The sequence below is a fragment of the Chelonia mydas genome, chromosome 4 (genome assembly GCF_015237465.2).
Source record: "Chelonia mydas isolate rCheMyd1 chromosome 4, rCheMyd1.pri.v2, whole genome shotgun sequence".
Classification (NCBI taxonomy): domain Eukaryota; kingdom Metazoa; phylum Chordata; order Testudines; family Cheloniidae; genus Chelonia; species Chelonia mydas.
The window spans coordinates 57,946,263-58,905,760 of NC_057852.1; the positions used below are offsets into that span (position 1 = coordinate 57,946,263).

Below are 959,498 nucleotides of genomic sequence, written 5' to 3' on the forward strand. Positions count from 1 at the left end.
AGTTGATCCTTTGACACAGCTGTAAATGATGAATATGTAAACAGAGCAGGAGCAAACTGTATTTACATAAACACACCCATAGTCTCTTCCCCTCCCAACTAGCTGTCAGGGAAGCATTCATTCAGACCCTGCCTACAGATATTTGGGATTTGAAGTGACTAATCCAGTGCCCCATGCTCTGCAGCAACAATAATGTTTAGGTTGTTCTAGGAGTCCTCTTAGAGCGTGACAGATATCAGGTTTAAACATGAAGCTGTACCTTGAAATGCAGATTTATTCTGATCCTCCTGAACTTTGGCACTTACCTGGTGGAAATAACAGAGGATTTTGTTTTCACTCGGTCTAAAGTACATGTAACTTAGAACTCTTCTTGTTAGATACACTATACAGATTATCACCTCATGAAAGGACATTGAAAACTGGGCTGCAATCTGACCCTTGACATCAAGTCTTGTGCAGATATGAAGGAGGGCCAGCTACAATGTAAAAGTGATCCCGGCCTTCTATCTACAAACACTGGCCAAAAGCAACACCATATTTTCCCCTTCGTATTCTGTCCCTACCTCTCCACCCACCACATACTGAAGGAAGGAAGGGCACTGCAAGTCCTTCAAATTATTCCATGGGGTAGAATTTGGCCCCCTTCCCCCATGTAACTGGAAGGATGATCAGTCCCCCAAACCACCAAGTCCCCTAAATTAGAATTTTAAGGGGAATCCGATTAAAATCCTCTTGCTAGAAGGGCTAAAGTGAGCTCTTTCATAGCTAGTCAAGAAGAACTAGCCATTCACTGCTGAGCTCACCTTCCTCCTAGATGCATATCCTTGCCAGCTCTTGGGGTATGAACCCCATTCGAGGTGCAGACACTCAGTTGGCTCTTTTACTTAGTTATTTTAAAATAAAGCATATTTAGCAGGTGTATGCTGGTGGCAGGGTGGGGGTTACCTACTGAAGAGAAAGAACTCTTATCAGAAAAATGTAGGTGTCAGTATTGCCCTTTTTGTTGTGTATATATAAAATGTCAGTGATTTAATGTACACCAGACAGACAAACTCAATTACAGATTATAGCCAAGGATAGCCCTTCTTGCTGGAGCTAAAGCTCTGGCAGGAATGAAGAGATTTTTTCCCTTATTTGGAGTGTGCAGGGTTCAGACTCCGGCCACAGTGAAAAACACAAAAGTAATCCTCTTTATTTCACAACAGATGACTAGCTATTTGCATGACTAAAAATACCAGAGTTTTCCCTGGGTAATCCACTAGCCAGTCTGGTCTACTTGTTTCCCCACAACTCTAGGTCACTTGGATTAAAGACAGAAACTGGACCCTGACTGGAATTCTGTGCTCTAAGATCACACTTTAAATAAAAGGGGGGGGGCCTAGATTATTCCAATTCATTTATTGTGTTTATCTTTCATTTGTTAGCATATTTAAAGTTATGCTTTTATAGCCCATACAGTAAACTTGCTTCAGCTGGTATTTTTACTCTCACTTTCCTCACTTCTGAGCAAGTGTTGACATATTTCAGTGCTCTCTTCCAGAATAATTAGGCTTGCTGCTGGCACAAACCTGGGGGACACCATGATGGTAGAATATGCACTGTGGGGATTATGAGAAACTGGCTACAGCCTCCAAACATTGAATGAACTGTAAGGAACCAGTACCGCCCACAGAGTAGGAAGTCCTTGTTGCCAAGGAGACATGGCAAGGGCAACCAGGTAGGTGCACTTATTCAGCACATCACCTTAGCAACTTCTCTCAGCAGGGCTCCTTTGGATCCCCAACTGTAGTTAAAACTGCCACCCCCTAGCATCTGGTAGTACCACCAGCAGCCTTCCTTTGTGGTTCACCTGGCCAAGTGATTTTAGGGAAGTATAATTTACATTGTTATGTGAGACCTTATCCAAGGTATGGCAAGAGATATTTTAGGAGGGACAGTTGGATCAGATCAAACAACTTTCCCTTCCCTCAGAATTCACTAAAGCTCACACTGAATTCATTTTGAGGCTTAATAAAAGAGGGAGGATTTTTGGTTTTGGTTTTTTAACTTTCACTTTTGGCAAGCTGCCACAGGAACTCCTGCTCATGATAGATCCAGCTGTACTAGAAGCAGGAAGTCTCATCAGAAGTCCTAGTTTCATATGATGTTCAGCACAGTTTTGCAGATTGAAGTTGTTCAGAAGGTGCCCATCCACATCCGAAAAACTGTTGTAATAATCCAGATTCAAAAATTACTCAACTTCGAGGTTTTCACATCACTAGAATCAACCCCTCCCCCTTCCTTTGGATGTCTCATAACTATAGCAAAGTGACTGTGTCAAAACAACACATTTAAATTTAATAGTTGGGGGGAAGGGAGGGAGTTAAGATTTCTGCCCTCTAACTCCGCAATTTACGCACAACACAACGTAATGGAGTTACACAGGGATGAAATTATCTTTATAGACGATCACATCAGGAATTAATTTAATCTACAAGGTTTACAATTTTTGTTATCTCAGGAGTCTTTCTGGTGTGGGTTAATGGGGATAGTAAATATCCAGAATCTGTTCATTTTAAAAATACTTCCTTCTACATTGTTGTGACATTATCTAATTAAACTATGACCATTTACAACTTATTTGTTGCAATTATACAACAGTCTTTTACAAAGTGTAATGTATGGCCAGAAAGGGTTAAGCATCCTGCAGGATAATTGACCCAGTGTCAACCACTAGAGAAATGTTAGAACAGTATGTAAATGGTAATTAAGGCCATTCCATAGTAGATAGGCTAGAACTTTGAAGTGCAAACCTGTATGGTTAGAGAATTAGAGGTGATACTAATTGTATGTGTTTACTTATATCTTGTCGGTGTTAGCCATGTAAACAGACAGTTCCTGTCTCACTATAGTTATTGAATCAGTGATCAAAAGGACTTAACATTTAGACGAACTGTAAACATAGTAACATCACTGTGTTAGTCTCTTTGAAATTTACAGTAAATCAGCTGAGAATGATGGAAAAGGGCCAACTGCCTTATGTTAATCTGTGTGAATAATTACCAGCGATGCTTAGGAAATGGATCTACTTCAAAAGTCCCAATACTTGCCTATTGTTCACTGAAGGACTCTGAGCTGTCACAAGAAGGCCTGAAACTATATAAAGATGCCTTGGGTCCCAATCCTTTTTATCTCAGATCTGCTTAATGCTTCATGCAGGGGAAGCTCAAGCCCAAGGCTGAGATCTCCAGCCTTAATCTGGAATCACTAACCTATGGACTATTTCTGAAAGAACTCTTTGCAACTACAAAGAGCACCATCTCTACTATGAATCTAATCTCAAGAACTGTACTCATGTCTGTATTTTTAATAAATTTTACTTTAGTTAATAAGAATTGGCTGGAAGTGTGTATTTGGGTAAGATCTGAAATATTCATTAACCTGGGAGGTAATGTGTCTGATCTTTCGGGATTTGTAGAACTTTTTTACATGACAAATAAGGTTTTCAGTAATCCTCATCGTATTTGACTCGGTGTCTGGGTGGAGGCCTAAGACTGGGTTACTCTAAGGGGGACTGTATTGTTGGCTTCTAGGTAACCAGTGAGCTATTATAGAAGCTGTTTTGTGCTGGTTTGGTAAATCTAAGTATTAGAATATCCACCAGTTTTGGCGATTGTCTGCCCCATTCTTTGCAGTTCACCCTAATTGAGTGCCCGCAGTTGGCGCCCCGGGACTCCCATCACAATTGTGTGTAATTTATACTGACTTTTTATAGATCATCATTTATACCTATACATTGAGGCCAACTGTAAAAAACTAAGTAGTTTGAATACCACACCACAGAGATACAGTTTCAGAAATGAGATGAGAAGTCTCATACAGGCTCAGGGAAAAGAAGAAAAACAGACACTAGTACTGTTTATCTCATGGTAAATAGCAGATGTTCAGACGGTCATCCAGCAAAATGCCTTGCCTGTGTGTTAGGAGATGTTGCCCCTTTTCCTTCACTCATATCTGATTAAAGGTGATACTCATGGAGTAGTCAGTCTGATTTCACATGAGCATGGCAAGCAGAATGTGGCCTAATATTTGGAAGGGGGAAGGAAAAGAAAGAAAGAAAGAAAGAAAGAAAGAAAGAAAGAAAGAAAGAAAGAAAGAAAGAAAGAAAGAAAGAAAGAAAGAAAGAAAGAAAGAAAGAAAGAAAGAAAGAAAGAAAGAAAGAAAGAAAGAAAGAAAGAAAGAAAGAAAGAAAAACACACACACACACACACACAGGTTTAGTATCATCATGGCCTAAATTGCCAATGAGCAAATAGAATCTTACTTTTATTCACACCCCTTTAAACTGCCATGTGCCATTTGCAATGCGGCTTATTTTTCCCAAAATGTATGGGATAAACATTGATAGACCATAATAAAACTACTGAATATACAATATGTTTGGGGAAAATGTTGTGTTTCTTAAATGTAGACAATATTAAACTTAAAATATCAAAATTCTGCTTCTCTTATGCAGCTTCAGAAATCGTACCATGGTGTCTAACTCTAGACTTTCTCAGTCACCAAACAGCATCATTTTTAAACCCCAGAATCAAGTTTAATTTGTGGCAAAAGCTCCTCTCTAATAAAGTAGTTTAGATGAAATATTTTCTGCCCTCAAACATTTTAATTTGTTGCACCTAGCACATTAGGGCTGCTTCTTTTTGCACAACAACATCTCCAATACCCAACCTTTCCTCTCTGCCTCCACTGACTAAACTCTTCTCAAAGCCCTGATCTCTTCTCTGCCCTCAGGGCCTTGCCCCTCTTAAATTTGTGCAGTAGTAATCCAGCGTGTAAGGTAATTGTGGTAAATGACAGAATGTGCACTTGTGGTTGAAGGAGTAGAGGGTTTATATTGGTAGATGACTTAGGAATTCATTTCAGGGATAATGGGGGGAGGAGAGAATGAATGTGTCAGACATGCTGTGTATTGTTGCAAGCCTAAGTACATGACAAAGATCTTTTATGTATTAATTGTCTGGGGGCGGGGTTCAAAGATTTGGATGAGGTGTATGCATACTTGTGGGAGGTATAAATGTAGGTGCTGACCAAGAATATTTTATCCTTTCCAGCTGGGCACTAACCTTTTTCTGCTGTAGGATAAAGTCTGACAGAGAAGCAAAGCTCTTGACAGGAAAGGTTTTACATGCTTATAGGCTTCTATCAAATCAACCTTGCATGCACCTAGCCCCAAGCAACCAGTCAGGCTAATGTGCTATACACAAAAACTCTGTTATAACAAACAGCTAAAAATAGAACCTAAATCCAACTTTAAAAAAAAATTAGTGCACCAGATGCACCTCTCTATCACCAAGGTGTGTAGACAGACTAGATTTGTTTTTTTAAAATGATTCAGTCATTGAATGATAGCTTGCCAAGGAAAAGCTTCAGCCAGAGCTTAAACATTTATGAAAAGAAACCAAAATTATACTGAAAATTCAAAACTAGATCAGAAAAATAGCACAGCCTGAAAACTAATCCTCCATGAAATTTCACAGTGATCAGCCACTGATTCTGTAGAGGAAAAAAAACAAAAATAAAACAAAAACAAAAAAAACCCACAGGAATTTAAGCCACAACCCTGTCAAAAGCAGGCCCCTCTAACTCTGTTCTTATACAGAACTCTAGTAACAACAACAGCGATAGTCTACTGTAAGGAGGGAGCAAGAGGGAGACCATGAGCGGCAGCACAGGAAGGCTGAGCAGGCTACAAAATGCTCTTACCAAGCTTTGGTCTACACTAGGAGTTGAGGTTGAATTTAGCAGCGGTAAATCGATTTAACCCTGCACCCGTCCACACGGTGAAGCCCTTTTTTTCGACTTAAAGGGCCCTTAAAATCTATTTCCTTACTCCACCCCTGACAAGGGGATTAGCGCTGAAATCGGCCTTGCCGGGTCGAATTTGTGGTACTGTGGACACAATTAGACAGTATTGGCCTCCAAAGCTATCCCAGAGTGCTCCATTGTGACCGCTCTGGACAGCACTCTCAACTCAGATGCACTGGCCAGGTAGACAGGAAAAGGCCCGCGAACTTTTGAATTTCAATTTCCTGTTTAGCCACCGTGGCAAGCTGCAGGTGACCATGCAGAGCTCATCAGCAGAGGTGACCATGATGGAGTCCCAGAATCGCAAAAGAGCTTCAGCATGGACCGAACGGGAGGTACGGGATCTGATCGCTGTATGGGGAGAGGAATCCGTGCTATCAGAACTACGTTCCAGTTTTTGAAATGCCGAAACTTTTGTCAAAATCTCCCAGGGCAAGGACAGAGGCAAGAACAGGGACCCGAAGCAGTGCCGCGTGAAACTTAAGGAGCTGAGGCAAGCCTACCAAAACCAGAGAGGCGAACGGCCGCTCCAGGTCAGAGCCCAAAACATGCCGCTTCTATGATGAGCTGCATGCCATTTTAGGGGGTTCAGCCACCACTACCCCAGCCGTGTTGTTTGACTCCTTCAATGGAGATGGAGGCAACACGGAAGCAGGTTTTGGGGACGAGGAAGATGATGATGATGAGGTTGTAGATAGCTCACAGCAAGCAAGCGGAGAAACCGGTTTTCCCAACAGCCAGGAACTGTTTCTCACCCTGGACCTTGAGGCAGTCCCCCCCAAACCCACCCAAGGCTGCCTCCCGGACCCGCCAGGTGGAGAAGGGACCTCTGGTGAGTGTACCTTTTAAAATACTATACATGGTTTAAAAGCAAGCATGTTTAGTGATTAATTTGCCCTGGCATTCGCAGCTCTCCTGGATGTACTCCCAAAGCCTTTGCAAAAAGTTTCTGGGGAGGGCAGCCTTATTCCATCCACCATGGTAGGACACTTTACCACTCCAGGCCAGTAGCACGTACTCGGGAATCATTGTAGAACAAAGCATTGCAGTGTATGTTTGCTGGCGTTCAAACAACATCCATTCTTTATCTCTCTGTGTTATCCTCAGGAGAGTGATATCGTTCATGGTCAGCTGGTTGAAATAGGGTGCTCTTCTTAAGGGGACATTCAGAGGTGCCCCTTCCTGCTGGGCTGTTTGCCTGTGGCTGAACAGAAATGTTCCCCGCTGTTAGCCATGGGGAGGGGGGAGGGGCTAGCCACGCGCTGGGGGGAGGCAAAATGCAACCTTGGAATGAAAGCACATGTGCTATGTATGTAATGTTAACAGAAAGGTTTACCGTGAAAGAGTATACCCATTGTTCTATAAAATGTGTCTTTTTAAATACCACTGTCCCTTTTTTTTCTCCACCAGCTGCATGTGTTTCTAGGATCACAGGATCTTCTCCTTCCCAGAGGTTAGCGAAGATTAGAAGGTGAAAAAAACGCACTCGCGATTAAATGTTCTCTGAGCTCATGCTGTCCTCCCACACTGACAGAGCACAGATGAATGCGTGGAGGCAGACAATGTCAGAGTGCAGGAAAGCATAAAATGACCAGGAGGAGAGGTGGCGGGATGAAGAGAGTAAGTGGCGGGCTGAAGAGAGGGCTGAAGCTGAAAGGTGGCAGCAGCGTGATGAGAGGACGCAGGATTCAATGCTGAGGCTGCTGGAGGATCAAACTAATATGCTCCAGCGTATGATTGAGCTGCAGGAAAGGCAGCAGGAGCACAGGCCACCACTACAGCTCCTGTGTAACCAACCACCCTCCTCCCCAAGTTCCATAGCCTCCTCACCCAGACACCCAAGAACACGGTGGTGGGGCCTCCGGCCACCCAGCCACTGCACCCCAGAGGATTGCCCAAGCAACAGAAGGCTGGCATTCAATAAGTTTTAAAGTTTAAACTTTTCAAGTGCTGTGTGGCCTTGTCCTTCCCTCCTCCACCACCTCTCCTGGTGCTTCTCTCCTCCACCACCCCTCCTGGGCTACCTTGGTAGTTATCCCCCTATTTGTGTGATGAATTAATAAAGAATGCATAAATGTGAAGCAACAATGACTTTATTGCCTCTACAAGCAATGATCGAAGGGAGGAGGGGAGGGTGGTTAGCTTACAGGGAAGTAGAGTGAACCAAGGGGCGGTGGGTTTCATTAAGGAGAAACCAACAGAACTTTCACACCGTAGCCTGGCCAGTCATGAAACTGGTTTTCAAAGCTTCTCTGATGCACACCACACCCTCCTGTGCTCTTCTAGCCGCCCTGGTGTCTGGCTGTGTGTAACCAGCAGCCAGACGATTTGCCTCAACCTCCCACCCCGCCATAAACGTCTCCCCCTTACTCTCACAGATATTGTGGAGCACACAGCAAGCAGTAATAACAGTGGGAATATTGGTTTCGCTGAGGTCTAACCGAGTCAGTAAACTGCGCCAGCGCGCCTTTAAACGTCCAAATGCACATTCTATCACCATTCTGCACTTGCTCAGCCTGTAGTTGGACAGCTCTTGGCTACTGCCCAGGCTGCCTGTGTATGGCTTCATGAGCCATTGCATTAAGGGGTAGGCTGGGTCCCCAAGGATACATATAGGCATTTCAACATCCCCAACGGTTATTTTCTGGTCTGGGAATAAAGTCCCTTCCTGCAGCTTTTGAAACAGACCAGAGTTCCTGAAGATGCAAGCGTCATGTACCTTTCCCAGCCATCCCACACTGATGTTGTTGAAACATCCCTTGTGATCCACCAGTGCTTGCAGCACTATTGAAAAGTACCCCTTTCAGTTTATTTACTCATCAGCTTGGTGTTCCGGTGCCAAGATAGGGATATGGGTTCCGTCTATGGCCCCACCACAGTTAGGGAACCCCATTGCAGCAAAGCCATCCACTATGACCTGCACATTTCCCAGGGTCACTACCCTTGATATCAGCAGATCTTTGATTGCGTTGGCTACTTGCATCACAGCAGCCCCCACAGTAGATTTACCCACTCCAAACTGATTCCCAACTGACCGGTAGCTGTCTGGCGTTGCAAGCTTCCAGAGGGCTAGTGCCACTCGCTACTCAACTGTGAGGGCTGCTCTCATCTTGGTATTATTGTGCCTCAGGGCAGGGGAAAGCAAGTCACAAAGTTCCATGAAAGTGCCCTCACGGATGCAAAAGTTTCGCAGCCACTGGGAATCGTCCCAGACCTGCAACACTATGCAGTCCCACCACTCTGTGCTTGTTTCCCGGGCCCAGAATCGGCATTCCACCGCATGAACCTGCACCATTAGCACCATGATGCCCGCACTGCCAGGGCCCGTGCTTTGAGAGAAGTCTGTGTCCATGTCCTCATCACTCTTGTCACCGCGCTGACGTTGCCTACTCGCCCGGTTTCGCTTTGCCAGGTTCCGGTGCTGCATATACTGCTGGATAATGTGCGTAGTGTTTAATGTGCTCCTAATTGCCAAAGTGATCTGAGCGGGCTCCATGCTTGCCGTGGTATGGCATCTGCACAGAAAAAAGGCGCGGACCAATTGTCTGCCATTGCCCTGACGGAGGGAGGGGCGACTGACGACATGGCTTACAGGGTTGGCTTACAGGGAATTAAAATCAACAAAGGGAGTGGCTTTGCGAGAAACAGAATGGCCCCCTCAAGGGTAGAACTCAAAACCTCAAGGATAGAACTCAAAACTGGGTTTAACAGGCCATTGATTTCATGGAGGGAGGTAGGAGAAAATGAATACAAAACAAATCTGGTCTATTTCTTGTTTTGATCCACTTGATCTATCTTTATACATCTTGCTGGCAGCAGACTGTGCAATACGACTGCTAGCCATCGAAATCTCCTGGGTGCGCGGCAGAAAACGGTGCAGTATGACTGCTGGCCATCATCTTCTGCTGGCTGCTGATTAAAAGACAGTGCACTGCCAGTAGGACTGAATCGTCATGAGACAAAACTTAAAAGGGAAATGACCTGGCTGAGTCACTCCCATGTTTGCCCAGGTGCCCCTGACCTCATCGAGGTCGGTTAAAAGAGTACTTAGGACTACGTCGACGACGGCTACCAGTCATACTGCACTGTCTGCTGCCAAACGGCAATAAACTGCTGCTGTGTAGCAATGCAGTACCGCATCTGCCAGCACCCAGGAGACATACGGTGATGGTTAGCTGAGCGGGCTCCATGCTTGCCGTGGTATGGCGTCTGCACAGGTAACTCAAGAAAAAAGGTGCAAAACGATTGTCTGCCCTTGCTTTCACGGAGGGAGGGAGGGAGGGAACGGGGTCCTGACGATATGTACCCAGAACCACCCGCGACAATGTTTTAGCCCCATCAGGCACTGAGATTTCTACCCAGAATTCAAATGGGCGCTGGAGACTGCGGGAACTGTGGGATAGCTACCCACAGTGCAATGCTCCAGACGTCAACGGTTGCCTCAGTACTGTGGACACACTCTGCCGACTACATGCACTTAGAGCATTTGTGTGGGGGGACACACAATCGACTGTATAAAAATGCTTTCTACAAAACCAACTTCTATAAATTTGACCTAATTTCATAGTGTAGACATACCCCAAGAGTCCTGAGGCAGCAATAGCATGTCACAGGGAACGGAGCCACCACAGAACACACAGGGAGCCAAAAATGAACTTGTCACTATTTACCACTGTCAGGGTTCACTTCACATCTAAGGGAGAGTGGAGGAAGAAACATTCCCCATAGGGAATAAACAGAAGTGCTAACTATAGGGTTCTCTGTTTCTCCCATTCTGCTCAAGATTAAAGATTCCCTACAGAAAAAGACTGAAGGCAGAGAGGTTGCTTGAGTGGTTCACCATGCAACAGAGAAATTTGGCTGAGAAAATGTAGTTTCTGCTAATCATTAACTGAGGCTTCAAGTGCCAAAAAATATCAGCACAGCTGCTTCCATTACCACCTGATGGGGAAATCATCCACCTTTGTCCTCCAGTTGGTCAACAGCCTGGTTCTGTAAAAACCACCAACAACTGAACAGCTCAGGTGCTGCTCTTTCCGGCAATACAGCTTTTCCTTTAAAAATGTAATAGAATTTTAAAAACTGTAAGACTTTAAGACCTCGCCCAGTGGTGCTGTATTTGACCCCACACGACCTCCCCTGGAAAAGGAATTCCTCCAACAGCTCCATGAGATTCACCTTCCAAGCTGGAGCCATTCTTTTTCCTCAGAGAGAAGTTGATTGCAACTTCCATGAGTCTTAAAGAGACCACAGCCTGCAAACCCTGCAGATCCTAGGCTCTCCCTAGGGATGGCTTTGCCACACATTGTGCTCTCTTATGGCCTCCACTCCATTAAGCAGCATGGTTCTGGTAACCATTAGCTGCTTCCCTGGTTAGCTTGCCTGTGAGTCTCTGTGTATACACTCAGCGGCATCACCTCTTGACACACGTTGCATACAGAGACCCTTGCAAAGGAGTTCCACTGGTTCACAGTAGAGCCTGAAAGAGAGAACCACAGAGCCACTGTTCTTTCAGGCTCTCTTATCCAGTTCTGCCCCTCCTTTCTATACTCAGACAACCCCTGTTGATCTCAGCAAAGGGTTTTACCTGAATGAGACCTAAGCAAGGATTAGTAGGATTTGACCTCCAGTCACAGCCTTTGCCAATCTTGCAAGTCTTCCTTACCTTATCATATGGGGAAGTGAGGGTGGGGGAAGGGAAGAGGAGAGGCGTGCACGTGCATGTCCATCCATGTCCCAGAATATAACATCCTCCTGTTTCAGTCTCTTAATCTTACTAACTGCTAATTTACCAAAGGGGTCATTAAGCTTTCTTCTAGGTCACCAATTACACAAGCTAGAGTTAACAGCTTGCAAAAATAGCCATGCAATCTTGCAATAGTTATTTACATTGCTTATTTCTCCCTGTTACAAAATATCACAGCTCTGAATCTATCCTTGCAGTCCACCGTCTAGGGAACCTATCCGTCATATTATTTGGATTACACATTCTGTACCACTGGGGAACACACAGCACCCCCATATTCATCCTTATAATAGGATTGTGTGGTATCTAATGCAAAGTTTTTCATGTTGGGTGTCTTCGGAAGGCTCATGATTCACTAAGCATTGTTGTTATAACATAACTATATACATGAAATTACAACCTATAGTAATCATTGTTATAGTAAGGAGGCTGAAAATGTGTCCTCATGGCTTAAAGCAAACCCAGGCAAAAACTCTCCAGAAGCAGAGGGGCAGTTCATACCTCATCAGGGCATGTATGGGACAAATCTAGCCCAGCCTCACGTGAACAAAGGACACTGGCCTAGGCAACAACAAAGGATCTGTTGGACTCTCCAGTGAGTCACCCCACCCACACACACTTCCTTTGGTCAGTTTGGGACTGCGATGAGGTAATGCTCACCTGACTCTGAAGGGGATGCAAAGCCAAGAGGGAAGAAAGGATATGATAAAAGGGAGATATGTTTGCCATGCTCTCTCGCTCTTCCACCTACATCTACAGACACCACACCAAGCGACTGAAGCACTGATCAAAGGAGAGAACCTGGCTGAAGAGCAACCAGCCAGCCTGTGATGAGACGCATCTAAATTTGTAAGGGCATTGAAAGTGTTAAGACCAGCTTAGAGTGTGTTTTGTTTTTATTTCATTTGACCAAATCTGATTTATAATCACTTAAAATCTATCTTTGTAGTTAATAAATCTGTTTATTCCATTTGAAGCATTGTGTTTGGTTTAAAGCGTGTCAGAGACTCCAGAGGATAACAAGCCTGGTGCATATCAATTTATTTGTAAAACTGATGAACTCATATAAGCTTGCAGCATCCAGCAGGCATAACTGGACACTGCAAGATGGAGGTTCGTAGGGTTGTGCCTCATACCGGAGATATTGGCTAGCGTCGTTCGGTTGCACAATCCAAGGAGCAGCTTACATGCCAGAGGCTGTGTATGAACAGCCCAGGAGTGGGGTTTCTCACAGCAGAGCAGGGTAAGGCTGGCTCCCAGAGTCAAGGATTAGAGTGACCTAGCAGATCACCAGTCCAGATAACACCAGAGGGGAACATCACAAATAGCACTTGGAGTACCATTCATGTACTAAGCCCCCTCCCCCCATGCTGGGTGCTTAAAAACAGAACAAAAAGACAGTCCCTGTCCCAAAGAGCCTACAGTCTAAGTATAAGACAAGAGACAAATGGATACAGATACAGGGGAGTAACAAGGAAACAATGAGACAACATTGGGTAATAGACATGACAGACACAGGATAGGGGAAGGGACAGGACAAAAGCAGAGTTAACAATGTGATAGCAGCAAACATATTAGATCCACCTTTTTTCATGATGGATTTATTTTACCCCCTTCTCCCTAGTGCAGCATTCCCTGCTTTGACTGCTGCTGTTCCCAGTCCTGGCTGAAGTTCTCCCCTGAGGCTACCTGGTGGAGAGGCCACTGCTTGTGAATAAGACTGATTGACATCACTGAAGTCCCTCTCATCTTGCACAGAACAGGTTCGGGGAATGAAATTGCAAAGGATCAGAGTTAACTGCAACAGTAAGAGGTGCCCAGTGACCAAAAGTACTATCTGCTGTGAAGTGGACAAAGGCAAACCCATCTCACACAATTAGCTGAAGAGCCATAATACATTAGTGACTTTTCATGTCTGGCCAGGTTCGGTAGTTATATAGTGTGTGATCTAATTTTTAACTATTTATAATGCAGATTTCTTTTTTAAAAAATAGAGTAAATTTTCAAAGCCATTGACTTTCAATGGGAATTGGGTACCTACCTCCCCTCTGAGCCTTTGAAAAGCTCCCCTGTAACGTTTATAGTTTTAAGAGGCAAGAAAATAAAAAAAGTGCATCTTTATAACTGTACAATGAACATAAGCAAGATAGTATTTACAATCTCATAACAATGACAGTCTCATAACAGTAACACTGAATACCACCATCTCAGGTTGATTGCTAGATTTGGCTCTTTAATGCCATCAAGTAACTGCTAAGACAACATTTCTGAATGTAGTATTTATTATATTATACAGAAACCTACAAAGTGCCAGAATTTTATCAATGCCAGCAAAAATATTAAGCCAGTTATACCTATATTTTAGATTACATAATAGCAATTTGGGATTTGAGCTGCTCAGATCTCATAAGGTAAACAGAGTTGGGCCTGTACCGTATTTTACAAATCTCCAAGTAAACCTGCTGGAAACAACAGGAAGCAGTTGTTAATGACATTCTTCTCCAGAGTCAAGGGGGCACTGTTATGTTAGAGATGTAATGTTTTAGATTACCACTTGTGGTTGTGCAAACCAATGGTATTATAAAGTTATTACCAGAGTACAAGTCAATTTTGGAAACTCTAGAAGTATAAGCTGCTGCATCCTTGCCAAATTACAAGATGGATAATTATTTTCTGCTAAAATGCCCCATATAGTTTCAATGAGTTAACTTGTTTTTCTCTAGACAGTGCGTATTGCTACAGGAGGACATAACCCCTGCACAAATGGCTGTGTGATCCACATTTTATGTTACACACACACATCAGTGATATCCACGTAGTCAATTGCATATGTCACCACCTCATCTACACCCTGCCTACTAACCCATCTCTATCATCAGTATTTGACATTCCAAACCTGAGAGATTAAAACAGCCACTTAAAATCTTTACACTATTTTTGAAAACAGGGATTTCATAGCTTTCTAACAGCTTAAACCTCTCATTTCTGTCCTGCAGGATCATAAAATCTTGGACTTCAAACCTGTTACTGATCTAGGACTGCATATTGCCAGTCCTGCACCTCAAACAAGAATGAAGGACACCTGCCATCCACGTGTTCGCATATGTGGTCGTGGGTTTTCTGTTCGTTTTGTTTCCAGCCCTATTAGATTACAAGATATTGATATTTAAAACTGATTGGTGTGTGGGTGTGTGTACAAGAGCTATATTAGAGGGTTTGTAGATTTGTTAAAAATTGTGGTACTAAAATAGGCTAGCTTTCTATGCGGAGGGGTATGATAGAGCCCATGCAAGTTTTAGAAACTCAAAAACATTACTAAAATGGCTACCCTTCAATAAATAGAGCAAGGATACACAAAAACAGAAATGGAACAGTGAAATATACTTTTGCTATAGAGCTCTATAGCATGGTTAAAAAAAACCTACAGAAAGAATCTTTTTTAATAAACTGTAAATTCTTAAATTGTAATATACATGTTAGGATTCTATAGAATAAATTCTATAGGCTTCCTGCCTAGTAAATACTAAAAGCAAACAGTGTATGCAGTTAATTTAGTCTTGTGTTTGATGGAGGAGTGAGAGAGATGGTTATAAAAGAATAGGTTATATAGAAGTATGTGTCTGCTCCCTGTCACCCAAAGCATCCATTCATAAATTTGCTGGTACTTCTGAGTGGAAAAGGCCTATTCATAATTCTGTAGTAGAGGGGACAATGTTATCTAATCTGTAAACAAGCAGGTGAATAATTGAACATGTAAAAGGAAAAATCCCTGGTGTAAAACTTTAAGTTCCATCCCATGAAGTGTGGAACACTAAACAGCAAGGATGGCATGCTCCCTTATCTTCTAGCTTCAGGTTGCCCTAATAGCAGCTGACTGCAGCACAGAGACTACAGGGCCTCCAGCAACTGCTTGGGGTGCACTCACTAACTCCAGCCTGGGAAATTTACATAACTGTTAACTGCCTCCTCCAGCCCCCAGACTGCCAAACCAAAAGAGAGAGCAGAAAAACTTTATGGAGCAGCAATGTTTTTAAAATAGTAAATCTGTGTTGACAGTCTCCCTTTTAATCAGAGGTTTTGTGCAACAAAAAGAAATTTTAAACCTGGTTATTCAGCTGGAATCTGAAGTCCATTTTGCTGATTTATTTCAGTGTTTTTGATGTCCCTCTCACTGGACGCTAGTTACAGGAATAATTTACTCTTAAAAACGTATGGAAATGTATCCAGTGTCTTCAATGAATTCCCTAAACCCCAAAATCCAACCCCTTTCCCCACTGAGCCTGACCGCTCAGACCCAGATGCTTATCCAATTCCAGCAAAACAGCTCCCAATAAACTATAAATGCCTTTCCAGAGCCACCCTCAATAGAAATCAAAAGATCTTCTCAGAGATGCTTAGGGTCTTGCTTCCATCCTACTCTCCACATCTCAGTGAGGCACTCCAGGTGTGGCACCCATTCCCGCATCTTCACCTCCGGCATAAATGCCCCAGCCACCATCAGGCCTTCCTGAGCTGTTTTTGAAGCACCTTGTATGACTGGGGGCAGGCCTTCACCCCTCCACCAGCCTTACAGTGCTTTTCCTAAAGCAAAATGCACTATGTCCATGTACTCTGCTCTAGGGATAAGTGCTACATATTTTAAATTGTAATCATGTTTAATAATTCTTGGCCTACCACCATACACAAGTGTTCTCCCCTAACTTGCCTTCAGTAATATGTCACCTCGTGGTAGATTTAGCAGTTGTGACAACCAGCGACACCCATAGATTGTAGTGCCATGCTCAGTTTGAAAACTGGAGCTAGTGACACAAAGAAATTGACGTAAATCCTCCAGTCACTCCTCTGGTTGTGGGTTTATGCAGCTGCAGAGTGAGCCTCTCTTTACCTGAGCATGCTACTACCATCTGCAGCTGCCAGAAGAGAGAGATGAGGGAAGGAGATGGAGACGGAAGGAAGGAAGCCAGGAAAAGGTGGAGATGGAAAGAGAAATATTATGGGCCAGATTTACTTGAGTTCAACTGGTAGCAGCTGGACCCTGGGAATCTGACTAGGGTTGCCAGGTGTCTGATTTTCAAATTGGAAAGTCTGGTATAAAAAATTTAAAAAAAAAAAAGGGGGGGGGGGGAGAGACCTGGCAGTTTCCAGTCAGTACAGAAGTCTGGTTACCTCAGGGCAGAGGGAAGCACCAGGTCATTAATCCACACCAGCCCCTACTCAGCCAGCACTGCCTCCTACCTGCAGGCAGGCTCCTTGTCAGGCTGCAATAGCTCCCATCCCAGCCCTGGAACAGAAGGAGCCTGGCCGGGGGTGGGGTGGGGGTGGGAGGGGAGACGAGTTGGAGATAATCCAGCAGGACAGGGAGGGAGACAATTGAGCAACATGGGCAGGGCCTTGTGGCAGGGAAGAGGTGGAGAAGGGCAGGTCCTCAGGGGTCCAATTACCAATCATTAGAAAGGTGACAACCCTCACTCTGTCTGAATGTTTGCTTTTCTTGCACATTAAATGGAAGCCTCCCAGCATCCCCTTTCTGCTTGGGACCTGAAGCCTGCAGGTTCCATTTCCAAAAGTGAGTATGGCAGACCCATGCTGGCCAGAGGATACAATGGTTCAGTGCATCTCTCAGAAAGTCGCTGAGAGCAAAGCACCAAATGGAATTTAAAGTTAAAACTGCTTTCATAAGGTAGAAAATCTGTGGGAGGAAGATGGCAGTACCAGGCCCTTGACCTCCCCTCCAGTGCAGCTGCCCATCTACATCCACAGGAGTGAATCTGGCACAATAATTGTTTGTATTACCATAGCATCCAGAGGTACCAATCAGGATCAGAAACCCAGTGTGCCAGACACTCTAGATACAGATAGTAAGAAACAATCCCCACCCCACCTTGAAGAGCTTACAACCCAATTTAATTTAAACATGAGATGCAACAAGTAGATTTAAACAGATAGTGTTAGTAGAGGGAGGACAGAAAAAAAAGCGCACATGGTTACATAGACTAGTGATGGAACTATTAACTGGTTTCAAACCATTTAAAGTCTTGTTAGTTTAGACCCAAAAACTGAAAAACAAGAAATATGAATAATCCCTACTGGCCACCTGCCTAGCCATTAGGATTTACTGATTCATAGGGCTCAAAATTTGAAGTCTCCACAATTTTTCATTGAAGTTTTGACAAAATTTTATCCTGCTTTTCAACCAGCTCTACCTTATTAGTATTGCAGATCATACTTCTGAAAAAGGAGTGCCAGTAACAAGCAGCAACAAGGGACTGCTCAGGGACTTGAGGGTAAGAGAAAAAATGGAGAAAGAAAGGCAACTAAATAAGACTATACAGTCTCAGTTAATACTGCAGGGGAAAGAGAAGGGCAGACAAAAATGCAGAATGAATGAATGCAGCCAAAGCCGTGAGAGAATGAGTTGGGCCTCAACAAATGTATCAGGGGAAAAGTAGTACTGGAGACAGAACATCTTTTTAGTTTAAAAAAAAAGGGGGGGGGTGCTGAAGTCAATGAGGCACATCAAATGCGTGATGTAAAAAGAATCTGAGTTCAGCAAGGAAAGTAAAAGAACTGGCAAATTAAGAAGTTGTGAAGACATTGTAAGGAGTTGTATTGACTGCATGCAAGGAAAGCCCTGAAAAATGTGAATATAAATACCTAAGCATGACAGACAGGTTGAGTTTTTTTAAAGAAAATAGTTATGGGTAACTAGGGAGGTATCAAATACAGAAAAAGGAGCAAATGTGATACCATTTTCCAAAAAGAGAGACAGGTAAGAAATCCTGGCATTTATTGCCCAGTAAATTTAACTTTGATCCCTAGTAAAATAGTGGTGAAGAACTTCATATATAAATAAGAGAGAGAGAAAGAGAGAGAGAAGTGAAGCATGAGCAACAAACAGCACAGTTTATAACTATCTTAATTGTCTTTTTTAAAGGGATGATTACAGGTTTGATGGAGAAATAGGTGGTAGATATATTTGGATTTTAATAAGGCACTTGATAGTGCCTCCTGACACCTTGCAAAATTAAATCAAGTTGGCTTGGATATGCACACTGCCTTGTGGATTGAAAGCCAGTGATGGAAAGCAAACAGAAAGCGTAATCATAAATTAAGCTGCAATGTATTGAGCTGGGAATGTGTCTCAGAAGATATCATGGAGTTAGAGCCAAGCTTTAACATCTGATTGATCATCGGAGTTAGAAATGGAAGAGACCCATTGTATCCATCTTCATTAATGAGCCAGAAAAGAAGTAAAATAGCATGATAATTGAGTTAGCAGATGAAAGTAAGTTAGATGTTACAAAGGACAAAAGACAAGCAGGAAATAAAATGAGATTCAGTGTCACACAGAGCCATAGGTTGTCAGGGGAAAGTCATGGAGTCACCGGTTTCAACTCAACATACATGTACCAGTTATAGGTGTTCCCAATCTAAACCTTCTTGTGCAGTCTTGCCCTGACACCACTCCTCCCAATTCCTCCCAGCTGTCACAATGAATGCCCGGCCCTCAGTCCTACCCTGCAACTTCCCCTGTTAGTCCAAGTGCCTACCCAAGCCCAGCTCTGCCAATGCATTTTGGGAAAGTGATCTACAGGTTAGTAGAGCTACTGGGAGTGAGAGGATCAGGGTTCTATTCTGGACAGTCACTGATTCACCTTATGACCCTTAGACAAGTTACTTACCCTCTTTTCCACAGGAAAGCAATACTGTATACAGTTTACAGTAGTGTAGGAATTAATGTAATGATTGCATTTCTATAGCACTCACTGCAAAGCTGAGTATTCATATAGCTCAATTCATACAGTAATCATATAGCTAGTCCAAATGTCAATTTGGAGTGACTTCAGTTGGCCCTATTTAACTAAGGCTGGATATTGCTTTTGCTTTATTATTATTATGCCATGTTCACTCATGTGCACCATCCATGTCTCCTTATTTGGCCATAAGTTTCCAGGGAAGAGAAAGCTGAAGTCAACATGACCAGAATATGACTGTTTTAGTTTATGTAAATAAAATAATGACATCATATTGTTGCTTCCCCGATGTGATTTAATTGCATAGTTTCAAGAAAGCAAATTGAAACAGAAGCTTTCAAAACCTCCGAGTCAGTCTCGTCTACTGTAAGTGGCAAAACAAGAAAATGAAGAGGGCAATACAACAGCCAAAGAACAAAAATCCTAGAAAGGTGAATCCAGCCATTTCACACCCTGAAAGGAACATCAGGATCAATTATCCCAGAGATACAATTCCATCATTAGTATTGAATGGAAATTTAAACATTTCTCCTTTACCTTCTTCCTCATCTTTAAAACAGCGTGAGAGAAGAGCTCACTTTATCCTAGTACTGAAGTGGACCAGTAAGAATCCTGTTCTTTTAGACAGTACTTTACTAAGGTACATATGAGCCATATTTTATTTATGGAGAATGAGGCACAGACAGGTTTGAATGATTTGCTCAGTACCACAATATCAGACAAGCGACAGAATTCTCATCCTTACTATACTCCTGACTCTGTGTGGCCTGGGCCAAGACCACTTAATCTTCCTACCTCAGCTTCACAACCTGTACAAAATGGGAACTCTTAACCACTTATTTCACAGGTGTTGTTAGGGTTAATTAATGTCTGTATAAGGCTTTGAATACAAAGTGCTATACAAATGATAAGCATGAGTGTCCTCAATAGCAGCCATTCTGAGGGGAGTAGCCACCAGCGTTCCTCAAATGGGAGAAGACTGACTCATTTCAATGGGACCAGGATTTCCCCCTTGATGAACATGGTAATCTTTTTGTACAGGTCCAGATTTGTGAGAAGTTAAAGATCACAAACCTAAATTTTGAAACAATTTTCATATTAAAAATCTAGGCTTCTGCAGTAGAATCAGAATTCCAAAACATCTTTGCAAATTTTGTTTTGCTTTCTGACTGTTTCACCATTAAGTGTTTATAGTCTTTCCTCAGAGAAAAAACAAAAGTGTAGAAACAAACCCTTAGATAAAAATAGAGTGGATATGACAGATACTTTAAGCCGAAGAGAAAGATGACCTTGTGTTAGGCAGACACCTAAGACAGCTGAGCACCTTATTAGACATTTGGTCTTGCTATGAGACATTCTTTAACAGTGCTTTTAATTCATATGCAATATGATTTTAAAAAGTTGACATTGAAGAGCAGCACACAGGATGACCAACACTAGCATCCTTATCATGTTACACAACATTGCTGCAATTAAGTGGCTTCCACTCCAGTTCTTTAACTGGATGTGTTTGCACTAATTCTGCACAGCTGCTTTCCAAGTGTTCTGACACTAGTAGATGTGGCTCTATTTTCATAATTCTCTTTGTCTTTTAGCAAGGACACATCTTTGTGACAATATTTCACCTCAGGGTATTTGCTGACAGTCCTCTAGTATCAACATTATTGCTTCAGCAGGAGTTGCTTTCTTTATAATATTTGCTACCAAATCTTAAATCCTTGAAGATATTTGCAACTACAGCAATTCTTCATTTGCTTCAGTTGTCCCCACCTTTCCCCAAAGTCATTTTTTTTTAAAAAAGTTCCATCCAAAGTTCATCTAGGAGCTTCTAAGGTTCCAATGGTCTCTAAGATTCTTTGGATCTATAGTCTGACCTGCTACCTCAGAAGTGTTGGGTTCCCCCCCCCCCCCCCCGCCACTTCCAGTCATGTTTTCTATTAGATGTTGAACAAAGGGTCAAAAATAAAAATCTTACTTCACTGAAACCTAACATTGCCTCTGTGCTGAGAAAGAGCAGACCTTGGGGATCTTGCAGGTGAATTCCCCATTTGAATCTAAAAATCAATGCCAGGTTTTTTTTATATAATTTGTTTATAGACAAAACGTACACCAAAACATATGTTTTCTTGAAAAAAGGTGGTAACAAAAGGCACACAGACAGACAACTCCCTTCTCAGGTAAGGAACCTCTGGCCTGTCCCCAGAAGCAGCTGCCTTGTACCTCCGTCTCTCTCCAGGGCCCTACTCAGGTCTAATTACTTTACATACTCTGACAGGTTTCAGAATGGTAGCTACGTTAGTCTGAATCAGCAAAAACAAAAACAACAAGGCGTACTAGTGGCACCTTAGAGACTAACAAATTTATTTGGGCATAAGCTTTTATGGGCTAAAACCCACTTCATCAGGTGCATGGAGTGGAAAATACAGTAGGAAGGTATATAAAACAGTCCATGAAAAGATGAATGTTTTGAATGTCAAGAATTATAACATTCAAAAACCAGTTGGAGAACACTTCAACCTCCCTGGACACTCAACAACAGACCTAAAAGTGGCAATTCTTCAACAAAAAGACTTCAAAAACAGACTCCAACAAGAAATTGCAGAACTGGAATTAATTTGCAAACTGCAGACCATCAAATTAGGCTTGAATAAGGACTGGGAGTGGAGGAGTCACTATAAGGACTAAAAACTAATTTTCTCCTACTGTTACTCACACCTTCTTGTCAACTGTTTGAAATGAGCCACGCTGATTACCACTACAAAAGTGATTTTTTGTCCTGTTGATAATAGCCCACTTTAATTGAATTGTCTTGACCCCCCAACTTGGTAAGGCAACTCCCATCTTCTCATGTACTGTCAGATAGAGATTATATATCTATATCTTCCTCCTGTATTTTCCACTCTATGCATCTGATGAAGTGGGTTTTAGCCCACAAAAGCTTATGCTCAAATAAATTTGTTAGTCTCTAAGGTGCCTCTAGTATTCCTTGTTGTTTTTGGTTTTACATACTCTGGCCCCCTTTTTCTCCCTCAGACCCCATACTTTTCATTTGAGAAACTCCTAGTCAAGGTTGCTTACAGAGACCCACTGTAGAGACTTGTCTACAGGGGACAGTTATTTCTGATGAAAACCATGTGCGCTTATTCCAGAAAAATCCATTAGTAGATCAAACTAATTCAGAAAAAAGGCACTCTTATTCCAGAAGAAGAGCATCCACACAGAGTTAATCAGGAATAGCTAGTCCACTTTAAATTCACACCCCACCTTAATCTCAATTAAATTCCCAGTTTATATAAACCATTCCTTTTGTACTAGTTGCTGTTCAAAACACATAACGATCTTAGCTGGGGCCTCTAGGGGTTTGTCTACACTGCAAAAATAACCCACTGCAATGAGTTTCAGAGCCTGGGTCAACTAAGTTAGGTTTGTGTTATGGGGCTAAAAATAGCTGTGTTGACATTCCCTCTTGGGCTGGAGGTCCAGCTCTGAAACCCAGCAAGAGGAATGGGTCTCAGAGCCTTAGCAGGGAACATCTTCATTGCTATTTTTAGCACAAGTTGAAGTCAGCTGAGCTCTGAGACTTGCTGCCATGGTGTATTTTTTATTTTATTTATTTTGGGGCGGGGGGGGGGCAGAGTAAACATACCGTAAGTGTTACTGTAATACAAATAGTAACACCACAAGATGCAAAGCTATTGTAGATAATTAAAGACATCTTCTGAGTAAAAATAAGCCACTCATATCTTCAGAGTGCTATTATCCTGAATTGTGCACAACACAAGCCTAATCAATCAGGAATCAGCATTAGCAAGTAGAAAACGAGTACTTGTGGCACCTTAGAGACTAACAAATTTATCTGACAGGTTTCAGAGTAGCAGCTGTGTTAGTCTTTATTCGCAAAAATTTATCTGAGCATTTTAGCAGTGCACTCAGCGAGTACCTTCAAGGCATCCTTTTGTTTGACCAGCACGGCAGGCAGGGCCAGTGCCCCTGAGAATGAAAAAGACAAAGGTATGTTTCTGTTGGTACAGGTTGGCACATAGCCCAGGCTGGATGCTAGAACACGTTGGCCAGATCTTGCCCTTTGTTCCAGCTGCTTTGAACAACTCTGGTCATGGTGCAAGGATGGAGCCGAACTGCTGCACTGGCTCCTGTGCCACCCCCTACCTAGTCCCCGGTACAGGGGATGTTCCCGGGAAGTGGGAGTGGACAGGGCATCACTATGCTGCAGTAACTTATGTTGGGGACTGGCCCAGTCTCAAGGTAGCCCCAGAACTGGGGAAAGCATAAAGGTCACCCAACTCAGTGAAGGAGGAATAATGCACCATGCAGCCACTCTACTCTAGAAGGAAGTAATATTTTATAGTTTATATCCCTATAGCAGTGTTGACAAAACCCATGAAGTTAGTGTAATGGCAAGCCAAGGTGCAACTCTACAGCATACTAGCTTGCCACACAAACTCTCCTTGTAGATGAGCCATAAATGTTACAGGCTTTAGGAGTCCTAGAACCACCTTTTTTTTTGGTGGATGGCCAGACAAATAATTGCACTCCCATCCTGTGAATGAGAGGGGAAAAAAAAAAAGCACCAGGAACACTGCAAGTTAAAGCCATAGTTCCATAATGAAGGAAATAGCAAATATGGAGAAAATGTAGAAGCTATATGTGGAAGACAGACGTATGAACGTGGTATAGATCAGTGGTTTCCAAACTGTGGTTCGTGAACCCTTGGGAATTTGCAAAATGTTACAGGGGGGTCTTGGAAAAAATTTTGTAATGGCAGACAGAGCTGTCCCTAGCGACCGCAGGCTTGGGGGGCAGCAGCTGGGACACCGGTAGGGCCGGTGGCAGCCCGGGACCCTGCCCATGGTGGGTGGAGGAAATTGGGCAGCATGAGGGGCAGCCACACTGTACCTGAGGGGCTAACTTTTCCCTGGCCCTGCACCCCCCTAGGGACAACCCTGATGGCAGAAGAAAAAAAAAGTCTTTGCACACCAAACCAGCTAGAACCAAGGTCATTATCGACTAACGGAGGGTTGTTACTGCTGCTATATTGGCTACACTCAGTCATTCTCTGTGGAGTGCTGTTTTGCTCCAGTGAGACGTTGTGAATCTTCTCATTTACTAGTTTGTTCGTTTGTTAGTGTTCTCAGTGTGTTTTTATTTGAACTGTTGTACACCCAATAATGGACAATGGCTAAAAACGCAAAGTGTAAAGACACAAGAAAACAAACGTTCGACTTTAGCTAGTGTTTTGTCAAGTCTAAAGTGTGGAAAATCTAAGTCAAATTATCATGATGGTCCTGGAAAGTCACTTATGAAGAAAAGAAAATATGACGATTATATAAAATACGGCTTTACATGCATTGGTGATCAAGAGAGTGTCCAAAAATCACAACGTGTAATTTGTGGTGATATTCTAGCAAACAGCAGCCTCAAACCTTCTCTGCTTCTGCACCACTTAGAAACTAGGCACCCCACACAACTCGACAAGCCTGTTGATTTTTTTCAAGTGAAAATTAGCTGAGTGGAAAAGCAACATTACCAGTTTTGTATCCACAGCAAGTATTGATAACAAAAATGCACTTGAAGCGTCGTACCAAGGAGCAAAAGCATCAGAAGCCCATACCGTAGTGGAAAGCTTGATTGGAACATGTATAAAAGACACAGTTCATTGCACGTTTGGAGAAAAGGCTCCAAAAAGGATTGACATAGTACCTTTGTCCAATAATACGTTGTCACGAAGAATTAATGACATGTCAAGTAACGTAGAGACCACAATTGTACACAGTGAAAAATAGTCCATATTATGCTCAACTGATGTTGCTACCGTTTGTACATTATGTGAATGAAGGTATGGTTGAAGAAGACTTGTTGTTTTGCCGACCACTGAAAGAATGTACAACTGGAGAAGATATCTTCAGTCTGACTAATGCATATTTTCAAGAAAAGGAAATAGATTGGTCTCATTGCCTAGGCATTTGCATTGATGGGGCCACATCAATGATGGGGAAATATACTGGATTTGTAGCTCAAAGAAAAAAGGTTGCATCAAATGTCTCATTGACTCATTGCACTATCCATAGACAAGCCCTCACAGCAAAATGCATGCCTGACGGACTGAAGGAAGTGCTGGACAATGCAGTGAAAATGGTGAATTTCATAAAGTCAAGGCCAACAAATTCCAGAATATTTCACGTACTTTGTGAAGAAATGGATTGCGTACACAACTGTCTGTTGACCCATACCGAAGTTAGATAGCTCTCACTGGGCAAAAATCCTTGTGCGCTTGTTTGAGCGTATAATGGAAATCCTAGTTGTTGTTGTTTTCCAACAGCCACCCTTTCCACCTCAGCAGCTGTAGGGAAAATCATGTCTGGCTCCAGAGCCTAGCTTATTTAGCAGACATTTTCTTGAGGATTAATTACCTAAATTTCTCTCTTCAAGGCCTCAATATAACAGTTTTCAGTGTGCAAGACCGAGTTGAATCCATGATAAAGAAGTTGCAGTTCTGGGAAAGGTGTTTGGAAAACAAGCAAACTGAGTGTTTCAGTACTCTTCATGACTTCCTGGCAAAACATAAACTTCAGTTGGATCAGTGCACTAAAACCAATATAACTGCACACCTAAAAGAACTTTGTACAATGTTCAGGGAATACTTTCCAACTACATCAGGCGATAAATGACTGGATTCGCAACTAGGGTGACCAGATGACAAGAACAAAATATCGGGACACATGGGGGGGGAACAGCCACAGGCTCTTCCCCCCCCCTCCGCCCCCAGGGCTGGCTCTAGATTTTTTGCCTCCTCAATCAAAAAAAAAAAAAAAAAAGCACGAGAGTGCTGCCGAAGCAAAATATTGGGACAAATGGCGTCCTGACCATACATCAGTTGGGACGCGGGACAAACTACTAAATATCGGGACAGTCCCGATTTTATCAGGATGTCTGGTCACCCTATTCGCAACCCCTTTGATGATACCACTTTCTCAATGCAGATACTGAGCACTGAGGAAAAAGAGAAATTAATTGAGATCTCCTGTGATTACGAACTGAAAAGGAGTTTCAGAAATCAGTCATTGATCAACTTTTGGATGAGTTTAAGAAACGAGTACCCCCTTCTGCCAGAGGGAAAAAACCAAACAAAACAAAAACCACACACTACTACAGTTTTGTTACCGTTTTCAACAACATACTTATGCAAGAAACCATTTTCGTCATATACACATCTGAAAACCAAATACAGAAGCAGACTCAATGCCAGACCAGACCTGAGACTTTATCTTTCTCCAGTGGTTCCAGACTTCCAAGAGCTATGCAGATCGAAACAAGCATATCTGTCACACTGAGGCAATTTAAATTTCAAGACTCCTTATGAGAAATGGAAAGGGAGGTAGATTTTGTTGCTGTTTTAAAAATTATTCTGAAGAACAAGTTTAAGCTTTGGTGTAGTCACGCATTGTTTGCCTGGACTGCCCAAGACCTGAATGCTTGTGTAGGAGGAACTCTATTTGAGTTGGCTTTTTATATACCCTCATGCTGTTTCACGTCTGATACTCCTTGGTGAAACATAGGAACCTTGTCCTATAACAGGCTTAATCAAAGTGATACAAGCTATGAAAGTGAAATCTTGGAAAAGCATTACTGTTTTCATAATGTAATAAAATGAATACTGTAATGATAAAATAATAAAGTGTGTAATAAGCGTGTCATAAAACATTTTTTATTTCCAAGATCACTGCTTTTATAGTTTATACTCAGGTAAGAGAGAAAATCCTTGGAAATATTCATTTTTAGGAGGGGGTTCACAAGATTTGACATTTTTGTGAAAGGAGTTCGTGGGGTTGTTAAAGTTTGGGAACCCCTGGTATAGATATACATCATGTGATTTGATGTTGTTATGTTGTTCTGCACTGCTGTAAGCTATTTTCTCTTTTTTACTTTTTAATACTCCATGTTTACAACAGTACTGAAACCCTCTACTGTATAATCACATCTTAATTTGTCCCCTTTTGAGTTATAGATACAACCAGGGTTTAAAATAAATTCTCAAAACTCTATAACCATCCACCAGGTGGCAGTGCTTGTATCATATAATACTCAATAGAAATTGCTACAATTACTTTCCCTGAACAATAGGGATGACTGTTGGAAGATGGTATTTTATTCAGTATGCAAACTCCTACCATTCAGCAACTGGCTGGTTAAAATTTTGCATGCTGTGCTGTAAACCAGTCATTAGTTTTGCAGCACAGTGACTCCAAGCTGATGAGCTTGGTGAGGCCGATTCTAGTTTGAGTGTATTGTGAACGTACTGGGAAAGAGAATTAAAATTTTTATATATTATATATAATCCTAGTTTCCTGCGCACTGAATCTTCTCCCCAGTACAAAAAGCAATCTAGAGGACTGGTAAAATGATCAGTTCAGCTCCACCAACCAGCTGGCTAGCTACCTGAGCCAACCTCAGCAACTTAATCCAGAATGGGGATGAATACTAATACTCAGCACTCAGTGTTTTTAAACCATCCAGATTTACCCACATTTGATCCCAAAAAAGTGAATAAATGTTCTGCAGACAGGGAAATCAAAGCACAGAAGAGACTCCTGAGCCTATTGTCAAACTGGCACTGCTCTGCTGCTGCTCCCTATTCCTCCAGCCCTGATCTCTTCTACCTAATTTAAAGCTGGCACCACTCTGCTCTTCACCTATCCCCTCATGGCTCAGATAAGTCAGAGCAAGATTGTTTCTTAAACTGTATAGTAGGTTGAGGCCCCAAAACTGGCTTCTCCCAGCTGGCCCCTTTAAATTACCTTCACCTAGTTCCTCTCAGGTTAGCAGCAAAATCTTTCAAATAAATAGAAACAGAACTCAAAACGCCTTCATCACCAAGTCCTTTCCTCTCAGGCATCTCTGCTGGAGTGCAGCCTTCTAATTTTCCTCCACCACCTGGAGATCAGGTCAGTCCATCTCAATACCTTCTGTCATAAATATAAAGGGAAGAGTAAACACCTTTAAAATCCCTCCTGGCCAGAGGAAAAACCCTTTCACCTGTAAAGGGTTAAGAAGCTAGGATAACGTTGCTGGCACCTGACCAAAATGACCAATGAGGAGACAAGATACTTTCAAATCTGGAGGGGGGAGAAACAAAGGCTCTCTCTGTCTGTGTGATGCTTTTGCCGGGAACAGAAAAGGAATGGAGTCTTAGAACTTAGTAAGTAATCTAGTTAGATATGCGTTAAATTCTGTTTTGTTTAAATGGCTGATAAAATAAGTTGTGCTGGATGGAATGTATATTCCTGTTTTTTGTCTTTTTGTAACTTAAGGTTTTGCCTAGAGGGATTCTCTATGTTTTGAATCTGATTACCCTGTAAGGTATTTACCATCCTGATTTTACAGAGGTGATTCTTTTACTTTTTTCTTCTATTAAAATTCTTCTTTTAAGAACCTGATTGCTTTTTCATTGTTCTTAAGATCCAAGGGTTTGGGTCTGTGTTCACCTATGCAAATTGGTGAGGATTTCTATCAAGCCTTCCCCAGGAAAGGGGGTGTAGGGCTTGGGAGGCTTTTGGGGGGAAAGAAGTTTCCAAACAGGCTCTTTCCCTGTTATATATTTGTTAGACCCTTGGTGGTGGCAGCAATAAAGTCCAAGGGCAAAAGGTAAAATAGTTTGTACCTTGGGGAAGTTTTAACCTAAGCTGGTAAAAATAAGCTTAGGGTTTTTTTCATGCAGGTCCCCACATCTAGAGTTCAGAGTGGGGAAGGAACCTTGACACTTCTGACCTCTCCTGAGCCAGGAGAGAAAGTAAGTAGTCCTTCTTCTATATCTTCTCACTCAGATGGAATCTCCTGACCTCCCAGTCTGCTTGGTTTCTGCAGTGACTTAACCCTCTGGCTAAATAGTTACACAAAAAGTTCACCCCTCCCATGCTTGGTAACTCCAAAACCACACATCCATTCTCTTCTACCTCAGTCTCAAGCTGAATCCAACCCCACCTTTCTGCAGATCTAGCTTCTCTTCTTAGCCCTGGTCTACACTATGAGTTTAGGTCGAATTTAGCAGCGTTAGATTGCTTTGACCCTGCACCCGTCCACACCACGAAGCTATTTCTGTCGACTTAAATGGCTCTTAAAATCAATTTCTGTACTCCTCCCCGACGAGGGGATTAGTGCTAAAATCAAGATTGGTGGGTCGAATTTGGGGGTAGCGTGGACGCAATTCGACGGTATTGGCCTCCGGAAGCTATCCCAGAGTGCTCCATTGTGACCACTCTGGACAGCACTCTCAACTCAGATGCACTGGCCAGGTAGACAGGAAAAGCCCTGCGAACTTTTAAATTTCATTTCCTGTTTGGCCAGAGTGGCAAGCTGATCAGCACAGGTGACCATGCACTGGTGACCATGGAGTCCCAGAATCGCAAAAGAGCTCCAGCATGGACCGAACGGGAGGTACTGGATCTGACTGTTGTATGGGGAGATGAATCTGTGCTATCAGAACTCCATTCCAAAAGACAAAATGCCAAAATATTTGAAAAAATCTCCAAGGGCACGAAGGAAAAAGGTTATAACAGGGACCCGCAGCAGTGCCACGTGAAACTTAAGGAGCTCAGAGAAGCCTACCAAAAAACCAGAGGCAAACGGCCGCTCTGGGTCAGACCCCCCAGACATGCCACTTCTATGATGAGCTGCATGCCATTCTAGGGGGTGCCCCTACAACTATCCCACCCCTGTACGTGGACTCCTGCAAGGGAGTCTCACACAACAGGGATGAGGATTTTGGGGACAAGGAAGATAGCGCACAGCAGGCAAGTGGAGAAACCTGACAGCCAGGAACTGTTTATCACCCTGGAGACAATACCCTCCTGGACCTTGAAGGCGGAGAAGGCATTTCTGGTGAGTGTACCTTTGTAAATATAATACATGGTTTAAAAGCAAGCGTGTTTAATGATTAATTTGCCCTGAAGACTTGGGATGTATTCGCGGCCAGTACAGCTACTGGAAAAGTCTGTTAATGTGTCTGGGGATGGAACGGAAATCCTCCAGGGACATCTCCATGAAGCTCTCCTGGAAGTATTTCCCAAAGCCTTTGCAAAAGGTTTCTGGGGAGGGCAGCCTTATTGCCGCCTTCATGGTAGGACACTTTACCACGCCAGGCCAGTAGCACGTAGTCTGGAATCATTGCATAAGCATGGCAGCGTATGGTCCTGGTGTTTGCTGGCATTCAAGCAACATCTGTTCTTTATCTCTCTGTGTTATCCTCAGGAGAGTGATATCATTCATGGTCACCTGGTTGAAATAGGGGAATTTTATTAAGGGGACATTCAGAGGTGGCCGTTCCTGCTGGGCTGTGTGCCTGTGGCTAAAATCATCCATGCTGTTAGCCATGTGGTAGGGGGAGGGGTGAAGCACTCATCTCAGAGAATTGGGTGTGAGGGGGGTTTAGTTGGGTTTGTGCTGCATGTTAACCCAAAAACCGCAGCCCCTCCTTTTAAATGGCCAACCCAATGGGTGCTTGGTATGGGAAATGAGGGTGCTGCTGTTTGAAACCATTCCCACATGTTATGAAGGTTAAAGAAGCCAAAAGACTGTGGCTTACCATGGCTGCCTGAAAGCCGAATTCTGTTGCCCGGCCCTGCATGTATGATCTCTCACACCAAACTGGCAGGCCTTCAATATAAGAGGCAAAATCCGACCTTGTAAAGAAAGCACATGTGCTATGTAATGTTAACAGCTTGGTTCACCATAAAAGGGTCTACCCATTGTTCTCTAAAATGTGTCTTTTTAAATACTACTCCCCGTTTTTTTCCTTCCGCAGCTGCAAATGTTTCAGCACTCCCCCTATCCTCTCCGTCCCAGAGGCTAGCGCAGACAAGAAGACGAGAAAAAAATGCACTTGTGATGAAATATTCTCTGAACTCATGCAGTCCTCCCACACTGAAAGAGCCCAGCAGAATGCGTGGAGGCAGACAATGTCAGAGTCCAGGAAAGCACAAAATGAACACGAGGACAGGAGGGACGCGCAAGAGGATAGATGGCTGGAGTAAGAGAAGTGGTGGCAGCAGGGTAATGAGAGGAGGCAGGAAGCAATGCTGAGGCTACTGGAGGATCAAACTGATATGCTCCAGTGTATGGTTGAGGTGCAGAAAAGGCAGCAGGAGCACAAACTGCCACTGCAGCTCCTGTGTAACCAACCACCCTCCTCCCCAAGTTCCATAGCCTCCTCACCCGGACACCCAAGAATGCGGGGGGGGGGGGGGGGGGGGGAGAGTGCCTCCGGGCACCCAACCACTCCACCCCAGAGGACTGCCCAAGCAACAGAAGGCTGGTATTCAATAAGTTTTGAAGTGCAGTGTGGCCTGGTCCTTCCCTCCTCCCCCACGCCTCCTGGGCTACCTTGGCAGTTATCCCCCTATTTGTGTGATGAATTAATACAGAATGCATGAATTTGAAACAATGACTTTATTGCCTCCGCAAGCGGTGATCGAAGCAGGGAGCATGGTTGGCTTACAGGGAAGTAGAGTGAACCAAGGGGGCAGGTTTTCATCAAGGAGAAACAAACAGAACTGTCACACCATAGCCTGGCCAGTCATGAAACTGGTTTTCAAAGCTTCTCTGATGCGCAGTGCATCCTGCTGTACTCTAACCACCCTGGTGTCTGGCTGTGTGTAATCAGTGGCCAGGATTTGTCTCAACCTCCCACCCCACCATAAATGTCTCCCCCTTACTCTCACAGATATTGTGGAGCACACAGCAAGCAGTAACAACAATGGGAATATTGGTTTCGCTGAGGTCTAACCGAGTCAGTAAACCGTGCCAGCGCGCTTTTAAACGTCCAAATGCACATTCTACCACCATTCTGCACTTGCTTGGCCTACAGCTGAACTGCTCCTTACTACTGTCCAGGGTGCCTGTGTATGGCTTCATGAGCCATGGCATTAAGGGGTAGTCTGGGTCCCCAAGGATAACTATAGGCATTTCAACATCCTCAACAGTTATTTTCTGGTCTGGAAAGTAAACCCCTTGCTGCAGCCATTCAGACAGACCAGAGTTCCTGAAGATGCGAGCGTCATGTACCCTTCCCGGCCATCCCACGTTGATGTTGGTGAAACGTCCCTTGTGATCCATCAGTGTTTGCAGCACCATTGAAAAGTACCTCTTTCGGTTTATGTACTGGCTGCCTTGGTGCTCCGGTCCCAAGATAGAGGAACACATATCCCTATCGCCCCACCACAGTTAGTGAATCCCATTGCAGCAAAGCCATCCACTATAACCTGCACTTTTCCCAGAGTCACTACCCTTGATAGCAGCAGGTCAGTGATTGCGTTGGTTACTTGGATCACAGCAGCCCCCACAGTAGATTTGCCCACTGCAAATTGATTCCCAACTGACCAGTAGCTGTCTGGCATTGCAAGCTTCCACAGGGCTATCGCCACTCGTTTCTGAACTCTGAAGGCTGCTCTCATCTTGGTATTCTTTGCTTCAGGACAGGGGAAAGCAAGTCACAAAGTTCTATGAAAGTGCCCTTACGCATGTGAAAGTTTCAGAGCCACTGGGAATCATCCGAGACCTGCAACACTATGTGATCTCACCAGTCTGTGCTTGTTTCCCGGGCTCAGAATTGGTGTTCCACAGCATGAGCCTGCCCCATTACCACCATGATGTCCAAATTGCCAGGGCCCATGCTTTGAGAGAAGTCTGCGTCCATGTCCTCATCATTCTCGTCTCTGCACTGCCGTCGCTTCCTTGCCTGCTATTGCAGGTTCTGGTGCTGCATACACTGCAGGATAATGCGCGAGGTGTTTACAGTGCTCATAACTGCTGCGGTGATCTGAGCAGGCTCCATGCCGTGGTATGGTGTCTGCGCGAAAAAAAGGCGCGAAACGATTGTCTGCCGTTGCTCTCACGGAGGGAGGGGCAACTGACGACATGTACCCTAAACCACCCGCGACAATGTTTTTGCCCCATCAGGCATTGGGAACTCAACCCAGAATTCCAATGGGTGGCAGAGACTGCGGGAACTGTGGGATAGCTACCCACAGTGCAATGATCTAAAAGTCGACGCTAGCCTCGGTACTGCGGACGCACTCCACTGACTTAATGCACTTAGTGGGGACACACGCAATCGACTGTATAAAATCACTTCCTAAAAAAATCGACTTCTATAAATTCGACCTAATTTTGTAGTATAGACTTATCCTCAGTGATCATTACATTCCCTTGATTCTCTTCATACTTTCTATTTACAGCAATTCCCAAGGCGTTTCCCAATTCTCCTCATGCTTGTCTTCTGTCTAAACCCAGATGGTCTGATTTAGTGACATAGGTTGCCTGTCATGTGACCTTGCTTACTTTCTCACCTGAGGAGGCCTGCTAAGTGTGTCACCGGTGGGATTAGACCCATCTCCCCTTCAAGGGCCAGTCACCATGTCACTGGGAAAAGTTCACACATAAGGTGTATTTTTCTTTCCCATTCCCTTTAGCCCAGGGGTGGGCAAACGTTTTGGTCCGAGGGCCACATCGGGGTTGCAAAACTATATGGAGGGCTGGGTAGGGAAGGCTGTGCCTCCCCAAATAGCCTGCCCCCTGCCTGCCCCCTCCCACCTCCTGTCCCCTGACTGCCCCCCTCAGAATCCTGACCCATCCAACCCTCCCTGCTCCTTGTCCCCTGACTACCTCTTCCTGGGACCCCCACCCCTAACTGCCCCCCCAGGACCCCACCCCTTATCCAACCCCCCCTTCTCCCTGTCCCCTGACTTCCCCAACCCCTATCCACACCCCCAACCCCTGACAGGTCCCCAGGGACTCCTACATCTATCCAACCCCCCCTGTTCCGCATCCCCTGACCACTGCCCCCCCAAAACCACCATACCATCCAGTTGTCCCCTGCTCCCTGTCCCCTGACTGCCCCCCACAGAAAACCCAACCCATTCAACCCCCCTGCTCCCTGTCCCCGACTACCCCCCTGAACCCCCAACTGCCCCCCCCAGAACCCCCGATCCATTCAACTACCTTCTGTCAGATTTTGAATGGGCTCCAATCCAGTAGGCAGCCACTGAACACACCTACTGGGTCAGGCCCAACATGCAAATTAGGTGGGCAAATGCCTCTCTTCTCCCACTTCATGGATCATTCTGGGACTTAGACAGGATATTGGACATGGGGACTGATGCCTGAGGCAGAAACATAGGAGCAGTGGGAACTTGTAGACACCAAGTGAGTTTAGGGACCCACAGGATTTCTCAGGAGTTTTGTAGCTCAGAGTGGAGCTTAAAACTGGAACTTTGGCACCCTAAGTCTGGGATTTAGGCCTCTAAATACATTTGTGGATCTGGGCTTCACTGTCTACTAACCTGCATGCAGGGTCAAGATTGGGGCCTTCACCTATAAACTCTTTAGAGCAGGGACCATGGCCAGATCCCCAAAGCATCGGTCAGTAACATGTAGACCACCACAGAATTTAGACTATGGTCTTTAAGACTTGTGTGTCAAACTAAGCATGCATTTATTTGTTCACAGGATCAAGGTTTAAACTGGTCACTATTTCAACTTTGAAAAAACAAATGCAAGAGTCCTGTGCTGCTGCACATTGGTGCAAAGAGGTTTTCTTAACATTTGGCTAAAGTAGGGTGTGTTTATATTAGGTTTTTACCAAGAATGCAAGTGGCCATGTGATTTTGCTGACTGAGGGGCCTGTATGCTGACCCACAACTAAGGTAGCTACAGGTCATCAGTGAAAAGCAGAGGGGACTGAAAATTATTTCATAGTGAAAGATTTGCAATCTCAAAGCCCCTTGTGTTCAAAAAATTGTTCTTGGAAGTGGTCAGTAAGGACATTTGGACAAAAGTGGTATTAGGCAGAGAAATGGGCACAGGATTGGAGCCAGGAAAATATGATAACCTCTTACTTGCACAAGTTTCACACCAGTGAAAGGCTGTTGACTTTAGTTTCCTCTAATTTCTCAAATAAATAAGGAATGAAAAAAGCTTCAATGAATTTGCCAACAAATCTTGTCTTTCTGATGTATGGAATTTATATATTATGACTTGTTTTTGATACCCTGTGCCCTTTAATAGAAAGAAGTCCTCCTGTGCTTGTAAAACAATTACCAAAGTCCGTATGAAAGTATTTTCACTCAGAAAGGAAGAGTAATGGAAATTCTGAAGAAATCAACCAATAACTAAGTTAAACTAAGTGTTCAAATAACAGTACACATTGAATGTAGACAATAACACCTAATATGTATGACATGTGATTTAATACAGCAGTTATAACAACTACAGACTTTACTGCATTTTCTCGAGCAGGTAAGATTGAAAATTTACCTATACTTAACTAAAACTTTGCAAAACTTTACCTGACAGAGTGAGTAATGTTCTGTGTCTAGACTATTAAATTTTCAAAACAATTTCCCAACACTGTTTAATGAGAGTTTTGTGAACACCAACTCTGTGGTGGTTGTATAGAAATTAAGGACAGAAGGATCCTGCAGACAGTGTAAAGAAAGCCCTTTAAGAGTTCAAGGACAGCTGTGCCTCTGTGCTTTATAGATATACCCAAGTTGCAGAAATTAATAATTCTGAGGTCTTTTGAATGCTGTGAATTTTTATAGTGGTTCAGTAGAGATATTTAATACAGATGATTCTCTAATTGTGATACACTGAGGTAATTCCATGTTCAGTGAGCACAAACCTCATATTTCCAGCTATGCAACAAGTGTTAACATAACTAACATCCAACATATATAAAATAATGCTGGCTATCTAAAGACTAATGCATTTTTCTTATGCTTATTTATTTACTGGCATTTTTCTGCATATCTGTCTATATGCACATATGCTTTTTAAATAGAGGGGAATATATTATATACATGAATTACAGAGAAAGTGATTTTAATGGTTAGAATAAGGGGCTTGGAGTCAGGGCTCTGAATTCTATTCTCAAGACAACTGACTTTCTGTGTCACTTGGCCAAGACACTTTACCACTCTGTGTCTCCTTTTACACATTTGTAAAATGAGGATAAGAATATCTTTGCATAGCACCTCACGGGGATATTGTGAAGCTTTAATGTATTCACATTTAAAAGCATGAGAGATGAAAGTAAATCATTACAAGTAACCATTCAAATTTAGGGCATTTAGGGCATCCCAGGGGCTCTCCTGGGAACCGCAGCAGGGAAAGGAGCTGAACATGGGGCCACCGTGCAGCCTCATGCCTGCAGCTCCTCCAGCATGGCTGTACCGCCCCCAGCCCTGTCCTCCAGCGGGGCTGCTGTACAGACAGAGGAGACCCTGTGTGGAAGGGCTGGGGGCAGTACAGCTGTGCTGAAGGAGCTGCTGGCGTGGAGCATATTTCTGTGTAAATATTCCCAGCCACCTTCTGACCATGTAAGATTCAGAGGTTTAGAGCAGGTCCTGCATGAAAGCCAATCCCATTGCCCAGGAAAACTTGGGATCAACTGTGCAAGGACCTCACCAAGTTGCCCACATCCTCCACTCCTTCTAAAGATTTTAACCACCGGAGAGGGCAAACCAGCTCCACATGTTTATCAGTTCCCTCTGCTTGTGGAGCTTTCCTTTTACCAGACATCCCTGGATTTTCTCTCTTCAGGACAGAGTGGAGTTCCCCTATATATTCTTATGTCTTTCTTTGATATACAGTACATCAAAGGTGGACCAAATCAAACTTGACAGTACATCCTCTTTTACACATTTACTTACCAGCAACAGTCTCTCTTGGGAACAAATCACTGACAGTTTTATCGCTATTTCAAAATATTAGTAAAGGAACATACACATGAAAACAGTATTTTTTTAAAAAAACTGTTGAAACATGAAGATATAGGCACATTCTTGACCCTTACCAAAATCCCTTCAACTTCCTGATATGTCAGAATACATGGTTGGGTCCTCAGCATCTAGACATTTCAGGATTTGTCTCTGCTGCAGTGTGGATCACTGGGCAGAGAAGGGAGTCTCCCAAAGAAGAGCATTGGAAGTACTTCTACACTCCTTTGGGCATCTCTGCCAGTCAGCAGTTTAATTTCCATTTGCAGAAGCTGCATCAGGGTTGTGCTTAATCAGACTGAATGTCCTAATCACACCCCGTCTCCAACCACCATTGATGAGCATCTGTTTTATTTCCTCTTTTAATTTCATCTAGAGTTGGTGCAAATGGCTTACAGGCATGCCTTTTGGCTTGGATATAACAATGTCACAACAATTTCCAATGGGCCACACTGTAGAAAACATTGTACCTAAAGAATCAGTGCACCATTTATTTCTACATGTAAATATTTATTAACAGTGTAAGAAATTAGTAATTTTAGTGTATCTAGCTGTAAATGCCTTTTAAAATACTAACAGTTATATTTTATATTTATAAAGTGGAAAAAGGACAAATTCTCTGCTGGTGTAAAAGGGTGAATCTGCATTGAAGGCAATGCAACAGCGTTCATTACAAGAGCAGAGAATTTAAGCCACGGTGTGTGAAATATACAAGGCAAAGTCGAGAGAGTATTTAAAACACACACACACACACAGTTAGGGCAATTTTGAACTGGGTCCTAAAGTGCATGGGGACTAGAGTAAGCAGAATTTTAAAGAATGAGAGTAATGTGGGTGTGCTTCTTTGTACATGTGAGAAGGTGGGTAACATGGTACCTAGATACTACTGATGACCATATTTAAAAATGCAACAGATAAATTAGAAAAATCTTGCATATTCTGCAATCTGGACATCTTGGATTTGGGGAGGTCAGAGATATGTAATTGTCAAAGCTAGAGGAGAGGATTTCAGCCTAGGAAGAATCAAGGCAATGACATCAGAATTTGCCTCTTCTGCAGAGTGGACCACTGGACAAATGCGCCACAGAATCAAGGATACACCTGAGATACGCTGATGATATTTTCATCCTTTGGACAGATGACTTAAACTCCCTCATAGGTTTCCACCACAACTTCAACAAGCACCACCCATCCATTAAACTTCACCTGGACACCATGATCAGCCTCATCAATGGAACCTATCAGACAACTATATACCAGAAACCCATGGATCACCAGACTACCTTCATAGATCCATTAACCACCCCCCACACACTAAGAAATCTGTTATCTACCGCCGGACACTCAGATACCACAGAATATGCTCTGAGGAGAAAGTCCAGGATATACACCTGAACACACTCAAAACCACCTTCACCAAACAAGACTCCACCAGAGAAGTAGATCAGATCATGGAATGGGCCACCCAAATACCCTGAGAGAACCCGCCTCAATACAGAAATAAAACCACCCTCCGACCGCATGCCCCTAGTTGTCACTTATCACTCCACACTGCAACCCATACAGGGAAAATCATCAAACAACTATAACCCATGTTAATGGGGACCCCATCCTTAAAGAAGTCTTTCCTGTATCCCCTATTCCAGCTTTCAAACAACCCCCCAAGCTCTCCAAGCTCAATAACAGAAACAAGCTCCCCACAGATCAGTACACACCAACTCAAAGCAACACCAGACCTGCCAGAACAACAGACGCAAAACTTGAAGACATATCTCCACTGCTACAATGATCATTCCTTTCAAGGTCCATGGGTCCTACACATGCTAACACAACATGTGATGTACCTCATCCAGTGCCCTAATTGCCCCAGTAACTATGTGGATGAAACCAGACACTCTTGAATGAACTCACACAGGAAAATGAAAAAAGACAAAAACACCATATCAGCTGGGGATGAATAATTTTCACAAAGCGATCACTCTATTTCTGACCTATCAGTCCACATCCTCAAAGGAAACCTGCACAACACTTTCAAAAGATGTGCCTGAGAGCTTAAATTCATAACTTTGTTATACACTAAAAATCATGGTTTGAACAGAGCCACTGGATTTATGGCTTATTACAACAATCTATAACTCACTAACAACCCCCACCCCCAGCTGCCTTCCTCCCTCTCACCCTCCCCCCACACTTCCTTTTCCTCCTGTGACTGGAGGGGTGTTAACAGGCCACTGCACCTTGAATGGTCCCTTGAAATGTGTGTTAACTACTTATGCTAAACAATGGGTTTCAGAGTAGCAGCCGTGTTAGTCTGTATTTGCAAAAAGAAAAGGAGTACTAGTGGCACCTTAGAGACTAACCAATTTATTTGAGCATAAGCTTTCGTGAGCTACAGCTCACTTCATTGGATGCCACTAGTACTCCTTTTCTTTATGCTAAACGTGTTCCACCTTGTATTTAACTGTGACATTCTGCATACGTTTCTCAGACCTGAAGAAAAGCTCTGTGTAAGTTTAAAAGCTTGTCTCTCTCACCAACAGAAATGGGTCCAATAAAAGATATTACCTCACCCATCTTGTCTCTCTAATATTCTGGGACCAACACAGCTACAACAACACTGCATATATAGAAACCTTAGGTGAGTCATACAGAAGTATCAAGTTAAAAAGAAACAATATGTTGCAGAGAAATAGAATTCATGGCATATTTCTTAAGGGAATAACAGCAGAAAAGAATATGTATTTCTCTAAGATATTAACCTAGCTATCAATTTAGACTTTATTACACATGATAATGGAAGAGTGAAGTCATTAAGAAATAAGCATTTGTGGATCTGCTTGAAAAATGAAAGGACTGAAAGAAATTCCCTTGAATATTTTATCCTCTCTAAATTTTATTTAAACTGGACCATAATACTTATTTAGCATATGTAGTATGTAAGTTAAATATAGATAAAAGCATCCCCATCATATCTCTAATGCCACAGAGTTCAGTCACACACAGCAGCATGAACAATGACCAAAATGATAAAAGATACAGAAACTGAAGGCTTGATCTCAACAGGGGCATAAGAAAGATTTTCATAATATACTTAAATATTTTATTTATAATTGCATTAGAATGTTCTTGTATTCTTTAAGAGACTTTCTTGTATTGTTTAAATGCAAGCATTCAATAACAGAGAACACCTAATTTTTGAAAGATTAAAGTGAATGTTTCAGTTGTGAGCCTTACCGAAAAAGTAATATTAATGGAATAGTTTTGAGTATACTGCTGTACGTACATGAAAATGCTACTTTAACACAGAATGCAAAGAGGTGCAATGCAAGAGAATACAGAAATGAAAGAAACAGATTAACTGGTCTTGGATGACCTTCTAACAACTTTTTAAAAGTAACAATTAGATAAATGTAACACCTTGGGCATGATTTACTAAGTGCCAAGCAACATTAAAAACACCTGCTTCTGTTCGAAATGTCTGATGTAAACAACAAGAAATGTTTTTATTCATTTGACTGTCTCAGTATACACAGCAATAGGCTGCTCTCATTTGTTTCATATCCTTCTCATCCATAAAAATAGGCAATGAATTCAACACTCAACTTAAGTTAGAAAATACTACTTACTGATTTGTAATTAATAAGCACAGCAGAGCCCCATACATACATGGAGATCAGGGCAGGACTGGGCTGGATTGAGGCAATCTGCAGCCCTAAAGACAAGTCCTATCATGACTATACTCCTGTAACTCCCCACCACATGTGGAATAGTGGCAGTGGGGGAGACCCTCAGCTCCTAGAGCCAGGAGCAGCAGTGGGGGGGGGGGCACTTTTTTCTCTCCAGGAGTGGCACAGGGATCCCCTCTCCCTCCCAACAGGCAGCATCAGGGCTCCCTAGTATTTGTCTCAGAAGTTGGGACATATCTATTAGGGTGGGGATGGGTTGAGCCCTCTGCACTGTTCCCCTCTATCACAGGAAATCTCTGGTGGAGCTTTCCTGAGAGGTGGGATTTGGGGTTCTAATACCCCATTGAGATATCTGGAGGAACTCACAAATCTTAAAGCTACTATTTCAGACTGACTTCACACTTTTAAGGAATATATTACTTTTTCAAGGTTGTTTTTTGACAACTGTAAGGATTAGAAACTCTTTTTAAAATGAAATCTTAGCTTATCTAGTCACATGATTCCAGGGACTGGGGCTCTAGGTACTGGTTTATAACAAAAATCCAGATCTGGGACTAAAATTAGTAACCTAGGTAAGGAAACATTTTAAAAATATTAATATTTTATCCTGTCCTCAATGACAATATTTATTTCAAAACGATAAAGAAACCAAGCAACCTGAAGCTAACTGGGCTTGTGACCTAAAACACAAAGCCCAAATTCTAGGATCAATTACACAAGTAAAAAAAAACCCAGAATAATTCCGTGGAGGTCATTGTTGTTACAATGTAACTAAAAGGAGAACTCAGACATAAATACTTAAGACAAATACGTTCTGAGCAATAATATACTTTTTATCGAGATAGTGAACTGGATTCTGATTTCACTTACACCACTGAAATACCATTAACTTACATAGATCTGGCCTGGTGTCCTTGTGACTTGAGAGGATGTTTTACCACAAGAAGGTAATGTATTTTCCAACTATGCAATTTAATTTTCCTCCAGGACATACAGTAGGTGCCTGCATCAGCAATACGAAGGCACAAAACAAGTGGGAGAATGAAGAGATCCTTAGTTCTTCTCTTGATTTTCCCTGCTTTTGCCAGGTTTGAGTGACAGGGCTTGTCTTCACTGAAGTTAACTGGCTTTGACCAGGGAGCTGCTTCAACCTCCCTCCCATCCACACACACAACTTTCCTTCCTCTGTGATGGTGCTTTACACACTAGCTGGCTGACCCTTACCAAATTCACAGTCCATTTTGGTCAATTTCATGGTCATAGGATTTTAAAAATTGTAAATTTCATGATTTCAGCTATTTAAATCTGAAATTTCAAGGTATTGTAATTGTAGGTGCTCTGACCCCAAAAGGAGTTGTAGGGCGGGTTGCAACACTGCTACCCTTACTTCTGTGCTGCTGCTGGCAGTGATGCTGTCTTCAGAACTGGGCAGCTGGAAAGCAGCAGCTGCTGGCCACCCCGCTGCTGCCAGCGGCAGTGCAGAAATAAAGATAGCATGGTATGGTATTGCCACCCTTACTTCTGCACTCCTGTTGGCAGGGTGCTGCCTTCAGAGCTGGGCATCTGGCCATCAGCCGCAGCTCTCCAGCCACGCAGTACGGAAGTAAGGGTGGCAATACCATGACCTCTCATAAAATAATCTTGCATCCCACCTGCAACTGCCGTTTGGGTCAGGCCCCCCCAGTTGAAGAAACACCGTGAAACCCCTATAGTGTAAAGTAAAAACACACAAAAAATCAGAATTCACTGAGGTCCCTGAGGTGTTGTCCACCGCGATGAATTTGGTAGGGCCCTAGGTATAAGCTACAGCCTAAGTGCTGCTTACAATGGGGCTGATAACAGGCAGCTCTTGCTCAAACCCAGCTGGGCTCATTAGGGCAGGAGATAGCGTCTGTCTAGGACCCGGGAGAAGCCCTCGCCTGCCTCACACGCTGCATTGCCATTAGTGCGGACTGGCCGGGTTGCCGCTGCAGCTCGCTCCTCCTGTTGGATCCTGGGCGCCGGGCTATAGAAGTGGCCGGTATAGAAAGGCGTAGGGGGGAGGGAAGCTAGGGGGCCGGGCGTTTGCTTTTTCACAGGGTAGTTCCACTAACAGCCTTCCCCAGCTGCTGCTCCTACCCGCTGGAGCTGTGCAGGGCGGGGCCGCTGACTCGGGGGCTGATTGTTGCAGGGCTGGGGAGGGGGCTGTCCGCTCCCGGAGGAGCCTGGATTTGTGCCTCTCCCCTGCGCCTTGTGGGCGAGCGGCGAATGCGCGGTAACCGCGCGAGGCATCCCCCTGCCTGCAATCCGCCCATGTGATCCGAGCCCCGCGGGCTCCCGGCGCGCTGTGGTGGGCGATTGGAGCTGAGCATTCCGGATTGGGAGACGCTGGGAGCGGGCGGGAGAGACATGCCTTCCCCACCCCCACCTCCTCCGCAGAGAATGGCCTGATTGGGGACATCATGGCTAGCAGCATCCTCCTTATTGTGTGAGGCGGCGTGGCCACAGCTGGGAGTCAGCTGCCCCCGCCAGCAACTCCTCAGCCTCCCGAAGTTTGTGCCCTGTGTCCTAGCTGCTGCTGCTGCGTGTGGCCGCGAGATGCTGAGTTAGGCTTTCCTTGGGCAGCCAGCAGGGATGCGTCTGTGAGAGGGTGCATGTGTGCCGTAAGAGGGGGCAAAGATCAGCACACCGCAGGACAGTTAGTCCCAAGGGCAGCGCTGGCGCTCAGGGGTGTAAATATTGAACAGGGTCGGCGCCGCTCTCTCGCCAGCTCCTTCCAGGCGGGGTGGCTCGGAGTGATGCGAAATTAGGTGTGCGCTGTATTTGCGTGCCCGGAGCCCGGCTTAGCGGCAGGTTTCTGGGGACTCGGCCCAGTGGAGTCGAGGGGGGGGAAAGCAGGGGGATTAGCTGTTGGAAGGTGGGAGGGTGCAATAAATAAAGCAATAAATGGCCAGCAACAGGAGCATTGAGCTGGAGCACTTTGAGGAGCGGGACAAAAGGCAGCAGCGCTCGGGGGCCCGCAGAGCGGGGACCGGCTCGAGTTGCAGCAGCAGCTCCGGGCCTAAGGGGAACGGGCTCATCCCAAGCCCCGCGCACAGCGCCCACTGCAGCTTCTACCGCACGCGGACGCTGCAGGCCCTCAGCTCGGAGAAGAAAGCAAAGAAAGCCCGGTTCTACCGCAATGGGGACAGGTACTTCAAGGGCTTGGTGTTTGCCATTTCCAGCGACCGCTTTCGCTCCTTCGATGCTCTCCTGATCGAACTCACCAGGTCGCTGTCGGACAATGTGAACCTGCCCCAGGGGGTCCGCACCATCTATACCATTGATGGCAGCAGGAAACTCACCAGCCTGGAGGAGCTAGTGGAAGGTAAGAGAGACACCTGCAGGAGCTGAGGAGTAAAGTCCAGGCTGCACAGGATGGCTGGCTCCTAAGAGGGGCATTGCTGAGGCTGGTATGACCTCTTACCTTGTATTCCTGTAAGGTACCTTCTCTTATTATTCCCCCACCATGTTGTGCCTTCCCAGTCCCACTCCATCTCCACAAGGCACTTGCATTCTCCCATTGCGTTTTCTTCTGTCTAAACCCACAAGGCACCTTAACAAGAGTAGTTACTTAGGGTTGAATTCTAACGCCATTGGCTTCAATCCAGCATTAGTCTGGATTTACACTGGTGTAACTGGGTGGAATTAGGCTCCTTTGCATCTGCAGAGGGCAGTTTAAAAAACAAAACAAAAACTAATGCATCTTCCAGGTAGGGAAGTATTAACCTTGTTTTAGAGGCACAAAGAGGACACAGGCACAGAAAAGCTGAGTGGTTTGCCCAAAACCACAGGCCTAGTCAGTGGAAGAGCTAGGTTTATAACTCCATTTTTTATTCCCCTACTTACACCATTCTCCTTCCTTCCTATCCCCAGTCTTTTCTCACTGGTGTTTCCCTGAGGCTTACCCAGAGGCACCCCGTGGTGGTGGTTTATTTGATCAGATGTGACTAGCTAATTGGCTGATAGTTTGTTTCAGCAGTAGGATTAGTAATAAATTTTCTGGATGTATTCCAGATATCTTTGTATTTGTTTGGGAAGGGAAATGTTTTAATTTAACTCCCATAACACTGTTATGTTAATATTGCTCTTTCACCTATGGTGATGCAGGCTTGTTCAGAACAAGAGAAAGCTCTTGCATTGTAAAATACTCTGAAAAGAGTCATCCTGTAGGAGACTTGATATTTATATTTTGGCATTTAATGGACCAAACTGGAGGTGTAAATCCCTTTTTCAGAAGTGATTTAGGGCTAAGGCCCTAATGACTTTCAGTGGCACTTATGATGAGCCAAACTTTTAAAGGTGTGTTAAAGATTGGCATCCAGTGGAATATTGAAAGTGCCTAATTCCCATTAAAATTTATGGGAGCCAGGAGCTGAGGCACTTTTGAAAATCTCATTGGGCAGCCATCTGCATTCTAAGTGCCTAAATACATTTTAAAAATATGGGCCATTGCTCTTATTGAAGAAGACTCCTTCTCTGATTTGTAAGGCAATGGCTCTTGCCTTAAGCAGGGATAGGAGAATCTTGTGGAGTTCTTGCAGGCCAGTCCTTGTTTTTGCAAGCCTTCTCTATAACTTAACACCCATAATCATCCTCCAATCTCCTTTTTAAACAAAAGGGACTATTCAGTTAAAAAAAATTCTACTGAAAAGGTGCCTATGCTGCATATTTGGGTGTGCAGTAGCCAGACTGGTACAAGTGAGTGCTCTGCGTATGATACATAAATATACTGAAACTATGTTTTCATTAGTTGCTTGCTCTCTACTCATTTTTTCCATTTTTTAAAGAATTGGACTTTATTCTCCATGTAGTCTCTCTTTCATGGTCTTGTCTAAGCAGAATTTTCAGTATCATTTGAGTCACTCTTTTTCAAATGCCAGGAGCGAAATCCCGGCCCTGTTGAAGTCAATGTGACCCGAATGTCACCTCAGATGTTTAAGTCAATATGAAATTTTAGACAAAAGAAGTTTTCCCATCCCTAGTCTAGGTCACCTTGGAGACCATCAAAATGGGGACCTAGTAAAAGTAATCTTTTAAATAATTAATGCCAAAAACTTTGGGTGCTTATTAAAGTGGTTTCATGAAGGAGGTATTGCCTGTTGTAGGTGGCTTTTAGTACGGTTATTATTAAAACTGATTGATTCCTATCAAGATCATTATAAACTTTCATCCATAGTATCTTTTTTTTTCATGTACTGGTTAGACTCATCAGGACAAATTCTGTTTCTATACCTCTGCAGTCTTATAAACTTAAGTGGGGTTTTAAGGGTGCAAATGATGCCAGCATTTGGCTCACTGTGTCTCTCTTGTTATATGCTCATTGAGTGTGCCCTTTTGCTTTATTCATCAGACACACAGCAACAACAATAATACCGCTATTGAAACATCACTTTCATGGTTCTCTCGGTAGAATAAAAGGAAAAAAGATTCCCAATAATTTGCTCATTTATCCATGATCAACACAGTTTACAGGAATATTCAAAAAGTCCTTCAGCATCATGATTGGATTAACATATGCTCCTATTAGCATATGCACCAAATTTCACCATTAGCTTCTGTTATAGATCTGTTTACCATGCATATAGAGGAGAGCAAACCCTGGGGCAGGAAGCATGCAGGGGCAGGGAAGAGTACAAAAAATGACTCTACCATCCATAAGAGCCCATAGAAACCCTCCTTTGCGGTCAGGACTCCATCAGTTTGTGGAGAAACACTTGCTCTTCCCTTCTGACCAAGCAGACTCGAATGGAAATCCACAGAGGACATTGGCAGTAGGCTTGAATTGTCTCTACACCATTAGTAGAGGTGCATATGTTGTAAATACAGTGGAAGGCTCTTGTGTATGGTGCCTGACCATCAGGTACCATACCACAGCCAGCGTAGCCACCTACCTCAGTCCTTCATGTCTCTGTTGGCAGGACAAGCTGTTTGTACATCCTGCCCGTTACTTCAGCTGATACTTGGAACCACAAGAGTTCTGATTTGTTGGCTGCAGCAGCCACTGTATCAGGTGAGCTGAAAGAGAGCCCCCAGCTTCTGTGACCAAGCCAGTAGGTGCTGTGTTAAGCTTGTCTCAGCTCGGAGTCACTCTTTACAGGTCTTGGAAATAGACCGATCCAGTGCAGATGAGCACTTTAAGGCAAATTTGCTATTTGTCAGTTAAATGTCTGTTTGGCATATAAGAACTGGCTGATCAAACCCTGTGTCATGATATTCTGAATCAGCTAAATTCAGACACTACATGCTTTGTTATGGGTTTGGGCACATACATTAAGAAATTCTATTGACATTTTAAAAAATATCCATCAATCTGTTGTTGTTTTTTAATGTATATAGAGTGCCTATAACTTATCTATAGCCACAAACAAATTCAACAGCACACATCACAGCAATAAATATTACCTAACAACTGCCACTTAAAAATTTCACATCCTTCAACAAGTCTGGTTAAACATGCTTTGCATCATGTCCTGAAGGGCATGCAAACTCATGCTCTGCTGGATCAGAGATGCTGAGGACATTCCACAGAGAGTGGTCTGTCCCCAGCTCCAATAGATGTAACTACCTCTGGATTGTCAATTTGACAACTCAGCTACCTGCAAAGAACGTGAAGAGAGAGAGGAATCTCTTCTGCTTCTTGGAGTTAATGGAAGCAGGACTGTGTCCTTTAATATATAGGACCCAAATGTGCGTGGCAAATTCATCCATAGTGTGATGAGCTGTTGGGAATAGGGAGAATAAGATTTTATTTGGGATACACCCTCTTGCTAAACCCATGTTTCTAACCTCTGTAGTATTTATCCTTGTTTAAGCACAGCAGGATATTGTGTGTATGTGTAAATTTCCCCCCTCCTTCTGCTGTAAATGTGATGCACGTATTTACTATGTGTTACGCCAACAAAATATTCTTGGGTTGGGATAACAGGATTCCCATGTGCATTTTTATATTTCACCTTTATATAGCCATAGTGAAGCAACTTTTTTTTTTTTTTTTTAAACTTTCTCTCCCTTCCCACTCCCAATGCTTAATTGTTTGAGTGCGGGACATAAGATTCATTTGCAGAAACTGAGGTATATCTGAGACGTCTAGATAAGTATCTAGTTTTTTAATTCTTGAAATGACTTTGTATTACCACTGTTGTCTAGGCACTAGGAATGGGGTGGAAACACATGATAATTCTTCACAATGGCAGAAACTGGTGCTCATGACTCTGTTTCTTTTTATTTTTTATTAGTCATGCAGCCTCTCATGATCTCATACTTAGATTTTTCTGGAACTAGGAAAATATTGAGGCTCCTTGGCCTTAACCAGGAGATTATTTTGGACTTCTGGAAGAACCAGGAAAAAAGTGGTCTTCATTACTGACGAAACAGGAATTCTGATGTGGCAAGTGATAGGGCATCTTTAGCACTCTGCATAGAACAAATACTCTTAGTAGTGTTTTCTTTCAACAACTATAGTTAAACCTCTTGTGATATGTCAGCACTATTGGCAACACACTCTAAGTTGTCAAGGATGCTAGGAACATGTACAGAAGCCCTTTGGAAGGATGTAGAAAGATTCTCAGTAGGGCTGTCTTTCTCCATGGCAGGGAGCAATGTCCCAGGACATTGTTTTATCTGTCCTGAGGAGATAGCAGTTTCATGTTAGCAGGGTGAAAAAGAAAGCGTTGGTGGGAACCAATTAGTGTGTGATCCAATTACTTACTGCTTTTGAATATTATTACTGCAATATCAGGTTAATCCTATTAAAGTACTCAAGATTATAACTGATGTATGCTTTTACCAAGTAGGTCAAGAACATCTTTCCTTGTGCCAGAACAACCAGATGCTAGCACCAGCTGGCAATTTGTATCTTCGCTGCTTGCCAAAGGCACAATTACCTTCTTGCATTGAAGCCAAAAGCCAGGGCACCTCAGAAATCATAAAGAACGTGAAGGGCAGGGATGATCTCACTGGTATAACACAGGAAGGCAGGATTTTTTGGTTTTTGTTTGTTTTTTAAACAATGCTTCTAAAATATTTGCATCTCAAATATATGTTAACAGTCTTAGAGAGATGCAGTGTTTTCAGTTTACATAGGAAATGTTAGGTTTCAGAGTGGCAGCCGTGTAAGTCTGTATTTGCAAGATCACCTTAGTAGGAAAAAATTGTAGTTTATGGGAGTGTTTCTCAAATTTGATAACCTGTGGCCTTAATCCTGCCTTTCAGAAAACTCTCATCTGTACCCCCTTACAAAATGAAAGGTGAGAGCAGGGGCAAGCAGAGAAAGGAGTAGGTGACAATGAGTAAGCGTGGCATCCTAGCTTCTCGAAGGGTATGTATCTGAGGAGTTTAAATAGCTTGAGGACAAGAGCATGATCATTTGTAGGTTGTCCAAGGACCTAAGAAATCAGGAAGGAAGGAAAATGAAGTTTACCAGTGCTCTGGAAATCTCTTCCCCTTGTGGTATGAAGCACAGAAAGGATACTCTCTAATGATTCTTTAAATTGAAAGGTCAGAGGGAATAGTCATCAGTAGTATCTCGCACTACGAAAGAGTCAGGCAGAAAGAGTTTGAACAGGGAACTGTCTGCATGCTTATAAGAAGTAATGGATGCTGTGAGAATGAGCTGAAGCTTATGAGACTGAAACATGAAGGGCAACCAGATGCCTGCTTTGACCTATGTGCCTCGAAGTGGCACACTTGTAAAAAATGGGGACTGATGGTCTAGTGGCTCTTTGTCTAGGGACACTCATAACTGTGTCAGCTATTCTACTCTGTTGTGTAGTTTCTCACTGAGAAGCAGGACACTTTATCTCAGCCTCAGGAGATAAAAGAAGCCCATTAACACCTCACAAAGGAAGACCAAGGGTCATGTCTCGCCCCAAGACTCTTGTTCCGAATCTACTGTTCAGAGATTGAGTAGAATACACTTCTCTCATACACCTCTCATATTGTCATCTCCCAGGACTGCACGTAGGTTTTTTTAACCTAATGCTATCGTTAGACTGAAAATGCTGTTTATCTATAAGCTAACATCTCAGGAGTCTGTACGTTTGCAGAAAAAATAGCCTTTTGGGCTGCTTTTTCATATTGTACTCTGCTCAAAGGCAGATTATTTGAAAATTTCAGTAACTTTAGTTTAGCCACTTTTGTTGCCTGAACTTAGGCCTGAATCCACAAAGGGACTTGGCACTGCATTACCTAACTTCTAGGTGCTAGGAAAATCACTGAATCAACAACTGGGATCCACAAAGCTTGTGTTAGAAACCTAGACTCCCTGGCCTATATACAATGCAGAGCGAGAGAGATGTTTAAGTGCTTGTCTGTCCACTGGATCAGTGGGCAGTGATCAATCCAGCGGGGTCAATTTATCACATCTATAGACGCGATAAATCAACCGCTGAGCGCTCTCCCTTCTACTCTGGTACTCCACCAGAACGAGAAGTGCAAGCAGAGTTGACGGGAGAGCGTCAGCTATCGACTTACCGCAGTGAAGACACCACGTTAAGAAGACCTAAGTACCTCGACTTCAGCTACTCTATTCATGTAGACAAAGGATTTGCACAGGGGGTCTCCAACACTTTGCAAAAGAGTGCTCTGACTACCGACCTGTGTAACATCCTGACTCTCCCTCAGTTTCTCCTGTTGAAGCTATTTCACTTTGTAACAATAAAGAGTGATTGAAGTAAGGGGAGTGGGCTCTGGGTCTTGGACTGCTGAAGTGGATGCCCTAACCACTGAACTCTACAGTCATTCACTCTCTGGCCCAATGACTTTTGAAGCTATTCCACTGTGTATAAATACTTAAATAAGAGAGATTGAGATGTTCTCCCACCAACATAGCTGCCACCGCTTGTGGGGGTTGGTTTAATTATGCCAATGGGAGAGCTCTCTCCTGTCAGCATAGAGCGGCAACATGGGAGAATTTATGGTGGTGCAGCTGCAGCGGTACAGTTGTGCCGCTGTAAGGTCTCTAGTGTAGACATAGCCTTAGGTGTCCAGGGAACTTTTTACCCTGAAAATTTAGGCACTGAGTCAGTTTAGGTGCCTGCAGAGTTAAGCGGCAGCTGAGCAGGAGTTTTGTGAATCACAGTGAAGTGTAATACTGGAACTGAAGTGCTTAAATCAGAGGTTTAAACACCTAAGGTCCTTGGTGAATCTGGGCCTCCATATTCTCTCCATGTGTTGGCATTCTGAGAACTCAAGCTTTTTTGTTTTAAAAATTTAGCATGTACTTAATCCTCAGTCAGGAATGTAAACTTTATGGACTTTGAGAGAAAAAAGAATACTTACTGAGAAATGTTGTAAGCATTTGAAAATAGTAGACTGCACATACACAATGTAGCTTATCAATTTAAGTATGGGTATTCACATATTCATATCTAATTTTTTTCATATATAGACACACGCATTCAAATAAACACAGATAACTTTTGTTTGTCTAATATTTGAGTAAATGGACTAGCCTTTGCTCTATTTCTGGAGCAGTTCAGTCTTGAATCTCATGTGATGATTTAAAATAAGGGATATTTATAACCAAGGAAGAGAAGCATGAAAAGCTCCATTATTGCAATATTATGGTTGAAGTTTTAACTGCATTTAAAAAGGAAACTGAACTATGAGGTTCTGGAAATTATGAAAAAAGATTCTGATCTCAGTTACCTTAATGTAAATCTGGTGTAAATGAGTGTAAATCTGGTGTAAACTGAATCTGGCCCATGCATTTCTTGAATTCCCTGAACTTTGTGTAGTTAAAATTTCCATCATAACTTTATTTATTACTTGATCATTGTTGTTTTTACTGTAATTCGGGGGCAGGAAAGAGGAATGCTATTAAATATTAGTGTGTGTAAAATTGGAGACAACTTATGGTGTCTAGGAGAACTAGATGGAAGCATCTTGTGATAGTGGATGCTGGTTCATACTTCATTTCCCACTAGATCGTTATGCAGCTTCCAACATATAGGAAGTATGGCAAAGCACTTACTGTAAGCATTTTATCCTGAGGCCTCTAAGACACTTCAACAATCCCAAGATAAACTCATTGACACTCCAGGAAGTACAGTGAACTGCATTACATCTATTCTGAACTGAGATAGCTGAATGGGATCATCATATCTTGCGAATACAGAGGGTCAGATTTTGCTGTTATTACTAGAGTAAAACTTGTATTGAAGTCTGGGGGAATCTAGAACTGTAAGGCTGTGTTCAGAATGGCAAGGTTTAAATGGAATATCTGTAACTCTTCCTTTGGCAACCTGTGTTTTTGATCATGAGACATCAGAACACTTTTGGCTTGCTTCTTAAATGTGTAGCCAGTTGGCTGTGATGTATAATGTTCACGCCATGAAAGGCACTGAGATATTTGGCAACTACTTTCCTCATGAACATGTATAATCATAAGTCACATACATTTTTATTTTGTGGTGCTGTTCAAGATTGTTTTTTTTCTCAATTTCATGAAGTCAGAATATTTACATAGCCAGATATAAATATATTATAGAGTCCTTATTAATTATAAGGATATATTTAATAAGTATATCTGCTTAAAATCAAAGAAAATAGTATATCCCAATTTTACATGAATCCAGAAAATAGTTGGTCTCAAGAACTCTCTTGATAATCATAAGGACAGGACCCATCTCTCTCATTTTTTCCCTCTAATCTGTGCAGTATCAGTTTTTACAGCTGCACAGCCAAATGCCCTGAGATTTTGTAGGTTGCTCTGAAAACTATTCCTCAAAAGTTTGAGTCTTGATCCCAAAGCCTTGGGTTAGGTTGTGACCGGTTTTTCTGTGAAGAATACAATGTTGGGAAAATTTTTAGTTTCCCAACCCAAGGGTAAACTACTTAGGAATTTGGGTTTTACAGGCAGGTAACATTTCTTCTTCATGTGTAACACTCCAAACTCTGAGGCAGAGAGTAAGAAACCAGTTAAATTATTTGTTGATTGTATAATGATCCAAAATGTCAACAGATGTTCTATCTTTTTTTTACAAGCATAGGCTCTTATTTGGGAATTTCTTTTCACCAGGAGGATTTCTGCACAGAAAAGATGTCACTTCTTGATTGCTGTAAACACTATTCTAAATCTCTGTATTTTACATATGCCCCATTGATATTAGAATGCCAACTTGTGAGGCGCTTTCATACTTCTGACAAAATAGTTCTGCAGCCTGGCTGAGCTTCCTGCAGAATAGTTTGGCTGGTTACAGAAGCCAGACCGTAACCTACTTCAGTAGCGCTCATATTATTTCTGCCTAATACGCCTCTTACTGCTTAATGAAATTTCCTTTTCATCAGAGTATAGTTCACTTTTATATTTGTAAACAACCATGTAATATCTACATAACCAATTTCATATTACAATCTAATATCTGGAGAGTTGATGGATTTATGCTGAATACCAATGTTGTACATCAGAGGTTCCCAATTTTTGTTTGTTTCGCTGTGCCCCCCCTTTGGAGAGTGATGTGCCATACACACCACATTTTTCTAAGAAAGAGTATTTCCGTGGTTGCCTAGGGTCAGGGAGTCCATCCTGGCTAGGTGCCCAACTGCTCCCTGGCCTGTGAGCATCCCCTGCTTGGGACATGCTCCAGGAAGGTGGCCCCAACTGGATGCAGACATCCATGCTGTGCACCTCTCCTCATGCTCCTGTCCCTGGGATCCCCAGAATCATTCACAGGCCACAGGTTCCTCTCGTCCTGGCACAATCACCAGCACGCAGGCGCAAGAGCCTGTGTGGGTAGGCAGGAACTACCTCCCAAGGGGTTGCATGTGTATTTGCCCCTGAAGAGTGAGTGACCTGGTGTGGCACCCTTCCCCTCCACCTCCGGCACTGGGAGAGGCCACCAGGTTCCCTTGTTCCTTATCCCTTCCCCATTCGTCCAGCCTGACAGCAGCAGGAGCTGGAGCAGGACACTCAGCTAGTGAGAGAAATTGTTATGTTATCAACAATATTTTGAAGAAACAAGAAAAATTCTTAACCAGTCTCCTGTCCCACAGCTTGAAAAGACTCCTGCTTTGTATTTTTAGCAAGGCAATTGCTGTATGTATATGCCATTTGAGGTTGTTATGCATTAGCTTAAAAGTATTTCAAAATGTAGAGCAGTGTAAAGTTCATTGCTTATTAAAGTCAACAGCATGTTTACGTACTTGGAAATACAGCTACTGTATGTATGTGGAATCACGCTAATCCTCTAGGGATGATACGTTTATGAGTGACTTTGAAACTTAGGGTCTGATCCAAAGGATTCCCATGATTTCTGTGGGCTTCATATCTGGCCCTTAGTCTCCAGTTTAGATGATATGTATACACAGCTGAAATGGGAAAACCTTCTGTAGGAAGGTTGAAAAAGCAGCTAAACTTATGTTCTATCAGGCTGGCATTGCACTTTTATGCATTTGTTACATTGTGTTCAATGATATATAGAAACTATTTCATTAATATGGGTTTAAATATAGAATGTAACCCTGGAGGGAAATATTTCTAAACATCAATGTTTGTATTTGGTGGGAGCTAATCAGAGGATTTTTTGTTGTTCAGGAAATCAAAACTCTTTTGAGTTCAAATGGATTTAAAATCAGTTGGTGTAATGGTAAATATAGCAATATATCAAATTCACTGGTTTTATACATACAGAGTAATCAGTGATCACATAATGTAAAATGCTTTCAGGCAAGTCCTACTCTTTCCGCAAAAGAAAGCTACAGAGACAAAAAGGTTCTTAACACAGGAGAGTGACCTTGCTAGAATACATGGTGTTCGTAGAATGTTGCTCAAACATTAATGCTTCCCTATCTGGATGGTAGTGTTCTTTCTTATTTTACAGATGTGGGAAATGGGTGAAGAGTACTAGAGTTTGTGCTGTCTTTTAGAAACTACACCTGTCCTCCCGCTGAAGTGAATCCTATTTGCAGGGCAGTGCTCATTACTGGAGTGAGGGGTTGCAGTTTGCACTTAAACTAACTTCTGCTAGCACACGTAACCTGCCAGTTTGTCCAAGCAAATCAGTGGCAGGTCCAAGATTATTGTTTGAGAGTTCCTGGCTCCCAGTTCCATGCATAACCCATCAGAACATGCAAAATGGTGTCTTAATGATCTTTAATTATGCTAACTATCAGAACATTTAGCAAGGCCTCTGATGGTATTTAGGAACCTTGGATGAAATCCTGGCCCCATGGAAGTCAATGGGAGTTTTGTCATTGAACTCTCAATGGAGCCAAGATTTCATCCCTTATCTCTTAAATTACTTAACCAAGCACACACACTCTCATTTATTTTTAAAGAGAGAATAGGAGGGTTTTTTTCCATTTTTAAATAGTCATTTCTCTCTTCTGCTCTTATCTTTGATTTTGCCAGATGTGCAGGCATGCAAGTGTTGTAGCCCAATCTGTACCCACGTGAAGAGACGCTACCATAAATAGTATAAGAAAGCAGGCATAGAACTGAAACAACTGACAAATATCTGTAATACACTAAGGTGACCAAATAATAAGTCTGTCGTTTATCAAACTGCTTGTTAGATCAGTGTTTGATTGTCAAGTTTCCTTCCCCACTTTGAACTCTAGGATACAGATGTGGGGACCTGCATGAAATCACCCTAAGCTTATTTTTACCAGCTTAGGTTAAAACTTCCCCAAGGTACAAACTATTTTACCTTTTGCCCTTGGACTTTATTGCTGCCGCCACCAAGCGTCTAACAGATATATAACAGGGAAAGAGCCCACTTGGAAACGTCTTTCCCCCCAAAATCCTCCCCAAACCCTACACCCCTTTTCCTGGGGAAGGCTTGATAAAAATCCTCACTAATTTGCATAGGTGAACACAGACCCAAACCCTTGGATCTTAAGAACAATGAAAAAGCAATCAGGTTCTTAAAAGAAGAATTTTAATTGAAGAAAAAAGTAAAAGAATCACCTCTGTAAAATCAGGATGGTAAGTACCTTACAGGGTAATCAGATTCAAAACATAGAGAATCCCTATAGGCAAAACCTTAAGTTACAAAAAGACACAAAACCAGGAATATACATTCCATTCAGCACAGCTTATTTTATCAGCCATTTAAACAAAATAGAATCTAACGCATATCTAACTAGATTACTTACTAAGTAATCCATTCCTGTTCTGTTCCTGTCAAAAGCATCACACAGACAGAGAGGGCCTTTGTTTCTTCCCCCCTCCAGCTTTGAAAGTATCTTGTCTCCTCATTGGTCATTTTTGCCAGCGAGGTTATCCTAGCTTCTTAACCCTTTACAGGTGAAAGCATTTTTTCCTCTGGCCAGGAGGGATTTTAAAGGTGTTTATCCTTCCCTTTATATTTATGACAGTGATCTATGCCAGTTTTTGCCTGTGTATGTTGGCTATTCTTTCAAATTCATGAACCTGTATGCAGCCTGTGTTTTGAAATGGAGTAGAGTTAAAATATTGAATTTTACACAATCTGAAATGGATTCTGTAACTCTTTACAATTTTCATTAAAAATACCTCCTTGCCCCTTCCTATCAAAGGAAGAAAATCATAACACCCCAACTTGACCCACCTTCTCAGAAAAAATCCTAGTAAATAGACCCCATGACTTTCCCAGATTTTCGAGAGACTTGGCCTTATTCAGACCTTGGAAAAAGGATCTGATTACAAAAAAAAAAAAATTTCACTGTTCTGGTAGATTAATATATATTTAAAATATTATAGGAGGACTCTCACTGTTGTGGCTGGTGTTCCATTATAAATCTGATAAACTGTGTGTCACATTAACTAGCCTATCCTGTAAATAAAATATCCTGTAATGATGAGCATCTGTAATGGCAATGTTGAGGTAGCACTGGGAAGATCTATAATGGTAAACATTCTAAGAACAGGAAGTCCCTTTCTGTTCTGTTGTCCTTTAATTTCATTATAAAAATTAATACATGGATTTCACCCAGGGAACCTGTTTCTGTCCCATTTTCTTTCCTCCAGCCTCTTTAATTTAAGCCTTGGCCATCAGGCTTAACTCTGACTTTTGTTTATTTTTTAGCATTGGATACATGAATGTTATTGAAAGGAAGCAAACATGCAGCGAATGTCACGTGAATTAGCATTTTGTAGCCAAAGGTCCTTCCTCCTTTTCTATTGGATTAACCCACATTAATATCGAAACCTCTATCTTTCTTCAAAGCATCTGTCACTCAAATTCCAAGTGATTTAGAAAATAAAAGCTTTTTGGGTGAAACTGTAATCACTAAAGTTCTATCTGCTTTTGGTACATTTGTGAAGATCTCGTGGCACTACTTCTAAGAATTTTCCCTTCTTGTGGCACTGTAGTGCAAGAGTTATATAGCTGCTTGATGTACTTTACCCCAGAGGTTGCTGATTTCAATGGTTTGATGTAATATCACTTTTGGGATATTGGAAATATTTAGTATTTCTGTAATGGTTACAAGATATCCTTAACTGAATAACATCATAGAGTAGATAAGTTCCTTCATATAAAAAGTTGGTAGAAAATTAAAAAATGATAGGTGAACTGAACCCAAATGTGGCTAATAAAATATTTTCCAACTTGGGTGCCTAAAGTTAGGCACTTAAATGAATGGCAGATTATTTTTCCTTCTTCCACAGAAGCTGAACGGGGGACAGTTCACTTCTGAAAAACAAGCCACAGATTAAGTGCCTAAATATTGATTTTAAGTTACTAAAATTTGAAAATGCTGCCCCAAGTTACTTACCCAAGATCACATAGTAAACAGTTTGCTGAACTGAGAGTAGAAAACTGGTAATTGGGATTCCTGGGTCCTGCTTTAATCATTCAAAACATTCCCTTTCATGCAAAATATTAATATTTCCTTTTGTCCCACTATACTCTGCCCCTTCCTCAGCAATTTCACAAAGAAATCTGCTCCTTTTAAAACAGCTTCAAGAAAAAAAAATGGGTCTGTAAAAAATGTAGTTCTGTAACTTAACTATGGGAGAGAGTGTTTTTTATCTGCTAACATCTGTTTTTACAGCTCATTTAGAAGTGTGTTTTCCTTTAGCTGCTTGGCATCTATAATTTTAATAAGCTTATTGGCAAGGGTTAAGATAGATCTCCCAAATCGCTGGGTGTTTCTATTTGGCAATCCAATATTTAGAGACAGAGTAGCCTTATAGCACAATAGGAGTCTAGCAGAAAATAATCATGTACCCCTGAATCTAGTAGAATAAAGACTTAGTAGTTTTTGCAAACTTAACGTGAAAATATTGCTGGAAGAGAATGATAATTCTTAAACGAGTTCACAAATTTCTTTATGATGGGTAAAACAGTGATGTGATCTTGCCAGAAAATTGATATGACCACTTAGTTTAAAACTCTTGTTATATCAGAGTCCAGATCTGCCCTCTGATATGCACACATTGTTCTCATTAAAATCAGTGGAAGCTGCATGCAGGTATTCAGATGATGAACTGATCACACAGAAAAATGAAGAGAATGGGCCAGATTCTTTCCTGCAACCAAGCTGTGCTTGTTGGACGTAGAGGCATGGGGTTTCAGGGAGCTGGTTTCAGCTCCCTGATTCTTATAGACTCATAGGCTTTAAGTCCAGACGGGACCATTGTGATCATCTAGCCTGATCTCCTGCACATTGCAGGCCACAGAACCACACTCCAATGGTAGATCTATAACCTCTGGCTGAGTTACTGAAACCTTCAAATCATGATTTAAAGACTTCAAGTTACAGAGAATCCATCTTTTACTCTAATTCAAACCAGCAAGTGACCTGTGTCCCATGCTGCAGAAAAAAATGAAGAACCCCCATGGTCTCTGTCAATCTGACCTGGGGGAAAATTCCTGACCCCCAAATATGGTGATCAGTTAGGGCCTGAGCATGTCTGCAGGACCCACCAGGCTGACACTGGGGAAAGAATTCACTGTAGTAACTCAGAGCCCTCCCCATCTATGGCCACTGGAGATGTTTGCAAGATATTCTGATAATTGATGTGCATAAGCCCTAGTAGCAATGGCGAGGGCCCTATCAAATTCATGGTCCATTTTGATCAATTCCATGGCCAGAGGGCTTTAAAATTGGTCAATTTCACGTGTTCAGACTTTTACATCTGAAATTTGAGTGTTGTGACCGTGGGGCTCCCTTTTCTGGCAGTGGGGACTCACAGCTAGGAGCCCCCCGGCTGGGGCACTCCCAGCAGCAGGGGGAGATTGGACCCACGTCCAAAACCTCCTCTAGCTGCAGGAACCTTTGAGGCCCATCACTGGAGCTTCCTGCAGCAGGGGGATGCACTCAGATGTGGGTCTGATCTACCCCTGAGAGTCGCCATGTAGGAGAAGGACAAGTCCTGTCCCTCCCAAGCCTGGCAGGGACTTGCAGCTAGGAGTCCCCTATCTGGGGTGCTCCCCACAGCAAAGGGAAGATCAGATTTCATGGAGAAGGGCTTATTTCACAGTCCGTGACGTGTGTGTGTGTGGGATATTGGGGCTCCTATGAATGATACGGCAAGGAACCCACCCCCCCTTTCTTATAGCCTACTGTAACCCTCCTAGGGGGTAGGGACGGGGAGTGGATGGTAAGGTCCCAGCAATGGGTTGGCTGGAGGACCTGGATGGAAAATGAAGTGGGGCTGGTGGAAGCCCCGGGTAGTTATTTGGATGATCATGGAGTTGCCTGCACTGTAGACTTTTATCTGCCGAGTAGTCCCAGACATCTAATAATAAAGTTGTGGCCTGATTAAATCCATATCAAGAGTCTTCTATCCTTCTTTCGGTATAGCCAGTTAATGGGGCTGGGTTAGATAATTATTTAATGGTAATAGATGTTGAGATTCAAAAAGTTAAAGCTTTATAACCCTTAAAGCACAAATTGTCAACATCATATATCAAAATATACAAAGTAAATATTTTTTAAACTCTACGTTCTGAAGAAACAATTTTCCTTGACTATCTGTAAATTTTGATGATTATCAATGAAAATATTTTTTTTTGTGTGTGTGTGTGCAGTGAAATCCAAGCCTATGTATTAAATATCTCCAACTGATACATTTCATAGACACACTGCAGACTCTGTCTTATCCTTTTAGTATGAAATATCGTATATAACACCTTTTGGTATTAACAGAGATCTTCAAACTGTCAGCTATAAAAGGACTGTAAACTGCAATCTGCCAGTGCATAGTGTCTGATATGTTCCTGTTGACCTCAATGGGATCAATTCCCAATGACATCACTAAGCAGAACTGGGTTCCAAATTATCCAGAACAAAAATAACTAATAATTTATTTTCTTCAAATATAGCAAGTTAAATAAGCTTCCTGGGAGATTTAGATATATAGTAAACTAGAAAGGGAAAAGTCACTTTGACTAGATTAAGAAAACAAATAAATTTCATATCATAGTAACTCAAAGGCAACCTGCAGGTTTCTGCAACCTGTGAAGGAAATTTACAGTTTCTTTTGCTATTAGGGTAAACAATGCAACTTTCAGGCCAGGTCAGGTTTTTTTGTTTTTGTTTGTTTTTGTTTTTTGAGTCAAAGTTATAGGGGAGCAAAGAAGAGGGTTTTGTAATGGAAATTAGTTAACTATGGATATGCTAACACACTTATGTAAAGTGTAACATCATGTATCTAATTTTCTTCACTTTTGAATTCTCTACATGTATCATGATTATCAGTCATCATTTATTAATAAAACTAGATTAAGTGTTTACAAACGTTTTATTATAGGTTGCATGTTCATTTCAAATTAGAAAAAGGCCCATTGGGAGCAAATTTAAAACCTAGGTTTTAGCACAGAATATTCTGAAACCTTTTGAATAGATCTACTGAAAACTGGCTGTTCTGTATCCAGTGTTAATTTAGCATACTAATACAACCCCAGAGAATTATCATTATTCAATCTAGAGTTCTGTTGCTGTTACTTTATAACTCCCTCCAGCAGTTTTTCCATTTCTCTGGTGTGTGAAATGATCCAACAGAATTCTGTCAACCATGTGACGCTGCTTTTTTGTTAGTTTGCATAAGAGTCGTATATACAGCATATACTGGGTTTTTTTTCCCCATGAATGATTAAAGATGATTGAAATTCTGGAAACTGCTGAGCTTTCCTTGCATTTATTGTCTTAAAGAGTAGGGTATACATATTTTACAGGCCATATGCTGTCAATGTTTTAACTAGAGGCTTTTATAAAATTCCCCCCTAACCACAAAGCCTAGAGTGTTTGGGCTTCGAGAGGGAGGAAGGACTAGATAATCTATTAATTTGTTTTCCTATTTAAACATTTAAAATGTTTCCAATAACCTGAGGTGGTAAGGAGGCAACATCACAAAGCAAGGTAACTAATATTGACGTACACTTTTTCTGCAAATTCTTAAACGTTTTTTCTCCTGAAAATTATCTAGTATATTACTAAAATATCACAGTGTACAACTTGTGTCTGTAGGAAAGCCCAGTTCATCCTATTGGGTATATTCTACAGGGTGGGATGAGGGGAGGGTGGTGTTTTTTGTGAGCCCCACAAATGTAATATTTTGCAGAGATAATATAGAAAGGGAGCTCTGAGAGAATGAGAAACCTCTCCAACTCTCCCTTCAGTTTGGGTTAGCAGACTTCTTAACAAGGGGCTCTTGAGGCCCTCTACTCTAGCATATCACTGTGGTTTACATTGGAGTCAATTGGACAGGTGGATTGTATTGGAAACCAAACACATAGCGCTGCTTCAGACAAGAAATTGTCAGTTTGGAGAATATATGGAATAGTTGAACAATCTGCTTAACATAAAACCCTTAATCACAATGTCTCTTTCTTATTTTTTTTTTCTTCAGGTGAAAGTTATGTATGCGCATCCAATGAACCATATCGCAAAGTTGATTATACCAAGAATGTCAATCCAAACTGGTCTGTGAATATTAAGACTGGGTCTGCTCGATCCTTGACATCTCTGACATCTATGAAAAGCGAAGTGAAGGAGAGTAAAGATTTCATTAAACCCAAACTGGTGACTGTTATTCGGAGTGGAGTGAAGCCACGGAAAGCTGTGAGAATTCTGCTGAATAAAAAGACTGCTCATTCCTTTGAACAGGTTTTGACTGACATCACAGAAGCCATTAAGTTAGATTCAGGCATTGTCAAGAGACTTGTAACACTAGATGGGAAGCAGGTAAGAGAACAAACCAACTTGGATATTGAATATTGGGTACAAATTAAGCTGCCTCTACTTTCCTATTCTGTCATCATTTTCAGTTTTTCTTAACATCTAAGTTCTACCCTGCTTATGAATATTTAGTGTATTTTAACAGTCATTAATTTTTCCAAAGTCCTCCTTTATCATCCTAGAAAAGTAGGTTTGATATTCCTCAACCAGCAGATGTAATCACAATTTGAGAGGCTGGAATGGGGAAAAGTTAAAAATTGTGGTAAGTATACCCTCCCTCTCCCTTCCCAATCCAGGTTTCCTGTCTCCAGTAGATGACTGCTTCCACCTACAGGATATTATAGTACAAATTCACTAGTTGATACCAGCTTGTGCATGTGGGAGGGGGGGCCTCAGGGAAAATGAAAATATCATCTTGTAGTCTTGCTACCTCCTCCCCCTGCTTATTTATTTCACCCACCTGTTACCTCTTGTCTTTGACTTTTTCAGGGTCTTTGGGATGGACTAGTTTGTGTAGTGTCTAGCACAACAGGACTTCAATCTATTTCAGGCTGTTAGCCATTTCTATAATATAGATTATTAAAACTCCAGGGTACATTTATGACCTCAGCACATTAGTGATAGGGATGGGGACATTTTGGGTGATGTTATGCTGTGGACTGAGGAGAGTCTTCAGTTCTTGGCCCTCTGTGGCACTTGGGAATGCTCTGAAACAGGGCAAAACACATTTGGCTGCTGCACTGACTTTTCCTCATGGTCTTGGGAAGTGGGTATAGCCAGGCTATGATTGGAGTGGTAGTGAGGAGGAAGCAGTAAGTGTTCTCAGGCAGGGTAGGCAAACTTCTAGAAAAGCTTTCACTTCTCAGGTCTACAGCTGAGGAACAAAGCAGCAGATTAGGAGAGCTGTCACTGTTACCTCTCCATTACTGTGCAGTTTGTTTCAACTGTGGAGCAGAGTAAAGATGGCAACAGCTCTCTTAAGGGAGGGAGATTCAGAATGTTACCCCAGCACAGTCTGAGAATTGCCCTACAGGACAGTAATGTACCCAGATGGCTGGGGACAGTAATATCAGTCATTTCATGCTGAAATTCTGTTTCTGTATATGCATTTCCCTTTTCAAAATGAAGCTGTGGAAGCAGATATTTCCAGCACAACCTGCTCGTAAAAGCTGTCTCTTCTCCTTCCCTGTTCTCTACCCTCAATAAACATAAAGCATGGAGCTAACTAAGATCCTTAGCTGATACAACTGAATCTGTGTAGGCTTTGCTCTATTGACAGAACTATCCTTCACAGTTCAGCGTTTGTCCATACATACAAGTGGAAAAAACAAAACAAAGGTAACACTGAGCCCAAATGCCACTTAACCAATTCCTGACTTCTTTGCAGATGCAGCATTAGATTGGCCCATCATGCATTTGAGGAAGAAGTGGGGGCTGGGAAGCAGTAAGCTTAGAGTAACTAGCTGTTTCCCAACAGATAATGGTTCCTTCATCTCATGCTGTAGCAGTGTTTCTACAAGCCTCAATTATTTCTAGTGACGGAAATAGCCTGTTGCCCAGCTCTGCTTCCACCCGAGTCATATTCTTGGTGATTAGCTAATAATGTGGATGGTTGCACAGGTAACCCTACGGGGGCGCTGTCTTCACACACACTGATTAGCAGAAAGGCTCCTTTGCTTTGGCAGGTAACTGCTCTACCTTCTTAGAGGGGGAGAGATGCTTCTGCCTTTCCTGCAGTAATGGCCTGACTCTCACTCATATAACTCTCTGTGTGCATACGGGTTTTTGTCTGTCCTTTGTTGGTATACATAGAGGTTGGCACCAAGGACATTTGTATGGTTCGGCGGATGGAGAGGCACTTTGGTTCCAATTAGCAGTTGATGGAGATTTCTGAGCCCATTTTCCCTAATGTGGTAATTACTTATTCTTCCAAATTTGCTAGGAAGGCAATTCTTTTGTGTTGATGTCATATTGCTGGCAAAACTTGAAAGGCAACTTTAAAAAAAAAAAAAAAAAGCATTTTGTAATTGTAAAATGCAACTGCTGTTGTGTTTTTTATCTTACTTATCGTCTAGAAAATACTCTACTAACCCTTCTGGCTTCTCAAAAATTAAGAAAAGTATAAATTGTGCTCTGCTAATTTGGAATTGATATAGGATGTTTGTTTTAAGTTAAGACATTCAGCTATTAGTGGCAAAATAATAGTTTTCATCACAACATTCCTCTTCATTTCAAAGGGAATTCTTAGTTTACTTGTTAATTTATTTAATTGTTTTATTTTCAGTTGAGAGATTTACACTCTGAGGGGGAGATGATCATTAAATTAATGATCTTTTGAATAAACCTTACTTTTAATTTTAAGCAGTACATTGGAAACAAAAGTCTCAAAATAATTTTGTCTAATATTTTTCATCTACACATCAGACTATTATTCTTTTACTATAGCAACAACATGACTGTAGTTATGCATACAGAGAAGCATTTCTTGAGCTTTGTGTATTATGAGACAGTTGTGTATTTTAAGCCATAATTTATGACATCCAATTAAACGTTCTTCATTCCTTTAAACACCAATGACCTGTAGTTACAACAATAAGATCTGGTCTTTAGATTGTTAGATTCTGTTGAGAGTTGAACAAGTAGTTCCTGTTTCCCAGATTCTGACAGGGCAACCGAGCAAGACAAAAAGCTCTGGTAAAAGTACCATGGCCTAGACTGACTTTTCCTCTATTCTGAGGGATTTGCCGGATGTCTTCCTACAACCAGAGTGAGAGCTGTGTCTTTCCTCTTCATTCTTTGCCGGAATCCCTCATTCCTACTCTGAAGTGAGGCTAGACAGACTAAACTTTGTTTAGAAAGTTAATCCTCTGTGCCCCAAATAAAGGATTGAGTGTTTAGATCTTGTTAAAGGAGCTCAAAGTCGTTGCCAGCACAGACTGGATATTGCCCTACAGGTCAGTAATGTATTCAGATGACTGGGGACAGTAACCTCATGCTGAAATTCTGTTTCCTTATATGTTCAAGAAAGCTCATTCTCTTGTCAGCTGCATGGTATAGAAATAGAAAACACATATTGTTCACACAATGGACATAAAATATTGTTTGTCCATCCTCATCTTGACTCACCTCTCTTTCTCCTTCATACCAACTGCTTGGTGGTTTTTATTAACAGTATTATTGGGAATTTCCGTAACAATTCAACAAGACTAAAAAGTTGGGATCCTCCCCCAAAAGTACAGGATAACAAATTATACTGACTGAAAGAACATGCCTCAAACAATAGTTAATGCTTTTAGCTTACCTTTGGTCCCTGAAAACCAATGTTATCAAGGTAGCTATCTCCATACTGCTGAGTTGAAACAAATTCTCTACAATGTTCTTTTAGAACAGCTCCACATAAGGGTCCCATAACTTTATCTGGTGTTAAGTGACCTTCTATGTATAAATAAATGTTTCTAGTAGGAGGCTTGTCTTGGGGAATTTATGAAGAAGGCCAAATATACCTGTTAAAACAGCCTTATTGATGTGAGATTAGGCAGCATTTCTTGATGGCAGAAGAAATGGATGGGCAAGAGCAAGAGGAGTAGGATTAGCAGTACAGCTGGTATCCAAGATTTGTTCCTTCATTTCTCATCATCTGGTTTCCCCAGGGAATCTGAGAACCCCGGTATAATTCCCATCTGATTTGGGATTGATGCTTTGGCACAAAGCCTAATAAATAACCTTTCAATTTACAGAACATAGTGTAAAATTATTTTCTAGCTTTATTAAAATAATGGTGCTTGATGAGAGGAAAAAATGAGAATTTTATAACTTTGAGAATGTAATTTCAACAAATACTGGTTACCTATGGGTGGGGAAGGAACTGAACCAATGATAGTGCAGGGCTGTTTCTTTAAGACTACATTAATTTTTCAGTTTAAAAATAAACATTTTTAATCCATCAGTAACACTTTACAATGAAGAAACTAGGCATAAGTTAATGTGTAGTGCTGTAGTGACTCTCACCCCTTCTGTATTTTAAGCATATTTTAATTGCACTGTTACATTGCTGTCAGACATCTTACTGCAGGTGTTAGAAATGACTATAATAGAGATTTGCCTCCACATTAGCTGGCATTGTAAGTACTCAAAAGCTATTGAAATTTGGAACATCCCCCATAAAAAGAGTGCTTTATCTTTCCTTTTACGTTTCAGGCTCTAAGCCAGTGTTGCCGACACTCACAGATTTATTGTGAATAGTACAATTTTGGCCCCCTGCTGCAGGCGGTCGCATGAAGATGCAATTTTGGATGAACTGAGAAAGAGAGATGGAGAAACTCCCCATCACATTGCCCTGTAAGCTGGGCAAGTTTCAGTAAACTGGAAGCCCAAAGACAAGTTTTAGTCCCAGCTCTTCCACTGATTGCTAAGAGTTGTGAAGGGCACAGAAATAGTGTAGTGATGATGGACCCTCATGTGGCTACTGTGGTGGGGTTAACTCTCACTCATCCATTTTGCGGATAGATGATTGCAAACTTCGCTTTCATGTAAGAGGTGCTGCTGCTTGCCTGAGTGGCAAGGGAGACTCCCAGTCTGAATATGATCCAAGCAATCTCAATGCAGTTTCATCACCATGAACCTGCCACAAGGGAAGTCACACAGTCACACTTGTGGTTTCTCTGGCTGGTTGGTTGCTCCATGAGGAGACTAAGGTGTCTGCCTGAAGACAAGGCAATAGTAGATGTATGTAAAGTAGTGTGGGAGTCAGCCTGCAGAAGAAACGCTGTTGGGGCTAGGAGAAGAATCTTGGGAGCTAGTGATGGTCACTCTGCCTGATTGGATCGAAGAGCAGAAAACATGGAGAGAGAGTGTTTTCCATTTTAAAAAGTTAATCATTTTTGTCAGTGTTTTATTAATAATAAAACATTTAAAAATCTAAGGATAATGGGCCAAAGTTTGCCCCAAAGTTTGCTATTGAAATTGTGCTGCAGTAACTTGTGACAGTGTCTGCTATATTGCATTTTTTTCTTTTTTTGTTGTTCACATTTGATAAAATAATCCATCCTTTCACAGAAACTGACCAAAGCACCACCACATATATAGCATAGAGTTGCTATTTAAACAGTTCAGTTTGCTTGCTCTTCAAACAGTGATATTTTATGGCTAATTTTTTGATGAGAGATGTTTAGTTTAGTTTTATTAATATTCCAGAGCCTATCTTAATGACAATTGCTTTAATGACAGCAATTTAAGTAGTGCTTTGCAGAAATGGACTTAGTAGCTAGCATGATAAATGAAAGGCATGCGATTATGGTCTGCCACCTGCCATTCTGAGATGAAATCACAGAGCTGAGAATCTAAACCTTGGGAATTTGTTGTGTCCCACTGACTCTGACCATTAACAGATAATTAGTCTGGTAAAAGCTTTAGAATTTATCCTGCAGCTGTCCTATATCAGATTAGGATTGGTGTCAACTGCTGACTGTCAGATTCTTAAAGGGCCATAATTAGAACCTTTCCACCAGTAGGGAAGCCTGTCCCTGATTGCGATTTGAACCTTGTGCTGTCAGCTCTTACTAGGCCTCCCTTTGAGCCAGTAGCTACCTTGAACACGTATCACTTGTCCATGAAAGTTGCATTCTTTGTGGCCATTACCTCAGTCAGGACAGTAGATGAATTGGGAACCCTAATGGTGGATCCCCCATGCACTATATTCCAGAAGGACACAGTCTCATTACAGCTACATCCCCAAGGTGGCTTCAGAGTTCTGCATAAATCAACCTATGCACTTACCTGTTCTTCACCCCTTCCTTCCCAAACCGCATGAGTCAGAGAGGTGAGAAGGCTTCATTCCCTTGACGTACAACATGTTCTCACCTTCTATCTGCAAAGGACAAGATTGATCTGAAAATTTCCCAGACTTTGCCATAGCTGGACCTCAGACTCTTTCTGCTGTCTCCTCTGAGAGGATCTCAAAGTGGATCATGGGTGTATCTTACTCTATCGATTGTCTCACATTTCTCCCCAACAAGGAGCAAGTACTCACGCTACAGGAGCACAAGCAACATTGATAGCATTGCTTCAGGAAATACCTTTGCTTGACATTTCTAAGGCAGCTATGTAGACTTCCATCCATATGTTCATGAGACATTATACTCTAGGACTGGACTCCACTGCTGATACATCCTTTGGGACAGCGGTCCTTTATATGGCTCTGCAAACTGCATCCTTGTACCCTCTGCCTGCTTGAATACTGCTTATCAGTCACCCACAGTGCAATACACCTAGGGACCAACGCTCAAAGAAGAAGAGGAAGTTACTTACCCTGTAGTAAGTGGAGGCTCTTTGAGAAGTGTGGTCCCTCTCTGTATTCCGCTACCCACCCTCCTTCCCTTCTGCTTCGGACTTTGCTTGGATTCGCAGTAAAGAAGGAACTGGAGAGGCGGTCAGCCCACGCTGCCCTTTATTGTCTTGTTTGGAGGCACAAGGAGAGCCAGGGCACACTCAGGCAAACAGATACTGCTTTCAAAATTCTTTGATTCTGGGCACATGAAGCATATCATAGAATATCAGGGTTGGAAGGGACCTCAGGAGGTCATCTAGTCCAACCCCCTGCTCAAAGCAGGACCAATCCCCAATTTTTGCCTTGATCCCTAAATGGCCCCCTCAAGGATTGAACTCACAACCCTGGGTATAGCAGGCCAATGCTCAAACCACTGAGCTATCCCTCCCCCCCACAGAGGCATTCAGATAGGGACCACACATCTCAAAAAGCTCCAGTTACTACAAGGTAAATAACTTTTTTCCTCCCCATCCCCCCCTTTCTGTCACCACTGCTACACACACAAAAGAAGCTAGTGAGATATGGTGAGTGGGTGGTTGTGAGATTTTTGTTTGTGATTGGTTTTTAAGTTATAAGTGTTCAAAATTCAGTTAGGATTCCCAAAGTAACTGTAATGTAGCCTGTTGGAGTTTTACAGTATCTGTGTTTGGTAACTTTATGAATTAATATTATTTATAATATGAGAAGTGAGGTTGTGTAATGGTTGCTTTGGAAACCGTATCTTTGAATAGCCTGACTTTTGTGTGTGTGATCTTCTGGGAGAGAAGGGGGGAACAAATCTGCAAGATTAATTTATTTGAATTTGCAATTACTGTACTATACATTGAAAGAAACACATGTTGAGACTCAGAATCAGATGCATTGAGGTTTTTTGCATTGATGCAGTGGATTTTTTGTTTTTTTGTTTTTTAAATCTTGAATCATCCATCAGTCTTACAATTTATAACAGAACATCAGCAGTCTACACTGGATTCTGCACAGAGGGTACAAGGTGTATAGATTATGCCAATCAGTGTGTTTTAAATTGCTAGAAAGCTTGTCACCCTGTTTTAATGCATATATAAGAGAATACATAATTTGTACAGTCAACCATTCTATTTATGTTCAATAAAAATAAGTAATGAAAATTAGTTGGAAAATGATTTTCTAACTCCTAACTATTCTTTATCTTGGTGTATATCCAAAGCATGAGGTGGAGATTTTCCAAGGCAAAATTGAGAGTTTGGCACCAAACTCCTACTAAAGGCAATGGGAGTTCAGTGAACAACTCTTATGTGTGCCTTTGAAAATGTTCTCCTACCTTGTGCTCATAAGGAGTAAGCCCAGGGCAAGTTTCTGAAGTTTGAGAATCAATTTCTGTCATATTACGTACATTTTTTTTTTTAAAAAGTGTCTGAAAATCTTTCTAACTGGTGTTTTTTAAAAAACAAAACAAAAAAAATGCACCAGCTTATGCTTGAGTAGCTAAAAATATTAGTTGCTGCCAGTGCTGCAACATCCATGCGGATATTTCTAGCAAGCAAGCTTCAGCTGAGCTAATGTGAGTGTGTCTACCCACAATGGGAATCACATCTCCCACCTGCAATGTAGGCCTACCCACAGGCTAAAACTGGAGATAGCCAGGCAAGGAAAGGATTTTTCTTAAGGTGCCTCTCACAACTTTAAAAACACACTTGTGCAAGGAAGGAACAGATTAGAAGAACGACTCTTAGACCTACAATGACAACATAAGAATGGCCAAACTCGGTCAGACCAATGGTTTAGGTAGCCCAGTATCTTGTCTTCCAACAGTGAGTGATGCCAGATGCTTCAGAGGGAGTGAACAGAACAGGGCAATTTATCAAGTGATCATCCCTTGTCATTCAGTCAGACGTTTAGGGATACCCAGAACATGGGGTTGTGTCCCTGACCATGTTGGCTAACAGCCATTGATGGGCCTATTCTCCATGAATTTATTTAAATTTTTTTAAACCCGTTTATACTTTTGATCCTCACAGCATCCCTGACCATGAGTGACTGGTGATGAACATTGAGCCATGATGACTCCAGAATCTTTGTTCAATGGTATATTTCCTGTCTTATCTATCAACTATGAAAGGAGAAATGTTCAGAGATCTTAGGGTGCCCTTAAAATATTTTAAGGGTACTCTGTTTCTCTAAAGGGAAGAATTGGGCTTCTGAAAACTAAGAATTAAAAAAAAAAAAATTGCAGGGGGTGACCCCAAACACCTAAAAGTGAAGAATCCGTTCAATGAGGAAAGGACCCAAAAGAATAGGGAAAATACATTGGGTGCAAACTAGATTGTAAGTTCTTAAGAGCAGGGACTGCAGCTTTCAGTCTTTTTGTTCATCACTTTTTACAAGGATGCCCTGTTTCTGATTGGGACCTGTGTGTTACTACAAACAGTAAATGCGAAGAATAATCTTTTTTCCTTCTACTCACTTATTCCCCGCCTGTAAGCATCAGCATTTATTAATCTGGTTAGATTTAACAGAAATGAGCTCTAAGCGGGGCTGTATTTTTGTCATGGTATGTTTAGGGAAAGGTCAGCATAACAATGTCAAGTCATACAAACCATGGTAAAAATTAAACGTAGTTGCTATAAAATAATGGACTTACGCAGAATTTACTTGTATCCTGGAAGGTGAGGCATAGCAATTTTGTATACCTCTTACATGCTGAAACCTCCTGTTTGATTTATTCTCAATGCATCCATGTTGCTCAGCTGTTGCTCTTGGTGGCTTTATCATGCATCAGTAAAAGCGTATGATGTCAGAGCCTATTTCTGTTACTGGCAACAGCGAACAATACTTTTCAAAATACTCTGTGCTTTTGTTTGGATGTAATGTGGAAGAAAATTAAACTGGGCTGTTTGTACAGTGTGTATTACACAGTATTCATAAATTAATGTGCACGTACTTCAATATTTGTTTTTGGGGTGGTTTATTATGAGAATATTGCAGTTGTGATTTTAATGTGGAAAGATTTCTTGTTTTTAAATTGTAATAGATTATGAAACTGTTGTATTCCAATTAGCGCAAATACACACAATTCCATTGTACTACATGGGAAAACTTCTTTTAAGCTTATTTCCCACTGGAGTCAATGAGAGTTGTACTTCTCTGCTCCAGGGCTGAATTTGGCACATCATGTTTAATGTTAGTAAAGCATGAAGTAATTGCATTTCCAGTAATTGCAAACTGTATTTTCTTGATATAATGGAGACACGAGAAGGGCAACATGAAATAGACTAAATGCACTGTCGGGATGTTTCTTTTATAGGACATCTGTTGAACAGTTTTATCCAAAGCTGAAACAGTTTCACCAAGTACAGCATACTCTACTTCACCTCCAAATATTGGGAAACAAATCTGAAAAATCACTTTTGGCAGCATGTAGATAGGATGATTGTACTGTAAAAATCAATCCCCCTATCTTCCTGTGTAAGGACTGTAAGGTGGCAAATGCTACTGACAAAGGGAACAAGGATTTTTTTCCTTTCTACAGTGATTCTACTTGAATGTGTCTTCTGGGGGCTCTCTCCTATTTCGATTTTTCACCTAGTTGCTCTGTTGTTATGATCGCCAAATAATCTCATTTTAATCACACACCATGTTTTCATAGATATTTAGGTCAGAAGGGACCATTATGATCATCTAGTCTGACCTCCAGCACAATATTTCATACAGACACTCTTATATTTCAAGTGCTAAAAATCATCCAATATTTAAAAACAGAATTGTGTTGAATACTTGGTCATGCAGTATGTCTATTCGTGTATGGATTACGGCAAAGACTGTGCGAGTAATCACAGGGTCTTGTTTTGCACTAATTGTTTGGGTAAAAGTGTTTTTACTGTGTTTATACCATGTTTCCAAACGCCACACAAAATGAATCTGTTTCTGTAAATCATTGGCCTCTGCCCAAGGGTTCCACAAGATTTATAAGGTACTTAGGTGACATTTGGTGACGTTATTTGCATTCTCCATTATGCGAGTAATGGTGAGCAAAGCCCTGAATGAATTAACTTCATGTCCTACTTTCTAGTTTCTTTGAATTCAGTGCAGTTTCCTGTGCCACTTCTGAAACCACTTTCCCCCTTCCCCCTCCAGCTCTTGACCCTTCATTAGTAAGCTTTTGCAGTGTTCTGTGATGCGTAGCGTGGTGCTTGGCTTCCCAGTGAATCCCGCCTTTGTAATGTGTTTCAGCTCTGCAAGACCCTTGGTCGGTCTTCTTGGTACAGGCACATTTGCCTTCCAAAAGACGTGATCTTCCTGTCTAGCTGAGGTTGCCAACTTTGTGGTGTTCAGGTCATTGTAGAATTTGTACAGCAGTCCCTATTACCTGAAGCAACAATTTCAGTAGCCCCAGTTTCCCTCTTTTTGATATTGTTTTTGTGATAATAAAGGACAAAAAGAGTCCTGAAAAAAGAATCATCTCATGGAAAGTTAACACCATTTTATTCATTAGCTACCAACAGTGATATTGGAAGGGAAAAATTCATGTTCTCATACAGAAGCTGTTAGTGTGTGTGCATATGGTTGGAACTGGTATGTTCATTTGGATGACTAGATGCTAGAATTGGCTGGGCACAAAATGGTGGGTGTCTTTCTCCCCCCTTTTCCCCCTTTCAGAACATAAGAATGGCTATACTGGTTCAGACCAATGGTCCACCTAGCGCAGGATCTTGTTTTCTGACAGTGTCCAGTGTCAGATGCCTCAGAGGGAATGAACAGAACAGGGCAACCATCAAGTGATCCATCCTCTGTCGTCCAGTCCTAGCGTCTGGTAGTCAGAGGCTTAGGGACACCCAGAGCATGGGGTTGCATCCATGACCATCTTGGCTAATAGCCATTGATGGACCTATCGTTCATGAATTTATCTAATTCTTTTTATGAACCCTATTATAGTTTTGATCTTTACAATATCCCCTGGGAACGAATTTCACAGGTTGATTGTGCATTGTGTGAAGTACTTCCTTTTGTTTGTTTTAAACCTGCTGTCTATTAATGTCAATGGATGACCCCTGGTTCTTGTGTTATGTGAAGGGGGAATAACATTTCCTCACTCACTCTTTCCACACTTGCCATGATTTTATAGACCTCTATCATAACCCCCCTTAGTCATCTCTTTTCTAGGCTGACTAGTTGCAGTCTCTTTAATCTCTCCTTATATGGAAGCTGTTCCAGACCCTTAATCATTTTGTTGCCCTTCTCTGTATCTTTTCCATTTCTCACATATCGTTTTCAAGATGGGGTGACCAGAACTGCATGCTGGATTCAAGGTGTGGGCGTATCATAGATTTATATAGTGTCATTAAGATATTTACTGTCTTATCGATCCCTTTCCTAATGGATCCTACTGTTCCGTTAGCTTATTTGACTGCTGCTGCACATTGAGCAGATGTTTGCAGAGAACTATACACAATGACTCCAAGATCTTTCTTGAGTGGTAGTAGCCAATTTAGACCCCATCATTTTATAAATATAGTTGGAATTATATTTTTCCAATAAGTATTAATTCACATTTATCAACATTGAATTTTATCTGCCATTTTGTTGTCTAGTAACTCAGTTTTTTGAGATCCCTTTTTAACTCTTTGCAGTCTTCTTCAGATTTAACTATCTTGAGTAATTTTGTATCATTTGCAAACTTTGCCACCTCACTGTTTATTCCTTTTTCCTTTCTTCTTTCTGTTGCAATTCATAAACAGATTTTTTTTTGTGTGTGGTCAAGATCAAGAACAGCAACAGATCAGTTCGCAAGTTGGGGTGCCCAACTTATGGCCTGCAGGCTGTACACAGCCCACAGATCATAAGGCCTGTCACCTGCTTCAACACACAATACTAATGACCGATTCATTAGCATTTTGTCATCATGTTTACATCATTTTAGTTTAGTTATGTGTTCTTTACTGTTTCTTCCTGTTTGTTGTTGTTGTTGTTGTTTATAATTCTGATACATGTTTTAAGCAATGATTTCTTTGTTTCTTTTTAAATAGAAAAAACCTATGTACAGTTTTGTCTATCTAAATACATATGACACAGAATCTGTTTGGCCCACGCAAGGTTGTGCTTAGGTTTATGTGGCCTTCCTGTGTAATAAGGTTGAGCACCTGTGCAAAAATGTTTTTTTTCCCATGAACAGTGAAACCAAAATATGCTCTTCTCTTTGGCTCTGCATAACTTCCTTTTAAGGATTTGTAAAATAAAATGTGCAAACTGATACTTTGTGCAGTGTAGTTGTAACTGTGTTGGTTCTAAACAGCATGGTTTACCTTGCATTTTGCTGTGGTGCTGAGTACCTTTCCCAGACCTGCCAACCAGCTGTGTGTGGCTTGAAAGTTTCTCTCTCCCTCTCTTCCCCCTCCCCCGCTCCCCCCAACAGAAGTTGGTCCAATAAAAGATATTACTTCATGCAAACTGATACTGGATTTTCAGGAAATCAGTGTCTTTTGGGGAAACATTTACCATAGTTGTTTTATGTGTTTCATATAAAACAATGTATACAAATCTATATTACAAGAAAGTTAAGGTTGCAAAAACTAGGAAATGCCAGGATTAAGGTTGCCCATGCAATCTTAATTTGGCCTTCTGCGTTGAATAGATGCATAGTAAGTGAGCACTATCCATCCTGTATTGAACTGAATGAGTGTGTGTTCTGCAAAAAGTAGTATGTGATTATGTAATTAAAAACTCTCATAATGCGTACACGCAAGGGGGCCAACTTAAGGTTGCAACTGAGCTGAGAGAGGCTTGAGGATGTTCAGTGAAGACAGAATCTTTAGAGAGTTTGATACAACTATAGCAACTGTGCTGAGCATGTGCAAACTGTGATTTTCCCCCCCCCCCCCCTTCCTCCCCTCACTAGTTTATAACTTGGCCAAATTTTGGGCAGATTTTCACAAGGATGATAAAAGGCACATCCCTGACAACAAGGTCACCCCTCTGCCAGATTTTAAGTCTCTGCTACAAAGCATGAGCACACTGGAGCTCTTCAAATAATAGGTCTCAATTTTTTTTAACATTGGAAAAATAATGTTTTTCATTCTTGTTCTCTGAAGCAAATGAAGTCTTTTGGCTGGACATTAAATTAAATTAAAAAAAAATCAGCTGGAGGCAAACATCCAGCATGGAAAATCTCAGACCAAATGGTTGAAGTTTGGCAAACTTATTGGAAACTGAAAATAGGATTTTGTAAAGGGAAGTGGCAGCCAACCTTAATTATAGGTGGTGCTGTCAACCCAGCCTGTGTGTAGTATGATGGATGTTGCTGGATAATAACTGCCTCTTTTCTTGCTCCATTCAAGATGTGTCATAAATTCTTGCCATGTCCGTTATGTCCAGCTATTAACCAGGCAGCATCAGTTTCTCACAGCATAAACTTTTCTTGTTTTCCTCTATAATCTAGTTTTGAAACATGCTCTTTAACGTAAAGCACATTCACGCCACAGGCAGCACTTTGGGTTCCTGGAAGTTGTAATTAAGCGCATGACAATTCCATAGTGGGCAGACAACCATCTGCAAAGCTCTTGGGGGACACCTCACCAACCCATCCACCAGAGGATTCTGATGGAGCTTTTAAGAGGCCTGATCCAAAGCCCACTGAAACCAATATGAGTTTGGCCAGTGACCTCAGTGGAATTTGGATCAGACCCATGAAGACTCTGGGGTTATAAGGTCCCACAGAAATCACTGTTTTGTTTTGGGGGTGGGTTGCACTTCTGTGCTCAGTTAGGTTGGGCAAAGGGAGGATGCACTAATAAACTTTATGAAACAACATATTAGTATAGCTTTTACTTTAACAGAAGTATTTTCACTTTTGCTTTTAAAGCAAACAGTCTGAAACTTCCAAAACTTAATGCTGGATACAAGTCAGGATTCATGGTAAAATCTCTGACTTGGGCAAATGATTGTGAGAACTCTTTTGTGAAGAGCTGAATGACAAAATATATTGATAAGGGGACTGTGTGGTACATGGCTGAGGATAGATGCATTTGAATTGAGCACTGTAATGGTATGCTAAAATTAGTCCGATTTGCATTTATAATGTTGATGTTTGCTAACAGAAATTACTAACAGTCATGGATAGTGTTTTTTTTTTTAAGAGAAGAGGAAAACAATTGAATAAAACAAGTTGGAGATCACGTAGAGAGAAGATGAAATTGTGTGATTTTTAAAAAATAAATCTATTTGATAGCAGCACGGGACTCCAAAATTTGTTACACTCCTGCACCCACTGCATCTGTAAGTAGGTTAGAAATCTGGGTATATAATATACAATAATTGTTAATCTTACTCCCCTTTAACCTGACTCTTTGCTGATGCACAAGCCAAGACTTTGATTTTTCAGAAGGCAATGTGAAAAGTCAAACTCAGGGCTGCTGTATTTATTTAAATCCTGAACTTTAAGGCACACAACCAATTTAAAAAATGCACCTACTGTTGTTACAGTAATCTGAGGTGTTACTAGTAAATGAAATAGATCAGGGGAAACACGAACTTTCCTTCTGTTTTCAGTGTGTTTACTTTCTGTATTTGCCAGCATTTTGTGTGATCATTTTCACCATTTCTCTTTTAATGTCAGTTGGACTCTGATCCTGCAAGGAGAACCTATATAGGTCAGCCCTATTGAATTCATTGTGGCTCAGCACTGGCATAGGGATTTGCCCATGAGTGTTAACTTGCAGGAGCTAGACCTTGGTTTTTGTTTTGTTTGGGCCTTTCACACAGCAACAGGATTAACATAAAATTACAAAAATTGCTACGTGGACTTCATGTATGTACATAAAGCTCCTTTTAACTGACTTGGTATAACTCATAACCAGATTTCAAGGTGACAATGGTCCCTTTAAGTTTTATTAATAGCTCCCAGTCACCTTGAGAAAGAGATTACTACAGAACTGCTTGTTGTTATACAAATATTTGCATTTAATACATACAAACTAGCAAGAATTTTCAACACTGCTGAAAATACTTAATTTTAGAACAAAAACTATTACAGTGGTCACCCATAAGCAATTTCAGATATTGCCTTTGATAAAATTAATATGGTATTCCCTACAGTTTAGTGTAGAGAACATCTAGGAAATACTGAGTAAGTGCGGAAGGGAGCATGGGGGCCCTAAACAGCCACACTTAACTTCTACTTTAATACCATATAGCGTACAAATATTTTTCTAATACAATACATTTTTATAAAAACATGCTAATATCATTCCCTTAGTTGGGAATAAACAGGCCATCAAATGGCAGTGCCTCTGGGGTTTTCCAGATATAACTGCATTCAGAAAGACTATTATTATTTGCTTTATAAAATGGAAATCAGTATCAATGTGGATCCATATCTTTCTACTTTGTTGCTCATGGGATAGCCTCTTTTGGGGGTAAGGGGCCCTCAGGACTCATACAATTGTGTTCTTAACCATGTTAATACACTGCAGACAGTAAGTGCAGGGTACTCCAAAAGAACAACTAGCAGATAATTACTCTTCTGTACTCTGGATCTGGATAAGACCTAAGACTCTTGCAGTGAATCAGCTAAAAGAGTTAGGCTGGGGATTCTAAATGTGGGAAAAATAAATACTCAATCAGTGGGTCGCTGATGGGGCCCCAAGGAGATCCACTTCATTCAGAGTGAAACTGTACCTAGAGCTAGTAAAAACAACATATGTTCTCAAAAGCTGCTTAGAAAGCTTCTTTTAAGAGCTGGGGCATATATAAAGAATAGTTTTAGACTTTGAGAGTAAAAGTAAGTACAGTAGTAACCTCCTAAGGTGCCACAAGTACTCCTTTTCTTTTTTCTCCTAAGGAAGGAATGGTTGTTGGAACTACACCCTCAATTAGGATAGCTACCAAATAGATTCAAGTTAATACGGTATTAAACAAATACAAAACTTGCTGGAACTTAAAGAAATGGCAAGGGCTTTCTCTGTGGGAAGAATCTGAGAAGAGGGGAGAGTATAAAAAGAATCTGTAGGTATAGTTGGCGCTTAGATTTTGAGACAATTTGCTGACACTTTTCCATATATACTATTTATTTTGTTACCCATCTGACCCTTTTTACTGTAACATAACTTGAGCAGTATTCCTGTGTCTGTGAAGAAAACAGTAAGTTGTTCAAAGGCACTTTTTTTTCCTGCTATCAGAAAACACTGCATACTTGTAGCGAGGAGGATGAAGAGGACAACAGTCCTGGGATTTCTATGTCTGATCCAAAGTCACTGCCAAATGTCATGTTTATGAATAATCAAAGTGCAAATGAATTAATTTCACCATGTACAGTATTTATTTACACTCTGTAGTGGAGGGCTAAGTGTGTGTTTGCCCAACTTTCTGCAACATCATCTAGAGTTTGGACTTAGTTGTGGAAGACTGACTCTCTGCTGCATGCACGCACCCTTGTGGGCATGCTAGGCTAACAGTTTAGAAACTTCAAAATGTTGTCTAGCAGCCCTTTCTAGTTGAAGCAAAGTGGCATTAACAAGCTCCGAGGAACCTTATTTAGCCTTGTGCTGGAGTGGGTGTGCTGCAGCATAGTGCATGGAGAGGGGTGTAGAGCCTGATTTTAGCATCCATGGAAGTCATTAGAAAGACATCCACTGACTGCCTTGGTAATTGGATGGGGGCTTAAATATGAAGGCACTTTAAGATTCATTTGGGGAAGGAGAAGTTATCAACTATAATGTGTTGGTTTTGTTTTTTAACTTTATTTTGGATTCCTTATGTTATGTTTCTATAGATTTTCATTTGGGGTGTGTGGGTGTGTATGTGTTGGTCTAACTGTACTCCCATTGTAATATCTTAAAGAAATGATACAGATCATAAATATTTAGACAATAAATATTTTTATTTGTTTAAATAGCTTGCATGCTTCAAAATAGTTGGCTGGTTTATTTTTTATTTTCCCCAAAATACAAAAACCCTAGCTTACCTTTGTAGATTACATTTTTTAAAAAAGGAAAAAAAACTAAAATTGACAAACTCTTAAGGGAAGCTGCCTACAATATTTTATTTCTCTAAAGCATTTGAAAACTACATCCACATATTTTTCTTTAGGTTTCAAAGTAGTGTTAGTCTGTATTCGCAAAAAGAAAAGGAGTACTTGTGGCACCTTAGAGACTAACCAATTTATTTGAGCGTAAGCTTTCGTGAGCTACAGCTCACTTCATCAGATGCATATTTTTTATTTGCCACTCTAATTGGAAAAAAACCCTTAAAACTCTTTTCTAAAGAGAATAAAATATTTAGGTAGACAATTTTATTTATCAAAATGCATCAATTTGGAACAGTCAAGCTATGAAACCTTGAAAAAACAGTGTTTATTCTGGCTGCTCAGATTTAAACTACACTAGCACTATAGTTGCCCAAATCTTGGGTTTCTGAAAAAAGCAAACTTAAGCCCAGTGTTCTAAAAGGACCCAAAAACTTTCTGTGGGCATGTTGTAGTGGAAAGCAGCATGTAGGGAAATGACACAAAAATCAAGCACTTTAAAAAGCTATAGCATGGTTTTCAGATTGATATTCTAGTATGATCTCTTTTGGTTCACAAATATTATATATGAAGTCAGTGTTCTGAAACTGAATTATTGGAAGTGTCCAAAATAAACCCCAAACAAAGCAAGAAAAATGACAAGTCGGTTGGCTCTCAGTTCAGAAATATGGCTTTGATTGGTTGTCAAGGCCATTGATATATTTGGTTGGTTTGGGCCCTGAATTTGGAATAGGTTTTTTTTAAACTTCTACAAATGTGTTCTACTATTTATACTTTGTTTTTCTTTTATCATGTCTCTCCCGTTCAGGTGGATAATGAAGATAAACTGTCCGGTCCCAGTTTTGTTGCTATTCAGTTTCCTTTTGTGCTGCTTCTTCACTAGCACAATAGCATCGTTGATTGTATTTATAATTCTACAGATGAAAGCTGACTTTAATAATAATAATAAAAAAAACAACTTTTCATTCAAATCAACAATTTGCTATTCCATTCATATTTTAATATCCAGATATAGGGCCAAACCCACACTCGAGTGCTACTGTTCAGATGTGAACAGTGACAAAAATGATGACTTTACCAGCATTTTTATGTATTCCAGTGCCATGTTCTGTTCTTTATTTTACCCTTTGGTAGCAAATGTTCATGTCTCCAATTCTTGCCAGAGATGAGAATTCTCTAATTTCTATCTGTAAGGTTTTTGCTCATTGTGTATTGAATACAGAAGGTTTTTTTTTTTTCTTATTTCCGGATTTACTGATTCTCAGTCTGTAAATGTTTTATCAGTGCACTGAAGATGGTGTAGATGTCTGATAAGATCTGTCATATATAGTTCAGGCATGGTAGAGATTAAGCATGATGAAGTGCCTGGTGAACTGGTGAATTTTAACTTAAAAATTAACTGGTGTGCAAAAAGTGGTCGTTCCCCTTTTTTCCCCCACTCATAAATTTTTTTTGTTTTGTTTTCAGTAATATTTTGAGACTTCTAAACAATGTTAGGTGTAGAAAAATGTGTATCTGAAACAATTGCCATTGGGTGAAAAATATGCTTAGTGAACTGTGACTTCACTGCAGCATACACACAAACTCAGGAGATTGTCAGTAACAGTTATTGCCTCAAGTAGAATTTGGGGAAAGTAGAATAAATACAATCATTGAGAAGACCGGATCAGCCAAAGAATGGCTAAATGTAGGTGTCACATTGTTTCTCATGAAATGTAAATTGTTTTAAAATTACATAGAATTTGAATGTTTTTAAGTCTGAAGGGCCTTGTATGACAGGAGTAACTCTGTTTTCCATTTGCCCTTCAGTGGGTGTGTAATTTTAAAACAAACCACAATATTGCTGAATAGAAGATAGTGAAAGAAAGTAAAAAACCTTACTGATATCACTATCCGAGCGTGTGCTGTTTTTGTGTGTTCAAAGTATAGAACAATAAATAAACTACTTATTTTCTAGCATTTTTTTTCACTTCAGTTCATGTAATGATGTGAAACTGAGCAAACCCAGCATGACACATCCTGATTCACTGCCTCACAGAAACAGATCTGAAAAGAACTTTCTTTTCATATTGGGGTGGAGAGAACTTGTTTCTAAAATTGTTTCTCTTTGTATACATCAACTGTTACCTAGCTTTCTAGGTTCATGAATTCTCGAGAGCAGGGATCATCATTCTTAAGTGTATGGAAAGCATCTAGTACATAGTAGGCACTAGTGCTTTTTTTAAAAAAAAAACATAATTGGAGCCTGGTACCAGATCTAAACACCTCTGAACTTCAGACCAATGTTTAGATCCAGATATTTAATGTGCTCACAGCAGCTGTATGTGGTGGGTTCTTTATCCAGCTAGCTGTAAGGAGGCATTGTGGCTCTATAGGGGGCTTCCTCTGCAATTGGTGGCAGAGAGGGAGGACAGAGAAAATTTACTTGGACAGAGCAGGAAGTAGCTCAACCAGGTGTGAGTGGATGGAGTGGAGGGCACTGCCCTTCTAGGTGGCTGAAGATGAGGGGGGACATACTGCGGACAGTTATGAAGAAGCCCTCTCTTGCTGCAGTCGGGCGAGCAATTCCCACCCTTGGAATCAGAGTAGGGCTGGTTTTCTTCATGACGTGCTTTGGGCATCACACTAGTTGCCTTTATACTTGGGGGCTGGGAAGGAATTTTTCCCTTGGTGCCAGACTGGCTGAGGCAGGATGGGGATTTTTGCCTTTCCACAGCACATCAAGGAGCCTTGGGGGAGTCAGGGAGGTTAGGTTAAAACATTGTAACTTAATAATTTAAAAAATAGTGCAGATTTTCAGTGCAGGCACTTGTTACAGATAGGATACAGTTATCAGATATCATGGATTGGAGGGAGATTTAGAGGAAACCATCCTGAAGGAACCTGGGGAAGGGGGGTTCTGGGCTCCTAACATCTAGTATAGCAGGAAGGCAACCCCTTTCCTTTTATAGCCCTCTTAACCCACTAGCTGTGACCAGCTTGGGAAGGGGATGATCTGATGGCATCCCTCCCAGATAGGTGAAAAGGATTTAGGAAAGAGTGATGACAGGTGCTGTATGATTTATTGCAGGGTATTCCCAGATGTTTTAAGTGAATAAACTTGTGGCCTAATTAAACTCCACTCATTGTCTCCTGTCTGTCTTCTGGTGTAGCTGGACAATGACTCTTGCCCTTTAGGCTGACCAGCAGCCATGGTCCAAACAATCCTGAACTTTGGGTTGAGTGAGTTTTGCCTCTGGTTCCAGACTTTGACCTTTGAGCTCATTTCTAATTCACTACGCTTTCTGTAAGTAATAAGCAGGTAGTCAGTTGTGTTTTCCTACTATGTGTATATAGAAGGAGATGGCAAGCATTTGTGATGATCATATCTTAAGATTGTGTTTTATTTCCACTAAGCTTTTTTTCTTCTCTATATAACATGCATTCATACATTTTTGTTAAAATACTTTTTTTTTTAACCATGTATCAAGAGCGAATGTGTTGGTGTCTACTATGCTGGTTAATGAAAGCTATCTTTTTAATCTTGTTCAAAAAGACCATTTACATTTTTTGCAATAAACAGATCAGAAGAACTTTTTTTGTTACGCTGTAGTCAAGGAAGTGTGTTTTACGAGAAAAGTTATAACTCCAAGCTGCACTGAACTAATATTCTGTACAAATTAAACTGATTGCATTACAGTGCCCTGGAAACAGTAATGTTTGAATCAATACTTTATATCAATTTATTGGAACAGTCATCTTTTTGTGCTTATCCTTGCTTCCCTCTGTGTTTTTTGTATTAACAGTTACATGGAGTAACTACTAACTCTGGGCTGTTAGCATCTAAAACTTGTTGTTTTTTCCCCCATAGTTAACTTTTTAATTTGAGAGGGCCAGAATCCCAAAGCATATTTTGCAGTATGCATTGAACAGTTTAAGAATACTTCTTTGGATTGGAAGTTAGAATTCGAGCTGCTTGCATTGTTGTCATTTCCACGCAGGGACTAAATCTGTAAGGGAAGACTACCCACAGGAAGAGGAGGAGGAGGATCAGTTGGATGGGCCCTAAAATTGACATTTTATAAATGTTATGTCATCTTTAAAATGAGTTATTTTAAAGACCATATTTGATCATCTACTCATGTCTAGCCCTCACTTTGTGAAAGACAAAAATCAGTGGATCCACATCTCCAGAAGAATTCATTACTGGGACACTAATTTCTTTGTAAGGCTATGAAGGAAAGAAAACTTTTCTATAATTGAAAATATGACTGGATATCCGGCTATGACATGGTCGTACATAACAGCATACCGCATACTTGTATTAGGCATACCACGAATACTTAGGTTATATTATTGAGTTACCTAAGTCAGAAGCACAAACACTATATTTGTGTTTGAGCAAATTGAGGTGAAAGCATCATGATGAGCAAAACAAGGAAGGTGATAGAAAACACCTGCTGAATACTCTTAGATTAGCCACCCATGATTGATCAGGACATGCAGAAGAATGAAATGCATGGATGGATTTTTAGAGCAGAAAGCTGCAACTTTATCATCTTTAATGAGGGGGACTAACTCTGATCCCCAAAATATCAGGTATGTACTTGGTCTGATGCTATATTATTTGGCTTCCATGCCAAATAATTAATATTCAGGGTTGGTCCCTTTCAGCCTAAGCCCTAGGATTCAACCCACATCTGAATCCTTTTGCCCTCCTTCTGAAAGGGGAAAGGAGGATACATGTGATGGGTACTTCAGTCTGCAAAGATGTAAGGTCTCCACTTTTCCCTGTGGCCTAATAGATCAACTAGCCATTTCCTTGGTTTCTTACTCTGGCAGCTGGTCCCTTTGAACATCTCCCCTGCATTAGCTGCAAGTTGTGACAAAATTGTATTTACATGTTTAAAAAAAAAACAACCCTGAATTTTGTTCCAGGTGCACAGCAAGCAAATGCAAGTCCCTGGCAGCGAATACCCAAACTACTATTAATATTATGGTAATAAAAATGTAATGCACAGTGTAATTTAAAAATGACATTTGAAAAACCCAATCCAATTTTTAAAACAGAGAGATTGTTTGAGCAATGAGGTTTAGTGTGCTCCTTTTTCCTAACTTGGCTCTTTTTCTGTAATTTGTAATACTTTGTTCGAAAGGAGGACTAGGGTTTCTAGGCATCATGGAAGAAGTGTATTTTAAAGAGCGGCTGGTGGAAGCATAGCAAACAAGTTCCAGGCATAGATCTGACACTTTTGTTCCTGTATTGGCTTATGAAAAGATGTTACTTCTCCCCACCTCTGTAAGTACATGCTGATTCATTTGTCTGCATGTGCAATCTGAAACATTCCTGAATCTTAAAATGATTTTATATGGGTTTTCTGCCTTCTCAGTAAAGCAGTTCAGAGAGCCCTAAGAGGCAGTAATTAGGATTGCTTATTAGTTCTGTTGCATGTCAAGGTGACAGAATGAGAAACTAATCCAAACTGAATTGCAGAAATCCTGTTATCAGGTACAATGTTTGTTTTCTGTATTCCCAATTTAAGTCTTTCCTGTTTTTAAAATGTGTTAATCTAATGAGCTGTCTGCAGTATCCCCATTCATTACACTATATACAAATAGTCCAGTTTCAGTTAGCTGGCTGCCATAGCACATGTGACTGGCAGACCTGTATGGGAATATGGTGCGCAAATATACCTTGGGTATGTTAATGAGTATGGATGTTTACTCTTTGAGTAGTACAGCATTCATAATGCATGACAGTATTCCAGTGCTGATTTTCTTTTATGTTTATCACACTGCCATTAGGTAAGAAGGTGAAGAGAGCATCCCCAGGCTCCATTTCCCTCTTTGCATTCTTTACAATTCACAATTAAGAGAGCATCTTTAAATTTTTAAGTACTTTGGAGGGGAGTGCATACCACTTAAAGGATGTTTGGTAATTTCCATTTATTTGCATTGCAAAACCTTTAAGTGAATGTTATAAAAATAGAACACCTTTGTGGGTTAAAAATGTAGCCATTGTGGTGATAGCATTTAGAGACAAAATACTGATAAAAGTAAATGTTAGGATATTTCCATCAGAAAATATTAAAACACTGAGATCCATAAAGGGCCCAGTTCTGCCACACTTACTCACATAGAGTAATATTACTCCATAGATAGTTCCATTGATTATTCCACAATAAATCTCAGTGAAAAGTACTACTCCCCATGGTTAAAGATGGCAGAATCAATTACATGTAGGGTTGCCATTTTGGTTGGACGTATTCCTGGAGGTTTCATCACATGACATCTTTAATTAAAGATAAATCTTTAATTCCTGGAGACTTCAGGACAATCCTGGAGGGTTGGCAACTCTAAGGGACAACATGGAGGAAAAAAATACATCCTGCATCCTTTGCACACCCAGCTCTCCCAATCAAGGGGAATATGAGGGGCAGTCTTGGGTGCACAAGGACAACAGCTGTGACGTGTCATTCCATATTCTTTATGAAAATTATGATATGAATGACATAACTGCAATACTTTATGCAAGATGGCTAATGTGAGATATCATTGGAAAGGTTATGATTTACTGAATGTGATTATACAATGTGTATGCCTGTATAATTTCTAAAAAAAAAACGAGGAGTCCTTGTGGCACCTTAGAGACTAACAAATTTATTTGGGCATAAGCTTTCGTGGGCTAGAACCCACTTCATCAGATGTATGAAGTAAAAGGTACAGGAGCAGGTATAAATACATGAAAGGATATGTATGGTTGCTTTACCAAGTATTAGGTCAGTCTAATGAGATAAATCAATTAACAGCAGGATACCAAGGGAGGAGAAATAACTTTTGAAGTGGTAAGAGAGTGGCCCATTACAGACCGTTGACAAGAAGGTGTGAGTAACAGTAGGGAGAAATTAGTATTGGGGAAATTTAAGTTTAGGTTTTCTAATGACCCAACCATGCCCAGTCTTTATTCAGGCCTAATCTGACAGTATCTAGTTTGCAAATTAATTCCAGTTCTGCAGCTTCACATTGGAGTCTGTTTTTGAAGTTTTTTTTGTTGAAGAATTGCCACTTTCAGGTCTGTTATTGAGTGACCAGAGAGATTGAAGTGTGCTCCTACTTGTTTTTGAATGTTATGATTCCTGATGTCAGATTAGTGTCCATTTATTCTTTTGCATAGAAACTGTCCGGTTTGGCCAATGTACATGGCAGAGGGCATTGCTGGTACATGATGGCATATATCACATTGGTAGATATGCAGGTGAATGAGCCCTGGATGGTGTGGCTGATGTGGTTAGGTCCTATGATGGAGTCCTTTGAATAGATATGTGGACAGAGTTGGCACTAGGATTTGTAGCAGGGTTTGATCCCTGGGTTGGTGTTTTTGTTGTGTGGTGTTTAGTTGCTGGTGAGTATTTGCTTCAGGTTGGGGGGCTGTCTGTAAGCAAGCCCTGGCCTGTCTTACTGGTGGGAGTGAGGGGTTGTCCTTCAGGATAGGTTGTAGATCCTTGATGATGCACTGGAGAGGTTTTAGTTGGGGGCTGTAGGTGACGGCTAGTGGCGTTCTGTTACTTTCTTTGTTGGGCCTGTCTTGTAGTAGGTGACTTCTCAGTACCCTTCTGGCACTGTCAGTCTGTTTCTTCACTTCAACAGGTGGGTATTGCAGTTTTAAGAATGCTTGATAGAGATTCTGTAGGTGTTAGTCTCTGTCTGAGGGATCGGAGCAAATGCGGTTGTATCTTAGAGCTTGGCTGTAGACAATGGATTGTGTGCTGTGGTCTGAATGAAAGCTGGAGGCATGTAGGTAAGTATAGTGGTCAGTAGGTTTCCGGTATAGGGTGGTGTTTATGTGACCATTGCTTATTAGCACTTATTAGCTTATTAGCACTGCCTATTAGTGTCTAGGAAGTGGACCTCTTGTGTAGACTGGTCCAGGCTGAGGTTGATGGTAGGGTGGAAATCGTTGAAATCTTGGTGGAATTCCTCAAGGGCCTCCTTCCCATGGATCTAGATGATGAAGATGTCATCAATGTAGTGTAAGTAGAGTAGGGGCGTAAGGGATGAGAGTTGAGGAAGTGTTGATCTAAGTCAGCCATAAACATGTTGGCATATTAAGGGGCCATGCGGGTACCCATAGCAGTCCCACTGACTTGAAGGTATAAATTGTACCCAATATGAAATAGTTGTGGGTGAGGACAAAGTTCAGCCATCAGGTTTGTCGTGATGGTATCGGGGATGCTATTCCTGATGGCTTGTAGTCCATCTTTGTGTGGAATGTTGGTGTAGAGGGCTTCTACATCCAGAGTGGCCAGGATGGTGTTTTCTGTATCTGAAGTTAGGAATGTTGACTATGTATCTGTATTTCAACTATGCTACTTGGCCTTCCTGTGGACCCTCCATACTGCTACTGACTCATGGACGCTGTGATCTTACAGGGTCAGGTGGTCTTGTCACCTGATACTAAACACATTACTTAGGACTTCTTATAACTTTCCACTGTAAGGGAAGGGGAGTCAAACTAGGAAACAAAGGACTCCTGCCTTATGCAACTCCTATTTAAGGGTGGGGAGTGAGGTAATCCAGGTAGTCAGTTCTCCCCTGCTACCCCACCCAAGGTGACTGCTGGCAACAACTAAGACTGAACAGGGGGAAATGACTGAACTCAGGCTGGAAGGGCATCTGGCCTGTGAAGAAGATTATTAAAACCACATTTAGGGTGAGAACTTGCATGTAACCGGTTTCTTTAGTGCATTAAGCTTAGTTTGCATGCTCTGTTTTATTTTCTTAGTAATCTGCCTTGTTCTGTCTGCTACCTCCTTAACTACTTAAAATACACCTGTTTATAGTTAATAAATGTGTTTCTGGTTTACAATATAACCTAGTTTATGTGGTTTCTAACTGGAGGAGGAGGGGCAAGAAGTTGCGTACACCCTCCTCCACATTGACGGAAGAGGTGAATTTCATAATATATCTTTGGGTCTGTACTGCAAGGGAGGTGGACATCTGACTGCTGGAGCAAGTCCCTTAAACCGAGTCTTCCCAGAGCTGATCTGCAGCTGGATTTGGCCCTGCCTGTGTATGTGTGTTAGAGGAGGTTTTAAGAGCTTGGTTCAGCAAGACAGGCTAAAGGGGGCCCATGCTGGCAGAATAGGTAGACTCAGTGGTATCTCAAACATCAGGTGGCTTCCCAGAGCTTTGGCACAGCAACACAGATATCCGTATTTAAAGTATTACTTAACACCACAAAATCACCTTGGCTTCTGAACCTCCTGATAGATTTTAAAAAAATTAATTATAACTTAATTTTTATTTCTTTATAGGAATCTGAATATACATTTTCTTGTACTCATTTGAATTTAGCAGATCAAATAGAAAGCCATAAAAATTAAACTTCAAAAAACCTCCCAATTAATTGTAAAAATGTTACATTAACTACCTTTAAATGACAAAGGGTCTCCCTGGGTTTCCACCTCTTTTTTTCTTTTGTTGTTGGTCTCAGTTTATTCTCGTTTCTGTGCTGACCTGAACCAACCATTCCAAAGTTTGTATAACTGTGTGGAAGCGCAGCCTTTGCCTGGAAAACCACTGTTTGTGTAATGTCTCCAGGGAGCAGTGTACATTTGCAAGCTCCAGGTACTTAGTATGGCAGCAGATTGTAGTGATGTTACATGTGCCACCTAAAGGAACTTGAAAGGAAATCAAGTCAGCCAAGTTCATGCTCACGTGCTTTCATTCTTTAGAACACGGGGTGAAAGCTTCCGGTGTTTTAAAAGTACCTTGTTCTTGCTAAAGGCAAAGGGACGATTGTATGCCTTCCCTCCCCTCCCCCATCCTACTGTGTATTCTTATGTCACAATGGTGTAGTTTAAGTTTTCCTTTTAGAGGAGGGAGATCTTAAACTTATGACTCCACTGAACTGTATGATTCATCTTTCTGTATTTACACGTTTTATCTTTTAATTTTCTTTCTTAGTGTAAATAACTCTTATTTTTAGACTAGCCACTCCTGTAGTAAGATGAAATGTTGTTGTGCAAAGTCCAACACTATTTCTTGATCTGCATTGGGCTCTGCGTTTAAAACACTTTTGGAAAGAATCTGCTATGCTGTGAATTTTTTCCCCCATGTGCTGCTGTGACTAAAAGTACCTACAGGGAAGGACAAAACACAATGTCTTGGGAACATAAAGTTTTCAGGAACTTTTTTTATGGCCCATGAGCTACATTTTGTTTAATTCTCCACATTTTCTAGTCTGCACTTGTTTCTAGGTTTTGGGGTAATTGTCTGTTTCCTTTGTGTAACACAAGCTACTGGAAAACATGGTGTTAACTTTTATTGGAGCTTTTAAAACTAATGACTAAAGAGAGGTGATTAATATTACCCACTACTCAAAAATAACAGGAGTTTAATTCTTTCCAGAGTATGATGATAAATTAGAGGGTTTATCCCAGATGATCAAAATTGCTTTAAAATGTGAAAAATTTCAGTCTTTCCTCATAGAGCTCCCGTTGGTGCAATTTCTAAACAGCTGCACATGTTAATATATAATAAGCATTGTATTGCTTGGCATATGCAGACAGATCAGGATTGCTCACAGGAGGATTCGTGGATTGACCTGTCCAGAGCTTCCTATAATGTTTGGAGAGTTTGAGAGCTAGATATGCATAGGGTCACACTTAGAAATCTGTGTATTTTATTAGAGTTTGTTTTCTTAATGCTACTCACAGCTATAGTGAGAAATAGTGTGTCTGGTATACATCCTCCCATTTCCACACATAAGTGTTTGTGGTCTGGAGCAAGCTCAAAGATGCTTGCAAAATATATGTATAAAATCATGTGTTTTAAATTTGAAAGAAATACTACAATGTGAAATGCACTGTGTTTTGGCATGTATTCCTAATTACAGTGTATCTCTCTGAGCAATGATGACCAACCATTCTGCTCATGAAATCCTTCTGCATTGTCATAATGCATTAGGAACTTCCTGGGCTCATTGCCAGGCTTTTCCTGATGATCAGACAGCAGGCAACAAAGATTCAGCATTTGTTTAATTTCTTACTCATTTTAGATTCCCTGCAGAATAGCAGGAGTTGTCTCCTCCCTTCCCCTGCTGTTCCTCATCATGGGTATTAATGGAGGGAGATTCATTTTCTAATGATGACTGTAATAATGTGACACAACCATTGATTAAATAGTCACTCTGGAGGCTTGCTTGGGTGTATTATTTTCAATATACTCTTTGTTCCAGTATTCGTCTTTTCTTTGCTTTTTTAAATTTTTTTACTTGAGAATGAGACAATGGGCTGAATTCATCCAGAGAAGTCAGTGATTACTGATTTACTTTTAAAACATCTATTTAAGAAATATTTTTTTTCAAAATTAAATAACTGCTGAAAATTCTATAGCAATAAGTCCATGGAAGTCTATTTTGACTGTGAAATTTACAAGACTCCTTAAGACCGTTCCCTCATTAAGTCTCACTTACCTCTACCATGATGATTATAAGATGTAAGTCAGTTATGTATTTTGTGTGTGCACGATGTGACGAAGTGGGACTGTTCTTAATGTTTCCTCTGAATACTGTAGGGGTGCCTCAGTTTCCCCTATGCATTTCTTAAGTCTCTAGGTGGTGGGATAAGGGTGTAATTGTTGCAGAGCAAAGGGCCAGTGTACGTAAATGGCCGACACTCTGTCTCCTGGCAACTGATGGTCTGGGCCCTTCTTCCCTGCAAGGTATTCTCTGAATATTGTGGGGGTGCCTCAGTTTCCCCTATGCAGTTCTTAAGTATCTAGGTGGTGGAATAAGGGTATATGATCGTTGCAGAGCCCTAGAGGGCAGGTATGTGCAGGGGTCTGGACACAGAGAATGGCCAACACCCTGTTTCCTGGCAACTGATGGCCTGGCCCTTCCCCCCCCTACAAGGTGATAACTAAAGGGTTGGAGAACAAAGGAATCAGGTGACCTCCTGGCCTGGGAAAGGGACAAAGCCCAGAGGAGGAAGGGCTGGCGAGTGAGTCAGTTGGGGCTGGCTGGGGATGTGGAGTGAAGTGCAGACGTGGTTGTCTGGCTCACTACCCCCCAAAATGGACCCGGCTGAGGGGTCCTGTTCTCTGTACCTACAAGCTGTGTTTTAGACAGTGTTCCTGTCATCTAATAAACCTCTGTTTTACTGGCTGGCTAAGAGTCACATCTGGCTGCAAAGTTGGGGTGCAGGACCCTCTGGCTTCCCCAGGACCCCGCCTGGGTGGACTCCCTGTGGGAAGCACACGGAGGGGCAGAGGATACTGAATGCTGCAAGGTCAGACCCAGGAAGGTGGAAGCTGTGTGAGCTTTTTGCCCTGAAGATAGTCTGCTCACAGAGAGGAGACTTCACCAGAGTCCTGACTGGTTTCATAGGGAGCAGTTCCAGAGCATTACCCGGGGACTCTGACACATGCATGCGCGTTTTCATTTAAAAAACACAAACACTTGTTCTATCAAGAAGATCATGGGGTTTAACTGAGTAACTGTGGTGTTGCTGAACCTCCTGTCACTTTCCACTTCAGACCACTGGCCTGATCCGGTAGGTTGATTTTTTTTTTTATAGATTTTTGAGGAGTTTTTTGCATTGTGCAGATAGATTTTTGTACTATAATGTTGTCATGACCAAATTAGTTACATAGAATATAAAAATCTTCACTTCTGTGCTCCACCCTTTCCTTGCCAGTGAGACAGGAAGAGGCATGTTCTTAAAGTTAGGTTTTTTAACATAGTGTGAAATATTAAGCTAAGATGACTTATCAAAATTGCAGCGGTGGTGCACGTTTATCCAACATCTTCCTGAGTCAGCTTTGAGAGAAGACTATCATTTTTTAGGACAGTATCCTGATTTGATATTACGTAACTATAACAGGATGCTCCATGGAAAAGCATCCTCATGTCCACAATGTGATAGGAGACCGCTTTAGTCTAGGCCAGGAGGTTTCTCTTCCTGTTGAGTGACTTTCTCCAAAACTTGAGAGGAGACACAAAGGAAATCTTCGATGTTAAGGGGGCAGTTAGGAATGACCTTAATGAGAACTTGGCCAGATCAGATATTTGATCATCATTAGTTTACCCCTTTAAGGGCCCACAAGAAAGAATAAACAATCTTTGCATAATAAGTTAAAATTATATACATCTCTGAAGTTTTGGCAGCTGTAGCTGAGTCAGAAAGGTACCCCTGAGATTATCAAAGCCTATCTCATATGGGCCTGACCAATTAAATTGCCAGAAAGAGAATATAATAATTTTTCTGGAAACATGTACAGCCACCAGTTATTGTATCCTTTTGCTCATCATCGTCAGGATGTGGTTACCCATTTTTGAAGGAAATTCTTTGTGACAGTTTCTTATTAGCAGTTTGATATTATGATTAATCTGGACCAGTGGAGAAGGATGTTGGGGGAAGAGACTATTATTGGTTAATTTGATTTCCCCATGTCCTGAAATACCAACCTCGACAATATCCCCTCTCTCTCTGAGGTGGAAATTCTAACCTAATTGTGAGAGCTAGTCCGTTAATTCTGTTGCTTGAGAAGTATCCAGAGGAGCTGAAAGAAGCTAGCAAGTCCTTCCTATTGTCCTTGAGTGTTCTTTACGTAATGTGCATGTGTTTCTACTGACTTCACTGGAACTACTCACATACTTAAAGTTTACATGCTTAAATGCTTTGCTGGATTGGGACCATAAAACAGTGATGTTGCAAAATCTTTTTGATTGTTCCTTTCTCCTACTGCTGCTGGATGAAATAACCCCATTAATCCTAGGCTGTTATGAAGGATTTTGAAAACGAAGCAAATTGATACAATATTGCCTTTTTTTAACACTGTGTGTCCAAAAATCTAAGTGTTCGAAGAAACAGACATAAAGGACACTTGGGGTCAAATTCTTCTCTCAGGCTAGGGTAACTCCACAGATTTTAGTGGAGTTACTCTGGATTTACAAAGGTGAGCACAGAATTTGGCCCCTGACCTCTATAGATCGGGCTACAGATTTTGTCCACCCCTGGAACAGAACATTGGTACTTTCATGTGTTCTTCCCATTTTCTTCCTGAAAACTGATCTCGTTTCTGTGACTACAGTCTATCACCATATTATACATATATATGCAAAATTTGTAATCTGTACTCCAACATCACTGATTGAAAGGACATCGAACCTAATTTTAACATTAAAAAAAAAAAAAGAGAAAAATGAAGTATTTTTGCTTAATAACCTTAAAAAGATGACCCTGACTGCAAGGGCAGAAAGTTCATCACTGATGTTCCCAGATAGCATGTATTATTTATTTCATCCATCTACAATCAACAGGGATGGCCTTTAATGCAGGGGTGGGCAAACTAAGGCCTGGGTGCCGCATCTGGCCCTTCAGACCTTTTAATCTGGCCCTTGAGCTCCCGCTAGGGAGCAGGGTCAGGGGCTTCCTCTGCTCCTTGTGTACCATGGCTCTACGCAGCTCCCGGAAGCGGTGGCATGATCCCCTATGGCTCCTACACGTAGGGGCAGCCAAGGGGCTCAGCATGCTGCCCCTGCTCCAAGTGCTGCCCCCACAGCTCCCATTGGCTGAGAACCACGGCCGATGGGAGCTGCAGGGGTGGCATCTGCGGATGGGGCAGCATGCAGAGCTGCCTGGCTGCGCCTCCGCGTAGGAGCCGGAGGGGGGACATGCCGCTGCTTCTAGGAGCTTCTTGAGGTAAGCGCTGCCTGGAGCCTGCACCCATGACCCCCTCCCACGCCCCAACCCCCTGCCCACATCCCCCCCACCCTACAAAGTCCTTAATCCCAGCCTGGAGCACCCTCCTGCACCTCCAACCCCTCATCCCCAGCCCCACTCCAGAGCCCGCACCCCCAGCCAGAGCCCTTACCCCCCTCACGCACCCAACTGCCTGCCCCAGCCTGGAGCCCCCGCCCGCACACTAAACTCCTCATTTCTGGACCCACCACAGAGCCCACACCCCCCAGCTGGAGCCCTTGCCCCTCCTGCACCCCAATTTCGTGAGCATTCATGGCCCGCCATACAATTTCCATACCCAGATGTGGCCCTCAGACTAAAAAGTTTGCACACCCCTGCTTTAATGCCAGTGATATACTTAGCTACAGGTTCCCCAGTTTTTAGGGGGCCCCAAACTAGATGGTGGCAATTGTGGGCATTGCTTCCACCAGTGTCTTTTTTTTTTTTTTTTTTTCGGGGTGGGGGGTGGGGGGGCTTTTACAGGCTCCCTCCCTCCCTGCCAACCAGCCACTTGAAGCTGGTGACCAGAAAATCTCACTCTGGTTTTCGTACTGCATAAGTCTGTTTTGCTCACATTTCCCCAAATCCTCAGTCTGACCCTCTTTAATGTAGTGATCATGGTAGTTGAAGTTGGTTACTTTTGGGAGAGGCAGAGTGTTGCAGTCCTACCCAAAAATTCTATGGCTGATTGTGTCTGTAGTCAAATGTCTGTTCTCTGTAGCATCAAAAAACTAGTTACTCAAGATGAGTTTGCAGGTAACTGCATAGATATTCCTCCTCTTTCCCTTTTTTGCAGGCTTCCAGACTTGTCTGCCTGTTACACACTTTCTTTTTTACCTTCTAGTAAATCTTGGTGCAGTGGTTTTATTTAAACATTATGGAACACTTTAACCCTGTATGGTCTACAGAATCTACTAAATGAATGAATTGTTAATGAAAAAGAAATGTTAGGAACTTCACAGCAGTCTTCAGATAGGGATAGGGCAAATGTTCAGCCAATTCCTGGTATACCCTGGCTATCAATTTGGCTGGTCTCTCATTACTTACTGAATCAAATTTCTGGATAATATTTATTTAGTAAAAAGAAAAGGAGTACTTGTGGCACCTTCGAGACTAACCAATTTATTTGAGCATAAGCTTTCGTTTGCATTGCATTTCGTTTTTGGATGCATTGCATCCGATGAAGTGAGCTGTAGCTCACGAAAGCTTATGCTCAAATAAATTGGTTAGTTTCTAAGGTGCCACAAGTACTCCTTTTCTTTTTGCGAATACAGACTAACACGGCTGCTACTCTGAAACCATTTATTTAGTAATTGTAGACCTGTTGGTTGCTTTTAAGCTGATATTGAATCTCCTTTGGTCTCAGTTTCAGCTGTTAGTCTGGTGGCTTAGTGTTTAAGAACAATAATTAAACACACAAACATCCCCTTTTCTAGGTCAGGTCGATTTATGAAAGTAGAGGCAACTAAATAAAGCTTTGAGGTGAGCGAAGCTGTTGTGTGTGAGGGAGTCCATTGCTTAGCAGGAAACGGTTGAAATCTTCTTTTCACCTCCTTTTTAATGCTAGAGGCTGCTCAGAGGAAATTTTCCTTTTTGAAGGACAGGTCTGTCCCATTGGTGGTAGTTCTGTAATAGAAAACAGGAGGCTGACCTATTTCTGTAGGAGTGCTTATCTTGCATTTTGCTTTTTGAGGCATCAGGAAAACCCTTGAACTGTAAACCTGACAGCTACAGTCATGAATTTTAATGTGACTGTCGGCATTGTGGTGGGCAGGAGATGGCAATCGATAGTTTAAATGAAGAAAAAAAACCCCAAAAAACTAAGGAGGATGATTACAGAGATAACGTATTCAGATAAATAGACAAAGAATTATTGTTTCCCTTACATTGCCCTTCATTTTTGAGAGAAAGGGTAATAAACAATGCAGTGATGTAACTGCAATGCATCTTGTTCAGAATGGAGTGGAATTGCCCAGCAGGATTGTAGACACCCATCATATTGGTGGGAGGGGGAGGATGATCTAAATCAACACGCTGACCCCAACAGGTTATTGACATTTCTTTGCAGCAGTGCACGGAGAACGAACACTGCTTCTCTGTGAGTGTTTCTGCTTCAACTGGTTGTCATTACTAGTCAGTTTAAAAGACACACACAATTCCAGTTATTACTGGGTGTGCTATATACCCAAGCTTCCTTTCTTTTGTCCCCTATGTCATATGCTTCCTCTTTCGAATATTTATACCATATCCTGTTTTTTTTGAAGCTGGCAGTGTTGAAACTTGTTAGTATTGTTAAAACCTGTGCAAACAGAATTTTGCTATATCCTTTCTAGCTTTGATGTTTCAATTCAATTTGCAACTGTAGTAGAGGTTTTGTTTTCTTTTCCATAGAAGCTTTCTTCACAGTGAAGAGGAACTGCTATCCAGTGCTTGTCTCTAAACAGTGCAGTCCTATTGCCCTTTATTTGAAGTGGGCCAGCCATGCTAAATTGAACCAAACTGTGTTTACAGATCTGCGAGACTGCACTTTGGAAGAAGTGTGGCTCCAGAGCTGAAACAGACATAGTTTATCCGCTGAGTCCCCAGCTGCAGGATGTTTATATGGTCCTTCAAGTTGCTTTAGAATGCATTCACTGGACTAAAACAATTGATCTGGGTCAATTGTTTTTTTAAGTTTGAGTCATAAATGAGATCAACTGTGGTGTCTTGTCCAAATATAACATAGATGTATTTGAAAATTGAATTCTAAATCTTTAGTGTAGTTTAAAACCACTAAATAAAACCTTTCAAGTTGTCACAATTTCCAAGATTTACTTTTGCATGCTGCACTTTAGTGTACCGTACAGCCACTTCTGGGGTTAATTCACTATTCCAGTGCTTCACATGCTATTTTCTCTTGTTTGAGCTGTTTGGGAAAAAATAAATAAGACTAAGATAAAAATTACCTTGACATTTACAATGCTGTGGAGTGGGAGATAAAATAGTGTTACAGATTTAGATGTACAGATTTGCCAAAGGGAGGGGGGAGTGCTCGTTTGGCTTCCCGCTTTGTTTGTTCAGTCATCACTTTCTGCCTGTGATTTTTCCTTTCTTAAATCACTGAGTGTCACATGCAGAGCTACACTGGATATATAAGTATGAGTCCATTGACAGATTCTGGTAAAAACATAAGAGCAGCCATACTGGGTCAGACTAAAGGTCCATCTAGCTGAGTATCCTGTCTTCCAACAGTGGCCAATGCCAGGTGCCCCAGAGGGAATGAACAGAACAGGTAATCAAGTGATCCATCCCCTGTCGCCCATTCCCAGCTTCTGGCAAACAGAGGCTTCAGAGCATGGTTTTGCATCGCTGCCCATCCTGGCTAATAGCTATTGATGGACTTATGCTCCAGGAACTTATCTGGTTCTTTTTTGAACCCTGTTATAGTCTTCACATACAGTGTGTGTCATAAGTGGGTATAGATGCGTTCCCTAATGAAAAAAATCCTATAGAAATTTTTTGAAGCATTCTACAGAATAATAGAAAACTAAACCATGCTATAGAATTCTAATAGCATGCTTTAAAAAAATGTAGAGAGAGGTTAAATTCTTTAGAAATTTCTAAAGAGATTTCTACAAAACTTCATTACATTTCTATAGAACCTTACTGGTCTAATTCCTATTAAATGCTATAGGATTTTCCCAGAAGAGAGAGAGAGAGAAGGACACTGAAGTAATATCCTGTGAGTAATGATGTCACTGGATGTTTCTCTGCAGCTCTAAGTTAATCACAAAGGATAGTTATTCAGCCCCTATTTTACAGACTAAACATCATTTTCTTGATCTTCTGGAAGAAAAGGCCAATTCCTTTTTGTGTCTCAGGTTCAGCTCTAATACTGTGATGTAGTTACAAGTTATATTTTCCCCTTCCTGATGACTGGGGGAAGCAATGTACTTAAAAGCAGCAGGTTATATGTGCTGGCACTGTAGCTTGATGGTTGTCATACTGACTGAAGAAGCTTCCCTGTGGGAGGAGCAAACTTCCCTAGTTTGAATGTAAACACTTCTCAGAAATATATTTCTTATGGTTAAATATTTAGGCAAATCCATTATGTTTGCTTTCCTTTTTAAAAGCTACACACTGCAGCATGTGTTACGTATATGTATTAAATGATTTGAGAGGCAGTAGGGTCAGCCTGAGAGCTAGAGCAGGCAGCGGATATGCAGGAGACCTGCGTTCTTTTTCTGACTCTGCCACTGCCTAACTGACGTTTTTGGCCCAGTTCCTTGACTTTGTGCTTTTGTTTCTCCATCTCTAAAATGATTAGAAGAACTTTAGAATGGTAGATAAGTTACATAAGTTATGAGAATGCAAATTATTACTACCATTAATAGTGTTTCCAATTTCTATTTATCCTGCATAGCATATATTACTGGTGCTAAAAGGGAGTTTTCTGTATAGTGTTATTTATTTCATGTCCTGAGAATTTTCAGAATTTCTAGCTCATACTGTAATTAGTTCTCTCAGGGATCTGTTCAGCAAACAAGTCAGTTTTTGGTTAGTTGGCTTATGGAGCCTCTTGCAGGCTTGTTTGGTTTAGCTGTAGTTGAAGCCAGTTATATTTTAAGAAAGTCAAGTCTCTGGGTGCTGCTATTGGATCATGCTTTCCTCTAGACTGAAGATGACCATAGTCATACCTTTCTTGTGGTCATCTGAAAGGTGTCCCCCACTTTGAAGTGATGAAATACTGATTTATTTTGAGCCTGCTCAGGGTAGGGATGTAAATCTTGGTTTAAAAAGTTAACCAGTTAAACAATTAAAATTATATTGCTTAACTGTTTAACCGCTAACCAAGGTAGTTCCAGCAGGGGCGGAAATTGCTCCAGCTGGCCGCTGGGGTCTGCTCCAGGCTGCCAGCCTGCCTGATGCGGCCGAGGTTGGGGTCCCTCCGGCCCTCACGGGGCTGCTGGGTTAATAATTAAGGTTAACCAGTTACATCCCTAGCTCAGGGACACCTGTGATAACACAAGTGAAAAGGCTCTCTGAAAGAAATGATAGTCTGCATTTTTTTTATTTAAAAAAAAAAAAAGTGTTGACTTTTACTCTAACAGGATTTCCAGCACTGGATATTTTTGCTTCTTCACACCACCGTATTGACCTATTATGAGCCACAGGCTGAAAAGTCCAGTCTATAGCACACAGCCTCTAATCCACTCTGCTTTGTGGGAATGCACATTTTGAATAGAGGCAGTACAGCAGCACAGGTCTGGTGCCATTGTCAGAGAGGCACCACTAGACAGTTGTTTCCTCCTGGCATATTCTCCTCAGGGAAGATGGCAGACATGCACGGGCAGTGTCTAGGCTAGGCAAATTGATTATATTTAAGCACGTAGACAGGGTTTTAAAATGTACTAATTAAAATGTGACCATGACCCAACCAGCTAACATTTTAAAAGAAGTTAAATGCTGTCTAAACTAGCATTTAAAACATGTTATCTTACACATTTTAAACATTTATTTTCCTAAGCCTAAGCACGACCTGTGAGGTAGACCATCCTTGAAACCTTTAAAGTGTATTTTTAAGTCCTTGTGGTGCACACCTCAATATTATTGGTTATTATAATTAGCTCCTGTGCAGTTTTATGCATGACAGAGAAAATACTTTATAAAAACTTGCTTCTGTAGACACAAAAAGAGAGCCATCTGCTATTGTCACAACCATGCAGCAGCTGGAGAAACTTTCTAAGAAGACTTTCTACAAGGTTTTTATACAAGACTTTATATAATGGAAATGTATATTCGGAATACTCATATAGAGCCCTGGCGTGTTGAACTAGAAAACAGCCAGCCAAGACTTTCAAAAGTAACTAGTGATTTGAAAACTCCAATTTTTGGCTGCCAATCTGAGACATCTTAAAAGGGGGCCTGATTTTCAGACAGTGTTGATTATTCTTTTAGGTGTCTCAAGTTAGGCACCCAAAATGACTAATTACTTTTGAAAGAGCTATTCCTTGGACAATGTAACAGGATTAATGAAAGAATTATTACTTAACCCATGGGAGTTTTCACAGTTTGCCAGCACATCATGCATTGCTACGAGTTGCTTATGTGCAGCTCTGTTGATGCCATCTTCATTGCATTGAATGACTGCACACTGTCTGACCTTCTGTTGTTAATAAATTTTTTTTAATTGAACACTTGTTTTCATTGACACCCAGGTTTGCATAACAGGCATTTGCTCCCACAGCCAGACTGTTATCCAAGTAACAGGTGTGCATTTAACAAATGAAATGAGCTAATCTAATCATAGTATTTTTCCAGAGCCAAAACCACTTTCACAGACCACATTTTGATGCTTAAATAATGTGAATAGCTGACATGCTTTTCATATTGGACTACCCACCAACACATTTCATTCAAAGGATTTTCTGCATAGTAAATGCATGAGTTTTACATGCTGAGGAAACTGGGGAAAGTAACTTTTAAGAAAAGCTCTAGGTTGATGAATCTCTTTCAAAACTGCAAATGGTTGAGATATAATTTAAAAAATTAAATCGTATATTTGACTTTTGGACCTTGCAGCATTCAAACTAAACACAAACCATTTATTTGACTTACCTTTCCCTCAATAGCTCTTCTTAGTCAAGATCACCTACTTAAACTCCTTTGTATTAGAAAAGTCAAAAATTTCTTCTACAGATCATGGGTTTATTTTAGTATTGTTTTTTGGGAGCAGTTTGGATATTATGGTGACAAGGGCCATAAAAATAACTAGGTAGACAGAAAAGAAATTAACTCAACTTTCCAGTCATTGTGATTCCAGGTGTCATTGCCTTTTTATTTAAACTAAAAGCATCAGTATTAAGTACTGGTCAAATAGTCTCCAGTCAATGACACTAGACTAGATTATCATGGTGATAAAGTAAAGATAAATAGGTTGTGTCATTTGGTGGAGGGAGTGTTGTACAGCTGAGCTTTGTAATAGAATCTAACAAATGTTCTAGACAACATGTTTTAGTGTACTGAGAATCTCTTACTGTAAGAGCAACATGCTGTTATCACTGTTTTAGCTGCCATGACAACTGCACAGTTTGTGAATGCCTTGTTTGAATGATCTTGCAGGCAGCTGACTCATTGATATTCTGAGTGTCTTTCTACTGCAGGCACTAGAAACCCTCCCTGTACATCAGCCAATATTTACTATTATCACAGTGGCCAATATATGCAAACTTTATTGTTGGGCAGCTGGACCAGAAGGAAAAAATCCATTCCTTAGTAACAGTAGTTTTTGAGTTCTTTATTACCAGTACAAAATTATTTTGGTCTTGCTAAATGGTTACAGCTTTCCTACCTGATGCAGGGTTTGTAATGTTAAAGAGAGACTTATTCTTCAGAGCTCTTCCCACTTTTCCTTTCTATGTTTGCAAATGAACATTGCTTGGAATTTCCTTCTGTGTTGTTTGCTTTTTAAAAGAGAGCTTGTTTTTTGTCAAGCCATCCTCTCCTGATCTTTGATTGTCTAATGAAGTCCTAATATTTGTATTCATAATACCATAGCCCTTTCCCTGCTAATAGATTGTGTTGCAATTAATGCAAGGACTTTGTCTTGACTTTGGGATCAGGGTGAAGCAAAGCTGTGAGGGGCATGGGGAGAAACTTCTTAAACAGTGTTGCTTTAATAACAGCATAAGGAATACAGAAAAATACTAGCCATGTAAACTTCATTTCGTATGAATGTTTGTTCTTAAATATGTTTCAAAGGCTTTCTTCCCTGCCTCCCCACTGTAATACTTAAGGTTGCTCAGGATAGGCCTAACTCAACTCCCATTTAAGTCAGTGATTCCATTGATTTCAGTGGGAGCAAAGACAGACCAATGCTGAACACATCTGAAAATCTCTCCCTATATTTTTACTTGGTTATTAGATCTGATTATTTGCCTCTGACATTAGGATTCAGGACGTGAGTGAAAGGACAGGATTTAAAATGCACCGTAGCAATTTCTAAAGTCTCAGTGACACACATCTATATAATGATGTGTGAATGGGGAAAGTCCCGGATGACTGGAAAAAGGCTAATGTAGTGCCAATCTTTAAAAAAGGGAAGAAGGAGGATCCTGGGAACTACAGGCCAGTCAGCCTCACCTCAGTCCCTGGAAAAATCATGGAGCAGGTCCTCGAGGAATCTATCCTGAAGCACTTACACGAGAGGAAAGTGATCAGGAACAGTCAGCATGGATTCACCAAGGGAAGGTCATGCCTGACTAATCTAATCGCCTTCTATGATGAGATTACTGGTTCTGTGGATGGAGGGAAAGCAGTGGATGTATTGTTTCTTGACTTTAGCAAAACTTTTGACACGGTCTCCCACAGTATTCTTGTCAGCAAGTTAAAGAAGTATGGGCTGGATGAATGCACTATAAGGTGGATAGAAAGTTGGCTAGATTGTCGGGCTCAACGGGTAGTGATCAATGGCTCCATGTCTAGTTGGCAGCCAGTATCAAGTGGAGTGCCCCAAGGGTCGGTCCTGAGGCCGGTTTTGTTCAATATCTTCATAAATGATCTGGAGGATGGGGTGGATTGCACTCTCAGCAAATTTGCGGATGATACTAAACTAGGAGGAGTGGTAGATACGGTGGCAGGTAGGGATAGGATACAGAGGGACCTAGACAAATTGGAGGATTGGGCCAAAAGAAATCTGATGAGGTTCAACAAGGATAAGTGCAGGGTCCTGCACTTAAGACGGAACAATCCAATGCACCGCTACAGACTAGAGACCGAATGGCTAGGCAGCAGTTCTGCGGAAAAGGACCTAGGGGTGACAGTGGACGAGAAGCTGGATATGAGTCAACAGTGTGCCCTTGTTGCCAAGAAGGCCAATGGCATTTTGGGATGTATAAGTAGGGGCATAGCCAGCAGATCGAGGGACGTGATCGTTCCCCTCTATTCGACATTGGTGAGGCCTCATCTGGAGTACTGTGTCCAGTTTTGGGCCCCACACTACAAGAAGGATGTGGATAAATTGGAGAGAGTCCAGCGAAGGGCAACAAAAATGGTTAGGGGTCTGGAACACATGACTTATGAGGAGAGGCTGAGGGAACTGGGATTGTTTAGTCTGCAGGAGAGAAGAATGAGGGGGTATTTGATAGCTGCTTTCAGCTACCTGAGAGGTGGTTCCAAAGAGGATGGTTCTAGACTATTCTTAGTGGTAGAAGATGACAGGACAAGGAGTAATGGTCTCAAGTTGCAGTGGGGGAGGTTTAGGTTGGATATTAGGAAAAACTTTTTCACTAGGAGGGTGGTGAAACACTGGAATGCGTTACCTAGGGAGGTGGTAGAATCTCCTTCCTTAGAAGTTTTTAAGATCAGGCTTGACAAAGCTCTGGCTGGGATGATTTAATTGGGGATTGGTCCTGCTTTGAGCAGTGGGTTGGACTAGATGACCTCCTGAGGTCCCTTCCAACCCTGATATTCTATGATTCTATGATTATCTAAGGAGAATACTCTCACATGAAGTTGCTCCCCACTACAGATAATAGTTTAGATCCTTCCCCCGTTGAAATCAACAGGAACTTTACTTCGATTCTGATAGAAACAGAATTAGACCTAAGGCACCTGAATCTGCAGAAGAGCCTGTTGTCCTGTACCTACTTTGTCCACGTGTATTTCTTGCACTCAGAGTCCTTTTTCTTTCCCTCTGCTTCTCAGGATCTGAAAGGAGCACTGCCTGGATACATATTGCCATTTTCAATGCAATGGGCCATAGCTGAAGCTTTGGCAATATTTACTTTACAGGCACACATACTATTAGTTTTTATTTGTACGCTGTGCCTCTATTATTGTACTCTACCGAATGTTTTGGAGTACGGTTTATTTCATACAACACCTTCCACACAAAGAACGGTTTTTGTTTTTGTATGGTATTTTTCATACTAAATTGCATTGTTTAACAAATAGCTATTTATCTGAAATCTGAACAAGGAATAAAGTGTTTAGTATGAATACTGCTGAGAAATGTTAACTCCCTCAATATCTGTCTATAACACTTAGTTCTTCTAGTGCTTTTCATCCATAGAGATCACACTGCTGATACTGAATTTTTTTAAAGTTTTTTTTTTAGTACAAAGCATCACTCAGTCTAACATGTATTTATGATTTGCATATTATTGTACTATTGAATAGATTTTAGTAAAAAGGAAACAATTTTTAATTTGTTATAACTGTTTGGTAAAAACATACTTTAATAATCTTTTATATTATTAAAATGCTGCTTTGAAAACAAGCAGAAATGTAGGGGTACTTTGCTTATAATGGGAGTAATATGAGTAATTTCGGAAGAAGGATTTTCCCCTAAAGAATTAATTTGGAAATTTTAATATAAATGTCAACTTTGACACTTCAGTAATGTCTTAGAGTCATTTCTGTCAAAGCCATAAATATTTACACCCAATTATAAATGATGATATGTATGCTAGTGTCAGTGAAGACTACTTATTTAAAAATTGTATAGTATTTTACATTTTTGACATTGAAGTTTTATGGCTTGTTTACTTTAAGGATGACTTTACAGCAGCAGTTCTCAACCTTTCCAGACTACTGAACCCCTTTCAGGGGTTGGGTTTGTCTTGTGTACACCCAAATTTCAACTCACTTAAAAACTACTTGCTTACAAAATCAGACATAAAAATACAAAAGTGTCAAAGCACACTATTACTGAAAAATTGCTTACTTTCTCATTTTGTCTGTATGAAATTTTAGTTTGTACTGACTTTTTATGTAGCCTATTGTAAAACTAGGCAAATATCTGGATGAGTTGATGTGCCTCCTGAAAGACCCCTGTGTACCCCCAAGGGGACACGTACGCCTGGTTGAAAACCATTGCTCTAGAGTACTTGAAAACTGGTAAGCGTCTGTCATTGTGAAAAAAAATATGATACCCAGTATTGTAGGGAGTCACAGAACTGTGAAAAGAAAGCACAAATCTGTTGGGTTTTGTTGGCTGTCTAGCTATTGATTTCATCTTGGAAATATTTTGCACACATTCTTACTTATTTTGGCTTTTAGGTTACCTGCTTGCAGGACTTTTTTGAAGATGATGATGTTTTCATTGCATGCGGACCTGAGAAATATCGTTATGCTCAAGATGACTTTGTACTGGATCATAGTGGTAAGACACTAATTTAAACTATTGAAATGTTCAATTCTCCCTGAACTCCCCCCTTTTTTCCCCTTCCTGATTCAAAAGTGTGTCTTTTGGAGAAACTTATTGAAATAATTTTTCCAACCAAACATGTTTCTTTAATAAAATAATTTTCCAAACAATAGTTTAGCTCCAGTCCATTTCTCAGTGTGTGTTTTGTAAATCTGGTTTATTTTTCATGGGCAATGGACCTTGTACTTAAAAGAATATGGTGAACGGCAGTGAACTTTGAAAAGGGTGCTTTTAATCTGCTCCAAGGGCCTGATCACTGAAGTCCATAAGAATATTTCCACTGACTTTGATGGGTTCTAACTTGGTCCCCATTATCTTGTTTTGAGTTTTTTCAAAAATCACATATGTAGCTGCTGTTTGCAGATCTACAAGAATCATTCCATTCATTCCAAATGTCTATTAAAGACATGCTGCTTAGCCAGTTTATATGAACAGAACTGATTTTTTATTTTGTTGTAAACTCATAAAGAAGAATGAGCTTGTGCATGCATGCTTTCTTTACCTCAGTAGATATTTATACCATGGCTCTGTATTAGCTGCTAAAAGTTGTTTTCCAATAAAGAGAGAAACTCTATAATGTAAATTCAAAGGGAGTTTTAGAATTTCTGTAAAGATTATTCAGTTTGGAATCTCAAGTAATGTGAAATTATTTATGATGAAATTTGAGACAGATTTACAATATTTATTGCACAGTTTCTCTCACCAGCACATCTCATTATGCATCTTTAATATTAGAAATATTCCAAGGCACTGCGGTGATCAGAATCTAGGATAGTACTGTAGCCAGATCCAGTGTTAGGTTGACAAAGTTTAGTTTCTAATTATTTATTCTCCTTATTGTGAGTGATCTGCCTCCTTGGTTCTTCCAGTGTATTGACACTGGTTCAGCTACTGAACCAAATTATCCTCCCTTGAATGAAAATACTTGTGAAGAGAGGATGCTTGGCATTGGTCTCCTTATGAAATGCCCACAGATCATTCAGGCTGTGGAGGTGTGGGGGGGGGGACGGGACTTTTTTCCTCTCTCTCAATTTTTTTTTCTATAAACACCTGAATTATTTTGACAAAAATGAAAATTTTATTGTTGCAAGGAAAAATTGCAACCAACTCTAGTCCTGGTGGCCTTTCCCATCAGGTTTGCTCCCAGGCCTATGTGAGACTGACAGGCCTGCACTGGTAATGCAAAAAGCCTGAATACAATGTTAAGATCTAAAAGTGGTTTCCTCACCCCCAACCCCCAACTATTAGTCTTACTTTAGTTATCTCATTTTCATTGAACGTATTAATTCTCTTTCTCCTTGATTTCCGTTGGTCCCTTTCCCCTGAATCCATTAGGACTTGTCTGGGCTTGGATTTGGAAAGTATTAGCCTAGGGTAGACAAGGCAGCATGCCTTTAATGTGGATTGAACAGGTTGAGCTTGAAGCTTTAACCTCACACAGGCCTGAGAGGAGAGCTGACGTGTTAGCTAATATCTTCCAAATCATAGTCTAGACAAGGCCATAGTTTACCTTCCAGCCCCAGTCCATCAGTTCTCCGTCTCCCCAGTACCTCACACCCAGACTATCTGGGTTGGGCTCTTCGCTTAGAAGCTGCAGTAGCTCTGGGGATTTCAATGGAAGAGAAGGGTAGCTCAAGGTCAGCAATAGAACTTAATTGTCTGGCTGGAGGGAGGGGCAGTCACTAATCCTATCCACCCTTGGTAGCTGGTCAAATGCTGAAGACTCAGCAGGGGAGGCAGGAGTCTGAGAATAGACCCAAAAGCTGGACGTTAGGTGGTCTGGTGTGAGAACTAAATGGCTGTGTCTCCCTCGAAGCAAGTGGTGGAAAGAGTATAGGGATCCTAGTCTAAGCCCTGCCACCCTTGCCTGGAGCATGTAAAGGGAAGCAGATGAAGCCATGGAGAGCCCATGTGAATTAGGTGGGAGGGGACAATCTTAATTGGTTTGGAGAGAAGTAGTAATGTATCAGGGGACAGAATAGCCTGAGGATGGTAAAATGGGGGCACAGAGAAATGAAGAGAGAAGGAAGGTTTGAATTGATTTGGTAATATGGGAGGAGGGTTGTTTGGCATAAGTAGGGTTGAATTTGTTTCGTGGGGATTTGAATCGTTTTGTATTTGATTTTTATAAATTGATCCAGTAGCATGTGTGAATTCATTTGTTGGTGGGTTGGATTGAATTGATGGCATTGGTGGGAAATGGGGAGGAAAACTGGTCTAATTGGGAGAGATGATGAAAGTTTAGTAATGGGTGTAAACTGCAAGAATGAAAAACTTCCCAAGATGGCAATGTGTGTGAATATTGGTTGCTTTCGTCTTTGGCTTCCCTTTTATTAATAGGTGTATGTGAGGTGGGTGGGAGAAGATAACTTTATTGGCTCTGCCCTTTGGTGCCCGCAGGCATTTCTCACTTCCTCTGAAAATTGGTAGGAATGGCACTGCACTTCTGGCAAAAATAACCCAACTGCCTTAGAGTTAGGCTAAAATGAAATTGGCTTGAAGAGGCAGAAGGTGCAGGTTTACATCTAGTTAACAAGATTTCCAGTGTGTCAACATGTGCTCCAGCATGTGTGATGCTGCATTATATATAACTGTCATTACGAACTACAGAGGTTGGTGAGGTATCAGAAGAACCCCCGTACCACTTCATCCATTTCACTGTCTCATATATGTCTAGATACAAATTTGAACTGTACTATGAATCCAACTTCAAGGCACGGAGAAGTACTGCATTCAGAATATTTCGGTATTTGGCCAGCTCAAAACAGAATTTATATAGTATGTGGGTTAAAGTTTTTTGGATTCTTCTATAAATTAGTTTTATTTAATTTGGCAGAAATGTTGGAAAATGTCAGAGTTTGTTTCCTGAGCAATAAACAGCTGCCGTAGGTGGTCTAATTTAGAATTGAATCTGTACACTTAAATATTTTCCAAACTCAATCTGTTTCCTTCCAGAATGTCGTGTTATGAAGTCATCTTATTCCCGTTCACCTGGTACACCAAGGCAATCTGGATCCAAAAGCCCAGGACCCTCACGTCGAAGCAAGTCACCTGCTTCAGGTACAATTATAAGGAAATAGCTGAATAGTCAGAGCATATGAAACTTGTAATTTGTTGAATGGACTGAAAAGATTGCCATCTTTTTATGAAGTGCAAATGTCATGTATTTCATGAATTAGAACCTAAAATGCCAAGTTATGCCACACAGATTTTATACGCCAATTGATGGCATGAAATGCATTTATTCTGAACCCTGCAAAGAAAAGAGATTCTTTTTCATTACAAGCCAAAAAGGTTTGAATTTGTGAATGTTTACAGTGGTTTGTGCTAATTGTACATTTTAAGGATAAACTTCAGCATGGGGTTGGATTTGCTGAAGACCCCTATTTACTTGAATGGGATCATCTGATTAAATCCTCATTCATTACACTAAAAATAAACCCTTCTGTGGTTCGAATTTAGGGTTTTTCCCCTTTCATATGTTGAACACTGTCAAAATATAGCAGTTTGCTTCTTTTGAGCTGTTGTATATTGCCCTGTGAAATTACATAAACATGTTTTCTTCTCATACTTCCTGTCATTCTATAGTAATGTCCAAATTGTCTCTTCACCTGCTGCTAGTCTGACTGAATAGCACATTTCCAAGCATTGGGTCATTTTACTTGAAAATGAGAAAAATGGGAAAATTTTTGCTTTCGCTTTTTACCTCACAAGTTATTGTGGTTTTCCCTCACCTCCACCCCAAAATACAGCAAAACTCAAATGGTTTTTCTCTCCACTGCGGAAAAGTGACACTGACATTGAGCCATTGAATATAAAAATATATGATGCCATGTTCTGATTGTGGCTATATGTGCAGCTCCTGTATGCGTACCAAAACCAGAATATAATCCTGTTTTATTATTTTCAAATCAATTTTTACTGCCTTGCTAGAGTGATTTTCATTGTCATTTTGTGTCTTTTGTGTCACAAGTAAAAGTAGGATATTTTTCAGTTTCAGAGAACAACTGTAATCATAAGAAAGGGCAGTACATAAAAGGCTGATTTCATAACTGATATACACATAGGTCATGTAAGCCTGTTAACTTCATTGAAATTGTATGGGGTGTAACTCTTCAATTAATTTAGTTCAAAATGTAGTGATTAGTACTAATATTTTCATTTTATGATTTATTTATATTCTAGTAAAGCTCAGAATGTGCTAAGCAATGTCCACACACCCAAGAAGACAGGCCTTGCACCAAAGTTTTCAGTCTAAAACTTTATTCTGCTCAAACCTTTACATGAAAACAAAGGGTATAAATTTCAAAAGCGCTTAAGTGATTGAGGTGCCAAATGTCTCATTTTCCAAAGTGACATAGGAGCCTCAGTCCTACTGAATGTCTTTTCATGGGACTCTAGGCTCTGAAATCATGACTGGGACTTGGGCACTTCGATCGCTTAGGTAATTTGAGGATTTTACGCCAAATTGTCTGGTATTTATGCTTATACTTATCATATTTTCCCTTTCAGTTTTTGATGGTGATTGTTGCTTGTGCATTTACCCTTCTTCCTTTGTGTGTATGCTGAATAACTTCTCTCCTTAATGTCTTTCTCCTTTGTGTCAAATGAATGAGTGCAGTAAAGAGGGGTGGCCACTACTTCAGTGCTTATTCTACAGCAAAATCCCCAGGTGAGCCATTATTATTATGGCTTTATCTCACCATTGTGCCTCTTACCTTTCCATTTACCCTTCTCTCCATATCCATGAATGTATTACAGTTTGCCACACACATTTTATGCTCTGGAAAACAAAAGCATGTTGGATCTATCCTACTTGTTACTGTAGGTCTTTGAGTGGGCGAGAGAGCGAGTGTGAGTGATGTTTGTAACTGCCAGACATCTGCAGACAGTGCAGTAAAATTAGATTTATTAAGGTATAATTTAACTACATATAGAGAAGCATCTTTATAAGCTATGAATGTATATAGGCATTCTAGAGAGTGTGATAATGAGAAATTTTAACCAACACCACCAGAAAAGATTAGCTGGAGCTGAGTCACTGAGAATTACTGAAAATGTAGTTAAATTCAGAATAATGTGGGACTGATTTGCTTCTAACTTACACGAGAACAAGTCAGGCCCTATATGTTTTCCAACTTTTTGTGAAGCAAATGAAATAAATGTAGTTTTTTCTTGGATCTCTGCTATTTAAGGCTAAGTCCTAGATCTACAGTCTGGCAATGTATTTATGTGGAAAAATGGGTCAGCCATGTCCTTAAAAAAAACAAAAAAACCCAAAACCCCAACCACCTCCATTTCCCACGTAAATATATGTATTCTTAATTGGCAAATGGCTTACAATATTGGACCACGCTGAAAATACAAATTTTAAAAATGTTTTAGTGTTGTTTAACAACCTCATATGCTAGTGAATTGTGGCATTGTATATTCCATTTAAGGAACTGGGGAAAAGGAAATATATTTATTTGTATTATAACTCATACTCAAAGTGTGCTTGCTGCTGCCCCATATATATAGAAAGACACCAAACCCTTCTCCTAAAGTGCCTACAACTGGAGAACTGATTTAGAAAGGAAAAGCTTTGTGTGTATGTGCAACAATCAGCGGCAAGTTACAAATACATCGAAGTATGACTGAGTCTTTTTATTGAGAATGTCAAAGGAAGGTATTGCAGTTTTAACTGGCAGCTGCTTTCCTCCTTTTCCTTAAAGTCTGTCCGTGTGAGATCTCTACTTCTTGGGAGCTGAGGGGGCTCAGCCCCTCCCAGGATTGGGTCCTACGGGTCTGTCCTCACTACAGTTACAGCTATGTTCTAGCACTCATCCAGACTGGTTGCAGAAAACATGGTTGAGATCTATCCTCAGATCAGTCTCTTCTTGTGTTGTCTCCAGCACAATACCATGTAGCTACAAAACATCTCTGGGCAGCTGTCCTATACTGCCTCCGCAAGGGATTAGAGTCAGGGGAGGGCAGCATGCAGAGCAACACCAGCAGCCCAGGGGGCAAGGTACTCTGGGATGTCTTACTTCACAGATTGCTGGGAGGAAGGAAAACCAGTTGGCCAAACCGTTGCACAGACCTGGTTAGGGGTCCTTTCCACACCTGAGTTTTATGAACGAGTTAGAGGGAGACAACCATGTCCAGGCCTAGGCCTCTGACAATGGCAAAATATGGCCAGCTGTCACAGTGACTAACAGTGTTTACCATGTTGTACATGGAGTGGTTTAGAAACAAATATGGTACTAACTGGTTACAAACCTATGTAAAAGTTATCACATAGGCAGGGCCTACCCAAACATACCATGGCAGGCACAAGATAGGGAGCTGCCGATGAACTATGTAAAATGAGTTTATGAATAAAAGTGACAATTTATGCTCCGATAGCACTACTTAGCTGATTTCAGGCAGAATTCTCTAGACAACCTTCTTTTATGTTCTCAAGCTGTTTTTTGTTTTTGTTTTTTGTTTTACCAATAGAATTTTAAAATCGAAGTTCATATATGGCTTTCCAGGAAGTACAATATAAAATAATAACTAACACTTAAGCCTTTTCGTACAGTTTACAAAGTTAACGAAGCATTATTCTCCCCATTTTACGGAAGGGATGTCTGAGACACACAGAGAGAGGAGATCTTCCAGAGAGCCTAAGGGACATTCAGTGGGACTTGTGTTCCATTTAGATGCTTTTGAAATCTCCCTCAGAGTGGCTTGTCCTTTGTCATAAGGTGCTCAGTCCTGCTCTCATTAAAGCCAATTGTAAAACTTTCATTGATGTTAGCAGTGCAGGATCAACCCCTTAGTGAATCAATAGCAGAGCCAGGAATAGAACTGGGATGGTCATCAGATTCCAAGAAGACTGATTCCCTAGATAAATGGTGCTTAATTTTTAACCTAGCATCATGCACATTCAGGAGGATCATTTGTTAAGGCTGTGGAGCTGCTGTGTAATCACAGTAACCACTGAGATCACAACTATTCAAGCATTACAAAATAAAATAGAGCCTGTGTTGGAAGACTCCTCAATTCCCAGAAAAGTTCAGTATTGTATGTTGGCTGGCATTTGCACAGCAAAAAACAATGGTGGTGCTTAAAAGAGTAGTGCATAGCGAGATTAGAGAGATTCTTCACACATCTGAAAAAGTGTAGGTGGTTACTTGTGTTTCCATGGAAACAAAATGTCTTGTTGGCAGGTTTTTGTTTTTCTTAAAGGAGAAACTTCCTCCCACTGTGAAGCTTTCTTTCTTTCTTTCTTTTTTTTTTTTTTGCTGTTTAGTTTCCTGATCAGTTTTTCCTCTCCTCAGGCAAACAAAGATTGGATGCAGAAGCAATACATTGCATCATTTAATAGAGACTCCCTTGGTCAATCTTATGAATGACACCGATTTAGCCCTTTTTTTGGAAGAATGTAGGACCTGATCTAGATGCCCCTCAAGCCAATAGGAGTACAGTGGAGATTTTATTAGGCCCTGAATAATTAGAGGGGTTAAAATGGGTAGATTCTTGACATCAGGGGTTGGGGGAGGGAGAATTTTTCTGTCCTCTGAGAATTTTCTCATTGATACTTATAGTAACTCCTTGAAAGTTCAAAAATGAAATGTTAACTTTTTTGAAAATATTTTTCCGACACACAATACTCTATTATTAAGGGTTCAATTGAGAACCTGTAGTCTAGTACTGTTTAGTCTCCAAAACACACACATTTTAATTTAAATGAAAACACAAATCATCTATAAAGTATTAAGTTGACTTTGTAAATGGGAAAGAGGGAAAGGGAGGTCAAATTTTGGCAACCTGAATTGTATCTCTCTAAGATTTTGTTATGATATCACAATAAATTATGCAACTTAAAGATCCAATCCTGCAATCTTTGTGTACCCAAACCTCCCACTGGCAACAGGCAGACTGGCTCTCATGAAACTGGAATAGAAATGCAGTGTTTTGAATGTGCAAAGGATGCAGCGAATTGCCAGCCAATGGGAGTTTGAGTGAGCAAAGGATACAGTACTGGACGTTATGATTCTTTCTGAGATTCTGGTGTTGGGCCTGTTTGGTCTTTATGTGAGTAAACTCAGATAATACCTCAGAGAGGCACGTTATATTGCAACAGGCATTTGTGTTTTTATCTTTTAATAATTTTTTCTTCCTCTTGGTTGCCTTTGTTGCTCTGGACAGTCAATGGAACACCCAGCAGCCAGATATCCACTCCAAAATCTACCAAGTCCTCCAGCTCTTCACCAACCAGTCCGGGGAGCTTTCGTGGACTCAAGGTAGGTGTGCACACCTGGATCTTTTGCAGCAGAAACTGAAACTTTCATGCTTACAACCAACCCCTTACTAATTGGACAAAGTTCTAGGTGGTGCTCAAGAATAAAAATCAAAAATATGTACATACCCACAAGAAATCAAAAACCATTTCTAGTCCATAAGCCATTTTTGCTGGTTTAATTATTGAATTAAGTTAGGTGGGAGATTTGAGGTGAGATTCTGTGATGTCTGTTTCAGAGGTGCTGCATAGAACTCTGAGTCTATGGGAAGGGGGGCGCTGGTGGCTTTGAGCCATCTTTGTGCCTACTTGATCCCTCCCTTCCCATGCAACTTAGAAAGCCTAAAGCTACAGTAACCTCCCAGGGCTGCTCTATGGGCTGCAACACGGCATGCTGCTGCCCCACCCCTGACATGCCCCTCTCGCTCCCGGCATATTCTTCCTGCCCCTTATATTAGGGCTTTCTCTGAGGGCAGCTGGCGGGCTTCTGCAGTGCTTGCACCAAGAGAATCATCCCCCAGTGAAACCATGGCTTTCCCTTTACCAGGGCTCTGGCCCTGTTATCTTCTGTGTGGGGCTAGAATGGTGGTGAGACTTTTTTGCTGCTTTTGTAGGAGAATTTTCTAGTGAATACATAAATTACAGCATTTCTTCAAGTTCACTAGAGGATTCACTCCCTGATCATTTCAAGTTGCAGCTCCTATTGTTGAAAATAATGGTTGTAAACAGGATGCATAATTTCATCAAAAATTGTCTCAATTTAGAGAGCATAGAAAGGACAGACCACAATTAGAGTGGTACTCAGGTTTGGGTTTTTTGACATACTAATTATTATTGAATCTTTGTATATTTCAACTGCATATTGCACTGCTTTCTGGCAGGCTTCCCTGGTAAGCCTGCTAGAAAGGAATTTTGATTGACATGATAAGTTCCAGTATATTCTTAAACAGGGTGGATTTGATTTAAATCAAATTGATTTAAATCACTAGTCAGAAGACTTGCTTTAATCATGGTTTTCTACATAAAAGTGCATTCTTGTTGGTTGTTATAACCTTAATACACATTCTTCAAAACTCAAAGATAGATGTAGGTTTCATTTTTAGAAGGTACACACTATACATTTTTAAACAGTGATTTATTTTGAAAACTTTTCAGATGAGTTTTACAGCTATATCAGAAAATGAATGACTGTTTGGTTATTTCATTTACCAAAGGTAATTGAAGCAGATATTTATGAAGTCATTGGGAGGTGAACTATCTCCAATTCAACAGGTTAATCATTATTCTTTTTTCAAGGATTTTCTTGCCATGCTGTATTAGGATGTGAATATCACCAGACAGACATTTAAATTGTTTTATTTAACTAAAACAACAACCTTAAGTATTCTGGATTTTTTTCTTCAACAGCAAGCATATAATATTTTAACAAAACAAGCATATGTCCCTCGCTTCTTACATTTATCTCCAGACTTCTTCTCCTTGTCCAGATCTATTCCGCCCCCAACAATCTTCTATCCATTGAACTTTTTGAAACTTTGCACTTTAGAGAGAGGTAAGGGATTGACTCTGTGTACACAAATTTTCAGAGGGACAATAGAGTTGAGGTCTGTTATTTCTCACCTCTATATATTATTATGTAAAAACATTTTTGCTGTTAACAAGCATGTTACCTTTGGAAACAGAAATCCACAGTTTGAGAACTGCAAAACTAAGCATCTCTGATGGTATCTTCTAGACTGAGCACTGAGTCCCATTGGGTAGATAGAAAGATTAACCTAAATAATCTATACAAAAGCCTGTGGAACCCCATAAAATTGGGTCCCTAATCCACGAACTATTGGAACTCCATTTACAAAACTTTTCTTAAACATTACATGAATATATTATCTCATACTATAGAATTAGAATTTATAATGGTGAGATTATAAATGGTGAGATATCTCTGAGCTGTAACGTATCTTAATTAAAACTATCTTTAGATAAGCTTTTTGAGGGGGGGAAAAAAACTTTTTATCCACCCTGGTCTTAAATTACTTGGTTCTTGGTAGTAATTTTGATGTGCTTCTCTTGCACTGAGGCCACAGTGCTGAGCTATAATAGTTCCTCTTCACACACAGGCTTAGATTGATCTCTTGCTATGCAGTCTGTCTTGAAAAAATGGGGTGTGTGTATGTGGGTGTATGTGTGTAGGAGCAATAGCAGTTTCTACTTGTGAAAACGTGAACTGTGTATCTTAAATCAGAATTTGGCTCAAAAAATCTCCAGTATTGTATACCGAAGTTGCTTATGGTATAAAACACCAATATTGGTGGAATTGAGGGTATCTTATTTATAAGATTTTTCGTCTCCTACATTTTAACAATTTCTTCTGCTTTATCTCATTTACCTCAACAAAATTACTAATGCAGAATTATAAATAATGACTATCCTGATTGCTTTTAAGAGAGACAATTTCTGATAGTAGCAAGCTATTTTTAATCAAGTGGAAAGTCCTTTCTCCCTTTCACTGTTAGTTTCACTCAAGTAGCTTCTGCAGTAATTTTCTATTTTTGACTTCAATTGATACTTGGTACTAATGGATTTTTCATGTCAAATAAGCCATGCATGCTCCATCAGAGAGTTGGAAAATGGCAAAAACAAACTAATCATCCAAAAAAGCATAAAATACCTACCAAAGTAGTAGCTACCTCTCATTTTTCCCACTGGTATGCAGCTATTCAGAAGTAGACTCCAGCTGTGTTTTGGTCACTAGAGAGATCGGTATGGTTAGCTGGTTCATCTTGAGGTCAATGCCAAAAGGAGTTAATGCATTCTGTCACAACACTTGTTTCTGTTTCTGGGATGCATTCCCAACACTCATCTGTTTCTGGGAAGTACTCCAACAAGCATGCATGAGGGTCAAAGAATTGACATAAAAATAGGAAGAGGAATATTCGCAAAAAGAAAAGGAGTACTTGTAGCACCTTAGAGACTAACAAATTTATTTGAGCATAAGCCTTCATGAGCTACAGCTCACTTCATCGGACGCAGTTATACCTGTGCTTTTTAGGAAGCCATTATATTTGTGGTGTTTGGTTTGACCTGTCCATCTATGAAAAAGAAAAATTCAATTTTATTATTTTGTAGGGCCTTTGTAGTCCTTACCTTATCCCACTGGTGATGTCCCCTTTTGCATACTGTGGTCTTACATGCACAGGCTGGCTTCCTGCACTTGTATAAAGCTGCAAGGAATCGCTGTCCAGGAAGTGACGGTAATTGCAGCTGAGAGAAAATGCAAATGTTGAAACCATGGAAGAACACTTATCACATTGAAGGCACAAGACGATATGCTGAGGGTTGGTTTGTTTGAAAAGTTAATGTTTTGGCTGCAGATTTAATTGTAGGCATGTGTATGATTATGTAGAATATTAACAGACAGAACTAAGAAGGTATTAAAAAAAATTGCTGGTGGTTTTGTGTGTGTGCACGTGCAACAATTCATGCAATAGCTCTCATGAAATTCAAAGGGCAGTGTTCTCCTATTACGCTTTCCTTTTTGTTTGTTTTTTTAAGGTTTTTAAAAACCAGACCCAAATGCTTATTCTAATCCACAGTTTTGAAAAAAAAAGAGAAGTTACGGTTACATATGAATGCTGTACTGCTGATTGAGCTCCCCTTTTCAATGGCAATTGATATTCTGTATAGCAAATAAACTGTCATTTCTTTGATTAAAGTGGATAACAATTCTGGTAACCGTGTCTAGTGTTGCATAATCATTGGAGACAATTATGACGAGGTCGTTTTGTCTGGAAGAAGAGAACAAATCAGTGTTGATTTTCAACTTATTGAAATGATCATGCAGGAACAGCAGCTGCAAACACATTACCCTTGCAACACCAATATCTTCTCAACCTCCAGAGCAAAGTATATGGCAAATTAAGTACATGGCATATTTCAGCGCAGGATTGAAGCTGGATAATAAATGCTAAAGACCAGGGCAGCGCTTGAGTGATAATTCCAGACATCAGGGCAGAAAAATAGCAAATCATAGTGACTTTAGTGGCAATTTTTCTTTCTTGATCACAGACCTTGACCCTTACATCATATTCTCTTCATGCCACTTTTCCTTCAAAGCAAAATGAAGAGTTGTTTCACTCCCCAAGGATTTCCCTCTCCTTCTCAGTGTACTGGATCTATGGAAATGGTACTCTCAGGGACAGAAAACCAATCACAGGAAACAAACTCTTGAAGGAAGAACAGCTTATCTTTTATAGAGGGGCTTTTTTCTGCCCTGATAAACTTTCATCCAGAATGTCATTGTGCTACTAATTCAGTGAGCTAACCGACTAAATCAGGATGCTGTTGTAAGTCCCCATCCTGCAGTATTTGTTCAGGCAAAACTTACACTGGAATCTGTGGGATGATATTGCAGTCAATAGGAATTGAACCTAAGTAAAGATTGCAGAATCGGGCCCTTTCACAAATAGGTGAATTTGTTCCTTGGTTGAAGGAAGGTTACTGTGACGCGGTGGTTTTGTGAGGATGGGTTAGTGAATGACTGGGGTACCCATGAAAACAACACATGCTATCACACACTACTGGATATTAATATGAGTTTTAACTAGGGCTGTCAAGCGATTAAAAAATAATAGAATACCATTTATTTAAATATTTTTGGATGTCATTTTCAAGTATATTGGTTTCAATTACAGTAGAGTGCTCACTTTATTTTTGATTACAAATATTTTCTGTAAAAAACAAAAATACTATTTTTCAATTCACCTCATAGAAGTACTGTAATGCAGTCTGTTTATCATGAAAGTTGAACTTACAAATGTAGAATTCTGTACAAAAACCCGCCAGCATTCAAAAACAAAACAATGTAAAACTTTAGCGCCTACATGTCCATTCAGTCCTACTTCTTGTTCAGCCAGTCACTCAGACAAACAAGTTTGTTTACATTTTCAGGAGATAATGCTGCCAGCTTCTTGTTTACAATATCACCTGAAAGTGAGAACAGGCGTTCATGTAGCACTGTTGTAGCTGGTGTTGCAAGATATTTACGTTCCAGATGCGCTAAAGATTTATATGTCCCTTCATGCTTCAACCACCTTACCAGGGGACATGAGTCCACGCTGATGACAGGGTCTGTTTGATAACTATCCAAAGCTGAGCAGACTGATGCATGTTCACTTTCATCATCCGAGTCAGATGCCACCAGGAGAAGGTTGATTTTCTTTTTTGGTGGTTTGGGTTCTGTAGTTTTCACATTGGAGTGTTGCTCTTCTAAGACTTCTGAAAGCATGCTCCACACCTCATCCCTCTCAGATTTTGGAAGGCACTTCAGATTCTTAAATCTTGGGTCGAGTGCTGTAGCTATCTTTAGAAATCTCACATTGGTACCTTGTTTGCGTTTTGTCAATTAAAGTGTTCTTAAAACAAACAAACATGTGCTGGGTCATTATCTGAGACTGCCATAACATTAAATATATGGCAGAATGTGGGTAAAACAGAGCAGGAGACCTACTATTCTCCCCCAAGGAGCTCAGTCAAAATTTAATTAACGCATATTTTTATGAAACGTCATCAGCATGGAAGCATGTCCTCTCAAATGGTGGCCGAAGCATGAAGGGGCATATGAATGTTTAGCATATCTGGCACGTAAATTCTGGCTAGAAAAGTGCCATGTGAACGCCTCTTCTCACTTTCAGATGACGTAAATAAGACGAGGGCAGCATTATCTCCCGTAAATGTAAACAAACTTGTTTGTCTTAGCGACTGGCTGAATAAGAAGTAGAACTGAGTGGACTTATAGGCTCTAAAGTTTTACATTGTTTTGTTTTTGAGTGTATTATGTAACTATCTACATTTGTAAGTTGCACTTTCACAATAAAGAGATTGCACTACAGTATTTGTATGATGTGAATTGAAAAATATTTCTTCATATTATTTTTATTACAAATATTTGCATTGTAAAAATGATAAAAGTGAGCATTGTACACTTTGTATTCTGTGTTGTAATTTAAATCAATATATTTGAAAATGTAGAAACATCCGAAAATATTTAATAAATTTCAATTGGTATTCTATTGTTTATCAGTGTGATTAAAACAGCAATTAATAGTGATTAATTTTTAAAAGCATGATTACTTTTTTTGTTAGTTGTGTGAGTTAACTGTGATTAATCGACAGCCCTAGTTTTAATCAAACCTCTGAACTTTTTGCACATCACTAGAAGTTCAGTTTACCAGGGACGGGAAGAGTGTTGTTGCAGGCCCTGCATTTTGAAATGAAAGGTAGTAATTGTGGGCACCAAATGGAAGATCATTGTGCATAATGTGAGAGTTGGGGAGAGGCTTACTTTCACTTTTCAGCATAGATGCTGATTTGCTGAGTCATTCAGAAATTTGACAGTCAAACAAACCATGATAGTGTCTTCGATAATGCAGGATGACTTAACAAGGAGGACAGTGTTCTTTTTTAGTCTTCTGTAAGTTGATGACTGACAGTTGAAAAGTGCAACTCTTCTGGTTGGCATCTCCAGTGACCCAGATCTATAACGCTCTTAAAATACATGTTTTCTCCTTGGCTCCAGCAGATCCACTATATCTGCTGCTACTAGAGAGCACTGCACCATTTAAAAAAAAAAAAAGCAAACTCCCAATTTGAAAGGGTTAATCAAATCTGTCAGAAACATTCATTTAGGGAAAAAGTGGAATAAAGTACTTAACATTATGAGATTTTTAAGCATGGTCTCAGACTTCCCAATGTGTGTGTTGTTCCTTGTGTGTGTTTAGTTATTAATAGACATCAGGATTTGTGAAGTGTTTTTGAAACTCATCTCAGACTGGTTAATTCAGCTAAAATGTTTAATTTTCTGTCTGACACTTAAAACTGTTCTTACAATCCATTTGGTGAAAACCATGGTAGCAAACTGGTTTAGGTGATTGGTGTGTCCAGCAGATGTTTTGTGTGTCTCTTCTGAAATTAAGGTCCGTAAAACCCAGCCTTGCTTTGTAAATTTCTGTAAATAAACAGGCTTTAACTTTGAGGGATAGTTTTGGAAACCTGATTAAGCAACTAAATAGCACTGTGCTCTAGTGTGTGTGTACGTTTTCAATGTGTTGAGACCAAATGACTACGGTCAAAGGGCATTATGGCCCTCATTCAGCAAATCACTTATGTGCATGCTTAACTCATTGACACCAGCGGGACTAGTCTCATGCTTAAAGTTAAGAATGCACTTACGTGATTTGCTGGATCAGAGCCTATATTCTTGTGGGGTTAATTTTTTTTAAATTTCCCTTTGAACATGCTAGCATGATTAATTTTAAAAATATATACTTCCACAAAGTTTATCATTTTATCCTAGTGAAATAAAAATAATAGAGCTTGTAAGAAGAATCCTTAGACACTGCCTTCAGATATTTACATTTAGATAGAAAGATTTAGGCTGTCTGTGCTAGAAAGGGAAACATGAGCTTGATACTAAGTGTAAAGCCCATTTACAGCTATCATAGATGGGATCGGAATGCTGAACACTCTTGCTGAAGAGATTTTTGAGCTGCATGACAGTAATGTCAGTAAAAAGAAAAGGAGGACTTGTGGCACCTTAAAGACTAACATTTATTTGAGCATAAGCTTTCGTGAGCTACAGCTCACTTCATCAGATGCATTCAGTGGAAAATACAGTGGGGAGATTTATATACACAGAGAACATGAAACAATGGGTGTTACCAATGCTGGAAATGGCCCACCTTGATTATCACTACAAAAGGTCCCCCCCCACGCTGGTAATAGCTCACCTTACCTGATAACTCTCGTTACAGTGTGTATGGTAACACCCATTGTTTCATGTTCTCTGTGTATATAAATCTCCCCACTGTATTTTCCACTGGATGCATCCTTTGAAGTGAGCTGTAGTTCATAAAAGCTTATGCTCAAATTTGTTCGTCTCTAAGATGCCAAAAGTACTCCTTTTCTTTTGGCGGATACAGACTAACACGGCTGCTACTCTGAAACCTGAGTAATGTCAGTGTAGTTCTTCAGCATTTCTAATGCAGCCCAGCCAAGTACTCGACATTACAGTAGAAAGTGAAGAACTTAATATTTAGTGCACCAGCCAAATGTGGGACTGCTGGGTCCCATTTATATCAGGCTATCTCCCATTGAGTTAATGATGAGAACCTGAAACAAGCAGAAGACCAAACAAAAATAATGGAGTCTTTCACTGCAGCATGGGCTTCTGGGACAAGAACTGCAATGAGTGAGCAAATATAAAGCAATATGTCAGTGACAGTGAGGATTTTGTCCTGGGACTGTCCTGGTTCAGAGCCTCAGGTTTTTTTTGTCAGTCTTGTCCCATGAATCAAAATGGATTAGAGCTTAAGTGTGCAATAGGCTTTATTTTATTTTATTTTTTTAAAGTGGGAAAACCTAAAATAACACTATGGTGGCTATTTCACTGCCCCTTTTTAGCATCACGCTTCCATATGCATATGTTCACTCATGGTTATCTTGTCACCTTCTGCAATGATGAAGACGTTCTTGTAATCCTCAGGCACTCCCTCATAGGCTTTAACAAATGAGCCTCCTAAAGCGCCATACTACATATTATCTATTTCAATATTCTATTTCATATTTATCACACTATATATGCCAAAAGTTAAAATAGTCAAATTCAAATAGTTGGCCACCAACTAGACCATGCTTTCCGCTGACTGTTAGGTGGATAACCCTCACAGACATTAAACATCTAGTTGGAACAGATACATCTTCGCCTAAAAGCTGCTGAATTAAGGCTGACTCATCCCTGGAGGGAACAAATTCTAGAGATGAGGACTCTTCATAGAGAATGCTTTGTTGACCAACCTGTAGGTGCATTCCAGCCATTTTCTAGTCACTTCATGTAGCCATGTAGGGGAATTAAATATAGGAATAATATTCCAGATCCTCAGCTGCATAGTGAAGACCTTATCACTCATTTCTATTCAAGACAGCATCCGATTTACATGTCGTGTTCAAGTTTAAAGTAAACACCTTCTTTTCTAACACCTTAAAGAAAAGTTGTTGCATCAGTGAGACGTATATAAAATTGCAGTACTTTTCTCATAGCCTCTTTCGAGAAAATCTAAACTTGGTTTTATGTTTTTTGGGTGAGGGCGGGGGGAGAGAAAAGAAGGGTTTGGGGGTTTTTTTCATCTCATCAGCAGGTATCTGCTCATCTTATCCCACATATTCTCTTGTTGGAGTGACTGACTGCATAAGAGACCTATATCCAGAATTAGATATTTAGCCATAACTGGGTATGGAAAAAGTTGTGGGGGAGGGGCTATGGGAGCAGTGATAGGTAATTTCATTGCAGCTGTCTGGCCCTCTTGTAATTCTGTAAGTCTTATTTTGGGTTATCTCAATGGTACCTGGCCAGATTTAAAACAGCTTTATGAAGTACCACTGACTTTTTTGTCACTCCCATCGTATTCTGTCCTTGTATTGCTGTGGTAGTCATGCAATTGACTGTTTGAAAGAGTGTGGGGAACACTTATGTCTTTGGAAAAGCCCAGCGCTTGTCTTCACAAAGATGCTTCCTTTCCTTTATAGAAATAATATATTTAAACTCATTAAGAAGCAGATTGAAGAATATCAAGAACTGTGTAGTCTTACAGACAACCTCAAAACAATATCAGCTTGTGGGAATCAGAGGGTTCCTCTTAGGTCTTTTGGAAACATTCACCATTTCACCACAATAATTTTTATGGCATGGCTGCTTCCAGGAAAGGGAAAAGGATTTCTTACAATGTAAATTAAATGTTGTTCTTTGTACAGTATTTCTTATGAAATACTGTTAGCAGATTTATGATGACATTGTAATACAAATTATAAACTATAAAGATGCAAACCACATCCAATTTCACGTGACTCACTTGTCTCCTGGCTACTGCAAATGATTATTTTAAATTCCTAGAGCCACTTCTTATGGACTTACACAGTGGAACTATTCACTGTAATATAATACATAGAATGTAATCAAGTGATTTCACTAGCATTAATTTGCCACAGACTATAACTGTCAGTATTATTAACTCAGTTGCAAATGTAGTCATAATGCAATTGTATAGTGTAGTGGCTTACTAAACACTTTCTGTACAAGAAGATTTCCTTAGGGATGAACTTAAAGAAACCTTAGTGGTGCAGAAATAATACTGTATGCTGTGGGTCCTATCTCTCTCTAATAAATATTTTACTGTTACAAGCTTAATTTTTCTGAGTCTTCAGTTAATTTAAAATTTCAGGTGATAAGCTACAAGATGTGACCAAAAGTGACAGGTTTTTGGGAAGCTGCTGTATTAGAAAAGAAATTAGTTCCTTTAAGTTAGTTTTAAAATGAGGTTTCCCATGCTTTGTACACAGTACTGGTTTCTATAGGATGGAGGTCTCTCTCTTGACATTAATGAATGACTGGGAATTTGATTGATGGCGAGAATGGTTAGTCATGCCATACCCTTTAGGCTAAATTAATGTGTGCATTGCATCTTGTCACACTGAGCACCAAAATACATGCTTTAAATTCACAGGCAGATCTACCGTGAGTGTCCTTGTTGCAAAGCCATATATCAGAATGTCACCCAACTTCTCCAGCTTTGTCAAACAGCCACTATAAAATAATTCCATATACAGAACAGCATGTTGGATGTTTGTGAAGCTGTGGAAAATTAATACTCTTCCACAGAGGTTTTGGTTTTGCACATTTTTGCCTGAGGAACCTAAAATGTTAGTTGGACAGGGTTATGATTTTTAGAACGGATTTTGTGGTGTGGTTTGTTTTTTGACAGTATAAGTAACACTGTATTTGACTAGTTTTGTAAATTGTATATTTGTTGTAAAGTGTCTTCTGTGTGTCACTGAATGCTGTGTTGCTTTGGTTTAGAGTTAATTTTGCTCTGGATGTTATGTGAAAACATGAATTGAGGATGCGACTTAAGGAAGGCAGAGGTGAAGATTGCTAAACTGCACAAAAAAAGAAAAGTGCTAACTGTCACTGTGCCTCAGTGGGTCACAGCTGAGAATACCAGACTCGGGACAAACTGCTGAGAAATAGGGCAGACTCACCCCTCATCTGGTGGTTATTCTAAACCTCTGTCTTGCTACACTAGCTAACAGCAAGTCATAAATGCAGTCTCCTTAGGCATTCCAGCCCTTGCGTCACCACCCAGCCACTGAACTTTATGATGAGTAGTTATTGAAAACTAATTTCATCAAACAAAGGGTTCTTCTGGTCTCAAAAGATCAGCTACATACCCCCAGCACTAGGGTAGCCATGTGTCTGGTTTTTGACCAGAACACCCGGTCGAAAAGGGACCCTGGCAGCTCTGGTAAGCACTGCTGGCTGGGCCGTTGACTGTCCTGTTGATGGCACGGCGCAGCAGGGCAGGCAGGCTCCCGGGAAGCAGCCAGCATGTTCCCCCCTCCGGCTCTTATGTGTAGGGGCAGCAAGAGGGCTCTGCATGCTGCTCCCATCCCAAGCACCATCCCCGCAGCTCCCATTGGCCAGGAGCTGCGAGGGTGGCACCTGCTGACAGGGCAGCGCACACAGCCACCTGGCAACGAGAGCTGCTTGAGCTAAGTGCCACCCGGAGCCTGCACTCCTGACCCCCTCCCCAGCCCTGAACCCCCTCCTACCTTCCAAACCCCTGCCCCAGCCCTGAACCCCCTCCTACCTTCCAAACCCCTCAGTCCCAGCCTAGAGCACCCTCCTGCACCTCAAACCCCTCATCTCTAGCCCCACCCCAGAACCTGAACCTCCAGCCAGAGCCCTCACAACCCCCCGAACCCCTAGCCTGGAGCCCCCTCCTGCACTCTGAACTCCTCAGCCCGGAGCCCCCTTCTACACTCCAAATCCCTCATCCCCAGCCCCACATCAGAGCCTGCACCCCCATCTGCAGCCCTCACCTCCCCACACAACTCCTTGACCCAGCTTGGAGCCCAGCTTGGAACTCCTCACCCTGAACCCGTTATTTCTGGCCCCACACCGGAACTCACACACCCAGCCCAGAGCCCCCTTCCATAGTCCTAACCCTCGGCTCCATCCCAACCTGGAGCCCCTCCTGCACCCCAACCCCTTCATCCCTGGCCCTACCCCAGAGCCCTCACCCCCTCTCGCACCCCAACCCACTGCCTCACCCTGGAGCCCCCTCCCGCACTCTGAACTCCTCATTTCTGGCCCCACCCTGGAGCCCGCACCCCTAACCAGAGCCCTCACCCCCTCCCACACCTCAGTCCTCTGAGCCAGCCTGCTGAAAATGAGTGAGTGAAGGAGGGGACAGTGAGCGACAGAGAGGGGAATGGAGTGAGCAGGGGCAGGGCCTTGGAGAAGGGGCAGGACATGGGCTGGGCCTCGGAGGAGAGGTGAGGCAAGGGTGTTCGGTTTTGTGCGAGTAGAAAGTTGGCAACCCTAGCCAGTGCATAGCCAATATTTATAACTTCAGATACAAAAATGAGCCATGCATATCAACAGGATAATTATATTTAGTATATCATAACTTTGCCATTGACACCTTACAGGATATACTTTGTACAAGATGCGTTGCAATTGTTTAAATGGCAATATTAATGGCCATATCTCAATCATACAGCATCACACTAACGTACGGTACTTTTAACTAAAAGCAGAAGTCATCACTAGATACAGGAATGGAGCCTAGAGTCTAAAGTGTTGGATGTATTCACAATTTTTAAGAGAGCCAAGATATTTCTACTCTTTTAGTTAGCAGCATAAGATTAAACTACTGCATTGTCACCCTAGAAACTAGAGCCAAATTCTGCCTTTCAGTATGAATTCTTTGACAGTTGTTACAGAAACTGGAGATCAGAATAGAGTCCTCTGGGCCAAATCCTTCTCCTCAGAGCATGGTCCATGTGATTGCACTGTGTAAGGGGAACAAGAAGTGGGGAGTTTGTGTGGGCTGGGTGTAGATGAGGATTTCTTCCCATTTCCAGGCTGCAAAACGATAATATATCCACTATATTAACTAATATAGTCTCAGAGTTACAGGACCCTGCAGTAGTTTCTGTGCCTGTTTTTTCCCTTATTACATAGGGAATGGCTGGTAGACTGGTGAGTCGTCTTGCAAGTCCAGTGTCCTGACTCTTCCCCCATTTCACCTCCAAAATCTCCATGTGCATTGTGGTGCAGGGAGTGCTTATGGATAACTTAAATAACTTTCTAATCTGTGACAGTTTTAAAAAAATAATCTCTTTAACAAGACTACCCGCAGTATTGCTATTCTATCATTTTGTTGGATAAAAAGAAATTCAAGGGATATTGCAAATGCTGGTCGTCCTAAAACATAAATGTAGTTGCTCTGCTTTGTAAGTATATGCACATAGACTGTCTGCTTATGTCCCTTCTCTTCCTCATCAACTTAGTGTCTGGGAAGCATTGAGGAATTGTTTCCCTACCTCACCAGAACGCTGCAAGGATTATTACCCCAATTTTACTGCTGAGGAATTGAGGCACAGAGGATCTGATCCACAACACACAAACTCCCATTGATTTCAGTGGGTATTGGATTAGGCCCAAAGTCATGCAGTAAGTGTGGCAGAGCTGGAGCTAAAACCCTGAGTCCTAGTCTAGTGCCTTAATCACACACACCACCATCCTTCCTCTTGCCTTTCCACTATTCTTGCCTGCATCTTTCTAGCCCAGCTCACTAGAGAGTAAGATTCTAGTACACTTCACTATCCTGCCTCTCACAAGGATGAAGCAGTCTAGAAATGTGGATTGGAGGATGTGCTATCTTCACCTATTATCACTTATTCAATGACATCTTTGAATCATAACCAAAAGAGAGATTAGATATTTTTGCTGATGACTCACTTCGCAGTTGTACAAAGGTGGGTCAACGTTATTATCCCCATTTTACGTTTGGAGAAGCTGTGGTTAAGTGACCGACTGAACTACAATCTTCTGTCAATGCCATAAACAGGACACCTGGATTCAGTTCCTATCTCCTTTATAGCAATTCGATAATGCTGCTTTCGTTATGAATTAACGTATGCTGTTTAAAAGTTGTTAATAGGAAGTGGTAACTATCCAGTTGCTGCTGACACTATCTGACAAGCAGCATTGTTTCTGCGGCTTCATAAAATTAAGTTGCACCGTATCTAGTTACGTTAGCTGTTTTGTACCTTTAGCACTTTAGCACTTTTTTGGCACTTTTAGATGCCACTGGAAACTTAAGCACTTATTAGCATTATGTGAGACTTTAACAAAATCTTTCTGACAGTAGTGTTAATGACTTAAAATATTCAGTAATGTAACAAGATAATATTAGCTGAACTTGAAAATGCTGCACTTGCATTCCTGGGTGTTGTGCAAAGCCTTGTTTCAGCAGATACTGAGCTTCAGCTAGAGAAGCATTTTAATCCTTTGTGGTGAATGGTGGGAACTGTATTAACTCATGAAATAAGCAAGGAAAAGAGCCCCAGGGAACAGGTAGAAGTGTCTTGTAAAGAAGGAAGGAAGGTGCTTTTAAATACCTATTAATTTAATAGAGCACCATATGTTTTGAACTGAAATGGGAAGAGGTACATAAAACATTTTCACTGTTCGATTGCTTTCAATTTATTCATTGCACAAGTCCCTGACCCCTTTTACAATAACACTGCACTGCTTTATATATCACTGTGTGATGTGAGGAAAGAACTTTTCTTAATTAGTTGTGAAGATCCTATTAACATATAGTACCTGTAAAAGGGAGTTACTTTGGGAAATGTCATCTTGTCTGAATTTCTCCTTAAAAATTTGTTTTTATATATAATAAAATATATACTCTTTATTTTTATATATAATAGTTATTAAAATCTGCATTGCACAGCTGGGATGCAGAACAGTTATCTGACTTCAGTTTCTCTGAATTCTAAGCATTCACTTCAGTGACAGTATAAAAAAACCACCACTAAATTTAAAGCTAATTTTAGTGTTCGTAGAGGTGCCAGACTGCCAGCCCTAGATATCGAAGTTCTCCTTTTAGACATAGAAATTTAGTGGTGGCAATGGAAGCCTCCATACACCACCCTCCCAGCATGCCTCAGTGCTAATCTAAAGAGACTATGCATCAGGGTGAGAGGGAAATTCTATTAATGAAACTACAAACAGTACCAGTTGTGATGGTGGATTTTAGGTTATGGCCTGAGACCACCAATTTGTTGTGTATTGGCCTCTGAACTATGTGTAGTAATGACTCTTGGCTACTATTGGTTTTGAATCTGGCTTAGATGTGAAAATTTTTGTAGTCCTTACTAGTCCCTTGGTTTGCGGAAGGATGGAATTTCCCTTCCCACACTAACTCCATAAAGCCAAGTATCACTTCACAAAAGTAGAGAGAATGTCCCTCACAGTGATTATTCCCAGTGAAATAAGTGGTGCGACTCCTCGCACAAACAGGGCCTCAGGACTGGGATCCCAGTTGTTATGGGCAGCCCTAGTGCAAGGTAACAATGTTGAATAAGTATAAAAAATTAATATGTATTAATTAATGTATATGTTATGTATGTATATGTAATGTATATGTAAAAATTAATAAGTATAAAAAATTAAATTGAGGGAAGATAAGACTCATTTTCTTATTATTCATTTTAGTAACTTTAGTAACTTTCGTAACTCAGAAATAATGGACTTATGCATATTTCCATAGATTCCTCCACACTGTGGCTCTTCTTCCAATGTCAATGGTGTGCCTGAACTATTCCATTGCATAAGTCCTGAAGGTAAGCACTAAACTGCTGTTTGTTTGCTACTAACCTTCACAAACTTTGTTCACATTTAAGTGACTTGTTAGCTCGGTGATACTAGACAACTGCTAGCACTCTGTCAGATTTTAATCTTAGATCAGGGGTGGGCAAACTTTTTGGCCTGAGGGCCACATCAGGGTGCGAAACTGTATGGAGGGCCGGGTAGGGAAGGCTGTGCCTCCCCAAACAGCCTGCCCCCTCCCACTCCTCACCCCCTTACCATGCAGCTCAGAGCAGCAGGAGCTCACAGCCCCACTGCCCGGCCAGAGCCAGCCACGCTGCCCGCGTGGCTGCAGAGGAGGGGGGACAGCAGGGGAGGGGCTGGGGGCTAGCCTCCCCGTCCAGGAGCTCAAGGGCCGGGCAGGATTGTCCCGCAGGCTGGATGTGGCCTGTGGGACGTAGTTTGCCCACCTCTGTCTTAAATCCTTGACATTCCTTACTTGGTACTGAATGTTGGATTCAGTACTAGGTACTGAATGTTCGTTACTGAACTTGCTATATCAAGTCTGTACAGTGAGAGAGATGAATTTGATTTTCAATTTTATTGACGCTTTACCAAATGGTAGCAGATTTTTAGACCTTATAGGTCAGTTTCCCATTGGAAGACAAATCAATGTCCGGCTATTATCACAGTGTTTATTTACAAAATGTACCTACACTCTGTTTCCTTTAACAAAATGTACGTAGGCAAATCCCTCTTTCAGAACTGTGAGCTGAAGCACCACTGTCCTCTTACAAAGAGGCAGCTGTCTTGAGCCTCTTTCTCTTCTGAGTTCCCCTGGAATCTCACTGCCCAAAACATTATTGGCTCAGCTCCCTGGAATTTATACCTGGGAAACCCTCTAATCCAAAGCTAGGTCACAACCCCAAAGCTACGTCTTGCAATATGGCCTGGCCATTTATCCTTCTTTTATGCTGTTATGCAACCAACACACAGGAATTTCGGAAAAGGTTTCACTGTCCAGAACATGCTTTAATCCACACAGTCCCATTAACGACTGCCTGGATGCAGAGAGAGTTTCATCCTGAGTTTAACCTCAGCAACTCATAACATGCATGCCATAGCAATATCTTCATTAATACACTCCTCTCATAACTTGATTTAATATGTTACAAGCGGCAGCTCTGGTCTAAAATTTTTTTTTATATATTGACTTCAGGATTGAGGCCCCCTTTACAAGAAGATTTCTTTGTTTCTAAAGATCTGACCTTCGGTATTCAACCTGCCAGCATTCAAGGTTTTTCACCCAGTCCATCTTTATAGCATTATACTAGTCCATATTTATAATCATCTCCTTGCTCCCAAGCAGCATTATCCCCAGCAGCAGCTTCACCAGTCATTCTGGAGAAAGCTGTAGGATGCAAAACAAATATAAAACCCTGCTCTTCAGTCAAATCCCAGTGGGCACCTTAGAGTGATACAGTCAGCCCATTAATGGAAATTATGAACATTGTGTCTGTGGTGACCCCTCCAAAGTAAGGTGTTTGCAGTTGAACTGGAACTGTAGGCTTCCTCATGATAGCCCATTTTGCTGCAAGTGGAGCCTATCAGACCAGCCAGCCCACCTATTCTAAACTTACCTTTTCAGTTCCGTAGGAGATCATCTTATGGATAAATCTCTGTGACCATTGTGGGGACTTTGTTAATCTTTTTGTTTTTTATTACAAAATAAATAATCTGTTGAGAATAGGGAGGCTAGTAAAGCATTGATGATCTTGTTCCTACAAAAATACTTGCAAATTGATGTCTCTTTATGTGTGTGAAAGAGTGGCTGTAGTCAGGGTGGGAGAGCAAGGTAAGAAACTTAATAAAGAACAGTGTTTTAAGGCCATGATCTTGTTTGTTCCTACTTTACTTGACGTCTGTTTCCAATGTAGATAGAAGTGTTGGCTATGATCTAAAACTAGTTCTTGTCTCCCTTTTAATAAAGCGATTAAGTCTTTAAAATGGGATGACACTATTATACTGTAGAATTAACTGGTTTTAAGGAAAGATACAATGTTATTAAAAAAACCCTAACATTAGCAGTTATAAAACTTATCTGAAGTTTGGCACTATGACAAGAAATTTCGTACATAGAATTTCAGTGCCAAATTTTCTAGACGACTGGGACCTGAATAGCTCTTTAATGAAACAAATCAAAGACGATGAGATCCATAGGCAATATTGTCAGTAAAATGTAATGTCTCTTGAATGTTTTTGGTTTAATTGTAATACACAAGAAAAGTGTAATTGCAGTCTTCAATATTTGGTTGGATATGTTGTTGCACCTTAGAAAAAGTCTTGCATAGGTGGTTTAGCCAAGAGACTTGTATGGTAGCTGCTGTCTGTGCTAAGCAAGAAGGAGTCAAGAGTTCAATTTTTTTATGGTATAAGAAGGGCCTCAAACAACATAAAATATGTTTCATAAGTCATCTGAAATTTTCCTCATTAGTTAAATGCATAAATAGCTGTCTTTTTTCATTACCAAATTTCTACTGTTTTACATGAATTATAATTTCGTTCCTTTTGAGCACGAAAAAAGGAAAACGCCAATGAAAAATAAGATATTTTAAAACGAAAGCCCTCTTAATAAAAAGCTAAATGTGTCAGGACATAGCTGGAGTTAAACATTTAACTAGAATTTCTGTCACCTTTGGGATTTGTCAACATAGAAATGATAATATAGTAATGTTTTTCCTATATGTTAACGAGGACAAGAAGGTCACACAGCTCTGATTAAGCTTTACCAGTTCTTTTTGCTGTTTTGAAATAAAAACAAAGGGACAAACTGTACTGAACACAGTTTATTTTTACATTCCTATTTTGTATCCAGGAATATATACACTGTACTCTTGAAGTCTGTGGGGATATGCCACATTGCTGATGTCTCTCTCCACCTTACATTATTGTCCTTGCTGTTTGTGCAGGTGTGAATGGAAACAAGTGCTCAGGGTCATCCACTATTCTTGAGAAATACAGAGTGGGAAAGGTGATTGGTGATGGCAATTTTGCTGTAGTAAAGGAGTGCGTAGAACGGTAAGCAAGGAAGTTTTTTAGCTATTTTTCAGTTCTATTTTTTGTAAGCTGTTGATTTAATTAAACAAAATCCAGTGTGTACGTCTGAGACAGAGTGTGTGTATATGTAGAAAATGTACACAGGTGTACATAGTATAAATATATGTCTATAGATAGTATGTATGGCTATGGATAGTATGTATGTATAACAAAAAAAATTCACAAAAAGTCATGACAGTGCAAAAATGAGAAATAAATATGTCTTATTCTTCTTCGAGTGATTGCTCATATCCATTCAACTTAGGTGTGTGTGCTCGCCACATGCACTGGTGCTGGAAGTTTTTCTCTCAGCAATATCTGTAGGGGACCGGCTCTGGCACCCCCTGGAGTGGTGCGCATATGCCGCGGCATATAGGGCACTGCCGACCCCCTTCACCCTTAGTTTCCTCTTGCTGCCAGTGATGGTGCATGGAACTGGTGCTGCTTCAGCTAGAGCTGTTGCTTTTTGTTTGTTTGAATGCATTTGCCTCTTGCAAATATTACTGTATTTGGTTTCCCTCTAGTTTAGTTCAACCTATTTGTTAAGTTAGAGACTTAGTAGGTCCCTAAAGGGACTTCACCTCGGGATGGGGCATGCCCTGGTCCCCAGGCTTTAAATCCTGCGATTGCTATAAAAGGCCCATGCCCATTAGCGATCCACATAATAGTTGTTTACGGTGCTTGAGCGAAGGTAACATTAGTGATAAGTGCAAAATCTGCACTTGGATAGCTTCAAGCCCAGGATGAAGAAAGAGCATGCCATTCATTTGAAGGTGCTCCTGATGCAGTCTGCCCTTACCCTGATGCTGGAGCAGTGCTCCGATTCGGCACTGAGCACTGTGACCTCAGTGCGCAGTGCCCCGCTGGTATTGTCTACGAGCTGGCTCCAGTCTCCTTCCTTGGCCCCAGCCAATAAGCCCAGGAAGATGGGGAAAAGAAGGTCTCCAGCTTCCTGCGAGGGAAAGGACAAGTCTGGGGTGGACCAAGGCCCTGTCTCTGGTCCCTCTTCACCCCCTTGGGGATCCCGGGCTTCCGCTCAGGTTGAGCGGTGTAGCCCAGCCCGCTCCCCGCCAGCTATCCCAGATAGCGGCAGAGGTCCTCGTTATCTCTGAGTGCCCTCCAAAGCGAAAGCCCACAAAGCGGCACAAGACATTATGTCCCTCCCAGTGCTGCCCACTCCAGCCTCTGTGGGATCCTGGCTCCAAGGTAAACTGGCGTTGGGACCACCACAGTCTCCACCTTTCTGGCGGCATTCCCTGTCGCAGGGGACATCCCACCAACAGTCGCCCTCTCGCAGCTGACACGCTTCTGACCATGATAGGCAGAAGCTTCATAGCTCCATCCAGTCTCCGGACCTAGGACAAAGGCAGAGAGGCTCGAGGCGTGGCTTGCTGGTAACCGGGCACAGACTCTGGAGGCATGTGCCCCCCGGTGCCTGGAATCTCCGCGGCACCAGTACTGCTCCAGGGACAGGTCGAGGGACTGATGATGCCAATCCCCCAGGGTGGTGTCACTGCATGCGGCTACATTTTAATGACGCCTAGCTCACTCTAGTTCCCAATCCTGCTCCACATCCCGGTACCATTCATTAAGCATGAGGCATAGATCGCTGGCCCGGGGCCATCATGGCTCCACCGAGCGCCACTGGTCACTGAGGCCCCGATTCAGATGCTTGTCAAGGTCAGCCAGATCCACCTCTGGGAGGGGCAACTGGTACCGATCGGGACAGAGTCTCCAATCAGCCCTGTCTTGGTCACAGGGAAGCGACCGCTCGGGCTCAAGCCCAGGTTCGAAGCAAGTTCCCTAGCAGCGGGGCAGACTCCAGCACCTACGGTACAGACTACATTGGCTGCACTGCAGCAGGGCTCGTGGCCTCAGACTCTGTGGACAGCACAGTGGTTCCATAGAACCCATGGGGGGTTCATTCAGCCCCCTCAGCCCACCTGCTTGGTATCCAGAGCTTTGGAGAGACCAGCTACCACCCCCCTCCAGCCCAAGAGGCCTCAGCTGCAGGCATCCCGCAGGCACAGGAGGAAGTGGGCGAGCAAGCCGCCGGGCCACCTATGGTTGCAGAGGACCCCATGGTACTGGCTTCCTCCTCCTCGTCTCCAGACGAGGCCATGGTGGGGCTCCCTCCACCAGTGCCTCAGGATGATGCTAAGGTGCATCAGGAGCTGTTAAAGAGGATTGCTACCAACTTGGGCCTACAGGCAGAGGAGTTAGAGGAACCGGCAGATTCCCTCTTTAATGTTCTCTGCCCCGTGGCCCCAGCTAGGGTAGCTTTGCCCCTACATGAGGTGGTCACTAAAATTACAAATGCCCTCTGGCAAAACCCCTCCTTCTTGCCTCTGATCTCCAAGAAGGCAGAGTGCAAGTACTTTGTGCCATCTAAGGGCCCCAAGTACCTTTATACCCACCCTGCTCCCTAGTGGTAGAGGTGGTCAACCAGAGGGAGAGACTGGGTCAACCAGGGATCCACCCCTAAGAATAAAGTCTAAAGGAGACTGGACTTGTTTGGATGTAAAGTTTATTCATCCTCCAGTCTACAGTTGCGGGTGGCCAACCGTCAGGCCTTACTAGGCTGCTATGATTTTAATATGTGGTAGGCCATGACCAAGTTCAAGAGCGCCCTTCCTGAGGTTTCTAGGAAGGTGTTCCGGGCAATCCTGGATGAGGGCTTGACTGCAGCCAGAGCAGCTCTCCAGGTGGCATCAGATGCTGCGGACACCGCCGCCCATACAGTGGCATCGGCTGTCTGATTGCACAGGGGTTCGTGTCTGCTCCTCGGAGGCTCAGCAGTCAATGCAAGATCTCCCTTTTGACTGGCACGCCCTGTTCGCAGAACAGAGGGACATTAAGCTCCATGGTCTGAAAGATTCCCGTACAACCCTAAAAACACTGGGCCTGTATGTCCTTGGACCTGCCTGCAAACGGTTAAGCCACAGCAGCCTCAGAGCTAGGGGAACCACCCTCTCCAGGAGTCTCCCCACAAAAGATCCAGGTGCTACAAGAAGCACCCTGGTGACCAACCCCTGTCCCAGGTGGGCTTGACCCACAGTAAGCAGACTGGCAAGCACCCGTTTTGAGGGTATGCCTGTGGGCAACCTACCAGACTGACCCCAGATCCTTCCTCCCCTTTGTTTGCCAACTGCCTTTCTTCCTTCCTCCCTGTGTGGGCATCTATGACCTCAGACCGGTGGGTCCTCAATATGGTGGCACAGGGTTACGGTCTTCAGTTACTTTCTGAGTGCCGTCCAAAGCGGAAGCCCTCAAAGCGACGCAGGTTTTGCTCCAGATGGGGTCTGTGCAAGGGCTCTCTTATGATGCCTTCCTCCTGCCATGGGCAGGAAGCCTGATGTATTTCGTGTTCCCTCCAATTCCGCTCATCAGCAAAGTCCTAGCGAAAATCAAGAGAGACAAGGCTCAGGTTCTCATGCTTGCCCCAGCGTGGCCTCGCCAGCACTGGTTTGGGATGCTATCAAGCTTGTCTGCGATCCCTCCCTGGCCCCTGCCGAACCGACCAGACCTGCTGTCACAGGATCATGGCCAACTCTTGCACCCCAACCTCGCCCCCCTCCACCTCACAGCGTGGATGTTGTGTGGTTGAACCTGGATGAACGGGCCTATTTGGGAGGTGTGCAGAAGGTCTTCCTCGAAAGTAGAAAGCCCTCAACTAGGCAGATCTACCTGGAAAAGTGGATGAGGTACTCCTGCTGGGTGGAATGGGGCATCTCCCCTTCGTATTCTTTAGTGCAGTCGATCTTAGACTACCTGCTTCATTTAAGGAACCAGGGCCTAATGCACTACTCTATTGGGGTGCACCTGGCAGCCATTTCGGCCCTTAATCCACCAATCCAGGGGCAGACAGTGTTCTCCCATGATATGACGGTCAGGTTCCTTAGAGGCTTCGAGAGGCTCTTTCCTCAAGTTGGTTCCTGGCCCCTCAGTGGGATCTCAGTTTGGTTCTGCCCAGGCTCACGGGCCCGCCCTTTGAGCCTTTGGCCTCGTGCTCCCTGTCTCACCTATCATGGAAGGTAGTTTTCCTGGTGGCAGTGACGTTGGTGAGGCGAGTCTCCGAGCTGCAAGCCCTGACCTGAGAACTGCTGTAAATGGCCTTCTATAAGGACAAGGTCCAGCTCCAGCCCCACCCGGCTTTCCTTCCCAAGGTTGTGTCCACTTTCCACGTGAGCCAGGACATCTTCCTTCTGGTCTTCTGCCCTAAGCCCCATGAGACTAGTGAAGAGAGGCATCTTTACACTTTGGACGTAAGAAGGGCCCTGGCTTTCTACCTAGATTGGACAAAACCTTTCTGTAGGTTGACTCAGCTTTTCATCTCTACAGCTGATAGGATGAAGGGCCTCCCAGTGTCCATGAAAAGGATTTCTAACTGGATCACATCTTGCATTCGGATCTGCTAGGAGTTAACAGGAGTCCCTCCGCCGCCAATCATCAGAGCCCACTCAACTAGAGTGTAGGCATCCTCAGCGGCCTTCCTGGCACAAGTTCTGATCCAGGATATCTGTAAAGCCATGATGTGGTCCTCGGTATACATGTTCATGGCCCTCTATGCCTTCACACAACAGGCCAGGGAAGATGCTGTGTTTGGCAGAGCTGTATTGCAATCTACATGTCCGTGAACTCCTTATCCACCTCCAGGGGTACATCTGGGGGTCACCTAAGTTGAATGACATGAGCAATCACTTGAAGAAGAAAAGGCCGTTACCTTTTTCTGTAACTGGTCTTCTTCAAGATGTGTTGCTCATGTCCATTCCACAATCCACCCTCTTTTCCTACTGTCAGAGTTTCCAGCAAGAAGGAACTGAGGGTGGAGGGGGCTGGTGGTGCCCTATATGCCGGGGCATACACGTGCCACTCCAGGGGGTGCCAGAGCTGGTCCCCTACAGATACTGTTGAGGGAAAAACTTCTGGCACCAGTGCATGTGGTGAGCACACACACCTAAGATGAATGGACATGAGCAACACATCTCAAAAAACACAGTTATGGAAAAAGGTAACTGTCTTTTATAATGTCTATAGCAAAGAGAGTTTGTGGAGAGAGAAAATGGAGAGTGAAAACAATTAAAAAAAAATTAACTGTTACAGTCCTGAGATTTAGTTATCCATATACTGTAATAGTCCATGTCTACTACCCACATAGATATGTTTATGCTGTCTATAATGTATAGAAGAAAATTTTTAAGCTTTACTTTATGAATATGAGACAGCGAGAGAGGGGGAAAATATCATCCAAAACATTAGAAGAAATTAGGTAAGCAAGAACTATTTAGTAAGTTTGTCACATGTAAAAAGTGTGTGTGTGTGTGTGTGTGTATGTGTGTGTGTATATTTGGCCACGATTGCTAGTGGTGGGGGGACTCTCTCAACTGCTAACAATATTTCTTAGAATCATCTGACACTGGCCACTGCTACAACAATTACATGGGTTTCTTTGATTAGTATTATTTTGAAGAGTCTCCAACTTTGCACATAGCAATATTTTCTGTTCCAACAAATGCCTGTGAGACCCTTGGGGCTCACAGAAACAATTTTCAGTGTTTAATCACTATTTGCAGGTTTCTTTTTAAGAATTCATGGGAGGCTTTATATTCAGAAGCTCCTGGAGCAAAGGAGTCTTAATTATGAAGTGAAATGTGTCTTCATAGTCTTAGCCAGCAGAAGTATCTTCAAAAACTCTCTCTTTAGCAGTTATGTCTGAGTCTGACTCATCTAAGGAAATGTCAGAACATGCTGGCGACCACTGCTGAACTAGTACCTGCATTCTCCTCCTCTCGGGTTCAAGTGTGTTGATCTTAAAAAATGACCCATAACTCTGCTGCCACTATTACGGTTTCCCAGGAGTTTTGTTTCTTGTTGCTATATCCAGTTAATTCCTCTCCATTAACCAAACAAGTACTGGCAGCCAGTACACCAAAATCCTTAAGACCTTTTCAACCTGATCTAGCCCCCAAAATAGGCATTGACTACTTGCAAATCCTCCACACTCTTCCCAGTTAGCTTTCTCTGCTTTTCAAAAAAGCTTTTAAATGTAAATGCATTTGGAGTCTCGGGGCTTTTCTCTGCTCAAAACTTTCTCTACGAATGCAAACACCCCTCAGGCAATGAAAATAAGACAAAAAACTGGCAGAGACTAATAACAAATGAAGCAAAAAAGCAGAGCAAAAGCACACTCTTGCCATTGTGCCTTTCTTATCTGTCACGTGATGGGTGATTCCCCTTAATGACAATTTCATGCTTAGTTTTAATGCTTAGTATTAAGTAACTTTTTGTTGTCTTCTTTTTACTCATCAGGGAAATCTGTCGTTCAAGTATCCAGGCTTATGCATTAAAGAATAAGAGTTAGAGGACTTCTGATGGAATTACTTCCTAAACCAAGCCAGATAGCTAAATTTGACCCCAGTGTGTATAGTTACTACTTTAAAGGAGCTTTTTGTCACTCATTGAAGTACATTAGGGTTTAGGCTTAATGCTATCTCTGAACATTAACATCACAATTCTTGAACACTCGAATAACAATTCTTCCAAAATCCTAGGTTTTTAATAAGCTTCACCAGCTCAATGGGGAAATCAGTGTGGTGCTGCTTAGAAAGCTTGAGGCAAATATACAATCCAAAGAACTTTTAAAATTTATAAAATGAGATAGCCAGTCTTCTAATGATTAGATTTCCATCCAGCTCACTTGGCAGGAAACTAACCGTGAAAGACTTGGGTCATAATAACTGGACAGTGTTTTATGGTGTGAAGGCACAAAATTGCTGTACTGGATGTACCCTGAATTGGAAAGCATTTCAGTGGCTGCACATAGATTCAACAGTACTTGAAAAATGTTTTGAGATCTCAGGATAAAGATGCCTGATAATATTTTTGCAACTTTCTAGACTTCATTTTCAGAATCACCTACATCCTGGTGAAAGTCACTTAGACTTGGGCTCCTAAGTGACTTAGTGCTTTTGAAAATGGGACATAGGCTCCTAAGCGACTTAGACACTTCGATAGTTTTACCTGAATGCTTTAGAAAGCAAGGCTCAGATAAAAAAAAAAAAGAGCCCTCTAGTTATAAAGGAAATAGTAGCTAGAAATAAACTGTAAATAAATAAATAAATAAAAAATCCCACTTTTTCTGTATAAAACTTCATCTTCACATCTAATGATCAGAAATATTATTCAAATCATCTGCTGATCAAAAATATCCAATCTATAATACTATTGGGAAAGGAAATGCTAATTATAAACACTCCTCGGTTTGCTCTTTTCTTATTTTGTATGACATAGCACCTAGGAGCATTAGTCATGGACCAGGACCCCACTGTACTAGGTGCTGTACAGACAAAACAAAACAGTCCTTGCCCCCCAAAGAGCTTACAATCTAAGACAACAGATGGATACAGAGATGCAAGGAAACAATGAAACAGTGTGGTCAGCATGATAAGCAGTGGTAGGAGCACACCAGTGGGCTAGCCATTGTCAAGGTTTTTACAGGGATCATGACAGAGGAGAATTTTAAGGAGGGATTTGAAGAAGGATAATGAGCTAGCTTTGTGGATGTTTACAAGGATCTGCTCCCTGTTATGTGACAAGCTCTGAAAATATTGCACATATCTTAACTGGATTTTGCAGTGTGTTTATCATCAGGCTTTTGGATAATTTACTTAATGTATCATCATACATAGATTGCAATTCTGAATTACATGCAGTGCCCATAATACAGTTTTACATGGCTCTGTATAAGAAGATAGTATTTAAATCTCAAATGCTGTTTAGATGGAATTTCTTATGTGCTACACTGAATCAGGTTGTAACTATGACAACCTAGCAGACACAGCTGTACTTTTAGAGCAGAGGTGCTCTTAATATACTGCTATGTTTAGTCGGGAACAAGTTTAATGTATGAAATTTAATTCCTTTTGTGACACATTAGTCTTTATTAGCTGTATCTGAAACAAAAAATGTTTGTTGGCTATAATTAGCTATGAACTTAATAAAATATACCTGATATTTCTTATTGAGATACAGAAGCTTGTTACAAGGCAGAATTTGTATAGCACCCCTTACATTAGGTCTGATCTTGCCTGGGGCTTCCAGGTGCAATTGCAATACAAATAATAAATAGTAATAGGAATGGGCTTATTGCATTTCCCTTGCTATTTGTAACATGTTAACTGAAAGTCATTCACAACAATGAGCGGCAGTGTTTTCTTTATAGACACCAAACCAGCTTGTTCTTGTTGCTTTTCTCCATTTCATGTGGAGAACATGTTTAGATCTGGATGTGGGTGACCAAGTATAAAAGCTTGAGTAAGCTCCTACCGTACGGGAGGAAAAGTCCTCTCGCATATACCAGAAAATGATCATCTCAGTCACTCTAGGTTTTGCGGAACCATCCTGTAAAATTCTGTCAGATAGTTCTAAAATCCTATAGAATTTAATAGCCACTGATGTCTCTTGTATAGTAATTGCTATAGAACCCTATAGTTTTCTTCCCTACTAACTTCTATGGGACTTTTTCCATAAAGGCCATCGATATTCATGGCGGCCTTCTTGCTGCTCATCCTATACATGAGCTGACAAGCAAACCTGCAGTCTGATCTGTCTTCAAAGTGTGGTTACAGGCTGCCAGTTGAACAGAGCTACATGAAGGATTTGGGGGCAAATTTTGTATATGGAATTAGAGTAGTGGCAGAGTGTATATTAGGTCATATTAGAGTCACTGCCATGGTCCTAGGATTAATGCACACAATAAGCTAGGTAGTGTAATGGTAGTCAGGGAAACAGCAGTCAGGACTGTTACTTGGAGAGAGGAGAAACAAAATGAAATAATTTCTGCCATCTTTCTGTCAGATGTTCCCCTGGGTGAAAAGATTATATTACGATTACATGTATTCTCACAGATAACCAGAAAATGGGCTGGAATTTCTGGCATTAATGAATGTTTCTCCAATTTTTCTTCTTAGATACACTGGAAAGGAGTTTGCACTGAAGATTATAGACAAGGCAAAATGCTGTGGAAAGGTAGTGTACACCCATTTACATGTGAAAAGAATAAAAATAACATTCACAGCTGCTCATTAGTCAAAGTGGTGTGTGTGTGTGGGGGTGGTGTTTGGGATTGATAGAACTGTGACTGCTTTCAGAATTATCTGTTTAGCATTAGCAGGATTATTTTCCATCCAAAATGCAAACAATAGAAGTAGTAACTGTGTTAATCTAGTAGATAATGGAACAAAAACAAAGATTGTAATTTATTCTATTGGACTAACAAAGAAAATGTGCAGTATTTCCACAATTGTCCTCCCTTCATTGGGCCAAAATAGAATAAAAAGAGAAATGTGAAAGTACAGCACAGTGACTTTGATTGTAAAGTCTTTGAAGGATGAAACGTGTGGGTGGGTGGGTGTGCAGCACCTAGCATAATGGGACCCAATACTGATTATGAAGGGAATTAAAATTATAAAGGCCCCAAAGTATGTCATGACCCATATCAACATTAGTAACCATTGTAAGCAAAGTTAATATGGGATAAATTCCTGCAGTCCTTATTCAGTCAAAATACCCTATTCTTTTTTGAGTGCTTGCTCATGTCGATTCTATTTTAGGTGTACGTGCGTCCACATGCACAGTCGTCTAAGATTTTTGCCTTTGCGGTATCTGTAGGGTTGGCTGTGGCACCCCCTTGAGTGACGCTTCCTTGTGCTGGTATATAGGTACCACCAACCCTACGCCCTCTCAGTTCCTTCTCACTGCCCGTGATGGTTGGTCGGTGTGCCTTCTCTTGCAATCGCAAGAGCGATAGTGGTTCTTCAACGCCCGTTGTCTGTCAACTTTATATATAGTTTAGGTATTTAGCTAGCTTTTAAGTTAAGAGTTAGGTTAGTCTGGTCGTTAGAGTCCAGGCTGGGACTTCGCCACAGAGTGGGGCACGCCCCATTCTCCCAGCTTCAAACCATGCTTGTCATACAACAGGCCGATGCCTATTAGTGACCCCCATGATAGTTGTCTGAAGCACTAAAGAACAAGCAGGCCCACTGGCACCGCAGACACTGCGTAAGGCACCGGACCTGGTGACTGCCCCAATGCCTAAGGGTAAGCTGGTCATGGGACGGCCCCATAGGGCAGTGGAGCACTCTTGGTCCCTGGACTGCAGGTGTAGATCCCCATCTCTACGGCCTAGGACCCTGGCACCACATTCCTGGTCTCCGGTCAAAAGGCCAGGGCCCCGACACCATGTTCTCTCGCTACGAGACATGGGACGCTGGAGTTGAGGCACTGGTCCCTGTACCACCGGTACCAGCAAGCTTCTCATCAAAGATCACCACGGTGCAAATCACCCTTGCCCAGACGGTCTTCCAGACATCCATTCCCACTGGGGCGGGATTGCTCCCGGTCGTGGCACCGGTCTCCATTCCCCCAGTTCTGCTCGTTGGGCAGGCACCGATCCTCGCCTCGCTGGTCGCCAACCAGGGTGAGTCGGCATACCTCGATGGCTCCGCACTGGTCACTGGAAGGGCAATGGTCAGACTCGGACTGGAAGTTCAGCCCCTGGCCAAGGAGGGGTGATTCGCCACTGACCCAGGAAGCTGGTGTAGCACCTGTGGCAGCAGGGACAGTGGCCTGCTCAGTGGCCGTACTGGAACCCATGGGGTGTGCCCGTAATGTCAGTCCCATATTCCCACCAGGAATTGAGCCCAGGAGTTTGCTGCTTTGGTGGATGAAGGCACAGCAGTGGCAAGGGGTCCTTCAGATGGCCTGGGACGCTACTGACTCAGCGGCCAGGGTGGTCACCTCCTCAGTAGCCAGGAGGCGCAGCTCCTGCTTGCAGTCCTCCAGGTTATCCCAGGAGATACAGGCCATTCTACAGGACCTCCCTTTTGAGGGGATGGGCCTCATCTCCAAGCTCATGGACTTGAGACTCCATGGCCTTAAAGACAGATTTCAGAGTAGCAGCCGTGTTAGTCTGGATCCACAAAAAGAAAAGGAGAACTTGTGGCACCTTAGAGACTAACAAATTTATTTGAGTATAAGCTTTTGTGAGCTACAGCTCACTTCATCGTATGCATTCAGTGGGAAATACATGGCTTTAAAGACTCCCTTGCCACCCTCTGCTACTTTGGCAACCATACTCCTCAGCAGGCCAGGAAGCTGTTACACCCTCACCTCCAAGACCAGGTCTTGGGGGGCTCCCCAGGTGGGCACCTACAGGAGAAAGGATAGAGGCAAGGGGTTTAAGTGGCGACACCCATCGTCTTCCCATTCATCTGCTCATCCTGGGCCTTCCACATTTTGAGAGTGTGCTCAAGGGTGACACCCTAGTCGCTTCCCAGGATCCACCCTCCCACTCTTTCCTCGACCACCTCCACCCCTTCCAGTCAGTCTGGTCTCAGCTGACCTCGGACCGTTTGGTTTTCAAAGTAAAATCATCATGTTACACCCTGCAGTTCATTGCCGACCCTTCCTCCCACCCCTTTCCCCTCCTCCTTCAGGGACTCTTCTCAAGAGCAGCTAGTGGAGGAGGAGGTTCCTTGAGAAAGGGTTCTACTCCCGTTACTTCTTGATCCTGAAAGCAAAAGGGGGCCTTAGACCTATCTTGGACCTGCGTCGCCTCAACAAGTCTCTCAAAAGGTTGAAGTTTCGCATGGTCTCCCTCACCTCCATCATCCTCTCCATGGACTGGGAAGACTGGTACGCTGCCCTCGACTTGTGCGTATTTCCACATTTCCATTTTCCCTGCATTTTACTCTGGGCCAGCGCCATTTCCAGTTCATGGCATTGCCATTCAGTCTCTGGTGAGCCCTGAGAGTGTTCACAAAGTGCATAGCGCCAGTGGCCGCTTACCTGAGGCCCCGGGGTGTTCAAATTTACTCGTACCTCAATGACTGGCTAATAAAGGGTCAGTCCTGGAATCAGGTGCGGCAGCATCTTGATCTGGTTTGTTAATAAACAAGAAAAAGTTGACCTTAAGTCAAGTGTAACGCATAGAGTTTATTGGAGCGGCCCTCTACTCCACTCAGGCCAAAGCCTTCCTCCCCGAGGCACAGTTCCAAGCCATGGCGGACCTGATCTCATGCATTCAAGCCCACCTGCTCACCACCGCTCACACTTGCCTACGATTGTTGGGCCACATGGCTGTCTGCATTTATGTGGTCTGACACGCACGGCTCCATCTGAGGCCCCTGCTTGTGTCAGTCTACATCCCCAACAGACACAGCATGGACCGAGTGGTCAGGGTCCCAGACCATGTACTGTCATCACTCACTGTGTGGCAGAATCAAACATTGATGTTGGAGGGGGTTCCCTTTGCGGCTTCATCACCATCTGTGACCCTCATCTCGTAGCCACACATCTCCCCGGAGCCAGGGACACTTTGGCAGATCGCCTCAGCAGGGCCTTCTTGTCTCGCCACGAGTGGTCCTGCCATCCAGAAGTGATCAGCATCATCTTCCAGAAGTGGAGCGCTCCCCAGGTGGACCTGTTCATGTCCAGGCAGAACAAGAAATGCCCTGTTTTCTGCACAATTTGGGGGATTGACAGAGGCTCCCTGTCAGATGCTTTTCTACTTCCATGGTTGGGAGCTCTGTTGTACACCTTCCCCCTCAGTGTCGTTAATTCACAAGGTCCTAATGAAGATCAAGCAGGACAAGGCAAAGGTGATTCTCATAGCACTGGCCTGGCCGCACCAGCCCTGGTTTGGCACACTTCTGGACCTCTTGTTGGCTGCTCCATTACAGTTACCACTCAGGCTGGACCTGCTGTCCCAAAACCACAGCAGTCTTCTGCATCTGAACCTGGTGGCACTGCACTTGATGACTTGGCTGCTGCATGGTTAAATGCAGAGGAGCAGGAGTGCTCAGCCGGTGTCCAACTGTTCCTGTTGGGCAGCAGAAAACGGTCTACCAGAGCGACCTACCTGGCCAAATGGAAGTGATTCGCTTGTTAGACCTCAAATAAAGGCATTTGGCCTTGCCGCAGTTAATCCTGGGCTACTTTCTGCATCTCAAGCTCCAAGACCCGTCCCTTTCGTCTATCAAGGTCCACTTGGCTGCTATCTCGGCCTTCCATCTGTCGCTCGAGGGTAGGTTGGTTTTTGCCCGGGACATGACTGCCAGGTTCCTCATGGGCCCCGAGCGCCTCTACCCCACATCAGGAGACCTGTACCTCCGTGGGACCTGAACTTTGTGCTGTCATGGCTCATGAGGCCCGCTTCGAGCCTCTGGCTTCCTGTTCTCTTCTCCTCCTTTCCTGGAAGGTCATGTTCTTGGTTGCATTAACATCTGCCCACCAGATCTCTGAGATTAGGGCACTTACCTCGGAGCTGCCCTATACAGTCTTTTACAAAGACAAGATCCAGCTTCGGCCTCACCCAGCTTTCCTGCCCAAGGTGGTCTCAGTTTCATATGGGCCAGGACATTTACTTACCTGCCTTTTTTCTAAAGCCACATAAGTTGGAGGAGGAGCATAGAGTGCATTCCCTAGATGTCAGGAGGGTGCTAGCTTTCTACATTGAAAGGATCAAGCCATTCCACAAGTCATCGCAATTGTTCATCGCAGTGTCTGACAGGATGAAAGATCATCCAGTGTCCACTCAAAGAATTTCTTCTTGGATTACTGCCTGCGTTCGCTGCTGCTACGATTGGACACAGGTGTCCCCTCCAGCAATTGTTACCAGCCACTCAACCAGGGCCCAAGCCTCTTCGGCAGCTTTCCTAGTCAAGTGCCTAACCAGGACATCTGTAGGGCGGCCACCTGGTTGTCCATCCACATGTTCACTTCTCATTACGCACTTACCCAGCAGGCCCGGGACTATGCAGGCTTTGGTAGAGCCATACTGCCAGCCGCTAGAGCTAGACTGTGAAATCTGAGCCCACCTCCATTGATACTGCTTGTGAATCAACTAGAATGGAATCAACATGAGCAAGCACTCGAAGAAAAAATGGTTACCTACCTTTTCATAACTGTTCTTCAAGATGTGTTGCTCATATCCATTGCATTCCCCACCCTCCTATCCCTCCGTCGGAATTGCCGGCAAGAAGGAGCTGAGAGGGCATAGAATCGGCGGCACCTGATATACCGCCATATGGGCACAGCACCCAAAGGGACGCTAGGGCCAACCCTACGGATACCGCTAAGGCAAAAATCTCTGACTCTGCACGTGGTTGCGCACACACGTAGAATGGAATGAACATGAGCATCCCATCTCGAAGAACAACAGCTACGAAGGCAGGTAACTGGGTTTTTTTTCTTCTTTGGGGCTAAAGACTGTTGGAGTGGGCCCCCAGTGATTTGGCAAGCATGGAAGTTTTAAAATAAATAAGACATCTTACTTATATTTCCTGTTTTACCTAAAACTTCTGCCTTGTCCCTTATTTTTCCCTCTTGGTTGGAGCACCCCCTTCCTTGACCTGTTTACAGCTGGACTTTCAAAAACAGCATTTTATTGACTAGTGACAACATCCCTATCCCTTACAAATAACATTTATTACAAAATTGTTGTTTAAGCTTTAAGTGCTGAATTTAAAAAGTTCAGATTCAGTCAGCTGGAAAACGCATCAAACCCCTTTCCTGTCTTATTCCCACGTGTCACAAGCAAATGTTACAGAATTGAGGCCAGTGTCTTTATGAGCATTGCAGGCACAAATAGGGAGGATTCTCTTGGTTGTTTTCTCTTTCCCACTAGGGTGGGAGACTTTCCTGGGAGTTTCTACTGCTATACTGATCCTACCCAAGATTTGTTGATCTTGCCGTGTCTGGTTGTCTAGTGGGTGAAAAAGAATAGTATACAGGTGTTTCAGACTAAAGCATTATAAACACCAGCCTATTGGACTGATTGTGGGACAATTCCTAAGCAGAGAGCCTGAAAGAAACAGAATCTGGATCTACAAAAAGTTATTGGACTAAATTTTTGAAAGTATAGATAATAAATAACTATAAATAAAACATTTCTGGGGGAGCAAGCCTGGTCCAGTGGTTGGGGCACTGGCCTGGGATATGGGAGATACAGATTCAATTCTCTGTTCTACCACAGACTTCCTGTGTGACTCTGGGCAAGTCACTTAGAAAAGTAAGAAGCAACAGATATAAAACAGTAGAAGTTCTTTTTCTAATGCAATTTAATTAACCCCTGGAACTCGCTGTTGCAATCTATCAAGTTTCAAGAAAGGTTTAGACACTTTTGTCGTAACTATGTACTTGTAGATGCTATTCTTATCCACATAAAGATGTCAGCCCTTATGCTACAGGCACTTGGGGTCAGGCAGGAATTTACTCAAGACATAGTATTTTGGATAAATGACCAGATGCGTGATGGAAGCCACTTATCTTACTCTGAAGGTAAGAAGTATAGGACACTCTCACAGGCAGGATCTGGGGCAGATAAAATGGTCTGGTCTGGTACGGCAGTGTTTGTGTAGGTAGCCCAGTTTTTATGGGATGTTGCACAAAACTCTTTTTTGATGCAACCCTGCCTGAGACTACAATATCCAGGGATATTTGAATGGATAAGCTATAGTACAATAAAATTATAAATTGCAAATGCTGCATACCATATTACAGTGTTCTGCGAGAGATTTAGATAACACTCCTTCTGTTAAGCAGGAAGGTAGCAGCTGTAACAGTGTACATGTCAATGTGCATTACCTGCTAAATGCATTAATCCTAAACTGTCTATCAGGAACTAGGAATTTAATCTTGCCCCTATCCCATTAAATAGACACAGAATATGAGATAAGTTAGGATCTAGTAAGGAGACTTAATAATGAATGACCATGGGGAAAACAGTGCTCAAATTGCTTCTGTGAGCTGAATGTATCTGCACCCATTCCCACATGGCACAAGCCTTAAAACAACCATCTGGTCCAAATATGCACAACTTCTGCATTGAGGATGGTCAGTCTTGTCCAACACAAGTTTACTGTCCATCAATTTGTATCTTGGGTGTCCTACAAATTTTTAATTAAACTAGCTGATCTGTTCTCATCCATCAGTATACATGTTAATAGTACAATCATTTTTACATAAATAAATCCATTTAAACTTAGACTAAAATCTATTACAGCAATCTCCCTGAGGAAGAGGTTGAGGTAGTTGTGGAAACTGATATATATAAAAAGTTTAATGGAATACAGCAAGGACAAGATGATTACAAATGAATAACCATAAATAGGTCAGCATTTCACAGGACATGTATCAGGACAGTGATGCAAGAGCATTTTGTAATCTTTTATAGAAAGGTTAATTACAGTAGATTGGTACCTAAACCTGTCTAAAGAGAACAATTTAACGGCTCAGATGAGGCCAAGATAACAAAGACGGTTCTGTGCTGCAGAGATCAGAATTAAATTGTATAATTAATTGATTATGTTAGCTATTTGCTCCTAAAGCTGAGATCTTGTTTATCGTAGGATTCCAGATTTCACTTGGTTCCTTGGCCCTGCTTTAAATAGGTTTTTTCATGAATCCCAATAACCAGCATCTTACAATGGCTCCTTTCTGTGGGTAAAGGTCAACCTTTTTAAACAAAATTGGTTCGTTTGTTTTTCTTTTCTCCAGAGCAGGTTTGCTTGGAGCAGACTTAAGTTAGGTTTCAGAGTAGCAGCCGTGTTAGTCTGTATCCACAAAAAGAAAAGGAGTACTTGTGGCACCTTAGAGACTAAGAAATTTATTTGAGCATAAGCTTTCGTGAGCTACAGCTCACTTCATCAGACTTAAGTTAGCTGCTGAATGACAATTGATGTTCTTGCAAATTGCGTTTCAAAGGTGCGACCCGTTTAACCAATATATGCTGCACCACTCTCACAGGATGAGATGCATGCCTTGTATGTGGGTTCTGGGAAATAGACCCATTAATTAAAATTAACGAATTACACAGCCATGTATCTGAGCTTTGACCAGAAAACAGGACATCTTTATATAGCCCTGGCCGACAAATGGTGAAATAGTGTGAGGTTTTCAGTCATTGTTCACGTACAGTCTGTCATAATATGTACACATCTACTTCCAGTAATTCTGTTCACAAATACATGAGGTGCTTGTTACTAGTTAGTGTTTTTAATGTGAGTAAGTTCAGACTCCCAGTGAGGTGATCTATCTCCCAAAGTACAAATAACCTCTTGTTTTACACCGGGATGATTATTAGATTTACAATGAACCGAAAGGTCCCTGTGGAATGTTTTCAGATATTTTAAAAAGGAAAAAACATTCATGAATGAAAGGGCATGTGTGACTTTCTTTAATCTCCAGCATGCATTTTAGTGGATGGGTGTCTTGAATTTAAAACAAAAAGGAAAAAAAAAACCCTAGAATGAACTTATTTTAAAGCCTTTGTACCTTCATAGAAGGGGGGGAGGGGCAGGAGAAGGGTAAATAAAACCTAACTCTAGCACAATATCAAGTTGTTGGAGCCAAACAATTTTTGTACTTAAATGGGTAAGTTAAGTAGTTTTCAGGTTCTAAATATAAATATTAAACCAAACAAAAATAAAACCCATGAAGTTGGCAGCTATTTTGTAAGAGATCAGGTCTGGAAGGAAATAGTGGTATTAAGTGAAGGTTCAAATGTGTCATTTCACCATAGCTCTGCAATATAAATAATATAGTGAAAGACGTGTGTGTGTGTGTGTGTGTGTAGATAGATAAGATAGTTTTCTTGTTTATTTATCTATCACCTGGAAGCTTTACTGGGAGTTCATTGTCATTTAAAATAAACTTTCTTTCCTCCTTTTCCTGACTAAACAGGAGCACCTGATAGAGAATGAGGTATCCATACTGCGCCAAGTGAAACACCCCAATATTATCATGCTGATAGAGGAGATGGACACTCCAACAGAACTCTATCTGGTGATGGAGTTAGTCAAGGTAAGACTCTTTCAAGGAATTTTCTTTTTCATTTATCTACACATAATGTGGAGTCTAGGGAGATTCCAATACCACATGTCTCTCCGGAGACATAATCAGATAAGCATTTTGATGAGAACTTCCAATTAATCATGCAAATACTGTTGTTAAATTCCATTAAAATGAAAAATTGTTACCATGTTTCACCTGGTATTATACTATTCACATAGCAGGGATTTAAGGTGCTTTTTGTAAGGTAAGTGCCCAGTCTAAAGGGAAATACAGATAACTTCTTTTTCCATATTTGGAACTTTTAAAATTACATTGTTATATCATCACAACACACACAGTAAACATGTCACCAGCTTGCAACATTTTTCTCCATCAGCTTTTCTTATTTAATCATTCACATACAGCTATGTGATTACTCGGTTTGCAATTAATCTATATCCTGTAGACAACAGACACAATTACTAAATAAGTTACACTCCTCTTCACATACACAGTCCTGTTTCTTCAGTCCAGAAGCACAAATCTCTACACTTCAGCTAGAGGAGATATCCAACTGCTGGCAGATCTACAGCTGGTGGTAGTAATGTTGCTTATCTTCTGTGGACTGAATGCTAGATGTGCTGTCACAGAGAGAAAAATCTTGTGAGCTCCACTTTGCTGGCATTGGAGAGTGATACTGCACTCTTGTCAGTTACCAAGCCAAAGGCATTATGAAGCACCTCTGTAGAAACATTTTAATGCATAGCATGGACATGTTACACAAACCACGGGTTTTTGGCATATTACTCAGGCAATTCTGCGCCACTGTGCAAGCGCAGAATTAATGTCCCTGCAGATTTTACTCTTTCCCCCACAGAAAAATTGATTCATGCGTCCCTCCTGGGTAGTGGTCAGGGGGCAGGAGGGAGTCTGGTTTGGCCGTCGGCAGTAGCAGGGGGAGATGCAAGTCACCGCCTTGGGGTCTGGGGCTGGGCTCTCTCTGTCCCTCTCGCTCGCTATCATGGTGCACCCAGAGCTGGGAGGGGCAGGGCTAGGGGAGCCTGGGCAAGTGGCACCTACCCTGCTCTGGACTCCAGCTGCTAATCCCAGCTGGGCTGAGGGAATGGGACTTCCTCTGACCCTGCATAGGCCAGGGCCAGGTCAGACCCATCCCCAGGAACTTTCCTGGGCTGCTGGAAGCTCCGCCCCTACTTCCTGCCATCATTGCACTCCAGCTGTGGGGGAGGGGGTCATTGTACAGAGAGCTGCACCTCCCAGTGCCCAACCACCAGGCATCTGAACTCCCCCTCAACCCCTGTACCCAGACCACCCCCTGGTGAGTCACCTGCACTTCAAATCCCCACCATGCCGAGACCCACCCACCCTGCACCAAAATAATTGAAAACGGTGTGATTATATTGTTGTTTTGACAAAATGTGCACAATTTTGCAGGAATTTTATTTTTTGGGTGCAGAACTCCCTCAGGAATAGCATATGGAGCAGCAAAGGAGGCAGAATGACATGCACAATTATTGTTTAAAAGGAAACACCTGAAAAATATTATATAGAAGAAAAATAGATTCCCTGTTACAATACTTAGCATATTTTCCCCATCATAAATAAGAAAATATACAAATATACTGAAACAATCGAGAAATTTCTATGTGGCATAGGTCTGATATTTCTTAGTCGTTTGTTTTGTGACAAGATAACTAATAATTTGAGTGTCTATGCCATGTGAGTTAGATTTATAAACCCATATCAAATATGAGACTTCTCACACGTGTTTGCACATGAATGTACATTCTTATCTCCCGTACAGGAACAATAGCAAACATGCAAACTAGTCTATATGTTAAAACAACAGCAGTATACCAGACTTTATCAGCATATTGGAGAAAAGTATAAATCAACATTTCAGATTGTATTGCTGTCTACAAATTTCACTGTACTCAAGAACCTTTTCCGCAACATCTGTTTGCTTGAAACCCCCTGGTGAGGGTCTGTAGCTGCTGGTTCAGTACCACTACTTCATTTCTGGCTATCTCTAGAAACAGTTTTTATGTGGCAGATGGCTTTTTTGTTTTTAAGATGCAACTTTTCCTCTTTTTATAAGTGTTTTTAAAAAAGGGGGGGGAAAGGGGGGGAATAATCTTTGCATATATATCCTGAATTGCTGCTGCTTTCACATGTGGCGCAATGCTTGGAATTTTACCCCCAGCCCAGCCAAGTCACTCCCCCACTTGTATCCAAGGTAACCATCATAGTGGCACACAACTTAAATTAACTGCGGCACGTGGAAATGCCATATAAATAAAAATATTTCTTTACTATTGTTTTTAAAAATGCTGTTACATACCCCTGAGCTATAATGGATGCTGGTAGGATATTGCACAACAGGTATGCTCAAAAAACACCAGGCAGACTGTATGCCATATATTATATGAGGCAAATATGCTGTAGAATGCAGCACTGTTGTCCTGCCTCATCCTTATTTATTTTTACTTTTCATAATGTTTGCACTAAGTATTTCTAACATGTAATTTATTATGTAATTATTATTGAGTATTTGCATTACAGCATCACCTAGAGGCTCCAGCTGCTAGGCACTGTACGAACAAATAGGTCTGTAGTACTCTGACGAGTTTATAATGTAAATAGACACGATAGTAAAAAGCAGGGAGAAAGGAAGTGGTGGTATCCTCCTCTTACTGCTGGGGAACTGAAGTGCAGAGTGGTGAAGTGACTTGCCTAACGACACACACAAGCCTGTCGAGAATAGAACGCATTTACCCTGAGTCCCAGTGCCTAAGCCTACAAGTTCATCCTTCCCTACCATGATAGCTGTTTCCAAGGGCTTGTCTACATGAGGAAAAAGCCTGTAATAGCTGGTGCACTTTGGAAATGTACAAAGCTAAACCATGTGAGGTCACTCTCAGTAAGTGGGTCCACACAGGGAGTTAGTGAGGAGTTGCTAGTGTGCTTTAAACTTACACCGTAGCTTACTGTGCATCAACTTCTCCATGTAGACAAGCCTCAAGTTGTGCAGCCTATCTTTCCCGTATAATACATGACATAGGTTTTTGAGCATGCCTCTAGTGGAAGGATGTTGAAGTATGGCTTTGTCTGACATCTTTTCAGCAGTCTGACTAGGGTACTGACACCTGATGATTTTTCTTGTCATTGCCTTTGATGTTTTCCCTTACTTTAGGGAGGCGACCTATTTGATGCTATCACTTCTTCAACAAAGTATACGGAGAGAGATGGTAGCGCAATGGTCTACAATCTAGCCAGTGCACTGAAATACCTCCATGGTCTCAACATTGTGCACAGAGACATTAAGCCAGAGAATCTCCTGGTACGTCACTTGTTTTGTCATGCTTTCCATTGCCTCATCCCCCACCAAATGTAAATGTTTGTATGTAAATGTTAAGAATCCAAGGAGCTGAACAATTAGACATAGAACATGAATTTAGAATGACTGCATGCTTAAAATAAATCTCTTTCCATTAAATATTAATAGACATAGGGACAGTGATCTGAGCTTAATGTGCACTAGACTCTAGACCTATCGTTTACATTTTGATTGCTGGCTCTGACTTGGATAAGCACAAAAGAGGGTTTAAAATGTGTTAATGGATTGTTTACAATCCTAGTTTCAATTCAAAACAACGGTTTTAATCCCTTTCTGAAGATCCCAGGGTTATTTCAAGTAAGATATTTCCCCTCCCATTGCCACATCAGGTAAAGTCTTTTTGATGACTTCTCAGTATCCTAGCTATAAACTCTGAGAGTATGTTTATTTCCTCAGAAGGAACTGTATTTCATTTCCATTAGTTCCCATCAGGGACATAAATATCTACTACCTGGTAGCAACAAATATTGTGGATTCTGTTTTACAAACTCCAAGTGGAAATTGGCAGTGGAGTGAATGCGTTATTCTCTGCTGCTTTGTACCTTACATAGGCAGAGTATGCAAAAGGTTACTAAGTCACTGACAGCAGAGCTAGTGTTTAACAACCACATTGCACAGGTGTAAATAACTACCTACAATGCAAGGCATTGGACAACCAAGTCCAGAATCCACATCACAGGCACAGTGTCATCAGTAACTGGAAGCCTCACGTGATGGGTTATTTAAGCTCTGTTTGTTTGTCAGTCCTGTTAATGGTTTAATGAGATTGCACCACAGGGGAAGCTGATAGAAGGGATTTATGTCTCTTACTCCAGCAGCGCATTTGAACAAACACAGACAACAGGGCTGGAATTTGCAAACTCTTAGGCTATGGCTACACTACGCAGCTTTTAGTAACGTGGCTTTGCTGCTACAACCCTGCCACTAAAAGCCACACATTGTAGCTGCTGTTTGTTGGCAGGAGAGAACTCTCCTGTGGACAAAAAACTTCCACCCGCCCCACAAGCGGCTGTGGCTTTGTCAGCAGGAGAGAGCTCCTGCCAACAAAGCGCTGTTCACACTGGTGCTTTTTGTCAGTAAAACTTTTGTCGTTCAGGGGGTGTATTTTTTTTTTAACACCCCTGAATGACAAAACTTTTGCCGACGAAGTTCCAGTGTGGACAAACCCATACTAAATTAAAGAGTCCTTTCTTACCCCAGCAGTCCCATTGACGACAGCGAGTAAGGATTTCCAGGACTGGGTTCTTCCTTTAGCAGTGAAATTTGAGGGGGAAAAATGTATTCAGACCTTAGTTGATACATTTTTAGTTGCAAGGTATGTGGATGCTGGGTTGTTGAGCTGTGGATACAGGGATTCTAACATGGGTTTTTTATTATTATTACTATTATTATTGATCATTTATTTGGTACCCTTTATTTTGTGCAAGTATTGCTATTCTTCATGGATGATACTGATTTAAAATTTTATACTAAATATGTTACTTTATGTGAAGTGGCTAGAATGTTGTATAGACACTGCAATCTAAATGAATAGTGACCCTTTAACAATAGGACCTGAATGTTTTCTGGCAAAAAAGTACTCTTGGCAGCTATGAGGTAAGGGAGAGAAAAATAGAGACAACCATGGTCTTATCTTCAAGTGTATCTCAAAGCTTAGCCACTCTGAAGATTGCATGTTCATGCTGAATTAATTTCAATATAGTGTGCTGGTCCAGAAGCAAACAAGAGTGTGTACAGTTTTAGTGGCAGCCCCTGGCATGCCATAGTTGATCTTGTTCATTTTAAAATAATAATGTGGTGACATCAGGATCTTGGGTGGATTGGAGTTCTGAGGCTAATCTGACATTTTAAGCCTCCATTAGTAATCGAATCAGGTATAAATAGGCACAAACACCCTTTTTGCCTAGAAAGCTTAACGAAATTACTCAACAGTTGCAAGTCTTATTCATTGTGATTGACATTGGCATGCATGTTAAAATAACATAATAGAAGTGCATGTAAATGTAAATGTGTCAATTGCTTCTTATACTAACCAGCAATTCAGTTCTTTAACCTGAGATCATCCAGATGTTTGATTTTCATTCTTTTTACCAGTCATACACTAATAAATACAAACTGTGTCGTCATTGACATGTGAAATTATATCAGGGAGCACAAAGGTTTCCATTAGAGCTGTGAATTATAATAGGGCGATGACTAAGGCTATGTTTTAGTAAAAGTCATGGACAGGTCATGGGCAGTAAACAAAAAGTCATGGACCGTGACCTAAATTCCCTGTGAGCTGCATGGCCATGCAGCAGCCTGTTTAGCACCATGCAGACGCTCAGGGAACCAGCCCAGCCGGGACCTGCTGGGGCACACCTCCCCCAGCCCCAACCCAGCCCCAGACCTGCCATGGCCAGGGGAGGGGCAGCCTGAACGCAGCCTGGACCAGCCAGGGCAGGCGCTAATTGATCCAAATCCTTGCACCAACTTGGGCGCTGTTTGGTTCATAGTCTCGCGCCTCGTGGTGGAGAGGGCTCTGGTTGGTTTAGAGCCGTGAAGGAGCACGGACTGTCAGGCATCAGTGGGCGGGCTGGCCTCCCCTCCCCCAGCCGGGACCTGTTGTGGCTGGGGGAGGGGCGCCTATCCTGCTGTCCCAGCCCAGAGCTGCTGTGGCAGGGAGGGACAACTCTGCCTCCCAGGTGCTGCTGCGGGGAGAGAGAGCTGGGGGGAGTCCGCTGTAGCCCCGGGGCACCCTCCTGCACCCAAAACCCCTCATCCCCGGCCCCACTCCAGAGTCCTCCCCCAGCCGGAGCCCTCACCCCCTGCACCCTAGCCCTGAGCCCCTCATCCCCGAGCCCACCCCAGAGCCTGCATCCCCAGCTGGAGCTCCTAACCCTCTGCCCCAGCCCTGAGCCCATCATCCCTGACCCCACCCCAGAGCCCGCACCCCCAGCCGCAGCCCTCACACCCCTGCACCAGCCCTGAGCCCCTTCCCACACTCCAAACCCCTCAGCCCCACCCCCACCACATGAATTTTGTTATGTGCACGAGTATGAAGGTGATGTGTGACACATCACCTCCATATTGGTGCACATAACAAAATTCATTACACACATGTGTGGAAAAAATTAGAGGAAACACTACCTGTGACCTGTCCATGGCTTGTACTGTATACCCCTGACTAAATATTGGGGATGGGGGTGGCCCAGAGGGGCGCCAGGGGTAGTGGGGGAAGGGTGGGACGGGGGGACACCGTGGGTGCTGGGGTGGGGGGCGGGCGTTGGCTCGCAGCTTGGGACCTGCACTGTGCTGAGGGAGGGTGGTGGGGGGGTGCTGTTGGCAGGGCTGGTAGCCTCCCTATCCAGCTCTGCACCTCCCCGGAAGTGGCGACATCCCTCATCTCCTAGACGGAGGTGCAGCCACACAGCTCTGTGCGTTGCCTCCTCCCCGAGCGCTGGCTCTGCAGCTCCCATTATCTGGGAACTGGTGCCCCTGGCCACGTCTCCCCCGAGGAGCCAAGGGATGTTGCTGCTTCTGAGGAGCCCCTCCCCCCCCGCCCCAAGGTAAGTGCTGCCCTGAGCCCACCACCCAAACTCCTGCTGCTACTGGGAGGAAGGACGGTGACCCAAGACTGTCCTAACAGTGGCCCGTGTGGCTGGCACGCCCCGGCCGCTGCAGAAGTCATGGAGGTCACAAACAGTCACAGAATCCGTGACCTCCATGACAAACTCACAGCCTTAACGATGACTTATCTGTATTGTTCAATTGTTTGAAGAAGCCCAATGATAAACTGAATGTTTGCTGGAGAAGCTGGTGTCAAATACTCTAGCAATTTCTGTCTAAATCAAAACGTGGACATTTTACTTGGAGAACAAAACCAAGATTTACTTGCTTTGCATATAATATCTTGATTGTCTCTTTGGTTGTGTTTCATATTTACACAATATGTTTGATTTATCTAAACAATTTGCAATCAAAAGCAGCTCATAATACACCTAGAAATGAAAACACAATTTTCAGGATGCCTAAATCCTAGGGCCAAAATTTAGGGGAAGAGGAATAATCTGACCATGTGGTATCTTTGCGTGCATGTAAACTGTGACTAGACATCTGCTGAGTTAGTCAAGAGTTTCATGCAGGTTACAATAGTAACTGAAACAATCCCATTTGAACGCTGGGCTTCACCAGTTGCAAGCAGATTGCAGTTTCCTCATGTTTATTCAAAATTGCTGAATATTTATAAACTATATATATTTTTTTCTCTGTGATAATTAAGGGCCAAATCATGACTAGACCAACAAAGGACATGAGTGGTAGTAAGACAGCCTCCCTGGACTTTAGCTCCAGGTACATTAGGATAAGCAGGTGCCATGCTCTCTCCTTGTCCTCCCTGGAGCAAGCAGTCCTGTAGTGGGCAATCCCAAATGCACCAGCCAGCACCGTTGATCTGTTGTGCAGATAGTAATCTGCTACTGATAAGGGCCAGAGGAATATGGGGGAGCTGGGAAGAAATATCTGGCCTTTTGTGCTGCTGATGCAGTGGTGCAGCTATGCACTTTTACACAGGGCAGATTGTTCACACATGTTCTAGCCATGAGTTCAAGAACATTTAGAATATTATGAAAAGGCCCAGAGCCACTTTCAGTTCCTTCCTTACTACAATCAGCTCCCAGTGTTAGAACAAACTGCAGGTGCCCTCACATTTTTCTCTTGTAATCTTTGGTAAATTGAGGTTTATTGGTTTTGTAGGTTATATCTAAAAATAAAATTAGTTTAGTGTAGTTAAATGAGTTGGCCAAATATTAACAATTTTTTTCCGAGAGCATTTACTCCAATTTTAAAATCTAGCTGTGCTCATGTCTCTTGTATTCGTTTTGCTGTGGACATTCAGGTTTTACTTGCAGAAAGCAAATCTGAAGCTAACACTGAGTTGTTATAAGAGAGACACCTACAATCACAACAAGTAACACCATGTGACTTGTGACCGATAACAATTCAGATATAGAATACTTTTAGCAAGCTGTTCACAGGCATAGAAGATGAAAAAATCACACTAGAAATCAGACAGTATACAATTGAGGAAATGCCAGCTGCGTGTGAACATTCCACAGGCCAAAAAAAGCTGTATTTGCCATGAATTAGTCACTCTGCTCTAGTAGTTAATTGGGGTTGAGTAGATTAGCTGTGCGTCATTGTGTTTCTTGGTAGGTTGGAGTAGTTGTCCATTCCAATTTTGGTATTCCTGTTGTTTCCTTTCTAATTCCGTTGGTTTGACCCCGCAGACTTCAGTACAGGTAGCCTGGTGTGGTATAGTTGGAGTTAGTTGAGGACAGTCGTCTTTGTTGCTATGTACCGTGGGATAGAATGACTACAGATCACAGATTTTTAGAAGTAATCTAGAAGAGCTCCCGTTTCCCAGATTGGGAATCTGAGTTTCCGAAAGATTGTGACTTTCCACTTGATTCTAAATAGATTTAAAACAAACAAACAAACAAAAACCCATGTATCACCATGAGAATTTTGTTTTTCAAACTACCACTTTTGTGAGAATTCTATAACTCATGTTTCTGGGCCTTTTGCTGGCTCTGCAAAAACAATTAACTAATGAATATTACTTGTGCTGACAATCGGCAATCCAGCTGTACAAAACTGGAAAGAAGCAAAACTTCTTTGTTTGGTTCTGAACACGGGTGGGAAAAAAACCTCCTCCATGCTTGTTAAATTGAAAAGGACAAATTGGAAAATAAAGATTTATCTTCAAACCTATAACCAGTAATTCCAAATCATGGGTAGTTATTTTTTTTTAGAAAAATCACTTGACAATATACTTTAAATAGGATCCTACTGATCTGCTTGTAACACTTCACTGAAAATTTGAAAATAAAATGTTCTCCCCACTGAATGTCTCTCTCTATTTTGCAGAATTGTCCTCTTGCTACTTTTTTCCTTTTTTTTTTTTTTTTTTATTGTCACAAATTGACTTCATTTTGTTTGATTCCTTCCTGCATGCACCAGTATAACATATATCATAGGCGATGCTCGCAGGAATAGGTACCAGTTAGTTGCCATTATTGGAATCCTGAGATGATTATTTAGTCAACACTAGTTTATTTAAGAAATTTAATAATCTGTAATATATGTTAGTAGGTAGAAAAATGAGTGGGTTTTAAGACACACTGACTTGGCAAATAAAAACATGTAGTGTTATAAGTAAAGGTTGACTATGGCATACTAATTTGTTTAACTTGCTCTCTTCCTCAATTGATAGTTTTTTTTGTTTTGTTTTTTACTGTAATCTTATTCACTAGTGTAAGCAAACAGGAAGGAGTAGAGCGGGCATAGTTATCACTTACAACAATGGGCCCAATTCTGGCCACTCTTGCATAGGTGTGATTTCTCTCTGAAGCTCCAAGCTGCTAACACTCTCATGTAACTCCACCCACTTGAGTTGTTCCATTGGCTTCAGTAGGACTAGCTGCAGGAGTAAAGATATGCACATATATAAGAATTTGCAAGATTGGTCAGTTCTTACTCATTTTAGTCATTATTACTGCTTACATCAGTGAAGAGAGGGAAAAATTAGGCCCAGTTTTTAGGAAAAACCAATAGACATTTTGTTAAACTACGTAAAGCAATAGTTCACCCTTCAGCTACATAAGTATGGGCAGGGATGGTGTCCCTAGCCTCTGTTTGCCAGAAGCTGGGAATGGGCAACATCATCAATCACTTGATGATTACCTGTTCTGTTCATTCCCTCTGGGGCGCCTGGTATTGGCCACCATCGGAATACAGGATACTGGTAGTGTGACCAGATAGCAACTGTGAAAAAACGGGACGGGGTGGGGGGTAATAGGCGCCTATATAAGAAAAAGTCCCCTAAAACTGGACTGTCCCTTTAAAAATGGGACATCTGGTCACCCTAGATACTGGGCTAGATGGACCTTTGGTCTGACACAGTATGGCCATTCTTATGTTCTTAACATCCTGTCATCTGTAACAATATTATTTGTGTTATACATGGCAGCACAAGTAACTAGGTAGAGACTTTTATGTCCAATCCGGATCAAGAATAGGGCTAAATTCTTTAACCTTTAGAAGATTTTCATGACTTTTGATAACTCAGGGGTAAAGAAATGAGAGTTCAGCTCTTGTTGTAGGGGCCATAGAAGCCGGTAGTGTGTTTCATTAGTCCCAACTAGAGTAGCTTTTATATATACGATGAACATTAATAGTTAGAAATGTTTTATTATTGCTATAATTTTAGCCAGATTCCAAAAAGAACCCTCACAGCATTGTAAGGCTTATTATACATTTCAGAAATCTCTGTGTACAGAAATGATTAGTGGAACGACATGCAGGAATTTGCTCAGAGGCTGAATGTAATGAGTGAGCTGTAGCTCATGAAAGCTTATGCTCAAATAAATTGGTTAGTCTCTAAGGTGCCACTAGTACTCCTTTTCTTTTTGCGAATACAGACTACAGAATACGGCTGCTACTCTGAAACCTGAGTAATTTTAAACACCAATACTTCTAAATCAGATTTAAGGGCAATTTGTAAACACAATGGGCCAATCTCTGTTTCAGTTTACTCTGGTAAATTTGGTATTTACAGTAACTGAAGACTAACTCCATTTAAGTTAAAGTAGTTACTCGAGGTTTACACTGCTGTAAGTGAAAACAGAGTCTGGCCCAGATTATTCTCATCTGCAAGAATAATAAAGTGTTACTGTTGTGCCTGTATATTTATTCCAGTCACTTTGAGAAGTTATTGTGTATTACTGCCTCGGTGACTTGGAAGATTTACAACAAGTGTAGCAATTCCTGTTTTATAAATCAACTGTCAGCAATCCAGGGAGCAGTTCTAATAATGCTCCAGAGTGTCTGTATACAGTGTAATGTGTTAGGGGCTCCTCTTTTCAAGTAGTCTGGTAATAGGCTTTTATTGCAATTTTGAATGGTGATTTGAATGTGGTGGATTACAGGAAACAGTTGCTAAATGATGACTTTGATACTATCTTTAGGTGACCCGTTGGGATTGAATGCATATTAAGCATGCAAAAACTTTGCTATATTTTTAGAACTGTCCCTGAAGCACCTAGTGCAAATGAAAACTATTGTGTGTACACATTTCCACATAACATACATTTCTTGATAATCTATCCAATAATTCCATAAACATGGAAGTTTAGACATGCATTTTCCACCTAAACTATGGATATAATGCATTGCATGCTTAAGTAGTCAGCAAAAAATACGTGGGCAAACCTGTGGACATCCTCTTTATGTCCTCCGTAGGGCCTGCATTCCTAAGTGCCACCTTTAGAAAATGCAATTAAATCGCTTTTGTAATTACCTTTGGCGTCCTTTGAGCAAGAGAGAGTGGGGAGAGTCCAATGTACTGTTCTCTAAATCAGAGGTTCTCAAAGTGGGGGATGGGCCCCGCTGGAGGGCACAGAATGTATTCTAGCGGGGTGTGAGAAGCTTTAGGGAAAAGAAACTTACTGCACACATTTTACCCACAGCAATCACACCATTTTTGTGGGTTTGGCATGGCATAAATAGCAAATTTCACAAATGTGTTACACATCTGTGAAATTTGCTGTTTATGCCATGACAAACCCATGAATAATGTGTGATATCGCACAGAGTTGCTCAAACTAGGGGCCTGGACTTGAAAGGGGGTCAAAAGCCTGTTGGGGGATTGCGATATTGCTACCCTTCCTTTTGTGTTGCTGCTGGCAGGCAGTGCTGCCTTCAGAGCTGGGTGCCCAGCCAGCAGCCATGGCTTTCTGGCTGCCCAGCTGTGAAGGCAGAGCAGCAATATCATGCCACCCTTACTTCTGTGTTGCTGTTGGTGGGAGGCTGTGTCTTCAGAGCTGGGCATCCGGGTAGCTGGGCACTGCTCTCCGCTCTGCCTTCAGAGATGGGCCAGAGAGACCAGAATTCACAGGGGAGACCATATTTCACAGTCTGATGTAATTTTTCGTGGCCACAAATTTGGTACATATAGAGTCTTCAGCTGGCACTTTGCATTTGACTCGAGATGGTGCTGTGCATTTTGACAGATTTCTGTTAAGCGTGCATAGCGTTATACAAAGTTGTTGCCATCTGTACGTTAATCCACTTGCTACGACATGGTGTGCACACTTAACTGAAGGTAGAAAGGGATCTCTGGATAGCTGTCTCAAGCATCCAACCCAGGATGGAATTGCTCTGCTCCAAAAAACAGGCACACCCATCACATTAGTAACAACAGTTTGATGCAAGTAAGCAATATCTCACTTAAAATTTACAGTACTATATATTTAAATGGCTCTGTTTGAATCTGTGCATTACTGTTTTTAATGTTTAGTGAGAGTTGTATCTTGGTTTTTTTTATTGGTATAGGTACTTGTGTGGTGGGGGAAGGGCATAAACTACTACAGACACAAAGAAGGGGGTGTGATCAAATAAGTTTCAGAACCACTGCTCTTAAATGTATCTGTGTTTATGGCTGCTTTTTGGGTAGGTTTCTTTTAGGGAGAGGTTCAATACTTTGGCAAATATGTGGAGTTGTGTTGCTTGACATAGGGAATACAGACTTCTGAGAAAAATAAGCACAGAGTTTCCATATTGGATATGGACTCTTTGAAGAAAAAGTACAGTTCAAATACCTAAATTTAAATATATTATACACAGAAGGCAAACTCAGAGGCCCAATTCAGGATTGGGAGTTCCATTGTGGTAGGCACTGTACGTACACATAATAAGAGAGAGTACTTGCTCAGAGTTTACAATCTAAAGACAACAGAGATGGCATACGAGTAAAGCGATCAGGTTGGTGATAGGTCTTGAGCGGTTTGAAGGCAAGGGAGGCAGTCTTACAGGTCAGACTGGTGGGGGGAGGCTCTGTGTGTAAGTGCAGCATGGAAGAAAGCACAGACACATTTGTGGGACAAGTGGACATTTAAAGCTGGCCGTGTTGGCTGAGTGAGGGCAGGGGTGGCTGATGTGTTAAGATACTAGATCAGTTGAGTAGCCAGGAAGGAGCAGAGATGTCAAGAGTCTTGAACGTGAAGACAAGAAGCTTGAACTTGGTGTGTTGGGGGGCGGAGGGGGCAGTGTGTGTTGGGGGGGAGGGGAGATTGAGTAATGTGATCAGAACAGCAGGAAAAGATTTTAGCAGCTGCATTTTGAATGCAGTGGGTGATGTGGATGGCAGGGAGGCCACAGAGAAGATATTAGAAAGGCATTTTATAAAATGCAGAGCATAGTGGTTTAGTATTCTGAGGAAGAATTCCAGAACTCTAGTCCTGTCCATTACACTAACCGTTGCTCTGGCCTTGGGCAATAAACACCTTGTAAGGGTGTTATGAAAATTTAATATTTAAACCTTAATTTAGAGTGTAATCTTCTCCAGGCAGGAACTTATCACCTACATCTGTCCTTCAGCATGAGTAATACATCATTCTAAAGCATGCTCAGGATGGAAAGCACTATGTAAGTGAATAGTATTACTAAAAGCAATAGGAAATTGGTTCTAGATTTTTTAGGAGAAGGTGGGGACTAGATCTATCAAAAACAGAGCAAAATCTATTTTAAACATCATTTAGATTTATTTCCTTTCTCAAATTGAATCTCATCCCATCAGAACTTTCCAAGAGAGAATTAAAGCTCCTTAAGCACAAAGATGAATCACTGGAAGTCAAAGCCTTCAAGAATCATGGAACAAAACCAATGAAGTGGATCGCTTAAGAATCTCTCTTCTCATCACATTATATCAAGTTCAGCCTTTGCTGTTTTACTCCCTCATGTATTGGAAAATATCCTTCAATCCCTGTTGTGTTTTTGCTAACCCCAGGTATGCGAGTATTCAGATGGAACAAAGTCCTTGAAGCTAGGGGACTTTGGACTGGCCACAGTGGTTGAAGGACCCTTATTTACAGTTTGTGGCACCCCTACATACGTGGCTCCAGAAATCATTGCAGAGACAGGGTGAGGATACAGCAGTTTTGTCTCCTATGTTGGCCTGTGAAAGACTGTTTATTACTGTGTGTGTGTGTGTGTGTGTGTTTAAGGGTCAAAGTTTGACCCCTAGTAAATATTTGATTTCACTGTGTGTGGGTATGAGTCATTTAAACTGGTCTTCAGCTGCTGGTCTGATGAGTGCAATATATCAGCCTCTTCCGTATATATTTCCTCTGATACCACTCTGCAAAATATTTGTGTGCGCACATGTAACTTAGATAAGAGATGCTGCTGCAGCTAACTGCTTCATTGGGAAGGTGGCTCTGACTCTGTCACAAAGATCCTGGAAGTAAATCACAGACCTCTTGAGTGGGGAGGAGGTGATAGATGGCATGAATAATTTGGATTTTCTAATATCAGATTGTTTGATGCACTGCTGCTCTTGCATATCACAATTGTTGAAAAGTATTTTTGAGAGCTGTGAGAGACCATAATGTGAAAGGGTATTTGATCCACCTGCAGATCTAGAAAAATCAGACCAAATGTGACATGTTTTGACCTACAATATTTTTATTCATATGTTTAAAAAGAAAAGTCCTGGTTCTTCTTCCTAGTGTTACTCATTCATACAGGAGACTCAAGACCTGGAAGCTTGCTCCCCAGTTTGGCAGTGTCTGGGAATGATGCAGAGGCAGTTTGTCCACTGTGGCAGGAGAGGGAAAGGATTTCCCCTTCCCTCTCAACAATATCCTCCTTTGATTATTATGGGCTGGTGCTGAAAAGAATCTGAATCAGACTAGAAAGCTATTGACTGTTCCATGGAGACTGGAGCATTGAGAACTAAAAACAAAAGAAAATGTGGGATCCTCAGGGCTCTCAGTACTCTGGAGGACACCAAGAAAAATATTGACTAGATGCCCCTCTTGTTATATTCCATGGTATTAATTGAAGGACAAACTCCACTCCTATGAAATGCCAATACATCTGCCTTTGGCAGACTCTCAGTATGTATTAATTTAAAAAACAGCTAACTAGAAGTGACACGTTTTGGAAGCTTGCACAAGTAACACGTTCTCTTATTTTACAGATATGGCTTAAAGGTGGATATTTGGGCTGCAGGTGTGATCACATACATACTGCTTTGTGGATTCCCACCTTTTCGCAGGTGAGTTTAGTTCCAGGTCAAAGGGAAGATAGTAAAGAATTAATTACCGGAAGAATTGTTCAAATAAGGGGCGGGGGGAATCTGATTTTCTCCCCACAGCCCCATCTAGCAATAGTTGGCTCCAGCTGTTTCCAAACTATTATTTCCCCCAAGATTTTTTCTCCTTTTCTAACTGGCTTAAGCTTCCCCTAGTTTAGCTATCACCCTGCCCTTTTGATAGCTGTCATTTTTTCAATATTTTTCTGTGCACGAGAGAGAGAAGTGCAGTCCTGCCTATTTAAAAAAACAAAACCAAAAACCAGGTGCGGGTGACCAGCTGTCAGGTGTTTAGGGGGGGGTCTTCCTGTGAGAAGCCAGCTTTCTCGGTCCCTTTGTCCTCCAATCCCATATGCCACAGCAAGAACTCAGTGCAGTGAGCATGTATTGTACACCCTCTAGTGTTTGCAGCTGGCAAGTTCAACTTACTGTTTTTATCTTGGAGAAATGGTCACAGGTAAGTGATTCCAGTTACAGAGTAGCAGCTGTGTTAGTCTGTATCCGTAAAAAGAAAAGGAGGACTTGTGGCACCTGAGAGACTAACAAATTTATTAGAGCATAAGCTTTCGTGAGCTACAGCTCACTTCATCGGATGCCAGTCCTTGCTTACAGACAGCCCCCCAACCTGAAGCAAATACTCACCAGCAACCACACAACAAAAACACTAACCCAGCAACCTATCCTTGCAACAAAGCCCGTTGCCAACTGTGTCCACATATCTATTCAGGGGACAGCATCATAGGGCCTAATCACATCAGCCACACTATCAGAGCTCGTTCACCTGTGCATCTACCAATGTGATATATGCCATCATGTGCCAGCAGTGCCCCTCTGCCATGTACATTGGCCAAACTGGACAGTCTCTACGTAAAAGAATAAATGGACACAAATCAGACATCAAGAATTATAACATTCAAAAACCAGTCGGAGAACACTTCAGTCTCTCTGGTCACTCGATTACAGACCTAAAAGTGGCAATTCTTCAACAAAAAAACTTCAAAAACAGACTCCAACGAGAGACTGCTGAATTGGAATTAATTTGCAAACTGGATACAATTAACTTAGGCTTGAATAAAGACTGGGAGTGGATGTGTCATTACACAAAGTAAAACTATTTCCCCTTGTTTATTTCCCCTCCTACTGTTCTTGTAAAGTGCTGGAAATAGCCCACCTTGATTATCGCTACAAAAGGTCCCCACCCCACCCCACCCTGCTCTTCTGCTGGTAATAGCTCACCTTTCTTGATCACTCTCTTGTTACAGTGTGTATGGTAACGCCCATTGTTTCATGTTCTCTATGTATATTAAATCTCCCCACTATATTTTCCACTGTATGCATCCGATGAAGTGAGCTGTAGCTCACGAAAGCTTATGCTCTAATAAATGTGTTAGTCTCTAAGGTGCCACAAGTACTCCTTTTCTGATTCCAGTTAGCAATGTTCATTTAAATACCTTATTTCTGATACTTGAGCTCTGTAGATATCAACTGTTTTCAGTCTCATTACAAACTCAGTGCCCATCATATGACAGGGTTTGTAATCAGTGAATCAAAAATTTATGGTTACTCTGCATGTCCCGCATGTAATATCCATACTTAGATTTAATATCAAATCACTTTTCTTTTCTGAGATTGTTTGGGATGGGAGTAAAATAAAGTAACTGGAACTTTGGGAGGGAAGGAATCAGAAACCACATTTTAATCAGGAAGTATCTAATTTTTATGATCAGGTGACCAGAGTTATCCATTATGTATCATTGCCTGTGTTTTTTCAGGGGCATGGGATACAATTACACAACAAAGGGCACATTTAGATTAGCTTCACTAAAAGTTAAAATTCGCCACTCTCTGTGGCTAAGTTGTTCCTCCCGGGTTGTTTTTAAATAATTGTGGAAAGGCAGAGAAGTTGCCATATAGTGCTACAATTTGTTTTTCAGACACAATTGACTGGCTAGCAATGTTTAGCTCACCCTTCAAAGATGTACCATATCAATTATAATTTTTCTGCCATGCTTCTGACTGCAACAATCAGGCATGAACAAATGTAAGAGAATCTGAGCAGTATTGTTAGAGATTTAAACCACTAATCAGAAGTGAGTACAATTTGTAAAATTGGTCCCATCTTGTTCAACAGATCTGCTCTGTTTGTATATTCTGTCCCTGCCCACCCCCCCCACCTCTTTTTTTTGGCACTATAGGAGCTATCTGTTCCTTTCACTGTTATGGATTATGCCAGTGGCACAGGTTGTTAAATTCAGCATGTGAGTGAATGTATCCCAGGTTTTCCTAATCCTCTCTGTGTACTTAAAAAAAATGTGTCAGATTGGCTCACAGGAGAGGATCACATCACTGCTGCTAGTGTGCCCACACACATCACTTGCCTATTGTGGCTGGTCCTCTGGAGCCATGGGGATGCTCAGACAAAAGAAAAGACTAACTTGATTTACTTTTCCTCCCCAGCGCCAGGAGCAGATTGTGCCTTGTCTGTTACTGCACAGATTATTGTCCTCATGTTACCAATGCAATCCCTACTTGAATGGAAGACAGGTTGAGGCCTTTCTCCTGTGTATTGTCTCCCCATCCTCACCACTACTGCCACCATAACTATGGTGTAATACTGCAAACTTAAACTCCTAGAGTACAGGGTGGCAAACTGCGGCAAACTTCTGTAATAGTTGATGTGAATTTTGCTTCTCCACCACCTCAAAAATGTAACTTTAATGCCCGTGACAAAAATTACACCTTTCTCTTGTTCTCTTCCATTGTTACTCATCCACAGCGAGAACAATCTTCAGGAAGATCTCTTTGATCAGATCCTCATTGGAAAGCTAGAGTTTCCCTCTCCATACTGGGATAACATCACTGACTCAGCTAAGGTACTGAAATAAGTTAGGAGCCCAGGGCTTCAAGATGTGAAATTGTTTGACAAGCCAGTGGGAGTATTTTGCCCTCCTGACTCCACAGAATCTATGCTATCGTACTATTGCTGACTATATTCCAAACCATAATACTCTTCAGAGCATGGCAGTGATGAAAATGCAGGTCTCTCAACCCTACTTTCATGTTATTTTCTGGGTGAATGATTATAACAGAATGTTGATTACATGCAGTGAGCATTGCATGTAGATTGGCTTATTTAATGATGACTGTTATACTAGGTTCAGTGCTTCAGCTGCAGTGTAAGTAAGTATCTCTCTCTCCAAATTTTCCCCCTCATCACCCTTTTGAGAGAGGGTGCCTTGCTACGTGGACTGGACACTGTTCATTTCACCTGTTCCTGTTTCACCTTTGGACCAGAGGCATTAAGCTGGCATTCAGATGCAAATAGCTGATTTGCCAGTTAAGTAAAAAAGTATTAGTAAGATACCACTTCCTTTTGATTTCATAGATTCAATTATTTAAAGGCAATGTTTGAAATTCTAACCCTAACTCCAGCAGAGGCCCAAATGCTATAGTTAGGGCTCTACCAAATTCATGGTCATGGGATTTTAAAAATCATAAATTTCATGATTTCAGCTATTTAAATCTGAAATGTCAAAGTGTTGTAATTGTAGGGGTCCTGACCCAAAAAGGAGTTATGGGGGGGTCGCCAGGTTATTGTAGGAGGGGTTGCGGTACTGCTACCCTTGCCTTCTGCGCAGCTGCTGCTGATGCTGCTGCCTTCAGAGCTGGGCAGCTGGGGAGCGAGCCTCTGAAGGCAGAGCCATTGCCTGCAGAAGTAAGGATGGCATGGTATTGCCACCCTTACTTCTGCGCTGCTGCTGGTGAGGTGCTTCCTTCAGAGCTGGGCATCTGGCCACCAGCCCCACTCTCTGGCTGCCCAGCTCTGAAGGCAGTGCAGAAGTAAGGGTGGCAAAACCGTGACTCCCCTAAAATAACCTTCTGACCCTCCTGCAACTCCCTTTTGGGTCAGGACCCCCAATTTGAGAACTGCTGGTCTGGCCCCAGGAAATCTGTATAGCATAGGGTAAAAACACACAAAAGACCAGATTTCATGGTCCATGATGCATTTGTTATTCGTGGCCATGAATTTGGTAGGGCCCTAGCTATAGTAGTGTGCCCGAGAGTGATATGTGAATGATTGTTCACAGGATTCATTCCAGAGTCCAGGGGCACATAGGTGCATTGTAGATGAAAATCACAGTTATCGAAGAAAGAAATTTGCTCCATTTCTCTGAATCTCCTAATGGCCCTTTGCTAGAGTGGCATTGGTAGTAGCCTCATAAAAGACCACAGTCCCAATTCTTCCTTAAGGTAAAGTTGTCTTGCACTGCTCTGAGAGCCAAAGCAACCCTAAAGCCAGCAAGTCTAGTTCCAGCCTAGGAGCACATTCACACAGCTTACAGTTTTCATAGCAGTGCCTTCCCCTTTTCTGGATGTTAGTATAGAAGTGTGGCCAGGGGTGCCCAGTTTTCAGCTACGAAAATGGTTCCTTCCTCAGGTCAATTGGCAATTTGCATAAAAGAGAGCAGCTGTCAAATCAGCACCAAGCAGCCTTAGAGGTGGCCCTCCTGCTCCAAACTTGCACTGAGTACAGTGTGACTAGCATGAAGCATCTAACCCCCTATCCCTGGCTCATATTCTTGCTGGGTAATTTGCTGAGAGAGTCATTTTCCAGAACTGGAGGATGAACAAAAGCCTCCTAATTGCACATGTATTGCTTCTCCAGAGAAGTTGCTGTCTACTAGAATAAGTTTCATTGGCATGTTCTTCATTCAGACATAAAGCAAGAGACATCCCTGAGGCGACAGAAACTTTCCCCCCCAAAAATGGGGCAGTTGGGTTTCAATTATGGGAATTATTTGACATTAATTAGTTTCTTCATGAGTGTTATTTTGTGTCTGGAACTGCATCTGCACCAGCCAGTTGCAAAGGAGGAACTTGAATTAATAAATTCAATAAAAGTTTGAGATGAAAAATTACACCTAGTGTTCATAACTTCACTGGCTGCCTTTTGTGTGACTAACCTCTTAAGATTTACTATGGCTACAGACCCACTTGTGATAGTACTAAACAGAAGTGTCATAGAAATATGCAGTGAACCTAAGGCCATCTATTGTATAGCCTCTGAACATTTGAAAGGCCTCCATTCAACGAAGCAGTTAAGCATATACTTACAGTTAAACGTATGGTGAAATCCCAGTGACTTCCATGAAACATCAGTAAGCACATCAGCCATCTAGACAATGCCCCCAGACAGAGCTAGGCCAGGAAAAAAGGGGATTCCCCTTTCATGGCAGGAGTGGGAGGGAGGGAGGGATCTGTAGAAGATTGGTCAGGCTGGCTAAAGACCCCTTTGTGCTTCTGGAGCAACACAAAGTAGCCATACCAAGGCAAATAATCTAGCCATAGTACAGATGATTAAAACAAACTAACAATGGGTGCTGTCAGTCGTTCCTTTTGAATAGAATTCTTAAGTGCTCTGTGCTGATGGGTAGCTTTCATTTTCTAGCTGTAACGGAATGATATCATCATAAATTTTTACAGATAGTTCTAGTGATAGCACTTAACATAAAAAAAATCTTTATGAATTAGTTTACTCTATACAGTTAAAACATCACTGCTAGTAATAGCTTTAAAATTCCAGGCTCATAAATGCCCTTGGCTTTTGGTACAAGCTGGTACTCTTGGCAGGTCCTTTCTGCTCTGCCATCGTCCTCATCCCCACTGAGCCCCTTCAGCAGCTTTATCCTCTGTAAATTACTCAAACACTATGTGCCCTGTCACTTGATGGTTATAAAACATTATGGGACTTTCTTTTTGCATGAGAGTATCTGCACATGTGCTGTACTCAGAGGATTTAGCAAGGATGCAATTCCATTCTGACTGTTCTGTCCATGCTGCCTGCACATCTGTACAGAAGAATAAACGTTTTATATTACAGCTGCAATTTAGAGTGTGCGGGTGAAATCCTGTACCTGTGGGAGTCAAATAGGAGTTTTGCCATTGACTTCAGCAGGGCCAGAATTTCACCCAGGTTGTGGAGAAACACCACTTTGAATGCTGGGAAGAATTCAATGCAAAAGCTGCTTCACATTTGAATATTAATGTTCCCTCTCTTCTCACTCTTTTATTTTTTAGGAGTTAATTAGTCTGATGCTACAGGTAAACGTAGAAGCTCGATATACAGCAGCACAGATCCTAGGCCATCCCTGGGTGTCCGTGAGTAAACTCTGCATTGTACCTGTCCCTAATTAGATATTTAATATTAAGATCTAACTTTAATAGTGCTGTCAGAAGTAGTGACAGAACTCCGCTTGCCCAATTCTGTTTATCAAGCAACTTCTGAGTCTCCTCATCAACATAGAATGAATTTCCTATAAATGACACAGCAGAGGGCAGCTACACTCTGAAGTCTACCTTTCTGCTGCACAGAGGTTATTGTGGGCTGTCTTTGAAGCAAATGAAACTCTATTTCCAAAAAAGCTCACAAGAATAAGGGATGGAGAGGATTCAACTGGGCAAGTTCATTTGCTAACATGATTTTTCAGTGAACATGAGGATGCTTTAGAGACACAGCTAGTGTAGGTAGCCAATATGTTGGCTGTTTACCCATAGCATAGGATTTTATCATTCTGTACCGCGACACAAGGAGGTGGGCCGCAACTTTATATTCCAGTGGAGCAAGGTGAGGGTTTTTTTTTTCCCCCCAGCAGAAAATAGGTTGAAAGGCATTGATTGGGTAGCTGCTCTGACCCCCTCTGTAGCACCAAAAAGGCCCTCCATCCCAGACAGGCTTGCTTGTGGCAGAGGGGCCTTATGGATAACTCAAGTGCCTGTTTTTGAAATTTGGCCCATAACCTGGTGCTCACAAAATACGTACATGGCAGCACCAGCACCTGCTTTGGTGTATAATATGTAGTCAGTGACATACTTTACATGCACAGTTAACCTGTGTGTAAAATGGAGAGGCACAATGTAGGGTCCCATTTTCAAAAATGTAACTTAACACGGCTTTTGTGTCTATAGGGAGAGACTCCCCTGAGGTCCATCTTTTGTGATACTAAACTGATCTCACCTACCAACAGTAATAATCAAACATTTATTTTCAAATTAATTTCACAGTGTGTCATTCTGTGAACTTTCAGGCTGGAGCACTAAGCAAAATTGGTGCAATTTACCTTGAAAGAGAAGAACTCAAATTAAAAATCCTGGTTTTCTGAGAATATAAAAAGTGTGTTGCTGGTGAATAACTACCCCCATTTGTTTACCCACTTGACTATTTATGTCCATACAATATTCGTTAATGATATGATGCACAATGAATGGAAATAAAGATCATCATTAGGCTTTATTTAAATACTCTTAGGTCATCAGCATTTTAATGGCTATTACTTTTCCTTTGCAATGTTGCTGTTTGTGTAAAATCATACATGTTACATTTAATGCCAGGAGTTGTTAGCAGGTGTCTTGTCATGGCACACTCCTAATATAGTGTCCTGAAAAACAAAATGCCACATTTTAAGCCAAAGTTTCTCCTTCCATATGCAGCTCACTTGTTTCTCAGCAACAGAGGACTTTAAAAAGAAAAAACAAGGTTGATTCTTTCTCTATGCAGCCCAACAGTTAAATTCTATATCCTCCTTAGCATGAGCAGGGATCCAGGATGAAGGAAAATCCCTTCTGTGGATTTATTTGTAATTTTTCCATTTCCAAACACTTTTTTTTTTTAACCCCAAACCTGAGGAGTAGCAGGTGTGTGTCTTGTTTACACAGGATGATGCCTCGCAGGAGACTAATATGCAAGTTGAAGTAACAGGTAAACTGAAGCAGCACTTTAACAACATGCTACCCAAGCAGAACAGTACGACCGCTGGGGTCTCTGTCATCATGGTAAGCAGATGTAGCACTTTTATATGTCGATATGACTTTGTGTCTGTTTGTCTAACATGTTTTAACCCAGGAGTGATTATTTAAAGAACAGAGTGGTACAAATGCACTAGCAAAAACAAACATGCTATTGTGTGTGTGCAATTCTAGTCTATACATTATGTACTATGTCCCCCAGGTCAAACTGAGTTGGTCACTGCTCAGGAGCAGCCAGATCTGTATTGAGGTGCATTAACTGAGCTGTAGATATTTCTTTTAAACACACACACTCTCTCAATGCAAAAATAATTCATAAAGCTCACCTGCTAGTTTGAAAATCACTGAAATCCTTTCCATTATCATTTTAATGGTGGTTTTCTTGTAGCACCTTTTGTTCCCAGGACTAAATTTGCTGGAGCAAATAGTCTATCTAAAACCCACTTCCTCATCACAAACTGGGTTAACTCTGGGAAACATCCAAAAAAATTAATGATTGGCCCTATTTAATCTCTGCTAATGAACGTGATCAGAAGCCAGACTTGATGGGAAACATGGGTGCATTAAGATTCTTCTATATAAATTTCATCTAAGTTGAATTTACAAAAGTTGTGCAAAAAAATACTATACAACAACAGTGAGCTGCGTTGGTGGGCTCAGCCCAGCTCCATTTCCTAGCAAATACAAGCACACACCACAATTCACCAGTAAACTTGTTACTGACTAGTCATCACTGCAGTGCTCCAACAGCTATACAGACTGTTCTCACCCCTGCAAGTGGTTGTCTTTTTTCCATCCCAGGGATGGATACTATGCACAAAATGTGTCTTCAGATACCTTAAAGAAGTTATATTGTACAGCTATATATTTGCTATACTGAATATACCACTCTGGCAACTTAAAGTTGACTCAGTTAGTAGCCAGAGGTTTTTCCCCCACTGTATCAATTATATATGATGGCCTAGTAAGTGTAGTGTCACTGTCCCACTTTTAAATAAATTTTCCACATGTAGACAACTACAAATATTTATTAATCTGCCCACTTACATTGTTCATGTACATATATATGAATTGAATAGGTGACAAGTTCAAAAGTAGGGATTGTAGTAACATCAGAATACTCAGAAGAGTGAAGACAATATTGATTTCAGGTTGATGCTGTTATCTACATTTCATTTGACAGTTTGACTGGACAGTTTGAGAGGGACTTCAGAGCTTCATTCTTATAGAGTTGAGACTGGATAAGCCTGAAGCTGAAAGCTGGTACAAAATTTAATAAGAGCAATTTTAATTCTAACTCTCAGCCCCTCTCCAATTTGCATGCCACTTAAGCTTGTCTCAGATCTCTGAAACACTACAGCATCTGGCTGCTTCTTGGTGTGGGTTTTTTCTGTTACCTATGTAGCCAATGAAAACTTATTTTTGTTTATCTCCCTTTAACAAGTAGTAAGGAAAATTCATATCTGCCTAGTTCTGTAACTGAATATGCAGAGAAGACTAGGGATAATGTCTGAGTCTTCTATTAAGATACTTAGTGGAAAAAGGAACCTTATAAGAATTTAGTCCCAAACCTTTTTTCTTCCTCATCTTTGCGCTGGTTTCTTTTATCAAGTCCCTTAAATGAAATGTAGCATCACAAAGCCACATCACTTTCTCTTTCACATGTGAGGAAACTGTTCAGTGAAAACCCTCTCTAGCATGATGTAGCCCATGGGTCGGCAACCTGCGGCACGTGAGCCGATTTTTACTGTCACGCTGCTGCCGGCCTGGGTGAACGGACTGAGTGAGGCCAGCGGCCGGGACCCCAGACTGGCGGTGGGCTGAGTCGTTCAGCCCACCGCTGGTCTGGGGTTCTGTCCTCCAGTGTAGTGTATTAAATTTCTCCCTGTAGGAATGTGCTACTTGCGGAGCACTAGGACTGGCCGCAGTAAGTCGTACTTTCCTACAGGGAGAAGTTTAATACACTACACTGGCGTAGGGAAGGTTGTGCCTCCCCAAACAGCTGGCCCACTTCCCACCCCCTGACCGCCCCGCTCAGAACCCTCCACCCATCCAACCCCCCCTGCTCCTTGTCTCCTGACTGCCCCCTTCTGGGACCCCCCACCCCACCATCCAAGCTCCCCCTCACCTGACTGCCCTGACCCCTATCCAACCACCCCTGTTCCCTGTCCCTTTACCATGCTGCTCACAGCATCAGGACTGGCAGCCGTAAGTAGCACGTTCATATGGGGAGCAATTTAATACACTACACCTGTCCCTGCTCAGCCTGCTGCTGGTCTGGAGTTCTCAAAATATGTTCTCTCACCCCTTATCAAAAATTACACTACAATTAGCTTAAAAACTTTATTTGTATATTACAGTAATCATTAAAAAAATGTTAATAAATACATAGGTTTGATGAAACAAAGTAGTTGTACTTATGTGCCTGTGCTTAGTGTGTTTTCCATGATTTACCTTCTAAAAAAATCTCGCACCCCAGGTTAAGAACTACTGCACTAAACTGATAAGATCTGCATTTTAATTTAATTTTAAATGAAGCTTCTTAAACATTTTAAAAACCTTGTTTACTTTAAATACAACAATAGTTTAGTTAGAGAGAGACCTTCTAAAAATGTTAAAATGTATTACTGGCATGTGAAACCTTAAATTAGAGTGAATAAATGAAGACTCGGCACACCACTTCTGAAAGGTTGCTGACCCCTGATGTAGCCACTTAGTTCTAATACAGGTTCTTTGAAAACCTTAGAGAAGAATTTGTCACAGTTAATGCAGATGGCACCATCATGTGGTAGATAAGTGGAACTGCACAAGAAATCTGGTTCCTGCTGCCTTCTACAGGGAGAGCACGATTTCTGCTGCTAAGAATGTCTTGCTGTACAATCCTTTTATTTATAGACTTTTTTTTTTAAGAATTTCAGTATGATTTTTAAATCTAAATTTGTTTCAATGATGATAGTTCTGCTTAAAAGTAAGTGTAGTTTCTATCCCTTGCTTCCTTCCTTTCCCCATGCCTGCATTGCTTTCCTCTGAGTAGGTCCAAGGAAATGGTATGTACTAACTGCAATGTTTTTTTCTGCTGCACAAAATACATGTTCTGAGTTTGACAAAAAGAGAAAAGGAGAAATTACAGCTATCCTGAAATAGGCAGAGTTTTAGAACTGCATAAAAGTGAAAGAACATCTTTCAGTGATTGATGTTCCAGATAAACATTTATGCCATTTTACTTAGTGACTTTTGTATCTCTGAAAATTTTCTGCAAATCTAGGCAGAGTGGTTATTTTTCACCTTACAAAACATCAGATTTTGTGAAAGGGAAGGTTGGAGGCAAGATGGCCCATACTGCTTCCAAGTAAATGGCTATCTTTGTGCCTTCGAGCTTGTCTACACATTAAAGCTAGTCCAGAGTGACTAACTATTCCTGATTTATTCTGGACTAACTTTCACATGTTCACAAGAGGGCTTGTGAAATGAGCAGTGTTACCCAAACAACTCCCCAAGCCACCCAGTTATAGCTTTGGGACTATAAAGCAGAATGTAGGGCAGGAAAGAAAAAGATCAGCAGCACTGAAGTGGGCAAGCCTGCGAGTCATCTCATGAGAGTCAGCACCCAGTAAGCTGGATCCTGTCATGCACCATTGATGCTTATGGCCTCTCTGCTGCTCAGAACCAGTCACTGGAGTGATCAGCAGTATAGAATGATCTCCCTCAGGAAAAACAGCATTAAACCTCCTGAGCTGGGCCCCAGCCAGTTGCAAATAGGTAACTGAATACTAAGTCAGCCCTGTTCACACAGTATTGAAGCCTAACTGAAGATGTTCCCTTCTCCAAGGACCTGCTTAGGGACAGGTACTTCTGTAAATTAAACATTTAGTTACAGTTTGATTTATCTTGCAGAGGCTTTTAGCAGAAGCGTCAGGTACTTCAAAAAAAAAAATCTCAGGGCAGATACTCCACAATTCCCCTAGTACATCTTAATCCCCCATGCTTCTGCTGCTACATTGTTAATTATCCAACAACTATTTCCAGTAAAATGCAGATTCATGCAAATTTAACACCCATAACAAAGTATGAGAGGAAAAGTGTTCTAGTTTAAATGAGGAAACAGATTCCCGAGACCTCAATTGCAGCTACCTGGGATTTGTCACAGGCTAGAAATGGTTGTGCTCCTTGTTAAAATATTGGTAGCACAGTCACGCTAGGAATTTTGGTGAAAATGAATCCTTAGAAATTCCTCCCCAGATGGTGGTATAACACAAAGTTTTAACTTTTTTTTTTTAAAAAGTACTTCATCAAACTTGGTTCTATTAATGACCTGCTGGATGCTGTGGCATGCATAGGAGATAAGTTATCCCTCTGATCACCAAAACACCCTACAATTCATTAAGATTTCTGATGTTATTTCTCCTTTTTCTGAGTCTAATGCATGCCCCAAAGGTGTGTGTTGTGCAATGGTTTAAGGGGGCAGGTAATATGTGTCATTTGATGTAACTGTTTTTGTCTTTTACCTTCCTTTTTAGAACACAGCTCTAGATAAGGAAAGTCAGATTTTCTGCAACAAGCGCTCTCAGGACTCTAGTAGAGCTGGTATGCAGAAAACTTCTGTGATTATTGCTGCAGCTGAAGAGCCTCATGTGGCTGGGTCCAAGAACCTCTCCCCTGCTTCTTCTGAGCCAATCAGATCCCCCACACAGCCTGTCCCGGCATGTCATGACAATGCTGGGGAACCAGCTCGCTCTATAGAAGTGATTTAAACCAAAGCCCACTTCTAGGCCAGTAGACCCCTTCAACTTAATGAACATCCATCACAGCTGTAGTTTTTCAGTTTGCTTCCACTCTCTTGTGGCAAGCCCCAGGCAGACTGTCAATAGGTGGATGGGTGAAGTGTGTGCTGTAGCATTGAGTGCTCTTCCAGCCTTTGCCTTCTGAATCTTTAGATTTGTTTTTATCATTGGAGTTGGTTTAATGAAATGCATTTCTCACACCCTAGGAATCTGAATAGCTTAAACTAACACATAGATGAACAGTTATGAGGCCTCACTTGTGCGCAAACAGACTCTCCAAGTCAACAGAACTTGTTCCCAGAAAAGGGGTATGCCCCCCACAAAAAGCTGTATTTGTCTCCTGTCCCAGTGAGTTGAGTTTAGCTGAGCTGAAGAGGCAAGTTTCCATGAAAAACTGCAGTGGATTAACTGTACAATATTGAAAGACAAGCTTCTCAAAGAAAAAGGACCCCTTCTCTAATTCCAGACTTCAAGATAGTGTTTAGATAATACGAACTTCAAGTGACTTTGGATGTAATAACAGGAACTCTGGGCATTTATTGGTCTGAAGACTGCAGTCAAGGAAGCCTTTTCATTCTAGCTATTGTGTATCCTCCCCCCACAACTACAGTATGTATTAGAAACAATAAAACTTCTTTGAATGGAAAGCTTGCTGCATGTTACATAAGCTAGGATGGAGCAGTTCTAGGGCAAGCTGACTAATAGAAGAACTACCACTAGCCACCAATATTTTATTACCATCCCCCTCTTCATCTAGTGTAGGAACTGGAAACCATAATGGGGGAGGCACGGATCTGTAATCAAGGATGGAAGGTGTTTTATCTTTATCATACTGCTGCGTTCAATAGTGTATTTCCTCTGCTTGGTCCTAGTTCATTTTCTTTGTTAGCTTTTACTTTCTACTAGAATTGTAACAGACCTGCAATAATAAACTTTCTTCATGAAAAGACTATAGAGTCATTATTCCTGTGAGAACTCAATTTCCGGACAAGGCTGAGCGGATCAGTGACGAACAACTGTCCCTCTTGAGACACTTATTCTGAGCTAAGGAGAGAACAACTCAAACCATTCACAAAAGAACAATTGGCACTAGGACTGATTGACTCAAGCTGTGCTGGTTTCCTTTGGAGCCCATTACCTATCCAGCCCTCCATTTTCAAAGGTAACTTGAGTTTAGGACACAGCCTATTGCTGGAAAGGACTAGTGTAATTTGGTCTAAGAAAAAGTGTTGGCTGGTTAAGATGTAGAGCAAACGCTAAGATCGTGTCTATAGTTCATTAAAACGTAGTTCTGTTAAACTTGGTTTTGGAGTCAGTTTTGTTACTGGGATAAGGTGGCTTGGCCTGGCCTCTGTGTTATACCCTCATTTTAAAAAAAGACCTAGATTAAAGCACTGCTACTAACACAGTTTGACCCTGTCCAAACGATTGTAGTATACAAAGATAACATCTCAGCCTCAGAAACTAGTCAAACACCATGAAGACAGTGATGTTTAGTATACATCTTGTAAATTTTACATTTAACATGTCTTGGGCAAGGCCTACAGGAAGAAGTGTGATTTTAGATGAGCTGGCTATAATGCAATGTAGGGTGTCTCTAGCATAGGGGGCAGTATGCTGAAAGTGACGGATGAGTAGGACACAGTGAATGAATTGGGTGATTGTGCAGAGTGAAGGAGGGAAAGAAGAAGAACCAATAAAGGGCTAGACAGTTGGAGTAGCAATCAAGGAGGGCAGGGAGACCCAAAGAAGTTGAAAAGTGGTAAGGACCTAGCTGATTATTTTAGGTCACAGGTGGGTTCTGAAGATAGCAAGAATTAGCAACAGTATTGAAGTAGCAGAAGTTGTCTTCATAAAAAATGACATTATGGTTTTTACCCCTCATCAGCAGTAGTGATGGTTGAGCTTGAGAGGTTAGTGAAACATCCAGAAACCAATGTCAGGGAGGCATATGGAAAAGTAAATTGGTCTGTCATCATTGTAGTGGGAGCCATGCAACTAAATGGTATTGCCAAGGATAGAGTCCTGAGAGAGACTGATGGAAAGCAGAAGCATGAAAGTAGTTGGAAAGAGAGACAACGACAACAGAAGATCTGTTTTGAAGATGGTGGTTGTAGTGAGGATTGAGACTAACAGCTGGTGCCAGGTTAAAATTGGTAGGTTTTGAAGTGTTGGCAAGGGCAATAAAGAGATGATGTTCCTAAAGGGTGCAAATGGAAATACCAAAAATCAGAAGGGAATGAGGAAAATTGAAAGACAAACATACCATGAGAGAGAATATCTCTGAGGTGAACTCTCCCCCCTAAACACTTATTTCTACAAAGAAATCATAGAGGAAAACAATATCAGTGGCAGGAAAAAGTATAAAATTTCATAGAACAAACTTGCATGCAGTATTGTAGATGTATCGGTCGCAGGATATGAGAGAGACAAGGTGGCTGAGGTAATATCTTTTTTGGACCAACTGCTGTTGGTGAGAGAGAGAGAAGTTTTCAAGCTTACACAGAATTATTCTTCAGGCCTGTACCATCTCTCTCCTATAGAACAAACCTGGCCTACATACTGATTTGTCCTCTAAAAAGGTATTGCATTTATCAACAGATGTCTGTTGATAAATTAGGAATTACATTTCCTAATTTATCAACTGTGGGGTGGTTGTTAGAACGGATAGTTATTTGCCTGCTTTTAAATGTACTTGAATAGGAATGCTAATTCTTCTGTAGCCTGATCTATAGATTAGAGTACTTAAGAATTCCCAGTTGTCACTCAGGTGTAACAGGTTCTTGTCCCAAGATCAGGCCCAATATTTTAAAATTATTGTGGAGTTGGGAACCCTGATGTGCACAGTTGCAACGCTCACACTACAGGAACTGTATTTACAATAGTTTACCTTACTGGGCTAGAGTGACTGATAGACAGAAATAATACAAAATGTACATTTGAAAATCGATATACTCATCATCACTTGCAGAACAACCTGAAATATTAGCCATTAGCTTCCTCCTGACCAGCATTCTGGCACCGCCCAAGGACTACCTCCCTCTCTCCTCCTTCACACAGGCTGGGATACAACTTTTATATTTTGCTTATATATATATATATATATATATATGTCTAGTGCATATTCAGTAGGGGTTTCTTATTTGAATTTCCTCCCCCTACTAAGATGGGGGTGTCCTCCTTCTATAGGTTAGTATATTAATGATCTCAACCTATTATCATATAGATCAACTAGTTGCTATGGTACTCTTGTGCTTAGACATCTGAGAGTGTTCTAACCAAAAGCTGGTGTTAGCTCGTGTTCCTGCAGTTGGCTGGTGTCATTATGCACAGAAATCTCCCTTATACACACTGTTTTCAGTTCTCCAAAACTTAGGGCTGACAGTTGGCCATTTATCTGTGCCAAAGTTGATAGGCCTCAAGCCTTATGCTAACTGCTGAAGTGAATACCTCACAGGATACAGGTCTGTAGGTTACTTACATTATTGCTGAATAAAATAAATGCTAAAACTAGCTAGCTCTATGGACTACAACGCTTCATCCTTCGAACTTGAACAGGTGCACATACATCCTATAAGTACCTATATGGGGCCCAAAGCACTCATTTCTAGATGTAATATCTCTCCCCCTCCAAAGCTAAACAGTCATGGCCAAATTCTCAGCTGGTGTAAGTCATCATTACTCTGCCTCCAGTTGAAACCACAATGATTTACACTTGCTGAGGATCTGGCTCCCATTCTTTAATATGAATTAAATTAGTTACTGTTAATATAGCATTAAGATACAAGATGATTTATCTAACCAGTCACCATTGACTCATGCCTATCAGATCTAGTAAGTATTTCAATAGCCTAGTAAACACACTTCTGACTATCTTAAATGTAGATATACACTTTTCCATTTCACTGAACCACTGATGAACAGAAAATGGGAAAGAGCAATTGCTGAAGTTAGGTATTCAAAATTAACAGATGTTTAGAACAGCTTATCCCTTTGCACCTTCCCTAGTGTTATAAATTATGCATTAGAAAATTAACTTACCAATTTTTTTATTCCTGTTCCTCATTTAGATTCAGATGATACAAGGCAGCGAATGCTGACAGCCCCTGTTGGTTTCATGCTATTCACTGGATGTACACTTGAGTTTGGAGGAAACTCAGCAGCTAGCATGATTATGCTGTTTCTAGTGATAAAAGCCAAGCTGACATATTGCAGAACATTCTACAGCAAGTGTTCTAGATTGTTTGGTGACTAAAGTGTATCCTCATGGTGAGGCCATTTTGAAGCTCCCAGACATTTCTGAATTAATTATAAAATAATACATTCATTAAAATCATTGGAGAGGTAGCACTGGGGGAAACTTCTTCTCTGTACTAAGTTGCTATCAAAGACTAATTGTGATTTTACTGTGGTGCTTTGCAGAATAAACTGAGCTTACATATAGCCTTGGAATTTACTTCTCTTGACCTCTGGGAACTCAAAACAGTTGCAGAGTTCTGAAGTTAATACAAACTCATTGTAGAAGAAGTGAGATGAGCAAATTGTATCAGACATTTTTTTCTACTTGTGCTCCTTTCAATGTGAATACAGGTCATGTTTGGGGCCTGACTGAGTGCTGTCCACAGTGCAAATACTTAAAGGGGGGAGAAAAAAAAAACTGTCTCAGAATTTAGACAAACCATCCACTTATTTATATCAGAGTGAGCAAACTCTGTTCCCTTCTGTTAATCAGCAGACATTAGCTACTCCTATGCGCTGACATAAAACAAATAGGAAAGCCAATAGAACAAGAGCCTTGCTGGCTTGTGTTACATAAGAATGATGGAGGAAGTCATTGTTTGTGACATGGAGAAGTTGGAAGAGGAGGACCTCTCTCCAAAGGTCCCAGCTGCACAGGGTCTGTGCTCTTGACTATAAGATGGGGGGAGGAGGGGTTCTGCCTGCCTAACTCTAAAGGAGTTTGGAGTATTAAGGGCAGCAGTAGGCCCCCTGCTTTGTGGTCACATGCTGCACCAGAGCTTAATCACCACCCTTGAAACCTTCCCATCAGGTCCTTCTTGGCTATTGTGAGTGAAAACCTTCTCTACAGAATCTGTGCTCTATCATCTGGTTCCACTTTGCATCTTTTTTGCTGGCCCCTGCCTGTTAGAGCCAGTCTTTTATTATTTTGGTAACCATGTGGCTCTTTGGCACATGACTGCTGAGGAGCACCAAAGGGGCATCACTGTCCAGGCTTTGGTTACCTTGGACTCTGCGCCCCAGACCTTCTGTTTAGCACCTCTTGGTGCTTTGGTGCCCTGAGCGGTTCATAAGATGCATGTCTCAGGGATGCTTCCATTATAGACATAAGGAAGGCAGCCACACAGTTCTTGCTCCATGCATTTACAAAGCACTGTGGCTTTGATTTTGCCTCTAGAAAGGAATCTTACTTCCAGTTCTGCAGAAGTGGTTTTCAACAGGGATGCACAAGCTTCTTCAACCACCTGGCAATTTTTTTTTACATGTCCGGAAATGTGGAAATTTTAGGTGCTACTCACCTGTTCATACCTGGGAGGTTTTACCACACACTTAAAACCACACAAAAAACATTTTTGTTGGCTTTGCTCTGAGGCAGTTTCAGTTAGTTGCTCATTTTATTTTGCAACATCCTTCAAGCAGGGTACTCTTCAGAAGTAAGATTCCTGCACAGATTGTACCTTCAGAGAAGAGGAGTTGCTTTCCTGAAATTCTCTGTCTCTGAGCTCTTCTAGGATTCTCACTCTTTCACACACACACACCCTCCTTCTTTCAGAGTTCAGAGAAAACCTCTTGTGATTGTGGTTATATTTACATGTTCATTGCTCTACCTATTGAGGTACTAATGAGAGGTGACTTACCAGTAACTGTTGGGTACTCACAATTGTGGAATATGGCGCCCTGGCATCAAGCTGTGGATCTGCCTTGAAAAGTTGTGTCCGAGGGAAAGAGCAGGAGCAGTCCATCTCTGCAGCTGCAGAGCTTGATATATGGAAGAGGGAAAGGTGGGCAGCAGTGTAAATGCATAGAGGCAACTCTCAAAGAACAACGGTTGCTAGTAAGTAACCTCTCTTCTTCGAGGACCTCTGTGCATCATACTTGTGGGAGATTAGCAAGCAGTGCCCCACTAGGAGGATGGTGGATGAGGCATTCTCAGCCAAATATGAATAGCAGCACCACTCTCCCAAACTAGGCTAAATGGAGCACAATAATAAATTTAATGAGTAATGTTTGGTGAAAGCATGCACCAAACCTCAAGATGCTACTTTGCATATCTCCACCAGGGGAACCTGCCTTATGGTATGTCTACACTACGGAATTAGGTCGAATTTATAGAAGTCGGTTTTTTAGAAATCGGTTTTATATATTTGAGTTTGTGTGTCCCCACAGAAAATGCTCTAAGTGCATTAACTCGGCGGAGTGCTTCCACAGTACCGAGGCTAGAGTCGACTTCCGGAGCGTTGCACTGTGGGTGGCTATCCCACAGTTCCCGCAGTCTCCGCTGCCCATTGGAATTCTGGGTTGAGTTCCCAATGCCTGATGGGGCTAAAACATTGTCGCGGGTGGTTCTGGGTACATATCGTCAGGCCCCCGTTCCCTCCCTCTCTCAGTGAAAGCAAGGGCAGACAATCGTTTCGCGCCTTTTTTCCTGAGTTTCCTATTCAGACGCCATACCACGGCAAGCATGGAGCCCGCTCAGGTAACCGTCATCCTATGTCTCCTGGGTGCTGGCAGACGTGGTACTGCATTGCTACACAGTAGCAGCAACCCATTGCCTTGTGGCAGCAGACGGTGCAATACGACTGGTAGCTGTCATCGTCATGTCCGAGGTGTTCCTGGCCATGTCGGCCAGGAGCGCCTGGGCGGACATGGGCGCAGGGACTAAATTTGGAGTGACCTGACCAGGTCATTCTCTTTAGACCTGCAGTCAGTCCTATTGAACCGTCTTATGGTGAGCAGGCAGGCGATATGGATTGCTAGCAGTCGTACTGTACCATCTTCTGCTGGGCAGGCAAGAGAGGAGGATGGCTAGCAGTCATATTGTACCATCTTCTGCTGAGCAGCCATGAGATGTGGATGGCATGCAGTCCTTCTGCACCGTCTGCTGCCAGCCAAAGATGTAAAAGATAGATGGAGTGGATCAAAATAAGAAATAGACCAGATTTGTTTTGTACTCATTTGCTTCCCGCCCCCCACCCCCGTCTAGGGGACTCATTCCTCTAGGTCACACTGCAGTCACTCACAGAGAAGGTGCAGCGAGGTAAATCTAGCCATATATCAATCAGAGGCCAGACTAACCTCCTTGTTCCAATAAGAACAATAACTTAGGTGCACCATTTCTTATTGGAACCCTCCGTGAAGTCCTGCCTGAAATACTCCTTGATGTAAAGCCACCCCCTTTGTTGATTTTAGCTCCCTGAAGCCAACCCTGTAAACCGTGTCGTCAGTCGCCCCTCCCTCCGTCAGAGCAACGGCAGACAATCGTTCCGCGCCTTTTTTCTGTGCGGACGCCATACCAAGGCAAGCATGGAGGCCGCTCAGCTCACTTTGGCAATTAGGAGCACATGAAACACCACACGCATTATCCAACAGTATATGCAGTGCCAGAACCTGGCAGAGTGATACCGGGCGAGGAGGCGACGTCAGCGCGGTCACGTGAGTGATCAGGACATGGACACAGAGTTCTCTGAAAGCATGGGCCCTGCCAATGCATGCATCATGGTGCTAATGGGGCAGGTTCATGCTGTGGAACGCCGATTCTGGGCTCGGGAAACAAGCACAGACTGGTGGGACCGCATAGTGTTGCAGGTCCGGGACGATTCCCAGTGGCTGCGAAACTTTTGCATGCGTAAGGGCACTTTCATGGAACTTTGTGACTTGCTTTCCCCTGCCCTGAAGCGCATGAATACCAAGATGAGAGCAGCCCTCACAGTTGAGAAGCGAGTGGCGATAGCCCTGTGGAAGCTTGCAATGCCAGACAGCTACCGGTCAGTTGGGAATCAATTTGGAGTGGGCAAATCTACTGTGGGGGCTGCTGTGATGCAAGTAGCCCACACAATCAAAGATCTGCCGATATCAAGGGTAGTGACCCTGGGAAATGTGCAGGTCATAGTGGATGGGCTTTGCTGCAATGGGATTCCCTAACTGTGGTGGGGCCACAGACGGAACCCATACCCTATCTTGGCACTGGAGCACCAAGCCGGCGAGTACATAAACCGCAAGGGGTACTTTTCAATAGTGCTGCAAGCTCTGGTGGATCACAAGGGACGTTTCACCAACATCAATGTGGGATGGCCGGGAAAGGTACATGACGCTCGCATCTTCAGGAACTCTGGTCTGTTTCAAAAGCTGCAGGAAGGGACTTTATTCCAAGACCAGAAAATAACTGTTAGGGACGTTGAAATGCCTATATGTATCCTTGGGGACCCAGCCTACCCCTTAATGCCATGGCTCATGAAGCCATACACAGGCAGCCTGGACAGTAGTCAGGAGCTGTTCAACTACAGGCTGAGCAAGTGCAGAATGGTGGTAGAATGTGCATTTGGACGTTTAAAGGCGCGCTGGCGCAGTTTACTGACTCGCTTAGACCTCAGCGAAACCAATATTCCCACTGTTATTACTGCTTGCTGTGTGCTCCACAATATCTGTGAGATTAAGGGGGAGATGTTTATGGCGGGGTGGGAGGTTGAGGCAAATCGCCTGGGTGCTGGTTACATGCAGCCAGACACCAGGGCGGTTAGAAGAGCACAGGAGGGCGCGGTACGCATCAGAGAAGCTTTGAAAACCAGTTTCATGACTGGCCAGGCTACGGTGTGAAAGTTCTCTTTGTTTCTCTTTGATGAAACCCCCCGCCCCTTGGTTCACTCTACTTCCCTGTAAGCTAACCACCCTCCCCTCCTCCCTTCGATCATTGCTTGCAGAGGCAATAAAGTCATTGTTGCTTCACATTCATGCATTCTTTATTCATTCATCACACAAATAGGGGGATGACTACCAAGGTAGCCCAGGAGCGGTGGTGGAGGAGGGAAGGAAAATGCCACACAGCACTTTAAAAGTTTACAACTTTAAAATTTACTGAATGCCAACCTTCTTTTTTTGGGGCAATCCTCTGTGGCGGAGTGGCTGGTTGGCCGGTGGCCCTCCCACCGCGTTCTTGGGCGTCTGGATGTGGAGGCTATGGAACTTGGGGAGGAGAGCGGTTGGTTACACAGGGGCTGTAGTGGCAGTCTGTGCTCCAGCTGCCTTTGCTGCAGCTCAACCATACACTGGAGCATACTGGTTTGGTCCTCCAGCAGCCTCAGCATTGAATCCTACCTCCTCTCATCACGCTGCCGCCACATTTGAGCTTCAGCCCGCCACTTACTCTCTTCAGCCCGCCACCTCTCCTCCCGGTCATTTTTTGCTTTCCTGCACTCTGACATTATTTGCCTCCACGCATTCGTCTGTGCTCTGTCAGTGTGGGAGGACAGCATGAGCTCAGAGAACATTTCATCACGAGTGCGTTTTTTTTTCTTTCTAATCTTCACTAGCCTCTGGGAAGGAGAAGATCCTGTGATCACTGAAACACATGCAGCTGGTGGAGAAAAAAAAGGGACAGCGATATTTAAAAAGACACATTTTATAAAACAGTGGCTACACTCTTTCAGGGTAAACCTTGCTGTTAACATTACATACATAGCACATGTGCTTTCGTTACAAGGTCGCATTTTGCCTCCCCCCACCGCGTGGCTACCTCCTCAACCCTCCCTCCTCCCCGTGGCTAACAGCAGGGAACATTTCTGTTCAGCCACAGGCAAACAGCCCAGCAGGAACGGGTTCCTCTGAGTGTCCCCTGAAGAAAAGCACCCTGTTTCAACCAGGTGACCATGAATGATATCTCACTCTCCTGAGGATAACACAGAGAGATAAAGAACGGATGTTGTTTGAACGCCAGCAAACATACACTGCAATGCTTTGTTGTACAATGATTCCTGAGTACGTGTTACTGGCCTGGAGTGGTAAAGTGTCCTACCATGAAGGACGCAATAAGGCTGCCCTCCCCAGAAACCTTTTGCAAAGGCTTTGGGAGTAATCCAGGAGAGCCGCGAATGCCAGGGCAAAGTAATCCTTTCACATGATTGCTTTTAAACCATGTATAGTATTTTAAAAGGTACACTCACCGGAGGTCCCTTCTCCGCCTGCCGGGTCCAGGAGGCAGCCTTGGGTGGGTTCGGGGGGTACTGGCTCCAGGTCCAGGGTGAGAAACAGTTCCTGGCTGTCAGGAAAAGCGGTTTCTCCGCTTGCTTGCTGTGAGCTATCTACAACCTCCTCCTCATCATCATCTTCTTCGTCCCCAAAACCTGCTTCCGTGTTGCCTCCATCTCCATTGAAGGAGTCAAACAACACGGCTGGGGTAGTGGTGGCTGACCCCCCTAAAATGGCATGCAGCTCATCATAGAAGCGGCATGTTTGGGTCTCTGACCCGGAGCAGCCATTCGCCTCTCTGGTTTTCTGGTACGCTTGCCTCAGCTCCTTAAGTTTCACACGGCACTGCTTCGGGTCCCTGTTATGGCCTCTGTCCTTCATGCCCTGGGAGATTTTGACAAAGGTTTTGGCATTTCGAAAACTGGAATGGAGTTCTGATAGCACGGATTCCTCTCCCCATACAGCGATCAGATCCCGTACCTCCCGTTCAGTCCATGCTGGAGCTCTTTTGCAATTCTGGGACTCCATCATGGCCACCTCTGCTGATGAGCTCTGCATGGTCACCTGCACCTTGCCACGCTGGCCAAACAGGAAATGAGATTCAAAAGTTCGCAGTTCTTTTCCTGTCTACCTGGCCAGTGCATCTGAGTTGAGAGTACTGTCCAGAGCGGTCACAATGGAGCACTCTGGGATAGCTCCCAGAGGCCAATACCGTCGAATTGTGTCCACAGTACCCCAAATTCGACCCGGCAAGGCCGATTTAAGCGCTAATCCACTTGTCGGGGTGGAGTAAGGAAATCGATTTTAAGAGCCCTTTAAGTCGAAATAAAGGGTTTCATCGTGTGGACGGGTGCAGGTTTACATCGATTTAACGCTGCTAAATTCGACCTAAAGTCCTAGTGTAGACCAGAGCTTAGGCATACTGCTGAAACTTCAGAGGTTCTCATGGGATGAGTCTTTAAACTAGGAGGTAGTGATTTCCTAGCTAAAATGTAACATTGTTCTATGCATTTCCTAATCCTGTAAGAAAGTTTGCTTTGTAGTAGGTTCTTCCTGGCATATCTCCCCATCTGCTACAAACAACATACTGGATTTTCTAAAGGGCTTGTTTTCATGCAGGTAAAAAACAGAGCACCTTCTTTACCTCTAAGGTACAGAGATGAGTTTCCCTAGGCATGAATGCAGTTAAGGGAAGATCAGAGAGGGAAATACAGGTGGGTCCTAGTGCCAGTCGTGCTCCCCTTCTGTGTGCTGGGAGCCTTCCTGTTTTCTGTGCCACAGTGAGTGCCACCAGTGGGACTGGGTAAGGGGGGGGGGGGGTGAGGGAGTGGGGGAAGAGGCAGTGGGGAAGGAAGGGGGTGGAATAGGGCAGGGGGGAATGCGGGAGTGAGGGGAGGGGGATGGAAAAGAAAAGGGGATGGGGAATTGCAGGTGGAAGGAGGGAGAGCGGGAGCCGAGCAGGTGGCATCACCTTGGCAGCAGCTGGGGCTCCCACATTAAACAGGCCCATCAAACCCCCACACCCAGAGCCCACTTATCCCCAAGCAGCTGCACCCAGACCCCCCACCAAGCCCCACCTCCCCAAACCCAACCCCCCCAGCCACCTTCACCTGGATCCCCTGCAAAGTCTCATTGCCCCTGCACCGGGAACCTCCCAGTGAGTCCCTGTGCATCCAGATCTTCCCACTGAGCCACCCACACCCAGACTGCCCCACTCAGAAACCTCTGGATCCCCCCACTCTAAACCCCTCTACACTTGGATCCTGCTGGGCTGAGCCTGCCTGCCTGCCCACCCACCCCTGGTGCACCTGGCACAGAGGGGCAGGGCCCCGAGGTATTTCTGGGGCAGGCCCGGCCCAGCCCTTGCACTGTGTCAGGGTCAGGTGCAGCCTCACTGCGAACATCCTGTTCTGGGGGAGGTGGGGGTTTCAGGATGATCTTCCACCTCATTGCAGCCAGTGGCCTGTGCTCCCCACTGCCATTCTGGAGCCACATTTATTTATTGACAAATACAATTTGCACAATTTAAAAATATTGTGCACATAATTTCAAAATTTTTGGTGTGGAATTCCTTCAGGAGCAACACAGGCTCACAGCATGGGTCTTGCCCAGAAACAGAAGGCTTTGACAGGGGCATCTATCTTTGATATGATTGACAGGCAGGAGGTGCATCACTTACAAGGTTTGGGCCCTAATATGGTCCAAATGAGGGTTCAAAGGCCTTTGGGACACGGCCAGGTTATGTATGCTAAGATCTCTTCTAACTCTCTACACTATTTACAAGAAAATAATAAGCTAAACTATGGAAGGTGTAGCCTGAAGACATGAAAGTGAGTTCCATTTGCTCTCTGTGGTGGTACAGAAGGAATGGAGGCAATTGTGGGGATGCAGTCCTTTATACAGAGTAGGGTGATAATGTCACTCTCATTCACCCCCCAAAGATATAGCTTTTAAAGACATTTACGCAGCCCAATGCCAAGGGGGCTTTAAGAACCAAGGTGGAATGCAATGACCAGTGGGGTAGGGTGGTGCTTCTACCCACAATTGTTTCTATTCTTAATTAAAAAATCTGTTGGAACATTGGGAGTTTTACTTGAGACAAAGGAGTGAGAATCCTGTAAGATATTATCTTCAGAAAAAGCAGACCAATGCAAATAATTCCCCCTTTCTTTTCAAGACTCTTAGTTGGCATTATGAACGAGAAAAGAGTAAGCACACTGGTTTACACACCATTTAGAAAGGTCACAGACTGTTTTTCACATAGCCCTATCCCTTGAGCTATCAGAACTACTACTTCACCTTCAGACTTCTGCTCTCATAGGCTGCATGTGATCCGGCAGGATGTGATCAGAACTTTGCTGAATAAAGCCTTAATTTTCTTCCTCTCACACCTTTTGCATAACAACCCCAGAAGGTATGTTTCACAATAGGTGGGGTGTGCAAGTCAAATTCAACTTGGAAAAGCTGGTCTTGAAGTTAACAATGCCCTCACAGCACTCAACCCTGCAAGGCACTGAGCCTACTGCCCTGACCCAGCCAAGCACTTAAGCACATGCTCAACTTTAAACATTTGAGTAGTCTGTTAACTGTTTTGCTGGATGAGACCAGGGAGCTCAGCACCTTGCAGAACTGTGCCCAGGATAAACAGCACACACATTCCCAAGGGCGAGGAGAGAGAAAACAGAAAATCCACAAGAAAATGGTAAATAACCTAACCTAAAACTTGTTCCCTTAGGCAGACAGAAAATAACAGAAAACAACCAGATCCCAAAAGCGCATCTGTTCTTTTTATATTCCTGTGCATGCTGTATTACTGCCAGAGAAAACCATGTTGGAAAGTTTTTAATCTGCTGTGCTACCTGGGATGCTATCATCAATTAAACCTGTATTTTCATATGCTGCACATTTTATAAGATGTAAAAACTTATTTGTATTCCATGGGCATCAATTCTTGTGGAGAACGCTAAATACATGCTGGTATCTGGATAAACTCCTTTTACAAAAAAATTTTATTACTAAATTTTCCCCACAAATTTATATTTATTTATAAGGCTTATTAGTGTCATTAAAATCTCTCTCTAAAATTTACACACATTTATACTAATAAGTCTCATCTAAAAATAAACTGCTTACAAGAGAGCATTTGTTCTTTTTGGACCAGCTTTTCAATTTCATATATTCTACCCCTTGCTTTTCCCACAAGACTAGCTGTACTTCTTAAATTACAGAGCCTTAGGCCACGTGCAGTTAAATTTCAATCAACATAAACAAAAATCAAGAACAATCTCCTATAGTTTTTGATCCAGGGCTTTTACAGATCAGTCGTAGATTTTGACATATAAACAAACAATGATTTGGACCTTCAACTGTATCAGTTTCCCAAGTACATACTAAATTAGGTCCACCCAAAAATAAACTATTTGGCATTCCATACTAACACCATTACTACACAGGAAGTGATGAGGGTATTCAGTTCAGGACTTACAAGATTTCCAACATGCCAAACCTGTGGAAAAAAAAGCAGAAATTGGGCTTGTTTTTTGGCTTAATTGGCTTGTGAGTTGCTTATTTGCTCCATCTGGATATTCACCATTTCTATCTCATTCTAAAACAATATGTCTAAATACAGAAATTAATAGGAGGTATGTCCCAGCCAAAATCACAATGAACTACATTCCTTTCTGTACACCTGGTTTTGGAATAATTCAATTTACTTTTTCTGCTAAAAGAAAGAAAAACTGATTACCAGTCTGCTGACACGAGCTGGTTCTTGGAAAAATAGCTTGCTTTGTGCACGGATGTAGAAGAAATGGAGCAGCCTCTCTTTTTGTTTGTTTGTTTGCTGGAAACCCTCAGCTTGAGCTGTGCTGAGAACACTACACCACACAGCAGGAAGGAATCTCTAGAATGTTTCCAAATAAAATACCAACCTGAACACTTTTAGAATTAGAATGTGGAACTCAACAATCATACTAATTTCCTATTGAGAAAAGCTCTAAGGATTTTCATGCTACTAAGACAACTTCAAGTTCCCTTTTCAAAGTAAGCCATAGCTGCTTTTAGTGGAACATAAAAATCACTGGTTCTTAACATTTTTATTTATTTATTTATTTTTTACAATAGCATTGATGGGCCCCAAGCAGGTTAGGGATCTATTGTGCTGGGTGCTATGCAGACTTAATAAAAGTCCCTTCCCCAAAGAGACTGCAATCTTAGGTTAAGACAGAGCACTATAGGTTGGTGAGGCAGACAAACTGGAGGAATGCCAGGGATGCAGGACAGGATAACTGTAATACAAGCATATTTTCCATAGACTAGCTGAATGCACAATTTGTAGACAGAGGGGTTCTTTTAATTATATAATGTAATAGTTGCTGACTGCTCAGGAAAGGCTCTCAGATTGACATTACGTTCATTTACCTTTGAATAGAGTACACTTCTGCAGTTCTCAGACTTCAGCATTCCATATAAAAACATAATGGCTACTCACATACTCTAACATTCAGGCCATGGGCTTATAAGAAACATAACTGATATGAAGCCGCTGAAGATGAGTAATCTACAATAAACTGAAATCTCTAACTTATTTCTAATCATTCTCAGTGTTACTGGCCTTACTTTCATCAAAAGTTCATATAAGATATTGGCTGGAGTAAGTCAGAGATCACATCCATTTCTATGAGAAAATATGTTAATATGAACTTACCAGAGTTTGAGAGAGTCTGTGAACCATGCTTGACCTTTCTGAATTTAAAAGTTGACCTCTTGGCAAAAATGGAAACTCACTTTCCACCTTGTAGCAGCTCCCTTCTCCCTCAGCAGTGTTCTGGAAAAAAAATAATACAGCTCAAAATTGTTTAATTGTAATTTAATCTCTGGCACCAGTTTACTAAATTGTGTCTAATCAAGAGGGCTAGCACAGGCTTTGCATTGGTTACACTAATGGATAAATAGTATTTGGGAATTTAAAACTCTGTGTGCACACATCATCATACTGGAGGTTAAAGAAGTGTGTGTTAACAAGAACCTGTGTTAAGCAGGATTAATTCAACCAACCATAAAACTTTCTCCCCTAGCCCCCACCCCCGAGTGAAAGCATTTGGTTTCGCCACACAGTACAGTGCCTGAGAATTAAATATGTAGTCTGGTACCCCCACAACTTTGACACAGCCTCCTCTGCCAGCTGGCAGAAAGGATGTTCAAGCCCACCAGAGGCAACAGGGAATGTGTCTAGAACTGATGTAACACAGCTACAACACTGCAGATCTAGAATTAAAGTGTGTCTGTGGAAGCAGTTAGGAGAACAGTGGGTGGAGATTTCTTCTTACATAGGTGGGGTGTGACAAACCTCAAAGCTTGTGCTTGTGCTCAAAGCAGGGCTGTAATAAAGGGAGACATCTTGATTCCCCAGGAGGCTCCATGTTACCACCACAGACCACCCAGTGTACATGCAGCAGCTTGGACTCAACCCCAAAGAGCACTGGAACATGAGCAATAAATATCATATGAATGTTCCAGTTGGGGAAGGACTCTCCTGACCAACAAGGCCCCAGCAGCTACAAGTCTGACAGTGTTGTCTGAGATGGCTTAGGTGTTGGGACAGAATCCCAGCATGGTATCCCAATGTAAGGGCTCCTACTGCACCAATGCCTATTGCCTATGCTGAAACCCACCAACCATTTTAAAATAAAGGCTGAAATCTCTACCATTTCAAGTGCCCATGAAATAGTTTAAGAGCCACACCTTCTTGTCAACTGTTGGAAATGGGCCATTCTGATCATCACTACAAAAGGTTTTTTTCTCCTGCTGATAATAGCTCACCTTAATTGATCACTCTTGTTAGAGTGTGTACGGCAACACCCATTTTTTCATGTTCTCTGTGTATATCTATATCTTCCTACTGTATTTTCCACTGTATGCATCCGATGAAGTGGGTTTTTGCCCATGAAAGCTTATGCTCAAATAAATTTGTTAGTCTCTAAGGTGCCACAAGTACTCCTTGTTCTTTTTATTATTTCAGTGAGTAATTTTTAGTGTTACTGAATTCAGTTCTAAATTAACAAAGAAAACTAAAGTAGAAAGTTTTAAATTCTGTATTTTGCACCTGGATAATATGATAGATGATGGAGATTCATCTGACCCTCACTGCGGACATTAGTAACGAACTCATTACACAGCACTTATATATTCATTACGAACATATGCAGAGAGTATTCCTCCTTAGAAAAACTTCAAGTTCATATCTATGTCTGCTTAAAATCTATTTATAAAGAGATATGAATTTTGCAAATAGCAAAAGTTTGTAAAGTACATTATTTTTATACAACCCCATTCTCAATTCAAGGCATTTTATTAGTGGGTGACTGTTCCGCACTTCATCAGGTGGAGATAATGACTACCGCATTTCATTAACCAGATTTTCCATTCTGTTACACCTTAGTGTGTAACTCCACTGACATCAATATAGATATACTGTATCAGCATAAAAATGGTATAACACAATGGAAAATCAGGCCATTATTGTCTCAAAACCCTGTGTTTGCTTTGTATTTGCAAATGCATTGGGTGATGGTGGCTGTTTTCTCTTTTGTATGTACATATGGAAAACACAGCAGCCCAATGCACTGCATTGAAGGTCTCAATTACAAATGCCATTTTATTTAATTTCTTCACTCAAACTGAGTTTTCTCATTCCAAATCTTTGCTTAAAGAGAAAAATGGGAACTGCTCCAGTAGGCAGCTAGATAAATTGATACAGATATGGAATGTAAGTTTTAACTCATGTAGATTACAACATACAAACAATTATTTATGCAATACAGACTTACAAAACAATACAGTTCTTTTCACAAATATTTTCACAGAATTCTGCACAGCAATTTTGTAGAAAAGTAGAATTATGCAACACCAAAATAACTTATTGTTCCTTAGTATAAATTATTTTTCATTTCCTAAGGGAGGAGATAATTTATTAACATGATTGGACAAGATTGGATTGGATTTGATGATAGCAGAAACTGAACGGTTTTGTTGCCATACACAGCACAAGATATGGAATCTGCTATATAACTATGGTGGTTAGTCCTCTGAAGAAAAAAACTAAAAAATGGGAAAGAAGTTTGCAAGTCTAGAGCTTCTGCAAAGATGTAGAGGCTGTGAACATTTGAATGCCTGCCTCTTAGTGCTTTCATAATCAAGCAGCAGAAGTGTGCTTCGGTTAAAAATTAAAAAGAAATATTGTGTAGGTTGCTAGTTTGAGGACGTGTCCAAACTCCCCAAGTTGAAGTTTTGATTTTGAGGAACAATGCACATTTTGGTGTGCTCTGAAGAAGATATCAGGTAAAAACTAGTAGGATTCACATTTGATGTAACACAGACTCTGTTGATGATTTCTCCCTCTTAACTGCACAACAAAAACATATAACTAAAAAAAGAACTAATTGTCTAGGTCTAGAAACATGCTTGAATAGTAATATTGATGGAAACAATTCCTTGTCATGTTTAAAATTACATTTATCATAATTTAAATATTATTATTGATTCCCAGAAACTTCAGTGCTGAAGAAGTACAATCATTTGGAAAAGTACATCAAGACAAAGTGTAGCACAAATTAAAATCCCCAGTATTATAACCCACTTTCAATTTGTTAAAATCATATATTCCTCAAGGTTATAGATAAAGCTTTAGATGGGAAATGTATTTCTTCATAATATAGCTAGAATAAGAGATTTAACCATCTTTATCTTAAGTTTCTTTCCATACATGAATCAAAATAGACTTCTCAAAATGACTAAAAATATAGATTTTTAACTACAGAACGCAGCAGCCATTTTTCTGCTTCTTTGCCCTTTGCCCCCAAAAAATCATGCAAGGTCTACAAAAATAGCAATTAACTTTAAAAAATAGTTTGCTTCTTCGAGCAAATTTAAGTTACATTCAGATGTAATATAGCTATTTATACAGAACAATGCTGCGGCATGATACTGAATAGAGGCTTGCTATGTTCAGTTTCATTCTGACAGCAGCTGCCCATGTCAGTGCTAGTTCTCGTCTGCTGCAACATCAGTATCTGGTTTGATATTCATGATGCCATCGGTTGAAATCATTGTAGAAAAGCACTATGCTCCCAGAAGCCATGCCAGTCATTATACACCTATGAAAAGCACAAAATTCAGTTAAAGGGTTAGCCACTTTACATTCAAACACAGCTGACTTACCTTTCTTGGACAGACTTCTTCCACCATATCTAGCACCACCTTTGTAAATCAAATGTCTAAGGATATGTCTACATTTGTGCTTCCCAGCTCACGTGGACATACTCGCACTAGCTCTCATCAAATTAGCATGTGACATAGCTGTGCTAGCATGGGCAGCAGAGAACAGTGACATGGGTTAGCTGCCCTGAGCATCAGTCCATGGGTTTGTACTTGGGGTGGCTACCCCCTGCCACCAGTGGCTGATTAATGATTTTGCCGCCCCTAGGCCCTGAAATAATTGCTGCCCCCATATGAACTTGTTTTTAGTTATTTTACAAATTCCTGCCATCATTGGTGGTTTCAATACACACTATGATTGGTAGAATCGCGGCATCCATAGATGCTGACTCCGTGGGTGCTCTGGGGCTGGAGCACCCATGGAGAAAAATTGGTGGGTACAGAGCACCCACTGGCAGCTCCCCGCCCCGCCCCAGCTCACCTCTGCTCTGACTCCGCCTCCTCCCCTGAGCGTGCCGCCGGGTCCTGCTTCTCCCCGCTCCCTGCCAGCGCTTGTGTGCAAAACAGCTTCGCACGGCTGGGAGGGAGGGGGGAATGCCGCATGCTCAGGGGAGGAGGCAGGGATTTGGGGAAGGGGACCAATAGGGGCAGGGAGGGGGTGAGTTGGGGTGGGGACTTTAGGGAAGGGGTGGGAATGGGGGTGGGGAAGGGGTGGAGTTGGGGTCGGGCTGGGGGCCCACAAGCACTCCCCAGCGCTGGGGGAAGTTGGCACCTCTGGCTGCTATTATAAATTTGCTGCCCCTGCAAATTTGCCATCCTAGGCCTAGGCCTTGTCGCCCTAGGTGATAATACGCCGCTGCCTGCCACCACTCCCCACTGCTACTACTGCTACTCTACTGTTTTTAGTGCAGCAGCTCCATGAGAGTTAGCGTACGTCTGCACGAGCTAGAGCTCATACCCCTAGCTCGTAGCATAGATATTGCCTAAGAATGCCACCCACTCAAACATTAAGAACCTGATGCAATTCCTATTGCAGTTAATGGAAAGACTCCCATTGACTTCAACGGGCTTTGGATTAGGTCTTAAAACTTCCACAGCAATCATGCAGTGTATTTAAAGCATTTTATTTCCTATATGATTTTCCTCTACTGTATCTGATCTGAGCTGAATCAGACTTCAGGGAAAGAGTGACTAATACCATTTTGAAGAATGTATTACTTACCTTCCTTTCCAGATTGAAGTAATATGGGGGAAAAGAATAATTAAGGTCTAAATTTTTAATTTAGGGGTGTACGATTCTAACACTTATGGTCTCATTTCCAGAGATGCTTAACACTCAACTCCAGCAGGAGACAACTGGAGCTGCAGGTGCTTAGCACCAGTGAAAATCAAGTCCCAGAGGCTCTAATTTTGGGACCCTAATTGAGGGACTCAGATTAGTGGGCACATTTGAAATTGTAGGGCAAGTTGTTTTGCTACTGGTCTAATACATGGAATTATGGATCAGAGAGGATCAAGCTCAAAGAAATTGTCCTGGCACATCTGGGCACCAAAAGGGGCTCAAGACTTGGATGACAAGAACAATTAACCTTGTATAAAACCAGGGTCACCACACACAGACCACTTCTGATTTTGTTTTCATAATGGCTTTAACTCTGCTGGTGAGAGTGCTAATGAAATAGCAAAATGGAGGGGATCCCGGATGTGCAGATTTCAATTCTTTCTTCTCGAGTTCAAGAGGGATTTAGCACAGGATCTTCATCAAAGAACCAGATGTGCATACAGAATTGCAACATCTCTATTGTTTATACATATGTGCAGCTTCATTTCATGGGCATGTAAACAACCAGAGTGCTGGTATTTGGTATTTAGCACTAAGTAGGAGTATTATTCATGCCACCCACCACAGAGATATTCTGTATTTCCACATCTTTACTATGAGGGAGCTGACTGTTGGAGACATTTTAGCTCTATTTGAACAGCTATGATCCCACTTGGGGCCATTTGAGAGCAATCATGGCTGCTGAAGTGACATCTTGGCTTGTAATGTATCAGGAGTTGTTATGACAGTCATGTTTATTGTCTCATCTTGTGACATTACTGTTAGAGCTGGTTGGAAACCAGACTCTCTGTTCAGTGAGAAATTCTTACATTTTGTAGGAAAAAAATTGTTCTGATTTGTTATGAAAAGCCAAAATTTCTAATTTGAGACAGTCAAAACATTTTGTGTCAAAACATTTTGATAGTGGTGTTTCAATTAATTTCATTTAGATGTTTACATTATATTAAATATACTATAAATGTATACATAATATTAAATCAACTATATAAATACTAAAACTAAATTTGATTACAATATAAAAGTCAAAACAAAATGAATCACAATGACACTAAAGAAATGACATATTTCAACCTTTTCCTGTCTAAAATCTTCATCAAAATCAACACGTCCACCCTACGTTTCGATTGTGATTAAACTGCGTTTTTGATGAAAAACTGTTGTTAAAAATTGTGATCAGCTCTAATTATAGTTATTAACACACTATTTCATCATATACCGAAGTGATCCAACAGGTACATCAGAAAGCCATGCGAGTAGGGCCTCAAAGGTAGAATTTGGCTCCAGCCAAAAATGACGGTCCCAGTCATTTTAATATCTAGAAAGCTGCCATTTTCCAAGTGATTGCTTATGAGAACATGTACAAGGATGAAGAGGACATGATTCAAGGAGATTGAAGGTTTGCAGAAGTTGAGATGGGCAGGGTTTCAAATTGGTAAGAAGTAGTGGGTTAAAATCTTGATTAAAATCCATAGTCGTCACTGTTTTTGTTTTAAAGAGTATTTGATGTAACATTTTGAAATGTGGATTGTGTTAAGATCGACATAATGAACATATGACAGGAATCTATCTATCTATCTAAAAACACAAAGAGGATGCCTAAATTTTGGCTCTTGCATCCATATTTAGGCAATTCTATAAGCTGTCTGATTCTTAAAGGCATTGAAGGATTCATATTCCATTTTTAATGATTACCATTAGTATAAAAAACTCTACTTCCTGTTTAATCAAGATTTAAAATTGAGCTTTACCTTTGGTTTGTGAGGTTCCTAGTGAATGGTTGACTAGCCACAGGATATGGCCGGCCTCTGCCTGTCTTTGGCACGCTTGAGATTTCAGTCCAATTTTGTGTAACAGCTAAAAACACTTAGTCTAATTTCTTTATTCCCCACTTGGATGCTCATTTGTTTAGAAAAATTTTGTTTGTCCCAGTGGGAGACTAAGAGGACTTGCCTCATTTCATGAACGCTCAGTTTAACAGTCGTCTCTTTCTTTAATCTCCAACATCCCAAACAAGCCGAAGATATTTTGCCCTAATTTGGCTGAGTGTTGGATGAGCAAAAATTTTCAAATTCTCTGCTGGTGAAAATGTGTAAAACTCTATTGACAATAATGGAGTAGAGGCATTTACATCAGCAGAGAATTTGGCCCCTTATTGTTAATAATTTATTTATTATTATTATTAGGGTAGCACCTAGAGGGCTGAGCCAGGATCTGCCCTACTGTGCTAGGCACATAGTAGGAGAGAGTTCCTGCTCCAAAGATTATTAATGACAAATACAATTATATATAGGAGTCAAAATAGTCAAAGGTGACCAAGTGACTTAGGAGCCTGAGGGTATGTCTACACTACACGTGTTATAGCTACGCTGCTGTACTATTGACACAGAGACAGAAGGGGTTTTTCCTGTTACTGTAGTAAATCCAGCCCCTTGAGAAATGGTAGCTAGATCAATGAAAGAATGCTTCCATCAACCTACCTTCATCTACAGTGGAGGTTGGGTCAACCTAACTATGTTACACAGGGTGTGAAATTTTTCATAGCCTGTCGCAATGTACCTAGGTCAACCTGTGTTTTAGGTGTAGTCAGGGCAGAGTCCCATTTTAAAAGTGCCTAGGATCCTAAATGACTTTTTATAAGATTTAGTGACTTAGATGCGTTTGTAATTTTATCAGGGATAAACAAAAGTCTAGATAGTAGTCTGTGAGCTAAAGACAAGCTGGATACAACTATAAACACCCAAGTTATAAACCGGAGAGAGCTATGTGCCAAAAATGAATAAAGACCTTTAACCATAGTGGAATTGGTAGGTGTAATATAGGCAGTAGTAAATATGTTTACTGTTTTATCCTTTGTAAGAGAAAACAAAATGTAAAAGATTGATGGGAATCTGAGTGAGTATCTACTTTCTTTTTGTTAATGGCTTTGAAGACCTATAGTTAGGAATATTTTTTTCCTCTGAGGAAAGAAAAAACAGTACATATTAAAAGTTCGTCAGAGTCAGACTTCCAGGAATGAGTGTTAATTTACCCACCAAGAGCTGCAACTCTGAAAAAGATTATCAGACCTAAACCATAACCTTTCAATACTAAAACAGTGCACAGAATTCTCCATATTATCACTGGCACCTGTGATCAAAGTAAATACAATATTGAAAGGAAAAAAATTGTTTTCACCATAATGACGTTCCTTTTGTAGTTTCTTTATAATAGTACATTCTATGAAATACTTCTGACCCCCAACTGTAATCTCACCTTTGGTCATATGACAGGGCCATGGAACGGATTCCAGCATCACAGCCGGGGTAAGCAAATAGTTGCTTGAGGTCACACACTTGCCAAACTATGATGACCCCATTGTCTCCGCCTGTAAGGAGATACTGTCCATCACGGCTCAGCTGGATTGCCTAAAGGGATATTACATTAATATTTCTGTTAAAACAACCTGCATTGCTTTTATTCCCCCTCTCACCTCCAGAACACCCCATCTGCACCATTGCAGCTTTATCTCTGAAGACACTTCGTATCAGTAGATATAGCTTTTGAGAAGCAAAGAAGTCAATTACAACTTAAATGTAGGGTAAACATTGAAATCTACAGAATATACTGGTTTCTTTACAAGAAGTACCATAGAAAGGATGGTCAAGTGGCTTAAGTTTATTTCACCTATCAACTATTCCACACACCACAAATCAAGTATGAGGGCAACTCAGGAGATTTGATTTTCTAATCAGGTGCATTCACAGGAGGCTGCAGTACTTGCACCTCATATTCACCCAAAGAGCTTTAACCTCAGATAGTTGCCCTCATTTTTTTTATATAGGCCATATTTGGAGGTCTGTTTATCGGCTTTTGTTTTTCTTTGCCCCTGAGCCCTGCGCAGTTGGACACACAGAACTAAGTTGCCTGGCCTTATAGCTGGAGGGATACAAAAAACAGTCTGAATGAAAAGAAATGAAAAGAAAAGAAACTCTTTTAATACTTCTAAAAAGGTATGTTTAGCTAATGTGTCAGACACAGAATAAATGATAGTGTGCTCTAAAGGTTGACCCCCATTTGGGATGAACTGGGGAATTTACTCATACTTTCACTACTTGTGAGAAATAGGCCATCCCAAACTCATATTTACATAACAGAGTATTGATATTACATATAAAAACTACATTAAAAGAACATTTAGGTTGCAAAATGAAGCATTCAAACATTAGGAATTTACAGAATGAAGGCTGTTTGTGCACGGGCAACTTTAATTGTGGCATTTCCTAAACTTGAGTGTTGACTTGGCAGCCTTAATATTCTTTAATATAGGGGGAAAGATGGGTTATTATAATTTCCTACCTTTTTTAAGAAGCAAAATGAAAAAAACAGTAATTGTATCAAGTGGCTCCATAGTGACCCCCACACTGGTAAACCATCAGCAAGTTTGGGACCTTTGGACCTAAAGCACAGATCTTTACCACTAACTGCTGCACCTTCCCCTCTGATTTCCCCCGGCTCGTGTAATCCCCTCCCTGCTCTCACCCCTCTGCATTCTAGTTAAGCTGCTGCTTCTCCTCCTCCTCCAATAGCAGGCTGTTATCTTCTGTTGGGCCCAGCCAGAAGGATATGAGAAACACTTTTCTAATGAGTTCCACAGTTATTTTCCTCACAGCTTCCTGGCTGAAACCCTGGCTTCTATTCCAGTTTCTGAAAGGTAGTATATTCCAGTACTTATAAACCCTTCTGTCCAATTCTCCATTGGGGCTCCCATCCCCGTCTGCTCCTATTCACTCCTCCCCAGCACTCTGACTCATGCCTCAACCTTCACCCCCATCTACTATCCATCCCCCCCATCCTGGCTCCTACTTCCCTCCCTTCACCTATCTCCTCCCTTCATCCCCACACCTCCTGGCTTCTTCCCCTCTTCCTCTCTGTTTCCTGTTCTCCCACAAGCTCCTGCAAAATTTAGCTGCCAAGCTCTGACAAGCCTAAGAAGTCTCCATCATACATGTATGACCTGAGATTTTTCAGAGGCTTCCAAAATTCACCAAATTTGGGGAGATTTTCACAAAGACAACAAAAAGCACATCCCTGATACTAGAACGACACCTTTGCCAAATTTAGAGTTTCTGATCCAAAGCATAGAGATACTAAAGTTTTTCAACAAAACAGCTGTAAGAATTTAACGTTGTCAAAACAATACATTTCCCCCAAAACCTGTTTTTTGAGACAGCTGAATCATTTTAAATGCAACTTTAAAAAAAAAAAATCAGCCTGAAGCTGACACCCAGCATTGGAAATGCCAGCCAAAGGGTTAAAGTGAGGCAAAGTTATACGTAAATGAAAACACAGTCTTATAATGAAAAATATTAGGCAACCTTTCTTACAGGGAAGCTCTGCTTATAATAATGAAGTCCTAACTATTTTAAAATGTGTATGCATAATATTAGAAACTCAAGGTGGGTGAGGCAATATCTTTTATTTGAAAAACTTCTGTTGGTGAAAGAGACAAGCTTTCCAGCTTACACAGAGCTCTCCTTCAAGTCTGTGTAATCTCAAGAGCTTGTCTCTTTCACCAACAGAAGTTGGTCCAATAAAAGATATTACCTCACCCATCTTGTGTCTCTAATATCCTGGGACCAATATAGCTACAACAACCATCCATAATACAACTTTATTGTTTAGTTCTACAATTCCATCACAATATCTTAGAACATTTTCTTCATAAACAGTTTTGAAAGCCAAAATTAAGTTTCTTTTGCACTTAAAGATTTCATCCACAGTTTTCAACACAGAAAACTATGGGTGAGGTCTTCACACACATGAGAGTTTTCAAAAACTATTACACAGAAAGCTTTATGCTATGGTGCCTTTAAGATCTTGTAGCAATCACAAGTATTGTGCACTATAATCTATGTTTCTGAGGTGCTCATAATTTGCAGAATTTTTAACATATGCAGCACCTGCTCACAAAAACAGGGGGAATTAAAATTAAAATACTAAATACACCATTAATGCAATATTAAAGCGGTTATGTTGAACACTGACAAGTGTAGAAACTAAAATATTATGGTCTTCATAGTAATAATTAGTTAACCATATATTTTCCATTTTTGTGCCTTATTACTGTTATGATGATGCTAAAAATACTCTCTACAAATTACAGGAAGTGCAGCAGCACTGAGTTAGGGTTCTTATCAAATAACTAACTTTTCATAACCTTAGTTTTGAGTGTTTATTATGATGACATCTTGCTGTTATGGGAACAAACCCTTTTGTTTAACATTTTATTTAACAAAATAGTTTCAGGACTAATGCTTTTTTTTTTTTTAATTAAAGATGATCAATAACATTTTGTATTTACAAGCTATGAAGGAAATGGTGATCAACCCATTCCAGGCAACTGTATTTTGAACTAGGATTGTGACAAATGTACCCAATGCTTAAAAAAGGTAGTGGGCACAGTAAATCATTTCCAAGCCATATATAAATATGGCATAATTAAATGCTCAAATGTTCTGAACTGAAACTTGTTCTGAATGGTATAAATGTTCCAACTATCAATTATTATTTTTGTCATTTCTTATTTCCCTCTGAACATAAAGATGTCTGACGCACCTCCCAAACCAGGAAGAAGGCATGTTTGCTGCCCCAAGGAGCTTAGAATCTAAATTACACACAATATAACCAGGGTGCAACAAGGCAATAAGCTAGGGACAGAGAGAAGAATGAGGTAAGATAATAAAATCTGTAGAAGAGAAAATTGCATATACCAAGATAGCTCATCATGAGCTCTAGCAAACCAAATAAAATTATTAAAAAGATTATTCATTAGAAGTAAAATCAATATCCATTTTTTTCATTCCACAAATGGCAATCTCCTGAGGGTATTCTGAAATTGCAATGAAGGCATGACAAATAATTATTTGCTACACTTATAAAATTCAGCTGATGAAAATCCATTAACCTTATGGTCATGGTTCACTTGTGTTTTATACTTGAGGCTTTTTACTGGAGAAATGCTATATTACAAGGCAAATTAAAGCCATTAATCTTTAACTCTTCCACTACCTGCAAATTTCAATGATTTCTGTGATCTCTTGATTAAATAAAGAACAGTCTTTGAGGTTTTGCCAATATCTATGCCATTTTCCTAAGTCACCTGCTTTTCAAGAAGACAAATAGTTGATATATATATGACAAAGGTCACCCTGTCAAAATTTCAGTTTAATGACATGGCCCATAGGAGTTAACAAACTAAAGGATGCATTTACTCTCAAGTACTCCAACTATTATGAGGAAGGCACGAATCAATTTTACTGTTCAGTTTTTCTCCCAGTGAAAGTTATCCAGGATTCTAATAAGTATAAGCTCAAACAGTTCTGCCATCTAATCTTTCCCACAACATAAGATTCAGACATGCAAACGAATCCCCATAGCACTCAATTCAAGCAATGTTCTAAAAGCTTCATTTCTGACGTGTATTTCCTTGAAAAGTCTCAGAAGTTTGTCCAAACCCTTTAACCTCTCAGATTCTTGAGAGGTAGTGCTTCTTAAAAAGTAGAGCTGTCACCATGACAGCACTGGCTTACGGCCGCAAGAGGCTGTTGGGCACTTCCCCATCTCAGGACTCAGGAAAGGAAAATAAATTGGTTCCTTTGGGTGAATTAGTGCACTGTCTTTGTTTAGGATAAAATAACTTTACTTCTATGAACTGGCTGCCCACTTAGATTTAAATTATTCATTAAGACAACTAAACATTACATGGTAGATGTGCTGGGATATGCTGTTAGCCTAAGCTGCATGAAGCAGTATTTAAAACAAACACAGGTGGAAAGTGTTGATTATACCCTGAGTTTCCCCAGACAGTCAAATTTTTCTGGTAGTTGTAGAACGTTGTTCTGAATGTAACTGTAAACTGTTATTTTCGTCAACCATATCTTGCAGTCTAAGCCCAAAATGACACGTGAAAACACATCAGAATTTTACTTTACATAAGCAACCGCATTTCTGACCCACTATTCCTCCATCTTCTCCCGGCAAGAAATAGTGATATCGTCAGTCTGCACAGCCTGTAGGCAGGTCCTACTCATTTTAAATGCCCCTACTTTAATCACACAGTTGCCACTTGCCTTCTTGTATGATAAAGTGCAGAAGCCCTGGGAAGAAGGTTGTGGATTATTTAAACCTAAAATCCTCGTGGGACTTCTGGGGGAAAAAAACAGTGTGTACTACTGGCCTACAGAGAGCGGAACATTCGCTGCCTCAAGCAATATTCTCCAAGCCGTGGGTACTGACTGAAACACCACAGAAATTGTTTTACCCAGCAAGGGATTTCTAGATATTTTACAGATTTACTAGCATAGTTGACAATATAATCACAACTGAAAGTGACATATTATCAACTTTATTATTGTAAAAAGAAAAGCAAAAGAAAACACTCTGATGTGTATTTGCTTTAAATGAAGTATTGGGGCAGAGGCTAGGGTGGGAAACTCACGAGCATGCATGCAAGGATAGCAAAAGGTGAAACTTGAGCTAATTGAAGAACGACTAAAAATGAAGCAAGAATCTATATCAATTTAGAAAAAAGGCCAAAGGGACAGGGCCATGCCAATTCTCATGACATATCTCCTACCTCAAACAAATCTGCATTTACAGCATATTAAGGAATAAATGTGCGTAATTCAGCATTTTGTGACTACTAATCCACTGCAGAACTGGCTATGGAAAACACACCAAATAATACAGCTATTTTAAATTGCATACTCAATAACCTATATATCCAACATTTCAAGAAAATTAGGATAGTGGATTAACAGAATTTAATTTACACAAGAGTTTGATGTCAACTTCTAAAAGAAGGAGAAAGGCATAACTGAAGCTCCAGTGTTAACATTAAAACATTTTGTCCCAGCTGCATATGAAATCATAAAATGCTAGTTCCTGTCATGGAAAGAGTTAAGGCTAGTAACATTCTTTTAAAATATATTTCAATATTTTCTACCTGTTTGGAAGCTAGTTTCCTTCATTTTGCTCTCTTTTGCAACACAAGTTTTAACAAAATTATGTATCTGTGGGAGTCAGGTGAGGACAAAGGGTGCAAATTTAACACTGCTCACAGTTGGATGAAAAACACAGGTAAAGAATTCTTGAAAGACTGTAGGACAGGTGTGTGAGGGTAAGAAGAACTCAGGAAGGATATCTTAAATATTGCACAAGAAGGAAAAGAGACAGTGCCAAAATATCCTTGCCTGCATTAACAACACTTCAGAATTGTTATTATTTTATTATGTACAGATTGTGGTAATCACCTCTTCACCATTTAGGTTGTTACTTTTTTCCATTGCATTCAGTTTGGAAAATGAAACTACAATGGTCAGTTATATTGTGGTCAATTTCACTTCTTATCGTGCTGCCAACTGCTCTACAAACAAGAAAGAAGACAGGGCTCTTCCTTCTTTAACGAGTTTGTAATCTAATTAGACAACAGAGTAGGATGGGTTGCGTGACTGAGCAGTGCAAATTAACACCTGTATTGTTAGCTCTTCAAGTTTTGTTCAGTAGTAGGGTTATCTTTCATTTTTATTTTATTTCAGCTCTTTTGTTTACAGTTCTTCGGTGGCTGTTGCAAGGTTTTAGGCTTTTTGGAAGAAGAGTATTTTAGGGAGGGAGATGAGAACCACTTTCTGGTTCTCATGTATTAGCATAATGCTGTTGTGCTGGGATTTTAGAATGGCAGGAGAATATTTATATTGACATTAAAATAAGTCCATGCAGTTATTTTATTAAGCATTGCCTCCACTCCCATTTTTCTTTTAAATACAAAAAACCCACTCTATTTTGGATTTAACTAAAGCAGCAGTGTTCTTCTGCTTCATCTTTTAAATTTCTACTTAATTTATTCTCTCTTTTTAAGTAGTTAAATTAAAAATATTCTCCCCTTTTCTTGTTTCGGCTTAGTTCTACCACAACTGCCAAGTTTTGTTCTGTTCCATATCACATTTTATGAAAATTTTTGAATGTGTGATTTTGCATATTAGCAAAAAGCCTTCCTGAAACTCAGCCTTTGCATAATATCTCAAATGAGATGCAGGAATATGGACAGGGCTAATGACACACCGTAGTCCTCCCACTGCTGGAGTGACGGGTCATCTTGACTCTTTAGAGGCTGACAAAAATGTAACATCCTGAATTCTCCTGTGTGTGCACACCAGGTATTATTTGTATGTCCTTTTATTCAGGGGGAAAAAAGCCCACAATATATTGCTGGCTACCTAAGCAGCGCCACTGTAAAGTTAAACATGATTCCATGCGCAATGTCTGATCCCTCAACTACATATTTCTTGGAGCTCTTCTAAATGTAGCAGTCATTAGTGAAATTGCACAGATTTCATTCACCGTTTGCATGGAAAGAAACCCTGAGCAATTCCAAAATCTCAGAATTCTCCTAAGTTTATTTTAAATATTGACATACACAACCCTTAGAATATATTTCTGCACACTCACCCTTATTTTGTCATCTGTTTCCATAGTGGCTTGAAGTTTCCCATTCACACTGAATACACAGAAAAGGCCATTTTCATAGTATATGATACAGTGGCCCTCTCTTGAAGCCTGGATAAGTTTTGGTCTCAAGCAGTTTTCAGGACCTTCTAAAGTCCTCAATAGGTCTCCATTCATAGAATGTATGAGACATGGTCCTTCTGATGAAACAGAATTAAAAGCACTGGTTATTTTCATATCAAATCCATCCAAAGACATTAAAGGACAATGAGGAATGAAAATTTAAGGTACATTCTTGTAATACTAAAGTTCTTCACATTGGTAGTCTCATCTCCTAAAAGTCTAGAGTTGCACTAGGGTAACTAAAGCAATCACCTACTTTAAGGCAATGTCCACACTACCACTTATGTCATTATAACCTAAGCGCTGGACAGTGTTATGTCGGTTGGAGAGCTTCTCCCACTGACATTGGGGCTGGATTCATTAAGTAAATGGGAGAACTCTCTCCTGTCATCTTAGAGCAGCTCCACTAGAGAATTTACAGGGGCGCGGCTGCACCAATGCAGCTGCGCCCCTGTAAGCTCTCTAGTGTAGCCATAACCTTAGTCTCTTTAGGAGCTTCCCTGAAAACTTGATAGTTACCAAATTTTTCTGCTGAGTGCAACAAAATAAGTCTGTACTGAACCTGAAGGCTAGATTTTCACGGTAAGATGCACTTATTTGCATCCTCACAATTGCAGCACCTAACTTAGGTGTACAAATTCCTGGGGAATATGCATTCACAAATCAGATGTGTACCCATATATGACTAGCTACATTCTTCATTGGTAATGAACATGGACAAAAACTTAATTAGTATGCACACATCAGGTATTCCCTTGTGTAAGTTACGAGCATACAAAGTGTGTGCAGTTTTGAGTGCCAAACTTTGAAAATGCAGCCTATAATAGCAACTTCTGAAACACTGAAGAAGGAAGGTCTCTGTTCCAAGGAGGACAGATCAATAGACAAAGGTAGGGAAGGGGGACAACTACAGGCAATTTATGTACAAGTGAACACAATTCACTGTAAGCAGCCCAGCAGAAATGGGTCTTTAAGAAAGATTTAAAGTAGGGACCTTGTAGATGAGCTCAGAGAAGCTGAACCTAACCGCTGCAAATTTTAGTTGGGAATGCAAATATATCTTTAAATAACTACAACAAAAATCACTGCTTTTCCCCCTGAGGAGTTATCCATAACAAAAACAAAGCACATAATTACATTACATTCTTGATAGTCCCAGCAGAGAGCCAGGAACACATAGAGGATAGTTCGCTCTGCATTGTCTAATAACTTCTGAATAAACAAAAACAAGGTAACTGGAAGACCAGCATGGGGATGATGTCTGTGCTGTACTTCTATAGATACACGTGAATCAGCTTCAATTTTAATGTGTTATGGTCAAAAGATGTTTTTAAAATTGCCTTAAAAGGAAAACCTGTGCCAATTAAAACAAGGTTTTTTTTATATGAATCATACATAATTAATATGATCTCCATCATCGTAGACTGTATTCACCTTTAAACTAGGACAATAACTTTATGACCAAAATACAGTTTTAAAAAGATAACAGAAAACCTTCTACCTTTAGCACCACTTATTACCAGACCAAGTTCAGCACAAACTGTAGCACAAACGATCTCATAGTCATGTCCTGTCAAGATGGCTCGGGGAGTGGCAAAATCACCTTCAAGGAAACAAGAAAAAAGGAATCTTCAGTTACAATTAATCTCTAAAAGCAGTGTTTACAGTAATTCACATATTTATTTTCTTTGCCCTTGGAGTTTACACTTTCGAAAACAGATACTTGTGATATGGACTATACTTTTTGTGTTACACTAGAGATTGACTTCTTCCATACTGCTGAGCAACAGTACACTAGTAGCACTGCCTTTCAGAAATTCAGCCTGGCCATTTACTAATGAAGAGACACATAACTCAACTGTATATAGACAACAGCTAGTTTGAACATAAAGGATTCTACTCCCTCTCAGTGGACAAAGTTCATGCCAATAAATATTCTGTAAATAAGTGTAGATGTCACTATGATAAGTAACAAGGGAAAACATTTATGATGTCCAGGTTGAAGGAAGGAGTCCACCTACTGATTTCACTGTAATCTGTTTCCAGTATTGAAACCATAACTATGAGGCTTAACTGAGTTCCTCATAGCCAGTTGGTGCTTTGTCCAAAGCAATTATTTTTTCCAGAATCTGTCTTTAGAGACCAAATCAAACACTTAGGGATATTGTCAATAGAGGAAAATTGTAAGCAGACATATTGTTATGAACTGTTGAACTGGTCAGACTTAAACCTTTTGTCACGACAAATATGGGTAACTAACTTTATTCTCAAAGATCAGACATAGAAAGTGTATGCATGTGTGTTATCACAAACTTCTTTAAAAATACTTCAGACCTCATCTCATGGATTGTCACTAGCTCACTTTCCCAGAATGCTAGTAGTCCATGGAAAGCACAATGTTATTTTTGCAATTACTGTCTAATTATTTCAATTGGAAGCCTTTTATAAAGAGTTAAAATCATTAAAGTTTTAAGTAATATGTTTTTGATGAGGTTATCACACTTAGCTTAATAAAAGAGAACGACAAATAAGCTTTTTGTAGCAGGAAATATTTTTAATTTAAATTAAATGATGACTTTTTTTTCTCCTGTGGAATGCCAGGGCTATAGAGAAAGATGGTGGTGAAAATCAAATGTTATTTTAATTTTAAAAAATAGTACATGGATTTGCAAAGACACAGAAAGAAGTAATAATGTCAAGTGATTCCAGCAAAGATAAAGCAGCACGTTTAGATAGCATGATTCAAAAAGTTTTGAAGTCGAAATTTTTTAAAAACCAAATTTTAATAAGCACAATCTAATTAACGTGTCTATTCATTTATACTGCACTCTCCAAAGTAGCGTCTGCATAATTTCTAATAAAACACTCAGATTGTTAGAACAGACCCTGCAAACAGAGAATGTTTTCACAGGCACAATGAGTTTTCTCTGTGCAGGACTGGACATGTGAAAGTAAAGTTAAAAAGACTTTTCCTACTCTTACCAGTGTGTGCTTTAACTCTGATCATTTGCAACAATTCTGAGAATGTCCACGTAGCTGTCATGTTCAAATGGTCTTTTTAAAAAGGTCATAATCTATGATCCCGTATCAAACCAGGGATTATGACCTTTCAAAATATGATTTATTCTGCAATTACTGCTACAATACATAATTTATATTATTGTAACATACACATTTTGCGAAGTAAACAGTATTTTTTCTTAATAAATCAGGAAAATATCATTCATATATATAAACACTTTGGAGCAGCTCAGTAAGTGATCCCTAATCCCCAAATATATAACCATGAAATGCTACAGCTTTTGTTTCATATGGAGTTTGGCAAAACACATTCAAAATCAGGAAGCATGGCAGACAGTTCAGAAAAAAAAAAATTAAAAGCATAAGGAATAGACTTATGATCAGTAGGTACTTCTCAGCTGACTGATTTTACAGAAATATGGCTATATTGAACTTTCCTCACCTAAACACGGAACAAGCACTTTTAAAAGTGAACGAAACCATGAAGACAATCCATGACTTTGCACAAACGGATAGAAAAAAGTTCTATAAACTTTAATGGTAACACTGGAATCTACTGTAACAGCCTCATTACCCAGTATCAAATTCTACTTTTTAGATCCCATGCTCTGTCCTATTGTCCCCAAATGAAATGTAAGGCAGTTTCGCACAGTTTCTCGTTTGGAGTATTTTTTAATTGAGATGCACACATTAGCAACATTAAATAGTCAGTAATAGTTATTATTTAACACTGTCTTCGGAACTTGCATTTAACACAAAACTCCACAGATCATCAAAAAATTAAACTAATTAATGTATTAAATATTTTCATAAAACACTAGTTTTAAAATTGAAATCATGAGAGTTTGAAATGAGCAGCACTGACTCGGGGTTAATGGGTTTATGCTGTTTGAGTTTAAAAGGACATTTAAGGAACTGTTTTAAATGCAGTTATTAGAGGATAGAAGCAAAAACCCAAGTGGCACAAGATGTTTACTTTAAATGCTTGTGGTAGTAGTGTTATTGTTATCTCTGTGGATTAAATGTTATGCATTTCCACAATACCTACCCCAATAGTATCTAGGAGTTAGGCTTCTCCTACAACACAACATAGACTGATGATACAGGTTTATCATAATACATAGTAAAAATTCTATCTATCTATAATACTTATGTTGTTTTTCATTTAGTAATATTATATTAATATATTATATAAATTAGAATATAAACCTGTGTTACCTAGATTATAAGCAGTGTCTCACAAATCCATTCATCCAACTGTTTACCAAATAGCTTTAGCATTAAATAATTTCGCATCAATAAAAAAAAGAGAACAACAATCAGAAAAGTAAATTTACAAAGAAACCTCCAGTTAGGCTATTTCTCTCACTACTGAAAAACAAGAATCCTGTGAAAAGTCAGGCTGGCTCTTTTGATAAAAATGTTAAATATTTAGAGGTTTTTAAGACACTGGTTTACCAAATAATGGGGTCACTTAAAAGCTGATTGTAGAGCAGAACAGATTTCTTTAAAAGCTTTTAAACTGTTACTGCTTCAGAAAATTGTCATGGTTTTCAATAATGCAGAGAAAATTTTATTTTGTCACTGGTTTAAGGGGCACCTCTTCAAACTTTTCTAAATTGTTTTAGGGGAACCAGCTTCTAGACCCCTTTGAAAAGCTGTGGAAATGACTTCAAAGGAAAAAAGAGTCTTTGTCCTTTAAGCAGGTTTACGACCACTGAGGCAAACCCTAACTAACGGGTGAAAAGAATACTCAGGCATCTTTATGGAGATCCTTAAGGAAGATGAACAAGTCAAATGAGATTAAAGATAGCCCAAATCCTGGCACTAATAACCAAGACACAGCAGTCTTACAGATGTGCTTTTCTCAGCACAGTATATAATAATATCCTTAACCAATACCACTGTTGGAGTACTACTTAAATTTGAATGATGTAGAAATATTAGTGGCACATTCACATTGTAATAAATGTAGCCACAACTTATTAAAATCATAATATATATAAAACTCTTTTTCCAGAAATAGGCAGGATATTTTACCTTTACAGTAACTATTCAAATTATGTCAGAGAACTCTCTTGCGTTACAATAAATAATTGCTGCAAAGTTGTTTTCCCATAGAAAATATCACTCTTGCTTAAGTGACCAAAGTACACTTTAAATCATAAAACTCAAACTTCAGAAGATAAAATAACACCACATGATATCACGTGTGCAATATTTTACTGAAAAAGTGCTGGATGCTTGGAAACTACATTTTAAAAGGAATAGTGGAATTATAACAAAGTCAAAACTTTCTTCCAGTTTTACAACATCCAGAAGAAGTCACTCCTTACAGCTAACGAATAACTGTTTAGTGTTTCTGGGATTTCCTCCTCCTAGTTTTCCAGCCTTGGTGTTGTTAAACAAAACAGAATCATGACATCTTAAATCCAGAAGCGAATTCCTTGTTTAATTGCTTGCTATGTTACAACGACTGACTGAAAGAACTGACAAATACAGCAAACTCTGAACATTTCCATCTAACCTGTTCTCAACCTAGAAACAAAAACATATCCCACATTAAAATGTGACATGCCCTTTCCTAAAACTAGCACTTGATGAGATAACATTATGCAACATATTAAAATGTAAATATTTTGACTATGGCTCCTTTCATACTTCTATGCTGAGAAGGCAGTTAATTATGATAAGTCACTGACATATGAACAGTAATTCTCAAGTTATGATTCCATGATTATAAAGGCTGTAGGGCACCTTTTTAAGTGCAAATTAATTATGCAATTTTATGTCTTAATATAAAATTATAATTAAATAAAACATCAATTAACCGAACTATCTTTTTACTTACTGCTTGCTAAAATAACTGAGTGCTTTCCCACAAGGATAGCCAAAACTAAACATTTTCCACAAATTTCACAATTTTTAAAATTACTGTTTCTAATAAAAACTGACAAAATAATAAAATCTTTAAAATAAGGTTACATAAATGTAAAACCCTAATTATGAAATCTGGGAACTATGAGCACAAGCCATATTCCATCCAAACGTAAATAAGCAAAACAACAAAACAATCTCAAGGGCTCCGCTATGCCATTAGACTTCCACGTTAGTTTTACAATGCATTTCAGAATTTATTTGCCTCAAACTGATTCCTGTTAAATATCTCTATAAATACTACATTTATGGAATTCTGCAGAGTGGCTGCCAATAACAAAATTTCGCTGCTACACAAATGAGACTAGCTCTTTCATGTACAACAAATCTTACTGAATGATGAGATATACATATGTTATGAAAGTATCACTGCAATTTTAGTCTGAAGGCTGATTTCTTTTTAAACACACAATTTTTATACTATATTTTAGTTACAAGGTACATAAGAACTCTGCCTTTATGTTATTCTCCACTTTAGAGAGACAGGAGTTTTTCCTCCCAACTCCAATCTTTTTTCCTTCTACTGTTGCATGTCATTTGTTCAAACTTTTTATAATCTCACAAAATGCACAACCTTAAATCTGGAAGCTAGTTTTGTCTTTGCACATGTTACTTAAAGACTATAGTTTGCCCAAAGGAAACAATTTATTTGAGTAAACTTACATTCGAAACCTGAAACAAAATCCAGAAATTGAAATGCAACTGATGCGAGTAACATTTCCAACCCTGGCTAGTAAAGCGCTAAACGTATATTTACTTTATCATGTGGCTCAAGATTACTAATAAGCTTATTACCGCTGAGGAGACCAAGAGGCTTATTTCAATCCATCCCTTAGTTACCCCGTGCAAACATTTGACTGACACGGAGTACTGAGTAAGCAGATGCTATTAGAATGTAACATTTTTTTGTTCATCTCCCTTCAGAGTAGTTAATTAGAAACATGAATTTGAATGCTTTTCTTGTGTTTATAGACACACTCTCGCTTCAGGATATGGTTCCTTGTATCTCTAAAATGGGACAATATAAAGAGCAAAACAAATATTACAACCTGTATTAATGGAATATTACAATACAGACTTTACATGCACAAAGTCTGGACTCCCATGCCTCACAATTCCCATCCTATATGCAATGTGAACTCTTCTGGAACCTCTTCCCCCTCATTCATAGTTTGTCAGTTGAAAGTCCTGGGAAGTCTCTTACTCCTCCCACTGAATATGAACTCCTCTCAAGTCCCTCGCAGACATCAATGGTATAACTATCCAGTGTCTCCACTGTACATAACATTTTAACATATGCTGTGTACCCAGTTAATTAAAGTATCCATCCAAAAAGGAAAATTATTAAGAACATTATAAAGCAACTATTTCAATAAAAATTATAGCAATTGTAAGACAAGGTGCTAACATATGTCTATTTTTAGCAGTATTCTTTGTGTTATATCTAAAGATCAATTCCATCACAAAACAAATATGTTTGAGTTTCTCTCTTAATCAAAAAAAAATCTCAGATGAACGATTTCATACAATTGGTTTAGCTCACTTTAAATCTATCAGTTTCTGCTGTTTTTACTATTTTCTGCTTATTAGAATATATTCTACAAAAAAATCTTGTAAAATTTTGTTCCAATTAAGAAAACTTTTTAATCATTTAAAACCTTTTAAAATATACTGCCCAACAACAGTATTAAATAATTAGAGCATATACTGTAGCAATATGATCTTATTTTTAAATAGGTAATTAATTTTAAAACAGCTTGTTTTAAATATAGTATTAGATACACGTTTTGAGACCTTTCATATTGCAATGACTAGGAACGCTGTAGCATTTTTTAAAAAAACAACCAGCCAATGAATGATCAGCCTTAAAAAGAAAGAGTTTTGTTTCTTCTTTTAAAAAGCAAACAGTATTTTTCAACAAATTTAGTCTTCCAGCTAAGTGGGGCTCTTAATGTATATAATTCCGACTATACAAAGTGTTCTAGTGTGTACCATAATGAATTTACATCCTGCAATTCCTATGTTACGGAAATTAATTCCAGAAACTCTTTGAAATGTTTCCTAGCTGAGCCTAAAGTATGGTACTTACCAAACATTTTTTTTACAGCAGTAAAGTCTGGTTTTGAAGATACTCAAAGTATCAATTCTAGACCATAAATCATTACTTTTTCTGTTTTACTCTATCTATGTGGTACAGTCTTAGAATTGAATAGTATAGTCATTTTTCTCAGTAATCAAACAATTTAAATAAATGTGATATATTAGTACATCATCCCAACACCATGCATATGGTGCACATTAAGGTTATATTCATTTACCATATGAATACAATTCCTTTTACCACCATCTATTATTAGTTACAAGTTGTAAATATAGCATTGTTTTGCCTGGAACCTGAAGGCCTGCATTACATCATGGAGCACTAAACATCCTGATCCTTCTGGAGAATTTCATGTATATAGTTTATTGATGCCTGAAGCTGGATGCTGCCAACATAGCAGCATCAAAAACCTTTTCTCTAAATTTTTCCATTCAAGAAAAAGATAATGCCTTTGTTTGTGTTTGTATAGTGTCTAGAACATTGTAGGTACCAAAATATACCACCACCAATTTGATTCAAGAAGAAAACATGAAATTCCTTCTCTACTAGCCAGTTGGAAATAATTACATTACAAATGCAGTACTTAATACTGGAGGACATATTTTTAGTTTAAACTAAAATATTTTTAGTCTGCACAATTAAAAAAGAACCTGCTGCATTTGAGAATGATTTCTGAAGCAGCTACTATTAGGATTGCAAGTTCTGTAGAGACGCTGTAGAGACACTAATGCTTTATTGGCATTATATAAACACAAAATTATAATATTTATTCTTTATACAATATTATAGGTTTGAATGGAGTTACTAGACATACAACATCGCAAGGTTCATCCATCTATTATGTCTTGTCTTTATGACTTAAAGTTATTTGGGGCAGAGGCTGTCATTTACTGTGTGTTTACACAGTGCCTAGAACAACAGGGCCCCAACGGAAGTAAGGCCTCCATGCACGACATTTTAAAACCACCACCAATACCCCTGTGCCCTTACAGCAGTATAATCTAGGGTCTCATTCTGGAGGTCAGATACATGCAGGCTGTGCCTCTGCAAAACTCCACTGACTTCAATGGTGCTTTGGAGACGTCTGTGTGTGTGCTGGGGGGGGGGTGGGGGGGGGGGGTGTCTACCCCTGCATCTCCAATAGGCCTATGATCAAAGCCTACGTTTCTTAAACTTCCATGGGAGTTTGGGGTGACCTAGGAATGCAGGAACAGACTCTAAATGTCAGACAGAAATTTAAGTGGTTACTGTAGCTTAAATATATTATTTTGTAGTTACTTTTATGTACCTGTTGCTCTTTCTTTTCTGAGAAACATACATTCCTGAGCTTAAATTCCAAGTACAGAACATTTTATTATTGAACTTGCTAACATTCTAGTAAAAAAGAAGAAAATATTCCATTTTTCTTACCATTACACTTAAAACACTACTGACATACTCCAGTTTCAGGTTGCAGAACAACATTACATTCAGTTTGTGCCTTCTTATTAGAAGGAGACAAATTATAGTACAAATAAAATCCACATGAGTTTCACACCAAATTTGTCGAAGAGTGTGTGTGTATATTTAATATTTTAAGCAGTAGTATTTTATGGAGGATCAGTCCCCACATCATTTTCACATCATTGCCAGCAGATGGCAGTGTAGAATGCTTGGTTATATACAGTAAAACGCTACTCTGCCCAGCCATTTTTGAGAAACAAAGAGTATTTATTAATGGCTGCAGTGAAACAGCACTCAAATAAAACCGGGTTTTTTTTGTTTTTTTTTAAAGAAATAATACATATCATTCAGTGTGTGTGTGTCAAAGTAAATTTATGTATAATATACATGGGATCGCATATAACAAATATATAAAGATACTCAGATACAGTCACTGCTTTTAATTCTCAACATGATACTCTACCTATCTCACAGCAGCACTAGGTTTTCTTAACAGAAGGAATACAGCATAAGTCCTCCTCGGAGAGATCAACTACAATCGTTCTAAACTCATTTCAAATATTTGGAGATATTATAATTTTCTACATGGGTACATATTAACAAAATCAATAGCAGGTTTTGCATTACTGACATGATTGATGATTTATGAGTGCCTAGATACCATGGTGACTGACACTATACAAAAATCATAGTACACAATGACGTTTTTAGTAAAGAAAAACAATGTAGCTACATTATATACTACTTTTTAAAAAGCCCTGTTCTTACAATTATAGCTACAATTCCTAAATAAACATTTATGTTACAAACAGTTTTTAAAAATCTGAAATAGTTTTTATAATGGCCATAGTGCTCAAAACTGCAGAGACTTAGGTGCATGCTTAATTTTATACACAATGAGTAGTCCCACTGACTTCAAATTATAGAAATATGATTTGCCTTAAATCAAGAAGACTGCTCACAGGGTATAAAATTATGCATGAGTGTCAGCTTTTGCAGGATTTTTGCAGGATTGGGGCCTATGAGATTAGGGTGTCTGACTGCAAAGAAATGATCTACAATGCTATATTTTAATCAGTCAAAAGCAGGGTATTAATGTGGTGATATTTCTGGATTTTAATCATCAACAAAAACAGCAATACCTAAATTTTTAAAAATATTTGAATGAAACATTTACAAAATTTTAATTTTCACACTGAAGAGTATTTATAATAGTAGTGGCAGAAAAAATTTGTATCTTGCTAAACACAGTAATTAATATAATAAAAAGTACATAGCAAGCTACAAAACTTTAGACATGATGGCTTTTGTGAGTTTAAAATAATTTAAAAATGTAAATCTGAATAGACTATATGATGCTTGTACATGTTAACTACAGTTGTACTGTTCACATAAACTCTTGGTTAAATCCATTTGTCTGGTTTAAATATTAAACATCCAATGTTATATCCTGCAATATAGCTACAACAACCAGTCACAATAAAAAGAGCTGCAGTTTGTTTCTCTAATATGCCTCAGAAAACTATAGTTTTAGAAGGGCACTACATTACGATACAACACTATTCACTGAATGCACTGCTGTGTATTGATGATCTTCACAATATATTTGTGATACATACAGAGTAACTTTTTCAAACTTTAGGTTATAACATTAAAAGAGGTAACATAATTCGCTTTATTCACATACGTGTAGACGACTGATGCAATAATTCATAGGATACAAAATGTTAGTTTAGTGGCAGCAATATAATAACCAACTTTATATATTTCATTACTATTGGATGTTCCTGTGAGTTAACCTTTAATTTTATTAAAGCAAATCAAATTTCCAAAGTAGACATGCTTTCTTGTCTTTTACAATAGGAAAGTGTCAAAATAATTGTAAATATATCCACAGGAAATTTGAAAGCAACAGTAGAAGGTTCTCTCCATCTACTAGAGCACTGCACTGGATGACAGAAAAGCCCTCTGTTGAGAGCTCAACAATACAAACATTATTTTTTTTATAAGTATGTTAAATACATAAGGCAATAAAATTCACACTCTATACCTAACTGAAACATATGGAACCTCAGACAGAATAATTATAATGCAGAAATTACAACTGTTCAAGGCACAGAGCATACAATTCAATTCACTAACTTAATTGGCCTCTGCATGAGTGAAGAATGTGGGGTGGGGGTGGGGTGGATGGAAGAATTGTAAAGGTAATCCTCCCATCTAAGAATTGGTGTGGACTGTAACCAACCTCTCCCAACACCATGGCTGCCACTCCAGTTTACAAGTTGGACCAGAATTTGGTGTAACCTTTGCACACCATTTGTACCTGAATCCTGTCATCCCTTCTTTTGATGCACCTCAGCTGTCACCCACTGTACTAACAGGCACAGAAAGCCCACTCCCATCTTCCCCTTTCTGCAGGACACAGTGAGTTCACTGGCATCTTTGCAACATCACTACATCCAGTGCCCTCCACACAGCCCCAAGACTAGGCGTAAGTGGTGTAGAAGGCCTTCGGCTGGCCCTGTATATGTCAGAGTGAATTTCACCCATATGAGGTGTAACTTTCAAAAGCACCTGCATGGCTATCTACTATTAGCAGCTTGTGTAAAAAATAAATAAATAAAATGGGAGCCCTGACTGCAATGGCTATATGGTATCAACATCGTCCATGACATTTTTCAAGCTTTAAACGACGTTCACAAATATTTTCTTGTTTTTAGATAAACATCTCTAAATACATTGAAAGCTAACCTCACATAAGTAAATAACTTGTCTTTTCCTCCCCTTAACTTTGCCGTAAGTGGCGGTTGTTTCTGTCACACATCTACTAGTTACTCAAGAGACTGTGATAAGTCTCAGGACTTTCCTAAAAGATGCAATAGTTACTTCAGATCTGTTGTTCCACTCTTAGTCATTTTTAGAGCTGGCTGGAAATTTTTCCATTAGAAGATGCCAATTCATCAAAAGCAAGACAGCTAGTAGAAACATGTCAATCTTGACAAAATTTCATTTAAAAAATAGCCTGACACAAAGCACTTGTACAGGTGACTTAATTTTCAAATGTCTTTTATTTTAGATTATAAAAATATTTCTATTTAAAAAATGTCAAAATCAGAATGAAACATTTTTTATTTTATTGTAATGTTCTGATTGACTTGGAAATTTTTAAATTTCTTTAAATTTGCCAGACTAGCCAGAAATATTTTAAAAATGTTTTCATTCCATTTAGAGCAGAGAAAAAAAGTGAACTTGCAGAATTTCCCACGAAACAGAAAATTCGGTTCCCATCCAGATCATTTTTATTTTTTTCTTGCTGTTTATTAACTAGTCAGCAAGAAAGGCTAATTTATTAAATTGTATTGATCTATCTACAAACAAAGAGCCTGAATGAACTGCAGGGCTCTGTATATTGTTACTGTAGTCTTTTCCTAACTACTTAAGTTGTTGACAATTGTCTATGCTCTTTTCCTATATTACTGCATTCATAATGTAGGAGTATAATACACTTCGTCAGTGATTAGTTCAAGTTAAGTTTTAAAAAGTAACCTTTTTCAGCACTAACGTAGGGAATATGACAGCTAGGCAGCATTTTGTATTAAAAAAACAAAGTAAATACAGTTTCAGACTAACATCCATCCATCTTCACCTATGTGTTTCAAATTGCTGAATATCCCCACATATAACAACTTTAGTACATGTCCATGATAGATAGACAGATAGAAAGACCTGTTGTTGATGATTCAGCCAAAATAAGCAGTCACATCCCCCAGGAAGAGGACTTAACATAAAATTTAAAAAAAGAAACTATATAAATGTAAGTTTAAATAATATTTATTTTGCTAACACATTTTTTCTGTAAAACAAAAAGATGAAGAATTTTCCCATACAGTAGATTTATGGCAGAGCAGTTACTGATGGAAAATTATTCTTTATAAATATTTTGATATAAATAATCAAATGGAACATTTATTTATTAACTATGCCACAACCATAATTGCTTGTCAGCTTGGGTTAAATATTATTTTAAAACATTTACAAAGGCAGCCAGAGCTCAATGCTTCCTGAAGTAATGAAACAAAATCAAGCAACTTAGGTGAAATGTAGTTGCTATCTGGTGGGAATATGTGAAGGGGGAGTTAAGTCATATTGGTCCACTGAGAGGCGGTTAGAGGAGGAGTAGCGTAGTGGGGAGGAAGGGAAGCAGTGCTGCTGTTTTAGATGATTGCTGTTGCAACTCTTAATACTATGGTGTATAAAGGGGGCCCCTTGAGTGCCCTTTGGCGTGTAGCTGTTATTAAGATTGAATTCACAATAAACAAACCTATTTACATTTTAAAAACTAGAAAAATGCCAACAATAAAAAATGTAAAATTAAATGATGGATGTAATGTCAAAATCATAAATCAATTTATATTATTAAAAACTACTTCGTGGTAACAGATCAGAAGCTTTAAATACAAAAGACCAAGGAATAACGGAGGAAACGATTAAATATCTATAGCGCCAATCCTGCACGTGGTTATGTGGGTGGAACCCCCCAACTTCAGTGGTGCTCCACACCCATGCAGGCGTCTGCCTGTGCGGAGTCACTTACAGGATCAGTGTCTATAAATCTCTGACACAAAAAAAATAGACAATCATACACTTGTTGCTCTTTTCTTTCAGTGGCCGGGCTGGAATTCTCACATTTCTGACAGAATCAGAACTGGGCAGAAACATGTCTTTTGGGTTTCCCTTATTGACTGTTTTAACTAAACACAGAAGTAAATAAAGTTACACCTACAATTAATTTAGACCACTATATTGTAAGCTTGTTGGGGCATGAACTGTCTTTTCATTGTATACGTGTATAGGCCTAGCAACAAGGGTCTCCAATTGCTGATAGGGTTTCCAGGCACAACTACAATATAAATATTAAAAAATAACAATTAACAAGTCTAAATAGAAATTGTTGTTGTTGGAAACCACCACTTGGCTAACCTCCAAAGAGGTTATTGTGATTTTATTGTGAAAAGACATGGCCACACATGGAAAAGGAAGGCCAGGATACGAGAAGAATGGAAGACGTGTTGTGATTAGTGCAATCTATACGAGGGCTGAAGGACCAATGGATCGAGGTGTCAAATAGAAATATCTAGCAGCTATTATGCCCACCCATCAGGTGAAGCTTTGACAGGATTGGCAGGGGCAGAAAGAGACACCATCAGGTGGTCCTTGACAAAGTTCATAGCAATGTGGGGGGAACCTCCTCTTCCTTACGCAGCTGGTTGGGAGAGGTAAAATTGAGGAAACCTTCCCCACCACCAGAATTAACTCAGGCTGATCCTCTGACTTTCCAGTTGGTCCACACTCATTTGGTTGCAAAAGGGTGATTTTTAGATATGCACTAGGGCCGAATGCTCTGGTCACCCACCGAATGGGCATGTGAGCCACAAGGTCCTGTACAGAACGAAGCACCTTTCATCTATATCCATCTCACTGGAAGCAAGGATGGATTGGAATTTCTGATAATCGCTTCTTTTTTTGCCTTCAAGCAATTAAAATTTGAAATGGATACACTTTTTGTTGTTTTCATGTCTCGGTATACATCCGTAATTACATCTTTAAGAGATATTTAGTCTTAATTCTGTCTTAACAGATGTGGAGAGTGTTGTTTCAACTGCACAAATCTTTTTTCCTGGAATTTGATTTAGGTTTTTTTATCTTTAAGAGGCCACATGAAAGTTTAAATCAATTCTGGCTACGTCAATGGAAGAGATACCACAATGATGAGCACAGTATAATGCCTATATACACAGCTTTTAACTTCACTCTTTGCAACATTTGATAGCACTATAGTTGATATATTTTTCAAATGTTACATGCATAGGATCAAATTCTGCTCTCAGTTACATCCGAGTAACCCCTATTGAATAAAACAGGTGAGTCTCAGGTGTAACACTGGGTAGAACCGTAGCAAGTTATAGATGAGTTTTATTCCATACCTATCTGCCATGTAGTACATTTTATATTTAATTTGATCTAGAGGGGGGTGCCAAGTGTCTCCCTATTCCCCCACCCATCTGGCTCTTTTGGACATAGCTGGGATGGAGGAGAGACCAGCACTAATCTCACAGAGCAATTTGGGAGTGTCCCAGAATTTTGGGGAACAGTGGAGTCCTGCTCAGAGAATCATTTTTATCCCCTTACTGGAAATCGGCTCTGAGAATTGATTTGTGACTAAGGTCAATGGTGAGCAGAGGCCTATGCCCTAAATAGGAGTTGAATCCTCAGGAGCTTATTGTAATTTACAAGAAATACCTCAGGTGAGTAAAAACACTTCCAGTTTACCTGCAGACTTTGTAAATGCTCAGTCCTAAAATGATCTATTTTCAGAGATTATGAGGTTTGTGAACGCTAAAAGGAATAGCTCATGAAGGTTGCCATCTACATCAGCTTCCCTTCTGAGTTTCTAAATGCTGAGCATTTAAATGTATGTAGTCTATCAGTTTATTGGAGTAGCATGTAAACTTTATAAATCCTGGAATAAGGAACTCTAAGAAGGTACTTTACATTAAAAGAGATATCTAATGGGTTTACAAAATCCATGGACATAATTGGTTGTTAGAGGTGCTAAATCCCACTGTAGTAACTGGTTTGTAATTATCTGAATGGAGCCTACAGCCTGAAGGTCTTGAAAACACTATACACAAGACCTGCAAGGATGGAAGCGGAGTAATTAGCATAGAGTTCATAAATTCCACAGGATGGGGTTGCAGATCAGTAAAAAATGGGCTTCACTTGTGGACCCTGTAAATATAGTAGGCAACACCCACAAATCTTGAATGCCTCATAGCAGTAAACTACTAAAGTGTTTTCTGAAGAGTACTGTTTTGCTTCCTAGAATGTAAAGCTCTACCTGATGGGCCTGTCAAACTTTTAAGTTCCTTGAACAAGACTACTTGGGGCTTCCTAAATTTATAAGCGCTGCAAGAATAGTGCAGTGTTTGCCATTTCCCTGACCATCAGATTGCAACCTATGCATATTGTGCCCACAAAGATTCTGTTCTCCTTCAACCAAAGCTATTTATTTTAAGGAGCTTATAAAACTATGCTGGGTGCATCCATGAAGCTCTTCTGTTCCTTGAATCGACTATTTAAAATACCTTGGTAACCTATTCATGCTATGCCTGATGATTTTGTAATCTACTTGGGCCACAACCTAAGCAGTTTGTGGACTTCATGAATTTATTTCACAAACATTCAGATACAGCATTGAGCTCCCGAAGTCAAATACTGAAAGTAATTCCAAAACCAACCAGTCTTTTTTTTTCCCCGAGAGTTATAGATTTGAACCACAAATCTTCCAAATAACCGAAAAAAGACATGTGATTCTTATTTAATTATATTTTAGACTGATGGTTTAGAATCAATTCTGTATTGTTTCTATGTGAACAAGTATAAATTATACTAGATAGAAAGAAGTCTTTTTTGGCGCTTAATACTTTAAAAAAACAAAACAAAACAAAACACCTGTGTGTCTTATGCCTATTATCTTTTGAGGACGCCAAGTAATTATCATTATTATTATTTCGCCCAAGTCATTGTGTGTCAGATTCTGACACCCTTACTCTCACTGAGTAGTCGCTAACTCCATGAGTATTTTGACTGGGTGGTAAGATACTACTCAATGGGAGTAAGGGTGTCTGAATCTACACATGAATGCATATTTTTTAATATATTATACAAGAACTTATAAAAAACAATCTTCACTGAATGGGTAATGTTAAAGTGTTTATTTAAGAAAACCGACACCTTCCAAAACTGCATGTCCAGTTGATCTGTTTAAAAAAAAAAAAAAATTTCTCCACAGACCTAACAGTAAAGCCAACAAAATATCAAGTCAAAAGGGTGAGAGGCAAAATTGTACTTGCAATGTTAAGCATCTCACAAGCTTATTGTAAGGAGTCAGTACTGTGGTTCTATAATATATTTATGTGGTCAAAGCAAGCACTGTTTAAACTTCAACATAAATACTAAAAACCTTATACTTTGATTTTAGTTTTACGTAAAAGTACTGAGTACTTCTGTAATGACTTATCTCATGTCACATGCAGTTTACTCATAATATAGGTTTTACTTACCACTTGAGTTATCACCAATGCTATTGGTTTTGCCATTCCAGTACCAGAGCAGCAGTGTTGCATCACGTGATCCTGAGAGAACGTAACAATTTCCTCCAATGTAGGATTCGGAGCGGGCAAGACAGGTGACAACATCCCAGTGCCCAAACACTACTTGTATTAGTTTACCTGAAACATATAAAATCTAAGTTTAAAACATACTGTTAATGATTTTTTTGTAGACTTTACTAAACACATTACAAAATGTTTTAGTTGTACTTTCACGAGCAATGTTTATAAAAGAAAGTCTAGATAAAACCTTCAGTTGCTGCTGGTTGTGAAAGCCAAATTCAGTGTCGATTTTTTATATCCTAATGGGATGAAAACTATTTAAGAACACAGCAGTCTATATAGGGGCATAGAGTGAATAAGAATCGATTACAGAATTGTATCTTACACTGGCTTGGCAGGATTTAGTGTGTTTCATTATTCTATATATTTAAACTCACGTTGCAATCATGAGTTTAAATATATAGAATAAAGAAACAATGACACAAATTCGCAGCGACGGAATTTATTTTAATGCAGTTTACTGGTGAAAATAGCAGGAAAAATGTAAATCTGATGACAGTGCATAGAGGCTCCTGAACAGTTAGGACATAGGGAATTGTGAATGTGACATGGAAAATGAAACAACCAGCTCTTTGAGCATTTATTTAATTACAAAAAATGCATACAATTCAGAAAGTCTGTATAAAATTAAACTTCCCCTTTGGTTCCTCCATCACATTTAATATAATAGCCAACCATTTCTACCAGCTTTCTTCCCGTTGAGAACACTTGCAATGCCCATAAAAGCTCAAAATACATAGCTGACAAGCAAAGTTTCTGTTTGTTGTATAAGTATTCAAGCCATCAATAGATACATAGAAATGAATTTGAAAGGAAAACCTAGATAAACTCAGCTTTACTCAGTGAAAAATGTGCAATTCATGGATCTTTAAAAATATGAATATGCTTATTACTTTTTAACCTTAACTCAACAGGGTCACGTTTTCATAAGTGTGTGTATGTGTATGTTCATGCGGGTTGGGTTTGCATGTGTGAGCAAACACATATAAGGCCAACTACAACTGCCCTCTGAAGACCCCCACACAGAGGGAGGGACATTGGGTGAGAGAAAAAGCTCCTTAAAGTGAGGGCATAAGCACCAGCATTCATCTTGCTGGGGCTATTGGAACCTGTTAATAGCAGACCATATAGAGATGGGATATATTTAACAACCTCATCAATGATAAAGTAGAAAGATTAATGATCAAGCAGAAACTGGATATTAATGAAACTTACAAATGATGATAAATTGGGAGGAGTTAAAAAACAAAATGATCCTGAAACATATTATATCAATATAAGGAGAAATGTGGGAAGCTGTAACACTGAATTGACCTAGGGATGACAGTGGGGGGAGACGTGACTTTGTACTATGATGAAGTGTGGGGGAAGAGGGAGAGGAGAAGAAAGAGAGAGACAGTACAGGTTTGGGCTGCATAAATAAAAGATTAAGTCATGCAGCTGAAAGATAACAGTTCATAGTTCTTACCTATACTGTTTCTGCTGTGACTGCCCCTGGATTATTGCATTCAGTTTTGCACAAAAAAATTAAAACAAAAATAATGACACACTAGAGAGAGAGTTTAGATAAAGGGCTGGAAGGACAGATTTATAATAAAAGATTAAAGGTATTAAGCAATAACTACGGTGGAGAAAACCTAACAAAAAAACCAGAAGGGTGCAAACACCTGGGAGAGAGGGATATATATAAACACCTGGGGATATATATAGTGTGATATATAGGGGTGGGGGTGAGGTAATGGGATGAAATTAAGAAAAGGAAAATGTAATCTATCAAAAAATTGCCAGCAAGATGCATTTGGCTGGAAAATCCTCCCATGGACTGTGGTGGGAGGAAGCCCTGTCAAGTTGAGACTTTTAAAATTACTGTAGAATGGACAAAGCACTAGAAAGTGTACTTGCTATAGGAAACAATCTTTTTTAAGAGGGAAAATCTCTGTGATCTAATAAATCTTTCTATCTCTAACCTGTATGATTCCATCAAGGAGGAAATGTTATACAATGGATATATGAATGGGGAATTGATGTTTATAATGAAAAATTATTTCTTCATGAGGTTGAAAAGTGACTGAACGTGATAACGGGACATAATACTCTTGGAGGCTCACTCACAGGAGGTTATACTTTTTAACCCAGGAGCAAAAATTTTCCTATAACTTGGTGACTCCAGTCCATATTATGTTTTATTATGCCATTTAAAACTGTCTTTTGGTTCAAAATGTGCTGCGACATCAGAAGTTACCCTGTGCTGAGGGTTCTTCACTTAGGTTCCCAGGTCATGTAATTGTCTCAGCCAAATTGCTGGATGGTCAACCATTTTAGTCAGCAAAAGCTATTGATCTGCAGAGTTTGGAAGGCAGCAGTGAAAAACTTTCAGCACATATAACTTTATCTCAGGCAATATATTTAACCTCATAGAATAGACAGTTTTTCCTGAACCTTCTGTTGATTTACCAATTATTTGTTTTAAATTTTGTTGTGACTAAATTATACCATCTATTTTCCAGTTGTATCCCCTTAGTTATTCAACTACTTGGGGTGATTTATATTTTTCAAACAGTAAGTTTATTCTTAAAGAGCTATGAGTTTAAGAGATTTTCCCCCCCAGATATTCTCTGTTTTTAGTTTCTGTTCTAGAAAACAAACATTCTTCAAGACTTATTTGTTTGACAGCTGCTCATACGTTTGCGCTGCCCTGCTGGTTTTACTTTGTTATTGTCACGGGGTTAAGCTTCACTCAATACAACCCAACCATCAAAACAGAAATTCGCTACTTCTCTTTATCTTTGTTAAATTACTTACTGAATCTCATAAGAGTTCTTCAACTTTTTTTTTTATTTCCTTTAATACCAATCCTCCTCTCTACACAGCAATATCAAATATTACCATATGTACTAGGATATCCCTTTTTTGACAGCACAAATTTTCTAGTTAATGTTTTATTTGACAGCTGTGCTACAAATAAAGAAAATTCAGACTCAAGCCTCTGCACTACTGCATATAAAAGGCTGTCTGAAAATAATTCCCACCACTGGAGGAAGGTTTTATTGTGCCTCCGCTGTACTAGCTGTAACCAGAAAGCATGATTTACGTTAAAAGTATTTCCTGTTACAACCCCCCCCTGAAATCTAATAAGAAAAAGATTCTTTTTTTGTTTAAGTGCTAAAATATAATTGAATTCAACACTTGTGATAGCTTGCCATTATACATTACTGATCACATCTTTTTCCCTTGCTGCTCCGCCAAGCTCAGAAAAGGTATTTGACTGCTATACTTTTGTTTTAATATTAAAAAAAACTTTTAACTGAATTTATTTAAATGAAACTACAACCAGATTTTGTTTGTGTGCTGGATATTAACAAATTGAAGAAATTTAGATAAAACTTTCTGGTAATTTGCTTTTAATCATATCAGAATCAGTTATGTCAGAATTAAGTTAACTAGTAATCTCTGATTATGATTTAAATACAGTTGCAATGACTTAATTAACAAGCCATTTGCAGATGAGTTACCAAAATATTATTAGTTTCTCATCATGACACTGAAGTCAGTTAGCCTTAAAAATAAACACGTGCTCACTTTTCAACAATGAAAAAATTAAGAACACATTAGTCAATATATTTTTAATGTAAGGCAAGAAATTGTGTGGAATATTTACCATACCTGGTTATTTTCTCTAAAGATCTCTTTAAAACCACGTTTCTGACTTTCACAAAAGAGAAGGTTAACAAAGTAGGACTGAACTGTTAAACTGAAGGTTCTGTGTAAAGGATTGCAGTCAGCCAACATACAGTAAACTTCTCATTTACAGTAGTAGTGTATTAAATTGCACAAATGACAAATGCCCCACCTCCAAAGTACGTCAGGGGTCCAGTCCAACTGTTCTGTTGTTTTATAAAATATTTTGGTTTGGTAAGTGTGAAACACTTTATTAACAAATCCATTTAAGTAATGATGAAGAACATATAGGATAATAACCCTGCTGGAAGGGTTGATGTCCCAGACACATTAACCCCAACTGGTCATTAATCCAAAGGAAGTGCCCTTCAATGAGATTGCTATTCCTATTATAAGGCAATGAATGGGAAGAAAAACATACATATTCCTTCTGTACCTCCATGATTCTTACCCTCCATGATTGTCTTCAGCATAACATGATATGGATGTAACTTTGTCAGTCTGCAGGGATCACACCCTTAGACAGAACTAAGGTCCTGCATATTGGCCAATTTACACTGTGTGAAAGGATTCATTCTTTTTAATGGCTCCATTTCTATCCTTGGGACCTTTTGGGACCCTCAGAATTTCAGAGGTTTTCTTTTCTCAAACACCTTCACTATGTTACTGGACTTATACACTTTGGTATTATTTCAGATGGGTTATGCTGTGTTTCTTAAAATATTTTTCTCAATTATATATAAAGCAGAACAGAATTTAATTCAGGTAAGCACTCAAGAAACAATTAATTCCCCTAGTATGCAAAGCTTTAAACAAACTCAGTAGATTGGTTTTCTTGTGAACCTGAAGAATTAAGCTCAGTGTGTCCCTTAAGTTTCAGAGACAAATGAATATGCACAAAGCAATAGTCAATGACTTCCGCTCCTGATAGCATTCTATGCAGAGTGGAGTGGGAAGAATTTAAAAATAATTCCTGCCATTCTTTGAAGAAGAAATATATTCTCATCCGCCCAAAAATGTTTCAGGGTAGTAGTGAACGGAAAATAGTACCATGCTCCCCACCTCAAACACATGCGTACTTTCTAGGTTTTTCTATTGGTTAATATTCCACTAACCTGTATCAGTAGAATAGACCCGGAAACTCTTGTCCCAAAAGCCACATACCAGGATATAACGATTGTCAGAGGTGATGACAAAACACTGGGAATGGACCTGAATGCTTTGGTCTAACAGGTCAGTGATTTGTCTCCTGTGCATACTTGTATTGCTGGCTAAAGAGAAGAATGTGAAAGAAGAAACATGGAGCATCAAAGTTAGCATCTATGTTCATTGAATTCTAACACCTTTGCAAATTGATATGCATGTAACTAAACTAATTTTATTGCTGCCCCTCCCCGTCCTCACTCCACACTCTTTGCATCTTGTTTGATATCTAATTGTACAAGGTCAGAAGGCACCAAGGTAATCATCTAGTCCAACCTCCTGTATAACACTGGCCACAGAACTGCCCCCAAAATAATTCCTAGAGCACCTCTTTAGAAAAACCACCCAATCTTGATTTAAAAATTGTCAGTGATGGAGAATCCACCATGACCTCTGACAAATTGTTCCAATGGTTAATTATTCTCACTATTACAAATGCATGCCTTATTTCCAGTCTGCATTTGTTTAGCTTCAGCTTACAGACATTGGATCAAACTTTTCTTTGCTAGATTGACAAGCCCATTATAAAATACTTGTTGCCTACGTAGATACTTATAGACTGTAATTAAGTCACCCCATAACATTCTCCTTGTTAGGCTAAACAGACTGAGCTCTAGACTATCACAACAAGGCAGGTTTTCTAATTCTTTAATTACTCTTGTAGCTCTTTTCTGAACCCTCTCCAATTTATCAACATCCTTCTTGAATTGTGGGCACCAGAACTGGACACAGCATTCCAGTAGCAGTCTCACCACTGCCAAATATAGAAGTAAAATAGCCTCTCTTTTCCTACTCAAGATTCCCAAATTTATGCACCCCAGGATCACATTAGCTCTTTTGACCACTGTGTCACATTGGGAGCTCATGCCTCACTGATTATCCACCATGACATTTGTGGCAGGAAACATGTCTTTCTAGATGTACTGTACAATGCCCAATATACTTTGAGGTATTATAATAATAGCAATTTCTTGTAGTATGTATCAAAGATGCAAGTAAACCCCTCTTTAAGTAAAATGCAACTGGAAAATATAAAAGCGAATAGTTGCAGGAGTACGAAGGATACACAAAAATATAATGGCTAATCAAAAATGTCTGCTTAACAGAGAAGAAAAAGTAGTGCCATTGTAATATAGTACATGTGGCACAACGTTAAGCAGTGGCTCCATGTAGTAGCCAACACTACAATTTCAAAATCTTACAATAGATGGAGTATATCTACCCAAGCACCAGTTGCACAACCATTAAAATAAAAATAAATAAATACATAAATAAATAATGGTGGTAATCACAAGCATTTGCAGTAGCATTTATACAGAACTTTAGATTTTGAGCACTATACAAATACTAACTAATTATTCCATCTTGTGGCATCATATTGACACTCACATGGGTCATCCGCAGGATTAGAACCTTTAGATCCACCACACAGATTTCTGCCACTTGAGCTACCTGAGTAACTGAAAGCAGCTATAGGTTGTCATCCTTTATGTGGACCAGCACTAGATGGGGAGGAGACACATTTTGCCAGTGGGTTTCATAGATATCTGCTGACAGCAGAGGAATGGTGAGACTCAGGAACCTTGAGTTCCATTCCAGGCTGTGGAGGGCAGTGCTCTCCAGCAGGCAGACTGTTCTTTCTTCCCATTCCCACCAAATGTGTCCACGTTACATGCCATCCCTTCCAACTTGTCCCTGTATCAGTCCTGTCTCTTCCCAACCCCAGCTCCTTATTCCCATTCGCCTCACCTACTAGTCCCAGTCTCCACTCCCCAGGCTCTCATCCCAATTCCAGTCTCCTTGCCCAGCAAGTCCGAATCTCACTTCTCTGGAGTCTCTGTCCCAATCTCCCCTAAACCCACGCTCCTTAACCCCAGTCATCTTGCCCATGCTGTCCCAGTTCTCCCTGTCCCAGCTCCTCATCCTACCTGTGTCTCTTTCCCACCCTGATCTCTAACTGCCCTTTCCCTTACCTATGTTCCCAACCACCCAGGACCCCAGTCCCAGTTTCTCTCCCTGGGCTCTTTGTCCAAACTCAGTGCTCCCCCCTGATACCACATCCCAATCTACTCCCTCTCCTGCTCCCGCCTGCAAGTCTGACTCTTGCTCCCTCTGCATTTGAATTGGCAGCTTCCTCCTTCATGTTGACTGGTCCCAGCAAGCTACTGAAAGCACAGGAAAAACAGGCTCCCTGCTCTCAGTTCAGGTGCCCGGACCTAGCTTCGACTTGGCCTGCAGCAGCCCTAAACTGTGAATCCAGGGAAAATCCTGTGTACTATGTCTAGGGCTGGATCATGCTCACTGCAGACAGATTTTGAGGCAGGGGGATTTAGCTCCTAAAATCTAAGAAGTCTCTACTGAGCATGTACAATCTGTGATTTTTTCAAAGGCTTATAACTTGGCCAAATTTGGGCAGATATTCATGTGGATAGCGAACGGCACATTGATGGCAAAAAGGCCACACCCCTGCCAAATTTCAAGCTCCTGCTCCAAAACATTGGGGTAATAGAGCTTTTCAAAGAACAGGTCATCAGAATTTTTTAATGTGGACAAAACAAAGTATTTTTCACTAGCCTCCTCATTGGAAACTGCTGAACTGTTTTGGCTGAAGTCATCTAAAATAATTCAACCTTAGACAGACACCTGGGATGGAAAATTTCAGCCCAAGTGATTAAAGTTATAAATTATAAGCCACTACTGCAAAACCTTCCAAAGTGAGGTACAAGAGATTATACATTTGAGTATAGGACACTGCGGGTATTATAAATTCACACATCTGAGGAGTTGTAGAAGATCCGTTTGAGAAGAGATAAAGCATGGTCTTGTAGTTTAGGCACTAAACAGACTTCTTCCGCAGACTAAAGCAAGTCATTTAAAGGCTCCCATTGCCTTTACAAGGATTTGGATCAGGCCTTTAATCTGTTTGTGCCTTGGCTCCCCATCTGTAAAATAATGATAACACTTCCTACCCTTTGAGGGCTTGTATGCTCTTATTGTTAAGCAATTCAGAGCAAGGACTGTTGCTTATTGTTTGTTTGTACAGTACCTAACACAATGGAGCCTTGATCTCCTCTGGGTTCACTGAGTAACAACAACAAACCTCTAGAAATGCTCTATGGAGAGCACTATGTTACTTTGATAAACAATGGCATAAATAAATAAATAAATAAATAAATAAGAAAAAACGTATACATTTATAAATAAAAACTAGGGAATGGTCAACGTGCACTTCCTGTGAACCATTTACTGTGCATATTAATTTTTAAAAGTAGTTAACTATTTGATAGACAAATCATATCACTCTACCATGCACATGATAGTGGAGAGTCAGGCAAAAAATTAATTTAAAAATAAGTAAACAGTCTTGGTTTTTAAATGCAATTATAATTGGTCAGTTCATGTTTTCATTCAATAAACTATCAGCCTGAAATTGTCAGTTTAAAAAAAACAGAGAAATTATGAGGCTTAAAAATAATAATAATATTTATTTATTGGCCTCTCAAATTAAAAATGAAGGAATATTTCTTTTCAAATTTGTTTTGTTTTTAAGGAGCCTCCAAGGCAGAATCATGTGCCAAGTTACAAACCGTGCTGAATTAGAGCCAAATTGCAATCCCCCCACCCAAAAATAAGGGTTTATACTATAAACGACTAAACCAACTATGCTAATATGAAAAGCACCACTATAATAAACCACTCATTTATTATAAAGATTCATTTAAATGAAAGTGAGACTCTTTTCTCCCCCCTTAACAACACAGACACACACACTTAACCACTGATGGTGATCCAAAAGACTGCAGTGCCCTAGAAAGATGAATACTAATATCTTAACACTAGAATTGCCCGGGCAATAGATTTCAACTTTGGAACTGCTTTGCAATTACGCATTAATCCCCTCAGCGTGAGCAGCAGGTCTAAGAAGAAAGGATTGATCTCCTTTAATGATGAAACCCTGGCGCCACAGTTTTATTTTTCACAACACAGTGCTGTTAAGAACCCCACTGGTATTATGAAAATTTCCTCGGCAAAGGAGCTCCATCACATTACCAGTGCACCAATTCATCATAACGTGCCTCGCTCCTGCTCATCAACAAGTCTGAGTGATGAAAAGATCCAATATTATCCTGACAGTACTTCATGCACATTCTCAATCACACATTATTACAGCATCCATATTAATTTTCACTGACACGCGTCCTAGGCCTGTTCAAATTAGGCAAACCAACGAGGGGGAGTTGATGAAATACCAGCATAGCCACAGCTCATTGCATTCCAATTTGCATGCAAATGGTTTATCAGGAAAATTCCATTCCCAGCAACCAGCAAGTGAAAAACAACCGTAATCTACACTTCAGGGCCACCATACAGAGCTTAATGAATCGCAAAGAGAGAGGAAAGTGACAGACCTATGAGAGGATCGATTTCCACAGGCAGCTGGTATGGCTGGTCCTGTACAGCACCTTGATGAGCTGAAATTCAGGAAAGAAGATTTTAAAAGTCAGCATTATTTTCATATGTTGGGCACATAAAAATGATAAATCAAACCCTATATGCAACTGTTTAACCATTCAAGTTTCTTTCTTGATTAAATAAAAAAATTTCCAGGCGCTTTCACGGGCTGCTTATTAAACATTTATTTTAGATGAGTGCTATTCTGAATGTGCGCCTTCATCAACGTCTCAGGTCCTGAGCCATAAGCGATAGCAGATGCTTTACTGGCAACCTCTCATGTCGCAACAAAACAAAATTAAATGGTAAAGAGCACTGAAAACAAAATGTGACAACCATCTGCTGACTGTAGCAAATACTATTTTCCTCCCTTTTCAAAGGGCTGCTTTGAACAGCAAAGCACAACGGACCTTTCAAAAAATTTCAGTTTGTGATGGAGACAGAAATCTCCAAGTGATATAATATTTAATGCTTCATCTATCATTGAAAAATACTTATTTGCAAGTTTTAATAAAACTAAATAAATAATTCTGCAGGCCAACATTTTGAATAAATGTCCAAGCACCTGGCATGTTTCTGGAATATTTACCTACTGGATTTTACTTCAACATTAGTTTTCCACAGCTTCAGTCAAAAACCCCCAAACCCTCTTGGAATTGGAAGCTACTATAATAGATAAATCATAGGTGTAACATCTCTCATTTCTCCAATTACCTCATAAAGCATAAGCTTTATAAAACTTAATATCATCAGACTGATTTCATAGTTCAAATGCAACTCAACAGCAGTGCTGCAATGAAACATTAATATTTTATGAAACAGTACCAGTTCTAGCCCTGTATAGATGTGCTTTGTTGGACACTGATGTCATAAACTGGTTGATAAAGCCACCAGACTGGTTGAGTGAGGCAGGTGTGGGATTTTAAATAGTAGTCAGTGACAAGCGATTACTTGTCAGCTAAACATGCTTTGTCATGATGACTCATAGTGCAAGTATTCCCTGTGGACGGTGCTATGATCACAGTAGGAGATATGGAATAGCTATAGTACTGGCCTCCTACACCTACGCAAAGCCCAATTTTACTACTGGATTTAAGGGTTACTACATCTAAGGCTAACTTCAGGTCCTTCCCATTCCAGGAAGCCATATCCAGCTCCCTCAAAAGTGGCACTCCACAATAGACCACAATAGTAGTGGTCAGTGTACTAGCTCTCACAGGATTTTTTGAAGTGTAGATTTTTCTCCGGCTCCCTACACAGAAAGAACACTTCTGAAGTGCCTGACGGTGTATACAATGACAGTGGCTCAGAAACCTGTCTTACTGTGCTGCTGTTTCTGGAGAACAGAATATGGAGGTAGCTGTCTGCAGGCATTTGTTGCTGGCAAATAGATCACCAACTAGCACACGTATGGAGAAGCCAAAGCAACTCCTATAATTTTAGAACATCCACCAGATATTTTTTCCTGAATATTACTGTTGAATTTTATGCATTCTTGTAGAGATTTTTAATCCATTGACTATTGAAAGTATGTTTAAGGTCATATAGTAGCATGGGAGGCTGTTGTCATATTCTTTCCATCCAAATGCGGAGAGTATTATCCACAGTTTTTAGTCATGTCTTTGTCAGCTATTTAGACAACATATTTTGTTTTTGGTTTCTTTAGAGCTTTTTAGGTGGGTGAAATGGTGCTGGAATAAAGCCAAGAGTTTTCCAATTGGACATTGTTGATCAGTGATTTACAACAGCTGGAAAAGAGCATTGGGGTCATCTGGCTTTTTTCAAAATGTAATCAGAGGGATGTGGGTCCAAATTTCTTTACAGGAAACCAGTGATGTAGACATTAGCCTGGTCCAAACATTAAAAGATTGTCCTCTATTTAAACTATTTGGGAAGAAGCTATATTTTTCTTCATAGAAATCCTCTGACCAGCTAATAGTTTACTGCAGTGCCATCAGAAATGAATTGCCTTTTGTGGGTCTGGCTTGAGGCTGCTGTAATTATGGAATGAGGATGAGTCCCCTCAAGGATTAGAAAATACAGGAATTCAAAACAGAACTGTCTATATGTTAATGTCCAACAAACTACAAAAAGGATCATTAAGATAAGTGGTCTTGTTTACGGATATGTTGTTTCTTTTTTTATTGGCAAAGACTTTCAAGTGTCTTGTGTTTTGGATTTTTTGGGTGTCCATGTTGCAGGGGATGTGGGCATTCTATATATTTTCAGTTTTGATTTCTGGTTGTGGTTTTCATAACCAACAAGTAGGAGCTAGCAGAGACCAACTCAGGAAAGTTGTGAATTCTTCTGTGGCAGCAGTACCTCCCAGACATTAGAGAGGTTCCCTCTTCCATAATCCGGGCACAGGGCTGAAAAGGAGGTCCAAGATGGACAAAAATCTCATCAGGAACAAATGAGGGCTGGCCCAGAGCCATGTTCCTCAGGTACTGGACAGCACTGCCTTGTGCTTTACAAGTCCTTTGTGCTGAGTAACTGTTGGGAATATATTTAGCCTATTGGATGCTTGCAAATATTTATGATGATAATAAAATGGTGACCTGTTGCTTATGTTTTCTTGGATATTGCCTGTTAGAATTAGCTTTCTCCTGAATAACTTGTGGCTTAGCAGAACTTGAATTGAGCTGTAGCTCACGAAAGCTTATGCTCAAATAAATTGGTTAGTCTCTAAGGTGCCACAAGTACTCCTTTTCTTTTTTTGAATTGTAGTGTTCAGTTGCACTTTAGAAAGGTCATCTTTGTCTAACTGCAATGAATACAATGTACCAATGAACTGGATTAGCATTTGCAAACAGAAATTTACAATATTTCTACTGCCAATTTTGAAACAAAGCCAACTGAAAAATACCACTTGGTGGTGGTGGCAGTTTCTAATGCTAAAATTTCTTTACTTACCAGGAAGGTTATGCCACTTGTTCACAGCAAATAGCCTGTTGGCAGTGACTGTGATCACAGCAGGAGTTGCCAGACCAGACTGGGTGTTGGCTGCTACATGAGTGACAGGGGAGTTGGATGGGAACTTTAGGACCATGATAACATCCTGTTGAGCTTGGTCTGTGAACATCAATGGACTCTGCAGGAGGAGATACTGTTGAGTGGGCAAACAAGAACCCAAACACATGGGAAAAGAAAAGATAGGGAGGGGGAAAGAAAGACAGGACAGAACAAGAGAAGTAAGACTGAATTAAAATAAGCAAGAACCAATAGCAGCTGCAAGTAAAAGTAAATGAAGTAGCAGTAAACAGGCTAGTGTAAACAGCTATTTTGCGTGGACATCCTTCATGTATGCCATTAAGGTAGCAGCACTGCAGAAAAGGAAATGATCTAAAGTCAATGTTTGCTGCAGGTTCCATTAAAAAGTTTCCAGTTGCCTGTCTCTGGCAAATGCATTATCTTCCATATCTACAGAGGTAGCACATCAAGGAAAGTAATTTCAGAGAAGGCCGTAACCAAGAAAGTGAGAAATTCCTGCTCCCAGAGACCATCCCAGGCTCCATTTAGTTGGCAGACTAAGATTTTGACAAGCCAAATGAAAAAAAAAAGCAAATAAATAAAATATATGTGCATACAGTAAATGCACGCACTGTGTATATTTATGTTGTATAGAAATAAGATTTAAGCAATACACAGACAATTATAACTCTCTTTTTAAGCAAAACATAATTAAATGTAATTATAAAGGAAACATTTATAAAGTGGACAGAATCACGCAGACATCACCCTATTCTGTTGCAAATACCTTTGCTTCCTACAAAAGCCAAAGAGAGGAAATAAATCTAGATTCTCCCTAGTCCAATCAATATAATAGTTTTGTTTTCAATTTAATTAATTAGAAAGTTTATAACTAAGACCCCCAAGATCACTGCGAATGTTAAAATCAAATATTGATTTTCACAGATTTGGTAAATCCGTGTAATTTGAATGTTAAACAGTTACAGAGTTGAGAAAGTAACTGAACTTAACAAGTTTGTTTTCACTAATATATGGTGCACCAAAAAAAGTAAAAGCTATGATGACAGAGTTATTACTGTACTGTCCACTGTCATCCATATTCCTTTAGTATTTCTTCTTCCCAATAACTAAATTAATATCTTTATAAAAATATACTGGTCAGTACATTTGGCTGTTTTCTACCTGCAATGTTCCAGTACATATATGCATATATATATGTGTATGTAAGTGCATACATTTAATATATATTTATACAGAACTAATAAAAGAAATTAAATACATTTGCATTTTTATTATCACGCCTTTTAAAAAAGTTATTAAGAGTACTTAGAAAAACATATTACACTCTGAATTCCTATTTAGTCTTTGCATAAAGGTGTAAATAAAAGCAACTAATAAGCTACCCAGACACCCTTCTGAACAAGTGGCTAAAAGCCAATCAATATTATGAGTTAATCCTCCCTGGATGCTCATTCAATTAAAGGTGTCAGTAATGCCTCATCTGATGTGGCCTCAATTAAATCCAGCTATCTGATGGTGTGAAAACACAGGGGGATACAGCAACAGCAGCAAAACCAGACATATAGGCAGCCTTCGTGTGACTGCTAATTACTACACCTGGTGTATATTATGGCTTGTGCACTTAACTGCACATGGTGGCTTTAATTTCTGCTGTATTCACACACAGAGAAAAAACCATTGAAACTTCAGTGAATAGTACAATGATTACGATGATAAAGCATTTTTATGCGTCATGGAAAAAAGGCCCTCCTCCCTATATACTACACTGTAATCCCAATTTTTCCCCTCATGGAAGCCTTACACTATTTTTTAAATTATTAGAATAACAGTTTGTAAAATTATATGTTAATAACCAAAGGAGATGGTACAGTAAAAATGTGAACCACAACTTAGTTTCTGTATGTACAGCTAGAGAAGTTAGATATAATTAAATTCATGAAATGTAACTCCTTTCATTAGTTGCCCAATATTTACTAGGGTCATCATCATGTACTATACTCTGATGAAATTGTACAGTCCTTATTACACAAACTGCCTGGTACCACACCAAATTTATTCAGCTAAACCTGTGAGTCAGTGACAAGGAAGTCAATAGACACAGGCTGGTAGTTCATGAATAAGAAGTTGTAGGTCTATTAGGCTCCTATTGCACATGGTGTGTAAGTCATGATATATAAATTTTAGGGTTTTGTGTGTATTTTATCTAAAGGCTCTTCCCGTTCAGGGACTTTTTTAACCCTAACAACATAAGTTTCACAGACCCTAAAAGATAGAATTCCCTTGTTTATACTTATTTTTAAAAACCACAGACCATCTTTGACCATTAAGGGAATGTAACATATAGAGACTCATGAATTAATAGAATGTTTGGTCCATTCTGTCACAATATAATTTAACACACTTAGGTTCTGAGTTCTATGATGACAATACGAAGTTATTTTAGACCCTGGGGCTGCATATGGCATAAAATTTAATTGTGTTAATAAAATTATATTTACAAACAAGTAGAGGTAAAATAGAAGGCATGTTAATACTCAGTGCCTGGACGTTATCATTCTAGTGTTATTGCAAAACACATTAAAACAAATTCTTCACTATGCAAGTTTCAGCTCAAGAATTCCTAGTTTTTAGGGGAAAGGTTATGGCTGGGAGAAAAGAGTAGGGGCTCCACCTCCTAAATCCAGAGCTCTTGGGGGATCTTCCAAAGGCTGGGATAGTCCCTTGTTTCCAGCTTAGCTGGCTCCCACCAGCACAGATACGCATGGAGATGTATATTTTCAGGTACTCCCTTCCCCAGGTACCAGCTCCTGGCATCCACCTCAGGAGTTGGTCTACATGACAGAGCATAGTGGTTCCCAGTCCTTCCCGCTCCCCACCCATAAATCTTCTACACAGGGTTCAACTTCTGGGGGCTCTTGTCTTCCCCATAACATTTAGCCTGACTCCACTAGTTCAAGCTCCCTTCCATTCAGAGAAAACAAGAGAAGCATATGGGCCATAGATACTAAAAGCCAGATCCTATAAGGTGCTGAATGCAATTTGAGAGGTTCTGAGATCCGTCATCTCCATTAATATTCAAAGTGAATTGCGGATGCTTGCACCTCAATATAATCTCACAGGATTGGGCTTGAAATGCCGAAACATTTGGATCCACTAGTTCTAACACATTAGCAAATTACACTGACGAAGTGTTTTTAGGTAACACTGATAAGTTTCTGTACTGTGAATTGGCACAACCTTTTTAGCAGTCAGTGAATTAATAATATTCAAGCATTGCATACACTAGCAATGACTGATAACTCAGAAAGTTGTGTTTATAATTCAATGCACAGAATCTTAAATCCCCCCCACCGCCCACACACCCCCCAAAAAGAAAAAAAATCTGAACATTTAAAGCAACAGTGCAGAAATAAACAAAAGTGAATGGCTCACAAAGAGTTAATATGATACATACCACCTGCATGGCAGAACTTCTTGGAGGATGTGGCTCTATGAGTAGTTGGGTAGGGGTCTGTCCAAAACTTCGTATTTGAGCTTCAACAGCCTGGAAAAGGCACAGGCAGGTTTGCATGTTAAGAGGTGCTAATTACAGGCAATAGAACCATAACTGTCACCTGAAAATGTCATTCCACACTTCTGGCTTGTTTCATGTTGAAAATCAACCCCGTGTGTTCACTGTGGGGCTAAGTGCTTGGCACTGGTACTGAGAATGAGGTAATCATTTTAGAACTGTGGATGCTATTTCCATGAGAAACTCTGCAAAACCTCATCCTGCTCAGTGATATTAAACAGAAACTGGCTATTATAATCAGTAACCCTCCTTATTGGCTCCATTTCTCCTTTCTAACACTGGCTTATCCTTCTTACGTCATACTTCAGGAACAAAAGCTAATCTTTTACAGGTACTAAGAAAGGCTCCAACTTTTTGTTTAACTTCAAGCGTCCAGTTTCATGTCAATAATTAAGACAACAAAAAAGGGTAACAGCACGTATTTTTTCAATATATTTTTATAAAAAAGGAAGACAAATTAATTGCAGGGTGCATTATACTACTAACAACCAATAAGAATGTAGAGGAGATAGAACTGGAAGACAAAAAACAGCACAAACTTTAAATAAGTTCTACCATATACATTCATCAAGAAATATTTTATTTAAATTGCCAGAATCTTTTTCTCTAGACACCTAATCACTTTAAACAATCAAAGCAAATGCAACCTCATACTTTGCTATTCTTTTAAGTAAACATTTTGAGATGTAAGAACCCTGCCTGCCTACGTTGTTGATCTAGATTTTCTGTGTTTACACTATTGGTCTAAAAGAGACTATGGATTTTGAAAAACCTTAAAGTCTGATTTTCAGAAGCACCCATTCTCTGAAACATCAGCCCCTTAAAGTGATCCAAACAGAGTGCCCAAAAATCAAGCACCCAAAAACAGTAGTCACCTTTGAATGTTTAGGCCGTTATGTTTATCCTCTTCAAGGTCTCTATTTTCTAGTTGCTTCACACAAAGACCCCCCACTGACTTCCACAGAAAAGGCTCTTAATGCTTCTACTGCTTACCTGGCACTTTGTATTTTTTAACCACTGGTTAATATTTCTGTGATGGCTGAACAACACCTACAGTGAATTTTCTCTAGTTCATTCATTTCAGATAAGGATAAATTACTACTCTGAGAGATGACATAGCTCAATGTAGAAGCAACAAAAGCAAAAAAATAAACGCTACCTGAAGCTCTTTCTGAAGATTTGAGGTTTAATTAGACAGACAGCCTTATAGAACAGAAATGTGCCATTCCAAAAGTATTTGACCTTACTGCTAAGATAAATTTTTTTGATATATTTCAATAAGCTAAAACAAATGTTGCAAATATTCTGGGGACAGATTCTGATACTCTTACTCATTGAACGCTCCCAGTGCAATGATTTCATTGGGATTGCCCAAGGAGTAAGTGTCTCAGAATCTGATCCTAACCATATTAAAGCTCAATATCTTAAAAACCTGACTTTTAAAAATACACACACACACTTGTGCTGAGACCCAATGGGCACTTTCAAGCCAAAACACAATCACAGTCCAAAGCCAAATTGACATATCTGCCAACTGGTGACCAAACACTGCAACATGCTAAGCCAGTTAGAGTCCCTACTCTCTAGTGGTTGGACTTGCTACGTTTGAATGTACTCACAACTGAAATGAAAAGTTGGACCTTTATGGATAGCAGCTCTCTTAGGTGAACCAGAAAGGAAGTGGTAGGAGCAGTGCTAAGCAATCCTTGGCTGCAGTTTATTATTTGCATATGAAACTATTTAGGACAAAGCTGTAGATCCTGTATGAATAATGAACTCCTTATAAAAGATAAGGGTCTCAGATATAATGCAAAACAAGTAATTTGTTCTTCAACCAAAACGTTGTACTCTGACTTTTAGCCGGAAGCGAGCACTAGTTACAGTACAAGCCCACAAAAATGGGCTTCATAATGGATAAAATGATAGAAAAATGCTTCTGGCCTGTCACTTTCCTGTTACATTGTTCCACAACAGACCTACACAAGTTCCGCCCTTTCCCACATCACAATCCTCATGCAATGCCCAGAGGAAGGATGAAAGAGTTTTGTCACGCCCAACGTTCTTGGTGCATCCTTTAACGGCTATCCCCATAATAGGATGGCGCCACTACATACCACCGTCCCTGCACAGCATCAGGACTCACAACCCCCTCTCCCCTCACAAAGTACTGGAAACAGAAACCAAGAAAGAAAGAAAAGAAAATATCTACTGCTAATGTAGCACACTGCACCTACAGCCACCACACTGAACAAAACTGCACTAATTCACACCTTTAAAATATGTTGATCAATGAAAGATCAGTGGTCAAGAGCTATTCTCCAGTCAAGACCTCATAGCAGTTAAGACTCCCACCTTCACTCAGCAACACAGAAATTCTGTTCGACAAGACTATACATCTACTGTTGACCCACACAATCCTCTCAGGATACTTAAGATATCACACTCCCATAATACAGGCAGGGCAGCCGTCTTCTTCCCATCCAGCCTTAAAATGCAGAAGAGGATCTCCAGGGGTTGCAAACATTATTTGAATATATCCACTTAATCTGCATGTCAACAAAAAAAAAGTCAGACTTACATCCCTCTAATCTACAGAGCTCCAAACAAAAGGTTTCCTGTTGGAATGGACAGAGATGCTGATCATTATGATGGTGACTTTGCCAAGGATCATTGCCCTGGAAGACCTCAAACTGCATGCGGCCACACACACACACACACACACACACACACTTCCCTGAGGCTATGGCCCAAAATCTTCTATCAAACTCCAGGCAATATCTGGACCGTGCATATAACATGGCACACACTAGACTTGATCTATGGATTACGAGTTCACAAAGAGAGAGCTTCCCTATCCTGAACCAGGCACATTTCCTCCTCCAACCAGAGACAAAATTCCAAATAACCAAAAAGTGCAACATCCCTGGGCCTATGTCTGTTAGATTATGGAGTCACCTAAATTAATATTAAAGTCATGCCCTACCAAATAGCCAAGGAGAAAAAGATCTGTTGAAACACTATAACCATACGCATAGTACAACCGCCATAGACACAATGACACCACAAATACCCTCTTTTCTCCAATTTCTATGTTCTCTGAAGATCTGTGACAAGTGAAAAAGGAGGAAAGAAAATTTGGGTACTGATGTGTAAATTGAAGACAGTAGCAGACAGACTTCAGCACAAGAAATGCTTGCACACCTTCTCCACAACTGTGAGGGAAGGCAAAGAATTTTTTTCTTTTCAAACAACTGCAGCCTTTTAACTACAACTAGGAGAGCTCTTCAGCACAGTGAGCCACTTAGTAATCACTGTTTGCCTCCAAAAATCATTCCAGAAGCCAGCATCACATGGTCTGAAGAACTGCAAGCTATTGCATAGCATAGATCAACTGAATCCAGGATGACCTGCCCAAACAACAGAAAGTGTACGATGTCAGGACTGGAATCAGTCTTTACTTTTCCCATTCACATACCAAAAGAGACACTTGAAGTAGGACAGGGCATTTTAGCCATCAGTTGCAAGTCAGACTTCTGCTCCTCCTGGTAAGGGAAGATCAGCTAGAATCACATGTAGCCTCTACTGAGAGATAATTAATGCCTCTTTTGAAATGGAAAACTTACTACTCATCTTAGAGCATGCAACAGTTTGATCAGTAGTCAAGAAATCATCACCTGACCTTCTGGATCTAGCAAATTACAGCTCAGCATCTAACCTCACTTTCCCGGGCAATTTTGATAATGACTTTAGTCATGCTGATCGATGACTTCCTCTTCTCTGTTGACAGCAGGAGGATATGTGTTCTTGCTAAATCTCTCCATGGCATACAGTAATGTGGATAATTATGGATATTAACTATTGTAAATAGAATTTAAGGAAATGATGATAGATAATTTAAAATATCTTCACAGTTATAATTTTAGGATGCTTTAGAGTGTTATTAAGTGATAAAGCTTTCGTTATGAGATATTAGTATCAAGCTCCCATCATTTATTCATTAAGTAAGATGAAATTTGTGTAGCTAGCATGGTGAAACTTTCTCCAAGGCGTCATGTAACTGGAAAGAAACAATCTTTGTTTGAAAAATTCTGTTAGTACTACATATTTTTATCTCTGAAGACATGTTGCATACAACAAAGTAAAAGATTGCATTGTCCAATATTCTGTTCCACTGCTTCTCAAATATCTTAGCAAAATAGCCTTCTTCCTGTTAATCTTCTATAACAAATAACTTAGGTATGGTCATAATTGTTCCAGATGCTGTAACGTGTAGTAATAAAGTGAAACAAGTTATACAAATCCTTTACAACAATCCACATGATACGTCTCTCAACCCACTTTGACTTTATATCACAAAGGATTTTTCACATTAATTAGAGAACCTATAAATTAATTTATAAACACAAGTATTATGAGCAAAATTTCATCAGTCAACGGATTCCATTTGTTTATAATGATAACCATTTGCTATATATTCACAATCTTTTCTTTTCTCCCCCACCTCTTTCTTTGGCAAAATTAAGAGAGAGGAAGAGAGAAGAGAAAAACAAATGATGACTTAGCTTGGTTAAAATGTAGTTTTTGGCTACTGTTTAACACTGATATTTCCAGTCTTTGGACACATTTCCTGATCTAACTGGGAAAAAAGTTAATTTAATAGTATGCAGTACCAACCAAGTAGGGCTGTAAATTATTTTGGGAAGTGGGTGGGGGTTGAACACATGGATATAGTTAAGGTAAAAACAGATGTTTGTTACTTTTCTTTGCAGAAACACTCAGAAACTAAGTCAAAATTGCTTTTTTCATGTTTATGTCTGAAAACTATAAAACCGAATATGAGAGAAGGAGGGTGGAGGGGGAAATGGAGGGATACAGAGAAAGAGAGGAAGAATGCAAGCAGCTCTAAAGTTTTAAACTCAAATCATGAAAATGATGAAGGCCCTTCAAATGAAAAGGCAAGTTATAACATTAGATTATCTTCAAATTTAAAGTCCCTTACGGAATCAAGTTAAGAGTTGGGTTTTATCAGTCATAGAGTGCACACTCAGACACATAGCAACAAATTGTCTATGAGTCGAACAGCACAGCATGTCCTTGTGAAAATGTGCACCGAATTTTGCATGCACAATTACAATAATTATACTCCTATTAGTCTTATTATATGATAATGCACTGACAGGCAGAATTGGAGACCACTTTCTGAAAGTGTGCTTTTATATATCTAACTGCAAGCACTTTTAGTTACTACTATGCCAGTAGGATTTAAATGCCGAACATTTGAAAAACTAGGTGAAATAACATCAAGCATGTGTTAAGTCCAGAAAAGGCTTTGGGTTCATCCTTCCTCTTTCCACCCAGCAATTATGCCCAGGATATAACGGTGCTTGCAAAAGTAATTACTTTGGCTTTTTGCCTCCCTTACCTCGTCATTGAATATTCAAAAAGGTTTATGTGCATGTTCCTCAGTGATTTCTGTTGGCTTGTGCAATATGCAACTATGATTGCTTGCTTTTCCTTTCCTTCCACCCAGATATTGCTTAACAGCACTAGAGAACACTGAATATTGGAGAGGTTTCCATTCAGACAGTGAAACTATGTGGCCTAATGACTGGCTGACTAGCTTTGCTCCCCTTTGGGACCATGATTAAAATCAAGCTTTGATAATAGTGATTGAAAAACCATTCTGATCAGATAGTTACTTAAAGTTACTTCTAAGTTAAGGGTCTTAGTTAAATTCCTCATGAACTACAATCTAGATAACATTAACCATGGAGAACAAGCATGGTTCACAACAATTTGATAAATGTGCTGGAAACAGGCTGAAGATTAAAGAAGAGAATGTCCTCTCCCTTATTAGATCTCAAATCTACCAGATCACAATTGTCAATAATTGGCAGAAATAAGCCGTATATTTGCTGTGTACTGGCCCTGGTGATACACTATACTTGGTCTTTAGTAACTTTAGTAGCTCAGTCCTTTTATTTTAATAATCACAATTCCTTTACCTGGAACAGCTTAATTATTCATCCAATTTTGTTGTTTTAAAAAGAATGCAGAATTTACATATTTTGGCGTAGAACTCTAACAAGCAGAAAAAAAGGAAGGGGTGGGGAAGGAAATGATGACAGATCAAGAGTTACACTGTATTCTCCATAGCTTTGTGACATTCTTATAAAGCCTGTGTTATGTCCTCCCTCCAGTATCTAGTCAACACAGAAGATAACAGCCTGCTACTGATGCCAGGTAACCGAGTTACCATTTTAGTTCAAATAATAGAGGTCTGTACTTGGATGTGGAAACCATGTTCAAACCCTCCTGATAACCTCTAAGAGTTCATTGGTAACAACACTCTCATAAAACAACTATACATTTATTTAAAATATTACAAATGCCCAAAGTCTATGGCTGAAATTCTGCATTGGGGACAAAATGCTTTTAAAAAACTGTGCAAGCCACATTACATATGAAACCACTGTCAAAAGGCAGAAATGAGAACTAATGTCAAATGGACCACAATGATTATAGCATAAATTCCTTACATTCTAAAAACAAAAACTAAAGTAAACTAAATCCCAACCAAATCACACCACATACTTGGTGTTGCCTTAGATAAAGCTTTTATAGAAACTCCAATTATTTCTCTTAGCTCGGAAAAGTTTCTATACTTGCCTCTTGGGAAACTACTAACTTTACTGATTGTGTATTATTTTTCAACCCTTAAATATTAAGGCCTAAATTTTTTTCAAAACAGTTTTGCATTGTTGGGTGCTTTTTCTAATACCTGGTATTGTTAGTATCAAAGAGCTGTACATAAGTATATATGTTGTAACTGAAGGGGAAAGAAAAGTATTATGATGTACTTAGCAGCTTGTAAAAAACACTCTAAGCATACTTTAGAATACTTTAAAAAGTCTGCTGTGACAAAGCAACCATATATGAGAAAGTTATATATTTTTAGCTAGACAAATTATTAGTAGACTATTGTATGTAATTACATGGCAGTCATTGAGGTAAAACAGGAAATAATCACAGTTTATGAAAATATGAATAGATTTCCCCATCAGGGTCATGTAAATTGCTCCAAGCTGAGCTTATACATTCCAGGCATATTAAACTGAGGCCTAGCACAGCCTCACTGCAATCTCCAGTTCATGCAGCTGTCCATCTACTACAGTGTAATCCCAGCTGCCAATCTGAAAGAAACCAGTTAGTCAGAGCAGACACAACCAAGAGAAACAAATGTCACTCAATAATGTTCAGAGGCACTGGGTTCATGGATAATTTCAAACAGTATCTCTGTCTGGAACACTGATGTGCTCATTCAAAACACCTAAATCTCTGGCTACTGGAAATAAGCAGATAAAAAAGTAGAACTAGAAAAATGAGTCTGGTAGTACTTCAAAGAGACTGACAAAAAATGGCACAAGAAACCAAAAGAAACTAAGTAAAAAACCAGTAGCTGGGGCAAGAGTGACTAGATTTAGTGCACACAAAAATGTAAATATTTGTGGGAATGGGGCAGACTACATCAGGAGATTAGTGATCACCATATCTCTCTATATAAAACAGTCACACCTTTTGCTCTTCTTAAAAAATGGACACCACCATCCATAACATAGTTGGTGCAGGTAAGAAACCCCAAGACCATACTAATTTCTAGTATTAATCACTCAGTTTAACGAAAACCACTCTTTTAAATGGTTCAATAAAATAAAATAAAAAATGCTTCTTAAATACGATACATCTGTGTGACCCTAAGAATCTCACAATGCCAACAGGCAATGGGATCACAAGAATATCCTGATATGTAAATTCTGGGTCACAAAAGAATATTATGTGAGGTCTTAAATAAAAGCCAGGATCTCACTGGTTCAATAATATTGTCGTGAAATGCATGTACAAACACTATATAAGGAGTTATGCATGTATACTAAAAATATGTTCCTAAAGCTCATATCATTGCAGCGTTGACCAACAGGTTTCTGCCATACAAAAGATGTTTATCATCTGTCTGCATTGATCCACATGTAAATTAAGCTTTGTAAATTAACGCAAAGGGGAATCATTTACATACAAAATCAGTGGGGGGATGTGAAGTCACTAGGAAGGCAGCACAACAGAGAATAATGTGAGAGAGGGGTTGGGGGGGAAGAGGGGAGTGTGCCATCCTGACTCTTAGGAACAATGAACTTTGGAGAACATAAGGTGAAGGCAAAGAAGACACCCTTTTATCCTACACCTAAGTAGTAAATGGACAGCACATTTCCATTCATGAAAACAGAATCTCAACAAGGCTTGTTTGAAATGCTGCAAAGGATATTTGGGTTGTGATAAAGTTCTTCAGACAGATTAGCCTCTCTGTTTAGTCTCTAGTTTTCTTATCATGATTTTGTTTTATAGGTAACCCTGTTGTTCCTTTATCTTTTTTCACTATTTCTTGAATCTTGAACCTTTGACAATAAACTTATTGTTGTTTCCACTCTAAATATAACTCAGTGCTGTGGTATTGTACACGGAGATGATCCTGAGTTGAATCATTAAAGCTGGTGTATGCACTGTTCCCTTGAAGCCAGCAAACCTAGTATTACTGTGAGTGTTCAGTGGATAAAGGCCTGGATACTACAGCGGAACGTTTCAAAGGGGTTTAGGAACTCCAATACACCTAATGTTAACTTGCAATGGCAATATAAGGGCTGGCATAGCCCAGAGAAGGTTATTTGGGTGGCTAACAGGCTGGTGGTATCAGGGAGCTGACACCCACTTAACCACCAGCAAGTCTCCCTATGGCTGGGGGCAGAAGGGGAGGGAGAGAGTGATGGGGCTGGGGGGGGTGACTCTCAGTCCCGGGTATCCCAAGAACTGTCAGAGTCTAATTACAACTAGAGTTGGCTGAAACTTTTCCAAGAGAAAATGTTTTCATCAGAAGATGCTGATTTGTTAAAATTTAAACATTCTGTTTTTCTTTCGAAAAAACTGAAATGAAGCATTTCAATAAGGTCAAAACAGAAGGTCAAAAACATTTGACCATATCAGAATGGAACATTTTGATTTTTTGTTCTGAAATTTTATTTTATAAAGTATAAAATAAAAAGTCAAAATGCAATCATTAATCTCACAATATAGTTTGCACTATTCCCACAAATATTTACATATTCTGTGCACTAAATCTCGTTGCCATTGCCCCGTCTATGGATTATTTTACTTTATTTTTGAGCTTCTTTTGGTTTCTTGTTCCATTTTTTATTCTGATTTGGACAAAAAAAATGTTGCAATAGCAGAATTTTCTACAAACTGGAAATTCCACTTCCTACACAGCTGTAGGTACAAATACTAGCCATTAGCTTGCAGTTTCAGAATTTTCAGAATCTGTGAAAGCTAAAGACAACAAACTATGAAAAGTCAAACATTTTGGTAAATAGAGAAATACAGTTATTTAATCTCACATCTACATTACTTGATAGTTTAACATCTTGATTGCAAACATTTGGATAGCTGTCATTTTTTTTTTATAATGTTGGACAGAGTTTTCCACTGCCCTGAATTAACTGTTTTTATCATCTGATAAAATACATCTAAACTGTGATTCCACCCCGTATGATTTCCAGTATGGAAAATGCATGGGGATAAACATCTTCAGTGTGAGTGACCTCCTCACTCAAGAAACAGGTTCTTCCCTGACGCACTAAAACAGGGGACGGCAACCTTTCAGAAGTGGTGTGCCAAGTCTTCATTTATTCACTTTAAGGTTTCGCATACCAGTAATACATTTTAACGTTTTTTAGAAGGTCTCTCTCTATAAGTCTATATATTATATAACTAAACTATTTTTGTATGTAAAGTAAACAAGGTTTTCAAAACGTTTAAGAAGCTTCATTTAAAATTAAATTAAAATGCTGATCTTATGCCACCGGCCCGCTCAGCCCGCTGCCAGCCTGGGGTTCCATTCACCTAGGCCAGCAGCAGGCTGAGCGGGGCCTGTGGCCGGGACCCTGGCTGGCAAGCTCAGACCACTGCTGGTCTGGGGTTCCGTCCACTGGCTCCTGCCAGCCAGGGTCCCGGCTGCCGGCCCCATTCACCCTGCTGCAGGTCTGGGATCCCAGCCCTGCCCACATAGAGTGGGTACCTACCTTCTCCCTGGTTCTAACCCATTCTCTTCCTCTCTCTCTGCACTGAGCTGAGGGTGGGAGTGCACTGAGCACAGGGCTGGGGGGTAAAGGAGCAGGCTGGAGGTTGGGGTGTAGGGTCTGGCCAGGAGCTAGAATGAGGGAAGGGGCTCAGGGTTGGGGCAGGAGGTTTGGGTGTGGAGTACTTACCAGGGCAGCTCCTATTTGGTGTGAATGGTGCAGGTGGGAATGTGTGTGGGGGGATGTGCAAGCGCTCCTGTTTGGTGCTCAGGGTGGGGGTGGGAATGTGGGGGGTGCAAGAGTCAGGGCATGGGGTGTGGGGGGCTGGGTATGTGTGGGGGGTGCAGGAGTCAGGGCAGGGGGCTGCGGGTGTGTGAGGAGGGTGCAGGAATCAAGGCAGAGGGCTGGGGGCATGTGAAGGGGGTGCAGGAGTCAGGGCATGGGGTGTGGGGGTGCTGGAGTCGGGGGGGTGCAGGGGTCAGGGCAGGAGGCTTGGGTGTGTGAGGGGGTGCAGGAGTCAGGGCATGGGGGGACTGGGTATGTGTGGGGGGTGCTGGAGTCCGGCCTGGGGTCATGGGGGGGTGCAGGGGTCAGGGCAGGAGACTGGAGTGTGTGGGAGGTGCAGGGGTCAAGCCAGAGCGGCTCATGGCAGGGGGCTGGAGGGGATATGCCCTGATTCCACCCCCCTTCCCCAAGGTCCCGTCCCCACCTCTTCTCCGCCTCCTCCCAGGAGCAGAGAGCACACTGCGGCTCCACTTCTCCCCCTCCCTTGCAAGGGCCATCAGCTGATCGGTGGCAGGGAGGGAGAGGAGGAGGGGCAGGAACGCAGCATGCTTGGGGAAGAAGCTGGGGAGGGGAAAGCTTGCCTGCCCGGCAGCAGCAGCCAGCAGGACCAAGCTTCTTCACCCTGCCCCCGTGGGGGGGGGGGGGGGAGAGAAGAGCGGGCTGGGGCGGGCAGGATTTTGAATGGCACGCTGCTGCCTGCTGGGGTCCCAGCCTGGGCTCGGCAGTGGGCTGAGTGGGGCCGGCGGCTGGGACCCGGCAGGCAGCAGCATGCCATTAAAAATTGGCTCGCGTGCCATAGGTTGCCGCACTAAAATATTATTGCTTTTGTAAACAAAATAATGAATACTGGGTATGCACATACAACCAGAGTCTTCGTAAGTTAGGTTTTTTCATTCATAATGAACAATTTAAAAGGAAAATATACAAAACAAAGGTAATGTAATGTCATGACTATTTCTTAAAGTTTTATTATTTGTATTATTTTAATATTATTTTATTGTTTATATTATTTATTATTTTTAAAGTTTACACTAATTTTGATTAGGTCACATTTTAAACTAAGTGAAAATAACCCCAGAATGCTGACATAACAAGAAGTCAGTCTAATGTTACATAGAACTCTCCCAGAGTGTTTGATTTTAGGGATACAGGCAGTATGTGGCTAAGATATCCCATATTCATCACTCCTGCCAGTTGAAAAATGTGGGGGAAATTAGAATATATTCATAGTTTTTGGACAGGTGGGCAACATTCTGGGTTATTGCCTTATTTAAAACTGGCAAAAAATATATTGTGAATATCTAAAACTCACCAGCCAGACAGGAATGAAAATATGAAGAGCCTATGGGATCTGAAGCCCTCTCCTGTACTGATAGTTCCACAAAACAGATCAAACAGGAAGAGGTGAGAGAATTGGTTGGGCTGAAGATTTCTACCCCCATTGAATTTTACAATGAGAAAATAAGCACTCAGAGTTGAAGAGCTAATTTACATGAGCTCCATACTTTCCAAAAGCTGTGCTAATCCCAAGTGTAGAGCAGTAGTGTTGGGATATTATTTTAAATCCTTGTACACCAGACCTCCTAGGCTGGCTCTACAAGGACACCATTCTTTTCTGCTGGATGGTGACAATAACAGAAAAATAGAACCAAGGTAAATGCACTACAGAATGAAGTACAAAGCAAATACTCAGAGTCCAAAGGGTTGTTTTTATTACTGATGTTAAGTCAAAGGCAACTACAACTCATTCTTTATGATATAACAATTTGCCTGCAGAAAGCAAGTCAATGTTAAGGACCAATGTTGGTACAAGAAAAAAAAAAGAAAATGTTGGTACATTTATATATAAATGGATATAAACTGCCCATCAAAAAGTTTAGGCTTGAAATTAGATGGCGGTTCTAACCATCGGAGGAATGAAGTTCTGGAACAGGCTTCCAAGGGGAGCAGCGGGGGCAAAAAACCTAACTGGCTTCAAGACTGAGCTTGATAAGTTTATGGAGGGCGTGGTATGATGATGTTGTTTCCAGTGGTGTACGGCCCATCTGCAACTACTGTTAGCAAACATCTCCAATGGCCAGAGATGAGACACTAGATGGGGAAGGCTCTGGGTTACTACAGTGAATTCTTTCCCAGGTGTCTGGCTGGCAGGTCTTGCCAACATGTTCAGGGCCAGAAAGGAATTTTCCCCCAGGTCAGATGGCAGAGACCCTGGAAGTTTTTCGCCTTCCTCTGCAGCATGGGGTACAGGCCACTTGCTGGTTTGAATTACAGTACATGGTGAATTCTCTGTAACTTGAAATTTTTAAATCAACATTTGTGGACTTCAGTAACTCAGCCAGAGGTTATGGGTCTACTGCAGGATTGGGTGTGTGAGGTTCTGTGGCCTGTGACGTGCAGGAGGTCAGACGATGATCATGATGGTCCCTGCTGGCCTTAAAGTCTATGAACTCCCAGGCACAAGTGTACACTCTTGCCTAAGTTCATTAGGTCTGTTTACTCAGAAGCACCACATATTGGCCACAGACTGAGCCAGGATACTAGAGCTGATGGAAAAGTGTCCAAATCATGGGGCATATCTTATGTTCTTACATAAGTAATGCTCCCATTACCAGAATAAAAATATTTATCTTTCAATTAAATATAAGAGTTTTACATTTAAAACTAAATTTCACAAGCTCTAAAGAAAATGTTTTTCAATTGCCACAACTGAAAGTTGACCTGGAAGATTCCCCACCCCTAGTACTTCTCAGTCCTGACTTGATATCACAATAGCATTTACCCACCAACCATGACTAATAATCTTTTCCTTTGTGGCCTGGCCAGCAAGAGGGACTTGTACAGCAAATCATTCATCTCCATCCTACACATGAAATCATTACCTCTGCAACAGGACTGCTCTCCACAAGGCTTCAGAGGAAGAGATCAGAATCCGGCACACAGCACTGTTGACAAGTCAGTCTCTGGCTGGTCATGAAAACAATGTGTTTGGTTTTGATTATATTCTTTTTAAATCTGGCACCATTTTATGGAATTTTTTTAATGCTGGTTTTCAATTAAAACTAGACTAATCCTTAACATTTATTTGGCTTTTCACACACAGTTCCTGTGCTGCACTATGTCAAATATACCATCTGTGCAGCACACTTCTGGCCAGTGATGCTTCAAAGATTGTTTCTATAATACTTTGAACTGTGTCTGCATGAATTCTTCACTTACTGTATTCACCACTTCTAAATTTACTATTCCATGACAATGTTGTGTAATGACTTTATTCCATTTTTTAAAACCCACTGCAGCCACAACAAAGATTGTGCCCCACCTGCTGAAAAGAGACATGCAGATCATTTTCCCAACTATTTAGCTAACATTAACTATGCTATAAATACAAATTGTGTTTATACTTTGTGAAAGATTCACTGCTGTGTTCTCCAGCTGAGTTAAAGCTGAAATATGCTATTAACTCCCACCATGAATGTAACCGAAAGGGAGGCCAAAAATGCTTTTCCTGGGATAAGATATCAAGATCTGCTACTGCTGTCATGAAACTGGGGTCATGTAAACTAAACACTGCTGCTGCTCCTTTTGGAAAGCACAGAAGGCTCTCAAACTGCAAATATTTAAAAATAAAAATTACACTTATAAGGGGAAGATCTAAGATGCATAAAATTTACCCACAGAGGATACTGAACCCTAAGCTAGGACTAAATTTCAATGCCACCACTCATCATGGATGCGGCACAAGTTTCTTCCTTTTTAAGATGTAAAAAACCCAGAATTATTTTCTCTATACGTACAATTACAATAGGCACATTCAAAAAACATGTCAAATACTCTGTCCACATTGATTCCCTCTGATGATTATAATTCATGATTTTTGAAACTTCTGAGTCTGTAAGAAAATCAATACCAATAGTCAATGGAATGTAGAAAGTTGGACCTCTTATTATTATCCATTACCTTTCATGTATAAAATATTGTCGTCTCATTCAAGGGAGGAAAAACAATCAATAGAACCACCTTAGTCTAAAGAGGAAAACTTTTTTTACTGAAAAGAATTTGAGTTATTGATTTTATGTTTTTACTCATTTAGATTCAGTTTTTCAGTCCACTTTGCTTGTGTTTACTATGATTTACATGACATTTTGATAAGTATAAAGATTTATATAGTCTTAGGGTATGTCTACACTATGAAATTAGGTCGATATTATAGAAGTAAATTTTTAGAAATCAATTTTATACCGTCGATTGCGTATGTCCACCCTAAGCGCATTAAGTCGGCGGAGTGCGTCATCACTACCGTGGCTAGCACTGACTTACGGAGCGGTGCACTGTGGGTAGCTATCCCACAGTTCCCGCAGTCTCCACCGCCCATTGGAATTCTGGGTTAAGCTCCCAATCCCTGATGGGGCAAAAACATTGTTGTGGGTGGTTTTGGGTACATGTCGTCAGTCGCCCCTCCCTCCGTGAAAGCAACGGCAGACAATCATTTTGCGTCTTTTTTCCGTGCAGACGCCATACCACGGCAAGCATGCAGCCCGCTCAGCTCAGCGACACCGCCGCTATTGTGTCCTGGGTGCTGCTAGCAGCAGACGGTGCAGTACGACTGCTAACTGTCATCATACACCGATTCCACTGCAACTCTGCTCTGATGCTATTGTCTCAATAGTGAATTTCTCCATGTTGTCTGTCATGGGCTCCCAGGTACATGTGCTCTTCCTCGGGAAATGCACGCGGTGCTAACCGTCGTCCTCCACCGCTTCTGCTGCAACTCTGCTCTCCTGAATCCACCTCGCAGGTCCTCTTGTCGTTCTCTATAAATATGTAGTCTAGTGGCATCGGTCTTCAGCCACTGCTTCCGCTGCAACTCTGCTCTTCTGCTCTTCTGCAGATGCCGCACCATGGCAAGCATGGAGCCCGCTCAGATCACCGCAGCAGTTATGAGCATTGTAAACATCTCGCGCGTTATCCTGCAGTATGTGCAGAACCAGAACCTGCAAAAGCAGGCGAGGAGGCGACAGCAGCGCGGTGACGAGAGTGATGAGGACATGGACACAGACTTCGCTCAAAGCACGGGCCCTGGCAATTTGGACATCCTGGTGGCAATGGGGGAGGCTCATGCCGTGGAATGCCATTTCTGGGCCCGGGAAACAAGCACAGACTGGTGGGACCGCATAGTGTTGCAGGTCTGGGATGATTCCCAGTGGCTGCTAAACTTTCGCATGCGTAAGGGCACTTTCATAGAACTTTGTGACTTGCTTTCCCCTGCCCTGAAGAGCAAGAATACCAAGATGAGAGCAGCCCTCACAGTTCAGAAGTGAGTGGCGATAGCCCTGTGGAAGCTTGCAATGCCAGACAGCTACCGGTCAGTTGGGAATCAATTTGGAGTGGACAGATCTACTGTGGGGGCTGCTGTGATCCAAGTAGCCAATGCGATCACTGAGCTGCTGTTATCGAGGGTAGTGACTCTGGGAAATGTGCAGGTTATAGTGGATGGCTTTGCTGCAATGGGATTCCCTAACTGTGGTGGGGCGACAGGGATATGCGTTCCTCTATCTTGGGACCGGAGCACCAAGGCAGCCAGTACATAAACCACAAGGGGTAGGTACTTTTCAATAGTGCTGCAAGCACTGGTGGATCACAAGGGACCTTTCACCGACATCAATGTGAGATGGCCGGGAAAGGTACATGACGTTCGCATCTTCAGGAACTCTGGTCTGTCTGAATGGCTGCAGCAAGGGGTTTACTTTCCAGACCAGAAAATAACTGTTGAGGATGTTGAAATGCCTACAGTTATCCTTGGGGACCCAGACTACCCCTTAATGCCATGGGTCATGAAGCCACACACAGGCACCCTGGACAGTAGTAAGGAGCAGTTCAACTGTAGGCCAAGCAAGTGCAGAATGGTGGTAGAATCTGCCTTTGGACGTTTAAAAGTGCACTGGTGCAGTTTACTGACTCGGTTAGACCTCAGCGAAACCAATATTCCCATTGTTATTGCTGCTTGCTGTGTGCTCCACAATATCTGTGAGAATAAGGGGGAGATGTTTATGGTGGGGTGGGAGGTTGACACAAATCTCCTGGCCACTGATTACATGCAGCCAGACACCAGGGCAATCAGAAGAGCACAGCAGGGTGTTCTGCACATCAGAGAAGTTTTGAAAACCAGTTTCATGACTAGCCAGGCTACGATGTGACAGTTCTGTTTGTTTCTCCTTGATGAAAACCCGCCCCCTTAGTTCACTCTACTTCCTGGTAAGCCAACCACCCTCCCGCCTTTGATCACTGCTTGCAGAGGCAATAAAGTCATTGTTGTTTCAAAATTATGCATTCTTTATTAATTCAAACACACAAATAGGGGGATAACTGCCAAGGTAGCCCGGGAGCGGGAGGAGGGAAGCATGGGTGGGGTGGTGAATGAGGGGAGGAGGGAAGGACAAGGCCACACTGCACTTCAAAACGTATTGAATACCAGCCTTCTGTTGCTTGGGTAGCCCTCTGGGGTGGAATGGTTGAGTGCCCAGAGCCCCCCACCCCCATGTTCTTGGGCATCTGGGTGAAGAGGCTATGGAACTTGGGGAGGAGGGCAGGCGGTTACACAGGAGCTGCAGCGGCAGTCTGTGCTCCTGCTGCCTTTCCTGCACCTCAATCATACGCCAGAGCATATCAGTTTGATCCCCCAGTAGCCTCAGCATTGCATCCTGTCTCCTCTCATCACGCTGCCACCACCTCTCCTCTTGCTCCCGCCACCTCTCCTCTTGTTCATCCCTCCTGTCCTCACGCTCATTTTCTGCTTTCCTGGACTCTGACATTATTTGCCTCCATGCATTCTGCTGAGCTCTTTCAGTGTGGGAGGACTGCATGAACTCAGAGAACATTTAATAGCGAGTGAATTTTTTTCGCCTTATCATCTGCGCTAGCCTCTGGGATGGAGATGATAGGGGGAGTGTTGAAACATTTGCAGCTGCAGGAGGAAAAAAAGGGAGAGTAGTATTTAAAAAGAGACATTTTAGAGAACAATGGGTAGATTCTTTCACGGTGAACCAAGTTGTTATTACATTGCACATGTGCTTTCGGTACAAGGTCACATTCTGCCTCTTATATTGAGGGCCTGCCGGTTTGGTGTGCGAGATCACACATGCAGGGCCGAGCAACAGAATTTGGCTTGCAGGTAGCCATGGTAAGCCACAGTCTTTCGGCTTCTTTAACCTTCATAACATGTGGGAATGGTTTCAAACAGCAGTGCCCTCCTTTCCCATACCAAGCACCCATTGGGTTGGCCATTTAAAAGGAGGGGTTGTTCTGGCTGCGAATGCATCCCAAGTCTTCAGGGCAAATTAATCATTAAACAAGATTGCTTTTAAAGCATGTATTATATTTACAAAGGTACACTCACCAGAGGTGCCTTCTCCGGCTTCATGGTCCAGGAGCCCGCCTTGGGAGGGTTGGGTGGGTACTGGCTCCAGGATGATAAACAGTTCTTCACTGTCGGGGAGAATGGTTTCTCTGCTTGCCCGCTGTGCGCTATGCTCCTCCTCCTCATCTTCCTTGTCCCCAAAATCCTCATGCCTATTGCATGAGACTCCCCCCTTGCATGTGTCCATGGACGGTGTGGGGGAGTAGGAGGGACCCCCCCTAGAATTGCATTCAGCTCATCATAGAAGCGGCATGTCTGGGGCTCTGACCCAGAGTGGCCATTTGCCTCCTTGGTTTTTTGGTAGGCTTGCCTGAGCTCCTTAATTTTCATGCAGTACTGCTGCGGGTCCCTGTTGTAGCCTCTATCCATGATGCCCTTGGAGATTTTTGCAAATATTTTGGCATTTCGCCTTTTGGAATGGAGTTCTGATAGCACGGATTCGTCTCCCGATACAGCTATCAGATCCAATACCTCCCATTCGGTCCATGCTGGAGCTCTTTTGAGATTCTGGGACTGCATGGTCACCTGTGCTGATGAGCTCACCACGCTGGCCAAATAGGAAATGAAATTCAAAAGTTCTTGGGGCTTTTCCTGTGTACCTGGCTAGTGCATCTGAGTTGAAAGTGCTGCCCAGAGTGGTCACAATGGAGCACGCTGGGATAGCTCCCGGAGGCCAATACCATCGAATTGCGTCCACACTACCCCAAATTCGACCCAGCTATGTCGATTTCAGAGTTAATCCCCTGGTCGGGGAGGTGCATAGAAATCGATTTTATTAGCCCTTTAAGTCGACAAAAATGGCTTTGTCGTGTGGATGGGCACAGGGTTAAATTGATCTAACACTGCTAATTTCAACCTAAACTTGTAGTGTAGACCCGGGCTTAGTTATGCATAGAATAGGACTTTTAACCAAAAACCCTGAGTGTGGCTTATATGTAGATTCACCCTCTGATAGATCTCCTCAGAGATGAAGGATAATTTTACTTCTCTCCCTGGGATGAACTGTAGTGGAATATCCCTGATACAGTCTAAGATCCAAAATAGCTTAAATAAAACAATGTGTATTTGAAAACCAAGAGGAGATGAAATTAAATCAAAAAGAAACAGTATCAATACACAAGAACTAAAACTCCCTAGCCCATACGTGCAGGAACTAGGGGTGCAAGGGTGTTGCAGCACCACCTGTTGCCCAGCTGCTAGCCCTGCACCCGGGACTTTGCTCCTGACCTCAGCTCAGGAGGGGGCGGAGTGGATAGGGTAAGGAGGCTGGCTTTCAGCACCCCCACTATTAAAAATGTTCCAACTCTGCTGCCTAGCCTTGTCCAAATGGGCCCAAACCCCTGAAGCTTCAGAAGAGGCATCAAAAACAATTATGCCCATATTTCTCTAGTTCAGTGTCTGCAAGCTGCTAGCTCTCTCATCCTTCTCTCCATAATACACTATCACATCATTATCCTTTCTTGTTAAGCCCTTGGGGGTTTTGAAGTAAAAGTGTGACCTAGCATTATCATATTAGTCAGAGTCCTACATTGTATTTGTACAGTTATTATTAATGTTTATATTAGTGCTCTAACTTGAGAAGGGAAAGAAAGCAATCTTTGTTATTTCCCCTCTCTAATAACTGCTGTATCATATTTAATAAAAGCACCTTTGATCTTGCATCATTCTCAAATAACATATTACCTATGTTGGACAGATGGGGTTTGTTTGAATGTTAATAGTCCAACTCCACAACTTTTGGGGTGTTTTTAGCTGATTCTCCCCCCTCCCCCCCAGAAATATCAGATGTAATAACACTATTTCAGCCACACTCTTAAAGGTGACTTAGGGTATGTCGACACTGCAATTAGATACCTGTGACTAGCCCATGCCACCTATCCTGGGGTTAGGGGAAGGGACTGTTTAACTGCCATGTAGACATTTGGACTCAGGCCACAGCCTCAGCTCTGGAACCATCCCATCTTGCAGAGTCCTAGAGCCCAAGTCTGAATGCCTACACTGCAATTAAACAGATTCTTAGCCTGGGTCAGCTGGCACAGGCCAACCGCAGGTTTTTAAGTGCAGTGTAAACATACCCTCTGAGGTAATATTTCATGATCATCTCATACTCCTTGGTACAAATCAGCAAATATCGAAACTCCACTGATCAGTTGCCTGCTTGCAAGGACTCAATCACTTATAATTTTTCATTCTTGTACAAACATTATGGGCACAGAATAGCACTTGTGACAAGAAGCAAGGAAACAGTGCAGAAAACTCACCAAATCGGTGGAAGGAGGCTAGCTGCACCACTGCAGCAAACTGCTTCTTGCATCCAGTGACTAAGGAAGCCCTTTCTCAACAAATATACGGATCTGGGGCTCCACAGATCTACACGAGGTTCCCAAGACAGGGCCAACAACAGGCATTAAATGCAACATAACCCCACTAGCAGATTATAGATTTCCCAATGCAGATCTATCTGCTAGTTGGTGGTTACTGCTAGTTGACTCAGCAGTAATTTCCCTGTGCACCTGTGTCCTCTCTGAGAGAGATGTGCAAACACAAGGCTTAGTCAATGGCACTGTTGGTACAAAGAGTTAGGTGGTGGAGCACTGTCCCTTAGGAGGACAGGGTAAGGTGTGCAATGATATGCCAGTAGATTCATTTGGTTTTCCTGGCTGTGGCCCCTTTTCCCCCTGCACTGGATCAAATTCTCCCTCTTGTCCAACCCCGACCAGAGATTTGCCTTGAAATTATGCATGTTTTTCATTCCCTTGGATTTATCTGCCAGAAGGTAACATGTGGCCCATGGTTTGCATTTTAGTTTAAGAATTTCTATTACAGCAGTCAGAGCCTTTCAAAATACTTCGTTTCCCTTATTCCCATAGGAAGAAAGAATGGCAGGAAAAATTGTTCACAGCAGTATGAAGAGATGTAAAAGTTCTACATTTTTAATTGTAAACAAGAATGTTAAAATATGGTTTTAATCAGGTAGGTTTTCCTCCTAGACCAATGCTTCCTTCTCGTAATATATGTAACCTGACTGGCTGTTAAAATAATGGTGTCAGTTGGAGCAGCTTAGGAGTTCTAAGGAAATTTTGTATTAACCTAAACTCCTCTCCTCCTCAGTTCCTCCCACTATTATCGTGTGTGTGGCCTCCTGATGAGCCAGGTCACCAATACACAGACTGCATACAAGTGAGGATAGACCATAAGGCTTACATTTTAGTTACTGATGAGGCATAGATGTTGGTATGTATATTCTGACACACAATATATCTAGAGATATTTCCATGGTTTAAATAAACATCTACTATTTCCATGAGATCATTAACTCTTAGTAAGTTGTACGTTTCTGAGTACGCATAAGCTTCTAGTTCTTTTAAGTCTGTAACCTAAAATACCTTTCCTACCTACATTTGTCATGATTTAAAGTTCAATATCTTGAACCCCTTCAAAACTACAAGGGAGCACTATGCCCACCAGGAAGCTGGGAATCTCCCTGCTGTAATGGTTTCAAACTCTTGATTCTAGATCTGTAATGAAAAATTGGATTACATTTATGGCATTTTTTATATTTACAAAATCCACTAATGGTCCAGATTGGATATCTGTCCATCTTGGTCATCTGGCTGTGGCAACTTTGGGGAAAAAAGAAAAAAAAAGTTTCTTAGGCAAGATGATTAAAGGGAAAAAAAACAACAGCTGACTGAAGAAGCTCAGAGGTTGGGCATGTTATGTAAGTCCTCGGGGAGATATATTACTTGGCAGGCAGAAGGTGTGGTTGTCAAAGGTACATGATAAATTCATTTAACACATGATATAGAATGATTATGCACATAGATACACACACTATCTGATTTCTCATTACTTTAATATTCATTCATGAGTAGACAGAATAACTTACCATCGGCAATGACACTAGACTTCACTTTGCACGTCTACTGATAACGCATACCACAAACGATCAACCTTGACCTATTTTTTATTATAAAATACACACCTATATATAATATAGTGTAATACAGAGATTATATATTACACTAAATAAATATATATCAGAAGGAATATCTTGTCCTTAGCTGAAAAATATGAAAGGAAAATGCTGCAGTGGAGGAAACCTCAAATAGCAATGAAGCTTGGAACAAATACTGCTAGATAATACTTGCTTTGCACTGTCCCCTAGATAAAAAGTCTCAGAAGTCTCTTCATCAATGTGGTTCTGATCAAATTCCTCTTTTCCTCCCTTTTGTTTTTTTACCACTCAGTTCTATACTGCAGATAGTATGGAGTAACTCAAAAACAAGAGGGGCGGGCTCAGGAGAATGAGAACAGATAAGAATAGTACAAATTCAACAGAGTTAATCAAAGAGCAAAATCTTTAGAAAGGTATTAAGTAAAGTGGATGTCACTGTTTAAACTGAGATACGGCCACATTTTTCACTTCTTTACTCCTAAATGATTTTTCCAGGCCACAACGTAAGTGAACATAGATCATGGTTATATTGATAATGCAGCTGTTCTTGAAAAATTAAAAACTCCATAAAAGTTTAATGTGCTGTAGGCTCTTATGCGGATTACTCCTACTTTGGTTATTATTTCCATAATTTAATGTCCTTTTACAGAGAGATTATTTTTATGCTTTCTCTGCCACATGTATTAACCATTCAGGATGTTACCTTTGTGGGGGGGAAATATCTTGGTAGACAAAAAAACATGGTAAAAAGTTAGATTTATAGCATGTTACATGTACCAAAAATACAAAAACAATCTGTATTTTCTTTTTTAATTAAAAAAAAATCCAAAGACCCATTTATACTGAAAGCTATATTGCACAGATTCAGTATAACACAAAACTAGCCACAATAAACACTCAGTAAAAATTCAATACAAATAGTTCCAAGCATTTGTGGTTGTTTTCCACCTCACATTTTAATCTTTCTAGTACTTCAGGTATGATAAACAGTCTTCCCAGGGGGTGTTTCCTAGACAATGTACAGTGAAGATAATACTGTCCATTACCTCACCTAAAAAAATGGTTACTTACCTGAAACTGTTGTTCTTTGAGATGTGATGCAGACATATATTCCATATAGGTGGGTGCATGCTCAGCTCACCCGAGCCAGAGAACTTTGCTTAGCGGTACCCATAGGTGTGGCACTCATGCCCTGGAGCCACAGCTCCTCCCCTGGCCATATAAATTCAGCACTGCCCTGACCTCCTCAGTTCCTTCACGCAGAACGTCACAAGTACAGACTCTGATGCAGATGAGATGGAGGGAGGATCGTGGAATACACGTCTGCATGCCATCTGGAAGAACAAATGCCTTACCAGAGTTTGCATCTGAACTGGACACAGCCGTAATGGCATAGTGGTTTGTAAAAGTATGCACAGAAGAACAAGTGGCATCCCTGCAAATGTCCAATACAGGCATGTCACTTAAAAATGCCATTGATGTGGCATAAGCTCTTGTGGAATGAGCTCATACCCATTGTGGAGGCATAGCCCGGACCACTTTGTATGCTGTCATGATACAGGAAGTTGCTCACCTGGAGACTGTCTGTGAAAAGACTGCTTGACCCTTCATTTGGTTTTCATATGAAAGAAACAGACAAGGTGAGGAACGGAAAAGTTTACTTCTATCCAGACAAAAAGCCAATCATTGCCTGACATCAAATGTGTGAAGATGCTGCTTCTCTGGGTTCTCTGAATGCAGCTTAGGGAAGAACACTGGTAGACCTATAACTGTGAAATCACTTCAGACAAGCAGTTAGGGTGCGGCTGCAGGGTTACGTTGTCTTTGGAAAATTGTGCTCTACCGTCCAAGTCTGTGACTCACACATTCTCCTCACAGACATGTTCGCCACAACGAAGGCAGTTTTCTAACACAGAAGGGAGAAAGAAGAAGTTGCCAGAGGCTCGAATGGAGGTCCCATAATAGTGGCTAATACACTATTAAAGCCCCTTAAAGGAAACAACTCTTTTACCGGTGGGTGCAGATGAGTGACTCCTTTCAAGAAGCTCACTGCCATGGAGTTTGAAAACACTGATTTCCTTTGGATGGGTCAATGAAATGCCAAAATCACCAGCAGGTGGACTCTTACTGAACTAAGTGCAAGATCAGCAGACTGAAGGTGTAACACGTACTCCAAGATGTCCTGGATACAAGCCAGACTCGGCTGAACTCATCATGCTAATAACCATACCAAGAACCGCTTTCATTTGGGTGAACAGACTGCCCTGGTGGAGGACTTCCTACTATTAAGCAAGACCTGCTGGACCACTGCCAAACATTGTTCCTCCTCCTCATCTATCCATGCAGCATCCAGGCTGTGAGATGCAGGCAGCTGAGTGCAAAAACCTGATTGTGATGCTGAGTCAGGAGTTTGGGCTGAAGGAAGGGATATGGGAGACTGAACTGATAACACAAAAAGGTTGGAAAACCAGCATTGTCTTGACCACATTGGAGCAATGAGAATGAGGTTGGCATAGTCCAATTTCAGTTTGAGAACGACCTACAGGATGATTGGAATTGGAGAAAAAGCATACAGGAATGCCAACTCCCACCTCAGGTGGAAAGCATCGGTCAAGGAATGTGCACACTCCAAAGTCAGGATCTGATCAGGCTCTGGCAGTTTTGCATCAGGGAAAACGTTACCCCTATGGCTGTTCCCTTACTTGGGATCCAGAATCACCTGGCAGATCACTTCAGCAGAAATTTCTCTGTGAATCATGAGTGGTCTCTGAAGTGCAGAGTCTTGTGGTCCATTTTTGGAGTTTGGGCCATTCCAACAATCAACCTGTCCGCCGTGAGAGGGAACAAGAAATGGTGGTTGTTTTGCTCCCAGTGGGGTCTCAGTCCAGACTCAAAGGTGCAGCCTGGCATTTTGGAATACCTGTGTCCATGCAGCCATATGGCCTAGCAACCTCAGTCATACTTGGGCTGTGGCTGAGGGTTCAGACTGTCGCTCCAGACATAAGTGATTAATCACCTGGAATCGCTTGGTCAACAGAAACACTCTCTAACTCACAGAATCTATCTGGGCCCCAATTAACTTGCTTCTTTGAGTTGGAACCAATGTTAATTTTGTGCTATTTTTGATGAGACCTAGATGATCAAGTAGGCATAGTGTGAAGTGAACATGAGGTAGGACTTTCCCTCTGGACTTGCCCCTCAGTAACCCAGAGTCCAGATATGGAAAGATATGAATTTCCTTCTTTCTGAGGTACGCTGTTATTGAAGAGCAGAAGCTGAGAAGGAGAAGACATGCTGAAAGGCAGTACAACATACTGGTAGTGCTGGCCAGCTATGACAAATGTGAGGAACCTCCTGTGGCTTGGGAGGATTGCTATATGGAAATAAGCATCCTGCAGGTCCAGGGCAGTAAACCAGTCATTGTGATTCAAGGTAGGGAGTTGGCAGGGTAACCTTATGGAATTTCACATAACTGATGTATTTGTTGAAATTGCAGAAGTGGAGGACAGGTCATATAACTCGGGCTTGGGGACCAGGAAATACTGATGCTGCAGAGGAACCTCCTCTTTGGCCTCCAAGCCAGTAGAGACTGAACCTGCTCAAGGAGCAGTGTCTTCTGAGAGAAGTCCCTGAAAAGGGACGTGTTGTGGTGGTGTTGGGGGGTGGGGTGGGTTTGGGAGGAGAAATGCAGAGGAACTGTATGGCAAGACCTGACCATCAAACAGTAAGTCCTCAGTGATCTGCTGCACATGGGACACAATGCCTGAGTCCTGAAGCCGTAAGGCCTTTCTCATGGTCACAGCCTATGCCATAAATCTGGCTGAGGCATCCACCTCATCCAGAGCTGCCTGCAAGGAAGTCTTGGCCATCACACAGACTTCTCCAACGAATGCCATAAACTCTTAACGCGAGGGTTTTGGCAACTTCTCTGTGAACTTAGACAAGACTGTCCAATTGACGAAGTCATACTTGTAGAGCAACACCTGCTGGTTCATGATGTGAATTTGCAGGGAAGAGGAGGTATAAATCTTTCTCCCCACCAAGTCCATCCTCTTGGACTCTTTGTTCTTGGGTGTGAATTTACACCTGCCCTGCCCAGCCCTGTCATTTGCTGCAGTTACCACCAGCAAGTTGGGGGCCAGGTAGGAGCTGAAACCCTCATACCCTTGCATGGGAATGAAGTACCATTTCTCTGAACACTTCACCATAGGGTACAATGAAGCTGAGGTGTTCCAGACGGCCTTTGCAGGCTCCAACAGAGCTTCATTTATCGGCAGGGCTATTCTTCCTAGAGCTGATGATTGGAGAATATCCAGCAGCTATGTGTATTTTCCTGCAGGAGTTATGCTTGCATACCTAAGGAAGCAGCCATATGCCTCAGAAGGTCCTAATATGCCTTAAAAGGGGGAAAAAAGGATTCCCACATGGTAGAGTTGTCTGAAGAGTATGAGGAGGTGGTTTGCTGTGCTAATGATTGGTCCTGGTCTTGCATCACAGGATCCAGTTGGAATAACCCTCGAGGTCCAGAGGGAATGGGCTCAGTGGTCGCATGCGGCAAAGATGGTTTGCGAACGGGGGGCCCCAACAGGACTGGTGATCTCGTTCTAGAGCAGGTCGAGAAGCATCCCAAAGAGGCCACCGGGCATACAGATAAGGCTTTGGTGGCCAAAAGGTACTAGGCCCAGAGCCCTTATCCTGACTGCAGGACAGATGCCATTCTCGGTACTGATGGTGATCCGAGGGCACTCTCTAGTGTCTATCTAACAAGAAGGGAAAGGACAATCCTGACCTGGATCTTGAGAAGTCCAGGAGGTCCTTTGGTGACAATGGGGGAACCAGCCCCGATGAGGCAAACAACCTGTGGCCTCGATGCTGAAGAGAAATGGGAATCAGCACAAGTGGTACCAAATGAGACCTACTTCCACCTGGCACTAGAAGAGGCATTGGCTTGGAGACCGTCAATGCCAGTGCCAACATCATTAGTACCAGACTCAACACATGCATTGTGGTCGGAATCAGAATTGATGGTACGGGCTGTCACTGTATTTGGTGTGGTACAGGGAGTGGGTGGACAGACATGCTCCATCGTGGGTGCCGCAGGGAGTACTATGCCGGTCAACACTCCTCTTAAAAGATGAGGAAGAGTTTCTCCAAGCCCTGGAATGGTCCCAACTCGTTTTATGGGTCCTTTTCCTCACTGCACCGGAAGATGATGAATAACCAGTCTTCCTCTTAGGGGAAACACCAGAACGCAAGCATAAAACAGCATCACTTGCTGGATCTGAAGGCGACCACCGATCAGACAAGGGCCTCAATGCCGAAGCAGGCCTCACAGCCTGCTCCAGAAGGTGCTGCTTCAACCACAAGTTTCTTGCCATCTGAGTCCTCTTTGTGGATGACTTGCAGGTGGAGTACCACTCTTTAAGGTGTCCCTCGCTGAGGCACAACAAGAACCTTTATATGGCGGTCACTGTGGAGAATGCCCCTCCACAACATACAGTGCTTGAACCCAGGTGAGGGCACCACACAGGGCAGCCAACTACTCTAACACTAAAATTAAACCTAAAATACTACTACTACCATATACAGGATAAGTTCTCAGAAAACTGAGACCGAAAGCGTGAGGTGAAGGCACCACACAGAGCTCCGACTCTAGCCACCGACAATGAGAAGAAACTGAGGTGGTCAGGGAGATAATGCTCTTATATGGCTCGGGGAGGGGGACTAAGGCCACAGGGCATGAGTGCCACCCCTATAGGTACTAGGGAAAGTTCCCTGGCTCTGGTGCGCTGGACGCACACACATCTACATGAAATATATGGCTGTATCTACTCAGAGAATAGGTGTTTCAAATGCAGGTGCTAATAAATTTTTCCCACAGGCCAAATGCTCCAGTCTCTACTTTACTAGACCCTAATTTTATACTATATCTTTCCCTAAGATGTCTGGATTTTAGCTCAAAGACACAGCACAGAAAAATCTTTTTATGTTTCCATCAGCTTTCAGACCCATATAAGTCAGCTTCATGATCATCTTAGACAAATTCATGCCGGAGCTCAGACTGTCTGTATGTGCAGCTTGAGGGGCAACAGGGCTACATGGAAGAATATTTACTGATTGAAATGACTACCAGTCTCCACCCTAGTATCTTTTTCAACAAATAGAAAGCAACAAAATAAGTCTACAATTATACAATGAACATCAAACCTCACATTTGTGAAGTGAAAATTTCACAGTTTAAATGTTTCTTCATTTGCTTCTTTGTGGCATATATCGAGCCATGCTTTTAAATAAAACTATGTTAACTGAATATTGGTAATAATCTGTTCTCAGTGATAAATATTTTATTTTAAAACATATGATAAACTGTCACATTTATTCTATAATTACAATAATTATAACTATATTTGGTTCTAGTTTACAGCTCTGAATAGAGGAAGCAAAACCTATCATGAACCACTTTTTAACAAAAGCCATACTCTTTGTTTCCTGAGAGCCCACAAAGTAATATTTGGCAGGAGTTCTAAGGAATATTTTAGAAAATAGCTTTTTCCTAATGGAGCTGTTGCCCCTGGATACAAGACTTCTACTACACTGATATATGACAGTATCACCAACGATTTTAAGGATTTAGTATTTTGTCTTTTTCTATCAACAAATGCACTACACTTTAATTTTAATTTGACATCCTGGCAAGGCAAATAAAAATAATGGTGAATATAACTGTACAGTATTCTGTATATATGCAATAGTACATTAAAATATGATAAAAGAAAGTTTTTAAAGTTGCAAAGTTGAGCACTCAAAAATTAGGAACAGACAGAATTAAGATTATTCATATTACTTTTTTTTTTTTTTACAAGTCTCTTGCCTCATTCAGTACCCAGCCAATGAATGGACAGTAGGATGGAAAGTACCCGGCAAATTAAACAGTTGTTCAACATTTATTTTTACCTCATCATTCAATGTGTGTGAAACTTGGACAGAGAGAGATTAAGGCCAACATTTGCAGAAATGTCCACTAATTTTGTATGCCTCAGTGACAGAGTCATCAGACTGGGTTCCCTACTGGCCTGTGCCAACCAAAGTCACAAAGCTAGAACGATGAAGATTTATTGCTGCACTTAGGCAGAACAGAATCCATTACATTCTGAGTATGACAGTGTTTAACAAAGGTTTTCCCTTTCCATATTTGAAAGCAAGCTTACCTCTCTCAATACAGGATCAGTTATTGAACTCAGATTGACTGCTCCTTCATAGGTTAAGTAGTAGAATACATTCAGGGATCGGACAGCCTCTGGCCCTTGCTGTTTGTAGCCAAAAATTAGATCGATCCATTGGTGAAGCTGGCATGAAACAAACTCACTCTCCAAGGCCTGCAGCAAAATGCAAAATATGTTATCCTGACTTCTGCTATTATTCTTTCTTAAGAAACTTGAATATTCATAAATAGGACATGAAATTATCTTTAGTAATTCCCCTGCACCAATGCTACTAATATTTTAGAAAGTGTACAAAAATTTCTAACACTTACAAAAGCATACTAAGGTGGAAAGGACCAGCCATGTGGACCACCTGCCCCACCCCTCAAAGTCCAGATGGGAGAATTGCTCCTCATCCTGTCAATGAGGAGGGAGGGATAAGACAAACAGCCAGAATGCTCCTGCCCCTCTTTCTGTGGGATGGGGAGGGCGAAAGGATGGTATCTTAGACCAGTTATGACATGTGGTCAGAGGGCTGAAAGATTTGGGGAAATTAAAGTAACTGGGGGTGATCAGGTGAAATGCAACTAAGAAGTTCTGTATACCATACATGTTGCATATATGTTAGTTAGCTATTACTTTTGTCTATATATTTATGCTTGTCCAATTTCTGATTGTAATTTTAGGGTATGTTTATGCTGCAATTAAACCTGTGGTTGGCTTGTGTCAGCTGGCTTGGGCTGGGGGGCTATAAAATTGCACTGTAGACATTTGGGATTGGGGTGGAGCTCAAGCTCTGAGAATATCACATCTTGCAGGGTTGCAGAGCCTGGAGCTTCAGCCCAAGCGCAAACGTCTCCACCACAGTTTTACAGCCCTGTCCAGAGCCTTGTGAGCTCAAGTCAGCTGGCACAAGCCAGCCAGAGGTGTTTAACTGCAGTGTAGCAATACCCTTACTGAACCAGGGGCTGTCTTTTACTATGTGTTTGTATGGTATCAGGTACAACAGGTACCAAATTTTGACTGGGGCCTCCAGGAGCTACAGTAAGACAAATAATAAACAAATTAATAACAACATATTCTTCCATATAACCCAGTTCATATTTAACATACTACTCTAGAACCATATGTTCCCTAAGGCATCAGTTATCAAGTTAAGTTAGAAAACCAAGGACAGCAATTCAGATAACTCTACAAACTAGAAATTAAAAAAAATGTTCAAATGAATTTCCTCTTCTCAAGTTGTTACATGCAGAAGATACTTTGCCAAAATAGTAAGAAAAATGTTAAAAGATTAAGAAAAAATGCATATTACCTATTACATACACAAATGAAATAAACATATCTGATTAAAATACAGCTTAAAGAAACTTGCCATTGGGACAGCATCTAGACACTTGATTGCCTGTGATTGTTCAGATACGCAGGTAACTGCATGTGATTGGCTTGCAGGTCCCAGTTTTGAAGTAAGGGGAGGTAAATCTGCTGGTGATTTCACCTCAGGACATGTGCCAAGAGATTTTCCCATGAGTGCAAGGAGAGTAGGTAAGCAGCAACTTCTAAGAAGCTAAGGAAGGTCCATTCACATAGTGGTACTAGCAGAATATCATCAGACTTCTTTGTTTACTGAATGGATTTTGGGACCATTTCACAATTTCTTATGCTGATCAGAAGATTCATTTGTAACAGACTTAACCAGTCTGTTGCATATTTATGGCTGGGAACCTGTACTCCATGGTCTCCATGCCTCAAGTTTATCACAAAAAGCTCCAACAGAAGTGCAAGACTGGTCATATTAGCATCTCCTTCCCATTTCTGCCTCTGGGTAATCTCCACCTGTTCTCCCTTAGTCTCATACCCAATAAATTCCCTGGTGAATATATAATTATTCACCCCACCACTAGCATTTCTCAGTTAGAAGTCAATTAATTTGTAAGATTTCTTCATGCACTACTCATCTTTCAAACACACAGGCAAGCCAGATCTCCTTAACATGGAGGCAGGACAAAAGTGGAAAAACCTACTGCAGTTGCTGCCAGTGTACCAACATGCCTTCAAGATATTTGGCTTCTCATTCAAAGGCCAATATTACTCAAAGTAATATCAAAATATTACTTTTTGTCATGTGGAATCTTTGGAGCATTCAGTTTTTTCCTCAAATGGGCAAAGGGCTCACAACAATTCTCTCTCTGTTTCAGATGGAGTGGTTTCAGAAGCTAGCCAGTGGCTGAGAGAGAGAGGCAATCTGATGCCAGAATATTCCCACGGCAATTTGGCAAGAAAGATTTGGTGACTAAGCTGGTTTGTTGCGCCAAGTATGCTGCATAGTTATAGGGAAAGTTTCAATACATTTCTGCATTTCACTTAGACAGAGAGAGAGTTTACCATTGCCTGTCCCATACCACTGGTATACATTGAGCTGTTCATTTTGGTCTCTAGGTCAGTGCTATTCAAAGTGGTGGTCCGCGGACCGGTGCCGGTCTGCGCGCACATTGGAAAAAAAAACTTGCTGGTCCCCCACATCAGACAGCTTGAGAAGCACTGCTCTAGGTGACAAAATTTGTTCACGCCATCACTGACTTTCAGTTGGTGGACACATAATTCTGTGCCCAAAGGACTCCACCATCCAGACCATCTCATGGTTATCTGGTGCAGGCCACACAAAGGCCCTAAATATGTTCAAAAGAGCAAGCTGCTTAATTATCACTGTAGCATCATGTGGATACAAAGGGATATGTAGCAGCTCTCAACTCGCAGCAAGTGGGATGTAGGCAGATAGATCTGTGTCTCCTGCAGAGAGAAACTTTCTTTTGAGGGATGGAGGCTAGCCTATAAGGGTTGGGTGCAGGCATTTCTCTAAGGGAGATCAAATATGGTACCAATAGCAAGCACCAGCTAGATGGCTGCTGTTTCTGCTCTAGGACTATATGAGATCATAAACTGGGTGGGTGGGTCTCCCTGGAAGGTTTAGCAGATTTGGGTATAAGAAAACTATGAACCCCACCCTCCACCCTCTCTTCTCAGTTACGAGGACTTCCAGCTTCTAATCCAGTTAAGTTTAGTAGTAGTACACTTCAATACTTAAAAATAATGAATTTTTTTGGTTTCTATAAAAAGACAGTGTGCCATTAAAATGTGGACCTTTACTGCTCCTAGTAGTTAAGTTTATCATCATATTCCCTATTCTAAATTTAGGGAATACTGAAATATCATGATACAGGAAAACATTGCAGTGCAGCAAACATCAAGATTTTATCATTGCCCACTGAACACATTCACTTTGGATATACACATACAGAACCATTTTCTGCAGTACGCTGGAAGATTAAAACACTGTTCAGAAAATACTTGGCTAATTCACAAGCCAATATATAGAAAGTACACAATTAAATTAACAAAAATGAATCCCTGACCAAGCGAATTAGGTTCAATACATATTCAAAGGTATTACCTAGCATGAATCTACTGTATTTCTAAATATTTAATACAACTACTTTAAATTACTGGCAGGATTTGCTTTATCAATCTCGTGTAGAATTCAATTCAGTTTTATTTTTAATAAGTACAGATAAAACAATACAGAAAAGTACAATATTATTCTATGTGACCTACAGAAACTAAGAGCATTTTTCTTTTAAAGGAAATTCCTAATTTTGAACAGCAGAAGTTAAAATTAATCTGAAAACCTACGAAACTGCTCTGGCATTTGTACACAAAATGATGGGTTTGTTTCATTAACCGATGTCTGAAAACAACATTTAAATTGACACATAAAAACAGCCATTGTCTTAATTTGTGTGGTGTACTCCACACAAAAGCCCTAAATATGTTCAAATTAGAGCAAGCTGCTTGATTGTCACTGCAGTCTCATGTCACATTAATGCATGACAAACATTAAACCATACACTTAAATGGCAATTTATATCATTTAAATGTTTACTGCCAGACCAGCTCATCACTCATTTAAATGCGACTTTCTGGCAGCTAATTTCAGTTAATTTTCCTCGATTCACTTAATTAGAACTTTCAATCAAGAAAAGACTGTACATATCTTCCAGCTCTCTTTTTTCTAATTTGAATTCTCAGCTATTGATGTGCTGAAAATATCCTCTAAAATGGAGAATCAGATAGTATGTCATGTCCTACCCCCCTCGCCCCCCAAAATGACCACATGGAAAAAACCTTACAATATATATGCTTTGACAAGACTTATTTATGTAAAAGTAGTTTTAGTTCTCACACACACTCTCCACAATTAAAACTATAAAAAACAGCAACCAAGCAAATTAAAAATTAATGACTTCAAAATTGTTTAATAAGATAAAAATAGTCAGGAGTCTCATGAGTGACCATAGAGCTACAACATGAGGCTATAAAATTCTACAAGGCTCAGCAAATGACAATGATGTGAATTAATTTTCTTGCTATCTTGCCAAAATCTTTTAACATTAGAACATATTTAATTTCTCTTTTTATCTATTTCATCTTACATAATTTTTGTTTTAAGGGCATATGATTTTATACGTTCACTATGCAAACTGTGTTTCACTATTTCTGATGAGCAAAAATTCCTAACAGGAATGCAAAGTGAGACATACTATAATGGCCATATTACACCCATAAAACACATGGGCATGGATAACTACTGTAATATTGTTCTGCAATCTCTTCAAGTAACCAAACATATAAATCTAAAAAGAAAAGGAGTACTTGTGGCACCTTAGAGACTAACCAATTTATTTGAGTATAAGCTCACTTCATCCGATGAAGTGAGCTGTAGCTCACGAAAGCTTATGCTCAAATAAATTGGTTAGTCTCTAAGGTGCCACAAGTACTCCTTTTCTTTTTGCGAATACAGACTAACACGGCTGTTACTCTGAAACCTGTCATATAAATCTAACAATCTCTTAAAAATTACAGTCTCACCACTTATTCATGGAACTGCTGGTGGACATCCTGAATTTGCTCCCCTTTTGTAATGTTAAGATAAAAATGTTCTTTTAAGTTACATAGATTTAGAATGATAAGAACAGGAAATTAACAATGGAAAGACGATGGAGATTATTTCTTGTATCGTTTACACTACATTAGGGCATTTTTAGCATCTTTGTCCACTTGTCAGGACACAAATATGAGAGCCAAAAGAAAAGAGAGTAAGATGAACGTCAGTACTCAGGACACTGCAGGAAAGGCCAAATGTAACATACAATTTCAAAAAGATAAATAAGGTTTTCTGTCATTCTAGGTTACAAGTTATGGTCTTTGGGTGGTTATGAATTAAATTTAGAAGAGTAGGATATGATTGAGTTTCAAAATGATTAAAAACAAAATAAATTTTCAAGGAAGACAGCACAGTATAATACTAAAAATCCAATTTGACTATAACTAAAATTGAAACCACTTAAAAAAAACTGAAAAATGTAAAGTACAACATTCATAATGCTAAAATAAATCTACTATATTCATAACAAATTCTCTCCTTTTAAAAGGTGTGGGTGTGTGTTTATTAAATTATTCTCTCAATATTTACCTATTCAAAAAATAAAATTGAGGCCATGGAATGCTAAACATTTAGGATTATTCAGACCACTAGGACAGACAGTCCTCATTAAGGCCAGAGTTAAATACGGTATGCCGCTATGGGATACTAACATTCTTCCCATGCTGCTCTTAAAACTAGCCAATCAATTGTTAGTACTCCCATAACAGTATGGATACATCATTTACACCCAATGCATGCGCTGAGTAAAATTTGTACAAAAGAAAAGAAAAGAAAAGCCGCTACAATGTCCAACACAATACAGTAATGTTCAACAGTATTGAGTTATTATAAAATAAATCAGTGATTAATGTCTAATTGTTAAGGATCAAATAAGACCATGAAAAGACTGTCATGTGAGACTACACACAAATTGTCAGTTCAGTCCAGTGGGACTCATATTAGCTTTGACAAACTGTCTTGGGGCTGATAGCTGTTTTTTTAATGAGATCTATTAGGCAGAGACTAAAACACTTGAGATATGATAAAAAGTACAGTATACAGATGTCAAACACAAACACCTATTAGTAACTTTCATTTGTCCATTCCCAAGGCAGAAATGCATCAGAAACATTAACCAAGTGAAGCTTTGATATTACAAGGCAAATTTCAAATTCAAAAATATATTTCAAATGCAAAATGCAATGTTATTAAATAAAATGCAATTTAACCTATCTCTTCAAATATAATTCTGAAATTTGTGATTTACTATGTGGCTTTTTATTGCCTATTTAATAAAAGGAATTAACAGAAAAAGGTATTGAGGACTGTATTTTATATATATTAAAGGTGCTATATAAAAAGCATAAGGCAAAATGTGGTCAAAACACAACAAAAATGCTAAATTAACGTGGTTAGAAACAATTTTCTTTATATAGTTAAGTTACTCACTATACCACATTTACTAAATACCATTATATTTTAAGACTCTGAAGTAACTTTTAAGTCTTTTAAGACTTTTGAAGTAACCGCCTCAAGGGTTTTTCCCCTATAAAATATATTTTTTTCTATTTTAGACTAGGTAACAGTGTGAAATAGTATATGTTTTAAAAACAAATATTGGCGATTAGGATTATTCTGATTTTTCATTTAGACAAATACATTAAGTACATGTCATTTCACCAGTATATGCACTGTTTAGACAAACTTACTTACAGTGAAACTATTCAGAAATATAAGGCCACATTCCTGCTCACCTTACTCTCCCAATGAGTATTAAATAGCTTTTAATATAACCAAAATAAAAGATGACATCTGATGGACAGTAAAACTATTTTTTGAACATGCACTTGAACTTGGGTGTATATGTTTTAGTTCTGTACATTTTTCTAGGAATATATTAATTTGGCATGTAAAAAAATTAAACCATTTCAAACCTCTTAGAACATTGGTGTTTTCCAGATGTACAAAAGCAAATAAATGTCCATAGTCTCCAAAGGGTTAATGTATTTTGCTACCACTTTGAAACAAGGGATGCCATTACAATGAGTCAAAATAAAACTGAGTCATTATGAAATTCATTATAAATCTCCAACTCCCAATCAAAGAAAAAGTCTACATATGAATAGGAAAGCTCTAATTAGGTGTTCTAGAGACTGGAAACACAAATAAGAAGATATTTTGATTTATAATTTATAAAAATGTACCCATACAGAGTATTGCAAAGGTAACAGCCACACTACTCAAGTGCCAGACAACTAATTTAAATATGTTAAGCATATTTTAGATTACACACACACACACACACACACACAAATAACAAACCAACTGGTTTGTTATGTTTGCATTTGCTGGATTTCAAACGCTAGTGGTAATGTTTCCTTAACATTGATATATGACCTTTGTAATTTACAACGAAGAAGGCTGGTTTTTTCAGCCTAATTAGAACTGTTTCAAATTTTCCTGCTAAATATATGATAGAAAATGCTTTCAACTTTTTCTTTTTATTATTCTAGAATTTCTTTCCATGTCAACTTTGTTCCAATCAAAATATGCTTTGAATTAAATGATTTTGATTGAATATGTGGATCACATTTCACTTCTAAGATTTAAAGTCCAAAAAGGAAAAGTTTAGCCTGGTCAAACAAAGTGAGAGCAGCCACTTTGCGGAAAGCTACTCACATTTACGAAGACTGACAAATTGTTTGTGTGCACCATTAGGTCTAGTTTTTGCAATAGTTGCCAGATTTCCTGTCCTCCTAATAAGATATTAACTCTTTAAATGCTGACCTATAAGTAAGCAACTGTATTTCAATTTTAAATGTAACTTTTCCCATATATACTCTTCTGAGCACAAGAGAAAATAGAAATCTAAAAAAATCTAATCTGTTATTAGGCATGTATCAAACTAAAGCTTGCCCTGCAGGTACTGCAGGAAGGAAGAAGACAGCAGACCTGCTATTAATGACAAAACTCCACATTCTGTAAGGAGTGATACAAATTTCACAAATATTAAACTGACATTAAAATTTTGCATACAATCGGTGGTCTCTAACTTGCTCTTAAGTAATTTAATTTCCATACCAGTAAATTCTTGGACTTTTATTAATTTATTGTACTTTGTAATTTATTATAGACATGAAACACTGCAGGAACGATGAGTGATTATTGTACTTTTCAGACTACACAGATTAGATCACTTAGTTTTCATTCTCGTTTTTTATAATCATGTTTAGAAATGCATTGACAATTTATTCATATTTCTGTCTATCTAGCTAAAGTTTGTATTTTACTTCACATCTCTAAACACTACCAATTTGCCTCTCTCTGTCTCATTTTCCCCCGTGCGAAAAAGAGATACAGATACAAACCTCTTTTGTAAAGCACTTGGAAATCTGTTGATGAAAAGCACTGTAAAAGAGGTAGTTATTACCAAAAGACAAGGAAACAAGACAAAGAACTATATAAGAAATGGGCAGCTGAGGGAATACATACATGGGTATGTATGGCTTTCTAAAAAAATGCAAGTCTTAACTCAGGAGATAAACAGAAAGGTAGCTTTTCTAGAAAGAATAATATAATGCTGTGGACTGTGGAACATAATCACACTAAAAGATCTTTATAACAGAATTTTTTTTTAATCACCCATAAAGCATTAAGCTAGGTTCACAGAGTTCTTTGGAATAGCATAACGTAATAAAATGTGATTTCACGGCAAAGAGAATTTGGTGCAAACAACATTGCAATTGAAAAGACACTTTGGAATTTAGTACCTCAAAGATCCTTTCTAAATTTATATAATCTATTACCCAAATGTTAATTAGTACCACGTTTTGATAAAATTCTCAAGCACTTGTGCATTTTTTGGCAAGGCAAGCACTCTCTCTGCAATTGTTATTTTATAGTTTTAAATGGACTAGTCAACCAGCTGTCACATATTTTATACATTTAAGGCTGCATTTCCTTTGAAATTCATAGTTTTAATATTAACTGAAGCTTGTATCGTTACATGCCAAGATCAAAAGAATTAAGCAAACTTGCAAAACTGTCTTCAATCTGTATTCATAGTGACTGCACTACTAAGTACAGTGGTCACCTTCAAAAATTTGCCAATTGCCTTATTTAATTATTTCCTACTATACTAGCTTCTATTTTGGCAGCACACTAAGTAATATAGGGAGGAGTAGGTAATCCTGAAAATATTGAAGTAATTTTCTAAGGCACAAGTAGCATGTTTTTAAGCATCAGCACTGTACACAATCATATATGCACCCATATGTTACAATTTTACACGGAAAATGATCAAACTTACACACTGATCCTGCAAACATTTACACATATACTTAACTTTACTCATGTGGACAGTTTCATTGGCTTCAATGGGACTTCTCACATGAGTGAAGTAAAACATCTGTATGTTTCCAGGATCAAGGCCATACACTTAAGATAGCTGCTGTAAGAAAACATACATACAAGGATATTCAAATTCTTTTTGGTTTAGTTGGAGACAGGTAGTTGGACTCATAGGGTATGTCTACACTGCAATAAAAGACCTGCAGCACCAAGTCCCTATTCTAAAGGAGCGGAAATAACTGGGATGTTTCTTACTAACTATTTCTATGTCTTTGTACTTATTTCCTTCAGTGACCAGGGAAGAGGTTCAGCACTGCCCCGAGTCCCGTCTTCAGCTGAGGACAGTTGAGAGAAACTGAGGGGGTGCGGGACATGCGCACTCAGGCAGATGCTAACGAGGCCGCGAGACAGCAGATGAGCGCATGCATCCCAACCAGGCACTGCTACAGAAGTTCTCCGATCAACAGCGCCGGGACACACCGTCACCTGGATTGGAGCACCCACAGAGACAGCACTCGAAGAAGAATCTGAACTTGACTGCCCCTAGAAACTGAGAACGTAGCTGTGGAAGCTGAAGCTGGAAGAGTTGTGACAGTAATGAATTCCTCACTGGAACAGAATAATGGGGTGTCCAGGTGTCCGTTTTTCGACCGGATCGCCTGGTCAAAAAGGGATTCTGCCGTTAAAAGTCTGGCCGGCAGTACTGCGATGCTAAGGCAGACTAGTCCCTACCTATCCTGGCTCCGCACTGTGCCCTGGAAGCGGCCAGCATGTACTGCAGGCAGCCGGGGGGGGGGGGGGGGGGGGGGGGGGGGGGGGGAGAGGAAGGGCCACACACAGGGCTCTGCGCGATGCCCCCACCCCGAGCACCGGCTCTGCACTCCCATTGGCCGGTTCCTGGCCAATGGAAGGTGGGGTGGGAGGCGATGCCTGTGGGCAAGAGCAGCATGGGGAGCCTCCTGGCCCCCACACCTAGGACCCGGACCTGCTAGCTGTTTCCAGGGCACACACAGCATGGTGCCAGGACAGGCAGGCAGCCTGCCTTAGGTGGGCTTGTACTCAGGCTGCCATCTAATGCCACCATCTGTGCTGTCACGTCCATGCTGCTATTTTTTGTACATTAGCTCGAGCAGTGCTAGTAGACGTCTGGCTAGCTGGGCTAGGAGGCACGTTGCCAGCTGCAGCATAGACATACCCACAAAGAAATGTCATTGAGCACAGGACCTTGCTTGGCTTGACTAAAACTAAAACTGGTTTAAAATATGGAACAAAAAATTGAAGGGTTTCTGTGCAACACTTGGATATCTCTGATTTAAAACAGTTTCCATTTTGTTGTCAGAGGACTTCTGTTCTGACCTCAAGAGGAAGTGACTACATGCCATCCCTGGCCAATGAAGGCTGGATGGAAATCCCTTTAAGCATATCATTTGCTATTTCTATTTCTGATGCATGAAGTATTGGAGAAAGGCAAGGAGCTCCCTCCCCTCTGAGATTCAGCAGACTGTTTTCTCAGTGCACTTGGTACAGGCTTGCTTGAAGAGCGCCAGAATTAGAGCATGTCTACACTTAACCACGGCTGTATTGCTTCAGTGTAGACCTACCTACGCTGATGGGAGTGGTTCTCCTCTTAGATCTGGTCTACACTGAGGGAGGGGGGAAAAATCAATCTAAGTTACTCAACTTTGGCTACGTCAACGTACTTAGAGCTATTTACCGTGGTGTCTTCATTGTGATAGGTCGACTGCTGACACTCCCCCGTTGACTCCGCCTGTGCCTCTCGCTCCGGTGGAGTACCGGAGTCGACGGAAGAGTGCTCGGTGGTCGATTTATTGCGTCTTCACGAGACACGATAAATTGACCCCCGCTGGATCAATCACTCCAGAGGTAAGTATAGACATGCCCTCAGTGTAGGTAACCCACCTCCCTGAGAGGCAGTAGCTAACATCGGGGCTGGAGCACCCATGGGGAAAAATTTGCGGGTGCTCTGCACCCACCGGCAGCTCCTCTCCCCGCTCACCTCCGATTCCACCTCCTCCCTCCTGCATCTCCCACTGGCTGGCTCCCAGCACAGCTATTTCGCGGTGGCAAGTGCTGGAGGGAGGGGGAGCAGGGGGAATGCGGCATGCTCAGGGGAGGAGGCAGGGCTGGGGCGGGGATTTGGGGAGGGATCCAATAGGGGCATGGAGGGAGCAGAGTTGGGGGAAGAGGTTGGAATGGGAGCAGGGCAGAGGTGGAGTCGGAGGGGGAGGCGCGAGTTCAAATGTAATTATTTAACTAGAATCCTCAAATGAGTAGGGAAATTAAGACAATTTTTTTTTCAAAATGAAAAACTACTTATTCTAACCTGGTATAAATTGATACATTAATATGGTTAGCCACCCTTCATCTTGGAGCAGGGCTGCATTGTTAAACCAGGTTTAAAAGCTGAATTAAATCTTTTTGCATATTTGAGTAAAAGAGCCTCTTCAAATATGGAAAGTGAACGACTGTGTGGGTGTATACAAATATTATATTGACCTTTAGATTCAAAATTTAAGCTATACAGGTTTAAGTAAGGGCAGGACCTGCCAGCCCCAGGAGACTAAATCACAACTCCCCTGTCATGTTTTGGAGGAACAGTCTGACTTGGTACTGAGGCCTAGCCATGTATGCTTCTCAGTAGCTTAGCTGAACAAGGAAAACTGTTACACTACCCACAACAGCCTGATGTTATGAAGAAGACTGCAGACAATTTCTGCTCTAATCACTGACTCTCTCCTGTACAGACTATAACATTAACTTTTCACATGTAGGAACCAGTTTGTAAAACATAAAAACAACAATGTAGATAACTGGCACAAAAATACAAGGTTACCATTTCTTTGTAATTAAAAGTAGACTCCTAAAGGCATATCTTCATGCCTTTTTTCCTATGTGAGTAAAAGGCAAGCGGGGCAGCAAGGCAAGAGTTAATTAAAACTAAAGTGTGTGTTGGGGGAGGAGGGAGAACTCAGAGTTAATCAGGGACCATATCCAGAGCCAGGCATGGATAGGCCTCACTAATGAGCCTCAAGTACCCTGCAGTGGCTTTCAAACCTAACTGGCTTCAAACGATGCCACCCCATGACAGAATGCGGCTAGCCATAAGAGGAAGGTGATTAGAATAAATGACTGGAGTAATTAACTCTGATTTGAAACCACCTGACTGGAAAGAGACGCTAGGAGCTGTTTAGCTGATGGTCTTCTGGTTAAAAAAGGAAGCTTTCCTTTGCTCTTGTGTTTGTGTGTGTTAGAAGAGCTCTTCCTTTCAAATAGGTATTTGGTGGCACTAATGAAAAGCAGCTTTCATTCAAGGGCCTCCCCATTCATTTAGAAAGGAGAAGAAAATAAAAGCTTCAAAGTAGAACTAATTTACTTCACCCTAAAACCCCTTTGGTGAGTTTGCAGTTTGTATTATCAACCAGAAAAATATAATATTATCCTCTTTTAAGAAAACAGCAATTTAAAATTATTTAATTAAAGTATCTATCATTCTCTTTACATAAAAATATTAAGGCTTTAAAGAAATTCAGCCCTCTTGTTTTCTTGGACTATTTTCAGGGCAGTCCTGCCAATATTTCTCCCCTGTTTCCCCCCACCCCAGCATGTGAATAAGGTTTATTCCCTCTAGTGGTAGAAACTTTTTTTTTTTTGGCACGGTGAAAAAAAAAAGCAAAAATTCTACATATTTCTGAAATGGGATAAGCAATCTTCAACAGCTCTTAGGCAGCATACACAGTTACTTAATCTACCACAGTATCTTGCCACTTTATTTTACAAAGAAGAATTACAAAGAGTAGGGGCATTACTACCTGCTGTTTTACAAGCAATCAGCAATTCATTGTACCAGTGTTGTCCTGTACCTGCTGAGTAAATGCTTTAAAAAAAAAAGTTTCACTAACTGCCCAGAAACAACTACAGTATGGTAGCAAAAGCAATTCACCAAATGTTTATGCTGAGATTCTGATTTATTTGACAGCTTTAAGCCTTCAAGCCATGATATAATTAAATGTTTTGACAACTAAACAAAAACTGTATAAATTTGAAAGCTGTTAAAAAAGCTACAGTATCAAATATGAAAATGCAATATAATGTCTAAACCACTTTTTAAAAATACCCCTATAAAAATCGATAAAAATTTGATGCAATTTTTACATCTCAAATATTTTTCCTCTCACCTTTTCTAGTACAGTATTTAAAATAGTCCATATAAATAATTGTCTTTTAATCATGGTATACATCTTCAAAGATCATTTTAGATAAGACGTTAAAACAAAAGTGATCAGAACACTCCTATTACTTAAATAGAAATGAAACATAAAATAGTAATAGAACATTTTCAAAGTAAAACCCGAACAGTACTAAGCAATATTTAATTAGTTAATTTTTGATACTTTAGTTGTTTAAAAATACAGATCTACAGCTATCAGGACGGCTTAGCGGACCAATAATGCACTATGATGTTAATCCTGTTTCTCCAAAGGACCCTGGTTCAAGACTCAGACAACCCTTTGTGCTGATGTGGACCAGAGAGATTCAAACTGGCATTTCTTATGGATGAGAAGGGGGCATACAATGCACAAAGAATGTTGAAGACTGAGTTTGGAATCAGAAAAACTTGAAGTTGATCATTTATATCCTCACAGATCATCTACGTGGGATTCACCACACATAATTAAAATTAAAATGAGAATAGTTCATAAAAAGAAAAACAAAAGGTCCTTAAACTATGATTTTTCACTGTGAGGTCAGTTTACATCTTCAAAATGCAGTTTCGTTATCATTTTTGGTAGTATGTGTATAACATGTGGGCTTATTGCTGAACTGAAAAGCTAATTGTTTAAACAATGTATAATTATATAACCATTATTTAAACATTAAAGCCTTTAAGCAAATATGTTAAAACATTTAGAATCAACTTTGTAAAGCAGCTGAAGAGCACTGTTGCTCTGAAGGAAACTGTAATCCAGCTAAAGGTAACAATGACCAGTTGTTTATAAAACTACTGAAATGTTTGGGAACCAGTTCACATTCTCATGCTATGTTTATGTTTCCATTTATCATCCTTCTCCTTGAGAAGATAGCTCAAAAGAAAGAAAGACTAGAGAACAAAATCTTGTTTAAATTACACATGGAGACATCAGGTAATTTAACAAATTGAGACAAAAACGGGATGCCTGTATACATCTAAAAACATTATTGCATTAAATCATTCCCCCCAACACACACACTGTCTCTGAGGAACTCATACTTGCAGTGTAGTTTATATTTATTTTGTATATTTGTCCTTGCCAAGGACTTCTAGCTTATAAGATAGAGAGGAGGACCCAAAAACCAAATCAAAATGCTAAAATATACAGTAAGTGCAATTTTGATGCAATTGTTATTAATCAAAGATCAGAACTGACCTGCGCTTATAACAGGCTGTTAATTAAATGCATTTCTTAAGTACGACATATGGAGAGCTTTTTCAGTGTACTAATTTCTGTTAGAAATGTATGAGTGTATGGGACAAATTCAGGCTGGGTACAGGCAGGCAGAACTCCACTGAAGTAAATGGAAAAACAGCTACACATCGAATTGCAGATGTCATCCTGATTTCCGCGATGATACATGTGACCACGGATTTCAGTGGAATAGCTTTTGCTTGTACCCAGGCTGAATATGGTTCTATAAATTAACGTTTTGTTTAATCAAAGGATTTGGTTGTACATTCTGGATACAGTTAGGTACCTCTTTTCCACTCTTTGCCCCCAGTGTTTTAAGAAGGAAATGAATAGGGAAGCTTTAAAGATCGAAGTTAAAGGAGCACTTACAATTCAGAAGTCACTCTTGTTTAAATTTTTTTTAAACTTAATTTTTGTTACAATTTAAGATTATTAGAACAGAGACTAGATAAAAAAAATTATATTTTTTCAGTATATTCACTATACGTGGGCACAACATCATTCTGCATATAGTCAGTTTATTTTTCTGTTTGTGTAGATCTCACACAGACAATGGGCAGAGTAAATATTTTCAAAAATTAGGAGAATATAATTGTAAAACTACAGATTTTTCCAGGAGGCATGAAGCAGTTTTAAGTACCTAAAGCAACTTTCAGCGCATTTGCTGAAACTGACTGGATTTTAACTTGACAGTTTCCCTTTAATATTGTGATAAACTGACAAGAGAACCCTTATCAGGCAAATATGGGATATGGGTGTTTGTGAATTAGAAAATGATGTAGTAAAAAATCAATTACATTATTTATTTTGACCTAAAGGAAACCAAAGTTGATGTTAAGACTATACTTCACTCATGAGGTTGTGAAAAAGAAATGGTGTTAGTATGTCAACCTTAATTTTGAATACCCTTACTTGTTACTTTATGTCACAACCTTTCAATACTAAAGATCTCTTTTTTTACCTACTCAGTTATAAAAGACGTATTTTCATTAGGGTTTTCTCTAGTAAGAATATTAAGTCCATGTAAATACATAGAAACTTGTAATTTTTTAAAATTAATCAACAGACAACAGATTAAAGGAAATATGTATTTAGTCACTTTTGTACAAGTGGATTTTTGATAAAATAGATTAATTGATCCTTGAGAAGCGGTATGATTTATTATGTTAATTCTCATAGCATGCAAGTCTACAAGATAAAGATTCTTTTAATATTTGGCATGGAGATTAAGTAAAATCATTCTGGAATTTTGCCTCTAGAATCTATCAAGGTTCTGTAAATCACACTTAGGAGTTACGATTTGCAGATTTTTAGCCAAAAGAAAATTTATCTGTGGTCTAAAAGAAGAAGAAAAAAGTGTCTAAAATCACTTTTTTTTTTTTTTTACACTCCCTACCTAAGGATTAACCCAGCAAATTTTAATCAAAGTAAAAGGAGAAAAAAAAAAAAGATTTACAAGTCAATTGCTTACAGACAGCCCCCGAACCTGAAGCAAATACTCACCAGCAACCATACACCACACAACAAAACCACTAACCCAGGAACCTATCCTTGCAACAAAGCCCATTGCCAACTGTGTCCACATATCTGTTCGGGGGACACCACCATAGGGCCTAATCACATCAGCCACACTATCAGAGGCTCGTTCACCTGCACATCTACCAATATGATATATGCCATCATGTGCCAGCAATGCCCCTCTGCCATGTACATTGGCCAAATCGGACAGTCTCTACGTAAAAGAATAAATGGACACAAATCAGACGTCAAGAATTATAACATTCAAAAAACAGTTGCAGAACACTTCAATCTCTTTGGTCACTCGATTTCTGACCTAAAAATGGCAATTCTTCAACAAAAAAAACTTCAAAAACAGACTCCAGCGAGAGACTCCTGAATTGGAATTAATTTGAAAACTGGACACAATTAACTTAGGCTTGAATAAAGACTGGGAGTGGATGTGTCATTACACAAAGTAAAACTATTTCCCCATGTTTATCTCCGCCCCCTCCCCCGCTGTTCCTCAGACATTCTTACTGCTGGAAATGGCCCATCTTGATTATCACTACAAAAGGTTCCCCCCCCCGCCCCTCGGCTCTCCTGCTGGTAATAGCCGACCTTACCTGATCACTCTCCTTACAGTGTGTCTGGTAACACCCATTGTTTCATGTTCTCTGTGTATATAAATCTCCCCACTGTATTTTTCACTGAATGTATCCGATGAATTGAGCTGTAGCTCACGAAAGCTTATGCTCAAATAACTTTGTTAGTCTCTAAAGTGCCTCAAGTCCTCCTTTTCTTTTTGCGGATACAGACTAACACGGCTGCTACTCTGAAAGCTAGATTACTGTTTAGCAGTTAGGAACCATTTAAGAACATTGAAGCTTGCTAGAGAAATCTTGTCACCTTATGAGATACAAGTAGCACCTTACAATGAAATCATTGAATATTTATAAATATTGTAGCTTCTCCAATTATCCTATAGACACAGAGAGAATCTCAGAGGGATAAGATACTTGGTAGAACCATTTTCAATTTCAGTGAATGACATTTAAAATTTACCACTATCTGTCCCAATACACACAGCCTAAGTATTCTAGGATCACCAAGAGACTATCTGGAAAATATGCTGGATTCCCAGATCCATCTGTACATGCAACTACTGTGTTTATGTGTATATATATATATACACACACATACATATATATATATATACACACACACACACACTAATATATACCTGTTTTAAATTCTATTATGGACTGCTCCAAACAAAACACACACACAGTTAATGTCTATTACAACAGTACTCAGAGGTCCTATTCAGGACAGGGACCCCAATCTGCTAAGCCATAAACAGACATACATAGAGAAATTACAGCACATTCAGCTATTTACTAGACAAAAGCAGAATGCTCTGCATGACTTAATATGTGCACTCAGTGAGAAATGAACCCATAATTCATTCCATATACAGTCTTCTTTAAATATATAAATGGAAGGAGACAAGACCAGATTCACAGACTATTTTCCAGAATCGCTTTCCTAACATACAAAACCTGAAAATCTGCTCTATTTTGTTATGCATATCCCATGAAGTCTTGAAACACTGTATAGTCAATGGAAGCTTCCACTGAGTTTATGTACTTGCAGTGCCATTGAGATACTGGAAGTTTGCTAGTCCTACTATGAAACATAGGCCAGTGCATATACTTAAAGTACATTTTTTATATTCTAGTCACTTCGTCAAATCAAACTTGATTTCCACTGGACCAACAAAAGGCACATCTGCAAGACAGGCCAATTTTCAAGTTTCCATTGCCTTTCCATAAGGTGCTAGCATTGTTCACAAAAGAGATTGAAAAATGTTTTTCCTTTTGTAGAGGAAGTTTTCTCTGTTACTCCTTCCATGGTTGAAAATGGCTTAACTATTTTTGATTAAATGTTCAGAAAATAATTGTTCCCCTACTGAGAGCAGGCATACCACATTTCAGCCAAATAGAGAACCTGAGAAACAACTATGGAAGTGAAAACAGTGTTATAATACAAGAACTAGGTATCCTTAAATAAGATTGTTATAGGTGACACATGTAGTGATTTCTCTACAGATCCACTATTCTTGAATATGAAGAATAGGAAAAATGCACTTTTTCCTTATTTAAAAAAGGGGGGGACAGGGGGAATACAGAATTAGCACTAAAATGATAGAGTCCACAATGTTTAAATTTGGCAAGGAAACAGTCCTCATTGCAGAGGGCTTGAGTGCTCTGATGAAAACCGATGTAAATTTGACCAGTTATAATGGTTTAAAATAGGCACATTTTATATACACAGTACTTTGTCCATAAGTTTTTAGCACTTTTAACAAAAAACTTTTAACTCTAAAGTGGCATGAAATAACCTTAACTCTGCCCTTTGTGTGCATAAGCATTACACAACAGTCCTTAATTACATCATCAAAAATATTTCTTTTAAAAAATGTAATTCAATATCACACAATGTTTTTTATACTTTTGGATACACGTGTGGCCTCCGTGCTATTCTCTACTTGCTAAACAGAGTCAATTTCATATTCAACTACACAAAGAACAATTCTTGCACAACATAATAAAGATTAAGTATAACTACACAGAAAATTCGAAAAGTTTGCTTGCATTAATTAGCTTCAAATTTATTTGGCCAATTGACTTATCTCTCAAATTGTACATAAGGAAGTTGTGTTGGTGGTTGAAATAGTATTTTTTTTTGGTAGTACATGGTATTAAAATACATATCTTAGAGAGAAGATGACTTATCAAAATAAAATGTCCAAAACACTACAGATACGCTGGCAGACAATGAAAATGGTGTAAGTATACAAGAATAAAAGTAAATTACAAGATGCTACAAACTGCAGCTAAGGTTATGAAAACGTGTATTTTTGGAGACATGACACTAACTCCATATTTAAAACTGCACATTGTCATGTTTTCTACACCCCTCTAAAGTCTGCTTTTTGCCAGAAAATTGGTGTGGTTAAAGTTGGTTAGTAAAATAATTTTCCTGATAATTTGGTAACCAAAAAATACAAAAATCAAATAGTTCTTAGTCACAACTTAGTTATGTCTTAAATTTTACAAGTGTCATGATTGTCTGGCCACCTTTTCTTCAGAGCAGAGGAAATATTTAACCACGACAAATTTCACATTGTATAGATCTCTATGCAGAGAAGCATAGAGTAATTTTGTGCAAAAAGGCCAATGTAAAAAAGTTTTTAACGAAGCTTACTTATGAACTGGGGCTTCACCAGGTTCTTAGCGTATCAGTGTTTAATTTATAAAGAATCAATTTTTAAATTACTAACCAGTCAGCATTTAACAATTTTACTCCTAAGCACTTAACCCTGTTCCACAATGGAGCTGATCATGAATAAGCACAGAGGAGGGTATGGTGGGATCTGGAGAGGGACTTGGAGTGGGTAGGCTCTGAATTCTGATAGGCAGGAATCAGTGGCAGCTAGTAGACATGCTAGGGTCCAACAGAACAGGGTATCAGATTCCGGATATAGGCAAAGAAGGAAAGAGGACTGTGCTCCCATACTGCCAACCTCAACAGTAAAAAAAAAAAAAAAAAAAAAAAAAATCATGAGTCAGGTCCAAAAATATTAGATAGCTTTAAAAGCATCATATTTTTAAAAGCACATTGGGTTTTTTTTATTGGACTTTTGAATTTTGAGCCTCTAGGGGAGGATTAACATTGTCATGCTTTTATCTGCAATCATGAGGATTAGTAACTATTTTTTGTAAAAGGAGTCTCTTCCAGAATCACATGACTCCAGAAGCTGGGGCTTTAAGAAAAACAGTAAAATACTGCAAGATTGCAGTAAAATGGCAAGGTAGGCAACACTGATTTTAGAATGTGGAAAAAGCCAATGAGATAGTCTGTTGGAAGCTGGAATCACAAAGCAGCTGTGGACTCAAACTTTCACTAACCAACATGAAGAGCTTTTCACAGAAAGCTGCAGGAGTTTGGCATCACATTAAATCAGAGATTTACTAAAAACAAAAGAAATTTACAATTGTTACATGCTATGCAAGGGAAGATGAGTCATTAAGCATCTCTATTAATAGTATGGAAACAGTCTCTAAGGTTACATAAACAAGTCTAAAAGCCATTTTAGCATCCGTTTCACACACAGAGACACTAAATAATATTCTTAATCATCGGCTTCAGAGTAGCAGCCGTGTTAGTCTGTATCCGCAAAAAGAAAAGGAGTACTTGTGGCACCTCAGAGACTAACAAATTTATTTGAGCAAAAGCTTTCAAGAGCTACAGCTCACTTCATCGGCACTGAAAGAACCTTAACTCTGCCTAGGTAGCAAAAGCGCTAACCACAAAACATAAATTAATCATATCCATTTGTTATATAGGATAGCTTCCTGTCAGTGCTGTACCTAAATCTTCAATATCTTCCTCTTAGTCAAACATAGCTTGTAACATTTTGTAAAATTTAATAAAACCAATAAAAAAATTTCAGACAGCAATTTATTCCAACTGAGCAAAATAATCCCATGTACCCCCTAATCAGATGAGTAATAGTGGCACAGCTATTATAAGAATATGGGCTAAGTATAATGTATGCCAGATCATAAAAATACATGTATTGGATGAAACTAGGAGCTAATCACGTTGTAACAAATCTCAAACTTGAAACTACACAGCAAATGAAACAAACACATACTCAAACATCCAAATGTATAATAATAAGAAAACATATGAGTTGAAGGTCTACCTCCTATTAAGTAAAAAAAAAATAAAAAAGACTGCCACTGAACAATGGAACTTTGGATCAAGCTTTAAATAATAACATAAACCCAAGGTTAAAGTTAAAGATGATTGTTGTGTTAGTAATCTAGAATATTTTTGTTTCATGGTCTGTGAGAGAGATTTACTAGTTTAAACATTAATGCTACAGGCCTATCAATTTAGGCAGGGATTACCACGGTTTTAAATAAATGTCCACATTTGTTTGATTTTTTTTCCCAGACATGTTTAAAGATATACCTTCTATATATGGAGTAACACACAGAATTTCTTAAGTTACAGTTAAGACAAGAAGGTTTTATTTAATTATAGTTTTTGAGAAACCATATGAGAAAAAAATTGTTGCATCATAATGCATACAAAAAAGGGGCAGAGTTAAGGTTGCATGTGAAACCTTAACTTTATTATTTCCTTACTTTTGAGTGCTTAATCTTGTAAAAACAATGTCTTTATTGTCATTTTTGATCCAACATATACACAGGCTCATTATATTTATTATATATGGAAAACAATATAAATGTAGCTCAACACCAGGTATATGTAAATAGCAGTACTAGAGTTAATAAAAATATACTGATATTCTATGCTATTTACCATTTATCATATTTTAAGTGCTTGTGAAAAAATGAGTGAACTCTAAGTTACAGAAAAAACTGCAAATAGAAATCAGTGAATAAATAGAGATACAATGCTTTGAGTGTTTTTGCTCAGCAGTAACTAGACTGTGGGGGAAAAAAATTACAAGGTTGTTTTAAATATGCAGAAAAAATAACCAAAATGCTTTAGCTGCCCCTTCTCCCCAAACTCCCATGTGTCACTTCAAATTCTAAATTCAGTTTTTGTATAAAACATGAATGAGAGGCAGCTACAGTATGCTATGCTTGCTACTGTTCAGACATACTTAATATGAGCCATTCCATGAAACACTAACTTAACATAAATTAGCACTTTTGTCATGATTTTTATATCATTCTTGAACCACCACTATTGAGAACACTGGTGGTGCAAAGTAGAAATTTACTATATTTTCTGTAACTTTTTATATTAATTTATGAAATTTGGTGTTTAGTGTCATATAAAACACTTTTAAAAGCAGCATTTCCAATTTTAGTACAAATATTTAAAACAGTTCAGCATAAAGTTTATGTCCAAATACAATCTACTAACATCCAGCAAGCAGTGGTGCAGCTGCATTAGCTCATGTAATGTTTCACACATGGAAAACAAGATGCAAGATTACCTCATTTATGGTAACACTCATAAACTACACAATACACAGTAAACATGTCTACCCAACAAATTAAAATATCACTGCACTATGGAGCAGCTGAAACTATCCAGAACCTATTTATAATCCAATAGAAACAGAGATTTGTCTTCAGTTCTAGAAGGGGGAAAACAAAAAATTAAATTCCTCAAGTAAAATAAACTGCGCTGCAAGTGTCACTTGCCCCAAGACTTCCTGCTTCCCACAAAAGACATGCAACCCATTTTGGAGATCAAAGGTCATAGCTTTACAATAGAATACGTTGTAACTAGCTTTAAAATAATTGAATACAACTGCAAACCAAATGACCCGTTTATATTGGCTAGAAAAAAGTTGTAACTGTTTTAAGTCATTCCACTATTCCAATTTAAACCTGCATTATAAAACTTTATCTGCCCCAAAACAACCAGATTCCCACACGTGGATTTGTTTGTACCAGGTGGATTTGTTTACTCCCCAGCCATCTAAGTAACGAAATACCTCCAAATAAATTACATACCCTCCACAAGGTCGCCACTGTTTTGACTATCTTCCTTATCCCCTCCATAAAGGGGAAAGGAGTTGTTCCAGAAGCATTAAAAATGGCAGTACTTTTCACTATCAGACTGATCAACAGTTTGCTGACTCTCAGAAACTAATTCCTGGGTCACCAATAAACATTCCAATCTTTCTATACCAACAAACATTGACATGATCACTGTGTATAATCAGCCATGTGGCAGATTCCCTTTCTTTTGCCGTACCATGCAAGATCTATTGACGGCATACCCAAATGCTTAGTGTGTCAGTGCCTTTTAGGGTGACAATCTGACTGTGCATGAAGATACGATAGTATAAGGTTTCTTTCAGCTCAAGTACTCTTTCCATTCCATAATTCTGTAATATATCCATCTAAATGTCTGTCTTTGTTTTTGAGCTTGCCATAATATATTCACTTAATTGATATCCACTCAATTTTTTTGCCCCCAATGTGATCAAAGAAACAGTTGCTCTAAACATTTGTCTTGTCAGGAGCTGTGCAAATGTGCCACAAGCCCAACAGGAGATTCCATAATAAGGATGTAGTTATTAATTTACATGAATCTGCTCTTCTGCTTCCTTTCCTTGTTCCCCCTTTTTTTTATGGCAACCTGACAACTTGCTAAAGAAGGGAAAGGACAGCAAAACAGATTCCAATCATATATTGCACAAACTTTTCTCTGTTTGATTAATGATAAACTAATTTTTTTAGTCCTAAAGAACAGAAAAACCTATCTATACATACAAAACTCTTACAATTGTCTGCAAGATGCATATTTTTGTAATATTTTCACACACAGTATATTCTTACTGTCCTGTGGTCAACAGATTTATCCATAGTTTACACCTTGCAGTACTCTGCAATGAAATGGGAGTGGGTATGTAATCCAAGTCTAATTTCAGCGTCAACAAGTAAATCCTATAGAATTACTACGGCAAATACTTAGTGCTTTACATGTTCCAAACGCTGTACGAACTTTAATGGCATAATCTTCTGACAAATTCTCACCCACAAGATAGGGTTCATTTTACCTGGGGAATATCTGGCATGGAATTGGTCCCATATTAATTAACAAAGCTCAAATATCTTCCTTAAGGACATAATTGATTTTGAGCTTTGTTGGGTTTTCTTAATATATCAATTCTGTCATCAGGATAAAAAAATTAACTGACTCTAAAGTAATGGCAACACAGTGAAGATTGAAAATAATTCCAGAAAATTTACTTATATTGTTAACCTCAGTAAGCCTCCACTAGCCTGGCAATTAATGCCCTAATCCAGATCCCGAAAACAACACATCACCAGGCCCATCAGAAAACAGTTATTCTAAGGACTGAAGTGATACTGATTTTTACAATGACACGTATCCATTCAATGAACAACTAACGTGCCATTTCCCTAGATAATTTTTATGTCTTCTCCCAACAAAACCATAGCTCAGAATTCTACATAATTTTTCAACTCACAGCTGCTCAAACTCTTGGTGATATACAATTCCCACAATTCAGCTAAATACAAGTTTGAAAACTTCATGCAACCATATACTGAAGATATTTCAATACAGGTTGCTTTCTGATGGAACCCTCTGTAGAGAAGGTCTGACATACTCATTATCTTCTTTTAATTCATTTGTTCTGACAAGTGTTTGTGGCTGCTAAAACAGGTCTACATAATTATCATCTAGTAAGACAGATAAGTTGACAGCATAAGCCTCAAAGTAACCTCCATAGCACACTTCCTACTCTGGCTGACAGATTTTCCAGTTTTTTCTTGGACTGACAAAATTCCTTTACACAAAGAATTTAGAGATGTAGGAAGATATGCTAAAAGATATGCTGCCATTCTCAGCTGAAAGGAATCCTAGCTCCCTGTTCAACCTTCTGAAAATGTACAACTTCCTCCCCAAAACTCTTCAACCAAGACATACAAAGAAGAATTCATCTAAATAATAAGTCTATAAACGTTTTACAACTGGTACCACCTATTGTAGAAAAATCCTGTGGTATAAACTGTATGTAAGTTCTATACAAGGCAAAACCTGATGTTCACATTTAAACCCTCCCCCCACCAAAAAAAAAAAAAAAAAAAAAGAATAGGTTATGAATAGCTCACAGGATGCTAAATAGTAATAGCAAGCATAGGGTATATATATTTACATACCATCTACATTAGCAATAAAGTAGTTGTTTTACAGTGTGTAACCCACTTGCAATATGGCAAGATTATTCAAAATGCTGTAGTGAAAACTCATGTGTCACAATTTTCAAAAATGTCTAGTGACTTTAGGTGCTGGGTTGCAGGGCTAACAATAGCAGTGTAGACGTTTGGACTCGGGCTGGAACCAGGTTCTGAGACCTATGTTTCAGAGCCCGGGCTCCAGCCTCAGCCCGAACATCGACACTGTTATTTTTAGCCCTGGAGCCTGAGTCCCACAAGTCCAAGTCAACTGACCTGGGCACTGAGACTCTGCACCAGAGGTCTTTCTTTGCGGTATAGACATAGCCTCAATCTATGGGTGCCCATCTTGAAGAAGCCTAGTTTTGGAAGCACCCAAATCACAAGCCACTTTTGAAAATCTTAGTCGCTATATCAGGACATCATCTAGTTTACTGTGAATGTGAATAGAGTCCAAATTATTCTTCCCGGGACACACGTGATGGTCCTCACCAATGTTCAAGGGCCTCCTGAACTTGTCCAGTTAAGTACAGCAATATATTTCTTTTTGGAAGCATTCACAGAAAACGCTTGCATAAATGGAAATTGCAAGCATCCAGTTAGTTATCTTTACTCAAACCATACTTCTGTTTTTTTCTTCATATTCTCTTTTTTGATTCTCCTGTGTTATAAAGCAAATAGATGACTTAATTACTCTTACACACACGCTACAGCGAAATAACATTATTATGGTTGCAAATTAAAGCACTCTAGAATTAAGAAATGCCAGAATTAAGGACGCCTGTGCAACCATCATTTGGTCCCTTTGTGCTTATTCACTCGGATACAGTTTTCAATGATCACATACTAATTTTTTCCACAGGGCCCTACCTCTAGCAGTGGTGCTCACTTAATGAGCAGCTATTCCGTATTTTTTCTCCCTATTGGTCAATGTGTGGCTTACACCATATTTATTGCACATTATTCAAACCCAGCTCAGAAGACAGAATTAATAGTTTCCTCATGTCTTTTTCTGTGAATGACTGTTAATTGCCCCTGTGAATGGAAATGAAAAGCCAGTAAGTGAGAATGACTCTACTGCCTGGTAGGTCCTGCTCCAATGGCTATTTATTTATAGTGGTTTAGTCCTGTTGGTCCTAGGATATTAGAGAGACAAAGTGGGTGAGGTAGTATCTTTTACAAGACCAACTTCTGTTGGTGAAAGAGACAAGCTTTTGATTTTACACTGAGCTGTTCTTCAGGTCTGGGAAAGATGCTCAGTGTCACAGCTAAATACAAGGTGGAACAGATTACTGGTCCAATAAAAGATATTACCTCACTCACCTTGCCTCTCTATTTAATTATACACAGTGGAACAGTTTCAACAGGAGAGATCATCCCATAGCCCAGTGACTAGAACACTCTCCTACAAAGTGGAAGGTTGAAGTTCAAATTCCTTCTCCACATCAGGCAGAGGGGGGAATTGAACAGAGGTCTCCCACATCCTGAGTGAGTGTTCTAATGACTGGGCTAAAGGCTATATGGGAGTTGGCTGCCTCCTCAATATTTTGTTTTGGATGAAACAATTTCACAAATTTGTAAATAGTTTTGGAGTGACTGAAACTCCATTTTTCAACGAATGAACAGTTTGATAAAAATATTTTTCCCAGGTGTAGCCACCACACACCTTCCAACTTCTGCAACAAATGAAGCAAGGGTTCTAAAGACAACTATGTTCTTCACTACACAACCCTGGTTCATCCTGTGCACTCAGTGAGAAAAACTTGTACGTGATCATGTAATTAAAGACTGTCAATGAATACACACAAGGGTCCGAATTAAGGTTGCACATACAACCTTAAGTCTTGCATTTCCTAACTTCTGAATGCTTCACTTTGCAACCTTAATCATGCTCTTCTAATGTTATTTTTGTACGTAATTTCCTAGGTTTTTCAAAAAGCACACTGAAAAAACAAATTCCATCATGTGGCATCATATTGACACACCTGGGCCATCAGCAACTGTCCACCACACAGACCTCTGACTCTTGAGTAACTGATAACATATGTGCACCAGTTTTGGAGAGGGAGGAGACACTCACTTTGCCACTGTTTTTTGCCAGATATTTGCTGACAGCAGGGGAATGGAGAGACTCAAGTATCTTGGGTTCCATTCCAGGCTCTTGAGGGGAGTGGTACATGCACAGTCCAGTCACATGTCAGAACTGTGAGAGGCTGGTGCACACAGAGTCTGGTCAGAACTAACCTGTGAGAGGTTCGATCGTGCTCTAGTGGGCACAGACTCTTCTGTCCATTCCCCCCCAAGCTTGATCCCCTTTTATCCCATCTTCCTTAACCTGTCTCTGTCCCACCCTGTCTCCTACCCACTCCTTGCTCCTTATTTTACAAAGTTTGGGGATGTATTTTTCTTTTTTAATTAGACTGTGGATAGACCAACTGTCCGCTCTTTGGCAATACTGTGTATGTTATTGACATGACTTTTAAATTATTTATTTAATTTTAAAAATTTTAAAACAATCCAGTGCTTTGGAAAAGCATTGTGATACGTTACCTTGCAACCTACCACTTATTGAGTGAGGCTACAGTACACAAATACATTCATACACAGGTATACATGCATATGTATTTTATGGACACATACTCTACAACAGAGACTGCAGGAGAGTCAGCAGTTGTGGAAGCAATAGTTTTTGTTCTTTAGTGAATTTCAAATATTCAGATTTCTATTATGTATGCACCTTTCTCATTACCTTCTAAACAAAATGTTGAAGAAATGAGGCCAGTTTTCCCAAATCAATGAATTGTTTTAAAGGGTTTTTTTTTAAATTAAATGAATAATTTAAAAGTCACATAATTAAAATACACAATATTGCCAAAGAGCAGAACAATTGGTCTATCCATAGTCTAATTAAAAAAAGATAAATACATCCCAAAACTTTGTAATACAAGGAACAAAAAAAAAAGACTACAAGCACAGCACACCAACAAAGTTGGGTGTGTCCCTACTCAGTCCATAACCAGAAGAGTAAATAGGAAACGTAACTGATTTCTAAACTCAATCAAGAAGAATATAAAGCAGAAAATGAACTATAATTATGGTTTTAAAATGACTTATAGCTGCTACAACCAGGACTCCTCCTCCTCAGAACAGTATTCCATGTTAGAGAAGTGTTTCATGTTTTTCTATTGCAGACTTTTAGAATGGTCTTTCAAGACACCAAGGCAAGCAACTGAATGTCATGAATTAGAGATTTAATGACTGTAAGGTCAGCACATGACTGTTAAGCATTCATGACCCCAAATTAAGAGGTATTACCCTTTATCTACTAATCCTTGGGTCACAAATGTGCAGCCCACTCCAAAAACATTCAGAATTCCTGAAATCTGTTTACACATCACTGCTTCAAAAATAGAAAGCTAACATGCATGAAATGATCAGATAAGTGAAAAAGCAGTTATCAGTTCTCAAACTGCTTATTGAAAATGTCTCCTCTTTCAGAACACCTTTTCATTTAATAACATTTCATTTTATAAACAGTTGAATATAATTTTTTTTTACATCTCAGAGCAAATATTAAAGGTAATCTAAAATCACTTATAACTCTAAATACACATTTGCATATCAAAGATCCTAACATTTCAAATCTGAAACAGAATTCTGAAGGACAGTGAAATTAAAGGTTTACATACAATCCTCTTGCTAATAAATGTGACATGATTGCATTATTAGTACAAATTACTCAAGAACTACCCGTACTAACTTACAACATTTTTGGGCAGTCGCTCTAGCTTTTAGCCACATAATAATATTTTTTAAAACTACTTTTAATACCTATATGTCATATTAAGTAGCTGCTCACAGTAACTCCATTGTGAAGACTACACTTAGAGTAGTAAAATCTCTTTATTTTACACTTTAATGACTAGATTCAGTTAACAAATGTAATAAAATAATTCTTCAAAGGACAAATACATTTTCCATAATATTTTTTTGTTACAATATTTACTATTTTAAAAAGGAAACTTCTAAAAATTAGCCCTTTTTGAAAAGTTTTCTAGGGTGTGTGCATGCAGGGGTTGGGATGGGGGGAGGCTTGTCCTCCGGCAATTAAGAACAACTGTCACCACAAACTCCCACTTATCACATATATACAGATCCTCAAAAAAATTCAGATACAGGCCACTTCTCAATTTTTGCACTTAAACATAAAAATAAATTATTTTCCTTATTTACTGTATTTAGTGACACAAAAAGCATCAATAGAACTGCCCAGACCCTGCAGCTATTTATATTCTTCTGTGTGCTTCTCTGCCTTATTAGCCACTATCTCCCTCTTTTGATCATGCCTGCAATTTATACCAGTCCTTTATCCTACCTACCACTATATCTTCCACCACCAGCATTCATGTACCACCCTCCCAAAGCTCCCTTCAACAAAATGGTCTTTGACAGTAGGAGTCCCAGTATGAAAGACCTGCAAAGCTTCAGTACAGCACTGTGCTCTGCCTAACTGGCTTTAGAAGCTGGTTTTATAGCACAGCTGTAAGCTCAGTTTTTCAATATACTTTGTCTGCAGTTCTCCCCCTCGCTCTGTCTCCCCATGCCCCCTCACATCACCATGTCCAAGACATACACTATTGGGGCAGGAGAATGAGGGGACTTTCAGCCAAAATTGCCTAAGGGGCAAAGTTGTCCTCTGGCAAACCCTTCTTGTTCACCTTAGGGAATCTTAACCAGACAGTCTCTATGCAAAAGAATAAATGGACACAAATCTGATATGAGGAATCATAACATTCAAAAACCGGTAGGAGAACACTTCAACCTCTCTGGCCACTCAGCAAAAGACTTAAGGGTGGCAATTTTGCAACAGAAAAGCTTTAAAAACTGCTGAGCTTGAATTAATATGTAAACTAGATACCATTAACTTGGGTTTGAATAGAGACTGGGAGTGGCTTGGTCATTACACATATTGAATCTATTTCCTTAAGTTAAGTATCCTCACACCTTCTTGTCAACTGTCTAAATGGGCCATCTTGATTATCACTACAAAAGTTTTTTTTCTCCTGCTGATAATAGCTCATCTTAATTAATTAGCCTCTTACTCCACTTTTTCATGTTCTCTGTATATAAATATCTTCTTACTATATGTTCCATTCTGTGCATCCGATGAAGTGGGCTGTAACCCACGAAAGCTTATGCTCAAATAAATTTGTTAGTCTCTAAGGTGCCACAAGTACTCCTGTTCTTTTTGAGGATACAGACTAACACAGCTGCTACTCTGAAATCTGTTTAGAAGGACTCTAGCAGGTATGTTGTACTGGGACTACTGCTGTTAAAGAAAATGGAGGGCATAGATGGAAAGAAACAGAGGTTGCTCTTTGGACTGATGACCGTGGCAGGTCAGCGGAGCTCCCTACTGAACCACTTGCCCTCTCTGCATATTTGTCTTCAGCCCTCCTACCTAGACCAAATCTTGTCACAAGGCCAGCCAGCTACCTAGCTTCATATCCCTAACCCGTTCTTCCTCTTTCCAATCCTCTCCAATTCCCCTAGCCACATTCTAGCAAAAATAAAAAATAAATTAACATTTTACAATTTTTCTTGTTTATTATTAACACAGAAGTTTACAAGATGAAAGTATCTCTGAAAAAGTAAGCAAAACATTTGGTGTAGAATGAGGTGACAAACCTGGTGAGTCTCCTCTTCTGGCCATGAGACTCTTGGTTTTAGCTACTTTCAGCAACAATCTTCTGATTGGAGGAGATGAGGAAACTTTTAGGCCACCTCTTTATGGTGTGGCCACTCTATATGGGATTTCTATTGTCCCACAGACACAGAATAGAGCATAGTCCCCATACTCATGTATGATCATAGACTCAGAGGTATGAGGCACCAGGGAGTGCTGTACCCATCTCTCCTGGACACGGGAGAGCAGTATTCAGGGAGTAATAGAGAGAGAGAGAGAGAGAGACAAAAACAAGAAGGAGCCAGAGCCAGTAGCACAACCACAACAGCGTACCCCAGCCAATCTCCTTCAAACTTGTTTCATTCACAAAGAGAGATGCTGAATGCAAGTTAAGTTGAATAAGTAGAACTTTATTAAACCCTGTGCACTGCTGTGTCCATGTGGCTGAATTTTTTCCAGCCCAACTCTCCATGTTCCCTGGTGTCACATCCATAAAAGTCTCTCCAGGGAACATGGACCCTCTGATTCCAGTTCCACCGATCATGATACAAGTTCTCTATTTTACAAATATTGGAAAACAAACATTAAAAACAAATAATTGACACCCAATCCCCCACTCCTTATCCTGTCAGTCAGAGGTTGCTAGCACAAAGCCAAGCTGCAATCTTATCCTTACAACAGACTCAGCAAGCTACGTAGTTCTTGAGATAGTTTGTTCTCCTCAACAGATGAGCACACCAGAAAAGATCTCTGTCTTCAAAATGAGTAACCAAACACGTCTTACAGAATATTTTTCCATAGAGAATGACATGGAAGGTATCTACAGAAAGCTCACAACTTGTCAAGTTTCATAATCATTATGTACAGATAATATTTAAGGAACAACGTATTTATATTAAAAGTATGCTTTATGGACCTGGAGTAGAAAATAGTCACCAGGGAATAAAGTGTCTTGGTGATGGCTCACTTTGGCAGGGAGGCGGGGAGTTGCCATACCAACATCTTCAATCGGTGATGCAATGCAAGGCTCAATTGTTTAGCTTTGTACAATACTAAGACTTTCAACTGCAAATAACTGAAACCACTTGAATGTAAAAAAGGAATTTTACAACAAGACAGACATTCACCCTATTTGCGAATAGAGACAAATGGCTGTTTTCAGTATAACAGAGGGTGGAGAAGCACTTTTTAACCATTGACCAAGGAAAACCCCTGTGGAATGGTGGCATTTTCAAGAATGTTTGCATCCTGGTTCTGGAGAAACCAGCCAGCTCTGCAACAGACCAAACTTTGGGGGGAAAACCTACTTTATTAGATAAGAAAGGTAACTATTGATAAGTTTAGACCCAAGTTTGTGTTTTGTGATTTTGTTTTGTATTGTAACCATTTATTTCCATCATTTTCTCTCATTTTATATCATTACCTTTTTAAAATAAACCTCCATTTGTTTTATTGTAAGTGCTCACAAGTGCTGTGTGATTTACAGGAGTGGTGGTTTAAGGTAAAACTGGTAAACTGGGGTACACAGCAGTTTTGGGGGCAGAGGATCTGGGATTTCTGTGAATAGCCAGTGTCAGGGGCTGGATATCACAGGGGAACAATTCAAAGAGACTGGGGCATGTCTATTGCTAACCTGCAAGGTGAAGACAGGGTGGGCATAGCCCACAGGAGAGTGCTTGAGTGGCTGAAAGACTGGTGGTGTTAGGGAGCTGACACCCTGTTACCGTAAGAAAGACTGCCTCTCACTGGGGGGTAACAAGGTGACTCTCAGTCCTGGATGCTCTGAGAACCATCACAGTAGATCCTTGGCTGGTCTGTCAGACTCTAGTGCCTGCTTTCTCTGCTTCTTGGACATCTCCTCTTGATAGTGTACCCATCCTTAGGGCTGCAACAGGTCTCCCCTAATTGTTAGTGGCGTTTTGGTCCTTTGTCCCATCAGTGCCTACGCTGGACTATTTTGGCGCCCCTGTGATGGGGTATTCCTGTGTGCAAAAAATGCTAACAAGGTCCCTGAACAAAAGAAACAGCCTTGTGTAACAGTCTCTCAGCTACTTTCACAGCTGATTCCACTTCCCGAATACTCTGTGGGTATGCTGAGGCAGAGCTGTTGTGGTCAAACACCAATTTGTGTGCAAATTTCTTGAATTCTTTCTAGACAAACTGTGGTCCATTGTCAGCGAATACAATGTCCAGAATGCCATATCTCACAAAGTGGGCCTTCTGTTTGCTAGTCACTGATTTGCTTCTTCTATCAGGCAGGGTATCAACCTCCCGTAAATTTGAATAATAGTCCACTGTAATCAAGTACTGCTTGTTCCTTAAGGCAAATAAGTCCACTCCCACCTTTTCCCAGCGTTGGGTGAGCAGCTCGTGTGGTAGCAGTCTCTTTCTGCTGATGGTTATCACATGACCAGCAGGCATCACACACTTCTACTAAGGAATGCCCAGGTGCGAGGCATGTATTTTTTGAATGATATCCTTACATAATGAGATGGTGACAACAGCTCTCTGTCCTTGAAATATGATTCCATCGTGGACACTCAGCTAAGTTTTGCTCCTAGCAGTATTTGTTTTTTGTCTTCTGGCCATCCTGCTAATATCGTTCTCTTGACTGCCTGTAGTTGGATGTCCTTTACCATAGCCTCTGATTTCCATTAGCTTTGCAGTTGAAACTGGGAGACCACACAGCATGTTTATGTCCTGATCCCCTTCCTCCAACTAGCTGATTCTGGGTACATATATCCTGCTCAGGGTGCCAGTTAACACAGGTAATTGTCCTGGACAACCCCTGGTAGTATGAAGGTGTATCAATGTGCACTGCAATCTCCTTGAAGCACTAGGAAGGAGCTTTTCCATGACTGTCTCTCAACCTTTCCAGACTACTGTACCCCTTTCAGGAGTCTGATTTGTCTTTCGTACCCCCAAGTTTCACTTCACTTAAAAACTACTTGCTTACAAAATCAGACCTAAAAATACAAAAGTGTCACAGCACACTATTACTGAAAAATTGTTTACTTTCTCATTTTTACCATATAATTATAAAATAAATCAATTGGGATATAAATATTGTACTTAAATTTTGGTGTATAATATATAGAGCAGTATAAACCAATCATTGTCTGTATGAAAGTTTAATTTGTACTGACTTTACTAGGGTTTTTTATGTAGCCTGTTGTAAAATGAGGCAAATATCTAGATGAGTTGATGCATCCCCTGGAAGACCTCTGCCTATCCCCAGGGGTACACATCTCCCTGGTTGAGAAACACTGCTCTATGGGTTTGTGGTCTCATTGCACTATTACTGGGTGGCAACCACTACATTCCAAATACCACCGTCAGAAGCACTTGATCTGTTTGGGCATACCCCTGTTCGGTCTCTGACATTGTGTGGAATAAGCAGCCAACTGTCCTCCAAAAGACCTATATCCAGTCCTTTCTCCCGAGGCTTCTGCTGCACACCCCATGTCTAAGTTGCTGTCTAATGTGAGCTTGCCTTCCCAGATCAGCCTCTCCCGTAAGTGGTGATCCCAAGCGCCACACTATCCTGTCCCAAATTAGGGAGTCTGTCAAGTCCCCAGAATTGCATACAGAAGTCAGTATGTAAGACAGCAACACAGAGGTCTATGATCTCCAGTGACAAACCTGTGTTGCTCCAGTTTCATTCTGCTTTGGGGAGCAAAAAGTCGCTAAGACTACTGTGATGCAGGTCTCTCTGGCTTGTTCCCCAATAATGTAAAACAGTTTTATTTTCCTGCTGTTATCATCCTCCTGCATGGCCAGGTCTGTGTAGAGCTAGAACCTCCACTGGTTCCATCACTGGGCTAGGTTGGTGCCTGCAAAATCCAGGGCTCCCAGGAGACCAATTGCCATGGCTCACATTGCCAGCTGCTGCACTTCAGAGAACTCACAGCTGAGATGCTGCCATCATGTTTCATTCACAAAGACTGAAGCTGAATACAGGTTAAGCTGGACAAGTGGAACATTACTAAACCCTGTGGGAACTGAGTTATTCCCAGCCTAACTCCCCATGTATCCTGTTCCCTGGGTGTCCTCTAGAGTACATGGTCCCCCCTGACTCCAGTTCCACTGATCATGATACAAACCCCAGGGCAAATAACAGTCAGCAAACATTTTATTGGCTAAACTATGTAGTTCCCATGATGCCAAGTCCCATGCTAGCAACCTGAGTTCAAAAATAAACTACAGACTACTGGTCCTGAAGGATTTCTGTCTGTAGAGCTGGGCTCCATAAGAACTAGAAGCAGAAAGAAGAATCTCACCTTTCTTTTTTAAAAAAAGTTTCTAAATCTTTTCCTTGTGAAGATTGTCTTGGAAACATAAACCTTTCACTCGGGCTGAAAGAATAAAGCAGCTGGGAGAAAAAAACTAAAAATGTTCCCTACCCCCACACTACACCAGACACACTTGTTGGATAAAATGAGTCAGTGAGATGTAATCTGTGATCCTGGTAGACAGGAATTGGTTATATTTTGGTGGCAAAAATTTTGTTTCGTAGGCCTGTCCAAAAAACTGCTGTCTCAACTGTATGTGGATTTCTAATGTGCCCAACACCATAGTGCTTAGGCACAAATGGGGGCCAGAGACCTATCTACACTTGTCAGAGATTAATTTTAAAACATTTTTTAACAAATACATTCAAACCCAACTGTCCTCTAAGATGACTCCATGTATAGTTTAGCTGCCAGTCTACACAGGCCAAACTCCACTCAGAAAAGATTTCAGAAAACATGGTCAAAGCCAGGTCTGAACACAATTTGTGCTAAGGCTTGAGCCTGGCCACACTAGCAGCCAAAGCATGCTGAAAAATATTTAAATAGGAGGTCTGTTTTAACATGGTTTTGGAATGGATTTTAAACACAGTTCTCTCCTTTCTTGTATAGACAGGGCCTCAGGATGTTCCTCAAGTGATGTGATTGGCATCTGTCTGGAAAGAGGACTTAGAGAGTGCAGACATCAGGTCCATTGTTGTATGATTAATCCAAGCAGCCAAGTACTTTTAAAAGTCATTAAAACATGGGTTAATAAAACAACTAATTATTTTCCATATCAGTATATCAGAGAGTTAATCAACTCCTAGTCTTTTTATTTTAACACTTTCAGTACCATATATTTACATCCTATTATTTTAAAGTTTTGCTTGTTCCTACAAAGTATAATGAAAACAGAACACTCCAGGAACTCTTGGAGCATCATTATACTCCATCTTCCATTCCCAATCCTCATTACAAAATGTTTAGTCTCCTCAGAAAGCAGATGGTAAGAGATAATGTCAGTTGTGATTAGAAGGATGCACTGCCTGCTGCCTTAACGACTCTTCTAATTTATACCTCAAATATTTTCTATGAAGAATTAGAAGCAGAATGGTTTGCCCAGTTTTGTAAGATATATAGATACACACTTATATATTATTGCACATAACATACTGAACATTTTAAAAAGTGTTCTAAAAATGTTTATTAAAATAAGAATGTTGTTTAATTGCACAGAACATTGTTTCTAAAATCACACAGAAAAATACTAAAAGCATAAATTTCAACATTGAAAATAACATACAATTTGTCATTATCTTTGAGTTGGGACTGCCTAATATTTTGAATGACTTACTTCCTCTTAAATTACCTTCATATACAATGACTTGCAAGCTACCGAACCCTTTAAGTTTTTACCAGCCTAATCAAATTCCTATCAAAGACAATAGCAGTTGGATTGCACTATATATTCTTCTGAAACACTGGTTCAGACAAACAGAACACATCATATCCATGGGACCTGAAGTATCTCACAAGTATACATTTTATGTCTGCTTATCTACAGAACACAAATTCTGCTCAGCCTGTCATCTGTTAATGACCAATTTAGATACGGGTTACACTGCCTCCATTGTTCATATCTCTAGCCATGCCTTAAATTTTTTTTTAAAGCAACAAGAGTACTCCAGCCAAGAAAGACCCAAATGTGGGACCAAGATTTGAAGACAAGAAAAATGCAGAAGGATTAACATATTTAATATAATTAATATTAATGTAGCCCCAATTTCAAGAGTCAGTATATCTGAAGTAAACAGTTTCCCAAAAAACAAACAAAACAAAAACAAAAAAAGCCTCCTCTAACTTCTCCCTTCTAGATGGGAGAAAGGAAAATTTGAGTCCAAAATAAAATAAGGAACTGTTCTGTGAATACACCTGGGAGTTGACCTTGATGCTAAATTTCTTAGATTTGGTCTTTTATAAGAACACAATAATAATTGTTGTACTGGATTAGACCCATGGTCTGTCTAGTTAAGAATCCTGCCTCTCACAAGGGTGAGCACAATATATTTCAGTGGAAGGTGCAAGAAACCTTGCACTAAGGAAATGTGAAATAGTCTGTCATTTATAAAAGTCTCATCCTAGTCAATAATAGTTAGAACTTGTCTTAAATCCGGAACATGAAAGTTTTATATCCCTGTTAAAACTTTTGTTAGCATTGGCTATAACAACCCTGGATAGTCTTGAAATTCATATAAATGTCCAATCTGTTTTTGAATGACATTCTGTGGCAATGTGTTCTAATTATACATTGTGTGAAACTTATTTTTTTTTTAATCCATTCCCTTGTTCTTATGAGAAAAGGAGAACAGAAGTTCCTGATCTACCTTTTCTACCATTCATTACTGTACATGCTTTTATTACATCCCCTCTTCTTCTTTCTAGAATAAACAATCCAAATCTCTCTTCAGATGAAAGTTATCCCAAGCCCTTAGTCATTCTCATCATTCTTCTCTGAACCTCAAATGGTTTTAGCAACACTGCTGTTTTTCATCTTGGATTTTCACAAAGCAGAAAGTTGCCAGGGAAAAGCACTCAAAAGCAAAGTCTCAGCTGACTTTTTTTTCTGTCTTTCCATATAGGGCACCGATGGCCATGTTTTTGCTTCCCCTCCCCTAGTTCAGTTGAAGGCCACAAATTCTCAGTTTATTTCTCCATAGCTCCATATATATAAACCCTACAAAAAGGTTTCATTTTCTTAACCAATAGTTAGGATACAGACTTATTTATGCAATTATTAGATTATGAACATAACATCTCTTAAATACAAAATTGGCAGAGTACTTTCCCATGTGACCAATAAATAACTTCAGATGACCTTGCAAGAAATACAACAGTAAACTTACCTAATTAAGTCTTTCTCACTAATATATTTCTACTACTTGGAAGTGCTTCCACATCACTTCATACTATGGGATAAACCAAGTTTCAGTATTCTTTCTGCAAAGCAACTTTTTCTTCACAGTTCTCACCTTTCACTAAAATGAAGTAAGAAGCTGCGACAGCATTTTCAAATGGTCTCCTCCATCACCTGAACCCAGTTCTTACTGCAATTTTTCATATATTTTCAATCTCACTCAGCACAGTTTAACAGGAAGTGTCCAGTCACAGACATTAGGGGATCAGGCAAATGTGAGACAGGCAGATTTAGTGAACACCTATTCAATGTGGTAATAGCTCAAATAACATTGTTTCCCATTTCATTTCACACAGCAATATTTTTTGTCCTCCCTGTTTTTGCTCTCAGACACCAATTTTAAAACATCTAATAACATAATAGCTGAAACCAAATTTAGTTGTCTAGATTGGTCCTAATCAACCATGTGGATTAAAGGACATTTATCTGCCTTTTATTTTCCTTTCAACATTCATCCTTTAAAAAAAATTAATATGCTCACACTTTGTTGTCATTCAGCTTTTTACATTCTTTCCCAACGGCATATCATCATTCTCCGTGTTCTAATATTCTTCTTGGCTGCATTAAATAATCACCCTTCATTTCAGAATCTGGCTCTCTCCCCCATCCCTTTGAACCACTAGCAGATTTTCTTCTCCTTTTTTAAAACTCCTCTATTCGCAACCTGGTTCTTTTCACCATTTAAACAGACTCTGGCCTTTTGTTTTTTTTTGTTGTTGTTTCATCTTCCCCACACTTCCACATCTGGAGTTCTACTCTTTCCTTTTTCCTCCAGTTCACCTTGTTTTGTATTAGCTAAAGGCAGGCTAATTTTATAACACTGACCTTCTATTTTCTATTTTAACTGTGTATTTTGATTGTAAAATACATGTATTTTTCAGTAAAGTTGCTTATCCGCAAGCGTACCAGGAATTTTCCAAACCAGGGGCCAGATTCATCATCATTCTGCAACCTCCTTACAGCAGTTAGGCTGATGCAAAAGGGCCACAGTGGAAAATACCTTGCACATAACTTCTATGCCCTGGTGCAGAGACAATTCCAATAGCTTCATGCTGCCTTCATAGCAGCCCCAGGCGCAGGGGATGTTCTGGGGAGAAGCAGAAGAAGTAGGCCAAGCTTTCTTACCTCCCAGTAGTTCTGTGTCCCCACAAAGCTCCATAGTAGCCAGCGCAACAGTGGCACTACTTTAGCAGGGCTGCCCTGGTCTATGTTGCAGGCACAATGACTAAAGAGGGCACATATTGCCTATCCTCTGTACTTGGGCTGGCGCATGTGCCAGGATGAATCAGCCTCCAGTTAATCATAACATATGTGAGTAGTCAACTGACATCAATAGGACTTTCATGAGTGCAGGATCAAGACCTAGGCTTGAGTGTTTTTAAGTTTTCCAATAAAAAATATTAAATAAGTTAAAATACTTCAGATCAGACGTAATCAATTTAGTGTGGCACATACTATTTTGGGCAAGAACATAAGCAATTTTACACAATGTAATTTTTAATTTGTACTTGCTTTTACTCCTACATTTTAAAATGCATTCTAAACTATTGCTACCAAGTTTTATACTTACAGGTAAAGTGATTTTAATTTCAAAACACCAATTAATCCTCACAACAATATTTTTGGGTAAGTATTTTCTTTTTACAGGAGGAAACTGAAGCAGAGGGGTTAAATGATTTACCCATGCTCACAAAGGCATCTGTTTCAGAAGTGTCATAGTTAGAATTCTGTAGTTCCTGACTCACGGTCGTGGGATCACGCCAATGGACTATGCTTTCCGCAAGTGAAAGTTACACAACATTCTATATTCTTGTAACCTTTTCTAATATTTTATGGTTAAAAGAAAAAGTATAATTCTATAATATATGGTTAAGGATATAGCACTGATGCACTAGATTTGGGGAGGGAGGCACTAATGAAACAGAAGGTGTAAGAAACAATGCAACACAGGGAAAAAAATTCTCCATTTCTCCTTCTCATCTAATGGATTTTAAATAAGTGGCAACAAACAAAATGAAGTATTAGAGTATTTCCTGGAGACGCTGTCCTCCAGGAAATTAAGCTCCTGCAGCATCCCCTTGCTTGAGTAGGAAGGTATAAGAAAATGAAAAGAACAGCTGCAAGTAAACTTAAGAACAACAAGTATATTGAATGAAAGGTTTTGTTTAAAAGGAAAGAAAAGCACAAATATTTTATATAGAAAATAGTCCTGGACTAAGGGAAATGCATTAGAATACTCTCATGGAAAATGCTATTAAACTTGGAACAAAATAAGCCAATCACAGAGATACATTTGATGAGTCCATAAAAGAGAAAAAATTGACTGATCCAGCAGAAACAGCAGCCTTCGCAGTGACTATTGATCGATATAGTAAATCACCAGGCAGCACTGGTTTATTTAATTTACATTAGCATTATTTTTACTGAAGGCATTACTGGTTTGTTTTTAAAAATTTCCTGAGACTTACTTAATTTTGTTGTATCATGTTCATAGTATTTTGTTTCTGAGAATGATTATTACGATTTCACATTTTGAGGCAGACTACTTTGACTTTAACTTCTTCTACCAAGAGAAGAAACACAGAGATACTTCCCAAGAAATCACTTTCCAAAATTGCATTAATCTTACATAACACAGGCAGTTTTGTGACTTAGCATAGCTTCATAACCGTATTAATCTAAACTCATTCATATTTTTTGTTGTATTTTGCTTAAAACACTTACATTCCTAGTTTTGCTGAACACTTTTCAGAGGGTAATCCTTTCACTTGGGTTTAAGAAGAAGGTAATATTTGGGAGTAAGATATAATAGAGAGATATCAAGAGAGTACCTTTAAAAATCCCTTAAAAAAATCTTATTGCTTTTACACTTAGAATTTCAATAAAAAGATTGAGAGCACTATCATCCTCCCTAGTTAATGATCTAACCTGTACAGTGACCCCTTAACTCATCATGCTCTTTAAAAGGGAAAAAAGATTCAGAGAAATTTACTTACCTTATATGGTAACCAGAGTTCTTTGACATGTGTGGTCCCTACCTATATTCCACTGTAGATGTGCATGTATGCCATGCATGTAAAACTAGAAGATTTTTGGTAGCAGTGTCCATTGATCCACATCTTTCTCCTCCTCATGCTCAGAGCTGAATGTATAAGAGGTGGCACAGACCAATCAGTTCTTTCGATGGATATGTCTACACTGCAATTAAACACTCATGTCTGGCCCATGTCAGCTGACTCGGGCTCATGGAGCTTGGGCTGTGGGCTACAAAAACTGCAGTGTAGACATCTGGGGTTAGGCTTAAATAAAACCCTTTCTCCCCACCCAATCTTGAGGGAGTTACCAGCTCTATGGCTCCTGTTAATGGAGGGAGTTTACCTTGAATGAGTATCTTCTCATGAAAGCAGTCCCTGAAGAGGGAAAGGAAAGAGGTTTTGGAGGGGTAGGGGAGAGGAATTCTATTACAAAGCCAGAATTGATGATGTCGAGAGCCCATTTGTCTGCTGTCATCTGAAAAGTATTGGGGAAACAGGTTAGGTGGCCACCAATTTTTTTTTAATCAATTTTTTTCTTGGTTGAAGGACATTGCATCTGGGTTGATTTACAGCTCTCAGAGTTCTTACTGGGAGGCTGTGGTTGGAAGGAGAGCATTATATTTGCCCTGCTGCATCATTTGTTTTTGTGGTGGTTAATATTCCCTCTGATGGTAAACAGGTTGTGGTGCTGGTCTGGGTTTGTAGTCTATCCCTAGGGACCAGAGAGTTTTCCTTGAGTCTTTCAAAGAGTGCAATGACTCATCCATTTTTTTCACTAAATAGGTTGTTCCTGTCAAAGGGCAAATTGTCTACTGCAGACTGCACTTCCCTAGGCAATCTGGAAGAATGAGGCCAAGACTCTGAACACATAACAGCCGTCACCATCAACTGCGAGGCCGTCAGCTGCATCCACTGCAACTTAGAAAGAGGATATGACAACCACCTACACTGCTTAATAAGAGCTTGAAACTGTGCTCTATTCTCCTGTGGGGGACCGTCTGTAAATTCAGCAAATTTTGAGTAACTGACAAAATTAACACCTGGTAATCAGCTGCGTGGAATTGCAGGCTGGTTGAGGTAAAGAATGGACTTCTACATGTCAGGCCAGTTTATACACCACTATGGCTACATCGTAGCCACATAAATATGCTGCTACTCATGCTGAAGTAAAGGCCTTCCTCCTGAGAATGTTCAAATGTTTAGTCTCTTTACTGGAGGGCCCATGACTGATGTTGCCTTATCCTTTCAATGGCAGCTTGTAAAACTAAACAGTTTGGGGCAGGATGTGAAAACAAAATTTCTTCTTCCTTAGCTGGTATGAAGTATTTGTTTTCTGTCCTCTTAGGAATGGGGACACATGTTGCTGGCATGTGCCAGATGGTTTTTGGGGTTCCAAAATAGCTTCATTAATAGGAAGTGCTACCTTATTAGGCCCAGCGCTCTGTAAGGTGTCAAGGAGCTTGTGACATGTCTCTTGGACTTCCTCCAGGGGGATCTGGAGTATCCTGTAGTTGTCAAGCAGAAAAAGTGACATTGGAGCACTGCCTCACCAGGATATGAAAATATTTCTATTGGGACTGCTGGTTCTGGTTCTTCCTCCTCCTCTTCCATGGTCTCCTGAGGAGTTCAGTTTCCTCTCTGGGAGGGGAGGGCTGTTGTGACTTTTGATGGGAATGTATGGATTTGATGTAGCATCTGTATGGATCTCACTGCCCACAATAAAACCTGTGAGAGGGCTCAAACATTGTTTGAGGCAGTTCCCATGGCATAGGGTACTATTGGTCCTGAGGGTACCCTGCCTGGTAAGATCACCAGGGGGCCCAGGAGATTCTGGAATCTCAGTCTGGACTAACGTCCTGTCTCTGTGATGAGGTTCCTCACCAACGTCCGACTCCCCTCAGGAGTAAAACATAGGCTCTAATTCTTCAAGGAGTCCCACTGGTATTGTGGATGTTGATGTATCACAGATGGTGGTAGGGATAGGAGAATGGCTTCTTCTGCTGTACCAATCCTGTACGGATGGTGTTGGATCTCCTAGTAAGGCCAGGGTCCTATAAAATGAGGCACTCTGGATCCAGAGGGATGATAAGGTCCTCTGGAGTCATATATCTGTCTCCACTCATGCAGAGAAGAAGAGAGATACGTTGTTAGGATGGGGGAAGCCCGAATTGTAAATAACTAATGAGATACTGAAACTTTAAGAACTAACACTATAAAACTATCTAATAATAACTATATTTACAGAAAACACTGAAGAGCAACTCCGTGGACCTGAGAGGTTCCATTTCAGACTCTGCAGCAGTAGAAAGGAACTAGAGAAGCTGTCTGTCCACACCACCCCTTATACCCTGAGTTTGGAGCACAAGGAGAAAGGCTCATGTGCAGACAAACAGACATTGCTAGTAAAAATCTTCCAGTCTTTGGCACATGGAGCACATGCATATCCACAGTAGAATACACAAAGAAACCAGCACTCAAAGAAGAATAACTTTTTCCTTTTATGTTGTGATTAATTTTGCCCCATTAAAAGAATATCTGCAGTGTTTTTCATTTTAAAATTTCATTTTAAAATACCAAAAGAACACTGCTTCTTGCTGTGTTTGCAAATGAAAACCAAAGGGGAGTGGGGGGTTTGAACACACTATTTTTTTTAAAAGTTATATTCTTATGGGACTTTGTTTAAAACAGTAAAATGAAACAGTAAATTTTATCCAGATTTCTGACTGGAATCAACACAGTATTACTATCCTCATTAATCTGATGGGAGAGGATAGAAACAATTAAATTTAGTCAATAATAATAATATTAAAAAAAAAATAATTTCATCTGAAAATTTAAAAAGGAATATTTAACTGGATGAGATCTGAACAGAGGTAAACTTCTGGCCTGATAGCTATGGTGCAAAGAGAAAAATCAGAAAAATAAAAGTAAGCAATTCATATGCACACAGAATATAATATAAAAATACAAACATTAAATAGACAGAGAAATTAAACTACTTTTATTTATTCCAATACTTCCAAAAGATCTTCTCGCTAATGGGTTTCATATCAAATTACTCAGGGAAACATTTCTACTTTGCTTTTCTTTTGCTTATGTTGATGCACTGTCCTACTTCAATGCCTAATACATTAAAAATACATTTAAAAAATAAATAAATAATAAATTTAAAATACATACAAACTATACAACAGGATTCTACTCTCACTTGCAAAAGTTTCACACAAGTGTAATTCTACTGTTTCAATAACATTACTCTACATTTATATCCGATATGAAACACGTGCTCAAGGTATTTAAATGAGGCTACATTTTCCTTCCTTTTTTCAGGCTAATGGCCAAATCTGTTATTTCATACTAACTTCTCCATGAATTCCTTGTATAGACAAGCCTATTGGCGAAGATTTAAGGATGGGACTGGTCTATACTGAAAACACAAACCAGCATGAAAAATCCACACCGCTGAGAGATGTAGCTCTGCTGACCTCGCTGGGTGTAGACAGCGCTAGGTCAATGGAAGAATTCTTCTGTCAACCTAGCTACTTCCTCTTGGGGAGGTGGATTAACTACAGCAACAGGAGAACCCTTCCGAGACGGGGTCTACACTGAAGTGCTATAATGAGGTAGCTGCAGCGCTGCAGCTGTGCCACTGTATCATTTTAAGTGTAGACATAGCCTCAGGGTTTCCTGTAACTGGTCATCAGACTTGGACTAAAGAGCAGTTTAAAGCTTTAACTGCTGGGAAGGAGAAAGAAAACACAGTTCTGTGAAGTTTAAAATGTTTTATACGTTCTCTAAATCTCCCTTTCAGAATGTACAATCTCTTCACAATACTGCCAAGATTTCCCAGGTGTACACAATATTGTATGAGGAAGATTATGGAATGTACTCAAAATTTGAATGTGACCTTTTTATTGATACATTTAAAAACATGCAAAAACACAAGATTCATGGAGATTAGGGGCTCAATACTGAAAGATGTGCAGACCTTCTACTCCTATTGATTTCCATAGAGCACAAGATGCTCAGCATCTTGCATGTTTGGGCTGTACAACTTTCCTTCAGCTGCAATGAGCACAGAAGACCTTTTTTCCCTTGGATTAACGAACACAGCTCTTGTATAACTTATTTTTTATTAAAATTACAGCCTCACTGCAAAGTCAAATAAATGTAGTTTACTATTTTAAGATACCTCATCAATCAGTGTGCTAAAACTTTAAATACGTGTTTTGTGACAGTGTACACTATATATGTAAACAGACTCTTTTGTTTACAGACTCTCTATATGTTGTCTAGAAACACAAAGTGATTTTTGATACCATTAAAACACTTATGGAGTTTACAGATATTGTCCCCCTCAGCCCTCATGTTGCATGTAAATGACAGCTTCAAAACAAAAAAGCCATATGGAATCACCTATCTGCAGAAATACAAATGGACGTAACACCTAAACAATGCATCCCTACTTTCCATTTCATCAAATTTAAGAACTGGTAATGAAACTCCTCCCCATTTTCACCATGGTCTGTCTTGAATTGGCTTTTGCTATGTCCCTCATAATCTGTATCCAAAGGAATCACCATGTCCCCCTTTGTTGTGTTTCCTCCTGCGGGCTGCAAAGACTGGAAAATCTTGCATCCTGTATTTGCAGCCTTCATGTGTCTAGTGCAGAGCTCTGCAGGCTCCACGCTTCTGTCCGAGATGGAGGACAGCAAAAAGTGCTGCGTGGGTTTGTGGATTTTTTTTTTAAAAAGGCTTGAAAATAGTGGGATAGTGATGTCATTAAAAGTGATGGAGAAAGTTGCATGCTGGGAACTTGACATCTAGCTCCAGGAGATCACTGAGAAACTCATTTCTACCCCATAACTCATTGTGAGCATTTCCCAAAAGGCACTGCACTGGACAGCAGTGCAGACTACACTGGGATACCTACCTGTGGATGCACTGCACTTTGCATTGACGTAACCACTCCAAGGAATATGTTCAGCACTGATGCAAGTAGCTGAGCAATATACTAACTTCGGCAGATGTGCGGCGATGTAATTTGTATCAACCAAAGTTGTAGTGTAGTCCTGGTCTAAGTCAGGAATAGAATACAGTGATTGAGTCAGTAACAGAACCCAGACCTCCAGAGTTCCAGTCTAGTGCCTTAACCTTAAGATTATCCTGTATCTCTGTTCTCTAACTCAACAAGTACCAAGAATTTTTATAGGCTGCAAGTAGCATAATGGCCTCGAAAATGTCTGTCAGTTCTCTAACAAATTGACTGCCTGTGGATAGGGAGAGTGAAGACACAAAAAACCAAACAGGTTTTGTAGTTGGCAGCACTGAGTATTGTTGCCATGGCAGTTGGCAAGGACTGTTGCCTGTTTAATGTTTTCTGGAATGAAGCACAGTAACCTGCACTGAGGAACAATGCACCACATTGACCAATAATTATTCTCTAATTTTTGATGTGGACTTCTTTTTACCAAACAGTGCTTTATAATACCAATTTTTCCCCCCCCATTAGGATGTGTGTTTGGGCAAGTCAAACGTCTATTTTGTTCTTCTCACCAGCTTTCTAACTCCAAATGATTGTAGAACTGCACCAGCATTTTTATAATTTGCTTGACATTTTAACAAAATTGAACAAGATGGTTAAACTACTAATTTACAAAAGGAATAATTCTGTAATAAACTAAAAATACTTAAATTGAGACATATTATGGAAAGCTGTCACAATTGACACAAAGAAGCTACTAGATCGCATGCCCTGGTTCTCATGGGTGACTTTAATTTTCCTGATATCTGCTGGGAGAGCAATACAGCGGTGCATAGACAATCCAGGAAGTTTTTGGAAAGCGTAGGGGACAATTTCCTGGTGCAAGTGCTAGAGGAGCCAACTGGGGGGGAGCTTTTCTTGACCTGCTGCTCACAAACCGGGAAGAATTAGTGGGGGAAGCAAAAGTGGATGGGAATCTGGGGGGCAGTGACCATGAGTTGGTTGAGTTCAGGATCCTGATGCAGGGAAGAAAGGTAAGCAGCAGGATACGGACCCTGGACTTCAGGAAAGCAGACTTCGACTCCCTCAGGGAACGGATGGGTAGGATCCCCTGGGGGACTAACATGAAGGGGAAAGGAGTCCAGGAGAGCTGGCTGTATTTCAAGGAATCCCTGTTGAGGTTACAGGGACAAACCATCCCGATGAGTCGAAAGAATAGTAAATATGGCAGGCGACCAGCTTGGCTTAATGGTGAAATCCTAGCGGATCTTAAACATAAAAAAGAAGCTTACAAGTGGAAGGTTGGACATATGACCAGGGATGAGTATAAAAATATTGCTCGGGCATGTAGGAATGAAATCAGGAGGGCCAAATCGCACCTGGAGCTGCAGCTAGCAAGAGATGTCAAGAGTAACAAGAAGGGTTTCTTCAGGTATGTTGGCAACAAGAAGAAAGCCAAGGAAAGTGTGGGCCCCTTACTGAATGAGGGAGGCAACCTAGTGACAGAGGATGTGGAAAAAGCTAATGTACTCAATGCTTTTTTTGCCTCTGTCTTCACGAACAAGGTCAGCTCCCAGACTGCTGCGCTGGGCGTCACAGCATGGGGAGTAGATGGCCAGCCCTCAGTGGAGAAAGAGGTGGTTAGGGACTATTTAGAAAAGCTGGACGTGCACAAGTCCATGGGGCCGGACGAGTTGCATCCGAGAGTGCTAAAGGAATTGGCGGCTGTGATTGCAGAGCCATTGGCCATTATCTTTGAAAACTCGTGGCGAATGGGGGAAGTCCCGGATGACTGGAAAAAGGCTAATGTAGTGCCAATCTTTAAAAAAGGGAAGAAGGAGGATCCTGGGAACTACAGGCCAGTCAGCCTCACCTCAGTCCCCGGGAAAAATCATGGAGCAGGTCCTCAAAGAATCAATCCTGAAGCACTTACATGAGAGGAAAGTGATCAGGAACAGTCAGCATGGATTCACCAAGGGAAGGTCATGCCTGACTAATCTAATCACCTTCTATGATGAGATTACTGGTTCTGTGGATGAAGGGAAAGCAGTGGATGTATTGTTTCTTGACTTTAGCAAAGCTTTTGACACGGTCTCCCACAGTATTCTTGTCAGCAAGTTAAAGAAGTATGGGCTGGATGAAAGCACTATAAGGTGGGTAGAAAGTTGGCTAGATTGTCGGGCTCAACAGGTAGTGATCAATGGCTCCATGTCTAGTTGGCAGCCCGTGTCAAGTGGAGTGCCCCAGGGGTCGGTCCTGGGGCCGGTTTTATTCAATATCTTCATAAATGATCTGGAGGATGGGGTGGATTGCACCCTCAGCAAATTTGCGGATGATACTAAACTAGGAGGAGTGGTAGATACGCTGGAGGGCAGGGATAGGATACAGAGGGACCTAGACAAATTGGAGGATTGGGCCAAAAGAAATCTGATGAGGTTCAATAAGGATAAGTGCAGGGTCCTGCACTTAGGACGGAAGAACCCAATGCACCGCTACAGACTAGGGACCGAATGGCTAGGCAGCAGTTCTGCGGAAAAGGACCTAGGGGTGACAGTGGACGAGAAGCTGGATATGACTCAGCAGTGTGCCCTTGTTGCCAAGAAGACCAATGGCATTTTGGGATGTATAAGTAGGGGCATAGCGAGCAGATCAAGGGACGTGATCGTTCCCCTCTATTCGACATTGGTGAGGCCTCATCTGGAGTACTGTGTCCAGTTTTGGGCCCCACGCTACAAGAAGGATGTGGATAAACTGGAGAGAGTCCAGCGAAGGGCAACAAAAATGATTAGGGGTCTGGAACACATGACTTATGAGGAGAGGCTGAGGGAACTGGGATTGTTTAGTCTGCAGAAGAGAAGAATGAGGGGGGATTTGATAGCTACTTTCAACTACCTCAGAGGTGGTTCCAGAGAGGATGGTTCTAGACTATTCTCAGTGGTAGAAGAGGACAGGACAAGAAGTAATGGTCTCAAGTTGCAGTGGGGGAGGTTTAGGTTGGATATTAGGAAAAACTTTTTCACCAAGAGGGTGGTGAAACACTGGAATGTGTTACCTAGGGAGGTGGTAGAATCTCCTTCCTTAGAAGTTTTTAAGGTCAGGCTTGACAAAGCCCTGGCTGGGATGATTTAATTGGGCATTGGTCCTGCTTTGAGCAGGGGGTTGGACTAGATGACCTCCTGAGCTCCCTTCCAACCCTGATATTCTATGATTCTATGATTGATTCTGACAATAGTTTTATTTCTAAAATATTCTAATTATCAAAAAGCTGAGGGTACTATAGAAATTTTTGGATTTATGGATATTACCAGTTGATCAACAGTTTTATTTATCAGCAAGATCTAAAATTCAGCTAACGCACAAAGGTGTACAAGTCAAACCTGGACTTAACAGGGCCAGCCAGTTTAAAAAAAACCAAACTCCTCAGAAGTTATAAAATACACCAAAATTAAATCTTGCCTTTTTGGACATCAGTTCCTAGTTGAAAGATTATATACATCCTCTCCATTTTGGAGCAAGGTGATCTACCTTTATAATAATGGTAGTTATAACTGCTCCCAAAGTACCACTGGGAAGTACGTTATTTTAATGAAGAAGGCATTTGCAAAGCATTACTCTTAATGTACAATAATAATAAAATCACTGATTCCCTGCTACTGTGGTTTCTGGTTTCCTTATGAAAATCATGACCAGTCAAGTATGGTTTCAGAGTAGCAGCCGTGTTAGTCTGTATTCGCAAAAAGAAAAGGAGTACTTGTGGCACCTTAGAGACTAACAAATTTATTTCAGCATAAGCTTTCGTGAGCTACAGCTCAAGTATGGTATCTGATCAGTAGGCAGGGCCTTGAAAATTTCTACCAAAGTTAACATTAGTAGGGTAGTGTAATCAGTTATTTTAACAAGAGAAAAACTGTGAATTTAAAGGTAAAATAACAATTGTAAAACAATTATAACACATGACTGTTTACATATTTATAAGACACTGATACAAACAAACAACAGGAAATCGGTAGTTAAAAGGATACGTTCAATTTAAATATCTCAGTTTTGTCTGAGAATATTTACACACTATCATTACTAAGAGATTACTATAACTGAAAGATATTAAAAGATTTGTCTCTTTTTTCCTGATTATTTTGTATTTCCCTTGTTTGCAAAAGTCTTTCACTCAACAAGAGGAGTAGGAAAAATAGAAGACCTAAAAAAAACCGTAGGGGGATTCAGGAGTATGTTTAATACATGAAAATACCCTTAAATTATTTTTTTGACATTCATTAGATTTTAAATTGATGCCTATTTAAAGGCAACATTCTTTCCTTTCCTTGCATGGTTGTGCCCACATAGTTCAATGTTGTGAAGGAGGTAAGTTAGTGATGAAATGACAGCCTTCATTTTGTATTTCTTGGCTTTCGTTGATTTGAATGATAACCCTGAGTATTGTTTAAAACTCTGTTGGTATTTTTATTACTGATGCACTGTTTGCAGCTGGCAATTACATGTGTGTATCTTGAAGAAATTAATTTTCTTCCATTGCTGGTTGGAGTGTTGTTGTAACTTTGTTAGTCCCAGGATAGGAGAAAGACAAGGGTGGGTGAAGTAATATCTTTTATTGGACCAACTTCTGTTGTTGAATGAGACAAGCTTTTAAACCTCACAGGGCTCTTCTTCAGGCCTAAAAGAGGTAACCAGAATATCAGCTAAATACAAGGTGAGACAGATTGTTAAGCATAAGGGGTTAACACATGTTGCAAGGAACCAATTAAAATGAAGTGGGCAATTCACAGCTCTGCAGTCATAGGACAAAAGAGGTTATAAATGGTTATAATGAGCTATAAAACCAGTGTCTCGGTTGAGATCATGATTTTTAGGACAGGTCTACAATAAAAGTTAGGTCGACCCAGCTATGCTGCTCAGGGATGTGGAAAAAAACCATACCCTTGAGTGGCATAGTTAAGCTGACCTAACCTCCAGCGTAGACAGTGTTCGGTCAACAGAAAAATTCTTCCATCAACTTAGCTACTTTCTCTTGAGGAGATGGAATACCTATGCTGACGAGAGAATCCCTCTTTGCCACAAGTGACAGGGTATTTTTGTCTTTTATCATTTTTCTGTGTGAGTTCATTCTACAGCATAGTGATTATCTGGTTTCACCCACATAGTTGTTCTTGGGACATTAATGCACTGGCTGATTTACACCATGTATTTTGATAGGAATGTGTAGAACCCATAGATTTTGAAAGTGTGTTGTGGGGAGTGTTGATCATTGTAGCAGTAAAAATATGTCTGCAGGTTTTGCCAGGACAACAAATGTAAAACCTGTGGTACGACATGTGTTAACCCCTTATGCTTAATAATCTGTCCCATCTTGTATTTAGCTGTGACACTGGTTACCTTTGTTAGATCTGAAGAAGAGCTGTGTGAAGCTTGAACGCTTCTCTCTCTCTCACCAACAGAAGTTGGTTTAATAAAAGATATTACCTCACTCACCTTGAAGAAAACATTTTCAAATATTTTAGGTGCTAATATATGGCTTTAAGTACTGCTAAAGTTTAATTAACTATAAGTATTTTATTCCTAAGGATATGCAACAAGCTTTAAATCAGTTTGAATATTTAAATAATATTTTGCACAGTACACATTAGGTTCATAACTTTACTAGTGATTACTCTTTTAGCTTTACAGAGAGACTTAAATACTGGGGACAACTTTGAATGATACCTGATTAAAACTGAAGTCCATTTAACTTTCAGATGTGTCTCCTAATTTTTTTGGTCCTGATCCTTCACAGGTCATCTATCACATCTATGGTGCATCAGTGAAGTCATAATTCTGAATTTCTGATGTGATATAATATTACAATAGCAGTCTACTGTTAGACACAAAATTGTGACTACTCCACAGGATCAAGGAAAACTAGACCACATTTTAAACAATGTTAAATTAAATAAATGATCTAAAACCCCTGAAAAATACTAGCCAAATACATTTGTATTCCCTCTATGGGGGGAGAAGACTGAACAAAAACAATTTATTTTTCAGCTTGATGAAAGACTATTACACTTTGATCAAATAAAGTCTTCTTTACCAAAAAATATTGATTCATGCTTTCTGTTGTCAAACTACACAAGATATGAAGAGGAAATAAATTTACAAGTAAAAACTGTATTTTACAATTCTAAAATGTAGTTTATACTACATTATTAGACTCATTTAGCTGACTGTATGACACTGCATCAATCAAAATGTAGTATTATCCATCCACCATACTCCTCTTTCTCCCAATACCACACACAAAAGACAGCCACATATGCAATCTATTCTATTTAAAATACATCGTATATACAGTTTTAAAAGAGGTTGGGAATCAGTTTTAAATAAGTTTGTCAGTCAATTAATGTTCTGAACCCCTGCTATTGACCCAGTAGTGTACAATCTGTTATTATGCACTGACCTACATATCATCTGTTCCTCGTACTGGTCTGTTCCAGGAAGACAGACAGCTGCAACACTATATCCCTGTTCAACCTGAGGACCATCTGACTTTAATTGTAGCACACAGCTTGATGTGGGTCTGCTTATGAGAAGCCAAAGTATCACACTGTAATAATCTGGAAAAGCAGAAACCTGCCAACACAGGGCTGAAAACAGGGGCCTGGGCTGTCTGGCTGGCTGACGGGCTGCAGGAAATATGATTAATGAGCAAGGTATAATGATATCAGAAACCTGATTAGCACCACAAAAAGGTCACAGATCAAAGCAGTATGCATTTCATGAGCTCCAATCATTGCATAAAATCTGTGGTCTTGAAAAGGTAAACTGAAATGCAAGAGGAAAAAATCTGTGTGTGATAGCTTACAAAAAAGAGCACTTACAATACTATAATCATAATTTAGTCTGAAACAGGAAGTTGTAAGGAAATAGTAAATGAATCAGTGTTGTATTGTAACAACCATTTTTAATAATATTTCTGAGGCACTGAGTTTCAGGTGACTGCTAGTAAATATACTTATTCTAATTAAAAATAGCCATTTTGTTCATCATGCTAAACCCACAAATATTAAAAAGAAAATTAATCTTAGTATTTTTGCACACAAATTGATGGTTTTTATTCAATTGTAAAACAGAAGATCACTAATGGCACTGCCCATAAAAATATCCACGATGGAACCAAGCCTTACTGGCAGAATAAATTTACTTGTTGTACACACCCAGCTTAAACTAGTTTGTTGACTAGTTAGTAAAGGGCTTTAATTTAACACTGAAGGGCTGTTCAAAACTTTGTTTGTTTATGAATTACACTAATATTAGCAGGGATTTGTGGTATGGCCAGAAGGGCTATTATCAGAAGCAAAGCTCTGAACAAAGAAATGTATATGGTGCTGCTTTTCAAGTCCCTATTTTCTCCCTCCCCAAAATGAGATTATGCCACCAAAAATACTCTACTGCATCAAATTACAAAATACTTTCAAAATTATACCTTGAGGTAAAAAAAGTTTTATTGAGGAAAACATTCTTATTTTTAATAATTAGTTTGCTTTTTCTCTCTTAATGAAAGAACTAGTTTAGGACAAAAACGTGGAATGAAAATCTTCATTTTTAACAAATGCATTATTAATACTGCAACTTTTACCTACATGCCAGATATTAAGATGGACGGCATAATAACTAACATAAAACCTTTCTAAACTAAATAACTTTAATAAGTCACTTTCATTAATGAACATTTACTTGAAAACTAAACCAAGTGAAAAACAAAAATTAGATATTTACATCTGAACAATAATCTAGAGTTATAAGAACATAGTTAAGTAATTTTTAAGATCTGAAAAATATTTAAACTATGAGTTAAAGTAATTTAAAATTTGAAAGTGCAAATGATCCAAGGCTAGGAAAGTACTGCCCCTTTCAAACCTGAAATAATGTTACTGCTTAGTAGACAGTTCGTTATATAATAAGAAACATGGTTTTCACTCTAGTTCTTTTTTTCTGAAATGATCTTTCAAGGAGTACCAAAATAAAGCAGCACTTACTGTATAGATCCTAAGCAGATAAAGAAAAATACTACTACTTAGAATACAGACTGAGTGTATTACTATATAAGATATAGCTCTAAGGGGATACTACTTTAGTGCCCAAGAGTTTAACACTAATAATTAAAAAGCATCTTCCTCCTACTGATCAGGCACTTCCTCTGAGAATATAGCACAAGTGAGAGATATCAAGTAGAACTGCAAAAAGGCAGAGGTTATTAGCAACAGCCTTGGGAAATGAAAGAGCGGGGGAAAGGGCAGTCCTGAAGGCAGAGAGAAAAAATGGATGCTGGGGTCAGAAAGGAAGAGAAAAAAGAAGGAGTGGGTATGGGAATATAGGAAAAGAGAAAGGAGTACTGTTGGGGAGTACTGTTTATGTCCCCAGCAGGAAAATTAGGATCTATAATGATCACTGGTGCAACCCTATTAGCAGTGGACAAGGCAGAACTGTTGCCACAAGTGGAGCTAGAGTGTTGGATTGTGGTTCTTAATTTTGCCATTGGACAGACAGCTTCTATTGTGCAAGATTAGATTATGGGGTGGTAAAAACGCCTGTCTGTACTACAGCCTCCACTGATGTCCTTAACTTTCTTAGTGTGGACAATGACAGAAAGATGGACATAGTATATGCAAGGATTAAAAATACTGCTGTGAGCAAATCAAGATGCTAAATTACATTGAACAAGTCTGCAGTGGTGTTTTCTGTTCTTAGAATGGTGTTGAATCATCAATGCATGCTGAACTAAAAGAGTCTGAATATCATATTCATAATTCACCAGACTTCATCAAGCTCTCTAATACCCAAAGTTGCACTTGAACCTGCATTGTTTAAGAGGTAGTAGCCTTACTATCTGAAGTCTGTGCATGTTTTAATCTTAATTTGGATCAATTTCACATGTACTTTCCCTTAAAAGAATACACCTGAATTGTTCTAGAATACTTTAAAATTCAAAATCTTTATAACTTGTCCTATAAATATTGCAAGCATTAATATTCTTGATTTCCATTACCCCAACCATACACAGAGCCAAGCCTACACCCAATAGTATTTCCAAAGGCGATGATAGCATTACCTCACAAATAAAATGACAGTTAATGACCAATTGCTAAAGAGAGGAACCTCTGTTGAATAAATTCTTTTGCAACAGAGTAAAAAGCTTTAAGACAACCTGTAAAAAAGGTTTTTAATTATGTATATGCCTTTTTAGCTTCGTCATGAAGAAAAGGTTTTAAGTTTATCCTTCAACAACAGAATAAATGTATTCTTTCTGGTTTGTTTGTTTTTTAAACCTAAGAAATATTAGGAAGGTCAAGTCTGGTGTTTCCTGATCTTCTTCGAAGACATTTTAGCATCTCTGAAGTGTACAGTGGGATTTCATCTCTTAATTAAATATTTTCTATGAGGGTTGCAAAGGAGTAGCTGAGTGGGCCACGGACAGACTATCAATTGTTACCTCAATGCTTTATTTATTTTTTTAAAGTTTCTATATGTTATGGTTGGCAAAAAAAAGTATGTCGCTGATGGAGAGACCTTTGAGTCTGCAGAGAGCCTGAAACAATAGCTCTGAGGTGTGAACTGCTCCGTTCATTTCAGTGGGTGCTAAACTCAGAAAACAATGATATTACTTTCAAAATAGCTCTGTTCAATTATTTCACTGTTCCAAGCATATAAGAAAGAGAGAAAATACTATATTATGAAGACCAACACACCAGGGCTTCCCAACATTTAGGAGGGAAGGACTCCCTGGGAGGGACTAGGGGGAAGAGGTGGGACATAGACAATGTATAAATTAAGATGTGTAGGCCTTTAAAACCACATGTCACAATTACAAGAGGGTGAGGGGGGTGATTGGTGTTATTTTCCTGAAGGGCAGCTCAGCTTTCAAATGTCTGAAAAACACTCCCTTAATGGAAGGGGTGGGGGCACTGACTCTTTAAGAAAGACACCACTTCTCCCAAAGGTTCATTAGACTCTGGAGTTAAATAAGTGTTAAAAAAAATCCAATAAAAATATACATTTTAAACAGCCTCCTTGAATGAAAATCAATCAATTTTCAGTCTCTTGTGATAGGACAATTTCATTAGTCCTTCAATCATCGAGTCTTTTGAAGGTATGCAAGACCTGAATGTAAAAAAGAATTATGTAGCCACCCCCTACTCTACTTTTTCTTTACAATATCCCCCCCACGCAAATATTTATCTTCACAATGTACAAAAAGTTTAAAGCGAAGAGTGAGAGAACAAGCCTTCCCCCTCACCCCTTTGTAAGAAACCATTACTCCCTTATATTACATCAGATTATCATTTTCAATAATAGTTTAATGCAAATTCTATCTATACACAGAGGACAAGGACAAATGGTCATAAGGTATTTTAGTAGAGAAGTTGCGAGACCTGGCCCTCAACTGACAACAGATGATAGCCATCTTACCAGCCTGTTTATGCGAACAAATTCTTCTGGGGTTTTGGCCCATGGTGGAAGTTCAACATCAGATACCACCGTTCCATCATCCATCACACCTAGATTGTAATTGTTGAGGTTGACAAACATCTCTGGGAGATAATAAAATTCAGGAATCAGCTCCTGTATACAAAGGAAAAACAACATCATGATATAAAGTCTAACATACAACACAGTTACATAAAGAATTAATGATGGGGGGCAGAGTGCAATACGGAGAACATTAAACACTCACAGGTAGAAATCCTCTCTCATTACTTTCCAAATCTGAAGAGGCTTTAAATGTTTGTGAAGCCCTGATCATGCTCTTAACACAATGGAAGGAGCATTTTTCAGGAAATATTTCACAATATATTTTGTTGACTAAAAAAACATATGTAAAATGTTTTTGGTTACAGGTTTATCTGACAAATATTCATAGACAATCTTTTAAAACCATTTAGGTGAGGAATAAATTAAGACCTCATGGTGCAAACAAATTTTGGCTGAAACCTGAGACAAAACAGCTCCTTTCAAGTTGCATACCAATCCCCATGTTTAAAAGAATAACTACTAAGTGTACAAAGGGTAATCATAACACTGCAGGCAAGCAGTGCCTGCTATAATTGTTATAATGTTGCAAAACAGTAATAATTAAGGCTACGATTCTGTCATGGATATTTTTTAGTAAAAGTCACGACGGATCACGGGCAATAAACAAAAATTAATGGAAGCCTGAGACCTGTACCTGATTTTTACTAAAAAATTCCCTGGAGAGGAGGCAGACGGGGGACAAAGAGTACTGCTGGGGCTTGCAGCTGCTCCAGCCCCACCAGCTGCTCCTGCAACAGGGACTGACTACTACTACTACAGCCCCAGAGCGGCTGAACCAACCCTGGCTGCTGCTCCTGTGGCAGCCCCGGGGCTGGCCGCTGGCCAGCTGTTCTGGCAGCCGCTGCTCCGAGGATGACAGCTGCTCCAGCCCTGCCCCAGAAGAAGTCCCAGAAAGTCATGGAATCTGTGACCTCTGTGACAGAATCATAGCCTTGGTAATAATCCCATTCACTCACACATACTGTCTGAAGCATTCACCATTTGGGCTGAAATTATCCATGTTTGGTCCCTGCTCAAAAGTAAATTTTCTGTAAAGTTTGAAATCTATGGAGTTATACCAGATTAAAACTAGAGTAATGCAGTAGTGGATCAGGCCCTCTATTTCTTTTTCCATTTCAAAATCCTGCTAACTCCAACCAAACAAAGGTGACAAGTCAAAAAGTCTGTTGTTGTTGTTGTTGTTGTTGTTAAGTATTCGACACTCCAGTACAACTCAGCTGGTGGTGGCAACATCTGCACCATTCAAGACAGATCCTGCAACGAACTCCATGCAGGCAGACCACTACACCCAGGGGGAGCACCTCTAAAGTCAAAGGTGCTCCCGTGGGAGTGAAGGGGTCTACCTGCATGGAGCTTGTTATAAGACTGAAACTAGAAGTTTTATCATTGTCTATATCTGCTCTGAGTGAGATTAGGACACAGTGATTAACACAGCAGTGGCCTGTCTACACTAGTGCTCTCACTAACAGAGCTGCAACAGTGGTTACAATAGCAGGAATTTTTCAGAAAAACAATCATGCACACACAGCTAATGAAGTTTGAATTTCTAAGCTTAATTGGAACAATTTTAGTATTAAGAGGCACTTTTTTTTTTTAAAAGGAAATTTAAAGCAGACAATAGAACATTAAGGGCCCAGTTAAACACATAATGTCAGGAAAAGTCAAATTTCAATAGTACGGTTACCTTATTGCAAATGCTAGAGTTTACTCCAGTAAAAAAAATTACCTCACCCACTTTGTCTCTCCAATATCCTGGGAGTAACATGGCTACAACAACACTGCAAACCTACTGCATATATGTAATATATATTTTTCCTTTTTAATTAAATGTGTAACTTAATATATTGTGGTCTATTCTATAATATATATTTACCGCATAATATGCAGGATGTATACAATGTGGTCTAGTTAATGTTGCTATTAGAACCATAACTAATTTTTTTATTTCCAGATTTTTGTAATTTGAACTGGGTGATGCAAACATTACATTTATTCAGAAAATGCCTATGTAGAAATTATGGGGTTTTTTTTGCCTTTGATGTATTTTAAAGCATTTTTTAAAAGGGGACATTAACATTCAGTCTTAGGAAACACAGCAAGTAAAGGTGATAATTGGATAGATTTAGAAAAAATTATGCTGCTAAATTGGAGAATTCCCTCCTCTGAATGGAACAGATCAATATTAGTAATTGCTTCAGGAAATTAATTTCACAGCAAGTGACTAGTGTAAAACTGGTATTCCGTGTAACAAGTGGAAACTGCATGCCACTTAACCAGCAGAAAAATAAAGGCTGTTCTGTTGGCTTTTATGTGCAGTGGACCCCTGTGTGTAGCTATGTCAGAGGCCCAAGTAGATCAGATTTGAAATCCAGTCTTGACATGGGTCAATGGATCAGTGGTCTCCCAGATACCCCCTCAGGGCTAGCTATGGCAGAGCAGCTTTCCAAACAGCTGAGTGAAATAGGGAGGTCATCAGATTGTGGACAAGGTCAGTCTGAAGTAGCAGAGCAAAGACAGGAAAGATCTAGCAGGAATTGAGCTATTATCACCTCCATCCTTGTGTGAAACACTGCATGACTTTGAATTGTACATATTTTTGTTTACAGTCACCTTAATTAACTAAGCAGGGTAAAAATGAGCTTGTATACCAAATGCCTGACAAGTACCTGATAAGAAGAAGTTTGAAACCAGTTAATTGGACAAATAAGGAAGGGAGTTGTAGCAAAGTTAAATGAAAGAGGTCTAATACCAAAGTTTCATCAAGTTCATCATTTTACATCTCACATAAAGAAAGAAAGGCTACTATTAATTCAATAGCAGAGAAATACATCAACTTACACCGCAAATATTAGCACATAGTATGATGCTAAATATTTTAAACATAAGCTCATCACATATGTGACTGATGACTTTTTAAATATATAAAAACACAACTACTCATTTGGTTCTGCAAGATCAGAAAACATTTGGCTTTGTAGAATACACATGGCTTTCATTAAATTATGCAGAAATATGCTATGCTGAAAGGTAGCAACTTAAAAACAATCAGTTACTTCTGTTAATTTCCCCCAATTAAAAAACCTTTTATATAAATGATTTCATAACTTCAATTACTAGTTTTCAGGAAGATCTCTACAGTACCAAAGTAAAGCTGTTTTTCTTTATAACAAGCAAAGGCCTCTCTTAAATATCAGGGGCCTGATTTTGTTGCCCTAACCAACTGGTGTCATTTACACAAAGGCAAAGTGAGTGCAAAGTAGCTGTAAACTACCATTCTGATTTGGTAGTACTTTATACCCGCTTCACTGTCACTTTGCACTGGTGTAAAGGAGTACACACAATGCAGGGCAACAGAGAATCTGGCATCTTTGCACCTAAAGATAATTTCAACTGAGGCATGTTAACGGACAATACTCAAAGATTACATCCTTATCACGCTTACAAATTTTTACACTTCTGATGATGGCCTCTTTAGCAAGGTCAGTACTTTAAAATAGGTTTCAGAGTAGCAGCCCTGTTAGTCTGTATTCACAAAAAGAAAAGGAGTACTTGTGGCACATTAGAGACTAACCAATTTATTTGAGCATGAGCTTTTGTGAGCTACAGCTCACTTCATCAGATGCATTCAGTGGAAAATACAGTGAGGAGATTTATATACACACAGAACATGAAAAAATGGGTGTTTATCATGCACACTGTAAGGAGAGTGATCACTTAAGATGAGCTATTACCTGACGGACGACCCATCGCTCTCACAAATCTTGGGAGACATGCCAGTCCTTGCCTACAGACAGTCCCCCAACCTGAAGCAAATACTCACCAGCAACCACCCACCACACAACAGAACCACTAATCCAGGAACCTATCCTTGCAACAAAGCCCGTTGCCAACTGTGTCCACATATCTATTCAGGGGACACCATCACAGGGCCTAATAACATCAGCCACACTATCAGAGGCTCGTTCACCTGCGCATCTACCAAGGAGATATATGCCATCATGTGCCAGCAATGCCCCTCTGCCATGTACATTGGACAGTCTCTACGTAAAAGAATAAATGGACACTAATCAGATGTCAAGAATTATAACATTCATAAACCAGTTGGAGAACACTTCAATCTCTCTGGTCACTCGATTTCTGACCTAAAAGTGGCAATTCTTCAACAAAAAGACTTCAAAAACAGAATCCAATGAGACACTGCTGAATTGGAATTAATTTGCAAATTGGATACAATTAACTTAGGCTTGAATAGAGACTGGGAGTGGATGTGTCATTACACAAAGTAAAACTATTTCCCCACGTTTATCTCCCCCGCCCCCGCTGTTCCTCAGACATTCTTACTGCTGGAAATGGCCCATCTTGATTATCACTACACAGGGTTTTCTCCCCCCCGCCCCACTCTCCTGCTGGTAATAGCTCATCTTAAGTGATCACTCTCCTTACAGTGTGCATGATAAACACCCATTTTTTCATGTTCTGCGTGTATATAAATCTCCTCACTGTATTTTCCACTGAATGCATTCGATGAAGTGAGCTGTAGCTCACAAAAGCTTATGCTCAAATAAATTGGTTAGTCTCTAAGGTGCCACAAGTCCTCCTTTTCTTTTTACTTTAAAATAATGGCATTGTTTGTGCTGCTACTAGAAGCCTATTCTGGAGGACTTCTTACTTGGCCATAAATGCTTACTTCTGACTGAAAATAAGTTCAAAAACATTGTTTATGCTACATTTATTTTTTCTTAAAAGGATCATAGCATGTGCACAGTATTGCCCGATCCTGCAATCACTTACTCATGTGAGTAGTTCTACTGACAACAATGGGACCACTCATGGGATCGAAGTTAGCATACACCTACGTGTGATAGAGACCTAAATTTGGTTCACCTCCCCACCCAGAGTTTCACACCAAATGGGCAACTTCCACACTAAACTGTAACAGCATTTTATTTATCTATTGAATGAAAATTACTATAGAGTTGTTTGATGCTTCTTTTGTTTGTAAGATTTCACAGGAGACTGCAAAATTGTCTGATTATTTTCATGTGGTAGTCCTAAATATTCATCTTGAAAATCACTTCAAGCATTTTCTTTATTAAAATACTTTCAGGGATTAGAAACAGGAATAAAACAGTGAAATCATTTTTAATGAAAATCAATTCTACAGGGTAAATTTTGTTATTCTTACATTCAGTCTCTACGTAAAAGAATAAATGGACACAAATCAGATGTCAAGAATTATAACATTCAAAAACCAGTTGGAGAACACTTCAGTCTCTTTGGTCACTTGATTACAGACCCAAAAGTTGCATTTCTTCAACAAAAAAACTTCAAAAACAGACTCCAAGGAGAGACTGCTGAATTGAAATTAATTTGCAAACTGGATACAATTAACTTAGGCTTGAATAGAGACTGGGAGTGGATGGGTCATTACACAAAGTAAAACTATTTCCCCATGTTTATTCCTCCACACCCCCCGCACTGTTCCGCAGATGTTCTTGTCAACTGCTGGAAATGGCCCACCTTGATTATCACTACAAAAGGTTTTTTCCCCTGGCTCTCCTGCTGGTAATAGCTCACCTTAAGTGATCACTCTCCTTACAGTGTGTATGGTAACACCCATTGTTTCATGTTCTCTATGTATATAAATCTCCCCACTGTATTTTCCACTGAACGCATCCGATGAAGTGAGCTGTAGCTCACGAAAGCTTATGCTCAAATAAATTGGTTAGTCTCTAAGGTGCCACAAATACTACTTTTATTTTTACATTCAGTAGTGTCTCATTCCTTTTTTACTGCTTTTGACATCAATGAACTACTGAGAGAGTCAGGTGTTACTCAATATGAGTAAGGTGATAGAATCTAGCACATAGTATTTAAATAGGCCTTTCCATGATAGACTTCAGATGTTAGGGCTTACTGTGTCAGGAATTTCAATTTCAATGATTTCCTAATTCCATATATGTTGGAATGCAACCTATTTTAACAACTGTCTTTTCCCAAATGGACAACACTGATTTCTAAGGAAACTTGCTTTTTTAATTTTGTTATTATGAAGCAGCATCGATGAGGATTATTAGCTGAGCACTGGGAATTGTTTTTAACATATGCTACAGAGCACAGAAAGACACACAGAATGCAATCTGTTACATCTTATAGAAGCCCTGTTTTATTTTGTCCTTGATTTCTAGATGATAAGAGTAGTGTATTTTGAAAGAGAAACAGATGAACTGTAGAGGTATTTAGAATCAGTGAGTCAAATCCCCAGCCAAAAAACATTTTAGAAGAGATCAAATTTGTGACCTAAACTATTTCACAGTCCCTTTAAGCAATATTAAAGGTCTTACTATCGCCAGCCAAAAATGCACTAATAAAAGCTACAAAATGCACACTAGAAGTCCAGTCCAGCACTCTCATTGCCATGATTTGTTTCCTTTGCTACAGGACCTAAATGGTGCAGTTGGTACAATTGGTTAAAATACCACTTTAGAAGCTTTACATATAATGTCTGTTTCTTCTATATCAATTGGCCATATCAATTAGTCTCTAAGTACCCACAGTATCATATCTTTTCTGTTACATATCTACAGAAATGTAGAGCTGGAAGGGATCTCAAGAGGTCATCTAGTCCATCCCTTCACACAGAAGCAGGAACAAGTAGGCCTAAACGAATGGTTCTCAGCCTTTCCAGGCTGAATTGTCTGATTTCTCAGGCTGATTTGTCCACAAGTTTCACCTCACTTAAAAACTACTTGCTTACAAAATCAGACCCAAAAATACAAAAGTGTCGCAGCACACTATTACTGAAAATTGCTTACTTTCTCATTTTTACCATATAATTGCCAAATAAATCAACTGGAATAGAAATACTGTACTTACATTTTAGTGTGATACTTGAGCCTATTTTTCACTTGTGAGCTTTGTCTGAAGCCTGAGCCCCAAGTGGCAGGATTGAAGCATGTAGCTTAGCTTTGTGGGGCCCCCTCTGGCATGGGGCCCCAGGCAATTGCCTTGCTTGCCACCCCTTAATGCCAGCCTGCACTTGTGATCCCCCTAAACGCATCCCGTGACCCCCATGAGGGCTGCAACCCCCTGGTTGAGAAACACTGATCTAGATGAGTTGAGTACTCCCTGGAGACCTTTGCGTACCCCCAGGAGTATGTGTACCCATGGCTGAGAACCACTGACCTAGACCATCCCTGACAGGTGTTTGTCTAACCTGTTCTTAAAATCCTCAGTGATGTGGACTCCACAGCCTCCCTTGGAAGCCTATTCCAGAGCTTAACAACCCTTATAGTTAGAAAGTTTTTTGTAGTATCTAACCTGCAGATTAAGGCCATTACTTTTTGTCCTACCTTCAATGGACATGGAGAACAATTATTGATCACTGTTTTCTTTATAGCAGCTCTTAAAATACTTGAACACTGTTATCAGGTCACCCCTTAGTCTTCTTTTCTCAGGACTACCAGGTTTTTTTTTAAACCTTTTCTTCATAGCTGAGGTGTTCTAAACTTTTTTCATTATTGTGACTCTCCTCTATACTCTCTCCAATTTCTTAATGTGTGGCACACAGAGCTGGACACAGCACTCCAGGAGAGGCCTCACCAGTGCTGAGTGCAGAGGAACAATTACCTCCTGTTTTTTACATATGACACTTCTGTTAATATACCCCAGAATGATATAAGCCTTTTTCATAACTGCGTCACGCTGCTGACTCATATTCAGTTTGTGATCCAGTATAACCCCCAGATCCTTTTCAGCAGTACTACTGCCTAGCCAGTTATTCCCCATTTTATGTTTTTCTTCCAAAGCGTAATACTTTGCACTTGTCTTTATTGAATTTCATTTTGTTGATTTCAGACCAATTCTCTCCAATTTGCCAAAGTTGTTTTGAATTCTAATCCTTTCCTTCAAAATGTTTGGGACTCCTCCCAAGTTTGGCATCATTTTCAAATTTTATAAAGACATTCTCCAGTCCATTATCCAAGTCATTAATGAAAATATTGATTAGTACAAGACCCAGAACAGACCCCTGCAGAATCCAACTAAGTATGTCCTCCCAGTTGGACAGAAAACCATTAACTACTACTTTTTGAGTATGGTTTTCCAACCAGTTGTGCTTCGAAGTTATGGTAATTTAATCTAAACCATATTTCCCTAGTTTGCTTATAAGAATGTCATGTTTCACTGTGTCAAAAGTTTTACTAAAATCAAGATATATTGTATCTTGCCCCATCTCCTAGGTAGTAAACCAGTCCATAAAGGAAATTAGGTTGGTCTGGCATGATTTGTTCTTGTCAAATCCATGTTGGCTGTTACTTATTATCCTATTATCTCTTAGGTGCTTATAAACTTATTAAATAATTTGTTCTTGTACCTTTCCAGGTATCAAAGTTAGGCTGATTGTTCTATAATTCTCCTTGTTTCCCTTTTTAAAAACAAGTATTATGTTTTCCCTTCTTCAGTACTCTGGAACCTTACCCATCCTCCATGATTTCTCAAAGATAATCACTAATGGTTTTGAGATTGCTTCAGCTAGTTCCTTAAGCATCCTATCGTGCACTTCATCAGGTCCTGCTGACCTGAATATATCTAACTTACATAAATATTATTTAACCTCTTCTTTCCCTGTTCTGGCTTGTGTTCCTTCCCCCTTTTCATTAATATTGTGTTAAATATCTGGTCATAATTTATCTTTTTAGAGAAGACTGGAGCAAAATAGGCATAAAATAACTCAGCCTTCTTGATGCTATCTGTTATTAATTCTCCTCCCCTGCTAAGTAGTGGACCTACACTTTCATTCATCTTTCTCTTACTCCTAATATATTTATAGAACCTCTTTGTATTGCCTTTTATTTCCCTTGCTAGGTGTAACTCATTTTGTGTCTTAGCCTTTTTCGTTTTGTACACATATGCTTGTGCTATTCTTTTGTCTTCAGCTATTTGCCCATGTTTCCACTTTCTATAGGATTCTTTTTTGATTTTCAGACTATTAAAGAGCTCCTGAAGGAGCCATATTGGCCTCTCACTATTCTTCCTATATTTCCTTTGCATTGGGATAGTTTGCTGTTGTGCCCTTAACATATGTTATTTCTCTCAACAAATTGCACTAAATTCTCTCCCTCCCCGCCCCCCCACCCAAAATTCTCATCAGGTTTCCATTCAAGGTCTTAATTTAATTAACAAAGTAATTAGCTTTATCACCGGATTGTCATCCTGTTGAAATTCTCTTTTATGTAGTGGGATTCTTTTTCTGGATATTTGTTAGTTTAAACAAATTATATATTAACATATTAATTATGTTAATGAAAATTATACAAAACCAAAATGTATACAAAGGTACTATATGTATTTTGATAAATGGTTTGCTATGCTTTTAATAAGAACTGGATGAAAATTTCCATTCAACACTGATGTACTTAAGAGGTGATTACTTAGCAGTTAAACACTGCTAGCCAACACCAGTTATATGAGTATGCAAATATTTTACTCTATTCTGTAGGATTTACTGAGGATGCATGAGAAAATTATGCAGTGCTAATCCCTTACTAGGCAAAAATACAAAAACAGGTTGAATATATAATTTCAGCCCTTTTCCCCATGTCATTTTAAAAGTGGACTAAATTAGATTTTGAAAATAATTAGTGATGAGAAAATAAATTTGGTAGCCTTGTCACTTCTAGACTACGAAGCTTCTTATTCGCAGAGAGTCCAAAGAATACCAGAAGGGCAATGTACATGAACATGAAAATTTTAGGGATTAAAATCCATGGACAAACTGCAGATAAAATGATTAAACTACAAGTGAAATCAGATATTTATGTGCTTAATAGGGGAGAGGGAAGATTAAATGGTGAATCTTGCTAAAGGAGTTGCCTCTCCCAGTGGCTTGAAGTGCGGCCTACATCACAGATGAGTGTGTAACTAGCAGTCAGTTGTACCCTAACAGCTTTATCTGACCCAAATAAAAAAATGAAAGAACTGTTACAAATAATATGTGAGTAACAAGATCTCTTTTGGAAAGTATCATTTAGCAACAATTATTCATATAGAAGTGACTTAAAAGCAACATTTCCTGGTACTCCCATCTCCTCATACATCCTCTAAGATCTCAACAACCATCTGAGGTCTCAGCAATCAGACCATCCTCGGAACAGTTGAAAGGACTTGGAACTTGCATGAGGAAATCCAGATGAACATAGGCTATCATATCCAGAAATCTAGGATAAGGGCAATGAGGCATTATAAGGATGTCTTAAGTTCTGAATAGCTTAATTTTTCATGCATATATGGGATCAAGCAAAAGGATGCAGCAGGTCTCGGAGCACCATCCAGTCCCAACACAACACATTAATGTAGAAATCAAAGGCCCAAATGCAAAACCAAGGACACTTCTCTGATAGTGTCTGTGTGCATTCAGTATAAACTAATTAATTTACTGTTCATGTCTAACACCTCCTGACTGAAATGCCAGAAAACGCTAATTTTTAGGGAGTGACTGAGACTGTAGGTTGTTTTTACCTCTGAGGCATATCACCAACGGCACTACCAAGACCTTGGCAGAGCTTCTTGGGGCTGAGCAAAAGCCAAGATGAAACAATGGAAGAACTTAAAGAACTTAACTTTTGACCCAGACAAAAGTTCAGAATGCATAGTATGCTACCTCAGTAATTTTAATACAGTGGGCTAGACAGGTTTCTTCAAGTTTTCAGAGCAAGTGATCTCCTTCCAAGCTACAAAATGAACTCCAAGATTAACCTTAACCATGAATGAGAAAAAATTTGTAATCATAATCATAACAGAATAGCATCTAATTATGAAGTTTTGAAAAGTAAATTTTGATGAGAAAGGAAGCCCCAAATCATTAAAATACGAACAATTCATTGTAATGGATAAGGTTGTTTTGCTACTGGAAGATGTTCCCCATGATTCTGAAAGCAAAAAATACACAACCTACAATTATTTTAAAATCAGCAGCAGCTTGTGATACAAAGATATGATGACAAAAGCAGAATAAGAACTTTAAAGACTTCTGCAACTAAAGATGAGTGGCACTCCTTTAGAGACAGAAACTAAGCGGACATTGGCTATCTAGAGAAATTAAGTTGCAGGATCTTGTTCCAGGACAGGTTGTCTTGCAGTAGCCCAGGCAGTGTTGCCAAGTGAACAGCATGTTGGATGAAGGGGTTATTAATCCATCTCTTTCCCCTTTGTGGATTATCTAAAGATCATCCCACACCAGATAAATTCTAATGGTTCCCAAATGGTTCTTCAGCTCCCTCATAGCACAAAACAAGAACAAACAAAGCCGAGTTTCCTTCCTGCACGTGGAAAGACCAACTTCTACATTTTCTTATAGATGTGTCTCCCTGTTGTGCATAAACAGAATATATTTTATTCTGCCTCTAGAGAAGAGTTCAGCTCATTTAGGTGCCCAAGGATGTCAGTAAATTAGATTAAGCCTGCCACCCAAGATGAATTATTAAAGGTCTCAGCAAGTAGATATTGGATTGTGATGTGGAAGGCTTCATATTTTCAGCAGAGAGCATTTCAGACACTCTAGATAATATGGTTTTGAATCTGTGTAAAACCATTTTTTTTTTTTTCTGAGCCACCACTGGAGCAATGTTCCATTGTCCTTTTCATGAAAAAAAAAAAATACAGTCATTTTATATAGAACTTTTCACCCCTAGATCGCTAAGCACTCTAAAGGAAGTATCACTATCCTCTTTGTACAATTGGGGAAACTGAGGCACTGTGCGGTTAAAAGCAGTTTGCTCAATGGTAACACAGATGTCAATAGTAATAGCAGAGCTGTGAATAATAAACCTTGGTCTTCTGGCTTCCGGTATAGCGCCCAGCAGAACCAAACATAGCGGCTATTATCTTGGTCATTATCAGGGAATTAACTCATTACCTCCAAAGCTAAGCCATGAGCTTCTATAGCTTAAGATAAAGGGTTATGCCCCCTAGTTGGCAGCTGTAACGGACTGAGGGTTTGCCTACCCTTACAGTGCTGCAGTGGCCCAGCTGCACGGCTGTAGCGCTTAGTGAAGACGCTAACTACGCCGATGGGAGAGCTTCTCCCATTGACATAGTGATGTCTACACTGGGGGTTAGGTGGATATAACTATTGTCACTCAGGATTTTCTAACCCCTGAGCGACATAGTTATACTGGCATAAATTGGTACTGTAAACCAAGCCTTATTCTCTGCAGAACAAGCACAGAGAGAGAGAGACATAACACACACTGAACATAGGGTTATACAAATTCTAGCAATTACTGACTACCATCATGGAAGTCTCGGTAGTGTCCATGGAGCTTCGTTATTATAACCAACACATCCAGTGTTTTAGTTTGGTGACATATTTTCTATGTGTTTGGCTACTTGCACTTTGTCTACCACAATAATGATTTTTGACCTATACTGTTTTGCATACATGTAGGCACATATACAGGTGCCAATTTCATACTATTATTTGCAGAGGCTCTAGCAGCTTGCTGAGCATGCACACATCTTCTACCAGCTGTGGTCCTCAAGTTACAGCAACATGGTTGTCTTAAATGGGTGTGCCATTCCAGGACTACTGTACAGACTTTTTCTTTCAAAATGTACATTTTTTCACAGTCTCCAAAGACCTATAGTTTGAGAAACCCTACCCCGGAGGTTCTTAATTGCAGGATCCTTGAAAGTTCTCACTCCATTATTTCAAGTATGACTATAGTTATAAAACTTCACCTGCTCATGGTCAGAGTTAGAAGTTTTGAGAGAAAGAGTCACAACGTATTTTTTTGGTCTGGACAGGGGTCCCTAACTTTGAAAATTTGACAAACTCTGCCATAAGGTACCACAACAGACTCAGTGTGACAATGAACTGCAGATTTGCTGATGTCATTTGAACAGACATGACACTTTCACTTGCGGAGAGGCTGATGAACTGGAGGTCAGAAGCAAGAAGATGTCTTTGCAAACTAGGCACTTTTTCTATTTGGCTAATAAAACTTGCAGGATCTTAGGATTCTTCAGCAACTTAGCGGAGGTTCAAGTTTCTTTACTATTCTGAAAACTCACATCAAAGTTGGGGATTCAAGTATGCACTCTTTCTCACCCTCCCTCCCCAAATCTTGTATTAGAAAGAAATTTTAACAGATAAAAACTAAGTGGAGGGCTAAGGCCTGGGGCCATACTGTAAATTTCCAATGGTTATACATTAAATAATTTTATTTTTAACTCCAAAATCTTATTTATAGTAAAATCATATTAATTTTCAGCCTCCTCCTATGCTTCCTGATCTATTGAAATAGTCTGTTGCCCACCAGGGACACTCCTGACTGGCTGAAAAATCGTAAGTTTTAAATGTCAGTTAGGCCTTGTGCCCCCTCCAAAAGTGTATCCATTTTCCAGTAGCAATTTATCTTGTGTAGCTCATCCTTAAGAGCCTGAGGCAGTCCACACCAGTTACAGCAGACAATGAGTAGTATTTTGCTAAAGCACAGAGGCACTTTACCCATGAACGCCAGGTTCAGAGTAACAGTGACTCAAACTATGCAATGCTCATGAGTTTAGCCTTGCAGCTAGCTCACCAAGAAAGCATTTCCGTTCATGAGCATTAAGCTACTAAATGTTTGCTGCCACCAGCCTGATTCAGGATAATGATGAAGGATGAGTGAATCTCCTTCATATGATTCACAAAATACTCCAACACCAGTTATGAATTCAGACACCCATTGCCAGCATAATCTTGCTTTCCCTTACAATGCTAATATGATAGGACACAAAAGATACAAGACTGGCTTCCATTTCAAACAACACCCCCCTACCAGGGACATTGGAGTAGGAGAGGCAGTTCAATCTGCCCACAAAGACGTTGGATTTCCCAAATTTTATACATGAATATAAAATACATGGTGTTTTTATATATTTTCCCTGTAGTACTCCACAACATGCATGCTGGTCACCAAAGCTTAGGGGTCAGCTAACAGAATGTCTCATAACTCCATGATTCCATGCAATAAATCAAATGCTCATCCAGAAAACCAATTTAAAGAAAGTGCATTGGGGATGTAGCTGTTAGAGCTATATATTTTTAAATACATTTCTTCTGATTTATCAGGGAGGTAGCGGGAGAGAGGTATAAAGGGAAAAAAGATGGAAGCTTCCTGATGCTAGCTATTTCCAAGTGGCACTGGAGTTGGATTATCTTATTCCAGCTTGCTCACTTGTGTGTTCTCTCTCTCTCTCTCTCTCTCTCTCTCTCACACACACACACACACACACACACACACACACACACACAGAGAGTCTTAAAATTCAGGAGAAATATTCTTTTTAAAATATCAGGAAAATCAAAGGAGAATGTATCTTTCAAAATACCACAAAGCACTATGCAGTATTTATGGTGCATAATAATTAATGATGATTATTATTTGTATTGTGGTGGCTCTAGGAGCCCCAGTCATGGATCAGGATTCCATTTTGCCAGGTGCTGTACAAAAACAGAACAAAAAGAGTGCCCCTGCTTCAAAGAGCTTGCAGTCTAATCCTATTGTGGAGTACCAGTAAAACCAAATTCGTGAGTGTTTTATAAATACGTATAAAGCAATGTGGTTTAAAAAGTAATTAATAAAGATTCATATTATCTTTCAGTCTTCAACTATTAGAATTCAGTGTTGTACAATGTATAAAACTGAGGATGATTGGTCAGTCTAATTATCCCTTTCACTCTTCAGAGGTAATTGCAGACCAACCACTGATTATCAAACAGACTGAAGTCATGATATATTATGAATTTTCAAGATATATCGATTTATAGCTATAGTGTAGTTACAGAAACAAAAGATGACAAATCTTTTCATACACATAGGTGTGTATTCATTCATTTGTAGAAGAAACACAGTTACAGGCATGCCTCAGAAAAGGTAACCTGAACATTCACAAACCTACTGTATTTGACATTGCATTGTGCAACTTAATGCAATCTCAGATCAAGAACATTTTCCATCTTAAAGATTGCAGAACTATCCTTATTTGCTATTTTATACAGCAGCTCAAAATTATCTGCACTGACAGTCTAAGTGTAGTTAACAGAGTCAAAGTTCATGTCTGTCCAATACTTTAAATGTAGTTTTACAAAATTAAGTATGCTTTTTATTCATCAGAACAGAATACTAGGCTCTGGATAAAAAACATACGTTTCTCATTTTTAGAAGCATCAGTGCTGAACTGATAAGTAAATAACGACAGAGCAGCTTGGCATTTGCAATTTGCACTTTCTTCCAATTTACCAACTAAGTATGAATTTGCATTGCTTAAAGCTATAGGTAGGAAAGAGCTAGGTAACAAGGTTTAATGCAATGCATCACCTCTTGAAATCAAAATTTGAAAGGTTCAGCCAAAGGTTATACTGCAATTCACGATTAGTCTGATGCTTTGATCACAAATCCCAAGGCTTTCATGGCACAATGACAAGGATTGGTTGTGACCACACATATGCTTTAGCTTTCTTTATTGAAGTGTGATACCAACTGACACAAATTGCACCAAAGCTAGCCCATATGATTCTTTTGGGTAACTTCCAATGCCTCCAAACAAGATACTCTGCCTACCAAATTACATAAGGGCAACAGATAAAAATAGTTCAATGCCAATGAATTATTTGTATTTATTTTCATAAGGAAGCCAACATAATTCCCTCTCTCAACTTTCTACTCAAAGGCTCTAAATGTTCAGTAACTTCTCAACCAGGAAGAAGAGTAAACCCCTTTTACTTTTTTGTTCTCTGTTTCAATATCTCCTGTTGAAGCTGTTCCACTTTGTATAAATGCTCACATATTCAATGGAACAAGGTCTTGCAGTTGGGGGGTCTCACATCCCAGGTGAGAGTCCCAACCAGAGGGCTATAGAATCAGTCAGTCAGTCACTCACTCTCTCTTTCTCAATGAGTGATTATTCATTCAAAGTGGAACAGCTTCAACACCAAAGACGGAGACACTCTACCTTCCTGCCTGAGGATACCTCATAGCCCAATGGTTAAGGCACTGTCCTGGAAGGCAGAAGAACTGTGTTTGAGTCCATGCTCTATATCAGGCAGAGTGGGGACTTGAACCTGTCTCCCCCACATCCTGGGTGAGTGCTCAGACCACTGGGCTATTGTGTAAAAGACCTCCTCCTCCTCCTCCACAGTTTTTTGTGAGAAATGACTGACCTGGTTAAGATGCCTATCTTCAGGAGAGGAGTCCCCAGGGGAGAGAAGTGCCTCTGCAACTAACTTCCTCCCATTAGGCCCCACCCATACCTATTGGCTGGGATAGGTGTCAGGTTCCTTCCCCACTCTGAACTCTAGGATACAGATGTGGGAACCTGCATGAAAGACCCCCTAAGCTTATTCTTACCAGCTTAGGTTAAAAACTTCCTCAAGGTACAAACTTTGCCTTGTCCTTGAACCGTATGCTGCCACCACAAAGCGTTTTAAACAAAGAACAGGGAAAGAGCCCATTTGGAGAAGTCTTCCCCCAAAATATCCCCCCCCAAGCCCTAAACCCCCTTTCCTGGGGAAGGCTTGATAAGAATCCTCACCAATTTGTACAGGTAAACACAGACCCAAACCCTTGGATCTTAAGAACAATGAAAAAAGCAATCAGGTTCTTAAATGAAGAATTTTAATTAAAGAAAAGGTAAAAGAATCACCTCTGTAAAATCAGGATGATAAATACCTTACAGGGTAATCAGATTCAAAACACAGAGAATCCCTCTAGGCAAAATCTTAAGTTACAAAAAGACACAAAAACAGGAATATACATTCCATCCAGCACCGCTTATTTTACCAGCCATTAAACAACAGGAAATCTAACGCATTTCTAACTAGATCACTTACTACCTTATCATGTTGGCTTTTGTGAATCCTATTCCCATGCATTGTATAAGGAGCTTGGGTGCCTACCTCCAGATTGCGGATTCCACTAGGCAGCAGGTCACCTAAAAGTTTAGCATGGCAATGCTGACTCTAGGTCTCTTTTATGGATCCAGTCTTTAGCAGCTGTTCCCACACCAGGGCCTACTACCGAGACTACCGCTTTTCTGAAATTCACCTGTTCAAATGAGCTCTAGCTGGCCTTTAGAAGGACTTTTCAGGTTAGGACTCTTGCCCCACAGCCTCAGAAGAAAGGCAATTTACCCATCACAGGTGGGGCTGTGCCCATCTCACAATAAAGGGGCCAGATACCCTGTGACAAGTGCACAAGAAACTTTTAAATCTAAAGGGGAAATATGATGAATATTCCAGATGAAGTCTGGGCTTAGTCTTTGACTTTGGTTAGAATCTCACACACAAAATAGTGAAAGTAATGACTGCCTGAAAAAAAAGTTATATATTTTTAATAATGAAGTGATATAAGATATTCCCCTTAATTGCAGAGATTTTTTGCTCCACCCCAATCCTATATCTTTTTCTGTGATCACAGTCACAGTAATAATACTTAATACACATATACAAATATTTCCATTTCAATGTGTTTCAGATAATTTAATCAGCCTTGTGAAAAAGATATCATTCCCATTTTATATATGTAGAAGCTGAGGCAGAAAGGGTGAAGAATTTGTTCGTTAGACTGAATACAGTAAAAAACAAGCTTCACAAAACAATCTTACCCACAGTGAAACGTAGCCTACATAAAGGAAGAGCACTTAAATTACTGTAATATATTTAAATGTGCACAAGCCAGTCATATTAAGTGCCCTGGGGCATCATTTATAATTTGGGAAAAAGTTTTTTGTATGCGCTCTTCAGAAAGCATACAGCACACTGGAGAAATAAACATTTTGGAGCTATTCAGAAGTTTATTAAACATTGCAAAACATTTTCCAGAGGAACTGAGGCTAGAACACAATGTAGGCTGTTATATGAAGAAATATGGGGAAATTCTGCAAGGGCAATAACACCATTTACTTTGTTGCTCTCGGTTTAAATTATTTAAATTTAAATTATTCATCACTTCAGTTTTGTATAATTTGCACACACAGGTACAATAATGGAAATAGTTCCTAAGAGAATATGGCATTTTCAATATGCCATTTGCACTCAGATATGATGTTACCATGGGATTGTTATAAGAACATAGATGTAAAATTAGTTGGAGCCTACATTATAGCACATGACAATGTCTCCTTACTAAGAACACTTTAGTTTTAGATTCTTTTCAAAAATACTGAAAAAGGGTGGAACCGCTCCTTCAAGTAAATTGTTTTGTTAACCATACCAGCTTAAGAAAAAAAAAAAATCTCAACACTTCCAGCAGCTAAGCATGTCACAGGGGGTTCAGAGAACAATAACTAATCGGACTCACTTACGAGGAAAAATTAAGAAAGCTAAAAATGCATAGCTTGGCTAAAAGACAACAAAGGAGGAACCTGATCACCTATAAACATATGAAAATTATTATTATTTGAATTACATTAGCACCCCGGGCCCCAACCACAATCAGATCCCCACTGTGCTGGGCACTGTAGTCTGTAAGTATACAGAGTTGCTTCCTTCAAGTATAAAGATAAGCTATAGGTAGAAGGCAGTAATGCAAGGGACCTACAGGCATTTAGCATAAGAATATGAGGCCTATAAGCCTTAGCATAAGATAGTTAACCAGAAGCTGCCAACCCTCCAGGATTGGCCTTGAGTCTCCCAGAATCGGCATTCATCTCCCGGTGACTACTGAAAGCAATTCAGGAGATTTTAAGAAAATGACATTACATCATGTTGGGAGAAAAAAATCTCCTTGAATAGCTTCAGTCAGAGTTAGCAACCTTAACAAGAAGTGAGATTAGGTCAAAAGCTATAAAATATAATGCTGTGATAAACAATTATGCTTAAAATGTTGACAGATAGCTGCAAGAAATTAGTTGGATTACATTTTGTGTATTTTACATTAGGAACATCAGCAGACGTTCAACCGCAGGATTGCTAAAGTAACCAACTGACTTATATACTAATAAATCTGAGGTCTTTAATATACTAACCTATAGGATAAGGATGCCCCAACATTATCAAAGTGACAAAGTTTAGATATGGACAGATGAGGCCAGACATCCTTAAGAATATTCGTGGTGGCCAGCAAACCGTAGAAGAGGATTAAGCACGGCCTAGGCTGTAGAGATCTTTTGGAATGCCAGAGATAGGACAGAATCTTCATGGACCACCACTTGTCTCACCATCTCTGGCTCTCCACAAGGATTGTGTGCATATACTCTTGTTATGACGCTGGATGTTAAAACCGTATTATATTATTGCTGCCAACTTGTTTGAGTTGGAGCGTTTGGGTGTTTAATAATTGCGTTAACAGAACTATTGCAAAGTCCGAAGCTTTTTCCTAAGTGTGAGTGTTGCCACTGTGCATACTGGGGTTCCCAACTTAATAGTAATTCTACTAACACTGGGGCTGATTTTAGGACTAGACCCTACCAAATCTCAGAGTGTTAATTGGGAATTTTTAAGTAATCAAGTTAACTAAACATAATCAATAAAGAAGACTACAAGAGACAGTCCTTGCCTCAAAGAGTTTACAATCCGAACAGATAAGACAAAGAGTAGATGGGGAAGCAGAGAAGCCAAGTGACTTGCTCAAGGTCATGCAGTAGGTCAGTGACAGAGCATGGGGAGAGAACTCAGGTTTTCTGAATTCCACTTCAGTGCTCTGTCCACTGGACCACACTGCATCAAATATAGATAAGATATATTTACTGTGGTACAAAGAGATATAAATAGGCAATATTAAAAATGGAACACGCAGCCTACAAGAAAAAGCTTCCAGACTCAGCTACAGAAGACTTGAAATAGTGTCCCATAGAATGTGGTGAAAGACCACCACTTGAGACATTGAAATTAAACTGGACACTATACCACAACATGTACTTCAGGAAATTTGCCTGCATTGGTAACCAAATTGCCTGGATAAATATGGATATATCTTGAGCACCATCACACTGAATGCTGAATACAGGATTTAAGAGACTCAGAGAGGCAGTCACAGTATGGAACATCTTCACTGTTCCTCCTTGGATAGAACGGTCAAGTTTTTAAGGGTCATTCTAGGTGTGTTTATGTGTTGGGGAAGTCTAGGGAGAGATTAAGGAAGAAACAGACACACTTTACATTCTTCCCTATTAAAAATACATCTCTTTGTAAAGGATTTCCATCGCTGGAACTTAAATCCTCATCTTCAGCTGAGAAAATGTCCTGTCCTGACAAATGAAAGCTTATCCCTGGGCTCTGTCAGATAGAATGTCCGCAAATGACTTAAGCATTCTCAGTGGATTGCGAAAGGAAAGATAGTGTCTAATGGGAGGAAGTCAGAGGTTACTGAAAGCAAGGCCCAGGACCCTGATGTGCATTTGATGTTGGTTGGGAAGCACATATAGAGTCCAGTGTACCAATGTAACGAGCTCTTCTTGACTTGTCCAACTCAGGAAGGAGCTACAGCAAGCTGGACTAGTCTGAGCTTTTGTGTGGCCTCTTCATTCAGCATCATGTACAAAGAATTGAAGTAGTCCAGTACAGAGATGACAAAGACTAGGAAAACTGGCCATGTCTTCATCCAAGAGGAAGAACAGCAGTCTCCTAGCTAATGAAAGATGTAAAAAAAGCATTTCTCATCACTGGTATGAGCACACCAGTGAGTTTAGCAGAATTCAGACTGCACAAACATCTTGAAAATGAGAAGCCAGATACCCTTGCTAGAGAAGCCATCATTGTTTCTGCCACTTCTTCAAAGTACTTCCCTCTTGCTATCAGCATAATCTCTGCCTTTCTTGGATAAAAGATTGGGTCAGCTACTTTTCATACACAGATTCATTGAGTGTTGTGGTGAAAGTGTTATCTGCTTCAGAGAATAAAATAAGAACTGGGTCTCATGACGTATGGATGGTATTTAAATTCATGATTTCCCCAAGAGGTCTAATACAGATGCTAAAAACTAGAGGAATAAGCTCTGCTCTCATGGGACTGCAAGTGTGAACATTTCTGTGGACGAATAGATGCCATCACAACTCTATGGAAATCTAGCCAAAAACGAAACAGAGCAAGCTCAATCCCACACACCAATGGGCCAGTAGTAATACTGTGACATATATCTAAGGCTTTTTATAGATTTAACAGTATTAGAATGGATATTTGTCCATTGTCTGGATGAGACAGTTTACTTTAATGAGCAGCATGATTTCCACATCATATGAAGCCTGATTTGGGTAGGCCAAGAATACTGGTGGTGTTCAGCTGCTAAAACTGGCTTGCCACGACTTTCTCAATAACTGGACCTGGGACAGATCGTGTAGGAGTCTTTTTCTTTAATAACTTCTGCATTTCTATGAACTGTAAAGCCAAGGGCTGAATATACACCTTTAGGTACTTTATCCTTTGACACTGCAAGGGCTGATCCCTCCAAAAAAAGGTGGGGATGGAACTTGATTGGACAATGTGAGGAAATCCCTACCGTTTCTGGGGAGAGATAACTTCAGTTCCCTTTGTTCTTAAATCAGATACCTCTCAACCTTTTTTCTACACAAAGTTAATGATAATAAACACATTTTCAGAGATAGTCAAAGCTGATGAATAGGGCCCTACCAAATTCATGGCCACGAAAAACACCTCATGGACTATGAAACCTGGTCTCCCACTGTGAAAACTGGTCTTTTCTGTGTTTTTACCCTAAACTATACAGATTTCATGGGGGAGACCAGCGTTTCTCAAATTGGGGGTTCTGACCCAAAAGGGAGTTGCAGGGCGGTTGCAAGGTTATTTTAGGGGGATCACAGTATTGCCACCCTTACTTCTGCACTACATTCAAGCTGGGTGGCCAGAGAGTGGCGACTGTTGGCCAAGCGCACAGCTCTGAAGTCAGTGCCCTGCCAGAAGTAGTGCAGAAGTAAGAGTGGCAATACCATACAATGCCATCCTTACCTCTGCACTGCTGCTTTCAGAACTGGCGACTGGAGAGTGGCAGTTGCTGACAGAGGGCCCAGCTCTGCAGGCAGCAGCGCAGAAGTAAGGGTGACAATACCATACCATGATATCCTTACTTCTGTGCTGCTGCTGGTGGCAGTTCTGCCTTCAGAGCTGGGGTCCTGGCCAGCAGCTGCCGCTCTCCAGTTGACCAGCTCTGGAGGCAGAGCCGCCACTGCCAGGAGCAGCACATAAGTAACTGTAGCAGTACCGCAAACCCCCTACAATAACCTTGTGCCCACCCCCCCCACATACGCACACACACACACAACTCCTTTTGGGTCAAGACCCCTACAATTACAACACATTGAAATTTCAGATTTAAATAGCTGAGATCATGAAATTTATTATTTTTAAAATCCTGGGACCGTGAAATTGACCAAAATGGGCCATGAATTTGGTAGGGCCCCACTGATGAGGTATATCAAATTCAAAATATCCTACTTCTCATTAGTTGGACACCCTCCTCTCAGAAAACTTTGAGAATTATGGAAGTGCCTGGGAACAACTTAATAGTAAGAATTGTATCCTAAACTCAGCTTAAAACTGGACATGAATTCCTGCTTTTCTCTAAAAGCAGATGGCCAAGTGATGTGAAATTTCACATGTGATAGTTTTATGCCCTTTGAATTTTCTGTGTAGTTTTTGTTTGCTTTCTCTTCATACATTTTTAATAGGAAGTCTTTGAATTTGGGATCTGGCTGAAATATTTCCATGTCGGTCCTACTTTTCAATGTTGAAAGATTTATTTTAAAAACATTATCTACACAAAAATTAGTAGAGGTGTGAATCAGGAGTAGTACTGGTGTAGCGGGTAGTTTAAAAAATTGGATGTGGGATCAGTTCTAACTGTTATTCATATTATTATTGAAAACATATGGATTGTGCACCTAAGCCTGAATGACTGGGCAAAAAAACTTTTCCACAACACCAAGTGTCAGCAGCTACACTTTTCTGACAGATTGTATCTTACAATGGCAACGGATTCATACACAGCAGCTCACACAAAATCTCCAACTGGTTGGATTTCTAATCCCACACAGATCCACGATCAGTCACCCTGCCCCATCTCCACTTAACTATTTAGTAAAACAAACCAAGAAATTAATACATAAAAAGAGTTTCACCGTGAATCAGTTAGGTTTGTTACATATATAAACATATCTCGCACAAAGTTACCTATGCAAGAAAGTGAACAGTGAAACCACCTAACAGTACACTCTACTCCTCCACCCAGAAAGTAGAGACTTCACTATTACTACAACTAATACCACCAGGCACCGTGTCCCAATCTGTGCCCCTACCCCATCTCACCCCTGCCCTTCCCCTCCGCCCCCCCGGTCCAGATCTTGTATCCTCTGCATTTGAATCAGGCAGCACTCTCCTCCATGTTGTCCGGTCCGAGGGAGGGTGGAAAGTGTGTCACTGACCGCAAAAGGGAGAGTCATTCCACTCTCAGTTCAGACATCCGGACCTAACTGAGCCCACAGAAGCCCAGAGCTGCAGTTACAGGGAATGTGGTTCTGAGCCCCAGGCTGGAGCATGCTCAGTGCAGACACAATCTTTGGGGAATTTAAATGATAAAATCTAAGATGTGAAAGGTGATTTTTCAGAGGCTTATAATTAGGCCAAATTTGGTGGATTTTCCTGGGGATGGCAAAAGGTCCCTGTTCCAAAGGAAAGGGGCATTAAAACATTTCAAAGAAAAGGTCACCAACTTTTTTTTTAACATGGGCAAAACAACATTTTTTTCCTTGCCCTGTTCTTTGAAATGGCTCAATTATTTTGACCGCAATTTTTCAAAAAAATTCAACCATAGAGACACACCCAGCATGGAAAATTTGAGCCCAAAGGATTAAAGTTTGGCAAAGTTATAAGGAACAGAAAACAAAGACTAATAATGGGAAGCGTCAGGCAACTTTAGTAAGCGGTACTACCAGCCTTGCCTATAAAAAAAAAAAAAAAAAAAAAAAAAAAACTTTGCAGGGTTGTAGCTGTGGTGGTCCCAGGAGATCAGAAAGACAAGGTGGGTGAGGTAATTTAGGCTAAACAGAGCTCTTCATCAAGTCAGCACTTATAATATATAATACAGTGCAATATGTGTTAACAACTTTCACAAAAGCCAAAAACAGTATTTTACCTTGATATCAGAAGTGTCACGCTGGCTGTTGCGCCATGCTCTTGAAATTGATGAAAAAGTTCTATCTGCATGGTCAAACTTCCCGCCTTGTACATGTAGGAAAAATGTCGTAAAGGGCTCCTATGAAAGAAAAAAAATGAAGTGATACTTTTTGAAAGAAATGTGATAAAAATGGCAATTGCAATGTCTGAAGTTTACAGTTACTCTTACTTCATTTCCTGGTGCATAAGTGGTTAATTGGGACAGGTTATTTCTGCTACCCACCTGATGAATAATTCAGACATGGCTGTTTTTGTGTGTGAGTAACCCTTATTTCTACTCTGCTGTGCTCAATGTAAATTAAGACAAATAAAAGCTTGTAAAAAATGGAAGGGAAATATTTATAGATCAGTCGTGACATGAATTGCTTTTAAACACATTAAGAAGAAAAAGCTGAATATTTTTATTATCCAAGGATTTGTGTGGGTTTGTTTATTTATTTTTAAATAAAGTGTTTCCAAAAATAATTGCATGGCTTAATCAGCTAAGATTTTCTTCTTTTGTTCAAGTTTATCTATTAATGCAAACAAATATTTAATACTTAATGTAACTTTACCATTGTTATTGCTAAATCTGTAATTTATGATTTAGAAAAGAAAAATGTTTGAAAGATTTAAAAGCCTCCTCTTAGTTAAAGAACACTTAAGCACATATTAGTGGGTAATTGCTTGAAATTAGCTAAGCACTATAAATTACTTCAAGGATTTATGTATGCTTGTACCATTCTAACAAGCTTTAATTAATGATGTGCTGCTAATGCTTTCCCAAAGAAATTACTTTCTAGAAGATAAATCACCTTTCAATTTTACAGAAACATGCACTGTTTAAGCAATATATTGTCAATACGTTGCATCCACAATGTTACCTGCATATATACTGCAGCATCATTTAAAACAAATATGACAATGTGAAATCTTATGAGCATCTTAAGATATCTGATTTTAACTTTTAGGGATGAAAATTAAATACGTTCGTAAGAATTTTAAATTTTTCAGAGTACGCCCCAATGAAAAAAATCATGTGAGGAAGAGAAGTTCAACCTATTTAATGTAATACAATGAGGTCTACTTGAAAAGCATATTTTAAAGGAAAAAGAGCTTTTATACTGGTTTGAGAAGGCTACCCCATAAAAATTAAAACATGATGTTCAGAGTTTGCAACAGATTTTATCCTTGGAAATTGAAACAAGTTGCTGACAATCAATTACTTCAAAATCTCAATTGCCTTATATTCTGTTGGGTTTTAATTTACTCATGGTTTCTGATTATTTGTTGCTTTCATTATTATTTAAAAGAAAAAATATTTTTAAGGACTGTACTTACAATTCTCAACAACCAAGTGAGCGCAAAACTTGCAGTTGAGTAATGAGTGCCATAGTGAAACTTTGGAACCTGATCATCTTCCCATGATTCATATCGCTCTGCGAAGAATGCTGCTCTCTTTGGGTTTAGAGCACCAATTGGCTAAAACAAAGGAGACAATCACCACATCATAATCATAACCAGTTTTCAGTGTCTTTCCAAACAGAATTATTAGCATGCATGCAAATATGTTGTCTAGGATTTTTTTTTCTTGTTTGTTTTTTGCAAAAGCAGACAGAGTTGGTATGTGAGTGAAGAGAAATGTGGATCTCAAACTTGGATAACATACACACAGGTGATGGAAGAAGCTGTTACGTTCCATCAGTATAGTCTAATTTCGGTTGAACACTGATCATCACTAACAAGCATTTCACAGCAGACAGTATTACACAAAGTGGATCCTAGGTGTGTGATGTTTTGTAGACTATTGAATGAGTTGTGAGCAACAGTTACAAACATGGCTTTGGACCTTGATGTTTTAGGAAAGGTGTCAGGCTGACCAAGAGTGAGAGGGAATGTCAAGTGTAGCTGGAATGTTGATATTAGAACTAGTGTTTGATTTTTTGTTTGGTTTCTTGTTGTTGGTCCTGTTTGTTTTGTTTTTTTAAATGGTAACTCATCCCATGAGAAATTATACCTAAAGAATAAGATTTGTCTGCACATAATGCAGGAAAATGAGAAAGACAAATTATATCAGAAAGTATTGATATCAAAAATCAAACTAAGTTAATTAAATATGCAAAATTACCAAAAAGACTTACCACATTTTTATAAACATTGCTAAAATGGGATTTAATTAATGCAAAATACAAAGTTTTGGTATACATGCCATGTGTTTCTTCAATGGGATTATTCCTATATCAGGATTCGGTGGTCTTTTAATTGTTTCATATGTATAATACTTTAAGAGATCTGAAATATTTTGGTACATATGGGCAATATTTGATACATTTCTACTATATGTACAGAGATTGATATAGAATAGTGTTTTCTTATACCATTAAATTAAATGATGCACATGTAAACAGATTATGGAAGTGCCTGGTTATAACTGAAGAATACCCTTGCAGAAAAGATATTTTCACATTTATCATCTTACTAAAATAAAATTAACAGATATACTTAACAATACATACAAGATGAGACAAACATTCAAGGTAAAACTTCTAAGCAAAAGTAACAATCAATAATACAGCTCTGAGTCAGTGAAAACAGAGGTTTCCTTTGGTTAGATGTAAAAAATAATTTAGAATCTAAGTAAAAAAATAATCTCCATTGCCATATTTATAATTTTGGAACTATTTGGATTATCTGATTACTACTATAAAAGTATATGTTTACTTGCAGATGGCATCTGATGTACTATATCAACTGCAAGTAGTTTTTCTTTTAGATAACAGATCAAACAAGGATTTAAGATCTAATCTTACTTAAAGCAGTTTTCACTTTGCAATTGGATAAAGAAAACATCTTAGGTTGATTACTATTTTTGCAGTTCACTAATTTGAAATGTAACCCTTTTAAAGGAGTGATTGCTTGTAGAAAAGGATGTTATCTGATTTAGTATTCCAGGGAAGAATGCAACTGACTCCAAGAACTATCTTTTTTGTTACAGAACCATTTTGGAATCTCCATCTGCACAGATTTTCCCTAAAGACTCAGCTATGCTGGAGGGGAAAAAAGGAGAAATAAGATCATTCGTAAAAAAACTGTATGAATGAAAAATAGAATCAGTGCTGTATCTATATAGTACTGTAGCATTTTAAGTATTCACTTAATTTGCTCCTATTTTTATTACCCTGCAAATGAGTATACCCCAAATCAATAGTTATAGAATTACATTCCTTGAATATAAAGCTAAAACCAATTAGGATTGATTTCATTCTCTTTTGAAAAAATGGTATCATGCAGAGATCCATACAGCTAAAATCCACGGTATTGATTCTCACTATTATTGTTACAGTTGGTTTCTTAAGCCTGCAACAGGACAACCATCAAGACATGCCACATTTATTTTCAAGCAAATAAAAAAAAAAGTCCCCAAATGACAGAAAGCTTAGGGAGGGGAAAAAAAAACAAAAACAAAAACAACGAACCACAGAGCTGTGCACTGACAATGATACACTATCAGCTTACTCAGAGAAGTTACAGTGGGAATACACACATTGAATTATACATTACACGAATGCACTGATTTATTGTGGTAATAACATCCACCTCATTAAAAGATTCTGCTTTGCTGCAGTCGGAGAGCTACATATTGTTTACTGCTATAAATTAATGGCAGTGCACAAAACACTGTGGAACCCCTCTAACAATAGATCTGTAATGACAGTGCTGTATATCACAGCTTCCTCAGCAGCTTCATAATAAAATGGAGACAATGTATTGGTCTAATACATTCTACCATGCTGGCCCATATTTTTCTGACAACTGCTTTAGCAGACAAGGTGATTCAACAATGCTATAAAGTGCTGTAAACCGTTAACTAAGCTTGAGCCATAGAGGAAATCATTGTATAGTGGCTATTCAAAAATCCTCCCAAGGCTGAACTTAATTAAAAATGTTAATCCAAATTTCTCAGTAACGCATATATTTGGAAACAAATAGGTAACCGTTGTTAACTACTGAGGTTGGGGATGATGGCTGATTCTTCTTCCTATGGCAAAAAGAGGAAATTCACACGAAGCTATGTAAATGTACTAACAGAAATGATGGGAGCAGAGTTGCTCACTAGCCAACATGGTTTCCCTCCAGCTACAAATCAGAGAAAAATGACAAACTGAAAGCTATAGCCTTCATCCTCAGTAATTCCATTCTTTGTTGCTGCAATGGATGGAATAGAAGAAGTAGATCTTAGTCTGTAGATTAAATGATCAGATACTCCTAGTAGTGTATGAGGAGAGGCAAAAATATGGTAAGTAAGTTTTTGTTTTGCTTATTTTAAAAGAGTTAATGATCTTGTGCTCAACCAGAGGTACGTACAAAAGCTACATATGATGGGAACATGGAGACTCCAGTCTTCCCAGGAATATTAAACTTTTAAAGTGTTCTTGGTGTAGCAGTATTTTTTAAACATAATTTTTGGTCTAGAATTGAATATAGCAAATCCCAGTCTTTGGATCACTTTAAATTTCCTTCCTTTAAAATAGACTAAAGCAGATTTGGACTGTTGAAAAACAATCAATTACAATGTGCTGATATTTGGTGGTTTTGCTAATTTAAAATATGCCTTGGCACTATGGTGTGTTGCTGTATTCATTAGTTATGAATCTTCTGTTGATTTTACTGCTTTACATGCTGTACTTATTAGAGCAGTTGCACATCTTGCCTGCATTTTCAGGTACAGAAGCCTTGTCTCAAAGACCATTATCAGAATGCTATTTGTACACTTCTCTCATCTAGACAAATATAAGAATTTTCACGGTGTCTATCACATAAGCACACATTCTAGAGTATAACAAAGAAAAATAATGGAAGACATTCACTTTGGAGAATGAACCGTTGAAGTCCTATTTAAACAGATTTAAGGTTTACAAGGTAGTATGCCTAGTTAAGGTATGTAGTGGCTTTCTTCCCTATATACTTTGTTTTGATTTTTAGCTAGCCTTATTTTAAGGATGTCATCTTTTGATGTCATCTGTGTCATCTTTACATTACTTTTATAACTGGATTCCTTTTCATACTGAAATGTAAGGTTTTTCCTTATTAAAGAAATTACACACTTTTTGTTTCACTGACTGTACACTTTTTACAGAGGCAAAATTTGGAGGATTTGTGATCATGAAATCTGGTCATTTGTCTTGGTTACTTAAAATCCACAAAGGATTTGAAAGGACAATGAGATGACATTTAGAGGCCAGAGTATTAATTGTTGTAGACAATAGGTGATTATAGTGTTTTAACAGTCTCTTCGCCTCTCTGGTTCTTGGAGAAATATTCCCAGAAACTGATTTTTGGAAACCAATGGGGTCCATGAATTCCCAGGAAGGGGGGGGGGGGGGGGGGGGGGGGACAACAGTAATTAGCTAAATGAAGATTTTTGGCCAGCAATAACACTAATTGAAGATTTTTGGCCAGCAATTCAATGGTCCGTAATGTAGTACAGGATTTTTAGACCAGTGAAAAGGTGTTCTTATTCATAGGACTACGTATTTCTGCTTTCCTTCATCATGAACAAGAATCATATTAGGTGATATCATCATTAATCATATTAGGACCCCCCCTACGGGCCATCTGAACTGGAGCTTTTTTCTGATCTATTCCATTAATAGTTTCTCTAGTTCTTCTTTCAGAGTGGTAGCCGTGTTAGTCTGTATTAGAAAAAAAAAAAAAAAAAAGAGGAGTACTTGCGGCACCTTAGAGACTAACAAATTTATCTGTAGTGTTAACCAGGATGGCCCATTTCAAGCAGTTGACAAGAAGGTGTGAATAACAGTAGGGGAAAAATTTGCATGGGGAAATAGTTTTTACTTTGTGTAATGACCCATCCACTCCAGGTCTTTATTCAAGCCTAATTTAATGGTGTCCAGTTTGCAACTGTTGCAAATGGTGTCAACTGTTTGAAATGGGCCATCCTGATTATCACTACAAAAGTTTTTTTTCCTCCTGCTAATAATAGCCCACCTTAATTGATTAGTCTTGTTACAGCTGGTATGGCAATACCCATTTTTTCTTGTTTTCCTTGTATGTGTATATATATATATATATATATATATATATATATATATCTTCCTACTGTATTTTCCACTGCATGCATCCGATGAAGTGGGTTTTAGCCCACTTTAAGTTTTTGCCCAAATAAAATTTGTTAGTCTCTAAGGTGCCAAAAGTACTCCTCGGGTTTTTTTTTTTTTCTAGTTCTTCTGTTATTTGGTTGACTACCTGTTATTCATGTTGAAACTATCTTTTTCACTTATTTCTACTCTTGATGACTCCATCTGTTATGTCAGAATCCTCTAACAAGAACTGTCTCCCTCATTTTATATATTTTGGATGGTTGTGAAGATTTTATTTCTTGTAATATATTTCTGTAGTACCAGATGGAAAACTCTTTGGTCTCCTCATAATGCTTTCTCTGTTTGTAAGTACTATCACTGTCCTTGAAGCAAAACATTTGTCACCCCATTATAACTGTGTCCTCTGAGTCTTGGAACTCCTGTTTTCCTTAAGAGTATTCTGAAGTATGCTGACATTATCTGATTTCTTCCAGGTGTTTTTTCCAAGGTCTTTTATTGTATTCACAACATTTTCTTGTCTTCCTGTTTTTCTTAATCTCAGTTTCTGATTTTCATTAATAATTTTCAGTCACTGCTTACTTGTTTGTTACTTCCTACATTGGTTTCATGGGCGTACTCGATGTCACAACCTATTAGGTTTTCGTTTTCTTTATTGAAGATTTTAGAATCACCCCTACAGATTAGACAACTTCTAATCAATAGGCTTTTTCTAAGAATATTTGGGCTATATTCTTACTGGTTAGTTTGAGTCTCTCCAATTTCACACTTATTCTGAGTTTGCAAAATGGCATGAGACATCATGAATGGCAGGGGGGCAAGGACAACGGAGACAGAAAGGGCCAGAACTTTATCAACATACTCAAAAATGTAACTGAAAGGATAACTCTTGAAAGGAAAAGATTCATTTCTGCTTTGCAGACCTCTTTGGCCCCAGGGAGACCCGCCACAGAACCTGTCATAGGTGATGGGCATTAAATAATGATGGTCCTCCCTTATGGGGGCATCAGACGCTACTAAAGGATCATTGTCTCCACCCATTCAAACCCTTGACCCACAATGTGCTCCAGCTATAATGGCTAGGATGTTTTAGTCTCTAAGTGTAGTGATTCTCAGGATATAAGCTGCCAAAGTTGCATCTGAATTAAAATGGCAGGAAAAAATATATGAAGACAGTAAGCACAACAACATACACTTCTTTTCAAGATCTGATATCTTATTACATACTTAGGCTAGAAATACTTTGGCAGACCAGAAAGCCTCTAAGCACTGGTCCAAGGACCAGTGATCATAAATTTAAAAAAATAAAATCTGATCCTGAACTTGCTTCTCCTCTTGATTTTTTCATCTATTTCTGCCTGATCTTACCCACTATCTGAAGTTTTGTAAATCTACTTCTTTGCACTGTTGAGTTATGCTTCTCAGCATATTTGCCAAGTATGATCTTTGTTCTTCCTAGGATTTATTTTCAAGACCACTTATCTGGTTTTCATTATTGAGATTTTTCAATAACTTGTGTTTGGTCAAACACATCTTCAGAAAAAGTATACAGTCTTGATTTGAAGACAACATAGAATCATAGAAGATTAGGATTGGAAGAGACCTCAGGAGGTCATCTAGTCCAATCCCCTGCTCAAAGCAGGACCAATCCTCAACTAAATCATCCCTGCCAGGGCTTTGCCAAGCCGGGCCTCAAAAACCTCTAAGGATGGAGATTCCACCACCTCCCTAGGTAACCTATTCCAGTGCTTTACCACCCTCCTAGTAAAATATTGTTTCCTAATATCCAGCCTAGACCTCCCCCACTGTAACTTGAGACCATTGCTCCTGGTTCTGTCATCTGCCACTGCTGAGAACAGCCGAGCTCCAACCTCTTTGGAACCCCCCTTCAAGTAGTTGAAGGCTGCTATCAAATCCCCCCTCGCTCTTCTCTTCTGCAGACTAAACAAGCCCAGTTCCCTCCGCCTCTCCTCATAAGTCATGTGCCCCAGCACCCTGATCATTTTCGTTGCCCTCCACTGGACCCTCTCGACATCCACATCCTTTCTGTAGTGGGGGGGCCCAAAACTGGACGCAATATTGCAGATGTGGCCTCACCAGTGCCAAATAGAGGAGAACAATCACTTCCTTTGATCTGCATCAAGAGATGGAGAATTCACACTTCCCTTGGTAGTTTGTTCCGGTGGTTAATCATTCTCCCTGTTAAAAACGTGTGCCTCATTTCCCATTTGAACTTGAGAGGCTTCAGCTTCCAGCCATTGGTTCTTGTTATGCCTTTCTCTGTTAAATTAAAGAGCCCTTTAGTACCCAGTATTTTCTCCAATTACAGTATTTATTCACTGTGATCAAGTCACCTCTCAATCTTCTTTTTCATAAACTAAACAGATTGAGATCTCTAAGTCTCTCACTGTAAGGCAAGTTCTCTAGCCCTTAAGTCACTTTTGTGGCTCTTTTCTGCAACCATCCTAATTTTTCAACACCTTTTTTAAAATGTAGATGCCAGAACTGTGCACAGTATTCTAGTATCTGCCTCACCAATGTGGTATACACCTCTATTCCTATTCACTACTCCCCTATTTACACACTGAAGCATTGCATTAGCCCTTTTTGTCACAGCATCACACTGGAAGCTCATCTTGAGATGCTTGTACCCTATAACTCCTAAATCCTTTTCAGAGTCACTGCATTCCAAGACACAGTCCCCCCCATTCTGTAGGATGGCCTACATTCCTTACCCCTCCTTGTAAAAATCTGTGTTTTAATACAGCCAAATGCATTTTGCTTTAATGGGCCCAGCTTACCAATCATACCAGACTACTCTCTGACTGCCCTGTTTTCATCCCTATTTACCATTCTGCCAATCTTTGTCATCCACACATTTTATCAGCAGTGATTTCATATTTAGTTCTTGTCGTTATTCTATACTGTCTGATTCACAGTGGCTGTGAATACTCCTAATTTATATTAAGCTCTGGAGCAGGCTGGTAGTGCTTAATCGCAGTGTCTTCTAATGCACTGACTTTATTTTGGGTGCATTGAAATGTCCGGCATAAGTACAGAGCAAATCCTTAAAGTATAATAACTCCGCAGTTAAAACACAGTCTATACTAAGATCCTGTATAGACATTCAGAGCTTTATTTGTTAAGTCACCTTTGGATCAGGTGCAAAAACCTAACATTTAGTTCCCAGATATTAAGTGTTGAAGTCATGCTGATAAGGCAAACAGAGAGGGAACACTTCTTGGGATCGAAGGAAATTAGGGAGCTATTACACAGGAGTTCATACCTTTGGAACATTCAAGCTCAGGGGAAGCTTTGGCTGAGGTTTATGTTGCAGTATCGGAGGACATTTTGGTTTTTTTTTCCTGTTACTAATATAAGCTAAGCACCAAAAAAGGGTTTGGACATTTAAAATGTTGTCAATAGGACTATAACTGGAATGAAAAACTCATTGTCCTGGACCTGCAGGAAGAAAGACAAGATGGGTGTGGTTTTATTAGGCCACAACATTATGAATGTCCAATTCCTGTTTGCCACGGAACTGCCCCCCCCAGTACCTGCCCTGGACATCAGCAACTTACTATATTGTGACAACTTGAAACTTACCTGATGACCACTGGGTAGGTCAAAAACTAATCAAAAACTTGATTAGCACAATGCCCACAGCAAAATAAAAAAACCCAGTCCAATGTAATCCTAGGGATGGCAGCTGCTAATCCAGGCATGAGAGCGGGTTCAGGCCAGAGGGATATAGGATATACACCTTTCCTAGAATGTTCAGAAGCCAATGGCACACCTGAGTCTCACCAGCTCGCCCATCAGTTCAGGTAATGTTTCTCCCTTCCCTGACCACTTCTTCCCCCAAACCCGAGGGTGGAGGGACCCTTAAAGGAGCCATAACCCCTTTTTCCTGTCAGGCCAGACAAAGACCCCATGTCCTGAGGCAGCGGGAGGTGTGTGGGACAATTTGCATTTCAAAGTAACAGCAAGTTTGCTATAGACAACTGCACGTGGTTGGCTTTTGTGTCTGAGTGTAACCACATTTGCTTACATAGAAAGAAGAGAGGTTATTTCAGTGACCATGTATGTGACATAGTACCTTTTCTTCCCCTCACCTCTTTACCTGAATAGCATTATTATGGCGTGTTTTGTTAAAGATCATACTCAGATAATAATTTAGTTACATAGTACTACTGTCAGTTTAGAGGACTCCAATCTTAGGACATTAGTTCCACCATCTGTTAGAGAGCTAGCAGGGTTGTTGGGTTTGAATAACTCTAGGATTCTCTATTGGAATTGTCCCATGATTAGCATAACAAGTGAGTGTACTCAAATTATTTTACCTCAGAGTATGGCTCTTTTGCAATTGTGCTGCCTCCTTTGCCAATCACTGGAGATATGTACCTTTAACATCTGACACCAATCAAGTGAGTATCCATTTGTTCACATTCCACCTACTTAAACTTCTTCCCTTAAGACACAGGCATATCATTATGCACATGATTACAGGTATAACATATGGTTTTGAATAAAGGTATCTCAAAGAATTATTTGGTATCTAGCATTGCAGTCCAACAAACAGGGTGTGAGAGTGTGTGTGTGTGTGACATAAACAGACAATAGTGAAAGTAATTCTTGAAGGTAACAGTTAAACATTAAGTACAGCTGATATTACAATCATTTCCAAAATATAAACAGGTTTCACATGCAAGTGAGAATAATTAAGTATCATCTACAAAATATATATACCAAAGCTCACCACACTAAAACAATTCACAAAGAGAATGGAGAAAAAAAATACCATATTACATAAATGGTCACTGAAACCACACAGGATCTTCCTGTGTATGCAAGTATGTGTGTAGGCCCAGACATAAAAGCCAGTCAAGGGTATTCCTCTACATCAAACTTGCTGTTACTTTGAGATGCAAATGAATTTTTCACTCAGACATTTATTTTATTTTATCCTGGTAAAGAGAGACACAGATAAATGGCCTCCAGTGGGCTCATTTAAGACTCGTATGCACTGTTTAGGGTGCAGACAACTATTTCTCATCAGCTCCTTTATCTAACTGACAAGAATAACCAACAGACCGTGATCAGCATTTTTATCAAATCCAGGCTCTTTGGATATTTTTTCATGTACTGCATATGGATAAAATGGCATAGCACTATCTCAACGTACTCTAAAATTAAATGTAATATAATCTAAACAGTACCAAAGCCACTGAGTTTTAGATCTATCAATATGATTTTTTCAGTGAGCTTTGTATCTCTCACAGATACATGTTTGAAGTGACACTAAATCAGGAGTGGGCAAACTTTGTGGCCCTAGGGCCACATCGGGTACAGAAATTGTATGGAGGACCGGGTAGGGAAGGCTGGGCGAGGCTGTGCCTGGCCCCCGCCCCCATTCCAGCCCCCTGGAACTCCCACCCCCATCCAACACCCCTACTCCCCACCCCTGACTGCCCCCTAGGACTCCTGCATCCTATCCAAAACACCCCTGGCTCTCTGCCCCCGACCATCCCCCCGGGATGCCCATCCCTATCCAATCCCCCCTGCTCCCCACCCCCTGACTGCCCCCCTGGAGCCCTCCTACCCCCTATCCAACTCTCCCTGCTCTCCCTGCCCCACATTACCTGTGGGATGGGGGAAAGGGGAGCTCAGTCCTTTCCCTGTGCGTTTCCCCTGCTCATTTGGCTGCTCTCCCTGGCAGTCGGGCAGGGCTCACTCCTTGTCTGGGCTTGGCTGCTGGGGACAGGGGCCAAGCATGCTGGAGGTGGAGGGGGGCCCTGGGTTGCTCTGCCCCTGTTCCTGGCAGCAGGGCCCAGGCCCCTTGACCACCCCCCTGCATCCCCCTCTGGAACTTCCCCGGACTGCGCCGCCCTGGAGCACCAGGTCTGGCCGTGCTATAGCCGTGCCGCCCAGCTGAAGCTGCAGCCACACTGTCCAGGTGCTGGGGGAACTGTGACTACAAGGGAGGCAGGGAGGGGAGCAGAAGAGGGGAGGCCAGGGGCTAGTCTCCGCCCCGCTCACCACGCTGCGGGGGAGTTGGGCTGGCTCCTCTGCAAGCCTGTCCGGACCCTGCTCCCTGGCAGGAGCTCGGGGGCCAGAGGGAAAGGTCCTGCGAAGGAGATGTGGCCCACAGGCCGTAGTTTGCCCCCCTCTGCACTAGATAGTCCTGAAAATGCGTTGGACCATATTATGCCATCAATATTTAAGCAAAACTTGCTTTTCAAATCAATGGGAAATTTTGTTTCACCTATTATGGCACAATGTGGCCCACTGACAGGGTGACCAAATGTCCCAATTTTATAGAGACAGTCCCAATTTTTGGGTCTTTTTCTTATGTAGGCTCCCTTGCTAGCTGCAACTCCCTTGCTAGGACTTTGAGAGGCTCATGGCAGGACTAAGTGTTATCTAGACCATCCCTGACAGCTGTGTTCTCTTCCTCTTCTCTCAGCTGGGCCTTTTAGTGAACTACAAAAAATCATTCCTTTTCCCATCATGGACAATAGAGTTCACTGACACCATCATCTCAAAGAAACACAGTTACTAGAGTTATTACTACAAAATTGTTTTTGCTCTTGTTCGTGGATGTTGCTGCTTTTAAAGATGAACATGTAAATAGATAATTTATACTTGGGATATGGACTGGTTTGTGCAAATCATTTAATTTTGTAGATAGCACATCTCTGGTGAACTGGTCACATGCTTTGCTGTTAAGATAATAATTCCATTATCATGTAAGGTGATTGGGGTGGAATATTCTTTTTTGTGTTTCCTAAACTACTTAGCATGAAGCGTATGTAAATCTTTTGCTTTGCTTATTTACCACATGATGTATAGTTGGGCTCCACCAGATTATCTGAGTCTGGATGGGCATAAGAGTGTTCAAAGCCCTTTGGGGGCACCTGATATCTCTTCTCCACTCTTTTCACAGTGGGAGGAAGAGTGGCCAGTGTTTGCCACAATCCTTTGGCCAGTTCCAGGATCCCCTCTCTAATAGGGAAGTCAATATTAGCCAGCATTGTGGTGCTCAAGATAACAAAGAGTTGGTGGAATTTCTCTTTCCGATGTCTCCACAATGTGTGACGGGAAATCCCGAAATGCTTTAAAGCTATTTATCACCAGTGCCGGGACTGGTGTCATTGTGTCATCTGGCAATGAGGACAATTTTTTGAGTGAAGACAGACAGATCTCTCTTTCTCCTGGAGGGCCTCTTTGGTTAAACTGTGGGTGGTTTGGTTAACGATGCCACTGTGGAATCGGATCGCCTCCTCTTTATAGAAATGTGGGAGGGGGATCTGCTCCTGGATGTGCCTGATGATGGTCCCCAGTAAGGCCCTTATGTCCAAGGTGGCATGACGTATGGGGGTTGGCCTGGTTGAGACTAGTGGCACTCATGCCCCATCTGGGACAGAGTTCTGAATGACAGCTACCTGGTGCCCTCCGTGGTGTAACTCTCTGAAGGGATCTCTCCTCAACGCTGGCAACTAAGCCTACTTTTCCTCTTTGAATGGTGGTGCTGTCAGATGGTATGACACTGGGGCCGGTTCCAGTGCTGGCCATCTCTTCAGCACAGGAAACAACTCTGGAGGTCCCTGGTATCTTTTCTTCTAGATTCCTCTAGCATGTATCTTGGGACCTTGGTAGGGTCCATCATGTTCAGCACCAGGTCAGCACCAAGTCTTTCATTCACTGTGCCATTCCCAGGCTGGGCGAGGACTCAGATGATCTGTCCTTTGAGGAGTGATGTTGTGTCTCCTCCTTCTGGGATTCCCTTCACATCTGAGCTGTATTTGGGCTCCATCTGTCTCCATGAGTGAGCATCATCTTTATTTATAGGGATAGGTATTGATTTTACTGCCTGGGGTGCTAGCACAACAGCAGTCAGTGCAGGTTCCAGAGCTGAAGCTGTCATTACTAAGGTTTCTGATGCTGCAGATTTCGCAGATGTTGAAGTGGTCAGTGTTGAAGTCTCTGGCTCTGAGGGTGAGCTCTCCATATTCTTTTCACTGCCCAATCCCGGGGTGTGATGTATGTGCAAAGGAGCACTGGCTGAAGTTGGTTTATTAGGCTTGCCTGAATAGCAACAGTCACCTCTGGGTCTGAAATGACCTGTATGGAATGTTCTGGCAAATGTTGCTTGAGCCAAGCATCCCTGAATTTGCAGAACCTGACAGAGAAGGACTTGCGCACTGAGCACCTTCTGGGATATAGCTCTCCCCTAGGCAGAAGAGAACTTTAAGGGTTTGGCATTTGCCATTAGATGTGGCAGTTGTCACGAGCCCCTTGCTCTGCTGTACACAGAAGTGTTCAGTGGAGTAGGAGTCTCTGGTAACTTTTCTTCCCTTTTTCGGGAATGGGGGTGAGGAGATGGGAATTGTCCAAATAAATGGAGTGTGAAGATGAAGATTTCTTCACAAGTCTCCAAGAAAAGAAGTGGGTTAGGCATTTGCTAGATGTCATATTTCACAGCCACGAGTGGTAAGAGGGAATGAAGGGAGGGTCACAGCTGCTCCAACCCTTATGCCCTCACACAGGAACATGAGGAAGCACAGGGCACATGTGCAGCCCTGACTGATACTGGTGTTCAGAAGAATTCGACCTCATGCACTTGAGACACACTACACCTATAGTGGGATTGACATTGACATAGCATCAAAGAGAAATGTCCATTATTGAATTTTATGCTAGGACAATGGGACAGGTACAACCTGTCACCAAAAAATCTATTACTTCTCGTCCAAGTATACTTTTCTATCCGCGGCTCCCACATACCAATTAAACACCTCAGTTCACTGAATGTGAAAGCTATTTGTTGCTTTGGTACACTTGGATGGAACAGAAGTTATTGCACCCACTATAAAATACAAAAATTGCAGATATCTAAATAAGATGATTTATCCCATACTGCATGAAAATGATTAAAAAAAGAGTAAAACATTATGATGTACACATGCACCTGAAGTGAAGACATATGAGGATTTAAGAGAGCTTTAATAATCCTCCTCTAATGAGGTAAATTTATAGTCTTACAAAAGCACTGTGTACTACATAAAGAAGTTATCAACAGCACAGCTTACTTGTGCATTAAGGATCTTAAAAACACTTAGGGTGGATTTTCATCCATAAAGAGTCCTCCTTTGGTATCTTAGAATTTTCCAAGTAGCAGTTATTTCTATATTCTCTCTCTATCCCAAGCCCAGGGGCACATCACAATTTATAGCCTGAACTAAAGGAGGAAAAGGAAAAAATGTACTTTGGGATGATGGAAGTAATATAGAAGATGGGAATCATTCTGCTGTAAAACACTATATGCTACATAAATAAAATAAGTTCTGCTTATAAATAAAATATGTAATGTCCATTCCTAACCATAATCGCCTCTTAAGAAATAAACACTCAAGTTGGAGCGGAATAATTGAAGGGTGGTATGTTGCTGGTATTTGTCAGGAGTATTCGCAACACTGACAGTAATATTAACCACAATCCATTTCAGTTGCTTTGGTTTATCATTGTGCGACTGATGTTCAAAACAATGTCATCAGAAGCTGCTTATATAAAGTGTGGGTTTAACCTATACATTGCAGTTATTTAAATCTGTACTAACTGTGCAGAACTAGTTAATATATAAACAAGGCCATCACCTTAGGTTTGTCAATTAAAGTGACAAACATTTAAAGTTATAATATTTAGGCATGGATACAATAGGTAATAAATATAAACAGTGTACTATACATACTTTACTGCCAAAAAATAGAAGTGTTTTGAACATAAATCCACTGACTGATATATTATTTCGCATTTTAAACTACAATTATTTCAGTGCATTACTCAAACTAACACTATAAATTCAATAGTGTAGATGTACAAAACAAAACAAAAAAGGTAACTAATAACTTCTTATGGACCAATAAATCTTTTACAATATAGAAGAGGTCAAAAATATCCCTTCTTCAGGTAATCTTTGCCCAAAGCTTGCATTTTTATTTGTTCTGCTGTTTTAACAAAAATTTACCTTGTTTATTCTTTTATTTTTTGGTATCAAAATACAACTTCAGAATGTTTGTAGTTATTTGTTAAAACCATGTGAATGTTAAATGAAAAGTGTTACTAGAACCCCATAACTTGAAATATTTTCAAAAGTCTTTAACAGTTTAAAAGTTCTTAATAGTAAAAAATAATTTATGCTTTGATTTTTAATCTTCCTTCCCAAAATTAAAAGAATGACATGTCGTGTAAGATCCATAATGTACTGTCTTCCCACATTATCTTCCAGTAAAATAGTGGTTGTTAACAATATGCTGCTGGTTAATGTTGTTTGATCAATTACTGTGAACCTACCACCAGAGAGAAAGAAAAGGTTCAAAATATAACCTATATGTGGGCCATGCAGCTAGAAACATCTATACAGCAACCAAAATCTGAATTACTGTATCTGTGACATATAGATGGCATATTCATTCTTGCTGTATCTCTTGCAGAGCACACCAAAAGCACTGGCATTCATCAGAAACAGCACTTAAAATTTAACAGATAAAGAAGTGTTGTCTGATCAACAGCAGTTAAGGTAAAGGAAGATGCATGTTAGGTATATACATACACATGCTATCCAAATAGTGAATGGGAGACAATGGCAATAAATCACCACTCAAGGGTAAAATGTTACTAAGAATTTAATATGTTGCCTGAAAGTGGGCTTACAACATGAACAAGACTACTTTTACTTTTTCTGTTTTAATTAACACATTACTATCTTCCTAGATAGCATGTCTATCTGTTTTATTATCCTTTGGGATTATTTCTTAAAATATTCTCAAATGCTTATACCCAGGACAGTTAAGAGGTATGCCTAGTACTCAAGACATCCATTCCTTTTGGACTTGTATCATTTGGCCATCCAACCAGGGAGAGAATTCTTTGGTTTACCCATGGCTAAAAAAATATTTAACAATCTTCATCATCACTTTCACCAAAAGTAAACAGACCATACCATCACTCAATGCATAATCAAGCGTGATCCCTAAGAGCAGTGTTTCCCAAACTTGGGACGCCGCTTGTGCAGGGAAAGCCCCTGGCGGCCAAGCCAGTTTGTTTACCTGACGCGTCCGCAGGTTTGGCCGATCGCGGCTCCCACTGGCCGCGGTTCGCCACTCCAGGCCAATGGGGGCTGCGGGAAGCGGTGGCCGGTACGTCCCTTGGCCTGCGCCGCATCCCACAGCCCCCATTGGCTGGGCATAGTGAACCGTGGCCAGTGAGAGCTGTGATCAGCCAAACCTGAGGACGCGGCAGGTAAACAAACTGGCTTGGCCCGCCAGGGGCTTTCCCTGAACAAGTGGCATCCCAAGTTTGGGAAACACTGCCTAAGAGTGATGGGGGCTAGTATAGTGCCCAGCATAAGTTAGAGTAGCTTTAGGGTTGCTTTAAGCTGCAATGGCAGGTAATAGCCTCCAAAGGGACACTAGCTGCCTATTCTCAGAATACACTTCCTTCGGATACAACCCCTCTATACTGGAGGAATAGTGACTGACTGTGCTGACTTTATGCTCCTTAGGGATTTTTCCATACTTGAGAAGTCCTCAGCTACCCAGTTTGGGGAGTTTTACAATACTTTTATGCTGGAAAAGTAAAAAAAAGTCCCTCAGGAGGCACAACCTTACTCATTAGGTCAACGCTGAAATGGAAAACAAGTAAGCATGATGGACACATGACAATAAAATGAGATCTTTCAGTTCTCTGACCACGGTTATAGAAGCACTGGCCATGATGCCATTGTTAAGAATAAGTTCCATTTTGCACTTAAATGCAGGGATTCAACTTATATTTTATTAAGAAAAATACACTCTATCCTTCCCAAACTTACAGTACTTTAAGTACAAAATGAATTTTCTGAGAATGTACAAGTAAATCTGTCAGTTTATGAATTAAAGACTAATTAAAAACCTGGCCCTTTAAAAAATTTAGTATTTTTGCCAGTTTTTTCTTTGTGCCAAATTATCTTAATGGAAAAACAGACATTTTCCATATAGTTAAAATTAATTGAAATATTGAGCATATGGTATAGTTGAAGAAATTAGGTTATAATTAAGAAGTTAATAATGACTGGTATCAATTTCTATGATTATATAGGCTACAGAGAGGTTCATGTAATTCTTGCATTTGCCTTTCTAGCATCAGAGGTAACTCAACCAATCACCACCCTTTCCTCTGTAATTAATTTGCATGAGAATAATCTATTGGTTGTAACAACTCAGTGGTATGAGAGAGACTGATCATGTGCTCCGAGGAAATGAGCTGTAGCTCACGAAAGCTTATGCTCAAATAAATTTGTTAGGTGCCACAAGTACTCCTTTTCTTTTTGCAGATACAGACTAACACAGCTGCTACTCTGAAACCAGAGTTCTGAGTGTCAGAGTAGTGTCCAACTGTCACTTCTCAGCACTTGAAAAGTTTCTCATGGCACTTCTACCTTGGCTTCACCGCAGACTGAGGTGACACTTGTAACACTTGCCACAGGGAACCCAGAACAATAAGCCACTGTGTCACTGCTCCACCTTAGCAAGAGAAGGCATTGCTGGAGCTTAAACTATATGACAGCTCTTTACTATACTCTGTCAACCTTACCAGCAAACTCCCCAAGACTCTGCCTATCTAAACTTCACCTTGTATGTAACATTCAGTGAACTCTAGTTCTCAAGTTCCCCTAGACATCATTCTGTAATATCCAGTCCCTCCCACTGGACACTCATGGAAATTAAGTCCATTGCATCCAAAAATACAGTATATACAGACACACACACAGGCCTGTTAGCCCAGCTAAGGACACGCACTTTGCCTTATTACACAGTACTGAGATGCTTTATAGTAAAACTAAGAATAAGTATATTAATAAAGAACATATATTTAAGTGATCCTAAGCAAGAGAAAAATAGGGACAGGTATAGTTAACAAAACAACAACAACAAAAAAAACCCCCACACTTTCTAGTGTCTAACTTTAGCAAGTTACAATCTTTCCCTAAGCATCTTTCTCACTTACATCAAGCTACAAGCATGTCCAGCCCTTCAGGCAGTAGGATCCACCATTCACAGAATCAGAAGGTGCTGATTTCTTTGTCCTTTGTGATGGATAATAGGAGAGTCCCTTTTCTTCAAAGTCTAGAAACCCTTTGAAATGTATTCTTTGAAAAGTAACTCTAGAAAAAAATCCACTCCCCTGCTGCTTGTTCAGGCACCAAGTCCCTTTCTCATCCTCAGGTCAGTTTGGTTTTTCAATTGGCTTAACCACTTTGTTTACTCTAGATATAAATGTTTTTTCATTGTCCTTCACTTGTAAACAAGCCAGGCAGACAGAAATCTACATTCCTTTGTCAAGGGCAGGCTTGTTTATCAACTGCTTCCAAAACAGATCTCCAGAAAATATACATAACTTTATTCACAACATGTACATACAGCACACAATAGGGTGACCAGATGTAAGGGACAAAATATTGGGACACATGGGTGAAGCAAAAAAAAAAGCAGCCGGAGTTACCGAAGCAAAAAAAACCAAACAAACAAAACACCGTCAGAGCGGACAAAGCCTCAATATCGGGACAAATGGCATCCCGACTGTGCATCGGTCGGGACGTGGGACAAAGAACTAAAAATTGGGACAGTCCCGATTTTATCGGGACATCTGGTCACCCTATCACACAATGATATTTCTTTCAGAGTAGCAGCTGTGTTAGTCTGTATTCGCAAAAAGAAAAGGAGTACTTGTGGCACCTTAGGGACTAACAAATTTATTTGAGCATAAGCTTTCGTGAGCTATAGCTCACTTCATCGGATGCATTCAGTGGAAAATACAGTGGGGGGATTTATATACACAGAGAACATGAAACAATGGGTGTTACCAGACACACTGTAAGGAGAGTGATCACTTAAGGTGAGCTATTACCAGCAGGAGAGTGCGGGGGGGGGGTGGGGGGGTAGGGGGGGGGGAGGAGAGAACCTTTTGTAGCGATAATCAAGGTGGGACATTTCCAGCAGTTGACGAGAATGTCTGAGAAACAGTGGGGGGTGGAGGGGGGAAATAAACATGGGGAAATAGTTTACTTTGTGTAATGACACATCCACTCCCAATCTCTATTCAAGCCTAAATTAATTGTATCCCGTTTGCAAATTAATTCCTATTCAGCAGTCTCTCGTTGGAGTCTGTTTTTGAAGTTTTTTTTGTTGAAGAATTGCACCTTTTAGGTCTGTAATCGAGTGACCAAAGAGATTGAAGTGTTCTCCAACTGGTTTTTGAATGTTATAATTCTTGATATTTCTGATGCCACCGGTTTTTACATGACACCTTACAAGTCACTGTTTGGCTGAATATTTTGACAACAGTGTGTGGAGTATGCCCTTTGCCAGTTGACATAAGTGGCTCTTAGGTTCACAACACTGGCAGGGAAAACTGGGACAGGAGCACTACAGTGACATAATTAAGGGAAAATATGATAAAAATCAAATGCATCTTTAAAAGTCAATTCAATTTAATCAGGAATCTAAAATATTTAAAATGGCTTAATCATAATCACATGATTATTGCATGGCATCACTACAGTGCAGAATTAAGCTTGTTTCAGTGCTTTAACTATGCGTTTCTTACCTCAATACGTTTGGATTTCTTTTAACTGTACCCTTAAATCACAATTTTTGGGGTTTATGCAGGTTGGTTTTGAAATAATTTCAACATCCCTCTACATTGAAAATGGTTTAGTTTTGCACTTGAAAGATTCCTCCCTATTTGTTTTGTACAAAGAACAGAGTGCATCTTCCCTAAATTTACAGCACATAATCTGTAGTCAAAGACTGACTTTTCTTGAGATTTTCAAGCAGATCGGTACTCAGTTAATTAATTAAACAACTTAAAACAGGACAACATAGGATAAAAGGAAAAATAAGATGTTTAAAAATATTTTCTCCTGTGCCTCTCACCTTTTTTAGATTCTTTTTGCTATAAACTGACTGGTTCCTTTTCCTGTACACTTACCATATAATTAAAACTCATCATAATGAATATACATTTGAAGAAATCAGGTTGCAATTAACTCTCATTTTTTCTTCCAACTTTCCCACTAAGTTAACCAGTTTCCACTACCCAAAATGGCTGCCTTTTACTCCATATCACCAGTTTTGGGTATCAGGAAGCAATTTTTCCCTCCCAGAAAGATTGGCAAGATGGCTGGTGGGTTGCTTTCCCTTCATTGCAGTTCCCTGATGGCCCAGTTTTAGAGTAATAAGGAATAAAAAAGATAGCAATTTTAAAGTATTAAGTTCAATAAATTGAGTTCATAAGAGGAAGTTACTCACCTTGTGCAGTAACGATGGTTCTTCAAGATGTGCGTCCCTATGGATGCTCCGCTGTAGGCGTCTGTGTGCCCTGCGCCTCTAATCGGAGATTTTTGGTAGCAGTGTCCCATTGAGCCCGCGCATGTGCCCTCCCTCCCTCGTGGTCTGCCTCGAGGTTATTTAGCACTGCACGGGCGAACCCCACTCACTTCATAGAATCATAGAATCATAGAATATCAGGGTTGGAAGGGACCCCAGAAGGTCATCTAGTCCAACCCCCTGCTCAAAGCAGGACCAAGTCCCAGTTAAATCATCCCAGCCAGGGCTTTGTCAAGCCTGACCTTAAAAACCTGTAAGGAAGGAGATTCTACCACCTCCCTAGGTAACGCATTCCAGTGTTTCACCACCCTCTTAGTGAAAAAGTTTTTCCTAATATCCAATCTAAACCTCCCCCATTGCAACTTGAGACCATTACTCCTCGTTCTGTCATCTGCTACCATTGAGAACAGTCTAGAGCCATCCTCTTTGGAACCCCCTTTCAGGTAGTTGAAAGCAGCTATCAAATCCCCCCTCATTCTTCTCTTCTGCAGACTAAACAATCCCAGCTCCCTCAGCCTCTCCTCATAAGTTCCTTCCTTCTCTACCACAGAGCCCTGTAGAGCAGTGGTTCTCAAAGCCGGTCCGCCGCTTGCTCAGGGAAAGTCCCTGGCGGGCCAGACCAGTTTGTTTACCTGCCACATCCACAGGTTCGACCGATCGCGGCTCCCACTGGCCGTGGTTCGCCACTCCAGGCCAATGGGGGCTGTAAGAAGGGGGGCTAGAAATGTAGGTTCAGGGCTAGAAATCAATCAATCTCCTTGCTTTAGAGGTGGTCCTAACTGCTGTGAAGTAGGGCAAGGTGACTTCTGAGAGGCGTGACAGGTGTATAGATGGCAGCTGATGCTGTAAGGTATCATTATTCAGGCCTCGACCAGCTCATCAAAGTGTTTATAAGAGGCAGTTTGAGAGGTCACAGACTGGAGTGCAGACTGTTCCTATTTTTGAGCCCTGGTCCTCTTACACTGTGGCTCATAACAGCACTGAGATGGTGGGTATTGAGAAGATTGTGACCTGTGGTGCAGTTGAGAGGTATATCTTCTCTTCTGTCCCACCATGTAGATTCCTAAGGAGTGTAACATGGTCTGAGAATCCTTCAGGATGTGGAAAGAAAATCTGTCTTCTCTGCAGAGAGTTTGGCCCTTCAAACTGGAATTCTGTAGCTCTTTGGTCAATATAGAGAGGAGTAGCCAACAAAAAAAAAAAACACCACAACCTGCCTCAGTACCACTGTCATGGAGACTGGGTGGGCAGCTGTAACAGCTACATCCAGTGCTGTCTCTAAGACCAGTCGAACTACTAACTGACCATCTCTAAGAATAGCCTGAATCTGTTCTTTTTGTGTTTCCAGTAATGTTCTAGAAACACACTAGGTTTCCCATAATTAATAAAATTTCATTTGGCCATGTCAGTTTGGTAATTTATGACTCTAAACTGTAATCTTGTCGACGAATATGCCATCTTGCCAACCCTGATCGTATGGAGTTGACTTGGCATTATGTTGCTTGCTTCATGCATTAACCACATCCACTATGATGGAGTTGGGTTGCAGATGTTGAAAACAAAGTCTGCCTCTTTGGGTAGAGATGTAGGGTTTTGGTTGTTGGGTTTTTTTTGTTTGTTTTTTTGTTGTTGTTGTTGTTTTTTGTTTGGTTGTTTTTTTTACACTCTGTTGCTGGTTGGTGCGATGGAGGCTGGTGTCTGCCAGATGAGTATGGTAGGATCTAGAATCACTTCATTAATTGAGAGGACAATTCTAGATGAGAAAGTGCTGTGAAGAATTTCCACCAACTTGTGATGTGTATCTGCCACCTTCTGTAGGGGAATCTGCAGCTCGTCTGCCACCCTCTTGGTAAGATCCAGAAAGTTCTTAAAATGTTCACCTAGTGATGAGGGGTGGGCAGCACAGCCTCATCTGGGAGAGATGAGGAGAAGTGTGCTGAAGGGGAAGAGCCCTCTTCGGGTTCTTTTTTCCTGTTCCGAAAAAGCTCTCTCCTGCGCTGACTCAGGTGCTCTGGACAGCCAGGCTGTAGCAAACCATCTGGTGGACTCTCCCCGAGAGATACCATGGATGATTGTGACGTGTGTGTATGTCGCCCAAGAATTACAATATGGTCTTGGGGCGGGAGAGGGAGGGAGGAAGGCAGGCATGGGCGGTGGCCTTACCTCAGGGGGCCCGTAGCATGATTGTAGGTTTGTTGATGGAATTGGGGAGGACCCTTGTAGTGGACCATGATGAGGGGCCAGAGAAATGATTTCCTCCTGGCCGGTGTCAGATTCGTCAGGGTAAAGGTGGCACTGACTGGGGTATTGGAAGCATACAGCCCGGTGTCAAGAGCGATTCTGGGTGCTGGGATGCGCTTGATACCGGGGTTCTGGTACCAAGTAATGGGGATTGTGGTTCTTCCCTAATCATCATGTCTCCAGGGTACCAGAGCTCATGCAGTACCATGGGTTCATTTGGTACCACAGAGTGTCCGTGTTATGTTATCAGTACCGATAGTCGGACAGAGCACTCCCTAAATGAAAGTTTTGCTGTGCCCAGTACAGAAAGTTTGTTGGTACCACTATTTTAGAGATGGTACGGTAATTGTCCCTCCCTGGGTACTGAGGCCACAGGTCTCCAGAGAACCAGAGCATGTGTGTTACCATGGGCTCATGTGGTACCACAGAGGAGTGTCTGTAGCATGTTGTCAGTATCAAAGGTTGGGACGGTGCAGAACACTTCCTAGATGGGAATTCTGTTTCACCTGGTACCAAAAGGTTTCTCTGTGTCGCTCTTTTAGAGATGGTATGGTAATTGTCCCCTCTCCTTAAGGGGCAGTAGGGTTGCCAGCCTCAGAGCATGACTGCGGAAGCCCTCTCCAGGGACCAGAACGGTGCCACAAAGCAGAGCTCACAGCAAGAGGTCCATTTTTGGGTGCCTGCTTCAGAGCTGCTGGTATCTACCAAGGTGGCCGCTTTTACTCGGAACCATGTGTTTGGATCGGTGCTGAGATGGCCACACTGGCAAACGCCTCTGGCTGGCCAGTTGCTCAGAGGAGCTCTTTTTACAAGCTTTTCCGGGGGGAGTCTGCTGGTGGCTTCTTTTTTTTTTTTTTTAATTATAATATCCCAAAGGAATAAAATAAAATAATCACTAGCCTAACTACTTTTAAGGAGAACAAAGGTAACAAAACAAACACTACTTATGCTAATGACACAGATAAGGAAGGGAGGACTTCTCATTCTATCTGAGGCCAAAAGCGTAGAGAAGGAAGTGAGTGGGGTTCCCCCATGCAGTACTAAGAGGCAGACCAGAGGGAGGGAGGGCACATGTGGGCACATGAGGGCAATGGGACACTGTTACCAAAAATCTCTGATTACAGGCGCAGAGGTACACAGACACCTACAGTGGAGCACCCATAGGGATACTACTCAAAGAAGAATAGTAACTTCTGACTACTATCCAGTACAGGTCAGAGGCTCAAAGGCACCAGATCCCAGGGTAAACATGAGTAAGAACCTATGTAGTAACTCCTGGACCCTATTAGCTTCCAGGAACAAAAAGGTGACCTTAATTCATAGCAGTACACCTCTTATGTGTACTGTCATTCCTTGTACGAAGGACAGAGGATTAGGAGGTAGTCAAATCCTAGCAGTTAGAGGCCTACTCTGAATGCTGCTAATATGGCATTGTTATTATTAATAATAATTTGTATTACATAAAGGCTTTTAATAGCACACTGAACCCAAGTAAATATCTGAAATTTAGGATCATGAAAAGGTGGGGAAGGAGCTGGCTTAAAGTTAAAATGTTAATAAAGTTGTGGAATGCCATTTTAAATCCATCCCTGAGTTTGCATTTCATTCTCCTGAGTGTCATAACTGAACATCATTTTTTCCCACTAGTATTTTTCCAAATTGGCAGTAGTGTATAATTTTGGCATTGTAGGTAGGAGTAATATAAGAAATATTTCCCAAGAAGTTTTACTGAAAAATATCTATAAACTTTCACATTTAGAAAAATGTTATGGAATATAAACATCAGCAAGCTAAAATTAGAATTTAAACACACACACACACACACACACACCCCTCACCAGCTAAAACTCCAGCAATGCTCATATGTGCACACGAAATCACAAGGTAAGGCCCCACAGAATCCCTCAATACTTACTTCTTAGTGTAAATTTCTAAATATAATAATGGTAGCAAACCATACTAACTGTTCTACAAGTAAATTAAGTGATATCCAGCAGTGGCTATGATCAGAATCATCTGACAGAATTCTTTTGAAGACATGACAAAACTTTGTTGAATGAAGGGCAGTGGATAATGGGATGGTTTTTACCTAGCTCTCACCAAGACATTCAATAAACTAATGCACTAGCAATTTAAATAAAATTAGAATTTTTTGAGTCAGTCCTATGAAACCATGACACACAGAAAACCAGCTTAGGATACTATACTACCATATGGAAGTTATGGTCTAGTGTATGGAAGTTGCAAATAAATCATATCGTCCATGAGGCTGAAATAAATGGAGAGAGCAAGTATAAAACAAGAGAGATAATGACTCCACTGAATAAAGCTTAATGAGACCACATTTGTAAAATGCAATATTGTACCCACATCGTTCACTTAAGAAAGAATACCTTAACAGTTTGAATCAAGTACAAAAAAACCAGCAAGACTAATTTATGGGTATGGAGGAAGAGTTGTATGAAGAAAGGCATATCGAATTGACAAAGTTGTCTCCGGAGAGAAAAAAAGTTAGCTTCATTATAGTAGGTACTTATGGTACCTAAAGGGACAGAGAAAATAGTTTATTTACACACTGGGAATAAGGATGTGACCCAGGAAATACTTAAGGCATAACACCATCACAGGATCTACCAACTAAGAAGAAGGGATTTTCATCAAAAACACAATGAATGGACTTGGCTGATCTTTAGTCCTTACAATCCATGCTTTTCTCTGTTTGTGTTTCTAAGTTAAAAAAAAAATGTTCAAACTAATTGCATGTATGTTCTATAACTGAAGGCATCTTCTATTAAAAATAGTCTTAAAATGGTATCAGTGGAAACTATGCATATCAATAACTCATTTTCCCATAAAACACAGTTGGTCCTCTACCTATTAGCAGTACCTGTGTGTAAATATGATATTCTGCTAATGGTTGTGCATTTAACAGTATTAATATATCTCACAAACATGGAAAAAGATATGTACAAAAAATGTAAGCTAGTGTGACAGTTACTGAAAACTTATCATCTCTGATGACAAATACCTTTGACAAATCCCTGAAGTTGCTAGGAAGCGTAAGATCCAACTCTTCTGATTCATAGTTAGTGATAACCCAGGGGAATACGGGATACTGATTTAAGTCATTGTAAGTACGTCCTGGTGAAAACAGAAACACCACTTTATTTAAAGGCAATAGAGTTAAACAAAATACTGACCCTGGAGATATGATTTATTATATAATTTGATAACCACCACAAGAAATGCTTTTTTATTATAAATCTTTTACAATTGCAATGTCTGAATTTTCTTTGTTGAAAAGGATATGAAAAAGTTTTATTGGATTGCCAGTATTCCATTTTAAATATTGCAGTTCATTCAATTTTAATTGTCAACTCTCTTGCACGCTATAAAAAGTGACAGTTAAATGCATTCGGTTTTATATGTATCTTTTTATTTTTTGGTTTTTGTACAGATCTATAATCTAATCTCCTAGGCTACTCTAAACTGAACTGACTATAGGAATAGAAAAGGCCAATGACCTTTATGCATAGAAATAAAGTGGCAGATTCTCCATTCCAGTTGTGCAACACTTGGGTGCACTGGAGAAGGAAGAGGTGCAGATCTTAGATTTTGAGCTGCATGACACTGGCACAAGATAAAGTCACATCCACCAACTTTCCATCATCAGAAAGTTCACATGAATAAAGGGAATTCTCCACTGACCATATGAACACTTAAAAACAGACTGGAAAATGTGGCCTGAAGTATTTAAGTTTCATTTCTATATTTGTGCTTAATTTAATCTATCAGTTGAACTAAACTGGTGAAAACAAAATATGCTACCAAAATTGTTTCTAGTTCTTTTTTTGATGGATACATTGCAAAGTTTTAGATATGATATTATGTTTATATATCATGAAAGTATAGTCTTTGCTTTTCATTGAATCATAAAAGTTAGATAATTCAAACCATCTTCCTGCCAATGTAAGATTCCTTCCAACAATACATTTTTTAGTGTTTTGTCCAGTCTTCTTTCAAAAGTCTCAAGTGACAGGTTTCTACCACTTTCCCAGGGTGAGTATTTCACAGCCTAATCTATCTCATTGTCAGGAAATGGTTCCTAATACTCAGCCTAAATTTTCTTTTCTTGGTTTTATCCCATTACCCCAACAATAACACAAATACACCACATTACATATTCTTCCCAACGATATTTACACATTTAAATATGTATATAGCTCTTACTATTTCCTTATTAATCATTCCCTTCAAAGTCCATAGAAAATTATTTTTGTTCTTCTATGAACTCTCTCAACTTTGTTAATCTCTTTCTTGCAGAATGGGATGCTTCACACAATACCACCTCCAGGTTGCCTCGGGAAGGAGTAGGTGTACATTGGTCAGGATATTGGAGCTTCCAGAGCCCACTCTTATAGACAGGCACAGCCCGGTCCATAGCCAAGCTCCAGATTCAGGCCTTTTGAAATGCCACCTTGCCTGATGGGTGTAGGTGTGTGTTTAATACAGGTAAAGAGAGCCTTGCTACCCCAAACATGAATAGTTTAGCCTTCCCTTTGTTCCACAACATTATCTTTTTTACTCCTTCTAGGTTAAACAACAGGTATCACTACCTCACTTTGCTCTCTCGATATTTCATTACAACCCCTTTCCTCAGCAGTAAGGATTCTGGTGCATGGAATCATTCACTGGATGCGAAAAATTTGTGTCATGGATCCCAAGCTAGTTTGCCTTAGGAAAGGGTTCAACTCATCTCATTTGGATGGGAAGCTTGCAATGAAATCAACTCAATCCTCTTATTTATAAAAGCTGCCAGCATCTTGGCATCTGTGAGGCAACGATTAATTAAGGACAGACTGATTTATGAAATGTGCTTTGTAGGAGTTGAGGTGTTTATTCCTAGCCATTATTTCCATACTATCTAGGTCTGGGGCTATGCTAGCAGGTTTTTCAGTGTAGTCTAAGCCACAAATAATGGCGACTGAGAATTGAGCGGTTTCATAATACTTTGAGAGCAACATATTTGAGAAAATAATATTCCACATAGTTGTCCCAGCCTGTGTTCTTCTAATGATGTACTATTCTTTTATCCCTGACAACTTACTTCAGCATAGTGTCTTGCATTAAGTCCTGGCTGGAATCTACTGGAATGAGATATACTAAATGAAGCATATACTAAGCATAGGTAAGCAGTATTTCAGACACTAGAGCAGGGGTTAGATCAGCTCCCTGATTGAGGAATAAATCAACTGTGGGAGGAGATGATTGGCCTCCCAGGACTGCAGTGGTTGTGAACTTGGCAAACCCTTTCCAAATAACAATGACATTTATTGCCCATGGGAGCATTCAGTCTCTCCAACTGAGTGTTCATGATTCATCAACAAACAGGAGATTGCAGTCATGTGTAGACCTTCGGATTAGGTGAGCCTGTTTTGTCATAGGTAGAACTAGATAGTTTTGAGAGTATTGAAAAAAGAATGGTAATAGTAAAGAGGCCACTATCTCCTCTCTGCCTTTCCACTGCTGCCAGGACCTTCTGCACTTTCGGCTACCCTGTTCAAGTTGAGTTCAATGTAAACTTTTCTTCCTCTGATTATAAAGAAAATGCATTTTAGGGGAACTTGGATCATCACTGAAATGTTTTAATTTGAAAAAAATATGATCTATAAAGCTGCATGGGAAAAGGTCTATTTTTAGAAAGTTTACACATAGGAGTGAATCTAACACTGAGTCATTATCCTCATGTCCTGAAGAGACTGTGCTACCAGTAACTGATCCACTAATATTTTCCTTTCTGAAGTAGATAATTGAAGGAGTACATTACCAGCTATGGTGTTTAGAAACATCAGATATTCAAAGTTTGAAATTTCTCTGTGCTGCCACCGCTGGGTCATATTGGAAGCTTTGAAAATCTGGCGTGGACTAGCCAAAGAGATGCGTCTGGAAAACAAAATCTTTACAGTGAGAAAATAATATGAAACCTTTTAAGAAGGCTGGAATCCTTTCTTTTGTACCTATCTACTTTTATTGCAAAACAGAGGAACACTCTTTTTACTTCTGGATTTCATAGCTGTGAAACTTTGGAGAGGGATCATATAGAAATATGAATATTTGAGTGCCTAAATTCTTCTTATGGGAAGAATAAGTACACCTAAATTGTTATATCATATATAGCATATAGACTATTGTTCATATTTTAGTTTATGATTACTAGATGAGAACAGGCTTGGGGCTTGTCTACACGGCATGTTAAAGAGCGCCAGAAGAGTATGATTTGTAAAGCCTTCTGATGTTAACGTGAACTAGTTACCTTTTAGAGTACACCAGCAGGTTCTACACTGGGCAATTATAGCACAACACGTTAGAGAGCTTCACAAATCAGACCCCTCTAATACACTTTGCGTAAGTGGACTGTTGTCCCCTTACTGACATTAGTGGGGATGTTTTGGTTAGCTAGCTCCCAGTACTAAAAGGGGAAGGGTCGATGGGAAATCAGGACCCTGAGACTGACAGTCCCCAGGTATAATGGGGAGAGGCCAATGCTCCAGGTCAGCCTGAATGACAGGCCGGGCAGGCTAATCAGGGAGTCAGGAGGCCGGGGGGGGGGGGGGGGGGGGGGGGGGTCCGTCTTCCATGTAAGCTGAAATTGCTTGAGTCAGACAGAGTGGGGCCAAACTAAGGACAAAGCAGGGGCCCAAGCTGAACTGGGGAGCAGAGCTGTGCCAGATCCAGAGGGACCAGAAAAGCAGCCCAGAGAGAGTAGACTTGCCCTGGGAGGAGAGCTGCAGCAACCAGAGCCAGAGGGGCCAGAAAAGCAGCCCACGAAGCAGGTCAGTGCTGGGAGCAGAGTCACAGAAGCAGCCTGCAGAGCAGACTTGTCCTGAGAGGAGAGCTGTGGCAACCAGAGCCAGAGAAGCAGCACAGGGAGCTGGAGGCAGAGCAGCAGCAGTGCTGAGACAGAGTAGTGGAGCTGGGGCTGGAGCAGTCCGGAGCCGGGTGCGGTGAGCAGCTGGAGAGAGTGAGGGGGGACCCTGGGCAGTGGGCCCAGCCCAGGGAGACGCCTCAGCCAAGAGGCTGTGCAGGCCAGGCTTGGAGGGTGATCGTAACCCCAACAGGGTGGGGGTGACATTGGGAAGAAGGGTCCTGCCACTTAGAGACTGAGAGCATGTGGCCACCATCGGAGCAAGTGTCCAACCCGCAGCACCCCTGCAGTATAGCCAGGGCCTGAGGAGGAGGCCTGGGACCTAGAAGGAACAGACTGTGAACTGCCCTGACATTTCAGAGACACTGTTTGTAATGTTCCCTGCCACAGAGCGGGGTGATGTGTTTTCCTTTAACCTTTCACATTTTTCCTTATTCCTTTTTAAACTAATTGTTGATTAAATAAATTGTATTTGATTTAAATCATATGTAATGATCAGTGGGTCAGGGAAGTGTCCAGTGCAGAGAGAGTATCCTGGAGTGGGGACACCCTAGCCCCTGTCTTAGGTGACCACAGCAAGGTTGGGGGTCAAGCCCCCCCAGGAATCCTGGGCCCAGCCTTGTTGGGTTACAAGGACTCTGCCAGACAGGAGAGTGGAAGGGGAGTCCTCGAGGGCAGGGAAGCCTCTTGGTAAAGGAAGTGGGAGCGAGGACTCTCATCCTTTCGCTAGCCCACCTCACCGGGGTAGTGCAGACCATAGTGGGACCATAGTGGGACCATTCCCCTGCTTACATTTGCAAGGCAATTCTCCCTATAATGAAAACAGACTTAAATCAGATGTAATTTACATCGAAAAATGCAACAACATGTAACTGTAGGCATGTTTTATCTTAATGGTTAAAGTGCTATGTTAGATTTGTCTGGTGAAGGTCCAGTTGCTATTTTGGAGATTTCTAAAGTTTATTTTCATGGTTTTATAACCTAATGAGAACAAAGGACTAAAAATCATTTGACAGCTGGATATTTTCATGTGCCATGATCTGAATTCTTGTGAACGTTAAACACAAACCTCTATAGTTGTGCAAGCTCAACCAATCCAAGAGGTTGAAATGTGTTACATCTACATGATTTATAGAGGTGGTAGATTATTAAATAAGAAAATTATTATATGGCATTTTAAAAATTCACCTTAGAATAAAGCCATCTTTTGGTGTCTGTTTCTAAGTCCCTTGAGAACAAAAGACAACAATCAGATGAAGAAAGGACTTTTATTATAAAATCCACTGTCTTGAGATTTAAATGCTGAGCAACTTTGGGGATTTAGCCATAAATAACTCAAGCAATTAAACTATTGGAGTTTGATGCCAGATTTCTTGAAGTTTGAGAAAGAATAGAAAACTATTCCCTGGAAATTATAAATCAAGCAGAGAAGGGTTGATCCCGAAATTCCATAAGACTATTCTATTCATAATAAAAACATCTGCGAACTCCAGCAGTACATTATTTAAGAAGAATCTAGAATTAGCCTTTTCCAGTACCCGTTAAACAGAATAACTGTGACTCACGTATTTATTTGTGCTACTGATAAACTATTAACAATTTATATTTTATCAATATTGTTATAGTAAAAGTATTATATTAAATTACAACTGCATATGCACTAATTGTACCTTTAAAGTGGACACATTACATTCAATTTTTCAAGCAGTAAAAACCAAATTCTTAATGAAATATCACAATTTAATTCCTAATTTCCCTTAAAGCATGATTGTATTACAGTTGTTACTCTTACAGATCAGATTTAAGAGACTGGAGGACCTTTTCTGATCACTGTGAAAACCATGTCCAAAATATTTATCACCACTTCATTTCTTCCCATTCATACATGAAACAAAACAAAACTACAGCATTCCTAAATTTGGAGAAAGAACAGTGATACAATAAATTCAATATTGCCATTTCTTAAGAAAATTCTTAGAAATTCTTTTTTTTTTTTAAGTTTACTCATTGAAAGTGATGGAGTAAAATAACTGATTATGACTAAATACACCTGTAAACAGATGATGGAACCACTTACTTGGGACCTAATCCAATTCCCATTTAATTGAATGGACAAGGGATCGCGCCCCTTTGTTTCATTCAGAACATTCTTGATAACCCAGGCCTAGCCCCTTCTAAAAGGTCAATTGGGCAGATTCTGGAGCAGTTTTAGGATGCAGACAAATAGCCTGAGATCACCAAATTCACTTCACCTGTACCTAAGGTAAAGTTTGAACTTTGGCCTCCAGAGTTGAAAGGCAAGTGCACCAAATGACTACCTCAGTCTTTCTTCAACTCATCCACTTGTATACAGTTGTACAGTTTCCTACTGATGAGAAACTACCATTTTCAGCTAGGCTGAGGTGTTGTGGAGAGCTGAAGGATGTCTCAGTCAACCTAACATAATTGAAAACTGCCACAAAAGCTAATCAATCCTCCAAGCAGACTCCTACATTTCACAGAGCTGACAAGTATAAAGGGAAAGTGACTGTGTCTTAGCCAGTGAGAGGGCAACTTTCTCCATAATGTGACAGAAATCCAAAGCCCTCAAAACTCATTCTCTCTGGTCATATGATTATATAATAAAGATGAGCTCCGCTCTGCCTTTGAAATTCTGCAGTACAACTAAACTGAAAGAACTGTGTACAGCAGGTGGGTTGTTTTGTGTTTTTAAACCATTTAGTTAAAAAAAGGAAGATAATTAAGAAAAATCATACTGTAGCTTATATCTTTCATAGTAAAATACCTGGTCTGTGGTAGCCCAAAGCTAGTGCCAATGCCAACACGTGGTAGACAATTAACCACTTTTTTTACTGTTGCTGGGTCTGGGAAGTTGAACATGACAGCAACTGCGAACAAACAGAACAGTTAGAACATGACACTGTTTTCTGTCATTTACAGTAGGCTTCCTGGCCCAATAAAACAATGTTGAATTCATGAGTATAAGATACAGCATTAAATATCTTTTCCCATAATATACTGTAAGTCAAATTTTTTATACATCATGAGTTATTTCTTTTTAACTTTTAAAACTGCATTTTTAGAGCTACTTCTAGTTGTAAACACTAGCAGAAGTTTCAGCAAATGCTGTCTTATTAGCATTAATATGCTAATAAGAGCATACATTACCTACAGCACTTTTTTATTTGAATATAATTGAAGTTATGTTTATTCATCTCTATTTCCAGATTCAGCTTGGAAAAAGAAAAAGCATACACAGTTTGTATAGTAAGTGCATCATACACAACTGTGACTTTTGCTGGGAATTTTTATTTTTTTAAGCTAATTTTCTACTTAAGTGGAATTAGCAAAGAAATATTTAAAGATTTTCAACAGACATTCATTCCTTTTTTTTTTTTTTTAAACCTCCTCAGGAAAACCTTCCTCAGGAAATTGAATTCTTCTTTTCTGAGATATCACATGGAAATAAAAATTAAAAACTATGTGATCCTGTAATGAGATCATCAGAGGTTGACATTTATGCCCACATGGAGTCCCATTTATAGCCCCAATCCAGCAAAGCATTTTGCATATGCTCAATTTAGATCCAAAAAGGACTTGGAGGAAAAAAGCAGCTCTGTCCCAAACCAACTACATGAACAAGGCAGCAATCCATACTAATGTATTATTATATCTTAAGGTAGCACCAAGAGGCCAACTGAAAGCAGGTTCCATTGTGCTAGGCACCTTTTACACACTGAATCAGACAGAGTCCCTGTTTCAAAGAACTTAATCAAATCTTAATCTAAATTTAAAAAAATCAGATAGAGGGTAGGGGGAAATGATATAGCATCATATAACATCATGTTAGTGCACAAATATTTTTTGTTATTTAAATAATTTAGGTGGGTTTCTGTTAGAATGGGACTAGCCAAACAGAAAGACAAAAGAAGGGAGAGAGGACATGAGGAGTAAGTGAATGGGAGGAGTTGGAGTAAACAGCCAAACAGCATAGGGGAGAGAATGTCGAGAGTGAAACCTACAGAAAGCCGTCTGTTGACATCATCATGGTCCCTGCTTAAAATGTCCCATGGTCCCTGCTTAGAACAACTACAGAAACATTTTATCAGTTTCAGTTTCTGGCAGACTACTCCCTGCAGTTTCTTTCTAAGGCCACATGGCTAGGGGCTAGGAAGGTGCCTCATAGGTCCTAGATCCTCATTAGCTGACCTTAAGGAACTACACCTCTAGGTGTCAGACAGTACAGATCAGTCTCCAAAATTTATTTCTTTACCTGTCTGCTTAGAATACCAAAAATGTTTCCACCTGTGTGATGGTGATTTTTGTGAGGTGAATGCAAGGTTGCCAGGAATTGGACAGAACAACTTATTTCACATAGATCAAATCGCCATCATATGGTGTGGCACATGGATGGATTCATACTGCTGACTTTGAGATGTAAAGCTCCATATTCTAGTACTAAATCCTTGAACTATGCAGGACCCACAAAGTGTTAAGATTTCTGAAAGTCAGCTGCACAATTTATAGCTGATACTACAGATACTGTAAAAATGATTGTGAAACAGCTTTAAGTATGGGATTCTCAGCCTGGAGGTTGTGACTCCTCATTAGGTGTTGGGGTGGTGACTGACTACCTATCTTACCCTTCCCATATTGCTAAACAGGATCAGGATCATGGCTGTGTGAATAATCAAATTTTTGGTTTGGTGGCCAAAATAAACAAACAGAAGTTTGCTTTGGGTTGACCCAAAATGGGGAAAAAAAATCCCTTTTTCCAGAAAAACGTCAAAGCTAAAAATAATTTTGCTTTGGGATAAACAAAACCTTTAGTCTGACTAAATGTTTTCTTTTGTTTTTGAGGGTTTCTAAACTTTTTTTTTATGTTTATGAAAAATACAGAATTAATCACAAACAAAAATAGGGCTTTCATATAAAACAATGAAATTCTAAAACAGAAAGGTCAAACCATTTTCATGTCAGAAAGACAAAATGAACCATTCTGACATTTCCAATTTCTTTTTTTAATTCGACCTAAACAACTCATTGAAATACATCAAGATTAGCAAATTGTTTTGGTTGAACTCCATCTGCATTTTTTGGCCAGAAAAATAGATTTGCAAAAAAAATTTCACCCAACTCTAGTAATGGCTAGATTGGTGGAGAGGAGCACAGAGGAATAAGGGAGAATGGAAAGGTGGAGTATTTCGTTTGGAAAAAGTTGAGTACTTCTGGTATAAGGCATCAGAAATGGTAGTCTAACTGGCAGAAGTCTTGAGGAAATCTTACTTGTCTACTAAACTACTGTTTCAATGCACTTTGCACAGGTAGGTATGACTGTCCCTTTATAAGAGCAAAACCAGATTTGAAATCAGCATTCAAATGCAGTATATGAAAACCAAATGTGTCACCCACGTGACTAGGTTTGGTCACACACTAAGAAGTGATTTTTCTTTGGTTGAATATTGCTGGATTCAAAATTACTCAGGATAAAAATCAGGATATCACTGTGGACAATTCAGTCAAACCCTGTGCTCAATGCATAGTGACAGTTTCAAGAGAAAAAAATGTTAAGACGTGAAGAATCAATTACACCGGACCCTCACTAGAACGCATGTCTATATAGCACGAATTTGCATATAACACGGTTGCAGCCACGGATCCCAAATTTAATTACTTTAATTGCGATTCATTTTAACACAGTCCCTGCTATAACACAGTCCCCGCGTTAACGCAGTACCGCACCTGGATCCCAAATCCCGTGTTCTAGCGAGGGTCCGGTGTATATATTTAATCTGTATTCAGTTCTAGTCACCCCATCTCAAAAAAGGGAGCTGAAAATGGGGAGAGGGTGTCAGAGACTGGTGATGAAAATGATGAGAGGAATCAAGAGTTCTCTTTATGAAAAGAGGCTGAAAAGCTAGAACTATTGACTTCACAGAGGGGATGAATTAAACGGACATAAAAGAGGCATACAAAATAATGACTAGCTTAGAAAAATTCAATCACGTACTCCTGTTTACCCTCCCTCATAACAGAAGAATAACGAAACATGCAAAAAAAAATTTAAAACTGATAAAAGGATTTGGGTTTTTACACAATGAATAATTAACCTGTGAATCGGATTGCCACAACTGTCATTGAGGCCGTGAGCTTGGTAGGATTTAGCAAAGGATTAGATATTTTTATATACATGAGAAGAATATCCAGAGTTTCACTGAACATATTATTTGTTTTTATTTAAGACATTTAAATCTGGCAGATTATTCCATAATTGTCTATTCTGGGATTTCTTTGAAAACACCTGGAATTGACCACTGACAAAGACAGGATGTCAGACAATATTGGCCACTGGTCTCATTTAGTACTGCAGTTCTTATATTCCCTTGTCCTTAATACTGCATAACCAGCAACTGTTTTCCTACCACAGGAAAATAATACTCTGTTTTAGTACAACAGATGAGAACACAGACATGCTTTAAGCAAAGTAAGTGTACAGAAAGTGCCAACTCAGCATTTGGACTGTAAATAGAAGCAAAAAACTTAATTGAAAATAAAGTGAGTTATGATGTTTTACCCACAAGACTTCTCTCTGGAAAACTTTATATAGGAAAAAGTTATCCTTGAAATCTGAAGTATTTTTGTACATATAATTTCATTTTTTTAAATCAAAGACACAGCCTATATCCATTAAACAAAAACAGCAGCAAATTCTAGGCAACAAAAAGTGAAATAGAAACACATATTGTCAAACCAAAATTCTTCATCCCTCCATTCCAATCCCTTGCTACCTCTGTTTGCCATGAAGATCTCCAATGCTGTATTTTGCAGGAGATAGCGTCGGGAAAAAATTGACCGAACCTCTGTGAACAGCCATTTTCCATGGAGTCCCTCTGTATAAGCCAGAATCTAATAAAATAAAAAGGGCCAATAAGTATTCAGAAGCAGACAGGACATTACATTATAAACAGACTATCAATGTAGACACCATCACATTTTTTCCAAAAGTACATTTGATCCAGGAAATGTGGAGATTCTAAAAATAGTTAAATCTGCAACTCCAGTAATATTTAAGAGTAAACTAAAACAAAACCTTAATTCAATCACTACATCAATAATGCACTTTCAAATCTGGAAAATATGAGAACTATATTTATGCAACTGATTTAAAAGATGAGTTATGCAACGATCAGACTTTTTGTAATTAGTATGTTAGAGGCCAGCCTTTCAAAAGTGCTCAGTAACCAACAGCTCCCAATGAAAAACTGGCCACTTCATTTAGGTGCCTAAATGGGAGCCACGCTCTTTGAAATGTCTGGCATCAATTGCTGGTGCCGAGCACTTCTGAAAATCTGCCCTTATTGTTTTTCAAGATCAAATTTTTGATGTGTTTTTTCCTAGCCAAGCAATTGTTAGAAATTGTATGAAATATGTTACATTTCAGGATTAAATGACAAAAATAGTAATTTTTATGGAGGGCATTCACTTTTGACATTGGATTGAACTACATTTTATTTTAGTGTTGTAACATATAAACAAGAAAAAATACCTTTTTTAAAAAAAATGACCTTAAAAATTGTTCCTTATGTTTATCGTTAAGGTAATATTCATTCATTCTGGAAGTATAACGGTTCACTGTATAAGAGGTTAAGTATCATTTTGTCAGCTAAGGTTAAACACAAACCTGCAAATGAACTCGGCATAATCTCTCTATGGAGTAAGCGGTTGTCAAAGTAACTTGTTACAATTCCTGTCATCCCAGCTGACAGACACAGATGCTTAGTCAGCCTTCACAATTCAAACTAATCCTATCTTTAGTCTTCAACCACTTTGTTTCTTTGCTGCACCAGTTTTGCCTTTTCATTTCAAAGCTTAATTATGAAGGTGTTAAGGGACAACAAGACTGGCACTTCTCTGACCCAGTTTAACAAAGCATAAGCAACAAGAAAAACTGAATTTAGATTTGTCAGAATAATTTCAATTAATACAATTATGTCGGACTTAAATCCACTAAAGCAAGGAAGGTAAATTTAAGGCTGGTAGTTGGTGCCACCACAACTCTGCTTACGCAATATATTATGCTAAAATCACTTTTTAAGACCCTCTGCAAATATTTAAAAGTGTTAAGCCAAATTCAATGCAGAAATATAAGCAAAACTTCTAATGAAATTAGCGGTCTTCAGTGAGCACGTAAGGACAGAATTTGGCCACCTACCTGGATACATATGTATGTGTGCAAGTGTTATTATTATTATTTATATTCCAGCAGTGTCTAGAGACCCCAACCATTGTATACAAACATAGCATATAACACAGTATCTGCCCTGAAGAGTTTACAACCTAACAAAATACAAGACAGGCAAACAAAAAACAAACAAACAAATAAGCAACAGCTCAGAAGCACAGAACTTGCAAGGTACAATGTCTCCTTATGTTTCCTCTTCAACCAGCCTCCCCTCAGCTCACAATGAAAAAATCCCCCAAAATTGTTATTTTTAAATCAAATTCTTGAGAGGCACATGAAAGGTAACGGTGATCGGTAATGGTTCCTAACCATTTCTGAAATTGGAGATATAGCAGACTTGGGACCATGTTAACCCTTTTCTTCACCTCTCCCAGCTAACTGACAATGCTGTGTATCCAGGAAACACCATGTAAGGCTTTGTTCCATTACATGTATAACAAGTACCAATGAGAAAGTATGACAAAAAAGTAGCATTGGTTGAGGAGGCAAAGCAGTCAATCCTGAAAACCTTGTGAAGGCAAAGATCTCTTTTACTTTACTCAGATGAAACTTCCAATAATATTTTCAAATCGAGACCTATGTCTTCAGAGATCATATTTAGGAGGGGCCACTAGAGGTAGCAATTCACAAAATTACTTAAGCAAGAAAAGTAAAAATAATTATGACAAGCAGCATTGCTGTATGCACACACATTTTAGAGTCAAACATCAATTACTCAGATATTATGAGTTAAAACAGAAATCTAAACAATTCAATCACATTAAAAGGCTAAATACTCTTTTTTCCACCAACTGGAGTCACTTATGACAACATGTGTACAATTAAACCATCAAATGGGAAAGTTTCCAATACACCTAACGATGAAAAAAAATGGATTTAAAAAGCTAACTTACAAGCGTCAGAGATACTTTATATTAATGTCTTTCACAGTCATGACAAAGCTATTGAATCCTATGCCAGAAAGTTTATAATAAAAACTCAGACTCAACTACAGATACATTACGAGGCACCTCTGTAACAATTCTTTATTCATTACAAATAGTTATCAGGAGCGAGAAGCAGCTGAGGCCTAGCTGAGCAAGACCTTCATTTCTTGTTGGAATACTATCTGCCTGGTCTGTAGCTTCACTTCAAAGTCTCTGGAGTTCAATTAAAACTGGATTAGGTGGAAGCAGACCTTCTTTGGGACTTTCTGTTCTCTGAAACTCCACACATACTGACAGCACCCTAGACAAAGGTCTAGCCCTCCAATGAACCAGTTGCTATGGAAACTGCATCATTACCATTGCTCTGCAGTCATCACACCAACTCTAGTAGTTTGAAAGATACAGAGAACACACTCTTCTTCAATGTTTGTTACTACATATGTCTTATGAAAACCTGGACCCTTCCTTTGTTCAATCATTTCCAGCCTCAGAACATTTGATTTTACCAATAACTCACATTTCAGAAATATGAAGTATTGACAGAAATCAGTAAAGCAAATATAAAAAAATAAAAAGTCAGAATTTGTATTCTATTAAAAAGGGAGCAAAAATGTTTCATCTGTCTTACTTTCTTTGAAATTTTTAATTTTATAATTATAACTTTTGAAAATTAAAGACCGTTTCCCTTAAAAAAAACAACATATCTCTTTCATTCATATGCCAGATAATATAGCATTTTGTTAATGTAAAGAAAGTTTCTTTAATGTTGCACAATAACCTAAGTTTAAAAGATGACTATTATTGGTTCTAAGGTTTTTCATTCATTGCCAATAATTTTGGAGTAACTACTTCTAAAACAAAGAGAGGCTAACATGACTGTGTATTCTAATTTAATCTTCACAGATGATATAATCTCCCATCTCAAGAAAAGAAATGGAGAACTATTTCTAGGATTTTACCCTTTAATGTCTTTAACACATTAGAGTTTCAAAACAGACTGAATAGGCAATAAATATATTTTTATCAGACATTAAAGAAAGAGTACACAACTTAAATGAAAAGTTAAAAACGCTTATGCTAAATGATGGATTACTCTAAAATTCCATGGTTACAAAAACATCCTGTGCAAGCTGATACATATATAGGCTTTAGTGATACAATGTAAACAAATAGCATGACTATGATAAACACCACCAGTTTATGTTCACCTCAGTACAATACCCTCAAGTCATCTCAAACAATATAGACTAAGGCCCTGATCCTGAAATCATATCAATTTGGGTGGACCTTTGCACAGCCCTACTGAAGTCAATGATATTCTGCATGGGTGCAGGACACTACCAGAGAAACCGAAGACAGAAGAATAAAGGGCAATTAGCCCCTGACTTGAATTTACATTTTAGGCTCTGATTTTGTAATTACAATTGAATCTATATGTGCTAGTTTCACAGCAGTAAAGTGGCTACCCCTACATTGTTCTGTCATCTTGCAACGTGAACACAAAAAGCCCTAAAACTAGCTTCCACCCCTCCCCGCCCCCAATAACTGCTTAAAAGATTAAGAACATAAGAATGGCCATACTAGGTCAGACCATCTAGCCCAGTATCCTGTCTTCCAACAGTGGCCAATGCCAGGTGCCCCAGAGGGAATGAACAGAACAGGTAATCATCAAGTGATCCACTCCCTGTCGCCCATTTCCACTTCTGGCAAACAGAGGCTAGGGACACCATCCCTGCCCATCCTGGCTAATAGCCATTGATAGACCTATCCTCCATGAATTTATCTATTTCTTTTTTTGAACGCTGTTATAATCTTGGCCTTCACAACATCCTCTGGCAAGGAGTTCCACAGGCTGACTGTGTGTTGTGTGAAGAAATACTTCCTTTTGTTTTAAACCTGCTGCCTATTAATTTCATTTGGTGACCCCTAGTTCTTATGTTATGAGAAGGAGTAAATAACACTTCCTTATTTACTTTCTCCATACCACTCATTATAGTATAGATGATCATCATCATAGCAATCCAACAACAGTATCTATCCATGTTATATTAAAACAAGGGGTCATACTAAATGGTTACAATTTTAAAGATTACTATTATACTCCATAATAAAAAAATCTTCTATTAAAGGTTAGAAGAACAACATTTTATTTTAAATTTTAAGCAAATCAATCAACTATTGTATACTCAGTTTTAGAATAAAGTATTATTGATCTTGAAAATGTGAATACTCTAGAGGTAATTAAGTCTGCAAATGGGTTATAGAACTGAAACAGTAATTGAATAATTACATCATTTTTATGTGCAAGGCAGCTTAAGTACCACAAGTAAAATAAAAACCAAATAACTGATTTCAACAGCTGCCTCATATTTTTATATTTTGTACTCCAAAATGAAATGTCTATTTGAAACCCATTCCTAAAATAGCCATATATTGTGTGCATTCAGAATAAAGACATATGTTTGCATTTCTGTTTGTTCGTTTTCAATCAAAAGACAACCTATAGTAAATTATTGCTCTGACAAACCAAAGTATGATGGTTATAGTTAACCTTAATCTTTTTATGTCAAGTTTGTATAGAAAGTCATGAGCTTACAAGCAGCTAGATTTTTACAAAAACTGATGTACGATTTTCTGTGTAACTGGCTCTCGATCACAGTATTTAAGCTGTGTTAACAATATTAAATTCTGCATTTTCACATATACTCTATTTACACTACTTGTACACCTGTAAGCCATATAATTGTAGCTTATCGTTATATAGGATTTGTTACTAAAACAAAGTCTTACTGTGCTTCTTGCTTAATAAAGTCCAAACACAGCTGACCTAATACAAAAAAAAATATGTTAATGATAATTTAAGAATGCATAACTGTTATTAAACATCACAGGGCTTATTGGCATCATTTTAGATGTTTCATTCAACACACTGCCAGAATAAAACAGAAAACAAATCATATGGGGGGTAAGTAGTAAGAAAATGGTTTATTTTAATCAATTGTTAAATATTTACTCAAGCAGTTGCTGAATTCTTCATTCTAGCAGTCTCCCCTCCATCCCCACTACAGTCTGAAATACCATTCTATTCCAAATTTTCATGGGTGACAAATTCAATTAAACATATTCATTACTTTAATGTTCCACTTGGCAGTTTTAGCCAGTATAAAGAATTAAAAATAAATAAATAAATGCTATGTGACCTTTGTATCGATCAGACTAAAATGGTTTAAGCCTGGCTGTGGGTGGTGGAGGGTTTGGGGAAAAAAACCTCTCATGTTTTCTCTTCCAATTACTGGAGGAGATGATAAAACCACAGCAAATGATGTATCAGCTCATTTTATCTTATCGCTTTGGGGCTAGGTGACAATGAAGTTCATATTTCACTGGTTCCCATTGAAGATTGTGAAAATTACTTGCCCTTATGACCTGAAATTTTACTAGAAGACAGAAATTTCTCTTCTGCAAAGTAATGCAATTTTTCAGATGTCAACCTTTAGCCGAGCTTTAAAAATTAATTTCATTTATATTAACCAATGATATTGATATTTTCACAGAACACTCTTTGATACATGAAGTACGGACTGGCAAATTGATGTTGTTTTAGATGTGTAAAACTATTTGATTTTAAGCTGCTAGTACAGATTTACAGCAAACTGAAATTCCTATATAATAGATAATATTTGTTCTGGCCTGATGCACCTCAAAGCCCCTGGCTTGTAACTAATTCAGAGTGCTTAGTTAGGACTTTATTCCTAATCCTGCTCATATTTAGAAGAATTTGCATAGTAAAGGATATACAAATAAAAACCCTTTCTTTAAAAATAAATAAGTCATATGCTGCCAAAGGCTGACGTGTGCTTGATGTGGTGGAAAACACCTTTAAGCCTTTAAAAATGGTAGCGAAATACTCAGCTGTATTTACTGAGATTGAATCCCTCTCAAAAAGAAAAATTAATGCAGGTCCGAGTGTCTAAAGAGGTTCCTTCATTAAGAGCAGAAAGGAACCCAATGAACAGGACCTACCCATAGGTTTGATTGTTTGTTTTTAAAATTAGAACAGGAAAATTTTATTCATAACCTTTTCTTAAGGTCAGTGGGGTGCTCCTGGCCTGAAGCACCTCACAATGGCTCCTCAGTGGGCCTGCAAATTTAGTACAGATGTCAGCACCCAATATCCTATCTCCTCCTCTGCACCCAGTAGCTGGTGTAAAGAATTATTCCTTTAGGCTATAAGTGACCCATAACCTAGCTGGTCTGTAGCGAGCAGGACCAGTGGCTAAAACTCCTTGCCATTGGTAGAAGAGGTTGATATGAAAAAACAAAACAGGGATTGGCTGCTTCATGTGACTGTTAATGGGACACAGAGCCTTCAGTTACTACATCACCAGTTCAAACTTTTCTCAGCAGAGCAGTGGCGGTTACTAAGACAAAGGATACAGACTGGTAAATGAAGACTTTACTTTTCAGCTGGGGCAAGAGAATGAAGAACGAGGTAATTATCTATGAGTGCCATGGTCTCTTCATCTTAATCGAGATGGTGTACACCTTTTGGATATGGGGAGACAATATGCTCAACATATATATCTTAATATAGGATGAGGTCTGGTTGCTAGCAGGGTATAACAGTTAAGACAATTTGTCCTAGGAAAAAGATGTTTGATTTCTCTCAGCAACAACAGAATTAATCAAAGTTTTGGTTGGTTCTCCCAACCGTGCTGGGTCAGGACTTGGAGTAACACCTCTTTGTTGCAGATTAGACACCCGGGTCCTTCAAGAAGAAAGGGAGTTTGATTTTCAGGGAGCCCTAAATTCTTATTAGACCAGCCTGAGGCCTTGGTTTAAAAAGCCCCAGTGGATGTGCCAGAGTGCCACTTGAGCATTAGTAGGGTTTGCACATCGAAGGGTGGAGAAGGTCAATAACTACTTGGCATGGCTACAGCCTTCCACCTTTTACTGCTGCCAGACCAAGTTGCCTTTAGGAATTAACAGTACCAAATTTTAAATAAAAGGCTAAATACAGTTACAGCTACTTAGCCAAAAGATACTAATTTCTGTCTCCATTTTCACTGGCTTCCTGTCACTCAGTTTCTACATCACCAATTTAAAGACAGCCCAGATTGGTAGTGACCAAACTTGTGGCTGTCCAACAGCTGTTCGGTGGCATATGTGAAACAAATTGTGGTCTCAATCTGCTTCCGGTGAACATGTGTGAAAGTTACAACAACCACTTGGCTCAGACTCAGAGGTCAAAAACTTTGAAGCTGCAAAGTACTAATTAACAATTTACTACTACTGAGACAACTAAGTGCAACCCTTAAAAGGTGGTCTCTCTTCAACATTAGTAGGAGGTGTGGAAAAATAGGTGCTGCTTCTACCCCCATGGATAGAAGGCTTCAGTCTCTAGAGCTGTCAATGCAGCACTTACCACAAGCACTAAATTAATTTTTTATTAAAAAAAAAATCAGAAATTCTTGCCTGCTCTCTAGGATGTTATGTTGGACAAATAGTTCTCTAGGCAATCTCCGTCTTTGCCTCAGACACAATGATATTTGTCTTATCTACAACACATTTCTGTATGTCACCAGCAAAAAAATTGCAGCAATGCTTTCGGGTCATCAGGAAAAAAAAAAAACACACACACACTACACCAACTATGATATTCCCAACCGGACCTTCTGTCTGTCCACTCAGACTATATCTCTAGCCTACATACACAGGGAAGAAGAATGGTGACTATATGTAGCTTTAACAAAGTTTCCCTTCAGTTCTTGTCACAGCTTTCACAATATTAGTTACACCACCTTCACATATGCAATAAACTAAAACACATCTCTTAATACACAATCAATAGTTAATGGGAATAAACTGTATTTAAATGAATGTATTGGGTGATCTCAGTTGAGACTGCCACATTAAAATAGGAACCATTGTTTCTTTAAAAACATGTTTAAAACCAAAGCTGAACAAATGTATGATCATGTATGGATTCAGATACACAGAAAAATGTTTGTTTATAGATCTACATACTCATGAGATGGAGGCCTACGCTGTCGTACCGGTGTAATTCGTAAAATATAAAAAAGTCAAAAATGGCTGAGAACTTAAAAATCTGCCAGTAACAGACTAAATCCCAGTGATGACTGAACCTGGTGATATGCTGAAACAAGAGCTCTCAACCCTGCTTGTAGCTGTCTCCATGCTTCACGCTGACTCAACTAATATTCTAGGCTTCCAAGTGAGGCATAGAGAGTGACAATCCTGTAATCTTATTGTATAGACATAAGAGAGGGGAAAGGGAGGAGAGAGAGAGCGTGCTCATGCACATGAACAAGCAAGATTATGTTAATGTAGGAGGAACATAGGAATTCCCTTACTGGCCCAGATCCAAGATACATCCAGTCCAGTATCCTTGTCTCCAACAGTGGCTAGTACCAGTTGCTTCAGAGGAAGGTGTAAGATCCCTGTAGTAGCAAATGTGGGATAATCTGCCCCTCACACTAAATCTCAACTTGGTTTCTCTAATAGTAACAGTTAGAGACTCGCTTAAGCTCTGAAGTATTATAGCACTTCCAAAATCATTACATTTAATTATAACAACTCTGGATATTCTTGCAATACATATAAATGTCCAATTCTTTTTTGAATCTTACTAAGTTCTTGGCCTCAGTGATTTCACATGATAATTAGTTCCAGGCTAAATACACTTTGTGTGGGAAAAGTATTTCCTTTTATCAGTTCTGAAAACGCCAAATTTCATTTCCACCAAATGTCCCGTTTTCTTGGGTTATGAGACAGGATGCATCTGTTAAGGCTCTTCAGGTACACTTTATCCCTAGGTAGTAGTAATTTCTTAAGTTCTTTGCATCAAATGCTTGAAGCAGAGAAGTTAGACAATGCAGGCGGTACAGGTGATGTCTCACCATATATGATTCATCACTCATCATGTGGATGGGGTTGGTGGGGCGGGGTGGGCAGGAGAAAAAGAATCCTTATGCCATGATTACTCTGCTTGGATTCTGTGCCTTATCTTGTCTGGGTTGGCTGTGAGCTGCTCTGTAGCCCAGAATCTCTGTAACATCAAGAACTACAACTAATTCCACAGCTCCTAACTCTTTTCCTGTCCCCAGGGCTTGTAGAGAGTGGGAGAGAACACAGTGCTATCTATGTTGCCTTACATTGCTCAGGCATTTGAAGTTCTCCTCCCCAAACCCTGGTGGCTCATTTACAGCTCCACCAAAGCAGCATATAGAGACCAGACCAGGGGCCAGATACAGTGCCTACAGTCACTAAAGAAACACAGACACCAAATATACATGAACTGAGTAAGAATCACACGTCCTGCAAGAGTAGATATATTTCTGGAGCAAGAGAACTGACCACATCTATCAAACTTAAGGTTTTTTACTATGGCCCATCATTATAGGAGCTCAGCAGCTGTCCTTTTAGGATCATTCATTTAAATAATTTGATATATTAAATATAAATAAAAATAAACATCTCACAGAATCATAGAGAATTAAGGGCAATATGGAGCAGTGGGTTAATATAACAGCTGCTGGCTTTCACCTTTGTAGGATGTAAAATAAATGTAATAGGCCTTGATTCTTCAAGCAGATGTCCTAATGCAGACCCTTGCTCCCAGGGCTGTTTAATGCCCAGACACTATAGGCTTGTGCCTAGAGCTTCTGGAGTTACATGATGAGGGGATAATCACATCTTTCAGTCTTCCAAAGCGATTGGAAAAAAAGAGAGTCTGAAAATGTGACTCAAGCGTAACAATGTCTGCCTTGGACTGCAGACAGCCTTAAAAAACAATTCTGAAGTTATGAACTGCCCTATGAATCTCAATGGGAGGTTAAGTCAGAGACTGACTGCTTGAAATCAGGGGGAGGGCAATAGAAGCCACCTACATGGCCCCAACAAAGGATTCTGTATACACAAAGAGAGTGGGTAGAAGGATCAGCCCACCAACCCAAGAAGATACAGCCTGGCTGCCAGAGAAAGTACTGAGGTGCCTCTTTGTTACCACTCCTGTCTCTTGGAGGGTAAGAAGGGTCTGCTACCACTGTAACCCCAAAAACAAAGGGGGGCCAGCTGCAACTCTTGAGAGAGACAAGGAGACCTCATGTTGCCCCTGCACCTCTGAGAAAGGAGAAACCTTTCTGTCACTGCCATTCTAGGTAAGGGACAGGGCATCAGGATTGGGGCTATCAGCTATAGACAATCTCATGGTGTATCAAAGGGCTCAGATTGCTTTAATTTGGCTTTGCCTGCAACAACACAGAATACCATGCAAATCATTTCAATTCTGCACAAGGAGTGCTTTTGCATCTACCAGTATGGCAGAATTGGGACCTTGGTTCCTTGTGTATATTTCTCCACATCACAAAACTGCTGTACAATTTTGCACAATTGGCACTGGGGTCCAATGGCAGATTGGGAAGATATAGGGTGTACATGAGAGAGTGAATCACACTTCAGACTGGAGACCCAAATATGCAGGGGTAGGCTGGGACTGAAGTATGGGTGAAGTTCCACAAGGTGCCTAAGTACCTGTGATCTCTTGTCATTTCAAATAATAAGGATATTTCCTTCCATGACAAGTTGACTGGGCAACAAAATGTCAGATGAAATTCAGAGTTGATAAATGCAAAGTAATGCACACTGGAAAACATAATCCCAACTATATATACAAAATGATGGGGTCTAAATCAGCTGTTACTGCTCAAAAGAGAGATCTTGGAGCCATCATGGAGACTTCTCTGAACAGATCTGTACACTAAGTGTCAGGAACCATTAGGAAAGTGATAGATAATACGACAAAAAATATCATAATGCCACTTGCTAAATCCACAACTTGAATCCTGAGTGCAGTTCTGGTCACCCTATCTCAAAAACTATATATTAGAATCGGAAAATGCACAGAGAAGGGTAACAAAAATGATTAGGTGTACCGGAAAACTTTCATATAAGGAGAGATTAAAAAGACCGGGACTGTTCAGCTTAGGAAAACAGACAACTAAGGGGAGATATGATAGAGGTCTATAAAATTGTGACTGGTGTGGAAGAAGTGAATAGGGAAGTGTTTCACATAATACAGGAACCAAGGGTCACCCAATGAAATTAATAGGCAGCAGATTTTAAAACAAACAAGGAAGTATATCTTCACACAACACACAGTCAACCTGTGGAACTTGTTGCCAGGGGGTGTAATAAAGGCCAAAAGTATAACTGGGATCAAAAAAGAATAAGAGAAGTTCATAAAGGATAGCCAACATGGTCAGGGATGCAACCCCATGCTCTGGGTATCCCTAAGCCTCTAACTGCCAGAAGCTGGGACTGGAGGACAGGGGATGGATCATTTGATAATTGCTCTATTCTGTTCATTCCCTCTGAAGCATCTGGTACCAGCAACTGCAGAAGACAGGATACTGGGCTAGATGATCTGTCCCAGAATGGGAGTACTTGTGGCACTTAGAAACTAACAAATTTTTTAGAGCATAAGTTTTCGTGGGCTACAGCCCACTTCATCGGATGCATAGAATGGAACATATAGTAAGAAGATATATATATACGTACAGGGAAGGTAGAAGTTGCCATACAAACTGTAAGAGGCTAATTAAGATGAGCTATTATCAGCAGGAGAAAAAAACTTTTGTAGTGATAATCAAGATGGCCCATTTAGACAGTTGACAAGAAGGTGTGAGGATACTTAACTTAAGGAAATAGATTCAATATGTGTAATGACCCAGCCACTCCCAGTCTCTATTCAAACCCAAGTTAATGGTATCTAGTTTGCGTATTAATTCAAGCTCAGCAGTTTCTCGTTGGAGTCTGTTCTTGAAGCTTTTCTGTTGCAAAATTGCCACCCTTAAGTCTTTTACTGAGTGGCCAGAGAGACTGAAGTGTTCTCCTACCGGTTTTTGAATGTTATGATTCCTGATGTCAGATTTGTGTCCATTTATTCTTTTGCGTAGAGACTGTCCCGTTTGGCCAATGTACATGGCAGTCGGGCACTGCTGGCACATGACGGCATATATCACATTGGTAGATGTGCAGGTGAACGAGTCCCTGATGGCGTGGCTAATGTGATTAGGTCCTATGATGGTGTCACTTGAATAAATATGTGGACAGAGTTGGCATCAGGCTTTGTTGCAAGGATAGGTTCCTGGGTTAGTGTTTTTGTTGTGTGGTGTGTGGTTGCTAGAGAGTATTTGCTTCAGGTTGGGAGGCTGTCTGTAAGCGAGGACTGGTCTGTCTCTCAAGATCTGTGAGAGTGAGGGATCATTTTTCAAGATAGGTTGTAGATGTTTGATGATGCGCTGGAGAGGTTTTAGTTGGGGGCTGAAGGTGACAGCTAGTGGCATTCTGTTATTTTCTTTGTTGAGCCTGTCCTGTAGTAGGTGACTTCTGGATACTCTTCTGACTCGGTCAAGCTGTTTTTTCAGCTTCAGCAGGTGGGTATTGTAGTTTTATGAATGCTTGATAGAGATCTTGTAGATGTTAGTCTCTGTCTGAGGGATTGGAGCAAAGGTGATTGTATCTTAGAGCTTGGCTGTAGACAATGGATCGTGTGGTGTGTCCTGGATGGAAGCTGAAGGCATGTAGGTTAGTATAGCAGTCAGTAGGAAATGGACCACTTGTGTAGATTGGTCTAGGGTGAGGGTGATGGTGGGATGGAAATTGTTGAAATCATGGTGGAATTCCTCAAGAGCTTAAGGTGCCACAAGTACTCCTGTTCTTTTTGTGGATACAGACTAACACGGCTGCTACTCGGAAACCTGTCCCAGAATGACAGGTTTCAGAGTAGCAGCTGTGTTAGTCTGTATCCGCAAAAAGAAAAGGAGTACTTGTGGCACCTTAGAGACTAACAAATTTATTTGAGCATAAGCTTTCGTGAGCTACAGCTCACTTCATCAGATGCATTCAGTCCCAGAATGGCCATTCTTCTGTTCTTAAGTTTGAAGTACAGGATATACAGGTAGTTTATGTATTTATGGCACCTGGAAGAGGAGTGAAACACTACCTCATTTCTGGGAGAGGAGCATATCATTCCCCGCACGGGTTAGGAACAAGTTCACAACTATAAACTTTTCAGACTTTACTCATGAAGATATCAGTATCTCCGGCACAAGATGTTGTGCAGTGGAAATGAGGCTGCAGGGGATAGTGAGGGCAGTCAGTTTGGTGGCTGTCACAGAAGCCCTCATTGTTGATGACTCGATGAAGATTAAGGGACAAAGAGATTAGTCCCTTCTTCCAGCAGTATTCAAGGACTACCTGTTTTGATTGGTTGGGATTTTTCAGTGTGGTAAAGTAATACAACTTCAGTATCTAGCACAAATTGTATCATTAACATGTGTTCAGACACTCCTTTCTAAGTTCTTCAGCCACTGATTGATATAACATTATCTCTGGCTGGCAAATTTTGCATTTCTGATTGATTTAATGATATATATGGATTTTAAAATACAATATAATTAAATGGTGAAAAAGCAATTAATTTCAGCAAGTATGAATGTTAGCTTTTAGAACTCTCAAATACTGACGTAGACTGTTGTAGCTAAGGAACCCACTGACAGCAGTAAAACATCTAAAGATGGCAACTATCTGCTTTTCAGTGTTCCACCCAAACAGAATGCCCATGTTGATAGAGTCCACTTTGTTTTAAACATGTGTTTGCAAGTCTTAAGTACTGTCATCTCATCTCCCTGTTGGAGTTTGATTGATTACTCCTTTTCCTTATGTTCATTAATCTCATCACCTTATCTTTTATACCACTTCATTTTAGCAGAAAGGCAATAATAAAACCCTCATCCATTATCCTTTTACTCATCTAGTCATGCAGAAATGGTTAATAACATTCTACAAATTGAACTTCAATCACCTCATTTTCTCCTTTGTCGAATGCACATTAAAGTATATTCCAAAAGTGCAATTTGTTTTACCACGGAATTTGTGTTATATTGCTACAGACAACTAAAATTAAGTGTTTCTCAGTTTGGTTATTAAACATATCCAACTGTCCTTTTATCTCTGATACTAAAACATTAAACTCATTTTATTAGGGTATAATAATACTAGAGCCTTATCTCCCAGAACACGGAGACATCTAGTCTGCCTAATAGTAAGTGTTATACAATGGGTCATTATCTTATTTTTTTTTTAAATTATGCTTGTGGTAGTTTATGAATTGGTACATTATTGCAGATGAAATTGCTCTCCATTTAAGAAAAGTTAATTTGTTTACATGCAGGCTTATCTTCAAATGCAAGCCCCATTAGAGAAGCGGTCCATAACTGTCAGACCAACTGAAAAGGGGGAATAGGTGGATATTGGAAAATTCAGCAGCGCAATATATTAATACTTCAATCACTAATTTGTAGTTTGAAGTAATTAACATTGCGCTAGTTCCACTTTGCAAAAAACCTGTGATCCTAAAAAGGGTCTGGCAATTATGTAATTTCCAGCAACAGTCTGGAAACTTTCTTCATAAACTTTTTTCTCATCTTTATTTACAATGATTCATCTTTATCCAACTAAACTGGACTATGGATCCTCAAAAATAACCACATTCTAAGGATGCATGCTGGAAAGACATTGTTAATTACTGATTGTTTCTTACAGTAAAAAAATGACAGTCCAATCCCGGCACTATTTAAGTCAGTGGCAAAACTCCGATGGACTTCGGTGGGGCAGGATTTCACCCTGTGTTTACTCATGCTTTGGCCATTAACTCAATGAACGGTGAAAAGCATAGGACTTCAGGTAAGGCCATGAAAACTTGTGTACTTTTAAACAAATATAGCCACAATCATTTAAGAAGGCTATTACTGCTACTGTTCTATAAAGATATGTTCCCCAGTATTATTTTCCTTTCTCAATAATCTTAAGGGTTCTAACTACACATCTTCTGTGTGGCTTGGGGTGATCAAATTCTGACCATAATTCTCCCTTCAATGAAGGAGGGAGTTAGGTATAGTTTACTACCATAATAAATGCTTGTAATACTGATGATTATTATAGATTTTATAAATGGACATAGAATACCACCTAATTTTCATGTTGAACACAGGTATGTATGCAATTTAAGTAAATCTTCCTTATAAAAATGTACCTGCCCCATAAATGTTGTGTTTCTTAGAATATAGAGCATCTTGACACTGCTCTGTATGTACCACGCAACCACATTCAGCCCTGGCATAAGCAAGTGCTACTCCCTTTGAAGTCAATAATTCTGCCACTCAAGAGTTATGGGACAACATCTTGATGAACATACCTGAAAGCGTCAACAGCTACATTTTCACTTTCTTGGTTCGCCCTGTGTAATATGGGATCCTGATTTAAAAACAAACCAACCTGTTCCAAACCCAGTACATGCAATTGCCATATATTCATTGCAAAGCTACTGAATTTAACAGAACATTAATAGCTATCAAAGCCAAAATTTTCAAATATAGGTGCTTAAGGTTAGGTTTCTAAATCCATATTAAGGCACTTAAGTGAAAGTGGCCCAATTATCACAGGATGTGATCTGAGGATTATGGTAACTAAAACAGATCCTAAACATCACCTGAAATGATGTAATTTTTTCAGTCTGCTCACTTTCTAGAATGGTATAAGTAAAGTCGCTCTGTTTAGGCATCTTCTGTTTTGAAAGGTTTCACACCTATTTTTAAATGAGTCTCATAACTGAGAGATCTTCAAGATGCTTTCTATTTCTTGAACATCTGCCTTAATAAGATGTAAATAAAAGAGCCATTTACATACCCTATGACAGAGTCTGGTTTTGTGAAAATTGTACAAAGCTGATATAAATTGGGAATAAGAGAAAGCAGGATAAAATCCTAAAAATCCTTTAAACTGCTGGCTAAAGTTTCCTAGTAAAAATTTAAGTTTATACTGTACAAATTTAACTCATTTGGCTCATTTTATGCTTTTTTGAAGTAAACTAGTGATGCTACAGAACTCTGATGTGACAATATATTGCAGGAAAATATGAACAAGAGAATAGTAAGCACTTCAGTCTTGATTCTAATCTCTAACCACATCCCTGTATAATATAACATGTCATCACCCATAAGTAAATGAGTTCATCAATTTAATGAGGGTTCAGACAAATCGGCCGCCTAATGAGCACTCAAACTGATGTGGCAAGGGTTCTGCTCCAGTGCTGACAAAATCACTTTGATGAAACTGACAAAAGCACCAAAGCACTGTTCCTTCTGCACATTTACCTGCAACTAATCAACATGAAATGATAATCAGTATTTGCAAACTATGTAGTGAAACCCTTTTTGCGTCAGCCATTTTTGGCATTTCGGTGCTTCTGCTTGCAGCAATCACTGCTTTATTCCCCTCCCTTCAGGAAACTCTGTGTATATTACTGGAATTCATTTTGTTAGAACTTTAAACAATTTTCTTGGATTCTTTTAGAAGGCTGTATTTTGGGGGTGGAGGGGAGAGTGGGGAATGGTCTTAAACTCATTTACTTTGAGTATGTGAAGAGAATTTCCAAAAGCAGATAGCCACGCTTCCCAATTTTACAAACATGCCATGTTTTAATGTAAATACAAAGTAAATTAAAATATTTTCCAGCCTTGGGAGTGAGTCAGGAAAGTAACACTGGTCTCTTGTTAAAAACAAATAGTAAAGATTTAACTTTAATTTTCAAATGAACAGTAATGGCCCCACACTTGTTTCCCAACTCTGTGTTCCAAAGCAGCAAAACCACAGGGGGCAGGAAAGGGGCAATGGACCTAACAAGAATGTTACCAATCATTGCTTTATGCATAAATCCTTAAATCTTTGCCCATGACCACTCAGAGGAATTTCTGATGGCCAAGACTAGCCAACTATTGTGCAGTCTAGTTTCAAAGGGCAGGGGCCATGATTGGCTAGACAAGTGTAGTGAAGGGTTAAAAAAACTGGTGGGTTAAAAATGCTAAATCATACGGGTAAAAAAATGCTAATCAGCTTGCCATTATTTATTTTTAAAAATAGGGCTAAAACATAGCTTGTCTCCAAGACTCCCAGTGTGGTTTGTGTCAGACTTACATCATCTGTTTAGACTAAATTCCATAGGGCGACAAGACCATCTTGTACAGTGCTAAGCACAGAGGTGTTATTTAAATAATAAGTGACACAGAGGTAGCACAGCAATGTCTTTTACCTGCCAGACCCCGAATTACACAATTACCCCAAAATGGCATTGACAGAGTCATGGTCATATACATCATACAGCCAAGCACTAACTCATTTACCAGAATGCATATCTGAATCTTCTTTTCTTGTATTCTACAGGGGTTTTGTGCTTTAAATGATAATGATATTTCTTTTTCATATAAAAAAGTTCTATCTTTTAATAGCTGGTTGCTATTGTACAGGTATTACTGCACAGATGGCTAGGAAATTTATCAGCAGTGTCCATCTGGGTACTTGGGAAGAAGCAGTTCTTAGGTCTTCAAGGTCTAGACACAGACTTAGGAAGCAGTAGAAAATACTGACTTCTGCTGAAGGGCAGACAACACTGAGAGCTCATCCTAGTTCTTGTGCAGGGGATTAATGGAACTGCTGGGCACAGGGTGTGAATCAAAGCACAGGAACTTGAGGCTTAGGTCCTTAAAATGGTAATCCTAAAAAAACATCCAGAGACCATGTAAAGGGATCATTCTAGGGTAAGACTAGAGAGCATTCAGAAGGCAAATAACTCACTACATGTTTAGTTATAATGGACAATATTTTCCAAGTTACAAAGAAGAATTAAGTGCCCAACTCACACTGAAACTGAATGGAAGCTGGGTACCTAACTCATATGTCCCCAGTTGTGATTCTTAATAAAGTTGTGGCATGCTTGCCTTCATCTTAAAACCATATCTTATTATTCAAAGGGAGACTGCAAGTTAAAGTTAGAAGTATTTTAATACTTCGGCTACTTTTTTTCATATATATAGTTAACACATTCAGGGTTCTTTCTGCCAAACATTTTATATACCATCACAGCCAAATTGTAATGGTGGAATATAAGTGCTATTTTACGTATATTTTTTCAATACAGAACCCAAAATAGCATAATTTCAATGTCCCTTGCTGAACCATAGTATCGTATAGCCGCAGTACATAGTGTTTTTGATAATGCAGTGACTCAAGCTTGAAAGAGCAAAACTTGTACTTCTTTTCATTCACGTGATTCTTATTCATTTCAATACACTGCACGTATTTTGAGGACTGATTTAAAGATTTATATTAACAACCATATTTCACAGACCTGTACATACTTCAAAACACTATGATTGTTTATACAGGTGTACAGTAGATCTATGTGCTGCAGTGATTTTGAACATGTTCCTTCATAATTAGGTACCAATGTGTTCTGTACATGTTTTTATTGATTACGTAAAAGTTAATCTATCTGTAATGAATACCATATACAAACACGGATCACTCTGCAGAAAATTTAAAAAAGGTAACAGTAGAGAACCAAAAAAGAAAAGTGGTGCGTCTGTGTGCACTGCAGACTGAAGAAAAGTATGATTAGCTTTAAAGTGGGACGCTCTCGTTAAGGAAGACTAACATACAATTTAATCTTAAATCCATTTACACATTTCCCCTAACATGATTTCCCAGTTTAGAGGATATCAAATATACGTGTTATACAGCTCTTTGTAATGGGGATATTCAAGTCCAAAACACTGCAGGAGTCCCCACTGTCTAGCTGAAATTGCACTGGGTGTTTCCCTATTAACACTGCTGCATTCATGGAGTTTAATATTGTCCCTTGTTGCTTTCCTGTTCCAACAGCCTGAACCTGATACACTCTGGGACTCAAGAAGACAGTCATGATATCATCATGGCTGTCTGATGTGTCCTCCCACTCTTGTACAATGCTGACTGAATCTTTCTGGGACCTTTCCCATCTCTTTCACACCCTGCTAAAATGGTTCAACTTGCCACATTTTTTGCAATGCTGTCCTAGTGCAGGCCACTTCTCTTTTACCCACTCATGTTGTCTCCCATATTAAATGTGTTTGTCTCAGAGTCTGGAACCCTGGCTACTGCTCTCCTTTGTTATTGTCTCACTGCATGTAGTTCTGGGGGCTAGGGTCCCTTCTGCATCCTAGGGCTTTCATCATTTCTCTTGAGCCTTTTACTGCACACCGCATGTCTACGCATCTGTCTAATGAGAGATTGCCTTCCTGGGGTAGCCGTTCCCACAGGAGGTGATCTCAAGTCCCACAGACTATCCTGTCCTGAATCAGGGAGTCTGCAAAGTCCTCAAAATGCCTTATACATACCAGCATGTAGCAGCCAGTATGTATAAGGCGGTAACACAGAGGTCTATTCCCTCCCCTTCAGAATGGTCTCTAGTAAAAAACCTGTGTCATGCCACAATTTCGTTCTGCTTTGGGGTGTAATACATCCCCAGATCTAGGGCTTGAGGCACTGATGAGCTTCAGAGTGCTACAGATCTTTCTGCCATGCTCTCCAATAAGGTAAAATACTAGTTACACTTTCTGGTTATTGTCATGCCCCTATACCGATCAGGTCTGTGTACACTTGAACTCCTCCCTAGGTCAATCACTGGGCTAGGTTTGTATCTTCAAAATCCAGAGTTCCGAGGGGCTTCAGACTGAGTTCCATGGGTCACACGGCCAGTTTCTGCACTGCAGAAAGCTTACAGCTCAGATGCTGCCACCAAGTTTCATCAGTAAAGAGTGAAGCTGAATGCAAATGAAATTGAACAAGTGTAATTTTGTCCACTGTCCACTGCTCTGTCCATGTGCCTGAGTTGCTTCCAGCCATTTCCTGTTCACCCTGGTGTCTAGTTCATAACAGCCCATCCAAGGGAAATGGGCTCTCAGACTCCAGTTCCATTGATCGTGATACAGCTACTAATATCCCACACTATAGTTACAGACTTGGTAATGAAAGCTAAATTTAATTACAGTTTATCTGAAATAATATAAGATTATGTATAAGCTAGATGATATTACAGATATTTTTATGTCCGATCTTGGGGGGAGGGAATTATTTTATTACTAAACAAATGAGACTACTGGTCTACTTCCATGAGGATTTAGGCAAATATTTAAATTAAAAAAATCTTGCATTCTCAGCTCAGATAAAAGTGTTACCCCATCCCCTAACAGAATGCGTTCTTAATGACATGCATTCACTCCTTTTCCCAATTAACTACTCTCAGCCAAAGATTTGTAAAGGCTGAAGCTTTATGTACAATTAACAGTCAAACTGTAACAACACAAATTACATGTCATCCTTATCACAGTTTACACATTGAACTCCTGTATCTTGTTGCCAGCAGACAGCCCTTTCTATCAGGGGAATATTGTCATGAATTTGTTCAGTGTCTGAGTACAACATCTCGCACCACAAGAGGGTTTACTACACACTCCATGCCATGCGTGCAGAGAGCCCTATCACCCCATTTTTTCATTCTGTTAATAAGTAGGTTGTATGCCTATTGCACAGCACAAGGCCAGTTCAGTATTTCTACAGGCCTATCTTAATACAGATTTCCATATAGTACACAAAATGGGATAATATCACAAGCATAAATACTCCTAATCAGTTAAGAGAGATCTCCTTCTCTTGTCTGAACATACTTCCAAGGAGTCTAAGGATACCAATATGCTATTCCTGGCAAAATTATCCAACTCTAATTGAAGTTCAATGATCTGCATTCCATATTCAAGCATATATTTACGTCTAAGTATATTTGGCTTTTTGCTTGCACTACTATCCCAAACATTTCCTTTCCTATCTGTGACTGAGCAGTAATCATTAAAAAAAGCCAAACAAACACCTAGCTGCTATTTAGGTACGAATAACCACACTCAAGAGAAATACTTCAATGTTATAATAACTGAAGCACATTAAAAAGTTAACTGAAATGTTTTTCCTAAAAAAAATGCAAAAATGTTTTTCTTAAAAAAATGTATTCTCTTACTAGCATTAAGAGAATGCATGGCTATAATTAAAATAACTAAGTACATCTTGAAGAAAAGTAGCTGAAAAAAACATTCCTTTTCTTCTTACTTGCCATAATTAGAGGTCAGGATTCTGTATTTTACCTGCTATAGTTGAAGACTTCAGCACCTAAAGCAGTGTCAAGAATGTAGCTCTCTATTATTCTTTAGGTGTTTGGGGTGTCATCCACTTTGTTTGGGAACTCTAGTTTTGGCAGTTAAAATCCTTTCAGTTTATCTTTGCATTTAAATATGTATTTATCATTTTTATTGATATAATTATGGAACTGAAATCTCAGTTAGTGTTGAGGCTTTTAAAATTTTATTTTCTTTCTACAAACATATTTTATAATTTGCCATAACCTAATGTATGCTTTACAAAGTTTTAAAAATATTATTTGGGATTTGTAACCCATTCCAGTATTTTATATTTGGATATTAAATAATATATTCCATAAATATCCCTTTCCTGAGTAAGATTTCTGCAACAGAGATTGCCTGTTGTTGCTCATTTTTCTTAGGTAAGAAGCAGCTAAATGTAATCCCTTAGCATTTCATTATGTTTTTTCTAAATTCCTCTCTACAAGCTATTCTCTCAAATATATAAATATCTGTCTAGGTTTATCGGTGTAGAGACAAGCACTAATGAACTAACACTAATGTTATACGTCATTTTTTCTTCTGAATTATTTACCAATTGGCAAATATTTCAGATTTAAATTCTGGTACTCATCTGACCGATTTCCATGAATATTCAAGCCAATCCAAGCTTCTGTGCTGCTTTTAGCTTCTTTATGTACAACAAACAGTATTCAATTCGTGAACAATTACAATGTTTAGTATCATATTTAAAACTACCATTCAAACCTTTTCTTAATGCTATTATCAGTTTTTCTTCTGAAACAATTTTGTGTATAAATATAAAAGCACTGGATTTTTATTGATGCTGCCCTCTTTGTTTTCTCCCACTCTGCAAAGCCCTTTTGGGACACTAAGCCTGCATTAACCATAATACGGATTAAACTCTTTGTCCTATTGCACAGAGTTTGTTAGCAGGTTAGTCTTTTTACATTCTTCACAGCCTGCCTGCAGCTTACCCTTTAGGCCTCACAAAATACTTCTGTGGATTTACAAAAATGCCAGAGTGGTCTCAGGGTTAATTGGAAGAAAAGTGAAGCCTTTAACGCATTGACTCATTAAACATTTAGCCCACTACAATCCACTATCCTAGGCAAAGAAAAAGGCTCTGTAGAGACCTTGGCAATAATAAGGTAGCAAAGTAGCTGAAAATAATGACTACTGGTTGTTCTACAAAATGGAGAAGGCTTAATTTATCTGGAAAAAAAAAAAAAAAGGTTTGATGGCACACAAAGAAACATTCCCTGTTCAACTACCTAGCTCAGTACACTGAAAAAGGAGGATAGCTTTAACACTTTGTTAACCGGAGTCACTGATCAAAATGGCCAAAGGGTCCTCCTAAAGTCAGTGAAAAGACAGACTTCAAGTTTAATTTTGAGGTATTCGCATCTTTTGAGTTATACCATACTACTGTTGCTCTACAGTCAACCTGTAGAGGAGGGTGAGAGATGAAGTGTGGTAATGAGGCAAACAAAACAAAAGGTATGCTAATACTGTTTTGATTTTAGCCAAGTTAATTCATTTATTACCCAGCAAACTAGTTTTTATGGGTTTTCTATTCAGTAATCTCTGTAGAAGAAACATTCTAATTCTTGTTTTCAAAGTCTGTTCACTTCATTCATACCTATGATTGCAAAGTCATGCTTATTATTGGCTACGCTCAGAGTTTTAAATGACATTTCTTTTCTGACAAAAAAGAGAATTGAAATATATTTAGCAAACTTTTATATTTATCTGCTTTTATAACATAGTATGAGTTGATTGTTCTCCAGATTAACTTTTCCACCACCTCACCCCTTTCCCTCATTCCCCTCTTCAGAAAAAGAAAATGTCACAAAAATCAAACCAGCCTGGGACTTGAAGTAAAGGATTAGGTGGCATTTGTGCAAAATGCAGATAACAAAAGCAAGAGTGAAGAAAATTGAAGAGACAGCCGAACTCCAGCAACAAAATGGTTAAAGAATCTGAATCATTGTTCTCCTTATTCTGAGTTTGCTATATTGTGAACAGCGCAAACATCAGACAAGTTAAGATTACTGACTATTATCTCTTTAATTTTCTCCGCTTTCCCTCACATTCCCTCTTGCTATCAACACACTATTTTTCCAAAGCTTCTCTTCTGCTAAGTAGTAAACTTTCCCTAATCCATCTATTATTGAGCCTTTAATTGGATTGGGAGCAGGGTGGTATATAAAATAGCCCCTATTCAGTCAGAAAGACTGTAGTTTTAGAGACTTAAAGGAGAAAGGTATTGTGAAAGAAAACCCACAGGGAATCAAGGATTAAGAGGTGGCTCTACTGAACTCATCAGCTCCACAACACATAATGAATTGTTTCCTTAAACAGGTAGCTTTCTAAATAAATAGACTGACTTGCAGTGTAACTGGTCTTTCAAAATACAAGGTAAATTGAAAATAAAAATGGTCTTAGCAGAGAATAAAGAAGCACATGATGTTGCTGCTTCTATTTAGCACCTTTACATTAATAACCATTTACATTCTCTCACCTTCAGGTAAATAGCTGCACAACAATTACAAGAACATAGAAACATAATGCAAAGTGATAAAATACACATTATGCTCAACTAAGACACTAAATTTATACATCTACATTTCTTTGGAGTAAGTTATAATTTCCAAATCCAGTGGAACCTTCATCTAAAACCCTTCGCTCTCCCCACCTTCCAAAAAGTAACAAAGTACTTCAAAGTGAAGTTTTGCTCTGCAGTAGGACTGCCATTGAAGTTAGCACTACCTGACAGTTGCCACCCACTTACATCTGAAATTATCATTTCCCCCTATACTTAGAACAGAAAATGTCTGTGTTCCTTTTGTGACAATGGTTGGCAAATGCTGACTTTTAAATGCATTCTGCCATAAGAGAAGATGACATAGCTGGCCAAAAAGATCTCCCTTTACTTTAGAGAGTGGTGACAGGGCCTTGTTACCTCCTACAGTTGCTGTGGACACACAAAACATATATTCATTCCCAACAGGGAATAACTGTAGCAAACACATCCTACTCCACCTTACTCCATGCTGGAAACAACTACGAAAAGTTCAGAAGCCAAGTATTTCTCCTTATCATTCCCCGCAAGGGCAGTGACAACTTCTTCTTTGTTCCTCTTTCACTGGGCATTTAGAGCAGAGGAGGAGGAGGAACAGGTGATAATCCTTTTCAGAACAGAGCAATTAATATCTTGATGAAACCGCCATGAAGCAAAACCATGGTGGTTTCACCAAGGGTGTGCATGGGTGCACACAGAGTGTGTGTGGAGAAGGGTGCCAAAGAGAGGCCATGCAAACAGACTCCACACACCCCTGTATACCATTTTGCAATGCCTCACCATAGCTCATGCAATGTGCATGGGGATTTGCGAAGATGACAAGTGTGGTTTAGGAAAGTGCAGAGGGCTCTTGATTATGTGAATATACCAGCCAACACCTCCCAGGAATGGCAAAGTACAGAGCAGGAGTCAATATTAAATATTACAGCCTATAGGTTTAAGTAGGTATGGGACTGCTGCACTACTGCTCTGTGGCCTAGCAAGGAGATGGAGAATATTCTTGACTCTGAAATGAGAGTGATTCCTATACACAACCAGTTTACTCAGGCATTGTGCAAGGGACCTACCAAACAGAACACAAGATTATATTAGTGATCAGGCAATAATATATTAACCTCTTATCTGATACAAACAAGATTATTACACAGTACACAACTTTGCTTTCAACATGTATATTCATACACTTGATTCCCAAGAATATTAGCACACGAATTATGTTAGTAGATCACATTATCATTCTTTAACATAACGTTTGTCAGAGATTTCGATATACAGGAAATGTGAGCTCTAACTGATGTTATACTAACACATATTGTATTAGAGCTCCAAATGGACAGAAATACCACAGGTGCCTATAGAAACCAGGCCAACTAGTTCACAAAATACATTAATTGATGTTTGATATCTGAACTTTGCTACCTGTAAAAATATCTAAAAACAGTGGCCTGATTTTTCAGAAATGCTGAGCACCTACACCTCCCTTTTCAGCCAATGGGAGCTGAGAGTGATCAGCACTTCTGAAAACCAGGTTGTTTAAGGCACCGAAGTTTGAAAATGCTTGTCTATGTACATACAGCACTTCACAACCAAAACAGAACCTCTTTCAAGGTGCTGGGTAGACACTAGTGCACTGGGAAAGGGGAAATGTTATCTAAGGGCTCCAGGGAAAACCATTACTTTTATGAAAGGTGCTACAGGATCTCTACTAAATATACAGAGAAGATAGGATCCCTGTTTAAAATTTCTCTTTTGGAAGACACTCATAGTAAAACGCATGGAATTCAAGTTATGTACCATAGAAAAACAAAGGACTGTATTAATACTACCAAGATTCAACTCTGTGTTTCTCGGGAGTCTAGGTATTAATAATCTGATGTTAAATTACCTTCTGGCTTACTTCCCTCTCTAGCTTGCTAATATAAAGTGATACTTCCCCTATAACAGGTTTTTGAGGGTGAACAGAATGGAAGAAGGAACATGCTACAGCTCACCTGCCCAAAAAAAAAGAAAAAAAAAATCTTATTCTACTGCAAAGGTCACTTATCTATTTTAGATAAACACAAGGCATTGCACAGGACAAAAATCTCTCAGACTACAGATTAAGAAAGCACTAACTATGTAAAAGTGCATCTAATGATGGATATTTTATGTATGTAGATCTTTCACACCTTTCACAATTACATCTTAAATTGCTTTCATCATGTGCTTCTGAAGTTATGCTTTTGTTTCTACAGATGGAACTTAATGTTGCCTGGTAAAATGGACACAGACTCTCTTTAACATGGGATTATATAAACACAAATTAACAACTAGATGAAGCACAAACAGTGTACGGAAAACCGTCAGTAGGTCTTGAATCATCCATAATTCCTCTATGTTTTATATTGATGCCTAATATTTTGACCATAGAGTGGAAGAGCAAGTTTGAGGGTCACTGAATACTGTCTAAGAGTGGTACATTAACTATGTATTTTTCCCTGAGGTGCCTACAATGCTCCTGTAAAGAGAGACTATATAAATAAAAAAAAATTATATTTTTTCAAAGAAACACCTGCCACCTTAACAACATTATACGGAATGTGCAGGTGTTTAAATTTAAATGGGCAGCCCCACTACTGAAGTGAATCACATAAATGCAATACTGTCCAAGCATTCTGTAGGAACACTGTAAAGCCTTTTCCTAGAAAGTATAAAAAGGGAAAATATGAGAGGTTTTCCCAGTGAAGGGGAAAACCATCCCTGTAAGCAGGTGATGACTTGTCTTCAATTTCCTTGACCCATCCCCGTTCACACCGTGCCAATGATTATTGTCCATTATTTGTTCTTGGTGAATGCTAGCACTGTCACGTTTAGAAGAAAGTGGAAACCACTGCACTGGAAGGGAATTCATCTGGAGTTAGGCCAAACGCTGACAGAAAAGACGAGATGGGCCTGATTTCAAGAAAAACTCTCCCCTCCGTGCATGAAGCAAGAATTGCCCAGGTTCAGGGGTGCTGGAACAATGTTTACAGTGAGGGTGCTGAAAGCCATTGAATCAAACTGTAAACCCGGTATGTAAAGGAAATCACTTCAAGCCAGGGGATGCTGCCACACCCCCATCATCCTTAGTTCCAACACCTATGCACAGAGTTGGAGAAGGCCAGAGTCTTCAATGAAGCTCTGACCCTACACTGGGGAAGGTACCATTTTAAAATGGGTGTAAAAACCCATCTCAGAGATGTATATGTATTATATATAAGAGCAAGCACAATACTATAACATTCATGGTAATAAAAAACAGTTATTTTATATACATATAAATAAAAGTGAAAGAAAATTGTTGGAATCGGTCTGAGAACACATCTCATTTAGTCTCAACAGCAATTTACACTTTGAGGTTGTTTTTTTTAAACAAACAATTGTCAGATTAGAATAAATGTTCAAGATCCACCCTTGTATTTTTTACTCAGCCTACTTCCTTCAGCATTGGGGTGTAAATTTTCTTTTAAATATACTGCCCTGTAGTAAACACTGCTTGTGAATATAAGATTTACAGCACATTAATAAAACCATATAGGCTTACTGACCTTAAAAACATGAGGCACAGTTTAAAGTTTTCATGCCTATCTAGAAAAAGATCTACAAATAGCAATGTTTCAAGTTTAAATCTATAGAATGTTTATCCTCACACATCAATTCACCCCTCATCAACCTTTAATTATTTATTTTCATGAATGTAGCATAAAATCCTGAAAAGGTGAAAATTATTTACTGGGAAATCTAGTTGTTATATTCTTCCTCTTCTCATCCAAAAACAATTCATTACAGTAATGTTTATTTTCAAGTAATAAAGAACTGTCAGTAACCTGTTCTTTGAGATGTGTTGCTCATGTTCACTCCATGCTAGGTGTGTGCGCTCCACATGTGCACAGTTGTTGGAGATTTTCCTGTCAGTGGTAACCGTAGGATTGGCTCTAGCAGCCCTGGGAGCCGTGCGCCATATGTGCTGGTATAAGGGGCACACCACCGGCTCTGCACCCTCTCAGTTCCTTCTTGCCGGTAACTCCGACAGAGGGCTAAGGAGGGTGGGTCATGGAATGGACATGAGCAACACATCTCGAAGAACAACAGTTATGAAAGGTTAGTAATTGTTTTTTCTTCTTCAAGTGGTTGCTCATATCCATTCCAAGCTAGATGACTCATAAGTAGTACCGTCAGAGGTGGGCTCAGAGTTTATGGACATGCTGACTGCAACTCCACGCTTCCTAAACTGGCATCGTCACAGGCCTGCTGGTTGATGGCATAGTAGAATGCGAAGGTATGAACCGACAACCATGTTGTGGCCTTGCAGAGGTCCTGGCTTGGTACTCGTGCGAGAAACGCTGATGATGAGGCTCTCGTGGAATGAGCAGTCACGATGGCTGCAGGCGGAACATTCACCTGTTCATAGCAAGCGTGGATACAGGCGGTTATCCAGGAGGAGATTCTTTGGGATGACACCGGCAGCCCTCTCATCCTTTCCACTACTGCTACAAAGAGTTATGTAGATTTGCGGAAGGGTTTAGTCCTCTCAATATAGAAGGCAAGGGCCCACCTAACATCTAATGTATGGAGCCAGTGCTCCTCAGCAGTCTGGTGAGGTTTCAGAAAGAAAACTGGAGGGTGTAAACAACTGTTATAGTGCTGAGCACTGACGTGTCCAATGTTATATATGACCATGCTCGTCTGAAGGGCGACGGCAGTCCAAAAACAAAAGGGGGGATGGATCCAGAGTCGAGACTGGTATGCCATCCTCAGGCGTACCTTAGAAAGTCCTGCCTGGCCCCACTGGGGTATCTATATGAGCCCACGGAGTGAAGTGTGGTCTTGAGTCTTTGAGGCTGTGAAGCCTGGAGTCAGTCTGTTCAGAGAACAGGTAGGTACTCTTGAAGGGGAGGTCCTGGGTGGACTGCTGCACTTCGTGAGAGAGGCCCAATGACTGGAGCCACGAACAGCACCTCATGGTGACCGCTGACACCATGGTACTGGCTGCTGAGTCCACCACATCCAGACCTAGCCACCCTCTTGCCCTCCTCCAGGAGAGTGAGAACTCCTGCCTTGACTCCTGTGGCAGGGAATCCTTCAATTTGGCCATTGAGTCCCACAAGTTAAAACTGTACCTCCCCCCAGCAGAGCCTGCTGGTTAGAAATATGTAACTGGAGACTGCCTGTCAAATAAACCTTGCATCCGAATAGATCCAATCTCTTAGCCTCTCTATTTTTGGAGGTAGCACTTGAGTGCCCCGTCTGTCCCGCTCGTTTGTGGCAGACACTACCAGGGACCCGGGAGGGAAGAGAGGGAGAGAAATGTGAGTACAGGTACTCAAACCACCAAAGCTCTGCAAAGGGATGTTTACATGCCCTAACTGGGCAACTGAGGACTCCTTGTGCATGGGGAAATCCTCAGCTAACATAAAGCTACTGTTACCACTTCTAGCCAACTCATCTTGCCTACCCACAGCAAAGGTGATCATAAGGGGGCATACTGGGGCAGGGGGGACAGGGACAGAACACACGGTACTGATGATAGTTGCTGGTGTAATGCCAGAGCACGTTAGAGCAGTCCTGAAGCTTCCACAGATTGTGCAGGAAACTAACTTAGCCCCCCAGGCACCTTTCTAACTCACCCCTCAGCTATATGGAGAAGGAGCCTTTAAAAAAGCACTCCTCACCTAATGGAGGGAAGAAGATAGAACCATTCATCATTGTACAAACACTGGTGCTCTTTACTGACTTCAGTTCCTTATTTCATATGAAAATATGGGCAAAATCTCCAATTTAACACACAGGACAAAGTTTAAAAAATTCTACTGTACCCCTAATATGCACAAGGCAAAAAAACTAAGTTATCTGATATCGTAAACTGGGAGCAATCCTAACCAAAGACTGACATACTTTCTTTAGCCCACAAGTGATAGAGAGAGAGCAGCTCAAAGAGAAATCATGATTCAAGGCTGAGTCCCAATGAGGGAACACCAAATCAGACTAAAACAGAACAAAGACCGATCCTAGCACAGGATGGGGAAGCCAAGAAATTCCATATTACTTACTTTATAATAAATCTCAGTGAAAGAGGCCTCCAGCCAGATAACTAATCTTTTGTCATGAATGAGCTAGATAAGAGAAAGGAAATTGTCACTGAGAAAGCAGTACTCTGATCAATGAGAAAACTCTTAAGCTGATGCACTGCTAGAAAGTGGAGGCCTGGCAACTGGGTTCGTCTTTAGAAAAGTGCTCCTTTAAACCAGTTCCCAAGGCAGTATCTCCTCTCAGTTCTGGGATTATTATACATTTGGATAAAAAAAAAAGTCTAGGAATTTGTCTTTCATTAGGAGAGAAGCAAACAAGTAGCAAAGGAATAGCAAACAGTGAAATATATTCAACTCAGTTTAAAATCTCATAACAGCATAATATCAAAGGCCACACTGGGGATGTAATCCAAAGTAACTGAACAGACCCCAGTAAGCCTGTCAGTCAGCAAATGGTCTATTTATGTAAAGAATTAGAGCACCAGGCCAGTCTCTGGGGTTTGCTGCCATGTGATATTATTTTTCCTCATTTCCAAATTCCACAAATTAAAAGTCAACTGACAATCCTCTGGTACTAAATACTAAATATATCGTTTGGCCCACTCTAAGAACTTCCTTCTATTTCAAAGAATTGTATAGTTGTAAACATGCATAAAGGAGGTGTAAGCCGCCTTCACATAGAGAAAGGTAAATAGAAGTCTCCCACTCAGAAGTGCAAAAAGTTTATATATATATAACAATATGTACAAATTGCTTAATTTTCAACATTATGACATAAAAAGTTAAACTCCTGTTCTTTGGCACTACCTGCTTTTGTTTTATTTATTAAATAAAATGTACACACCTACTGAATAGCTGTTAGTCCCTGTGGTATTTTACTTTTTATGTACCAACACGGGGTTCAGGTCGGTACAAGGAATAAAATGAAGACAATCTGGGTCCCTATGAATTTACAATCTAAAAGTCAAAAGAAAGATGAGGAGACACTCACACTAGGACAACCAGAGAAAGGATTATTACAGAAAATCCAGCTCCACTCTGAAAAGTGACTATAAAATGTAAAAAGTTATTTCTTCCTGGGTGTATTCAGTGTCTGATCTGCTCACCATAGTAACGGGAGTAAGAATTTGCTACTTTTTACTACTGCAAAGACAATACAGATAAAAGATATACATCCTTGTGAATCAACAGGTAAGGAGCGCCTTCAGCTGTCCTTCTCCCCCGTCCATTTGTTAAACTTTTTAACACCTTGTTTTTTTTTATTTGTAGCCCATTTTATGACTTGGATGTATGGTTTGCATGCATGATTTATCCCTGTGATTTAAATTTGCATGCTAGGATCTGTAAATCTGCAAGCCTAGCACCCCCCAAGCCCAGCACCACAGGCAGTCGCCTGCCCCTAAATCCAGCCTTGTGTACTAACCACTAAAGGGATAAGGGTATTACAGGTGTAATTGATGGCATAATCTGAAGACAATGTGACTGTCCAGGTTTAACCTAGGGCACAAATGGGCCTGCAAAGTCTTTGTTAGTGGTGTTGAGATGTAAGGGGGAAAAAAAAACAGATTGACTTCCAGATACCAAGTGAAACTTCCATGTCAGGCAATTCGGGAAAAAAAAATGTTTGCCTTGCAAAACTGAACATATTTGATCTGGAAGAAATGAAAGCTCAACATGGAACTCCACAATGACATTTTTACAAAATCACCTTCGAGAGTAGAACTGTACTTTAAGGGGAGGGATTTTAAAAAAGTGATCTATACTGGCCTGGAATTAATGGGAGTTACACTATTGACTTCACTAGGAACAGAATTAGGCCAATGCTGAGTGCTTCGAAAAACAACCTAAAAGTTATCATTTTTATCTTGATGTACGTAATAAGCACAGAATCAGGCAGATGCAAAATTCTTAAAAATATTTGCCAAATACAATACTTTTAGATGATAAACTCTTTGGAGGAAGGACTCATTTTCTGTATATTTATATAGCACCTATCATAAATGGGGCCCTGTCCTAGTTGACCACTAGAGACTACCCAAATAAAAAGCTAAAATAATTTTATTATTACTATTAATACAGCCTCCTATGTTGGTAGAGTAATATAATATACATTACACATTCCAGTCTATTAATTCTTAATTGAGTGCTATTGAAATAATTCATTATGGGTGAAATCATAGAATCATAGGACTGGAAGGGACCTTGAGAGGTCATCTAGTCCAGTCCCCTGCACTCATGGCAAGACTTGGTATTATTTAGATCATCCCTGACAGGTGTTGGTCTAAGCTGCCCTTAAAAATCTCCAATGATGGCGATTCCACAACCTCCCTAGGCAATTTATTCCAGTGCATAACCACCCTAACAGTTAGGCAGTTTTTCCTAATCTCCAACCTAAACCTCCCTTGTTGCAATTTTTTGTTGCACTGCTTTTTGTCCTATCCTCAGAGGTTAAGAACAATATTTTTTCTCCCTCTGCCTTGTAACAACCTTTTATGTACTTGAAAACTTATGTTCCCTCTCAGTCTTCTCTTTTCCAGACTAAACAAACCCAATTTTTTTCAATCTTCCTTAACAGGTCATGTTTTCTAGACCTTTAATCAGTTTTGTTGCTCTTCTCTGGACTTTCTCCAATTTGTCCACATCTTTCCTGAAATGTGGCGCCCAGAATGGATAAAATACTCCAGTTGAGCCTAATCAGCGAGGAGTAGAGAAGAAGAATACTTTTTGTGTCTTGCTTACAACTCTCCTGCTAATACATCCCAGAATGATGTGTGCTTTTTTGGCAACAGTGTTACACTGTTGACTCATATTTAGCTTGTGGTCCACTATGACCCCCAGATCCCTTTCCGCAGTACTCCTTCCTAGGCAGTCATTTCCGATTTTGTATGTGTGCAGCTGATATTTCCTTCCTTAGTGGAGTACTGTGCATTTGTCCTTATTGAATTTCATCCTAACTCCTATACAAACATGGTCTTATTGAAGTCAATGGCAAAAGTCCCATTGATTTCAAGGGGCCAAGATTTCACCCTATGTTAGTGTAAGACAGGAAGGAAAAGGAAAAAGAAAAGAAACAGACTGAAGCCATAATCTCTAATAGGTCTGAAACACTGACTATGAAATTATTAAAATAAATTACTATTCATCTTATTCTTTCTAGAGGATATCATTAAATGGTTATTAATGTATCTGGAGTCAAGGTACTGCAGTCTATCAAGGGAAGCAGTCTACAATGAATTTTAACAGTGAAATCTCTCATACTAGAGTCTCATATTCCAAGCCGCAAACCAAAAATGGAATATTTTAAGATCTTAGACAGAAATCACGTCTTATATGTTTGCAGAGGAGCCTTAATCCTGAATGGGACTTCTGTATACAAACAATAGAAATAATTTAAACTAATAATTGTGCAGTTTTGAGGATTTCTATACTAAGCTTTCCAAAATGACAGTTTATTGATGAATCAAGATGTCCTAAAGAGGTTGGATTAACTAAAGAGAAATTCTTGATGTAAGAGCTATTTGACACCAATCTTGTATCCAACAGCACTTGAAGGCCTGTTTAGAACCAATGTGATGTGCAAAAAATGGAGGAGTTAGTCTGTGATTTGCTCACTTTCATAAAAAAACTTAAATACACAGGAAAAAAAGGGGGTAGCTTTTACATTCTTACTATGAAACATTACTCAAAATAGCATTGCTTTTGAAAAAGTGTATGTAATATTAATTTTGGGAAAGGCACAGGTTGACACATCAAAGGCAGTACACAACTTTCAATTAGGTATATAATCGAAGAAAAACAAATACGTAGCTAGTTCAGTTTTGAAGCCTATACACTTGGCTTCTTCTAGAGCACTGTAATGATTGCAGCTTTGTTTGAAAGATCACAATATGCTAAGGAGCCACAACATTTCCTCAATACAAAAAATGCTTGCTCTAAATTTAAACAGCATTTCAGTGCAAAAATTCTATCAAATTGTTACATTTAACTTTGTTCAATTTCTAGCAAATACTTTAAACTGTTGTTTTAATTTTAATGCACTAAGATTCAAAGTTTCTTGGTTTTTTAAAAAAAACTTTTACTCATTCAATTATTTAAGGGTGCATAAGAGATATTAAATTAGTGTAGCTAACTTATTGCAAACTTTGGTCCCAATCCTGCAAACATTTGCACATGTAACTTCATTTACATGAGCAAAGTTACAAATGCACAAGAGTTTATACCATCTGGGCCTAAATGACTTATTACAAGCTTATTTTTAGGGTGGCATTTCTTGTACTGTTTCATTTCTCCATAACCGATTCAAGGAAGTTTCAACACAATCTGTATTTCATCTTCAGTTTTTAATATTTACCAACAGAATGAATCTCCGTGTCTAGATATTGATTTCTCAGAAAGGTAAAAACTATGCCGGTTGTCTCTTTTATAAAAATGTGCAGTTTTTAAATATATTAAAAGTTTAAATATTGCTATGCTAAGCCTATCAATTATCAAATACCTTTTCATTCCCACTTTACTCAGCACCACACTCAGACATCTAAATTACCTAACAATCCTTTTGCTGTAAGAAATTGCTCTTCGTGTGCTAATGCTATAAAGTACCTGTCTTCTTACATGTGCAAAATGTCAGGTTGTTTCAAAATGCAGCCAAGAGGTGGCATAAGTGCCAAGTTTCATGGAAATGTGTTAAAATATAAATTGTTGCAGCGTGTTTAACTGGATATTTGATATGATTGATAAGGTTTATTTATTTATTTATATGTTTGGTTTTGGCTTTCACTATATTAAAGGTTTTATAAGACAATGTGTATTTTTATCACAGATGAGCGAGCTTATGTGATAGACCCCTAGAAGCATTTGCCAATAATACATTTTACACAGATTGCATATACTTGAATAAGAAATGCAAGTCCATATGTACATTTTTAAAAATCCTAATTCTCTACACTATTATTTACTAACACTGGTTATTCCTGACTGGTTATTGCATGAAAATAACCTGACAAATCTGATGTTACAAACAAAGAGTACACTTCCTGTTATAATATTCAATCTGGAACACCATCAATGTTTTGTTCAGCTTGCATAAGTCACAACTGATTGGACACAGTCCCTGTGGGCATGCCATTTCATCCAGACTGGACGGTTCATTAGTCATAATTACTATAACTGTACAGCGGAGACTGCAGTTTTATCTCATCATACATCTTTGATAAAGCTGCTTCTATTTCTGCTTCATCAGCATGTGAAGTTACATTAACAGAGCTTTTATTTTCCAATCTGTGATTAACATAGATTGTGTTTCTTACAAAATGTATACATAAACTCACACAAAACTAAGGCCTTGGCGTAATCATCATTTGAACTTTGTGTTAGAATCATGCACCATTAATTGTAACTGAACAAGAAGTTTTGAAAAGATTGCATTGCTAAGGAAAATTTAACAAAGTATTAACAGTAAGTTTCATAAAGCAATCGTAAGATTGTTGTTTTTTAATCTGAACTGTGACACTAGTTCACAAAAATCTATCAGTTCCATTTGAAGTTTAGACATAAGTAATTTTTCAAGGTAACTAGGGCAATTAGTGATCCTAAGAGTTTCAAATTTCAAACAAAAGACTACTACAAAATGTAAAGTGTACTATATAAAAGAACCTTGTGAAAAGTGGAAGCCTAAGTGTTATAAGAAGGTTGAAAACATATACCAATAGATTTTATCAAACAAAAGAGCAGAATGTATTGAAATACAAAGGATATTTTGCCAAAACATACATTAATTGTGTAACGCTGAAGAGAAAATGACACACCCAGGAATTTTTTGTTGCTGTTTTTCATAGCCTATTGTGTGACAATAGGAAACAAAAAGGCCAGTGGCACCATTTGAGTGTGCAATGTGTACCCATGATAGACCACATAAACAGTCATAATCAACGGTTACATGCAGGCACTGAGGCTGCAAAAATCCCAGAGTAATTAGTGTTGTCTGAATGCAATGACATCTGTGTTCTCATGGTCCTCTAGATGTGTCAGGCCAATAAGATGTATATGAAAAAATATGACAAGCATTGCAAATGCCCTTCTGAAAGGTCTCACTCTGGGAAAAGCTTTAAAAAAATGACATATGCCACCTCTTTTTTGCCAATATATTTAACAGCCAAAGCCTCAAAATTTGCAAAGGTCTTTTTAGACATTCTGCATTTGATTACAAAGGATTTATTCAGAATATAGCATGATGATTTGAAAAGAAAATTGCTGCAGGTTTACCTCATTTTTATATTTATATTTAGTTTATTAACATGAGAAATAAAACATGACTTTTTACTGCATTTTACTTCAGATTAGTGTACTTATGTATCAGCATTATCCATATATTTTAATTAAAGCAGTTGACTAGAGAGCACTTATGTAAACATACAGTTTTTATTTTTCTTTTCCCAGATCACCTTTTTTCAACAGTGGACAGTTTTAAAAACTGTGGTTATGTGGCATTAGGAAAGCTCTTTCTCTTTTCTACCAGAAGACTTGGGTAATTCAGTTTGACAGCCTTTGTTTTAGGATGCACAACCTTTTTACTTACTAGTACCTATCCCTCAGATCCTTCTCTGGACTGTAGCAGTATGCTTGAGCATGCGTTTGCTCCAAGAAAGACATTAGTCATCATTAACAGGAGCACTGACACCAAATCTAAGTGTCTCTACACAATGACCAAATGGCAATCATCTTTCTCTTACACTGTCACTGCTGATTAGAGTTTTCTTTCATGAAAATTTAATTTGTTGCCTTTCTGCAGCTCTTTTTTACATTTCTGCAATTACATAGCATGCCAGTAAGAAGCTGCAAATGCAGCAAAAGATGCTGTACCTGTTCATAACAAAAGATAAAAAGATTAATATTATTCAGCTGCACTTTTCACCTAGTTTAACAGAAGAAAACTACAAAGATATAGTGTATAACTAGTTGCTGACAAAAGGAAAATTACATATGGAATACCTGAATCCGGCCTCAAACAACAAATGTATCTTCTCATTGAGTAATTCCAACCAACTGAAGAAATTTTCCCCCTTGAAGATGGTGAACATTCTGCATCTTCAAAAGCTTTGTTAGGCAACACTATTAGTCACAAATATGTGTTTACAAAGATTTGCAGCGTCTACTCTTAAAAAAATAATTTCATAACTCTGAAAATTTCTACCTTCATTTCTTCAATCTATGTCAACATTGCTTTTTGTAGTTAAAAGCCAAAGAAAATAATTTTAGCAACTGCAGACAAATGAAAAAGTTTCATATTTGATACTCAGCAGCTATGCAATATACAGAGTCTTAGACTTCTGCTTTGTGTAACATTACAAACATTGTTGAATAAGACACCACAGCAATGAGTTATTTTAAGTAAGATTTTCAAAACATTTACTCTTCTGTTTTATTTCAGTTTGTTTAAAGATTTTTTTAATTATAAGCATATGCTATTTCGTTAACATCTGTGCACAGCATACAACCTGACTGAATTCCAACTTCTGAAAGCAAGCAGGATAATTTACATCCCTCAAGTAAAGCAACAATATTAGAGAATTACATACTAGGTTCAATTTCATCAAAGGGTTATCTGATTTTCCTCTACAAACATTAAAAAATAAACCTTTTATTACAAGTACACAGTTATCCAAATGTCTTTCAGAATACATTTACTCTATCTTAATTAAGTGTAAACCTAAAATTCACTTCCACTTCTAGTAAACTCAGAAACTATAACCATCAAAATTCAAACAGTAAAGCTTCCCTCCACTTGCTTGTGTAGTATACTACAATAATGAACCAGAACAGCAATGCTGCTCAGAACAGAAAATGCTGTTACTGCTAGCAGTTCAGATTTACAAGCAAGTTTAGATCTCTTTAAATAGTCTCCACATATGAAATGTAAGAAAAGGAAAATAGGAATTAAAAGTGGATTATGAATTGCAATCTATGACTGCTGTACTGCTATGGCAGTATACCTTGATTAAATGCAGAGCAAAAACAAAACCATACCATGGTAACCTAACCTAACTGTCTTTGCAGACTGTGTTTATCTAGGCGCTGACCCTTTTAAGCTATTCTCCTTGATTTAAAGAAACACACTGAAATTTTCTAAAACATAAAATAATGCTATATTTGATTCCCCCCACACACACACGTCTATAAATTTGCCAGCAGTTTCGTCCTGCGTGTTCTCCACAGAGCTTAGCTTAACAAGCCATAGGTGCAAATGTTGAGATCTTTTCCCAGCATCCATATCAAGTTCAAGTACAGAACTTTAGCTCTTTGACTCCCACCTCCAAGTCACTTGTCAGTAAAAGGTTGGGCGATTTATTGACCACCTCTGGATGCATACTGTCAGTGCTGAAGGAAATATGAGGGAGGGTTGTCGCTACTGTTCTGGAGCTCATTGATAATGACATACCTGCCTCTGTCACCCATTACCCATACTACAAACTACTTAGACCTAACTGAAAAATCAATAGCCTACTTGCACTGGTTCCTGTGGCTGCCTCCTTTGATTGTCAGCTCCTGTCTAGGGTCAGCACTTACATGAAAGGGGCTGTGACTGCCTGATGCTTTCAGGACAACCTAACGATATGAAACTAGCCAACAGAACAGTAAATTCTGTCTCCCTGCCCTCCTCATCAATTAGGCTTTGACTAGGCTTGCCTGTAGAAACCTGACCTTTTAAGTTTAGGTGAATATGGACTAGCTGAACACACCACTGCCCTCTGCACTGATCCAGGAAATCCACTGACAGGTTAAACAAAACAGAAGGTTGTAACTGTCATAATTTGCATTACACTTTCACGCCAACAAGGGTGTTATCAGTAGGGGCAAGCCCTGGAACACACAACTCAAGCACCCCTAAGTCACCCTCCTCATAAATTTTCAAGTGAAGTGAGATAAAACATAAATTCACAAATGACCATGCAGTTCAAGTCCCACTTTCTTTCAAGTTAGCACTTCGGAAATCCACAAAGTGCATATAAACAATTCCTTGGATAGTCACATTGATACTCAAATGCCACTAATGATGAACTTCCACATAAATGACATATGAGTAAATTATCCAACCACAACAGTTAAAAACTCTAGGTTTTTGTTTTTCTTAATTATATATGTATAGGCACCTATACATTTTACTTACACACGAGTATATATGCATATATAATTTTAAAATCCCCAATGAGCTCTTTTACTGTCATGGTTGAGTAATTTTTACTCATACCAATGTGACTATAACACAGGATAGAGGTTACATTTCAATACATTTTCTTTTCCTTCAAAGAATATTAAATATGAAGCAGAGAAATAAAAATTATGTAATCTTAGATCTGAAATGAAGATCTGAACTATTTCCTATAAAGTTACATTAAGTGCCTTTAATAATTGCTTGTATGTAAATTAGAAAAATGTTAATACCCGAATGCCTGCTAAAACAATTGATTAAAAGCAAATGAGAATATTTGTAAACATTTTCTCTCAGGTATTCCCTGATTACTATCAGTTTTCATGTGGTGGCCAGGGTGTGTTCATTCTCAATTATTCCTTCCACTGATACTACCCATCTTTATATAAACACCAATAGGCCACAGAAAGGCCATATATGTATGTTAGGGTCCATTTATGGAAGTAGAACACTGGAACGTCTTCATACAACAAAAGGATGAGTCAGTTCTGCAAGCTGCTTTTATTTTAACTCCTGTGAATTCTAAAACTTACAGATGCACTCTGCTGAATAGCTATGACTAACACCTTATAGTTTAAAAATGAAACTGAAAATCTCCAAGATCTACACTAAGATTGCAAGAAATAACGTACTTGCTGCTTCTAACCCCTGTAACTTCTGCACCCCCCTTTTCCTCCCCCAATAAAATATTCAACACCACAAGTTGAAACGATTCCTTATTTAAATAAATGTTACTAATCCTGCTGACTGTTTGGCTTTCCAAAGTTAAGATCTAGCTGGTAACAGTCAAATACTTTTGTAAATTTTCTTCTGATCTTAATACAGGTCAGTCACTGGATGTAGGTTAGAGCATATAAGCTTTATTCAGGTTAATTTATAATAAAAAGGAAAGCAGCTGAAGTCCATAACCTCCAAACTACTACATAATTTTAATACATGAATATTTTAAAGCTTAATATCTCTCAATGGTTCTAATACATAACAAAGCAAAGAAAAGCACTGCTCTTTGCAACTATGTACACAGTTCTGTTAAATACAGTTAAATAAGCAGTTACAATTAATACTGCATTCCAAACGAACTACAGAGCAAACACTAGTTAAAAATGGTCGACCTAATTGTGTCTGGATGGATCCCTTTAGAGACTTAATGTGATGATTAACTATGCATCTGGTAGCATGTCAAGTCCTTTTTGTGTGCCTATCTGATAGTGAAGTGAAAGGGCATGGACAGTGTCCAGTCCCAGCAAGCAAATCATTTGAAAGCAGTCGTAGCCATAGATCAAAGATTTTTCACTCTATCCAGAGCCGATTTAAACCCACCAACCCAGCCCTTTGCTGCAGACAAAACCAGTTAGAAAATAAGAAAGGCTCCTTAGGATCCAAAGATAATAAAGGAAGATAGAAGGGAAAAATGCAGAAAAGAAACAGACGGGCAGAACCTTGATATCAATAGGCCAAGACAGCTGTTTTACATCCTAGTTTTACTTCAGATGGTTAAATAAAAGGAAAAGTTTTCATCCTTTAGATCACAAAATATTATTTCAATTAGGCTATGCAGATGGCTTTTATACATTATTTGAGCAAATATAGTTTCCCTTTCCCCCGCTATAAGAAATGGCACATAACACTGCATATCAATTTTATCTCATTCATAAAGTTAAAAAGAGAGCAATCTCTGTATTATCATACTCCAGTTATTTTGAAACAAAATATGTATCTCAACAGGAAGTGCTACAATTTAATGCTCTCATTAGAAGTAGCATGAAACAAAAACAATTTGATGATTTTATAAATAGCAATATTTTATATGAAAATAATTCTTTGGGAGGGCAGGGACGTCAATATTTGGAGGTCAAATAAGCAAAAACTAAAGTAACTTTTCACTGTCTAACATTTAAACTATGTAATATCTGAATAGGGTTGTTTTGTTTTGCTTTTGTAGTATTTTAGTTGTTAGACTGCTCAAGCCAGAAGCTTATAAAGAAATAGAATTTTTAGTCAAAGTTGTATATCTTCTATATTGTATGCTGATTTACGACATCATAAAAAATAGCTTGTTGAATAGTGAAAAACAGTACATTTTAAAGCACACAACACAAATGGGCAATGGTATTACAGGGAAGAATTGGGCCCCCTAAATCTGTCTCATATAAACTACATTATGGAAAATTATTTCATTATTTTAATCACAAGAATAGCTTTAGTCTATGTAGTAGTTTGGGAGGGAAGTACTTCATGCTATCTGTATTAATTGACCCAATATTTTCAAAATGTTCAACATATGTACATAAATTAGAAGCTTTTACTTTAAAAGGATCTGGAAATTGAAGCTGACAAATAGTTAAAGCTTTAGATTCAGAATTCTAAGTTGATTCAGAAGTAAAGAATGCTGCATCTCAGCCAGCTACATGAAGGTTCTGATCTTAGAAATAAATCAATGTCCAACCATAAACCAAGCTGGGCTACTGTCTGTGGGTGTGAGCATCTGCACATACATATGTACATTTCTGTATGCATCGAAGATAATGGATGCAATCACCATCGTACACAAATTGATAATGAGGAAAGCCAAGTCAAAATACACTCTAGTTGAAACAACATTCTGCTTCTGCCATCCCCATTTTACTCAGAAAACCCGTAAGTTACTTCCATATTGAATTATTTTAAAGGATTCGTTTTCATTTAATGGCATTTTAAGAACCGTGACCTAGAATATTTCTATACACCATGTACTTCAGTAATCTTTTCACAACTAATTTTAATTACATACAATTCTAGTTCAAGTTGACAAAATCTTGGCATTATCCATGCTCTCATACTTCTATACATAAATGGACATTATGATTAATCAGTTATTTTAACAAAAAACAGCCAAAACTAAATATGGTTAATCCAATCAGATACGTGTGCGCACACACCCACACATCCAAAAAAAATAAGGCCCACAGGATGTTCTAACAAGAATAAAATGTTATCAAAGTATTAGAAATGTTATTCTATAGTATACTTGTTTGACTTCTGGCAACCAAACTTTTGATTTTACCTGATTGGTTTAAACTTTGGTTTAGGTGACTAAGAAGAACTTAGTAGCTAAAACAATTTTTTAAAGCTAAAAAAAATCACTACTACTACTCATCAGAAATAATAATCTACATTTAACAATAGGTTTAGACATTTAAAGTAGGCAGAAGTTATTGGGAACTATTAGAGGTATAACTCAATGTATGATTATTTGATGAACACTAGATTATATAAAGCATCCTCCTTACATTTTAAGATTTGACAGGTAAGAACATATACTCAAAATTTACTTTAAAAATATTTGGAAGCCACATCATCCACAAGTGTAACCTAATTAAGGTTTTATAGCCATTTATACATTATTTAACTAGCATATCATCCAATCTGTTTACAAAACAAGATTTATGTATGTTCGTTAAAGGTTGATGAGATACATACATGATATCTGCAGTAAACAAACATATTTTGTTCTTCCACATAAAGAGTGCATTATAGTTAACTTAGTAAACACGTCCTTACAAAAGATCAGCAGATAATGAAACCAATCCACAATTTTAAAGGGGAGATGCACACTGTATTCTCTAGAATGTAAACAGGATTATAACTGTCAGACCCACAGAAGTATTTACTATAACCATTAGCTTGGTTTTGCTGTTGAGAAACACAATATGCACTACTGAATCATTTCTTTTTAAATCCATACATTCCCTGCAGCAGTTCAAGCTCCATCAGCAGTGCAGGAATGTATGAAAATGACAGGCAAAGGGCATTAGTTCTTTTCCCATACTGTTCTTCTATAAATGGAAGCACAGAGTTCTTCTGCAAAGCACTTTAAGCGGAGAATGTTTGGAGCCAGATCTTCAGCAAAATATAAAATGATCAGAAAATTAAATTCTGTGAACAAGTCAATTACTGTATTTTTCCCAGAACTGGTTTCTTTAAACCAAAGGATGGACAGGAAATCCAAAGCCATTACTTATTAAAGAACTGGAATATATTCACAAAGCATCATCTAGTGAAATACCAGTTAGTCTAGAATGAGACTTACATGTGTGTATGTGTGTATATATATGTTCACACTCCACACACAAAACACATACTTTTGATCCCTCTTGTGAGCACCTGTTTCTGACTCTTTTTGTTTTTTACATCAGAAACAGTTTCATAGTCCCATGTCAATGTCTTCACTTAAAATTAAATACTCCATTAGTTTTGTATTAAGTAAACTTTTAAATAAATTGTTTAGGAATAGAAAGCCTTTTGAAATATGTAAGCTATGCTATTTTAATAAGTTGACTAGTCAAACAAAAACAAGCACATTAAATTATAATCTAATATAAAGTTGGACAGGTTAACAATTTTGCATTCTAGTTATTTTTCTCTACTGTAAGAATGATTTTCCCCTCATTTTCTTCTGCTCTATAAAAAATAACTTCACATTTGTAAATCATACATATCCTCCCACACAATACTTTTAGACAAATATATTTAAATACACAACAGTTTTGTTTGTTTTTAAATTTAAGCACATTGTAACATTGTCATAGTTATTAAAGATGTTAAAACTGTATATACCATTTACATGTTTACGGGGAGGGAGAGCAAAGAAAAGAGCATGTGTTCCCCAACCAAAGTCCCCTTTCCAATATCCTCCACAGAAGCTCCTGCTAGCCAAACACTATTGCTCCAGGCAGCAGCATGCTGATGTTGGCACTGCCTAAACCAAACAAACACGATGTTTAACAATCAAATAAAATGTCCCGCAGCCTCCCTAATGAATTTGTCAAGGACCATCAGATCACCCTCCTCCCCTGCCTCATTAACTCAAGTATGATGAGACGGATTATAACGAGAGAATACAGATCAATCCGTCTGAAGACTTCAAGTGGCTTTTAGCCTTGAGAGTTTCTCTCTCAGGCACATACTGTATTCTATTAAAAGGACCGAGTGTATCTCCTGCTCTTCAAGGGGCTGCCACTTCGTTTTATACATCATCAAGGAGCTGCTGATGGACTTCTATACTAACATACATAAAAGCAGAGGTGACAAGGGCTCTTCAATTACAGCCTCCTCGGATACTGTTTTCCCCTTCAATTATTCATTCCCGGGAAGAGCAAATTCCGCCACAGATAAAAGAAAAGGAGTACTTGTGGCACCTTAGAGACTAACAAATAAATGCTCAAATAAATTGGTTAGTCTCTAAGGTGCCACAAGTCCTCCTTTTCTTTTTGCGGATACAGACTAACAGGGCTGCTGCTCTGAAACCTGCCACAGATAAAGCTGCTCTTAATGCAATGCGGCCGCAAACGCAAAGACACAGGAGAAAGGGATTTCACATGCATTATTTGCTGGAAGTGTTTAAGTTTATTGCTCAAATGATGTTTCTAATTAGTGCTAGAGCAATAAATTAAAGTCGGCTTTTGTTTAACTGATTTATTATTTACTAGAGCTTCGACCCCAGACAGGGAAATTGGTAATGAATTGTTTTTAAATCAAAACACGAGTAACCTTTTATCATCAGTCACCTTAAAAAGTAAGTGCGGAGACGGAGGGAATCGCTGGCTTCTTTTAACCTTAAAATCTAGGAGTGCTTTTCCCTCCCCCAACCCCGGGGCGCTCTGATCGCATGGTCGCTTCTCCAGCACACTCGACACATGAAACATTAATTTCTGGGCTACACAGTCCCCGCACGAGGTCAGGGCTGGAATTCTGAGGCGCCTACCCAAGCAGCCAAAGCGTATGGAATCGGGATGCAAAACTATGCGACGGAGTGGGGCGGAAAAGGGACACGGGAACCGGCTACTGGAAAACCCGGTGTGATAACTGAGAAATCGACAGACTGCTCAGGAAAGACATTTGTTTGTTAAATGGATTTCTTAACACTCCTTTCATTTATTAGGAATAGGAGCAGAAGCCCACAGGGGTGCGGCCGAACTGTGTGTGTATAGGGTCCTCTAAAATTCACCCCACTACTAAAAAAAACGCTACAGGGTAAACTGAGAAACAAAGCAACATGCTCTTCCCTCTCACCACCCCACTCCCAGCCCCTGCCCAACAATTACTCACTGCTAGGTAATTAACACGATATGCCTTACGTCAGGATGAGGTAAAGAAAAAATGTATTGGTTTGTAAAGTCCTTTATTATTTGTATTAATAAACTACATTTTCCATCAGGACTACGGACTCCAGATCGTGGATTTGGTTCTTTGGTGTCAAATACTCAAGCTTCAGAGTGGAGAATTACTTTCTTATATGTACAACTACTACCGGGAGTCGTTGAAAACGCCAAAGAAATGTCTTCATCCGAGTTCTATGACTTGTTTTCTATAACCCGCCCAACTCTTCCTTCCCCCCCTGCAAGTTACACTGCTAGACGCCTTTATTGGGTTTGTTTCAGCTCCAAAAAAATCTTTAATCCGTGCAAGTGCGAGGAGGATCGGGTGGAGGGGGGTGGGGGGGACGCACATGATTGAAGCACCTGGTAAACTCCCCCGTAGCCAAAAGCATCTCCGTGCCTGAATCTCGTTTATCCAGTCGCCATCATGGAAGAACAGAGATTCCGCACCCAAAAACTTCCTGAAATACGTGGAATTGGTGATGATGGAGAAGGTGCCTACAACTACCACAAGCAGCGTGATCCTGCTGCTTTCGGGCAATAAAAAGAAGATGATTTATCCCGGGAGAAGAGGTTGCAACCAGTACCAGAGCAGGGCACATTTTACATATTTTATACAACAGGTTTGTTACCGCTCACAGCCATGTTCTTAATTTAAATACACGCGAAAAACAGACGGGTGATATTTTATTTTATTAAATCTCAGTCTCTGTATTCTAACAAAGAAACAGATAAACCAAAAGAACCAAAGAAGACAAAATTCCACTTTTAAGAAATTTTAAATTGAGAATCCTAAGTGACCAGGTTCAATATATATAATCTATCTAGGCTTCTAGAAATATAGGAAGAATAAGACAACGAATTTTGACGTAACCTTTACAATATTTGAGAAACGGCTCGAGATAAACAGAATCTACTCTTCTCACATAACAAACGTTCAAGTTCAAGGCAAAGACTCGATTTGCTTGCTGATTATTTATAGGTTCAATGTAAAGTGTTGCCTGCTAAAAATATTATAAGCAGCTCAGTAGTGTAAGAGAACTTGACTTGTACAGGACTAAGTAGGGTGTAGGAGTTCGTTAAGAAAACATACCTAAATATCACCCAAACAACACACAATATTAAACAGAATTATTGTATTTCAAAAATAAGATTAAAGTAATAGAAATATTTTATTTTAGCTACTTCTCCATTGATTAATATTGATATTAGTTGGCGTTGTTTCTGTACTCTAATATACAATAAACTGCATATACATAACTGCGTAACTATAATTTAATGTATATTTGACTTGGACAAAATACAAACTTTCGCAAAAATATAGTTAGCTTCAATTTCAGATAGTTCAATGCTGCTATTTAGAAAGGGGACAGAGCTTTATTGCACAAGATTTATCTAAATTAATCTGACGAAGAGTAGTAAAACAAGGTGTACTATTCTGTTCCAATGACAGTCTCACTTTCACTGCTGCAGACCAGCGTTAGTGGAAGAAGATTTATGTTTGCAGCAAAGTACCACAAGTAGCCCTCGCCCCTTCCACTAGCATTACTGCTACTTCTCCTTACAACAACCGGGTGGAAAAAGCAAAGTTAATTTTCCCCCATCAGGCTTCCAAGTAAAAGTGATTCAGCTCATAGGCAGTTCGTTGCGTCTTTTTCTTGCACGACGGTAGGATGCATACACAGACTGCACACCTTTCTGATTCAATGCCACTCTCCCCCCAGTATTTAATTCCCGCCAACTCCAACACCAAGTAATTCTCATAGACCATACTCTTTTTCCTCTATCCTTCTATTGACGGGGAGGCGGCTGTGTTTGTTTGTGCGCGCGTCTCTCTGCATGTTCCTTAATATCTCTTCTTCCCTCCCACATCCCCATATGCAGTAGCAGCGGCTGCCCGGCATCCAACATGCACATAGCCTGCCTCGGTGATTGGCTGCCCCTCTGACAGCTCAGAAGGCGATTGTAGGATCTGGAACTCCACCCCTTCGGCAGGGCCCTGGGACCATTCATAAACTAAACAACACTCCTGCAAAGCCAGACACACACGCACACACACACATCCCGAGAAGGAGAGGCGCAGAAAGTGAGGGTCTCTGCGTGCAATTTCGAGGGTTGGGGGCTGGGGGAGGAGAAGAAGTCCTGGGCACCCCTCCCTGCTCAGACAGTCTATGCAAAGAAATATATATATATATAAACTAAAGAACAGGAATGAATGATCACAGACCAATGGCAGCAGTCTACGCCTGAAGACAGAGAAAGCCAGAACGGGGTTCAGTCAACGCCTCCAGCAGGAAGAAGGAAATCAACAACATCCCTTGACAGTCGGCGAGAGAAGCAGCCAAACTCATGCACATCTCTGGTGGTGCCATGGTCTGAGAGAGTTTTCCCTCTTCCGCTCTTGGCATTTCTCGCATTCTTCTTTTATTGCGTGCGGTTTTCAACTTCGCCACTGCTCGGCTGTGCTGTGGAGACCCGCTGCGAGTCCCGGAGAGAAGTTTTTAAATGAACTGTTGAACCATTTGCGTGTGGGAGGGTGGGTGGCTGCGCGCAGAGGCTGCAAACAACCTACCGCGCCCCCCCCCCCCCCAGCACACCGAAAAGGCGGCACATCAAACTTTGCACTTCAGAGGTTTTCCCTCCGTCACCTGTATCGCCCCATTCCCATCGGCTGACAGTTGCATGGTTCTTGTTTTTTAAAAATCACCATCATCCGCTGTTTTCTTTCCTTGTGTTTGGGGCGGAGGGGCGGAGTGCGTGCGTGTGGCGGCGGGCTGCAACTTGGCGGGTGCCCTGTGCAAAGCTGCAGTCACCGCTAAAGCATTGGATCCCTCAACGTACTGCGAGAGCCCGGTCTATAGCCCGGACCTGTGCCCCAACATGATCGCTGCCCAGGCCAAGCTGGTGTACCAGCTCAACAAATACTACACGGAGCGCTGCCAGGCCCGCAAGGCGGCCATCGCCAAGACCATCCGGGAGGTATGCAAGGTGGTGTCGGACGTGCTGAAGGAGGTGGAGGTGCAGGAGCCCCGCTTCATCAGCTCTCTGAGCGAGATCGATGCCCGCTACGAGGGGCTGGAGGTGATCTCGCCCACCGAGTTCGAGGTGGTGCTCTACCTCAACCAGATGGGCGTCTTCAACTTCGTGGACGATGGCTCCCTGCCCGGCTGCGCGGTGCTCAAGCTGAGCGACGGCCGCAAGCGCAGCATGTCGCTCTGGGTGGAGTTCATCACCGCCTCGGGCTACCTGTCTGCCCGCAAGATCCGCTCCCGCTTCCAGACCCTGGTGGCCCAAGCCGTGGACAAGTGCAGCTACCGGGACGTGGTGAAGATGATCGCGGACACCAGCGAGGTGAAGCTCCGCATCCGGGAGCGCTACGTGGTGCAAATCACGCCCGCCTTCAAGTGCACTGGGATCTGGCCACGCAGCGCTGCGCAGTGGCCCATGCCCCACATCCCCTGGCCCGGCCCCAACAGGGTGGCCGAGGTGAAGGCGGAAGGCTTCAACCTGCTCTCCAAGGAGTGCTACTCGCTGACCGGCAAGCAGAGCTCCGCCGAGAGCGACGCCTGGGTGCTGCAGTTCGGCGAGGCCGAGAACCGGTTGCTGATGGGCGGCTGCAGAAACAAGTGCCTCTCGGTGCTGAAGACCCTCCGGGACCGGCACCTGGAGCTGCCCGGCCAGCCGCTTAACAACTACCACATGAAGACGCTGCTGCTGTACGAGTGCGAGAAACACCCCCGGGAGACCGACTGGGACGAGGCGTGCCTGGGGGACCGGCTGAATGGGATCCTGCTGCAGCTCATCTCCTGCCTGCAGTGCCGGCGCTGCCCCCACTACTTCCTGCCCAACCTAGACCTCTTTCAGGGCAAACCGCACTCAGCCCTGGAAAGCGCTGCCAAACAGACCTGGAGGCTAGCCAGGGAGATCCTCACTAATCCCAAAAGCCTGGACAAACTATAGGGTTAATAACACAGTGATAAACCCATTTAAAAACTTTTATTTAAACAAAGCAGCTACAGCAAAAGAGGCGGCGACACAAACACCCAAAACCCCACCTGCAGTTAAGCATTTAAAAACTCTCAGACATTTACAAAACCAAAACGATCACCTCGTTGCACGAGAAGAGACTCCCCTTCCCCTTTTTATCTTCCAATGTGAATTTTTAAAAAGTCACACAAAGAAGCGATCGGACTTTCCATCATCCAAACGAAACGCAAGGTACATTTTCAAATAAATGTATAGTAATTCTTTTCTTATTCTTTTTGTTTGCCTGAATGTTGTCACCAAGTGAAAAAAATTATTTAACTATATGTAAAAATTTCTCTTTAAAAAAAGTTTTACTGATGTTAAATGTATTTCAGTGCCAAGGTCAGACTGTGCCCCAAACTTAATTGTTGAAAACAGTAATAAAAATATTACTTTAACTTTACATTGACTTTTTTTGTGAATTGTTCTTAAATTCAGGCAAGTAGAGAGATTTTTCTTGGCTTTCAGAGAAGAAAGAATTAAAACAAAAATAAAAGGCAGATTAATCACAATATTGAACTGGTGCTTTATCTATAAATTCATCAGCATTTTCTAAAGTTTATTCCAATTATTTTCAACTAAAATAGAAACAGACTGTATTAATGAAAAAATAATTCCCATTCATTCTTTGGTTGCTTTTCTTTCTGTCACTTGAATCTTACTCTCCAAAAGTTTTAGGAATACATGCACCATCACATAGCATTTCAGCACAATTTTGACAGAACTAGGGCTGAGTGTTTCTATAATATAATCCTTAAAATATCTTTATTGTTTTTAATTCAGTTGTTGAACTATCACAATTCGTTCCTATTTTGTCCTTTTAAAATAAATAGATATTTGCTTTATTACACAAGGGTTACTCAACTATCAGTTTTACTTTGAAATGAAAAAAGTATAACACTTCTCTGAATAATACACAAGCTTAAATGCAACAATTTTTTTCTAACAAACATTTGTTTTCTCTGGATTTTAAGTATAGCATAGAACTGCAACACAGCAGCACTGCATACGGGGCATACACAGGAAAGGGGGAAATATGCTGTATTAAAAGAAACCAACCAATTTTATGTTCAAACATCTCAACCCTTTATACGTCATGGTTTGTTTGTTTGTTTTTTTCCCCCCCTCAAATGAATACTAGCTGATTTGCCCCTAATTTTCGGCTACAGTGTTTTGCTCCAGGTTTTCTAAGGAAGGTTTACATTTCTTACTGTGAGATTTTTTTATTAATTTTGATTATTTGCTTTAACGTCCCGAAATATTCTGAAACTGGTTTGGAGCATTTCAAATCCCTTTTCATGCCCTTTCAGGCTGATGCAAAATCTTGTTTCAAAGAACTACTTCCGCTCCTCTGTGGACAATCCGGAAAGAAATACCCTTTAAAGTTTGGGTTGGTTTTGTGTTTACATAAGAATTTTAAAACAACTTAAAAAGATAACTATAAAGGAAAACTGAAACCACTTCAAAAACAATTCCATCTAGTTTACGTCGTGATCACAAAGATACACAAAGTGACCCTATAAAATGCTTATGTAAAATCATCTTTAATTTCTACCTGCAAATATACACATGCATACTCTCACCACCTCAAAATTATGGAAAAGAAAACTTCTGGGATTGTAAAGTCTTAAAATGTTGCCTTGGATTTTTTTTGTTTGTTTGTTTTTTTAACCAACAGAAGCAGACAGCTTTTCTGAGCATTGAACCTGGCTCACCTGACAAAATGGGTTTAACTCAGTGCTTGTAGGACTACTGTGTCCTTGTACAAACAATCCTGGAGTAAGAATATAAACTCTGATCTTATCACTACTGATATTATCTCCACTGAAGGTTTTGCTTCAAAAACTTGTCACAATGTTTTCTTTCCCAGTAGTTCAGACAAATATACAGGGAAGTTGAATTTATCAAACAGATGAAGACTCATTAATTAAACAGGCATTCTGAGAAAATGCAGAATTGGGATTTTCAAGGGCATATTCTACAAAACTCTGGCTACAGATATCAACCTATGGTAATATGGGGTGGGGGCAGGGAAAGTGTCAATGATTAATGGAAAGTTAAATTGTATCTGTGTTTGTCTTTAAAACAAAAGCAATATAGGATTAGTCTTTGACCACTATACAATGGAAAATCAAGGAGTGTCTTTAAAAAACAAAACTGAATTCCATCCACCTCCCCCCCCCCCATTTCCCAGTCTCCACCAAACCAGGCTAACTCAAAACACTAACAGACTGACTGCCTTTCTTATAGGAATCCAAGAACAATCTCCCTGCTACAGATTTAGAAGTACAATTGGTCTAGAATGCCCATTTACACTTTGTGAGAACCACCACACATCCAGAGAGAAAGCAGATTAAACTAAGGATAGTCCCTGTAAGTGAAACAGGGTGCAGTGGTGAATGTTCCAAACTGTACTAAATGATCCTATATGCTAAACATGGAACAATGAAACATGCAAAACAGTGGAGACACATTATTTTCCTTTTTCAGATACAAAAACCGAATCAGTACATTTTCTGAGCTAAGACTCTGAAGATGTTAGATTGACATTGCAAGTACACTAACACATTAATGCTATGTGGTTTTCCATTTAATATATACATATATATATATAGCCAAACAAAAGAGTGTGTTTTAAAAGAAAATTACTCACAAAATTGGCAAAGATTTCAAAGGTTTACAAATCTCTTCATAATATTATAAACTGTTTCAAAGATATTTTGGCATAACCAAAGGTCTGAAAAGTTAATTTGCTGTACCCAAATAAATTAATAGTTCCAGTTATCTGCACCCCACCCCACATAAATGTTTTAATACATAGATATGGTAAAATCCATGGACTCTTTCCATGTTTATAATACAATAAGAGCATGTGTGTAGTAAGAAGGCCACACATCTGTTACTATTTTTTAACAATATGGGGATCATTCAAGTGCAATCTTTATAGTGCTAATTTCATACTGCGTGAGAAAGTTAAGCCCTCAAACTGAATTTTACTGCAAAGTGAATCTAATTTTAAACAAAAAATTGTTAATCAGGTAATTAACTCAGGTTACTCAAGTTTACTTATATTAACAAGGCTATTCATAAATACGTTTTAAAGGGGAAATAACATTTTCTGCTTGATTATGATAAATGCAATGCTCTGTAAAATCTGCTATATAATAACGGGAAATAGAAGCACTGCAAAATAATGAGTGCAGTGAGCAGAGTATTATGTTATATTGGCATTACATTAAAAAAACAGGAAAGTAAAACAAAGGATTCAGCTAGCAGTTTTGTTGAACTTTCTAGTGTTCACAAAGGCCTTGTGGTCCAAGATGTCTTTATTTAGGATGCCTCCCTGGAGCTTTATTTCAACAAGCTAATTAACATCTGAGCTGGATTTTTCCCCCTCCACTTAAATGAACTTTGCTAATGCACATAGTCAGTCACAAACTTAGAAAAACACGAACACTTGTGACCTATAGAGGTAATGGAGGTTGGATGGAGAATTAATGGTCATGTAATTTGTCACCAGAGGGTGAAGGTCAACAATCTCTTACCTTGGGGTCGATTTTCTTAAAACTGGGATCTTCTTCATCTACCTCAAAGCAGAGTTCAGAAGAGGTGATGGAAAGAGTGCCCTTCACTACTATAGAGGGAGCCACAAGCTGTGCTGGTGTACACAGGCTAACTGGACCTGCCAAAGGAGCAAAACAGCAATAATCAAAACATCCAAACAGATTACACAACCTTGCACAGAAACAAGCATAGGTTATTTGTTTTCTAACCTCAAAAAACAAGGTAAAAAGTACCAGAGATCTTAGTTTAAAAAAGCAAACTGTTGTTACTCCAATAAGTACATGTCACAGACTTGCAACCTCTCTGCATTGCCAAACACCAAAGCAGCTACAACTGCAACTGATGCATAAGCCAGATACGTGGTTTTATTGTTAGATCATCTAGTTTTATTCTGACACATTTCAGTTTTGAAACACTCATATAGCCATATATCTGCTGTTATAAATAATACAGTAACTGAAGACTTGAAATCTTAATTTCAAATGTGTGCATTAAGAACTTCACGGGTTTCAATAAAATTCTAAAAAGATGAACACAGCAGTCTGGGTTCAAAATTGTCTTAACCTTGTAAATGTGTTCCCTCCCATGAATGCTGGAAATCTATTGTTAAAATTAAACAGTCAATACTAGGGATTGTAAAGTACAATGTTTTTAACATGCTTTCAATTCCATTGTTAAATACTGTTCAAGGATTCCAGATAGTGTTAGTGTAGCTTGGGGACTGTGGGAGTAAACAGCTGGAAGGTTGGTTTCCAACTGAATGAATTTTTACTGGAATAATCACATCTCCACAGGGCTTATCACAGAGACAAATCAGACTACTAGTAAAACAATAGGCTCAGCACAGATCTGACAACACACAACCTATTATGTAAGAGAACACATACAAGGGGAAAACAGGTTAGATTTGTTATCCAATTGATTAAAATTAAGTTACTTTGTGGCAGCTTTGTCGTAAATCTTTGTAAAAAAAATTGAAAATATGAGAAAGTGACACTTACAATTTTGAATTAATAAAGTGTCTATAAATGAGGTACACACGTTCAGGTAATCAATGGGTGAATAACTGCCAAAAAACTCAGATGAATTGTTATTTCCATCGATTGTTAGGAGGATGATGGTCTTTAATCTCACATCAATCTTAATGTGTGCCAGTAGGACAATAGCAGAGATGCTCTGCTGAGATCAGTGCAGCTTTGCCCTCTATTCCCAATGTACAAATACATTGTGTTTGCAGATGGGCATCAGATAGTTGCAGAACTGCCATGATTTCCCAAAGCTCATCCCCACAAATGGTTGAAATAAGCAGCTATGTGTTCTTTTGCTGTCTCCCTTTGCCCTCTGTACATTAGCATGTAATCCAGAGGAGAAATAACATTTTTTCAATCACTCTCAGACATTCAATTACAGGGTGAGCAGACAGCTGCAGAAGCTGGGGCAACCCAGGTCCCGTAGAAGACCCCTGACAATTTCCACTTCATTTCTAACCCACACCACTTTATTAGTGAGGATTACTTCTTAATCCTATTGCCATTGTCAAGATTAAATAATTAAACTCCCCTTTCACCTCTATTACAGTATGAATGTATTCCTAGAAGCAAGCAATGCATAATAAAAGAGAAGGAAATGGGTGGAAGGCTGTTGAGGAGGAGGCCAGCAATAGACAGGAACAGATTTCATTAAAAAAATTGCATTATGCTCCAATTACTTCTATTTTATTTCACTGATTAGTATATGACCTTAACATTAGGCTATATTTTCAATGTTCTAAAAAAGAAAAGTGGCATGTAGTTCAGACAATGGGTAAATGAATTGCCCTGAAATACGATTTCCAATTACTTCACATAGTATCATCTTCCATTTTGATAACTTATTTGCTTCCTAGTAAGTCAGAATTTAACTGGGCGACATTCTTCTGTAAATTTAATGGATGTGGATTATGAGCACACATAGAAATCCACATGTAAAGTGGAATGGTGCAAAGGAGTTCAAGTTTTCATATAAGCCTGTGTTTCTCTTTTAAAAATGGAGCTAAATTGGAAGTTGTAGTCCCTGAATTTGGAGCTATTGTTTAGCATTTAAACATTATAGGTAAAAGAAGCAGGTTTAAGCCATTTTGACTGCAAACTCTAACAAAGAGGCTTGCGTCCACCACAGTAAAAGTAATCAAGTTAATGGAACTGACCATTTTCAGGGTGAAAAAAAACATCAGCTATGAGGATACTTTTGGGGGAAAGGGACTGAGGAGAAGGGTTAGAAGAGTTGAACTCTTAATGCAGTAAACAGACCCTTCAACAAAAGAGAAGTGACTGATGTATTTTTATGACTCAAAAATAAAGCTCTCTAAAGCCTCCAATTATAAATAACAAAATTGCCCACTAGCCCCAGGGTTTTGAGCACTTAGACTAGTCAAAAGTAGAAAAAGGGAGCTCTTGTTAATGAAAAAGGCTACTTTTCTACACATGCTTTCTTAGGAGAATGCAAAAAAAAATTAATTTTTTTTTAAAAAAAATCTCCCCGGGTGAAAACAATAGGGTTATAAAAGCCGCAGAAGGAAAATTCACTAGTGTGCTAAAGCTGAGTCTCAAACCCTGAGGTGCACAGAAAATTATCTTTCATTAACTCAATTATGGGAAAGAACAATCTATCACTGTCTATCCCAAAACAATACTCACTGCAAAAAAGTATGAAAATAGAGCTAAATGGGTAAGGAAACTGAGGGGCTAGGGAGCAAATAGACAGCTGAAGTTACCAATTAAGTTCTCCAAATCTTTCTCCTCAATGGATGACAAGGTATCATCGTCGCCTTCCAAGAGAATCTCACTCTCCGAGTTCTGATTTCCTAAAACCTGACTCTTGATGGACTGCTTTCCTTTAAGAAGCACGTCTTCGTCTGGAGCTGAAATGAAAGAGAGAAACATTGCTGTCTATCAGCTCTCAGAGGCAACGGTGATTGGAAAATAGCCTTTTGCAATGAAGATCAGAGAGGAGAAAACCCTGGCTAAGAGTAAGTATGCCCGGGAAGCTCTCGTTAAACCTCTAACATTAGGGGGACAAGTGGCTAGTTGAGCTAGTTTTAATCCTATTAAACCTGCCTTGAAATACACGGGGCGATCTCTGCAGTATTTAGCGCCATTTCAACCCTTCCAAAATTTGGGATGAGAAAACCAACAGACATTTCTCCAGAAGTTAAGAGGCTCTATCTGCTGGAGATGGTTCTAGACTCTGCAGAGTAACTTGTCTTTAAATGCTACGTTTTAAGCGTCGATTCAGGAACGGCAAACAGGAAAGGGGCACAATTCCTTTGCCAATCACAGGGCCACGTCGAGCCATCAGGTTTTAGAAAAATTCCCCATTGGAACCAATGGAGAGTCCCCATTAAAAGCTCAGGGGCTCGACTTGACCCAGAGAGCCGCGGCGACAACAGCAGCTCTTCGTCGGGCTGCTTCGCGAGCCGCGATCCAGCCTTCTGCGCCCTGCGCGGCTCGGGCAGCTTCTTTAGAATTTACCCAGGCCCCCAGCGCTGCAGGCTGGAAGCGAGAGCAGCAGCTGCAGCCGCCGCCCGACAACTTCTCCGGCCAGTGAACTAGAGCTTTGGATAAACGCAACAGGGAAACTGCTGCGAGCCGACCAGAGTTGGCCTTGCTGTCTCCACGCTGCAAAAAGCAGCAAGTGGAGAAACGAAGCAGAGAGGAGAGGCAGCAGGAGACCTGGAGACAGGCCGGCAGGGGGAAGCTGAACTAGGGACTGGCTTCTATAGGCTCTCAAAGGGTGCGCGCGTGTCTGCTCTCACTACACAACAGCAAATCTTTTGTAGACTGTGACAACAGCAATACACGATTTCATTTTACAGATACAAACTTGCTCAAGAGAAAAGCCAATACACAGTTTACATCGTAGGTTCGCCCTATCTTTCTGTTCAACGTAACCCGATTCAGCGCCTCTTTGATCTTTTATTCTTTACATAGGGGTTATTTATTTATTTGCATTTCTTTACATCTCTCCTTTTCTCTTCCCCCCAAACCAACACACACACACACACACACACACACACTTGCTAGCGCGCCATGCATCTGATCTTCGCGTGTGCACAATGCTGGGGCAGCAAGTCAATAAACTTTAGAAAACTGTCGGTGTTGCCAGAGGCTTTCAATACCCAGTTACATTTGATGGCGTCCCAAGAAAGAATTAATGGAAATAATTTCTCTACACTAGGTATTAGCTTCCAAAACAGCTGCGACTTACTAACGTTTAAAATATTCAAATCCAACCAGTAACAGCAAGAGACACACGGCTATTCCAGAGATTCACTTAGAAGAGGTCACTGAGGTGGGGAGTTTATTTTAGATCTTCTTGCAAACTAATCCTTGTGAATAGTATTCTTATAATTTCATATTTTATTGTGAATAAACTCGAACTTAATATGCTACATTTCAAACCGTTTGCCAGTTCACTGTAGAACTAGACGCCAGATTCCTATATTTCCCATTAGTAATAAGAGGAGTGGAAATAAGGAGTTGAAAAAGTAAGTTATATGCAAATTTTACTAACTAGATACACACATCCAGCCTTACAGACATAGAGATGAGTGAGACGTTAAAAAAAAATCACTTTTAGAATTCTACTGAAGTGTGCACCCACCTGCTTTCAAAAGGGGCTATAAAAATGAGACAAGCAAACTCTGAAAGTCTAGAGGATGTTAATAGGTTCGTGCCTGGATTACTAAATATGCCGAATAAAAAACAAAAATGAAAAATCATCCTAACCTTTAACATCAGCAACAGAAAGCATATTTCATGCTATACCTTCTAATTAAATATTTTATGGTTTAGTTAAACAAACATTACATTAGTGTGACAATACATGTAATTGTAACGTGCCTTAAACAGTTTTCTTCCCGCTCTCTATTTAGAATACACACAAAGGAAATGCCAATTTTATGGGGAAAATATTTGCCCTATTTTTATCTCTACACTCCCATGATTAAATCTATTTATTTACATTTCAAGCTCACAGAGGCAACAGATAGGAGGCAGTGGTTCATTGTACATCAAAGGTATTCTGTGCTGCAGATACAGAGATACTATGGTAGGAAATAGTACTGCAATCATACAATTGTTTTTGACTATCAAAATTCACATAATTGTATATAATCTTAAAAATAAATGATTATATGAGAGAATACCTGGCCACACTTCTTTTAAGAAACATATGTCTAACATCATGATCAACTAACTTCAGCACATTGCTCATTGCGTTCTCTGATTACTGCCAGAGAGATTTGAGGGCCCACTGGCTTATTTTAAAAAAACTTTAATCTGCAAACATTTACAGAAGAACGCAATCCCTAGTGGCAATATACCATGGCTTAAAGTGTTTAAGTAAATATATACACGTACATTGCAAAAAATAAACTATCCAATTAAGTGAAAAGTAAAAACCCCTACTTTATGTTTAGGCCTTCAGTTTAAAAAAATGGAAGTTTAATTTATAAATTAGTTCTCTTTTGTATGACAATTTCTTCCAGACCAAATTGCTTTGCCACATTATGCATAGGATTTCGTTGACTTGGAAAACAGAGTGCATTGCACCCCATGAAACAACATTTTGTATTAAAATATATCAGTTCATATAACTAAAGAAAACTCAGACTCTGGAATTGTTCAACCTGAGTTGAAAACAGTCCTGTCACAGAAAATATGCAGCTGATATTTAGAAAGGTTTTCCTGTAATTAACTCCCCCTGGAGGATTTTAAGTTAGCAGCAGTAAAATTACCAACAGTATTCTAATGCACACCACATGCACTTGCGTTCAATTCTCAATGGCGTAATAGTACTCTGTTGACGATTTTATTTTTTAATTAGAAAAAAATGATCTCAAATACAAAATAAAAGATAAACATTTTTTAAATGCAGCTCAATTTTATCTGTTATTTTATAAACCGTGCCTGGATTGTACTTTTTAAATTGCCGTTCACAAGTAAATGTCAGATATTTTCACTCTCTTTGGCACATTCTGCCTTAATTACACTGAAGGTCTCATTTCAAACTAAAACTGTACCTGTTGTCCCTTTAAGAGTTAATCTGAAATTCAAGATCTGTATGTACAACTTTTAGACACAACTCAGGTAATTTCTGGCCAAAAGTTTACTAAAACTTAAAACTCTCTAAAGTTTTCTTCAGTTTTTTTCTCACTATCATTAGGAAAATGAAAGTAAACAAGGGGCTTTCCATATCAAGGTGACTGGGGAATTATAAATGTAGATTGGATAAATAGAAATTAACTCTTCCTTTCATCATCTCTTTTCCAATCATTGGATTTCATTTTTCCACCTAGGCGAATTGTGTTATAATTATTTAAAATATATCACTATGGATATTCCAAAAGAAAACTATTGAAGCAAATTGCATTAATTGAAGATTTGAGGCTATTGGTTGTTTTATTCCTTGTGGGCATTTTAACTTCTATCACCTCTCCTTACCACTCTCATATATATATATATATATACACACACACACGTATATACTTATATATACGTGAATATATTATATATAAGTTATACATGTGGATCTATATAACTTATATACATGTATATACATGAATCTATATATATATAGATAGATCCAGATGTATATACATATGAATATAAAAAATGCTTGTTGCTGGAAGGCAGAAAATCAGAATATAATAAAGCATCATCTGTTAGCACCCTGCTAACCTGAATACAGGAATATATACACACACATACATACATTCAATGTACACATATGTGTGTGTATTTACATAATTGTGCACAGACAAGATATATTGCATAGATACAATCTATACACACAGCATTCTAGTTCTCTCTCTACAGGTATAAATCTGAGACTTGTGTGTGCAAGACAGAGCACAGTACATATATATCCTGTCTATGCATACATGCACGCATACACGCACATATCCACATGCATATATGTGTATACATGCACATTTGTGTATTCAGTTTAGTCAAATGCTAACAAATGATACTTAAAAGTATTATGATGTTCTACCTTCAGCAGCTAACATTCTCAACTATGCAAAAAAAAAAGTGTATGGGGAGGAAGTGATCTCTTAACAGTAAATCTTTTTAGAAGTATGAATGAAAAGCATTCCCCAAAATAAACATTTAATAATTTCATATTTAGGTCCCAAATCCTGCTTTGGTGTCTGCTAATGCAAATCCCTGTAACCCTCTTGCAGTTCCCTGGCAGAATTTGAGCCTTAGGCCTCAGTCCTGCAGATCTAAACGCATGCTTACATCTTTTCAGAATGAGGCCACCCCTGCAAGGTAGGAGGGTACAGAGGTTGGGCTGCAGCCCCAGCCTGAAAGTCTACACTGCAATGAAACAGACCTGCAACCCAAGTAAGCCGGTGTGGGCCAGCCACAGCTTTTTCTTTGCAGTGTAGACATACCCCAAGAGGCATAGTGTCTATGTCTTATACAGCAAACAAGAGACCACTGGCATCATACTTATATGGCACAGTAATTATTCCATTATTTCAAATCCATATTCTTTCCTTCTCCCTCTCCATACTATGGCCCTGATCCTGCAAGGAGCTCTATGGAGGCAGATTTCTGAAGCAAGTAGGGAGCCTTATTGACTTTAATGAAGCAGAGCTACTTGGAGGATAGGGGTCTAAAATCTTGATTTATCTTGTGTTGCTGGCCAAATTTCAAGTTTTCATAAAACTAGGCTTGGTTTTTTTGGAGGTTGGTGCAACTATTTGTTTATCACTCATTTATATTCATGGTTTAAGGTTAGCAGCTACTTAATTTAAAAATCAGTTTGATAAATCATCAGAAAGCATTATACACCAGATAACTTGATGTCAAGCTGTTGATTTCTGACAAATTGAAAAAAATAAAGAATTTTTAAAAGTTTAGGCAGGTAGTATCAATTTAAAATAATTTAATTTTTAAAAAATAATTTAAAAATTTCCCCCTCTTTCACTACCATCACCACTTAGTTAAAGGGAAATATTGAAAATATAATGCTCTTTTGCACCATTTTATTTTTGTGTGTTTGATTCTTTTTCACTTGAGCTTAGACAATTAAAATTGATTAGTCAGCTTTGTTTCTGTTCATGGTCAGTTTCTAGTCAATTTCACAATTATGGTGTGATACACTAGCACAATCTGCAATGTTTAAGTTGACAGTACTACAGCAGTCTATTTTACTCCAAACAGAAAGTTGTTTTTTTTTAAACTGACACACATGAACACATTTCATAAAAGTATTTTCCATCAATTAGATTTTGTCAGACTTCTTTAACAACAGAGGATTTTTGGCTTAAATTAATTTATTTTAAAGTGTTCATCTTTGCCTGATGCTGCCAATTTCCATAAAGCAAGTTCAGTTTCTATGCCGGTTATTTTATTTTAAAACTTAGGGTTCAATTTCTAGAGAAAGAAAAAATTACATCCCCTCCCCTCCCCCATGTGCGGACACACAGTGCCAGACTGACTTTTATAAATAACCATTTTGGAGGTTCTTCCCCCCCCTCCTCCTTTGAAAAATTACCTGAAGCCCTGTTTCCCAAGCAAGTTAATGTGAACTTGGGAAGGGCAATTAAATTGTCAGAATTAAAAATTTGTTTTTAACTAGAAGGTAGCCAGAAGTATAGTCATGGGGCTGGTATTGATTGCCTGAACAGAGAACATTAGTCTTCAGGTATTTACTCTGCCACCTCTACACCAGAGGCTCTCCTTCAAATCAAATCAATCCATGGAAAAGATGGGGTCTTGCTACGAAAACATAACTAGGCTGCAACAGGGCTGATTTTTGTTGCTGTTGTTTTTTGTATGTTTACTGTATTATGTCTGATTGCTTTTGGATCTTTTTTTGCTATTTCACAGTGTGAGCTTTCTTTGACTGTGAGCTCTCTGGGGCAGGGACTACATCTAGAACTACTGTAATGCAAACAACAGTAGATACAGCCTATCTTAAGAGTGATAAGTTAGCTGAAAAATAAAATGCTTTTAAAAATACGTTCCATTCAACATTTTCTTTTTTCATTATTTATACTTAAACATTTATCTTAACTTTCCTATCCTTTGGCAAAATCCATATATTTGATTTCAGATTAGGGTCATGCTGTTAAAAAAAAAAAAAAAAAAAGGCTAAGGGGGGGGGGGTGCATTCATTATGCCAAAAGTTTATTTGCTTTAGAGAAGTGCATATTTAATTGATATAGAATGATTCATGATACATTATTAATGAGAAACTATAGAACATAAGGACAATTCCACTGAGAATTCTGGCATCATCCTAACTCATGAGAGCATAGCCTGAAAGTCTCATCACCAGAATCTCCACGGGATGGAATTTTCTGCTTTGATATTGTTTATTAATTATTGTTGTTATAATAATGAAAAGGTTTTGATGTCCATATTTATAATGCTGTTTTCTTTCATTACTTCAGAAGTCTGTATTAATACTGATAGATGACTGGTTAGTCTCTTTCTAGCTAAATTATTACTAAGTTGACCCACCTATCTGGCATTTGTGTTTATGTTTAACTATGCAATGAATATTTTAACTTAAGAAACTGAAAAATTAATGTAATAATGAAAACGGCAATTAGTAATTATGGCATTAAATTAAAACTTCAAAATTAAAACACCATCAAAAATTAAACAAAACAGAAGTTTGCCAAAGATTTTTAAAAATGCTGAACAGAAGGAATAGCTGATGGGAAATTTAATCAGCTTTATTTTCATTAGCTAGCAATAATATATTATCAACAAGGGCTACTTGGATTTAGTTTACTTTTGTTTTGAAAAGAGTCTCTCTCCTATGTGAATCAGCTAGTAGAAACAGACAGTAAAAATTGGAGTTTGGTTATTGATAAATGTTACCCATCTCTCCAGTTGGTGGAATTGTATTAATCTGTGTTTAATTACATAGGAAAAACTGTTTGTCTAAATAAAGATATGCTCTAAAGGATTAGCAATTAAAATATAGATGTGTATGTATATGTACTTTTATATATCTGATAAACAGAATATAAAGATTGGAGAAAGAGATATTCATTTTAAACCACAACATTGTAAATATGAACTCAAAACGTGTGAGAAAAATCTATTTTATTGAAGCTAAACATGGTTTTAAAGGAGGCAGTTCTTTCTAACGTAAGGATCATAAGCTAAAAGGCACCTTATGCCCTTGAAACTCATAGTGTAGAAAAAACCCACAAAATTAAAAACAAGCCTCAAAGCAGAAGTGGCCTAATTAAATCTACATCTCGTTTCTCCTTCTCCTATAGACAAAGATGTAGGGGTCTGGGACCATTATTGCTTTTAGATCACTTTATTGACTATTTTCTGTTTGGTCATTTATTTTAAAGGACTGATGTCACATTTGGCATTATATCTGCTGACATATTGTAGGCATTTTCCTCCAGAAATGGCTCTTAAAGGCTGAGTGCAAGAGGTTAAGATGCTAGGCCAAGGCCAACCTTTAAGATGATGATGCTCTTCTGGAGCCATACAATAGTCTTAATGATTTAAAATTGATATTAATTGACAGAGAGAGAGAAACAACATATTCATACATTGGAAAACAAAAAGAACACGGCTGCTAAATATTTAAAAAAAATAATTCTGGTTCATGAAAACATATACTTTTGTGGTTTAGAGTATTCAGCTTTAATCAGAACCAATTAATTTTAAATGTGGGGATGGAATTTTTTTCTACTTAATGTATCTTAATTAGCTCTCAAAGTCATAAAATAATAAATTTAAGTACATCATCAAACTAAATACATTTTTAAACCCAAAGGAACAATCAGTGGCTCTGCTTATTTATTCCCTTTAGTTTATCAGGGCTTTCAAAACAGTTACTAAATTAAAATTTTAGAGATACACACTATAATGGAAATGGAAACATATGTAGAGCTTTCTCCAATAAAAAGATGCAAATATGAACATATGAAAACATTAAAATCCTATCTCCTCTCTCACTCACCAGGTACCTATGTTACCCTCTAGCAATCACTTCTTGGACTCTACCTTGCACTCTGGTATTTGTTAGCATCTCTCTCTGGGTGGATTCTCATGCTAAAATTTAGGAGATAGAAATACACAAGCATCTCTGGAAATCCATATTGCTTTATAACTGCTTTCGTTTTTCCATTACAGCTAACTGAAACAATTGGTTGGGATTTTTCATAGGGAAATATTTACTATTCAACTTGCTAAAATATAAATTGGTAATTTACCACAAATACTATATCCAGGGATTAGTGGAAAAATTGTATCCACATTTGCTTCAAAGTTACACACAAACATTGTGTGTAAAACATTTGCACATGCAGGTTCTCTTAAGATATACTTAAGAGGTATTAACATTGTTTATGATGAATAGTGGTCAATTTTATCTTTTTGTTAAACGTTTGAAATTAAGTGACAAGCCTTCGGAATGTGGAACAATGTCTTGTTGGAATGAAGGTCTAGTCTTCATTGCCATGAACTGTACCTGCTACTACTGGCAAGAAGCAGTTTTTACACTGACCATGTTCTACAGCTGCTTTTAGTGTCGCTTCAGGATGTGTCGATCCAAGGGGGTTACGCACAAATCGTCGCCGGCGCCGCAAGTCATCTTCCCAGTAGTCAAGGCGCCAGAACTCACGAGGACGACTACAATGAAACAGAGGAGTCACATATGTTAGCAATTATCAAACAGCATGGTAGTGCTGAATTTCTGCATAAAGCTCTCCTTGTTTGCTCTGCCTTTTTTTTTTTTTTTTACCTCCCCCCTTTCTGCAATCTTTTACTTAGGTATGTCCTTGAAAATAACAATATCACCTTCCAGTCTAAGGAACTCCTTTCCCTTTTTTCTTGGAAGGTGAAATGAGCACTAAATACATCATTTTGAAATGAATTGCTGACAGTGTGATCAGTTTCCCCACACTCTAGTGGCATGTGCTCCGATTTCAGCCTCATTTCAGCCTCAGCAGGGCACCTTTCTCAGTGACTGCATTTATAAACCAGAATAGGGAAAAGGCTATTATAAATATGGTATAGCATTACCTATATTAATCAAAGTCTGTCCCCCTTCATTTTTCTTCCTAATTTGTGCCTTTTCACACAAGGTCAGTAAATCATACCATGAATTCTTGGTCCAGAAAGTGTTAACTTTAATGAATACCTCAGTTACATGGTTATGTATGTGATAATAAAATATTACTCTGTTTAGATGTGCAGGAATTTAATTAAAATAATCTCTTAAAATATTCATTACATTTAGCCCCTGAGGCTTAGAACAACACAAGAAAATGCATTTCTTTTCCATTTACTGTTTTTAAATAAACCATTCCAGGAGAGTGAAATAGCAATCTATTTTCAAGCAAATCAGATTGGATTTCTGCTTTATGTAGTTGTATTTTTACATTTAATTAAAAACTACATGTTATGATGTGAAATAATTGCTATATTGAAGGCATACTTTTAAAAATTTCCATCTAGAAGAGGTTATATCAAATTCATTATTTTCCATTGTACACTTCAAATATACGTAGATCTTTTTAATATGGTCATATATAAATGCCAGTTACTATCTTGTTAGATGAATGAGAACCATTGTAAAAATATTTTAACCATGAGAATGGGCAAAAGCACCTATTTCAGGTACAGCCAAAAAAAAAAAAAAGGCTACTGCACAGCACAATCATTAAAGGTCTTCACTTAGAAAACCTGTATGCTTCAATTACAGAACACTAATTTTATTTATTAACATAACTTCTGATGGAATGATAAATAGAAAAATACAGAGTAAAGTCCTACTTCTGTTTCATGAGCTAATAAAAAAACTGTGTACCTGTCAAGGTGACAAATGGATAGCCTTGACTAATTTACAGATCAAAATGTTAAAAATACAAGACATCTATATGTCCTTAGTTTTGTAAATTAAATCTGAACAAAGAAACGATTAATACCTAAAGGTAAATCCAGCTTTCCAACAAAAATAATAAGTGCCACAATCCATTGTACAATGATATACTTGTACTTAATTTTTAAAACTCTAGATTTGATGATCAGCTACTAAAGTACATGAAAATGAAGTATATCCCATATTTAATTGCATGGAATTATTATACCTAATTCTATTATTTAAAAAAATAACATTGGTATCTTAGATCTTGCCACTTCTTGAAAAACATACTAATATGTTAGCATTTCTTTTTATTGAAAGTCTTATTTTTGCTATCTATAGCTACATCACAGTACATTTCAATCATGTCAAAACTTGAACTATTTGATTATAAAATCCAATGAGTTTAGAGAAATGAAACAAGAGCCCAAAATTGTTAAAAACATGGGAACAGCTACATTTACTCAAAGCTCGATTAATAACTTAAAATTCTCCATTAGTGATTATAAAAAAAGGCAGAACACAGCTGGCTATGTGCATGCCTTTGATAGTCGTAGAGCATGGATAGGCACTTCATCATTCTGCCTACATTTATCTGTTAAAATTATTATCAAATATCAGCCAGGATGCAGTCGTGAATCACAGACTGCTCCTCGTCTTCAGGGGAATGATACAATGAGGGTCTATTCATCAGTATGGCAATCGGCACAAGTAATTAGTTCCCTAGACTGAGATCTCCTACAAAGCTTATTTCAGTCAGCACCACAAACATATGACAATGAAAAGCTAATGGAAGCTGCTAAAATTTGTTAACCTCTTCTGCCATCAATCCTTCTGATGCTCTGTGCCACCGTATTATGCAAATACGGTAAATTATTAATTTGTCATCCATCTATCTTTCTGTACTTTTGATGGAATTAAGCGATTCTGTTCTTATTGATAACAATTAAAATATGACATGTTAAGCAACTATACTAAAATTATTAGAAAAATTAGATATAACAGGCTTAGGCACAACAGATCATTCTGTAACATAATTCAATATATCTTTAGCATCTAATCTTATTTTTGATTAAGTGTAAGAAATTTGTAAAGGATATCATGCCCCTTACGCATCTGTCAATTATTCACAAACAACAGCAAGTAAACTATTAGGTTTGTTTATTTTGGGACTAATCCTCAAGGCAAGCAAATGGAAAACTTATACCCTTTCACACAGAAACTAACCTACTGAGCAGTTGCATAGCAATAGACCTTCAGGCTCACAATTAAATATTACCTGTTCTAAAAGAGTAGATCCCCTGGTCATTAATACACACTGATATCAATTTAAGCCACATTTAATAGTGTAACAGTTATGGAATTAATCAAATAATTATTGAAATTTATTAAAAATCCAAACCAAAGCAATAATACATCACCTAACCTTCATACCCTTGTGTTAAGTTGAGACTGTAGGCAGGAGGAGACAGACAAAAATATCACTTTGCCAGAATCTGAGTGATAGAATTAGACTGCTAAAGGAGTGTAGCTTTATAGAAGTAAACTGCTAAGATCTTGGATTGCTAGAGAATTGATGACGTCTATAACTGGATGTCTGACTGAAAAACTTTCTGGCCCTGCTGTAGAGGTTGCTACATGGACTGAAGGTGCTGTATGGACTGGAGTAGTCAATTAGCAAAAATACATGTGCATATGCATGACTGTCTATTTCTCACATATCTGAAAGCTTATGAATTGCCAGTTACATGATGTGTATAGGTTGGCTAGGGATCCTACTAACATGGTCCAGAGTAATTAGCAGTTCCTCAGTAACAGTATTGAATGAGCGTAGAAAACTACTTCAAATTAAACATTTCCTTCAAAAAATATTTCATTAATTTTTTTTCAAGAATTACTAAGATTCAAGATGACTGCCTGACTGTCTTCCTCTTCCTTAAGATGTCCTCCCTATTCCTGTGCAACTACTGCTGAATAGAAAATTACCATTATTCATGGATTACATGAAATGTACTACAACTGACATAAAATACAGCACAAGATCATGAACATATTATTACTAGAAAAATTAAAAAGGAGCATTCACTTCACTGTGGTCCACAGGAAATGTTCTTCAAGCTTAGTATACCACAGATGGTCATCTCAAGAACAAGAATATCAAAAAACCTATTTGCTCTCACTAGTTATAAGAAATAACTACAAATAAAACAAGGTATACTAACTAGGCGAATGGTTTTGTTTCAGTGCTGCAAAACTGGAGTCCTAGGTCTGGGAGTTACCTTGAAACTCTCACACCTGAAGTAATTAAACATAATGTAAGCGACACAACTGGATAATGCTATGAATGTGTAATGCTATTGCAGAAAAAACACTTCTTGCTTCATTATCCCTGGTATAGTTGAAGCTGTTCTTGCACCATTACAAACATAGGGAGGGGTTGGTGACTACAGCTGTGGAGATAGAAAAGGGATTCACGGGAGGGGGAGGGGGAAATGTAATTCCCCAAATGAAAGGGTGGAAGAGTCTTAGGACCAAATCTAGGCCAGCATTTATTTCAAGCCAGACGTAGCACAGAAGAGGGGAAGGTTACTCACATTGCAGTAACTGAGGTTCTTTGAGATATGTCCCCTTATGCGTGCTCCACTGTAGGGGCGATAGAGCCCCCTGTGCCTGGGATCAGAGAACTTTGGTAGCAGTGCCTGTTTCCAGTCTCGTGCCATGAGTAGCATCTATAAAGCGCTGTGTGGTCCAACTGGTCTCAGTTTCTTCTCTACCACAGTGTCCACTTTTGAATTCCACAGCAGAGGGAAGGAGGGCAGGTAGCGGAGCACCGATAGGGGGACACATCTCAAAGAACCTCAGTTACTGCACAGGTGAGTAATCTTCTCTTCTTCTTCGAGTAGCATCCCTATGGGTGCTCCACTGTAGGTGACTGTAGAGCAGTGCCCCTAGATGGAAGGCTGGGACTTCAAGTGACATCTACCAAGGATGATAGGACAGTGATTCCTAGTAGGGAATCTTATGCGGATTGGTAATGGCATAGCATTGGCTAAAGGTGTCTATGGAGGCCCTATTGGCCACTTTGCAAAGGTCAGTAATCAGCATGCTGTTTAGAAAGGCAATCGAGGTGGACAGTGAGCAAATGGAATTTGAGTTTGAGTTCCAGGTGGGGGTTGCAATTTGCATCATTGGTAGTAAAGGAGGGTACATGCCAAGATCTATTTGGAAAGACGTTGTTTGGATACAGCTGATCTCTTTGGTCTTTCAGCAATAGAGAGGAATAAGCATGATGAGTGCCTGAAAGATTTAGTTCTGTCAAGATAAAAGGCTAATGTTTGTCTGACATCCAAGGTGTGTAGCGTGGTTTCATGTTGGTTGCCATGTGGCTTTGGGAAGAAGGAGGGAAGGTAGATACGGTTATTTAGATGGAAAGAGGATAGCTGGGCTCAAATCGGGAGCCAGTTAGAAAGCATAAAACTAGGCTGGTATCCCAAGATGGGGTGGAGTTTCATACTTGAGGGTACAGGTTTTGAAGGCCCTGAAGGAATCTTTTTGTTAGCGTGTAGGTAAATATGGAATAACCTTCTATCCTGGGGTGGAATGCAGTGATGGCAGCCAGGGTTACGCAAATGGAGCTCGTGGATAGTCCTGATTTTTAAATTCTAGAATGCAGTCTAGAATGAATGGCAAAAGAGGATTCATTGCAGGGATATGTTTGGTGTCACACCAATTCCGGAATCTTTTTTATTTATAGACATAAATATGGTGAGTTCTATCACATCTGTGATTTAAAAGAATCTCTTTTACCTCTTCTGAACAGGTCATCTCCAAATCCCAGAACCATGAAGGAGCCTTCAGATGGAGGAGTTCTAGACTGGGATGGAGGATTTGGCCTGCATCTTGCGAGAGAAGGTGTGGAGTCAACTGTAGGGTGATTGATGGACAGGCTGTCATATGCATGAGATAAAGATACCAAATCTGTCATGGTCATGTTGGGGCTATGAGAATGACTGTGGCTTATTCCACCTGTATCTTGTGGAGCACTCTGAACAATAGGGGAAAAGGTGGAAAGGTGTAGAGTAGAGGTGCATCCCATGTAACAAGGAAGGTGTCCCCCAGAGACTGGCGACCCAGACCCACTCTTGAGCAGAATTGTGGACATTTGGCATTTTTGGCAAAGAGATATATGCTTAGGAATCCCCCGTGGTTGAATGTGTGCTGCTGGACTTGTGTCTAACTCTCACTTGTGGTCTTCTGAGGATCTCCTGCTCAGTGAGTCTGTGATGGTGTTCTGGCATCCAGATAGGTATGAGGCAGAGATATTAACGTCATGGTGGATCCACCAGTTCCACAATTTTAGCACTTCTGAGCACAGACATTGTGACTTCGCTCCCTCTTATCTGTTGATGTAGAAAATGCAGGTGATGTTGTCTGTCATTACTGTTATGGTCCTTTGTCTTATCAATGGCAGAAAGTGTTGGCATGTATTGCGGACTGCACATAGTTCTAGGAGGTTGATGTGCAATGTGGATTCTAAGGGGAACCACCTGCACTGCACAGTATGGGTCTGTATATGTGCTCCCCAACTGATTAAGGAGGCTTAGTTGTCAGTATCAAGGGTGGTGTGGGTTGGAGAAAGGGAACACCCACATAGACATTTTGAGGTTGTTGCCATCAGTCTAATGAGTCCTTGATCTTGAGTGATATCGATAAGAGTTTGTTTAGGCTATGTCTGTGGGGTATGTACACTATCCGTAGCCATGACTGGAGACAGCACATGTGTAATCAGGCATGTTTTACCACAAACATGGCTGCTGCTAAATGACCAAGTAGCTGTGGGCATGTCCTGGCAGAGATCCGTGGGTTGGTTCTCATGGTGGAGATGAGACTGACTACTGCCAAAAATCTGTGACTTGTGAGGAAGCCTCTGGCTTGTACGGGACACAGATGGGCCCCCAAAAATTCCAGATGCTGTACCAACTTTTGTATGTTTATATGGAGGCCAAAGCTCAAGAAGAGGTCCATCATTTTACTTATGGCTTCGACAGCATCGACTCTGGATTGCATGTTGAGGAGGCAGTCGTCTAGGTATGGAAATATTACAATCCCTTGTTTGCATAGGTGTGCCACCACCACTGTGAGGACTTTGGAAAATACCCTTGGAGCTGCAGAAAGGCCAAAGGGTGATACCGTGCACTAGTAATTGTTGGAACCCAGGACGAATCTGAGGAATCGCCTACAGGAAGAATATATGGTGATATGGAAGTATGCATCTTGGAAGTCAAGGGCAAAGAACCAGTCCCCCTGTTCCTGTGCTGGGATAATTATTGATAGTTTGACCATCTTGAAATGTTGTAGTTTTACAAACTTGTTGAGGTTCCTCAAGTCTTGGATAGGTCTCCACCCACTGGATTTCTTTTGGACCGAAAAATAAAATAAATAAATAATAAATACAGGAATAAAAACCTTTTATTCTGTGTTGGAATGGGAGCAGTTCTATGGCTCCCAGTTGCAGAAAGTGGCTTATTTCTTTTTGTAGAAGGTGTTCATGAAAAGGGTCCCTGAAGAGGGCTGGGAGAGGGAATGAAATGGAGAACCCTTTGTTGATTATTTCCAAGACCCATTTGTCCAAGGTGATTTATCACCATGCTGGGTAGAAGAGAACCAAGCAGTCACCAAACTGAAGTGGAAGTAAAGATGGTTCCAGCAACTGGATCAGAGGAGGCATCTCGGGGCCTCAACCAAAGCTTCAAAATTGCTGTTTCGAGGTGGAAGTGTGAGGTGGAGCCCCTTGTGCTGGTGTCTGCCTGAGCTTTGGAGGAGGTCTCTGTCATCTGGAGGGTGAAATGTGGTGGTCAAGGCTTTGGGGCAGGCTGGTATCTACCCTGTCTTCTCTTCAGCACTGGTGTATAAATGCCAAGTGACTGGAGTGTTGTTCTAGAGTTCCTTAGAAGTATGTGAGGACTCATCCACATGGTCTGCAAAGGATTTAGAACCTTCAGCAGGGATATCTTCAACAGTGCTCTGCACCAGAAGATACCCTTCGAACTCTCAATGTTGTTACGTAACGTAAAAGGTGCTGAAGCTGAGACCTTTGATGTAGCCATCCAACAACAAAGATTTGGAAAGGATTGATTTGTAATTCATATACTGTTCAATTCCTCAGGATCAGAAGAATTTACAAAAACAGTAGTAGACCCTCAAGAGGTGGACCATTGTTTTTGTGGAACATCATCCACAAGTTGATTTGAAGATCCCATCTTTTCAAAGTTCACCTTCTCAAGTTCCAAGCTGTCAGTAGGAATTTAACTGGGTCTTAGCATTTCATTGGACCCTCAATCAGAAGATCTTCCATGAGGTTTAATTTGCAAGGTGGGCTTATAGGCATTTCCCGTAGATGAAAAAGCCAGAGCCTGCAAAGAATTATCAGAATTTCCCTGGCTCTGTCTCACCAGAGCTTCCTTTCCACTCTGGCAAAGCAAGGAAAGCTTAAATCCTGCAGACTAATTTCTATCAGTGCCTGGAGCAGAAGAGGTTCTTTTTTGGCTGGAGACATAAATTGATCTTTGGGGTGGTGCCTCACCAGACCGAAACACCAGGTGAAGAGAATGAAAGCTGATAGGGGTTTGAATATCCTCCCTAAAGCTTCTTCATCTCTAACAATGCATGGGGCAAGAAGGTTCTGGAGATTGTCCCCACCTCCCAGGAATGAAAATCACATACATTGCCTCGCTATAGTCATGCAAAGGAAGGAAGGTAGAAAACAGCTATGTTAAATAATGAACAGCATTGTACACAGAAGGTAACAACTCAGTGAGGGATAGGCTACCTCAGAGCAGTTAACACCACAAAACTACAGGATTAGTTTCAGGGACTTAATCTAAGACAGAAAAGCCTGAGGGATGTGACATAAAATGGCTAGTTGATGAGCAGCAGTGTCTTTTGTGACGATGCACTCTATATGATTTTATGAAAAATGCTAATGAGTGTGAATATAATGTAACTGGAATATGCTTCATGCAAAAGGTCTCTTTGTAAGGTATCATTACAAAGCTTATAATCTACTGAGTGTGGTCATCCTATTTGTATAAATGTATCACTCTTGTATCTGCAACTAGAAATATAATTGAGGTCCTATTGTAGTTATGCAAAGTGTGGGCCATTAATGGTGGTTTGAATCTTGATGGCTCCCATCAACCAGGACAATTGACTATGGATGGCTCTGTTTGCTTGCAGGCCTTCTTGTGAATCAGGTTGGGAGGAATGAGGGCTTGAAGTCTTACAGTGACATGTGATCATGTCACCTGAACTGGAATCCATCTTTAACCTGATGCTTTTCCATTTAGGAGGAGGAGTGGGAACCCAGAGAGGGACAAAGGATTCCTGCCTTGTGCAAAAGATATATAAGGGGGTGGAACAGAACAAAGAGGGTGGCAGTCATAAGAAATCTCCTAGCTACCACCTGAGCCAGAACAAGGGCTGTACCAGGGGAAAGAATTGTGCCCAGACTAGGAAGGCATCCAGTCAGTGATAGAAGCTTATTGAAACCTCTCTGAGGGTGAGATTTTGTCTGTATTCAGTTTTCTTACTGTATTAGGTTTAGACTTGCATGTTTTATTTTATTTTGCTTGGCAATTCACTTTGTTTTGTCTGTTATTACTTGGAACCACTTAAATCCTACTTTTTGTATTTAATAAAATCACTTTTTACTTATTAACCCAGAGTATGTATTAATAGCGGGGGGGGGGGGGAGGGAGAAACAGCTGTGCATATCTCTCTATCAGTGTTATAGAAGGTGAACAATTTCTGAGTTTATCCTGTATAAGCTTTATTCAGGGTAAAATGGATTTATTTGGGGTTTGGACCCCATTGGGAGCTGGGCATCTGAATGTTAGAGACAGGAACACTTCTTAAGCTGTTTTCAGTTAAGCCTGTAGTTTTGGGGGACATTATTCAGACCTGGGCCTGGGTTTGCAGCAGGCTAGCGTGTCTGGCTCAAACCAGGCAAGGCATTGGAGTCCCAAGCTGGCAAGAAAGCAGGGGTAGAAGTAGTCTCAACACATCAGTTGGCAGTTGCCAAGGGGTTTTCTGTGATCCAACCCGTCACATCTTTTTCATAGTTCCCATTAAGGCAGGGCTCTACCAAGAGACAAACTTGTAAGAAATAGTGGGACTGAACAAAGTGGAAACATTGACTGGTCATGTGTTAAGGATAGGATACTTTGTTCAAGTGCTGGCATTGAAACTTATACATTAAATCTAACCTTACAGGATAGGATCAGGAAGAAAAGCCATAACAGGGAAGCATAAATGCAGAACAACAAGAAAGGTTGCCTACTTATATTTAGTGGCTTTATTTAGCACAAGCTCCAGAATTCTCCAAAGAGTTCAGGAGTGAAAAGGCAGTATATTTTTGCTTTGATCCCTAAGGCAAACCTTACCAATGGAATCAAGTAGATGAGCTTTCCTTTCTTGGATGGCCAGCATCTTATTTAATAGAAAGGATACATTTATCAATAACGCCATTCAAAAGTTCTGGATTTTGAGCCTGACTCTCCAAGAGAGAAGTTAGAGAAGGAAAATAATTCACTCTCCACAGAGGCAATAGAGACCTCTTGGGACACTCTCTTAGAAGCTTTCATAGAGAATTTTTGAACAATTATGGAAGCCTTCTTCCCAACAAGGACAGGGAAGAATTGATGGGATTCATTCATATCCGTGCTTGGAGGCTTATCTCCAGGAACCACCAATGTGGCTGGAGAAAGAGGCTGTTGGGTTGGCAGAACCATGGATGTGGGCTCCCTCCAAGCATAATCCCCATAACACTGGTAAGGCATTTTCAGTGGATTGTAATGTGACCCCACAAGGTGCATGTCCTTAAGGTGTAGGAGCATCTTCAGGCATCTTGAATCCACCCTGTGGGCAGAGGGGTTACCCTGCACTGAGTATGGTGTTGCCAGATTCAGGGAGCCAGAGCGGAGGGTAGGGGCAGCGCAAATCCAGGTGGCAGAATGGATTCCCTTCAGAGGCTGGCCATAATCCCTACAAATCCTACTTTTGTCTATGTCTGCACTAGACATCACTTCATTCTCTGAAGATATCCCGTCATTCACCTCTGACAATAAGAGCCACATACAATGAGGAGCAAACTTCAGCCAGTCCACTCAGCACCCCTGACAGACTCTCCCTGGTGAGCAGTGATATCTGAGAGAGAAAGTGAAGAATGGGGGCAGCCATGACCATTTCTGGGTAGCGTACAATGCCTGCACACAGGGTGCAAGGTTGCGGCAGCACCACTAAGCCCCGTAGGCCACAGTCCCAGTACAGATCATCAGGAAGAGTGGAAAGAACAGAGAAGTGAAGATGTTTGACAAAACTCAAAAATCAGTGGCCTAAATCCTCAACTTCAGAGCAGAGCTGCTGAGAAGAGCTGTTTACTGTGGCCAGAAGTAGCAGGCTTAGGTTATGTCTACACTACGGACCTTACAGCAGCACAGCTGTAGTGTAGCCACTCTTTGCCAGCAGGAGAGAGCTCTCCAGCCAGCATAATTAAACCACCCCCATTGAGCAGTGCTAGCTATGTCAGCAGGAGAGCCTCTCCTACAGACATAGTGCTGTCCACACCTGCACTTTTGTCAATGTAACTTATGTTGGTCAGAGGGGTGTTGTTTTTTTAATACCCGACTGACAAAAGTTTTACTGACAAAAGCGGTAATGTAAACAAAGACTTAGACTGTGATGCAATTCCAGTGTTTATAGGAGAGTAGCATTTTAAGTGCCAAAATAAAAAGTTTCAGCAATTTGTTTAGCCTTAGTTTGATCTCCAGAATGGAGGATTCCTTCTATGTGCTCGAGAATCAGATATATGCATATTTATTATGTTGCAGTTAATCATCACAAAACAAAATGATAGGGATACAGAAAAGGAGAAAGGGAAGATATCCTTAGGGATTCACCTAGGAAACGCCTCATATACATGAGTTATCCACTTAACTCCATAAGCATGAATGGGAGAACAAAACATTCTCTCTGTAACAACTATACCATCCCTTATATTTCCCCGTATGCAATATTAGTTCTTTCTGTATGTAATTTCTTGATGCTGTCACTTGTTGAAGACACTGTCACTTGTAATTTATTGGGCTCATCTTTATGTAGTAATTTAGGTATATTGCATCACACCCTATACTGTCATACCCCCAAATGGGTCATTATGGTGACCTGAATATCCGTAAGTTTTTGTTGTTCGGTCATAACATTAAGTACCTGTTTGCCGATTACCACATTCAAATTGAAAAACAGATGAGATTTTAAAATGTGTATTTTCCAATGTAAATGAACAAAATTCCTGTCTTTTGAGACAAACTCAACACTAGTTAATAAGGTACATAAAATGACTTCAAAGCTCTATTAGAACACACTTTATCAGGCTATTATGTCCTCCTAAGCTGAATTAACTTAACTAATATTTACCTTAATTATAGCAGGAAATCAGTTTTAATAATCCAAGTTATTTTATCACAAACATTATTATGTTTGATACCTATGCACACTCACACCTATGAGCAAATGCACAGTATAGGGAGAAAACCTTCAACACTGTACATATACACAGTACAGTGTTATAGCTAATACAAAATTGAACAGACCAGCATAAGTGCAGTCTCTAAGTAAGGGGAAAAAATCTCACAAGCTGAAATTTAAAACACTTAGTATGTAAGGAAAATAGCTATATTTTTAAATGAATGGAATCTTGCCTTCCATAGATTTGGTCAGGAAGTTTTTTGTTCCCATGAAATTTTTTCATGAAAATGAGAACTTTTTTCATTTTTGTCAACATTTTTCTTCAAAAGTTAATGAGTCTGCAACACAAAACTAATTTTTTGCGGGAATGGCATTTCAACAATGGACAATTTTGAGCTCTTTTTTTTTGTGAAAAACCTGATAAATTTGGTGAAAATTGGCTATTTCTCATTCTTTAATCAAAAACACATTTAAAATATAAAACCAGCTCTAGTATGTGTGTGTATAATTATCTATATCTTATGATTATATATAAGGCCCCATATCTTCTGTAACTACTCAGCTGAAGAAACAACCACGAATGTTCTCCCCTGCCCAAGATACTGGAGGCCCTGTGGAACACTTTTTCCTGCTCAGCACCTGAAACATGGGGGATAAAAGAAACTAGATGGAGCAACACAGCAGGGTTGGCACAAGTGTAAGCAAACGGCATGTCAGTAACCCTCCTTCCACTGGAAGAAATAAAAGGTCTAGGAACACTTTTGCAGAAGAACTGAAGTCAATTTTACCATAAAATACTAGCTCTCTATTTAGGCTAGAAATTCAAGACTGTCCAATACTATACAAAAATTACAAACAATATTTTTTCTCATTTCTAAGTTAGTTGCTGAAGCTTTATTAATGCTCCTAACGCTGCTATAAGATCAGACATATTTCATCCTCAATTTAGTTCTTTAAATATAGGAAATATTTTTTTCATGGACACATCTGAAAGTAAGGTAATTCTAGTCAAGCATAAACAAGTATCTTGCATATATGATAGACTTAGAAATAAATCTTAGTTTAGGTGAAGAGAAGACTGAAGTAAAATATGAAAAGAATGGTGCTTCTGGCGTTTATGGCTAGATAAATAGCCATATAAACAGCCAGTTGGGAATCAAAGTGAGAACCTACAAGAGAGGACTGTTACATAGCATTACTGGAGGAGATACCCCAGAAGAAACTGATTTTTTTTTTAAACTAATGAACAATTTTGATTCCCCATCATGCCAAGTAAGGGAGAGCAATTCGTCATCTTCAGACTGAATTAACTCCTAGCAAGCATCTACGTTTATGCAACACAAAGAGAGACCTACTAAACCGTTGGAAAACTGATCAAGACTAGCACAGGCATTATCTTCTTATTCTTGTTTGTGTACATAATGTAGACCTTGTGTCCCTTTGAAAATGAACATATATACAAAGACTACTTCTGACGGCTATGTTTAACTTGTCAACTTCCACCCATCAGCAGACTTGAGCCACAAAAATAATTGAAGAAATATTGCTCTGCTATTTTAAGAAAATTCAAGTTTCAGTTTGTATTTCATATGTTTGTTCAATTCAGCATGACTCCAAAATCCCAGAGATGGAGGACGCTGGAAGCCTTTAGAAAGACAGGGTTCAGTAAGACAGAGGAGTCGCCTATGCATTTTGAAAAGACTACACCGAGGATTTCCCCAAACCTAGGTAACAGTGAAGAGATAATGATTGGTTGGCTGTAGAATAGCCTGTTTTCCAATCAGCATTGACCTTTTAAAGCTAGCTAATCTACAGAACTGGCCAACATCATCTTCAGTATGTAAGGGTGGAAGCACAGACTTTTTGAATACAACTCCTGAGAATTTTGATTAACCAGAGTTTGGTAAATCAGAATTTTAGAGTATATTCTTTTTAAGGTAAATGTTTATATTAAGGGAAGGGAATGATACATGACTTTTAATTCAGTAGTTTATTGGGAATTATCCCAGTGCTTGGGAATTATTTTGCGAAATTTCTATGGCCTGTATATGTAGAAGGTCAGACTAAGATTATCACAATGGTGGTTCCTTGTGGCCCTGGAATGAACGAATCTATGAAATACAGTGTTTTATAGTACACACTCCTGCTAGGGAAATATTTATCTCCCCAGTATGCATCATACATGGAGTGACTACAACATGTACCAGCTATTACAATTAATTCCTAAAGAAGCATCTAAAGTGCTGTGTGGCATACACTGATAGAGAACCTTATAGTGTATGAGTTTGAATGCTTGAGACCTTAAGCAGTAGGATTAAAATCTATGTGAAAATCTTAACCCAAAATGTCCTTGTTTCCTCTGTCTAGGTTTGTGTATCACAGTGGTATCTGGCATTTTTATGTTCTATTCACTTTTTTGGGCTTCATCTGCAGTACATATTGCAATAATCATTTTGCAGTTATTATGTTGTGGCAACATTAGCCTGGAGGAATGAATCAATAACTGGGAATCAGGGAGTTCTGGATTCTAATGCCAGCTAAGTCAGTGACTCATTGCATGTCCTTGGGAAAGTCACTTCACCTCTCTACCTCATTTTCCCCTCTGCAGAACAGGGATAACATTTTCTACCCCAAAGAAGTGCTTTGAGAATTTGTTATGTTTGTACAGCACTTTCAATATGTAAAGAACATTAGAGCATTAAGCAGAATTATGAGAGCTCAGAAACTGCAGTGAAAGGTGCTGTAGAAATGCATACAGAATCAAAATCTATCCATAAACTTCCCTCAATCATCAGAAACCATTTACACAAACCCTTAATAAACTGGAAGACACATTCTCATTGTGTAGACAACTGATACTATGTACAAAGTTATGTTCTATGGGGCATCGACTCTTCCTCTACTTATTTTGCAAGGTGCTTAGTGTATTTTGGGGCACTTGACAAGTAACAGATATTAGTATACAGCACTTACATTTTCAAAGAACTTCCCAAACATGAACTGATCTTGCAGTCAGGTAGATAGGCAGGTATCTCTAATTTTACAGATGGGGTACTGAGGATTAGAGGTTTTATCTACACTAGCATTTACTATTAAATAAAAAAACAACAACCCAGAACTGTACCATCATCTGTGCAGGAGTAGCAACAGTCTGAGTAGTAGCATAGGTAGCCACCAGAAGTTACTGGCATTTTAACAGCCATGTCGCCAAGAGTTTTTCTGAGCAGGAACAGGCAACATGGTGTTAAAACACTGATAAGTGGCATACACTAGCGATCTCAATTACACCACAGGAGGAGCTGCACTGTTGATAGCACAAAGCCAGGACTTTTTTTTTTTTTTTTTTTACAAAGATGTTTGTGTAGAAAGACTTGCTCAAGGGCACAGAGGACATTAGTGTAAGAACTAGTATTAGAACTCTCTAGTTACAGATTCCCAATTTCGTTCTGAAACCACTAGACTCTGCCTCTCTTTCAGCTGTCTTTTACACTAAAATCTCTCAGCCATTTAATTTTAAAAGTTATCAATGGAATAGTAAACACTAAACAATGAATAAACATTTATTTTTCAACTATATGCCTTAAGAATTTAGAAACAACATGGCGGTAATGTTACTAGGCTGAAGTAGCAGTATTTATTGAGCCAAGTGTGCTATGTTAATAATTTTGGAACTTTAGTATTTTAGTAATTAGACCTCTACTCTAATATTTACTTTAAAAGAGCTAGAACTGATAACAACCGTATAATAAAATTCACAGAACATATGTGATATGGCAAACCAAGTAATTACTGGAAGTCTTTCCTTCCTTTATATGTAGGAAAAAATATTCTACTGCTCCCAGCACTGTTTTGTCATATATCACACTTTCTTTAAAAAAAAAACAAAGAACACACAACTACCCACAACCACATGCTTTTTATTTCTAGAAGTTTAAGCTTAATTAATGAGGAAGTTGACTTAAAGTCCCTTTAAAGTAGTAGGTCAGTATTCTTAGGTTTGACATAAAAAAGGATTTCCATGACTAAGTTTTCCAATTTTTGTTTATTTTATATCTTTTTCTTTGGTTCTTGTTCAGCCTTCTTTGAAGTTAGTCTTCAAAGCTCCAGTATCAAATGGAATGCAGCATTAAGGATTTTACGACACTATGCTACTTAAACTTTTATTGTTTTGTGGAGAAATCAAAATCAGAAGGATTAAGCTATCCTATTAGGCTTTTATTTCTCTTTTCTATTTTTTCTAATTTACGTTTTGTTTTGTTTTACTTCCAATTCCAGCATGTTATAAATCTGAAGTATGCCACTTTTAGTCTTACCACGTAGACAAAATAATGCATTTTACACTTAAACATGCTCCAGAAAAAAAATTAACATTCTTTATCATTTCCCAACAGAGACAGTTAATACTCTGAGGCCACATTAATAGAATCTTTCTGCCATTGTAGAAAGTTTGATAGCACTCTTATTTCAATGTCTGAATTTTTCTCCTTTTTTTGACAAGACAAATGATTGCCATCAATCAAGATCCAATCGGGTATACAGAGAGTCAGGCAAATGCATCACTCTTTACTGGTTTCCTGCTATTTGTGCAGGCTTTGCTCCATATTATTTATAGAATGATCAAAAAAGCAGCCATAAGATAGATCATTCACACCCACTGTAAAATTAACTTTCATGAATAATGAGAGTTTTAAACCTCAGATAATGTATATGTTATACAGAAGATATTGCTGGAGTTCATTTCTGGCTGGAGATTATGTAAATGATACTATATGACCTTTATCATTACAAACAGGACATGCAAAACACATATTATTTCATACAATCATTCTAAAGCAAGTCAGTTCCTAAAGGAGAAAGAGTCATTTATAATGTTCATGGTGAAGTGTTAAGGTTGAAAGAAAATGATATGAAGTACTTGTTATATTTTTGACTTCTCCTCCCCTTTAACCTGTTACTTATGCCCTCTAAACATACTAATAGTAACAAATATGATTTTATAAGCTTTCATTTCACCACAAAATAGAATGTTACTGATAGCAAAATTTTCTGTCCCTAGATTTCAGGTTATGCTAACCCTAACCATTTAAAATTGATGGTGATCACAGTATTTTTTTATAAAAATTCATATTAATACATTGAACAGTATTAACCACACAAGCATTGTAGTTCTTTAAGCTTTTTGTTTTAGCTATTAAGTCTAACCTTAAAAAGTTTACCTTCCTTTGTTTATTCCTTATTATTGAACAATAGCTATTCTAAGCAAATTTTAAAAACCGCAAAAAAGATAAAATCTATCAGCAAGTCATTAACTCACTTTTATAGAAAGTAGGTTTATATGGAATTAATGACAAACTGTAGCAAAGACCTCCCCATCCAAGTTCAACTCAACAGCATTGTTGCAGTCTTGTCCTACTTACACCAACAAGGAAACAAAAACATATTAAAGAATCTGATTTAAATCAATTTTGAGAACTACTCAACACTTAAGGATGCAAGGACCCTCATTTAAATGTTTAAAAATAAGATCTTCATAAAAACACTATCCTGTTCCAAAACCGCAAGACTTTATACAAAGTCATGAAAAGTGAGAAATCAAATTAAGACTGATTGTACTTTTCTCTAGTACATGACAAAACCAACACTGGTTGAAAACAACCAGTCCACAATCAACTTACCTTTTCTGAGCAACATACTGGAAAAGTAAATTGCTATCAAAACACCTCACCGAATCCTTTATCCATCCCAGCTGCCATACCATCCAGACCTCCCCACTCGTGGTGACTCAGTAACTTCTGCTATTCTACTGGCCATGGCTTCTCCAAACTACTAATCTTACTTGACCTTGCTGCAACATTTGACACTGACCACGCAATCCTCCAAACGCTACCCCCTCTTTAGCCGCGCTGTGTCTGGTGGTCCAACTGCACTTCAAATACTACATCAGGTTGTAGAGGTTTGTTTTACTTTATTGCCTCTTACCCTATTTACATAGACACCTCCCCGCCTCCCACAGTTCACAATCACACAACCTCTTGTGCAACAATAGCAACTGCTTATGTAGTAAATTAGGAAATTATGTTATGTTTAATTGTTCTTCTACTGGCAGCTCTTATTTCTTCTCATGTAGCAACAGTTCTATCGAACCTCTTAAATTCTGCATAATTGTGCGCGCGTGCACACACATACCCCTGCCTGAAGTATATCAACAGCTGGGTATATTTTAATAGTCTTTAATTGATCAAGAAATATTACTTATTTTGATAGTGAAGTACTCTTTTGTTGTATCTCTAGTTCATCCATTTCCCTTCTGCTTTTCAGATCCAGAATCTTGGACTCTGACTTCTGAACTTTCCTTTTCTCCATGCATTGCTGCAGCCTGAGATCTGCCTACTATCACCTCACTCTGAAAAATCATGTCTGTACTTATTAACTCGTAATTTATTAAATCAGTTCAATACAAAGGTTTTGGGGGGCACTTATATGATTTAAAACACTGCAGAAATCATTGACAAGTGTCAGAGACCACAGTGGAAATCTGAACAAAAAATCCCTGCCCACTTGATAAAACACTGAAATGCTCACTGAATAGTCAGCATCTCAAAATTGTTCTTATACATACAAAGAACTAGCAAAGTTTTGTTGCATAATATATATTTAAAAAGCTTAGTTGTATGCACTATATTATAGGTAGGGTTGGTACACTTTATATTTTTAAGGTTGCCATGACACTTCCCGTTGATAAAACCTGTTTTCAATTGCTTATAACTCTCCCTACTTTAACCGTTTGGGCTGAAATTTCCATGCAGGGTGTCTGCCTCAGGCTGAATTTTCTGGGCTATTTCTGAGAAAAAGGCTAGGGAAAAAGACATGTATGCCCACGTTAAAAAATTCTGGAGACCTTTTATTTGAAAAATTCTAGTGCTTTTATGGACTTGAACTTTGGCAAGCAGTGGCCCGTGTCAGGGATGTGCCTTTACCGTCCCTGTGAAAATCTGCCCCAATATGGCCAAATCATAAGCCTTTGACAAATCTCAGTCCACACATACTCAGTAGGGACTTCTTATATTTTTAGCAGCTGAATTCCTGGAATATTCCATCTTGCTAAGCATGCTCCAACTCAGGACTGAGCAGGACTTTCAGTGCAATTATAACTCTGAGCTGCTCATGGCTTTGCCAGATCTGGACACCTCAACTGAACATAGGGAGCTCATCTCTCCTCTACTTTCCGCTGGGCCAGTCAACAGGGGGCCAGAAGCTGCCCAATTCAAATGAAGAAGGAACAGGAGTCAGACCTGTAGGGTGAATGGGGGGGTAGTAGACTGGAACAAGGAACCTTGTGGGAGGGGAAGAAGCGATTAACACTGGAGATATTAGAGATTGGGGCTGGGAGGGCAAGGAAACTTGAACTGGGAGCCAGAAGGAAAAGTCATAACCTCATGGGCTGAGAAACATTGCTCTAGAGGGACTATCTTACAATATCATCAATACAAGTACACAATCATGAAGTACTTAGTCAAACATTTAAACAACAATTTGCCAAATACTTTAACACAATTAAACAATACTGTGGTCTTCTCTCACCATAGTTAATATTGCTTTTAGGGCTGTTCAACACAAAGAATTTGTACTGGTATAACTATTTTAGTTAGGAGGTAATTTTCTATCAAATAGCATCAACTAGTTGGTTCTTTAATCTAAAAACAATTACAGAAGGAGTTAAACATGTGTGTGACTTTATATGTCCCCCCATTTCCCTCCTTCCGATTTTCCAGTTTTCACCAAAATCAACAGGATTCTGCTCACTGATGTCTACAACGTTCTGTGAAATTTTGGAATCGATCAGATACAACATTCAGAAGTTAGTGTTACAGACAAACAGAGAAATGCCATCAAGTTGAACATAAAGCCTTGCTTTGCTCAGCCAATGAAACAAATGGCCCACTTCATAATCTCCTCCAGCAATTTCACATATGCTGAAACAAAGGTGGATAGTTCAGGCACTGTGGGACACCATAAACGAGATCCCTCATAGCAAGAGCGATTGCCCAACACAAACTTCTGGAATTGCTCCATGAGAAAACAGAAAGCTACCATAAGCAACTCTGGCCCTCCTGCCACATCCACAGTTAAATCAGCAAGTTGTTTCCAACAGTATCAAAGATCCCAAAAGAGGAAGAGCTTTTATCAGTTAGGTAAAACAAAAATCTCTGCGTACTGGAAGACTGCATTATAATCTAGTTACCAGTGTTGAACAAGCAAATCAGAGTATTGAGACTTATAAAATAAGTCACAGATAAGCATTCGATATAACGTAGTACAGTATTCTTCACAGCTTGTGTAGGACAAATTTATTGCACACACCAGGGCTCCATTTCCCCCACCCCCACCGCCCCACACAAGCTCCCTGCCACTCTCCCATCCTCCTCTATTTCAGGGACTCCTTCTAATTCCTCCCAATCTGCCCCCTGCCAGGGGATCTGTTTGCCATCTTCTCCTCCCCATGGCAGGGGCTCTGTGTGCACCCCCTATTTCCCCCAAGCACCTTTCTCTTTTACTGGCTCTCAGAATCTCCCTCCACCAGGGATTCTGTGTGCCCTCCATTCCCCACTTCCTCCATTCTCATCCCTGTGTGAACACTCATTATTCCTTTCTCCCCATTTCTTCCTTCTCCCCATGCAAGGTGCTCTGTCTCCTCTCCATACTCCCATTTTCACTGCCCTCCTATGATAGGGGCTGTGTGCCTCCTCTTTTCCCCCATACGACAGTCCCCCACTCTTCTCCTCCCCAACTAGCAGTTCTGTGTGTCCCATTTCCCCCATGCCAGGGTCTCTGTGCATGCCTTCGTTTCCATCTCCCAGCACCCAATGCTCTCTTCCCTGCAACACCATTATTCTTCTTTCCTTCTGGGTGAGAAGTCATTCAGGGTGTCAACATATTAAACTATTGGAAGGCTGAGCAGAAGTCAGTGGGATATTTTTATGCTAAAAGGCATTAATGGGTGCCATCAACCAGTGGTTTCACAATTGCAGGGGATGCTTGAAGCAGTGGCTAGAATCCTTTTCATGATTCTAAGGAAAAGGAGGAGTGAAAGCTGCAGAATAAGGACAATGGACTTAAACACAGACTGTAACTAACTTAGGGCCTGTACACACACCACTTAAATCAGTATATCTTATGTCGCTCAGGGGGTGAATAAGCCATCCCCCAAGCGACATAAGTTACACTGACCTAAGCACCAGTATGGACAGCACTATGTTTGCAGGAGAGTTTCTTCCACCAACATAGCTACTGCCGCTTGCGGAAGTGGTTTTATTATGCCAATGGGAGAGCTCTCTCCTGTTGGCCTAGAGTGTCTTCACCAGATGCGCTGCAGTGGTACAGCTGCAACAGTACAGCTGTGCTGCTGTAGTACTTCTAATGTAGACTAGCCCTTAGAGAACTAGCAGGTAAGGTCCCATGGGAAGAAAACCTAAAGGGATAAAAGGAGTACAGGACAGCTGGCAACTTCTCAAAGAGACAATATTAAATGCACAACTGCCAATTGATGCAAAGAAAAGATAGGAAGAATAGTAAGAGGCCAAAATGGCTCCATCAGGAGCTCTTTAATTATCTGATTATCAAAAAAGAATCCTATAAAAAATGGAAACACTGATGAATTGCTAAGGAGGAGTACAACAGAGCAGCAGAACCACAGAGACAAAATCAGAAAGTCTAGGGCACAAAATGAGTTACACCTAGCAAGGGACAGAAAAGGCAGTAAGAAGAGATTCTTTAAATATATTAGGACCAAGAGAAAGATGATGGAAAGCATAGGTTCCCTACTTCATGGGAAGGAGAGCTAATAACAGGAGACATAAAGAAAGCAGAAGTGTTTAATGCCTATTTTGCTTCAGTTTTCACTAAAAAGACTTGTGACCAGATACTCAACACAATTAATATTAAGGACAGTCAAAGAGCGAAAGAAACAGATTAAAGAATATTTAGATAAAACAGATGTATTGAAATTGGCAGGACCTGATGAAATGCATCCTAGGGTACTAAAGGAACTGCTAAAGCAATCTTGGAATCTTTAGCAATTATCTTTGAGAACTCATGGAGGACAGGTGAGGTCCCACAGGACAGGAAAAGGGCAAACAATACCTATTTTTAAAAAGGGGAACAAAGAGGACCCAGGAATTATAGACCAGTCAGTGTAACTTCAACAGCAGGCAAGATACAACAAAATTTTTAAACAATCATTTTGTAAGCACCTAGAGGATAATAGGGTTATAAGCAATGGCCTGCATGGATTTGTCCAGAACAAATCATGCCAAACAAACCTAATTTCCTTCTTTGACAGGGCTACTGGTCTAGTTGATGCAGGGAAGCAGTAGTTGTGATATATCTTGATCTGGGTAAGGCTTTTGACACAGTCCCACATGACATTCTCCTAAACAAACAAAGTGGTCTAGCTGAAATTACTATAAGGTGGGTGCATAACTGATTGAAAGATGGTACTCAGACAGCAGTTATCAATGGGTCATTGTCAAAAAGAGGATGTATATAGTGGGTCCCACAGGAGTCAGTCCTGTGACCAGCTCTAGTCAATTAATTACTTGGGAAATGGAGCAGATAGCATGCTTATAAAATTTGCAGATAACATCAAGTTGGTAAGGACTGTAAGCACTTTGGAGGCCAGGCTTAAAATTCAGAATGACCATGACAAATTGGAGAGTTGGTCTGAAATCAACAACATGAAATTCAAGCACAAGTGCAAAGTATTTCATTTAGAAAGGAAAAATCAAATCCACAGCCACAAAATGGGAAATAATTGGCTAGGTGGTAGGCCTGCTAAAAAGGATTTGGGGGATTTATCATCATCATCATGTTCCCATTATGCCTCTGACATTTAGGGGCAGCGACGAAGCTCCTTCACTCATGTCTGTTTCTGGCAAAGTCTTTCAATGTGTCCCCAGCTGTGCCCCAGATTTTTCAGCTCAGCTTCCACAGCTCTTCACCATGTTGTTTTCGGGTGGCCTTGTTTCGCTTGCCTTCCAGTGTCCATCTTCTTACATTCTGATGATGGAATCAGTTTCCATCCGAAGCACATGGCCATTTATACATGGGGGATTTATAATGGATTACAAATTGAATACGTCTCAACCGTGAGATGCAATTGCGAAAAAGACTAGTGTCATTCTGGACTGTATTAACAGGAGTGTCCTATATAAGACATGGGAAGTAATTGTTCCTCTTTACTCAGCACGGGTAAGGCCTCAGCTTGAGTACTCTATCCAATTCTGGGCACCACACTTTAGGAAAGATGCGGGCAAACTGGAAAGAGTACAGAGTAGAGCAGGGGTGTTCAAACTACGGCCCGCAGGCCGGATCCGGCCCCTCAGGGCTTTGGATCCGGCCCGCAGGATTGCCCCCCATGGTGCTGCAAGCCCCGTGCCACTCTCAGAAGCGGCCTGCACCCCTATGCACCCCAACTCCCTGCCCTGAGCCCCCGTCGCACCCTGCACCCCAACTCCCTTTCCTGAGCTCCCTCCTGCAGTCCGTACCCCTCTTGCACCCCAATTCCCTTCCCTGAGCCCCCTCAGACACCTCACACCCCTCCTCTGCCCCAATCCCTTTCCCTGAGCCCATTCCTGCACCCCGCACCACCTCCCGCACCCTGCACTTCCTCCCACACCCCAACCCCATGCCCTGGCCCTGCATACAATTTCCCCACCCAGATGTGGCCCTCGGCCCAAAAAGTTTGCCGACCCCTGGAGTAGAGCAACAAAAATGACAAATGGTTTAGAAAACCGGTCATATCAGGAAAGGTTAAAAACTGGGCATGAAAAAAGATGACCGAGCGGAGATCTGATAATAACCTTCAAATGTGTTAATGGTTGTTATAAAGAGGACTATGATCAATTGTTCTCCATGTCCACTGAAGGTAGGACAAGAAGTAATCGTCTTATTTCTGTAGCAAGGGAGATTTAGGTTAGATATTACAAAAAGCCTTGTAACTATAAGGGTAGTTAAATTCTGAAACAGGCTTCCAAGGGAGGCGGTGGAAACCCCTGAAGTTTTTAAGAATAGGTTGGACTAACACCTATCACGGACGGTCTAGGTTTACTTGGTCCTGCTTCAGTACAGGCACCTGGACCTGATGACCTCTCAAGGTCCATTGAAGCCCTACATTTCTATGATTCTACAAATTCAAAGGCACTAATGACAGCAGATGTCATTTTGACCACTAGCTTACATCACCCCACCCCGCAAATTTAGTTTACAGTTCTATTTCTCTTGACTGTGCAACTGAATACCCACATCCCTTCAAATAGAGACTCTGGAATAGCCCTTCAGACATTCTAATACAACAGCAGTTTTTTTACATTAAAAAAAAGTATCTGAGTTAAAATTGACCAAGTGGCATGAACTGATTAAAAATAAATCACTGATATAATCTAATAATGGTATTTGCATATACTGCAACCAGTAATTTATAGTGGCTCAGTTCTGCTCCATTCCCTTTCCTGGTACTCTCCCTTTTACTGTTTATGCAATAACGCAACTTGTACTATCATCAGTTCTGTTCATCTTTAACAAAAAGTTAGTAATAAACTAAGTCTGCACACTCTTCGATGCACTCTCACAATACAAAAATTATTTTCTTCATAAGTCATAATGTACTTTCAAGATTGCCTTTTAGGGTATAAGTTACTTGGTCTGGGCTCTAGTACAATTGCTGAGCTTTAATGTGTGGTTTTTTTTGTTTTTTGTTTTTTTTACTGAAACAACCCCCTGGCTAATACTTGATGGTATATTTTAGCATACAATAAAAGAGGGATTTTTATTTGCCAGTACTTACTTGCTCCCTTGTTTATAGATTTACATTTTTTCCTTTTTTTGATCAACAGAATAGGAAGTAACAACCTAATCCCTAAAACACTTTTCAAAATGGCACTGTCTTCACATCTCATAATTAAATCAATAAATTTTCACATCCCAGTGTTTACTTTCCCTGTGGAAAGAATTATAGCACAAGAACTGGTTACAGTCATTATACTCCTAATGTGGCAAATACTATGGAGTCAGTTAGAGTAAACTCTACAGGGTTACAAGGTCAAAATGAAAGACTGCATAATTTATCAGATCAGCAAATCATTTTGAAAGTACAGAGTTAAGTGCGGCATTAGCCTGAGATTACTGCCTTTCATGAATAAAGGTTAATATCAGTGTTTATTCACTTATACAGTACATGGCATGTACTATATAAACTTCATTCGTTTAAAGAAATCCTCCTGACGCTGTCACAGTTAAAATACTGAACTAGCTAATGCACAAAGTTGTCTTAGGATAATATCTTAAAGCAATCTAGTATTGTTATTCTAAATATCAAGTCCTACACATTGCCAAAATTGCATCAGATGACACCATCTCAGTCAGTCAGAGAAAAAAAAACAGTTACTAACCTTTTGTAACTGTTGTTCTTTGAGCTGTGTTCCTCACGTCCAGTCCACGCTAGGTATGTGCACACTGTGTGCACTGTTGCCGAGATTTTTCCTTAGTGGTATCCATAGGGCTGGCTCTAGCACCCTCTGGAGTCACGCGCTTATGCACCAGTATAAGGGGTAGCACCAACCCCGCATCCTCTCAGTTCCTTCTTGCTGGTAACTCCAACATAGAGGTAGGAGGGTTGGTCATGGAATGGACATGAGCAACAAATCTCAAAGAACAACAGTTACAAAAGGTTGGTAACCATTTTTTCTTCTTCAAGTGCTTGCTCATGTCCATTTCATGCTAGGTGACTCACAAGCAGTACCCTCAAAGGTGGTGAGACAGGGTGTTGGGCAAAGAACTACTGACTCAGCCCTCTGTCATGCCAGCCCCTATTATGGGAAGCAAATTGGAACTGGATAGAAAATCCTGCACCTAATTGTTGAATGGGAGACACCTGCCTGCCCATTTAGCCTGGGCTATATAAAGGCTGCAGGGAAGGAAACCAGGGGGGAGGGGAGAGGAAGCAGAGTGATAGCCCTTCCCTCTGAGGAGCAGACACTAGAAAACAAGCAGTGTATGGTGAAAAGGTGGTGGGAGCACAACCTGTAAAGAAAAAGCACCAGTGGTTACTGAACCCCAGAGTCCTCAAGTGACTTTATCAGCACAGCAGGGGCAGGAGCCAAGAGGGCCCTGCCGTGAACTGCTACAGGTGGGCTTGGAGTTCATGGATGTGCTACTGCAACACTACTCTTCCAAAACTGGCGTCATCGCAGGTCTGTTGGGTGATGGCGTAGTGGGACATAAAGGCATGCACAGATGCCAGGTTGCAGGCCCTGCAGATGTCCCGGATAAGTACCAGTGCAAGGAATGCTGCTGACGAAGCTTGGACTCTTGTGGAGTGAGCGGTCGCGATGGCTGGAAGCAGAAAATTTGTCTGCTCGTAGCAAGCTCGGATATAGGCAATTATCCAGGACAAGATTCTTTGTGATGACACAGGTAGCCCTTTCATCCTTTCCGCTACTGCTACAAAGAGTTGCATGGACTTGCAGAAGGACCTTAGGTCTTTCAATATAAAAGACAAGGGCCCGCCTATCATCCAACATATGAAGCTGATGTTCCTCAGAGGTCTTTGGGGGTTTTGGGAAGAAGACAGGTAGAAAAATGACCTGGTTGTTGTGAAATTGCAACACTACCTTTTGGCCCAGAATTTCAATTTTTTTGGTGCTGAATGCCCAATTTCTCATTCAAACCCATCTTCACAGTGGGATGTAGCTAGCAAGTAATCATCGTGCATCTCTGAATATTCTTCCTGGAATTATTATGCATCTCTGCATATTCTTCCTAGACACATTCAAGTCTATATCATGATTGACAGTCCACTTGTAAGGATTTCTGGTAAGCTTCTTGCAATTACATTTGAAGTGATAAACCTTGAACAAGCATTGTGGCTGTGCCATTTAGTGCTTTCAATATACTTAATCAAGGCTCCAAGTACATCCAGTATATACCATGTTATCTCCTTTGAATAGACAGGTCTGGCGTCTGGGGCCAAAACACAGCAATGCTATGCATTGCGACCAGGGGAAGGTGGACTGTTGAGTATCATTTTGTCCATGTGGAAAATACGTATTGCTCTTTGATGAGCAGAGCTCAGAGTTTGGACATTCTTCCTGTGGAAATTATGGCAATTAAAAAAAATCAAAGTAACTTTAAATAAGAGAAAATACAACAAAACTGAATTCATTGATTTGAAAGGCCAACCTGTTAGTGCCTTGAGGATGAGATTCTGGGTCCAAGTAGGGTATCTGTGAACTTGAGGAGACTTAGCCTGGGACTGCTATGAAGAACATAATATGTAGGTTGTCCAACATCAAACTGTGTAGGTCACAGTCAGGGCTTACTGCTATGACATGTACTCTCAGCTAGAAGAGGTGTACACACCAGTTTCTAAATTATTCTGCAGAGACTAGAGCAACTGGTGAATTCAGTTTCTAGTGGTTAGTCCCTCTATACTTACAGCAATTACTCTGGATCCATATCTAGCTATTAACTCATCTTTGATTTCTTCCTCAAAGTCGTAAGATCATCATCCTCTCAGGGCATCTTTAGACTGTAGTACTGACCTTCCAGCTGTGGTAACAGAATAGAAGGAAGCACATACAGGAGCAACAGGGCCATTGCTGTGTCTGGGTATCTGTGTCCAGGGTATCTGATGTGTAGGCTCCTAGGAGTAAAATCTCTTTTGCTGCATGTTGCTGAGGTGAACATGTCCAGTAATCAAATGAGCAACTGTCCTGTCACATACCTCCTTGTTAAATCTCCACTCATTTTAAGTCCATTCCTTTTCTCTTGAGTTAGTACACATTAGTTATTAGAACCCTAGTTACATGTAATGCAGTCGCTGAGTTTAGATTTTATTCTGCTTAGTCAAAGGAGAGTTTAGCCTCCCTTAGTTTCCTGCTCTTGTTTTTCCCTTAGTTGTTGATGTGTGCTACTGAGGTGACTTTAGCCAACTGTATCAGCACAAAGCTCCTGCTCAACATAGGCGACATTTCCAAAGTATTATTGTCCGGGGCTTAAGACAGCTGTGACTGTTCCTAGACATCACTTGTGATCAGAGAACTTGGCAGGAGTTGTCCAGCTGTGCACCCTACCCAGTCAGGCTATCCTCTGTAGCAACTGCTGTCCACTGTGGGGCTCGTACTAGTTTCCTTGTCAAGTGTTCTTTGGATTTTCACCAATCCAGGTCACTCCGTTTTCAAAGGAGTGATAATCTCTTGAATGTTAAAGGTCCAATGAGCAACTCCTCTCTGCAAATGCCTACTTAGAATCCGAGAAGGTGAGAATCCTTGATTGTTCTCCTAGAGGGATCATAAAGCATTCCAGTATCTTCTGGAAAATTATGTGGGGACTACCTCAGGAGGACTCAGGGTTGCTTTGACTTCTCTCCTCTCTTCTCCCCCGACCCCCAAGACGGAAGTGAATTCTTGTTTCTCTTATTCTTCTTGGTCAATTCGTTGGCTCTTGTCTTTGCCTGATGTAGGGAGAGGAGAGAATATCCCAGGATGTCTGCCAGAGCTCTGAGAACTGGAGTGGAAGGAACTGGCCCACAATGAGCCTTTCCATTCACCTGATCCTGCCTGTCCTTGACCGAGTAGCAGACGTGTGTTAGATCTGGTTTTTACTCCTCCACATCCTAACTTCCTATACTGCCCGGCTGAAGGGTAAGTGGGGGAAGAGGTGGAGTATCTCCATATAGCTGAGGCACGCATGGCCTTGTTTAGTTTGCTGGTTGGCAGGGGAGGAGGAGGACATGCTAGGGAAGGAAAGAAACAAGAACAGGAAAGAGAAGAAGAATACACTAAGTCCCAGAAGTCTTTTGAGGAAACTCTGAGGAAGAGCTCAGCATTGCTTCCAAAAGGTTGGTCCCTACAAACTGAACCAGAACTTCTCCTAAATTCAGTTCAGAACTGCCTTTGAAGACTGTAGTGGGTAAGATCCACCCACCAAATGATAAAGTTGGACATGCTCTCACATCAGAAGGATACTGTAATTCCACCTAATGATGAACATACCAATATTTTTCAAAGTTCACCTATTCCGTTTGTTTGTTCTAATTATAGCTGCACATTTCTTTTGAACACATTACTTTGTAAGTGAAAGTAAGAACTACTGTCAATGAAAAAATCACTATTTACACATGACAGTTTTACAAGCTGTGATAAGCAACAGTCACTATTAATAGACTTTCTGACAAAGGAAGAAAAAAATGTTGTGTATGTTTCAGATGTGTGGAAATCTAATGTTTTAAACAAGTATACTTTTCAAACTTATTATATGAGCCCATACTGGCTACATTAACACAGATAATCCTATTTTAGTTTTGTTCTTATTGATAGTAATAGTGAATTGGCTTACTACAGAAAAAGATTTGAATATATAAAAAGGAAAAAAATACTCAAAATGAAAACAGGTAGAAACAAATTTAAAAAGGAATGAAGTAAGGGATATAACCAAATATTATAAAGTTGTCCCCAGCTGTTTTTCTGTGCAAATGCAAAAGGCTGGGGAAGACAGGGCACTAGAAACAGCATATCACTTCCCCTCACCATTTTATTCTTATTTCACTCCTCATTTAAGCGATTAATTTCTATGCAATTAATGCCACAGAAGGAAAGAATGACTGCAAAGAGGAGCAGTAGAAATAGTATTTGGGGTGAACATGGTGGTACCACAGTGAAAACAGAAGTGAACTATGACAACGATTTAGACATTGAAAAAAGTGTCAAAAAGAAAAGAGAGTGTCCTGGAGAGAATGGTCAGTCCCAAAAAGCTTTCTTATGCCCTTCAAAGCTAATGAAGGAAGGAAGGGGTGAAAAGGGAATATAATAAAAAAGCAGCATTGACAAAAGTTTCAGAGTTGGAGCAGACAGATGTACCAAAGTCTCAGAAATAACCAAAGTTCAAAAGAAACCCAGTGGGATTAAGGATCCAGGTCAAAAAGGGAAGAAGGGATTAAAGAAGAAACATGCCAGAAAGAAGGCATTTGCAAGGAGCAGCAATAGAATCAAGGAAACAAATACATGCCCCTGAGCATCATTTCTTAGCTGCCTGAAAAGAAAACCAGCCTCATTCATGTGGGATTTCCTCTCATCAGATAAAAGTGACAGTAGCAGCGCAATCTGATTTTTGTATATAAAGGCACTCTATGATAACTATGCAAAAGAGAAACATCTGCTCAGCATGCAGCAGACCACCACTACTGTAGCAGGGAAAAGGCATAGTAAATGGAGAGAGGACACAAGTGTCGGTAACATTGCCACTGAGTGGATAGTCTGAATTTTCCCTTTCCTAATCACTACACCTCACCTGATGCAAGAGGCCTGGTCTGAAAAGCAAGAGGCCTGTAAAGTAAAATGCACATCAAAACTTTTGCAGATATTATTTAATAGGACATCAAACTACAGTAGTAGTAATCCTACAGTCTACATGGTAAATGTAACAGAGATCTTAATATTTGCTCTGGAACATATGCAATGCACAGCTTCAAAGAAGAGGAAATAATTGAAGATCCTGCTTTACCAGCACAGAGGTCCTGGGCAGTGTATAAACAATGCCGGTGTTTGAGTTTCTCAGAGATGAAAGGTTCAAGTTGAAAATCATATTTTTAATAAAATTCTTCACAACAATTACAACATGTACCTTAGGGTATTACTGCAAACCTTAACACATTTTGGAAAGGTAATTTATTTTTCATTATTTACACTGTTTATTTTCTACATTTCTCTCCACTCTAACAACTGGCACTTTTGTAGCTGGTGTTCCAAGGTATTTACGTTCCAAATATGCCAAACATTCGTATGCCACTTCATGCTTCGGCCACCATTCCAGAGGACATGCTTCCATGCTGATGATGCTCATTAAAAAAATAATGCATTGGTTAAATTTGTGACTGAACTCCTTGCGGGAGAATTGTATGTCTCCTGTTCTGTTTTACCTGCATTCTGCCATATACTTCATGTCACAGCAGTCTAGGATGATGATCCAGCACATATTCGTTTTAAGAACACTGTCACTGCCGATTTGACAAAATGCAAAGAAGGTACTAATGTGAGATTTCTAAAACTAGCTACAGCACTCAAACCAAGGTTTAAGAATCTGAAGTGCTGTCCAAAATCTGAGAGGGATGAGGTGTGGAGCATGCTTTCAGATGTCTGAAAAGAACAACACTCAGATGAGGAAACTACAGAACTCGAAACACCAAAAAAGAAAAATCAACCTTCTGATGGTGACATCTGACTCATGATGATGAAAGTGAACATGAGTCGGTCCGCTCTACTTTGGATCGTTATTGAACAGAATTGGTCATCAGCATGGACGCATGTCCTCTGGAATGGTTTTGAAGCATGAAGGGACACTATGAATCTTTAGTGCATCTGGCATGTAAATATCTTGCAACGCTGGCTACAACACTGCCATAACGAACACCTGTTCTCACTTTCTGGTGACATTGTAAACAAGAAGTGGACAGCATTATCTCCTGCAAATGTAATCAAACTTGTTTGTCTGAGTGATTGGCTGAAGTAGGATTGTGTCCACTTGTAGGCTCTAAAGTTTTACATTGTTTTATTTTTGAATGCAGTTATTTTTTATACATAATTCAAATTTGTAAATTCAACTTTCATGATAAAGAGATTGCACGACAGTACTTGTAATGGGCGAATTGAAAAATACTATTTCTTTTGTTTTTTTACAGTATAATAAAAAATAAATATAAAGTGAGCACTGTACACTTTGTATTGTGTTGTAATTGAAATCAATATATTTGAAAATGTAGAAAACATCCAAAATACTTAAATAAGTGGTATTCTATTATTGTTTAATTGTGTAATTAATCGCGATTAATCTTTTTAATTGTGCAATTAATCACAATTAATTTTTTTAATTGCTTGACAGTCCTAATTTATTTATATCCATTTATTGACTACATCTGGGCAGGGGAACTGGATTTTTCCATTTCTTGGGAAATTCCATGAGTTCAAAAAAATTTCCATTCCAGAATGCAACAAACCCAAAATTTCCAAATTTCCAACAAAACAAAATTCTTAAAGTTTGTTTCAGGTTAATCAAAATATTTGGTTCTGATATTTTGATTATATATATAATATATATATAACATGAAATACGTTTTGAAACAAAAAGTTTTGAAATCATCTTCTTCTTTCTATGGCTGATGTAAATGTAGAGCAACAACTATAATTTTACGTTCAGATGGCTAAGCCAGATAATTGCGTCTGGAGTAGCACAGTGTATCGCTGTGATGCCTCTGTTGTATTTTTGAATCAGGCATTGAGTTGTTTTATGTTCTATAGTCTGTTCTGGATGACCAGAGTCACACACTGTGAGTCTTTAATTTTCCATTTGTGCAGCAACTATCTGCATCTGCCATAGTTTGTGAGGATGCGGTTTAGGGTTGCCCAGGAGCTTTGTGGAAGAATGAAGCCAGGGATCTTCTATGTCAGGTCTTTTATAGGGTGTTTATTTGTAAGTTCTTGTAAATTCCATTCGGCTTTCCAAGCTTCATCACGGTTGAAGTTGCATTGTTGAAGATTAAATGTGTGGGTCCAAAAGGGCTTATGCAACTTCAAGCCATGGTGAGGGATGTTGTTAAGGTCCTAGTGAATGGGAAGATGTTCATATTCCACAATCTCTGATATTCACAAATAATTGCATCCTCATGGCAAATGGATGGGGGAGTGATGTGCAACAGCACTGGCGGCCAAGGTGTTGGGGTTGACTTGAGGCGTCCAATGATGCACCACATTGCAGTGTTCAGTTAGACATTAACAAGTCAAGTATGGCTACTTCTGGTCCATACCGGTGCACAGTATTCGGCTATGAAGTACGTTTGAAAATGTAATGAAATGAAAAATCAAAACATTACGTTCCAAAAATGTCACACCAAGATGGTTCATTATTATTGACACACTTTGTGTCTTTTTTTCAAAATGAAAATTTGTCAAAATCACTATGCTTCCACACAACAATTAGCTTTCAACAAATTCAGTTTCCAATGGAAAAATGTTCCAACAGAAAATGCCCGACCAGTTCGGTTATCTAGTGCCATGTTCCTTACAACCCACATTAACTAAACAGAGGCAGCTAGATTTGTCACCTATGGAAGCATGTCCTTTCAGAATTTTATGAATGTGAAAAGCTGTATGACAAAATCATTGCTCAATGAATGGCTTAATCCTTATCTTTCTCCTCCCCACTTTTCCCAGTTTGTCACCCTCAATGCTGAGACAAATGCCATTCCTGGTTTTTACCCATATGCCACGTTTTGCAATGATCTCCATTTCAAAAGTCAATGGTTACCAATAGATATATTCTATGCATAGAGGAATCCCTGGATACCACTCTGTGGTTACTTTTTTTTAGATTTCTTAAAACATGAATTCCAGTTCAATTCAATAACACTTTATTGCCATACCAAGATATAAGAGTGATGCCAAATTGTAAAAAGAAGCAAAACATCTCAGGTATATATGTAATTATATTGCCCCAGAGGAGGCATCATACTTTGGGGGTTTAATCCCCATGTCCAGTGATTCTTTCCAAATCACCATACTTTGCAAAAGCTGCAGATGAAAAATATTCTGAGATTGCAGCCTCTCAAGTAGAGCATAATTGCATGCTCTATATGCTCAAATGACTATGAAATAGAAAGCTATTAATGACTTCCAAGACAAGATGGATGACATATCTTTCCTTGGACTAACTTCTATTGGTGAAAAAGACAAGCTTTCGAGCTAGACAGAGCTCTTCTTCTGGTTGGGAAAGGTACTTAGAGTGTCACACCTAAATACAAGGTGAAATGGATTGTTAAAGAAGCTTGGCAATGTGGGGCAGGGAGGGGGTCACTGGGCAGAGAAGACACATGGGGCGGTCAGGTGTCCTTCCCTTTAGATCGTTCCCTTCCAGTATGGGGAGGCACAGGTCATCTATGTCTGAACCAGACTAGTTAAATTTTGATATTTGAAAAAGCCTTTGCTTCATCCTGAACCCTTTAAATTATCTATTCAAAAGTATAATGATGCTGATCTCCATCAGATAATAATCCTTCTTTTCCTTTTGTAGTAAATTCTGTTGCTAGAAGAGCACTTTGAAGCAAGTTTTAACATTGTTGCAGTACATTTAAGGATCCTTGTGCAACATATTAAGTAACCAGATTAGTGCAATCACCATATATTTTAATTATGAAATCCACTGCTATCCTCTCACAGGGTGAGGACAACATAGACTTCTGCAGACAGATTCTCACAAATAAAATGAACTTAGTGATTACTGAAAAGGAGAAGACCCTCCTCCACTGGCATTAAGTGACAGATGAACAACATAAGAAAACCTGAAAAAGTCTTAATCCAGTCAGGACTAAACTGTTCTCAACAAAATTTTTACAAAATTTCCCCACGTGGCACATTCTTCTTTACCTTCTGTAGAGTTCCTTGAGACTCCCTCTGAATTTGTTTTTATAAATATGAAAAACATGGCATACACATACCAGTTCAAAATAGAATTGTGCTAAGAGCAGGTGTGATATCATCTCATGAAAAAATAACCTGGACTTTTGTTTTCACTGGCAGATAGAGAATGTAGGAAACACTTACCAGATTTGTTGTGTGGGTGCAAAGAGGGCATGTTACATGTCTGACCCACTTGTTTACTCATTGTTTTTAGTGCTGCTGAAGCTACTGTAACTATAGAACTTGTCTATATACCACCACCAACACAAAGTGGTAGACACATTTACGAAAAAGGTACTCAAATTATTTTTCTCAAAGAGATCAAGAGACATAACAGACTAGTGAGAAAGAGATGGAAATCAAATTTGCTTTTTGTAGAAGCCCAAATCTAGCATTTCAGTATATCTAGTGCCATCAGCCATTTATTTTTTTTCCACTTCACTTATGTTACACTTAGAAGGATATGGCCTATTGCCAGGGTGGCCAACCTGTGGGCTCTGGAGCCACATGCGGCTCTTCAGAAGTTAATATGCAGCTCCTTGTATAGGCACCAACTCCAGGGTTGGAGCAACAGATGCCAACTTATCCAACGTGCCAGGGGGTGCTCACTGCTCAACCCTTGGCTCTGCCACAGGCCCTAGCCCCACTCCACCCCTTTCCACCCCCTCCTCTGAGCCTGCAGTGCCCTTGCTCCTCCCTCCTTCCCTCCAGAGTCTCCTGCATGACACGAAACAGCTGACTGGGAAGTGTGGGGAGGGAGCGGGAGGCACTGATCGGTGGGGCTGCTGGTGGGTGGGAGGCGCTGGGAAGGGTGGGGAGCTGATGGGGGGCTGCTGATGTATCACTGTGGCTCTTTGGCAATGTACATTGGTAAATTCTGGCTCCATCTCAGGCTCAGGTTGGCCACCTCTGGCCTATTGCATTAATTGCCATTATATTTAATTACTTTGTTCTTGGTTTCAAGAGCTCTTGGCATCGAGCATCAAGAAGGTTATGAGTTTATGAGTTTTTTAAAATTTTACTTTCACTGTAACAGCTACATTTCTATCAGTTGACCCTTTCATATTGTTTACAGTTCTGTTTGTAGGTGTACTGTCTGGTAAAGAGAACAAAACCAAAAGAGTAGCTACCCACAGTTTGATCTCCCTCTGCCATTGGACTCACCCTCATGCATTTTTCCTGCTTTGAATGCAGCGATTTTCGGAACTAATCAAGCTTCACTTATGCTGTCTGCAAGATCACTTTTCCATAATTTCTTTATACATGTTTAATAAAATAAACAAACACGATGAGGTGGTTTCTGAACTACACAGTGTTATATAGCTTAAGTGCTACCATGGTTGCTACTAGCCTTTACCCTGTTCCATTACATTTCTTTACCCTACTGAAGTGCACAGTAAACTATTACACATACATCCATTTGCATTAACTGTGCCAACTTTGTGTTCTACAATGAATGTAATTTTACAGCCTCGCCTAGCTCCATGAATTTGGACAGATTTTATTAATATGATTTTTACGAGGACCATTTGCATACTGACACCATTAGTGAATCCTTCTGCAATTTAAAATATTTTCAACAATTCTTTATTTCAATCATGCAGAACCAGAGAAGGATTTCCTATGTCTATTTACCACAAACATGACAATGGATGAGGTAGCCTGATGTACTGGGAATGCATAGGAAAGTATACACTGCATTGAGCTTCATGAATATGTTGAAAATAGAATCTTGCTAAATACATTACTAATTGTTACAGTTTTGTCCAAACTCAGACCAAGACCCAACTGAGATAAAAGCAGACCTTCATTACCCCCACAACAACGAAGATTTACACTCAATGCTACTATTGTTGCTTCTAAGGCAGTTTTTTTCAGTTTTATTGGAAGCCAAAAGGAAAATACATCTAACACTAATACAGCTAACTAATCAACGCTATAATCCTTCCAAAAAATCATTAGGACTGAAGGAAAAGCTAAAGGAAAAAATGGCATGTCTGTTATTACTGTGACTAAATAGGATTATCCAATCCTCATGAGAAAAGTTATTAATTAAATGAGGGTCTGAATACTAAGAAAATTCATGGGAAGAGAAATGCAAATGGTTTCCTAATTATCTACAGCCTATTAACATGCAATTCTGATTACTAGCAATTAAAATCCCCTTAAATTTTATGACAAAAGTTCAGTGAAATGTTGAAAATTATATGCTAATTATTGCACTGTAATGCACATGCTTAGTGTGTATTCTGACTACAAACTCAGTAAATAACCAAGTATTACACACACACTAACTTGAAATCCAACTTAAAATGCAACATGCTGATTTCATATTGCAAGACTTCTTATAATGTTCATTACATATTAAATATTTCTATAAGAGGTAGGGGCTGTTAATGTTTGCCTAATACAAGGTTATCAGCACATATTAAAAACAGGCAAAGCAAAGTCTAAATAGTACTAAATGCATCAGTATTTAAATTGTACATATTTTAAAATATTTACTGAACAGCTGAAAACTGTATTTTAAAAGAAACACCTACAAGCTTATAAATGTCCATTCTTGGACAAAATAACCTCTTCTTCTCAAGTAAATATATTTTTGTTTGTCTAAGGGAATCCAAGATGCTTGGAATTTGTGAACCCTTATTTTAAAAGAGACAGTATTAATTTGATCTCTGCCTACACTTTGAGCCAGTCACATAGAAGGAGCATGAGCAGTGGTTTGAGCATAGGATTAGGAATCAGGATTCTATTCTCATCTGTCACTGAATATTGCGAACTTGGACAAGACATTTAAGCATGTTGCCTTGTTTCTCATCTGTAAAACAGGGTTAATGTTTACGTCATGGGGTATTACCAGGATTAAATAATGTTTGTAAAACATTTGTGATCCTCAAGATGAAATATACTAAGTACAAAGTTTCATTATTGTTTCAAATCAATAGTCCACCTATTTACAGGCAGACTGCCCTCAACAAAGGCTGGCTAGTTAACTGAAGAGGAAGTGCCAGTATGGATCACAAGGGGGATAGCTGCGCTGTTTGTTGTCATATCCTTCCTCCACCTGGAGTGCCACACCTGAGCACATAGGGGTAGGGGGGGCGCAAAGGAAGCATCAGGTAGTCACTGCTGACCACTAGCTCCCTCTAATATTGATGTTTTTGTTTTCTTAGTAATGTGATGGCAGCTCTTGAGGGAGCTGCACTCAGCAGCATAGAAGACAGAGAAACCTATGGGTAGAGCAGCGGCTTAATAATTTACAAGGCTGAACCTTTAGGGGAAGAGGCAGGTGCACATACAGAAGATGGGACATGAGACCATGGGAAAGAAAAGAAAAGCACAGAAAGAGTGGGAGAAGGTGTGGGAGGAGAGAAAAATGGGGAAGAACAATGTAGGGAAAAACTGAAAAGTCAAGTAAAGAGGATAGTTTTGAAATAGGGAGAAAAGAAATAGAGGAGGTACACTCAGGACCTGGGAGGGCATATCTGCATGCATTAGGAAACAGAAATGCTTGAGATTTCCATTTTGGCTATTAGTGCCATCCCCTACCTGCTTTGTGGCTCTCTCCCATTTGAAAGAAATGACACCAAATAAATGCTTTTACAAATAAGGAAGATAATATATGCCTTACTTTAGATTAGTTAGGATAACATGAGGTCCAAAAATTGTGTTTTGGAGTTTTCATGGATAGGACTCATCTCTCCATTTCTCCTGCCCTCAGTCTACTATTAGTTTTCATGTTTGCCAGCCGTAACTGGCCAGCCTTTGTTGGGGGCAATTTGCATCTGAATTGATGGACCGCGTTTGCAGTATCACCACCAAAATTACTGAGATATTGGATGCAGTACTGTGGGCCTAAAAACTCAGCTTGTGTCTCAGACCAAAATGCTGAAACAGATATGGGGGCAGCTAGCTAGGTTGAGAACAGGGGAGAAGAGGACTGAGAATAGAAGAAGAGAGGGAATATGTAATAGGACATCACTTGACTAGCAAACCTGGGTTCTTTTATGAAGACCTTGTTTTTGTTTGTTTTTTAATTGAAACCCATGATATTTATGTGCTCTATTGGAGATGCCTTGGGCAGAGGAAGCAGTGGGAAGGAAACAAAGAAACAACTCTTGAGGTTATTAAGTTACACAAACATTTTAAGATTGAAGAGACCCCTGTAACAACTATACTATACAGACCTGTATCAAGTAACCTAATATTTGGGATTTAATATATGTAGCTCTCTCTCAGAATATAGCCTGCAAAATCTTTTCTCCAATTGCATTCTTCTGTGATTAATCAAAAGTGATCCTAAACTAGATCCCAATCTCAGATGCATGGCATGAATTATCATGTACCTTAAAAAATACCAAATATGTTTGATTTTGAGATGTGAGTCATGCATCTGAAATTAGAATCAGGATGTAGGTCACAAAGCTGTCTCAGCCCAAGGATTCAAATATAAACATACATAAACTGACTTATGTGTCAGAGTGAGAAAGATTTAGGACCTTGACACACTGCCACATTCTTAAAAATATGTAGGGATACTGTAAAGTAATAAATATAAACCAAAAAGTAGCAATAATTTAATATTAAAAAGAAATTCAACTCTGTAAATATGTTTGTTGTTCAATACAAAATCTAGATTCCAGTATGTTGAAATACAAGAAGTTTTATAAAAATGAATATACAAAAACAATTTTTTTTTCCTGGCTAGTGGCAATGATTTTTGGTTACATAGTGAAATGTGGTGCTCAAGAAACTGACATTAATTGCACTGGGAAGAGCTGTGCACAGGTATGTTTGAGACTGAAAATGAATAAATGCAGCTCCTTAATCCTGACCAGCAACTTTCCTGTATTCTGAACCTAGGCCTCCAAGCAGAAAACTTCCAAACGATATGATACCTTGCGATATGAGTAAAGTCAGAGGTCCCTCATTTGGGACCTAATCTTAATAGGAATCCATGTCTCAACTATGAGATGACATGAAAAAGTGGTAGTACACTTATCTATTGAGCTTCAGTCTTATTTAACAATATGCATTGGAAATCATGTTAAAAAAGACTTTTTACACAATCAGGAAGATAAACTTACGATTTCAAATAAATTGAAATTATACACTTTTTCCTTTTAAACTCTGAATATTTTCAAGAAGAGATACATTTAAATTGTCAATATTGTGCCTTCAAAGAAAAGTAGCAGCCCTTCTATAGCATTTGCTCTTAAAATATCACAAATGACCAATTTTAGATGCCATTCTTTTAACTATAAAACACTGCTAAACATAACCAATGCCATGGAAGAGAAATTAAGTAAGACAGGGAACTGAAGGGAGAAAAAAAGACATTGTGTAATGAAAGCACCTGCTGTTAACAGACAAAATACAAAACAAAAACATCCAGAAATAAAAATTAGTGTTTATCAGGCACATGAAAAACAGTGGACTGGGTTTATGTGTTTTGTTCTCTAGGACACTGGAAAAATAGATTTAAAACTATATTAGGTGTTCCTAAAAGGTAAAACAGTTTTTTAAAGTTATTCTTTTAGTGATTTTTCAAACCCTTAGTTCTAGACTCTAATGTTTTATGTGCCTTATTTTGCTTTTACTGCAAAAGGAAGAGCTGGCTTCCAAAGATAAAGGAGATTTTTGGTAAATGGTGAAGGTACAAAAATAAATGACCCACTTGGCTAGTGTGTAATTACACTGGCTGAGATTGTAACAATCTATCACATGAAGGAGGATGACACCACGCTAAGGGGTTAGTCAAAGGAGATAGCCTTTGACTAACTACTGGACACAGACGATCGATACTCCACAGATATTGTTCTCTCAAAAGACAATTGAGTTCTAAAAAAGTTTGAAAATAGATTCCCCCACTCCTTCCCAGATACCGATCAGAGACTCATCTTGACCTTATTCAGGAAAAGCAATACTTTCTTTAAAAGGTATATGGAACACATAAATCCTTTGGTATCCTGGAAAGCTCTTTCATACAGTGAAGGAGGAGGAGTAGTTCATGCTCAGGATTTGTTTTGAGGTTTTTGGTTTCATTTGTATTTTCTATGCTATTTCAATCTAGGAAAAACAGCTACTGAAATGTTCACTAAAAATTATCTCCATTACACCTGGCCATTTCATCTCATTAACAGTGATGTAGAAAGTCTATAAAAATATGTTTTTGGGGGACAGAGCCTGAAACTATTTGATCATTTATTGTGCTAAATGTATTGTTTCATGGAAGATTTATGCAGAACACATTTTGCAGCTTTAGTTGTGCATTATTCTGAAATGTCCGTAACTCTGAACAAAATGTTGTGGTTGTTCTTTCAAAAGTTTACAACTGAACATTGTCTTAATACAGCTTTAAAACTTTGCTGTGCAGAAGAAAAATGCTGCTTTTAACCGATCTTAATTTAAATGAAACAAGCACAGAAACAGTTTTCCTTACCTTGTCAAAAAAAAATTAAACTTCCCCCCCCTTTTTTTTTTTAGTAGTTTATGTTCAACACAGTACTGTATTTTCTTTTTTTCTGTCTTTTGTCTCTGCTGCTGCCTGATTGCATAGTGATTTCAAATGAGGTTGTGGTTGACCAGTCAGTTCATAACACTGATGTTCTACTGTATGGTAAATTATCAGAATACTAAGAAACACTATGAAGCATTCATACATCTAAACAGTACTTAGGATTTCAGAATCTGTGTGCGCAGGTGAAGTGTCAGTCAGACACAGTATTTTGTATTATGTCACTATATTATTACTGACTTAAATCATATTGCATATAGGTAAACTCAGAGCAATCATGCACCCAAAAAAATCAATAGGAGCTTCGGCACTGACTTTTCATAGGAACACAGACCTCTCATACAATAATGGAATTGTAAGTGTAGTGGCCTTACCAAGGGTAACGAAAAAATGAGAGAAGCAGACTTTGGAGTGATTTGGTAGAGTTCACCTCATTCCCCCCCCCCCCTTTAAAAATACCTCCAGAGGCAAAGAATACACAGAACAGGGGAAACAGCCCCAGCGTAGTTACAGCTATTCTAATTTCACATGATCCTAAAATGCAGAATAGGAAAGAAAGAATATTAAATTTGCTGGGTATTCCATCTACAAATCCCCTTTCTCTGATGGATGACATGATTATTCTTGACAACATCCAGAACCATCATTAAATTTTTTACACATTTTACTGCTTTCCAGATAAGAATGTATATCCTTAATCTAAAAAAGCAGAGTGGACTAGAGAAAAAATAGCATTCCCTTTGTCTGTTTATAAGAAACCCTTTAAAGAACTTGGTCTCCATAATACCCCAGAAGATGACTTGCCTTATTGGAGGTCACAAAATGAATGACCCATTGCTTAACATGTATATTTATATTATTCCATTTCCAACAATACTAGACTATAAAATAAGGCATCTTAATGTCACATCACAACTGGATAGAGTTTATATAACAGAGTTTAACTACATACACTCCCTATTTTTAGGTGCCTGTAACTAGGCCTACAAAGGAAAAGCACAGGGACTCAACCTGTGGGGAAGCAACATTTGTATCCATCCATTCACACTGAAAGGAAACAAACGAGGGGCGGGGGGAGCAGAAGGGAAGGGAGGACTCAGGAGAGAAGAACTAGTGGACTACATAATTGCAGTCTGCTGGAAGGGGCACACTGCAGGAAGGAGAAAGAATACTGTATCACTGGCACGTAAAAGCAACTGCTGCTGGGGAAAAGCCATTTGCAGGGTTGGAGGCAGTGTCTGTTCACCAGCACCTCTCTTTTCTTGGTGATGGTGGCTGCCCTCAGATCAGACACTGCTTCTACCCCTTGCAGCTGCAGCAGCTGCTAGAAAGTAGCTAGGGAAACTGTATGGCGTTGTACTTGCTGTGAGTGGAATGAACAAACCCAGTAGAGACAAGGCACTAGTTTTACCATGAGGCAAACTAGATGAGGTCAACCATAAGTGTTGGGTATAATGTTGACATCACCTAGAAACCTTGTGGTAAAAGCTACTGGTGCTTTGTCTTCATTTACAGTAAAAAAACAAAATAAAAAACCATTATCTTTATGTGCAGCGAAGACTTGGCCTGAGACACCCCACACCAGATAGGCACTTCCCCCAGCTCAGCTTTTTACTAGCAACTGTTTGTCAGCAGCCCAGGTCCCCTCTCCATGATTCTGCCAAAAGCTACACCTCCTTTCACTTCACACAATGGGATTATGAACTCCAGAATTCTAGTGCCTCCTTTCACTAGAGCTCTGTATCTCTGTCCCACCTTCCCAAAATGACTTCTGAAGATAAGAGTGGTGATATTACTTATGCATAAGCAGATGGAACTCTGCCTTGACTGATTGGTACTTCCAAGGACTTCTGCATGTGATGCCAAAGCAGCCCATTCAGTACCACAGTCCAACCAGCAGTCTGAGGAGGAGTGGAATACAATCTTTACTTTAGCTGGCACTAAAATGTGTGTGTATTTTTAAACTGGTGTTTACTACAGATACATTTAAAATTGTATTGAGTGTAAAAGTGTATTGAAAAGCGAGAATCATACTTTAAGATAAGATTGACTTAGCAAACACAAGAGATGAGAGGCAGCATGAAGTCAAGGTATACTAGCATAAATATCATTCACACCTGTATACTACAGTGAATAAACTGGCAGAAAACAACAGACATGCTGTGTAAAGAGACTCAGTCAGTGTACTACCCAGTCACTGAAAAGCATATATTGAATGTTCCCCATCAGGCATCTCTAATTAACTGGGTAGGTATGTGATTTATCAGAGTGTGGATTAAAGAGAACGTTACTGTATGTTACCTCTGCATACCCAGTTAACAGAGACACTGTTGTATATTTAAAGACATTAAAAGTAACTGAATTACACAGATCAAGTGGTCCTCTATTCTTCTTATGCTGCCTCTACACTCTATTTGGAAGATGTGAGCTAAATTTAATCTAAAGCCATACACAAAGCAAAATGAGTATAGGACTTGTGTGGTCATATTGAAAATCATAGATTTATCAACTGCTCTTTGCAATTTGTACTAGCTGTAAAATTTTAGGTTAGGCAAAGTAGTAAACATGTAGCAGCTCTGGTACAGTATGAAATATAGGGGGCCTGATTCTTCACCGCTTGGCACTCTGCGTAGTTATTTACGCCTGCACAAGGTGAATGTAAAATGCTACCCAATCAGAATTCTCCACTTACACAAATCAGTGTTTTACACTTAGGTCTGGTCTACACTACAGACTTACATCAGTATAACCACATCACTCAGGGGTGTGAAAAATCCACATCCCTGAGCAACCAACCTAACACCTGGTGTAGACAGCGCTATGTCAGCAGGAGAGCTTCTCCCATCGATATAGCTACCGCCTCTTCGGCGGGGGAGGGAGGGGAGGTGGATTAACTACACCAACAAGAGAGCTCTCTCCCGTCAGCTTAAGAGTGTCTTCATTGAAGTGTTACCGTGGCACAGTTGCATCAGTGCAGCTGCACAACATTTTAAGCATAGACCTGCCCTTACTTTGCACCAGTGCAAGATGCAAAGCAGTGGAGCATTAGGCTCATGCACTATAAAAGTGGTCTATTTCTTTGTTTTCAAAGTGATGCACTGATCAAGACACACGATACTCTATAATCTAATTAGAATTCTATGCATTCTTTAATACAAGTATGAGATGGCAAAAGCAAAGCTTGCCTTACCGCTCATACGTAGCATATTATTTTCACATCCCCAGCAATAGCTCTGAATTCAAGTTCTTCAGATAGAGTTCGTCTGCTTTTTCAACTGCTGTGTGACTTCATGTAATTTACCACACCTACAAGCCATTTATTCTTTTGTGCTATCTCTGGGCTGAGGGTTTCAGGCACATAAACCTGGTCATACTATAAATGTGTCAATCAAAATCAAAAACCTCAAAACCCACTGCTAATCCATCTGGTGTCTTACAGCTATCAGGACCTATTTCCAGTTCAAAATAAGAGGTTCCATTTTAATTCATAACATGTCAAAAGCTCCCCTCCCCTTTTGAGTAAATAGGCGCAGGTTAACACCTTGTTAGGAAGTAATGATTGTCTAGATTCAGCATGTATATTAATTAATTTTGAGTGCCCAAAGGTATGCTAAATGTTTCACAAATAAGGAATACTTGTTCCCTGCCATGAAGAGTTTGCATTCCAGTCATAAAGTTTACAAAGACAAGATGAGACACTACAAGTGAAAGAAATATGAGGGGATGGAGGAATTAGAGAGGACAAAGTTATAACAAGGTCAGCTAGTTAATCAGTTTAGTCCTATGCACCGCTTGGCAGAGTAACAGTATATGCATGTGGATTTTTTTCTCTTCCTTTAAAGACATTTTCCTTTCCTATGAGCATTTTTTAAATGTGTATATTATACCAGCTAGAGTTTTTATCAAGGTGCAGCTTCATTCGTAGGAATAATTAACTGCAATCATCAAGCCTAGATGTCACAGATGTGTGGATCATCATGGCTAGGTCTGACATGGAATCTTTTGGCCAGCTGCTGATGGATGTGGGAATTTTTTGCTATTTTATCGATTTAGACATTAATTATTAGAAGCTACTTTGTGAAAAATCATGGGGTTTTTTGTGTTTTTTTTTTAAAAAGTAGCCTCACATTTTTTCCCCCTCTGGAGGCCTGTTTTTCCCCTGCACGCTCTCTCACACCCTCCCAAAAAGTTTGATTTTAAAAAATGCAGATTTCTCAGGCAAATTAGTTCTTAGTATAGTCTGATACCTTTTGATATCTTTAGCAGTATTTTTATGACTGCATAATGCATAAAAGTAGGTAATGTGTATTTCCTTGCTTAAGCCAAAGAAACTGAACAGATTTTTTCGAGTTCCATAAGAAAATTTTCTGGCTTAAGTCCTTTGTATCAAGTTTCAGCCACAAGGGTTTTTCAGTTGGTTATGAAATATCTGAAAATAGGGGTTCTTGCAAAACACTGACAACTTCAACATTAGCAATACTATGAGGGTTTATAGCAAAATAGTAACACACCAGATGGAAAACTTTACAAACTCTGTAGTACATTCAGCTATTCATATGCTTGTCATATTATTGTTATTCTTGGTAATCTCAGCCACAATGTTTATACTTTGAAAGGTAAATGTTATCATAAAATGATTTTCTAACAATTCCTCCCACTCCTGTTTTGTACAACATGTCCATTTTCTTTAGATTCATCAACTCCCAGTCTCTCTGCAGTGTTAATCTTAACCTTTCTACAGCAAGTGATACGCCTGTATGGATACCACTTTTCAGTCAAAGAAAATTTTAGCAATTTTACAGCTTTAAAATGTTGAAAGAGAAAAACTAGATTAGAAAAACCTCTGATATAATCTATCATTTTTCTCAAGGACTAAATATATTTTAAATTAAACAAATAACTGGCTATAAAATTAAGAAAAACATGTGCCAAAAATCCAAGTAAATCACAGAACACCATTTTCTCTATGTTATTCTGGAACATAAAGCAATGCAAAATGAATAAAAAAAAAAAAAGTAAAGTATCTGTCCACTCCGTCTTCCTCCTCTTCTGCTGCTTTTGACCTTATTCATCACTTTCTCCTTGACATCTTATCCTCATTGAGCTTTCAATAGTCCTTCCCTGGTTCTCTCTCCTGCATCTGACCGTTCTTTCAAGTCTGGTCTACACTTGAAACTCACACCAGTATAGCTATATCAGTTATAGGTATGATTATTATTATTATTATTATTACTGATATAGCTATACCAGTATAAATCTTAATATGGATGCAGTTATACTGGTGTAACCATCCATATATCGCTATACCTTATGCCAGTTTCAGGTCTACATTGGAAACTTTTGCCAGAGCAATAATGCCAATTGGAGATGTGATTTATTTTATTTATTTATTCATTTATTTATTTTTTAAACAGCAGATCTATACTGGCAAAAGCCCTAGTGTAGATGTAGTTATACTAGCAAAAAAGTGCATTTGCCAGTACATCTTATTTCATTTGCAGAACCAGTATAGCTAGCGAAGCAAACCTTCTCAAGGCTTCAGTATCTCTTTTGGTGGGTATTCTTCTTCCACTCTCACATTCTTTGTGGTGGCCTCAGACCTCTGTCATTCGTTCTTTGCTCCTCTCACTTCACACTTTGTGTCTGGCAGATCTCACTTGCTCACACAGCTTTAGCTATTGTCTCTATGCTGATGGCTTTCTGATCTCTCCCCCTCTTTCCATTCAATCCCACATCTCGGCCTCCCTCTCTCTCAGATAACTCTTGGAGGTCTTATTAAACTGAACATGGCCAAAACCAAACTACATATCTTCCATTCCAAGTATTAGGATTCAATATCTATCACTGCCTATACCAGCATCCTCCCTAACACTCAGGGTTGCAACTTTGGGGTTAATTTTGATTTCTCTCACATACACCGTTCAGGCAGTATCTAAATCTGGCTCTCAATATCTCCAGGATCCATCCTCTTCCTTCCATTCCAACAGACAAATTTTTCATTCAGGCCTTTGCTGTAACCTATCTTAGGGTATGTCTACACTGCAATTAGATACCTTTGGCAGGCCTGTGCCAGCTGACTCGGGCTTGCAGGCTGGAATCCGGGCTCCAGGACCCTGCGAGGTGGGATGGTCCCAGAGCTTGGGCTGCAGCCTTAGCCTGAAGATCTACATCACAATTAAACAGCCCATGAGCCTGGCAGGGACCAGCTGCAGGTTTTTAATTGCTCTGTAGACATACCCTGAGCATATATCAACTTACTCTCTGGCCTCCCAAAAACACATTGACCCTCTTTAATGGCTACATTTTGTTTAAATTGAAGTAATCTTTCTTCCCCTGACATTTTGTTATTTAATCCATGTCACTCTCCTCTCCAATGGTCTCTAGTCTCTGTCTGCTAACAAATAAACTTTACATTTCTTACCACCACCTTCAAAGATCTATATTAACTCTGCTCCTCCTGATTTAGAATCACAGAATTACAGAAATGTAGGCCCACAAGAGATGCCTAGAGATCATTTAATCCAACCCCTACACTGTGGCAGGACCAAGTATACCAAGACCATCCACAACAGATGGACAGGTGTTTGTCTAACCTGTTCTTAAAAACCACCAATGACAGGGTTCTACAACCTCTCTTGTAAGCCTAGTCTAGTATTTAACTATCCTTATAGTTAGAAAGTTTTTCCTAATATCTAACTTAAATCTCCCTTGCTGAAGATTACTTCTTGCCCTACCTTAGGAGGACATGGAGAATAATTGCCATCTTCTTTAAAACAATCCTTACATATTTGAAGACTATTAGGCTACACCGAAAGAAGGACAAGAGACATGTGACATGGGTTTAAATCAGGCTGCAACTTTATTATTATATGTCTGGGACTACTCAGCAGATAAAAGTCTACAGTGCAGGTAACCCCATGTTTATTCCGTAATTACCTAGGGAGCTTTTACCAGCTCCCCCTCTTTTCCCATCCACGTCCCTCCAGCAAATCCATCGCCAGGATCTTACCATCCACCCCACCCTGTAAGAGCGTTAAGGTGGGCTACAAGAATACAGGGGTTGGATCCAGCATTCCCTCTAATTTTTTACGTCCATGTGAGGAATGAATTTTGTTATGTGCGCCAATAACAAAATTCATGTGGTGGGGTGGGGCCGAGGGGTTCGGAGTGTGGGAGGGGGCTAACGACTGGGGCAGAGGGGAGTGAGGGCTCTGGCTGGGGGTGCAGGCTCTGGGGTGGGGCCGGAGATGAGGGGTTTGGGGTATAGGCTGCCTAGGGGCTGCGGTGGGGAGAGAGGACTCCCCCAAGTCCTCTCTCACTGCAGCATCTTGGGGCCGGTGGAGAGGTGACTCTTCCCGGCTGCGGCAGCTCCGGTGGGGCTGGGCTGGGCCAAGGGAAGGGCTCCTCTCCCCCCGCCATGGCAAGTGCAGGGCAGGTCCACGCTCAGGCCAGCAGGGAGGGGCGCCTCTCCCCCGGCCATGGCAGGTCCACGCTGGGGCCAGTGGGGAGGGGCACCTCTCCCTTGGCCACGGCAAGTTCCCCTGCCCCAGCCATAAAGCACTGTTTCCCTTCATTCAGCCAGCCAGCCGAATACCTGCCGGCTTAAAGATGCAGGGCGTTCACTATCAGGTTCCCTTTCAGTCATCTTTTCTCAAGATTAAACATACACAGATCTTTTTAACTTTTCCTCACAGGTCCAGTTTTCTAAATCTTTTGTCATTTTTGTTGCTTTCCTCTGAACTCTTTCCAGTTTGTTCACATTTTTTCTAAAGTGTGGAACCCAGAATTGGACAGAATACTCCAGCTGAGGCCTCCCCAGTGCTCAGTAGATATGGACAATTAACTCCCATGTCTTATATATACGACATCCCTGTTAATACACTCCAGAATGGTATTAGCCTTTTACACAAGTGCATCTCATTGTTGGCTCATATTCAATTTGTGATCCACTATAAACCCGAGATCATTTTCTGCAATACTACTGTCTAGCCAGTTATTCCACATTTTGTAGTTGTTCATTTGATTTCTTTTTCTTCTTAAGTGTACTACTTTGCATTTGTCTTTATTTGATTCAGGGGTGGGCAAACTTTTTGACCCGAGGGCCACATCTGGGTATGGAAATTATATGGTGGGCCATGAATGCTCACGAAATTGGGGGTTGGGCTGGGGATGAGGGGTTGGGGGTGCAGGGTGCTCCGGGCTGGTAACAAGAGGTTTGGAGGGTGGGAGGGGGATCAGGGCTGGGGTAGGGGGTTGGGGCATGGGAGGGGATCAGGGGTACAGGCTCTTGGTGGCGCTTACCTCAAGCAGCTCCCAGTAGCAGCGACAGCTTGTCCCCCCCCATGGCTCCTACATGAAGGCATGGCCAGGCAGTTCTGCATGCTGCCCCATCCGCAGGCACCGCCCCTGCAGCTCCCATTGGCCACGGTTCCTGGCCAATGGGAGCTGCGAGGGAGGCGCTTGGGGTAGGGGCAGCATGCGGAGCCCCCTGGCTGCCCCTATGCATAGGAGCCAGAGGAGAGGCATGCCGCTGCTTCCAGGAGCCGTGGTGGAGTGAGGCAAGCCCCCGACTCCACTCCCCAGCAGAAGCTCAAGGGCTGGATTAAAATGTCTGGAGGGCCGGATGCAGCCTCTGAGCCATAGTTTGCCCACCCCGATTTAATTCCATCTTGTTGATTTCAGACCAATTCTCCAATTTGTCAAAGTTGTTTTGCATTTTAACCTTGCCCTCCAAACCACTCCACTCCCCCCAGCTTTGGTATCATCCACAAATATTTATAAGCATACTCTCCACTCTATTATCTAAGTCATTACATTATAAACTCTCAGTTTTTCATCCCAGATCATTAAATCAGATAGGCAGATACTTGAAGATCCTAGACCAGTGTCCTAAAAAACATGTTAAGAGTGTGAGTCTCTCTCTCTCTTTCTCTCCTACTTCCCCACTCCCCCAAAACTTTTAAGCAAAGTCTTTGTCAAATCCAAATTGTCTCCACAAAATGTTTTGACTTCGATGCAACAGCATATTTCAATAACCTCTCTTTTAGTCCAAAGTGTTCTAACCAGCTCCAGTTTAAACCCCAAACCTGCAGCACAGACTTCTACCACCTGAGCTACCAGAACTAATTACATTTGCTGGGAGCAGGAAACAGTTGTTATCCTATACAAACTGGCTATCCGAGAAGGATACAATAATACAGAGTGCATGTACCTCATGCACAGCTGACTCACAACTTAGCCTGAGGTCAGACCTCAGCTTCTGTCAGTGCTATGGACCTGTTCAGATTGTCTGCACTCTTGGAAATCAGTGGACTCTCAATGGGACCTAAATGCAACTGAAAAATAATGCTGTCCACCATTAGGCCATTGAACTGATGGCCTAGCTGGATGTCTTGTGACCACATTCATCAATCCATCAGTCCCAGGCACCTCTGTTTAATTGGCTTTGCAAGTCACTACAGTGCACAGTGACTCTGCAACAGATGGAGTAACAGGGAATGACAAACAGTGACAAAAAATAGTCTGAACCAATCATAGATATATAGGGCAGGAAGAGACCTCAAGATATCATCTAGTCAATCCCCTTCCACTGAGGCAGGATTACGTACACCTAGACCATTCCTGAGAGGTGGTTGTTTTACCGGTTTTTAAAAGCTCCAGTGATGGGGATTCCACAACCTCTGTAGGTAACTTGTTCCAGTGCTTAACTATTCTTATAGTTAGAAAATTTTCCTAATATATAAACTAAATCTCCCTTGCTGCAAACTAAGCTGATTACTTCAACTGATCACTGTCCTTGTTATAATAGCCTTTTACATGTTTTATGTCCCACCCTATCATCCTTTTCTTCTCTGCACTAAACATGCCCAGTTGTTTCAGACTTACTCGATAGATTTTAAAACCATGACCTCTTATATTTTTGTCACTTTACTTTGGGCTGTCTCTGATTTGTCCACATCTTTCTTAAAGTGGGTGCCCAAAACTGGACACAAGCACTCCAACTGAGAGCTCATGAGTGCTGAGTGGAAAGATTACCTCCCATCATGTCTTGTGTACGATACCGCTGTTAATACTTCCGAGAAAAATATCTGCCTTTTTTGTAACAGCATCATTCTATTAACTCATATTCAATTGGTGATCCACTGTAATCCCCAGATCCTTTTCAGCAGTACCACTGCCTAGCCAGTTATCCTCCATTCTGTATTTGTGAATTGCAACTGATTTTTTTTTATTTATTTATTTTTTTTACAATATTTTATCCTGAGGTGGAAACTTAGAAGCTAAGAGATTATTCCTTTTCCTCTACTATGAGATTTAGACAAGTAACACTGTTCTGAGTAATGGAATAAAAAAACTCTTATAGTGACTATTCTCTTCCCTGTCTCACCCACATCTACTTTTCAGATAAGATGAATTGGTTCACTGACAGTTTAACTCACTATAGCCAGTTTCAGAGCAGGAAGGGAAAAGAACTCCCCCTCTTCTCCGGTGGTATTTCATTCAGTTTCACCTTTGGTGGCTCTGGATCTGCTAGGTAAGCTATATTCAGCCTCTCAACTACCACTAAGATGACCTCTTCTCAGATGACTAGTGAAAGCTAAGGCAGTGGGACTGGGTCTGTTTTTTATAGAAACAGTCAAAGCCTCCCTTTGTGAAAGCAAATTGCACATAGCCCTAAAGCAAGTTATAATTAGGTCCCTGTTCAAGAAAACTTTTCCTGCACTAAAAAACTCTTGAGATGGGGCTGAAGTTGAATTGTTCCCTTTTTGGGAAAAGTTATTGAGAAGGTGATGATGAAAACTCCAAACCTGAATCCCTTCACAGTCTCAGTAGATCTCAGCATGACATGGAGATTTTACTTACTTCTATGGTTTACACTCTCCTTATGGTGAAAGACAGAGATCAGGTGCCCATTAGATCTTTCAGCAGCCTCTTACACATTTAGTTTATTTATCAAAAAGGTATTGTGTAAGGAGAAATCTGATTAAAAATTTCCATTTTCTTGGTATCCATTGTAACCCAAACATTGTTTGGGACTAATTATTATAAAATTATACAAAAATATTTTATAAAGGCATTTTAACATGATAGAATGTGATTGTACAGGAACTTTCACTTATAATGGCTAAAGGTACTTGGCCTCAGGCCTCTATACAAATATAGAACATTGTACCCACAACTCACTGGGAGTTACCGCATATGTATTGACGTACACATACTAAAATACAACATTTAAACACTAACCTCTATACATCTACTTATTTCATGAAAGTACTTCAAAAAACCTTATTTCTTTAACTGACATTTACATAGTTTCCTCCCACCTGCTTCATTTGCTAATGATTTACATTTTTTGGAGGGGGACACAGGGCGGGAGACAAATAGGAAAAATGCTAGGTTTATTAAGCCATTTCACTATGTTATTGTCATTGTAGGCTATAAAGAATTTCCTAGCATCATCAAAGCTCCAGAGAGAGCAATGAATGTTGCTTTACACTGATGTCAAGTGCAAGATCCTCAGGGTTGGGTAGGAGTCAGAATGAAAAGCATGTGAGCCAGTAAGAAAGGGGGAAAATTATACATCTTCATCACGATGTGTTTTATGGGGACATTTTAAAAATTCTGTGCATTGATGCCTATTTAGGAAGAGTACACTGTATAAATCTATGATGAACATCTGGAAATTTTGAATTTTTATTAATAAACTCAGCCATACAATTTACTACAGATGGGGGAAAAGGCGCATCATATTTTCAATTTTTAGACTAATAAAACTACATTTGCTCTGATAGGCAGAGCTCTTGGCGCTGTTTTGTTTGGAGTTTTTTCTTGTTCTTTTTTTATTTAAAAAACAAATATTTTGAAATGCATTTTATTGCAAATGCCAAAGGGAACAGGTTAAAAAATAATCATTGCTCTTTAAAGTAATACTGTGTTTTAAAACAGAACACATACGTATCTCACTTATCTACAAACAACTATACAGAGAAAGAATGTGGTTACTTCTCACAAGTAACATTAAAAATTCAGTTCAACCCTTCTCTTTCCTTGGACTCTGGATTCTAAAATGACATACTACAAGATAAAATAGTAATGCTAATATTGATAGTTTATCCATTACAGGTCAGCTAACTGTCCACTGGAACAGTTACAAAGCTGTTAGTTTCGATTTCACAAGGCCAATCAATACAGAGGCATACTGTTTCAATTTTGCCTGCATTGATTTTTTTTTATAACACCCCAACCTTACAGCATTCATCTTTTTGAAAGAAGGAAGATTTGATTTACTGAAGAAAAATTGGAGAGAGCATCACAAAGATTTTTACCAGCAAGCCTGTGACACAGAAAAAAGATGAATGTCTCTAAGGCAGAGACGCCTCTTGCTTGAGGGCATCCATTAGAACACATTCAACCAATCTGAAACAGAGTTTCTTAAGCAACCGAAACCTGAGCCTAAACTCAGTCTCCTAAACTAATCAAAAGCATTCAGAGATCTTGATATACAGAGGTTCTCTTAAAAATTCCTAAACCTTATTGCTTCTAAAATAATTTATGTCTGCAGTTCTACCTTTGCATTTTTCTGAGAAGAGTACCACCCTTTTCCCCTCTAATACCAAGAATGAATTTCCATGGTACATTAGTCAGCCTATTAGAATGCAATGAAGGACGATATGAGAAAAGGGTAGTATGTCCTCTGAGACTTTCATCCAGTGTTCTCCATCATCTCTCCTCATCCTTCTTATATTCAGCCACTTTACCAGGTGTCATCTACATGAAAGATGATTTGTCTCCTGACCCAAATAAACACAATGCCTGCTCTATGCACCAGAAAAAAATTACTTCTGCCACTCTGTTCATTTGTGTCCTCTTTCTTGCTTATTCCACCATTCTTATCAGGCTTTCTCAGTTTTCACCTGAGCCTCACTTCAGGTGACAGTAATGTATGGATGAACAGGTACTTGTCTGTCCCATTATTTCCTGAAATCTCTAAGCATTTGAAAAAATGCAATGACAGTAAAGGGCACAGAGATATCAGAGCTCTGTGAAAGGAATACTTTCTTTGCATGCCACGGCAATAGCCAGGACTTCAAATCCAGTGGAGGAAAAAGAGCTTGCTTACTCTCTCTCATGTGGCAAAAGCTGGTACAATCTGGATATTAAGACACAAATTGCATTCAGGCAGGTCACTATGTGTCAAAAGATATTAGATGCCTGCTGTGAGGAAACAACAATTCACATCTGCTTCTGAGAAAATAATATTTTCATTTTCAGTTTTTATTGAATGGAAACTTTAGGGAATATGTCTGTATAAAGGGTATTAAGTCTAGCAAGTATAACATGTTCAAAATGGCTATAATCATCATTGTGTTATCCATAAAGCAGCAGATTTCATTTGGTCTCTTTAGATGGGATAAATTGGATTCTTTTTTCCCCGGCTTGCAGTTTTGTTGCAGTACCAGATGTTTCTCAAATGCCACATGCTGGGGCTCCTATACCAAATGTAGCACCTGACCTTCTCTATAATTGACTAAAAATATTGATGTAATGGCATGAGTCTGATTGTGATTTATTAAAACCACTGCCGATCCCAGGCCAGCTGCCAGCACTGCAGCCCACTGATCGTAGGGCATTAGAAAAGCCATCAATATTGAAACAAAATAAATGACATTAATGGGAAAGTATTAGGCCTTCAGAGCCATGGCTACAAGCAATTATATGGATTCCAAAGGAGGATGAAAAACAAAATACCACAAACCAAATATTAAAAAGTACTACTAAGATTGAATTTACATGACAAAAAACTAGTACAATTCTTTAAGGGAAAGTAAAATATTAATTTAACCCCTTTAATACAGCTTTTGATTAGGATGACAATTGTGTGCTTTTTTTTTTTTTTTTTTTTAAACAGGTTTATGGTGGGTAAATGCATTCTGGCTTCCCGATAAAGATTTTTTTCCCTCTCTAATGCCATTTAAGTTTCCTAGAATTATGTTAAGTGTATTGCAAAGTGCATTATGTGATATTTCCATTTCACTGTAGATCATTATTTATTATAAAATAGAAATAACCATGTCCATATTTTCTACACTACATAATTTACAAGCTGATTAAGCAAACCTCATATGAAGAAAATCAGAGAATAGTTAACCCACTCTCTGTGTGCACTATATTTTATCAATTACAGCTCAACCTATCTCGCTATACCAGTACCATCATGATAAGCAAAACACATCTAAATGGCAAAGAGTTCTTCATACTCCTTATTTAAAAGCCATTAAGGACAGAAACTGTTTTAAGCTAACAAACAACTGAACAAAACACTAATGGCGCACACTCTGAAAATTGAAGAGCCACTGATGTATGAAGTGCTATACAAAGTTGTTTGAAGAGACACTGTTACAATCTTAAAATACTATGTTCATAGAAAGCGACTAACTAACCAACCGTTGTTGGAAATGTTTAAGTGTGTAATTATTTTGTATTTTCTTGCAAAGTATTTTCATAAAGGCTTTCCATATTTAACACAGTTTGAGCACCACATTTTGGGTTTGTGGCTAAACTGTAATTCTAATATGCTATAATAAAAACCTCAATATTAATAGTACTTAATAGCTAATATCCATCAAAACCTATTATGAAATGAGAAATTGTTGAACATGATAAAATTGTTTTTAATACAAAAGAGCTAATTGAGATTATTGGCAAAAATAATATATTAAATTTTTCACTCACATTTCCTACCTCCACCTTTCATTGCATACAAATGACAGCATTTCAAGAAGCAAATGGACTCAGCATCGTATGTTCTAGCCAAGACACATTCAGTTTATTTTTCAAGTCCTAATCAGACACGCAGTTCTAGGATTTGAACTTTCATTTTAAATATTCAGCTGAAACTATCAGGTTGACTTGCGCAGAAACAATTAAACAAGTGTCAATGTAATTACTATTCCATAGAATTTCCCAAATGAAAGCAATGTAATTTTCATTTGGTTGTGTTTTGCTCTAATGTATGAGTAGACAATGCAACATAATAAAAAACCATTTTCCTCTTTCCCGGAGACAAGGGGGTGCAATGTTACCTCTCTTCATAAATTTCCATTGGTCAGGTGTTAAATATTCCATTCCACGCTTCAGTAACAGAAAATATTTTAGGGGATATTTATTCATGTATTTTCTGTTTTTTTAAAATAAATGATGCAGTTATACTGGAATTTGAAAAAAATCTGGAGTTCTACATAGTGATGAGGTTTAAATCCAACTGGGGAAGAATTTTTTTCTGTATTGTTGTTGCTTTCGCATATATGTTGCACTGATTCTCTACATTCAGGAAAGCAAAATGTATTTTTACCATTTCAGATATGCCTCAGTAATGGTATTTAGAACAGTCACTAAACTACAAATATTGCTTTGTGAGTAAACAAGACTGTTGAAAAAAGAAAAATGGATTAAGCCCCAATTGTAGATAACATATTGCTGAAGTAAAGTTCTCTGTGTCTTCCAAAATTTTTCTTTAAATATATATTGTTTTACAATAAACAAAATTGTAATATGACAGTTTTCCATTAGGTTTGACCTCATCTGAAGACATAATCCAAATCATCCCATCATATCTGAACAAAAGCCAAATCTTAAAGATCTATCTTTACCTTGATGCAGAATTTCCCCAGGCTCCATGCTTGTCTGTCAGAATGTTGATAATTTTCTGTATGAGTTGGGATGCAGTCACATGATCTCGGAACTTGGCTGCTCTTATCAAATGATCACACATCTTTTCATCCTCTCGTTTATCTGCAGAATACTGGGCACACAGCGACTAAGAAAAATAAATAAATACTTTAATACTTTGCACTTCAACACCTTCCAACCAAGACTCTTGAAGTACTTTACAAACAACTAATCAGTTTTACTAAGCCTTCAGAAATAAGAATTATCCCCATTTTACAGATGTGCAAACCTGAGGGACAGAGTAGTTATCTATGGTTACAGTACATCTATAGCACAGCTAAATACAGAACTCAGATTAGTTATGTATTTTAGCCACTACACCATGTTCCCTCAAGATTTTTTTAAAACATTACTAACCTGACAAGACAGTAGAACATGTCAGAATAACCGATTCTATCACACTGCAAGAGTGTAGATTTTATAGTTCCAGTCTCAAAGGGGAGATCTTCAAAGACACAGATTGCAGTTAGACATGCAACTTGCATTAAAAGTGAATGGGGGTTGGGCACCTAACTGCTATATGTACCTTTGAAGATCCTTCCCCTAAATAAAATCAAAACCTTATATATGCTATTTGGATAGTACATTACATATAGTTTTCTTGCTGGAAGTTTCAAAGAGGAAAAACACTGAATGGACATGAAGACTGAAGTAGCTTTTCACTAGCCAGAAGGCTGTGATACATTAGCAGTGTGGGAAAGCGAACACTTTAACTTTACATACAATAACTGTTGGTAAAAATATTTCATTTTTCAAGGCTGTCAAAACGTAACACCATTAACAAAGACTAATTACATAAAAACGAAATGGTGAAAAACTAAAAACTAAAAACATAAAAACTAAAAACTCCGCTTTCCTGGGTGGTTATTTTCTTTATTTTCCTGTTAATGTGGTGTCATGAAAGTCCCCCACCCCCAACTTTAAGACTTCCTGTTCCTCAGATTTCAATCTGGCAGTTCTACACATTGCATATGCTAGGTAGACAAAGCACTTCAGCCTCTGTAAATGATTGGATTATTCTATGATCTAGTTAGTAGAAAGGACAAATGTTTATCCAAACAAACAAGAAAAATCCTTTTTTTTCAGGGGGAGAGCAACCAGTGCAGACTTTAGAACAATTCTTCCAAGCATAGGTATCAAGATATTAAAAACAAACAAAACCTATACACGTAAAACATTAAGTAGTTATGCCTTATGACACATATGAAGTAAAGTACTTTTTAATCAGCCACTCTCTTTAATTGCAGCAATTATGCAGAAAATGACTAAAATACATCCAATATGGATTTTCATAGACACTTACATTATATAAACCAGTGGTTAACAAGCATTTAATTTTACAGACACCCTTAAATGGTAAAAAAGTAAGAATAGGCTGATTACAAATTCACTTGTAAATTCTCCATCTAGATTTTGCCTTTCACCTGTTCCCCAACTCTCCTAAGACTGTTACAATGCTCACCTGATGAACAGAAATCCAGAAAGTGTGAACCATAAGCAGTAGAATTTCCAGTTCAATTAAACATCAGGAATAGTCTTTTGTACGCCTAACCCCAGCATCCCGCCATCGCCTCCCCACCAAAAAAAATAAGTTGGCTAAGTTATGACCGCCTCTAAACAAGATTTTTATAGCTCCTTTTAAACACTGCTGTCTTTTCCAGTATATTAACCTATCCTGCACCCATGACAATTTTGAATTCTCTTCACCAGCACTTAGTAAATGTTTGATAAGCTGTTATATATAAGTTGCTTGAAAGGGCAGAATTCTAAGAACAAGTGTCCAAGGTAAGCTAAGTAGTAAAGTGTTTTAAAGTGCTCTTTAATGGATCCTCCTTTACAATTTGAACAGCAACTTTTCATATCTGACATAAAATCCATATATATAAATCACATTAGAGGGTTACTCTTTCCAGATTATCAATCTCTGTCTCTTTATGGAACATTAAAGTCACATTTGACCTTAAAAACATGATAAAATGGAAATCAAACGAGAACGTTTTGTAAAAGATATAATGAACTTGTACCTCTAAAAAAAAAATCTCTTTCTGATGCAATTTTGAACACATTCTTTATTAAATACCAATTATGAATTTCAGTGTGTGGACATGACATTCAAAAGAAGGGCGAGACCAGTGGCATTTCCTCCTCCTAAAACTTGCATGTACATAGGACAAAATAGCATTAGTTTGTCAATAGTTTAAAACTAATAAGATCTCTCTTTCAGCAAACCAACATGATGACTCTTTTAAAATTAATTATTAAAAGTTTACTATTTCCCCCATAACCTGTTTGAAAATTGACAGGCTTTAAAATGCAGAAATATCATAATTACAACATCACACCATGCTGGAATCTTAATTGCAACAAGCTCATTAACATATTACGTTATTACAATAAGACGCAGAAGCTGTTGCAGCTCTCTCAGATGTTTGGCACCTGCTCATGCATAGTTGTTAACATCTGAAAAGTTTTGTCAGGGAAAATTCTCCAAATAAACCAAAGATTAGTGGGGCTGTCAGGTCCTTAGCTGCCAGATTTCTAGTGTTTGTTCGGTAATTTTAGTTTTAGAAATGTCATGGAGAGGAGTGGGAGGAGAGGGAGAACAAAGAAAAACAAAATGTCATCAGAATATACATTAATTCTCCATTGGCCTCTGAAATCTTACACGAAAAATTATCCTTGGGAAAAGCACTGATCCTTCCTACCATGGTTCCTCCTTCTCCTCATGGCTTTCCACACCCTTATTTCCCCAAACTTTCATAGCTACCTTCATCTCCCACAATGGCTTCTCCCTCACTACCTACCACCCTGTAACTGATTTCTCTCTTTGCTCATGTGCAGGTTTACTCTCTCAGCTGTTCAGTGGTCACAGTCCCTCAGTGCCTGCCAAATGCCTCTATCTCTTATTAATCTAAGCAAAGTTCTACAGAAGCAGCTTTAAGACAGTAGAGCAGAGAGCTGACTCCATGCATGAGACACAGGCAGACAGCAGGGCGGGAGGTAGGAGAGATGCTTAGTTTTTAGAAAAAGCCTCTTCCACTACCATGCAGCCCAGGGACAGCAGCCAGGACTACAGTTACAGATATATTTTCACAACCTGGTAGTATGCTGGCTAAAATGACTATTGGCAAGTATCTACACTCAATGTCAGGGTCTGAGTTTGGAACAGCCTGATGTGTTGCACAGTCTGGTAAAAACAGCTCAACAGCTTCAAATCTCAGTCTTGATTTAGGCCACATCCCAATTCCAAGTATCTTTCTCCTGATAGTTATGTGGTATGCCCATTCCTTTCCCCCTACAGCTCTTAGTGGCTCCAACAGTGCTACAAGATTATAAAATCTCCTAAAAGTAATAAGTCTCACATCCCAAGCTTGGCTAGAAGGGGAAAAGAGAAGATGTCAAGAAGGGTAAAATACACATCAAGTATTACTTATCCAATCTTCTCTATGTTCATTTTGATGTTAGCCCTGGTCTTGTATTATTCCTGGATGCTTTCTTCTTTACACTCAATTCTTAGATGACTTGCAGGAAACCGGTGAAATAAAAATATCTGATCCTGAATCTGTTCCTTATTGAATAAATGCATTTAAAAGGTAGAAGATTAATCTCAATACAGTACTAAAACTATGGAGTTTTTCCCCCTAGTTTGGTACTAATTTATATCTTTATTTACTCTCCATTCTTCACTTACAAAGTAACTGCAGAAGTGGCAGTAGCTTTCTTTTTGTTCTAGAGACAAGTCTCTGTTATAGGCCAATTACAATTATCCCCCATAATTAGGCTTCTGACTAGAGTTCTCTCCACCCCAAATTGCCCAAATCGGAGCAAAACTTCCCAACAATTCCACCAGAAGCAGTTTGTCCCACCAAAGTAGTTAAACCTCTACAAGTAAATCAGTTTTAAGTTTTGCTTCTAACCAATTTTCACTGAGGTAGATGCTACATAATTTCTACTCCTATTTATAGAGTTTAAGAATAGGAAGAAGTAGCAAAGAGTATATGACTGACATTTTATGAGGCCAATCTGTGAAGTGTAACAGTTGTGTCATCTGCAATGGTTTAAGACTTAGGAATTGGCTAAGGAAATGATTCACTTGGTGCTGTTTCAAAGTTTGGGTTAGTTTTGAATTTTGAATGAAAGACTGTGCATCTGGAAAATACACTGAAACTGGCAGATGTCAATCTTCAGATTAAATTTCATATTATCCTGCACATTGTACCACAGAAAAAATCTGAACAAGAATCTACATGGTCTATAAGTAAATGACCGTATTTTCATGAGGAACATTAGGATTGGAACTTCACTGGAATCATTTGGATCATGGAAGGTGCATTTTCTAAGGTCTCTAGATGTCAGCATCCAAAGATGAGGGAAACTGATGCTATAGTGAAAATGGTGGAGAGGTCTGACCAAGCTACTTATTGAGACTGTAAATGCAGCAAACAAACTCCTCAATGCAGGCTTGCACCATCAGTTTAACTCAAGGGAGTTTTATTTTTCCAATGCAAATTTCTTTACTTCCATAGAAGAACAAGGAGTCTGGGAGTCAGCTACCAGATTATTAGTGTACACAATAAAATTGAAGGGTTGCAATGCCTGTTAGAAGGAAGACAGTATTAACCTAATTATCTAAAGGACACAAGCTCAAGTATCAGAGTAACAGCCGTGTTAGTCTGTATTCGCAAAAAGAAAAGGAGTACTTGTGGCACCTTAGAGACTAACCAATTTATTTGAGCATAAGCTTTCGTGAGCTACAGCTCACTTCATCGGATGCACACTGTGGAAAAAGTGTAGAAGATCTTTTTATATACACACAAAGCATGAAAAAATACCTCCTCCCACCCCACCCTCCTGCTGGTAATAGCTTATCTAAAGTGATCACTCTCCTTACAATGTGTAGGATAATCAAATTGGGCCATTTCCAGCTCAAATCCAGGTTTTCTCAACTAAAACCCCTCCAACGCATTAAGGATCTACAACCTATCCTGAAGGATGACCCAACACTCTCACAAATCTTGGGAGACAGGCCAGTCCTTGCCTACAGACAGCCCCCCAACCTGAAGCAAATACTTACCAGCAACCACATTCCACACAACAGAACCACTAACCCAGGAACCTATCCTTGCAACAAAGCCCGTTGCCAACTGTGCCCACATATCTATTCAGGGGACACCATCAGAGGGCCTAATAACATCAGCCACACTATCAGAGGCTCGTTCACCTGCACATCCACCAATGTGATATATGCCATCATGTGCCAGCAATGCCCCCCTGCCATGTACATTGGTCAAACTGGACAGTCTCTACGTAAAAGAATAAATGGACACAAATCAGATGTCAAGAATTATAACATTCAGAAACCAGTCGGAGAACACTTCAATCTCTCTGGTCACGCGATTACAGACATGAAAGTTGCTATATTACAACAAAAAAACTTCAAATCCAGACTCCAGCGAGAAACTGTTGAATTGGAATTCATTTGCAAATTGGATACAATTAACTTAGGCTTGAATAGAGACTGGGAATGGCTAAGTCATTATGCAAGGTAACCTATTTCCCCTTGTTTTTTCCTACCCCCCGCCCCCCAGGCGTTCTTATTAAACCCTGGATTTGTGCTGGAAATGGCCCACCTTGATTATCATACACATTGTAAGGAGAGTGGTCACTTTAGATAAGCTATTACCAGCAGGAGAGTGGGGTTTGTGTGTGGGGGGGAGGGGGGGCTTGAGAAAACCTGGATTTGTGCTGGAAATGGCCCAACTTCATTATCATACACATTGTAAGGAGAGTGATCACTTTAGATAAGCTATTACCAGCAGGAGAGTGGGGTGGGAGGGGGTATTTTTTCATGCTTTGTGTGTATATAAAAAGATCTTCTACACTTTCCACAGTATGCATCCGATGAAGCGAGCTGTAGCTCACGAAAGCTTATGCTCAAATAAATTGGTTAGTCTCTAAGGTGCCACAAGTACTCCTTTTCTTTATGCTCAAGTATGTCATGCCTTCTGAGACGCAATGAAACTGCCATTGTGGTGCTAGAGGAATAGTACTAAGTACCTCTCCTCTTATTCCCATTCATTTTGCAACTGGGATATGGAGAATTGATCTATCAGGGATATGAGTGGTTTAGAAGAACTGCCAGGTTACAACATGAACCATGTGTAGATCACACGCCAATATTAATATCTGACAAATTATTTTATGTACATATACCAATACAGTTAAAATTCAATTACCTGAACCCCTCCTAACCAAAACTATAGGTTGCCTGAAGATCAGCTACATCAAAGATTTGAAATCAGAGGTTCATGAACAATGCATATTTTGTTTTTATATTAACCAGCATATTTTGCAAATGTTCATCTTGAGTAAGCTGGTTAAAGATTTTGTTTGCATGTAACCTTTTCTACGGTTCTACAAATTATTACACATTTACTTCCTCTGCTTTCATGATGGATAGCCATCATGGTTGCAAACTATACTATCAACACATGCCCTACGGACTTCTACGTGGTTGTATGTAACTAGACCGTTACATACCTATGAGTAAATTAAACCAAGATTTCCACTTCCGTGAGCACTTTGGTGCTTGAAACCTGTTTTAAATGGTGTTTTGGAAGCAGGTCCAATGTAAAAACACAACAGCAATGGTTAGAGATATTAGGGGAGGATTTCACAGCCATTGGTCCCAGCCATGTTAGAGCAGGAAATATGAAAGGAGAAAACCACCCCATGTACCTAGATGTGGAAAGATAGCATGGAGAGAGGAGCAAACAGTATATTCTGTCATCAGAATGACAGATATGATTCCAGATATGCTGTTAAAAACAAATGGTATGGTGAATTAGTAGATAATCCCCCTAGACTGAACTAGAGACAGGGAGGATCTGGTATTTTAAAGATAATTTTGTTTTTGGTTTATAGAAAAACTTATCAAATAAAGCTGACAGTTAAAGGTTTCCTATGCACGGTAACATTTGCATATGTATCACTACAATTCCTAAATTTACCATGTTATGTTTCACAAAAGCTACATCTAACTAACAGTATTTGATAGCAAAGATTTTTAAAAAGACTACATTATCTTACAGTCCATTTTCTGTACTTCAACTTGCCACAAAGCTTTCACTAACCATTTTGAAGTATGCCAATTCCTTCGCCTAACTTGGCTCAAAATTACTAGCATCATGAACAACTTGTCCTAGAAAACATCAGTTAAGAGAAAAAAATACTCCAGAAGACAAGGGATAGTCCTCCTGCCAATGCAAATTCCCTTTAAATAAGGACATTGTAGTAAATGAAGGCACTCTTCAATCTTCCACTTTCAAAGATCTTTGCACTTGATCCCTGACCTCAGGCTTCAAGTCTGGACTAAAAAAAATGCTACCCAGGGAAATCTTACAAAGACTCCTGAATAAGACTTAGAAAAATGAAAGCTTAAAAACTCAATAGTGAACAAAAGTCAACCAATGACAATGTCTGACAACCACCTTCAATTCTGAAGTGATGCCTCTGTCATCCAGCAACTCAAAGTATTGATTTCTCTCAGCATGAAAAAAAGCCTAAGCCAATGAAATAGATATAGCATCATCCCCCCGATAATAGCCATCAAGGTTAACACAGGCAGAACACTTATCTGTGTCTGTTCTATTTCTTCTTGTTTTAATCGACTGGGTACAATGTGATGGCTTCTCATCTCTGCAACCTACAATTTCCAAACCTCATTTATCGAACCTTTTAATTGATTTGGAGATTAAGAAAAAAATCTGCATCTAACTTAATTATCTATGTCACACAATTTATTACAAAATACATGTTCATATCCAGGCATTTCTAGAAGAAAATAGGCCCAATCTGCTCTGAAAATGACAAATGAATTTTAAGAAGGAAAGATCTGAAGAGGAGCTCCGTGTTGCTTGAAAGCTTGTCTCTTTCATCAACAGAAGTTGGTCCAATAAAAAAAATATTACTTCACCCACCTTCTCTCTCTAAGAAGGAAAAAAAAACAAACAGTCTATTCATGACAAAATTCTAAGAGTCAGAAATACCAAGCCAGATGCATATTAGTAAAATTACGGACAAGACTAAAAAGACACTACCAGAAGTAGTTTATTTGGGTTAGTGGTTAGACTGAATAGTTGTGATCAAGAGATTTCTGATTTTAATCTGGGCTGAGACAATTTCTCTGTGATCTTGGGTACGTCAGCCAATATTCTGCTTTAGTAAACGCAACCAAAATCTGGGCAAAGAGTAAACCCAACCAAAAATTAATGGCTGCAAATGAACAGAATGTTCTAGAATTAATAAATCAGAGTTAAACCAGATACTAAAATATGGCAGACCAACATTGAGTAGGCAAGTAGTGGTGCCCGGGGAAGCTGTGGGGAGTCTCTACCTGTCTGGGAGGTGTGGGGTGAGAACAGCCACCAGCCCTCTGCCCAGGGCAGGTGGAGAGTCCACGGCTCCCCACAGATGCCCAGGTGGCTCTTACTATGGCCTGGCTGCAGCTCCGAGACGCCGCCGCCCTGCCGGAGCTGGTCAGGGTAAGAGCTGCACTGGCAGCTGTGGGGAGTCGCAGACCCTCCACCTGCCCTGGGCGGGGGGCCCTGGACACAGGCCAGGGGTTACTCTCAGGCTCATGGTAGGATCATGCTCAGCCTCACTTCAAGTCCCTTCACTAGCTCCCCGAACACAATTCAATTCCTTGTTCTCACCTTCAAGGTCCTCTACAAGTTAACTCCTATTTACTAGGCCTTTTGTTCCCAGCCCCCAAACCACCTTCCCTCAGCCCAAGTTGTTCCTCTGACTATTCCCTCTGTGTAGTCCCCATCCATGCCCACTTCTGCACTTTCTCTCATGTTGGCCTTTACACATAGAATTTTTAATGAATCTGTAAACGCAGGGGTTGTACCATATGATTGGAGAATTGCTAACATAGTTCCTATTTTTAAGAAAGGGAAAAAACGTGATCCGGGTAATTATAGGCCTGTTAGTTTGACATCTGTAGTATGCAAGGTCTTGGAAAAAATTTTGAAGGAGAAGGTAGTTAAGGACATTGAAGTCAATGGTAAATGAGATAAAATACAACATGGTTTTACAAAAGGTAGATCGTGCCAAACCAACCTGATCTCCTTCTTTGAGAAAGTAACAGATTTTTTAGACAAAGGAAACGCAGTGGATCTAATTTACCTAGATTTCAGTAAGGCATTTGATACCGTGCCACATGGGGAATTATTAGTTAAATTGGATAAGATGGGGATCAATAGGAAAATTGAAAGGTGGATAAGGAATTGGTTAAAGGGGAGACTACAACGAGTCCTACTGAAAGGTGAACTGTCAGGCTGGAGGGAGGTTACCAGTGGAGTTCTCAAGGATCGGTTTTGGGACCAATCTTATTTAATCTTTTTATTACTGACCTCGGCACAAAAAGTGGGAGTGTGCTAATAAAGTTTGCAGATGATACAAAGCTGGGAGGTATTGCCAATTTAGAGAAGGACAGGGATATCCTACAGGAGGATCTGGATGACCTTGTAAACTGGAGTAATAGTAATAGGATGAAATTTAATAGTGAGAAGTGTAAGGTCATGCATTTAGGGATTAATAACAAGAATTTTAGTTACAAGCTAGGGACACATCAATAAGAAGTAACGGAGGAGGAAAAGGACCTTGGAGTATTGGTTGATCATAGGATGACTATGAGCCACCAATGTGATATGGCTGTGAAAAAAGCTAATGCGGTCTTGGGATGCATCAGGAGAGGTATTTCCAGTAGGGATAAAGAGGTTTTAGTACTGTTGTACAAGGCACTGGTGAGACCTCACCTGGAATACTGTGTGCAGTTCTGGTCTCCCATGTTTAAGAAGGATGAATTCAAACTGGAACAGGTACAGAGAAGGGCTACTAGATGATCCGAGGAATGGAAAACTTGTCTTATGAAAGGAGACTCAAGGAGCTTGGCTTGTTTAGCCTAACTAAAAGAAGGTTGAGGGGAGATATAATTGCTCTCTATAAATATATCAGAGGGATAAATACCAGAGAGGGAGAGGAATTATTTAAGCTCAGTACCAATGTGGACACAAGAACAAATGGATATAAACTGGCCACCAGGAAATTTAGACTAGAAATTAGACAAAGGTTTCTAACCATCAGAGGAGTGAAGTTTTGGAATAGCCTTCCAAAGGAAGCAGTGGGGGCAAAAGATCTATCTGGCTTTAAGATTAAACTCGATAAGTTTATGGTATGATGGGATAACATGGTTTTGGTAATTAAATATTCATGATAAATAGGCCCAGTGGCCCGTTATGGGATATCAGATGGGGTGGGATCTGAGTTACCCAGGAAAGAATTTTCTGTAGTATCTGGCTGATGAATCTTGCCCATATGCTCAGGGTTTAGCTGATCACCATATTTGGGGTTGGGAAGGAATTTTCCTCCAGGGCAGATTGGAAGAGGCCCTGGAGGTTTTTCGCCTTCCTCTGTAGCACGAGGCACGGGTCACTTGCTGGAGGATTCTCTGCTCCTTGAAGTCTTTAAACTACGATTTGAGGACTTCAATAGCACAGATATAGGTGTGAGGTTTTTTGCAGGAGTGATGGGTGAAATTCTGTGGCCTGCGTTGTGCAGGAGGTCAGACTAGATGATCATAATGGTCCCTCCTGACCTAAATATCTATGAAATCTATGAATCACCCTCCTGCACCACGCACCATGCCTACACACTAAATCCATTCTCAAAACACTTGCAGGTGGATCATCCTCAATACTTCTCTTTTACAAGACCATGTCTCTTCATGTTGTTCTTGCCTTAAAATAGGCCACCATCCTGACACAACTCAATGGGACTATGGATGCACTCCAGAATATGTTATGGCAGGATCAGGATTATCCCCAGTAATCGTCTAATTTGAGACACTTTGCATCTGAATTTGCAGAGTACTTAGCATTTTTCTAGCATTTTATATATTGAAAGCACAGCACCAATAGATTTTAATTTCAGTAGTGAGCACGCAGCACTTTTATAAATCTCGTGTTGTAGCTTAGGTACTCAGAAAATAAGGAACACACAATTCGTGACCACTAGTCAAAAGTTTGGTTTAAGAGGCTGTGTCAATATCACACAATAACTTTATGATAGAGGCAGGGGTAGAATCCAGTTCACCATGGTGGCATTCAACTACCACAATCACTTTCTCTTCCTTCACTTTCCTGACTCATTCACTAAATCCCGCCAAACTTCTGCAGCAAACAAGGCAGGGGTCATAAAGACAACAGTCTCATTCAATACAGAAACATGATTCATTCTCTGAACACTATCTATCCTGTGCACCAAATGAGGGAGAGGCCTGTGGAAAAAAACGCATGTGATTGTCACAGGTGCGGCCACCCTTTGGTGCCCCTCTGCTGGCTGAAATATGGCACTGCATGTGCTCCCTAGCTTAATTTCCCTTCACCAGGTTTTTTCATCTCTCCTGAGGATTCACATGGCTCAGCCTCTGGCTGGGTACCACAGAGTTCAATCCCCTTCTGTGGTAACTAATGTCAAGACAAATAAAAGTTCTTCTGTTCCACTTTGTTTCCTCTTCAGCTTGCTCTGTGGGCTCAGGTCCCAACCCCTTCTGGACTATCTTTAAGCCTCTCCACTTTGGGACAGAGCATTGTCTCCCAGCTACTTCCCTCCGCTTTTTCCAGACCTACTTCAGCACCCTTCTGTCCATTTGCTCTCTGTGGTTCTCCTCTAATCCCCATTCCTATTCAGGAATATTGGCCCCAGAGCCACCTCCCTGGAGCCTGGCCTTTTTTCCAAGGCTCACCTATGGGAGATGGGACCACTATAGGAGTTAGCTCCACTCCTGTAGCTCTCTTTTCCTCTCCTGGGCTTCCTCCCTTTTGAACTCCTACTCCCAAGATAGGTGAGGCAGGGGATGGATAACTTTTAGGACTGTCTAGCCCCATGCCTCCTGGCACTTATGGTTGTCTATACAGCCTGCAGCAGTGAGCCTCCGATCCCAGGTCAACAGATTCAGGTTCACGGGGCTCATGCTACCTCACAAAAAATAGCTGTGCAGACACTGCAGCTCAGGGTCTGAAGCCTAGAGAATGGGGGTGGGCTTCAGAGCCCGAGCTCCAGCACAAGCTGCAACGTCTACACATCAATTTTTAGCATAGTAGCATGAGCCCTGAGAGCCCAGATCTGTCAACCCAGGCTCAGAGCCTCACTGACACTGGCTGTGTAGTTGTACAACCCTAATGGCCAGGCCACTCTGTTACAGTGATCATGTAATTAAAGACTATATCATAATGCACAAGGGTTGCACAGGTAATCTTGCTTCTTATATATCCTAAATTTTGAGTGTTTGACTTTGCAGCCATAATGATTTTCTTTCAATATAGCCTTTTGTACATTTCTTCTTGAGTTTAGAAATCACAAGTTAAAAAGACCTTCCATTATGTGAAGTCATATTGACCCCATCTTAGTACAGACCTCTATCACACAAGTAGCTACTAGAAAATAACAGACTACTATTGCTATAAGAAAAGGAGTACTTGTGGCACCTTAGAGACTAACAAATTTATTTGAGCATAAGCTTTTGTGAGCTACAGCTCACTTCATCGGATGCTGTAGCTCACGAAAGCTTATGCTCAAATAAATTTGTTAGTCTCTAATGTGCCACAAGTACTCCTTTTCTTTTTGCGGATACAGACTAACACGGCTGCTACTCTGAAACCTACTATTGCTATGTGAACAATGGCGTATGAGACATGCACTTTGCCAGTGGATTTCACTGTTATTTACTGACAGAACAGGAATTTTGTGACTCAGGAATCCTATGTTCAATTCCAGGCTCTGGAGGCGGGGGGGAGAGTGTTCTCTAGTGTTTAGAGACCCTTCTGCTCCTACCTCCCACTATTCTCCAGCCCCTGTCCCTCTCCACTCCATCTATGCCCATCCTCCCACCCACCAGTTCCTTCTTCTGTCCCCTAACCACTCCTGCCCCCTCTGTTCCTGCCTCTATTCTTGCTCCTCAGCATTTGAGTCAGGATGCTTTCTTTTTCTTTTCCATGTTGCCTGGGCACAAGCAGGAGGATCATTATAGGAGGGGCAGTTACCCTGCTCTCAGTACCAGTGTCTGGTGTCACTGTGGCCCCAGCAGCCATGAGGAAGCATTACACGGAAAGTCTTCCTCTGCCCCTGTGGAGCTGTGAAATGGAACATGCTCACTCTATGGGGATGATGCACGTACAGTCTGGTCAGTATATAGAAGCTCCGTGGGGAGGGATCACGCTCAGTGCAGCCAGAATCTTTGGAGAATTCAGCTGTAAATTCTAACAAGCCTTACATGAGCATGCACAGACTATGGTTTTTCCAATGTTCATATTGCTGCCAAATTTTGGGTGGGTTTTTACAGATGGCAGAAACCACAACCCTTGTACCAGGACAACACCCCTACTGCAAAGCATGGAAGACCTAGTGCTTCTCAAGTAACCAGTTATTAGGTTTTTTCCCCTTTAAACGTGGACCAAATTTTCCCCAATCTTGTTCTAGGAAACAGCTGGAGAGTTTTTGCTGAAACTTTCCAAAAAAATATTTAGTCTGAGGCAGACATTTGACATGGAAAGACAAGAGTCTTATAATGGAAAAAGTGTTAGGCAACCTTAACCATAAGTCTCATTACCAGCTCTCCCTATAATTAATTGAAAGGTATTTGCAGGAGAAGTATTTATTTAGCTTCTGTACACATCATAAATATATAGCCACAAATGTACACATCAAATATACAGCCACAAATACTTTACACTCTGCAATAAAATGAAATTATATGAATAATTCAAGTTTTATATTAACCACAGTAAAATGGAAGAAACCAAATATAATATAGCTGTTGTTAACAGTCATCTACATATATGCAGAAATCTGCCTTATTTTATCATATCTATGGAACAATGAAAAAAACAGTGAATATATTTTAATTACGTACCATTTGCTACTGTAGCTGTATCATGCATGTTCAGTAAACATTTACTTAGAAATCTTCAAAACACAGAATTATAGAAATGTAGGGTTGCAAGGGATCTCAAGAAGTCATCTAATGCTTAGGCAGGAACAAGTAAACCTAGACCATCCCCGATGGCTGTTTCTCTAATCTGTTCTTAAAAAGCACCAGTGACAGGGATTCCACAACCTCTCTTGGAAGCCCATTCCAAAGCCTATCATTATAATGAGAAAGCTTTTCCTAAAATCTAACCTAAATATCCCTTGCTGCAGATTTTGCACATTATTTCTTGTCCTACCTTCAGTGGACATGGAGAACAATTGTCCACAGTCCTCTTTGTAACAGCCCTTAATTTATTTGCATACTTATCAGGTCTTATCAGTCTTCTTTTCTCAATACTAAAAATGCCCAGCTTTTTCAACCTTTCCTAAGTCATGTTTTCTAAAACTTTTATCATTTTTGCTGCTCTCCTCTGCACTCTTTCCAATTTGCCCACTTCTTTCTTAAAGCATTGTACCCAAAAGTGGACACAATACTCTAGCTGAGGCCTCACTGAGTAGAGTGGAACAATTACCTCATGTCTGACATACGCCAGGATCACAGAAGCATAGAACCATAGGGTTAGAAGGGTCTGCAGGGTCATCTAGTGTAACCCCCTGCCAAGATGCAGGATTTCTTGTATCTAAGAGAGATGGCTATCCAGCCTCTTTTCGAATGATATTTGCCTATTTTGTAACTCCATGATATTGTTAGTTCATATTCAATTTATGATCCACTATAACCCTCAAATCCTTTTCTGTACTATTACTGCCTAGCCAGTTATTTCCCACATGTGAAAAAGTAATTCACATGTTGCTAAGAGATCTATGCAAATAGTTTCCAAAGGGTAATTTGAAAAATTACTTTCAAAGGTTCTCTAATGCAGCTAACTGTGAATAAAAAACAAGTCAAACATAATACTTACTAACCATTTATCTAATTGAACCACCCCACACAAAAAAACAAAAAAGACATTGCTTTGCAGTTTGTTCTGTGAAACTTAGCCTAGCCAACTGCTAGCATATGTTGGGTGGGATCCTGGAGCTTGCATATCCATCCATTTTAGATAGGTACAGCAACATCTGCTACCTTAATTGTTCTACTGGACCAAGAGGTTCTGGCCTTGAGCGCCTGGTGTTCCATTTTGCTTTCAGGATTACAGTAAATTCAAAGGAATCTTTCTACCCTTTCCCTCCTCACAGATGGGCAGGTTAGCCCTTTCTTCCCTTTTCCGTAACCCATCCTGTTGTTTTTTTTCTTCCCAATATAAGCGAAATGCAAGTCATAAAATGCAAGTATCTACTTCTACCTCTGTTTTCTACACAGTTCCACTCAGAAACCCTAAAGAACCTTCAGGTCTCTCTACACATGGTCTTAATTTTGGACCACAGCGTCAGTCACCAGGTGAACAAATGAGACTCTGGAAGTCTAATTTCCAATAATACTAGCGTCCTCACTCACTTGCTTTTGAAACTGGAGCATAATGGGATGAAATTTATGCTTGTTATTTATCTCCAACACAGTGCCCTCATTTACCTTCGTTGATAAGACCTGATTACTGACAGCCGCACTGATACAACCCTCCTGGTAAAAACACAGTTGAGACATATATACCCAACTGTCAAGTTAATGTGGTCCAACCATTTAGCACAAAGGATTTGGAGGTGAACTAATGTAGTGAACAGATAACCAAGAATGGAGAAGTCACATGTTAATTCAGAGGCAAGACACCTTATGTACAAGGATTTCCTATTATGACCTCTTTTGACCTGAGCAGCCAATCAAAACTCCAGGGTCCTGCAGGTTGTTCCAGTTAAGAGGAGAAATTGGAGTCTGGTACGTTTGATGAAATCTTATTTACAAGGAATGTACAAAGTCCTGCTTCTCTGAATGCAGAAGGGACCAACAACAAAAGGAACAGTTTTTTCGCTTACAGGTTGAAGCTTTGTTCAGCCAACATCCTGACCCTTATGTCTCTCTAGGCTTCTCCACAGTCACACTATGCTTACAGGCCACTGCTTGACTTTCTTGTTCTGGCCCCGAGTCTCTCTCACTCTGTGTGTTCTGCCTTCCCCTCTCTTACCCAACTAACACACAAAGTCCAAAACTCCAGGGCAGGTTCACCATGCCTTTTGTCTTGGGTGGGGATTTGTGATTAACTTATCCTGACAGTTATGTTAACTGAAGGGTGCGTCCACACACCCAATCTCAAAGAGGTTTGTGATCAGTGTAGTCACCAGTACCTCTCAGCATAATATGTTATTCTGGCCTGTTTTATGCCAATGACAGGTACAGCTACAAAACAAGCTTCAGTACACCTTTGATACTGACTTGGCTTGAGGCTTGACTGGGTTGTACCAGAAATGGAGCACCTCAACTAAAATCAAAGTCGATGGTATGTGACAGGGTCAGGCCAGATGGCTACAGGAGAGTAATAGAAGGCAGATATATTAGCCCTAGGTTAAGTAGGTCCCTTTTCCCTGGGTAAAGTAACAGAGAAGGTTCCAGAACAATCAGGAACCTTCTGGAGACAATTAAGATAGACAGGCTGATTGGAACACCTGCAGCCAATCAAGAAGCTGCTAGAATCAATTAAGGCAGGCTAATCAGGGCACCTCAGTTTAAAAAGGAGCTCACTTCAGTTTGTGGTGCACATGTGAGGAGCTGGGAGTAAGAGGCGCGAGGAGCTGAGAGTGAGAATGGATACTGTTGGAGGACTTAGGAGTACAAGCATTTTGAGACACCAGGAGGAAGGTCCTATGGTGAGGATAAAGAAAGTGTTGGGAGGAGGTCATGGGGAAGTAGCCCAGGGAGTTGTAGCTGTCACACAGCTGTTCCAGGAGGAGCTCTAGACATTCCACAGGGCCCTGGGCTGGAACCCCGAGTAGAGGGCAGGCCTGGGTTCCCCTCAAACCTCCCGACTCCTGGTCAGACACAGGAGAAGTTGATCTGGACTGTGGGTTCACGGAAACGGCCAAACTGAGGGCTGTCGTGAATCTCCGAGGCGAGCAAATCTGCCACTAAGCGCAAGACCCACTAACGTAGAGGAGGAACTTTGTCACAGGTATGTGAGAGGTAATCTTTCCATAAATGTCCTTTGTGCTTTGATGGTATAATCAAAGGTAAGTCAGGCCTTTTGTAAGCACTCCTGTTCTGAACAGCCCATTAGACTGTGGGATAAATGAGGAAAGTGGTAAAGCTTTTAAAACACAATGAAGTTTGGGTATACCCAGCAATCAACCCACTATCCTGTACCAATGGAAGATGGAGCCATATCAGTATTCTATTTCTGTGGGATACTTGATAATATCCCTGCATAGTACTTTGCATGGGACTACAATTCTATTTAGGATTGGACACACATTAATAATGGGGAAATCCAGGAAACTGAATGCTATGAATATCAGAATAGTTATAGATGTTACAAGGAATAACTGTCTTCTGCTCTTCACCAGCTGGTTACAGTCAGTAATGTTATATTAAGGGTTTCATTTAGTTGGTTTTACCTTAATTAGTTTGTGGCCTTTTAAGCCCTCTCTAACTTGAAGCTCTGGCTGGCCTCACTAGTACTTGCCCTCCGCAACATTAGTAACTTTGAATTGCTAAACAGGACAAACATTGTATTTGTTGTCATCACTCCATTTAGAAACATTGCTTCACAGTTTCCATTATGATGAGACTGTGTGTCTAGCAGCATCTGGGCAAAGGTTTCAATTAGTTACAACACTTTTATATTTGAAATAGTATTAGGGGCTTTGATTTTCTGTCAGAGGGACTTTCACATGACTGTCAGGAACCTCTGAGGGGAAAGAAGATAAAGGATTATATAGGATTTTATTCAAAGGTCCATCTAAAATTTAAGATTCTCAGCTGTGTTGATTTGTAATTATCTGACTCTCAGTCCTTGCTTGCTTTGAATCTTACGATAAACAGAAGTACTGGGATATTTAGTCTTTGTATGAACAGAGTATTAAAAAAATTAATGGTTTTGATTTAAGAGGAGATAGAAGAAAACATGGCTGAAAAGGGGAAAAACACAAGAAGCAAATGGGGAGGAAGGTGCAGAAGGCCAGAACTGTTAGTTTTCATTAAGAGTTTTCAATGACGTTCCCAGCCATGTATTTTAAAACTTAAACGTCACAATCAAGACAACCTATAACTTAAAAGCCTTCCAGCTAAAGATGCTATCACTTCAAACTGTTAAAAGTTAAATGCTTGAACATTCTAATTGTCTACCTTTTACATTTCATTCTAGCTAGAGAGTGAATCTAAACTATTCAGTTTCCCTTCTGTTTCTGGTTATTTTGTTTATGAGTCTCATATACTTGCACAATACTATTTTTGGTTTTTCAGACTGCAGAGAAATAGTTAAGCAATTTTAAAAAAATTAATACATTTTCATTCATATTAGGTCTTCTAAAATCCTTTAAAAACCTAAGTCTTGACCTAAAGCTTGTTGACAGTTTCTTTTTAATTTAAAATACCAATGTAATAAATATTGCCAATACACACCTTAACACACACATTGCGTGAAACACTTTCATTACTCTAACGGCCAAAAAGCAACAGGCTCTGTACGTTAAGTGAGAATTGTTCAGATTTAAAATACTATTTCAAACCACCATAAATGGATCCTTTATCTGGGAGTGTGGGCAAAAGGGGTCAAACGCTGATGGAATGTGAATGGTCCAAAAGTTTAAGCTTTAAACCACCTGGTTTAGACAATATAACTATGGTTATTGTAATAGTCTCCTACATCAAACTATTTAACTGCCTTAAACGTTCTATTCAGACATAGGTAGCATTATATGTAGCCATAACTATAGCAACCAGAATTGCTTTACAAACCCTATTTTCAAAATCTGTAAACTCTTTTAAAGTGTATTCATTTGCATGAGGATGGGAACAGCCACTTATTAAATATATATTAAATCCACTTCATGGGCTCTTTAAAATGGGAAGTTGCTAATACTGAGTATCAGAACTACTGATAACTGCATTAAAATTAAAGCTCAGATTCTTGTCAGTAGAATGTATTTTGTTTTTAGTGGAAATGTTATTTCACACTTCCACTGGCTAGGATCTTCATTGTGAGCAGGTGTTCAGCTGCACTTATGAATTTCTGCACAAACGTACAGGAAGAAGAATTACCTACATAAAACTGTACAATTCTGTACTATTAGATTTCCGTAATTGTCCCTAAATTTAAAAGAAATGAATTTAAAAAATCATTAAGATCCAGTTTTCAAGTGTTAGAATCAACAGCCAAGCAGGATGGGAACTCTCTGTATATCTCACAAAGAAGCTTAGATTTAATGTGGGCAGATCACGGGCAAAGGTTATTGTTACTAGAAAGTACCGTGAGCAGCCTTGATTACCATCTTCTGGCATGCATGTGGGAAATGGATGTAAAATATTTTGTTTAGAATATGAATACACACACACATGATATATCTGTGGTCTACCACAGTGCTTTACTATAAATGCAATTTATCATGGTACTTTTAACAGTTACATCTGCACGCTGCCCAATAAGCAGCCTCTGGCTACTTCTAGTCTTCCAAACCTTGAGTTGCTCCAAACAGCTATGATTTAAAACCAATCTGCCTGAGAAATGTTCCTCCCTCCATGTCATAAATATAAAGGGAAGGGTAAACACCTTTAAATTCCTCCTGGCCAGAGGAAAAACCCTTTCAACTGTAAAGGGTTAAGAAGCTAAGATAACCTGGCTGGCACCTGACCAAAATGACCAATGAGGAGACAAAATACTTTCAAAGCTGTGGGGGTGGGGGGGAGAGAAACAAAGGTTCTCTCTGTCTGTGTGATGCTTTTGCCGGGACCAAAGCAGGAATGCAGGTCAGAACTCCTGTAAAGAGTTAGTAAGCAATCTAGTTAGATTCTGTTTTGTTTAAATGGCTGATAAAATAAGTTGTGCTGAATGGAATGTATATTCCTGTTTTTGTGTCTTTTTGTAACTTAAGGTTTTGCCTAGAGGGATTCTCTATGTTTTGAATCTGATTACCCTGTAAGGTATTTACCGTCCTGATTTTACAGAGGTGATTCTTTTACTTTTTTCTTTAATTAAAATTCTTCTTTTAAGAACCTGATTGTTTTTAAGATCCAAGGCTTTGGGTCTGTGTTCACTTTATCAAGCCTTCCCCAGGAAAGGGGGTGTAGCCCTTGGGGGGATATTTTGCAGGGGAGACGTTTCCAAGTGGGCACTTCCCCTGTTCTGTGTGTAACACTTTGGTGGTGGCAGCATTTAACCTAAGCTGGTAAGGATAAGCTTAGGGGGTCTTTCATGCCATCTCACTGAAAATACGGAATTTCTCTGAAAAATTAGGTTGGACCAATGCCCAGTAATGTTCAGCCCGCAACTGGTTTAACTCCTGTATCCTGTAACTAAAAGAAAGCCAGGATCTCACTCCCGCTCCTCGCCTCCACCCCACACACAAAGGTTCATTGCTACCCTGACAAATCACAAGATACTGGACTACAGAAGGGATGTAAATGCTATTTTTAGAGGTTTATAAAGTGAATTAAGTTTCCATTTTTCTCTCTTGAATGCCTCTGCAGTTGGACTCAGGTTACTAGGAAACCTGACATCACAGGTATAAAGATATGACAAACAACGACATTTTAGAAACAGTAATTTTGGAAAATTTCTGTAAAGTATGTACCAGGGATAATGGTGTGGTATGAATATTTTAGTGGCACTTATCTGGGATGATTGAGTAACTCTCCAATAGCTTGTCATGCATGATTAATGTGGCCAGCCTAAATTTATGACAATAAAATCTTTATAGCACATTGTCACATATAATCTCTGTTATGTTATATTATAATTATATTATATAACCTCTACAATCTAGCATATTGTTTTCTGTATTATTTTAATTGGTCTCCCTAAAGAAGGGACTCTTAATACTCAATGTCAGAGACAGAATATCTGACCAGATGGACCCTTGGACTGTGGTAGCCAATTTCTATATGGAGTCCACTGACTTTTAGAGTGACAGAGACCATCTTCTGCACTACATTTTTTCACCACCTTGAAAAAATTATTAACAACTCCACTGGAGCCTTTACTGACCCCTGATCACACCCAGTACCACTGCTTGGCCCTCTGAAAGTGCTCACTGTGGCACCCCTATTAATTCCATTCAGGAAATATCCAGTATCATTAGGGTGAAACAGGATCCTCTCGTATATCTGTTTACCTCTACCCCAATACATTAATTCAGATTAAAAGCTTTATTTTCTGGTAGTGATAAGAGGTTTCCACCACTTGACTCTGTCTCTGCATATGTTTGTCTTCCATGAAACAGCCACTGACTGTGCTGGGGATCAAAGAGAAAGAATCTTGGGACAACCTGTCCAAAACAAGGGACAAACAGACCTCTCCTGGATAAAAAGAGCAGCTCTGAACACCTGACCCTGCACAACCAATCTAGGGCTATTAAAACAATCCCCTTGAAATCCCTAATCACTCTTGATGATCTCTTCACATTGCTTTGTATTTTTGGAGGATTATAGACTTTTAAGAGAAGTCCCTAAAACTCTCTCTTGTGTGCTTTTTCTCATGTCATAATCTCTGTGCATGAGACCAAAGAACACAGAAGCTGCCGATAAACAGAGGACATTCTGGTTCTGAAACACTTTGGAAATTAATGCTTGGTTTCACTGCGTCTGTTCTGCATTGACTGGATGCTGGCTTTGTGCCCATCTTGAATCTTAAGAGAATGTCCCTGTGAAAGAAGATTAGGGAACTTTCTTTAGGTATGCCTGAACCATGGAGAGTATGATAAATTAAAAATAGGCATAGAGTTCCTAGACTACTCAGCCTGACTGCCATTGCTTATAGCATTATGAACACACTGGGGAGAAAGGATGGACAACAAGAAGATGGAAGAGAGAACATTTTGTACTGGCACAGGCAATTACCAGGTCCACCAGTCTTAAGTCTCCATGAGAGGTTGAAGCAATAGTGGAAGCTTGAATCTTCATCCTGAATTTCAGTTTGTACCTGTTCAGCCTCATGAGGCCTAAGACCCTCCACAACCCATTATACATATTTCTGATAAGCAAATGAAATAGAGCCCTGAGCAATTTTAGCTTTCAGGGACAGGCTCGATTGCCCCGTCCTTTGCAGATGAAGTTCTGTGATCCTTAATTTTGTATTCATTGCCCAGGTACTGTGTTAAGAGGTTCTAAGATACAGTGTCTTAACATGAACTACGCTTTTCTTACTCTAATTTTTATTTCTGAGTTCTCCCTGCTATGCCGCCATGTAAATTAATTTGATTTTCAAAAACAGCCTCCATAAGCATTGGTAATAGCCTGGATGACTCAAACTTCATTATGCTTAAGTAACGTAACATCTGGAAGAAGACTGCATTTAGTTGTAAGATCAGACTATCTATGCTCATGATAATTTGATTACAATGAAGTTGATAAAAAAAATGCATCTGTTCCTTCACACAGCCAAGTCTCGGTAGAACAAGATAAGATTTCTAAGTGAATAACAGCTTTTTCATACCATATTCCATGTTTTCAATGCAGTCTTTAACAGATCAGGCACTTTAGGGCTACAGGAGCCACATTAGTATAGTTTTGGGGTGGAGTTCAATCTCTAATTCTGAGGGAGTTTACTCCCTCTTCCATCCAGTGAGTCACAGAGAGGGCATGGAATATAAGTGCACAAGTGCGTGTAATGAGGCTGCCAAATAAAGGGTGAACTTTAGAGAGGAAAGTTGGCAAGGCTGAAAGTTTTAAAAATAAAATGCACACATATATTGCTTATATATTTATTTTACATAGTATTTTGTTAGGAGATGGAAAGTATTCAAACAAGATAATCTACTTCATGTGACCAACTGTTAAAACACACACACTGATGTTTATTTAGCAGCGATTTGTACCTCAGAAAGCAGAAGAGCTGAAAAACCCTTAAACTGAATTAAGGAGTTTAAGGATTCTAAAATTCCAGCTAGCAAGTAGCTTAACATTTGGGAGAATGTTCGTACACACCACAGAGCTGCGGAGTGTTATAGGAAATCTAACTACAGCTGAACAGGGTGCCCAGGCCCCAGTAGCATTAAGTCAGCTGACCACACGGTCATAAGCAGCATTTGAAGTTGAAGAGTGTTAATTAGCTAGGAAAATTCAAACAAGATTAAATGCACAGAAGGAAGCAAATAGGAAAAGACAACTACTGGTAGAGAAAATACTTTACAGTTTTGTGACATTTTTATATGAAAGGCTTATTAAAGAAAGTTAACACTTTCAAAAAAAGAAAATTGTATTGCAGTAAATAGATAAAGCTCCTCAATGGTTGCCAAATGCATCTGAACCAGAAGTGACAATATGCTGGATCAAAACCTCTCAATCTAACACCACATTTAACAAACAGCTGCATATTTCATCCCTAATGAAGGCCTGGAAAGGAGAGTTCACTTTATTCTGGATGCAGGTATCATAGCAGATCTCACAAAGCAACAGAGGTGCATCATCTAAGGATCTTTTTCACATTAAGAATCCTATTAGAAGGAAAACACTAAAAGGTAATTGAATTTCCCTCAGTTATCTTCATCTCTGTCAGCTCCTGCTACAATAACTTACTCTCAAGAGCAGAGATAACTCAATTCTGTCCAGCAAGCATATGTTATGAATCTCCAAAGCAAACTTGTCTAAATCATTCTGGTCTTCTATCAAGGTTGGCTGTGGATATGAACTCTGACAGAAAGCAAACAAATTTATTTTTATCTTTTCAATAATTCACTTCCTCATGCTTTGATGGAAGAATCTAAAGACATATATGTTTCCACTAATTCTGGAATTATAAAGACCAGTTGAAAATGTTGCATCTGCAAACTATGCTATTAAAAATTGCTTAATTAACCATATTATTTTTAACAAAATTGATGGCGAAGTCTTGCCATAGCACTGTTTAACGTTTCTACAGATTTGCATGAACTAAACTGTCCTTTCATGTTTTATTTCCACAGTTTGTTTCATAATGGTTTTGATGTTTACACTTTCACATTCAAAGAAAGTAAATCTTATTTATACAGATTAATGTCAACAGAAAAAAATCCTATTCTTGTTTAGCTTTATTCCTTGCTTCAGTTCTCTTTTTATGTCTCAAAGTGATTTTTAAAAGTACAAAATATATTGATCAAGTAAAACAGCAAATGACGTTTATAAAAATATACTTAATCACTTTGGATAGGGATGTCTCGTTTGTATATTTTTTTAAACTTACACATCTGTATTACAAAACTCTACTCTAACATCAAAGATGGAAAGAAGAAAAGCATTCCCAAAAATGTAATGAGAATACAATTGAAAAAAAATGAAATCCTTTAGATCTGATTATTATTTACCGTTAAAATTTAAATGTATTAACAGCAGTTACTGTTAAGACTTTAGTGGATAATAATAGACATCATATTCTTGGGACCTTAAATTCCTATTATAAACAATGAGTGAAGTAAGGGTTATAAACACCTCAGAACTTCTTCAATGCGACAAACAATACCCTCTGCATTTAAAAAAGCCTTGTTCTTAAGATATATTCATTTGCCTTCTCAATCATACTACTGTCATCCTCGCCTTTCCCTTCTCCTGCCCCACTCAGTTTTAATCTCCTCCTGCTCTTCTTGCCTTAATTGTAAGCCTCTTTGGGGCAGGGAATCCATCTTTATCTGCATTATGAAGCACTATGCATGTCTGTGGCCCTATGTATGTACTCATCCCAAGAAGTTCTCAATATAAGTTGACACTTTTTTTTTCTTATTTTACATTGTCATATCCTGTGTCACCCTTGTGGCCTCACGTTGAGAATTGAACATTCCAACAGGGCAAGGGATGAGGTCCCCCCTGGAGCTCATCAATGAACTCGCCTTAACTGATCTCAGAAGTTTGTTGAAAGGCTCTATGGCAATTCCCTTCCCCATGTTCTGAGACCAAATACACTTCACTCTAGCAAGACTCTGCACGTAAAGACCTGTTTATCTAACCTAAATCATTACAATGGCCCAGGGGAGCATTATAAGCTACCAAGAATATAGCATAAAGGAGTCATAGCAGGGGTAAGGACATCTCCCCAGGTCCATATCCCCACTGCACAATGAAGTGTATGATCACTGGCTCTGCGAACTAGGCAGTTTAAGAGAGGCCATGTTAGCTGGCAGTCCTGCAGGTATGTGTTATCTGTACACAGTTGATATATACACTTTGGTTAGCCAGGAGTTTCAGTTAACTGGTGTTAGGCAAACAAGGGATGTACTGTTGATTAGATTGAACTGTATCCCCCCATTTCTTTTCTTTGTTGTCCTTCCACACAATACCATCCCACAAAGTGATCCAGTTCTAGCTGATCCATCCTTATAAGAGCCTGGGCGTGGCTCCCATCACAAATGGGCAATAATGATCACTACCTCAATAGAGAGTTGCTTAAAGAAGATATTAAAACACTTCTTTCCTAGACAAGCGGGACCCAGGGATTCAAATTCAGATCTCTTCTGCTGTCATTAAACTGCCTGGCCAGTACCAGTCATGTTTTTTTATTTATCATTCAAGTAATTTAATGTACCTGCCTTGTTCAGGTCAAAGCAATCTATGCTTAAACTATTTAGCTATCCATGAAGCCTTTCTGCTTTTTACAGTGACTTGTCTTCATGGCTCATGTACCAAAAAAGCCTCATTAAAGAGGGAAATAAGTACTGCCTACAACTGTCCAAATGTTTTTTTAGATTGAAAACACCAAATCAGGTACAGTAAGATATTAAATACAATAACACTATAAATACGCAATATATGTATTAAAGCCAGTTATTTTAGTCAGAACATATGATCCTAAATGACCCTTTCCTGTACAAATTACCACAAACACTCATACACACATTATAAACAAGGTAAATGTTAATTATTTGTTTTGCATAAACAGGTAAGATTACCAAGATTTCTGCTGGGAACATCTATTTTTTAAGCAAGCATTCTTTCGGGACAACTGACAGTTTTCATATTATGAGGTCATTAAATATTTTGGGAAGCTAACAGCAGCCTGTTTCATTGTGAGACGGGGGAAATAATTAACCAACTGAAAAATTAAGAGGCTCCATCATTCCTCTGAGTGGATTTTGTTATCATCAGTACCGAGAGAGTTTCTGTTGCCCTAGGCAAAATGAAGATATACACACCATTGACAGTTCAGTCAAACTTTTCCTATCACCAGCAACCAGACTCTGTCTCAGATACCTCAAGCTAAATGATACACATTTTGGCTATATGAGGGTCTACCTTAGCCCCATCACAAAAGTCAGAGTTCATGAAATAAACTACCCTTGACTTTAGCAAGACCTTAATCCTCCACACATTAATGTAGGAGTAAACTTTCAATTCTTAGATCCTTATACTAGTTATACTCCTAATATTTTCACTCACAAAGATAACTCACATTAACACACGGAAGACGTTGTTCCAAATAAAAGGACTCTGAAAATTGATCGTTTGCCAACACAACCAATACTTATACCAATGGCAAGAGAACTTCAGGATACTCTAAAGGGATGTTAAATAAAATAAATTATCCTTGTGCTGCCGTCTCTTAGCCAGGTTCTGCACATACTGCAGTATAATGCGCGAGATGTTTACATTGCTCGCAACAGCAGCGGTGAGGTGAGCAGGCTCCATGCATGCCATGTTATGGCGTCTGCATGGGTAACCCAGGAAAAAAGGCGCCAAATGATTGTCTGCAGTTGCTTTCATGGAGGGAGGGGCGACTGACGACAGGTACCCAAAACCACCCGTGACAATGTTTTTGCCCCATCAGGCATTGGGAGCTTAAGCCAGAATTCCAATGGGCAGCAGAGATTGCAGGAACTGTGGGATAGCTTCCTACAGTGCACCGCTCTGAGAGTCGATGCTAGCCACAGTAGTGAGGATGCACTCCGCCAACTTAATGCGCTTAGTGGGGACATACACAATCGACTGTATAAAATCGATTTCTAAAAATCAACTTCTATAAAATCGACCTAATTTCGTAGTGTAGACATACCCTTAAAATAAGCCTCTGTCACCTTGAGAAAACAATAAACCCAAATCTTCAATTTGGGGCTCTCCAACATACTGTAGCAGCACAATACTTAGCATGTTGAGTCCCCAGAAGAAAATGCTCCCAAGCTGTGAATGTCACCAGAATGGTTTCTAATTTATTTTAATGTAACATCAAAAGTAAAACATTAAGAATAGGGTCAAAATACTTTTTTCGTCCTTCTTCTGACAGATGGAGCTATAATGCTTAAACTACCCAATGCAAAACATAGCATTTATTTATTTATTTATTTATTTAAAGCTGTACATTTGAGATGGAATTAAGTTGATTCACAGTGAAAGGTGTGATGTCATACTTTTGGGTGTGACAACATGTCCTATTCCCAGGAAACTACATTTGCAATAACACAATGTGGCAACATAAAGGAGTATGACAGTTGGGTGTCAAGTACTACATAGTCTTTATTCAAACTGGACCTGCAAATAGATAAGACCCCACATTACTGTTCAGAATATTTAGTTAGTTAAAAGTATTTCTAAATACTTTATTTCTACAAATCTGGTCACTGTCATTTAGTGCACTGAAGACCCTTGCATGCCAGGATGCTGCAAAGACATGCAATCCTTCATTTCAAAGTGTCAGCTTGATATAAAAATTCTATAATAAAGCAGCTTTAATTTTAAAAATTAACCTTGGAAATTATATGGAGAGTATAGTTATATAATTAGGATAAACTCCCCTTCTCCCAACCCAAAAAAGGTATATGTTGTGTATGTAGATTACCAGTTACCATAAATACCTGCCAGATGTACCAAGACACAAAAAAATGAAATTTGAAACAAGTGAAAAAGATTCACAAATATCCTTCTTGGGCTCCTTGATACTCACTGAATTAAGGCTATTCTGCTTGGCTTCCAACTCCCTTTCGTTATTTCCCTTGTTACAAAAGAACATCCTTTATTACATTTCATGCTTAGCTACATGAATAGAGCAAAGGGTGGTGAATACTTATGATTGTGAATCATCAGAACTACCAAATTTAGTTTTCTGCCAAAAGAAAAACAAAATATCAAAATTACCAGAAGAAAGCCAAACAGGCAAGCCTTGCATATTACTTTAGCCAAGATACTGTTCATATTAACATTAAGGTTGGTATTTCAGCATGACCCATAAAGTAAAACAGTCACAGTTTATTACAGCTAAACTATGTCCTATAAATTGGTACTGAAGAAGAATTCAAACTGTGAGGAAGTCTACGTTTTACGCATGAGAAAACATAACTGAACAGAAAAGAGCAACAAATGTTACAGCAGCTAGAAATACTAGATTTAATTACTGAAGGGAAATCATGCAGAGAAGTTAGCTGCCTAACACGATTCATAAGAAATGCAAAATTTGAATGTGAAATTCTCAGTTAATCAACAGAAACCCAGTAATAATCAGACCACTAGTTTTTGCAGTTCCATCTATGATGCAGACTACCACCAAGTTCATGAGAGCAAAAAACAGAAAAAAGTTACAATGGCACTCAACATTTTTAAAGGACTAAAACAAGTAAAAGCACGGGGCTGGGGGGAGGAGGTGTGGCGCGGGGTGGGGAGAGGTGCAGTATTTTAAAGGGCAGCAGTTTGCATCCCTGATACAATGATTGGCCAGTCAAAGATTGTCACTGTATTGCTCAGACTGACTGAATGAAAAACACCAGAGATTAGTGTTTTAGATATCTGAGGGTTGTATTACACTACTACTCAGACCATGCACACTCTCACAATCTGCAATATTTTGACAAAAATATTATGAATGGTTTTATAAAGTGCCCCGTTCTGATCCCATGGTTCCCCACATAGATATCTTCTAGCCATGAAAGATCTGTTGTTGGAGGAATGAACTAAGATATTTTATGCTGACCATTTGAGTGGAAATGTGGTGGCATGGAATTTTGTCAAAATGTGGTAGTGTCACAAAACTGACCTAAACGAATGCTAAAAACAGAAACCTGTACACCTCTAGGGTTTAATACTGCCTCCCTGCTTACAGCCCTTGGATACATATTTATTTAGATTTATAGAAAAATAAAAAGGGTGCACTAGCTGTGGCAATAAATTATAAAACAAAGCAAAATTAGACAGTGGAATACAAAACTTGCCCAATACCAAATCTGATTACCCTCCAAAGCCCAACCCTGCAACAGCCTGCACAAATAAATGTTCTGAGACAGAACACAAATCACCAGATTTTCAAGGTTACTTACACAAGGAGGACTGGATGGAAGCATGTAACTAACAGTTAAAGCGCAGGAGTGAGAAACAGGAAACCTGGGTAATATTCCCAGCTCTGTCAATTACTCAGTGTGAAATTTTCAAAAAATGCCTACGTGACCTTTGAGCACAGCGCCCATTGCCATTCAGTGGCACTTGTGGTCCTAAGCCACACATGTGATTTTAATATTTCTACTATCACTGTATAAACTGGGCAATCACACCCTCTGTGCTTCAGTTTCCCTATCTGCCCTGGGCACTGGAACAATTTTTATAGCAGGGTTGCTGATGATGGAAATCGTGTTTTATTACTACTTCAAGCCCGAGCACCAGCACCACTTCCATCTGTAAAATGAGGATGATGATAATGATAATATCACCTCACTGGTCATGTCTGAGGCTTAAACAAACTGTAAGATGTGTGTATGTTCCACTCCCTCTGTGCACCCTATGCAGATCTACATAGCCATAGATATATCTTCTCAGAGCACAAAGGAACATTACTGGTGAAGGAGGAGGACCAGAAAGAGCACAGGAAAATGGGCTGGTCTCTGTTGACTTCTTACAGCCAAAGAAAGCCTTATCCCACACACCCATCTCTCATCTCCATTGTCTTCCTTTTCCTTATGTCTCCTTCACAACTCCCATTTGCTTAGGAGCAGACTGAGACCTAGAAGAGGCCAAAGCAGATTCTTATATGGCCAAGAGGAAATGATCCCAGTCACCAAAGAGAGGAATGACTCCTGGATTCTTTAGCTTCTCCTGATCCTGAGGGCAAAATTGTTCACATGCCTCATTCTATAACCTCTGTCACTACTCCTTTCTGCAATGTTCACTTGCTGCTTCATCGGCAAAGAATTTCTTTCTGTATTTGTAATGGAGAAAGGATCACATACTAGGATCCCAATCCCTCTAAACATCTGGAACTTGACATCTACAGAGATGATGCATGCTCCATTACACTCCACCTCTGAGTAATAGAATGGTAGGACTGGAAGGGACCTTCAGAGGTCATCCAGTCCAGTCCCCTGATCAGGACTAAGTATTATCTAGACCATCCCTGACAGGTGTTTGTCTAACCTGCTCTTAAAAATCTCCAATGATGGAGATTTCAAAACCTCCCTAGGCAATTTATTCCACCCTGACAGTTAGAAAAAACTTCCTAAGGTTCAACCTAGACCATCCTTGCTGCAATTTAAGCCTATTGCTTCTTGTCATATCCTCAGAGGCTAAGGAGAAAAAAAATGTCTCCCTCCTCCTTGTAACAACCTTTTATGGACTGGAAAACTTATCATGTCCCATCTCAGACTTCTCTTCTCCAGACTAAACAACCCCAATGTTTTCAATCTTCCCTTAAAGGTCATGTTTTCTAGATCTTTAATCATTTTTGTTGCTCTTCTCTGGACTTTCTCCAGTTTGTCCTCATCTTTCCTGAAATGTGGTGCCCAGAACTGGACACAATACTCTAGCTGAGGCCTAATCAGCATGGAGTAGAGTGGAAGAATGACTTCTGATGTCTAGCTTACAACACTCCTGTTAATACATCCCAGAATGATGTTTGCTTTTTTTGCAACAGTGTTACACATTGACTCATATTTAGCTTGTGATCCACTATGACCCCCAGATCTCTTTCTGCAATACTCCTTCCTAGGCAGTCATTTCCCATTTTGTATGTGTGCAGCTGATTGTTCCTTCCTACGTGGAATTCTTTGCATTTTTCCTCGTTGAATTTCATCCTGTTTACTTCAGACCATTTCTCCAGTTTGTCCAGATCATCTTGAATTTTAATCCTATCCTCCAAAGTACTTGCAACCCCTCCCAGATTGGTATCATCTGCAAACTTTATAAGTGTACTCTCTATGCTATTATCTACATCATTGATGAAGACATTGAACAGAACCGGACCCAGAACTGATCCCTATGGGATCCCACTTGATATGCCCTTGCCGCTTGACTGTGAACCATTGATCACTACTCTCTGGGAACAGTTTTCCAACCAGTTGTGCACCCACCTTAAAGGAGCTCCATTTAGGTTGTATTTCCCTAGTTTGTTTATGAGAAGATCATGCGAGACAGTATCAAAAGCCTTACTAAAGTCAAAATACACCACATCTACCACTTCCCCACATCCACAAGGTTTGTTACCCTGTCAAATAAAGCTATCATGTTGGTTTGACACAGTTTGTTCTTGACAAATCCATGCTGTTACTTATCAACTTATTATCTTCTATGTGTTTTCAAATTGATTGTTTAATTATTTCCGACATTATTGGACTCATGCAGCAGAACAATATCTCCTCTCTTACCCTGGTGTCTGTGCTTTCCCCTCTGCTTCTGCTCCTTGCCTGGCCTCTTCTCGCGGTTGCATCCAGTGACTATCTAATACTATATACTTTACTTAATTATCAATCTCCTTTCACAATCCTTCTCTTTCCTTCCTCAAGACACCAAACCCTCCAGGAATCAGACCACAAAGTTTTAAATGGTGGGAGTGAAATTTTGGCTTCCACTGAAATTGGAAGCCTTCATTTTTTAAAATGAAACCTTCTATTTCTGAAAATAATTCCACAGAAAATTCTGTCTTGGTTCCAGGATAGCCCAAATCTCATGACCTTCAGAGCACATTGCAATGCCCATCTTTTTTTCCTGGCTTTGGGAAGGTAAAGATTTACGAGTGAGTAGTGGTAGGAACACAGCAGAAAGCCTTAAAAGCTGTTTTTGTGGTGGCCTATTGATGACTAAAGGTTATTGTAAGTTGTTTCAGAAGCACTAAGAATAAAAGTAGGAATGTTCCTTCTATTGTTTATCCATCTAAATAAATAAAAAAATGACAGCAAATCCTTTCAAAGTTGTCAACATTTTGTGAATTCCTCTCCCTCATTATGATACATTGGGCATTCTTCCCCATTTAGGTTTGCCGCTATCTCTCAGTCCTGACCAGAAACAGTTGCCCTATTCCAGTGCTAAGCATTTTCTGAACAGACTGCCAATCACACCAAATTCTGTGGCAGTTTTGTGATAAGTGACTACAGTGGAATCTTGCCAAACAATTTCACTTGTGATTAAAACCAGGCTTGAGTCTATCTTTCTTCAAGGGAAATACTGTTGGACTAACCTACTTTGCCACAACATTCCTTAGTCTTTCCATTTCTTGGAGTTTTTATTATACACATCTGCTCATTTTCCTGGTCTGTTAAAGCAGTAGCACAGTGCACTACACACACAAAAAGTCTGAAGATCAATCCATGACACAAACGTGACAAGCCATTCTGGGATTTCTGAACTTTGATGGATGTTCTAAGAGGAGTGCATTTGTGTGTGGCTAGTTATTTCTCCTCCATAGAAAGCTTACAAAGCTGATTGAAGTGTGCCACATAATTCATTTACGTTTGATGTTAAATTTGGCATTTAAGTGTTACGGAATTCCAAAAGTTCTAATAGCTGTATTATTTTTATGCATATACAGAAATGATCCTATAAAGTTAGATTTTTCTAACACATCTTTCAGCAGCAGATGCACAGAAACAAAATTAACCCTGATAAACAAAACAAGACAGCTTTAATGTAATTCCTGGTTAAGTTCAAGATGATATGAGTTAAACCCCTCGAGCCATCATACTGAGATAGCACAGATTCAAAGCAACATCAACAAAGTGTCAGCCAACTGCTGTCCTAGAGAGATCAGGCATAAGCTATACTAAAAATAAAGTTCTTGCTCAGCATACATTCCTGACAGACACCATAAAAAAGGTGTTTTGTGACAGAAATAATGTTAATGGTGATGTTGCCATTGAATCAGTGTATTCATTCATATCCCATATTTGCATGACAAGGCCCAATGCTTTTCACATAGCTTCCCCCACACCCTCACTCTTTTCTTACAGTTTGCAGCTGGAGAAAAAAGGGAGCTGTTCTTCTAATCAATGACACCATGTCATGCATGGAGCTTCTGCATAAATCCAGAGCATAAAATGTCAAGCATGTCCCACTCCAATGATTATCAGGCACTGAACTAAAAAAGATGCAGTTTTCATCTCCACAGGACTGTCGCCAAACCCTGGATTGCCTTGATGTAATAAATGAAACATGCCTACTATTTCACCACCACAGAATGGTCCTATAGATATCTTACATCATCTTTGTTTGCAGGAGGAGGTATCTAGGCCTAGATGAAGTGCAGATATGTTACTAAACAACGCACAGCTTGAATCTTGGGGACAACACAGATGACCTTCAGACATAAGCACAGTCTAAAATAAATATACTTTCATCTTTGGGAGTATTTTGTTTAAATAAAGATTTAAGAGACAAACAGCTTAGAAATACATTAAACACAAGCATGCCTTCATATACTTAATGTTTCACTTTAACAACAAAACCACAAGCAATATGGTATTCCAGAAAAAAGACTAAGTTCCCTTTAAGTAGAACTGAAACTATATATGAGATATCACGAGTTTTGGGTTTGGTTTTTTTGTTTGTTTGTTTTTTTAAACAATGGCATAATTAACAGAGTTCTTTTGTGTGTGGTTTTTTTAAGCAGTGCAGCTCCAAAACTGCAGATTTGGTTAAATAGGAGTTACAAATAAGATTTGCATTTTTTGTTATAGTTCTGTGAATATATATGTTTATATTTCATTTTAAAATTCTCCTGGAGTGACAAAAATAGCAATGCAACAAAACTGTATTGAGCCACATGAAAAAGTAAAATTGTTTAAAAATGATCCCAGATGAGTTAAATAAGCAAACCATATAATTTGCTGATGTAAGTTAACACTGGTAGGGAATTTTTTAATTGTGAATTTTATCTTGATTTATGACCCTTTATTAAAATAGTTTTGATGCTATAAAGCTTCATTAACACAAAACACTACACTATTATTTACTTGATGTAAGTGACTAAAGTATTGGTATGCTAGAGACTCTCTTTTTGCCCACCTTCCTCCTCCCAAAAAACAATATTATTTGTAGATTCTGCAAGATGCTGAGCACTCCTGCAGGTTTCTGAGCATTCTGTACTTCCACTGAAGTCAGTGGGACTTGAGGACACGTAATACCTCCCAAACATCTTGCAGGATTGAACTGCCTTAGCATTTGCTGGCACACAAGGTTTTTTACTTCTTACCTCAAATTCAGCATGTCTGTGAATATCCTCTGCTCTCTGTCTACTCAGGATAAATTCTGCTTCATTTGCCACTCTTACTAAATGATCCTTCATCGTTTGGCTCAGCAATCTGTTGACATAAAATATTTAAAGATTAACCAGTGCTTATGAATTCCAAAAACTAATATCTGAAGAGGCTATTTATATACAAAATGTTTGAGCTTTGTTCCAAAATACCAACCTTATTTTAACAAAAAAATTGAACAAAATTATTTTGTAAACAACTGATCTGCAGTTTTCTGGCAGCCTACTGAAAACATGTTTCAAAAAGTTATCAACATGCAGTACTGGAAAACACTTCAATCACAATACAAGGTGCAAGTTTGTTTGGCTTCAAATAAAAATATGTACAATGTAAGAAAACATCCCCGTATGCATATGCACATACTAAATGACACGGCAAATATTAAGAATGGTAATCAACACTTGACACAAACATTGTCGTAGGATCACACTGGTCCATAAATAAAGAGTAGGATAGTGCACCTGTGACTCACCAGCTGACCCCAACTGGGCTTATGAGAGGGCATCTGCAACATATAAATGGCAGAGCCTGACAACAAACCAAGTCAGGAAAAGAGCTGGTGAGACCTCTCTACATGAGAGATCAGCAGGTCAGAACTGCTGGAGAGCAGGAGATTGTAGCTGGTCCATAAAGGAAGCTATAGGTGGTTGCAGGTACATGTGCTGCTCTGCTACCCTCAGCCTGACCCAAGCCAGAGGAATGAGGGCCAGAAGGCAGTAGAGATAGTTACCTGCTGACTTCTAATCCAGAGGGCTGAAGGCAAGGGAGCAGCAAAGGGTTTACTTGATGACACCTCCACGCTGGAGTAAGAAGGCCAGAGAGGGCTAAGGGACAACTGAAAGAGGGATGCTCTCCTGCTTAGAATGAACTCCCAGCAGAAAGGCTGTGGTTGTTCCTGCTGAAAAGAGCAAGGCTGCACTCCACCTAGAAGGGCTGGGGTGGCTGCCCTTGCAGAAGGACAGGAAAGGACCGGTAAAGAGCCCAGATGTGACAGAAAACACCACAGTGTGATATGCAATTTGCTAATGAAGTAGAGGTCATGGGATTTTAAGAACTACATGTAATGGGGTATGACAAATGGACAGTATTTTTGGGACTCTTGTTACAGACTATTTGCCCTATGTTTTTTGTAACAACCAACCCCAACAAGAGTTATTATTGAGGCAAGAAATCGTGTGTGGAGTTACTGGGCACTATGAAGGAGAGAAACTGAGGCAGGCAAGCCCATTGCAGCCTGCTGCTTGAGGGGGCTGTAACGACAAACATCCAAATACGTCCATTTACCTATACACACCCAACGTAATTAATACATGAAAAGATAAGTAATTATAAAATGCACTGTTCTTCCCTCATCTATAAATAGGGCCCTACCAAATACACAGCCATGAAAAACGCATTATAGAGACATTGAAGGTTATTTGGGGGGCGGGGGGGGAGGTCATGGTATTACCACCCTTACTTCAGCATTGCCTTCAGAGTTGGGCGGCTGGAGAGCAGCAGCTGTTGACCAGGCGCCCAGCTCTGAAGGCAGCTCCCCATCAGCAGCAGAGCAGAAGTAAGGGTGGCAATACCATACCATAGCACCCTTACTTCTGCACTGCTGCCTTGAGAGCTGGGTGACCAGAGAGCGGTGGCTGCTGACCGAGGGTCCAGCTCTGCAGGCAGCAACGCAGAAGTAAGGGTGGCAATACCATACCTTGCCATCCTTACTTCTGCACTGCTGCTGGCAGCGGCTCTGCCTTCAGAGCTGGGATCCGGCCAGCAGCCACCACACTCTGGCCTCCCAGCTCTGAAGATAGCGCCACCACCACCAGCAGCACAGAAGTAAGGGAAGCAGTACTGCAACCCCCTACAGCAACCTTGCGAACCCCCCCCCCCACTCACACACCCCTCCTTTTGGGGTACGACCCATACAATTACAAAACCATGAAAATTCAGATTTAAATAACTGAAATCATAAAATTTATGATTTTAAAAATCCTATGACCGTGAACTTGACCAAAATGGACTGTGAATTTGGTAGTGCTCTATCTATAAAGAATGTCTATAAAATGGAAGCTTTACATTAAATTATAAGTAACATTTTAAGGATTACAAAACATCCTCAGACTCATGAACTAAACGCTAAGACATATAGCTGTTCTAGTTTATACAGCAAATAAAGCTGTAATTCAATCTAGCATTTCTGAGGCCTTCATAAACTTTAAGAGCACTGCTTCAGAGCAGTTTATGAATGGTAGCAAAGCTCATGGTTGAATTACAGCCCAATTATGCAGTGAGTTCATATATTGTTACTAAAAACATTCATACAGATTCTGTTTTTAAATTAGTTAAGAGGAATTTATCAAGTTAAAATTAGCTATACAATGATGTACAATGGGGCAGGAGATATAAATTCTTTCAAGCATGCACCATATGAACCAGCAGAGAATATAGGTGAATTGTGTCAGAAATACAGTACACTATGATAAATATATTTTGTGACATTTTGTGTTTACAATATAGAAAACATCAATGCAATATCACACATGTAAGACAAAAGGGATAAGATAGAGAGATAAAATAACTTATTCAAGTTCATATTGTATCTAAACTCTAACTCACTATCCCCTTCTGAATATTCAAAACTTGCATACGTATTTCTATGCTTGGCTTGCTCACATTCTGTGAGCAAAGCAATGGTCTCAGAAGTGTTCCTCATACTCATCAATACATATAAGGCTATAGGGGTGGGGCACAGATCAAACAGACTGGAGCAACTAAAGATACTTTCCCCAGCCTTAATGCCATCAGAATGAATAGGAGAAGAAAGAAGGAGAAACACCTTGGTGTCTCAACAGCCAAGAAAGAGAAGCTGATATATTCTTAAAAAAAAAAAAGAAAAAAAAAAGTTGATGTATCTGTGCTTATTTGACACTGGCTGCCTCTTCTGTCTCCTCCTAATTGTTCTCCTGTTGTTGAGGATCTCTCTCTGCAACTCCAGAAATTGGGACAGCCTTTCCTCATATCTCTGCTTCTGCCTCATCAGATCTGTATGCTCAGCTGAAAAAAAAATCTTCTTTGCCTATTTTAACACCTCAGTGCATTGGTTAATGCCCTTGGGCCAGGGGAGAAGATGAGAGAAACTTGGAGCAGGCAAAGACCTGGGAAGGGGTTCTCTGCACCCATCATGTGAATGATCTGAGAGAAAGACACCAGGATCCCGCTGGGGCAAACTCTCAGATGAAGAGGGCTGAGAAGCCCTGGAAGAAGAGCTCTAAAGATGGTGAAGTCCCGGAGACAAGACCGTAAGGAGCAATGAGCCTGTCTGGGTTGCTTTGAATTGTTCAAAATCACTGTTGCCATGTTAAATAAAAAAAATCCTGAGGGGAAAAAAATTGAAAATGTGAAGCTGTTTGGAGCATGGGTTCACCTTCCTAGATGGGGTATAGTAAGGATTCCCTACATATATATCCCAGCTGGGAAGGTGAGACCTATATTTCAATTTCTCTTACCTTCTCTTGTTTTTGAATATCAATTTTACTCCAATAAGTGACTATAAAAAGAGCTTTTTATTCAACAGATCTGCCACTGTGTGAATTCTTCTGCTTATATTAATGACAAAAATTAAGTTTTCACTGCTTTTTAATCCCAATAGCATTGTAGAGCCAATACACCCATAGCTATGTAATGCACATTTTATCCCTTTTAATGCTTCAAAAGAATTAACAAAATTCCAATTCCAAGGCAATGAGGTTACAGAGGTGTAAAAGTGAGCACATAATTTTGCCCTGCTATTCAAAATGCACAAACAGTTCTGTTCATGCTTTAGAAGGAATAAACATACACCCTATTTTGACAATGGTGCCACAAAAGTGTAACAACTAACTGGTGACAGAATTTGAGCCCTCTTCCTCCGAATCTTTATTATTCGTTATGCAATAGCCAGAAGTAATTCATCTGGACTTTTAGATCAAAGGTGGAAGTCTGTAGGATTTGCTGTTGGAAAGATATCTGTACATTTATGATCAAGCTGCTGGTCACAGTGGTATCTTTGCAAGTTTGCTCCAGAGGTCACTGCAGCACAAACAGAACACTATGATGCAATTTTTAATTATTTTTCAGAGTAGACTCACACTTTATTTTCAACCAAGAACATTACATTCTGAAGTTACTTGGTATATTGGATTAAGCTGTATAAAGCACAAAAACATTTTCATTGTATATATATTTTTATAATATCCAAAAACAGCTTCAGGTTCTAGTGTTTGTCATATCCAAATCTCCCCATTCCAAGTCAAATACCCTTTGTTACTGTACTGGAGAACACTGGAGAGTTAAAACTGGAATCTCAGGAAAATATGCTGCTTGATCTTAAGAAGTCTGATTATACTGAAATGTTCTGGGCAGGTGAAGCCTAGTTCTTCTGGTGAGAAATGGGGTTGGTAGTAATCCAGAACTACATGGCACTCAAAGCAAAAGGCAACATTATTATAGATTTTCTCAGCCGTTGTATGCTCAACAATATTTTGAGGCTTTTTTGCACTTGCATTACTCAAAAACTTGAGTTGCCCTCTCCTTCCTCCTTTACATGCATGTCTCCCCGCCCCAACCCCACACATACACACAGTCCTTCAGCTTCTACAGGCACTATTCCACAGGGCAAGAAAGTGAGAGGTGGCTGCACTGGTATGGGTGAGAGGAAATGAGTGAATGGTTGTATGCAGTAAAGGATGAGGGCAAGAAGGAGAAAAGGAGGGAGAAAAAGAATGAGGTAAAGAACAAAAAAAATGAGTGAAAGGAAAGCGATAACTGAAATGGGGAGAGATGGGAAAAGAAGTAGAGAAAAAATGAAGAAAATAGAGGCAAAGAGATGAAAAATAATTAAAACAGTAGAAAGAGAAAGAAGAACTGGAAATAAAGGAAGGACTTAAAGAAAATGTTAAATTAAAAACAGGGCAGAAAAAAAAAGAAGTAAAGGAGCTGGGATAGGAAGAAAACAGCAGAGGGAACCTTGATAAGCAAGTATAGTTTTCTACCACTCTTCTGTGTAATGTGTCCTGATTTCCACAGTAGGAGAATGGCAGGAAGGGGGTGGCGAGGAAAAAGAACACACTTTTCTCCTCTTTCCAGTACCTTCTTTCTACTTTCATCCTCCCAACCTTGCCTGGGCACACCCCCATGTTTTTCATTACAGAATCTGGTCATCCAGTTTTCATTAACAGCATGTCAGTGTTTGTCAGACTTAAAGTCTTAACATTAATGGCTTTAAAGCAGTTTCTTATAATAGTGGCTGAAAAGAAGTATTACCAGGCCTCAGGAGTGATACACATTTATTTTCTTCACTGTAACACCTTTTTGGCCTGCATGAGTGGAATATCATTTTCTGAAATCTATTCTCAGCTGGTAGTTCATCCATCTTTTCTCCTCTGCTTCTTCACTTCTCACTAAGTACATTCTTTTCTTTGCTTTGTTAGCAGCTGGTCTTAAGGAATCTCAAGATTGTATAGTGATTTGTGGTTTGGATCTCTCTCTAGTATTACATGCTGAACTAACTGAGGTCAAGCCAGTCTCCACTCTGATGGATGAAGCTGGATGAGAATTACCTCTCCAGTATGCAAGCACTTCTAACAGAAGATTTCTAACAATTGACTTTAAATGTTATTTTTATATTGGCCTTTATAAAAGACAATTTTAGACTCAAAGCAGTCTTACAATTTGGACTGAGATCATAATGAAAACATTTCAACTTAAGTTTTTACTTTTACACAAAAGTAAAAAACCAACAGAAAATCAGAGTTTAGAATAAGTGCTTATCAACATGAACTTTAAGCATATTAAATATTGTCCTAGGGATATGAAAGCAAAGATTTTATAGAATTTTTGTGAGGTGAGAGAAGGGTTAAACACATCGCTAATGTTTTTCAAATATCCATTTTGTGAACTTGAAAATATTTTCTTTGAACTATTCTTCAGTCAGGGAACTAGCCTTATAGGTTTTTAAAACTGACAGCATTGGCATATATGGGACAAATACTTTGCCCTTTCCCATTTCAATAAGTACTGATACTGGTCATGAGTATCACATGGAGATGGAAGTTAAAAATATTTGTTTGAAGGAACATTTTTACACTGCCAGATTCACAGTTGTACCTACTACACCTAAACTATTATCTCCCACCAATACTATGTTCAAAAATATTGCCTCTGCCTATTCCCATTTGCATCTGTCCCAAAAGCCTCGAGAATCTTCTGGTATGCAGTGTCCATTGGGGCCTCTCCCTCCCCGCTCACAGAGTATTCCCAGAGAATATAAAAGAAAGTGCCCCTCAATTCCTTCTTTCAGAGTAACAGCCGTGTTAGTCCGTATTCGCAAAAAGAAAAGGAGTACTTGTGGCACCTTAGAGACTAACCAATTTATTTGAGCATAAGCTTTCGTGAGCTACAGCTCACTTCATCGGATGCATACTGTGGAAAGTGTAGAAGATCTTTTTAAAAGATCTTTCCACAGTATGCATCCGATGAAGTGAGCTGTAGCTCACGAAAGCTTATGCTCAAATAAATTGGTTAGTCTCTAAGGTGCCACAAGTACTCCTTTTCAATTCCTTCTCTATTTCAGGAATTCTTGACCTAAGACTGAATAAATGAAGAAAGTACGTAGGTAATGTGAATATGCAGAGGCAACACTCTCAAAGAACAAGAGTTACTGGTATGCATCTTCTCATATTTGAGTTATTTCTGTATGTTCCCATTACTAGGAGCTCATACAAGCCATACAACTCTCAGAAAGTAGTCTAAGAAGTTCTAGGTGAACACTTAAATGACCAAGTATGTGATTCTGTACTAGAAAGCACTGACCACATTTACAGAGTCAATGGACTTGATCTAAGGAAATGTCAGCCACATACTTTTATACAGAAATGACATCATCAAACAGACGAGAACAAGAAACTACATGTTAAAACAATAAACACGATTTTATAGGTAACATAATATTACATTTATTGAATTGCATTTGTTACGAAATGGTATATTATTAACTAAAAATGTCTAAAGGTAACTTAGGAACAGTCTCAGTTTATCATGACAGTCACCATTGCCATTTTCAGTCTGTTTTAAACTGAGTTTGTCAAGTTAGTCTGATAGAAAGTTTATAAATAAGCTATTCAATCCAATTTCTTAATTTTTTGGTTTTCCTAAATCCAGAGTCTAAAATATGCCCTCAGGAAACTGACTACACAACCGCTCTGTACTTCAGTGAATTGTTTTCCAGTGGGCTGAAAGAACATAGTGGGATGCACCACAATTGCACTTTTTATTTTCTCCAGAGAAAGGACTCTAGGCATCAAGTGTTAAAGTTTTGTTTTAGTTTCAAATAGACTTTTTTTGGCACTGCATATGCTAAGATTTTTTTTTTTAAACTCAAAGCAATGTTCATATTGTTTCTAAAACAAGCACAAAAAACTTTATCATGACCTAGTCTTTTCTGTGGTTATTCTCTGACAGGAAGGTATTCCCAAGCAGCTGTTTGAGTCTTTAAATGGCTAGGCTAAACTTTTAGAAAGTAAGTGTCTCAGCTAAACACCTAAATTGATATTTGTTCATGGAAATAAAAGTAGCATTATTTTCCATAGGTGCTGAGGAGCTACAGCTATCATTAATGTCAAAGGCAGCTGCAAGTCCATAGCATCTCTGCAATTCAAGGAACTTATTTAGGTGCCTAAAATAAGATTTAAGTGTCTACTTTTCAGTACTTAATGTTGAAAATTTTGGCTTTAATTTTTAGTTTCCATTTGATGTAACGGTATTAACATTACTGGAATGCAACATTTAGCTCCAAGAATAGCCTACCACTTTCCAAAAGAAACATCACTGCTTTACCTGTGTCAGCTACATAGACCATTCTTAAAGCACCAACTCTCATTCTTTTAACATTAGTTTAACCCCAAGTAGAATATTTTTCATCTCAGAGTGTGAAAATTTACAAACTAAACCAAGAAACCACACAGCAGAGAGATCGTTCAAGTATTTGCATGAGAGCAAAGGTTTTCTGCTAAGCTAAGTCAACAGTAAATTTATCAATAGGAAAACAGATTTTCTTACTAGACACAGTAAGTATATTTAACAGATTTTAAGACCAGAAGGGACCATTGTGATCATCTAGTCTGACCTTCTGCGTAACACAGGCCAAAGAACCTCAACCAGTAATTTCTGCATCAAGCCCATAACTTCTGTTTGAGCTATAGCATATCATTTAGAAGGATATCTAATCATGTTGAAAGACTTCAGCTGCATCCAGGGGCGTGCACAATGGGGGGAAAGCAGTGGTGGACACAGAATAATCAGTGGGGGACACAGAACTCCTCCTGCTCTGCAGCAGGGAGAGTGAGAATGCTCCTCTCCCCTGGAGCTGCAGCAGGGAGAGTGGAATTCCTTCAGCCCAGGGACTGCGGTGGGGAAAGCACTCTCCCTCCTACAGCACTGGAGCAGGAGTTCTGCAGAGGAGTTTGCTTCTCCTTCCCCCCTGCCAGAGGAGTTCTGCCTTCCGCACTGGTGCCCCCGCCCCAAAGGCAGTAAAATTTAAATTCCTGTGTGTGCCCCGACTGCGCCTCTGTAGCACTTTAGTGAAGACGCTACCATGCCAATGGGCGAGCTTTTCTCCCATCAGCATAGTTAATCCACCTCCCAAGAGGTGGCAGCTATGTCAATGAGAGAAGCTTTCCCATCGACATAGTGCTGTCTATATGGGAGTTAGGTCAGTATAACTAAGTCACTATGGGGTGTTGATTATTCACACCTCTGAGCAACGTAGTTATACTAATAGAGGTCAACAGTATAAAACTGGCCTTCAAGTGATTCAGAATGTACCACACCTCTACTTCTTCTGATAGTTATTTACACTCAGTTTTTAAAAACTCTGCTTTATTTCTAGTCTGGTTTTGTCTAGCTTCAGCATCCACCATTGGATCTCAATGTGCCTTTTTCTCCTAGATTAAGGAGTCATCTACTATCAAATCAATTAATCTCTTGGAGTAACTAACCAGATTGACACTCTCTCACCAGAAGGCAAGCTTTCTAAACCTCAAACCACTCTTATAGGGTTTTTTTTGGTTTTGTTTTGTTTTTTAAATATTTACAATTTGTCAACATCTTTTTTGAAGTGTGGACACCAGAACTGGACACAGTATTCCAGGAAGAAAGCCAAGGAAAGTGTGGGCCCCTTACTGAATGAGGGAGGCAACCTAGTGACAGAGGATGTGGAAAAAGCTAATGTACTCAATGCTTTTTTTGCCTCTGTCTTCACGAACAAGGTCAGCTCCCAGACTGCTGCGCTGGGCGTCACAGCATGGGGAGTAGATGGCCAGCCCTCAGTGGAGAAAGAGGTGGTTAGGGACTATTTAGAAAAGCTGGACGTGCACAAGTCCATGGGGCCGGACGAGTTGCATCCGAGAGTGCTAAAGGAATTGGCGGCTGTGATTGCAGAGCCACTGGCCATTATCTTTGAAAACTCGTGGCGAACGGGGGAAGTCCCGGATGACTGGAAAAAGGCTAATGTAGTGCCAATCTTTAAAAAAAGGGAAGGAGGAGGATCCTGGGAACTACAGGCCAGTCAGCCTCACCTCAGTCCCCGGAAAAATCATGGAGCAGGTCCTCAAAGAATCAATCCTGAAGCACTTACATGAGAGGAAAGTGATCAGGAACAGTCAGCATGGATTCACCAAGGGAAGGTCATGCCTGACTAATCTAATCGCCTTCTATGATGAGATTACTGGTTCTGTGGATGAAGGGAAAGCAGTGGATGTATTGTTTCTTGACTTTAGCAAAGCTTTTGACACGGTCTCCCACAGTATTCTTGTCAGCAAGTTAAAGAAGTATGGGCTGGATGAATGCACTAAAAGGTGGGTAGAAAGTTGGCTAGATTGTCGGGCTCAGCGGGTAGTGATCAATGGCTCCATGTCTAGTTGGCAGCCGGTGTCAAGTGGAGTGCCCCAGGGGTCGGTCCTCGGGCCGGTTTTGTTCAATATCTTCATAAATGATCTGGAGGATGGTGTGGATTGCACCCTCAGCAAATTTGCGGATGATACTAAACTAGGAGGAGTGGTAGATACGCTGGAGGGCAGGGATAGGATTCAGAGGGACCTAGACAAATTGGAGGATTGGGCCAAAAGAAATCTGATGAGGTTCAATAAGGATAAGTGCAGGGTCCTGCACTTAGGACGGAAGAACCCAATGCACTGCTACAGACTAGGGACCGAATGGCTAGGCAGCAGTTCTGCGGAAAAGGACTTAGGGGTGACAGTGGACGAGAAGCTGGATATGACTCAGCAGTGTGCCCTTGTTGCCAAGAAGGCCAATGGCATTTTGGGATGTATAAGTAGGGGCATAGCGAGCAGATCAAGGGACGTGATCGTTCCCCTCTATTCGACATTGGTGAGGCCTCATCTGGAGTACTGTGTCCAGTTTTGGGCCCCACACTACAAGAGGGATGTGGATAAATTGGAGAGAGTCCAGCGAAGGGCAACAAAAATGATTAGGGGTTTGGAACACATGACTTATGAGGAGAGGCTGAGGGAACTGGGATTGTTTAGTCTGCAGAAGAGAAGAATGAGGGGGGATTTGATAGCTGCTTTCAACTACCTGAAAGGGGGTTCCAAAGAGGATGGCTCTAGACTGTTCTCAATGGTAGCAGATGACAGAACGAGGAGTAATGGTCTCAAGTTGCAATGGGGGAGGTTTAGATTGGATATTAGGAAAAACTTTTTCACTAAGAGGGTGGTGAAACACTGGAATGCGTTACCTAGGGAGGTGGTAGAATCTCCTTCCTTAGAGGTTTTTAAGGTCAGGCTTGACAAAGCCCTGGCTGGGATGATTTAATTGGGGATTGGTCCTGCTTTGAGCAGGGGGTTGGACTAGATGACCTCCTGAGGTCCCTTCCAACCCTGATATTCTATGATTCTATGAATGGTCTCACTAATGCCATCCACCGTGGTAATACAACCACCATGTTCCTACTTGATATTCCCTGCATATACACCTACAAATCTTGTTTTCTCTCTTAGCTACAGTATTGCACTGGTAGCTCACGTCCAACTGGTTGTCTACAGTGACCTGTAAATCCTTTTCAGTGTTACTGCATTCCACGATACAGTCACTCATCCTATACGTGTGACCTACAATCTTTGTTCCTTGAAGTATGATCTTGTAATTGGTTGTATTAAGAAGGCATGTTAAATGAGTTCATCTTGCCATTGGAAACAGTTGACTCTCTGTAACTGTTATTTACCACTTCACCAAAATGTCCACCATCTGTAAATTTTACCAGTAATAATTTTATGTTTTCTTCCAGATCATTGATAAAGATATTGAATTGTATTGGGCTGAGAGTAGATCCTTTTGGAAACCCACTAGAAACACTGCCACTGGATGATGTTTCCCCATTTACAATTACTTTTTTGCAATATCCATTAACTAGTTTTTAATTCATTTACTATGAGCTACATTCATTTTACAGAGCTTTTTTTTTTTTAAAAAAAATCAGAATGTAAAGTGGGACTAAGTCAAATGCCTTACAAAAGTCTATTATATGAATAAAACTTGTAACCTCACCAAAAAAGAGAGTTTGACTAGACCTATTTCCCATACAATCTTTTGTGCTTCTCATACTTAAAGTATTCTCAGCTTTTCTTGTCCAAGGAAGTCAGGCCCACTGCTCCTTAGGTTATGGGTCATGGGTCAGGTCCCTTCCTTACAATCGTCATAGGCAGCTACAGCTGTCAGCCAGGAAGCAAGCAGAGTCATAGAACTCTCCCCCTCCAATTCCTGGTCAGAAATAGATCTGTCATAATTACAAAAAATGTGTGTGTAGAACAGTCAACTCACCAGCCAGCATGGCCCTCAGAGCATCTAGCCAACAGCCATTCCAGCTATAGCGGGCTGCTATTTCTCGTGACCCTCCGGCCATGTCACATTTTAATTCCATCCCTTCCTCCTCCTTCGCAACATCTTTGCTTGCTTCAAGAGCAAAGTGAACTACTTAAAAATGCCAAAGGTATTCTCTGTCAGCTCTCCCATTTTTATTTTTCATGTCACTGAGTGTTCTTGATTCCATATAATATACAAAAATAGCATCGCTCATGAAAAGCTTACATAATCTAAGAAGGAGATTTTCAAAAGCAACTAGGGGATTAAGGGACACATGTTCCATTGATTTTTCTGTGTAATATATGCCCAAGAGGTTTAGGAGCATTTCCAAAAGCCTCCCTCTAAGAGACTAATGCCCTGGGAAATATAGATGGAAGTGGTCTAGAGGATCTTTTTCACTACCATAGTTCTAACAAAGGTTTTCAGTATGTACACTGCAAGAGTGGATTTCTAGGAATGATATGCAACAAGAGGTGGTTCCCTTAGTAAACAGATTTTGAGAGATCATTCTAAGCATAAGAAGTAGCATGAAAAAAATGCATTAAGAGAGGCATAGTAAAAGCACGGGCAATTTTTTCCCAGTTGTCACAAACATCCCTCCACCCACCCCAAAAACCAAAAGATTAAAAAAAAGTCTAATGATTTTTAAGCCAAACAACACATTTGAGGTTTTTATTTGCCTTACAGTATTGACCTTCTTTGTAAAGCCCTTTGAGATCTAAAGATGAAAACCACTATATGAGAAATAGGCATTGTTATTTAGGGTTTATATTCTCAAGTTTTTCTCTGAAACAATAAGGTTTAGACTTTTTTTTTTTAAATGAAAACAGATTCTCAGGTAACATATTGATTCCAATAGTTGAGGCTAAAAAAACAATGCAAAAATTGGTAAACAAAATCATGAGAGTTGGTAACACTATTCGTTCAATTACTTCCCTTTCCTAAGGGATTTTTCTTTTTAAGTTTGCTTACCTCCATAGCTGCCACTGTGCTTCTTTTTCTTGGTTCCAAGTTTACTGCTAAATGTATTTCAATGACAGATATTGCACTGACAACCACTGCATGAGATGCTCGGCCAATATGGGAGGGGGACTGAGGCATTATGGACTTCCTACTTTTCTACCATCAGCTGTGCAAAATTCAAGGTCCCAGACAGGCACTTTTCCCTGAAAGGTGCTGGCCACACTATTCAGCAAATCACTTGAGCCTGTGCTTAACTTTGAGCAAATGAGAAGTCCCATTCAAGTCAATAGGACTACTCAGGAACTCAAAATTAAACACATGCGTAAGAGCTCTTCTGGATCAAGGTCAGACTGTTCAGCACAGGATCAAGCTACAAGTGAGGAGATCAAGCCACAAGTGAGCAGGTTAGGCACTTAGATTCTTCTGTGGTCAGGATGAAAGGTGCCCAGCCGTCTGGAGCAGAGCTAGGAATTTCCTTGCTCTGCACATTGCTGCTGACTGCACAGATAATCAGGTACAAGTTCAGGCACTTTCCAAGGTGGGAAAAGCAAAAAAGAGAAACAGCAGAACAACAGAGAGTTAGGCACAAGTAGAAAAGTTAGAGATGGAAAGATTTTAGAAGAATATTGCCAACTTCAGATCAACAAATTATTAACTTTAGTCCAAATTCAATGTAAGATCTAATGATGTGATATGCACAGCAACTGTGTGGACAGGCATTTCTGATGAGGTATTAGAGGGAGAGGTTTGTGAACTCCAGACTATGCCATAGCAGAGAAAGGACCCTAGCCCATGAGAGAGGCTCAGCAAACATGAGGGATCTGAGGCTAATGCAAATATTCCTATAATTATATATATGTGTGTGTGTATATATATACACACACACACACACACCAAGGAGATTCTCTTGTCTTTGAGTAGAGGCATAAGTTGTACACTCAGAAGTATTATTTATGTCTTTAATGAGGTCTGTTTGTATACTGTGATACAAGTTTTAATTACTGCTACAAAAAAGTCTTTAGAACCATTCCAATGGAATAAAGACTTTACAGACACACTGTTCACTCACCAATAAAAGATCTACAAGTTCCTAAATTCCTAAAGGCAGTAGCTTGAACACAATAGAACCTCATTTTTCTCCATTTAACTAAAAGGAAAATAGCTAAAAAATAGATGACTTTCAAACCAAATCTTGTTGTCTGATATATATATATATATATATAAGCTATTATTTAAACTAGATTAAAGCGTAGTTTGTGAAAGCCAAGCTAAGACTTTGCGCAATAGAGAGAAGATGGGAAATCCACATTCCAGTAAGGAAGACCTGATTGTCAGAAGATTTTTAAAAAATTTAAGAACATAAGACATGAGTAGAAGCCTTTACATGTTTATTGTCTGGTGTAAATAGCTTCATGTTGTTCTAGTTTATTTTTAAAAAGCAGCTATTACTAGAACGATCTTACATAAAAACAATTAAGAATTCTCAACTGACATTCAAAAAAGTGTTTTATGACATCACTTTGATGAGGCCAATGAATGAAAAGCATGTCCCTTCCATAGAAGTTCACGCCTCTGACCAATGCACATTTTTTTAAAAGGCTACTGGCATCCCCAAGCCCACTATCAAGAAGGACGATTTTTTAAAAGGGTTATGAAAGCTTCAAACTTTTTGAAATACATATTTTCCATCATGAGCAAAAAGCTTCTGTCTCTTCATTTAGGTGCAGCATACCTCATATGTTTTCAATTTACATAAAGATGATGAAACTTAACTCCATACAGAGACAAACAAAATACAATGAACTCAAAGCCACAGTTTGTAAAATGCTCACTTGCGTTGCACATGATTTTTTGCGAGTGTTAAAATATTCACTATTTGATCTCCAGAGCGCCAAACAAATTCTCTTCTATCCCTCCCTCCAACACACTGTCAAGTTATAATTTTTAAATTTCAACACCTCTCCAGTACTGTTTGGTGTCTATGCTTTGATGATTTATTGTGGTTCTAACTCACACTTTTAACAAAGCAGCCACCACTATGAAAATCTAACTTGTTGACTGTAAAAAAAAAATTGCGTATTACAAACCTACGATTTAAAATGGAAAGATCTAGTAAGTAGAGACATGTTAACATGGTAGTCTTGATTTTAAAAGAGAAAGACTGGGATGAATCAGATGCAGGTCCCATATTATCAGAATTCCCACAGTTTGGGGTTGGAGGCTGAGATAAAAGTTGCAGACTGGATAAACTGTTCTAGTCTGGACTTAGTTCTACTATAGGATGAATGCGTAATTTCTTCTTCCTAAGCCTTTTCTGGTAAAACTGGCATCAGTGTGGCTGTTATTCTCCATTTCTTCATGAACTATCAATATTAACTATATTTTGCTATCTTTTTTTCACCACACCATTTGCATCTATGGCAACAAATTCTCTAATGCCCTTTTTTCCCTTTTGAGCCAACAGACCATTGCAAGTGAAAAGCAATTAAGGAGTTGGACAGTCTACAGCTATACTCTGTTTTCCAATAGATCAGTGTCACGGTAGCTGACTAACCAGTTTCAGGCCCAAGTATTTTAATTTTCACATTAACAAACATGTCTATGAATAGTCCGGGTGTGTGTACATATATCCTTTAGAAGAAGATACAGAGTGTTATACATTGACAATCTGTAAGTACAATGCATCTTGTTGATCTAAGTTAAGATTGTTATGTTAACACATAGGAATAAATACCTTAACAATGTTTGTAAGTTAATATATGGACTGGAAGAGTAAAGCAATTTACCTCAACTAGTTATTTTTATAATTTTTAATCCATAGTATTTTTTTAAAAGGGTTTGATTAATGTAGTTTTAGGTAGAGAAACCTTTTTTTTTTTTTCCAAATTGAAGTTAAACTGTTTCAGGTCAAACAAAGTGTTTCATTTGAGGAGTTTTATTTAATCTATTAATTTTTTTAAATAAAACTGAAGTGAATTTTAAATTGAAAATAAAAACATTTCATTTAGTAAACACTGAAACACTATATTAGAATTTAAAATTTTCTTTTTTCCCTGACAAACAGAGCAAATTTGCCACAAATCACAAAATGTTTCTATCAACCTGAATCTGCATATTTTTCGCAAAAAAAAATAATTCATTTGAAATATTTTGTGCAGCTCTAGTGGTCAGCTGATCTTTATTGGGGATGGGGGAGGAGGATCTTCCTTACAAATTATTTGAGTGATTAACCTTTTTTGTCTAAGATGCACAGCAAATATCTAGTCTAAAACACTATTTGAAATTAGAGAAAGATCAATAAAATCCCCACTGCATCCGATGAAGTGAGCTGTAGCTCACGAAAGCTCATGCTCAAATAAATTGGTTAGTCTCTAAGGTGCCACAAGTACTCCTTTTCTTTTTATTTATTAAGGTACAGCTGTTAGGGTTGCTAAAAATAAGGTTGTTGGAAAAATACATACTCTACTTAGAGATGGGAGATTTAGTCTGTAAATGGTAGTGGGAGGAAAGAGGAGTTATAGAATGCAATCATATGTTCTATAATAGTATCATTTTAATGATCATTTTAAAGCCACAAAGCATTAACAAGGTCAATTCAGCAATAACTTTAAAAGATTCTCTGAGTAGGAATTGAGGGAAGACTCACTTAGAGGAGAATACAGGGGACATTTTTAGGAATTTCTTTCCCTCTCCCATGAAAGTTGCATTTCCAGTTTATAAAACAGCTCAGTCATTTGAATCAGCCACAGAACAAAGTGACAATGAGACATTTTCTGCTAAACAAAAACACACTTACTGGTCTTCAAAGAATCATTTGTCTCTGAATTGGACATGACTGTTTTGCTAAATCTAAGCCATAAATTATTAACAGAATGTATTTGGGAGGGTCCATCTGTTTACAAGATTTTATAGTTTTTAAAAAGAAAATGGTCGAATTAACACCTTTATAGCAAGAATAGCTTCTGAAAACCTGATTTAAATGAGGTGAGTATCTACTAGGTAAATGCTACTTAGAGCACAGCCTTAGAAATTGATTTGTTAATGACACCCATCCTGCCCAGATGAACCTTACATTGTTGCTTACAGGCGTGAAGGATCTAGATGTTATCTATACTAATAAAACATTAATCAAGGGCCATATTTATAGGAGGCACTCTATAAATCAGGTCAAGGCAGGTCAGAGCTGCATAATAAGAAACAACTACAGGCTAGATCTTAGTACTGTAACTGAACACCCTTGTTACTTTTTTTTGGCCCTTGGGATCAAAACTAGTAGAGATCAAAACACCTCCGAATGGTGTTTCTCTTGACATAAACCCAAGTAAACTCATTCATTAGGACAGTCATTACTTTTGCACATCTTGAGAATCTCCATAAATTTTAAAAGAAAAGTCTTAAATAGCCATTTCCCCAATTCCTAAGAAGTTGAAGGGTTACTTTCTATTGTACTAGGTTTGACACATCTGATAAATTTCACATGACATACTAAAAGAAAATTTTTTCAGCTGCTTTTCATTCAGTTTCATCACATCTCAGTATCTGCCCTGCTACTGCAAAGTTCATTTTCTAGTGTGATTGATTCTCATGCTCTTTAGTTACCAAGTAACAGGAATCTTTTTTATTTAAATAAAAAATTGCCTTTGTCACATTGTTCTACAGTTAACTAACTATAAAGCTTTTTAGCGAAAAGTAAATATTGCTCTTGGTCTGCTTTAACAATCAATTCCTAATGAAGGAAATATTGATAATTCCGATGAGTGCCACTGCAAGTCAAAGATCATGCCCCTGTCAACTGCTCTGTCATTTTCCATAAATCTCAGCAATATTATACAGATATTGATTGAGCATTAAACCTCATTGGTAATATTAAAAGGGGTTTTTTACATATATTTAAAGTAATACATTATATTATGCACTTCTGTCCTACTGTATAATGTACTTGGATTATAAAAGGACTAAGCCCTAAATAAATTAAACAAAAGTTAGTGTTACAATTCTTAGTTAGAACTCACTCCCCGTACACAAAAGAGTAGCTAATAAAAATTATAGCATCAGTGATATGAGCCCACAGAGAGAAGAAGAAAGAAAATCCATAAGACACTGATGAGATAGAATGCTTATTAAAAAATTACAGGAAGAAACTTAAGATTCTGTAAGTTGCCATATTTTAATATTACAACTATCAAGAGTATTAAGGAATGCACAATCATGTTTGTAAAACTCAAAATGATTGATTGAAAGGAGAACTGAACTACTGATTTGCATCATAAACCAGGGAAAAATACTAGTATTTGCAGATCAAAAGTCTCAAACCTCACAATGTGCTGAAAGCTACGATCAGGGAGCCATCAAATACTCTGACATAAAACACAAAAGTTACCTTCCTTCGTTGACAAGTTCAATAAATGCTAGGCCTGCATTCTTCTGTATTGAGTTCTGCCACTCCTGTAAAATAAAAGAAAGAAGGGGAAGCACTTAGTTTTATAAAAATAGGTGAAAAAGCAATGTACGTATTCTAAGCAGAATTATCAGACTATAATTATTTGAGGAGAAAGCCATAGCATCAAGTCAAAGTAAGCTAAGAGATCCCTGAAAAAAACATGGACTATTACATATTTCTTTTGACTCCAGTTTATCTGCCTATTTAACATCATGTGATGTCACAATCTAATTTCAAACGGGTCTCCTAATTCCTCTAGTTCACTGATGCACTAGTCTCTGCTTCAACGAATCTTGGTAATGTAGCCTATGCGTTGGTCACACTTCTTTCAGTTTCATTTTTAAGCCCTATCATTTCAAATACACTATGATTTTCCTTATTGTCCAAAGGATGACTGGTTATATACTGGCAACACTGATGCCATCTTCTCGCAAAGGTATAACACCACTCCCCCAAAATCAGTCCTATATTTTCATGTTATCAACTATTAGATCATGGAGACCTGTTATCTTTCCAGATTTTTGTACATATTAACATTTTTCTAAGGGCATGGCTAAACCAGAGAATTTACAGCGGCCCTGTAAACCATCTAATGTAGCCACTTTAAGCTGACTGGAGAGAGCTCTCCCATTGGCTTAGCTACGCCAGCCCCCACGATTGGCAGAAGCTATGTTGGCGGGAGAAGCTCTCCCACCAACATAGCGCAGCGCACATCAGTGCTTATGTCAGCATAACTTATGTCAGAGGGGTGATTTATTCTCTCTCTCTCACACACAGCGACATAAATTATGCCAACATAAGCTGTAGTGTAGACATAGCCTAAGTATGCAGCAGTGGCAGGAATGTTACATATACTATATATTCACATTATGTTTAATGGGGCCCTAATGTGTAATAGCACACCTCCCAATATGCATTGTTTTCCCATGAAAGCGCCACACAGCTCAGTAACTCATTTGCTAATTCATGCTCCTATTCATGGAACTCATAAGAGTTCATCTCCCCTGCAATAACTTAAGCCCCTTTCTTGACAATGCCCTATAAAGGAACCATTCTTCAATGGCAGAGGGATGGCCGGATCTAATGTGTCTTTTCCATATCTAACTTCCATGCTTTTTTGCAGTTTGGTCTGGTTAGAATTTTATGTCCACAATGTTCTTAAAAATCACACTCATCACTCACTTCAGCACTGTCATCATTGTCCTTTTAATCTCATCAGCACACACACGACAGACAGAAAATGTAAAAATGAAAAGGTTTCTTGAAAGCAATGGCATATTTCAAAGCATAGGACTTTTTTTCTGATCTCGAGTCAGCAGGTGAAAAAGTCACATTCCTTCTCAGTTTCATTTATTAAAACAGCATGTATAATTTTAAATTCTCTCTCACAATCATTGTCACAAAGATTAGATCACACAACAAAATCAATAGCACAGTATTGTTTCTTTGTGCCTCCAATCCCAAGCAAGACAAACTTCAAGATTTTTTAAAATTCAAGCTATCAAAGAAAGGGAAGACATGCGAAATCTGAACTCTCATAGTTCTGATTCCTCAAGGTCTTAGGTGCTTTTACATATTGTATTAACATACTATAGTTTTGAAGAGCTCAAGGATAAAGCTATCTCTAGTGAAATGAGTGAGATTGGCATATATTATTTCTCATGAGATGCAATGAATTTTTACGACCATAGCTCAGTACCTTACATCCATTATCAAGCAATTTTAATTATAATCTTACCAATTAAGCCTCTACTTACTCACTGTATTTGAATTTTTTTTTGCTCCACCTTACTATTCACTAGCTTTCATTGTTATCACGTAAATCCTGCTGATGTTGCTCCTGTCCTACTTCCCCTAGCCCTCCCTACTATCTTATTACCCTCCCCACATTGTTTTAAAATACTTTGTAAGCATCTTGCGAAAGCATTACTCCTCTTTATTAGGAAACACCTAGCACACTTTTGGGTGCTGTTAATATTATCAACAAAAACCCCACAATAATGAATAAATACACAAAAGCTTTTTTCATCTTAAATCAAGCTGTAAATATTTAACATTGTATAACAAAGATAATGTAGTATATAGGGTTCTCCACAAACTTTACAGAAGCTCAGGAAAAGTAAATTAAAGAATTATTTTTCTATTTATGACATTGTCCATCTGTTTCTTCATGCTAACAATGGCTTTCTTCTTGAATAGCACTGCAATGCTTTAAAACTTAATTGGCGAAGATGGAAGTTGCCAAAAGTGAAGAGAAAGTGCATTTATCATGATATCTTTCAGCATTTTTCTCCACATCAGAAACAATTATCAAAGGAGGCGTTAGTCTAAACAATTTCATAAACCACAGCTGAACACGCCCTAAAGCGAGCTTTAATAGTTGAAAGAGACGCTTAATGGTCATCGTCTTTCATGATCAATTCAATATTTCACCACAGCATATACACCCTCTACAACAATTATATTCACTATGCATCTTGCATTGTTATCGCAAGATCTTAGTTATTCATTTCCCAAAGGTACTGATGAAAAACATGTTAAAAGGCTCAAACTCAACCACTAATGCAACTAAATAACTACACAACACATTCAAGCACTTTGAAAAGGAAGGACTATAAGAAGAGATCAACAAAGTCAATAATTTCATACTTGTTCTAAGCTCTACTTAATTGACTGTCATTTCCTGTGGCTATAAATGTTTACCGTCTAGCAGACATAAGCTACTTCTAATGCTCTTGGTCAGTGTACAATGTACAGTGAAGCAGAAAAGAACAGAAGCATTAAACACCATCATAAGCATTGGCTCCAATGAAAATATTAATAAGCATTTGCAAGAGCCCATGGGTCTGAAATTATATTTTATTCAAATGCTCTAATGAGAGAATTTCTGACCTTATAATTAATATTTCACCAGCCTTTTAATGGGAGATGTAACCACTTTGAAAAGTATACTAAAAGTGATCTAAATACACTGTAGTTTTTTTTAAATACTATCGCTTTTCTTGAAATGCTGTTTTATGACTTCTTTGAACAATATCAGTTTCATTAACGATATAGATTCTGGTACACCTCCCGCAGCAACATTACAGAAGGGGAACTATTTCTCTCACAATGTGAACAACATCATCAGCTGTTAGATAAAGCAGCAAGTTGTATTTACACTAATAATGTTTTAAAATATATACCTAAAATTAATTCAAAACTAGCAGTGCAGAGTCAAGCAAGCTTGACAGCACAGCAGAAGCATATAAAGGTGTACTGCTCTTTGAATTATTTTGTTCTCACTAAAATACTGTTTAAGGGTCAAGACTGAGTTTATTCTCAGCACATTCTTCTTAGCATTAGTCTTCAAAATGAAGAACAAAGGTATAGGGTGAAATCCTGGTCCTATTTCATCCATAGTGTTTGTGAGGAAACAATGCACAAATTGATGAAAAAGTTCTTGTAACAACTTGATTAAAATAACCCTGGAAAGTGTGGGGGGGCGGGGGGAGGGAATCTTAGAAGCAGAAACAAAGAAAAAAAGAGAAAGAAAGTGGAAAACAGAGTATTTCAGTAACTTTAAAAATAACATTACTACAGGACACTTACACAATTGGAATTTAATTTAATGTCTATGACATTATGAAACTTCCCATTTTAATAAAAAAGGCGAATTCATAAATCAAAATTCAGCGTATTTAATAGCAAGACATACATAAATGAGTAACTCATGCAATATAACAAAAGGGGCTTGCAAATTTAAGAGTACCACTCTATACCTCTCAGTTGACATAAATAAACTTGCTAAATAAGTTCTCATAAAGAACTAAATGGAGTAATGAATTTATAATTTCTTTGCCAATTTACTATTAGTCTCAAATTAAATATATTGCACTAACTAAAAGGTGGCTAACTTCATATTTTCATCTCATGATTTAATCAGATACTTAGAATATGACCAATCTAATAATAAACACATATTGATAGTATCATACACTACACGCAGAAGCAGATTTATTGAAGCCACAAACATGTAACTAAGAATAAGTGATCCAATGACAATCAAAATTTTATATATATCACTGCAATTTTTGGTTCAGCTAATGGGAAGGGCTCCAAAACACTTTGTTTCACACCCTCTTTTCTGGATCTGATTCTAGCCATCATATCATGCTCATGAATCCTATCCAGAGAAGAGCATAAGAAGGAAAATGTTTTGGTGCCCTTCCCACTAGTCATACCAAAAATTGCAGTGATGTTTACGTCAGAAAGCATGCTTGTCCTGAACGCTATCATATAACACAAGAAGCACATATGGGTGGAGCCTAGTGTTAGCCTTGACCAAGTAACGTGTTAAAATACAAGTTGTCCTGCCAACACAAGGGTTTTTAAATATGTTTGCTCATGCTCTCAAAAATTATCCTATTTAGATAAGGCCTATCCTAGCTTCTCTTCCAACCTCACCAATTCAAGTTACTGGTGGAAGTAATTGCCAGAATCCCCGTGTGTCACCATTTCTTTGTTCAAGAGTTCACTGCTTCAAATAAGGGACCTCAATTTGTGTAAGACATTGAAATTAACAACTCCACCCTGCATAGTACATCAGCTCCTGGCCAAAAACTTCCTGACCCTGTGGGTACCATATGCTGGCCTCTAGTCTATGGGTATGTGTATACTGCAATTAGCCACACCTGGCCTGTTCCAGCTGACTCAGGCTTGGGCTACAGGGCTGTCTAACTGAGATGTAAACATTCAGCCTTGGGAGCCTGAGCTCTGAGACCCTCCCCCATCATGGGGTCCATTCCCTTTGCCAATCCCACCAAAGCTCCCATCTGGTGAACAGGAGAGGCCTTTAAACATCTGTACAAACCTTTTCTTTCAAAGGTACACCGGTAGCCATTTGATAGCATCAATACCATTGTAAAGGAAATGAATACTCTTTAACACTTAAATTTCCGTACTTTCAGTAAGCACAGTAAGCACAAGCACAAAGGATGTCTAGGAAAAAGGAGAATTCAGAAAAAGTCTCAGACTAGCAGTATCCAACGTTTTTGGCCTGATGGCTGAAATATTTTTTTAAATGGTCAATACTCAAAAGCAGATTCTCTGCTCCCCTTTGCCACTCAGGCAGTAAAACAATCAGAAGCCACCCATAAGCCCGTGGCATGGGGATACGTGTGGCATGGGGTGCCATGTAGCAGACAGAGTTGGCACTGCTATGTCCTACACTGCCTTCTCTGCAGCTCATGATGTAGCGCACATGCCAAGGGTGAGGTGGAAGTAGCTGCACTGTGGTGCCCTGAGGTTATCCCCAGCTGTTGTGTGGTCCCTAGAGAACCTTTGCTAGCCCTTAGGCTGCTGAAATCTAAACTAGGACTGAGGCAGAGAATCAGGGAAATACAACTAGTTGCTGGTTCTCAACTTCTCTTCTTTCACCTTTCTGAGGCTCCCAAGCAGTTGTGTAGAGAGGGGAGCCATTCTTTGCGAAGTGCTCCCCTAGGCTCAGATACAGTCAGCCACGCTCCATTCTGCTTTCCTTGGGGCTTCAGCAGACTGGCAATAGAGCAAGCACGACTACTCTCCTGCTCCCTCTTCCAAGTGTATTCTTGATATTGACTGAAAAGCAAGGCATGGCAGCAGCTCATCTGTGTAAATTTTCCCATATATAAGTATGAAATTGAACCAAAACTTCATTCACTATACTGGAGAGTCAATAAGAAGTGTGATCATATATTTGTGTGTGTGTGTGTATATACACACACACACATTTATATAAAATATACATATGTATGTATATGTGTGTGTGTATACACATATACACACACACACACTTTTTTTTACTAGACATCTCTCTTTAATCTGGTAACTTCATCACTGACGAAGTCCAAGGAATCTCCTTTATGATAGTGATGAAACAGTTTAAAAATATTAAATATTACTTGAAACAGGGACAAAGAACATGTATACACAGCCACAATTAAAATTAATGCCAAAATTTTTATCTTCACACTTTCAGGAAGCAGTTATTCCAAGTACATTTCAAATAAGAAGCCCAACATATAACAAGCTATAACACATACTATTAATTGTATCAAAATCCTGTATATCTAATTAAACAATTTAATTACTAAGCAAACGTGTATATCTTCAGCCAGATATCCATAGATCGGTAGGTAGGTAGATATAGATAGATACTGATTTATTTTAAATTTGCAAAATGGTCTACCAATAGCTTTTGGATAATTCCTCCCCTCCCCCATCAGTTTTAAGTTATATGAATATCTCCACTGCTCCATATTCGTATTTTTAAAGCATTTTCCAGTGTGTTTGAAATTTAAATCCAGAAATGAGAAAAAAAGGTGGCAAATCAGTAGATACTTCATCCTTTGCTGTATAACTTATGGGAAGTTTTAATCATTTATTTCAATAACGAAAAAAGTGAGAAGGATGACTTCAACCCTGACAAATGTGAATGAACCACCAAGGAACAGGGTGAGAAAATGTGTTAACATATGGCTAAGACACATATTATACACTAGACTAAAGGTCAGATCTGCACAAAAAACTTGCTCATGGAGAGATATAGTAATCTTTAAGTGCCTAAAGTAAACTATCAAGAACTTTTCAACAGTGTTTGCACTTGATGTCAGCACTCTCTCAGCACTACATCGACTATAAGCTTTGGTAAACTTGGCAATAAAGAATATAGAGTGAAAAGTAGCAGACTATCTTAGCTGATTCTTCATAGCGTAGAAGAGAAAACTATACAGTAAACTGAACAATTGTCAACCAACACAAATCTATGTACAGTCCAAGTATAGCAAATTGTTTTGACACATGTAGCTGCAACTCCACCAAGGGTGAAATCCTGGCCTCAATGAAGTCATTGGGATTTGAGACCAGGATTTCATCCTGATTTAAGCCAAATAAAGCTGAAGAGGGAAACCCTATTTAGAATTTCCACACTAAAAGTAAACGTATGTACTGGTGTAAGTAGATGTTAAGCACTATAAAAGAACTGCAAAGCTACAAAAGTATGTGATGTCTTTCAAAACAAAAGTACTGAAGAAATAAATCTTCAGATTCACTGACTGTGTGTAGATCATGCATAGATATATGATAGATATAGATAGATCATAAATATATGATAAGAAAAATGTCTAGTATTGACAAACTATCAAAAAAGGAATTAGACAACATAGAACTAGATCTGAATTTTGACAATTACACAACACAAAGTACCTTGCAAGAAATATTTACTGCTGTTCCGAGCATATAGAAAGTTGATGAATTGTTAAAAGAAATTTGACCAAAAAATTTCAATAGTTTTTTTTTAATTTAAAGATTTACTCATTATGATATTGTTCCATACTAAACAATGGCCCCTTTATGTCAGCCTTAACTTCGCGTCAATCTAGCCAAGTCAAGTTCTCTCACTAATCAGTAAAGAGGATTTGATTTCAACAAGGGTGATAAAAGTTGCTCTAACCCTACCCAGCTACAAGCTCTCAACAGATGATCATCATTAAGCCTCTATCAAGGGTCCACGTACTGAAGCTCTACAAATGTGTCCTATTAGTACATAGTCCGTCTGTTTGGCAACTCCAGTCTTCAAGAGAAATGGCAGCTGTTGCCCTCCAAGGTCTGAAGTCAAGTCTTTAGGGAATCTGAAAGCCCAACTGGAAAAAGCAAGGCCTGTTCATTAGAGACTGCTCCAGGGGAAACTTGCAGGGCTGCCATTAGAACTATATAAAAGAGCTAATTATTTTTATAAAAGACTTTAAAACTATCAAATGCACTCAGATACAATAAAAAGTATTTATTGCTTGCATTCCATTAAAAATACTTTTTTTTTTTTTTTAACAAAAAGCAAAGCAGCTAGTGACAGTGTACAACTAAAGCTTTTGTATTAAGCAATTTTAATAAGGTGGCAGAAAAGTGAATATGTCACTGGGTACAAAATTATGTAAAACATATAGATGAAATCAGAATTCTTAAAATATTTGGATTTGGTATGAAATTCACTTGATTCTATTAAGTACATTTGAAATAATGACATCCAAAGACGGGGGGGGGGGGGGGGGGTGCGTGTGTGCATACTTCCCTGAAAAATGCAAGAACTGGGAAAAAAATTAAGGTACTGAGAACTGACTTGACTAACATTCTTCTCAATTCTGCTGATTTTTTAAACCAATAGCAATATGAGTAGTTGGAAATGTCAAGGATGTGTCCAAAAATATATCAACACATCAGTTTTAAAAACTGTATTTGGCCCAATGAGTATCAAATTAACACTGAGCAAAGGACACAGAAAAGAGGAGGAAAAAAAATGTTAAAACCATAATGAAACACTTGTGGAAGAGTTGGAACACAGTTTATCTTAAGAAAGCAGCTATCCTTGTCCGATCTCATTTTCTGTGCGTTTTTGACAAGTAGATATATTTTATTTACATTAGAAAGGTATTTTTTAACATTTTAAATCATGCTATGGAATCAATGTTTCGTGTACTGAAATATTTTGCCAGCTGTATACCCTGATAACACTGTATGTATTGAATTCTAAAAAGGTAAAAACAGATCACTACTACAGAATATTTATTACATAGTAACAAATCTTTTAAAAGTGTTATATGAAATTCATTAGTGTTCCTTAATCAATTCCTGGATCAACATGCACATTAGCTTCTGACAGCCTAATTCAAAAAAGCAATTACAACCCCAGTCCTTATGTAAAAAGACGACAGAAAGCAACTATGTTAAACCAGTTAAAGAGAATGAAAATGTAAAGAAAACAGATTAAGAATGATTTATATCAATGCCTAGTGCTGAAGTTAATTACAACTAACCCAATAAAATAGTGCCTTTATTATTGTACAGCAAGTAATAGCCTTAGACACAGAAAACAGAACTCTTTCTGCTGACTTTTGCATGCTCAATTCCACAGCACACTACATTAAGAATTAAACAAGTAGTAAATAAGCCATACAGAAACAGCAGTTTTTAACTAAAAGCAGAAGACTCCCCTGCTGTTTAACCATTTGGGGTATTCCATTGTGAACAGTGCTTCCTACAAACTGGCATTATGTTATGTGGTAAATGCCTAAGATTACCTTATAATGAGAATTTAATTTCAACACCTAAAATGAGAGTTCAACTCACAAGCTTTTATAGATTCTGAAAACAAACTTCATGCATTTAAAATTGTGTTAACCTGCTTACTGAAGTACTAGATTATTCAGTGAAATACTAAGTACAATTTCATCCTGCAAAACAATACACATCAGTTACACTATAAGAATTTTAAAGAGTAACAGGTAATTGACTTTTTCCTTGCTCTGCACAAATTTGACCTGACAGACACTTACTACATTAAATATTTACACACACACACAGTGGTGACATTAATTTCATACCTCCACAAGATCTTACAATAGGTTGAGCCAGTGTAATCTGTGGTGGTGCACAATATTTCTAAGAAGAGATCTTGGAATAGGAAATGAATTAACTTTTACCACCAGAATGTTCGTATAAAATTACCAAAAAAGGCAACCATGTAATACAAGGCTACTGCTCATTCAGCAGGGTCTGGTGACAATCACTATAGCTCCACGTCTGTGTCACCAGAACTCTCTGATAAAATCCTCTATATTACAGCAATTTTAAAACCTGATTTTAAAAGTTGAAATATTTATACAAAAGGCGTTTGTAGTTTAACTTATATACATTACTCTAAATCATTACTTGAGAAGTGTCATTACATCCATAAAAATAAGACCACATTGAGAAGCGACAGACTAGTATTTAGCACAGAACAATCCCTCCAGAGCCAGCAACAGACTATAGATTTGAATAAAACTGAATCCATGGATCACTGGTTTTAGATCCATTGCCTGTGAGGGAAGAGGCAGTGGGCAAGCTACCTGGTCTTTCTCCCTTTCTCTCTAGTTAGCTGTTGCCATGACTCCTCAGGCAATGTCATCAGGGGGTCAGGATTGAGTTCAACTAGCAGCAAAGCTTCCCTACTGCAGAGTTTCCTCCCCAGGTTCTTTCTTCACTGGCTATTGTTAATGCTAAGAGAGGAGGCAGGAGCATGAGAAGAAGAATAGCTAGGATATTAGCTAAACCTTGTTGTAATCCTCAATATCAGTGCAGGACTCCAGGTGTCAAACAGTTCTACAGGAGATAAAGATGCAACGTAATTAAAGGAAAAAATTAGGGCAGAAAAAGTAGTTAGGAAAACCAATGAGGAAAAAGGACAGATTGAGTGAACATCCCAGGAAAGAAAAAAGAAAAGGTTCTATATAAAGAAGTTGTGGGTGAAACATAGTAAATGTACAATTTTTAATTTTTTAGAAATGGAAGCAAATCCAGGGCTGGCTAAATTATGTTAAAACAATTTCTGCTTGTTGATCTCAGTGTTCATTTGCTGGGCAGCCAATTTTAATTTTTGAGATTTTGTAACATTAGTCCAGTCTTCCTTGCAAATGGCAGATTATTAATTACAAGGCTTGGCAAACCATAACACACTTATAGCTGTACAGTTGCATTGGTGGTGACAGACTGATATCGCCCAGAACAACTTCCAGAGACAACAGAGCAGCAGCAATTGTCCTGCCCAATGTTAAATAAGGTTTAACTAAGTAAGGCAGCATTCAAGACAGTAACTGGTGAATAGCTTAAAAATCATAAAAGTTCTTCCTTATTACCCCTTCCCTACCCCTCAAATTTTTGTCTTGATAATAAATCCTTATCAACAAATTCATTAAAAAAACATGCACAAGACTGGCTGGAACACATTCATATCTTTCACCAGGTATCAGTACTACCCATATATTTGAATGAATAGCTCTTTAGGACTTACTGGTATGCAACCCTTCCCTGGATCACTACCCTCACTGTCTCCAGCCCTCCCTCTTTCTTTTGTCTTTCAATCTACAGAACTGCAATAAAGGAATTTAAACAACACAACCAAACAAGAAAAAGTTGTACAATTAACATGAGATTTGCCACCATCACACTGTTGATTCTGCCTGTGTGTTCTATTCCTTTCCCCTATCCTTTGTCTGTCTTATCTATTTGTACTAAGCTCTTCCATGCAACAACTGTCTCTTATTTCATGTTTGTATGTTTCCTAGCACAACAGAGCCCCATTCTCGGTTAGCTTCTACACACTGCCACAGTAAACATGATAAATAATCATGCTGGGCTGCACTAGCAAGCAAGTCTCTCCTAGACTTATCTGGTACAGAGTTTAAGAAAACAAAAATGTCCCTTACATACGAGGAGAAAAATATAAGCAATTCCCTACATAAAAACAAAGTGCCCTGGAGGAAGTAAAACTGATTTCCCCCTCCCTAATTTTTTATCATTTTTATGAACAGTGGGGATCTAATATGTGACACAGATGCACCCCAGTTTCCTACTTGTGGCAGCACCATTTGTGAAATATAAGATTATGCTGCTTTCTTGAAGGATCTCAAAGCATTTTATGAAGATTAATTAACCTCACACACATTCCTTGGGTGGGTTAGATGTTATCCCGATTTCACAGATATGAAAACTGAGGCACAGAAGGTTTGAGTGGCATGACCAAGAGTTAAACAGCAAGTCTGGTTTAACCACTAGACCAGTGCTTTTTCTAGCATAACATTCAGGTTGGAGACCATTTTCCATCCAATCTTGAATATTTTTTTTTAACAACTGTATTGAAAACATCAAGAATTAATGTGGTCAGATAACATGCAAGAAAAATTGCTCTTTTAATCAGTGTAAAACCAGAGACAAGTGTTTCCATACTCTGGACTTTTCATAATCTTGGATTTGTCCCTTCACTACCCTCTCTCTCTCTCTCCATAGTCTCAAATTTAACAGACTAGCTGTAAAACAGCAGGGTGTCAAATTAAAGCACACTTTATTTTCAGAGGTCTCCACACTTATAGGCTGACTTCCTCTCAGGAAGAGTTCCATTTCACTGCATAGCCCAATCAGCAGGGAGCTCACGGAATTAAGTGCCAGTTGATATTACTTTGTTTTACATTTACCACCCATGAGAATATTGTTCAAAGTTCTAGTTAGAAAGCCAGCATGATATCATCCTTCTGACTAGACTGCCAAGCCACAGGGTGTGCTCTCACTGCACAAAATTCACCTTAAATGGTGGTGTTTTTTTAAGTCCTAGTGTGCTGGTGAAGCAACGGGATGCCTTTTACTTCAGAGAAGTCTTGCTTCTATAGCTAAATTATGATCCCCTAGTTCTGAACATCTGCAGCAATGTACTTTCATTTCAAATTAAGCTGTTTTTCCCCAAGCTTCTCATTTATATAAGAGTCTACTTTCCTCCTTAAACATATAAAAATATATTGATTCATGAATCATATGTACAGAGCAGCACAATTTTACATTTTATGGGCTATAATTTCAAGTTGAATAGACATTTTAAGGTAAGTCAAAACCTAAACAAGCTTTTGGATTTCTGACTCTATTCATGTGATTTTCAATTAATAATACTTTTCTTCTCTCTTAAATGAGCCTATCATACCTAGAAAGCCTAAAACTGAAATAAGTAAACTGTATTTAATAAGGATCATAACTAAATAAAAACTCAAATCATAGTCACTATGTTCACTCGAAAATGTACTGTAGGGAACAAGCGTGCTTTGGTAAGGTGACCTCATAAAAGTCTCATCCATCTCTAATTTGTATGACAAACTATTTCAAGCAGGGGATTTTTTTTGGTACTGTACTTGAGGTATTCTAGATATATAATTCATATTTCAAAAGCACTATTCAATCCTTAAAGCATACAGTCTCTTTTGCAGTAACAAAGCTTCAAATATAAAAACTCATTCCAAAACAAAAATGGAGCACTGGCATTACTGTGCATGCTGGTTAAAATTGCATTTGCTACAGCTACATGTGTATCTCCATTTTATCTATTTTTGATACAGTTTAACTACATAATCATGTATGACCTGAAAAATAAAATACAATTATATCTAAAAATGTATCTCCTTGTAATAGGGTTGGTTTGTTTTTTTTTTTAATAAAACTGTTCTGTTAATTACTTTTCAGCCAGCAGCAGTTTTCCTAATGTACAATTCATGTAAGCAGACCACATAATTAACTAAAGTGAGCTCTGTGTGCCAGCAAGTTTTCCTCATTACCATCACAGTTATTCTGTCCCACACTGCAAAGAATGGTTTAGTAAATACATTGGATATATACAACACTAATAGATATGTCAAATACATATATATGGCTACAGTTGGAGAAATATGTATGCTAGTATACTGCATTAAAGACTGAATGCTTAAATGTAATTTATGGTAGATTTTTCAGGTATTCTTATTGAATTTTTAAAAGTAGTTTCGTAAGTTACTGAATGATGAAAAAAATTCCATTGTGGAATGATTTGCTTAAAATCTGAAATGCCCTATCCCACTATTCACCTTATCAGAACATCATGACTGAGCCCTCTCCTGCACATTTTAAGGAAGCCCACATGAGAGAGGCTCTTTACTGTTAACATTCGAAGCTGTATGGCTTTTACCTTAAAAAAGATAGAGAGCAAATAAAGCACGGAACTCTGCCTCTTCCACTGCACACCTGCTCTATTTTTTCAGTTTATAACTGTACCCAGAGTGGCCTTCCTTAGCTGAGCACAATCACCCGCCACCACCTCAATGCAAAATGCACAGTGTGATTTTTGGTACATCATAACTAGGTCAAATTTCAAAGAGTTTTCATTAGTAAGCCAGTTCTCTCCTCACTGAGGACTATTTCCTTGTCAAATTTAAACTTTCTACCCCAAAGTCATTTAAGCAACAAAAAGTATGAAAAATATTACAAATATTTTTCCTTCATTTTCATATTCTAACACAGTTTTTGTTCATCTTAAAACTTTAATTTGTATACATTCCCCATTTGGGGAGAGAGTAGGCCTGGAAAATTTCACCCGACAGATAATAGTTATGGAAAGATATAATCAACAACAAACAGAATGGCAGAATGACAACATTCATTCAACTTTCACTGCAGCGGTCACTACCAGGCATTATGTTACTGCCACATAGTCAACGCATCACTAAGTCAAGAACTAGGCAATTATCATTCATGAAGTATTGGCAGATCAACCTCAGCACATTTTAACCTGTTTCCACAGCTTGTGTAATAGCAAGGGTTAAACTATATGCCTTCATTGATTTCTGACCAAAATGCCACAGGCTCTACATAGAAAGTCAAAACTGTGTTTGCTAAACTTCTACTGAAAAGGTGACTGCACATCCAATGCATGAGCTACAAGTTATGTCCATCCATATTAGGTGCCTATATATACCTTTATACACTAAATAGAGTTGAATAATAAGGGAGCTAAAATGTTGAAAAACTATAATGTTTTAAGTGCATTGTTTGATGGCCACACTGATAGTAAACAACTCCATATTTTCCTCAAACCACCCACTCCGCAAGCTCCTGAAAAAAGAGAGTGACTAGAAAGTGAACAGATCCTGGCTCTGGTCAGACCAAAGTGAGAGAGAGCCTAACTGTTCTACAGCTGAGGGCCCTCCATGGAAAATGCCCTGACAGAAACCCCTTCATTTAAACTGGGAAGGGCAACTCTATTTCAAGCATCTCCACTGAGCCCAACTGCAGAAGTATTGCACCACGAGAAAGGTGGTTTTTCAGGTAATTGGGCCAAAAACATTGAGAGAACCAGAACGAAACCAATTCAGAAGTGAAACTCCATCCAAAAAGCAGGCAAAACACATTTTACACTAGCTTTGGTTTCCAAGTGGTCTTCGAATGCATTACAGTAATGTAGTTTTGAGGTGACAGAAATGGGTGAAATTTTTCAAATAGTTTATTCACTGAAAAAGTGCAGTTTTGTTTGACATGAATTTGTTTGTGAATTTGACAAGAATTTGACAAATAATTTCAGCCCCCATAAAATTTTTGGCCTACATTCACAAGCAGATGCTTCACCGAATGGCTGGTGCTGGTAGCATCTTGTCCCCTTTATATTCTTTAGCTCAGTGGTTTGGGCATTCAACTGGGATGTGAGAAACCCAGATTAGACTCCCCCACTGTGGAACAGGAGGATTTGAAGCTAGGTCCCTGGCCAGGTGCTCTAAAGGTTGGGGTGGGGTTGACCAACAATCAACTTTTCTCTACTTTTTTGATTCAGCATTACCAAAAAAGTTTGGATTCAGTCTGATTCAAACCAATTTTCTTTTCTTTTTTCACATTTTAAAGCTGTCAGCAAACAAACCAAAACCCGCAGCAATTCTCCCTGCTCTAGTGACAGATGAATGACTTGCTGTAGCAAGGTCTACATCTCATCTTTGTCACAGACAAGAAAATAAACTCAGGCCTGGTTTACACTTAAAAGCTATATCAACTTAGCAACATCAGTTAGAGATGTGGAAAAAACCACATCATAGACAGATAGCCATGCCAATAAAATTCTGAGTATAGATACAGTATGTCATTCGGGTAGATGCTTTTCCTATATGAACAGAAAATCTCCTTTTGTCAGTGTAGGCTGTGTCTACACTAGGGGGCTATGCAGGCACAGTTATGCCAACACAAAGTCCATAGAGAAGACATAGCCTAAGCCATGGCTAAGGCTAACAGAGCATCTGGTAGAAAACATTACAAATGGAAGCCACAATCCAAGACTGAGGTATGGGAAACAACTCAGAGAGATTCTATTGGTTTTCAAAGAACAGAGCTTCAGACAGCTAACTATTAACCAAGCTCTACTCTCAGACAGACACTGGGTAACTGACATAGTTGAATCAAGTGAGACAGAGAACAGTGTATTGTCAGCGTCCTACAGACTCCACACTCCATGTGTAACTGCCAGCCGTTAAACATATTTGTTGAGTAAGATGGGTGACAATGAAAGAGCCCACAGGATGGAAGAGCAATTGTCCAGAATTATCCCCTAAAACCTCTCTCTCAAAAAAAGAAGTTGCTCAAGGGTGACTCCTTCCCCTTCTGCTAGAGGATGCAGATGTATTCAAAACACCCTGTCATCCCCGGTACTGACAGCCAGTTGCAACCTGATGTGGGAGTCACCGATGAGGCCCAGAAAAAGATCATCCTCGTCGACGTCACGGTCTCCTTTGAGAACAGGACCCCGGCCTTCCGCAAAGCCCAAGCTCATAAACTGGAAAAATACGCCCCCCTGGCTGACACCCTGAGAGCGAAGGGCTATGGGGTGCAGATGGATGCCCTGATTGTTAGAGCCCTGGGTGCTTGGGACCCCTGCAACGAACGTGTGCTGCGGACCTGTGGGATCGGTCGATGCTAAGCATGGTTCATGCGGCGCCTCATGGTCTCACCACCATCCGATGGTCCAGGGACATCTACATCAAACACATCACTGGCCACTGACAGTACCAGGAGGTGTGAGCCGGAATGACATTGTGCATCAACTATGAGAAAGGGACCGAGAGACTTTTTCCATTGCACCATATGAACTGGAACCATAAACTCACTGAACATTAAATCTCATCAAATGAGGGTAAATCTATCCTCATCATCGTATCCACTCATTATACTCCACACCTGAACATAGCCATTATATGAACAACATACCCCCATATCTCAATGTCTGTACTTTGACCCGTTAAGCTATTACCCCCAATCGGGGATATTGCAGATTATGTATTCCTTATGCCACCTGATCCTAAACCAAACTTCGCACCCCTTGATAATCTGTACCTTATTCCCTGATAACCAGAAACTTCTACGCTTAAACTCTGTACCATTTTTTTTATTTTACCATCATCTTAATAAAATTATTAAATCAAAGTGATCTAAAGAATTAGCATGGACACTTGAGCCTCTTCCTTAGCTAGGAAGAGATATCAATCAGGACAGTTTCTAACCCACATACAGTCCTAGCTTCCCAATGACTGGGTTTAAGTGTAATTCATTCATGTCACTGCATTTGCAACTCAAAACAGCTTAACCTGTTCAAAACTGCAGGAGATTTTAAAACTTTCTTTGAAAAAGAATCAGTTTTGATCTTCAACCTCAATGTTAATTTCTCCACACCAGCTGCCTCTCAGGTCTCAGGCAACAGCAGACCCTACACGGAAAACTCACCATGAAGAACAAATACCACAGAATGATCTTCCAGTGCTGAGCAGAGAAAGAGTACGGGGGAACACAACTTTTTTCTACTACCAGATAACCATATAATAGTTCCTCTGGCAGAGGGAGCCCCGGTAAAGTTGCCAGCAGTGGCTGGCAGCCACCCTGGAGTGACTTATCAGAATTCCATCTTATTGCTGTGACTATGGTGTGTTCTACACTAAGCAATTTTCCGAAATATAGTAAGATTCTTTCCATGCCATGAAGAGCTCAGAATTTAAGAAAATGGGGAGCATCATATAGATCAGAAAGCAGCATCACAGAAGCCTTCATTCCAAATAATTATATATTAGTCAGATGTGCATTAATCTCCTGATTGCATTTCCCAGTTGCATTATTTTCTAGCATCTAATGGAACACATATTCTACCCTGCATTTCACAAATTATGATTTACATTGGCTTTAGTTAATTCTTTACTAATACCACTTCTGTGACTAGATGCATAGCACTCAGTAGTAGTGTCCCCATCCACTGTTTTAAAAAAGCATACATAATACCTCTAACATGCCCATCCTTAGTTGGTATAAATGAGGCCTGAGGTGACTTAAGCATCTAGGTATCTTCAACAGCAGCAGAATAGGTTGCCTTCTTCCCTCAGCTATACAAACAGCTAACTCAAATTATTTTTAAAATAAACTCTACAAGAGTACAAAACTATATACAGATATAGGACTCTGGGAAATTTGTAAATCATAACATGCTTTTTTATCTCAATATAATCTCGTGGTATGACACAAAATCTTGAAGCCTCAATATGTATAATCTAAAAAGAAAGTGAACAGTGTAGGAAACATCTGTAAGCACGAGTTCTCCAACACTACTACTGATAGAATTCAGATCCAGACTTGAGGATACACTTGTCTGTTGATTTGTCCCCTAAACTCTCAAACTTTCCTCCCTTTTGTCCAATAAAGCTGTGTTTCTCTTCTGTCCATTTGATTAACAAAGCAATTTATTAGAGAAGTTTTCCTTTTTCTGCAACAAAACAGCTATATCTGATGAAAGCAAAGATTCTATTGGCAGATGATCACCACAATTTAAATGGTAAAACCTCCAATTACTCGAATTTTTAGATATATAAGGAGCTTGGAAATTTGAAATGTTAATGTAGCCAAGATTACACTTTTCGGACTGCAAGCTTTAACAAAAATAACCTACTAACACAGTTTCAAAGGTAATTGTTTTAAAGGATAATTAGGATATGCATTGAAATAACTTTCTACGTCTTTCACAGCAAAGATCCTACAAAATCTGTCCTCAGCCACAAGACTTGTGCACTGTGATGCTCATTTTCAAACTCATTTTGAACTTTTTGAATATTCAGACACAAAGGAATTACACGGAAAATATCTTGATTAAAATATGCCCATCTAACATCAATTTAAAAAAAAAATTGGAGCAACATCCAAAACCACCCCCAAGACACACACTGACGTTGTTCTGCATCTAATCCTTTCATATCTAACCCAGAGAGCTGCTAGCTTGAGCGCTTCTGGTGATCTCAACTGCTAAGGGAACACAAAGAAGTTGCTTTTGAGATAACCTAGACCCAATTCAACTAAAACTTTATAGTTATCATTATAGTTAGTCATCACATTACATTTCACTTGACAGTAAATTAGAAACAGTGCAGATCACAGAGCATGTGTGTTGTCTGCAAGAAACACCATTCAACCAACTAGCAAGAAGCCACATTCTGCACCAGCTGATGTTTCCAAGTAATTTGAGGATTTAGTCTAATGTAAAGGACACTGTAGAAATCAAAGTGGATCACTGTTGCAAAATTTGCCTCTGAAAGAAAAGGCCTGAGACACAGGATATCCAGAAGAAGCTGAAAATGCAACGAGACTTTAGTATCAGGTAATTTCCAGTGTGTGTGGGGAAGGGGTGTATGTCAAATTATAATACAAAACTAACTCTGATCACATACTTCCACCTGGGAAAACACCATGTCAGACTGCTCACTAGTGCATAATTAGAGATATTAAGGAATATTGTGTTATTATTGTGTTACTGTACATGTTGGAGATATGCAGGACTTATTTATAAGGCATTGGAGACTGTCAGTGAAAAGTGGTGATTAAATGGTGTATGGGTTAAGTTAAAGAAAGACATTCCCTTGCTTTTGAAGGTTTCCCTCTTAAGTAACCTTAAATGATTATGGGAATTTAATTATATGGTAAGATAACATGATCATGGAAATAGATGGACATCTGGATTCTAACCTCCACAGATGGTAAGCTTCACCTTTTGAATATAAGTATTTGCTGCTTTAGATGCTTCTAAGGTTTCTATTTTATTTTTGGTTTGCTCCATGCACAATGTACATTAACATATGTGCTCTGAGCTCACTCACTACCACCAAATTAAAAATGTATCATAAGTCAAAAGTGTGTGACATTTAGTGCATTTTCCTTCTCAGCTATGGCCCCACTCTGAAAGCTGGTCCACAAGACAACTTGAAGGAACATGGGATATGTTAATTCCCCTCCCCCACCTACCATATGAAACATGCATTTTATCCATGTTTTACTAAAAATCTAATGGCTACAGTATGTGATTATATTGAGGCAAAGGAAAATTATGTTAATTTTCTGAAAAAGAAAATACCAAGATAGAGTTAATGTTTTAAAATATTGGTCTTATTTTAAAAATACCACAGAATGTGTCTTTTACTCTTAGAGTTACAAGAGGGAAGAGGAACAAGTAAGCACCTAGAGAATTTTATCATTAACAATGAACCATACTATAACTTTTTTGTCTTCTTCCTAAATGGGAGTTGCAGTCATTTGAAGGCGCTTTGTGTAGTTTTCGCGACCAGTTCTGGTAAGCGATGCAATATCCGCATTTGAGTCTGTCAGAATAGACTAATTCTATAGTTAAATCAAGGGAAATTAGATTCACTACAACAAAGCTTCTAAGACGATGAACCTGTCAGACAGAGGCTAATTACTTTTCTTGTGTATATCCTGTGACAATTTGGTTGATTTGCTGCAAAAAGAATACTTTTAGATTTTTTAAATATTGCAGAGAGTAACAACCTACCATTTTAGAAGCATCAGAAAATTAATAGAACATATTCTATCTAATACTCCAGATTACTGTATACTTCTCACCCGACTGCTACAGTAACTAAGGAGAAAGCTTATAAACATATAGAGACAAAAGGAGAAATATTTTAGACAGCTTTATTAAAGACTGGAGTTTTTCCGGATCAATATAGTTATTTCAAGGAAACAACTCCATTACTGGATCTGACAGAAGAGTTGTGGCACACATATTTACTTGTGTATATATACACAGACATATTCATGTGGACCCCTTCAAGGGTTTAGTGATATATCCAGAGCAATTTTAGGGGAAAATGTTTATTCAATGATGATTATGTCAGACCTTTAACATGAAGGAACTTTGTCCCAAAATAGCATACACAGGCTCCTAATACATTCTGATGTCATCCATTTAAAAGGAATATCAGACTATCTTAGGACTTCACTCTTTTTGCTGGTTTAATTACTCAGACAGGATGGCGGGCTAGACTACATGGTGCTTCTAGTTTCAGTGTACTCTATGCATTTCTGATAAATGGGAAAAGAATAGATGACCTGGCAGAAGGCTCAGACAATAACATGTGATTTACAGGACATGAATGCAGCTACTATAAGATTTATCTGACAGCCCTCTCCGATAGTGGACTGTTGAGTATCCGATGGAATGATTTCTAGTCTGGAAAGTCTACTACTGAGTAGCCATACACATTATTTATTTATTAGATGTTTTGGGTTGAAACCATTTTTAAATGATGCACTTCACAATGCTCAGCCATAAATTTAGCTTTAAACCCTAGAAGGGAGGTAGTGTTATTGGAATGTATGTCAGACTGAATTAGGATGAGCAACACAACGCTTTTATAAAGTGGCCTTGAATGCAACGTCGATTCTTTCAAAAATGATATTAATGTCAAATAAGCAGAAACACTTTGCAGTAATATTAAATGAAGGATTCCTTTTTGTTTTGATAGATTTATATAAATGTAAGTACACACACACAAAGTCTCAAATTTAGCGTGTCAGTCAAAAAACTACTTTTAGATAATTGTATGGAGAATAATCCTTACTCTGGTACATCAATCTGGGTTTTAAATAAGAAGTTTGGGTACTGTACAACATTCAATTATTTAATATTTTCATAAACCAGGGGAGATGAGTAAATTTAAATAAGGAGCACAACAACAAAATATTTACACGTAGATGCAAGGGGGATATCTAAATAGCGGACTTGAAAAACTTGAACTACGTAGAAAGATTTCTTTTCAACAGATGTTGTAGTTACTCTTTAAAAATTACTTTACCTAGGAAATGGTTGATATTCTCCATTTTCCTGGATAAACAATAATAAAATCTCAAACCTTTTTTGCTGCAACAACGTATGATTTTATTACTGTATTGTGTGCTTCTTGGAAAAGAAGAAATGTCCCAGTCTTACACATTGAAGTTTTGTTTTTTTTTAAGGTATTGGTATGTAATTGGTATTGGCGTAATACTTTAATAGGGCAAGTATTGGGAAAGGGATTAGGTACAAAACACTGAAGACATTAATCAGAACAGCCCTCCACTTTCATAAAATGTCTGACAAATTTTTGAAGTTTTAAATCAAAATTGTACATGCTTAATTTGTAACTATTGCATTATTTATGTGATTAAAAACTAGTTTTTGACCTGATCTTTCGATCTTTGGCACTCCATCCTCTCCATCTCCTCTTAAAAATTAATTATAATTTTAGCAAGAGGATACCACTTCACTTCCCACCCTATCTTGGGCCAAAATATATATAAATATATATCAATCAAACTCAACCCCATCTCCTCCCGGTATCTGTAAAATGTCTAGTTGAAATTCAATTTCATATCTCTCATGCTCTCATGCAGCAAAAGACAGTTCACTTTTTAACAAAATAAATCACTGTTGTGATTGCCATGCTGACCTCTTTGAATTAGGAAAATTCAAAGTGAAAAATGTAATTATCACCCCCAGAACAATCTGTACACATCTGGAGCTAATTTTGGCTTCATTTCTCGCATCATTTTTCATATTCTGCCAAATATTACAACTGCTATGTAACTTTTAAGAGTTAGGTGTGACTTTATTGGTTTATTTCAACTCTTACTCAAAACACGCTCATCCTTCGCTACTAACGCTACTAAGCAATCACCATATCCTCCATTTGATTAGATTAGCATTAAATAGCACTGTGACATGTATGACAAATAGGTGCATTAGAGTGGGTCATTTATTCCTTATACGTTCAACTTCCAACAACCAAGTATGAGACATACTGTACAGAGGACAGTACTGTCCTCTGCAATTTTCAATGTGTTTTTTAAAAAGAAAGAGATTACCTTACAAAAAAAGTAAATGGCAATTACAACGTAACAGGCTAACCAGACCATCTTAAAAAGAAATGTTTTTAGAATCTCAAATCACTAGTTTTCTAAAAGAAAAATAGAAGAGTATAACAAGTTTTATATAGGTTTCCAAGTAACATCTATTTATTTTTTTAAAATAATCAACGGTAAATTTGTATTCTAAGACTGTAGAGTGGCTAGGTACACTTTCAGAAAATAATAGCAATATTTATGATAAGCAATTATTTCCAAGTTCCCAAAGTTCCATGAAAGATATTAAGTCAAACTTCCAAAAAACAAATATACACCCTTGATATTTTCTGCAGAAGATGGGGAAATTATGTAAACAAAATTCTGATTACATCCGTGAATAATAAGCCCACTAGAAACATAACTACTCTTCACTAGTTCATTGTAAAACCCATTAGGTGTAATCTCCAGAAGTAATTGTTCTTATTGCACTTTATTGACAATGGAGACTATTGATTTTTCACACCTTCTATGATTCTTTCATTTGTATTCATGAAATGTCCATCAGCACAGTCTAAATAAATTTGGCAATATAGGCACTAAAACGAATAAATCGATGTGAAGAAACATTAATTTTGCATTATCCTTATTCATCAGGCAAGTAAACCATAAGGGTTGTAAATGAAGGTCAAAGGTTTTTAAATGGGTCAGAACCCTTGACCTCCAGACCAATACCCTTCCCATTAAAAAAGGCTATTTTAAAGTTTTAAGTAGGGGAATTTACTACCAGGTATCATTTTTAAAGCACCCAAAAGAAAAGTTCAATAAAAACATTCTTCTATTTAATTACAACAGAGAAAGCAAGAGGACACCAAAAGTACATCCATTTGATGAAGTGCATATAATTCTTTAACTACAACTGTAAGAAGATTATCCAGGTTCTTATCAAGACTACCCAAAGAGATTTTTAGAGCATCTAAGGTGATTTTGTCTTCAGGAATGTAGAAAATCTCAAAGTGTTGACCATCACAGCCACTTTCATATATTTTCTTTCCTCAGATTCAAAAGTACTTGCCAAAAACAATTAACAACAAGGATTTCAAAATTATTTATCACTCAATTTATAACCTCTACACAAAAGAAAAAAAGCTCACTTATCCCAGAGGATTTCAAGTGCCACTATACAAGGTGCAGAAATCAATCTGTTTCCCTAACCTTAATATTTTATTTTCTCTTATGAAAAGAACAGCAAGGAATTAGACTTCAAGACTGAGGTTATGTAAATGCTCGACATTTTTAACGTGACACAAAAACCTCAGTGTCTTCACTCACCTGAAATGTCATAATTAGTATAATGTAATAATCCATTGGCAATCAAAGTGTCCAGGATGTAGTCCTTCTGGACTACAGTTAAAAATATATTCTAATTGTAAGCATGTTTACCATAACTTCAGCTATTTATCAAAGGCAGCAATTTCAGCCACACAACTTTTCTACAGTATTACTACTACTACTATTAATTAAAACTCACCTGAGAGCAAAGTAACATGACCAACTCCACCACTGAACTACTAGATTTCATGCAGACCAGACCTACAAAAAGAAAAAGGGATTTAATTATACTTAGGTTTGTATTTATGTGGTATTGGGTATTAAACTTATTAAACATCTAGTACATTTGTTTTAATATATAAAAGTAACTATGTCTTAAACAGCATCTTTGCAATCAGTTAAAACTGAATTTTTATACTTACATTTAAATGTATATTAGCTCCAAACTATATTAGCCTATAATTCATATGCTTAAATTGGAGATCATAATTCAATTACTGTTTTGAAAAATTAACTTATGCCATAAAATGCTACCTCAGATTTATTTAACTGCAATTGCATATATATTTGTGTTTCAAAATACTAGCATAAGCATGCATAGCACATGGTATATTGATCCATAGTATCTACGCTTTACTATTTTGGGGAGGATTGGTCATTATCTATGCAGAGAAGGGAAATGGCTCTATGACCTTTGCTTTCTCCATTGCACTTTCTCCCTTCAACCCCCTAGCTATCAATCAAGTTTCCATTTTGTTTCATGGCAGCAGACATCCCAAACACTCTTATTAGTACTTTGACCCATGACCCCACACTAAACCTTAGCAGAAGTGCAAACAGTTACTTATTATATATATATCTTGTTTATAAACTAATTTGATTATTATTATTATTATTTACAATTCACATTTCATTTTGGCTTGTCTACAGAACATCAAAGTTGCTTTTACGGCCTAAAAGTTGTGTTTTTCTCTATTGATTTTTGTGTAAACAATGCACATGCTATGATTGTTTTTGTTGTAATCCCCTGGTGATTAAATATCTGAAATACATAAGAAGAAAAAACCACAGACTTGAAATCCTTTAGACTACTTTGAAAGGAGAATATCTTTTATCCACTTGTGTACACATAAAACCCATTGCCAGTCTGAATAAAAGTTTTAAGAACAATTTTTGCTTGTTTGTTATTCTTCTGACTATGACGATACAAATTCTGTTTGTGAGTCAAGCATGCAGTCCCACTGAAGTTCTTGATCAGCTAAAGTGAGATATATAGATATATATATATATATATATATATATCCATCCATCCATCCATCCAAAAGCAGAATCTGGTTCTGCACAGTTTCAGAGAAGATACATTAATTGTGAATGCTCAAGCAATTTTCCATAGTTACGCATCTAAGAGGAGAAATAGGTATGCAAAGTTATGTTTATACAATATGTAACTGTACATTCAACAGGGCTCTCAACATCTCTCTCAACTTTTGCTTTCATCTATTATAGAAAATGTTCTCTTTTATTATGCTTTTGGGTATTATGGAGGCATTGGTTGCAACCCCATAGTTAAGGGTACATTCTGAACTGGGCTTAAAATGGGGCATATATTTCTCCACTTGTAGATGGTTTTTCAGTATGAAATTTCAATGTTAGAAAACGTGAAGGACAAATGCTATTTAGTACAGGTTGAACCTCTCTAGTCCGACACCCTTGGGACCTGACCAGTGCCGAACCAGAGAATTTGCCAAACCATGGGAGGTTAATATGTAGTGAGTGGGTCTCTGTTTATTTTTATCTCGCTGACATGAGTGAATTTCAATAAATTGAACAACGCTTGCAACACCGCCTAGCCAAAGCTTACCGGCTCTCTTCATAATAAACTGTTAGTGTTGTTACACAATTTTATTGTATTGGCACAAGGAAATAAGTAGATAAAGCATAAAAAACAAAATAAAACCATGGATGTTGCCGGACCAGAGAGTGCTGGACTAGAGAGGTTCAACCTGTAGCTCTGTTTTGTGTAATAAGGCTCAATAGGAAATGTTTGAAATTAATTTGTGGTAGCCATATCTGTCTGTCTATATCTATATACAAACACAACAAAAACTGGTAGGGGGTAAATTATCTAGATCTGGTACAATAGGTAGTTCTTAAGAAGACCCCAGACACCCTGCCTCTGTGACCCTTTCCTTCTTATCTAAATTCCAACAGCCATAGACCCTCTGTCTCCACGAAGAAGAGAGGCACAGCTAACTCACTTCCAGCAGATTCATCAAAATTGCTACCTCTCCCATTATTCCTAACAGTTGTGAAGTCAAGATAACCCTGAAGACAGCAAACTCTATCTTGTCAGGAGGCAGAGAGAGGGGAACTGTGAAAAGCTGGTGAGCATGCAGTGCAGGAGAACATGGTGGGCTGGAGGGGGGAAACTTTTTGTGATTTCCAGGGCAATATGGAGGGCAGGAAGGGTAAGTGGGAGTGCGAGAGCACCTGTGCAGAGAGGGTAAGGCAAGGCTTCCCTCTCACCGAACCAACTGGGGGACGAGCTGGAAGAAGGGGACCAGCATAAATGCTACATCACCCCACACAGCAGGATAGACAATAGAAGGAGAAGCCTGTCAAACCCTCTGAGGACTAAGTGGGGCCAACTGTGCAAGAAGCTTGCTAAGGCCCTACAGTGGGCTGAGTTGCAACCCAGCTCCAGTAGAAGAGCTGGCTCCTGCCCAAAGGAGAAGACACAGATTCAGAGATAACCCTGGGGGGAATGGGAATAGAGTTCAAAGAATATACTTCAGGGGAACCCTGAAAGCAGGAGATAACTTGTATTTCGGACTTTTTTGTTATGGCCCCTTTTGTATGGGGTTTTATAATAAACCTGCTTCAAAGAGGGTATTATTTAGTCAAGCACTCTCAAGAGTGCCTAAAGTGGAGATACTGGCTTCCTGAGAAGGAAAACTGGGGCAGGGAGTACATGCGCCACCACACTAACTCAGCAGGGGGAGCATTTCAGAGCAGGCACGCCCTATAGCAGTCTGAATATTGCTTAAATATTTCCACCTAGCTGAAATACAAATAAAATAAGACCTACATATAAATAGGCAAGAATTGCATGTAGCTACAGTTTCCAATTAAGTTTTGAATTGTAAAGAGTTTTAGTTTGTAAAATTAGGTTATTTTAACAGTTTAAATTAGTTTATGTAGAGTTTTCTTTAGAGCCTTCACGTTCGGCGAAAAAAATTAAAAATGGAAACTTACTTGTACCTTCTATCAGCAGCTCCTGCCCATGGCTACCCAAAAGAGTGCGAGAAAGAAAGGGAGCAAAATCCACAAAAATCTCTCTCAGAAGAGGGGCAGCCTTTTCCAAAGCATGTTCAAGCCTCTCTGTAATACTAATTAGAAGATATGTAAGATTAATGAGAGAACAAGAAGTCAAATTTTCATAGGAAGAAGAATTATTTTTGACATGATTATCAAATTTCACATGATACAAAATTTATTAACAGGAATCGGCTCCCAACCAATGCCCTTTCACAAAATTACTTTTTAATATATTCAGTTTAAGGACATGATCCAGCACCCATTGAAATGAGTGGAAAGATTCCCAAGTTCAACAGTTCCCAAGTTCACTGAACCAGGCCTTAAATTATTAACCATGTCTTAATAAATAGTTTATAGGAACATGCCAATAAATTACATCATCAAAAAACGAGTGGTCTCCAAACTTTTTGGCTCGCGCATCCCCAGGGTGACCTGCCACAGGGGCACCGCCAACGGAAGAAGACCAGAAGACCTGCCGAAGTCACACCGCCAACAGAAGAAGTTCCGCCGGAGGGAAACACCAGCCGTGGACGTGCAGAGTTGCCGCCGAAAAAAAAAAACGGCGGAGTGCCATCCGGCGGCACTACTGCTGCCGCGCACCCCAGTTTGGGGACCACGGATCTAAACATTCAATTGAAGTAGTTACCTCATATTTGAAGCAGAATCCTCTGGAACAGAAGAAACTGTAGGCACAGGTGGCAATTTTGAATTAGATGATCCACTGCCTACGAAAGAAAGTTAGAGAGAACTCATCAGATGGGAAGCATGGGCAAGAAGGATAGACCACAGGAAAAGAAGTCAAAGACTCAAGTTTGAACCCTAGCATACTAATTACTTGTAAACATGCGTGACCTTGGGGCCAAGGTGGGCGAGGCTTTTTACGGAGGCGGTGGCAGGGGCTGTGGGGAGGAATGACACAGCAATGTGGGCACAAACACCCCTGAAGTTGACACCCATGACAACTGCCCTGCTCACCTTCCCCTAAAACTGGCCCCCTTTGGGCAAATCCCTTCACCTCTTTGCATCTTTGTTTTTTGGTCTGTAAAAAAGGAATACCACCAACATACATTCCTACTTCATAGGTGTGCTTCAACAATCATTTTTTAATAATTCTATAGTTCAAACATGAATTAATTTGGGGGATTCTTATGGCCAGGTTACACATGAGATAAAACTAGATGATCATTTCTCTTATAATCTATGAATGCTTGTGAAAGTTTGAAGAAAGTAAAATTGTAAGTATTATTGAGAGTGCAGGCTTCATTAAGTCCTGGTATCTTACCTAATTTTCATATATACATAAATCTACATGTAAAGTCAAATAGGAGTGTTTTAAGTATATCATATACTTTTTCTTTTTTAATGCTAAAGAGCTCTCCCATCCTCTCTGAGCACCTTGAACAGAGAATCTCACTAATTTTTCCCCCTAAAAGTTCTCTGTCAGCTCAATGTATAATACTAAAACCACCTTCCTTACAGTTAAGGAACATAGGAGATACAACAACAGATCTAATTTACCATATTTAGTCTAGCATCCTTCTTTTGGTAGCTTCCCCAAAATTTTTCCTGATGAACATGCCAAGCATGGAAAATTTTGAGCCGAAATTTGACAATTGCAGCTGAAAATGGGTCTTATAACAGGAAGCATCAAGCAACCTTAATAATAGACAAGGCTACCAGCCCTACCTATACTCAAAAACATAAAACACAACCCTCTTAAAATACAAAACACAAAAAGTAAGTAATAGGTCCAGTTCAATAAAGGGAAGATAATCAGAGGGCCAATGCTGAAAAAAACCGGAAGGGACAAAATTAGCCCTGGTCTACACTGGGGTGGGGGGTGGAAATCAACCTAAGTTATGCAACTTCAGCTACGTGAATAACATAGCTGAAGTCTATGTACTTAGATCAACTTACCGTGGTGTCTTCACCGCGGTGAGTCGACTGCTGCCGCTCCGCCGTTGACTCCGCCTGCGCCTCTTGCAGCAGTGGAGTACAGCAGTCAATGGGAGAGCACTCGGGGGTCAATTTATCACTTCTAGACTAGACGCGATAAATCAATCCCTGCTGGATCGATCGCTGCCCAGCGGTTAGTGTAGACATAGCCTTTGTGCTGAAATCTGAGGGTATGTCTACACTGCAATTAAACACCTGTTGCTGGCCCGTGTCAGCTGACTTAGGCTCATGGGGCTGTTTAACTGTGGTGTAAACCCTCGGAGGGCCCCAGAATCCAGGCTCCAGCGCAGGCCTGTTCTTCTACACTGCAATTAAACAGTCCTGTAGCCCAATCTCCATGAGCCCAAGTCAGCTGACATGGGCCAGCCACAGGTGTTTAACTGCAGTGCAGACATACCCAACAGTTCAATATCAGGCTCAACATAGCAAAGCTGATGCTGCCTTCAGATGCAAAATGGAAATCCTAACCAGCAGGCTCTGTGAGCACAGATACTGACAGTACAAGTCTGAAGGAATTGTTTTTAAATGAGGCCAGGACCAACACCAGTATGTAGGTTTTTTTGGATTTTTTTTTTTTTTTTTTTTTTTTTTTTTTTAAAAAGCTTCCAATTTAGGGCCTAATTTTCAAATGTGGGCTTCTATTTTTTTGTGAGCAAAATTTTATGGCTGAGATTCATTTAAGCTTTAACTGTAATTCATGGTATAATTTGTTATTTGCACATTTGTACATAATTTTGGAAATTATTCAGGACAGAATGAAAGTTGGATGGGTAGCATAAATTGGGTAATGTGGAAGTGAGTGACGAAGGTTTATATGACAGCAAGAAAATGCTGGATCCCTTAACTGCTCATTTCCAGCCATTATAAGCTTGGGAGAAGGGCGGGGGAGGGGTTAAGAATAGTTTTTTAAAGTATCATGTTTTTGGATGTTAGCTGGATTTTACTGAAACATGTTTTCAACATAAACACTTCTTAAATTATTTTGAGAATAAGTAGTAGTTCATAACCATATAATTGTTTTTTTTTTTAAAATACAGTTTCTTTGAACACTATTTCTTTTACATATTCAAAAAAAAATTAAAAGGGACAGTAAGTACAAAAAAATCAGTCAGATGATGTGGTAAGAATTAAGAGACTAGACTGTTAGATACAACCTTCTGTATAGAGAAGCAACATACAGACAGTGATGAACTTCTTGTGACACTGAATTTCACAGATTGACTCAAATGCTCTGTAAAGGACTACATATTTACTGGTTTTTCTTTCACTGAATGACCCCTGTTCTTGGAATATGTGGCAGGATTAAAAAAGACGATCTAATCAGTTTTCATTATATCCTTTATAATAAAATACCTCTTAACTTTTTGCCTTTCCAGGAAAAGCAGTCCGTCTTTGCATTTTCCCCTTGGAGCCCAGCAATAGCCAACCAAGTACTTATGCAGCAAGCCCTCAACCAGTTTGTAAATGCTCCCTTCCTACTCACACCTCCAAGATTGAATACACCTTCTCTATAGCATGCCCAGATCTTGCCACTCCATGATGCTAGGCTGAACACAAGAACTCAAAATGTAAGATTCCCAGAAAGTATTCTCAACATACAAAATGCATTTTGTATTAGTATTTCCTTCAGACACGTCCATCAGAATATATTTAAAATCTAGGATAAAGAGGTTGTTGTTAGAAGATTGCCACAAATACAAGGAGCTATTATGACCTAGTGAGGTTTTAATGTTACCATCTATCAAAGATGTGATGGTATCAAGTATCACAGCAGCACCCAGTTAAGGGCTTATATAATGTAATACTAAGGTGGGATGCTCTTTAAACATAAGAGAGATGGGAGACATTCTAATATTTTTAGCCAAAATGAAAAATCTCTCAAGAAAACATGGAAGAACCCAAAGAATCATCTTTCAGGTTAGTGAAACGGTGTAATAAAATACCACGAAGCTACCCTTGGTTCTGGTTAACTTTCACTATTTTATACTGCCATGCACTGGCATTAGTATAAATGTTGATGGATGCAGAAAGGCCATTACTCATGACACAACTGCTGTTTTTCCTTGTAGTAACTAAAACTAATTGTGCACTATAGAGACAGACTAAATGGAATAGCAAAACCTGTACAATATACTGCATATATTCTTAAATTATTAAAATCAGTATTGAAGTTAAAATGCAGGCCTAAAATGGGGAAACAGCACTAAGCTATTTATGTGTGAGAAATCGCATAGGGCAGGCCATTGTATAAACTGAAAATCATTTTTAACAATGTAATGGTATGTATGGCCTAAGCTTCTCCATCCTTAAGAGATCACACTCCAAATTCAGACATATTTCATTATAAGAAATGGCTTAGATTTGTCAGAGCAGAGATTTCCATGAGATGTAAATGACTGTGCACGGTGGTTTTTCCACCAAATGATTGTGTCATGTAAGTTTTTTGGATACATTTATTAATTTTATAAGCAAATTGGGCTTTCAGTTTTTTTAAAATGGCTTTTTGTGCAGTTAGCCAAAAATGAAGCATTTCAGAAGTATGATTTCATCTACTGCACACATGTGGGTAAGTGTAGTAGCTACTTCAAACATGTGGAACCAAACTGCCTTATCTCTTCCTTATCCTTTCACTGATAAACTGGCTCCTTCAAACTGACAGTTTTACAGACATTTGCAAGAACATAAAAGAAAATGCAAATAGATCATCTGTCTAACACCCTTCTAGTGAAAGCTTATTGTTTATTCAGGGTCCCCAAGGGTCTAAACAAATAATGTCTCTAGCAATAGCGTTATTCAAAACTCCTTGTATCCTTGTGTGTCTATATAACACAAAAAGCAATACATACACACTGCATGCTGTACAGTATTTAGTGAGATATGGGACAGGGGTAGAAATAGGAAGAGGCCAATTAAATGAATACATCTGCTTAATTTTGCCCAACAGACAAAACATTTTAAATGACTATCTAGTAAACTAATGAGCCAGTTCAAAATATAAACTTCCTATGAATACAAAGAAACTATCATGAAAGGGTTTACAAGCTAGAAGGATCTGTTACATAAACATATCTTCTGTATACGAAGCCAAAACAAATTTCATTAAATTGGTGCACTCTGATATGAGCTGCTTTTAAGAATGGTTTTTGACCCAATTAATATTTTTAAACACTTTCTATTGGGGATGTTTCTATGAAAATATCTGTCAGCGACAAATGAAGTAAAACAAACTGACAATATTAAGTCTGTTATTAATCTTCAGCCACTGTTGCGATTAGGTCTCCTCAACTTAGCTGTCACACTTCAAGTAGCTCCTTGAGTGACTTCTACACTGATGTCAATGTGAAGTGAGCAAAACAGTTTCTGGTTCTATTTGTTTCCAATACTTAGCCCTAGTCTACACTACAAACTTACGGCAGTGTAACTATGTCGCTCAGGGGTGTGAAAATCCCTGAGCAACGTAGACCTAACCCCCAACGTAGACAGCGTTATGTTGGCTTCTCCCGACAACATAGCTTCCACTTCTCAGGGAGGTGGACTACCTACTCTGATGGGAAAAGCTCTCCTGTTGGCATAGGTAGCCTCTTCACAAAGCACTGCAGCTGCACCATTGCAGTACCGTAAATGTAGACAAGCCCTTAGTCAATACTTTCATCTTAAGACCTTAAGGTGCTTTCACTTACAAGTGAAGTAGGTCAGCATTATTCCCATTTTAGAGCTAGGTAAACCAAGGCACAAAGTGATTATTTTCTCATAGCTGAGAATGGAAACCTGAAGCCCAGACTCCCAATTTGTGCATTAGCCACAAGACCATCCCATTTATTGCTGCAACCTTTCCTCCCTTTCCCTCTTTCCAACCTAGTCTCTCCACCAATCTCCACACCTCAGTGCCTTTTCTGATCCTATCCCCTTCACACTGTGGTTGCTTCCTGGGGTGGAAGATGCTACTACTCAGGGTTGGAAGTATCTATTCTTTCCCACAGTTTCTACACTGTGAGGCTAGGTATGGTGAGAATGCAGTTGAGGGGACAAGACCCAAAGGAAGCCTCTGGCAGGGCAGTGGATAGAGAATTTTGAGGGGAATTGCATGCATGAGTGAATGATAGCAGGGGCAAATGTGTGACTGTCACTTCAGATAAATAACATTTGCCAATGTAGTCAGTTCCTTTAACCTATACAGCATCCTCACTTTTTAAAAATAATGCTTGAAAAAAGAATATGGAAATGGATAGCACTAAAAAGAAGCTAAAAGTCTCAACATTGCATTCCCTACAGTGAAAATTGGTAACAAGTACTGTGGGTGCAGTACCACAAAGACAGGAGCAACCACAGAAAACAGGGCAGGAAATGCAAGGGGTTTTTTTGTTTTTGTTTTTTTGCACTAAAAGTCTGTGAAATTTACATCAACACACAATAATTTAAAAACATTGACAAGGAAGACTAAGTGCCCCCAAACAGAACACACAAATATCCCATCAGAATACACAAAAATAGCTTCGCTACCTTTGACTAGTCTCACCTCCCATGACAAAATGGCTAGCTGTACCAACTAATGGCTAGCTTCCTAGATCATATTCTTCAACTCCACCTAGATCAATTATCTTATAATTTGTTACCACTTCCCCACCCAAGGATTCTCCAGTACTGCTCCAGGTATTTCCTCCTTCCAGGAGTGTTTTCAGTCTGTCCTTCTGGTTTCCTACCATATTACTTTATTACAGGGGTGGGCAAACTATGGCCCGCAGGCCACATCTGGCCTGCCAGCTGTTTAATCCAGCCCTCGAGCTCCTGCTGAGGAGTGGGGTCTGGGGCTTGCCCTGCTCTGGCACTCCAGCCAGGGAGCAGGGTCGGGGACTAGTTCTCGTGGCTCCCGGAAGCAGCAACATGTCCCCCCCTCCGTCTCCTATACATAGGGGCAGCCAGGGGGCTCTGCTCCGCACACTGCCCTGCCCCAAGCACCGCTCCCACCACTCCCATTGGCCAGGAACCGCAGCCAATGGGAGCTGCAGGGGTGGCGCCTGCAGACAGGGCAGCACGCAGCAGAGCTGCCTGGATGCCCCTATGCATAGGAGCCGGAGGAGGGACATGCCACTGCTTCCAGGAGCTGCTTGAGGCAAGCGCTGCCCAGAGCCTGCACCCCTGAGCCACTCCTCTGTGCCCCAGCCCTGATCCCCCTCCCACCCTCTGAACCTCTTGGTCCCAGCCTAGAGCACCCTCCTGCACCCCAAACCTCTCATTCCAGCCCCATCCCAGAGCCTGTACCCCACAGCCAGAACCCTTACCCCACCCTCAGTGCCCCAAGCCCCTGCCCCAGCCCTGATCCCCCTCCTGCCCTTCGAACCCCTCAGTCCCAGCCCGGAGCACCCTCCTACACTCCAAACCCCACATCCCCAGCCCCACCCCAGAGCCTGCACCCCTAGCTGGAGCCCTCACACACCCCACCCCCATTGACCCAGCCCACAGCCCCCTCCCGCACTATGAACTCCTCATTTCTGGCCCCACCCTGGAGCCCACACCCCCGGTCACAAACCTCACCCCCTCCTATACGCCAGCCCCAATTTCATGAGCGTTCATGGCCTGCCATACATTTTCTATACCCAGATGTGGCCCTCGGGCCAAAAAGTTTGCCCACCCCTGCTTTATAAGGAAGGAGTGCCAGACTCAAATCCCTTGTAGCAGTCATGAGTTCAAAATTACTTCACACGATTTTAAACTGTACAGCAGGGCCTAGTCCAGCACAGGTGTAAGGACCTGATGAATGCTAGTGGTGGTCCCTCTGAAGTCAAAAGGAATTCCTCATAGTGTGCAGTTACATACATCTTTTTCAGGATCATGTCCTTGGTCTCTATATCTCAGAAGAATTTCTGAGCCTTTTCCAGCAGCCATACCACATCTGTTGACAGCCTCAGGTGTGTGCACCAGCACCAATACACTGAGACTAAGAGTCCTGAGGATCAGTGATTAATGATCACTATGCAACAAGTGACTAAACCCAAGACATTAAGATTGTGACTATCCTAGGTGGAATGTGTCTGTTGCTCAGCCTGTTTTATTAGAAAAGCCGAGTTAATCAGGTAAGAGCAGCTATTTGTTAGAGGTTATTTTTAAATACAATGATATGAAGAAATTAAAATACTATATATAGCCTTCATGTAAAACATTGAAACACTGCAATTTATATTCACTAAATAGATATCTAGTCTGAAAGTTTGTTGTTGTTGTTTTTTAATAGATTTAATGTGCTTTTTTCTTAATAGCCAGGTAAACAGTCTGAAATTAATGTCAGGCCAAACCTTTTTCTCAGCTACTTTCTTCTACACTAAATGGGGCCTAAAAATTATGTGGAGATAAAAAAAATTGTGATATGACCTCAGAAGAAAAACATCAATTTTCTTATTTCAGTCCTTTTTTAAAAAAAAATAATAGCTATTACTATTACTCATTTTTGCCCACCTTTTTTCTCACATACCACAAGGTTAAAACCCTCATACAAATGTATTTAAAATTGAAGTGTAGACAATTTACATAATCAACACAAACACAAATTACTTAGACTTTTAATATTTTATATCAGTGGGAACTAGTGTTTCCATTTAATCTTTATTTTTATTAAAAATAATTTCCAGTCAATAGTCATGTTTTAATCAGTTTTAGGCATGATTTCATGTATCCCCTAAATTTTTCTTTTTAATGAATTACATTGCCAGTCCAAACAAGTCTGGTATTTTTAATCCTACTTTGTTTCTTTTTATGCATATCGATTTAGATTAGAAGTCTCAGTTTTTGCCAACACTTCCAGACATTCTGGAGGTTATACTGGTACAAGTTACATCATTATTGTTCATTGTCTGGATTTCTTATATATTTTACAGTACAGCAGCATTCAACATATTCCAAAATCATTTCTACAAAAAAAAAGTATATCCCATTTAGAGAGCCTGCAAGTTAAATTCCATTGATGTGCTCCTAGTCAAAGTGATTTAAATCATTACAGCAGTTTCTCAATAATCTAGGCCCTATCTGACTGAGGAAAATAGGGCATGATTTACCATGTTGGCTAACAGATTTTAACTAATGTGTAACTAATTTAACAGAGTGTAAAGCCTTCAAAAACATGCTACTTGCTCCTGGTCAACCCTAGGCTCCCTCTTCAACTGTGGCAAGTTTTTAAAATACAACCTATTTCCCTAGTCTAGATCTGCTTCCTAGACTAGTAGACTACTACCTCCTGGAAATTTGAGCGATGAACTCAATTTTCCTTTTTGTATCAGGCAGTAAGAAAGTATTGGATCACAAAAGCTTTTCCTTTCATGTAGCATGCTTGCAATTAAATCTGAACGACCCCCACAAGTACTTTTGCAGAGAGCTGGAGAGAACAAAGATGAAAATAAATGTGCCCACAAGGGCACTTGGGAAGGGGACTGTACTTGTTTCTAAGTCTTCTTGTTTCTGATACATCATTAGCAACAACTAGCTCCTGCAGTACAAAGAAATGCCCAGTTAACAGGCACGGAGGGACGCTTCCTTGACATAGAGCTTCAATTCAATTCAAAACTTTAGCATGCAATTTGGTGGTTTTGGTGGGCACAGATACTTGGGAGAACACACACAGCCTTGAGACTACAAAATGGCTGACCAAAAAGAGCAGGCCTTCCGCATTATATCAGAGCGTTAGACATGTTGTACAGAAAGAAAGGAGAGCCTCAGGACTCAAAATACCACATGACTGTGTGTTTATGAACAACTTATACTAAGTCTGTCCTCAGTGAAGAGTACCACAGCAATTACTCAGATTTCATGATGGCAAATTTGTCAGGATAAAACTTTGTTGCCTTTATAGGGAACATATTCAGACTTACTTTCTGTTAGCATAAATATTCTGCATTGCAATATACAAGTTTCATGATCATACTTAACTGGAGAAAGGCTTTTAAAAATAAAAGTACCCTCAAGAAAAAATATTACCTATTAGAAGAAGTGCAACATATCCCTATGCTAATTACAATTGCTTCCTACTGTATGACTTCTGCTTATTAATAATATTCTCATCTTTTTTGGAATTATGGGAAGTATTGTTAAAAGCAATCAGATTCTTATATTTGCTCTGCCCTATAATGAGACAAAAAAGAACAAAATGAAATTAACGGCAGGAAACTTAGAACAAAAGTAAGCTTATGCAAATCAACAACATCACTGGTAGTCAGTAAAAATACTTTAGCAGGAGTCTTTTGTTTAAAAGGAGGTTAGCTTTATAAGCATTTCCAGCTACTGCATGCAAGCCAAGAATCATACGAGTAGTCAAACCTTGTGCTTTAAGGTGTAAGCTGATCACTGATGAGGGTCAGAAAGGAATTCTCATGGTCACAAACCCAAGTAACACCACTGTATGATTGGCCAGATTTAACATACAGGTATTTTACCTTTTTCTGAAGTATCTGGTACTGGCCATAGTTAGAGATAGGATATCAAGCACATGCTCCTAACCCTGCAAGCTGTCACATGTGTGCATCAGCAGACATATGCAGAACAGCTTGCAGGATCCAGGGCCTCAGAGTTTCCTCTGTCTGATCTGGTATAAAAAGTTCTATATTACCTAATACATACAGTTAGGGGGAAAAAGCCACTACAAAAAAGCATCTTTCTAATATAGATTCAGATAAGTTTTCCAACAGAAAATAAAAATCAATAATTGTTAATATTCTAAGCATAGCGAGATTTTTAAAAAATAATTCTTTGCTGTCCTACTCTAGGTAGGAATTAAAACATAAGGCCACCAACACGAAATCTTTAGTTACATAATTAGCAAATGATGCACAAATAAATGTGTTTGTCTGCAATGTTTCAGAGGTTAAAACTTTGGAAGTGTCTCACCTTCACAGGGAATCTCATTACAGATGATTCCACTTCTATTATATTTTTCTGTTTCTTTTCTATGAAGCTGTCTTCCATTTACCCTTACTCACCAGGATATTCTCCTGTCAGGTCTGGGGCCTGCGCTGAATCTAATGAAGAAACCACGCTGACAGCATTTGTGGGTACACTCATGGTAGCTGTAGAAGGGGAAATTGTTGATTTCTTTGGAGCTACAACAACACTCCTACATGGAGAAATACATAAAGTTAGTAAATAGTCTTTTTTTTTTTTTTTTTTTTTTTTTTTTTTTACATACTGTGGCCCTTTTTTGAAAGGAAAGAAACATAATACATACAGAATTCTGTTTTCCGCAAACCATGTTAGCTAGCAAGTTCAACACTTCTTTCCACATTCTCTTTTGCCAGCCTATCTAAAGATATGCACTGACACTTTATCCATGTTCTCCCTCTCCTCCTTCCAATTGTTTATAGCAAGGCTTTAACATTCATTTCAATTCCCCAGAAACATGATCAGCTAAAACTGTATGGATATACAACTACTAGGGTGGGTTACTTTGGGATCTACCGCAGTTCCAGTAAAAACAGCTTTTGCCTTTGGTATTACTCATATTGAGTACCGCTTTAAGAGCAACACCATGCTTTAATGATCTAACATAGCTGAACACAGAAAGGTAGAAAGGGGCTACAATGTCAATATAGTCAAAATAAAAGATACTGAGATCTGACAATATCCACCTTGAAAACTGTCTAGATGTGATAGGCTCCTTTAATTCTATTTTACAATATTGGAAGGCTTCTCAGTGGAGAAATCTACAGTATAAAAATAACTAAAACCATCCTGAAATGCTAATGTATAGTACATACGTTAATGTCTTCATTACATTTCAAATGCATCTTATATGGAAATAAATCTATGGATATATCTGAACTTAAAGAAATACTTATTAAAACAAATCAGAAGATTCTTAGAGCTGAAGACAGTGTCACCAGTCTTTACATAAGCTAACTTTCAAGCATTACATTCAACAATAAATATGAAAGAAGATGATGACGACATGTAAAATGTCAAGTTAGGCATGGAGATTTATCTTGTCCGCTACCAAGAATCATAGAATATCAGGTTTGGAAGGGACCTCAGGAGGTCATCTAGTCCAACCCCCTGCTCAAAGCAGGACCAATCCCCAATTTTTGCCCCAGATCCCTAAATAGCCCCCTCAAGGATGAACTCACAACCCTGGGTTTAGCAGGCCAATGCTCAAACCACTGAGCTATCCCTCCCCCCTTAAAGAAATCTATTTATGATTAATTACATTGTAGTACTTTATTCCAAATACCTAAAAGACCTTGTTAAGCATACTTCTAAGGCATTTTTAATTGCAAGTTAGCTCCATAGACATGCAAAAACCCAACTAATGAGGTAAAGAGTGCAGCCGATATATAATGCACTCCCATAGCAGCGCTTACTTTTAATTACCTGGTGTTAACTGTAAGTTGAAAATCTTCAACATTCAATTTATTTAATCACATCTTCTGTTGACAACACTATAACTACACACTGAAATTATTCCCTTAATAACTTTAAAGAATTCAGTTTCTAAATAAAGTTACTTAGAAACCTGAACCAAATTCAGGCGTGGAAACAAGGTTTTTGTTAAATACTTTAAAAATAATTTTAATTAGAAGGGGAAAATGGATCACAGTTGTCTTTCTCCCTCACTCCAATGGATGTCACATAAGCTAGGCTGTGTTACTGATTAAATCAACCTTCCAATTGCTAGGAGTAGGGCAGCCACCGTACTTGGGGGTAGTGTGTGTCACATCATTATAAGGGTGACTGCTAATGTTAACTATACACTAAAAAACAGACGTAACAACCACCTGAGCCCCAAGCCAAGCCATTGTGCTTGAGCCATGAATTTCTCTCATATGTACATGTCGGTTTCCACCAAACACGTACAGTGTATTAGAAAACCAGTTTATAAAAATATATACAGAGTCTGCTAAATTACATATACATTGCCATTAACGTACAATGGGGCCTTGCATTTCCTCATGCCTTACATTACAGAGCAGAAAACAGACAATATCCCTCTAGACATGCAATACCAAGACACTATTATTGCTCTTCTTTAGGACAAGTTCAAAAAACAGGAAGGAGGTAGAAGAGCAATATATATTTACTGGGTTTTAGTAACATGGGTATACTATTAATATTAGGATGAGTCCCCAGCATCTGACCCACACTAGTAAATTTCATGTGTATTTCCTTGCTGGATTTAAATTGTTTTATTGTCAAAATACTCAATACAAATATTTAACTAGGGTCCAGAGATCTATATTTCATGAATGCAGATGTGTTCACATAGTCTGTATCAGACCTTAATGTAAAACATGGAGACATTTGTTTCCTTACCGGCAAAAGAGTTACAGTAGCATTTTATCAAGTTCCTACCAACAAACACAAAGTGCATTACAAGAATACTGGAATGGATCCTAATATAAAAGCAGAGAAATAGTTTGGTGATAAAATTCTGGAGCCACTAAAACTTTTGACAAGGTAGTTATTGTGTAGGCATAATAGCTTGTTGTTGAATAGCTCTCTCTCCTACATCAATGCAATTATTTTAATACTGGAAGGTACCAAAATTAACTTAAGAACAAAACATGTGTTACATTTTCTTTTTTCATTTATAGTGTCATATGTTTTCAGGATTTTTCTAAACCAATCAGTTCTCAGGAATCATCAAAACAAGAGGTCTTCCACGTTTCACTCCTGGGGGAATTCTGTGCAAAAAATAAAAAATTCTATGCACAATATTTCAAAATTTCGCAAAATTCTGCACATTTTATTTGTCAAAATAACACTATATTATGACAGCAGTTTCAATGACTTTGGTAATTTATTTCAAAATACCTGTCAGCAGGTATATCTGTAATAATACAGACACACAAAAATTCCCCCAGGAGTAGAGTTAAAGAAACCCCTACGACAACCCAGTTCCTGTTTCTCTGCCCCCTTTTCTCCTCCCGAGCCCAGCCAGGGGGCCAGATACCCACACCCCCTCCCCCCAGAGACCAGCTATGCCCCCCCAGCCCAGACACTCACACCTGCTACCCGTCAGAGCAGGCTCCCCCTTCCCCCGACCCAAACATTCACACACTCTACACCCCAGAGCCCAGGCGCATCCCCCACAACCCAGACACTCACATCCCCTAAGACCAGGGACCAAGAGTGAGAAACAGCCTGATACTGGGTCCCGGGTTTCCACGGAGTTTCCAGTGTGCCACCACCTTCTTCCTTCAGGGTGTGTGGAGAACTGTAGCTGCCAGGAGCCCTCTAAGCTCCCTCCCCCTCCCCCTGGCCTTGTCTTCTATTTGCAAGCTGGACTCTGCTAGGTCCAGCAGCCCCTAGTGACGACCAACATTTCTGCAGCCCTTTTCTGTGGGGAAAAAAGGAAATTCTGTGTGCACAACATTAATTTCTGCACAATTCTGCATTGCACAGTGGCACAGAATTCCCCCAGGAGTAACCTTTAAGATGGCTATGAAAACTACACTGATAGGCCCCTAGCAATTATGAAGCCACTGTGGCTTCCAAATCTGTAGGGTAGGGAAAGCCCTGGATTCTCTGAAAGTATCACACATAAATGGTTGATCAGATTCTGTTAATTTTAGATTTTAGGATTTCCTTCTCTAGCTTAAGAGCATATGTACTAAGTTTTGAGATCGAAGGAATTTTGGAAGACTTCATAAACCTTCTGTAATAATTGTCTATAAGAAATGTGCTCATTAGGGTTGCCAGGTGCCCAGTTTTCAACCATAAGGTCCAGTCGAAAAAGGGACCTGACAGTGTTGGGTCAGATGTACTGACCAGACGTCAAAAGTCCAGTTACTGCGGGCAGCGAGGGAAAGGCTGCCTCCTACCTGCATCTCTTTGGCAGGAAGGCAGGCTCCATGTCAGGCTACAGCTCCAAAGCAGAGGGAGACCAGCGGTGGGGCAGGGAGGTGGAGAAGATCCAGCTACAAAGATGAGGGAGGGCAGTGAGCAGTAGGGGGAGGGTGGAAGAGAAGCGAATGGGGGGCAGAGCTTCAGGGGAAGAAGCGGGGTAGGGACAGGGCAGAGGGGGTCCAGTTGTCAACAATTAGAAAGTTGGCAACCCTAGGGCTGATATATGAGTCACAATACCAGAACTGGACACTATTCACTGCACAAAACTATGATCATGCCAAGTTAAGGTTGACCAAAAGTGATAAATACCCTTCCATCAAATGCACCTATACTTAATCCTCTGAAAACCAAGGAGGGAAACTTAAAGATTTCTCCAAAACCACACCCCACAACCTCAATTCTCCCAACCTAGAACTGGCAATAAGCGCTGGAACAAAACCAGGCATGGCCAATCATAAATATGAGCTGTCATTTTCTGTGTTGTGTCCAACACAATGCTACACCATAGTTCTTCTTCATACACTGATACGAACACTACTACTACTGTGCTAAGTGTAGCTGAACTTATCAAGGGTTTAGTTACACCAAGTTTCCAGAGATTGCACTGCCATTTAAGGAGAGGTGCAGCTACAGCTAAAGCAATCAGGGATCCCTTTTTTTTCCCGCGTTGTGATGTGTAGCAGTTCAAAGCAGATGATCAAAATGGGCCCTCTTGCCTCTAAAATCATCTGTAGAGAGAATCAGGACAACTATAACAGTTGTTATTCACATTCACTAGGTATATGAAGATAGTGGGATATACACACACCACCCTTAATATTCTCTTACACATTCTCAGAGCTCAGCAGACAGCAAAGGAAACAATGAGTAACTGCTTCACAAATCTGACACTATAACACACACACACAAACGATTACCATTAGGGAACTTCACAGGCTTTTTTTAATTACAATCATTATTCCTTATTAGAATGGAAACTTGCAACTGAAAACAAAAAGAAAATTAAGCTTTAACTAACCATGGGATAATGGCTCAGCACCGTAAGTGATCTACTTGAATTCAAGTGGTAAGAAGTAGAGTCATTAAACATCCCAAAGTTGAGTGTACAGAAGAGCATATGTTGCAGTTCAGTAAAGGATTTATATATATCCACCCTGGAGGACGTTAGAAAAACTGCCTCTCAGTTAGGGCTGGTCAAAAACTTTCCATAAAAGTTATTTTGATAAATTGTTTTTTCACAAGAACTATCTGCTTTCCACAGAAATTTTTGAATTTTTGTCGAAATAAACCCCTAATATCTGAAACAGGAAAATGTTTCAGTTACAGCAAAACAATTCAATGTATAAACATGTTGGTGTCTCATGGAAGTTGTATTTTGAGTGTCCCCATTCTCCTCTATAAATCCGGTTCTCCAGCAAGATTGTATCCACGATGCACCTCAATCAGGGACTTCCACAGTGGCTCAGCAAGAGGGAAGACTGTAGTGCATCATGAGAGATGGAATCTAAGGGGAAAATATTTTCCCTGACCCGCTGTACTTTCAGTGTAAACCGTACCCAACACATACAGGAGCGAGTAGAGTTCACAATGCTAAACTTGCACCCAGAGAAAATATCAGCCAGACGTTACCCTCTGAGATGAGCTGGGATGGGCCCAAAAGTTTTACGTAGTAAATCTTTGAACTTGCTCTCTTCTCTGTTACCTGCAATTGCCAAGGTCTCCTGAGTCAAGAGTTTAGCTGAGAACTCAAAAAGAATTAACTGTAAACTTTAAGTGGCTTAACATATTCCTTTTGCAACTAAACTCTGTCATATTACCCATTTATTTTAATCTGGTATTTAATGTATTTTTTATTTAATCCATCTATACTCTGCATCTTTCCTTTATTTTTTATACACAGTTTAAAGAGAGTTTATCAAACAAGATTATAGCCACAGGATTTATTTTTAGAGGTTCAACTCAAGGGCCTCTTGAAGGCACGTTACCATGTTGCTCATTATAAGTAGATTTGTTTGCTTTCTATTATCTGGGATGCACAAGAGTACATTTGAATCATAGATCCAGTACTTAAGGGTCCTCTGTTTAAACTTTATGATCCTGTGAGAAATTCTTATACAGTTCCTTAGAAAGTGATATTGATATATTCTTATTCTCAATAGCTAAGTAGAAATATAACAACTTTCAAATAAAGAAATATATGTTACTTGTTTAACTGCTCCATAACTAGTGCAAATGGTTCTGGTGTTGGTCACAAAAAAACAGTTATGTCAATGCTAAGATACTTGGAGTTAAAGAAGTGCCAACTGACAGACCAATTCATGAGGCACTAGAAAACCCATTATTTTAAGATAAATGTCTATATAAAATAGAAATTACGTAGAAACTATGGAATATGCATCATATTAATCTAATGTTAAACAAAATAATCTTAAGAAATATCCAAGTATTCAAAAACACGTTCTAGTCCACTAAAATTGAGGAGCACCTGCTTTGTCTTTAAGTAGGTTACCACACAAACAAGATGTTTTCCTTTCATTTAGTAAATTAATTGATTGGTGAATTATGTTTTTAAAAGTGAGAAACTCTTGGATCTTCAGAAATAATCTATTTACAAGCCTCCATAGTTCCTATTTTACATTTTGCCATGTTTATAGGGAATGTTGGGTTATTTTCACACCAAATTCATGTCCTAGGTTCAAAGATGACCATCATCTTGAGTACCTTGATCGCATGCAAGATTACCCATCAATTAATTTTATTTCTTTAATAAAATGGAACCACCTCATTTAATTCTATATTCCTTCATCACCTAACATTTGCAAATTATAATACTAATCGCTTCAGATATGGGAAAGTTAATATAAATTAGAAAAATACCATAAACAAAATATTCTCACACATTTTCTGAGCAAAGCTCTGCCTCAACACATCTGTAAACATTAAAAGGGCTTCTGTAGATTGTCTCATTAACTCAGCTACTTCAGGTGTTTTTCTTCTTTAATTTAAAACCAAATCTTTAATGTTTAAAGCAAGAATTTATAGCACAAGAACTGATAAACGTAGGTCAGATACAGTGTAGGCCAGCCACCATAAAACATCTTAGCCAGAAGGTCAGTGTGTTATTAGTCCCAATTATGCTGAAGTGTAGGAAGGCTTCGTGTTGCAGACAATTATTCACTGCTGAATGAGCACAGATCACCAAACTGAGCAGTGGCTTCCATCAGAGACAAAAGGCTTACAGAATAAGAATCCATTAATCCAAATTCTTTAAACAGTCATCTATTCCTCAATTTTTAGAATGCTTATTTTTATTTGTTTTGATAAGATGCAAAATATCTCTAAATATAAAAAAAAAATTCCAAGTACCTTTTCCCCTGCTTATTTATTAGTAAAGTGATAAGCTTACACTTAATTTGAAAAATGTAATGTAAATTGCACAGGTTGCTTGGGCTTGACTCAAAGTAAAAAATGTGAATCAAGCCTACCTGATGGCTTCTTAATAATTTAGAAATCAATATATTAATTTTAACTCCCACTGGCATGTGGAAATTTACTAGGATTTGATTTCTAGTGTCTCACTTTTCACATTGGATAGGAATACCAGTGAAGCAGCTTGTTTGTTCTCCTACAGAAACAGAAGATCCCGAGGTCCCAGACTCCAGGCTCCAGCCCGAGCACAAACGTCTACACTGCAATTTTGGAGCCCCACAGCCTGAGCCTCACAAGCCTAAGTCAGCTGCAGTGTAGACATACCCACATTGTCACCTTACTGGCTCTGTTATAAGTTGTGGATAGTCCCCTTTCCCTCTCTCTCTGCACACTCTGGGAGAAAGGTAAAAAATGAGTGTGCCACACAGCCCCATCAGGGATCAGATGGGCAAAACACTACAGTCTACAGTTTGGAGGAAGGGGGGAGGGAAAGAATATGGGCTCTATCCAATCATTTTATGGGGGGCTTTAAAAATCCACTTGCGAGGTGTCAGAGAGAACCTGCCATCAATTTTTTTCTACAACAGAATTTAAGTTTTCAGTTTGTAAATAACTACATCGCCAGCTCTAAATGGAATCCTGTAAATTGCAGTAAAACACCAAAACCATGTCAATTTCATGTGGCTACTCAGGAAAGCTATGATCAGAGGCAAGCACTGGAGATATTCTCAAGAAAAGATTATCCTAAATATTGGAGGCTGAAGGAGAGAAACAGTGCAATCCCATCCTCCAGGCAGCCTGCATTCATCACCATAGATCTGAGCATTTTCACAGCAGCCAGAAGACTCTGGAGGAGGGCGAAAAGACAAAAGTCTCCACTCCATTTAGCATCTGTCCATGTGAAGGAGTTTCACATATGTTTGACAGAGCTAGCTCGGGGATGATACAAACGATGGAGCCCCCATACGGAGCCACTGCTAGCACACTGGTAGAAAATCTACCCACCTCTTAGCCCAGGAGTTGGGTGGCAAGAGAGATGAGCTCCTCACTAGGGAACTACTCCTAGCCTTTGTTAGTAGAGCTCTCCCATGATCACCTTTTGTCCCTACTTCCAGTACTTCTAGTAGATTTAGTCTTCCAGCTAAACCTTTTCTAACCTTTTCAAACCTTGCCAAGAGATATTTGTGTGTGTTTATTCTGTACATAAATTATGTAAAATCCATATAACTCATTATCTAAAACACAACCACTGAAAAAGGTCACACATGACAGTGGGAAATGCACAAACAGATTGACCCAAACTAAGCAGCTTACACATGTGACATTCCAAGCAGTAAGCAAGCTTATAAAAATATCTGTTTTGCAAGTTAAAGCTTAGCCTCAGATTTAAGCACCACACTGAAGAGCCATGATTTAAGCATCTGTTTCTCTTATAACCTCAATGTCTGCTTCCCCGAACTCCATGATCACTGAATTTGTCCACACAGAGTAGCAGAAGTCAGGAGAGAGTCACATGATAAAAATGGCAAGTAATAGGTTAATAGGTTGTTAGACTAACCAAGAGACAATTCATCAGGTTTTTTTTTGTTTTGTTTTGTTTTTAAACTCTGAAAACAAGTGTTGCTTTTATTTTTCCATCAGTCCTCTTTTCTTGAGAAACTAGTAACATTTTCTTGTCTACAAAAAACAGTCTCAGGACATACTGCAATTGGACTGTGTTAATTAACTGTCTTTGTGGATCTAGTGAAAAAGCCAGCCCAGGCCTTGAACTTTATCAAGATAAACCCCTGGCACCCACTAATCACCATATTGGATCTTCACATAAGATAAGAGGAAGATTTTTGGCATGGGAATGAACACACACACCTTGTTGTTTGCAAAAGCCTGCAACCTGGCAGCTTTTCAGCAAGGTTTCACTCACATAGCTGTTACTGTATACTCTCCAGCTATGGCTGGGAAGTTGATAATCCTTAAGATATGAGGAGAGTTTTGATTTCTGACACAGCATTCCTGAGATAAATGAAGGATCAGAGAGATGCTTTGAAATTCCCAGAGATACTCCACTGGTAAACTGCTACATGGGAACAACTTTTAACAAGGTGTCTCAAAAAAAAAAAAAAAAAAAGGTAGTTAACTTACCAAGCTTTGTGTTTGCCACCAGACAATACATTAAATGCAAACCAGACTCAGTAAGTTGCATAGAGCATCCTGAAATCTGCCCTTCCAAAGTTTCTCACTGTACTGTTAGTATTTTGGTGATCCCTCAGAAATAAAAGCTATTCCTTCTAACTCTGCTACAGCTTCCTGTAAAAAGGTCATAACTATTCCACCAACCCCAACCAGAAAAGCCCAGTAGACGTGGATATCATTTCAGTGCCAAAACTTACTTTTTAAAATAGTTTTGCACTAAATACAGTTATCCTCAAGTGTTCGTGAAACTGTTGATTTTCTCCTTTCTACATTTTAATGTAGAAATTACATACCCAGCTACTTTATCGAGTATTATTTACTATGTTAAAAATTGATTTTAAAACTCTTGATTTATGAGCTAGTTATCTATGTGTCACATTACAAATAAACAGATTTACTCTAGATGTGAGATTGTGCATGTCACTACTAGATTGACATGGGTAAAGCTTTCACTTATACATTATGCACTTTTGTCTACCTGACACCACGAAAGTAAGGAAATGAAAAGTTACACAACCTAGCAGTGCACAGATGCTGACCCAAGGGCTTATGTGTTGCTGCTGATGGATAAAATATGTATATCGGCAGCTACATTTCAACCCTCCACTGGCTCCTGACCTCTTCCTCACACCAGCACCCCCCTCAATTAAGCATAAAAAAAGCATAGGAAACCAATACCCCAGAAACGTCATTGTGAAGCAGTCAGCGTCACTACGCACACGACACATCTGACACAAATCTACAAAAGCAAGGAAAGAAAAAGTTTTGGCACTCTTATTGTACACACCTTCTGCTCCTCCATTCAACAGCACACAACTTGCCGCCATCACAACCTTGACTCAGCCACCTTTTCTTTCTTCTGCACACACCCTATTACTGGAATATTCCCTCTCTCTCCCTCCACCAACACAAACACTTGTAGGTTTTAGTGCAGTAGTCAGTTGTGTGTGGTCAAAGTCATTTGATGAGGGGGTCCGGGAAAACAACAGTTAAAGAAAGCTCATCTCCTTGAGGAGAGTGTGACAGTTAAGGTTACAGAGTGTGGCAATTGTGGAAATGTAAAGGTGTGTGCTTGTGAGTGGAGGGGTAGAGAGTATGTCTTGTTAGGTAGCTTATCTCTCCATTGTCTTGCTTTTTTGGGTTTGTCTCCAATGTGTGTCCATGTAGAAACCCTAACTACTTCACAGAAAAGTTTGTGTATTGATTTTCTTTTTTTTAAATACTTGATTGGATGTCAGAGTTGTACAAGATAGAGGGCACAGATCTACAGGGGACAGAAGTACAGCGCCTGATGTAAAATATTTTATTTATCAGCAGCTGTGCACATACCCTTCTCTATTGGATAAAATCTAACAAGAACATAGCTCCTAACTGAGAAAGTTGTGCGTGTCTGGTCCATCCCCAATATATCAGTCAATCAAGCTTGCATGTGGCCCAGCACCTTTCCAGATAATCAATCAGGTTTGTGAGCACAGTACAAATATTCAGTTACAATGTTGGCAACAGTTAAAAATGACCATAAATCCATCGCGCGCACACACACACACACACACACACACACCGTGGCACCAGCCTGCTACCAATTTTTGTGCCAATGGACCATTTTTTCAAGAGATATCAGTCAACAATGAAAAATAAGACTGCCCAGTAAAAAAATTCAGCTAGAGCCCAAGTTTAAACACCTCCTGTTAAAATGCAGACAGAAAAAAAAATCCAGATAATTCAAGGGCATAAAAACTAATACTGTGTGAAATTTCACGAGTTGGCCACTTGCTTTTAAAAAAAACAGAAACATATCCCCTATTTTAAGAGCATCTTCAAGTGCAATTATGAGTATTGAGCAGCTATCATTTTCATTAAAAATACTCTCTAGCTGTTATGGTTGTGAGTAAAACCTTCAAAATATGAACAATGTACCCACTTCAGAGACATCTGCTAAGTTTACACAGAGCCTCAAACAATAGGTGCTAATTCAAATGACAATGATTATTTGTATGTCTGCTTTGTTATCTGTTTCACTGCACAAAATATGTAGGAAAGAAGAGGAAATATATAACAAAGACCTACAGCAAATGTTTTCCAAAGTAGATGTGAAGAGCCACAGAAGATGTAAATTGAGGTAGACCTTTAATACCACATGGCAGGGCAAAACTGGTTTTGTTTTCCTGAAGAGAAGTTTGAGAAACAATGTTTTAATTGGTTATTCCCTTGCTTTTATCAGTTTGTGTGAGTTTTTAACCAAGGTATTTTGGTTTGGTTCTGTTTTGTTTTTGTGGAAATAAATAACTCGTTCGGTCTGTATGTTAATGTATTGGCATATAAGCAATTTGACATTAACTGAACTTACTGTCAAACAGATTTTTTTGTTTAGTTTTATTTCTTAGAGCTAATTATTAAATATTCAGATTACAGTATCATCCAAGAGCTCCAGTTATGATCAGGTGCTCATTCTGCTAGGCAACATACAAAAATAAGGCCCAGGCTTTGAAAAGCTTTCAAATTAAGGAAGAGACAGATTAAATTGTTATCACTTTCTTCCAGTCATGAAACTAGTGGGCAGAACTACCTCACCCTGAGCACATGACTCCAGTGACCCAGGAATTGCACTTATTTGCTCATTGACTGCTAGGAGGAGTTCCAAGTGGCAATTTTTACCCTTAACGGATCTGGGTTATCCCTATCTAAGACACTATTTCTCTCCTATGCTTTACTGCCACTACTGAGATAAGTAGAGGTAGGCAGCCCCTGGAAACCAACAGAGCTTATTCCCCATTCCTCATTCCCTTACATGTAATTCACTCTCCCTTCCCTGATCTAAAATAGCGCAAACGAACTTTCCTTCTGGGCATATTGTAAAACCCATTTGCTAGAGTAGAAAAAATGAATGTAGTCATGGCAAGATAATTTCCTTTGAGCTTTGTTTCAGTTAAATGTGAAAAACTTGGGCTAAAACTGTCATCAAAGAAAACCCTCTCTCCTTAACACACTCTTATCCTATATTAGATATCTCCACTTTCTTGATGCAGGGTATATTCAACTGATTTGTCCAACTTATAATTTGGATAAGTAGACCAGAATCTGCAAGAACGGTCATGTGCAGGGAAAAAGCCAAAGTTAAAAAAAGAATGGTTCAGCATAACCACAAGGAATTTAGCAGAAGAAATTTTCCACCCAGACAACATAACAGAAAAATTTAATGAAAACAAAAGGTTGAAGCATTAGAGTTTTACAATGTATCACAGGATAACTATTAATTTGGAACTGCTTTCAGAGAAGGAAAGACTTCATCAAGACCCAGCAGATGTATCACTGGAACAGAACAGCACTTCAACTAGTGCAGCATGATGATCCTGGGGACCATGAGGGGGCACCTGCTGGGTTGCCTGGCAACTGCTGAGAGGAAAAAGGGAGCAAAATCCTGGACACATTAAGACTCACTGGAAACTAGGGCAGAAAAAGGAACAACTTGCTCCCCTCCTCCTGTTCTTATGTTGCCCTTACTAACACCTTCACCCAAATCTCAGCAATTCTTTGGCCCTCCTGTCGTCTTGCTACTAAAATCCACAGCTTCCAGAGGCTGCTAAGTCAGGTCTATAGCCTCTTGAAACAGCACTGCACCCAGCTAATTGGCACATCTGAGATCCAGCACCAATCAGTCCTCCGTTTCACACCAGCACTTCTCACTCTCCATTATAACCACAGCTCCCGATGCCAAGCCAAGAATCACCATCCCTAGTACCATCTATTCCTCCAATAACAGCCCCTCTGGCAACCAAATACCATGCAGGGTTCTTGCTGTGACCTAAATGCCCTAATTCTTTGCAGCCATAGAGGACTGGTGTCTCACAGGATTTCTGTTTTTTTAAACCATTTTATGAGTCACCAACCAAACAAGGCTGAACAGTAAAGTATGGAGAACAATAATCTTGAAGAGAAAAGCAAGGGACTGCTGTACTTTCACTTCCAGTGAGCGAAAGTGTGGATGAAGGGTAAGGGTGTTACTCTGAGAGGGGGATTTGTCCCACAGAATAAAAGACAGGCAGGCCAGCAATCATTAGGTGAGTAAGCATTGTATTCCCACCATTAATAAACACATTTTCTTTTAGTACAGAGCAGTGTTTCTCAACTTTGATACCAGGGACCGGCTTGCTGTCTTCCTAAACTGTGTCAGAGATATCAGTTACCAGTGCTGGTCCATGGACCGGTCATTGAGAAACACTGGTATAGAGTATAGACAGAACTTTCCAGCGTTGTTCTGTTGGTGATCCATGCCCTTTCTGCAGACTCTGCAAGATGTTACATCAGTAACAGCAACAGCAGGGTTGAAACTGCAAGTGAGCAGGCAGCAATCAGGCGAGAGTAAAAAGAGAAAGGGGAGAAGGAATAGGCCTAAACCAATTTTTTGGCAACACTTTTACCCTTTCCAATAGGGGAGTGAAAACCCCCTTTAAAAATATTCAGTTTAAAATAACCTATCAGGACATTCTATTTAAAGTGTGAAAATTATATTTGAAAAGTTTTCAAAAATTTGACTTGACAGCGTCTATAATGAAAATATCAAATTTATCATCCTTGTTAGTTTATACAAATCAGCACTTCTTAAATTATTGCAGGGATACCCCACTCAGAGAATTTATTATTGCTATGTCAGTGAAGAATATGCACGAGAGGCTTCCAATGTTTTGGAGTGTTTTAGGAATTCTATAATCTGACAAACGTAAAATAAGTTAAGCAGCCCCAGTTTTCGCTAATAGCTGATTCTTTCAAGTTCAGATGATTCAATATTTAATTTTAATTCCAAGTGATTTTTGTTTTAGACCTTTAGCCAACAAATCTAGCAAGTATTCCATCTTATTTTCATTTTTAATATCTACCAACACAATTTATATTCAGACGACCTAACTGTATCTGGTTTTACAATAATGGAGAATCCAAATAATCTCGGCCAGTGCTATTAGTGAAAAACACTAAATCCTTGTTAATAGCAGTTGTAACTCATGGGCCTGAAGACAACTTTCACGTGTCTGACACTTTTTGAAGTAATTTAATATGCTGTCAGTTATATTGTTCAACTTCCTTCACTATGTGTTTGCACAGGGTTTCCAAAGACCAGAACTACACCAACAATTTGTAGATCACACTCCAACAGCTTCATGCTGAATACCTCATTTTGCTGCAGTTTTAACACGTCTCAGGTGATGGCAATGTCACAGCCAGTGTCTCACAAATAAAATAATAAGATATTTATCAGTTAATTAGGCCCAGATTTTTACAAGGTATTTAGGCTCACTTTTGAAAATGAGACTTAGGCTATGTCCAACTTAAAATGCTACAATGACTGTAACACTTCAGCATAGATACTCACTACAGCGATGGGAGGGGTTCTCCCATCGCTGTAATTAATCCACCTCCCCAAGAGGCAGTAGGTAGGTCAATGGAAGAATTTTGCCATTGACCTAGCCCTGTCTACACCAGGGGGCAGGACAGCCTACCTATGTGGCTCAGGCTGTGGATTTTTCACACCCTAAAAGATGCAGCTATGCCGATATAGGTTTTCAGTGTAGACCAGCTCTTAGACTACTTACACATTCCAATGCTGAGTGGAGCACCTAAACACCTTTAAAAATCTGGGCCCTAATCTCATTATATTACTACAAAGTGAGATTATGCAGGTTGTTCACCAGATTCATAACCAGGAAAGTGTCAAATTGCTATGCAGCAAAATTTTTCTGTACCTTACATTATAATTTAAGCAAAGAATACAAAATATAAAGAAAATACATTACCTGTCAAAGGAACGGAATTGCACATGCTGCTCAGCAGCAGTATCACCAAGAGTTCCAAGGAAGGTTGGCGGCAGAAGGGTAGGATCCACTGTGGCACCATCTGCTGGGGTGCTAACCAAGCTTCTGAGGATGTCCTTTACGTTGACATTTTTTGAAGATGGTACAGAAGATGCAGTCTTCTCAGTCAACTCATTTCCTGCCTCACTCCTGTTTTCCTGAGATTTATTGACTTCTAAAGAAAGTGTGCATAATACTTCACTGATAGCGTCTGGACCTGAACTGGCACTCTGTGGTCCTGCTTCAGCAACAGCATCTGAATTGTTTGCTTGACCTGAAGTTGATTCCTCTCCAATGCCCGAGTCTCTTCTTCGTACAGGTGCTGAACTTTCAGAATCTTCTGTTGATACTGGAGTTGAAGCACCAGTAGTAGCAGATGGGTTTTCTACATCTTGTTACCCCCAAATAAAGAAGGGGAAATTATTTCAAGTTCATTGTTAACAGAACAACATCAACTATATTACTTCTAAGATCTATCAATAGGTGATAAAAACATTGCTAAAATATTTTATATATACTTAAAGAATGTTGTATTTATCTTCAGATTTGTTTCTAGTTTGTTCATAGGATTATACTGAAAATTCATTTCACAGGAAAAAAATCACTTCTACAAGTCTCTGACAAGTCCTCAAAAACTGTCTACGAGAATAAAATTTAAGACAATGAAAAGAAGTTGGAGTCAGACTCAACAGTAAAAGATGAAAAAAACCAAACTAATTGCTTTTTTGGAAGAAAAGAAAGAAAGAACGGCACTACTACAATTTAAACAAAGTAAATGCAGCCTTGACTCTGTAAACACTTATACATGTGCTTAACTTAAAGTCCTATTAAAGTTAATGATCACTATTACTTATGTGCTTCAATGAGACTAATCATGCACTAAACAGGACCTCACACAATGGGTCCTGGTCCTTGACTATGGCTCCTAGGCCCTACAGAGGTAACAACAACAAATAGACAACATCAGCAATTTGCAAGCTAGGTTTTTCTCAGTGCTGTCTGATAAAACAAATTAAATGGAACTTTCAAAAGTTTGTAGATTCAAAGTGTTTATAATACATATATTTATGTACATCCTTAAGTAGAATTCTATGAAGTCCCATAAGGCACTGTAAGTCATAATAAGTGACATGTGATGTGTAACCATACCCACTTGTGTCACTAACCTGTAGATGTTGCCTCACTACTTCCATTCTCTGTTCCCTTGAATGACTGGCTACGATGAGGTTGCCTCCATTCATTCTGGGGTTCCAGTATGTCTCTGTATTTTGACACCATAAGGACCGAGATAAAATATACTACAGCCAAGGCCAAGAACTGAGCTTGTTTACTATCCTCCTGTGAAGAACAACATTTATTTTTCCATTACAATTTAAACAGTGGGATATTCTCTTCATATTGTAGCCCGTAGTCTACCAGAAATAGAAATGAGTAAACAAATGTTATACTGAAACGTCATGGGCAAAACTGACTTACAAGAATTTATACCTACAAACCGCTGTTGCAGAATCAATCCATTAATACAATCATGCTTATACTGAGGATATAAACCATCTCAAAGAATCTATTGCTCTAGTTTAGGTTTCCTAAATTTTGACAAAGTTGCATCTTACTTGATATTTTATTATTTAAACTTATGTGTAGCACTGGAAGAACAATGTCACTATTCACCCAGTCTATAAAATTGGGGGAAATACAATTGTGACCAAATCCCTTTGTTTTTTCCTATGAATGTTTAAGCCTCAGCTTGACTAGACTTAATGTTGCATAAATGCTCAAGATGATCATACCAAATTACTATACCAAATATATATATTATACACGCACACACAGCACTTTTTCACATACTTACAAACCTATTAATATTTGCTATGTTGTAGCCATGTTGATCTCAGGATATGAGACATACAAGGTGAGTGAAGTAATCTTTTACTGGACCGACTTGCTGGTGGAAGAGACAAGCTTTCGAGCAACACAGAGCTCTTCTGCAGTTCCAGATGTTCCACCAACAGAAGTTGATCCAGGAAAAGATACTACCTTACCCTCCTTGTCTCAAAGATATTAATGCCACTTACTGTAAAGTGAAGCCAAGTGTCTATTTAGTAAAGGAGGAAAATATTTATGAATTATTTTCAAGTTTTGAAAAGTAATACACTAGGCCAAATATCCCAGTTTAATTCCACAACTGGAGCTGCAGCAGAAGTGAATATGGCTTTCTAATTTAAAGCTCTATTACCATAACAGAAATACAGATTCTATTGTGCCCAATTTTAAAAAGAAACGAGACTTGGGTTTTTTTAGTTTCAGTAACACTTTACAAGAAATGCGTGTGTGTTAACGTATTTGCCTCTATTTAATAATTTCTATAAATATGCACTCTATAAATATATAATTTCTATAAATGTGCACGTGTCGTGCACAAACACTCCCTTCTGAGTGCATATTTATAGAAATTATTAAATACAGGCGTGTGTGTGTGTGTGTGTGTATTATATATATATATGCACTCACACCTACACACTAATGAAAATGAACGCAACATTTATGAGGAAAGCAGAATTCCAGAGATTCAGGCTCCTAAAGATTTTAACAAGTTCATGCCCCACAGGGACAGAGATTGTACCGCACATACATGTGAACATGCCCCTTCATCTGACCTCAAACCCTTGTTCTGTAACTCTCCCAGACAGGCCACAGAGTTTCATGAGTCATTTATGAACCCCATTAGATAGCAGAACATGTAGCAGCTGCCTAGCACGTAGCCGCAGCGCAGCATTCAGAAAAACACAAAGAAAGACTTAGCAACAAAACAACTATAAGGTTTTTCATAACTCACTATATCTCTGAACACTACTGCTCGAAGCCGGTTAATATCCATATCCTGCAGAAGTCTGTCAAGGTCTCGTATTGGAGAAATTCCACCAGTCACAATGTCAACTGGACTCTATTCAAGAGAAACCAATTCTGTAACTTGTTTATAAAAGTACCACCCCCGGAAACACTAACCGTAGGATATGTAGTGCTACAATACCAGTTTCATAGTTTTTATTTTAAAGAAACAAAATAAATGTAATAACAACATACAACCAAGGAAATGTAACCTAGATGGAGCTACTATAAGATGGATGAAAACTAGTTGGAAAACCATTCCCAGAGAGTAGTTATCAGTGGTTCACAGTCATGCTGGAAGGGCATAACAAGTAGGGTTCTGCAGGGATCAGTTCTGGGTCTGTTCAATATCTTCATCAATGATTTAGGTAATGGCATAGACAGTATACTTATAAAGTTTGTGGACAATACCAAGCTGGGAGGGGTTGCAAGTGCTTTGGAGGATACGATTAAAATTCAAAATGATCTGGACAAACTGGAGAAATGGTCTGAAGTAAACAGGATGAAATTCAATAAGAACAAATGCAAAGTACTCCTTTTAGGAAGGAACAATCAGTTGTACACATACAAAATGGGAAATGACTGCCTAGGAAGGAGTACTGCGGAAAGGAATCTGGGGATCATAGTGGACCACAAGCTAAATATGAGTCAACAGTATAACACTGTTGCAAAAAAAGAGAACATCATTCTGGGATGTATAAGCAGGAGTATTGTAAGCAAGACACAAGAAGTAATTCCTCTGCTCTACTCCGAGCTGATTAGGCCTCAACTCGAGTATTGTGTCCAGTTCTGGGCACCACATTTAGGAAAGATGTGGACAAATTGGAGAAAGTCCAGAGAAGAGCAACCAAAATGATTAAAGATCTAGAAAATATGACCTATGAGGGAAGATTGAAAAAATTGGGTTTGTTTAGTCTGGAAAAGAGAAGACAGAGTGGACATGATAACAGTTTTTAAATACATAGAAGGTTGTTACAAGGAGGAGAGAGAAGAATTGTTCTTGTTAACCTCTGAGGATAGGACAAGAAGCAGTGGGCTTAAATTGCAGCAAGGGAGATTTAGGTTGAACATTAGGAAAAATTTCCTAACAGTCAGGATGGTTAAGCACTGGAATAAATACCTAGGGAGGTTGTGGAATCTCCATCATTGGAGATTTTTAAGAGCAGGTTAGAAAAACATCTCTCAGGAATGGCCTAGATAATACTTAGTCCTTCCATGAATGCAGGGGTCTGGACTAGATGACCTCTTGAGGTCCCTTCCAGTCCTATAAACATGACTCTCCTGGAGACTATTCATCAACACACATCAAACTGATGGTACATAGGGCACAGTGACCAATATAGATTTCATATTAAAAGAAATATGGATAGGGGAACCTGGGAAAGTAAGACAGATTCAGACTTTTTTCAACACTGGAAGATTCCAATGTTTACATATTTAAACAATTACTTTAAGATTTAATATTCACATTTCTTTTCTGCTGCATGTTAATGGAACAAAAAACATAGGAACTTAGCCATTGGTACACATTAATTGCAGTATTAATGTTTGCCTTACTTAAAGGTGTCATATACTTGCCTTTGCTGCAGACTTCCCTGTTCCTATAAGGCTCTGCATTGTTTTCTGACTCCTTACAGTTTCTCCAATAGGTTTCATTTGTGTATGCTGCTGGCACTCCAAACAATTTCTTACTGCCACTGCACACACTTAAAGGAAAGGATATGTTATGTGTTATAATGGGAAGTAATTTTTTCTCATTGGTGCATCACTGCAAGGAATACAACATGCTTGCGTTTACATTAAAAAATAAAAGATTAAATAAACAAATAAGAGAAAAAGATTTACTTTTTAAGTTGCCCAAAAACAATGCTCAAGAGATACTTAAATCAGAGTAATAATCAGAGTAATTAAATAGTTATTAGAATTCATATTTCACATATAAATATTTATACATCCAAAAGAATTTGTTAGCATTGCTGAGTCCTCACATTCTGATTTTCTCTTTGAAACATTTTCATTTGTACAACTGCATACACAAATGAGCTAAAATTTTTTTTGTATACTGACACTGAAGAAAAATAAAAATGATACATTAGTGTGACATACAAAAAGGACAAATACTAATATTTACTACTTTGTTGCTCAATTGCTCTCAGACTAAGCCTATTCCTCTAGTTTTTTTTAAAACTCATTTTTTTGTTTTATCTTCTCACTATTTTCAAATAAGGAAGTACACAGATCTAATAATTTACTGTTCTGTTTGCCCTGTTGCACTTGTCCCATGATTTAATTGTTTGGAAAAGGAGAAGTTGACGGTCATGAACCACAGCATGGACACTCAGGCCTAGTAGTCAGAGAAGTGGCAGTCATCATGCTTAGCAGTTGGAGCAGGAGTCAGGAACCTGCAGTAAAGCCAAGGGTCACAGCCGGAGTCAGGAAAAGGAGGAAGGCTGGAGCAGGACAGGAACAAGGCAGGCAAGAAGGCAGGCACAGGAGTGATCGTTGCTGAGCGCATAAACCTTGAGCAGCCACTGACCCAGTACTGCTGCTGGGCTTAAGAGCAGGTCTGGTGATGCCTCTCAGACAATCGGGCACTTGGCTGATCAGGGTATTCAGTTGTAGGCAGTGGTGAGCTGGAGCCGGTTCGCACCGGTTCTCTAGAACCGGTTGTTAAATTTAGAAGCCCTTTTAGAACCGGTTGTTCCGCGAGGGACAACCGGTTCTAAAACGGCTTCTAAATTTAACTGGCCCAAAGTGGCACCTTAGGCGCCAACTCCACGGGTGCTCCAGCCCTGGAGCACCCAAGGGGAAAATTTGGTGGGTGCAGAGCACCCACTGGCAGCTCCCCACCCCACCCCCGGCCCCAGCTCACCTCTGCTCCACCTCCATCTCCTCCCCTGAACGCGCCACGCCTCCCTGCTCCGCTTCTCCGCCCCCCCCCCAGGCTTCCCACGAATCAGCTCTTCGCGCGGGAAGCCGGGGTGGGCTGAGAAGCAAGCGGCAGCTTCCTGCTCAGGCCCAAGGAGGCGGAGGTGAGCTGCAGGGGGGGAGGGCACGAGGAGGGCCGCCCGCGCCGCAGCAGGTAACCGGGGGGGAGGGGGGCGGGGGGGGCGGGGGCTCAGGGGAACCACTCCCAGCCCCAGCTCACCTCTGCCATCCTCGGCCTGAGCTGGAAGCCACGGCCTGCTTCTCAGCCCTCCCCGGCTTCCCGCCGAACAGCTGATTCGCGGGAAGCCGGGGGGGGGGGCAGAGAAGCAGAGCGGGGTGGTGCGTTCAGGGGAGGAGGCGGAGCGGAGGTGAGCTCGGGCAGCGGGGCGCGAGGACGGCCGCCCGCGCCGCAGCAGGTAACCCGGGGGGGGGGAAGGGGGGGCGGGTGTGCGCAAGGGAACCGCTCCCCGCCCCAGCTCACCTCCGCCACCCTCGGCCTGAGCTGGAAGCCGCGGCCTGCTTCTCAGCCCTCCCCGGCTTCCCGCCGAACAGCTGATTCGCAGGAAGCTGGTGCGGGGGCGCGGAGAAGCAGAGCGGGGCGGTGCGTTCAGGGGAGGAGGCGGAGGCAGAGCGGAGGTGAGCTGGGGCCAGGTGCGGGTGGGGAGCTGCTGGTGGGTGCTCTGCACCCACCAATTTCCCCCAATTTTTGCCCTAAGGCGCCACTTTTGATGTGATCAGTGGGGGGAGCGGCCACTACGCCTGCTCCCCCCCAGCTACGCTCCCCCGCACCTAGGATCCAGAGAGACCTGCCAGATGCTTCCTGGGAGCTGCCCCAGGTAAGCGCCACCGGGACTCCCCACCTCACCCCCCCGGCAGGTGCCTCTGGCTCTTAGGGGTGGGGTGGGCACCCATTACGGTGGCCCACGAGACCCTCCTGCCCAGTTCCAGGGCCAGACAGGGGAGAGGGGTGGATGGGGCAGGGGTCCGGGGCAGGGGGGTGGGTGGGTGGGGGGGTGTCAAAGAACTTGGGGGGGTTGGATGGGGCAGGGGTCCCGGGGTGGCAGGGGTGGGCAACCACCCCCTCGTGGGGTGAGGAGGGAACCCGTTGTTAAGATTTTGGCAGCTCATCACTGGCGGTAGGTCATCTAGCTGGTCCCAGGCTCAGTGGCAGGCCCTGATTCCTGACACTCTGACTTTAGATTTAGAGCTACATTTCAGTCATACAAAGGATACCTTATAATTCCAGAAACCCCTTCTAATATACAATTGGCATTGATGTATTTTTTTCTGAAGCAATTTTGTCAACTGGACCCAGACATTCCTTGTTTGCTGCCATTTCTAGACCATTTGCCCCTTTCCCGGATATCTTCTGAGTGATTCCACCACAGACTCTTTCTGCTCAATTCAACTCTATACAAACACGGTATAATTTGAGCCCTGAATATCTGTGGATATTCGCTTTATATCCAGGGACCATGATTGTGGATCACAGATCGGATGCAGATGCAAATTTTGTATCTGCACAGGGCTCTATGTATAATACTGGATGCACGGGGGCTAGTATACAATGATGCATTTGAATTACACTCATTTTAAATTTGCATTTCTAGTTGTTATCTCTGTCTACACCATCTCCCGAATTATTTTTACAAAAATTTAAACCCTCCTTAAAGCTTCCTTCCCCTCAGACACTTATCTAAAGATGAATTTTCATTATATATGCTAAAGATGACATTTTCCTGAAACCTGGTATTTTTAAACCCAATTATTTGGGATGCATTTTCAACCCACAGATGTCTTTATAGACAAAATGAAAATATGCACCGAATATGGATTTCAGCTCACTGTGCCTACCAATACTTAACCACATTCATAGCAATTTTAATACTTAAATACGGAATAAAAAAGGCTTGTATGTATTATCTGAGTAGGAAAGAGAAGTCTATTATGGGGCAAACTGCAAGTAAATAAACACAACATATGAAAAAAGTCACTGAAAGGTTAGACAACTTCAGATCTAGTAGCCAAAAAGTCAGACATTTGGTTAAGTGAAGTATGATAAACATCTAAAACTATTCTCCTTAAATATATAAAAACAAAGTTAAATGGTAGTTAACATTATTTTGAAGAAATCCATTTTCCTTCATTAAGCACTTTTACTTGCTTACCCAGTCGAAGGCATTGTCTCAGAATTCCTCCAGATGACATATTTTTCTCAGACTCAATTTCAGTGAAGCCAAGAGAGCTTGCAAAAATTAACACATCCACAAGGCTGATTAATCTCTGAAGAAATGTTACCGAAGCTTCTATTGAAAGTCCTTGAGTTGGCTCTATATTCTCTAATTCATGCTGTGAGAGGGAAAAGTTGAAAACATGTATTCCTATAGAAAAGATCATTCTTATAACTAAAAATTCCATGAAGAACACAGGTCTGTAAAAAGTCCATTATTGCTCATTGGCAAAATAATTAGTCATACTTCAAGCTGAAGAATTTAACTGGAAGAATGCAGACAGAATAACCACATCATATTCCAGGCTGCACTGGGGCCCCAAGCCCTCTAGATGGCTCTTCCCCCTCTTCAGGCAATGACAGCAGGAGCCTAAATTCCTTCTAAGGGAACAGCCCATATAGATCCATGCACTCCCAGGAGGACAGATATTCCTATTAATGTACTATATGAAGAAAGGCCCGCCCACTCCCACAAGTAATCACTTTTGCAATAAAAAATGAATTTCTTACTGTAGCAGATGTAGCAGCAGAAAGCAATGGCAATATACCACCACAAGCCATGATCATGTTGTCCATAACTTGAGAGATGAGGTGAATTGTGTTGTGTACAAAGATGACATTGTCACTGCTGTTCACAAAGTCCATCACAGTCTTTGTAGAATGGCTGCCCAAAAAAAATAAGATGCCAGGAGGGTGGGGGTAAAGCATCCAGAATAGAAGTCTATTTTATTGTGTTTTTACCAAGTTTATTAAGTTCCTTCAAATGCAAATAAACTGACATCAACCAGAGAGAGCTGTGATGCAGCCAAAAACATCATGTAAGCATCCTCACAAGGCTCAATCAACAGTACTTAAATCTTGACCTCAAACTACCCTTCCTTTACACTCCTAATCCTCTTCACAGCATACCCTAGTAACTGGGTCCACGTGTGTTGTGAATAGTCCTGTGGATAATTATTCATTATAGACTAGTCTGTGATCATCTGGTACAGCAAAAAGCACTGTATAAATCAATAAAATAAAGTTTCTCTGGGGATATTAACTAGATTTGAACTCAAGACTTTGGAAGAACAGAGTTAATATTAACCAAGTCCTCCACATTACAATTTTAAAGCAAAGAAATTAATACAATACCACAAAAACCTAATTACGGTTAAAACACAGAAAACAGATTTTCAACGCAGTCCTAAATTATCCACAGTATCTTGAGTAAACCTGGTGCTGTACTAAATACATACTTTAGTCATGTCTTAAAACTTCAGTTCTAAAGGCAAACAAAAGTTTCATCTAAATCTCAAGGTAAATTTTATGCACCTGTAAATTATTGTGTTTTTTTTAAAATAGTTCATCTGTATCTTCTTATCGGGCTAGCATAGCTACGTGGTAGTCAGAATCAAATTTTACCCTCACTATCTCATACTGATAAAAAATAGCACTATAAACACACTGAAATACCAGTGGCACTACTAGCCCCAATTTTTCCTTCATTGCTACAACTGATTGATATTTTGCAGATTTTGGTTACAATATTTTTTTTTAAATACATGTAGAACAACATAATTTCTTCAGCTCCATAGAAACATATTGAAGTACAGAGCAGCACCTGTTTGCTTATGTCAAAGCACTGACCGGTCTTAATTTTAGGGGAAGTTTCTTTAAAGAAATGATATATTCCTGGCTTAAACATTGTGAATGCTCTTTAGAAGATGCATATTGTGAGACGTCTATTCAGAGAGTGGGACCATGGTTCCATTGAAGTCAATAGTAAAATCCCCATTGACTTTAACAAAATCCCCATTTAATCCAAAATGTATATGTAACCCTTCAACCAATACACACATCTTTAAACATTCCTGAAGACTGGTAATCAATAATTCTGAGAAGACCCTGATATAGACCCCAAAATAACTAATTCATACTTTAATAATAGGTTTGAAAATCCAAATATAAACAATTTTACCAGTGATATTAGATTTCAGTAACACCTTAGATTTCTGTCACAGTGCAATGCTAGCAAATATGATTTCCTACAAAGCACAGATTTACCTTCTCCACATCTGTATATCCGTTTCTATTGAAAAGAGTAAATCTGTGAGCAAACGTTGATGCATCTGGGACCACTTAAATTCAGGAATACGAAACATAGTCGACCTGGAATCTCTTCTCTGCCCATCAGATGCAGCAGCCAAGTCTTGTCCTGATGAATCTTCCTGCCTTGATATCTGTTTGCATAAAATATAGGCAGGTTCCAAAATAACAAAAATTCAATTTCATCAGTGTTTACTGAAAAAAGTTTCACTTTGGATTTAGTAAGTCTGTAAGCTTAGACATTATATAAACTCACAAATGCACATAAATTTAAAAATTAAACTAATACAATTGCAGGGCCACTACTGATGGATTATACCAAAGCTACAAACTACAATACAACTGCACCACCATCTCTGCCAGTCTAGACAAAAATAAGCAGCAACTAGACCTTACCACATGGGGAGCACATGTTGCTGCTGACACTGATCTCCCTCCTTTGAGGAAGAATGTTGTAGGATGAAGGGCATCGACTGGCAGGTGTCTCTGCAGGAGGGAAGTACTCAGCTACATCAATATTTAACCATGATCAGTATCACTGAACTGGAAGCAGAAGTCTGAAGGAGCATTGCAGTAAGGGCAAAAACATAAGCCCAGTTCGGAGTTAAAATTTACTAAACACGTCCTTATGTTGATACTTTTAGTGATAATGAATGAGTTCTCAACTGATGTCCATTAGTAGCAGTTAGCTAAAAAAATGGCTTCTACAACTTTCATTAGAGTCTGAAAAGAATTCACGCGAGCTCTTTTCTGACTGATGGATTGTAACTACAAGAGACCTCTGAGGATTAAGAGAGATAGAAGGGCTTAAGGGGATGGAGGAAATAAGAGGGAAGTTCAGTGAAAAAATAGAGGGAATTCAAGGTGAAAGCTCAGAATCCACAATGCTACTTTTTATTCTTCGATTTAGAGACTACAGATGACACAAATTGGTTAAAGTTTTAGCTATTTGACTCCTGGGGTCAGCAAAGTGCTTCTTCAGGAGCCTACAAAAATCCTATGAACTGTACAAAATTTCACTAATTTCTCAAACTGTACTGTTGGAAAAGAGTTATGTTTTTCTTATAAATATCAAACTAATCAGTCTGACCCTTTTTTTTTTTTTAAGGTACAATTTTAATTTGGCATAAGGAAGGTATATAAAAGTTACCTCAGGTAGGGGTCTAAGAGGCTGAGTTGCTTCCAGGCTTGTGCTGGGTTTTAGTTCCAGTCTCTGAGTGTCTGATGCAACACTGGAAACATCAAGCTTGGCAATTTTTTTCTCTGAGGCCACAGAAGCTTCTGAAGTATGTGTGTTTGCATCTCCTCCAATTGCTTTGGTTTCACTGCCATCAGGTTTTAATTCCTCTAACTTCTCATTCACTTCTGAATTTAGTTGACTTGTCTCCTCTTGGACTTCAGAGGTCACTGTTTCTGACAATTCTTCTCTTGTCTTGTTCAAGATTTCAGCACTTTTGGATTCTAAAGGTATTGTCTCAGGTTCCTTCTCAACAGTTTCTTCTTTCATTGCTATTGTTATTTGGCTTTCATTTTCAGGTGAGCTATTCTCTTCACTGGGTTTTAGTACCAACTCTTCTGAAGGTAAAGGCAGATTGCTTTCCTCTTTTAAATCAACAAAGTCATCATCTTCCACCTCTGCTGTAAATTCCTCCAGCATTTCTGGGCTTTCAGGTGTCTCCCCTTCTAAAACAGTTTGTGCAGTTAGAGAAGCCCCATCAGTAGCTGCTGTTTCTTCCACAAGTTCTTTAGCTTTACTCAGAGAATCTGCAATTGCTTCAGCAATTCCAGAAGTGATTTCTGAATCACCCGGTTTTACTGCTTCTGTCTGTGGAGGAAATTCTAAGCAAGGTGCTCTCTTTAAGTCAGGTGATCTCTGACCATTTTCTCCCTCAGATTTCTTCCCTTCATTAGATGGTGAATGACTTTGTAGCTCACATTCAGATGAAGCTTTTATCTCATTTTTTTGTGCACTGTGCTCCACGCTATCAGCCCCAACATATGCAGAAGCAGCAGCTTCTTTCACCTCCACATGTTGTTGCCTCCTTGCGATTTCAGCTTCTCTGCTAACTCCTGAGATAGTTCTAACAGGGGTGGAAGGAACTGTTCCACTTCCTTCACCTCCTTTCCTTTGGTAATCCCGGTACATTTGGGAAAGGCTCTCTTTATGCATTTCAAACGTTACCTAAAAAACAAAGGATTATCAAGAACATTAGAACTCAAAATTAGAAGACTGATTCTTCTACAAAGTAGATTCAGAGGCAACGGAACAATAGTAGTATCCAAACTGCAAAGTTGAAATTCAACCTTAATTGTGGTACCACTACCACTCCACCATAATGTACAAGTTAAAAAAGAAGCTCTTGAAGGACTCTTGAATGCTTATTTAAAAATTCTGATTTCTAGTACATGTTGTTTAACATCCTCCTTAGTTACTAATGGACTAGAAAACGTACTTCATCGTCCTTATAGGATACGATTACATCATCTTACTTCTTTGCAAATACAGACCAGAAATATTTACTGAACACTTTTTTTTTTCTCCAGCATTAACAATTTTACAATCTCCATCTAGTAATGGACCTATACCGTTGTTAGAATTTCTTTTGTTCCTAATATACTTAAACTCTTTCTTATTGTCTCTCTCTTATGGATTTTTTACCTCATGTCTTTAGCCTCCCCGTCAATTTTCAACACATTAATATCAAATTTCCATTACCAATTCCTATTTTAAGAGTTTAATTCTGCTGTAAAACTTCATTTCAGATTAAAACTTGTATGCAGTGCCCCCCCAGGAAAAATCCACAACTTTTAAAAAAATAAAGAAAATAATCCTAAAATGAAAGAACACCTAAAAAATTCATGACAGTAATTTAAGATGTTCTTTCATACCTCAGACTCCAAAATGGTACACAGATATTGTGGGAGGTTGTGTCTTGAGTAAATAATTTGTAATACAAAATCTGCTCCTTAAGTTTAAAGAAAGACTTTTTAGACGAAAGTGAGTGAGGGTGGGGGACAGTGAGCGACGGAGGGAGGGGGACTGAAGTAAGTGGAGGGGTGGGGCCTCCAAAGGGGGCGGGGCAGGGCCTTGTGGAAGGGGGCAGGGCAAGAGTGTTTGGATTTGTGAGATTAGACAGTTGGCAACCCTATTAATACATGTGTTCTGTATTGAAGTCAAGTGTTAACTTGTATGTGTTTGATGCACATCAGTTACAAAATGAGTAAGAACAAGCTTAAATACATTTCTTCACCTATCTAAGATTGTTGAGAAATAGGGACACTACAAGTACTGAGCTGTTTGACTTACAGAGGCACTGCACAGCAGCTGCAGGTTATTCATTACCTCATTAAAGGTATTTTAAATATATGCTCTATAGTAAAAATAATGCAGTACAGTTTTGCAGTTGTGGTTTTCTTATCCAAAACTGCAAAGAAATGATGGTTTTGGAAGCCAATATAAAGTGATTTGCTAAAGTATTTTGGAAATTAAACTAATGAAATTGCTTTCCAGATTGCTATTGTGTGCTGCAAAAAGTGGGGGAAGAAAGGTCAATACAGACAATTCCCATCTTTAGATGCTGGCCATGTAATCCTATGGGAAAATAAATCCAGACATAATATGGTGACATACACAGACCCAAGACACAGAAAAATGCAAGGCGAGTGATACTGTTAAAGCAAGCTAGAAAGCATACACATACAGTAACAGGGAGGGTAAAGGAGGCTTTTTAAAAATAAACGGATACAATTTAAGCAGCCTTGTTTCTATCACAAAAATCTCAAATCAAGATTACATTTTTAAAATAAATTTGCAAATTAAAGTAGGAAAACCACAAATTTAAGCAAGCTCACTACAATGTTGGACTTTACAAAGCAGCATTTCTAATTAAGGGTTTTCTTTGTATATAAAAAAATATAAAATGCTGCTTTGCAAAGACCAACATTGCAGCAAGCCTACCTAAATTTGTGTTTTTGCTCATTTAATTTGCAAATTAGCTTAATTAACATGGGCTCTACATTTGAACAATCCTGTTAAATGTGGAAGGCAAGAACAACTTTTTTCTAAACAAATATTCCAGGACGCTGAATTTATGAAACGCTTCTCACAAAGCAGATTGTGAGTGTTGTAAAACATAACATTTAAAAGCTAGGGTTAGCATTAATGAAGGCAACAATTAACAAAATGTACACTCAAATAGAAGCCACCAGATTATTTTTTAAATATGAATAGCACAGAGCTAACTTAACTTTAAGATATAAATACTAGCTCATGTAAACTTGTAACAATATGAAAGCTAAATGCCAGCTGAAAAACTTAAATTCACCTATCTTCAGTCATTTTTTTATTTTCCTTAAAGCATCTGCACTGTAAAGCTGATCATTCACAATTAATTATCAGAAATTGTTCTAAATTAGCGAGCTAAAAGGCCAGTCATTAATCTTCACAATCATTTGATGGTTAATCCATAGTCATTTGGAAAGCACATCTACGCACTACTAGTTAAGACACTTGTGAGCTAATAACTACAACATTCTCCTCTGCCATTAATTTTAACTTAATTTGACATTCAACATTTACTAATTGCCAGACAAGAAGATTAGCATGCAGCATACAAAAAGGTTAAGATGACTAACATTTGTATTAAAACTAACATGTAAAAGAGGCACTTTAGGTGTGTGTTAAGATTTAGTCTAGGTTCCCTGCCCCCACACACACAATATATACATTTTTGTGGAGTGGAGGGAGGTGGCATGGGTAACTGGTTGGCCGGCCAACCAGCCAGTAACAGTACTGTTGTCTGTAGCAAGGCTCATTGTAAACTAGTTCCTATGCTGCTAACCCCATCAATGAACTGTTCATAATTCCAATATATGTTACTATTTTTACTCTGAAAGCTTTATTGACCTGTTTTTCCTCCCTCCTAGGAGCAATGCTAACAGCTGAGGCCTGGAAACTCTCCACTCCATGCAAGGAACAACTTTGACTGGAGGCACCAATACCTGCCAATACCAATCCCACTTCATGAATCAGTCAGAGAAAAGGGACAGAGGTATTATATACATTAATACCTCCACACAATCTTCCTCAAAAGAACACATTTTGCCATATCCCCAGCAAGCTTCTTACAGAGGGAAAAAAACTATATTCTAAACTAATTTTCTCTTATGTTTACAGTCAAAATGCAAATGAATTATAGGACAAAGTTATTCTGAATGGCAAATATCAGTCACAATTGACTAATAAAAGTCTTCATTTAAATGGAAGTTAAATTTGTATGTTGGCTATTCTCGTGATTAGGGGAATGTACCTACGTACAACTTACAAATTCTGTTTTGGATTTGGAACTCTATGTTTAAACCCTTATGATGATCTTCACTGTTCTTTTGTCTCATACTGCTTGTGCTACGCAGATGGAGTGGTGCCTGAGAGCCTGTCTCTGAACAGGATGGTCATTAAAAATTATCACCATGAGAACACATCTTGCCAAAACAGAACAAAATGTCTACATCCTTGGTGAAACCAGTTTCTCCTCCAGCTTTTCTCCACACAGCTAGGTTTTAAATGAGTGTAAAGGAGGAAACAAACAGAAGTGACAAAGCAGGGTTTTAAAAACAAAGAGGAAGAGGCTTGGTCTACACTGAGAAATTACATTGGCATTATGATGTTGGTCAGGGGTACAAAAAACACCTCACATCCCTAACCAACATATAGACAAGGCTGACAAAACTCCAAGTGAAGACACAGCTTTGTCAATGCAGCTAATGTCATTTGGGGAGGTGGTGAAAAACTGCTCTCAGTTATAGGCTGCATCTACAGTGAAGGGCTTTACCAACATAGCTATATCAGTATAGTCTCCATAGCGTAGACATACCCTGAGAAGCTGAAGGGAAATAGAGGGCCTTAAAAGGGTCAGTTTTCCAGAGTGAGTGGAAACCTTTCTGACTGCTGGACCAGCCAGAGCAGAAAGGCACTGACTGCCTGGGCAGAGAGAGAGATGCTATGATTCTGGAGTATCAGAGGAGTAGCCGTGTTAGTCTGTATCCACAAAAACAACGAGGAGTCCGGTGGCACCTTAAAGACTAACAGATTTATTTGGGCATAAGCTTTCATCGGTAAAAACCCCCACTTTTTCAGATGTATGGAGTGAAAATTACAGATGTGTCAGTAAATATACTGACACATGAAGAGATTGGAGTTACCTTACAAGTGGAGAACCAATGCTGACAGGAGAAAAAGCCCTGAGCTGGAGAAATACAGGTCAGCAGAGGGGCCCTCCCTGCCCTTTTCAGTCTAACTTTCTACATCCAAAAATCTTTTCCTGCGACTTTGACCATGACATCCCTTTTCCCCAAATGCAGTGGTCAGAGTATATCCAATAAGGCACAGAGTTCCCCATCCACCATGGATGCTACTTGTCAAAGGGCTCTCCCGAGTGGTTTGTACTCCTGCTTCCCACTCCCTCCTGCTGAGGTTAGAGCTCCCATCGCACTTAGAAGTCGGTAGTAAGCAGGCCCTTCTATCCACACCCAGGAATAGCAGGGGACTCACCTGGGAAAGAGGGGGAAGGCGCCAGAAGCCATACTTTTTGAACATACATTACTTTCAGGGAGGCCCCATATTTTAATCCCAACGTAATTTGTATTCCACACAAATCTGGCAACCCCTTAATTTTTGTGGTTGAAAATTATTTACATCAGAAGAATCATGAAACTGAAGTTTTAAAAAGAGAGATTTACACTCAATTAATTAATCCCACATTTTAAGTTTGCTGCATGAATAATTAGTCTTCCCCCCTCATGTCTGGCCTTTGTCACACATTGTGGCCCATTTGTGGGCCCTGGCAGATTGAGAGGTATGCCAGTGGGGCTAGGTAGATAGCAGCGGTTTTCGCTCATGAAGCAGTCTGCAGAATAGAAGAGCTGAAGAACCATTTATCTAACAGATATTAATAGTATGAAAATATCAGATAATTCTTATACACCTTTCTAAGGAAAGTTGAAGTATCTTACGTTTATGGAATCTTTACAGACTCATTCCCCTACTCCAATATTCAGCCTAAACATTCTGCTTTTTAATTTCATACCATTTTTCCTACTTAGCCTCACATCACTTAGCCTTAGCATTACCCTAAAAAATATCCTCATCCTCCATTTTACACAATTCCAATGTTTGTAAACAGCTATCATGAATCACTGAGTCCTTGCTGAGGAGTTAAGCAGCATTTTAGATCAAGATATTGTGCAAGCTAACTATTCCTCAGCACGTCTCTGTCAGGTAGCTAAATATTATTCTCATTTTAGAGATGGGAAAACATTAAGCAACTCGTATTTTAAGCAATTAGCCAAAGACCTCACAGTAACTCAGGGGGAATATTGGAATTCGAATTTAGGAGATCCTGACATCCAGCCCCCTGCTCAGTCCACTAGACGATGCTTCCTCCCTTACATATTAAGCTTTTTTAATCTTCCTACATAAATCTATTACTCCAATGACCTAATCATTTTTTCTGATCTGTCTCTCCAGTTTTTCTATACCTGCCACTGCCATGCCAGCTACATAATTCAGCTTAATTCTAGGCACATCGAATTCACTATGTGGTACAATCAGTTTTTGCTCTTCTTGAAGGGGATTATCCCTTTTTTAGGGCACAAAAAGAGGAAATATAAAAATGATGTATTCAGCATCTTATCTATGCCAATTAAAATATCAGTTTATTATTTGGGTAGAGAATAATCACTTAGAAATTAAAAAAACAAAACAGTATTTTAAAACTCATGTTTATTTTGATTAGGATTATCAAATCCCCTTTTATTCAGATTAGTAAACAATATTCTGAAACATTTCCACATACAGATTAAAACTGATACAACTTCAGTCTGCAAATGGAAGTATTTTTGAACACTTATTGATTCATAACATTAATGCAAAATTCATTAATTTTATTAAAATATTCCAAGATGTTTCCTTATCCAAATGATTTACCTTTAATTTGGTTACTTGGTAAGATGACAACTTTTTTTAATTAAAAGATATTTCAAAGGACCTGAAATACTTAAATGTTCACACTTTTCAATGTTTTAAAACATTCAAGTAGATGGTGTATTATATTGTATAAACCATTATTTTCTTTAAATCTTGGGGAAATTGAAAGGTCAAGAAGGCAACTTGTCCACCATTCTTTACTTGTTTCCTATTATTAACCATGAAGCCATTGGTCCTTTTTGCAAAGTAACAGATCTAGACAGATTTAAGTTTAGGATATAGTTAACATATCTATTATTCTAGAAAAAATACTTTAACAAAATTGGGTTTTGATCTAAATTTTTCCTGAATATTTTCATCAAACTGTAAGACTCAGTTTAAACCATAATTTTTGGTAAATCATGTTCAACTTTGAAGAAATAGCACAAAGATATAATATGAAAATCAAGGCAGTGCATGAACAAGACATAGAAATTCAGCTTTAAAAAGGTTACCCACACCTTTTAAATTCTGGGAGCAAAGAAACCAATGTAGTGCAATTATGCTAGAAAAACCATTGCTGCTTATAAAGCATAGTGCAGCTGTTGGAAGAGAGGTTTACAGTGACAAACAGCTTCCCTGCTACAAAGGTGGCAGGAAATCTATCAAACTGGACAATAAAATTGCAATTGAGTTTCTTTGGCTTTTTATAGCAGCTGCATGTATCTTGATGTGTAGCTCTGCAAAACCTATCCAATTCTGCAACACTAGTCCGTTATACACTAGTTCTTTATCAAAGAATGGTGTTATAATTTGGGGGGAGGGGGTGCAAAGAGCTGTAAAAGGGAAAAATAAGCATTCCCTATAATTAGAGATTAAATGAAAACAACTGGTTATTTCCTCAACAATATTAAGAAAAAAATATTTCGGTCTCTATGATTGCTGGTTCCATAGTACTTTGAAAGCATGCTAGAAATCAAACAACTCAGTGATGCACTTAGCATCTAGCAATATACCAACTGAATTATTTCTACACAGTATTATAAAGTCATACAATATAAAGAGTTTTGGTAATTTATGACTTTTTAAAATCAGTATATACTAGAGTATTCAAAATGTAAGTTAATTAGGAAAAAAACAATTTTAAGAATTCATAACCAATTGAATATTAATATCAATACTTAAGGCACATACCCCATACACACACATCATCATGTCTATCCTTATATCACTAGTTGCAGTGTAAAATGTAACCATTACCTTTACCAAAAATTAATTTAATCTGAAAATACACCGAATAAGGTTTTAACAGTCCTATTTATTTTTAAAAAATCTTAATTCTTTCAGCATGAGACTATGAAGACAACTTTTTAGGCCCAGTATTCAACAGACTGAACTATTCCAGATCTTGTTTAACTACTTCAAACCCAGAACACATTCTGCAACCCACCCCACTTATTCACCTGCTCATCTCTCTTCTCCCCCACCACTGACCTCCCCTGCAACGCAAAAACAAAACCCCGGGGGAACAGATGTTGGGCTTTGGAAAAGTGAAGCTAGAAATCTATTCCACAGCTGAGGACCCCTCAATAGGAATTTCCTGGCTGCAAGTCTGCTTCATGTTGGAACCTGGGCAACAGGAGGGTGGGATGGAGGCTCAAGCACCTCAGATCCCATTTGGTATGGTATCCCATGGGACCAGTCCTATTCAACATATTCATAGATGATCTGGAAAAAGAGGTAAACAGGAAGGTTGCAAAATTTGCAGATGATACAAAACTACTCAAGATAGTTAAGTCCCAAGCAGACTGGAAAGACTACAAAAGGATCTCACAAAACTGGGTGACTGGACAACAAAATGGTAGATGAAATTCAATGTTGATAAATGCAAAGTAACACACATTGGAAAAGATAATCCCAACTACACCTCTACCCCAATACAACGCAGTCCTTGGGAGCCAAAAAATCTTACCGCGTTATATGTGAAACGGCGTTATACCGAACTTGCTATGGAGGGCCGGGTAGGGAAGGCTGTGCCTCCCCAAACAGTCTGGCCCTGCCCCCTATCTGACCCCCGATCCACCCAACTCCCCCTGCTCCCTGTCCCCTGACTGCCCCCCGAGACTCTCTGACACTTATCCAACCCCTGGCCCCGGCCTGGTCCCCTTAACATGCTGCTCAGAGCGGTGTGTTGCTGCCGCCATAGGCACCAACTCCATGGGTGCTCTGGGGCTGTAGAACCCATGGAAAAAAATTGGTGGGTGCAGAGCACAAACTGGCAGCTGCCCATCCCGCTGCCCCAGCTCACCTCCGCTCCGCCTCCGCCTCCTGCCCCGAGCGTGCTGCCGCTCCGCTTCTCCCCCCTCCCTCCAAGGCTTGCCGCGAATCAGCTGTTTGGCACAGCAATCCTGGGAGGGAGGGAGAAGCAGAACAGCAGCACGCTCGGGGGAGGAGGCGGAGCAGAAGTGAGCTGGGGCGGGAGCGGTTCCTCTGCGTCCCCGTCCCCCCCGGTTACTTGCTGTGGCCCTCCCCATGCCCCCCCTCTTCCAGCAGCTCACCTCTGCTCTGCCTCCTCCCCTGAGCACGCCACTATTCCGCTTCTCCTCTCTCCCTCCCAAGCCTGGGAGGGACGGGGGAGGAGGGGAAATGCTTTACCGCATTATATCAAGGTGGAGGTATATACATATAAAATGATGGGGTCTGAATTAGCTGTTACCACTCAAGAAAGAGATCTTGGAGTCATTGTGGATAGTGCTCTGAAGACATCCACTCATTGTGCAGCGACAGTCAAAAAAGTGAACAGAATGTTGGGAATCATTAAGAACGGGATAGATAATAAAACAGAAAATATCACATTGCCTCTATATAAATCCATGGTACATTCACATCTTGAATACTGCCTGCAGATGTGGTCGCCCCATCTCAAAAAAGATATATTGGAATTGGAAAAGGTTCAGAAAAAGGCAACAAACATGATTAGGGGTAGGGAATGGCTGCCATAAGAGGAGAGATTAATAAAACGGGGACTTTTCAGCTTGGAAAAGAGACTACTAAGGCAGGTATAATAGAGGTCTATAAAATCATGATTGGTGTGGAGAAAGTAAATAAGGAAGTGTTAATTACTCCTTCTCATAACACAAGAACTAGCGGTCACCAAATGAAATTAATAGGCAGCAGGTTTAAAACAAACAAAAGGAAGTATGTTTTCACACAACGCACAGTCAACCTGTGGACTCCTTGCCAGAGGATGTTGTGAAGGCCAAGATTATAACAGGGTTCAAAAAAGAACTAGGTAAGTTCATGAAGGATAGGTCCATCAATGGCTATTAGACAGGGATGGTGTCCCTATCCTCTGTTTGCCAGAAACTGGGAATGGGCAACAGGGGAGGGATTACCTGTTCTGTTCATTCTCGCAGGGGCACCTGGCATTGGCCATTGTCGGAAGACAGGATACTGGACTAGATGAACCTTTGGTCTGACCCAGTAGGGCCATTCTTATGTTCTTAAAAAAAGCCCTTTCAGATAATTAGAACCAAATCCATTTTAAGAATTTGCATCATCAAGTTCTTGTTTTCAGAGATTTTATAACTCATCCAGAATTTGTTTTTAAATATTTAGCCCCTACCAGGTCTCCTACAAACATTTGGGTTTTCTCTACATATTCTGGAATAGCTGGGTTAGCCATTTTAAGTTATAGGTACAAAATAATATATAATTAGTGACCACAAATCCATTTCAGTGTTTGAATTTTAACACTGTATTTTATGTTTAACTTTACCAACCATTAGTTCTCATTGCAGACTGCTGCCTTCTTTCTCCACGCACATCTCACAAACAAAAACTTCAAAACAACCATAAGTTAATAAATTAATTTTTACAGGTATTGTTTAGAAACCAGGGGCATACTCCTCTAGTGTGCCAAAGCTGCATGGGCAAACTTCAGGCAAAGGGGTGGCTTTATGCCACATTTCTGCTTACCCCAATCCTGAGAGCAGCCAATGGCTGGTTCAATTCCCAGAAATTTAAAGCAGCCTCAGAGCTGCTTAAAAGTATGCTAACTTTAACAAAACTTCAGTGGCCTTTACACTGGTCACAGATTGCAGCCCACTCCACCTGAACACTGCTATACTGATGGGAACGCTTCAGGTTTGATATAGAGCTGGCATAGCAAAGGATTAATGCACCACTATGTCACTGGAGCCACATTTTGGCATAGATTAAGATCTGGCCCCAGATCCTTTGCACCTATAATGTCATGAAATGTTCATTGACTAAACATTTGCAAGCATTTTTAGTATACGGACTTTTATTCTTCTCCCTCACACATAACCACCACACAATAGATTATTGAGCTGTTTATTGGATCAAAAATCAGTGATATACAAGATAAACCAGTAGTGCTGTTGTGGTCTAAATAGATTGACAATTTCTGGGAGGAAGTTAACCCATGTAAGGACAGTAATGTGGGATTAAGACGTGCAGTTTTGTATGCACTCTATAAGTGGGTAAGAGACACACTTTTAAAAGTATGTAATTTACAATTTACCTGTCTGAAAACCCAGAACACAAATTCCACAGCTTTTTATGTTAGACTTTTTTCTTTTCTTGGTGCAGGGACAGAGAAATGAAGTGGCTGCTTCTTCTAGTTCTGTATCTCAATTTGAAAAAAAAAAGTTACTAATAAAATGTGTTTTACAGTGTTGTTCAGGTTGTAACAAGCCAACAAAAGCCATGAAAGAAGGAAGGCTGGCACCTGTATTCGTTCACTGGGATTCTCCTTCAGCCTCCTTACCTTCCTGTCTCCCTTCATGGCTTAACAGATGGAATGTCAGCCTCTACTTTGATTTCCTTAATTTTGTGGGTTTGTTTCACTGCCTTTTGATGTTACTAAAAGGTATTTTTAGTCTATGCATAGATAAGGTGCGCCACCTTGTGTTTTAAAAACTTCATGCTGTTATTAATGCACAGAAATCCAGTACTAAAACACCACTGAAACTCTGATTAACCTGCCCTAGGAAATGTTTAAATGCCACTTTTACTACAAGTGAACACCATCATGCCACGAGTAACAGAAAGAATTTTGTGATTAAAGTATTCTGACAACGAAAAGTCATTCAATTTTCAAATGTGACAAGCCATACACTGAACTTGAAGTATATGCTATTATAGACTATTCAAACTACTGAATTTCTACTTATTCAAATGGCTTATTTCTACTAGAAGACTTTTTTATTTGACCCAGTACTTAAAGGCTCCAAATTTCATTAGAGGGGAAAAAAAAAAGTTATTGCAATTTCCAGAATATTTTTCCGGGAAACACTCACCTTTGAATGTGTGATTGACAGTGTATCCACCCAAACTCGCCAGCCACCCCACTCATATTTGACTGCATGATAAAGCAAGATTCTAAAAATGGCATACACCATTTCAGTTATCTTCTGCTCTTCAGAGTTCTTGGGGTTGAAATAGCAAAGAGAAAGCATCCACTCCTGCCACACTGAGCACTGCAACAAGCTCCTGCAAAACACATACTCCTGCTGCTAAATCATATCTCAAAATGGACAAGCATATTAAAACATACAAAGATCATTAACTTTGAGACCACACATAGCAGGCGATGAATTTAGCATATGTAAAAACACTACTGCATGCAACTTCTCTAGCATTACATGTATAAGCCTAATAGAATACAGCATTTGTTAAATAACGTGGCCTAGACATGGTTGCCTAATGAGACTATTTTAGTTTACTCCTAAGAGAGGACAGATTTGTAAGACGTTGTTATTTACATATGGTCTTTGTATGCACACAATGAGCCCTCTTACCTCCTATTTTCTCTGCTGTTATTAAAAAGTTTAATCATGTCTGAGAGAAAAGCTCGACGAACCTCCAGAGTTTCTGAGCACTGGGGAGAGTTACGTAGTAGAGTCGCAATTACTTTCAATACCTCTGCAAAACAGTTCACAAGTAAATTTTAAAAACTAGAAATAAAGCACATCAAGTATTGGAGCTTATTAGACTACATTCACTAACAGGAAACATTTTGGTAAGACAGTCACTTTATGAAAAACTAACTTGTAAAAATATATTTGTTTACACAAAGAAAGAAAAGCATCTCCAGCAGTGTCAAAGATGCATCTGAGTAAAGAAGAATTATATTGCTTGTTTCTTCCAAAGGCTTCCATGACTATTCCCCTTCAGTGGAATTTTCAAACAAGGGCACACCCAGAAATTTTTCACATGGTACACACAACTTTAATTTAGCCACTCACATTTGGCCCAGCTGACCCTCTATCATAATTGCAGGGGTGGACAGGCCAAATTTCAGTGAGTAGCATTGCAACCCAACATATGGGGTTCTGCGCCACTCAGTTTGGGGGCCCTCTCAAACAAACTGGGCCCTGGAACAAACTGCCCCTTTGCCCCTGCCAATGATATGCACCGGGCACACGGCTGCCTGCGCCACTGATTACAAATACATTCAGTGTTGGCCTAGTTCACTGTGGGAGTGGAGTTAGGCCATTATGTAAAATGTTGGAATTAATGATGATCAGGGTTTAATAATCTAATGCCTACTATGTCACAAATGACTGGTTTAAAAGGAAATATCGGTATTTACTGACCATCTTTAAGAAATATGTTCTCTGGGAGACTAGGAACTAGGGTGACCAGATAGCAAATATGAAAAATCAGGACAGGGGTTGGGGGATAATAGGAGCCAATATAAAAAAAAAGCCCCAAATATTGGGACATCTGGTCACCCTACTAGGAACATACCAGCTGATGAATCATGTTATGAACAAACATGAAAGCCAGGTGTACTCTAAGTTTCTCTCTCTGAATATCAATTATACTGAATCTACAGAATCTTAAGGGTTTTGAACAGAAATTTGTCCTGAAATCTAAAGTCTCAAATCAGGATTTTTTCTCTATAAAGAAAGTTTCCCTAAACAATATAGTAAGCAGATACATTTCTTCCACTCCAAATCCGGAGTTTCTGCATTGACCGTAATTTAAGATGAATGTTACTTCCATACTTCATGTAATTTAGTCTGACATCACTAAATAATGCAATCAGAATTGCGCTGAAACCTGAAAATGTATTAAATCAAAATACCCTGTGCATAACAGTCTTGAAAAAACATCTCATACTATCACCACCACATAACAAAAAGGGTCAGTACTAAATTACGTATACATTTAGACACACAAAAGGTCTTTCAAAAAGCTGGAGACAGGCATGTTTCCCAATTAACTCCAACTAAACATGCATTATCTCCTCTCTTGCATGAATGACTCTGTAAAACTAACAGACCACAATTCAGACTGCTGGACATAATTAATAAGCTGTTTTCTTAAATGACAAACATTTTTTGTTTAACAGTGACATAATTTAAAAGATATGTAATGCTTACGAGGATTTTGTATCTTCACTGTTGAATCTGGGTCAGGATGCTGTTTATGTATTACTAGAGTGCAAATTTGTTCAATAAGAATCTGGGGGAAGGAGGAAGAAACACAGTGTAAGAACAGCTATTCAATGTTCACTAAAAAAGCTTGCCAGAGAATGGGTGATCCCCTTGTTTATCATAAGGTTTTCTACAGTGCTCATCATCATATCATCTTAGTGCTAAAATTGTACAGAAGTTTCCTTGTCATAGGTTTTAGTAATTGAATCAATCTTATTTTTAACACCATTTTTTGCATTTTCTGAGACACACAATTGCTATTTTAATTATAGTGGAACAGTTCCCCTAAATTTAATCAAAGTTACAACAACCTTAAGCCACGATCTCAAGTGGAATGAAGCTCTCGGTGTAAAAGTATCTACTTCAATCATTTAATTCAACAGTTATTTTAAAATGATTCACAATGAGCTACTTCTATATCTAAATTAAGCAGAACTTCCAAAGCAGTAAGCTTCAGAAAACTTTGCTGCATCCCTAGCTACGTTTCTAGCGTCATCTGGAAAATATCAGCACAAACATGCAAGCAATTTTATAACATCTTCTAAGTAATTAGGAAGATTGGATTCTAACTACAGTCTATTACTACCTCGAACAGGACATTGTACGTGGTCATGGTGATTAAGCCTGTATGAAGCATCAGCCTTTCAGCCAGCAAAGAGAATAATCCATGTCCAAGCATGACTTCAGCTTTTCTCCTACAATAACACAGGAAGGCAGATAAAGTAAATTAGGGCATCTCTAACTAGTTAGGTATGTGTACACCAGAGCAGTGCTAAATTGGTGAAAGTGTTTCAGCATTTTAGTTTGTAGCCTCTCAGTTCTGGGGAAGTTGGGACACAGGAACCCTTATCTGCCAAAGGTAACAAGCAAGCCACCCACTAGGACCTGCTGAAAGTGTGTCTACTGGATGGTTCAGTCTCTGAGCTTCTGGGTATGTCTACACTGTAATCAGAGCTGTGGCTGCAGCACACGTAGACCTATCCAAGCTAGCTAGCTTGAACAACAATCGCACGGAAACCACAGCAGCACACGTCAGCCACTCAAATACATGCCCAGAGTCCTGGGTATCCAGCCTGTGCTGCCATGCTCTCACTATTACTGGTATTTAAACTAGCTAGACCAAAGCTAGTGCAGGTATGTCTACACATGCTGCAGTCACACCTCTGACTGCAATGTTGACATAGCCTGTGACAGGGGCCACTCACATATTGTGTGCCAACATCCTACCACCAGCAGCCCAAAAAGCTGGACCCAGACCTTGCGGGACCCTTGATAATGATATAGGGAAGAGCACAACCCTCCCCATTCAGCTCACAAAGATTACTTGACCATGAGCATTAGCTGGCAATCTGTTAACTACAGTTGCAGCAAATTCCACTGTTTAAATAAATTGGTGGAAACTAGTGTTGTACTTTCTGCTGCAATTGGACAACTATATAACTTCCAAGATCAACAATAAATGCTAAGGGCCAGTATTTCAAGACAAAAATTGAAAGACCTATGTAAAGTTCATTCTCCTTGCCACTTCTCATGGTGGAAGTCCTAATTACAGACATTACAGACAGATGTCTGTAGGTTAACAGAGACCAGGTGGCTATGTATTTGTGTTCTGGGTGGCTGGGGCATAAGAAAAGGGGAGCAGCAAAAATAAGTTTTGATGGATTAATTTTAAAGATAAACTAGAGTTACCAACCCCAGACTCAGTTTAGGTGGCTTAAGAATCCCTTACTTTATTCATCTTCACTATAAAATTGGCAAGAACAAAGTGAATATTTACAGAAATGTTTCTGCTGTATGCCCAACAACAGATCCTGAATACCTATGTGTTTTGGATCTGAGTTCTGGCAACATCAACTCATTAAGAAAGTATTTTACCATGGTTAAGTTTCAAATCACATAACTGGTCAGAGGTACTTTGTTAGGCATATAGCAAAAGTGCTGGATTGCAAATACTCACCTTAATGTTTTTGCCAATTTTAAAATAAAGATAAAATAAGACACTTTTAAGATACCTTAAATTGAGTCCAGAGTTGGTAATATTTGTTGCTAATCTCACTATTCTAATTATTAGTATATATTTAGTTGGAACTATGCAAGCAGGTTGTGCTAAAAACATAAACCTATAAACTGACATGTCACAAATCACTAGGTAAGATTGATGGGAGAGCCTGTTATGATGCTATGACACAACTGTGAGTAATTCCACTAGATAGGGAATGGATTATGAAAAAACAAACTGAATGACACTGAAGAAAACAGTAGTTACTATGGGCTGAAGCCTGTATTCTGGTTGCATGCCAACAGAACACTTTAAATATGTATAACAACATATACAGAAACAGTATATTTTCTTCAGATTTAAATCAGTACTTACTTAGGTGCTAGATGTTTTAAGAAGTAGCCCATCACTTTTAGAGCTTGTACCCTGATCCCTTCACTTTTTGATGCTAGAAGTTTGTAGACAACCCTAAATGAAAACAAACAAAACACCAAGATTGCCTGAAATAGCAACTAAGAGAGAGTTTCCACACTGACAAATTAACTGCAGCATACTGCAGACAAGTTTGTACCTTGGTTCAAATTAAAGTGACAGATATTGATAAGCTTTCCAAATATGGTGACATTTTCCTAAATTATATAGTACTTTGTACTAAAATTTTTAAGTTATATTTGGGAATTTTGAAATCCAAATTCTGTTAGAGTCCCTAAAAGTATCAATTGATATGAAAACAGTATCTCTGAAAAGGTCATTGTAATTTCAGTACTCAAATCTGTCTTTAGCTGATATCTCACTCAGGCTACAGTACAGAAAAGCAAACAAATTATGTTTGTTGTACTGTCAAGACAGCTGGCTACAGACTAGCTGCAAAAAGCTTAAGTTTCATATATGGGTGGACGTTTGCTAACAGCATTAGTATTTGACATTTGTATCCCTTGCTAGTCCTTTATGACAGCTTTCAGAAGGATGGCAAAAAACAATGTCAGCTGGCATTCTTTTCATTACACTTACACCAGTTTCTGCACCTCAGATTTTTTGATAAAAAAACAAAGTTAATGAAAGAACACATTAGAATCTTAGCAAAGCTGTCTTACATATAAAATTGCATATCCACGTATATTCCCCCTTCTTTCTGGAAGACAGAAGGTATTATTCCTCTGTCATTGATCTTTCTTCAGATCACACTGGAATTTACCATAAAGAAATTCCTATTAGCTCTGGAACATGCATTGTACCTTAGATAGGGTGACAATATTTCCCTATGTTGAATACAGGACACCTGGTAAAATTACTCATATCCAAGCGAGTTCAACAGCAATCAATCAGAACCTATGCAGTACATACATTCAAACAACATCAAGTTGACTGAGCTCCTGTTAAAAAGAAATACTGTGTAGCTGGATTCTTTTTATTTACCTTCTTATCTTTAAGACTTTAGGATTCACACAGGAAGAGATGACACACACCCCTACCCCCCCCACCCACCACACACACACACACACACACACACAAGAAGAGGGGACACACATGCCTAGCCCCCCCACACACACACACAGGGAGAGGTGACACACATACACTCCCATACACCTCTCTCACACAGTGGGGTGACCAACTGACCCAACCCTTCCCTATCCGGTGCTCTCCGCCCTCCATGCCCGGCTGGGCGCCTGGGACGGACCACCTCTCCTGGTACCTGGTGCCATAACTTCCCATGGCAACACATGGGGGGGCACACAGGGTCACATGCCCCCCCTCCCCAGATTTCTGCCAGGGTTCACACCAGAATGTGGCCAGCAGCAGCCTTTCGGCACTATGCAGGAGGGAAGGGTTGGAAGCTGCTTCCAGATTGGGGGGGGGGGGGGGGGAAGAGGAGGATGACCTGGCCCATATCTTTGCAGAATTCATCCCCCACCTCTTCCTCCCTTTCCCCGCCCCACTGGAAGCATCTTGTCCCTTCCTGCCCGCACAATGTTGAAAGGCAGCTAACACCTCCAGGCTGCTGCTGGCCACCGACATAACCCAGCTGCCTCCTGTGTCCCGGCTACAGCATGGGCAGGAAGGGGTTAAGCCCTAAGGATAATTGTGCACCGGGGCCTAGGCAACCTGACTGCAGGGCCTTCAGCAAACCTGGCCAGCAGGGGAAGGTGTCTAGGGGATGGAGCAGCCCTGAGCTCCGTGGGGGCAGGACCCAAGGGCAGGGAGGAGGTAAGAGGGTGCTAAGCCTCTGCCCTAGGAGCTGCTAGGGAGCCTGCAGGTTTGGGGCATGAACAAGCTAGAAATTGCTTTCCCTCTCGCACCCCGACATTCCGGAGCTTAGCTGAGGGGCAGAGAGGCTTCCCCATGCCAGCGCTGTGCAGGGCTTTGGCACATGCAGAGCTCAGCTCCTCCTGGCCAGTGCACCAGGCCGGAGGGTCTTGGGCTTTCCCAGGGCACCGACCCAGCCAGAGGCAGTGCGGGGGAGGAAGGAGCCTGCCAACCAGGCTGTTGGTGAGCTGAGCGCTCTGACCAGGGGCTCATTCTCTGAACAGTGCTGGGAGTGGGATGCGCCCTGCCAGGGGGCACATAAAAACCCAGCAGGGCTGCAACAGCGAAGGGGAAAAGTAGGGAGAGGACAGCGAGAGGGGGAGCATGTAAAGGGCCAATGGGCAGCAGAGGCGACACATAGCCGGCTGCTGCCTGGCGCCTGCCACCAGCCACCACAGCTCACAGCACCAGCCACAAATGGAATGGGGGCTGCGCTGACGGACCAGCAGGGGGAGCAGCCAGCCCCACATACTGCATCTTCACCCCGCCACGAGCCTTGCACATCCACCCCCATTGTTGGCCACTGGAACCTGCCCCTCACCGCTGGTGGGCAGGTGGCTGGCAAGCAGGGATCCAGCCAGACGAGCAGGGTTCACACCAGAATGTGGCCAGCAGCAGCCAGTCTTGGTGTGGGGGAAGAGGGAAAGGGAGGGGGGGGATGACAGAAAATATGGATAATTTGCCCATTTTTTAGAAAAAGTCGGGACACCACCTGCAGGAGGACTAAAATACGGGACTGTCCCTTTAAAAACGGGACGTCTGGTCACCATAACCTCACAATACCTGCTCAAGGGGGAAAAAGGCTGGTTAGCACTGAACAATCCGTTGTTGTTCAAATGTCACATAATTAAAAGTGACAACATGCAAATATACTGATGAGAAATCTATGTGCAGAGTTTCCAAGTATTACTCCAGAGCATATATCTATATTTGAACTTCTCACTCAAAAGTTTAACTGGAAAACAAGCAACACTCATGCTTCCATCTCAGCTAGCACTCAATCAATGCCCCAGTATGTTGCTAAAGGGCAATATGCTGCATCCTTCATATGAGATACAAATGGACACTGAGCACTTTGCTTATTCCTTTCTTAATTATTAAAAACATGTATCATTTTTAGGTCACACTGAGAAAGTAACATACCAAAAAAACCTATATGAAAATATATACCAAAGAAACAAATGCCAGAATTAGGAAATGCCAGAATTAAGGTTGCCCATGCAACCATGATCTTTAGATGGTCACTTACTATTTTTCCCTGCAGGACCTGTACCTCACTCAGTGCACAATAAGGATGGGGGCTCAGGAGACAGGTATACATTAATTATTTCTTTTTATCCTCATCATTAGGCATGCAGCTCCTGCCACCTTCTCAGAAATGGCTGAAGAGATTTTTTTCCTAAATTTTTCCAAATAAAACAATTCAGCCTGAGGCAGACACCTGACATAAAAAAATGTAGCCCATATAATTAAAATTTAGCAATGTTATAAGCAACTGAAAGCAGTCTCATAGCGGAAAGTGCTGAGTATAGGCACTCTGCCAGCTGATAATGATTGGTCTGGTGGCCATGCCCTCTGGACACTACTATAGTACAATTAATAAATTAAAACTGTGTCCTGAGAGGATAAATTCGGTCCTCGATTGTACACTTAATATCTTACGATTGCTCCAATGTCATCACCACCATTGGGACGTACCTGCAACCCATTTGATTTTAGTTTGGTTGTCTATGGTATTCACTAGATCTCCTGAATTTGCATCAACCACACTTGGCTTCTGTCCAGATGAGATAAACTCTTAAATTGTTTTTATGGATTATTTAATTCCTTAATGTTCCATGAAATTATATTCATTACGAGAATGCAGATGACGAAGTCCCACACAGTCTGTACAGTGAACATTTTGGGCTGTGTGCCTCTTTTTATGAAAGTACATTTTTAGAACTTTAAGGAAAAATTCAAAAGATTCAAAAGCATTTCTACTATTCTCAAAACAAATGAAAAGGACAATATTACTTAACATAATACCTGGCTGTGGATACTTTTAAGAACGGAACAAAGTAGACTGCCTTGTTTACACACCCCAACCCTCCCAATAAATTTATTCCATAACCTCAGCTGCCCCCAACACACCCAAACAAAAGAAAAAAGTCTCCCCTTCTCCTCAGTACCAGAATCAGAGGGAGAAGAGTCAGCAGCGATTCAAATCCAAGCAACCTGGGTGAAGCAGCTGTGGAATGTAACCAGCTAGGCAGGTGGGATATCAGCAGCAGAGAACAAAAGGTGGAGGAAGATAACACAGCCCAATTTTCTCTGTCCTTACAAGATGGCAGCTTACAAGATACCATCAGGGCTATCCAGTATAATGGAAAACATTAAACTTCCATATAAGTTATTTCTGAACTAATATATATGTTATTTTTGAATTTTAAGAAAAAAAACTCAAATATCTATACAGCCTATGTGAGCGGGAAAAAATTATTTTAAACATAGAGAGAAAGTATCATTTAACTCATCTTTTTAAATTTTCTGATCAATTGCACTAGACATATAATCGGCCAGTTAAATGGCTGGAGACAGTACAGGAGCAAGGAATATAACAAATGAGACAGAAAAACAAAGATTTCTCACAGACAACTCACTATTCATACAGAGCTGCCCTATGCTACTTAATAAAAAGAAAATAGTTTATTGCCAGTTGTTAAGTAAAAACAAATACAATACATGAGAGACCTGACATGGCATTCAAATACTTTATTATTTAGAGGTTTTATTAGTTTCCCAGAACATAACATTACCATACAAATGAAGTCTAAGCTGAACAAAACCGATAAAATAACTAGCACTGAGAAGAGGGTGGAAACAATTATGAACATGACTGCATGATTCTTGACATAGGGGAACTGGGGGAAAAAAGTAAAACCCAGGATTAATCAGTAGTTGCAACAAAATGTATGAATTGAGAATACACCTTTATATAACAAGTGGATTACTGCTGCAAGTACCCTCCTCGAAACAGTTCTTATACTTGGTTGTATGCTCACACTTTCCCCTGATATCCACACAGGATTCATTTTAAATTAGAAAAGTTCAGTTATCAGGCCACCCAGTGAGAGCAACAAAATAAAATCAAAACTGTAATTTAATGCCACTTTCCTAACAACAAGTCTTCTACTGGGCTTTACTAGAAATAGCTACTTTCCTCAACTACTACTATCCACTCACCATAGCATGAAACAGCATTTCTCAACATATTGAGCATGGCCTCTACAGGTAAACAGAAGTTGCCAACAATAGGTTACACACCATACGGTAGGGGGGAGGAGGGAAAATAAACAACTTTTCAGTAGTGAAAAAGCTAACAAGGATCAGAAGAAATCTGTCAGCTAGTTTAGCTGGAACTGGCCCATTACTAAATTCTCAGTGAATTGACGTGGAAAGGGAGGTTTCAGGCTAGATGTTAATGGATGATGATTAACATACAAGTATAGACTAACACAATAAACTGACTACTACTTGTCTGAGCATGACTGACAGCTTGGAGGCATTAACAATTCATCAGTAATAAAACCAGTGTCAACTTTGGCCAAGAGAACACCTGGACACAAAAATCACGCAAAAGAAGGCGTTTACAGCTGCAGTACCTGGACTGAAATGACTCAAGGTTGCGTGGGAATTCTAATGAATAGCAATGTCATCAAAATATCCTTCTCTTTTGCCTACACATGAATTTTAACTTACCGTAATCCATTCCTCTGATCAAAAGCAGGAATCATAGAACTGGGATGCTCTGACATCAGAGCAACAAGCAACTGCAAGACATCCATTAGATTGTCATCCTGTTAAAAAATAAATCACAGAATTTGAATTTAAAAATTAAGTAGCTAAATTGCTAGATTAGAACATTACTCTAAATTTTAAAAGTCATTGCAAATAATTCAGTATGATCCAGGCCTTGTTTTTGAGCCAAGGAAGTTCTCTAGGTAGCAGCTGTAAACTGTAGAGCAGGGTCAGGGAGTCAAACCAGAATCCACATAACTAGGGCCAGGCTCAAAGGAGCCAGGAGAGAGTACTAAGGAACAGGAAGGGTACAGGGAAATTAAAGGGTCAAGAAAATTGAGAATGGATTAGGTAATAGAATTAGTTGATTTGTGCGTAGTGGTGGTAAAGTTGCATCATTTTGTATGTAGTGGGAAGTTTGTGCGTATGTGACAGGGAATGGACTATGCAGCAATTCGTCCCATGCACATTTATGTACGTACACACACATACACACGTACACACACACACACTTCGCCCATTCAGTGAATTAAAACAGAACAAAACAAAGAAACAAAGCAAATTTTCCAAGGGGTGGAGGTTCATGAGATTTTTTTTTTATTTTATTTTATTAAAGAAGTGGCCTACACTATGAAAAACTTTGAGAACTCATAGGCAATACTAAGAGTGGATAATTTAGGCTTATCACCTGTCTAACAAAGTTTTTTTTAGCAGTTTGTCTGAGGCACATATATTTAACCACAGCTTATGAATTTGTTCTGAGTAAATTGCTTTTATTTAAAGGTGACCTACAAAGAAATAAAATGCAACTTTTGTGCCCATTTCTTATTCTTCATGATGTATAAAAAGCTACCTTCACACCTTTTTCAACAAAAATGTCCTGCTCATTTTATACATTAGACATTCGGGTCTTGTATATCCTGGAAGACTATGCCCTTCTAAGGTATAGCAACATTATGACCTCACAGATGTCATGGCTGATTAGCCTGATGAAGAGGGTAGGGCTATTTTCCCATGGCGTGTTTAGAATATTTTGTTTTCTTTGTTTTGATTAACACCTATGTACCTAAACCACTTAAGAGAAAAGATTGCTTCATTAAAGCATTCAACAACCCTGACTCTCAGTTTACACCACACTGGCTCATCTGGTTAAAAAAGAGGAAGAGTGGAAGGCTAACTTCTCCTTTCCATTTATAAAATTTGGGGAACAAAGGCTCCGTGATTTGTTTCATTCTCAGGGTTTGTCTACATGGAGACTTCATGCATAGCAAGCCAGGACAGCAGACTAACTTGCCATGCAGTAATTGGCCATGTGGACTCTACCACCATGTACAGAAGTTCCATAACATGCTTTGACTACAGAAATTTTAGTGATTGGTAATAGAGTCCACACGGTCAGCTACTGCATAGCAAACTAGCACGGTGTAGATTCACATCCCGGCTTGCCATACATTAAATCTCCAGGTAGATAAATCCTTAGCTGCTACCTAGATTGTCATTTCTGCATAAAGGAAAAGGATTGGATTGCTTATTTCATGCTGCAGCCAAGCACACTCAGTCCAGTACCAGAGTAGAGACTAGAGGATAAATATAGGTGTAAACACAAAAGAAAAATAAATCTGTACTGCTTCAAGTGAAATTCAATTAATTCCTTATTTTACCCATTTCAAGCACCCTTAAAGAGATTAGTTCAGTTAGATTTATGGTCCCATTTTCCTTGTCTTTGATGTTACATCTGGCATAAAGTGCCTTTTCCTGGTGCTAAAATATGAAGATGCAGATATATCAATGGTAACCAACATTTTTTCCCAATTAAGTTTACAAGCTTCTCTTAGACTTCATTAACATTCTTATTTTTAATTCAGATTTTAAATGTATTGTTTTATTTAAGAAGCAGAATAAAAGCAGTGAAAAATAAAACCAAAAATACTTCGTACGTAGCATAAAATAAGGATTATTTTAAATCACTCTTGCCATCTGTTTTTCTGATTGATAGATCAGTTTGTTGAACAGCATAGGAAACTACTTTGACTTACTACCTTAATGAACTTCAATCTACTATTAAACATAGTGTTTAAATCACTACAGGATATTGGTAATTCAACACACTGCACTCTAGGTTTGGACTATATTTGTTATTTCTTACTGCAGAGCCACCTTGTGGCAAGATAGGATATTTTTATTAGAAAGAATTGTGAAGAAATTTTGCTTGACTTACCAGGAATAGCAAAAAACAATACAAAAAGTTACCTCATGAATTGTGAGCAGATAATTGAGGATAGCCTGCAGTTCATCTTCTTTCACTCCATAATCCTCAAAAAATAAAATGTAAGTTGTATCTAGCATCTTTCTTTCACGGCATAACAAAATCATTATTAAAGAGCTCTATACAAGAAAGTATCATATAAAGCAGAACAGCTACATCTTTATCTAAGGTGCCATGACAGCTTCTAAGGTAACAGGTTCTCTGGCCTAAAGGATTCACAACTGAAGGATCTAAGCTACAAAAGTTGCCACCAAAAGTGGAAAGTAACATACAAAAATAGGGTAAGAGGCGACAATAGATGTATATGAAACAATAAGTGATACAGAGAAGGAGAACAGAGTTTCTTATTATTCTCCCTCATAATAGGAGAGCAAACGGACATCAAATTTAAAGTAGTAAATACTTCTTTGTACAATGCAAAATTAACCTGCAGAACTCACTTCCACAAGATATTGAGGCAAAGAGCTTAGTAAGATCCAAAAACAATATTAGACATTTATTATAGGCATCTCTACTAGATCTGCCTGAGGCCTCCTTTGTTTGTTCTAGTTTTTTAAGTTTCAGCAAAAATTGTTCACCTGTTTCCAGGAAAAATGAGTTGTTTTGACCATGCTAAAACAGAAGTCTTAGAACCATTTAATTTCGACACACTTGTACCTTAGTGTTTTGGACCAGAGTCTAGACATTTGGCAGGGGGTTACCCTGGCATCAGTACTTTTTTTTTGACCATGCAAAAATCCACCCAAATTTGGCCTACTTATAAACTACTGGCGGAAAAAAAGCAGTTTACAAATGCTCAGTAAATGCTCTTTAGAATTTGGTGGCTGAACCACCCAGAGGTTTCATCTGCTACTAGCATGCTCCAGCCAAGGGGCTGAGCAGGACTTTTGCTGCAATTGGTCCTCCCCACTCCAAAGGACCAGAATTGAGAGCAGGGAGTCTGTCTCCTTGGCTCTCAGTACTTCTCCTCTGGTACCTAAGGAGCATGGAGGAGAAAGAAGAAGTATGATTAAAATGTAGAGAGGTGACCAGCATGGTCGAAAGAAAAGAGAAACAAACAGAGAACCTCTGGCTCGAGGAGAGCATAGCACAGGGACACAAACAGAAGGATTTATAACCACTAGAGAATGTACCCCTCCAGAACTTAGAACTGAATCTCAACAGTCCTCTGTTATCTGGCAAATAGTTGAGAAGCCGACAGACAAACTGTGTTTGTTATCCTCTAGTGGCTTGTCTGCATAAAGGATAACAACCTACTACAGCTAGTTATTCTGTCCACACTAATGCTTCTTCTGAAGCATCTGGTTCTGTCACTATTAGATTTAGGAGATTGAATCTCATCAAATAGAGAGTTCTTACGTTTCCCTTGGTGGAAGGCACTTCATAAATTAACTGCATACCAAACAGCTCTACTTTTGACAAGAAACAGTTTAAACAAACATTTATGAATTCATGCTACTTACATTAGCAGGCCAAATGGGAGGATCATCCTCAGTGTTGTTTCAAGTACCTTATTTGCTTACAAAAATCACCAAAATTCCAACATACTTTAAAGACTGCTCAAGTGATATACTGCAGTAGCACACACCAGAGATGGAGTCAGTGTTACACATTTCATGGGAAAGGAAGTACGGACAATAAAATCTCCATTTATAGTCGCCTTACCTTCATCACTAGCTGTTTAATGAACATCAGTAAGAATGCTCGCAGAGATAAAATCTCCTTCTGATTAGGGCGTGGTCCATCTTTAAAAACATACAAAAAGATGGATATATTATACTATCTACTGAATGTGAAATACTGATGGTTATCTTGTTACTAAAGCATAAAAGTTTTGAAAAAATGTCAGACATTTGATATTTTTATATACCAAAGCATGATTTCAAATGCATTGATTTTCTTTGCTTCTGACAGGAAACATATTACTACATGTTGTTTTAACATTTAATAGTGTAGTGAACTGACCACTAATTAAGGCTACAAGATAAGGCTATGTCAAAGTTTTATAAAACCTTATATTAAAAATTCTTTTAATGATTTTTCATTTAAATTAAAACTTTTGCAGTGTCTAAATCAAGCACTGAAATATCATGGATGGGGGCAAAAGAATGAGTTTAAGTTGATACGATAACTTTACATTAGTATTTCCCGACTTTGATATTTAGTATTTTTGTGTATGTTTGTTTTTTAAATAGAATTTCTATTTCAGCTCTTAAATATTTTCAGGGGATGATTACACTATAGTATTAATCAATATAAAATGGCTTCTTCTGCTTGGGCCGCTACTAGCATATTATAGATAAATACACGATGTTGTGAGGTATCCCTACACCTCTTGTATACAAACATTATCTTGCAAGTTAGAGAAACCCAATTCAGAGACCAAAGACTCTCAGAGAAGACTCTCTCCTTTCCCTCCCCAAATAATCTGTCACTGAAATATTTTAAAGATCCAAATATCATAGCTCTTTTGCTCCTCCCCAGGATATTCATTGTATTAGCTATGACCAGGGAGGGGTAAATACAACCCCAATTTTAACAAAAGAATATACAAATTCAAACAGCTCTATGAGGCCTTGTGTTGCACCAGTTTAACTACAAATGTGGTTTTAAACCAGTTTAGTTAAACTGGTGCAAGTTTGCATAGATGCACTTTGGCTGGGTTTAAGAGTGCTTTGTTTCAGTTTAAAGACCAAATCAAAAATAAGCCATTCAACTGAAATAAGAGTATTCCACACAAACTTGCACCAGTTTCACTAAATCGGTAAAGAAACATACCTTTAGGTAAACCAGTTCAATTTTATGGGTAGACAAGTTCTTACTAACAAAAAATCTTCATTCCTTCCAGGGTTCAACACACTACCAAGCAAATCTAATTTCCCTTTCACAAAGTTTGTTAGTGAATTTCCCTTGTTTGAGAAGGTGGTGGTGGTGGTGGTAGTAGTGAGAGGAACAGGATTAAGCAGCCCCTGAAGGAGGACTGGCATGAGAGAACTTCCTGGGTACACCTATATGGCCTTCAGCTACCAGATCTCTCCGATCCTCATTCCCACCGTAGGCTGATAACAAGATAGCCAAGAAACTACGAGGAGCACAACTACCAGCTGGAGGCATCATCATAGGGAGTACAGTACAACCCTTACTCCAAGAAAGGGTGATAGGAACTCCCAGAGCCCCTTCTTCCAATTGGGAACAAAAGGCTGCAGAAAAGCATGGGGCTCCCCTTGCCCATCAGGAGTTGAAAGGGGAGCTCTAGAAATCCTTCCTCCCTTCTCAAAAGCTTCAGGATGGCTTGCAAAGGCAGGAGTTGCCACATTCGTCTCCATGTGGTAGTCTCAACTTAATGGGTTGGACTCCATGGAGATTAATACAGCCCAAAACACCTCTGAGAGGAGTTAATTTCATAATTCATCTCAATGGGAAGTTCTCTTCCCTCTCCCAATCTCAGTGATGCGTTTTCATTCTGGCAGCCCCACTTTTCAGTAGTGGGTGCCAGTATTAAGCATCAAGTCTCTATGTTCTGAGCTCCTTTGGTCTTAGTGTTGCATGTCAGTGGCATGCACTGAATGCCTATTTTCAGCACCTCATCCTATCTCAGCACTGTGCATCTGTAGCATGCTCATTCTCATTTCCCATCAATCACCGAGATCTGTGTCTATCACATGGGCTCATCATGCCTGTTCTCAGCTCCCCCATTCTCATCACTGTGTCTTATTAGGTTCTTGAAGCTTCAAGAGACCCAGTACCTGAATGAGCTCTATAAATAGGTTATGTCTTTGAGTATGTGAAATGTTGATAAGAAGCCTAGCTCTGCACTTTTAACATCGTCCCCAGTATGGTATATTCTAATAATGTACATAGATCCTGGGGGTTGGGGGAACATATTTATTCTCTTCAGGGTCTGGGGAGGTGGGGTCAAAAAAGACAGCACCCTGTGGACAAAGCTGCTTGTTAGAACTGGTGTGCTGAATCCTTCCACCAAATGAAACACTGCCTGGGATCCCATCCATTCTACACACCACACAAAACAGTGCACTTCAAGTGAAGTGGTTCAGAATACTCATGTGTTGATGAAGGGTGAAGAATGTATACATACCTACACCTTTTGGAGTAATACCACTGCGATCTTGAGGATTCACGGCCCAGTAGTAATATTTTAAGGAATGCATTACCAGAAGAACTGTCCCAACTCGCCGAACTGCATTGTATATGTTAACAGTGCCAATGAACTCAGTAGACAGGTAAGTGTACAGAATCAACTGAACCTACAACATCCAGTTAAGAACAAATTGAAAATGTCAGCTACGATTTCACATACACAACAGGGAGGTAAGTCAAAATGGTAGTAAATTAGGCAATTCCATTCTTAATTTTATCTAATTTTAAAAAATTCTAATGTAAAAAAGGAGCAGAGTAAATGAAGATAATCACTAGGGTAGCCTCACCAAATATTTACTAAACTTTTTTGATTTTACCACAAGCCTCATGATATTTGGTAAAAAGAAAAGGAGTACTTGTGGCACCTTAGAGACTAACAAATTTATTTGAGCATAAGCTTTCGTGAGCTACAGCTCACTTCTTCAGATGCATTCAATGTCAAATGTTACAAGATACACATAAATGTTATTTTTTAGGTATATGGGGACATGGGAGTTTAGGGGCTTGGGAACCATGTTTGGAGATGGGATGTGTGAATGGGGAGCATAGGATAGGGGTCTAGCATTCATGTGCATGGGGCTACAGATTAATCCTAGGGGAAGTGCGATGAAGTGAGCTGTAGCTCACGAAAGCTTATGCTCAAATAAATTTGTTAGCCTCTAAGGTGCCACAAGTACTCCTTTTCTTTTTGCGAATACAGACTAACACGGCTACTACTCTGAAACATGATATTTGGTGTAATTCTAAACGTCCAAGCTTCTGGAGTCATGTGAATATGAGAGAATCTCATTTTAAAACACCACATTTTGGCCTTTGCTTGTTGTGAAAATTAGTCTGAATGTGTGAATCCCCCATTTTTTTTTCCCATCTCATCATTTCTGGGGGGCTTTTTTTTAAAAAAATGCTTGGGACTGGCAATATTGATAGCTACATCTAACTGCCAGAATAAAAATTCTATGTCACTGTCCTTCTCTGGAGCACAATGAAAGGGCAATAAAAAAGATTCCTGGTGCTACTGTTCCCTAAGGGAAAAGTTCCTTTTTTGTGAAGTATCTATGTTATATAGTGCTATAGACATTAGTGCATGTCTAAATCATACAAGGGACAATGACATTTTTAATGTTTTATTGCAGTGACATTTTAACAATTCCCGTTTCCGATAGAGCACCCAAAACATAACATAGTCTAATTTTTTGATTTTTAGAAGAGTCTTTAAAAATGGGTAAGGGTCCAAGCAGCTCACTTTCCAAAACACAGCCTCTGACACATTGTACAGAGTCAAAACTCACCTCCTTAGTGAAGTTTATCTCTATTTACAAGAAAACAGTAACAAATTCCAGCCCAAGATTTTTCCTATAGTTTCCTATAGTGGCTGTTCCTATATTTTCTTCCTAAGGGAAGATCAGTCCACACCAATCTCGGACACACTTACTGTGCACTAAAAATGCCTGTATCTGCTTTAGCTTGCTAGCTTAGTACGCTTTAAAGTGTACTAAGCTAAGATGCCCAAGTGCACTTGCAGTGTGCAGTAAGTGTCCACACAGGGGTTAGTCCATGTGCTGTAAACTCACACCCTATCTTGTACTAACTTCCTTGTAGACAAGCCCTTACTCTGTCTATATAGCCACTCCAACTCCCTTATATCCAGGATAGGGTTAATGAACACCATGTGTTCCAACAGAAGTTATCAGGAATCAATCAGCAGCTCTGCAAGTTCCAACATGACCAAAACAAGGTGAAGCAACAGCAGAAACCTGTCACCCTCTTGGAAAGTGTTTACTTGTTCTCCTGTTTATGTTTGGCTAGAAAAAACTCACATACAGGGTGAACACTGAAAATGACAATACACAAAGAGCTGTCAAATGCATAAATCAAACTAAACAGGAAGAAAAACATTCTCTCTACTAGGTTTTCAGTTATAGTTATCTTAAGTGTTATTAGAGTTTCTAGAAGTGGGATTTTCAAGTGGAAAGTATGCCCTTAATATGAAACAGTTTGTAAAGTTCATATAAACAGTTCATTATAAAGTTACGATCTTATAGATTTGTATTGCTTATTTCCCCTTCTGCAAACATAAAAGATGCTGCCAATGCTTTTATAAAGGCTTAATTTAACTGTACCCATATAACATCATTCATTTATGATGCTTCAAAACTTATTTGTATCTAATTTTGGCTCAGCTTATGGAATTCACCACAGAATGTCAACGTTTATAGCCTTCTGATGATGGAGCTTTTTAGTGAATTTCATGCTCTTGAAATATGTCAGTTTAAAAGCCATGAAAAAAAAAAAATTCCCTATGTAGCTACAAAACAGGTGCAGCACTGCCTGCAGCATCTTTAAACAACCCTATATTTCCATACTTCTCCTTGAGTGCTAAATTACTTGTCTTTTGTTCTATTAAGAGTTTAAAATAATCTTTGCCAGTGTTCTGGCTTCAATTCTGGCACACTGTTATACCTGTATGGATTGGAAATTAGTATAGGACCACAGGCAAATATTTTTATGCCTTAATATACTTTATGTACATAGTAATTCTATAGTATCACTGAGATGATATATGTTTGGTTTGCAGTATAGTTAAATCTGGAATCATTTGGCACCGATCCACTAAACTCCATATTCACACCCTAGCAGAAGTGTAAGTGGAACTGAAGTTGGACTATACTATTTTAAAGGGCTGCTTTGTCGATAGAATGCAAATAGTCTCATGCTACTGATCCAGATCTTCAATTAGAACGTTAACTATTCAGGCAGGGACTGTGTCAGCCTATGTACATACAGCATGTAGAACAATGGGATCCTGATTGAAACCTTTCTCTTCAGGGTGTCTGGGCTTATTCTCTAAGGGCAGGTCTTCACTACCCGCCAGATCAACAGGTAGTGATTGATCCATCGGGGATCGATTTATCAAATCTCGTCTAGACGCGATCAATAGATCCCCGAACGCGCTCCCCGTCGACTCCAGCTCATGAGAGGCGGAAGGGGAGTCAACGGGGGAGCCGCAGCGATCAACTCGCTGCCATCCTCACAGCCAGGTAACTCAACCTAAGATATGCTGACTTCAGCTACGCTATTCGTGTAGCTGAAGTTGCGAAAATTAGGTCGACCCCTCCCCCCCAAGATAGAGAGACAAGCTTGGCTATTCAGGAGGGCCTTGGATCGAGAGGAGGCAGTTGGGGTGGTTCAGGCACCTCATAAGGATGACCCCAGGGCACTTCCGTTACAACTTTACCGGGCACATCCCACTGGGCAGAGGGCCCAAGGCTGACCCAGGATACACTGGAGGAATTATAGCTTTGGGCTGGCCTGGGAATGCTGAGGAATCCCACAGGAGGAGCTGGAACCTGTAGCAGAGGAAAAGGAGGTCTGGTCCTCCCTACTTTCCATGTTGCCACCTCAATGCTCACCAGGAAAAGCAGCATAAAAGAAAAAGAAGGAGGGATCCTGATTGGGCCTTTGGATGCCACTTCATTAAGAACAAACAGTATCATCATCATCACCACCACCATCTAGTGTTTTTTAACCTGAATTGATATGTGATTAACAAAACCAAAACATTTTACCTTCGCTGGTGTATGAATCCATATTGCAGGGTTAAGGAGAATGTGATCACACAGCTGTTTAAGCAACGGAATCCCATTGTGCAAATTACTCAGATATTTAGCAAAGGCAAGACATAGTTCTAGCACAACTCTGGTAACATGGACTTTGGAAGACTGTTTAAAAAAAAAAAGGTTTCTTCAGACTCGTTTACAGAACTGTTTTTAAACTTTGACAATACAGAAAAATATTAGCAAAAAGATTCTGATAAGCTAACCATAGATCAGTAGTGATTTTGTTTTACCTTTTCAAGAGTATGTCCTATCACAAGGAAGCCCTTACAGGAAAGCATCTGCTCTTGCATAGCAATGGAGTTCTTCAGCAACTCCATGATGAAAGCCAGCAAAGTAGAACTGAAAAATACAGTGTATTGAAATCATCCAGTTTCTTAAAGAAATATCAGCTGTTTCAGAGAGTCATAGAAATGAGGTATTCAATTCCCTCACAGGAATATGTTCCCAGCTAAGCTCTTTCATCTTCCAGTATATAAGTACATTTAACACAACACTTAAATGGCTAAATTAAGATTAAGATTAGAATTTGAAAACATTTAAGACTGCAAAGTTACAAAAAGAACAGGAGTCCTTGTGGCACCTTAGAGACTAACAAATTTATTTGAGCATAAGCTTTCATGCGCTACAGCCCACTTCATCAGATGCACAGAATGGAACCGATGAAGTGGGCTGTAGCCCAGGAAAGCTGATGCTGAAATAAATTTGTTAGTCTCTAAGGTGCTACAACTACTCCTGTTCTTTTTGCGGATACAGACTAACATGGCTGCTTTTCCAAAGTGATCAGTCTCCTAGTTGCTACTGGATTTTCTCTACCTCAAAACTTTGAACTTTGTGATACTTTTCCAACGGCAAAACACTCCTGAAACAACTTATCACCAATTACTTCCAATTTTGAACCAGTTCTACCATACAATAGACCTATGTTCCATTTCAACTGCCATTCTGTTGCTTTCAGCCAGGCTAAATGATGTTGGCAGCACTTCTATTTAAAGCAGGACTAACTGCTTTGAACAATCCCACTTTAGTCAGTGCCACTCCTTAACTGCTATGAAGTCTCATCAATTTCTGTGGCTGGAAGATCAGAGGTTGCAAAACAGAGCTGAAGCAAAGAAAAACTCGAATATACGCAAGTTCTTTGTAGGTTTGAAGGTAACAGAGGGGTGGAGGAAGAAATAGACAAGAAGATTTTAGAACAGCAAAAGTTTCTGCATTAAATGCAGAAATATTAATGCAAGATTAAGATTGTCCAGTTAAGGACTCAAAAGTCATGAACTGAGAAGCAAACATATTTGTCTTTTCTTTTTACTGTTCCACTGTGAAGATGAGCTCCCCTCACATCCACCAAAAAAAGTTTTTTTTGGTTTGTTTTTTCCCCACCCCATCACAGAGATGCTCCTTTCTCTTGTAAGACCATGATAAAAAACATTATGATGTTAGGTTGCAAACTGATATGCATTCTCCCCTTTTCATTGCTCCCACTAACTCACAACCTAGGAATCAGCACATGCATTTAAGGAGGTGAAAAAGTTACACTTCATTTATCATTAATTAGTATATGAGCACATAATTAAAAATGATCCTAAGGTCTAAATGCAAGAAGGTCATATATTCAAACTTAGCTTTTATATTTCCTGATTTTAGAGAACTTAACTGTGTACCCTTAATATTCCATTAAAAGGTTTTTGTACATAATTTTAGCATTATTCTTCTGCCTCTTTAAAAGAAAAAAATTCCATAGTTCTTTAACAAAATGCACATAAAGGTCAATTAGTGCTTTGGTGTCAGTAAAATACACACAGTTAGACTTAAGCCCCTAGCTGGCTCAGAACTGGCTATTGCCTGTTAGTTCTGTGGCTTACATACGTATTTTTGTACATGGACATTAATTGGTATAAAACCTTTCTTATTGTACACTACACTGGTAATGGAGTACTATAAATTGCACATTTATAAGTGTATAACTTATTTCTACTGAATTTCTTTTAGACATGATTTTATAGGTCTTAACACAAGAGCCAAGCAGGAGAAAAAAAAATCAGTTTAGCAGTTGTGAAGTTACTAACTTTTGAAGTTGATAAAAGAGTTTTATTAGTTCATATTTAAATTAGGAATTCAGGAGATTTTTAAAAATGCCTAAAGGATTTAGGAGCAGAAATCCATGGGATTAAATCCCACCCCAAATATGGATTTTTCTTCAAATACATGTCTATATCTTCATCAGTTTTCTAATGCTCATGCCCCAGAATATAATTTACAAATAGTAATAACTTTACTAAATGAAAAGCATTTTAATCCAAGCAAAGGTACTAGCCCTCAGTAAAGGCTACGTGTATGCCTACTGCTAAGGAAGGCTATTGCTTCAGTTTCTCCTACACTCACACCATAAAAATAAAGTAGCCAAAAAGGTAAAATGTGTTTTGGAATGTTTTGAGTTTGTAAAACAAGTGGTTCTAAAGGAAACTTCTTTGCAACCTTAACTACAGAGTCCCTTACAATTTTTACATTCAGCCCTTGTTCTTGACAACTCATACCAAGCTTGAGTGAGCCTGGACACATAACACATCTTTCACTCATCATGCACTATAGCTCAGGATCATCAACTTATCCTCCATGGAGATTCAAGAAGCTCGCCCCTCCCCTTTGACAGGAAAGAGCTCATGTAGATTTTTCATAATTCTAGTGCCCCATAAATGCATTATATAACTATAACATGATGTGCATATTTGTTTTCATTTGTGCAAGTTTGCATAGAAAACATGGTGCCAATAATCTTGACCTCAACTCACAGTCCTGTTCACATGAGGCGTAACAACTTCTGGCCTTGAGAACAGAAATAAAGCATCCAAATAATAGTGCTGCAATTCCATTAGTTGGAGTTAATTCTTTGCCTAATAGCTAAGCACAGACAGACACGGTTTCCAGTTTAACCTTCAGTTATTTTATTAACTATTTACTAGAAGCTGTGCATTTCTATCACTTAAGGCAGATGTAATCTTCAATGTATTATGTTTATGTAGAGAAGCCTTACATAAGAAGTCTTCCCTTTACTGCTGCTCTACCTTACTGGGGGGAAAAAAGAACTGTAAACCACGAGAATTCTTTACAACATAAGGTAGCTAGCTCTGCGGCCATTTAAATTAAGCAAAAACCCATTTCACTTAAATTAAAATGGAAGATGAAATGAGGTAGCCATACGTACTCACCAAACAGTTGTGTCAACTTGGTCCAATGAATATTGCCTATGGTCTAACTGTGCAAACAGAGGGAAAAGTACCTGCACTCCTCCAATTGAATGCATAGCACTTTGGATAGAATGTGTTAGGACTGCTTTCACATCCTGCCAAAGAAGAATTAAAAGATTAAAACCTTTTCTAAAACCACTTTAAAACAGTTATCATTTGACTTAAATACTTAAGAGTATCTTTAATATAAAATCAAACTGTTACCACACAAAGAAACTATTACAAGTAATGGCTGCTACTGTTGAGGAGACAACCACTAAAAAGACGTCCCAGTCCCAGCCTGACCCAAAGCCTGGGATTCCGGTCTACTGTGCTGGTCCCCAAAGATGACTTTAGATGGGCACATAGGTTGTGGCAAGCATCTAAAGCAAAACATGGTCTCTGGTAACAGAGCAGCTCCATAGCTTGCTGGCCCTTCCTGGAGTGCCCCGTGCTCTCCTGAAGTGGAGGAGAGCAAGGTGTTAGAGGCCCTGAGATGGAAGAAGCAAGAGTTACAATAGAATGTCCTCAAGAAAAAACATTGGGGGGCTGTGGAATTTTGGGGGGGGGGGAGAGAAAGGAAGAAGGCTGTTTTTAAAGTTATTTTCTAAACTTCTGCTGTGTTTCTTTAAAAAATTCTGATGTAACCTTTCTGAAGAAGAATTTAATTGGGACTCTAAGAATGGAAAAGTGAGCAAATTCACTTAGGGAAGGGAAGGATGACATGCTTGTACACTGATGAGAGGTACAATGCACAGGTGTGATCTGGAGAAGGGTTGCTCTATGCAATGAGAAGAAGCAAAATTGGTTAGGAGAAGTTGAAAATCCCTCCCTCTTGGGACCAGAAGTGATAAGAAAGGGGAGCCTGATATAAGGCAGTAGTAGTGGGGAGAAGTCAGGAGGCTTGATGACAAAGGAAGGAGAGTTACTTTAAAGAGCTGAGAACAATTCTCCACACCTCCAACTAAAAGGTTGAGGAAGTAGAGGAGTGCAGTTCTCCTAGCTTCTATTGATTAGTCTATTATCTGGGGCCCTCTCACCTGGCACTAAAAATCCTGGTTACAGACTTCACAAGTACAAGCCATTTTTCTCCTCAGAAAGTCTACTAAAAGTGCCAAAGTACCTGAAGCATGAGAGCATGTGGTGAATGAACAAAGATAGAAGGGTTATCCTTGGGGGATGATTCTAGACAGAGCTGTGCATCAGTAGCCCTTGGATTGTATGTGAAAGCAATAGCACTGGACAATTTGCCGTCATACAGTAACAGTTTGTGATGCTCAGCAAGGAAGAGATCACTTTCTGTCTTGAATTTAAACGTTCCCTAGAATGATGGAAGAAAGAAAAAAAATTAAGGTGACTAACACAGAAAATACAACAGGAAACAAAACAATTACAACAGCATTACTCCTCTATTCCAGCAATGCATCAGAACAGCCCCACTACAACACCAGGACAGGACAATTTTTGCAGAGTTAGTATTATATAGCATTGTTGTGCCCTAAAGCAGGGACATTGTGGAAGCTAAGAAAAACATAAGAAAATATAGTGTCTGTTACTCAGTGTTCACTTAGAAGCTCTTTGGGCAGAGGTAAGGACAAAAAAATGTTGCATTTCTACAGCATGCAGGGGCCACAATCCCCAACTTAGGCCCATCAGGGTTACCACAATACGAACAGCAAGTAAGTAAATAGCATAACAGAATTAAACCTCAGTGCTCTTCACTTTTAATGTGTTAAATTAGGTATCAAGATACTTTTCTGGCATGAAGAAAGTAAATTTGGTCGCAAGACTCAATGAAGAAAATGATCTAGCCACAGTTAATAGTTAGGTTTCAGAGTAGCAGCCGTGTTAGTCTGTATTCGCAAAAAGAAAAGGGGTACTAGTGGCACCTTAGAGACTAACCAATTTATCTGAGCATAAGCTTTAGCTCACGAAAGCTTATGCTCAAATAAATTGGTTAGTCTCTAAGGTGCCACTAGTACCCCTTTTCTTTTAGTTAATAGCTAGTGCTTTATCCACTTAGACAGCAGGTCCCTCCCCATCACCCAAAAATCCAAAGCAAGACTCCTGAGAAGTCAACGAGAGAGTAAAGACAGCAAACGGAGTTTATTATTTGCATGAGCCTTGTTTTAATACCAAATTAAATATGTGCCAAGTCAGGAAGGGGAGAGGGGTTGTGTTTTGTTTAATACATGTACAATCTATTTCATGTCATGGAGTGGGATTGGAGTTTTATAGAACAGAAGAGATGGAAAACAAAACACCAGCAAACAATTCTACTGCTGTGCTGCAACTCCCACTCTGACAGTGAATTTATATAAAGAATGGTTTTTAATTACATTATCAAATGCTCTCTTCTCATGCAGATGGGCTTGTAGCATTTTTATAAATCAGTTACGCAAGGCAGATTATGCATCATGGCAAAAATAGAAAACATTAAAAAAATAGAAAAATGGAAAAAGTCACAGGGTCACATGATTGAGCAAAATATTTTTTGTAATAAAATTATGCAAAGCTGTTTAAAATCATTTAAAAACCCAAGTGACTATAGAAAGTTATATTTATAAAAGTTCATGCTCAGTAGCAGCTGGATGGGGTTATAAAGCCCACCCCCAGAAAACCTCAACTGTCACACTTTTCTCAAGCAAATCACGTTCATGACAAACATATAGCATTATCTATATGTTCACTTCTTTCCTCATTACACTTTTATAAAATTGAATAGATTAATTTAAATTTTGTGATATTAGATAGTTTATTTCTATAAGCCTATGTAAATAAAAAATAGGCTGGTAAGAACATTGTATACATCATCGTCGTTGACATCCTAAAATACTATAGAAATTGACTTATTAGAATTAATCTTTTGGGTACTATTCACTCAACTCCAAAATACCTTGTATCCCAGGCCAAGCTGATAAATGGCAAAAATCTGAGCAGCATTGAGAGCGTCACTGAAAAGGTAAACAGCTGTCATCTGCCCACAAAACACTCGATTAGCATCTGCTGTTTCTGAAGAACCCAGGAAACATTTATCAAACGTCTGAAAAGGACAACACAGGATATAGTTGTACACAATAAAAGACAAGAAAGGATTCAATGTGAAGCACACAAGTATTAATCATGTGGACTATGTATTTGTTATTCTTAAGAAAAGCAATAATTTATTTTACACCCAAAGCAGCCTTTCAATATTATAACTGATCAAGGTGAAAAAAATATTTTTGGACAGGCAAAAAGCAAAATCTTCCTCTCCCAACTCAAATCAATCTTCATAGTCAAGGCAAGTAAATTGGGTGTCCAAGCTGGTAAAACTTTCATGATAATTTTGAAAGATTGCATTAATAAATAAAATGAATGTTTTCAAAACCTGCAGTTTAAAAAAAGGGGGGGGGGGAAGCAAAATAACAATTATTTTTCATTTTATTTAGCTGTCAGCAATGTCTAAAATTTGTAAAATACATAATATACAATATTAATTAAAAATAAACTAGATGTTCTCTGCAATTTTTACTCTACTCAAATACTAACAGGACATATCTGCAAATATATACAGGGCGAGAGAGTTAAGAAGCTACGTTCTAGAAGTGTCAAACATACATCATCAGAAAATCAGATCTTTCTGGAGTATAAGGGTAACATTAATTGTATTGCTATCTCAATACCATGTTGGAGATCAGTATTATTCAACTCTCTTCCACATATTAGGAGAGTAGAAAGTGAAACTGCAGGAGAGTAAAATAAGTTTTTAAAGAGAGATGATAATGTTCACCTATAGGGCCCAATCCTGCACACAGTTAAGCATACACATAACTTTACTCCAGAGACTAGTCAATGGACTGTTCATTTAAGTAATATAATGAATGTGCTTAGGTGTTTGCAGAACTGGGCCCATAACTTTTACTGGCCATCTAACACACTGACTACATTTGCATTCTCTTAGTTGATCTATTGGTAAAATGCCATGTAGGCCACCAGGTACAGAAGTTTATTGGTTTTTTTAATTATTTATTCAAAGTTCTGTTGGAAAACCTACTTTTTCCCTCTCAAGCCAGGTTATCAAAACCTAAAAATATAATCAAGTGCAAAAAACAATTTCAGCCATTCCAAGTATGAAATTAAGTAACAAAATTAAATAAAAGCTACTTACATCACTGGTATTGACAAACCACGTTATCTCTCCATATGATGCTAGTTCCCCATTCACATAGCACCGAAGTTCACTGTTCTTCCAGCGGTTATAGATATGCACTATAGTAACCATATACCACTGAATAAGAAGAGAATAATTATTGATACTTTAAGCCTGTGTAAGTATGTTTTAAAAGTTACTCAAAGTAGCTGTATCCCAGAAGATCAAAACTATTGATATGAGTTACGAAAAGGCAGAAAACTTTTTGTAGATGACTTAGGGATTTCTTTAAATTAATGTGGAAGAAATGCAAAGTTCACTGCTGGCCTAGCCTAATTCACTGTACCCAAAGAGTGTGCCCAGTCACCCTGTGTACTGACAAATAGGTGTATAATCTTAAGAGAGATATATGGTCACAGTACACAACTTTTCCCTGACAACACTAAGGGCACTATTTATGCCAAAATAACTGACAAAAGAAATACTGTATCTTGCTTTGTTAATGTATTTACATTTTCTGGGGCTTAGGGCAATGAATTTCTTGCAATCATTCCGAAAGAGCAGCAAGGATGACACCAAAGCTTAAAGATTCTCCGAAGACTGTCAAATGGTAAACCTGAATCCATATGTACAGCAAGGGATTACTGATAAGAATTACCAAAATGTGTTTGGAGACCTGCTCTCCCGCAGATGTTTACATTTTTTTTTCCTTCAGAAACACCAGACAAATGCTCCATTTGAGAAAGCAAACATATTTTCAAGTCTACTAAATATGCCAGGAAGCCTTGAACAATGCCATTTAAATCAAGTCATGCCATGTTGCTAAATATGTTTATTCAGTAATGTGGAATAACTCATCTTAGTTGAGAACACTACACTTTCTGGATACACTGGCTAATTACGAAGTATGATTCATTTAGTGTATTCTCTTACACATGAGTTTGTGTTCTTGAAACTGCTTGAGAAAAATGTTAAGCCTCTGACTAGATCAGGACAACAAGGTGTGTGTTTCATAACCATGTTAGCCAACACACGTTAATACATATATTTTTAAACAAACAACACTATCTGTTTATAGCCAGTGCTAAGTGGTGTTTAAAAACATACTAGTTGGTTGTGATCACACTAGGTAGAATAGTTATAAACAGCAAAGAGTCCTGTGGCACCGTATAGACTAACAGATGTATTGGAGCATAAGCTCTCATGGGTGAATACCCACTTCACCAGATGCATTTGACAAAGTGGGTATTCACCCAAGAAAGCTTATGCTCCAATACGACTGTTAGTCTATAAGGTGCCACAGGACTCTTTGCTGCTTTTACAGATCCAGACTAACTAGGCTACCCCTCTGATACTAGTTATAAACAATTATTCTTGGGGTCATCCCAGGTAATGAGTGAGGAAGAATAACCTGTGCTTTTTGTCAAAGTTGGTGTACTGACTGCTTTGAGTCCTGTCTGTCCTCATCTACACACTCTTCCCTCCTGAAAAGTCTCCAGTAGATTCTTCAACACTCTATCAGCCCAGGAATTATCAGGGAAGAGGTAACATGTATAATAATGATAATACCTAGCTCTAATATAGCACTTCTTCTGTCAATAGCTTTCAAAGCACTTTACAAAAGAGGTAAGCATCATCATCTCCATTTCACAGATGAAGAAACTGAGACATAGAGGGGAAGTGACTTGCCCAAGATCACCCAGCCAGCAAATGGCATAGCAAGAACAGAACCCAGGTCTCCTGTGCCGCAGTTCCCTGCTCTATCCACTAGTCCACACCCAAACTGAGAATTGAGAGAAACTTTGGCTCATAGCACAGGACAGTGAGAGTAAATCACTCAGTTAGGATAAAGACTTTACACAGAATTTATCAGGGAAAAGGAAACAGGAAAACTGTAAGTGGGAGAAAGCTGGAATAGGAGCAAGAAGAGAGAATATAGACAAGAACAGATCTTAGAACTTTCAGGTTGTCTATATGTGCTGAGAGTTCTTAGGGATAGGTCATACAGAAACATAAACTTCCCATAATAAATACATTTTAGTACACCTATAAGTTATTATTTTGCTAATTTTTAAAGGGTTAAAAACAGTAACGTTGTGGTGTATATTACTTCGTTTAATCATATCAGGAGTCAGCCCTAACAAATTTGAAGTCTTCTATTTATTCACTGACCAGGATGTGAATTCCATAAGAGGAACAGTGAAAGTTCTCCTACACTTTTCAAGCAATTTCCCAGATCCTGATATCTATTCAATCTTTACCATTTCTGCTGCACAAATACCAACTGATGTGGACACTTGTCCAGCAAGAAACAAAGACCATCAACTCATTTCACATAATTAAACCAACAGCCAGTAGATCTAACTTTCAGTCCACTATTCACCTAGGCCACATGTGTGACTTACTCTTTATTAAATTGTATTTTTTTCTTTTACACTTGGGAATGTATTAAATCACAATCTTAAAAAATGGCAGGTTACTATGTACATTTGTTTAAGTTTTACTTATGAAAATAAAAGTTGGTATTATTTACTTCTCTAAATAATGCCAACTGATACTATTGGTAATATTTTTGCAGACAATATTTTTCTGGGTCAATATGAAGTTAGTGATTAGCAAACAAAACAGAATGCTCCCCTGAGCTTACTAGGACACTGATCTAAATAAAAAATTAGTACAACTAATGGCTAATTACACACATGTACTGTGGTAATTTATGGCACTTATTTGAATTATTTACTTGCTTAACCCACCTTCTGAGGCTTGAAATCAAATTTCACACAGTGCTGGAATCCTTTTCCTTTTGACTTTATTGATGTCACAATCAAACAGCCTCCAACAAAGTGAGCAGAATAACCAAGTCCTTTGTTTGTTCGAAAACTACAAAAAAGTTTTTTTAAAGAAATGAAACTAAATTTGCATGTAAACAAAAAAGTTATTAGGTTATTGGTTTTTTCAATGTAAGCAGAGACCATTGAAAAATGAATATAAATGGGAAAAAAACATTAGAAATGTAAGTTTTCGTTATACATACCAATATAAGTAAGGCTTATCCTTATCCACATTGATATTATTTACAGGATCCATTCTTAACCAAGTGTGAAAAGTAAATCCATTCTGGTAGGGCCACTTGGCTATAGGAGGTAAGGCAATAGCCTAAAGGAAGTAACATAGATATTTAATATAGAAAGATTTAACAAAATCATTTATGAATTAAGGCAGGACATGGTGCAAGTTACAGACTTCTTATGTCTTACTGCAATAATAAAATGGTCCAAGGTTTATTTGTTTTTTGTTTTGTTTTGTTTTTTAAAGAATCTTTAGATTATAAAGATTTCATGACAAAAATATTAATATCTCAATAAAAATAACTCATAATGAAACGAAACTTTTTTGGAGAAATATTTGGTCCAAAATTGCCTTAAGCTGATCTTGTTCTGTTGTGTACTAACAGCAAAGTGAAATTTACAGACTCGTGATCTCTACAATGCTGGCACACCAGACTGTATCCCAAAGAGGAGGAAAATAACTGATTGTGGAAAGAAGTTAGGCATAAAAATGAAAGTCTCTAGATTTTGCCTGAAACAGTCTTATCTGCAGAAAATTCATGCCTAACTTGGCCCTACAGAAAAATATAGACATGAGAATGTGAGACTTATAACCCTGCTTTCAAAAGAAGACATTATGGAATCCTTCCAGCCAAAATTTTTCCATAAAAACACAGTGCCTACATTAACTAGAAAGTCTGTAAGTTGCTAACTATATGCGCAACAATTTTTATAGTATTTGCTTCTTTGTTTTGAACAGTTTTTGACCATTACCATTCACCATTTTGTTTCACAGGCTTGCAATGTAAATTTCAACTCAGATTTTCATAACCCTCTGATCAAAGATGCTGTCCAGATGATCAATACCAATGAACAAAAACATCACAGAACATAAATGTTGCCAGACTCCTCATTATGCTCCCCAACTCTGTGTAGCTATCCCGGCCCAAACACAATGCTATCAACCCTTCTGTAAAGCTGTAATTCACTAATAAGTCTATATGTCTGAGACTGACAACTTTTGGGGGCTGATATCATTACAATTGGTTTAACTCACAGAGCTTTTTAGGATAGCTTGTGCTAATTATCTAAAATATTAAGATTCCTATAATAAGTTTCTCATTGTCTTGAGGCACTTAGATACGGTATACAGTATAAGAATTTAATAAAACAATGTACAAGTAGCCAAAATAATGTTAATACTCCCATTATAGTTATCATATGGTGAAGGTTTCAGAAATATTTCTATTTTTATCTTTATTTTTCAGTTCCTTAAATTTTCATTTACATAAATTTATTTTGGGCTTAAGTATGTTATGTTTAATTTCAAGAAAGAAGGTGGTTAGTGTGTGATCTTCAGTGGGGAGAATATATATGGAAAGAGAGATTTGTAAGATGATCCAATAACTATCTTTTGAGTTATGTGTGAGGTTGTGAAAACATATGTGTTACTCTTTTAACAACTAAAAGATCTGTTTTTGATGAATTTGATCCTTAGTGAGGACAACTGCATGACATTTTGAACATGTTTGGTTTAAAAATAAAAAATGTTTCAAGCGTACAAATTCTTTACCATCAATGAATGCCACAGAATTTATACTGAATTCAAGTATTTACTGTGCCATAGTTAAGACCCTACCAAATTCACAGTCCATTTTGGTCAATTTCACAGTCAGAGGATTTTAAAAATCGTAAATTTCATAATTTCAGCAATTTAAATCTGAAATTTCACAGCGTTATAATTGTAGGGGCCTGACCAAAAAGGAGTTATGGGGGGGGGGGGGGGTTTGTGGTACTGCTATGCTTACTTATGCGCTGCTGCTGGCAGCGGCACTGCCTCCAGAGCTGGGCAGCTGGAGAGCAGCAGCTGCTGGCCGGATCCCAGCTCTGAAGGCAGAACTGCCACCAGCAGCAGCTCAGAAGTAAGGATGGCATGGTATGGTATTGTCACCCTTACTTCTGTGCTGCTGCCTGCAGAGCTGGGCCCTCAGTCAGGAGCCACCACTCTCTGGCCACCCACCTCTGAAGGCAGCACAGCGGTAAGGGTGGCAACCCTCCTATGATAACCTTGCGGCCCCCCTGCAACTCCCTTTTGGGTCAGAACCCCCAATTTGAGAAACTCTGGTCTCCCCCCAAGAAATCTGGATAGTATAGGGTAAAAACACCAGATTTCAAAAGACCAGATTTCATGGTCCATGATGCATTTTTCACAGCCGTGAATTTGGTAGGGCCCTAGCCATAGTGTTAGCTTTATCCTGGTGTTTCTTATATTTTCCTTGCAGCAATATTTTGGTAGTATTTCTTGTGTGTAATAGAAATTGCAGTAAAACAGTGCAGTAAATGCTGATTTTTTTCCATATGGCCAGCATATAAATGAGTCAGCTCATAAAGACAGCATGTGCTGTTATATTCACATGTATGATGTCTGATCATTTGAAGGGGGGGAAGTCTCTGGGGAGGTTCTGTGTCTCCTGCCCATAAAAATGAACAGACAACAGAATTGAGCCAACTTTCAATTTGGTGCATTCTGCGGCTCTCTCAGGAGTGCCTCCCAAACGTGTATAATATTTGGGGATTCACTTGTGTGTTGCACACTAGGACAGACACCACTGCTAAGGAATATTTAGAGAAGAAATAAAGGCAGACAAAGATTCTGCTTGCAACAAATAAGAGTGAGTTAATTGAACCAATCTCACAAAATGGGCTATGGGCTATTAAGATATCGGCTATTACTTGTGTCCTTTCATAAATGTAGTGCATATTTAATAGTAACATATTTCAGTTAATCTTAATGTAGTTACCACCCTGGAAAAATAGCTCTCTAGGAACAATGTCAGACTGGTGAATATCACCGTATACATGGAACAAAACAGCCAAATGAGAACAGACGACAAAAAAGAGCCAGTAGTAAGAGTAGGATAACAAAGGTATAGAAAACGTATATAACTACTTACTGCAGCACTTTTTCCTGGAAAGTTGAAGAAGGCATCAGGACCATATTTATGAGGCATGTGTTTTAATACAGACAATAATTTTCCAGCATGTGGTGGCTATTAAAAGAAATTATCACAAATATCAAACATTTGTATGTTATTCTGATACATATTATAAAAAAGGACGCATTTTGACACATTTCTCATCTTTCCACAGACAAACATTAGGCTACCAAATTACTCAGGAGAGTAATAGTCAAGGAACAGTATCAACTCAAAATTCATCCTAGATACCAACAGCCCAGTTCTAACTTTTCCTTTTCCAGCTAACTTTTCCTATTGAATTCAAGTGGCAATAATCTCCAAATAAAACCTGAGAGCTTACATCAATTTAATATATCAAGTGTTATAGTTATGGTTGCAGGCCAACAGTTGTAAGACTGTTTTTTCACTTGCTTATAACTTTCCAGAGGCCTGAAACTTTTAATGATTGGTCTTTCCCTGAGGTGGGAAGTAAAGAAATTCCTTTAAACTCCCTCAGAGTTGTTGGGGGGGGGGGGGGGGGGGGGGGAGAGAAAAAATCATGTTTTTCTTGCTTTCAGAAGAAACTTCAAACTGTTTGAGCCTAGGAAACAAAAAATAATAAACTTCAAACTTCATATGAAACCACTCACTGAAGACTAATCACTGTGCCATCTTAAAAAGGTATTTCAAAAATAAAAGCTCAAAGCAAATCAAAATGGTTCACACATGTTCACAGAAAATAATGGGTGGGGGGGGGAAGAGAGTACAGATCACAGTTTAAATTGAGTGTCTGCAGCACTGTGGAACTGCACAAAAAGTTGGATAACTAGTGCTGCAGACAGTTGAGTTTAAGATTTAAAGAGCTGTGCAATTTCCTAGCAATGCAGCTATGTTTTTCTCCTCCTTCTCACCTCTGTATTTGTTCTTTAAGAAGAAAATTAAATACAAACAAGAGAGTCGGAAAATAAAAACATTAACATTACAAAGAGTACCTTAACTCACCCACACTGAACATATGCAATATTTTTAACTACATTAGCCTTAAATTTATACCTTGATACACAGTATTTTCTATGTGATCAATTTGCAGTTTTGTTTAAAAATTGAAATTTTAATTGAATATTAGCATAGGTTTTTATATTTAATAGGCATTTGTTTTTAATCAGTAAGAAACCAGATCTGTGAAGCCTTTTCTCTATATTGAGCAGGTTATGTTAGGGACCACCAAAGCAGGATTACAAATATGTTTTCAATGAGCTTAGAACAATTCTTAAAGCAATTGCTTCTGCTGTCAAAGTAGCAGTTCTGATATTTAGATTCCACCTGGAGGAGGAAGTATATTTGGTACCATCAGTATCATATGAGGAGAAAAAAAGCTAACTTTCAGGAGGGAGGTTGTCAGGGGTGTTCTGTTCTCCTATTCCACTCCAGGTGGAAACAATAAAAAAATTATGCTAGGACTTTTCACTTGGATTTCGCTTTGAAATCAAGCAGCAAGTGGTATTACAAGACTGCCTTAAATTCAGATCTTTCTACAAATTCCTACTTCGCTAACCAAATCAGTTTCTGCAATATTTACCCAAAGTTAAAAACAAAGTGAGAAAAGACACTCTTTGGGTTGTGTATGTGGGAGGTAGTTTTTAATTTACCTTTTTTAAATGTCTACATTTTTTTTTTTAAATCCTTTGCTTTTTTTTTTTCCCCCTTGGTTTCATGTAACTGGAGTTATAAAAAGAAAAACAGGTACCTACTACCATCAAATTATTTCCGGGTATATAAAGAAGACAAGTGCGACCTGTTTGTCAGGGGAAACCGGAGGCACTAAGTATCAGTATTTCTAGAGCGACGAAACGTAAATCTAATTGGTAACTTACTCACACTTCTACACCATCTATTTTATTACTAATATGCAAGAAGACATCTATTGATAATACTACTGCGGGGATCCCTACATCTTTGATAGCTTTCACATATGGTTATTAAAAATGTTTCTAAAATAGCCCTTTTTGTTTGGAAAGATTAGGAGACAGTATAACCAACATTAAGACAACAAAGTTGTTTACCCATTTTCCTTTTTCTCCTTGGAGTTTGCTGAAGAACAATTTTAGCTCTCGGACCGTCAAATTATAGCTAGCCAGCACTCCCAACATATCAACTAAGAGATCTGAAGGAAAAAATATTAAAATGATATACATGCAGCTCTGTATGTAATGACAAAATGCTTATTCTTTTATTTTGTCAATAAAAGTGCTGTGTTAAGGTTTTATATAAAGACAGTCATATTTAGCTCAAATAAATGTATTGCCATGTAACGTCATACCTGCAATCATATTGTCAGTTTTATCAATTCTCTGTAGCACTTGTTCAACAAGCCCTACTTCTGTGCAGACTTGTAGATTCCGTATACTCTTCTTCAGGATTGCTGTAAACATGCTCCACACCTCAGCCTGGCAAGTGATGTCACATTTATCCAACAAGTCTACCATGCAGATAATACTCTCTCCTTCTTGGATAATAAAGTTCATTTCCAGATCAAAATGGCCCCCTACAAGCTTTAAGGAAAAAAAGGCAAAGCATTAGTAACAATCATTTCCACATATCATTCTACATTTAGGTCTTGCTGTGCACGTTCCCAAGGATGTGTGCTGAAACATTTACAGAGGTTGTGGGGCTGGATTTAGATTAGACTAGGGAAGAGGAATTGGATGGTGGCAAACCGTGAATCCAATTGCTACTTCTGTTATGGATTCACTGTGTAACTTTGATGAAGACACTTGACCTTTCTGTGTTTCAGTTTGCCCATCTGTAAAAGCACTTCCCAAATAGGTAAGAGAACAGCTGCTGTGAAGAGCTGACCTACCTCACCGAAGTATTGCTCTTTACAAACCTTTAGCTGCACTTCGGGTATATTAGATGAAAAGCAGATTGAAGCATCAACTGCAATTTTACTTCATAAGCAAAGGTATGAGGTTGGGGGGGGTTATTTGTTCGTTTTCAAATTATAGCACAAAACAGTTGTATCTGAGTGAATGTTAATGATCATTTAAAAAGTGAAGGAACAGTAGCATTGGTTGGAGCCCAACATTAACGATTATGTCTCCTCCTACAGATTTGCTAATGCACTTAAATCCAGAAAAGCAACACTTCAGAACTTTCTGTCATGGACTTTGCTTGAACAGAAACTGGTGAGTATACCACATTAGGTGGTTTCTGATGTGCACAAGGCAACAGCTACAAAGAAATCAAACCTCATCTTCACTTGTGACCTGAACTAGAATTTAATTCTCTTGAGATTAACATACTAACCTACCAGTCTCACCAGGCCCTCATATTTCAAGACTTTTCTGCAAGTTAGATGAATATGAATACAGTACTGTGACATCTTAGATGTAAATTCAAGTTTGTGTTACATTTCCTTCCATTTACAGAAAGACTTTCTAAAAACGAAAAAAATAATTTTTTGGTGAATTCTGTTTCTTTAGATCTTTCAGGTATTTAGGTGGATGTCACAAGGCACTTTTCCCCTTCCTTCCTCCTCCCCTCATCTACCTTCCTAAGAAAATAATGTCATGATTTCAATTTGGGACACATATGAGAAAGTCAAATATCTTGATATGTTTGGGGAAGGGGAATGAGTAAATCTGAAGAGTTACATGTGGATATTTTCAAAACTAACTAAACAAGTGAATTATATTATTTGGACAGGTTTGATCAGTCACTTAGAATGACAGCTTAACAGTATCCAATTAGAAATTCAGTTGATTTCCTTCCTAAAGTTATACTGTGACAGAAGTCACCCCCCAAAATACTTATTCTCTCTTGTCATCCCATAAGCCCCTACAGCTCCATTCACTAGGTCAAGTATGTCCAACAGAACAAATTGTTGCCCTTAAATATTGTAAGTCAAACACTCAAATCACTGTAGAATATCCAAAAGATCCTAAATTTTGTTTCCAGGTTGGAAGCTGCACCTTTCAACATTCTGAACATAAAGCAGTGATGTCAAATACCATAAGAAATTGAGAAAGTTAGCAAAGGTGATTGAGGTTGTACTAAGAAATGGAGAGTTTCTGAATGACCATTTTAAAAAATTTATATTTCCCTTCCATTTTCACTTTTTCTGAATTGCAATAATTTAAGTAATTAAAGGAACATGGAAGAGTATTATCTAGTAAAGTCACAGGATTGGGAGTCAGGAGATATGAATTCTATTCCCAGCTTTGCCACCAACTTTCTCTCATCTTTATCAAGTAACTCAGTTTCTATCCCTCAGTTTCCCCCTTCTGCAAAATGAGGTTCATGTCTATCTTAATCCATTAGTGGTTGCCAAGTGCTTTGAGATCCTTGGGTGGAATGGGCTAAAGTAGTAACATCACAAAATGCATTTTTAAAAAAACTCAGAGAAAAAAAAAGCCTGAAGACAACTGGATCAAAAACAAGAAAGCGACACTCAAATTACTATTTATTTTACATTGAATGCAAGCATATCACCCACCCTAATAGACCTATTGAGGCCTTCCTCAAAAGGACAGTCTCGCAAATGAAACTTGACTAAGAAACCAAAAAGTAAAAGTAATTCTTGGTGCAAATACAATGGCTATACGTTTGTTGTCAGCTAAGAGTCACACCATACTTTTTAATTTAATTAGGTATATAGTTTAACTAACCAATCAAGAGCTATCACATCAGAACTGTACAGGTCAACATTTAGTTGCAAATAAGATGACCCCACCTTCACCCTATCATTTCTACCATCAACCCTTCATTTTTGGCTACACACACCATTAACAATAATCACCCATCCAGGAAACTGTCAAATTAATTTTCCAATCTAACCAGCGTAAACAAATATTTCAGCAGGTGTTACATTAAAAGTATATATCTAGTGCAGTCACTATGTTTTAAACATTTCTGTTTTAAGTAATACCTTTTGACAAAAAAATTGACAGAAAAAGCAGTATACACAAAGTGGACTATATTTGATGTACTCTATGCATGCATACCCATTAGATACACATAAGCACACACACTCTACAGTATGTCATATTAACCCTTTCTAATAGTGATTTGGAACTGATCAACCTTCAAAACACAAATTTGTTTCCGACGACAGGGATCATAATCCAGGCCCATGAACGGGCTAGTTATTATCTGAGCTGCAGTAATGGCTGTGCACAGCAAAATGTAATCTTCCCAAATGTCACAGTAAGTTATGAATATCTGAGCAGCTTAATGCACCTTACTAGCCATGAAGTGTGAGAATGTAATCTTATTACTTTTTTATGGTTGTATTTTTTTGAATAATGTAGCCTTTGAACTGATGTATAGTCTTTCCCTGCACTTTAGCATGATTTGGTCTCCTGTGTCATACAGTACATTTTTCAAAACTCTCCAATTCAACGTATTTTAAGTCTTAGGCTGAACTTCATAAACATTCTTTATAGCAACCCACAGGGTGGCATAACATTTTCTTTCTATAGGGTGTAGTATAATGTATAAGCATATAGCAATGATTTTAAAGCATAGTGTTCTAAGTATTCTAATACATCTTCACAAATTTTACATTATGTCTTTAACATCTGCCAGTTATATTTACTTTCAGAAAAAAAGTCATAACATCAATAGCTGGAGCTCTTCAGTAAGCACACGGAATTTCTGCATTTGGTACTCTGAGACTAGGGAAAACGTATACACTCTTCAATTCCAAGCCAACACAAACAGTCAAGCCCTAAGTATGTTTCTCTCTTTCCTAACCTTTCTAGAAATCAGCAGATTAGGAGTGAACTGTGCATATTAAGGTTTCCCTGCATTAGCAAAGCCTAGAAATGGAGAGAGAATAAAACAAATTTAAAGATGGGAATGAAATGACTGCTAGGAATTTTCCATCTGACTTAAGATGGAAGGAGGATTCACAAGATATAGGAAGAGCTGCTGGGGCTTGTTTATTTGGTGCAGCTACTGCCCTTACATATAGTCATTTTCAGACTTAACACATTCAGGGCTACCTCCTAATTACATACAGTAGCTACCAAACTCTGCCCTACTAGGGGATCAAGATTTAAGGATCTGGAATCATAATTACAGGGCAGCTGTATATGCCACTAATGAAAACATTTAAGAAACTTCAGGTAAATGGGGAGCTACTTTCCATGCACGGTGTAGCAAAAGTAACTAAATTAAGTCTGAGACCATGTCAGGGTTCCCTCCCCACTCTGAACTCTAGGGTACAGATGTGAGGACCCACATGAAAGACCCGCCCCCAGGTTGTTTCTACCATCTTAGGTTAAAAACTTCCCCAAGGCACAAATCCTTCCTTGTCCTTGGATGGGTACTGCTGCCACCACTAAGTGAGTTAGACAAAGATTCAGGAAAGGGACCACTTGGTGGTGGCAGCAGTACCCACCCAAGGACAAGGCAGGATTTGTGCCTTGAGGAAGTTTTTAACCTAAACTGGTAGAACTAAGCTTAGGGGGAAAGAAATAACTCTTTCATGCAGGTCCCCACATCTGTATCCTAGAGTTCAAAGGGGGGAGGGAACCCTGACATGGTCTCAGACTTAATTTAGTTACTTTTGCAGACATAGTGACAGAGTGGTGGGATCATTTTGAACCAGAAGCACAAACCTCAGGATATCAAAAGGACTTTTTTTTTCCTTTTGGCTGCTTGGAAAGCAGTGAGGTTTGCTTTATTTTTATTTATTTATTTTTTAAAGGACTTTTTTTTTCTTTTAGCTGAGAGCAGCTGGAGTTTTTTTTTCTCTGGCTCAGGGCAGAGTAGTTAAATCCTGCAAGGGAATTCACAAGCTGTGGGGTTTTTTCTTTCTAGCTCTAGGGTTAAGTTAGGCTAAGTGCAGAAAGGCTACGACAATAGAAAGTGACGTCCAGAAAAAACTGGAATTAGCCAGATTTGAAGCTGAGGAAAGACAGAAGGAACATAAAAGACAGCTGAAACTCAGACAGATGGAGATTGATGCACAAGCGGCCAGAGAAAAAGCTGCTAGGGAGGCAGAAGAGGCTGCCCACAAGAGAGCTGTGGAGGCAGAAACACCCAGAGAAGAGGCTGCCCATGAGAGAGCTATGGAGGCCCAGCAGCATGCTCAGGAGGAGAAGGAAAGAGAGAGGAAGCATGTCCGTCCTGGCTGTTATGGAGTTGAAGAGACAAAACCCTTCAGCTGCTGACTCCACTTCCCCAAAAATCCACAAATGGGAGCAACTTTGTCCACCGTATGATGAATCCAGTGATATTGCTGAATATTTTCTCACCTTTGAGAGACTGTGCACCCTCCATGCAATTCCTGACGATGACATGACGACCACATTGGTAGCAAAATTGACTGGAAGAGCTCTGGACATATTCAACAATATGCCTATTGAGGATGCTTCTAACTATGGTAAATTTAAGGATTTGGTTTTGAAACAATTTCAAATTACACCTGAAACTTACAGAGTAAAATTTAGAGCCCTTCAGAGAGGGGCTGGACTAAGTAATGTGGCTTATGTAAACCAGATGAAGGATCTGTTAGATAAATGGGTCAAAGGCAGGGATGTAACTAGCTTTAAAGGAATGTGTGACTTGGTTTTCCAGGAGCAGTTCCTGACTATGACCAATGATGATGTAAAACATTGTTTATGGGATAAGAAAATGGACTCAGCAGAAAGTCTTGCTTCTTATGCTGATCAATATGATCAGGCGGGGCAAATCAGAACAAAACGGGTGGAAGTAGCAGAGAGGAACAACCCTGGTCGCAGTTGGAGAGGATACCAGAAGGGACACCCCGAGACCACACCCTACCACCGGGGGCAGCCCAAGGCCTCAGCTACACCCCAAGGAAAACCCAAGACACCTTATCGCCCCACCACACCATTCTCCAGCAAACCACCCCGCCCCAGTGACCAGTCAGCTGGGGCATGTAAAGGCCAACTGCCCCAAAAACCCCAATAGATTACAGTTCATTGCACCAGGGTCACACCAAAGGACCTCATGCCCAGATGCCTCCCAAATACCCTCAGCGAGAAGGGAAACTGTGAATGTGGGTGGGAAAAAGGTTATCGCGTGGAGGGACACTGGAGCACAAAAGTGTCAGCTATCCACCAATCCTTAGTGGACCCCAACTTAATCAACCCGGACGTCCAAGTGACAATTCAACCCTTCAAGTCAAACTCTTTTGACTTGCCTACAGCCAAGTTGCCTGTCCAGTACCAGGGCTGGTCAGGAATGTGGACTTTTGCAGTCTATGATGATTATCCCATTCCCATGCTGCTGCGGGAAGACATAGCCAACCATGTGAAGCTAGCCAACAGGGTGGGAATGGTCACCCGCAGCCAGGCTAAGCAAGCTTTCATACCTATCCCTGTTCCTGAACCTTCCACCAGGGCCCCGTCTGTGTTACCAGAGACCCAGACTGAGGTGGTGGAACAGCAGTAGTGGATCCAGTCGCAGAGACCAAGCCAGAGCCAGGCCCAGAACTGGAACAGGCAGAGCAACCAACACCAGAACCATTGCCAGCACTGAATCCAGCGCTTACAAACCCGTCTACATCTCCAATACAAGAGGGCATCACCGAGCCTGCACTGGCAGCAGCAGATGACCCTACACAAGAGGCTCAGCCAGAGCCTGAAATACCCCATAGTGCACCAGCGGAGAGCGGTTCACAGTCAATGGAAACAGCCCCATCCCCTACATCACTTCCAGAGGGACCAAGCCCAAGTCCACAAACCGATGAGGAACTGATGTCTCCAGCATCAAAGGAACAGTTCCAGACTGAACAGGAAGCAGATGAAAGCCTCCAAAGAGCTTGGACGGCGGCATGGAGCAACCCACTGCCTCTCCGCTCTTCTAATCGATCCCGGTTTGTTGTATAAAAGTCCTCTTTCTACAAGGAAACTCTTTCTGGTGGGCACATGGAAAACTGGCATCCTCAGAGACAGTTGGTAGTTTCAACTAAGTACTGGGTCAAGCTCTTGAGTTTAGCCCAGGATCATCCTAGTGGCCATGCTGTAGTGAACAGGATCAAAGACCGTTTGGGGAAGTCCTTCCACTGGAAGGGAATGGGCAAGGACATTTCTATCTATGCCCGGTCTTGTGAGGTGTGCCAAAGAGTGGGAAAACTCTAAGACCAGGTCAAAGACTCTCTACAGCCACTCCCCATCATTGAGGTTCCATTTCGGCGAGTAGCTGTGGATATTCTGGGTCCTTTTCCAAAAAATACATCCTGCCTTTCATGGATTTTGCCACCCAATGGCCGAAGCAGTAGCTCTAAGCAACACCAGAGCTAAAAGTGTGTGCCAGGCCTTAACAGACATTTTTGCCAGGGTAGGTTGACCCTCCGACATCTTTACAGATTCGGGAATTAATTTCCTGGCAGGAACCATGAAAAGCCTTTGGGAAGCTCATGGGGTGAACCACTTGGTTGCCACCCCTTACCACCATCAAACAAATGGCCTGGTGGAGAAGTTTAATGGAACTTTGGGGGCCATCATATGTAAATTCATAAATAAGCACCCCAATGATTGGGAACTAGTGTGGCAGCAGTTGCTCTTTTCCTACAAGGCTGTATCACAGCCCAGTTTAGGGTTTTCACCATTTGAACTTGTGTATGGCCGCGACGTTAAGGGACCATTATAGTTGGTGAAACAGCAGTGGGAGGGTTTTACACCTTCTCTGGTAATTAACATTCTGGACTTTGCAAACAACAAAATACCCTCCGAACCTCTTTAGCTCTTCCTAGAGAAAACCTAAAAGATGCTCAGGAAGAGCAAAAAGCCTGGTGTGATAAACATGCCAGAGAGCATTCCTTCAAAGTAGGGGACCAGGTCATGGTCTTGAAGGCGCTCCAGGCCCATAAGATGGAAACATCATGGGAAGGGCCATTCACAGTCCAGGAGTGCCTGGGAGCTGTTAACTGTCTCATAGCACCCCCCATCTCAAACCTAAAGCCTAAGGTGTACCATGTTAATTCTCTAAAGCCCTTTTATTCCAGAGAATTAAAGGTTTGTCAGTTTACAGCCCAGGGAGGAGATGACGCTGAGTGGACTGAAGGTCTCTACTACAAAGGAAAAAGTGACTGTGGCGTGGAAGAGGTGAACCTCCCAATGACCCTCGGACGTATGCAGCGACAGCAGATCAAAGAGCGTGCACTAGCTTCGCACCAATGTTCTCAGCCACCCCAGGATGGACCGAACGGGCATACCACTCCATTGACACAGGTAATGCTCACCCAATTAGAGCCCAATCTTACCGCGTGTCTCCTCAAGCCAAAACTGCTATAGTACGGGAGATCCAGGACATGCTACAGATGGGTGTAATCCGCCCCTCTAACAGTGCATGGGCATCTCCAATGGTTCTAATTCCCAAACCAGATGGGGAGATACGCTTTTGCATGGACTACCGTAAGCTAAATGCTGAACTCACCCAGACAACTATCCAATGCCACACACAGATGGAGCTATTGGAGAAACTGGGACATGCCCAGTTCATCTCTACCTTAGACTTAACCAAGGGGTACTGGCAATTACCGCTGGATGAATCTACCAAGGAAAGGTATGGACTGTATGAATTTAATGTGCTCCCTTTCGGGCTGCGAAATGCACCCGCCACTTTCCAAAAACTTGTAGATAGTTTCCTAGTGGAATTGGGAGAATCTGCAGTCGACTACCTTGACGATTTGGCCATCTTTTCGGATTCATGGGCAGAACACCTGGAGCATCTGCAAAAAGTCTTCGAGCACCTAAGGGAGGCAGGACTAACTGTTAAGGCTAAAAGTGTCAAATAGGCCTAAACAGAGTGACTTACCTTGAACACCAGGTGGGTCAAGGATCAACCAACCCCCTACAGGCCAAAGTGAATGCTATCCAAAACTGGCCTGTCCCAAAGTCAAAGAAACAGGTCCAATCCTTAGGCTTGGCCAGATATTACAGACGATTTGTATTGCACTACAGCCAAACCGCCGCCACACTGACAGACCTAACCAAAAATAAACAGCCAAATGCAGTTCAGTGGACTGAAGAATATCAGAACGCCTTTAACCAGCTTAAAGCAACACTCATGTCTGACCCTGTGCTAAGAGCCCCAGACGTTGACAAACCTTTCCTAGTAACCACAGATGCGTCCGAGCGTGGTGTGGGAGCAGTTTTAATGCAGCAAGGACCGGATCAAGAATTCCATGCTGTCGTGTTTCTCAGCAAAAAACTATCTGAGAGGGAAAGCCACTGGTCAATCAGTGAAAAGGAATGTTATGACATCGTGTACACTCTGGAAAAGCTACGCCCATACATTTCGGGACAGAGTTTCCACCTGCAAACCGACCATGCTGCTCTGAAGTGGCTTCATACCGTTAAGGACAATAACAAAAAACTTCTTTGGTGGAGTTTAGCTCTCCAAGATTTTGATTTTGATTTTGAAATACAACACATTTCAGGAGCTTCTAATAAGGTGGCTGATTCACTCTCCCATGCAAGTTTCCCAGAATCAACTGGTTAAAATCGTCCTTGAAATGTGGAAATTGTTAGTTTTTATATAATCAGTAGTATATCTAGAGGTGCATGTGTCTTATTAACTCTGTTTTCTCCTATAGCTCCAGGAAGAAATCACAGCCAGTGTGGTACAGGCTGTCCAGCACAATCTGTGATTTGGGGGGGGGGGGGGGGGGGGGGGGGGGGGTGTCATAACCATACAGCTAAGACTAGCCTAGAATTCCTCCTTACCTGTAAGGGGTTAAGAAGCTCAAATAACCTGGTTGGTATCTGACCAAAAGGACCAATGGGGAAAGAAGATACTTTCAAATCTGCGAGGGAGGCTTTGTTTGTGCTCTTTGTTTTGTGTGTTCTCTGGAGAAGCAAAGAAGCATCAGGTCAGAAAACTCCTTCTCCTAAAATCATCCTAAAATGAGTCTCGATATTGCAAAAAGAGTAAGTAACTAAGGCAAGGCGCGTTAGATTATCTTTTGTTTTTAGCTTGTGAATTTTCCCTGTGCTAAGAGGGAGGTTTATCCCTGTTTTTTTGTAACTTTAAAGTTTTTGTAACTTTGAAGTTTGATGGAGCTAGTGTGCTAAAAATACAGTGTATACTCCTGAGGGCATTCTGTGGCAAAAATTAAAAATTCTGTGAAAAAAAAATTCTGTGCACAATATTTTAAGATTCTACAAAATTCTACAAACTGTATTTGTCAAATAAATGTGGAGGCTCAAGCATGGCATTGGGGAGCACAGGCCACTGACTGCACAAAGGTGGGAGATCACTGTGCAGCTTCCCCCTGGGACACAGACTCAGCGGTGAGGCTACACCCAATCCTGACACAGTGCAAGGACCGGGCCTGCCACAGAAATACCCCAGAGCCCTGCCCCTCTTTTGTGCCAGGCGTGGGCAGGCAGGCTCAGCAAGGCAAGATTCAAGTGTGGAGGGGCTTAATGTGAGGGGATCCAGGTGTGGGTTGAAAGGGTTCTGTGTGGGCCAATCTGGGTGCAAGCAGCTCAGTGGGGGATCTGGATGCGAGGAGAGGGGGAATCTGGATGCACAGGGACTTGTTGGGGGGTTCTGGGTGTGTCAATGGGACTCTGCCGGGGGATCCAGGTGAAAGTAGTTGGGGCTCAGCAGGAGGAAAGTCTGGGTGTGTGTGGGGGGGAGATAGAGCTCGGCAGGGGGGTTCAGTGGTAGGGTCTAGATGCTGGAGGAGTGGGGCTCAGTGTGATGGGGATCCAGGTGCATCTGGTTGGGACTCGGTATGGTGGGGATCCAGGTGGCTCATCGGGGTGATGCAGGGGGAGTGAGGCTCATTGGAGGGGTTTCTGAGTGCGGGGGGATGAGGCTTGGCAGGAGAGTCTGGATGCATGGGGGCTGGGCAAATGGGGGAGAAGCTCCCTGTACAGTGATCCCTCCCATGGCAGCTGAGGAGAGACAGGTGCAGGAAGCACAGGGGTGGGGGGTGGGGTGGAGTGTTTGCAGAGCTTCCCATAGCCAGCAGAGAAATCTGGGGGTGGGTCTGACACAGCTCTGGATGCCGTGCAGGGGAAGAGGAAGTCCCGTCCTCCCCTGCCCAGTCAGGACTAGCAGCTGAGCCTGGCGCAGGTAGGAGCCACCAGCCGGGTCTTCCCAAGTCCTGCCTCCTGCCCCACAGTGATTTACCTCTCTACTGGCTGCCCTGGGTACCCAAAACATACTGTGGGGGGGTCACATGACCGTTCTTGAGGCTTCCGTTGGCTTCCCCATCAGAAAGTTATTTTTCTGCGGAGAAGCAAAGAAATCTGAGGGGAACATAAATTCTGTGCATGCACAGTGGCGCAGAACTCCCCCCAGGAGTACGTATAGCAACATACATCCTGCGTACTGCCTGTCCAAGATGCCAGGTACGTACTCAGCAGCCAGCCAGTGCCACAACTTGCACCTTTACAGCTACACTATCTTTAGTGCACTAGCTGGATCAGAACTAACTAGCTGGATCAGTATGTCTTCTCATTCTGGGAATTACACCCCAGCTCAAGTACAGACATACCCCAAGGCTACTTCTACACTGCAACCAGGGGAATAATTGGCAGCTCATATAGAAAAGCTTTTTTCTAGCTAGATCACTAAAACAGCAGTGAAGATGCAGCAACATGGCTGTACAAGCCCACCTAACCCCCCCAACCCAGGTATGTACTTGCATTGTTAGCTTGTGTCAATGCCTGCACCGCTGCATCCTCACTCCTATATTAGCAAGTTAGTTAAAATAAGAATAGTGCAGGTAGGTCTGCACAAACTGCAAATTACTCCAAATTGCAGAGTAGATGTATCCTTAAATAAGCACTTTCTAGACCATTTATGGCTTTGGCTTTATAGGTGAAGACCCAACCCTTAACTTTATCCAAACAATAACTGGCAGCCAGTGCACCTCCTGGATTACCAGCGTCAAGTACTCCCTCTCATAAGCAGTCTGATGCATTTATGACAATTTCAGTCTCTGAATGGTTTTAAGGCACATCCCAATGTAGAGCAACAGTATCAACTTGAAGTGGTGAAGGCATGGATAACTGTGGCAAGGCCCACATCCAAAAGAAAACTCTCTGTCCAGGCACACCTGGTAAGATGCAGGTACTGTTTTAATATGATCTAACCACAACTGGAGGCCTAAACGTCCCCCAAGTTGAAAATTCTGGTGACCAATGAGGGATGCAATCAGGGGGCTGATAATACCTTTGCCAACTCCTCCAACTGCTTCCTCCTTGACCTACCATCATCTCAGCCTTGCGCACACTCATCCATGTCCTCAAGTAATTATCAGTTTATCCAAACAGCATCAGAAGAGATGTTGGTTTTACACCAATAGTGGACTTTCTGTTACCTCCCATTGTGCTGCTTTTGTTCTTATCCGTACATTTCACAGTTTTTAAATTCAAAAACCTCTCTGCAAGAAATCAAGGGTGATAAAGTTTTATGACCTAGCCTGTAGTAATCATCACAGCAAACAGGCACTTTCAGAGCACTATACCCACTGATCCTTCCTGACAGCATCTCCTCCAACAAGAGCAGCAAGTTTTAGTTTCAGACTCTGATGCAAGCAACAGAGCTGATACTCCCTGTCTAGCTCTTCACTACTGTAACCCTCTTCAGTATTCAGTGAGCAGAATGTAATGAAGTATACTAATTTAACTATTTTTTTCCATCTTCTCTTCTGAAAGTTTAAAATGAGAGAGAAAGACACGAAAACTGAAAGAGGAAAGTAACTTTTTCTCTCTCTTATTCTGTTGCTTTCCTTCCCCCTGTTAAGCTCCTGTCATTTACCTAACAAATAACATAGGGTTGTAAGCTTAGGGCAGGTTGTAGCAAGAGTGGCATCTCCCACTCATTTCACACCCACATTTACCTACCTACTTTTGTATTGTCCATTCAATTTTACTATTATTGACAGTGTGATCAGAAGTGCTGAATCAGAAAAATAATGTAGAAACCTTTACAGAGGTTATGAAAAGTGAATCCCACATTTAAATTTCCTCTGCTGCTACGTGGGGATCTCTCTCACATTGGAGTCTTGGTAAAATAAAGGTTTTGGGACATGCATTGACAGGGGGAGAGGGTTTGAGTCTCCTACTGACAGTCACCATTGGACCTGTGATGGCCAATATGGCATTACATTTAATTTTTGAACACAGTATGGATCTCTGCACAGGTAATTTTATATTCTGAATTCAAAGCCATGATTCCCTCTCTGGGAGAGCCTTAAGCATATGCCTACACCACAATTTAAGATGTAATTGAAGTGCAGGTATGCCTACCCATCTGCTTTAATCTAGCCTGCATAGGTAACAGCAGCTGTCCAGATGCAGCAGCACAAGCTTTAGCATTGGCCAGCCACCCAAGTATCTGCCTACCAAAGATCCGGGCTATATATTTGAGTCATTAGCCCCTTTTGGGGGGTCCGTGCCACCATCTTCACTGCTATTATCCACACGAGCTAGACTAATCTAACACAGGTATGCTTACTGCGCCACAATTATACCTTACATTGCAATGTAGGTGTACTGTCAGTGACAATATATCATCTCCTCCAACTCATCAAAAGGAAGAGGAAAATTGTGCTTCTAAGAAACAAGATTCTTTAGGATTTCAGATCAATAAGAATGTTTAAGTGTATAAGCCAATACTCATATTTGTGGTTTTACGACCAGTTTTTCCTCAACTTACATGACAAGACTTGAGTTTGTGGTGTTAGGTTTCCACTACAGAAGCTGAAAGCACACATCTGTGTCCTGTCTAGATGGGCAAAAAAGATGCTTCTTTCCTGTCTTGTTAGTCTGTTGTACAACACAGCAACAAAATTTGTAACTTAGACTGCACTCAGAAACTGTGACCCATGAATAGACATGCTATCCTAGTTTTAAAAAGTTGGATAAAATTTTGTTACAAGTCTAAATCTAGATAAAATTTATGCCCTTTTTCCCCAAAAACCTTTTCCAATTTCTTCATTAATAGCCTTAAATATGGCCTTTATTTTAAAAATGAATCTATTTCAGCAAATTTTAATCAGAGACACCTTTTAAATATATACAAGTAAGATATGACTCCAGGATATGGTCTAATAATATGCAAATATGTGCCTCCATACAGGAGATGAAATTTCGTAAATCCATTACATCAGATTCATATATGTGCATTGAAAGCCACTAAATCATTTAAACCATGATACAGAGAACCTTTTTAAATTTGCATTTATCTACAGTAAATACTGCCATGTTCTTTAATAGCTTGCTAGTGCAATCTTGGCAAACTAGTGATTTACAGTTGTGACATATTTTAAAAATCAGAAATCTGTCATTGTATGACAGCCAGTAGAAAGTCTGTTCAAGTTACATTACTCTGAATTTAAACTCACTAGGATGTGAAAAGCACTATGCCATGTTACTATTTTAGTTACCTCACTATTTACCTCCCTACTTTACAGAATTGTATTATCTGTAATATCTCTAAATTTTACACATTATTTTCATTTCAATTTTGAATATTTTTATAAATAGATTATTTCAGGGTCTAGGCATGCTGATGTTTTATTAAGACCACTTAATCCCACAAAGACAAATCCAGAAACAAACTCACCAGCTAACAAAAATAAACAGCCATATCCTTAGAACAGAAGATTGAGGTGTGGTCTACCCTTAAAAGTTAGGTCGACATAGCTATGTTTGTCAGGAGTCTGAAAAATCCACAGCTATGTCGACCGAAGAATGCTTCCATCTACATAGCTACCATCATTTGACGACGTGGTTATCCTACACCAATAGAAAAACCCCTTCTGTTTGCGTAGGCTACATCTGTACTACGTGGAGGTTATGCCAGCATAGCTACGGAAATATCACTATAATGGTACAGTCTCTGTAGCGCAGATATTCCTCCAATGCCAGGTTCCGGCCATGGGTGGTTGGTGTGCCCTGGTCAGCTGCTAAGTTACGATCGGGAAATGAGTAGCGGGGTCAGGAGCAAGCCAGGTCAAAATGCTGGGAAGTCAGGGTCAGGCACTAAGTTGTAGGCAGCAGGCAAGCCAGATCAGGATACCAGGAAGTCAAGGTTTGGTGCCAGGTTACAGACAGCAATTGAATAGTGAAGTCAAGGACAAACCAGGGTCAGAAGCCAAAGTCTATGGTCCATCACAAACAGGGTCTGGAGCAGAAGCCAGCAGGCAGTCCGTATTGTTGCTCAGTCGGCTTCTCATGATGGCTTCCTTGTTGAAGTATTAGTACTGGCCGATCAGTGGGCTATAAGGGTCCGACACCCAAGCCCTACTGGGCACTACCTCCTGCTGAGCTTAGCCTCATAGGGCTCTCCTGTGAGAGCCAAACCTAAGCCTCCAGTGGCGATGCAGAGGTGTCAGCAGCCCAGAACCCCCATAATCCCAGGTTCTAGCTTTGCAAGTTCTTAAACTCGGTGCCCCATATACCAATCCTCAGAAGACTGTCTCTCCTTCCCCCTGGGTTTTTCACCCCACAGAACTACTAAAAGGATGGGGTTTGCAACACGTTACAAAAATAAGTTGACAATCTCCAGTTTCTTTAGTTTCCCCAAACAAAGCGTAGCCCCACTCTGGCATGCATTGCACTAACCCAGGGGTTGGCAACCAGTGGCTCCAGAGCCCCATGCGACTCTTTGGCTGCCCCCTTGCGGTCAGCCTTTTTTTGAAGGGGGTGCGAGTTGGAGGCTCTGGCTAGGAGGCGCTTACCACAGGTGACTCCCGGACAGCCCACAACAGGGCTCAGCAGGTCGCCTGCCTGCCCTGGCTCCATGCCGCTCCCAGAAGCGGCTGGCTGCTGGCAGTCTCTGCGCACCCATAGGGGGGAGGAGAGCAGTGAGTCTCCATGCATTGCCCGCGCCCGCAAGCACCTCCCCCTCAGCAGGGGCGCAGAGAGACGTGCCAGCAGCCAGCCGCTTCCAGGAACGGTGTGGAGCCAGGGCAGGCAGGCAGGCAGCCTGCTGAACCCTGCTGCACCGCTGGTCAGAAGCCACCTGTGATAAGCACCTCCTAGCCAGAGCCTGCACCCCACACCCCTTCCAACACCCCAACCCCCTGCCCCATATCAGAACCCCCTCCTGCACCCAAACTCCCTCCCAGACCCCACGCCCTCTCCTGCACCCCAATCCCCTGCTTTGTAATCAAGGAAGACTGGCACCCAGCAGAAAAGGTGGGAGGTTTTCATCCGGGGATTCAGAGTCTGATACAAAGGCAGGGTGAGGCTCTCAAACACATAATCCACCACAGCACGGGTGTAGTTATTGTGTCCTCTCAGGTACGCAATGCTCCTGGCACCCTGTGATTCAGAAGGGCAGAGACCATTCAGCCCCCAATACACAATATGCACACATATTGTACAGTGACATCGCATTACTGTGACCCCCTGGCCTTATTCAGAGCCTTACTTGAGGGACTGTCACGTCACTGCAGGCCCTGTAGCAAATGTATTTTAACAAACCCAAATCGGAATGCAAGCATTTGCAGGACAGATGGTCCAAACTTATCTGTAACATCAGTAGGCCTCAACTGAGATCAGGTCCCTGTTGTGCTAGGTACTGTACAAACGCAGGGGGTGTGCCTACATTGCTATCAGAAGCATGACTGCAGCTCTGTTAGCTTTAACCTAGCTACTCTGGTTAACGATATCAGTGAAGATGCAGCTTCATGGACCCAGCATGATTTAACACCATGTTACATACCCAGGCTGTGGGCAGTCTAGTACAGTCCCTGCTGAAGCACCTACATTCTAGTCGTATTAAAAGTATTGGTGAGTAGTAATAATTGAACATATTAAAGTTACTATTAGTTGATAAATTCTAACTCTACAAGTAGCTTTGCGTGTGATGCGGCTCTTGAAATATATTGGTCAAAGACAAAAACGAAAAATGGCTCTTCTTTGAAAGGTTGCCAACCGCTGCACTAACCTAATATTCAGGTGACTAAATCCCTCTAGGGAGCACAGATAAGATCTTTAAACATGTGCTATCCGATTCTAACCCTAGCTGTAGTAGGTGCCAGCACATTTTTAAATATCACTTAAGTAATATATGTTAGCTAATTTTAAAATTGAAAAACACACCTTTTTTCTAGTCAACCCTACCAGTTCTGCTGAACAATAAGCAGCGATAAGTTAACAATAAGGTGAGTTAACACCAACTTTTCCATGTTTGTTTTTTTTAAAATGGCCCATCTTTCTTCTATCAAAATGTGTGCATACAAACATGAACAAAATGAATGAATATTAGAGCTGGAGACTATTTAGCTAAAGAAGCACAAAGTAATAGGAGGAAGACAAATTTTTTAAAGGACACATTTACATTTTAAAAAAAAAAGTTTTTTTAAATCTTTCCTCTGCAAAACTTAGTAAATATTTTTCTAAGAATTGTCTTATGAAGATGTACACTTAGAACTAAAATTCTTCTAACTATGGAGTAGCTATAGATGATTCCATAATTTTTATACATACAAACACTGACAACATTGTAACTAATATTGAATTATATGTATGCAAACTTCTGTCCATATGGATAGATGTACTTATACGTAACATATTAATATGTTACATTTGGCTGTGAATTCCAATTTTAGGCTAAGACAACTCGTAAAATATTATTTAAGGTAAACATATTCCTCCAAGTCTCTCGATGTATCTTGCCTCTGTGTCGGTCTTCTAGATTGTAAACTCTTTGGGACATAGTATTATGGATTTCTGTGTACTGTACAGCACCAATTACATTATCCACACTTAAAAAGTAAGTAAGTAAAAAATTTTCTAATACATTGTTAGTGAGAATTTCAGTAATCCATTTCTCCACTGTGACTCCCTGTCCCTCATTGTCATCCCATCAAAACAGTTAAATCTGAATTTCACTTAAGCTTAAAAAGTTAAATCTTGAAATAAGATGTTGCCACTGGTTTCTTTTGATGAGTTGCCAGATGTTTTTAGCTCTCTTCTTCATGATCCTACACCCCTCTCTGTAAAGACAAAACAGCACTGACTATAGACTAGTTCAGGAAGATGGAACTTAGATTTTCCCAGCTCTACCAATCCAGTTGTAATTCCAGTCTCACTATGAGGGAGGGACATTTCTCAGTTGTGCCACATTGTGTAATATGTGTAATATGCAATGTGTAATATGCACTGATGGGGATTAAAAAGAAACCAAACTCATTTTCACTTATAAACTGATCAGGATATAAAACCAGGTCTCAGAATACACTAATCCCTGAATCACATAATGTACATTATGAAAAAGGCAATTTTACTCTATTCTTATGCCACCAACAGACAAGAGAGAGATTCTTCAGTCTGCCCCCTTATGTCCAACTAAAATCTTTCTATCAGATTCTAAAATCAGGAAATCAACAACTGTTAGATAAGAGGAGTTTGAAATAAAAACCTGACATAAGCAAACAATTAGCTAGCAAAATGTTCATTTTCTGTATCCATAATTGCCACTAAAGTAGACTTCTAACAGAAATACTATAAAGAACAAGACAGCAGAGATTAGGTTAATTAACTGATCTGAACAGACTGCAGATCTCCACAGCCAAAAGCAGCATCTGCTGAGGCTTGACCGTTTTTCGAAGCTTTATGCAACTTAATCAGCGGGTTTAATTCCAAAACTCAGACACAAACCCAGATAATCCTGGAAATAATGTGGTTCCCAATATTGCAAGTTATTTTATTTTTTTTATTTATATTTGCAAAGAAAAAGCTTCTTCTGGAGTGGCAACCAGCACTAGAATTTAGAAGAATGTTTTAACATTACTCACTTGCTCTCTCACTCGAATCAAAATGAAACGTAATCCCCTGGATGAAGCTACAACAGATATCCCAAAGAAGGCGGTAGCCAAACATAAAATGGTAATATGCAAGGTGGTGTTTCTTAGAATATTCTTTTCTTCTGAAAAGTGAGATTAACAGATGACAATCAATCTTTTTCCTCATCCACCCTTTCACTAAAATATCTGGCCCTAAAAAAAACTGCTAGGATGGAACACTAAGAAACTATCATCTTAAAAGGGAAAGCCTAATGCCACCAAAACAAAATGAAGAAAGGACAATCTCCTTAGCAATAAATGTAGACTCTGATATCATTCTTTGCTTTAGATTTAATTTTTTTTTAAATTTTGTCCAGAAGTTGCATGCCTACAAAATGTCTTTCATTTCTCTGGTTACTCAGGCAACTTTACATTTAATCCATCCTGGTGAAATTCTACACTTTTACTTACTGACAGCACAAGGAATGTCAATTTCAAAGAAAAAAAAAAATCACTCCATCTTATAATATCTAATATAAGCAAGACATCAGGACTCAAAGTGTAGTTGCATTGTGAAAAATAACTAAAAATGGCAGCAGGTTTTGATATTTATCATATCAATGTATCAACTCACAGCAAATATGCTTAGTTTACAAGTAAAGCAATGTTTTATTCAACTGCCCATCCCAAAAACTGAACCTGGAATCTAACAGTCAAGCTAGGTTCTTTCCTTCTGGGATATCACCACCAGCAATACAATTTTCCAAGCCAAAATTCAGAATTGAGTGCATTATCATCTTTGCAAATCCCTAGTGCTTTCAAATTAGGGTCTTGGCAATGTCATTATCTTCACCTGGTTTCCACATGTGTAACTGCTTGCTTACAAGGTGCCACTGATGCTAGCCTCAGCAGAACAACACTTTAAGGGAAGAGTTGAAGAAAATTCTGGAATTACCAACACTAAAACAAGGTATGACAAAGTGGTCTAATGCTGAGAATGACACAAACAGTGTCATTATTAGATCATTGCATATATTGGAGTATTTTGAGGTTCATAAATATTAGTTTCGAAAGAGAAACAGTATGAAAAACATTTTCTATTTTAGACCTGGTCTACTGGTATCGCTGTTTTGGTTAGATGTGCGATTTATTATTACTGAAATAATTATATTGGTACAATTAATGTAGTTATACGAGTATAGCTCATTACCATTCCCATAAAGAAAGAAGCCGTACCAATATCAACACCGTTTTACCAATACATTTACATCCACACTACGGGTGATTAAAGCGGTACAAATTGTGCGTGTAGACACACTTTATTTTTATTTTACCACTTTACTTTATTTTTATTTTACCAATTAAGATCCAAAAATCTAGGTGCATTATATTTTGCAAATTTCTGTAAAAGGCACATACAAAAAGAATGAATGATTGATTTTTCAGTTCATTGGCAGCATAAAAAAAATTCGTTTGGGTTGAACAATCCAAAGTTTGAGAAAAATTTCAGCAAATTAAAAAAATCTGTTTGAGGTATTTTTAAAGAGCTAGCTTCATAGAACAGGAAGAGGGATGGTGGTGGTGGCAGCACCACTTCCCTTATAGCCGTTAGCCCAGTGCTTAGGGCATACACCTGGGACATAAGAGACCCAGCTTCCATTTCCCCCACTACCTGATGTAGACACAGGATTTGAACTTGGGTCTCCCTCATTGCAGGAAAGCATCTTAATTCACTGGACTATGGGATAGTCTGGTGTGGGTCTCAATCTCTGTTGAAGCTATTGCATTGTGTATAAATATTTTAATAGTCATTGTCCCAGATTGAAGTGTCATTAGAGGTGGTTTTGGAATTAATGGATAAACTTAACAGTAACAAGTCACCTGGACCAAATGCCATTCACCCAAGAGTTCTGAAAGAACTCAAATGTGAAACTGCAGAACTATTAACTATGGTTTGTAACCTGTCCTTTAAATCAGCTTCTGTACCCAATCATTGGAAGATAGCTCATGTAACGCCTATATTTAAGAAGGGCTCTAGAGGTGATCCCAGCAATTACAGAAAGGTAAGTCAAACATCAGTATCGGGTAAACTAGTTGAAACAACAGTAAAGAATAAAATTGTCAGACACGTAGAAGAACATAAATTGCTGTGCAAAAGTCAACATGGTTTCTCTAAAGGAAAATCATGTTTCACTAATCTATTAGAGTTCTTTGAAGGGGTCAACAAACATGTGGACAAGGGGGATCCAGTGGACATAGTGTAATTAGATTTCCAGAAAGCCTTTGCAAGGTCCCTCACCAAAGGCTCTTACATAAATTAAGTTGTCATGGGATAAGAGGGAAGATCCTTTCATGGATTGAGAACTGGTTAAAAGACAGGGAACAAAGGGTAGGAATAAATGGTAAATTTTCAGAATGGAGAGGGGTAACTAGTGGTGTTCCCCAAGAGTCAGTCCAAGGACCAATCCTATTCAACTTATTCATAAATCATCTGGAGAAAGGGGTAAACAGTGAGGTGGCAAACTTTGCAGACAATACTAAATTGCTCAAGATAGTTAAGACCAAAGCAGACTGTGAAGAACTTCAAAAAGATCTCACAAAACTAAGTGATTGGGCAACAAAATGGCAAATGAAATTTAATGTGGATAAATGTAAAGTAATGCACATTGGAAAAAATAACCCCAACTATACATACAATATGATGGGGGCTAATTTAACTACAACTATTTAGGAAAGAGAACTTGGAGTCATCGTGGATAGTTCTTTGAAGATGTACACGCAGTGTGCAGCGGCAGTCAAAAAAGCAAACGGGATGTTAGGAATCATTAAAAAAGGGATCGAGAATAAGACTGAGAATATTTTATTGCCCTTATATAATTCCATGGTATGCCCACATAGAATCACAGAATCATAGAATATCAGGGTTGGAAGGGACCTCAGGAAGTCATCTAGTCCAACCCCCTGCTCGAAGCAGGACCAAGTCCCACTTAAATCATCCCAGCCAGGGCTTTGTCAAGCCTGACCTTAAAAACCTCTAAGGAAGGAGATTCTACCACCTCCCTAGGTAACGCATTCCAGTGTTTCACCACCCTCTTAGTGAAAAAGTTTTTCCTAATATCCAATCTAAACCTCCCCCATTGCAACTTGAGACCATTACTCCTCGTTCTGTCATCTGCTACTATTGAGAACAGTCTAGAGCCATCCTCTTTGGAACCCCCTTTCAGGTAGTTGAAAGCAGCTATCAAATCCCCCCTCATTCTTCTCTTCCGCAGACTAAACAATCCCAGTTCCCTCAGCCTCTCCTCATAAGTCATGCGTTCCAGTCCCCTAATCATTTTTGTTGCCCTCCGCTGGACTCTTTCCAATTTTTCCACATCCTTCTTGTACTGTGGGGCCCAAAACTGGACACAGTACTCCAGATGAGGCCTCACCAATGTCAAACAGAGGGGAACGATCACGTCCCTCGATCTGCTGGAAATGCCCCTACTTATACATCCCAAAATGTCATTGGCCTTCTTGGCAACAAGGGCACACTGTTGACTCATATCCAGCTTCTCGTCCACTGTAACCCCTAGATCCTTTTCTGCAGAACTGCTGCCGAGCCATTCGTCCCTAGTCTGTAGCGGTGCATGGGATTCTTCTGTCCTAAGTGCAGGACTCTGCACTTGTCCTTGTTGAACCTCATCAGATTTCTTTTGGCCCAATCCTCTAATTTGTCTAGGGCCCTCTGTATCCTATCCCTACCCTCCAGCGTATCTACCTCTCCTCCCAGTTTAGTGTCATCTGCAAACTTGCTGAGGGTGCAATCCACACCATCCTCCAGATCATTTATATTGAACAAAACCGGCCCGAGGACCGACCCTTGGGGCACTCCACTTGATACTGGCTGCCACATCTTGAATACTGCATATAGATGTGGTCTCCTCATCTCAAAAAAGATATACTGGCATTAGAAAAGGTTCAGAGAGGGCAACTAAAATGATTAGGGGTTTGGAACGGGTCTCATATGAGGAGAGATTAAAGAGAGTAGGACTTTTCATCTTGGAAAAGAGACTAAGGGGGGGATCTGATAGAGGTATATAAAATCATGAGTGGTGTGGAGAAAGTGAATGAGGAAAAGTTATTTACTTGTTCCCACAATACAAGAACTAGGGGCCACCAAATGAAATTAATGGGCAGCAGGTTTAAAACAAATAAAAGAAAGTTCTTCTTCACTCAGCACACAGTCAACCTGTGGAACTCCTTGCCAGAGAAGGTTATGAAGGCTAGGACTACAACAGGGTTTAAAAGAGAACTGGATAAATTTATAGAGGTTAAGTCCATTAATGGCTGTTAGCCAGGATGGGCAAGGAATAGTGTCCCTAGCCTCTGTTTGTCAGAGGGTGGAGATAGATGGCAGGAGAGAGATCACTTGATCATTACCTGTTAGGTTCACTCCCTCTGGGGCACCTGGCATTGGCCACTGTCAGACAGGATACTGGGCTGGATGGACCTATGTTCTTAACTGGAACTTGTATGAACCACATCTCACTCTCTGAGGCTCAATGATTATTCATTGTCATTCATACTCCGATTCCAAGGTCAGAAGGGACCATTGTGCTCATCTTGTCTGACCAGTGCAACACAGGCCGTAGAACTTCCCCAAAATAATTCCTAGAGTAGATTTTTTTTTTTTTTTTTAAAATCATCACCTTAAACAAGAGAGACTGATACCCACAGCAGAATATTCCATAGTCTAGTGAATAGGGTACTCTCCTTCAATGCAGGAGACTCAAGTTCAGATCCCATCTCCAGATGGCAGAGGGGGAATTGAACCAGGTCTCCCACATCCCAGTGCTCTAACCACTGGGCTAAAGATTACAAGAAGGGTGGCAACGGCACCACCTCTTCCCCCCTCCATTTTGTGAATGGTGCCTAAGTTGCAGAAAAACATTTTGGTTGAAACTATTTGGTGAATTTGCATCAAATTTGCAATTAGTTTTGGGTCAACCAAAGCTACATTTATGGCAAATAAACTATTAATCAGAAAAATGTCATCCTGTTCTTTGGACAAATCCTGTAGCTTATTCACATTCTTTCACATTGCAAAATAACCCAACTTTAAAAAAAGCACCCTGCCCTCCCCAAGCAGAGAGTCATTTTTCCAGTCCCCCAAATCTTGGGGAAAAACAGATGAGCCTTATCGTGCATTTTTTACTTCTGTGTAGAAGAGACATTTAAAAAAAAAAAAAAAAAGATTGACTACACAGAGTAAGCAGTGAAATTGGACTATGCACAAGTGCTCTCAAATGCAGAAAATAAACTGAAAATATTGATTTTTTTCTCTCTCTAATATATTATCTTAGGTGTTACTTTCAGTAACAGTAAACAAAACTATTTCAGACAAAAGTGTTGACTGTCCATTTAACATTAACTTTTAAAAATAATTAACTTTCAGGTTGTATTTTACCTTCCTAAATGATGAATTTTAAGATTATTTATCAAGTTTGTTCCTGCATCTCACTATCCTGTTCATGTAGTTTAAAAAGCCTGCCATTTCTACAAGATGATAATTAGTTCGTTCCACAGTTTTGGGCGGGGGGGGGGGGGGTGTTACTTCGGTGGGATAAGCTACATGGGAAAAAAAAGGACAGAAAGTGGGCCAAGGGGGTAAGGGCAGGGGAGGGAAGAATAAGGGCAGGTGTGGAGTAAAGGTTAGATGACAAGACTAAGGGAGGGGAAGGAGGAGGTTGGCACAAAATAACCAATCGGCACAGGGCAGAGAAAGTCCAGTCAAAACTGTAGAAAGTTCACTGAATAATTGTCATGGAAACAATTTCAGACTGTCCCATAAAGAACACTTAGATATTGCTCCCACTTAGCATATCTCAAGTTGCACCTATATAGCCTCTCACGCCTACCAATAGCGTCTACTCCAAACAGTCAGAAAATATTCCCATCCAGACTTCAGGTTTTAAACAGATGCAAAAGTCTTATTAAGCTTGTAGTGATAGAACTTTACTCATTGATTCTAATATCTGGTCAAGTTGATGCCACCAGAAATTGCACAGGCTTAAATGACAGGTTTCAGAGTAACAGCCGTGTTAGTCTGTATTCGCAAAAAGAAAAGGAGGACTTGTGGCACCTTAGAGACTAACCAATTTATTTGAGCATGAGCTTTCGTGAGCTACAGCTCACAGCATCCGATGAAGTGAGCTGTAGCTCACGAAAGCTCATGCTCAAATAAATTGGTTAGTCTCTAAGGTGCCACAAGTCCTCCTTTTCTTTTTACAGGCTTAAATGTAAGACAGCAGCAGCATATAGGTCAGATGCAGTTCCTATTTCTCCCAAAGGTAAAGAAGCTATTAACACTGATTGACAGCCATTGACATAATGGTTTGAATCAAGCATTAACAGCAATTAATTAAAAATAATAAGTTTCAGCATGCAGTCTTCACAGGCTGGCTACATTTTTGTAAGACGACAGTAATTCATTACAAAAGTTAACAGCTTTGAAACTAATAGTTGAGTTTTACCTAGAATATTAATTTGCTGTTTCTAGGAAGGAGAAAAAAACCTGCTTCATAAGGGAATGTTTTCTTCAAAAACCCAGTTTAATCTTACTGTTCATCTTATGTTATTAGTTTTAAGTGGTTACAGTAGAACCTCAGAATTACGAACACCAGAGTTACGAACTGGCCAGTCAACCACACACCACATTTGGAACCAGAAATAGTATTCTGGCTAGTCACAAAACACTGGACATTAAACATGAGCACTTCTTTAGTTAATAAACATTTATTGTTTCTTCCACTAACCCTTCTGTATAGCTCGTTACATTTGTTCACAGAGAACAACTATCACGCTGAGCCCACAGAAAGACATTTGTGAGCAGCACAAACAAATATGATCAGTACCAGAACGATTTTCTAAGGAGGAAAAATTTGATTATGAAGTAGGCACAGCAGAGGAGCTGCTTGAGGCAAATAGCAATAAAGGAAAAGAAAACAGCAAAAGGCAAAGATCAGACAAAATAAAATAACTCATCTTACACCTAATATGGAATATTTATTTTTCATTTTAAAACAGAAAGATTATGTGGCGATTTACCGCCTCTGTCAATCAGCCTGTCAATCAGGTAAATTGAATGCCACATATCAAACTTTCCTAAAAGTAGCAAAGGTAGCATGTGATTGGAGCCTGTCCTAAAAGCACACTCCAAAATAGCATATTAAATTTATATATTCTGTATCAGCACACAATACTATGAGTATATATCATTTTAAATAATCCAAAGCAAAACACCTGCACTCTCAATAATAATAGGATTGTACACATCTTTAGATGCTTACAACAGGTCTACCAGTATACAAAAACACAACTGATGAGCACCATCTTATGGGCATTTGAGGTAACAGATTCTGAAGGCCAAGAGACTATTACTGTAAATCTCTAATATTCAGATGTGTGAAAGAGAACCACACAATGTTTTCTCCTCCTTTCCCCAAACACATCCAAATGAAGTAATACATGAACCATTGTAAGAAAAATGTAGTTTAAAGGTTTAAAGATACTTATATTTGATTTGCACAACTTTAATATTGCACAACTTCAATACAGATTTATCTGAAACTGAATCTTAAATTGCTCTTATTGCTAATCTGTGAATACATTTGATATGCTTATTACTTTGGCATCCAGGTTAAGAAACATTGTCCTAGTCAGTGAAGCCAGATTTTTAAAAGTATTCAGGCACCTAAAGATTAAGAGAGGTGCTTAATCAGATATTCACAAGTGCCTAGGCACTTATCTGCATCTTCAGGCACATAAATATCTTTAAAAAGCTGGCCCTACGTGAATTAGAATTTTATTTCATAAGAATGAAGGGCAAAAATTAATGTGTTGAAGAACATCATGAGGACAGCAACATTGATGATTACATTTTAGCATCCATTTAAGGAGGTTTTCAATTAAGTTGAACAAGGCACATATGGGGAAAAGTCATTCTGAAACTAGTTTATTTCCCCAATACTAATTTCTCCCTACTGTTACTCACACCTTCTTGTCAACTGTCTCTAATGGGCCATTCTCTTACCACTTCAAAAGTTATTTTTTCTCCTTTGGTATCCTGCTGTTAATTGGTTTGTTTTTAGACTGACCTCATACTTGGTAAAGCAACCCCCATCCTTTCATGTATTTATACCTGCTCCTGTATTTTCTCTCAATGTATCTGATGAAGTGGGTTCTAACCCACAAAAGCTTATGCCCAAATAAATTTATTAGTCTCTAAGGTGCCATAAGGACTCCTCGTTAGTTTTTAAATGTTACTGTTTATTTTCCTTTACGATTCAGCGAAGGAAAGTCAACCATCATTTGTTTCGATACTGAATGAAACCGTAATGACTACTCTTTTAGATCAGCTCCCTTAAGTCCTGGCTACAAATGTTACTTTCCTTAAGGCAGTAGTATGGGCTATACTAGTTTGAGTAGTTGATACCCGACAATACAATTATTCTGTCACTTGAAATTTTACCCAGTAAAAGCAGTACCTCAGAGACAACCTCTGTGTCAGCTTCTCCAACAGTTCAGGTTACAAAGACCCATGTGCTGAAGTTCACAGTATTTTAATCAAATGTCTTTTTTTAATGAAGAGGAAGACAAATTCAGTAATCATAAAAAGGAGTAAATGTAGGCTAAGTAAAACAAAAACACACCATGCAGATGGAATAAGGGAAGTCAACTAACGTGCTATTATAGTTTGTAATACTTACTATAACACAGAAGAGCCCCCCAAAAAGGGGTGTTAATCTCTGTTTTGGTGGGATGGCATTGAGAACTGAGTGGAGAGTTAGGGCAAAGCAAGTCTTGTAGACCTTTACGTTCTCAAAGTACAAAGAGGAGATTTTAAATTGCAGAAGTATTTAAAAAGCAATAATTCTTAAAGAAACAAGGTTTTGCTATTCCCTTAGTCATTTAAAAAAGGAACCATGTTTACATACTTTACAAAGTTAATCCATGAATCTATTGACAAGGATAATAGTAATGCCATTTATCTCTCAGTGTCCGTGGAAAGAAAGATGATCTGTTCGTGAGCATGTGGACCAAAACACCTGTGTCTCAGTTTCATCTTGCAAGTCTGAAGAGAGGTTTGATAAATGATATGACCTGGCAGATTAAGGAAAGCATTCATTTACGATTAGAGCATTTTCCTCACTTACGCAGCTAGGTTTCCACCCTTAGGAGGAACACGAGGTCAAACACTGAGTATAAAAGGGACAAGTGGTAAAGTCACTAACTTTCACTTGTGTTAAGAGCAAAGAGTGGAAAAGCACAGAAGCAGGTAAAGAACATGCATTTAGTGAAGATGAGTAACTATCCTGGAATATACATATGTAGCTGTGGATTCAGTTTAGAAAGAGCAGGTTGCCCTGGTTAGAAAACCTAAGAATGAGAAAGCCAGTTAAGACCCCTTCCATTTTAGACAGCAGCATCTCATCTCAGTAAAGGGACTCTAGAAGACTTGGATTTGTGAATAATTAAATTGGTTCTTGATACCTACAACTTTATTCATTATAGTTTACTATACAACTTTTTGACAAAGTGTCTTGTTCTAGTCTTAAACTGTAAACAGATAACATGGAAGGTGCTTTAAAGTAATTAAGCTAGAGCCACTGTGAAACTGATCATTGAGAGCTGATGTTAATGATACAATACAGCAGTCATACCCACTTTAATAGGACTTTGTACACTCTGTTAAAAAATAAACAACAGGGAAATATTATTAAACACTTAAAACACATTTGAATTTAAAAGTAAAAGCATTCTCACGTAGGACACCTTGTTACGGGAAGTAGAATTATGAGTTACTGCATTCAGAACTACTGCTTTCAATTCTTACCTCTGATCACTGAGCATTTTAATTTTAAAAGAGTTAAAAACTATTAATACTGAATGGTAGAACTCATTGTGTATTAAATAAAAAGTGATGAAAATTACTGCCATGGCCAAATGTTAGAGCAACCATTAAATGCAACCACATCCAATAGTGTAAGTGTTAAGTCTTACCACAGCCATCTCTTTCCCCAACCCTGCTCATTTAATTAGCACTCTGCTTACTGCTTATTGTTATTAGTGCTATCCAATAAAGCTAAAAGGCTCATTCGGGGCTTTATAGGCCAGTGGAACCCTGCCCTTCTGTTCAGGGCTTGTTCCAAACAGCCTGTGTTTCTACCACCCTGCCAAAATTTGGCCTGCCGTTTGAATTCCATGTGAACTCACAACTTCTTTTCCATTATAGAAAAGGAGTACTTGTGGCACCTTAGAGACTAACAAATCTATTTGAGCATAAGCTTTCGTGAGCTCAAATAAATTTGTTGGTCTCTAAGGTGCCACAAGTACTCCTTTTCTTTTTGCGGATACAGACTAACACAGCTGCTACTCTGAAATCTTCCATTATAGGACACTTCATTTTTTAATGCAAAAAGAAGACATGAATCTCACAGATATATGGTCTCAGCACAACCACAACAGTATTTTAAAATATTAAATTGCTGTATAAAAATCTATAGGCATTTTCTCAATCGAGCAATGGCAGTAAGCATTACAGACTAGAGCCCAGCATAGCCTCACTCTTGAATATCCTGGCTCGTACATACCAAATCAAGAGCAAAGTATTGCAAACAGCAAAGGATTGCTACCCCTTCATAGAATTAAAATCTTTCACTACAGGGATTGTGATCTGTTGAACAATATTATCCTGTTTATATATGCGTATTGTCATTATATATGAAGTTATGAATCTTTGCTATATGCTTGTCAAACACACAAGACAGATTTACATCAAGACCAGCCAGCCATGGTTGATGGGCCATTAAAAGAATTAACTCTTCCAAAGGACCCCTCCTAAAGACAGCATGCAGACCAGGGGTGGGCAAACTTTTTGGGCCAAGGGCCACATCTGGGTGGGGAAATTGTATGCAGGGCTGGGGTGCGGGAGGGGTTGCGGTATGCAGGAATGGGCTCAGGGCAAGGGATTGGAGCAGAGGAGGGGTGCAGACTGTGGGAGGGAGCTCAGGGCAGGGGGTTGGGTGCAGGAGAGGTGCGAGGTACAGGCAGGGGGCTTAGGGAGTTGGGGGGCAGGGTGCAGGAGGAGTTCGGGGTGCAGGCTCTGGCCCGGCGCCGCTTACCGAAAGGGACTCCAGGATGGCAGCAGCGCAAACCGGGGCCAGGATAGGCTCCCTGCAGGCCTGTCCTAGCCCCACACCGTGCCACTCTGGGAAGCAGCCGGCACCAAGTTCCTGCGTGGCCCTGGGGGGGAGAGGGGGCACAGGGCTCCGCGTACTGCCCTTGCCATGCCTCCAGGTACCTCCCCGAAGCTCCCATTGGCCACGATTCCCCCTTCCCAGCCCATGGGAGCTGTGGGGAGCAGTGGCTGGAGGCAAGGGCAATGCACAGAGCCCTCTGCCCTTCTCCCTGCCCCCGGGGCCCCAGGGACATGGTGCTGGCCATTTCTGAGAGTGGTGCGGGGCCTGCGGCACCACAGGGGGCAATCCCGCGGGCCGGATCCAAAGCCCTGAGGGGCAAGATCTGGCCCACAGGCCATAGTTTGCCCACCCCTGATGTAGACAATGGATGCCTCATCACTCAGCAATGGCACGAAGAACATGTGATCCCTGACTCCATGTTTGAGACAGTAACTGTCCATGCACATAGGCTGAGGATATAAATGGTGACTTTCCTGCTCCACATCTCTAGACTATGATTTCGAACAAAGGGAAGCTTTGAACAATGGACTGAGGACCCAATATTTGGGATGAACCAGAGAGACTGATTACAAACTGGTAGATTTAACATCACTGCTATTATCCTGATCTACAAACTTTGCAATCAACTGTAATGTATATGATCTATTTTAATCATTTAATAACTCTTCCTTTTTATTAATAAATCTTTAGTTAGTTAACTAAAAATTGACTGCAGGGTGATATTTGGTAAGATCCTGAAGTGTATATATTTACCTGCAGTGAGTGTCTGGTTCTTTGGAACTGGCAGAACCCAATATATGTGACTTTTGGTTTTAATAATCATTTATCACAGAAGTTTGATTTGTCTGGGTGATGCATGAAGGGCTAAAGGGCCTGAAGAAGACTGTCTGTGGCTCCACAGTAACTAATACATTATTCTGGAAGCGTACATTTGTTACTGGACTGGTGAAGTCTTATGACAGAATACACCACTAGTCTGCGGTGTATGACCTGTATTCTAGGAGTCTGACCTGAGATTGGCGGTCTTAGCTGTGTCCCATACCAGGCAGCGTGACAGTTACAAGCAGGGACTTTTTTCCCCGAACCAGAGGATTACCATTTGCAATGTTGAAACACCAATAGTGATCCTGGGGGACCCAGCCTACCCCTTGCTCATGAAGTCATACACTGGCCATCCTGACAGCAGCAAGTGACGATTCAGTTACCAGTTCAGCAAGTGCAGAATGACAGTTGAATGTGCTTTTGGTAGACTGAAGGGGACACTGGTGTTTACTCACAAGATTGGATCTCCGTGAGAAAAATATCCTAATGGTTATAGCTGCCTGCTGTGTCCTGCATAATATCTGTGAAGCAAAGAGGTAAAAAGTTGCCACAAGGATGGAGGTAGAGCGTCTGTCTGCTGAGTTTGAACAGCCAGACACAAGGGCTAGTAGAAGAGCTCAACATGGAACTATATGGCTCAGGGAGGCCTTGAAGGAGTACTTGAACAGTGAGCTACAGCAATGTGGTGCAGTGTACTATGCTCTATCTGGCCCTGCTATCTTGGGGCCTGTTAGGAATCATGTGGTGCTTGGTGCACATCTATGAATATAACACTGACAATGCACCAATTAATTTTGCAAGGCTCACACTTTTATGATTATTGCAGTGTATGTGTTTGTCACTGATCCTGGATTGTGTCAAACTGTACAGTAACAAATAAGTGGGTGCTTTCAGAACTGCTAGGCACTCTGCAGCATATGTTGTGAACTAATAAAGATGAGTTATGTTCCAAATTATAGAATTTTATTCAGTACTAAAATTAGTGAAAACAAGAGGGGGCAATTTAAAAGCAAATTCATTAAAAAACTTAATATATTAACAGAACAGAACTTATCATGTGGAAAGAACATTCATGTCCATTTTAGCAACACAGAGCTAGCATGGCTTTCACAGGTCAGGTATGTGAAGCTGTGGTTCTCCTTTATGTCCCCCTGTATAGAGTAGTAGGAATAGGAGGTAAGAATGTGGCCTCTGATCCCATGTGGAATATTGGGGGGGCGGAAGGTGCTGTAACGGAGTTCTCCATGAACTGCAAAGGGAGATGAGCCTTACAATCTGACCCAGCACTAGCTTGCAGGATATCATGGAACAGGCCATCCCAAGCTCTCTTCTTTCTCTTCCTTATCTGGCTCAGGCATTCTGCAGGTGTGGAGGGGGAACCCCTCAAGGCCACAATGGCAACAGCTGCAGATAACACACAGAAAGGTACTGTCGTCAGTATAGTCACAACGGAAACCAACACTTAAGATTCTGAACTCCTTTCTCTTGCACTCCCGTAAAGTTTTCAACAGGACATGCTTACTGACACTTGTGCTTCAGAGTGTTTGCCACTCTCAGCACCAGCCATGGTGAGTATGGCCAGCCACGGGTGAGGGAAATGAGGAGGGAATTGCTTTGTTGTATGACACTGATTATAGGGCAATGATACTGAACACTAGCACCATTTTCCACATGGTGGTGATTTTAGCAGCTAATTCACTCCTGAGGGTAAAAAACAAAATAGGGAAAAGCACAGCTGCTGCTGACATTCAGAAGCCACCCAGGCCCATATGCAGCTACCCTGTGTCCTGCAACAGTACCTGCAAAGTTATCACTGACTGGTGTGAGAAACTGTCCTATGAGAGGAAGAAATAAGGCAGCCCTCCCTAGAAACCTCTGGGAGAGGACTTCTCCATGAAAGTTCCATTGAGAAGTTACAGGCGGATTCAAGGGACATCCCTGTTTACATAAACGGGTCTGCATGTCCCTTGCCTAACGCTACTGGGGAATGGAAAGCAGATAATGCTCTTTGTTGTACCGCTACCTCTACTAGTATGAGTAAGTTAACGAAAAGTCAATAGCTGTATCCTGTTAAGTTACGGGCATCTAACTTACACACATCTGAAGAAAAGGAGTACTTGTGCAACCTTAGAGACTAACAAATGTATTTGAGCTGTAGCTCACGAAAGCTTATGCTCAAATAAATCTGTCAGTCTCTAAGGTGCCACAAGTACTCCTTTTCTTTTTGCGAATACAGACTAACACAGCTGCTACTCTAAAACCTGACACATATCTGAGAATCCTTCCCTAGCATCAGACTTGCCTGGGCTGGACTGCTGGGACTGTCTAAACTGCAGTGGAGTCTCAAACAGGTCCTGGCTCATGTTCTAACCAGATCCCCCAGTCACGTGTTCCCCCATCCTCCACCCCTTTCTTCTCATTCTCACTGTTCAGGCCAGGAGCCTATGGCTTGGGCTCCTCAGAAGCATCCACAATGGTAAGCATGATGATGATGGGGTTTCTGCCAAGTACAGCATGCAGCTGTTTGTAAGAGCAGTATATCTGTGGCTTGGCACCAGATCTATCACTGGCTTCCCTGTTATGCCTGCCTCAGCTCCCTCACTTTCACGCAGCACTGCTTGATTGCTGGTCCCCTGCAGGATTTCTGGTCCCTGTCATACACCTTCTCCAGCATCCTCCCTGCAATCTGCTTGTAGATGTCAAGATTTCTAGAGCTGGTCCATAGCTGTGCTTGCATTACCTCTTCTCCCCACAGACACAGGAGATCCACTTTTGTCCCATCTACTCCAAACCGGAGCATATGTGGGCATGTAGCTAGCATGGTCAGCTGCAAACAACAATGGAGAGCTGCAAGGTGTAGTCAGCAAGACGGACAATCAGGAAAAGGCATTCAAACATTTTGGGGCCTTTGGGGCATGGGTGTTTCCGGTCTACCTGATCCCTGGGCAGTGGAGTTCACAACTGAGACCAGAGCAGTCAGTGTCAGGCATTGTGGCACAGCTGCTGGAGGTCTGTTAGGGTTGACATAAGTAACGCAGTATCTATACATGCGCTGTATCAACCTCAGTACATCGACCATGGCTCAACGCCACTTGGGGAGGTGGTGTTACTATGTTGGCATAATGGGTGTTTACAACAGTGGCAAACAAATTTAAGTGTCAACACATGCAGCTTATATTGACTTAACTTTGTAGTGTATAACAGGCCTTAAGACAATCACATGGCAACCTCATAGAATCCCATTAAAGTCAATGGGGCTCTGCTCAGATGAAAGGGTGAGCCTATGTAGGTAAAACTTCATGCTCACAGTCTGATTTTGTACATTATGTCAGCAGAGCAGCAGGGAACATAACCCTACAAATGTGAAAATGTATTTTAATCTTGGGACCGCAAGACTACTTGTTTATATCAGTGGCATAAAGCTATTACCTTGAAGACTGTCCACACCAATATTTATGAGCTAAAAATACATAAAATAAAATCCATTAACAAGTCATGCTTAATTAAATTGTCAAACAGGCTGAAGACAGGGAACTGAGAAATTGTTGCTTGTTCCTGAACTATTATTCTACTTCAAATGTACTGTTTTAGGGGTCAAGATTTTTTTAAATTAAAGATTTTTCAAACTAACAATTTTTAATTGAAAGTTTTGTTCAAGTTTCTCCACTTTTCTGCAAAACAATCTAAACAAAAATAAAAAGTTGTTTGTTTTCACTTTTTGGGTTGTTAGACTCTCAACCCTCAGAAGCTGCAGTGCTTCTTGAGGAGTTTCAGAGTGTGTTCAGGTTTGAAGGTGAATTTAGAACTTTTGCTTTGAACCCTGATTTTATCCAATGTATAACAGTGTGTTTGGCAGTCTTTTTATCCCACATTGTTTGATGGGTGATACACGCGGACCTTTTATAGGTTCCTTTGAGGTAAATCATGAATCCATTCTCAACATGTAATGATACTTTTTTCTACTTCCCAAAGAAGGTTTGGGACAAAAAGGCAGAAAAGAATCTCCTGGGATTTATGGAATATGGTAAGAGGTCAGTGGCTGTCTTCAGTATCACCTAGTCCTCATGAAAAATGCAACACTGTTGAAAAGGTAAAATGCAAAGAAAAATGAAAGAATTGACTGACTGTTACAATTAAAAAAGGAGTACTAGTGGCACCTTAGAGACTAACAAATTTATTTAAGCATAAGCTTTCGTGAGCTACAGTACTCCTTTTCTTTTTGCGAATACAGACTAACACGGCTGCTACTCTGAAACCTGTTACAATTAAAAACATTACTTGATTAACAATACACAACTACATTATTCCTTCAAAATGCAGGGAATACAGTGGCATAGGTATTTTCCATTCTGGGGAATTAGTGTCATGTAAGTTTTTCAAATGCTATTGTGACGTTGCACTCCATATGATTTTATAAAAATATGCTAATGAATATAATGTAACTGGAATATGCTTCATGCAAAAGGTCTCTTGTAAGGTATCATTACAAAGCTTATAATCTACTAAGTGTGGTCATCCAATTTGTATAAATGTATCATTCCTGTATTTGAAACTAGAAATATGAAATATAACTCTGAGGTCCTTTTGTAATTATGCTAAATGTGGGCCATTAAGGGTGGTTTGGAATCTTGATGGCTCCCATCAACTAGAGCAATTGGTTGTAAATAGCTCTGTTTACTTTCAAGCCTTCCTGTAAGTCAGGCCAGGAAAAATGAAAGCTTGGGGTCTCCCAGGACATGTGACCATGTCTCCTGGTACTGGATTCCATCTTAAACCTGGTGCTTTTTCATTTAGAAGGAGGGGTGGGGACCCAGAGAGACAAAAGATACCCACCTTGTGCCAAAGCTATATAAGGGGGTGGAACAGAACAAAGGGGCTGCGGTCATGAGAAATCCCCTAGCTACCACCTGAGCTGGAACAAGGGGAAAAGATTGGGCCCAGACTAGAAAGAAGTCTAGAGTCTATGAAAGAAGCTTTTTGGAACATCTCTGAGGGTGAGATTTATCTATAATCAGTTTCTTAATGTATTAGGCTTAGACTTGCATGTTTTTGTTTTATTTTGATTGGTAACTTACTTTGTTCTGTCTGTTATTACTTGGAACCACTTAAATCGTACTTGTTACACTTACTAAAATCACTTTTGTTTATTAATTAACCCAGAGTAAGTAATTAATACCTTACTCTTGGGGGAGTAAACAGCTGTACATACCTCTCTATCAGTGTTATAGAGGGTGGACAATTTATGAGTTTACCCTGTATGAGCTTGATACAGAGTAAAAGGGATATATTGGGGGTTTGGACCCCATTGGGAACTGGGTATCTGGGTGCTGGAGAAAGGAGCACTTCTTAAGCTGTTTTCAGTTAAGTCTGCAGCTTTGGGGCACGTGGTTCAGACCCTGGATCTGTGCTGGAGCAGACTGGTGTGTCTGGCTCAACAAGGCAGGGTTCTGGAGGCCCAAGCTGGCAGAGGAAACAGGTTCAGAGGTAGTCTCAGCACATCAGGTGACAGTCCCAAGTGGTCTCTGTGACCCAACCCATCACAGTTATATAAAAAGTAAGTAATAGATACAATTCAGAGCAGGACATACAGCTTTCAGCTCCAAGAATAGTGACAGCCGGTTTTAATGGAAGTGGTAGCAAGGTTCCTTTGTTAACATAGGGAGAAGGAAATGCTGTAATGTTACTGTTCACTTGTGCACAATTAGTTTGTTAAATACTTGAAAAATAAGATGAACCCATCAAAAATTAAGTCACTTCAAGCTGAATTACCAACAACCTATTCAGTGACTGGCATCTGTCATCAAAAGTTTTCCTCCTTTAAGTTAAAACAAGATTTCTTTAACTTTGTCATGAAAATGGACACCTGGAGAGCTAACTCCCATATATAGGATATTTCTAGATTGCTTTTAAAAAGGTGTTTTCTTAATTCATGTTATTAGCTACCTCAGGTTAAAATAGAAGACAAAAGGGAAAGTTAGCGCCAGTAACAACATCCTCCGAAAGTTGGTCACTCCAAAGTGGGGAGGCAATCCAGTTACTTTGCAAACCACCGCTATCACCTGTGTTACTCCATGGCAGAATATGCATGTCCAGTAGGAACAATCCATCCATGGTAAGAAATTCGACCCGGTTCTACACAACAGTTGTCATGGTATAACAGGACGTCTGAAGCCAACACCAATGGATAGCTCGTATTTACTGGCTGGCATTACACCCACTTGATATGAGGAGGAAGGTAGCAAGCCAAAGGGAAAGATCCCGGCAGATGGAAGATCCAAGGCATCTACTATATGGTCACACAGGAGTAATCAAACACCTTAAATCGCAAAAGGCATGAGGTTATGGAATGAAAGACTAGGTACAGTAGAATGCACTGAAATAGATCTGGAACCCCATGGGGACCTTCCCAGATGGACCGATACAGACTGGTCAACATGGCGATGCCTGAACCGCCTGCACACACCAACTGGCAGATCAAAGATGAATATGATCAAATGGGGCTATTCTGACACAAATATATGCGAGTGTGGTGATGTGCAGACCCTGGAGCACCTGCTCATTTGCTGACTCTGTGGGGATACCTGTACGAAGGAGGATCTTGCTGCAGCAATGGAAAGAGCCATTGCTTGTACATGGTTCTGGAAAAACATCTAGTTTGTGACAAGGACAAGAGAAGAAAAATGACAAAGACAGACGAAGAAAAAGGAGAAGGTTAAAATAGAATTGAAGACACGGCAACTCAGCTGTTAACTTGGGTTAGCAGCTAAAGTTCAAGGTTATAAGATTGAATTGCTGAGTCATCATTGCTATTTTAGTTAATCTGAGTTAAGAACACACCCTTTTTTTGTAGTGAGCATTCACCTTTGTTACTCAAATAAGCATACTGTCTTTGCAGCATGGCTGCTAACATTCTGAATGCTAGGACAAGTTTTGGACTCATATAGCTGTTTTACTCAAGAGTGGTATAACTTTTGGGGCCACTAGAGTAAAGGATAATTCTTTCTTTCAGGATCTGAGAACACCAGATAAGAGGAACGGACTGCTGCAAAAGACAATTAAAGAAAGAGCATAACTCTCTGCTTAGCACAAGCTGTGGAATGAAGTGACTAGTAACAAGTTTGTCATAGGGTGATTGATAGTAAAGATCCCATCAGGATCACCCTACACTGGGGGGAGGGAGGGGAGAAAAAGAGAAGGCTATAACAAAACAAAACCAGAAGCATATCTTTATATTATAGACAGACATACTTCTATATAAATTTCAGTCCTGTTTCCTCTAACGTTTATGAAAAACAGAGTGGAAAAAAAAATCAGTGGTTTTTGTTTTTTTAAATAAAAAAAATCAAAATGTTTTGATAAAATGCTTTGCTTTTTTCCTCAAAATCTAAATATAGTTTTAATTAAGATACATTATAGCTCAAAGATATCTCATCATGGAATAGGGATTGTAAATTCTATAGTACGAGACAGTATATTCATGTAATGTTTAAGAAAAGTTTTGTAAATGAATTCCAATAGTTCATGGATTAGGGAACCAATCTTATGGGTTTCCAGGGACTTCTGCATAGATTATTTAGGTTAATCTTTCTATCTACCCAATGGGACTCAGTGCTCAGTCTAGAAGATAGCATCAGAGATGCTTAGTTTTACAGTTCTCAAACTGTGGATTTGTGTCTCCAGAGATAACATGCTTGTTAACAGCAAATATGTTTTTAAATAAACGAATAAATAATATATAGAGGTGAGAAATAACAGACCTCAACCCTATTGTCCCTCTGCAAATTTGTGTACACAGTGTCAATCCCTTACCTCCCTCTAAAAGTGCAAAATTTCAAAAAGTTCAATGAATAGAAGATTGTTGGGGGCGGAATAGATCTGGACAAGGAGAAGAAGTCTGGAGATAAATGTGAGAAGGGAGGGACAGGCAGTAGAAACAAAAAAATGAAACTGTTTGAGCAGCATATTCCAGAAGTCTTGAGGTCTTTCTGAGTGTAGCCTTCATTGATTTGAGATCTACCATACCATTCTCTCACTAAAAGGGAAAACCTGTCAGGGCAGCAGGCTGTAAAAGAGACCCAGTTTGGGAATATTTTAATGAAGTTCCTCTACCTGTGGGTAAGACAGGCATGCGTGCAAAATGAAAACAGTGCAACAAAGAAATGTAAGGCCTGGTTGCCCACATGAAACAACATCATGAGAAGTGTTCCTTCTCAGGAGGAAGCTGCGTTGAAGATGAAAGGAACATGTCTGAACATACAGGATCTTCAGGTTGGTAACAACCAACAAAAATGCACTTTTATGTAGAAATCCATGGTTAAATCGAGTCTTCCTGACTAGTGATTTAAATCATGATTTAAATCCATTTGATATAAAACAAATCCACCCTGATGAGAAATCTTAGGACTTCTACAACAGTAACATTTCAGGAATCCAAGAACATGTGAAAACTCAGTGCCATACCAGACAGCAGTGCTTAAAAAGGTTTTCATTAATATGTTTAGAGATGCTTAAGTTTAAATGAGAATTTTAAACACAACCATTTCTGAAGGGAAAAAAATAGGTAGATTTCTCCACTCATGCCTTCTACTACTACAAACAGGACAAGTTTTGTTTCAAATAATATCAATTTTATATATTATATACACACCCCTCAGATGCAGGGTGGCAAAATACTTGTTTAAATGTAATCAAATGGCTTCACCATTTATAGAAATCTTTTATCACTTCATGGGCAGAGGGCATGTGAACTGTCTCCCCAGCACTACCATTCTAAATCCTTCAGTAGCTTCTCACAGACTTAAGAGCAGATGTACCAGAAGATTGTCTGGCATCCATTACAGTGTTGTTGTTTTTTTTAATCAAGTATGCGTTACATAGTTACACCATTAGTATCAGTTGCATTATAATGCAAGCATCAGGCTTTAGTTTAGAGTAAGCCCCAAACTGTAATCAATCTACTCTGGTGTCTTCTGCTGGTGGAGCCTAGCAACCAGGTTATGAGTCAGAACATAAAGCCCAGAAGGGGCCATCATACCATCTAGTCCAGCTTCCTGTGCATCACTGACCACCAGCACCTCCACACTAAACCCAACGACTGCAATTAGACCAAAGCACCACAGCCCACAACAGACTAGACTACTTTGGCTGGCTGCATTTCCTCCCCGAGCCAGTTAACTTTTTGCAAAATGGAGTAAATCAATTCTAGTGACAAAGCTCAGCAGCTCAACACTGTGAGCTATCTGCTGTGCAAAAGACTCACTGATTTGCATGTTTCTGCGGTGCAGAGTACTGTTATGAGACAGGCCATGAAGCTTTCCTCAAGTAAGCATGGAAACTATGACAAGAGTTAAAACCAACAGCCTCATACTCTATTGAAAAAAGTCTTAATCTATATCTCTCTCAAGAATCTGTATTCCCCTAGGTCATGTTTTAATTTCTGAAACCTAATTGCAGCGTTTAGGTCACTGCATGTTCAGCTGTCTGTTTCAAAAAACTGATTACTTTTCTACGATAAATCAAGACCTCAGGCATAATTTGAATTGTTTATATATAGTAGCTTAAAATGTCCCTGTATGAGTTATGTCACACCACAAGTGACTGACTTGGCATACACAAACCTAGCTACATGCTGTTCCCTCTGCATGATCTAGTTAGATCTGCTTTTCAGGCCTAGTGTTCCATATTATCATCGCTCACTGAGCTGTGGAATACAGTATTGTTAGAGGAAGTGTCTTGAAAAACAAAGTTTAGACCATTTGGACTGTTGTCCATTCTCTCGTTCACACAGTTTTTATTAGTCTTGATATGCTCCACTTAACACAGGACCAGTTTCGTTATATGCAACTAGATCTTAGTAACTTTCAACTGAAAGTTTTGAATATTTTTGAAAATATTTTATTAAAAACTATTTACATTTGTTTGTAAAGTTATACACATGTAGTTCAATGTGGAATCATGTTTATTGAAAGTTGTTGGTCATAAGAAAAAGAGCAAGGAGCAACAGACTTTGGAGTCTTGTACTAGTAGTAGGTCCCCGGTAGGAGTACTCAGTGAAAGTATCACAACTTCACTCTTCTGAGACACAGATGAGCAGTTTACCAGGAGCATAAAGGCCACACATGTTTGACATAAGGGAATATAGCAGAGCAGTCCTGATCTCTTAGTGGGATGTGTAGATTGAGGGAGACTACTCATGTCAGCATGTAAGACTTCTATCTTCATATGTGCAGCAGGCCATTCTGCTGAAGTAAAAATGGAAAACTAGCATGTGGGAGTACTCAGTCTCCTTGAAGGTCACCTAAGGGTTGCCACAGGCTGTTTTACACAATTCTATTCTTAATCCATCCTTAATGTGAAAGATAATATGCTGTGTTCATTTTAATTTGACATGGCTTAGTTAAAAAAAAACTTCCACTCAACTTTGAGGTGGTGACAGAAATTTGCAAGCCTCAAAAATACAAGGCAGGCTGATCATCTCCATCCAGGACCGATGGAGATTAGTCTCCAGCCCTCATCCACCATAACTTGGAAACTTCCCCCAAGTGTATGAGGTAGTGATAATGGGCAGGCACTGCTATTTCAGCACCCTTTGGGCCTTTGCTTAGCTGTTTCTCCTTGGACATTTTGGTTTGGAAAAGACTTAGCCACATCCTTATAGAGAAATAAGTTACATCGGCTCATATACCATACATATCACCCCAGGTTCTTTATGAGAAAGCCTAAAAATAGCAAAGGGGAAAAACAAAAAGGAAATGTGAGTTGTCACAGAAGCCCTAGGGTAAGAAGTTCAATGAGAGCTCTGGAGCCCTACTACTACTGGAGAAAGTAGAAAGTTCTGCCATTTTCAGCCAGTAGGTTTCAGCCTACCAGCCATCTTACTCCATCCACAAAGCTTGTGGTAGTAAAAGTCATCATACTTGTGGAACAGAGACAGACAGACACAAAAAGAAAGAAGGAGGTTGCAATTTAAGTACTCCTTTGGGGGGGGGGGGAGGGAAAGGAGACAGTTGTTTGTGTAGTCTTTTTGTTAAAATCATTTTTAAAGAAAAAATTTATTAAGTAAAAATACATCTCTAACTTAACATTAACAACTACATAAAACCAGGCATAAACACAGTAACTAGTTAACAACTGAATGGGGCATAATTATAAATGTTAAGTTAAAGTAAAAAGGGTTATCAATGACAATATTCAGCATCCACCTCCATTGTTCAAGTATTTACTGAAGACAATTTTGAATGAGAATAGTCTTTAGTTGTAAAGATGGAACACTAAGCAAGACTGAATTGCCAGGAGTAGCATGGCATAGTAAGAAGACAATTTATTTTTCTAGGACCCACATCAAAAAGTCTTTGTATGCTAGATACAAATATGAATCCCAATCCACAATGTGTGTTTAGTCATTTCCCTTACTGTTAGGTTTAGAAACTTAGAGTAGCTAACCAGTTCTTTTATCCCAGGTTTCTGAGGGATGTGAAATTGAAATCCAGAGGGAAACCATCTTTTTAGCTATTAGGAAAAAGCTGTTGAATATTCCCAAAGTCATTGGGAATTCCAAGTAAATTGCTGCTGACTTCTTATCTTTGCACAACAGACTTGCTCAATTTGGAAATAATCATTAATTAGGAAGTCCCACATGCATTATCTGGACAATGCTGACACACTTATGTCCAGATGGTTAGTTATAGTAGGGGAGTAGTGAAGATGATGAAAATACAGCGTGGGATTTTCACATACTTTACTCCTGGGGGAATTCTGCACCACTGCACATGAGCAGCAATGCATCCCCCGCATCCCTCCCCCACAGATTCACTTTGCTTCCTGCAGAAAAATGGTTTCTGTGGGGAAGCAAAGAGAAGCTGCATCAGTGCTCTCTCACCCCGCCTCAGCAGTATGGGTGCATCTGTTCTGACAGCTGGGGAAGAGGTAAGTCACCACGGTGGGTAAGGGGGAAATAGTGTCTGGGGATGCCCCAGGGACGTTAGTGAGAGGAAGGGGGGAAAAAGAGAAGGAGTTCCTCCTCCCCCGCATGCAGCACCCGGGGCTGGGCCAGATCAACCCCCAGAAACTTCCCCGGGCTGCAGTAAGCTCTGCACCATGGTGGGAGCTTGACAGAGGGGTCTGCGTGCAGGAGGTGAGGCTTGGTGGGATGCGGGTTCCAGGGGCAGGGGGATGAGGCTCGCGGGGGGGGGCACTCCACCTACAGTGACACCTTCCCCCACTTCCTGGCCACCTCGCTCCTCAGTCATGGGGGGAGGGTTCACTGTGGGGGGGAGCTGCTCTCCATCTGTCCACCCTCTGTACAGCCAGACCCCCAAAAAACCCCACACCCAGAACTGCCCCACCAAGTCTCCCCTGCATCAGAAGCCCCCCACACCCCCGTGCACCCCAACCCCCACCCCATCAGGAACTCCCACCCCACTGAGCCCCAACCAGCTGTGCCCTGAACCCCCCATCCCACCACACCCCACTTCCCCAGCACCCAGACACACGCCCAGAGCCCCACAAACCCAGACCCCCTCCACGCTGAGCTACCTTCACCTGGACTTCCCTGCAGAGTCCCATTCCCCCTGCACCTGTCTGTTTTTGAAGTTTTTTTGTTGAAGTATTGCCACTTTTAGGTCTGTAATCGACACAGAACCACTAACCCAGCAACCTATCCTTGCAACAAAGCCCATTGCCAACTGTGTCCATGTATCTATTCAGGGGACAGCATCATAGGGCCTAATCACATCAGCCATAATATCAGAGTCTCGTTCACCTGCACATCTACCAATGTGATATATGCCACCATGTGCCAGCAATGCCCCTCTGCCATGTACATTGGTCAAACTGGACAGTCTCTACGTAAAAGAATAAATGGACGCAAATCAGACGTCAAGAATTATAACATTCAAAAACCAGTCGGAGAACACTTCAATCTCTCTGGTCACTCGATTACAGACTTAAAAGTGGCAATACTTCAACAAAAAAACTTCAAAAACAGACTCCAACGAGAGATTGCTGAATTGGAATTAATTTGCAAACTGGATACAATTAACTTAGGCTTAAATAGAGACTGGGAGTGGATGGGTCATTACAAAAAGTAAAACTATTTCCTCACGTTTATTCCCTCACTCCCCCCTCACCCCCCGGCTCCTCAGACATTCTTGTCAACAGCTAGAAATGGCCCACCTTGATTATCACTACAAAGGTTCCCTCCCCTCCGCCCCCACTCTCCTGATGGTAATAGCTGATCTTACCTGATCACTCTCCTTACAGTGTGTATGGTAACACCCATTGTTTCATGTTCTCTATGTATATAAATCTCCCCACTGTATTTTCCACTGAATGCATCCGATGAAGTGAGCTGTAGCTCATGAAACCTTATGCTCAAATAAATTTGTTAGTCTCTAAGGTGCCATAAGTACTCCTTTTCTTTTCACTGATACTTAGAAGACAATGCTTGTCTCCATTGCCTTGAAGTTTTGCCTCTAACCATGCTGAATTCAACAGTCTTTCTTGTAACCACAGGGTGGGGAAAATCCAATGGAAAGTGGAACAAGGAACTGGGGTGGGTGAAAACCCAGCTTCTGAAGACCAGGAAAGAGTGAGGCAGAACCTGTTGGGGTGCTGACAGAAACTCAACTCCCAAAGGTTGGGATGTCTGAAATAAGCTAAGTCTACAGGTAAGGGACATATGGGTAGATCATTTATTTTGTTTAAAACCCCTTCTCATGCTTTGTACCTACTATTGTGACTAAACAATTTTTTTTTTTAAAGGCTATTTCAGATCATTGTATTCACTACTGGTCACACCACATGAAGAAAAGACTTGCAGGTAGCTGAACCAAGTTGCCTGGCTAAGTAATTATGAGTGGTACACAGGGTACTGTAGCCCTGAGCCTGGTACAAGAGTGGGAAAAATCACAGGATTCCACACTAAGGGAGGCCAAGATGCAGGGTCCATCACTTGTGAGGGTGCACTTGGAGAGACCACAGAAGGGTTAAAAAGTGCAGCTAGCCCTGAATCATGACAGAAAAAACTAAAGCAAAGGTTTCAGCTTAAACATTATAATATTAAACATAATATGATGTTTAAAATAAAAATTAGGACAAAAAACTACAGAACTCAACCAGTAGGATTGAGGACTCCTAGAAACAGGAATAAAGGATACATACTCCCTTCCTAATATGCCTAGAAAACTGGAGTCCCTCAAGGCCAGTCCCAAACCCACTTGCCATGCAGGACAAAACAACATGTTACTGAGTACCCTGGTGACACAATAGCAAGTGTTTTACAATACTGCACAAAGAAAAGTCTTGTGTTTGCCAGAAAGAGGTCATTAAGCTTATGTCTTATCAGTGCTTCTGTACTGAACTGCCAGCTAAGCCATGACAATGTCACAAAAGTTGAGATGTGTCAAAGCGTTCTGTCCAAGATTACTCTGACCTCAAATAAGGGAGCAGTAACTCACATGGAAATGAAAATCAAGGAGGTCCTATTTAAATCTAAAGAGCATACCACAGAATGAGGATAATAAGTCTTGTATGTGTGGTTATGCTAGTCAATGCGATGGGCAGGTGAGGGAATAAGAAAACTCAAAAGGTAATGGGAAAACTGCACAATGTAAGACAGCCAGAGGTGGTCAAAAATGAAGTTTTTTTTTTTTAAAACTACAAATAAATGAACAAAAACATCACAAACAAGAACTCATTCAAGCAAAAAAGAAATAAAAACTAGTGATTGCTTCAACAATATGGTTTAAACTTCTGCAGCCTCAGAGAGTAACTACTCCATCTTCAAAAAGTGCTTAAGAGTTTACAAACTGTTGGCACTTTTCAAATTTTCAGACAAGAACTTCATTAAGGTGGAGCTGTAAATGCACAGAAGTTACTTGGAGGAAAAAGTCAGAAAAACAAGCCAAGCCCCTCAATGTTCTCCAAAGCCATTAATAGCTGTCTTATTTCAGGTAAAACTTTTTGGCACAAGTTAACTTTACCTCCATTCTCCAATACACAGCATTTAAGACTCAAATATTTATGTTTTAAAAGGTTAAATACGGATGTTATTCTTTTCTACTTGGTTACCACTTAAAACTTCCAATACCCTCCACCATACTGGGGAGATCACCTTCATGTTTTCAGATAGTTAACTCCTACAGGGGCATACTACTTAAACACATACTCAGACATTTTCACATTAATAGACAAATTAACAGGAATTTTTGCCAAGCTAGTTTTGAGAATGCAATCCATGATGGACATATCCAATTTAAATGGACAATGGACAAAATGGTGGTAAGTATGACAGAGTTAAGTTAAAGATACCTGAAGGTCTGTGTTTCTACATTTGATTAATTTTTTCCATAACTGAATATCCAAGTTCCCTTCCCCGTTTTTTTATTTTACCTCATTAAGTAGAATATAAAGACAAAACACTCTTAGCTACTTGAATAAGGTTGTCTGACAAATTCATTAATAAGTAGGACCCTACCAAATTCAGTGTCCATTGTGGTCAATTTCACAGCCATAGGATTTGAAAACTGGTAAATTTCACATTTTCAGATGTTTAAAACTGAAATTTCATGAGTGTTGTAACTGTGGGGGTCCTGACCCAAAAGGGGATTGTGGGGGGGGGGGGCGGGAAGGAGGTCGCAAACCTGTAGTAGGGGGGCCATGGGATTGCCACTCTCACTTCTCTGCTGTCTTCAGAGCTAAACAGAGTGGGGAGGAAGGGGTGCAGAGCTATCTGCAGCCCAGAGATATACCCAAAAGCAGCCCTGCAGGGAAAAAGCAAGTCCTGCCCTGCCCTAGCCCTGCCCAGACTAGCAGCTAGGACCCACTTTGCTGGGGCGCTCCTAGCAGCACAGGGAAGATTGGATCCAACTCCACAAGCCTCCTCCAGCTACAGGAACCTCTGGGGCTGCTGCACCATTCCAGAGTGTCCTACTGCAGGGGGAGGCACCCAGAGGTGGGTCCAGTCTCCCCCTTCCCAGAGCAGCTGTGCAGGGAATGGACAAGTCCTATACCTCCCCAACCCAGCCAGAGCTAGGAGCCCCATTTGCTGGGGTGCTCCTAGGAACAAGGGAAGATCGAACCCCCGTCCACAAGCCTCCTCAAGCTGCAGGAACCTCTGGGGTTGCTGCACAGTCCCAGAGTGTCCTGCTTCAGGGGGAGGCACCCGGAGGTGAGTCCGGTCTCTCCCCAACCAGCAGCTGTGCAGGGGGATGGTCAAGTCCTGTCCCTCCCCAGCCCTGCTGGAGCTAGAGCCCCCTTTGCTGGAGTGCTCCTAGGAACCAGGGGACATCGGATTTCACGGGGAAGGGCTTATTTCACCGTCCATGTAGTGTTTTTCACGGCCGTGAAATTGGTAGGCCCTACTAATAAGTATCATTGGAGATAGATGGGAGTAGGTGTAGATTTTATCTCCTGCTTATTATACCTGCATTAATATTTCTTTTAACATCCACCCATTGACATCTTGGGCAACAGCTCAATTAAAGGATGCTAACAGCTCTGAAAGCATCCGTCAAGTGGGGTTTAGGAACTCTACTTCAGTGAGAGCTCAGTACTTCTGAAAGTCAGGCAACTTATTTAGATGTCTAAGACTTAGATCTCTAACTTTAAGCTCCTATTTTGTTTTCTGCTGAGTCCACCTACTAATGTAAGGCATTAAGTTACAGACTACCCAGTAAACAACCTTTAAAAAGTATTAGGGATGATGCAATAAAACATGCCTGCAATGAAATACTGCAGAACACATTGCAAGGAATTAGCTCTTTTCTACCAATGTACAAAACAGCACCAATATTAGCTAAGAATTTATACCAGACTCTCAGTGTTATCTAAGCGAGTTAGTGGTACATGGCAGTTAAACATTTATCTGCCAAATAAATTTCCAGTCATGTGACTGATGTCAGCTGAAGCAGTGGCAAGAATGTGAAAAAGATGACATTGACAGACTTCTCCATTTATCCAATACTGATCCAAGAATGGGTCTCCTAGTGGCTAGATCGTTTTCGTGAGAATGCTCTTTAAGAATTGTATCAGCAGCCATTGTAACCCTGCCCCATTGTTAAAAAGGGCCCATATATGGAACAAGGGACTTATTTCTTTAAGCCTACTGTAATGCAGTTGACATTTTCTATTTAATCATCAATTAAAGGCCATTTTCAGCATTATTTGCTTACAGGATCCTACTGAACCAATTAACATTCCTGCTGAAAACAGCAAGCACTATATTTAACTGTAGAGTTTTATACCTACAGATGCTACTGTAGTCTTTTAATGTGTCTTCTTGTATGCTTTTGTCCAATAATGGATTATGGAAAAATCTGGAAATAAGGCATAAAGAGGAAAATACACATAATAAGAAGGCCCACCCAAGTATTCAATGATTCTGAACCACAGATTTAACCCCCTGTCCCAGAATTGTGCTACCATCTCTCACGGTTGTGGTCACAACCTAAAAAACATGGAACAGTTTCCTGAGCGTCTGCAGATGGCCTGAAACGATAGCTCTTGCTGGTGAGGGGTTCCCCATTCATGTCAATCAGGGTCCCAGGAATTCTGCAGCAGCAGAATCTCTACTTCTACAGCACCCCAAGATCAAAGGTTCAAGGTAACTGCACCTGTATGCAGGCTCTGGGTGGGGCCAGAAATGAGGAGTTCAGCATGTGAGAGGGGGCTCTGGGTGACATAGTAGGTTGGGATGCGGGGGGAGGGTGAGGCCTCCAGGCCAGGGCTGGAGCTGAGGGGTTTGGAGTATGGAAGGGGGCTCCAGGCTGGGGGTTTAGGTTCTGGGGTGGGACCAGAAATGAGGGGTTCAAGGTGCAGGCGGGGGCTTTGGGCTGGGGCAGGGGGTTGGGGTGTAGGGGGGGGGATAAGGAATCCAGCTGTGGGAGTGGGCTCTGGTGTGCGGACAGGGATGAGGGATTTGGGGTGCAAGAGCGGGCTCCAGGCTGGGGAAGGTGGCTGGGGTGTGGGGGTGAGGGCTCTGGCTGGGGGTGTCGGCTCTGGGGTAGGACCAGGGATGAAGGATTTGGGGTGCAGGAAGGGGCTGTTGGGAGGGGTTCAGAGGACAGGAGGGGGATCAGAGCTGGGGCAGGGGCGCCTGGGGGGGGCGTTGAGGGCTCCAGTTGGGGGTTTGGGCTCTGAGGTGAGGATGGGGATGAGGGGTTTGGGGTGCAGGAGGGTGCTCCAGGCTGGGATCGAGGGGTTCAGAGAGCGGGAGGGGGAATCAGGGCTGGGGAAAGGGATTGGGGCATGGGGGGGGGGGAGGGAGGGATCAGGAATGCAAGCTCTGGATGGCACTTACCTCAAGCAGCTCCTGGAAGCAGTGGCTTTATCCTCCTCCAGCTCCACAGAGCTGCGTCCAGGCGGCTCTGCATTCTGCCCTGTCCATAGGCACCACCCCCGCAGCTCCCATGGGCCATGGTTCCCAGACAATGGGAGCTGCAGAGCTGGTGCTTGGGGCAGGGGCAGCGTGTGGAGCCCCCTGGCTGCCCCTATGGATAGGAGCTGGAGTGGGGACATTCCGCTGGTTCCGGGAGCCACGCGGAGCCACAGCAGGCAGGGAACCTGCATTAGCATTGCTGACCGGACTTTTAACGGCCCAGTCAGCTGTGCTGACCAAAGCCACCAGGGTCCCTTTTCGACCAGGTGTTCCGATCAAAAACTAGATGACTGGCAACCCTAGGTACTGCCTGCAGTAATAAGTTACCACACAGTTCCTTCTAAGCAAGCACATTTATTCTAAAGGTAAAACCATTACACAGTAAACATATTAAAGAATAAAGAACTCACATGCATGCTAGAAAGTAGAAGTCACCCACAACTCCAGCCTAGGACTCTGGTGGGTTTTAGTCCCTTTTTTCCAGATTTTCTATTTATTGCAAGTGGGTCACTTTTTAAAAAGATGCATGCATTGAATTTAATGCATGCAAGACTGAGTTTGCCAGAATATAATCTTAAATCATTTCATATACAGAAAACTGAAGACTGGCAAGTAGCTATTTCACATCTAACAACAAAACTGTAGAGCTTGATTAATGCAACAATATAATGCAGCCGTCCCACTAAATGATCACGAATGTTCAGACTGTATAAAAAAACAAAAAACAAAAACTAGAAATGCCATTTCCAAATTATATTTCTTATCTGGTTAGAATACCATGTTAAATGAGATTTATTTAGGAAGGAATTACTGCATTTACCTTTAATATGGAAAAACTGAGTATATGTGGGGACAGCGCAAGATACACTATGGACATTTTGGTTTCATTATCTGAAATATGACTTCAAATCAAGACACTAAAACATATTTGGTAGTCTTCAAAAACCGGCAGCTTTGACAGTCCATATAAGACAGCTTCCAAAAATCTCATTACCTGTCAATCTGATCTGACCTAACAGGTTTTAAACCTGCCTACTTCCACTTTACCGAATGCAGACTTTCTGGTCCTCTCCTTCAAACACCCTGCATAATTCTGCCCTTTCCTAATAATCTAATCTTTAGCTCTTTCCATTTCTCCCCATATTTCCCAGCCTTGATGCCAATCTTGACACTGTTCACCCATTTCAACGGTTATCACTGTGCCTTCTTCCATTCCTCCCCCCTAGGTATGGAATACCCTTCCTGGTCCACAAAACCACTACTTTCTTCACATTCAAATCCCCAACTGACATTCTCTTAAAACATTTCTTTGTACTATGCAGTGAGAAAGGTGTCTAATAATAAACTTGCTACTTTACCCAGAAGTACGGAATCAGCATATAAAATTCAAAACTCCTAAAGTGAAGGCCCACTCCTATCAAAACCTGCAAGAATCTAGCTGACTGATAGTGGCTGATTAAGGGCTTGTCTGCATTGGCACTTTACAGCGCTGCAGCTTTCTCCCTCAGGGGTGTGAAACCACCACCCCTCCCCCCCCCCAAGTGCAGCAAGTTTCAGCACTGTAAAGCACCAGTGTAGACAGTGCACTAGCGCTGGTATGCCCCTCATGGAGGTGGTTTTTTTAGAGCTCTAGGAGAGCTCTCCCAGCGCTGTGCCGCAACTACACAAGCCACGTTAAAGTACTGTCGCAGCAGCGCTTTAGTGTTGCCAGTGTAGACTAGCCCTAACAACTGGGTAAGTCTCAATTTTAGTTTATTAGGTCACATTATTGTTTTATTGTGTACAATCTTCACCTCACACACATGATGTATCCTTTTCCTCTGTTCTCTGTCTTTTTTATACTCCAAGTCCATACTGACACTGAATGTGCCTTATTTTAGGTTTGTACAACAGATTGTGGATGCTACCAGAAAAAGCTACATGAATAATACAGTGCGGACAAAGTCCACAGGCTATGCATACAGACACTGGAAGCTTTGGATCAGTTATGAGAAGGTAAAAGTACAAGAAAAATTTGGTCCAGCAGATTGAAGAGGAGGGCAGAGCACCAGAAACTCCCAAAATCTGTTTCCAGTATGTTGGTTTAACATTTTGCTTTCTACAGTATTGTAGGCTACTGGCCTGTCTCCCCAGCTCAAGAACAAATTGACACCACACCCCAGCCCTTTGCCTCAGGGCTTCTGATTTCTTTCTTTCAAACACCATAAATTCAGCACTTCAATTGTCCCTTCCCCAGTAACCTGAGGTCTTTTGCAGTTGCACCTATTCTATACATGACAGGTTTCAGAGTAGCAGCCGTGTTAGTCTGTATTCGCAAAAAGAAAAGGAGTACTTGTGGCACCTTGGAGACTAAAATTTATTTGAACATAAGCTTTCGTGAGCTGTACCTCACGAAAGCTTATGCTCAAATAAATTTGTTAGTCTCTAAGGTGCCACAAGTACTCCTTTTATTCCATACAGATTCCCTGCTCTGTTGCCTGCCATAGGATCCAACCTGCTTCCTGTAGCTTTCCTCCCTCAACTAAGACCTTTCAGCCTTTATTAGGAACCAAGTGCTTGTGAGGCAAACTACAAGGCCCCAACTTGTTCTTAACAGGGCTCTGCCTCAGAACAGGGTTGACTGGCCCCAGGTCCCATGGCGTAAAAAGGGGCAGACTACCCTGTTTCGCCCTTTTACTCAAGGATCTCAGAATGCCTTAACTATGCCTTACAAGTCATCTGTCTGGTAGAAAAGCATTATCCACATTTTAAAGATGGAAAAACTAAGAATCAGAGAGGTTAAGTAACCTTCTCAAAGCCTCAGAAGTCTGGTCACAATCAGAATTAGCAGCCAGCTCTACTTTCTCCTTGTTCGGTACCTACTCTGCTAGATTGCATTGCCTCCCATGCAAGGAACGACCTTTCAACACCCAAATTCCTATCTGCAAAAGGAGGAAGCTTACCTACCTCATTAGAAGAGTTGGAAAGCAAGTGTTAAGAACTTTGATAAGAGCATCATGTGAGTGCTTAGTGTTACTATTTTTGAAAAAAATCCAGAAAAACAGGGAATTCAACATTCATATAATAATTTTTTTAAAAAAACAGAAAAATACTGGAAAGTATGGAAAGTAATACCCCCCAAGAACCTTACCTCTGGTTCTTGCATACTTGTGTACCCCCTCCTTGTAAATTAGATATCTATCAAGTATCTCAGCTGTCTTAGATGTTAAAAACCTACAGACACTTTGGAGTTAAGAAAGTGTTAAAGACCTCTATGTTATGGCAATTCACTAGTTGAGTCTTCAGCCCATTCCACTACTTTACACAGGTGATAAATACAGAGTTTAGGGCAGGGGTGGGCAAACTTTTTGGCCCGAGGGCCACATCGGGGTGCAAAACTGTATGGAGGATCAGGTAGGGAAGGCTGTGCCCCCCAAACAGCCTGGCCCCCACCCCCTATCTGACCTGCCACCTGACTGCCCCCCTCAGAATCCCCCACCCATCCAATCCCCCCTGCTCCTTGTCCTCTGACTGCCCCCTCCCAGGACCCCCACCCCAACTGCCCCCTGGGGCCCCGCCCCCTGGGGCCCCGCCCCCTATCCAACCCCCTCTGCTCCCTGTCCCCAGACTGCCCCAACCCCTATCCACACCCCCGCCCCCTGACAGGCCCCCCGGGACCCCACCCCCTATCCAATCCTCCCTGTTCCCCATGACCTGCACCCCCCCCCAAACCTCTGCCCTATCCAACCGCCTCCTGCTCCCTATCCCCTAATTGCCCCCCGGGACCCCCTGCCCTATATCCAACCCCCCAGCCCCGGCACCATGCCACTCAGAGCAGCATATCTGGAGCCGTGCCACCCAGCCGGAGCCAGACGCACTGACCTGCATGAGCACCCAGCCCTGCCACCCAGAGCGCTGCCCGTGCGGTGGCATAGCTGCACAGGAGGGGGAACAGCGGGGAAGGGGCCGAAGGCTAGTCTCCCCAGCTAGGAGCTCAGGGGCCGGGCAGGATGGTCCCGTGGGCCATAGTTTGCCCACCTCTGGTTTAGGGTGTCAACAGCTTCAAAGGACTGACCACTGAAGACAGTGAAGAGTTAAAGCGGTAAAGTTTCCAATGAATGCCTGCCATGAGAAAATCCTATCAGGAAGGTAAACCTGGAGCTAAATATGACTGTGATATATCTGAAGGAGAAGAGAAGAGAAATTGATTTTGCTGCTTGGTCAATAGAAGTTAACCTGGGGAAGTCTCTGGTTAAATAGCTGAGATTTACGTGGGTGATTGTGACACGTCAGCCATAATGGTCATGTATGGAAACAGCACCGCTGGAAGTTCCATTACACTTGCCAATATGTTTTGTAGAAATTTAAAAAAAAAAAATCTTCCCACAGAGCTTTAAACCATGTGTTCAAAAGGCTTCCAACAAACTCATTTCTAAATTAACTTAAAAGGGATGGCTTTTTAGAAGCCAAAGTTTTAGTTGGTCAAGAAGTTTTCTTCAACTGTATTTCCTCTGTCCCACAAGGTGAGGCTAGTTCCATAAGCCAGATAGCTAAAGATTATATGTACATCCCTTTTAATGTGTGCTGGGGTATTAACCACAGCCAGGCCCAGCCCTTTTCTTCACAGACAAGTTCTCTGAATTCCTGCACATGCAACATGTGGCTGCAATATTTCCTTTAAAAGGAAAGAGGTGTAACACTCTCTCCCAACACCTAGACAAGCTATATACACCATCATAATTGTGCATGCATCTGTAGTCAAGTAAGGTCCATTTCAATAGGGTAGCGTATGTGACTCAATGTCAGTGTTGAAAATCAATTATGCAAATGTGTATGAATGATTTTGACCAAGCCTGTGCCATGTTAGGTCTCATTTAAACTAAATGTTTCAGAGTAACAGCCGTGTTAGTCTGTATTCACAAAAAAGAAAAGGAGTACTTGTGGCACCTTCGAGACTAACCAATTTATTTGAGCATAAGCTTTCGTGAGCTACAGCTCACTTCATCGGATGCACTTTCATGGTTTGTGTGTATAAAAAGATCTTCTGTACTTTCCACAGTATGCATCCGATGAAGTGAGCTGTAGCTCACGAAAGCTTATGCTCAAATAAATTGGTTAGTCTCTAAGGTGCCACAAGTACTCCTTTTCTTTTTATTTAAACTAAAGTTATATCTTGTAGTGTAATAGTGTCTGAGATAATCATGTTCTGTTACTGGATTCACATCATCACTGGATTTGGAGTGTAAACAGGCTGTTCCAGTACCAGGGGAACAGAACTAAGGAGTGAAAAGGAGAAGTACAACACTTCACAAGCACGCTCAAATTCATTTTCGGCATGACTGAGGATGGAGAAGTGAATGAAAGAAGAATCGTCCTTGGCACAAATACTCCCACCATAATTAAGAGTTAGTGGATTCTAAATTCAACAGAAAGAACATTGAGGGAAATATTTTGAAAGTACTGAATTGAGTTTTAGCTCCATGCCTCACATTGACTGGTGGGAAATCAAGGAAAGTCATACAGCTGAAATTATGCATAACCATATAAATGCAGTGAGTTGACTAGTTTACTGAGATTTTTAGACTGCAGACCTAACTTGGCTAAAATCTGTTACCTTATCATGCATACTGTAGGTAGGCTGAAGTGACAGAACAGGGGTAACTATAGCTAGAGGGGAAATCATCAGTGACCTAGAGAAGATTATGCTTTAGTTACAACACACACTTTCGTTTAATCTGAAATGCTGCTTTTGAAACTGGATTAGCACAGTAAAACATTAACAAGCTATAAAAATTCATATCAAGCTAGGCCAAACAATGCACAGCTACTGAGGAACTAGTGGTCTACTTTGACAGCTCATTTTATTTTAATCTGCTCCAGCTTTTCATTTTTCAAAATTGGGTACAAATTAAAAAAAAGTTTCTATAAGGAAAAACCCTGCTTTTTGCTTCATAAAACTATTATGCTTGTGTCCCAGTGGAGTAAAAATCTGACAAGAAAAAGAAGCCCCCAGAATTAGTTTCAGAAGGAGATGGTCTGACAACTGTTGTGGGGGTTTGTTTGTTTTAATTAAGTTATGGGAAGTAACTCTAGCCTTCTTCCTCAATACAAACACAATAAATTACGTCACATTCTTGAGATACTGACACATTTCCTTCCAAAAAAAAAAAAAAAAAGCAATCTTTTTCTGTCATCACATTTGCCCATTGGCTTGCCTTCATAGGCTTGCTCTTAATTGCAGTAGAAACTATGGCCAAGATCCTGCAATCTCTTGGGGCAGACCTTTAAATGTATGAAAGAATTAGGACCAATAGTATATCTGCCTCTCAGGAAACAGAACAGGCCTTTAAAAGAAAACCCACAAGAGATCACAACTTTTTGCATACAGACTGGAAAAGGAGAGGGACGCAAGGTTTCCCGCCCCTCCCCCCGCTCTCCTGCTGGTAATAGCTCTTCTTAAGTGATCACTCTCCTTAGTGTGTATGGTAACACCCATTGTTTCATGTTCTCTATGTATATAAATCTCCCCACTGTATTTTCCACTGAATGCATCCGATGAAGTGAGCTGTAGCTCATGAAAGCTTATGCTCAAATAAATTTGTTAGTCTAAGGTGCCACAAGTACTCCTTTTCTTTTTGCGAATACAGACTAACATGGCTGCTACTCTGAAACAAGCCAAATAACTGTCAGTCTATCAGCTTTGACAGTGTTATATTTAACAAGTGATTAAGAAATGCCAAAAAGTGGTCCTCTTCCTTTACACATGGGCAAACCAGCTCGTCCTCTTCCTTTTTATAACTTACATATGGTAAGGTGACGCATCACATCACAGCAACAAAGAAAGACCAGAGTGTTTGACCTGCCTGCGTTTGCTGGAGAAATGCTTAGTCAACTTAAACTCGTGAGCAAAACCCTGGCACGAATTTCCAGTCCCTGATTACACACACCACCACATTCATCCCATCAAAAGGGATGAACACAAGTGTGCTATGCCAGTTGCTTAAGACAGTCAGGGATCTTGCCATATAGATATCTATTTCTCAGCACAAGTTAATGCAGCATACCTTTGTAACATGCTTTGAGATCTACTGAAGAAAAGTGATATCATAATTAGGGACTAACAACAAATACTGGCCAGTGAATAAAATTTCTGACAGTCTGTTACTGAAGTTGCAGAAAGATACCCAAGATAGCAGTTATATATAATACTGCCTCATGATAGGAAGGAGGCATCGTACAGAGGACTGTGACTGATATTGCAAGATGCACATCTATATAGCAAAAGGTGAAGCAAGGGCAAGCTTCTGACTAAGCATGTCCATTAGTTTCATAACCGGTATCATTTTAATCTCAAAAGTTAATACTGCAAAATGTTATGCAACTTGGGGACACTAGGTAGAAAAGTAGAGTCTCTGAATTTGGAAACTTCATAGTCTTCCAGGTCCTAAAAATCTCTGCCTCCATTGAGCACAAAAATTGTAAATTCACATTCTGGCCAGTCTTACATTTTGTATGCTGCCAAGTGCAGAATAATTTCTGCTACTCTTTCGAGAGTTTCTTGACTGGTAGGTAGTCAAACTGTGCTTCACATGAAGCTGTTTCCTTGCCAGAAAAACCTGTATGTGACTGTGTGATATATGGTAAGAAGATAAACTGTCTTTTATAAATTGTCCACTTTTCTTTTTGACTGCAAGAGTATCAAAAGAAATTAGCTCTCTCGTGTTCTACATGCTATTCTCTCCCACTCTACTCTTTCCCCCTCCTATTTGTACAGCATGTACAGGTGTTTTTGTTTTTTTGTGTTTTGTTTTCTAAGTTTGCTTCAAGGGGGCCTACACCCTCTCAATATTGGTGTGTTAATTAAATGTCTTGCGTTAGCCCTATTTTGTCCAACCTTATTTTAAAAAAATAAATAAAGACCCTTATCACATTATTTAAGCAATACAAACTCAGCTCAGCCTATTGTATTTCAAAGATTTCCATGATTTCAAAGACTAATATTTGAACTGGAATGACATTTCCAAGGATTGTCATAATTCACAATAAAGTTTTCGTTACACTGGGATAATCGGCATTTTCTTCACTAAACTATTTGCAGTTAAGGCATGCTGAAACAGGTAATACCATATGCAATATGGGCTGAACTACTGGGCTCTCAGAAAGCACTGTCTGAAACTGAACAGATCTATTTCAAAGTTTCTAAGAGTGTAGTCATGTCTCAATGGTGGTAAAGGGATGAAAAACTCCTTTGACAAGCATGCTGGAAGTATAACTCGGTAGATATTGGACTCTTCCAATACATTAATGTGCAAAGGTTAAAGATTTTTTTTCTCAGCACACTTGCAGTTCCTGCATAACTAGACTGAACTATTGTTACTTATGCCAGCAATATCACTTGACAGGATTTCTATTTTATTTATAAGTGACCTTCAAAGGATATTTAAAAATTGGACTTGTGAATTTTTTATACTTCATTATAATGTATACTGAAAGCCTCAAAAGTGGTATTTAAAACCATGATTATTATTTCTTCTTTTTTTTTAAATCTTGCTTATCAGGAATGTAAAGTCTCTCTTATTTTTGCTAGGACAGATGAACCTCATAGGGTTCTCCCTTAACCAGCTAGCACATGGTAAAATACAAATTGCCCAGCCTACACAAAAGTCTGAGAACATGTTTAAAAACCCACGTTTCATCCTAGTTTAGACATGCCTTTAGAGTTTAGTTCTGCTATGAACAGTGACTACGTAATGACATTTCTATTCGGCTCTGCTCCCTGTGCGTGTTCAAAGTCTGCTTGCTTTGGTAACAGAAATATGGTTCCCCTTGGTTTTTTATTCCTATCATTGCTGCTGAACTAATATAGCTAGGAGTTAGTGAAATGAATGAAGCCCAGTTCAGGGGGGAAATATTTGTCCTCATTTACTTATGTCCAACCCCCTACTGAGGTCTAAAATTTAACCTGAAGAGTCTATTACTAGTTATGGAACACAGTAGGACTTTCAGATCCCAAGCTGAATTTGCAGGACTGACAGAGGGCAGACATCTTGTACCTTGTAAAAGGAGAAAATTTGCTCTGGAAGTAATTGAGGCACATAGCACATCACAACAACATTCTTAAAAGTCACTTTTCAAATTCAATCAGCACAAGAGAGTAAGTGTAAGAACATAAGAATGGCCACACTGGGTCAAACCAAAGGTCCATCTAGCCCAATACCCTCTCTTCCAAAAGTGGCCAATGCCAGGTGCCCCAGAGGGAATGAACAGAACAGGTAATCATCAAGTGATCCATCCCGTTGCCTATTCCCAGCTTCTGGCAAACAGAGGCTAGGGACACCATCCCTGCCCATCCTGGCTAATAGCCATTGATGGACCTATCCTTCATGAACTTATCTAGTACTTTTTTGAACCCTGTTATAACTTGGCCTTCACAACATCCTCTGGCAAGGAGTTCCACAGGTTGACTGTGCGTTGTATGAAGAAATACTTCCTTTTGTTTTAAATCTGCTGCCTATTAGTTTCATTTGGTGACTGCTAGTTCTTGTGTTATGAGAAGGAGTATATAACCCTTCCTTATTTACTTTCTCCACACCAGTTAGGACTTTATAGACCTCTATCATATCTCCCCTTGTCATCTCTCTTTTCCAAGCTGAAATCTCTCCTCATATGGCAACCATTCCATACCCCTAATCATTTTTGTTGCCTTTTTCTGAACATTTTCCAACTCCAATACATCTTTTTTGAGATGGGGCGACCACATCTGCACACAATATTCAAGATGTGGGCATACCATGGATTTATATAGAGGCAATATGATATTTTCTGTCTTCTTATCTATCCCTTTCTTAATGATTCTCAACATTCTGTTCACTTTTTTGATTGCCGCTGCACACTGAGTGACTGTTTTCAGAGCACTATCCACAATGACTCCAATATCTCTTTGAGTGGTAACAGCTAATTTAGACCCCCTTCATTTTATATGTATAGTTGGGATTATGTTTTCTAGTGTGCATTACTTTCATTTATCAAAATTGAATTTCATCTGCCATTTTGTTGCCTAGTCACCCAGTTTTGCGAGATCCTTTTGTAACTCTTCGCAGTCTGCCTGGGACTTAACTATCTTGAGTAGTTTTGTATCATCTGCAAATTTTGATACCTCATTGTTTACCTCTTTTCCAGATCATTTATGAATATGTTGAATAGCACTGGGCCCAGTACACACTCCTGGGGGACACCACAATTTACCTCTCTCTCTTCTGAAAACTGACCATTTATTCCTATCCTTTGTTTCCTATTAACCAGTTACCAATCCATAAAAGGACCTTCCCTCTTATCCCATGACAGCTTACTTTGCTTAAGAGCCTTTGGTGAGGAACCATGTCAAAGGCTTTCTGAAAATCTAAGTACACTATATCCACTGGATTCCCCTTGTCCACATGCTTGTTGACCCCCTCAAAGAATTCTAGTAGATTGGTGAGGCATGATTTCCTTTTACAAGAACTATGTTGACTCTCCCCCAACAAATTATGTTCATCTATGCGTCTGACAATTCTGTTCTTTACTATAGTTTCAACCAGTTTGCCCGGTACTGACGTCAGGCTTACTGACCTGTAATTGCCAGGATCAACTCTGGAGCCCTTTTTAAAAATTGACATCACATTAGCTATCCTCCAGTCAGAAGCTGATTTTAATGATAGGTTACAGACTACAGTTAGCAGTTCTGCAATTTCACATTGGAGTTCCTTCCAAACTCTTGGGTGAATGCCATCTGGTCCTGGTGACTTATTACTGTTTAGTTTATCAATTTGTTCCAAAACCTCCTCTAATGACACCTCAGCCTGGGACAGTTCCTCAGATTTGTCACCTAAAAAGAATGGCTCAGGTTTGGTGATCTCCCTCACATTCTCAGCCATAAAGACCAATGCAAAGAATTCATTTAGTTTCTCCACAATGGCCTTAACATCTTTGAATGCTCCTTTAGCATCTTTATCGTCCAGTGTCCTCACTGTTTGTTTAGCAGGCTTCCTGCTTCTGAGCTACTTAAAAAAAAATGTTGCTATTACTTTTTGAGTCTTTGGCTAGCTGTTCTTCAAATTCTTTTTTGGCCTTCCTAATTATATTATTTACACTTCATTTGCCAGAGTTTATGCTCCTTTCTATTTTGCTCACTAGGATTTAACTTCTACTTTTTAAAGGATACCTTTTTGCCTCTCACTGCTTCTTTTACTTTGTTGTTTAGCAACAGTGGCACTTTTTTGGTTCTCTTGCTATGTTTTTTAATTTGGGGTATACATTTAAGTTGAGCCTCTATTGCGGTGTCATTAAAGTTTCCATGCAGCTTGCAGGGATTTCACTTTTTGCGCTGTACCTTTTAATTTCTGTTTAACTAAGCATCCTCATTTTTGTGTAGTCCCCCGTTTCTGAAATTAAATGCTACACTGTTGGGCTGCTATGGTGTTTTCCCCACCACAGGGATGTTAAATTTAATTATATTATGGTCACTATTACCAAGCAGTCCAGCTATATTCACCGCTTGGACCTGATCCTGTGCTCTACTTACGACTAAATCAAGATTTGCCTCTTCTCTTGTGGGTTCCAGGACTAGCTGCTCCAAGAAGTAGTCATTTAAGGTGTCTAGAAACTTTATCTCTACATACCATTCTGAGGTGACATGTACCCAGTCAATATGGGGACAGCTGAAAACCACCATTATTACTGAATTTTTTATTATAATAGCCTCTCTAATCTCCCTGAGGATTTCACAGTCACTATCACCATCCTGGTCAGGTGGTCAGTAATATATCCCTACTGCTATATTCTTATTATTCAAGTAATTATGGAATTACTATCCCTAGAGATTATATGGTACAGTTTGGTTCATTTAAGATTTTTACTTCATTTGATTCTACGCTTCCTTTCACATATAGTGCCACTCCCCCACCAGCACAACCTGTTCTGTCCTTCCGATATATTTTGTACCCACTGATTATCCTCATTCCACCCAGTTTCTATGGTAGCTATTATATCAATATCCTCATTTAATACGAGGCACTCTAGTTCACCCATCTTATTATTTAGACTTCTAGCATTTGTCTATAAACACTTTAAAAACTTGTCATTTTTTAGTGACACGTAGGTCACTGTTAGCCACCATTTCACATACACCAAGTATTAAACAATGTCTTTTTAGAGATACTATTCTACTAGAACAGGAGTTATCAAAAAAAAGTTCTACTTGGCTGGGCCTAGACCAGCTGCAACATCCTCTCCTGACCATTCATTCACTCTTTTATGGCCTTAAGGCAATCCCTTGGGACAACAAGAATTTTGGGATTCAATTATAGCAAGAACAGAAGAGAAACAGTCAAACAAACAAATGAGTCCGATTCAGTTACATCACATGAAGACAGATACTAAATACTGACAAATTTCAAGTGCTTTCATACAACTGCAAGAAGTCTAACTGCTAAGATGCGTGTATTTGAATGCCGAGTATTAAATGAGGATATTGATATGATAGGCATCACAGGAATTTGGTGGAACACAGTAAATCCCAAAATATATAGGAATGACAGACAGTCATGCTGATGGGCACGTGGCACTATATGTGAAAGAAAGAATAGAGCCAAATGTAGTAAAAATCTGAAATGAATCAAACAGTACCATAAACTCTCTATAGATAGAAATTCCATGCCTGAATAATAATAGTATACCAAGAGGAATAAACTACCAACCACCTGACCGGGATGGTGACAGTGACATGCCTGGGAAATTAGAGAGGCTACAAAAACAGAAAACCCAGTAACAATAGCGGATTTAAACTATACCCACCTCAGGATGGGGTGCAGAGATAAAATTTCTTAGCACCATTAATGACTGCTTCTTGGAGCAGCTAATCCTGAAACTCACAAAGGAGAGGCAATTCTTGATTTAGTCCTAAGTGGTGAACAGGATCTGGTCCAAGAGGTAAATATAGATTAATCGCTCAGTAACAGTGACCATAAAACAATTAAATTTAACATCTTTGTGAGGAGGGAGGGGGAATGCCAAAGAAACCTACCACAATAGCGTTTAACTTCAAAAAGGGGAACGACACAAAAATGAGGAGGCTAGTTAAACAAAAATTAAAAGGAACAGTTACAAGAGTGAAATGCCTGCAAGATGCATGGAAACTTTTTAAAAACACCATAATGGAGGCTCAAATTAAATGTATACCCAAAACAAACAAACAAACAAAAAAAAACAGTAAGAGGACCAAAAAATACTTTCAGGGCTAAACAGAATAAAAGAGGTGGTTAGGGGAAAAGGGCATCATTTAAAAATGGACGTCCATTCCTGCTGAGGAAAATAGAATGGAACAAACCCTGGCAAGTTAAATATAATATGGCAGGCCAAAAAAAGAACTTGAAGAGCAACTAGCAAAAGACACCAAAACTAACAGCAAAAAAAATTGTAAGTACATCTATGCAGGAAGTCTGCCAAACAGTTAGTGGGGCCAGTGGACAATTGAGATACTAAAGGAGCACTCAGGGAAGACAAGGCCATTAAGAAGCAGCTAAATGAATTCTTTGCATCAGTCTACACTACAGAGGATGTGAGGGAGATTCCCACAGCCATTCTTTTCAGGCAACAAATCTGAGGAACTGTCCCAGTTTGAGTAATCAATGGAGGTGGTTTTGGAACAAAGTGATAAATTAAACAGTAAAGTCATCAGAACCAGAGAGTGTTCACCCAAGAGTTCTGAAGGACTTCAAATACGAAATTGCTGAACTACTATCTGTGGTATGTAACCTAACACTTAAATCAGCCTCTGTACCAGATGACTGGAAGATAGCTAATGTGACATTGATATTTTAAAAAAATCTTTAGAGGTGATCCTGGCAATTACAGGCCAGTAAATCTAACTTCGCTACCAGGCAAATAGGTTGAAACTACAGTAAAGAATAGAATTATCATACACACAGATGAACACGATATGTTGGGGAACAATCAACATGGCTTTTGTAAAGGGAAATCATGCCTCACCAATCTATTAGAATTCTTTGAGGGGGGTCAACAAGCATGTGGACAAGAGGGATCCAGTGGATATAGTGTATTTGGACATTCAGAAAGCCTTTGACATGGTTCCTCGCCCAAGGCTCTTAAGCAAAGTAGGCAGTCATAGATCAGTAACTGGTTACAAGACAGGAGACAAACGGTAGGAATAGCTCCGTGGTTTGAGCATTGGCCTGCTAAACCCAGGGTTGTGAGTTCAATCCTTGAGGGGGGCCATGTAGGGATCTGGGGCAAAAACTGGGGATTAGTCCTGCTTTGAGCAGGGGGTTGGACTAGATGACCTCCTGAGGTCCCTTCCAACCCTGACAGTCTGTGATAGACAGTCCATTTTTACAGTCCCCCAAGGATTTGTAGTGGTACCAATGCTGTTCAACATATTCATAAATGATCTGGAAAAAAGGGTCAACAGTGAGATAGCAGAGTTTGCAGAGGGTACAAAATTACTCAAGATTGCAGTCTGCTTTTGACGTAACTAAGAGTTACAAACGGGTCTCACAAAACTGGTGACTGGGCAACAAAATGGCAGATGACATTCAGTGTTGATAAATGCAAAATAATGCACGTTGAAAAACATAATCCCACCTATACATACGAAATGATGCAGTCTAAATTAGCGGTTACCACTCGAGAGAGATCTTGGAGTCATTGTGGATAGGTCTCTGAAAACATCCACTCAATGTGCCGCAGCAGTCAGAAAAAGCTAACCGAATGTTAGGAACCATTAGGAAAAGGATAAGATAGAAAATATCAATGCCACTATATAAATCCATGGTATGTCCATACCTTGAATATTTCATACAGTTCTGGTTGCCCTGTCTCAAGAAAGATATTAGAACTGGAAAAAACACAGAAGGGCAATAAAAATTATTAGGGGTATGGAACAACTTCAATATCAGGAGAGATTAAAAAACCAGGACCGCTCAGCTGGAAGAGAGATGACAGAGAAGGATGTGATAAAGATCTATAAAATCATGAATGGTATAGAGAAAGCAAATAGGGAAGTGTTATTTACCTCTTCATATAACACAAGAACCAGGGGTCACCCAATGAAATTAATAGGCAGCAGGTTTAAAACAGACATAAAGGAAGTACTACTTCACACAACGCACAGTCATCCTGTGGAACTCATGCTGTGAAGGCCAAAAGTAGAACCTGGTTCAAAAAAGAACGAGATAAATTCATGGATAACAGGTACAGCAACAGCTATTAGCCAAGATGGTCAGGGATACAACCCCATACTCTGGGTGTCCCTAAACCTCTGATCACTAGAAGCTGGGACTCGATGATAGGGGATGGATCACTTGATAAATGGGCCTGTTCATTCCCTCTGAAGCACCTGGCACCAGCCACTGTCAGAAGACTGAGCTAGCTGGAGCATTGGTCTGACCCAATATGGCCATTCTTACATTCTTAAGAAATTGTGGCTTTGGGCAAGTGAAGCTGTTAAAGGGAAGAGGGTGTGGTGCTTGGGTGCAGCTTCTCAGTGGGGATTAACAGTGGTTTAGCTCCTCAGCTTCCCTGAACTGCACTCTGATCCAGGGAAGCCACATGAAAGAGTGTCAGAAGCCATCTAAGCTCTGTGAGCAGTACGGACCATGAGTTCAAGGGCACTGGCTCTCCACTACCTTTAAATGATGCTTCCCTGTAACAGAGTGGGCAGGGGAGGATTGAGGAACTCAAATGGAGCTAAATAGCAACAGGAAGGAATAGCAACTTCTACATTCCTGCAATTTTGCTCAAACTCTCCCAGCCACTCCCTGACAACTCACCTTTGGCTAAGGATCCTCAAAGTATGAAAAGCAATGTGCCTGAATATGGTGGAACTTCAGATTTGGACAGTACAATTTGCCCTTTAGAGCCATAAATAAAGAAGATTCCACTAGCCATTCCCTGTGAACCTTCCCCTCCATGCGCTTTAAAGCTGAGTTTACTTTAGAATAAGCATTTGCAAAGTATACTTTTAATAACTGAATTCAGCTTCTCCTGGCTGAGGCATTTATGGAAATTTACTGATTATGGCTTGCCACTACTCCTCTCTGAAGTTTAGGAGGTGTACATTAATCACACAAATATTTTGATGCTCATTTGTTCTCTCTCCTTGATCCTGTAACTTTTTAATATTAAAATAGCATGTCAATAGGAAATATTTTATTAATCTGAAAACTCAGACACAAATGTATTGAAAACTATACATTAAAGAATGACTAATCAAATTAAGATACTGTCAAAAGCCATTAAACAGACCTAACAAATGTAGATGTTAGGATTATTAGCTCTGAAGAACAGGCAAATGCATACTGCTAATAAAATAACTGAAATACAGATCGTAATTAACACCTAACATACTTTCTGCAGTAACAGTGACCTTTTCTTGCTACAAGTTTTACACTTGTTGCATGTGCTCCCACTTCCTGGTTTGTCAGAACAGAAGCCTCATTCAGTCTCAGACATCTATCTAAAGCAAGCACCAAAAACTAAGGCTACCACCAATATGTTCATTATCCATATTCTAGCACTTCCTAGAGGCCACAAGCAAAAGTAGGGCTCCATTGTAAAAATGTAATAAGAAAAACAAACAGTTACACGCACACCCAACACTTGGGCACCCTATATAGTACGAGTTAAACATTCGGGCAAAACTGGTCCAACTGTTTGCGTAACATAGTATTGAGAGTTCATTACAATATTGTGCCATTGATTACTCAGAACAAGAAATACATTCAGTTTTCAGTATTGCTTGTTATGAACTATTAAAAATGTCTATGCTAAAACCACATCATGGTAGTGTAAAGAAGCTCACTCTAAGATGGTAACACCCTGTAACAGAGAGAGATCTGATGATTAATATTACTGTTTTACTATATTGGTTTGCTAAACAAAAACTCAATGTTTTCCTAATTGCTTTCTCTCTAATGTTTGCATGGCAAGAATTTGTAAACTTGTTTAAAAAAAAGTTTAAAAAAAGTTTTATTTATTCAAGCTACTACTATTTTGAGCTGCAGATTCAATATGGCATACATCTGGTTACTTTGTTAATTAAAAGGCCACTTGAACAACAACTTTTGCTAATAATCAAAGTAAATGTGACTGACACCTATAGTTAAATGAAATAGCTTCCCCACCACCTTAGAATATGAAAATTTCATACATAAATGGAAAGAAAAAGAATTATCCAGTCACAGCCTTTAGAGGCAAGCCCATAAACATTACACCTTCATGGAAAAGTTTTTAAAAAGACTTAATATGGTTTGCCATATTGTCTTTTTCAATTAAAAACAAACATGTTGAACAACAATGTATACTACATTACACTTTGATGTGTTTCTCTATTACTACTGGGAAAAGCTACAGGTAACTCAAGGCAAATGAGTTGACACCTGTGTAGAATTTTTTAAAAGCGTAATTTATAATGCATAGACATGTTCCCTTTAACATTAGCAAAAGCTGTAAACAGCAAAAAGAGAATCTAGCCAGAATCTGTTAGTAAGTATTTCATAAGAATGTAAATAAGTGAAAAGAAGAGAGTCAGAAAGAAATAATGCAAGTGTGCCCAGAGTTTTTACTTGCTTCTCCTGCCTGGGTATTTTGTTACTTTCCCTTCCACCTCCAGAAAGAGCGTTAGAAAGATGATCTGCTTACCAAGTTAAATACAGTTTCTACAATGTCCCTGTTGGATACTTCGCCAACTTCAACCAGTCCCGTCAGCACTGCAAATTTCATCCTGATGCCTCGGATAGGGACTCCTGGGTTCAAGGGCTGCAGCGTACTCCCCACTGCAGCAGAACCTCCTCCTTTCCCTCCTCCTCCATCACCTGTTGGCTGAAGAACCTGTTTGTCTTCACTAGCCATAGCTAGCTAAGTTCAAGTTACCACTAGCTGAGATGCCAGAGGCACAGCCGCCACAGCCAATGAGGAGCGATTTCAGTGGCAGGGAAAGAGGTCTCTTGCTCACTCTCTCTTCAGGTCCAACTTGCGAAAAACCCCAAGTACAGCGGGTGTGGAGAGCGCTCGCCCAATCTTGGCTTTTTCCTCAACAGCAGGGTTGGGTCAGCTGCCCCACTGCCCCGAGGCAGGTACGTAAAGCCCTGAAAGGCAACACGTCCAGTCGTTTGAAAGCCCCTGCCAGGCAGACGACCCCCCAAGTTACCAGTGGCCCACCTCCTCCCCGCCCCCACAAAACAGCGACGGTAGCAGCCGGGGAGCAAACTGCCTCTCTCCCGCCCCGTGGAATCTGCCCCACAGACAGCGCTGGGTTTCTAAAGGGGAGTCAAGGGGGCGCGCCCCGTGCTCGGCTCTGTTGCCGCCGTGCCCCCCGCTCCCGGGCTCGGACCTCCGCCGCCGCTGAGCGTGCAGAGCCCGCTGCCCCTTCGCCCGCCCGTGCACGCACAGGTGCCGCCACAAACCGCTCAGGAAGGAAGTTCAGGCTCACCTAATCCTCCTCCTTCCTCCACCTCCTCGCGTCTCGTGCGCCGCGGGGGGTGGCGGGGGGGGAGCAGAGGCTCGCTTTAATGCCCGGCTGAGGGGCGGGGAGAGCGGGCTGCTCTGGTACCCCCCACTCGCGCGAGCCCTTGCGCCGCTAGCCCCCCTGGCGCAGAAGCACCCGCCGCTCCCGGAGCGGGAAGGAGCCGAAAGTTTCAGCCGCCGCTGCCTCACCCCGCGGTCTCCCTTAGCCCCATCTCTTCCTGCCTCGGCTGCAAACGCGGCCGCTCTCTGCCGCCATGACAGCGCTGAGTCCCGGGAGAGGAGCCGTGCGCCTGCGCGGCTAGGAACTGGCAGGCGGGCGGGGCGCAGAGCGGGGCACGGGGGCCGGGGACCGCGCACGCCCAGGTGAGCCCAGGTGTGCGCAGGTGAGCGGCGCGCGCAGCGGCCCGCCGCCCGGCCAGGAGCTCTGGCTGCAGGGGGAGGCGGTCGCCGGGCCGCGAAGCTGCTGCGCAGCAGCCACCTAACCCGGCTCCCCGCCCCGGCCCGGGATTAGCGGCCGGGGAAGCTCCCTCATGGGGGACTCATTGTCAGTGTTAGTTTATTGGTCGCCCAGCGCCCAGACGCGTGTGAGGCTCCCACGGACCCCGCAGTGTTGATTGACCTGATTTCCAGAGGTGAAGCTGCACTGCTCCCACGGGACCGGAAGGTGCCCGCACCTGTGGAAAGCAGGCCGCTGCAGTGTCCCGATGAGCAGCGGGAAGGGGTGCAGTGTGCAAATGCAGTGAGTCAGGAGAGGTGTGAAACCTGGCTCGCGAGTGCTGCTCATTTCCCCCTCCTCTCAGCTGTTTTTCTTTCCAATCCTCATCCACAGCTCCCTTCTCTCTCTTCCTTTTCCCCAGCCTGGACTGAGGCTGCAATCCTGAAAAGAATCACCTAGCTTCAATAGGGTTATTCATATGTTGAGTGTGTGGGAAATCTTTAGAGGCTGTGGGCCTACCCATGGGTCAGGTTACTTGTGGTCCAAGTGTATGTCAGATACACAAACTTTTGCAAAACCTTAGCCCTGCCACGGGGATGTTTCCGTGATTGCTTTAATTCTAATGGAAACACTTTTGAAGAAGTAAAAAACTAAATAATTTGCCTGCCCTGTGCAAAGTGTGAAACCGATTAGAAAGAAAAGTGAAATCAACTGGTCTGTATTCTCTGGCCAATCTGAGAGAAATGCTACTAGTGAGCAGCATAGTAAATGTAGATTGTCTTTAATTATTTCAGCTCTCAATCATGTAATTTAGTAGCATATATCATTTAGAAATATGTATATGGCTTAGTTCAACTCTGGATTATACTGACCTCTAATGTTTTAAAAATCAGCCTGAAGGGCAGTGACACAAAGCATCTGAAACCACTGTTCCTGCAGGAGGGCCACAGCAAGTCAGTGCAGTCCCAAATGCAGTAGAGTGACAGGGGAGAGGATATGGTGAAGGCAACCGGGGGATACACAGGTTGAACACATGCCCCAGAAAGGCTGTCTACAGCAGCTGGATGGGAGTTCACCTGGGAATCCAAAATACTAGCTAGGCCTGGAACTGTTTAGTTTCTGACATCAGACAAGATTGAGTGCAATCAGTGTAGTGAACACATGCCTGGGCCTCTGATGGTGGCTGCAGTTTAAATCTGCCCTCCAAAAGGAGAGCTTTAAGGGGCACAGGGGTCACAGAGCAACCTCACACTTCAGGAGCAGCTCCTGTTCCATGGAACTAGACCCAGCTCCAGGTATTGTGACCTTGCCCATGGAGTCACAGTGGTGTTCAGGTTTGGCCCAGGCTCCTTTCCTTCACCAGGAATGAGGGGCAGCTGGGCCAAATTTGAGTGAACGGCACCGCAGCCCCATATGCCAGGTTGCAGCACTCAAATTTGGCCTGGCTACCCCATCTACTTCAGTGGGAACAGACCCAACCTTAGGAGCATTGTCACCCTGTGTACGAGATTACAATGCCCAGAGAGAGAGAGAGTCAGTCCTAGCCCCACAGGATAGAAGCTATCACTGTGAGGTGAATTTTTCATTTTATGTCTTTTTTTTTTAATGTTCTTTTTCATTCTCTGTTGTTTTACATTTGTGAAAAACACAGGGCTCTACCAATAGCAGTGCTTCCATCATATATGGGGCAGGAAAGAGACTGAAGTCCAGATCCTCAAAAGTATTTATGCTCCTAACTTCCACTGAAATTAATGGAAGTTAGGAGTCTACATATCTTTGAGGATCTGGGCCTGAGCTGCTTATCCCATCCCAACCATTAGTTTGGTCACGTGTGAAATGAAAGACACCACGTCTCCTGTAGCAGCACTTCCTCAGGTAATCTGAATACAAATATAGGTTGTATGATTTGTAGATTGTATGATTTATCAGGTGTATTTATTAAATTCAGGTAAAAAATGAGATGAAATAATGTAATAGTCATTTGTTTTTGTTTTTTCCTTCAGGGGTTATTTTTATAAAATAGTTTTGGGATGTGTCAGGTAAAATCGGATAATTTGACATAGAGGTTGAAAAGCTACATTTCAAATGCCTTCAAGTTGAGGTTGCATAATCATTTGAATGTTCCACCATGTTGCTTTGTTCAGGTTATGGATTACAGTGATTTTTAAGCAATATTATTTATATGCAACATGTAAGAAGGAGAGCTGCTCAGTCCCTCTGTTCTACTCCCATTGAAGTCAGTGGCAAAACAAGAACTAGGACTGAACCCTAGCAATTGGGGCAGGAACAAAGCAACTCCTTTTGGTGTGCAATCTGTCTGACAGCTAGCATTAAAAATGTGAACCCCGGTCCTTCTGACTGGCCTGAGATGCAATGGCACCAACACACAGCCAATTTTTAAGAATCCCTTTTTCAGTGTAATCCCACAGTTGTCATATGGATTTTGGAGTTTGAAATAAGGGGGAGGGATTTAACCTGAAAAACAGAGAACCTAGTGCTCTTCAATCTATTTACACAGATGGTGGTGAGCAAAGCTCAGTGGAAACCTGTCTGTGAAGCAGAAATAGTGGAGCAGTAGCTCCTACATGCCTCTTTTCTCTCTTTGGGAGCCCATAGAATTTCCCTTTCTTTCCAGGGGCATTCTATGGGGTTGTGACTCTGTGGGTTGCAAAGAGCAAGACAGGAATGGGGCAGAACAGGAGAACAGCCAGTGAATTTCTGCTGCAAAAATTAATGCTGGTGTAAGTTTTACAGCTTCTATTCCCCCTGGGAGATGAGGGTAGTACAGCTACAGATGGGAGTCGGATTCAGCCAATAACAGCATGGTTTCTAAGGTATAAAGACATCACTCACTACTTAAAGGCAGCCATTTATGGGGTGGGACATAACTATTATAATAGCAGCATTATACAACAGTCTAGAACACCAAATGAAGAAAACCTTATAAAGTTGGTGTGACAGAGGAATTTATTCTGCAAAATGCTATTATCCAAGGTGGAATTTGATCAGTCTTACCACTGGAAAAAAGCAACATAGGACCTTTAATAAATGTGATTGGTCAGGAGGACCTCAGTTTCAGCCTTCTGAAAGTTAGTCTTGTATCTTTTCTTCATATGATTCTTTTATTTTTGAGGCAATGAGTGGAGAAGATTTGCTCCTCCTTTATGATTGTGCTAAATAATAAACTGTCAATAGAAATGCTAAGTAATTGCACCTGTATTAGGGTTTTAACATTGCCCATTACCATAGTATCTGAGCACGTTTCATGTAAAATTCATAGCAGTAGTAAAGGCCCTAGTGGATTTAAAGTAGTATATCTCCTTTTTAGGGCTAAAAACTCTGCTTCAAGTAGGGATTTCGTTTTTGAATCTGTTTTGTTTGTTGTTTTTTGTTTTGTTTTGGTTTTTGGTTGATTAGTTTCAGAGTTTGTGGTTTATTTGGTAGGAAGAGGTGTCAGTGTTTCATTCTTATGGTGAAAAGAAGAGGAAGGTTTTAAAATTTTAAATGCTGTCAGATTCTGGATTTGCTTAATCTCCGCTGAATATATAATTGTCAGTGTAGATGTTGAAGCAAAACAAAAACAATCCAAGGCCTTCTCTTCATGGAGCAGCAATGTGCACTACAGTGGTGTGATTTCTGAAGCACACTAATGAGTTGCGCATTAGTTGGTTTGTGTAGACTCTGCTGATGTGTCCTAAAGGTTCCTTAGTGTATTACATTAACCTGCCCTAGGGACCTTTAGTGTGCACCAGCAGAGGCTATATGGACCAATTAATGCACAATACATCAGATCACTTCAGAAATCATACCTCTGTAGTACACATTGCTGCTCCGTGTACACAAGCCCCAGTGAGTAAAGACAATCCATGTGTATTTATTATTTACTCATAACAATAGTTATAATCAGATAACTTTATTTTATATTGCACAGTCACAATATCTTTTTTCCTCTCTTCTGCTTCAGAGTTCAATTCTGGCTACCTGCTGGGAGGAGGGAAGTTCATTACATTTTGGAAGCATTTTTATATTATTTTTATTTGTTGTTATATGCATAAATATGTACCCAACTTTAATATAAATGAAAATGGCAAACAAAATTAGCTATGTTGGCTGGAGTAAGGACTTCTACATGTTCCATAATATTCAGAAAAACATGTATTAGGAGTAACTTTCTTTAAGATATTAGTATGTATATAGTAGTATGATGTTGGCTTTATCCAACAGCTGTCCCCACCTAAGAGTGGGTAAGTACGAGAGCTCTGAGCTATTTCTGAAATAATCTTGGGAGGAGTTATTTCTAATTTTGTTCTTACTAGCAAGCAGCATGGAGATAGATGTATCCTTTGGACTAATAATAACCTCTTAGTAAGTGTTATGTCTGATTACTTATTAATACTTGTGATCTCATTTGGAATAATACTAGAGAAATAATATTTTCTTTGCTTAGTTTTTTAAGGTGATCTCCATATATAGCTGTTTGGCAGCAGTTTCTGCTTTATTTACCTAACCTACATTGTGCTTCAGTTTCTTTCCATAATCTTAATATGCTTTTTCTTTCAAATTTTCCTTATATATGTCGTTTTTATTGTTTTTTCATAGTGCATAAAGTGTATATCTGCATTCATCAGAATTACAATCAAATGTCTTTAAGAGTGTTGCAGTTTGTGGAGGTTTTCATTAGACTTACTAATGCTGCCTTTCCAGTAATCAAATACCTACAAGAAAGCATGTAACGTAGCATCTATATGTTTTAACATTAAGTGTGCGAGGTAGCCATTCCTGCTCATTAGCACTGAGGCTGATTAAGCTAATGTAGCTAAAGAATTGCTTAGTAAAAAGTGCAGAGTGCAGACAGGAGCAAAAATAGGGTGGGGAGGGAACAAAACTGGGACTGAAAAAAGAGAAAGTTGTGCCATTGGACTTATGTATGAAATTTAGGAACTCCTTCTCTCCCCCCTCTTCCCCATCTTCTTTAGTGATTTTAGGGCTCAATCCTGCTCTGGTTGATGACAGTCGCAGAACTCCAGCGGGCTCCAGTGGGAGCAGGATAAACCCTTAATCATAATGAAACTGTTACATTCACAGTCACACAATATTCTCTTATCATGAGACAGTTGTTTATGATGCTCATCTTGTTCTTGCTCTTGTTCATCCCTGTTCAGCTGGGACCACAGGTTCTCTTTTGGATGTATGTTTTTAATAATGGAGAAAATATACTGCATAAAGTATGCAAAAGTTGTTTTACTTTTTATAAGCCTTTTTAGAGATTATATTTGAGAAATCTGGTGGTGTTGCAGTGAATGGAGCTAGGAAGTAGTACGTACTGATTTGTCATTTGCAAAGGAAGTTCTCATAAAGCTGAGGGAAAAGCAAATTGTGGTTCCCAGACTCTGTCTGGAAATATATGTTCAGTCTGAGCCATAGGGGTAACATGCCGGGAGTAGTTTGACAAGTGATCATGTTATTTTTTCATTATTATTTTTATAAAAGTTGCCTATTTGGATTTGCCATGCAGTTTCCCATAAAGTATGGTGAGGAGAGTCCTAATAAGCAGGCACGAGTTAAGTGTATTCGTAATGTTTCCTCTTTACACTCCTCTCTGCTGTGATGCATACAAAAAACATGACTGTGATTAGGCAGCTGATGTGCTGTGACCACACTTATACAGTTCAGAATCATCTCATTGTTACCATGTTCATTCCATCTGCTTTTTGTATCCACCTGTTGTCCGTCATCTTATACTTAAATTGTAGGTTCTTCTTCTGGCTATGTGTTTGTAATGTCTAGCACAAGGGGAACCCTGACTGAGGACCCCAGGCACTACCACAATATAAATAATAATAATTCTTTTTTGTCAGAAGAGCAGCTGTGTGCAGATTGATGATGTTTGTTCTTTCCACAGGTTTGTTTTTTCTTACTGTTAGCTGCCAGTAAAATCATCATAGATTAAACTGATACACTTGTATTTTGCGGGGGAGGTAAAGCTTTAAGCTCTGATCCCATGATGAGCACTGCGCTGGAGTCCTCCAACCTGAAGGTTATTACAGGATTGGACCCTCACTTATTAGGATGTGTATGTATATATGTATATTTATATAAATAAAAATTGTACTCACAGTTTAAGTGTTATTGGAAACTGTAATAACTAAGCAAACTAAGAAATCATGTGGTATGTTAGAGATCAGATCAGGAGGAGAGCATCTATTTACAGACTGTAGGTTTCAGGCCTTTTCTGTACAGGCAAAACTACCATTGACTTCAGTAGGAGTTTGCCTGACCAAAGAGCATTAGTGAACATGGTGGAAAAACTACTGGTCTGCACTTGTCCTACCATCAATAGTAGCATTAGAGGAGCTGCACCAGCACTAGTGCAATAGTGGGTGATATTGGTCCAAAAAAAAAATCTGCTGGTGTGGACTCCACAGTGGAAAATCAACCATATTAACCAAAACCATGATTATAAGCGGCTATTGCGAGATGGTGTTAATACAGTTTATAATCCCAGTCTGGATAAGACATAACCATATTTCAAAACCGATTATAAGATTACATTATTAGCAGCTTTCTTGAGGAAACATTTTTGAACATGACTAATGTGTTTTGAATTATAGTTCACAGGGTATAAAGTTAACCTGGTGTATTATGACAAACAACAAAATTAATTGAAATTACGTTGTATTTACTACTCTATATGTGTACAATGCAGCATAGCAGAATAACAGCATCAAAGTCTTCCAAAGGAATGCTCATTTCAGAAATGTAGGTGCGGTCTGTCTGTATGCATAGATTTTTTAAAAAATCCCAAAATATGTTTCATAACTTCCTCCAGTCAGAGGGGACTGATTTTATTTTGTTTTTCTGAGAAGCAGGGGAACAAATGTTCAAATCTCTTTCCAATCTTGAAGTCCTGACTCAGGCAAAACTCCAACGGGGCCAATGAGAGTTTTACCTGAGCAATGACATGGTCTTAAAATAAATGACATTTCATTGGTTTGATTGTTCATTTTCACCTCAGTGGTAGACACAAACTTTTGGCCATTTTAGCTTCAAGGACAATTGACTGGATTGTTGTGTTGGGTCAGTGTGGTGAATTGCTTCAGCGGATGGCCAGTCTGGTCAGGCAAGAAGCAGCGTGCAATTGGTCTGGTTACTAATACAGACAAAATGAAGTCCCATACCATCACCATCAAGCAGCCTCCAGGCTCCAGATTACAACTGTTCAGTGTTAACCTGTCCAGATGGGATATGAAGCAGGTGGCAACTGTCAAACACTTTGGAAGCTCAATAGGCCGTGTTGGTGGAGGAAATTTTTTGAAAGATGTGGATGCTCATATACAAGCAGCCACTGCCATGGTCCAAGCCCTTCAGCAGCCTCTGAGAAGATGTCTGGACATCAAGTTTACTTCAGAGCTGTGGCCCTGATAGGTTGCTCTAGAAATTCTGTAGAAAGGTTCTAAATCTCTATTGAATTCTTGAAGACTTTTCTGTGAGAGACCTCTTGTATCACTACTGAGGCCTATCTCACAAATTACCCCAATTTTTGTCTGTAACATTGACCATATTGCAACCCAAAATTCCTCTTATTGAACAGAAAAGGAACTGCAAATGAAATATACAAATAAAAAAGCAGTGTGGTAAATGATGTAAATACATGTGTGTTTTGGTTCATGAGGAGCTCATCAACCACTCCCTAAAGTGATTTTGGCTGCCACTTGCAGCTGTGTTAGTCTCTGAGATTCTTAAAATTGCACCAAGACAAAATTCAACCCCTTGTATGTGAGCATGGGAAGTTCCCATTAAAATCAATGAGCAAACAGTCATCCTTTCTGTGGCTACTTCTGGGAACAGAACCACACAAGTCCTCACTGATCTCTGACTATCCAGTGTGCAATATTCCATTTTAACTCAGTCTGCAAGATGAGCTAGAGAAAACTGAATGCAGTGTACATACAGTAATGCTGTTCTGCAAACAGAGTTGAGAAAACAAATATTCATAATCCTCCACAGATCATATGCTCTTTCCATGGGCAAAGCCTAAGTAAATGGGTGTGAGTGATTGTGACGCTTCTCAAGGCACACAGGGCTGTGAGTCACTTTGTTGCTTCCTGCTTACAGCATGAGTCTTGACTGTGCGAGCTAACTTGTGTCAGCTTCCGAACGTAACCACCCTATCAGCACTCAAGCACTCTCTTCTCAGTTATGCCAGCCTTGCCTTTGCCCCTGCAGGTTGATATAATCGAGTCCTCGGAGGGCCAGGTGGCCTAGTGGGTAGCACACCCAGTTTCCTGCCTTGCCTCCCAGCAGGAAGGCTTTTCAGTCCAGTTCCTAACCCTTGTGTATGGGGCTTAGCTTCACATCTCAGGGTTTTCAATGTCCTTGCCCTCTCCTTACTATCAGGAAAGTGGAATGGAAATGAGGCTTATGCCTCTCCAGTTGACAATAGATGTATCCCAACCCTTGGGTCCCTTGAAAGTGTCCCTGGATGGTATCCAGCCCTGATCACTGGGTACCCACAGATATCCCAGATCCTCCATTTTCAAAGGAACTGTGTACGCCAATTTATTAGATTTTACTTTACACATCACTACACTAGAGTTCAATTATGGTTAAATAAATAAATAAATAAATACAACCACACATTGATGATTCCTCATTTACAGTTACATTTTGAGTCTTATCAGTTCTCCAGTTTTTAATCCCTTTAATGTGTGACATGTTAATTTTATATCATTCTAATTTTTTAATCAAAATGCCATGCACTACCAAGTAAAACACCTTACACAAGTGTAAGTATATTATATCAGCACTATTACCTTTGTCAACCAAACTCGTAATCTCATCAAAAGTAGATATCAAGTTAGTTTGACAGGATCTATTTTCCATAAACCCAGGCTGATTTGCATTAATTATATTACCCTCCTTTAATTCTTTATTAATCAAGTCCTTTATCAACCTCTCCATTATCATGCCTGGGACTGATATCAGGCTGACAGGCCTATAATTACCCAAGTCATTCTGTTTACTCATTTTAAAAATTGACCCAACCTTAGCTTTCTTCCAGTCTTCTAGAACTTCCCCAGTACCCCAAGACTTATTCAAAATCAGTGTTAATCATCCAGCTAGCTCCTCAGCCAGCTGTTTTAAAACTCTCGGATGCAAGTTATCTGGACCTGCTGATTTTAAAATGTCCAACTTTAGTAGCTTCTGTTTAACATCTTCCAGGTATACTAGAGGAACGGGAAGAGTTTTATCATCACCCTATGATGAGACTAGATCATCTGTTTTCCCCCAGATACAGAACAGAAATATTTATTGTACACTTCGGCCTTTTCTGCATTATTATTGATAATTCTACCATTTCAAACCTAGTAATGGACCAATACCATTGTCAGGATTCTTTTTTTCCTAATATATTTTAAAAACTCCTTCTTCTTGTCCTTAACTCTGCTGGCCATAGATTTATCCTTGCATTCCTTTATTTCAGATAGGGTGATCCCTTCACTGTCATATCATTCCTTTTCACTTTCAGGTGGTTTAAATGTTCATAGTTTTGTCTTTGATGATTTTCCATTGACTTTTCTGGATTGTTGAAATGGTGGACAATTAAGCAATACATTATATAATCGGCTAGCTAGGGTGGGTGACAACTCCTTCCCTCTTGAATGGGCTATCACTGAGACGTGATTTCCTGGTGACTAACTTTTATTCCAAGACCATAAGAGCATAATTTTAAATATAGTTATATCATTCCTTAAATACTATCTACACACACACACACCTTCCAATGATTAGGAGTATTGATAAGTTACAAGCTTTCAGTAGAGACCTCACATGCCTTTATGGATAAATACCATGAAAGCTGTGTATTAGGTGTAGTGAGTTTGTCAGGTCTGAGACAGGTGTTGCTTGTAAAGAACAGTGAATCCTTTGCCAGCTGGCACCAAGGGGCTTCTGTGTTACAGTGACTGTGTTTTTTGAGGTCACTGTACCTGCAGAGAGATAGGGAAAGATTTAGACCTCCATGAATAACTATAGAATATTAGCCCTTTAGGAAAAGAAAAAAGATTTATCACAACAACAAAAAAGTTGTCACAAAATATTTTGAGATCTCCAGTATGAGGAACTGCTGTGGAAGCACTTTGCTAGAAATTAAAATCCAGATAAAAAAGCATCTGATAAAAACTGTTAAACTCTGATATGAGCGTGCCTCTCTGTTTTTACTAAGAAGATAATACTCCAAGAGAACAACTTAATTTTGAAATAGAGATTTGTCTTTGTCAGAAGGAGACTCTTGATTTGGTGAGGAGATTTCTGCAGCATGTGTTAAATAGTAATCACTTGATTTTGGTTCATATTTTATAATGCTATTTCATTTAAATGAGCATTTAAGGTATTTTTGATCAACTTAAAGCATTTTATTTACTTTTGTTTTTAACTGAAATCTGAGTATTTTTCTTTCATGTTCCCGCATCACATATTTGGTGTTCATGATTAGTGGCTTACAGATATATTTTTAAACATCTGTGAATTAATAAATGAATTTACAGTGAGAGCCTGTCATTGGTGATACTAGAATTTGAATCTTCAGTCTGTCAAGAAATTATGTTGATATTGAACAAAACAAGCCGATTTAGCTCAACTTTTCTTTAGCTTAAGCTTTAGATGTCACCCGTAATTCCTTGCAAACTCCAAGGCATGTCAGGAGATACCTCGTCTGCATCAGAAAGAAAGGAAACTTCAGCTGCATTTTACCAAAATATATTCTAAGTAAAGATACTGCATAACCAATTTTGTCTTAATCAGTATTATCAATTATCCCTTCTTATTTTCCCTTCATTTGAGTCATACACCAGTGTCTCATTAACCCATCCCCATCCCCTCACTTGTACTGACATATTCATTGGTTCTTCCAGCAATTTTCATAAGAATCTGCTTTCCTATAGTGCACAACCTGTAGACAGCATGTGGCCTCTCAAACTGTTTTTTCTAGCATGCTGGTGGCCCCTCAATGTGGTTGATTTGGACAAAATGGTGGCATAAAACATCGGAGTACAGAAGACAAGACAGATCATATCCCCTCACTAAGGCCCCGATTAAGCAGTCCATCCCTATTCAGCAACACAATTAATTAAGCATATGCATAATGCTGAATAAGTATATTCAGCAAAACACTTAAGTACATGCTTAATTAATTGTTTTGCTGAATAGGGATGGTTTTAAGCATGAGCTAAAATGGTTTGCTAAATTGGTGAAACACTCTTATTAACTTCAATGAGCTTTAACATATGCATATTGTTAATCTGGTTTATATTGCAGCTGAAAAGTATTTTGAAATACTTGTCAAAAGCTCGAGTAGAAACTTCTCTTGCTGAACAAGCAGCAAGTATTAAACATGCATCCTGGAGTCCATTCTGAATACGAGAATTAGAAATGACACCAGCTCCTACGTTTTTAGGGGATTTTGTGAGGAACTATGGAAGTTTAACTTCAGGCTCTTCTACTACAGGTCACAGAAAGCCTTTTGAAATCTCCTCCAAGTTGCTGTTTCAGGGAGGTGTGCTGGGGTCTGTGGGATAGGTGTCTAAAGGGCAGTGGAACTATAATAGTGTGGTGCATCCAAAAATGGATGTGGGATAAAACTGCAATGGAAACAGCATGGCTAGTGTGGAAACATTGCACTAATTAGCTCTTATTGTGGTGCTCATGCATCAATTCACTTACCAGTGGTTCAATTCGGTAGTGTAAATACAGCTGGAGACTGTTGGTGCCTCTGAAAAGCATACATAGCCCATTTGTTTTCCCCTTAACCTTCCTTTGACTGAGTAGCAGCAGCTGAATAACTTCAAGCAAATCCCTGCCCAGACAAGACACACAAGCAACTGACTAAGAAGATATAAGAAAAAGGTAAGGTTTGGAGATTGTTGTTGGGATAAAGTATTTTTATTTCTTTTATTTCCTGCTCTGCAACCTGGCTCCTTCTCAGTGCAGCTACCAGTAGAGAGAAGCTTGGGTAGAATTCAGATGGGAGAGATTAGGATTGAAGGAGACCAGACTTCAGTGGGGAGGAAAATAGTACTGTGGGGGAAGAGATCAGGGGGCTCTAGAAAGGAGGAGACTGCATCTCTGGGGTGAGGTGAAGGCAGATAGGTCTCTTTCTTTTCCTAAGTGGCGAGGACCAAGGGGAAGGGGAATACAGATTAATGGAGGTAGAAAGAGACAAGGACCAGTGGACAGGAGAAAGAAGGAAACATAAGGGGTGGGGAGGGGGAGAGAGAGAGAGAAGACCTGGAGGAAATGAGAAAGGATCAAGCGGAAATGAGAACTAAGGATGCAGAAGGCAAGAGAAGAGCAGGTGTTGCTTGGCTCTGCCCAGATTATAGTGTCTCTTGTTTGAGTTCTATAATCATCACATGTATTTCCTACTCTGCCTGTGATTACATCTGCTGAGGAACCTTCTTTTTCCACACTTCCATGATTATACCTGGGGGGGGGAAAAACCATAGTCAAACTAAAGTGACTAAGGATCATCTGAATGGAGCAGGTTTGGTGTTTTGTTTTGAGCATTTACTCAAGCCATTAATAAATAGATAGGAAAATTACAATTGGACACTTTGCAAGGCAGCCAGGATTCTGAAGATGGTTGCTTGTGTAAAACATCAGATATCATGCAATTCACTCTTTCGTGAAGATGCAACTCATTTGCATAATTGTTTACATACTGGTCCCACCTACCTCCACCCCTGTTGTGAAATCATAAATCCACTGGTGATCTGGTAAACTGCATTGGGATTAACTGAAAAAAAGAAAACTGCATGGTCTGGGAGCCTAGCCAGCTATGGAGGAGGTGTGAGATTTAGGGAGCCCATGGGAAACAAAAAATAAGAGGTCTCTGGAGAGATGTTAGAACAGAGCCAGGAGCAGGTCAAGGCTGAGCCTAATGTCATGAGGTGAGGGAGTGTCAAATTCTGTTGTGCCATTGCCTTTGTACTCCTTGTTGGTACTTTTAAGCAATCTCAATAATTACCAAAGTTAATATTGTATGTACCATTTTTTGTGTCATACATATGAGAGTAGAGAGATGTTCCATTCTCCCATTTCTCTGGGGTAATTTGACTGAATGCCATACGATGACTCAAATGCCATGTTGGCATATTGTCACCCAAAGCAATTAATTGTAATGCTATTACCAGAAATTAGAACAACAATACATAACTGTGACATTTGTAAGGCTTCCATGCACCAACCTACAGACTTATGGGCTCAGCTGAACCCGTTCCGTTTGTGAATATCAGCAAGAGCTATTGACCAAAATCTTTGGAAAATGTAGTTGGAAGGAAAAGTAGACTTCTGAGAGCCTAGGCCAGTTTACACTAGAGAATTCTGGTGTTTACAGTACTATGTGAACACCTGGAAGGCTTGCAAAACACATTGGACCAGACTCTTCAATCTACTACGGTCACTTTGCACCGTCTCAGAATGGCCCTATTCTAGCCAGGGCTGGCCAGTGGAGAGGGCACCTTCTGCAGGGGGACTCTCTGCTAGCATAGAGGTGGCAAAGCTGCCTCCTGCCCCAGACAACCCTTCACTCTGATGTACAGGTAAGGAGCTGTGAGGGGCGTGGCAGATCAGAGCTCTTTTATGCTTGATCATCCATTGGTGTAAGGTCACTGGGTGGCTATATGCTGACGGTGTATGTCAGAAATGCTCCTCAGCAGCTCGAACTGGTGGCTAGTTACATAGGATCAGGAAACTGCAGCAGACTCCCTGATGACCTCCAGCACCCAAGCTCAGGAGTGCTGGAACAATTTTTATAAGTGGGGGTGCTGAGAGCCAAACTGTAAACCCTGTATATAATGGAATCCACTTCAAGCCAGGGTTTGTAGAAGCACGCCTAGTTCCAGCACCCAGGTTCAAGCTCTTCTTGTGCATAGTTCAGAATCCAACCTGCTGTATCTATGTATGAAAGTGCTCTAAACATTTCACAAGCATTACAAGAACTGTTACAATTGCATAAGCGCCAGGCCTCAACTTTTTCACTGCTAATGTAGACAAAAAGTACAGGCAATGGACATGGACCTGCACCTGCTAATTTGGTCCTCCCAGAACAGTCCCACAATGCTCCTCTATGCCCCTCAGCAACCACTTGGACAAAAATCTAAGCTGTGCTCGGGGCAACTCTCCATAACATCCCATACCATGCAGAATGCCCTGCACTCACCTTCGGCCACAGTAGCTTGTCATCAGAATCACTTTTGTGAGACTGCTGTGTTTTGGGGCATGTTACTTGCCAGTATTGAATCCAAAGTTCTCTTGGGGACCTGGAACAATTAAAAGATCCAGAATTAACTGAACTCCACCAACCAGGATGGCATGGTATATAGCAAAGAATCCCAGTAGCGGGCTGAACTCTGTATTAATCACAGCCCCTAATCAAACAGGGACAAGATCAAGAGTCTGAAAATGAGATTTATTAACTCTTGGCACAATAAGTAGAGTTCTTGGTCAGTAAGGCATTCCTACAGCTTCTTTAATGAGCTAGAACATATTCTCAGCCTCAAAACATTGATTCCGGACAGCAAAAATGCCCTCAAATAGCATAGGCATAGTTTGACTTCTTTATTTCGGGTGGCAGCTCCAGTCAGGCCAATGTGTAGGGGGGCAAATTCTGTGCCTGCCTGAGGCTTTCAGTTTGTGGGGGAAATGCCCCCCCCCCAAAAAAAAAGACGTCCATGCCCAATAGCATGTTTGTGAGGGAGCAGAAGGGTAAGTCTCTGCCATTTTCTATATTTTTGGGAAGATAGATTATTCACCTGATATTCCAAATATCCTCCTGCTCCCACAGAATCTTGCACATTCTTTCACAAACCCCAGGATCTCTCTCAGGTACTGTAGGTTAGGTAGGTCTGGATACTTTCAGTTTATTGGTACTTCAACACTGGTAATTACAAGAAGACCTTGCAGGGTTTCTCCAGGCCTGTCAATCTAGTAGCCTTCATAAATGCTACATTCCTACAAAAGATTTTGAGAAAAAATGTTTCTTCTGGACTCTGGTCCTAACTTGTATTTTCATGGGTTCCCAGCTCTCTGATGGGCCCAGGGCTGGCTCCAGGCACGAGCGAAGGAAGCAGGTGCCTGGGGCAGCCAAGAGAAAGAGACGGCACTTTGTCCGTGATTGGGGCGGCACATCCGCATCTTCAGCAGCAATTTGGCGGCAGGTCCTGCTTCTTCTTTTTTTCTTTGCCGCTTGGGGCGGAAAAAAGCTGGAGCCAGCCCTAGATGGGCCAGTGAGGTATTCTGTGATTTCCTTTTAGCCAGTGGTCTGTATCAGATAGAGATGTACTGCACTTCAGAGGATTGGATAGACAGATGACAAGGGAAACCACAATAAGAAATCAGGGCACTCCAAAAGAACAAGATAAATCAGGGATTAGTAGAGCACAAATTGTTTTCTTTAAATCTAGTCCTATAAGGTATCCTGGAGTAGCAGTTTTTCATAAGGGGGAGGAGAGTGAGTGCAACTATTGTACAGTTTTGGTTATCTAATGGTCCTAGTGGGCACTGGAAATCTTTACATAATAAAGGGCTTCAGATAGCTGGGGTGCTGGTCTGGCTCAAAAGGACACAGCATGATTTCAGCTACAGCTTCACTCTCTTGTGTCTTTTGGGCCAGATAGCCTTAAGGTCACTAGCTAGTGGTCCTTGCACATCAAATCCTCATTTACCTTAATCCCCATTCGAGTACATGATTCCATCTGGATAACAAGATTTCATGTAAGTGAGATACAGATAAATGATATTGATACCAAATTTTATACTTCTGTAAATCCGGGGGAGGGGAGAATAACCAAGGAGGTTATTTTTCCAAACACCGCTACCATTGTAATATAAAAATAGATTTTGTTAGTGCTAATTAAAACTCTTGCCTTTCTTGACTTTTAAATTCTTTCAGATTTTCTGGACAATTCCTCTGTCAAATTTAAACAGTAAAGAGCTCTCTAAATCATAAAACAAAGCTTGCTGACTTCTGTATATTTCAATTTCTTTGTTTTTATGAGCTTGCAAATCAGTAAGCACTTTGTGCTGTTTGCAACCCAAAATGAGCAGGTCAGGATGTTTACAAGGGAGCCCCAGTTCTAAAAATTTCAGTTTGTATTTTAATTATTATTATTTCCACTTTGTCATAATGTAAAAATCCAGCCAATTAAAACTTCCGTTTCGGTGGATATTGCTTCTATGTTTTAATAAAATACTGCTAATCAAATTACTATGAGCAATGCGTCTATAAATAAAACGTTAAAAAATGAGGTGAGCAACTTTCTGTTCTAACATGGCCATCTGTCATATGTAAAGACATCACCCCATTAACCTGTCTACTCAACTCCATTCTCCTTTCAAAGTTGGTTAGGCAAGTTTATGGGGAGGCCTAGATGTTCTTTTGTTTAAATCTGTTGTAAAACCTCCTTCCTTGTGTTCTGCTTTCTGTGCATTTACGCATGTAAAGGTGAAGTGATTATAAACAGACATCACTACTGTAAACTCCATGACTCTGTTATATTACCATATGTGACATTTTCATTTCCTCCTGGCAAAAATGAAATCTGATATTTTCTTTTCAAGGAATCATGACTAATATAGATTGTTATATTGATGGCTGTCTTAAAAATACTCCAATTCCTGTTTTAGTTGGTTTGTTGTTTTTTCATTTTGTTCCAAGAATGTAGAATTTTTTTCCAGTGTGACAAAAGTGGTTCTACATGTTATAACACCACCTTGCGGCATGCTACCTCAGACCTGGCTATTGCTGGGGTATCTCCAAAGAGAACCCAAGGTGCTGCAAGAACTGATGTTGACAGGAACATAGCTGAGTTTAAATTTTGAAGTGAAGTGTTGAACTCATCATCATCTCCCCTGACAACCCCCAGCAAACCCCCAGCAGATACCTGCCCCTGATCTTTCCACTGTTCCCTCCTTACAGTCTAGTTTTTACCAAAGACAATATGGTCAAAAATTAGCCCTGATGTAGGTGAACATAATTCCACTGAAGTTGCATCAATTTACAGTGGTCTGATGCCTTCAACCAGGAATCTGCTATTGTAGTAGTAGGATTTATTGTTTGTATTTTGTATAATTTAGAATAAAGAATAATAAAATGTAGCGTGGTGTCAGAAGTGTGCTTCTTATAACCATAACACTATGTGTGTTCCACCAATAACAGAAGACCTGGAGTTTAGCATGGTCCAAAGGGTAAAATGAAGGCAATTTCTAGCTTATTGAATTGTGTTATTAGCAAAAGAGATATACATACAATTGCTAATATAAGATGTAAATTCATTACCAAATCAAGGAAAAGCCTAAGAATCATGGCATACCAGAAGAATCATGATATAAGAATATTAGTATGATATGGCAGTACTGTACTGTACTTTGGCACAACATTTATAGTACTTTGTTACATTATTATGCACAGGAATCTTGCAATTCCAGTGGTCCCATTTAGATAAAAAAGATGCACTAATGAAGGGCTAGATCCTGAAAATGCTTTGACTCGGTGGGTGCGCACCTGTTCAAATCATTTAATAGAACCTACATGAAAATGTCAGAAGCATTTTGTTCAGATTACATTTTCAGCATGGTGGAAACTGTCTTTATCCTTTTAACAAAAGATGTAGTCAAACAGATACAAAATTGTAACAGATTTTATAATTTAGCTGCACCTACATTTGCTGATCAATTTTTAAATACTGAGGATGGGACTCTTGCCTAAGGCCTGGTCTACACTACGGGGTTAGGTCAAATTTAGCCGCGTTAGGTCAATTTTAAAATGAATGCGTCCACACAACCAACCCCGTTCCGTCAACTTAAAAGGCTATTAAAATCAACTTCTCTACTCCTCTCCGGCAAGGGGAGTAGAGCTGAAATCGACCTTGCTGGGTCGAATTTGGGGTAGTGCGGATGCAAATCAATGGTATTGGCCTCTGGGAGCTATCCCAGAGTGCTCCATTGTGACCGCTCTGGACAGCACTTTGAACTCCGATGCACTAGCCAGGTACACAGGAAAAGCCCTGGGAACTTTTGAATTTCATTTCCTGTTTGGTCAGCGTGGTGAACTCAGCAGCACAGGTGACCATGCAGTCCCCCCAGAATCGCAAATGAGCTCCAGCATGGACCGAAAGGGAGACACTGGATCTGATTGCTGTATGGGGAGAAGCATCTGTGCAGGCAGAACTCCAATCAAAAAGAAGAAATGCAAATATATTTGCCAAAATCTCACAGGGCATGTTGGAGAGAGGCTACAACAGGGACACACAGCAGTGCCGTGTGAAAGTTAAGGAGCTGAGGCAAGTCTACCAAAAGACAAAGGAGGCAAACAGTCGCTCCGGATCAGAGCCCCATACATGCCGCTTCTATAATCAGCTACATGCCATTATAGGAGGGGACCCTACCACTACTCCACCACTGTTCATGGACACCTGCAAGGGAGGAGTCTCATGCAACATGGAGAAGGATTTTGTGGATGAGAAAGAGGAGGCGGACAAGGAGGAGGAGAATGCGCAGCAGGCAAGTGGTGAATCTGTTCTCCGCTGCAGCCAGAACCTTTTCATCACCCTGGAGCCAATGCCCTCCCAAGGCGGGATCCCCGACCCTGAAGCTGGAGAAGGCACCTCTGGTGAGTGCACATTTGTAACTACAGTACAGGGTTTAAAAGCAATAGTGTTTAAAGTTTGATTTGCCCTGAAGAATTGGGGTGCATTCGCGGCCAGTACAGCTACTGGAAAAGTCTGTTCACGTGTCTGGGGATGGAGCGGGAATCCTCCAGGGACATCTCCATGAAGCTCTCCTGGAGGTACTCTGAAAATATTCTGGAATCATTGCAGCACAAAGCATGGTAGCGAATGGTCCTGGGTTTGGGTCACATTCAAGCAACATTCGGTCTATATCTTTCTGTGTTAGCCTCAGGAGAGTGATCATTCATGGTCACCTGGTTGAAATAGGGGAATTTTTGTAAGGGAACAGTAAAAGGACCCCATTCATGCTGGGCTGTTTGCGCTTGGCTAAAAAGGATTATCCCGGAGAATAGCCACGCAGTGGAGTGAGGGGAGGTGTGTGCTGCACATCCACCCGAAAACCACAGTCCCTCCTTTTAAATGTGAAACCCAACCCATTGCTTGCTATGGGAAAGGATGGCGCTGCAGTTTGAAACCATTCCCACATGTTATGCGTAAGAAGCCAACCCCGCACACCCTTTGCCTCACCATGGCTGCATGGAAACCGAATTCTGTTGCCCAGCCGTGTGTGTCACCATACCGGCAGGTGCTCAATATCAAAGGCAAAATGCGACCTTGTACCTAAAACACACATGCTGTCTGCTGTGAATTGCTTGATTCACTGTGAAAGAGTCTCCCTTTTGTTCTCAGAAATGTATCGTATCATCTTAAATTTTACTCTTCCTTTTTATCTTCACCCAGGTGCAAATGTTTCTAGGCTCCCCCTATCATCTCTGTCCCTGAGTTTATCGCAGATTAGAGGGCAAAAAAAACGCACTCACGATGACATGTTTTCCGAGCTCATGCAGTCCTCCAGCACTGATAGGGCACAGCTGAATGCATGGAGGCATTCAGCGTTACAGGCTAGGAAAGCATTAAGTGAGCGCGAAGAGCAGAGGCAGGAGAGCGAAGGGTGGAGGCAGGAGGCGATGCTAAGGCTAATGGGGGAGCAAACGGACATGATGAAGTGTCTGGTGTAGCTGCAGGATAGCCAACAAGAGCACAGACCCCTGCTGTATCCATTGTACAACCGCCTGACCTCCTCCCCAAGTTCCATATTCTCCTCACCCAGATGCCCAAGAACGCAGTGGAGGGGAGGCTCCGGGCACCCAGCCACTCCACTCCACTCCAGAGGATGGCCCAAGCAACAGAAGGCTGCCATTCAAACAGTTTTGATTTGTAGTGTATTGGTATTCCTGCGCTTCACAGCGGGGGAAAGCAACTCAGAGAGTTCCAGAAAAGTGGTCTTATGCATGCAAAAGTTTCACAGCCACTGTGAATCATCCCATACTCGCAACACTATGCGGTCCCACCAGTCTGTGCTTGTTTGCCGGGCCTAGAATTGGCATTCCACTGTATAAACCAGCCCCACTGCCATCATGATGTCCCAATTGCCACAGCCCATACTTTCAGGAACATCTGTATCCATGTCCTCATCAAAATCGTCCTTGTGCTGGCATCTCTTAGCCCGGTTCTGCACATACTCCAGGATAATGCACGAAATGTTTACAATGCTCACAACAGCAGCGGTGAGCTGAGCGGGCGCCATGCTTGCCGTGGTATGGCGTCTGCAGGAAAGCCGGAGAGCAGAGTTGCAGCAGAAGCGGTGGATGACAACGGGTAATAGATATTTATACAGAACGACGAGAGGACCTGCGAGGTGGATTCATGGCACCAGGAGAGCAGAGTTGCAGCAGAAGCGGTGGATGATGATGGTTAGCAGTTGTACTGCACCGTCTGCTGACAGCAGCACCCAGGACACAACAGCAGAGGTGACGGTGAGCTGAGCTGAGCGGACTCCATGCATGCCGTGGTATGGCATCTGCATGGAAAAAAGGTGCGAAACGATTGTCTGCCGTTGCCTTCACGAAGGGAGGGAGGGGTGACTGCCGACGTACCCAAAACCACCCGTGACAATGTTTTTGCCCCATCAGGCATTGGGAGCTTAACCCAGAATTCCAATGGTAGAGGCTGCGGGAACTGTGGGATAGCTACCCACAGTGCACCACTCTGTAAGTCGATGCTAGCCACGGTAGTGAGGATGCACTCTGCCAACTTAATGCGCTTAGTGTGGACATATGCAATCAACTGTATAAAATGGATTTCTAAAAATCGACTTAGATAAAATCGACCTAATTTCGTAGTGTAGACATACCCTAAGTAAGGAATGAGTAAAAACAGAGTAAGGACTTTGGGATTTGGCCCTTAGAAAATAACTGTACGTTCCATTGCTCCATAAATATACCTGTGCTATTAGAGGCCTAAAACCCAAAGTTGTTAATGATTCCGGGAGTGGATACAATGTGCAATGTCATACCCCTCGTTCTGCTATTGGACAATGAATTCTCATTGAGGAAATAACTCTTTATGCCTTCACTTAGCAAATCCATTTAACTAGTTCCATTGGCAAGAGATACTGTGTGCCATTAGTGACCACTGAGAAAAAATATATTATCCTTTATTTTGAAATATTTATTCCTAAATGAAAAAAGCAATTACTGGCATTGAAAAAATGTGTTGATGTTAATTGTGATGACTAATCTGTTCCTTTCCATTGTTTACATTATAGCTGAACAGCACAATCTGCAATTAGGCAAATTGGTATCATCTATACATGTCTCTTTAAAAACGAAAAGGGGCGGGGGGGAGAGACCACATTTCCTCCTCTCAGTTTGAAGGGGGTGAAGGAGGATACGTATGAAAAGTGTCAGATTTTTTCTGTGCCAAACGCTGTATGTTGGAAACCATTCCCATACAGCGATGGAGTAAATAATCAATGCTATTGCAGAACTATTTAAAATGTGATTCTATTGTCAAAAGTGATAGTAAAAGTAGCTTGGGGGGGGCTCCATATCATGGTGGCTGAGTGATTTCCATATCAAATTTGCTGAGTTTGTAGTAAAAAGATGTTTTTACTAACTGCTAACTCCACAAGTTCACCCTGGGCTCAGGCAGTCAAGATGGGTTCTTTTTATCTTGTGCATCGTTACCAGTAATAAAGCATCATGAGGCAAAATTGTACCATTAGCTCCACCTGGGCAGGCCATTAGGAAAAACAAACTAACACCCCCCTCCCCAGTTCTTAGCTTGTAAAGTCAGCAAATATGATATGAAATCAGTGAGAAATAATAAACGGATGCACCACAGTACCGTTTTCATAGTCATCCTTTGGAGCACTATGAGGCTTTAAGGAAAATGTAGAACATAACTTTCCCAGAAGTAATAGAGCTCTCTCAAAGAGGTATGTGATCAGCAAAACCTGTTCTGGTCAGCGCAACTGTAGTCTTACAGAGGAAAATCAAACACTGTATTTCCTTCAGTAAAAGCACTAGATAAAATACATAAATGTTAATTATTTGGTCAAAACAAAAGCAAAATCCTGCAAGCGTTTTTTTAAACTGCGGGTTGGAGGTAAAATTTCTAGTGGAAAATACAGTACATAAAAAACAAAACAAAACAAAAATACCTCTAGGAACAAAAAAAAAAAAGAAATCTGCATATTAGCAGGTACTGAAGTAGAATTTATAATTGGTACAAGATTCTCCACCACTGGAATCAATCATGCCCACCCCCCGTTTAATTTGCATATCAATGAACAAGTTGAAAGTAACAATTAAGAGACACCATGTACCCATTCCCTGTGGAGCACTATTTAAAGCACACTTTTTTTCCAAGTACAATTAAAAATCAGAGTAAGAACATGCAAGGAGACAATGCATTGCAATTAAAGCGATAAACACTGTGCCAGCTCATACCAAAACACTTCTACTCCAGCAACAAAGCAGAAAAGGAATGACTGTATTTAGGACAATGCCAGAACATTGTGTGGAGTTCAAATTCAAAATGCGTAGCTCAACTTTATTTTAGAATTGATTATAAACAAAAAGTTTTTTCCAGCATACTGTTTTCTTTAACAAAATTGACATAAATCCATCTGTCTTAGGCCCCCATTACCAGAATGCCTGAGCACCTCACAATCTTTAACGTATTTATCCTCATCTCACCCCTGTGAGGTAGGGGAAATGCTATGGGGACTGAAGCACAGAGAGGTTAACTGGCTTGCCTGCGGTCACACAGGAAGTTGGGAGCAGAGTAGTGACTTGGACTCATAGATATTAAGGTCAGAAGGGACCATTATGATCATCTAGTCTGACCTCCTGCAGAATGCAGGCCACAGAATCTCACCCACCCACTCCTGCAATAAACCTCTCACCTATGTCTGAGCTATTGAAGTCCTCAGATCATGGTTTAAAGACTTCAAGATGCAGAGAAGGTGAACTGAGGTCTTTAAAGTCCTAAACTACTGCTCTAACCACCTAGGAATCCTTCCTCTCAGTTTATCAAAGATATGTATATGTATGAATGTGGTGTAACTATTTCATACAGATAAGATACAGAGAAGTTGTTGATCCTACAACTGCTTCTGTGAGGTGGATACCGATAGGCGCCAACTCCATGGGTGCTCTGGGGCTGGAGCACCCACAGGGAAAAATTAGCCTCCTTCTCCCCCCGCCCAGCGCACCGCGTCCCTACTACTCCCCCTCCCTCCCAGTGCTTCCCGCTGCCTAACAGCTTTTTGGTGGCGCTTAGGACTTCCCTAGAGGGAGGGGGAGGAGTGGGGACGCAGCATGCTCAGGGGAGGAGGCGGAGAAGGGGCGGGGACTTGGGGGAAGGGGTGGAATGGGGGTGGGCCAGGGGGGTTGCGGCGGGTCCAACACCCACCGGGCAGAGGGGAAGTCAGTGCCTCTACTGTAGGGTGACCAGGTGTCCGGTTTTTTATCAGAACACCGAGTCGAAAAGGGATCCTAGTGGCTCCAGTCAGCACCACCGACCAGACCGTTAAAAGTCCAGTTGGCAGTGCTGCAGAGCCAAGGCAGGCTAATCCCTATTTGTTCTGGGGCATCGCACTGCGCCCCGGAAGCAGCCAGCAGGTCTGGCTCCTAGGTGGGGTGACGGGGGCGCCACACTGCTCCACCCGCTGCACCAGCTCTGCACTCCTGTTGGCCAGTTCCCAGCCAATGGGAGCTGTGGGGGGGCTGTGCCTGTGTGAGAGAGCGGCGCGCACTGCCAAGCCTCCTTCCATGACTCCCCCTCCCCCGCCTAGGAGTTGGACCTGCTGGCCACTTCTGGGGTGAAGTGCAGGGCCCCAGGACAGGCAGGCAGCCTGCCTTAGCCCTGCTGCACTGCTGACTGGGAGCCACCTGACGTAAGCCCTTGCCCCAATCCCTTGTCCCAGCCCTGAACCCCTCAAAATGCGGAGCCTCCCAAAATGCGGAGCTCCCTCCTACACCCCAAACCCCTCATCCCCAGCCCCAGTCCAGAGCCTGTACCCGCTCCTGCACCCCAGCCCTGAGCCTCCCAGAGCCCCTCTTGCACCCCGGAGCCCGCACCCCCCACCCAGAGGCCTCACCCCCCCACACCTCAACCCCCTGCCTTAACCCTCAGCCTCACCCCCCCCTACCCCTGGAGCCCCCTCCTGCACCCCAACCCCCTGCCTCAACCTGCAGCCCCCTCCCACACTCCAAATCCCTCAGTCCCAGCCTAGAGCCCCCTCCTGTACCCCAAACCTCTTATCCCCAGCCCCACCCCAGAGCCAGCACCCCCAGCTCAGAGCCCTCATCTCTCCCACACTCAAACTCCCTGCCCCAGCCTGGTGCCCCCTCCAACACCCCGAACCCCTCATTTCTGGCCCCACCCCAGAGCCCACACCCCAATTTAGTGCCTTCACTCTCTCCCGCACCCCAACCTCTTGCCCCAGCCCAGGGAAAGTGAGTGAGGGTGGGGGAGAGCAAGCCACTGAGGGAAGGGGAATGTAGGGAGCAGGGGGTTGGGCCTCAGGGAAGGGGTGGGGCTAGGTGTTCAGTTTTGTGCCAACAGAAAGTTGGCAACCCTACCCTACTGTTGTAAGTGGGACTCCAACTGGATGTAGAGAATACTCATTTAAAGGCAATTGCAAGATCAATGTCTTACATCTGACTCTCAATAAAGTCGTGCAGTTTAAGGCCAGACGGGACCGTTATATCATCTAATCTGACCTCCAGTATATCACAGGCTACTAACATCACCCACATGCTAAACCCAACAAGCGAAATTAAACCAAAGTATTTAAACCACAGGAGACTAGACTATTCTGTGCCATAGACAAAGAGTAGAAGGGACCAAGGTGCACCAGTGCCTGAAGCCCCTGCAATAGCAGGGAAATGACTGAATGAGATATACACTGATATTCCTGGCAAGTGACCTGCAACTGAATGCTGCAGACTCATGCCAAAGTATCTTTGGAAACTCTGTATAAAAAAGGAGATGTGAAAACGTGTTCTGTATCACAAACACATTTGCTCCATTGGAAAATTCCTGTTTAAGTAGTTGAATCATATAAGCAAAATACTTAAAATGAAATCACATGGAACACTTATACAGCTCTCGGGATGTGAAATTGTGCATATTCACATAGGTTAGCACAGTAGAGAGAATGTGTTTCACTGATGGGATTTAGAAGTCATGTTTATTAGTATTGTCCATCCCTACTCCTGATGGATTAAAACTCCTCAAATATGACTAGTTTAGAAACACTGCATTTGGAATCAGTATGAACAGTACAGGTAATGTTGGATAAGAGGAGTCCTGATATAGCAGTGGACTTGAACCAATACTTGGTGTTTACATTCTCTTAGTATTCTATCACTGCAGAATTCAAAGACATTTTTTTTTAGTGGTGACTCATGCAGGAAGAAATAAACTATACCCCCAAACAAGGAGATGTGAAGATTCTGATGTACTTGAGAGAGATTCCCAGAGCAGCCCAAGGAGGTAAGAGAAAATTTCACCAGAGGAAAGATAAAAAGGTTTTCTATATCAAAATTCAGACTACAGTAAATTCTCATAGTCAACTAAATAAATCAGGGTTTGGAATGAAGACTATGATGACAGAACCTTAAATAGTCTATGACAGTGACAGAAGGATCCCTTATAATGATCTCAAATTACTTGTGGGGCTTTCCTGAACATTTATTTTTTGATGGTTGTAGTCATATCTGAGACGTTGCTATCCATCTAGATCAGTGTTTCTCAATGACTGGTCCGTGAACCAGCACCAGTCCCTGAGATATCCCTAGCCCAGTTTAGGAAGGCAGCAAGCTGGTCTCTGGTTTCAAAAAGGTTGAGAAATACTGATCTAGATTACAGATGCACAATACCAATATATCTGACTCCTAAATCCCATCAATATTAATACCTGCCACATATAATACTAACACAAGTGAATGTGTCAGGTACCCATTCTTTAAAGTACACAGAATGTCGAGTTCTGGCACCCTGTACAGAGGTCTTCTGCGCCTGGACTAGTTATTTCTGTTGACTTGCCCTGGCAGTCGGTCAGACCAGGTGAGTCTCATTCACAGGATTTTTATGCTTTTTGTCTGAGGTACTGGGACTGAATTATCAGACAGGAGGCTTTACAAACAACCAGATGAGATTTATATTGAACTGTTCTTAAGATCAGAATAAAGGGAAACCAGAGGAAGTTTTATGTGCTTGTGCATATATACATGTGCTGTGTTGAGAGAGGGGTAGGGACCCTGACCTGTTCACATTAGAAGAAATACCTTACTATTTTTCAGTGAATAAGCAAGATACAAACAGGTAAAAAGGAAGGCCCATCATTACAGTTAGGTTTGCATCCAGGGGGCTGAAAAATATATGTTAAACAAACCAGGATTTCTACTGGTTAGTGTACTAACCGTAGAAAAGGTTCTTGTATATTTATACACCACTCCCACCACTGTAGCTCAGATTCTGCTAGCACTTCTGTCATAAATATAAGGGAAGGGTAACCATCTTTCTGTATACAGTGCTATAAAATCCCTCCTGGCCAGAGGCAACAACCTGTTACCTGTAAAGAGTTAAGAAGCTTAGCTAACCTGGCTGGCACTTAACCCAAAGGACCAATAAGGGGACAAGATACTTTCAAATCTTGGGGGAAGGAAGGCTTTTGTTTTGTGCTCTTTGTTTACGTGGTTGTTCTCTCTTGGGACTGAGAGAGGCCAGACAGAAATCCATCTTCTCCAACCCATCCTAATCCAAGTCTCCAATATTGCAACCAGTATAGGTAAGCCAGGCAAGGCGGATTAGTTTATCTTTTGTTTTATGTGAATTTTCCCTGTGTTAAGAGGGAGGTTTATTCCTGTTTTCTGTAACTTTAAGGTTTTGCCCAGAGGGGGATCCTCTGTGTTTTGAATCTGAATACCCTGTAAAGTATTTTCCATCATGATTTTACAGAGATGATTTTTACCTTTCTTTTTTTTAAATAAAATCCTTTTAAGAACCTGACTGATTTTTCCATTGTTCCAAGATCCAGGGGTTTGGGTCTTTGATGATTTTGTAACCAATTGGTTAGGATACTATTCTCAAGCCTTCCCCAGAAAAGGGGGTGTGTAGGGCTTGGGGGGATATTTTGGGGGAATACGTCTCCAAGTGGTGTCTTTCCCTTTTCTTTGTTTAAAACGCTTGGTGGTGGCAGCATACTGTTCAAGGACAAGGCAAAGTTTGTACCTTGGGGAAGTTTTTAACCTAAGCTGGTAAGAATAAGCTTAGGGGGTCTTTCATGCGGGTCCCCACATCTGTACCCTAGAGTTCAGAGTGGGGAAGGAACCCTGACAACTTCCATTAAGAACCTTATTTTCACACATTCATATATTGTCTATAATTAAAAATTCACCATGGACTGAAACTTATTAGACAAGGTTTCTGAACAATGTTACTTTATTTAAAAAAAACAACATTTAACTGCTGTAGCAGGAATGAACTTCAGAGGTTAGGGAGTCAACACAAACTATGGGAGAGGAGGATTTCTATGCAAGAATGAGATTCTGAGAATGAATAATACTGGGGCCCAAGAAGAGATCAGGTTATGGAGAAAAGGACTCAGAGATATTGTACTGTAGAGAGATGTTGGCAAATTAGCAGGGGAGGACGGTTAAATTTGAAAGAAGTATGTTTAAAAAAGAATTCCAACCATTTTATTCAGGCTGGAAGTCCAAAAGGATAAGAATGGCCAACAGTGGAAGTGTATTTGAAAAGAAAATACCTGCTGATTAAATGCTGTACACAAGGGAAAGATTGTATCCTTGAGAGCTGTGTGTGGAAAGGGCCTTCCCTATGCTTATCCATCTGTCCTGTGCAGGGATGGGCCACCTTCATGTTAACCTACAGAAGGTTCTCTGGTCAAGGACTGAGTGACTCTGGGTTGGGAGTAGGTAAGTCTGGGGTATGTGTGTGAATGCTCTCACCTGCCCCAGGAAAATTACTAGAAACAGTTAGCATAGAATTCCAAGGATCCCAACTATCATGGTCAAAGTGCCTGGGGAAGATCTGTAGAGCAATTTCACTAGAAGAGTAGTGCCAGAAACCTGGAGCGGGAGATGCCCCAGAACCAGTGTGGAGGCAGAGAGCATACTTCCTGCAGATCTCCAAAGGCCTGCACAGACCTTAGTGGAATGTTTTCTGGAGGAGACACCTGAAATCCTTCCACAGTGAGGATGGCAAACTTCACCATCATGGAGGGCAACTCATTAAGAGTGTCCCGCAGAATCCCTCCTTTTCCTTAGGGGAGGAGATGCTCTGGACCTTTGTGGTTACCATAGGTTACCATGTGGTTACTTTTTTCCACCCAGCCAGCTGATTGCAGCTAGTTTCCTAATGAAATTGATTTTATTTATAACACTTGCAATAGAGCACCCTATAGACAGAGATCATAAACCTTACTTTAATTCTGGTTTACAATAAGTAGTAATGCTTAGAGGAGTCTCTGATTGTTCAATTTGCAACTTAGGGCATGTCTACACTACAGCCGTAAGTTGACCTATGTTAGGTTGACTTACAGCCACTGCAGCTGCTTCCACTGACGGAAGAGGGGCAACGTGGAGGGCAGAGAGCCAGGACTCTCTGCTCAGCGCAATTCCTGCCGGGAGCCCAGCTGTTCCCCGGGCTCTCAGCTCCCAGCTGGGATTGGCGGTGCAGCCTCCCAGGCTTCTTAGCTCCCAAAGGGGATCCTGTGGGCCGCAGCCTGTCTGGGAGTGGGGAGCCGGGGACAGCTGGGTTCTAGCTGCCAAGCTGTCTTAATCAATTTCATGGCTCCAGCTTGGGTGATGTTAAGTAATGCAGTGCCTAAACAGATGCTACACCAACATAAGCCCAACGCCTCTTGTGGAGGTGGAATTATGATGTTGGTGTGGTAGGGCAGTTACATTGGCGGGAGCTGAGTGTGTACACTGACATAATTAGGTTGACATAAACTGCCTTACATCAACCCAACTGTGTAGTGTAGATCAGGCCATAGTCATGGTAAGAAGTGCTTTTTACTGTTTTGAAATACCAAACTATCTGGGTGAGCAAAGAGCATGCAGTTTTCTTCAGCTTATTCTTACCCCTTACCCTCCTCCACACATTTGTCATGTCTGTGGAATGCAGAATCAGCTCACAGGAAACTGAACAAGGACCCATGGGCAGCACATATAAGAGGCCAGGGGAGGGTAAACCTCCCAAAAAAGGCTAGCCATGCGGGGGAAATGCCATGGATGTGGTGCAGGTCACCTGTCCAGAAGTGTGCTGGCCTGCCACTGCTTTTGTAGTGCCGGAAGCCAAGCTCCATAGAAGTTGGGGGGGGGCAGGACAACAGCACCTGGACCGTGGCCTGCCTGCGCCCTGCCCTACCTCGCCTCTTTCCCCAAGGGCTCCCCCCTGCCACTCACTCCTCTGTGCCCCCTTCCACAAGTCTCTTCCCCCACACCTGCTGCTTGCTTTTCTCCCTGGCCCCCAATCGCTAGCCTAAGACAGAAATAAGTGATGAAGCCATGCCTCCTCTCCCCACCCCCAGAGGAGCGAGCAGCAGGTGTGGGGGGCTTTGGGAGGGGGCAGGAAGAGGCAGAGCAGGGGTAGGGCCTTGAAGGCAGGGCCATGGCTCAGATGCTGGAGGCCCCCCAGCATACTCCTAGGTTGCTTCCAGCACTCACGGATGAGTCTCCCCAAACGGAAGACACCTGCACGTGCCACCTATGCAAGGACCTGAAAATATGTGAGAACTGTGTGATGCCCTAAAGCGGACAGTAATACAGCTGATATCAGGTATTTCCTAGAAATGGACAATTATTTTTGGGGTAGGGGGATACTAACAAAAAACTTCTGCAACAACCAACCAAGACTCTGTGAGCTCTGCTTACCAATAAGAACTCTTCGGGTCTGATGCTGTGCTGCTTGCATCTTGTGCAGCTATATACACTTGTGCAAAGGGAATAAAAAGCTAACCAAAGTGCAAAGCAGTAGAGAATTAGGTCCTTTAATTTAGAAAGATCCTCCATAGGTTTTGACTGGGGAGAAACAAAGAGTCAGCGTTTACCTGGAGTACTTTTACAGTACTATTTTGCTTGAAAGACTAATATAGTAGCTCATGGGCTAGGTGCATTGTCACCTACTAACTCAATTACAATTAAAAGTAATAGAATCACTTTAAAGTAACTCCTGCTAACTGTTTAAATACATTTTGTCTGGCCAATGCAAGCAAAGTACAACTGTTTTAAAATAATTGTATTAAAACCTGCCAACCTGTGGCCCCAAGAAGCCATTCCAGAATCAGGGCATTGCTAGGATATAGGACTATCGTGGTCACATTCTCTTTCCCAAGGAATTTTCCCTGCACTGATGCTGAGAGGGGAGTGTCACTGAGCTGCTTTGCTAGATCTGTCACTTGGGGACACTCATTACACAAGGATAATCTTCTTAGGGCCTGATTCTCTGGCTTTACAGGTGCTTTGTACCCTGGAGCCATTAGCAACATAGCCATAGCAGAGCCAAGAATCAGGACCTATGTGTTAGGAAGTTGGCTTGAGGGGAGTGAAAGGGCTCACTAGAAGATCTTGGAAGAGGAAAGGCAGTATGGCAATATGTAAACAGTCCACTAAAAATGGTCCTGGATTCAAATATGGGCTCTGCCAACTTGTTGTTAATTACAGTGGCTCTGCTGGTGCATGGAGGTGGTTTAGCAAAACCTGGGAACAAAGTTAGTTTTACCTCCCAAAAAGACACCAAGATGTGTGTTCAAAACCAGGTCACGCCTAAACATTCAATACACAAAAAGAAAAGGAGTACTTGTGGCACCTTAGAAACTAACAAATTTATTTGAGCATAAGCTTTCGTGAGCTACAGCTCACTTCATCGGATGCATGCAGTGAAAAAATACACAGACACTCTAGATCTCTAGTATTGGGGGGGAGGAACAGCAGGGCAGATGAAATTCTAACAAATCACAAATTGCATATATGGACTCTTTAATATTAAAGTTACATATGGCTGACCTTGCTTACTCTTCTCTGTGGTGTTATGTAGACTGCATAAGTTAAAGCAGAACACAGGACTTACTGCAACTGGATACCTAACATCTGAGGGCATGAATTTTCATGGATCAGATGAAAGTATAATAAAGAAAAGAAGAGAGAGTTTTGAATTATAGAAGCCCCATCAATAATAGATTTCCTATGAGTTGACTACTGAAATACTGGTAAGGAGGCAATGTATTCAGTCCTGGATAGGAACACTGAGAATAGTGATAAGAGGTAAACTTCTTGTACATAGTGGCTATTATTAAATATCATTTAATTCTGTATTCGTTGGTTCCTATTAATGGTTGAGAACTTAGAGTTTAAAGAAATGTATTAATTAGTGGCAGATAAGTATTTATTTCTGCTCCAAGAAAATCCCACTTGTCTATCTGCCTGCAGTTTCTGGTTGACACCTGAAAATGGGATATGTTTCATCTAGGTTCCTATAAAGCTCCCTTTGATGAGCTACTTGCCAATATTAAAGTAATAAAATAAAATGGACTTTCCCCAAAAAAGTTGGGGGATGGGGGGCAGGTAGCAGGCTCTTAGCTGTCAAAGACTGGGTATACATTGTAGTTGTCCATCCAATTCTTCCTTCCTGCCTCAGGGTTCAACGAGTACTCCATTGAAATTCTGACTCCTGTCGTGGTCTATACTACAGACTTATGTTGGTATCTACATCACTTCGGGGTGTGGAAAATCCACACTCCTGAGCGGCGTATTTATACCCCTGGTGTAGATCATCCTGTCGATGGGAGGGCTTCTCCATCAACGTAGCATCTGTCTCTCAGGGAGGTAGAGGACCTACACCAATGGGAGAAGCTCTCCTGTTGGCGTAGGTAACGTCTTCACTAAGTACTATTGTGACTCAGCTGAACCGGAGCCTCTATTAACGATAATGTGAGGCTGACAGCATCAGGCCAACCGGGATTTCCTTTTCCAGATGGCTTGCTCAGGGCTCCCACTGCCTCCTCACTCCTGTGAGTCACTTGTTTCTCTGCAGAGCTCCCTTCTTTAAAAATTGATTCCAATCCCATTTGGGGAAGGGGTTGCAAGGCAGACAGTCTTAAGATATATGGAGAAGTCTTGCCAAGACTTGGATGCTGGCTTCTTGCAGACACTGGGCAGGCAGGAGAGAGCAGGAAGTTTTTGACAGGTGAATATAATCTTTGGAACTTGATGCAGAAAGCTGCCGACAGTCCCATGATGGTGGCCAAGACTGAAATTTATTTGTGTGAGTGGGAGTTTAAAGTTACCTCAGGCTGCACTAGGGAAGCATCAATCAGTAACACATGAGCAGAAAAGAACCACTGAGTTGGAGATCTAGCTAGCTTTTCTGTTCGGAACAAGAAAAAAGATACCTGCTGTATGGCTTCCCAGCTACCTTCCTCTTCCGCCACCTCAAGGAAAAGCGCAGATTCCCTTGTTGGACACTGGTGCCCCGTCTTTCAGGGGAGAAAAATGAAGATTTCCCTAATTTTAGACTGATCCCCGAGGGAAATGAAGATGAGAGCTCCCTGCCTCTCTTTCTTGTCTGACTACATTCTCTGGCCTTCTGGGTGGGGTGGTGGTGAAATCCAGTGATTTTTTTTTTTTTTTTAGGTGTGTGTGTGTGTGATTCCTGGTGGGGGTGGAAATAATGGTGAAGCAATAAAAACATGCTGTTGTCCTAATATAGTTAGTAAATGAGAAAGTAAATTACTGAGAAACACAGCTTGAACATCTTACTCATGGCAGTTCAAACTCTACTTGCTTGCAACAACTGTATTTAACAAGGCTTTCTGTGTCTGTGGACTGGAGTAGTGGGGTGCTCATATCTGGGGGCTTGATCTGGGTCCCACTAGGCTAGCATAGATGGAGATTATCTTTTCTGAAACAATGCTATATACTACATATCATGACAACTGGCGATTTAAAAGTCTGGCCTTTATTTGGTGGCCAAAGATCAGTATCAAGTCAATATTGGGTTTTCTTTGTCCTGCATTACAGCAATAACTGTGCGCAAGAACTTACCTAGTGATAAAAATGCATAATTTTTATACTATGAAAAGAAATATGTTGAAGTGTTGCCCAGGTCAGGCTAAGGCATAGATATGTGCACCAAAGCTTCTGGGGTCATGTGATCTACTCTTTCATGTACAATGTTTCTAGCTGTCATGGTTGTGAAGACAAGCTTGGAAGTATGAACTGAGTGTACTGTATACAGCAGTTGTAGAAAGCCTGATAAAATAGCCTTAAGAGGTGTGAACTGCCCTTTGCATCTCCATGGGTTCTTAACTCTGAAACCTGATGTGCAAGGAGGCCACCACTGCTCCCACCCCAACAATCTAAACAAAGGATTTGGGGGCCAGGGATTCTTTTCATCTGCCACCTCAGAGGAATGGCAGCAGTGGGGAGCCCCACTACTGCTATTCCTCTGACCCCCAAATCCTTTACTTAAATTGGTGGCATCTGAGTCCACCTTTCTGGGGCAGACACCAGCAGCATGAAAGACGGAAGAGGTCTGTGGAAGGGGGAAGCCCCCTGCCAGGAATGGCTGTTGTGTGGATGGCCCCTGCCCTGGGGGAAAGGGTCCAAATTGGGGATGTGCCTAGGGACCCAGGCAGTCTTAATCTGGCCCCGGCAATATGTTAAACATGAATGTCTTGTCCTGTACAGTCAGTACAGATTCACCAGTAGCTGGTGTCCAACCTCCCTCTCTCCCACCTCGGCCAGTCATAGATACCTTGTGTACGTCTGTCGCCTCCCTTTCCCGCCCCCATCGCCATCCCCACCCCGTCCTACGATTTTTGTGACCTTTGTTGTTTTAACAGGGCCGGGGAGGGGAGACAAAGAACTGAGTGGGAGGCAGCTCTGGACTCAGAACTGCTGGAGGAGTGGGTGGGGATCCGAATTCATTCCCGGGCAGGGGGCCAGGCCAGCGTGGGGCTGAGCGCTCCAGCAGCGGGGAGAATCACCCGAACCCATAGCAGCGCTTGCAGCGCCCGCGGCGGCGGGCGGGGCAGCCGCAGCGCAAAAATCAAGGCACCCTCCCCCCCCGCTCTCTAGAGCTGTATTTTACATCGCCGGGGGGACGTGCACCGGCGGGGCTGCAGCCCGCGGTAGCCACGACGCCAGGGCCGATGGGAACTGGCTCACGAGGATGGCCCCGGCGCCCACTCGTAAGGAATCACTAGGGTGAGCCCATTCTGTCCCTCACGTTGGCCTCCCCCGCCACCGCGCCATTTGGTTCACCCCAGGAACTTGAGGAAGCTGATCTCTCCCGCGTTGCCCCCGCCCCTTCCGCTCTAGTTTCTCGCGAGAGGTCGGTAGGCGGAGTTCTCGCGTGAGACTCACCTCTCTCGTATAATCTCGCGTTGCTGGCGGGCTTCGGCCTCTTTGGCTCCAGGGCGGCACCATGGCGGTCGGCAAGAACAAGCGCCTCACCAAGGGCGGCAAGAAAGGCGCTAAGAAGAAAGTGTAAGCGAGGCCGGCCAGGGGCGAGGGGTGCCGGGGGCCCCGCCGGGGGGGCTCCTGGGCTGCGGCTCGGCAGGATGCGCCGGATGCCGGGCGGATTGGGGCGGCCGGCGCAAGGCGCGGCGGTGGCGGTGTTGACATGGCGGCGGCCAAACCTGGGATTGGGGCGAGGGTTGTAGAGCGCGCGCGCGGCCCCCGCTGCACGGGACGGGGGCGCTGCGGCAGGGGCGGGGCCTGCTGCGCTGTGAGTCCCCCTGCCCGAGGTGGGGGGCCAGGGCCTGGCCGCTCGGAGCCCCCCACCCCAGCACCAGGCTGCGACTCTTGGGGGAAGATAGGAGTTAGGGAGCCGGGCTGCCTCTGCCCCGCGTGCTGTGCGGAGCCGTCTCTGGCTGCCCCTGCAGCACGGCTGCTGATTTGTCCCCAGCTCCGGCGCCATCCCAGTGCAGCCGGGACAGAGCCTCACTGCTAGATATTGTGGGCTGGGTCCTTGTCTCTGACTGTCCCTGAATGTGCAGGGCCTAGAGGGCTAACACTGAGCAGCACATTGGGATGGATCAGTTACTTATTTGTTGGTCCAGTGTCTGTATCACTTATTGGTGTTTGCAAGCTTATGCTGATAATAAGAAAACAAGTTTGCACTAATTTGGGAATGTGTAAATTGCAGTCGCCTATTTGAAGTATTTGGTAACTGTACAACAGTTCTGCTGCACATGATAAATATGGAGGAAGAAAACCAGATTTTAGGCCAGATTTAATCTAAAAAATGAGTGGAAATTTTTTTTTTTTTTTGGTAAATTAAGGGTCGATCCCTTCTCAAAGAAGGATTGGTACGATGTCAAGGCACCTGCAATGTTTAATATCCGAAACATTGGGAAGACACTCGTCACCAGGACCCAAGGAACCAGTGAGTATCTAATGTGTTGCGGTAACGCTTTATATCTGTTAATTTGTTCTGTTTTTTAAGACCATGCAATGCAGTATAAGTTCTAAGCAGTTCCTGCTTAAACTAATGTGATTTGCAATATTATAGGATAGATAGACATAAAAAAATGTGTTTTGACCTCACTGTTTGTTGGGATGGTCTCTACGTAAAAGAATAAATGGACACAAATCAGATGTCAGGAATTATAACATTCATAAACCAGTCGGAGAACACTTCAATCTCTCTGGTCACGCAGTCAGAGACATGAAGGTCGCTATCTTACAACAAAAAAACTTCAAATCCAGAGTCCAGCGAGAAACTGCTGAATTGGAATTCATTTGCAAATTGGATACTATTAATTTAGGCTTAAATAGAGACTGGGAGTGGCTAAGTCATTAAGCAAGGTAGCCTATTTCCCCCTTGAGCTATTGCCAGCAGGAGAGTGAGTTTGTGTGTGTGTGTGGGTGGGGGGGGGGGGGGTGAGAGAACCTGGATTTGTGCTGGAAATGGCCCACCTTGATTATCATGCTCATTGTAGGGAGAGTGGTCACTTCGGATGAGCTATTACCAGCAGGAGAGTGAGTTTGTGTGTGTATGGGGGTGGGGGAGTGAGAAAACCTGGATTTGTGCTGGAAATGGCCCACTTTGATTTTCATGCAGGTTGTAAGGAGAGTGGTCACTTTGGATAGGCTATTACCAGCAGGAAAATGAGTTTGTGTGTGTGGTTTTTGGAGGGGGGGTGAGGGGGTGAGAGAACCTGGATTTCTGCAGGAAATGGCCCACCTTGATTATCATACACATTGTGAAGACAGTGGTCACTTTGGATGGGCTATTACCAACAAGAGAGTGAGTTTGTCTGTGGGGGGGCGGAGGGTGAGAAAACCTGGATTTGTGCTGGAAATGGCCCAACTTGATGATCACTTTAGATAAGCTATTACCAGCAGGAGAGTGGGGTGGGAGGAGGTATTGTTTCATGGTGTCTGTGTATATAATGTCTTCTGCAATTTCCACAGTATGCATCCGATGAAGTGAGCTGTAGCTCACGAAAGCTCATGCTCAAATAAATTGGTTAGTCTCTAAGGTACCACAAGTCCTCCTTTTCTTTTTGCGAATGCAGACTAACACGGCTGTTACTCTGAAACCTGTCACTAAGGCTTTTGTTTCCAGTAGACAGAATCGGGTTACGCATACAGAATATGGTTTGGTTCTTGCCCATGCAAGATGAACTAACTGATCTCTATTGGAAGCTATTGGATAATCTGTGGAACTGAAATGCAAAGGAAGACCCAATAAAGATTAGAATTTTGGGGTGGAAATTACTTAAAGTTATTTAAAAGCATCTGGGGAAAACGACAAAAAATATTAATATCTTTTATAGGAGAGGAAGATCTGGAAAGCAGTGATGCAGAAAGATCTTGGGAAAGACATAATGGGCAGATCTCTATATGTGGGGTTTCATTGTATAGGATAGTGAAACCACTAATTTTTTGGGCAGTGTATGTGCAGAGGCACCCCTAAGTAGAGGGAGGTGGTTATCTTTCACATGATCAGGTGACACCAAACTTGGAATACTATATTCAGGTAAGGGAACCTTAGTCTCTACTATTCAGAGATGAACAATGGGATCTCGATAAGCGCAACAGAATTATGTAAATGTAGGTATGCAGCGTGGCCAGCTTTACATGTGTTACAGGGTTTAAATATCAAAGGAGGACATGAATTATTTAGCATGGGTATAATTAGGAGCAATGGAATGAAATTAAGGAAAGGAAAACTTTGGTGGTCTTATGATTCATAAAAGTGAAATCTAGCAGATCATGGAATAATGTCCCCTGGTAACTGTGGACATAGAGAAGCTACTGCAAGGTCAGTCGTGCATTGGCAGAGGTATAGCTGTTAAGTGATGTAATGAGACTTGTAATTTGCTCTGCTCCATAATTTCATTTCTTAATCATTTATGTCTTTAGCTCTTATTTTGCATGTGCATATGTTTTTTTATATATGTTAAAAAAGTAACCTAGTTCTTACATTTTTATATGTATATTTCTCTCAAGACACTTTGACCCCAGTTTCTAAAGGTATTGCAGCACTGAGCGCACCAACACCTAAATGCCTTTTTTAAATGTTGGCTGAATCTTCAGGCCTGACCATAGAATTTATTTTTTGAATTTTAAATATGGGGCACAGCATGGTGTCTTTCACTGCTGTGTATTGATGCTTTACTAGTTCATTGACTAACTTTATTACAAAAAACTCTGCAACAGTTGAAGTTAAAGTAAATTTTTGTAGATCTAAACTTACATGAATTTGTGTTCAAGTCTAATGTGGTCTCCTCACTAGAACGTGGGGTTCGGGATCCATGCTTGGTACCGTGTTATCACGGGGGCCATGTTACCATGGATCCCAATTTAAATATTTAACTTTGGGATCCATCGCTGCGACCGCGCGATATGTGAATCCGCGCTATAGCAATGCGCGCTCTAGTGAGGGTCCGCTATATTATAAATTCATATCAAATGAGGGTTCAGAATCTGACTCAGCTAGCCTTCTTTTAATTTTTAATAAAAAAAAATATTTCATACACATATAGAAATTGCCTCTGATGGACTTAAGGGCCGTGTGTTTGAAGTGAGTCTTGCTGATCTGCAGAATGATGAAGTTGCCTTCCGTAAATTCAAGCTGATTACAGAGGATGTTCAGGGCAAAAACTGTCTGACCAACTTCCATGGAATGGACCTCACCCGTGACAAGATGTGTTCCATGGTCAAAAAATGGCAGGTAAGTGGTAATGATATGTATCTGTGAAGCTGCAAAAATACTACCTTGACAGTAAACTGCCTCTAAAAATTGAGATGAAATAACTTGATCTTTGATACTGTTTGCAGGCTCATCTTTGACTTGATCAGACCAGCCAGTATTTTATTTGATTATTGATTGGTGTTTGCTTATTTTTTCTTTTTGAAAACCAATAAGATAAAGCTTAAGGGTCACATTTTTAAAGACCAGCATCTGCAGCAATTGCTGTTGCCTGCAGAGGCACACAGTTGCAGAAATTGTACACAATACTTCTAGCACATGGACTTCAAGCCTAGTTTTTTTTTGTTTTTGTTTTTTTTTTTTAAAAGGCAAAACCTATTTCTGAGGCCTTATTTACATTTGTTGTAGTTAGTCAGTTCGTCATTGGCTCCACTGGGGCAGCTATACCATGATTATTTGAAGCAAATCCCTGAGACCTCTGTTATTAGTGAGAAGGGCAGGGTTTGGGAAGGCACCTTAAGGAAACAGAACACCTTGTTGCACATATCATAGTTACTAGGCTTTCAGATTACACTTAAATACAAACTTTCAATATATAGGATGTAGACATCATCCTTATCCCAAATTTAAGAAGCCACAGAAAATGTCTTTATTCTATTGGTGGATGTTAGTGTGCTTGTAAAACTAAATAATGGATGTTGACTAAAAGCAAGGTAGGATTTTACTGGCTCCAAGTTGCCCCTGCTTATGAGGCAGAGAGTTGGGGTGTTCAGTAGAAGTCCCAATACAAAAAGAGGGGAGCTGGAAGGGAAAGTTGGTATTGGCAACTTGAAAACCACTTGGCAAGGAGAGACTTCCCACTAATAGCAAGGGTGGTGTATTAAATCCCAACGTGGGATGGAGGAGGTGCATTATAAGAATCAACACCTTTGTGCTCCCTGCTATTATTAGTGTAACTGAATTATCTCTCCTTTTACTCAGTCTGCTCATTATTAGGGTGCCAGATGTAAGAAGTGCTGCTGGTGTCATCAGTTAGTGTCCTCCCAAACTGTGTTTAGGAATTGGAAGTGTCAATAGCAGTTTAATATTAGGTAGAATTTATAATTTAGGGGCTAACTATTCGCACCTTAATGTTGGGGTCAAGTGACAGCAACACTAGAGTATTTTAAGGAAGGTCTGACACTTTCACTGTGGTGTCTTTCTGTGATGTTAGAAGGGACAAATGTGTTCTGTAACTTCTTTTCTAGACAATGATTGAAGCCCATGTTGATGTCAAAACTACCGATGGCTATCTACTGCGCCTCTTTTGCGTAGGTTTTACCAAGAAGCGCAATAACCAGATTCGCAAGACCTCATATGCCCAGCACCAGCAGGTCCGCCAAATTCGCAAGAAGATGATGGAAATCATGACACGGGAGGTGCAGACTAATGACCTGAAAGAAGTTGTCAATAAGCTGTACGTCTTGGTTGTCATTAATCAAGTTTTATCTTAGGAATCAGTTGCCATTCTACTCTGGTTTGATTGAGTTTAAGTGTTGGTTTATAGAGTCACAAAGAGGGTTTAATAGCAATTCATGTATTAACCTAGTTTAAATTTCTGTGAGGACAGTACTATCATTGTTAGCTTTTTTTTTTTTTAAGCACGTCTGTGGGCAGTAGTAAGGGAAGAATCTGATTGCTAGAGTATCTGGATGTACTAATTAATATTTGCTAATTTAATAACTTACTATCTTATAAAACAATTTAACAGGAGCCTTAGTCATTTTCATTCCTGGTTGAGGGCTCAAGAACTACTTTTGTTGGGGAACCAAATATTTAACAAAATTACGGGAAGCGCAACATACTGTTCCCCCTACACATACTCTTACCACCTGAACCACATATGACATCCACCAAACTGTTTGATTATGTAAATCTAAAAACAGAATTTGTGAAGAGACTGCATGACACACAGATCTTTCTGCAGACTTCAGCAATGTCTAGTTTTATAAAGACTCCAGTTCTTAACTCACTCATAGGAGTGGGTGGGTGAGATTCTGTGGCCTGCGTTGTGCAGGAGGTCAGACTAGAGGATCATAATGGTCTCTTCTGACCTTCAAGTCTATGAGGGAAGGTAGGGTGGACTACTGTTGAGAATATTAAATACTGAATAATTTGAACTTTATATATATATTGATCAGGAAGTTGATTATCACTTGAAAATCTAATACTGAAAACCTTTGATTATTTTCAGGATCCCAGACAGCATTGGCAAAGACATAGAAAAAGCTTGTCAATCCATCTACCCTCTTCATGATGTGTATGTCCGCAAAGTGAAGATGCTTAAGAAGCCCAAGTTTGAATGTAAGTTCATTTCTGCTTAAATGTGGAGTTTAACTGAGTGGTAGGCTAAGTTAAAGCAATATTTTCAAAGCATGTGTTCGGCGATTTTGGAACTGAGGGAGCCTTCTGAAGGCAGCATTGTATGTTTAAATGCTTAAAACTGATAAATGGCTTATCCTAACAGTCTGAGACTTCAGTAACAAATCTGAATTCCTGTAAATGTTATTTCATTTTGGAATATTTTTGTTCTTGCTTTAAGAACCCAAATACAGATGCCGAAAAGAAGCAACTAAATGTTGGATGGTTTTGGTTTGGGAATGAATGATGACAACATGTTTCGGTCCCATATGACACTGAATGATTATACTCTTTCCCACTTTCTGACATTCCCATGTAATGCAGGACTGAGTTATTAATGGCATCTTTGAAAGACTTTACTTAATTACACAAAACTCTCATACATTTCACTATTTGCTTTCATGTCTTTGTCTAAATACAAAAGTTAAGTAACTCAGTGCAGCCTCCTTGTATGGGCACTCTTAAATGGGCAAGTCTTATTGATTTAGCCGTGGTACAATTTTGATGTATAGAAATGGCCTATTTAAATGATTTGGACACTTAACTTGTGTCGCAGTGTGTAGATGACGGGGAAGGTAACACAAAAAATACTCAATTCTTAACAATTGCAATATTGTGCTTTTTTAGTGGGCAAGCTGATGGAACTGCACGGTGAAGGTGGTGGCACTGGAAAACCTTCTGGGGATGAGACAGGCGCTAAAGTAGAGCGAGCCGATGGATATGAGCCCCCTGTGCAAGAGTCTGTCTAGAATCAAAAATGGATGCAAAAAATAAAAAATTTTAATATACAGCAGTAGTAGTATTTGGTTTCATGCAGTGATACTAGACACTTACACCATATGTGGTATAAGATACTGGACACTATACACTTATATTACCCTGATTAAGTATGCCACTTACTGCTGTTGCTTCATGTGCTAAAGATGTCAGCTGGTATGGACTCTGACTCTTAATTTATCTCGGTTAGGAGAAAGCAGATTGGTTGTCCTTTTTAGAAGTTGGTGTTTAAAAGTACTAGTTTGAGTTTCAAAGAATTGAGCATCTAAAACCCAAACCTCTTCTAATGAGTTCCTGAAGTAAAAGTGGCTTATTTTGTGTCTACATACAGAATATATAGCATTGGTCACATGCACTAACTTACACTTAATAGTACCTTTCTTCTCAAAGCAGTCTGAAATAGCACCCAGCCACCTGATGCACAGTGGGCTGGCTGGGGGAGGAAGGAGGAAATGTTATTGTCCAAGGACTTGAATTTCCATGGAGTCTTTAAAGGTTTACACAGAGTAGATGGCACTCTTGTTTAAGGTCTTATTTAGATTCTAAAATTTATCCTTTTGGTGATATTTTACTTTATGGTAACTTTTTCCAATAGGCAATTTTGATGTCTGATGCCCAAAATGCGTGTTAACACAACTATTTTATTGTGGAAACATACTCTTAATCGAAATTTAACCTGTTTTAAAGGAATAGTGTACAAAGAAGATTTCTCACTTTATCTCATTACAAGAAACAGTACTAGTTGCAATGTAAGTTCACAAATACAGTACCATACAATATAGTTCCCATTATATGAAATAAATTTGAAGCAGAAATACTTTAATAAGACGCAAATAAACTTCCAAACTCCACAAATAAACCTTAAACCTATATTCATTCCACTCTTTTTTTTTTTTTGTTTTGTTGTTCTTTAGTGATGTAGTGATACTATTTTAGCTTTTTCTAGCAATAGGTATATGTAAAGGCTCTGAAGTGATTTCTTAAGAGCTCTTCCAAATCCTTCAGTCTTATACTATTATCTGGACAATGTGTTCTGAATTCCAGTACTTTGTTTTAAACAGTCTAATTGACTGATGGCAGTAGCACACCAAAAATAACTCCTTCAGTGAGGCTGGGTTTTTCCCTAGTGAAATGAGTCTACAAGTTATGTAATTAATATAACTGTAAGCAGCTTTGACTGAGAGTTGGGAGGGGGACAGGCTTGTTAGGTTTGATTTACCAATCTTGTGTTCCAGTTTTTGGGGGTTTTTTTTTAAATTTGAAGATCATGTAGTTGTGTTTGGAAGACTAGACTACCAATTTCTTAATATGCAAGATGCTAAACTTGAACTATTGTCCTTCAATGTGACCATATAAATATCCACATATTAGCTAAAAAAAAAAAAAATGCTGTATCTCTTCTGTTTACAATAGTCTTAATGTTAATCTGGTTTAATCTTTAGCTCTATTTATAAAACATTTTAAATTAAAATCAAACCCATATATGTTTACCACCAACTTGATACTGCAAAATTACATTAAGAACCAAGTGGAATTGAGACAACCGCCCACTATCTGGCTCAGTGGTGAGGCATGTGCTTCTGGTTTTTGTTCCTAGCTGCTTATGATCCTATTGGGAAAACTAATGCAAGTGACTTGTTGGCAGAGGGACATGCTGTGTTTTCAAAGGGGAAGGAAAGTGGCTCAAAAGACCCTGTAAGAAAGTTCAAGAATAACCACTTGTGATAGCCTGATAATTATGTAAATGATTCTGAGGCAAATATGTCCAAGAGGAAGAGGTGGAACTCTTTCTTGGGAACTCAACACCTGCATAGAGGGTGTTAGATACCTTCGCCATTGGGATTATAGTAAGTCTAAATCTCATATCCTAGTTGACCGTGCCAACTGTCTCTAGGAGGCAGTGTGGTTTAGTGGACAGAAAAATAGATTGGGACTCGGGACACCTGGGTTCTATTCTTAGTTCAGCTCTGGGCTGCTAGGTGACCTCAGATAGGTCAATTCACCTTTGTGCTTCCATTTTCCCATCTGTAAAATGGGGATAATGATGCTTAACTCCTTTAAAGTGCTGTGTGGAAAAGTGCTAAATAAGAGCTGGGTGGTATTCTGCATTAAGGTATAAAAAATGAGTTGCATTAATTGGGGTAAGTCACTATCCCCTCCTTATTACCCCACAGTTGTCTATTCTGATAATTCACATCTAATTCTGATGTTCTGTACAATACCTTTCTAATGACCAGATTTTATACTGTTCTCATATACAATGATTGAGTGTTCCTGACTTTGATATACACTTAAACTTACACCAGAAATAATCAAATGTGTTCTAATTCTCCCCTATTTTGGCTCAAGAGTGAGTGGATACTTACTGTGAAGTGCCCTATTTTGATTACGCTTGAGTTGATAAAATAATCACTTGTTGGCACGTTATAGGAGTTGAGTGAGGTGGGGTTTTTTCCCAGTTAATCATAATACTCCCATTTTGTCAATTGACCTATTTGCTATGTGGGTATAGTTAAACAATTATGAAAGTGGCTCAAAGTAGGGTTTGTCTTTTTTACAATAAGACTTGTTACTGATTCATAACACATTCTGTACATTTGAGTTTAACTGACCTCTAGGAATTCCAAAATACTTGAGTACATGAACATTGTTGAATTTATGCTGCTTACTTTGGCTTTTCTGCTGATGGGTCCAAGATCAGTTTGTCCTAAAGTAAGCATTGTAGGTGCTATTGCATTTAGAGAAAGCCCAATGCTGGATTTGGCAGACACTAAACAAATGCAGATTTTGGGTGAAAAGTAGATTTTCCTCATAGACCTAGTGTGCTATGGAGGCCATGCTACACAGGTGTTAACATCCAGTTATGGAAACCAATAAAGTAACATAAGCAGAGAATCTAAGGCCAGGTCTACACTATAAATTTATATTAATATAGCTAGTCAGACCTGCATGAGGTTTTTGCACAACCTAAATACAATCATTGATAAATTAGCACTCTTACATCTCTAAAATCTGTACAAACATTAGACCAAACTTAATTCCTGCTGTAATTCTAAAGAAGTGACTGGAGGATTGACACAAGAATTAATTTGGCCCATTATTTGTTAACACCGCTATGTGGTAGAAAGTAAACCTCTTCTGTTTGCTGGGATCTTGTGTAGGGACAAGAAAAGCAATCAAAGGAAGTCTTCCATGTTATGTATATAGCAGCAAAGTATGAACACTCATACTGCTATGCTCCTCACAGGTTTCCACTTGCTCTGTTGCTCTTCTATCCAAAAGATATGGACTTCTCTACATTTTAACTCCATGGGCAGTTTACTGCTTTCTCTATAATTCTATAAGGCACCATCATTCATAATTCTGATTTTAAGATACTGTTTGCAATGCCCTTTCATTGATTTCAAGGTCCCAAGTGACCTCTGTGATCATCTAGTCTGATCACCGGTGTAACAAAAGCCATAGAACTTCCCCAAAATAATTCCTGTTTGTCTAGAGCGTATCTTTCAGAAAATCATCCAGTTTGATTGAAAAACTTGCCAGTGATGGAGAATTTATCAAAATTATCGGTTAACTGCCCTCACTGTTTAAAAATAATTGTCTTATTTCCAGTCTGAATTTGTTGAGTTTCAATTTCCAGCCATTGTATCTTGTTACCTTTCTCTGCTAAATTGGAAGAGCTTATAATCATGTATTTATTTCCCATGTAGGTACTTACAGACTGTGATCAGATCACTGTTCAACCTGCTCTTCGATAAACTAAAGATCGTGAGACACAAGGAACTCAGTCTCAGGCATGTTTTCTTATCCTTTAATCATTCTCATGGCTCGTCTCTGAACCCTCTCCAATTTATCAACATCCTTCTTAAATTGTGAACACAGGCACTGGACATAGGATTCCAACAGTGGTCGCAACAGTGCCAGTACAGGGGTAAAATAACCTTTACCATTATACTTCTACTATTCTCCTGTTTGTGCATCTAAGGATCACATTGACCCTTTTGGCCACAGTGTTGTGCTGGGAGCTCATTTTCAGCTAACTATCCAGCATGACTCCAAAGTCTTTTTCAGATTCACTGCTTCCCAGGAGAGTCCCCCATTTTGTAAGTGTGGCCTACATTCTTTGTTCCTAGATGTTACATTTGGCTACATTAAAAAGTCATTATAAAATGACTGAGGTCACTGTATCATTGATCTGGTCTCTTCATTATTTACCACTTTCACAATTTTTGTGTAATCTGCAAGCTTTATTAATTTTGTTCCAGGTGATAGATAAAAATTTTAAATAGTGGAGGGCAAAGAACAGATCCTTGCAGGATACCACTAGAAACACATCTGCCCCTCAGAGGATCTCCTTGTCAGTTTTGTCCTTTTGCATTCAGAAAACTCTCTTCTACGGTGGAGTTGAAAATTAACAAGTGGCCTATAGTAAATTTTCAAGTAAGTTTCCAATTATTATATTCCTTTTAATACCCACTTCCAATATAAATCTTTCAGACTTTGGCTCCAATACTCATACTTCATTTGAAATCCTTGGCAGTGTTGTACTAGTACTTTATTACCATGCTTTGAGGGCTTTCAGTAGATCTGAATAGAAATGGATTTCTGAATAGGAATGGAGGAAAGGAAGCATGGAAAGAAATAACTAGCGACTGCTCACTAGACCCACTCTGCTGTCTTCCATGTACTAGGTGCAGAAAGCCTACATAGTGAACATCAGAGTAAATGGGGTAGGATCTGAGACTAAAATAAGGAAAGAACAAGTTAAGAATTACTGAGACTGGTTAGATGTCTTCAAGTTGGTAGGGCCTGATTGAATACATCCTAGAATATTTAAGGAACTGACTGAAGAGGTTGCTGAGCCATTAGCAATTATCTTTGAGAACTCATGGATGATGGGAAAGATGCCAGAAGACTAGAAAAGGGCAAACACCTTTCTATCTATAAAAAGGGGAATAAAGACAACCCATGGAATTCTAGACCAGTTAGCTTAACTTTGGTAACCAGAAAGATAATGGAGCAAATACGTAAACAATCAATTTGTAAGCACCTAGAAGATAAGTGATAAGTAACAGTCAACATGGATGTGTCAAGAACAAATCATGTCAAACCAACCTAATATCCTTCTTTGACAGGTAACAAGCCATGTGGATGGGGGCAAGCAGTAGATGCCATATATCTCAATTTTAGTAAGGTTTTTGATGCTGTCTCACAAGATCTTCTCATAACCAAACTAGGGGAAAAAAAGCCTTGACAAACATACTAAAGGTGGGTGCGCAACTGTTTGGAAAACCATAATCAGAGAATAGTTATCAATGGTTCACAGTCAAGCTGGCAGGTGATATTGAGTGGGGTCCTGTCAGGCTCTGTCCTGCATCTGGTTCTGTTCAATATCTCCATAAATGATTTGGATAATGTTGAGGGCTTGTCTACACTGAAAATGCCGCAGTGGTGCAGCGACACCATTAGTGTTTCAGTGAAGAAACTACCTATGCCTAACAGAGGGCTTCTTCCATCAGTGTAGGTAATCCACCTCCCAGAGTCATGGTTGCTAGGTTGATAGGTGCTGTCTACTCTGGGGGTTAGATCGGTTTAACTGCATTGTTGAGTGGTATGGATTTTTTTACACCCCCGGAGTGACACAATAATATTGACCTAATTTCCTAGTGTCGACCAGGTCAAAGAGTACGCTTTAAGTTTGCGGACAATAGCAAGATGGGAGGGGTTGCAAACCCTTTGGAGAATGGAATGAGAATTCATAATGAGCTTGACAAACTGGAGAAATGGTCTGAAATAAATAGGATGAAATTCATAAGGACAAATGCAAAGTACTACACTTTAGGAAGGAATAATTAACTGCCCAAATACAAAATGGGAAAAACTGCCTAGGAAGGAGTATTGCAGAAAAGGATCTGGGGATTATAGTGGATCACAAACTAAATATGAGTCAACAATGTAATACTGTTACAAAGAAAGTGAACATCATTCTGGGATGTGTTAGCAGGAGTGGTAAGATAAACACGAGAATTAATTCTTCCACTCTACTGAGCACTGATAAGGCCTCAGCTAGAGTACTGTGTCCAGTTCTGGGCATCAGACTTCAGAAGAGATGTGGACAAATTGGAGAAAGTCCAGAGAAGAGCAACAAAAAGTGATTAAAGGTCTAGAAAACAAGACCTATGAGGGAAGACTGAAAAAAATTGGGTTTGTTTAGTGTGAAGATAAGACTAAGGGGGGGACATAAGTCTTCAAATACATGAAAGATTGTTATGAATAGGGAGGGTGATAGTGTTCTTAACACTCATGACAGGACAAGAAGTAATGGGCTTAAATTGCAGCAAGGGAGACTTAGGTTAGACATTAGGAAAAACTTCCTAACATAAGGGTAGGGTAGTTAAGCACTGGAAAAAACTACCTAAGGAAATTGTGGGATCTCCATCATCAAAGATTTTTTAGAACAGGTTAGACAAACCAGGGATGATCTAGATAATACTTAGTCCTGCCTTAGTACAGGGGACTGGACTAGATGACCTATCAAGGTTCCTTCCAGTCCAACATTTCTATGATTTTTGTGACTGAGAAAACAAAGCTTACGAAGTGGCATAATTGAGTTGAGGGAGCTCTGCAGGTTGATTTGTAATCCTTGGTAAAAACATTCTTACTAAATACTTTAAAAGGGCAACAATTATATTTATGCCAGGGAAACCAGATTGCCATTTAGCAGAAAGAGACATCCAACTGTATTGTTTAATTATGATAGTAGCAATGTTAAAATAAACTTATTATTTCCTTATGTGGCACAAAGCAGGGCCAGCCAAAATTTTTTGAGTAAGTGGGTAACTTTACAGATACCAGAACTGATAGACTTCAGACCTGTCTGTCTGAAACAGGATTAAATTGAGTTGAAACTGCAAGAGTTCAGGGTACTTGGCTATTTGACAGTGGCAAAGGTGTTTGCCAAATTAGATCTTAAGAATTGTTCTCAATTCTCAACAGCTGCATGGTGGAAGTTCAGAGAATTCTGAGGGTACAGTTACAAAATTTCTGCAGGCTTTATTCAGGATGTAGTTGCTGGAATACCAAAACATTCTGAGTGCTGGCTGGTCTCTTCAAAGTAAATCTGAAGTGTGCCAAAAGTCAGGCTATTCTGGTAAAATGTCTAGAAGACTCCACTACAAAGAAGTGGCTGCAAGGTAATCTAATAAGAGCCGTGAACCTGATGTTCTTGTCAATTATGTGGAATAGAAATGATTACCTTTCTTTCCAAAATAAAAATGTTAACATGAATTTAGTGTTCACGGGGTGCTGGATTGATAGTCCCGGGGATCAAAGTTGTCTAAACAGAACCAAAAGTGGTAGTTCAAGTTTAGTTCAATTGCCCTGACCCTTCCATCCTTGCTATGTGTGCTACTAACAAGGGTGCTAATTGTAATGGCTTTAGCGATGCCTGTTTACTGGGAACTAGAGTGAAACTTCTCCATCCATTCCATATAGGCCACTGAGGTGATAGTAATCTCCAGTTGTTACTAGTGAAAGACAAGCTGTATCCTGTTACCAATCCCCTGGACCATCTAGTTCTCCTACTATTAGCCTTTTTACCTGTTGTATTCAAACACCTAAGAGTGATCACACTTTGTATTCTTACCTATTTACAACAATCCAACTACAACTGAGATTGCTTTTGAGGCTTGCCTACACACTCAAGTTATACTGTTTTAATTATTCAAGTACAGCTAATGTTGTACAACCCCAATAGTATAGATGCAGTTAAACCACTGTAAGAGTGCTTTATTCCTGTATGGGAAGGGAGATAAGCCATCCAGGTGTGACAGATGCTATAGACACATGCCACCTCCTGGAGAGTATTGTTTCAACTTTATAAAAGTTACCTGTAGCTCTGAGCCAGGGATTGTATGCTAGCTCCATGGGTTGCTAACTCCCTCCAGGAACTAAAACCAGTGTGTGTTGGGGTAATTACTACAGACCCTGGGACAGGTAAGCAACTCCAGAGAACTACTGAATGCTTGGTGAACTGCATATAGCAGTTCTGGCTGAGGTCCAGAAGATACAGAGAGACTTTTGATATAAAGGCTCAGCTGAAATTGACTGAGAAGTTCTTGATCTTAAAAACTGGCACAAACTGTTAACCAAGAGGGCAAACTCAGCTGAAAAGTTTGAAGGACTTTGAAACATATCAGCGTTCCCCTGTGGAAGTTGGGTGACATTTGGTAAGCTTAGCATTCATTTAGACAATTTATTATTTTGTTTTTAGGAATAAGGCATTAGAGAATTCATAAATGTACTTGGCTTTGTAAAGGCTGGCAGGCCCTTGAACTGCAGCTTAAATCCCTGGGATGGATGGAGAGTGTCATGCATAAGGTTAAGATTTTGTGCTGGATATTTTTAGTAAAAGTCATGGGCAATAAAGAAAAAAGAAAAGGAGTACTTGTGGCACCTTAGAGACTAACCAATTTATTTGAGCATAAGCTTTCGTGAGCTACAGCTCATCCGATGAAGTGAGCTGTAGCGCACGAAAGCTCATGCTCAAATAAATTGGTTAGTCTCTAAGGTGCCACAAGTACTCCTTTTCTTTTTGCGAATACAGACTAACACGGCTGTTACTCTGAAACCGGGCAATAAAGAAAAATTCATGGAATTGTGACCTGTCCCTGACTTTTACTAAAAAAAATCTGTGATAAAATGGGAAGGGATGGGGTGGCTCAGAGCTCCAGCGTCCCCCTGCCCCCTCCCTGACGGCGGAAGTGGCAGGGGGGAAGGGTCCTCCTGCCCCGCCATGGTGGGGATACCTCACAGCTCCCTTTGCTGCAGGTGGTGGTGGGACCCTGTAGCTCCCACCTGCCGGGGCTGAAGTCACAGAGGTCTTTGGAAGTAATGGATTCCATGACTTCTGTGACAAAATGGTAGCTTTAGTCATGTGACACTTCCAATAGAGAGATGATTGCTAGAGGCATGGTTTATTGAACAGACCATGGAGGGACAAAGCTGCAGTTAATTCCAAAATGGTGACTACTGATGTATGGCACATTTATACCAGTATACTATTTTGATTTTTTTTTTTTGTAAATCCCTAATGGAAATACTTATACTGGTATAAGATCTGTGTAGACCAGACAAAGCAATTATCGCATTATAGACCATGTTAACTGAACATGACCTCATGTATTTAAAGATATCAATCCTTTCATTAAATCAGAATTAGTGAGAGTTAAAGGTAAATACAGCATCAAATGTGACTCAGACATACATATAAAAGTTTATTGGTTAAATACAAATTTAATTTATACTGGTACCGTATTGCTGGAGACAAATTTGGACTTGCAGAATATAAGTTTTTATTTTGTACTATATTCACTATATATAAAAATCATGGAAAAATGTGTTCTGATACAAAGATGCTATTTTCACTGTGGATGATTTCACAAAACACTAACAGCCTGGAGTTTAGGAAGACCACTCTATATCATATTAATGAATCATAGTCCCTAGTTGAATTTCAAGATAGCATAATCTTTCATATTAACTGCAAATGTAATTTAGGATTTTCACTGGAACGTTCCCTTTTCACTTCCCCTTTCTGCTGAATTACATCCTTGTAAACAATAGGGATTTTAGATTATTTTCTGTGTAAACCTTTGTGGTCGCAGATATTGTCTAACAGTAAAGCAGATATTTTTTGCAAAACAGATCAGTTAATTTAATTTTATCAAGGGACTGAAATTTAAAACGATGACTTTCTGAGCTGGCAAAGCTACAATAATGTAAAATGCCTGTAGATGGCACTATTATTCTGAATTTGCAGCTTCCAGCAATGTTATCCTTTTATGACTTAAACATTAAGTATAATACATAAGTGGTATTATGTTTGCTATATTTCCTGATTTAGTATTCGGAGTTACAAAATAAAATACAAGAATTATTCAATTAAACAGATGTTTATTTAAAAAGTATGAAATGTAATGATGTCACTCATTTAATTAAAGTAGTAAAAATTAATAGGCCAATATAGCCAAATCTTCACACACCCTTTTTCTTTTGGAAAAATCTATGAATTCAGCACTATTGGTTCAAAAATATTTGTATCAAAGCTTTAGAGAACTGACATAATTAAAGGGTTGTCTACACAGCAAGGTAATGTGAGCTATGGGGGTGTGTGATATTTCTAAAGCACGTTAACATGGGCATATTAATGTCTCCATGTATACCCTGCTGGTGCACGCTAAAGGTTCACTAATGTCTACACACTACTCACTAATGTCTACACACACCAATTAATGTACAGCACATTAGCGATGTGATTTCTGAAGTGCACTATAGAGCTCATTACCCCTCATGTAGACAAGCCCTAAGTCAATAGTAAGTAAACACTACACACTAATACCTTATCTGCCTCCTCAATGATTTAGGTCTCTCTTTTGGAGGAAGTAAGTTGAGTAAGTCTTTTTTTTTTTTTTAATAAAGTTCTTAAATTTGTACTAGTTTGCTGTTCAAAATATTTATAGGTGGTTTACCAATTGCATTGGCACAGAGCCATGGTGAAAGGAGTCCATTTTGCTTAAACCTTTGACATGATACCCATACTATAAAGCAACACTTGTTTTTTTTTCTTCAAGTGAAAGGGGACAAGACATTTCCGAGACAGAGTACATGCAGGTTTATCATTCTTAAGTGGAATTAGAATTTACTTTTTGGGCACACAAAATAAAAACAACATCCTTTTTCTCCATGAACGAAAAATTAAAAAGGCGAGTTTTTGAGTGCTAATGTCTATTGTATTTTATCAGGGTTTTTATATTAGTCCCTTGCTATAGTATCTGAGCATCCCTTCTATAAGCCTGGGGAAAGCAGCATCATAGGATAAGAGATAGAAGTAGAGAGGCCTGTGTTAGACTTCAAAATTAAATCAAGATATCAAAGATGGAACTTGCTAAAAAGATCTCCATAGTCTCCAAACTTAAAATGCTCAATGCTGAATCAACACCTTGCTGCTCTGACTTTTACACTATGCTGTGCTTTTCTAATGGAAAGAGATTCTGAAAAGCCTGGCTTTTTTTATTTGCCACCTGCACATATTAGTCCTCTGATATAATATACACACAGTTTGCTCAGTTGCCTTGTTCTTCAGAGAATACAAAAGAGGCCAGTTGCTCATGTGGAAATAGGATGCCACTGAACATGTACAGAACAAACTGTAGCATAATAAAGATTACATTTTTTGTTTTTTTTACAGTACACATCAGCCCAGAATGGGAGGTGGGTTAACAATTAACTTGTTTAATATGGAGCTATTGTCAAACATTCTGGAAAGTGTTGGTTTCCAGAATGCACTGTTCTTATCTGGAAATATGTCTAATATCAGACTTATTTAGTCTACATAATTTAACTTGTATAATTTTGCATTGTTTTTGCTTTAAAAAAAAAATCTGTGTGCCTGTTAGGTTAATTTCTCTTGGTGTCTGCTGCTTTCTGCCTTGACAGATCATTTATAATGCTACATCTTCTATGTGATTTATAGAAAATAACTTTTAGTGGATACCTCAATTAGCTGTCCTCACTCATAGACATAAGGCTGGGTAATATTCCTATTAAAATGAACTATTTAACTGAAAAAAACAAAACAAGAATGGCAGCTGGGGTGAAGGGTACTGTGGGTTTATAGAATAGATTGGTAAATTTATTTTGCTAATTTGAAACACTGTCAGGTTTGAAAGTTAAACTGAAATGGGAATGGAATTGGCTTTGTTTTATGTAGGAGAAACGAAAATTGACAAGGAAAATAAATCTTTTTTTAAAAAAAGAGCAACGAGCAAGTAGACAAACCCAGAGACAGGATCAGGGAGGGAAAGAGAGGAAGTTTCTAATGGGAAAACACTCTCCATGGGGCACTAGCTTGAGCCAATTCCAGGGTGAGGGTTTTTTTTGTTGTTTTTAAATGTTGATTTCTAATCTATTCCTTAACATGCACAACAGGTTTCCCTTTAACTAGACAAATGTGTTGGGGGGCAGATGGGCGCAATCACTCTTCATTCAGTAAAAAGACTGATGAATGCGCTCTATTTTTATGAACTCTACAAGTACAAAAACCTTGAACTTCACAAGTTCACTCAGCCCTATATTCAAAGATTGAGAAACTCTTAAGTGAGTGAAGTTTTTAGTCTTTTGATCCTCCTGCTTGTTAGACTTTGGTATCCCATATATAAAATGACAAACTCTACAAAGTGTAGATCATACATTAGGGCTTGACATTTTTCCGCAAGGTAATAAACAGTACCTTTATCCTTTCAGTCTTAAAATAACTGTTTTATACTGCTAATGCGGATATTAACTCAAGCAGTAGTGAAATCTGAAAATAAAAAATGTGGGTATATATATTTAACATATAATACTTAAATCTGAAAAATAAATGCATTTCTAAAAAGCTTATTAAACAATCTTAATTTATGCAAATTGTATGCAAGATAAATGAAATATCAGATCAGGTCAACTACTAGAATGCAGTTCACTTAACTTGTAAGAAGATATTGTACCACATTTAATTTCCCTAGCTGGAAGCTATTAAAAAATCCTGTGTAAATTCTGTTTGCTAGCTCACGTGGAACCTTTACAAAGTTTTGTTGTCATGGCAAATGTTGATGTTTCAGGAAATTAATATAATTATATATGACGTGGGTCTCTTTCTAGAGAAAATAGTGCAAATCATATTTGATAGTCAAAGTATTAACTCAAGTGACAACAAAGATGGTAGTTCTTTGTTTGCTGAAGTATATAATGTGCCTTTGTGCTAGATAAGCATTTGCTTCCATATGCCTAGTGAGCAGAACTGGACTCCATCCTTATGATGCCTATAGAACTCGAACAAAGTTCTTGGGAAATATTCCAGATTTGCCTTGTACTTCTCCACTCATCCAGTCTTCATCTACAGGTTCCAATTCTGTTATCATATCACCTGCCTGTAAGAAAATGAGCAATGATTAATCTTTTCTGTTCAAATACAGCTTGATATGTGAAGTTGATATGGGATTAGAGGGAGAAGCAGTAACAACAATTCACCTTCAAAAAACTTTCATTGTTTTATTTTTCTCTATATAAATCAAAGGATTGTCATCTTTTACTAACTTTACATTTATATGAAGTAAAACATCTTCACACACTTGGGAGACACCTATCTCAGAATATCCCATAGTTAGGGGTCTGTTCTGAGAAATGGGACATGCAGGTTCAAATTCATGCTCCAAATCAGGCAGGCCTTTAAGCACGTCTACCACATTGGGCCCCTTCGGCAAGATAGGTGGGGCAATGCCTAATTGGAGGATCCCACCAGGGTTTAGGCTTGAGCGAGGTGCCTGGACTGAAGCAGCTGTGTACCTGACTAGCAGTGGATTTTTAGGCATCTAATGAACTTTATCACTGGAAGCTTAGGTGCCAGGAAACAAGGTTATAGCAGCTGAGCAGGGATTTTGAAAATCTAAATTTTTTTGACTCAGGTGCCTAAAGTTACAGTTACTTAAGAGTATATGCTGATGAGCTACTTAAACTTCTTTGATGTCATGGAACAGGAACTGTTTTTTTCTCTAGTAAGCACAATTCTTTTTCAGCGCTTTGCTACAAGCTAAGTGTCTTACCCACATTGTTCTTGTTATCCATCCCTGACACTCACTCCTTGAAGTTTTCCTCATATTATGGTTACCAAAAGTGGGGCACAATGGTCTGAGTAGTTTAACAGGTTGTCTGAAGTGGACTAGAATTAGTACTACCTGTCTGATCTACTATTCCTTGTTCCTATTTTCATCATGTTGTGCCCCATGCTTAATCTAAAATATTCTCCCATAGCCTTGTCCTTTCTTCCAGTGCATTGGTTCTGCTTTTAATATAGAATACTCTGCTCCTATAGTCTCACAAGAACATAAAACCCAAGTGCTCACATAGGATCTCCTTTAGGCACAGTAGTAAAAGGTAGTATTTTTGAGATTACTCTTAATCTGATCTTGCTTTGAATGTCAATGCAGTGCTTGCCAATTTAAGTTTCAAGTTCCCTCAGTATCTGGTTCGTTGGTTCTGATATATTATAGACCCACTGCTTCTTGCTAACATCCTTTACCTCTTTAAATAGTGACAGGTTTCAGAGTAGCAGCTGTGTTAGTCTGTATTCGCAAAAAGAAAAGGAGGACTTGTGGCATTTGTTAGTCTCTAAGGTGCCACAAGTCCTCCTTTTCTTTTCTTTTCTTTTCTAAATAGTCTGTCTGAATACCCAGCAAGCAGTATGTCATTTGATTTTCTATGTCACAACTGCATGGTGTGCTGTGCAAACTTCTCAGGAAACCCAAAACACACACTGTACTAAATGTATTTTAAAGAGCCCACCATCGTAGGGTGTCGGTGCTGCTGCTACTACGGCTCCGTTCCAATATTTCATCCTGTCTTCTGCTTCCTAGGCACAGTGGGATAAATTCTCTGGTGCCCTATTTGATCAGATCTCTAATTTTTGATACAACTGAAAATGAATGCATCTGGTCAGAAAACTTAATTTTACCTTTTTTTTTTTTTTTGAAGAAGCGTGACAAGGTAACAGGATCTATTTGTCAAAGTAAAACTACGATCTGACTTTATTCAAGATATTTTGTGTGTTTCAGAACAGCTGTACCCTGACTAAAGTCACAGTAAGAAAAGACAAAAGCATCCACATAAACAGAGGTACAGACAAACATCTGGGACTTCTGATAGTTGCTACTATTTATATTTACCATACTCATCAAAAAGTTAACTTTATGGAAAGATCCCCAGTAAACAGACAAAGATCCAGGAGCAAATCCTAGTTTGACTAAGTGATGCACCCTCATGATGTCACGTATGCTGCTGGGACGTACTGTAAAATAGCCCTTCCAAAAAACTGATGAGCTCTTAATACTTATTTTGTAGCATGCGGATTTTCAACTTTTCCCTTTGGACACGTTGTGGTCAGTCCATGTATTGCAAGTGTCCTGAAACAATTGATTCATTTTCAGGAAATAACCACTTGGCTGCTGAGTCTCAGGTTCATCTAATATTCCAGTGATCTTACTGGAATGTTGATGAAGAGCGGGAAGAGTACCTGGATGTTGGCTTTCCTAGTACTAGTGCTACAAATATATCTGCACTGTTAGCAGAGGTGGAAATGCTAGCTCTAAGCACTACAGAGGCTGAGAGGATGTTTGATATGAGGCTATTATGAACTGCTACTTTATTTACCTTGTAACTTTCAAATCTGAATGTGGTGACTCTTGCCCTGCAGCCTGAGGTGCAGCACGCTGACATTCTGGCCCAAAAATCAACATAAGCAGCCAAAGGAGGATCAGCTCACTGCAAAGGGAATCTTCCTGTGGTATAGATTTATTGTAACAACTTCTACGCCAACCGCCCTACTGCTACCATTGCTGGCATGGATGGGACTTCCCTATCCTTCATGGATTCACAGAGCTGTTGTTTCAACCCCTTCGGGCTGGTTGATAACCTGCTCTAATTTATGCCATGGAACTAGACTGACACTGGGCAGCAGATCTCAAAGGTGGGTGTTATGCCATCTTTGTGCCTCTTTCACTCCCCCACTCCGTTCCAGGATTTGGCCTTATTTCCAGGGTAGTAAAAGTTTTTTACCTTTTCTAGCTGTGTGTTCTAATGTAGATGAGGTCCAGCTCAATTGGTCTGCTCCATACAATCTGTTTTCTCAATATTGTGCTGCCCTAACTCTTTAGAGGTTTGTGAGCTAAAGCAATGACTAAGATATTTACCTTGAAGGACAGCTCATCCTCATTCTCTCCCTGGAAGTCATACAAAGCCTTGGCTTTTCCTCTCCTCCATCCTGGAGACTGTGCTGTCTTTACCCCAGCTGTAGAACATTGACAACACACAAGTGATTACAAAATATTTGTTTACAAAATTTTTTATTTTAAAGAGAATTCCACAAGAAGAAGAAACTTTTCAGTGCTTGGATTCTCTCTCCCTACATTCACAAATAATGCATTATTAGTACATAGTGTGGAACACAACTGCAATAAATCCTCCATGCTGGGTTAACTAAATGGGTCACAATAATATAATAAAGTAATCATAATGAGAAATGAACTTCTACCACTATAGAAACTAAACGTCTTTCACTTGAAATCTGCTGTTGATATTCATTCAGGCAGATTGTTCCCTCTGCAATAGAAATGAGTTCATTTCATAGAAAGGGGATTTCAGAGACTGAGTCAAGAGCTTGTCCCACTGCTTACCTACCCAACCCTTCTCATTAACTGGAGTGTTACAGGGAGGAGTTGGACTTTCCTCTTCCTAACTGGAACCTCAGTCGGTTTAAAATGTAATGCAGGGATATTTAATAGGTGGACTGCAGGCCAAATCTGGATTTCCAGATGCTTTTGAATGGACCCTGAAAACTTTTTATTATGATAATTGTTGTTTTTTTATTTTTTCTAGAGCCTGGACCTTGACAAAAAATAATTGACTACCCTGATGTAATGTATATAATAATGGAGTAGTAGGTAACAGTATGAAACTCTGAAACTGACTACGTAAAGCCACCTTACTTTCTGTATATTCTGAGTCATAGGTATTTGAGTGAAAAAAACCTAAAATTTTACTGCTTTTGGCTACTGTTAGCCATAGAGAACTAACTCCATTCTTAGAGAGTGAACTAGACTGGTTTCTTGCTCATGTTTCTTCAATTAAACAGAATAGAGTAAGTTAGTTTTTTGGACAGGGCCATCAATGCAACCCAAATGTCCACAAATTATGGGCCAAATCTTCAGTGGAGTTACACTGATTCACACCAGCTGCCAACCTGGCCCAGTGCCTTCAGTTACACCTGTGAAACCCCACTGAAGGCTACAACATTGGACAGCTGTAACTCTAGATTTAATTCGAAGACAATGGTTTTACTGTAGTGATAAAGCCCAGGCCAGAACTAACCTGGCCTTCCTCTCACATGTTAATATTACTTTAGAGTACAGGGAACATTAAACATTCCAAGCACTAATTAAACCTGGACATTGTTTACTGATATGAAGATCAGCTTCAAATGCAAACTAAATTAGAAGAAAGTTCTCATCTCTAATGGTATCTCTTCAGCTGTAGTGATTGGCTCTGGGCCATTATTTGGAAAATTTTGGTTCAAGGTCTAGTTTGATTTCTAGGCAATGGCACGTCACTGTAGTATTGCTTAGTGTTACAGATATTATACCTAGCTAATTACATCACCCTAGGAACCAGAACACCAGTCGTCATTATGAGCACTTCAGATAAGTGTGTTTGTTACTAGGGATGTGGGTTAAGAAATGAGAATTTGTCTTCCACTAGAAATACTGTACCAGAGCATGTCTGAACAAACACTGCTGGGAAAATGCCTTCGCTATCATTCAGTCTCCCTCTGCACCACTCTGAGTCCACATGCTCCAATATCTGGATGCTGTCTCCCTTTTTAAAGGATAAGTCTTCATTCGTTTCTGCTGTAAAATCATGAAGCGCTTCACACCACTCTCCAGAACGTCTATCAGTCTGTCAAAGTAAACGAACACAAGACCTGTTTGCAGGAAATGTCAAGTTTATTTTAAAACAGAGACTTGGGTGGAGCCAGAGATTTAGACAGGGAGGGTAACCTGCATGAATACTATCTGTTTTTTTTTTTTTTCATAATGTTATACTTGCTTAATTGGTTTAACACAGATTAGAGAATTGAGGGGGGCAGGACGGGGAGTTTTATAACAATCCTGACTTGCAAAGTGTACAGAGATCGTGAACCCACAGGTTTGGTTTACGGTTCTTGTAGAGGTGCACAATCCTTTTCTCGGCCCCGTGCTTTGAAAGGACGAGAGTCAAGCAAATTTTAAATATGATCTTTTGTGTGTGCATGTTTTGCTTCTGTAATTTCTCCCTGTTAGATATCTCTTAGAGGCCTGACAAGGAGATTTTGAAAATACTGTTGTTTTGTCCCCCAGGTCACTTCTTATTAACTCAGGAAAGTGCCACAGAAGCTGATTTTCAAGGAGGCTCTGCTGAATGAACAGGAACCGAGGAAAAGTGAAGGGGTGATTTGTACCAAAGTCACACAACCACTGGTTCAACTGAATTTAAACCTCATGATCTCCCTAACCCCTACTCTTTTATTTTAACCCAAGGTTGTGAAATGTATGGCTTGTATAATGTATTGATAGGACCTGCCTGGCATATTCAGATTGTCCGTAATCTAGGTTTTCATAAATTTAATAAATTCTCTCTGCAGCTATGAGGGCTAAAACTTTCCAAATGGGAACAGTATGTAATTGATTCAGCACAGACTGCTCTATCCCATATTAATCTGATTGAAGTGTCATCTTCAAAGCCCAATGATGAAACTTTCCTCCCACCATTAGCTATGTAATCACTAGTAATTTTTTTTCATCTAGGGGATAAATGGAAGTAGAGTCCGCTGGGTTGGGAACTGGGAGTTGCTATAGGGAAGGAAATGTGGAAGAAAGAACAGAGAAGACTCACAAAGGCAGGGAAAGAAGATAAACAAAGGGAAGGAATAGCAGCCGACTTTCTTACTGAGTGATGAATGTTACAGGAAGGCACTGAACCAGTAAGAGATAACTTTAGATATTACATATAGCCCATATGCTCCCCCTATTGCTGTCCAAACTACTGCTGAAAGCAGTAGGTATTCCACAGTGCATTGTGGGGCACAGAGTCCTGAATTTATAACCAAGCCCACAGACCTTAAATAAGCAAGGAATTAATCCCTTCCCACAAATGAATCTGACACCCCTGTGTGAACCATTATACTCTAAACAGTTGTAGATTAGTATAACATTTCAATGATCATCCAATCTGAGAAACTTTCCCATGCATTACTCCTGTCTCATACTGTCTGCCTCCCCTTTTAACATATTTAGTGGCGGGATAACAGAAACAAAAGACACTATCTAATGCCCATTACAAATTAAAAGCAGATTAAACTAAACTACAGTAGCTCAACAAATCACAATAGACTGAACAATAGAAATTACCTAAACAAAGGAAATAAGAGTAGGAATGATGTCTGATGAATTCCTACTACCAATCACTTCATCAATTGAGATAAATTGTAATTTAGGTTTCTATGAGTAATTTATACAAAGCACTGAGAATAAAATGCTTAATAATGCCTACTAATTTCGATGAAAGTTGTGCAACTGATCTCCCTGTGCATCTCTATGAAAATTTACCTTGTGCAATTTACCTCATGTTAATTTGGCTTCAGTCTATTGAATTCCAATAACCTACCTGAGAAAGACAAGCAGAACTCTCCCTCTTGTTCGTCAGTGGTGCTCCTACACCTACATAATAAAGTATAAACAGTTCAAATATTTGCTCTTGCTCTTCATAATTTCACTGGTGATGTGAGTTCAACATGTTGGAGAGGAAGTGAAAATCAAGAACAGCATTTTGCGATACCAAATTACACTAAAAGCTTTTTTATCCAGCATGCTGGAGGTATTGGGGGTGCCGGTTAGTGAAAAATTCCGGTTAACTGAGATGGAGGAGCCCCACAAAACACAACCTCGCACTCCCTCCCGCACTCCAAACTCCTCGTGACCATTCCTCTGCCTAGGAGCGGCAGGGACATGTTGCTGCTTCCGTGGAGCCACGCAGACCCAGGTAGGGAGTCTACCAGCCCCATGCCAACCGGACTGCCAATGAAGATAAAAAATGCTGGTTCATAGAGCTTCCCAGCTGGTAAAGTGACAGATAACACAGCTTTTACTGTATTCAAGATCTGGCTTCTCTTCAAAAGGCTAATTTTCCTTTCAATTTTCACTTGTTTGTCCTCTTTCATTTTTGTCTCTTGTCTTCACTAATCCCTTTCCTCATTTTTTCTAGTCCTTATAAATAAAGTGCATTTTTCTTTCCAACTCATATGTTATGTCATACTGCCTACATGCAATACTAAATGTTATACACTGTGGCTATATTCCAGGTTACATACTTAGTGCTGATATATTGTACCTAATCCAGGCAGATCTTCAATAATTTCCACAAAGTTCAAGGGGAAAATTCCAGATGTGCCTTTCAGCTCTCCACTGGCCCATTCTTCATTTATATATTCCTTAAGAAGAATAATTTCACCTTCTGAAAAACTTAACTCATCTTTCTGGTCTCCAATATATTCAAACCGAGCTATGCATCTCGGGCCCCTGCACAAACACAAAAGAATGAGTTGTCTTCACATATCATTTTAATATGTCTGTCATTGCATTTCTTGTCTTGGGCACTACATAGCCAGAACAAATGGCATAGGATATCCACAATAGTTAGCATGAAGCAAAACCCACCATATTTATATCTTTCTGGCCAAAATGGATAAAAATGGGGGCCTAAAGGTTGTACTTAGCACAAAGTAGACAGAAAGCTGCCTTAAAGGGGTACAAACTAGCCTCAGGCCTAGCTCTCTAAAATCCAGTCCCCGCCTCTCAGTAGGGTGTATGTCAGGGGTGGGGAGTAGCAGGCTGTAGGACACTAGGAGTGGGAGGGAGTGAGGCAGCGTGTGCAGTGCTGTGGCTGATCCCTAGCTGGCACCGTGGTCCTGGAGAGCTACTTTAAATTACATCAGGTCTATTTTCCTGGCTGGCCTGCCCAGGATCAGGGGTTTGGAAAGGTGACTTGAAGCCACCCTGCCCCTGTGAACTCATGTTTTGCACAGTTAAGAAGCTGGCCCATTGAACATTTCCAAGTTAAGAAATACACAAAGAAGGAAAAGTAATGCTGTCTTATTCAGCTGAAGCCACATTAAAAAACAAAAAACTGAGCAACATAGGCTTTTAAAATATTTTTTTCTAGCTGGACAGCCTGTAGTCCATCTTCGGGGGGGGGGGGGGGGGGGGCAGGGGGGGAAGAGGAGGAAGAGAGACACATCAGCAATGGCTGCAATCACATTTTTATTTAGTCTGTTTGATAGATAAGCCACTGTGAAATGCTAGCTTCACATACCCCTGCCCCCAAAAACCTTGAAAATGCAGCATGATGTTTTGCATCAGAGAAAACAATTTTCTTCTGTTGGGACAAGCTTTATTTTTCCATGGTGGATTTCAGAAAATATAAACTCTTAATCTAGGGGAAAAAATCAATGCCTCTGACAGCTTCACAATTTACAGCAGGATACTACACAGCTGAATTCAATTTTTTTCATTTAACTGGAACATAAAGTTGCTGTGTAGCAATATTTAAATCACTGAATGCACCAATTATTTATCATTTAGTACCACCCCAAAAATACAGGGTGAAAGAGGCTGTGACACTAAGAGCCCCGCCAATGCCAGATGGCACTCTGTCGTCATGCTATTTTCCCAAAAGGTGGCATGTAATATACCACTGGGAAACTAGTAACTCACTGATCATTAATATTCTTGCTCAATGAATGTATGGTTAACCCACAAAGAACTGTATAGATGTGCTGGAAATACGTGACTAAAATGTGTTTAAACCAGGGATGTCAGAGAGAGTTCAAAAACAGGTTTTCTACCGACAAAGGAAAGAGGCCAGCATGTCAGATCAGGTGTGGCAAATTCAATGGGCTAGTCACTTATATCAGAGGTTGCAGGATGGGATAATTTACATTGTAAAAATCACCAGCAAGGGAGGAACCAGCGCAGAATCTACACCAGATAGCATGGTGTCCACACCCAGAAGGGGAAAGGAACCTTATCTGAGGATACATTTCAAAGGTTTACTGGTCTATAAAGAGGAGGGAAGTGAACACCTGAGTTATCCTTTACCATAGGAATCAAATAAACCAAGCACTTTCAGCTCCATGTGTTGGGTCCTAGCTAAAGGTCTAGCCAGCCATGCAGGAAGAAAGACTATGGTGAGAAAAACTGCTTTGAAGAAAAGACACTAGTACGTTAAGTTGTTTTAGGCTTAGAAGCATATTTTTACTTTGTTTGTTTGTAACCATTTCTACCCTGATTCCTTATACTTGGTATCACTTAAACCTGTGTCCTTTTGTTAACAAACCTGTTTTACTTATACCATAAACCAACTCAACGCTTTGATTGAAACAGACTGTTGGTTAACCCCAGTGAAGGTAATAAGCCTCTGTGTACTGTCTTGTTAAAGGACCAGTTAACTTGTTTTTGTGAGTGTTGCAGAAAGACGTCTCTGAGGAACTTGGGAATAGGGTTCACTGATTGTTACCGTCGAGAGAGGGTTTGGACTGGCAGAGTCCTAAAAAGTTTGCTGGCAAGGCAGACAAGCCAGTGTATCAGAGAGCTGACACATAGCAAGTGGGAACTTTGCTGCTGCTATGCTGAGGCTGAGAGGGGTAACACAGAAACTCTCAGTTCTGGGAACCCCGGCAGATTGTCACACAGGTGTTAAGAGGAATTCCCACCCACTCCCCACCTCTTTCTGTGATACCGTTTGAACTCTGATCACATATTGGTCACCCTTCTTTACAGTTCTAAATTTTCCAGTTTATTTCACTAAAATTTACTTTTTTTTTTTTTTTTTTTTTTTTTTTAAGAGGGTGATACAGAGGGGCTTTTAAAATCAGATTGCTACTGTTGATCTTTTATAGTGGCTGTCATAGCTACCAGAAAAGTTTGAATAGTTCTACTATTAATTTGAAAATAAAACATTATTTTTAACTTTACCTTTAAGGGAAAGGCTCAGACTGTTTTGTGTAACCCACCTCTGCTTCATTTTGCTTTTCACTTTGCAAGTGAACAATCATGTAAGTCAACAAACTAGCACTGTCCAAAAATGACACTATGGAATGCAACTGAAATCAAGTTGTATCCATTTGAACCAGGAAAGATACTGCCTCTCGTAGTCTTTCTGTATTAAAATAAGTCTATAATAATTTTCATGCCTGGTCATGTGAGGTGCTGAGCATGTACAATTAATGGGAATGGTAGGTGCACAGACCTTCTCAGCATCAAGCCCTACAAGTAGCTATTCTCAGTATCTCAAAAAAGCAGATTTCAAAAAAGATTTATTTCAAAGTCAATGTCATCTGCCATTTCTTAAATCCATGAAGTTCAGCCTGTTGTTTATATTTCTGCCAAAAATAAAACTGCATTGTTTTGAGTCATCTTTCAGGAATATTTGTTCTATTTTACAGTAATTAGCGCTTAATTTCATATGAATGAGACAAAAAATGGAAAGATTCTTATTCAAATATTCGTAGTTTGAAAAAATTAAAAAGCATAAACTAAAATATTGGTGCATCAGAGTTAGACTAAATTAACGCTAATGCCTCTGTAAATCTGAAGTAAACATAATCCTTCCGCTTATTTGTTTTTCATATATGTCAAGATGAACAAGAGAGCAATAATGTGTATGAAACTCACTTAATACATGTTGATGAAAACAATACTTTTTTCCTGTTCTCTTCCTCTGGAACATCAATCTAATAATGAGAAGACCACAAAACAAAACAAAATAAAAAACAATACACACTCAATCTTAAAATTACAGTGGCATAAATTGAGCATATTTAATATCAAAATTAGAATATTCTCCATTCAAATTAGTCAATTACATTGCAGTTTCAGCTGCAGATGCCACACATAGGGTGACCAGATGTCCTGATTTTATAGAGACAGTCCCGATATTTGGGGCTTTGTCCAATATAGGTGCCTTTGTCTTGTACAGGCATGTATTACCCCTTACCCCCTGTCCCGATTTTTCACACTTGCTATCTGGTCACCCTATCCACATGGCACTACATAATCACTGGAATGGTCTGATCATTGGCTACATGGGGGGAGGGGGCTGTTTTGATATAATCACTAACTCTTTGATGCCAATGACCCATCATCATTGCTATTCAACATTATGGAAACAAACAACAACTTTTCATAATTTACATTAATAACTGCGTTTTAATAGCAACAGTCCTCTTTGTTGTCTGCCTCTTTGTTCACTGGCAGAAAATGGAATTGGATACTACTACACACAGTTGCTTTTGGCTCCAGGCTCACAATTGATATTGTAATCTATTATCTGCTAGTGCAATTCAAAATTATCAAGATTACTGTTTAGAAATATCCATTCCCGGCTTTGATAGTCCAGATTTTACCATCTGTACCCCAAACAAACACGTCTCAAATTGTACTTCGGTCTGCATGCAAAGACGGAATGTATAAAGAGGTTAAGTGTCACCAAAAGCTCTCTTCCTTATCACATTTGGAGCTGTAGGCTGTGCACTAACCAAGGGACCCTGGATGTATATGGTTTTAAGTTTTTATTTAAAAATATCATCACAGTCATCGTCTGATCTCTTATCACACAAGAGTGCTGCAAAATATGCACCACAGCTTAGTGGATTAAACATAAGATTGGGAGTCTAAAGACCTTGTTTGTACTCCTGGCTCTCTCACTACTCACTGAGGGCCTGACCTAACTCCCTCACTAATCAATGGGAGTCTTTTCATTGAACATCTGTGGGTGCTGGATTGGGCCATGCTTTACCTTGGGATAATGGCTACCTGACAAGGGCATCATGGGTATTAATTAGTTAATGTCTGAAGTGTACCATAGATGCTAAGTATTACTATTTGATGCCTAGACCTCATGCTGATATCCAGCTTAACATTATCAGACAGAGATAGAATTGGCCCTTGTACCAATACTGAATGTCTGGCCCCAATGAGCTGATTATCTCTGTTAACTGCTTTTTTTTATATAAAGTGTTTTCTCTTCCCAACAGGTATTTTTTAAAATTTCCAAACTGCAAAGAAAATATTTTTAGCACTAAGAGTTTAATTCACTTTTAAAAATAAAATAAAATTTCAAAATTAAATATTAGTAAGCAAGAATCATTCCTGAGTACACAGAAAAATTTAAAATGGGAGCAGCTCAGGAACATGTACCTAGGTTCACTTCCCCTTATTTATTAGCTACTGGATCCCACAGTGTGTTGTCTAACACTTCCAGTATTCTCTGACAGAGTGAGCCAAATGCAGGCCTGGCGCAGCTCCACTGACTTTGGGCTTGTCTATATGGGGTCCCAGTGCATATTAGAGGATCACGAGTACTCTCTACTTGCTCCAAGTAGAATTAAAAGCTACCTAATTCATGTTAACACAATCTTGTTTCAAACAGGATTGTGCATGTTTACACCAGTGCTGAATTTGGCCCATGATGTTCACTCAAAGTTTTATTCTGTTTTAAAACAGTGGTTTTAAAAGTTAGCCATCAATAGAAATCAAATTGTGAATTACATAATGTTTGTTTGGAAACATGAAGAAGGCGAAGGGTGCAGTCTGTTTACCTAACAAATCTCAGTATTAGTCCTGTGTTGGAGTAACACTCCCCACCACTCCCCAGTCCCACTATTCCCAACTATGACAATATTTTTCATTCAGTAATGGTAGTCAGCATATTAAAACTCACGAACCTAAACTGTTAAAAACCAGAATCAGAGCCTCTTATGTATGACTGCGTCACATTAATATTGAAAATTATTCATGTAGCAGGCAGCAATTCCAAAAGTAAGTTGTGCATGTGTAACTTAAGGTGTGATTTTAACCCAATTTAGTTAAACCAGTGTAAACAACTGTATAAACATTGTTATTTTGGACTAGCTAAAGTTGATTCCTAATGGACTTGAGCGAAACCAAAGTCACCACGTCCACAAAGCTTTTGGCACCATTTTAACTAAACTGGAATCACACCTTAAGTATCCACATAAACAACCCCACAGAAATGTGACACTGCTTGCCCTAGGTCACATATTGAGACAATGGCAGGGCTGGTAATGGAATCCAGATCTCTTGACTTCCTTGATCAGTGCACTATCCCCAAGATGACTGAAAAGATACGTAAAAGAAGTGGAAGTTTCTATACCACTATCAGTAGGCCCTGGTCTACACTACAAATTTATGTCAGTATAACTACATCTCTGAGGAGTGTGGAAAATCCCCTCAGTAATGTAATTATACCCACCTAACTCCCAGTGTACAGAGTGCTATGTTGACGGAAGGGCTTCTCCCATCAACACAGCTGCCACCTCTCAGGGCGGGGGAGTACCTACGCTGGTGGGAGAAGCTCTCTCATTGGCATAGGTAGGATCTTCACTTACTGCTACAGCGACCCAGCTCTTCCGCGCTGTAAGTGTAGACAAGTCCTTAGAAAAACGGTGTTTGTTATGTCCTGTGTCTCAGATTCCCTTATCCAGGTCTCTCTGCATTGATCAGGCTATCCAGTAAAAATTAGCAGCCATGGTGTTATCTCCTCAATACTTCCTCACCACTGGTTTGATTACACTTATTGTACAAAGTGACCCTTCCTTTTAGAGGTTCCAATTTGTTTTCTTTTTGGGAACTTTTTTATTGGTGACGTGTGTCATTCAAGAGGTTTTGTTTTTGTTTTTCCAAAATAAACTTGTCTGCTGCAATTTTAAAAACATACTTCAATAACAACATACCATGTCAGGGTGCACATCTTGGGAGGGTTGAAGGCATCCCAACACTCTCAATCCATTTAATGCAAATCCTTGATGGGACTTCTTGCTTAAGTGTAGTTGTTTAAAATAATCTGCTCTGTAACACCAGGAAAACGCCCATGGGAATTTGCCCAGATGAAACAGAACAGAATCTGGTCAGGGGTGATTTATGAGCATTTAAGTAACAGCTGCGATTCTCTTACCTGACTTTAAATTAACATGAGAATCATACCTATAATGGCTGGGCAGAGTTGCAAGATTAAATAGATTTCTAATATCACACAAACAAACTGCTCTCTCTTCTGTGCACTGATGCAAAATTTACCTAAATAACAAGTGGAATAAAATGCACAGCAGAGAAGGTAAATTAGGCCTGGAGCATGAACCTGAGTGGAATACACTATATTTCAATGGAAATGGGCTACATACAATCACTTTAACAAAGTTGGCAGGAAATATCCCTGTGCGATTCTCAAGTTTTCCTCTGTACCACTCATTATCTATTTTCTCCAGAAGATAAACAGTCTCTCCAGAATGGAGGTCCAAATCATCAGCATGCTCTGTAAGACAGTATCATTTCAGTTACAGTCAGTGTCAAATGAAGTAAAAGCTTATTAAATATACACCATACCCAAAAGTTGAATCAGTTTTTAAAAATCTTTATTAACATGGGCATATGGTTTGATATGTTAGCTTTAACGCAAAATTGGTCTCAGCTAAAACCATGGATCAGAACATCCACACATTCAGGGTAAGTTTGGATCCAAACTTAGCAACCTGGGCTCTGCAATTGTATCACATTTCAAATTCCTGTGATAAATCAAAATGCTACATGCCTTTTAAACCTCAATGTTCCAAAGAACAGAAGAAAAGTTTTGACTATTTTCTTCTCTGCTTTGGAAGCACATTTTACACTATTAGTCAAACTATACACTTATTGATATTATTTATGTGCACTCACCTGCTGGAAAATCATGCAGCACTACAGCATGAGGAGCACTTTTGTCAGAAACCCTCTCAATATTGTTTGAATCCTTACAAAAAACATAAGCAGTTTAGAAATCATGAAAGATATTAACATGAACATTCCATTCTTGATTCTGAAAGATTTTTGGCTTTGTACACAATTCAATCAAGCACGTATGATTCCAAACTGTCACCTTTAAAGAAAGAAATTATTATTACACATACATTAATGGGCCTGATTCTTCTCTCACTTATACTGGTTTAAATCAAAAGTAATTCCATTGAATGCAGCCACCCAGATGTAGAACCAATTTAAATGAGAGGAAAATTGACGCAGTGTATTCATATCCAGTACCTCGTATCCGACTGTATTACAACAATTTTGAGTTTCGCAGCACACTCTATCTGGAGACTTTTGCGATGTTATTCTAATGGTACCTCCTTTATACCCCTTAAAATCTCTATAGCCCTTTTCTGTCATAGTAATGACTCTCACATTAACTCTTCCTTCTTCCAGGAGCGCCAGACTTTGCTGCTTGATGGCAGTTATATCTTCCCCCCTTTTTGGCTTTTGGCCATCAGCTATGTCATCTCCATAACACGTGTGGCTCATGAAGTGTTAATCTAGAGGGTTTTCTACGTTGCAGTGCAAATAAAGACACTCTACTGAGAAATGATTTGGTTGGGGTGGCACATGACATTCAATGTAAAACTAAACAGATATTAAATTTCAACATCGGCAGGTCTTTGAGTTTGCAGATTCCGTGAACATGTGATGTTTCACATGAACATTTATTATATCCGTGAAATTTTGGTTAAGTTGGGGATGCATTTTTACATTGACTAGTTCCTTTTCTACACTAGGAAAAAAGTTTCTAAAAAAATTCTCATTGTTTCTAACATCAAATTCGGCTGAACAAAGGTTAGCAACATTGTGAGCCCTAGTACAGGTGGGACATCAGCTGTCCCCACATTAAACATCACATCAATTATGCTTAGAGCGGTTGTGTGGAATATATATATTATATATACACACACACATAAATGAAGTTTCCCTAGGGAAGACAAAATGTTTTCATGCATTTTGAAACTCTGGTGAATTTTGAGCTGGGATTGGCTGCATGGTTAAAGTCAAGTAGCTATAGTCATAGGATATTCCTGCTGGTTTCCTGATTGGCTAAGCACTCTTCGGTGCGTGAATCCGGGTCAGCAGAAGTCATTGTGACTTATTTTCTCAGGGCTTGTCTACAGTACAGCATTCAGCTAGTTGCGCTTCGGTTGCTTGTATTGCACTAACTTGAAGCACCAGTGATTGAGTGTCTCACCCTCAACCATTTTAAGGTTTGCCCTCAAGTCCACACTAAATCAGCCCTAAACCGATTAGAGTGGGCGATCATAAATTCATTCATAAACCTTAGTTGACCAGCTGAGAGCCCCCACTCTGCCCTTTCAGCAATGCGCCCCATGTTAGCCCTGCCTACTCAGAAATATCCTCCCAGTCATACCTCCACCCCTGCAGTGCAGGTCCTCACAGAGTGATCTCGCCGTGGACTGCAAACTGAGACCACCTCAGCCCACCTGTGATTCGTCAGAGTAAGATCATCAGCTAGTGGCCCATCAGTGGTTCACTAGTTAAGGAGCAGCACATTGCTGGAGCGATGTGTATATATAGGAGTTGGGGGGAGCATGGCTGGGTTAGGGGGGAGATTCCATAGTAGGGGGTATTGCAACAGAGAGAGAGAGCGCACAGCCTCATCAGATCATCCAAAAAGGTTGGGAGACTGACTTTTCTGAGTGTATTGGGGTAAGTTTATAGGGGAAATACTGAGGGCTGATGAATAATTGCTTTATCTGAATGTAATTCAATGCAATACAAAGAGTTTATAACATGAACACAGTGCAAAAACTGAGCAATGTGAATTACAATGTACTGGAAATAAATGTATTCTTAATATGTATTAAATAAAAAATGCACACGTTTGATAAAATCATAGAATATCAGGGTTGAAAGGGACCTCAGGAGGTCATCTAGTCCAACCCCCTGCTCAAAGCAGGACCAATCCCCAACTAAATCATCCCAGCCAGGGCTTTGTCAAGCCTGACCTTAAAAACCTCTAAGGAAGGAGATTCTACCACCTCCCTAGGTAACGCATTCCAGTGTTTCACCACCCTCCTAGTGAAAAAGTTTTTCCTAATATCCAACCTAAACCTCCCCCACTGCAACTTGAGACCATTACTCCTTGTTCTGTCATCTGCTACCACTCAGAACGGTCTAGACCCAACCAATGTGTTGGTGAGAGCTTGGAGTTGCTATTCTTATTATTAATCATTTTACCGTTGTGCCTGAAATGTGCTAAGCACTGTACAAATGCATAGCAAGGCACAATCCCTGCACAGATGAGTTTACCATCTAAAAAGATTTAATTAATTCTTAATGTTTACCTTTTGCTTGCTTTTCAGATGCTCATCTCGGCGTGTGATTATCTTCATATGAGACAAGTGCACTTTGCCCGTTTCCCCTCCCTTTTGACACTTGAAGTAATTGCCATCGATCTGCTCCAGCAGCACAAGAACATCCCCACGCTTTAAGGTACAGCAACATTTTTGAAACCAAGAGATTTAATAAACCAATATTACATTTTTCAGAGTGTCACCTTTAAAGCTTAAAGGAGTTGATGCTTTAACATAATAAAAGACTAATGATTTAGCATTAGGGAGAGAGAGAGAGAGAGAGAATTTCTTTTACCTTGCAGCTGAGTTCTCCAGGGTTTCTAGGAGAGAAATCATCCTTGGCAATTCCATGAGGCACAGGCAGCTTAAACAAAAATCCAGACAAATTATTCACAAATCAAATGAGCTCTCACACTACTAAACACCTGAAATTCATGCTGCATGAGCACAAGAGCCTATACAGTGATGCAATGTAATATAGATACACCCGCCTTTCCCTCCTATGCATTTTGGCCACTGGACAAACAATTTAGAGAGAGATTTTCAAAGGTTTTTTTTTTTTTTTTTTTTTAAGGAAAATGGGTATTTAGCACTTAAGTGCCATTTGTGCCTTTGAAAAATGCCACCTATCCAATGCAAGTCAGAGTTTAAAACCAGCTAAGGGTGCATGATCAGAGGGGACAAGAGGACTTTCCCGTATCTCAGTCCTTGCTCACCCCACAGTGTAGCTTCCATTTCCTCCTAGAACCCCTGGTTCGTCCACAAGACGTCCACAAGACACTCCTTTTCAAGAAGGAAGCAGAGCTATATATATAGGAGCAGCAGACTCCTCCCTCACAATACACCTTATACTCTGTACTGGAAACAGCTCTATCCTATATGCAAAAGCCAGGCACAATATCTCCACTCTCACCATGTATTTATTGTAGAGACTATGTCCTGGTTTAGGTCGAGGCGGTAATGCTGGGTCTTGATTTTTTAAAACTTGACTCTTTGCTCTCTTGACTCCAATTCCAAAGATGTCATGTCTTTTATGGAGTGTCAGGTCAGATGAGGATCGACAAAAAGGGTCCTTTTGGGAAGAGGTCTTGGTTCCAGACTGTTTTGGTGGAGGTGGCCTTCCAGGAATGCCTTTAAGTGGAGGCAGTCGAGCTGGTACAAGTTTTCCATCCACAGGCCTAGAGATTGGTTGAATGATCAAGAGAAGTGTGCATTTTAAACGAGCATATAAACCCCTCTAATCTCTGAGACAGCCACACAGCATTCAATAGGGAAATATGATTAATTGAAACATGAAGAACAATACAGTAGAATCTGGATTATTTGAAACTCTCTGGAAACACCTGAAACCTTTGGATAATTGGGGGAATTGAATAATCACGGAAACCTTCTCAGTAGGGTTCCTTGACTGCAGATTTCAAATCCTGCTGGCCAGTTCCAATTACAGGGAGCTGGCTGGTTGGCTGGCTTTCCCAGGGCCCTCTAACTAGGTAAGACTTCAGCCAGGCCACCTACCATTAAAGAGCTTTGTCTGAAGCCACCCAGAGCCGAAGTGCTTTGAATGAGGTGCTTTAGCTGAAGACCTGATGAGCATTTCTGGTTCACCTGGACTTAGGGAATCAGTCTGGCTCATTTCTTGGGATCTCACTTATCTGAAACATCCTGTCATGTGAACCGAGTCATGCCCCCAGCTAAAGTGATGGGACAAGATCCTACTTTGGATAACAGACTTCATCAACCATTTGCCACATGAGATTATTCTGTGCAGAAAGCTACATTCAGAATGTCCAGGCTTCCTCGTTAAGTTCTAAGTATAAATTTTCAAAAGTGCCCAAGTGATTTAGGAGCCTAAGTCCCATTGAATGTCTATAAGACTCAGACTCCTAAGTAACTTGTACACTTGAAAATGTAAAAGAGCTAAAAAATGGTGCTGTCTATACTGTGTATTCAGGGAGTATGATTTTCAAAGGCTAAGAATGTGGCTAAATCAATAACTTGTGTACTCAAAGGTACCTCTCTTCTAAATAAGGACTGCTTTCCTGTCAAATTTCAGCTTTGTATCCCTAACTGGATAGGCACTAATGCTGTTCAAAAACAGGATGCGTTTTTGGGTTTTTTTTAAATAACGGAGAAATCTTTATGCAACCTTGAATATAGTGACACTGATATTATAAACACCACAATATTACATGTTTCATCTACAATTTTCTCTGGCATTTTTTAAAGAAGTTCATTAGTTCAACACAAACAAGTATTCACTAGCATGAATTCTCAAAAGGTCTGTTATAACAATAAGCCACAACAAGGTGTGTATTAATAGGCTTTTAGCCTGTGCTTCTGGTATTTTCATCAAGTGCCTTCAATCACTCAAGAAGAGAATTAATAAGCTTATTAATGCACCCTCCATGTGTTCTTTATTGCTATTACAAGATGGGCTCTAATCAATACACAGTTTTGTGAGGATTTATGCCAGATATCGTTCCATTATGAAAAAAGCCTTCTAAAATAGTAAGTAACATAGCAGGAAAATGGTTATATACTTCTTTTCTCAACTATTTTGAATATATTTATTCTAACCCTTTCTCTCTTTTTTCAGAATTTCCTGGACCTTCACCTCCTTATTCCTGTCCCTAAGAAACCCAGCTGTCATTTCAGCACCAGTTAATGGCCTTACGTTCCCCCTTCCTTCAACTCACTTTTGTTTAAAAAAAATAATAATGTGAATGAGAGAAATCTTTCCATCTATGTTCAGTTTCTTCCCCCACCCCACCCCATCCCTAACCTCCCTCCAAATAAGCATTTTAATCTAAAACGACAAACACACAGTTCGGACTGTTCCAAATCTGAACCACAAAAATAACCAGATTTTCAGCCCACTTTTTGTGAGGCAATATTATCAAATATCCAGCCTAAGAGATCTCATGTCTGGAAAAATCACAGGGTTGTTATTAATCATAGGTCTTTTGTGAACTTGAGCGGAAAGGGAGGGGACAGAATTTCTATCTACTGGGTTCACAGAGAACATAAGGGAGAGGTCAAGCATGATCTAAAACTAAATAAAGGTAAAAAGTGATCACATATAAAGAGAAACAATGAGTCATCTCATTTGCGCTCAAGGAAACTCTTCTGATAAGCACTCTAACATTAGGAGATGCACTTAAACTTTCATAACAGAAATAGAGCTTTATTATCATGATACCCTAAGCAGAGTAAATTCAGTTCCAGGATCAGCTCAAGCCTCCTGATATAGGAAGGGGGAGAGGGTGATATAGTAAAACTCTGTGCTTTGGTACACTACCAACTATAAAACCCATACATAGATATCCGTACCTAAGTGGCAAGAGCTTAGCAGCAGATTTTCTACCACCCACCAACCTGTCCCTGGCAGTCAGTGGAGCCCTGACCCAGGGCTGGCCTGCTTCCTTTTGCCTGTGGGTGCTACTCCTCTTCCTGTTGCTGAAGGGGTTAGGGAGGCTGTCATTCCTCCCACAGTTCCACTAGGGTCTCAGGACTGAAGAGTAAGCAAACAGTGGAGGTACTATACATAATGCATCTAGAGCTTCAGAAAGGCAGCTGACCTGGCTCCTTTCCTCTTCAGCAACAATTCTTAGAAGGGCAACGGGTCCCTCTTTGCTCCCACAGCCCAAGCCCAGCCACAAGAGCAAGTGAAGATAGCTGTTGATAATCTTTTCTGTGGAGGAGAGGATGGTCTCCAGCTCTATCTGCTTTTAATTATGGGCGAAGGGGCTAAAGCTGAGAGAACAGAGTGGCAGTCAAACAATAAGAGGAGAGCTAAGTTGCAATCTTTCTAAAGGCCTCCCTTCACCACCATACCAATTAGCCACAATGTGGTGTGCATTAGTTGGCTATTGGTGCATGCCTAATTTATTAGTGATTATATCAAAAGCACAACTTACACAAGCCTACTGTCTTAATAATATACAGTTGATAAGTATGCATACTAGACCGACTAAGCAAACCAACCCAGTAGCTAATCTCAGACCCCTGAAATTGTTACTTAGAAATTCTACTCACCTGGGGGGCAGCATAGGCTCTGTCCAAGTAGTACCTGTTGGATCTGAATGTTCAGATTCCTACAAGAACACAAAAATGCAATTTCAGTTTATTTAAGAGACATTAACAGGTTACTGTTTAAAAAGATGCCTTTCTTATTTAAATTGTACTAAACAGAGAAGAACCTCAAATCAGAGGCCAAAAGAAGTCTACCAATGGGAACTTTTTAGGGCAATGCTGCACAAGGAGATATTAATAGGAGCCCTGGGATGGGGGAAGGGGAAAATTTAGGCTGAATATCAGGAAAATTGTAAATATAATAACTCTTAGCTTGAGAGATAATATTTCTCTCTCAAAAAATGTGATGGGAGCACCATCACTGCGGACATATAAAAAAATAGACTGAACAATGCACTAGAAAAAATATTGTATGGAAGAAACCTGCACTGGCAGGGGATGGACTAGATCAGAACTGTGTTGTCTCGAAGTTACTTGACTCTTCTACATTCTCTTTCAGACAATGGCTCTCTTTGCCATGCAGCTAATGGGGAGATCATGTCATCCATAGTGGTGAGGATTTCTTCTTATTAATAATAATTATTGGTATTACCATATTGTGTAGGAGCCCTAGTCATGGACCAGGACCCCATTGTGCTAGGTGTTGTAGAAACACACAATAAAGATAAAGTCTCTGCCCCAAAGAGCTTACAATCTAAGTATAAGACAACAGACAAGCGAGTGATACAGACAGATGGGGGAATATAAGGAAACAATGAGTCTATTAATATTGGTCAGCATGATGGTCAGCCTAACTGTTGTCAAGTTTTTTGTAGACATCATGGCAAATTAGAGTTTTAAGGAGGGATCTGAAGGAGGATAATGAGTTAGTTTTGCAGGTGTTTATGGGGAGCTACTGCAAAGTATGTGGTGGTAGTATGGGAGAAAGCACAAATGTGCTTGTTTGAAAACTTATCAAATGGGCGATGGAGGCTAGCATCATGGCCTAATCAAAGGCAGGAGTCGACTTTTCAATACTGAATGAGAGAAAATAGGTAGGGTGGGAATAGGTGGTGAAGGGCCTTGAAAGTGAAGACAAGTAGCTTAGATTTGATATGATAGAGAAGGGGGTGCCTGGGGAGGGATGCAAAGAGAGGGATGACATGGTCAAAGCGATGGGCTAGGGAAAGTGATTTGCGCAGGCATTCTGAATGGATATGAGCAGTGCAAGACTGTATTTGTCAAGGCCAGAAAGAAGGATGTTGCAGCAATTGAGCTGGTGAGAGCAATTGAGCTGGTGAGAGCAATTGAGCTGGTTTTAGCTGTGTGGGTGAATATGAAAGGCCAGACGTTATGCAGAAAGAATCTGCAAGACTTAGACATAGCCTGGATGTGAGCACCTCAAGAGAGGTCTGAGTTGAAGATGACAACCCAAGTTATGGGCCTGAGTGACAGGCAGGATAGTGGTATTATCCACAGTGATCAAGAAAGGGGGCCTGGGTGGGGGAGATTAAAAGCTCTGTTTTAGCCATATTGAGCTTGGCAGCACGACATCCATGAAGAGATGTCAGAGAGATAGGCCAAGATTTTAGTTTGGACAGAAGGAGACAGATCCGGAGTAGAGAGGTAGCTCTGTGAGTTGTCAGCATAAAAATGGTAGTTGAATTTGTGTTGGTGGATGAAATTACACAGAGATAAGGTATAAAGGGAGAAGGAAACCAAGAACAGAGCCCTGTGGAGCCCGCCTGGAAAGCCAGAGGGGGGACGAGGAGGATCCACTGAAGGAGCAATTAAGAGAAGACAAAGTCACAGGAGCCAATTGAGAACAAATTTTCAAAAAGAAATTGGTGCACTGTGTTGAAGGTGGCTGGCAGGTCAAGAAGGATGAGGATGGAGTACTGGTTTTGAGCCTTGGCTAGGAAGAAGTGTTTAGAAACTTTGGTGAGAGCAGTTTCAGTGGAGTGCAAGGTGCAGAAGCTGGATTGGAGAGGGTCTAGGCAGGAACTCGGGGAGAGGAGCTCCAGACTGTGATAAGTATGCATTCAATAATCTTAGAGATGAAAGGGAGAAGGGGGGCAGCAATTGGACAGGCAAGTGGGATCAAGGGTGGGTTTTTGTTTTGTTTTGTTTTTTAAAGAGAGGAGAGACTAAACCATACTTGTATTGTGAAGAGAAGCATTCAGAAGAGATTGAGAGGTTAAAGAGAAGAGTAAGGGAGGGAATGAGAGTAGGCACGAAGGAGATGAGGAGATGGTATGGGGTCACTCAGGCAAGTTAGAGGCGTTAGAGGAGGAGAGCAGATAAGAAACTTCTGAATCTATGACCATGGAGAAGAGAATCAAAGCAAGGGGAAAAGAAGGCAAGACATTGGTTTTTATTTTGCCTTTGTAAGCCGCATCCTTTTACAGATTATTCCGTGCTAAAAAAATCTCTGCATATGAGGGTTTGTATCTTTGCTATAATGGCCTATGATGCTTTGCACTCATTCCCAGGGGTACAGGAATTCCATGCCTGACAATACCGGATTTACCATGGTGTCACGGCGCCATGGTGCCAGGCCCATGCTCCAAAGGGGTCCCGGCCTGGCCACTCTTCTCTGCCCCCCACTCTCTCCTGAGAGGACAGAAGCTTGGTGCTACCAGCTCCCGGGGCTCCTGCTGCACCAGGGCAGGCTCTGCCAGCAGCCAAGCTCGTCCCCTGCCTCTTCCTCCAGCGTGCTGCATTCCTGCCCCTCCCCCTCTCCCTGCCCCCGAACAGCTGTTTGCCGGCGCGAGGGAGGGGGAGGAGCAGAGCCGCAGCATGCTTGCCGCTCAGGGGAAGAGGCAGAGAATAGGCAAGGGTGGGGCCTTGGGGAAGGGGGTGGAATCAGGGCAAACCCCCTTCACCCCCTGCCATGAGCCACTCAGGGCAGGGGGCTGAGGGTGTGGACTGGGATCGTGGGGATGCTCCCAGCCCCCTGACCTGACTCCTGCACCCCCCCCTCATACCCAGCCCCCCACACCCCCATGCCGTGACTCCTGAACCCCTCTCACACACCCGCAGCCCTGACTCCTGCACCCCCCCACATCCCCAGCCCCCCCACACCCCATGCCTTAACTCCTGCCCCTCCCACATCCCCACCCCCACCCTGAGCCCCAAATGGGAGCTCCTGTACCCCTCACACCAAATGGGAGCTGCCCCAGGTAAGCGCTCCACACCCCAACCTCCTGCCCCAACCCTGAGCCCTCACCCTAGCTCCTGGCCAGACCCTGCACCCCAGCCTGCTCCTGCACCCTAACTCCCTCCCAGATCCTGCACCCCCAGCCCTGTGCTCAGTGCAGAGAGAGAGATGAAGAGAATGGGCTAGAACCAGGGAGAAGGTAGGTACCTGCTCTATGTGGGCAGGGGTGGGAGATCCTGTTTACCCTCTCCACAGCCCTGTTGTGCTTGCAGTTTACCCCTGGCCCCTGCCTTGCTCCAGGGACCAATCCTGCTGTGCTTTTGCCCCCAACCCCTGCCTTGCTCCAGTCAGCAGGGACTAATCCTCCCACCATGCCTCACTGTGCTCATCTTGCCCCTGGCCCCTGCCTCGCTCCAGCTGGGGAACAATCCTTCCCCCACACCATGCCCAGCTGTCAGGGTGAATAAAAATCAATCGCTTTTTTAAAAAAATTGGATTTTTTTTTATTTAAATTGGATTTTTGAGGGAAAAAACCTATCTAAAGATAGTTTTAATTAAGATACATTATATCTCATCATGGAATACGTATTATAAATTCTAATTCTATAGTATGAGACAATATATTCATGTAATGTTTAAGAAAAGTTTTGTAAATGAGTTCCAATAGCTCATGGATTAGGGACCCAATTTTATGGGGTTCCAGGAGCATCTGTATAGATTATTTAGGTTAATCTTTCTATCTACCCAATGGAACTCAGTGCTCAGTCTAGAACAGTGGTTCTCAAAGCCGGTCCGCCGCTTGTTCAGGGAAAGCTCCTGGCGGGCCAGGCCAGTTTGTTTACCTGCCGTGTCCACAGGTTCGGCCAAATGCGGCTCCCACTGGCTGCGGTTCTCCACTCCAGGCCAATGGGGGCTGCGGGAAGCGGCGCGGGCCAACGGATGTGCCTGCCGCCCTTCCCGCAGCCCCCATTTGCCTGAAACGGTGAATCGTGGCCAGTGGGAGCCGTGATCGGCCAAACCTGCGGACGCGGCAGGTAAACAAACTGGCCCGGCCCACCAGGGGCTTTCCCTGAACAAGCGGCAGACTGGCTTTGAGAACCACTGATCTAGAAGAATACCATCAGAGATGCTTAGTTTTGCAGTTCTCAAACTGTGGATTTGTGTCTCCAGAGATAACATGCTTGTTAACAGCAAAAATGTTTTAAAATAAATACATAATATATAGAGGTGAGAAATAACAGACTTTAACTCTATTGTCCCTCTGCAAATTTGTGTACACAGAGTCAATCCCTTACCTCTCTTTAAAAGTGCAAAATTTCAAAAAGTTCAATGAATAGAAGACTGCTGGGGGTGGAATAGATCTGGACAAGGAGAAGTCTGGAGATAAATGTGAGAAGTGAGGGACATATGCTTTTTTGTTAAAATATTATGCTTGCTGTTGAAGAAAAAAAATCCAGAATACTTAATGTTGTTGTTTTAGTTAAATAAAATAATTTAAATGTCTGTCTGGTGATATTCTCCTCCTCATACAGCCTAGCAAGAAAATCCTCCATATATTAATGATTAACCGGTTGAATTGGAGATAGTTCACCTCCCAATGACTTCATAAATATCTGCTTCAATTATCTTTGATAAATCAAATAACCAAACAATCATTAATTTTCTGATATAGCTGTAAAACTCATCTGAAAAGTTTTCAAAATAAATCACTGTTTAAAAATGTATAGTGTGTACCTTCTAAAAATGAAACCTACATCTATCTCTGAGTTGTGAAGAATATGTATTAAGGTTATAACAACCAACAAGAATGCACTTTTTTCTAGAAAAGCATGATTTAAATCGAGTCTTTCTAACTAGTGATTTAAATCATGATTTAAATCAAATCCACCCTGCCCGCTGTGCTCTTGCCCCAGCTCCTTCATTCCCAAGGGGGGCCCACAAAAAGTTAATCCGGCCCTGATGCCTGATGGCGCTCAGTCTGCTGTTTCTTGTTCAGGCAAAAAAGTGTCCATATGGGCCTTTTGGTTTCATCTCTTTTCTGCTCGTTGTTTTAGCTGATTTCTCTTCCATTTTTGCCATCAAGACTCTAGATTTAGACTTTTTTCCCCTGCATTTTCAAAGGTTTTTTTTTCAAAGGGGTCACAGCTGGTGGGGTATGCAGAATCCCTGTTTTCACAGCTTTGTGGGACGTACTAGTATCTTCTCCTACTAGCACATCACTGATCATGAGTGAAAAGTAGAAGAGATGCATTTGAGAATAAATTATTGTTCTCATGTTCTGGATAAACTAGTGGAAAATGTCTATATAATGCAGCCAGAGGTGAGAAAAGGCTGCTGTCAAATTCCCCTTTATCATCTGAAGCAATTTTTTCCTTCTCAGACTGGCATACAGACAGAGAGGTGCCTCCTTTCTGAAGACGGAGGATGCATTTTCAAAGGGGTGTATGGGAATTTGGCCATGTTAATCCTATCAGTTTAATGCCCTCAGCAAGGCTTTGAAAGTTTACCACAGGGAGCATGACTACAACTGCTAAAGTACAGAAAACAGAAGATAAACATGATCAAAGCATAACAAAGTGTAAATCTAAATCAACCAAGTGTTTTCCAGCACTGACAACAACCTAAATGATGTAGCTTAATTAAAAAATAAAATATGGAAGAAAAACATATGAAATGCCTTTTAATTGAGAGTAACATCCCCACCCCGAATCTACTTATTTCACAATGAGCAATTTGTTACACGAGACTGTTTGCTTTGCTAACCAAAGGATGTAATACAGGTACAACTTACCCCTTTTCTTGTTTGTTTGGCATTACTAGGCTTTCCAGTAACAATTCCAGAGGTGCTCCCAACTGGTTTTTCAGCAGGAAGGGGTGGAGGGATATGTGGAAATTCATTTAAGGCTGGAAAAGTGTTAAATTGTAAATCTAATAAGTTCTTTGTAGGGACCAAATGGGAGTACAAAAAGATAGATATTAATGATCAGAACAGATTCCCCAACACTTCTTTGTGATCACAACTCCCTTAGCCTGTACAGGTAGGATATAAGTAGGAACACTGGAAAATACTGAGGAGGTGCATAGGAAATGTCCCCATTTTGAGAAACATTGTAGGACTTTCCTTATTGTGTAAGCGATCTGCCTTTAAATCCAAGGACACCGGCTTTTTCCTCAAGTACCGTGAGGTTAGGGCAGTCTGGAGAGAGTCTAGTGTGGTAGAGGTGAGAGAGCAGGAGTGAAGAGAGAAAGGTATGGTTCCTGCTATTACAAGATGGAGGGGTTCATCTCTAGTCCATCAATGATTCCACACCATTGGCTTTACATGCACTCTCTGATTGAAATCTGTAAAATGTTTGCCTAAGTTGTGCCAATATACTTATCCAAAATGAGTCCGTACAGACTGGGACATTCTTCAACCTATTTTACAGGGTATTTGTGTATTCAAATAATGCACCTAACAAAGTCTGAGGCAGTTCTTTAAACCCGCTGGGCTTCTACCCATGCTCAGAACCATGTAAAAAACGCTTAATGTTAGCCTAGACAGTCTAAACATTTAAAATCTTTTAAAGTTATTTTTAAAAAGACCAAGTGAGAAGTTACCATCCAAATGAAGGCCTAGAGTCTTATCTTACGAATCAGCTGATCGCTGCATGAAGGAAGCTCTCAGGAGAGAATGTGGGGTTATTCTATTTAGCATAGAACATTTAACTGTATCTCAGTGACCTGAAAGTCTGGATTGGAATTTAAAAAAAACAAACAAAAAACTCCAAAGGCGAATCCATCCCTTAGACACTGAGTAGTTGGAGACTGAGCAAAGAAGAGCTAAGTTAATAAAGCTTTCTTGCTTATCTAAGCCAGTGTGATGGGGACTAAAAGAAGGCTTAACTGCAAGAGAGAAATCTCTTCTTAACATACTGATTTTAAAAGAGCATTAGAGAGTTATTTTTACACACCTCTTTCAAATCCTGATACAGATACAGATGGCTTAGTTTTCCACTCACATCCCTTTCACAAACAATATTGCCAACCCTAAGAGTTCAAAAATCAGAAGACAGGTGATGTTTTCACCTCTGTTCCTTCTCAGGTTTTACACTTGGGCGGTGGGTGGGGGAGCAGCTTTAACTCCCAACTGGACCTCCACAGATGCTCAGTGACTGGGAGTTGCTGAAGGGAGGTGTTGAATCAGTAAGTTCCTAAGAACCTGGCCCTTTCCTTTTTTTGACAGTGCTATTCATTTGTTGTGCTGTGTTGGCTCCGTACAGGAGCCATCTCCCTCCATAGCAAGTGGGGCTGAGGTCACCTTGAACCACTGCTGCCTGATCTTTTCTGGGGGCAGGGCCCTCCAACGAGGTTTAGTCCAGCCCAATCCCCTCATGATGACAAGGCCTTTGTGCAGCTACAACTGAGTCAGACTGAAACCCATGACAGCCTAGGTTGCTGGCTTGGCATAGGGGTGACTGAGTGGCATCGGTGGCCTGGTCAGAATGGATGATCTGGTGGTCCCTTTTGGCCTTAAGCTCTATGACACTAAGGCTACATCTACACTATGAGATGGGGTGTGCTTCCCAGCTCACATATACATACTATACTCATTGCGTGCAAACAGCAGTATAGTCATGGTAGCATGGGTAGCGGCAGTGGAGGGACGGCTTAGCCATGCTGAGTACGTACTCACCGGCTTCAGGCAGGTTTGTACTCGGCATGGCTAAGCCGTGCCTCCGCTACGGCTACCTGTGCTACCTCAGCTACACTACTACTTACACTCATGCTAGCTCAACGAGAGCTGGCACGAGCATGCGTATATGAGCAGGGGAACCACACTCCTAGCTCGTAGTGTGGACGTAGCCTTAGTTTTTGCAACAGCTCGCATTTGACAATAGGGATAGTTGGCTCCACTCTGGGATCTGAAGAGCTTCACAGGCCACTCTGCTTACTGCCCACTGCCCCCCTTTACCTCCATTTCTTTCCCAGTTGCATTCTCTTGCTGAGTGGACCTTCACACCCCTCTACCAACTGAGAGAGCATGACTGAAGCCCTTGGGGGGCAGTTCAGTTGCCACTAGAGAGCAGCAAGAGACTGTATTATTTGTCTTGCAGCTAAAGAAAAAAAAAAATCTATCTGGACATGCATATTAACAATCGAAACCTGAGAATTACACTGGGAAGGTGGAACACACCTATCTGCCGTCATTAGACAGGCTCTTACAGCTGAGGGTACATATGATTGTGCAAACCAAAAAGGTTATTACAAATTTTGAAATAGATTTTTTTTTTTTTTTTACAGCTTTTCTCTGTATTTTTCTAACTATTTCCACCGCATTTCTTACCAAAAAAAAAAAAAACCACTAGAGTTTCAGTGGAAAATTAAACACTCTTTTGGAAGTAGTGATGTAAACGTAAGGAGAGGCTAAAACACCACCACTGGGGTACCGTGCTACTACAAATCTGACACAGTGTAGAGGTATGTGGGTTTTGAGTTGATTTTAATAATCTCCTCTTGTGTAATTTCTCTCTTTTGCTTGTACTTTTGGGCCTATCTACTAGGGATGTGATGATTCCTCTGTTTTGGGAAGCAACCCCAGGGTGAAAATTTTTAGTTTACGAAATCTGAATCTTGGCAACATGCAATAAAGCACTCAACAGATTGAAGATTTCAGCACTAAGACATCTAATGCTTCTCCTCTGCAGCTTTCCTGCTTTGTGAGGGCTAATCAGTTCCAGCTCTTGGTGGCATGGATTGGGAGATGGAAGACATTGTGGTTAATGGTCAAGATGGGACCAAAATGCCACTTTTGGTATCCAAGGTTTGTGGTGCTATTTTTTTTTTAATTATTTCTAAAAAACACCAGCAAAATGCCAGTACTTGAACAGCTGTGGATTTTAGAGCCAAAATAATTTAATCCCTGTCAATATGAAGCAATGAAGTCATGTTTACATCTTTCTAGAAAACTAACGAAGAGTTTAATACAAAAGGCGTGAGCTTCCATAGGAGTGTCTACATTTGCTAGAGAAACAAAGTTAGCATCTTTGTATTAAACTATTCTTTAATTACTGTTTTCTACAAAGATGTAAACATGACTTCACTGTTTAGTATTGACAGGGATGAAATATTTTGGCTAAGATTTTTCTAGCAGTTAACGTAAGTAGCTTTAGGTAATTCAGTATTTCAATAGTGATTTCTGATCAAATGATTTATTTATTGAAGTCTCTCTGAAAACTTCAGATAAGAAATAAAAGTGTGAAGGACTTACATTTCCCTGGTTTAGATGGGATTCTGATCACAGTAGGCTTTCGTGCTATAGCTGGTTGAACTGTCTGTTCCTTTGCAGGCTCATTTTTGAAGGGGAATTGAAAGGGATCTAATGAAAAAACACAACTTATTTAGCATGTCTTTGTTAAACACACACCTTGACAGACACTTCATTCATTATTCAACCACTTGTATACTTCATGACTAAGGGAAAAATCACCATCTCAGTATCGAGAGACAATAAATATAAAGCTAATGAAAGCAGATTACTTTGCCCTTAGCAAATAATGTACTTTTTTCTAAATGTGCAGTGAGAAGAGATTCAAAGATGAGTTAACTTAAACCACGTTCCAAATGCTTTTCAGGACTATTAAAATCATAGTCCAACAGCAAATGCTCCTCTGGATAACAATGATTTAGGAAGTCAGTACAGCTTTAGGGAAACATGTTCCAAAGCAGTTGCTCTAATATGCACACATCGGTGTGAATGTATCTGTAAAAGAGCTACGTCATCACACAAAAGATAAAAGATCTACCAAAAGCAAACAACATATTCCATTGCAAATATTAGGCTCTGGTTACAAAGTCCTTTTCGTGCCCCCTCCATCTCTTAATAAGTGGCTAAGTCAGGTTTTCCTTGAAATTTGTGTTGCTTTTTTACAGATCATAATCCTGAAGTAATGCAGAAAGCTTGTCTTGTGGTTAAAATATAAGATTAGAGTCAAAGCTGGGTTCTATTCCTGGCTATGTAACAGACATTCCTGGGCAAGTCACTCAACCTCTCTGGGCCACTGTTTCTCTATCTGTAAAATGGGATTACTTCCCATGCTTAACAGGAAGTTAACACTTAATTGATTATGGTTTATGAATTGTTCTGATACCATGCAGAAGACGGTCATAGAAATGTTTTGGGATAAACAAATAACTCCTTATTCTGGCAGGACTCCTATTGTCTCCATGCCAAGGAACATGTATCTATTTTATATCCACTCCATATTATCAAGTACTATTTCTTCCTCTTGCAGTATCCATTCCCATACACTAAGATGCCAACAATTACTGCACTATAATTGCATCAGATGGAAATGGGAGATGTATTCTGACCAACAAATTCACCATGACTCCCATCCACCATTCACACAGAAGCCCCTGCAAATAAGCAGTGATCTCATGTGGCAGCCGTTTCAGATGTGTGCTAGCTAGACAAGATGTTATTAAGTGTCAGAGGCACTTAAATAAGGAAGCACAGTGGGTGTTCCTTTAAATTCTCCAGTTTCTTCTTTTCATTGAAGGCAGAAAAGGACAAAGTAGAATTAAAGGAAATGCACTCACCAGAAAATGACAGCCTCCCTGGGGTAAAATATAAAATCACTTCTTTAAGTTAACTTTTCAAAATTTACATTAATAAAAGACTGTGGGAGGACAGCATTTCTTCTAAAAAATTGTAAGTAACAGAATCTGATGCAGTTTACCAAGAAAATGAAATATTTGCTACCTAAAGATTTAAATTAGAGTTTTTAAACATTAAAAAAAAAATAGTGTTTACCTCTGAATGGTCTTGTTAAAAATCACGTTTTCATTTAAATGCTTTCAAATTTGGATTACGGATGGGGAGGGAGAGGAGGTATATTCTAACTACATCATTCCATTAAAAATAGACCCAATGAAGATAATTTCACTTAGAGAATATTCCCTATGGTAGCCAGTTTCTATATTAGAGCTGAACAGGTCACTCAAACACCCCCTCAATATATACTGTTTTGTACTGTGGATCTCATACAAATATCTACATCCACACATTGAGCTGTCTTTGTAAATGGGCATTTTGTTGAGGTCACTAAGAAGGATTTTTCAAAAGCTGTATATTGACGCCCCAATCTTGCAAAGATATATGCAGAGTTAAATCAAATGGGACTACTCATCTGCTTAAAGTGAAGCCCATGCCTGTATTTTTATAAGATGGGGACATAGGTTGCAACAAGCCCTTAGTTTTCAACAGTTTCCATTTTCTCTCTCCACCCCTTTAACCAATATTTAGTGCTGTTCTAGAGAGACTGCTCTACACAGGTAACCCTGAAGAAAAAGTCACCATTAAATCTTCATCTATGTGGTATTTGTCACAAGGCTAAGAAAAGCATTTTTTGGAACATGAATTTTCCACTCATTATCTTATGTTCAATAATACTATTGTCACCTCATAATTAGTTTAAACCTCATTAACTTGTTTGTGTCATTCCTTTCCCCAGAGTTGTGTTAGTGAAAATTGTCTGGTACACTACTATGCTGCTTTGTGTAATGGGACTGACAGCATATGGATTTTTTTAAAGGTATTTAACAACAACTGGGCATGGTTTGAGCATGATTCAGAAAAGTGTGAAAATAGAAAATACACTCACAACTTGAGTAAATTAATCTTCTAGTGCATTCTTCAGATAACACCAATATCAGTAGACTACTATCATTTTTGTTTAATAATCCTTTTATATGCTTTTCACAGCCTGTATTTTCCAGAGTCTGACTTTTCTGTGACTGCAAATAAAAGAGTTTATTTTATAACCTCCCTTTGATAACATATTCCCCTACATATGTGCTTAAGTTGGGGGAAAATGCAGTGTACATCTGACTACCATATATATTTTCTCTTGGTTCTACTGGCTTAGAAGAGACAGACATATTTCACCAAGCCATATTTTACCATCCTTGTTCCACACCAAAAAATAAAGGGATGATGTAGCAGATATTTGCCTTTATTTCGAGGAAGATGGTGGCTATCTTTCTGAAGCTGTTATTGTTAGTCCATAGCTAGGAGACAATAAGATGAGCTATCTGTTTTATGTTCCTTTCTTCTCAGAAAAGTAAAAGATGTGACAGATACCTCAACAAAAATGGGGGGAACCTCCAAACAGGTAGGTCGAGGAAAGTGGGAAATCTAATATTTATTATGTATTTTTGAAAAAGCCACCCGGTTTTGACTAAGTCCTGGAAATAGTGCTCTCAATACATCCAAGAATGACATAATAGCCCTGGGAATGCTGATCTGTTGGCATCATAACATTACTATTTGTGACAAAGCTCTGTCCTTGCCTCCGTGCGTCCCACGTTTCCTGGTGGATTTCGCTAGCCTCAGAGACTCACTGTGACCCTGCAAGTAACCCTTCTCTCTCTAGAGACAAGGGCCACAGTCTACTGAGCCATTTTCATCATAAGCCAGCGAGGGAGGTGAGGAGAAGTTATCCTTCCTTGCACAGTCTCTGTTGTCTCCCAGTCTCAGCGATTAATCAGGGGGCAAATGTGGGGGTGGGGGGGTCTGGGCCCACCCTCTACTCCGGGCTCCAGCCCAGGGACCCTAATAGTATCAGCTATGGTAGCTGACCTTTTAGAAACATGACATGTACAATTCCCTGGGCTACTTCCCCCACAGCAGCCCTCACTTCCTCAAGCTCCACTTCACCCTTACCTCAGGGCCTCCTTCCTTGTGCCTGATATGGTGTGTACTACTCAGTCTCTCCAACAGCGCAACTTCCTCCCACAGCTCCTGACATGCACACCCACCTGACTAACTGGGAGGCTTTTAACTAGTTTCAGCCAGCCCCTGATTGGCTTCAGGTGTCCCAATCAACCTAGCATTCTCCCTGCCTTCTGGAAAGTTCATAAGTGGCCTCAGGTGTCTTAATTGACCTGGAGTAGCTACCGTTTCACTTATCCTGGGGGTACCAGGGATTTGTTTAGCCTGGAGCTAATATATCTATCTCCCACTACTTTTTTATACCCATCTGGCCTTGCCCCGTCACATATTACAGAAGTATGCACTGCGTCTACTTGAAATGTTTAATTATATATTAAATAAGCTACTGGACTGAGACACACACAAACTCAAGATGGCTATCTGGGTCTTCTAGGATTAGACCACCCTCTTTAAAAACACAGAGAGATTTATTAAAATCTCATCTCGATGAAACCACTTCACAGCCTGAGTAGAATCATGCCTATCCACACTTAAAGGGAGACTTTCAAGGATAAACCTAGGTGCTGCCGGAAATATGGTTGGAGATTCAATAGACAGAATTCCAAACCAGAGTGGAACCAATACTGAACCAACGCTAGTATGGTGATAGGTGGTACAGTGCTAATGGAAGTACTGCCTGGTGGATATGTTAAAAAAAAAAAAAAAAAAAAAGGGCCTGACTGCTCAGACATTACAAATTGCCCCTATTTGCAAGATTTGAGGTATTAACATAGGTGTCCTGCCTAAATTCCAGTTTGGTTAATCATATTCTGCCTACCCAAAATTTCTCCTGTATTTTGATTTGGAGAAGTTATTGTTTTTAAAAACCATTCCTGTCATCTTTCGGCTGCATAGTCCACACTAGCCTTTTACTGGTGGGTGAGTGACCCCTAATATACACCGTTCTCCAGCATGATAGGTGCTATGGGCAAGTTCTGCCCACACCTGGTTGCAGGTAAAATCCACAGTGAAATCCAGTGCAGTTCAGCTGCGCAGGAGGCAGGATTTCAGGAGCTTGCACAGGGGTGTGTAACATATGCATGCTCTGGAGCCCAGCTGTAAGAAAATTTCCTGTGGTGCTCTTCATTCTGTGGCTTTTGGGATTAGTTAGGAGAGGAAGTCAGCTGACCTATCCCTGTGCAGATCTGGGAAGGAGGGACAATAGGGCTGCAGAGATCACTCCAGATCGAACACTGGAGTGGCAGCCATAAAGTTGATCTGCTGTCACTGTGGGGTATGTCTAAACAAAGAAAAACCTGTGGCTGGCCCATGCCAGCTGGCTCAGGCTGCGGGGCTGTTTCATTGCTGTGTAGACTTCTGGGCTCAGGCTGGAGCCCAGGCTCTAGGACCCTAAGGGATGGGAGAGTCCCAGTGCTCGGACTCCAGCCTGAGCCCAGAAGTCTACCGAGCCCCACAACCCAAGCCCCACGAGCCCAAGTTGGCTGGCACAGGCTAGCTGCTGGTTTCTAGTTGCTGTGTAGACATCGGGCCAGTGTCCTGGAAAGGAGGATTTCGTCTTTCCCTGCCCACATAGAGACTTCTAGCAGCCAGCCCAGTTATTCAGGAAAGCATACTAGGAACACACCCTATGGGTCCTGTTCAGTAAAGCACTGAAGATTTAAAAACATGCTTCAGATCCAAGATCACCTCCTCTTATAAACTGCAGGATGAAATAGACAAGAACTCTCACTTCCACACTCACTAAGAGAAGCTACTTTCTTCTAAGGCTAGGCCTGGCCCATACTAGGCTAGAAGCATGTATAGAAGTGCCAGATCTCCTATTACAAGGAAACAATTAAAAAGAAGAAGCCAGGCAATGTCCCATAGCAGACAGGTCCCAGACTGTATATTTTTAAGTAACTTAGGGAATATTCAAATGTAATTGTTAATAGATCTTCTTAATTATCTTCTGCTCTAATGACCATATCCAAGCCACAAGTCACAGCTAGTTACCACGCTTCCCCAAAAATACAGAAGGGTCCATACTTGACTGACTGACAGAAGATGGTGGATCTTTGTTTTCCCTGCAGACAAAATTGAACTTTCCTACTATAATTATGAGAGAAATAGACATAATATGAAATGCAGCAATAGCCATGGTTGTACAATGGAAATACACTAATGTGATGGAGCTCATGAAGGAAACCTCTCAACTCCAGATGTACGATATGCTATTTCTGTCTACAAATCAAGTCAATTCCTCATGAAGTGCATGGGCCAAATATAGCTCTGGTGTATCAGGAACATCTCAATTAGTGAATGGAAAGACATTTTTTGAAAAAGATCTGAATCTAACCATCCTATCAGGAAGGCAAAAAATAAAATAATTAGCAACTCCATTCCATATAAAACTCCCTGTAGCATAAAGGATTTCTATGTAAAATCATTTGAAGGTCTCTAATTTAAATACATGTTTTAATAACTCAACTGCATTATTTCCCCATCTTAAACAAACTTGCATTAGACTTTATTTGGTCATTTGTAAGCCCTTCAAGACAAGGGGCATGTCTCCTTGCCTGTCTGTTCAGTGTCAATGCTGATGCTGTAACACAGCAGTTCTCAAACTGTGGGTTGCGACCCTGTTTTAATGGGGTCGCCACGGATGGCATTATACTTGCTGGGACCCAGGGCCGAAGCCGAAGCCGAAACCTCATCCCCACCACCCAGGGCCGAAGCCCAAGCCCAAGCCCAAGCCCCACCACTAGGGGCCGAAGCTGAAGCCTGAGCACACCGCCTGAGGGCTTCAACCTTGGGTGGTGGGGCTCAGGTTACAAGCCCTTGGGCTTCGGTTTTGGCCCCCCTACTTGGGGTGGTAGGGCTCAGGCTACAGCGTTGTCCCCCCACCAGGACAGCGGGCTTGGGTAGGCTCAGATCTCAGTCCCTCCTCCTGGGGTCGTGTAGTAATTTTTTTTGTTGGAAGGCGGTCATGGTGCAATGAAGTCTGAGAACCTCTGCTAAACATATTATAACAGCAACACATACACATACCAAAGTGTGCAGTAAGAGATGGTGACAACATCAACCAATGGTTTGCAGTGACAATTGGAGTAAGGCAAAGGTGCATTATGTCCCCACTATTGTTCGCACTGGTCATTGACTATGTCATGGAGAAGGCAACTAATTAATTTTATGGATAAATGATTAAGCACTATTGGATGATCTCGTTTTTGCTGATGACATTATTCTGTTTAGTTCAGCGCATCCTGTAATTGAAGAAAAGTCCCAGCTTTTGGTAGACACAGCAAACGAGCTGATTTGTTTATCAACAAGGGGAAGACAAAATATACTGCTATCAATGTCCCAAAAGCATCCATCAGAGTAGATGGAGACACTAAAAGAAGTAAATCATTTTACCTGACTAGGGAGTGAGGTGTACAGTAATGACAAGCAATGAATATCAAAAGCAGCATTTTTCAAAAGCTTGAAAAGATTTGGAAAAGTAGCATGATTGGCACTGATACCAAAATACAAATTTTTAATATCAGCATTGTGTGTCTCCTCCTTTATGAAGCAGAAACATGGAAATCCACAACAGAAATTGATAAGATTAACTTGTTCCAAAGTAAATGCCTAGGGAAAAGCTTCAGAATACAATGGAAAGAGTTTCTTGCAACATCAAAAATTCTAACTAAAGCAAAAGAAACTAAATAATTTAAAATGGTAAGACGACGATGATGGACGTACTTAGGACATGCTTTAAGGATGCCACCAACATGGCTTCCACCGGGGAAGAATAAAAGAGGGCGACCTAGGGAAACATTATGCACAACAATGGAGAAAAAGCGAAATCCACCAACATGACACTCAAAAGTCTGAACAGACCAGCACAAGACCAAAGTACACTGCAGAAAGTTTTGGACACCCTATGCATCTGAGGGTACAGGAGGATGAACACCATATACATGCTATGGGTGAAACGGGGCTAGGATTTCCATCCTATGTCTTTGTAAAAATGGATTTGTCAGATGCAGAATCCAACTGGTTGATTACTGAAACCTCTGACTATATGAGGTCACAAATGCACAGATCATAACTTGGAAAAACATAAAAAATCCTGAACACCACAAACCTTTATTAAAGCACTAACACTTTAAGAACTACACTCAAAATAGATGCTCGTACATTTTGAGTGGTTGACTTTTGGCCTCTCTCTCTTCCTGAGCCTTGAGTCATTTCATTATGATATAAACCCAGGCCTTGTCAAGGAAGGTTTAGGCTGGATTGGGACTCAGGAGATCTGGGTTGGAATTAAGGCTCTACCTCCTATATGGCCTTGGGAAAGTTGCTTGGGGTTTGTTTTTCATAAGTGCTGAACACCCAATGCCTCCATCTGAAGTTCTGGGTGCTGAGCACTCTTAAAAGTCAGGGCTTTAAGCTTCCTGTACCTCAATTCCCCACTTGCAAAATGGGGATGGAACACCTCTCTACCTGACAGGGGTGCTATAAGGATACATTCATTAATGTTTATATTAGTTTTTAGCAAGCTAGTTGAATTGCTGTGATGCCACAGAATCTGTTTCATCACATGTGCTTACATTTGTGTTTGACTCACTCTTTCTGTAGAACAGTTTGCTGTGTTATATTTGTGGCAGGCTCTAACTAAAGCAGCGATGTATCTGTACAGTGTTAATTCATAGGTCTAAGCACCAGACAAGCATAGTTTAGCTGCATTTCAGAAATATTAAGTTTCTGTACATTATAATTTGTGATGTAAAACTGTTCTTTTACAAACAAGTCATAAGTGCTGTATCCCAAGCACCGCCTACAAAAGCCCTTTCTTCTGTTCTAGGGTTGCCATAACAACAAGCGTGGAGCCCTGGCATTTTGCTATGTCATTATTCATTACAAATGCAAAGGTCTGGGGAATTGGGAGCAGATTATAGCTGTTCTTCATGTCTTTACAAAGCATTTTACTGTGGATTCATCTGGCTAACCTAAAGCTGTTCCTATGGGAACATGGAAAGCACCTAATGTTAGTGCAATATGTCACCATATTTTTTACTGCGCAAATGCTTTTCTTGTGGATCCTTTGTTAAGTCATAGTGCTGCCAATAGTAACAAGAGATGGGGGCACGATTCTGAACTCACCAACACCTAGGCAACTTTACTGATTTCACTGGTGTTAATCCTGATTTACACTGGTGTTGAGTGAGACCACAGGCAAATCCTTTTGTCTTCTGCAGATAGGAGGTAGGGTAAGCAAACAAGCCTACTTCCTACATTAACAAATTCATTACCATCTGACTACGGGAGAAGTCAGACAACTAAAGTCTAGTTTTTCTATACTGAATTTTTGAGTTTGTAATTAAAATGTCCACCTTGAAAAATTGAACCCAGTATTCTTTTCATATGTGTCCATAGGATAACTGTAAGCCATCAGAAAGGTGAACAGAGTGGTAATCTTCTTTTCTGGTGGAGTGCTGATTTTTCTGGCAATTCTCTGTGTTAGCACAGGATTTCTGGTTCAATATTTATTTAATTTCTCTTGGATTGGTGGGGCAATCTGTAGCGTATGTAGCTATGATTCTTCTTCAAGTGATTGTTCACGTCGATTCCAATCAGGTGGGCGCGCGCGCTGCGTGCACGGTCGTCGGAAACTTTTCCCCTCAGCAGCTCCTGTCAGATCGGCCAGGGAGCCCCCTGGATTGGTGCCCTCATGGCGCACAATATATGACCCTGCTGACCTGACCCCCCCTTCTGTTCCTTCTTGTGTGGCGGCGTTCGAACTACGTTTTGCTTGCTTGCTTGCGAGTGTTCCCTTAGCCATTACGTAGTTCTACACAGTTTTTCTTTTGTTTTGTAGTTAATTGTGTAGTAGTTAGGATAGTCTTGGTGAGTGGGTTGTTCTCCCCTCACCCTGCCTTGGGCTCCAGGGCATGCCTCAAGCCCAAGGATTTAAATCTTGCGGTGTATGCAGGAAACCTATGCCAAACAGCGACCCTCACGACTCGTGCTTGAGGTGGCCGGGGGAGGCGCACCAGTCCGAACGCTGTAAGAGCTGCAAGGCTTTCAAGCCGAGGACTAGGAAGGAATGCGACTTCGTTCTGAGGCAACTATTAATGGAAGCCGAACTCCGTCCAGCAGCACCCGACCGCCAACTCCCAGGCCCCAGCTCAGTGTGGAGTGCCCCGATGTCAGTCCGCGAACTGGTACCAAGGAAGGACTCTGGTGCTAGAGACCCTCGGTACCGAAGATCCCAGCACCACAGCACAGTGCGGCGCCCCAGCACTGGTCAACACCCCCAGTGCTCTGTAAGTGCCATAAGGAGGTGGACAGAGGGCGTTCTCCTCAGAGAGTGAGACCATCCAGGGAGACTTTGCTGCTTCAGAGGAAGGACTTAACTTCCAAACAGCAAAATCCTGTGCCATCTACTCCGGTGACCCAGTTGGCACTGTTGAGTCTGGCACACAGCAACTCTCCAGCGGGGCACCGCTTGGTGGAGGATTTGGAACCCTCCTCCATCCCAAATACTTTCGAGGCTGCAAGGGAGCTGATAGAAAGTACTTCGCCTCAGCCCCTTGCTGTTAGAGACAAGCCTCTGGCACTGCCTAGATGGGTGCCATCTAGAGGCAAACTTGCAATGATGAGGCCCTCTTCCTCACCAGACCGGCACTGTTCCCAATCTACATCACCGCAACACCCCCCAGCACCAGTACAAGATCGCACGGCACAGGGAATGCGACGTTCTGTGTCTCCGGCACCGAGGAGTTGGCACTGATTGCAGTTGCCCTCTATCGTCTGGTGCCGAGATTCAGCACCGGAACACAGGAGCCGTTCCCCAGCACTGGACTCGCGGCATCAGTCTAAGTCATGGGAAAGCTGGCACCGATCATCTACACAATCGTCACGGCTCTGATGCCTGACTTCCTCTTCTTGGCACCGACTGCTGGTGCAGGGCTCATCGGCACTGCCATGGTCGTTGCCCTCGGGATCCTCAGACTCTGAGGTCGACTCCTACTGTTCACAGCACAGTAGGCACAGATTGGACAAGTGCCGGAGGTGCACTCAGTCTACCTTGCAAACACAGTGGACACCCACTGCACAATGGCTCTTCTGGACTCACCATCAGGACCAGGGTACCTCTTCCAGGGTTTCTAGGTCCATTACATCGGGGCATCATCCGGCACAGTCAAGACGGATAGAACCACCCCTCATACTACAGAGGTGACACTAGCCAGATCATCCCCTCATATTATAGAGGTCAGAATGGAACTGGCTCCAGACCCACCCATATCTGACCAGGCCGAACCACTTGACACCAATGCTACCCAGGACCAACCAGAGCACATGGTGGGCCACGACTCTGTACCTCCACTGGCCTCTTCGTCATCTTCGCCTGATGAGGCAGTGGCAGGAGCACCAGCTTCAGGTCCTCCACCCATCGACTACAGGGCCCACCAGGACCTACTCCGCTGCATTGCCCGTAATATGGGCCTACAGGTGGAGGAAGTCATTGTGTCAGAGGACCCGGTGGTGGACATTCTTGCTCCAGAGGGTCCTTTCAGAGTGGCGTTGCTGGTTATTAAAACTATTTGCAACAATTATAATACTCTATGGCAGACTCCAGCCTCCATTCCACCCACCGCCAGGAGTATGGAAAGGAAATATTTTGTTCCCTCCAAGGGTTATGAATTCTTGTTCTCCCACCCACACCCTTGCTCTCTGGTGGTCTGAGTGGTGAATGAGAAGGAGCGCCAGGGGCAACAGGCACCTGCTCCCAAAGGCAAAGAGGCCAACGGATGGACCTTTTTGGCAGAAAAATTTATGCCACAGGAGGGTCTACAGCTGAGGATAGCTAACCAGCAAGCTATCCTCTGCAGGTATAATTTTAATTCGTGGAACTCCATGTCTAAATATAAGGAGTTACTCTCCACTGAGTCAAAGGCGGAGTTCTCGGCTCTGGTCGAGGAGGGGAAGGCAGTTGCCAGGACATCCCTGCAGGCCTCACTCGACTTGGCCAACTCTACGGCACGTGCCATCGCCTCGGGGGGGGGGGGGGGGTGTCATGAGGAGAACAGCGTGGCTCCAAGCTTCCGGGCTTCCACCGGAAGTTCAGCAGACCCTGCAGGACCTTCCCTTTGAGGGCGCAGGGCTGTTTTTGGACCAGACAGACTCGAGGCTTCACAGCCTCAAAGACTCAAGGGAAACAATGAAATCTCTGGGGATGCACACACCTGCTACCCAGAAAAAGCCCTTCAAGCCTCAGCCCCTACAGCAGCAGTGGCAATACCACCCCCACCCGAGGCAGGATACGTACCACTGTAGGGGCAGGAATTCCAGGCATAGACCCTCCAACCCTCCCTCAGGCCAAGGGCAGGGACTGACCAAGCCATCGTCAGGATCCAAGTAAGGGTTTTGAAGGGACGCCCGAAGATAGCATAGCAGCCACCACTAAGAATCCTTCCCCCTGTTTTTTGAACCATCTATCCCACTTCTACCGTGCATGGTCCCATAAAACATTGGTCCACTGGGTTCTTCGTACGGTAGAAGTGGGATATTATCTCCAATTCTGCTCTTCCCCTCCCTTCTACCCCCCTTCCCTGTCCCTCTTCAGGGACCCCTCTCATGAGCAACTCCTTATCCAGGAGGTGCAGGCGCTCCTCACCATAGGGCAGTGGAGGAGGTTCCTCAGGAGCTATGGGGAAAGGGATTCTATTCCCATTATTTCCTAATCCCCAAGGCAAAGGGGTGTCTCAGACCCATCTTAGATCTGTGAGGACTCAACCAATTCTTGGTAAAGCTGAAGTTCCGCATGGTCTACATAAGCACAATTATCCCTTCCCTGGATCCGGGGACTGGTACGCTGCCCTCAACATGAAAGACACATACTTTCATATAGCCATCTGGCCGCCCCACAGACATTTCCTGAGGTTTGTTGTCGACCTCATACATTATCAGTTCACAGTGCCCTCATTTGGGTTATCAACAGCCCCTCAAGTGCACACCAAATGTATGTCCGTGGTAGTGGCTTTTCTCCGAAAGAGGCAGGTGCAGGTGTATCCCTACCTCAATGACTGGCTGCTGTGGGGGCATTCCAGGAAGCAGGTGGAGTTCCAGGTCCGGTTAGTCAGAGACACCTTCCAGAGACCACGTCTCCTCCTCAATGTGGACAAATCAATGTTGTCACCCACCCAACGAATAGAATTCACTGGGGTGGTGCTGGACTCGGTTCAGGCAAGAGCGATACTACCAGAGTCCAGATTCCAAACATTGTCATACGTCATTCAGACTCTCAGACAATAACCCACCACTACTGCAAGGACATGCCTCAGCCTCCTGGGGCACATGGCGGCATGCACCTATGTGGTCAGGCATGCCAGGCTGAGGTTCAGGCCATTCCAGGCATGGCTCACCTCAGCTTATCACCTGGGTCAAGACAGTTTAGACTCGGTAGTAACAGTACCATCACGAGTCTTAGATACCATAGGCTGGTGGTCAGACCCTCGCATGGTCTGCAAAGGAGTCCCTTTCACCACCCCTCAACTGTCCATGACCTTAGTAATGGACGCGTCAGACCTGGGTTGGGGGGCACACCTAGGAGACCTACAGACTCAGGGCACGTGGTTGCAGTCCGAGATCTTGCTCCACATCAATATAAAGGAACTCAGAGCGGTGAGACTAGCCTGCCAGACCATATTGCAAGGTCAGTGTGTGGCGGTGATGACTGACAACACCACCCCCATGTTTTACATAAACAAGTAAGGTGCAGCCCACTCCTCCCCTCTCTGTCAGGAGGCTCTCCACCTGTGGGAGTTTTATGTAGCCCACTCCATTCACCTGGAGGCATACTAACTCCCTGGAGTACAGAATGAGCTTATGGACCACCTCAGCAGGTCATTCCGCAACCACAAGTGGTCCACCCGTCCGAAGTCATACATTCCATCTTCCAAAGGTGGGGATTTCCCCGGGTAGACCTATTCGCCACCAGGAGCAACAGGAAGTGTCCAACATTTTGCTCCTTCCAAACACACAGTCTGGGCTCTATCTCAGACACGTTCACGATGCACTGAGGAACTGTCTACTGTATGCCTTCCCACCGATACCACTCATCCACAAGGTTCTCCTCAAGATCCGCAGGGACAAAGCGGAGGTAATTCTGCTCGCTCCAGCATGGCCACGCCAACATTGGTACACCATGCTTCTGGAGCTGTCAGTGGGCACCCCCATCACACTGCAGCTCCTTCCCGATCTGACTACACAGGACCATGGTTGCCTCCTTCACTCGGACCTCCAGTCCCTCCATCTCATGGCTTGGAAGCTTCATGGTTAAATGCAAGGGAGCTCCAGTGCACAGAATCAGTGAGGGAGGTGCTGCTTGGTAGCAGGAAACCTTCCACCAGGGCCACCTACCTGGCCAAGTGGAAACGGTTCTCATGCTGGTGCAATCGCAGTCGCATATCCCCACTTCAGGTATCTATACCTTTCATCCTGGACTATCTACTGCACCTAATTCTGCAAGGCCTGGCTGGATCAACCATCAGAGTGCACCTCACAGCCATCTCAGCATTCCACCCGGGAGAGTTGGGGTGTTCAGTCTTCGCCAATCCTATGGTGGGCCGTTTCTTTAAGGGCATGGAACGGCTATACCCTCAGTCTCGCCCACTGGTACGACTTGGGATGTCAACCTGGTCCTAGCTAGACTAATGGGAGCCCCATTCAAGTCGCTGGCTACATGTTCCCTTCTGTATCTCTCATGGAAGGTGGCCTTTCTGGTTGCCATCACATCGGCCAGGAGGGTGTCAGAGTTAAAAGCACTAACTTCCGACCCCCACTCCACAGTCTTCCACAAGGATAAGGTACAGCTCAAATGGCACCCAGCTTTCCTGCCCAAGGTGATATCCCAATTCCACCTCAGCCAGGACATTTTTCTACCAGTTTTCTATCCCAAGCCACATGCTAATGCACAGGAGCAGAGGTTCTACTCATTAGATGTGCAGAGCGCGCTAGTGTTCTATATTGAGCGCACAAAGCCTTTCAGGAAGTCAAGCCAGCTGTTTGTAGTGGTGGCAGACCAAATGAAAGGTCTTCCGGTCTCCTCACAACGCATCTCTCCCTGGATTACGGACTTCATCAGGACATGTTATGACCTCGCCAAGGTCCCAGCCCTGGCTATAATGGCCCACTTGACAAGAGCGCAATCCTCATCCACCGCTTTCCTGGCCCAGGTACCCATCCAAGAGATCTAAAGAGCAGCGACCTGGTCCTCAGTGCACATGTTTGCCACCCACTATGCCATCACCCAGCATGCTAGAGACAATGCAGCTCTTGGTAGTGCGGTGCTCCAGTCAGTGATTACTTAACTCCAACCCCTCCCCTGTGGGAGAGTTTGGGAGTCACCTGATTGGAATCGTGAACAAGCACTCGAAGAAGAAAAGACGGTTACTCGCCTTCTTGTAACTGTTGTTCTTTGCGATGTGTTGTTCACATCCATTCCCACCCTCCTTCCCCTCTGTCGGAGTAGCCGGCAAGAAGGAACCGAAGGGAAGTCGGGTCGGCAGGGTCATATATTGAGGGTGCCATTCCAAGGGGCTTCCTGGCCGACTTGACAGGAGCTGTTAAGGGAAAAAGTTTCTGATGACTGTGCACGCAGCATGCCACACCTGATTGGAATGGACGTGAACAACACATCTCGAAGAACAACAGTTACAAGAAGGTGAGAAACTGTCTTTTCTGTTTTCTTTGTACTGGACCTTTAAATGTAAGAATTCTGCCTCACTGCTTGCCAGCTGGACTCCAGAGTATTTATATTTGTTTGTTTCCTTTAACCTCTGAAGTACAAATTTTACTTAAAGACTTTTTTCCAAACACTCATGCTCTGCTCTGCAGCAACACCCCTCTAGACAAAAAGAGCTAAAAATAACTCTATTCAGAGCCAGTCATTTCCAGTCCCATTACATTTCCTGGAGTGGACTAGGAAGTAATTCTCAAGTCATTCAAAAGTTCTCTCTTCCCCCAGGGAATGATACTGCTTCTGCAGTGTTCCAGATCCCAGCAGTCCACGAAGAAAAAGGCTCATCCTACATTGCAGCACATTTCATTGCCAACAGAATGCTGGGTCAGCCTTATTTCACTTCTTTTAAAATCTGTCTGTAAGCAAATGATTCAAAGCAGTTCTGAAAATACATGTATTGCTATCAGTAGTACTGAACTTAATATACAAGGCGCTTCTACAGTTTCCTTCCTAAATCCACCCTGGAGTTATTACGTCAATACAGAAAGGAAGAGGTAGTAAATCAAAATTCCATCCAATTATGCAAAGCACAAGTTATAATGGGAACACATTACCATTAATAAATATAAACTTAATGTGACAGCTATGCACTATTTATGTATCAGCTGAACTTTTTAATGCTAAGTGAAGCAAACAGCTAAAAAAGTGCTAGACCCTTCTCTCTCTCTCACACACTCCACCCCCCTCACTCCCAAATTCACATTTTCAAAAATATATTTCATTCACCCTGGGCTTTATTGTATCATCTGCTTTTAAGAGGCACTCCTTATGGATTGCAGTTGGGAATTCTGCTTAAAAACTGATGGTATTGTAATGATAGCTGGAACTCTGGAGTAGGAACCAAAGTTACCCATAGTGTTGTATGTAATGAGCCTTAACAGCAGAAGGACATGGCTTGCACTTGGAGCTAGGCAGGCAAGCCAACAACAGCTATCTGTACAATTCTCAAAAATAAGTTAAGTAAATTGTTTACTGTTTTTAAAAGTCTCCAGTATGTTATTTTATGTTAGCAACAGCTATTACAGTACTATGTGGCCCATGAACAGGCTTAAATCAGCACATGCTTGAATTCTTATCAAGAAAAACCTGTTTTTGTAAGGTTATCAAAGTTCAAGAAAGAAAAATTTAGCAAATAAAAGCTATGTGATATTAATTAGTGTGTGTAAACATAACTGAAATAATATATATACACACACTATGTTTTTGTATAGTTCCTAGCACAATGGACCCTTCAATCCTGTGCAAGGAACTATACAAAAACATAGAAAGACAGTCACTGCACCTCATGGAATTTACAATCTAAATTCCCAATTCTGTGAGGAGCTCTGTGTGGGCATCAGGGTCCATTCATTGCAGGAACAGGGCCAAGATCTAAATTCTGAGGGCCATATTTTCAAAGATATTTAGATATCTAAAGATGCAGATAGGGGCCGAATGGGATTTTCAAAAGGGCCTCAAATTTTTCTGACAAATACATTATTTGCTATAATATGCAGTTTCAGGTCAACCAACACTATTTGCAGATTTTGTCAAGTTTGTCAAACAGTTTTGACTAAACCGAAAAAGTCAAAACCTTTTGTGGTAGCTGCTGATAGTGGCACCACCTCCCTTACAAACTTTAATCCAGTGGTTAGAGCACTCACCTGGGATGTGGGAGACCCCGGTGCAATTCTTCCCTCTGCCTGATGAAGAGAAGGAATTTGACCTTGGGTCTCCTGCATTGCAGGTGAGTGCCCTAGCCAAAAGACTATAGAATATTCTGCCATGGGGCTTTCTCAATCTCTCCCCTTGAAGCTGTTAAATAAACAGTCATCAGAATAGGGATTTGACCTCACGTCTCCCACATACCAGGTGAGTTCCCTAATTACCAGGCACTATCTCCAGCCAAATGACTATCCACTGTCATCATGAATGACTACAAATAGGCTTGGATTAGATTTTTATTGGTAAATGTCTACTTCGCTGTACACAATCAAAAAATGACAAAAAAATTCCATCAATAATAATCAAAATTTACAGATAAGCAAAGTTAGAAAAATTCTGCTTGCGAACTTATTGGAGTTTGAATTAAGGATATTTACACTGAATATTTTGACATGATGTTGAAAATTTGCATTTGAACAGTCAGAACTTTATAACAGTTTTAACTTTTTCTATCTCAGTGTCTACCATTCTTAAATAATTGTTGGTTTCAGAGTAGCAGCCGTGTTAGTCTGTATTCAAAAAAGAAAAGCAGTACTTGTGGCACCTTAGAGACTAACAAATTTATCTGAGCATAAGCTTTCGTGAGCTACAGCTCACTTCATCGGATGCATCCGATGAAGTGAGCTGTAGCTCACGAAAGCCTTATGCTCAAATAAATTTGCTAGTCTCTAAGGTGCCACAAGTACTTATTAAATAATTGTCTGACCCCACCCACTGCTGGACCCACAATTATGAAAATTTAAATAAACATTTTTAAGAAGCTTAAACCCCACAATATGGCACACTTGTGAAAATTTAAATTGATAAAAATCAGGGAAAAAATGCTTAGAAATAAATATTGATATTATCTGTCAAAATTATAACAGAATCCCCGCCGCCCAAAATTCTGCCAAGCCTAACTATGAGTTGCCACTATAAATGACAATGGATAGCCACACATCCCAGATAAGTGCTTACCCACTGGGTTTAAAGCTTATAAGGGAGGAAGAAACACCACCACACCTTCTTTTCCCCATCTACTTTTCCTTCCTTTTCTCAAAACGACTGAAAGTGGAAACAAAATTTGTCAGGTTGAAATGTAACATTTTAACATTAGTGTCATAAATATAAAGGGAAGGGTAACAACTTTTATGTATGCAGTAACACCAAATCCCTCCTGGCCAGAGGTACAGAATCACTTACCTGTAAGGGGTTAATCAGTTCAATTAACCTAGTTGGCACCTGACCAGAAGGACCAATGGGGAAAGAAGATACTTTCAAATCTGGGCAGGGGAAAGGTTTTGTTTGTGCTCTTTGTTTTGTTCCCTCTCTGGACAAAGAGAGAGACCAAGCAGGTAAACCAGCTCCTAAAAGGATCCTGAAATGATGCATCTAAAATTACAGAAATTGTAAGTAATAGCAAGGAAATGCATTAGATTATCTTTTGTTTTAGCTTGTGAATTTTCCCTATGCTAAGAGGTAATTTTATTCCTGTTCTGTAACTGGGGAGCAGAGTTAGTGAAAAACTCTGTGTTTTAAATCTTTTTATTTACCTTGTAAAGTTACCTTCCATCCTGATTTTGCAGGTGAGATTCTTTTTCTTTTTTTTTTTTTTAAATAAAATTCTTCTTTTAAGAATCTGATTGATTTTCAGTGTCCTAAAAACCAGAGATTTGGTCTGTGCTTACTTTGTTAACCTATTGGTTGGTATATTATTCTCAAGCCTCCCCAGGAAAGGGGGTGAAAGGGCTTGGGGGAGATATTTGGGGGGGGGGGAGAGGGGGGATAGGGCTCCAAGTGGCCACTCCCTGAATGTTTGTTTAAATCACTTGGTGGTGGCAGCAATACCATCCAAGGACAAGGAAAGGAATTTGTGCCTTGGGGAAGTTTTTAACCTAAACTGGTGGAATATAAGCTTAGGGGGCCTTTCATGTGGGTCCCCACATCTGTACCCCACAGTTCAGAGTGGAGAGGGAACCCTGACAATTATCAAAACGTTTTGTTTTTACTTGAAATTTTTTTGACATTTTGAGTTGCTGAAAAACTAAATAAAAGTTTTTAGTTTGATCCAAAACAAAAAGCTTTTCTGATTTTTTTAAAATTGTTAGTGAAAGAAAAAAAATCCATTATTCACCCAGCTCTAGCCCTAAGACCTTAGCTGAATCAACCAAATTTTCCAAAATTCACACAGTAGCTTTTAAGTGAAAAATGATTTCATGTGGATGTATTAACTGACAAATTTACAGTTATATGAGCAAACACGCAGTCCATGTAACAAAGTAATATGTGCACTGGAAACACAAACTGTGAAAGTCACCAGGGCCTGATGAAACACATCCTAGAATAGTCAAGGAGCTGACTCAGGAGGTATCTGAGTCATGGAAGGTATCAGGAAATCTTTGACTCAGGAGGTATCTTTGAAAAGTCATGGAAGACGGGAGAGATTCCAGAGGACTGGAAAAGGGCAAATATAGTACCAATTTATAAAAAGGGAAATAAAGACAACCCAGGGTTTTATAGATGAGTCATCTTAACTTCAGTACCCGGAAAGATAATGGAGAAAATAGTTAAGCAATCAATTTGCAAACATCCAGAAGATAATAAGGTGATAAGAAACAGTCAGCATGGATTTGTCAAGAACAGATTGGGTCAAACCAACCTAATAGCTTTCTTTGAAAGGGTAACAAGCCTTGTGGATAGCGGGGAAGTGGTAGATCTTGCATATCTTGACTTTCATAAGGCTTTTCATGCTGTCTCACATGACCTTCTCCTAAACAAACTAGGGAAATATAACCTAGATGGAGCTACTATAAGGTGGGTGCATAATCGATTGGAAAACTGTTCCCAGAGAGTAGTTATCAGTGGCTCACAGTCAAGCTGGAAGGCAATATCAAGTGGGGTCCTACAGGGATCAGTTCTGGGTCTTGTTCTGTTCAGTTTCTTCATCAGTGATTTAGATAATGGCACAGAGAATACACTTATAAAGTTTGCAGATGATACCAACCTGGGAGGGGTTGCAAGTGTTTTGGAGGTAGGATTAAAATTCAAAATGATCTGAAATGATGAAATTCGATAAGGACAAATGCAAAGTATTCCACTTAAGAAGGAACAATTAATTGCATATGTACAAAATGGGAAATGACTGCCTAGAAAGGACTACTGCGGAAAGGGATCTGGATCTGGGGTCACAGTGGATCACAAGCTAAATATGAGTCAACAGTGTAATGCTGTTGCAAAGAAAGCAAACATCATTCTGGGATGTATGAGCAGGAGTGTTGTAAGCAAGAACCGAGAAGTAATTCTTCTGCTCTACTCCACGCTGATTAGGCCTCAACTCGAGTATTGTGTCCAGTTCTGGGAGACACATTTCAGGAAAGATATAGACAAACTGGAGAAAGTCCAGAAAAGAGCAACAAAAATTATTAAAGGTCTAGAAAACATGACCTGTGAGAGTAGATTAAAAAAAATTGGGTTTGTTTAGTCTGAGAAGAGAAGACTGAGACGGAACCTGATAACAGTTTTCAAGTGCATAAAAGGTTGTTACATGGAGGACGAAGAAAAATTGTTCTTGTTAACCTCTGAGGATAGGACAAGAAGCAATGGGCTAAACTTGCAGAAAGGGTGGTTTAGGTTGGACATTAGGAAAAACTTCCTAACTGTCAGGGTGGTTAAACATTGGAATAAATTGCCTAGGGAGGTTGTGGAATCTCCATCATTGGAGATTTTTAAGAGCAGGTTAGACAAACACCAGTCAGGGATGGTCTAGATAATACTTATTCCTGCCATGAGTGCAGGGGCCTGGACTAGATGACTTCTCACGGTCCCTTCCAGTCTTACAATTCTATTATTCTATGATAATGGCACTCATTTCCTCCACTCATGGTGCATGGTGTTTTAGTATGCTGGGTCATGATTTCCCAAAACACAGTGGACACTGCTGCTTCTCTCGCTGACATAATGGGGACTAAATATCTATACATATACTACTGCACTACCCAGGAGCTAGATGCTATGAACCACAGGTGCTCAGATACTAGTACTAGATAGATTAGATAGCATAAGGCAAGATGCCACCAGCACCTGAGAAGGGATCATGATGCATTCTGGAGGTGGCATCTGGAGTATAGTTTTGAGCTTATTGTATACTATTTTAGCTATTAAGTTATAAATCCAGCTGGCATGTTCTCAGAATTACACAGCCTGGGAACCTTATTGGTCAATCATATTGCTCTCTGAGTCCATGTAATTTCACATGAAGCTTAATACAATGACAAGCATATAATTTTACATACACATATACCAATACCACTGTAAATATATACAATATCATGTGCATGCAAATTTGTAACCATGTTTACAATTTATCTCCTTACACTTGTTCTTACCTGCTTCAGAACTGGTACATTCTTGAACTGCACTAACTGAACTAGGGGGCAAGACGTCATCATCAAAACTGATAAGATCTCCTTCCCCAACTGGTTGACTTTGCAAAGTACATGTTGAGAGATTCGTTGGAGCTGATGACTCTCTCAGGGACTTGAAAGCTGGTGCTTGGGCAGCTACCGAGAGACTGGGAGCAGCGATGACTGGTTTTAGTAAGGTTGAATGTGGGGCAGGACTTTCTACAGAAAGAGACTTTTTGGGAACGAGTGGCCTTGGAGCAGGAACTGGAAATTTCTTGTGTCCATCATTGTTCTCTGAAGCTGACCCATTCCTTGCATCAAGCAAATTATTACTAGTACTTTTTACAAGGCCAGGTTTTGGTTTCTTTGGCAATTCAGGTTTGGTTATGACATTGCTTCCGGCTTCTTGAGGTTGAGGGTGCCATTTCCTGGATGCAGCTTTTTGTGTGTTTTCTGTCCATGAACCCGACTCTCCCGAAGCTCTTCTGGCCCCTAGCTCTGGTTTTGGAGCTACTATTGGCTTCTTTGCAGAAACAGTTGGTCTTGGGACAAACGACCGTGGAGCAATTTCTGGTTTCTTTGATAATCCTGAGATATCAGAATTTGCTTGGGATTCAAAAGCTTTGATCCTTGAACCAATGCTATTTTGGCTTTTTTCTGTATTCATACTGTTCATCACCATGTGATTGTCCAATAAGCTATTATCTAAGAGGGACACTGGCGGACTTGGAGATGGCTCCCTTTCAGCTCGAGGCTGTCTCACTGCTTCCTGATTGTCTTGTGATTTGATTTGAATATCTCTGACCACAGGTCTGAGATTGCCTTTTGATCTTGGTTTTGGCAGTGGACCCGTCACATTACTGGGATTTTCTTGGCACTTCCATTCTTCAGATGCTTCAGAGACAACTAAGGGAGCCTCATTTTCTGGAGGGTTGCTATTTAAGAGAGGCCTGGGAGGTCTGAGAGGACTTTGCACTGCTGACAGAAAAGAGAAGCTTTCAAATTGTATTCTGACACATTTTAAACACAAATTTACTTTGTCATTTGGTCTCTCTAACCATTCTGACTGAATATCCACCAACTATTTCCACTTTGACAAACGTAACACAAGAAACCGTGTATTTTTTCAAGGGGGCAAAAATACATTACACTCCAGAAAGGAATTGATCTTTGCACAAATGCATAGAATTTACAAGTAATAGGTCCAAAATTACTTTGCTGGCTTGCAGCACTTTCATTTTAACATACTCAAAGATCCATCAATTAAAGAAAAAAAAATTTTTTTTAAATGTTTCATGACATTGAGGGTTTCCCAGCACTGTCTAGAACAAGGAATAGTACAGCAGCTTCTCCAACCAGCTTTGCAGACATCTCAGTCCTGACCTACAACCTCCCTGCTTTTCCATTCATTTTTTTCAGATTCTCTGGCCCAAAAGGATTGCCAGTACAGCTAGAATGGAAAAATACATTATAACCTAGGGTGATATTAGAGAACAATACATCTTTACTTTTGACCCAGACCAGAATGGAATATCAGGTCATCAGAAGTAAGAAGCAAATGCAGTAATTCATAGCAGCACCTAGTACATAAATGAAATACTTTTATTGGATGTAGACAGGATTAAATTGATTTTTAAAAGCATACCCAGAACACAATTTGTAAAATCTTTGATAATATGAAGTCCATAGATCATTTACCTGGAACAATTTCAGATTCACAGAGGGTAGGTAGGTTGTTTTTTACATTACTTCTTGGCAAATGGCTGATTATTTCCTCTGGAAAGTCAGTCTGTGTTGCAGACGTAGCAGTGCATCTAGAAGCAGCAGCAGCATTATTGTTATTTGTTGTATTGACTTGCACTTGGTTAATTTCTTTTATCACCTGCTCATAAGATGGTGGAAGCTACAAAATAAAAAAGGTAAAAATTTTAATGTCTCCATATGTGGAAAATTAAAAAAAAAACCCTACATGAATTCAGAAATGCTACACTGACATGTACAACAAAAATACAAAAAAACCCACAGTAGTTCTCTTTTAAGAGGACAATGAGTTCTGGTGCTGTTATTGTTCCTCTTTGCACTTTAAAATTAACATGAATTACACATGTAAGGTAAATATGTCCATTGTCTACTCACCTCAGCTGGAACAAGCTCATTTGTCCTCCAGTTAGCCTGGGAAGGAGGAGGGAATCCTAATCCCTGTGGAGTGACATTTCCACCTGGAAACCAGGAGGATGGTCTGAGAGGCTCAGCAGCAACTATTGTAATCTCAGGACGTCTGCAAAGAAACATAAAAACGGTGACGTGCAGGAGAGGGAAAGAATGACTGACTAGCAAGTTTTACAATAATGATTTAAATAAACACTAAAATAATATGCTTTTCTAGTAGTTCCAGTTCTATTCCTGACTTTGCAAAGATGCCTTGTATGATTTCATAGAGTCACTTAACCTTTCTGGCCCCAGTCAAGCAAGCACTCAGGGTCCCCTTTCAGCAGAGCACTTAAGTACATGCCTACCTCTAAGCAAAAGAGAAACTCTATTGACTACAGCAGGACTATTCATGTACTTCAAGTTAGGCATGTGCTCAGGGCCGGCTTTACCGTTTTTGCTGCCCCGAGCAAGACGTCTGAAGACAGAAGCTGCCGCCGAATTGCCGCCACGGTGGCCTGCAGGCTAAAGCTGCCGCTGAATTGCCGCTGTGGCTTCCTGAGGAAAGAGGCTGCCGCCGAATTGCCGCTACCGCGGAAAGACAAGACACCACCCTGACGGCACACGGACTGCCGCCCCTTTCACAGTGCTGCCCCAAGCACCTGCTTGGAATGTTGGTGCCTGGAGCCGGCCCTGCATGTGCTTAAGTACTTCACTAGAAGGGGTCTTTGTGTTTCAATTTTCCCATAAGTAAAATGGTATAACGTGGTTTGGGAATCTTCTGATGAAAGGCACTAATAAATGCAAAGGATTATTATTAACTACTGTTTAGAAATAATGCAAGGCAACAAAACAAATTTAAGATTTTTTTTTTTAAATTAAAATGTCTTAGCCCAGATAGTGCAAGGATTGGGCTAAATGTGTACTTTTTCACCTGTTCAGCCCAGCGAGAAAACAAATTGCAACATTCATGTCACGATTTTTTAATTCATATTTATTGATTTTTTTAATTTTATTTTGTTGCACATTACATACAGAACACGTTGAAACTGCAACAAACTTTTTGTGAATATTTAGGCTAATTTTTTTTATGAATTTACTTCAGCCGTGCTATTTGTATTCATTTCCTATGATTATTTACAAGACTGAGTTTTAACTAACATGAATACTCACAGAAAGCCAATTGAAGGCTACACAAGTGAGTTTTCACGCTGGGAGTTTTTGTGTACTAATCTAAACAGAGAACAAAAACACCACTATGTGATATATCTGACCAATTACAACTATACTTAGTTTGAATACAGAATATTGAATATTCATGGAGAATTGTTCATATTGAATCCCACAGTTTTAAAATTCACAAAGACTACAAGTAATTTGGAGTGAAGACCAAATCTGAGGAAATCATGAGGAAAAGAGGTTAAAGTTTCCAACCAATTAATTTGTTCAAATTTATGGACATGGATCAAATTACTGCCGTTTTCTCTATTTTTGTGTATGCCGTTGTTCACATGTGATTCTAGGATCACTTATGCTGCCCCTCCTAAATACATTTAATAAACAGTTTATTCACTTTTCAGAATACCTGGTTGGCAGTGGACAGTTCTCAACATCATTAATAATAATACTAAATGTTACCACACTGCACTGGCTACCTACTAACAAGTGGGAGAAGGTGGGGGGAATTTAATGTGCTGATTTAGAAAGCCTTACCTGGTTTGGTTCTTTGATACCTAAAGGATTGTCTACATGGAGAATTTTAGGAAAATCTCCCACCAGTGTTAAAGCAAGGGTAATCAAACCTCAAACTCTGTGGGGCAGAGACTGTCCTTTTGTTATATTTGTGAACAATGCTTAGCACAATGGGGCCCCAATCCCTGATTCCAAACTCTAAATGCTACCACAGCATAAATAATGATAATGCTTCCGAGTATAAATCAATTGCCTACAAAAGTAAAGTATGTATTCCCTATCCCGCAATATTCAGTATTGCACAGCTGTGCTCTGTGGAATCTTTCAAGATATTCTGCATAATAAAATATTTTGAGACCCAAACAGTGTTGGGAGGGGGCAGGATCCAGAACATCTCTCTATTGTGAAGCTGTCCATAGAATGAAAAGCTTGGTGAACGCTTTGCTGTATTAATGAGTTGTATGTCTTTCTTGGCCATTGCAGGATGCTGGATATCTGGCTACATGGACCATTTGCTATGGTAGCTTCTTCTGTCAGTTTGCCATCAGAAAATGCACAATTATATGTTTAAAGGATACTTTTAAAAAAGGATAGGAAGGGATAGAATGTCAGCACCCAGAGGTTATGACAGGTTAATTGGGGCTCCCTTTCTGAGAAGCTGTAGGGGTGTGTGTGTATTTAAGTTTAGTATTTTCAACTGAAACGATCACCTAGAAATGGAGGCCATAAGTTTTTATTAACATTTCAGACCAAAAAATTCCTCTTCTTAAAATCTCATTATTTTTTAAAATGTATTTAATTTATTTGGTTCCAGTCATTACTGTTTTCACACAGAAAAATCAGAAAGAAAAAAAAAAAAACAGAAGAAAAGGACAAAGTAGGATCCTGACACGAATCAGATAAAATGAACGCTAAGCCAACTATTAGGATGACGTGGCTGAAATATAAAAGACCATGTTCATACCTTCTCTCTCTCTGCTGTTCGGTATGAGAAGAAGCCCGAGAAGCTATAAAGTAAAAGAAAGAAAAACAAAGTTAATCTGGACTTGTACAGCAACAAATAAAGATAATAATACTAAAATTCTCAGCAAGCTATCATAAATGTAACTGACTGTACATAGCATTTGATTATAAACTACAGATTTCTAAGAATGGCCATATCTAAATAAAATTATTTGTATTTAACACAAGAGAAAATTTTTAAAAGCAATTCTTTAGCAATACTTTGAGATTGACACAGAATATACATATTTACAATAACACAGGAGCTCAAGAATCCACGAAGGCAAGTTGTGTGGTTCAGACAAACTTGCAGAGAAAGAAGGAAAAAATCCAAAACTGTTACCAGAATATTAAATACATATCATTATGCTTAAAATCACATGAAAGCTGTGAAAGAAAAGAACAAAAGCAAGAAAATTAATCAAAGCAAGACTACCACATCCTTACACATATTTTTGTGCCTTTTTGTTTTTCACCACTCCATGAATGAAGAACAGAGTAATAAACCTTAACCTCATCTTTTGACAATTTGTTTCCTAGACATTGTGTAAAAAACTTACATGTTTTTTAGTTCAAACTTTTGGTTTTGGGTTTAATAATTTTTTTAAAAATCTAATCCAGTACAAAGATATTTACCTGAAAAACTATTTCAATCTACTGGGTAAATATTTAATAGAATTGTGTGCAGGAGAAATTTACTTAGCATTGCTTATTAAAAAATTAATCCAATGTCCATTTATCAGAGTTTAAATTCTCAGGCATTTAATTCACACAAATAATGAGACCATTTCTGGGCTAATAGTTATCAACATTTATTTTTTATATCCACTGCATTTTCGATTTTAACAAGCTCATTAAATCCTCAACTCTCTAATCCTGTATTTGTCATATTTACATTCAATTTTTTTTTAAAGGCCACACTAACTTTTTAAAATGTGGTTAAATAACAAAAAAAAAAAAGAAAAAGAAATTAACTCTCAGCTGAATCTTTGCATAGCAAATGTGATTTGGGGAGAAGTAAAGTTTATTGTGAAAAAAGCTGACAATTGCACCATTATTATGCCATCATAGATTGATAGCTGAAATCAGCAAAGCACCGCTTGAAAAAGAACAGCATAGTATTTTCACAGACATACCTCTTCCACGGGGCATTTTTGATGTGCACTATTCATGAGTGCTAGAGGAAAAAAAGAAGGGGTTAAAGTAGAAAAAGAGGGTGTGAGGAAGAAAAAGAACAATTCAAGGTTCCTATATGTCAATAGACAAGATTAATTGGATTTGTGTTGTTAGTCACACAAGAATAGTGCAGATTTCAGGGTTTTTTTTAAAAAAACCTCATAGTTCAAAACAAAATTTATTTTAAAAAATCAAAAGCAATTTAATTGACTTTTTAATTTCTATTCTCGCAGTGAATTTAATAGGAGTTTACTTATTGCCTGGCAATGTCATCTTAATTGTGAACAGGAAAACTGAGAAAGAAAGGACCTCTGTACTGTTGATTTCAAATGGGAAAAGTGACATAGTTTGAATGAAGAAAAGAGAGTGGTCACTTTGGATGGGCTATTACCAGCAGGAGAGTGAGTTTGTGTGTGTGTGTGGGGGGGGGGCGGAGGGTGAGAAAACCTGGATTTGTGCTGGAAATGGCCCAACTTGATGATCACTTTAGATAAGCTATTACCAGCAGGAGAGTGGGGTGGGAGGAGGTATTGTTTCATGGTCTCTGTGTATATAATGTCTTCTGCAGTTTCCACAGTACGCATCCGATGAAGTGAGCTGTAGCTCACGAAAGCTCATGCTCAAATAAATCTGTTAGTCTCTAAGGTGCCACAAGTACTCCTTTTCTTTTTGCGAATACAGACTAACACGGCTGTTACTCTGAAACCTATAGTTTGAATGCTCTTTTTAGGTATGTATTAATTGGTGTCTGTTTTGATATAAACTCTTGTTTTATTTACTTTATAAACAGATGGGATATAAGGTTTGTACACTGATGGTTTGACCCAACTCCTAAAAGTCGAATCAGAATCTTCAATAATATGCATCCTACCCATTCCCAGCTTACCCTTTAACCCCCATGTATGCACAAATATACATTTCCCTTGTTAGATTTCCCTTTCACTAAGAATAGAGAAAAGAGGTAAATCTCTCCAACTGGTATGAGACACCTATTTGCAATAAATGTTTTTATAACCACGTTGGTCTCAGGATATTACAGAAACCAAGTGGGTAAAGGAATATCTTTATTGGAACAACCTCTATTAGTGAGCGAGAGAAGCTTTCAAGCTTTCACCGAGCTTTTCTTCAGGTCTGTAAATGTATTCAGTGTCACAGCTAAATACAAGGTGGAACAGATTGTTTAGAATAAGTAGCTACATATTTCAAGGGACCATTCAAGGTTAAGTGGCACATTAACACCTCTCCAGTCAAGGGGGAGAACAGGGATAAGGCAGGGGGCTGTAAGTGGGTTATAGATTGTTGTAATAAGCCATAAATCCAGTGTCTCTGTTCAGCCCTTAATTTTTAGTATCTAGAAAAGTTATGAATTTAAGTTCCCAGGGTCGTCTTTTGAAGGTGTTGTGCAGGTTTCCTTTGGAGGACGAGGACCAAGAGGTCAGATATAGAGGGATCACTTTGTGAAAAGTGTTAGCAATATAAGTGTTCTACTCTCTGCACTGCCTCTATAAAATAGCTGGCAACTGTCTGTCTTGAGAAATCATAGAATCATAGATTTTAAGGTCAGAAGGGACCATTATGATCATCTAGTCCGACCTCCTGCACAACGCAGGCCACAGAATCTCACCCACCAACTCCTGTAACAAACCCTTAACTTATGTCTGAGTTATTGAAGTCCTCAAATTGTGGTTTAAAGACTTCAGGGTGCAAAGAATCCTCCAGCAAGTGACCCATGCCCCACACTGCAGAGGAAGGCAAAACACCTCCACGGCCTCTGCCAATCTGCCCTGGAGGAAAATTCCTTCCTGACCCCAAACATGGCCATTAGCTAAACCCTGAGCATGTGGGCAAGACTCACCAGCCAGAAACCCAGGAAAGAATTCTCTATAGTAACTCAGATCCCACCCCATCTAACATCCCATTGCAGGCCATTGACCATATCTACCGCTATTAGTCGAAGATCAATTAATTGCCAAAATTACGCTATCCCATCATATCATCTCCTCCATAAACTTATCAAGCTTAGTCTTGAAGCCAGATATGTCTTTTGCCCCCACTGCTTCCCCTGGAAGGCTGTTCTAGAACTTCACTCCTTTGATGGTTAGAAACCTTTGTCTAATTTCAAGTCTAAACTTCCTGATGGCCAGTTTATATCCATTTGTTCTTGTGTCCACATTGGTACTGAGCTTAAATAATTCTTCTCCCTCCATGGTATTTATCCCTCTGATACATTTATAGATAACAATCATATCTCCTCTCATCCTTCTTTTGGTTAGGCTAAACTAGCCAAGCTCTTTGAGTCTCCTTTCATAAGACAGGTTTTCCATTCCTCAGATCATCCTAGTAGCCCTTCTCTGTACCTATTCCAGTTTGAATTCATCCTTTTTAAACATGGGAGACCGGAACTGCACACAATATTCCAGATGAGGTCTCACCAGTGCCTTGTATAACGGTACTAACACCTCCTTATCTCTACTGGAAATACCTCGCCTGATGCATCCCAAGACCGCATTAGCTTTTTTCATGGCCATATCACATTGGCGGCTCATAGTCATCCTGTGATCAGCCAAAACTCCGAGGTCCTTCGCCTCCTCTGTTACTTCCAACTGATGCGTCCCGAGCTTATAACAAAAATTCTTGTTATTAATCCCTAAATGCATGACCTTGCACTTTTCACTATTAAATTTTATCCTATTACTATTACTCCAGTTTACAAGGTCATCCAGATCTTCCTGTATGATATCCCGGTCCTTCTCTGTATTGGCAATACCTCCCAGATTTGTGTCATCCGCAAACTTTATTAGCACATTCCTGCTTTTTGTGCCAAGGTCAGTAATAAAAAGATTAAATAAGATTGGTCCCAAAACCTATCCTTGAGGAACTCCTCTAGTAACCTCCTTCCAGCCTGACAGTTCACCTTTCAGTGTGACCCGCTGTAGTCTCCCCTTTAACCAGTTTCTTATCCACCTTTCAATTTTCATATTGATCTTCATCTTTTCCAATTTAGCTAATAATTCTCCATGTGGAACTGTATCAAATGCCTTACTGAAATCGAGGTAAATTAGATCCACTGCATTCCCTTTGTCTATAAAATCTGTTACCTTCTCAAAGGAGATCAGGTTGGTTTGACACGATCTACCTTTTGTAAAGCCATGTTGTATTTTGTCCCAATTACCACTGACCTCAATGTCCTTAACTACTTTCCCCTTCAAAATTTTTTCCAAGATCTTGCATACTACACATGGCAAACTAAGAGGCCTGTAGTTACCCGGATCACATTTTTTACCTTTCTTAAAAATAGGAACTGTTAATTATCAATTCTCCAGTCATACAGTACAACCCTGGAGTTTACAGATTGATTAAAAATTCTTGCCAATGGGCTTGCAATTTCATGTGCCAGTTCCTTTAATATTCTTGGATGAAGATTATCCGGGCCCCCCTCATTTAGTCCCATTAAGCTGTTCGAGTTTGGCTTCCACGTCAGATGTGGTAATATCTACCTCCATATCCTCATTCCCATTTGTCGTCCTACCATTATCCCTGAGCTCCTCATTAAAGACTGAGGCAAAGTATTTGTTTAGATATTGGGCCATGCCTAGATTATCCTTAACCTCCACTCCATCCTCAGTGTTAAGCGGTCCCACTTCTTCTTTCTTTGTTTTCTTCTTATTTATATGGCTATAGAACCTTTTATTATTGCTTTTAATTCCCTTTGCAAGGTCCAACTCTACATAGCTTTTGGCCCTTCTCACTTTATCCCTACATGTTCTGACCTCAGGAAGGTAGCTTTCCTTGCTAATCCCTCCCATCTTCCACTCCCTGTATGCTTTCTGCTTTTTCTTAATCACCTCTCCGAGATGCTTGCTCATCCAGCTTGGTCTACAACTCCTGCCCATGAATTTTTTTCCCCCTTCTTGGGATGCAGGTTTCTCATAGTTTCTGCAACTTTGACTTGAAGTAATTCCAGGCCTCCTCTGCCTTTAGATCCACAGGTTTTTCAATCCAACCCACTTCCCTAACTAATTTCCTTAATCTTTTTAAGTTAAGGTGGTGTAAGAAATGATGGTGTAAGTGCCAAGGCTGTTCAGTGACTATGTGCCATACCGCAGTGTTGTGAATGGCTAAAAAATCCAATTCTCGAGCAACAGATTGTGTATGGGTGAGGCGCAAGGCCAGAAGATGAAACCGGTGCACTACTGGCACTTAAGGTCTAATGCACTTTCCTCTTTGCTCTGACTCCTTTGTGCAGCACAGTCCTCCAATGTAGCCTGTTGCTTGCTGCATTTTCTGGGCTTGCAGTGCAGATGTTGAAAGTTTTCAGCTCGCTCTTGCAAATGTCCTTGAACTTGAGCCTACGATGGCCCAGTGACCTTGGAGCATCCACAAGTTCTCCATACAGGAGGTCCTTTGCAATGTGTCCATCATCCATCCAATATAGATTACCAAACCAACAAAAATGTCTTTATTTAAGAATAGTGAACAAATATTAGACTTGGCAATTTTGCTTTCTCAAATACTTTTGTATCAGGGACTTGTATTTGAAATCAAACTAGACAGCAGGTGTGGAAAGTGTTAAGCCTTCTTTCGTGCCTTCTGTAGATGGTCCAGGTCACTATACAACAGCATGCTCAGGATTGTGCCATAATCAATGTCTTCTTTAGACTAATGGTTAGACCAAATTTATCACAAGGTAACACAAAACTATTGCAAAGTTTCTGGAGTGAAAGAAGCCCTGAGCTGTTGGCAAAAAGAAGTTCTAATTTTGCTTTTAAACAAGCAATGTCAAAGAGTTTTCCATCTGATCTTGCATGGAGATGTCTACCCTCGGTGCTAGATGAGAAATTTTGATGAATCAGCAGAGCAAAAAATATACCAAAGATCGTTGGTGCCAAAACACATCCTTGTTTGACACTGCTGCAGATTACAATGCTGTTGGGCTGATCGACACGGTACGGGACTGTAGCCTTCATGAAACTATCAAATAAAACTAAGGAGGACCAGTTATCTCAAGCAACTGAAAAGGACTCTTTCTGCTGAGCAGGTTGAAAGCCATAGTAAAATCTAAGGTCGTGTAGAAAGATTTTCCTTATTTTTAATGCTTCTCTTGCAGTTGCCTTAGTACAAAGATCATGTCAATAGTTGCTATCTTGCATGGAAGCCACATTGACTCTCTGGATATGTATGTTCAACAAGAACTTGCAGTCTGTTGAGAATGACCCATGCAAATGTCTTGCCAACAATGCAAAGGAGAGTGATTCCTCTGTAGTGGTTACAAACCTTCAGGTCTCCTTTATTTTTATACAATGTTATGATGTTGGCATCCTTCATGTCTTGCAGTACACCTCCTTCCTTCCCTCCCTCCTGCCTTAAGGAAGCAAGACATTGTGCAGATATTTAAGCACATCCTGTCCTCTTTGTGTCAATACTTCAGCTGGTATTGCATCTTTTCCTGTGGCCTTTCCTGATACTAGAGGGGTTATTGCCCTTTTAAGCTCATTTATAGATAGTTCTATATCAGAGATGGCCAAACTGCAGCTCGTGAGCCACATGTGGCTCTTTTACAGTTAAAGTGTGGCTTGCGGAGCCCCACCTCATCTCCCATTCTCCACCTAATAGACTTGGTGGGGGGGAAGAGCTGGGGGTTTCTGCCCTGTGGCGGGGTGGTGGGGCTAGAGGCTTCTGCCCTGTGGGGAGGGGGGGTCTCCAGACCTTAGCCCTGTGCCCCAGCAGGCACTGCCCCTCGGGGCAGGTTGTGCGTGTCTTGCAGCTCGAACTTCTGAAGATTATTGTACGCCGCTCAGAGGGTCAGTAAGTTTGGCCACTGCTGGTCTGTATCAAGCTCTTCAATAATCAGAAGCCTGGGGAACAAATTTAGCACTGCTTTTGAAACAGTAGTTTCACGAGAATAAAGTTTGTGATCCCATTTTCTACCTAGCATTTAATCTAATTGCTTCTGTCAGTTACGGTATCTCTATTAAGAGATTTGAGAGGAGTAGTCTTCTATACAACCAATAGCTAAAGGACCTATTGCTTTCTTGATTCCATCATACATACCTTGTACAAACATCCTTTGAGAATGGTGATCTATCTTCTCACACAAATCGAGCCAGTATGACAGAATACATTGCCTTGCTTTTCATTGCAATGCACTCTTGGCCACTCTGACATTAAAGAGGAGGAATTCATGTTGTGGGAGAGGTATGCTGTGCATTTTATTTCAGTGACTAGGAGCATTTCTTCAAATTATGCTGCAAACCAGTCCTTATCTTGTGCTGTCTTTTTACCAAAAGCTACGCTATTCATCCAGAATGCACTCAATACTCCATCAGCATTCAGGGAGGGACAATCAAAGACAGTTTCCCTGAGATTCATAGTGAATTGGAAACACCTTCCTTGGTCTCTGATGTTAATTTTGTGCAATGGCTTTGTTTAGTACGATGGAATTTCTGTAGTGAAAGCCCGACTTTGCAGCATACATGTGCATGGTCTGCGTCACAGTCTGCACTATGAAAACTGCTGTTATACCAATAAAATAAAAACCAGCAGGATCTTATTAAAGAGGAAAAGGCAAAATACCACATATACTGTGAATACAGAAAGAATCATAGTAAGCAGTTAGTTATAGCTACAACATTCCATTCAATCTCATATTTATTCACACATTCATTCATACAAACACACACACACACACAGGTTCTGCAAGGTTGTTATCACAGTTACCAGCCTTAGAGTTGCTCATGCCAAGCCACTGGCCAGGTGAGCTGGACATGAGGAGGGAGCAGGGCCTTGTCAGATGCTCATCTGATGCTCCTGGAAGTTGGTTTGCAGAATCAGACCCCAAAGTTCTCACTTTCTAGAGTGCATTTTTATAGGAGTTTCTTCCTATGCCAGTCTATGGGAATTGCTTCATCATGCTGTTGCTGAATCAATCAAAGATAGCACATTCCTGACGGCTCCGTGCTGCTAGATGTTATCTTGTTCTTTGGTTCTCCCATTCTTGAGGCTGTTGGGTGGATTCCAGTCTGCCCTCCAGGGGTCCTCTGGTTATTTCCACTTGACGCCTTCTTCAGCCGATGGACACTGGATTCTTAGGCTGGCACCTCCCTGATCATTCAGTTATTATCCACACCAAGCATCCATCCACATACATCCTCTATCTCTATTTTAATCACAATTGTCAATACAACAAAAGGGCGGGGAGTCTCTGGGTGCTGTTTCTGTTGTTACAGAGTATTGCTTTGAGTCTCTCTCTGTATGAGTAGTTGTTATTACAAAGAATTGCTTTGAGAACAGACTCTGTCTTAGAATGTACTAACGCAATTAGCAGCTTGCAAGTTTCACACATAGCGGGAGAGAAACAGTACCAAAAACCAAGAGACCTCTTAATTAGTAATACCCTCGAATTTAAAGTATGGGGAATCAAACTCATTTGTGATTTTAATACAGAACTTCTTTAATATGATCCAACACTGCGAGTATGGAGAACATCCTGCAAGTGTTTTCTATAACTAACCATTAAGTCCAGTTGGTGTTAGTGTCCAGATCTGGAGTGTCTCAACAAGACCTTTCGATGATGACTGCATTGAAAGTAAGTGTTGGTAATGCATGCTCCTCAGTCGGTACAGAACTACACCATTTGTAATTAATTTTTTCCACTCCATGGTGGCAAGAACCTAGCAGCCACATCTCATGATCTGAGCCGACTCTAAGATTGAAGTACCCCAACAGATAGCATCATCAGTAAGCTACCATCAGGCAAGGGACTATCAAGGTACTTACAGAACAAATCCTTCTCTTTAGAAATGGAGGAAAGTGTTGGGGCACATACATTGATGATATTGGCAAAAACACCTGTCATAGATAATCTTAGTGATATAATTAATTCTGATGTTGCAATGGGACATTTGACATGGATGCTAATGAGTTTTTGACTCCAAATACCACCCCATGACCAGAGCACTCTTCTTTGCTTTTTCTATGCCAGAAGAGCGTGTAATGTATCTTGCACAGAGAGCTTGTGTCAGCTAGTCTAGTTTCAGAGAGAGTGTCAACCTTCTCCAGCTCTTTATCGATGATAGCAGACCTTCTTGGATCACTGACCTCCTCCAGGTCATTTAACATACCAGGGCACATTGTCCTCACATTCCAACAAGCAAGTTTGAAGAGTATGATCATTGTACCTGGAATGTTGGCACATATGCCTATGCAGCGAAAATAAAGAAGCAGATACTTGCCCTAGGACAAAAAGTCCCCCTCTTGGTGGTACTGACTGGACAAAAAGGCTTGGTGATCAACATATTTGGAAGCAAGCACAGCTGCAGGAGCTACATGAAGAAGCTGAGTTGCAATGCCAATCACCAGATATTTTCTCCACAGTGGACTGGGTGTAGGGTTTCCTCTCCTAGCCTTCATAAAACCAAAAGCTAGCTGCAAGGTGGTAGCACCAGATGGTATTATTCTTGTGGATATTGTTTTTCATTCCAACAAGGATCTGGCATTACTCCCACCAATCAGCGAGAAGTGGGATTCCCGGTTTAGTCACTTGACCTGCAGAAGGTTGTACTGGGTTACGTGGAACCAGTAGCAGGCCATACATGCCTGGTCTGACCGTATCCCTATGAGATACAAAGTCTTATTCAAACACCACTGTAATATAAATATCACAATCATATTTTTCAATTCCCAGGAAATTGCAGTTTTGGCCATTTTTTTTTATTTCATTAAAAAAACCAATATGAAACACTGATTTGTTTTTTATAGTGGCAGATTCCACTATTTTTATAATTTCTAATTTTAATGATAATTTATCATTATAATTGTAACTAATTTCATTTTTAATTAGAGAAGCCAAAACCTCAGACACGAACATCCCCAAACTTTGGGGGAAGTCCAGGTCCAAACTCTGCAGCTCAGACTCTTTTTAGTCAATTTTAGTCCTAGCAATTATAGTTTCAGAAAATGAGTTCTGTCTATTAAATCTTTCAGTAACCTTAGCCAATGTGAGTATGACGAATTTTAAAATAATGCTAATTGTTTTAAACAGCAAGGATATGTACTAATCATTCTAACTGCAGATTCTCATAGTGGCTTCACACCACGAGTCAGACATTCTTGTTCTCAGCCCAGTATAAAATGCAATACATTGGCATTTCTAAGAAATTATTCTTGTCACTGTATCTATCTAGGTCTATCTATCTAGGTACTCATATGGCCCCCATCACTGGAGAGAGAGAGAGAGAGAGTGTGTGTGTGAGAGAAGGTTGTGTGTCCATAAGAAGTGTGTGTGTGTGTGTGTGTGTGTGTGTGTGAGTGTGTGTGTGAGTGTGTGTGTGAGTGTGTGTGTGAGAGAGAGAGAGAAGGTTGTGTGTCCATAAGAAGTGCTTATTATGGGAAAGCTAAGTTGAAAGGCAAGTTAAAAACAGACAGAGAAACTGATTTCACAAAGATCTTACTGGATAATTTTCATAAAACAAGAGATTCAGATAATTGGGAGCTTTGTTGTTATGAAGCTCTTTAAAACCAGAGTGCTGAAGCTAGCACCTCAATAAGCTCCTAAACTTCACTCATGCAGAGTTTAGGAGCCTCTATCATGTGGAATATAGCTGCTCTGCAGGACTGAAACTCCATGTGGGAGGCATGCTTCAGTCAGACAGTTAATAAAGCCCCAGGGAGCATAACCAACTTTTGGTCAAACCTAGTGTTTCAGTTAATTGCGGTTGGAATGTAATAGTGCATCTGTGAAAGAAAGACAGTGAAATCTTAGGCACTTGTAGCTACCAGCTAGTCAGATTAATGCAGAAGTATAGACGGTAAACCTTGAAGTGTACCAGGAATGCTAAAAGGAATACAATCAGAAAGTACTGCTTACAGATAATCAGCGTGAAGAAATTTTCATGGCAGACATTATTCCAGGAGATAAACTAAGTTGCCAAAGCTTAAAACACAAACTGTACATCTGCTGTCACAAAGAAAAGGGCAACTGTCAGCTTCTGGCTCATTTAGCTACAGCCCTACCATTGTGGGAGGGCCTGTCCAGACAGGGACATTCCACCAGCAGCTACTGCCAATCACTCAGCTTCCTCACCCCACCCACGAAAGGACATTAATAAAGGTGAGCTATAAAACCTGCTGTCCACAATACAAGTTACGACTGCTTCTCTTACCTCTAGCCACATTCTTGCCTAGGGATGACATCAGTGGAATGAGCCATAAAACATCTTCCAGCGCCAGCCGCTGCTATACCTGTACACTTTCCCATCCTTGCCCAAGGCCTGAACCCCACTGTCCTCCATCTCATTATTACAAACTTTCACCAGTCTGTCTGGGTTTTTCCTTGTCTGACATAAGTCTTATTTTCAGACAGCTGTTTTGTTTAAACTGGAGGACATATTGGGCTGGCTGTTCATTAGCCAATGTTTCTTTATGGTTCAGGTAATCACACATTTATTTTTAATTTCTCTGAATAGTCCATGTGCTCTATTATTATTTTTGTTTGTATTATAATAGCGTCTGGAGGCCTCAACCATAATAAGGGCCCCATTGTGCTGAGCACACAATACATAGAGCCCTGGCTGGTAGAGCAATTATTAAGGCTAGGAAAGGTAGTAATGGAGAGGAAGGAATTGTGGGTTGTACCCCCTACTACTATTTCTCTTTGTCCTCTAATTCATGACATCCTAACTTTACTAAGGAAATCAATCTCAGGAAGAAGGGATTCTGCTGAGCTACCTAGCCATTTGAAATTATATGTTTTTATCTCCCCAGCTAGGGCTACAGTCAGGGACAGCAGGAGAGAAATAGGACTCCCCCACTCCTCTGCTAAAAGCAGAGAGAGAAGGAGAGAGATAAATCCCACTTTCAATCCGTTTCAATCACTGTCCTAAGATTGTAAACTTTGCTGACACCTGTCATGAGGCCTTGCAAATGGAAACTAATGAGACCACAGATGCTGAGATTCAGAAAAAGAAAGAGGTCTCTAAGGTGCCACAAGTACTCCTTTTCTTTTTAAGGAAATATTGTTACAGTAGATACTGTACATTCTTGAAATTAATGTTAAGAGTGAATTGGGGAGCAGTCAGAGCTAGAGTTTTCATTCAAGCCTATCGATAACTACGATTGTTGGCATCCAGGTGACTATGTTTTTATATATTTTGTCTACATAGATATATAATGGCTGTTTCACCCCTTTTTAATCATGGGATAGGTCTCTCTGAATATTTTAACACCCCTGATCGTATACTAGTACTATATTGTCATTACTTATTATTTGTATTGTATTTGCTTGATTTCTCATTGAGAGAAATTATACATGTAATTGCCATAGGTGGCACATGAGTCTTTCCTTTGGCGTGGCTATGGTGTGCCAGAAGATCCCTAGAAGTGTGGGGGGGGGGGCCACACCAGCACCCGGATTGTGACCCCTCCCTCATGAAGCCCCACCCCTTCTTGGCCTCTTTACCCTGAGCCTCCCCCCCAGCCCCACCCTCGCTCCGCTGCCTGGCCCCAGGCCTTATGCTCTGCTGCAGGGCTCCTCACTGCCCCCCACCCTTGCTCCTTATTGCTCTCCCTGGGTTCCTCACTGCCCCCTCTTACCCCCCTCCTGACTGCCCCCCACACTCCCTGCATTCCTTACTGCCCCAAACCTCCCTCCCCCTCCAGCTCCACCCAGGCTCCTTACTGCCCCCTTCCCAGGGCTCACTGCTGCCCCACCATGCACCCCAGGGCTCAGTCCTGTCCTTTCCTCCCACTCACACCTTGTGAGGCCCTGGTAGAGGAAGGGGAGAGGCCCATGCTGCAGCCAGGGGGGCAGGGTAGCTCAGGGGTATGGCTGCCTGGGGAGCTTGGGGGAGGCAGGAGGTCCACGACCACCACCACTTCCCTTTGTAGCGGGAAGGGCAGCGCAGCTCGTTTAGTTCCCCACCACCGAGGGGCACAAGGAAGTGAAAGCAGCTGCACTGACACCGCCCTACTGGCATTCTGCTCTGGGATCCCTGCCTGGCAGAGCGCAACACTGTCGACAGCCTGGAGACATGCCTGTGTGTGAGCAGAGCCAGAGCACCACGCCAGAGGCAGGTGGGGGAAAAGAGGCAGAGTGGGGACGGGGCCTCAGGGCGGAGCGGGGCAGAGCTCAGGAGAGGAACGTAGGAGGTGACCCACGCTGCATCCGGCATTTGCCCCCTGCATGGCCAGCCTTTTTTATTTTGAGGAGGCTTAGCCTCCCCCAGCCCTTTATACATGCTACCCGTGGATAACTGCCTTAATATGTCTAGGATTTGTGAAACTCCATAATTGTGTAATGCTTTTATGGATGGTTTTGTAACTAAAACAAAGGACTGAGGCTTGGACAATCTGGATTCAATTCCTGGCTCCAGTAGACTTCCTGTGTGACCTTAAATGAGCCACAATCTCTCAGTTCCTCAATTTCCCTTTTGTAAAATGGGAATAAGGATGGTAGCACCAGTGTATAAAAGGTGCTGCATTTTAAGCATCATGAAGACTTGTTCTGAGCAGTTAGCAACACAAGCTTACAATACTGCTGAGCACCTCATGCCCTGTCTACACTAGAGATCCCACGATTGCTAGCATTGGGGGGGAAATGGATCAGTGATAGCGACAGTGGAGAAGTTTAGTAGGAAAAAAATACACTAGTGTACATGTAGCTGAAGAGACGATAGCTTTCTGAAATGCCAGCTATGGTAGGCAAAAGACAAACATGAAACATGGGGATGAAAACATTATTTTGGATGATTCCAGCTGAAGTGAATATCTGAGAATGTCATGGGTGGGGTAAGAGGACAGAAAGAGAAGATAAAGAGACAAGTTAGGAGAAGCATAGGCTAGACTTTCAAACAAAGCTTAAAAACAAAATCTCTACCCCAAAATGAAACTACATTCAAGGGTCCAAACCTAGTTCCCACTAAAGTCAATGTAGTTTTGCCATTGACTTCAATGAAAGCAAGAAAATGCTCAAACCAACCAACCAAGTTAAAGTAGGCAACTAACACCCAGATTCTTCAGAATCATACACAGTTTACAGCACAAATGCACAGATAAGAGAAATGCTAGTGTTCTGTAAGAAGAAATAACTCAGCAGCAACTGGGAGATATGGTCTAAAACAGGGGTGGGCAAACCATGGCCCACAGCCTGGATCTGGCCTGCTAGGCATTTTAAGCCAGCCCACAAGCCACACCACGCGGCTCGACCTCGCTCCGGCACTCCGGCCGGGGCGCTGGGTCAGGGGCCGCACCACATGGCTTGGCCCCGCTCCGGCCGGGGCCCAGCACTCCAGCCGCGGAGCAGGGTCTGGAGCTGCACCATGCAGCTGCCGGAAGCTGCAGCACAGCCTCACTCCAGCTCCTATGCATGCCAATCGGAGCTGCAGGGGTGGTGCCTGCGGATGGGGCAGTGTGCAGAGCTGCCTGGCTGTGCCTCCGCATAGGAGCCAGAGAAGGGATATGCTGTTGCCTCCACAAAGGAGCCACTTGAGGTAAGCACTGATCAGAGCCTGCACCCCCGAGCCTCTCCCCAGCCCCAACGCCCTGCCGCAGCCCTGATCCCCCTCCTGCTCTCCAGACCCCTCGATCCCAGCCCAGAGCATCCTCCTGCACCCAAATCCTCTCATCCCCAGCCGCACCCCAGAGCCTGCACCCCCAGCCAGAACCTGCACCCCTTCTTGCATCCCTGCCCCAGCCCTGATCCCCCTCCTGCCCTCCAAACCCCTCAGTCACATCCCAGAGCACCCTCCTACACCCCAAACGCCTCATCTTCAGCCCCACCCCAGAGCCCGCATCCCCTCCCCCACCCCAACCCCAATTTTGTGAGCCTTCATGGCCCGCCATACAATTTCTATTCCCCAACGTGGCTCTCAGGCCAAAAAGTTTGCCCACCCTGGTTTAAAATGAAGCAAAGCCAAAACTGTTACAGTCTGTCAGATGATTAATGATTCTATAAACTTACCTTTGTTTAGTCATTTAATCTTCTCATAAAAAGTAACCACTTGCTGGAAATGAAGATGCAGCAATTTGAAATTAAGATACCCAAGAGTAGAAGAAAAATAGACTTACTTCTCTTGATTGCTGCTCTAATCGATGACAGGGGTCCTTGCCTTAATAAAGAAAAGAAAGAAAATTAAGTACATCACTAGTCCACAGGGAAAAAGACAAGTAGCTCACATTATTCAGAGCTTCTGTACCAGGTGGAAAGTACATTGTCACACACAAACTCACAGCACAGTGTCTGGTTATCTTTTAAAAAATAAAAAGGGCTTTGTATTTTATACAAGGTTCATGTTTGTCCGCATCTGTTAGGCTACAGAAACCGCATGGTTTGTTTCACAGTAAATGTGCCACTGCTGAGGACTGGTAATATGGTCCTGCCACTTACTGGAGCAGAAGCATAGTCTACACCAAGATTCTAGATCCCGTGAAATTTTACAGTAGAAATTCAGGTAGGCCATAGAAGAAAGTTACTCAATGGTTGCTTTAAGCCACCTTTGCACCAACCTATTCCTGGGTTATTCCAGGTCCTGGAGAAGGTCCATGCATAACTTAGACTCCCAGGGCTGTCTAAGTTATGGCAGCCTCCTGGGGCTTACCTGTGAGCTGCAGCACTGCCTGGAAACTCTGCATAACTGCACACTGCAGCCCTGCTTTTAGACATGGCATCTCCCATCACAAGCCCCTTCCTAGCACACCACCTATGCTGGGCTTGCATGGATGTCCTTAGAGTCTGATTGGAACTGAGCTTTTTATCTCTCCTCTGTACACAGTACACAGGACTGAAGTGGGAGTGAAGATCTCAACCCAGATCTACAGTGACACGTCAAATAACATTCCATATACAAAACCAATTAAATTGTCCTTTTAATACACCACTCTGGACATGCCAAAAAGGGAGAAAATGTATCATGAAGGATATATTGATATCAATGTCATTAACTCTCATGATTTTATAATTATATTTACACTATCTGGTGTTTTTCTTAAAGGCCCATCTCTTGCAGTCATGTCATTATGTCAAAATCCCAGCTTTCATTATAAAAAATTATATATAGCTGTAATGGTTGCTTAAAAAAGAAAAAAAAAACAAAGAAAATCAAGAGTACTAAATGTTTACTATTTTTAAAATCTCATGATTTTGGGGGGACCTCAGACACTATTTTTAATGCTTGGGATTGACAATACTGTGAAGATACAATATATTCTTACTGTACAAGAGATATATTAGGTCTTTTAGTTACTTTAGGAGCCACACCACCTTTAAAACAAATTTTGCATTGCAGGATGATAATTTTTTTACTTATAACACTTCGAAAGTATTTGGAGGACTTCAACCCACCTTTACATGTTTCAAATACTTTCAAAGTGACATCATTACATACTGAGTTGTAGAAAAAGGTAGAAATTGTTAGCAGAAAATCTGAAACAAACATATTTTTAAATTAATTAAATGGTGGTCAAAGATATCACATTTGTGGCCCTCGAGACCAAGAGGTCAAACCTGGATCTATTGGAAGTCTTCAACGCTATGGACAGCAAGAGTCAGCCATCTTATCTGTGTGATGTGGCAGGGGTAGACAGAATCACATTAAGCTAGATCTACTAGTCTCTGAGAATGTGGTCATGGGCAACTGTTCATCCTTCTCAAACACCCTAACCAGCAGAGTCCTGCTAGTCTCAATCCCACCAGTGCTCTTTTCAACAGGTATGTGAGGCTGAGTATAAGAAATGCCAGTTTAGATTCTCCCTCACACTACAATTTATTTGAGTGGATCTGACAGTGCAAATGGGGTAGTAAATCTACCTAGCAATTCTCATCAAAGGCAGAGACTGTGATTTCCTATTGTCTGGACAGAGCAGTGATCTGGATGAAAAGCAGCTGAATCCAGCCACTCAGTCTACGCAAAACATAGCTCAAGTTGGTCAGCAGAGGCAAACACTTTGCGGAATGAGCTCTCTCTAACTAGCTCTCCAACTGAGGGCATTTGTTCACTATTTATCTTAGTACCCCTTGTGTGCCTAGCTTTAGGTTATTTCAGAACCATACTTTGGTCACAGATTCTTAGATTTTAAGGTCAGAAGGGACTATTAGGATGATCTAGTCTCCTGCATAACACAGGCCACAGAATCTAATACAGCAATTCCTACATCCAGCCCATTAAAGTCATCAGATGGTAACAACTTTCACTCACAACTGACCTGGACTGATTCTGAACCCAAAACTTAAAGGCTCCAGATCCTGTTACCAATCTACTGAGTGTTTCAGTCCTTACGTGTCCTGACAGACTCTTCTCTGGTCCTGCCTAAAAAATGTGACTCAGTGGCCAAGAATATATTTTTCACCATTTTATATCAGATAAGAAGGTAGCCATGGTGATCCATGCCTTTGTCACCTCCAGGATAAACACTATAATATGCTATACTTAGGGCTGACCATGCCACCACCCAGTAAGCAAGACAGATCCATGGAGTATTCATAGGCGTAGCGTGACTTCTATATTGGCGGGGGAGGCTGGGGGGGGGGGGGAGGGAGTGGCTCCAGTCAGGCCAACAGGGCTGCATGTGCGGGGAGTGGGGGCAAATTCCGTGTGTGCCCACAGGAGCGCCATTTCAGATTTTTCGAGGGCATGGGGTACTTTAATCATGATGCCGGGGCTACTTAGGCAACTGAAAACTCTAGGGTTGTTTGTTTGTTTTTTCTGCAGATAATAACTTAGATATTATCTGACACGAGTACTGTATCTGATTCCAATATCAAGAAAGAAAATTAAATATTAGATCCACTCAGCTCTAATACTAACATATCTGACATCTTGTGGTAAGTCACCTAAAGGACACTGGGTAGGTTTAAAATTGCAATGTATATTCTTACTCAGATACACTTACAGAAGTCAGAGAGGACCACTGTGATCATCTAGTCTGACCTCCTGTATCTTGCAGGCCACAGAACCTCACCCACTCACTCCTGTAATAGACCTCTAACCTCTTGCCGAGTTACTGAAGTCCTCAAATCATGGTTTAAAGACTTCAAGTTACAGAAAATTCACCATTTACACTAGTTTACAATTGCAAGTGACCCATTCCCCATGCTGCAGAGGAAGGCGAAAACCCTCAGGGGCTCTGCCAATCTGACCCGGGGAAAATTCCTTTCCAGCTCCAAATATGGCAATCAGTTAGACTCTGAGCATGTGGGCAAGACCCACCAGGCAGATACCTGGGAAAGAATTCTCTGTAGTAGCTCAGAGCCCTCTCCATCTATTGACCCATCTCTAGCCGTTGGGGATATTTGCTACAGACAGTCACCGATGGACCACACGCCATTGTAGGCAGTCCAGTCATACCATCCCCTCTATAAACTTATCAAGCTTAGTCTTGAAGCCAATTAGGTTTTTTGCCCCCCCACCCCCGCTCTCCTTGGGAGGCTGCTCCAGAACTTCACTCCTCTGATGGTTAGAAATCTTTGCCTAATTTCAAGCCTAAACTTATTGATGGCCAGTTTATATCCATTTGTTGTGGGGTCCACATTGGTGCTCAATTTAAATAATTCCTCTCCCCTCCTGCTATTTATCCCTCTGATGTATTTATAGAGACCAATCATATCTCCCCTCAGCCTTCTTTTGGTTAGGCTAAACAAGCCAAGTCTCCTCTCACAAAGTAGGTTTTCCATTCCTCAGATCATCCTAGTAGCCCTTCTCTGCACCTTTTCCAGTTTGAAGTCATCTTTCTTAAACATGGGAGACCAGAACTGCACGCAGTATTCCAGATGAGGTCTCACCAGTGCCTTGCATAATGGTACTAACACTTGTCTCTACTGGAAATACCTCGCCTCATGCACTCCAGGACAACATTACCCTTTTTCATGGCCGCATGATAGTCATCCTATGATCAACCAATCGGCCCCGGTCTTTCTTCTCCTCTGTCACTTCCAACTGATAAGTCTCCAGCTTATAGCAAAAATTCTTATTATTAGTCCCAAAATGCATGACTTTGCACTATTAAATTTCATCCCATTTCTATTATTCCAGTTTACAAGGTCATCCAGATCTTTTTGTATGTTATTCCGGTCCTCCTCCATATTGGCAATACTTCCCAACTTTGCTAATAAAATTTGCAGATAACACATACTCCCACTTTTTGTGCCAAAGTCAGTAATAAAAATGTTAAATAAGATTAGTCCCAAGACTGATCCCTGAGGAACTCCACTAGCAACCTCCCTCCAGCCTGACAGTTCATCTTTCAGTATGACCTGTTGCAGTCTCCCCTTTAATCAGTTCCTTATCCACCTTTTAGTTCTCTCATTAATCCCCATATTCTCCATATTAACTAATAATTTCTCGGGTGGACCTGTATCAAATGCCTTGCTGACATCCAGGTAGATTAGAGCTACTGAATTTCTTTTGTCTAAAAAATCAGTTATCTTCTCTAAGAAAGCTATTAGTAACTTTGTTACTACCTCTTAAATACAATAATTGAAACAACTGTAGAAAAATCTACAATTACCTTTTATCATTTAGGCTACTTACCTTTTCCAATTCACCAAGCTTCGAACAAATCATTTAACTATAGGAAACATCCTAACAGCCCTTTCTTATCTTAATCACCTGTTAATCACTCTGTTTATAAACAAAATTCTGACCCCCTTCCTCAGGGGTGCAAGTTGGGAGCTGCACTCTCTGATCTCCTCTGTAGAACTCATTACATTGCACATGCAGGCTGCCTGCCTGAGGCTTGCAGTTGGGGACGGGGGGCAATGCCCCCTATGTGCCCCCCCCCAAAATCTGCCTGTGGGAGTTTTATACCAGTACTACTCACTTGGCATTGGACACCTATCTAGTTTAAAGTCCAGCTCAGGGAATGAGCCTTCCAATATAGCAATCATTTTCCTTCTGGATAAGCAGGGCTCTCAGTTATTCCTGGAGTTTGGCCCTTCTAATAGCAGGCTAAGAAGGAAGAGAGGATGCACAGTTATACTATTGGTCAAAGTATTTGCACTGCACTCATCACTGTGATATTCCAGAGGGCATTCCTTGTGAAGGAATAATCTGAGATCACATCAAGATGCTTTAGAAACTGGTGTAAAATTACTGTTCCGAATAACCCTAATATACATCTATTATTTTAAATATGAATTCATGGTGACAACGATAGCGTAAAAATATTAGGTCAAGTTAATTACAACAGTGCAAATGTGTACATGTAAATACAAACCACATTAACTTCATTGAGTTGCACAGGTGATACTGACAGGAAAATTTGGCCCATGCAAGATAGCTAAGATGACAAGAAATAAAAGGTTAAAAAAAATCCTAAGGGAAGAGCCAACATTTTTGAGATAGCAAAACAGATGGGAAATATTTACCATTTAATACTATTCACAGGTTCTTGGGGGGTGAAGGTTGGTTTTGTTGGTTTGTTTGTTTTTTGGGTTTTTTTTTTCATAATACATAAAAAAACATTTATTAGATTAATGAAAAGGAGTACTTGTGGCACCTTAGAGACTAACCAATTTATTTGAGCATGAGCTTTCGTGAGCTACAGCTCACTTCAAAGGATGCATACTGTGGAAATTGCAGAAGACATTATTATATACACAGACATCAAGATGGGCCATTTAGATGATCACTTTAGATAAGCTATTACCAGCAGGAGAGTGGGGTGGGAGGAGGTATTGTTTCATGGTGTCTGTGTATATAATAATGTCTTCTGCAATTTCCACAGTATGCATCTGATGAAGTGAGCTGTAGCTCACGAAAGCTCATGCTCAAATAAATTGGTTAGTCTCTAAGGTGCCACAAGTACTCCTTTTCTTTTTGCGAATACAGACTAACACGGCTGCTACTCTGAAACCTTTATTAGATTGTTACAGAACAAAAATGTTTACACAGTGTTTTTACATAGAGTGACTTCTGCAAAGTAGGGTTTATCCCTGTTAAGCTTAGATTGCAATTTTAACCAAAACCACTAAGGAAAAAGAACCGTCACCATGAGTTTTACAAGCTAGTTGCCTAAGTCTTCCTTCTTTCATGCTAGACTGATTTTAGAGGCTTTTGTTTACAGGCAGGGCAACATGACTGTGCAAGATCTACTGATGTAGCTAAAAGATATGGAATGACATTTATATCTGACAGCATGGTGCATTACTCCAATTGCTTGTAGTACTGTTTTCATAAATATTTTAGTGGATAAACTAAAACACCTTGAAGCCACTACACGATACTTTCATCCTGACATATATTTCCTTGCGCATTCAGATGAGACTGTGATTTGTCTATACTTACAGCGCTGTAGCACTTAGTGAAGACTTTACCTATGCTGATGGAAGAGCTCCCATTAGCACAGACACTCCTCCCTCCCAAATGGTGGTGGCTATGTTGACAGGAGAAGCCCTCCCATTAACATAGCACCACCAGGAGTTAAATCGGTATAATAGTGTTGCTTGGAGGTGGGGGGGGGCGATTTTCCACCGCCTGAGCGATGTGGTTATACCATCATAAGTTTGTGGTGCAGACCAGGGACAAGTAGCTGAATGGATTTTGCTTTGAATCATTATGATTAGATATAAACAACGAGACCCACACAGGAAAGTCAATAGGTCTGGATCTACAAGTGTTACCTAGCAGCTCTGTGTTCTTGGGGAACCAGGGCACAGTACTCAGCCTGTCTGACTCACTAAAGACCTCCCCCTACCGCACCCCCAGCCTCTGCTTGAACCAAATCTGCATCAGAAGAAAGATTTACAAAAAGCAATGAAAAGGCAGTGGGAGACACACCTAAATCCTGGGATAAGGATGACCAGATTAAGGAAAAAGAAAAGGAGTACTAGTGGCACCTTAGAGACTAACCAATGCATCCGATGAAGTGAGCTGTAGCTCACGAAAGCTTATGCTCAAATAGATTGGGTAAGATTGGGATAAGGTGCCACTAGTACTCCTTTTCTTTTTGCGAATACAGACTAACACGGTTGCTACTCTGAAACAGGATTAAGGAAACACTCCTAGCCTCATTTGCATTGAAGATGGGACAAGGAGGATTCTCCATTAGCATACAGAATGGAAAACAGATTCCAAGGCAAGAACCGCATGGAACTCTGGGATCAGAAAAGCAGGGAAGCATGCTCCAGATATTAATGAACCCATGCTTGCCATCCAGTTCAGTAGTCATCAGACCAATTCTAGTAATAAATCTTTCATTGGTATCCAAAATACTGAAGCTCCCTAACTCCATTGTGAGCTCCCTGCAAGGAACACCACCCAAAGCCATGAACGATCAGCTCCCATGTCTAGCCTGAACAAAACAACTTTGGTATTCTCCCTTGTTTACACATAAACAAATCTAGTGTTCTCCCTTGAACCACTGTTGTTTCTCTACAAAAATTTGCACCTATGCTCAAGTAAGTGTTCTGATGCCTGGATTCAAAATCTGCATCAGTTCCATTGCGACTTCATCTTCTCCTGACTGATCATGCTGGTGGCTCTGCCTGTCTCCAGCACTCCGGACCCTCAGCTACCACCTCCACCTAGGACCCCAGATCAATTCAAGCATCACGGAGTGGTGAGAACCCAGCTCTCTCGCTCTCTCTAGGTATAGCCTTCTGACCCTGGCTTGTGTGATCATAATTTTGTAAACCTGACTTTTATAATCAAATTTAGGTTAGATTTAATATTATAACTGTTTTGTTTGGCTCCCCTGTGGTTATTACCTGGCAATAAATAACTTTCATGATTTAGCTGGTTGCTTCTCTCTGTCTCTCTCTCCCCACCATGGGTGGGTTTTTTTTGGTTTCCTCATTCGCTCTGCAGCAATGCTTCTCATACGTAAGCTAAAAGATCCCTGCAGCGCCCACAAATCCTGCGGGGTTTGCTCATCAAGTGGATTACTACCAGAATAATTGTAACATGAAAGTGGGGATAGAGACGTGCTGAACCTGGGACATATGAGGGTGGCAGCTTGGAAGTGCTGCTCGACCCAGCCTGCTCAGGCATGATCGGATCTGGTGCGGTACCGATGGCGTATGAGGGTAACGGCTTGGAGGTGCTGTTCGACCCAGCGTGTGTGTGTGTGTGTGTGTGTGTGTGTGTGTGTGTGTGTGTGTGTGTGTGTGTGTGTGTGTGTGTGTGTGTGTGTGTGTGTGTGTGTGTGTGTGTGTGTGAGAGAGAGAGAGAGAGAGAGAGAGAGAGAGAGAGAGAGAGAGTCTGATTCTAGGGCTGGAAGAAGTGTGTGAGTGTATGTGAGAGTCTGATTCTAGGGCTGGAAGAACCCACCCTTGGGGAACCTAGGTCCTGCAGGATGGCTCCACTGGGAGGGAACTTGCAGCAGGGAGAAGTAGAGCTCCGTATGAGAACACAAGTGATACAAGCAGTACATTAATAGAAGTACAGATACCCCCTCACCCCCAGAAGTGTAACTCTAATAAATGAGCATACCCCAAAGTAACGGGCAAAGCTGGTAACACAAGAGGCCACATCTATACTAGGTGTACTTTACTGGTATGGGAAATTGTATACTACAGTAGTAAAGCACTCTTGCTGTGGATGGTTTCAGAGTAACAGCCGTGTTAGTCTGTATTCGCATAAAGAAAAGGAGTACTTGTGGCACCTTAGAGATTAACCAATTTATTTGAGCATAAGCTTTCGTGAGATACAGCTCACTTCATCGCATCCGAAGAAGTGAGCTGTAGCTCACGAAAGCTTATGCTCAAATAAATTGGCTAGTCTCTAAGGTGCCACAAGTACTCCTTTTCTTCTTGCTGTGGATGCAGCTTACACCAATAAAACTGTGCTTTTACTCATATATCTGCATCTACACTAGGAGCTTCTGCCAACATGTCTATGACTGTCACGGATCATGCCTCTTCACAGCCCCCACTGACAGCTGTGCTTTCAGAAGTCTGTAGTGTAGTCTTTGCTTCGTGGCTTATCTTCACTGCAATGTTAGCTCAAGTTATCTACACTTGAGTTAGCTCCTCTCAAGTTAACCTAGTTCAAACAAGATTGGTCACACTATAAAACATACAAACTGCACAGAGTCTCTGAGTCCGCACTGCATTACTAGCTCCAGGATCAGCAGCAATCGGATTCAACCCATAACCTGTGACAGGACAGCTAGCTCGAGTCTAAAGCACCAGTTAACTCAAGCTAGAGATTTTTGTGTATGCCTAGGAGTCAGGTTAAGGACAACACTCAAATTATACCTTGAGCTAACACTGCAGTGAAGACAAGCCCTAAAGGAGTCTTAACTATCATTTAATTGATGTTAAGGTTGGGATTTTCTGAACTCTGCTCCCAATAAAATCAATTCACTTCAAGGGCAGCAGAGTTAGGTCAATGCGGAGTGTTTTAGAAAATCCCACCTCCAGTGATTCTCTGTCTTCCTACACCTACTTAATCTATATTCAGAATGTGTCACTCAAAATATCAATGTGAAAAAGCTGGAAAGTCTAACTTTAGGTAAACGAGTAGTATTTCTAAAGGGAAATGAGCCTTTAGAAGACAAACTTTTGTTTCCTAATTTTTTTAATTCTAGGTTTACTCTCCTTCAGCTCACTCACACTAATATATTCACTGGGACTGTCTGTAAAATAGCAGATTTATTAGACCATATGCACCTTTAACTCTAATATGATGAAGCCTATTATCTAATCATTCCCCTCATCCCAAAATCTTATCACATAGTAAATGTAAACCAACAAGCAAAAAAGGTGTGTGATAATATAAATACACACACACACACACACACACACACACACACACACAGTGTCTCTGAAATTACTTATATGCTTTAAAAACCAGTTCCCAGGTAGTAGAAATACTAATTTTTAAGTATTTCTCAACATGTTAAAGTCTTACAAAAACAAAACTATCTTCATATACGATCACAGCTTGTTCCAAGTAACTGCTGACTCATTCAGTTACGCCCTACAGTACATTAGAAATACAAACTTTTAACAGTGGCTTCTAAAGAATGTGCACTGCACAGAAATTCCAAATTTCCCCCACCCTGCACCAAACCTGTCTTTCCAGATATGACAACACTGTAAGCAGAGCTTTGCCAAAGAAATGCCAGAGTTGCCTGCAATAATTCCCCCAAACCACTGCCATTTCTCTCACAGTATGTTGGACACTGACACTTTACTATAAGAGATGCACCAAATGATGATCGGAGATGATCTCCATTGTGGAGAAAAACGAACGACTGTAGTTGCAAAACTTTTAGAGCCAAGTTGAAATGCATTCCTGAAAACTGTTTATATTCACGGCTCGCTACTCATACATGAAAATTCAGCTGTTTGGAGAATGAGGTCAGCCAGAAAAAATCTAAAACCCAGAACTTAAAGAGAGAGAGGACATTTAAGAATATTAATGGCTTTTTAATAGATATTTTCTTCTTGATTTTAATTTAGTAATCTCCAGGATTATTATTTCTTTTATGGTAGTTTCCAAAAGCCCCAGTCAGGATCAGAGCTCATATTATTCTGAACACTATACACCCATATTAAAAGACAAGTCCCAGCACTGAAGGGCAGATACATTTTAAACAAACATCACAAAAAGTAGATAAGGGAAGTCTACAGATCTGGGTAACCAATTCAAATCTGTCCCAGGTAGTAATAACTAAACCCCTCTATTTACTGAAAGGTGTTGGATAGCCATCTGGAAAGTAGTTGATGGTTTCACTCCAGTTCACTGTGGACAGGTGTCCACCCAACAGAACTCGTACCCTTGTTACCAATTTTACCAGAGAGAAGAGGGATTGATCAGGTATGAAGACTGAATTTCTCTGTTCCCCAAAGCAGTAGGGGTGTGATGGGAAAGCTTGTACTGCTGCTGACTGTTCTATGGACTTTAAAGCATTTATGAGCAGCCCTAAAATAAAGCAATAAACTTATGGGAAAAAGCAGTAAAAATAGATTCCACATGCAAGTTTCAAAGGAACAGTTTTTAAAATGTAGAAATAGTATTTTTAGAAATCAAAAATAGCTGAAACTGTGTGTTTAAAAACATGTTGCTCAGAGCTTCAGTCTTCTGCACAGTGAGCAGTATGCACAGACACAAAGCAACAAGTCATCCAAGCCCCCTTCAGCTACATAAACAAGGGGAACACTGCAGAATATACAATTGATTCTTACTCTCTGTTTACAACTAAAAATACATCCTTAAACCAGTGCTTCTCTCTGTCAATTGCAACATAATAACTACCATTTCATTTTTGCAATTACTGCACCATACTTCTTATGCAAAACTTTAGCAATTCAAACAGAATTGAACGGCTAGATGAAGGGGAAACAGCATTTTTTGCATTACAATTTATTTTTCTTTTGTTACTAACAATGAAAAACATCCACTAAAAAGTACACGCATTAAAAACATCATTATTCCCTTAGAATGGATTCTGTGCATTATTGAACATTAGCAGTCAATATCTGTGACAATTGTGTCCTTTCATCTTTTTGTGCCAAATTGATAATGAATGGCAAAATAGGAAATGATGTGTCCAGTGAAGCTTTATTTATTATTTAAAGTGATCAAAAAAATTTAACAAAAAAAAATTCATAAAAATAACTTGCAGAGTTTACCATTTAAAAGAAAAGTCGAATCATAACATGTTCAAATCACAAACACACAGAAAAAAATAGCAGAAGTCTAAATAAATATTTATTCCTTATGATCTTAACCCTTCCCAGCACTCAGTGAAGTTTCTTTTGGGTGTACTCTCCAGGCACTACATTTCTGTTGACATATTGATGCACCTTCATAGTGTGAAACAAAAGTGAAATTTGAGATTATCTGCCTTAAATGGATAGGCTTGAGGGATGCAGGCTAGATCTGTGAAAATGAGGAATGTCCTGCATATTTCAGTTTGTTTGTAGTGTTTTGTAGCTGTTTTGGTCCCAGGATATTAGAGAGACAAGATGGGTGAGGTTGTATCTTTTACTGGACCAACTTCTGCAGGTGAAAGAGACAAGCTTTTGAGCTACTCAAGAGATCTTCTTCGGGTCTGAAACAGGTGTATTCAGGTCTGTATTTCAGAACAGGTGGCAGCCTCTTTTAGCAATGGGAATTTTTGAGTAGCCTAACATCACCACTACATCTAGACAGAGTCAAATCCTATATTTCCTGCGAAGACTTGTCTGTGCTGAGGATTCGCCTTAACTACCGCTATTTGCCCCAATTTCAGCCATCTGGTATCCTCCCTTGGTATCCTGCTTGCAATTGAATCATCTCATTAGACTGACCTCACACTTGGTAAGGCAAATCACATCTTTTCAGGTATTTATACTTGCTCCTGTATTTTCCACTCCATGCATCTGATGAAGTGGGTTCTAGCCCACAAAAGCTTATGCCCAAATACATTTGTTAGTCTCTAAGGTGCCACAAGGAATCCTCATTGTTTTTAGGGTATGCAGTGAACACAAGAAAGGACAACACATGGTGATAGAATAGCACGCTGAAAAAGTATTTTACTGAAGGGGAGACAATAGATAAAAGTAAAAATCTCTCCTCCACCTGTTGAAAACAAAACCAGAGGCAATGGAAACCAATGTAATATGCTAACAGCAAGAGCAAATCTAACCCTTTCATTGAGATTCCAAACAAGAAGCATCAATACAAAGACTAACCTTAGCCTAAGTGAAAGAGAACAGAAGTCTCCAAACCATAAAAATCTTTAAAAAATAAATCAAATGCCTGCTCAAGCATGGAGTTCGGCATTGTCGATAATGTTGGTAGCAGAGTCTTTCAAACAAAGAATCGCCTGAATATCCTCCTTTATTATGGCAATTTAGAAATAGCTAGACCTGCCAGTTCAGTTCTAAAATCATCATTAGGCCTTTAGGCTTCCTTGCTTGGCTGGCGACAGTGGCCTCCTGCTCTTTCTGAAGGTATTTATTGTTTTCCTAAGAACACTAAAAATAAAATCTTTAGAAACAATGCTCCTCTATCCTTCCTCCCCATCTGTTGGATGATTTTCACTTTCTCTCCATTGCCAAAATGTTTTCATAAAACAAAAAGAGATCAAAAGAGACAGCTGGAAGTTACACCCAGGCATGATTAATTTGGCCCATTATTATACACAATTTATAATCAGATCATTCCATTTCTTGACATCAGCTTCCATCAGCCTCAGAGTTGCTTGTTGTGGGGACTATAAATCCTTCCAGTTGTTTTTAAAAGTGACTGTTGTTTTCCAGAAATAAAAATGAAAATCCTTCAAATCTCAATTGAAAGGGGGGAGGGTGTTGTCATCGGTAGACTGAAAACGTCACTGTGTCTTCCAGAAAACAGCCCTGCCTAGAACTACAGCTGCCATCATGAACATTTTTGCCAGACAATTCTCCTAATAAGCAGGGACCAGAGGGCTGCCAGGCCCCTGTTGCTGGACAGTTCTGTGCACATTCTACTAGATTTGATTTAATTTTCCTTTCAGAAAGGTGATGGGGGACAGAAGACAGAAAATTTGCTCCACTGTATGTAAATCCCTTCAGTAACATCCTGGCTTATTTCAAAAGTCATCCACTGGGGAAAAAAAAAGGTGATCCCCTTTCCCCTGTTCCCCGAATGGTTCCCGCACAACTCTCCCTCTTCTCCATCATGATTTCTCATTTCCCCCTTCTAGCTCCATGGCACTCCTTTTCCGTCCCCATGAGTTTTACTGTGTCTCATCCTCTGTCTGACACCCCTTCCAAACATCTAGCCCCACTGTTACCTCGGGGGAAAATTGGGGCTTTTGATGTTCCTCCTGTGCTTGGGGCTGGGCTGCATGCTCCCAGGTGCTCTCACTGCCTGGCTGTTCTCTGCTCCTGGTGATGCCTGCAGGTGCAGGCAGGGACCAGAGAGCAGCCCCATCAGTAAAAGTGGCTGTGTAGAGTATTGAGGAAGCCAGCCCAGCTTCCCTCCCCTTGCCAATGGCAGGGGGTGAGGGCTCCGGGCTCTGGGGTGGAGCCAGGGGTGAGGGATTTGGGGTTCAGGCTGCCCTGGGGCTATGGTGGGGAGAGAGGACTCCCCCCTGCTCTCTCCCCCTGCAGCAGCAGCACCTGGGCTGGGGGGGAGAGGCGCCTCTCCCCACCACAGCAGCTCCAGAGCTGGGCTAGGTTGGGGGTGAGGGCCGGGAGCCTCTCTTCCCAGCCATGGCAGGTCCAGGGCTAGGTTGGGGCCAGGGAAGGGCGCCTCTCCCCCGGCCGCGGCAGGTGCAGGTCGGGCCGGGCTGGGTTGGGGCCGGGTAGGGGCGCCTCTTCCCCGTCTGCAGCATGGCTGGGCCAAGCTGAGCTGGGGCTGGGGTGCCTCTTCCCTGTCCACGGCAGGTCCGGGGCTTTGGAAGAGGTCTCTTGCCCCGCCACAGCCCTGAGCACCTGCACGGCCCTTAATAGGCTGCCTCATGGCTGCACAGTTCAGAGGAAACATAGCTCATGAACCATGTTGCCATTAGCTTCTTCACTAAGGGCTTGTCTTCACTCCAAAGCTAAATTGGTGTTGGTGCAATCGATGCAGCAGCATCAATATAGTGGGTCTAGTGAGGACAAAATCATGATGGGAGCGTGTTCTCCCATCGATTTTTGTACTCCACCTCAATGAGAGGCGGAAGCAATGTTGGCAGGAGAGCCTCTCCATCAACATTGCGTAGTGTGGACCCCGCAGTAAGTAGATCCAAGCTACGGCAACTTGAGTTACACTACTAATGTAAGTCAAATTGCGTAGCTTAGATCGACCCGCAGCAGTAGTGTAGATCTGCCCAAGGTGTGTGAGCTACTTCCCCTTCTGAGATGGATAAGAACGGTTGAAGGAAAACTAATATTGCTGTGTTAAATGAGGCATACTGTCAATGGAGCACATTACATCAAACAGCTCCACCCTACTCTTCCACCTAAGCAGACCTCTGAGGTTAACATGGGACCTAAGTTTATAGATGTACGACATGCAGCCCTTCCATAACAATATAGTGATAGTACCCCATTTTCTAGGATTAGTGAATATTTGCTCCCTATACAGAGGAGAGGGGCTCTATGTGTTAATTACCATAAATAGAAAGGTAAACTTATGGGAAAAAAAGATGTTTGACTAGATTCTGGTCTCACATTGGGTTAAATCAGACATGCCAAACCTGCAAAAATAACGGCAGAAATGGGGCTTGTTTTTGGCTTAATTGGCTTGTGAGTTGCTTGTTAACTAGTTTTTGGCTTGCATCTTGGTGCTTGTTTAGCTTGTAGCTTGTTGTACCCTGTTGCTGCTTCTTTTTGATCGGCTCCCAGCAAGCAGGAACAAGGGGGTAGGGGAGGACAGAGTCGGGGTGCACAGCAGGCCCACCACAGTCCCAGACTGCACACCGTGGGGATCTAGTCACATAGAGTGTTGGGAATCTTAGGGGTTGGATTGTTTTGAAATGTGATTAGCTTGATTTTTGGCTTATTGTGAAAGTTGGGGTGCTTATTTACCATGTGAAAGGTGGCAACTGTGGTTTAAATCCATATTAAGTTACTCTGTGTTCACAAGCATGACTGAGACCAGACTTCAAAGCATATAATTTAAATGGATTTATCTTTAGTTATTGCAGTCCAGTTGATTAGGCACTGGAATAGGAGTCAGGAGACCTGGATTCTATTCTCAGCTATGCTGCTGACCAGTTGTGCAACCCTGAACAAGTCACTTCCCCTCTGCTGCAGTTTCTTCATTTGTAAAATGGGGACAACAATATTCACCTCCTTTGTAAAGTACTTGAGGATCTACTGAGTAAAAGGCTAAGTATGGGATAGCTCAGTGGTTTGAGCATTGGCCTGCCAAACCCAGGGTTGTGAGTTCAATCCTTGAGGGGACCATTTAGGGGTCTGGGGCAAAAATTGGGGATTGGTCCTGCTTTGAGCAGGGGGTTGGACTAGATGACCTCCTGAGGTCCCTTCCAACCCTAACCTTCTATGATTCTATGATTCTAAGTATTATTATTCACACTGTGGAAGTCTCTATGTAGAGTTTCTTGGTCTTGTAGCTATCGTAGTCTTGAGAACTTCAGAATCACAATTGTATTTGTTCATTCTACACATAATTATAAAAATTGCATTAAATTTACCATAATAATTGAGCAGTCATTGGAAACTACCTTTGATCTCTCACTTCACCCCTGACCCCATTCAAAGAGTACACTGAATCCAACATTCACCTCCAAGAGCTATTACCATTATTATAATAATTATAGTTATAAACCCCATTGTGCTAGGCACTGTATACACAAGATTTATCTCACCAATTTCTGTATATTGTTAGAAGTATTTATGGACTTCAATTATATTAAAATAATGTTTGGATTTGAAACCCAGTGTATTATGGGAAAATGAACAAGTCTGAGAAGACATAATTACCTTGACAAATTTTTCAAATTTATCCAAGCTCTGAATAATTTCTCGATATAAAGTATTTTCTAAATATATTTTAGAGCTTTTCACAGATATTCAGTGTGAATTCCCTTCCCCCCATCCTACCATAAATACTATTTTGCTCCAATTTTTAAAAAGCGTGTTATTTTAGTGATTCCGTATTACCAACCCAAAAAGTTCAAAAAACGTGAGTCAATCCACCCAAAATTATGAGATTTTTTTTTTAAAATCACATTATTTTGGAGACAAAGATTAAACCAAGATCATTTCAATGGAGTGGAAAGTCATCACAAGATAATGATTTCCTGTAGCAATTGGCAAACTGCTCATTATTTGGATTCAGAAAATCAATACTAGGATCTTTGAGGATACTAATATTTAGGAAATAAATCAGAAAACTGAATTAGTAAAACCACAGGCCCTCAGATACCCCATCTCATCCTAGACTGGCCATCTTTAGTGGGTGAGGTCAGCTTTCTCCTCCTGCTCCTCCAATTCCTCTTGTAGGTCTTTGAGGGCCAGCTAATTGACCACTTCCTGGGTTCTTTGGAGGGCCATCAACTAGTCTATTTCCTGCCCTTCTTGAATTCTTAAGGTGCCGGTCCACTCTTCACAAATCCAAGAGATAGTCCTATGCCTTCTACCTGTATTCAAGAACTCTCTAAAGGTCTCTGGTACTGCAGCAGCTGTAACTGATGGAGTCTTGAGGGTACATCTGCTGCAGAAGTGAAACAGGCAAATGATCTGCTTCCCCATAAGACAGCTCTTCACTTTTGGGATGAGCAGACCTACCTTGCTAGTCCCTCCCACATGCAAGATTGGGGAGCTGACCAATTGAACGCACCCAGAATGACCAAGGGATCAGCCATAGGCCCTCCAGCTGGGCATCCTCCAAAGACAGAGATAGGGAGTGAGTGAGGAAGAGGCCATTTTCTGGCCAAATATGTCCAATATTTACAGTAATTCAGGCAAAATGTAATTTATTATTTGATTTGCTCATCCTTAATTTCTTGCAGCTACATCCATTTTAAGGCAAAGTGCATTTGGTTATTTTCAAAGCAGGAGACACTGACTTATAACAGTGTTCCAGTACCGTGGCTTTCTGTTATAAGAAATGGTTGATATGCTATAGATTTAACTATTTTATCTGATGCATATTAATGCAGAGTGGAATGATAATGTGCTATTATCTAACTGCTACAGTCTGAGAGACTTAGAGAAGAGACTTGATATTTTGGAACAATCGTATCCAGAATTAAAGATATGTGAGAAAGACTCTCCTTAAAAATTAAGAGAAAAATATTGAGGTTAGGGAAGAACAGAAGCCCTCTTTTTCTAATAGCATTGTAGATTTTTCTAAAACTGCTCCATCTGAAAGATGACACACAAGAGATTGGGTTTTTTTTTTTAAGCTCTTCCTTTTAAAAAAATTCTTTATGATGAATAAAGAAGGCATGAAAGGTTTTTGTCAAACAAAAGGGGGGGGTTCCCCCTTTCTTTTTTTTAACCTTAGAACTAGCAAGAATGTCAATTCATAATTTCCTGTTCTCCTGAGTATCTCAGTGATGTATGTGAGCTCCCAGACACTAATTGAGGAGATTAGGATGGAATGGTGGGGAGAAGTAATAACTAACAAAAAAATCCATTCTCCCAAGTGTTCATTAGGGATTGGAATTAAATGTGTTTTTTAAAAGTTTTTTAAAACAGTCTGACAAAAAAGCCCCTACACTCTCAAGTATCCTCCTTCAAATTTCCTTTCATGTCACCATTTCTCTCATGTTCCAGCTGCAGTACTGTCTTCCAGGACAGATAAGATCTTGAGATCTAGTGCACCAGTTTTCAAGCTCTAAAAGCTAGATATGGAATCACAAAAATGACTGCCACAAACATGGTCCTTTTGTGTATACTCAGCACCAACTCCTGCTATCCATCTTCATCCTTGAAAAGTCTTGTCCATATTCTTGCCACAATTTCACTGTGTTCCTAGCAGTCTCCCAGATTCCAATATCATTTCCTCCAACCACTGCTTCCGCCAGCACCTCCCCCATATCCAAGATCTGATTCTGCTCCTATCCATACCAAATCACAGCTAGTACTGGATCCAACAAAATCAAGAACCATCCCTGGATAATCTATGGCTTTATCATATACGTTTAGGTAATGGTGTTAAAATGCAAGTTTAAACAGTTCCATCTAAACCAGTTTCTTACACACCAGGCACTGGGAATGCAGTCAAGCTGTGTTAGAAGTTCTAAAACTATGCTCTATTCTAGGTTTAGCTGGAACTGTGTTTGGGCACTGTTCCTTTACTCGGTTGCTGGTCCACTGTGCATGGGCCCGTAAACCCTGATCCTGCAAATACTTAGGCACAAGCTTACCTAGAAGTACATGAGTAGTCCCATCAATGTGCTTAAAACCAAGAACGTGTGTGTTTGCATTTCAGCAGTTATCTTACTGTTCTCCTTAAAAGCTGTATCCAAGAGGCACTAGGGTGTTCACTGATGACCAGGTAAATGTATCTAAGAACTTATATAAATAGCTAACATACTCACTATTAAATCTAAACTTAGTTTCAGTCTTCAGTGCTTTTTCTAAAAAATAGCTGTTCCTGAAAAATCATGTTAAAAACTGGAAATTAACAGAAAAAGCAAGTTTTCCAAGGACACAAAATTAATAACTGAATCTAATCCAGGGAAAATTGAGATCAGGCTTTTAACTAATATGCTTAAGATGTGTGTGTTAGGCTGGGTCTTTTTCCAAGTGCCTAATTTTTACCCACAGTTTTTTTTTTTTTTTTACAGAACAACATACTCTATTCATTTTGGGCAATCTACACAAGCCCTGAGCAATTCCACTGCATTATGTGTTTGCTTCTAAAGCGGTCCTCACTCCTGACACACTGAAGTAAATCTGAATAAGTTACATATGATCCTGGTTGGAGACAGGACATTTCTTTGTCCCTGCCCTCCTCGCTCATCTTGATGCGTTCTCCAAGATTCACGTTAGAGGCCTTATTTCTGCTGCAGAAAATAATTACATGTGAACCTTTTAAGGGCTTGAAGAGGTATTAAAACCAGTGTTTTAAAAGTAGCATATTTATTATCTAGCACAGGTAGCATCTTCTTTTGAAGTTTATCGATAGCAATTAAAATTTCAGCAAGTCATCAGCCAAGGTATTTATAAAAACAACCAGGTTTAGAGATTCGGGGATTGTACTAGACTCTGGTTTGACCAGCTATTGTCAAACATTTTGTTCTGGGGAACTAATACGCAACCCTTTGTGGACCACCTCCCCTCCCAATACCTGCTTCTTGTCCAACTATTTAATTCTCAGTCCACCAGCAAAGACTCTCTGGGTGAGAGTTTGTGTTGCACTCCTAAGAGACGCAGCACAGAACTTGCAGCCCAAGGGAAGGGGAAAAAACAAGTGATTAAGAAGCCACTTTTATGTCCTCCCAAAGGGCTCTGGGGACCACAAAACTCAGACAGCCCCAAAGAGATGTCCATATTATAGCAGCACAGCTGCCCAGAGTCACCACAATACCATGTGCTGTGGCTCTGCCCATCACAAGCTTCATCCCTTATACCAGAGCCTGTGAGGGTGGTCCTTAGAAGACAGCCTATGGCTGCCTGCCTCAGTTCGTATGTCAGGGAAGTTCTCCCCAGCCCTTTCCACTAACTGGTACAGCACGCCAGCTGGACTAGTGGGACTAATACAGGCACTAAGGAAGAGGCAGAATAGACAGGCTAAAAACACTGTCCTTTCAAAAACGTCCCTCTCTTTTTCCGTAGGCCACATCTGGAAAGGAAGAGTAGGAGGAAAGTGGCATGGTAACTAATGAAGCGGAGCGGGAGTCAGAGGGTATGTGGAGATCATTGGGAATCAGACTGTCTGGAATGACAGGAATAGAAGGTTAGCAGGAGTTTCCCAACCAGCTCGTGCAGGGGCAGTTTTTCTAACAATATTAGCAACTTGCTCTAAAACTGAGATGTAGTTTCTAAGACAGCTTAAGCCACAGTGCACTCAAGGTCTTATATTGTTCTGGGGGGAAACAGCAAATTTTATGGAAAGTCTCTAATTCTATCAGTGTTTATGTGATCATTGTGAAAAATGGCTGCTGTTCACCGGATCTGAATTAAAATGCAAACAAAAGAAAAACACATAACCACACAGTGAATGGGAGAAGAATTTAAACCTGAAAGATGGAGATGGGTGGGCAATTAAAACAGTTAATTTATCTGTGTTATGCAGGTGAAATTTCTCAAAGTGTTACTCATCGAAATGAGGGCAGCTTTAAACAACATTATATCATGGATGGATATCATGGGGATGGATCACTTGATGACTACCTGTTCTACTCATTCCCTCTGAAGCACCTGGCATTGGCCACTGTCAGAAGACAGCATATGGGCTAGATGGACCATTGGATTGACAGCATGGCCATTCTTATGTTCTCATTAGGGCCAGGGCCGGCACTAGGATTTTTACCGCCCCATGCAAAAAAAAATTTTGGCCACCCCCACTTTTTTTTTGTGCCCCCCGCTCCAACTCCGCCTCTTCCCAACCCCTTCCCCAGATTCCCAGCCCCGCCTCCTCCCTCGGGCGTGCTGCGTTCCCCCCACCCCATTGCTTCCTGAGGCTCCCCCCCCCGGCAACTCCCTGCCCCAGCTCACCTCCGCTCCACCTCCTCCCCTGAACACGCTGCCGCTCCACTTCTCCCCCCTGCTTCTCAGGCGAGGGAGAGGCAGCACGTTCAGGGGAGCAGGTGGAGCAGAGGTGAGCAAGGGTGGTGGGGAAGCGCAGGAAGTAACGGGGGGAGGAGGGGTAGAGGAACTGCTCCCCGCCCCAGCTCGCCTCCGCTCCACCACCGCCGCCTCCCCTGAGCGTGCCGCCGCTCAGCTTCTCCCTCCCTCCCTCCCAGGCTTGCAGCACGAAACAGCTGTTTGGCGCGTGGCAAGCCTGGGAGGGAGGGGAGAGAAGCAGAGTGGCAGCGGCGCACGCAGGGAGGCAGCTGGAGGCGAGCTGGGGCGGCGGGGGCACATTTCTAGGGGAGGCATGGCCGGCACCTGAATGCCGCCCCTAGAAACGTGCCGCGCCAAGCACCTGTTTGTTTTGCTGGTGCCTGGAGCCAGCCCTGATTAAGGCAAGTCATTAGGAATTTCCATTTAGTTCAAAATTCAAACATTTCACATTTTTCTTCGTTCCAAATTGGAACAAGAAAACGAAAACTTCAAAACATCTTCAAAACTGGAATTCCAAAATTTCATTTGAGAAAAAAAATTATTTCAACCTTGTCGAAACAAAAATGTTTCGACAAGGTTGAAATAATTTCATTTCAATATAACTGATATGATTTTAATATAAATTATAGATAATGACAACAGAATACAAAAATCAAATGTTTCAATTTATATACCAGACTACGTCATTGTCATAATCTAGTCAAAATATTTCAGCTTTTATATTACAAAATATAATATTGTATTTATATTATTTTTATATTAGGGTTTAAGAATTATTTTTAAATTATAAAATAAATAAAAAAATGATGATTGATAATCGGAAAGTTCCTGCTGTAATTGGAATAATATATAAAGGACATGATATGTCATGTCAGTGAGCTGGGCAGCCAGTAAGCCACCCATACAGTTGTGGAGCCCTGCCTGTCTGCTGGGAGCAGGAAAGCTTTCTAGCATGCCCGGCTTAATGCCCACAGCAATCTGGGAACCCGGCCCTCTTGCCAACCAGGCATCCAGCCAGGAAGCAGGCAGAACAGTATGTCTGATTTCCTGCCAGCCTACTTGGCTGGCAGGTGGGCTAGCAGGAAATCAGCAAAGCAGGCAGGCAAGTTTAGCCTGCCAGTCTGCCTGCCAGCAAAACACTTTGATTCCATCAAACCAGCATTTTCTGATGGAAAACTGTTCCATCAGAAAATTTTCAACAAGCTCTATTTATCGTGTTTGAAAATAGCTGTCAAGTGACTTTGGTGACATGGTGCCGTCTAAAACTTTACAGTCAACGCAGTCTGGGACAAACTGTGTTCTGTGTCATGTCCGTGCATTAGGAGTAAGTCCTGGCCTCAGCAACCAATCGGTGAAGGAGGATGAGAATGGACAACTTGCCCAAAATTTAACAAAGAAGAGGTCATTAGAGACTTAGGGGAAAGAAGTGTATTCTTGGAATATGGGGGAGAAAAAACAAATTGGACAGGGTCTAGAATAGAATTGAAGGAAAGGAACATGAGACAGCAGTTGTAGCTGACAGGCTCAACAGAGTTTAGCTTTGTTTCAAATGGCATTATCCTCCACTGCTCCATTTACTCTCTGGTAGCAAGAGGGAGTTCAGGAGAGGGAGTTGGAGATAAGGTGATAGGCAGAAATTTAAAAAAAATAGAGCTGAGGAAAAGATAGCAATGGAAAATGGATGAGGGGAAAAGAGGAAAATGGTGACCAGAGAAGATTCAGATAAATTTTAGGGGCATCAGACTTTTCAGGATTTTAATCAGAATCTAATGGTTTGAAAGTTTATGGCCTATCACTAAGACTGCAATTTGGGCACAGAACTTTTTAATAAATTTCACAGCAGAGATGTGGGTTTAAAAAAAAAAAAAAAAAAAGATGGAAAGACAGATCCTGGAATGGGAGGTGCGGAAAGATGAGGCCTGGGTGGTGGAGTTGGAGAGCAAGCCAGCCCTACATTCACTCCACAGCAACAGCTCCAGTCTCACAGGGCTGGGCCTAGATTCCTACTCTGGGCATTGTAGCCTAGGGCACAAGGTTGCAGCACAGCTCAAGTTTGGCCTGTCCAACCCTTCACAGATGGAAGCAAAGGGTCAGACAGGCCAAATTTGATTGGCATTGTGATCTAGTGCATGGGGTCATAATGCCACTCCAGTTTGGCCCATCTGCCCCTGCACAGATGGACCTAATTCAAAATCATGGTTTCTGTGACCATCATGACCTCCATGACAAAATCATAGCCCTGCCTATCATTAATGGGAATTCTGAATCAATGAGAGTTCTTTTGTATAAGAAGGATGTTGATAAATTGTAGATGGTTCAGAAAAGAGCCATGAGAATGATTAAAGGATTAGAAAACATGCCTTATAGTGATAGACATAAGGCGCACAATCTATTTAGATTAAACAAAGACAAGGTTATAGGGTGACTTGATAACAGTCTGTTGTACCTACATGGGGAGCAAATATTCAATAATGGGTTGTTCAATCTAGCAGAGAAAGATATAATATGATCCGGTGGCTAGAATTTGAAGTTAGATACAAAATTACACCTCCTTTTCAGTCTGAATTTAACAGTTAGGGTAATTAACCACTGGAACAATTGACCAAGGGTTGTGGTGAATTCTCCATCAAGATTAGATGTTTATTTTGGGAAAGTTCTATAGCCAGTGTTATACAGGGGGTCAGACTAGATTATCACAATGGTCCCTTCTGGCCTTGGAATCTATGAATCTGTAATATCCATAATCCTTTTCCAGCTCACGAACTTTTAGGTGTGCTCACATCTAAGCTCTGGTAATATTTGGATGCTCATGTGTATGAACTGAGAGTTCTTATTCCTGTGACAGAAGCAAACACTCAGAAACTTAGGGAAGCTGAAGTCACTGTCTCAGCATTTAACAATTTATTGCTGGGGCCTTTTGTTTTTTAAGTCATAGTTTTATCAAACAACCCAGTATGTATTTCATAAACAAGCCCTTTGCAATTTTGTGTTTGAAGTACAAAAGACAATAGGGAAAACCTGTTAAATCTATTAAGATTTTAGACCATTAGAAAAATAAAATAGCTAATTTTAATCCAAAGTGAATTTTAATGCTTTCTTACTATTACTGAAGGAGAGTGAATTGGCTAAACTCCCTAACCCACACCATCAAAGGGGTGGGGGAAGGGGAGGGAGTTGAGAAATAAATACAGGAATAGAGTTCTTACCCTGAGGAACGGTAGTCTGGTTTATTTCTTTCAGAGCGATCTGAGAAGAGAGGAAACATATTATCAGCACAACAATGTTAATGTTCTTTAGCAACACTTGTACAAAAATCTGAAACAACTTTCACACCATACTATTAAATATTATAAAGGGACTATTCAAAAATAGAAGCTGGATTCTTTCTTTTATGGGATGGTTTGTCTGCATTTAATTGGTTTGCCAGAGACAAGATAAAATAACTAGAAATGTTTATGTTTGTTAAATTCCCCTTCTCAAAATACAGCCTTTTGCATGCTTATTCTTTTATCTATTGTTTATTAAGCTCCTCGCTAAAATGAAAAGGACGTTAGTTTAAAGAAGAAAAGCTGGGGGGGGGGGGGGAGAGAAAAAGAAAAACCACAGATTACTCAGCGCAAAAAAATCATTCCATGATTCATAGCTGGCAGAGTTCCCTGACAGGATGGAGGGGAAAAAATCAGCAGTCAGTTGTTGCAACATCTGCAAATACACTGAATTCAGTACTGCTCTAACATTAACTCTTTGCTTTCCTTGCAGTTTTAGGTGTGGAGTTCTTTTATGCTCTCCATCAGGGCTTTGATTATTCAGAGTAGTATTAGAGGAGGGAGTTTACTGGTGTCTAATGAAATTGAGCAGCAAATTTAAATGAAGTCTATTAGGTGCAGTCAAGGACTTAGCTAAATTGTACTGAAAAGTGCATATATTTGTTTCTTATATAGACCCAAAACATTTTTAAAATATGAATTTTCACTTATTTGACTTTTCAAATATTCTTATATGCAAAAAAAATGAATATATTACATTAAAAACAAGTCGAGCTATCCTGTCTAAAGTAAAGAGTTGAAATTATCATTCAAGCATGGCAAATATTTTATCTAACATACCTGAATATACTAAAGATACTTGAACTCTTTGAAAGAAAAGTAAATGAGATTCATATACTATTGACAGGTTTCAGAGTAGCAGCCATGTTAGTCTGGATCCGCAAAAAGAAAAGGAGTACTTGTGGCACCTTAGAGACTAACAAATTTATTTGAGCATAAGCTTTCATCGGATGAAGTGAGCTGTAGCTCACGAAAGCTTATGCTCTAATAAATTTGTTAGTCTCTAAGATGCCACAAGTACTCCTTTTCTATATACTATTGAGATACACATTTTCCAAAGTTAGAGCTTTCTTGATTTATTTATAATAAGGGATCCAATTTATAATTAGAAGCATGTTCTTACTGATTATATCCCCATTGATCAGTTATTTTGCCTCTTACATTCTGTGTGCGCCCTGTAGGATTAAAGCTTCTTTATTTGTATTAGTAAACTGTTGGTTTACTAAAAAGCCTGTCTAACCCTAAGAAATACAGATATCCATGAAGATCCTCCTGTCCATTTGACATGTATTTTGAGATTTAAAATCTTGTATTTGAGCAACAATTTGTTCTCTGGTAGAACAAAGACAAACAAAACATATTTGTGTCAATTGTTCTGTGTAACAAATGCACAGTGGGAAAGTGTTTCCCTCTCCCATTTCTGCATGGGTTTGCACTTGATTCTATCTTGCTGCAGTTTGTCAGTAAAACTGATTACTTGACACTTATTTCCACATCCAACTCATGTTCAATTTACAGGTGCTCAGCTCCGATTCTCACAGCCCTGCAGCACATCATCTGTTAAATTTCTGCTATACTTTGATCTCCATTTCATCACACCCCACCGTGCTCAGTTTGCTAGCTAGAATCAAATGTAATGTGTCAAACCAGAGCCACAAAAGCAGTTGCTCATACACACAAAGAACGTCTTGCTCATTCCATCCTTAAAATTTCCCAGGTAACCGCCTTACCTGTGGCTATTCAGGGACAGGTAGAGGTTCCCACTTAGTCTACTTGCCATCTGTTGCTGGGATCCCAGTTTCCCTGCCATTTTTGCAGCCATTTAACAGCAATATACTGTCAGGACATTCCAAGTTGGTACAACATGAATGTGAATGTGCCAGCAACAGCGGAGAAAAGGAGTCAAAGAACATGTAAACAACAGCACCAGAGCTTTCCTCCAGAGCCCACTTCTGATTGGCAGATTTTCCATGGCCAGGCCCCACAACTGGAATGCTGTCATTCAGGAAGTCAATGCAAATCCCTTCTCCCTTTAATTCTTCGTTGAAACAGGAAATGGTACAGCTGTTTTAAAACATATTTTATTTACTGCTTAAAATAGAGAAAGAACATCATCGACCATACTTCTCGACTGAGCTTTATTTAAAAAAAAAAAAAAAAAATCAAGGGAATGTACTACTTCTAAGTAGCATAAAAATAATAAAACACTGGTCTTCTTGAGGTTATAGGCTCATTAAGAAGTAAATAAGCTCTGTTTAACATGATTTGCGGCAAGAGACTCGGTCACAAAGGGTTTAATTTCAAAAGTGGCTTTATCCTAGCTTCCAATTTTGTTTCTATAATTTTGCAATTCTGGGCAGAATTTTACTGTTACAAATAACCACAGGCCCAGCTGATGGCATTTAGATCTCTAGCTATCTGATTTGTGAGCATAGAATAGAAGGCTGATTCTAAGAAATTCTGAACAAAATGAAGTCCCAATGTTTGTGCTGTTCCTTGCAAGTGAATCCCTGGCTCACAAAAGGCAGCATACAGGACTGAGGCCCTCAAAATAGGATATATTTTATAGAAAACATGCCATGTAAGATAACATATGAGAAGTCATGATTTGCTGAAACCCATTGTTCTGTCCAAATATGTATATTAGTTAGTGTGTATGAAGTTATGAGATTTTGCTGTATTGTTGCTACTGAAATATGTTGTAAGTTTCAGAGACTCTACTGCTAGTTCCCCCATGACAACAAGGGTGGTGATGCACCCCAAGAGGGTGTTAAGCGACTATTAATCAACAGGGGAGTTGTAAACAAGGAATTTACAATGCTGTAAGAGGGCTACGCAAGCATAACACAATAGGGGATTGCTCTACTCTGAGTCAGCAAAGCCCCCCAGGACATATATGGGCTAGTGTTTTTCAGGCTTATGGACTGAGGACATAAAATAGGGGGCAGTGGCATCATACCTTTGCCTTTCTCCTCTCCCACCTATTCTGTAAGCTACAAGAATGCTGGGAAGACAAAAGACTTGAACTGAGGAGACTGATCCCAGGCTTAAAGGGGAAGCCTGTGTATTAAGCAGGGTGGATAAAAATCAAATTTAAAAAAAAAAAAATTTTTTTTTATTTAAATCCGATTTTTTCAATAAAATGCTTTTTGAGGAAAAAACCTAATCTAAAGGTAGTTTTAATTCACATACATTACAGCTCAAAGATATCTCATAATGGAATAGGGATTATAAATTCTAATTCTATAGTACGAGACAATATATTCATGACATGTTTAAGAAAAGTTTTGTAAATAAATTCCAATAGTTCACAGATTAGGGACCCACTCTTATGGGGTTCCAGGAGCTTCCGTATAGATTATTTAGGTTAATCTTTCTATCTGTCCAATGGGACTCAGTACTCAGACTAGAAGATACCATCAGAGATGCTTAGTTTTGCAGTTCTCAAACTGTGGATTTGTGTCTCCAGAGATAACATGCTTGTTAACAGCAAATATGTTTTAAAAATAAATAAATAAATAAATAAATAATGTAGAGAGGTGAGAAATTCCAGAGGGACAATCAGGTTGTGGTCAGTTAATTTGTGTACCCAGAGTCAATCCCTCACCTCTCTCTAAAAGTGCAAAGTTTCAAAAAGTTCAGTGAATAGAAGATTGTTGGGGAGCGGAATAGATCTGGACAAGTAGAAGAAATCTGGTGATAAATGTGAGGAGGGAGGGACAGGCAGGAGAAACAAAGTGAAACTGTTTGAGCAGCATATTCCAGAAGTCTTCAGGTCTTTCTGAGTGTAGCCTTCATTGATTTGAGATCTACCATACCATTCTCTCACTAGAAGGGAAAACCTATCATGGCAGCAGGCTGTAAGAGAGACCCAGTTTGGGAATATTTTAATGAAGTTCCTCTACCTGTAAGACAGGCATGCATGCAAAATGCAAACAGTGCAACAAAGAAATGCAAGGCCTGGTTGCCCACATGGAACATCATCATGAGAAGTGTTCCTTCTCAAGAGGAAGCTGCGTTGAAGATGATGAAAGGAACATGTCTGAACATGCACGATCTTCTGATTGGTAAACTTTTTTTATTTCTATTTCTTTCTTAAGGACTGCCTGTCTTCCTTCTGGACTACTCTCGAATTCTCATGTTTGAGCCAAAAATATAGTTGTTACTCTATGGTACTATCATATTAGGTGCAGTTGTGATAAAAAATAAATAGCTGAAATATGCAGATCTTCCTTTTACAATTTCACCTTTAAAGTAGTACTGTCTGTGAATGCAATGAGTAACACTAAATGAGCAATACGGTAATAATAATTAAATAACTGCGTTGACTTATTTTGTTTAGGAGAATCCATCCTCAACATACAGGATTCTGAAGACTATCCACCTTCAAGATCACCATCATTTTCTATAGTTTCAGAGTTATCTGCCAATGATAGTGTTTCAGTCACATTATGTATGTCACATAGCCACATTATATCACCTGCAGCAAAAAGGGGAAAAAAATCTCCAGCATCCAGAAACAACCATAGGTAAGTTTGTGATAACAACCAGCAGATTACAAAAAGAGGTAATTGATGAAAAAATTGCCCGGTTTGTTTAGGCAACAAACTCTCCCTTCTGTATGATTGAACCATGTTAATGAAGTGTGGGTTCTCAGTCATTAAGACCAGGATACAATCCACCCAACAGAGTAGATGTCACAGAGAAATTGCTGGATAAAGTGTATGAAAGAGAAATTGAGCAGTGTGCAAAAGGTCAAGAGGGTGAAATTGTTAACCTGAGTCTTGACGGGTGGAGCAATGTTCACAATGATTCTGTTGTATGTGCTTGTGTGACAACTGAAGAAGGGAATGTTTTCCTTACAGAAACAATTGATACATCAGGAAATGCGTACAACAGAATAGTTACAAGAAGGAGCAGTAAAAGCTATAACAAACTGTGAAAAAAAAATTCAAATATCTAGTACGCAGCTTGGTCACAGACAACGCTGCAAATGTATCCAAGATGAGAAGAAATTATTTAGAAGAGAGTGAAGAGAGTCCCAAGCTAATAACATACGGTTGCAGTGCTCATTTGATGCACCTCCCAGCCAAAGACTTCAAAGAAATAAAGACTAATGTTGTTGAAATTGCAAAATACTTCCGTAACAACCACTTTGCAGCAGCTGCTCTGAAAAAGTGGGAGGAACCAAGCTAACTCTCCCACAAGACGTGCGGTGGAACTCAGCAGTGGACTGTTTTGAGCACTATATCAAGAACTGGCCTGATCCGTTGACAGTTTGTGAACAAAATTGTAAAAAAAAAAGATGGCACTGTCACAGCCAAAGTTCTCAGCATTGGGCTTAAGAGAAATGTTGAACACATGCTGAGTGCCCTGAAGCCTATTTCTGCAGCCTGGAACAAAATGCAGGGAAATAGCTGTTTTACTGCTGACGCTGTTGAAATTTGGAAGGAACTGAGTGAGATCTTAAAAAGAGAAACATGCAACGACAGAACTAAATTACAAGCATTAAAAAAAAAACGAATGGGACAAGCACTATCTCCAGCTCATTTTCTTGCAAATATTCTCAATGCTCGGTACCAGGGTCAAACCTTAACTGCTGAAGAACAGGAGTTGGATATGACAGGGACATCCAGCAATCTTTCCTCTGTAATGCCAGCTACAATAAACTTCAGAGCTAAGGATGAACCATTCAAGAAATGTTTGCTGATGATGTTTTAAAGAAAAAGTCACACCAGTGAACTGGTGTAAGTCACTTAAGCACTTCGATTCAGAGACTTGTTGAAGTGACCATCTCATTTTTAACAGCAGTAGCTTCTTCTGCCAGTGTAGAAAGAATATTTTCTTCCTTTGGACTAATTTATTCCAAATTGAGAAATCATTTGGAACCTGAAAAGGCAGGAAAGCTTGTTTTTCTTTTCCAGATTATGAATAAATGGGAAAATGAAGGAGAAGACAACTAAGTTAGCTGCAGAAGCCAATATTTTAAGTTTCTCATGTTGACCTGGCTGATTTTTGTTTTGTTTTTTAAATATTTCAATTAACAATTTTAGTTAGTTAAAAACAATTTTAACAAAAACAAACCTGATTTTAAAAAACTTGAACGTTTAACTAAATTCAAAAATTCATATGCTTGTTTTGTTAAAATATTATATGTTTGCTGTTGAAGAAAAAAATCCAGAATACATAATGTTGTCGTTTTAGTTAAATAAAACAATTTAAATGTCTGTCTGGTGATGTTCTCCTCCTAATAAAGCATGGCAAGAAAATCCTCCAAATATTAATGATTAACCTGTTGAACTGGACATAGTTCATCTCCCGGTGACTTCATAAATATCTGCTTCAATTACCTTTGGTAAATGAAATAACCAAACAATCATTCATTTTCTGATATAGCTGTAAAACTAATCTGAAAAGTCTTCAAAATAAATCACTTAAAAAATGTATGGTGTGTACCTTCTAAAAATGAAACCTACATCTATCTCTGAGTTGTGAAGAATATGTATTAAGGTTATAACAACCGACAAGAATGCACTTTTATGTAGAAATTCATGATTAAATTGAGTCTTCCTGACTAGTGATTTAAATCAAATCCACCCTGGTATTAAAAACTGTAACTCCCTGCAACATACAGTGGGATAATAAAAACTGCTTGATCAGATACTACCTAGTGTAATAAGGTTTAAGATTTAGACTATGTGCTTACCTTTTATTTTCTTTGCCAACTATCTTTGTCCTTTTGTGCCTCCCACTTACAATCACTTAAAATCTGTCTGTAGTTAATAAATCTGTTTTATATTTTACCTAAAACAGTGTGTTTTGGTTGAAGTGCTTGGGAAATCTGCTGGGTGCTTGGGAGATTTGTTGGTGCCTTTCTCTGTGTGATTTGTGAGTGGCTCAGGGAGCATTCAATTACTCCTGGTGCAATTCTGCATCACTGCGCATGTGCAGAATTCATGTCCCCGCAGATTTCTTTGCTTCCCCACAGAACAATGACTTCTGATGGGGAAGCAAAAGGAAGCCACAAAAGCAGTCATGTTCCCCTCCCTGGCAGCGCAGACATATGGGTTCAGGCACCCAGAGCAGTCTGTAGAGACATAAATCACCGCCACGGGGAAGGATGGGCAGTTGTGAATGTGAGAGAGAGACACACACTCTGTCCCTCTCACTCACTATTGTGGCATCCTTGACATTGAGGGGCATGGCTTTGGGGTGTTTCTGAGAAGATAATATGGGGCAGGCTCTGTCCCCTCAGGCAGAGCAGAATGTAGCAGCCTGCCTGCTTGGTGAATTGTTCCCATTGTCTCTGTGAATTCCCCCAGGAGTATAAAACAGATGTAAAAGTTTTAAGGCTCCTTATGTTGCCAGAGTGGTGTAAAGGACAGTATAACCTTATAAACACTTATGGTCCTTTAGTGATTAGGACTGGTCTAAATTTTCGAACAGAAAAATTTCCGGTCAAAATGTGCCCCATGAACTGTTTGCTACTGACCTTTCTGGAGATGGTCAGTAGCCAATATAAATTGTGAGTTTGATTCCCCAGCCTTCACTTGCTCTTCAGTTGCCTATGATGTAACACTGAGCATATGGCTGCATATATTTGTTGACTAATAACTAAAAATAAAGGGTCAAACCTAGCTACATTACTATAAGGCAAGGGGGGCTGGAGATTTCTTCCAATGCTCCCCACTCCCATTCTCCATCCACTGTATTGTAGTTTAAATAAATTACCAAAATAATTGAAACCACTGTGTTTATACTGTGTTATTTTGACAAATAAAATATGCAGAATTTTAAAACAGTGTGTGCAGAATTTTCAATTTTTTGGTGCAGAATTCCCCAAGAGTAATTCATGCAATCTAGCTTGACGTGGGACTCCACATGCTGTTGTACTGAGCACCTGGAGGGGTTTGCTGCTTGTCACTAGCAAAGCATTGTGAGAGAAAGCCCAGGCTGGAGAGTTAAGGGGTACCCCAGTTTCAGGTTTTACCGTGGGGATCCTGTCACAGTGCTGCCCCCTAAAGGCAAATCCCTGGCTCACACAGGGCAGCACACAGGATTAGGGCCCCAAAGTGAAATCCATTTCACTCTGTTTTGTCAGACCAGAGTTTTAAAATCTCTAAATAATCTTTGGCATTGCAATAGAGCTAGGTGACAGTATTGTTACACGAAAAGATGTAAATATCTTAAAATGCACTGTAATGCACTGTCTCCACAAAAAAGAAATAATTTGTTTGTCCTATAGTTAGGGCCCTACCAACTTCACGGCCGTGCAAAATATGTCACGGACCATGAAATAAGCCTCTCCCCTTGAAATCTGATCTCCCCATAATCAGCCGGGCTGGGGAGGGACAGGACTTGTCCTTCCCCTGCACAGCTGTTATCGGAGAGAGATTAAACCCACCTCCAAAGGCAGTGCAGAAGTGAGGGTGTACCACGCTGCAGTAGCCCCAGAGCTGGGATCCAGGCTGCCACCCTCCACGGCTCCTGCAGGGGCTGGGGGCACCTGAGCTGGGGACCGCTGCCGCCTGCCCACAGGTACTGCCACAGCTCCAGGCTGGGGCTCCGCCCTCCCCCCGCTCCTGTCTAGGCTCCAGAAGCCCAAGTTCCAGGGCTGCTGCCACCACCTCTGCCCCATGGCTCCTGCCCGGGCTCAGGGTGCTCGAGCTCCGGACCTTCCACTCCCTCTCCCCACCATGGCTCCTGCCCGGGTTTGGGGCTTCAGCCCCCACAGTGCCTGCTGAGGCTCAGGGCTTCCACTCTGTGGCTCCTGCCAGGGCTGGGGCACTCATTTTTCAGACTGTCCAGGGTCCCTGGGCATGGGTCCATGCATTAATCTACCACTGGCCCTGACTATCAACTATGAACCCCGCTTGGGGTGCTCCCAGCAGCACTGGGGAAATTGGACCTACCTCCATTTCTAGAAGCCTTCACCAGAACTGGGCTCTGAAGGCAGCACAGAGGTGAGTATTGCAATCCTGCAACAGCTTTGGGACCCCCCCACCTCTTTGGATCAGGACCCTCATGGTTACAACATCGTGAAATTTCAGATATACATCTGAAATAGTGAAACTGACCAAAGTGAACCATGAATTTGGGAGGGCCCTACCTATAGCGCTTAGGAGACATGATACCCTAGATCTTGTTAGAAAGCTATTAGTGATTTCTAAATCCCAGAAGGCAAAAAAGCAATAGAAAATTAGGTAGAATGGGGTCTACATTCAAAGCACAGGGGATTTATAAGGTGTGATAATGAGAATTACCTTCCAAAAAGGTTTCAGAGTAGCAGCCGTATTAATCTGTATTCGCAAAAAGAAAAGGAGTAGTTGTGGCACCTTAGAGACTAACAAATTTATTTGAGCCTAAGCTTTCATGAGCTACAGCTCACTTCATCGGATGCGTCATGCATCCATTGAAGTGAGCTGTAGCTCACGAAAGCTTAGGCTCAAAATAAATTTGTTAGTCTCTAAGGTGCTACAACTACTCCTTTTTTTCTTCCAAAAAGAACACCTATGTACATATAAAACTTGTACTACTTTAACTGTAATAGGATAGTAAAAGTTGTCAAGTATCAGGGGTAGCCGTGTTAGTCTATATCCACAAAAACAACAAGGAGTCCAGTGGCACCTTAAAGACTAACAGATTTATTTGGGCATAAGCTTTCATGGGTAAAAAACCACTTCTTCAGATGCATCAAAACTTGTACAACCCCTAGTTCAGATGCATTTTTACCAGTACAGCTTATTCCCTTACCGGAAGGGTAATAAGCTACAACTGTATCCACATTCGGAGTTACACCAGTTTAACTCTTTTAGTAAAACAAAAACGGGGGTGGGGGGAAAAAAAAAAAAATCACACTGTGCTAACCAAAAGAGTTTCTATAGCTTTTGTATTAGTGAAACTTTTGTTGTGGTACGAGTTTATTGTTTTCTGTTTTTGTTTTACTAAGAGTTACATCAGTACAAAGACTATAGAATCATAGAAATGTAGGGCTGGAAAAAACCGCAAGAAGCCACCAAGTCCAGCCCCCCGTGTTAAAGCGGGACCACGTAAACTTAGACCATACCTGACAGTGTTCGTCCACTCTGTTTTTAAAAACCTTCAGTCATGGCGATTTCAAAACCTCCCTCAGAAGTCGGTCGCGTAGCTGGGGGGGAGCGGGGTAGTGGCCACTCCCCCGCCAAGCAGAAGTGGCGCCTTTTTAATTACTTGGCGCCTTTAAAATTTTTACTCACCTGGCAGAGCTCCAGGTCTTCGGCGGCAGGTCAGGGGAAGCGGAGATAAAAAAAAGGCGCCACCCCCTGGTACTTCAGCAGCACTTCGGTGTCGGGTCCTTCACTCGCTCTGGTCGTTGGCGGCATTGCGGTGGCGGGGGGAGGGGGGGTGTCCTTCAGTACCAAAGACCGGAGCGAGTGAAGGACCCAACGCCGAAGGGCTGCTGAAGACCCGGAGCGCTGCCGGGCGAGTACCAGGGGGTGGCGCTTTTTTTTTTTTTTTTTATCTCCGCTCCCCCTGTTTTGCCCCCCTGGCTACGCCACTGTTGGAAGCTTATTCCAAAGCTTAACTACCCTGATAAAAAGGTTTTCCTAATGTCTAACCTCAATCTCTCTCGCTGCAGATTAATCCCATTACTTCTTGTTTTATCTTCAGTGGACATGGAGACAATTGATCCCTGTCCTCCTTCTAACAGCCCCTCACAAATTTGAAGACTGTTACCAGGTCCCCCCTCAGTCTTCTTTTCTCAAGACGAGACATGCCCAGTTTTTTAAAACTTTGCTCATAAGTCAAGTTTTCTAAATCTTTTATCATTTTTGTTGTTCTCCGGACTCCCTCCATATCTTTTCTAAAGTGTAGTGACTCAAACTGAACACCGTACTCCAGCTGAGGCCTTCATCCATGCGGAGTACAGGGAAACAACTACCTCCAGGGCCTTATATACAACACTCCTGTTAATATACCCCAGGACGTTATTTTTTGCAACTGCCTCACATTGACTCATATTCAATTTGTGATCCACTAGAATCCCCCAGATTCTTTTCAATAGTACCACCACCTAACCAGTTATTCACCAGTTTGCAGTTGTGCATTTGATTTTCCTTCTTTAGATGTAGTACTTAGAATTTACCTTTATAGAATTTCATCTTGTTGCATTCTGACCAATTCTCCACTTTGTCAAGGTCATTTTGATCGCTAATCTTGGCTCCAGAGTGCTAGCTATCCCTCCCAGCTTGGTGTCATCTGCAAATTTTATAAGCACATTCTCCAGTCCAAGTCATTAATGAAAATACTGAATAGTACTGACCTTGAACTAATCCCAATGGGACTTCAATAGAATCACCCTCTCAGTTTAAGAAGTGAAGCATTGATAATTACTATTTGAGAAGGGTTTTTCAACCAGTTGTACACCCATCTTATAGCAGTGGTTTTCAAACTTTTTCTCTGGCAACCCAGTTGAAGAAAATTGTTGATGCCCACAACTCAACAGAGCTGGGGATGAGGGGTTTAGGGTGTGGGAGGGGCTCAGGGCTGGGGCACAGGAGTGAGGGCTGTGAGTGGGACCGGGAATGAGGGGGCTGGGGGGTTGGGGTGCGGGAGGGGGTCAGGGCTCTGGGCTGGGGGTTCAGGCTCTGGGCTGGGGCCGGGGATGAGGAGCTTGGGGTGCAGGAGGGGGCTCCAGGTTTGGGGGGGCGCTCAGGGCTGGGGCAGTCCCATGACCCCCCACATAGCAGCCAGACCTGCTGCTGGTCGCTTCCGGGGTGCAGGGCGGTGTCAGAAGAGGTAGGGACTAGCCTGCCTTAGCCGGGCAGCACCAATGATGGGACTTTTGGTGGCCCGGTCAGCGGTGCTGACCGGAGCCACCACGATCCAGTGCCTTACATTCTGAAACCCAGTACTGGGTCGCGACCTGCAGTTTGAAAACCACTGCCTTATAGTAGTTTAAATCTAAACCACATTTCCCTAACTGCTTATGAGAATGTCATGTGGGACTGTGTCAAAAACTTTACTAAAATCAAGATGTATCATGTCTACTGCTTCATCTCTCTCCACTAGACCAGTAATCCTGTCAAAGGAGGAAATTATGTTGGTATGTGTAGACGAAGCCTTGAAGGGGCACTACCAATCAATTGTGATCTCAGCAGTGACTCCACTTTTACACTAGTATAAATGAGTGCAGAAACTGGCCCTACCTCTTTTTAACAAATAAAATCTAATATATGATTCATGAGTAAAGCGTTTGATAAATTTTTTGTCTTCAGAGTTTACTGGCTGACCTCATGAAGGCCTTACAGTCAACTTGATGACACTTTGTTGTTTGTCTGTCTGTAACATGCTAACATTGAATGCCACATCCAATCCAATCAATTCCAAAATTTCAGGGAATGTTTTAGGCATCTATGGTCAGAATCCTTTTGATTTGGGGGGGAAAATCAGAAAATTAAAATAGGCAACATGGGGCACACATGAAGCCCATGCCAGCTTTTTAGCACAGCCACAGCTTCAAGCACCTCTGCAATTGTCTATAAATCAAAGAACTGGTTGATGGCATCCATTAACACCTTCCAACATAACTATACCCCTGCTCATCTCTGCTAGTCCTCCCAATAGTTTACATATTCACATGCTGAATGATTTGTTTCCCAGACAGAAAGATGAATAAAAATTGGTGGGGAGGAAAACTGGGGCCAATAGAGGTATGCACACAACCCCTGGCAAGCAACTGGGGGGAAATGAGTTGCAGTGATCAGAGGGCTTTTGTGTGCCTCCAGTGGGAGATGGGAGCCTGAGGGGGCACTGAGGGATGCAAGGAATCCCTGGCATGTGCAGTAAACTCATCATCCCTCTCTGTATTTCTTCTTGTGTTTTACAGAGAGATGTTAAAACCTGACCTTTAGAGATTACTTACTAAGTTTTGCTGACTTTTGTCTCCTGTCCTCCCTCCACCTCTCCACCCTTCAAATTTCTCACAAAATATGGCCCTGGGCACTTCTTTTGTCATATATATGTCGTGGGGGGGGGGATAATTTTTTGGAGAAATAGTTTCTGACATGGGTTTAAAAATGGAGGTGGGGAAACTTACATTTTTAATTCTCTTAATATTACTTTGTGACACATCACTAAAAAGGCTTAGCCTGGAAACTTCTAATTTGCTTCATTCCAATAAGTTCTAGGGATCTTCAGGTGTTCCTAAGAGATTTTTAGGAGTTCCGAGTCCCATTTTCAAAAATGGGACAGGCACTTAAATCCCATTGACTTTCAATGAGATTTAGGCTACTAAATCACTTAGGAGCTTTTGAAATTTTTCACCCCTGTGTAGTAGAATTATGTTTTGAAGTATCTATTGTTGGAGTTAACCATCTCAGAAATAGAAAATGTATCATATTATATGAAAACTTCATCAGGTCTTCTGAAAACTTTGTAAAAGCTTTTTAAAGATCAGATCAATTTTTTGTAAAGTTGCTTTGAAGTTTCTACACCTTGAATAGATTCCTACAGTGCTTTATAAGCTACTCCTGAGGAGGACTAAAGTGATTTACACTGTTTTGATACCTCATAAAAGCAGAGATTTCATCCTTAAAATACAATAATGTCACCCTAACTTTGATACACATTTCAAGAAAATAAAAGATTACCCTATGAAATGTACGTAACAAAGCTTGTTTTTAAGTACCACCACCACCACCCAATGTTTTATTCAGAGTACAAAATCATACATTTGTAAAAACGTGTGATTCTTTGCATGGGTATTACCTGAAAGCACATTTTTAATCTGATCAGATGCTTCTTGGTAGCGTATCACCAGGCATGGGCAACCTTAATTCTGGGATTTCTAACTTTCAAGTGCTTGACTTTGCAACTTAGTAACATTCTTTTAAAATTGTGTGTGTGTGTGTAAAATGTAATTCCTTAGGGTTTTAAAAAAGGAAAACAGTAAAAACAAATTTGACTGTAGCAACCTCCCCATCATGCATCACCACTAGGATTTGAGTTCTGAACCTCAGCTCAGGGTACAGGGCTTACTAAGTATGTTTGCTGGTAGTAGGAAAAGGGAGAAAGAGGCTGCTGGGGCCATATGCTGAGTCTAGGGTGTGGTCAGGGGAGCCTGGGCTGTTTCTCTCCCTCTTTTTCCCCTTCAGGAGATAGACAGAGCTCCTTCCCCATGTGGTACCCCTAGAGAATAGGGTAGGGGCCAGTGGGCTCATGTGTGGCGTCTAAAGGGGTTGTTTGTGTGGAGCCTGGCCTGGCTCTCTCTCACCTCTTCCTGGAAAGGCTTCCTGGTCCCCAGAGTTTGCAGCATTGCTCCACTGGTCATAGTGTTGGCCCACCCTTACATTAGAATGTTCAATTAGCTGACAAGATGAGGTACAGAAAGGTAATAGTGATTTTCAAAAGTTTAAGCCAAACCTGAGCAGAATTTCATAGGCACTTCTCTTGCCACAGTGTTTTCTAACTCTCAAATTCCAAAATCCGGTGGCAAACACTGACATGTAATATATCTTTTCTGGTGCAAAGTGTTAGGCAACCTAAATATAGGATTTTGGTACCAACTCCTGCTATAATATACATAATACGTTGCCAGGTATGTGCCTTTGCCTATGCTGTGGACCTGCTGCAAGAACTGTGCTGGGAATTACACAATAGATGCCCCCCCTACATAGGTACAGAATAAGTGCTTTGTGTGGATGCATTTTATTAGTTTACTCTGGCAAACTTATTTGTGTGGACAATAATAAAACTTTAGGAACAAAATGGTACTAGAAACACTAAGCTGCAATGTTTAACCTTGAAATGGTGCAATATTGTAGTGTAGACAGAACTGATCTGCAGCTCTGTCATTTTTGGGGTACAGATGGAGCGCTAAACCAGAACAAGGTGCTGGGCATGTGACAGGCTCAAACTTTCATTGTTTCCTCTTTCTGTTTACACCATACGTAGAAGAACAATGAGGAGTCCGGTGGCACCTTAAAGGCTAACAGATTTATTTGGAAAAAGAAAAGGAGGACTTGTGGCACCTTAGAGACTAACAAATTTATTTGAGCATAAGCTTTCGTGAGCTGTAGCTTATGCTCAAATAAATTTGTTAGTCTCTAAGGTGCCACAAGTTCTCCTTTTCTTTTTGCGGATACAGACTAACATGGCTGCTACTCTGAAACCTGTCAGATTTATTTGGGCGTAAGCTTTCGTGGGTAAAAAACCCACTTCTTCAGATGCATGGAGTGAAAATTACAGATACAGGCATAAACATACTGATATAAAGGCATAGATACAGAAATTTATCCACGAAAGCTTATGCCTAGATAAATCTGTTAGTCTTTAAGGTGCCACCGGACTCCTCATTGTTTTTGTGGATACAGACTAACAAGGCTACCCCTCTGATACTTGGCATAAGTAGGTTTCAGAGTAGCAGTCTCTAAGGTGCCACAGGTACTCCTTTTCTTTTGGCATAAGTAGAAGCTTATCTACATTTTTTTTTTAAAAGGTGGTTGTAGTTCATTGTTTCCCTCTTTGACAAGCTATAGAATATGCACTTCTCATAATAACTGGAAGATCTCTAGTGATCAGCAATCACTTGGAACTGCCTCAAGGATAAATATTCACCCAAAGAGCTTAATGCACTACTATGCAGATGCATTCTTTTCATCTTTTCACAGCACTATATCTCCTGCCAAAGAGGAGGAAATGTGTTACTTCCAAGTTACGAAATTTAAAGACTGCTTTGTGCTTAGGAGCTTCCAGTACTGCTTAGTGACTGTTAAAATTGACAGACTGGTGTCATTTTCTGCTTTTGTCAATTTACGCCTAGAATTTTACAATCCCTTACAGAGTTTGAATAGGCAAAATGATTGCCTGCTTTTGTAATTGTTTACTCACTTTGGGAGCATTCCTTTTTTCAACAGGGTTAGAATAGCCAGTGATATTATTGTGGTGGGCCACAAATACAGCTGCTCTCACCAAGTGCTGGTCAACAGCAACTGAGCCAATTAGTTGCCCCAGAGCACACCTGACTATCAGCCTCCCAGTTGATAGACAGGAATGGGTGGGCGGGAGTTAAAAGCCACTCATTAATTGGTCAAACTGGACAGTCTCTACGTAAAAGAATAAATGGACACAAATCAGACGTCAAGAATTACAACATTCAAAAACCAGTTGGAGAACACTTCAATCTCTAAAAGAAAAGGAGTACTTGTGGCACCGTAGAGACTAACCAATTTATTTGAGCATAAGCTTTCGTGAGCTACAGCTCACTTCATCGGATGCATACTGTGGAAAGTGTAGAAGATCTTTTTATATACACACAAAGTATGAAAAAATACCTCCTCCCACCCCACTCTCCTGCTAGTAATAGCTTATCTAAAGTGATCACTCTCCTTACAATGTGTATGATAATCAAGTTGGGCCATTTCCAGCACAAATCCAGGGTTTAACAAGAACGTCTGGGGGGGCGGGGGGAGGGGTTAGGAAAAAACAAGGGGAAATAGGTTACCTTGCATAATGACTTAGCCACTCCCAGTCTCTGTTCAAGCCTAAGTTAATTGTATCCAATTCGCAAATGAATTCCAATTCAACAGTTTCTCGCTGGAGTCTGGATTTGAAGTTTTTTTGTTCGAAGGGAGAGGCACCGGAGTAGTCCTGTCCATTTCCGGAGCCGCTCTATCACCCCGCCCTCTAAATTGTGCCAGTTCTCCGGCAGAGAGGGATGCGCGGCAGAAAGGTAAATGCCAAGATAGAGCAGCGGACCTGCGCTTCACCAGATGGCCTGAAGGGCGGGTGGGAGGGAGCTCGCCTGCCAGCCGTCCCCGACCACCAGGCCAGAACTCTTGACCCAGTTGACCTGGGCGGAGGAGGCTGCCGAATAGATGGCCTGGCAAGCCTCCACCTGCGCCAAGTCACCCAGGTCCTGGACCACAAGGAGCACGTCATCAGCGTACACCGACAGGACCAGCCGCAACTCCGGCTCCCACAGCACCAACCCTGTCAACCTCCTTTGGAGGAGACAGAGGAAGGGCTCGATCACCAGAGTGTATAGCTGGCCCGTGAGGGGGCACCCCTGCCGTACTCCTCGCCCGAAGCTGACCGGTTCGGTCAGGGTCCAGTTGAACCTGACCAGACATTCTGTGGAGGCGTACAGCGCCCAGAGAAAACCGACAAACTGGGGTCCGAAGCCAAACGCTTGCAGAGTGCTCAGGAGATACCCGTGATCCACCTTCACTTATCCTGGTACCAGGGATTTGTTTAGCCTGGAGCTAATATATTTGTCTCCCACTACTTTTCTATACCCATCTGGCCTTGCCCTGTCACACTGTACATTGGCTAGTGAGATGGTATGCTTCTGATGCAATCTTGATTTGTTCTACTGGACCCAGCTTATTGGTCTAAGCTTCCAAAGCAAGTTAGCACAGGTTTGGTGTAGGAGTGTAAAGGAAATAGGGCTGTTCTGAACTGGGTCTAGACATAAGTAGAAAGCTATGAATTTTTTCAGTAGCCTAAAATTGACCAGCTGAACTGAAGAAATTCCACTAAACTGAGTCTGAAACACTTGAAAAAAAATCATAAAAAGAAACAGAGTAAAAAAAAAAAAAAGTATAGAAAGGCTATTGATCCATGTAGCAAAAAACTTATTTGCCACATTTACTGTCAGCCACCCTGTGGGAATAAAATCATTTCCAGGAGTCCTATGACAATCTTATAAACATCAAAAGCAACTTCAATAGGACCTCTCTAATCCACACTGAAGATGACACAATGCATTGCAAATTACAGACATTTGTGGTTAAGCAAGTGGGCAAACAAAGGGCAATATTAAAAGTCAAAATCCTTTCCTCTATCACTGAACACCCATAACATTACCAGGACACTGCAGCACAATCATGACAGCTTTTTACTATGAACTGGATAAGCCTAGTCATAGGCGCCGACTCCATGGGTGCTGCAGGGCTGGAGCACCCACAAAGATTAGCGGGTGCTCCGCACCCACCAGCAGCCAAGCTCTCCCCGCTGCCACCCCCTCCTCGCCTCCTGCTTTCCTGAGCGTGCCTCATCCCCCACTCCTCCTCCCTCCCAGCGCTTCCTCCCCCCCCCGCCAACTAACAGCTGTTTGGTGGCGCTTAGGACTTTCCGGGAGAGAGGGAGAGGAGCAGAGACACGGCATGCTCAGGGGAGGAGGCGGAGAAGAGGCAGGGCAGGGACGGGGACTTGGGGGAATAGGGGTGGGAAGGGGGTGGAATGGGGACAGGGTGGAATGGAGGTGGGGTGAGGGTGGTGCAGGGGTGGGAAGAGGCAGGGCAGGGGCAGGGCCAGGGCCAGGGAGGGTCGAGCACCCACCGGGCCGTGGGGAAGTCGGCGCCTATAAGCCTAGTTACTAGGTATCTATCTACTAGATATCCCAATTTTATAGGGACAGTCCTGATATTCGAGACTTTGTCTTATATAGGTGCCTATTCCCCCCCAACTCCCTGACTCAATTTTTCACATGTGTTATCTGGTCACCCTACTAGTTACTGATTTTTCACAGCTTGTAAGTTGTCTTGAAATTTAGGGAGTGTCTGCAACATTTGTAGCTATCCAACTTCCCCCTTGAAGAAGTTAAAATGAATTCACGCTGAATACAGTTAGTTAGTTTAGACACTAAATGTAGTTTGAAGTATGAGATTTTGAACACATTAGATTATAGATGCTGTCTCATGGTCCTCATTCTCTATTATTGGCCAAATGGAGCTCACTGCAGGATTAGATTCTTTTCCCCGCATAGAATATTCATTTTTAGAGCTAGCCAGGAAACAGACTTTCAGGCCTGCAAAAAACTTCAAGTCTTGGGAAAAAAAATTTGTCCTGAATCAGGATGAACCTCCAAAAACTTTCACAGACCTGGAAGTTTGCAATACTTCATTTTAGAATCACCATTCTAGAATCTGTCAGAAACCTGCCTGGCTTCTGCTGAATATTCATCAAAATCAACACGTTCCAATGGAGACCAATGGAACGTGTTGATTTGACAAATCAGCATTTTCCAAAATTTCCAACTGTTCACTATCTTTTCCTGCCCTCTCAACAGTATACTTATTATAAGGCTTGCTTGGTATTTCCAAGAAGAGATTGTCCCTTTTCTCCATAACATGTAATGTGGGTAATGCAGTGTAAGAAGTATAGTTTGTCACTTCGTTACTCTTTTAAGGCCCCATCCTGCAAACACAATGGGGAAACTCATGAAAGTACATGTCCTCACAGATACAAGTGTTTACTGGGTCAGACCCTTAGGAAGCATACCTGTGCTTTTACCTTGCATACCAGTTCTTTATTTCCATGCACACACCCCTCCCTTTCTCTTCCATTTTTATGTATTTAACTTCTTAAAATCCACATGTCTCTAGGTTCTCAACACTACTTATAAGTGAACCACACCTTATACTTGCGGGACTGAGGTAGTGCTCATTCACACATCTGTATTTCCATGTATGAACTGAACTTTTATTTTATAACTGTGGCCTATGTGTATCCATCCCATTTAATATTGCAGACCACATTGCCTGTATTGCTTTCAACAAAATGTAAAGTTTTAAATTGGTAGATACAGCATAACTTACTACCCTATTTCTCAATTTAAATAGTCCCATTGTTTGTTTCACCCTTACTTACATGATCATTTCCATCATTAGACCTTTTGCCTGTAAGCTGCAGTTAATTTTTTAATCCAAAAATATATATATATATAAATTGGGAGGTGGGAGGAGAAGAAAACTTGGTATATACAGCTCAAGTGATTTTCTCAAACACATCTTTAAAAATACTGGGCCTCAGGATATGTCTAGACTTCTCCCAGCATAACTATGTCCCTGACCAACACAGCTGTACCAGCAGAATTCTGTAGTGTAAACACAGCTATATTGGCAAAGCTTCAGAGTAGCAGTCGTGTTAGTCTATCTTCACAAAAAGAAAAGGAGTACTTGTGGCACCTTAGAGACTAACCAATTTATTTGAGCATAAGCTTTCGTGAGCTACAGCTCACTTCACTGGCAAAGATGCGCTTTTATCGGTATAGCTTATTTCATTTGTAGGCAGTGGTTTTACTATGCTGGCATTTTTCTTACTTTGCCTATGCTGTCTTATCAATGGAAATATATTTTGTTGGTTTGTAAGTGTACAAACTGCAGCTTTGCCAGGATAGCTGCGCCCACACTAGGAATACTTTACTGGCATAGTATAAGGCAGTGATACTCAGATCTCTAAAAGAAAAGGAGTACTTGTGGCACCTTAGAGACTAACCAATTTATTTGAGCATGAGCTTTCGTGAGCTACAGCTCACTTCATCGGATGCATACTGTGGAAATTGCAGAATACATTATTATATACACAGAGACCATGAGACAATACCTCCTCCCACCCCACTCTCCTGCTGGTAATAGCTTATCTAAAGTGATCATCAAGATGGGCCATTTCCAGCACAAATCCAGGTTTTCTCACTCTCCGCCCCCCCCCCCCCCCCCCAGACAAACTCACTCTCTTGCTGGTAATAGCCCATCCAAAGTGAGCACTCTCTTCACAATGTGTATGATAATCAAGGTGGGCCATTTCCTGCAGGAATCCAGGTTCTCTCACCCCCTCACCCCCCTCCAAAAACCACACACACAAACTCTCCTTACAACGTGCATGAAAATCAAGGTGGGCCATTTCCAGCACAAATACAGGTTTTCTCACCCCCCCACCCCCATACACACACAAACTCACTCTCCTGCTGGTAATAGCCTATCCAAAGTGACCACTCTCCTTACAACGTGCATGAAAATCAGGTGGGCCATTTCCAGCACAAATCCAGGTTTTTTAACCCCCCCACCCCCCACCCCGGGCCGGCCACACACACACACAAACTCACTCTCCTGCTGGCAATAGCTCATCCAAACTGACCACTCTCCCCACAATGTGCATGACAATCAAGGTGGGCCACTTCCAGCATAAATCATCATGAATAGGTCGGAATATGAACAAGAGGCTGCTCGGCAGCTCTCCAACACCACTTTCTACAAGCCATTACCCTATGATCCCACTGAGAGTTACCAAAAGCAACTACAGCATTTGCTCAAGAAACTTCCTGAAAAAGCACAAGATCAAATCCGCACAGACACACCCCTGGAACCCCGACCTGGGACATTCTATCTACTACCCAAGATCCATAAACCTGGAAATCCTGGGCGCCCCATCATCTCAGGCATCGGCACCCTGACAGCAGGATTGTCTGGCTATGTAGACTCCCTCCTCAGGCCCTACACTACCAGCACTCCCAGCTACCTTCGAGACACCACTGACTTCCTGAGGAAACTACAATCCATCGGTGATCTTCCTGATAACACCATCTTGGCCACTATGGATGTAGAAGCCCTCTACACCAACATTCCACACAAAGATGGACTACAAGCCGTCAAGAACACTATCCCCGATAATGTCACAGCTAACCTGGTGGCTGAACTTTGTGACTTTGTCCTTACCCATAACTATTTTACATTTGGGGACAATGTATACCTTCAGATCAGCGGCACTGCTATGGGTACCCGCATGGCCCCACAGTATGCCAACATTTTTATGGCTGATTTAGAACAACGCTTCCTCAGCTCTCGTCCCCTAACGCCCCTACTCTACTTGCGCTATATTGATGACATCTTCATCATCTGGACCCATGGAAAAGAAGCCCTTGAGGAATTCCACCATGATTTCAACAATTTCCATCCCACCATCAACCTCAGCCTGGTCCAGTCCACACAAGAGATCCACTTCCTGGACACTACAGTGCTAATAAACAATGGTCACATAGACACCACCCTATACCAGAAACCTACTGACCGCTATTCCTACCTACATGCTTCCAGCTTTCACCCTGACCACACCACACGATCCATCGTCTACAGCCAAGCTCTGCGATACAACCGCATTTGCTCCAACCCCTCAGACAGAGACAAACACCTACAAGATCTCTATCAAGCATTCTTACAACTACAATACCCACCTGCGGAAGTGAAGAAACAGATTGATAGAGCCAGAAGAGTTCCCAGAAGTCACCTACTACAGGACAGGCCTAACAAAGAAAATAACAGAACGCCACTAGCCGTCACCTTCAGCCCCCAACTAAAACCCCTCCAACGCATTATTAAGGATCTACAACCTATCCTGAAGGATGACCCAACTCTCTCACAAATCTTGGGAGACAGGCCAGTCCTTGCCTACAGACAGCCCCCCAACCTGAAGCGAATACTCACCAACAACCACATACCACACAACAGAACCACTAACCCAGGAACCTATCCTTGCAACAAAGCCCGTTGCCAACTGTGCCCACATATCTATTCAGGGGACACCATCACAGGGCCTAATAACATCAGCCACACTATCAGGGGCTCGTTCACCTGCACATCCACCGATATATGCCATCATGTGCCAGCAATGCCCCTCTGCCATGTACATTGGTCAAACTGGACAGTCTCTACGTAAAAGAATAAATGGACACAAATCAGATGTCAAGAATTATAACATTCATAAGCCAGTCGGAGAACACTTCAATCTCTCTGGTCACGCAATCAGAGACATGAAGGTCGCTATCTTACAACAAAAAAACTTCAAATCCAGAGTCCAGCGAGAAACTGCTGAATTGGAATTCATTTGCAAATTGGATACTATTAATTTAGGCTTAAATAGAGACTGGGAGTGGCTAAGTCATTATGCAAGGTAGCCTATTTCCCCTTGTTTTTTCCTACCCCCCCCCCCCCGGCCTTCTGGTTAAACTTGGATTTATGCTGGAAGTGGCCCACCTTGATTGTCATGCACATTGTGGGGAGAGTGGTCAGTTTGGATGAGCCATTGCCAGCAAGAGAGTGAGTTTGTGTGTGTGTGTGGCCAGCCCGGGGTGGGGGGTGGGGGGGTTAAAAAACCTGGATTTGTGCTGGAAATGGCCCACCTTGATTTTCATGCACGTTGTAAGGAGAGTGGTCACTTTGGATAGGCTATTACCAGCAGGAGAGTGAGTTTGTGTGTGTATGGGGGTGGGGGGGTGAGAAAACCTGTATTTGTGCTGGAAATGGCCCACCTTGATTTTCATGCACGTTGTAAGGAGAGTTTGTGTGTGTGGTTTTTGGAGGGGGGTGAGGGGGTGAGAGAACCTGGATTCCTGCAGGAAATGGCCCACCTTGATTATCATACACATTGTGAAGAGAGTGCTCACTTTGGATGGGCTATTACCAGCAAGAGAGTGAGTTTGTCTGTGGGGGGGCGGAGGGTGAGAAAACCTGGATTTGTGCTGGAAATGGCCCATCTTGATGATCACTTTAGATAAGCTATTACCAGCAGGAGAGTGGGGTGGGAGGAGGTATTGTCTCATGGTCTCTGTGTATATAATAATGTATTCTGCAATTTCCACAGTATGCATCCGATGAAGTGAGCTGTAGCTCACGAAAGCTCATGCTCAAATAAATTGGTTAGTCTCTAAGGTGCCACAAGTACTCCTTTTCTTTTTGCGAATACAGACTAACACGGCTGTTACTCTGAAACCACTCAGATCTCTGGTTCAGGAGCCAAATTAGCGATCAGCATTACCCAAAAGAGCCACAGTAGTGTGAATGACAGGGGAAATATTTAGTTTTTATAGATTATTCTCACAGCTAGTAAATTAATAACTTAGTGCAAGCTGATAACTTAACTGGTTGATAACATAGTAAAAGCATCCTGATTGGTTAATAACTTAGATTTATTAATAATTAAAATCACACAGTGTTTCAATATCATGTGCTGCAAAGAGACACAAGAGACACATTAAAGAGCCACTTGTGGCTTGAGAGCCACAGTCTGAGTATCACTGATACAAGGTATTTCTATAACGGTAAAGTGCTCCTAGTGTAGACATGGCCTGAATCTTCATTCACTGCAATGCATATAGTCATTTACACTAGTGCAAAGTAGGTGCAGAACACCACTAAAACACATAGTAGCAATTTACACTCCCTTTGCACTAGTATAAGCAACTATACAAAGTACAGGGCAACAGAGAATCCATCCCTCTATTTTTTGTATAATCATTTTATACCTTAAAGTGAACTCTGGGATCAAATTTAGCTCCAGAATGAGAACACACACACAATTTTACAAAATCTAAGATCAACATAAATATTTTCTACTAGTTTTAAAAAAAAAATCCAATGGAAAGAGTTTTAAAATGTACATAATTATTCCTTCTACACACAGAATGACTTGCTGGAGCAAGTCCTTAAAACTGACATATATAGCTAGTTTTGTCAAGTGAAAATGACTAGACAGTTTCCATTGTCTGCACTGAGAGAAATGCAGAAAGTAAACAAACATAATAAAAACGTGATTTGCAAACTGGATACAATTAATTTAGGCTTGAATAAAGACTGGGAGTGGATGTGTCATTACACAAAGTAAAACTATTTCCCCATGTTTATTTCTCCCCCTACTGTTCCTCACACATTCTTGTCAACTGCTGGAAATGGCCCACCTTGATTATCACTACAAAAGGTTCCCTCCTGCTGGTAATAGCTCACCTTACCTGAACACTCTCGTTACAGTGTGTATGGTAACACCCATTGTTTCATGTTCTCTGTGTATATAAAATCTCCCCACTGTATTTTCCACGGCATGCATCTGATCAAGTGAGTTGTAGCTCACGAAAGCTTATGCTCAAATAAATGTGTTAGTCTCTAAGGTGCCACAAGTCCTCCTTTTTCAATAAAAAAGTTATTCCCTCACATGGGTCTCCCAGTGCACCCCATCTTCTCTGGGACTGTAAGCTCTTCAGGGCAGGGGCTGTTTGTAATGTTGTGTCTGGTACAGCATTAAGCACATCGTTGACACTTAGGCCTACAACCCCAGGCTGACAGACCCCTGTGCCCCTGAGGAGTTCCATTGCATAACAGCATGCAGAATCCAGGCCTGCCCACTGGCAACTCGCAATGTGGGGTTTCCCTGTTGGGGTGGCGATCCTTAGGGCATTTTAAGTATTAATCAATACAATTTATATTTAACCATCCAATTTAGGCAAACAGCACTCTGAGAGTTAAACTGTTGGAAGCTGGACCCTGCACCTTTCCTTTGAATATTAATGACTACCCTTTGATTCATCAAGGAGATAAGCATTCAGTTGAGCCTATTAAGCGAACAACACAGTTAAGTGACTGTACCTTGCCCTGACTCCCCTTCCTGCTCTCCTCCCACCCTTTAAAAAAACCTCCATTTCCAGGTAGGATTTTAAACAAAAATGTAAGGAAAAATCCCATTTGTTAAGTAACGGTCAATCACAGATTAACACATTTCTACTTAATCTGAAGCCCCGCTTGTTTTTAGCGAACACAGCCCCACCCGTGGGCACCCGCTAGTGAGACTGGTACGTGGACTGAACGGAACTCCGGGGCTTAATGGGGCTTTGTCCCCGCATTCAGCCGAAAGCCTCCTGCTTACCTGCTGCCGAGTTCAGGTTACCCCTTCTGCGCCTTCTGCCGAGCTCCCTCAGCTCCCCTTCTTCGTCCTCCAGCCTCCAGGCTTCAGCCATCAGCGAGGAGGGGCAGGAGGGGGCATTCAGCAAGCAGGCACCCCCCTGCCCAAGCGCAGAGAGCGCGCGATCGGGGGGTTCTTTGTCTCGCTCAGTGCCTTCCGAGCCGCCCCACTCTGCACCTGCGCCTCTCCTCCGCCCCGGCAACTCTCTGCAAATCTCTCTCCGCCTCCCTCTTCTCTGAAGTTTAAGCCCAGGCGTGGAGGATCCCCTTTGGGCCTTTTCCTCTCCTCCCTTCCCCAGCAAGGCTCAGCCGGACGCAGGTTGGGAGGAGAGAGAGAGGCGCACCCACACCACACCACACCACACAAGCAGGTTGGGGAGGGACGGGAAAGCCAAGGGAAAATGAAAGAAGGTGGCCTTTGCTTTTCCGGCCCATTCACAATATTCCGGTGTCAACAGGAAACTCCACTGCTGCCTGACACTAAAACAAAAGGAGGAGGGGGAGGTACCTGGAGCAGAAAGCAGCAATCAGGGCTGCAGCATGCAAGGGAGGGGGCGAGCTTCAGCTGGGGAAGAAGATGGACTTGCACTTACAAGGCTAAAGTAGCTGAAAACTTTTATTAAGGGAAAGGGACGTGATTTTTTTTTCTCTTGTGGATCCACGTATCTCCAGGGCTGTCTCAAGCTGGTAGCATTTTCAAGGAGGGAGAGTTCTAAACAGTGCAGTATTGAGTGGGATTTTAAAGGTCCCTTCAAGAATGCAGCACATTCTTCCTCACCAAGCGGGAAAGGCCTTTAAAAACTGCTTTAAATAATCCAAAACAAGAGCCTCTGTTCAAATGAGGCTTGGCTGATTTATGACTCCAGTCCCATTGTTGAAGCATTGTTGAAATTGCGAGCTGAGTTATACCCAGTACAATCCCACTGAGCAGTATGTGGCAACTAGGAGTGTAAATCAGGGCAGAAAAGAAGAGACTGGTGCCTGGATATAGAGCAGCCCACCTATTTTAAAGGGTTAGCTGCCTTTATACTTTTATTTGCTATGACAAGCACTACAGCTCCGAAAAACACTTGCACTTTATGGTTAAGGTGAATTAAGTAGTAAAGGTTCTCACTATGAGAAGTTAAAACCTACTCTTCTTATTAGCTTATGCGCAATATGCCTCAAGTGGCACATGACCAGCATTCATCTCTGAATTTTGTCTGCTGGCTGCAAAAAATGGTGGTGGTGCTTAGGTACCAATATGAAAGGCACCTTAGAAATATCCAAGTTATAAAGTCTTTGGTTTCACATTGTTATTATAGGCAGAACAAGGAGTGCTGCCTATAATTAAGGTTGCCTGACACAGGATGGATGGTGCTCTGGGGATAAACCAGGGTTATGTAGTGAAGGAGTCTAGATCAGGGGTAGGCAACCTATGGCACGCGTGCCAAAGGCGGCACACGAGCTGATTTTCAGTGGCACTCGCACTGCCCAGGTTCTGGCCACCGGTCCGGGGGGCTCTGCATTTTAATTTAATTTTAAATGAAGCTTCTTAAACATTTTTAAAACCTTATTTACTTTACGTACAACAATAGTTTAGTTATATATTATAGACTTATAGAAAGAAACCTCCGAAAAACTTTAAAATGTATTACTGGCACACGAAACCTTAAATTAGAGTGAATAAATGAAGACTCAGCACACCACTTCTGACAGGTTGCTGGCCCCGGTCTAGATCTATAGGATCCCTGCCTCCTTTGTTGCAGACATTGGTAGGTGTGTAGTGAATAAGGCAAGGAGCTGCAGAGAAAGAAAGGATGGTCTTGTGGTTTAGGCAGTTTAATGCCCCCCAAATAACTAGACTCTCTCCCAGTCTTTTCCATAGAGTTCCTGTATGATGCTTGGGAATTAATTAAAATCAAACTTTTCATATTTTGTAACGGGACCACTCAGTGCACAAGATGCACACTACTTTCAGTAGTGCAAGCTGAGAAGAACATGCTTCTTTATTCAACTATGTAACAAAGTGGTGGTGGGTGAAACGCCCACTAACTAAACAGGAAGTATGAAAATGGTGGAGTCTGACTCCAACCCATAGTACTCTGAGTAATTCAGTTAACTCCTTGATGATCACTTTATTACTTCACAGGTGGTCTCTAATTGTGCACTCATTTTCTGGGTGGCTCACATGAAACCCTGGCATTTGAGCTGCAGAAGCGCTGAGCGCTCTCAGCTCTAAATGAAGTCACTGGGAGTTGTGCTTGAGCATATGACATGTTATAAAATGCTATGTTCTCTGAAAAATCAGAGATTATTGTGTGTGATTATTTGGGGCTCTATGTACAATTTATACTCGTTGTATTGATGTTGTAGAGTGTTGGTCCACAATATTAGAGACAAAGCAGCGGAGGTATTATTTTTTATTAGGCCACTTTCTGTTGATGAAACAGACAAGCTTTCAAGCTATACAGAGCTAAAGGAGAGCTCTGTGAAGCTTGAAAACTTCTCTCTTTCACAAACAGAAGTTGGTTCTGTGACATTACCCCGCATATTCCTTATGGAAATATGCTTATGATATGGATATGGCATAACTGAGGTATATTTTATGCAAGGTGGGTCTTGTAGGTATCATTGGAAAGGTTATTTACTGAATGTGATTATCCAATTTGTATGCATGTATCATTTCTGTATCTGAAGTTAGGAATATTGACTATGTAAAATTACAACTGTGATAAATGAAGAGAGAGGGGGTAGCTCCCTTTTGTGGATGCTCAGCCAGCCAGTAGCTATAAAATCCCTCTTAGTAGCTGTTCTCTAATTGCTCTACCTGTAAAGGGTTAAAAAGTCTCACTGCTATGCATAGGTAAAAGGAAGTGAGTGGGCACCTGGTCAAAAGAGCCAATGGGAAGGCTCGAACTTTTAAAAAATGAAACAAGAGTCCCCTTTTGTCTGTCTGCTCTCGGGGAAAGGCAGATAGGGAGCAGTTATGAGAAGCCTGGGTCAGATATGATAAAACATTAGTATCATACTTAGAAACTACTCATCTAAAACCCCAGATATGTAAGTAGATCAGGAAATGTCTAGGAAGACGCAATTAGGTTTATCCCTTTTATTTTGTTATGGCTTGTGGACTCCTCTGTGCTAACCCCAAGTGCTTTTGTTTTGCTTGTAACCTTTAAACTGGACCTCAAGAGAGCTATTCTTGATGCTTAATCCTTGTAGTGCTTTTTTTTAAATCTAGCAAAAGCCTAAATTACCAGATGTATTTTCTTCTTTTTTTTATTAACAAAATTTACCTTTTTAAAGAACAGAATTGGATTTTTGTGTCTTAAGAGGTTTGTGCACGTTGTTTAATTAGCTGGTGGCCACAGCTAATTTCCTTTTTTTTTTTCTTCTTCTTCTTCTTTCTCAATTCTTCCCCGGATGGGGGTGAAAGGGCTTGAGGGTACCCCACAGGAAGGAATTCCCAAGTGTGCTTTCCTGGGCTCTCAAAGGGGTTTTGCACTTGAGTGGTGGCAACATCTACCAATCCAAGGTCAAAAAAAAGCTGTAACCTTGGGAGTTTAATACAAGCCTGGAGTGGCAAGTATTAATTTTTAGAGTCCTTGTGGACCCACACCTTCTGTACTCGAAGTGCCAGCGTGGTGAATCAGCCTTCACAACAACTGTGTATATACTTGGAGATGCCCACCAGACAATAAGCAACCAGCCTTAATGGGCTATTGCCTTTTTCCTAATGAGTCTTCAAAGATGTGGATCCCCCATCTTCCAGGAGTTCCTTCCTGTGGACATTGCAAATAAATCTGGTTTCATGGTTGCTTTAACACTGCAAGGTCAGGTGATAATGTCACCTGGTAAAAAGTGCCATCTTAGACACTGCTGGTACATTTCCACTGAAAACCAAGGCTTCCCACCTTATGCACATTCTATTTAAGGCTGGGGAGTAAGGAAAACAGGACTCCTCTCCACTGCCTTCCTGCCCAAGAAGAAGACAGCTGAAAGTACCTGAGGAGACAAAGGGACTGAGCTGTGGGAAAGGCAAGGGCTGAGTCCAGAGTGAGACAGATTTTAGTCTAGACTATAAAGAGAAACACCTGGGACTCTAAGCTACAGAAACTCTGTGACTTGCCTAAGACAACATTTAGGGTGAGAAATTACTTCTTGAAACCAGTCTCTTTAAGATCTTAAGCTTAGTATGAGTGTTTTGTTTTATTTGCTTAGTAATCTGCCTTTGCTATCACTTAAAATCTGCCTTAACTTGTTTTTGTTTAGTATTAAACCCAGTTTGTGCAATTTCTAACTGGGGGGCAGGCAAGAAGTTGTGTATATCTTTCTGCACATTGAGGGAGGGGGCAAATTTACGAGCTTACATTGCATAGGTTTCTCTACAGTGCAAGACAATATTATTTTCGGTGTACTTTCCAGAGGGGAGCTGCACTTGAATGCTGGGCGATTTCTTAGCTGAGTCTTCTCATAGAGCGCTGTTTGCAGACTCTGTGATTCTACAGCTGGTGCATTCCTACCTGTGTGTGTGTGCTGCCAGAGGCTGGAGAGCCTAATTCAGAAAAACATGGAGAGGGAGCCGAGGCTAGTGGAGCAGGCAGGCTCAATGAAATCCAAGTACTTCAGGTGGGATCCCGGAAGGGGGGGTCCAACCTGTCACAGGTCCAATAAAAAAGTATTACTTCACCCATCTTGTCTCTCTATCCACAACTTATGTATTCTAGTTTATTTTATGAAATTTCTGTATCATTTGAGTCATACAATAGATGTGGAATCCACCATCTGCTGTCAGGATATCATCAGATCAGGGATACGGGAGGGTCACCCATTCAAATGGGAGCACCTTAGGGCAATGGGTTGGCTGAAGCTGGGAGAACCAGTTTTCTCCAACTTCTCTGCAAGGGACTGAGGTTTGAAGAGTGGAATTGCCCCAGAAGCAGAATAAAGAAATCAGGTGTTAGCATTGTGTCTTAAAAACTACAGAGCCTGAGAGATGCAGAGAAAGGATTCACATGTGGAACAAAGGCACAGGCTTTTGGAGGGAGAGGGGATGTTTTGATGGCAGTGCCAGTCAAGGGAAAAGGATGCTCGCTGGACTCCAGGGTGGGAAGAGAGAGCAAGAATGAGCACATGAAGACTGACTGAGTCACATGGAAGAGAAGCCTGACCTGGAGGAGTGGAGTCCCGAAGAGGGGACCTGGAGCCTTACTGCTGCTATCTAAAGTAAAGAGTGTTTGGTTTTGGAATGTTTTGCATAGCCTGTGCCTGTTTGCTTCCACTATCCTGTATTCCTGAAGAAATGATTTGTAAGCCAGCCTGCACATATAGTGGACGTCTGGGAAAGAGTGGGGAGGCCAGGGGAGCTGGCCCTAGTCACAGGGCCTAGGCAATTGCACTGTGGGGTCTCAGCTGGCAGAAAGGGTGTGATACAGGATGTGAACCTTGAGAGTATGCATAGAGAGCGAAAACCAGAAAAAATGTGTGGATGCTGCTTAGTTTAGGAAGTTTAAAAAGAACACAGGTGCAGTACTGACTCTCAAACACAGAAGCCTGGTATCTGTCCAGCAGGGGAAATTTTAAAGCAGGGTTGTGACACTAGGCATCTCAAATTGGGCATCCAAAATTCATGGTCTTTTTAAGTTAATCTCTCACTTCTCTAGCTGTAAAAAGGGGATATCACCCTCTCACCTCACAGAGAGCTGGGAAAATAAGTGCATTAGTATTTGTGAAGCCCTCAGATGCTATAGTGATGAGTGCCAGAGACAAGTCCATGAAGAAATTAATAATTCTGTTTTCAGAGCAGTGTTTGAATAATTTGCAGTAAATATGTCCTAAGATGCCTATTGAACAATGAAGCAAAAACAAAATATTGAACATTGCTCATTAACTGAGCAGTTTATCCTGTGCACTGAATGAAGTAGGGGTCCTGTTGAAAAAATAGTATGTGATCATATAATTAAAGACTATCATAATGCATACACACAGGAGGTAAATTAATGTTGCACAGGCAGCCTTAATTGTGGTATTTTCTAACTTTTCAGTGCTTGTCTTTGCAACCTTAATAATGTTCTTTTAATGTAATTGTTTGTGTGTAATTTGCTACTCAGTTAGTATCATAGTTATGCATAAAGGACAGACGCTCTGCTTTAACGGCTTGCACTCTTAAAGGCCCCAAATCTTCATTGAGGTCTGCATGGGTGGACTCCAATTAGGTCTTCATGTGGGTGCACTGTTCTCCCCCCACACAGATGTAGGATCATGGTTCTATGTTATACCTAAACTGGCAAAGTGGGACCCATAATTCCCCACCAGTGCAGTTCTGTGCAGAATACTATGTGGGGCTTCACCACTGGAGAGTTACAAGTTTGAATGTTTTCATCACCAACAAGGCCATAAAGTTGGACTGAAGACATAAAATAATTACAGAGAAGAAGAGTGTGAGGACAACAACAGTCAACAAGAGAAGAGAGAAACCATTTGTGGGTGCTGAAGAGGAGAACAAAGAGAGAGAGTCAAGTATAGAGCCAGAATTGAAAGCTGTTTGCATTCCAGACAGATTTCTTAGTAGCTATATGATTAGAGTCCAGGCAGGGGAGTTTGTTAACCACACCTTTCCTGAGCTTTCAGGACTTACCTGGATTCTCTCCAGAACCCTTCAATAACCATGAGTGACCAGGACACTCAACCCTCCACAGGGCTTTCCTCTTACGATTTCCCCATTTCTTTATACATATATATATATATATATATATATATATATTCATACCCACCCTATTTACTGCAGAAGGAGAGGAGTCACAGCCTTGTGAAGGGACTTTGATGTCACTTGAAGCAGGGGACCCAGACGGGAACATCAGCATGAAAAATCAGAAAAGGTGCAGGAAACACAGCTAAACAAACACTCTATCACTGCTAACCACAAAGGGGAACACTGAGGCTGCCAAATCCCTAGACTAGGGAAACAGATTTGAAAACAAATAAGAGGCCCTATCTGCATACCTAAGATAAAACTGCTAGAGCATTCTGTTTCAACAGATATTCAAAAGACGCAATAAAATCAGAAACAATGGGCGGGGGGGGGGGGAGAGAATCACTTATTGTATTGTTAACCATCACCAACAACATGCTTGTTACTGTACAAAACAGAATAAGTTATGGTTCCTGCCCCCATAAGCATACAATCATAGCATCCATCTTGCAAGCTGCACCATGCACAGCTGGGACAGAAGGGAGTTCCAGGCATAAGGTGTGGTATGGAAGAAGGCATGAAGATAAGTGGGAGATAAACAAAGAGGGAGTGGTGAAGCAGACAATGAATAACTTGAGAAACAGTGTTCCCTACCACTCCTGAAGCAAAAAATTAAGGTATAAACATAGCAATGTATACAACTGAAAGCACAAGGGCTAATCACACACATATCCTCCTCTGCTGAACCAAGAGCTCCAAACCAACATCCTCAGATCAACCAGAAGAAAAAATGCAGTTAGGCTTGGATTGGGCTACAGAGAAATTTCTCTAGAACCCCCAGGAAAAAAACAGTTACCTTTTCCGTAACTGGTGTTCTTCGAGATGTGTTGCTCATGTCTATTCCACAATAGGTGTGCATGCTCGCCAAGTGCACCGGTGCTGGAAGTTTTTCCCCTAGCAGTACCCGTAGGGGAGTGCCCTTAGCAACCCCTGGAGTGGTGCCTTCATGGCGTGGTATAAGGAGTGCTGCGCGCTCCCCCCACCCTCAGTTCCTGCTTGCAGACAACCCTGACAGAGGGGAAGGAGGGCGGGACGTGGAATAGACAATAGAAGGGTCAAATCCTGAGCCAACTACAGACCTTGGGTCTGAATGCTCCCCACATGGGCCCAACATCCCAGGTCCGATGCGTCAGACACCAGTTCCAGCGACGGGATCCCTTGGAGCATATTTCCCAGGGAGGAGCACCACCTCAGGGAGGCGATCACTGGCTCGGGCACCGTGAGGACTTTCTCCATCCTGTCCCCGGCCTGGGAAAACTCCAAAGCCAACCAGAGCAGAAGGGTCCTCATCCAGAGTCTGGCATAACAGACCACATACATGCCTGCCAACATGTGACCCAGGAGCTGGAGGCACGCTCTGGCTGTTGTCACCAGAAATCTCATGACCGTGTCAATGAGCCCCTTCAGGGTCTCGAACCTGTCCAGTGGGAGGGACGCTCTGGCCGACGAGGCATCCAGGACCACCCCGATAAACTCTATGCATGGTACTGGGACTAACATGGACTTGGTGTTGTTTACCAACAGGCCCAAAGTGGTGCACGTGGACAGAAGGGGCGCCACGTGTTCCCACACCTGCAACCGGGAGCTGCCCTTGATCAACCAGTCATCTAGGTAGGTGAAGATCTGGACCCCCAGCATCTGAGGTAGGCCGCCACCACTGATATACATTTCGTGAATTCCTGGAGGCAGTGGACAGGCCAAATGGGAGGACCGTAAATTAGTAGTGTTCCTGTCCCACCATGAAACGGAGGAAGCGTCTGTGCCCCTCAAATATATGAATGTGGAAGTACGCGTCCTGCAGATTGGGGGTGGCGTACCGGCCCCCAGGATCCAGGGAGGGGATGACGGAGGCCAGGGAACCCGTGTGGAACTTGAGCTTCACCATGTACTGGTTCAGGCCTTGCAGGTCCAAGATGGGTCTGAGCCCCGCTTTGGCCTTTGGGATAAGGAAATAGCGGGAGTAGTACCCCTTGCCTTTGAACTCCCCCGGTACCACTTCCACCGCTCCTAGGTCCAGGAGTCGCCCACCTCCTGCTCGAGCAGAGCCTTGTGCGAGGGCTCCCCCAGGAAGGATGGGGGCAGAGGGTGGTTGGGAGGGTGGAGGTAAACTGGAGGGTGTAGCCCCAGGATATGGTGTTGAGGACCTGTCGGTCCAAGGTCATCCGCGACCAATCCAGGAGGAAAGCACACAACCAATTGGAGAAGGGAAGCTTTATTGAGGGTGGATCCCTGATGAGAACTGGCAGGGCACCCCCGGGCGTCCCATCAAAACCGCCTTTTCCCCGCCTGCTTGCCCATGGAGGATCCAGGCTTGGGGGCAGGCTGAGACTGCCTCTGTGGGCACCTCTTATAGTCCCGTGGCTTCTTATAAGCAGTCTCGTACTTTGAATGGGTGGCCTGAGCAGGAGTCTGCTGCGTCTTGAACTTAGGTTTAGCCGGAGCCGGAACATAGAGACCCAGAGTCTGGAGGGTCATGTGAGAGTCTTTCAGGCCATGCAGCTTTGTATCCGTTTGTTCCGCAAACAGAGCTTTGACATCAAACGGGAGGTCCTGCAAGGAGGTCTGCGCCTCGCTGGACAGCCCAGAGAGCAGGAGCCACAACGCCCGTCTCAGGGACACCGCGGAGGCCATGGACCATCCAGCCATGTCTGCTGCATCTGCAGCTGCCTGCAGGGTTGCCCTGGCAGCCGCTGAGCCCTCCTCCACCAGCGCTTTGAATTCCTTCCTTTCGTGCTTCTAGAGGGAGTCCTCGAACTTGCGCAAGGAGCCCCACAGATTGAACTCATACCGGCCCAGGAGGGCCTGGTGGTTCGCCACCCATAACTGGAAGCTCGAGGACAAATAAATTTTCCTTCCAAATGAGTCCAGCCTCCTTGAATCTTTATTTTTCGAGGTAGGGTCTGGTTGACGCTGCCATTCCCTGTGGTTGACCAACTTGACCACCAGGGAGTTGGGAGCAGGGTGGGTGTACAAGTATTCATGCCCCATGGCAGACACAAAATACTTGCGTTCTGCTCTCTTAGAGATGGGGGCCAATGAGGCCAGGGTTTGCCACAGGGCATTTGAAATTTTTGCCACCCCTTTGTGGAGAGGCAAGGCCACCCTGCCTGGTGCCAAGGAGGACAGCACATTAAACAGGGAGTCCGAGGGCTCCTCCATCTCCTCTGCTTGGAGGTGGAGGCTTGATGCCACCCTTTTTAAGAGTTCTTGGTGGGCCCTAAAATCCTCCTGCAGGACGGAGGGAGGAGGGGCCATAATCGCCTCATCCGGGGAGGGTGAGAAGGCTAGTGCGGTGCTTTGCATGTCTACTGGCACTGGAGGGTCCACCACCTGGTCTGTCTCCAGGCACAGTGCCGAGGATGTATGTCCCACCGACTCCTTCCTGGGGGGTCTGGAGAGGGAGACCGACTGTCCTTCTGAAGCTCTGGCCACTGAGTGAGCCCCCATCGGGGGCTGCTTCGGGGGCCATGGTGCTCACTGTTACCCTTGGGCTGGCCACGGGGCCTGGTGTCTCTGCACCTGCTGTGGCACCGGCGAAGCTGTTTGTTCAGCGTGGCTGGCCTGGCCCATCGATGGACGACTACAAAGGGAGGCCGGGCTGACGTACAACCTGCTGCTCTTCCAGGACTGGGAGGAGCGGTGACGCCGGGAGCAGTGACGCCCACAGGACCGCGAACCCGACACGGAGGACCAGTACCATCGGAAACAGCTGCTCCGCGATCTGCTCCGGCAGGCAGACCTGCGACGGCGAGATGCTGGTGATCGACACCCAGGGCTGTGGAGCAGTGCCTAGGAGGGGTCCTGGAGTGGGACGACGAATGGGAATGATGTCGACGTTTGTGCTGCGACCAGCTGCGATAGCCCCTCCTGGGTGAGGACCTTTGGTGTCGTCTGCCTCGGTCCTGCCAGTGTTCGCTCCTCAAGGTGGAGCAGTGCTAAGAATCCTGATCGGATGGAACCCAACCAGACAGCCTGGTGGGCGTCGAGGGCGATCCACGTGGACTTTGCCCTGAATGGTCACTGCGCGGCGAACGGCATAGGGAACGTTCCCTCGACCGAGACCTGTACTGAGCCAGGGGTGACTGCGGAGATCCCAGCGGCGGCTTGCCTCTGGAGCGCGGGGCTGACATCGGTGGTGCTCCTGGTACCAGCATGGATATAACATCCTGGGCCGCTTGCACGGCCTCTGGCATGGAGGGCATCTGGACATCTGGGAAGGCCTGCTCCAAATGAGCTGGGCTACTCTGCTCAACTTGAGTCGGAGGCCTAGAGGCCGGTGAGGATCAAGGACTGCCCAACATGGGTCTAGCCTCTGTCCCAGGTTTACTCTGGTGCCGTGGCGAAGAAGGCCTCTTCCTAGCCTTCTTGGCGCGTCCCGTGGACGGGGAGCGGTGCCGACTAGTCAGTGGCGCCCAAGGGTTGCCATGCACCGACACCATGGTGCCCGGTGCTGACTTGGAGCGGTGCCCGGAGCCGGGGTCAGTGTGGGGTTTACAATGGCTCCAGTGGCTCCATGGAGCCAGGCCCATGCTCAGAAGGGGCACCGGCCTGCTCCATTTGCACTGCACTGCGAGACCCCGCTGGCTCCCCCCACCCACCACTTGCTCCTCTCGGCCTGCCTGCTGGCCAGCCAAGGGCTCCTCTCCACTCCCTGGCCCCACCCCCTGCTCCTCTCAGCCCCCTGGCCGGATCCCAGTGCACCTCCAGCTCCTGGCAGTCCCTGCTTCCCACGGACTGTGCCCCCCTCCCCGTCTTCCCGGAGCTGAGCCACCTGGGACTGGTGCAGAAGCCTGGCCAGTCTTGGCCAGTTATGGGGGCAACAGTGTGGGGGCTTGGCTGGGCCCCTCCAGGCAAATGCGTCTTGAGTAGGGTGACCAGATCACAAGTGTGAAAAACCGGGACGGGGGTGAGAGGTAATAGGTGCCTATATAAGAGAAAGCCCCAAATATTGGGACTGTCCCTATAAAATCAGGACATCTGGTCACCCTAGTCTTGAGGGACCCCAGCTGGGACCAGTCCTGGCCTGGCTGATCATGCCACTTCCAAGGGGCTGGAGGATTCCCAGCCCTGGGACCAGCCCTGGCTGCACGGCCGGCTCACAGTCGCCTCCCAGCAGGGCCTGTGAGTGCGGTCAGGAGACAGGGCTTGGGGGAGGAGGTCTGTGGTGAGTCTGGGGGGTGCTGGGCTGTGAGGGGGCGGGGAAGATCTGTGTGCGTTGGGGCACAAGGGAGTGCGGGTTCTGTGGGAGGTGCTGGGCAGTTGTGGTGGGGCTATGGGCAGGGGGCACAGGGCAAGGGTGGTGGTGTGCAGGGCACTGTGCATTTGTGGGTGGTCCTGGGAGGGGGCTGGGCATAGTGGGTCCAGGGGGGCTCTGGCCATAGGTAGTCGGGGCGGGAGGGGGTTCGGCGGTGGGGGGGGGCTGTGTGGTATGACATGGGCCTGCCCCCCGAGGGGAAGGGGCATTCTGGCAGCACAGGGCCAGCGGGCCACTGTGCATCTGGCAACTTCCGGTTTGTAAATAGTGCCCTCGCACTGGGCTGGGCGGAGCAGGGCTGCCCCTGCCATGCCATGCCCCATTGCCCCTGGCCTGCCCCTCGCTCTGGGGACTGACTTCCCAGTGCCATGCTCCACTGCCCCCATGGGGGCCCACAAATATGTTTGGCGCCGGGCCCACAAAAGGTTAATCCGGCCTGGGCTCAGCGCTAACTCCATCAGAGCCTAATGTCCCTTTCTCTCTTGCAGCAGTCGCTGAGATGGGTTTCCCCCAAACAGCATAAACAGTCTGTTTGTGGATCACACTGGCAGAGATCGCCTACAAGTGTTGCACGACTTAAAACTCGGGGCACAGGGCATGCCCCGGCCCAGGCGCTCCAGCTAAACTAAACTAACTAAACAACTAACTAACTACAGGTACCAACACTGAACGAACAAGCAGTTCTGGGGACAAGCTACAGCAAGCTGCAGCAGAGCAGTTTGACATACCTTCACTGACGGCAAGAAGGAATTGAGGGGAGGGGCACACAGCGCCCCTTATACTGCGCCATGGAGGCACCACTCCAGGGGTCGCTAGAGGTGCTCCCCTTCGGGTACTGCTAAGGGAAAAACTTCCGGCACTGGTGCATGTGGCGAGCACGCACACCGATTGTGGAATACACATGAGCAATCACTCAAAGAAGAACTGGAAGATACCCTGCCGCCAACTTCTTGGAGAAGTAGCAGAATAAGCATAGTTCTCATTGATCTGTGGATCTGAAGTCCTGGCTGGCAGGGGGCCCAGCCTCCAGCACAGATTAAATTCTGTTACCTTGAAGTAGAATGAGGCCAGGAGATGAGAGACTAAAGTAAGTGTGGAGCTGGCTCTGGTTGCTCCCTGTCACTTCTTATTTGAATGTAATGAATCTCAGTCTCATGCCTTATGAGTAATGATCTGAGACACCCCACAAATGTGAAGCACAGTAGCTTGCTAAATTCAAACAAGGGGTAGCGAATGAAAAGGGGGCAGAACATCTGGCCAACCAAACACTAGTTTTCCAGGGACTGAAGCATCATTTCCAGTTCCCTTAGCTAAAGAGAGAAAAGATTGAAAGAGACATAAGGAAGCCTTAAAGCTAAATACACAAAATGGAAATTCAGTGACTACAGGTTTCATAACACTAGAGATAAGAAGTCAAAGTATCTAAATCTGTCAATACAGAGGAGTAGAGGTCCCTTACCTGATCATCCTACCCCACAGTTCTCTGAGGGCTTGTCTTCACATACAGTGCTACAGCAGCACAGCTGCACTGCACTTTAGTGAAGACGCTCCTATGCCAAGGGGGGAGAAGGTCTCTCATTGGCGTAGTTAATCCACCTCCACAAGAGGTGTTAGCTATGTCAACAGGAGACGCTTTCCCGTTGACACAGCGCTGTCTACGCAGAGGTTAGGTTAGTATAACTACATCACTCAGGGGGTGTAGATTTTCACACCCCTGAGCAATGTAGTTACAGGTCTATAGTGTCTAGATATAGGTATGTATGTCGATCTGGCCTGACTGTAGAGGCTCTGGTAAGCCTTCTTCAGGGAAGCAAGACTGTGGGAAAAAAGTCTCTAAATCGGATTCATCATAACTTTGAAGCCTCAAATATTCTTACATATTTCCTTTTAGATACCAGGAGCACACATTTACCTTTACAATCTAACAAATCTTGCACAAATGTGGGTGTGTAGGAAAAAAAGTGTACCACACTTCAAAACTGTATTATTCACCACAACTTAAATACTTTAGATTTTGTCTTCCACAATGTTAGGTGAAGAGAAGCATGTAAGGGCAGGAAACTAGGTAAACATGTCTTGGTATTCTCTGCCCAACAACTATAATTTTGTTACCTTTCCAACTGTAGGCTCCACTGAGATCTTTTATTCTGATACCCCTCTCTGGAGTTGGTACTTTAAATGGCCATATAGAAATAAGCTGTTCTTCCACCAAAATATTTTTGCTAAAGAATTGCTCATAAGGTCAAATATCAATTCAGGTTTTGACTTTAAAGCAGCTGAAGCCTGAAATTAGTGCATCGATATTTGGATGGGATCCAAGGGTCCCTGACAACAAAAGAACAACATTAAGTGATTTTGTAAAAAGTGTAAGGAATGAAGTAGAGTTTCCAACAGGGGAAACATAGCTCCTGGATACGACAACACTATTTCTGTTCTGATCAAAGATAATAAGAATGTTCTCAATAGACTGACGCAGGAAATACAAATAGATAATAGCCTTAGAGCTTGTCTACATTGGCAAGTTTTGTTGCCAAAAAGTGCCTTTTGGTGACAAAACAGCGATAGCGTACACACTGCAATGGGACTTTTGTCGAAAAAAATGCCCAGTTTTGGCGACAAAAAACTTCCACCCCTGCAAGAGACTTTTGTTTTTTCCCCTCCCTTTATTGTCAACAAACAGGCAGTGTACACACCACACCATTTTTTTTTACAATTTTATTGGCCGCCAGAAAGTGTCCCACAATTCCCACGCTGCTGCTCTGGTCAGCGGTTTGAACTCTGCTGCTCTGCAGCCAACCCACCCCTCCCCCTTGCAAGCCCCAGGAATTTTAAATCTCATTTCCTGCTTGTTGGCTTCCCAGGTGGCTTCCCAGGTAAGCATGGCTGGCTATCGCACCAAACGCGCTCCCACTTGGACCACCGCTGAGCTGTTAGATCTGATCAGTATATGGGGAGAGGAGTCTGTTCCGTCACAGCTGTGATTGACCTGTAGGAATCGGAACACATATGGGCAAATTTCTCAAGGCTTGTGCGAAAAGGGCTATGATCGGGACAAGCAGCAGTGCACAGCGAAGATAAAGGAGCCGAGGCTGGCGTACCATAAGGTGCAGGAGGCAAACCATCGCTCTGGTGGTGCAGCTAAGACCTGCCACTTCTATAAGGAGCTGAATGCTATCCTCGGTGGTGACCCCACCTCCATCACCGATAGCCCTGTGGATACTTCAGCGCAGCAGAAAAAGGGGATAACCCGGAGACTGAAATTGTGGATGAAGAAGTGGAGCTAGAAGAGGATGTGGAGCTCTCAATGGGGTCGTCCGGTGGGGCAGGCAGCCAGGAACTTTTCTCCACTCCAGAAGTGCTCTACGGGGAGCAGGAAGCAGATGAGACACTGGGTAAATTGCTGTGGCTTGTGTAGGGAATCGAAAAGCGAGAGGCAGGTAGTGTTTTATGAGAGCTGGACATTGCCCTGTACTCATCTGCATGGCCAAGCAGGGTGTGGATGGACATAGAGACCTGCAGGGAATCCTCCAGAGAGAGGCTCTGGAAAGTTTCCAAGAGGTACTTGTCAATCCTCTGCCGCAGATTCCAAGGGATTGCAGCCTTGTTAGTTCCCCCATTATAAGAAACTGTACCATGCCATTTAGGAATCACTGGAGCTGGGACCAAAGCGGCACATAGCTGAGCTGCATATAGACTGGGATGAAAGCCGCAAGCATGCAGTAGTTGTGTCCTGGTTTCCTTGTTCACCCGCAGCAGTGAGATGTCAGCAAGCAGGTTGGCCACCTGTGAAAAAGTGTGTGATAAATTTAGAATGAGTTCCCTGCAAAGCTGCCCTGCAAGCCGTGACCATTTTGTCTGTACGCACAACCACCTTCCCCCCACTCCCGACACTCATGATTGGGGTGCTCACGGAGCTGTGTGCCTGCCTGGAGTCAGTGAGAAACTGATTGCTACTAGTTGCAAAAGGCCCTTGTTACCGAAATGTTTCAATCGTTTGCTGGAATGTAACAATCCCTCTTCTGTGCATTGTCCACAGAAGCCAAGACCTTGAGGAACACACCAGGCACCCCTGCCAACCGGCTTCAGCAGATAAGGCAGAAGCAGAGATGCAGCAAAGAAGACATGTTCAGGAGGTGCTGCAGCGCGATGAGAGACAGACCAGGGAACACAAAGAGTACTGGGAAGCCAATGCAGCATTTGCTAGGCAAGCGAGAGAGAGGATGATAAAAGTTATGGAGGATCAGACAGAAATACTCAAGTCTTTGATACAGCTGCAGACTGAGCAGTTCCGTGGTCGACCTCCATGGCAGCACATGCATATGTACAATTCTCTGCCAATCCCATCCCTCTCTATGCCCACACGTCCCTTTTCACTTCACAGCACTCCTGAATTTCCCCATCAGTGCACCCCCTCTCACAGCTTGAACAATGATAGCTGGAGCTACACACAGTTGTGAGGTTTTACCCTTTTCAACAATAAATAAAGGCTAAGGTATTTAATGGTACAGCGTTTTTATTCTGTGTTCTACAAAAAGCGTGTAGCAATCAATTCACTCGTGGGAACAGGCTTCTAAAGCATTTTGTTGCATGGATCTTGGGCCCCAAAATTGTACATGGATGCACCAGGGAAGCAACTCCAAAGCAGACATGTGTTAGTGCCCCTCATTGTCAAAGTGGTTCCTCAAAGCCTCTCTGATCTTAAGGGCAGCCCTCTGGGATCTTCTGACAGCCCTAGCATCTGGCTGTTCAAACTGTGCAGCCAGGTGCTCTGCCTCAGTGCTCCACACCTGAGCAAACATTTCACCCTTAGATTCACACAGATTATGCAAAGTGCAGCACGCGGCTATGACCACGGGAATACTATCCTTGGTAAGGTCTAGCCTGCCATTGAGACACCTCCAGCAAGCTTTCAAACGGCCAAAGGCACATTCAACTACCATGCGGCACCTGCTCAGCCTGTTGTTAAAACGCTCCTTGCTGATGTCCAGGTGCCCTGTGTAAGGTTTCATGAGCCAGGGCTGTAAGGGGTAAGCCGGGTCTCCCAGGATTACTATGGGCATTTCCAATCCTCCACTGTGATCTTCTGGTCTGGAAAGAAAGTCCCCACCTGCAGCTTTCTGTACAGACCACTGTTGCTGAAAATGCATGCATCATGCATCTTTCCAGACCAGCCTGCATTCATGTCTGTGAAACAGACTCCGGTGATCCACAAGCGCCTGCAACACCATGGAAAAGTATCCCTTTCTATTGATGTATTCTGAGGCAAGGTACTCTGGTGCTAAAATTGGAATGTGTGTGCCATCAATCACCCTGCCATGGTTAGGGAAACTCATCTCTGCAAAGCCATCCACTATTTCATGCACATTTCCCAGAGTCACAGTCCTCTGCAGCAGGATGCGATTTATTGCCCTGCACACTTGGAGTAATACAGCCCTAACAGTGGACTTCCCCACTCCAATTGATTTGCAACTGACCGGTAGCAGCCTGGATTCACCAGCTTCCACACAGCAATTGCAACACAATTCTCTATCAAAAGGGCAGCTCTCATTCTGGTGTCCTTGTGCCGCAGGTTGGCGGCCAGCTCAGCACATAGCTCCATGAAGGTTGCTTTACCCATCCTAAAGTTCCGTACCCACTGGTCATCATCCCACACCTGCATGACAATGCGATCCCGCCAATCAGTGTTTGTTTCCCTAGCCCAAAAGTGACGGTCTACTGCATGCAGCTGCTTTGTGAATGCACAAAGCACTGATATGTTGCTGCTGTCTATATCACACTCGGGTGCCTGCGATTCATCCTCTGTCGGTAACTTTGCAAGTAACTCTGCTGTGATGCGCAATGCCCTCACAACAGTCAACAGCACATAGAAGAGAAGTGCGGGATCCATCCTCTCTCACTGCAGACGCTGGTGCGCACTATAAAGACTGACAGTTGGACAGTTTTTAAAACGTCACAGAAGGAAAGCCAGAATAGCACGAAAGGAAGCCAGAAACCATTGGAGGGCTGGGACACAAAGCGGTGCATGACGGGACATTTTGCATGTCCCATGATGCGCTGCACTCCGTTTCTGCCTTCCCACAACACCTAGTGACAGATGGTGTCGCCAGGCACTGTGGGATACATACCCACAGTGCATTACTCACGCTGTCGACAATGGTGCCCCAAATGTGGACACCATCTGTTGATAGAGGGAGCAAATGTAGACTTTGACTTTGCTTTTGTCTATTTTTTCGTGTCAACATTAGTTTCATCAGCAAAACTTACCAGTGTAGACGAGCCCTTCGATTGCTGAGAGCCAGGAGCTGAGGACTTAACCTCCATTTGTGTTCAGTGGATAGCTGGTCCACTGGAATTTGATGTAGCTGGAAAATGACATACCACTAGCCTGCAGGCCCTCTGAAATGTCTCCAGTTAAGCCTGGGTTCCTTTGCATCTTTTTAATTGTTTGTGGCTCCTTCCATCATGACAAGGTTCTAAAAGTAGATGGTTTTATGATGCATGATGTTGATAACGTTTAGAAAATTAATTTTCTGAAACGGAAGAAAACTAACTATACTGTGAAGGAGTTGTGAGAAAGTGGCCTCAAGCCATAACCATATACCCTGTCCCCAGGGTTCTGCAAATGGGGAGACACATCCAATATGTTAAAGAAGCCAGAGTGTGTAATGCAATCTACCCAAAGTCCAACAGCCAAGCTAGCAGTGGATGTCAACTTGAAGTTCTTCAGGAATCTCACCCCTTCTTGTCAACTGCTGGGAATGGGCCACATCCACTTTGATTGAATTGGCCTCGTTAGCACTGACCCCCCACTTGGTAAGGCAACTTCCATCTTTTCATGTGCTGTATATTTATACCTGCTTACTGTATTTTCCACTCCATGCATCTGATGAAGTGGGTTATATCGACCAGCAGCTCCTTTATCTCCATCCGAGAGGTCTTCCGCGAGATGTCTCCGGGCTGCTGGTCTTCTACCAGGATCTCCTCTGGACCTGGAAACTGGTCTCGCTGAACAGGTCCGCGGCGGTCACCCTAGGGGTGGATCTCCTTGCGGAGCCTCTGCTACACAACCCCCAACTCTGTGTGCAGGTGGCAGAGACCCGCTCGGTGCGACAGAGGCTGGTCCTGGCAGAAGTCACCAGAGTCGGAGACCTCCTGGACTACGACTGAGGAGACTGGCTGGATCCCCTGACACTCGCTCAGCGCATGGGGCTCTCCGGCCCTTGTATTCCCTGATGCGTACTTCAGGAGGTGAGGGCCGCTTTACTGCCCGCTGCTCGGGCCTATCTTGATCGAGTCCTGCGAGAGGGCTCCCCCCACCCACCCTGCACCTCGGGCCCTCCGGACCTTTTCATAGGGCCCCTACCCCGGAGACCCACAGTGGTTCACAGATCTTGGGAGACAGGCCAGTCCTTGCTTACAGACAGCCCCCCAGCCTGAAGCAAATACTCACCAGCAACCACACACCACACAACAAAAACACTAACCCAGGAACCTATCCTTGCAACAAAACCCGTTGCCAACTATGTCCACATATCTATTCAGAGGACGCCATTATAGGACCTAATCACATCAGCCACACTATCAGAGGCTCGTTCACCTGCACATCTACCAATGTGATATATGCCATCATGTGCCAGCAATGCCCCTCTGCCATGTACATTGGCCAAACTGGACAGTCTCTACGTAAAAGAATAAATGGACACAAATCTGACATCAGGAATTATAACATTCAAAAACCAGTCGGAGAACACTTCAATCTCTTTGGTCACTCGATTACAGACCTAAAAGTGGCAATTCTTCAACAAAAAAACTTCAAAACCAGACTCCATGAGAGACTGCTGAATTGGAATTAATTTGCAAACTGGATACAATTAACTTAGACTTGAATAAAGACTTGGAGTTGGTGTGTCATTACATAAAGTAAAACTATTTCCCCTTGTTTATTTCCCCTCCTACTGTTCTTGTAAAGTGCTGGAAATGGCCCACCTTGATTATCACTACAAAAGGCTCCTCCCCCCCTCCCCCCCTCCCGCCTCTCTCCTGCTGGTAATAGCTCACCTTTACTGATCACTCTTGTTACAGTCTGTATGGTAACACCCATTGTTTCATGTTCTCTGTGTATATAAAATCTCCCCACTATATTTTCCACTGTATGCATCTGATGAAGTGAGCTGTAGCTCGTGAAAGCTTATGCTCTAATAAATTTGTTAGTCTCTAAGGTGCCACAAGTACTCCGTTTCTTTTTATGTCTACAGACTAACACGGCTGCTACTCTGAAATGGGCAAAACGGCAGCCTGCAGTATTGCAGAAATTCCAACCAGTGTTGCAGGCCATAGGGTAACCTGCTGGAACTTATATAGGTCCTTCGGGCTGTCTGAGTTGCTCTCGGGGCCTCTTCAGCCCCCAGAGCAACCCAGAATTGGAAGGACACAACTGGTACTTAAAGCCACCTTATTTTCCCCCTTTCTCCAAGCTGCAAGTTTGGTGCTGTGATTTGTATGGGTGCTCCACAGAAACTCACCCCTAGCCTTTCAGCTGCTGCATCCCTAAAGTTTTCCAAGCTCTCTCTTAGATTGGGATAGGATTGCACCATTTCAACAAACATTAAGGCCATCCCTATATTGCAGTAATTAACTTTATTTTAATCCACTATCCATGGACAAGAACATGCTTCTTAAGTCATTACAGTCAACAGAGGGCCTTTCCCTGACTTCACTGGGCTTTGGGTCAGGCCTGAACTTCTCAGTTTATCCATAGAACACATTTAGTGTGAGCGGCATCAACGGAAGTTCTTACAGGCTCCCTGACAATGTGCTTCTGTGCTGACCTAATGGGATCATATCCAGGGGTGAAATGGCCTAATGCCATTCCAATTCAATCCTAGGCCTCTCTGCTGAAAATAATAACAAAACTGCCAATTACTGCCAACTATGGCAATATTTTTGAGATGTAAACACTTATCCATTAATGAAGTGGACAGAGATGACTAAATCTCTTCTGGAGTGAAAATTCCAAGAGTTGACACTCTAAAATTCACTTGAAATTTTTAAAAAGAAAAAACATGAAACAAAAATTATGGCAGGTACAAGGTCGAAGGGAAATCCAGCTAGCTGGTAAAGCGAAAATGACTAGCTTTTTTAAGGATAAGATTTAATATACTGCTCACAGAAATCCACATTCAATTATTTTATGACAGACAGTATAACTTCATGTTTGTGTGATAGAGAAATATACCATTCTGAATTCCCAGAATATTGCATTGTTAAAATATTCCTTGAACAATTCTTTTCTTTACCCTTCAATAAATGAGTACTACTGTGAGCATAAAATAGCATCCACAAAATATATAAAATATGATATAAATACTATTTTAGGTCCATTGCAGCCTGAAGTGCTTAACCGGGCTCCATGAATACTCAAGAATAAGACATGCATTAAGGCTAAAAAGAAGGAGAAATGGTAGGCTGGCAAGAGATTACATATAGATACCCAGCTTGCAACACAGAAAAATCAAATACACCATTAAAACAGAGGCTATTTTGCTGTAAAATATGCTGTGAGGAAGGCCAGGGCAGAAGATGAATGGTAGCTAATGAGGATGTCACAATAGGGATCCAAGCATCTGGCTGGCTAACCTGTGAGGAGGGCTTTAAACTAGGTTCACCGGGGGAAGGAGACCAAAGCCCTGAGGTAAGTAGGGAAGTGGGATACCGGGAGGAAGCATGAGAAAGCAGGACAATCAGCAAGTTATCTTAAGCGCCTATACACAAATGCAAGAAGCCTCAGAAACAAGCAGGGAGAACTGGAAGTCCTGGCACAGTCAAGGAATTATGATGTGATTGGAATAACAGAGACTTGGTGGGATAACTCACATGACTGGAGTACTGTCATGGATGGTTATAAACTGTTCAGGAAGAACAGGCAGGGCAGGGGGAGTTGCATTATATGTAAGAGAGCAGTCTGACTGCTCAGAGCTTCAGTATGAAATTGCAGAAAGACCTGAGAGTCTCTGGATTAAGTTTAGAAGAGTGAGCAACAAGGGTGATGTCGTGGTGGGAGTCTGCTATAGACCACCAGACCAGGGGGATGGGGTAGACTAGGCTTCCTTCAGGCAACTAACAGCAGTTACTTGATCACAGGCCCTGGTTCTCATGGGGGACTTCTGTCACCCCGATATCTGCTGGGAGAGCAATACAGCGGTGCACAGACAATCCAGGAAGTTTTTGGAAAGTGTAGGGGACAATTTCCTGGTGCAAGTGCTGGAGGAACCAACTAGGGGCAGAGCTCTTCTTGACCTGCTGCTCACAAACAAGGAAGAATTAGTAGGGGAAGCAAAAGTGGATGGGAACCTGGGAGGCAGTGACCATGAGATAATCGAGTTCAGGATCCCGACAAAAGGAAGAAAGGAGAGTTGCAGAATACGGACTCTGGACTTCAGAAAAGCAGACTTTGACTCCCTCAGGGAACTGATGGGCAGGATCCCCTGGGCGGATAACATGAGGGGGAAAGGAGTCCAGAAGAGCTGGCTGTATTTTAAAGAATCCTTATTGAGGTTGCAGGAACAAACCATCCCGATGTGTAGAAAGAATAGTAAATATGGCAGGTGACCAGCTTGGCTTAACAGTGAAATCCTTGCTGATCTTAAACACAAAAAAGAAGCTTACAAGAAGTGGAAGCTTGGACAAATGACCGCGGAGGAGTATAAAAATATTGCTCACGCATGCAGGAGTGAAATCAGGAAGGCCAAATCACAATTGGAGTTGCAGCTAGCTAGGGATGTTACGAGTAACAAGAAGGGTTTCTACGGGTATGTTAGCAACAAGAAGAAGGTCAGGGAAAGTGTGGGCCCCTTACTGAATGGGGGAGGCAACCTAGTGACAGAGGATGTGGAAAAAGCTAATGTACTCAATGCTTTTTTTTGCCTCTGTCTTCACAAACAAGGTCAGCTCCCAGACTACTGCATTGGGTAGCACAGTACGGGGAGGAGGTGACCAGCCCTCTGTGGAAAAAGAAGTGGTTCAGGACTATTTAGAGAAGCTGGATGAGCACAAGTCCATGGGGTGCTAAAGGAGTTGGCTGATGTGATGGCAGAGCCATTGGCCATTATCTTTGAAATCTCATGGCGATTGGGGGAGATCCCGGATGACTGGAAAAAGGCTAATGTAGTGCCCATCTTTAAAAAAGAGAAGGAGGAGGATCCGGGGAACTACAGGCCGGTCAGTCTCACCTCAGTCCCTGGAAAAATCATGGAACAGGTCCTCCAGGAATCAATTTGAAGCACTTAGAGGAGAGGAAAGTGATCAGGAACAGTCAGCATGGATTCACAAAGGGCAAGTCATGCCTGACTAACCTAATTGCCTTCTATGACAAGATAACTGGCTCTGTGGATGAGGGGAAAGCAGTGGACGTGTTATTCCTTGACTTTACCAAAGCTTTTGATACGGTCTCCCACAGTATTCTTGAGAGCAAGTTAAAGAAGTACGGGCTGGATGAATGGAGCGGCTGCCCCACTCCTGGATTAAAAGCAGCCAAGCTAGGCTGATTGGGGAAGCAGCCACAGCTGTGGCCAGCTCAGTTAGGGCCCAGCTGGCCCTGATAAGAGGGCTGTGGGCCAGAAGCTGGAGGAGTCTCACTCTAGCCCTGGAATGGGAAGGGCTAGCTGTCTAGGAGTAAGGTATCTGAGCTGGAGCAGTGCTGGGGAACAGGGCAAGAGAGCTGGGGAGCTCCAGCCTGGTAAACCTGCAGGCCTTGATGGAGGCCTATGAAAAGGTACTGGGGCTGCAGAGGGGCAGCCTGAGGATAGGAAAAGGCAGCAGGTCCTAACCCCTTGCCAATGATGAGTGGCCATTACAGACCGCAGTCTGCCCCAGTGAGCAGGGGCTAGATGATGACTGGCAGTAGCCACTGAGGCAAGGTGGGTTTAGAGGGTTGGGAGTTCCCCTGGGAGGGGAGACCCAGAGTGTGGAGACTGCTGGGGCAGAACTCTGAGGTAAAGGACACTGGGGTCTGGGAGGGACACTGGGCCAGCGGCAGGCAAGATACCAGCCTGCAGAGGGTGCTCCATATGCTGGAAAAGAGCTAATTCCTAGACAACCAGTAGGAGGTGCCATGCCAGTGAGTTGTTGCATCGCTACAGGTGGATAGAAAGCTGGCTAGATCATCTGGCTCAACAGGTAGTGATCAATGGTTCCATGTCTAGTTGGCAGCTGGTATCAAGCGGAGTGCCTGAAGGGTCGGTCCTGGGGCTGTTTTTGTTCAATATCTTCATTAATGATCTGGAGGATGGTGTGGATTGCACCCTCTGCAAATTTGCAGATGACACTAAACTGGGAGGTGTGGTAGATATCCTGGAGGATAGGGATAGGATAGAGGGACCTAGATAAATTAGAGGATTGGGCCAAAAAAAATCTGATGTTCAACAAGGACAAGTGCAGAGTCCTGCACTTAGCACAGAAGAATCCCATGCACTGCTATAGACTAGGGACCAAACGGCTAGGCAGCAGTTCTGCAGAAAAGGACCTAGGGGTTACAGTGGACAAGAAGCTGGATATGAATCAACAGTGTGCTCTTCTTGCCAAGAAGGCTAACAGCATTTTGGGCTGTATAAGTAGAAGCATTGCCAGCCGATCAAGGGACGTGACCATTCCCCTCTATTTGTCATTGGTGAGGCCTCATCTGGAGTACTGTGTCCAGTTTTGGGCCTCACACTACAAGAAGGATGTGGAAAAATTGGAAAGAGTCCCGTGGAGGGCAACAAAAATGATTAGGGGACTGGAGTTCATGATTTATGAGGAGAGGCTGAGGGAACTGGGATTATTTAGTCTGCAGAAAAGAAGAATAATGAGAGGGGATTTGATAGCTGCTTTCAACTACCTGAAAGGGGGTTCCAAAGAGGATGGATCTAGACTGTTCTCAGTGGTACCAGATGACAGAACAAGGAGTAATGGTCTCAAGTTGCAGTGGGGGAGGTTTAGGTTGAATATTAGGAAAAACTTTTTTACTTTGAGGGTGGTGAAGCACTGGAATGGGTTACCTAGGGAGGTGGTGGAATCTCCATCCTTTAGAGGTTTTTAAGGCCTGGCTTGACCAAGCCCTGGCTGGGATGATCTAGTTGGGGATTGGCCCTGCTTTGAGCAGGGGATTGGACTAGATGACCTCCTGAGGTCCCTTCCACCCCTGACATTCTAAGACTTCTGGTTCTAACCTGTGAAGGTAGTGTCCCTCCTCCTTGCCCCCACTCAGGCAGAAATACTTCCTGTCACTGTGCCTGAAGCAAGGAACTTCATTTATGAGATCCAGAGGGAGACCAGTCCCACCACCGGGGCTGAAGGGATGGCCACAGCAATTATTAATTCTATTATGTTGTCACCCAGAGATTTCACTGAGCTTCACATTTTTCTAGGTGCTGTACGGACACATGGTAATAGACAATCCCTGCCCTGAATAATTTACACTCTCTAAACAGACCCAAGAGACAAGGTGTGAGACAGGACATGACATAGCAGTATTGCCTCTATTTTACAGATGGGAACTATGACACAGTGAAGTGACTTGTCCAAGGTCAACAGGATGTCTGTGGCAGAGCCAGAAACTGAACCCAGACCTACTGAATTCCCAGTCTGGTTCCTTGACTACAAGACTGGGGCCTTTAGTGGCAAGGGAGAAATAAAAGGGAAATACATAAGGGATCCTCCAGGCCCTGAGGTACTACAATGACGGGTACAAGTAATACACTAATTAGCCAGCTAAATACACTCTGAAGACCTCACTATAAGGCTGTAATGTAAAGGCAGTTATTTAAGTTTCCAGGACCTGAAGATGATTTGCCTTTCAAGCCTTTTCTCCAAGATAGTAGTAGATCTAACAATTGGTATGTACAGCACTTTAGACACAAGAAAAGATTACAATCACTCAAATTGCAGTGAGAAATACAGTTTTAAATTCCTAAGACAATATATTTTCCCCCAGATACATGAACGCATATTACTGTCTTTTAAACAACCAGTGCAAATTGGAACACAGTTGTCTGGAAAGTAGAGAAATAAAAGGACCCATCAGTGATAAGTAAACTAAATATGTTTCTGTAATGTAATGCTATTTTAAAAACAAAGAAACAATTATGGTTTTGGCTAGCTAGAACCCACTGGACCTCAGGGGGCAGCCTTAGTGCAACCACAACTGAAATATTGTGTGGAGCTCTTTCCAGCCATTTAGGAAGAATACAGGAAAAAACAGAGCACATGACAACAAAAATGATACAAAGGTTGGAAGATAACACATAAGAAAAGACTGAAGGAACTAGATGTATAATCTAGAACACAAGAGGGGGCTGGAAATGGGAAAACAAAATAAATACTCTTAAATTTAACAATATAAAGAAATTAAGGGAATTATTCAGTCTTACAAGACAGCAGAACAAGAACTAATGGCCTGAAGGTTTGTCACAGGGTATGGCTCCTCTCCTGTCATCTTCTTGTAGAAACTACACAGTCTCTCATGGTTGTACCTTCACTATACCCTTTGTATTTTAAATTCCCTCCAACATTTTCACAACAATCCCTGAACAACAGTGTATTTACAGCACCAATAGCACTTTTTAGCACTCTCCCCAAAACCTGAGGGGAAGAAAGGTCTGTCTCTCTCCCTCCCATAAGGCCTCCATGTAACTAGGCTCAGCAAGCTCTAATCCCCTTTCTCCCTCCCATTGGTGCTTCTTTCTTGCCTCTTTACTGATCTTGAGGTGATGGGGTCCTTAGACCAGCTTGATTGTCTAATTACCTGAATCAGGTTTCTCAAGGAAAACTAATTTACGTCTGAGTGGTCAGAGGGCGAGCTCACCTGTGCACACCCTACACTCTATCATCACAAGGTTACACAACCTAATTTGGTTTTCAAGTTGTTTCATCAGTTTGTCTAGCAGCAAGTTACCTTTAATCAACACATTATTAAAGATAACCAATTCTTGCAAAACGGTAGCAGACTTAGGCCTATGCTACCTATGTATGCATATGTGTCCATGAGCCTCTTGTATGTGTATCTGACACACTGCCACTAATCACATAACTTGGTGGAATGCCTCTCTCTCTAACATCCCAGCTCTCTCTTTAACATCCATGGTATTACTTCAGAGATAGTGTAGCAGGGTGGTCACCTGCTCCAGCCCTGACAGGGTTAAAGCCAGCCCTGGGAGAGGGCTAGGGGCTGGGAGAAAAGCCCAGGCTGATTAAGGGAGCAGCCACAGTGGTGGCCAGCTCAATCAGGGCCCAGCTGGCCCTAATAAGAGGGCAGTGGGTCAAGAGCAGACAGTCCCTCTCTCTGACTGTAGAGAGGGAAGGACCTGGCTTCCTGGGAGCTAAAAAGGAACCTGAGGTGAGGTAGTGCTGGTGAGCTCCTGCCTGAAACCCCCAGGCTGTAGGGCCAAAACAGGTTCTGGGGCTGCAAGGATGCAGTAGGTCCTACTCCCCCTTGCCTATGATGACTGGCTTATAGAGACTGCAGTTGGCCACAGTGAAAGGGGGCTAGATGGTGACTGGCAGTAGCCCATAGGCTGAGGCAAGGTGGGATTAGGGAGTTGGGGGGTTCCATGGGGAGGGAAGACTCAGAGACTGGGGAGGATACTTCTGGGGCAGAACTCCCAGACAAAGGGGCACCGGGGTCTGGGAGGGACATGGAGGGCAAGTGACAGGCAAGATACTGGCCAGCAGGGGGTGCTCTGGAGGCTGGTGAGCTAATTCCCAGGAAAACCAGCAGGAGGTGCCATAGGTGTGAGTCTTGCAACGCTACAGGTAGCATTCCTAACCGACCTCTCTGCATGGCAGATTGCTTTCCATACCTGTCAGCTACCTGGTTTGCAACCCCAGCTGTCTTTGTGCCAGGTGTGAAAGACCAGAGACTTCTGCATTGTACAAGCAAATACCCCTAGCCCAGTGTGCCGGATATCAGTGAGTCAGTACAACAAACTAGACTAGACCTGTGTTCAAAGAGCTTGGACTGTCTGTATTAGGACTTGTCTATGCTGCAAAGTTGTCAACAAAACTTTTGTCTTTCACAGGTACTTAAAGTCCCCCTGAGAAAGACAAGTCTTGGTCTTGTGAAGCAAGTAGCAGTGTGAACACGGCTTTGTTGGCGGGAGCGCTCTCCTGCCAACAAAGCTAAGGGCTAGAAGTATCTTGTCGGCAAAAGTGCCAAAAAAGAGTGTTTACGCATGCTGACTTTTAGCGACAAGGCTGTGTTGACACAAAAGCTGTGTCGCTAAAAGCTGTGTGGTGTAGACAAGCTCATAGAGTTCAGACAGTCTTGTTTACTTTTGTCCCTGCAGTCTTGAGAAATTTGCCCTACATATTTCCTCCCTTAAAACATTTTTTTACTTCAGCATGTGGGTTTTAATATCCTCCTTCCACCACCAATTCCATCTGCATTGACTACCACAGATATAGTTGAGAAAATAAGTTTATTTTTGCTCTCTTCTCTTGTCCTGATTTAGTTCTCATATCCAGGTTGTCACATCCACTTTTCCTCTCAAATCCTAGTTCATGTTGTTTAATTTATCTCCCACAGCCCATCACCTTCTTTCTCAATCACCTGCGAGCATACACACTGACTCTCCGCCAGTAATTGCTAATGGTTCAGATATCTCCTTGGTCAGCTCCCTGAGTATTCTAGGATGTATTTTATCAGACCCTGGTGACTTGAAAACATCTAACTTGTCTAAGTAATTTTTAACTTGTTCTTTCCCTATTTTGGCCTCTGATCCTACCTCATTTTCACTGGCCTTCATTGTATTAGATGTCCAATTGCTACTAATCTTTTTGTTGAAAAGATCCATATCCGTAAGTTTGGAGTACTAGTGGGTGTTTGAGCCTCACAATTTGGTATGTTTGGACATATTGCACAATCCATTTGTACACAAAATGTGGGGAGTGGTGCTTAAAAATCAAAGGTGCAATATTGCCTATTGTACCCGCTCGGTATTAAACTCTAAGCAGTTTTGCTCCTAGTTTTGTAAGTTTATCTGAGTCCTAATTAATAAGAAATAGTAAAATCCTGGAAAGACTTCCAGGAATAGTTTGTTTGCTTTAATAAAAAGGGCCAAGGATCTAATCAAGCACCCATTGACATTAGTGGGAATTCTGCCATTGACTTCAATAAGAACAAGATTGTTATCCTGATTCACAGCCAAAAACTGTGTACAGAGAAACATTCAAAGGAAAGATGCATTAAAATTATTTAACTTGTTTACAAGACCATCATGAATCATTTTCTTTAAATTTGGCTTGCTGTAGTGTAAATGGGGCCCAGAAAGCTTTCTGTAGCATAGGGAATGATATTTGGATTATTGCTGCAGAATGAGGTGGCTTCCTCCATCTGGACCAAGTATAATTCCTTTGCTTTGGAAGATGTTACTCTTTAGATCAAATTCACACATTGTTTTCAACCCTGCAAGCATTTTTTGTATTGACAGTGTTTTCTTGATATTGAAGAACTACATTTTAGCCTTACACTTGATATGATAGCAAATTGTTCAGCCAGAGGAGGTAGGGTCTGCAACCTTCTGATCTGTGGGAAAGGATCTGTCCATCCCGTCCTGGGACTTTCCTTTTGCTCTGGTCTCCCTGACAAGGGCAGCTCTGGGGAGGACTAAGTGCGAATAAGTGCTGTTTCAAGCTTACTCCTTTTCTGATTTCTGAATGGAAATGTGCAGACTTGGTTAACAGGGAGAGATGATATTGGTCGTAGAAATCCCCACCTCCACCCCTTTCCACCCAAGTCTGTGCGGCATTGACTCTGTGGCACTCCAGAAGAAGAAACTCTATGGGTTCTCAAGGATGGCCAAAACTACAGATCCCTGTCCCTCTACCCTACAGGAGAGAGTTATTAGATTTTGGTCCTCTCCATTTGCAGAAGCAGAGATGATAATATGGGCCTAAATTCCAACCCCTTTAAGCACATTACTTAAAGCTTACAAGAGTAAAAGTTCAGGTAGAAGCCCTGTGTCAAATTCATGCTTTGTGAAAGTATTGACCAAGCATGTATTTGACGCACCCCTGGCCCCATATTTAAAATACACCTTGTTGTATAACTAGTAAAGTTATTGCAGGAGTCTAAAAACACTGAACCAGATCCTGTAATACCCAAAAGGTTCCAACTTTAACATCTAATGCATTGTCTCCACCTGCGTATGTTTAAATCATATATTCAGCATGCATTTGCTTACTGGCTTAATGGGGCAATAGGTAGACTAATTATTCCCTTCTTTCCCTCAAAGCTTGTTTGCAGTGTCAATTCAAAATTCTGGACTTCTGCCCCTAAAGGTCCATATGTGGAATTGCATCACAGCATTAGACACTGATTACTTTGATAATACAAAGTACATACTCTATCAAGAAGGTGGCTCCCAGGGTTTGACATCTACTTATGGGGTGCGCCCAGGTAGAAAAATAAATCAAGTAGACCCCATCTTATTCTCCTCTAAGTTAATAATGATTTTTTGCTACAAGCTATACAGAAAGCATGAAATATCCTTCTGATGAGCTATTTCTATCACATACTCAGTTTGCAAGCAGTTAATATCAATGGAGTTTGTTTCAGTCAAGTTGCAGTTCAACATATGGCCATTGAGGGGCAGGATAATAACAAAAAAGAATTACTCTTGAACGTTCTAAGTATAATAGGTATAGTGTGGTATTATAACTTTGAAACAGAATTTTTAAGCCCCAGAGTTGAAAATAACTGAGGCACGAATATTCCCTTGAGAAAAATTGTATTCTGTTCTTGATGAAAGTGGGGGTGGAAGGAGTCTGATGTATGAAAATTAATGAGAATTAGATGACAGAGGGGGTCAGATTATATGCAGTCATGAGCAAAAGTGATCAAAGGACGAGAAACCAGAACTTAATTTAAGTCTTGAAAGTCAGATGCTGGATCAAACCCTTTTCTCTCCTTTGATTCAGCTAGTCAGTACTTCCCATCATCTACAAAACCTAGTGGACAGGATTATGTTAATACAAGTTAATTTCCAGCTAAGTGGTTTCACAGACTTCTTCATTGGTAAAAATAAAGCTCAAGAAATCTGTGAATGTCTTGAGCAGTACTGCAACACAGAAACATTAAAGCACAGGAGATAGTTGGCTGCCCAATTATGTGCCTTAGAGATTTGTGTGGAAAAATTAAAACAACTAGATTTCCACAAATGGTATCCTTGGTGGTTTGTTTTTTTTTTTATGTGCAGTTAAGTGGATTTAGCAAACTTGAAAAAGTATGATTTCAGCTAAACATTATTTAGGCCTGATTCTCCTCTCACTTATGCCAGGATTAATTCCATTTAGTTACCCCAGCATAAATGAGCATAAGAGAAGAATCGGTCTCAGCAACTTTTTAACAACTCTGGCCTCAATGTATTGAATTATGACCGTGTGTGATTAAAAAAAATTGTGATTTACACTTAGATGTGAATTATATACAGTTCTAGTTCAAATAACTATAGTTATTTGCCCTCATTAATAGAATAAATTTCTGCTTGTTGCAATTCTGTATAAATATGTGCTATCCTAGGTGCTGGAACTAGGGGTGCTGCCGCACCTCCTGGCTTACAGTGGCTTCCATTATATACAGGGCTTACTGTTTGGTTCAATGGCTCTCACCACCCTCACTATAAAAATTGTTCCAGCGCTCCTGTATGCTATCATACTGCCCAAAAACTTTTGTGGCTGTTGATTTTTGGAGCCATGACTATGTAACCCCTTGGGCTTTAGAGAGCATGGCCCCTTTAAATCTTTTTCCTATTGCGGAGGGGGAGCAGTGAAAGAAAGGAGGGAAACGTGGGGGTGTGGCTCTGGAGCCTGGGGAGAGAAGGGCTGCAGCCGGGAGGCCCTGGACAAAGTGAAGGGGAGAGAACCTGCCTGAAGCCTGGGAAGGACGGGGCGGCCGATCAGGGACACCCCAGGACAGGAGCCAGGAGGAGCACTGTGCCAGGGAGGAGTTGCCTTAGAAGGACAGGCCAGAGCTGGGCCCAGTATCACGGCTGCCCAGAGCTGCATGGGGCTGTGAGTACTAGGGCTTGTGACTGTACATTGGGAATAAGGAGGGAGGCTGCTAGTTAGTTAAGTGGGGAGTTTGTCGCTCTGTGTGGCTTTGCAGAGAGTGGCAGAAGAGGGCACTGGAGGGGTTTGTTGGGGAAAGTTCACTGGTGCCGAAGATGACCAGGAGCACCCAAGACTCACCATTGAACTGGAACTCTGCTCAGGACTCCTGAACTGTGTGTGCAGACACATTCCCCAGTGTCTGCTCTTTCAGACTGTGCTAACGCTGGGCCTGTGGGGCCTTGGTTTAGATGCAACCCTGTTCTACTGCTCCTCCTACATTTCCCCTTCTTGTTTTTTCTCCTCTCATCCCTCTGTAAATAAATATCTCCCTTTGTTATATCCATTGTATTTTCCTGTGGGGGTGCGTGTGTGTTCACTCTGGGAGGTTTGGAACAGGTGCCCCTGGGGTGGAAGGAATTTTTCCTGCTGCATTCCTGCGCGCCGTCTCTTGGCCAGAGCTGCCTGCAGAGCAAACTCCATCTTGGCCACGAGGGTGCTAAAGTTACAATTGAAAAGAAATTAGGAAACTAAAAAAGACTAGCTTCAATCCATTCAATAGAAGTTGCAGCTATCATCGGGCTAGTAGCTTTTATTGCAGTAAGCATGGAACTGCTGTGTCAACATCAGGACTGTTAGAGTTGTCGGCACTTCACTGTATCCCTCCCCTTCTGTGCATGCACCTTGCAGCACCCTAGTATTCTCCAGGGATGAAGGGAGAAATGGGAACTTTGACCATCCTCAGCTCTCTCTACGCTACCAACACAACTCTTCTGACCACTTTGTTTCCTACAGCTTCTTGGAGGGGAGTATCCCACTTGCACCCAGCCCTCTGCCCTTTTGGCTCCTTAACTCGCTCCACATTGGGGGCACACACTCAAGCCCCCAGCAGAGGGGATAAATCTACTGACTAAAAATTAAAGAAATAAGTGTCATCTTCCTCTCCTGCAGAGCAGCCCCACATCTCCCGGAGCCATGCCACACCAATGAACTTGCATGGCATGGTATGGAGATGTCTTCAGGGTTGCACAAGAACTGTGGTAGAGGAACCACGGGCCAGTTCTGCTATCAGAAATCCTGCTTCTGTCAGAAGAAGCTCTCTGTACACTGGAGGTTCAGGTTCAGAGTAGTGAGAACAGCTTGCATAAACCAGCTGTCTACATAGTTATTTTCTTAAATACATACGGCTTGATTCTGATCTCAAGGTAGAAGCAATTCCTCTGAAGTCAACAGATTTACACCAGCATAAAGGAGAGGAGAATCTGACCTTTAGTGCTGGTGAGGAAATTTATTACCAGAAGTGATCTACAATCTCACCATAAAAAGATTTATTTACACTGGTTTTAGACAAGTGCAAAGTCAGGGATTTCTATTGAGTTAGCTCTCAGTTAGAGTGGTGTTAGTGACAACAGCCTTACTAAATTCAGGATGGATTCAAGAGAACAACTTGGAAGGGAGAGGAGAAGCAGGACTTCATTTTCTTAGGTCAAGTTGAAGAGTCATAGATGTAGGTCACCATGCTTGTAATTTTCTCAGCATCTCATCAGTTACTTAATACTCAACATGTTTATCTGATCCCCAGAGTGCTATCAGACAAAAAGACAGCTGTTTGAGAAATTGGAAGGTATCAGCATTGGGGTTGATGTGCATTGTTAATGTGAAGGCTTGATTGCTGAGTCCACATGACCATGAAGGTGATGGTGGCAGGAAATGTCCAATGACAAGTATATTAACTAACAGTTATCCAGATGCAATTCTGGTTAGAAGCAAAACGGGTTGACCCAGGGCCCTGATCCTCCAATCAGATTTGCATGTGCAAATCCTTGTACCTGTGCAGAACTCTACTGAATTCAGAGGGTCTACAGATATGTGTAATGGTCTGCCTATGACTGCAGCCCTGGTGAGTAACCCGCACGGGGTACTTAAAGATTTCCACAGGCACATCAAAATTTCCATTCACAAGGCTAAACTTTGCCAACAGTTATCTCCATACATCCCACACTGAAATCAGTGGGGTTGTTCTGGTGGAACTCAGGGCAAAATTTGGCTGATTAGGGAACCAATTTTGCACTTTTTATTCCAGCAGAACTCTTAGGTTAGGGTATGTCTTCTTTGCAGCTAGGAGTGTGCCTCCCAACCCAGGTATACAGACTCATGCAGCTCTGCTCGAGCTAGCATGCTAAAAATAGCAGTGTGACTGTTGCAGCCAGAGCACCGGCACAGGCTAGACACCCCATTCCAAGCCTGCCCGACTAGGTCTGAGCTCAGATGTCCAGCCCAAGCCACCACCATGCCACAGAATGGTCCATAGTTAACATGCGTCTGTCTATTCAGCCTGGGAGGCCTGGTCCTAGCTGCAGCACAGACATACTCTTATTGATGTCAAAAGGAGTTTTGCCAGATTGAAGTGGGCATGGGCAGGAGGCTCTTAAGACTGCCCTCTTGAAGTTTGTTATATGTAAATTCATAGATTCACAGAGTTTAACCCCAAAAGGGACCATTATATCACAGGTCCTTAAATTTCATTCAGTTACCCCTGCACAAAAATTTGTGTTTGACTGAAGCATAACTTGAGTTGTTTGGCTAACGTGTATTTTCCAGAAAGGCATCCAGTCTTGATTTGAAGACATCAGGAGATGAAGAATTTACCACTTGCCCTGGTAGTGTGTTCCAGTGGTGAATCCCCCTAACTGTTACAAATTTGTGCCTAATTCCTAACTTTAATTTGTCTGGCTTTAACTTCCAGACATTGGTTCTTGTTATGCTTTTCTCTGTTAAATTAGAGAGTCCTTCAGTATCTAGTATTTTCTCCCGTGAAGGTACTTATGCACTGTAATCAAGTCACCTCTTAGTCTACTTTTTCAAAACAGGTTGAGCTCTTTAAGTCTGTCGAGCCCTTGAATGGTTCTTCTCTGCACCCTTTCCAGTTTTTCAATATCCTTTTTAAAATGCGTACACCAGAACTGTAAGCAGTATTCCAGTATCTGCCCCATAGATGCCATAAACATTGGTACAATCACCTCTCTTACTCACTACTCCCATTTATACGTCCAAGGATCATATTACCCTTTTGGCCATGCCATCACACTGGAAGCTCATCTTGAATTGCTTGTCCACTATGACCCCTAAATCCTTCTGAGTCACTGCTTTCCAAGATACAGTCCCCCATTCTGTCATAGGCGCCGAATTCCTCTCTGCCCGGTGGGTGCTCGACCCCACCCCTGCGCCACCCTCGCCTGCCCCCATTCAACCCCCTTCCCCCAAGTCCCCATTTCTCCCCCACCTCTTCTCCACCTCCTCCTACGAGTGCACTGCATCCCCACTCCTCCCCCTGCCTCCCGGAAAGTCCTAAGTGCTGCCAAACAGCTGTTAGGCGGGGAGGGGGGGCGGGAAGTGCTGGGATGGGGGGGAGAAGCAGGGACGCGGTGTGCTCAGTGGGAGGGGAGAAGGAGGCGAGGAGGGAGCTCGGCTGCTAGTGGGCGCAGAGCACCTGCTAATTTTTCCCTGTGGGTGCTCCACCCTGGCGCCTATGCATTCTGTAGGAATGGCCTGCATGCCTTGCCCCTCAATATATAACTTTGAATTTGGCTTTAGTTGAACATTCTGTCTGAATAAATCCAGGTTTCCAAGCAATATGTGTGACACTGAATATAATAAAGGATGCTGGGCCCAAATAAATGGTATTGGGAGTTCTGTCTGAGTAAGGACTATAAACAAAGACAGAAATCTGTAGGATTGGGCCCTCAAACACACTGCGAACTCAGATTTTTTTTTTTTTAAAAAGATTCCGGCTTACATCATTTTACCTGTCCTTACATATAAAGGGATTTCTACTCGTATGGATAACATAAAATAGATGCTAAAGCACTATTGGAAAGTTTGACAATATTTCTAATCATTTGCATATTTTAACATTTAAATTCATTCTTCAAAAACACATAATCTTTCAGAACAGCTGGAATGCTATGGTGTAACAAAACACACATTTGTAGGGGTTTAAAAAAGATTTATGTTGGTACTGGGAACAAATACTGGTTATCATAATCTGGCAGTTGAGATAATTTCCCACAGGTCCCCAAACTCCCCATATTAATTTCTAGTGAATACAATCATCTCTTCTAAGGAAAGCAGAACTGATCAGCGGAAGGTTCCCATCCCATCAAACGCTGATGAACTCCAGCAATAAACCTCGGGTGACTGCAGCAGATGTTGCTGTTTATTTGTTTTATTTATTTTACTAATGCACAGCTGCCAGGGCTGACAAATGAAAGACACTGAGTTCCATCAGGATTATGATCTCCAATTATTACACTTTAAGGGATGGAGTCTCTAAAAAATGATGGATTTAAAAAAACGCAGAGGTGTTTAATATAAGACTTTAAAAAACAACTGGCCTGTTGTAGAGATTCTCAAGACCATAGCATCTGACAACATACATTGGTAATATATTGTTCTAGATAATGGTTAAATAAATCTGATTTTAATTTGTACAAGACAGTTTTGTACAGTTCATGCTGTAAAGATAGGCCATATTTCTTGAACAGTAAGAGACTGGATTATAAAATGAAATTTTGTAAATGCTGAATGCAAACTGTTTAGGGCACTAATTAGATATTCTATTCTTTTGCTAGAGATGGGTAGATTGAAATCATAAATAAGTAAATTTCCCTTCTATCAAATAATATACTATAGCAATTCATTTGGGGGATGAGACACACACAGCGGATAGAAGAGGGAAAGCAAATCAAAACAACTAGCAGATTGATCTGAAAGGCAGAACATTCTGAGCTTCAATACTGACTCCATTACGGATTTTCTGTTTTGCCTTTCACAGGTCAGTAAGGGCTAGATATTCAAAGGTATTTAGGTGCCTAATGATGCAGATAGGCACCTAGTGAGATTTACAAAAGCAACTAAACAGAGTAGGCACCTAACTCTCATTGATTTCATACTTTACTTCAGTGGGAGTTAGGTGCCTAACTTGCTAGGCACCTAGTACTATTTTCTAAAACTGCTAATTAGGTCCCAAACCTGTAATAAGCTTTGCATAGGCAAATCCCATTATAGTGTATTGAAAACTGTTCTAAAGATGTAAGCTACCACTTTAAATATCACTGGGTTTTCCTGGTACTGTTTGCAGGCTAAGGGGCTCTGTAGGGAAATGTGTTTGGGGTCTAGACTAGAGCATGATGACTGCCATAGAGAGCAGCCTGCTTTGTCTCTCTCTGTTTTTGGTTCTTGTGTGGTCTTGTGTGTTACAGTTCTGGATTTTAGTGTTACTTTTCAGCCTTCCTGAAAGAATATGTTATGTTTTTATTTAATTTCTCTGTTGGTATGCCATGAACATGAAACCCGTACGTCTGTTTGGAAGGGAAGACGTTGGCTTTTTTATCACATACAAAAGACAATGTGAAAGTTATCTTCCATTTTGTTTTTTCTTTAGAAAAATCAAAAATGTCAAGTCTAGAGTACATTGGTTTAGCTGGAAGACATGCTGGAGGTCTTGTGTATCGCGTTTTCTCAATCCTTAACTGAAGAGTTGAAGTGATTAACTTTTAACAAAGGCAGCTTTTTCTCCCCAAGTGTTTATTTGAGTTAGATAGTGTATTAGCAAAAGCAGAAAAAAGCAACGTGTTTTAAATAGTTTAAATAAAAATAATTTCTCCTCTCAGTTAACTTGGTTTTACTTGCATACTATATAGTACCTTTTGATGTCATAATCCTACCAATTGGCTAGTTGTCCATAGAGTCACTAAGAAAAACAGGGTGGACAAGATATAATGTAGAAAACCAAGAAGAAAAACAACTTTGTTTTCGAGGGGAAAAAATAGTTTTCCTTATATATCATAAAGAAGGAAACAAAACAAAACAAGCGAAAACCATCATTCTCATCCTCCACAAGTCACCTTTAACGTCTGTGTCTTACTTTCTCCATAATAGATAATACCTACTGACATCACAAGATTTGTGACAATAGTAAAGAGTCGCTTTCTTCTAGTACTAAACAAGTAACATTATTAGAATAAAGAAAATACTATTAGCCCAAAAGCTACTCTGTCTCTCTCTGATTCACTGTAGAGCTTCTGCCTAGAACTACCCCAGTTCCCTAGTTCCCACATCCTTTAAAGAAACAGTATTAATACACTAACAGAGAGGTGTTTTGAGGATTGATTAATAATTTTTGTACTGTGCTTTTAGAGTGCTATAATAGTGGCATTTATTCTTAATAAGCACCATCTTTTGTTGTCAGTTGACCCCCTTTTGTCTATTCCACTTTTCAGATATACCGCCAGACAGTAGCTCTCATAGGTGTTTGACAGTCCTGGCGAGAATTCTGTTTGCTCCTCAGGTACAACATCTGGGTGTTTTTCTTCAGCAATAATCCCATGCAGGCACAAAATTGCTTTAGTTCAGCAAAATTCCAGAATATCTTAACCCTGGTCTACACTTAAAATAGTTGAAATCAAACCCTTAACCAACATACCTATGATGGCAAAAGTCCTAGTGTAGGTATACTTATACCAGCAAAAAACACTTACTTTGTTCAGGGAACTCGTGCATGCTATACTCTTGCTGGAATAAGCTGTGTCTCCACTAGGAGGATTTGCCTATATAGCTGGCAAACCCTTTCCAGTGTAGACAAGGCCTTTGTGACTCTAATTTCAAGTCCTGTCATAGATGGGCTCAGATCACCCCTCTATTACTACCTTCTTTGTACACCTGGTGGGCTTGCTACTAGGCAGCTTGTATGTCTTATTCATTTTTGTGACACACCTGTCAGTTACATTAAACAAGGTCCCCCTTCTCACTGTCAGTGCTTGGGAAGCTGGTCCATTAAGAGCACAAAGTGGGAGTTCTTCTGAAGCCAGGCAAAAATGCAAGAGCTCAGTTGGAGCATC

At 40.5% G+C, this 959,498-nt stretch overlaps 5 protein-coding genes, 3 long non-coding RNA genes and 1 other non-coding gene across 25 annotated transcripts; 6 read left to right on the top strand and 3 right to left on the bottom strand.

The window, feature by feature from the left end:
- The first annotated feature begins 42,724 nt into the window (after positions 1-42,724).
- Positions 42,725-179,165, top strand: DCLK2 (doublecortin like kinase 2). 4 transcript variants are annotated; one of them, XR_006290648.1, is made up of 18 exons: positions 42,739-44,165; positions 61,620-61,954; positions 105,030-105,132; positions 108,133-108,237; positions 109,799-109,849; positions 113,353-113,447; positions 129,118-129,190; positions 132,125-132,233; positions 141,221-141,278; positions 149,994-150,113; positions 153,295-153,441; positions 164,324-164,457; positions 165,518-165,595; positions 168,408-168,504; positions 171,710-171,790; positions 173,345-173,461; positions 174,618-174,697; positions 177,952-178,090. XR_006290648.1 is itself a non-coding variant. In XM_037897373.2 (18 exons), the coding sequence occupies exons 1-18, from the start codon at positions 43,745-43,747 to the stop codon at positions 177,966-177,968; spliced, it is 2,154 nt and encodes a 717-aa protein (XP_037753301.1). In that variant the 5' UTR covers positions 42,739-43,744; the 3' UTR covers positions 177,969-178,103. The 4 variants fall into 4 exon arrangements, 3 of the variants coding, with proteins under 3 accessions (XP_027673887.2, XP_037753301.1, XP_027673888.2); XM_037897373.2 differs by lacking the exon at positions 174,618-174,697 and adding an exon at positions 176,469-176,481 and having other exon boundaries at positions 177,952-178,103; XM_027818087.3 differs by lacking the exon at positions 174,618-174,697 and having other exon boundaries at positions 177,952-179,165.
- LOC122465654 lies at positions 75,724-80,241 on the top strand. Its single transcript, XR_006290649.1, has 2 exons — positions 75,724-76,520; positions 80,075-80,241. It is a non-coding gene; the product is annotated as an uncharacterized LOC122465654 (long non-coding RNA).
- Positions 179,166-195,544: 16,379 nt separating the features above from the next.
- On the bottom strand, positions 195,545-744,550 carry LRBA (LPS responsive beige-like anchor protein). Of its 9 annotated transcripts, none has more exons than XM_043545801.1 (57): positions 744,306-744,544; positions 743,292-743,737; positions 676,764-676,995; positions 676,507-676,607; positions 674,441-674,536; positions 671,474-671,595; positions 671,193-671,319; positions 668,458-668,577; positions 667,204-667,350; positions 665,431-665,628; positions 664,290-664,423; positions 661,317-661,425; positions 661,036-661,188; positions 657,408-657,576; positions 654,977-655,056; positions 653,296-653,358; positions 651,007-651,104; positions 645,337-645,429; positions 643,549-643,657; positions 642,909-642,990; positions 641,319-641,442; positions 640,818-641,010; positions 628,681-629,712; positions 627,489-627,664; positions 625,953-626,106; positions 625,381-625,561; positions 621,863-621,990; positions 620,232-620,339; positions 618,562-618,733; positions 617,339-617,786; positions 602,075-602,208; positions 591,805-591,883; positions 591,102-591,229; positions 588,040-588,101; positions 563,928-563,992; positions 545,620-545,728; positions 511,072-511,238; positions 454,520-454,644; positions 445,734-445,880; positions 442,963-443,099; positions 389,933-390,050; positions 385,930-386,032; positions 382,047-382,162; positions 379,248-379,360; positions 353,776-353,916; positions 352,415-352,534; positions 328,167-328,319; positions 271,704-271,871; positions 242,595-242,684; positions 239,063-239,255; positions 236,107-236,169; positions 231,610-231,765; positions 226,706-226,873; positions 210,579-210,680; positions 208,958-209,154; positions 201,725-201,876; positions 195,545-197,069 (listed from the first exon to the last, which is right to left on the bottom strand). In XM_043545801.1, exons 2-57 carry the CDS (start codon positions 743,499-743,501, stop codon positions 196,979-196,981), a joined length of 8,556 nt encoding a protein of 2,851 aa, XP_043401736.1. In that variant the 5' UTR covers positions 743,502-743,737; positions 744,306-744,544; the 3' UTR covers positions 195,545-196,978. The 9 variants fall into 9 exon arrangements, with proteins under 9 accessions (XP_043401736.1, XP_043401737.1, XP_037753304.1 ...); XM_043545802.1 differs by having other exon boundaries at positions 239,063-239,240; positions 591,096-591,229; XM_037897376.2 differs by having other exon boundaries at positions 591,096-591,229.
- On the top strand, positions 436,075-439,858 carry MAB21L2 (mab-21 like 2). Its single transcript, XM_007055699.4, has one exon. It carries the CDS (start codon positions 438,272-438,274, stop codon positions 439,349-439,351), a length of 1,080 nt encoding a protein of 359 aa, XP_007055761.1. The 5' UTR covers positions 436,075-438,271; the 3' UTR covers positions 439,352-439,858.
- On the top strand, positions 718,947-729,047 carry LOC119566104. The gene is made up of 3 exons (XR_005225145.1): positions 718,947-719,167; positions 720,755-720,909; positions 727,499-729,047. It is a non-coding gene; the product is annotated as an uncharacterized LOC119566104 (long non-coding RNA).
- An 8,656-nt stretch (positions 744,551-753,206) lies between the features above and the next one.
- Positions 753,207-779,155, bottom strand: LOC122465657. Its single transcript, XR_006290652.1, has 3 exons — positions 779,024-779,155; positions 758,771-758,870; positions 753,207-755,266 (listed from the first exon to the last, which is right to left on the bottom strand). It is a non-coding gene; the product is annotated as an uncharacterized LOC122465657 (long non-coding RNA).
- RPS3A (ribosomal protein S3A) lies at positions 778,947-786,012 on the top strand. The gene is made up of 6 exons (XM_007055696.4): positions 778,947-779,146; positions 779,944-780,047; positions 782,656-782,843; positions 784,070-784,278; positions 785,056-785,165; positions 785,850-786,012. Exons 1-6 carry the CDS (start codon positions 779,085-779,087, stop codon positions 785,969-785,971), a joined length of 795 nt encoding a protein of 264 aa, XP_007055758.1. The 5' UTR covers positions 778,947-779,084; the 3' UTR covers positions 785,972-786,012.
- Positions 785,461-785,532, top strand: LOC114018454. Its single transcript, XR_003563789.2, has one exon. It is a non-coding gene; the product is annotated as a small nucleolar RNA SNORD73 (small nucleolar RNA).
- A 9,249-nt stretch (positions 786,013-795,261) lies between the features above and the next one.
- SH3D19 (SH3 domain containing 19) lies at positions 795,262-921,096 on the bottom strand. Of its 6 annotated transcripts, XM_037897384.2 has the most exons (22): positions 896,780-897,743; positions 894,930-894,969; positions 870,690-870,730; positions 856,589-856,629; positions 855,415-855,457; positions 852,747-852,888; positions 852,309-852,513; positions 850,593-851,588; positions 829,290-829,397; positions 825,831-825,943; positions 819,904-819,962; positions 816,782-817,046; positions 816,164-816,232; positions 815,860-816,000; positions 813,413-813,485; positions 812,881-813,011; positions 809,354-809,412; positions 806,013-806,200; positions 805,290-805,342; positions 803,357-803,543; positions 801,782-801,879; positions 795,262-798,967 (listed from the first exon to the last, which is right to left on the bottom strand). In XM_037897384.2, the coding sequence occupies exons 4-22, from the start codon at positions 856,602-856,604 to the stop codon at positions 798,860-798,862; spliced, it is 3,054 nt and encodes a 1,017-aa protein (XP_037753312.1). In that variant the 5' UTR covers positions 856,605-856,629; positions 870,690-870,730; positions 894,930-894,969; positions 896,780-897,743; the 3' UTR covers positions 795,262-798,859. The 6 variants fall into 6 exon arrangements, with proteins under 6 accessions (XP_037753312.1, XP_037753308.1, XP_037753309.1 ...); XM_037897380.2 differs by lacking the exons at positions 856,589-856,629; positions 896,780-897,743 and adding an exon at positions 920,499-921,096; XM_037897381.2 differs by lacking the exons at positions 856,589-856,629; positions 896,780-897,743 and adding an exon at positions 920,499-921,016 and having other exon boundaries at positions 850,593-851,585.
- Positions 921,097-959,498: the final 38,402 nt, after the last annotated feature.

Excerpts from the sequence above, each read along its gene's own strand:
- LRBA (XM_037897376.2), bottom strand. The coding sequence starts at position 743,501 with ATGGCTAGTGAAGACAAACAGGTTCTTCAGCCAACAGGTGATGGAGGA. Across the intron at positions 642,991-643,548 it reads CGTACAATGTCCTGTTCGAG|ATTCTTATTGAACAAATTTG; the intron begins GTAGTAATAGAC and ends TCCTTCCCCCAG. Across the intron at positions 445,881-454,519 it reads AAAAGCAGCTGTAGAACATG|CTCCAGACGAAGACGTGCTT; the intron begins GTCAGTGTAAAA and ends CTTTCATTTCAG.
- MAB21L2 (XM_007055699.4), top strand. The coding sequence starts at position 438,272 with ATGATCGCTGCCCAGGCCAAGCTGGTGTACCAGCTCAACAAATACTAC.
- RPS3A (XM_007055696.4), top strand. The coding sequence starts at position 779,085 with ATGGCGGTCGGCAAGAACAAGCGCCTCACCAAGGGCGGCAAGAAAGGC. Across the intron at positions 780,048-782,655 it reads CACCAGGACCCAAGGAACCA|AAATTGCCTCTGATGGACTT; the intron begins GTGAGTATCTAA and ends ATACACATATAG. Across the intron at positions 782,844-784,069 it reads CCATGGTCAAAAAATGGCAG|ACAATGATTGAAGCCCATGT; the intron begins GTAAGTGGTAAT and ends CTTCTTTTCTAG.
- DCLK2 (XM_027818087.3), top strand. The coding sequence starts at position 43,745 with ATGGCCAGCAACAGGAGCATTGAGCTGGAGCACTTTGAGGAGCGGGAC. Across the intron at positions 61,955-105,029 it reads TAACACTAGATGGGAAGCAG|GTTACCTGCTTGCAGGACTT; the intron begins GTAAGAGAACAA and ends TTTGGCTTTTAG. Across the intron at positions 168,505-171,709 it reads ACATCACTGACTCAGCTAAG|GAGTTAATTAGTCTGATGCT; the intron begins GTACTGAAATAA and ends TTTATTTTTTAG.
- SH3D19 (XM_037897380.2), bottom strand. The coding sequence starts at position 920,589 with ATGGCTGAAGCCTGGAGGCTGGAGGACGAAGAAGGGGAGCTGAGGGAG. Across the intron at positions 852,889-855,414 it reads GAACAGCAGAGAGAGAGAAG|ACGTCCTGAGATTACAATAG; the intron begins GTATGAACATGG and ends GTTTCTTTGCAG. Across the intron at positions 803,544-805,289 it reads GTTCTGCTTGTCTTTCTCAG|ACTGATAGACGTTCTGGAGA; the intron begins GTAGGTTATTGG and ends TTACTTTGACAG.